Source organism: Scyliorhinus torazame, chromosome 6, assembly GCF_047496885.1.
Source record: "Scyliorhinus torazame isolate Kashiwa2021f chromosome 6, sScyTor2.1, whole genome shotgun sequence".
NCBI lineage: Eukaryota > Metazoa > Chordata > Chondrichthyes > Carcharhiniformes > Scyliorhinidae > Scyliorhinus > Scyliorhinus torazame.
This window is the reverse complement of record NC_092712.1, coordinates 99090504-100094552: the sequence shown is the minus strand read 5'-3', so window position 1 is coordinate 100094552 and position 1004049 is coordinate 99090504. Positions and strand designations below refer to the sequence as shown.

Here is a 1004049-nt window from a genome sequence, read left to right as displayed (position 1 = left end):
CAGCTGTCCAAGAAACAACAGCATTAAGATAGCCATGGAGTGGAAGACAAAAAACAAGCATGCCACTTACATTTTAACACCACTCAGGGCAACAGTTTAGAATCTAATTGCTGATTATGGATCTAATATCTCGGCTCTCTGGTTGAGGTTGCCTGTTTTCTCCGGCTGTTGTGTTTGTTTGCCTCCAACATGGCCATTCCCCTTGGGCAGCATAGAGCAGGCTAGATTCATCTTCGAAGCTTGACAGAATTTACTGTAGCACTTCCCCTGACTTGTCTGGATGACTGAATGCTAACCTATAGTGTGCTCAATGAAGATCTTGATGGAAGCATACTCTACAATGTAGGCTCCCTTGAGTCCCATTTTTAGTTTTCTAATGTTATATTAGAAAATCTTGATCCCCTGAGAAAACATCTCTGCAGTCTTGTAATAAACATCACAAAATGTATTGTAGTCGGTCAGATGAAACAATTTTCACAACTGCCAGCTAATGAGCGTTCATATGTAGAATTCGATTTCCAATTTTCACAAAGCACCGTGCTCCAGTGCAGTACTAAAAAGGGGTAGGGTTCAGATGAAGGGCAATTTAGAAATATAAAGATCAAAGCAGCGTAGTGATTTGGGTAAAGGCAAGCAAAACGGGACAGGAAGGGACAGAGAGTTTAATGGTAGTAGTGCATTAGTGAATAAGGTCCATGCAAATAATAGTAAAAATATAAAATGAAAGGCTCTTTATCTGAATGTGTGAAGAATTCCCAGTCTGATAGATGAACTAATGATGCAAATGGAGGTAGAAGGTTTAGAACTAATCACCATAAAGAGACAAGGTGACCAAGGTTGGAAAATAAATATTCGAAGGCTCCTCACATTTCAAAAAGTTAGACATTGTAGAAAAGGAGGTCTGATTTCGATAGTAAAGGATGACATAAGAACAGAAGTGAGAAAGGACTTTGGCTCAGGAGATTGGGAAGCAGGTCCCGGGTGGAAATTTGGAATAACAAAGATCAGAAACATTGGTGGAAGTAGTTTGTAGGCCATCTAACAGTAGTCATACTGTTGGACATGGCATAAAGCAAAGAAAAAAATGGAACTTGTAACAAAGGCAATGTAATAGTTATGAGGGGCTTTATCATTCATATAGATTGCCTCTGCACCACCTTCTCAAGGGAAATTAGCAATGGACAATTAATGCTGGCCTTAAATGAAATGAAAATCACTTATTGTCACAAGTCGGCTTCAATGAAGTTACTGTGAAAAGCCCCTAATCACCACATTCCAGCACCTGTTCGGGGAGGCTGGTACAGGAATTGAACCGTGCTGCTGGCCTGCCTTGGTCTGCTTTAAAAGCCAGCTATTTAGCCCTGTGCTAAACCAGCCTTAGCAGCAATGCTCATTAAAAAGAATCAAACGTGATCTGGAAGGTGAGTTTGTAGGATGCTTCTGTGATCCTTTCCTGCCTCAATATATTGTGGACCCAACTAGGGGAAAATTTATTTTAAATCTTGTATTGTGAAATGAGACAAGATTAACTAGCACTCATAATAAAAGTGAAAAGTGATTGTAATACAATTGAATTCCGTGTTAAATTTGCAAGTGACATATTTCAATCTTGCACTTAAACAAAGCCAATTCCATAGGTATGAGGTAAAAGCGCTTGGAGGGTAGATTGGTCAAATAAACTAAAAGTTAGACTGAAAAATAAACAGTGGGTAAAATTTAAATAGACAATTCAAAATGTTCAACCAAAATGCTTTCAATTAAAACTCAGTATGAAAGATCCATTCTTGGCTAACTGAGGAAGTTCAGAATAGTATTAGAACAAAAAAGACTCACAATGAGGCAAAGAATACTATCAAGCCTGAGGACTGGAATTATTTTAGAAGCCAGAAGAGATCCATAAAATGTTGATTAAAAAGGAAAAATAGACGAGAGTAATGTAGCCAGGAATTCCAAAACAGATTGTAAGAGCTTTTACAAATTTTTCAACAGAATAGCTAAATTAAACATTTGTGCCTTAGGGCAGAGACAAGAGAAATTATGATGGGGAACAAGGAAATGGCTGAAACATTGAACAATTTGGTGTCTATCTTTGCAGTAGAAGACCCAAGTTACATACCAGAAATAGAGAGTAACCAAGAGGATAAAGAGATGAGGAAATTAAGATAATTGATGATGCAGAAAAAAACATGTTGGTGAAACGTAAGGAACTAAGATGCAACTAACTTCCCAGGACCTGATGGCTTACAGCCTGGGGTTCTAAAAGAGGTATCTGCAGAGATAGTGGGTCTACTGGCTATGACGTTCCAAAGTTCTATAGAAAACTCCCAGTGTTTTGGAAGTGAGCAAAACTCCACTTGTCGAGAAAGCAGGGAGCGAGAAATAGGTAAGCACAGGCTAGTTAGCCTGACGTCAGTTGTCAGGAAAATGCTGGATTCACTTATTAACAAAGTTTTAACAATGCACTTAGGAAATCATCTGGGACTTTCCATGGTTTGAATGGTTACACACAGGGTGGGTCCTGCCTGGAGGCGTTGGTTTTGGAACTTTGTGCATATTTGGCATTGTTAGCCACATACGTGGTTCACAGTTGTGGGGGGGGTGTGGAGGGAGGTTTGGGGTGGAGGGAGGGTTGAAGGGGTGGGTGGAGGTAGAGCTGAAGGTAGAGGGGGATGGAGGGAGGGTTGAGAGTCACTGGAGGGATGCTCCCTTGGGGGTGGGGTGGGGTGGGGCGGGGGGGGGGGGGGGGGGTGCGATATGGGACATTGGTGTCTCCTCACCCGTGGTGCCCGGTGTAGGTTGTTGACCTTCTTCTGACACTGGACACCAGTCTTCCTGGTCACACTGCCCGAGCTGACTACTACCGCCACTTCATCCCAGGCAGCACTGACTGCCTTGTGGCTCACCCTCCTGAACCCCCCGGAGGAACAGGACATCCCTCCTGGCCTCCACCGCATCCAGGAACCTCCCCAGGTCAGCGTCCCCGAATCTTGGGGCTGGTCTCCTCGGCGCCATTATTGCGATTTGGCTGGGGTCGGCTGAGCAAGTCCAGCTTAAGTGCTGCTCGACATTATTACCGGGGGGGGGGGGGGGGGGGGGGGGGGGGGGGCTGGCGAGCATGGTCCTAACGAATCAGCTGGCGAGCCGCCATTTGGGACGAGAAGCCGGTGAGGCCTTGTTAAATGGACCAATTAATGTTGAATAGCGTTGCTGGCCTCGCCGGCAGAAAGTGCCAGAAAGCCTGCGGCATTTCCCGCTCGCTAGCACACTAAGAAAGTTTTCTGGAGAAATGTGCCCTCTAGTGTATCCTAGCAGAACAAATTTGAACCCTTTGCAACCAGTCTGGTTTAAAAGCCAGTATGCATTTTTAAACTAAGTGCGTGACAGGAAATTATCCAAACAAATCAATGTGTGTTTTTGTATTAATATTCAAAAATCAATTGGTAATTTACATGACCAAATCACATTTAACTAGATTTATATGAACATTGTGAGTATCTGAAAGACTTTGGGCCATCATCATTCATTTTAATTGTTTTTCTCCATTATTTCATGTTGAAGTGATTGGGGCTTTGTGTATCAAAATCCTGGAACCTCCTTTGTAATAGGACTGTAGGTGTAACTGCACCAGATGGACTGCAACAGTTCAAGGATGAGAAGAATTGTTTTGCAGTTAAATCAATAAAAGATACATTTACAATACAATCCTGGAGTGAAACTATTTTGTTTCGCAGCAGAACTTTTAAATTAGTGTAATTCAGAATAAATCCAGAATAACAGAAATGCACATTGGTGAGAGATTGAGAGGTGTTGGGCAGCACGGTAGTACAGTGGATAACACTGTTGCTTCACAGCGGCACTGACCTGGTTCGATTCCTGGCTTGTGTCACTGTCTGTGTGGAATCTGCATGTTCTCCCCGTGTGTGCGTGGGTTTCCTCCGGGTGCTCCGGTTTCCTCTCACAAGTCCCGAAAGACGTGCTTGTTAGGTGAATAGGACATTCTGAATTCTCCCTCAGTGTGCCTGAATAGGTGCCGGAGTGTAGCAACTAAGGGCTTTTCACAGTAACTTCATTGCAGTGTTAATATAAGCCTACTTAGGACACTAATAAAGATTATTATGTTCAAAGAGACCTAGTGTCCTTTTTCATAAATCAGTGTAAGCTAACATGCAAATTCAGCAAATAATTAGGAAAGAAAGTGGTATGTTGACCTTCATTGCAAGAGAATTTGAGTGCAGGAGTAAAGAGGTCTTGCTGCAATCACATAGTGCCTTGGTGAAACCACAGCTGGAGTATTGTGTACAGTTTTGGTCTCCTTTCTTAAGAAAAGATTTCCTGGCCATAGCGAGAGTGCAACAATGGTTCACCAGACCCATTACCGGGATGGTGGGGTTGTTATTATTGATTATTATTATTGATCTTATTGAAACCATATGAGAGCCTGAGGGGATTTGACATGGTAGATACCATGAGGATGTTTCCACTTGTAGCGGAGACCAGAACCAGGGGACACAATTTAAGCATTAGAGGGCTACCATTTAGGATGGAGATTAGGAGAATTTGTTTCTCTCAAAGGTCATAAGTATGCAGAATTCTCTTTCCAGAAAGCAGTGAACGCTGGGCCATTGAATTTATTCAAGGCAGGGATGGAGTTAGAAAGGTAGAGTAGCACTTTGAAAGGACATAGACAAGTTGATGGAATAGGCAGCGAGGTGGCAGATGAAGTTGAATGCAGAGAAATGTGAAGTGATTCATCTTGGTAGAAAGAACATGGAGAGACAGTATAAAATAAAGCATATAGCTCTAAATGGAATGAAGAAGCAGAGATATCTAGATGTGTATGTGCATAAGTCACAAAGGCAGCAGGACACAGCAGTTAATAAGCATACAGTATCCTGGGCTTTATTATTAGGTACATAGAATACAATTGATAGAAGGTCATGTTGAACTTGTATAAGTTACTAATTTGCCTTCAGCTGGAGTATTACATCCAGTTCTGGGAACCACACTTCAGGAAGGATGTAAAGGCACTGGAAAGAATTCAGAAAAGATTCACGAGAATGGTTCTTGGGATGAAGAACTTCAGTTGTGAAGATAGATTGGAGAAATTAGGATTGTTTTCCTCAAAAAAAAGAAAGCTGAGAGGAGATCTGATGGAGGTATTCAAAATCATGAGGTGTCTGGACAGAGTAGATGGGGAGGAACTGTTCACATTCCTGAAAGGATCGAGAATGAGAGAACACAGATTTAAAGTATTAGCAAAAGAAGAAATAGTGATATGAGGAAAATATTTTTCATGCAGCGAGTGGTTCGGGTCTGGAATGCACTGCCTGAGGATTTGGGGGTATTCTGGTTTGATTGAAGCACTCGAAAGAGGATTGGATTCTTATCTGAAAAAGAAGAATGTGCTGGGTTAAGGGGAGAAGGTTGGGGAATGGAGCTAGGTGAGAACACGGCAGGGTAGATGCAAGAAGAATGTTTCCCCTGAAATGAGGACGAATTTCTTCACTCAGAGGGTGGTGAATCTGGGGATATTTCTACCCCAGAGAGAGCCATAGATTTCTAGAATATTAAAGATATCAAGGGAAATGGGGATAGTGCAGGAAAATGACATTGAGATAGAAGATCAACCATATTGAATGGTGGAGCAGGTTTGAGGGACCAAAGGGCCTGCTCATGCTCCTATTTCATATGTTCCTATGTTCAATCTCAGTGTTTCTTTTTTTTTTTAAATATGTTTTATTGAAATTTTTTTCCCAAACAACAATTTTTCCCCTCTTACAAAGCAAACGCAACAATAACAATACAGAAATTTTTAACAATACACAAGTAACAAAACCCCTTTATCTTTGACCTAAACTAAACTAAACCCCCCCCCTCCCCCCTGGGTTGCTGCTGCTGGTCATCTGTCTTCCCTCTAATGTTCCCCTAGGTAGTCGAGAAATGGCTGCCACCGCCTGGTGAACCCTTGGGCCGATCCTCTCAGGGCAAACTTTATCTGCTCCAGTTTAATGAACCCCGCCATATCCTTTACCCAGGCCTCCAGTCCGGGGGGTTTCGCCTCCTTCCACATGAGTAGGATCCTGCGCCGGGCTACTAGGGACGCAAAGGCCACAACGTCGGCCTCTTTCGCCTCCTGCACTCCCGGCTCTTCCGCAACTCCAAGTAGAGCTAACCCCCAGCCTGGTTTGACCCGGGCCTTCACCACTTGCGAAATCACTCCCGTCACTCCCTTCCAATACCCTTCCAGTGCCGGGCACGCCCAAAACATATGTGCGTGGTTTGCCGGGCTCCCGCCACACCTCCCACATTTGTCCTCCACTCCAAAGAACCTGCTCAACCTTGCTCTCGTTATGTGTGCTCTATGTAGCACCTTAAATTGAATCAGGCTAAGCCTGGCGCATGAGGAAGAGGAATTTACCCTGCTTAGGGCATCAGCCCATATACCCTCCTCTATCTCCTCCCCTAGTTCTTCTTCCCACTTTCCTTTTAGTTCGCCCACCGACTCCTCCCCCTCTTCCCTCAGCTCTCGGTAAATCTCTGACACCTTGCCCTCTCCGACCCACACCCCTGAAAGCACCCTGTCCTGTATCCCCTGTGTCGGGAGCAACGGAAATTCCCTCACCTGTTGTCTAGTAAACGCCCTCACCTGCATATATCTCAAGAAATTTCCCCGGGGCAACTTATACTTTTCCTCCAATGCTCCCAAGCTCGCAAAAGTCCCATCTATAAATAAATCTCCCACCCTCCTAATTCCCAACTGGCACCAGCTCTGAAATCCTCCATCCATTCTTCCTGGGGCGAACCCATGGTTGTTCCTGATTGGGGACCCCACCAGGGCTCCCCGCACCCCTCTCTGTCGCCTCCACTGTCCCCAGATATTCAATCTCAGTGTTTCATGCAATGCCACTGAGAAATGTTTTTTCTCGATGGGAGAATCACATTCCAATTTGCTTCTTTTGCTTTCCTCATTCATGGCGTGTGGGAATCTCAGGTAAGGCCTGCATTAATTATCCATCCTTAACTGTCCTTGAGCAGCTGATGATGAGCCACCCTCTTGGACTTCTACAGCCCTAATGTGCAGGGAGGGAAGACCAGGATTTTGACCCAACCACAGTGAAGGAGCGTCAATAAATTTCCAAATTTGAATGATGTGTCAGTCCAGAAAATAACACATAATCCACACATCTTTGCGATAATTTTATCTCTGGCAATAATGTAAATCAGTGATAATCATATCGACCACCTCTTATACACCTTTCCTGATTCAACTGGAAATGAAGATCAGTCAGGGTGTCTAATGAATGGCTGAAGAGATGGCATCTATTTTTCACTCTGACCAAAGTCAAAATTGCTTCCCACAAGAAAGACACTGGTCGGAATTTTATGGCTGTTTGCTGGTGGCGGGATTCTCTGATCCCGCTGACAGCACACCCCGCCCACGGGTTTCTTGGCGCCGTGGGGTGGCTTTGATGGGAATTCCCATGGACAGCGGTGGGAGCAGAGAATCCCGCCGCCAGCGAACAGCACGCCGTCTCCCGCTGCCGAGAACCGCATGGCTGGGAGGCCAGAGAATCCCGCCCACCGTGAATCCAGAATCGATTTGCTCAGATATACGATATCTGTACTACCAGTGAATTACTAAAACGTCAAATTCAACTTCATAGTCTTCTTATGAATTTTAGATTGTGATTCGCGACTGTTGAATCACTCAAAGATTCCTAACTTACTGCTGATGCTTCCAGCAGAAGAAATAAAGTGGTGGCTGTGACTTTGAAATGATCAGTCTCCCAGTGAATGTATGTTTAAATATTGGACTCTTGTGTATGCTTGAGTCTTATCACTCCACCATTCATGCCATGCCAAGCCTTCGGCTGCCTCAGCCCAATGAATTCTGTCCTTCAAACTCTTGGCTTCACTTCCTTTCTCCACATTAAATTACCGCTTCAAATCCATCCCTTTTACCAACCTGTTGTAAATCTCCTTGTGTGCCCATGTGCCAAATTTTGTCTGATCATGCTCCTGTGAGGCACGTTGGAACGTTTTACACTGCTCATTTAGGTGCTGCAGAAATATAAATGGTTGTGTTTTTTTTAAAGGAAGATATTTTAAAGTAGTAAAGAACAAAAAACCATTTAATTCTGAGTTCTGATTTGGACTATTTAATCCAGTCATTGAAGGGTAGGGATCTTACTTTTTCATATTACATTGTTCTATTTTTGCATACTGTTAATTGTCCTGTTTTATCTTAGTCAATCACATCAAATATTAGTTCTTGAAATCTGTCAAGTCCTCTGTTTTATTTTGCAGGAGTGGCATATTTCGGGAAGAGATTAATCTGCTGTGACAAACCACACGATAGATGAATGGTACCAGGCACATGACTAGTTTGTTAAGATATTTTATACATAAATCATCATTGTGTTTGAACCTGGATCTGTGATTTCATAGAAAATTGTCAGTTTGAAAATCTTTTGTGTAACCGATGTTTAATCTTTTTGCTCAATAAACAATTTGATGAAAAACAGCAGGGAATACCTTTTTTTTGTTTATGAAATGTGGGCGTCGCTGGTTAGGCCAGCATTTATTACCCATCCTTAGTTGCCCTTCAGTAGGTGGTGGTGACCTGCCTTCTTGAACCGCTGCTGTCCTTAAATGGGAGCAATGTTGTGGAAGAAGCACTTTCAATGTAAACTTGAGTTTATTTTTTTAACATGGACCAAAACTTAACGTTGATTGGGCGGGCATGCGGCCGTCTCAGAAGTGCCTGAAATCACAGGTGAAGAAGCCAGCCGCCAGTCCTGACCTCCTCGTGCACTCATGCAATATTTCGGTTGGAGGGTACTCACGGAAATCAGAAGCGCACCTGCCAGAAATCAAGCAGGCAATTTAGCCCAAAGGAGCCAATTGAATGCAATTTTATGTGACCCGTCTGCTTTTACGGTTGGAGGGATGGCGGATTGGCCAGGCGGCCTTTACGTTTTAGCTACAACCTTGATCCAGGGCGGGATGAACTGTCAGGCCTGAAATAAAATTAACAAATGTGTCTGGAGACTGAGGCCTGTGCTTGAACGTGCTGCCTAGACCCTCGTGGTATAGTTTTGACATCAATAGTTATTTTTCATGGCTGAGCAGCTTCCTGACACAGCTCCAGCATTGGCTGTATCCCTGAGGATTAGAAATGCCAGCGTGCACACTCCCTTTTCTTGCCCCACCCCTCCACTTCCTGCCGTCACTGGCAGCATTCAGCCTTTCACAGAGCATATTTGACATTGGATGGGTGTTAATTGGCAAGCTAGTTTGAAATTACGATCCATCCTCGACCACGGCTGGGAATGTGCTTCATGTCTGCTTCCAGGTCCGCTGAGTGCGCGTGCCCGGGCAGAAGATTCAGGCCTATGAATCCATGGTGCAGTCCTGCCCTGGCAATTACACCCACATAAAGCCTGCTTGCAGTAAACAAATAAGGAACAAATTAAACAGTATCCAGCAATGATTCCACATCCCATCTGCAAGATAATTATGGATGACAGACGCCATCTAACCCAGCTCATCTCATCAATCCAGAATGACATACTAACATACATGTCAAGAGCAGGAGTAGGTCATTTGGCTTCTCGAGCGTGCTCCGCCATTTGATTATATTGCGCCAGTAACTACACAGTATTTAATTGGCTGTAAATCCATTTGGGACACCGTGAAAGATACTGTATAACTGTAGGTTTTATTTTTCTTTCATTACACTTGCATGCATTAGGCAGTATAGAAGGAAAATTAATTGAGGATACATTAATATTGGTTGCTAATATAGAAAAAGCACCTGCTAAAGCATGATGGGATTGCTTGACTATATTTTAACACTATTTTTAGCCATATCTTAGAATGCCGGGTAATGTAACCAAAATACTGCTCAGAAACAGTGTTTTAGATTTGGCCTTATTATGCTGACGAGACGCTTTTAGCCAAAGACGCGAACTATGTACTTTCTCAACGTTTGTTTAATATAAACATGGCCAGCCAGATGCTGTTTTCTTTCTAAAGCTGTTTATTTCAGACTATAAAGATATGCTTTTTTGTGTCTAATCTCAGAGTGCTTGGAATGGTCATTGATCATCGCAGCCTCTCCATGATATCATGTTAATAAAATTCCTGAAACGAAGCTCGAAGCCTCTGTCTAATATTATTTCCACGATAATTTGACGTAGTCTCGTCAGTATCCCTAATTTAATGGGATCCGAACTGACAGAAAAAGTAAGACTAGGCAGGACTCTCTCAGCTGAAAAGGAGAGAGCCACCGGCGCATCCCAGCTGTAAGGGGGACAGCGCCCGGCAGCCTTCATACCGGCTGTTGCCTAATGCTAGGACGAGTTATCTTAAGTAATAAATGAATAATAATAATCACTTATTGTCACAAGTAGGCGTCGATGAAGTTACTGTGAAAAGCCATTAGTCGCCATATTCCGGCGCCTGTTCGGGGAGGCCGGTAAGGGAATTGAACTCGCACTGCTGGCATTGTTCTGCATTACAAGCCAGCTGTTTAGTCCACTGTGCCACAATGACCAAATTATAGATAATTGCATGAGAAGAAAAAGGCGCCATAGAGAAAGCAGAGTGAAAGTGCTAAATTGAAAGATAGACTTCGAGGGTGAGCGTTCCTTGTAATATTGTGAATAATTTACGCGGTTGTTGTTGTTATATATATGTTCTCAAGTATCTTAGCAGGAAAAAAGAGCCATGGGCAGTAAACTCGGACGCCCCCTCACAGGTCGTCCCGAAGCCTTGGTTGAACCATCCGGAGTGAGAAAGAAGGCAAACTCTAGCAAGTAGACAGATGAGGGAGTCAAAATGAGAAAGAAAATGGACTAATCCGCCCACCCATCCACCCACTCATCCACCTATTCACCCACCCACGTACTCACTCACTTATTCCCTCACCCATTCACTCACCCTGCCCCCCCACCCCCCATTCACGCACTCGCTCGCCCACAAATTCACCCATCCAGCTACTCACCATCCACCATCCACCCACTCAGGTACTCACGGAGCCACTCACTCACCCATCTCACAGATCCATCAACTCACCCACCCACCTATTCACCCACCCGGTCAGCCATTCACCTATCCACCCATTCACTCGCCCATCCTCTCACCCACCAACTCACCCACCCATTCATGCACTTACCCACTCACTAACCAAATCATTCACTGAAAGACTTTAACCTTTTAAAACTAACCTGAATGTGGCAGCTAGTGTTGTAAAAAGGCAGAAAGCCACCCTGGCATTCTGTCTTCCATGTTTGTAGGACTTGCCATGGAAAGGCCGTATTGGTCTATTCCTACAGCAACTGGGTTCGGAACTATAGTCGGGTTGCAGTAAACTTTGCGGGTGCCAGTAATTGACCCAGCGCTGTCACTGACTAGATCTGTGCCAGAGCCAAAGCATAACTATCTTATAAACTTTATATTTGTGACACAAGAATGTGCTGAACACTGGTACAGACAGCCAGCTGGAATAGCAACAGCCAGAAAAAAAAATCAAATAGCAATGAAACAGAAAATTGTTGATCCACTTTGTACAGTACTGTAGTTTGGAAGGTGAAGGGTGTCATTCCTAATGCTGAACATGTATTCAGATGTCTAAAGTTAAGAAATGGCATTAGCTGAGGTGCTGAGCTCCAAAATGGCATTGCTCGAAACAAATTAGTGTCATACGATGATTGACATCATGATCTGCCTACTCTGGGTACTTCCAGTAGACATTTGCTCATACACACCACTGACCTCAGCAATCCAGAGTGGCTTATATAGCAAGTGTGTGCACATGGCTCAAACACCACTTTGGATCTCCGAGGCCACGTCGCTTTACAGCTGAATGTTGTGCCTTATTTCCTTTGGAACTAGCATGGAGTTTGGGTCATGATGTGAAATAGATATGGTCTATAGAAATGAGTTAGAAACAAATGATTTTCTCTGTGTTCTTGGTAGTTGCTGATTCTTCAAATGTGGTGATGTAGATGTGCTGAAAGCTGTTTAAATGAAAGCCAAATTCATTTCTCGGACCACTTTCCCCACTCTGCTTTACTAAATTAATGACCTTGGCCTACATTTGACAAATCACATACCTACTTAATCACTGAGAGGGCACTGGATTAACTTTGTTAGGTAAATAAAAGCAAAATAACATTGGATTCTGGAAATGTGAAATAAAAACAGCTGGAAAACACTCCACAGGTCAAGCAGCATCTGGGGAGAGAGGAACAGAGTTAACAAGCTGAATTTTACAGTGGGCATTGGGAAGAAACGGGAATCATGTGCCTTTGCATGAAGTCAGACACCAACTGACGCAATCTTCCAGGAGGCAGCATCCTACTGGCTACCTCTGCACTTTCCGCCCTATTAAGTGTGGAGGTTGTGTTCCTGAAGCTGGAGGTCCACTCGAAGGATGGCCAGCAGCCCCACAGGGAGAGGTGGGCATGACTGAGGCAGATTGAGAACGAAGAGTCCCACAGATGGTAGGAAGCCATTAATTTTCTTATTTCACAGGATGTGAGCATCACTGACTAGGCCAGCATTTGCTGCTCATCCCTAATTTCCCTTGAGAAGTTGGTGGTGAGCCACCTTCTTGAATTACTGCAGTCTTTAGTGCTGTTCAGAAGGGAGTTCCAGGATTTTGACCCAGCGACGGTGAAGGAACAGCAATATAGTTCCAATATAACAGGGTGGTGTAGAGTTTGGAGGGAAATGTGCAGGTGGTGGCATCTGTTGCCCTTGTCCTTCTCGGTGGTAGAAGTCAGTGTTTTGGAAGGTGTTATCTGAGGAGACTTGGAGGTGTGTCAGTGCATCTTGTAGATTGGACACATTGCTGCCACTGTGAGCCACTGTGGTGAAGGCAGTGAATGTTGAAGGTGGTGGATGGGGTGGCAATCACGTGGACTGCTTTGTCCTGGATGTGTCAAACCTCATCCAGGCAAGTGGCGGGTGTTCCATCACACTACTGACTTGTGTCTTATAGCTTGTGGACAGGCTTTGGGACGTAAGGATGTGAATTTCTCTGCATAGCATTCCCAACCTTAAACCCGCTCTTCTAGTCACAGTATTTATTTTGCTGATCCAACGGAAGTGGGCAGGATCTGCTCCCAAATGTTGCTTTGAGGTCATGAACAGGAAATGATGGGACCTTGGTTCAAATCCCACCATGGCAGCTGGTGGAATTTAAATTCCACGTTCATCTCAGTAATGGTACCAATGAAACTATCATTGCTTGTTGCAAAAGAGAACCTGGCTCAATAATGTGCGTCAGGGAAGGAAATCTGCCATTCTTACCCGATCTGGCCTACATGTGACTTCTGACACATGCAATGTGGGTAGCACGGTAGCATAGTGGTTAGCACTGTTGCTTCACAGCTCCAGGGTCCCAGGTTCAATTCCCGGCTTGGGTCACTGTCTGTGCGGAGTCTGCACGTTTCCCCACGTGTGCGTGGGTTTCCTCCGGGTGCTCCGGTTTCCTCGCACAGTCCAAAGATGTGCAGGTTAGGTGGATTGGCCATGCTAAATTGCCCTTGGTTTCCCCCCAAAAAGGTTAGGTGGGCTTCCTGAGTTACGGGGATAGAGTGGAGGCGTGGGCTTAAGTAGGGCCAAGGGCCGGTGCAGACTCGATGGGCCGAATGGCCTCCTTCTGCACTGTAAATTCCATGATTCTATGACTCTTAGCTGCCCTTTGAAATGACCTAACCAACTATCCAGCTCAAGGGCAACTAGGAATGGACAACAAAAGCCAGCCTCGCCAGTGACGCCCACATTCCATGAAACTAATAAAGAATAAACAAGTAATGTGCAAAGGAATCTGGGTGTCGTTTCCCACTGATTTTCCACCACCCTCTCTGTGGAGAAACACTTTATTATGCATGAGTACACAGAGTAACACTCAGCTCTTGAAACCTGAAATTCAGTGACATGTATGGCACAATGTATTTATGTCACTGTATTTAATCAGAATTCCAAATTGGCTGTTTTCCCATCATTAAGCATTTTTACATTAGGAAACAAACTACTTTAGTATCTCAATTGTTCATATTGATAGCATCTCTTTGCTGATGAAATGTACTAACATATAATTCAGTTTTTGGACCGTTGCACAGGGTCATGGCTTTTTAAGATCCCATTTTAAATGCCTCTCTTAATAATTCGGGAACATCAGATGGTACAGCAAATAGTCAGAAAAATGTCCAGTAACAGGTTAATATCCCCTCTGGTTTTTCATTGGAAATTATTGATTTTGTGCCACTAATATATCATTTTTACAAATGGCGTCATCCCAGCTATTAAGGATTTTGCTCACTGTATTTTTGACGTAGATACATGTGCCCAGCAAAAGCAATAGTAATGGTTAACTAACGGAAGAAGAGCGATAGTGCAACTTTCAGCTGCAACACCAATCTTCCATTGACTGTGACATGAATGGTAAAGGCTCTTTATAGGTCGATACTATATACGGCAATTTTTACACTTGTTAAAGTTGTTTGGTGCTCTACTGTTTTTTGTGAAGGATAAGTTCAATACCAAGAGAAGGCCTTTCATCAGGGGCCAGAAGGAGCCCTGGCACTGCCAAGGTGCCCAGATGGCACTGCCAAGCCAGCTGGAGCAATGCCTGGGTGCCAGGGTGGCAGTGCAAGGGTGCCTGAGTGCCAGGGTGGGACTGCCAAGAGTCAGGGGACAATGGGCCCATGAAATGAGGGTGGAGGGGGCAGTTGAAGGGTGGGGGAGTGCAGGGCAGGTAAATAGGGGCCTCTGCAGGGTTGGTTGGGTGATAGGTGGGGGTCCTAGAAGAAAGGGGGTATGGTATGGGGGCTTGGGGGGGGGGGCTGAAGAGGGGTGACCCCGAGGGACCCCTTAGCGGGGTGTCCTTACTTGGGCGGGTGGGGTAGTGTCCATGTGTGTTGCGGGTGACATTACCCATGGGTGGGGGGTGTGGGGGATGTGGTGATGTGCATCAATGTAAATGCATGTAGGCTAGCTAGACACTAGAGGGAGCACCAGTGACATCACACACACACACTCAACCAATAGATCAAGTAGATAGGAAATGACCAATAGACATTCACGATACACAAGGAGGTGATACGACCACAGGGGGGCATTACACCAACCCATATATAAAGGACACCACACATCTGGGGTGAAATTCTCCCCCAACGGCGCGATGTCCGCCGACTGGCGCCAAAAATGGCGCCAATCAGACGGGCATCGAGCCGGCCCAAAGGTGCGGAATGCTCCGCATCTTTGGGGGCCGAGCCCCAACATTGAGGGGCTAGGCTGACGCCGGAGGGATTTCCGCCCGCCAGCTGGCAGAAATGGCATTTGTTGCCCCGCCAGCTGGCGGAAATGGCGTTTGGTGCCCCGCCAGCTGGCACGGAAATGTGGCGCATGCGCGGGAGCGTCAGCGGCCGCCGACAGTTTCCCGCGCATGCGCAGTGGGGAGCGTCTCTTCCGCCTCCGCCATGGTGAAGGCCGTGGCGGAGGTGGAAGGGAAAGAGTGCCCCCACGGCACAGGCCCGCCCGCGGATCGGTGGGCCCCGATCGCGGGCCAGGCCACCGTGGGGGCACCCCCGGGGTCAGATCGCCCCGCGCCCCCCCCAGGACCCCGGAGCCCACCCGTGCCGCCTTGTCCCGCCGGTAAATACCAGCTTTGATTTACGCCGGCGGGACAGGCAATTTCTGGGCGGGACTTCGGCCCATCCAGGCCGGAGAATTGAGCAGGGGGTCCCGCCAACCGGCGCGGCCCGATTCCCGCCCCCGCCCAATCTTCGGTACCGGAGACTTCGGCGGGGGCGGGGGCGGGATTCACGGCGGCCAACGGCAATTCTCCGACCGGCGGGGGGTCGGAGAATGATGCCCCTGATCTGCCTCTTTCCAGTGGAGACAGTCAGTGAGAAGAGACACAGGGTTGATTCAATAGTAGACCCACCATGTGGATTGCAGCAGCTGTCTAGTCTGTCTGGGTAGCTATAGTAGGATTAGCAGTAGTGTCGAACCCGAGTAATAGAAATGTAAATATTTTAATAAACGTGTTGAAGTTATCGCCACGTCTGAACCTTCCTTTGTCAAGTGCACCACAAGAAAGCCGCTTATGTTGCACCTACATAACAAATCAGGGGATCACAAGTTCACTTAGAGATCAGGACACCCTTTCAAAATGGCGGCCTGATCTCTGAGTTCAGTTCCCCAGTGTTAAAAAAAAAATTCTTATTGTGGGCTAAACCGGTGAGAAACTCCCCAGAGCCCAAAAAGGTGCCGAAGTGTCATTGGTGGGGAACTCAACTCCTTGAAAAACCCGCCACAAATTAACTGAAATTTTGGGGGAGAATCGGGCCCAGAGTTAATGTTTCAGGTTGATGACCCTTCATCAGAACACAAAAGTATTTTAGCTGGCTTGTATTCCATTTCTGAACACTTCATTGCTGACATTGCCGCTGCTGCACGCCAAAGTGGTCCACCTTGACCTGGCACTAGATTAACCTAGCATTGGGAAAGGACTAAACCAGGCCGCAGAGATTGTTAGATTTTTGTCCGCATCTTTCTTTGAGATCTGCAGCAAGCATCCTTGCATCTCAGCCGAATGCAAAGTCATGGGCCATTAGTTGAATTGTATGAACTATGACTATGTTAATATAGTACGAAGTCTTACAACACCAGGTTAAAGTCCAACAGGTTTGTTTCGATGTCACTAGCTTTCGGAGCGCTGCTCCTTCCTCAGGTGAATGAAGAGGTCTGTTCCAGAAACACATATATAGACAAATTCAAAGATGCCAAACAATGCTTGGAATGCGAGCATTAGCAGGTGATTAAATCTTTACAGATCCAGAGATGGGGTAACCCCAGGTTAAAGAGGTGTGAATTGTATCAAGCCAGGACAGTTGGTAGGATTTCGCAGGCCAGATGGTGGGGGATGAATGTAATGCGACATGAATTCCAGGTCCCGGTTGAGGCCGCACTCATGTGTGCGGAACTTGGCTATAAGTTTCTGTCACAGAAACTTGGCTATAAGTCACAGAAACTTATAGCCAAGTTCCGCACACATGAGTGCGGCCTCAACCGGGACCTGGGATTCATGTCGCATTACATTCATCCCGCACCATCTGGCCTGTGAAATCCTACCAACTGTCCTGGCTTGATACAATTCACACCTCTTTAACCTGGGGTTACCCCATCTCTGGATCTGTAAGGATTTAATCACCTGCTAATGGTCGCATTCCTAGCATTGTTTGGCATCTTTGAATTTGTCTATATATGTGTTTCTGGAACAGACCTCTTCATTCACCTGAGGAAGGAGCAGCGCTCCGAAAGCTAGTGACATCGAAACAAACCTGTTGGACTTTAACCTGGTGTTGTAAGACTTCGTACTGTGCTCACCCCAGTCCAACGCCGGCATCTCCACATTATGTTAATATAAAACAATATTTCCTTTGTGAATTCTCTAATATTTCAAAAACACGTTAAAAATAAGATCCAACACTGCCTGCTGTCCTTAAAATGCATAGAAGGGTAGCTTTGCCTTTACGTGGTGTTATTAAATGTTCTGTGAAAGTGCCAAGTTTCAAAGCTTAAAGGTGCTTTGTACTCAGGAGAGTTAAAAGGACTGTATTTTTAAGATAATAAATCTTCCAAACAGCAATCCAGTTCAATAAGTATGTACTTTAGTAGTGAATTAAAGTTTAATAACACTTGGGTGGGATTGGTGTCCCACTTTTGCATTCATGTGTGGAAACTAGACTTCAGTCCCCGAGACTGATGAGATGAAACTATCTATTCTCTCCTGAGGGCCCCTGCACAAAGCAATTTACATTTCAAAGGAACTGGCAATATGCAAAAATTCCCCTGGGGGGGTTGGGGGGCGGGGAAACCTTGTGGATTGCTGGTGTGGGAATTGCAAATGTCATGATAGTGCAGTGATGATTGGGGGTAGGGGGCTAGGAATGGACGCAGGCTTTTGAGTTAAGTTGTGGCACCAGTGGTTAGTGCAGAGGGAGATTTAACCTGTGCCTAGTGCTGCTAAAGCTAACTCAAAAATGCTCGATGCAGTTACTGGGTGCTAAAGGTGGGTGAGCATGATGTTTCACCAGAATTTTCATAATGCGTTGAAGGTGCTAATATTCTGTCTTGCAGCTTCGATCTTTGCTTTTATGCAAAGTCCTGATAGGTTGCTAGATAGGTGGTGAAGCAGATAATGGGAACAAATACGCATAATAGCGTATTGGCATTATGTAAACAAGTAAAGACAGCCTGATGGCATTTTACTGTTAAAAGATGGACAAGGTGAGAATGGATTTATTTCTTAATTAGTTTATGGAATGTGAGCACTGTATGCAAGATTAACATCGGTTGTACATCCCTAATTGCCATTGGTGAGCCATTCAGAAGGAGGCCATTCAGCACATTGAGTCTGCACTGACCATCCGAAAGAACACTGAACCCAGGTCCACACCCCGCCCATCCCACCCCCTCCGAACGAAACAAAAACGTGCCCCTACCAACCGGAGCGGTAGTTCCCACAATCTCCTCTCCTGTCCCCAAGCATTAATTGAGAATATCTCACTTTTCCCCATGTTGAGCTTGTACCCCGAAAAGCTGCCAAACTCCCCTAAAACCCTCATGATCCTGTCAAGGCTTTCGGTTGGGTCCAAAATGTACAGCAGGAGATATCAAATGCATACAAAGAAATTCAGTGCTTGACCCCCCCTCAATCAATACTCTTTCAATCCCTCGAGCCTCTAAGCGCCATTGCCAATGGCTTAATAGCCAGAGCAAAAAGCAATGGGGAGAGCGGACACCCCTGCCTTGTCCCCCAGTGCAACGCAAAGTACTCTGAGCTGATCTTCTTAGTCCAAATACTCGCCTTAGGCGCCTTATACAGCAACTGAACCCAGTCCACAAATCCATGCCCAAACCTGAACAACCCCAGCACCTCAAACAAGTACACCCACTCTCCCCAATTAAAAGCTCTCTATGTGTCCATCGCCACAACCACTTCAACTTCCCAGCCCTCAGGGCATCATAATTTTGTTAAGTAACCGCCGTACTTTCCCCGCAACTGCCGCCCCTTTACAAACCCCGTCTGGTCCTCACCTATCACCCCAGTGGCACACAATCCTCTATCCGCGTCACCAGCATCTTTGTCAACAACTTTGCATCTATTTTCAACAGCGAGAGCGAGCGGTACAATCCACACTAATTCGGGTCCTTGTCTTCTTTAAAATAAGCGATGTCGAAGCCTGAGGCAGTGTGGAGGGAAGCTCTTAATCGACTCATTATACATCTCAACTAGCAGGGGCCCCAGCTCCGAGCCAAACTTCTTACAGAACTTGACTGGGAACCCATCCAGAACTGGGCCCTTCCCCGTCTGCATCGACCCCACACAGTCCATCACCTCCCTGAACCCGATCGGGGCCCCCAGTCCCTGCACCTTTGCCTCCACCACCCTCAGAAACTGCAGCCCATTCAAAAACCGCCTCATCCCTTCATTCCCCCACCCGAGGCTCCGACCTATACAATTTCCAGTAAAAAGCCTCAAAAATCTCACTCGCCCCCTCCGGCTCTGTCCACCCTATCATCTCTCAACCTCCCTCAGCGCCACCTTCCTCAGCTGTTGCGCAAGCATCTTGCTGGTTTTCTCCCTGTATTCATACACTACCCCTCTGACTCTGCTCAATTTCCCACCACCTTTCCCATGGACACCGTCTGAATCCCCTGCCTCTCCTTCAGTAGCACCTCCTCAAGTGCCACCAAGAACCTCAAGTCCACCCTCAGAATGGCCTCCATCAACATCAACCTCTCAGCTCACCCCACCCTCTCCCTATGATCTTGAACATACCTAATGACACAGCCTCTACATCCCTCTGTGGTAAAGAATTCCACAGATTCACTACCCTCTGAGGAGAAATTCCTCCTCATCTCTGTCTTACATTGGTGACCCCTTACTCTGAGATTATACCCTCTGGTCCTAGACTTTCCCACAGAGGATAATAATTAATCAGCATCTATCCTGTTAAGCTCCCTGGGAATCCTATATGTCTCAATAAAGTCACCTCTTATTCTTCTAAACCCAAATGAGTACAGAACCAACCTACTCAACCTCTCCTCATAAGAAAATCCCTCTATACCCGGGATCAACCTAATGAACCTTCTCTGGAATGCCTCCAATACCAGTATACCTATCCTTAGATAATGGGACCAAAACTGCTCACAGTATTCCAGGTGTGGTCTAACTAGTGCCTTGTATAGTTTTAGAAAGCCTTCCCTATTTTTATACTCTATTCCCTTTGAAATGAAGGCCAACATTCCGTTTGCTTTCCCTATTACCTGCTGAACGTGCATGCTAGCTTTTATGACTTAAGAATGAGGACCCCCAAATCCCTCTGAGCTGCAGATTTCTGCAGTCTTTCTCCATTTAAATAATATTCAGCTCCTTTATTCTTCCCACCAAAGTGCATAACTTCCCATTTTTCTACATTATATTGCATCTACCAAGTTTTTGCCCATTCACCTAACTTGTCTATATTCCTTTGTCGACTATTTGTGTCATCCTCACCACTTGCCTTCCCACCTATTTGTGTGTTATCCGCAAGCTAGTAGCATGGTAGCACAGTGGTTAGCACTGTTGCTTCACAGCACCAGGGACCTGGGTTCGATTCCCAGCTTGGGTCACTGTCTGTGCGGAGTCCACACGTTGTCTGCATGGGTTTCCTCCCACAAGTCCCGAAAGACGTGTTTGTAGGTGAATTGGACATTCTGAATTCTCCCTCAGTATACCTGAACAAGCGCCTTAATGAAGTGAAGGGAATTTTCACAGTAACTTCATTGCAGTGTTAATGTAAGCCTACTTGTGACACTAATAAAGATGACTATTATTATTAAACTTGGCAATAGTACATTCACTTCCTTTGTCCCAAGTCATTAATATATGTTACATAGAAACATAGAAAATAGAAGGAGGAGGTCATTCAGTCCTTCAAGTGTGCTCTGACATTCATTATCATCATAGCTGATCATCCAACTCAATAACCTAATCCCACCTTCCCCCCATATCCTTCGATCCTCTTCCCCCCAGGTGCTATATCTAACTGCTTCTTGAAAGCATACAATGTTTTGGCCTCAACTACTTCCTGTGGTAAGGAGATCCACAGGCCGATCTCTCTCTGGGTGAAGAAATTTCTCCTCATCTCTGTCCTAAATGGTCTACCCCTTTTATAAGGCCACGAAGGAATCCACACCGAGTAGTTCAAAGAAACTTAGTTTATTTACAATAACTCTTATATTACATCACATGGTAGATCCGAACTGTGTAATGATATGTAGAATATAATTTGTGTACATAACATAATAACTAAACTGTGTATAAACATTAGTGCCTTTTGTGAGGTACCTTGTCAGACATTTTACATTGGCTTTCAAAGGTATGGGGCAGTGGATTCAACATAGAACATACAGTGCAGAAGGAGGCCATTCGGCCCATCGAGTCTGCACCGACCCACTTAAACCCTCACTTTCACCCCATCCCCGTATCCAATAACCCTCCTAACCGTTTTGGTCACTGAGGGCAATTTATCATGGCCAATCCACCTAACCTGCATGTCTTTGGACTGTGGGAGAAAACCGGAGCACCCGGAGGAAACTCACCCAGATACGGGGAGAACGTGCAGACTCCACACAGACAGTGACCCAGCGCGGAATCGAACCTGGGACCCTGGCGCTGTGATGCCACAGTGCCATCAACTTGTGCTACCATGCTGCCCCAACCTTTCCTTGAGCTGCTGATCCCCCTTTGCCCACAAGGGAAGTATATGCATTTTTAAAAATTACTTGTTCGGACCACTTTTGGTCCTACCCCCTCTCCCTGCTGGGTTCACTGAGCGGTAATACCACACAACAGCTTTCCAGCGGGCTATTGGTTTCGGAAGCTGTTGGTTCTCTGAAGAACCTGATGTGCACATTGGATCCAGCCAGTTTCCAATAGAGGTCACTCTTGCCTGTTCAGAAACACAGATTGAAGTGGGAGACGGTGGGATGTCAAGCAGAGGAAGGAATTGTGAGACGAGAGCAGAGTTTGTCGCACATTGATAGACAGCAACATGAACTGCGTACCAGAGGGCTACGAGAGAATGTTGAACTGTCGCTGAAACTGATTTAATGACTTGAGTGGAAAAATAAATCTGCATTAAGAAATACAACTTTTACTTTCAACCTCTGAAAAGTCAAATATATAGATGAAGATGGTCCCTTACCATTTGTGCCCACATCCTGAAGTCCACAGACAAGATCATGAATTTTCCGTTTGAGAATAAGCACAGTTTTGAATGAAAGCCAAGGCAATTATAAATATTCTCTGAATATCTCGGGTAATATATTATGTGATTGATTTTAGCTTGCTGTTTGTTTGATGAAGGGGAGAGTGATTGTTGTTACATTTTCACAGATGTGTTTACATGGCAATGGTAACAATAATGTACCAACTGCCGCACCACCTACGCCACTCCCATCTGTTGCTCCAATCAGCTGCCAAGTTTTAAAAAAAACATCAAATAGGAAACTAGATGCATCGCGCACGCATTTACTGGAGCATTTTCAGAAGTACTTATCTGAGCTTTATTGAAGACTACAGAGGCAGCCAACCTTGTGAGGCCCCAACTCACTGTCCACAGTGGAGCAGGGTACAGCCCTTTCATGGCTGGTTAATTCTATGTGAAAAAGAGATAAGATGAGCAGAACCTTTGAACGATTCACTTGGTTCAGACGTTCAGTTTGTGAAATGTGGTTCATTCAACTTCTACTCAGAATCATTTTACGCTATTCAAAATGTGCAAAGCTCTGAGGAAATGTAATTTCAGACCTGATACACATATTCTTCACAGCCGAATGTTGTTTTGTCGAATGAACTGACACATAGCTTGGGGCATATGAGGGGTGGAGCATATGAGAGGTGTTACGGCTGTGCACATTGCAGATAAAATACTAACATCTGTTGATACTGGAAAGGCACTGATGGCATCTGCTATTCGAATTGCTATTAATTTACACAGCACATTTCACAACAGTTGAATGGAATTAGATACCTATTCTGGCTGGGATCTGCTCATTGATATACTGGGATATTTAATTGATTTGTACAGATGTGTTAACAGAGAGAAAGATTAGGAGTTCCAATGATGAGATTTCAAAGTTGTTACTATCTCTTGGTTTAAATATGGATTGCCTACACTGGCTGACTGCAAAACTAAATAGGAATTGTTAATATGTTTTAGCAGTGTTCAAAAGTAGTTCTTAATTACAGCTTTATTACTTTTAATTTACAGATTGAATGTTCCTTCTGAAAAGGTTACCAGTTCCTGTTGTAATTACCGTACTGAATGTCCCCTGGAAGATAAGGGAAAGGCTGTGAACTGCAGTGTAAAGAAGATCGAATATATATCCCACACAAAGATAGAAAATGCTGGAAAATCTCAGTGGGTCTAACAGCATCTGTGGAGGGAGAACAGAGTTAATGTTTTGAGTCTGGGTGAATCTTTGTTAAAGCTGGAGAGAACTGGAAATAGGATGAGATTTATACTGCAGTGGCGAGGTTGGGGGGGGGGGGGGCGTGCGCAATCGGGCTGGATATAGGACCAGTGACAGGTCGAGGCTCGTGCGAGATTAACAAAGGTGTCATGGACAAAAAGACAATGGGAGTGTAAATTGTGGTGATCAAGGCTAAGAAGGGTGCTGATAGTGGTACATTAAGAGATCAGAATGTGTTCATAGGAAAAAAAAAGGTAGGCACTGTGTCAAAGGATAACCTGGAACTGGAAACAGAAGGTCCTAGTGGGGTGGGGGAGGGGGATGGTGGTAAGGGAAAGATTGATGGAAGAAATAGATAGAAATAAAAAAGGGTGAATGTGGGGGAGAGAGTTAATAGTCTGAAGATCTTGAACTCAATGTTAATTCCGAAAGACTGTAACGTGCCTAATAAGAAGATGAGGTGCTGTTACTCCAGCTTGCGGTGGGCCTCACTGGAACATTGCAGCAGGCCAAGGACAGACATGCGGATGCAAGAGCAGAACGGTGAGTTGAAATGGCAAGTGACAGGAAAGACTGGGTCCTTCCTGCAGACGAACCAAAGGTGTTCTGCAAAGAGGTCACCCAGTCTGTGTTTAGTCTCTCCAATGTAGAGTAGACCTCACTGGGACCAGTGAATGCAATAGATCAGATTAAATGAGGTACACATGAATTACTGCTTCACCTGAAAAGAGTGTTTAGGCCCTTGGATGGTGAGCAGGTAGGAGGTAAAGGGGCAGGTGTTGCACCTTCTGCAATTGCATGGGAAGGTGCCATGGGAAGAGAATGAAGGGCTCAGGGCATTGGAAGAGTGGACCAAGGTGTCACGAAAGGAGTGGCCCCTGCGGAAATTGTGGAAGGGGAGAGAGAGGAAGATGGATTTAGTGGTGGCATCATGTTGGAGTTGGTGGAATTGCGGAGGATGATTATTTGAATGCAGAGGCTGGTGTGGAGTGCAAAGTGAGGACAAGTGGACCCTATCCTGGTTATGGGAGGCAGGGGAAGGGGTGAGAGCAGAGGTGCGGGAAATGGGTTGGACCCATTTGAGAGCCCTGACAACCACAGTGGGTGGGAAACCACGATTAAGGAAGAAGGAAGACATGTCAGCAGCACCGTTTTGTAAAGTGGCATCCTCAGAACAGATGTGACAGAGATGATGGAGCTGGGAGAGTGGGATGGAGTCTTTCCAGGATGTGGGGTGTGAATAGCTGTGTTCGAGGTAGCTGTGGTACACTGTGGGCTTGTAATGAATACAAATGGACAAATTATCCCCAGAAATGGAGATAGAGAGGTCAGAGAAGGGAAGTGTCTTAGATGGACCATGTGAAGGTGATAGAGGGGTGGAAATTCGAAGTTAAATGGATACATTTTTACAGGATGAGACAGGCAGATGAAGGGACACCGAAAAAGTTGTCGACGTACCAATAAAATAGTTGTGGGAGGGCCCGGAGTAAGTCTGGGACAAGGAATGTTCCACATATCCCATAAAGAGAGGCAAAAACTGGGATCCATGAGGGTACCCATAGACCACATGTTTGGTTTTGAGGAAGTGAGACAAATTAAAGGAGAAATTGTTAAGTGAGAGGACAAGTCTAGCTAGATTGAGGAGAGTGGTGGTGGATGGGGTTTGTTCAGACCTCTGTTTGAAGAAGAAGTGGAGAGCCCTCTGACGATTCTGATTGGGAAAAGGAGGTATAGAAGGATTGGGCATCCATGGTAAAGAGAGGAGGTTAGGGCCGGGGAACAGGAAGTTATTGAAATGACATAGGGCATCGCACGGTAGCACAGTAGTTAACATTGTTGCTTCACAGCGCGAGGGTCCCAGGTTACATAGATACATTGAAGATAGGAGCAGGAGAAGGCCTTTTGGCCCTTCGAGCCTGCTCCGCAATTTATCATGATCGCAGCTGATCATCCAACTCAATAGCCTAATCCTGCTTTCTCTCCGTAGCCTTTGATCCCATTCTCCCCAAGTGCTATATCCAGCTGCCTCTTGAATATATTCAATGTTTTAGCATCAACTACTTCCTGTGGGAATGAATTCCACAGGCTCACCACTCTTTGGGTGAAGAAATGTGTCCCCATCTCTGTCCGAAATGGTTTACCCTGAATCCTCAGACTATGACCCCTGGTTCTGGACACACCCATCATTGGTAACATCTTCCCTGCATCTACCCTGTCTAGTCCTGTTAGAATTTTATAAGTCTCTATGAGATCCCCCTCATTCTTCTGAACTCCAGCGAGAACAATCCCAACCTAGTCAATCTCTCCTCATATGACAGTCCCGCCATCCCTGGAATCAGTCTGGTAAACCTTCGCTGCACTCCCTCGAGAGCAAGAACATCCTTCCTCAGAGAAGGAGACCAAAACTGCACACAATACTCCAAGTGTGGCCTCACCAAGGCCCTGTATAACTGCAGCAACACATCCCTGCTTCTATACTCGAAACCTCTTGCAATGAAGGCCAACATACCATTAACCTTCTTTACCGCCTGCTGGACCTGCATGCTTACCTTCAGCAACTGGTGCACAAGGTTTAGCACAGGGCTAAATCGCTGGCTTTGTAAGCAGGCCAACGCAGGCCAGCAGCAGGGTTCAATTCCCGTACCAGCCTCCCTGAACAGGCACCGGAATGTGGCGACTAGAGGCTTTTCACAGTAACTTCATTTGAAGCCTACTTGTCACAATAAGCGATTTTCATTTCATTCAAGGACTCCTAGGTCCCACTGCACACTCCCCTCTCCCAATTTACAACCATTCAGGTAGTAATCTGCCTTCCTGTTTTTGCTTCCAAAGTGAATAACCCCACACTTATCCAAATTATACTGCATCTGCCATTGATTTGCCCACTCACCCAACCTGTCCAGATCTTGCTGTAGGATCCCTGCATCCTCGTCACAGTTCACCCTCCCACCCAACTTGGTATCATCTGCAAACTTTGAGATGTTACATTTTGTTCCCTCATCCAAATCATTAATATATATTGCGAGTAACTGGGGTCCCAACACCGATCCCTGTGGCACCCCACTAGTTACTGCCTGCCAATTTGAAAAGGACCCATTAATTCATACTCTTTGTTTCCTCTCTGCCAACCAGTTTTCTGTCCACCTCAATACACTTCCCCCAATCCCATGCACTTTAATTTTGCACATTTATCTTTTATGCGGGACTTTGTCAAACGCCTTCTGGAAGTCCAAATATACCACATCTAATTGGCTCCCTCTTTTCAACTGTACTGGTTACTTCTTCACAGAATTCCAACAGATTTGTCAAGCATGATTTCCCCTTCAGAAATCCATACTGATCCTGCCACTGCTTTCTAAAAGTTCTGCTAAAAAGTCCTTGATAATGGATTCAAGACTTTTCCCCACGACCGATGTTAGGCTTACTGGTCTATAATTCCCTGCATTCTCCTACCTCCCTTTTTGAATATTAGAGTGACGTGAGCTACCCTCCAATCTGCAGGGACTGTTCCAGAGTCTATAGAATCCCGGAAGATGACCACCAATGCATGCACTATTTCCAGAGCCACCTCCTTAAGCACTCTGGGATGCAGATTCTCAGGCCCTGGGGATTTATCCGCCTTCAATCCCATCAGTTTTCCCAGCACCATTTCTCTACTAATGTTGATCTCCCGCAGTTCTTCCCTCTCACTAAACCTTTCATTCTCCAGCATGTCTGGTATCAGGGGCGGGATTCTCTGACCCCCCGCCGGGTCGGAGAATCGCCGGGGGCTGGCGTGAATCTCGCCCCCGCCGTTTGCCAGATTCTCCGGCACCGGATATTCGGCGGGGGTGGGAATCGCGCTGCGCCGGTTGGCGGGCCCCCCCCTGGCGATTCTCCGGCCCATGATGGGCCGAAGTCCTGATGCTGGAATGCCTGTTCCGCCGGCGAGAATCAAACCACCTCTCTTACCGGCGGGACAAGGCGGCGCGGGCGGGCTCCGGGGCCCTGGGGGGGGCGCGGGGTGATCTGGCCCCGGGGGGGGGGGGGGGTGCCCCCACGGTGGCCTGGCCCGCAATCGGGGCCCACCAATCCACGGGCGGGCCTGTGCCGTGGGGGCACTCTTTTCCTTCCGCCTTCGCCATGGTCTCCACTATGGCGGAGGCGGAAGAGACCCCTTCCACTGTGCATGCGCGGGGATGCCGTGAGCGGCCGCTGACGCTCCCTCGGATGCGCCGCACGGCAATGTCATTTCCGCGCCAGCTGGCAGGGCACCAAAGGCCTTTCCTGCCAGCTGGCGGGGCGGAAATCGGTCCGGCGCGGGCCTAGCCCCTCAAGGTGAGGGCTCGGCCCCTCAAGATGCGGAGAATTCCGCACCTTTGGGGCGGCGCGATGCCGGACTGATTCGCGCCATTTTTGGCGCCGGTCGGCGGACATCGTGCCGATTGCGGAGAATCCCGCCCATGATTTGTGTCATTTTTTGTGAAGATAGAACCAAAGTATGTATTCAATTGCTCAACCATTTCTTTGTCGCTTATTATGCATTCCCCTGTTTCTGTCTGTAGGGGGCCTACATTTCTCTTTACCAATATCTTTCTCTTCACTTCTCTATAGAATCTCTCAGTGCCAGTCTTTATGTTCCCTGCAAGCTTACATTCATACTGTATTTTCCTCTTCTTAATCAGTCCCTTCGTCTGCTGAATTCTTAAGTGCTCCCAATACTCAGACCTATTAGGCTGGATTCTCCGGTCCCTGACTCCAAAATCGCGTTCGGCAACCAGCCAGAGATTCCAAGTTTGCGACAGAATTGGGGGCGGCGCTGCTTTTGTGATGCTCCGCCCCCTCCAAATCCGCATACTCTGCGAGTACACTGCGCCATGTATTGATGGCCTCAGGGCATTGCCTAAGGCCAGCCCCTGACCAGCCGAGTTCCCGACAGCGTGGATCTCTCATGGTGTCATCCGGTGTAGCTATTGAGTTGGATGATCAGCCATGATCGTGATAAATGGAGGGCCAAAGGCCTCCTCATGCTCCAATCTTCTATGTATCTATGTATATCACCCTGTGTTCATTTATCTACATTGGTTCCAAGCACCTTAAGTTTAAATTCTCTTCCTTGATTTCAAATCCCTCCATAGTCTCATACCTCGCTATCTCATATATCCTCAGGCACATGCAGCTGCCAAGGATACTTATGGGCCTAGGCACAGTGAATGGGTGGCTCCTTGGTGATACTGAAGAAGTGGCTGCTGACTCCATTTGACGAACTATGATGGTCATAATGAAAGCCACACGACTGTCAGGTCCTGCATTGAGCTGGGCAATCATAGAATCATAAAATTTACAGTGCAGAAGGAGGCCATTCGGCCCATTGAGACTGCACTGGCCCTTACTAAGATCACCCTACTCAAGCCCACGTATCTACCCTAACCCCATAACCCAGTAACCCCCACTTAACCTTTTTGGTCACTAAGGGCAATTTAGCATGGCTAATCCATCTAACCCGCACATCTTTGGACTATGAGAAGAAACCGGAGCACCCGGAGGAAACCCACACACACACAGGGAGAACGTGCAGATTCCGCACAGACAGTGACCCAAGCTGGGAATCGAAGACCCTGGAGCTGTGAAGCAACTGTGCTAACCACTATGCTGCCATGCTGCCCTTCAATGGCCTGCTCAAGATGAGGTTAAGATATCTCGACAGCTTAGATTGATCTCTCCAGTATACACCAGCCAGAGTATTCCTCATGGTCAGCATGGTTGCACAGGGTTAGCACTGCTGCCTCACAGAGTCAGGGACCCGAGTTTGATTCTGATCTTGAGTGACGTAGGAGGTTTTAGTTTAGACGTCAGCATGGTCGGCGCAGGCTTGGAGGGCCGAAGGACCTGTTCCTGTGCTGTACTTTTCTTTGTTTTTTCTTTGACTGTCTGTGGGAAACTGTGTAGGTTTCCTTTGGGTGCTCCAGTTTCCTCCCACAGTCCAAAGATGTGCAGGTTAGGTGATTGGCCATGCTAAATTGCCCCTTAGAGTCCAATTGTTAGGTGGGGTTACGGAGATCGACTCTCCTCCCTGCTTTCTTGAGACAGACCAGGAGATGGATGTGACTCCAAACTCATCATGCACCCTGGCTCTGGGCTGCCAAACACACAGATAAGGCGATGGAGTGTAAGTTAGATTGCACGCCTCTATTGTTTCAGAGATCTGCTAAGTTTGACACTCCATGAAAGTTCCTAAATGCAGGAAGCACATGTTATGTAGACTGTGTGATTGCAGTGCTGCCAGTGCACACAGCCCCTCTGTATCTCTGCCACATCTCCACAAACCTCTCGCTGGACATTCAGCATCTTCTGCCTAATGGATGACTCCAGAGGCTCATTATCTCAGACTGGGACTCAGCAGTTGGTTTGCCTCCTCTGACTGCCGGGGACCTGCTCCATCCCAGTTTCCAGTAGCTGCATGTGTGAGTGTGATGTGCACTTACCAGGTTCTGATTCCCTTACAGCCGAGGTGCTGGTACTAGATGCAACGCATGAACCTGATGGTGGCACCGTCTTCCTCAGAGCTCAATGTGTTACCCTGGGGGTTAGCAGCAGCAACTGTTGCTAATGTTGCACCTGTGAAGGAAACAAAAGTAAGGAGGGTTTGGAGCACCTTCAAACTTCGGGTTGTGTGCGCTGTGACAAACTTCCCCATTAAATGCACTGGAACCATTCTAAGTTGTGACTCAGTGTTTGAACCTTACACCATTCAACATAGATTCACACCTTCCTCCCTAATGCAAGAAAACCTTTAAAGTCACTAGTCATCAATGATTCATTCCTGACAGCTTGCCAAGCATCTTACACCATCACCTGCCCTCCCCGTCCGTCTTAACACATGTTTGTTGAGATTTTGAAAATGTTCACCTGCGATGTTACCGCCTCGGGCCTTCCTCCTATCTTGCCTGACTAATGGCCAGACTCCAGTCATTGGCAGCCAACTCAATGGGAGGCAATATGGCCAGGTTTGACACACTGGCTCGGGTTTTGTTTCTCTCTGTGGAATTCTGCAATCTGAGGGACATTGTAATGATGATGTTGCGATGCAATTATTCCATTGAGTGTATAGACAATATGAACTCTATCAGCAGCACAATTTTCACAAAGATTTTGGCCAACTAACTGGTGTGGCATTCCCTCACCCCCACTTCTCCCCCCTCCAACCCCCAATGCCGCCCAACTCCCCTTCATAACCTCCGCTGCCTTGTATAGTAGCATTGTGCATCATGCTGTCTTTTGCACTTGGGCAAAGCACAAGACAGTCCAACAATGGAACTAATCTTTTGTGTATGTCTATCAGTTCCATGACTTCTATAACTCAGAACGATGGCACATTCATCCTTGTAGATATCAAAAGATCTTTGAGGCGTTTGCAGCGCTGAATCCATGTTCGCTGGGCAACTCCCAAGGCTGCTCACCTCTGCTGCAATCTCTAGCCGGTCTACTAATGTCAGGCTGGGATGTTTCTTCTTCCCATCAGCAGACATGAGGATTATCACTCACAACCTGGAAGAGGGCTCGCAAGGAGTCATCGTCAAATCTTTCATTATACCTTCCTTATATCCTGGTTCCCTTCTCTTGGACACCTGTGGGGAGCCAGGGAGAGTTAACAACTTGATGTTCGATATGTCCCTAAACACCTGTTACTCCTCAGGGTTATGGGTCAGCTACATTCCAAGGCTATTTCTTCCCTGGCACAGGTCCTGATTGCTTCCCAGCTATGAAAACAGCCACACACATTAATAAATTAACACTACTCTTCTGAAATGATTTCAATAAATTCACATTCACCAAGACAACTTTCTGATTCGCAAAACCTATGTTGCTTGGTGCACCTGATACAGCCCTGTGCCAGGGCCACCTTTAAGTGAGTGGGAGTGACTCCTTCTGGGTTACGGTCTGCCTCCTGTGTGCCTGGATACTTCACCTTCATTTGTAGATTGAGCATTCAACCAACCATCTCCCAAGGCCATTGCTGTCTGTTAATTGGATGATTCCTGTATTATTCCTTATATTATGTGGGTGGGAGTCAGTGATCCACTGGTATCCAGAATGGACCTCTGGCCACCACTGGGACATGTAAAATTTAACCAAATATCCCTGTCAAATATCCTTCACAATTTTGAATGTTTTATTGAAATCACCTTTCCAAAGTCCAGAGGGTATGGGCCCAATTTACCCATGGTCCAATCTAATGATTTTTTTCTGTACTTTGTCCATTGCAAGTCTATCCTTCCTTAAATATTGAGGTCAAAATTGCAGACCAAGTGTGGTCTCACCACAATTTTAGCAAGCCTTCTTTATTCTAGTATTACAATCCCCATGCTATAAAGGCTGATGTGCCATTTCCTTTCCTGATTGCCTCCTGTACCTACATGCTAACTTTCTGTGTTACTTGTGCAAATACATCCAAGTCTCTCTCACCATCATTTACAAATTGCACACATTTAAAAAAATATTGAGCTGGATTCTCTGTTTTTGGGACTATTCCCCATGCCGCAGTGAAAACTGTGGGGTTGGATTCTCCAATAATGGGGTTATGTCCACGCCAGCGTACAAACGCTGGCATTTCACTCTGGACTTTCCTCAAGAAATTCCTGAGTGATTCTCCTACCTGCACGGGGCTGGCAGGACCCCGCAGTGGTTCTCGCAGCTCTGGCTGCGGATACGTGGCCCCGCACTTCCGGTCGGGAGTCAGTGCATGCCCATGGCAGCAGCCTGCGCCGACCGCCCCGTGCAACATGGCGGACTCGTACCGTGGACCGTGATGGAAGAAGTAGGTCCGCCCGATCGTTTGCCTGGCCGTCTATGAGATCTTCCCCGGCGAACGATACCACCCCCCCCCCCCCTCCCCCCCCCCCACCCCCACCAGGGCAGCCGTGGACTGAGTCTGCAGCCACCACCCGATGTTCCCGATGGCCGATAGGTGGTTAGAACTACGCCGTCGGGATCTCGGCCAGTTGCACGTGGAGAACCGGGGAGGGGGCCTCTGTCAATGGCCTCCGTACAGTTCGCCCGTGCGCAATTATCGAGGGAGTAGCGCGGGTTGACGACCATTCTCCGCCCCCCGCGCCGAACACGAATTTGGCGCAGAGGCTCGGAAAATCCAGCCCGTAGTCTTTTACGCCAGGAATACTGGCATCAAAAGGCCACAGATTCGCCATCTTGCAGGAGGCTAGCAGGCAGCTGTCGTGGAGCTCGCAGCTACAGCTGTCGAAATAGCCCCCCAACACCTCTGGGTCAGAGGCCGCGTATGTGGATAATTTTCAAAGTGAGATCTCCCAAGTCCTGCCAGTGTGTATTAGAAAAGCTTATGCTTTTGTACCTGATTTTCTGATTTGCACAGTAACTCATCATTGGGTCGGTAACTCAGAGTTGATCTCCTTTTGGAAAACATAGGCCAGTATTTTTCTGGCTCAGGGGAAGCAGGATGCAAGGTCAAATCATGGGGAGCTCACTGGTTCGTGTCGGCTTCTCTACATGGTTCTGCTCTCAGGAGATTTTACCGTCAGCATGACTGACTGCGGAGAGGCTGCCCAACCGAGGAGGCAGGCAGCTGATTTACATAAGGAAAGTACCTATTAAGGGCTATTCTACATTATAGTTGGCACTTTGCAGATGGCGGGGCCACACCCTCATGCCTCAAGGGGAGGCTGTCAGCTAAATGGAGACAGTCGTCCAGCAGCAATTGAGGGAAAAGATCTCATGGGCCAAAGAAGGGGTCGAGCTAGGGTAGGGAAGGCATCGCCCGTGAGCCCAATGACCTCCAGGGTGAGGTTTTGCTCTCTGAGGCACGCCCCTGGGATTGCTTCCGTTCCTCAGCAGTGCCCAGTTCCTGGGATTGCCTACATTCCTCAGCAGTGCCCAGTTCCTGGGATTGCCTACATTCCTCAGCAGTGCCCAGTTCCTGGAATTGCCTACATTCCTCAGAAGTGCCCAGTTCCTGGGATTGCCTACATTCCTCAGCAGTGCCCAGTTCGTGGGATTGCCTACATTCCTCAGCAGAGCCCAGTTCCTGGAATTGCCTACATTCCTCAGAAGTGCCCAGTTCCTGGGATTGCCTACATTCCTCAGCAGTGCCCAGTTCGTGGGATTGCCTACATTCCTCAGCAGTGCCCAGTTCCTGGGATTGCTTCCGTTCCTCAGCATTGCCCAGTTCCTGGGATTGCCTACATTCCTCAGCAGTGCCCAGTTCCTGGGATTGCTTCCGTTCCTCAGCAGAGCCCAGTTCCTGGGATTGCCTACGTTCCTCAGCAGTGCCCAGTTCCTGGGGTCGCCTACATTCCTCAGCAGTGCCCAGTTCCTGGGATTCTTTTGATCCTCAGCAGTGCCCAATTCCTGGAATTGCTTCCGTTCCTCAGCAGTGCCCAGTTCCTGGAATTGCTTCTGTTCCTCAGCAGTGCCCAATTCCTGGAATTGCTTCCGTTCCTCAGCAGTGCCCAGTTCCTGGGATTGCCGACATTCCTCAGCAGTGCCCAGTTCCTGGGATTGCTTCCGTTCCTCAGCAGAGCCCAGTTCCTGGGATTGCCTACATTCCTGAGCAGAGCCCAGTTCCTGGGATTGCTTACATTCCTCAGCAGTGCCCAGTTCCTGGGATTGCCGACATTCCTCAGCAGTGCCCAGTTCCTGGGATTGCTTCCGTTCCTCAGCAGAGCCCAGTTCCTGGGATTGCCTACATTCCTGAGCAGAGCCCAGTTCCTGGGATTGCTTCCATTCCTCAGCAGAGCCCAGTTCCTGGGATTGCTTCTGTTCCTCAGCAGTGCCCAGTTCCTGGGATTGCTTCTGTTCCTCAGCAGAGCCCAGTTCCTGGGATTGCTTCCGTTCCTCAGCAGTGTCCTGTTCCTGGGATTGCTTCCGTTCCTCAGCAGTGCCCAGTTCCTGGGATTGCTTCTGTTCCTCAGCAGTGTCCTGTTCCTGGGATTGCCTACATTCCTCAGCAGTGCCCAGTTCCTGGGATTGCTTCTGTTCCTCAGCAGTGCCCTGTTCCTGGGATTGCTTCTGTTCCTCAGCAGTGCCCAGTTCCTGGGATTGCCTACATTCCTCAGCAGTGCCCAGTTCCTGGGATTGCTTCCGTTCCTCAGCAGTGCCCAGTTCCTGGGATTGCCTACATTCCTCAGCAGTGCCCAGTTCCTGGGATTGCTTCCGTTCCTCAGCAGTGCCCAGTTCCTGGGATTGCCTACGTTCCTCAGCAGTGCCCAGTTCCTGGGATTGCTTCTGTTCCTCAGCAGTGCCCAGTTCCTGGGATTGCCTACGTTCATCAGCAGTGCCCAGTTCTTGGGATTGCTTCCGTTCCTCAGCAGTGCCCAGTTCCTGGGATTGCTTCTGTTCCTCAGCAGAGCCCAGTTCCTGGGATTGCTTCCGTTCCTCAGCAGTGCCCAGTTCCTGGGATTGCTTCCGTTCCTCAGCAGTGCCCAGTTCCTGGGATTGCTTCTGTTCCTCAGCAGTGCCCAGTTCCTGGAATTGCCTACATTCCTCAGCAGTGCCCAGTTCCTGGAATTGCTTCTGTTCCTCAGCAGTGCCCAGTTCCTGGGATTGCCTCCGTTCCTCAGCAGTGCCCAGTCCCTGGGATTGCTTCCGTTCCTCAGCAGTGCCCAGTTCCTGGGATTGCTTCCGTTCCTCAGCAGTGCCTAGTTCCTGGGATGCTTCTGTTCCTCAGCAGAGCCCAGTTCCTGGGATTGCTTCTGTTCCTCAGCAGTGCCCAGTTCCTGGGATTGCTTCTGTTCCTCAGCAGTGCCCAGTTCCTGGGATTGCCTACATTCCTCAGCAGTGCCCAGTTCCTGGAATTGCCTACATTCCTCAGCAGTGCCCAGTTCCTGGGATTGCCTACATTCCTCAGCAGTGCCCAGTTCCTGGGATTGCTTCCGTTCCTCAGCAGTGCCCAGTTCCTGGATTGCCTACGTTCCTCAGCAGTGCCCAGTTCCTGGGATTGCTTCTGTTCCTCAGCAGTGCCCAGTTCCTGGGATTGCCTACATTCCTAAGCAGTGCCCAGTTCCTGGGATTGCCTACGTTCCTCAGCAGTGCCCAGTTCCTGGGATTGCCTACATTCCTCAGCAGTGCCCAGTTCCTGGGATTGCTTCCGATCCTCAGCAGTGCCCAGTTCCTGGGATTGCCTACATTCCTCAGCAGATCCCAGTTCCTGGGATTGCCTACGTTACTCAGCAGAGCCCTGTTCCTGGGATTGCTTCTGTTCCTCAGCAGTGCCCAGTTCCTGGGATTGCTTCCGTTCCTCAGCAGAGCCCAGTTCCTGGGATTGCTTCCGTTCCTCAGCAGAGCCCAGTTCCTGGGATTGCTTTCGTTCCTCAGCAGTGCACAGTTCCTGGGATTGCTTCCGTTCCTCAGCAGTGCCCAGTTCCTGGGATTGCCTACATTCCTCAGCAGTGCCCAGTTCTTGGAATTGCCTACATTCCTCAGCAGAGCCCAGTTCCTGGGATTGCTTCTGTTCCTCAGCAGAGCCCAGTTCCTGGGATTGCCTACATTCCTCAGCAGAGCCCAGTTCCTGGGATTGCTTCCGTTCCTCAGCAGTGCACAGTTCCTGGGATTGCTTCTGTTCCTCAGCAGTGCCCAGTTCCTGGGATTGCCTACATTCCTCAGCAGTGCCCAGTTCCTGGGATTGCCTACATTCCTCAGCAGAGCCCAGTTCCTGGGATTGCCTACATTCCTCAGCAGTGCCCAGTTCCTGGGATTGCCTACATTCCTCAGCAGTGCCCAGTTCCTGGAATTGCTTCCGTTCCTCAGCAGTGCCCAGTTCCTGGGATTGCTTCCGTTCCTCAGCAGTGCCCAGTTTCTGGGATTGCTTCTGTTCCTCAGCAGTGCCCAGTTCCTGGGATTGCCTACATTCCTCAGCAGTGCACAGTTCCTGAGATTGCTTCTGTTCCTCAGCAGTGCCCAGTTCCTGGGATTGCCTACATTCCTCAGCAGTGCCCAGTTCCTGGGATTGCCCACATTCCTCAGCAGAGCCCAGTTCCTGGGATTGCCGATATTCCTCAGCAGTGCCCAGTTCTTGGAATTGCTTCTGTTCCTCAGCAGTGCCCAGTTCCTGGGATTGCTTCCGTTCCTCAGCAGTGCCCAGTTCCTGGGATTGCTTCCGTTCCTCAGCAGAGCCCAGTTCCTGGGATTGCCTACGTTCCTCAGCAGTGCCCCGTTCCTGGGATTGCCTACATTCCTCAGCAGAGCCCAGTTCCTGGGATTGCCTACGTTCCTCAGCAGTGCCCAGTTCCTGGGATTGCTTCCGTTCGTTAGCAGTGCCCAGTTCCTGGGATTGCTTCCGTTCCTCAGCAGAACCCAGTTCCTGGGATTGCCTACGTTCCTCAGCAGTGCCCAGTTCCTGGGATTGCTTCTGTTCCTCAGCAGTGCCCAGTTCCTGGGATTGCCTACGTTCATCAGCAGTGCCCAGTTCTTGGGATTGCTTCCGTTCCTCAGCAGTGCCCAGTTCCTGGGATTGCTTCTGTTCCTCAGCAGAGCCCAGTTCCTGGGATTGCTTCCGTTCCTCAGCAGTGCCCAGTTCCTGGGATTGCTTCCGTTCCTCAGCAGTGCCCAGTTCCTGGGATTGCTTCTGTTCCTCAGCAGTGCCCAGTTCATGGAATTGCCTACATTCCTCAGCAGTGCCCAGTTCCTGGAATTGCTTCTGTTCCTCAGCAGTGCCCAGTTCCTGGGATTGCCTCCGTTCCTCAGCAGTGCCAAGTCCCTGGGATTGCTTCCGTTCCTCAGCAGTGCCCAGTTCCTGGGATTGCTTCCGTTCCTCAGCAGTGCCTAGTTCCTGGGATGCTTCTGTTCCTCAGCAGAGCCCAGTTCCTGGGATTGCTTCTGTTCCTCAGCAGTGCCCAGTTCCTGGGATTGCTTCTGTTCCTCAGCAGTGCCCAGTTCCTGGGATTGCCGACATTCCTCAGCAGTGCCCAGTTCCTGGAATTGCCTACATTCCTCAGCAGTGCCCAGTTCCTGGGATTGCCTACATTCCTCAGCAGTGCCCAGTTCCTGGGATTGCTTCCGTTCCTCAGCAGTGTCCTGTTCCTGGGATTGCTTCCGTTCCTCAGCAGTGCCCAGTTCCTGGGATTGCTTCTGTTCCTCAGCAGTGTCCTGTTCCTGGGATTGCCTACATTCCTCAGCAGTGCCCAGTTCCTGGGATTGCTTCAGTTCCTCAGCAGTGCCCTGTTCCTGGGATTGCTTCTGTTCCTCAGCAGTGCCCAGTTCCTGGGATTGCCTACATTCCTCAGCAGTGCCCAGTTCCTGGGATTGCTTCTGTTCCTCAGCAGTGCCCAGTTCCTGGGATTGCTTCTGTTCCTCAGCAGTGTCCAGTTCCTGGGATTGCCTACATTCCTCAGCAGTGCCCAGTTCCTGGGATTGCTTCCGTTCCTCAGCAGTGCCCAGTTCCTGGGATTGCCTACGTTCCTCAGCAGTGCCCAGTTCCTGGGATTGCTTCTGTTCCTCAGCAGTGCCCAGTTCCTGGGATTGCCTACGTTCATCAGCAGTGCCCAGTTCCTGGGATTGCTTCCGTTCCTCAGCAGTGCCCAGTTCCTGGGATTGCTTCCGTTCCTCAGCAGTGCCCAGTTCCTGGGATTGCTTCTGTTCCTCAGCAGTGCCCAGTTCCTGGAATTGCCTACATTCCTCAGCAGTGCCCTGTTCCTGGAATTGCTTCTGTTCCTCAGCAGTGCCCAGTTCCTGGGATTGCTTCTGTTCCTCAGCAGTGCCCAGTTCCTGGGATTGCTTCTGTTCCTCAGCAGTGCCCAGTTCCTGGGATTGCTTCTGTTCCTCAGCAGTGCCCAGTTCCTGGGATTGCTTCTGTTCCTCAGCAGTGCCCAGTTCCTGGGATTGCCTACGTTCCTCAGCAGTGCCCAGTTCCTGGGATTGCTTCTGTTCCTCAGCAGTGCCCAGTTCCTGGGATTGCCTACATTCCTCAGCAGTGCCCAGTTCCTGGAATTGCCTACATTCCTCAGCAGTGCCCAGTTCCTGGGATTGCCTACATTCCTCAGCAGTGCCCAGTTCCTGGGATTGCTTCCATTCCTCAGCAGTGCCCAGTTCCTGGATTGCCTACGTTCCTCAGCAGTGCCCAGTTCCTGGGATTGCTTCTGTTCCTCAGCAGTGCCCAGTTCCTGGGATTGCCTACATTCCTAAGCAGTGCCCAGTTCCTGGGATTGCCTACGTTCCTCAGCAGTGCCCAGTTCCTGGGATTGCCCACATTCCTCAGCAGTGCCCAGTTCCTGGGATTGCTTCCGATCCTCAGCAGTGCCCAGTTCCTGGGATTGCCTACATTCCTCAGCAGATCCCAGTTCCTGGGATTGCCTACGTTACTCAGCAGAGCCCTGTTCCTGGGATTGCTTCTGTTCCTCAGCAGTGCCCAGTTCCTGGGATTGCTTCCGTTCCTCAGCAGAGCCCAGTTCCTGGGATTGCTTCCGTTCCTCAGCAGAGCCCAGTTCCTGGGATTGCTTTCGTTCCTCAGCAGTGCACAGTTCCTGGGATTGCTTCCGTTCCTCAGCAGTGCCCAGTTCCTGGGATTGCCTACATTCCTCAGCAGTGCCCAGTTCCTGGAATTGCCTACATTCCTCAGCAGAGCCCAGTTCCTGGGATTGCTTCTGTTCCTCAGCAGAGCCCAGTTCCTGGGATTGCCTACATTCCTCAGCAGAGCCCAGTTCCTGGGATTGCTTCCGTTCCTCAGCAGTGCACAGTTCCTGGGATTGCTTCAGTTCCTCAGCAGTGCCCAGTTCCTGGGATTGCCTACATTCCTCAGCAGTGCCCAGTTCCTGGGATTGCCTACATTCCTCAGCAGAGCCCAGTTCCTGGGATTGCCTACATTCCTCAGCAGTGCCCAGTTCCTGGGATTGCCTACATTCCTCAGCAGTGCCCAGTTCCTGGAATTGCTTCCGTTCCTCAGCAGTGCCCAGTTCCTGGGATTGCTTCCGTTCCTCAGCAGTGCCCAGTTCCTGGGATTGCTTCTGTTCCTCAGCAGTGCCCAGTTCCTGGGATTGCCTACATTCCTCAGCAGTGCCCAGTTCCTGGGATTGCCCACATTCCTCAGCAGAGCCCAGTTCCTGGGATTGCCGACATTCCTCAGCAGTGCCCAGTTCTTGGAATTGCTTCTGTTCCTCAGCAGTGCCCAGTTCCTGGGATTGCTTCCGTTCCTCAGCAGTGCCCAGTTCCTGGGATTGCTTCCGTTCCTCAGCAGAGCCCAGTTCCTGGGATTGCCTACGTTCCTCAGCAGTGCCCCGTTCCTGGGATTGCCTACATTCCTCAGCAGAGCCCAGTTCCTGGGATTGCCTACGTTCCTCAGCAGTGCCCAGTTCCTGGGATTGCTTCCGTTCCTCAGCAGAGCTCAGTTCCTGGGATTGCTTCTGTTCCTCAGCAGTGCCCAGTTCCTGGGATTGCTTCCGTTCCTCAGCAGTGCCCAGTTCCTGGATTGCCTACGTTCCTCAGCAGTGCCCAGTTCCTGGGATTGCTTCTGTTCCTCAGCAGTGCCCAGTTCCTGGGATTGCCTACATTCCTAAGCAGTTCCCAGTTCCTGGGATTGCCTACGTTCCTCAGCAGTGCCCAGTTCCTGGGATTGCCTACATTCCTCAGCAGTGCCCAGTTCCTGGGATTGCTTCCGATCCTCAGCAGTGCCCAGTTCCTGGGATTGCCTACATTCCTCAGCAGATCCCAGTTCCTGGGATTGCCTACGTTACTCAGCAGAGCCCTGTTCCTGGGATTGCTTCTGTTCCTCAGCAGTGCCCAGTTCCTGGGATTGCTTCCGTTCCTCAGCAGAGCCCAGTTCCTGGGATTGCTTCCGTTCCTTAGCAGAGCCCAGTTCCTGGGATTGCTTTCGTTCCTCAGCAGTGCACAGTTCCTGGGATTGCTTCCGATCCTCAGCAGTGCCCAGTTCCTGGGATTGCCTACATTCCTCAGCAGTGCCCAGTTCCTGGAATTGCCTACATTCCTCAGCAGAGCCCAGTTCCTGGGATTGCTTCTGTTCCTCAGCAGAGCCCAGTTCCTGGGATTGCCTACATTCCTCAGCAGAGCCCAGTTCCTGGGATTGCTTCCGTTCCTCAGCAGTGCACAGTTCCTGGGATTGCTTCTGTTCCTCAGCAGTGCCCAGTTCCTGGGATTGCCTACATTCCTCAGCAGTGCCCAGTTCCTGGGATTGCCTACATTCCTCAGCAGAGCCCAGTTCCTGGGATTGCCTACATTCCTCAGCAGTGCCCAGTTCCTGGGATTGCCTACATTCCTCAGCAGTGCCCAGTTCCTGGAATTGCTTCCGTTCCTCAGCAGTGCCCAGTTCCTGGGATTGCTTCCGTTCCTCAGCAGTGCCCAGTTCCTGGGATTGCTTCTGTTCCTCAGCAGTGCCCAGTTCCTGGGATTGCCTACATTCCTCAGCAGTGCCCAGTTCCTGGGATTGCCCACATTCCTCAGCAGAGCCCAGTTCCTGGGATTGCCGACATTCCTCAGCAGTGCCCAGTTCTTGGAATTGCTTCTGTTCCTCAGCAGTGCCCAGTTCCTGGGATTGCTTCCGTTCCTCAGCAGTGCCCAGTTCCTGGGATTGCTTCCGTTCCTCAGCAGAGCCCAGTTCCTGGGATTGCCTACGTTCCTCAGCAGTGCCCCGTTCCTGGGATTGCCTACATTCCTCAGCAGAGCCCAGTTCCTGGGATTGCCTACGTTCCTCAGCAGTGCCCAGTTCCTGGGATTGCTTCCGTTCCTCAGCAGAGCTCAGTTCCTGGGATTGCTTCTGTTCCTCAGCAGTGCCCAGTTCCTGGGATTGCTTCTGTTCCTCAGCAGTGCCCCGTTCCTGGGATTGCCTACATTCCTCAGCAGTGCCCAGTTCCTGGGATTGCCTACGTTCCTCAGCAGAGCTCAGTTCCTGGGATTGCTTCTGTTCCTCAGCAGTGCCCAGTTCCTGGGATTGCTTCCGTTCCTCAGCAGAGCCCAGTTCCTGGGATTGCCTACGTTCCTCAGCAGTGCCCAGTTCCTGGGATTGCTTCTGTTCCTCAGCAGTGCCCAGTTCCTGGGATTGCCTACGTTCATCAGCAGTGCCCAGTTCTTGGGATTGCTTCCGTTCCTCAGCAGTGCCCAGTTCCTGGGATTGCTTCTGTTCCTCAGCAGAGCCCAGTTCCTGGGATTGCTTCCGTTCCTCAGCAGTGCCCAGTTCCTGGGATTGCTTCCGTTCCTCAGCAGTGCCCAGTTCCTGGGACTGCTTCTGTTCCTCAGCAGTGCCCAGTTCCTGGAATTGCCTACATTCCTCAGCAGTGCCCAGTTCCTGGAATTGCTTCTGTTCCTCAGCAGTGCCCAGTTCCTGGGATTGCCTCCGTTCCTCAGCAGTGCCCAGTCCCTGGGATTGCTTCCGTTCCTCAGCAGTGCCCAGTTCCTGGGATTGCTTCCGTTCCTCAGCAGTGCCTAGTTCCTGGGATGCTTCTGATCCTCAGCAGTGCCCAGTTCCTGGGATTGCTTCCGTTCCTCAGCAGTGCCCAGTTCCTGGATTGCCTACGTTCCTCAGCAGTGCCCAGTTCCTGGGATTGCTTCTGTTCCTCAGCAGTGCCCAGTTCCTGGGATTGCCTACATTCCTAAGCAGTGCCCAGTTCCTGGGATTGCCTACGTTCCTCAGCAGTGCCCAGTTCCTGGGATTGCCTACATTCCTCAGCAGTGCCCAGTTCCTGGGATTGCTTCCGATCCTCAGCAGTGCCCAGTTCCTGGGATTGCCTACATTCCTCAGCAGATCCCAGTTCCTGGGATTGCCTACGTTACTCAGCAGAGCCCTGTTCCTGGGATTGCTTCTGTTCCTCAGCAGTGCCCAGTTCCTGGGATTGCTTCCGTTCCTCAGCAGAGCCCAGTTCCTGGGATTGCTTCCGTTCCTCAGCAGAGCCCAGTTCCTGGGATTGCTTTCGTTCCTCAGCAGTGCACAGTTCCTGGGATTGCTTCCGTTCCTCAGCAGTGCCCAGTTCCTGGGATTGCCTACATTCCTCAGCAGTGCCCAGTTCCTGGAATTGCCTACATTCCTCAGCAGAGCCCAGTTCCTGGGATTGCCTACATTCCTCAGCAGAGCCCAGTTCCTGGGATTGCTTCCGTTCCTCAGCATTGCACATTTCCTTGGATTGCTTCTGTTCCTCAGCAGTGCCCAGTTCCTGGGATTGCCTACATTCCTCAGCTGTGCCCAGTTCCTGGGATTGCCTACATTCCTCAGCAGAGCCCAGTTCCTGGGATTGCCTACATTCCTCAGCAGTGCCCAGTTCCTGGGATTGCCTACATTCCTCAGCAGTGCCCAGTTCCTGGAATTGCTTCCGTTCCTCAGCAGGGCCCATTTCCTGGGATTGCTTCCATTCCTCAGCAGTGCCCAGTTCCTGGGATTGCTTCTGTTCCTCAGCAGTGCCCAGTTCCTGGGATTGCCTACATTCCTCAGCAGTGCACAGTTCCTGAGATTGCTTCTGTTCCTCAGCAGTGCCCAGTTCCTGGGATTGCCTACATTCCTCAGCAGTGCCCAGTTCCTGGGATTGCCCACATTCCTCAGCAGAGCCCAGTTCCTGGGATTGCCGACATTCCTCAGCAGTGCCCAGTTCTTGGAATTGCTTCTGTTCCTCAGCAGTGCCCAGTTCCTGGGATTGCTTCCGTTCCTCAGCAGTGCCCAGTTCCTGGGATTGCTTCCGTTCCTCAGCAGAGCCCAGTTCCTGGGATTGCCTACGTTCCTCAGCAGTGCCCCGTTCCTGGGATTGCCTACATTCCTCAGCAGAGCCCAGTTCCTGGGATTGCCTACGTTCCTCAGCAGTGCCCAGTTCCTGGGATTGCTTCCGTTCGTTAGCAGTGCCCAGTTCCTGGGATTGCTTCCGTTCCTCAGCAGAGCCCAGTTCCTGGGATTGCCTACGTTCCTCAGCAGTGCCCAGTTCCTGGGATTGCTTCCGTTCCTCAGCAGTGCCCAGTTCCTGGAATTGCCTACATTCCTCAGCAGTGCCCAGTTCCTGGAATTGCTTACGTTCCTCAGCAGTGCCCAGATCCTGGGATTGCCTACGTTCCTCAACAGTGCCCAGTTCCTGGGATTGCTTCCGTTCCTCAGCAGTGCCTAGTTCCTGGGATTGTATCGTTCCTCAGCAGAGCCCAGTTCCTGGGATTGCTTCTGTTCCTCAGCAGTGCCCAGTTTCTGGGATTGCTTCCGTTCCTCAGCAGTGCCCAGTTCCTGGGATTGCTTCTGTTCCTCAGCAGTGCCCAGTTCCTGGGATTGCTTCTGTTCCTCAGCAGTGCCCAGTTCCTGGGATTGCTTCTGTTCCTCAGCAGTGCCCAGTTCCTGGGATTGCTTCTGTTCCTCAGCAGTGCCCAGTTCCTGGGATTGCCTACGTTCCTCAGCAGTGCCCAGTTCCTGGGATTGCTTCTGTTCCTCAGCAGTGCCCAGTTCCTGGGATTGCTTCTGTTCCTCAGCAGAGCCCAGTTCCTGGGATTGCTTCTGTTCCTCAGCAGTGCCCAGTTCCTGGGATTGCTTCTGTTCCTCAGCAGTGCCCAGTTCCTGGGATTGCCTACATTCCTCAGCAGTGCCCAGTTCCTGGGATTGCTTCTGTTCCTCAGCAGTGCCCAGTTCCTGGGATTGCTTCTGTTCCTCAGCAGTGCCCAGTTATGGGATTGCCTACGTTCCTCAGCAGTGCCCAGTTCCTGGGATTGCTTCTGTTCCTCAGCAGTGCCCAGTTCCTGGGATTGTCTACATTCCTCAGCAGTGCCCAGTTCCTGGGATTGCCTACGTTCCTCAGCAGTGCCCAGTTCCTGGAATTGCTTCTGTTCCTCAGCAGTGCCCAGTTCCTGGGATTGCTTCCGTTCCTCAGCAGTGCCCAGTTCCTGGGATTGCTTCTGTTCCTCAGCAGTGCCCAGTTCCTGGGATTGCTTCTGTTCCTCAGCAGTGCCCAGTTCCTGGGATTGCTTCTGTTCCTCAGCAGTGCCCAGTTCCTGGGATTGCTTCTGTTCCTCAGCAGTGCCCAGTTCCTGGGATTGTCTACATTCCTCAGCAGTGCCCAGTTCCTGGATTGCCTACATTCCTCAGCAGTGCCCAGTTCCTGGGATTGCCTACGTTCCTCAGCAGTGCCCAGTTCCTGGGATTGCTTCCGTTCCTTAGCAGTGCCCAGTTCCTGGGATTGCTTCCGTTCCTCAGCAGAGCCCAGTTCCTGGGATTGCTTCCGTTCCTCAGCAGAGCCCAGTTCCTGGGATTGCTTCCGTTCCTCAGCAGTGCCCAGTTCCTGGGATTGTCTACATTCCTCAGCAGTGCCCAGTTCCTGGGATTGCTTCCGTTCCTTAGCAGTGCCCAGTTCCTGGGATTGCTTTCGTTCCTCAGCAGAGCCCAGTTCCTGGGATTGCTTCCGTTCCTCAGCAGTGCCAAGTTCCTGGGATTGCCTACGTTCCTCAGCAGTGCCTAGTTCCTGGGATTGCTTCCGTTCCTTAGCAGTGCCCAATTCCAGGAATTGCCTACATTCCTCAGCAGTGCCCAATTCCTGGAATTGCTTACGTTCCTCAGCAGTGCCCAGTTCCTGGGATTGCTTCTGTTCCTCAGCAGTGCCCAGTTCCTGGGATTGCCTACATTCCTCAGCAGTGCCCAGTTCCTGGGATTGCTTCTGTTCCTCAGCAGTGCCCAGTTCCTGGGATTGCTTCTGTTCCTCAGCAGTGCCCAGTTATGGGATTGCCTACGTTCCTCAGCAGTGCCCAGTTCCTGGGATTGCTTCTGTTCCTCAGCAGTGCCCAGTTCCTGGGATTGTCTACATTCCTCAGCAGTGCCCAGTTCCTGGGATTGCCTACGTTCCTCAGCAGTGCCCAGTTCCTGGAATTGCTTCTGTTCCTCAGCAGTGCCCAGTTCCTGGGATTGCTTCCGTTCCTCAGCAGTGCCCAGTTCCTGGGATTGCTTCTGTTCCTCAGCAGTGCCCAGTTCCTGGGATTGCTTCTGTTCCTCAGCAGTGCCCAGTTTCTGGGATTGCTTCTGTTCCTCAGCAGTGCCCAGTTCCTGGGATTGCTTCTGTTCCTCAGCAGTGCCCAGTTCCTGGGATTGTCTACATTCCTCAGCAGTGCCCAGTTCCTGGATTGCCTACATTCCTCAGCAGTGCCCAGTTCCTGGGATTGCCTACGTTCCTCAGCAGTGCCCAGTTCCTGGGATTGCTTCCGTTCCTTAGCAGTGCCCAGTTCCTGGAATTGCTTCCGTTCCTCAGCAGAGCCCAGTTCCTGGGATTGCTTCCGTTCCTCAGCAGAGCCCAGTTCCTGGGATTGCTTCCGTTCCTCAGCAGTGCCCAGTTCCTGGGATTGTCTACATTCCTCAGCAGTGCCCAGTTCCTGGGATTGCTTCCGTTCCTTAGCAGTGCCCAGTTCCTGGAATTGCTTCCGTTCCTCAGCAGAGCCCAGTTCCTGGGATTGCTTCCGTTCCTCAGCAGTGCCAAGTTCCTGGGATTGCCTACGTTCCTCAGCAGTGCCTAGTTCCTGGGATTGCTTCCGTTCCTTAGCAGTGCCCAATTCCAGGAATTGCCTACATTCCTCAGCAGTGCCCAATTCCTGGAATTGCTTACGTTCCTCAGCAGTGCCCAGTTCCTGGAATTGCCTACGTTCCTCAGCAGTGCCCAGTTCCTGGGATTGCCTACATTCCTCAGCAGAGCCCAGTTCCTGGGATTGCTTCTGTTCCTCAGCAGAGCCCAGTTCCTGGGATTGCCTATATTCCTCAGCAGAGCCCAGTTCCTGGGATTGCTTCTGTTCCTCAGCAGAGCCCAGCTCCTGGGATTGTCTACATTCCTCAGCAGAGCCCAGTTCCTGGGATTGCTTCCGTTCCTCAGCAGTGCCCAGTTCCTGGAATTGCCTACATTCCTCAGCAGAGCCCTGTTCCTGGGATTGCCTACATTCCTCAGCAGTGCCCAATTCCAGGAATTGCCTACATTCCTCAGCAGTGCCCAATTCCTTGAATTGCCTACATTCCTCAGCAGTGCCCAGTTCCTGGGATTGCTTCTGTTCCTCAGCAGAGCCCAGTTCCTGGGATTGCCTACATTCCTCAGCAGTGCCCAGTTCCTGGGATTGCTTCCGTTCCTCAGCAGAGCCCAGTTCCTGGGATTGCTTCCGTTCCTCAGCAGAGCCCAGTTCCTGGGATTGCTTCTGTTCCTCAGCAGTGCCCAGTTCCTGGGATTGCTTCCGTTCCTCAGCAGAGCCCAGTTCCTGGGATTGCTTCCATTCCTCAGCAGAGCCCAGTTCCTGGGATTGCTTCTGTTCCTCAGCAGAGTCCAGTTCCTGGGATTGCTTCCATTCCTCAGCAGAGCCCAGTTCCTGGGATTGCGTCTGTTCCTCAGCAGTGCCCAGTTCCTGGGATTGCTTCTGTTCCTCAGCAGTGCCCAGTTCCTGGGATTGCCTACATTCCTCAGCAGTGCCCTGTTCCTGGGATTGCTTCTGTTCCTCAGCAGTGCACAGTTCCTGGGATTGCTTCTGTTCCTCAGCAGTGCCCAGTTCCTGGGATTGCTTCTGTTCCTCAGCAGAGCCCAGTTCCTGGGATTGCCTACATTCCTCAGCAGTGCCCAGTTCCTGGGATTGCCTACGTTCCTCAGCAGAGCCCACTTCCTGGGATTGCTTCCGTTCCTCAGCAGAGCCCAGTTCCTGGGATTGCTTCTGTTCCTCAGCAGTGCCCAGTTCCTGGGATTGCTTCTGTTCCTCAGCAGTGCCCAGTTCCTGGGATTGCTTCTGTTCCTCAGCAGTGCCCAGTTCCTGGGATTGCTTCTGTTCCTCAGCAGTGCCCAGTTCCTGGGATTGCTTCTGTTCCTCAGCAGTGCCCAGTTCCTGGGATTGTCTACATTCCTCAGCAGTGCCCAGTTCCTGGGATTGCTTCTGTTCCTCAGCAGTGCCCAGTTCCTGGGATTGCTTCTGTTCCTCAGCAGAGCCCAGTTCCTGGGATTGCTTCCGTTCCTCAGCAGAGCCCAGTTCCTGGGATTGCTTCCGTTCCTCAGCAGAGCCCAGTTCCTGGGATTGCCAACGTTCCTCAGCAGTGCCCAGTTCCTGGGATTGCTTCCGTTCCTCAGCAGAGCCCAGTTCCTGGGATTGCCTACGTTCCTCAGCAGTGCCCAGTTCCTGGGATTGCCTATATTCCTCAGCAGTGCCCAGTTCCTGGGATTGCCTACATTCCTCAGCAGTGCCCAGTTCCTGGGATTGCCTACGTTCCTCAGCAGTGCCCAGTTCCTGGGATTGCCTACATTCCTCGGCAGAGCCCAGTCCCTGGGATTGCTTCTGTTCCTCAGCAGTGCCCAGTTCCTGGGATTGCCTATATTCCTCAGCAGAGCCCAGTCCCTGGGATTGCTTCTGTTCCTCAGCAGAGCCCAGTTCCTGGGATTGCCTATATTCCTCAGCAGTGCCCAATTCCAGGAATTGCCTACATTCCTCAGCAGTGCCCAATTCCTGGAATTGCTTACGTTCCTCAGCAGTGCCCAGTTCCTGGAATTGCCTACATTCCTCAGCAGTGCCCAATTCCTGGAATTGCCTACATTCCTCAGCAGTGCCCAGTTCCTGGGATTGCTTCCGTTCCTCAGCAGTGCCCAGTTCCTGGGATTGCCTACATTCCTCAGCAGTGCCCAGTTTCTGGGATTGCTTCCGTTCCTCAGCAGTGCCCAGTTCCTGGGATTGCCTACGTTCCTCAGCAGTGCCCAGTTCCTGGGATTGCCTACATTCCTCAGCAGTGCCCAGTTCCTGGAATTGCCTACATTCCTCAGCAGTGCCCAGTTCCTGGGATTGCTTCCGTTCCTCTGCAGTGCCCAGTTCCTGGGTTGCCTACATTCCTCAGCAGTGCCCAGTTTCTGGGATTGCTTCCGTTCCTCAGCAGTGCCCAGTTCCTGGGATTGCCTACGTTCCTCAGCAGTGCCCAGTTCCTGGGATTGCCTACATTCCTCAGCAGTGCCCAGTTCCTGGGATTGCTTCCGTTCCTCAGCAGTGCCCAGTTCCTGGGATTGCCTACATTCCTCAGCAGTGCCCAGTTCCTGGGATTGCCTATATTCCTCAGCAGTGCCCAGTTCCTGGGATTGCCTACATTCCTCAGCAGTGCCCAGTTCCTGGGATTGCCTACATTCCTCAGCAGTGCCCAGTTCCTGGGATTGCTTCTGTTCCTCAGCAGAGCCCAGTTCCTGGGATTGCCAACGTTCCTCAGCAGTGCCCAGTTCCTGGGATTGCTTCCGTTCCTCAGCAGAGCCCAGTCCCTGGGATTGATTCTGTTCCTCAGCAGAGCCCAGTTCCTGGGATTGCCTATATTCCTCAGCAGTGCCCAATTCCAGGAATTGCCTACATTCCTCAGCAGTGCCCAATTCCTGGAATTGCTTACGTTCCTCAGCAGTGCCCAGTTCCTGGAATTGCCTACATTCCTCAGCAGTGCCCAATTCCTGGAATTGCCTACATTCCTCAGCAGTGCCCAGTTCCTGGGATTGCTTCCGTTCCTCAGCAGTGCCCAGTTCCTGGGATTGCTTCCGTTCCTCAGCAGAGCCCAGTTCCTGGGATTGCTTCCGTTCCTCAGCAGAGCCCAGTTCCTGGGATTGCTTCTGTTCCTCAGCAGTGCCCAGTTCCTGGGATTGCTTCCGTTCCTCAGCAGAGCCCAGTTCCTGGGATTGCTTCCATTCCTCAGCAGAGCCCAGTTCCTGGGATTGCTTCTGTTCCTCAGCAGTGCCCAGTTCCTGGGATTGCTTCTGTTCCTCAGCAGTGCCCAGTTTCTGGGATTGCTTCTGTTCCTCAGCAGTGCCCAGTTCCTGGGATTGCTTCTGTTCCTCAGCAGTGCCCAGTTCCTGGGATTGTCTACATTCCTCAGCAGTGCCCAGTTCCTGGATTGCCTACATTCCTCAGCAGTGCCCAGTTCCTGGGATTGCCTACGTTCCTCAGCAGTGCCCAGTTCCTGGGATTGCTTCCGTTCCTTAGCAGTGCCCAGTTCCTGGGATTGCTTCCGTTCCTCAGCAGAGCCCAGTTCCTGGGATTGCTTCCGTTCCTCAGCAGAGCCCAGTTCCTGGGATTGCTTCCGTTCCTCAGCAGTGCCCAGTTCCTGGGATTGTCTACATTCCTCAGCAGTGCCCAGTTCCTGGGATTGCTTCCGTTCCTTAGCAGTGCCCAGTTCCTGGGATTGCTTCCGTTCCTCAGCAGAGCCCAGTTCCTGGGATTGCTTCCGTTCCTCAGCAGTGCCAAGTTCCTGGGATTGCCTACGTTCCTCAGCAGTGCCTAGTTCCTGGGATTGCTTCCGTTCCTTAGCAGTGCCCAATTCCAGGAATTGCCTACATTCCTCAGCAGTGCCCAATTCCTGGAATTGCTTACGTTCCTCAGCAGTGCCCAGTTCCTGGAATTGCCTACGTTCCTCAGCAGTGCCCAGTTCCTGGGATTGCCTACATTCCTCAGCAGAGCCCAGTTCCTGGGATTGCTTCTGTTCCTCAGCAGAGCCCAGTTCCTGGGATTGCCTATATTCCTCAGCAGAGCCCAGTTCCTGGGATTGCTTCTGTTCCTCAGCAGAGCCCAGCTCCTGGGATTGTCTACATTCCTCAGCAGAGCCCAGTTCCTGGGATTGCTTCCGTTCCTCAGCAGTGCCCAGTTCCTGGAATTGCCTACATTCCTCAGCAGAGCCCAGTTCCTGGGATTGCCTACATTCCTCAGCAGTGCCCAATTCCAGGAATTGCCTACATTCCTCAGCAGTGCCCAATTCCTTGAATTGCCTACATTCCTCAGCAGTGCCCAGTTCCTGGGATTGCTTCTGTTCCTCAGCAGAGCCCAGTTCCTGGGATTGCCTACATTCCTCAGCAGTGCCCAGTTCCTGGGATTGCTTCCGTTCCTCAGCAGAGCCCAGTTCCTGGGATTGCTTCCGTTCCTCAGCAGAGCCCAGTTCCTGGGATTGCTTCTGTTCCTCAGCAGTGCCCAGTTCCTGGGATTGCTTCCGTTCCTCAGCAGAGCCCAGTTCCTGGGATTGCTTCCATTCCTCAGCAGAGCCCAGTTCCTGGGATTGCTTCTGTTCCTCAGCAGAGTCCAGTTCCTGGGATTGCTTCCATTCCTCAGCAGAGCCCAGTTCCTGGGATTGCGTCTGTTCCTCAGCAGTGCCCAGTTCCTGGGATTGCTTCTGTTCCTCAGCAGTGCCCAGTTCCTGGGATTGCCTACATTCCTCAGCAGTGCCCAGTTCCTGGGATTGCTTCTGTTCCTCAGCAGTGCACAGTTCCTGGGATTGCTTCTGTTCCTCAGCAGTGCCCAGTTCCTGGGATTGCTTCTGTTCCTCAGCAGAGCCCAGTTCCTGGGATTGCCTACATTCCTCAGCAGTGCCCAGTTCCTGGGATTGCCTACGTTCCTCAGCAGAGCCCACTTCCTGGGATTGCTTCCGTTCCTCAGCAGAGCCCAGTTCCTGGGATTGCTTCTGTTCCTCAGCAGTGCCCAGTTCCTGGGATTGCTTCTGTTCCTCAGCAGTGCCCAGTTCCTGGGATTGCTTCTGTTCCTCAGCAGTGCCCAGTTCCTGGGATTGCTTCTGTTCCTCAGCAGTGCCCAGTTCCTGGGATTGCTTCTGTTCCTCAGCAGTGCCCAGTTCCTGGGATTGCCTACATTCCTCAGCAGTGCCCAGTTCCTGGGATTGCTTCTGTTCCTCAGCAGTGCCCAGTTCCTGGGATTGCTTCTGTTCCTCAGCAGAGCCCAGTTCCTGGGATTGCTTCCGTTCCTCAGCAGAGCCCAGTTCCTGGGATTGCTTCCGTTCCTCAGCAGAGCCCAGTTCCTGGGATTGCCAACGTTCCTCAGCAGTGCCCAGTTCCTGGGATTGCTTCCGTTCCTCAGCAGAGCCCAGTTCCTGGGATTGCCTACGTTCCTCAGCAGTGCCCAGTTCCTGGGATTGCCTATATTCCTCAGCAGTGCCCAGTTCCTGGGATTGCCTACATTCCTCAGCAGTGCCCAGTTCCTGGGATTGCCTACGTTCCTCAGCAGTGCCCAGTTCCTGGGATTGCCTACATTCCTCGGCAGAGCCCAGTCCCTGGGATTGCTTCTGTTCCTCAGCAGTGCCCAGTTCCTGGGATTGCCTATATTCCTCAGCAGAGCCCAGTCCCTGGGATTGCTTCTGTTCCTCAGCAGAGCCCAGTTCCTGGGATTGCCTATATTCCTCAGCAGTGCCCAATTCCAGGAATTGCCTACATTCCTCAGCAGTGCCCAATTCCTGGAATTGCTTACGTTCCTCAGCAGTGCCCAGTTCCTGGAATTGCCTACATTCCTCAGCAGTGCCCAATTCCTGGAATTGCCTACATTCCTCAGCAGTGCCCAGTTCCTGGGATTGCTTCCGTTCCTCAGCAGTGCCCAGTTCCTGGGATTGCCTACATTCCTCAGCAGTGCCCAGTTTCTGGGATTGCTTCCGTTCCTCAGCAGTGCCCAGTTCCTGGGATTGCCTACGTTCCTCAGCAGTGCCCAGTTCCTGGGATTGCCTACATTCCTCAGCAGTGCCCAGTTCCTGGAATTGCCTACATTCCTCAGCAGTGCCCAGTTCCTGGGATTGCTTCCGTTCCTCTGCAGTGCCCAGTTCCTGGGATTGCCTACATTCCTCAGCAGTGCCCAGTTTCTGGGATTGCTTCCGTTCCTCAGCAGTGCCCAGTTCCTGGGATTGCCTACGTTCCTCAGCAGTGCCCAGTTCCTGGGATTGCCTACATTCCTCAGCAGTGCCCAGTTCCTGGGATTGCTTCCGTTCCTCAGCAGTGCCCAGTTCCTGGGATTGCCTACATTCCTCAGCAGTGCCCAGTTCCTGGGATTGCCTATATTCCTCAGCAGTGCCCAGTTCCTGGGATTGCCTACATTCCTCAGCAGTGCCCAGTTCCTGGGATTGCCTACATTCCTCAGCAGTGCCCAGTTCCTGGGATTGCTTCTGTTCCTCAGCAGAGCCCAGTTCCTGGGATTGCCAACGTTCCTCAGCAGTGCCCAGTTCCTGGGATTGCTTCCGTTCCTCAGCAGAGCCCAGTCCCTGGGATTGATTCTGTTCCTCAGCAGAGCCCAGTTCCTGGGATTGCCTATATTCCTCAGCAGTGCCCAATTCCAGGAATTGCCTACATTCCTCAGCAGTGCCCAATTCCTGGAATTGCTTACGTTCCTCAGCAGTGCCCAGTTCCTGGAATTGCCTACATTCCTCAGCAGTGCCCAATTCCTGGAATTGCCTACATTCCTCAGCAGTGCCCAGTTCCTGGGATTGCTTCCGTTCCTCAGCAGTGCCCAGTTCCTGGGATTGCCTACATTCCTCAGCAGTGCCCAGTTTCTGGGATTGCTTCCGTTCCTCAGCAGTGCCCAGTTCCTGGGATTGCCTACGTTCCTCAGCAGTGCCCAGTTCCTGGGATTGCCTACATTCCTCAGCAGTGCCCAGTTCCTGGAATTGCCTACATTCCTCAGCAGTGCCCAGTTCCTGGGATTGCTTCCGTTCCTCTGCAGTGCCCAGTTCCTGGGATTGCCTACATTCCTCAGCAGTGCCCAGTTTCTGGGATTGCTTCCGTTCCTCAGCAGTGCCCAGTTCCTGGGATTGCCTACGTTCCTCAGCAGTGCCCAGTTCCTGGGATTGCCTACATTCCTCAGCAGTGCCCAGTTCCTGGGATTGCTTCCGTTCCTCAGCAGTGCCCAGTTCCTGGGATTGCCTACATTCCTCTGCAGTGCCCAGTTCCTGGGATTGCCTATATTCCTCAGCAGTGCCCAGTTCCTGGGATTGCCTACATTCCTCAGCAGTGCCCAGTTCCTGGGATTGCCTACATTCCTCAGCAGTGCCCAGTTCCTGGGGTTGCTTCTGTTCCTCAGCAGAGCCCAGTTCCTGGGATTGCCAACGTTCCTCAGCAGTGCCCAGTTCCTGGGATTGCTTCCGTTCCTCAGCAGAGCCCAGTTCCTGGGATTGCCTACGTTCCTCAGCAGTGCCCAGTTCCTGGGATTGCCTACATTCCTCAGCAGTGCCCAGTTCCTGGGATTGCCTACATTCCTCAGCAGTGCCCAGTTCCTGGGATTGCCTACGTTCCTCAGCAGTGCCCAGTTCCTGGGATTGCCTACATTCCTCAGCAGAGCCCAGTCCCTGGGATTGCTTCTGTTCCTCAGCAGTGCCCAGTTCCTGGGATTGCCTATATTCCTCAGCAGAGCCCAGTCCCTGGGATTGCTTCTGTTCCTCAGCAGAGCCCAGTTCCTGGGATTGCCTATATTCCTCAGCAGTGCCCAATTCCAGGAATTGCCTACATTCCTCAGCAGTGCCCAATTCCTGGAATTGCTTACGTTCCTCAGCAGTGCCCAGTTCCTGGAATTGCCTACATTCCTCAGCAGTGCCCAATTCCTGGAATTGCCTACATTCCTCAGCAGTGCCCAGTTCCTGGGATTGCTTCCGTTCCTCAGCAGTGCCCAGTTCCTGGGATTGCCTACATTCCTCAGCAGTGCCCAGTTTCTGGGATTGCTTCCGTTCCTCAGCAGTGCCCAGTTCCTGGGATTGCCTACGTTCCTCAGCAGTGCCCAGTTCCTGGGATTGCCTACATTCCTCAGCAGTGCCCAGTTCCTGGAATTGCCTACATTCCTCAGCAGTGCCCTGTTCCTGGGATTGCTTCCGTCCCTCTGCAGTGCCCAGTTCCTGGGATTGCCTACATTCCTCAGCAGTGCCCAGTTTCTGGGATTGCTTCCGTTCCTCAGCAGTGCCCAGTTCCTGGGATTGCCTACGTTCCTCAGCAGTGCCCAGTTCCTGGGATTGCCTACATTCCTCAGCAGTGCCCAGTTCCTGGGATTGCTTCCGTTCCTCAGCAGTGCCCAGTTCCTGGGATTGCCTACATTCCTCAGCAGTGCCCAGTTCCTGGGATTGCCTATATTCCTCAGCAGTGCCCAGTTCCTGGGATTGCCTACATTCCTCAGCAGTGCCCAGTTCCTGGGATTGCCTACATTCCTCAGCAGTGCCCAGTTCCTGGGATTGCTTCTGTTCCTCAGCAGAGCCCAGTTCCTGGGATTGCTTCTGTTCCTCAGCAGTGCCCCGTTCCTGGGATTGCTTCCGTTCCTCAGCAGTGCCCAGTTCCTGGGATTGCCTACGTTCCTCAGCAGTGCCCAGTTCCTGGGATTGCCTACGTTCCTCAGCAGTGCCCAGTTCCTGGGATTGCCTACATTCCTGAGCAGTGCCCAGTTCCTTGGATTGCCTACGTTCCTCAGCAGTGCCCAGTTCCTGGGATTGCTTCTGTTCCTCAGCAGTGCCCAGTTCCTGGGATTGCCTACGTTCCTCAGCAGTGCCCAGTTCCTGGGATTGCCTATGTTCCTCAGCAGTGCCCAGTTCCTGGGATTGCTTCCATTCCTCAGCAGAGCCCAGTTCCTGGGATTGCTTCTGTTCCTCAGCAGAGCCCAGTTCCTAGGATTGCCTACGTTCCTCATCAGTGCCCAGTTCCTGGGATTGCTTCCGTTCCTCAGCAGAGCCCAGTTCCTGGGATTGCCTATATTCCTCAGCAGTGCCCAATTCCTGGAATTGCTTACGTTCCTCAGCAGTGCCCAATTCCTGGAATTGCCTACATTCCTCAGCAGTGCCCAATTTCTGGAATTGCTTACTTTCCTCAGCAGTGCCCATTTCCTGGGATTGCCTACATTCCTCAGCAGAGCCCAGTTCTTGGGATTGCCTACATTCCTCAGCAGTGCCCAGTTCCTGGAATTGCTTACGGCCCTCAGCCGCGCCCACCTTTTCCCGTGGCGTTGCAGAGACTTCAGAGTTGCCGGGCCTCTGACTGGCTAACATCATCAGGATCCCATCGGCCAATGAGGAGACTTCCTATTGTAGAATTACCTCAGTAAATGGAGGCTCTGATGCCATTTTTTATCCCAACGTCGGGGTTCTCATACCTCTCTTACAATTCAACCCTTAGACTGATGAGAGAATTTTCCAGAAGTTCATAATGATTCTGAATTGTGTGCTGCCTGACAGAAACAGATTGTGGTACTCAGAACAATAATGAGAACTCAATTGAAAAGATCACTTTGTGACATTTCATAATCCTGGAGGCTGTGGAAACAAAGTACTCAGTTAAATGGCAAGCATAAAATAAATCATTTGATAGTTTATGCCGAAGCTTCTAGAAATCTCAAAGAAAAGTACTGGATTACTGGATTAGGATCCATATATGCCCTCTCTGCACACCTTTGTAGGATTAATTTAAACTTGCCAAAACCACTGTGAACTAAATATCACTGGACTCATAATGTGGGGAAATGACTACTTTATTAATGTCAATGGTCGGACAGCTGCTGCTTTCACAAGGGCCCACAGTGGGTGGCCACAGTCTATCAGGGGAAAACAACAGCAGCCAGAACAGTGGCACCACAACTGACTCTGTTGGTCAGCAGGGGAGGGCAAAGTGCAGGAGAGCGACAGTTATAGGGGACTCTACAGTAAGGGGCACAAATATGCGCATCTGTGGATGTGAAAGAGACTCCAGAATGATATGTTTCCTCCCTGGTGCCAGGGTCAAGGATGTCTCTGAACGAACACAGGTCATCCTGAAGGGGGAGAATGAAAAGCTAGAGGTCGTAGTACACATTGGTACTAATGACAGAGGCAGGAAGAGTGATGAGGTCCTGCAGAAGGAGTTAAGGGATTTAGGCAGTAAGGTATAAAGCAGGACCTCTAGTGTTGTAATCTCAGGATTATTCCCTGTGCCATATGCCAGTGAGGCTAGAAGTAGGAGGATAGTGCAGCTAAATAAGTGGCTAAACTGGTGGTGTAGGAGGGAGGGTTTCAGATTTCTGGACCACTGATGCAATATGTAGATAGTCCAATAAGGGAAGGAGCAGTACTGGATCTGGTATTGGGGAATGAGCCTGGACAAGTGGTTGAGTTGTCAGTAGGAGAACATTTTCAAAGTAGTGACCACAATTCAAAATGTTTTGGGGTACTTTTGGATAGGGATGAGGGTAACCCTCGCGTTAAGGTGTTAAACTGGGGAAAGGCAAGTTCCGCTAACATTAGACAGGAATTGAAGAATTTGGATTGGGTGCGGCTTTTGGATGGTAAATCAGCATCCGTCATGTGGGAGTCTTTCCAGCAACATTTGATTAGGGTTCAGGAAAGTCAAGTTCCTGAGAGAATGAAGGATAAGTATTGGAAGTTTGGGGAGCCTTGGATAACGAGGGACATTGTGAACCTCATCAAAAAGAAAAAGGAGACTTTTGTACGGTCCAGAAGGGTGGGGATAGTCAAAACCTTTGAGGAGTATAAAGAAAGTAGGAAGGTACTTAAGTGGGAAATTAAGAGGGCTAGGAGGGGTCATGAAAAGTCCTCAGCAAGTAGATTAAGGTGAATCCCCAAAGCTTTTTATTCATATGTAAAAAGCAAGAGGGTGGCCGGGGAAAGAATTGGACCACTTAAGGACATTGGGGGGAATCTATGTGTTGAGCCAGAGGAAATGGGCGAAGTACTAAATGAATTCTTTGCATCAGTGTTCACCAAAGAAAGGGACTTTGTGGAAGATGATTCTTGGGTAGGATGTGTGGACAGTCTGGATCATGTTAACATTGAAAAGGAGGAGGTATTCGGTCGTTTAAAAGATATTAAGGTAGATAAATCTCCTGGGCCAGATGGGATTTACCCCCAGAATACTGAAGGAAGCAAGGGAGGAAATTGCTGGGGCCTTGACTGACATCTTTGTATCCTCATTGGCTACAGGTAGAGTGGATAGAGTCGATGGGCAGGCACTCTTCCCCAGGCTGGAGGGATCAGTCACCAGGGGCATAGGTTTAAGGTCCATGGGGCAAAGTTAGAGGAGATGTGCGAGGCTGTTTTTTTTACACAGAGGGTGGTGGGTGCCTGGAACGCGTTGCCAGGGGAGTTTGTGGAAGCAGGTGCATTAATGGCAAACAAAGGGCATCTTGACAAATACATGGATACAATGGGTATAGAGGGATATGGCACAAGGAAATGCTGAGGGTTTTGGCAAAGATTGGTATCATGACTGGTACAGGCTTGGAGGGCCGAAGGGCCCATTCCTGTGCTGTATTGTTCTTTGCTCTATTCTTTGCTCTATTACACTACATTTACCTCACTTTGATGTGGTCAATGCATGTAAACATTATGGTTTCACCACTTAGGCCACTGAACCATGAAGGAGAGGAAAGAATCAAAGCTGCAGATGGTTCGTAGAAGCTGTCAATCAAAAAACATTACTAGAAAGATTTTTAGCTAATGGATCTGTGGGAACCAGGTGCAGATCACAGCTGCTCTCCTTCCAGAAATGGATGTATGGACTTCAAGGTAAGCATTACAGCTGTAATTTTCCTCACTGCCTCTGTCTGAACTGCTCTTTAGCTTCCAGGCGGGGCCTCTTTTCTGCTATTGGGCTGCCATTTTCATCATTCAGTGCTGTCAATTTCCAGCAGACCACTTCAAAATCACTCAAGCGTGAAGGGGGGTGATTAGAGAGCACTTAACTCTCTTCAAAGTAAGTTTATAAACATTGTGGTTTGAGCACTTCAGAGTTACTCAACAATGAAGGAAGATGAATGAAGCAAGGTGTGTGTGGAAGCTGTTACTGTCAGTCTCGTAAGAAAAATGAATTAACGGCTTGCAGTTTAAGGATCTGAGGGGTTTAAACAGAGCTGACCGGTTTCTCTTCCCAGGAATTGACTTGTGCTGCTTCCTGTGTCTGAGCCAGCAGGTGTATTGCCCAGGTGAGTGTTACAATAGTATTTTTTTTCACTGCCTCTGTCTGGACTGCTGTCTAACTTCCATATAGGGGTCTCTTCTCTGTGAGGTGGGGGGAGGAGGGGTGGCTGCCTAACAGGGGTTTCTTTTCTGGGGGGTCTGTGGTGGGTCTGCTTACTTAGGGTGTTTTGGGTGTCTCTTTATTTATGGGGCCTCTTTATTTAGGTGGGTCTCGGGGAGGCTCTTTATTTATGGGTTCTGTGGGGGCCTCTTTATATTGGGGATCTCTGGTGGGTGGTGGGGGAGGGGTCTGGTGGGAGTGGGGGAGGAGTGGGCAGGTCTTGCATTGTGGGGGGAGGGTGGCTTTTGGATGGATTTTGGGGCAACCCCTTTGAGGAGTTACTGCTTTGGCCCACGGCGAGGCCCACCTCGCCAGGTTCACGCTTGTCCATATCTGTAGTAATCCTTGCCCACGTGATTCCCGGCCCAGAGGATTGGAGAATCATGCGAGCCTGGACAATATGGCGCCTGGTCCACCAAGTGACTGGTACGCGGTCGTGAACCTCGATCCGATACCAGCAGTGTGCCGGAGCATCGGAATCAGATCAATGCCTGCGATTTCTCCTCGCTGCTGGATTCCCTGCCGAGAATTCTCCGCGGAGAATTCCGACCAGATTGTCTGCCAGATGTTGAAGTGCAATTGCTGCTGGTGAAGCAGGAATAGCAAGGGATACCGTTATGGGCCAGGGTTCAGAGAACCCGAAAGTGTATCATGGAGTTCACCTGACCCACAACTTTAAATAATTTTGGTTATGGGAAACACACCGGCCAACTTTACAGGTGTGATGCAACAGAGAACTAAGAGTATTTTAAAATTAAAACAACGTTTATTTATGAAACCAGTTAACACTTTATAAACCCACAGTAAACATCTTAACAACTATCAGTACCAATCATCCCCACAAAGAATACAGTACTCTATAAGTAACTCTTAATCTTTCCTTACATCATCCACAAGACAAAATACCCCTTTTAATACAGTGATCAGGTTTAAATTCTCTACTGAGAGCAGTTACCACTGTTAAATAAGCAAGTAATCTGAAGACATTTCTTTCATACAGAAATAAATCAGAATCACACCTTGTCTTGCTGGATGCAGCTCCAAGTCTGCAAAACAAAACTAAAACACACCCTGTAGCAGACAACCCAAAGCGAACGTTAAGGTAGACAGCACAGTTCCATCCACTCTCTGACATCACCACAGCTATTTGATAAACAATTATTTCTAAAAGGCACATCCACTACAGCTATTTAATAAACACCCAGTTCTTAAAGGTTCTCTCACATGACACCTGCCCCCAAGAAAAAAAAATAAACCATCAAGTTCAAGATGGTTTCATTTTTCACCTTTTCACTTTCCTTTAAGAAATATTGACAGTGAATATATGTTTTTTTTTAACAAAACAAAACACGCAAACATTTACTAATAACATAGTCCATTTTAGTTCTTCTTCCTCCAACTGGAATCCTTCTTGATCGACAGACTCTTTGGACAAGAAGGTCTCTGCACGATTCAGCCATTTCTCTATGTCTTGGCATTTCTCTTTAAAGTTAGATACTTTAGTTGTATGGCCAAGGAAAGTGACTTGGCCTTTTCCAAATTCACTTTTGGCTCGGTTTACCACCAAACCCGCCTCCTGAAGTTGATCAAATAACTCCATCAGATGTTTTAAATGTTCTTTCCATGTCTGGCTGAAAATTACCAGATTGCCGATGTATACCGCACAATTGGGTAATCCTGAAACAACTTTGTTAGTTAACCATTGAAATGTGGCTGGGGCGTTTTACATGGCAAATGGTATAACTTTGAATTGGTATATACCATCTGGAGTCACAAAAGCTGAAACCTTCTTCACCCTTTCGGATAAAGGCACATGCCAGTAACCTTTAAGTAAATCCAGTTTGGAAATACAAGCTGATTGTTCCACCTTCTCAATGCAATCCTCCAAACATGGGATAGGAAAAGAGTCCATTATTGTAACTGCATTAACCTTTCTATAGTCCACACACAACCGTTGGGTACCGTATGGTTTCAGTACCATCACTATGGATGAGCACCATTGGCTGCAGCCCACTTCAATTATGCCATTTCTAAGCATACTTTCAATCTCTTTGTTAACCTGTGCCAATTTTAAAGAGTTAAGTCTATATGGATGTTGTTTAATTGGAACAGCATTTCCTACATCTATATCATGTATAGCCATTTTAGTACTTCCCACTTTATCTCCACAAACTTGCCCATGTGATATCAATAACTCTTTCAGGTCAGTCCGTTTTTCCTCTGGAAGGTAACTCAACAATTTATCCCTATTTTTAAGAATATCCTCATTTGCCAATTTAATTTGAGAGGTGTGTCAAATTCAAAGTCATCTGGATTTGGTTCGTCAATTTGTGTTTGGATCATTAAAACCTCCTCTTTTTGCTCTCCTTTCCTTTCAAAGTACCTTTTAAGAATATTCACATGACACACTCGGTGAGTTTTCCTTCTATCTGGCGTTTTACCACATAATTCAGCTCATTTAATTTCCTTTCAATCTGATAAGGTCCACAAAACCTTGCTTTTAAAGGTTCGCCTACCACTGGTAACAATACGAAAACTTTATCGCCACTGGCAAAACTACGAACTTTGGATTTCATGTCCGCTACCCGTTTCATCACATTCTGTGCAATTTTTAAATGCTGTCTAGCCAATTCACCTGCTCTATTTAATCGTTCCCTAAAATTTGATTTCTCACTCACCAATTTTTCCTAAATCAATTTAAGTGGTCCTCTTACCTCATGACCAAAAATTAGTTCCAAAGGACTGAATTTGGTTGACTCATTAGGTGTATCCCTAATTGCAAACAGTACGAATGGAATTCCTTTATCCCAATCCTCAGGATAATCTTGACAATAAGCCCTCAACATTGTCTTTAATGTCTGATGCCAACTTTCTAATGCTCCCTGCGATTCTGGATGGTATGCAGTTGATTTAAATTGTTTTATTCCTCAGCTATCCACGACATCTTTGAATAACCTTGATGTAAAATTTGATCCTTGATCCGATTGTATTTCTGTGAGTAGTCCATATCTAGTAAAGAATTTAAGTAACTCCTCCACAACCTTTTTAGTTGTAATATTACGTACTGGAATGGCCTCTGGAAACCTAGTAGACACATCCATTATAGTCAAAAGATATTGATTCCCACTTTTTGTTTTCGGAAGTGGTCCTACGCAATCAATTAAGACCCTTATGAAAGGTTCCTCAAATGCTGGAATGGGTATTAAGGGCACTGGTTTTATCACTGCTTGAGGTTTCCATTTCACTTGACATGTGTGACATGATCAACAAAATTTAACTACATCTTTATGTAGTCCAGGCCAATAAAAATGTTTTTGTATTTTAGCTTGAGTTTTCCTTACTCCCAAATGACCTCCCACTGGTACCTCATGTGCTACTGACAACACCTTCCTTCTATACCCTACCAGCAATACCACTTGATGAACTTCTACCCACTTTTCATCCGCCAGCATATGTAAAGGTCTCCATTTTCTCATCAAGGCATCACTTTTATGGCAAGAACACTCCATTATACACTCAGATTTGCTTCACTTGGGCTTTCCTTCACCACTTTAACAAACCCCACTGTCTTATCTTGTTTTACCACATCAGCCTTCCCAGTGCTTTTCTTCCACCACCAACACTGTGACTTTACATGGCCTAGTTTATTACAGTGAAAATATTTGAAACTTTTCATGTATTTTCCACTCTCCTGGATTTATTTTTTAATCTGACGAACACTCTCCTTATTATCTCCCATCAGATCTCCTTTACCTCTACCACTTGAGTATTTCTCTTTCCCCAGTTTCTATCCCTCACAGGTTGAAACTGATGTCGGAAACCAAGCTTTGATTTATGAACTAATTCATAATCATCTGCCATTTCTGCTGCTAACCTCTCAGTTTTAACCCTCTGCTCTTCCACATGAGTTCTCACTGCATCAGGAATTGAATTTTTAAACTCCTCCAAAAGTATAATTTCTCTGAGAGCTTCATACGTTTTGTCTATTTTCAAAGCCCTTATCCACCTATAAAAGTTACTCTGTTTGATCCTTTCAAACTCCATGTATGTTTGACCAGGTTCTTTCCTAAAATTTCTAAACCTTTGTCTGTAGTCTTCAGGCACGAGTTCATATGCACCTAAGATGGATTTTTTCACCTCCTCATACGTCCCAGATACCTCCTCTGATAGTGATGCAAACACTTCACTAGCCCTACCTACCAGCTTTGTTTGAATCAGTAATACCCACATGTTCCGTGGCCATTTCATTTGTTTGGCCACCTTCTCAAATGAAATGAAAATCCCCTTTGGATTTCGGCGGCAGCGGTGCGCAGGGGCCCTCTGGGAGGTGAGTAGTGAATTTAAAAACTCTTACCTTTACAGGAGCAGCCCTTTGGATTTCGGCGGCAGCGGTGCGCAGGGGCCCTCTGGGAGGTGAGTAGTGAATTAAAAAACTCTTACCTTTACAGGAGCAGCCCTTTGGATTTCGGCGGCAGCGGTGCGCAGGGGCCTTCTGGGAGGTGAGTAGTGAATTTAAAAACTCTTACCTTTACAGGAGCAGCCCTTTGGATTTCGGCGGCAGCGGTGCGCAGGGGCCTTCTGGGAGGTGAGTAGTGAATTTAAAAACTCTTACCTTTACAGGAGCAGCCCTTTGGATTTCGGCGGCAGCGGTGCGCAGGGGCCTTCTGGGAGGTGAGTAGTGAATTAAAAAACTCTTACCTTTACAGGAGCAGCCCTTTGGATTTTGGCGGCAGCGGTGCGCAGGGGCCTTCTGGGAGGTGAGTAGTGAATTAAAAAACTCTTACCTTTACAGGAGCAGCCCTTTGGATTTCGGCGGCAGCGGTGCGCAGGGGCCTTCTGGGAGGTGAGTAGTGAATTTAAAAACTCTTACCTTTACAGGAGCAGCCCTTTGGATTTCGGCGGCAGCGGTGCGCAGGGGCCTTCTGGGAGGTGAGTAGTGAATTTAAAAACTCTTACCTTTACAGGAGCAGCCCTTTGGATTTCGGCGGCAGCGGTGCGCAGGGGCCTTCTGGGAGGTGAGTAGTGAATTTAAAAACTCTTACCTTTACAGGAGCAGCCCTTTGGATTTCGGCGGCAGTGGTGCGCAGGGGCCTTCTGGGAGGTGAGTAGTGAATTTAAAAACCCTTACCTGGTCCCGTGTCTGTTTTTTTCTGTTTTATTTGTTTTTATATAAGGCGGGAACCGGAAGTTCGACCCGCGGACCTCTGGGAAGTCCCCCCCCCCCGACCAATAAATTCTGGTGGAAAGGAAACCCGAGGCACTACACGTGTAGTGTCTCCCACCCGCCCTCCTCCTCTAACCTAATAATAAGACCCATTGGTGTGAGGTAAGTGCCATATTACATTATTATATTATTAGCATTGTGCAGGTCAAGGTTCGGAGGTGGAGGAGCAGTCTCTGTCAGCGAGAGAACCTGAGAACATCTAAGACACTCAGAAGGTAAGAAGGTAAGTAAGTGATTTTTACTTATTTTTACTTTTATACCTTTTTTCAAATTGTGTGTGTCGGGGGGAAACTGAAGTGACATCACAGAAAAGCTGTGGTTAGTATTTGGTAACTAATTAAACATAATAACTTAATTATAATTTAGAGGGCTATCTAAGCCAGAGATCGGAGAGTACTATAGTTAGCTATCGCATTTCTATTAGAAATCTAGTGCTAGGAAACAGATAGTTGACAGTAACTTTGAAATTTAAAAAAAAATATTAAAAAAAAAAGACAAATTTTAATTTTAATTTTAATTAATTGACGCAATGTCAGTTAGAGGGGTGCTGTGATGTGACTGTGAGATGTGGCAGGTCCGGGAGGCTTCCAGCGTCCCGGATGGCTTCATCTGCAGAAAGTGCACCCAACTGGAGCTCCTCACAGACCGCATGGTTCGGTTGGAGCAGCAATTGGATGCACTTAGGAGCATGCAGGTGGCGGAAAGCGTCATAGATCGCAGTTATGTAAATGTGGTCACACCCAAGGTGCAGGCAGAGAAATGGGTGACCACCAGAAAGGGCAGGCAGTCAGTGCAGGAATCCCCTGTGGTTCTCCCCCTCTCGAACAGATATACCCCTTTGGATACTGTCGGGGGGGATAGCCTATCAGAGGAAAACAGCAGCAGCCAGAGCAGTGGCACCACGGCTGGCTCTGATGTTCAGAAGGGAGGGTCAAAGCGCAGAAGAGTAATAGTAATAGGGGACTCTATAGTCAGGGGCACAGATAGGCGCTTCTGTGGATGTGAAAGAGACTCCAGGATGGTATGTTGCCTCCCTGGTGCCAGGGTCCAGGATGTCTCCGAACGGGTAGAGGGCATCCTGAAGGGGGAGGGCAAACAGGCAGAGGTCGTTGTACATATTGGTACTAACGACATAGGCAGGAAGGGGCATGAGGTCCTGCAGCAGGAGTTCAGGGAGCTAGGCAGAAAGTTAAAAGACAGGACCTCGAGGGTTGTAATCTCGGGATTACTCCCTGTGCCACGTGCCAGTGAGGCTAGAAATAGGAAGATAGAGCAGCTAAACATGTGGCTAAACAGCTGGTGTAGGAGGGAGGGTTTCCATTATCTGGACCACTGGGAGCTCTTCCGGGGCAGGTGTGACCTGTATAAGAAGGACGGGTTGCATCTAAACCGGAGAGGCATAAATATCCTGGCCGCGAGGTTTGCTAGTGTCACACGGGAGGGTTTAAACTAGTATGGCAGGGGGGTGGGAACGGGAGCAATAGGTCAGAAAGTGAGAGCATTGAGGGAGAACTAGGGAATAGGGACAGTGTGGCTCTGAGGCAGAGCAGGCAGGGAGAAGTTGCTGAACACAGCGGGTCTGGTGGCCTGAAGTGCATATGTTTTAATGCAAGGAGCATTACGGGGAAGGCAGATGAACTTAGAGCTTGGATTAGTACTTGGAACTATGATGTTGTTGCCATTACAGAGACCTGGTTGAGGGAAGGGCAGGATTGGCAGCTAAACGTTCCAGGATTTAGATGTTTCAGGTGGGATAGAGGGGGATGTAAAAGGGGAGGTGGAGTTGCGCTACTTGTTCGGGAGAATATCACAGCTGTACTGCGAGAGGGCACCTCAGAGGGCAGTGAGGCTATATGGGTAGAGATCAGGAATAAGACGGGTGCAGTCACAATGTTGGGGGTATACTACAGGCCTCCCAACAGCCAGCGGGAGATAGAGGAGCAGATAGGTAGACAGATTTTGGAAAAGAGTAAAAACAACAGGGTTGTGGTGATGGGAGACTTCAACTTCCCCAATATTGACTGGGACTCACTTAGTGCCAGGGGCTTAGACGGGGCGGAGTTTGTAAGGAGCATCCAGGAGGGCTTCTTAAAACAATATGTAGACAGTCCAACTAGGGAAGGGGCGGTACTGGACCTGGTATTGGGGAATGAGCCCGGCCAGGTGGTAGATGTTTCAGTAGGGGAGCATTTCGGTAACAGTGACCACAATTCAGTAAGTTTTAAAGTACTGGTGGACAAGGATAAGAGTGGTCCGAGGATGAATGTGCTAAATTGGGGGAAGGCTAATTATAACAATATTAGGCGGGAACTGAAGAACATAGATTGGGGGCGGATGTTTGAGGGCAAATCAACATCTGACATGTGGGAGGCTTTCAAGTGGCAGTTGAAAGGAATACAGGACCGGCATGTTCCTGTGAGGAAGAAAGATAAATACGACAATTTTCGGGAACCTTGGATGACGAGTGATATTGTAGGCCTCGTCAAAAAGAAAAAGGAGGCATTTGTCAGGGCTAAAAGGCTGGGAACAGACGAAGCCTGCGTGGAATATAAGGAAAGTAGGAAGGAACTTAAGCAAGGAGTCAGGAGGGCTAGAAGGGGTCACGAAAAGTCATTGGCAAATAGGGTTAAGGAAAATCCCAAGACTTTTTACACGTACATAAAAAGCAAGATGGTAGCCAGGGAAAGGGTTGGCCCACTGAAGGATAGGCAAGGGAATCTATGTGTGGAGCCAGAGGAAATGGGCGAGGTACTAAATGAATACTTTGCCTCAGTATTCACCAAAGAGAAGGAATTGGTAGATGTTGAGTCTGGAGAAGGGGGTGTAGATAGCCTGGGTCACATTGTGATCCAAAAAGACAAGGTGTTGGGTGTCTTAAAAAATATTAAGGTAGATAAGTCCCCAGGGCCTGATGGGATCTACCCCAGAATACTGAAGGAGGCTGGAGAGGAAATTGCTGAGGCCTTGACAGAAATCTTTGGATCCTCGCTGTCTTCAGGGGATGTCCCGGAGGACTGGAGAATAGCCAATGTTGTTCCTCTGTTTAAGAAGGGTAGCAAGGATAATCCCGGGAACTACAGGCCGGTGAGCCTTACTTCAGTGGTAGGGAAATTACTGGAGAGAATTCTTCGAGACAGGATCTACTCCCATTTGGAAGCAAATGGACGTATTAGTGAGAGGCAGCACGGTTTTGTGAAGGGGAGGTCGTGTCTCACTAACTTGATAGAGTTTTTCGAGGAGGTCACTAAGATGATTGATGCAGGTAGGGCAGTAGATGTTGTCTATATGGACTTCAGTAAGGCCTTTGACAAGGTCCCTCATGGTAGACTAGTACAAAAGGTGAAGTCACACGGGATCAGGGGTGAGCTGGCAAGGTGGATACAGAACTGGCTAGGCCATAGAAGACAGAGAGTAGCAATGGAGGGATGCTTTTCTAATTGGAGGGCTGTGACCAGTGGTGTTCCACAGGGATCAGTGCTGGGACCTTTGCTCTTTGTAGTATATATAAATGATTTGGAGGAAAATGAAACTGGTCTGATTAGTAAGTTTGCAGACGACACAAAGGTTGGTGGAATTGCGGATAGCGATGAGGACTGTCGGAGGATACAGCTGGATTTAGATTGTCTGGAGACTTGGGCGGAGAGATGGCAGATGGAGTTTAATCCGGACAAATGTGAGGTCATGCATTTTGGAAGGTCTAATGCAGGTAGGGAATATACAGTGAATGGTAGAACCCTCAAGAGTATTGAAAGTCAAAGAGATCTAGGAGTACAGGTCCACAGGTCCTTGAAAGGGGCAACACAGGTGGAGAAGGTAGTCAAGAAGGCATACGGCATGCTTGCCTTCATTGGCCGGGGCATTGAGTATAAGAATTGGCAAGTCATGTTGCAGCTGTATAGAACCTTAGTTAGGCCACACTTGGCGTATAGTGTTCAATTCTGGTCGCCACACTACCAGAAGGATGTGGAGGCTTTAGAGAGGGTGCAGAAGAGATTTACCAGAATGTTGCCTGGTATGGAGGGCATTAGCTATGAGGAGCGGTTGAATAAACTCGGTTTGTTCTCACTGGAACGAAGGAGGTTGAGGGGAGACCTGATAGAGGTATACAAAATTATGAGGGGCATAGACAGAGTGGATAGTCAGAGGCTTTTCCCCAGGGTAGAGGGGTCAATTACTAGGGGGCATAGGTTTAAGGTGAGAGGGGCAAGGTTTAGAGTAGATGTACGAGGCAAGTTTTTTACGCAGAGGGTAGTGGGTGCCTGGAACTCGCTACCGGAGGAGGTAGTGGAAGCAGGGACGATAGGGACATTTAAGGGGCATCTTGACAAATATATGAATAGGATGGGAATAGAAGGATACGGACCCAGGAAGTGTAGAAGATTGTAGTTTAGTCGGGCAGCATGGTCGGCACGGGCTTGGAGGGCCGAAGGGCCTGTTCCTGTGCTGTACATTTCTTTGTTCTTTTTTATTCTTTGTTCTTTGAAAAAGGCTTCTACCTCCTTCTCATTAAATCTTGGCAATGCTTGGACATATTTAAATAGATCCCCACCAAGCTTTCGACTCTGATGTTCTTTCTCTTTATCCTCATCACTACCCTCAAACTGCACGTATCCATTTACATCCGCCAATTTTAACTGACTGTCATGTTTCATGGCCATTTTATGAAGTTCAAACTCTCTCTCTTTTTCCCTTTCCTCTCTCTCTTTTTCTTTTTCCATGATCTGTACCTCCCTTTATCTTTCTTTTTCTTTCTCTCATTTCGTATTCAAGCTGCTTTAATTCGTTCTCATGTTCCAGTTGTTTAATCTGTATTTTTGCCAGTTCTAATGAGTCAGACTGTATCTCAGGCAATTTTAAATACTCAACTAGCACCGTAAGTACCTCTTCTTTTCACATGCTGTCAGGTAACGGTAACTGCAATGTTTTTGCCAAATCTAAAAGCCTTTTCTTAGTCTCTATTCATAAAGTACTGTGTGAGACCTTATCCAACCCCAAAAACCTCCGAGCCTCTGAAAGAGCCATTGTCCACAACACACTCCCCACTTAAACTGAAATACCACACCTGCAAAGCAACCACAATATGCTCACCCCTCACTGTCTTTAAGTTCACAAAGCCAACCCAATAGATAGACTTTTATCCCCCTCGAGCCCCTAATTTGTTATGGGCCAGGGTTTAGAGAACCTCAAAGTGTATCATGGAGTTCACCTGACCCATAACTTTAAATAATTTTGGTTATGGGGAACACACGGGCCTACTTTACAAGTGTGATGCAACTGAGAACTTTTAAATTAAAGAGTATTTTTAAATTAAAACAATGTTTATTTATGAAACCAGTTAACACTTTATAAACCCACAGTAAACATCTTAACAACTATCAACACCAATCATCCCACACAGAATACAGTACTCTATAAGTAACTCTTAATCTTTCCTTACATCATCCATACGACAAAACACCCTTTTTAACACAGAGATCAGGTTTAAATTCTCTACTGAGAGCAGTTACCACTGTTAATTTAGCAAGTAATCTGAAGACATTTCTTTCTTACAGAAATAAATCAGAATCACACCTTGTCTTGCTGGATGCAGCTCCAAGTCTGCAAAACAAAACTAAAACACACCCTGTAGCAGACAGCCCAAAGCGAAAGTAAAAGCAGACAGACAGCCCAACTCCACTCACTCTCTAAAATCACCGCAGCTATTCGATAAATACCCATTTCTTAAAGGCACATCCACTACAGCTATTTAATAAACACCCAGTTCTTAAATGTCTCTTACATGACAATACCCTTTTTATCACCCGTGTCATCACACCCAGCCCAATATTGCAGTATGCCTACAAGGAGACACAGCCAAGTTATAGTTCACAGTTACTGTGTGGACCAGTTCTAATTAATATACATGAACGGGAAATTGAGCAGACCTCATTATAGGTGAATAACCATCTCCATCAGACTTATGTCTATTTGCTGAACTTAGGTGACATGATGGTTGGAAGTACGCCTGATTGACAACTTGGGTTTTCAGTTGAGCAGGAAGCACTCCAGGACATGTCACAGGCCCAGCCAGGTTTGATTCCCACACCGTAGCATCCTGGAGAAGGTCTAATCCCTGATCTGAGGAGAGTTTCCAATCTTGAGTGGGCAGGGGGAAATGGTGTGGGTTGGGGGATCTGATGGCCGGAGAACTTTGCTGTCTAGGAGAAAGCATTCCAACTCCATAAGGAGTGCAGTGGAGGTACCTGCCTTCCCTGAATCTGTCCTCATCTTGCAGTCACTGCGGGGCTTCTCCAAAGCCCAGGAAATGCGGCCGAGCACAATGACAAACTATGAACCCACGTGACAAGCTTAATAAGGTGCTCAGAGAAGCCAGTCAGGAGCAGAAGAGGTGGCAGCACAAGCATTGTCATTAGCTCCATGCGCATAAGACATAGGAGCAGAATTAGGCCACTCGTCCCAACTAGCCTCCTCCATCATTCAATCATGGCTGATATTTTTCTCATTCTCATCCCCATTCTCCTGCCTTCTCCCCATAACCCCTGGTCCCCTGATTGATCAAAAACCTCTGTCTTAAAGACACTCGGTGATTTGGCCTCCACAGCCTTCTGCAGCAAAGAGTTCCACAGATTCACCACCCTCTGGCTGAAGAAATTCCTCCTCATCTCTGTTTTAAAGGATTGTCTAAAAGGATTTAGTCTGAGATTGTGTCCTCTGCTTCTAGTTTATCCTACAAGTGGAAACATCCTCTCCACGTCCACTCTATCCAGGCCTGGCAGTATCCTGTAAGTTTCAATAAGATCCCCCCTCATCCTTCTAAACTCCAACGAGTACAGACCCAAAGTCCTCAACCGTTCCTCATACGACAAGCTTTTCATTCCAGGGATCATTCTTGTGAACCTCCTCTGTACCCTTTCCCGTAACAGCCTCCCCGAACAGGCGCAGGAACGTGGCGACTGGGGGCTTTTCACAGTAACTTCATTTGAAGCCTACTTGTGACAATAAGCGATTTTCATTTCATTTCCAAGGACAGCACATCCTTCCTTAGATACAGGGCCCGTTTGGGCTCAGAGAAGCTTGTGGGGAGCTGGGGCACAGAAACAGCCTGAGAGCCATTGATAGTTCAGTGCAGTTGAGAGCTGGAGCTCAGGAAGCCCAAGATCAGTAGTATTCTACTCAGAGCAGCGAGAGAGTTGGGATCATGCTGCTGATTAAATGCTGAGGTGCAGCCTTGTAAGTCCAGTGGCATGAAGTCTCGGCAAAAGAGATTGAGCAACTGAGAAATGAGCAGTTGTTGGAGCAGTCTGAGTTGGAGTGGCTGCTGAGGGAAATAAGAAGCTGTATCCTCAAAGGAGAGGAGCTGAAATACTTCATGAGGAAGACAGATTTTAAAAAAATATTGTGATTCACAGTGGTTACTGATGTCTGGGTGACTTGCCCTGAGAAATTCATGGAACCAGTCTTTGTCGCATCTGCAATTTTAATGTGCAGTATGTGGTGTGTTTGATCGCAATTTACTGATAATTTATGTTTACCTCAAATTAATTCTGTATTTTAGAGTATAAGATTGATAGTATTGAATGTGCTTTGTTGATTCTTCTATTAAAAAATCACTGTTTGTTTTAAAGTGTGGAATCTTGTGGCTTTATTCTCTTAGTAAGTACCTGAGATTTAAAATTTTGTCTACTTTAAACAAAAAGTTACTGGTCCCTAACCAGATCGTAAAAAAATTGTGGGTCTTGTGACGGATCATGGAATGACTCAAAAATGAATTATATATGTCCGTTTTCCTACATTACAGCAATGTAAACATTTGGGGAATACTTCATTGGCTGAAAAGTCCTTCAGGCTGTCAGGTAGATTTGAAAGGTGCCACATGAATACAAGTCATTCTTTTAATTAAACAGTGCACTACCAGATAAATTTAAACACCATGAAGTTTGAATTAATAATGCATCATTATAATTTCTCCATCATTCTCTCAATAGTCAATATTTGCTGTTAATAAATGACACAAATAAAACCTTATAACTGGAGTACACAATATTGCAGCAATCAAATGAAGATTCACGTCTGTAAATTTGGAGTAATATCAACACATTACTCCCATATGTGATTGCCATGCTGCACAACGAACAGTTTATTAAATCAACATACTGGAAGCTAAAGCAGTAGTACTTCAAAACAACAAGTATGCAAATGAATGCTGCTTCTGTGTATCACTGCTGCTAATAATGAGGGATTATTATCTGATACTTTGAATAGATTACAGCACATTTATAAAGCCCATCTTCAGACTTACAACCAAAGTTGAATGTGAAAAAACTGAAATATATAATAAAACAAAGGAAAATGTTAAGCAAGCATTCTGACTGCAGATAGGACGGTGTGATTTAGAAACTAATTTGCTCCTGGGGTTCAAATGACAAGTATAAATTCTATTTTTAGTTATATAGATTAAACTTTTGTATGAAATTCCCATTTCAATTACTTTACAACGATGGTACCTGGGCAGCATGCTGGTTCATTGGTTATCACTGCTGCCTCATGGTGCCAAAGTCCCAGGTTCGATCCCAGCTCTGGGTCACTGTCCATGTGGAGTTTGCACATTGTCCCTGCATTTGCATTTGTTTCGCCCCCACAACCTAAAGATGTGCATGGTAGGTGGATTGGTCATGTTGAACTTCCCCTTAATTGGAACAAATGAGTTGGATACTCTAAATTTAAAAAAGAATTCTGGTACCTCTCATTATTCTACATTTTTTATTATTATTATTTATACTCTTTGTTACAAAAAGATACAAAGCTGTATCTTTAAAAAAAAGGATGAAGACGGTGAGATATTCACCATTGTTTTTTCCAAAGGTTGTGGGCTGGAGATGCCCACGATGGGAAACCACGGGGGCGATTCTCCAAGCACCGTGCCGGGCCGGAGAATCGACGCAAACGCGCCATGACGCCCCGATGCCGGCGGGCGATTCTCCGAGGTGCAGAGAATCGGTGCCATTTGCGCCAGCGAGTTTGACACGGCGCCGGCCACGGGCCGCTGAAATCGGCGTAGCCGCCGATTCTTCGGCCCGGATGGGCCGAGCGACCGCGTGGATACGATAGAGTCCCGCCGGCACCGTTCACCCCTGGTCACTGCCGGCGGGAACTCTGCGCAAAGGGCCGGGAGGCAGCTTGTAGGGCGGCCTGTGGGACGGGAAAAAGTGATCCTTCACCAGGGGCGGGGGGGGGGGGGGGGCTCCGATGGGGTCTGGCCCACAATCGGGGCCCACTGATCGGCGGGCCGGCCTCTCCCGCCCCGGACCTACTTTCCTGTGCGGCCGGCCCCTGAACACCGATGCCATGTTGAGTCAGGGCCGACGCGCAGAAGTCCCCCGCGCATGTGCAGGTTGGCGTGGCCCAACTGGGCATGCGCGGGTTGGTGCGGCGCCCATTTGGTGCTGGGGAGGGAGGCTGGAGAGGTGTGAACCACTCCAGCGCCGTTCTGGCCCCCTGTGGGGGATAGAATCGGTCGTCCCCGTGCCCATTTCGCGCCGTCGTGAAACGCGACGGCGTTCACGATGGCGCGAACACTTGGGCTCCATTTTGGAGAATCCCCTCCCCCATTGGCCGGCTGCCGCGACAGAGAATCCTGCTGTCGGTGGGGCGCACTGCACCAGAAAACGGATCCGGCGGGACGGAGAATCCCGCCCACTATTTTGTGCTTTGTCAAGTTTGGAGACAGAAATCTTCGCTTCTCCAGCAGAGGAAAGAGCTGAGGATGACATTTTGTTTCGGAATTGAGGGCGCACATTTTAAAAATCATTTATTGGCATTAAACACAGACAAGTTTTGCTTGAATGTTGCATTTTTACAATTATTTTTATGCTTTCTTTCAGGCTTTTCATCATTTTCCCATTTTCCTTTATTAAAATAATTTATCATTTGTTGTGCATCATTTAGATTGTAGTGTGTTAGCATGCAGCTGTAAATTGCTGGTCTACAATCCCCACTGAAAAAAACTCTTAATCATGAGTGAACATCCCCCACCCCAACAAAATAAAAGGGAAAGGGTGGGGTGGGATCACACCTAGATTCCTCTGAGGCTGTCACTCACCTGCTGATGACGGATGACAGTACAGTATTAGCAATGAGCTGGGAGACACTTTTCCCTGCCGTGGTGAATCAGGGGTGGTAAATGGGACAGAAAAATATTTTTTATAGATGATTAAATAATAGTTTTAAAATATTTCAAAGAAACTGTATTCTTTGTTCTTTGAAGAAAGACAGGGCACCCAAAGCTAAGATTCCCCAGATGACCAAAGAAAATAAAAGTTAAAATATAACAGAAAAAAGTTTATGACAAATGGCAGGTACAGAATACAATAGAATTTCAGCAAAATATAAAGAGTGCAAGGGGAAATTGAATAAGAAGTGCAAAAAACCAATATGCCCATGTGTGAATCTTGAAGTTCTTGATGAATATCGACTACAATAAATCTGGTATGATGACATGCCTGCCTTTGAAACTGTCTCTGCAGGAGATGCCTAGCTCACCCCATAAATGGTCTCACATGTGCATGGGCACGCTGAATTGAATCAGGCCACCTATCGATGATGGTATTCCACAGTCTCTGTCGTGCGGAATCTTTCACTGTTTCCTCTTGTAGCTGCTGGCATTTGCATTGCACAAAATGTTAAGAAATCAATTGAGGTACTTGCATTCTCCTGCAAGCATAACATTGCAGCTCCCTTGAAACTGCCAATTGTTTTGAAACATGCTGGGTATTGTGATGTTACGTTGTGAACTCAGGTGATATGAGTCATTTCTGAGGTTGATCTGCCTTGTGATGTCTGACTAGTCCCATGGATTATTACTCGCATGTGCTCACAGCATGCTGGTAGATCTACAATGTCAGGCATCATGTCTCCAAAATGAAGAATATCTGTGACACCCAGGAGAATTGATTGTGCATGCACCCTGGGACTATGGATTGTGCACATGGAATAAGTGAACCTTTGTATGCCAAAAGTTTCACCATAGTCTGTTTTACCATGGCCTTCCATGTCTGTGGATATATGCCTTTTAAAATTCACTGGGTAGTGTGTGGGCACTTGCCCTGTGTCAATCTTGGCCAATAATCAAGAGTTACCAACTTTCTTAGGGCAGATAATTCAAATCTTGGCAAACCCTTCAGCTGGTGTGACGACATGCATGTTTTCCATGAGATTGATGGTGTGAAACATGTGTTCACCGCTCTTCATCTCATCATGCACATCGTTGTCATTTTCTGGTTTGTCAGTCACCTCATGTATATGTTTCTGATCGGATCACTCCATGCGTACATCCATCCTTCAGTAGCTCTTTGATCTATATCTCTTGGGCTTGTCTACCAGGTCTTTCAGGAATAGTTCCATGGGATTTCATACGATCACTAACTCAACATTTCTGCCTGATAGCTCTGCAGTTGAAAAATCAAAGCATTTATCCTTATCTCTGCATCTGCTGACAAAATGGTCTTTTGATTCTGTAGGCTGTTGTCAAAATGACGTGAACTTTGGTCGCTGAATATGGAAGCTTAACCTGATTCTGAAATGGTCTTCCAATGTAGCCCATATCCTTTAGCTCTTCTGCTGTTAATCCTGATTCATTCAGCCTTCATTCCCAATTGATTGACTAATTTTTATGACCTGCTTGCCCGGTTCAGACACAGCTGAATCAAAAAACCAACTCTGTACATTGTTTAAACATTTTTGGTTGGATTCTCCGATTTGAAGACTAAGTGCTGACGGCGGCGTGGGATCAGTGGCGTTTTACGCCCGAAAAAATGGCGCAAAAGCTGCATCAATCCTCCGACTGGTGGGGGGCTAGGAGGTACGCAACGTAAAGCCCCCGGCTTTACCTGCGGATGTGGCTGGAGAATTGCCGGGTCCTTGGCCATGCATGCACACGACAATGGCCTGCAGCAGCCACGCCGTGCAACATGGCGCCGGTCGTGCGTGGACCCGGCCTGCCAAAAACTGCCCCCCTTTTACCAGGCTCGCCACCCTCGGACCAGCCCCCACCAGTGTCCCCAGCCCCCGCCAAAGCCCCTCCTGCCCACGAAATGGCTCCGCCCAACTGTGGCAGTGCTGGACTCAGTCCGCAGCCGCCATGCTGGGTCGCAAAAATAAATAGCATGAGTGAGTCACGCAGTCGGGAACTCGGCCCATCGGGGGCAGAGCATCGGGGGAGGGCCTCAGGTGACGTCCTGAGGTTGTCCCGACAGTGTACGGCACACTCTGCAAGTATGCCTTTTGGAGCGGGCGGATCATCGCAAAAGCGGCGCCGTCCCCGATTTTGGCACAAACGGGGATTCTCCAGCCAATCGCCGAACGCGATTTTGGCGTCGGAGACCAGAGAATCCTGCCATTCGGATAGTAAGTCACCTGCATCCCAATTCAAACTGGGGGATTTTACGGACATTCTGACAATATTCCTTTGGCCTTCCTTCTTCTATAGTACCCGGAATGAGTGCCGCTATAGCTGTTTTTGCACGCTTTTCCAAAGCTCTGCCCATTATACTCACAACCTTCTCTGGCCCAATTTTTATGTCACTTTTGTTTGACCCTCTCTTGCCTGCTATTGATCTGGCACAGACCCATGTCATTTGCCTTTCTGACTGAGCTAACCCAGAGCTGGTCCTCTCAACACCCTGCCCTACTCACTGAACTGACAGGCTCTGTGCTGCAATTTCACCACAAGAGATACATCTGCTTACCAGCCCGTTACTTGAATGCTACCTTTGCACTGAGTATTCATAGCTTTTCTGTGCAGTTACCATACTGCAATTTCAACAATCTCCATCACTGCCATTCCGTTGTGGCCTGACCAAATGTTGAGGGTTGTCTCATGCCAAGCAGCACAAACTAAGGCTGTTCACCACGTCATATCTGTACTTAATTTTGCTGCCAGGCTGTTTGACCATCACTGAGCACTTTGCCATGTTGTTATAATGATATAAGCACCAATCACTTATAAGGGATTAAGCAAACAGTATGGGTTCATTTATTTAGGCTAGGCTCATGAGAACATTTATTCACAGGTAGAAAGCTTCAAGACAACAGTAGCCGAAGTGTGTATGCGTGCTCTGCTGAGAACTAAAAATGTAACTAAGACTGGATTGCATGATATACTTCCCTTCTAGTGATGTCATGCTGCTATCCCTTAAAGGCATATTAAAACAGAGATACTGGCATTATATTAGGAATGAGGGACGTCTGTTATATGGAAATACTGGAGAACCTGTGTTTCTTTTCCTTACAGTTGAAAAAAGGAGATTTGGTAGAGATATTTAAAGTTTTGAGGGTTTTATTGGCGGAAGTGGGGAAAAACATATTGCAAATAGAGTGGGCAGATGATGAGGAGTTTATATAGATTTAAAACATTTACAGAAGAATCAGAGGGGAAAATAGAGAAAAATATTTTACACAGAAGGCCATTATGCATTACTTGAAAGAGTGTTTCATTGGACCTGTCAAAAACATAATTGGACACGTACCTGAAGAGGAATAATTTGCAATGTTATGGGGAATATTTGGGTTGTGGAATTAAATTGGAGCAACAACTATGCTTTATCTGTACAGTGAAACCAGTAAATTGCAGACAGCTGAGGGAAGTGCTTCTCAAATGCTTTTCAATATGATCCAATTTTAACATTTGAAAATTAACGCATCCCCAGGCACCAATATAAACAACACACCAATAAAGCAGCATCATAGCATTCAGTATATAATTAATAATGTTCTTGTATTATACATTATTATATAATACCTGAAACGGATATGAAAATCTGTGTTTATAAAGTACTTTCCAGAAAATGTTATTATTTCACTATTCACCAGACCAATATTTCAGCTGATGCATTCCAGCACATGGCCAGGAAGCAGGTTGGCGTTTTGAGGTGGCTGACTTTGGAGTCCAGATCAGTCCACAGTGCCATTGGATTGGATTCTGATAAACTGCAGCTTACCGGCAGAGGCATCACTGCCAGGTTCATGGTGAAGGCTGTGATTTGAGACTCAGTGAAGCAGCCATGGGCAGGTGCTCATGGCCCAGGGAGAGCGAGACCAAGAGACGAACAGGGCAAGGGCAGGAGTGATCATGGGCTGGGCCTCAGTGCTGATGCAGGGTGCAATCTCGGAGAAGTGGGAGCTTGTGACCATATTTGGTGTTTGTGCAACTCCAACTGGAGTCATGAACCACAGTTTGAAATCGCTACCTTAAAGACTGACATCAGCTAAATCTTTTTTGGAGATGTCCTTATTTTCAAAATGTCATTTGGTCAAATGGTAATGGAAAAATGTTCCCAACAAGTTTTAAGAACTAGCTGACATTAATCAGTTGACAAATGCTATGAATCCCCGCTCCACATACTAGCGTTCATTTAAAGATTATATGGACATGTACGGGGGCGGAAAATCAGCATTTCCGTTTTTTAATTACAGATTTCTATGCTCCTCTTCCTCTGTACAATGTGTGTGAGTAAGAGGGGCAGCACGCTCAGCCTGTTACAGTTTAAGGTCGTTCACCGGGCTCACATGACAGTGGCCCGGATGAGCAGGTTCTTTGGGGTGAAAGACAGGTGCGCAAGGTATGCGGGAGGACCAGCGAACCATGTCCATATGTTCTGGGTATGCCCGAAGCTTAGGGGATTCCGGAGGGGGTTTGTGGACGTCATGTCCAAAGTATTAAAAATAAGGGGGGGCGCCGAGTACAGAGGTGGTGATTTTTGGAGTGTTGGAAGACCCGGGAATCCAGGTGGAGAAAGAGGTAGACATTCTGGCCTTTGCTTCCCTGGTAACCCGGAGACGGATATTATTAGCTTGAAGGGACTCAAAGCCCCTGAAGTCAGAGACGTGGCTATCTGACATGGCTAGCTTTCTCTGTCTAGAGAAAATCAAGTTCGCCCTGAGAGGGTATATGTCAGGGTTCGCCCGGAGGTGGCAGCCGCTCGTCGACTTCTTTAGGGAGAATTAACTGTCAGCAGATGGGGGGTGGGTGGGCGTGGGGGTGGTTTAGTGTAGAATTGGAGGCTGGAAAAGGTGGGACCTGTGAGGGAGGAAGACGGCTTTTGCACTATGTTTATATTTGTATGTACACTGTTTCTTCTGTTACTGTTATAAAACCATAAATACCTCAATAAAATGTTTATTAAAAAAAAAGAGGGGCAGCATGGTGGCACAATGGTTAGCACTGCTGCCTCACAGCACCAGGCACCCGGGTTCAATTTTGGCCTTGGGTGACTGTCTGTGTGGAGTTCATATGTTCTCCCCGTATCTGCGTGGGTTTCCTCCGGGTGCTAAAGTTTCCTCCCACAGTCCAAAAGATGTGCAGGTTAGGTGGATTGGAAATGCTAAAATTGCCCTTTGTATCCCAAAAGGCTAGGTGGGGTTACGGGTTAGGGTGGAGGCATGGGCTTAAGTACGATGCTCTTTCCAAGAGCTGGTACAGACTCAATAGGCCGAATGGCCTCCTGCACTGTAGCGATTCTATGGATTCCATGATACGAAGAAAAGAGAAATGAGGAAGATATTAAAGAGTGGTTGAACTATTTGTTATCCCTTTCAGGTTTACTGACAGACATACTGTTATTTGTTTGCAAGGTGTATCTGTTCCTTTTATGGGCAACAGGTGATTACATTGACTTGAAGCTTTGGTGCCCACTCACTGGATCCCAAGCAAACCTTTACCCACATTCTAATGGTGCTACAGGCTATTCCATAGATCCATAGAATCCCTACAGCAGACCATTTAGTCCATCGAGTCTGCACCGACCCTCCGAAAGAGCACATAGGCCCACACACCCACCTTATCCCCTTAACTTAGCGCATTGATCAAGGTTGGTACAGTAGCACAGTGGTTAGCCCTGTTGCTTCTCAGCTCCAGGGTCCCAGGTTCGATTCCTGGTTTGGGTCACTGTCTGCACATTCTCCCTGTGTCTGCGTGGGTTTCCTCCAGGTGCTCCAGTTTCATCCCACAAGTCCCGAAAGACGTGCTGTTAGGCGAATTGTATATTCAGATTTCTCCCTCTGTGTACCCGAACAGGCGCCGGAATGTGGCGACTAGGGGATTTTCACAGTAACGTCATTGCAGTGTTAATGTAAGCCTACTTGTGATAATAAAGATTTTTTTAAAAGAGGTCAATCCACCTAACCTGCACATTTTTGGATACTGGGTAATTTAACATGACTAATCCACATGACATGCACATTCTTTCTTTTCAGATATCAATCCAATTCCCCTTTGAATACCTGGATCGAACCTGCCTCCACTACCCGTCCAGCAAGTTTGTTCCAGACTCCAAACAGCCTTTGGGTAAAAAAGATCCTCACATCACTTTTGCTCCTTTTGCCAATTATTTTGAATTTGTGCCCTCTCGATCTTGATTCTCTCCTGAGTGGAAACAGTTTCTCTCTATTTACCCTGTTTATACCCCTCAGGATCTTGGATACCCTTGTCAAGTCCCGTCTCAGCCTGGTTTTAAACCTAACCTCTCAAATTTATCCTCATAGCTACCATTCTTTATCCCTCGAATTATTCTTCTGATTCAGATCCTGAATCATTCTTCAGATTCCTGAACCATTTGCTGTTTCTTAACTGTATCAAAAGTGTTTCCATTACCTGATAACCTTGATTAAAAACCTTGCTTTTTGCAGCTGTAATGATGGACACAATTTAATGCCATTTCCCAAGGGTCCACAATCCCGGAGAAGGCCCACTGGTGTCCAGTGAAGTGCCTGATTTCCATTTAATTTGGCTGGCCTTCCTGAAAAGAGGCAATGCTGGGTTGATGCCTCTTTAGCCAGTGAACGAGATCCATGTTGCCTACATTAAATTGCACCTGATGTCCTTCATCACTATTACTACTCATCCTGCATTCCCAATTTCCCTAACATTTCCCTAACCGGAAATATGTAATCCCATTCGTCAGAGTCTGAATTGTATCATCGGACACTGATTTATGTGCCGTTCCTGCCTGGAGTGAAAACGTTACTAAACTGGAGAGTTAATGTTAAGGAGGAAAGTGAGCAGCAACAGGAAGTGCCTCCAGTTAATATGTATTCTTCACAGGGTCTCTTTTCAACTCGCAGGGGTTAAATTCTCTCCGTTAAGTCTCTATCTTTCTCAAGCAATTTCAAAGCCATTCTCGAATCACAAGGTTAAGAAAATAATGGTAAGTTGCTCGGGCCAGCAGTCCTCTGCACACATTGATGCATTAGAGTCTTTTAGCTTACTCTGAATATCAATTATTTTCAATTTTTCCTATGAGTTATTAATATTTCCACAGACCAGCAGCATGACAATTAACTAGAGTAGAAATGTATGCAGTGTCGTCAACCATATCAAATTATAATTTAACTTCTCACACCGTGTAATAAGCTCCAGAGTACAAAATTGGATGAACCCTTTCAATAAATTGAGCATTATACCTTGATGGTGGATTAAAATACTTCTTCCAACCACAGTAGTACACCGATGTTTGTAACATTTACCATTTATGAATCTTTCTCATATTTCAATCTCCCACAACATACCTTTTGCTGCAGAGAAGGCCTAAATTAATTATTCAAAACCAGTTACAGAAAGCCATAGAATCATAGAATATACAGTGCAGAAGGAGGCCATTCGGCCCATCGAGTCTGCACCAGCCCTTGGAAAGAGCACCCTACCCAAGCCCACTCATCCACCGTATCCCTGTAACCCAGTAACCCCCAGTCCTTGCTTTAAGTCACCCTGTTTAACGTTGTTTGATTTTAAAGCTATTCATTCTTTGGCCTGTTTTTCCAATTTGCATTGCAAGTTTTGTCTTTATGTCATTTCGCGTGCGTCGTCGGAATCAGGGTGAGTGTCAGCATTGGCGTTGTGTGTCAGAGTGGCAGGCCAGCAAAGGAAGTGTATAGAAACCAAATTGAGGGAGACTTACAGTGATCTCATGTAAAAGCCAGACGCATGAAAGATGGTTCCTGGCAGGATCTTTATTTCTAATCCCTTTTACCAGTTTTTGCAGGGGCTTTTAGTGTCCAAACTCATTTAGTGGAGTTACTGATCTGTTTCCCGATGGAGACATGTCAAAAGCGTCGATGAAGAAGCCCACTGTAAAGAAGGCCCAGGAGGGTAGTCCGTCGAAAGAACTTGAAAGGGGGACGATGGCTGCTGCGCCCATTACATTGGACGTGCTGGCAGTAATGATGGCGTAGGCGCTGGAGAAATTCAGCAAGCTGATGGACAGGCAGTTTGCACAGCAGGGCAAGGAAATAAAGGAGCCATTTAAAGCACTGTCGAGGAGGCTCTGAGCCCGATTCATAATCAGTGAGAAAAGATCTTGAATGCAGTGAATGCACAAGGTGAGATGCTGAAGGGTGTGTAGGAGGCCTTGTCGCAGTGGGTGGTTCACCTCGTTGGAGGCTAAGTTACTGCTCATGGCAAACAGCAACTGAAGTTGAAGGTGGAAGGTCTTTAGAACAGATCGAGGTGATTGAACCTCAGGAAGGTGGGGCTGCCGGAGAGAGCGGAGGGCTTGAAGTTGACCGAGTATTTCTCAGAGATGTTTTCTCGGCTAGTGGGAGGGGATAGAACAAAGAACAAAGAACAAAGAAAAGTACAGCACAGGAACAGGCCCTTCAGCTCTCCAAGCCTGCGCCGACCATGCTGCCCGTCTAAACTAAAATCTTCTGCACTTCCGGGATCCGTATCCCTCTATTCCCATCCTATTCATGTATTTATGATGAAGTGCTTGCCCATCAGGAGTTGGATAGAGCTCATCGACAGAAGCCATGGCCGAACGAGCTACCGTAGCCGGTAATTATCCACTTTCACAATTATCAGATGAAGAGAGGGTCTTGGAATGGGTGAAAATTAGCCACAGCATTGACTGGGATGGACATAAGTGAATATACCAGGAATTAGGCCTGAGCTGATGAAGAGGCGTGCAGACGTCAACAAGCTGAAGGCGGTGTTCTATAGTAAAGGGGCCCATTTTGGGATGATATACCCGGCCCGTCAGCAGGTCACAATGGATTCGAAGGAGAATTTCTTTGACACGCTGGAGCTGGCGGAGGCCTTCATCAGGGAGACGAAGCTGGGACCGGTCTGCGGAGGACCAGTGGGCTCTCTATGGATTGTTTGTAAAATGTATTTATGCCTTTTTTGTTTTGTTGTGTTCTTGTGTTTTTTGAAGTTTGAGTCAGTTGGAAGAAGGAAACTGACATTTTGTTTTTGGAGCGAAGAGAAGCCAGTTAGGGATTCTATGATCCTACTCGCTGGTGGTGTTGGGGATTGGACATTTTAGTGGGGGAGTGGGATAGGAGGGATTAGATGGTTGTTGTTTTTCTTTTCGGGGAGAATTGGAGTGGGACCATTGGTGGGGGACACCTCACCAGTGGGAAGGAGAAGAGATGGCGAGTGAATGGGAATGGAGTGGGGGAGAACCTGCGACCCATTGGGCCAGGTTGGTGGGGCACAATGGGTCTAGTTGTTTGTTTGGTTACTGGAGGGATGGGATTGGGTGAGGCAGCAGGAAGGTGAGGGTGCTGGCTGTATTCATGGAAAAGACAGGGACGGGATTCCCCATCGGCTGACACTGAAATCGGGAAAGGCGATTGGACGGAGGATCGGTTTCGACGCCAAAATCGTGGCTGGTGCCGGGTTCACACATAATCACAATTATCCAGTGCCTCGGCAGCAGCATCAATGCATTCCACTCCGTATGTACAGTAAACACCGTTGGAATATCATTAGCAGGCCTGACCCAATAATCTCCGGGGCCTCCACGATGCTCCGCCTCCGCTGAGGGGAATTCCCGACGGTGATTTTCTTTTTCTTTTAAAAAAAAAATGTTTATTCAAATTTTCCAACAACATTTTTAGCTAACCCCCCCCCCCACAACAAAAAGAAAGAAACACAAACACAACAGTCAAAAATTATACAAAGCTTATACATTGGGTTTCCCCATATACAGTAACCCCCCCCCCATATGACATTCAAAGGTACCCATAGGGAAGCCCCCCCCCCACCCGAATTCCCCCCCTGAAAGAGACCCCCCTCCCCCCCCACCCTTGGGTTGCTGTTGCTGCTGACCTCCTCCTAACGCTCCGCGAGATAGTCTAGGAACGGTTGCCACCGCCTGAAGAACCCCTGCACAGACCCTCTCAAGGCAAACTTTACCCTCTCCAGCTTAATGAGCCCTGCCATGTCATTTATCCAAGCTTCCACACTGGGGGGCTTCGTGTCCTTCCATAATAGCAAGATCCTCCGCCGGGCTACCAGGGACGCAAAGGCCAGGATACCGGCCTCTTTCGCCTCCTGCACTCCCGGCTCGTCCGTTACCCCAAATAGTACCAACCCCCAACTCGGCTTGACCTGGACTTTCACCACCTTGGACATAGTCCTCGCGAAACCCCTCCAGAACCCATCCAGTGCCGGGCACGACCAGAACATGTGGATGTGATTCGCCGGGCTTCCCGAGCATCTCCCACATCTGTCCTCCCCAAAGAACCTACTCAACCGCGCCCCTGTCATGCGCTCTGTGAGCAACCTTGAATCGTATTAGGCTGAGCCTGGCGCAAGAGAAGGAAGAATTAACCCTCCTCCTCCCTCTTGCCCTTTAACTCCTCTACCGAGGCCTCCTCCTCTTCTTTCAGCTCCTGGTTGATCGCCGAGACCTTGCCTTCCCCAACCCATACACCCGAAATCACCCTGTCCTGAATCCCCTGTGCCGGGAGCAGCGGGAATTCCCTCACCTGCTGCCTCACAAACGCCCTCACTTGCATATACCTGAAACCATTTCCCGGGGTAACCCAAACTTCTCCTCCAGCGACCCTAGGCTCGCAAACGTCCCATCTATAAACAGGTCCCGCATTCTTCTAATTCCTGCCCGATGCCAGCTCCGAAACCCCCCATCCATCCTTCCCGGGACGAACCGATGGTTCTCCTGAATCGGGGACCAAACCGAGGCTCCCACCTCGCCCCTGTGTCATCTCCACTGCCCCCAGATCTTCAACGTCGCTGCCACCACCGGACCCATGGTGTACCTTGTCGGCGAGAACGGCAGCGGTGCCATCGCCAGCGCCCTCAGGCTCGTGCCCACAAGGACGCCATTTCTAACCTCTTCCACGCCGCCCCCTCTCCCTCCATTACCCATTTACGGATCATCGCCACGCTGGCAGCCCAATAATAGCCGCACAAATTCGGCAGCGCCAGCCCTCCCTGTCCCTGCTACGCTCCAGAAACACCCTCTTTACCCTCGAGGTCTTATTTGCCCACACGAAACCCATAATGCTCCTACCTACCCGTTTGAAAAAAGCCTTGGGAATCATAATGAGAAGGCACTGGAACACAAAGAGAAACCTCGGGTGGACCGTCATTTTAACCGACTGCACCCTGCCCGCTAGCGAGAGTGGCAGCACATCCCATCTTTTGAAATCCTCCTCCATCTGCTCCACCAACCGCGTCAAATTGTGCTTGTGCAGGGCCCCCCAAATCCCAGCCACTTGGATCCCTAAGTACCGAAAGCTCCTTTCCGCCGTCTTCAACGGTAGGTCGTCTATCCCCTTTCCCTGGTCCCCTGGATGCACCACAAAGAGCTCACTTTTCCCTACATTGAGCTTATACCCCGAGAAGTCCCCAAACTCCCTTAGGATCCGCATGACCTCCACCATCCCCTCCACTGGATCCGCCACATACAGCAACAGGTCGTCCGCATACAGCGACACCCGACGTTCCTCTCCCCCTCGGACCAGTCCCCTCCATTTCCTGGACTCCCTTAGTGCCATGGCCAGAGGCTCAATTGCCAATGCAAACAACAAGGGGGACAGGGGGCACCCCTGCCTCGTCCCTCGGTACAGCCGAAAGTACTCCGACCTCCGCCGATTCGTAGCCACACTCGCCACCAGGGCTCTATACAGCAACCTGACCCAGCTGATGAACCCATCTCCGAACCCAAACCTCCGCAGCACTTCCCAAAGATACTCCCACTCCACCCGGTCGAAGGCCTTCTCCGCGTCCATAGCTGCCACTACCTCCGCTTCTCCCTCCACCGAGGGCATCATATTCACATTGAGGAGCCTCCGCACATTAGTGTTTAGCTGCCTGCCCTTTACAAATCCCGTCTGGTCCTCATGTATCACCCCCGGGACACAGTCCTCAATTCTCGTAGCCAGCACTTTTGCCAGCAACTTGGCATCCACATTAAGGAGCGAGATCAGTCTATACGACCCACATTGCAGTGGGTCCTTGTCCCGCTTCAGGATCAGAGAGATCAGCGCTCCAGACATTGTCGGGGGCAAGGTCCCCCCCTCCCTCGCCTTATTGAAAGTCCTCACTAGCAACGGGCCCAGCAGGTCCAAGTATTTCCTGTAAAACTCGACCGGGAACCCGTCTGGCCCCGGGGCCTTTCCCGGCTGCCTGCTCCCCAATCCTTTAACCAGCTCCTCCAACCCAATTGGTGCCCCTAAACCAGCCACCTCCTGCTCCTCCACCCTCGGGAAGCGCAGCTGATCCAAAAATTGTCGCATCCCCTCTTCCCCCGCTGGGGACTCAGATCTGTACAGATCCCCATAGAAGTCCCTAAATATCTTGTTTATTTTCACCGCACTCCGCACCGTATTCCCCCCGCTGTCCTTAACTCCACCTATCTCCCTCGCTGCCTCCCTCTTACGAAGCTGGTGTGTCAGCATCCGACTCGCCTTCTCCCCATACTCATACGTCGCCCCCTGCGCTTTCCTCCACTGTGCCTCTGCTTTCCCTGTGGTCAACAGGTCAAACTCCGTCTGGAGGTTCCGCCGCTCCCTGAGAGGTCCCTCCTCGGGGGCCTCTGCATATCTCCTGTCCACCCTTAAGATCTCCCCCACCAACCTCTCCCTCTCGCTGCCCTCTCTCTTCTCCCTGTGGGCCCTGATGGAGATTAACTCTCCCCTGACCACCGCCTTCAGCGCCTCCCAGACTAGCCCCACCTACACCTCCCCATTGTCTTTGGCCTCCAAATATCTTTCAATGCACCCCCGCACCCGCCCGCACACCTCCTCATCCGCCAATAATCCCACATCAAGACGCCATAGCGGGCGCTGGTCCCTCTCCTCTCCTAACTCCAGCTGCACGCAGTGAGGGGCGTGGTCTGAGATGACTATGGCCGAACACTCCGTTCCCTGCACTTTCGGGGTTAGCGCCCTACTCAAAATAAAAAAATCTATCCGGGAGTAGGCTCTATGGACGTGGGAAAAGAATGAAAATTCCCTGGCCAAAGGCCTGACAAAGCTCCATGGATCCACTCCCCCCATCTGGTCCATAAACCCCTTAAGCACCTTGGCCGCAGCCGGCCTCTTACCCGTCTTGGACCTAGAGCGATCCAGTGCTGGGTCCAGCACCATGTTGAAATCCCCCCCCCATTATCAAGCTTCCTACCTCAAGGTCTGGAATCCGACCCAGCATGCGCTTCATAAATCCGGCATCATCCCAGTTCGGGGCATTTACGTTTACCAATACCACCCGCGCCCCCTGCAACCTACCGCTCACCATCACATATCGACCTCCATTATCCACTGCAATATTCATTGCCTCAAACGACACCCGCTTCCCCACCAGTATTGCAACCCCTCTGTTCTTCGCATCCAGCCCTGAATGAAATACCTGTCCTACCCATCCCTTTCTCAGCCTAACCTGATCTGCCACCTTCAAATGTGTCTCCTGGAGCATAACCATGTCAGGTGCGCGATCACCCGGGCCATCTTGACCGACCCGTTCAGGCCCCTCACATTCCAAGTTGTCAGCCGGGTTGGTGGGCTGCTGACCTCCAACCCCCCCCCCCCCCCCCCCCCCCCCCCCCGGCCTGCCGACTAGCCATCTCCTTTTCTCGGCCAGCCACGTGCCCGCGCCTCCCGCACCCTCCAGTCCCCCAGACGGTGGACCACCGCCCCGACCACATCTCCTACTTCCAGCTCCCCTTTGGCCAATGCAGCAGCAACCCTATACCCCCCTCTTCCCTCTCCCTCCCCCCCGCTAGATCCACGTCCAGCCCTTTTGCTCCCCCCATAACACTCCCGTAAGTCAGCTGACTCCTGCTGACCCCGGCCTCTCCCGCCATTCCATCGACCCCCCCCAGTGTGAGAATACCCCCCCCCCCCCCTGGCAGTCAGTGTGCGCTCCTCTCCAGCACCGCCCATCCCCCCCCAGCCCCCACCCCCATCCTTCCTGAGCCGGCCCCGCCCCCTCTGGTGCAGCTCCTTTTGCGGCCTTACTCCAATTCCCCATCCCCGGGCCTCCACTCCCCCTCTTCCTTCGTGGGGGTCTTCCCCTCCAACACCGACGGCCACACTCTACCACAGTCTCCCCATCAAATCCCTTCACCCATTCCCATCCAGCACCCAAACCAAAGGAACATTCCCTAAACGTAGTAAACACCATATACACAGTAAACATCTCCCCACAACAAATCCTCAATTTGAGTCCAACTTTTCAGTCCGTATAAAGCTCCATGCCTCATCAGGCATTTCAAAATAGTGGTGCCGATCCTGGAACGTGACCCACAATCGCGCTGGCTGCAGTATACCGAACTTCACCCCCTTCCGATGGAGCACCACCTTGGCCCGATTGAAACCAGCTCTCTTCTTAGCCACCTCTCCACTCCAATCCTGGTAGATTCAAATCTCCGTGTTCTCCCACCTGCTGCTCCGCTCTTTCTTGGCCCATCTCAGGACACACTCTCTGTCCATAAAGCGGTGAAACCTCACCACTACAGCCCTTGGAGGCTCATTGGCCTTGGGTCTCCTCGCTAGGACCTGGTGAGCCCCATCTAACTACAGGGGCCTCGGGAAGGCTCCCGCACCCATCATCAAATTGAGCATCGTGCTCACATATGCCCCAGCATCGGGCCCCTCCACTCCTTCAGGAAGACCCAGAATCCGAAGATTCTTCCTCCTCGACCTATTCTCCAGGTCCTCAAATCTTTCCGCCCACCTTTTGTGCAGCGCCTTGTGCGCCTCAACCTTCACCGCCAGGCCCAAGATCTCGTCCTCGTTCTCCAAGGCTTTTTGCCGCACCTCCCGGATCGCCGCCCCTTGGGCCTTCTGGGTCTCCACTAGCTTCTCAATCGCCGCCTTCATTGGCGCCAGCATTTCGGTTTTCAGCTCCTCAAAGCAGCGTCTAAGAAACCCCTGCTGCTCCTGCGACCACTGCGGCAATGCTACTTGGTCTCCACCCGCCGCCATCTTGTTTTTCCTCCCTCGTACTTTTCGCTGCTCCAAGATCACTTTTTTCACCGCTCCACTCCTGGTCCAATATAATGTCGGAGGGACCTTGCTGTCACCTTCCCACACTGGAAGCCGTCAAACAATTGCCGTTGGGGCCCCTCTAGAGAGCCCAAAAGTCCGTTCCCAGCGGGAGCTGCCGAACGTGCGACCTACCTAGGCATAGCCGCAACCGGAAGTCCGCGACGGTGATTTTTACTTGTTCAACAGGCGTCTTGGCTGATGAAAGCGAGAAAGGAGGTGGGACATGCAAATGTGTGACCGTGCGCCACCGGTCCTGACACTAGCCAAGGTGGCTGGGGAGTGGGGGGGTCCTGCCCAGGATAGGTGGCGGTGGTGACCAGGCGACGGGCCGTGGGGCCGGGGTGACATCCCACAGGACTGGAGTGTCCAGGCACAGACTGCCATTGCAGTGGACTGCAAGGCAGCCATCTTGCTGCGCACCCCACTGATCACCCACCCTGGCCCGTGGTTCTGCAGAGTGACACTCGCCGTATGGGTGCCCCCACCCCACCACACCCACACCCAACCCACCACACCCACACCCAACCCTGTGCCATATGCCACATCCGAACAGGCCGCCAGCCGCCACCTGCAGGCAGGGTATCACGCAGCCCACTGAAGGGAAATGGCCACAGTAGCCCCTACAGGGGGGCGCTGGAAGGGGGCAAGGGAGCATACCACTGGCAAGGGCAGTGTCAGTCAATGGTTCCCTGGGCAGCAGGGATTGGTGCCAGAAGCCCCCATGATGAGGGGCACTGACAGGGCACAGGGTGCGGAAATAGGGAAAGAGGGGGAGGGGAGGGGGAGTTTGACATGCGAGGGCAGGATCAGCCAACCAGGGCCACCATGTAGCCCGTTCGACCAAGTCAGGCACGGGAGTATGCACCATGCTAACATTTCGGCCTTTCACCCCCTGCAGTGAATGGATATTGGAATTCAACCAGCAATTCAACCAGCAATGTTGGCCTTCCTCCTAGTCGCCACAGCCCTGGGGTGTTGTGTTTGGTCCTTTATACTTCAAGATGAACTCACCAAACACTTTGATCTGTCCAAACCAAGATCCTTTTGTTGTGTCTCATGTGGTAGGATGGCAATCTGATACAAAGCACATTATCATGGCGTCTCGGTACTCAATTAGAACTTACACCTTCTGCTAACCTGTTACATGTACGTCTTATCACTTTGTGTTCTTCCGGAGATGGCCGGATGTGTCTCTCTTTGTATACAGGTCCCAGGTCACATGATCTTGGTCTTGAGAATGCATGGTATGTCTGCACTGCCACCTGTTGGCTGGAGGTCTCACACCACCCAATTATGATGTGGCCCATAGGCATATCACCACATGAGGAATCCCCTGAGGCTGCTGGAGCTGCTCAAGGAGGAGGATGCAGCGGAGCCTGCCCCAAAGGAACAGGAGGCAGCCAGTGAGGATGGAGAGCTGGCCGCCCAACAAGCAGTGGAGGAGGTGGGAAGGAGGCACTGCATGAACCCTCATGTGTACCGGCAGCGCCTGTCATTCAAGGACCTGCCGGACCGGGCATGCTGTTGAAGACTCCGGCTGAGCAGGTGCAACATATCTGCAAGATTATGGTGCACCTGGCCCCGTGGGGGAATGGGAAAGGACTTTAAATTTCTACAAAAAATCTTTTCTGGCATGACTTTCATATGAGATGACTGCGTGACTTCTGTCGTAAATCTTTCACACAGTTGTTGGTGACTTCACAGTCGGGTATTCCAGATCCGGAAAGCAGTAGTTCACCTGGGTCACCACGTCCGAGCCCCAGTAGGAGTTGATGAGGAGGCAAACCCCCCCACCCTTCGTTTGCCTGATGACGCCATGTGGTTCATCCGGTGAATTGAGAAGCCGTCAGGTTGTATGGCACAGTTTGATGAGGCAGGGGTGAGCCATTTCTCTGTGATACAGAGATCACAGAAGCGGGGATGCTGATATCGGGGGTGTGGGGGTGGTGGGGGGTATTGGAGGGTGGTGTGAGTGGGGAAGTGGGGGTGGGTGGAGGGGTGGTGGTGTTGGTGGTGGTGGGTTGACACATGTGCCATGGAGAACTGTAACTCGGTGGGGTCTCACTTCCTCCCCCAATACCACCATCCGCCCTGGCGATTGCCCTTTCTTAAAACCACCGACCATGTCCAGTGCCCTATGTTCTGCTGCGGTGAGGGGGGCGCAGGTCCGGGGGTCCCACTCCTGTATTCCCCCGCTCTTCGCGGTTGTAAGTGGCTTTCTCCTGGGTGGGGGGGGAGGGAAACAGAAAACGCACAGTGTTAGACAGTCCAACGCATGGAGACCAGGCGGTGGGTAGCTCATGGTTCCATTGGCCAGGACACTCGCGTATGGCAGCCGGTATAGGTGCTGGCAGGTGGTGCAGCGTGAGGGTTCGGCCACCCTCCTGGTGGGGTGGGGGGAGGGGTTACGGGTGTGTGGGACGGGGATTGATGCTAGGGGAACAATGCTGCCTACTCACCCTGGCCGCCCTGAGGAGGATGTGCAGTTTCTTTCGGCACTGCTGGCCAGTCCTTGTGGTGTTGCCCATGGTGCTGACGACCTCTGCCACCTGTGTCCAGGCCAAGCGAATGGCGGTGGCTGGCAGCCTCCTTCCACCCCGAGGTACAGGGTCGCCCGCCTCTCCTCCATGGTGTCCAGCAGTGTATCCAGTTCCGCGTCAATAAACCTTGGCGCCGCTCGTCTTGCAGTCATCTTGTTGGCTGGGATGATGTGTGTTGGGAGTGAAGTGTGTGTATACTGCTGAAGCTTGTCAGCCTCCTGACCCCAGCTGGAATCGGGCACCGTTTCTCATTGGAATCGACCGTGTTCCACGTGTTGCTAGTGCTAGCCCTTTAACGGTCGGTGAATTGGTCCTGTTGTGGCGCCAGTTTTGCTCTCATAGAAGTCCACCGATCCTGCCTGAGCATCAACATTAACATCCGGAATGGAGAATCCAGCCCAGAAGATGGCGACCAGGAGGAGGAGTTGGGTTGGGGGAGCTTCAGTTCCGTTTGGCCTGGAATAGTTTCTGGTATCTGGGTGTCCAGATGGCGCGGGATTGGCTGCAGCTTCATAAATTAAATTCCACCAACCTGGCGAGCAAGATGTACAGAGGTGGGACAGCCTTCTGTTCTCATTGGTGGGTCGAGTTCAATCCATTAAGATGAACATCTTGCCATGAATCTTGTTTTCAACTTCAATGCCTCCCAGTCTTTCTGCCAAAGTAATTTCTTCGGGGATTACAGCGACTCATAGCGAACTTTCTATGGGCAGGGAGGAGTCCTAGAATTCAGAGGGGGTTCTTACAGAAGGAATGGCAGGCGGCGGGGGAGGGTGTGTGTGTCTGTGCTGCTGTATTTGTTGTTTTTTATTGGATGGCCAGTGCGGAGAAGGTGATGGGGTGGTATGGCTAGCAGGAGGCTACCTGTCTGCGGATGGAGGTGGGGGTCTTACAGAGGGTCCTGCTTGGAGGCGCTGGCGTTGGGGTGTCTGCCGTTCACAGTGGCGAAATATTCTACGAAAAGCCAGTGGCTGTCTCCACTTTGAAGATATGGCAGCAACTCCATCAGCATTTTAAGCTGAGGGCAGTGTCAAGATGGGCCTCTATCTGCAGAAACTGTTTGTTTGAGCCGGTGAGATTAGATGCCACATTTGGAGTGTGGAAAGGGTAGGTGTTGGAGAGGGTAAGGGATTTGTTTCTAAAACAATAATAAGCAGAAGAATCTTTATTATTGTCAGAAGCATTTTGGACGCAATTCTCCCAGCCCGGCGTGCAGAGATTCGGCGCCATTTGCGCCGGCACGTTTGGCGGGACGCCGGTCGCAGGCCGCTGCACAAGGCCGGGCCGCCGATTCTCCGGCCCAAATTGGCTGCGCGGAGAAAACAGAGTCCCGCCGGCGCCATCCACACCTGGTCGCTGCCGACGGGAACTCTGCGCGAAGGGTCGGGGGCGGCCTGTGGGGGCGGGGGGGGGGGGCTCCGTCCCCGAGGTGGGGGCCTCCGATGGGATCTGGCCCGTGAGCGGGGCCCACCGATCGGCAGGCCGGCCTCTCCACCCCCCGGGCCTACTTTGTTGCGCGTCCGGCCCTAGAACCCCAGCGCCATTTTGTGTCGGGGCCAGCGCATTCCGTAAAGCTACCGCGCATGCGCTGGCTGGCATGTCGCCACTGCGCATGCGCCAGTTGGCGCCGTCCCAAGTGCGCACCAGGAAGTGAGGCTGGAGCGGCGTGAACCGCTCCACTGCCATGCAGGCCCCCTGTGGGGGACAGAATCGCTAGTGCCCACGCCCGTTTTGCGCCGTAGTTAAACGCGACGGCGTGGACACTCTGTGAAAATCGGATGGAGGATAGGGTTCGGGTCAGTCAACCCGGAAGATGGTTAGAGGCAGCCAGGTGAATATTTGTTTCTGTTAAAATAAAAACACAAATGTCCTCCAGTCCTTACTCCTCATGCCCTCACCCTCCAAACACTCCCCATGCTGCATCCATGCCAACCTGATCCACCACCCACCTCATGGCCCCTTCTGTCCCCCTACCCATTGACCTTCTAAACACTGGCTGGAACCAACGAACCCTATAGGATATATAGATCAGGCCATGCCTGGTAGATCTCACAGGGAGCCGTTTAGCACTGGTTTCCATTAACATGGACCAGTTGTAATGGCACCCGGGTGGTTTCCTGGGCCATTAAAGACCCCCGGGTGGTTGGGTACAGGACAGGGAGGCACCTTAGCACTCCCTCTGGCACACAGTCACCTTGGTATCACCAGCCTGGCACCCTGGCAATGCCCTCCGGCACCCTGACAATTCCCCCTGGACTCGGCTGCAGGAAATTGCTCGAGTGCGGCCTCGGCGAAGAGAAACTCCCCAAGGCCAAAAAACCGGCAAAGTGCCATTGAATAGCAGGGTGTTTCTCCGCACTGAAGGCACCGAGAAACACACCGCGAAACGCACCCAAAACCGGACATAGATTATTTTCAGTTGAGTCACACCCATAATATTCTAACATCTGTTTAAATGTCAAATTTCAGTATAGGGCTTGTGAATTCTACTAAAGGCTACTGAGTGAAGGTGTTTGGGTGTTTGAGGGGTTGGGGGTAAGGGACGATGAGAGGAGGTAAATGAACTATGGGGAATAAGGGGATGACGATGAAGATGTGAAGAACTGGGCTGATTTCTCTGGGACTGCAGGTGAGCCTTTCAACCTGCCTTCAGTTCACAGGTTCATAATATATAGGAGCAGAATTAGGCCATTTGGCCCATCAAGTCTGCTCCGCCATTCGATCATTGCTATCTTCATCCTGGCCTTAACTCCACCGTCCTGCCCGTTCTCATAATCTTTCAACCCATTACCAATTAAAAGTCTGTCTAACTCCACAACCCTTTGAGAGAAGTAGTTTGACCTCAACTCAATTTTAAATTTGCTACCTCTTATCCTTAGACTATGCCTGCCTCAACAATGGCTTGCTTCTGTATCCTGGTGGCAAAGTGGCAGCAGCTACCTGTCCATTAGCAGTGGGCAGCTAATTAGGAACAATTAAATGGTGACTCAACAGCAGATAGAGAGAACTATGGGATTTCATGAACATTCCATGGAGCTCACCCTATGTCACAACCTAGGAAGCTCAGCAGGGGTGGCCATTGTGCAATGGAGGTTAAGGAGTCAGTGGCATAGTGGTATTCGCACTGGACTAGTAATCCAGATACCCAGGGTAATGCTCTGGGGATCTGGGTTCAAATCCCGCAGGGGCAGTTGGTGGAATTTGAATCAATAAAAAGAATCTGGCATTAAAAGTCGAATGATGACCATGAAACCATTGTTGATTATCGTAAAAGCCAATCTGGTTCACTAATGTCCTTTAGGCAAGGAAAGCTGTCATTTTTTCCTTGCCTGGCCTATATGTGACTCCAGATCCACAGCAATGTGGTTGACTCTTAAATGGCCCCTCAAGGATGGGCAATAAATCTGGCCCAGCCTGCGATGCACAAATCCCATGAACAAATAAAAAAATGCAGTCATAACTATAAAGAAGGTAGCAATGTTGATCCCTTGCACTGACAGACACCTGCCATGGAGGAGCACTTGTTCTGGTGCTGCAGATATAAAAAGTGTGATGGAGGATAAAATAGGATGTATACCAACAGGCCACCAAAGCTGAGTACCCCACAGCAATGAAGTTCACAAGCAGTCAGGCGTTCTACCAATTCAGCAGTCTACTGGCCAATGGAAAGGAGCAGTAGGGGAGCAGGATAGGCAACCACAGGTTGCCGACTCCCTCTATGATGTAAAACCAGTCCTCCGTATTCCCACAAAACCAACAGGAGCTAGTAGAAAGTATTAAGAACATAACAATTAATGCGTTATAACCAATGAAGTATCTTTGAAGTGTTATATAGACAATGTAGCAGCTCAATTACAAAGTTGCATTCACTTTACTAAAATACCACGAATGCCGCTGAAACATCGTAATATTCATATGGGAAGTTAACCTTTCCAGATCTGTTCAGTCTGACCTGCATTGAATTCCAGCCCCATTCTAGATTTTATCTTGATAAACAACTAGGCCAGGAATTAATGCTAAAGTGTCGGTGTTCCTGACATCTAAGGAACAAATTTAAAAAATAAACTTCTATTCACTCTAATAAGTGTTGAAATATTAATTGATTTAATTTAATCTCTCCAATGATAATTAATTGGTAATATTGGCTCTGCTTTAATGACACACAATGCTTCAAGGATGTAGAAACTTTTGTAATATACATTTTGAAGTTTTTGTCAATACACTTGCTGTCACAACATATGCTGTAAAGAGCAAGTGTGATGTGAGGAAAACCTTTTGCACCCAGCGAGGTTTGGGTCTGGAATGCACGGCCTGGCAGTGTGGTGGGGGCAGGTTCAATTGAGACATTCAGGAGGGCATTCAATGCTAATTTGAATAGAAACAATGTGCAGGAGTACAGGGAAAAGGCAGGGTAATGGCACGAAGACACGATGACCGTTTGGAGAGCTGGTGCAGACACGATGGGCTGAATGGCCTCATTCTGCGGCGTAACATCTTTGTGATTCTCTGATTCAATGAAATGCTAAAACAGTGTTATTTGCTTTTCAATTTATCTAATAGTGCTATTTGAATCTGTTCCAAAATTACACGAACCATCACACGAACCTGCCTCCCATCCATTGACTCCATCTACACCTCCCGCTGCCTGGGGAAAGCGGGCAGTATAATCAAAGATCCCTCCCACCCGGCTTACTCACTCTTCCAACTTCTTCCATCGGGCAGGAGATACAAAAGTCTGAGATCACGCACGAACAGACTCAAAAACAGCTTCTTCCCCACTGTCACCAGACTCCTAAATGACCCTCTTATGGACTGACCTCATTAACATTACACCCTGTATGCTTCATCCGATGCCAGTGCTTATGTAGTTACATTGTATATGTTGTGTTGCCCTATTATGTATTTTCTTTTATTCCCTTTTCTTCTCATGTACTTAATGATCTGTTGAGCTGCTCGCAGAAAAATACTTTTCACTGTACTTCGGTACACGTGACAATAAACAAATCCAATCCAATCCAATCCAATCCAAAAATTACACTCTTACTCATTGCATTTCTGAGTGGAGGGTCACATAATAGGCACTGCCAGAGGTAATTTGAAATGCTCAGATATTCCTGTCAGAAAAGATCAAAACAAGTGTATGGGTCATAGTGTCATTAAGTGTGTAGAAGGTCTCTCAGTTGAATTTTCTTTGCTGACATCTGCTTCTGGTTCTTCGCCCTCCATCTCCTGTGCCAGACCAACATTTGATGACTGTGATATTGAAGCTGACTTGTCCAGCAGTCATCAGGGTCAAGAGGATTGTCAAAATATACACCAGTATGATTGGGAAATCTAATTCGGCTGGATTCTCCTGTCCCCCAGCTCCATACTTCTCAGCAGCACTCCATTCCCTGGCAGCAGGATTCAGTACTATCGCCACTTGTCAATGGGATTTCCCATTAAAGCCGCCGCAAACCTCCAGGAAACCCACAGGAGGGGGATGCGTTGCCAGTGGGAACAATGAAACGCAATGGCCAGAGAATTCAGGGCGTTATGGAGCGTCAGGGTCAGTTTCTGCAGGCTGATACCAGACCCTGCTACACGTAAGGGTATGTTATGGGTGGAGAGAGGTGCTGGGATAACTTCCCCATTTTCTGTCTCCTCCCTTGATTAACCACAACAAGATTTTAGTTTTAAGGAGTATTTCAATTCCTTTTCGTGCAATGAGGTTAAAGAACATACATGAACAGGCAATTTATAAGATTAAAAATCAAAAGAAAGGATAAACATTTATTGTCCCAACGCCTGAAATATACAAAACTAAACACCCATTTAGCAAAGATGCAGTCACATAAACACAGAAGAAAAATTAGTTCTAAACATCTAGCATGCACTTAGGTTACTAACACAGACAAATAACTCTGACACTTCCCTGCCTGTGAATGGTTTTGCCAGAAGCGGGTGCAAAGGGGCAGCAGCTACCTGCCCACCAGTTGTGAATAGCCAATTAGGAGCAATTGAATTGTACTTAAAAGCATACAGAGTGAGTCATGATATTTTGCAAACAATGCAGCAGGCCCACATTTTGTCAGCACTTCAGCATTTCACCAGAAGAGCTTTCACAGCAGCAAGCAATTGTTCAATAAGAGTTTAATACGGGCGTCACTATAAAGAGTGGAGGTGGCATGGATAATCCCTTGTATTGGCAGCCACCTGCTATGGAATGGTTGTTCTGGTGCTGCAGCCGTAAAATGTGTTCGGGAAAATAAAATAAGGGGCACGATTTAACAGCTTCGTCGCACCCGACTTGGTGTCGGGACAAGGCAGTTGAAACTCATGAGAGACCTCCCACCAGATTTGCAATGCTTGAAATGCCTCACAAGATTTATCTGAGTCACGCGGGACATTGCGATCTGGATCTCCAGATCAGCATATTTAAATGAGCCATTAGGCATTGTACAGCAGTCAAGACAAATAAGTCCTATCTGAGGTGATGTAAATCCTGGACTGGGCTCACTGTTAGAAGTGGAGCGGAAACTTTGTTTAAAATTGTCATTTTGTAAACATGGGCTGAATTTCAGAATGCACACCATTAAGGGAAAGCATCATTGTGAGAGAAGATTTATTATTATATTATTATATTATTTTGAAGCATGTTTTTGGAAGAGGAGTTTTGAAACACTCATGTGACAATCATCTGGGTGGATTGTGAAGAGAAATTAACAGGCATTATCTTGACAGAATAGAGTGCGTGCATTTTACCACAGTCATTCTGTGTGCTTAAAGGGGACTGTGTGTGTTAATGAGAACATTGTAGCTGAAGATGCACTTTATAATCCATGTTAATCTTAAAATCTGTGTATCGTTGTCAAACTAAGGGGGAGTAAAGGAGTATTGTATAATAATCCTATTTTTTCATGTTTAATAAATCATTTTGTTCTTGTTGTTACAACCAATTTGTAGTCCTGTGACTCTGTTCCTCCATGTTTTAAAAAAAGTACAAGTTACGGTCTTTTGTGCCAGGTTTCCATTCTTGAATCTTCCCGAATATACAATAACAATTAAATAGACATTACTCCTCGCGACTCAGTCTTCCCACACCACCACCCACCCCCCCCCCCACCCCCCCCGCCCCCTACGGATTGCAGCTGCTGACATTTTAATTTTCCCCGAGAAAGTCGACGAACGGCTGCCACCTCCGAGAGAACCCTACCGTAGACTATCTTAAGGCAAACTTTATTTTCTCGAGGCTGAGAAACCCAGCCATGTCGTTAACCCGAGTCTCTACACTCGGGGGCTTCGAGTCCCTCCACGTTAATAAAGTCCGTCTCCGGGCTACTAGGGAGACGTCGGCCTCTTTCGCCCCCTGAACTCCCGGGTCTCCTGACACTCCAAAGATCGCTATCTCTGGACTCGGCAACACCCGTGTGTTAAGCACCTTGGATATTGCCCTCGCAAACTCCTGACAGAACTCTAAGCTCCGGGCATGCCCAAAACATGTGGACATGGTTTGCTGGGCTGCCCTTTCACCTGGTACACCTGTCTTCTACCCCAGAAAACATGCTAATTCTCGCTGCCGTCATGTGTGCCCGGTGGGACCACCTTAAATTGAATTAGACTGAGCCTGGCACATGATGAGGAGGAATTAACCCTGCCCGGGACCTCTGCCCACAGACCCGCTTCCAACTCCTCACCTAGCTCCTCCTCCCACTTGCCCTTGAGCTCCTACACTGGGGTTTCCTCCGCCTCTCGTAGTTCTTGGTAGATATCCGACACCTTCCCCTCTCCCACCCAGGTGCCGGAGACCACCCTGTCCTGTATCCTCATTTCCTGGTGGCAGATTAAATTTGTCCTCTAACGTCTTCAAACTGGGAAAGCTTCCGTCTATGAACAGATCCCCATTCCTTCTGATGCCTGCCCTCTGCCAGCTCTGGAACCCACCATCCATCTTACCCGGGACAAACCTGTGGTTGTTACTGTGATAGTATGTATTAGGGGTCATGTGGGACTGGAAGCCCTAATGTCATTGGCTGACAGATCCCGGGTCCTGGTTGGCCGTTGACCTCTAGCTCCACCCTGAAGGCGGAGTATAAGAAGCCGGAGTCCTCCCCCGCAGGCCAGTCTACTACCGAGCTGCGGGGGAACAGACACGCTTAGTAAAGCCTCATCGACTTCACTCTATTCATCTCTCAGAGTCTTTGTGCGCTACAATTTATTAAGCGTGCCTAAAAAGGACTATGGAGCTCAGGATCATCCCGGAATGCCTGAGGATCAGCCCCCACGCAGTGAACGCGGCAGCAGCTTTCAAGCATTGGCAGACTTGTTTCGAGGCCTACCTCAGAACGGCCACCGGCCGGGTCACAGAAGACCAGAAACTACAGGTCCTGCACCAGAGTTTAAGCACGGAGATTTTCTCTTTCATCGAAGACGCAGAGGATTTCCAGACGGCGTTCGCAGCACTGAAAAGTCTCTATGTCCGCCCAGTAAACCAGATCTACGCTCGCTATCAACTCGCAACGAGACGGCAAAGTCCCGGAGAATCGATAGATGAATTCTACGCCGCGCTACTAATTTTGGGACGAGCCTGCAGCTGCCCTTCGGTGAACGCAAATGAACACACGGACATGTTAATGCGCGATGCTTTTGTGGCAGGTATGAACTCCTCCCAAATCCGCCAAAGAATTCTAGAAAAAGAGTCGCTAGGACTCTCAGAGGCACGGGCCCTAGCAGCCTCCCTAGACATGGCCGCGCGTAATACCCGCGCCTACGGCCCTGACCGCGCGGCAGCCCATTGGGCTCCGTACGTACCCGTCGCGACAAACCCACCCCCCCCGGACACCCCACAGGCTTGCGCGGTCCAAACGCCAAGGCGCACCGGGGGCGCCCGCTGGTATTTCTGCGGCCAGGCGAAACACCCCCGGCAGCGCTGCCCGGCCCGCGCAGCGATCTGCAAGAGCTGCGGGAAAAAGGGCCGTTTCGCGGTTGTGTGCCGGTCCCGTGAGGTCGCCGCTGTCCCGGGAGAACAGGGAGCCCTGCACGCTGCTTACGCTCCCCAACCCCCCCAGCGCCCCATGTACGACCCGCAGGCGCAGCCACTCTGGGTCCCGACCACCGCGGTCCCAGGAGAACAGGGAGCCCTGCACGCCGCTTACGCTCCCCAACCCCCCCCCGCGCCCCATGTATGACCCTGCCGGCGCTACCACTTTGGGTCCCGACCACCGCTCTCCCCGGAGAAGAGGGAGTTCTGCACGACTCTAACGCCCCCCAAACCGCACCCCCCCCGCGCCCCACGTATGACCCGCCGGCGCTACCAATTTGGGTCCCGACCACCGCTGTCCCCAGAGATAAGGGAGCCCCGCGCGTTCCTAACACTCCCCAACCCCCTCAGCGCCCCATGTGCGACCCGCAGACGCCGCCATTTTGGGTCCCAGCCACCACGAGGGGAGGAAGGGCGCTGCCATCTTGGACCACCCCAGACCTGTACGACGCATGGGGGCGGCCATTTTGTCCACCCCCGCCGCCATCTTGTGACCTCCCAGCCACGTGCGATGTATGGGGGCAGCCATTTTGTTCATCCCCGACGCCATCTTGGGCGGCAACAACGGACCCCAGTGTCGACGGCTCCACGGGGTTCGAGGAAGACGCTCCACTACTACAACCACGTCTCGCTTCAATAATGCTCGACCAAGCTCGGCCCCGGACACTCCAGACGACGACGACAACGGTGCTAATAAACGGGCACGAGACACCATGCCTAGTCGACTCCGGGAGCACGGAGAGCTTTATCCACCCCGACACGGTAAGACGCTGTTCCTTGCCCACCTATCCCAGCGCACAAAAGATTTCCCTAGCTGCAGGATCCCACTCCGTACAGATCAAAGGTTTCTGCATAGTTACCCTAACGGTGCAGGGGAGGGAGTTCAAAAACTACAAGCTACACGTCCTTCCCCAACTCTGCGCCCCCACATTACTGGGATTAGACTTCCAGTGCCATCTACAGAGCCTTACCTTCAAATTCGGCGGCCCAATACCCCCACTCACTATCTGCGGCCTCGCAACCCTCAAGGTGCAACCCCCGTCCTTGTTTGCGAACCTCACCCCGGATTGCAAACCCGTCGCCACTAGGAGCAGACGGTACAGCGCCCAGGACCGGACCTTCATTCGGTCCGAAGTCCAGCGGCTACTAAAGGAAGGCATAATCCAGGCCAGCAATAGTCCCTGGAGAGCACAGGTGGTAGTAGTGAAGACAGGGGAGAAGCAAAGGATGGTCATAGACTATAGCCAGACCATCAACAGGTACACACAACTAGACGCGTACCCTCTCCCCCGCATATCCGACATGGTCAATCGGATTGCCCAATATAAAGTCTTCTCCACCGTGGACCTCAAGTCCGCCTACCATCAGCCCCAAGTGACCGCAAGTACACAGCCTTCGAGGCAGACGGGCGATTATACCATTTCCTAAGGGTCCCATTTGGCGTCACAAACGGGGTCTCGGTCTTCCAACGAGAGATGGACCGAATGGTTGATCAACACGGGTTGCGGGCCACATTCCCATATCTCGACAATGTAACCATCTGCGGCCACGACCAGCAGGACCACGACGCCAACCTCCAAAAATTCCTCCAGACCGTTAAAGCCTTGAACCTCACGTACAACGAGGACAAGTGCGTTTTTAGCACCAACCGGCTAGCCATCCTGGGCTACGTAGTGCGCAATAGGATAATAGGCCCCGATCCCGAACGTATGCGCGCCCTCATGGAATTTCCCCTCCCGCACTGCTCAAAAGCACTGAAACGCTGCCTGGGGTTCTTTTCATACTACGCCCAGTGGGTCCCCCAGTACGCAGACAAGGCCCGCCCTCTAATACAGACCACGACCTTCCCCCTGTCGACAGAGGCTTGCCAGGCCTTCAGCCGCATCAAAGCGGATATCGCAAAGGCCACGATGCGCGCCATCGACGAGTCCCTCCCCTTCCAGGTCGAGAGCGACGCCTCCGACGTAGCTCTAGCGGCCACCCTTAACCAAGCGGGCAGACCCGTGGCCTTTTTCTCCCGAACCCGCCACACTTCAGAAATCCGCCACACCTCAGTGGAAAAGGAAGCCCAAGCCATAGTGGAAGCTGTGCGACATTGGAGGCATTACCTGGCTGGCAGGAGATTCACTCTCCTCACCGACCAACGGTCGGTAGCCTTCATGTTCGATAATGCACTGCGGGGCAAAATCAAAAACGACAAGATCTTAAGGTGGAGGATCGAGCTCTCCACCTTCAACTACGAGATCTTGTATCGTCCTGGAAAGCTGAACGAGCCGTCCGATGCCCTATCCCGCGGCACATGTGCCAACGCACAAATTAACCGCCTCCAAACCCTCCACGAGGACCTCTGCCACCCGGAGGTCACTCGGTTTTTCCACTTTATCAAGTCCTGCAACCTCCCATACTCTTTAGAGGAGGTCCGTACAGTCACAAGGAACTGCCACATCTGCGCAGAATGCAAACCGCATTTTTTCAGGCCGGATGGTGCGCACCTGATTAAGGCTTCCCGCCCCTTTGAACGCCTTAGTCTGGATTTCAAAGGGCCCCTCCCCTCCACCGACCGCAACACATACTTCCTTAATGTGGTGGACGAGTACTCTCGCTTCCCATTCGCCATCCCCTGCTCTGACATGACCGCGGCCACAGTCATTAAAGCCCTGAACACCATCTTCACACTGTTCGGTTGCCCCGCATACGTCCACAGCGACAGGGGGTCCTCTTTCATGAGTGACGAGCTGCGCCAGTTCCTGCTCAGCAAGGGCATAGCCTCAAGCAGGACGACCAGCTACAACCCCCGGGGGAACGGGCAAGTAGAGAGGGAGAACGGCACGGTCTGGAAGACCGTCCTACTGGCCCTACGGTCCAGGGACCTCCCAGTTTCACGGTGGCAGGAGGTCCTCCCGGACGCTCTCCACTCCATCCGGTCGCTATTGTGTACGAGCACTAATCAAACGCCTCATGAGCGTCTCCTTGTCTTCCCTAGGAAGTCCTCCTCTGGAACGTCGCTGCCGACCTGGCTGGCGGCCCCAGGACCCATCTTGCTCCGAAAGCATGTGCGGGCATACAAGGCGGACCTGTTGGTCGAAAGCGTTCACCTCCTCCACGCGAACCCGCAGTACGCTTACGTGGAGTACCCCGACGGCCGACAGGCCACGGTCTCCCTGCGAGATCTGGCGCCCGCCGGCAACACACACACCCCCCCGACACCATTCACCCAACCCCCCCCCTTCCTGCCACCGCCGCACCCCGCGACCGCCCCCTTCCCAGGAGGATCGGTCCCCCTCCCCCCAGGCCCGACCAAGAATAAAGCCCAAGCTGAAACCGTAAGGCTCCCGGAGACGACAACACCGGAACAAACACCACCACCACCACCGGGGCCGAGGCGATCGACACGGACAACCAGACCGCCCGACCGACTCGTGGCGTCGATCTAAATCAACATATGGACTTTTCACAAGAACATTTTGCTTTTTCTCCCGATATCTTCTGTAAATAGTTGAAACAGGACAAAATTGTACATACTGTATTGCCATATGAATGTTTTCCTCCCAGGACCAGCCCTGTAAACCCTTACCACCATGCGAAGCATCACCCCGCCGGGTTCATTTTTGACAAGGGGTGAATGTGGTAGTATGTATTAGGGGTCATGTGGGACTGGAAGCCCTAATGTCATTGGCTGACAGATCCCGGGTCCTGGTTGGCCGTTGACCTCTAGCCCCGCCCTGAAGGCGGAGTATAAGAAGCCGGAGTCCTCCCCCGCAGGCCAGTCTACTACCGAGCTGCGGGGGAACAGACACGCTTAATAAAGCCTCATCGACTTCACTCTATTCGTCTCTCGGAGTCTTTGTGCGCTACAGTTACATATCGGGGTGCAGACCGACGCTCCCTGCACCTTCTAGTACCTCCTCCACTGCTCCCAAATCCTCAGTGTCGCCACCACCACAGGACTTGTGGAGTAGCGGGTCGGCGGGAACGGCAAAGGAGCCGTTATCAAAACTCCCAGTCTAGTTCATTTGCATGACGCCGCCTCCAGCCGCTCCCACGCCAACGCCCCCCCCATCACCCAATTCCTAATCATGGCTACCTTGGCCGCCCAGAAGTAGTTGCGAAAGTTCGGCAGTGCCAGCCCCACCCTCCCCGACTGCGCTCCAACAGCAATCTCCTTACTTGCGGGGTCTTATTCGCGCAAAGCCCGCAATGATCCTCCTCACCCGCTTCAAAAAGGCCTTAGGGATGAAGATGGTTGAGGCACTGAAAGACAAACAAAAATCTGGGGAGGACCGTCATTTTCACGGGCTGTACCGTCCCTGCCAATGACAGCGGGAGCATGTCCCACCTTTTAAAGTCCCCTTCCATTTGCTCAACCAATCGAGTCAGATTGAGCCAGTGCAGGGCATCCCATTTCCTGGTCACCTGTATACCCAGGTAACAAAAACTTTTCTCTACCATCCTGAGCGGCAGCTCGTTCAGTCTCTCCTCCTACCCCTTGGCCTGGATCACGAACAACTTGCTCATTCCCAAGTTCAGTTTGTACCCTGAAAAACTACCAAAATCCCTCAGGATCCACAGAACCTCCCCCATCCCCTCCACAGGGTCCGAAATGTACAGGAGCAAATCATCCGCGTATAGAGAGACCCGATGTTCCACCACCCCCCTGAACCAGTCCCTGCAAGTTCCTCAAGGCTTTCAGTGCCATAGCTAATGGTTCTATAGCTAGGGCAAATAGTAACGGAGAGAGGGGACACCCCTGCCTCGTTCCCCGGTAAAGCTTGAAGAACCCCGACCTCAGCCGGTTTGTACATACACTTGCTACAGGTGCCTGGAACAGCAATTTTACCCAGCCAATAAAGCCCTCACCAAACCCGAACCTCCCCAGCGTTTCCCACAGGTACTCCCACTCCACCCGGTCAAAGGCTTTCTCTATGTCCATCGCTGCTACCACCTCCGCCTCCCCTCCTTCTGAGGGCATCATAATAATATTCAAAAGACTCCGAACATTGGTATTAAGTTGCCTGCCTTTAACAAACCCAGTCTGGTCTTCCTCTATCACCCCTGGGACGGAATCCTCAATTCTTGTAGCCAGAACCTTAGCTAGCAATTTGACATCCACGTTTAAGAGCGAAATCGGCCTGTATGACCCGCATTGTTCCGGGTCCTTCTCTCGTTTAAGAATGAGTGAGATCAAGGCCTGTGACATTGTTGGGGGGAGGGTTCCTTTCTCTCTAGCCTCATTGAAGGTCCTCATCAGGAGTGGGCTCAGTATTTCCGAAAATTCCTTATAAAATTCTACCTGGTAACCATCCGGCCCCGGGGCTTTACCCGATTGCATGCCCTCTATACCCTTGACAATCTTCTCCAATTCAATCGGGGCCCCCAGCCCCTCCACCAGGTCCTCTTCCACCTTTGGAAACCTCAACTGGTCCAAAAATTGCCTCATCCCATCGAGGGCTCCGACTCATATAATTTACTATAGAACTCCTTAAAGACTCCATTCACCCCCCCTGGATCCAAGACCATGTTACCCTCCTTATTCTTTACTCCCCCGATTTCCCTGGCCGCCTCCCTCTTTTGCAGTTGGTGTGCCAGCATTCAGCTTGCTTTCTCCCCGTACTCATAGACTACCCCCCTTGCCTTCCTCAGCTGTGCTACCGCTTTCCCTGTGGCCAGCAGTTCAAACTCCCCCTGCAGACTCCGGCGTTCCCTCAGCAGCCCCGCCTCGGGGGCCTCCGCGTATCTCCTGTCCACTCGGAGTATCTCCTCCACCAGTGTCTCCCTATCCGCTCTTCCTCTCTTTTCCCTATGGGATCGAATTGAGATGAGCTCCCCTCTGACAACTGCCTTCAGAGTCTCCCAGACCATTGCCGCTGCTACCTCACCCGTATCGTTTGTTTCCAGGTAATCCTGGATGTTCCTGCTAATCCGCCCGCAAACCTCTTAATCCACCAGCAGCCCCACATCCAGTCTCCAGAGCGGGCGCAGCCCTCTCTCCTCACTAAGCTGCAGGTCCACCCAGTACGGGGCGTGGTCCGAGACTGTGACTGCCGAGTATTCCGTCCCCGCCACCTTTGGGATTAACGCCCTGCTGATGGCAAAGAAATCTATGCGGGAATAAACCTTATGAACGTGGGAGAAAAAAGAGAACTCCTTCGCTCTCGGCCGCGCGAACCTCCAGGGATCAACCTCCCCCTCACCTGCTCCATAAAACTCTTCCGTTCCTTAGCCGCTGCCGGTCACTTACCTGTCCTGGACTTCGACCGGTCCAGTTCGGGGTCAATGACTGTGTTAAAGTCTCCCCCGATGATCAGATTGTGTGACTCCAAGTCCGGGATTTTGCCTAGCATGCGTCCCATAAATTCCACATCATCCCAATTCGGAGCGTAGACATTCACAAACACCACCCGGACCCCCTCCAGCTTTCCACTCACCATTATATACCTGCTTCGAATGCCACACCCTTACTGGTCAGAATTACTACCCCCCTGGTCTTCGAATCCAGCCCTGAATGGAACACCTGGCCTACCCATCCCTTTCTCAATCTTGTGTGATCTGCGAGCTTTAAATGTGTCTCCTGAAGCATTGCTACGTCTGCCTTTAACCCCTTTAAATGCGCTATTACGGTCTTTTGACCGGACTATTCAAACCCGTCACATTCCACGTTATCAGCCTGGATGGGGGGCTAACCAACCCCCCCCCCCCCCCCCCCCCCCCCCATGCCGACTACCCATCACCCTTTTTTGGCCAACCTCGAGACCGCACCCCTCGCATCATCGCGCGCCCCCACAGGGAGTCACTGCCCCGACCCTCAATTGGTTCCCCAAAATTGATACCTCCTCTGTCAGCAAAGCAGCATCCCCCCCTCCCCTCCCCCCCCCCCCCCAACAGCCCGACGACCCAAAACTCCCCAGTCAAGCACCAGCTAAGCACTTGCTCACCCCCCACTACGCTCCCGAGAGTCAGCTGACCCCTGCTGACCCCGGTAGCTCCCGCCCCAGGCGCCGATCAGACTGTCGCCTCATCGTCCGGACCCCTCTCCCCACATGAATAAACCAATTTAGCTACCTCTCCAGCCCCAGTGAGTAAATAGTAATACGAAAAGAAAAACAAACAAGACAGTAACATTGCCTCGTGAGGAGACACTTACTGAACCAAGGCTCCAACTTCCCGAAAAATCGCACTAAGTACAGGGCCCCCTCCCCCCCTCCGTATCTCAACTTTGCCGAAAACACTGCACCCTCCAGCCACCACCACAGCCCTTACACGCACCCAACATTGTATACAATCTTATATTAGAAACGGCACCGTGTTACCCAGCCCCACCACCGCCTTCCACCAAAGCTTAACTGTCCTTTAATTCAAGTCCAGCTTTTCTTGTTTGACAAATGTCCACGCCTTCGTCCGGCGTCTCAAAATAGTAATGCCGTTCCTGGTACATGACCCATAGCCTCGCTGGGTGTAGCATCCCAAATTTCACCCCCTTGCTGAAGAGGGTCGCCTTCACCCGGTTGAATCCAGCACGTCTCTTGGCCAGCTCCGCACCCAGGTCCTGGTAGATGCGTATCACGCTGACGACATGTCTTTTCTAGTCAAAAAGAAAAAGGATGCATACATGAGGTCTAGGCAACTAAAAACAGATGAAGCACTTGAAGAATACAGGGAAAGTAGAAAAGAATTCAAACAGGGAGTTAGGAGGGCAAAAAGGAGTCACGGAATGTCCTTGCTGGATTAAGGAGAATCCCAAGACATTTTGTACGTATATTAGGAACAAGAGGACAGCTAGAGAAAGAGTTGGTCCTCTCAATGACAAAGGATAGAAATAATGCATAGAACCAAAGGACGTTGTTGAGAGACTTAATGAGTCCTTTGCACCGGTATTCACAAAGGAGAGGGACACGTTGGTTGGTGGCGTCTCAGAGGGCTATGTAAACAAGTCATTATTGCGAGGACGGAAGTGTTAGGTGTGTTAAAAAGCATTAAGGTAGACAAATCCCCAGGGCCAATCGTCATCTATTCCAGATTACTGACGGAGACAAGAAATGAAATTGCTGGGCCTCTAACAGAATTCTTTGTTTCCTCGTTGTCCACAGGTGAGGTCCCAGAGGATTGGAGGGTAGCCAATGTTGTCCTGTTATTTAAGAAGGGTAGCAAGGATAATCCAGGTAAATATAGGCCAGTGATCTTGACTAAAGTGATAATGAAATTGTTGGAAAAGATTCTCAGAGATAGGGGCGGATTCTCCGGTCGCCGATGCCAAAATCGCGTTCGGCGATTGGCCAGGGAATCCCCGTTTGCGCCGAAATCGGAGGCGGCTCCGCTTTTGTAATGCTCCACCTCATTGTAAACGTACGTACGCCGTATGGACAGCCTCAGGACATCACCTGAGGTCCTCCCCGATGCTCCGCCCCCGATGGGCCTAGTTCGCGACGGCGTGGGTCATTCACGAACCCGGCATGGCGGCTGCGGACTGAGTACAGCGCCGCCACAGCGGGGGGAGCAGTTTCACAAGAAGGAGGGGCTTTGGCAGGGGCTGGGGGGATTGGTGGGGGCTGGTCCGAGGGTGGAGAGCCTTGCCAAAGGGGGGCAGATTTTGGCAGGCTGGGTCCGCATACGCCCGGCGCCATGTTGCACGGCACGGCCGCTGCAGGTCATCGCCGTGCACATGAGCGGCCACAGACCCAGCAATTCTCTGGCCATATCCGCAGGTAAAGCCGGGCGCTGCGTGCCTGCTAGCCCCCCACCAGACGGAGGATCGTGAAGCTTTTGTGCCATTTTCCCGGGCATAAATCGCCACTGTTCCCACGCCAGCGTCTGCACGTAGTCTTCAAATCGGAGAATCCAGCCCAGGATGGATCTATGCACATTTGGAAGTGAATGGTCTTATTAGAGACACACATCATGGTTTTGTACGAGGGAGGTCATGTCTCACTGATTTAATTCAGTTTATTGAGGAGGTGACAGAAATGATTGACGAGGGAAGGGCTGTGGATGTTATCTACATGGACTCTCGTAAAATATTTGACAAGGTACCTCATGGCAGCCAAGTGCAAAAGATTAAATCACACAGGGTCAGGGGTGAACTAGCTAGATGAATTCAGAACTGGCTTGGCCATAGAAGGTAGAGGGTGGCAGGGGAAGGGTGTTTTTCTGAATGGAGATCTGTAACTAGTGGTGTTCCGCAGGGATCAGTACTGGGCCCTCTGCTGTTTGTAATATATATAAATGACTTGCAAGAAAACATAGCTGGTCTGATTAGCAAGTTTGCGGATGATACTAAGATAGCAGGAGTTGCGGATAGTGATGAAGATTGTCAGAGAATACAGCAGGAGATAGATAGGCTGCAAAATTGGGCGGAGAAATGGCAGATGGAATTTAACCAGACAAATACGAGGTGAAGCATTTTGGTAGATCCAATTCAGGTACGAGCTGTAAAATAAATGGCTGAACCATCAGGAGTATAGACACACAGAGAGATCTGGGTGTGCAGGTCCATAGTTCCTTAAAAGTGGCAGCACAGGTGGAAATGGTGGTAAAGAAAGCATATGGCATGCTTGCCTTTATTGGACAGGGCATCGAGTACAAAAGCTCACAAATTATGTTATAGTTATATAGAACGTTGATTAGGCCACATTTGGAATACTGTGTCCAATCCTGGTCACCACACTACCAGAAGGACGTGGAGGCTTTGGGGAGAGTACAGAAAAGGTTTACCAGGATGTTGCCTGGTATGGAGGGCATTAGCTATGAGGAGGGATTGAATTAACTGGAATCGTTCTCCCTAGAAAGACGGAGGTTGAGGAGCGACCTGGTAGAAGTTTATAAAATTATGAGGGGTATAGATAGGGTGAACAGTTGGCGGCTTTTTTCCCAGGGCGGAAATGACAATTACAAGAGGGCACAAGTTCTAGTTGAGGGGGGATAGGTTCAATGGAGATGTGCGGGTGAAGTTTTTTACACAGAAGGTGGTGGTGGCCTGGAATGCACTGCCAAGTGAGGTGGTTGAGGCAGATACGTTAACGACCTTTAAGACTTACCTAGATAGATACATGAACTGACGGGGTATAGAAGAATACAGGCGATTGGTCTAGATAGGACATGTGATCGGCACAGGCTTGGAGGGCCGAAAGACCTGTTACTGTGCTGTACTGTTCTTTGTTTTTCTTTCAATTTGACACCAGCCTTAACTTCCTTAGTTAGTCACAGATTGTTCATCCTTCTTGTAAGAGTCTTTCTTTCTCAATTAAATATATCTTCACTAAGAGTTGAGAAATGTTTCCTCGAATGTCTGTCACTGCTTAGCGACAATCTTACCTTTGAATCTGTTTTGTTCATCCACCATAGCCTCTGCTTTCATATCTTTTTAATTGTCTTTATTTATCTTTCAGGCACTACTTTCAGACCCAGACCCAAGTTTCTTCCCCTCAAACTGAATGTGAAATTCTAACATTATTAAAACTTGTCCCTTGCGGATCTTTTACTATGAGATTATTAATTAGCCCATTCTCATTACACATTACCACGTCTAAAATAGTTTCTTTCCTGGTTAGTTGCACAATTATTATTTCAAGAAACTTTCCCAAATGCACTCTATGAACTCATCCTCAAGGCTATCTTTGCCAATTTGATTTGTCCAATGTATATGAATATTTCAAACAGCCACAATTATTTCATTAGTTTCCTTGCAAGCCCCGATTATTTCTTGATTCGAACTGTTAGACTGCCTGTAGACTCTTCCCACCAGTGACTTCTTTTTATTTCTTATCTACACCCAAATTGATTCTACATCTTAATTTCCTGAGCCAAGGCCATTTATCAATACTGTATTGATTTCATCTTTATTAACAGAGCTACCCCACCTCCTTTTCCTTTCTGATTATCTTTCCAAAATTTTGAATATCTTTGAATATACAATTCCCAGCCTTGGTCACCTTGCAGCTAATGCATCTATAATTGTTACAGTATCATACCCATTTCTTTCTATTTGTATTAGCTTCAAATATTGGACTATATTTTTGTCTTCACTGTTTCAATGATAATTTGACAGAGTATGTTGTCAGTCCTTTACAAATATGCCCTATCTACATTCCTTTGAAATTGCATTCTATAAAAGGGACTTCTCCCTTGGGGTGTAAAATTCTGATTTTAAAGGTCTAAATTTCCCTTGCTGCGAAATAAGTTCCAGGATTTTGATTAAGTGACCACCAAGGTATGGCAACATCAGGACAGTGTGTATATTGGAACTGAATGTATAAGGGCATTTTGGGAGAGACTCATCCTGCAACTAACCCTAAAAAACATTTTTTTTTCCATTACATAGAATCCCTACAGTGCAGAAGGAGTCTACTCGACCCATCGAGTTTGCACCGACCCTCCGAAAGAGCACTCCCTCATCCTAGCCCCATAACCCCACCTAACATGCACATCTTTGGATGCTAAGGGGCAATTTATCATGGGCATTTCATCTCTCCTGCATATCTTTGGACTGTGGAAGGAAACCGGAGCACCCGGAGGGTGTCAGAGCTGGTGTTTTTCACAGCTGCCTGTTCATCATAGTGTTATGGGCCAGGCTTTAGAGAACCCCAAAGTGTATCATGGAGTTCACCTGACCCACAACTTTTAATAGATTGTGGTATGGGGAGCACAGGGCTCACTCTACAAGTGTGGTACTTCAGAAATGGACAAGTACTTTTTAAAACAGTAAATGTTTATTCTATGAACTTAAGTTAACCTTTCTAAAACAAACAGTGAACATCTTAGCAACCAGTAAATCAAATACACCCCCCAAAGAATGCAACACTAAGTAATCTGTAAGCTGTTCTTTTAATACCCAGAAGACTTAACAAATATTTAAACAGAAGCACATCAGGAGGTCCCGTTTTCCAGCAGGCGCAGCCTGATATAGTTCAAGCGGACCCCCGCCACGTAGGTGTCCGGATCTGTGAGTTCATGTGTTCCTCCGGCGTCACATCTCGATAGCTGCAGTTCCTCACGAGTAGGTGTCCGGATCTGAGGTGTTACTACTGAGAACATTTATAATTCTGAATTCACCAAATGATCCAGAGATAGTCTTTCATGGCAGAGAGCACAACAGTACACCTGCTTTGGCTGACTTCAGCTGCAACACACTGAAAAACGAAACCAAAAAGACAGAGACACACCCAAGCTTTTGGTCAAAGTGAAACTAAAAAGCAGAACCAGAGCTCAGCTCCACCCACACTCTGACATCACTGCAGTAACATGAGCAGCCAAACATTTCTTAAAGCGACATTCTCATGACAATAATGATGGTGATATTACATTTGCTTTACATATTGCAGTTTAATAATACTTTATAAACACTACAAATCTGACAAAAACCTGCTTTGGCATTCCCTGCAACTTAGTGTGATGATTTGCCATTGTAATGATGCATATTGTATGTTAGAACAAAGAATAACATATATTCTACATTTTTTATTTTTAAAAAATAATTTCTTCAGATATATGAAGGTTTCAAACATGACAGTTGGGAAAAATGGGAATTTTGTTTAATGATAAGTAATGTTTTTGGGTGAGTGAATTTGAAAATAATTTGTCTTTCTACCTGTACCGTTTGTGTTTGAATATTGCCCAGATTGTTGAGATAAAAGCATGGATTTTTCAGTCAGTTTTAGTTAAGTCTTGGTCGCCATCTTCGCCCCAGCCCGACACGTGCGACTCATGGGGGCCACCATCTTGTGACTCCACCGACCACACAGACTACCCGCAGCTGGGCGCGTTCACCCTCGACCAGTCGCAGCCAAAACAGCTGAAGAACTCCTAATGGTCGTCCGGGTCAACGGGCACGAGACCTCCTGTCTTTTCGACTCCGAGAGCACGGAGAGCTTTGTCCACCCCGGCACGGTAAGGCGCTGCTCCCTCCACACCTACCCAGCCCCCCAAAAAATCTCCCTCGCCTCCTGGTCCCATTCAGTTCAGATCCGGGGGTACTGTATCGCCAATCTTGCGATGCAGAGCACAGAGTATGCTCATTTTAAACTCTACTTCCTCCCCCACCTCTGTGCCCTGTCGTGTTGGGTGTTCTGGTCTACAAACAGGTCAACACGGCTGGAGATGGTGTAACTCTATTTTATTAACAACTCAACTGTAATAACATACTGTAAGCTTGGGTACGTGCATTACCAGCTTATCTGTGGACCCTGTCCTATCACTATCTAGGTGAGGCACTCAGCACATGGTGAACGTCTGAGAGGCAGGCTGTGAGCTCTGTGCTCTGAGCTGGGGCTGCTGCTAGAATCCGCGGGAACTCTGGTGACCCCTGTCTTTATAGTGCATGTGCTCTCACTGGTGATTGGCTGCGATGTTGTGTATGCTGGTTGGTCCTACTGTATGTCCATCAGTGTGTCAGTGTGTGTGTGATTGCACCATGATATGCTGATGTATATCATGACATCCCCCCTTTTTGCAAAGAATATGTGCCTACATGAGAATAAATAAAGTGTAGTGAGTGTGTCTGATCATGTGTGTGCATTATTTACATCAATATGTACATGTGGCTATATTATATACACGGGAAGGTGCCAGGTGCAGAGGAAAACTATGTTACACCAAGAATGAAACAAATGCTATTACCAAGCAATGAAAAACTCTTAAACTGTACGACAGAACAAGTTAGTGAGTCCAATAGTGCAAGGTTTATAAATCAAGTCTTTGGGGTGGGCGACGAATTCGGGTTGACCGTCAGAGTGGCACACCGCTCGTCGTCCGGATCAATGCTGTGCACCGACAGCGGCTGGTGCATTCGACTCGGGGACTGCTTGTTCTTGTTGATGACAGCAATGCGGAAAGGCTCCCTGTCCTCAGTGTCACTGGTCTGTATGATGTCAGGATCGGACTCGGTGAACGTGGGTAGAATTGCCCGAACATTTCTGCGAGGCTGGTTAAACTGTTGCGAGTTGGCAGGCTGAGGTGCTCGACAGCAGGCAGCATAGTGGCCAAGGCTGCCACAGCGTAGGCATTGTTGCGCTTTGGCTGGACATTGCCGCTTTAAATGGGCAGAGCAACAGTTGCTGCATGTCATGATGTCAGTGTGTTCGTTGCGCCACCGCGCATGTGCGGTGCGGTCTTGCATAGTGCTCGCCTGCGCATCGCGTTCCTCCGCGTCAACGTCCCCTCTTTTGGCGCGTACAAGTGCGGGAGGCCTCGGAAAGCGGGCAAAATGGCCGCCCTCCTCCGGGCCGCGGTCCGGGAGGTACTCGATCGTCTGGACCCGCTACGCCTCGTGAGGCCCCTGCCGCGCCGTTTCAGCCGCCTGGATGCGTGAGTACCGGCTGGTGGCGTTCTCATGCAGGACGCAGGTCTCGATGGCCGTCGCTAGGGTGAGTTGCTTGATTTTAAGGACCTGCTGGCGCAGGGTATCCAACATGACCCCGAAAACAATCTGGTCGCGTATCTTGGAGTCAGAGGTGGGCCCATAGTCGCAGGACTGCGCGAGGATGCGGAGGTGCATTAAATAAGACTGCAAAGGCTCATCCTTACCCTGCAGGCACTGCTTGAACAGATACCTTTCGAAGCTTTCGTTAACTTCAACGCTGAAGTGTTCATCAAATTTTAGGAGCACCGTCTTGTATTTGGTTTTGTCCTCACCGTCCGCGAATGTAAGGGAGTTAAAGATGTGGATGGCGTGTTGCCCTGCCGTGGAGAGAAGAAGGGCAATCTTCCTGGTGTCCGATGCATTCTCCCTGTCTGGGGCCTCTCGGAAGAGCTGGAAGCGCTGTTTAAAAAGCTTCCAATTCACCCCGAGATTGCCAGCGGTGCGTTGCGGCGGCGGCGGGTTGATGTTCTCCATGCTGCAGGATGGCAGATTGTTGATAAGTTGCAGGTAGGTCTCACAGGGGCTAGTATGCATCCACTCCTGGAACTATGTCGTGTTGGGTGTTCTGGTCTACAAACAGGTCAACACGGCTGGAGATGGTGTATCTCTATTTTATTAACAACTCAACTGTAATAACATACTGTAAGCTTGGGTGCGTGCATTACCAGCTTATCTGTGGACCCTGTCCTATCACTATCTGGGTGAGGCACTCAGCACATGGTGAATGTCTGAGAGGCAGGCTGTGAGCTCTGTGCTCTGAGCTGGCTGCTGCTAGAATCCGCGGGAACTCTGGTGTCCCCTGTCTTTATAGTTTGTGTGCTCTCACTGGTGATTGGCTGCGATGTTGTGTATGCTGGTTGGTCCTACTGTATGTCCATCAGTGTGTCAGTGTGTGTGTGGTTGCACCATGATATTCTGATGTATATCATGACACGCCCCACTACTGCTTGGATTGGACTTTCAATGTAACCACCGAAGCCTGACCTTACAGTTCGGCAGACCCTTGCCCCCCTCACGGTGTGCAGCCTCGCGACCCTCAAGGTCTCCCCCCCTTCACTCTTTGCGAACCTTACTCCTGACTGTAAGCCCATCGCCACCAGGAGCAGGCGGTACAGTTCGCTAGACATGACGTTTATCAAGTCGGAGGTCCAGCGACTGTTGAGTGAAGGGATCATCGGGGCCAGTAACAGCCCCTGGAGAGTGCAAGTGGTGGTCGTCCGGACCGGGGGAAAGAATCGGATGGTTGTGGACAACAGCCAGACAATTAACCGGTTCACGCAACTGGATGCGTACCCTCTCTCCCCGCAGAGCGGAGATGGTCAACCAGATCGCGCAGTACCGTGTGTTCTCAACGGTCGATCTGAAGTCGGCCTACAACCAGCTCCCAATCCGCCCGGAAGAGAGCCATTACACTGCCTTTGAAGCACCTGGCCGACTCTGCCACTTCCTCAGAGTCCCCTTTGGTGTCACTAACGGGGCCTCGGTCTTTCAGAGAACGATGGACCGAATGGTGGACCAGTACGGTTTGCGGGCTACATACCCATACTTGGACAATGTGACCATCTGTGGCCATGACCAGCAGGACCATGATGCCAATCTCCAGAGGTTCCTCCAGGCCGCCCAATCCCTCAATCTCACATACAACAAAGAAAAGTGCATCTTCCGTACTACCCGACTCGCCATCCTTGTCTATGTTGTGGAGAACGGAGTCCTAGGGCTCGACCCTGACCGTAGGCGCCCCCTCACAGAACTCCCCCCTCCCCACGGCCTCAAGGCCCTAAAATGATGGCTGGGGCTGTTCTCCTACTATGCCCAGTGGGTCCCCAACTATGCGGACAAAGCCCGCCCACTGATTCAAACCACCAGTTTCCCCCTGACGGATGAGGCCCGCTCGGCCTTCAGCCGGATCAAGGCCGACATCACCAAGGCCGCAATGCACGCGGTGGATGAGGCCATCCCTTTTCAGGTAGAGAGCGATGTGTCAGATGTTGCACTGGCCGCAACACTCAACCAGGCAGGCAGGCCAGTAGCATTCTTCTCGAGGACCCTCCATGCTTCCAAAATTCGACACGCCTCGGTCGAGAAGGAAGCACAAGCCATAGTGGAAGCCGTGCGGCACTGGAGGCACTACCTAGCCGGTAAGAGGTTCACCCTCGTCACCGACCAGCGATCGGCCGCCTTCATGTTTGACAACGCACAACGGGGCAAAATAAAAAATGACAAAGTCTTAAGGTGGAGGATCGAACTCTCCACCTACAATTACGATATCAAGTATCGTCCTGGGACGCTCAATGAGCCCCCAGATGCCCTGTCCCGTGGCACATGCGTCAGCGCGCAGAATGACCGACTTCGGGCTATCTACAATGACATCTGCCACCCGGGGGTCACCCGACTTACCCACTTCATTTAGGCCCGCAATCTGCCCTTCTCCACCGAGGAGGTGAAGGCAATGACCAGGGACTGTCAGGTCTGCGCGGAGTGCAAACCGCACTTCTACCAGCCAGACAAGGCTCACTTGGTAAAGGCCTCCCGGCCCTTTGAGCGCCTAAGCATTGACTTCAAAGGGCCCCTACCCTCCACCAACCGTAATATATACTTCTTCACCATCATCGAAGAGTACTCCCGCTTCCCCTTTGCTGTCCCCTTCCCCGACATGACCTCGGCCACCGTAATAAAGGCACTGCACAGCATCTTCATACTGTTCGGTTTCCCTGCCTACGTCCACAGCGACCGGGGCACATCGTTCATGAGCGATGAGCTACGTCAGTACCTGCTCAACAAAGGCATTGCCTCGAGCAGGACTACGAGCTATAACCCGCAGCGAAATGGGCAGGAGGAGAGGGCGAACGCGACGGTATGGAAGGCCTTCCTTCTGGCCCTCAGGTCTAGAAGTGTTCCGATCCCCCGCTGGCAGGAGGTCCTTCCCGACGCCCTCCACTCCATCAGATCGCTCCTCTGCGCAGCCACAAACGAGACCCCTCTACAACCGTTTGTTTGCCTTCCCCAGGAAGTCCATCTCCGGGGTCTCGCTTCCATCTTGGCTGAAAACTCCGGGACCAGTCCTTCTCCGGAGGCACATGAGGAGCCATAAGACTGACCCCCTGGTCGGGAGGGTCCAGCTGCTCCACGCCAACCCCCAGTACGCCTATATTGCGCACCAGGACGGATGGTAAGATACGGTCTCCCTACGGGACCTGGCACCAGTTGGTTCCCCCTGCCAACTCGCCCCCCCTCCCCGTTGCCCACCGCCACCCCCAGCGCCCCATACGCTTCCCTGGGTCTCCTGTATTGTCCCAGGCCAACACTGCTGCCACCTATCACCCCCTGCCTACCCCCACACCCCAACCGTCTCCGACACACCGGACTGAGGCTCAAGCTCTGGACAGAACGCCCCTGGAGTCATCACCTGCGACAAGGGCAGCACGGTAGCACACGTGGCTAGGTCTCAAAAACAGCTTCTTCCCCACTGTCACCAGACTCCTAAATGACCCTCTTATGGACTGATTTCATTAACACTACACCCTGTATGCTTCATCCGATGCCAGTGCTTATGTAGTTACATTGTATATGTTGTGTTGCCCTATTATGTATTTTCTTTTATTCCCTTTTCTTCTCATGTACTTAATGATCTGTTGAGCTGCTCGCAGAAAAATACTTTTCACTGTACCTCGGTACACGTGACAATAAACAAATCCAATCCAATCCAATCCACTGTGGCTTCTCAGCGCCAGGGTCCCAGGTTCGATTCCATGCTGGGTCACTGTCTGTGTGGAGTCTGCACGTTCTCCCCGTGTTTGCGGGGGTTTCCTCCAGGTGCAATGGTTTCCTCCCACAGTCCAAAGACGTGCAGGTTAGGTGGATTGGCCATGCTAAATTGCCCTTAGTGTCCAAAAAAGTTAGGAGGGGTTATGGGGATAGGGTGGAAGTGAGGGTTTAAGTGGGTCGGTGCAGACTCGATGGGCCGAATGGCCTCCTTCTGCACTGTATGTTCTATGTAACTGTGCCCGCCGCACCGCCAGAGCTGAGGAGGTCGAAGAGAAAGATCCGGCCTCAAGATAGACTGAATATGTAATGACCCCACGTCACCCCCACTGGACTTGATTTTTTTAACAGGGGTGAATGTGGTGAATGTATTCACCTAATGCCTGTATGATACTGTAACCTATGACCTGTGACCTGGAAGTGGTGATACGAGCTGCTTCCAGGTACTGTACTGTAACCCCGGGAGGGCTCCGCCTCTGGTTCCGCCCTCACCGGGGCCATATATAAACCGGCCGCCTGTGGGCGGCATTCATCTGTACTACCGACTCTGGCTAGGCAAGTTCATGACTGATAAAGCCTAATGTTCACTCGCTCGCTCTGCCTCTCGATGAATTGAAGGTATATCACAGGCTTAAAGTAAGAATGATTGGAAAAACTAAAAACTAAGTCGGTTTCCAAGTGCAATGAGTGCTGTTAATTTACATTCAGTTATCTCAAGTCCCGGCAGGTAGGTGGAGGTAAATTCTCACACTTATTGCAATGAAAATCAGGTGGGTTCGAGAGAGGGGTTGTCGTCATAGAATTTACAGAGTGGAAGGAGGCCATTCGGCCCATCTAATCTGCACTAATTCTTGGAGAGAACATCCCACACCTCCACCCTATCCCCGTAACCCAGTAACTCCACTTAACCTTTTGGATACCAAGGGGCAATTTATCATGGCCAATCCATCTAACCTGCACATCTTTGGACTGTGCGAGGAAACCAGAGCACCTGGAGGAAACCCACGCAGACACAGGGAGAATGTACAAACTCCACACAGACAGTCACCAAGGTTTGTTTGCACTGAGTGCTGAATTTGAGTGCATTTGAGTGCTATAGTGAGAGTTTGGTGACTGAGGGATATTAAGGGTTCATTTTTTATCTAAACTCTAGTCTTTTTTTTATTTAGTCAATTAACTTCAAAGTTGCTGTTTGGGTTTAGAAGAAGGTAAGTTTTCAATCAGCTTTAAACAGAGGTTCTACTTGCAGCTACATTGTGTAAGGTAAGAGTTGTTTGTTTTTGGGGTTTTTAATTTTTAATTTCTTAAAATTTTATTTTTTGTGTTTCTTTTTGGGGGGGCAGCAAGCTATCATTGTATCATTTCGCAGAATCACCAATTTTAGAGGGTTCACTTGGAAGTGTAGTAGCACTATATTTTTATATATATACTTTAAAGGGCCTAACGGGTGTTTAATCTTTTCTTTTTTTTTCCCCTTTAAATCTCTTCGTGAATTCAGATCAGAGGGGATGGAGGCTAGGACAGTTTCATGCTCCTCCTGTAGGATGTGGGTTGTGAGGGATACCACTGGTGTCCCCGCTGACTACACCTACGGGAAGTGCACCCAGCTCCAGCTCCTCAGAGACCGTGTTAGGGAACTGGAGCTGGAGCTGGATGAACTTCGGATCATCCGGGAGGCAGAGGGGGTGATAGAGAAGAGTTACAGGGAGGTAGCCACACCCAAGGTACAGGACAAGAGTGGCTGGGTTACAGTCAGGGGAAGGAAAACCAACGGGCATACAGTGCAGGGATCCCTCGTGGCCATTCCCCTTCAAAGCAAGTATACCGTTTTGGATGCTGTTGGGGGGGGATGACCTACCGAGGGAAGGCCCTAGAGGCCAGGTCTCTGGCACTGAGTCTGGCTCTGTGGCTCAGAAAGGAAGGGGGAGAATAGAAAAGCAATAGTGATAGGCGACTCAATAGTTAGGGGAATAGATAGGAGATTCTGTGGTCGCGAACGAGACTCCTGGAAGGTATGTTGCCCCCCGGGTGCCAGGGCCATGGATGTCTCGGATCGGGTCTACAGGATTCCTAAGGGGGAGAGTGAGCAACGAGAAGTCGTGGTGCACATAGGCACCAATTACATAGCTAAGAAAAGGTATGAGGATCTAAAATGTGATTTTAGGGAGTCAGGTAGAAGATAAAGAGCAGGACAAGCAGAGTAGTTATCTCAGGATTTCTAGCGGTGGCACGTGCAAGTGAGGCAAGGAACAGAGAGCGAGTGCCGCTGAATACGTAGCTACAGGGCTGTTGCAGGAGGGAAGGCTTCAGATATGTGGATCATTGGGATATCTTCTGGGGAAGGTGGGACCTGTACATGAAGGACGGATTGCACCTAAACTGGAGGGGCATCAATATCCTGGGTAGTAGGTTTGCTAGAGCTCTTTGGGAGGGTTTAAACTAGTTTGGCAGGGAGATAGGAACCAGCGCTATGGCATACTATTTCTGCAGCTGTTGAACAGGCAGAAATAGTATGCAGCAAGCCTGTGAGGAAGTATAGACAGTTGATAGGGCAAAGTTGCACTCAGTGGAATGGGTTAAAGTGTGTAAGTTTCAATGCAAGGAGTGTCAGGAATGAGGGGGATGAACTTAGAGCATGGATCAGTACTTGGAACTATGATGTTGTGGCCATTACGGAGACATGGGTTTCACAGGGGCAGGAATGGTTGTTAGATGTTCCGGGGTTTAGTTTTCAGAAGAATAGGGAGGGAGGTAAAGAGGAGGGGGAGTGGCACTGTTAATTAGGGAGTGCATCACAGCTGCAGAAAAGGAGGTAGTTGAGGAGGGTTTGTCTACTGAGTCAGTATGGGTGGAAGTCAGAAACAAGAAAGGAGCAGTCACTTTATTGGGAGTTTTCTATAGACCCCTCAATAGCAGCAGAGAGATGGAGGAACAGATTGGGTGCAAATCTTGGAAAAGTGCAGAAGTAACAGAGTTGTTGTCATGGGTGACTTCAACTCCCGAATATTGACTGGAACCTCCTTAGTGCAAATGGTTTGGATGGAGCAGATTTTGTCAGGTGTGTACAGGAAGGATTCCTGACTCAATATGTAGATAGGCCGACTAGGGGGGAGGCCATATTGGACTTGGAGCTCGGCAACGAACCAGCCAGAGTATTTCGGTGACAGTGACCACAACTCCTTGACCTTTATCATAGTCATGGAGAGGGATAGGAACACACAGTATGGGAAGGTATTTAATTGGGGGAGGGGAAATTATACTGCTATTAGACAGGAGCTGAGGAGCATAAAGTGGGAACAATTGTTCTTGAGGAAATGCACAACAGTAATGTGGGGGTTGTTTAAGGAGCACTTGCTGCGAGTGCTGGATAGTTTTGTCCCACTGAGACAAGGAAGGAATGGTAAGGTGAAGGAGCCTTGGATGACAAGAGAAGTGGAGCTTCTAGTCAAGAGGAAGAAGGAAGCTTACGTAAGGTTGAGGAAGCAAGGATCTGACTCGGCTCTAGAGGGTTACAAGGTAGCTAGGAAGGAACTCAAAAATGGACTGAGGAGAGTTAGAAGAGGGCATGAAAAAGCCCTGGCGGGAAGGATTAGGGAAAGCCCCAAGGCGTTCTACACTTATGTGAGAAATAAGAGGATGATCAGAATGAGAGGAGGGCCGATCAGGGATAGTGGAGGGAACCTGTGCCTAGAGTCTGAGGAGATGGGTGAGGTCCTAAATGAATATTTTACTTCAGTATTCACTGGAGAGAGGAACCTTGTTGCCCATGAGAACAGTGTGAACCAGGTTAATAGACTCAAACAGGTTGATATTAAGAAGGAGGATGTGCTGGAAATTTTGAAAAGCATCAGGATAGATAAGTCCCCTGGGCCTGACGGGATATACCCAAGGTTACTACGGGAAGCGAGGGAGGAGATTGCTGCGCTGTTGGCGATGATCTTTGCATCCTCACTCTCCACTGAAGTAGTACCAGATGATTGGAGCGAGGCGAATGTTGTTCCCCTGTTCAAGAAAGGGAATAGGGAAATCCGTGGGAATTACAGACCCATCAGTCTTACGTCTGTGGTGAGCAAAATATTGGAAAGAATTCTGAGAGATAGGATTTATGATTATTTAGAAAAACATAGTTTGATTAAAGATAGTCAGCATGGCTTTGTGAGGGCTGGTCATGCCTCACAAGCCTCATTGAATTCTTTGAGGATGTGACGAGACACATGATGAAGGTTGGGCAGTGGATGTGGTGTATATGGATTTCAGTAAGGCATTTGATAAGGTTCCCCATGGTAGGCTCATTCAGAAAGTTAAGGGGCATGGGACACAGGGAAATTTGGCTGTCTGGATACAGAATTGGCTGGCTGAAAGAAGACAGTGAGTGGTAGTGGATGGAAAATATTCCGCATGGAGGTCAGTGACCAGTGGTGTCCCGCAAGGATCTGTTCTGGGACCTATGCTCTTTATGGTTTTTATAAATGACTTGGATGAGGAAGTGGAAGGGTGGGTTAGTAAGTTTGCCAATGACACGAAGGTAGGGGGAGTTGCAGATAGTGTTGAGGGTTGTTGCAGGTTATAACAGGACATTGACAGGATGCAGAGCTGGCTGAGAAGTGGCAGGTGGAGTTCAACCTTGATCAATGTGAAGTGATTCATTTTAGAAGGTCGAATTTGATTGCTGAATACAGGGTTAAAGGCAGGATTCTTGGAAGTGTGGAGGAACAGAGGGATCTTGGGGTCCATGTACATATATCCCTCAAAGTTGCCACCCAGGTTGATAGGGTTGTTAGAAGGCATATGGTGTGTTGGCTTTCATTAACAGGGGGATTGAGTTTAAGAGCTACAAGGTTTTGCTGCAGCTTTATAAAACCCTAGTTAGACCACACTTGGAATATTGTGTCCAGTTCTGGTTGCCTCATTATAGGAAGGATGTGGATGCTTTGGAGAGGGTACAGAGGAGATTTACCAGGATGCTGCCTGGACTGGAGGGAATGTCTTATGAAGAAAGGTTGAGGGAGCTAGGGCTTTTCTCACTGGAGCGAAGAAGGCAGAAAGGTGACTTGATAGAGGTGTACAAGGTGATGAGAGGCATGGATAGAGTGGATAGCAAGAGACTTTTCCCCAGGGTGGAAATGGCTGTCACGAGGGGACATAATTTTAAGGTGATTGGAGGAAGGTATAAGACCATAAGACCATAAGACATAGGAGTGGAAGTAAGGCCATTCGGCCCATCGAGTCCACTCCACCATTCAATCATGGCTGATTTCAACTCCATTTACCCGCTCTCTCTCCATAGCCCTTAATTCAGCGCGAGTGGTGAGTGAACCGGGACATTGAAAACAGCCCGGGAGGAGAGAGAGCTGGGAGATTTAAAAAGCGCGGGAGATTTAAAAAGCGCGGGAGCTACGAGTCAGAGCGGAGATTTTAAAAGATTGCGGCCAAGTTTCGGGAGCCGTTCGGAGGTGGAGGAGCAGTCTCTGTCAGGGAGAGAACCTGAGAACATCTAAGACACTCAGAAGGTAAGAAGGTAAGTAAGTGATTTTCACTCATTTTTACTTTTCTACCTTTTTCAAATTGTGTGTGTCGGGGGGAAACTGAAGTGACATCACAGAAGAGCTGTGGCCTGAGTGGCTGGTTGGGAATCTACACTAAATTAAAAAAATTAAGCGTTGGTAACTAATTAAACATAATTACTTAATTATAATTTAGAGGGGTATCTAAGCCAGAGATCGGAGAGTACTATATTTAGCTTTCGCATTTCTATTAGAAATCTAGTGCTAGGAAACAGATAGTTAACAGTAACTTTGAAAAATTTTAAAAAATATATTAAAACATTTTTTTTTTTAAATTTTAATTTTAATTAATTGACGCAATGTCAGTTAGAGGGGTGCAGTGCTCTGACTGTGCGGTGTGGCAGGTCCGGGAGGCTTCCAGCGTCCCGGATGGCTTCATCTGCAGAAAGTGCACCCAACTGGAGCTCCTCACAGACCGCATGGTTCGGTTGGAGCAGCAATTGGATGCACTTAGGAGCATGCAGGTGGCGGAAAGTGTCATAGATCGCAGTTATGTAAATGTGGTCACACCCAAGGTGCAGGCAGAGAAATGGGTGACCACCAGAAAGGGCAGGCAGTCAGTGCAGGAATCCCCTGTGGTTGTCCCCCTCTCGAACAGGTATACCCCTTTGGATACTGTCGGGGGGAGATAGCCTATCAGGGGAAAACAGCAGCAGCCAGAGCAGTGGCACCACGGCTGGCTCTGATGTTCAGAAGGGAGGGTCAAAGCGCAGAAGAGCAATAGTAATAGGGGACTCTATAGTCAGGGGCACAGATAGGCGCTTCTGTGGACGTGAAAGAGACTCCAGGATGGTATGTTGCCTCCCTGGTGCCAGGGTCCAGGATGTCTCCGAACGGGTAGAGGGCATCCTGAAGGGGGAGGGCAAACAGGCACAGGTCGTTGTACATATTGGTACTAACGACATAGGCAGGAAGGGGCATGAGGTCCTGCAGTAGGAGTTCAGGGAGCTAGGCAGAAAGTTAAAAGACAGGACCTCGAGGGTTGTAATCTCGGGATTGCTCCCTGTGCCACGTGTCAGTGAGGCTAGAAATAGGAAGATAGAGCAGCTAAACACGTGGCTAAACAGCTGGTGTAGGAGGGAGGGTTTCCGTTATCTGGACCACTGGGAGCTCTTCCGGGGCAGGTGTGACCTATATAAGAAGGACGGGTTGCATCTAAACCGGAGAGGCATAAATATCCTGGCCGCGAGGTTTGCTAGTGTCACACGGGAGGGTTTAAACTAGTATGGCAGGGGGGTGGGCACGGGAGCAATCGGTCAGAAGGTGAGAGCTTAAGTTCCTTCCTACTTTCCCAGGAAGAACTAGGGAATAGGGACAGTGGGGCTCTGAGGCAGAGCAGACAGGGAGAAGTTGCTGAACACAGCGGGTCTGGTGGCCTGAAGTGCATATGTTTTAATGCAAGAAGTATTACAGGTAAGGCAGATGAACTTAGAGCTTGGATTAGTACTTGGAACTATGATGTTGTTGCTATTACAGAGACCTGGTTGAGGGAAGGGCAGGATTGGCAGCTAAACGTTCCAGGATTTAGATGTTTCAGGCGGGATAGAGGGGGATGTAAAAGGGGAGGTGGAGTTGCGCTACTGAATGAATACTTTGCATCAGTATTCACCAAAGAGAAGAAATTGGTAGATGTTGAGTCTGGAGAAGGGTGTGTAGATAGCCTGGGTCACATTGAGATCCAAAAAGATGAGGTGTTGGGTGTCTTAAAAAATATTAAGGTAGATAAGTCCCCAGGGCCTGATGGGACCTACCCCAGAATACTGAAGGAGGCTGGAGAGGAAATTGCTGAGGCCTTGACAGAAATCTTTGGATCCTCACTGTCTTCAGGGGATGTCCCGGAGGACTGGAGAATAGCCAATGTTGTTCCTCTGTTTAAGAAGGGTAGCAAGGATAATCCAGGGAATTACAGGCCGGTGAGCCTTAATTCAGTGGTAGGGAAATTACTGGAGAGAATTATTTGAGACAGGATCTACTCCCATTTGGAAGCAAATGGACGTATTAGTGAGAGGCAGCATGGTTTTGTGAAGGGGATGTCGTGTTTCACTAACTTGATAGAGTTTTTCGAGGAGGTCACTAAGATGATTGATGCAGATAGGGCAGTGGATGTTGTCTATATGGACTTCAGTAAGGCCTTTGACAAGGTCCCTCATGGTAGACTAGTACAAAAGGTGAAGTCACACGGGATCAGGGGTGAGCTGGCAAGGTGGATACAGAACTGGCTAGGTCATAGAAGGCAGAGAGTAGCAATGGAAGGATGCTTTTCTAATTGGAGGGCTGTGACCAGTGGTGTTCCACAGGGATCAGTGCTGGGACCTTTGCTGTTTGTAGTATATATAAATGATTTGGAGGAAAATGTAACTGGTCTGATTAGTAAGTTTGCAGACGACACAAAGGTTGGTGGAATTGCGGATAGCGATGAGGACTGTCAGAGGATACAACAAGATTTAGATAGTTTGGAGACTTGGGCGGAGAGATGGCAGATGGAGTTGAATCCGGACAAATGTGAGGTAATGCATTTTGGAAGGTCTAATGCAGGTAGGGAATATACAATGAATGGTAGAACCCTCAAGAGTATTGAAAGTCAAAGAGATCTAGAAGTACAGGTCCACAGGTCATTGAAAGAGGCAACACAGGTGGAGAAGGTAGTCAAGAAGGCATACGGCATGCTTGCCTTCATTGGCCGGGGCATTGAGTATAAGAATTGGCAAGTCATGTTGCAGCTGTATAGAACCTTAGTTAAGCCACACTTGGAGTATAATGTTCAATTCTGGTCGCCACACTACCAGAAGGATGTGGAGGCTTTAGAGAGGGTGCAGAAGAGATTTACCAGAATGTTGCCTGGTATGGAGGGCATTAGCTATGAGGAGCGGTTGAATAAACTCGGTTTGTTCTCACTGGAACGCAGGAGGTTGAGGGGAGACCTGATAGAGGTCTACAAAATTATGAGGGGCATAGACAGAGTGGATAGTCAGAGGCTTTTCCCCAGGGTAGAGGGGTCAATTACTAGGGGGCATAGGTTTAAGGTGAGAGGGGCAAGGTTTAGAGTAGATGTACGAGGCAAGTTTTTTACGCAGAGGGTAGTCGGTGCCTGGAACTCGCTACCGGAGGAGGTGGTGGAAGCAGGGACGATAGTGACATTTAAGGGGCATCTTGACAAATACATGAATAGGATGGGAATAGAGGGATACGGACCCAGGAAGTGTCGAAGATTGTAGTTTAGTCGGGCAGCATGGTTGGCATGGGCTTGGAGGGCCGAAGGGCCTGTTCCTGTGCTGTACATTTCTTTGTTCTTTGTAATTCCTCGAGAAATCAAGAATTTATCAACTTCTGTCCTAAAGACACTCAACGTCCCGGCCTCCACCGCCCTCTGTGGCAATGAATTCCACAGACCCACCACTCTCTGGCTGAAGAAATGTCTCCTCATCTCTGTTCTAAAGTGACTCCCTTTTATTCTAAGGCTGTGCCCCCGGGTCCTAGTCTCCCCTGCTAATGGAAACAACTTCCCTACATCCACCCTATCTAAGCCATTCATTATCTTGTAAGTTTCTATTCGATCTCCCCTCAGCCTCCTAAACTCCAATGAATATAATCCCAGGATCCTCAGACGTTCATCGTATGTTAGGCCTACCATTCCTGGGATCATCCGTGTGAATCTCCGCTGGACCCGCTCCAGTGCCAGTATGTCCTTCCTGAGGTGTGGGGCCAAAAATTGCTCACAGTATTCTAAATGGGGCCTAACTAATGCTTTATAAAGCTTCAGAAGTACATCCCTGCTTTTATATTCCAAGTCTCTTGAGATGAATGACAACATTGCATTTGCTTTCTTAATTACGGACTCAACCTGCAAGATTACCTTTAGAGAATCCTAGACTAGGATTCCCAAGTCCCTTTGCACTTCAGCATTATGAATTTTGTCACGTTTAGAAAATAGTCAACGCCTCTATTCTTTTTTCCAAAGTGCAAGACCTCGCACTTGCCCACGTTGAATTTCATCAGCCATTTCTTGGACCACTCTCCTAAACTGTCTAAATCTTTCTGCAGCCTCCCCACCTCCTCCATACTACCTGCCCCTCCACCTATCTTTGTATCATCGGCAAACTTAGCCAGAATGCCCTCAGTCCCGTCATCTAGATCATTAATATATAAAGAGAACAGCTGTGGCCCCAACACTGAACCCTGCGGGACACCACTCGTCACCGGTTGCCATTCCGAAAAAGAACCTTTTATCCCAACTCTCTGCCTTCTGCCTGACAGCCAATCGTCAAGCCATGTTAGTACCTTGCCTCGAATACCATGGGCCCTTATTTTACTCAGCAGTCTCCCGTGAGGCACCTTATCAAAGGCCTTTTGGAAGTCAAGATAGATAACATCCATTGCCTCTCCTTGGTCTAACCTATTTGTTATCGCTTCAAAGAACTCTAACAGGTTTGTCAGGCACGACCTCCCCTTACTACATCCATGCTGACTTGTCCTAATCCGACCCTGCACTTCCAAGAATTTAGAAATCTCATCCTTAACAATGGATTCTAGAATCTTGCCAACAACCGAGGTTAGGCAAATTGGCCTATAATTTTCCATCTTTTTCCTTGTTCCCTTCTTGAACAGGGGGGTTACAACAGCGATTTTCCAATCCTCGGGGACTTTCCCTGACTCCAGTGACTTTTGAAAGATCATAACTAACGCCTCCACTATTTCTTCAGCTGTCTCCTTTAGAACTCTAGGATGCAGCCCATCTGGGCCCGGAGATTTATCAATTTTTAGACCTCTTAGTTTCTCTAGCACTCTCTCCTTTGTGATGGCTACCATATTCAACTCTGTCCCCTGACTCTCCGGAATTGTTGGGATATTACTCATGTCTTCTACTGTGAAGACTGACGCAAAGTACTTATTCAGTTCCTCAGCTATTTCCTTGTCTCCCATCACAAAATTAGCAGCGTCATTTTGGAGCGGCTCAATGTCAACTTTTGCCTCCCGTTTGTTTTTAATGTATTTAAAGAAACTTTTACTATCATTCCTAATGTTACTGGTTAGCCTACCTTCAAATTTGATCCTCTCTTTCCTTATCTCTCTCTTTGTTATCCTCTGTTTGTTTTTTTGCCTTCCCAATCTTCTGACTTCCCACTACTCTTTGCCACATTATAGGCTTTCTCTTTTGCTTTGATGCATTCCCTAACTTCCTTTGTCGGCCATGGCTGCCTAATCCCCCCTCTGATAACCTTTCTTTTTTTTGGGATGAACCTCTGTACTGTGTGCTCAATTACTCCCAGAAACTCCTGCCATTGCTGTTCTACTGTCTTTCCCACTAGGCTCTGCTCCCAGTCGATTTTCATCAGTTCCTCCCTCATGCCCCTGTAGTTACCTTTATTTAACTGTAACACCTTTACATCTGATTCTACCTTCTTTCTCTCAAATTGGAGATTGAATTCGACCATATTATGATCACTGCCTCCTAAGTGCTCCCTTACTTTAAGATCTTTAATGAAGTCTGGCTCATTACATAGGGGAGATGTCAGATGTAGGTTCTTTACACAGAGAGTGGTGGGTGTGTGGAATGCACTGCCAGCAGAGGTGGTGGAGTCAGAGTCATTAGGGACATTTAAGCGACTCTTAGACAGGCACATTTGTGGTGTTGGGTGCTCTGATGCACAGATGAACCAACACAGTTGTATTTGGTACAACTCTATTTTATTTTAACTTCTATATACAGTTCGTTCTGGATACTCTGCACATTGTGTCTCCCTGAGTGTGTAATGTAACAGGTCTGTCCTTGTCCTGGTCTCCAGCTAATACTGGCCACCATGTGTCGTGTTTGTCCTTTTATCCTGTCCCTGTCCTTGTCTGTGATTGGTTGTGGTGTTGTGTGTTCTGATTTGTCTGTTGGTGTGTCTATCATGATGTGTGTGTTTGAATATCATGACATCCCTCCTTTTTACAAAGATATGTGCCTACTTGGTTATAAATATAATCGTGTCGTGTGTGCATCTAAGAGTGTGTGTATGTGTTAGTTACAGCATGTGCGTACGACGTAACTATATACATGGGGCGATGTCGGGTGCGTCATGCTAAAGAGGTTGTACCGTAACGAAACATGAATGCAAAAAAACTTTGACTAGTGGTCCGGTCAAACGATATCTGGAACGATAAAACAACAACAGGTTATAATACAGCAGTGTTTAACGTTTAAACATATGAGCAATGTTATAAGTCCAGTCTAATAGATGTGCGACGAATTCGGGTTGGCCGCCTCAAAGGTGGGTCAAGAACCCCCGGCTGATGTGCAAGCCTGGTCAACTTCTGTTTGTTCATTTTCAGCATTACAAATATCCGTCCCATTTTCTGGTTCTGTATCCTCGCGAACATGTTTGTCGACTTCATTGAGGTGGCCTGATTCAGGCACCTGTGACACCTCAAGAATAGGCTGGTCCTCAAGTCGGTTCAGTTGTGGAGATTCGGGTTCACACTGGTTCACATTGGACTGTTGGAGGTGATGCTGAGATGTTACTGCAGTTAGTAAGGCCTTAATTATCTGCAACTGAACACCTTCGTCGGTTTGTGGTCCTTGAAAACAACCACATATTGTCTCTATGATTCTATCAATTAATTTCTTGCCAGGTATTGTAGTGTCTGGGGCATTACCAGTGAGATGCCCATAGGCAATTAATTTCTGTAAACAGTCAGGTGATGTGCTGACTATGCGGGGACATTTCGACTGGCATGCCAACTCAAAAGGGAGAAAATACTTGTCTGCTTCAATAAAGTTTGCCTTGGATTTGACAGGTGGCAAGGTCCCAGAAACAGCCTTAGCTTCTGCATGGGGAGGATTTTAGCTGCTGTGGCCTGGTCACGGGTGGCGATGGAAGGGGCATGATCCGTGGCAGCTCCACAAAGTCATCCTTGGGAACCAGTGGATGATCCGGCGTGTGTGCACGGTTCAGTTGCGAGCGTGGAAGGCGGCGCAAGGCTCGCCGATTGCGCCTACGCACCAATCCATCCGCCATGCATACCAGGAACGAGGTGGAGTCTTTTTTTTTTTACGTTTGTGGTGGTGCCGCTGGACAGCATCTTGTAACCGATGGGTCGTTGCCATTGAAGAGGCACCATCACTAATGTCATGCATGCGATGAATGTGCCAGATGTTGAAGTCAGCCGAGACCGTGCACGCTGGTTCCGGCCACATGCTGTGCTGGAAGGGCGACTCCGCAGAGGAACGTCGAAGCATGTCGCCTTGGAGAGAGAGTTGTTGCTCGCATCAACGTCTGCCGATGGCGCGAATTGGTGTATCCGTCTTGGACCGCCGGTGCTGGTCGCCACTGCCGACCCAGTTGACTGCCACGCGATCCATTCCCTGTCGCCGTGGCATCCGCCGTCACCCTGAGCGTGCCATCACCCAGGCCGCGACACTGCCCATCTGGAGCAGAGTCTGGCGTACGCGAATCAGAGTCGGCGCTTGGCTGCTCCCCATCTGGAGTCCAGTCTGCCTTCCGTCGATGCTCCCCATCCGGAGTCCCAACAGGTTCACTGGAGGGAGCCGAGATTCCCTGAAGCTGCACTTCTGGAGTCGGAACATGCAGGAATGCACCGACCAGTGGAGAGGCTCGAGTCATCAAGGGTGGAAGCGGTGCGGCGCCACCACAGTTGTCAGTGGTCCCACCATGATCGCCGAGTGCCTCTGTACGCACTAGGCGAGGTCTGTCACCTTGCACCTTTTGCATGGGAAGTGGGATGCTGTCGTCACTCGTCTCACATCCCGTGGATAGATCCTCATTAGCAGCTTGCTGTTCACTAGGGTTGGGTAAATTGTCAGAGTTTTCATCTGGTGGTGCAAACCATGTCGGTGGACTGTCATTGTCTTGTCGTTGTCCTTCATGTGGGCGTTTCTTCTTTGGAATTTTAAATCTTCCCCCAGACATTGCAGAACCTTGTTTATTACCCTCAAATTCTCCCATATGTATGGTCTCGAATGTAGGGTCCAATGTTTCTTTTGACATTGTACTATTTTCCAAAGAACATTCCGTTTCAATTTTCTTCTCAGTTACCTCATATGTATCTTTGTCTAATGTACATGCCTTCATAGTCTCTGGGTCTGATTTTGCTGGGACTGGCATAGTCACAGTCTCTCTTTTACTGTTCTCAATTGCCCACATTATACTCCCCAGACATAACTGCTTAATCTCTGGGTTAGTGTGGTACAATGGATAATCGGGTCGACCTTATCTGCATCTTCACCATTAGTGGAAAGCACACTTGGTTCACTTGAAACTGCTGTGGGTTTTAAATTCATTATCTGGCTACTCGATGTCGGTGTCCTCAGGATTCTTGCTCCAATGTTCTGCTCATTTATCAGTGGAGTGTGTATAGATTCAATGCAGTTAATGTTCCCCTCAAGGTTTGAAGAGTCATTACTGACTAACTGCTGGTCTCCGAAGTTGGGACTTTGCGGCGTTGTGTTGAAGGGAGACATTTGTCCCTGCTGTAGGTATGATTCAGGTTATGTTATTTCCATTAACTGAGGATCAATGTCTTGTCCATTTTTTTTATCCGTACTAAAACACTGGCAATTCTCAGTCTGCTCCTTGCAAGTTAAACATACAAGTAATTTCTTTAGCAAATCCTCAGCATCCTTCTGTGACCGTGCAGCATTATTAATCTCTGTTCGGCTATAATGATCCTGAAGGTCAGCGCATAAACCTTTTTCCTTCGGGCTTGGAGGAGGCGATTCCTTTGGCTTGTCTTCAGTTGGGCTTGAACAGTCATCAGCACTGTGCCCTTCATTGTCGCATGAGAGACCGTCATGGTCATGCTGCTGTGCAGTGGAGCATGGTAGGCTGTTATAGCCTTCTTGCTGTTCACGTGAGCATGGCAGACTTGCATCGTCTGCCGCTGGTTGGTCAGAGGAGGTTGCTAGACCCTCATGGTCTTGTTCCTGCAAGGACTGCACATCGGAGTCAAGCGTTTCTTCTATCGTGGAGGCTGTCCACGAGCCCTCTGTGGAGGCTTGTGACACTGGAGTCACTTCTTGTTTGCGCACGGACTGCACTCTGGAGTCTTGCGTTCCTTCTATCGTGGAGTCGGGAATGCTGAGCGGGACGTGGACCATGCTCTGTGTGGCAGCAGGCCGCTCTCTGAGGGCTTGCACCGCTCCCTGTCTGTTAATTTCAGGCTGCGGCATCATCCTGCACTGATGAGTTGGGACGTCATATCTGCTGGGTTGAAGATCCTCAAATCCGAAAAATGAATCCGCATCTGCGTCGGATTCAATGTGAGGGTCGCCAATGTGCAACACGAAAGGTTCGTCCGAGTCGTAGTTGTCTAGGACCATGGAGCTGTCATTGGGCTCGCGAGGTTCAGAAAAAATGTAAAGATCGGTCTCGAAGTATTCGAGGTCGGAATCATCGGCTTGTGCGTAGATAACTGCTTGTTGCAGGGTTCTTTGGAGGTCAAATTCTCCTGGGTCAATTTGCGGCAATGTGTTGTCATTCCAGGTGAGGGAAGGTTGGTTTACCGCTTTAACAGATTTTTGTTTTTTTGATTTGGGACGTTTCCCTTTTAAATTGGATTTGGGACGTTTCCCCTTTAAATTGGTGCGATCTGGGGCCTCTGACATCCTGACGCTCGGTATGTAGCACGTAGGAAGCGACTGCGCATGCTCAGATCGCTGTTCCTTTACCGATGGCCGTTTTCTTGACTGCGCATGCGCAGCGTCTCGAGCATGCGCAAACGAAACTTCCGGTTCTGCGCACTGCTCGTGCAACTGTGCTAGCGTGATACCTTTAGCAAGATGGCCGCCGACCTCGACCCAACTCTCTCTCAGGCCCGGGATTTCGGCCTCTGGGAATTCGGCCTCCGGGATCCCGGCCACGAGGTGAGTACTGCCGCTTTTCTTACCTTTACTTGCCGATTGGAGTGCGTTTTCCTCACAGTACTTGGTGAATTTGTCCAGGACTGCCTGGTAATCGTACCTTTGTTGCCTCCTGAAAAACCTGAACCTTGTGAAGATTTCTTTTGCTCTTGCACCGGCGATGGCGAGGAGAAATTCAATTTTTTCATTGTCATCCAGGTCTTTGAGTTCAGCTGCCACCAGGAACAATTCAAACGCTTGCCGGAATCGGCGCCAGTTTTTGCGAAGATCGCCGTGGCACTGGAACGGCTGTGGAACCGGGAGCCAATACATCTTGCCTGGGTACGGCTGGTTGTCTCTGTACACTGAGGTATGCCGGCAGGTATCGATCCACTCCTGTACCATGTGGTGTTGGGTGCTCTGATGCACAGATGAACCAACACAGTTGTATTTGGTACAGCTCTATTTTATTTTAACTTCTATATACAGTTCGTTCTGGATACTCTGCACGTTGTGTCTCCCAGAGTGTGTAATGTAACAGGTCTGTCCTTGTCCTGGTCTCCAGCTAATACTGGCCACCAGGTGTCGTGTTTGTCCTTTTAGCCTGTCCCTGTCCTTGTCTGTAATTGGTTGTGGTGTTGTGTGTTCTGATTTGTCTGTTGGTGTGTCTATCATGATGTGTGTGTTTGAATATCATGACAACATGGACAGCAGTAAATTGAAGGGGTGTAGGTTAGGTTGATCTTAGATTAGGATAAATGGTCAGCACACCATCGTGGGCTGAAGGGCCTGTACTGTGCTGTACTGTTCTATGTTCTATGTTCCAAGGTTACTCCCAGACTATGAAGATGAAATCCACTTGTTTATTTGTATCTTTTATGCCTAACGCATCCACAGTTCACCCAGTCGGAGAATGACATCTGTAACCTTCCTGTCTGGCTTACACTGTTGAAATTAGCTCTGTTATCCCATTGACAGAATCACAGGCTAGAAAGTGAGCTATTTAAAATTTAAGACCCCGTGGCTCTACTTGAACAAGTGCAAATTCTTAGTTCTTATTTTCTTATGTTCTAAAGGTTTTACTCTTTTTCCTCTCCAACATTCCCTCCTGCAACCAACATCATTGAAAATAAACCTCTTATTACAAGTTGGGAGATCTTGCAGTATGCAAAATAACTATGTAACAACAGTGTCTGTACTTCACAGTAATCAGTTATGTACTTTTGATTGTTTCTGAGGCACAGTATAAGGTGATGCATGAATCCAAACTCCTTCTTGCAGAACCAGAAAGCAAAGTGCCTCAAGGGAGGATCTTGTATTGCCTGTTGCCCTTGTATTGAAATTTCTACCAGAGGCACTGACATGGCCCCCATTTATATTATGTTGTTTCTCCCAGGACTGGGGCTGTCTCCATCAGTGTAATATAGATGCAACATACAACATCACTTTTGTTAAAAAATCAATTTCCAGTTTTCAATGACCCGTGATTGGTGTCATTTTTACTATTCAGATTCATAGCACAGTGTAATGAATCTCTCAGCAGATTCTCCAGCGAGGGCCCCTAATATTACAGTAAAATGGGATGACAGCTGTAATATTCCTTTTTCCAAATCTTACCTTCAGTTTTTATTGAAAGGTCCTTTGTGCGTATAATTCCAATTCTGGTATTTAGAACTGACATTGTCTCTCAACATTTACCTGATAAAATGTAACTCATTCGGAAAATCAATTTGGAACACAGCTGGAAACCAAGGCAATGAATGACATATGGCTCTTGTGAACATTAATAGCCCCAGGTAAAATAACCATGTGTACTCCAGGGAGACTATCGCAGCTATATAAAATTCACTTGTAACAAAGTGCTGTTATTTCTCACAGATAACATTTGAAGCAGTTGTTGGTTCTGATGTGATGGACTTTGTTGCTTTTAATGGCATCAACCTGCAACAAAACTGTTGTTTGCTAACTGGGTGTTGTGATTTTCAAGTTTAGAGAGCTTGGAGAACTTTGTCAGGCACCAGCACCCTCTGGAACTTGAGTAAATCGTAGCCGAGGAAAAATCTTTGGAAAGTTTTGTGTGAGCTTTTAACATATTGCTTAATTTCTGAAAGGCTACAGAATATTTTTCCTGGATGGCCATTTGTTTCATGAAGCAAAAATGCACTTTGTACCAGATTTACACTTGGAGAGATCATACAGCCTGATTCATGATTAAAGACTGCAGAGCTCCATCGGTGTCTTCTCAGTCTCATTCTCTGAATGCAGCCTACAGAGACTCCCTCATGGTTGAGTTTACTTGACTACAGAAAGTGAGATAGGATAGGTAGAAATGATTGCATTTCAAACCCAAACTTTACCCTTTTCACACCAAACAAAGATACAAACATCCGCCTTTTCCGAGCAAACAAAAGACAAATTTGCATGCACGATCACGTGTAACTGAGTTACCCAAGTTACCCACTGTTCTCCTGCATTAACAACTATTTCTTCTCCTCGTCAGTCTCTGCACCTGCATTGCATAGGGCTGCATTCTCCGCCCCGCCACATTTCTGTTTCACCCTGCTGGTGGGATGCTCTGTAACGCATGTCGTCAGGAAACCCCTGGGCTGCCGGCAAGATGGAGCATCCCACCGGTGGAGAATCCAGCCCATAGTCTTTAAATTGTGCAGGTCTCTTAATGGTACGTGTTCGCATTGACATTGGCTGTTCATCTGGGTGATGTTTCTTGTTCAGAGAGAGTTGTTCCCGTGACATGTGTTGCCGTGGTAACTGCTGTTGTTCAATTATGGTTGTTGGAGACAGGCAGATCTCTGGGATTGATGGCGGTTCTGTTCTCAGTACAGATGGTGATATCCTTTCTGCCTGAACAGCAAATTTCTGTGAAGGAACAGCTTTGCTCTGAGGAGGAGCAGCTTTGCTTGTTGTTTGTACATGCCTGCGGTTGCCCTGGCATATTTGGTCATTCACTTCCACCGAGTATGAACGGGGTGACAGTTCCTCTATGCATGTTCCAAGTTTCCTGTGGAATAATTCCTGTTGAGCGCATTGAAGGTTTTTACGCTCACCAGATCCCCAGTGCTCAGCTCTGGTAATTGTTTGGCAAACTTGTCAAACTAAAATTTGGCTTTCTGACATTTCATCTTGATCTTTTACTTACTACCTCTGGTTTCAGTAGTACTTTTGTTCTTGGAAAGGTATTTGCATGTGGCATAATGTTAGACTTTGGACATGACCACTTTCCATGCCTTCAGTCAGTGTGTTTCTCCATTTGAGGATTGCCTTTGAGGCTGTCTGTGCTAGATTTGCCTGATTTTGTTGACGACTCTTTTGGCAATTTTCACTGCTGCCTCAGCCTTTCTATTTTGATTGGGGATAGTGTAGAGATGATGTGTAGTATGGAGTTTCATAATCTTATGTGAATTGGCTGAATTCTTCACTCATGAACTGAGAGCCATTGTCACTTATCACCATGACTGGAATGCCGAACCGACTGAATTGTGCTTTCAGACATTCTTCTATTTCTCCTGTCATCATTGAAGGCAGCTGGTCTAATTCCAAGTAGTCAGAAATAATCAACAGTGACAAGATAATCAGTTTCTGCTACAGTGAAAAGGCTTACTCCCAGCTTCATCCATCTGGGACATCATGCATCATCAAGGGCTGTCTGTCCTGTTTTGCTTGGTATCAATTACAAGCACTGCACTGGCCTTTGCCGTCTTGAATTCCATTGTGCATATTCAACCAGTAAAGCATTTTTCTTGCCTGTCTCAGGGTTGATTCAAACCCTTGATGGCTTGCATGGACATACTTCCACATCTCTCCTTTCATCTCCTTAAGGACGATAACTCTATTTCCTTTGTACAAGATGCTATCTTGGGCTGTTAACTCACCTTGGTATGAATATCGTTCAATCTTACTTTTGCAGTCTTCATTTCTGGATCATAATGATAGACATTTTGCACAGGTCTGTGAAAGTATGATGTTGCAAGAGGCACCGGTGCCTACCTGACAATTTTTGTTCACTTGATAGCCTTCTTCTGTGGTCATCATTGTATCGTTCACAGACCATTAATTCCCTATTGATTTGACAGAACCAACCTTGTCGATTATGTATTTTCTTCATCAGACTCTTCTGCAGATATCTCACCAGTGGTCTTCTGTCTAAGCTTGTTTTGCTTTTTTCTTGTCATGTACTTGTGTGAAAAATAATTCAGCTTCTTGAAATTAAAACATTTGCTTTCCACATGCTAGACAATCTTTTGTTTGCCATCGTATGATGTCCCCTGCAGAATTTGCATCCCATCCTTTGTCTGCAATTTCTCTGCTCTAGTGGCTCTCAGCATAATGTATCTCCTGGTCTTCTCTATCATGCATGTGTTCTAACTGAAGTTTTAACAAGTGTTGCATTCCTACACATGTTTATCACTTTCCTGAGCATAGATTTCTCCTCTTACAGTAGACTTTCTCTTACTGTGGGGTATGCCTAAGGCTATTCGGTCCTAAATCAGATCGTATTTTAGCTGTCCAAATTCACATGATTCTGAAAGGTGTGTTGTAGCAGTCACATACTGTTCAAAGGTCTCGTTTTCACCTTGAGCATTCATAAGCAATGTACACTTGGGGCTCAAAGCATTCATTCAAGGCTTTCAAAATCTCTGCTGCCTTTTTGTTTGTTTGTTTGTCAATTAGATTTAGAGTGGTACACACTTTGTAGCAGTCCTCCCCAGCAGTGTTAGAAGTGTAGTTATTCTCATCGGCTTGTCACGGAACTCTATTGCTAGCTTGTAGTGGAAAAACTTGCCAATTCTGCCATATCTCCATTTCATTTCCACTGGAGCGAGGCTTGGAAAGTTCACATGTTTTTACTGGTTACTTTTGCTGGTACTTAACTTGTAGCTTTTGGTATGTGTTTGTTTTTCTTATTCTTTTTTCAGCAGCTTTTTGCAGATTGAAACATTTCTGTGTGCCTTTCTGAGCTGGGTCTTGTCTGCAACATTTTCAGGTTTCAAAAATCTGTTTTAATATCATTAATCTTTATTTGTATCACAAGCAGGCTTGCATTAACACTGCAATGAAATTACTTTGAAAGTCCCCTAATCGCCTGTTCAGGTAAACTGAGGGAGAATTCAGAATATCCAATTCACCTAACAAGCACGTCTTTCAGGACTTGTGGGAGGAAACCGGAGCACTCAGAGGAAACCCACGCAGACACGGGGAGAATGTGCAGACTCCGGACCGACAGTGACCCAAGCGGGAATCGAACCCGGATCCCTGGCACTGTGAAGCAATAGTGATAACCACTGTGCTCCCGTGTCCACCTTATGACACTATGGCTAGAATCCTTCACTTGGAAGACTGTGTTCACCCGCTGGAGATGAATCACCACTGATTTGAGCTTGCGGTGAGAGCGGAAATCCTGAGGTGATTCCCCATCCCTTGCCATGCAAATTTAAGCATGGCAGAGACTGCAAAAGATTCCCTCATAAATTCCACTCAGGCTACCATTGTGAGTGGTAGGCCCAACAGCTATGTCCCCTCCCCCCCCACCCCCCCGCAACGCAATTCTACCACCACCATGGGGTTATCTGGGTCCCCCTCCACAGTACAAGGGTGACTCAACCCCCCCCCCCCCCACTCACCCCCTATCAGAGACCCCCATCACAGAGATCCCCCCCAAAGACCCTTCATAAGAGAGATCCCCATCAGAGACCACTGACTGGACCCCCACCAAACCCCCCCCCCCCCCAATAAGAGAGAGCCCTGCCTTGAAGCCCTCAATTACAGAGACCCCTGCCTGGAAAACCCCCATGACAGACACCCCTGCCCGGAAACCCCCCATTACAGGTAACCCTGCCTGGAAATCCGGCATTACAGATATCCCTGCCTGGAAGTTAGAGAGCCGTCCAGACAGAGACAGTGAAAAAAAAATCACTACTTTAACACTCACCTGTGTAATACACTTCTTGGCTCAGGCAGAGGAAGCAGCACCTGCAAATTCCTGGAACGATCCAGTTAAGTACTTTCTGCAGCGAAAAAGAGGAAGTAAGAGCACTTAACTGTATTTGATATGGGACAAGAGCTGTCAATAATAGTCAGATGTTAATAAACATTATGGTTAGTTTCACAGTTTATTACTTGAAATTCACTCAAGCATGAAGAGCAATTAAGTTAAACAATTCAGACAGCTGGCTGTGTGTGGAAGCTGTCAATCAAAGCTTAGTAAAATCAATTTCACATTGATGTAAATTAAAGCGTGAAATCAAATATCTGAGGGGGTTTAAACCTAGCTGATGCGGTTCTCTCTTTATAGAAATTTACAGGTGCTGCTTCCTCTGCCTGGGCCAGCAAGTGTATTGCACAGTAGAGTTTTAAAGCAGTGATATTTTTTCACTGTCTCTGCCTGGACTGCTATTCAGCTTCCAGGCAGCGGTCTCTGTATGGGGAGCTTCCAGGCAGCGGTCTCTGGATGGGGGGCTTCCAGGCAGCGGTCTCTGTATGCGGGGCTTCCAGGCAGTGGTCTCTGTATGGGGGAGCTTCCAGGCAGCGGTCTCTGTATGGGGGGCTTCCAGGCAGTGGCCTCTGTATGGGGGCTTCCAGGCAGTGGTCTCTGTATGGGGAGCTTCCAGGCAGCGGTCTCTGTATGGGGGGCTTCCAGGCAGCGGTCTCTGTATGGGGGGGGCTTCCAGGCAGCGGTCTCTGTAGGGGGGGATTCCAGGCAGCGGTCTCTGTATGGGGGGCTTCCAGGCAGCGGTCTCTGTATGGGGGAGCTTCCAGGCAGCGGTCTCTGTATGGGGGGGGCTTCCAGGCAGCGGTCTCTGTAGGGGGGGATTCCAGGCAGCAGTCTCTGTATGGGGGGCTTCCAGGCAGTGGTCTCTGTATGGGGGCTTCCAGGCAGCGGTCTGTGTATGGGGGCTTCCAGGCAGCGGTCTCTGTATGGGGGGCTTCCAGGCAGCGGTCTCTGTAAGCGGGGCTTCCAGGCAGCGGTCTCTGTATGCGGGGCTTCCAGGCAGTGGTCTCTGTATGGGGGAGCTTCCAGGCATCGGTCTCTGTATGGGGGCTTCCACGCAGTGGTCTCTGTATGGGGAGCTTCCAGGCAGCGGTCTCTGTATGGGGGGCTTCCAGGCAGCGGTCTCTGTATGGGGGGCTTCCAGGCAGCGGTCTCTGTAAGCGGGGCTTCCAGGCAGCGGTCTCTGTATGGGGGGCTTCCAGGCAGCGGTCTCTGTATGGGGGGCTTCCAGGCAGCGGTCTCTGTATGGGGGAGCTTCCAGGCAGCGGTCTCTGTATGGGGGCTTCCAGGCAGTGGTCTCTGTATGGGGGGCTTCCAGGCAGCGGTCTCTGTATGGGGGCCTTCCAGGCAGAGGTCTCTGTATGGGGGGCTTCCAGGCAGCGGTCTCTGTATGGGGGCCTTCCAGGCAGAGGTCTCTGTATGGGGGGCTTCCAGGCTGCGATCTCTGTATGGGGGGCTTCCAGGCAGTGGTCTCTGTATGGGGGGTTTCCAGGCAACGATCTCTGTATGGGGGGCTTCCAGGCAGTGGTCTCAGTACGGGGAGCTTCCAGGCAGCGGTCTCTGTATGGGGGTCTTCCACGCAGTGGTCTCTGTATGGGGAGCTTCCAGGCAGCGGTCTCTGTATGGGGGGCTTCCAGGCAGCGGTCTCTGTATGGGGGGCTTCCAGGCAGCGGTCTCTGTATGGGGGTCTTCCACGCAGTGGTCTCTGTATGGGGAGCTTCCAGGCAGCGGTCTCTGTATGGGGAGCTTCCAGGCAGCGGTCTCTGTAAGCGGGGCTTCCAGGCAGCGGTCTCTGTATGCGGGGCTTCCAGGCAGAGGTCTCTGTATGGGGAGCTTCCAGGCAGCGGTCTCTGTAAGCGGGGCTTCCAGGCAGTGGTCTCTGTATGGGGGGCTTCCAGGCAGCGGTCTCTGTAAGCGGGGCTTCCAGGCAGCGGTCTCTGTAAGCGGGGCTTCCAGGCAGCGGTCTCTGTATGCGGGGCTTCCAGGCAGTGGTCTCTGTATGGGGGAGCTTCCAGGCAGCGGTCTCTGTATGGGGGGCTTCCAGGCAGTGGTCTCTGTATGGGGAGCTTCCAGGCAGTGGTCTCTGTATGGGGGGATTCCAGGCAGCGGTCTCTGTATGGGGGGCTTCCAGGCAGTGGTCTCTGTATGGGGGGTTTCCAGGCAGCGATCTCTGTATGGGGGGCTTCCAGGCAGTGGTCTCTGTATGGGGAGCTTCCAGGCAGCGGTCTCTGTATGCGGGGCTTCCAGGCAGTGGTCTCTGTATGGGGGCTTCCAGGTAGTGGTCTCTGTATGGGGAGCTTCCAGGCAGCGGTCTCTGTATGGGGGGCTTCCAGGCAGCGGTCTCTGTATGGGGGGCTTCCAGGCAGTGGTCTCTGTATGGGGGGCTTCCAGGCAGAGGTCTCTGTATGGGGGAGCTTCCAGGCAGTGGTCTCTGTATGTGGGGGTTCCAGGCAGCGGTCTCTGTATGGGGGTCTTCCAGGCAGCGGTCTCTGTATGGGGGGCTTCCAGGCAGCGGTCTCGGTATGGGGGTCTTCCAGGCAGCGGTCTCTGTATGGGGGTCTTCCAGGCAGCGGTCTCTGTATGGGGGGCTTCCAGGCAGTGGTCTCTTTATGGGGGCTTCCAGGCTGCGATCTCTGTATGGGGGCCTTCCAGGCAGAGGTCTCTTTATGGGGGGCTTCCAGGCAGTGGTCTCTGTATGGGGGGCTTCCAGGCAGCGGTCTCTGTAAGCGGGGCTTCCAGGCAGCGGTCTCTGTATGCGGGGCTTCCAGGCAGTGGTCTCTGTATGGGGAAGCTTCCAGGCATCAGTCTCTGTATGGGGGCTTCCAGGCAGTAGTCTCTGTATGGGGAGCTTCCAGGCAGTGGTCTCTGTATGGGGGTCTTCCAGGCAGCGGTCTCTGTATGGGAGTCTTCCAGGCTGCGATCTCTGTTTGGGGGACTTTTCTGTCAAGGCCTCAGCAATTTCCTCTCCAGCCTCCTTCAGTATTCTGGGGTAGATCCCATCCGGCCCTGGGGACTTATCTACCTTAATATTTTTTAAGACACCCAACACCTCGTCTTTTTGGATCACAATGTGACCCAGGCTATCTACACCCCCTTCTCCAGACTCAACATCTACCAATTCCTTCTCTTTGGTGAATACTGATGCAAAGTATTCATTTAGTACCTCGCCCATTTCCTCTGGCTCCACACATAGATTCCCTTGCCTATCCTTCAGTGGGCCAACCCTTTCCCTGGCTACCCTCTTACTTTTTATGTAAGTGTAAAAAGCCTTGGGATTTTCCTTAACCCTATTTGCCAATGCCTTTTCATGACCCCTTCTAGCCCTCCTGACTCCTTGCTTAAGTTCCTTCCTACTTTCCTTATATGCCACACAGGCTTCGTCTGTTCCCAGCCTTTTAGCCCTGACAAATGCCTCCTTTTTCTTTTTGACGAGGCCTACAATATCACTCGTCATCCAAGGTTCCCGAAAATTGCCGTATTTATCTTTCTTCCTCACAGGAACATGCCTGTCCTGTATTCCTTTCAACTGACACTTGAAAGCCTCCCACATGTCAGATGTTGATTTGCCCTCAAACATCCGCCCCCAATCTATGTTCTTCAGTTCCCGCCTAATATTGTTATAATTAGCCTTCCCCCAATTTAGCACATTCATCCTCGGACCACTCTTATCCTTGTCCACCAGTACTTTAAAACTTACTGAATTGTGGTCACTGTTACCGAAATGCTCCCCTACTGAAACATCTACCACCTGGCCGGGCTCATTCCCCAATACCAGGTCCAGTACCGCCCCTTCCCTAGTTGGACTGTTTACATATTGTTTTAAGAAGCCCTCCTGGATGCTCCTTACAAACTCTGCCCCGTCTAAGCCCCTGGCACTAAGTGAGTCCCAGTCAATATTGGGGAAGTTGAAGTCTCCCATCACCACAACCCTGTTGTTTTTACTCTTTTCCAAAATCTGTCTACCTATCTGCTCCTCTATCTCCCGCTGGCTGTTGGGAGGCCTGTAGTATACCCCCAACATTGTGACTGCACCCTTCTTATTCCTGATCTCTACCCATATAGCCTCACTGCCCTCTGAGGTGTCCTCTCGCTGTATAGCTGTGATACTCTCCTGAACAAGTAGCGCAACTCCGCCTCCCCTTTTACATCCCCCTCTATCCCGCCTGAAACATCTAAATCCTGGAACGTTTAGCTGCCAATCCTGCCCTTCCCTCAACCAGGTCTCTGTAATGGCAACAACATCATAGTTCCAAGTAGTAATCCAAGCTCTAAGTTCATCTGCCTTACCCGTAATGCTCCTTGCATTAAAACATATGCACTTCAGGCCACCAGACCCGCTGTGTTCAGCAACTTCTCCCCGTCTGCGCTGCCTCAGAGCCACACTGTCCCTATTCCCTAGTTCTCCCTCAATGCTCTCACCTTCTGACCTATTGCTCCCGTGCCCACCCCCCTGCCATACTAGTTTAAACCCTCCCGTGTGACACTAGCAAACCTCGCGGCCAGGATATTTATGCCTCTCCGGTTTAGATGCAACCCGTCCATCTTATACAGGTCACACCTGCCCCGGAAGAGCTCCCAGTGGTCCAGATAACAGAAACCCTCCCTCCTACACCAGCTGTTTAGCCACGTGTTTGTCTGCTCTATCTTCCTATTTCTAGCCTCACTGGCACGTGGCACAGGGAGTAATCCCGAGATTACAACCCTCGAGGTCCTGTCTTTTAACTTTCTGCCTAGCTCCCTGAACTCCTGCTGCAGGACCTCATGCCCCTTCCTGCCTATGTCGTTAGTACCAATATGTACAACGACCTCTGCCTGTTTGCCCTCCCCCTTCAGGATTCCCTCTACCCGTTCGGAGACATCCTGGACCCTGGCACCAGGGAGGCAACATACCATCCTGGAGTCTCTTTCACGTCCACAGAAGCGCCTATCTGTGCCCCTGACTATAGAGTCCCCTATAACTATTACTCTTCTGCGCTTTGACCCTCCCTTCTGAACATCAGAGCCAGCCGTGGTGCCACTGCTCTGGCTGCTGCTGTTTTCCCCTGATAGGCTATCCCCCCCGACAGTATCCAAAGGGGTATATCTGTTCGAGAGGGGGACAACCACAGGGGATTCCTGCACTGACTGCCTGCCCTTTCTGGTGGTCACCCATTTCTCTGCCTGCACCTTGGGTGTGACCACACTTACATAACTGCGATCTATGACGCTTTCCGCCACCTGCATGCTCCTAAGTGCATCCAATTGCTGCTCCAACCGAACCATGCGGTCTGTGAGGAGCTGCAGTTGGGTGCACTTTCTGCAGATGAAGCCATCCGGGACACTGGAAGCCTCCCGGACCTGCCACATCTCACAGTCAGAGCACAGCACCCCTCTAACTGACATTGCGTCAATTAATTAAAATTAAAATTTGTCTTTTTTTTTTTAATACTTTTTTTAAATTTCAAAGTTACTGTCAACTATCTGTTTCCTAGCACTAGATTTCTAATAGAAATGCGATAGCTAACTGTAATATTCTCCGATCTCTGGCTTAGATATCCTCTAAATTATAATTAAGTTATTATGTTTAATTAGATCCCAAATACTCAAAACAATTTAGGTTAGAATCCCAACCAGCCACTCAGGTCACAGCTTTTCTGTGATGTCACTTCAGTTTCCCCCCGACACACACAATTTGAAAAACAGGTATAAAAGTAAAAATCACTTGCTTACCTTCTGAGATGTTCTCAGGTTCCCTCGCTGACAGAGACTGCTCCTCCACCTCCAATCCTTGACCTGCACAATGCTAATAATATAATAATATAATATGGCACTTACCTTACACCAATGGGTCTCGGGTTTCCTCTCCACCAGAATTTATTGGGGGGGGGCACTTGCCAGAGGTCGAACTTCCGGTTCCCGCCGAAATCCAAAGGGCTGCTCCTGCAAAGGTAAGTGCTTTTAAACTAACTACTCACCTCCCAGAAGGCCCCTGCGCACCGCTGCCGCCGAAATCCAAAGGGCTGCTCCTGTAAAGGTAAGGTTTTTAAACTAACTACTCACCTCCAAGAAGGCCCCTGCGCACCGCTGCCGCCGAAATCCAAAGGGCTGCTCCTGCAAAGGTAAGTGCTTTTAAATTCACTACTCACCTCCCAGAAGGCCCCTGCGCACCGCTGCCGCCGAAATCCAAAGGGCTGCTCCTGTAAAGGTAAGGTTTTTAAACTAACTACTCACCTCCAAGAAGGCCCCTGCGCACCGCTGCCGCCGAAATCCAAAGGGCTGCTCCTGCAAAGGTAAGTGCTTTTAAACTAACTACTCACCTCCCAGAAGGCCCCTGCGCACCGCTGCCGCCGAAATCCAAAGGGCTGCTCCTGTAAAGGTAAGGTTTTTAAACTAACTACTCACCTCCAAGAAGGCCCCTGCGCACCGCTGCCGCCGAAATCCAAAGGGCTGCTCCTGCAAAGGTAAGTGCTTTTAAATTCACTACTCACCTCCCAGAAGGCCCCTGCGCACCGCTGCCGCCGAAATCCAAAGGGCTGCTCCTGTAAAGGTAAGGTTTTTAAACTAACTACTCACCTCCAAGAAGGCCCCTGCGCACTTCCAGGCAGTGGACTCTGTATGGGGGGCTTCCAGGCAGTGGTCTCTGTATGGGGGCCTTCCAGGCAGAGGTCTCTGTATGGGGGGCTTCCAGGCAGCGGTCTCTGTATGGGGGGCTTCCAGGCAGTGGTCTCTGTATGGGGAGCTTCCAGGCAGCGGTCTCCGTATGGGGGCTTCCAGGCAGTGGTCTCTGTACGGGGAGCTTCCAGGCAGTGGTCTCTGTATGGGGGAGCTTCCAGGCAGCGGTCTCTGTATGGGGGGCTTCCAGGCAGTGGTCTCTGTATGGGGAGCTTCCAGGCATCGGTCTCTGTATGGGGGCTTCCAGGCAGCGGTCTCTGTATGGGGGGCTTCCAGACAGTGGTCTCTGTATGGGGGGCTTCCGGGCAGTGGTCTCTGTATGGGGGCTTCCAGGCAGCGGTCTCTGTATGGGGGCTTCCAGGCAGTGGTCTCTGTATGGGGGGCTTCCAGGCAGAGGTCTCTGTATGGGGGAGCTTCCAGGCAGCGGTCTCTGTATGTGGGGGTTCCAGGCAGCGGTCTCTCTAAGGGGGTCTTCCAGGCAGCGGTCTCTGTATGGGGGGCTTCCAGGCAGCGGTCTCGGTATGTGGGTCTTCCAGGCAGCGGTCTCTGTATGGGGGTCTTCCAGGCAGCGGTCTCTGTATGGGGGGCTTCCAGGCAGTGGTCTCTTTATGGGGGCTTCCAGGCTGCGATCTCTGTATGGGGGGCTTCCAGGCAGCGGTCTCTGTATGGGGAACTTCCAGGCTGCGATCTCTGTATGGGGGTCTTCCAGACAGCGGTATCTGTATGGGGGGCTTCCAGGCAGTGGTCTCTTTATGGGGGCTTCCAGGCTGCGATCTCTGTATGGGGAGCTTCCAGGCTGCGATCTCTGTATGGGGAGCTTCCAGGCTGTGATCTCTGTATGCGGGGCTTCCAGGCAGTGGTCCCTGTATGGGGGTCTTCCAGGCAGTGGTCTCTGTATGGGGGGCTTCCAGGCTGCGATCTCTGTATGGGGAGCTTCCAGGCAGCGGTCTCTCTATGTGGGGCTTCCAGTCAGTGATCTCTCTATGGAGGACTTCCACTCAGCGGTCTCTGTATGGGGGGTATCCAGTCAGTGGTCTCTGTATGGGGGGCTTCCAGGCAGCGGTCTCTGTATGGGGGGCTTCAGGCAGTGGTCTCTATATGGGGGGCTTCCAGGCAGCGGTCTCTCTAAGGGGGGCTTCCAGTCAGCGGTCTCTGTATGGGGGGGTTCCAGGCAGTGGTCTCTGTGTGGGGGGGCTTCCAGGTTGCAGTCTCTGTATGGGGGGGCTTCTAGTCAGTGGTCTCTGCAAGCGGGGCTTCCAGGCTTCGATCTCTGTATGGGGAGCTTCCAGGTTGCAGTCTCTGTATGGGGGGGCTTCCAGGTTGCAGTCTCTGTATGGGGGGGCTTCCAGGCAGTGGTCTCTGTATGGGGGGCTTCCAGGCTGCGATCTCTGTATGGGGGGCTTCCAGGCAGTGGTCTCTGTACGGGGGGGTTCCAGGCAGTGGTCTCTGTGTGGGGGCCTTCCAGGCAGCGGTCTCTGTATGGGGGTCTTCCAGGCTGCGATCTCTGTTTGGGGGACTTTCAGGCAGTGGACTCTGTATGGGGGGCTTCCAGGCAGTGGTCTCTGTACGGGGGGGTTCCAGGCAGTGGTCTCTGTGTGGGGGGGCTTTCAGGCTGCGATCTCTGTATGGGGGGCTTCCAGGCAGTGGTCTCTGTATGGGGGCCTTCCAGGCAGCGGTCTCTGTATGGGGGTCTTCCAGGCTGCGATCTCTGTTTGGGGGACTTTCAGGCAGTGGACTCTGTATGGGGGGCTTCCAGGCAGTGGTCTCTTTATGGGGGCTTCCAGGCTGCGATCTCTGTATGGTAGGCTTCCAGGCAGCGGTCTCTCTATGGGGGGCTTCCAGTCAGTGATCTCTCTATGGAGGGCTTCCACTCAGTGGTCTCTGTATGGGGGGCATCCAGTCAGTGGTCTCTGTATGGGGGGCTTCCAGGCAGCGGTCTCTGTATGGGGGGCTTCAGGCAGTGGTCTCTATATGGGGGGCTTCCAGGCAGCGGTCTGTGTATGGGGGCTTCCAGGCAGCGGTCTCTGTATGGGGGAGCTTCCAGGCAGCGGTCTCTCTAAGGGGGCTTCCAGGCAGTGGTCTCTGTATGGGGGCTTCCAGTCAGCGGTCTCTGTATGGGGGCTTCCAGGCAGTGGTCTCTGTATGGGGGGCTTCCAGGTTGCAGTCTCTGTATGGGGGGGGCTTCCAGGCAGCGGTCTCTGTATGGGGGTCTTCCAGGCAGTGGTCTCTGTATGGGGAGCTTCCAGGCAGCGGTCTCTGTATACGGGGGCTTCCAGGCAGCGGTCTCTGTATGGGGGGCTTCCAGGCAGAGGTCTCTGTATGGGGGAGCTTCCAGGCAGTGGTCTCTGTATGTGGGGGTTCCAGGCAGCGGTCTCTGTATGGGGGTCTTCCAGGCAGCGGTCTCTGTATGGGGGGCTTCCAGGCAGCGGTCTCGGTATGTGGGTCTTCCAGGCAGCGGTCTCTGTATGGGGGTCTTCCAGGCAGCGGTCTCTGTATGGGGGGCTTCCAGGCAGTGGTCTCTTTATGGGGGCTTCCAGGCTGCGATCTCTGTATGGGGGGCTTCCAGGCAGCGGTCTCTGTTTGGGGAACTTCCAGGCTGCGATCTCTGTACGGGGGTCTTCCAGACAGCGGTCTCTGTATGGGGGTCTTCCAGGCAGCGGTCTCTGTATGGGGAGCTTCCAGGCAGTGGTCTCTTTATGGGGGCTTCCAGGCTGCGATCTCTGTATGGGGAGCTTCCAGGCTGCGATCTCTGTATGCGGGGCTTCCAGGCAGTGGTCCCTGTATGGGGGTCTTCCAGGCAGTGGTCTCTGTATGGGGGTCTTCCAGGCAGCGGTCTCTGTATGGGGGTCTTCCAGGCTGCGATCTCTGTTTGGGGGACTTCCAGGCAGTGGACTCTGTATGGGGGGCTTCCAGGCAGTGGTCTCTTTATGGGGGGCTTCCAGGCTGCGATCTCTGTATGGGGGGCTTCCAGTCTGTGATCTCTCTATGGAGGACTTCCACTCAGCGGTCTCTGTATGGGGGGTATCCAGTCAGTGGTCTCTGTATGGGGGGCTTCCAGGCAGCAGTCTCTGTATGGGGGGCTTCAGGCAGTGGTCTCTATATGGGGGGCTTCCAGGCAGCGGTCTCTCTAAGGGGGGCTTCCAGTCAGCGGTCTCTGTATGGGAGGCTTCCAGGTTGCAGTCTCTGTATGGTGGGCTTCCAGGCAGTGGTCTCTGTATGGGGAGCTTCCATGCAGTGGTCTCTGTATGGGGGGCTTCCAGGCTGCGATCTCTGTATGGGGGGCTTCCAGGCAGCGGTCTCTGTATGGGAGGCTTCCAGGCAGTGGTCTCTGTACGGGGGGGGTTCCAGGCAGTGGTCTCTGTGTGGGGGGGCTTTCAGGCTGCGATCTCTGTATGGGGGGGCTTCTAGTCAGTGGTCTCTGCAAGCGGGGCTTCCAGGCTTCGATCTCTGTATGGGGAGCTTCCAGGCAGTGGTCTCTGTATGGGGGGCTTCCAGGTTGCAGTCTCTGTCTGGGGGGCTTCCAGGCAGTGGTCTCTGTATGGGGAGCTTCCAGGCAGTGGTCTCTGTATGGGGGGCTTCCAGGCTGCGATCTCTGTATGGGGGGCTTCCAGGCAGCGGTCTCTGTATGGGAGGCTTCCAGGCAGTGGTCTCTGTACGGGGGGGTTCCAGGCAGTGGTCTCTGTGTGGGGGGGCTTTCAGGCTGCGATCTCTGTATGGGGGGCTTCCAGGCAGTGGTCTCTGTATGGGGGCCTTCCAGGCAGCGGTCTCTGTATGGGGGTCTTCCAGGCTGCGATCTCTGTTTGGGGGACTTTCAGGCAGTGGACTCTGTATGGGGGGCTTCCAGGCAGTGGTCTCTTTATGGGGGCATCCAGGCTGCGATCTCTGTATGGTAGGCTTCCAGGCAGCGGTCTCTCTATGGGGGGCTTCCAGTCAGTGATCTCTCTATGGAGGGCTTCCACTCAGCGGTCTCTGTATGGGGGGCATCCAGTCAGTGGTCTCTGTATGGGGGGCTTCCAGGCAGCGGTCTCTGTATGGGGGGCTTCAGGCAGTGGTCTCTATATGGGGGGCTTCCAGGCAGCGGTCTCTCTAAGGGGGGCTTCCAGTCAGCGGTCTCTGTATGGGAGGCTTCCAGGTTGCAGTCTCTGTATGGGGGGGCTTCTAGTCAGCGGCCTCTGCAAGCGGGGCGTCCAGGCTTCGATCTCTGTATGGGGAGCTTCCAGGCAGTGGTCTCTGTATGGGGAGCTTCCAGGCAGTGGTCTCTGTATGGGGGGCTTCCAGGTTGCAGTCTCTGTATGGGGGGGGCTTCCAGGCAGTGGTCTCTGTATGGGGGGCTTCCAGGCTGCGATCTCTGTATGGGGGTCTTCCAGGCAGTGGTCTCTGTATGGGAGGCTTCCAGGCAGTGGTCTCTGTACGGGGGGCTTCCAGGCAGTGGTCTCTGTATAGGAGGCTTCCAGGCAGTGGTCTCTGTATGGGGGGGCTTCCAGGCAGAGGTCTCTGTATGGGGAGCTTCCAGGCAGTGGTCTTTGCAATGGGGCCTTCCAGGCTGCGATCTCTGTTTGGGGGACTTCCAGGTAGTGGACTCTGTATGGGGGGCTACCAGGCAGTGGTCTCTTTATGGGGGCTTCCAGGCAGTGGTCTCTGTATGGGGGGCTTCCAGGCAGTGGTCTCTGCAATGGGGGCTTCCAGGCTGCGATCTCTGTTTGGGGGACTTCCAGGCAGTGGACTATGTAATGGGGGAAGTTTCTGGTGAGGGTCTCCCTGATGGATGGGGGGGTGTGTCTCTAGTGGGGGTATCTGTAATGGGGGACCTCTGGTGGGGGTTCTCTCTTATGGGGGTCTCTGGTGGATGGGTTTGGTGGGGGTTGGGTGGGCAGGATTTGCATTGTGGGGGGGTGGGTGGGTGCCCACCGATAGGCTTTGGCGGCAACATCCTTAAAGAGTTATCGGCTTGGCCCATGGCGAGGTCCACCGCATGAGGGTCATGCTGGGAAATACCTGCACCAAACCTCACCCATGTGAATCCTCGCCCAGAGGACCAGAGATTCGCACAGGCTCGGAGAATCTGGTGCCCAGCCCGTTAATAGGATGCAAATGGGCATCCTCCTACTGCTGCCAACGGAGAACCGGGGCATTGGAACGGGATCAGCTGATTCAGGATTCTCCGTCGCATCGGGAGCACCGTTACCAACAGCGGCAGAAAATCCAGCCCCATGTTTCCTGTATAAGACTGCAGAGCTTCATTGGTGTCTTCCCGATGAGAGGAATTTATTGAACTGACTCTGAGTTGGCAGCTTACAGAAGCTTACATGGCACAGGTCACCTGACAATGGAAAGTCAGACAGGGTATGTAGATCTGATTGCATTTCAAACCCAAACGCGGTCAAGCATTAATAATGAACAACAACAACTTATGGCTTTATGCTGCCCACTTAAACTTCATGTAGATGCACCCAATTTCTTCAGGGACTTTAGGAGACAGAGTTCATTTTACAGATCACAGGTTTTTATTGGCGCAAATCGCAGTGAATCTTAGGCTTAGCGATTGCATTCCCTTCTCTTGTTCAGAGACTGGACAAGGAAGAGGGTTGACATGGGGGGGTGGGGGGGTGGGGGGGTGAGGAAATCGTCAAGCCAAAAGGAAATTAGTTTAGTTGGAGAGCAGCAAACCAAAACAGTGGTCTACCAAGGTAGTCGTCGTTTTCAGCACTGGGTGGAAACATTCTGCAGATCAGGTTGGAAACAGGGGAGAGATGATCTTTGGAAGAGAAAGGATTGCCAAAATCTGGGAAATAATAGCATATCATTTGGTAATGGATTCATGGTCCAGATAGGGATAGGAGTCATCAGAGAATGAACTTATGGCTTCAGCAGATTCTGCCACTGTACAACAATGTCAAAACTTTGTCAGCAGTTTTGACATTGGGGTTAGAACTGAGGGATTGGAGTGCTACAAGTTCAGATGGAGACAGATTAGAGTGAGTAATCGGAGCAGAAAAGCCGAGGCAGCAATCACAGCAACCGTTTCCTTGAATGGTTGAGAGACAAGAGTTCAGAGGGAGGAATTCTGGGAAGTAACGATGGTTGGAGATAGAAGGCACCTAAGGATTCATGTGTAATGTTTAAGAATTTATGGCATCCAAGGGCACACAAATCATAAAAACATAGAGATACGCCAGAGAAAAAAAATTTCATGAGGTTTATCTTCTGTTATTTTACAATAAATATAATGTTTTTTTTAAAGTTAGGCCTGATCTACATTAGGACATAGAACATTACAGCGCAGTACAGCCCCTTCGGCCCTCAATGTTGCGCCAACCTTTGAAACCACTCTAAAGCCCATCTACACTATTCCCTTATCATCTATATGTTTATTCAATGACCATTTAAATGCCCTTAATGTTGGCGAGTCCACTACTGTGAAAGGCAGGACATTCCACGTCCTTACTACTCTCTGAGTAAAGAACCTATCTATCACCCCTCAATTTAAAGCTATGTCCCCTCGTGCTCAACATCACCATCCGAGGAAAAAGGCTCTCACTGTCCATAGAACATGGAACGATACAGCGCAGTACAGGCCCTTCGGCCCACGATGTTGCACCGACATGGGAAGTCAAAAAACAAAAGCCATCTAACCTACACTATGCCATTAGCATCCATATGCTTATCCAACTTTTAAATGCCCTCAATGTTGGCGAGTTCACTACTGTTGCAGGTAGGGCATTCCACGGCCTCACCACTCTTTGCGTAAAGAACCTACCTCTGACCTCTGTCCTATATCTATTACCCCTCAGTTTAAGGCTATGTCCCCTCGTGCTAACCATTTCCATCCACGGGAGAAGGCTCTCACTGTCCACCCTATCTAACCCCCGATCATTTTGTATGCCTCTATTAAGTCTCCTCTTAACCTTCTTCTCTCTAACGAAAACAACCTCAAGTCCATCAGCCTTTCCTCATAAGATTTTCCCTCCATACCAGGCAACATCCCGATAAATCTCCTCTGCACCCGCTCCAAAGCTTCCACGTCCTTCCTATAATGAGGTGACCAGAACTGTACGCAATACTCCAAATGCGGCCAGAGTTTTGTACAGCTGCAACATGACCTCATGACTCCGGAACTCAATCCCTCTACCAATAAAGGCCAACACTCCATAGGCCTTCTTCACAACCCTATCAACCTGGGTGGCAACTTTCAGGGATCTATGTACATGGACACCAAGATCACTCTGCTCATCCACACTTCCAAGAACTTTACCATTAGCCAAATATTCCGCATTCCTGTTATTCCTTCCAAAGTGAATCACCTCACACTTCTCTCCATTAAACTCAATTTGCCACCTCTCAGCCCAGCTCTGCAGCTTATCTATGTCCCTCTGTAACCTGCAACATCCTTCCGCACTGTCGACAACACCACCGACTTTAGTGTCGTCTGCAAATTTACTCACCCACCCTTCTGCGCCCTCCTCTAGGTCATTTATAAAAATGACAAACAGCAACGGCCCCAGAACAGATCCTTGTGGTAAGCCACTTGTAACTGAACTCCATTCTGAAAATTTCCCATCAACCAACACCCTCTGTCTTCTTTCAGCTAGCCAATTTCTGATCCACATCTCTAAATCACCCTCAATCCCCAGCCTCCGTATTTTCTGCAATAGCCTACCGTGGGGAACCTTATCAAACGCTTTACTGAAATCCATATACACCACATCAACTGCTCTACCCTCATCTACCTGTTCAGTCACCTTCTCAAAGAACTCGATAAGGTTTGTGAGGCATGACCTACCCTTCACAAAGCCATGCTGACTATCCCTAATCATATTATTCCTATCTAGATGATTATAAATCTTGTCTCTTATAATCCCCTCCAAGACTTTACCCACAACAGACGTGAGGCTCACCGGTCTATAGTTGCCGGGGTTGTCTCTACTCCCCTTCTTGAACAAAGGGACCACATTTGCTATCCTCCAGTCCTCTGGCACTATTCCTGTAGCCAATGATGACATAAAAATCAAGGCCAAAGGCTCAGCAATCTCTTCCCTGGCTTCCCAGAGAATCCTAGGATAAATCCCATCAGGCCCCTGGGACTTATCTATTTTCAGCCTGTCCAGAATTGCCAACACCTCTTCCCTACGTACCTCAATGCCATCTATTCTAATAGCCTGGGTCTCAGCATTCTCCTCCACAACATTCTCTTTTTCCAGAGTGAATACTGATGAAAAATATTCATTTAGTATCTCGCCTATCTCTTCAGACGCCACACACAACTTCCCATCCCTGTCCTTGACTGGCCCTACTCTTACCCTAGTCATTCTTTTATTCCTGACATACCTATAGAAAGCTTTTGGGTTTTCCTTGATCCTACCTGCCAAATACTTCTCATGTCCCCTCCTTGCTCGTCTTAGCTCTCTCTTTAGATCCTTCCTCGCTACCTTTTAACTATCAAGCGCCCCAACTGAAACTTCACACCTCATCTTCACATAGGCCTCCTTCTTCCTCTTAACAAGCGATTCCACTTCTTTGGTAAACCACGGTTCCCTCGCTCGACGCCTTCCTCCCTGCCTGACCAGTACATACTTATCAAGAACACGCAGTAGCTGTTCCTTGAACAAGCTCCACATATCCAGTGCCCAACACTTGCAGCCTACTTCTCCAACCTATCCCCCCCAAGTCATGTCTAATGGCATCATAATTGCCCTTCCCCCACCTATAACACTTGCCCTGCGGGGTATAATTATCCATTTCCATCACTAACGTAAACGTCACCGAATTGTGGTCACTGTCCCCAAAGTGCTCACCTACCTCCAAATCTAACACCTGGCCTGGTTCATTACCCAAAACCAAATCCAATGTGGCCTCTCCTCTTGTTGGCCTGTGAACATATTGTGTCAGGAAACCCTCCTGCACACATTGTACAAAAAACGACCCATCTAATGTACTCGAACTATATCTTTTCCAGTCAATATTTGGAAAGTTAAAGTCTCCCATAATAACTACCCTGTTACTTTCGCTCATATCCAGAATCATCTTCGCCATCCTTTCCTCTACATCCCTAGAACTATTTGGAGGCCTATAGAAAACTCCCAACAGGGTGACCTCTCCTTTCCTGTTTCTAACCTCAGCCCATACTACCTCTGAAGAAGTGTCCCCATCTAGCATCCTCTCCACCACCGTAATACTGTTTTTGACTAGCAGCGCCACACCTCCCCCTCTTTTGCCTCCTTCTCTGCGCTTACTAAAACTCGTAAACCCCGGAACCTGCAACAACCATTCCTGTCCCTGCTCTATCCATGTCACCGAAATGGCCACAACATCGAAGTCCCAGGTACCAACCCATGCTGCCGGTTCCCCTACCTTATTTCGTACACTCCTGGCATTGAAGTAGACACACTTCAATCCACCTACCTGAACACTGGCCCCCTCCTGCGAAGTCAAATCTGTGCTCCTGACCTCTATACTCTCAATCTCTTGTACCCTAAAACTACAATCCAGGTTCCCATGCCCCTGCTGCTTTAGTTTAAAGCCCCCCAAAAGAGCACTAACAAATCTCCCCCCCAGGATATTTGTGCCCCTCAGGTTCAGATGTAGACCATCCTGTCTGTAGAGGTCCCACCTTCCCCGGAAAGAGCCCCAGTTATCCAGAAATCTGAATCCCTCCCGCCTGCACCATCCCTGTAGCCACGTGTTTAATTGCTCTCTCTCCCTATTCCTCCTCTCATTATCACATGGCACATCCTGATAAATCTCCTCTGCACCCGCTCCAAAGCTTCCACGTCCTTCCTATAATGCGGCGACCAGAACTGCACGCAATACTCCAAATGTGGCCGCACCAGAGTTTTGTACAGCTTGTTATTGAAAATATGGAAAGATGTGTCATTTGAAACATGGAAGTCTGGCAATATCTGGTCTGAGAGAAACATGAAAGGATACAGGGAAAGATCCCACAAAGGGTTAACAGCAGCTGCAAAGAGCAGGATTGTAAAATGCAGATATCCTTGGTCAAGCAGGTTTAGCAAACAAGACAAACAGGATTTTGAATGAAGCCAAAAACAATGGCTCACACCTTCATTGAAAGTAACTATCTTAGTAAACATCGGGAAAAGGGAAGGATGAGATTCTAGGTGTGAAAATTTGCTAATACCAGGTAAATTAAAGAAAACTGGAGACTATCAGTCTATGAGAAACATAATTTAAAGCCAAACTCAAAGTCAAAATTATGAGCTGAGGACACAATTGGAAAATATAACTATAGAAATGACAGGAATTAAAATTCACACCTCTATTGAAACCAAAGCATTTTGAACATCACAAATGAAACAATGTAATCAGATCTATGAGATGAAGTCATGTCAAAATCAATACTTAGTTGGATTAGAAGGTTTAGATCAAAGATACTTTTTATAATCAAGGTGAAAAAAAGTTACTTTCAATAAAGTCATAAAAACTAGATAATTGTTAGAAAAATAAATAAACCTAGAGACCAGAGCAGGAACTACCAGAACCAGAACTCAGAGGAAGAGAGGGAGAAGCAGAGAAGGAACAAGCAGCTCAGAGTCAGATTACAGTCAGCTCGGCCATGGGAAAAAGACAGGGCAAAGCAGCCAAGCTAAAATAGCTAATACATCTAAGGAAGACTAGAATTTAAAGAGTAGGCAGAGTCAGCTCAGAGTCAGCTCAGAGATAGCCAGCAGAGTCAGCTCTCACAGCTCGGTACATGGGAAAGATAGGACACAGCAACCAAGCTCATCAGCGAATACATCTAAAGAAGACCAGATTTTAAAAAGAAGATTGATTGTCAAGTTGGTCCTGAAGGTGTCCCTTCAACCAACCAGAAGGACCCAGAAGCAAGATCTTTTTCCTTTCTGTAAAGAAAGTATTTGCAGCTTTTAAAAGAAAAATATAATAATAAAATAACTTAATTTAACCTGAAGTAGTGGTTATTCCAAAGTCTACTTTACTTACTTAGCAATGCGGGACCCAGGATCGATGCTACTAAGTGGTAAGTTGATGAAATCTTCGGTGAAGGTATGGGTTATACCGGGGGATAACTAGAAAACATAGTTTGACCTGAATAGCACCCACTGAAACCTGTATCAGAGTCGGGGAGTGAGAATCCCTGATCACCATTTAGAATGTCGGCCCTTTTTGGTATAGGGGGACTTCTAAGAATAGTGGTGAGTTTTCAAAAACATGGTGCCCAACATTTTAATTAAAACCCTGTTAATTATGCCTAGTGGGTTGCTTTATTTTCTACATGGCACCCGTTGTGTTAACACTGTGTTAATTACGCCCAGCCAGTTGTTTTGCTTTCTCCGTGGCATCCAGCATGGAGACCTGGAATATTAGAGGTTTCTAGGTAAAGCGAGGCTAGAATATTGGAAGTTTCTAGTTGAGCAGAATGGGGGCTAGAGTGGGGGCTAGAATATTAGAAGTTTCTAGTTCCCAAGAAACAGTTGGAATATTAGAAGTTTCTAACCGGCACAAAGGCTAGAATATTAGAAGTTTCTGGTCTATATGTGAGTTAGACTTTACCTGTCGAGTTTAGTCTGGAAAGTCATGTGTGATTGACTTTTGTAAGGATATTCTGTGGATCAAGGGTGACATAAAACTCAGGTTGGGTGTGAAATCAGCAGACTAGAAAATGCTGACCCTGAGAAAAAGTCTGCAAGACATCTTGGTGACAGCACTAAAAAATCTTGCATCCATTACTGGTAAAAGGAGGCCACAAAATAAATCATCCTTAGAGTAAGGCAGATTGTGAGGAGACAGCCTAGAGAAATAGGGGACGCCTAGAATCTTTAGAGACAATAACCAATCGACCCTTAACTAAAACAGGGAGATAGTGCCATAGTCAGCCTTGGATAGGGCCCAGAAAGGGTACTTATCCTTAATTTCAGATTGCAACTGAAAGGGACAACCAGGAACAGAACTTAGCATTCTGAAAAATGGCAATTAAAATAATCCTCTTGCTCTGAAACATGGTCAAGAGAGTTGAAGCAATGAAACAAGAGTGGAAGAAATTAACAGAGGCAAAAACCTCCTGCATAAGTGAAACTTTATCAGCATGGAGGGGGTCTCGATTTTTGTTAAGAGTAACTAAACGCTACAGAACAGACATCCAAGATCTCAGTGGATAAATGAGTGTGTGTTTAATAAGGATTTGTGAAATCCTACAAAGTAGAGATCCAAGATCTGAGTGGATGAATGAGTGTGTGTGTGTTTAAAAGGAATTGTGAATTTCCTTTGGTGTTTGTATTTTTTAAAAATGTTGTATTTTGCAAAACCGAGTTTCACATTAATTGGAAGTTATAAATGGCAGGTAGAAATGTGATCAGTATTATGAGGTGGTAAATCAGTATGTTCAGAGCTAAATTGGTCTCAGAATAAAAAGATAAAGAGTTTGTACTCGGCAGCAGTCAGCTGTTTGCAGGCTTTGAAACTGATGCATTGAAATTGACACTGCATAGGTCTGCGGGGTTCTAGTGCCGGACAATCACAAGAATGTCACTAGCTAAAAATAAAATGATGTTTAGAATGTTAAATACATTGAAGAAGGAGCTTTAGAGAATAAATATATTGGATCAAAAGTTAGATTAAAAGAATTGGAAGCAATATCAGGAATGTATCAGGGTAAGGTTTCGACCAGTTTGGATCACTGAGTGAGAAAAAGAGGAGGAGTTTGAGATTCTTCGAATCTCACTCAGGGGTGCAATGACAGAAGGAGGCTTAACAGACCTGAATTGTATGATGTATATCAATGATAAGGAAAATAAACCAATTCAAAAAGAAAAAGGAAAGAAATGGTGGCAAAAGAAATCCGGAAGTCCTGGAGAGGGCACTTCTGGGGTTTCCAAATGAAAATAGAAAGTACAAATTGAAGAATAGGGCCCTCTCCACCCTTGACCTGTTCATTTGATTTTTCAGATGGAAAAAATAAATAACAGACAAACCAGTTCACTCCAGAGAAGAATGTTTTAGACAGTATTGGGGGGAAACTAATGATACAATTGGCTACATATTTGAGGGAATTAAATGACAGAGCCCGGGGGAAAACTTTACGGGTTAGAAACAAATCAAAATTTCAAATTATTACTGAACAATCTCTAATTGGACATCAGCTGATGGATGATCTGCGGTCTCCACGGGGTATATACTATGTGGTGGAGTTATTAAGGGTCTCGGCAGACAGCAGTGACTGACGAGGAACCCCAACATGATAAATGACAAAAGTTTAAGAATTTTTGTAGCTTGATGCCATGGTGGGAAAATTATTACCAATGCAGCAAACAATATTGCATTGATGAGCTGTAAACATTATTAAAGAAGAAATGTCATGTAAATTGGTAGGAACTGTTATGTATGATAATGGGGGTCTGTGTGCTGTTCAAGAACTTGATCAGCATTTCTAAACTGTGTGAATGTTTTAATAGAGGGGGAATAGTGGGAGTTTAGTTTGTTTTCTTCATTTAACTACATAAAACATCACAAATAATATTGATGTGTACACACCATATTTAGTATGTAATGACTATTGGTTCCAAAGCCACGAAGGGATGTGTCGATATTGTACTTTATTTTTAGTGTTGAAATTGTGATAACAGTTGCAAATATGTAAAGTTGTAACATACAGTCTATTTGTGTGGTTAGGTGATGAGTAATGTATTAAGATAAGACTTAATTTTTTTTTACTGTGTATTTAACAATAGGGAGAATTTATTTGGAAAAAGTGATAGTTCGATGTGGTTTTGTGAATACTGTCGGCATATTGTATTGCAAATGTTGTAAGGGAAATGATAACAGACGAAAGAGATTTGAAGGAAATTTGTCAGAAAGATATTCTCTCATGTACACCAGGGGCTGGCAGACATACATGGTTCAGGACAATGTTAGACATTAATGTGGCGAAGTCAGGGATAGAAGCAGGATCAATTAAACCTTTCAAATTAATGAACCAAGGGAATCAGTGGGTGGTACATGATATCATAATTTACCATTCCAATGAGACATGGAAAGCAGTTTGGATGACAGAAAAATGGGACACTAGACAGCCAGTGATGAACAAAAGACATTTTGGTTACTGATGGACTGAGTTGTGTGCTGTTTCTAAGGGACATGAGGAAACTTCTACGGTGCTGCTACCCCAAGGAAGTAAAATGCTTTGGAGGTAGTGGAACACACGGATATAGCTATTGTGTTACCTTCCTGAGCGGCTGAGGCTATAGTTCACGGTAATTGGACTTGAGGAAAGAACAAAAAAAGACACTGGTCTGTGATATGGATACATTTACGAATTGATTCACCATCCCCCCACCCACAGGGCAACAAAACCCCTCCTGCACCACATGCCAACACCCATAACGGCCACCAGGGCCAAGTGCCCTGGCCACAAAGGCCACCAGCTACCCACCCCATGTGCTGCATGTGTCTGACTGTCTAATACTGAGCATTTTCTGTCTCCCCCCCACCAAGAGAAGGCGGCCCACAACTGCCAGGGAGGGAAAAGACTGGAGAGGGACTACCGCACCTTTGGGCCCTCACTGCAGTGGAGAAGTGGGCTCTGGACATGGTTGCTGAGCCCAGAGAGAGGGCAGTCACCAAGGCAGAGGTCGGCTTCAGGCGAGCAAGTGAGACCCCGCTGAATTGCAGTTCCCCATGGCACATGTGTCACTACTCCCACCACCACCCCCACCACCCACACACCCGCTCCCACATCCACACCAGCTCCACCCCCTCCACCCACACCCCACACCCAACCCACACTCCTCCTCCACCACCACCACCACCCCAACACCACCACGACCACCACATCCTTCCTCACCATCCCCACACCCCTCGCCCACACCCCACACCATCAACATCCACATACCACCCCCTCTCCAACACCACCTCAACCCGTGATCCAATCATGTGTCATGTCTTGTGTCTCGCAGGATCATCTGGCGATGAGGCGGGTCCGTCTGGTGTCTCCTGCCCCCAACCCCAGGTGAATAACAGTGAGGAAGAGCACACGGACAGTGATGGGAGCCCGACTAAGGTACTGTTATGCTCCAATTCCTTTGCTGTAGTTTGCTGCAGTAAATACACTTTTGTCTATTTTGAGCAAAGGTCATTGAATGGAAACATGAACCCTGTTTCTCTCTATACAGATGCTACCTGTCCTGCTAAGAATTTCCTGCGTTTTCAATTTTTGTCCCTTCACATTGTTGCCATGAGTCTTGAAGTAATGATCTAAGGAGTTGCATGAAAATCACATCTTTCTGGCAATTGCCCCAGCCTCATTGCCATATCGATGGTGAGCAGGTTCAACATCGTAGACAACTTTGTATTATGTCCTGTCAATTTCCACTTGCATTTCTTTTGCGTTCCTTGTCCACTGTTGATCACTGATCTCTTTCATTCTCTCTGTTATCTCTAAAATATATGACTGAAGCCTGTCCCCATTTGTTCTTACTCAACGCTTGTGAATTACACTTAGGATGGTATTTAATGGAGGTTAGCGCCTGCGGGAGTGCCAACGCGAGCCACATGCCACATCTTTTAGGAAAAACCCACCATATCAAGTATCGTTCAGGCATTTTTCAGGCCAGTGGTGGGCTTTACCCGGGAGGTGTCTGCTGCTGGTACAACACCCACCAAAGGCCTCGATAATCACTGGATGGAAGGAGTGCCACAGGTTGTGGGGAGGTCACAGGGGAGGGGTTCAACAGCCATGGCATGGGGATGGCTCTTAGTGGGCTCACCACCATTAGGAATATGCAAGCACCTCGCTCTGGTTTGCTTGTAGTCCTCCCCAGCAGTAGTAGTGGGATAATGGCCTTGAATGAGTATTGATTACCGCCCCATCATGGTCTTAATCAGGATGGAGGCAGGAAGGCAGCGAGTTCACACCCACCACCCTGCCGCCTGGTTAAATGTTCCTCCTCCACCAAACTCTCCACTGGGAGGCCATGACGTTCTGCCCTTAGGATCTACAACAACAATAACAACTTACATTTGTGCAGAGCTTTTAATTAAAACATCCCGAGGTGCTTCTCAAGAACATTACAAAGCAATATTTGTCACTAAACCATGTAGAGATATTAGGGCAAATGACCAAAAGCTTGGTCAAAGAGATAACTGAAGGAGAAAAGAGGGGAAGAAAAACAGAAAGAATTACAGAGAGAATTCCAGAGTTATGGCAGCTGAAGGTATGGCCTCCGATGATGGAGCAATTAAAATTGGGGATTCTCAAGAGGCCAGAATTAGAGGTAGACATATCTTGGAGGGTTATGGGGCTGGAGGGGATTACAGAGGGAGAGGGAGGGGAAAGAATATAAAGGGATCTGCAAACAAGGATAAGAATTTTAAAATCTAGAGCGATTAGTTTCTTATTCTTAAGTCCTTGCAATGTTTGGAATTTAGATTCAAAGAGGATGATTCTCCCCAGTTATGCTGAGACTAAGTGCTGATTGCACATTTTTCCATAGTTAAATAAATCATGAATTGAAGTCAAAGATTATTTATAAATCCAGAAATTCACTGCTTGGAAAGTTGCCTAGTTTTGTTTCTTTCTGAACCTAAACTCATTTTGGGTGAAGATCATTTGTTTTTTTAAATAACGACAAAGAAATACTGTACTCTAACAAGATTGAATAGTTCATATCTGCAATCATTTATAGACTATTTATAATTCAATCACATTTAGAAAAATGAAGTGTGGCAGCAATTAATATAAAAATGTTTGATTATAATATTGTAGAGTCGGTCAAAGCCCAGAGAGACAATGGTCATCTTAGATAATACTCTCCAGGCAATCAGAATGGTAATGATTAGAGTGATAAAAAAGAATAGCTGGCTCTCTGGCCGTCTGTTGTGGTAAAGATCAACTTGTAGCACACATCAGACTAAATGCCAAGTCCCTAAGGTTCTTAATAAAGGTGGCTGCGCAGATAGTGGATGTCTTAGATATGACCTTACAAAATTCCCTAGATTCTGAAAGAATCCCAGTGGATTAGAAAGTTGCAAATGTTACACCGCTTTCAAGAAAGAAGGGAACTACAGGTCAGCTAATCTGACATCTAGTTGGGATAATGTTGGGATCCATTAGTAAGTAAGGACATTAAAAAAAAATCAAAGGCAACAAAATTGAATTCCGTAGCACCTGTAATGTTGGCGCGATAGGTGGCATTTTATTATCAAGTTGGCATGGTCCACCTTGCATGGATACTTGCTGCATGCATGCACTGAAGCTATCTTGCTGAGGCAATTAGTATAGACAGATGGTGACAGGCGCTGTAGTGTGGCGACTAGGGGATTTTCACAGTAACTTCAGTGCAGTGTTAATGTAAGCCTACTGGTGACACTGATAAAGATTATTATTATTATATGGCAGTTTTCTTTCCCTGTAGGATAGGGGAAAAAGAATAATAATATTTTAAAGCAGAGCAGTCTAGTCTGAAGACAAGGAAGTGGCTGAATAACTCAGTTGAATCAGCCATTTGAAGATATTCAGCCACAGCCGGAAGGGATTGTAACAAGAGCCAGAATCTGTACTGTAATGCAAGTATTACTGCATGCTATGCTGGTTTAAGGTGGATTGAGAGCTGTATGTTTATTTTCTTGTTGTTTAATGGGAAATTGTATAGTTGTGTTAAGCTGTTCTTTTTCAAATGCAAAGTTAAGAAGTTCATCTCGTATTTCAGAGAAGCAGAGAATTTATAGTGCAGAAGGGGGCCATTCAGCCCATCGAGTCTGTACCGGCCCTTGGAAAGAGCACCCTACTTAAGCCCACACCTCCACTCTTTATTTGTTATAAAGTTTTGTTTTAGACATACCAAAGTCCTATTTCTTCATGCAATCACTCCTGGAAAGAATCATTCTTTCAGCACAGTCTTAAAATAAACTAAAATATTGGGGTTTTGTTCCAGTATCCTAGCCACTGTTGGAGTCTGGTCTAGAATCATAACAGTGGCTTCTACTTGTGGAATTTGAGACTTTTGCTGTTGGATGTTGCGTCATTGTTGAGTCCGTGGCTGTGGTTATGAAGATGGCCACACCTTAAATATTGGAAGGAATATTAAACTCCTCACAAAGCCATGTGCCATGTTGAAGGTAGACTCTTCCATGCAGTGACAATATGTTTTCTTTCAGGCATATTGATGCACCAAGCAATCTATTGCAGATGCAAACAATAGGGGTAAACTAGGCATTTTCACTATGGGATCTGCAACTAGTGAGTGCTGTAAGGATCAGTGCTGGGATCAATTTAATCAGTAATGGAATCAAGGCTTATGGGGATAAGGTGGGAAAGTGGAGTTGATTATAGCAGATCAGTCATAAACTCACTGAATGGCAGGGCAGGCTCGATGGACCAAGTGGCCTACTTCTACTCCTGTGACTAATAGCCTTATGGTCTCAGCTATTTGCAGATCTATATTAATAATTTAGAGAAAGAGATCTAGAGTAATATATCTAAGGTTGCTAATGATATAAAGCTAGGTGGGCTGCTAAGAGACATAGGTAAGTCCAGTGTACGGGCAACAAGGTGGTGGATTAAATATAATGAGCGGGATTCTCTGTTTCTAAGACTAAGTGTTAACACCAACGCAGAATCTGTGGACTTCTATGACAGAAAAACCGGCACCGCACCTGGACTGATTCCACTACGATTGAGGGGCTAGCACCAGTGGAACACAATCGCTTCCAATGAAAAACGATGCAGGTATCGCCCTCTGGCCAGCGGCACAGCTGTTAGCAAACTATGGCAATGTTGGCCACCTTCCATACCCCCCTCTCTCTCCCTCAGTAACCGCCACGCCGGTTTCATGATTTTTGGAAGCACAAGTGAACCTCGCCATCGGGAACTTGGCCCATCAGAGGCGGAGAATCGAGGTGGCCCCGGAGAATACTGGGTCGGGCCCCCTAATCCTATGCAAACATTGAGATGCAAAATCTCTTTACTAATCTACTGTACGTGCGTTCCTGAACACATTGACACCGCAGTCGCGGTGCTGGAATATTGCAATTTGGCGTCAAATCTGCTCTTGCCGCAATTTTGGTGTCGAAACCAATTCTCCGCCCAATCGTCTTTCCCGATTTTGGCGCCAGCTAAAGGAGAATCCCGCCCAATGTATGGAAGCACTTTGGTTTTAAGAATTGAAAAACAGATATTTTTAAAGCGCAAAACTTCAAAAGATTGATATTCAGGGAAAATTGGCTGAACACAGAAAGTTATCATGCAGGTACAGTAAGTAATTAGGAGGGCAAGTGGCATGTTGGCCTTCATTATATGGAACTAAAAGGACATTTTGATACAATTGTTTAGGGCTCTGGTGCGACCACACCTGGAGTATTGTACATAACTCTATTCACCATACTTAAGGAAGGATGAGCGGGACTCTCTGATCCTGAGGCTAAGTGTTGACGCCGTTGTAAACACCGTCGCGTTTCACGATGGTGTCCACATGCCCTCAGGAGAAGCTATTCCGAGCCCTACAGAGGGGGCAGCATGGCACAGGAGCGCTGCCAATGCTGGCGTCAAATGAGCACCGCAGGTCTGCGCATGCGCGCTGCAGCTGGCGCGGTTGCGTGCATGCGTGGTGGCTCCCTTCTCTGCGCCGGCCCCAACGCAACATGGCGTAGGGCGACAGAGACCGGCGCAGAGCAAAAGTGGCCTCCAACCCGAGAGGCCGGCCCACCGATCGGTAGGTCACGATCGCGGGCCAGCACTCAGCGGAGGCCCCACCCCTAGGGTCGGGCCCCGCCGCTCCTCCCCTATCGGGCCGCCCCCGGATGGATGCACGCCGAGGTCCCGCCAGGTAAGACCACACGTGGACGGCACTGGCGGGCCTCGGATTTGTTTTGCGGCTGCTCAGCCCTTCCCGGGCGGAGAATCACCGGGAGGGGCCGTGTAGAGCGGCTCCTGCCCGGCGCCGCGCCGGAGCCAATGGCGCCGATTCTCCGCTCTCCAGAGAATCGGCGGACCAGCGTCGGGGCGCCGTCGCGCGATTCACCCCCGGCCCAGCGATTCTCCGGCCCGGCCTGGGCTGAGAGAATCCCACCTGATATACTTGAATTGGAGACAATAAACAGAGGTTAACCAGATTCATTCCTGGGATAAGAGGGTTATCTCCTGAACAGAGGCTGAATACATTGGACCTGTACTCTGGGGTTTAAAAGAATGGGAGGTGATATAATTGAATCATGTCAGATTCTGAAGGGGCTTGAAGGGGTAAATAGACACAGAGAGGTTGTTTCCCCTGTTTGGGGAATCTAGAACATGGGGACGCAGTCCCAGGAGAAAGTATCAATCATTTAGGACTGAGGTGCAAAATCTTTTGACAAATATTAAGGTAGATAAGTCCCCAGGGCCTGATGGGATCTACCCCAGAATACTGAAGGAGGCTGGAGAGGAAATTGCTGAGGCCTTGACAGAAATCTTTGGATCCTCGCTGTTTTCAGGGGATGTCCCGGAGGACTGGAGAATAGCCAATGTTGTTCCTCTGTTTAAGAAGGGTAGCAAGGATAATCCCGGGAACTACAGGCCGGTGAGCCTTACTTCAGTGGTAGGGAAATTACTGGAGAGAATTCTTCGAGACAGGATCTACTCCCATTTGGAAGCCAATGGACGTATTAGTGAGAGGCAGCACGGTTTTGTGAAGGGGAGGTCATGTCTCACTAACTTGATAGAGTTTTTCGAGGAGGTCACTAAGGTGATTGATGCAGGTAGGGCAGTAGATGTTGTCTATATGGACTTCAGTAAGGCCTTTGACAAGGTCCCTCATGGTAGACTAGTACAAAAGGTGAAGTCACACGGGATCAGGGGTGAACTGGCAAGGTGGATACAGAACTGGCTAGGCCATAGAAGGCAGAGGGTAGCAATGGAGGGATGCTTTTCTAATTGGAGGGCTGTGACCAGTGGTGTTCCACAGGGATCAGTGCTGGGACCTTTGCTCTTTGTAGTATATATAAATGATTTGGAGGAAAATGTAACTGGTCTGATTAGTAAGTTTGCAGACGACACAAAGGTTGGTGGAATTGCGGATAGCGATGAGGACTGTCTGAGGATACAGCAGGATTTAGATTGTCTGGAGACTTGGGCGGAGAGATGGCAGATGGAGTTTAATCCGGACAAATGTGAGGTAATGCATTTTGGAAGGGCTAATGCAGGTAGGGAATATACAGTGAATGGTAGAACCCTCAAGAGTATTGAAAGTCAAAGAGATCTAGGAGTACAGGTCCACAGGTCATTGAAAGGGGCAACACAGGTGGAGAAGGTAGTCAAGAAGGCATACGGCATGCTTGCCTTCATTGGCCGGGGCATTGAGTATAAGAATTGGCAAGTCATGTTGCAGCTGTATAGAACCTTAGTTAGGCCACACTTGGAGTATAGTGTTCAATTCTGGTCGCCACACTACCAGAAGGATGTGGAGGCTTTAGAGAGGGTGCAGAAGAGATTTACCAGAATGTTGCCTGGTATGGAGGGCATAAGCTATGAGGAGCGATTGAATAAACTCGGTTTGTTCTCACTGGAACGAAGGAGGTTGAGGGGAGACCTGATAGAGGTATACAAAATTATGAGGGGCATAGACAGAGTGGATAGTCAGAGGCTTTTCCCCAGGGTAGAGGGGTCAATTACTAGGGGGCATAGGTTTAAGGTGAGAGGGGCAAGGTTTAGAGTAGATGTACGAGGCAAGTTTTTTACGCAGAGTGTAGTGGGTGCCTGGAACTCACTACCGGAGGAGGTAGTGGAAGCAGGGACGATAGGGACATTTAAGGGGCATCTTGACAAATATATGAATAGGATGGGAATAGAAGGATACGGACCCAGGAAGTGTAGAAGATTGTAGTTTAGTCGGGCAGTATGGTCGGCACGGGCTTGGAGGGCCGAAGGGCCTGTTCCTGTGCTGTACATTTCTTTGTTCTTTGTTCTTTGTAATCTTTGAAATTATATACCCCAGATGGATGCTCCATTGTTGAGTATAATTAAACTGGGATTGACTGATTTTTAGCCTCTTGGGGTATCAAAGGACATGGGGAATGGGCAGGAAAGTGGCGTTGAGGTCAACCATGATCGTATTGAATGGCAGAGCATGCCCGAGGGGCCTTATGGCTTACACCTTTCCTTGTTTCCTATGTTCTGATGTTAATAATAGAAAAAGCAATTCTAAAATGCTGGCAACATTTTGAAGTTGTTTTCCTGTTATCTGGGTGATTGAATTTGTGAAGTTTCCACCAATCGTTCGTGCAGTAATAAATTCAAGACAGCTGGATAGTTATCAGCAGATGTTATTGTTGCACACTTCACCTCCTTCAACAATGAGTTTGTTTCCTTCATTTTTCAGATCATGAATATGTGTTTCCCTACTGAGTAGACGAAACATGAGGTTAAAATTGCTGTTTATGATATGCTTAATGTTTCATATGATGTTCCTTTCTTCTCTATTTTAATCGAGGTATGGAACTGTTTCACATAAATAGGTTAATGCCTGTCCAAAAAAGCAGGTGCATAATGTTTTGTTACCTGTGTGGTAGGTAACATATGCCACTCAATCCTTGGTTAATGATGAGGTCTTCTGAATCTCGATGAAGAAGACTCGAACTCGTCCAGTCGTTACAAAAGGTTTATTGAGTAACTATAACAGTAATTGCATGACTTTAACTTTGATACTAGTGATAAGGTTAACAAGATCTAACTACAGTAACTATACGTAACTCCACTAGCCATTGGAACTAATCTGATACTGCCCTGGTCACAGTGCACCCAAGAGAGAGGGAGAGACACAATGTGGTTGCTTTTTATACCCATGTTGGTCCTGCCCTCTAGTGATCATGTGGTGCTACTGATTACACATTAACCCCTTATGTACATGCACATACAGAGATCACTACATCCCCCTTTTTTTCTTGTGTTACATATTTTCTGTATGTGGTAAAGAAAATTGAACAAACATAATGGATGCAGTTTGCAACTGCATTACTTAAAATCAATGAGTTAATCAGTCAAATGTTAATACATTTAGTCTCTTAGGATTTTGTTCTCGTTTACTTGAAACAGGTAGACAAATGATGATATGTACAAGTTGTGATGACATTGATGATTATACAAAGCCAATTAAGATTTATGAGTCCAATCTTAATGAGAAAATTTGTGAGTACAAACTTCATAAATTTGTTCCGTTGAGTTGCTTTCTTCTTCTGTTGTCGAAGTGGTGATGTTGATGTCGTCATTTCTTTGTGAGCGTCATCAGTGTTCTTGCGTTTGAGTGACCAACAAGTCATCATGAGGTGTTTGAATGGTCAAATCACTTTGTTGTCTGATTTAGACTTTCTTTTTTTTTCTCTATGCTTGTGGTAGCGATTCTGTGACCTGTTTCTGACCTGGATGTTTTCCTGTGCTCGCGGTATTGATTCTGTATGTCATCTTTGTTATCTGACCTGTACTTTTTCCTGTGCTTGCAGTATTGATCTAGTGTGTCATCTGCCTTGAAAGCTGGTGTGCTTGCTTGTTCTGGAGCAGATGTGAATTTGTGAGATTTTTTGTCATGCCATGGCATATTTGTAGTCTTGTCCATGTTTTGCAGTGTGCTGTGGCATTGTCCTTCATGTGCAGAGTTGTACCATGTAGTACAGGTCGTTGTTTCATTGTTGTTGTTTCTGTCATTTCTGAATTTGTTGTTTTCGTTGTCGTTCTTGTTGTTGTCGTTCTTATTGTTTTTGTCATGCTTGTTGCTTCTGTTTTTGTAATTTTCGCTGTTGTTCTTGTTGTTTTTCTTGTCGTGCGTGTTGTTGTTTTTTTGTATTCATTGCTGTTCTTGTCGTTCTTCTTGTCGTGCTTGTTGTTTCTGTTATGCTTCTTGTTGTCTGTTGTTCTTGTTGCGCTGCATGTTGTTTTTGTTGTTGCTGTTGTTGTTCTTGTTTCTGCTGTGCATCTTGTGGTGTTTGTTGTTCTTGTTGTGCTCAATGAGTGTTCCATGTGGATGATTTGAGTCATTGTCACAGTTATTGGTGTCAGTGTCCATTGTGGTATCTGTTACATTGAGCGTTTCTTCTTGAGAATTGTGGGAATGATCTGATGCTGCATTGATGTTAGTGACATCAGTCATTTGTGGTGGATTTGATTCCTCTTCTTTGCTTCCTTGATACTCCTCTTCTAGAGTCATTTCTGGTTCACTTGAATCATCATTGATTTTGTGGTGCTCCTTCTTTGGAGTCATTTCAGGTTCACTTGAATCATCAGTGATTTCTTTGTGCTCCTCTTCTGGAGTTATTTCTGTTTCATTTGAATCACCTTTTGTTTCTTGGTGCTCCTCTTCTTGACTCAAAATTTTCAAGATTTCAATCGGCGTGGTCTCTCTGGACTCATGAGTAGCCCTCCTCTGATTGTTGAGTGCTTCTGTACAGACGAGCTGAGATCCGTCAGTCTCGCTGTGATCCTGCACATCCTGTATGTCAATTGTGATCACATTGTCACTATTCTCACACACAGTGGGTAGACATTCAGTGTCTTCTTGTTGGTTAAATGAGCTGGGTAGACTTTCATAGTCTTTTTGTTGTTCTTATGAGCTTGGTAGACTTTCATAGTCTGCTGCTGGCTGCTCAGATGAGGTGGATAGACCTTCATAGTCGTGTTCATGCATGGCGTTCGCTATGGAGTGTTAGCTTGCTTCCATTTTGGAGTCTGTCAACGAGCTGTCTGTAGACGCTTGCATCGCTCTCTCTGTGGAGTCTTTCGTTGCTCTCTCTGTGGAGTTGTGCTGTGCTCTCTCTGGGGCGTCGTCTTCTTCTTGGGTATTTGATAGGTTGCTGTCATCCAATGTATCGACGATCTGCCATGACATCATGGTATTGGATTTATCTACCATGAGTAGAGTCGTGTTGAGCTGTGCAACCATGTTGCTGATGCTAGGATCAGCAGATCCGAATAACTCACCATGTCTGAGTAGTATTGTGTGTCTTGTTCAATAGACAAATCATCACTTTTTGTTTCGGAGTTGACATTGTGCTCTTCACTTTGGGTGGTGCAGACTGCTTGTGCCAGGGTGTTGTGAAAGTTATTTTCAGCTGCCGGTGTAAGTTCAGGCATTGTTCTGGCTTTTGAGGTAAGAAAATTGGGTTTTGTAGCTTTAAATTTCTTTTTTTCAATTTTTGTGCATTTCCTTTTTAAGTGGGCGTGGTCCAGGTCCTCTGACATCATGCCGCTCTTGACGTCATGCTCAGGGCTCGATTGCGCATGCGCAATCCGAGTTTCCTTTACTGTGCGCTCTTTTCGCAATTGCGCATGAGCGGCTTCTTGCGCAAGCGCAGAACACTGTTTCGCCGGTTTGCATCTTTTAGTGTAGTGCGCATGTGTGTACTGGCCGGAACGCTCTCGCTCAAGATGGCTGCCAATCAAAAAGTGCTGTTGCATCGAGTGAGATTCTGCCTCTGCCTCATGGTGAGTATTCGTGCCATTTTGACGGATTTTGTTTTCTAGATAATGATTCTGTCTTTGTAAAGACTCAAGTATTGATTTTGTTTTTGTTCATAAGCAAGGCATTTTTGTACAGCGATTTCTAATGTTATATATTTTTTTTTGTGAAAGTTCTTCCCTCAAATTCTTTTCAGGTAGTCCATAAATTGATTGATCCAATATCATAGCATCTCTGAAATCAGCATAATTACAGCCTTGTGCTAGTACCTGGAGGTCAGTAATAAAATCAGTGATGGGTTCACCGTTTCTCTGGCATCTATGCCAAAAGATAAATCTTTCCAGCATCTCACCAGACTGACTTTTACAGTGTTCTTCAAATTTTGCAATAATCACTTTAAATTTAGTTTTGTCTTCACCTTCCAAGAATTTAAAGGAGTTATAGATCTCCATAGCTTCATGTCCTGCTCTTCCAAGTAGTATTGCTATTTTCCTTTCTTCAGAGACCGTGTTTAAATTATTAGCTGCCATATATGCTTGGAACTTTTGTATAAACATTTTCCAGTTATTACTTAAGTTACCGTCAGTTTTCAGCTGCATTGAGACTTGAACGTGGTCCATCGAAACGTTTAGTTGTCGAGGATCCATCTGCTGCGAAGTCTTCCACAGTCGAATATCCGGTTTGAATTTTCTTCTCTTTTTTTGTCTAACCTAATCTAACTAGTTCTGTTAAGGCCAACACGCATGGTACCATGTTTTGTTATCTGTGTGGTAGGTAACATGTGCTACTCAATCCATGGTTAATGATGAGGTCTTCTGAATTTCGATGAAGAAGACTCAAACTCGTCCAGTAGTAACAAAAGGTTTATTGAGTAACTATAACAATAATTGCATGAGTTCTTTACTTTAACTTTGATACTAGTGATAAGGTTAACAAGATCTAACTGCAGTAACTATACGTAACTCCACTAGCGATCTGAACTAATCTGATACTGCCCTGGTCACAGTGCATCTAAGAGAGAGGGAGAGACACAATGTGGTTGCTTTTTATACCCCTGTTGGTCCGGCCCTCTAGTGATCATGTGGTACTACTGATTACACATTAACCCCTTATGTACATGCACGTACAGAGATCACTACACATATATTTCAAGTGAACAAGTTAAGTACTCACCCAACAGCGGTTGTGAGTCTCAGACCATTGTGGAAATAATTCCTGCTCCACATCTGAAGAAAAGATCTCTACTGACTCTCCCTACACTACTGAGAGAGCGCTGCATTGTCAGAGGTGCTGTGTCTTTGGCTGAATATCCTCTCAGGTGGCAGTGAGCTCTCCCAGTAAGCCACAGAAGGCAGAGCCAGGAGTGAGACACAGCTAAGAGTGAGTTTGGGAATTTGAATCTAGGTGGGAATTGAATTAAATCAGTAAGGCAGCTCCTTTTAAATTTCAGGAGTTTAAATTAATTTAAATTAAGCTAGTATTGTGCAGTGTGGGTTAACAAGGGCTGCCCCACACACTCATATAACTGGTTGGTAGGTAAGTGTCAGTCACTTAAATCTACCTTGATCTAAAAGCAGGGGAGTCAATTCAGGACAGTTTAAAAAGAGCAACTTGTAAACTCACTCCCAGTGAGTTCTCCCAGTGAGCCAGAGAAGACAGAGCCAGGAGTGAGACACAGCTAAGAGTGAGTTTGGGAATTTGAATCTAGGTGGGAATTCGAAGCTGGGTGGGGAGGAAGTGCTTTTTATCCCTGGTAAGTGACTGGTAAGTAGTGTTTCTGTTTCTTTTATTGGTATATTTATTTATTTTTTCTTTGGTTTTTTTTTTCTTGAAATTGTAGTTGTTGAAGTTAACCGAAGGTTTAAGGCATGGCAGGAGATCTCAGACCCATGTCATGCTCCTCGTGTGCGATGTGGGAGCTCAAGGACACGTCCACTGTCCCTGTCTCCTTCACGTGCAAGAAGTGTGTCCAGTTGCAGCTCCTGTTAGACCGCTTGACGGCTCTGAAGCTGCGGATGGACTCACTTTGGAGCATCCGCGATGCTGAGGACGTCGTGGATAGCACGTTTAGCGAGTTGGTCACACCGCAGGTGAAAGGTACTGAGGGAGATAGAAAATGGGTGACCAAAAGACAGAGCAAGAGTAGGAAGGCAGTGCAGGTGTCCTCTGCGGTCATCTCCCTGCAAAACAGATATACCGCTTTGGATACTGTTGAGGGAGATGGCTCACCAGGGGAACGCAGCAGCAGCCAGGTTCATGGCACCGTGGCTGGCTCTGCTGCACAGCTGGGCAGGAAGAAGAATGGCAGGGCTATAGTGATAGGGGACTCAATTGTAAGGGGAATAGACAGGCGGTTCTGCGGACGCAATCGAGACTCCAGGATGGTATGTTGCCTCCCTGGTGCAAGGGTCAAGGATGTCTCGGAGCGGCTGCAGGACATTCTGGGGGGGGGGGGGGGGGGGAGGGTGAACAGCCAGCTGTCGTGGTGCACATAGGCATCAACGATATAGGTAAAAAACGGGACGAGGTCCTACAAGCTGAATTTAGGGAGCTAGGAGTTAAACTAAAAAGCAGGACCTCAAAGGTAGTAATCTCAGGATTGCTACCAGTGCCACGAGCTAGTCAGAGTAGGAATGTCAGGATAGAGAGGATGAATGCGTGGCTCGAGAGATGGTGCAAGAGGGAGGATTCAAATTCCTGGGACATTGGAACCGGTTCTGGGGAGGTGGGACCAGTACAAACCGGACGGTCTGCACCTGGGCAGGACTGTAACCAATGTCCTGGGGGGGGGGGGTGTTTGCTAGAGCTGTTGGGGAGAGTTTAAACTAATGTGACAGGGGGATGGGAACCGATGCAGGAAGTTGGAAGGTAGTAAAACAGGGACAGAAATAAAAGGCAGTAAGGGGGAAAGTGTAAGGCAGAGAAGCCATAGTCAAAAATCAAAAAGGGTGACAGTACAAGGTACAGTGACTGAGGGGAGCTCAGTGAATAGGACCAGGAATACTAAAAGAAATAAAACGGGAAGTGAAAACATTAATGGTAAGCGACGCGGCAGGTTGTTACATGAAGATATGGGTTCAACGACAAGGAAAATTAGGAGAAAGGTTAAGAGGAAATATAACTTAGGAGAGGTTACTGATCGAGGTGTTAAGATTCAGAACAGAGGTAAAAAAGCCAACATAAGTGTACTTTACCTGAATGCTCGTAGTATTCGGAATAAGGTAAATGAGTTGATGGCGCAAATCATCGTGAATGACTATGATTTAGTGCCCATTACTGAAACATGGTTAAAGGATGGTCACGACTGGGAGTTAAATATCCGAGGGTATCAAACTTTTCAGAAGGACAGAGTGGATGGTAAGGGAGGTGGTGTAGCTCTGTTATTTAAGGATGACATCCGGGCAACAGTAAGGGATAACATCGGTGCTATGGAGGATAAGGTTGAATCTATTTGGGTGGAAATCAGGAATAGTAAGGTGAAAAAGTCACTGATAGGAGTAATCTATAGGCCACCAAATAGTAACATGGTGGGGCAGGCAATAAACAAAGAAATAACAGATGCATGTAGAAATGGTACAGCAGTTATCATGGGGGATTTTAATTTACATGTTGATTGGTTTAACCAGGTCGGTCAAGGCAGCCTTGAGGAGGAGTTTATAGAATGTATCCGCAATAGTTTCCTAGAACAGTATGTATTGGAACCTACGAGGGAACAAGCGGTCCTAGATCTGGTCCTGTGTAATGAGACAGGATTGATTCAGGATCTCATAGTTAGGGATCCTCTCGGAAGGAGCGATCACAATATGGTGGAATTTAAAAAACAGATGGATGGTCAGAAGGTAAAATCAAGCACTAGTGTTTTGTGCTTAAACAAAGGAGATTACAATGGGATGAGAGAAGAACTAGCTAAGGTAGACTGGGAGCAAACACTTCATAGTGAAACAGTTGAGGAACAGTGGAGAACCTTCCAAGTGATTTTTCACAGTGCTCAGCAAAGGTTTATACCAACAAAAAGGAAAGACGGTAAAAAGAGGGAAAATTGACTGTGGATATCTAAGGAAATAAGGGAGAGTATCAAATTGAAGGAAAAAACATACAAAGTAGCAAAGATCAGTGGGAGACTAGAGGACTGGGAAATCTTTAGGGGGCAACAGAAAACTACTAAAAAAGCTATAAAGAAGAGTAAGATAGATTATGAGAGTAAGCTTGCTCAGAATATAAAAAGAGATAGTAAAGGTTTCTACAAATACATAAAACAAAAAAGAGTGGCTAAGGTAAATATTGGTCCTTTAGAAGATGAGAAGGGAGATTTAATAATGGGAGATGAGGAAATGGCTGAGGAACTGAACAGGTTTTTTGGGTCGGTCTTCACAGTGGAAGACACAAATAACATGCCAGTGACTGATGGAAATGAGGCTATGACAGGTGAGGACCTTGAGAGGATTGTTATCACCAAGGAGGTAGTGATGGGCAAGCTAATGGGGCTAAAGGTAGGCAAGTCTCCTGGACCTGAATGCATCCCAGAGTGCTAAAAGAGATGGCTAGGGAAATTGCAAATGCACTAGTGATAATTTACCAAAATTCACTAGACTGGGGTGGTCCCGGCAGATTGGAAATTAGCAAATATGACACCACTGTTTAAAAAAGGAGGTAGGCAGAAAGCGGGTAATTATAGGCCAGTGAGCTTAACTTCGATAGTAGGGAAGATGCTGGAATCTATCATCAAGGAAGAAATAGCGAGGCATCTGGATGGAAATTGTCCCATTGGGCAGACGCAGCGTGGGTTCATAAAGGGCAGGTCATGCCTAACTAATTTAGTGGAATTTTTTGAGGGCATTAACAGTGCGTTAGATAATGGGGAACCAATGGATGTGGTATATCTGGATTTCCAGAAAGCCTTTGACAAGGTGCCACACAAAAGGTTGTTGCATAAGATAAAGATGCATGGCATTAAGGGGAAAGTAGTAGCATGGATAGAGGATTGGCTAATTAATAGAAAGCAAAGAGTGGGGATTAATGGGTGTTTCTCTGGTTGGCAATCAGTAGCTAGTGGTGTCCCTCAGGGATCAGTGTTGGGCCCACAACTGTTCACAATTTACATAGATGATTTGGAGTTGGGGACCAAGGGCAATGTGTCCAAGTTTGCAGACGACACTAAGATAAGTGGTAAAGCAAAAAGTGCAGAGGATACTGGAAGTCTGCAGAGGGATTTGGATAGGCTAAGTGAATGGACTAGGGTCTGGCAGATGGAATACAATGTTGACAAATGTGAGGTTATCCATTTTGGTAGGAATAACAGCAAAAGGGATTATTATTTAAATGATAAAATATTAAAACATGCTGCTGTGCAGAGAGGCCTGGGTGTGCTAGTGCATGAGTCGCAAAACGTTGGTTTACAGGTGCAACAGGTGATTAAGAAGGCAAATGGAATTTTGTCCTTCATTGCTAGAGGGATGGAGTTTAAGACTAGGGCGGTTCTGCTGCAATTGTATAAGGTGTTAGTGAGGCCACACCTGGAGTATTGTGTTCAGTTTTGGTCTCCTTACTTGAGAAAGGACGTACTGGCACTGGAGGGTGTGCAGAGGAGATTCACTAGGTTAATCCCAGAACTTAAGGGGTTGGATTATGAGGAGAGGTTGAGTAGACTGGGACTGTACTCGTTGGAATTTAGAAGGATGAGGGGGGATCTTATAGAAACATATAAGATTATGAAGGGAATAGATAGGATAGATGCGGACAGGTTGTTTCCACTGGCGGGTGAAAGCAGAACTAGGGGGCATAGCCTCAAAATAAGGGGAAGTAGATTTAGGACTGAGTTTAGGAGGAACTTGTTCACCCAAAGGGTTGTGAATCTATGGAATTCCTTGCCCAGTGAAGCAGTAGAGGCTCCTTCATTAAATGTTTTTAAGATAAAGATAGATAGTTTTTTGAAGAATAAAGGGATTAAGGGTTATGGTGTTCGGGCCGGAAAGTGGAGCTGAGTCCACAAAAGATCAGCCATGATCTCATTGAATGGCGGAGCAGGCTCGAGGGGCCAGATGGCCTACTCCTGCTCCCAGTTCTTATGTTCTTATGTATAAGATCCTATGGCAGAATTTGAAAAAGAGCAGGGAAATTAGTGGGCATTGATATCCTGGGCAAAATTTATCCCTTAACCATTTAAACCTAAATCAGTTTAATTGGACATTTATCTCATTGCCATTTGTAAAATGTTTCTTTATCTACATTTCCTTGCATCACTTCAAAATTACTTTCATGGATGTGAAACCATTTGGAACATCAGTAGGTTAAGAGAGGCAATTTAACAATTCCAACTCTCTCTTTCATTATTATCACCAACGGTAATTGATAGCTTAAGTTTTATTAAGATACAGCGGACTGTGATATGTTTAGAGCTTTGTTTAAGAAGTTAGAATATATTTTGATCACAGTTTTCATCTCTGGTGCTTTAGATTCAAAATCATCCCACTGAGATAAGCACAAAAACTGCTGAAGATGTTCCTTTTACTCTGATTGGAAATAAAACAATGCAAAGTCAGAAGATCCAAACTTGATGGCGTGAAGATGAGAGCAGGATCTTACCACTGCCACTGACCTATCTAAGAATGGATAGTATGCCACTTTACACAAAGTGAAGAAATGTGTTAATAATCAGAGATCAAGGACTTATTTTAAGGCACAAGTACCCATCGTTATTTAAGAATCATCTGTGTCTAGGTGTTTAGTTTTGGTGCAGTTCATAAGGCAGTGATGCAGGAAACCTGACAATCAAGATGCCCTGGAGATGTGGGATCGATCACATTTCTATCTGAGGTGGGCAGCACGGTAGCACAGTGGGGAGCACTGTTGCTTCACAGCTCCAGGGTCCCAGTTTCGATTCCCGGCTTGGGTCACTGTCTGTGCGGAGTCTGCATGTTCTCCCCTTGTCTGCGTGGGTTTCCTCCGGGAGCTCCGGTTTCCTCCCACAAGTCCCGAAAGACGTGCTGTTAGGTGAATTGGATATTCTGAATTCTCCCTCCGTATACCCGAACAGGCGCTGGAGTGTGGTGACTAGGGGCTTTTCACAGTAACTTCATTACAGTGTTAATGTAAGCCTACCTGTGACAATAAAATATTATGATTAATCAATTGTATAACGGTCCAACAGTCAATCTTTGGAGCAAGTCTCACAGTCAGAAAGATCAGTGGGGCATAATGGCAAATTATTCTTCAGATTAACAGAGTATATTGGCCAGGTTTTCAGTTCCTATTTATTTTGCGATATTCGTAGTTTTGTAGCACAGAGCCTTATGTTTGTTATGCTCACATAGCAATATTGACAGAGATGATGCATGTTAACAGGGATTTACCAGTCCTGATATTTACTGGGGCGAGATTTCCAAGAGGTGGGTCAGAAGTGGGTGGGGTGCAAGGATCACAAAATTCTGGTTTGCTTAATCCCCACAGAATTTTAATTTTCTGGTGGGTGAGGATCAGGAGGGAGGAGTGGCCATTCGAAATTTTAATTTTAAAATGGACTATGTACACACCCTTTGATGTTTCTTAAACGATGGGTTTTGTGTCACATAAGTGACCCACCCTTATGGGAGGCTTCATTGACATACTTCAGTTGAGGAACAGCAGTAAATGGGAGGATGGAGATGCTGGTTCTGGAAAGGAAGTGCTTTATTAAAGCATTACCAGTGAGTCAAGAGGAATTAGATTGCATTCTTGTTCCTTCAACAAAGCCTTCGACCCAGAGGCAGATCTTCAATGAAACACACAGCCCTGCAATGGGGCCCCAGCCTACGGGGGGAGGGGGGTCCATAGAGAGAGCTGACTGTTGTGATGGGAACACCACAGGAACACCAATCAGATCCTTGCCGGCTCTAAATTTGCTGATAGGCTCATTCAAATTTCTTGAGCCTGTCTGCAGGCAATACAGAGCAACATCGGTCTCTGATTGGTAGGAGCTGGTCAACAGTGTGCCAGATGTTGAGAGGTGGTGGAGACTTAGAGCAGTTCAGACACAGATCTCCTGAATTGGTGTGAAGTTTGCACTTTCATCGAGTAAAGGTGCAAAGCAACAGACAGTTTTCTGGCACTCGGTCCGGCCGGCAGCCTGAGGCTGACCTAACATCAGGGTGCAAGTCTATGAAGCTTTCAATGAGGTGAGATGGAGGTGCTGACCAAAGGCTGTTGAGGGGAGTAGTGGGTTGACTCTTGACCTCCAGGCCACAGCTGAGGAGGGAAGGTGGGCAACTAACTAAGTAGAACAGAGGCCACCAGGCCAGATAGCCAGCAATAGCAGCCAGGCAGCCAGCCAGGTGCACAAGCAGTCGTTGAGGCCTGGCCACCCGAGCGAGATATGAGAGGTGAGCAGAGATGTAATTGTGGGTGGGGCTCTACATCATTGGGGCGAGGTGCCACATCACCTGGAGGCAGGGCTTACATCAATGGGGGCAGGGCTTGATATCATTGGGGCAGGCAGCCAGGTCACCAGTGGTTTGCGGGACGTGGGATCCCCATAAAGGGAGAGCACAGGGCCCCCAAGAATGTAAAGCCACCTCTGCTTCGGCCTCTCCTCTGCCAATTGTAGCCTCACTCCCCACTGTGTTGTAATCGGCAATCTCCCATCAACAAACTTCATTCGCTAACTACTAATTGACAGGGGCTTCTCCCCAAGTCCCTGCCTGAGGTCCTCTGGCACTGGCTTTTCCATTCCATGAGGTCCTGTTTTTACCTTCAGCTACGTCTGCTCCCCTCACCATGCCATATTTTCAAATGGCAGTGCTCTGCCCTGCACCCTCCTCATCAAAAATGGGGCCCTTTATCAACCCCTTCACTCTAAATTGATGTTCTCTGTAGTTTTAATGTCAAGGAGCAAGTAGACAATAAGATATGAACTGGAGTAATCAGTTCGGACCCTCGTGCCTGCTCCACAATTCAATAGGATCATGGCTAATCCGACATTTCTCACGTCCACTTTTCTGCACTTTCCCTGTAACCTTGATTCCCTTACTGATCATCTATCTCCGCCTTAAGTATACACAAGGACTCGGCCCCCACAACTCTCTGTGGCCAAGAGTTCCAAAGACTCACAACCCTCTGAGAGAAGAAATTCCTCCTCATCTCAGTCTTAAACTGGCATCCCTTTATTCTGAGACTATGCCCTCTGGTCCGAGACTCTCCCATTAGGGGAAACATCCTCTCAGCATTTACCCTGTCAAAGCCCCTTAAGAATCATATAGTTTTAATGAGATCCTCTCGCATTCTTCAAAACTTCACTGAGTAGAGTACCAACATGTTTAACCTTTGCTCACAAGACAATCGCTCCATACCTGGATCACCCTAGTGAATCTTGACTGAGCCACCTCTAACGAAATAATGGGCTGGATTCTCCGATCCCCAAAATCGTGTTCGGCGACGGGGCGGAGAATCCCCGATGAAGCTGAAATCGGGGGCGGTGCCGCTTTCGTGAGGCTCCGCCCCCTGAAAAACATATTCACAGAATACACTGCACGCTGTATTCACGGCCTCAGGCCATTGCCTGAGGCCCGCCTAGCGATGCTCCGTCCCCGACCGGCCGAGTTCCCGGCGGCGTGGGACACGTGTGGTCTCACACGTCGGGAACTCAGCATGGCGGCTGCGGACTCAGTCCAGTGCCGCCACCGTCCGGGGCGGGCCGATCCGCAGGCAGGGTGGACATATTCGGGGCTGGGGGCACTGTGGTGGGACGGTCCGGGGCGCACGGGCCAGCCAAAGGGGGGGTCTATTTTTATGGGGCGGGCTTGCAAGCGGCATCCGCCATGAAGCACGGCACAGCTGCTACAGGCTGCCGGGCGGATGCGCTGCCACGGACCCGGCAACTCTCCAGGCCGTATCGGCAGCTAGAGCTGGGAGCTCCACGCTGCCTCCCTGCTAGACCCCCCGGAACAGGGAATCAGTGGCTGTTTTCCGCCAGTTTTCCCACTGTTTTCATGCTGGCGTGGGGACTTAGTCTCCCAAAAGGAGGATCCAGCCCAATATCTTTCTTTAAATAAGGGGACCAAAACTTCTCTCAGTACTCCAGATGTGGTCTCACCAGTACCTTGTACAACTTCAGCATGACTTTCTACTCTTATACACCAGTCCTCTTGAAATAATGGCCAACATTCCATTAGCCTTTCTTTCTGTGTGACGTGCACAAGAACCCCCAAGTCCCTTTGTGTTGCAGCTTTCTGCAGTTTTTCTCAATTTAAATAAAAGTTTGTTCTTTTGTTCTTCCTTCCAAAATGAAAAACGTCATATTTTCCTGCATTATACTCCATTTGCCAACTTTTTGCCCTCTTATTTAATCTATTATTATCTCTTTGCAAACTTTGTATCCGTCTCGTAACTTGTCTTTACGCTTATTTTTGTATCATCTGCAAGTTTGGCTACAAAACATTCACTTCCCTCCTCCAAGTCATTAATATAATGTAAACAGTTGTGGTACCAGCACTGATCCTTGTGGAATCCCAATAGTTACAGGTCGCTAACCAGAAAAAGAACCCTTTATCCCCACTCGTTGTTTTCTGCCCATTAGCAATTCTCTATCCATGCCAATATACTACCTCCAACACCATTGGCTCTAATCTTATGACTGAACCTTTTGTGAGGGTATTTGTCGAATGCCTTCTGGAAGTCCAAATACAACCAATCTACTCGTTCCCTGGGTTGATTTTCAGCAAAAAACTCTAATATATTAATTCGACACGATTCATTTTTATGAAGCCATGCTGACTCTACTTGATTGAATTATGATTTTCCAAATGTACTTAATAATGGGTTCCAACATTTTCCCAACAATGAATGTTAGGCTAATTGGCCTCTAGTTACCCGCTTTTTGAATACCTCCCTTTTTGAATAGGGGTGTCACATGGGCAATTTTCCAATCTTCTGGAACTTTTCCAGAATCAAAGGTTTTTTTTGAAAATTACAACCAAAATCAGTGCCAAACCCTCACCGATCCTGTGACTGGTGCCGTGCCCAGTAAAACTCCCGGTTCCCACAATATAAACAGCTGTAAAATGGTCGCATCTGTGGCCGTGCATGTGCACGGCGGTGACCTGCAGTGAACAAAGAACAAAGAACAAAGAAATGTACAGCACAGGAACAGGCCCTTTGGCCCTCCAAGCCCGTGCCGACCATGCTGCCCGACTAAACTACAATCTTCTACACTTCCTGGGTCCGTATCCCTCTATTCCCATCCTATTCATGTATTTGTCAAGATGCCCCTTAAATGTCACTATCGTCCCTGCTTCCACCACCTCCTCCGGTAGCGAGTTCCAGGCACCCACTACCCTCTGCGTAAAAAACTTGCCTCGTACATCTACTCTAAACCTTGCCCCTCTCACCTTAAACCTATGCCCCCTAGTAATTGACCCCTCTACCCTGGGGAAAAACCTCTGACTACGCACTCTGTCTATGCCCCTCATAATCTTGTAGACCTCTATCAGGTCTCCCCTCAACCTCCTTTGTTCCAGTGAGAACAAACCGAGTTTATTCAACCGCTCCTCATAGCTAATGCCCTCCATACCAGGCAACATTCTGGTAAATCTCTTCTGCACCCTCTCTAAAGCCTCCACATCCTTCTGGTAGTGTGGCGACCAGAATTGAACACTATACTCCAAGTGTGGCCTAACTAAGGTTCTATACAGCTGCAACATGACTTGCCAATTCTTATACTCAATGCCCCGGACAATGAAGGCAAGCATGCCGTATGCCTTCTTGACTACCTTCTCCACCTGTGTTGCCCCTCTCAATGACCTGTGGACCTGTACTCCTAGATCTCTTTGACTTTCAATACTCTTGAGGGTTCTACCATTCACTGTATATTCCCTACCTGCATTAGACCTTCCAAAATGCATACCTCACATTTGTCCGGATTAAACTCCATCTGCCATCTCTCCGCCCAAGTCTCCAAACAATCTAAATCCTGCTGTATCCTCTGACAGTCCTCATCGCTATCCGCAATTCCACCAACATTTGTGTCATCTGCAAACTTACTAATCAGACCAGTTACATTTTCCTCCAAATCATTTATGTATACTACAAACAGCAAAGGTCCCAGCACTGATCCCTGTGGAACACCACTGGTCACAGCCCTCCAATTAGAAAAGCATCCTTCCATTGCTACTCTCTGCCTTCTATGGCCTAGCCAGTTCTGTATCCACCTTGCCAGCTCACCCCTGATCCCGTGTGACTTCACCTTTTGTACTAGTCTACCATGAGGGACCTTGTCAAAGGCCTTACTGAAGTCCATATAGACAACATCCACTGCCCTACCTGCATCAATCATCTTAGTGATCTCCTCGAAAAACTCTATCAAGTTAGTGAGACACGACCTCCCCTTCACAAAACCATGCTGCCTCACACTAATACGTCCATTTGCTTCCAAATGGGAGTAGATCCTGTCTCGAAGAATTACGGTCACGCCTTAAAACATGGTGCCAGCCATGCGCAGACGCGACGTGCCAAATAGTGCTCCCCTGGCCAACAGCATGGTTCTCTGCCGACCATGACGGCGCTGGACACAGTCCGCAGCCACCATACCTAATTCCTGACTGCTGAGACCACACATCCCTGTGCGGTCGGGAACTCGGCCCATCGGGGGCGGAGCATCGGGGGATGTCCTTCAGGTGACGCGCCATGACTCCATTTCGGAGCGGGCAGAGGATAGAAAACCAGCGTTAAACCGGCACCGCCCCCGATTTGGGCGTCGGAAAGGATTCTCTGTCCGATTGGCGATTACGAATATCGGCATCGGGGAAAGGTGAATCCCGCCCATCGTTTCCCAAATGGAGAATTCTGCCCAATATTAAGTGACAATTTATTTTAAAAAATTTACCTTGTATGCAATTTTTCCTGAAGAATTTTAACGAACTGGATTGTTTACACAATAATCAACTTGTATTTTTTCTTTTTATGGCTGGTAAACATTTCCATTGCTCTCAATGCACTTAATATAAAAGACACTCAAGATTTCCAGAAAACTGGAATGAAAAACATATTAGAATTTGAAACTATAGTGTGTGAAAAGTCTTGTATCTAACACAGTGAGTCAAGTGTCAGAACCTCTATAACTTGGAGCCGACGCAAGTTAATGAGGTGCGATTCTCTTTCATCTCAAAGTTGTTAATATTAACAAATCAAGAGCAGTCATAATCTATTTCTCCAATGTGGCAGTGGATATGTGTGGCAAATACATCTTGAGCTAATAATATACTAACAGCAAAGCTGGTTTAAGTGTGCCCACCTAATTATATGTTAAACTCATTATAGGAGGGAATTAAAATTAGACCAATACATTATGTTTTGATTTAATTCTCCCATCTTTGAGTTTCGACAGATAGTGACGGATTTTTAATTGCTAGGTGAATCCTAATTTCATTAACATGACTGAAATGATTAAATGTTCTTTATGGATTGCAGTATTATAGGTAATAGTTTTTTTTAATTGACTGTACGACAGTAATTTCTAGAATATGGATTGAAGTTTTCTTAAACAATTTCTATGTTAGTGTGAGAAATTCAGGCAAATAAATGCAATTGTTTCACTTAAGGCCCCAAGGCTTAGAAGGAGGTGGATTTAGGTACTGTCTCAAAGGAATTGCTATGCTTTGCAGTGTTTTAACATAAGCTGTGTTTGACTATTTGGTGATTAATTGCCATTAAAGCAATTATTTTGTTGAGGCACTGGAGAAGAAAGTAAGTGCCTATCTCTAAATTGTAATAGATCAAGATAATTGTTCTGCAAACTGTTGAAAAAAATAACGACGAGCAGCTACAGATAGAACACTGGGCATGAAAATGGATGAGAACATTGTCCTTTCACCTCTGGGACTCGGGAGTCAGAATTCAGCAGCGCAGGTGAGATGAAAGTGTTCCTCTGTGATGGCTACTCATGTTCTTTATTACATAGCTGCATGATGGGCAGGCAGGGTTGATGCTTGCTTTGCCTAGCTGCAGCAGAATTAAATAACATGACTCAATGGGCCAGCTGGCCTTCTTCAGTGCATATTTTCATTTTTATTTGCATGTATATAAATGCGCTGCTCATCAGAACTGGGTAACTTGCTACTCTTGCAGTTTGGGGTGTTTTAACTGTAAAATTAACAGGTCAAAAGATTGGAATCCTGTACGGTTGGATCAGCCAGTTGGATTGCCAATTGTGACAGAGATAGATGGGAATGAAGCAGACACAGGCTGTATATTTTTATGGTTTGTGGAGATTTGCAAAACGCTGGCAGTCAAATTAGCATCTTTATTGCAACAGTATTTCTTTAAGCGTCCATCATCACGAGTGAGTCCATAGCACCTAAAGGACATATCTCCTAATCTGGGTCGACAGCAGGTGGCAACGGAACCAACAAGAGGGAAAAACCTAGTGGACCTTGTCCTCACTGATCTACATATCACAGATGCATCTGTCGATGACTGTACTGGGAGGAATGGCCACTGCATAGTCTTTTTGGAGACAAAGTTCTACCTTCATACTGCGGATACCCTGCACCTTGTCATGTAGCACTACCACTGTGTTAAATGGGATAGATCTCAAACAGTTCTAGCGACTCAAAACTGGGAATCCATGTGAGCCATTTACAGCAGCAGAATTGCATTTAATCACAATCGATAACCTCATGGCCTAGCATGTCCCTCACACTACTGTTACCATCGAGCTGGGCGATGAACCCTGGTTCAATGAAGAATGCAGGAAAGCATGCCAGCAGCAGCAACAAGCCTACCTATATATGAGGTGTCAAGTTGGTGAAGATATAACACAGGGCTACTTGCATGCCAAACAGCGGAAGTAGCATGTGATAGACGAGTGAAGCAATTCCACAACCAATGGATTAGACCTAAGCTCAGCAGTCCTGCCATATTCAGTTGTGACTGATGGTGGACAACGAAACAACTATTCAGAGATGGAGGCTCGAGAGATATTCCTTTCTCAATGGTGGGGGAATCCCAGTATATCAGTACAAAAGATTGCATTTGCAACAATCTTCAACCAGGAGTGCTGAGTAGATGATCTATCTCAGCCTTCTCTGGAGGTGCCCAGCATCACAGATATCAGTTTTCAGCCAATTCAATTCACTCCACGTGACATCAATAAAAAGCTGAAGGCACTGGATACTGCAAAAGCTATGGGCCTGACAATATTCCAGCAATAGTACTGAAGACTCCTGCTCCAGAACTTGCCGTGCTCCTAGCCATGCTGTTCTAGTACGACTACACTAGCATTTACCTGGGAAAGTTCCCAGGTGACTCCTCTACACAGAAAAGTAGGACAAATCCAACCCAGACAATTACCATCCCATCAGCGCACTCTCTATCGTCAGCAAAGTGTTGGAAAATATAGGGCTGGATTCTCCTTTTCAGGGATATGTTCCCACGCCGTTGTGAAAACTGTGATTTTTTACGCCAGAAAAACTGGCGTCAAAAGGCCACATATTCACAGCCCTGCAGAGGGCTAGCAGGGAGCCGTCATAAAGCTCGCAGCTCCAGCTGCAAATACCGCTCCCCGCACTTCTGGGTCAGAGGCCACGATGCACACGGCGGTGGCCTCCAGCGGTCGCGGCGTGCTCCATGGCGGACTCAGACCGTGGAGCTGGAATGTGGAAATAGTGCCCCCGATTAGATGCACGCCCAACCCGGAATGCCCGCTCAAAAATACCCCGGTCCCGTATGAGGCTCCCCCTGCCCTCCGATCGGCCCGCCCCCGACCATGGCGGCTGCAGACCCACGCGAGTATCCTGAACGGCAGAACCATGAGTGATTCACGCCGTCGGGACTTCGGCCAGTCGGGGGTGGAGGATAACGGGGCAGGCCTCTGGCAATGGTTGCTGGTGGGGGGTACACGGCATGGAGTGCTCCATGAGTACGCTGCATTTCGGGGGCCGGAGAATCGAGGAACCGGTGCCAGTCCCAATTCCATGCGTGGAACTGGATTCTCCGCCCTGGCGCCGGACACGATTTCGGCATTGGGTTGCGGAGAATCCAGCCCAATAATCTACAGTGCAGCATATTACTCACCTGCTCACAGACACTCAGTTTGGGTTCTGTCAGAGTCACCCAGTTCCTAACATCATCACAGTCTTGGGCCAAGCATGAATAAAAGAGCTTAACTCAAAATATGAGCTGTGAGTGACTGGCCTTGACATCAAAGCAGCATTTGACCAAGTGTGGGAATTGGAGCCCGAGCGAAACTGGAGTCAACCGGAGTCAGGGGCAAAATCCTCTGCTGGTTGGAGTCACACCTGGAACAAAGGAAAATGGTGGCAGTTTTTGGAGGTCAATCATCTCAGGCCTGCGAAATCACTGCAGGAGTTCCTCAAAGTAGTGTCATATGCTCTACCATCTTCAGCAGCTTTGTCAATGACCTTCCCTCCATCATAAGGTCAGAAGTCGGGATGTTTGTGAATGATTGCATAATGATAAATGCCATTCACAACTTCTCAGATCCTGGTCAGTCCATCTGCAAATGCAGCAAGACCTGGACAACAGTCAAGCTTAGGCTGGTAAGTGCTAAGTAATATCCACGCAACACAAGTGCCAGGTAATGATCATCTACAACAAGAGAGAATCAACCACTCCCGTTGACATTCAATGGCATTACCATTGCTGAATCCCCCACAGTCAACAGCCTGGCGGTGACTATTGACTAGAAACTGTATTGCACCAGCCATAAAATACTATTGGGCAGCACGGTAGCACACGTAGCTAGCACTGTGGCTTCACAGCGCCAGGATCCCAGGTTCGATTCCCTGCTGGGTCACTGTGCGGAGTCTGCACATTCTCCCCGTATCTGTGTGGGTTTCCTCCGGGTGCTCCGGTTTCCTCCCACAGTCCAAAGATGTGCAGGTTAGGTGGATTGGCCATGCTAAATTGCCCTTAGTGTCCAAAAAGGTTGGGAGGGGTTATTGGGTTATGGGTATAGGGTGGAAGTGAGGGCTTAAGTGGGTCGGTTCAAACTCGATGGGCCGAATGGCCTCCTTCTGCACTGTATATTTTATGTTCTATCACTACAAGAGCAGGTCAGAGGTTGGGAATTCTGTGATGACTAACTCATCTCCTGACTCGCTAAAGCCTGAACATCATCTACAAGACACAAGTCAGATATTCTCCACTTGCCTGGATGAGTGCAGCTCTAACAACACCCAACAAACTCAACAAAATCCGACATACAGCAGCCAGGTTGATTGACAACCCATCCATCACCTTAAACATTCACTCCCTCTGCCACTGACAAACAGTGGCAGCAGTGCGTTCCATCTACAAGGCACATTGCAGCAACTCACCAAGGCTCCTTCCAAATCATCAACCTCTGCCACTTAGAAGGACAACGGCAGCAGTTGCATGGGAACACCACTACCTGAAAGTTTCCTTCCAAGCCACACACCATTCTGACTGAGGACTGGGCCCTGGGACTCGCGGGGGTGGCCAAGGACAGGTTGGTCATTGACATCGAGATTGGCTTGTGCCGCAGAGGTGAGTATCCATCAGCTCCCACCCCGACGATACGTCACACGTGTGTTGTTCATGCCAGACATATTGATTCTTCCCTCCCACTGACCACATGTCCATTCTCCCATAGGATCTCCATCAGATGCAGACGGCCCATCCTGGGTGGCTTACCCGCTTCCCAAGAGAACATCTCAGCAGACAGCTCTGAAGATGCCATTGTCGAGGTGTCACAGCTATCACTCGCACCTTTCACCAACGTAGAGACACACACCTCGACGGGTGAAAGTAGTGGACAGGTTGCTGGACACAATCTGGTGATCACTACACAGTTGCTGATGCACTTCAGGTGGAGGCAGGAACATCCAATGAGGACAGCAGTCAGAGATCTGCTGGATCCCAGGACTCAGCTGAGCCCCAGTCAGATGCCAAGCCTCTGGACTAGGTTATCCAGGAGCTGATGCAGATGCTAGGGTGCGGCCGTGAGATTCAGAGGGAGATGTCAGAGACACTCCAGTGGGTCCATAGCCGATTGGAGGAGTCCCAAAGGAGATGGCGCCAGTGATGGCTGACACAGCTAGGATGGTGACCGCAGTAGAGAGCCTGGACCAGATGTCAGCAGCATGAGTGATTATGTCCACGATGTGGTGCAGTCAGCGACGATCATGGCTGAGGGCCTCGACAGCATGTCTCAGTCACTGGGGGACATGTCCCAGTCTCAGGTGGGCATTACCAAGGCATCCCAGAGCATGTCCTAGTCGCTGAGAATCGGTCCCAAATGCATTAGACATTGGCGAGACACTGCAGAGCGTGGCCCAGTCAGAGAGGGGCATCGCTGAGGGCATCGACACCATGGTGCAGAAAGGGGAGCCGCCAGCCTTGGCAGAGCCAGATGACCCATGGGCCTCTGGAGCTCAATCCAGCTGCCCGTCCATCCCAATATGCCCCACAGGGCCTTACAGGCACCGGCGGGAGGAGGGAGAGCTGGAGGCCAACCTGGAGCCTCCCTACAGGGAGACAAAGGTACAATGATATGCAAAAAGCAATTCTGTATATAATATTGTCCACGACCGCTGACCAGCAGGTGGCAGTGTGGCAGTGTAAGTCTACCATGCGGCTCTGTGCCTCGAGGCAGTTGGGAGTAAATTGTATTGGTGGACAGACGTATTTTGCAGTACTCTATAATAGTTAGTTAGTGTTAGTAGTTTGTTATATATTTATTCCAGTTATCTTTACCACGCAGTTGTTTCATAATAAATTATTTAAACCAGATGTTCTGTCGTGCATCATTCATATCGGCCAGTCTACAGAACCTGACAGACGGCGGTCTCAAGCTCTCCCGAGTACCCCCTCTTGGCAACGGCGTGTCTTGAGGTCAGCGGGCGCAACAGGCTAACACAATGAGTCATGTGCCACCGGCAGGTTGGCCAGGCCCTCTGGCCCCAGGACCCCCAAAGAACACCCAGCAGGGGTTTCAAAGGTCATAGGGCCTGGTAAGCAGCAGGCTGCCTCCACCTCTGATGTGCATCCTGGGGACACACCTAGACGTAGCGGCAGGGCACAGAGAGCTGAGAAGATTGAGAATCAGTGAGAGGGCACAAGGGTGAAGTGGGGGGGGGGGGGGGGGGGGCGGGGGGGGGGGGGGGGCGGCAACAATGGTAGCTAGGGACACGACTGTACACAATTAAAACATGTTACACCTGAGACATGTGAAGCCTCTGTCACGTTATTCCACACTGCGGGCTGGCCTGAACATCCCTCCCCGCTTGCCCTTCACACTCCTGCAGCCTCAGGCCACTGTGGTCCTTCATCTGCACCCGCCCTCCCCCCCACCCTAGGCATGCCATGTGCAGGTGATGGGTGTGAGCGCACTGTCAACAGACAAACAGGAGTCAGACTATGGCATAGATTGAGGAGCACCAGAGTTCAGTTCACAGCGGATTATCATCACCCTCCTGCCTTGTATATTGACCCACTGACAGAGCCAATACAGGCCCATCACTCTGCAGTGACGTAACACACACCCTGGAGAGTGGAACAGTGTGATTGGGGATAGGGGGGCGTGGCTGGGAGGGAGGGCGGAGGGAGAGGTGCATTGGGTCGGGGAGGGGGAACGTTGGGGTTAATGGTAGGTTGAATGGGGACAGGGGGTGAGGTGATGGAAGAAGCCACGTCCTATGAGAAACGGGCGAGGATGAGGGCCTCCCTAGTCCTCTGGGCATGCCAGTCCCTCGCTGCTGCTGCCTGTCCTCCATCCTCTGGCTGCTCCCACAGGTCCTCCTCAGACTCATCCTCCTAGTTTGGCTGCTCCTCATCCTCCTCCTCTGACGAGGCTGCATGTTCCTCCTCCTCCACCTCCAGCACATCACCCCATTGCTGTGCTAGGTTGTGTAGGGCACAGCAGACCACCACAAAGTGAGCGGCCCTCGGGGGGTGTACTGCAGTGCATCACCAGAATGGCTGAGGCATCGAAACCGCATTTTAAGCAGTCCACTGCACCACCCAATGACAGCCCCGGTTCTCAGCTCAGCCTCCTTATATCAGGTCTCCCCATCAGTCACTGGCCTCCACACTGGCGTCATTAGCCAGGACCTCAGCAGCAAGCCCTTATCTCCCAAGGGCTAGCCGGTCATCATGGTGTGTCCATTGAAGACACCGGGGATCTCCAACTACCTCAGGATGTAGCTGTCATGCACACTCCCTGTGAAGCGTACATGCACGTGCATGAGGTGGTGGTCGCAAACAAGCTGAATGTTAATGAAGGGCAACTTGCGTGCCATCTTTTTACCCTGGATCTAGGGCATCCCAGCGATGGCGGAACAACCTGCTGCCCCCGGGCATTTTGATGGGCTTGGTTCAGGTTAAAGTTCATATGGTCAGCTGTCGGGTAAACAGGGCAGCCGTGACTTCACGGATGCACTTGTGGGCTGTTGGTTGGGATATGTCCCCTTGTTGAGGCAGAGCCTCATGTGACACATGCTGTCTGACATCTCTTTAAACGACCAGCGACGACTGTACACCTGGGGCCATCGCCGGCCTCCTCCTCTGGACCCTCACTGGTCTGATGGGTGGCCGCGTCCTCAGGGTGTGGGGCAGGCCCTTGCACATGAGCTGCCGCTTTGAGCCGTTGTCGACGCTGCTGCCACTGCCTTCTCCGGCGTCTGGCCTCCTGCACTGCCAATGCCACCGTGAGGGCAGCAGCTGCAGGGTCTAAAATATCCCCCCCCCCCCCCCCCCCCCGCCACCCGCTCCGATCTACAAGCCCATCCTCTGGTCACGGGAATGTCTCCAGCATTGAAGCCCAGCTCTTGGGTGTTTGCTTGTTGGCTGCAGCCCCTGCGGTGTTGAAGCCTCCAATGTTCAGGCAAAGTGGCCAGGCCTCACAGTCTGATTGGGATGTTAGGCAGGAACATTTGCCTGCAGCACGGCATGCCTACCCACACAAATCCACTTGGGAGCTGAAGAGTGCTCACATAACTGTGGTAGTCACCACTAGTGACTTTTTTTTTTTTTTTTTTTTTTTTTTTTTTTTGTTTGCACTGAGTGCTGAATTTGATGCTTTTTGAGTGCGATAGTGAGAGTTTGGTGACCGAGGGAGTATAAGGCTTCATTTTTATCTAAAGTTTAGTCTTTCTTTTATTTAGTTAATTAACTTAAAAGTTGCTGTTTGGTTTAGAAGAAGGTGAATTTTCAATCAGCTTTAAACAGGCTTCTACTTCTGGGCACTTGCAGCTGGAGCTTGTTAATTAGTTAATTGGATTAGGCCAGTTTTTCAGAGGCTAGATTCACAGTATAAAAGTGATCCCCTACAGTGCAGACTTTGTTTGCACTGAGTGCTGAATTTGGTGCTTTTTGAGTGCGATAGTGAGAGTTTGGTGACCGAGGGAGTGCTGAATTTGGTGCTTTTTGAGTGCGATAGTGAGAGTTTGGTGACCGAGGGAGTGCTGAATTTGGTGCTTTTTGAGTGCGATAGTGAGAGTTTGGTGACCGAGGGAGTTAGGTGAGGAGGGAGTAAGGTGCTCCTTTCATTTTGTTTCCGACATTTCCGCAAAGGGTGCGAAGAGAGCCAGGAGTTTACAGGAAGTGTAGCTGACTGGGAGCAGAGTCGGAGGGCGGAGATCTAGTTAGTCCACACAGCAGCTATATTCTGTAAGGTAAGAGGGGATGGAGGCTAGGCCAGTTACATGCTCCTCCTGTAGGATGTGGGTGGTGAGGGATACCACCGGTGTCCCCACTGACTATACCTGCGGGAAGAGCACCCAACTTCAGCTCCTCAAAGACCGTGTTAGGGAACTGGAGCTGAAGCTGGATGAACTTCGGATCATCCGGGAGGCAGAGGGGGTGATTGAGAAGAGTTACAGGGAGGTAACCACACCCAAGGTACTGGACAAGAATAGCTGGGTTACAGTCAGGGGGAAAAAAACAAACAGGCAGACAGTGCAGGGATCCCTCGTGGCCGTTCCCCTTCAAAACAAGTATACCGTTTTGGATGCTGTTGGGGGGGATGACCTACCGGGGGAAGGCCCTAGCGGTCAGGTCTCTGGCACGGAGTCTGGCTCTGGGGCTCAGAAGGGAAGGGGGGAGAATAGAAAAGCAATAGTTGTAGGAGATTCAATGGTTAGGGGAATAGATAGGAGATTCTGTGGTCGCGAGCGAGACTCCCGGAAGGTATGTTGCCTCCCGGGTGCCAGGGCCAGGGATGTCTCGGATCGTGTCTTCAGGATCCTTAAGGGGGAGGGTGAGCAGCCAGAAGTCGTGGTGCACATTGGTACCAACGACATAGGTAGGAAAAGTGGTGTGGAGGTAATAAACAAGTTTAGGGAGTTAGGCTGGAAGTTGAAAGCCAGGACAGACAGAGTTGTCATCTCTGGTTTGTTGCCGGTGCCACGTGATAGCGAGGCTAGGAATAGGGAGAGAGTGCAGTTGAACACGTGGCTGCAGGAATGGTGTAGGAGGGAGGGCTTCAGGTATTTGGATAATTGGAGCGCATTCTGGGGAAGGTGGGACCTGTACAAGCAGGATGGGTTGCATCTGAACCAGAGGGGCACCAATATCCTGGGAGGGAGGTTTGCTAGTACTCTTCGGGAGGGTTTAAACTAATTTGGCAGGGGAATGGGAACCGGATTTGTAGTCCAGCAACTAAGGTAGCCGATATTCAGGACGCCAAAGCGTGTAATGAGGCAGTGGGGAAGGGAACACTGACAAAGGAGAGTATTTGCAGGCACGGAGATGGGTTGAAGTGTGTATACTTCAACGCAAGAAGCATCAGGAATAAGGTGGGTGAACTTAAGGCATGGATCGGTACTTGGGACTACGATGTGGTGGCCATCACGGAAACTTGGATAGAAGAGGGGCAGAAATGGTTGTTGGAGGTCCCTGGTTACAGATGTTTCAATAAGATTAGGGAGGGTGGTAAAAGAGGTGGGGGGGTGGCATTATTAATTAGAGATAGTATAACAGCTGCAGAAAGGAAGTTCGAGGAGTATCACCCTATTGAGGTAGTATGGGTTGAAGTCAGAAATAGAAAAGGCGCAGTCACCTTGTTAGGAGTTTTCTATAGGCCCCCCAATAGTAGCAGAGATGTGGAGGAACAGATTGGGAAACAGATTTTGGAAAGGTGCAGAAGTCACAGGGTAGTAGTCATGGGTGACTTTAACTTCCCAAATATTGAGTGGAAACTCTTTAGATCAAATAGTTTGGATGGGGTGGTGTTTGTGCAGTGTGTCCAGGAAGCTTTTCTAACACAGTATGTAGATTGTCCGACCAGAGGAGGGGCAATATTGGATTTAGTACTTGGTAATGAACCAGGGCAAGTGATAGATTTGTTAGTGGGGGAGCATTTTGGAGATAGTGACCACAATTCTGTGACTTTCACTTTAGTAATGGAGAGGGATAGGTACGTGCAACAGGGCAAGGTTTACAATTGGGGGAAGGGTAAATACGATGTTGTCAGACAAGAATTGAAGTGCATAAGTTGGGAACATAGGCTGGCAGGGAAGGACACAAGTGAAATGTGGAACTTGTTCAAGGAACAGGTGCTACGTGTCCTTGATATGTATGTCCCTGTCAGGCAGGGAAGAGATGGTCGAGTGAGGGAACCATGGTTGACAAGAGAGGTTGAATGTCTTGTTAAGAGGAAAAAGGTGACTTATGTAAGGCTGAGGAAACAAGGTTCAGACAGGGCATTGGAGGGATACAAGATAGCCAGGAGGGAACTGAAGAAAGGGATTAGGAGAGCTAAGAGAGGGCATGAACAATCTTTGGCGGGTAGGATCAAGGAAAACCCCAAGGCCTTTTACACATATGTGAGAAATATGAGAATGACTAGAGCGAGGGTAGGTCCAATCAAGGACAGTAGCGGGAGATTGTGTATTGAATCTGAAGAGATAGGAGAGGTCTTGAATGAGTACTTTTCTTCTGTATTTACAAATGAGAGGGGCGATATTGTTGGAGAGGACAGTGTGAAACAGATTGGTAAGCTCGAGGAAATACTTGTTAGGAAGGAAGATGTGTTGGGCATTTTGAAAAACTTGAGGATAGACAAGTCCCCCGGGCCTGACGGGATATATCCAAGGATTCTATGGGAAGCAAGAGATGAAATTGCAGAGCCGTTGACAATTATCTTTTCATCCTCACTGTCAACAGGGGTGGTACCAGGGGATTGGAGAGTGGCGAATGTCGTGCCCCTGTTCAAAAAAGGAACTAGGGATAACCCTGGGAATTACAGGCCAGTTAGTCTTACTTCGGTGGTAGGCAAAGTAATGGAAAGGGTACTGAAGGATAGGATTTCTGAGCATCTGGAAAGACACTGCTTGATTAGGGATAGTCAGCACGGATTTGTGAGGGGTAGGTCTTGCCTAACAAATCTTATTGAATTCTTTGAGGAGGTGACCAAGCATGTGGATGAAGGTAAAGCAGTGGATGTAGTGTACATGGATTTTAGTAAGGCATTTGATAAAGTTCCCCATGGTAGGCTTATGCAGAAAGTAAGGAGGCATGGGATAGTGGGAAATTTGGCCAGTTGGATAACAAACTGGCTAACCGATAGAAGTCAGAGAGTGGTGGTGGATGGCAAATATTCAGCCTGGATCCCAGTTACCAGTGGCGTACCGCAGGGATCAGTTCTGGGTCCTCTGCTGTTTGTGATTTTCATTAATGACTTGGATGAGGGAGTTGAAGGGTGGGTCAGTAAATTTGCAGACGATACAAAGATTGGTGGAGTTGTGGATAGTAAGGAGGGCTGTTGTCGGCTGCAAAGAGACATAGATAGGATGCAGAGCTGGGCTGAGAAGTGGCAGATGGAGTTTAACCCTGAAAAGTGTGAGGTTGTCCATTTTGGAAGGACAAATATGAATGCGGAATACAGGGTTAACGGTAGAGTTCTTGGCAATGTGGAGGAGCAGAGAGATCTTGGGGTCTGTGTTCATACATCTTTGAAAGTTGCCACTCAAGTGGATAGATCTATGAAGAAGGCCTATGGTGTGCTCGCGTTCATTAACAGAGGGATTGAATTTAAGAGCCGTGAGGTGATGATGCAGTTGTACAAAACTTTGGTAAGGCCACATTTGGAGTACTGTGTACAGTTCTGGTCGCCTCATTTTAGGAAGGATGTGGAAGCTCTGGAAAAGGTGCAAAGAAGATTTACCAGGATGTTGCCTGGAATGGAGAGTAGGTCTTACGAGGAAAGGTTGAGGGTGCTAGGCCTTTTCTCATTAGAGCGGCGAAGGATGAGGGGCGACTTGATAGAGGTTTATAAGATGATCAGGGGAATAGATAGAGTAGACAGTCAGAGACTTTTTCCCCGGGTGGAACACACCATTACAAGGGGACATAAATTTAAGGTGAAAGGTGGAAGATATAGGAGGGATATCAGAGGTAGGTTCTTTACCCAGAGAGTAGTGGGGGCATGGAATGCACTGCCTGTGGAAGTAGTTGAGTCGGAAACATTAGGGACCTTCAAGCAGCTATTGGATAGGTACATGGATTACGGTAAAATGATATAGTGTAGATTTATTTGTTCTTAAGGGCAGCACGGTAGCATTGTGCATAGCACAATTGCTTCACAGCTCCATGGTCCCAGGTTCGATTCCGGATTGGGTCATTGTCTGTGCGGAGTCTGCACGTCCTCCCCGTGTCTGCGTGGGTTTCCTCCGGGTGCTCCGGTTTCCTCCCACAGTCCAAAGATGTGCGGGTTAGGTGAATTGGCCAATGATAAATTGCCCTTAATGTCCAAATTGCCCTTGGTGTTGGGTGGAGGTGTTGAGTTTGGGGAGGGTGCTCTTTCCAAGAGCCGGTGCAGACTCAAAGGGCCGAATGGCCTCCTTCTGCACTGTAAATTCAATGATAATCTATGATTAATCTAGGACAAAGGTTCGGCACAACATCGTGGGCCGAAGGGCCTGTTCTGTGCTGTATTTTCTATGTTCTATGTTCTATGTTCTAGTGGTATATGTATTACGGCACTGCCCGTATATTAGAGGTACAATGGTACATCACGGCCTGCAGGCTCCGCCCAGCAGGCGGCATATAAAGTATATGCTCTCCAACGCTGCAGCCATTCTGGTTCCAGCTACTGGAGGCACAACATCTTGTTCAATAAAGATTGTTCCACCATTCTCGTCTTTGTGGTAATTGACGGTGCATCAATTTATTGAACAAGATTTTTTAAACGATGGATCTCCGCATCAAGCCTGATCGCCTGCAGCTGAGACCTCAAGCAGCCAATGCCACGTCCACCTTCGACCACTGGCTAGCCTGTTTCGAAGGCTACCTCGGAGCAGCCGCTGAAGAACCCTTGGACGCACAGAAGGTCCAAGTCCTCTATTCACGGGTGAGCCCTGATATTTTCCCCTCATCTGGGATACGCCCACCTACTCCGAAGCGATAGCGCTCCTGAAGGGACATTATGTTCGACCGGTGAACCAAGTGTACGCCAGGCACCTCCTGGCCACGAGACAGCAACACCCCGGGGAGACTCTGGACAATTTCTTGCGTGCCCTGCAGATCCTAGGTAGGAACTGTGACTGCCAGGCAGTCCAGCACACCAAACTTAATTAGAGACGCCTACGTCATGGGCGTGAAGTCTGCGTACGTCCGCCTGCGGCTACTGGAAGGGGGTACGCTCGATCTTGCGAGGACTAGGCAGCTCACTAATTTGTTAGAAGTGGCCTCCAGTAACATTCAGTCCTACGCCCCCGACCGCGCGGCACCCTCGTGGGCATTGTGGGCCCCACCAGCTGCCAACTCCAGCTCACCGCAAGCCTGCACCACGCGACAGCCAGCCAACTCTGGGGGGCCCAAGTGTTATTTTTGCGGACAAAACAAGCACCCCAGGCAGCGCTGCCCGGCGCGGAGCGCGACCTGCAATGGGTGTGGGAAGAAAGGACACTATGTTTCAGTTTGCCAGGCCCGGTCGGTCGCCGCTGTTTCCAGGCCCGGCGTTTCTACACCCCCCCACGTGCGACACAGGGGCGCTGCCATTTTCCCCTTTGCAAGCCATGTGCGGCCCGTGGGTGCCGCCATCTTCCTCACCGCCCGCCGTGTGCGCCCCATGGGCGCCGCCATCTTCGGCGCCATTTTGGACGGGGCCTCAGGACCCCTGCCCGTCTGGCCGATCATCGCCTACTGCTACTGGGACCTCCCAGCATCTTCCGCAGCTCGCCTCCATCATTCTGGACCAGTCCTGGCCCCGCAACCTCGCGACCGCGACGACGACGGTGAAGATCGATGGGCACGAGACGACCTGCCTCTTTGACTCAGGGAGCACAGAGAGTTTCATCCACCGCACTACGGTAAGGTGCTGTTCCCTCCCGGTACACCCCGTAACCCAGAAAGTCTCCCTGGCCTCCGGATCCCATTCTGGTGAAATCCGGGGGTACTGTGTCGCGTCCCTCACCATTCAAGGCGTAGAGTTGAGCAACTTCCGGCTCTATGTCCTCCCCCACCTCTGCGCTGCCCTGTTACTCGGCCTGGATTTTCAATGCCACCTCCAAAGCTTTACTTTAAAATTCAGCGGACCCCTGCCCCACCTCACCGTCTGCGGCCTCACGACCCTTAAGGTCGATCCGCCCTCCCTGTTTGCGAACCTCACCCTGGACTGCAAACCCATCGCCACTAGGAGCAGACGGTACAGTGCCCAGGACAGGACCTTCATCAGGTCGGAGGTCCAATGGCTTCTGCGGGAGGGGGTCATTGAGGCCAGCAACAGTCCCTGGAGAGCTCAAGTGGTGGTAGTGAAGACTGGGGAGAAGCACAGGATGGTCATTGACGATAGTCAGACCATCAATCGGTACACGCAGCTCGACGCGTACCCCCTCCCACGCATATCTGATATGGTCAATCAGATTGCGCAGCAGCGAGTCTTCTCTACAGTCGACTTGAAGTCCGCCTACCACCAGCTCCCCATCCGCCCGGAGGGCCACCAATACACTGTGTTCGAAGCAGATGGCCGCCTCTACCACTTCCTTTGAGTTCCTTTCGGCGTCACTAATGGGGGTCTCGGTCTTCCAGCGAGAGATGGGCCGAATGGTTGACCGGTACGGACTGCGGGCCACCTTCCCGTATCTAGATAACGTCACCATCTGCGGTCACGATCAGCAGGACCACAACGCAAGACTCCAAAAATTCCTCCATACCGCCAAACTCCTTAATCTCACATACAATAAGGAGAAATGCGTGTTCCGCACCAACCGTTTCGCCATCCTTGGCTATGGAGTGGAAAATGGAGTCCTAGGGCCCGACCCCGACCGAATGCGCCCCCTCCTGGAACTCCCTCTCCCCCACTGCCCCAAGGCCCTGAAACGTTGCCTGGGGTTTTTCTCCGATTACACCCAGTGGGTCCCTAATTATGCGGACAAGGCCCGCCCACTCATTCAGTCCACAGTTTTTCCCCTGACGGCTGAGGCCCGCCAGGCCTTCAACCTCATCCATGCGGACGTTGGCAAGGCCACGATGCACGCGGCCGACGTGTCCCTACCCTTTCAGGTGGAGAGCGATGCATCAGACATAGCTCTGGCCGCCACCCTCAGCCAGGCGGGCAGGCCCGTGGCTTTCTTTTCCCGCACCCTCCATGCAACCGAAATCCGGCACTCCTCTGTCGAGAAGGAGGCCCAAGCCATTGTGGAAGCTGTGTGACATTGGAGGCATTACCTGGCTGGCAGGAGATTCACTCTCCTCACTGACCATAAAGTCAGATGCCTTTATGTTTAATAATACACAGCGGGGCAAGGTCAAAAATGACAAGATCTTGAGGTGGAGGATCGAGCTCTCCACCTATAATTACCAGATCTTGTATCGCCCGGATAAGCTCAACAAGCTCCCTGATGCCCTTTCCCGCGGTACATGTGCCAGCGCACAAGTGGACCGACTCCGTGCTCTCCACTATGGCCTCTGCCACCCGGGGGTCACCCGGTTCTTCCATTATCAAGGCCCGCAACCTGCCCTACTCCATTGAGGAGGTCAGGACCATCACCAGAGACTGCCAAGCCTGCGCAGAGAGCAAGCCGCACTTCTACAGGCCAGATCGAGCGCACCTGGTGATGGCCTCCCGCCCCTTTGAACGCCTCAGCGTGGACTTCAAAGGACCCCTCCCCTCCACCGACCGCAACACGTATTTCCTGAACGTGATTGATGTGTACTCCCAGTTCCCTTTCGCCATCCCATGCCCCGATATGACTTCTGCCACGATAATCAAAGCCCTGCATAGCGTCTTCATTCTGTTCTGTTTCCCCGCCTATATCCACAGTGATCGGGGATCATCATTTATGAGCGATGAGCTGCGTCAGTTCCTGCTCAGCAAGGGCATCGGCTTGAGCAGGACGACCAGCTACAACCCCCGGGAAAAGGGCAGGTGGAGAGGGAGACCGTGACGGTCTGGAAGGCCGTCCTGCTGGCCCTTCGGTCTAAAAATCTCCTGGTCTCCCGCTGGCAGGTGGTCCTCCCCGACGGCTCCACCCTATCCGGTCGCTCCTCTGCATCGCGACTAACGAGACCCCCTCATGAACGTGTGTTTGCCTTCCCCAGGAAGTCCACCTCCGGGGTCTCACTCCCAACATGGCTGACAGTTCCTAGACCCGTCGTCCTTCGGAAGCATTTGCGGACCCATAAGTTGGACCCCTTGGTCGAAAAAGCCCACCTTTTACATGCAAACCCGCAGTACGCCTACATGGCACACCCCGACGGGCGCCAAGACACAGTCTCCCTCCGGGACCGGGCACCCGCTGGTGGATCCCCACCCATGACCCCCGACCTGACCGCCCCCCCCCCACCCCAGTTGCCTCATTCACCCCTGCGCCACCCACCCTCCCTCCAGCGAACCTCACCGCAGCCCCCACCGCAGAGCAGGATTTGTCCTCCCACTGGATCCACTCAGGGGTGACAAAGACAAGGACAACACGCTCCCGGAGTCACTGGTGACCCAGTCAGCGCCCACATCACCACCAGGACTAAGGCGATCGCAGAGGAGGGTTAAGGCCCCCGACAGACCTAACTTGTAATGTTTCCTTCACCCCCGCCGGACTCTTTTTTAATAGGGTGTGAATGTGGTAGTCACCACTTGTGGTATATTATATGTATTACGGCACTTATATTAGAGGTACAATGGTAAATCCCTGCCTGCTGGCTCCGCCCAGCAGGCGGCGTATAAAAGTGTGTGCTCTCCTGTGCTGCAGCCATTCTGGTTCCAGCTACAGGAGGCACAACATCTTGCTCAATAAAGCCTCGATTGTTCCACCATTCGCGTCTTTGTGGTAATTGACGGTGCATTAATAACTAACATTGCCAATTCCCTTCAGCTGTGCTGCCAAAGACCACCACGTTCAGTGCGTTTAAAGCAACCTTCACCATATTACCGCGGACAGGGCTCTGTTCTGGGGGTGCTCGAGGCGGCGGCCAGGCAGCAGTTGGAGTTTCCCCTGTTACAGATATACACGATCCTGGGCCCTCCCGTTCCTAGCACTGGGACAGCAGCCCCGGGGCCCCCAGTGCACCTGGGCTTATTGCCCGATTTCCAAGATGGCTACTCACCTTCTCCGAACCCCACAGCAACAATTTTGCTAGGTTCACATTTTTAAATAGGTGTGCTAAATGGTGCCCGCATATCTGTTCACTGGGAAGCTGGTTAGATCACGTGAGTCCGTTAGATAGAGGTCCTTCCCGATAATGGGATGGCGATTGGCCTTAATTAGTGATTATCGGTTTTTCATCACACGGATCCGGGATCCGGATCTCTACCAATGGGAGAGGGCCGATTGGATTGGAATCCGATCAGCGCCTGTCATGGGTCCTGATTTCAGACACTCTGCAATCTAACCGGCTGGCTCAGATTTGTACCCGGCGCGACGTAGCCTGTAGATTGCACCACTTATTACCAATCTTACTCCATAGTGAAATCCCTTGTTCAGGGTTCAAGGTTTATTTAAACCTGCTCCTTTCTTGAGCTTGAGTTTGTGGGCTGGCATACTCCATGGAGTTAGACTGTGTCAAAACTCTGGGGTGTAAAGACTGTTATCATCTTCTTCATCTCTAGATTTAACACTGGTGTATTCTTTTAACTCAACTCAGTACTTTACATTTCCAAAACCTTTTAATTCATATCGAGTGATCTTCCTTTGTAGCAAAATGTATAACTTTTGAATAATAAGTTGTCTCAAATAATTGTCCCTGCCATTTTGTCACAAATAGCCAATTCCACTGTTGGACTTGCCTTTGTCAAGGGATTAATGGAATAAAATATGCAAATGAGCGATGGAGACTATGATGTATTTGTCACATCAGCTGTCATGTGCTAAAGACTCTTACAGCAGACGGGCAGCACTCGAGGGAGATGTGCCAACTCATTAACCCACCTTGTATCAAACCAAGCTAGAGCCACAGACAGACTCTCGGCGGTTGTGGCAAGGACTAAACAACGTAACGGGCTACAAAGCGAAGCCGAACAGTATCTCTGGCAGCAGCGCACCCCTCCCCAATGAACTCAATGCATTCTATGCCCGGTTAAAGCAGGTAACCAACAATCCGCTGATGAGTGCCCCAGCAGCCCATAATTCACCTATACCCACCATCACAGCTTCCGAAGCCAGATTGGCCTTCCTGAAAGTGAGCCCTCGGAAGGCGACGGGCCCAGACGGGATCCCTGGTCGTGCACTCAGAGCCTGCGCGGACCAGCTGGCAGAGGTATTTACGGACATCTTTAACCTGCCCCTACTCCACTCCGAGCACATATTAGTTTTTCTGTCAGTCAAGACAGTTTTGATTGGTCAGTTTAAGGGGCACATCAGTTCCTGGTTCATTTGGTTGCACACATGCCGGCACATGAGGTGATCGGAAGACTGGAGCATGATAGCACCAAGAAGAACCAGGCAATTTGCCTCAATGACTACCGACCAGTGGCCCTGACTTCAGTCGTAATGAAGTGCTTTGAGAGGTTGATCATGAAGCGTATCACCTCCATACTCCCAGAACACCTTTGATCCACTGCAATTCGCATACCGCTGCAACCGGTCCACATCAGACATCATTTCCCTGGCCCAACGCTCATCCCTAGAGCATCTTGAAAACAAGGACTCCTACATTAGACTCCTATTTATTGACTACAGCTCTGCCTTCAACACCATAATCCCAGCCAAGCTCATATCAAAGCTCCAAAACCTAGGACTTGGCTCCCCAATCTACAACTGGATCCTCGATTTTCTGACCAACAGACCACAATCAGTATGAATGAACAACAACACCTCCTCCACAATAGTCCTCAACACCGGCGCCCCGCAAGGCTGCGTGCTTAGCCCCCTACTCTACTCCCTGTACACACACGACTGCGTGGCAAAACTTGGTTCCAACTCCATCTACAAGTTTGCTGACGATACGACCATAGTGGGCCAGATCTCGAATAACGATGAGTCCGAATACAGGAGGGAGATAGAGAACCTAGTGGAGTGGTGTAGCGACAACAATCTCTCCCTCAATGCCTGCAAAACTAAAGAGCTGGTAATTGACTTCAGGAAGCAAAGTACTGTACACACCCCTGTCAGCATCAACGGGGCCGAGGTGGAGATGGTTAGCAGTTTCAAATTCCTAGGGGTGCACATCTCCAAAAATCTGTCCTGGTCCACCCACGTCGACGCTACCACCAAGAAAGCACAACAGCGCCTATACTTCCTCAGGAAACTAAGGAAATTCGGCATGTCCACATTGACTCTTACCTACTTTTACAGATGCACCATAGAAAGCATCCTATCAGGCTGCATCACAGCCTGGTATGGCAACTGCTCGGCCCAGGACCGCAAGAAAGTTCAGAGAGTCGTGAACACCGCCCAGTCCATCACACAAACCTGCCTCCCATCCATTGACTCCATCTATACCTCCCGCTGCCTGGGGAAAGCGGGCAGTATAATCAAAGATCTCTCCCACCCGGCTTACTCACTCTTCCAACTTCTTCCATCGGGCAGGAGATACAGAAGTCTGAAAACACGCACGAACAGACTCAAAAACAGCTTCTTCCCCACTGTCACCAGACTCCTAAATTACCCTCTTATGGACTGATTTCAGTAACACTACACCCTGCATGCTTCATCCGATGCCAGTGCTTATGTAGTTACATTGTATATGTTGTGTTGCCCTATTATGTATTTTCTTTTATTCCCTTTTCTTCTCATGTACTTAATGATCTGTTGAGCTGCTCGCAGAAAAATACTTTTCACTGTACCTCGGTACACGTGACAATAAACAAATCCAATCCAATCCTATATTTGGTACATTTTGTAAAAAGACCAGTTTGGAGTAACTACCTGAGTCAGACTACAGTTGCTCTTTGTAAGATATGTGATCTAGCATGTTCATTAAACGCCTTTGTCTTCCGCTGTTTTTGTGATGCAACATTCCTGTAACAGCTGCCACCACCAACCGTTTGCAACCACACATCATGCTCCAGTCTTCCGATCACCTCATGCGCCGGCATGTGTGCAACCAAATGAACCAGGAACTGATGTGCCCCTTAAACTGACCAATCAAAACTGTCTTGACTGACAGAAAAACTAATATCATGACAATTTCGCCAAGATAAAGGAATCCTCATGCACGCAGCATCCCTTCACTGAGTTTCTTTCGGGAGCCCCATCTTCTGAAGAGTGGCGGGATTTTCCGATCCCCCACCGCGCGTTTCTCGCCGGAGCGCCATTTGCTGGTGAAGGGATTCACCTCTTCCCGCCACTTGTCAATGGGATTTCCCATTGAAGTCTCTCCACGCCACCAGGTAACCCGCTGGTGGGGGTAGTCTGCCAGTGGGAAAAGAGAATCCCAATGGCTAGAGAATTCCAGCTGATAGCTCCTCCTCCTCCTCCTTCATGGTGGAAGAGCAACCACTGTCAGGTCAAATGGTGTGACCCTCTTGGCTCTCATCAACAGAAACAGATTGTTCTACGCACTTCACTGTCACCTAAGTCTCTTTGCTGCAGTGTTAAATTTAAAAATGTTTGTGCTGTGAACTTACAGCCACCTGAAACCAACTTTAGTCCCCGGGTGTGAAAAGCAGAGGTTTGGTTTTGTCATCTGACATTGACATTCATCACTGGATGGACACAAGACTTACTCCTTCAAAAATATATTTGCGCTGACACCGAAGTTAATCTAGATAGTTCAGACAAGGCCATAAAAGCATAAAACTGCTTTTGATCTTTCGCTAAAGAGTCCAAAGTGTATTTCTGAATTTATATATTAGTTATTCAAGATCTAAAAGGGTATTACTTTTGATCTTTTTCTGAATGACATTTTGAATCATAGAATAATGTGACAGTATTTAAACCAGTTGGATCTGGCTTCTGGGCAAGCTGATAGTCCTATTTAATCTAATGTCCCTGGTGATATGTAAACCAATGGATACATAGATACAATTTACAGTGTAGAAGGAGGCCATTCAGCCCATCAAGTCTGCACCACGCCTCCACCCAATCCCCATAACCCAGTAACCCCACCTATCCTTTTGGACACTCAGGGGCAATTTAACATGACCGATCCACCTAACCTGCACATCTTTGGACTGTGGGAGGAAACCGGAACACCCGGAGGAAACCCACGCAGACACTGGGAGAAAGTGCAAACTCCACACAGACAGTCACCCGAGGCCGGATTTGAACCCGGTTCCCTGGAGCTGTGAGGCAGCAGTGCTAACCACTGTGCCACCGTCATCTCAATGTTAAAATTCCACTGAATGGTCAGCCTGATCTTCTTCCAGGCAATTGGTGAATTAAATAAAAGGACAACTTTTAAAATGAAGGTCATTCTCTACATATAGCCTTTTTACTCAATAGATGGTGGTCACTATTGGAGATAAAATATTCGTGGTGTTTCCCTTTTCATTGCCAATGGATATGTAAAAAAACAACCCAGGCTCACAATTAGAATATAACTGCGACGCTGATAAAATCTATTTGCCGTTTATTCAGCATTGCTTTGTAAATATTTATGTTGTGCAGGCAGATGTTTTGAGAGCATAAATATAAAGGAACTGCTTCAATAAAAATTGTAGGGTTGCAACTGTTCTGTGTCATATGAATAAAAGCTGCATTAGTAGTCCTGATATTTAGGAGGAGTTGGGGAAGGGAACAGATTCAGTCAGAACACCCTGGGAAACCTGGAAGTGCGGGTAATTCAGAAATCCTGCTGAATTTAATGAAAGGATGTCATTTGATTCTTTTTTTTCTCAGTCTCCATACTGAGAGATTGAACCAATGTCTGCAGAAAGCCCTCACTTACTGCCTGCACCCAGAGAACAAAGAGGTGGGAGTTTTGATGATGGTCATCAGATGGAAGAATTTCATATACGCAAAGGCATTCATGCTGTAGTATACCAGTTTTGAGCATTTGTTGCGTTAATGTAAAAATGGAAAACTCTATTAAAATATATATTAAAATATAGTTGAAAGATTGGGTCGGGGAGATCACGGTTGCATGCCAGATTTGTGGGCCCAACTATTTTCCATCCATGAGGCAAAGAGGGAAAGCTCGAATGTGATGCTAATTGATCAAATAACCTGATGACACTGTCTCCAGTTTCATGCCAGACGTATAATACTCTGAAATGGAGATGCCGGCATTGGACTGGGGTGGTACAGTAAGAAGTCTTACAACATCAGGTTAAAGTCCAACAGGTTTGTTTCGAATCACTAGCTTTCGGAGCCCAGCTCCTTCAAAAGTCTCACCATACTTCTTACGATAATAATCTGGAGCTAGGAATTGCTTGGCATCTGTCAAAAGAAACCGCAACATGATAGCACGTCGGAGAGAGGAAAGGCCATATTTTTTAAATGTTAAACTTTTTAATGATAACATTGATGTTTTTTGGATTGAGCACGTCCTGTGGTTATAAAAAGTGTACAAAAATTACTTTTTTTGCTTAAAAGGACATACTGGCTATTTGTATGGGGGAGATGTAATATGACATCCATTTTTATTTGTTGGAAACAATTTTATCATCTTAATTTTTCTTTCCGAATCGTCAATGGGCAAACTATTGCCTTGCACCCCACTGTTTACATAAATGTATGAGCATCTTTTCCACAGCATTTAAGAATCTCTAACTTCGGCAATTTTGAATATAGTGTTACGTATGTATGGCTGCATCTATCAAGGAAATCTGAGCACATACAGCTGGATGGATGTTATTTTTTTTGTATTCATTCATGGGACATCAGGAGCATTTCTGGCAAAGCCATCATTTATTATCTGTACCTAATTTTCCTTGAGAAACAGATGGGGTGTCACCTTCTTGAAGCACTGCAGATCTCATCACGTAGGCACACCCACAGTGCTCTTGCAGAGGGAGCTCCAGGGTTTTGATCCAATGACAGTGAAGGAATGGCAACATAGTTCCCAGTCAGGATTGTGAGTGACTTGGAGGGGAACGTGTAGATAGTGGTGTTCCCATGTGTCTGCAGTCTTGTTCTTTTAAATGTACTTCAGAATGTGAGGTTAAAGAAGCTTCAGCAAGTTGCTGCAGTATATCAGTAAGATAGTTCACAATGCTTTCTTTGTGGGTTGTTGTTGGGGTGATTGGATGTTTAGGTTAGCGCACGATGTGCCAAAAAGTGGGTGGCTTTATCTGGATAGTATTGCATTTCTTGAGTATTGTTGGAGCTGAATTAATACACGCACATGGAGAGTATTCCATCACACTCATGCCTTGCAGATGTTGGACAGGCCTTGGAGAGTCAGGAGGAGAGTTACTCGCCATAGACTCTCCAGCTTTGGTACCCACTATATTTATGTGGCTGTACCAGTTTGTTTTCCAATCAGTCGTAAACTTCAGGCTGTTGATGGTGTAGGATTCAGCAATGCTATTGAATGAAAAAGAGAAGTGGTTCTTGTTGGAGATATGAATGTTCCTTGCCACTTACCAGCCAAATCTAAATGTTGAGCAAATCTCACTGAGAAACCCCAGGAGGACAATGAAAGGCCCCAGAAGAAGGACAATGAAAGACCCCAGAAGGAATGGAATGAAATACCTCATAAGGAGGGCAATGAAAGATCCCAGAAGGAGGACAACAAAAGACCCTACAAGAAGGGCAATGAGAAAATTGCAGACTGGAAACATGTCAACACTTCATCGGGGACAGACCTGACCAAAAATGAAGCCATAGGGTTTAGCTGAAGTTATAAAGTAGAAATGAAGGTTCCATTTGTGGAATGTATATGCCCAGCAAGAACATGATGGATTCCCCTTGGAAAAAATACGGAAATAAAATACTTCAAAAGAAACTAGAAACTATTGAACATAAAGATGAATCAGCAAAAAGCATCAAAGCGCGAGAGAAGATGAAATGGCTGACAGAAAGTTTGGAGAACAAAGAAGTTGCAAAAATAAATTACAAAATGAAGTTAAGAAGAAGGAAACATGAATGAGACAATGTAGAATAATCTGAACTGCATGAAAAAACAAATAAAAAATAAGAACAATTCCAGTGAAGAATTGAATTGAATTGAGAATGAGAGCTTGAAGAAGGGAAGCTTGGCAATGAGAAATTAACTGAAGAAGCAAAAACATTGACACTGATAATAGAATCAGCAATTTAAAATCAGAAAGAGACTGAGGTTGCTGAAATGGTCACACTAATAGAAAAGCACAAGAACCAATATGATAAAACTGTTTATGAAAAAGATGCTGAATTGAAATGCTGGAAAGATAAGAAATGTTATCGCATGACCCAAGTACCAGAAACAGTACCATGACCATCCCTTCACACCTGATAGACCAGGATTGTGAAAGAACTGTCAAGACAGAAGACTTTGTTGTATTGTGATGATATGTGCCTGCATGCATTATAATGTAAGGTGCTCGGCAGAGAAAGAGTCAATGTGGGACTGGAGAGTGGCACCGTCCACAGTGTGATGTATGTACCCACATGATCAGAGAGCAGTCTAGGACAGAACTCGGTAACAGCAAGCCTGCACAGAAGAGTTCCATGCAACACCATATTTGGAAGTGTACATGTTGAAGTCTACTAGGTTGTTTAAACACACAAGCCTCAAGATCTTATCAATCAACCATCATCACTGCAACATAAAGAACCCATATTAAGTACGCATGACATGGTGTCATGATATGAAACTTTGGTTGTGAATCAAGTTAGATCCCCAGAATTGTTGACTCTAAGACCAGACCCCTGTGGATGTGGAGGGGTGGATCGTTCATAAACACATGAACTACTTGAGGAGTTGAGACACTCCATCTGTCAGTGTTGCCATCAAGAAATGTTTTTCAACCCGTAAGCACCAAGGTACCTAATCAACCTGTTATAGGCGTAACTGATCTCCGTGGAAGCAAATAGTAATGAACTGCCTGTGCCAGAAGATGTACCTGTTATTGCAGTTCTTGTTAATGTCAATCCTGTGGAAGCATCTCAGACAACAGAATTATGCCACTTTACAAGAAACTGAAACCCCCCGCAAAGACTCAAGAACAAAGAACAAAGGACAAAGAACAAAGAAAAGGAACAGGCCCTTCGGCCCTCCAAGCCTGCGCCGACCATGCTGCCTGTCTAAACTAAAATCTTCTACACTTCTGGGGTCCGTATCCCTCTATTCCCATCCTATTCATGTATTTGTCAAGGTGCCTCTTCAACTCGATTTATAATTGTCCAACTCATGTACATAATGTTTAGTTAGAACTTAGGACTCAGTGACTTACTTATTGAAGATTTTATAAAGGAGTTAAAGGAGGAGGAATTAAGTGATTTGTGGTGATTGTCCCTTTAAGGACAGCATAGCTGAGTAAGGGTCACCTGGCCTGGGGGACCAATAGGGACTCAGACTAGGTAATCACCCTAGGGGGTGGAGTTCTCTTGGGTAGGAGACATGTAGGGAGCTAGGTGCAGCAATGAGGCTGTTGTTTTCTTATTAATAAATCATTTTTATATTAAATGAAGTCTGTGTAAGTGTGTCATTACAGCACCATTCCACTTCAGCAAGTAAATGGCAGTTTTGTAGCAGTACAGGAACAGAGGTGCAGCTAGTTTGGACAATGAGGAAGTTGATGGCAGCCCTGGATGTTGGTGTATCCAATGCTGTCCAATGGTGTATCCTATTTCTCGATATTACGTGGAGTGAATCAATTTGGCTGAAGACTGGAATCTGTGATAGTGGATTAGTGGATAGAGGATGGACGATCCTAGGGGGGTGATGGGGGCGGCGGGGGAGGGGAGGGTGGTGCCGGGGGCGACGGGGATGGTGTGGGGGCGGAACCTGCTGGTGCCAGGTCTCTGAGTGAGACGGTATCCTGGCGGCCGTCGGGGAACGCCACGTAAGCGTACTGTGGGTTTGCGTGGAGCAGGTGCACCCTTTCCACCAACGGGACCGCCTTGTGGAGCCGCACATGTTTACGGAGACGCACGGTTCCTGGAGCTGTGAGCCAAGTTGGGAGTGATACCCCGGATGTGGACTACCTGGGGAAGGCAAAAAGGCATTCATGTGGAGTACTGTTAGTAACAGTGCAAAGTAATGAGCGAATGGAATGTAGTGCATCAGGGAGGACCTCTTGCCAGCGGGAGGCCAGGAGATTTCTGGACTGTAGAGCCAGCTGGACGGCCTTCCATACCGTCTCATTCTCCCTTTCTACCTGTCCGTTTCCCCGGGGGTTGTAGCTCGTCGTTCTGCTGGAGGCGATACCCCTGCTGAGCGTGAACTGGCGTAGCTCATCACTCATGAATGAGGATCCCCTGTCACTGTGGATGTAGGCGGGGAAGCTGAACAGAGTGAAGATAGAATTAAGGGCTTTAATGACGGTGGCAGACGTCATGTCGGGGCATGGGGTGGCGAAGGGAAAACGGGAGTATTCGTCGATCACACTGAGTAAATACGTGTTACGGTCGGTGGAGGGGAGGGGCCCTTTGAAATCCACGCTGAGGCGTTCAAAGGGGCGGGAGGCCTTCACCAGGTGCGCGCGGACCGGCTGGTAGAAGTGCGGTTTGCACTCTGCACAGACCTGGCAGTCCCTGGTGATCATCCTTACTTCCTCAACGGAGTAGGGCAAATTTTGTGCCTTAATGAAGTGGTCCAACCGAGTGACCCTTGGGTGACAAAGGCTGTCGTGCAGGGTCCGGAGTCGGTCTACCTGTGCGCTGGCACATGTACCTCGGGATAGGGCGTCTGGGGGCTCGTTGAGTTTGCCAGGGCAATACTTAATCTCGTAGTTATAGGTGGATAGCTCGATTCTCCACTGCAAAATTTTGTCATTTTTGATCTTGCCCTGCTGTGTGTTGTTGAACATGAAGGCTACCGACCATTGGTCAGTGAGGAGAGTGAATCTCCTGCCGGCCAGGTAATGCGTCCAATGTCGCACAGCCTCAACGATAGCCTGGGCCTCCTTTTCAACGGATGAGTGCCGAATTTCGGTGGCATGGAGGGTGCGGGAAAAGAATGCCACGGGCCTGCCTGCCTGGTTGAGGGTGGCAGCAAGGGCGATGTCCGATGCGTCGCTTTCTACTTGGAAAGGAAATGTTTTGTCTACAGCGTGCATTGTGGCCTTGGTAATATCAGCTCTGATCCAGGCGAAGGCCTGTTGGGCCTCTGCCGTCAGGGAGAAATGAGTGGACTGTATGAGTGGGCGGGCCTTGTCCGTATAGTTTGGGACCCACTGAGCGTAATACGAGAAGAACCTCAGGTAGCGTTTGAGGGCCTTGGGACAGTGGGGGAGGGGAAGCTCCATGAGTCGCATGCAGTCAGGATCGGGCCCCAGAACTCCGTTCTGGACCACATAGCCGAGGATGGCTAAGCGGTTTGTACAGAACACACACTTCTCCTTGTTGTACGTGAGGTTGAGGAGAGTAGCGGTGCGGAGAAATTTAGCGAGGTTGGCGTCGTGGTCCTGCTGATCATGGCCGCAGATGGTCACATTGTTTAGGTACGGAAACGTGGCCCGCAAGCCGTACCGGTCGACCATTCGGTCCATCTCCCTTTGGAAGACCGAAACCCCATTGGTGACACCGAAGGGGACCCTAAGGAAGTGATATAGCCGACCGTCTCGAAGGCGGTGTATGCCCGGTCCGATTTACGGATGGGGAGCTGGTGGTAAGCGGATTTCAGGTCCACCGTTGAGAAAACCCGGTGCTGTGCAATCTGGTTAACCATGTCAGATATGCATGGGAGGGGATACGCGTCGAGCTGTGTGTACCTGTTGATGGTCTGGCTGTAGTCCAGGACCATTCGATTTTTCTCCCCAGACTTAACCACTACCACTTGAGCTTTCCAGGGGCTGTTGCTGGCCTCGATGACTCCCTCCTGAAGCAACCGCTGGACCTCGGACCTGATGAAGGCATTATCCTGGGTGCTGGACCGTCTGCTCCTGGTGGCGACGGGTTTGCAATCTGGAGTTAGATTGGCAAAGAGGGAAGGAGGATCGACCTTTAGGGTCGCGAGGCCGCACACTGTGAGGGGTGGAAGGGTCCGCCGAATTTAACGGTCAGGCTCTGGAGGTTGCACTGAAAATCCAGGCCAAGGATAAGTGCAGCGCAGAGGTTAGGGAGGACATAGAGGCGAAAACAGTGGAACTCTACGCCTTGGACTGTGAGCGTGATTGTGCAGTACCCCCGGATCGCTACGCGATGGGATCCGGAGGCCAGGGAGATACTTTGATTGGTGTACCTTAAGGGAGCAGCGCCTTACCATATTTGGATGTACAAAGCTCTCGGTGCTCCCGGAGTCCAGTAGGCAGGAGGTCACGTGGCCGTTGACTTTCAAGCTGGTGGATGCGTTGGTCAGAGTGTGTGGTCTGGACTGGTCGATTACCATGGATGCGAGTCGTGGTTGATCGTCGGGTAGTGAGGCGGCCGCTGCGTCGGGGTCCTGAAATGCCGTTGGTCTCCGTGTGCTGCGGGGTGGACAAGATGGCGGCACCCGGAGGTCCTGAGAGCCACAAGATGGCGGTGCCCAGAGGTCCTGTGGGTCACAAAATGGCGGCGCCCATAGAACGCACATTGCGGGGGCGGAGCAAGATGGCGGTGCCCATGAAACGCACGTGTTCTGCGGGGGAGAAGATGGCGGCGCCCATTGCTCGCACATGGCCTGGAGAGGAGGGGCGGATAGCGGCATCCATTGTCCGTGACCCGGGGGGGGGGGGGGCGACTGCTGCCGCTGAGCGGGCCTGGAACACCGCTGCGTAGTGGCCCTTCTTCCCACAGATCTTGCAAAGGGCAGTGCGGGCCAGACAGCGTTGGCGGGGGTGTCTTTGTTGGCCGCAAAAATAGCATCGGGGCCCCCCGGGGATCACCGGCTGGCGCATAGCGCAGGCGTACTGGGTGGGTAGCGCCCCCGCTGGGGCGGCTGCCTGTGGGGCCTATGAAGTGTAGGAGGAGCGGGGGCATAGGACTGTACATTGCGCAGGGTGACTGTCATGGAAAACGCTCATGTTTTAGTCTCTGCTAGGTCGCTGCCTGATAACATCGGGCCCAATCCCAGTCACAAAAGCGTCCCTCATAAGGAGATCTGAGTGCTCCTTAGCTGTAACGTCCTGGCAGTCACAGTCCCGAACTAATGGGATCAGGGCCCTCCAGAAGTCCTCGATTAACTCACCAGGTAGTTGAGTACACATTGCGAGCGTGTGTCTGGCGAAGAGCGTGTTCGTCTTCTGCTCATAACTCTGTTTGAGTCGAGTCATAGCGTCAGCGTAATTGGGCGCATCCTGGATCAGCGGGAAGATTTTAGAGCTGAGTCTGGAGTATAAGATTTGAATCTTCTGAGCCTCTGGAACAGGGGTCGGCGCCGCGTTGATATACGCTTCAAAACAAGCTAGCCAGTGCTGAAAGTCCTTTCTGGCGTCGCTTGTGTGTGGATCCAGCTGCAGTCGATCTGGTTTAATCCGGAGGTCCATCTTCTGAATCAGATACTAATAAATTGAGGCACGATCAATTTGACTGGAGAGGAAGTTGAATTCAAACTGAGGCTTTATTAGTATCTGAAGTGTGGCCTCCTACAGCAGCTGACAAAATGGCTGCTAGCTGAAGGCCACGCATATTTATAACCCGGCTCCTGGGCGGAGCTAGCATGCAGCGGCCCAGGTGAACCTGTAGTGCAGGTTCTACCGTACAACCCTTAATATAGGAACACAGTGGTTTACCACACTACTAGAGTGTCAGGAGCACTGTCCTGGATGCCAGGCTGCCAGTGCCTATGGGCCAGGTTGGCACTGCCAGGGGTTGAGTCTGGGTGGGACCTTGCCCATTCGAGAGGGGGTGGCCAGGGGCCATGATAAGGTCTGGAGTGAAGGGGGGGGGGAAGATCCAGGCAGCGGTGTGGGTGGGGTCTGAAAGGAGGGAGGGTGTAGAGATCGAGGCACAAGTCAAATTGGCAACCCGATTTGCGAGGAGCCGGTCCTGCTGGAGAGTTCAGCTCACCAGTGCAGGAAATCCACTGAAGAGTGACCTCGGTGGGGAGCACCTCCCTGCGGCCCAAAAAGTGGGGTGAATGCCGGTGCTGCAGCTGTCTAGAATCACACCGCCATACCCGCCTGAATGTGGACTTTGTTTCATGTCCACTGAATTACGCCCCACCATCTCCGAGGGTCCAGAGATACGGGACTGGATTCTCTATTTCTGAGACTAAGGGCGGGATGCCCCCTCCCACCCCACCCATTTTCTGGTGTGGCCCGGCCCCGTCGCCAGCGGGATTCTCCATCCCTTCAGCCGGCAAATGGAATTTCCCATTATGGGCACCCGCACGCCATCGGGAATTCCACGGGCGTGAGTGCGCTGCTTGCGAAGCGGAGGATCCCGCCGACGGAGAATCCAGCCCTAAGGGTTGACGCCGGCGCAGATTTCATGGAATTCCACGACAGCAGATGGCGCCGGACCTGGCCCGATTCCGCTACTGTTGAGGGGCTAGTATTGCTGCCACGTGGAACACAATCAATTCCAGTGAGAAAAGGTGCGGGATTTGCCGGGTCCGAGAGTGACACTCGGGAGGCTGACAAACTGCAGCTGCAAATACACACTTCACTCCCCACACACACTCATCCCAGCCAATAAGATGGCAGCCAGGAGAGCAGCTCCACTCTTCACCAACGCTAAGTTGGAGACACTCCTGAACGCGGTGGAGGAGAGGCTGGCCCGCTACCTGGCCCGGGAAGGAGGCTGCTAGCCATTCCTTTTCATGCCTGGGCGCAGGTGGCAGCGGTGGTGAGCGCCGTGGGTAAGGCTGTCCGGACTGGCCAGCAGTGCCAGAAGGACCTACACAACCTGCTCAGGGTGGCCAGAGTGAGCAGGCAGCACTGTGCGCCTGGCACCAACCCCCGTCCCATACACCCGAAGACAGGAGGGGGAACCACCAGACCTGTGGTCCTCACCATGGCAGAGCAGAGGGCCTGGAAGGACCCCGTCACGTCGAGGTTCAGGGCGACCGTCACCTTGACGGCCACTGAAAGCAGGTACCCTCCCGCGTGTCAGATGTGGCATGAACTGGCAGATACGTCGCATTATCTCCCTGCTCAGCTGGAGTCTTCAGCGGTTTGCCTGGTCTGGCAGGTCCTCGAATGACAGGCGCTGCCGGTACACGTGAGGCCTCCTTGGCACTGCCTCCTCCTCGGCCTGTTGGGCGGCCTGCTCTCCATTCTTCGGCAGCTGCCTCCTGTTCCTCTGCGGCACGCTCTGCTGCTGCAGTTTCCTCCTCCTCGAGCAGCGCCAGCTTGTACAGCCGCAGGGCATCCCCAGGCCTGCGGTGACTAGCAGGAAGGCCACCATTGCTTGTTGAATTCCATATACATTCTCTGCAGGGGGTGAAAGGCCAACATGTTAGCACGGTGCTTACTCCTGTGCCCAACCAGGTCCACTGAGCTACATGGTGGTCCCAATTGGCACTGCGGGCTCCACCCCGGCATGTCCCCCCTCCAGCCCTGCACCCCTGGCCCCGTCAGTGGTTGGCACTATGTTGGCCTCTGGCCCTGGCGCCTGTTCTTGATGCCAGGGTTATCATCAGCTGGCACTGCCCTTGGCAACAGTATGCTCTGCCTCCCCTACCCGGCGCCCCCATAGTGGCTACAGTGGGCTTTGCCCTTGGATGGGTCGCGTGATACCCCACCCAGGGGTGGTAGCTGGTTGGGTGGTGGGGGTATGGCGGAGTTGCGTGGGTGGGGGGGGTCGGGGCACCCATACGGCCGGTGTCACTCTGCAGAACCAGGGGCCAAGGTGTGTGGTCAGTGGGATGGGCAACAAGATGGGTGCCTTGCAGTCTGCGGTAATAGCGATCTGTGCCTGGGAGCCGCTCCTGTCCCGTGGGGATTCACCCCGGTCACTCGGCTTGTTCCCCCGTCAGCCAGCTTTATGTGCACAAGTGAACTGCTCCGTCGGGAACCCATCTCATCGGAGGCAGAGAATCGCAGAGGCCCGGACAATACTGGGTTGAGCTCGCTAATGACATGCATTTACTGTACGTGCATTCCAGGCTGCATGGAAACCGCTGTCGAGGTGATGGAGAATTGCGATTAGGCGTCAAATCAGCACTCGCTGCAATTTTTCCGTTGGAGCCTATTCTCTGCCCAAACACATTTTGCGATTTCAGGGTCAGCCAATGAAGAAACCCGCCCATGAAGATTTTGCTTTTTAAAGTTGCACAAACCATTTGCCATTTTTGTGTTTTATGAACAATTGCTGTAGTAAAATGCATCTAAAAAACATAAATGATGTGAAACAATCCAAATTAAAACTGGAAACAATATTGATATCTTAATATGTCTCACAGGCACCAATTGCAATGCCTTTATTTATCACTGTAATTAAATGTATTCTAAAACGTTCTGATATAAAATCATGCTTCTTTCTTTCACACTGTGATGTCTTCCATCTGTATCGAACCTCTATCGCAAGGTCTTCAACATGAAACGTGAACTCGGTTTCTCTCTCCATGGTGCTGCCAGACCTGCTGAGTATTTTCGCTGAACTCCTCACTACGGTGGCATAGTGGCATTTCCGCTGGACCAGTAATCCAGAGATCCAGGAAAATTCCCCGGGACCCCGGGTTCAAATCCCACCAAAGCAGATAGTGAAATTTGAATTCAATAAAAATCTGGTATTAAAAGTCTCATTATGATAACCATGAAACCATTGTCGATTGTTGTTAAAAACCTATCTGGTTCACTAATGTCCTTCAGGGAAAGGAATCTGTCGTTCTTACCTAGTCTGGCCTACATGTGACTCTAGACCCACAGCAATGTGATTGACTCTTAAGTGCCCTCAGGAATGGATAATAAATACTGGCCCAGCCAGCGATGCCAACATCCCATGAACGAATAAAATAAATATTTTGCTTTGGTCTAAATTCTGCTAGTGTTTCAACTTTACTCAAATGTAGCCATATGACTGGTTCCAGTAATAAATCTGCTGCTGTGCTGGTGTGATGTTTCTGAGATGAATATTATGGTAACGTGAGGAAGGCTTGCTCGATTTGCAATTTTAAATAGCGTTGTTGTGCCACACTTTGTTTCACAGCAAAACAGAAGCATCCAACTCAAAATGCATTTGCCGTTGAAAATTCTGTCACTGAAATTGAGCTTTAACTGAACCAATGACAGTGCCCGACTTCTCGACATTCCGAATCTCAATGAGCGCAAAGCTCTCTTTAAGTGGCTTTGATTGTACGGTCTGTGGTGACGAGGCAGTGCCGCCATTTATCCCACTGAGAGCTGCTCATAGGCATTTCAGGCGCATTTGAGCAGCAACTTGCAGGGGGTAGAATTGGATTGTGGCAGCAGTGTGAAATGGGCCCATGTCAAATCAGCAGCCAATTATTCACTCTGCCTGTTTCTGGTTTCCAGTGACTTGGAAAATAATTCTGAGATTCAAACCAAGTAAAAGCAACTGTGAAAGCAGGAAGTAAGTCTTCAAAATACAGTTTGAACTCTCATCCTGTGAACTTGAGTACACAAAAGATGGGGCATGGTGGAAAATCAGTTGCTAATTTACCGTGGGTGGAATTTGGAGCCCGCATGAGCTGTCACCAGTGTGGACGGAGTCGCGAGACGAGATGTTTACTGGCGAGATCTTGTTTCCTGATTTCCCACGTCCCTTGCTGGTGACGGAATATAGTTCCTGCCCAGGAAAGTCGGGAACCTCAGTTTAATAAATTCTACATTGCGACCTCACCTCTGAAGGGGATATCGGAGGTGAACATGCAGGTTGTCACAATCCAACAGGGAGTCCATGGAGAAGGGGCACTGGAGAGGACATGGGGGAAACAACTAAGTCAGTCACGGGAAGGGGGGGGGGGGGGGTCGACTACCGGAGACAACCGCGTCTGTCCTGAGGAACAATGGACCGCCTGTGCCAGGTCATGCAGGGGTTACCGCCACATGGACGAGAAGGTCACCCATTGCCTGTGGCCCTGAAAGTTACAACCATGCTGAACCTTTATGCCAGTGTCTCATTTCAGGGCTGCACAGGTGACCTGTGTGTCATCTCCTAGTGTGCTGCATAGAAATGCAGAAGGGAAGTGACCAATGCGCTGTTTGCGAAGACTCACCAGTACATCAGCTTTAACCAGGACTAGGCGAGCCAGGAGGCCAGGACCAAGGGCTTCACCCACATGACTGGTCTGCCCCAAGTGCAGGGCCTCATAGACTGCAGGCATGTGGCTCTGCATTCCCCTTGGGGGGCATTGGGAGCCCTTTATGAACCGCAAGGGGATCCACTCCTTCAACATCCAGATCATGTGTGACCATGCCATGCACGTTATGCAGGTGTGTGCCCAATTCTAGGTCGCTTTCAGTTCCCGGCCATCTTTGACGGAGACCAACGGATGGCGAGATGGCTCTTTGGGGCAACGGATACCCCCTCAGGAGGTGGTTAAAGACGCCAGTACAGGGGCCACAAACACAGGCTGAGATGTATTGCAACATGGCTCATGCTGTAACCTAGCCTGGTCAGGCAGGCAATAGGCCTGCTGAAGATGCATTTCTGGAGTCTGAACCGGTTGCGTAGAGCCATCCAATACCAGCCCCAGAGGGTGTTGCACATCATTGTGGTTTGTTGCGCAGTACATAATCTATCACTACAACGGGACAAGGAACTGGATGAGGAGGAGATGGAGGACCATCACATCTCCTCAGGTGAGAAAGGAGTCGAGGAAGGCGGCAAGGGGCAACCCCTGGAAGAGGCAGAGAGGACGGATCTCGGGCAATGACTTGCTTGAATGGGCTTGAATGGGACGCATGGTTCTGGACACCCTGATAGCATCTTGCTTTGGGGAGGACCAGGTGGCCAATATATCTCCTCATGGGGTGTGCGACTTTCTCACTTGTGTGCTGTCGACGGGAGGAAATACTGGTGCTCGCCCCTTTCATGGGCAGGGCAGGAAAACCCAATAACAAGACGATATAGGAGAACGATGAAGGTTTGCAGTGAGGACAGAGCAATGCTCCTCATATCTCCTGTGAATGTCTGACTCCTGCCTGACAGAAACCTGAGTGCAATCTCCCAATGAACAGGGTGAGCATGGGGCAACTAGATGCTGAATTTCACATCTCAACTGCCCCTGCCTGCTCTGAGGTTAGGGTGCCGGTGTGGATCTGCATCTATTGTGCAGAGCAACAGACTCTCATAAGCTTTCAGTCGATGGCTTCCGCATGCTGAAATAATGCAGCAACAGGTGGAAGGCCTGTGTGTTGCCCTGGGGTTGGGGAGCTTTACATCAGCATGACTGCGTCACCACAGTGGGAGGGGAGAAGCCCCATTGAGCTGCTATCCTCTCAGAGCAGATGGGGGATGTGCCGGCGTTGCACGGAGGTTGGCGATACATGCTGTAATGTAATGAGAGTGGGGAGGCAGTTTAAGGGTGCACAACATGACTTTTAATACATTTAATGGTGCTAACGCTGGTGAATAATTTCTACCCGTGCCTTAATTCAAACTTTAAAAAAAAATTTAGAATACCCAATTATTTTTTTGTCCAATTAAGGGGCAATTTAGTGTGGCCAATCCACCTAACCTGACAACTTTGGCTTGTGGGGTTGGAACCCACACAGACATGGGGAGAATGTGCAAACTCCACATGGAGAGTGACCCAGGGCCGGGATTCGAAGCCTTAATTCACAATTAATTCACAATTCCCGTGCTGTAACTATCTTTTCTTAACATTCCTCACCTTATTGCCGCATCTCGTTGTTTCCCCAGGACCCACAGCTGAGGATAACTGCCAAGCCCTGTAGCCTCAGGCAACCTTGGCGGGTGTCCTCTGGTCAGCCAGGACCTTGAGGGTCCAGTCCTGCTTTCGAACAGCACAGGTGTTGTTGTGCTATCCTCCTCGGTTTGCAGGGCTGGAGGGGTGTTTGGACACCCCCTAGGTCTCCTGGTGGAAGGACCTGGGCTGTGCACCTGCCAATCCTCTTCCCTGTGGGTGCTTGAAGGCCCCTGCGCTCCTCCAGGGGATAGAGGGGCAGCTGGAGTGAGATATTTCGAAAAGAAATCAGAAAATTCCACACTATGAGTCCATTTTGTGCTGATGGTGTCGACTAATTTCACCTCCACGGTATTTATAGGTCACTACCATCTCTGTACTATAAATCGAAGCCTGGCAGGTATGAGGAGAGAAAAAAATAGTGTGGCTCTTCAATCGATCATATTGAAGAATCCTCACTGAGACACAGAAAGGATAACTTTAACCCCCAAAAGTGGATGAGCTTGGGTTACATCATGTCATTGTCTGCTGACGCTGCATCCTGAGTTGTTTTCTAGGCAGTTTGCCAATGTCTTCTACTTTCAGGGGCAGGCCAAGGAGGCAAGATGACCTCATCCCCTACTGAGATTGAACCCATAGTGTTAATGTTGTATTAAACCACGTGCTGGCCACCTCGCCGTCTGACCTAACAGATGGGATGTTAAAAGGTTAAAAATCTGAAAAAGAAACCCCACCCACCAGAACCCGCCCGGGTTCATTGTATTGAAGGTGGGCCGGGTGGTGTAATGTAAAGAGTTTGCTCTCAGGAGGCCGTATGGTTATTGAAACTTTTGAAGGAGGCTGCATGTCTTTTATTTCAGCAGAATTTTATTTTTAACCCATGTTGGGTGGGTTTTCCTGAACCCTGTCCAGCGTGGTTTCGATATCTCCCCTGACCAACACCTTACTCCGCGATTGAATCGGCAGGTAAAGCCGGGGGCTTTACGTGGCTGCTAGCCCCCCATTGGCGGAGCACCGGTGTGGGGCGCTGCCGACCTTTTGGTCGTTAGACCAGACAGATCCTACGGACATAGCAACAGAATCGGAGAATCCAGCCCACATTGTTTGTTCTTACTTTGACTAAGAACAAAGTTATCTAAACCTCGACCATTTCCGATGATGGACGATAGCATCCCATCATATACAGCTCATCTTTCTTCATGGTAATAAATCTTGTGTAAACCGAACATGCTCCTCCCTCTAATCACAAAGACTCAGATCAATCACTTTAGTCGGGCAGTATGGTCGGCACGGGCTTGGAGGGCCGAAGGGCCTGTTCCTGTGCTGTACATTTCTTTGTTCTTTGTTTGTTTAAAAGTTGTAGAAATGTTGGGCTGGATTTTCCATTTCAGCTGCTAAGTGCCGGCTCGAACGGAGAATTCGTGGGAGGTTTGCGATTGAAAAATTGGCGCCGACCCCTCACTGATCCCGGAATCGGTGAGAGGCTGGCAGCAGCGCTGGGTGAAACTCCCGGCTCCCTCACCAGATATGGCCAGAAAATGGCCGGGACCCGTGCAAGTGCACGGCTGACATTCTGCAGCGATTGCGCTGTACAACATAGAGCCGGCAGAGCGCGGACCCAAATTGCCATCCGTGACCCCACAGGCTCCCCCTGGCTACCCCCCACCAGTCCCCCCCCCAACCCATGCAGAAGCCCCCCCCCCCCGCCCCACCCCCCCCTCCCCCGGCGAGCGGCACGGATCCCGACCGAGTGTTTCGGCGCTGGGCACAGTCTACAGCCGTCACGCCGGGTTCCCGACCCCTGAGACCACACGTGTCCCACGCAGTTGGGAACTCGGTCCATCGGAGGCGGAGCATCGTGTGAGGGCCGGCCGATGTCACGCCAACAGAGTTGAAACGGCGCGCGGTATGCGATTATGCCATTTCCGAAGGGGTGGAGCATGGCTGACCGGCGTCAAACCTTCCCAACCCCGATTTGGGCTTCGGAGTCAATTCTCTGCCCGATCGCCGATTACGATATCGGTGCCAGGCAACGGAGACTCCATCCCGTTGTTTTTAATCCTATGAAATGCGGATTCAATATTCACCCTTATTCCCTTTAGGTTGTCCGATTGTATTTCTCTTTTCATTTCATGCTGTTCAAATTTCTCAGTTCTTTTCAAATCGGTAAATCAATATGAACCATAATATGAACTTTGTTCATCCTCTTGTGGCTAAGGCAAGAAGCAAACCGTTCAGGTTATGATTAATTACTGTTATCAAAGGAAGCTTGCACAATAAAAATCCAGATTTCAAAGTTGAGCTTTTAGTAAATTGTGCTGACTGAAGCCTGGGTGCATTTTCTGAAATATTGATGAAAAAAAGTATTGTCTTTCAGGACATTTTCTGTCTTTACTGAGGCCTATCATCATATTCTTCAAGAGGCAGGGAACCCAGTGAGGCAGATTTTTACTGAACCATACTCTGAATTGTCAGTAACATTTGGGCAGGATTCTCCGACCCCCGCTGGGCTGGAGAATCGCCGGGGGGCAGCGTGAATCCCGCCCCGCCGCCTGCTGCCGGATTCTCCGGCGCCGGTTTTTCGGCGGGGGCGGGAATCGCGCCGTGCCGTTCGGGGGCCGTTGGCAGCAGCCTCCCAGGTGATTCTCCGACCCGCGATGGGCTGAGTGGCTGCCAGTTTTTGGCGGATCCCGCCGGCGCATATTACACCAGATCCGTACCGGCAGGACCTGGCTCTGCGGGCGGCCTGTGGAGTCCTTGGCAGGGCACGGGGGGATCTGGCCCTGGGGGAAGCCCCACGGTGGACTGGCCCGTGATCGGGGCCCACCGATCCGCGGCCTGTGCCGTGGAGGCACTCTTTCCCTCCGTGCCGGCTGGTGTAACGGTCCTCCATGGCTTGCGGGAGAACTCCCCTGCACATGTGCTGGGATGACATCAGAACACGCTGGTACTCCCGCGCATGCGCCAACTCGCACCGGCTGGCGGAGGCCGCCAAGCCCTTCGGCGCCAACCCCGCTGCCACCGGCCTAGCTCTTGAAGGTGCGGAGGATTCTGCACCTTCCGGGCAGCCCGACGCCGGAGTGGTTCACGCCACTCCTCGGCGCTGGGACGGCCCGCCCCGCACGGTAAGGGAGAATCCTGCCCTTTGACTATTATTTGTCAGAGGTATTGGGAGTTTATACGACAGCTCCACAAGACATACCTCAGAAACTAAAATAAAGCAAAATACTGCAAATGCTGGAAATTGGAAATGAAATCAGACTGGGTTGGATCCTTCCACACCGCCCGCCGCAATATCACCACGGGCGGGATGCGGACCATGTACAGGTCCATTGACCTCGGGCGGCAACTTCCGGTCGCTGGGCCGGCACTGCCAGAGAATCCCGCCCACCGTGCTGGCAAATTTCAGCAGGTCTGGCAGCGTCTGTGGAGGGAGAAACGGAGTTAACGTCAATTTAAGAGTTCTGAAGATGTCATATTGGGCGCAAAACGTTAACTCCATTTCTCTCTTCTCAGATGCTGCCAGACCTGCTGAGTTTTTCAAGCACTTTCTGTTTATCAAACCTCTGAAAGTACACTGGAAGACAGTAAAAAAAATGTCTTTTTACTTTTACCAATTGCTTTCAACATTAGAAAATATGCAAATCCAACTATTTATTCAAAGTTTTGAAACTTTACATATGTGGAACATTTACTTCACAGTTTGTGTGCTGCATCTTTTCTACATGTCTGGCTCTTGTGCCTGAACGTCACAGGTCATGCTTAACTTTCAATCCTCCAGGGGTTAGATGGGTAATGGGACATAATGACACCAGTGCTACCTTCCTTACTTTCTCCATGATCTTAGTATCAGTCTGGCTATGCTTAGTTGGGAGCACTCTGGGTGTTAAATCAGAAGATTGTGGGTTCACGCCCCACTCCTGATGACAAAGTCAGGCGCTAACCTTCCAGGATACTGCCAGGAGAATAATGTGCTGTAGGAGGTACCATCTTTTGCTTGAATGGTTAAACTGAGGTGCTGTCTGCCCTCTCAGGTAGATGCACAAAATCCCATGGCACTGTTCCAAAGACGATCATATTCTCTGATTTTCTGAACATTTATCCCTCCATCAATACTCTGAAACAGATTATCTGGTTATTATCTATCACATTGCTGTTTGTGGGAGGTTCTTGATTTGAGAATGCTTTGGGACATCATGAGGTTGTCATACACTAAATAAATGCAAGCCTTTTTCTCCTTGCAGTTCAGATGATTGTGACAAAGTTAAAATGTCGGTGCTAGCATTTCAAAAGGAACCAATATAGATCATAAAACCATGGCCACTCATTTGTCAAAACAGAAGATTATGTTGAGCAACCACTTTATCCTCCTACAAAACATACATCATACTTTCATATGAAAAAATGAAATGAAAATCGCTTATTGTCACAAGTAGGCTTCAAATGAAGTTACTGTGAAAAGCCCCTAGTCGCCACATTCCGGCGCCGATTCGGGGAGGCTGTTACGGGAATATATAGACATCACGACACCACACAACCCTGCCATGGCAACCTCTGCAAGATGTGCCAGATCATCGACATGGGTACCACCATTGCACGTGAGAACACCACCCACCAGGTACGTGGTACATACTCGTGTGACTCGGCCAACATTGTCTACCTCATGCGCTGCAGGAAAGGATGTGCCAAAGCGTGGTACATTGGTGAGACCATGCAGACGCTGCGACAGCGGATAAACGGACATCGCGCAACAATCATCAGGCAGGAATGTTCCCTTCCAGTTGGGGAATATTTCAGCAGTCAAGGTCATTCAGCCTGTGATCTTCGGGTAAGCGTTCTCTAAGGCGGCCTTCAGGACGCGCGAGCAGAAACCTATAGCCAAGTTCTGCAAGCATTAGTATGGATTCATATCGCATTACATTCATCCCCCACCATCTGGGCTTGCGAAATCCTACCAACTGTCCTGGCTTCAGACAATTCACACCTCTTTAACTTGTGATTATCCCTCTCTCCAGTTACTCTGCCTGGACCTGTACAGGCGTAATTACCTGCACAGACTTGCATTCAAAGTATCGTCTTGTGTCATTGACTTTGTCTATATATGTGTTTCTGTAACCCACCTCTTCATTCACCTCAGGTAGGAGCTGTGCTCCGAAAGCTAGTGATTCGAAACAAACCTGTTGGACTTTAACCTGATGTTGTCAGACTTTTTACTGTTCTTATATGGTGGATTAGCATCTTTAGTTTTGCAATATACTGAGAATGGAGTATTATGAATTTTTCAAAATGCCAGCAAATGTAAATGCTCGGAATGAGACCAGAACCTTAGTGTACAACAAGCCCTGGTTTCGAATTTACTTTTTGAAAGAAAGTCCAGGTGACTCTGGGAATTATTTCTCAGCCTTCTTGGAATGAATCAAAATGAGCAACTTCAATGCTTCACTGACCAGAATGCATATTCATCAATAATTATAAGAGGTAAATAATGTTCCACTATTTTGCAGCAGAAACAGTTAAAACAGTTCCAAGCCCAGGAACAATATTAGGGGAGATGTTTTCTTCATTGTTAATGCAAACTGTAACTGCAAACATACATCATGCTCACAGAGATTAAGAGGAATATACAGGCCATAAAACCTCCTGTCTAGAATTTAGCCTTTTCACTTCATATTTATGTTATTGCTCTTGCTGCCACTGCCCTTGCACTGACTTGTAATGGTTTATAGATGTTTGCCTCTAGTGCAACATTTTTAGAAATAGAAAGCAGTATTTATTTAATTTTGCCAGGCTGCTTGTATGATTCCAGTGCTGGACGGACAGAAATGTTCTCAAGTTAAATACTGGGAAGACAAAAGCCACGTCTGGATCCCACTACAAACTCCAGTCTTTAGTCAATGACTCCATCCATCTGCCTGCAAATTGTCCTGACTGTTTACAAATTTGATGTTATATTTGATCCCAAGATGAACTTCCGACCATGTTTCTGCACCATCTCGAAGATGGTCGTGTTCTACCTTCATAACATTATCTCTCTTCACCCATCTCTCAGCTAGTCTGCTGCTGAAACTGTCAACATGTCTTTGTTAATTCCAGACTTGACTATTCCAATAAACTCCTGGTTGGTGCCCCACATTCACCTCTCCCTAAACCTGTGCCATCCAAAATTCTGCTGTCCAAACTTGCAGCAAGTCCGATTATGTACTGCCTTTAATACAGTCAAATATCCCAGAGTGCTCCATCGGAGTATCATCACACAAAGAGCAGTCACTGAAATGCACACTCTGTAATCAGGGGTGCTGTTGGAACCATTTAACTCATGAAATTCCATAGGATCCAGAGCCAGTCAGGGATTCTATTGGATACCACTGGATGTATTTTAGAAGCCACCAAGTGGGAATATTTGGAGGAACAAATTTGCAGAGAAATTACTGGGAGGTATAAAAACTTGACCAGTGATAATCCTGATATAATCTGGGATAGTAACAGTGTGAAGGGCAAAAAAAGCCACAATGCCCTGGATGATGAAAGTGTTAAAGAACTCAATGAATCAGAAAAGGCTGTGTATGTCAGGTACAAAAACAGAAAACACTGGACAATCTCAGCTGGTCAGACAGCATCTGTGGAGAGAAAGGGGAGCTAATGTTTCGAATCTGGATGACTCTTTGTCAATGCTGGAAAGAACTGAGACCTGCTGAGATTGTCCAGTATTTTCTGGGGGGTTTTCAGATCCCAGCATCCGTAGTAATTTGCTTTCACCTTTGTGTATGTCAGGTGTCAGATTGATAATACAAGTGAAAACCAGGTTGAAAGTAGGAAGTTCAGAGATGAAGTTGAAAGGGATGTAAGAGAGGCAAAGGGAGAGTATGAAAAGGGCAGCATGAAGGTGCAGCATCAGGGACACAGGTTCGATTCTGGACTTGGGTGACTGTCTGTGTGCAGTTTACACATTGTGTCTGCTGCGTGCGTTTCCTCCGGGTCCACCAGTTTCGTCCCAGAGAACAAAGATGTGCTGGTTAGGTGGACTGGCCATGCTAAATTGCCCCTTAGTGCCAAAGATGTGCAGATTAAGTGGATTAACCATGATCAATGCACACGGTTACAGGGATAGGGGGTGGGCCTGGGTAGGATGCTCTTTCGGAGGGTCAATGCAGACTCGATGGGCCAAATGGCCTCCTTCTGCACTGTAGGGATTCTACCCTGGCAGTGAAAATAAAAGGAAACCCAAAGGTCTTCCAAAGGAATATAAATATTAAAAGGATGGTAAAAGGGGTGGGCTGATTAGAGGTCAAAAAAAGTGTCCAAACATAGCGGCAAAGGGGTACAGAGGTACTGAATGAATATTTTGCATCTGTCTTTACCAAGAAAAAAAGATGCTGCCAAAGTCACAGTAAAATAGAGGTGGTTGAGATGCTGGAAGGGTTAAAAAATTGATCAAGAGGAGGTATTAGAAAGGCTGGCGCTACATAAAGTTGATAAGTCACTAGATCCAGATGAGGTGCTTCCCAGAATACTGAGGAAAGTAAAGGGAGCAACTATGTAGGCATTGAACATGATCTTCTGAACCTGTTTAGATACAAGAGTGGGGCTACAGGACTGGAGAATTGCAAATGGGGTAAATGTGAGAAAGTACTTCATTGGCGCTCAAATACTTTGGAAGATTCTGAGATTGTAAAGGACACTGTAGAAATAAAAGTTCTTTCCCTTCTGGATATCCTGGGGTAATATCAGTTTTATTTGAGGAAATTAAAGTGGTCAAGGGGAGCTACTAATGAATGACAAGAATTGGTTTTACGCCAGTCACCCTCAGATTTATAACTCTCTGACTGAAGGGAGCAAAGGTTAGGACTGTAGTAGAGGTAACAGCAGGGGTGGGAGATAGTGAGTTACTTTCAGTCCTGCTATAAATAAATTGCCGATTATTGTGTAATGGAAATCCGATCATTAATCATCCCTTTTGAGATTCATTGATTAAATCCAGCAGCTAAGGTAATAACGCATTTAATTCGGTCTAATTTTGAGTAAATTTCGGTAATACTTGTTAAAAGCACAGACTAAATCTGAATTATTCCTGTTAATTTCATCTGTTCAAATTCAGCTATGAGAAGCAGCTTTGGCCTTTCGCTCTATTGAAGACATATTATCAGCTTCATGACAGTGTTTTGTTCAACAAGAGGCTTTCAGTTAAACTTCAGTAATGGAAAAGCTGTCAGAGTGGATAATGCAGCACAAAATTAACAGTCACTTTGACAACTGTTGATTAATTGAGGGATGGCAGCACGGTTTTGTCAAGGGAAAATTGTGTTTAACTAATTTGCTTGAGTTTATTGATAATATAAAAGAAAGGGTTAATGAGGACAAAGCAATTGATGTTGTGTACATGAACCTCCAAAAGATATTGGGCGTAATTTAATCAGAAAGAATCTGTCCAGTTTTGGTTGTGTTTGGCGGGGTGTTACTTGGTGGCTGCAGTACTGGGAACCGACCCGCTATTCAATGGCATTTTACCATTGTTGTTTGCCTTGGGAAGCTTCTCTCTGCCGAAGCCGCACTTCGAGTCCTGCTGATGAGCTGAAGCTCGTCAGCAGGAAATGCTCCTTGCAGGTCAGGCTGCAATATTGGAAGGCTGCCCAGTTATTCAACCCCCTACTTTCAGCCACACACCCCCTGTTTTCGACCCCACCTCCTCCCCCCAACCTCAGCGATGCCCCTAGCATCACTCCCTCACCCCCCCTCCCTCCACCTGATAAGACCCCTCAGGCCCAATCCCTGCCAGTGCCAACTTGGCACTTGCGCACACTGGCAAAGACACCCTGGAACTCTGGCAGTGCCCCTGCAATGCCAAGGTAGCACTGGAAGTGTGCCCAGGTGGCACTGCAGTGTACCAGGCTGGCACTGCCAGGGTGCCCAGGTACCAAAGGAGTGCCAGGTTGCCACCCTGACCTGTCCCCAACCAACCGGGCATCTCTAATGGATTGAGAGAAGCCCCAGGTGCCATTACAACTGGCCCACGTTTGGGAAAGCTAGTACCTAACGGTGCCTGGCGAGCTCTCCCAGCCACAGCCGTTAGGACCCGGGTGTCGGGAGAATCCTGTCTAATGGCTCATTTAAATATGTCAATCTGTGTCACCACAGGTGAGGGCGAGATCCAGATCACGATGGCACGTGAGATTTTGTGAAATCCCACAAGGTGTTTCGAACATTGCTCATCTCAATGAGAGGCGTCTCGCAAGATCCAATGGCCTTGTCGCTACATGAAGATGGGAGCAATGAGGTTGTTAAATTGTGCCAATTAATGAAGAGTCACACAATAGCCATTGGTGTAAGAGTTGGGAACTTGAGAACATTGATTTAAAGGAACAGGGATATAACTTAGGATGACATGAGGAAAATACATTATTTGCAGTGACTGGCTAGTGTCTGGAAAGCACTGACTGAGATTATGGTGGAGGCAGATTCAACTATGGCTTTCAAAAGGGAATGTTGCAGGCCTACAGGGAAAGAGCAGCAGGGTAGGACTGGAGAGTTGCTCTTGTGAAAAGCAAGCATGGGCATAATGGGTTGAATAGTTCATTCTGTGCTGTAACCTGTACTGTAAAGGGCCCGTACTGCGCTGTATTGTTCTATGTTCTATGTAACCATTCTCTGACTCGATGGAGTATTTGAATAAAGTACATTCAGTCGTGGTGCCACTGCTGTGTATCTGTTACTGGCCGATTTCCGGTTTATAAAAACAATCAGCGAAATCCTCTGTCGTCTGGAGCCCCCAGTCAGTTGGCAGCGCACCCACACTCGCGGGTTTCCCGACAGCGTCGGGTGGCCACAATGGGAACCCCCATTTGCCGGAATCCCGCTGACGGCGGGCAGGGGGGGGGGGGGGGGGGGGGGCACCATGTCGGAAAAGAGGCTGGCGGACTGGAGAATCCCAGCCAATATATTTTAATCGTCTCTCAGTGATGGCAAATTTCATACAAAAAGATCTATCCATTCAAAAGGCCTCATTTGAGGGGAAGCTTTTGTTTTAAAAATAAAAGCATTGCGATGATAAGGTAATGCTTTATAACTCCTGGTTTGTCTGTCAGTGTTTGCAAACAGACTGCAACTACAGTGAGGTCTCAGGGAGAGAATGATTTGGAGTAACTCAACGCACTGATGGATTTGATGAATTTGCATCTGATAAGTACACATCGGTTGTGTCAATCTTTTGATTATCTAAAAGGCTCCACGAGTTAGAATTCTTTCACAAGGAAATCTTGTTCATGAAGGCAACAATTTGTTCCCATCAGGATCCAGCAGTATTGCTGTTGGTTTGATAAGAAACACCAAATTCAGTAACTCTGAGGATTACAAGCTTTTGATGGACAAAATGCTGTCATAATATTCTTTATCAAAAGAGTGGAATCCCAAAGCTGCTTATCATAGCTGAGTTTGATCGGATGCCAATTACAGGAATAATTCAGATTTAGACTGTGCTTTTGACACGTATTACTGAAATTTACTCAAATTTAGACTGAATTAAATACGTTATTACCTTAGCTGCTGGATTTAATCAATAATTCTCAAAAGGGAAAATCTATGGTCAGATTTCCATTACAAAATAATCAGCAATTTATTTATAGCAGGACTGAAAGTAATTCACTATCTCCCATCCCTGCTGTTATCTCTATTACAGTCCTAACCTTTGCTCCCTTCAGTCAGAGAGTTATAAACCTGAGTGTAACTGGTACAAAACCAATTCTTGCTATTTATTGGCAGATACAACTTGACCACTTCAAGCTTACCCTGCCTTGATGTCTTCCATAAATACTGTTTGTTATTCCAGGATGTCCAGAAGTGAAAGGACTTGCATTTCCATAGAGTGGAATTTTCTACTTTGGGGAATAAATGTCGTGACAGGCAAATTCCGTGGTGTGTCTTCAACTGGTCGGGTTGGTGGAAATTTTCACGATTTCATGCACGGAGACCAATGAATTATGCATAGGGAAGTACCTCTCTGAATCTCATGGTGGGTCAGGAACTGATTGGCCTGCCGTGCCATTATCTAGTGGGGTTTGAAGATCCAGGCGTCATATTTAAATGCCTCCTGAACACACACATTCACTCTCCAACCCAGCTGTCTTCAGGAGGCGTCTTGAGATGGCTTCATATAAGAAGAATTCTGGCCCGAGGTTTAGACATGGCACCAAACACTGGGATATCTTCTATCCCAGGGATAGCTCCAGGAAGCCCACTCACCTCACCTCGCCGGGCTGGGAGGCAGTTACAAGGGAGGGCCAGCTTATCGGCCACCCACCAAAGAACCCCATCCAGTGCAGGAAGATGATGAATGATCAGATCGGCTCCACCAGGGTAAGTAAACTTCCAGCTCATTCCAATCTCACTCTCGTCATGACATCATGTACTCAAAGCGTTACACTGCTGAGGAATGCATAGAACATATAACATACAGTGCAGAAGGAGGCCATTCGGCCCATTGAGTCTGCACCGACCCACTTAAGCCTTCACTTCCACCCTATCCCCGTAACCCAATAACCCATCCTGACCTTTTTTGGTCACTAAGGGCAATTTATCATGGCCAATCCACCTGACCTGCACGTCTTTGGACTGTGGGAGGGAACCGGAGCACCCAGAGGAAACCCACGCAGACACGGGGAGAACGTGCAGATGCCACACAGACAGTGACCCAGCAGGGAATCGAACCTGGGACCCTGGTGCTGTGAAGCCACAGTGTTAGCACTTGTGCTACCTTGCTGCCCATCTCACACTATATTAGTGTGAGATGGGCAGCACATTATATTAGTGGGCGAAACATCGGGAGTGATTCAGCGGACACAGGTTAAAGTCCGCTGAACAGCGCATTAGATCCCGCTTCTCATCAGCATTATGTCATGTTCTGTGGCCACGGTTAGGAACTCCCCATTGAGTCATACTTTAGCAATTTCCTGCACTTGCGAGCTATACAAACCAGATGTGGCGCACCCGGGCAGAGCTGAGGCCAATGTCCTTGTGGGGCTTTTGCTAGTGCTGTTGGGGAGTATTTAAACTAGTGTGGGATCCCAGGGACCCCAGGAGTAGGATCAGATAGGTCAGATTCAGATCAGGTAAACATTAGCTAGTGATATGGAAGATGTAGCAATAACCTGGAATTGCAGGAGAGGCAAAGTCTAAAAAGGGTCCAGCAAGGGAAATTGATGCAGTTCAACTATTTATACTTCAATGCAAGGAGTACTACAAACAAGGTAGATGAGTTAAGGGCATATGTCGATGCATAGCAGTAGGATGTCATTGCTATAACGGATACCTGGCTAAAGAAGGGGCAAAATTGGCAGCTCAATATCCCTAGTTATAGAGTCTTCTGACATGATAGAGTGGGATAAAAAAGGAGGGGGAGTAACACTAATGGTTAAGGAATCAATTCCAGTTGTGAGAAGGGATGGTATATTAAACGGGTCAACAAACAAGGTTTTCTGGATTGGGCTTAGAAATAAAAAATGGACAGTTTCACTACTGGGAGAATACTACAGAACCCCAAATAGAGAAAGGGAGATAGAAGAACAAATGTGTAGGCAAATTTATGCCTGTAAGAACAATAGGACAATAATAGAAAGATACTTTAATTATCCCAATATCAACTGGGATTCAAATAATGTAAGGGGCGCTGAGGGAGAGAAATTCATGCATTGTGTCCAGGAAATGTTTTCAACCAATTAGTGAAAAACCCAACAAGAGGAGATGCAATCCTAGACCTAGTCTTGGGGAACGAAGAAGGACAAGTGGGTGAAGTGACAGCTGGCGACCATATCGGGGATAGTGACCACAATTCAGTTAGATTCAGTATTACCATGGAAAAGGGCACAGATAAAGCAGGAGTAAAAGTTTTAAACTGGGGGAAAGCAATGTTTTCAGGAATGAGAAGGGACTTGGCTGAGGTGCACTGGACGGCACTGTTAGGGGATAAATCAGTGGGGTAGCACTAAAAAGCGAGATTCTAAATGTACAAAGTAGGCAGGCTCCCTCCAAAAATAAGAGTGGTCCTGCTTAATCTCGACCCCCCTGGTTGTCCAGAAGAATACAGGAGAGGATCAAACAGAAAAATAAAGTGTACAATAGGCACAAAGAGCTAAGCACTGCAGATAGTCTAGATGAGTATAGGAAGTGCAGCGATGAAGTATAAACAGGAATAAGGAAATCAAAGAGAAGGCATGAAAAAAGATTAGTAAGTAAAGTTAAAGAAAACCCAAAGATATTTTACCAATATATCAATCGTAAAAGTGGGACCTACTAGAGATGAAGAAGGGAAAAGTGTGAAGCAGGTCAGGATCACTGTGAAGCAGACCGGGAGGAGTGTGAAGCAGACCAGGATTGCTGAAGTGGTAGCAAAATAAAAATCATTTTGTGATATCACAGTAAAGCCAAGAGTTGATTGGCTGGTGAGTACTGGAGCTTTATTTCCCAATCTCCAAATGTATGCTTTTACTCCTAGCAGCTGGATCATTTTTTGGGGAAGATTTAGTAAAACATTTCAATGAAGCTCTGTATATTTAAATGACAACAGAAAAAGAGAAGTGAGGAGTTGATGATTCTTTATTTTTGTAGAGAGGACATTTTATTATCCAATAGATAGAGGGAAGGTGGAGGTGGGAGCTCCAACCAATGGAAGGCACATCCAGCTCCTGTTAAGTAATGAGTTAAGAGACGTTGCAATTAGTTGTCTCATTTATGTTAAGTATCCATTAATTGACACTGATATGTAAAGGGGCTTCAGGTGGCCTCTGTCAGGTGATGTATAGTGAGAGTTTTGTGCAAAGGCTGTTGGAAGGAAATAAATGTGTGTTTGTGAAAAAGGAACAGAACTTTAGATTCTTCATATCACAGCAACCAAAACGTCTAACAATTGGTAGCAGAGGATGGTTGCTGTGTAAATGTGAAGGGTTGAAAGATACCACTTTCCAGATCAAACCAAGGAGTGAGTGAGAAAAAAAAAAGGGATATATGGCTGAACCAAGGATAAAGATGGCTGGATATGACCATCCTCCCTTATTTTCTGAAAGGGAATCGTACGACCAATGGAGAAGTGCAGTAGTTATGTGGACTAAGGTAACTGCTTTGGGAAAGAGAAAACAAGGTTTGGCATTGGCTCTTTCTCTACCTTATGACAGTAAAATCCGAAACAAAGTGCTTTCTGAGCTGGAATTGGAAGAGTTCGACTCAGAAGAAGATCTGGAGACGTTATTACATTATATGGATAAGATTTATAAGAAAGATGACTTGTTAAATGCATATGAAGCATGGTCGGATTTTGATAAGTTCTGGAAAATGGAGGATATCTCCATGGAAGACTATATAATGGAATTTGGCAGACTATATAAAAGACTGCAGAAACACAACCTGGAATTTCCACAGTCTGTGTTGGCCTTTAAATTACTTGACTGTGCTAGAGTGAGCAACATGGATAGGCTCCTGGTTTTGACAGGAGTTCAGTTTACTGATAAGGATACCTTATTCGAACAGATGACAAAAGCTTTACAAAGGTTTCTGGGGAAAGATTCGATTCCGATGGCTCTGATGACCCAAATAGGTCAGCCTGCAATAAGGCAGAATATGGAAGACACACTAGTAACAGGATGGCGAAATCGTATGGCCACGAACAGGGCTCAAGACTATAGACGGAGACCGAGACAAGGAAATCATGAAGACAGAAACCCAATTAGAACCTACAATAGGAAGATGAACCCCAGAAATGCACGGGGCATGATAAATCAATGTTTTCGATGTGACTCTCAATACCATTATGCTTTCAACTGTCCAATTCGTTATGATAGAGTGTTTGAAGCGACACATGACACAGGAGAGTCAGGAGAGGAAAAAGATAGTGACCAGAAAGAAGGCATTGTCCTATTGACAAGCAGTTTTACGTCGGTAATGAGGGTGTTGGTTGCAGAATCCTTCAACTGTGCTTTATTGGACAGTGGCTGCCCATCTACTGTGTGTGGAATTGACTGGTTAAAATGTTACCTGGACTCTTTGAATGCTGAAAATCGTAACAAGGTTAAGGAATTTGAAAGTTCCACAAGTTACAGGATTGGGGATGATAATACTCTGAAGTCGCTGAAAAGAGTGGTGATCCCTTGCAATATTGCCGGAGTGAATCATTTCATTAGCACGGATGTTGTATCAAATGAGATACCTTTGCTTCTGAGCAGACCGTCGATGAAGAAAGCACACATGAAACTGGATATGGAACAGGATAAGGCAACAGTTTTTGGAAAGACGGTGGACTTACAATTTACACAGTCGGGACACTATTGTATTCCATTACTGACAAATAATATTTCAAGTAGAGTGGTTAAGGATGTGTTAATGGCAGTTGAAAATGGGACTTTAGCTGATAAAAAGCTTGTGGTATTAAAACTATATAGGCAATTTGCACATCCGTCTCCTTGGAGGCTGAAAAATTTATTAAAGGATGCAGGGGTAAGGGATGACGACTATACTAAACTGATAGAACAGGTTAGTGACCGCTGTGAAGTTTGTAGGACAGTACAAAGTCTTACAACACCAGGTTAAATTCCAACAGGTTTGTTTCGATGTCACTAGCTTTCGGAGCGCTGCTCCTTCCTCAGGTGAATGAAGAGGTATGTTCCAGAAACATATATATAGACAAATTCAAAGATGCCAAACAATGCTTGGAATGCGACCATTCGCAGGTGATTAAATCTTTACAGATCCAGAGATGGGGTAACCCCAGGGTGAAGAGGTGTGAATTGTGTCAAGCCAGGACAGTTGGTAGGATTCCGCAGGCCAGATGGTGGGGGATGAATGTAATGCGACATGAATCCCAGGTCCCGGTCTCTTTAACCTGGGGTTACCCCATCTCTGGATCTGTAAAAATTTAATCACCTGCTAATGGTCACATCCGAAAGCTAGTAACATCAAAACAAACCTGTTGGACTTTAACCTGGTGTTGTAAGACTTCGTACTGTGCTCACCCCAGTCAAACGCAGGCATCTCCACATCAAGTTTGTAGGAAGTACAGAAGGACACCAGCACGACCGATAGTAACCCTTTGGCCAGGGATTTTAACGACATTGTGGCCATGGACCTTGAGATCTGGGATATAGCAAATGATATATTTATTTTGCATTTTGTAGATTTAACAACCAGATTTAGTCAATCAACGATTGTACGAAGTAAAGAAAAGAGAATAATCCTGGATCAAATCGTGGAAAAATGGATAGGGACAGGAATGGGTCCACCGGCAAAATTCCTTACGGACCATGGGGGAGAATTTGCTAATGATGAGTTTAGGGATATGTGTGAAAACATCAGAGTTATGAATACGGCTGCAGAAAGCCCATTTAGTAATGGTGTCTGTGAAAGAAATCATGCTGTCATCGATGACATACTTCGGAAAATGTTGGCAGATCGACCAAATTGCAGGCTAAATTCAGCTTTAGCATGGGCAGTACATGCAAAGAATTCATTGCAGATGGTTGGGGGCTATAGTCCTTACCAATTAGAGTTTGGTAGAAATCCTAAAATTCCGTCCATTTTGGATGACCAGCCTCCAGCTTGGGAGGGGATTACAATTAGCTCTGGTTTTGCTGAACATTTAAATGCATTACATGGCAGTAAAATAGCTTTTTTGGAAGCAGAAGTCTCTGAAAGAATTCGCAGAGCTTTGAGACATAATGTACGGCCATCAAATACCTTTTTTCAGCAAGGAGACATAGTATACTATAAGAGACACAATTCTAATGAATGGAAAGGCCCAGGGAAGATCATAGGCATAGATGGCAAAACAATTATTTTGCAACATGATAATCAAACTGTTAGGGTCCATTCATCAAGGATAATGGGTACAGATTACAAATTTTCAAACTTAGACAGAGCAGCCAGACATGACGAGGAACCAGAGGCATCTGGTATGCATGTGTTACAGAACTATGAGGACCAATTAACTGATATAGGCAGGGTTTCTGTGGAGGAACACAACACTTCTGATGAATTAGAACAGGCCATTATTCCGAAAGGGCAACTGCCAAAAGTTGGTACAAAAGTGACATACTTGCCTGAAGGGTCTTGTCAATGGAAGGATGCAAATGTTATTAGTCGAGCAGGGAAGGCCACTGGAAAGTATAAACATTGGTTGGATGTACAGCATTCAGGGGAAGGAGTCAAGACAATGGATTGGGAGAACGAAGTTCAAAAATGGAGGGCACAGAAACGCAGTGCCAGTTCCGATAGTACATCGGATAGTGAACAGGTCCGCAGGAAAAGGTTGAGAACTATTGAAAAGACATCCCACAGCAGAAGGGAAAGATCAAGCAGTAGCAGTACAGAACGAGATACCAGGCGGGAGAGGGGAGGTAGTTTATCAAGATCTCGGAACATGAGTAAGACTACAAATATTAATAGGGGTGGAAGCCCACATGCACGTGAGATTTTGGTGGCTTCAAATAAATTAGATGAAAAGGTTATCAAAGAAGCTAAACAGCAAGAATTGCATAGTTGGGAGTGAATTTGGGGTATACACGGAAGTACTGGATAGGAGACAAAGAGCTCTATCCCACAGGTGGATTTACACGGAAAAGGTTCTTCCGGGTGGAACTTATAAGGCAAAGGCCAGGCTTGTGGCAAGGGGATTTGAAGAAAACTTAGACGATCAGGATTTAAGGGTAGATTCACCTACAGCAGGAAGGGTTATTTTAAAGATCTTCTTGGCTCTATTAGCCACAAAGGCATGGGAATGCAAATCTATAGATATAAAAGCTGCCTTTTTGCAGGGGCATCAGCTCCAGAGCAATATTTTTCTCCGCCCTCCTAAAGAAGTAGCTAACACAGAAGAGGTACTCTGGAAGTTGAACAAATGTGTATATGGATTAAATGGTGCATCTAGAGTCTGGCATTTTTTGGTAAGGCCAGTTTTGTTAAAGTTAGGCTGTTGCCAGTTGAAAGCAGATCCTGCAATATTTTACTGGCACTATAAAGGAAATCTTTCTGGCATTTTTATGATGCATGTCGATGATTTTTTTGTGGGGTGGGACTAGTGATTTTGAAGCTATTGTAATCGCTGGTTTGAGGAAAGAATTCAGGGTTGGAAGTCAGGCTTCCGGTGCATTTAAATATATTGGACTGGAAATTGGACAGACTAAGTTAGGGGCAACTTTACATCAGCAATCTTATTTGGAAAGCATCAGCCCAATAGCAATTAATCGTGGCCGAGTTTCACAAAAAGATGCAATGGTTTCAAAGATAGAAAAAGAGCAACTGCGAAGTTTAATTGGGCAACTGAACTGGTTAGGTAGACAGACTAGACCGGACGTGAGTTTTGATGTCTTAGAGTTGAGTACAAAAATGTATGATCCCAAAGTGGAAGACATAATAAAAGCAAATAAAGCGTTGGCCAAACTAAAAATGCAGGAGTGTGTTTTGAAGTTCCCGGTTTTAGGTGACCTTAGGCACTTCAAACTCATCGTTTATAGTGATGCGTCCTACACAAATTTATGTGATGGGGTTTCAAGCACAGGAGGTTTTATAATTTTCCTTTTGGGGAACAATGGTAAATGTTGCCCGCTTGCGTGGGAAACAAAGAAAATAAGGAGAGTGGTAAAAAGCACTTTAGCTGCTGAGACGTTAAGCCTTGTAGAGGCGGTGGATATGGCCTTTTATATAAGTATGACATTGACAGAAATTTTGGGATTAGAGGATTTGGGTAATATACCTATTGACTGTCACATTGACAATAAATCCCTGTGGGAAAATGTGCGCTCTACAAAAAGTGTCAATGAAAAGAGGTTACGGATAGACATCGCAAGTTTGAAGCAGATGTTGGACAGAGGGGAAATAACAAAAATTAAATGAGTCAACAGGAGCTATCAACTGTCAGACTGTTTTACGAAACGAGGGGCAAGGTCACAGAAACTTTTGGATATTGTTAATGAAGGGTGCTTGTTTCTGTGACTGTTTTTTTTCTTTCTCGTCCGAACAAAAAAAAGGGGGAAATCATGTGTGTGTTTTTGAGTTTCTTGAAGTTTTGTTTTCACCTAATTATTTTTTTTCTCCAAGGAAGGGGAGACTGTTAAGTAATGGGTTAAGAGACATTGCAATTAGTTGTCTCACTTATGTTAAGTATCCATTAATTGGCACTGATATGTAAAGGGGCTTCGGGTGATGTATCGTGAGAGTTTTGTGCAAAGGCTTTTGGACGGAAATAAATGTGTGTTTGTGAAAAATGAACAGAACTTTAGACTCTTCATATCACAGCAACTAAAACGTCTAACAGCTCCATGTGAGAACTCCTGGGTATTTCTTGATTCCTGGATAACCGTATTTACAAGAAGAGTTGTCAGTTGCAGCAACTTGAGTACCAGGCTTCAGAGCAGTAGTTGGCATCATTGCGACACATTCACGAGCTTTTGAGGGTAGCGCCTTTATAGATAGGCTCACTCTGCACCATGAGAGCATGAAGGGAAAGAGAATGGATGCCCATCAAGAAGAAATAGGCAGATAATGCAGGAGTCTTACTCTCATTCGAGCATTTAATTCTGAATCTTGACATGGTAGCACAGTGGTCATTGTGCAAATCCCCTAGTTGCCACATTCCAACGCCTGTTCGGGTTCACGGAGGGAGAATTCAGAATGTCCAAATTACCTAACAGCACATCTTTCGGGACTTGTGGGAGGAAACCGGAGCACCCGGAGGAAACCCACCCAGACACGGGAAGAATGTGCAGATTCCACACAGACATTGACCCAAGCCGGGAATCGAACCTGGGATCCTGGAGTTGTGAAGCAGCAGTGCTATCCACTGTTTAGGGAGGTAGATAAGGAATTAGCAAGCAGGAACCTCAAAAGCTGTGCAGCAAATCTCATCGTGAACACCACAGAGAATTTGAGCAGAAGTTATGCCCATTTTTCAGAACCTGCTTCTGTATTTGTAAGGAAAAAATCAAATGTGCCAGAGCTGCATGAAAACAGCTACAGAGGGAAGGTAAATAATTAAGCTAAGTGGGAAGGGTTGTCAGATGGGGCAGGTGGTTGGTGGGTGAGGTGGTTAGGATGGCAGGTGATTAGGTAGGTGAGGTGTGAAGGGTGGCAAGTGTGTTTGGCGGGTAGGTGGGTGGTGCGAAGTGGATAGGTGGGTGAGATGGGTGGGTTGGGTATGTAACGGGAGGTGAGATGAGTAGGTGCATGGGGTGTGTAGGGTGACAGGTGGGTTAAATGGGTAGGGTGGCATCTAAGTGAGCGGGTGGGTGGATTGGGGTAGTTGCAGAGTCAGGTGGTAGCAAGGGCGTGCCATAGTCAGGTGTGGGGGGATCAATGTGAATGATTGTGAGGTCAGTTTTATAAGTGAGCCTGGAGTTGGACTAGGACTTTTCTGTCTAACATTTCTAGGTAACTGTCCAGGTAAGTAAGTCAGAACCATCCAAAACCGCTGACTCTAATTCAGAGTAAGATACTTTTTGGAGGGTCCCAGGGAGCAGAGAAATTGCTCAGCCGAAGTTCAGACTTATTGGACAATTTCCACAGAGTCCTTGTGTTGGGACGTCCAAAGGCTTCCTGTCGTACATCTTCCAGGGTACATCCACTCTCCAACTATCCAGAGACAGGAAGATTTAGACCAGGATATGCCAGAGGGGCCAAGAAGCAGAGATTTTGACTAGAGCTAAGGAACAAAAAAGGAGCAATTATATTGCTCTCTGTAGATTTAGGCCACGAGTGGGACCTAATGGGGAACTGGAGGAACAAATTTGAAAGGAAATTATAGAGATGTGCAAGAATTATAGCTAAGCTATAATGGGGACTTTAGTTATTCAAATATGGTCTGGCATAATTATAGTGTAAAGAACAGCGAAGGGCAAGAGTTCCCAAAGTGTGTTTGGGAGAATTTTCCACAGCGGTCAAGCAAGTGAGTATTAATTGACCTGGTCCTGGGCGATGAGGTAGGCCAAGTGGATCAAATATCAGTAGGGAATTATTTAGGGAACAGTGATCATTGTATCATAAGGCTTAGGTTATTGAAAAGGGCAAGGAACACCACAAAATAAGAATAATTAACTGAGGGAAAGACAACTTCAATGTGGTAAGAATGAATATGGCCCAGAAAAATCGGAATCTAAGATTAGCAAGCAAAGCCGTAACTGCACAATGGTCTGCCTTGAAAGAAAAGATGCTGCGAGTACAGTCGAGGTATAGTCCCACACAGGAGAAGGGTAGGGTAAACAAATCCAGAGATACCTGGATAAAAATGGAGATACAGTTTAAAATGAAGTAGAACATGTGTGGTTATGACAGATGTCATGTGGATAAGACAGTTGGGAACATGGCCTAATGTAGAAGGTACAGAAGGGAATTGAAGAAGCAAATAAAAGTAACAAAGAGAATGTATAAGAAGAGACTGGCAGCTAACATAAAAGGGAATCTAGAAGGGAATCTATGTAATATAAATATTAAAAGGTGGTAAGAGGTGGAATGGGGATGATTAGAGACCAAAAGGGGATTTAGGCATGGAGGCAGAGGGAAGGAGGCATTGCCTGTCTGGCTCTTGGTAATGAGTTGGCATATTTAGATCAAGTCTCAGGGAGAAAACAGTGGTCATTGGATCATAATGTATAGGCTGACTATGGAAAAGGATGTACAACAATCCAGAGTGAGAAAACGCCAACGTCAATGGGATAAGAACCGATCTGGGCTGAAGAGTTGAAGGTTGGCAGGAAAAATGGTTGGGCTACCCTCAACGAAGAGATAGTTCAGGCAGAGTCAGAAGGGAAAGGTGGGGAAACAAATCCAGAGCTCTCTTGATGAGAAAGAGAAAGTTAAGATAAAGAAGAAAAAGTGTGTTCATGACAGGTGTCAGCGAGAAAAACGAAGTTGAATATATATGAGATTTAGAAGAGAGATGAAGAAGCAAATAAGAAAAGCAAAAGAGGGAGCATGACGAGAGAATAACATATAAATAGTGACAGGGCGGTAAAAGGAGTAGGGCTGTTTAGGGACCAGAAAAGGATTTCCACATGGAGGCAGAGGGCATAGCTGAGGTATTAAATTCATTCTGTGAATCTGTCTTTACCAAGGAAGAAGATGCTACCCAGGCCATGATAAAAGAGGTGGTAATTCAGATACTAGATGGATTTAAAATTGAAAAGGAGCAGATATTGAATAAGCTATCTGTACTTAAAGTTGATAAGGGGCCAGATGAGATGCACCCAAGGATACTGTGAGAAGTGAAAATGGAAATTGCAAAGGCACTGGCCATAATTTTTCAGTCTCCCTCAGAGTCAGGCGTAGTGCCAGAGCACTGGAAAATTGCAAAAGCTACACCCTTGTTCAAAAAAGGCTATAAAAGTAAGCCCAGCAAATACAGGCCAGTCAGTTTAAATTGGGTGGTGGGGAAACTTCTAGAAACAGTAATCCGGGACAAAGTTAATGGTTACGTGGACAAATGCAAGTTTTAAAAAAAAGTTAAAGTATGTAATTCATTTTTTTCCCCAAATTCAAGGGCAATTTAGTGTGGCCAATGCTGCATGTCCACTGTCCACATGGACAGTGACCCAGGGCCGGTATCGAACCAGGGTCCTCAGTGCCTTGAGTCAGCAGTGCTAACCACTGTGCCACCATGCTACCCTGGACAAATGCAAGTTAATTAAGAAAAGCCAGTATGGTTTCCTTAAGAAAAATTATGTTTAACTTGCTGGTTTTTTTTTGAAGAGATAACAGAGAGGGTTAGTGAGGTAAATACTGTTGATGTGGTGAACATGAGCTTCTAAAAACCTTTGATCCAGTGACGCACAACAGACTTGTGAGCAAAAGTATAGCTCATGGAATAAAAAGGACAGTAGAAACATAGACACAGAATTGGCTGAGTGACAGGAAACAGAGTAGTGGGAAATGAATTTTTGGGGGGTTGGAGGAAGGCTTGTAGTAGAGTTCCCCCGGGGTCTATGCTGGACCCTTGCTTTTTCAGATATACATTAATGATCTAGACCTTGGTGGACTAGGCACAATTTCAAAGTTTGTGGCTGATATAAAAGTTGGAAGCATTGTGAACTATGCGGAGGATAGTGTAGAACTTCAAAAGGACATGGACAAGTTGGTGGAATGGGCGAACAGGTGGCAGATCAAATTCAATACAGAGAAATGTGAGGTGATTCTTTTTGGTAGGAAGGACATGGAGAGCCAATATAAAACAAAGGGTTCAACTCTAAAGGAGGCGCAGGAGCAAAGGGACCTTTGTACATATGTATGTACATCATTGAAGGTGACAGGATAGATTGGGAGAGTGATTAATCAAGCATACAGTTTCCTGGGCTTTATTAATATGGGGCATAGAGTACAAGAGCAAGGAGGTTATGTTGAATAATAGCAAAATATTGCAGATGCTGGACATCTGAAATAAATATAGAAAATGCTGAAAACTCAGCAGGTCTGGTAGCATCCATGAAGAGAGAAACAAAGTTAACGTTTTGAGTCCACATGACTCTTCTTCAAGTTATGTTGAACTTGTACAGGTCAGTAACTTGGCCACAGCTGGAGTACTGCACCCAGTTCTGGACACAACACTTTTGGAAGGATGTGAATACATTACAGAGGGTGCAGAAAAGATTCAGAAGAATGGTTCCAGGGACGAAGAACTTCAGTTATGAAGATAGATTGGAGAAGACTGTTTTTCTTGGAGAAAAAGAAGTCTGAGAGGAAATTTGATAGAGGTATTCAAAATCATGAGGGATCTGGATAGAATAGATTGAGAAAACCTGCTCCCACTCATGAGATGGCACAGATTTAAGGTAAAATAAACAAAAGTGATATGAGGCAGTTTTGTCACACACTGAGTGGTTGTGGTTTGGGATGCACTGCCTGAGAGCCTGGTGGAGGCAGGTTCAACTGAAGCATTCTGTAATAAGTCCACGGAGGCAGAAGTCACTTCACCAGAATCCCTTTATTAACAAAACCAACAGCAGAACGACCATGTGCTTTCCGCTTGCTATCTACACTGGCAGTGTGAGGATCTGCCACTCCCTGTTAGATACAAAGAAGAGGTTCCCTGATTGGGCCACTAATCAGGGAACTCTTATTCCAATTGGCCAAACTCAAAGGCCTGGTCTAAGTCATTACACGTTCAAAAGAGAATTAAACTATTATCTGAAAAGGAAGAATGAGCAGGGTTACAGGGAGAAGGCAGGTGAATAACACTAGGTGAGTAGCTGGTGCAGACATAATGGGCCAAATTAACCAAATTATGTGGTTCTGTGATACAAAATTAATATTTTGCATCTGTCTTTACCAAGGAAGAAGATTCTGCCAGTGAAATGCTGGAAGTATTTCACACACCTAAAGGGTTTGAAAATTGGTAAAAAGGAAGTGTTCGATAGGCTGTCTGTACTTAAAGTTGATATGGACTGGAGGACTGGAGAACTTCAAATGTTATACTCCGATTGAAAAAAAGGTGTAAAGGTAAACTCTGCAGCTTTATGTCAGTCTGCTTAACTCCGGTAGTGGGGTAGCTTTTAGAAATCATAATTCAGGACAAATATAGATTAAGTAAGGAAAGCCAGTTTTGATTTGTTAAGGGCAGATTGTGTTGAGCTAAAATGCTGGCGTTGTTTGAACAGGGGTGATCAGGATAATGCTGTTGATGTGGTTCACCTGGACTTCCAGGAGATCCTTGATAATATGCCTCATGAATAAAGTTAGAGCTCATGAAATAAAAGGGAGCAACATGGGCAGGAAATCGGCTGAGTGACAGAAAACAAGTTGTGGTGAATGGTTGCTTTTCAGACTGGACAAAAGGTCTGTAGTGAAATTCCCCAAGGATTGGTATTTGGAACCATGGTCATTCTGGTGTATATTAAAGACCTTTGCCTTGGAATACAGGGCAAAGTTTCAAAATTTGCAGACGATAGCAAAACTGGAAAGTGTTGAGACATGAGTAGAGCATGGAGCTTCAAAAGGACATAGAATTTTCATAGAATTTACAGTGCAGAAGGAGGCCATTCGGCCCATCAAGTCTGCACCGGCTCTTTGAAAGAGCACCCTACCCAAGCCCACACATCCACCCATAACCCAGTAACCCCACCCAACACATAGACAGTTTGGTGTTATGGGTAGATAAGTGGAAGATGAATTTTAAGGCAAAGAAGTGCGAAGTGATTCATTTTGGTGGGAAGAACATAAAGAGGTGATAAGGTAATAATTCTGAAGGAGATGCAGGAACAAAGGGATCTGAGTGAATACATAGATAAATAAGTGAAGATGGCAGGACAGTTTGAGAGCATGGTTAATATAGCATATGACATTCTGACGTTGAGGTTAACATAAGATCAACCATGATATTATTGAATGGTTCGAAAGGCAGAGTGACCTACACTTACTCCTAATTCATATGTTTATAAAAATGGTGACTGTGTGTCAATTTTCTATTTATCTGCTCTCAGCATAAAGCTCCAACCTTGAAGAATGAATATCTGGAAATAATGTATTTTATGATATAACTTTGTGCTGGGAGAAACCCAAATATCCCAGCATCAGCAACTAAAATGCCCTGAAATCGGGTCCAAAAACACTTTCTGGTGATGTACTGAATCAATGAAAAAAGTACCAGATTGAATAACAATGAAGAATTAGCTGATTGCAGTGGAGGTGGCGGTGCGGCCACTGTATTTGACTTCAATGTCCATGAGTTGGGGATGAAGTTGTACTGAGGGAGGTTAATCAGCATTCTTTCTGCTTATCATTATACAATGCCTTTATACGAAGTCTTACAACACCAGGTTAAAGTCCAACAGGTTTGTTTCGATGTCACTAGCTTTCGGAGCGCTGCTCCTTCCTCACCTGAGGAAGGAGCAGCGCTCCGAAAGCTAGTGACATCGAAACAGACCTTTATAAAGAAGCAACTGTATAGGGTGCAGACATGGATATTGGAATAAACTGGGTTCAACGACGACACCCTTTGCAAATAACTTGCCAGCATTCACTGTGCAGATTCAGTCAGTGACAAATGATCACTTGTATGGGATATTTGGAGGCCTGTAACTAGCCTGAGTCAACACAAGAGATGTGAAGGAAATTGGTGAGTAAAATCTTCAATGATACTTGACAAATGTTGAAGAGTATTTGTACTACCTCATTCTATTCGTTATTTTAATTTCAAACTTCAAATGATCCCTTATGATTTGTTAAGTCAGTTGGGTGCTTTTTAACACTTCATTATGTATCTGCACCACCTGTCATTTGAGGACCTGCCGGACCGGGCATGGCGTTGGTAATTCAGGATGAGAAGAGAGACAGTGCGACATTTCTGCCAGATAATGGCACACCTGGCACCCCGGGGGTATGGGGAGGACACCCACTCTCGGTGACCGTCAAGGTGACGGTCGCCCTGAATGTCTACGCGACCGGGTCCTACCAGTCGTTGAGTGGGAACGTGTCCGGGATTTCACAAACCTTGGTGCACAGGTTCACCCGCGCCGTCACGGGGGCTCTATATGCCCAGGCGGAGCAGTACATCCATTTCCATTGGGACCGAGCCCACCAGGATGCCTGGGCTGGGGGGTCCGCCACCATCGCCGGGATGCCCCGGGTCGAGGGGCGACAGACGGGATGCGGGTAACGGGCCACTCTACACTAACTGAAAGGGTCCACCTGGTGGCTTTGGACCACATCGAAATGGATGTATTGAGCTGCCTGGGCATGTTAGGTCTCCATGATGGCATGGATGCACCTCTTCCACAGGTCCCTACTCCGGTGTTTGGAAGGACCCTATGGCGTAAACATTCAGGGCAACTATCACCTTGACGGCCACCGGGCGTGGGTGTCCACCCCATTCTCCCACCATGATCTGGCAGTTATGTCATACTATCCCCCTGCTCAGCCGGAGTCTTCGACAGTATGTCCAGTCCGGCAGGTCCTCAAATGACAGGCGCTGCCAGTGCACATGAGGCCTCATGCAGCACCTCCTTTGCATCCTTTCCTCCTCCATGGCCTGTTGGGCAGCCTGCACTCCATCCTCAGCATTTGCCTGCTGCACCGCTGCTGCAGCTTCTTCTCCTCCTCGTACAGCTCTAGCTCGTACAACCGCAGGGCATCCCCCAGCGTTGCGGCGACTAGGAGGAAGGCAACATTGTTGGTTGTATTCCAATATCCATTGTCTGCAGGAAGTAAAAGGCCGACATGAAAGCATTGTGCGTACCCCTGTGCCCAACCAGTTCCAACGAGTTACATGGTGCCACTGGTTAACACTGTGGACCCTGCTCCCAAATGTCCCCACCCCCGCACCCCAGGCCCTGTCGGTGGCTAGAACCATGGGGGCTTCTGGCCCTGGCGCCCATCCCTGCTGCCAGAGGTACCAATGGTAGGCATTGCCCTTTCCAGCGGTACATGCCACGGACCATGCCCGATGTGTTCCCCGTCCCCGTAGGGGCTACAGTGGCCGCTGCCCTGGGTGGGCTACCTGATGCCCTGCTGGAAAGTTTGAGGCCGTTTGGAGAGGATATAGCAGAGGGTGGGTTGCGGGGTGGTAGGGTGGGGGCTGTGGTGCGGGGGTGCAGGGGTGAGAGCACCCATACAGCCGGTGTCACTCTGGAACCAGGACCAAGGTGGGTGGTCAACGGGGTGTGCAGCAAGATGGCTGCCCATCTGATTTACTGATGTCTGATTACTAATTAACTGTATAAAACATTGGTTCATCACCAGCTGGAATCATGGGCGGGATTCTCCACTCCCGCGCCGAAGTGGCCGCGCCGTCGTGAATGCCGTCGAGGTTCACGACGGCGCGAAACGGCCCCGATCCCGACCGATTCAGGCCCTGACAATGGGCCAGGATCGGGGCCGCGTCATCTACATGCGCCAGGCCTTGTCGCCCGCGTAAAGGCGGCACTGCATAGATGACGCGGCCGGCGCCACATAACGGGCATCACCCGCGCATGCGTGGTTGCCGTCCTCTCTAAATCCGCCCCGCAAGAAGATGTCTGACGGATCTTGCGGGGCCGCGGAAGGAAGGAGGTCCTCCTTCAGAGAGGATGGCCCGACGAGCAGTGGGCACCGATCGCGGGCCACCCCACATTTGAGGTACCCCCCGGTGCAGGATCCCCCCTTGCCCCCCCGCAGGCTGCCCCCCCAGCGTTCACGCACCGTTCACGACGGCAGCGACCAGGTGTGGACGGCGGCGGGGGGAACCCGCCGTTTTGGCCTGGCCGCTCGGCCCATCCGGGCCTGACAATAGCGGGGGTGCCGGATTATTGCCATTTTGGGTGTCCCCGGCGATTCTCCGGCCTGCGGCCCGCGAAACTCGACCGGGCCATTCCCGCCGCTTGGGAGAATTGCAGGAGGGCGTCCCGGGAAATTGTGGCGGCCCAGGCGATTCTCCCAACCGGCGCGGGAATAGAGAATCGCGCCCATTGTGTGCAGTTCTGCAATCCACCTTATAGGAGGGATTTGATAGCACTGGAAAGGGTGCAGAGGAGATTTACCAGGATGTTGCCCGGGCTGGAGAGTTTTTGTTATGAAGGGATATTCGATAGACTGGGATTGTTTTCTCTGGAGCAGAGGAGGCTGAGGGAGGACTTAATTGAGATGTATAGAACCATGAGGGGCATAGATAGAATAAACAGGAAGAAACTTTTCCAGGGATCAATGTGCATGGGGCACAGATTTAAGGTAAGGGGCAGGAGGTGTATAGGGGATGTGAGGAACAACCTTTTCACCGAGAAGGTGGTGGGAGTCTGGAACTCGCTGTCTGAGTGGAGGCAGAGACCCTCATAACATTTAAGAAGTATTTAGATGTGCACCTGCGATGCCAAGGCATTCAAGGCTATGGACCAAGTGCTGGAAAATGGGATTAGAATAGTTAGGTGGTTGTTTTTGACCAGCACAGACAGGGCCTTTTCTGTGCTGAATGACTCTATAACTCTATAATGTCCTTTAGGGAAGGAAATCTGCCATCATTAAATGGTCTGGCCTACCTATCACTCCAGGTCCACAGAAATGGGATTGATTCTTAACTGTTCTCTGAATGGCTGAACAAGCCACTCATTTCAAGGGCAACAAATGTTGGCCTGGCCTGCACTGCCCAACTCCCATGAAAGAATAAATTGAGCTTCAGTTGCTGAGGAGGGGCTGTTCACCATTTTCTGAGGGGATTGAATCAATGGCATGTCCATATTATTACTTCAATAATCATACATGTCATTCATCCACTTTTTTCTGTATATATTTTCCAATGTTCACTGTGACTCTTATAAAACATTATGATAAATCAATAATAACCTGTGCTATGCTTCAGAAAAAATATCGCTCCTGCACGCTGATTGATCAGCTCAGTTAGGCGCTTTGGCATTTAATCAGCTCATGAATTTATTCCATCAAGAATGCTCAGAACCCATGTGGTTAATGCTTAATTAACACAGGACCAATCTTTGACAGGATCAACTTAAAACAGCAATGGGGTGGCCATGCTGGTGATGAACTGACAGAAAATTAGCGGCTGTATATCAGTAAGAATTGTGAGCTGTGTTTGGCCATAAACTGCACAAAGGAGAGTGGAGTAAGATGATTGATACATTTTTTACCTTTTGCTCTTATTATGGGCACAACTTAAATATGGTTATCGGGGGGGGGGGGGGGCGAACATTGATGGATCCCCTTTTAAATGCAACGGAAACAAATTAGTGCTAATGCCCATTAACCACAGACAACCAATATTACCAATTTCGACAAAGCCATCCCAACTTGAAACATTAGCTCTCTTCTCTCTCCACAGATGCTGTCAGACCTGCTGAGATTGTCCAGTATTTTCTGTTTTTGTAACCCAAATTACCAGATTTTGTGACTGCTGTACACAGTACAGAACTATGTAGCAGATAATTGTTAGGCTTACTGAAGTGGTGGTTTGTTCCTTGTCCCATCATGTGAATTCAAACTGAACTACATTGCAGAGTTCAGTATCTGTATAAAATGGGTGGTGGAAAGTGCTATAGGATGCCAGCTTGTAAAAAGTAGAAAATGCTGAAATAAAGAAACTGACAGCTCAACTACATCAGTGATTATATGCCCAGGCCAGAATAAGACATTCATGGGCAGCACAGTGGTTAGCACAGTTGCTTCACAGCTCCAGGGTCCCAGGTTCGATTCCCGGCTTGGTCACTGTCTGTGCGGAGTCTGCACTTTCTCCTGTGTCTGCGTGAGTTTCCTCTGGGTGCTCCTGTTTCCTCCCACAGTCCAAAGATGTGCGGGTTAGGTGGATTGGCCATGCAAAATTGCCCTTAGTGTCCCAAAAAAAAGGTTAAGTGGCGGTTACTGGGTTACGGGGATAGGGTAGATACATGGGCTTGAGTAGGGTGCTCTTTGTAAGGGCCGGTGCGGACTCGATGGGCCGAATGGCCTCCTTCTGCACTGTAAATTCTATGATACTTGAGCACTGCAACTTGCATTGGTAAGATGAGAGGCAGCTTGAGTGGAGTGTCTTATCCCTCAGCATCTATTACTGCCCTTCAGTAGCAATGCCAGATTCAATGTGACCAGTTGAACTACTGGTGGAATGCTGCCCTTACTTCATACTGTGAACACAGTATGCAGAAGAACTACTCTTGCATTAGAACATGAGGTTATTCCAGCACGAAAGGCATGCTTAGCATCAAAGATAATAGCACTTCATTGGCTGCATAGTGCTTTCTCATGTCCTGAGGTCATGAAAGGAGCCACATAAATACAAGTCTTTCTTCTTATGTTATTTATTTTCTAGTGAATAACAACAGCAATTTACATTTATATGGCATATTTAAGGCACTGGTAAGGTACCACCAGTGGTGCCTTCATAAGATCCGCTGGTGACAAGGAAGTCGGTCCAATAGCAACCTCTTCATCCAAGCAACTTGCCCAGCATTGAGACGGAAATCATTCAAAACCAGCTCCGCTGGCGGGAAGGTTATTCATATGCCTGACTCCCAAAGCAAGTGCTCAACTCAGAACACAGGCGTGACCAGAAATTTTCAGAAGACAGTAAAAATGTTTTAGGAATGTCCTTCGAGTATCCTGAAGGGGTCAAACATGGGAGACCTTGTCTTGTGACTCACTAAAATGGAAAAGACTCATTTAGAAAGACACCAAGCACATTGAGAAACACGCAGAGATGAAATCAACCCATAAAAGGAAGCGCAAAATCCTCAACAAATCCAAGCCTTCAAGCAGCACTTGCTTCGCATTTGGCAGAGTCTGCAGATTACGCATTGGATTTATCAACCATTTCAGATCAACCATTTCAAAACCAATCAAACTGACATGGAAGCAAATCATTCTTGATCCCGGGGGTCTGCCTGAAAGGAAGAAGAGGAAATCAGGTTATAAGTAATTATGTTTTAAACTGTCCAGTTTCTTCAAAGATAAATGAAAGTTTGGTCTCTACTATAGTTAATTAGCATCTCTACCTGGTACAAGGCCCATGCGATTCACATTGATGTTTTTTGAGATGGTAAGGGTACAGAGGAAGCTATTGGGCAGCACGGTAGCATAATGGTTAGCACGGTGGCATCACAGCACCAGGGTCCCAGGTTCGATTCCCCGCTGGGTCACTGTCTGTGCAGTGGATTGGACATGCTAAATTGCCCTTAGTGTCCAAAATGGTTAAGAGCAATTATTGGGTTACGGGGATAGGGTGGAAGTGAGGGCTTAAAGTGGGTCGGTGCAGACTCGATGGGCCGAATGGCCTCCTTCTGCACTGTGTGCGTAATTGGCGCGACGCCGCTCCTAGCCCCCCCCCCCCCCGGGGGCGGGAGAATAGGGGGCTGGGAGCGGCCTCCGACGCCGGACTGAAACACTCCCGTTTTCAATCCGGCGAGGGGACTTAGTCTCCCGATGGGAGAATTGTGTCCAGAATGCCAGTGCAAGGACCTGACCATGGGCGTCATTCTCCGACCCCCCAGAGGGTCGGAGAATGGCCGTTGGCCGCCGTGAATCCCGCCCCCGCCGGTTGCCGAAGTCTCCGAAGGGAGAAAAGTCGGCGGGGCGTTAATGGCGCCGCTGCCGCGGAAAATGTCACGGGTCTGCGCAAGGCAGCCGATTTTCGGCCTGCCGATATTCTCCCTTCCGGATGGGCCGAAGTCCCGTCGACGTGATGACCATTCACGTCGACGTGAATCGAAGCTCCTTTTCATCGGCGTGACCCGGTGCTCCAGGTTCACGCCGACCAGCGTGGAGGTGAGTGACGGCCTGGGGGGTTGGCTCTGGGCAGGCAATGGCGTGGCCGCAGTCTGATTGCGTGAGGAGAGGTGTGTCTCGGGTTGTGTGTGTGTGTGTGCGGCGGGGGGGGAGGGGGTGGTTAGAGTAGGCTCGGCTCCGGGGGAGTGCCGGGAGGGGGTCCGTGCCGGGGTGGAGGTTGGGGGGGGAGTCCGTGCCGGGGTGGAGGTTGGGGGGGGGGTCCGTGCTGGGGTGGAGGTTGGGGGGGTCCGTGCCGTGCCGGGGTGGAGGTTGGGGGTTGGGGGGGGGTCCGTGCCGGGATGGAGGTTGGGGGGGGGGTCCGTGCCGGGGTGGAGGTTGGGGGGGGGGTCCGTGCCAGGGTGGAGGTTGGGGGGGGGTCCGTGCTGGGGTGGAGGTTGGGGGGGGGGTCCGTGCTGGGGTGGAGGTTGGGGGTGGGGGGTCCGTGCTGGGGTGGAGGATGGGGGGTGTCCGTGCTGTGCCGGGGTGGAGGTTTGGGGTTGGGGGGGTCCGTGCTGGGGTGGAGGTTGGGGGTTGGGGGGGGGTCCGTGCCGGGGTGGAGGTTGGGGGGGGTCCGTGCCGGGGTGGAGGTTGGGGGGGTCCGTGCTGGGGTGGAGGTTGGGGGGGGGTCCGTGCCGTGCCGGGTGGAGGTTGGGGGTTGGGGGGGGGTCCGTGCCGGGGTGGAGGTTGGACCGGGCCAGCCAAGATGCCCGGGCCGTGGGCTTCTCTGCCGTGGCCGGGTTCCCCATGGTCCAGGGCGCGATCGATGGGATGCACGTCGCCGTGCGGCCACCTGCAGATAATAGGGCCGTGTTCACTAATAGGAAGGGGACCTATTCGATGAACGTACAGGTGGTCTGCGACCACCGCATGATGATCCTGCACGTCTGCGCCCGTCACCCAGGCAGTGTACACGACTCAGTCGTGTTGTCGCGGTCATCCATCCCCGGCATGTACGAGGGACGCCATCCCCGGCTGAGGGGCTCGTTGCTGGGCGACAGGGGCTACCCATTGCGATCGTGGCTGATGACGCCTATACGGAGGCCACGCACCCCCCACCCATCCACCCACCCAGCACCCTCACCCCCTCCTCAACCCCACCCGCATGCACACCACCCCCCCCCCCCCCCACATTGCCGATCCACCTGCGGCACAACGGGCCGGGCTCACACAGTTGCGGGTGGACGCATGTCTATCGCGGCCATGGAGGATGATGACAACCCGCCCTGCGATGAGCTCCTGGCTCTACATCGTTGGACTATGTCTGACCCATGGCCACAGTACCACCATCCACCCGGACCATCCCTGCATGCGGCTGTGACACTGCAGCGCACGGTCCCGTCCTCTGCCCGGGGGATGTTGATGGCGGCCCAGGGGGAAGGGGGCAGACTCACCTGGGGCTGAGCTAAGACCACCCCTCACACACACACTTGCGCTCAACGTACATGACACCCCCGCACACTTTGGACAGAGCACAAAGGCAGCTTCGGTAGGTGTAACATTGACTTTAATAACCAAAGGAGTTTATGCACGTGCCCTAGCCCCTAAAACTCATCTGTGCCCTGCACCCGTGCCAACTTACTCAGTGTCTAATTGTTTGGCCTTACGGGCCCTTTGACTACGTCTACGTGGTTCCCCAGACGGTACAGCAGAACTGGAGGTGGACTCCTGTGATTCCTGCCCACTGACACTGGATCCCTTTGGCGGCCGTTTCCTGGGGCGTCCTGGCCTAGATGGGCCAGGCTGCGGCCCGGGCGACTGGGATTGCGAGCTGCCAGCCTGTCCTGCCCGTTGCCCACCCGATGCACCTGGGACAGAAGTGGGGGAGTCCGAGGTGTCGCGGTGTACCGGGACCTCCCCTACAGAGGGAGCCGGGACGGACCACACCACCTCCTCCTCCCTCGGGGTGCCCGATGGCCCCCAGGCCTCTACATGGGTGGGGGATGCGAACGGACTGGCCATCCGACGCCCCCCCGACATCTGGCGCTGCCAGTCCTGGAGGCCCGTAATGGTATCGACAGGGGTCTGCAGGTTTGCAGCCATGGAGCCCAGGGGGTTGGCAAACCCTGTCTGTGACAGTGCGACGCCGGCTCGCACATGGCTACTGGCGCCGATGCCCTCAGCGATGGCCTGCAGAGACTGGGCCATGGCCTGCTGAGACTGGGCCATGGCCTGCAGAGACTGGGCCATGGCCTGCTGAGACTGGGCTATGGCGTTGAGCGCCTCTGCCATCTGGCACTGGCACTGGCTCATGGCCTCCTGTGAGAGGGCAGCCATTTCCTGGGCCACAGACGCCCCCTGCACGGAAGGCCCCAGGCCTCGCAAACCGTTCCCCATGTCTGACACCGTCGCACCCATTGCCTCCACCGCGGACGCCACCCGTGCGGTGTCGGCCTGGGTGGCACGCATGACCGGCACCACTCCCAGCTCCTGGATGCGGGTGGACTCCTCCACCTGCGACCGCAGCCGCCGCAAGCCGCCCGTCACCCTCTTCGCTCGTCTCCGGGTCGGTGGTTGCATCGGATCTATGTGTGGCTGTGGTAACTGCAGGAACCCGGGATCCATCTGGGCGGCAGATGTTCGCTTGGGCTTGGCTGCCCTCCGACCGCCCGGTCCCTCTGCTGCTCCTACCTCCACCTGCTGTACCGGGACGGCTGTATTGTGCGCACCAGTGAGTGTACCAGACGCCTCATCACTAAAGTGCCCAACCGTAGTGAGTGTTTCTGCGATGGTGGAGGGTGTTGGTGACAGCAGTGGCGTTGTGTCGTGCTCTTCGTCCCACTCTGAGTCCATGGCACTTTGGGATATGGGGGATATGGGGAGGGGGGATATGGGGGAGGGGGGATATGGGGGAGGGGGGATATGGGGAGGGGGGATATGGGGGAGGGGGGATATGAGGGATATGGGGGATATGGGGAGGGGGGATATGGGGGAGGGGGGATATGGGGGAGGGGGGATATGGGGGATATGGGGGAGGGGGGATATGGGGGTTATGGGGGAGGTGGGATATGGGGGAGGGGGGATATGGGGAGGGGGGATATGGGGGAGGGGGGATATGGGGGAGGGGGGATATGGGGAGGGGGGAATATGGGGGAGGCTCACCCTGCCTGCTCTGACGAGGTCGTTCACCTTCTTGTGGCACTGGGTGCCTGTCCGTGGTGTCAGGGCCGCAGCGGTGACGGCCTCTGCCACTTCCCTCCACAGACGCCGGCTGTGGCGTGGGGCAACTCTGCGGCCGTGCCCGGGATACAGGGCGTCCCTCCTCTGCTCCAGCGCGTCCAGGAGCGCCTCCACATCGCGTGACTCGAACCTCGGGGTTGAGCGATGGCCAGCCATCCAGTCAGGTGTTGCGGTCGGGTGTTCCGGTCGGGTGGGGGGGAGCAGCGCGGCCTTATGAGCCGTCTCGCCATGCAGCGCGTATGACGCTGCACGGCGTGAACCACTGCGCAAACGCGGATCCCGTTACGTCGCTGCCAGCCCATTTCAGGCCGGAGACTATCGACCCATTTTTCCGACGTGACGCAAGTCGGATTTGCGCCGTTTTTTGCGCCGATCGGCGGACTTTCCGCCGATAACGGAGAATTTCGCCCCATATTCCTTGGACTGGAAATGCCTGTGTTTTGTCCTGATTCAATGGCCTTGCCCTCCCTATCTCTGCCCTCCTCCAGCTTGTGCCGCTCCAATTCTTGCACAAGTCTCACTTTTTTCGATTTGCCATTCGTGACTGCGCGAAATGGGCGCGGACACTGGTGATTCTGTCCCCCACAGGAGGCCAGCACAGCTCTGGAGCGGTTCACGCCGCCCCTGGCGCGCACTAGGGGTGGCGCAAACCCACACATGCGCAGTGGCAACGCACCAACCCGCGCATGCGCAGTGGCTTTACGGAACGCGCCGGCCCCGACGCAACATGGTGCAGGTGTTCGGGGGCCGGACGCGCAACAAAGTAGGCCCGGGGGGCGGGGGGGGGGGGGCAGAGGCCGGCCCTCCGATCGGTGGGCCCCGATCGTGGGCCAGACCTCATCGGAGCCCCCCCCCGGAGATGGAGCCCAACCCCCTCCCCCCCACAGGCTGCACCGACCCTTCGCGCAGAGTTCCCACCGGCAGCGACCAGGTGTGGACGGCGCCGGCGGGACTCTGCTTTTTCACCGCGGCCGCTTAGCCCATCCGGGCTGGAGAATCGGCGGCCCGGCCTCGTACAGCGGCCCGTGACCGGCGCTCCGCCAAACGCGCCGGCGCAAATGGCGACGGGGCTGCGTGGCGCGGTTGCGGCGATTCTCCGGTGCGGGGCAGGGAGAACCGCGTCCTGTATCTTCAGCTCTTTGGGCCTTAAGCTCTGGAAATACCTCCCTAAATTCTTTGCCTCTCTATCTCTCCTCTTAAATGCTCCTTATAACCGACCCCTTTCATCAAACGTTTGGTCATCTGCTCTAATATCTCCCATTGTCCCTCACTGTCAATTACTTTTGAATATTGCTGCAGTGAAAAACCTTGGGATATTTTATTACATTAAAAGGTGCTATATAAATTCAAGTTATTGCAGTTGTCAAACCAGAGATGATTTGTTGTGGCATTCTGGTATACTCTTCTCTTTTCCCTTCCTCACTTTTCTAAACTAAAGTTTTAAAGTCAAGGATGTCCACCATATTTCAATTTAATTCAGTTCCTCAACAGCAATTGGTAATCTACTTTTCCTTGATATAGGCCTTGTGATAATATTCACTCAACATCTCAGGAAATCTAAAGTCCAATCAGCAACAAACGAGGCAGGTTTCTTTCTGCTGGACTCTAACCATTTGTCTAATCTAAACAAAAATCAGCACGGACATTTTTCTGATGGAACTACTCAATTGTCTGTGTTTATTTGTTTGCATGTTGCATCTTCAATTGAGCTTTTGGTCATGGTATCTGGAAAATTCATTATGTTAGATGTGGAATGTCAAGAAAAAGACATGCTGAAGGCAGTAATGGAGAAAACAAATAAGGTGATTTTCTAAATTTATAACAAGGGCTCATCGCCTTTAGACACAGCTGGACCCCTTTCTCATTTCCCAGTTCAGATACCACAGGACATTATTTTGGAAGATACAAGCAAGTTAAAGCACAGCAATAGTAGAAGAGGGATTCAATGAAATAAAGCAGTTGAAATCAAGACATTCTAAAATGTTACATACAGTAGGTTTTCCAGCTAATAGGATCAAATATACTCTTCTCAATCAGTTACTTCGCAAGGCCGGCCAATGTTAATAGCACTACCTGTACTGGCATGAGCCATTTTCTGCTGGGGATGGGAGCAGAGCAGAGTTGCTCAAAATAATAATAATAATAATCGCTCATTGTCACAAGTAGGCTTCAATGAATTTACTGTGAAACGCCCCTAGTCACCACATTCCGGCCCCTGTTCGGGGAGGCTGGTACGGGAATTGAACCCGCGCTGCTGGTCTTGTTCTACATTACAAACCAGCTGTTTAGTCCACTGTGCTACACCAGCCCCTAATCGGAGCACAGAAAGGAGAGAACACCCTAAATCTCCATTTATATCTTGGGCTGGAGCATAACTTGTTAATCAAGATTTACCGGGACATCTCATAAGATGTCCTCCCTCCCCAGCGTTCAGAAACTTACAGCAGAGCAGCAGCTTAGCAACCGTTCAATTGTATTACAGGTTTATCAACACATTTTGTTTAATGTAGAAGAACTCGGACATGAACTCTCCCTTTGTCATTATTTCAATGGGGCTGTTACCATCCATAATAAAATAGATGACAATGGAATTCCACGTGTTAAGTATTCCAACATCAATGTCAAGACATTTGTTTGTAACAAATTGAACTTCTGATGTGCATCTTAGGACTTTGAGGAAATGACAGTGGCTCCCACAACCTCACGAGCATCTTCAGTATGCTACAGTAGTGGGTAGTTGCCAATGTAGCCCCTCTGCTCAATAAGGGGAAAAGAGATAAACCAGTTTATATTTATTGCCTTTATTCTTTGGACACCCCAAAGCATTTCACAGCAAATAAATTCTCTGCAATAGTGTCTGACTCTGTTCTGGCCTCAGCTCATTTGCTGCTGAAACCTTCAACCATGCCTTTGTTAACTCTAGAGTTGCCGATTCCAGCACACTCCAGGCCAGCTTCTCACGTTCTCCTCTCATGTACCCTCACAATTGAGGTTTATAAGGCCATTCTAGCAATTCCTTGCACCACCATGTCACCAGTGATTGAGTTGGGTTCTTCCATCCTCTCTCGTATTGTGGCAAGTGCACATGTTGTGTCAATCGGTACCTAGCTAAGTTGCAGATGTACCTCTAGCATTCTCCTTCTCAAGAGTAGCCCTCAGGATTCCACATCTATGTTCAGCTGAATAGAGTTTGGAGAGGATTGTGACCCTTGACATGGATTCTCAACCACTGTCCCTGCCACCAATATCTTCTCATGCTCGCTTTGTGAATCACCAAGTGGTAGCACAAATAATATTGTAGTGGATTAATTGAAGGGTGGGTTGGTGCGTGGCTGTGTGTCCTGTGATAGTGCAGACTCAAAACAATAAGTTCCTCTACTGAACTGTCCTTAGTCAGGTCCACTGACGCTATATACATGAAGGCCCTGAAAGGCAGAAGAATGTGATAAGAATTAGTCATATATATGTAAGTGAGGGAGTGCTCCGTGGGTGCCTTCAGTGAGCTACTGGTGTCATTAGTGGAGTACTCTGAATCAAAATATTCCTTGCGGTTACGATTCTGTACAAGATGTGAATGACGGTGGTTTAGTTAATGGCAACAGTTGGTAATGGCCCAGATCTTCTGATCTTCGCATTATCAGAGGTGGAAGTATGATCCAAGATGTGCATAGGATGTGCCTACGTCCTGACATGCTAAAATCCGTGGAGATTGCCCAGGAAGTTTGAACTTCCGATGGGCAATGATCCTGTTCCTCGGGATCTTCTGAAAAAGTCTCCAAACTCTGAGAGCTAAAGATCAATTGTTGATTGCCAGTTTTGCGGAAGATTTGGGCCTATGTTTTACACCGCCTCCATTTTAGAAATGGGATGTTAATTGTTCAAAGAAAAAAGAACAATACAGCACAGGAACAGGCCCTTCGGCCCTCCAAGCCTGTACCGGTCATGATACCACCCTTGGCCAAAACCCTCAGCACTTCCTTGTGCCGTATCCCTCTGTACCCATCCTATCCATATGTTTGTCGAGATGCCCTTTGAACGGCGTTAATGCATCTGCTTCCACCACATTCCCTGGCAACGCGTTCCAGGCACTCACCACCCTCTGTGTAAAAAATCTGCCTCACACATCTCTTCTAAACTTTGCTCCACGGACCTTAAACCTAGGTCCCCTGGTGACTGACCCCTCCAGCCTGGGAAAGAGTGCCTGCCCATCCACTCTATCCATGCCCCTTATAATCTTAATTCAGTACTGGTCTAGTTACAAAGTTTGCCCAGTCATGAGTGTTTTTCTTTCTGTATCTATAAACTCCAGCTCACAAAGTGAGACAAAAGCAACATCATGGGGATGCTGGAAATCTGAAATAAAAACAAAAGAAAACGCTGGAATACTCAGCAGGGCAGGCAGCATCTGTGGAGAGAAATCAGAATAAATGGCCGAAATCTTCCATCCTCAATCACGGCTGGGATTTTCCAGTGCCACTGAGAGTAAAGGGAGGTTTGGCCGGATTGGCAAATTTCCATGCTCGCTTACAATGGGTCCTGCCACAGATGAGACATAAGAATCCCGGCCAATGTTTTAGATCAATAATCTCACAGAACTGAAAGAAAGATAGAAAATTTGTATGATGTAGAAGGCGAGCAATCAGCCCATTGTCTCTGCACTACCAAAATGTTTATACACCAGTGGCGGGGGATGGGGGACGGGGAGAACAAAAGGGAAGCTCTGTGATAGCATGGAGGGCAGTGGAGATTATCTCAAGCTTTCATGATGCGACAGCCAAAGAGAGTGGTAATTGTTCCAGTAAAGAAACAAAGGTTGTGTTGAGCTACGGAACAAATGGTGACATAACACTGAGGAGAAATAAAACACACGGACCAAAATGAAGGCAGAGGTTATGACCTAATGCAGTTGAACTCGAAGTTGAGTCCAGAAGGTTGTAGAGTGATGTGTTGAAAAATAAGGGCACGATTTCTCTGTCCTGGAAGAATCCAGCTCGCCCAGCGAGAGCGAGATCCAGACTGCGGCGTCTCGTGGAATTCCTTTGAATCTCAAGAGACATTTCGAGCATTGCAAATCTCGTGAGAAGCGTCTCGCAAGATTCAACTGCCTCGCGCTGCCACCAATAGACATTTCCTCCAAAACACAGATGGGCCACAACAATTTGGTTTTGAACAGTCGTGATTTTTCCTGAAACAATGGCCAGTTTATAGACAGGAAGAACACACACACACCAATGATACCAGATGAGCCGTTGTAATGGTGTTTTTTGTAGGATTAATGTTGACTGAAGCATTGAAGGAACTCTCCTATTGTACTTCAAGTGGTGTCAGGAAATGACACAAGTTCTAAGCATAAAACAGAACTATTAACTCCCATGAACAATTAGACAGATTAATGTTATCAATAAACCGGGGCTGCTATGAAAAACTTTATTGAAATGAAACTGCATTCCATTCTCATTAAAATGGATTTCATTTCTCTTGAAGCACGAGGATATGATGAAAATAATTTATTACTGTAAGGTAGCATACTCTGCATTAAGGTTCATGATGTAGGTTATAAAATATGTTGCTACGGATCATAAACATGTTGAACTAAAATACGTATAACTGGAACTCCCAATGAGGAAATAATTCTCACGTGTATTTAAAGTTTAGCTAAAACCAGAAAGTGCATGCTGGTGAGCATTTTCTGAGGATAATCAGACTGGGGACCTGTCCTGCCTGAATGCATCTGTCATTGTGTGGTACTGAGCTATAATGGAGCAGAAAATAATGCCTGCATCAAAGCAATAAAACAGCAGAATGTTCCTTCAGAAAGACTTTTTAAAATTGATTTTCACTTGATTCCATTGTAATTATTTTACAGGCAGACATTATTTTTAAGAATGAGTATTGAACACCCTAAAACTCGGTGTTGCTATTTGAATCATGGTTATTTCAATGTTGTAAAGCATTTTGAGAACCTCTTAAAGCATGCTAAGATGTTATTATAAATACAAGGGGTGGAATTCTCCGTGCCTGAGACTAAAGGCTGGATTCTCCGATTTTGAGACAGGGCTGGATTCTCTGCTCCCCGACTCCGAAATCGAGTGCGGCGACAGTGTGGAGAATCCTCTTTCGCGCATGAAATCGGGGGCGGCGCCAGTTCTTTGATTCTCCGCCCCCTGAAAATCGGCGTACTCGTGTTGTATGCCGCGCCGAGTATCCACCACCTCAGGCCATTGCCTGAGGCCCGCCCCGCGATGCTCCGTCCCCGACCGGCTGAATTCCTGACGGCGTGGACCTCTCATGGTCCCACCATCCGGGATCCTCGCGTGGCGGCTGCGGACTCAGTCGGGGCTGCCACAGTTGGGGGTGGGCCGATCGGCGGGCAGGGGGGGCTTCATTCGGGGCTGGGGACAATGTGTGCGGGCAGTCCGGGGCACGCGAGCAGCCGATGCGAGGCACTACTTTGCCGGTCCAGGTCCGCTGGTTGAGTCCGCCTTGGAGCACGGCGCGGCCGCTGGAGCCCACCACCGTGTGCATGCGCGGCCTCTGACCCGGAGGTTCGGGGGCCGTATTAGCAGCTAGAGCTGTGAGCACTACGACGGCTGCCTGCTAGCCCCCTGCAAGACGGTGAATATATGGCCTTATAACACCAGTTTTTCTGGAGTAAAAGACCACAGTTTTCCCGACGGATTGGGGACATAATTCCAAAAATGGTGGATCAAGCCCACTAAGTGCCGACAGCGGCATGGGAATTGTAGCATTTTACGACAGAAACAAAAGCGCAACAGCTGTACCCATTTAGCTAGGTTAAATGGGCTAGCACCGTTGCCACGTGGAATGCAATTAATTCCGTGGAAAACGGTGCCGGATTCGCTGGGTCCGTGATTGGCACACATGAGACTCGCACGCCGTAGCCACACTTAAACGATCCGTCCCCTCACACACACCATCTCAGTCAACAAGATGGCTGGAAGGGGAGCAGCGCCACGGTTCAGGGATGCTGAACTGGAAACTCTCATGGATCAGTGGAGGAGTGAAGGACGACCCTGTACCCTGGCCCAGGAGGTAGGTCGCCAGGTGCCACTGTTCGCCATGCGTGAGCACAGGTGGCAGAGGCAGTCAGCGCCATTGCCAATATCATCCGGACTGGCATGCAGTGCCGGAAGAAACTGCACAACCTCCTCAGGACGGCCAGGGTGAGTTGGCTGCTCCGTGCACTGATCCCGCACCCCCACACACCCGTAGCCTTGCCTCTGCCCCACAGGGGACGGCTGAACCCCTACCCTGCCCCACATGCCAGCACCCATGCCAGCCGGCATGGCTGGGTGCCCGATCACTGAGGCCACCAACTATCCAACCCCTTGTCTGCATGCGTCGGACCATCTGACGGTTTTGCTGTTGGTGTTTGCCCTCACCCCCCAGGAGAAGGCAGCGCACAACCGGCAGGAGAGGGAGAAGACCGGAGAGGGACCACCACAAGTGCATCCCCTCACCATGCCCGACCAGAGGGCACTGGACATGGTCGCTGACTGGAGGAAATGGAGGTCACCAGGGTGGCGTTCGACAGCGGGCGAGAAAGTGAAACCCTGCTTAGTTGCGAATCCCCATGACATATGTATGGACCCCCCCCACCCCCACCCACCCCTCTCATTCCCCTCAACCCACAACCCCCTCACCCCCCTGAACCCCGCTGCCTAATCATACATGTCGCCTTGTGTCTTACAGGACCTGCTGGAGATGGTGCCGGTCCATCCAGAGTCCCCCGCTACCAGCCAGTGCCAGAGCCGGTGCCCCCCAAACAGTCGAGCACTGACGGGGAGAGCAGCCCAAACGTCAGCCCTCCGCCCGAGACTCAGGACACCCCCGAGCGCGGGTCGGAGGATGACACTGACCTTCCATCACAGCTGTCTCTTACACCCTCCACCATCCCAGAGACTATCACCTCGGTTGGGCACATTAGTGAAGAGGCTCCTGGGATACTATCTGGTGCGCACCACACATCGCATCTGGTAGAGCAGGTGGAGGTAGGTGCAACCGAGGTGCCGGACAGTCGTTGGGCAGCTAGCCCCAGGAACCATCTGCCATCTAGATGGGTCCCTGGCTTCTGGAACACCCAGTCCCAGCCACAGTGCAGATGCAGTCAGAATACCCATGAACCACAAGAGGAGGTGACTGCTGGCAGCCTCCGCAGTCACTCTATGCCATTTCCTACCTCTCTCTCGCTCAGCAGCCATGATGCCAGGTTCACAACTTTTGAAACCACAAGTGAACCACGCCATCGGGAACACGGCCCATTGGAGGCGGTGAATCTCGGAGGCCCTGGAGAATAGGGTGTCAGGCTCACTAATGATATGCCTACTGCACTTTAACCCCGCGCGGCAAGTGATGCATTTATGCCGTTTTCGGGGTGCTGGAGCATCCTGATTTGGAGTCAAACCGGCACCTACCGCGATTGTGGCATCGGAAGCTATTCTCCGCCCAATAACGTTTCACGATTTTGCCAGGTATTGGCAGGTATTGTAGCCATCTGGGATGGCCATTTACAACCAGGAACAGGGAAGGTCGCAAAGCATAGCGGGGAAAATGGACAATGCGAGATTCAGGCAGGCTCATAGCTTGAAATGTATATTTGCGAGTGAGGAATCCAGACGGTATCGAAACCCCAACCGATTAGCATTTGATGGCCCATCTCCGCCAGACAAAGGACTGATACTTGAGCGACCGATACAATCCCAGACATTTCGGCTGCACTCCCTGTACTAGGGAACGTAAACAACAAGGTCAATGACCGCTTGCGACACGCCCAGCCATCAAGGCACCCGCCCATTTATTGGTTCAAATCGAACATAGTGATCAGGGATCACCCAATTAGTGGGGTCCAAACTGAAGGACCGCCCAAAGGAGCGCGAAAACCCCCATGTATGAGAAGAAAGTCCACCATGTGTTCGGCCTCTCTTGGACCTGGCGCCCCGGCAACGTCCGCTTCCAAGTGCAGCACCACCAGAAGCAAGTCCAAGTTCAGACGGATGAGCCTAGCTGAGCAGCAGTTACTTCTACAGACCCGATAGATCCAGAATCGAACAACGGCCACTGTTCCTCTGACCTAAGCCGGGTGCCTGAAGTTAAGTACAGGTTGTCATAGTCGATAGGTGCAGTTTAACTAGTAGTGTTTATGTTGCATGATTAATTGTGTGTGTAAATAAAGTACCCTTGACCTTGAACTAACAAACTGGTGTTTGGCTCTTTGATCGATAACCGGTTGAACCTTGTGGTGGTATCATTTGATACCTGACGACTCTGAGCAATATAGTATAGATATCCAAAGGAAGGAGGGCAATCTCACTGACTGCCATATTTACAGCAGATCCAAAAAGGCAACAGTTATTGGCGACTCTGGTGGGACACGGCCCAGAAATGACCGTGGCACTCCGAGAGAACCCACAAAACGTTTTAATTAGAAATCCAAATTGGCAAAGTAAAAGAACCCTCAAGCGAAACCAGTATCGATCAAACCTCCAAAATTCGGAAGTGTGTAATTTGCATGCGTACTAACAAAGGGATATGAGGTAACCTCGATAGATTTTGTTGCGTGAAACTTTCGGGAGTTGCGTAAACCGGAAAATAGCTTGAGCCGTATCCGTGTTTGCACCACCGCTTTATTCCCCCTTGTTCCAAATTCCCGGTAGAGACAGAAATAATTGTAGGGATGGCCATGAAGGCAATGGAACGCCTTATGCATCCACAAGAGCCCGAGGTCACAGCGACCAACAGATCAGAACAGTGTCCCGTATGGGAAGAAGAGATTAGGAAATACCTAAAGGGGAAAGGATGGTCCCTATGGTCGGAATTCTGTGCGAATGAGGAAACAGGTCCTGGCAGCATAGGACAAACTTGGTGGGACAGCCTGACCGAGATCCACAAAAAGAATTTGAGTAAGGTTCGTAAGCGATGGCAATTGTGTCCTGCTTGGCACAATTGCGAGGCACAGAGGAGGTTGTGAGGACGCTCTGTAGACAGCTTGAGGAGAAAGAGCGAAGTAGAGAGGAAAACATTAGTGAGTGTGAAAGATTAAATGAGCGGCGAAGGACAAGGTGGTGGATGATGTCAAGAGGGCACACCAATCTTGTCTTGCCCACCTCAGCAGCTTCCAGATGCAATACGATAAGGCCTACCAGGAGACGCAATGTGTGGTTGTGATAAGAGAAGAAGCCGAGAACCAGGTAGAACAGTTGAGGAAACAGTGTGAGGATTTGGAGGCAGCCCTCCGAGCACTCAACAGTTCCACCACGGAACAGAGGCAGAGTTTGGTGGATCATGCCAAGTGCAGGCAGCAAATTGCAAGATTGTAATCACTGCTATCCGTTCAGAATGGGTTCAGAGACACCTTTGGCCCACAGTTAGATCAGGAAGATGGCCCCGATTGGCAGGAACTTAGTGAAACGGCCCAACGGTACGTGACTGAGACAGAAAGTCAGAATAGAGCCCCCCCAGGTCCCGAAAAGAAAAGCACCCGCACCACCGACTGCACAGGCAGCACCCAACGCAATGAACCCCATCACCACGCAGCGCAGGGTCACCACGGAAGACCAACCCGATTTTGTGTACACCACCCCATTAACCATCACCCAGTTAAGAGATGCCCGTGATAACATTGAGACTTTCCACCCCACATCAGACCCACACCACTTTTTCGAACTAGTTAAGCAACAGACCCTCATGTACGGAATGGATGAGCAGGAAGAGGTAAAGCTCATAGTGATGTGTCTAGACGCGTCAGTTAGTTCAGCCCTTCCCTACCCACAAAACGTAGGAGTAGGCATGAAAACAGCCATTTTAGACGCCATTGGCTACAATAGAGGAGATCCGGTAGAAGGACTCAACCGGTGCAGACAGAAAAGGGGAGAGCATCCAACAGCATTTGCTGGACATCTCTGGATCCACTTTAACGCTGTATTCGGTGAGTTAGCCCACGCCCATTTATCAGCAGAAGATACGGCCAAATGGACCCGTACTCTAGTATCCCATGCCACAGAGGCAGGGCAGAAGGCATGTGCCAGTTACGACCCCTCAGACCCGGCACACAATGAAGTGTGGGTACTGAAGCGATTATCCAGAGCTTGGGAACAGTCCCTACAGAGAAAGACAGACCAAGAAAGAATAGACACCACAATGAATCCAGTCAGGACACACCAAGACCCCACATGGGTAAATGAAGGCAGAAGTAACATACAGCAGCCTAAAGCAAGTGATGCTACAATTGCGGACACGAGGGACATTATGCCCGAGAATGCAATGCCCCCCCGAACCAGCAATGACACCAACAGCGCAACTCCCCACCCAGGGAACTATACTCAAGGGAGCAATACACCAGAGAGCCTGCTCCACCTTACGTGCCCCGGGGGTCATGTTACAACTGTGGGCAGTCAGGACACTTCACCCGAGATTGCAGGAGACCCCCACCACCAACTAGACTAGCCCCCAGATATGAAAGAGAACACCACCTACAGCAGCTACAAGGTCTCAGCTGCCCCATGCAAACTGTGAGCGTTTACCCGCCACTTCTCATGGGAGGGACACCTCAGCAATGCCACTTCATTTTTGTTTCTCTCCTCCTCCCTCTCTTCTTCGGTCACGCTGCACTCCCTCCATATGCTAGTTACACCCCAGGCCAAATGTGATTTACGGTATCCTACTCTCTGATGGAACTGGCCCGCTTTCTTATTTAGTTAGTTTTTTAAAAGTTGTATGTTCTCTCTCTTGTACGATTTTGTGTGTCAGCCTCACGACAATTTATTGATACAGTATTGACTACACTTCTGACGCCACATGACAGTTAAAGAAACAAATTTGCTGAAGCCCATTTTTCCTCAAATTTTTACCGCTCTTGGAAGGTCACTCAGGCAGTGGTGTAATGGCACTTATCCCTGCCCTGCCTGAGGACCCCCTATACATGTGGTCAGCCAAGCTCGGGTAGTGGAGCAACGGCACTGATCACCGCCCTACCCGGGGATTCCACCCATTCTTGCCCTGCCGCGGATCATACGCACCCCATTCGGAGAATTATTTTCGAAACTCTTTTGCTGTTCTTTTTACACCTGTGGTTGAAAGAATGCACTTTTGCCACAACCTTTGTCCCCTTTCCGGTGACCCTTTGGTTGCTATCCCCCCACCTGCTATTCACATGTTCAAATCACTTGGTTGGAACGAGTTTGCAGAGGACGGAGACATTGTCCGCCCACTCAGCCCATCAAACACAGGCTGCGAGAGTTCTCGCACTGTGACAGAATTTCTTTTGGATGTCTTGTCTCCCAAATCGTTGTTTCAAAAAAAAATGAGGGAGTCACATATGGTGACGATTCTAAATGGGAAATTGATTAAGGAGAAACAGACAGACAAATGAGATATTAAGTAACAAGATAATAACAGATATTATGCTTGTACCTCCAGGAAGATACGGAGATCTCTGAAAATAGACAGACAAGATGAAGACGAACCTGATGATCTGCATCATGATCATTGTTGGATCAATACAGTTGCGCGCATTACCCACCCCTACATCCCTCACCACGCAGGCCTTAAACATTACTATCCAACACAACACCCCTAGCCCGGACACTACACCATATATAGACACAGCCACTGATACCCCCACATGGTGTGAGAATATCATAAAATGGTACTCCCTTTCGTACACAGTAGAAGCCCTACTGGTGATAGCTATACTTTGCAGTGTCATCCAAACAATCTGACTTTGGAAACGGAGAAGGAGAGCCTCCCGCCCCCCCAGTATACACACTTCGAGCCCCTTTCCTCGGACTCCAGCAAACCCCAGAGTCTTTCTGAACCTTCCTCCCGAATAAATTCCGCGGTTGTTTTTTTAATAAAGTTACTTTCTTTGTACATGGATATTAGAGATAAGTAGGAATGTGTTGCTGCTATTAGTTATTTTGTATTGTAAGATAACAGCATGAGTGTAGTCTAGTTAGAGACAGTTAGAGGTCCCCCTTTTTGTGTAAAGAGACTGACGTGTATGTTTGAATGTTAAATGCCCCCTTAGAATTTTTAGAGATATGTGTTGTATTAGGGAAACTTAGGTAAATATTTTGACCCATAGGACAGAATAGGATAGAACCTGTCCTTAATTGAGGGTACCCGGCATGTCAGAGAACAGGAGAAGATCCAGTAGTGTGATCCCTCACGCTTCGCGTTGAGGATCAAGAGGATGGAGTGTAGCCATCTGGGATGGCCACTTACAATAAGGAACAGGGAAGGTCACAAAGCATAGCGGGAAAAATGGACAATGTGAGATTCAGGCAGGCTCAGAGCCTGAAATGTATATTTGCAAGTGAGGAATCCAGACGGCATCGAAACCCCAACCGATTAGCATTTGATGGCCCATCTCCGCCAAAGGACTGATACTTGAGCGACCGGTACAGTCCCAGACTTTTCGGCGCCCCTCCCTGTACTAGGGAACGTAAACAACAGGGTCAATGACCGCTTGCGACACGCCCAGCCATCAAGGCACCGGCCCATTTATTGGTTTGAATCGAACATAGTGGGGTCCAAACTGAAGGGCCGCCCAAAAGAGCGCGAAAACCCCCAAGTATAAGAAGAGAGTCCACCATTTGGCCTCTCTTAGACCTGGCGCTCCGGCTACGTCTGCTTCCAAGTGCAGAACCGCCAGAAGCAAGCTGAAGTTCAACGCCCACTACCAGACGGATGAGCCCAGCTGAGCAGCAGTTACTTCTACAGACCCGATAGATCCAGAATCGAACAACGGCCATTGTTCCTCTGACCTAAGCCGGGTGCCTGAAGTTAAGTATAGGTTGTCATAGTCGATAGGTGCAGTTTAACTAGTAGTGTTTATGTTGCATGATTAATTGTGTGTGTAAATAAAGTACCCTTGATCTTGAACTAACTAACTGGTGTTTGGCTCTTTGATCGATAGCCGGTTGAAACTTGTGGTGGTATCATTTGATACCTGGCGACTTTGAGCAATATAATATTGATATCCAAAGGCAGGAGAGCAACCTCACTGACTGCCATATTTACAGTAGGTAAAAACGGCAACAGTATGTATCATGATGACGGTTGCAGGCTGGCAGGCGGGTGTGTGGCCAGGGGTGGGGGGAGAGATGAGGGGTTGGGGTGGTGTGGAGCGGTGTCCATGCTTCTGGCCAGTTTACCCCCTCCCCTGCCTAGTCAGTGAACCTGGAGGTGATCAGAACATCCTGTGTGCGTTGGCCCTGGAGCACTCACCGTGCGGCCTTCCGTGCCAACCTGGGCCCCATGTCCTGCCCATCCTCACCCTCCTCTGCATCCTACTCGTCGGACGAGGACTTGTGTTCATCCTACTCCTCAGGCATGTAGCCCCTCTGCGGCACAATGTTGTCAGTGGTGCAGCAGGCCGCCACGGTGCGGGTGACCCTTTTGAGCGTCACACTGGAGAGCCCCTCCAGAGTGGTCCAGGCACCTCAACTGCATCTTCAGGAGGCCGAAGCACTGCTCGATTACACACCTCGTCGCTGCATCGGTGTCATTGTAGCGGGTCCCCATGTCGATCTGCGGCCTCTGGATAGGCATCAACAGCCACAACCGTAGTGGATAACCCCTGTCACCCAGAAACTAACCTCCGAGCCGGTGGGGGGGGGGGGGCATCTCGAACATGTCAGGAATCGTCGAGTGTGCCAGGATGAAGGCGTCGTGTGCACTGCCCGGGTGCCTGGCTCAGTCATGCATGATGCACATCTGATGGTCACATATCAGCTGCACGTTCATCAAGTGGAACCCCTTTCAGTTTGTGTAGAGCAGCCTGACAGGCGCTGCTGTTACAGACGATGCTTCATGCGGCACCTTCTCCTCTCGGCCTGTTGGGCAAACGGCTCTCCATTCTGGGCGGTTGCCACCGGTTCCTCTGCAGCACGCTCTGCTGCTGCAGCTTCCTCCTCCTCGAGCAGCAACAGCTTGTAAAGCCAGAGGGTATCCCCCAGGGCTGCGGTGAACAGCAGGAAGGCCATCATTGCTGGTTGTATTCCAATATCCATTGTCTACAGAGGGTGAAAGGCCGACATGTTAGCATGGCGCATACCCCCGTGCCCAACAAGGTTCATTGGGCTACATGGTGGCCCCGGTTGGCACTGTGGACTCTGCCCCTGCATATTCCTCCTCCCATCCCCACACCTGTGGCTCTATGGGTGCCTGGCACTGTGGGGGCTCTGGCCCTGGTGCCCGTCCCTGCTATCAGGGCTGGCACTGCCCTTGTCAGCAGTAGGCTCCGCGGCCCCTGCACGGCGCGCCCTATAGGGGCTACAAAGGCCATTACGCTGGTGGAGGGTAGTATGGCGGAGGATGGGATGTGGGGTGAGGGGTGGGGCAGCCATGCGGCCGGTGTCACTCTGCCGATCCAGGGCCAATGTGGGTGGTTCGTGTGGTGCACAGCAAGGTGGTTGCCTTGTAGCCCACAGTAATGGCAGTCCGTGCCTGGACACCACCCCAGTCCTATGGGGGGTCGCCCCGGCCATATGGCTTGTTCCCCCGTCACCACCACGCCCCCCCCTCAGGCCCTGGCAGGGCACCCCCACCCAGCCAGCCCGACCAGTGTCTGCCCGCCAGACCATAGTCATGCCTCTCCCTGTCCTACCTCCTCTCTCTCGCCCTCATCAGCCATGATGCCAGTTTCACGATTTTTAAAAGTGAACCTCGCTGTCAGAAATTCGGCCAATTGGAGGTGGAGAATCATGGGTGCCGCAGAGAATACTGATCAGGCCCACTAACGATATGCAAATGGTGTTTACTGTACATGCGTTCTGGAATGCATTGACACCACTGTCGAGGCGAGGGAGAATTGCGATTTGGTGTCAAATTGGCACCGCCGCGATTTCCACGTCGGAACCGATTCTCCATCCAATCCCGTTCCGCGATTCCGGCGTCAATCAACAGAGAATCCCATGCAAGTTCTTTCTTTAAGAAGGCTGTTTGTTCTATTTTTTAAGACCTCAAAAAACAAGACACATGCTCCTAGAAAGAAGAAAGAATGAACCTACATTTATTTGGCCCTTCTCATGTCCTCAAGATGTCCCAAAATGTTCCAGTCAATGATGGACGTTTGAAGTGTTGGCATTGTCATAATGTTGGATTGGATTGGATTTGTTTTATTGTCACGTGGACCAAGGTACATTGGAAAGCATTGTTCTGCGTACAGTCCAGGCAGGTCATTCCATACCAGAAAAATAACATAGAACATGTCATGATATGAAAACATGCAACCAATGAACACTCAGAATAGGGCACAACCAATGGCCAGTCAGGACACTCAGAGGTGGCATCACCACAAGGGGGCATTACATAAACACTATAAAAGGGATGAGGCACTCACACCCTGCCTCGTTCCACAGACAGACATCTAGAGAGTTAGACAGGGTTGATCAGCAGCATCACACGCAGCACATGACTTCGAGCAAGCTGGTACAGTTAGACTGAGTTACTACAGTTAGATTAGCAGAGAGTCAAACTCATTTGAGAACTGTGTTAATAGTTCAATAAACACGTTGAACTCATTTCAGAGTCTGGAGCATCCTTTAGTTAAGACTGCATCAAGTAGCAGCCTGTGTTATCCGAAGCAGCATAACACAACATGATACTAGGAGTGACTGTTCGATCTATTTAGTTCAACTCAGCAAGATCCGTGACAACCTGCTACTGAATACAGGCACAATGGACAAGATTCAGGCTCCTCATCAGCTCAGGACCACTGGCAATCTTAGTGCCAACTGCTGATCATTCAAGCAGAAATTTCAACTATACGTGGAAGCATCCGACCTCAATGGCGCGACCGATGCTCGGAAGATAGCTCTTCTACTCACCACTGCGAGTGACCATGCGATAGAGATCTTCAACTCCTTTCACTGTTCCGAAGGGCAGGACAAAACGAATTACCAAACCATCCTGGACAAATTCGACAGCCACTGCGAGGTGGACACGAACAAAATCTTCGAGCGCTACATCTTCAAGCAGAGGATGCAAGGTAAAGATGAATCCTTCAACTCCTATCTAACTAACCTTAGACTGCTAGCGCAATCCTGCAACTTCGGTGATATCACTGACTCCATGATCAGAGACCAAATCGTTTTTGGAGTCCACTCTGATCCTCTGAGAGAGCAATTGTTGAAAATCAAGCACATGACCCTCCCAGTCGCGATTGAAACGTGTACTGTGCATGAGCACTCTAAAAATCGCTATTCACTGTACAAAACTGCAGAAAGTGAATAACAAGCCTTCCACGAGGTGGAGAGTGTTCAGGCCATCTCCCGGATGCAGCACCTCCACATTGACGAAAGCGGCCATTTTGTCCGCTCTTCCCGGGACTCGACGCATGCGCAATGCGATCGGGAACACGAAGCGGCCAAAAACCACACTACGCAGGTGCAGACGACCGAGAACGGCACCGTGCATGCACAACGACACACTGAGCCCGTGTGCGAACTGCGGTCCCGCCCACCTTTTTAAAAACTGCCCTGCAAGAGGCAAACGCTGTTTAAACTGTGGGAAACCAAACCACTATGCAGCCCTGTGCAGATCTGCACCACAAGTCAGGAGCCAGCACTCCCAATTCTGACAGTGACGCATCAGAAGTGTGCAACACCGAATACATGACTCTGATCCAGGCAGTGTGACGAATCCAGATGATGAATACCTGGACAACACTTACCGAGTGGGCATTATTACGAAGTGCTAATACGCCATACTGGACACATTGCGAGTCCCATCAATCCTGGCCATGGATTCCGAGGACGAATGGCATGCAGTGATGACTCTGGAGGCATACTCAACTGGGGCCCATGAGGAGGAGTCATCCCATTGGAGGAGCACTGCCCCAATACCATCCTGGCTCATGTCAGTGGATATTTTGGTCTCTTTGGTAGGGTCGAAGAACGCCAGAGCCGGGGCTGTGGTGAGTTTTGCCCTCAGCTCATGCCATTCGTTCTCCTGAGCGGGCAGCCACTGGAATTCCGTCGACTTTTTGATGAGATGGCGGAGGGCTGTGGTATGTGCCGCCATGTTGGGAATGAACTTCCCGAGGAAGTTGACCATCCCGAGAAAGCGGAGGACCGCCTTCTTGTCCTCTGGGGTCTTCATGGTGTTGATCACCGAGACCTTGTCAGCATCTGGCCGCACGCCTTGCTGCGCGATGTGGTCACCAAGGAATTTGATTTCTGATTGACCGAACGAGCACTTGGCTCTGTTGAGTCAGAGGCCATGCTCATGGATTCTGTGGAATACCTGCTTGAGGCGATCGATGTGTTCTTGAGGAGTTGTGGACCAGATTATGACATCATCAACATACACGCACACCCCCTCGATACCCTCCATCATCTGTTCCATGATGCGGTGAAATACCTCTGAGGCAGAGTTGATGCCAAAAGGCATCCGGTTGTAGCAGTAGCGACCGAATGGGGTATTGAATGTGCACAGCTTGTGACTGGATACATCCAGCTGTATTTGCCAGAACCCCTTGGAGGCGTCCAGCTTTGTAAACAGTTTGGCATGAGCCATGTCGCTGGTCAACTCCTCTCGTTTTGGTATCGGGTAATGTTCCCTCATGATGCTACGGTTTAAATCCTTGGGGTCGATGCAGATTCAAAGCTCCCCTGACGGCTTCTTGGCGCAGACCATGGAGCTGACCCAGTCCGTGGGTTCTGTGACCCTTGATATGATGCCCTGGTCCTGGAGGTCCTGTAACTGCTGCTTGAGGTGGAACTTGAGGGGTGTCGGCACCCGACGTGGTGCGTGGATCACGGGGTGGCGTTTGGTTGGAGCAGGATTTTGTATCGGTATGGGAGTGTGCCCATTCCGTCGAACACGCTGTGGTACTGCGTGAAGGTGTCATCAATTTCAGCCTGGAAGTTCTCATCAGGTGAGGCCGTCGCCTGTGAGGATGATATGGTGTGGACTCGCTGAACCAAGTTCAGGAGTTTGCAGGCCCGAGCACCGAGCAGGGATGCTCTGTCAGGACCAAGATCTCAAATCGCAGTGTCACTTTAAATGACTTATTGGAAACTCCGAGTTGGCATGAGCCGCTGGCAGCTATGGCATTGCCATTGTAGTCAAGTAGCTGGCAGGCCGGTGGAAGAATGCTTGGTCTGTCGCGGATTATGTCGAGATCGGATTTGGAGATGAGGTTTGCCAATGCGCCGGTGTCCAGTTTGAACCGGATGCGAGCCTTGTTGACTGTGAGAGCAGCACACCACTCATCGTCGGGATCCATGCTGAGAATTGGGAGGTGCTTCGCTGTCTTGGAGAAATTATGCCCACATAGTATGGAGATTTGAGGCATGCAGCATCAGGAACTGTTGGGCTGTCGGCGTCGGAATCTGGCATGGCCTGCTGTATTGAACGGATGCTTCTGCACTGCGGCTGGGATCGCTGGATGCTGGGCAGTGGAGCAGATCTGCAAACGGCTGCGTAGTGGCCAAGCTTGCCACACTGTAGATACCATCGTGATTTTGCCGGGCATTGGCGCTTTAAATGGGCGGAGCCACAATTTGGACACGTAATGACGCCAACGTCAGCGCGTTCCATGCGCCATCACGCATGCGCAGTGTGGTCGAACGACGTACGCACCTGTGCAGTCTGGTCGTCGGTCTCGCCGTCCCCTTGGTCGTGGCGCGCGTGCGCAGGGGCCCGGGAAAAGCGCGCGGAACGGCCACTCTCGTCGATACTTAGGCCCTGCATCTGTGCGATGGCCTGCACCCGTTCTGCCTCGTGGGAGGTTAGTTTTGCCGTTTCTGCCGCCCTGATGTGGGAGTACCAATTGTTAGCATGTTTGTGGAGAATGCACGTTTCGATGGCGATGGTGAGGGTGAGCTGCTTGACTTTCAGGAGCTGCTGGCGAAGGGAATCGAAATGGACCCCGAAAACTATCTGATCCCGGATCATGGAATCAGTGGTCGAGTCATAGTTACATGACTGCGCGTGGATGCGGAGATGGGTCAGAAAGGATTGAAAAGGTTCATCCTTACCCTGAAGCCTCTGCTGGAAAACGTACCGTTCAAAGCTCTCATTCACCTCAATGTCGCAGTATCTGTCGAACTTCAGTAGGACTGTTTTAAATTTCGTCTTGTCTTTGCTTTCAGCGAATGGAAGGGAGTTGTAGATGTGGATGGCGTGGTCCCTGGCTGTGGAGAGGAATAGTGCGATCTTCCTGGGTCCAATGCGGCCTCGAGGTCGGTGGCATCTAGATAGAGTTGGAACTTTTGTTTGAAGATCTTCCAAGTTGCACCGAGGTTGCCGGCGATGCGGAGCTGCGGAGGAGGGCGGACGTTTTCCATGTCACCGGATGGCTGTTTGTTGGTCAATGCTGATTCACTCAAGGTAGGTCCATCTGTTTGCTGGTCAACGCTGATTCACTCAAGGTAGGTCCGTCTGTTTGCTGGTCAACGCTGATTCACTCAAGGTAGGTCCATCAATTTTCAGCATCACTCACTGGTACCATGATGTGTTGGGTAGGCTGGGTCGATGTGGACTGCACTTGATGCAGTGTAGCTAGAGGCAGACCTCCAACACTTGATAAGATGCAACACGATTTTATTTAACATCTAAACTATTATACATGTTCAACTGTGGGTTGACACTATGCTGACTTGACTGGAGACCTGATACTAGCCTAACCAAACTTACTAGCTACCACATGGTGTTTGCACTGGCCAGCTCACTAACTCTGACTGTCCCAGAGGCTGGGTCCCGAGAGCGCGGGAAAACTGGTGTCATGTCTGGTGATTGGCTGCTCTGTTCTGTGTGCTTACTGGTCATCCTGTGTGTTAATCACTGCCTGTCTGCTCTCCATTATATACACAGATGTATATTATGACAACAGGTAATGCAGAGATATAGAAAGCGAGGAACTTTGAACAATCATCATCAATAGGGGAAAAGTATTCAACAAACTATTGGGAATGACAGCAGACATGTGCCCAGGGTCTGATGACCGACATCCTAGGGTCTTGAAGAAAGTGGCAGCGGAGATAGTGGATCCATTGGTTATAATATTCCAAAATTCCCTGGATGTGGGAAAGATTCCAGTGGATTGGAAACATGTTAATGTAATGCCCTCATTCAAAAAGGGAGCAAGGCAGAAGGTAGGAAACTACAGACCAGTTAATTTAACATCTGTCATTGGGAAATTGTTAGAATCCACTATTAAGGAAGTAATAACAGGACATTTAAAAAGGCAGAACACATCAGAGTCAGTCTGGTTTTATGAAGGCAAAATCATATTTACTAATTTGCTGGAGTTCTTCAAAGATGTAACAAGCCAAGTGGATAATGGGCATCCTGTAGATGTAATATATCTGGACTTCCAAATGACATTTGATAAGGTGCCACACAAAATGTTAATACACAAGGTAAGATCACATGGGAGCAGGGGTAATTTATTAGATGGAATAGAAGACTAGCTAAGTAATGGAAGGCAGAGTGTCAGGAAAAATGGGTAATTTTCTGGTTGGCAAGATGTAAATCGTGGGGTACCACAGGGTTTGGTTCTCGGGCCCCAACTATTTACAATATGTATTAATGGCTTGGATATAGAGATAGAATTTGCACTTGACACTAAAATAGGTGGTGTAAGGTTTTCGGGCAATTCGGCCCTTTTTGGACTGCCCAAGAATAAAACCCAGAGACTAAACTGGACACTTTTCAGCCAAAGGAACGTAACCAAATTTCCCAGCAGGCTTGGTCCGCTGAGCTGAGTAGGGGCATAGGTATTTACAACCCCCCCCCCCCCAGGAGCTACAAGGAAGAAGGAGCCAGACAACTAGATAAGATTAAACACAGAGACAAAGGGGCATGGTAATGCTGTAAGGGGCCTGCCTGCAAGCAGGACAATGGGATGGTCATAGCCCCATGCAGATGTAAATGACTTTGCCTCCACCAGAGCAGAATCCAATCAACACCCCATCAACATAGCAGCGATCTCCAGAGCAGATGGAAGACTTTGAAAATCTTCACAAGGGAGCTCAACCTCGTTATCTCAAAAAGCAGACTGGAGGCGGACCGAGGGGAGGTACTCCCATCTTGACAGGTCTGACCGGCTCAAAGGGGGCAGGACCAGCGGGAACTTTAAACCTTATGGATTCAATGCAAAAGGGGCTGGCCGAACACAGGAAAAAGCCAGGTAAAACGGATATAAAAGGGGCTGTGTTTCGATTGAGGGTCTCTTGGCTTGACCTCTCCACCTTTGACTTGACCTCCTGCAGCCTGTGACCGTAAGTACCCTGCAGCAGCTTGCGAAACTCCCTTGACCTTGATAGTGGTTGAGGCTTTGGGGAAGGGGGCTTGATTTGTGTTCTGTCTCATTGCTAAAACTGTGTAACAATAAGATTTTACGTTGTGTCCGTTATAGTACTTTCTGAATAGACTTAGTTTGTGTTAGAGTTTAAGATTTTATTATAATTTCTTCTGTTTGATGATTTTGACCTGGGTTTTGCAATAAACCTTGATTTGCTGATAATTGGAGTCGTTTAAATTCTTCAATCTCTCACCAGCGATCTCTGACCAAGTCATTGTTAAGATATTCCTCACCTTAATTCCGGGGTCGAGAATCTAGGGTCATCTTGAACGATTCACTCAGGACAGGCTGCTGGTTAGGTGATAAACAGCAGTGTCCTATTCTCTCTCTTGGGAAAGCTACTCCAGCGAAGTAGGAACCGGGTGGGTGTTGCACCACCGGCAAGAGAGAGAATCACCTGGGCATTGGTGGGGGTCTGGATATCTGTGTGATATAAGCCTCAGGCTTCCGGTTAGGGATAAACGGCAGGCTTGATTCAGTGCTCTCTTCCGTGGAGGTGTCCCAGTGCGGCATCCCCTGGCCTCTGAAGTTTCAGTGCCAGCTGGAGAGACACACACACAGATACTCAAACCCCAGATATCGGCCCAGTAGTGGAGTAGCAGAGATGGAACCCTCTACAGTGGGACAGTAAGTTGCAAAGAGTAAATAAGAAATTTACACATGGATATAATTAGGTTTGACGAGTAGACCAAAATGTGGCAGATGGACTTTAACGTGGATAAGTGTGAGGTTATCCATTTTGTTCAGAAAAATGGAAAGGGAACTTATTATCTGAATGGAGGGAAACATCAGTGTAGAAGGAACTGGGTATCCTCCTGCAAGGGTGTCCACATTCATTATGTATGTTCCAGGATGACGCTCAAATGTATATTTATTGACGGACAGAATTAAAGTTGCTTCAAATAAAGTTTGATTTACTATCGACTAGGAAAGCTGTACGCCAGTTAAGACAGGCTAGAGGGGTGGTGGATGAATATGGGGACAAGACTAGTCGGGTGTTGGCAGGCCAAGTTAGGCGTCAGATAGCCTCGAGGGAGATCATACAGATCCATGATGAAACGGGGAGGTTGGTATCAGCACCAGAAAAGGTGAATAAGGTGCTTGAGTAGTTTTATGGGAATTTGTATAGAATAGAACCCCCAGGGGATGAGTGGGACATGCAAACGTTCTTCAAGGAATTGAAATTTCCAATGCTAAATGAAGAAGTTAAGGCTGGACTGAAGGGGCGTTTAGGGGTGGAGGAGATACAGACATACAAACAAGGTATGCTTGCCCATCACAGTTGCTGACACCCCTGTATCCACTTCCATCTTAAGACGCTTCCCATTTCACCAGATAATTTCAATATTAGGATCTATCTTGACTGTTTTTAAATTAAACAGAGAGTGAAGACCAGAATCACTGGCGCCAGGCTCTTCCACATTGTATACTTGTAACAGTTTGTGTAAGGATCCTCTAGGGCTGCAATGTAGCATAGTGGCTAGCACCGTGGCTTCACAGCACCAGGGTTCGAGGTTCGATTCCCTGCTTAGGTCACTGTCTGTGCAGAGTTTGCATGTTCTCCCTGTGATGCCCTGGTTTCCCCTGGGTGCTCCAGTTTCCTCCCACTAGTCTCGAAAGACGTGCTGTTAGGTAATTTGGACATTCTGAATTCTCCCTCTGTGTACCCGAACAGGCGCCGGAATGTGGCGACTAGGGGCTTTTCACAGTAACTACATTGCAGTGTTAATGTAAGTCTACTTGTGACATTAAAGATTATTATTATTGTGACCCCTTGTCTAATACTTGCATTCTTTTAATGCCTGCCCTACTGGCTGGCTTTAAAATCCACCCCCCCCACCCCCACCCCACCCACCCCCACCCCCCGCTGCCCCCCCCTACCCCCACTTCAAGCTGCTATTTGGACTGATCTGGCAGAATTCTTTGATTCAGTATGCTCTGTGTCATAGCCCTTGATGCTACTTTGATGGACTCGACTACCACCCAATTACCTCTTCTTGAAGTCTGGACCTTTACATATTTTCATTGGTGATTGGTCAAGCACTTCAGAATGTTCTGGAGAACAGACAAGCTCCATTTTGTAAAGGAGTTTCACTTTTGGTGTTTAGACCTAGAAGGAAAGACAAAGCAGATCTCTCGCTCAGCTCTCTCTGCCTGGCATTTTAAGAGGCTTTCAGCCTGATCTGTGAAAAGAACTATTGGTTTAAAAGGCTGCATGCAGTTTCTTCACCACGTGTGTAACAGTTTAACCCTCTCTTTGACTGACTGTGAAAAGCCTTGTATGAGAACTCTTCACAATACTGAGACCAGAAAAGCAGTTGAAAGACAGAGTGGACGTAGTATCTGCTGTAAAGAGAGTATTCTACAGCCTGCATGTTCTGGTTGAAGATACCATTCGAAGATTGTTGGCTGCAAAGACCACCACCTCGGCAGCAAAAGACCATCCCATACCTCTTAACCCATATTATTGTTTGAAACTTCCCCCCCTCCCCCATCTCCTCCGTGTGTCTGTCCTGAGTGTGTCTGTGTGGAGGGTGGAACAGGGTTTTGGGAATAGGTCGACTAGCAGACCATTGTTCTATTCTTATCATTATATGTTCATCTTTTTCCTTGTTATAAATAAACAGTTTTATTAATGTTTTACTTGTACATTTTGTGCCTATAATTCATGAGAGCAGTCAAAGCCGTTTCCGGAGAATTTCGCCCCAGGAGTGTGGTTACCTCCACATCGATAAAATTCCATACTAGCATTACTAAATGATTACCTATTCTGTCTCATTTTGTTTTGTTGGTGGGTGAAATTGTTTCCCATTTGACGGCTGCTGCAACGGTTTTGATACAGGTTGTTATCCTAATTGATAAACACCACCAGTTTGAGCACCTTTCTGCAGCTCTTATGCACCTTTTTCAGCACTTTCCATGGCTAGTGCTATCTCAATTGCATGGTTAAAATTAATGTCTGCAATCTGTTGAATAGTACTGTTGAAGTCACCCCACAAACTAACCTTTCTTGTAACATGTCATTTAGGGTCGCTACAAATTCACAATCCCCTGATAATTGCTTCAATTTAGCGATGTAAGTCATGATCGATTTGCCTGGGGCTCTACCCTCGAATGAAGTTTGAATCTCTGGAGTATGACTGATGGTTGAGGTTGAAACTGAGGCTTCATTAAATCCATTATCCCACTAAATGATTTGGAGTCAAGCATGCCTGGGGCTGTAAGACTGCAGATAAGGTTATAGATTCTATAAACACTATTTTGTTTCATTGGAAATAATGCTTGAGGTGCTCTTAAAGGGACAATGACCATAGGCTTCCTTGAGCAGACACATTGGTAAATAGACTAGAACTGTCGATCAAGCACATGGACCCAGAATTGCTGCCGATATGTAAGTCCTTGCAAGTCCTTGCAAATATGAAGTAATCCTTCACCATGCTTGTGATAAACTTGCTCAGGACTGGTCATGACAATGCACTCAACCATGCGTAACATTCCCCATGACAACCTGAATCACGCCCTCCTCCCCCCACCTGAACCCCCCCCCCCCCCGCCCACATTCCTAACCCCTCACCCACTTAGCTTATACACTCATCTCCATTGTTTCTCAAAGAGTCTGGGACATTGAAACTAACACCCTTTATGGCCGGTAGTGGTGTAAAAAAAAGGGGCATGACTACACTTCTTCAGGCCCTACACTGGAAGGCGTTGGCATGATATTCAGGTAAACATCATGGTACAAACATACATACATACTGATTGGCAGATCAATGGACCAATCAACACACACACAACACCACAGCCAATCACAGGCAAGAGCATACACACTACAGAACAGGGAACACAACACTTCCCGGGCATTCCAGCAGGAGACAGCTCAGGGCACAGAGCTCACAGCAAGCCACTCAGACATCCACCATGTGCTGAGTGCCACTCCACTATAGTATTAGGAATAGGTCCACAGATTCTAGGGTTATGATCGAACCTCAGTAACCAGTTTACCACTGTAAATAAATGTTAGTAATAAAACTGAGTTGTACCATTCGCAACTGTGTTGGTTCGTCTGTGTAGCAGAGTACCCAACACATCAGGCGTTAGGAGCTGCAGTACTGCACATTTCTCATCAGGCCCGGGTAGGAAGATCGACCAAGAGATGTGCAACTCCTGACCTGGGTAAGTAAAAAGGAGTGGGGTGGCACTCCGACTGGGAGTACCACTCCATGGAAGTTTTGGACCACAAATCATGTAATGTGTCGATTCAAAATTCATGTCAGGTGTCATGAGGCAACAATGTTGTTTTCTTTGAATTATTACTAATATGAGGAGGTTATCAACTGCAATGTAAAACAAGTACAAAGAAACATCTTTGACATTTAAGTAATTCATGGATTCTTGGCAAAATGATCTGCTTTCAGCATTTCCATTTCAATTCTTGTACAGAGGCAAATTACCTTTGGTAAATAAGCAGACAGTTTATCAGGAGTGTATGAAACTCTGAAGAGATTTGTTCTCCAGTTTACATGCTGCACCCCTTTCATAATGGCTTACATGAGCTGGAAAATATAGGCTGAGAATTCAACCAACCGAATCAATCTAGTTTTATATCTCCATCAACAATTTGATTCTGGGGAATTTAATAGCTTGCCATTGCAGATTGAGCTTACTAGAAGTGGTTGCACTCAATCAAGCAACTTGCTAGCTTGTATTTAATTTACCTTCAGGGCAAACCTGTCATGCTCTTAATAACTTGGTGGATGTCATGAAAAGTAATGGAATTATTCTGTGCTGATGACACCACAATCTGTACCTGCTGAATACGCCATTGAATCAACAATTTGCACCAAATCACTGAAAACAAATATTGTTTGAATCAGAGAGTGGGCAGATAAATCTTCATTTGGACAATAGCTTTAATAAGGCAGTATGACTGAGATTGCCTGTTCTCACCTCTTTCATTAGAATTTCAAGGTCATTTCAATCACAGTCTGCCAAAGTCTTCCTTTATTCAAATTTTATGAGGCAAATCTGGCGATGAAAATGACTGGATAAGCCAATAAGAGAGTATGAATCCACGGGAATAGAAGTCCTGTTTTCTACTGGTAATATTACTACCCTTCTATAAGATCTTTATAATAGGCACAGCAGCTATTTAAGGTTGAATTAGGGAATTAGTGATGGAGAAGAGACTGCAGATCATTTTGTCCATTGCCTGGTTGCTTTTTAAAATCAGGTCCGATATTATCCCTCCTTTTGGATTTTCCTTATCCATTTGGGTCCTGCAACAGTGCTGTATTACTGCCACAAAAATGTTTTCTTTCTTAATACTACACATTTATCCATGATGTAAATTGAAAGCAGTACAGTAAGGAAAATATGTAATTTCTTTAAAAGGCCTGTGGAATTTGTAATTTTTCAAAGCTTGTTTCGAAAAGGAATTTCAAAAGTTTACCTCAATTCTAAGGAGATCATTTGTGACTTTCTTGGATAATAAAAAATACTGGGCTCTCTGACACAGTGACTCTTACCTTGGAAGCAATACCAACAAGGAGGAAGCTATGAATGAAGTCATGTGGCTGGTCGACACAAAGGAGACCCCAAATAATTGAACTTTGCAGACTGTTTGTGTGTCTGCTACTTATCTGTACGTGAAATTTAGGGCAGGGTTCTCTGGCCTCCAGTGTTTCTCAGCGTGGGAGGCAACGCAGCGTACACCGGGATCTTCTGGTGTCAATAGCATTTCCTACTAAATCCACTCCATGCCACTGGGAAACCCACAGCAGGGGTTCGCTGTCTGTGGGACCGGAGAATCTCCCTGGCTTGAACGGCCTGAGAATTCCAGCCCTAAATCTTAGATTGAGACTGAGCCAAAGTTGCATTTTGTATTTGAGGAAGGAACCAGGATGTCCACTTCGAACAGTGCATTATGTTGTAAACAACACATCAGTTCTTCAAGACGGGATTCACCACTGGATTATGTTGCTAACTTTTGGTTGGCTATTAATTTGGCTCTATTTAATCACGTTTGCTCAAGAGTCACCAGGTATCTTTCGACACCGCCACAAGGTTCAGAACCGAATACTGGTCAATGACTCGATACACCAGTTAGTAAGTTCAAAAGCAATGCTCATTTATTTACACACAGTCAAATCTACTCATGCATAAACTCTACAAACTAAACTACCACTATTACTAAGGCCTATACTTAGCTGTGGGCGCCCACTCAGTCAGAGGATGTTGGGTGTTCTGGTTTACAAACAAGCCAACAATGCTGGAAATGGTGTATTTTATTAATTGTTCAACTATGTTAACATACTGTAAACATGGGTATAAGCAATACCAGCTTAACTGTGGACCCTTTCCTATCACTAGCTATGGTGAGGCACTCAGCACACGGTGAATGTCTGTGATGCAGGCTGTGAGCTCTGTTCTCTGAGCTGGCTGCTGCTAGAATGAGCGGGGACTCTCCTGGCCCCTGTCTTTATAGTGCTTGTGCTCTCACTGGTGATTGGCTGCGGTGTTATGTATGCTGGTTGGTCCTACTGCATGTCCATCAATGTGTGTATGTGATTGCACCATAATGTACTGATGTATATTATGACAGGAACAATGGCCGTTGCTCAGTTCTGAGGCTGCTGGGTTGAGCTGTTTACAGGGTAGCAACTCGGAGCGTCTATCTCGTAGCATGTGTTGACTTGGAACGTACTTGGTCTGCTGTAGCTGCCAGGCTGGTCTCTCTCATCGCTGAGAGCCAAAGCCAAAGGAGGAAGATTCTCCCGTGGGTGATACCTCTTTTACTGCAAAGGGCTTCGCGCTCTTTTGGGCGGGCCTTGAACTTGGCCTCAACTAATTGGGTCTTTCCCAATCATCGGTATCGATTTTCCTCCAATAGAGGGGTGGTTCCCTGATCAACAAAGAACAAAGAACAAAGAAATATACAGCACAGGAACAGGCCCTTCAGCCCTCCAAGCCCGTGCCGCCCATGCTGCCCGACTAAACTACAATCTTCTACACTTCCTGGGTCCGTATCCCTCTATTCCCATCCTATTCATGTATTTGTCAAGATGCCCCTTAAATGTCACTATCGTCCCTGCTTCCACCACCTCCTCCGGTAGCGAGTTCCAGGCACCCACTACCCTCTGCGTAAAAAACTTGCCTCCTACATCTACTCTAAACCTTGCCCCTCTCACCTTAAACCTATGCCCCCTATTAATTGACCCCTCTACCCTGGGGAAAAGCCTCTGACTATCCACTCTGTCTATGCCCCTCATAATTTTGTATACCTCTATCAGGTCTCCCCTCAACCTCCTTCGTTCCAGTGAGAACAAACCGAGTTTATTCAACCGCTCCTCATAGCTAATGCCCTCCATACCAGGCAACATTCTGGTAAATCTCTTCTGCACCCTCTCTAAAGCCTCCACATCCTTCTGGTAGTGTGGCGACCAGAATTGAACACTATACTCCAAGTGTGGCCTAACTAAGGTTCTATACAGCTGCAACATGACTTGCCAATTCTTATACTCAATGCCCCGGACAATGAAGGCAAGCATGCCGTATGCCTTCTTGACTACCTTCTCCACCTGTGTTGCCCCTTTCAGTGACCTGTGGACCTGTACTCCTAGGTCTCTTTGACTTTCAATACTCTTGAGGGTTCTACCATTCACCGTATATTCCCTACCTGCATGAGACCTTCCAAAATGCATTACCTCACATTTGTCCGGATTAAACTCCATCTGCCATCTCTCCGCCCAAGTCTCCAAACAATCTAAATCCTGCTGTATCCTCCGACAGTCCTCATCGCTATCTGCAATTCCACCAACCTTTGTGTCGTCTGCAAACTTACTAATCAGACCAGTTACATTTTCCTCCAAATCATTTATATATACTACAAAGAGCAAAGGCCCCAGCACTGATCCCTGTGGAACACCACTGGTCACAGCCCTCCAATTAGAAAAGCATCCTTCCATTGCTACTCTCTGCCTTCTATGGCCTAGCCAGTTCTGTATCCACCTTGCCAGCTCACCCCTGATCCTGTGTGACTTCACCTTTTGTACTAGTCTACCATGAGGGACCTTGTCAAAGGCCTTACTGAAGTCCATATAGACAACATCCACTGCCCTACCTGCATCAATCATCTTAGTGACCGCTGGGCATGTTCTGGTGACTGTCAGTCAGCTTTGTCTTAGCTTCTTCTGGCGCTGGGGAGTCTGTCCTAACATTGTGTATCGAAATGTTTCCATTTGGTCCCCGGAGATGGCTCATTAGTATGTAAATCGTTTGGTAGTTTCTGTCCTGTCTGAGCGTTTAAGGTTCTAATAAACAGACAGAGCTTGCACCTGCTTGTTCCTTAGCATTGTCCAATTTTCCCTGCAGTCTTTGCAAGTGTCCATTTTGTAATCGGGACATGGCCATCTCAGATGGCAACAATTACATCAAATGGATTTCCAAACAGCACTATAAAATGTACTGACACTTCAGAAACTGCTGGATCAGACCAACATAAGAGGCTGCCACCAGAATGAAAGAGTTCCAGCTGTTCACCTGGTATGTTTGTCAAGATCTTTCACAGTTGTTGTGAACCAGATAATGATGTGCGAAGATAACTTTTTCCAGACCTGATCAGGTGTGATCAGATTTTCAAAGCTGATTGAATTCGATGATTGAAGTAAGATTTTTTTTTTAGGAATAATGAAAGGTCATTTAGCTCAAACAGGTTGTTAGAGAAGGTCATTTAGTTATGAAATCAAAACCTATGGGAACCAGGAGTCCTAACAAACCTTGGCATTCCCACGCATGTACAGATCGGGATATCTGCACATGTGTAATTTAGCAGATCCGCATCTTTAGGTTTTTAGGGTCCATGACAGGCCCAGCGTGCCTGCGCATGAAGAGAGGAAAAAAAGAAAAATGGCGCAAAAATACAGGTCTGATGACTGGAAGCAGAGTACCATGAAAGACCAATCTCTTAGGCAGGGACAGGGAGAGGTCCCTAAAAGAAGGTTCAGGTAGGGGATGGAGGAAAAGAAGCTTCAGGTAGTGGATAGAGACAGAGGGCAGAACACGTCACAATTAAGTTAAGGAAATTGAGGGGAGCAGAGAGATCAGCTCCAAACAGGAAAAGGGCGACTGTGAGCAGACACTAAATGAAGAAGGCAGCCAAAGGTTTGTGTCTCTGTGCTTTGGACTGCTAAAACAAAGATATCCCTTTGGAGCAGTAGCATTCTGCTCAGTATGACCAAAGATCTGACGCTATGCCTGTAGTTTGGTGGTTAGGGTGCACACCTGGGAATCCAGGGGAACAGAATCTTGGGATTCAAGATCAAAATTCTGTGAGATTGGCCATTGTCCAAGTTGGAGTAACATTTGGAGAGAATCCCAAGGTGAAATCTTTAAAGGTGATGATGGAATCCCTTGTGAGAGTGTCAGAGTTTCAGTGAGATTGGTTTATTACAGTGATAGTGACTTGTTGAGAAATCCAGGGAATCTGTTTTGGTCACATTTAATATTTTTTGCATGATGTGCCACGTTCGACTAAGTTCATCTGTTAAGTCATATGTACCAACTATTAACTCTGAATTCAGAGTAAAAGATAGATATTGTAAATTGCTTTATGTTTCTAATCTTGTATAACAGTGGTCTCCAATCATTTTAAGCACAGGACCACTTTTAGAATCTAAATGCAGCACAAGATCTACTCTTAAAAATCTGACTACAAAACCCCGAAAAATGTGTGCTATGCATAACACTCACCGATATTTAGTGTGTCTTTGGCCCTTGACTATGGCGATGATTTCCATATCAAGTCCACTGCTTTGTTTTTTTTAAAAAAAATTTTTTATTAAAAGTTTTCATAAAATATCAATAACAAAATGAGAAAGAAAAAAGATCCCAACAGGGTTAAGTACAAAACACAATCTAAAAAGCAACCCTCCAAACCCCTCCCCCCCTGTACATAAATAATAAATTAACATTAACACCCTGACTTAACACAACAGGTGTAAACACCCCCTCAGACCCTCCAGTGTAAATAACATAAACAAAAATAAAGTAAACCCGCAACCCCCCCCCGCCCCCACCCCGAGTTGCTGCTGCCATTGACCAATGTCTATCGTTCTGCCAGAAAGTCTAAGAGCGGTTGCCACCACCTAAAGAACCCTTGTACCGACCCTCTCAAGGCGAATTTCACCCTCTCCAATTTAATGAACCCTGCCATATCGCTGATCCAGGATTCTACGCTTGGGGGCCTCACATCTTTCCACTGAAGGAGAATCCTTCGCCGGGCTACCAGGGACGCAAAGGCCAGAATTCCGACCTCTTTCGCCTCCTGCACTCCCGACTCCTCTGCTACCCCAAATATTACGAGCCCCCATCCTGGTTTGACCCTGGATCCTACCACCCTCGACACCGTCCTCGCTACGCCCTTCCAAAATTCCTCCAGCGCTGGGCATGCCCAGAACATATGGGTGTGATTTGCTGGGCTCCCTGAGCACCTAACACACCTGTCCTCACCTCCAAAGAACCAGCTCATCCTTGTCCCGGTCATGTGTGCCCTGTGCAGCACCTGAAACTGTATGAGGCTGAGCCTCGCACACGAAGAGGAAGAGTTCACCCTCCCTAGGGCATCTGCCCACGTCCCCTGTTCGATCTCCTCTCCCAACTCCTCCTCCCACTTACCTTTCAACTCCACCACCGAGGCCTCCTCCTCCTCCTGCATCACCTGGTAAGTTTCCGTGATCTTCCCCACTCCCACCCACCCCCCCGAGAGCACCCTGTCCTGTACTGTGTGTGGCAGTAGCCATGGGAATTCCACCACCTGCTGTCTGTCAAATGCCCTTACCTGTAATTACCTGAAGATGTTCCCCGGGGGGGAGCCCGTACTTCTCCTCCAGCTCACCCAAGCTCGCGAACTTCCCGTCCACAAACAGGTCCCCCAACTTTCGTATCCCTGCCCTGTGCCACCCTGAAAACCCTCCACCTGTTCTTCCTGGGACGAACTGGTGGTTCCCCCATATGGGGTCCATGCCGAGGCCCCAACTTCTCCCCATGCCGCCTCCACTGCCCCCAGATTTTGAGGGCCGCCACCACCACCAGGTTCGTGGTATACCTCCTTGGAGGGAGTGGCAGTGGCGCCGTTGCCAGCGCCCTCAGACTCGTACCCACACAGGATGCCGTCTCCAGCCTCTTCCATGCAGCCCCCTCCCCCTCCATCACCCACTTGCGCACCATCGTCGCATTGGCGGCCCAGTAGTACCCACAGAGGTTGGGCAGCGCCAGCCCCTCCCTATCTCTACTCCACTCCAGGAACACCCTTCTCACCCTCGGAGTCCCTCGCGCCCACACAAACCCCATTATACTCCTGTTAACCCGTCTGAAAAAAGCCTTCGGAATAAACACGGGGAGGCACTGGAACAGGAACAAAAACCTTGGGAGCACCGTCATTTTGATTGACTGCACCCTACCCGCCAAGGACAGCGGCAACGCATCCCACCTCTTGAACTCCTCCTCCGTTTGCTCCACCAGCCTTGTAAAGTTAAGCCTATGCAGGGCCCCTGTAGAAGCCAGGTCCCCCCAGCTCCTGGCCACCTGGACCCCCAAATATCTGAAGCTCCTCTCTGCCCTTTTTAGTGGGAGCTCGCCAATCTCCCTCTCCTGTTCCCCTAGCTGAACTAGGACCAGCTCGTTGTTCCCCATATTGAGCTTGTACACTGAAAAGTCCCCGAAAAGTCCCCGAATTCCCTAAGGATCCTCATTACCTCTGGCATTCCTCCCACCGGGTCCGCCACAAACAGCAGCAGGTCGTCCGCATAAAGCGACACCCTATGCTCCTCCCCACCCCGCACCAACCCCCTCCAGTTCCTCGACTCTCTCAGTGCCATAGCCAGGGGTTCAATCGCCAGTGCGAAGAGCAGGGGGGACAGGGGACACCCCTGTCTCGTCCCTCGGTGCAACCGAAATTACTCGGACCTCCTCCTATTTGTGGTCACACTCGCCATCGGGACCTCATACAACAGCCTAACCCACCTGACAAACCCCTCCCCAAACCCGAACCTCTTCAGCACCTCCCACAGGTACCCCCACTCTACCCTATCGAAGGCTTTCTCAGCGTCCATCGCCACCACTATCTCCGCCTCCCCCTCCCTCACCGGCATCATGATAACGTTCAAAAGCCTCCGCACATTCGCGTTCAACTGTCTGCCCTTCACAAACCCCGTCTGGTCTTCATGGATGATCTGCAGCACACAATCCTCAATCCTCGTGGCTAAGACCTTCGCCAGCACCTTGGCATCTACATTTAGCAAGGAAATCGGTCTGTAAGACCCACATTGCAGGGGATCCTTGTCCCGCTTCAGGATCAAGGAGATCAGTGCCCGGGACATCGTCGGGGGGTAAAGCCCCCCCCTCCCTAGCCTCGTTAAAGGTCCTAACTAACAGCGGGCCCAACAGGTCCAGATATTTTTTGTAGAACTCGACCGGGAAACCGTCCGGCCCCAGTGCCTTCCCCGCCTGCATGCTTCCTATCCCTTTGATCAGCTCCTCCAGCCCAATCGTTGTCCCCAGTCCCGCCACCAATCCCTCTTCCACCTTTGGAAACCTCAATTGGTCCAGGAAAGGGCCCATCCCTCCCTCCTCCTTGGATCGGTACAATTCCTCGTAGAAGTCCCTGAGGACCCCATTGATGCCAACCCCACTCCGCACCACGCTCCCTCCCCTGTCCTTAACTCCCCCGATCTCCCTAGCTGAGTCCCGCTTCCGAAGCTGATGCGCCAGCATCCGGCTTGCCTTTTCCCCATACTTGTAGACCGCCCCCTGTGCCTTCCTCCACTGCACCTCCGCCTTCCTGGTGGTCACCAGGTCGAATTTGGCCTGGAGGCTGTGCCTCCTCCTCAACAGTCCTTCCTCAGGCTCTTCCGCATACCTCCTGGCTACCCTCACCATCTCCCCCACCAGCCTCTCCCTCTCCACCCCCTCCCTCCGCTCCTTGTGGGCCCTAATGGAGATCAGCTCTCCCCTCACCACCTCCTTCAGTGCCTCCCATACCATCCCCACTCGGACCTCCCCGCTGTCGTTGGTCTCCAAGTACCTCTCTATTCTTCCTCGCACCCGCTCGCTCACCTCCTCGTCCGCCAACAGCCCCACCTGGACGCTGGTCACTCTCCTCCCCCATCTCCAAGTCCACCCAATGCGGGCCGTGGTCCAAAATGGCTATTGCTGAATACTTGGTATCCTCTACTCTCGCTATCAGCGCCCTTCTCAAAATGAAAAAGTCGATTCGAGAATAAGCCTTATGGACATGTGAGAAGAATGAAAATTCCCTAGGCCCCGGCCTTGCAAATCTCCAAGGGTCCACCCCTCCCATTTGGTCCATAAATCCCCTCAACACTCTAGCCGCCGCCGGCTTCCTACCCGTCCTAGACCTAGAGCGATCCAGTGCAGGATCCAACACCGTGTTAAAGTCTCCCCCCATTATCAGGTCCCCCACTTCCAAGTCTGGGATCCGACCCAACATACGCCGCATAAAACCCGCATCGTCCCAGTTCGGAGCATACACATTGACCAGTACCACCCTCTCTCCCTGCAACTTACCACTTACCATTCTGTACCTACCGCCATTATCTGCCACAATGCTCAATGCCTCGAATGACACCTTTCCCACCAAGATTGCCACCCCTCGATTTTTGGCATCTAGCCCCGAGTGAAACACCTGACCTACTCATCCTTTCCTCAGTCTTACCTGGTCTGCCACCTTCAGGTATGTATCCTGGAGCATAACCACATCCGCCTTGACCCCCTTCAGGTGCGTGAACACGCGGGCCCGCTTAACCGGCCTATTCAGTCCCCTTACATTCCAGGTTATATCAGCCGGTTCAGGGGGCTACCCGCCCCCCTCCCCCGCCGACTAGCCATGACGCCTCCTCGGCCAGCCACGCGCCCGCACCCCACACCCGGCCCGTTCCCCACAGCGGCATACCCCCGTCTCGACCCCCCCACCCCCCACTCGCTCCAGCTCCTCCTTGACCATAGCAGCAGCAACTCGATTCCCCCCCATAACATATCCACCGCAGTCCCCAATCGCCCATCCCTACGCTCAGTCTGTGTCCAGCTTCTCGGCCTGAACAAAGGCCCACGCCTCCTCTGGAGACTCAAAATAATGGTGCCGGTCCTTGTAGGTAACCCACAGTCGCGCCAGCTGCAACATGCCAAACTTCACCCCCTTCCTGTGCAGCACCGCCTTCGCTCGATTGTACCCGGCCCTCCTCTTCGCCACCTCCGCACTCCAGTCCTGGTATATCCGAACCTCCACCTTCTCCCACCTGCTGCTCCTCTCCTTCTTGGCCCACCTGAGCACACACTCCCGATCGACGAACCGATGGAACCGCACCAGCACCCCCCGCGGAGGCTCGTTAGCCTTGGGCCTCCTTGCCAACACTCTATGGGCCCCTTTCAGCTCCTGGGACCCCTGGAAGGACCCCGCTCCCATCAGCGAGTTCAACATGGTGACCACATAGGCCCCCACGTCCGGCCCCTCCAGCCCCTCGCCGATGCCCAGAATCCGCAGATTCTTCCGTCTCGCCCGATTCTCCATCTCCTCGAACCGCTCCTGCCATTTCTTGTGGAGCGCCTCGTGCGCCTCCACCTTTACCGCCAGGCCTAAGATCTCGTCCTCATTGTCAGAGATCTTTTGTCGAGCCTCTCAGATCGCCACCCCCTGGGCCGTCTGTGTCTCCAGCAGCTTATCAATAGAAGCCTTCATCGGCTCTAGCCGGTCCGTTTTAATCTCTCTGAGGCAGCGCTGGATACCCTCCTGTTGCTCCTCCGCCCACTGTCCCCACACTGCCTGGCCTCCGCCCGCCGCCATTTTGTCCTTCTTCCCTCCCTTCTTCGGGTCCACCACCTTTTTTGTCGCCCCGCTCCTAGTTAAAGCCATATACTGACGGGGGGCTATTATTAACTCCTTCCCACGCCGACAAACGTCGAAAAAGTGCCGTTGAGGGCCCTGAAAAGAGCCCAAAAGTCAGTTTTTGCGGTAGCCGCCGAATGTGCGACTTAGCTCCGCATAGCCGCAACCGGAAGTCTCGAGAGGGAATCCTTTTGGCAGTGTTCGCTTCACCAATCTGCCCCAAAAAGTATGTGGAAACTCCTGAAAAAGGTCTGAGAGTCCGTTCCAGACGGGAGCTGCCGAATGCGCGACCTACTCCTCCATGGCTGCCACCGGAAGCCTTGTCCCCGCTTCTTCAATGGCCTTGGTAGATCTTTTCACAGTTGTTCCCTCTGCTGCTAGAATTCACCTTTAATAAAGGCCCTCAAGTCAGCTTGCAGCCTTTAAGCTTGCCCTTCCCCCACCTGCATGCTGGAAGAGGCTTTTTCTATCCTGCAGCTACAGCCAAATCTTTTACTGTTTCTGCCGGGTCTGGTAACCAAGAGACATACCATTCCTGGGGGACACTGTCGGGGGAATGTTGCAGTCTTCTTCCCACACTGGGAAATGTCGAAAAAATGCCATTGGGGGCCCTGAAAAGAGCCCAAAAGTCCGTTCCAAGCGGGATCTACCGAACATGCGACCTAGCTCTGCATAGCCGCACCCGGAAGTCAAGTCCACTGCTTTGTTGAAACACCTGCTGAAATTGTGCTGTCAATTCTCCAATGTCCACTTGAAGAAAAGGATTTGAGACAAACAGAGTGATCTTTTTCCATCTTGTCTAATTGCTGAAATCGCCTGTTGAATTCCTTTTCCAATTTGTTCCGGTGGCCACAGAATTTGTTTTTATGGAACCATTTCTGTTTGACCTGTTGTTGGATTTTCTCCAGATTTGGGAAGTGCTTTTTATCTTTAACTGAGGTGGTCACAGGCCCAGTTTCAACTTGAATGCATTCATTGCACTGATCATGTGTGACATGTCTCTGCCCCTCCCTTTCATTTCACGATTCAGCTCATTCAATTTTGCACTTATGTCTGTAAGAAAGGACAAGTTTAGCAACCACACATTATCTGACAGCTCGCTGTACACCTCATTTCTTGATGTAAGAAATGTGACAATTTCAGGGAGCAGATTTAAAAATCTCTGGAGGACTTTTCCTCAATTTAGCCATCTCCCATCTGCATGATGGATTAGCTAATTGTAGGCGGCATCAAGCTCATTGACTAATGATTTTAGCAAACAATGTTGGAGAAATCTGGCACAAATAAAGTTGACGATCTTGACAACAATTGTCATTACATAAGAAAAATCAATAATTTTGCTCGCTCGCACTTGTTGGTGGATAACACAGTGGTAATTGGCAAAGGAGGGGAATTCAGGATGAAGTGCATCAAAGCCTGGGTTGACACCCAGCATTGACAGAGCACCATCGGTTGTGATTGAAGCAGGTTCCTGATCTGAATATTTTTCTCAGTCACATACTTTTAGAATTTATTGTAGACATCCTCGTCTCTTGTCCTCTCTTTGAGTGGCAAATGAGTGAGAAAGTCTCCCTTTGTTATTGAGTCTTTGAATGCCATGTGAATGAAAACAATCACCTTGGCCATATCTGTTACGTCTACTGATTCATCAAACTGAATGGGAAACATTCACAGCCTGATAGGTTTTGGTGTATTTGCTGAGACATGTCTCCGCATAACAATTGCACCCTTCTGGCTACTATTAAAGCGGCAAGCTCTTGATGGCTGTCATAATTTCACCTAATTTGGTGCGGACAATTAGCTGATTTACTCGTCATTACAAAAATCCCGATTCTTGTGCAATTTGACACGGTTCAACAGGCAATAAGCTGATTCGCTCTTCATTACAAGAATTCCGAGTCTTGTACAATTTAGTGCAGTTATCATAGAATCTAAAGTGCAGAAGGAGGACATTCAGCACACTGAGGCTGCACCGGCTCTTGGAAAGAGCACCCATCCCAAGCCCATACCTCGACCCTATCCCGACACCTCCACCCTATCCCCGTAACCCCACTAACCTTTTCAAGGGCAATGTAGCACAGCCAAGCCACCTAACCTGCACATCTTTGGACTGTGGGAAGAAACCAGAGCTTCCGGAGGAAACCCACCCAGGCACGGCGAGAATGTGCAGACTCTGCACCTACAGTGACCCAAGCCGGGAATTGAACCTGGGACCCTGGAGCTGTGAAGCAACTGCGCTAAACCACTGTGCTACCGTGCTGCCCCTGTTAGTCTTGAATGCCCTTTCTGAAGGAAGACATCCTCCCACGTGGGGGCAGAAGCCACGGCCTCAGGCCTGACAACCATAAAATCTAACCATGTCTTCCAAGGCTGGTGGAGGTGGGGTCTCCAACATTTCAGCCATCCCAGGGCATAGAATCCAGCCCTCTATTTCTCTTTCTGTTCCTAATTTGACATTGAATTCACTCAATTTAATTCACCCTCCTTTTGCCTTTTCTGTTTACTTCCCAATCCTTAAACATTCAGGGTACAACTTTAACTAACAGAACATAATGTCAATTGACATTCTGGAGTAAAATCTGACCCATTATTTCTGCAGATTGGTTCTGAATTTATTCCTCTTTTTGTGAAAGGTGTACTCTCCTCTGGTTCTTACATTTTGGATAAGAGGAAGCAGTTTGGGATTGCCTACAGTGTCGCGTCCTTCTAGAATTCTTAGAACCCAATCATTTCACTGCTCCACCTTCTCTTTTCCAGTGCAAACATGCCCAATTTGCATAATCACTCATCATAATCCAATTCCCTCTACAATCATTCCGTTTGCTCTGTTCTGTAGCCGTTCAATAGCCGTAATATCCTATCTGTACTGTTCACAGCTAGAACTGTGCACAGTGTGGTCTGACTAATGATTTATAAAGTGTCAGGATTGTATCATAATTCAGCCCACAATATTGACCTTTTAATAATCTCACCATTGACATTTTTCTGGCAGCAAGGCAGACATTGATTCAAAGGATCGCAAGAGTATAAATCTGTTCTAATCATGGTAATGACATCAATTTACTGTGACACCAGGAGATTCAATGTTGGTCTGACTACCTTTAAAGTGCGAAAGGGGTGCCTAAGTTTCCAGTATGCTGGCAGGATGTACATACACATTATGAACCAAGATTATGATTCTTGGCAGAGGAATAGGCATCTAGGACATGTGCTTAAAAGACAGACTTGGACACTTTGATTATGCAATTAATGGACCTACCTCTAGAATGAGGACTGCTGTATAAAATAGGATCGACCTGAATGCAAATAGCGCTGTGCCACATTTCTACCCACTTCAAATGCATGCAGGATAAATTTGCACACAATGGAAGAGAGATCACCATATTAAAGAAGGTCTTATTACTCTATAAACATTACCCTGTGGAAGGCACAGCCATTGTCAAGATCGGCAAGAGGTACAGCAGCCAGCGTTCAAACTAGCAAAGGTGAAGGCCTGAGCTTAGTCATCCATTCCTGCCTTCAATCTGCACCTGGATGATCCATGGTGTGGGTGGTGATGGAAAAAAGCTGCAAGTGTGGAATAGTTGGAAAGACAGTGACAAAATGTTGAAGTTGTGAGTGAAAGCAGAAAGTAGATGCAGTACTGACTTATGGACAGTCATTGGGAGTGGAAAAGCTGAGGTTTAATTAAGATATAAAGATGCATCTTGTAGGACTGTGTCTTCCCTTTGTCGTGTTATGTATTTTGGGATAACAGAGGCTGCAACTGGACGCAGCTTTAACCAAAAGATACTCCAGACCTTGAAGCTAGTTCAATCTGATTTATTGAACCAGTAGCACAGTTCGGACAATTCTCTGTGAGTTTGACTCTCTGCTAACCGAAGTGTGGTTACTCTGTCTGACTGAACCAGACTAGCTCTTAGCCACGTGCTGGAGGTGTGATACTGTACATACACCCTGACTCACTCTGTAGATGTTCATCAGTGGAAAGAGGCGGAGTGTGAGTGCCTCATGCCTTTTATAGTGAGATACCACCCCTGAGTGTCCTGCCTGCTCATTGGTCATGTTCTGTTCTCTGTGTTCATTAGCTGCCTGTCTGTGCCTGTCTGTATATCATTATCTGCATGTCTGCATATTATGACATCTCCCCTTTTAAAAAAATGTTTCGTTGGCACATGGGAACATATTTACAAGCGGTGGCATATGTGAACATATTTACATGTGAAGACAGCTGTCTAATGTGAGAAAACAGAACATAGCAAACAAAACAAATGTTCATAAGTCCAGTCTCCGGGGCTTGCGTCTGATCCTTGTTGACCGCCGGAGAGGTGATGGTGGGGACGACGGCGCCTTGACAGGCCGGATGGAAGCCTGACTGGTGGCCTCGTAGTTCGAGGTATCAGGAGGTGACAAAACAACGGACAGAAACGGAGAAGAAAGCGGTTGCGAGCAGGCAACTTTGCGCTGTGCCCGTCTGTTTCGTCGCACAACAGAACCATCAGCCATACGGACAGCATACGAGCGGGGCGCAGCCTGTCAAACCACGACAGCTGGAGCAGACCAGCTACCATCCGGTATCTTGATCCTGACCGTGGCTGCCGGGGATAACACGGGCAAATTGGTGGCATAAACATCACAGCCATGCTTTTGCTGGTTTCGGAGCTGCTGCACCTTCTGCAGCACTGGGAGGTGATCCAGGTTGGGCAGGTGTATGGCTGGAAGTGTCGTCCATAAGTCCCTGTTCATCAGGAGTTGAGCCGGCGACATGCCAGTGGACAGTGGGGTCACCCTGTACGCAAGCAGCGTGAGGTAGATGTCAGAAGCAGAATCCACGGCCTTGCCGATGAGCTGTTTCACAACGTGCACCCCTTTTTCAACTTTCCCACTGGACTGTGGATAATGTGGGCTGGAAGTGACATGTTTGAAATGGAATGACTTGGCAAACATAGACCACTCGTGGCTGTTGAAGCACGGGCCATTGTCACTCATGACAGTGAGTGGGAAACCATGCCTGGAGAACGTCTCCTTACAGGCCTTGATGACGGTCCGAGATGTGAGGTCTGAGAGCTTCACGACTTCAGGGTAATTGGAGAAATAGTCAATAATCAACACATAGTCATGACCATTCACACGAAAGAGGTCGATGCCAACCTTGGACCACGGGGAGGTCTCGATTCCATGCTGCTGGAGCGTCTCCTTGCTCTGCGCTGGCTGGAAGCGTTGACAGTTTGCACAGTTGAGGACCATGTTCGAGGTGTCCTGGATAATACCGGGCCAGTAGACAGCCTGCCTGGCTGTGCGTCTGCACTTCTCGATGCCCAGGTGCCCCTCATGGATTTGGTGGAGCACCAATCTCTGGAGACTGAGAGGAATGACAATCCGGTCCAGCTTGGGGAGGACACCATCAATCACCGTCAGGTCGTCCTTTACATTGTAAAATTGAGGGCACTGCCCTTTCTGACAGCCATTGGCGAGGTGGTGCATGACACGCTGCAAGAGGGGTCTTTGGCTGTCTCCTTGCGATACGAACCACCTTCTCATCAGATGCCGGGAGGGTGCTCGCACACAGCTGCACCTGTGATTCAATCTGCCGGATGATTTCCAGCGGTTCACTAGGCAAGGTGATGCAGCAGGACAATGCATCAGCGATGATGAGCTCCTTGCCAGGCATGTACACAAGTCACAGTCGTACCTTCTGAAATTGAGGAGGATGCGCTGCAACCGAGGCGTCATGTCGGTCAGGTCCTTGTGGATAATGTGGATCAGAAGCCTATGAACCGTCTCAACAGTGAATGTCGGCAGGCCGTAGACATAGTCGTGAAACTTGAGAATGCCAGTAAGAAGCCCCAGGCATTCCTTCTCTATTTGTGCATACCTTGTTTCGGTGGGCGTCATGGCCCTCGATGCATAGGCTACCGGTGCCCAGGATGAAGTGTCATCGCGTTAAAGCAGCACCGCACCGATGCCATCCTGGCTCTCATCTGTCGAGATCTTCGTCTCCCTGTCTGGGTCGGAAAATGCCAAGATGGGTGCAGTGGTGAGCTTGGCTTTCAGCTCCAACCACTCTGCCTGATGTGCTGCCTTCCACTCAAAGGCAGTGGCCTTTTTTACCAGGTTTCGTAGGGCTGTGGTGTATGAGGCCAGGTTTGGGGTGAACTTGCTCAGAAAATTGACCATGCCAAGAAAGCGCAGGACTACCTTCTTGTCTTCAAGGACCTTCATGGCTTTGATGGCCTTGACCTTGGCTGTGTCCGGGCACATGCCCTGCTGAGAGATCTTGTCACCTAGTAACTTGTGTGTCGACATGCCAAAGCAACATTTGGACCTGTTCAGCTTCAGGCCATTGGCATGGACACGGCGGAATACCTGCTGGAGACGGGAAACATGCTCTTCAGGAGTCGTGGACCATATGATGATGTCGTCCATGTACACACGAACCCCTTCAATGCCCTCCATCATCTGCTCCATGATGCGATGGAAGATCTCCGATGCTGAGACTGTGCCAAACGGCATGCAAATATAGCAGTATCTGCCAAACGGTGTGTTGAAGGTGCAGAGCCTTCTGCTGGACTTATCCAGATGGATTTGCCAAAATCCATGTGACACACCTAACTTGGTGAAAAAACGTGGGTGTGCCATCTCACTGGTGAGTTCCTCCCGCTTCGGGATGGGGTAGTCTTCACACATTATATTCTTATTGAGATCTTGGGATCAATGCAGATGTGCAGGTCTCCCGAAGGCTTTCTAACACATACCATCGAGCTGACCCAGTCAGTCGGTTCGGTTACGTTGGAACTGATGCCCTGTTGCTGAAAATCCTTGAGCTGTACCTTCAGGCGCTCCCTCAGCAGAGCATATCTTGTATCGATATGGCAGCGTGCCCATCCCGTCGAACACATCCGGATACTGAGCAAGGATGTCGTCAATGCCGGCCTGAAGATCCACATTGGAGGATGTCGTTGTGTAAACCCGCTGCACAAGGTTCAGCTGCTTGCAGGCATGCGCGCCAAGTAGGGATGCCCTGTCTGGCTTGACAATTTCAAAATGTAACCGTGCGTGGGAGCTCTGGTTGGAGTAGATGGCAGGATCCCAGTGCCGTGATGGCATTTCTGTTGTAGTCCAGGAGCCTGCAGGCCGCTGGAAGGACCTTGGGGGGCTTCTTGATGCGTTTGAAATCTGCCTGTGGGAGGAGGTTGGCAGAAGCACCTGTGTCCAGCTTGAACTGGATGGAGCAGTGGTTGACCTACATCACCGCACACCATTCGGCTGCAGAATCCACAGCGAGGATGGGTTGAATTTGTGATGAGTTGGATGTGGCATATTCACATTTGGTAATGGTGCCCACACAGTAGGCGGAGTCCAGGCATTCTTCCTCTGGATCCATTGTGCTGCCAGGATCAGAATCCTGTGATCATTGTTGCACACTCTGAATGCGCCGTCGTCGGAATTGGGAGCGCTGGCCCCTGACTGGTGGTGCAGACCTGCACAAGGCTGCATAGTGTCCAGGCTTCCCGCAGTTTAAACATTGCCTGCCTTTTGCATAGCAGTGTTTCTTTAAGTGGGCGTTGCCGCAATTCGAGCGTCCTGACGCTCCGCGCTTCGTCGCACATGCGCAGTGCGGGTGTCGGCCGCTTTGTTATCCCGTTCGCATCGCGCATGCGTGGGGCCCCGGGAAAAGCATGCAAAATGGCCGCTTTCATCAATGCTGAGGCGCTGCATCCGGGAGATGGCCTGCACACTCTCTGCCTCGTGGGATGCAGGTTTCTCATTTTCAGCCAATTTGTACTGGGCATAGTGATTTTTGGTGTGCTCATGCACTGTGCATGTTTCAATCGCGACTGGCAGGGTCATACGCTTGATTTTCAGTAGCTACTCTCTCAGAGGATCAGAGTGAACTCCAAACACGATTTGGTCTCTGATCATGGAGTCAGCAATACCACCAATGTTGCAGGACAGCGCTAGCAGGCGGAGGTTAGTTAAGAAGGAGTTGAAAGATTCATCTTCAGTTCGTAGACGCTGTTTGAATATGTAGCGCTCAAAGATTTCATTGGTGTCCATTTCACAGTGACTGTCAAACTTGTCCAGGATGGTCTGAAACTTTGTCTTGTCCTAGCCTTCGGTGAAGTGAAAAGAGTTGAAGAGTTTGATGGCTTGATCACCTGCTCTTGAGAGGAGAAGCGCAATCTTCCTTGGATCAGATGCACCCACGAGGTCTGAAGCTTCGACGTACAGCAGAAATGTTTGCTTGAATGTCCGCCAATTGGCACTGAGATTGCCGGAGTTCCTGAGCTGGTGAGGAGCCTGAATCTTTAACATGGTGCCGGAATACATTCGCTGGTCGTCACGGAATGGACTGAGGTAAACCACCTAGATTAAGCAGTCACCTGGTAGCATGTCGTGTTATGTACTCTGGGATAACACAGGCTGCAACTGGATGCAGCTTTAACCAAAAGATACCCCAAACCTTGAAGTTAGTTCAATCTGATTTATTGAACCAGTAGCACAGTTCGCATAGTTCTCTATGAGTTCGACTCTCTGCTAACCTAAGTGTGGTTACTCTGTCTGACTGAACCAGACTGGCTCTCAGCCACGTGCTGGAGGGGTGATATTGTACAAACACCCTGACTCACTCTGTAGATGTTCATCAGTGGAAAGAGGCGGAGTGTGAGTGCCTCGTGCCTTTTAGAGTGATATACCACCCCTGAGTGTCCTGCCTGCTCATTGGTCATGTCCTGTTCTCTGTGTTCATTAGTTGCTTGGCTGTGCCTGTCTGTATATTATTATTTGCATGTCTGCATATCATGACACCCTTGAAGACAATTAAATTACTTATTGCAGCCAGCTCCTGCTCTTATTTCAAATGCTGTCAGCTACTGCCATGTCCATTCACCAACTAAGTGGAAGAGGCCTATCTTCCTGCCGCAAACATGTCTAGCAGCAGCTCCATGCTTGAATTTAACGCCCTCACTGACCCACTGCAACTTCTTTTGCCCACAGATTAACAACTGATCATTGTTTGGTTGCAATAAAAATATCAACACAAGAATCTCTTTATTTTGTATGTCTCATCTCCTAATTACCAACGTGTTCCCCATTCTAGGTGAAGTTCAAAAGCAGTTGCTTTGGACAAGAATAAATCATTGTTGACAGGGTTATCTGAATGTAGTTGTTGAGCAATTTATAGAACAACCTCTAATTAGAAGGAAACTTGTTTTTGTAATGGTTTTCAATCATTCATGATTGCTCACTGTTCCTCCCTCTCTTTCACTTTTTCTGTCTTGTCCACTCCATCTCTCCCTCTTCTCTACCCAAAGGCAATTCTCTAATATTGTTACATTATCCAAAATAGACTGGGATCAAGAATGCTCTGGAGAGATGGATTACAATCATTTTACTTTACGATATCACAACTTCTCCATTAATAGAATGGATCCTTCTGGATCCATCAGTGCATTGCGGTCACTGTATTCAGAAGGTGTACCTGAGCAAGACACCCTCCGTGTTCAAGTGAAGGCAAGCATCCAGCAGAGGGCAGCAGAGCGGTGCCGCTGATTGGCTGTTTCGGGGAAATTTTGCATCAGTGCATTGCGGTCACTGTGTCCAGAAGGTGTACCTGAGCAAGACACACTCCGTGTTCAAGTAAAGGCAAGCATCCAGCAGAGGACAGCAGAGGGGAGCCGCTGATTGGCTGTTGTGGGGAAATTTTGCATCAGTGCATTGCGGTCACTGTATCCAGAAGGTGGTTTGTAGAGGAGCTGTTGTCAAGTGACAGTTAAACCCCAAACACTTCTTCAGTGATTCCCTCCCTACCTCCTCCTCTAACCAAAAAATAATAATCACTGTAAGGAGCCCAGCCGAGTAAAGATCAAGAGGGAGACTCGAGGGCAGGTAGAAGTAGAAAGAAGTTGAACCATGACATCACAGCCAGCAGGTAAGTGATTGGCTGGTGACTTGTAAGTAGTTTTTCTTTTCCCTGAGGTGTGTTGATACGGTAGGGTTTTTCTATTCCTTTTTTTATCGTGTGATTGGTGACAATTTTTCTTTTTTTTTCCTTTTTCATTTATCTATTATTTGATATTATAGTTGGACTAAGTTAATCTTAAGATTAAAAATGGTAGGAGATCTCAGACCCGTGTTATGCTCCTCTTGCTCAATGTGGGAGCTCAGAGACGTGGCTGATGTCCCTGGCTCCTTCACGTGCGGGAAGTGTGTCCAGCTGCAGCTCTTGTTCGGCCGCATGACGGCTCTAGAGCTGCGGATGGACTCACTTTGGAGCATCCGCGACGCTGAGGAGGTCGTGGATAGCACGTTTAGCGAATTGGTCGCACCACAGATTAGGATTGCTGAGGGAGAAAAGGAATGGGTGACCAAAAGGCAGAGAAAAAGCAGGAAGGCAGTGCAGGTGTCTCCTGCGATCATCTCCCTACAAAACAGGTATACCATTTTGGATACTGTTGGGGGAGATGGCTCACCAGGGGAAGGCAGCAGTAGCCAGGTTCATTGCACCGTGGCTGGCTCTGCTGTACAGAAGGGCGGTAAAAAGAATGGAAGGGCTATAGTCATAGGGGATTCAGTTGTAAGGGGAATAGATAGGCGGAAACGAAAACGAGACTCCCGAATTGTATGTTGCCTCCCAGGTGCACGGGTCAGGGATGTCTCAGATCGGCTGCAGGACATACTGAAGGGGGAGGGTGAACAGCCAGTTGTCGTGGTGCATATAGGCACCAATGGTATAGGTAAAAACAGGATGAGGTCCTACAAGCAGAATTTAGGGAGTTAGGAGCCAAGTTAAATAGTCAGACCTCAGAGGTAGTAATCTCAGGATTGCTACCAGTGCCACCTGGTAGTCAGAGTAGACATGAAAGAATAGGCAGGATGAATGCGTGGCTTGAGAGATGGTGCAGGAGGGAGGGGGTTCAGATTTTTGGGACATTGGGACCCGTTCTGGGGGGAGGTGGGACTACTACAAATTGGATGGTCTACACCTGGGCCAGACTGGAACCAATGTCCTTGGGGGTGCTTTTGCTAACGCTGTTGGGGAGAGTTTAAACTAATGTGGCAGGGGGATGGGAACTAAATGAGGAAGTTAGTGGACAGTAAGGAGGTAGTAACTAAAACCTGTAAGGAACTAGATCATGAAGTCAGCGTGACTAAGGGGAAGAGTAGGCAGGGAGCAGATGATGAACGCAAAGGGACTGGTGGTCTGAGATGCATTTGTTTTAATGCAAGAAGTGTAGTAGGTAAGGCAGATGAACATAGGGCTTGGATTAGTACCTGGGAGTATGATGTTATTGCTATTACTGAGACTTGGTTGAGGGAAGGGCATGATTGGCAACTAAATATCCCAGGATATCGATGCTTCAGGCGGGATAGAGAGGGAGGTAAAAGGGGTGGAGGAGTTGCATTACTGGCCAGAGAGGATATCACAGCTGTGCTGAAGGAGTGCACTATGGAGGACTCGAGAAATTAGGTGATATGGGCAGAGCTCAGAAATAGGAAGGGTGCAGTAACAATGTTGGGGCTGTACTACAGACCTCCCAACAGTGAGCGTGAGATAGAGGTACAAATATGTAAACTGATTATGGAAAGATGTAGGAGCAACAGGGTGGTGGTAGGAGATTTTAATTTTCCCAACATTGACTGTGATACACTTAGTGTCAGAGGTCTAGATGGAGCAGAATTTGTAAGGAGCATCTAGGAGGGTTTTCTAGAGCAGTATGTAAACTCGGGAAGGGGTCATACTGGACCTGGTGTTGGGGAATGAACCCTGCCAGGTGGTTGAAGTTTCAGTCGGGGATTACTTTGGGAATAGTGATCACAGTTCCGTAAGTTTTAGAATACTCATGGACAAAGACGAGAGCGGTCCTAAAAGAAGAGTGCTAAATTGGGGGAAGGACAACTATACCAAAATTCGGCAGGAGCTGGGAAATGTGGATTGGGAGCAGCTGTTTGAAGGTAAATCCACATTTGATATGTGGGAGGCTTTTAAAGAGAGGTTGGTTAGAGTGCAGGACAGACATGTCCCTGTGAAAATGAGGGATAGAAATGGCAAGATTCGGGAACCATGGATGACAGGTGAAATTGTGAGATTAGCTCAGAGGAAAAAGGAAGCATACATAAGGTGTAGGCGACTGAAGACAGACGAAGCTTTGGAAGAATATCGGGAATGTAGGATCAATTTGAAACGAGGAATCAAGAGGGCTAAAAGGGGTCATGAAATATCTTTAGCAAACAGGGTTAAGGAAAATTCCAAAGCCTTTTATTCATATATAAGGAGCAAGAGGGTAACTAGAGAAAGGGTTGTCCCACTCAAGGACAAAGGAGGAAAGTTATGCGTGGAGTCAGAGAAAATGGGTGAGATTCTTAATGAGTACTTTGCATCGGCATTCACCGAGGAGAGGGACATGGCGGATGTTGAGGTTAGGGATAGATGTTTGATTACTCTAGGTCAAGCCCGCATAAGGAGGGAGGATGTGTTGGGTATTCTAAAAGGCATCAAGGTGGAAAAGTCCGCAGGTCCGGATGGGATCTATCCCAGGTTACTGAGGGAAGTGAGAGAGGAAATAGCTGGGGCCTTAACAGATATCTTTGCAGCATCCTTGAACACGGGTGAGGTACCGGAGGACTGGAGAACTGCTAATGTTGTCCCCTTGTTTAAGAAGGATAGCAGGGATATTCCAGGTAATTATAGACTAGTGAGCCTGACGTCAATGGTAGGGAAGCTGCTGAAGAAGATACTGAGGGATAGGATCTATTCCCATTTGGAAGAAAAGAGCTTATCAGTGATAGGCAACATGGTTTTGTGCAGGGAAGGTCATGTCTTACCAACTTAATAGAATTCTTTGAGGAAGTGACAAAGTTGAGTGATGAGGGAAGGGCTGTAGATGTCATATACATGGAATTCAGTAAGGCATTTAATAAGGTTCCCCATGGTAGGCTGATGGAGAAAGTGAAGTCTCATGGGGTCCAGGGTGTACTAGCTAGATGGATAAAGAACTGGCTGGGCAACAGGAGACAGAAAGTAGTAGTGGAAGGGAGTTTCTCAAAATGGAGAACTGTGACCAGTGGTGTTCCACAGGGATCCGTGCTGGGACCACTGTTGTTTGTGATATACATAAATGATCTGGAGGAAGGTATAGGTGGTCTGATTAGCAAGTTTGCAGATGACACTAAGATTGGTGGAGTAGCAGATAGTGAAGGGGACTGTCAGAGAATACAGCAGAATATAGATAGATTGGAGAGTTGGGCGGAAAAATGGCAGATGGAGTTCAATCCGGGCAAATGCAAGGTGATGCATGTTGGAAGATCCAATTCAAGAGCGAACTATACGGTAAATGAAAAAGCCCTGGGGAAAATTGATGTACAGAGAGATCTGGGTGTTCAGGTTCATTATACCCTGAAGGTGGCTGCGCAGGTCGATAGAGTGGTCAAGAAGGCATACGGCATGCTTTCCTTCATCGGAAGGCGTATTGAGTACAAGAGTTGGCAGTTCATGTTACAGTTGTACAAGACTTTGTTTCGGCCACATTTGGAATATTGCGTACATTTCTGGTCGCCACATTACCAAAAGGATGTGGATGCTTTGGAGAAGGTGCAGAGGAGGTTCATCAGAATGTTGCCTGGTATGGAGGGTGCTAGCTATGAAGAGAAGTTCAGTAGATTAGGATTATTTTCATTAGAAAGACGGAGGTTGAGGGGGGACCTCATTGAGGTCTACAAAATCATGAGAGGTATAGACAGGCTTTTTCCCAGAGCGGGGGACTCAATTGCTAGGGGTCACGAGTTCAAGGTGAGAGGAGAAAAGTTTAAGGGAGATATGCGTGGAAAGTTCTTTACGCAGAGGGTGGTGGGTGCCTGGAACGCATTGCCAGCGGAGGCGGGCACGATAGCGTAATTTAAGATGTATCTAGACAGATACATGAATGAGCAGGGAGCAGAGGGATACAGATCCTTAGAAAATAGGCGACAGTTTTAGATAGAGGATCTGGATCGGCGCAGGCTTGGAGGGTCGAAGGGCCTGTTCCTGTGCTGTAATTTTTCTTTGTTCTTTTCTTTGTTCTCTTAATATACTCACTTAATTATTGTTGACCTATGCTTGAGTGTTTTAACCTTTAAAACAAATATTGCACCACACATCTAACATCGAGCTCAATTGGCTAGACAGCTGGTTTCATGATGCAGAGTGATGCCAGCAGCACGGGTTCAATTCCTGTACCGGCTGAGGTTATTCATGAAGGCCCCACCTTCTAAACTTTGCCCCTCGACTGAGTTGTGGTGATTCTCAGGTTAAATCACCACCAGTCAGCTCTCCCCCTTAAATGGGAAAGCAGCCTACGGTCATCTGGGACTATGGCAATGTTACCTTTATGATTTAATCCTCTATTAGCATTTTCCTAATGATTTTATATTCACATCTTATTTGCTGTGGCTTGAGTTAGCCACTGAGGTAAGAAACAAAGAACTCGCTTTAAAAAAAACATTTTTCACAACCTTTGAATTCCCGAAGGACTGCACAACCAATGAATCATTTATGAAATGCAGACAATGTTCTAATGGAGCAGGCTGCAGCCAATTCCTGCACAGCAAGATTCCATTAATAGCAATGAGATAAATGACCAATTCAATGGAGTTTGTAATGTTGGTTGAGAGATAAATCTTGGCCTAGATGCTGGAAGAATTCCTAAGTAGCAAACAGGAGATGGTAAAGTGGCAGAAGTCATCTAATAGGAGGCATCATAGAACATAGAACAGTACAGCACAGAACAGGCCCTTCGGCCCTCGATGTTGTGCCGAGCATTGTCCGAAACCAAAATCAAGCTATCCCACTCCCTGTCATCCTGGTGTGCTCCATGCCTATCCAATAACCGCTTGAAAGTTCCTAACGTGTCTGACTCCACTATCACAGCAGGCATGCAGAAGACATATAAAGTGTGAAAATAATTTAAAAGATGGGAAGAGACAGATGTAAGGTACCACATGAAAAACATGCATAGCAGAGCAGTCTCCATTGGCCTAGAAGCCTTGTAGAAGAATGAAGCTGGCCAGCTGATATAGAAATACAATATTTATTTTAAAGATTGAATTACTCAAGTGTCGTTCAATAACAATAAATAATGGATTATGCACACAGTGTCACTAAATCGAGGGTAAACTAAATGATTAACAAACTTGACCTTTGATATTGCCTTTCCTGTTTGGCCTTGGCAAAGGGAAAAAAGAAAGGGTTGTATTGATTTAGCTGCTTTCATGTCTGAACTTTTCAGCCAATTAAGTACTTTACGTGCACTCAACTTTGTAATATGGGAAATATGGCAGCCAATTTACTCAAAACGACTTGCAAACAGCAGTGACATAAATGACCAATTACACTCTTCTGCTGTTCTTCACATATTTCGCAGGAGTTTTTTTCATGTCCAGGAGAACAAATATCTGTTTAAATTCTGATCCAAAAAATTGCATGGCATGAATTTTCAGGATGGTGAGCGCTTGATGCCCACCATACTGAGCACCGGCAGGGATTGGCCAACAGCTATCCAGCTCATCCACATACAGTGCTGCAGTGGCTGGAAGAAGTACTGCATTACCTTGACTGAGACTGAGTGCAAGAACCAGTGTCAAGATGAGTGGCAGGGCTCCAGGGGCGGAGAGGATAGGATATACCTTCCGGGGTTGCCAATGGGGATGATCTTGGTGTCGGGAGATAGGCCGGTGGGGATGTGGAGAGATCCAGATATCTTTGGTCTGTGAGTCAGAAGAAGGCTTCCAATGGAGGCTCCTCCTACCACAGGGCGGCATGGTGACACAGTGGTTACTGCTGCCTCATAGCGCCAGGGACATAGGTTTAATTCTGGTCTTGGTTGACTGTTTTGGTGGAGTTTGCATGTTCTCCTCATGTCAACATGGGTTTCCTCTGGATGCTCTCGTTTTCTCCCACAGTCCAAGGATGTGCAGGTTAGTTGGTTTGGCCATGTTAAAATAATAATAATCTTTATTAGAATCACAAGTGGGCTTACATTAATACTGCAATGAAGTTACTCCGAAATTCCACTTGTCGCCACATTCCGGTACCTGTTCAGGTACACTGAGGGAGAATTCAGAATATTCAATTCCCCTAACAAGCATGTCTTTTAGCCAGAGCACCCAGAGGAAATTCATGCAGACACAGGGAGAACGTGCAGACTCCGCACAGTGTCCCAAATTGGGAACCTGGGTCCTTGGCGGTGATAAGCAACAGTGCGAACCACTGTGCTACCCCTTTCCCGTGAAGGTTAGAAGGGGTTACGGGGTTAGGGCAAGGGAGTGGGCCTAGGTAGGTGCTCTTATGGTGGGCCGTTGCTAACTCAATGGGCTGAATGGCCTCCTTCTGTACCGTAGGGATTCGATGTAGAGAATCTATGGAATTCCCTCCAAGATAACGCCCACTATTTCCCATGCAGTCATCTCCCACTCCAGTTGAAAGTTTGTGAGGGGAAGCATAAAATTCAGGCCCGTGTCTGACAATGCAACACTCCCTCTGTACTGCATTTTCAACCTAGGTTATTTTCAGGTCATGACCCCGTGACCTCCTGAATTATAGCCGACACTGACTCAATGTTGACAACGAATCTAAAACAACCGATTCCCAAAGCAAATAATGGAAGTGGATGCAGATAATAAACACAAAGCTCCCTTTCCTTATCAAATACATTATTTTAAATTTTTTTTACAGGAAATAATAAAGAACACCCACAAAAAACTGAATTTCCAACTGCGAACTGGTAAATGTGGAATATATTTGTCTGATATGATAGGTCATTTATTATTTTTTTATTAAATATTCAAAGAATGAGAGCTAAACATTTTCTGTCAGTTCTCTGAATAGTTTCAGTATCAACAGCCTGGCACAGGGAAAAAGCCCTCATGAGGGACCTCTTCATTGACACCTGTGTCAATTTATTGGACATCAACATCTGTCATCTGGTGGTACAAAGCACAGCTTACTAAAATACTTTAATTAGAAGATAGCATTAGTACAAGGCAAGCTTTCAGAAAGTAAATTATATATTTGCTTGAATCTCCGAAGTATAAGTGATTAGACTAATTAAACACACCTGACCATGATTTACACAATGTTAAAAATTCTTCATTACTTTTTTCTTAATTATGGAGAATGGAATTTACAAGTAATTAAGGTGAAAGATGTAATTAATCACCTGATAATTGGAATTAACTCACAATTTAAATGCCCTTGATGCGCAGTGCAAGGACATTGTGGAATATTTATACTTGGCAAGAATCAATAAATTATAAACAAGGAACATATCAGTTACTTCAGTTGTAGAACTTTGCACACTCACCCAATGAATTCTAAGTTCAAACCAATCTTTTTCAATACGTGATAAAAGGGCGATTGTGTTGGTGAATTCCAGTATTAGATACAAAATAGTAGACTCTGTACTTCTTGGGGGTTACCTGCTCTGGGGTCAAAGGTCAGATGGCTCACTTAAGAGAGGATTGTAACAAGGCACCTTGTAGTTGTGTGTCCGTGCTCTGAAAATGTGTTAATTTCTGTAATTTCTTCAATCATTTTAGTTTCCTTCATTTAGTTTTGTTCTCCAACTGAATGTAACATTTATCCTATCCATCCCTCCGTACAGCTCCTGCAGTATGATCTATCTATTGAATATAGGGCAGCATCTTACTGAGGTTACTTCAACAGCACCTCTCAGCTCTGCCATCAAAATGGGACAATGTCGTTGGGAAATCATTAATTCTGGGTTCTCCTCCAAAGTTCACAGTATCCTGACTTTGACATGTGTTGCCATCTATTCACCATGAATGGATCAATATTCTGGGATTCTCTGTCTGCTCCTAGGTATGATATCATTGTATTCTTGAAATAGACTGTTCAATCCAAACGCGACCCAAAAAATTCCAGATCTGGATTGAAATACTATGCTCATACCTTGCCTTTGGGAAAGGCAGAGGCGTTCTAGTAAAACCTTCAATAAAGCATTAATAACCATTAATAAAAGGGCTGGTTTAGCACAGGGCTAAATCGCTGGCTTTGAAAGCAGATCAAGGCAGGCCAGCAGCACGGTTCAAAACAAATTGGGCAGAGAATAGCTTCCGACGTCAAAACCGAGGTAGGCATCGGGTTGACAGCAAATCGGGATGCGCCGGCACCCCTGAAATGGCGTAAATGCGTCGTTCGCCGCGCGGGGTTAAAATACAGTAGGCATATCATTTGCGGGCCTGACACCCTATTCTCTGGGGCCTCCGAGATTCACCGCTTCCGATGGGCCGCGTTCCCGGTGGCTTGGTTCACTTGTGCTCTCAAATATCGTGAACCTGGCGTCATGGCTGCTGAGCAAGAGAGAGGAGGTAGGAAATTGAATGGAGTGACTGCGGGCTGTCGGCCTGGACACAGGCCGCGCCTGCTGGGGTGGGGGGCCCCCGTGCCAGGGCCAGGGGAAGGGAGGGAACAGGCTGAGCAGCCAGGGTGCCCCCTCACAGGACTGGGGCAGTGCCCAGGCACCAGCTGCCCACCAGGTGGCCATCTTGCTACGAACCCACCTTGGCCCCTGGTTCTATACAGTGACATCGGCCGTATGAGAGTTCCCACCCCTGCACCCCACGCCACCCCGCCTCAGCGCATCTTCCCCAGGTCCAAACACCCTGCCCAACCGACCGCCACCCACCAGTGGACTGCCCAGGGCCACATCCAGTGAGGGCAGTGCCAGTCAATGGTACCCCTGGCAACAGAGACGGGTAGCAGGACTAGGGGCACCGACAGTGCTGGACACCAACAGGGATGGGATGCGGGGTGGGAGGGACATGCGTGGGCAGAGCCCACACTGCCAACTGGGGCCACCGTGTATACCATCGAACCCGGTTGGTCATGGGAGTATGCGCCATGCTAACGTGTCGGCCTTTTGCCCCCTGCAGACAATGGTGTTTGTCGTTCAACTAGCAATGGTGGCCGCCCTGGTGATGGTCGCAGCCCTGTGAGATGCCCTGTGCCGCGTAAACGGGAACCGCTCAAAGAGGAGGGGGATACTACAGAGGTGGAGCGGGCAGCAGCAGAGCAGTCAGCAGAGGACCGGGCTGCAGAGGACTGAACTGCAGAGGATTGGGCTGCAGAGGACCGGGCTGCAGAGGACTGAGCTGCAGAGGACTGGGCTGCCGAGGACAGGGCTGCAGAGGACTGGGCTGCAGAGGACCGGGCTGCAGAGGATTGGGCTGCAGAGGACTGGGCTGCAGAGGATTGGGCTGCAGAGGACTGGGCTGCAGAGGACCGGGCTGCAGAGGACTGAGCTGCAGAGGATTGGGCTGCAGAGGACCGGGGTGCAGAGGACTGGGCTGCAGAGGACTGGGCTGCAGAGGACCGGGGTGCAGAGGACTGAGCTGCAGAGGATTGGGCTGCAGAGGACCGGGCTGCAGAGGACTGGGCTGCAGAGGACCGGGGTGCAGAGGACTGAGCTGCAGAGGATTGGGCTGCAGAGGACACCGGGCTGCAGAGGACTGGGCTGCAGAGGACCGGGCTGCAGAGGACCGGGCTGCAGAGGACTGAGCTGCAGAGGATTGGGCTGCAGAGGCGGGCTGCAGAGGACTGGGCTGCAGAGGACTGAGCTGCAGAGAATTGGGCTGCAGAGGACACCGGGCTGCAGAGGACTGGGCTGCAGAGGACCGGGCTGCAGAGGACTGAGCTGCAGAGGATTGGGCTGCAGAGGACCGGGCTGCAGAGGACCGGGCTGCAGAGGGCCGGGCTGCAGAGGACTGGGCTGCAGAGGACTGAGCTGCAGAGGACCGGGCTGCAGAGGACCGGGATGCAGAGGACCGGACTGCAGAGGACTGGACTGCAGAGGACCGGGCTGCAAAGGACCGGGGTGCAGAGGACTGGGCTGCAGAGGACCGGGGTGCAGAGGACTGGGCTGTAGAGGACCGGGGTGCAGAGGACCGGGGTGCAGAGGACTGGGCTGCAGAGGACTGGGCTGCAGAGGACCGGGATGCAGAGGACTGGGCTGCAGAGGACTGGGCTGCAGAGGACCGGGGTGCAGACGACCGGGGTGCAGAGGACTGGGCTGCAGAGGATTGGGCTGCAGAGGATTGGGCTGCAGAGGATTGGGCTGCAGAGGATTGGGCTGCAGGGGACTGGGCTGCAGAGGATTGGGCTGCAGAGAACCGAGCTGCAGAGGACCGGGGTGCAGACGACCGGGGTGCAGAGGACTGGGCTGCAGAGGACCGGGCTGCAAAGGACCGGGGTGCAGAGGACTGGGCTGCAGAGGACTGGGCTGCAGAGGACCGGGCTGCAGAGGACCGGGCTGCAGAGGACTGGGCTGCAGAGGACCGGGCTGCAGAGGACCGGGCTGCAGAGGACCGGGGTGCAGAGGACAGGGCTGCAGAGGACCGGGGTGCAGAGGACAGGGCTGCAGAGGACTGGGCTGCAGAGGACTGGGCTGCAGAGGACCGGGCTGCAGAGGACCGGGCTGCAGAGGACCGGGCTGCAGAGGACCGGGCTGCAGAGGACCGGGCTGCAGAGGACCGGGCTGCAGAAGACCGGGCTGCAGAGGAGCAGATGGTGGCCAGACAGGCTAGAGAGCTGGCCGCCCAATAGGCCGAGTATGGGGAGGTGGCAAGGAGGCAACGTATGAGGCCCCGCATGTACCGGCGCCACCTGCCATTCGAGGACCTGCTGGACCGGGCATGCTGTCAGAGATATCGGATGAACAAAGAGACAATGCGACATATCTGCCAGATGATGGCACACGGCACCATGGGGGTATGGGGGAGGGCACCCGCTCCCAGTGACCGTCAAGGTGATGGCCGCCCTGAACTTCTACACAACGGGGTCCTTCCAGTCACCGAGTGGGAACCTGTCCGGATATCACAGACCTCGGGGCATAGGTGCATCCATGCCATCGCAGACGCCTTATATGCCTAGGCGGAGCAGTACATCCATTTCCATGGGGACCAAGCCCACCAGGATGCCCGGGCAGCGGGCTTTGCTGCCATCGCCGGGATGACCCGGTTGCAGGGGGCGATAGACGGGATGCATGTCGCCCTACGGGCACCTGCGGATAACAGACTGCTCTACACAAACCAAAAAGGGTACCACTCGATGAACATACAGCTGGTCTGTGAACATCAGCTGCGCATTGTGCATCACTGCGTCCGATACACAGGCGTTGTGCACGACTCCTTCATCCTGGCACACTCGGCGGTCCATGACATGTTCAAGGCTGAAGGGTTGGCTTCTGGGCAGCAGGGGTTACCCGCTGCGACTGTGGCTGATGATACCTATCCGGAGGCCACAGACCAATGCGGAGACGAGGGTGAGGAGGAAGGGCAGCCCTTGTCTGATGAGGAGGATATGGGGTAGAGGGATGATGAGCAGAACATGGGTCCTGGGCAGGCAGGGGAGGCCGCACGATGTGTGCCCCAGGGCCAGCGCGCACGTGATACTCTAATGGCCTCCAGGTTCACCGACTAGGAGGGGAGTAAGGGGGGGGCTGCTGACTGGGGCACGGACACCACATCCTGGACCCACATCCCCTCACTTCCCACACCGCCAGACCGCCCACTTGCACACCACTCCGTTAGTTATACCACTAGCGCTACGAGGTGGGGGCCCTGTGTTGGCAGAAACAGCGGGTCTGGTCCAAGTGGGTGAAGGATGATGAGAACCCACTCTGCAATGAGCACTGGGCTCTGCATCATATGACAATGTCTGACTCATGCCCACGGTAGCACCTTCCATCGGAGTGATTCCGGCATACGAGCTGGCCAGTCAAATACTGGGCAGCACGGTAGCACAGTGGTTAGCACAGTTGCTTCACAGCTCCAGTGTCCCAGGTTCGATTCTTGGCTTGGGTCACTGTCTGTGAGGAGTCTGCACCTTCTCCCTGTGTCTGCGTGGGTTTCCTCCGGGTGCTCCAGTTTCCTCCAAGTCTAAAGATGTGCAGGTTAGGTGGATTGGACATGCTAAATTGCCCTTAGTGTCCAAAAAAGGTTAGATGGGGTTACTGGGTTACGGGTGTGGGCTTAAGTGGAGTGCTATTTCCAAGGGCCGGTGCAGACCCGATGGGCCGAATGGCCTCCTTCTGCACTGTAAATTCTATGATACTATGAAATGCACAATTCTGTCGAATCCCAGGGGGTGGGGGTGCTGGGAATGGTCGAGGCGCAGGGAGGAGGGGACAGCATGGTCCTCCCACAGTGCGTGCACTGGTTCCCCACCCCCACTCCCCCTGGCCTATCAGAACCAGCATACCCCCACACATCAAGCAGGGCACCGAGGCAGGTTATAACGGTGTTAACAGGTGTTTAATGTGAAGAAATATATGTCCTAACCCCTATAACTGAACTGTGCCCACACACAAAATAAGCCTTAAGCTGGTTTATGTGAAACCACGCAGACTTGCCACTGGGATATGTGATCTTGTATACTGAGGGGCTGACTTTGTCCAAAATGGAGTATGGTCCGGAAAATTTGGGGGAAAGGAATGAACTGGGGTTGTATAGGGAAAGCATCACTTGCTGCCCTACTACAAACTCGGTGGCGTGTACCATTTTATCGAAACAAGCCTTACTTTGTTTCCTCCTGGTCCCAAGTCTCACAGCTGCTGTGAGCTGGGCTGATTTTATGTTCTCAATAAGCTGCTGTACAGCATTTTCATGCGTGAGGGCGGAGACTGCGGGGCTGGCTAAATCCAGTCCTAATAAAAACTCTGTCCCTTTCATGGGGCGTCCGGTCATGAGGGTGTGGGGGGTGTATCCTGTGGACGTGGATACCGTGTTTCTTCGGAACATTAAAGCAAATGGGAGAACTGAATCCCAGGTGCTGTTGGTCTGTTGTACCATTTTCCTGAGAGTGGCTTTTAAAGTCCTATTCATCCTCTCTACGATGCCGCTTGACTGGGGGTGGTAGGCTATGTGAAACTTCTGCCTAATTCCGAAAATTGTGAGAATGTTTTTCATTACTCGTCCTGTAAAATGGGAGCCTTGATCGGATTCTATACTGCGTGGGAGGCCCCATCTTGTAAAGATCTGCTGTGTTAGGATTTTAGCTGTTGTTTTGGCCGTATTCGTTCTGGATGGAAAAGCTTCCACCCATTTTGTGAAGGTGTCGATGACCACCAACACATATTTAAAACCATTTCCGCAGGGGGGTAGGGGTCCAATGTAATCTATCTGCAAATTCGTCCAGGGGCCATTAACGGGGTGGGTGTGACTAAGCTGAGCCTTTCTAGCATATCTGTGCAGATTGTTCTGGGCACAGATCAAGCAATTTTCAATGTAATGGGTTACATCGGTTTTTAAATCAGACCACCAACAGAGAGGTCTGAGGTAGGTTAGGGTGGGTTCAATGCCTTGGTGTCCATGATTGTCATGGAACTGACAAATAATCTGGTTCCTGTCCTGGCTGGGAAATACATAAATGCCGTCTTTAAAAATCTCACCGTCATGTGTGGTTATTGTGTTCTTAAACTTATCGTACGTGGTTGGGAAGGTTTCTTTTAAAACTTCCCTGAGCTTTACATCTTCCTTTTGGGCTTTTGCTAGATCCTGAAAGTTGGTCTGTGAGACCTGAACCGCGTGTACTGGGGCGCTTTCGGGGGTTGCCAAAAGTAACCATGTCTGGAACCTGCCTTCGCTAGGGCGTCTGCTTTAACGTTACCAGGCGGGGAAGAACGGTGATGACTGCGAACCTTAATGATACCATATTTCCTATCTTTAGCTGTCTCTAGGATATGCCGGAGTGATGGGGCTGAGGGTAAGGGCTTTCCATCTGCGGAAACAAATTCTCTAGTTTCCCACAGGGGTAGGAATTCTGTTAAACTATTGCAGACATATAAACTGTCCGAATATATGTCCGCTGGGGTCGGAAACGAGTCAGGGTGATCAACAATGTAAGCTACGGCTGCCAGTTCTGCTGCCTGCGAGCCTAGATGTCCTGGCAACTTTAATTAAATCTCTTCAAGGGCGCGTCCCTGCGCGTCCGCTACATAAATGCCGCAACCGGTGATTCTCTTTCCATTCAAAACTGTGGAGGAGCCATCCACATAAATTTTCAGGGGTGCGCACGTGTCTGTGGGCTGGGTCTCTGGGGTGTATTACCTGCTTTCCTGGGAGCTGAGCTAGGTATAAATGGGCCTGAATTATGTTTTGTGGTGATGATCTCACACTCATGTGGGGTACCTGCATATTGCAAATTGTCGGCTAGGAAAGTGTGGGTCTTGGTTCTTTTGACTGTAATGTCCCGTCCCTGTAAAGGAAGGGTCCAACAGGCTGCACGGATTTGGCTGACTGTGCCATCTTTAAGTCGACCGTGTAATAATAGCTGTGTTGGGGGTGTTCAGTGAGAATGGTGATGGGGTTGAGTCCTGTAATGTAGGCGAAGTACTGTACTGCCCAAAAAACTGCGAACAGGTGCCTTTCGCAGGCAGAAAAACCTTGCTCGACAGGATCTAACACGCGTGAGGCACATGCCATGGGGCCTAATCAGTCATGGCATTCCTGGAGGAGCACGGGCGAAAGGTTTCGGTTGGTGCTTGCTACTTCGATTGCGTACGGGGAAAGTGGATCTGGGACCTGTGCTGGGGGCTCTCTTGAAAAATGAAAAATGAAAATCGCTTATTGTCACGAGTAAGCTTCAATGAAGTTACTGTGAAAAGCCCCTAGTCGCCACATTCCGGCACCTGTTCGGGGAGGCTGGTACGGGAATCGAACAGTGCTGCTGGCCTGCCTGCGTCTGCTTTAAAAGCCAGCGATTTAGCCCAGTGAGCTAAATCTTTAAAGCATCCACGGCATCCGTGTGCTGTGGAAGCCATTCCCAATGTGCCTGTTTCTTGAGAAGTTCGGATAGGGGCGCTGCTTTTGCGGCAAAACCATCGATATGGTTTCTGCAGTAACCAACCAGTCCTAGAAATGACCGGAGAGCTGAGACATTATGGGGAAGGGGCAATTTGATGATCGAGTCAATTCTCTTTTGCTCAATCTCACGTTTACCATGAGTGATTACTGTACCCAAGTAAATTACTTTTTCCTGCAAAATCTGGGCCGTCTTGGGGTTGACTTTACATCCAATCTGTTTTAGGAGTCCTAGGAGTTCGGTGAGAAGCAAAATGTGCTCTCCCTTTGTGTCTGTCTGTGGTAGTAAGTCATCTACATACTGGACCAGAGAATCGGGTCGGGAAAATTTTGCGAGTCCATTTGCCAACTGTCTGTCGAAAATTGAGGGGGAGTTGTGGAAGCCTTGTGGAAGGCTTGTCCACGTGTATTGTTGTCCCTGGAATGTAAAGGCGAATTTATATTGGCACGCTTTATCCAATGGAATGGACCAAAAGCCGTTGCTAATGTCTAAAACCGAAAAACATTTTGACTGGAGTCCCTGATTGAGCATGGTCTTGGCACTCATGGCTACGGTGAGGGCTGCTACTGAGGTTACTTTGTTCAGTTCCTGGTAATCAATGGTCAGTCGCCATGATCCATCGGGTTTCCTGACGGGCCAAATTGGTGCATTATTTGTGGAGGCTACTGATTGGAGTACGCCTTGATCAAGCAGACTCTGTATTACTTTTGAGATTTCTCCCTCTGCTTCTTGGGGAAAACCGTACTGCTTTTGGGGTCTGGGGTCGGGACCTGTAATGTTCACTAAGCCAGCTATCTTGCCACAGTCATGCTTGTGCTATGCAAATGCTGCTTTGCGTTGCTGTAGGACTTCCCTAACCTGTTTGTCCTGACTAATGGCTCTGGGGTCGAACCAGAAGTCTCCTCCTGAGCTAATTCTGTTTGCATATTCTCCAACTGTGAGCATGGCGGGGGCTCGTGCTGCCTTTGCCATTCTCCATACACATTTGTTATCCGGATCAAATGAGAGGTTGTGGAAAGTTCATAAAGTCGATTCCTAGGATGTGTTCAGCTGTCTGGGGTAGATCGACCAAAACTACCGGGTGTTTAGTCGTAATGTTCCCTATTTATATCGCTACACGGGCTGTGATGTGTCCTTGTTGTAAATTACCTGTAAAGCCGCTGAATGTGATGGTGTCTGTTGTGGGCCACGTGTCTCGTTGAAACAGCGTGGAGGAATTGAGCGTGGTGCGGGACCCTCCTGTGTCCCAAAGAAATTCTACGGGGTGTCCCCGGACTTTGCCTGCTACTACCGGTCTACCGGACTTGTCCCAAAGGGTGTCGCAGACCCAACTTGGGGAGCCCGAACACCGTCAATCAGTGCCGTTCATGTCTGCGTTCTCTGAACAGGTGCTAATGCTATGGATTGGCTTTGCCCTATTCTTATTTAGGGTGCCTGTCTGTTGGTTTCTCTGCTGCTTTTGGGGCGTTGCACTCTCGTGCATAGTGTCTTTCATGTCCACAATTGTAGCATTCCTGGGATTTAGGCTGCGGTGGGCTGTTCCTGCCATCATTTACCCATGCGGGGTTCTGGTGCGTCCTAACTGGATGCATGTCTGCCTGCTCTTCCTCTGGTTTTGCAAATGCGGTTTTACCTTGGATGGATTGTTCCCAAGTGCGGGACAATCTTTTCAAAACCCATTTCTCATTGTGGGCCTCGTCTGAGGGGTTGTAATTTGGGCAAGCTCTCTGTCCTGCCTCTGTCGCATGAGAGACTAGGATTCAAATCCATTTGGCCATATTACCCGCGGACAAATGGGCGCGGGCTAATTCTCCAAATACTGCTGTGAAATGTATCCACAAGCGTCCAGCAAACGCTGTGGGCTGCTCTGTTGTCTTTTGCCTACGCTTGTTTAGGCCTTCTACGGGGTCTCCTTTGTTATAGCCGATCGCATCCAGGATCGCTGCGTGCATTTCTTGGAGTGTGCCTCCTCCTACATTCTGTGGGTCGGGAAGGGCTGCCACGACTGAAGGGTTGAGGCTAAAACTGTGAGCTTCACTTGCTCCTTTACGTCCAGGCCGTACATGGTAGCCTGCTGTTTAACTCTAGCAAAAAACTAGTGGGGGTCTGATGTGGGAAGGAACGGTGTAATTTTTCCACAGGCATCCTGTAATTGGGTCACAGTTAACGGGGTTGTATATAGGAAATCTGCGTTTCCTTCTGCTGCGGCCCTGCGGTGTCTGGTTACAGGGTTCATGGGGATGTGTTCTTCCTGTTCAGTCGGGGGTTGGGGTGCTTTCCTTTTTTGTGGTTTTCTTGCGTACATGTCCCATGCACATATCTATGGGCAGTTTCATTTAACTCCTGCCAATCGGGGCCGTTTTCCTGGTCTAACTGGCGTCCAAACGTACTTTGAAACCCATTCTGGACAGAAAGCAGAGATTGCAATTCTGCAATTTGCTTCCGGCACTTTGTGTGATCTACGGAGCTCTGCCTTTGTTCCGTCATGGAAGTGTGGAGCGCTCGTAGGGCTGCTTTTAAATCATTGCACTGTTTCTGCAATTGCTCTACCTGTTGTTCGGTTTCTTGTCTTACCAAGACCGCGCATTACGTGTCCTGGTAGGCCTTATCGTACTGGGTCTGAAAACCAATCAAATGGCCCTCTTGGCATCATCCACCTCTCTGTGCCTAACCGTTCTCTTAACTCCTTATTCTCCTTCTCAAATTTGCTCACATGTCCCTCACTATTTCTGTCTCTATCCTCAATTTCTCTACGGATCGTCCTAACGACCTCCTCTGTGCCTCGCAATTGTGTCAAGCAGGACACAATTGCCATCGGCTTGCGAGCTTTCCCCAATCTCTGACAGGTTCTCCCACCAAGTATGTCCTATACTCCCGGGACCTGTTTCGTCATTAGCGCACAATTCACTCTAAAAGGGCCATCCTTTCCCTTTGAGATATTTTCTGATCTCTTCTTACCATACGGGACACTGTTCTACTCTACTGGTCGCTGCGACCTCAAATTCTTGGGGGCTCATAAGGCGTTCCATTGCCTCCATTGCCATTTTCTTTCTATCTCTGTGTTCTCTACTGAATTTTTGAACAGGGGGTGATAAAATGGTGATGTAATCACGGGTACGGCTTACGCTATTTTCTGGCCTACAAAACTCCCAACAGTTTTACGCAACAAAATCTCTCAGGTTTACCTTATATCCCTGTTAGTACGCATGCATTAACACACTTCCAAATCTTGGAGGTTTGATCAGTATTGTTCTCACACTTGTGGTTTGTCTGTTTCCAATTTGTTCCCGGAGATGGGCCATTAGTATGCTAATGGGCCTACAGTTTTGGTCTTGTCTCGGAGCTGCGGCTCCAATATACAGACAATCTCTGAACCTGCTTGTTTACTCAGCATTGTCCATTTTCCCTGCATTCTTTGCAAAGTGTCCATTTTGTAATCGGGAAGTGGCCATCCCAGATCGCTACACCTATAACTCTCCATGCATTCTCTCCTCCCACATGCTCACCAAGATTTGGTGCTGTTCGGCCGACCACAGCTTCCCTCACTAACAACCATTTACCACATCCCCTTTTAATCAGTTCTTCTCACTGCTTCTGTTCACTTTCAAAATTCAACTCAAAACAAAAGTGGATTAGAATGAGAAAATAAACAATTTTATTGCCTATTTGTGTCTTTCCCTCTATCCCTCAGGTGCTAGAAACCAGAATCTCACTCTCATGTTACATAGCTATTGATCTTTTCTGTAAAGAAAACTGATTTAGAGATAATTAGTTGCCTTCAGGGTTCAATTTCTTTGGAACATTGAAGTAATATTGCAAGATTAACAACATCTTGTGTTTTTTCAAACCCCCATTATTGCAGCAAAACATCTCAAAACGCTTCCCAGAAGTGTAATGAGAAATAAGAACTGAGTTAGTGATGGAAATATTAGAAGGGGGACCAATAGTTTAATTCAGTTCGTGGATTTTAATGGAGTTAAGGTTGTGGTGAATCAAAGCAGTTTAGGAAGGGAATTATACAGTGCATTTGTAAGCAGGATTGCCAATCATTGGGAAAAAGGGGATTGAAAGAATCCAAAGTCAAATGAGCAGAAAGTTTGAGAAGCATTGGGAAGACCAAAGGAGATAACAAGAAAGAGATGAGGCCATGAAGTCACTTGTACATCAGGATGAAAATGTTAAGTTTGAGGTGTTTGGGGAACCGTGAACCCATGTTAAGCAGCAAGGGCAAGTATGATATGGACTGAGATTTGGTGCAACATAAAGTCTAGGCAACAATATTTAGGAAGAGCTGAAGTTAACAAAGTGTGGAGGGAGAGCTGGTAGGCTGAACAGCATTGAACAGAGAGTGAACATTAGAATAGTCGAACATGAGCTTACAAAAGTATGGAGGAGGCTTTACACAGCAAATTGGTGGATAGAGGTCAATGGGATGAGCAAATCAAGAAATAAAGCAATCTCTTGCAAGCTGTAACTCTAATCCGTTCGTTCTCTGTGCTGTTTTGGACTACAATATCTCTCTTCTCCTCATTCAGCTCAACACAACACAGGTTCATAGAATACAAAGAGAAACATGGGGCTGGATTCACGCGACGCCGGTCCGCCAATTTTCCGGTCACCGGAGAGTCGGTGCCATTGGCGCAGGCGTGGTCAGCGCGGCGTCGAGTGCGCCCCCCCCCCGGCGATTCACCATGCGGGATGGGCCGAGTGGCCGCCAAGGTAGGCTGAGTCCCACTGGCGCCGTTCACATGTGGTCCTACCCGGAGGGACCTTGGCGTCCATGCTGCGGGGGGCGGCCTGGTGGGGAGGACGGGGGGGTCCGACCCTGGGGGGGGGGGGGGGGCCTCCACCTTGGCCTCGCCCATGATCGGGGACTACCGAACGGCGGGCCGGCTTCTCCTTGTGGGGGCCTCTTTTACTCCGCACCGGGCCTCTGTAGCTCTACGCCATGTTGCGTCAGGGCTGGCGCGGAGAAGGAAACTAGCGCGCATGCGCGAGTTCACGCCGGTCGCAGCAAGCATGCATGAGTTCGCGCCAGCCGCAGCGTGCCTGCGGAGACCCGCGGCGCCTGTTTGAGGCCTGTATCGGCAGCTGGAGCTGCGTGAGTCACTCCAGTACCATGCTGACCCCCTGTGAGGCGCAGGATCGCTGACCCTGGGGGCCTGTTGACGCCGTCGTAAAACGCGACAGGATTTACGACGGCATCGACACTTAGCCTCAGGATCAGAGAATCCCGCCCATGTTATCAGAACACCTTCTCTTTCAAACACACACACATGTACAAGCCTCTTTACTTTTAACAGACTCTTTACAGAGTCTCTTTACTTAAAACAAAAACAAAATTCAAGTACTATCTTCAGAACAACAACTTGCATTTATAAAATGCCTTGAACAGAGCACAAACATCCAAAATGTTGGCAGTGAGCCACAGAAGGAGAAATCAGGGGCGAAATTCTCCGTTATCGGCGGAAAGTCCGCCGATCGGCGCAAAAAACGGCGCAAATCCCACTTGCGTCACGTCATAAAAATGGGCCGATAGTCTCCGGCCCGAAATGGGCTAGCAGCGACGTGACGGGATCCGCGCTTGCGCAATGGTTCACGCCGTGCAGCGTCATACGCGCTGCACGGCGTGACGGCTCATAAGGCCGCGCAGCTCCCCCCCACCCGACCGGAACACCCGACCGCAACACCCGACTGGATGGCTAGCCGTCGCTCAGCCCCGAGGTTCGAGTCACGCGATGTGGAGGCGCTCCTGGACGCGGTGGAGCAGAGGAGGGACGCCCTGTATCCCGGGCACGGCCGCAGAGTTGCCCCACGCCACAGCCAGCGTCTGCGGAGGGAAGTGGCAGAGGCCGTCACCGCTGTGGCCCTAACACCACGGACAGGCACCCAGTGCCACAAGAAGGTGAACGACCTCATCAGAGCAGGCAGGGTGAGCCTCCCCCATATCCCCCATATCTCCCCCTCCCCATATCCCCCCTCCCCCATATCCCCCATATCCCCCCTCCCCCATATCCCCCCTCCCCCATATCTCCCCCTCCCCCATATCCCCCTCCCCCTAATCACCCATATCCCCCCTCCCCCATATCCCCCATATCCCCCCTCCCCATATCCCCCCTCCCCTATATCCCCCATATCCCCCCTCCCCCATATCCCCCCTCCCCCATATCCCCCATATCCCCCCTCCCCCATATCCCCCCTCCCCCATATCCCCCCTCCCCCATATCCCCCCTCCCCCATATCCCCCCTCCCCCATATCCCCCCTCCCCCATATCCCCCCTCCCCCATATCCCCCTTCCCCCATATCCCTTCCTGCTGCTCCTCCACTCCGCCCTCCTCTGCCTGCGGCACATCGCCCCTCTGCTGGGCTATGTTGTGCAGGACGCAGCACACCACAATGATGCGGCCGACCCTATCTGACCGATACTGGAGGGCGCCCCCAGAGAGATCCAGGCACCTGAAACGCATCTTCAGCACTCCAAAGCACCTCTCGATCACTCCCCTTGTCGCTACATGGGCATCATTGTAGCGGTTCTCCACCTCATTGCGTGGCCTCCGTATAGGCGTCATCAGCCACGATCGCAATGGGTAGCCCCTGTCGCCCAGCAACCAGCCCCTCAGCCGGGGATGGCGTCCCTCGTACATGCCGGGGATGGATTACCGCGACAACACGAATGAGTCGTGTACACTGCCTGGGTGACGGGCGCAGACGTGCAGGATCATCATGCGGTGGTCGCAGACCACCTGTACGTTCATTGAATAGGTCCCCTTCCTATTAGTGAACACGGCCCTGTTCTCTGCAGGTGGCCGCACGGCGACGTGCATCCCATCGATCGCGCCCTGGACCATGGGGAACCCGGCAACGGCAGAGAAGCCCACGGCCCGGGCATCTTGGCTGGCCCGGTCCACGGGGAAGCGGATGTAGCGGTGCGCCATGGCATAAAGGGCATCTGTCACTGCCCGGATGCACCGATGCACCGATGTCTGCGATATGCCGGACAGGTCCCCACTCGGTGCCTGGAATGACCCCGTTGCATAAAAGTTCAGGGCCACCGTAACCTTGACGGACACGGGGAGAGGGTGTCCCCCGCCAGTGCCACGCGGTGACAGGTGTGCCAGCAGGTGGCAGATGTGTGCCACGGTTTCCCGGCTCATCCGGAGTCTCCTCCTGCATTCCCGGTCCGTGAGGTCCTGGTATGACTGCCGGGGCCGGTACACACGGGGCGCCCTCGGGTGCCTCCGTTGCCGTGGGGCCGCGACGTCCTCCTCCCCCTCCTCGTCCTGTCGGTCAGGTGTCCCTCCAGCCTGGGCGGCTACCGCCTGCCCCTCTGCGGCAGCCTGCGCCGCCTCTCTGGCACGCTCCTCCTCCTCCTCCTCCTCATCCAGGGCAACATAGACATGAGCGGCTGCCACCACGGCGGCCAACATCGCTGGATGGTCTGAAAACATGACGGCCTGGTGGGGGGGAGGGGAACGACGACATGTCATCATTGCCCATATCCCCTCCTCCCCCCAGCCAGGTGGCATGGACCGCATGGGTCCAACTGTTGGAGGCTGGCACCTGGCCAGGTGGACCAACTCATTTGCCTTCCCATCACCCACCCCGGCACGGACCCCCTCCCCAACCCCCAACCTCCACCCCGGCACGGACCCCCCCCCCCCCCAACCTCCCCCCCGGCACGGACCCCCTCCCCAACCCCCAACCTCCACCCCAGCACGGACCCCCCCCCAACCTTCACCCCAGCACGGACCCCCTCCCCAACCTCCACCCCAGCACAGACCCCCTCCCCAACCCCCAACCTCCACCCCAGCACGGACCCCCCCCCAACCTCCACCCCGGCACGGACCCCCTCCCCAACCCCCAACCTCCACCCCAGCACGGACCCCCCCCCCAACCTCCACCCCGGCACGGACCCCCTCCCCAACCTCCACCCCAGCACGGACCCCCCCCAACCCCCAACCTCCACCCCAGCACGGACCCCCCCCCCAACCTCCACCCCGGCACGGACCCCCTCCCCAACCCCCAACCTCCACCCCAGCACGGACCCCCTCCCCAAACTCCACCCCAGCGCGGACCCCCCCCAACCCCCAACCTCCACCCCAGCACGGACCCCCTCCCGGCACTCCCCCGGAGCCCAGCCTACTCTAACCACCCCCCACCCCCCCCGCCGCACACACACACACACAAGCCGAGACACACCTCTCCTCACGCAATCAGTCTGCGGCCACACCATTTCCTGCCCAGAGCCAACCCCCCAGGCCGTCACTCACCTCCTCGCTGGTCGGCGTGAGCCTGGAGCACCGGGTCACGCCGATGAAAAGGAGGTTTGATTCACGTCGACGTGAACGGTCATCACGTCGACGGGACTTCGGCCCATCCGGAAGGGAGAATATCGGCAGGCCGAAAATCGGCTGCCTTGCGCAGACCCGTGACATTTTTCGCGGCAGCGGCGCCATTAACGCCCCGCCGACTTTTCTCCCTTCGGAGACTTCGGCGGGGGCGGGATTCACGGCGGCCAACGGCCATTCTCCGACCCGGCGGGGGGTCGGAGAATGACGCCCCAGAAGAGATGAACAGAGCTTGATCAAAGAAGTGGGATTTAAATGAAAAAAGAAAGTTAGAGATGGAGAGGTTTAATTATGTTATTGCAGAGTTTAGGGTTTTGGTAGCTGACGACAGGGCTGCCAATGTTGGAACAGTAATATCCGGGAATGTGCGAGATGCCCGAATTGGAGGAGCGCAGTTATCTCAAAAGCTCTAGGGCTCCAGAAGGTGACTGAGATTGGGAGGGATGAGACAATGGAGGGATCTGTAAATGGGTGAGGATTTCAAAATTGAGTTATGTTGGACTGTGAGTCTTTTAGGTCACGGGGTGATGGGTGAAGAGGATTTGGCATGAGCTAGAGATTAAGATGATCACAAGCTAATGTAGGGTGGAAGATGGCAAGCCAGCCAAGAGAACATTGAAAACGTCACAGCAGATGGTGGAATTTGAATTCAATAAAAATATGGAATTAAAATTCTAATGATGATCATAAGACCATAAGACATAGGAGCAGAATTAGGCCACTCGGCCCATCGAGTCTGCTCCGCCATTCAATCATGGCTGATATTTTCTCATCCCCATTCTCCTGCCTTCTCCCCATAAACCCTGATCCCCTCATCAAACCGTTGCCGATGGTCGTTCAAAATCCATCTTGTTTAGGAATGCCCTTTCGGGAATGAAATTGCCTCCTTACTTGGTCTGGACTCAATGGGATTCCAGATCTTAAATGCCCTGTGAACTGGCCTAGCAAACCACTCAGTTGTATACATTGAGGATACCCTCCATCATGTTTTATGGCACTACCACCGAGCTAAATGGGATAAATTTTGAACAGATCTAGCAACTCAAGACTGGGTATCCATAAGGTATGATGGGCCATCAGCAGCAGCAGAAATGTACGTTAACACAATCTAAATCATCATGGTCCGGCGTACCCCCCACTCTACCATTACCACCAAGCCAAGGGATAAATCCTGGTTCAATTAAAAGTACAAGGAGAGCATGCTCGGAACAACAACAGGCATACCTAAAAATTAGGTGCCAACCTGGTGAAGTTACAACACAGCATTGCTTGTCTGCCAAACAACATAAGCAGCAAATGATAAACAGGGCTAACCAATTTCTTAATGGATAAGATCTAAGCTCTGCATGTCTTGCCACATTCAGTTGTGAATGCTTGTGGACAACTAAGCAATTCACGTGGGCAGCACGGTGACACAGTGGGTTAGCCTGCTGTCTCACAGTGCTGAGGTCCCAGGTTCGTTCCCGGCTCTGGGTCACTGTCCGTGTGGGGTTTGTACATTCTCCCTGTGTTTGCGTGGGTTTCGCCCCCACAACCCAAAGATGTGCAGGGTAGGTGGATTGGCCACGCTAAATTGCCAATTAATTGGAAAAAATTAATTGGGTACTCTAAATTTGTAAAAAAAAAACTAAGCAATTCATTGGAAGAGTAGTCTCCACAAATATCCTCATCCTCCATGATGGAGGAGCCCAGCACATCAGTGCAAAATACAAAGCTGAAGCATTTGCAAAGATCTTCAGCCAGAAGTGCCGAGTGGGTGATCAACCTCGGCCTCCTCCAGAAGTCCTCAACATCACAGATGTCAGTCTTCAGCCAGTTCGAGTCACTCCACACGATATCAAGAAATGGCGGAAGGCACTGGAAAGTACAAAGACTGGATCCTCACAATAATCTGACAATAGTACTGAACATCTGTGGTTCAAAATTGCTGCACCCCCAGTCAAGCTGTTCCAGTACAGCTACAATACTGGTATTTACTCAGAAACGTGGGAAATTGCTCAGGTATATCCTGTGTGCAAAAAGCAGAAGGACAAAGTCAACCCGCCACATCAGTCTACTCTGGATCATCAGTGAAGTGATAGAAGGGTTCATCAACAGTGCTATCAAGTGGCACTTCCTCAGCAATAACCTGCTGACTGACACTCAGTTTGGGTTCCGTCAGTGTCACTCAGCTCCTGACCTCATTACAGCCTTAGATCAAACAAGGACAAAAGAGCTGAATGCCAGAGGTGAGGTGAGAGTGACTGCCCTTGACATCAAGACAGCATTTGAACAAGTATGGCAGTAAGGAGCCCTAGCAAAACTGGAGCCAATCAGGGAGAACATTTTCTGCTGGTTGGAATCATACCTGGCACAAAGGAAGATGGTTGTGGTGGTTGAGCTTACAAAAGCATGCAAGAGGCTTTCAGCAACAGATTGGTAGATAAAGAAGGGCAGAGGAGGGTGAGCAAATCAATAAATAGTCATCTTAATTCCACAAGATCACTGTAGGAGTTCCCCAACCAACTTCAGCTGTTTTTCAATGAACTCCCTTGCACCATAAAGTCAGAAGTAGGGATGTTTGCAGATGACTGCACAATGTCCAGCATCATTCTTGACTCCTCAGATGCTGAAGCTCATGTCCAAATGCAGCAAGACCTGGCCAATATCCAGGTGGATATTGCTGACAAGTGGCAATCAACATTCACGTCATACAAGTTCCAGGCAATGACCATGTCCAGCAAGAGAGAATCAAACCATCTTCCCTTGACATTCAATTGCATTACCATCATTGAATCCCCCACTATCAACATCCTGGGGGTCACCATTGACCAGAAATTGAACTGAACTCACCATCTAAATACTGTGGCTACAAGAGCAGGTCAGAGGCTAGGAGTTGTGCAGTGAGTAACCCATCTCCTGATTCCCCAAATCCTGTCCCCCATCTAAAAGACACAAGTCAGGAGCATTATGGAATACTTTCCACTTGCCTGAATGAGTGCAGCTCCAACAACTCTCAGGAAGCTCGACATCATCCAGGACAAAGCAGCCTGCTTGATTGGGATTCCTTCCACAAGCATTATCTCCCTCCACCACTGATACACAGTAGCAGCAGTGTGTTTCCTCGACAAGATGCACTGTAGGAACTCACCAAAGTTCCTTCAGGCAGCACTTTCCAAACTCACGACTGCTGCCATCTAGAAGGACAAAGTCAACAAACACATGGGAACAGCACCACATGGAAGTCCTCCCCCCAAATCACTCACCATCCTGATTTAGAAATATATTCCTGTTCCTGCATCGTTGCTGCGTCAAAATCCTAGTACTCCCACCCTATCCCAATAAAGGGTGCACCTATACCATATGAACTGCAGCAGTTCATGTAGGCAGCTCATCGCCACCTTCTCAAGGGCAATTAGGGATGAGCAATAAATATCGATGCCCACATCCTGTAAAAAAATATATAGCTGAGGCCGGCGATGATACAGAGCTGTAAATAGGCAGTTAAGGTTCTGAGTCTGGATGACTCTTTGTCAAAGGCTGTCAGACCTGCTGATGTTGTCCAGTATTTTCTGTTTGTGTTTCAGATACAAGTATCTACAGTAATTTGCTTTTATGTAAATAGGCAGTATTAGTGGTGGCATGATGGGATGCTCTTCTTGGGGTCCAACCCAATACCACTGGTGGGAATTGTATGGCTCAGCTTCAGGTAGTTACCAGATAAAGGGGTAGAGATCGTGAGACCCAAAGACTGCCTTCGGTCTTCACACTATTTAGTTGGAAATTTGTGCCTCGACAATATTGGATATCAAACAAGCAGTTTGACATATCAGGCCCAATGGAAAAGTCAAAAGAGGCAGTGGTGAGTGGGCCTGGTTATTGTCAGTACATATGTAGCTCCAGACAACGTTTTGGATGATATCGCTGAGGGACAACATGTCGAAGATTAATAGGATAGGGCCAAGGAGCGATCCAGGGGGAACAGCGGAGATACTGATTCAGCAATGGGAAAAAAATCATTGCAGGTGATTCTTAACTACAAATCAATCATTTATTTTTAAAATTTCAAAATTCAAACATTTCAAGTTTGTCACCTTGCTTTTCCCCAATATTTGTACAAATGCTGGAAAGGAAAGGTAAGAAAAAAATCCAATCAGAACAGCAGAATGGAACAGTAATAATAATAATCTTTATTGTCACAAGTAGGCTTACATTAACACTGCAATGGAATTACTGTGAAAATCGCTTAGCCGCCACATTCCGGCGCCTGTTCGGATACACGGAGGGAGAATTCAGAATGTTCAATTCACCTAACAGCAAGTCTTTCAGGACTTGTGGGAGGAAACCGGAGCATCCAGAGGAAACCCACGCAGACTCGGGGAGAAGGTGCACATTCCGCTCAGACAGTGACCCAAGCTGGGAATCGAACCCGGGTCCCTGGTGCTGTAAAGCCACAGTGCTAACCCCTGTGCTACTGATCTCGCCTGGGTTTTTAGCTGCACTACAATGTAAATTAAAGTCACTGCCTCATCACCGGAGACAAAAATATTGGGCTGGATTCTCCGGTCGCCGACGGCGGAATCACGTTTGCCGACCAGCCGAGAATCCAAGTTTACGACAGAATCGGGCGCTGCGCCACTTTCGCGATGCTCCGGACCCTCCAAACCGGTGTACTCGTGCAGCACGTATCGACGGCCTCAGGACAGTGCCTGAGGCCCGCCCCCGATGCTCCGCCCCCCGACCGGCCGAGTTCCCGACGGTGTGGGTCTCTAATGGCCTCAACCGTTGGGAACTCGGCGTGTGTTGATTGGCTGTACTGGGTGTCGTCACTGCCTGTCTGTATATCATTTTGTGCATGAGTGCATATCATGACATCCCCCCCTTTTTAAAAGAAAAAATTATTTGGTTGCTTAGAGCATATGCAACTGTATGTACCCGTTTAACTATTTACATTAAATGGCGAGTGACTGAATATACACATGAAAGGTGTCTAGCGTGCAGATGCAGAACAATATTTACAAGATAAATGTCTATAAGTCCAATCTTTGGGGCTGCCGTCGGATCCTTGTCGACAGCCTGAGAGGTGGAGGTGGGGACGATAGCGCCTTAACAGGCGGGATTGTGCCAGATTGGTGGCCTCGTGGTGCCAGGTGTCTGGAGGAGGCAAAACAACATCTGGAAAGGTGAGATTTGGTGGTGGGCAGGCAAGTTTACGTAGTGCCCTTCTGTTGCGCCTGGCAATGGAGCCATCAGCCATACGAACCACAAACGATCTGGGAACAGCCTGTCGAACAACAACAGATGGGGCTGACCAGCCTCCATTAGGTAACTTGATGTGAACAGCATCTTAAAGAGATAGCACAGGCAAATCGATAGCATGAGCCTCGTACTCAGCTTTTGCCTGTTCCTGAGTTGCTGCACCTTTTGCAGCACTGGGAGGTGATCCAGGTCTGGTAAGTGTATGGCCGGAACAGTCATCCGCAGGTCTCTATGCATGAGGAGTTGTGCCAGAGACATACCAGTGGACAGAGGGGTTGCCCTGTATGCCAACAGCGCAAGGTTGAAGTCAGAAGCAGAGTCCGCAGCCTTGGGCTTGAGGTAATGTGTTTGAATTGGTACGACTTGGCGAAATTGGACCACTCTTGGCTGTGGAAGCAGGGACCATTATTACCCAGGACAGTGAGTGGAATACCGTGCCTGGCAAATGTCTCCTTGCAGGCCTTGATGACTGTCCTTGATGTGAGGCCTAACAGCTTCACAACTTCCGGGTAACTTGAGAAGTAATCTATGATGAGCACATAGTCACGCCCATTGGCGTGAAAAAGGTTGATTCCCACCTTGGATCACGGAGAGGTCACAATCTCGTGTTGCTGGAGTGTTTCTTTTGCCTGAGCAGGCTGGAAGCCCTGGCAGGTCGCACAATTAAGGATCATGTTGGATATGTCCTGGTTGATTCTAGGCCAATAGACAGCCTGCCGGGCCCTGCTCCTACACTTTTCGACACCGCGCTGTCCCTCGTGGATTTATTTGTGCACTAAGCTCTGCAGGCTGCGAGAAATAACGATATGATCTAGCTTGAGGAGGATCCCCTTGATGACTGTCAGGTCGTTCATCTGAGGCCGGGAGGTTGCTGGCACACAGTTGCACCTGCGCCTCAATTTAGCGGATGAAGTCAACCTGTTCACAGGGCGAGGTGATGGAGCGTGACAGGGCATCCACAAGTACTAGCTCCTTACCTGGTGTGTATACTAACTCAAAATCGTACCTGCAGAACCGAAGGAAAATGCTCTGAAGCCTGGGCATCATGTCATTCAAGTCCTTATGAATGACATGGACCAAGGGTCTGTGGTCAGTCTCCACTGTGAAGATTGGTAGACCGTAGACGTAGTAATGGAACTTTATAATGTCGGTTAGGAGGACAGGCACTCTTTTTCTATCTGGGCATACCTCTGTTCAGTAGGAGTCATGGCCTTTGACGCATAAGCCACTGGAGCCCAGGACGAGGAGTCATCCTTCTGGAGGAGCACCGCACCAATGCCGTCCTGGCTTGCGTCCGTGGAGATTTTTGTCTCCCTGTCCGGGTCAAAAAACGCTAGTTTCAGAGCAGTGGTGACCTTTGCCTTTAGCTCGAGCCACTCTGCTTGATGTGTGGGTAGCCACTGGAATGCAGTGGACTTCTTCACCAGATGCCTGAGAGCCGTGGTGTGTGAGGCCACGTTGGGAATGAACTTTCCCAAGAAGTTTACCATACCGAGTAAAGCGTAGTACCGCCTTTTTGTCTTCCGGGGTCTTCATGGCGTTAATGGCCTTGACTTTGTCCGAATCTGGTTGCACACCCTGCTGGGATATCTGGTCGCCAAGAACTTGATGGATGACATGCCAAAGGAGCACTTGGCCTTGGTCAACTTGAGGCCGTTTGCATGGACACATCAAAAGACTTATTTGAGACGGGATATGTGTTCCTCGGGGGTCGTGAACCATATGCTTACATCATCTACATAGACACGCACACTCTCAATGCCCTCCATCATCTGCTCCATGATCCTGTGGAAGATTTCAGAGGCTGAAACAATGCCGAACGGCATCCGGTTATAACAGTACCTTCCGAAAAGTGTAATGAACGTGCAGAGCTTCCTGCTGGACTCATCCAGTTGTATCTGCCAGAAACCACGCAATGCATCTAGCTTCGTGATGAATTTGGCATGTGCCATCTCACTGGTCAGTTCCTCCTGCTTCGGGATCGGGCAGTGTTCCCGCATTATGTTCCGGTTAAGACCTTTGGGATCTATGCAGATCCGCAACTCTCCTCAGGGCTTCTTCACACAGACCATCGAGCTGACCCAGTCAGTCGGTTCCGTCACTTTGGGCATGATGTCCTGGTCTTGGAGCTCCTGTAGCTGTGCCTTTAAACGTTCCTTCAGATGAGCCAGCACCCGGCATGGTGCATGGATTACAGGCGTGGCATCAGGACTGAGTAAGATCTTGTAGCAGTATGGCAGCGTACCCATTCCACTAAACACATCTGGGTATTGCGCCAGGATGTCATGAATGTCAGCCTGAAGATCCACATTGGAAGAAGACATGGCATGCACTCGCTGTACGAGGTTGAGTAGCTTGCATGCATGGGCACCAAGCAGGGATGCCTTGTCAGGCTTGACGATTTCGAATCGCAGTGTGGCATTGATGGTCTTGTTGGAGACAAACAGATGACAAGATCCTAATGCAGTTATGGCATTGCCATTATAATCGAGGAGCTGGCAGGCTGGCGGAAGTATTTTGGGTTGCTTTTTAATGCGGTCAAAATCAGCTTGAGAGATGAGATTGGCTGAAGCGCCAGTGTCCAGCTTGAACTGGATGCTGCATTGGTTAACGTGTATGACAGCACGCCATTCGTCCGCAGAATCCACATTGAGGATAGATAGGCATCTTGCTGAATTTGAGGAGGCATATTCACATGTAGTGATGATGCCCACGCGATATGGGGACTCCAGGCAGTTGTCCTCTGGATCCGTAGTGCTACCAGGATCAGAATCCAGTAGACCTTGCTGTACATATCGAACGCATTTGCATTGGAAACGGGATCGCTGGCCTTTGACCGGTGGTGCAGACCTGCACAAGGCTGCATAATGTCCAGGCTTCCCACAATTTAAGCATCGCCTGCCTTTTGCAGGGCATTGCTGCTTTAAGTGCGCGGTGCCACAGTTTGGGCACGTCATGACGTTGAAGTCGTTACGCTCCGTGCGTCGTCGCTCATGCGCAGTGCGGTCAGCCGACGTTCGCACTTGCGCAATTTGGGCTTCGGCCGCTTCGTTCTCCCATTCGTGGTGCGCATGCGTGGGACCCCGGGAAAACCGCGCAAAATGGCCGCCTTCATCGATACTGAGGCGCTGCATCCGGGCGATGGTCTGTACACTCCCTGCCTCATGGGAGGCAAGTTGTTCCTGTTCTGCCGATTTGAAACGGGAGTACTGATTTCTCGCCTGTTCATGCATTTTACACGTCTCGATTGCGGCCGGCAGGGTCATGTTTTTTATTTTGAGGAGCTGCTTCTGCAAAGAGTTGGAGTAGACCCCAAATACGATCTGATCCCTGATGATGGAATCAGCGGTGTCACCATAGTTGCAGGACTGCGCTAATATACGGAGATGAGTTATAAAGGATTGGAAAGGTTCATCCTTACCCTGAAGGCATTGCTGGAAGACATAGCGCTCAAAGCTCTCGTTCGTTTCGACTTCACAGCGACTGTCGAATTTAGCTAAAACGGTCTTGAATTTGGTCTTGTCCTCACCGTCGGCAAAAGTGAGCAAGTTGAAAATTTGGATGGCTTGGTCCCTATCAGTTGATAGGAGCAGCGCGATTTTTCTGGCATCGGACGCATCCTCGCGGCCTGAGGCCTCAATGTAGAGAAGGAACCTTTGCTTGAAGACCCGCCAGTTGGCGCCGAGATTGCCGGAGATCCGTAGCTGTGGAGGGGCCTGGATCTTCTCCAAGCCGCTGGAAGGCACTCGCTGGTCGTCACTGAATCACTCGAGGTAAACCATTTCGAGAAAGTAGATTACTGGTATCATGTCATGTTATTCACCCTGGGGTAACACGGACTGCAACTGGATGCAGTTGTACTGTAAAGTAGACACGTTGGTTCAAAACATTTTATTGAACTTCTGGAGCAGTGCACACAGCTTGCTGTGGGTTGACACTCTCCTAATCTAAGTGTGCTAACTATAACTAACTAGACCAGACTAGCTCTGAGCCACATGTAGAAGGTGCTAACTGATATATACACCCTGACTGTCACTACAGTTGTCACCAATAGAAAGAGGCAGAGTGCTGATGCCTCGTGTGTTTTATAGTGGGAAACCCCCCTCTAGTGTTCTGCCTGGTGATTGGTTGTGTTCTGTCCTGTGTGTTGATTGGCTGTACTGGGTGTCTATCACTGCCTGTCTGTATCTCATTATGTGCATGAGTGCATATCATGACACTCGCGGGTCACGTATCGACGGCCTCAGGACATTGCCTGAGGCCCGCCCCCGATGCTCCGCCCCCCGACCGGCCGAGTTACCAACGGTGTGGGTCTCTAATGGTCTCATCTGTCGGGAACTCGGCGTGGCAGCTGCGGACTCAGTCCAGTGCCGCCACAGTCGGGGCAGGGTCGATCCGTGGGCAGTGGGGGACATTATTCGGGCTGGGGGCACTGTGGTGGGTGGTCTTGGGTGTGTGAGCCGGCCGAAGGGGGGCTATTTCGCGGGCCGGCTTCGCGAGCGGCCTCCGCCATGAATCACGGCGCGGCCGCTGTAGGCAGCCGCCGTGCATATGTGCAACCACGGACCCGGCAATTCTCAGGGCGTATCGGCAGCTAGAGCGGGTGCTCTACACTGCCATCCTGCTAGCCCCCAGCAAAACGGGGAATCGGTGGCGTAAACCGTTCCCACGCGGGCGTGAGGACATAGCCCCAAAATCGGAGAATCCAGCCCATTGAATTCAAACCCAGGTTTTTAAAGGAGGCTGAGGCCTTCAAGTAAAGATTTTAACTCAGGCATTAAATGATAGTTAGGGCTGAACCTTATAGATCACCATAGTCCCCACCCACCCCACCCCGGTCTAAAAAATGGGTGTCGAGCCCACCCAAAGGAAGAACAGTTGCCACACTGTCACTTAGCAGTCAAGCGAATAGGCTGGAGATGGGACAGAGACATGAAGTCCCGCCACAGAGAGCAGCAACCAACAAATGGCCAGCAGCTCTGACTACAGGCAGCCCTCAATGGAGATTGTTGCTGGAGCTGGACACCAAGGTAAGTGGCGGGAAGCTGATTTCGTGGGTGCCAGGATGGCAGGACCCAGTGAAAGTGAGGAGGGTGGGGTACAGTGTTTGAGAGGCCAGGAAGTGAATAAGGGAGCCATGAGTGCTTGCTTTGCAGGTGATATCCCAAGCCTCAATTATGATTGTGTCAGCTGCTATTCCTTTGGATGATGCAGGATACCTATCTGACAAGTCATGCTTCTCCTTTCTATAACACAATATTTTCTTCTAATGTCCTTTCTTACTTCCTATACGGTGAGGGGGGGAGGGTACTTTCAATGGACACAGGGAAACAGTCCTGGCTCCTATTTCTGGGTGTCCCAATAGTGAAGATTCAGAGCCAGGTGTATATCATTTATTCATGTGTGCTCTACCCAAGGGCAGGACCTTCCCAGCGTCTGATGATGAAACTGAGCCATTTTTGTAGCAGTTTTTGTAAATAGTAGTCGGGTCAGGGAAAAGAAGCAGTTCATAAGATTATAAGGTAATGAGGGGGATAGATAGAGTGGGCATTCAGAGATTATTTCCTCGGGTGGATGTAGCTGTTACAAGGGGGTATAACTATAAGGTACAGGGTGGGAGATATCGGAGGGATGTCCGAGGTAGGTTCTTTACTCCGAGAGTGGTTAGAGTGTGGAATGGACTGCCTGCTGTGATAGTGGAGTCGGACACTTTAGGAACTTTCAAGCGGTTATTGGATAAGCACATGGAGCACACCAGAATGACAGGGAGTGGGATAGCTTGATCTTGGTTTCGGACAATGCTCGGCACAATATCGAGGGCTGAAGGGCCTGTTCTGTGCTGTACTGTTCTATGTTCTCTGTTCTATAAGCCTACCACAGTCGGAAAGGAAATCGAACCTGCACTGTTAGCATCATTCTGAACTGCACACTACCTATCTAAGCAAACTGACCCCTCAGGGAATACATACGTACAAAATATCAGGTGTCATACAATGTGGAGCTTTAACATTGAAAATGTCCATCACAGCATTGTTGCTAGTGCTTATAACTTTTCAAATAATCCATTCATCATTTTTGTGCACCTGTGTAAAGCTCATTTATACAGGGCTTTTAATGTAAAAGAAACCTGAGGCACTTGACACTTGGAAATAGGTAAAATGAAAGACATCCAGTTACAGAGATTGAGAGATTTGGAAGGGTGGGTGAGAGTCAATTTTTTTTAATTTAACTTGAATTCAAAGGTAGGAAGTGGAGAGTTGAACGGCTTCCGGGAAATTCCGAGAATGGGACCAAAGCTCAGTCACCAATGGTGAGTTAGCGGTATTGGGGTGGAGGGCGAATTTTATTCCCAAGTTTTGTCTTATTTCCTATTCTATGGGCTTTGGCACCTCATTTGCTTTCTTGGTGAAAAACAAAAGTCCATGCAGAGCTTTCTCATTTGCTATTATCCAGTTTCATTCTTCCTTCTCCAAACATGTAGATTAAGTCATCTCGCTGCCCTCATTGTTTCTTTTATCAAACTGGTTCTGCCAACATTCTTTCTTCCATTTTGAACAACACCAAAGTGTTTTTAACAATTACCCGATTGTAGCTCACTAAGTTCAACCACAGCTTAGATGAGGATTTAAATCCGTGTTTAAGCAGATTTGATTCTGGTGCTGTGTGGTGGAACTATCAGGACAGCTGACGTTTAAAACTGTGAAACCTGAATTGCCTTTTCCAGTAGGGCAGCTGGAGAAGTTATTTTACCGAATAAATAAAATACACAATGATGTGTTATATATGTTGGATTAACACGGACTGCAATTCGATGCAGTATCATTTGAAAACAGGCTTCCAACACTGTAGATGGTTCAACACTGCTTTATTGAACTTGCCGAAAATGTACACAGTTCGCTGTGGGTCGACACTCTATTAATCTAAGCTTGCTAACCTTGGTCTGGCTTGCCCAGACTTGCTCTATGCCATGTGTAGTAGGTGCTGACTGTACATTGCACCCTGACTGTTGCTACAGCTATCACCAGTACGAAAAGGCCGAGCCTTCCTGCCTCGTGTGTTTTATACTGGTAATGTACCCTGTAGTGTCCTGCCTGGTGATTCGTTGTTCAGTATTCTGTGTGGTGATTGGTTCCTGGGTGTGTCCATCGCTGCCTGTCTGTATCTCATTATGAACATGAGTGCATATTGAGACATCTCCCCTTTTTAAATAAAATTTGAATGCTTGTGGCTGTGTGCTTGTATTTACATGTGTGACTATGTGCAAAATGGTGAGTGAGTGAACATAAAGCCATGGGAAGGTGTCTATCGTGCATATACAGAACAAGGTGAACAGAATTTACACAGTTAAAGTCTATAAGTCCAGTCTTTCTGGTGGGTGTCGACTGCCTCAGAGGTGGCGGGGGGGGGACGCCAGCGTCTCGACAGGCAGGATTGCTGCCAGATTGGCGGGCTCGTGGTTTGAAATGACCGGAGGAGGCGTCTCGACATACGGAGGGGTGTGTCAGGTGGTGGTGGGAAGGCTTTGCGCAGTGCCCTTCTGTTGCGCCTGAGAATGGAGCCATCAGCCATGCGAACAACGAAAGACCTGGGGGCAGCCGGTCGTACAACAAAGCTGGGGCTGACCAACCTCCCTCAGGCAGCTTGATGCGAACATCTTCTGGAGCCAGCACAGGCAAATCAGTGGCATAAGCATCATACGTGATCTTCTGCTGGTCCCTGAGTCACTGCACTTTTCTTAGCACCGTGAGGTGATCAAGGTCTGGAACGTGGATGGCTGGAACAGTTGTCCGCAGGTTGCGATTCATGAGTAGTTGAGCCAGAGACAGACCAGTTGACAGAGGGGTCGCCCTGTATGCCAACAGTGCAATGTTAAAATCAGATGCAGAGTCTGCAGCCTTGCAGAGTAGCTGCTTGACAATGTGGACCCCTTTATCCACCTTCCCGTTTGACTGCGGGTAATGGGGACTGGATGTGACATGTTTGAAATGGTAGGATTGTGCAAAGTTGGACCACTCTTGGCCGTAGAAACATGGACCGTTGTCGCTCATCACTGTGAGTGGTATACCGTGCCTGGCAAACGTCTCCTTGCAGGCCTTGATGACTGATCTTGACATGAGGTCCGACAGCTTCACAACTTCTGGGTAGTTCGAAAGGTAATCGATCAGAAGTACATAGTCACGCCCATTTGCGTGAAAGAGGTCTATTCCCACCTTGGACCATGGAGAGATCACGAGCTCATGTTGTTGGAGCATCTCCTTGGGCTGAGATGGTCGGAATCTCTGACATGTGGTGCAATTGAGAACCATGTTGGAGATATCCTGGCTGATCCCAGGCCAGTAAACTGCCTGTTGAGCTCTGCGTCGGCATTTCTCGACTCCAAGGTGACCCTCATGGATCTGCTTGAGCACCATGGCCTGCATGCTGTGGGGGATAACAATTCGATCCAGTTTCAGAATAATCCCTTCAACAACCGTCAAATCATCCTTGACATTAAAAAACTGGGGGCATTGCCCCCTGCGCCACCCATTTGCGAGGTGGTGCATTACCCTTTGCAGCAGAGGGTCTTTGGCAGTTTCTGCTCGTATTTGGACGACACGTTCATCAGTGGCCGGGAGGTTGCTGGCGCACATCTGCACCTGCGCCACAATTTGGCGAATGAAGGCTACATGTTCGCAGGGCGTGGTGATGGATCTGGTTAGGGCATCCGCGATTATCAGCTCCTTGCCCAGTGTGTAGAGTAGGTCGAAATCATATCGGCGGAGTCGCAGAAGAATGTGCTGTAGCCGGGGCGTCATTTCATTTAAATCCTCCTGGATGATGTGGATGAAGCGTCTGTTTCCACTGTGAACTTTGGCAGACCGTATACATAATCGTGGAATTTAACGATTCCTGTTAGAAGTCCCAGGCACGCCTTTTCAATCTGTGCGTACCTTTGCTCAGTCGGAATCATGGCCCTGGATGCGTATGCCACTGGAGCCCAGGACGAGGAGTCATCTTTCTGCAGGAGCACCGCACCAATGCCGTCCTGGCTTGCGTCCGTGGATATTTTTGTTTCCTTGGTCAGGTCAAAGAACACCAGGACTGGGGCTGTGGTGAGTTTTGCCTTGAGCTCCATCCACTCCGCTTGATGTGCTGGTGTCCACTGGAATACTGTGGTCTTTTTTACTAGATGCCGGAGGGCTGTGGTGTGGGATGCCATGTTAGGAAAGAGTTTTTCCAGAAAATTCACCATCCCCAGGAAGCGTAGTACCGCCTTTTTGTCCTCTGGGGCCTTCATGGCATTGATTGCCATTACTTTGTTGGAATCAGGTTGCACACCCTGCTGGGATATTTGGTCACCCAGAAATTTGATTGATGGCAGACCTGATGAGCACTTGGTCCTGTTTAGCTTGAGGCCATTCTCGTGGACATTTTTAAAGACCTGTTTGAGCCGATCTCTGTGCTCCTTGGGGGTCGTGGACCAGATTATCACGTCATCCACATAGACTCGCACGCCCTCGATGCCCTCCATCATTTGCTCCATTATGCGGTGAAAGACTTCGGAGGCTGAAATGATATCAAAAGGCATGCGGTTGTAACAGTACCTGCCGAAAGGAGTGTTAAACGTGCAGAGCTTCCTGCTGGAGTCGTCCAGTTGTATTTGCCAGAAACCACATGAGACGTCCAGCTTGGTAAAGAAATTGGCATGTGCCATCTCAGAAGTTAATTCTTCCCGCTTCGGGATCGGGTAATGCTCCCTCATGATGTTGCGATTGTGGTCTTTGGGATCGATACAGATTCGTATTTCGGCTGAGGGCTTCTTCACGCCGACCATGGAGCTGACCGAGCCTGTTGGTTCCTTGACCCTTGAAATGATGCCCTGGCTTTTAAACGATCCTTTGGAGGAGCCGGCACCCGGCGTGATGCATGAATGACTGGGGTGGCATCCGGCTTGAGTAGTATTTTGTAGCGATACGGGAGCGTGCCCATCCCATCGAACACATCGGGATATTGCGTGAGGATGTCGTCTATGTCAGCCTGTAGATTCACATGAGATGAGGCAGTCGGAGGTGGAGAGGACATGGCATGGATTCGCTGCACCAGATTAAGGAATTTACATGCACGGGCACCGAGCAGGGATGCCTCGTCAGGCCTGACAATCTCGAATCTTAACGTCACTGTGATTGCCTTGTGGGATACAACCAGATGACACGATCCACTAGCAGCTATGGAATTGCCATTGTAATCAAGGAGCTGGCAGGCTGGCGGAAGAATTTTGGGTTGGTCTCGGATGCTGTTGAGGTCTGCCCGGGATATGAGGTTTGCAGACGCACCAGTGTCCAGTTTGAATTGGATTCTGCACTGATTCACTTTAACGACAGCGCGCCATTCGTCACCAGAATCCACACTTAGGATTGAGAGGTGCTTTGCATGAGTGAAGGAGACATTCTCACGTGTGGTGATAATACCCACCTGATATGGAGACTCGAGGCAGTCATCATTTGGGTCCGTTGGGCTTTCGGGATTGGAATCCTGCATGCCTTGCTGTATGCAGTGGACAGGTCTGCGTTGCAGCTGGGATCGCTGGCTTTTGACCGGTGGAGCGGACCTGCATAAGGCCGCATAATGCCCAGGCTTTCCACATTGTAGACATCGCCTTCCTTTGGCTGGGCATTGCCGCTTTAAATGGGCGGAGCCACAATTTTGGCACGTCATGACGCTGATGTCAGTGCGTTCCGTGCGCCTCCGCGCCTGCGCAGTGCGGTCGGCCGACATTTACACATGCGCAGTAGGGTTTTCGGCCACATTATCCTCCCAGTCGCGGTGCGCCTGCGCGGAGCCCCGTGGAAAGCCCGCAAAACGGCCACTGAAACCCACAAAATGGCCACTCTCCTTAATGCTCAGGCCCTGCAGCCTAGCAATGGCCTGTACATTTCTGCCTTGTGGGAGGCTAGTTTTGCCGTTTATGCTGCCTTGATGTGGGAGTAGCGATTTCTGGCATATTCATGGACAACGCACGATTCGATGGCGATCGGGAGGGTCATACGTTTGATTTTAAGGGCTGCTCCCGCAGGGAGTCGGAATGGACCCGAAAACGATCTGATCCCGGATCATGGAATCAACAGTCGAGTCATAGTTACATGACTGCGCTAAGATGCGGAGATGGGTCAAAAAGGAGTGAAAAGGTTCGTCCTTACCCTGAAGTCTCTGTTGGAAGATGTACTGTTCAAAGCTCTCATTTAGCTCGACTTCACAGTGGCTGTCGAATTTTTGCACAATGGTCTGGAACTTTGCTTTATCTTCTCCTTGGGCAAACGTGAGCGAGTCAAAAATGTGGATGGCGTGATCCCCCGCCATCGACAGGAGCAGCGTGATTTTCCTGGCATCTGATGCTTCCTCAAGGTCGGCTGCCGCGAGGAACTTCTGTCTGAAGACCCTCCAGTTGGCGCCGAGGTTGCCGGAGATCCGGAGCTGTGGAGGGGCCTGGATCTTTTCCATACCGCTGGCTGTTTGCTCCTTGCTTTCCGGTCGTTTCAGATTCACTTGAGGTAGGTCCGTTAGAGTTAATAGTTTCCTGGTACCATGATGTGTTATCTGTGTTGGATTAACACGGACTGCAACTTGATGCCGTATCACTTGAAAACAGGCTTCCAACGCTGTAGATGGTTCAACACTGTTTTATTGAACTTGTCGAGTAATGTACACAGTTCGCTGTGGGTTGACACTCTATTAATCTAAGCTTGCTAACCTTGGTCTGGCTTGCCCAGACTTGCTCTATGCCATGTGTAGTAGGTGCTGATTGTACATTGCACCCTGACTGCTGCTACAGCTGTCACCAGTATGAAGAGGCCGAGCCTTCCTGCCTCGTGTGTTTTATACTGGTAATGTACCCTGTAGTGTCCTGCCTGGTGATTGGTTGTTCTGTATTCTGTGTGGTGATTGGTTCCTGTGTGTGTCCATCACTGCCTGTCTGTATCTCATTATGAAAATGAGTGCATATTATGACACACAACTGACATTTTTATGGATGGCAACGACTTAAACAATTATGGTTGAAGATACGATGAGCTCCTGCAATTTCGATGATTTTGAAATCCAGTGCCATGGTAATGCTATAATTGGAGTGACTCATTTATGATAACTGAATAGATCAAGCTCCCTGGTTAAATATTTCTTGATTATTGTGAAGTCAGTTGAAGTTTACGATCCTTCCAGGAACAGTGGGATATTGTGCAGTGAGTGTTCTATGTGGTGCTCATATATCGTCTGGCTATTTGTTTTTATTCACAAAAGTAGTAGCTGTTTAATAGGAGAAGTATTCGTGGAAATACGCAATATTTAACCAGGGAGCTTCATTGAATGACCAATGAACAGATCCTGGAAAAGACTGTTCAGAAGATCTCCTGTGATATTCTTTGTGGTGGGAATATGTACTGGAGCTGAATTCCAATGGCCGACAGGATCGCATGTGCCTCCTGATATTTATAATTTTACAGATAAATACAGAGACAATAATGAAGAAGAATGTAAGTACAGGGTAGTGCATTTTCAGTTCGAAATATATGGGTTTAAATCTTTTACTTTCTCTTAAATTCTAATCTTGTAAGTATAACGAACATGGCGTCATATCTTTTCTGTTCTGTAAAGATATTTTAAAAAACAAACTCAGAAATTGTTTGTTTAAAAAGTTGATTTGATCACTCGGAGAATACATTTTCTTAACTGTTACATTTGTGCTAATGTGCCAGTTTGTTAGTAGGGTGTTTATAGAGTCCTGTAGGCTTCAAGATTTTTTTTTTGCATTTGTTTGTACAGTGGGTGTTGGTGGCAAGGCCAGCAATTTTACTGCCTGTTAATAATTGACAAAGTGTTGGTGAGCCTCCTTCTTAAACCACTGAAGTCCACATGGTGTAGGTACATTCGCAGTGTGGTGAGGGAGGATGTTCCAGGCTTTTGACCCAGCAACAGTGAAGGAAGGATGATATAGTCAGGATCATAAGATCATAAGACCATAAGACATAGGAGCGGAAGTAAGGCCATTCGGCCCATCGAGTCCACTCCACCATTCAATCATGGCTGATTTCAACTCCATTTACCCGCTCTCTCTCCATAGCCCTTAATTCCTCGAGAAATCAAGAATTTATCAACTTCTGTCTTAAAGACACTCAACGTCCCGACCTCCACCGCCCTCTGTGGCAATGAATTCCACAGACCCACCACTCTCTGGCTGAAGAAATTTCTCCTCATCTCTGTTCTGAAGTGACTCCCTTTTATTCTAAGGCTGTGCCCCCGGGTCCTAGTCTCCCCTGCTAATGGAAACAACTTCCCTACATCCACCCTATCTAAGCCATTCATTATCTTGTAAGTTTCTATTAGATCTCCCCTCAACCTCCAAAACTCCAATGAATATAATCCCAGGATCCTCAGACGTTCATCGTATGTTAGGCCTACCATTCCTGGGATCATCCGTGTGAATCTCCGCTGGACCCACTCCAGTGCCAGTATGTCCTTCCTGAGGTGTGGGGCCCAAAATTGTTCACAGTATTCTAAATGGGGCGTAACTAATGCTTTATTAAGCTTTAGAAGTACATCCCTGCTTTTATATTCCAAGCCTCTTGAGATGAATGACAACATTGCATTTGCTTTCTTAATTACGGACTCAACCTGCAAGTTTACCTTTAGAGAATCCTGGACTAGGACTCCCAAGTCCCTTTGCACTTCAGCATTATGAATTTTGTCACCGTTTAGAAAATAGTCCACGCCTCTATTCTTTTTTCCAAAGTGCAAGACCTCGCACTTGCCCACGTTGAATTTCATCAGCCATTTCTTGGACCACTCTCCTAAACTGTCTAAATCTTTCTGCAGCCTCCCCACCTCCTCCATACTACCTGCCCCTCCACCTATCTTTGTATCATCGGCAAACTTAGCCAGAATGCCCTCAGTCCCATCATCTAGATCGTTAATATATAAAGAGAACAGCTGTGGCCCCAACACTGAACCCTGCGGGACACCACTCGTCACCGGTTGCCATTCCGAAAAAGAACCTTTTATCCCAACTCTCTGCCTTCTGCCTGACAGCCAGTCGTCAATCCATGTTAGTACCTTGCCTCGAATACCATGGGCCCTTATTTTACTCAGCAGTCTCCCGTGAGGCACCTTATCAAAGGCCTTTTGGAAGTCAAGATAGGTAACATCCATTGGCTCTCCTTGGTCTAACCAATTTGTTATCTCTTCAAAGAACTCTAACAGGTTTGTCAGGCACGACCTCCCCTTACTAAATCCATGCTGACTTGTCCGAATCCGACCCTGCACTTCCAAGAATTTAGAAATCCCATCCTTAACAATGGATTCTAAAATCTTGCCAACAACCGAGGTTAGGCTAATTGGCCTATAATTTTCCATCTTTTTCCTTGTTCTCTTCTTGAACAGGGGGGTTACAACAGCAATTTTCCAATCCTCTGGGACTTTCCCTGAGTCCAGTGACTTTTGAAAGATCATAACTAACGCCTCCACTATTTCTTCAGCTATCTCCTTTAGAACTCTAGGATGTAGCCCATCTGGGCCCGGAGATTTATCAATTTTTAGACCTCTTAGTTTCTCTAGCACTTTCTCCTTTGTGATGGCTACCATATTCAACTCTGCCCCCTGACTCTCCGGAATTGTTGGGATATTACTCATGTCTTCTACTGTGAAGACTGACGCAAAGTACTTATTCAGTTCCTCAGCTATTTCCTTGTCTCCCATCACAAAATTACCAGCGTCATTTTGGAGCGGCCCAATGTCAACTTTTGCCTCTTGTTTGTTTTTAATGTATTTAAAGAAACTTTTACTATCATTCCTAATGTTACTGGCTAGCCTACCTTCAAATTTGATCCTCTCTTTCCTTATCTCTCTCTTTGTTATCCTCTGTTTGTTTTTGTAGCCTTCCCAATCTTCTGACTTCCCACTACTCTTTGCCACATTATAGGCTTTCTCTTTTGCTTTGATGCATCCCCTAACTTCCTTTGTCAGCCATGGCTGCCTAACCCCCCTCTGATAACCTTTCTTTTCTTTGGGATGAACCTCTGTACTGTGTCCTCAATTACTCCCAGAAACTCCTGCCATTGCTGTTCTACTGTCTTTCCCACTAGGCTCTGCTCCCAGTCGATTTTCGTCAGTTGGGTGGGGTTACTGGGTTATGGGGATAAGGTGGAGGTGTGGGCTTGGGTAGGGGGGTCTTTCAAAGAGCCGGTGCATACTCAATGGGCTGAATGGCCTCCTTCTGCACTGTAAATTCTATGAATTCTATGGTTCTCCTCTATTGTTCCCTGTCTCTTCCCTCTTCCCCCCCTCCCACCGCTTCTGCCCCCTCCCACCCTCCTGTGGTTCGCCTTTCTTTCTTCTTAGGTTTAGCTGTCCCCCGCCCCCCTCCCGGTCTACCTCTCCCTCTCATGATTTGGCTACTTTCCCCTGGTTCTTGGCTACCTGGCTATTCTTCTGCTTGTTTGTTGGCCACAAACAGGTCCCGGAACAATTGCGTGAATGACTCCCATGTTCTGTGGAAGCCGTTGTCTGACCCTCGGATGGCGAATTTGATTTTCTCCATTTGGAGAGATTCTGAGATGTCCGACAGCCAGTCTGCAGCTTTGGGTGGTGCTGCTGACCGCCAGCCAAACAGGATTCTACGGCGGGCGATCAGGGAGGCAAAGGCAAGGGCGTCCGCCCTCCTCCCCAGGAATAGATCTGGCTGGTCTGAAACCCCGAAGACCGCCACTTTCGGGCATCGCTCCACCGTCATCCCCACCACCTTGGACACTGCCTCGAAGAAGGCTGTCCAGTACCCTGCAAGTCTGGGGCAAGACCAGAACACGTGGGTGTGGTTGGCCGGGCCTCCTTGGCACCGTTCACATCTATCCTCCACCTCCGGGAAGAACCTACTCATACGGGTTCTTGTTAAGTGGGCTCTATGTACCACGTTTAGTTGCGTCAGGCTGAGCCTTGCGCACGTGGAGGCGAAGTTGACTCTATGCAGTGCTTTGCTCCAGAGTCTCCACCCTATTTCAATCCCCAGGTCCTCCCATTTCTTTCTTGTTGCGTCCAGTATGGTGTCGGCCCTTTCTACCAGTCGGTCATACATGTCGCTTCAGTTTCCTTTATTTAGGATGCTTGCATCCAGTAACTCTTCCAGTAATGTCTGTCGTGGCGGCTGTGGTTACGTCCTTGTCTCCTTCCATAGGAAGTTTTTGAGTTGCAGGTACCTTAGCTCGTTCATCCTGGCTAGCTGGAATTTCTCTGTCAGTTTGTCCAGTGTTATGACCCTGCCATCGGTGTATAGGTCTCTGACTGTCAGTGTAACTCCGTCCTGTCCCCACCTTTTGAAGGTGGTGTCAGTCAGCACTGGTGTGAACCTATGGTTGTTGCAGATGGGAGCTTTGTCCGACATTTTGGTCAGGCCAAATTGCTGCCGTAGTTGGTTCCAGGACTGGAGAGTGGCTATCACCACCTGGTTGCTGGAGTGTTTTTTGGGCGGGGATGGGAGTGCCGCCGTGGCAAGGGGCCCGGAGGGAAGTCCCCTTGCTGGAGGCCTCTTCCGCGCGCACCCACTCTGCTTCTGGCTCCTTGATCCATCCTCTTATTCGCTCGGCCGTCGCCGCCCAGTGGTGGAATTGTAGCCCATCGAGTATGCACCGGCTCTTTGAAAGACCCCCCTACCCAAGCCCACACCTCCACCTTATCCCCATAACCCAGTAACCCCACCCAACTGACGAAAATCGACTGGGAGCAGAGCCTAGGGCTAGCCCCCCCCCCCCCCCCCCCCGCCGGATTTTGTTTTTTGTAGGACCTTCTTTGGGATCCTAGTAGTCGTCTCCCCCCATACGAATGCCATGATTAGTTTGTCTCGTGCTTTGAAAAAGGCCTTGGGGATGTAGATCGAGATGGATCAAAGTCGGAAGAGGTACCTGGGCAGTATGTTCATTTTGATCGTCTGGACTCGCCCCACAAGGGAGCGTGGGAGTGTGTTCCATCTTTGCAGGTCCTTTTTTACTTCCTCCGTCAGACTGGTGAGGTTCCATTTGTGGATTCCTTTCCAGTCATGGGCTATTTGGATCCCCAGGTAGCGGAATTTGTGTCGGGCTTGTTTAAACAGCAGTCCCGTTCGTGCTGCCCCACCTACTTGTAGGTGTACTGGGAAGATCTCGCTTTTGCTCATGTTGAGTTTGTAGCCCGAGAAGGCGCCAAACTCTTTCAGGAGCTCGTTGATTCCGTCCATGCTGCTTTGTGGGTCCGAAATGTAGAGGAGCAGGTCATGTGTTTCGAGTGAGACTCTGTGCTCTCTGCCTCCCCTTCGGGTCCCCCTCCAGCTTTTTACTGCTCTGAGCGCAATTGCTAGGGGCTCGATCGCTAGAGCAAACAGCAGCGGGGACAGTGGGCATCCTTGACTGGTGCCCCTGTGCAGCTGGAAGTATCGGGAGTTGGTATTGTTAGTCCGTACGCTCGCCATGGGAGCGTTGTATAGGAGTTTTACCCAGGAGGTGAACACTGTTCCAAGCCCGAACCGCTCCAGTACCTCTATGAGGTATTTCCATTCGACTCTGTCGAAGGTCTTTTCTGAGTCTAGGAAGACAATCACCTATGGTACTCTCTCCCCGGAGGGGGTCATTATCACGTTCAGCAGGCGCCTGATGTTCGAGGTAAGCTGTCTACCTTTGACAAAGCCCGTCTGGTCCTCTGCGACCACCTCTGGCACGCAGTCTTCTAGCCTTTTGGCTAGGATTTTGGCCAGTATTTTGGCATCTGCATTCAGCAGTGAGATCGGTCTGTATGACCCACATTCCGTTGGGTCTTTATCTTTCTTAGGTATCAGCGAGATTGAGGCCTGTGCTAGCGTGCGTGGCAGTGTGCCCTTGGCCAGCGAGTCTGTGAACATCTCCCGCAGGTGCGGGGCCAGTGCTGTCGCAAATTTTTTGTAGAAGTCCGCTGGGATTCCGTCCAGTCCCAGTGCCTTCCCCGCCATGCTGTCCATGATCTCTTCCAGTGCTAGTGGTGCTTCCAGGCCCCGTTTTCTGCCCTCCACCATGACTGGTATGTCCAGCCCATCAAGGAACCGTTTCATCCCGGACTCCCCCATTGGGGGCTTTGAGGTGTACAGCCCTTGGTAAAAGGCCCTGAAGGCTTTGTTGATCTTTTCTGGTTCTGTTTCTAATGTGCCTCTAGTATCCCTGATTTGTGCAATTTCTCTGGTGGCTGCCTACGTTCTCAGTTGATGTGCCAACAGGCGGCTGGCTTTGTCTCCATATTCGTATAGGGTCTCACGTGCCTGGCGGAGTTGGTGCACTGCTTTCCTGGTGGAGATCAGATCAAAGTTCCTTTGTAACTCTTTCCTCTCCGCCAGGTGCTCTACAGTCGGGGCCTCAGAGTATTTACGGTCCACCTCCAGTATGGAGTTGACCAGCTGCTGCCTAGCCGCCCTTTCCTCCCTATCTCTTCGCGCTTTGAAAGTGATGATTTCCCCTCTTAGTACGGCCTTTAGCTCTTCCCAAAACGTTGAGGGTGAGACCTCCCCGTTCTGGTTGTTCTCCGTGTACTCTGCTGTGGCCCGCGATATCTTTTCGTTGAAGGCCTTGTCAGCTAGTAGGGCAATGTCCAACCTCCATGTGGGGCATTGGGCCCTGCCCTTCTCACGTCCATGTAGTGTGGAGCGTGGTCTGATATTTCAATTGCTGACATTGTCTCTATATATGTTTCTGGAACATACCTCTTCATTCACCTAAGGAAGGAGCAGTGCTCTGAAAGCTAGTGATTTTAAACAAACCTGTTGGACTTTAACTTGGTGTTTTAAGACTTCTTACTGTTCTCCTTCGGTGGGGAATGTCAAAGTGATACCAGACGAGGAATGTGTCAATTCAAGGGGCACTCTCCAGAACAGGATGATGCACGTGGCGCAGCAGGGAAAACAATGGCAGAGAGCCCTATGGTGGCATTACATGGTCAATGGAGTAGTTGGTCAAATTCCTTGCAGCTGAGTTTAAAAAACAGAGACAAGCAGCCTGAGATGACCTGCTGAAGGTGGCAGAGCTGATTTGAGCTGCCCTGGAGAGAGTGGAGCAGAGGTTGGAGACGCAGAGTGCGGCGATCCAAAAGGTAGAGGAGTCAGTAACCAATCATGAAGATCGGATTGTCTTATTGGGGGCAGAAATGATGATGATGGCAGACGGCCAGAAAAGTTGAGGGAGAAAGTTGATGACTCTGCCTCAAGGATGTGGAGATGCCAGCGTTTGACTGGGGTGAGCACAGTAAGAAGTCTTACAACACCAGGTTAAAGTCCAACAGGTTTGACTTTAACCTGGTGTTGTAAGACTTCTTACTGCCTCAAGGAGGCAGAACCTGAAGATCATGGGGCTGCCCGAAGGTATTGAGGGAATGAGGGCCATGGAATATGTAGCCAAGATGGTTGAAAAGTTGGTGGGGGAGTGGATCTTCGATTGCCCTCCTGAGGTGGATCTGGCACACCGGTCGTTGAGGAGGATACCGAGAGCGGGGGAGCTGCCGTGGGCAATTATTGTGAGGCTACACCTATACCTGGACAAGGAGAAGATTTCGAGGTCGTCGAAGGAGATGTGGGAATGCACCTGGGGAGGCCATTTGTATTTACCAGAACCTGGGAGCAGAGCTGGCTAAGCAAAGGGCCGGGATTAATAGGCCAAAGGCAGCCCTATTCAGGAACATGGTGCGGTTAGGGATGTTGTACCCTGCTCGGCTATGGGTCACGCATGGGGGAAAGGAACACTACTTTGATACGCCAAAGGAGGCAAGTAACATTTTAAGGGACCATGGACTGGGGGACGTTTGAAATTTGGATTTTGGTTGGGTTCGCCTGAGATCTGAACCGGGGAAATTTTATTCAGTGGCTGGGAGAAATGGTCTGTTTTCACACACGGTTGTTAAGTATGTTCTTGTTAGTATTACTCGCTCTGTATTGTTAATTGTGCTAAAGATGCAGGTTAAATGGAAGTGGGAGGAAGTGCTTGAGGAGCGTTTTTCAAGCAGGGCTATGGAACGAGACCCTGCGGAGGGTAAACCCAACCTCCCCTTGTGCAAGTTAGAGCCTAATTCAATTCAAAATGGTGCATAGAGCGCAAATGACAGTATCACGGATGACTCGGTTTATTCGGAGGGTGGTGGATAGATGTGGGGGTGTTCAGGGGGGGCCGGCAAACCACACTAATGTGGTTTGGTCTTGCCCGAAGTTGGTGAAGTGTTGGGAAGCCTTTTCGGAGCTTATGTTGGAGATTTAGGTAGTGGGGGTGGCCCCAAGCCTGTGGGTGGCGATAGTCGGGGTTTCGGAGGATCTGGGAGTGCAGGTGGGGAAAGTGACTGACGTGTTGGTCTTTACCTCCCTGATAGCCTGGAGGCGGATCTTGTTAGGGTGATGGGACCCGGAGCCCTCCAAAGCAGCTGGGTGGGTGAGTGATTTGGTAGAATTCTTACATTTGGAAAAAATAAAATTAGCCATCAGGGGTTTAGAGGAGGGGTTCTTCTCGAGGTGGAGGTTGTTCATCGCCTTCCTTAAGGAGCGGTAGAAGTTGGGGGGGTGGGTATGGGAGGGGGTTTGTTTGCGGATATTGTGGTTTTATATTATAAGTAAAAAGTGGGGCATGTGGGGTGTTGAGAGGGATGGAGAGGTTTGTGTATAAAGATAATAGTTTCCTGTGTTTCATATATAAATTGAAAATGCCTTGAATAAAAATATTTTTAAAAAAGGGGTCACCCATTTAAAATGGTGATTCAGTGAAATATTTCCTCTCAGAGAGTCCTGAGTCTCTGGGACTCTTCTTTCTGAAAAGGCAGTGGAAGCAGTGTCTTTGAATATTTTTAAGGCAGAGGTGGAGAGATTCTGAGTAAACATGGGGGTGATAGGTTATTGGTTGTAGATGGGATGCAGGTTTGACGTTATTATCAGATCAGCCATGTGGCAGAGCAGACTAAAGGGGCCTACTCTTGCTCATTGTTCGTATATTCTCTTCTTCAGGCAGGACAATCTCAGTTTTGGCTGTTGAACTCTTGTATAAGTCAACTTGTACAAAATTCCAAGTAGGATGAAGGAGATCAGCCTTGGGTCTAATGGTCCCGAACTAGAACCACATGTTCTAGTCCCACCATGACAGCTGGAATTATAAAGCTAGTATAAGTGACAGTAAGGAAATATGCAATGCTTACCCTGTGGTTGACTCTTAACTGCCCACTGAAATGCCAATCAGCTCAAGGGCAATTAGGGATGGGTGCATCCCATGAGAGAATAAAGGAAAACATGGTCCAAGCAGTAAATATACCACAAATAAGCAAGCTGTTTTATAGAATTCATAGAATCCCGAGAGTGCAAAAGGAGGCTATTTTGGCCCAACAGGTCTGCACCGATTCTCCGAAAGAGAACCCTACCAAGGCCCACTCCCCCGGCCTATCCTCTAACCCCACCTAACCTTTGGTCACTAAGGGCAATTTAGCATGCCCAATCCACCTAACCTGCACATCTTTGGACTGTGAGAGGAAACCGGAGCACACGGAGGAAACCCACCCAGACACGGTGAGAATGTGAAAACTCAACACAGTCACCCGAGGTTAGAAACCAACCCGTGGCCCTGGCATTGTGAGGCAGCAGTGCTAACCACTGTGCCACCGTGTCGCCCCAAATGATGCTAATGAAAATCTGAAAAGGTTTCTGCTCCGCAGGGAAGCTGTTGCTGATCACTTGGAGAGCTTTTGTTACATCAAAGGGTTATGCCATCATACAAATAAATGTGAGTAATGTGACTCAACACTCATAAAAATAAGGCACTCAGACCGATTAATTACCCAACTGGTGACACTGAACCCAAGAGTGTACGAATGAATCTTAAAAGTCATTCAGTTTGCTGTGCAACAAGCATTAAAGAGCTAACAGATGCTTTATTTTGCTGCACATGCAACTACACAGACTTCTTCACTCAACTTCGACAGAAGACACATAAGCTTCAGTTGCTTGATTGTTTTATACAGCTACATGAACAATGCTGTTGTGCTTTTTTTTAAGTGAGCCTTCACAGCCACACTGTTTTTTTGTCCTTTGGGGAATAATGGGAGGAAGTGGTGGAAGAATTCCTGGAACCGTGTTACGAACAAATCTTCCACGACCAACATGTCCTTGTGTTGCACTCAGACCCGGAGCTTCTGATCCAGAGGAAGGGGCACTACCATCGCACCACAAGGCCTCCGATAAGCCATTGGGTGACTCAGTGGGAAAGGATGTTTCTCTGTGAATCTGGAAATGGCGTTCAATGAAAAAGCTGTGCGTACTTGTGATGCCTTTATTCCCAGGTCTCACGCAAGCTGCAATTCCTGCAAGGGGAAAGAAGGTTAGAAGGTTCCAGTAAGACCTTGGTTACAGGATATTCATGGCTGATTATACTTCTATGTAATTCATATAGATCAGGAAAGCAAATCTGCAATGAAATGCTGAAGAAAGCCTTTTAGATAGCCAAGATTTGGACCGTTCAATCCAAAGTTAGCATATTCGGGGTGCCCAATTTAATTGTTTAACAAAGCCCAGAGAAGGTTTTTACTTGGAGTATACAATGCACCAAAAACAAAAATTATCCTGTAAAATACCACTGTGAATAAAGGCTTAATGACTTTGGGAAATTTGGTAGAGTTGTGGTATTATCACTGGATTAATAATCCAGAGACCCAGGATAACACTCTGGGAACATGGGTTCCAATCTCACTGTGGCAGGTGATGAAATTTGAATTCAATAAAAATCTGAAATTAAAAGCCAAAGGATAACTGCTGTTGTAAAGACCCATATGGTTCACTATTCCTGCGGCACAGTAGTACAGTGATTTGCACTGTTGCTACCCAGCACCAAGGACCTTGGTTCCATTCGCGGCTTGGGTCACTGTCTGTGCGGAGTCTGCACGTTCTCCCTGTGTCACCCGGGTGCTCCGGTTTCCTCCCACAAGTCCCGAAAGATGTGCTTGGTAGATGAATTAGACATTCTGAATTCTCCGTCTGTGTACCCGAAGAGGCACCAGAGTGTGGCGATTGGGGGATTTTCACTGTATTGCAGCGTTAATGTAAGCCTACTTGTGACACTAATAAAGATCATTGTTATGGGAAGGAGATTTGTCATGGTAACCTGGTCTGGCCTAGCAGCCGCATGAGGCTATGACCGGAGGAAGTGTCTAGTTCTACGATGGAAAGATCGGCGAGGCCCCAGCAGCGAACCTCCGACTGGTGAGGGGCTAGCAGCCGCGCCATGTAAAACACATGGCCCTTACAAAATAAACACCCAGAGAATGGCCGAGTCCATGGCCGCGCATGCGCACGGCGCCGATCTGCAGCGGTCACGACGTACAACATAGTGCAGGCATTGCGCGACCTGCCAGAGTGTCCCCCCCCCCCGGACACCCCCAAGCCACCCGCGGACCAGTCTCCCCTGCCCTCGCTGAAGCCCCCCCAGCCTGCAGCATAGCTCCCCCCCCCCCACCCCCCCTGACTGTGGCGGCGTTGGACAGTCTACAGCCGACATGCCAGGTTCACGAAAACTGAGAGCACAAGTGAACCGTGCCGTCGTGGACCCGACCTATTGGGGGTGGACCATCTGGGGAGGGCCTTCAGGTAACGTCCTGAGGCCGTCCCAACGGCATTAGCGTACTCCTTTTTGGAGGGGGCGGAGCATCTGAAAACAGGCGCCATCCCCAATTCAGTCGTAAAAAGGTATTCTCCGCACGATCGCCGATTACGGAATCAGCGTCGGCAAGCGGAGATTCCTGCTCATGACTGCAGACCCGCAACAATGTGGTTTACCCATAACCGGCCTCTGAAATGATCCGAACCACTCAGTTCAAGGGCAATTAGGAATTGGCAATAAATGCTAGTCCAGCTAGCAATCCCCTCACCCTGTGAACGTATCTAATAAATTGCGAAATTGGTTGAGAAAGCAACTTAGGAGGAGGAAGGAAAGAGTCATGAGTAACACAGCAGCCGGGATATGAAATATGATTTCAATTGAGCCATATATATTTATTTTGCTCTGCCAATTATGTTCGCTGTGTTGCCATTCCATATACTTTTCTAGTTGGGTGCCTTTCTGACAAATCCATTAAAAAGAACAGTTGAATCCAAAATTGGATATGCATTGTGAAATTTATGTAATAATGCATGCAGTGACTAATTTAGCAGCAGGGCAATCAGGGAGCAGGCAACCTGAGAGGAAAATAAATATCATTCTGTCAATGTTGCTGAGGGCCCAAAATAAATTGCATACTCCAAAGTGATTTTCTAAATTAGGTAGGGTGTAAAAACAGAAAATGTTGTCACTACTCAGTCGGTCTGGTAGCATCTGTGGAGAGAGAAACATAGGGGTCAATGACCTTTCATCAGAACTCTGTGGATTTAGGTCTATCTTCACCTTGATCAATATAGATTTTAAAACACATGGGATGAGATTCTCCGACCCCCCCGCCGGGTCGGAGAATCGCCGGGGGCTGGCGTGAATCCTGCCCCCGCCGGTTGCCGAATTCTCTGGCACCGGAGATTCGGCGGGGGCGGGAATCGCGCCGCGCCGGTTGGCCCCCCCCGGCAATTCTCCGGCCCGGATGGGCCGAAGTCCCGCTGCTAGAATGCCTGTCCCGCCGGCGTGGATTAAACCACCTCTCTTACCGGCGGGACAAGGCGGCGCAGGCGGGCTCCGGGGTCCTGGGGGGGGGGGGGCGCGGGGCGATCTGGCCCCGGGGGGTGCCCCCACGGTGGCCTAGCCCGCGATCGGGCCCACCGATCCGCGGGCGGGCCTGTGCCGTGGGGGCACTCTTTTCCTTCCGCCTTCGCCACGGTCTCCACCATGGCGGATGCGGAAGAGATTCCCTCCACTGCGCATGCGCGGGGATACCGTGAGCGGCCGCTGACGCTCCCGGCATGCGCCGCCCGGCAATGTCATATCCGCGCCAGCTGGCGGGGCACCAAAGACCTTTCCCACCAGCTGGCGGGGCAGAAATCAGTCGGGCGCGGGCCTAGCCCCTCAAGGTTAGGCTCTGCCGGTCAAGATGCGGAGGATTCCGCACCTTTGGGGCGGCGCGATGCCGGACTGATTTGCGCCGTTTTTGGCGCCGGTCGGCGGACATCGCGCCGATTACGGAGAATTTCGCCCCATCGTGTCTGACCCCCACAATACCCAGGGCACTTTCCAGCATGTAATTCATGAAAACATATTACTGTGTACATGGTTATGAAAATATTGTACGATTTAACAGAAACATTTCAAGGTGTCATTTTGGGCATTGTGGTAGTCTGTGTAGAGGTATTACGGTACCTAGTAATGCTGGAACACCATTGGTAGATATTGTATGTTTCCCATTGGTCAAGCTGTATGGTAGCTCCGCCCTGCAAGGCGGGGTATAAGAGCCCGTGCCGCCCCAACAGCCTTCTTTCTGTACCTGAGCTGCTGGGGGAAACACCTAGCTTATTAAAGCCTTCAGTTGGACTACAACCTCGCTTTAGTAGTCATTGATCATGCATCAGGCATGTTGAAGGGGCGTTTCTCGACAGTCGAATTGGCGAGATCGCAGTCTGTATTCAGCGGCACTTATTGTCAAAAATGAGCCCCCACGAGATTCTCAACATTACTGGCTCCCTCGCCATCTGATTCGTTGGACTCAAGCCTCAGCTTCTTGCCGCTAACAAGGGGGAACTGCTTTTAAATGCTCCCTCACCACTCACTCCCATTCAACACACAAGCATGGCAACGTGCAGACATGCTCCTTGCTTTGGCGATGGAGACCTGGCCAAATTTCTCAACGTCGTCGATGATAGACTGGCCACCCTGTTCCCCCAAGGGGGTCAGAGGACCAGCAGCAGGGTCAGCAATGGCATCTGAGAGACCATAGCAGCGGCTATTAGCCCGGGCAGCATGACAAGGAGGACTGGCTTCCAATGGCGGAAGAAGACCAACGACATCCATTGAGTTGCAGTTACCAACTAACTTACTACCTCATTCCCGGCATCAGTTCTGCCTGCCACCCTTCAAATTGCCAAACCTCCCCACCCCAAAAATCACTGGCTGCCACCTTACACCCTTCCCACATCCAATCTTCATGCTTGTTCCTCTACGCTCTGGAACACACCAGCACAACCCCTTCAGGTGTGGTGCCCATACATGCCACTTGCTATAGACCCCCCTGACCAATCAAGCCTGTGGCTCACAATGCCCTCTCCTTGTCCCCACAGGAAAAGGTAGCCCATAATATGCGGGAAAGGGCCAAGGCGGGGGTGGGATGTCAGAGATCTGAGTCCTCACCCCCTGTGAGAAACAGGCCCTGGAAATCGCATGTTGTCCAAGGAAGGAGCAGTCACCAGCAGTGAGGTTGGCCTGTGCCACCTGCACATTGAGTGGAGGCAGTGAGGATCCACTGCCCCATCACACCCAGATGATCTGTCTCAAGTGAATTGTTCATGTCAGACAAAATGATCCTTCCCTCTCATTGACCACATGTCCATTGTCCGCAGGATCTCCAAGTGATGAGGCAGGGTCATCCTGAGTTGGTCCCCCTATCCCGTCACCGAAGAGACCACCTGGAGGAGAGCTCCGAGGAGGCCACTATCACTGCGTCACAACTATCAGCCCCACCTTCCACCAGCGCAGAGAAACACACCTCGTGGGCAACATTAGTGAATTGGCTTCTGGGTCACAATCTGGTGAGCACCGCACATTTGCTGATGCACATCAGATGGAGGCAGGTGACAGCAGTCAGAGGTCTACTCGATGTCAGGATGTAGCTGGTTCCCAGTCAGATGCTGAGCCTCTGGACAAGGTCCTCCCAGAGCTGATATAGATGATACTAGCACATCTCAAAGGCATCAGGCAGAACAGTGTGGCACAATTACGCCTGTAACACTGGTAAGTCGGCCGCGGCACTCTGGCTCCAGGCCCTCCAGAAGATGTCCATCAAGGGCATCAAAGGCCACAGGGCATGGACAGCAGCACGCGTCTCCACCTCTGATGTGCATCCTGGGGACACACTTAGGTGTAGCACTAGACCACAAAAGATCAAGAGTGAGGCAAATTGAGTGGACACTGGGGGGGGTTCACTATCTGTAGCTAGGGGGATTTGAAAGGTAAAAATTTTAAATTCAGCAGACGAGGTCAAAGGGTGTAATTCGGAAGGGGAAAATAGAATACAAGGTTAAGCTTGCAGAAAACATAAAAACTGACTGCAAAAGCTTCGCTAGATATGTGAAGAGAAAAAGACTGGTAAAGGCAAATGTAAGTCCCTTACAGTAAGAATCAGGTGAATTCATAAGGAGTAACAAAAAGGTGGCAGACAAGTTGAACAAATACTTTGGATCTGTCTTCACTAAGGAGGACATAAATGACCTTCTGGAAATACTCGGAGACATAGGGTCTAGCACGAAGTGGGAAATGAAGAAAATCCTTATTAATCAGGAAATTGTATTGGGGAAATTAATGGGATTAAAATATGATAAGTCCCCAGGGCCTGATGCTCTGCATCCCAGGGTACTTAAAGAAGTGGCCCTAGAAATAGTGGATGCATTGGTGATCATTTTCTAGCATCCTATAGACTCAGGAAGAGTTCCAATGGATTGGGAGGTAGCTAATGTAACCCCACTTTTTAAAAAAAGGGGGAGTGAGAATATGGGGAATTATAGGCCGGTTAGCCTGACATTGATGGTGGGGAAAATGCTGGAGTCAATTATTAAAGGTGGAATAACTGACCATTTGGAAAGTGGGGACAGGATCGTTCCAAGTCAGCATGGATTCATTAAAGGGAAATCATGCTTGACAAATCTTCTGGAATTTTCTGAGGATGTGACCAGTAGAGTGGACAAGGGTGAACCAGAAGATGTGCATCTGGACTTTCAAAAGACTTTTGACAAGGTCCCACACAAGAGATTAGTGAGCAAAAGTAAAACTCATGGTATTGGGGGTAATGTATTGGACGTGGACAGTGAATTGGTTGGCAGACAGGAAGCAGAGAGTGGGAATTGACTCCAGCATTTTCCCCGCCATCAATGTCAGAACTAGGGGTCACAGTCTAAGAATAAGGGGTAAGCCATTCAGGACTGAGATGAGGAAGAACTTCTTCTCTCAGAGAGTTGTAAACTAGTGGAATTCTCTACTGCAGAAAGTTGTTGGGGCCAGTTCATGGGTATATTCAAGAGGGAGCAGGATGTGGCCCTTGTGGCTAAAGGGATCAAGGGGTATGGAGAGAAAGCGGGAGTGGGATACTGAATTTACGTGATCAGCCATGATCATATTAAATAGTGGTGCAAGCTCCAAGGGCCAAATGGCCTATTTCCTGTTTTTCTGTTTCTATCCTGGTTTAGCACAGTGAGCTAAACAGCTGGCTTGTAATGCAGAACAATGCCAGCAGCGCGGGTTCAATTCTCGTACCGGCCTCCCCGAACAGGTGCTGGAATGTGGCGACTAGGGGCTTTTCATACTAACTTCATTGAAGACTACTTGTGACAATAAGCTATTATAAAGGGTTGTAATGCAAAACAAGACCAGCAGCGCAGGTCCAATTCCCGTTCCAGCCTCCCTGAACAGGCGGCGGAATGTGGCGACTCAGGGCTTTTCACAGTAACTTCATTGAAGTCTACTTGTGACAATAAGCGATTTTTATTATTAAATCAGGAAGCACTTTTTAAATAAGGGTTAGTGGAAAGATGAAACTCTCTCCAAACGGCACTGACAGTTGGATGAAGACAATGAGTAATGCATTAATGTTCAGTAAAGTTAACATGGGATATGCAATGAAGGCAGGTAAATAGAGTTGAGATACAAATCAGCAGTGATATAATTGGATGGCAGAATAGGCGTGGATGGCTGAATTGCCCATTTCCATCCTTCGGTTCCTATGGTATATATGGGCATGATAGGAAGTTGCCATGAACAATGATATATGTCTAAATACCTGTGCATGTATCCAGAACTGGCAACACAAATGTAGGCAGTAAAATTAAATGAGTCGCTAGCAAGGCGTCCACAATGTCAGAGAAATTATTGCTGCAGGCTTACATTGCCAGTGAACATAGTTCTTGCAGGAGCAGATGGTTGTCTGACGATTCAAGCAGCTGTAGGCTGATGGTGGTGTCTCACAGGGCACAGCCATAACCCTATCAGCTGTCTGTAATGGGAGATTGTTAGCAGGGCGGTCTTGGAGGAGATGCAAGAAATTAAAGTTGGAGGATGTGGCCAAGGACCTGGGCCGGGATTCTCCTTTTCCCGACGACGATTTCATAATCGGCAATCGCGCGACGAATCCAGTTTTATAACCGAATCGGGAATGCCACCTGTTTTACGCAGGTTGCGCATGCTCTGCCCCCTCCAAAATGCCGTCATCGCGGCGCACGCTGTACGCCATTGGGACAGCCTCAGGATGTCACCTGAAGGCCCTCCCCCGAGGCTCCGCCCCCGATGGGCCGAGTTCCCGACCGCGCGGGTGACTTGTGGTCTCAGTGATTGGGAACCCGGCATGGCAGCTGCGGACTGTGACCAGCACCACCGTGCTGCTGGCTGGGGGGGGGGGGCTTCAGCGAGGGCTGGGGGAACTGATATGGGGATGGCTGAGGCATGGCGACGGTGTGTCCAGGGGAGCACTATCTGGCAGGTCGGGTCCGCACACGGCCGGCGCCATGTTGTATGGTCGGCACTGTGCGCATGCGCGGCCACGGATCTGGCAATTCTCCAGCCGTTTATTTTGTGGAGGTTGAGCATTCAAAATGGCACAGCTGCTAGCTCCTCACCGGTCGGAGGATCGGTGCTGCGACAGCGACGATGTTTCCTACGTAAAACACCATGGATCCTCCGGCCATAGCCTCAAAATCGGAGAATCCAGCCCTTAGTTTTTACTATTAACTACAGTTGTGCTTGTAGTTTTTGTTGTTGTTCTTGTTGTGCTTCTTGTTGTTTTTGTTGTTCTTCTTGTTTCTGTTGTGCCTATTGTCCTTTTTGTTGTTCTTGTTGCGCTCAATGATTGTTCCGTGTGGATAATTTGAGTCATTCTCAAAATTTCTTGGTGTCAGTGTCCTTTGTGGTAAGTGATGTTTCATTGAGCGTTTCTTCTTGAGGATTGTGAGAATGATCTGATGTTGCATTGATCTTGCTGACATCAGTGACATTTGTGGTGGATTTGATTCCTCTTCTTTGCTTCCTTGGTGGTCCTCTTCTGGAGTCATTCTGGAGTCATTTCTGGTTAATTTGAATCATCTTTGGTTTCTTGGTGCTCCTCTTCTGGAGTCAAAATCTTCAAGATTTCATTGTCTTGTGGGTAGTTTAGAGTAGATGAGGTTTCAATTGATGTGGTCTCACTCGACTCATGAGTGGTTGTGCTTTGATTGTCAAGTTCTTTTGTACAGACGAGCTCAGATCTGTCAGTCTTGCTGTGATCTTGCACATCTTGTATGGGAATTGTGATTTCTTCGTCACTTGTCTCACATACAGTGGGTAGATGTACATTGTCTTCTTGTTGATTATGTGAGCTTGGTAGACTTTCATTGTCTGTTTCTGGTTGCTCAGGTAAGGTTGCTCTCTGTGGAGGCTTGCATCGCTCTCTGTGTGGAGTCTTTCATCCCTCTCTGTGTGGAGTGGTGCAGTGTTCTCTCTGTGGAGTCGATTTGTGCTCTCTCAACGGAGTCGTTCAGTACTCGCTGTGTGGCATTGTTTTCTTCTTGGGTATTTGACAGGTTGTTATCATCCAATGTATTGACGATCTGCCATTGCATCATGGTATTGGATTCATCTACCATGAGTAGAGTCGTGTTGAGCTTTTCAACCTTCTCACTGATGATATGATTAGCATATCCGAATAACTCAGCCATGTCTGAGTAGAATTTTTCAATAAACAAACATCTTTTTTTGTTTCGGATTTGTTATTGTCCTCTTCATGTTCAGTGAACAAATCATCTTCTTTGGTTTAGGATTTGTCATTGTGCTCTTCACTTTGGGTGGTGCAAACTGCTTGTTCCAGGGTGCTGCAAAAGTCATGTTCAACTGCTGGTAGAGGCTCCGGCATTGTTGTGCCTTTTGAGGTTAAATTTGTTGGTTTTGCGCCTTTAACAGTCTTGTTTGTGATTTTCGGGCATTTCCCGTTTAAGTGGGCGTGGCCTGAGTCATCTGACGTCATGCTGCTCGTGACGTAAAACGTAGGAATCAATTGCACATGCGCAAATCCCTGTTTGAACTGTGCACTCTTTTTGTTTGCGCATGCGCAGATCCATCGGCGAACGGTGTTCGATCTTCTTTTGGCTGCGCATGTGTGGCTTGCGCATGCGCAGAATGACCTGCGTCCAAAACTTCTTTTTTCAATTGCGCATGCGCGGCTGCAGTTTCCGGTGCATGCGCACACCCAGATTTGTGTCCTTTGTTCGCCGGGCAGTTTAAAATGTGCTCAGATGCCATTTTAACTTCTTCAGACCCGTGGAAATCGTGATTTCAAGCGTTAAACCTTTCTGTTCTGATGATTGTTTGAGTTTCGCATCACTCATTCCCTGTGCGATTTGGTCTCCAAGCATTGAATGTCTTAAAGCAGCATTGTTACTGGTGTTACAGTAATCTTCAAATATTTTAAGTATTACTTCTAATTTGGTGATGTCTTCACCTTTCAAGTAATTAAAACAGTTCTAGATTTCTCTAGCTTCATGACCTGCTGGTAGAAGTGCTATTTTCATTTCTTCTGAGGCCGCGCTCAACTCATTAGCTACAATATATAGTTCGAACGTTTGTGTCAAAATTTTCCATCTATGACTTAAATTACCAGTTGGTTCCAGCTGCGGTGGAGTTCCAACGAGTTTCATCGACTCAGCGAAGTCTCCCCACAAACGAGTTTTCTTCTGTTTTCGATCTTGCTTTGTCTGCATCTTGTGTAACCTTTCTAGTAAGCGTTCTGAATCACCTGGTACCATGTATTATTCCTTGTGTCTGAAATTATTCCTTGTGTCTGAATAAAGCTTGTCGTCTTACAGTTGAAGTAGATGCTTTATTTCTATGAGTTTGTTCTCTCTCCAGCGCTTACACTATGTTACATCTGAGCTGCCTGTCTGTGTCCTGCTAACCAGTTGCCGTTCCTGTGAAGAGTCTGTTGACTTCCTGTTTGTCTATGTATACATACATCTCTGGTGCTCTCTCTAGTGGTTACTTAGTTGTAGTGTATTTACATTAACCCCTTGTGTATATACAGTGATGCATATCACTACACTCACCGCCGTGGTGCGGTGGACATTGGTCTTGGTAGGTGGGCCCGGAGAGCGGGCAGTCGCCAAGGCAGAGGTTGGCATGGGAGAACCAAATGAGTCCCCCCGGTGTTGCGGTGTCCTCATGGCATGCATGGCACCAACTACACACCATCTCTCCACCACCCCCACCCCAGTAACTCCCTACATCTACCCCACCCCTTCACTGTCCCCACCCCAGCAGCCCGCCAACTCCATGCCACCCCTCTGCCACCCCTACCCACGATCCAACCATGCGTCATCTCTTGTGTCTTGCAGGGTCACCTGGTAATGAGGCAGGCCCTTCTGGTGCCCTCACCCCTGGCCGAAACCCAGGACACGTTGAGCGATGAGGCGGGATCGGACGGCAACGTGAGCCCCAAAACGCCAGCCCGCAACACTCCGGAGCACAAGTCCACACACGACACTGACTTTCCGTCATAGCTGTCTCCAAAACCCACCACCACCTCAATTGGGCATTATAGCAAAGAGGCTCCTGGGACACTATCTGATGTGCATATCACACGTTAAGCAGTCCATCCGATGGAGGTAATGGATCGAGGGGATGGATGGTCGGAAAGCGGCCAGACCCCAGGGACTAGCTGCCATCCAGACGGGTCTCAGACTTCTGGAAACTGCTGTTCCAACAATTCTGGGGCAGGTGGCGGAGGTGCACCATGCGTGCTACCTCGGCCAACACTGAACGGGTGGTATCTGTGGCGGAGGCCTTGGGGAAGATGGGTCAAGATGTCCAAAGCCTGGGACACTTTATGCGGGCGGTGGCCCAGGCACATGACAGGGCAGCCCTGTCACAGGCAGTCTGTACCAGGGCCACCTGGACATTGCAGCGGCGCCCCAGAGCTTGGCCCAGTCATAAAGGGTCATGGCTGCGGGTGCCAACAACATAGTCCGTGCATTGGATAAGCTGAGCCAGTCACAGAGGTACAGAGGTCTCTGCACTCCATAGCGGTAGTCATTGAGGCCTTGATTGAGATGAGAGCGGGCATCCAGGACTGGCAGCATGGAGTAACCCAGGGGCCATCAGGCCACCCCGAGGGAGGAGGAAGTGGTGGGGCCCGTGCCGGTGACCCACGCAGGGAAGGTGCCAAAACACCACAGTGCCTCAGACACCACCCCCGCCTCCTGTCCCTGGCGCATCTGATGGACAGCAGGCAAAACAGGGTGGCACCACACAACCTGGGACACCTGAGAGACTATCGGGCCCGTTCAGGCAGCCAAAGGGGACCCAGGTCCGCTGGCATAAATCACAGCAGGTCACCTCCATCCCTGATGTACCACGTGGGGAATCGCCTAGACATAGCATTAGGGCCTCTAACACAAAAAACCTAGACCCCAGTTAAGTTGGCATGGGTGCAGCACACAGGATAGCTTTAGGGGCTAGGGCACATATCTGTAGAAACATGTTAACATGTTCACAATAACCAGCTGTTCACAAATGTTCCAACCTGCCTTGGTGGTCTCTCAGAAGAGAGTGAGGGGTGGGCTGGGTTAGGATGATTGCACAGGGGGTGCTTGGTGGGGGTGGGGGGCATTGGGGGTGAGCACGGGCCAGGGTCCCCAGGTCAGCCACCGCACATCGCCCCGGATCCTGATACAGGCCCTACTCTCCCTCTTCAACCATGCTCACCCCCCCCCCCCCCCCCCCACCCAAATGCCGCCCCACCTCCGCCGCCCCAAGGGTTCGGTGGGATAATGTGATGGAATGGCCGGCTCAAATGCAGGGATCATGCTGGCGGACGGTGGAAAGTGCTACCATGAGCAGGAGTCAGACGTTGTTGAACAATGCAAAGCATCAGAGTGTATCGCAGAGTGGGTCGTCATCTTCCTCCATCCGTGGACCACACCCGTTGATACTGCCATCCCAGGACCCACATCCCATAGTGAGGCAGGTAGGAAGTACAGAAGGGTAACAGGTGCTGTGGCGGCAGGGGGGTGGGGGTGGTGTAGTGGTGCGGGAGGGTGGACATGGGAAGGGGTCGTCAACCGGTTGGGGGCGGGAAGAGAGGTGGGAGGGATGTTCGTGTTGCCATTGGCCAGGCCCATTAGTTGGTGAACCTGGAGACGATAGAGCTACTCATGCATGGTGACCCTGGCGCACATATTGTCCAACCTCCTGTGGCTACCCAGGCCCCATGCCCTGCCCATCCTGGCTCTCCTCTGCATCCTCCTTGTCAGATGAGGCCTGGCATTCATCCCACTCCTCCAGCACATCGCCCCTCTGCTGCACAATGTTGTGGAGGATGCAGCAGGGCACCACGGTGTGGGAGACCCTCCAAGCGCTATACTGTAGGGCCCCTCGAGAGCGGTCAAGGCACATGTACTGCATCTTCAGGATGCTGATGCACCCCTCGAACATGGCCCTGGTCTGTGGCCTCTGGATAGGCATCATTAGCCATGACTGTAGCGGATAACCCCTGTTGCCCAGGGCCCAACCCCTCACCCGGGGTTGCACCTCAAAGGTGTCGGGAACGGTCGAGTGTGCCAAGATGAAGGCATCGTGCATGCTGCCAGGGTATCGGGCACAGATGTGCATGATGTGGATCTCGTGGCCACACACCAGCTGTACATTCATGCAGTGGAATCTCTATTGGTTTGTAAAGGCCATCCCCTTGTGCGCTGCTCCTCATAACGGGACATGCATCCCGTTGATCACCCCTTGGACCTGGGCATCAGCGAACTCCGCTGCCCAGGCAACCTGGTGGGCTCGGTCCACTTTGAAGTTGATATATTGTGCCGACCGGGCATATAGAGCTCCGTGATGGCACAGGTACACCTGTGCATCGAGGTCTGCAAGATCCCAGACAGGTCCACACTCGGCGCCTGGAAGGACCGCATGGCGAAAGAGTTCAGGGCGACTGTCACCTTGACGGCCATCAGTAATGTGTGCCCCCCACCCCTTCCCCCCCAGAGTGAGTGATGGAATATTCTCCATTTGCCTGGTTGAGTGCAGCTCCACTCGATTGGCACCAAGAAGCTCAAAACCTCCTGGACAAAGCAGCCCACTTGATTAGCACCCCATCCACCACCTTAAACATTCACTCCCTCCACCACTGGTGCTCAGTGGCAGCAGTGTGTACCAACTGCAAGATGCACTGGAGCAACTCACCAAAGCTCCTTCAACAGCACCTTCAAAACCTGCCACCTCTACCACCTTGAAGAGCAAAACAGGAGATGGTGGGAATACCAGCACCTGGAAGCCCCCTCGAAGCCACACACCATTGTGACCTGGAACTGTATCGTTGTTCCTTCACTGCTCCTGCGTCAACAATGTGGAAATACCTTCTGAACAGCACTGTGAGTTTACAGACACCACATGGACTGAAATGGTTCAAGAGGTGATGCCCACATCCTGTCAAAGAATATGTTAAAAAAGAGAGACCTGAGTTCAAAAAACTTTGAATGTACTAAGAACCACTCAAAGTAAACTCTAACAGACTGTCCAGACTGTGCGCCAGCGATTATTGGTTACCACATGTCAGAATATCCAGATGTTTTTCGACACGGGAAATAGTAGGCGCATATGTGAAGGAATTTTAAAAAAGTTTCATCAGGAAATGGCTCGGAGAAAAACAAAGGCAGGAGCAGCATCACCGACCACAATAAAACATTGTAGTGATCGGTGAAATACTACCTTAAGTTGTACTCAAGGGAGAACAGTGTCACCAAGGAAGCCCCAGACATCATAGAAAGCCTACCTGTCACAGAAGAGCTGCAGATCAAATCCACAGTGGAAGAACATAACAAAACTAGTGACACACTTGCCACTGGAAATCTCCAGGTACTGATGCTACACCAGCTGAACTCTTTAAACACTGGAAACCGACACTCCAGCATGAACTCCTCTGTCTGCTGGACGCAGGAAGCAATGCCCCAGGATATGGTCAATGTAATTATGAACTGTACAAGAACACGAACGTTCACGGCCATTATAACAACAATCCAGAAATCTCCCTGCAGAACATCACTGAAAAGGTATTTGCCCATGTTGCTCTCGTCACACTACAGATGTTGGCTGAGCAAATCTATCTCGAATCCCAATGGGGATAGGAGACTGCTGTATATTGCCTTCATCAATTTTCACCAAAACATTTGAACATATAAACAGTGGCAGTCTATTTAACCTGTGTGGTGGTATGTATTAGGGGTCATGTGGGACTGTGAAGCCGTGATGCTATTGGCTGACAGATCCCGGGTCCTGGTTGGCTGTTGACTCCTGGCTCCGCCCGGAAGGCGGAGTATAAGAACCCGAGCTTCTCCCCGCCGCTTCATTCTGTTGCTGAACTGCTGGGGACAAGTCTCGCTTAATAAAGCCTCATCGACTTCATCACTACTCGTCTCTCTCGTAAGTCATTGTGCGCTACAATTTATTAAGCGAGCTTAAAGGACTATGGAGCTCCGGATCGCCCCGGAATGCCTGCGGATCAGCCCCCACGCAGCGAACTCGGCAGCAGTTTTTAAACAATGGCAAGCTTGTTTTGAAGGCTACCTCCGAACGGCCCCCGGCCGGATCACAGAAGACCAGAAAATGCAGGTCCTGCATTCGAGGGTAAGCCCGGAAATTTACCCTCTCATAGAAGACGCAGAGGATTTCCCGACGGCGCTCGCAGCACTGAAGAGCATCTACGTTCGCCCTGTGAACCAGGTCTACGCACGCTACCAACTCGCAACAAGACGGCAAAGTCCCGGAGAATCGTTAGAAGAATTCTACGCCGCGCTGCTAATTTTGGGATGGGGCTGCAGCTGCCCGCCGGTGAACGCGATCGACATGCTAATTCGCGATGCGTTTGTGGCAGGGATGAACTCTCCCCAAATCCGCCAAAGACTTTTAGAAAGAGAGTCGCTAGGACTCTCAGAGGCACGGGCCATTGCAGCTTCCCTAGATGTGGCCTCGCAAAACGGCCGCGCCTACGGCCCCGACCGCGCGGCAGCCCCTCGGGCTCCGTGGACCCCCGTCGCGACAAACCCCGCCCCCCTCCCTCACAGGCTTGCGCGGTTAAAGCGCCAGACCATCCCGGGGGGGCCCGCTGCTATTTCTGCGGGCAAGCGAAACACCCCCGGCAGCGCTGCCCGGCCCGCGGAGCTATTTGCAAAAGCTGCGGCAAGAAGGGCCATTACGCGGCTGTGTGACGGTCCCGGGGGGTCGCCGCAATCCCCAGAGAAGAACGAGCCCAGCGCTTCCCAAACGCTCCCCAACCCCCCCCAGCGCCACATGTGCGACCCGCGGGTGCCGCCATTTTGGATCCCGGGCACCACGAGGGGAGGATGGGTGCCGCCATCTTGTAACCCCCGAGCCAAGTGCGATTCATGGGGGCGGCCATTTTGTCCACCCCCGACCACGTGCGATTCATGGGGGCGGCCATTTTGTCCACCCCCGACCACGTGCGATCCATTGGGGCGGCCATTTTGTCCACCCCCGGCCGCGTGCGATTCATGGACGCCGCCATCTTGGATGACAACAAAGGACCCCAGCATCGACGGCTCCACGGGGTCCGAAGAAGACGCCGAGACACTACGACCACGACTGGCTTCGGTGAAGCTGGATCAATCTCGGCCCCGGAAGCTCCAGACGACGACAACAACGGTGCTGATCAACGGACACGAGACATCATGCCTGATCGACTCCGGGAGCACCGAAAGTTTCATTCACCCAGACACGGTAAGTCGCTGTTTTCTGACCATCCAGCCAAGTACGCAAAAGATTTCCCTAGCTGCAGGATCCCACTCCGTAGAGATCAAAGGGTTCTGCATCGCGAACCTAACGGTGCAAGGGAGGGAGCTTAAAAACTACAGGCTCTACGTCCTTCCCCAACTCTGCGCGCCCACATTACTGGGATTAGATTTCCAGTGTAACCTGCAGAGCCTAACATTTCAATTCGGCGGCCCAATACCCCCACTCACTATCTGCGGCCTCGCAACTCTCAAGGTTGAACCGCCGTCCTTGTTTGCAAACCTCACCCCGGATTGCAAACCCGTCGCCACTAGGAGCAGACGGTACAGCGCCCAGGACCGGATATTTATTCGGTCTGAAGTCCAGCGGTTGCTGAAGGAAGGCATAATCCAGGCCAGCAATAGTCCCTGGAGAGCCCAGGTGGTAGTAGTAAAGACCGGGGAGAAGCAAAGGATGGTCATAGACTATAGCCAGACCATCAACAGGTACACACAGCTAGATGCGTACCCTCTCCCCCGCATATCCGACATGGTAAATCGGATTGCCCAGTATAAGGTTTTCTCCACCGTGGACCTCAAGTCCGCCTACCACCAGCTCCCCATCCGCCCAGGTGACCGCAAGTACACAGCCTTCGAGGCAGACGGGCGTCTATACCACTTCCTAAGGGTCCCATTTGGTGTCACGAATGGGGTCTCGGTCTTCCAACGGGAGATGGACCGAATGGTTGACCAGCACGGGTTGCAGGCCACGTTCCCGTATCTCGACAACGTAACCATCTGCGGCCACGATCAGCAGGACCACGACGCCAACCTCCAAAAATTCCTCCAGACCGCTAACGCCTTGAACCTCACATACAACGAGGAAAAGTGCGTTTTTAGCACAAACCGGTTGACCATCCTGGGATACGTAGTGCACAATGGGATAATAGGCCCCGACCCCGAACGCATGCGCCCCCTTATTGAATTTCCCCTCCCCCACTGCTCCAAAGCCCTGAAACGTTGCCGGGGGTTCTTTTCATATTACGCCCAATGGGTCCCCCAGTATGCAGACAAGGCCCACCCGCTAATACAGACCACTACCTTCCCCTTGTCGACAGAGGCTCGCCAGGCCTTCAGCCGCATCAAAGTGGATATCGCAAAGGCCACGATGCGCGCCATTGACGAGTCCCTCCCCTTCCAGGTCGAGAGCGACGCCTCCGACGTAGCTCTGGCGGCCACCCTTAACCAACGGGCAGACCCGTGGCCTTTTTCTCCCGAACCCTCCACGCCTCAGAAATCCGCCACTCCTCAGTGGAAAAGGAAGCCCAAGCCATAGTGGAAGCTGTGCGACATTGGAGGCATTACCTGGCCGGCAGGAGATTCACTCTCCTCACCGACCAACGGTCGGTAGCCTTCATGCTCGATAATGCACAGCGGGGCAAAATTAAAAATGACAAGATCTTAAGGTGGAGGATTGAGCTCTCCACCTTCAACTACGAGATCTTGTACCGTCCCGGAAAGCTGAACGAGCCGTCCGATGCCCTATCCCGCGGCACATGTGCCAACGCACAAATAGACCGTCTCCAAGCCCTCCACGAGGACCTCTGCCACCCGGGGGTCACTCGGTTCTACCATTTCATAAAGTCCCGCAACCTCCCCTACTCTGTGGAGGAGGTTCGTACAGTCACCAGGAACTGCCACATCTGCGCGGAGTGCAAACCGCACTTTTTCAGGCCGGATAGAGCGCACCTGATCAAGGCTTCCCGCCCCTTTGAACGCCTCAGTCTGGATTTCAAAGGGCCCCTCCCCTCCACCGACCGCAACACATACTTCCTGAACGTGGTGGACGAGTACTCCCGTTTCCCCTTCGCCATCCCCTGCCCCGACATGACAGCGGCCACAGTCATTAAAGCCCTTGGCACCATATTCACACTGTTCGGTTGCCCCGCATATATCCATAGCGACAGGGGGTCCTCCTTCATGAGTGACGAGCTGCGCCAGTTCCTGCTCAGCAAGGGCATAGCCTCGAGCAGGACGACCAGCTACAACCCCCGGGGGAACGGGCAAGTAGAGAGGGAGAACGGCACGGTCTGGAAGACCGTCCTACTGGCCCTACGGTCCAGGGATCTCCCAGTTTCCCGGTGGCAGGAGGTCCTCCCGGATGCTCTCCACTCCATCCGGTCGCTGCTGTGTACCACCACTAACCAAACGCCCCATGAGCGCCTCCTTGTCTTCCCCAGGAAGTCCTCCTCCGGAACGTGGCTGCCGACCTGGCTGGCGGCCCCAGGACCCATCTTGCTCCGGAAACATGTGCGGGCGCACAAGTCGGACCCGTTGGTCGAGAGGGTTCACCTCCTCCACGCGAACCCGCAGTACGCCTACGTGGCGTACCCCGACGGCCGACAGGACACGGTCTCCCTGCGAGACCTGGCGCCCGCCGGCAACACACACACCCCCCCCGACACCGATCATCCCCTCCCTGCCACCGGCGCACCCCGCGACCGCCCCTTTCCCGGGAGGATCGGTCCTCCTCCCGTGCCCGCCCAGGAGTAAAACAGGAACAAACACCGAAACGCTCCCGGAGACGACAACGCCGGAACAAGCACCTGCACCACCACCGGGGCTGAGGCGATCGACGAGGAAGACCAGACCGCCCGCTCGACTCGTGGCATTGGCGTGACACCAAGAATGTTGTTGGACTGTAACAAAAAAAATTTTCTCTTACTAATATTGTAAATAGTTCCACAAACCTTGTACATAGCCCAGTGTAGGGCTAAAACTGTAATAACATGCCTGAAAGTTTCCTCCCAGGACCAGCCTTGTAAACCCCTACCACCATGCGAACCACCACCCCGCCGGGTTCATTTTTAACAAGGGGTGAACGTGGTGGTATGTATTAGGGGTCATGTGGGACTGTGAAGCCATGATGCTATTGGCTGACAGATCCCGGGTCCTGGTTGGCTGTTGACTCCTGGCTCCACCCTGAAGGCGGAGTATAAGAACCCGAGCTTCTCCCCGCTGCTTCATTCTGTTGCTGAACGGCTGGGGCCAAGTCTCGCTTAATAAAGCCTCATCGACTTCATCACTACTCGTCTCTCTCGTAAGTCATTGTGCGCTACAACCTGCTGAATAAAATTGGCTGCCCACCCAAGATGCTCAATGTGATCTCCTCTTTACATGATAACATGATGATAAGGTCCGCTATGATATTTCTATGTTAAAACGCTTTGTGATCTGCATTGGGGTCAAACAGGGTTGTCTTCTGGCACCAACACATTATTGTGGTATGTTCCAATCTTTGCTGGTGTCATATGCCTTCAGATCAGTTACAGAGGGTGTCCACTTAACTGAATTGACAGAAATCTGTTCACCTTTGCTCGCAAGGGATCCAAAGCGAAGGTGTGCCAAGTCCTCATCAGAGAATTGATCTATGATGATGATGTCACGCCAACGTCACATTCTGAAGAATACCTGCAGCAGAAAATGGACAAACTCTCACATCTCTGAAGAGTTTGCTTTGACCATCAGCACCAGGGAGACAAATGTCATGGTCCAGGTTCTGCCAGCAGTGACCTTGTGAAGTTGGATGTTATGATAGTTTCACATATCTTGGCTCTACTATCACCAACAATCTGTCACTTGATGCTGATATCAAGACACACATTGTTGTGCCCAAGCTGAGTAAGAGAGTGTGCAGTGACACCAACCTGAGTGAGGACACCAAACTGCAAATCTACCCAACTTGTGCTGAGATTGAACAATATAAGTCAGCCAGGAGAAAAGGCTGAACAGTTTCCACCTTCACTGTCTCAGATGTATCCACAGCAGCCCTTGGCAGAACAAGGCCACCAACCCAGGGTTGTTGGAGTGTGAAAATTCCATCAGCATATGCTCACTGCTCAGCCAATGACATCTTTGCTGTCATCAAAGGGATGACAGTCATATCTCCAAAGATCTTCAGTATGGTGAATTGGCCATTGGGTCATAACCTCCTTGGCACCCACACCTCTGCAACAAGGACACCTGCCAGCAATGGTGGATATTGACATTGACAACTGGGAGTCGCTTCATGAGTCGCTGACAGTAGGAGGATGACTGTTTGGAACGGCATTGGAAGAAAGTAACAGACACAAACAGTTGACCCAAAAGCGGGCTCAGAAAACCAAGGCCAATGAATGTTGCACCTTCTCAGTCCACTGTCTTCCGCTACCATGCCGGAGTGGGCCTCCTGCACCCACCAGACGATACTGAACAAAGAGTTGGCCAGCAAGCGCAAACCATTGTGATGGAACGCTACCAGCAGTTTATTTCTGGGGCATTCTGAATTCAGAAACATCTTGTGGTGTATTTCTGTGCATCAATAAAAGACACTTTATACCTCCCAGTGAATGCTGGCACAGGAATTCAAGCAAAAGGTTTATGTGTCGTCAAAGCCAGCAACTGTAACACTCGGGAAAAAAGTATTGTGTGTATGCTGAAGCGTGAGATTAAATTACGTCTTAAATTCACTAAGGTGGATCTGGTATTATTTATAATCCACGTCTATTTTTCTTTTCTGAAAGCATTGTGTCAAATGATTAATACTGCAGTTTCTGTTCCAGTTTATTATTATAGGACATAGGACCTGAGGAAATAGAAGAATTTTGATGGAAAATATTGAAGCTACATTTTATGTTGGGTTTCACGCAGTAAGAATGCTGATACTGGCAGGTTATCTTCTGTGGTCAATTGTAGAAAAACTAACTGTGTAGTATAGGCTATGCATTGCCCAACATGTTACAAAGCAGTGCAGACCAAAGAGATGTCATAAAATGCAGCAACAAAACTCGAATGATTGGAGGTCTGAGATGTGTAACATGGGACGCTCTGGAATTCCCATTTTCCCAGTCTTTGTAGGAACCTGGTTGTCGGAACTTTGTCCGGACCCAGTGAACCTCAACAAGATCAGTGGCAGAAGACCTGGCCAGGCCCATGTCCACAAGCCAGTAATTGCACAAAATGACTTTTTAGGGTCAATGAGTGTAAAGTGTATGCAACATTGCAGGAGACTGCATTCATGTGAATGAGTCCTCTTAGCTTAATTGATCTTATCAAGTCATGAAATGTTTGTTGGATTTCTGCTGCCATCTGTGCAGATGGGAAAGGAGTTGATGTTGTCAACCACTGCCATTTCATATATCATTTGCACATTCACGTCCTGACAGTGAGAGGGCCCTTTAAGTAACTGCATGTTGTAAAGCCGAATAGCGTCTCTACTTCCTACAGAAGCTAAAACAATTCGGCATGTCTGCATCAACTCTCACAAACTTCTACAAATTTGCCATAGAGAGCATCCTATCTGGCTGCATCACAGCCTGGTATGGCAACTGCTCGGCCCAAGATCACAAGAAACTGTAGAGTGTGGTGAACTAAACCCAGCGCAAGCTTGTCACCCTCCCATTGATTCTGCCTACACCTCCTCCTGCCTCAGGAAGGCAGACAGCATTGTCAGAGACCCCACATACCCGGGCTTTGCCCTCTTCCAGACCCTTCCATCAGGCAGAAGGTACAGAAGTCTGAACTCCCACACATTCAGACATAGGAACAGCTTCTTCCCCACAGCTACACGACTCCTCAACGACTCCCCCTTGGACTGATCTGTTCCCTGGAAGAACACTGTTCACGATGCCCTATGCAGCTCTTGTTCATGTATTTGCTTTGTTTAGCCCCGTGTTTGGCACTGTAACCAATCACTATTTGTCGATGTGCTATTTGTCGATGTACTTTGTCGAGTGTTCTTTTTGTCTACTATGTACGTACTGTGTAAATTCCCTTGGCCGCAGAAAAATACTTTTTACTGTACTTCGGTACATGTAACAATAAAATCAATCAATCAATATTCAAATTCTTCCAGCATTATGGTTGTGCGGACCCCATATACAATAACCCCCCATATAACATTTAAGAACACAAATAGGGGAAAAAAAAAACACCTTCACCCAAACGCCACCCCAAACCACCCCCACCCTCCCTCCCCACTCCACCCCCCGCCCTTGGGCTGCTGCTGCTGCTGCTAACCTCTTCCTAACGCTCCGCGAGATAGTCTAGGAACGGTTGCCACCACCTGAGGAACCCTTGCACAGACCCTCGCAAGGCAAACTTTATCCTCTCCAGCTTGATGAACCCTGCCATGTCATTGATCCAAGCTTGCACACTAGGGGGCTTCGCATCTTTTAATAGTAGCAAAATCCTCCGCCGGGCTACCAGGGACGCAAAGGCCAGAATACCGGCCTCTTTCACCTCCTGCACTCCAGGCTCGTCTGATACCCCAAATAATGCCAATCCCCAGCTCGGCTTGACCCGGGCATCCACCACCTTGGACATAGTCCTCACAAAACCCCTCCAATACCAATCCAGTGCCGGGCACGACCAGCACATATGGACGTGATTTGCCGGGCTCCCCAAGCACCTCCCACATCTGTCCTCCACCCCAAAGAACCTACTCAACCTCGCCCCTGTCATATGCGCTCTGTGAGTAACTTTGAACTGTATTAGGCTGAGCCTGGCGCAAGAGGAGGACGAATTAACCCTACTCAGGGCATCAGCCCACAGACCCTCATCTATCTCCTCCCCAAGCTCCTCTTCCCACTTGCCCTTTAACTCCTCCACCGAGGCCTCCTCCTCTTCCTGCAGCTCCTGGTAAATCGCCGAAACCTTGCCTTCTCCAACCCATACACCCGAAATCGCCCTGTCCTGAATCCCACGTGTTGGAAGCAGCGGGAATTCCCTCACCTACCACCTCACAAACACCCTCACTTGCATGTACCTGAAAGTGTTTCCCAGAGGTAGCCCAAACTTCTCCTCCAGAACCCCTAGGCTTGCGAACGTCCCATCTATCAACAGGTCCCCCATTCTTCTAATCCTTGCCCGATGCCAGCTCCGAAACCCCCCATCCATCCTTCCCAGGGTGAACCGATGATTCTCCCAAATCGGAGACCAAACCGAGGCTCCCACCTCGCCCCTGTGTCGCCTCCACTGCCCCCAGATCTTCAGCATCGCCGCCACCACCGGACTCGTGGTGTACCTTGACAGCGAGAGCGGAAGTGGTGCCGTCACCAGCGCCCTCAGGCTCGTGCCCACACAGGACGCCATCTCTAGCCTCTTCCACGCCACCCCCTCTCCCTCCATTACCCACTTATGGATCATCACCACATTGGCTGCCCAATAATAGCCACATAGATTTGGCAGCGCCAGCCCCCCCTCCTGTCCCTGCTACGCTCCAGAAACACTCTCTTCACCCTAAGGGTCTTATTCGCCCACACAAATCCAATGATGCTCCTGCTTACTTGTTTGAAAAAGGCCTTGGGGATCATAATGGGAAGGCACTGGAACACAAAGGGAAACCTCGGGAGGACAGTCATTTTGACCAACTGCACCCTACCCGCTAGTGAGAGTGGCAGCATATCCCATCTTTTAAAATCCTCTTCCATCTGCTCCACCAACCGCGTCAAGTTGAGCTTGTGCAGGGCCCCCCAACGCCTAGCTACCTGGATCCCCAGGTACCGGAAGCTTCCCCCCCCCGCCCTCCTCAGCGGTAGCTCGTCTACTCCCTTCCCTGGTCCCCTGAATTCACCACAAAGAGCTCACTCTGCCCCACGTTGAGTTTATACCCCGAAAAGTCCCCAAACTCCCTTAGGATCCGCATGACCTCCACCATCCCCTCCACTGGATCCGCCACATACAACAACAGATCGTCAGCATACAACGACACCTGGTGTTCCTCTCCCCCCCGAACCAGTCCCCTCCATTTCCTGGACTCCCTCAGTGCCATGGCCAGTGGCTCAATTGCCAGTGCAAACAACAAGGGGGACACGGTCTCGTCCCTGTCTCGTCCCCCGGCACAGCCGAAAGTACTCCGACCTCCGCCGGTTTGTAGCCACACTCGCCATTGGGGCTCTATATAGCAGCCTGACCCAACTGATGAACTCCTCCCTGAACCCAAACCTCTGCAACACTTCCCAAAGATACTCCCACTCCACCCGATCAAAGGCTTTCTCCGCGTCCATAGCTGCCACTACCTCCGCTTCCCCCTCCACCGAGGGCATCATAATCACATTGAGGAGCCTCCGCACATTAGTGTTTAGCTGCCTGCCCTTTACAAATCCCGTCTGGTCCTCATGAATCACCCCCGGGACACAGTCCTCAATTCTCGTAGCCAGCACCTTCGCCAGCAACTTAGCGTCAACATTGAGGAGCGAGATCGGTCTATACCGTAACAGACTCACCGAACAGGCGCCGGAATGTGGCGACTAGGGGCTTTTCACAGTAATTTCATTTGAAGTTACTTGTGACAATAAGCGATTTTCATTTCATTTCATTTTCATTTCATTTCATTTTCATTTCATTTCTATACGACCCACATTGCAATGGATCCTTGTCCCGCTTCAAGATCAAAGAAATCAGCGCCCTGGACATTGTCGGGGGCAAGGTACCCCCCTCCCTCGCCTTATTAAAAGTCCTCACTAGCAACGGGCACAGTAGGTCCACGTATTTCCTGTAGAATTCAACCGGGAACCCATCCGGCCCCGTGGCCTTCCCGCCTGCATGCTCCCCAATCCTTTAACCAGCTCCTCCAGCCCAATCGACGCCCCCAAACTAGCCACCTCCTCCTCCTCCACCCTCGGGAACCTCAGCTGATCTAGGAATCGTCGCATCCCCTCCTCCCCCACTGGGGGCTCAGACCTGTACAGATCCCCATGGAAGTCCCTAAATACCTCGTTTATTCTCACCACACTCCGCACCGTATTCCCCCCATCTATCCTTAACTCCGCCAATCTCCCTCGCTGCCTCCCTCTTACGAAGCTGATGTGCCAGCATCCGACCCGCCTTCTCCCCGTACTCATACATCGCCCCCTGCACTTTCCTCCACTGTGCCTCTGCTTTCCCCGTGGTCAACAGGTCGAATTTCGTCGCTCCCAAAGTAGCCCCTCCTCGGGGGCCTCTGCATACCTCCTGTCCACCCTTAGAATCTCCCCCACCAACCTCTCCCTCCCCTCCCTCTTCTCCCTGTGGGCCCTAATGGAGATTAGCTTTCCCCTGACCACCGCCTTCAACACCTCCCAGACTACCCCCACCTGCACCTCCCCATTGTCGTTGTGCTCCAAATATCTTTCAATACACCCCCGCACCCGCCCGCACATCCCTTCATCCGCCAAAAGTCACACATCGAGGCGCCACAGCGGGCGCTGGTCCCTCTCCTCCCCCAACTCCAGCTCCACCCAATGCGGGGCGTGGTCCGAGATGGCTATGGCCGAATATTCCGTTCCCTCTACTTTCGGGATTAGCGCCCTACTCAAAATGAAAAGATCTATCCGGGAGTAGGCTCTATGGATGTGGGAAAAGAAGGAAAATTCCCTGACCAGCGGCCTATCAAACCTCCATGCATCCACTCCCTCCATCTGGTCCATAAAGCCCCTGAGCACCTTGGCTGCAGCCGGCCTCTTACCCATCCTGGACCTAGAACGGTCCAGTGCTGGGTCCAGCATTGTGTTGAAGTCCCCCCCCCCCCATTATCAAGCTTCGTAACTCCAGATCCGGAATCCAACCCAGCATGCATTTCATAAATCCGGCATCATCCCAATTCGGGGCATATACGTTCACCGGTACCACCCGCACCCCCTGCAACCTACCACTCACCATCACATATCGACCTCCATTATCCACTACAATATTCAGTGCCTCGAATGACACCCGCTTCCCCACCAGTATTGCAACCCCTCTGTTCTTCACATCCAGCCCTAAATGAAAGACCTGTCCTACCCATCCCTTTCTCAGCCTAACCTGATCTGCCACCTTCAGATGTGTCTCCTGGAGCATAACCACATCTGCCTTCAGTTCCTTTAAGTGCGCAAACACCCGGGCCCTCTTGACCGGCCCGTTCAGGCCCCTCACATTCCAAGTTATCAGCCGGATCGTGGGGCTGCTCGCCACCCCCCCCCCCCCTCCCTGCCGACTAGCCACCTCCTTTTCTAGGCCAGCCACGTGCCTGCGCCTCCCGCACCCTCCAGTCCCCCAGGCGGCGGTGCAAGCATCCTCTTAAAGTGCCCCTGTTCAGCTGCAAGGCTGCTACTAAGGAAGCACTAAAAATACTATAAATACACAACAGTAGCTTTGTGGAAGGTTGACAGAAAGGTCATCTACACTGTGGGGTTTACACCAATCTTTTACCAAAATTACAACTGCCAACAAGAGAAAAACTGAAGACATTACTGGATCCAGACACTGAAGGTATATGTCATCAGTGTCACTTAAACTGGCTGAAGTTATGTGTCATCAATATCAGGCATAATAACTATGTGTCACCAATGTCAATAATACACACTGAAGGTAGGTTATCAATATCAATTATCGATGCTGAAGGTAGATTAACAATGCCAGAGACATTACAGGTAGGTTATCAATTCTAGTTATATATGGTGCAAATGGGTTACCAAATTCAGTAATAGATACCAAAGGTAGCATGTCAATATCAGTTATAAACACTGCGGGCATTGTTTTGATCAATCCCAATTATAGTCACGGTGTCATCAGTATCAGTTATATTCACTGAAGGTGTGCATCAACAATATCACTTGTTAGCTTAATACAAGAAAATATATAATATGTTTTTTCATAACAGACATTACAGGAATATTAAATGATTGCAAATATGTTAATATAGAACCTTAGTTAGGCCACACTAGGAGTATAGTGTTCAATTCTGATCGCAATACTACCAGAAGGATGTGGAGGCTTTAGAGAGGGTGCAGAAGAGATTTACCAGGATGTTGCCTGGTATGGAGGGCATTAGCTAGAGGAGAGGTTAAATAAATTTGGTTCGTTCTCACTGGAACGACGGAGGTTGAGGGGTGACCTGATAGAGGTCTACAAAATTATGAGGGGCAGAGTGGATAGTGAGGGGTCAATCACTAGGGGGCACAAGTTTAAGTTGCGAGGGACAAGGTTTAGAGGAGATGTATGAGGTAAGTTTTTTACACAGAGAGTAATGGGTGCCTGGAACTCGCTGCCGGAGCAGGTGGTGGAAGCAGGGACGATAGTGATGTTTAAGGGGCATCTTGACAAACACATGAATAGGATGGGAATAGAGGGATACGGACCCAGGAAGTGTAGAAGATTGTAGTTTAGTCGGGCAGCATGGTCGGCACGGGCTTGGAGGGCCGAAGGGCCTGTTCCTGTGCTGTACTTTTCTTTTTTTCTTTGTTACTTTGTATAACTAAAACATATCATTTGTTAATTAAAATGAATGTGTTGTTGCATATAATTATTAACATTTTGCATTGTTTGCAAGGCTCTTCATGTGAAAGATGTGATTTTGAAGCTGGGTTCTGTAACTGGTCTAATGATCAGGAGTCACGGACGAGATGGACCAGGATAAGTAGTGCCAGTGGCATTGGGCCAACGGGTGACCACATGGGAAATCAGTCAGGTATGGAATTGTGAAAATTTACTGCTATCTTGATTTCAACTAGCGCCTAAAACTAGTTGAAGTAGAAAAACAAATTCCACGGATAGATTAACAAGGGCCAGGTGGTTGATAAGAATATGTCTTATTTGTGTCGAGTATCTGCAAGATCTCAGTAAAAATGGCTTGTATTGCTTTTTTAATCATCGTATATTTAAGTTCTGCTCCTGCCTCAAATTTATTCCTGTTTATTTGACGATTATCTCCATATGGTTTTGGCTGAAGTCTCTGTTGAATTGTTTGAGTTGTGGTTTATTTTAGAAATTGGATTGTAGGAACTGTGCCCTGTAAATCGCTGACGAATGCTTGAGCTTTGTGGGATATTTGCTTCAAAGGTAACAGAAAATAAAGTATATCTGTTGAACTGAATGCTGGGAAGGAAGGCAGCTTAAAAATTATCAAATAATTGAAGCTATCACCTAGGCTTTAGGCCATGGATTTCCCCGGCTAATTTAGCCATTACATTTCCTAAACTAAAGGATTTTGAAATAAGCGGAGTTAATTAATGTTTAGGTTAATTGAATTTGGAAGATCTGTGTTTATACTACAAGCATTTCTCCCGAGTAAGAGAAGCCATTATTTCAAATTCAAGCCTCGAAGGTAAAACCTGATGGAACACAGAGATGTTGGCCTAGAATTGTGATGGCACCACATCCATTTCTCAGGCATAGAATGGCAGTTAAGCATCAAATATGTGCACCTACATTTCCTGGTATACGCCCATCAACTGTTCTTTGGTAGCCAAAGCCCTTGATGCCAGAATTTGAACCCTCTAAAGCATAGCTCCCAGAAGGAAAAGCTGGGAAACACATAAATATTGGTCTGAATGGTTTGGGCTCTCCCATCCTCGTTCCTGAATAGTTGTTCTCCGTGATTCATAGCACGATGACCCTTCCTCTAGCCGAGCTTCTAAATTACACATGCTAGTTCTAAGCTGGTGCTTCTGGGGGCTGAGATCAAGTTGAGGTTTATCACCAGGAAGGCTGGTTTCTTCCTCCTGAGATGACAGAGGTATCTCACATCTTCAGTACGTGAAATAATAGAGAGGGACATGGTTAGCTTTTAGTGCATCGGGAGCAAAGACAAAGATGAATGACTGGTGAAAAAAATTGTCATCCAGTTTTGGGTGAGATAGAAGTAAGAAGGAGAAATCAGGACAAGGTGACATGTTATCAGCTGCCATGGCCATAATTCTCCTCCAGCCCTTGATGAGAAGCCACTTTCTTCCAGTGCGGTGAGTGTATGCAGGTCAGTTCAGCCTCTTCTGAAGGCAGCCTTCTTTCTGGAATTGTACGTGACCTTCTCCTGCAAAAAAAAATGGAGTGTACTCATAACATAATGGTGAGGCTTTTAGAGAGTGTACCTCTCATGGGGAAGTTGTGTGTAAGATGTGAAGTGTAGGGAAATGAGGGTTGCAGTTGGAGTGAATGTATGAGTCTGAGATGAAGGAGGAGTGAAGTACGGTGCAGTGATCCCAAAAAAGTAAAAGAACGCAGTTGAGGGGAGTATTGATTGGTGATACTGTAGGTGGTAGGGCTGTGAGAAGAAACAAAAGGAGTAGTATTCTTAACTTGACAAAAATAAATTGTGACCATGGATCTCACTTAGTGCATGACTTGTCATCTGGCTTCCTGCTTGGTAATTCGACTCAAAAAGAGTGAATTCATTCACTCAGCAAATTGAGGGCAACGTAACAGAAGGTGAGTGAATAAAATTCATTTTGATCCAAACTGAATTAAAGATATGACATTTTGGCAACCGAGTCGGGATCATTCATCCCCAGACCTACACTGGGAGTGAAGTCTCTGACAGATCTTTCATGCTGAGGTAAAAGGTGGAATTAGGAATTTATCTGCTCGCTCAGCTTGTATTTGTCAGAATACTGAAATCCAACTTCCTCACAACACCGAGATGTGAACTTTTATTTTGAAGAATTAAAATTGAAACTAAATTGAATACCGACAGGAATCTGGGCATACTTCACCCAGGAGGCATTTTGTTCGGAAAGCAGTGGCAAGTTATTATCAGTGAATGGGATAAAACAGCAGTTCATTCCTCACTCAAAATCAGATTTATAAGAATGATTGGACTGACTGATGTGGATATTACTGGGAAAAATGTATAACGCTGAGTACAAGGTAGTTGCGCACATACAACCAAGCAGCAAAGGAAAGATCAAAGTCTCTGCTTGTAATTGATGCCGCACTTTGTTCGCCGGCTTGTCGATAACAGGTTTCTTCATTCCTGATACTTTCATTCAAGGGACATTGCCCAACCACTGAACGTACCTCATTATGCAAATAAAGCACATGCATTATGCAAATTTCTTGGAAAGCTAAAGAGAACTTTGTGCAAAGTGGCCTGTACAACAGTTTCGCTTTAGTGCAGAACCTTGCAGTGTTTTCCTATGTTTAAAGATGATATGTAAATGCAGGTTTTCTGTTCAGTTGCAAATATTTAACAGTATTTCCAATGAAATGCCTCAAATTATTTACGCAGATTTACAAAAGGAAACATGGGCGGGATTCTCCGAGCCTCCGCGCCCCAATCGTGCTTGCCGCGGGGGCGGAGAATGGGCATCAGACCCGTGATCGGGTCCGGATAATCGGGGCATATTGCGTGCACGTGATCGACGCGGTGCCAATCGGGGGCCATTGAAAGAGGCCCCCGTGGCGATTCGCCACCGGCAACTGGCCAAGTTCCTGCCGGCGTGGTTCTCTCATGGTTCCACCCGGCGGGAGCTCGGAGTGCCGGCTGCGGACTCAGTCGGCCCTGGTGGGGGGGGCGGGGGAATCCGTCACCGCGGGGGGTCCTCCAGGACAGACAGGCTCACGATCGGGGGCCACCGATCGGTGGATGCGCGCGATCTCGGGGGGGGGGGGGGGGCTAGGGGAGGTGCCGGTCCACGGTATGGGTCGGCCATGTCACGCAGCGGCATCTGTGGACGCCCGGCCAGAAGTGCAGGGCCCAGTATCGGATGCCGGAGCTGCGAGGAACACTCCGGGGCCCTGCTAGCTCCCTGCAAAATGGAGAATCACTCTGGACTTTCTCCAGGAAAGTCCAGAGTGATTCACGCCCGTTTTCTCGCGGGCGTGGATCATAGCCCCATTATCAGAGAATTGTGCGCCATGTGTTTGAAGATATAGATCAACAGAGCAGCAAGTCATGTTGGGACAAAGATCCCACCAATTTTGAACCAAATTTACAGCATTTACCAGACAGTAAGACACAGAGACACAGGGGCTGGAAGTCTCCGGTCGCTCGCTGGGCGGTGGGAATCTCTCATCCCACCAGCAGCGCAACACCACCCGTGAGTTTGCTGGTGGAATGGGGCAGCTTCAATGGGAAATCCCATTGACAGGTGTGAGAGCAGCGAATGGCCCGCCACCTCCCACCATTGGCTGGGAGGCCAGAGAATCCCGCCTTCAAAGGTTCGTGATTATTGCAAGGAAAGGAGGGCGGAATTGTCTGTGTGTTTTCTGGTGGCAAATGTTGCTCGCCACTGGCTGCTGGCAGGAGCTTCTGATCTCTCCGATGTCTATGGTGTTTTGTGTGGCTCGCCCATCCTGTCTCCAGGCAACCCGCCGCGGGGGTGGGGGGGGGGTTGCCTTTAATGTACCAGATGTTCCCACCAGCGGGAAGGATGGGAAAATCCCACCTCATGTTTTCAACTTGGACAAGTAGACGATAGGGATATTGTTCCCCTAACCTTCGATGTTCCACTGACTAAGACTATGACTTTAAAGGTGCTAAAACAATACCAATAGAAAAACCTGCTCATAAAAAGACAAACTAAGTCATTTTGGCATGTTACTCTGATGGCAAAAAAATACCACAGGCTGATTGGGGAGAGAGAATTAGATGGATTTTTTTTGTTTTGAAGAGGCTTAGTGACAGTTTTCTGGAGAGGATTCCGCTGGATCTTTAACTTCCACTAACAGAATTCAAGTAAAACTAAAATGGAACCTCCTTGCTCTGAAAATCATTTCAATTGGATAATATCCAATCACCACCTGTTCCCGGGCAGAGCACAGCCTTTCGGGCCAATTCGTTGGCCAAATCTTCCTCAAGAAACTAAGGAAACTTAACATGTCCATATGACTCTTACCAACTTTTGCAGATGCACCATAGAAAGCATCCGGTCTGGCTGCATCACAGCCTGGTATGGCAACTGTTCAGCCCAAGACCACAAGAAACTTCAGAGAGTCATGAACACAGCCCAGTCCATCACATGAACTTGCCTCCCATCCATTGACTCCATCTACACCTCCTGCTGCCTGGGGAAAGCGGGCAGCATAATCAAAAACCCCTCCCACCCGGCTTATTCACTCTTCCAACTTCTTCCATTGGGCAGGAGATACAAAAGTCTGAGAACGCGCACAAACAGATTCAAAAACAGCTTCTCCCCCACTGTTACCAGACTCCTAAATGACCCTCTTATGGACTGACTTGATTAATACTACACTCCTGTATACTTCACCAGATGCCAGTGTCCATGTATTTACATTGTGTACCTTGTGTTGCCCTATTATGTATTTTCTTTTTCTTTTCTTTTTATGTACTTAATTATCTGTTTGAGCTGCTCACAGAAAATACATTTCACTGTACCTTGGTACACCTGACAATAAACATATCCAATCCAATCCAATCAAACCGAGCCCAGTCAATCTCTATCATTGGTATCGGTCCACAATTTAAATCAGCACAGCATTCTGGATCCTTCCATTTGAATTAAAGGCACAGGTCATAGCTTTCTACTGCTTGAATGAAAAGAGCAGGCTGCCTTAAAGTCACATGTCCATAAATCATCCATTAATCAAAAATGTAACGGCAAAAAATAAAAGAAAGTGAAAATAAGGGAATAAACAGGGACAAAGAGGAACAAACAGGAAAGACCCTTACTACATCGTGAGAGTGAACTACCCAAATCCCTGCTCCCTTCACATCTACCCATAAGTAGTAAGCTTTTGAAAGACAGATGTAAGTGTTTCTTAATTCCTGAGTGTGTGGACAATTTGAATAACCAGCAGCAAGCTTTTCATGGATTTAAATAAAGAGAATTGTTTATTCATGCGTTCACCCAGAAATCTAATGCTAGGGGACTCACTCACACAGTAACACAAACAAACACACTCAAGGGAAGCAAAGTTGAAAAGAATAGTGCTCGTTTACAAGCTTCAAGCAAAAGAATTGTTCATAATTCACGGACATGATTTAGCACGGATCTGAGCATAAATCATGCAAGGGCCCCAAACGAGGCTCCGTGCCGGGCTGATCACGAGATCCAGATCTGCATATTTAAATCAGCCGAGGGCTCATTTAAATACCCCAATGCCAGATTTACCTAGTGCCTGAGACTCAACAGCCGCGCCTATGAGACCTCTTCAGGGCACCGTTTAATACTGGTCCACACAGACATGGATCAGACAACAGTACCTTTGGGGGTCTTGCAGGGGAGACCTTGGGTGTTCGGGGACAAGGCCGGGTGCTGCCCTAGCACTCCGCCTGGCACCATGGCACTGCCAGCCTGGTACCCTGGCAGCACGACCCAGGTACCCTGGCAGTCCAGGCAGTAGGTTGAAAAATCATTGCAATGGGGAGGATTCTCCATTCCCGTGACTAAGTTCCCTTGCCAGTTTAGAATTGCTCTTAGTTGGCACTGGTATGAAGAATGGCGCCCAGGAGCAAGTCCCTCTCCCTTGCCATGTAAATTTATTTTAGCGGACTGCCCGATACCGAAGCCCGGTGGCTGGGCCCCCTTCACCTCGCAAAGCAAATCCTGCAGCCCCCTGCTGACAAGTAGGGGTATCCTGCCCCCCACCACCACAGGAATTATAGGTTTTGTTTCACCCCCCCCCCCCCCCCCCACACACACACAGCATAAGAATATAGGACATAGGAACATTCAACCCCTCGAGCCTGTCCCGCCATTTAATGAGATTATGGCCGACCTGTGACCCGACTCCATATACCAGCCTTTAGCCCATATCACTTAATATCTTTGCTTAACAGAAGTCTATCTATCTCAAATTTAAAATGAAGAACTGATCTAGCTTCAACTGCTATTTGTGGGTAGCACTGCTAGTGGCACTGCCAAGGTGCCAGGCTGGCAGTGCCAAGGTATATGGATGTCATCGAGAGTGCCAGTGTACCACACTGTCCGGAGCCCGGCCACCCAGGGGCATCTGATGGTCTGGGAGACCCACTCAGATCCCATTACACATGGTCCATCTTTGTGTGGACCAGTGCTAAACAGTGCCATGGCGAGGTCTCCCAGGCGAGGGTGTTTGTTTTCGGGCCTCTGGACCATTGGGCACGGACATATTGAAGTGAGCCTAACTGCTCACTTAGACCTGTAAATCTGGATCTCGAAGTATCACAAGATCTTGAGAGATCTTGCGAGGCGTTCCGAGTGTCTGAAATCTCACGAGAGGCCTCTCACAAGATTTAACAACTTTGTTGCCTCTCTGAGTCAGGTCCGACAAGGCTGTTCGATCGTGCCCACTGATTTTTCACTGTTTCTGCCCAGAATGCTCTTTACCTTCCAGGTATATATAAACATATATAAATATGGGGGGTCTTTGATATGGGGTCGCTGATGGGGGGATCGCTGATATGGGGTCGCTGATGGAGGGATCTGTGATATGGGGTCGCTGATGGGGGGGGGGGTCTCTGATATGGGGTCTCTGTTAGGGGTCTGATGGGGTCTCTGTTTGGGGTCTGATAGGGTCTCTGTTGGGAGTCTGATGGGGCTTCTCTGTTGGGGATATGAATGTGGGATCTCCGTGTGGGTTTGTTGGGGGCTCTGATCGGGGGTCTGATGGGGGATGCCTGATGGGGGTTGTGGGGTTGTTGGGTCACCCTCATGCATGCATGCTGTGGGGGGGGGGGGAGTGAGCCGTAATTCCTGTGGTGGTGGTGGTGGTGGGGTGGGGGGGTGGGGGGGGGGGGGCAGGATGCCCCTACTTGTCAACGGGGGGGGGGGAGGATTTGTGTTGTGACAGGAGGGGGGCCGGCTGCCAGACCTCGGTATCAGGCTCCCTGCTCAAAATGGTGGCCTGATAATGGGATTCCAACGGAATCCTGCAAGCTCCCCTCCAAGCATAAATTTGCATGGCAAGAGAGTGTGAATTGCTCCTGCGCAGACCAGGAGCGATCGTACTCGAGCAAGAGAACTAGTCTCCCGAGTGGAGAATCCTCCCCACAATGTCATTTTAGAAGTCTCAATTGATAGTTGTGCACTTGTCTGTTTCATGGGCTGATTTTGCAAATGAGAATACTTAGTTGTGAGCAGCTGACTGCTTTCAAAATAAAACTAGTGTGTGGTTTGTCTTAACGGGTTGTGCGAAACTGCAGCCCATTTCACATTCAGCACAATTTTTCCTTTCATTAAGGTAAGTAAAATATAAATTTGTGTGGAGATTAAGTCAGCTTGCTGATGCACTATTACCTATTCTGTGCTTCCATTGAAGAAGAATTTCACCCCAACCACTTTCACTGCTTATCTACTAATTGTGTCTGCTCTCCATCCATCAGAGGTTGGTCTAGTGAGAGGCATTGATCCATTACTTTCTATGGATTAGACAGGGTGTATCTCAGCTTTCTCGTACTTCAGTGTGGCAATGCATCTTTTCATTACTTTGTTTTTGTAAGCTGCTGGCGCAGATTGAAGATGGCTCTGTTGATGTGCCATTGGAGCCATATTTCTCTCTCAGGGCTATTTATTGCCTCTGGTTATACTGCTGAACAGGGTTGAAACAAGAACACAACTGGTTTGGCACCATTGGTGGTTACAACTCTTAATGACCCACGATCTTCGTCAAGTACTCGAGGTGAGTTGATAACTGATCAAGCAGAAATCTTGGAAGACTGAGCCAGTCATTTTAATCACATTTTCAGTTGCCTCTGAGCAGTGTCTAATGACATGTAAGAACATAAGTACAATTGACCTTTAGCCCCTGGAATCTGTTCCGCCATTCAACGAGATCGTAACTGATCCATGAACCTCCAATTCCATATAGCTTTGCCCAATAATCTTTAATACATAAAAATAACAGAGAAATAAACATCTATCAGCCTATTTTTTACAATAATGAAAAATGAAATGAAAATCACTTATTGTCACAAGTAGGCTTCAATGAAGTTACTGTGAAAAGCCCCTAGTCGCCACATTCCAGCGCCTATTCGGGGAGGCTGTTATGGGAATTGAACTGTGCTGCTGGCCTGCCTTGGTCTGCTTGCAAATCCAGCGATTTAGCCCTGTGCTAAACAGCCCCTGATGTTTGATAGACCACTGATCAAGCATCAATTGCAGTTTATGAGCAAGAGTTCGAGACTTCCATCACCTTTTACCTTTGGGAGTGTTTCTTACATTCCTTTCTGGAAGGCCTGGCTGTAGATTTGTGACTGTGCCCCCACATCCTAGATTGCCCCCCCCCCCCCCCCCACTCCCCTAATTGGCAGAAATGATTTCTCACTATCTGTCCTATCTATTGCTCTTAATACCTTGAAAAGTTCAATCAAATCACCACTGAACCTTCTAAATTCCTGGTTTAAATGACTCAACAAATTTGGGTGCCCAAGCTGATGTGTTACATGGTTCAACAATTATATGTTGATAAGATGGTCCAACTATTAACTGATGAATGCCTAAAATGTCAAGTCAATTTCCTGCATCCATTATGTTAACAATTTGGGGTAATAGTGCTTCTATGAAAATAACGTCAATAGGAGTTAATCACTTACACAATAACATTGTCTATTGTAATTTTCCATCTTTAGTCTTTATTTCCTCCTTATTAGCACACATTTCAGGCATTAATTATATATATATTACACATATTGATGATTTGTGCAGCCAATATATAATCTGCATGATGCTGCACACAACACATTGGATACACTTACTTTGATTTTGCTGAGTTGGCAGGCAGAAGTGCATATTTTCGGTTAAGACTATTTGTTTGATCGCAACTGTTCGCATTTAGTTATGTCAAAGGGCAAGAGACTATGGTGATTAGTCGTCAAAAGGAGAAAATGCTAGAAAACTGCACTTGTGGAGAGAGCAGGTTAATGATTTGAATGTGCAAGCTCTTCATCAACGTTGGAAAATGTCACAAGTAAACCAGCAATTAAAAGGGAACAGGACAAAAATGTAATCAAGAAGTTATGGGGGAAATGAATTAGAATGAACTCTGTAAAGTGTTTATGTAGAAACCAAGGCAAATGGCAAAAGTGATAAGTGTGAGAAAAAAAGAGGCATAATGAGAAAATATATACAAGATAAAGAGAGTGTGTGAATAACTAAAAGAATGGGAATAGACAGAGGTAAGGGCATTGGGGGGGAATTGATGTTGGATGTGTGGAATACAATACAATATTTATTTTAGAGTTTAAAACACTCAAATATTGTTCAGTAATAGTAAGTACTGGATTGCGCACACAGTGCCACCAAATAGAGAATAAACTAATTGATTAACAGAATCTAATAGTATAACGCTCCCTTAGTACTGCGCTGTCACCCGAGACTATTTGTTCAATGCCAATTGTTCTGAAAGAATAGGAATTCGATGTGTAGGAAAATAATGCAATATTTATTTTGAAGATTGATTAAAAGACTCTAGAACAATTGAATGACAATAAATAATGGTTTGGGCACACAGTGCTGCCAGATTGAGGATAAGAGAAGTAACTAATGGACTCGACCTTTGATTTTGCCCTTCCAGAATGGATTTAGTAAGAAAATATATTTAAGCGTTCTTTTGTTTTTGTCTCACCTGGCTATTTGCTCATTTACTATGGCAATTCCATAAATGCTGAAAGCAGAGAGAAAGGTGAATTATTTGCCTGAAACTGCTAGATTTTGACTAAGGAATGATTTGGGCCAGAAATGGTCTTCAGTAATGAGGTGTTCAAAAGCTAAATTACAGCTTAGGTGAAAATTTGACTACTAGCTGATTTCATGAATAAATTGTGACAAGAATAGCTATTATTTTATAACCCAGTTGTCACCATGGAGACACAGTGAAAAGTGATTAGAATATAATCCCTACAGTGCGGAAGGAGGCTATTCAGCCCATTGGGTCTGTACCGACCCTCCAAAAGAGCAGTCCACCGAAGCCCACACCCCTGCCCTATCCCCGTATACCTGCACATTGAACATGGCCAATCACCTGCACATCTTTGGACACCAAGGGGCAATTTATCATGGCCAATCAACGCAGCCTGCACATCTTTGGATTGTGGGAGGTAACCGGACCTGGAGGAAACCCATGCAGATATAGGGGAGAACGTGCAAACTCAACACAGAGAGTCATCCAAGGCCAGAATTGAACTTGGGTCCCTGGTGCTGTGAGGCAGCAGTGCTAAGCACTGCACCACCCGCAATAAAAAATAGAATCCAAATTTATCAACTGTTTGCATGCAGGAAATGGTGCACAGTTGTTAGTTTTGAAGGAATGCAAACAAGGAGAGACAAAAATGGCAATTAAATACAGCAAACAGGGTAATCCCTTAAGTGACTGTGTTATCCAAACTTCACAAATGTGAATTTTTCACTGAAAGTAGGACCCCCTCATAGAACATAGAAAAATACAGCACAGAACAGGCCCTTCGGCCCACAATGTTGTGCCGAACCTTTGTCCTAGATTAATCATAGATTATCATTGAATTTACAGTGCAGAAGGAGGCCATTCGGCCCATTGAGTCTGCACCGGCTCTTGGAAAGAGCACCCTACCCAAAGTCAACACCTCCACCCAACACTAAGGGCAATTTTGGACACTAAGGGCAATTTATCATGGCTACTCCACCTAACCTGCACATCTTTGGACTGTGGGAGGAAACCGGAGCACCCGAAGGAAACCCACGCACACACGGGGAGGATGTGCAGACTCCGCACAGACAGTGACCCAAGCCGGAATCGAACCTGGGACCCTGGAGCTGTGAAGCAATTGTGCTATCCACAATGATACCGTGCTGCCCTTAAGAACAAATAAATCTACACTATATCATTTTACCGTAATCCATGTACCTATCCAATAGCTGCTTGAAGGTCCCTAATGTTTCCGACTCAACTACTTCCACAGGCAGTGCATTCCATGCCCCCACTACTCTCTGGGTAAAGAACCTTCCTCTGACATCCCCCCTCTATCTTCCACCATTCACCTTAAATTTATGTCCCCTTGTAATGGTTTGTTCCACCCGGGGTAAAAGTCTCTGACAGTCTACTCTATCTATTCCCCTGATCATCTTATAAACCTCGATCAAGTCGCCCTCATCCTTCTCCGTTCTAATGAGAAAAGGCCTAGCACCCTCAACCTTTCGTTGTAAGACCTACTCTCCATTCCAGACAACATCCTGGTAAATCTCCTTTGCACCTTTTCCAAAGCTTCCACATCCTTCCTAAAATGAGGCGACCAGAACTGTACACAGTACTCCAAATGGGGCCTTGCCAAAGTTTTGTACAGCTGCATCATCACCTCACGGCTCTTAAATTCAATCCCTCTGTTAATGAACACTAGCACACCATAGGCCTTCTTCACAGCTCTATCCACTTGAGTGGCAACTTTCAAAGATGTATGAACATAGACCCCAAGATCTCTCTGCTCCTCCACATTGCCAAGAACTCTACCGTTAACCCTGTATTCCGCATTCATATTTGTCCTTCCAAAATGGACAACCTCACACTTTTCAGGGTTAAACTCCATATGCCACTTCTCAGCCCAGCTCTGCATCCTTCTGCATCCTATCTATGTCTCTTTGCAGCCGACAACAGCCCTCCTCACTATCCACAACTCCACCAATCTTCGTATCGTCTACAAATTTACTGACCCACCCTTCAACTCCCTCATCCAAGTCATGAATGAAAATCACAAACAGCAGAGGACAGAGAACTGATCCCTGTGGTACGCCACTGGTAACTGGGATCCAGGCTGAATATTTGCCATCCACCAACACTCTCTGACTTCCATCGGTTAGCCAGTTCGTTATCCAACTGGCCAAATTTCCCACTCTCCCATGCCTCCTTACTTTCTGCAGAAGCCTACCATGGGGAACCTTATCAAATGCCTTACTAAAATCCATGTACACTACATCCACTGCTTTACCTTCATCCACATGCTTGGTCACCTCCTCAAAGAATTCAATATGTCTTGTAAAGCAAGACCTACCCCTCACAAATCCGTGCTGACTATCTCTAATCAAGCAGTGTCTTTCCAGATGCTCAGAAATCCTATCCTTCAGTACCCTTTCCATGACTTTGCCTACCACCGAAGTAAGACTAACTGGCCTGTAATTCCCAGGGTTATTCCTAGTCCCTTTTTTGAACAGGGGCACGACATTTGCCACTCTCCAATCCCCTGGTACCACCCCTGTTGACAGTGAGGACGAAAAGATCATTGTCAACGGCTCTGCAATTTCATCTCTTGCTTCCCATAGAATCCTTGGATATATCCCGTCAGGCCCGGGGGACTTGTGTATCCTCAAGTTTTTCAAAATGCCGAACACATCTTCCTTCCTAACAAGTATTTCCTCGAGCTTACCAGTCTGTTTCACACTGTCCTCTCCAACAATATGGCCCCTCTCATTTGTAAATACAGAAGAAAAGTACTCGTTCAAGACCCTGAATTTTCTGAAGATTTTCATGGAGTGCAGATAGAAAGCCTCACGGGATAATGATGTTACCAAAGTTCTCTGCTTTTGCTGGAGGGAGTGGACAGTAATCCATGGGCGACTGCAGAGATTGAAACAATTACCGAGGCATCGCCCTGCTGAGCATTGCGGGCAAGGTATTTGCCCATATTGCCCTTGTCAGACTACAGATCCTGGCTGAATGCATCTAACCTAAATCCCAGTGTGGGATTACTGGTGGACATACAAATCAGTAGCAAGTGCAGGCCATTCGGTCCCTTAAGCTCGCTCCACCATTCACCAAGATCGTGGCTGATTTGATTTTGACCTCAACTCAACAATCCTGACATGCCTGATTATCTTTGACATACTTGTTAGTCAAGAATTTATCTATAAATGCCTTAAAAATATTCAATGACTCTGCCTCCACCAGTCTCTGGGGAGGAGACTTCCAAAGATTTGCACCCTCTTAGAGAAACAAATTCTCCTCATCTCCATCTTAAGTGTGAGACCCTTTGGGCTGGATTCTCCGATTCTGGGGCTATGTCCCCACGCCGGCGTGGGAACGGTGGCGCTTTATGCAAGAAGAAATGGCGCAAAACGGCCACGGATTCCCCATTTTGCTGGGGTCCAGTAGGACGGCAGTGTAGAGCACCCGGCTCTAGCTGCCGATATAGCCCAGAGAATTGTCGGGTCCGTGGCCACGCATGTGTATGGCGGCAGCCTACAGCGGACGCTCCATGCTACATGGCGCCGGCCGCTGGCAGACCCGGCCCACGAAATAGATCCCCCCTTCGGCCGGCTCGAGCGCCCCGGACCACTCCCCCCACAGAGCCCCCAGTCCCAAATAATGTCCTCCCATGCCCACGGATCGGCCTGCCCCCGACTGAGTCCGCAGCCGCCACGCTGAGTTCCCGACGGGTGGAACCACACGTGTCCCACGCCGTCGGGAACTCAGCTGGTCGGGGGCAGAGCATCGGAGCGCTGTCCTGAGACAACATCTCAATCGATACATGACGTGGCGTACTCTGACAGTACGCCGCTTTGTAGGGGGCGGAGCATCACAAAAGCGGCGCCGCACTGATTTGATCGGGAACTCGGATTCTCCAGCTGGTCGCCAACCGCAATTTCGTAGTCGGCGACCTGAGAATCCAGCCCCTTATTTTTATACTGTGTCCCCTAGTTCTAGTCTCTCCCACAAGGGGAAAATACCCTTTCAGCATCCACTCTGTCAAGTACCCTCAGGGTCATATGTGTTTCATAAAGATCACCGCTCAATATTCTGAACTGCAAATGAAAAAAGGGTGGCATGGTGGTACAGTGGTTAGCCCTGATGCCTCAGTGCCAGGGACCCAGGTTCAATTCCGACCTTGGGTCACTATCTGTGTGGAGTTTGCACTTTCTCCCCGTGTCTGAGTGATTTTCCTCTGGGTGCTCCAATTTCCTCCAACAGTCCAAGGATGTGCAGGTTAGGTGGGGTCATGGGTTTATGGGATAGAGCAGGGGAGTGGGCCTATGTAGTGTACTCTTTCAGAGGGTCAGTGCACAGTCAGTGGGCCAAATGGCTTCCCTCTGCACTGTAGGAATTCTATGGTTCTATGGAATGCAGGCCCATCCTTTCCTTGTAAAATAATTCCCTCATTCCATGTATCAGCCGAGTGACCTTCTCAGCAGGTCCACAGTTGACTTGACATGATCCACATGGTCTTCTCAGTTTAACAGCTGTAACAGATGTCATGAGCAAAGGCAACCATGATATGTATTACCTTCATTAATCTCACCAAGGCATTTGAATATGTAGCCATGATGTGGAGATGCCGGCGTTGGACTGGGGTGAGCACAGTACGAAGTCTTACAACACCAGGTTAAAGTCCAACAGGTTTGTTTCGATGTCACTAGCTTTCGGAGCGCTGCTCCTTCCTCAGGTGAATGAAGAGGTATGTTCCAGAAACATATATATAGACAAATTCAAAGATGCCAAACAATGCTAGGAATGCGACCATTAGCAGGTGATTAAATCTTTACAGATCTAGAGATGGGGGTAATCCCAGGTTAAAGAGGTGTGAATTGTATCAAGCCAGGACTGTTGGTAGGATTTCGCAGGCCAGATGGTGGGGGATGAATGTAATGCGACATGAATCCCAGGTCCCGGTTGAGGCCGCACTCATGTGTGCGGAACTTGGCTATAAGTTTCTGCTTGGCGATTCTGCGTTGTCGCGCGTCCTGAAGGCCGCCTTGGAGAACGCTTACCCGGAGATCAGAGGCTGAATGCCCTTGACTGCTGAAGTGTTCCCCGACTGGAAGGGAACATTCCTGCCTGGTGATTGTTGCGCGATGTCCGTTCATTCGTTGTCGCAGCGTCTGCATGGTCTCGCCAATGTACCACGCTTCGGGACATCCTTTCCTGCAGCGAATGAGGTAGACAACGTTGGCCGAGTCGCACGAGTATGTACCGCGTACCTGGTGGGTGGTGTTCTCACGTGTAATAGTGGTATTCATGTCGATGATCTGGCACGTCTTGCAGAGATTGCCATGGCAGGGTTGTGTGGTGTCGTGGTCACTGTTCTGAAGACTGGGTAGTTTGCTGCAAACAATGGTTCGTTTGAGGTTGTGCGGTTGTTTGAAGGCAAGTAGTGGGGGTGTGGGGATGACCTTGGCAAGATGTTCATCGTCATCAATGACGTGTTGAAGGCTGTGAAGAAGATGACGTAGTTTCTCCGCTCCGGGGAAGTACTGGACGACGAAGGGTATTCTGTCGGTTGTGTCCCATGTTTGTCTTCTGAGGAGGTCGGTGCGGTTTTTCGCTGTGGCGCGTTGGAACTGTCGCTCGATGAGTCGAGTGCCATATCCCGTTCGTACGAGGGCATCTTTCAACGTCTGTAGATGTCTGTTACGCTCCTCCTCATCTGAGCAGATCCTGTGTATACGGAGCGCTTGTCCATAGGGGATGGCTTCTTTAATGTGTTTAGGGTGGAAGCTGGAGAAGTGGAGCATCATGAGGTTATCCGTGGGTTTGCGGTAAAGCGAAGTGCTGAGGTGACCGTCCTTGATGGAGACGAGTGTGTCCAAGAATGCAACTGATTTTGGAGAGTAGTCCATGGTGAGTCTGGCCTGCGAAATCCTACCAACTGTCCTGGCTTGATACAATTCACACCTCTTTAACCTGGGGTTACCCCATCTCTGGATCTGTAAAGATTTAATCACCTGCTAATGGTCGCATTCCTAGCATTGTTTGGCATCTTTGAATTTGTCTATATATATGTTTCTGGAACATACCTCTTCATTCACCTGAGGAAGGAGCAGCGCTCCGTAAGCTAGAGACATCGAAACAAACCTGTTGGACTTTAACCTGGTGTTGTAAGACTTTGTACTTTGAATATGTAAGCAGAGGTGGTCTATTTAGCTGCTGGAGAAAACTGACTGCCCACCGAAGCTGGTCAATGTATTTTTAAAAATTTGTTTACGGTATGTGTGTGTCTCTGGTTAGGCCAGCATTTATTGCCCATCTCTAGTTGCCCTTCAGAAGTTGGTGGTGCGCTGCCTTCTTGAACCGCTGCAGTCCTTGAGGTGTAGATATACCCACTCTGCTGTTAGGAGGGAGTCGCAGGATTTTGCCCCAGTGACAGTGAAGGAACGGCAATATATTTCCAAGTCAGGGGGTGAGTGACTTGGAGGGGAACCTCCAGGTGGTGGGGTTCCCAGGTATCTGCTGCTCTTGTCCTTCTAGATGGTCGTGGTCATGGGTTTGGAAGGTGTTGTCTCAGGAACCTCGGTGAGTTACTGCAAGGCATCTTATAGATGGTACATACGGCTGCCAAGGTTCATCGGTGGTGGAGGGTTTGAATGTTTGTGGAAGGGGGAGCAATCAAGCTGCTTTGTCCTGGATGGTGTTGAGCTTCTTGAGTGTTGTTGGAGCTGAACTCATCCAGGCAACTGGAGAGCATTCTATTACACTCCTGACTTCTGCCTTGTAGATGGTGGACAGGATTTGGGTTGTGTTAGGAGGTGAGTTGCTCGCCATAGGATTCTTAGTCTTTGACCTGCCCTGGTAACCACAGTATTAATATGGCGAGTCCAGTTTAGTTTCTGATCAATGGTAACTCCCAGGATGTTGATTGTGGGGGATTCAGCAATGGTAATGCCATTGAATGTCAAGGGATAGGGCTTAGATCTTCTCTTGTAGGAGATAGTCATTGCCTGGCACTTGTGTGGCGCAAATGTAACTTGCCACTTGTCGGCCCAAACCTGGATATTGTCCAGGTTTTGCTGCATTTGGACATGGACTGCTTCATTATCTGTGGAGTCAAGGATGGCGCTGAACATTGTGCAGTCATCTGCGAACATCCCCACTTCTGAATTTATGATGGAAGGGAGGTCACCGATGAAGCAGTTGTAGATGGTTGGGTGTCGGACACTGTGGTAGTCACCACTAGTGGCATATTATATGTATTATGGCACTACCTGTATATTAAGAGTACAATGGTAACTCCCTGCCTGCTGGCTCCCCCCAGCAGGTGGCGTAAAAAAGTGTGTGCTCTCCGATGCTGCAGCCATTCTGGTTCCAGCTACAGGAGGCACAACATCTTGTTCAATAAAGCCTCGGTTGTTCCACTATTCACTTCTTTGTGGTAATTGATAGTGCATCAATTTATTGAGCAAGATTTTAAAAAATGATGGATCTCCGCATCAAGCCTGATCGTCTGCAGCTGAGCCCTCAAGCAGCCAACGCTATGTCCGCCTTTGACCACTGACTAGCCTGCTTCGAAAGCTACCTCAGAGCAGCCACTGAAGACCCCTCAGACTCGCAGAAGCTCCAAGTCCTCTCTCTATTCACGGGTGAGCCCGACATTTTTCCCCTCATCCGGGATGCGGCCACCTACTCTGAAGCGATGGAGCTCCTGAAGAGTCATTACATTCGACCAGTGAATCAAGTATACGCCACAGGTGGTGGTAGTGAAGACTGGGGAGAAGCACAGGATGGTCATTGACTACAGTCAGACCATCAATCGGTACACGCAGCTCGACGCGTACTCCCTCCCTCACATATCTGACATGGTCAATCAGATTGCGCAGTATCGAGTCTTTGCCACAGTAGACTTGAAGTCCGCCTACCACCAGCTCCCCATCCGCCCAGAGGATCGCCAATACACTGCGTTCGAAGCAGATGGCTGCCTCTATCACTTCCTTAGGGTTCCCTTCGGCGTCACTAATGGGGTCTCGGTTTTCCAGCGAGAGATGGACCAAATGGTTGACCGGTACGGACTGCGGGCTACATTCCCGTACCTAGATAATGCCACCAACTGCTGCCACGATCAGCAGGACTACGACGCAAACCTCCAAAAATTCCTCCAGACCGCCAAACTCCTTAATCTCACCCACAATAAGGAGAAATGCGTGTTCCGCACCAACCGCTTAGCCATCCTTGGCTATGTCATGGAAAATGGAGTCCAAGGGCCCGACCCCGACCACATGCGCCCCCTCCTGGAACTCTCCCCCCCTTCCCCCCCCCTCCCCCCCCCCCTCCCCCCCCCCCCCCCCCCACTGCCCCAAGGCCCTGAAACGATGCCTGGGGTTTTTCTCCTATTACGCCCAGTAGGTCCCTAATTATGCGGACAAGGCCCGCCCACTCATTCAGTCCACAGTTTTCCCCCTGGCGGCTGAGGCCCGCAAGGCCTTCAACCGCATCAAGGCAGACATCGCCAAGGCCATGATGCACGCGGTCGACGAATCCCTCCCCTTTCAGGTGGAGAGCGATGCATCGGACGTAGTTCTGGCCGCCACCCTCAACCAGGCGGTCAAGCCCGTGGCCTTCTTTTACCGCACCCTCCATGCCTCCAAAATTCGGCACTCCTCTGTCGAAAAGGAGGCCCAAGCCATCGTGGAAGCTGTGCGACATTGGAGGCATTACCTGGCCGGCAGGAGATTCACTTTTCTCACTGACCAACGGTCGGTTGCCTTCATGTTTAATAATACACAGCGGGTCAAGATCAAAAATGACAAGATCTTGAGGAGGAGGATTGAGCTCTCCACCTATAATTACCAGATCTTGTATCGCCCGGGTGAGCTCAACGAGCCCCCTGATGCCCTTTCCCGCAGTACAGGTGCCAGCGCACAAGTTGACCGACTCCGGGATCTCCACTATGACCTCTGCCACCCTGGGGTAACCCGGTTCTTCCATTTCATCAAGGCCCGCAACCTGCCCTACTCCATTGAGGACGTCAGGACCGTCACCAGAGACTGCCAAGTCTGCGCAGAGTACAAGCCGCACTAGTACCGGCCAGATAGAGCGCACCTGGTGATGGCCTCCCGCCCCTTTGAACGCCTCAGCATGGACTTCAAAGGGCCCCTCCACTCCACCGACCGCAACACGTATTTCCTGAACGTGATTGATGAGTGCTCCCGGTTCCCTTTCGCCATCCCTGCCCCGATATGACTTGTGCCACGATAATCAAAGCCCTGCACAGCATCTTCACTCTGTTCGGTTTCCCCACCGCCACCCACAGTGATCGGGGATCCTCCTTTATGAGTGATGAGCTGCATCAGTTCCTGCTCAGCAAGGGCATCGCCTCGAGAAGGACGACCAGCTACAACAACCGGGGAAACGGGCAGGTGGAGAGGGAGAACGGGACGGTCTGGAAGGCCGTCCTGCTGGCCCTGCGGTCTAAAAATCTCCTGGTCTCCCGCTGGCAGGAGCTCCACTCCACCCGGTCGCTCCTCTGCACCACGACTAACGAGACCCCTCACGGATGTGTGTTTGCCTTCCCCAGGAAGTCTACCTCTGGGGTCTCGCTGCCAACATGGCTGACAGTTCCTGGACCCGTCCTCCTCCGGAAGCATGTGCGGACCCGTAAGTCGGACCCCTTGGTCGAAAAAGTCCACCTCTTACACGCGAACCCGCAGTATGCCTACGTGGCACACCCCGACGGGCGCCAGGACACAGTCTCCCTCCGGGACCTGGCACCAACTGGATCCCCACCCACGACCCCCGACCTGACACCCGCCCCCCCCGGGTTGCCTCATTCACCCCTGCGCCACTCATCTTCTCTCCAGCTAACCTCACCACAGCCCCGACCCCAGCAGGGTCCGTCCTCCCACTGGATCCATTCAGGGGTGATGAAGACAAGGACAACATGCTCCCGGAGTCGCAGGTGACCAAGACGGCGCCACATCACCACCAGGACTGCAGGTGAAGGGTCAAGGCCCCCGACAGACTTAACTTGTAATGGTTTCCACCACCCCCGCCAAACTCATTTTTAACAGGGGGTGAATGTGGTAGTCACCACTAGTGGCATATTATATGTATTACAGCAGTGCCTGGATATTAAGGGTACAATGGTAAATTCCTGCCTGCTGGCTCCGCCCAGCAGGTGGCGTATAAAAGTGTGTCCTCTCCGATGCTGTAGCCACTCTGGTTCCAGCTACAGGAGGCACAACATCTTGCTCAATAAAGCCTCGATTGTTCCACTATTCTCGCCTTTGTGGTAATTGATAGTGCATCAGGCACAACCTGGGGAACTCCTGCCGCGATGTCCTGGAGATGAGATGATTGACCTCCAACCACCATAACCATCTTCTTTTGTGGCAGGTATGACTCCAACCAATGGAGAGTTTCCCTCCTGATTCCCATTGACTCCAGTTTATCTAGGGCTCCTTGATGCCATACACGATCAAATGCTGCCTCGACGTCAAAGGCATTCACTCTCATCTCACCCCTAACATTCAGCTCTTTTGTCCATGTTTGTACCAAGGCTGTAATGAGGTCAGGAGCTAAGTGATTCTGATGGAACCCAAACTGAGCATCCGTGAGCAGGTTATTGCTGAGTAAGTGCCGCTTGATAGCACTGTTGATGACTCCTTTCTTTGCTAATGGTGGAGAGTAGACTGATAGGGTGGTAATTGGATTTGTCCTGTTTCTTGTGTGCAGGACACACCTGGGCAATTTTCCACATTGGCGGGTAGATGCCTGTGTTGTAACTGTACTGGAACAGCTTGGCTAGGGGTGCAGAAAGTTCTGGAGCACAGGTTTTCAGTGCTATTACCGGAATATTATCAGGACCCTTAGCCTTTGCAGGTGCCTTCATATCACGTGGAGTGAATCGTATTGGCTGAATACTGACATCTGTGATGCTGGAGACCGTGATGGATCATCCGCGCGGCACATCTGACTGAAGATTGTTGTGAAAGCTTTAGCCTTGTCTTTTGCACGTATGTGCTGGGCTCCTCCATAATTGAGGATGGGGATATTTGTGGAGCCTCCTCCTCCAGTGAGTTGTTCAATTGTCCCCTACCATTCACAGCTAGATATGGCAGCACTGTAGATCTGATGTGTTTGTGTGGAATTGCTTAGCTCTGTCTATTACTTGCTGCTTATGTTGTTTGGCACACAAGTAGTCCTATGTTGCAGCTTCACCAGGTTGACACCTCATTTGCATTAAGCCTGATGTTGCTCCTGGTATGCCCTCCTGCACTCTTCATTGAACAAGGGCTGATCCCCTGACTTGGTGGTAATTTAGAGTGGGGGATATACTGGGCCATAGGTTGCAGATTGTGGTTGAATCTAATTCTGCTGCTAATGATGGACCGCAGTGCCTCATGGATGCCCCGTCTTGTGTTGCTAGATCTGTTTGAAGTCTGTGCCATTTCACACGGTGGTCGTGCCACACAACATGATGGAGGATATCCTCGATGTGAAGACAGGACTTTGTCTCCACAAAGACTGCGCGGTGGTCACTCCTGATATTATCATGGACAGATGCATTTGCAGCAGGCAGATTGGTGAGGATGAGGTCAAGTGTGTTTTTGTCTCTTCTCGTATCCCTCACCACCTGCTGCAGTCCCAGTCTAGCAGCTATGTCCTTTAGGAGCTGGCCAGCTCGGTCAGTGCTGGTACTACCGAGTCACGACTGATGATGGACATTGAAGTCCCTCACCCAGAGCATATTCTGCACCCTTGCCACCTTCGGTGCTTCTTCCAAGTGGTGTTCAACATAGAGGCGTACTGATTCATCAGCTGATGGTGGCCGGTACGTGGTAATCGGCAAGTTGTTCCCTTGTCCATGTTTAATCTGAAGCCATGAAGTCCAGAGTCAATGTTGAGGACTTCCAGGGCAACTCCCTCCTGACTGTATACAACTGTGTCGCTGCCTCTGCTGGGTCTGTCCTGCCGGTGAGACAGGACATACCCAGGAATGGTGATAGTGTCTGGGACATTGTCTGTAAGGTATCATTCTGTGAGTATGACTATGTCAGGCTGTTGCTCTCTTTTGTAAGGGCCACGAAGAATCCAGCATGAGTTTTAAGGATACAAAGTAATAACATTTATTTACTATAACATATATACATAACAGTAGCAGTAACTTCCCTTGCTACATATTTCTTCCTGCTGGTTCCTGAACTGGCCAGCTTATTTATACTAGGAGTTTACAAGTGGTTTCTCCGCCCCCCCTCACTGGGGAAGCTCATACTCCCACAGGATTGTGGGATAGTCATTAGTCCCCAGCCAATGGTAAGTAGGCAGGTTATAACATCCCTCCCCCCCAAAGTCCAAGGAATCCACCGAAGACCCTGGCGAAGGAGGGCGTCGGACACGTTTGGCCGCAGGCCGGACACCATTTGCACGCGGCGCTGGATCAGGCGGCGTGTAACGAGACGGAGACCGGCGCTTCCGTGATGAACGGCACAACGGTTGTACATCCACGGCCCGTGGACCCGAGGATTCCCCTTCTGATGCATCCTGTGTCTCCATCTCGGAGTCAGAGTCTGCTGCCTCCGTCATGTCAGCGTCTCTATCTCCATTTGGTCCCGTAACGACCTGCGCAGGCTTCGAGTGAGGCACCAGTGGAAGATTGTGAGGACTACCTTCCCTTGTCTCTGGTCTCTGCGGCTGTTGAAATGAGCTCCGGGGGCGTGGAATCTTTTGAGGGGATGGTCTTCTGGACTGAACGTGGTCTACATGTTTTCGCTGGAGACGACCCTGGGCTTGCACTTGGTAAGATATAGGGCCCGTTCGGCGAACGATTACACCAGGAACCCATTGGGCACCACCAGCAAAATTCCGAACGAACACTGGGTCACCGGGTGCAAACTGCCGAATCGGCCGATGCTGAGAAAATCCCTGTCCCTGCTGTTCTTGTGTGCGGCGTACTTTTGCGCCAATGTCCGGGAAAACCATACTAAGGCGGGTGCAAAGTCTCCGGCCCATGAGGAGTTCTGCGGGAGCTACCCCAGTCACTGCATGGGGGGTGGTCCTGTACGTAAACAAAATCGAGCCAGTCTCGTGTCCATTGATCCGGAAGACTGCTTCTTTAGGCCTCTTTTGAATGTCTGCACTGCGCGCTCTGCCAACCCATTTGAAGCCGGGTGGTAAGGGGCAGTGCGGATATGGCGGATGCCGTTCATCTTCGTGAACCTCGCAAACTCCTCACTCGTGAATGGAGTGCCGTTATCCGTGAGCAGCACCTCGGGGAGGCCATGCGTACTAAGCGACAAACGCATCTTTTCAATTGTTGCGCAGGACGTTGTCCCCTGCATCTTATGCACCTCTAGCCATTTGGACTGGGCGTCAATTAGTAGAAGGATCCTTGAAAAGGGCCTGCGAAATCTGCATGCAAGCGTGCCCAAGGCCGCCCTGGCCATTCCCAGTGATGTAGGGGAAACTTCTGATGCTCCTGGCAAATGGAGCAGTTTTGGGCCACCTTCTCAATGTCGGTGTCGAGGCCTGGCCACCAGACATAACTCCGGGCCAACATTTTCATTTTGGTCAGGCCTGGATGCCCATTGTGCAAGTCTGTTAGTATCAGCTCCTGGCCTTTTTCCGGGACAATCACACGCGTCCCCCACAAGAGGATGCCGTCTTCCACGCTGAATTCTGACAGCTTGGAGGAAAATGCCCGCAACTCGCCTGGGAGCTGTCTATGCTGCCCACCATACAGGACTATGTGCCGAACCTTTGACAGGACTGGCTCCGTCTGGGTCCACTCACGGATCTGTGATGCCGTGACAGGCAAGGTGTCCATAAAATTTAGGGTTGCAAACACCTCACTGGTCGTGGGGGTCGACATGGGTCTGGTCGATAAAGGCAATCGGCTCAGTGCGTCGGCATTTGCTATCTGCGTACCTGGTTTGTGCTCCAGAGAATACTCGTATGCAGCAAGCAACAAAACCCAGCGCTGGATCCGTGCAGAATCAATGGGAGGTATTGGCTTATCCTCTCTGAAAAGTCCCAGCAGGGGCTTATGATCAGTCACGATAGTGAAATGGCGGCCGTACATGTACTGGTGGAAGCGTTTCACCGCAAAAACCACTGCCAGGCCCTCCTTCTCGATCTGCACATACTTTTTCTCCGCTGCAGTCAATGTGCAGGAGGCGAAAGCTATCGGTCGTTCAGCCCCGTTCTCCATCTTGTGGGACAGGACGGCCCCAATACCATACGGGGATGCATCACATGTGACGAGCAAAGGCTTTCCAGGATCATAGTGGGTTAGGAACCCAGACGACGACAATTGTTGCTTTACCCGCCGGAAAGCGGTTTCTTGCGGCTGACCCCAAACCCAGGTGTGATTTTTCTTTAGCAGAAGGTGCAAAGGGGCCAGCGTAGTTGCCAGATTGGGGAGGAACTTCCCGTAATAGTTTACGAGACCGAGAAAAGAACGAAGATGCGAAGTGTCAGTCGGGGCGGGGGCATGTTGAATTGCACGCACCTTCTCTGCGACGGGGTGCAGACCTTCGCGGTCCACCCGATAACCTAGGTAGACTACTTCCTTTGCCTGAACTACGCACTTTGTGCGATGTAAACGGACTCCAGCCTCCGAAAGGCGTCTAAGGACAGCCTCCAGATTTTCCAAATGTTCCTGCTCCGACGTCCCTGTAATCAAAACGTCACCTAGGTAGACAGCCACATGTGGTAAACCTCTCAAAATGCCCTCCATAACACGTTGAAAAATTGCGCAGGCAGAGGATACTCCAAAGGGCAACCGTGTACATTCATACAGGCCCCGGTGTGTATTAATCGTTACATATGGTCGGGAGGCAGGGTCCAGCTCCAACTGCAGGTAGGCGTGACTCATATCTAATTTTGTGAATGAGAGTCCACCTGCACGTTTCGCGTAGAGATCCTCTATGCGAGGCATTGGATATTGGTCAAGTCGGGAAACCGTATTCACTGTAAGTTTATAGTCGCCGCACAAGCGAACTGTGGCATCTGGCTTCATTACAGGTACAATTGGTGCTGCCCAGTCAGCAAAACGGAGGGGCCTGATAATACCCAAACTCTCCAAACGAGTGAGCTCCCCTTCTACCTTCTCGAGCAAGGCGTAAGGCACTGGGCACGCCTGGAAATAGCGCGGCGTGGCTCCTGGTTCAACTTGGATATGGGCTACGGCCCCTTTTATTTTCCCCAAACCAGACTGGAATACATCTGGGTATCGTCCTAGCACCTCGGTCAACCCTTCAGAAACTGTTTGGAGGATGTGCTGCCATTGCAACCGCAAATGGCGCAACCAGTCCCGACCCAACAGGCTGGGCCCATGGCCGCGCACCACGATAAGTGGGAAACGCCCCTCCTCTCGTCCATAGACAACAGGGGTCATTGTAGTTCCTGCAATGTCCAGTGGTTCCCCCGTGTAGGTGGCCAACCTGGCCTGTGAGTCGGTTAATGTAAGGGTCTGTATACCCTGCTTGATGCGGTCGAATGCCCTCTGGGCGATCACGGAGACCGCTGCGCCAGTATCCAACTCCATCTCAAGTGGGTGGCCATTGACCCGTACTGTCACCTTAATGGGGGCCACACGGGGAGCTGCCACACAATGCAGCTGCAGGCAGTCGTCCTCCGTCTCCACGTCCTCAGGAGTAGTCGCCGCAGGTTCATCCACATGGAAGGTACGGCCTCTGGGCTGGTCCCAGTTTCAGTCGGAACGACGGTGCCTCTGGCGCCCCCAGGACCGCCATCCGCGACGGGGTCGGCGCCTACAAGTCTGACACGGACATGGCTCCTCATCCATTGGCTCTGGAGAAGGCTCCCTTCGGGGAGGAATGTCCGACGGCCACTGGTGTCGGTCCAGACGTTGCCTTGCCTAAGGTACCGCAGAAGTGCGGGGGGACGTTTTCGGACAGAAGGGGCTGCGCCCCAAGGCATGCACTTCCATTGCTCCTGTACTCCTCGCTCTGCGCTCTCTCGGGACAATACTATTTGAATGGCCTGTTGAAAAGTCAATGTTGGCTCCGCTAACAACTTTCTCTGGGTGGCCACATTGTTAATACCGCAAACCAAACGGTCGCGTAACATTTCTGACAAGGTCTCACCATAGTCACAGTACTCCGTAATCCTGCGTAGCCTGGATAGAAAATCGGCAAGGGATTCTCCAGGGGTCCTCTCAACGGTATTAAACCGGTAACGCTGGACTATCGTGGATGGGGTTGGCTTATAATGTTGCCCCACTATATTCACAAGTTCATCAAACGTTTTGGTGTCCGGCGCCGCTGGGTACGTAAGGCTCCTAATCACCCCAAACGTATGCGGGCCGCAGGCGGTGAGCAATATGACCACCTGGCGCTCGTTTTCGGTGATATTGTTTGCCCGGAAATAGTAACGCATCCGTTGTGTGTACTGGTTCCAGCTTTCCAGCGCAGCATCAAAAACATCCAAACGTCCGTACAGAGGCATGGTATAATAGAAAACAACTTCCAACCTGTACCCAACAAAAATCCAGGGAGGTGGCTTCAGCAGTGTAGACAGCTATTCACTTTAACCTTCGTCGCCAGTTTTGTAAGGGCCACGAAGAATCCAGCACGAGTTTTAAGGATACAAAGTAATAACATTTATTTACTATAACATATATACATAACAGTAGCAGTAACTTCCCTTGCTACATACTCCTTCCTGCTGGTTCCTGAACTGGCCAGCTTTATTTATACTAGGAGTTTACTAGTGGTTTCTCCGCCCCCCTCATTGGGGAAGCTCATACTCCCACAGGATTGTGGGATAGTCATTAGTCCCCAGCCAATGGTAAATAGGCAGGTTATAACACTCTCCCAACTTTGGTACAATCCCCCAGATGTTAGTAAGGAGTGCTTTGCAGGGTCGACAGGAGCTGGGTTTGCTGCTGTCCGGTTTCATTCCTTTTTTGTGTTTTCGTAGCGGTTGAATACAACTGAGTGGCTTGCTAGGCCATTTCAGAAGGCAATTAATAGTTAACCACATTGCTGTCAGTCTGGAGTCCCATGTAGGCCAGACCAGGTAAGGATGGCAGATTTTCTTCCCTAAAGGACATTAGTAAACCTTGTAATATCCTCTTTCTATGACAACATGACGAATAAAGTCAGCTATGACATGGCAATGTTACAATCCTTTAAGATCCACTCTGAGTGAAACGAGGTGGTGTTCTGGATCATACAGTCTTTGGCATATTCTTCTCTTTGCTCCTGCCATATGCCTTCAATCACCTACAGGGGGTGGCCACTTGCACAGCAGAACAAACTAAAATGTTTTTGCCAAGCTGAGCAAAAGTGTTTGGAACAACCACAACCTGAGCAACAATACTAAATTGTGAGTCCAGCCTGTGTCCTCAGGGCACTCGTCTCCAGTCGTAAGATTTGGACAATTTATGCTGTGCAGGAGAAAAGGCTAAATAGTTTCCATCTTTGTTGTCACAGATGTATCTTTGGCATTTCTTGACAGGACCAGCTCAGAGGCCCTTGAGTTTGCTAATTCCATCAACATAACTCATTACTGAAGTGTTGGGTCCTCTGCTATACAGACGAACCAACACGGTTGGGAATGGTACAACGCAGTTTTATTTCAAACATCTATTTACACTGTTTACTGAGGTTCGATCATAACCCTTGATTCTGTGGACCTATTCCTAATTCTATCTTGTAGTGGCACTCAGCACATGGTGGATGTCTGAGTGGCTTGTAATGAGCTCTGTGCCCTGAGCCGTCTCCTGCTCGAGTGCGCAGGAAGTGTTGTGTTCCCTGTTTTGTACTGTGTATGCGCTTGCCTGTGATTGGCTGTCATGTTGTGTATGTTGATTGGTCCGTTGATCTGTCCATCAGTATGTATGTATGTCTGTGCTATGATGTTTACCTGAATATCATGACATCCCCCCTTTTTTTCAAGAACATGTGCCTACGTGGTCATAAATAGAGATATGTACTGAGTGTAGCTAAATGTGTGTGTGTGCAATATTTACAGCATGTACATGGGGCTAAACTATATACAAGGGGCGATGTCGGGTGCGACATAACAACGAGGTTGTACCATAAACAAAGAACGGGGAAATGTTGAACGACAAAACGAATTCCTGTAACGATAAGAACGGAAACATAGTAACACAGTGGTAGTATGAGTTCAATGTACAAGCAGTCTCATAAGTCCAGTCTAGTAGGTGGGTGACGAATTTGGGTTGACCGCCTCAAGGGTAAGTCTGGATCCACCGGCTGAGGAATGGGCCTGGCCACGGGCGACGACGGAAGGGGCACGGTGGCAGGCAGCTCCACGAAGTCGATATCAGGAACAACAGGAGGGCGCGGTGTCATATGCCCTCTTTTGCCCGTGTGTCATATGCCCTCTTTTGGCGACCGCGCTGCTGTTGCATTCTGTGTAGTACTGGAGCATGGTTGGTTGTGGGTGCCAGAATGGAAGGCACAGTAGTCCTGCGGGTGCGACACATCAACAGCTGGGCTGGTGAGAGGCCAGTGGCTAGTGGGGCTGAGCGATAGGCCAGCAGGGCTAGGCAGAAATCCGATCCGGCAGCAGCAGCCTTGCAGAGGAGCCGCTTGACGATGTGAACGCCCTTCTCCGCCTTTCCATTGGACTGGGGATGCAGAGGGCTGGACGTCACGTGTGTGAAACCATACGAGGCAGCAAAAGATGACCATTCCTGGCTGGCAAAACAGGGCCCATTGTCCAACATGACAGTCATTGGAATGCCGTGGCGAGCGAAGGTGTCTTTGCAGGCCCTTATGACAGCGGTCGATGTCAAATCGTGCAGGCGTATGACCTCTGGATAGTTGGAAAAGTAGTCAATGACGATGACATAGTCCCTGCCGAGCGCGTGAAAGAGGTCCACACCCACCTTCGCCCAGGGGGACGTCACCAGCTCATGGGGCAGAAGCATCTCAGGAGGTTGCGCCGGTTGAAACCTTTGGCAGGTGGGGCAGTTGAGCACCATATTGGCAATGTCATCACTGATGCCCGGCCAGTATACCGCCTCTCGGGCCCTCCGTCTGCACTTCTCGACCCACAGGTGGCCTTTGTGTAGTTGGTCGAGGACCAGCTTGTGCATGCTGTGCGGAATCACAATCCGGTCCAGCTTTAGAAGGACACCATCAATGACGGCCAAGTCGTCTCGGACATTGTAGAACTGCGGGCACTGCCGTTTGAGCCACCCTCCCGTCATGTGGCGCATCACACGTTGTAGAAGGGAGTCAGCCGCAGTTTCCCGGCGAATACGGGCCAGACTGGAGTCGTCAGCTGGCAGATTTGCCGATGTGAAAGCCACCTGCGCCTCGACCTGACAGACGAACCCCTCCGAATCTGGCGGCGTGCTCACTGCTCTAGATAGGGCATCCGCAATGATAAGGTCCTTACCCGGGGTGTAGACCAGTTGGAAGTCATACCTCCGAAGTTTAAGTAGGATGCGCTGGAGGCGAGGGGTCATCTCGTTCAGGTCCTTATTTATGATGCTGACCAGGGGGCGGTGGTCAGTCACAACGGTAAACCGGGGGAGACCATACACATAGTCATGGAACTTGTCTAACCCGGTTAGCAAGCCCAGGCACTCCTTTTCGATCTGCGCGGTCATGGCCCGCGAGGCATATTCAACCGGGGCCCATGACACAGTGTCATCCCGCTGTAGGAGCACCGCCCCAATGCCGGACTGGCTGGCATCAGTCGAGATTTTAGTGGCACGAGAAGTGTCGAAAAACGCCAACACCGGTGCTGTGGTGAGCTTAAATTTGAGCTCCTCCCATTCCTGCTGGTGTGTGTGTAGCCACTGGAACTCCGTGGACTTCTTGACGAGGTGGCGCAGAGCTGTCGTGTGGGAGGCAAGGTTGGGAATGAACTTCCCCAGGAAGTTGACCATGCCTAGGGAGCGTAGCACTGCTTTCTTGTCTGCCGGCTGCGGCATGGCTGTAATGGCGCTCACCTTGTCTGCATCCGGACGGACCCCTGACCGGGAAATGTGGTCGCCCAGGAACTTCAGCTCGGTTTGGCCGAAAGAACACTTGGCTCGGTTGAGGCGCAGGCCGTTTTCGCATATGCGCGCAAAGACGCGCTGGAGACGATAGATGTGCTCCTGTGGTGTGGTGGACCAGATGATGACGTCGTCCACGTAGACGCGCACCCCTTCGATGCCTTCCATCATCTGCTCCATGATCCTATGAAAGACCTCGGATGCCGAGTTGATGCCAAATGGCATTCGGTAGTAGCGGAACCTGCCGAAAGGAGTGTTGAAGGTGCACAGCTTCCTGCTGGACTGATCCAGTTGGATCTGCCAAAAACCCTTTGAGGCATCCAGTTTTGTGAAGATTTTAGCCCGGGCTATTTCGCTCGTGATCTCTTCCCATTTGGGTATGGGGTAGTGTTCCCTCATTATGTTGTTGTTGAGGTCTTTTGGATCAATGCTGATCCGGAGCTCGCCGGAGGGCTTCTTAACACACACCATGGAACTGACCCATGGTGTGGGCTCCGTGACCCGGGATAGGACCCTTTTGTCCTGGAGATCCTGCAGTTGCTGCTTGAGGCGGTCTTTGAGTGGCGCTGGGACCCTGCGAGGTGCGTGAATGCCCGGGCATGCGTCCGGTTTGAGCCAAATTCTGCAGGTGTAGGCAGTGTTCCCATGCCCTCGAATGCCTCCTGGTTGTGGGCGAGGAGCGATTGGAGCTGTGCGCTGAACTCTGCATCCGGGAAGTCAGATGTGTCTGGAGAGAGAGAGTGGACTCGATGCACGAGGTGGAGAGCCTTGCATGCCTGTGCGCCTAGCAGGGAGTCCTTCGATGAGCCGACTATCTCGAATGAGAGTGTGTTGTGTGTCACCTGGAGCTGGCAGGATCCCATAGCCGGGATAACGTTCCCGTTGTAGTCGACCATCCTGCAACGGGACGGCCAAATTGGTGGTCTGACCTTCATGGCGTAGAAGGCTGACCATGCTATGATGTTGGCGGAGGCGCCAGTGTCCAGACGGAATGTTATCGGTGATCGGTTGACCGTTAGGGTGGCACGCCATTCATCACCCGGATTGACAGTGTTAACTTGCACCGGCTGGTGGGTCCTGGCTGGAGACATTCAGTTCCCCTCAATGACCGCAACACGGAAGGCGTCCCGGTCGTCTGTGTCACTGGTCTGGATATCGTCTGGTCACGACTCGTAATAAGGAGGCTGAGTGGTCCGCACGTCCCTGCGAGGTTGTCAGAGTTGGGGAACATTGACAGGTCGAGCTGCTCGACAGCAAGCAGCGTAGTGGCCCACCTTGCCACAGCGGAGGCATTGTCGGGTTCTTGCGGAACATTGCCGCTTTAAATGTGTGGCTCCACAGTTGCCGCACGTCGTGACGTCATGGCGTTCGTTGCGCCACTGCGCATGTGCAGTTCGGTCTTGCGTCGAACGCGCCTGCGCATCACGTCCCTCAGTGTTGCCGTAGTTTCTGGCGCGCACAAGCGCAGGAGGCCTCGAAAAGCGCGCAAAATAGCCGCCCTCGTGCGGGCCGCGGGCCGGGAGGAACTCGATCGCCTGGAGTTATAGATGGCCCCAATAATAAGAGGCACGGTTATAAAAAATAATTGTATGTATATTAGACAAAGACTGAAAACCAAATAAAAATACTTTTTGTGGCAATTGCACAAATGTTAAATTCTCACAAATCTATTGCTAAAATCACTTCAGGCAAAGCTTTTGCTCATTATTCTTATTATTTACTCCAAATTTAAGTCGGGACACGGATTTTTATACTTCCATCAATATAGGATGGGCTTTATGTGTTCTTGATACATGAAAAAGGATCTCACTATATCAATGTCAAGTGGAGATGAATTGGCTTTCTTTTGCTCGAGATGAAAATGAAATGAAAATCGCTTATTGTCACAAGGAGGCTTCAATGAATTTACTGTGAAAAGCCCCTAGTCGCCACATTCCGGTGCCTGTTCTGCTACGTCCTCTTTTGAACAACAAATCACATGGGCGGGATTCTCCGTCGGCCGACTCCGGAATCGGGAAACACAATTAGGCAGAGAATCGGTTCCGAGGCCGAAATCGCGACGGGCGCCGATTTCAAGCCAAATCTCAATTTTCCGTCACCTTAACAGCGGCGTCAATGGGTTCCAAAACAGTAAACGCCATTGGCATATCATTAGCTGGCCCGACCCGGTATTCCCCAGGGCCTCCACGATTCTCTACCTCGAATGTGCCGAATTCCCAACGGCGACGTTCACTTATGCTTTCAAAAACCGTGAAACAGGCGGTGTGGCTGTAGAGGGAGAGAGAAGGGGCACGGAAGGTGTCCATTATCAGCATAGTTTTTAAAAAATATATTTTTATTCGACAGATTTTCATCATTTAATAATAATAATCTTTATTGTTACAAGTAGGCTTACAATAACACTGCAATGAAGTTACTGTGAAAAGCCCCTAGTCGCCACACTCCGGCGCCTGTTCGGGTACATGGAGGGAGAATTCAGAATGTCCAATTCACTTAACAGCACGTCTTTCGTGACCCAAGCCGGGAATCGATCAGGGCCCCTGGAGCTGTGAAGCAACAGTGCTAACCACTGTGCTACCGTGCCGCCCACATTTTTGTCATACAAAAAAAAACAACCCCAGCAATACAAAAACAATCCCAACCAAACACAGACCCCCCCCCCCCCCCCCTCACCCCCCCCCCCCCCCCCCCCTCCAACTCCACCTCAACAATCAACGGGAACCAACTCCCGAAAGTGCAAGGTGAACAAACCCCCAAAATTGTCAAACCCCTTCTTTGCCCCCCTCAGCTCGAACCTAACCTTCTCCAGGGTCAAAAACTCCAGCGGGCTCCCCCTGCCATGCCAAGGCACAGGGTGGCGAGACTAACCTCCACCCAAATAAGACCCGCCTATGAGTGATCAGTGAGGCGAAGGCGAAGACATCTGCCCCTGCACCCGCCTGCAGCTCAGGACGGTTTGACACCCTGGATATGGCTTCTAGGGGACCGGGCTATGCATCCACATGCAAAAGCCCTGAGATTGTACCGAACACCGTCCTTCAAAGCCTTTCCAGCTTTGGGCAGGACCAAAACATGTGAACATGATTCGCAGGACATCCTCCAACCCCTCGAACAGCAGGCTCTGCCTTGATTTCGTGAGTTGCGCCCTGTACATTATCTTCAGTTGTAATCCCCTCCATGGACACCGTATCCTCCTCCATGATCCTCCCGTAGATCCCCCTTTCCAACCCGCCGCCCCACTGACAGCGCCGCCTCCAGCAATGAAGATGCCGGCACGATCGGGAAGGTGGGAAAAAACTTTCTTGCAAAGTCCTGAACCTGCATGGACCTAAACCCTTCCCCCTGCGGTAACCCATATTTCTCTCCCAGCTCCTCTAGGCGCATGAATCGCCCCTCCACAAGGAACAAATCCATAATTTCCTTAATCCCATCCCCAAAACCTCGCATCCATCCTCCCCGGCTCAAATGCCCGATCGGCATCCCCCCTGACCTGGCCTCCGGCTTAACATGTTGCCTCCAAATCTTCAATGTGGCCACCACCACCGAGTATTTTTCTGGGGCCATCAGGAGCAACCCCGGCCTCCTCCATGAACCCACCTTCATCTTTACCCACAGAGACCCCCCTCCTTCAGCTTCAGCCCCACACCTTCACCGCATTTAGCACCCAATAATAATACAGCAAGTTTGGGAGGCCTAACCCCACCACACCTGTCATCCCCTCTGCAAAACCACCCTCCTAATTCCGACTACCCACACCACGTCCCTGCCAAATGAACGAAGAGATCAATTTGTCCACCCCCTGAAGAAAGACTGAGATAGAAAGATCGTCAGACATTGTGATAAAAACAGAAACTGTGGCAAAACATTCATTTTCACTGCCTGCACCTGGCCTGCCAATGACAGAGGGAGATTGTCCCACCTCAGCAAATCAGCCTTCACCCTCCTCACCAAACTAGTGAAACGATACTTCTGGAGTTCTCCCCAATCTCGCATCCCCAAATACCTAAACTCCCCTCAGTCCAAGACCCAATCCCAGTCCCATCCCTCATTTCAGTCCCAATCTTTCGGCCTTCACAAATGCCTCCGCCGCCTCCACCATCTCGTACTAAATGTCCCTAGAGTTGTACGTCACCCTCAGCTTCGCCGGGTAGACCACGCCAAACCTCACATCATTCCCATACAGTGCCGCCTTCAATCGTCTGAAAGCCGCCCACCTTCTCGACAGATCCACAGTTAAATCTTGGCATATTCGAATACCAATGCCTTCCCACTTCACCTCTCACCTTTGCTTCGCCCAACTCAGGACCTTCTCCTTAACATGAAACTTATGGAAGCAAATTATAACTTCCCTTGGTGGCTCATTTGCTTTCGGGTTTGGCCTGAGCAATCGATGTGCCCTGTCCAGCTCATATCAGGAGGGTTCTTTCCCCCTCCCCCAACAGCTCTGCTAACATCTTCGCAAAGTCCTTGGTCGGCCTCGGACCATCCACCCCCTCAGGCAGGCGCACGATCCATAAGTTTTGTCACCTTGACCTGTTGACCCGGGTCCTCCACCTTGGCTCTGAGCCCTTTGTTAGCCTCCTCCACCATCCGCAGCTCCTCATCCATTGAGGTGAACTGGTCAGAGTTTTCACTGTGAGGCGAGAGGCTCCACCCAGCGATCCAGCTTCTGCCATCTTTCCTTCTGCTGGGCTGATGCGTTCACGTCGCAGCGAACTTTCACTCGCCCCCTTTTTACCAGTATCTTCTACATCTCCCACCTTCCTTAAACCTTCCTGCACCAGCTCATTCAAAAGCTTCCCCTAAAACCGAGCATCAAAGTCCAAAAACCAGAGTCTCGAGCAGGAGCTACCCAACATGCAACCTCCATCAACATGCCGTCGCCGTTGCCATAGTGTGCTGACAGTTGTGCCGCTGGCCGGTGGGAGTTCTACCAGGGCCTGGGGAAGTAGTTGGGGGTGGCCAGGGGGTAGGCTGTGGGGTCGAGATGGACGGGCACAGGTCCTCAGCCTGCAAGGCAGCCAATCAGCTGCACATGCCAACTGTGAACCTAGGGCCATGAATTATATGGGTGTCCCCCCAGGCCACCCCACTAGGTGCCCTCTGGCCCCAGTCGACCCATCAGTAGGATGGCTGCACTCGAGCGCAAACCGTGCCATCTTGTTGGCTGGGATGGGGGTGTGAAGGGAGTGAAGAGCGTATATGCGGCTGCAGCTTGTCGGCCTCTTGAGTGTCAATTGCAAATCCGGTGAATCTGGCACCGTTTCTCAATGAAGTCAATTGTGTTCCACCTGGCACCGGTGCCAACCCCTCAACAGTCGCAGAATTGAACCAGTTGGGGCGCCGTTTTTGCCATCGGGGAAGTCCATGAATACTGCCCCAGCATCAACACTTAGGGCTGGATTCGCTGATTGCCGTCGCCAAAATCGCATTCAGCGATTGGCCTGAGAATCCGTTTCGACGCTGAAATTGGGGACGGCGTTGTTTTTCGGATGCTCCGCCTCCACGAAAATGGCGTCATTGCTGAGTATGCCGCAAGCCATTGGGACCGTGCCCAACACTGCCACAGTCGGGAGGGGGGAGCCGTTCCACTGGCCTGGGGGGCTTTGGTGAATGGTGGGGGACTGGTGGGGGGTGGCCCGTGGGTGACAAGAGGGGTTACAGGGGGACACTATCTGGCAGGCAGGGTCCGCGCGCGGCCGGCACCATATTGTACGCTGCAGGTCGCTGCCATACCCATGCGCGGCCACGGACCCGGCAATTCTCCGTCCGTATCTGCAGGTAAAGTTGGGGGCTTTACGTGGTGCGGCTGTTAGCCCCCCCACCGAGCAGAGTGTCGGTGCGGGGCAGCGCTGACTTTTTGGTCGTAAGACTAGACACATGCTCCGGACATAGTCTCAAAATCGGAGAATCCAACCCTTAGTTTCAGGAACAGAGAAGACAAGCCATACATTTTTAGACCATAAGACCATAAGGACATGGAGAAGATGTTTCCACGAGTAGAAAAAACTAGAACCAGAGGGCACAATCTCAGACTAAAGGGACGATCCTTTATAACAGAGATGTGGAGGAATTTCTTCAGCCAGTGGGTGGTGAATCTGTGGAACTCTTTGCCGCAGAAGGCTGTGGAGGCCAAATCACTGAGTGTCTTTAAGACAGATATAGTTAGGTTCTTTATTAATAAGGGGCTCAAGGGTTACAGGATAAAGGCAGGAGAATGAGGATGAGAAAAATACCAGCCATGATTGAATGGCGGAGCAGACTCAATGGGCAGAGTGGCCTAATTCTGCTTCTATATCGTTAGGTCTTATGGCTGGATTCCCCAATTCTGGGGCAATGTCCCCACGCTGGTGTGGGAACGATGACGTTTTACGCCAGAAAAAAAGGCACTAAATGGGCACGGATTCCCCATTTTGCTGGGAGTAGCAGGACGGCAGTGTAGAGCACCCGGCTCTAGCTGACACTATGCCCCGGAGAATTACCAGGTCCGTGGCCGTGCATGTGCACGACGGCGGCCTGCAGCGGCTGCGCCATGCTACATGGCAGAGGCCACTCATGGATCCGGCCCGCGAAATAGTCCCGCCCATCGGCCGGCTCGCCGCCTCAGACCACCCCCCCCCCCCACAGTGTCCTCAGCCCCGAATAATGTGCCCCCCAGCTCGCGGATCGGCCCGCCTCCTACTGTGGCAGTGCTGGACTTACTCCACCACGCCGGGTTCCCGACGGGTGAGACCACATGCGACCCACGCCGTCGGGAACTCGGCCGGTCGAGGACGGTGTGGTGTTGGGTTCTCTGGTGCACAGATGAGCCAACACAGTTGTATGTGGTACAACTCTATTTTATTTTAACTCTTATCTACAGTTCGTTCTGGATACTCTGCACGTGCTGTCTCCCTGAGTATGTCGTGTAGCAGGTCTGTCCTGGTCCTCCTCTCCAGCTAATACTGACCACCAGGTGTCGTGTTTGTGCTTTTATATCTTTCTGTCATTGGTTGTGGTGTTGTGTGTTCTGATTTGTCTGTTGGTGTGTCTATCATGATGTGTGTGTTTGAATATCATGACAGACGGAGCATTGGGGGGGCCTCAGGCAATGTCCTGAGGCCGTCGATACGTGGCATGGCGTACTCTCCTAGTACGACGCTTTGGAGGGGGCGGAGCACCGCGAAAGCGGCGCCGCCCCCGATTTGTTCGGGAACTCAGATTCTCAACTGAGGGAAGACAGGGAAAGGTATCCTTTTGGGTGGGGTGGGGAGAAAAAGATAGAAACTGTTTTAGAGGAGGGTTTGAAAGAGGCATAGATCTATTATATTTGAAAAGAGACAGGGATAGAAAGAGAGACCCTCTGCGCAGCAAATCTGGAGAGGAAGAAGAGAGAGAGAGGCGCCATGTTATGGCGGGGGGGGGGGGGGGCGGGAGATGAATTGTTGAACAGAGAACGCACTGCAGGAGGAGAAGCAGAGGGACCCAACAGGAACACAAGAAGACAAAAAAATCAGAGTCGGAGTAGACTATATGGCCTGTCATAGAGACATAGAAAATAGGAGCAGGAGGAGGCCATTCATCCCCTTCGAGTTTGCTCTGCCATTCAATACTATCATGGCTGATCATAGACTTCAACTCTACTTTCCCGCCTACTCTCCTTATCCACTGATTCTCTGAGAGACTAAAAACCTGCCTATCTCAGCCTTAAATGTATTAAATGAAAGGGCAAAATGATAGAGAAAAATCTTGTTCTTGGCTAAGGTCAACTGTTGGCTCTTGTGGGAGTGAGTGGGATGGTCCCTGTGAGGACTTAGCTGTCCCAATTTGGAAAAAAGCGTATCCTCCAACTCACTGCAAGAAGTCGTTGGGAGAACTACAATATTATAATTTACTTATTGGGTACAGGAGCAATGAATAATCTCTTTTTGTTTTACAGCTTATTATTTAGTTGTCTTAACTGAAGGTGATCCAAAGCATTTCGCAACTCTACAAAGCGTTGTTTTCCTTCCACCAAAAGATAATTGCCAGGTAGGATTTATTTTGAAGAAATTTAGAGGGCAGCATGAAAAACATAAAATCAATTATTCAAATAATAATATGAGCTAGATTTAATTTTCTCTTCAAAATTCTTGGAAATTAAATGAATGTTGCATTTTTTATGATTGAACGTTGCCTTTTTCATGATAGATGAGGTTTTATTATCATTTTGGTCGAGTGAGTGGAACACTAAAAGTTGGCTTGTGCCAGCCACTTCATGGAACTTTCATTGAAATTTGGAAGCGGACGGTTAGACAGGAGGGCCAATGGACCAGAGAAGTAATCACAATAAACAGCAGAAGCAGATTTCAGGTCAGTGCCTCCACTCAAATTTTAAAAACTTTTCTGACAGGTCCACTTGTGGAGGAGGCTGAGGGGTTTGGGTGTGGGGACTTATGCCTTTCCCCCAACGCTGGATCTTTCTTCCGGATTCAGGTTCAAGGGATCCATCTGTTGTAGCACTTTTTTGTTTTCCACTTTTCAGCTGCCTGCCTGCCCGACTGACCTTGTATCCTCGATTCCTGAGGAAACCTAAAGCCAAGATGGGGCAGGCTTTGGAATTATTTATATACAATGTTAAGAATCAACTAATAATGCACTGTGGAGACTTCCGGTGGCGGCATGTAGGTGGAGGTCGCACGTTAGGTGGCTCCTGCTCAAGGCTCTGGTTTTTGGACTTTATGCCCGGTGCCAGGGGCAATCTTTGAAGGAGCTGGTGTGGGAAGGTATAAAGAAGGTGTGAGATGTCAAAGACCCATGAAAAGGGCACTGGGAAGAAGGGGACGAGTGAAAGTCCGCCATTGAAGAGTTGGTGAGGCCGTCAGGAAGAATGATGGCGGAGGTTGGGTCGCTGGGTGGGGCCGCTCCCCTCACAGTGGAAACTCTGATCGAGGTGATGGCAGGGGAATTTGAGAGGCAGTTCGCCAAGCATATAGAGGTGCTGCGGATGTAGATGATGGCCGCAATGAAAGAGTGGGTGGAGGAGGCGATTGCCCTGGGAAAGGCGTCAGTGTTGAAGTCGTCAGTCAAGGTGCGGGGGAGCAAAGAGAGAAGTTGAAGGGGGTGGAGTAGGCTCTGTCACAATACAGTGACCAGTTCACCTCAATGGGTGAGGAGCTGCTGAGGGTGGCGGAGGCCTAGAAAGAGCTCACAGCTAAGGTGGAGGACCTGGAAAACAGGTCGGGGCAGCAAAATATACAGATCGTGGGCCTGCCGGAGGGAGTGGAGGGTCCAAGGCCAACCGAGTACTTTGCAAAGCTGTTTCCAGGGCTGGTGGGGAGGAGGAAGAATTCTCCCGATACAATTTGGACAGGGCATATCGGTCGCTCAGGCCAAAGCCGAAAGCAAATGAGCCATTAAGGGTGGTCATAATCTGCTTCCATAGGCTTCATGTGAAGAAGGTCCTGAGTTGGACGAAGCAGTGGTGAGAGATGAGAGGGGAAGGTGTTGGTATACGAATATACCAGGGCTTGACGGCAGAGTTGGTGAGAGGCCTTCAGACGGGTGAAGGCAGCATTGTATGCAACGGCGTGAGGTTTGGAGTGGTCTACCCTGCGAAGTTGAGAGTGACGCACAACTCGAGGGATTTCTATTTCGAGGCGTGGATGTGGCGGAGCCGTTCGTGAAGGCCGAAGGACAGGGACTGAAATGAGAGATGGGACTGGGACTGCGACTTGAGTTGAGGGGATGAAAAAATCTGAACTAAATGTCTAATAATGATCATAAAACGATCGGCAATAGTCGTGAAAACACAACTGGTTCACTAATGTCCTTTAAAGAAGGAAATCTGCCACCCTTATCTGGTCTGGCCTACATATGACCTCTGGTCTACAGCAATGTGGTTCCCTCTTAGCACTCAGCTCAGGGGCAATTAGGGATGGGCAATAAACACCCACATTTCCTGAATTTAAAAAAATTAAACCTAAGTGTGCAATGTTAGGTCCAAGTTAATAAAATCTGGAATTTTATAGTAGATTCACAGCAATGTGGTTGACTCTTAATTGCCCTCCGCCCTCTGAAATGGCCTCGCAAGCCACTCAGTTCAAGGGCAATTAGGGATGGGCAACAAATACTTCTGGCCTTGCCAGAAATGCCCACATCATGTGAAAGAATTTTTAAAAACTTTTATTACTATTATTAAGTTTTATTAAAACTTTTATGACAAACTTTAAAAACATTTTTAAGTGAAGAAAATGTTAGCCAAAACCTGCGATTAATCTGCTGATTTATAATATATTCATAATCAGTTGCTTTAAGAACCATAATTCAATTTCAGCATCAGCAGTGTTTAGTTATTAAAATAAAGAAGATATGCACTCATTCAAAATTGACTTTGAGTATGTTGATGCACTTTTACAAAGCTTTTTTTATTGTGTACATATGTTTTGTATTTGCAGTGTCTTTGATTTTGCAGGATTATCTGTCTTAACTTTGTATTTACTGTATACATGTACAGGTTGTTCTTCAGGGCAGTATTTTTGCCAATAATCAACCCAGTGACGTGCTTGCCATTGACGATATTTCCTTCAGCAATGGATGTCTCGCAGCTCCAGGTAAATTCATCAACATATAAATGATTACTTAAATGGTTATTGAAGTTTAGAATCTAAAGATGTTGCTAGTTTCATTTCAATTCAAACATTTACACTGCAGTTATTATTTATGCAAAGGTCTTGTGGCGCAGTGTCCCTGCCTCTGAGTCAGAAGCTCCATGTGCAGGTCCCACCCCAGGACCTGATAGGCAAGGAAAGCATGTTCCAAATGGTCAAACAGGTTTGACTGTCAACCTGCAAATCCCGTCCAAACACGTCAATGGTTGGTGGTGTGGGAGACTCCTCATATAGTATCAATGGGTGCTTGTGTGAATGCGACAAACATTCTAATGATGAGAATGCAATTGGCACTCCATGCTTGATGTGGAGTGGTGCTCCTTTCAGTGCAGCCCATCTCTGATTTTCACTCACTGCAACTGTGGCCCCACTGTAGTGAAGAATTACTGATCAGCAGCAGCCTGAATGTTGGCTGCACCTCCATGCAAGCATGCTGCAATGCTGACTGAAAGGATCATGCAGCATCATCTCCTCTTCAGCGGCCTTCAAAAGGAGTTTGGTTTCTGGTCTCTGTTTCTTGCCCTTGGATGCATGGCTTAGGTATTCTTTTGCTTCAATGTTGCCTGTTCAGCCTTTTAAGGCCATTGGCTTTCAATTTTGGAAAAACTGATAATTGATTAAAGTGTCTTTTGGCCTTTCCAAAGGCTTTCACTGTTTTCCCCATTCCAGTATGATCCTTCCTGTTTATTTTCCTCAATCCTGCAATTTTCTCTCCGTTATTCCGTTATCACCATTAGAATATTTGTTGTATTCACACAAGCACCCACTGATATTTGCTAATAATGACATATTAAAAATATTTTCACAGAGTCTAGGCATCACCAGAAAGGCAAGAATTTATTGCCCATCGGAAATTAAGGATTTAATGTCCAGCGATATTTACCCGTGATAAGATGGCGGTGAACCACCTTCTTGAGCTGCTGTCATCTATTTGTTGTAGGTTGTTGCTAACTTGCTGTTGTCTCTTAATTTGGCTCTGTTTAATTACGTTTGCTCAAGAGTCGCCAGGTATCTTTCGACACCGCCACAAGGTTTAAAACCGAATATTGATCCAAGACTCGATACACCAGTTAGTAAGTTCAAAAGCAATGCTCATTTATTTACACACCGTCAAATCTACTCATGCATAAAACTCTATAACCTAAACTATCACGATTACTAAAGCCTATACTTAGCTTTGGGGGCCCACTCAGTCAGAGGAACAATGGCCGTTGCTCGGTTCTGAGGCTGCTGGGTTGAGCTGTTTACAGGATAGCAACTAGGAGCGTCTATCTCGTAGCGTGCGTTGACTTGGAACTTACTTGGTCTGGCGTAGCTGCTAGGCTGGTCTCTCTTCGCTGAGAGCCAAGGCCAAAGAAGAAAGATTCTCTCTTGGGGAATACTTTTTATACCCGAAAGGGTATACCCGAAAGGTCCCCGGAGATGGCTCATTAGTATGTAGATGGCTTAGCAATACCCGTCCTGTCTGAGAGCCACTGCTCTAATCAACAGACAGACCTTGCACCTGCTTGCTTTTCAGCATTGTCCAATATTCCCTGCATTCTTTGCAAGTCTCCATTTTGTAATCGGGACGTGACCCTCCTTGTGACCCTCAACGCGAAGCGTGAAGGATCACGTTACTACGTCATCTTCATCCTCTGACCAAACAGGGCACCCATACTTAGGCTCTACACTGTCCTATCCTATGCAACACAATTTTACCTAAACCATTTAAAATACATTCATTATCATAAAACTCTATTGGGCACTGTGACATTAACACATGCATTACAGAAAAGCAAAAAAACTGGAACCTCTAACTATTCTCAATAAACTATCCTTATTCAAACAATCCAAAATAATCTATACATCTTAACCTGTACAAAATAGCAGCACACAAATTTCTCTGGCCTGGCAGTCAGACACAGAGGTTTACATCTCTTTATTCCATAGAGTACATGAAGAAATGGATGCACTTTAATCCGTCCCAATGGGTTCGGGGGTCTGGTGGAATCCGAAAATGGGGGACCTAAACCTGTATACCGGGGTGCGAGAGCGATATGCTCTCCTTCGCTATTTCCTAACTCTAAATGTTTGCACGACACTGCAAAGTATCGCCAGCACTAAGAGTGCTTCGACTACATATGAGAGTGAGTACCAGGTGCTAAACGTATCACACCAGGTCGGGGTATTGCTAGCTGTCGCTGGGTTAGTTATCTCAGGGTTCCGTGTATTACAGGGGTGAGAGCCATTTACGGTTTGTGTGGTAGGGGTCAGGGGGGTAGCGTCCGCGTGCAACTGAAGGGATCCCGCTAAGATCCATGTGAACACGAAGGCTGTCTTCATCTTTGTCGGTCTTCTTCTTTGTCTTCCTCTGGGGTTCCTGCGTTTCTGGAGTTCTGTGAACACAAGCATAATATCTGTTATTATCTTGCTTAAGATCTCGTATGTCTGTCTGTCTGTCCTTTGTTGCCAATTTCCCTTTATAATTGGTCACCATCTGTGACTCCCTCATTTAAAACAAATAAAAATAAAAATTTGGGACAAGACATCCGAGAAAATGACTGACACCGTACGAGCCATCTCGCAGCCTGTGGGATCTACCATCCCAGTGTTTGAGGATGTAGATAGCATAGGGAAGCAACCTGAGGGTTGCCAAAACCAAACAAAAGAATTTTGAACGTAACAAGCCAAATGGGGTGCGTATGGGCTGCGGCGGGTAAGAAATGGGTGGAATCCCCGGGTAGGATGGTGATCAATGCCGTATGTGCTCTACCCGAGCGTAGAGGGGGGTCCTCAGGAAGGGCGGGGACCAATTCCGTTTCTCCACTGCCTGAGCAACCGGCAAGAACGGGTAAGAATGTGGTCGTCGTGGGGGACTGCCTCTCGAATTAGGAGAGTAGCTGTGAGTCGTGTTCTGTCGACAAACTAGTTCCCCTGAACGGTTGTCTGGCAACAAACTTGTACTTCTAAACTGGTTTCTGTTGACAAACTAGTTCCTCTGAACTGTTGTCTGGGGACAAACCTGTTCCATTAACAGGTATTGGGCGTCAAAGGAGTGGTGACGCGGGGCCGTGAAAACTTTCGAGTTTACAAACAACACTTAACGTTAACACTAACGAACAAACATACAACAAACATGGTGCAGGTTCCATCAGAAAGGACACCATATCTCTCCATCGGTTCCTTTTTTCTCCATCATCTGGACACCTCACTGCTCAATAGCGAACAGGGTCGCAAAGGGATTCATTTGGTGGGAGTCAGACTCTATGTCATCATCTTCTCCCGGCTGCCAAACTCTTGTCTGTAGTAACCGTGCCAAAGCTGCTTGGGGCGAATTGGGGTCCATCTCAGCATTCCAGATGAGCCTGAACGAATTGTCTTGGTGCGAGAATCGTGTGTCGAGGTTGGAGCTACTATGCTTCAATCCGTAATCGTCGGGCGGTGGGTCTGGGTCAGGGGCTTTGATATATGTAATCTCAAAGGGGTCAGTGGAATCATGCTCAGATTCGCTGGGAGTGGGGCCTGGTGCAGGGGTATAGTCATAACGTGGTGTGCTGTGGCTATCGTCATCGTGATCGATATCACTGTCGCTGTCACTGCTGGCTGAGGGAAGGGAGAGGCGAAGTCATGCCCCTGGGGGCGGAGTTGAAGTTGTGTCTGAGGGTGGGCTGGACTGGTTGGGGAGGGTAGGAAAACATCATCTGTGGGCGGGGCGTGATCGTCTGCTGCTGCGAGCAGGATGTGGTGTGTGTGGTTATTCTGCGAGCCATAAGCCTTGAGCTGGTTTATATGAAACCACGCAGATTTACCATTGGGATAGGTTATTTCGTATACCAAGGGGCTTACTTTGTCCGAAATGGAGTACGGTCTGGAAAATTTAGGGGAAAGGAATGAACTGGGGTTGTAAAGGGAAAGCATAACTTGTTGCCCTACTGTAAACTCAGTGGCGTGTACTGTTTTGTCAAAAGAAGCCTTGCTCTGTTTCTTCCTGGTTCCAAGTCTCACAGCTGCTGCGAGTTGGGCCGCCTTTATGTTCTGTATCAATTGTTGAACTGCATTTTCATGTGCGAGGGCTATAACTGCGGGGCTGGCCAAATCCAGTCCTAATAAATACTCTGTCCCTTTCATGAGGCGTCCGGTCATGAGAGTGTCGGGGGTGTATCCTGTGGATGTGGATACCGTGTTCCTTAAAAACATCAAAGCAAATGGGAGTACTGAATCCCAGGTGCTGTTATTCTGCTGAACCATTTTCCTGAGGGTGGCTTTCAATGTCCTATTCATCCTCTCTACAATACCACTTGACTGGGGGTGGTATGTGATATGAAACTTTTGTCGAATGCCGAAAATCGTGAGGACGTTTTTCATGACACGTCCTGTGAAATAGGAGCCTTGATCGGACTCTATACTGCATGGGGGACCCCATCTTGTAAAGATGTGATGTGTTAATATTTTAGCCGTTGTCTTGGCCGTATTAGTTCGCGATGGAAATGCTTCCACCCATTTTGTGAAGGTGTCTATGACCACCAACACATACTTAGAACCATTTCTGCAAGGGGGTAGGGGTCCTATATAGTCTATCTGGAGAATTGTCCAGGGTCCATTAACGGGGCGGGTATGACTAAGTTGAGCCTTTTTCGCATATCTGTCCGGATTGTTCTGGGCACAGATTAAGCAATTCTCTATGTAATGCGTTTCATCGGTTTTTAAATCAGGCCACCAGCAGAGCAGTCTGAAGTGGGCTAGGGTGGGTTCAATTCCTTGGTGTCCATGATTGTCATGGAACTGACAAATGATCTGGTTCCTGTCCTGGCTGGGAACTATATAAATGCCATCCTTTAAAATCACACCGTCGTGTGTGGTGATTGCGTTTTTGTATTTATCATATGGGGTTGGGAAGGTTCCCTTTAAAACTTCCCTGAGTTTCTCGTCCTCTTTCTGTGCCTTCGCTAAATCCTGAATATTGGTCTGTGAGACCTGAACTGCGTGTACTGGGGTGCTTTCGGCGGGGGGGTTCCAAAAATAACCATGCCTGGAGCCTGCCTTCGCTAGGGCGTCTGCTTTAACGTTACCAGGGGGGGGGGAAGAACAGTGATGACTGCGAACCTTAATTATTCCGTATTTTCTATCCTTCACTGTGTCTAAGATATGGTGGAGTAATGGGGCTGAGGGTAGGGGTTTACCGTCCGCAGAAGTAAATCCTCTAGTTTCCCACAGGGGTAGGAATTCCGTCAAACTATTGCAGACATACAGGCTGTCCGAATAGATGTCTGCTGGGGTAGGGAACGAGTCGGGGTGGTCTACAATATAAGCGATTGCTGCCAGCTCTGCTGCCTGCGAGTCTAAGTGTCCTGGCAACTCTAATGAAATCTCATCTAGGGCGCGTCCCTGAGCGTCCTCTATGTAAATACCGCAGCCGGTAATTCTCTTTCCATTTAACACTGTGGAGGAGCCATCCACATAAATCTTCAGGGGTGCGCACGCGTCTGTGGGCTGGGGTCACTGTGGTGTATTACCTGTTTTCCTGGGAGGTGTCTTGGGAATAAATGGGCCTGTGTTCTGTTTTGTGGTGATGATCTCACATTCATGAGAGGTGCCTGCAAACTGCAAATTATCGGCAAGGAAGGTGTGGGTCTTGGTTCTTTTTACCATGATGTCCCGTCCCTGCAAAAGAAGGGTCCAACGGGCTGCGCGGATTTGGCTGACTGTGCCATCTTTAAGTCGGCTGTCTAACAATAGCAGTGTCGGGGTGTGTTCTGTGAGGATGGTGATGGGGTTGAGTCCTGTAATGTAGGCGAAGTATTGTACTGCCCAAAAAACTGCGAGCAGGTGCCTTTCACAGGCACAAGATCCTTGCTCCACAGGGTCTAACACGCGTGGGGCGTAATTGATCATGGCGTTCCTGGTGGAGTACGGCCGAAATGGTTCGGTCAGTGCTTGCTACTTCGATAGCGTACGGGGAAAGTGGATCTGGGACCTGTAGTGCGGGGGCTGCGCTGAGTACTCTTTTTAAAGCATCCACGGCATCCGTGTGCTGTGGAAGCCATTCCCAAGGTGCCTGCTTCTTGAGAAGTTCGAAAAGGGGCGCTGCTTTAGTGGCAAAACCGTCAATATAGTTTCGGCAGTAGCCAACCAGTCCTAAAAATGACTGGAGGGCTGAGACATTGTGGGGAAGGGGTAATTTGACGATCGAGTCAATCCTCTTTTGCTCGATCTCGCGTTTACCATGTGTGATCACTGTTCCCAAGAAAATCACTTTCTCTTTCAAAATCTGGGCCTTCTGAAATGAAATGAAATTAAAATTGCTTATTGGCACAAGTTGGCTTCAAATGAAGTTACTGTGAAAAGCCCCTAGTCATCACATTCCGGCGCCTGTTCGGGGAGGCTGGTACAGAAATTGAACCCGCGCTGCTGGCCTTGGTCTGCTTTACAAGCCAGCTATTTAGCCCACTGTGTAAACTAGCCCCTGGGGTTCTTGGGGTTGACTTTACAACCAATTTCTTTCAGGAGTGCGAGGAGTTCGGCGAGAAGCGAAATGTGCTCTCCCTTTGTGTCTGTCTGTAGTAACAAGTCGTCTATGTACTGGACCAGACAATTGGGCGGGAAAACTTTGCTAATCCATTTGATAGCTGTCGGTGGAAAATGGAGGGGGAGTTGTGGAAACCTTGTGGAAGGCACGTCCACGTATATTGTTGCCCTTGGAATGTAAAGGCGAATTTGTACTGGCACGCTTTAGCCAATGGAATGGACCAAAAGCCGTTACTAATGTCCAAAACCGAAAACATTTTTGACTGCAATCCCTGTTTGAGCATGGTCTCGGGACTCGTGGCTACGGTGGGGCTGCTGCCGGAGTTACTTTGTTCAATTCCCGGTAATCAATGGTCAGTCGCCATAATCCATCCGGTTACCTGACGGGCCAAATCGGTGCTTGTCTGTGGACGCTACTGACCTGAGTACGCCTTGATCCAACAAACTCTCTATTACTTTGGAGATTTCTCCCTCTGCTTCCTGGGGAAATCCGTACTGCTTCTGGGGTTTAGGGTCGGGACCTGTAATTTTCACAAAGCCAGCCAATTTGCCACAGTCGTGCTGTGCTGTGCAAATGCCGCTTTATGTTCCTGCAGGACTACCCTAACCTGTTTGTCTGAACTAATGGTTCGAGGGTTGAACCAGAAGTCTCCTACTGAGCTAATCCTGTTTACGTATTCTCCTACTGTGAGCGTGGCGGGGGCTCGTGCTGCCTTTGCCATTTTCCAAACACACTTGTTAACTGGGTCAAAGAAAGGTTATGGGAGCTCGTGAAATCGATCCCAACGATATGTTCTGCTGTCTGGGGCAGATCAACCAAAACTACGGGGTGCTTAGTTGTGATGTTCCCTATTTGTATCGCTACAGGGGCTGTGATGTGTCCCTGTTGTAAATGACCTGTAAAGCCGCTGAGTGAGATGGCGTCTGATGTGGGCCACGTCTCTCGCTGAAACATCGTTGAGGAATTGAGTGTGGTGCGAGACCCCCCTGTGTCGCAAAGAAATTCTACGGGTTGTCCCCGAACTTTGCCTGCCACTACCGGTCTACTGGACTTGTCCCAAAGGGTGTCGCAGATGCAAGTTGGGGAGCGCGAACACCGTCAGTCGGTGCCGTTCATGTCTGCATTCTCTGAACGGGCGCTAACGCTATGGATCGGCTTTGCCCTATTCCTGTTTAGGGTGCCTGTCTGTTGGCTTCTCTACTGCTTTTGGGGCGCGTTGCACTCTCGTGCAAAATGTCCTAGCTGGCTACAGTTGTAACATTCCTGAGCTTTGGGCTGGGGTTGGCTGTTCCTGCCCTGATTTACCCATGAGTGTTTCTGGTGTGCTTTAACTGGGTTCATCTCTGCCTGCTCTTCATCGGGTGTTATAAATGCGGTTTTGCCTGCAATTGATTGCTCCAAAGCGCGGGACAATCTCTTCAAAACCCATTTTTCATTGTGGGCCTCATCTGAGGGGTCATAATTTGCGCAAGCTTTTCGTCCTGTGCCTGTGGCGTGGGAGTTTAGAATTCGGGTCCATTTGGCCATATTATCTGGGGACAAATGGGCGCGGGCTAACTCTCCAAAAACTGCGGTGAAGTTATCCACAAGCATCCAGCAATCGCAGTGGGGTGCTCTGTTTTCTTTTGCCTACACTTATTTAGGCCTTCTACGGGGTCTCCTCTGTTAAAGTCGATTGCATCAAGGATTGCTGTGTGCATCTCTTGGAGTGTGCCTCCTCCTACATTCTGTGGATTGGGAAGGGTTGCTACGACTGAAGGGTCGAGGCTTAAAACTGTGAGCTTCACTTGCTCCTTTTCGTCCAGGCCGTACGTGGTAGCCTGTTGTTTGACTTTCTCGAAGAATTGGTGGGGGTCTGATGTGGGAAAGAATGGTGTAATTTTTCCACACTCGTCCCGTAATTGGGTCACGGTTAACGGGGCTGTGTTAAGGAAATCTGCTTCCCCTTCTGCTGTGGCCCTGCGGTGTGTGGTTACAGGGTTAATGGGGGTGTCTTCTGCCTGTTCGGTTGGAGGCTGGGGCGCTCTCCTTTTCTGGGTGTTTTCCTGCGTACATGTCCCATGTACGTATCTATGGGCAGTCTCATTCAATTCCTGCCAGTCGGGGCCGTTTTGCTGATCTAATTGTGGTCCAAATGTGCTTTGAAACCCATTTTGAACGGAAAGCAGAGATTGCAATTCTGCAATTTGCTTCCGGCACTTTGCGTGGTCTACGGAGCTCTGCCTTTGTTCCATCGTGGAAGTATGGAGTGTTCGTAGGGCTGCTTTCAGATCATTGCACTGTTTCTGCAATTTCTCAACTTGTTCGTTCTCTTGTCTTACCAACACCGCACATTACGTGTCCTGGTAGGCCTTATCGTAAAACTGTTCAAATGCGCAAGACAAGACTGATGTGCCCTCTTGGCATCATCCACCTCTCTGTCCCTTGCTGCTAACTGCTCTCTCAAATCTCGATTCTCCTTCTCTACCTCACTCACGTCTACCTCACTGGTTCTATCTCTCTCCTCTATCTCTCTATGGAGCGTCCTAACGACCTCCTGCTGGGGCTGTTTAGCACAGGGCTAAATCACTGGCTTTGAAAGCAGACCAAGGCAGGCCAGCAGCACGGTTCAATTCCCGTAACAGCCTCCCCGAACAGGCGCCGGAATGTGGCGACTAGGGGCTTTTCACAGTAACTTCATTTGAAGCCTACTTGTGACAATAAGCGATTTTCATTTTCATTTCTATGCCTTGCAATTGTGCCAAGCAGGACACGATTGCCATCGGCTTGCGAGCTTTCCCTAAGCTCTTCTTGTGTATCTCTGACAGGTTCTCCCACCAAGTATGTCCTATTCTCCCAGGACCTGTTTCCTCATTAGCGCAGAATTCACTCCAAAGGGGCCATACTTTCCCTTTGAGATATTTCCTGATCTCAGCTTCCCAAACGGGGCACTGTCCTACTCTACTGGTCGCTACGACCTCAAATTCCTGGGGGTTCACAAGGCGTTCCATTGCCTTCATTGCCATTTTCTCTATCTAGGTTCTCTACTGAATTTGGAACAGGGGGTGATAAAGTGGTGATGTAAACACAGGTACGGCTTACGCTACTTTCCGGCCTACAAAACTCCCGACAGTTTTAACCAACAAAATCTCTCAGGTTTACCTTATATCCCTGTTAGTACGCATGCATTAACAGACTTCCGAATCTCGGAGGCTTGATCAGTATTGTTCTCACACTTGTGGTTTTTCGGTTTCCAATTGGACTCCAATTCAAATTTTGGGTTCTCTCGGAGAGGTTAAGCCACTTCTAAGTCGAGTCCTGGCGGAGAGTCGCCAGTAAATGTTGCTAACTTGCTGTTGTCTCTTAATTTGGCTCTGTTTAATTACGTTTGCTCAAGTGTCGCCAGGTATCTTTTGACACCGCCGCAAGGTTTAAAACCGAATATTGATCCAAGACTCGATACATCAGTTAGTAAGTTCAAAAGGAATGCTCATTTATTTATACACAGTCAAATCTACTCATGCATAAAACTCTACAACCTAATCTATCACTATTACTAAAGCCTATACTTAGCTTCGGGTGCCCACTCAGTCAGAGGAACAATGGCCGTTGCTCGGTTCTGAGGCTGCTGGGTTGAGCTGTTTACAGGATAGCAACTAGGAGCGTCTATCTTGTAGCGTGCGTTGACTTGGAACTTACTTGGTCTGGCGTAGCTGCTAGACTGGTCTCTCTTCGCTGAGAGCCAAGGCCAAAGAAGAAAGATTCTCTCTTCGGGAATACGTTTTATACCCGAAAGGGCTTTGCGCGCTTTTGGGCGGGCCTTGAACTTGGCCTCAATTAATTGGGCCTTTCCCAATCATTCTTATCGATTTCCTCCAATAGAGTGGTGGGTTCCCTGGTTGCTGGGCGTGTCCTAGGTGGCCTTTGGTTTGCTTTGTTTGAGTCTCCTCTGGCGCCGGGGTGTCTGCCTTAACATTGTTTCTCTAAATGTTTCCCTTTTGTCCCCGGAGATGGCTCATTAGTATGTGGATGGCTTAGCAATACCGGTCCTGTCTGAGAGCCACTGCTGTAATCAACAGACAGACCTTGCACCAGCTTGCTTTTCAGTATTGTCCAATTTTCCCTGCATTCTTTGCAAGTGTCCATTTTGTAATCGGGACGTGGCCATCCCAGATGGCTATAAGGTACATCCACAGTTAGTTAGAGAGACAGTTTCAGCAATGATTAAGGAATGCAATGTATTTCCAAGTCAGGGTGGTAGTATGACTTGGAAAGGAACCTGCAGGTGGTCATGTTCCCATGTACCTGCTGTACCTGTCCTTTCAGGTGATAAAGGTCATGTGTTGGGAATAATGACCTTGGACAATTTGCTCCCATGATTCACTTCCATTCCAGTTGATCCAAAACCGATTTCTACCATTCAGTTGTAACTTGTTTCAGAGAGTCTTGTCGAATGAGTACATCTTTGGATGGGGACAGAAGAGGTTTACCAGGATGTTGCCTGTTATGAAGGGCATTAGGTATGAGGAGACGTTAGATAATTCTGTTTGTTCTCACTGGAACAACAGAGTTTGAGGGGCAACGTGATAGAAGTCTACAAAGTTCTGAGGGGCATGAACAGTGTGGATAGTCAGAAGCTTTTCCCAGGGTGGAAGAGTCAATTCCTAGGGGACATAAGTTTAAGGTGCAAGGGGCAAAGTTTAGAGATGTGTGAGGGAGGCTTTTTTACACAGAGGGTAGTGGGTGCCTGGAGCTCACAGCTGGAGGAGGTGGTGGAAGGAGGTACGATAGTTATGTTTAAGGGGCATCTTGACAAATACATGAATAGTATGGGAATAGACGGATATAGGCCCCAGAAGTGTAAAAGGTTTTACATGGTCGGTGCAGGTTTGGAAGGCCGAAGGGCCTCTTCCTGTGATGTACTTTTCCTTGTTCTTTGCTCTTTGCATGGGAACACCACCCATACATGTTTTCCTCCAAACCATGGGTGTGATTCTCCGAACCTCCGCGCCAAAATCGTGCTCGGAGCGGGGGCGGAGAATGACCCAAAATAGGCCCCCCACGGCATTCGCTCGCGATCCACGTGGCGCCGATTGGGGCCGTTTGAAAAGGCCCCCTCCGGCGATTTTCCGTGCTCGACGGGCCGAGTGCCCGTCGAGTCCCGCCGGCGTGGCTCTAATGTGGTTCTACCCGGCGGGAACCCGGAGTCGTGGCTAATGTGGGCGTAATGGTGGAGGGGGCGTGGGGATCGGACACCAGGGGGGGGGGGGCCTCGACGACATGCAGGCCCGCGATTGGGGGCCACCGATCGGCGGGCCATCGCGATCCGGGAGCGACCTATCTTCCTCCGCGTGGGCCCGTGGCGGCGCCCGTGCTGAAGGACTCGCTTGCGGCCGCAGTGCGCATGCACGGCCGTGTGGTCTGTCCAGCAGGGCCCCGCCGGCAGCCAGAGCTGCGGGACATATGCCGGAGGCCTGTTAGCCCCCTGGAGAACGGGGAATCACCCCGGACCTTCGAGGAAAAAGTCCGGAGTGATTCTCGCCCATTTTCCAGCGGGCGTGGGGACTTTGTCCCCCAAAGGGAGAATCCCACCCCACCTACCATTCTTGCAGTTGCCCCTATGTCCCAGGAACGAATAACAAATGTCATTTTGTACATGGATAGCGGGTGTACTAGTGAACGTGTGTAAATAGCTCTCTTTCACTCTTGGACTGAAAGGAAGAGAACTTGAAATCCAAACTATGCACATGCAATATTTTAAGGGGAACTGCATTAATGATATAATTGTTATGGGAGGAAAAGGAAAGGAGAAACTAAACAAGTGAAGGGAATGAACAAAACTGAAAAAATGATTCAATTTTGCCATACCAAATGGATATGACTGAAGATAAACTCAAATGAATGCCATCTGGAAGTTTACGTCCGTGACCACAATCTATCTGACACCTCATCCAACCTCTCAATTCAGTTAGTATTCTTCCCTCTCTGTCCTGTCCTTGGAGATAAAAGGTGACAAATCTTTGGGAGCCAGGATTGTTTAGACTTGGGGATTGACTGCTTCTGTGGTGATATTTATTGCCACCTCACAGCTCCAGTAAAAAATGGAAGACTAATAAAAACCTTGAAAGATATTTTCAGATTAAATTCTGTTATAATTAATAATTTCACCATTCTTAAATCTAGTCTGGAAATGTTCAAATTCAAATAAGATCAGCTCCAATTTATAAACCTTTAGTTTTTTAAATGCTATGTATATACATATATATATAATTTTCCTTTTTTAAAATGTTAATTCCTTGATTTTGAAAGGTCCTGATGGCGATGTAAGAGCCTCTTATGCAATAGAAACAGGGTGGAAAGATGGCTGACTGACTTGTTGGGCATTCAAAATTCTTAAGGCTATGTGAGGAAATTTATAAGGCAAAGGTTTGAATGTGCGGTGCTTATTTTACTCACGTGAATGCCGTGGTAAAGCTACCACATCATATTTCACATTTTCAGGTAGAGAACCATGCTAGGTTTGGATCTTTTCTGTAGGAAGCGTAGTCCTGAGACATAGGAACATAAATAAGCCTCGCTCGTTACATTCAATTAGATCTGAAGAAGAGTCAGACAGGCTCAAAATGTTAACTCTTGTTTCTCTCTCCACACATGTTGCCAGATCACCTGAGTCTTTCCAGCATTTTCTGTTTTTGTTTTCAATCATGGCGAGTTTGTTCACCATTGTTACACATCCAATACTCTTGCCGAATAAAAATCTAACAACCACAGTTCTGAAATTTTCAAATGACCTCATCTCAACCAGCTTCTTGGAGAAGCAAGTTCCAGATTTTCACTATCCTATGTGTGAAGAAGTGATTGCAGGCATCACCTCTGAATGGCCTCGTTCTGATATTAAGGCTATACCACCTTACCCTGGACACTAACTTTATCAATTCCTGTAGTCATCTCAGTACCCTTCAATCTTCTATACTAAAGAGAATACCAGCCTACTTTGTGCAACAAAAGAAAGCACATGCCCTGTTGAAGCAAAGTGACATGAAATAGGTTTCACATGACATGGAATAAATATTTTTCTGCAGATTTTACTCCTTTGTTACTTTAGCATATCAGACTGCAATTATTACATTATCGCACTTTGTCTCCACAAAAACTGACTGGAAATTTGCAGTTGGAGCGCCACAACTAGAACTACAGATTTTTGATATTTATAAAACCCTCCACATGTTTTGGGTGTGATTGCTGGACGTCTGTTTAAAATCTGCCGGAAAAGGTGCTCACCAGATTTTCCTACACTCCCCTGTTCTTCAGCTGAGCTGTTACACACATTCACCACAGGGTTACTACCTCATAGCTGTTGATTTCCTGGGAAACCTGTTGTTGTTTGCTGTTCCTTGGCTCCCTCGTCAAGAAATATCTATCATGCACCCCGGACAGACTGGCTTGCGAGGTGGTGCATTGCTGTGCTTAGTAAACATAGAAACATAGAAAATAGAAGCAGGGGGAGGCCATTCGGCCCGTCGAGCCTGCTCCACCATTCATTATGATCATACCCTGATCCCACCTTCCCCCCATATCCCTTGATTCCTTTAGCCCCAAGAGCTATATCCAATTCCTTCTTGAAATTACACAAGATTTGGCCTCAACAACCTTTTGTGGTTGTGAATTCCACAGATTCACCAGTCACTGGGTGAAGAAAATTTTCCTCACCTCAGTCCTAAAAGGTTTACCCCTTTTCCACAAACTATAATCCCTAGTTCTGGACCACCCCGCCATCGGGAACATTCTTTCTGAATCTACCCTGTCTAATCCTGTCAGAAATTTGTAAGTTTCAATGAGATCCCCGCTCACTCATCTAAATTCCAGTGAATATAATCCGAACTGACATAGTCGCTTCTTGAATGATGGTCCAGCCATCCCAGGAATCAGACTGGGAAACATTTGTTGCACTCCCTCCATAGCTAGAACACCCTTCTTCAGATAAGAACACCAAAACTGCACGCAATACTCCAGTTGTGACCTCACCAATGCCCTACCATTGCAGTAAAACATCTCTCTTCCTGTATTCAAATCCTCTTGCAATGAAGGCCAACATACCATTTGCTTTCTTTACTGCCTGCTGCACCTGTATCCTGATGCGCGAGGATACCAACGTCTCGCCGATAATCCACCTCTCTCAATTATTTTAGGGGCAGCACGGTGGCACATTAGTTAGCACTGTTGCCTCACAGCACTAAAGATCAAGGTTTAATTCCGGCCTCGGGTGACTGTCTGTGCAGAGTTTGTACATTCTCCCTGTGTCTGCGAGGGTTTCCATGGAGTGCTCTGGTTTCCTCCCAGAGTTCAAAGATGTACAAGTTAGGTGGATTCGCAATGCTAAATTGCCCCTTAGTGTCCAATGGTTTGGTGGGGTTACAGGGATAGGCAGGGGAGTGGTATGTAGGGTGCTGCTTTTGAGAGTCAGTGCAGACTCGATGGACCGAAGTGCCTCCTTTTGCAGGGATTCCATGATTCTATTTCAAACGTTACCTGTGGGATATGAGCATTCCCAGTTTGGGTTTGATGTCACGATTGATTTTCTGCGTAAGAAATATAAAAACAAAGAGCACACTGCATGATTGGTGGTGGCAGCCGACCCTAGTCGAGGGTGATGTCTACTTAGAGTCGTAGGTTTCTGCCATGGGTGTGACTGAAAAGGTTGATTCTCAAACCATAGATCTTTGACAGAACCCTGGTAGACACCCGTGCATCACTTTGTTTAACATCGGGGTGCCAGCAGTTGATGCTCAGCCGGCTGAGAAGGCAGGTGAAAGATGCAATGGCAATGTGGACCCAGACACTGAGATCTGAGAATCAATGAACAATGCTGACACCCCTATGTTAAACAAAGTGATGCATGGTCTTCCTCTGCTTGTTCTACTATTGAATGTTATACATTTTAGTTGCTGTGATATGAAGAGTCTAAAGTTCTGTTCCTTTTTCACAAACACATTTATTTCATTCCAACAGCCTGAGCACAAAACTCTAACTATACATCACCTGACAGATGCCGCCTGAAGCCCCTTTACATATCAGTGTCAATTAATGGATACTTAACATAAATGAGACAACTAATTGCAATGTCTCTCAACCCATTACTTAACAGTCTCCCCTTCCTTGGAGAAAAAATAATAATTAGGTGAAAACAAAATTTCAAGAAACTCAAAAACACACACATGATACCCCCCTTTTTTTTGTCGACGAGAAAAAAAACCAGTCACAGAAACAAGCGCCCTTCATTAACAATATCCAAAAGTTTCTGTGAACTCGCCCCGCTTTTCGTAAAACAGTCTGACAGTTGATAGAACCTGTCGACCCATTTAATTTTTGTTATTTTCCCTCTGTCCAACATCTGCTTCAAACTTGCGATGTCTGTCCGTAACCTCTTTTCATTTTGTAGAGTGTACATTTTTCCCACAGGTATTTATTGTCAATGGGACAGTCAATAGGTATATTACCAAATCCCCTAATCCCAAAATTTTTGTCAATATCATACTTATATAAAAGGCCATATCCACCACCTCTACAAGGCTTAACGTCTCAGCGGCCAAAGTGCTTTTTACCACTCTCCTTATTTTATTTGTTTCCCACACAAGCGGGCAACATTTACCATTGTTCCCCAAAAGGAAAATTATAAAACCTCCTGCGCTTGAAACCCCATCACATAAATTTGTGTAGGACGCATCACTATAAACGATGAGTTTGAAGTGCCTAAGGTCACCTAAAACCGGGAACTTCAAAACACACTCCTGCATTTTTAGTTTGGCCAACGCTTTATTTGCTCTTATTACGTTTTCCACTTTGGGATCATTCATTTTTGTACTCAACTCTAAGACATCAAAACTCACGTCCGGTCTAGTCTGTCTACCTAACCAGTTCAGTTGCCCAATTAAACTTCGCAGTTGCTCTTTTTCTATCTTTGAAACCATTGCGTCTTTTTGTGAAAATCGGCCACGACTAATTGCTATTGGACTGATGCTTTCCAAATAGGATTGCTGATGTAAAGTTGCCCCTAATTTAGTCTGTCCAATTTCCAGTCCAATATATTTAAATGCACCAGAAGCCTGACTTCCAACCCTGAATTCTTTCCTCAAACCAGAGATTACAATAGCTTCAAAATCACTTGTCCCACCCCACAAAAAAATCATCGACATGCATCATAAAAATGCCAGAAAGATTTCCTTTATAGTGCCAGTAAAACATTGCAGGATCTGCTTTCAACTGGCAACAGCCTAACTTTAACAAAACTGACCTTACCGAAAAATACCAGACTCTAGATGCATCATTTAATCCATATACACATTTGTTCAACTTCCAGAGTACCCCTTCTGTGTTAGCTGCTTCTTTAGGAGGGTGGAGAAAAATGTCCCTCTGGAGCTGATGCCCCTGCAAAAAGGCAGCTTTTATATCTATAGATTTGCATTCCCATGCCTTTGTGGCTAATAGAACCAAGAAGATCTTTAAAATAACCTTTCCTGCTGTAGGTGAGTCTACCCTTAAATCCTGATCTTCTAAGTTTTCTTCAAATCCCCTTGCCACAAGCCTGGCCTTTGCCTTATAAGTTCCATCCTGAAGAACCTTTTCCGTGCAAATCCATCTGTGGGATAGAGCTCTTTGTCCCCTATCCGGTACTTCCGTGTATACCCCAAATTCACTCCAACTATGCAATTCTTGCTGTTTAGCTTCTTTGATAACTTTTTCATCTAATTTATTTGAAGCCACCAAAATCTCACGTGCATGTGGGCTTCTACTCCTATTAGTATTCGTAGTCTTACTCATGTTCCGAGATCTTGATAAACTACGTCCCCTCTCCCGCCTAGTATCTCGTTTTGTACTGCTACTGCTTGATCTTTCCCTTCTGCTGTGGGATGTCCTGTCAATAGTTCTCGACCTTTTCCTGCAGACCTGTTCACTATCCTATGTACTATCTGAACTGGCACTGCGTTTCTGTGCCCTCCATTTTTGAACTTTGTTTTCCCAATCCATTGTCTTGACTCCTTCCACTGAATGCTGTACATTCAACTAATGTTTATACTTTCCAGTGGCCTTCCCTGCTCTACTAATAACAGTTGCATCCTTCCATTGACTAGACCCTTCAGGCAAGTATGTCACTTTTGTACCAACCTTTGGCAGTTGCCCTTTCGGAAAAATGGCTTGTTCTAATTCATCAGAAGTGTTGTGTTCCTCAACAGAAACCCTGTCTATATCAGTTAATTGGTCTTCATAGTTCTGTAACACATGCGTACCAGATGACTCTGGTTCCTCGTCATGTCTGTCTGCTCTTTCTAAATTTGAAAATTTGTAATCTGTACCCATTATCCTTGATGAATGTACCCTAACAGTTTGATTACCATGTTGCAAAATAATTGTTTTGCCATCTATGCCTATGATCTTCCCTGGGCCTTTCCATTCATTAGAATTGTCTCTCTTATAGTATACCATGCCTCCTTGCTGAAAAACGGCATCTGATGGCCGTACGTTATGTCTTAAAGCTCTGCGAATTCTTTCAGAGACTTCTGCTTCCAAAAAGGTTTTTCTACTGCTATGTAATGCATTTAAATGTTCAGCAAAACCAGAGCTAATTGTAGTCCCCTCCCAAGCTGGAGGCTGGTCATCCAAAATGGACGGAATTTTAGGATTTCTACCAAACACTAATTGATCAGGACTATAGCCCCCAGCCATCTGCAATGAATTCTTTGCATGTACTGCCCATGCTAAAGCTGAATTTAGCCTGCAGTTTTGGCGATCTGCCAAAATTTTCCGAAGCATGTCATCGATGACAGCATGATTTCTTTCACAGACACCATTACTAAATGGGTTTTCTGCAGCCGTATTCATAACTCTGATATTCATGTTTTCACACATATCCCTAAACTCATCATTAGCAAATTCTCCCCCATTGTCCGTAAGGAATTTTGTCGGTGGACCCATTCCTGTCCCTATCCATTTTTCCACGATTTGATCCAGAATTACTCTCTTTTCTTTACTTCGTACAATCGTTGATTGACTAAATCTGGTTGCTAAATCTACAAAATGCAAAATAAATATATTATTTGCTTTATCCCAGATCTTAAGGTCCATGGCCACAATGTTGTTTAAATCCCTGGCCAAAGGTAGGGCTACTATCGGTCGTGCTGGTGTCCTTCTGTACTTCCTACAAATTTCACAGCGGTCACTAACCTGTTCTATCAGTTTAGTATAGTCGTCATCCCTTACCCCTGCATCCTTTAATAAATTTTTCAGCTTCCGAGGAGAAGGATGTGCAAATTGCCTATGCAGTTTTAATACCACAAAGCTTTTTATCAGCTAAAGTCCCATTTTCAACTGCCATTAACACATCCTTAACCACTCTACTTGAAAAATTATTTGTCAGTAATGGAATACAATAGTGTCCCAACTGTGTAAATTGTAAGCCCACCATCTTTCCAAAAACTGTTGCCTTATCCTGTTCCATATCCAGTTTCATGTGTGCTTTCTACATCGACGGTCTGCTCAGAAGCACTTGATACAACATCCGTGCTATTAAAATGATTCACCCCGGCAATATTGCAAGGGATCACCACTCTTTTCAGTGACTTCAGAGTATTATCATCCCCAAACATGAAACTTGTGGAACTTTCAAATTCTTTAACCTTGTTACGATTTTCAGCATTCAAAGAGTCCAGGTAACATTTTAACCAGTCAATTCCACACACAGTAGATGTGCAGCCACTGTCCAATACAGCACAGTTGAAGGATTCTGCAACCAACACCCTCATTACTGACGTAAAACTACTTGTCAATAGGACAATGCCTTCTTTCTGGTCACTATCTTTTTCCTCTTCTGACTTTTCAATGTCATGTGTCGCTTCAAACACTCTATCATAACGGGTTGGACAGTTGAAAGCATAATGGTATTGAGAGTCACATCGAAAACATCGATTTATCGTGCCCCGTGCATTTCTGGGGTTCATCTTCCTACTGTAGGTTCTAACTGGGTTTCTGTCTTCATAATTTCCTTGTCTTGGTCTCCTTCTATAATCTTGAGCCCTGTTCGTAGCCAAACGATTTCGCCATCCTGTTAGTCGTGTACCTTCCGTATTCTGCCTTATTGCAGGCTGACCTATTTGGGTCATCAGAGCCATCAGAATTGAATGTTTCCCCAGAAACTTTTGTAAAGCTTTTGTCATCTGTTCGAATAAGGTATCCTTATCAGTAAACTGAACTCCTGTCAAAACCAGGAGCCTATCCATGTTGCTCACTCTAGCACAGTCAAGTAATTTAAAGGCCAACGCAGACTGTGGAAATTCCAGGTTGTGTTTCTGCAGCCTTTTATATAGTCTGCCAAATTCCATTATATAGTCTTCCATGGAAATAACCTCCATTTTCCAGAACTTATCAAAATCCGATAATGCTTCATACGCACTTAACAAGTCACCTTTCTTATAAATCTTATCCGTATAATGTAATAAAGTCTCCAGACCGTCTTCTGAGTCTAACTCTTCCAATTCCAGCTCAGAAAGCACTTTGTTTCGGATTTTACTGCCATATGGCATAGAAAGAGCCAATACCAAACCTTGTTTTCTCTTTCCCAAAGCAGTTACCTTAGTCCACATAACTACTGCACTTCTCAATTGGTCGTACAATTCCCTTTCAAAAATAAGGGAGGATAGTCATATCCAGCCATCTTTATCCTCGGTTCAGCCATATATCTTTTTTTTTTCTTTTCTCATTCACTCCTTGGTTTGATCTGGAAAAGTTGTATCATTCAACCCTTTACATTTACACAGCAACCATCCTCTGCTACCAATTGTTAGGCATTTTAGTTGCTGTGATATGAAGAGTCTAAAGTTCTGTTCCATTTTCACAAACACACATTTATTTCATTCCAACAGCCTTAGCACAAAACTCTAATTATACATCACCTGACAGAGGCCACCTGAAGTCCCTTTACATATCAGTGTCAATTAATGGATACTGAACATAAATGAGACAACTAATTGCAATGTTTCTTAACCCATTACTTAACATTGAAGATATTTTGGACTGCATTTTTTCCAGCATATCTTCCTGCCATGGCTAGCCCGACTATGAGCAAGGAGCTCAGCTCCTGAAGGCATCACTCAAAGGAACATCAAAATACATTAACCCCTCCATCATGTCAAGGTGGCAATGCACAGGGAGAAGCCTTCTCCTTGATTGATATCAACAAACTGCATCTTCACTCTCAGCCAGATTTCAGAGAACAAGATGATTGAATTGACTCTATTGGTCCCTTCCCACCGTGAAACTTGCATAAGGGCTTTACTGGATGATGGTGATCAGTTTCCACCTTTAACATGCTTCCTGCAGCAACGCTGTTACAACATCCAACAGAATACTGTAGATCCTGGCCTGGAACTTAAAAATAATAATCTTTATGAGTGTCACAAGTAGGTTTACATTAACACTGCAATGAAGTTACTGTGAAAATTCCCTAGTCGCCACACTCCTGCGCCTGCTCAGGTACACTGAGGGAGAATTCAGAATGTCCAAATTACCTAACAAGCACATCTTTCGTGACTTGTGGGAGGAAACCGGAGCACCCGGAGGAAACCCATGCAGACACAGAAAGAACGTGCAGTCTCCGCACAGACAGTGACCTGAGCCGGCAATCAAACCCAAGCCCCTGGCGCTTTGAAGCAATAGTGCTAACCACTGTGCTACCTCGCCGCCCTTAAGCAATGTTATAAATTATTTTTATTCTTAAACCGATGCTGAAACTGGCCAGTTTGGAATCTACGGAGGAAGAGGGATGAATGAGGCAATCAGCATTATGAGATGACTGAGTGGGTGCCTTTTAGAGTTTGGAAAGAAGTGTGTATTTGTTTTGTCAATTTTGAAAAAGCATTCAATCAGGTTGTCTGGATGAAGCTCTTGACAGTGCTGAAAGACAATGGAATATACTGGAGAGGTAGACCAGTCATAATAAATCCGTAAATGGGACATATAGTAACAATGAGAGTAGCTAACGCCAAGTTGAAACCATTGGCAGAATCTTCTGATATTTTTTGAAGTGTCGATTTTGGTGAGGAAATCGCAGAGAATCCTGCCAGTGCCATTGGCGAGAACAATCGCCATATAATCAACCACTTTGTGAAAACAAAATTTCCACGAGATTCATGCTGCGCTCGTAGTGGCCAGCCCCTGATTCGCTCGCTCCTATTATTTGATCTCAGCAATTGGGGTTTGTGGTGCGCACCTTTTAAATGCCTCCCCAGCAGTTGTTCCAAATCCACTCAGGGGGATGGCAGCCAGGAAGATAGCCCCACAATTCTCAGAGGGAGCCCTGACCAAGATGCTGGATGAGGTGGAGCAGAGGCACAACAGCCTTTACCCTCCACAGGCAGGCGGCCAGTTAGCAAGGTGACCAACCCCACATGGAGGCGGTGACAGCGGTAGTGAGGACAGGGATCCAGTGCAGGAAGAAGATGAATGACCTTCTTCATGCAGCCAGGGTAAGATACGCTTCTCATGTGTACACCCGCACCCATTAACACACCTATCACACTTCCATGGTGATCCCATTCCCAGCCACCTCATGGGGTCCCAACACTTGTTTGCTGATCACCCCCCTCCCCATTATCCCACCAGTAGACAAGTGGCTCCTATCCTCCTCACATGCCTTCTTCCACTCAACTACAACACATGCCAGACTCGATTGCCATTTGACCTGGCATATGTCCTGCCTATATTCTCCCCACCTGTCTCATTGCAGGACAAACTCGAGCACAATCGCCATGAGTGGGCACAACCTGCCGGTGTGATGCTTGAGCTGAAGACCCTCACTCCTTTTAAGGAGCAAGCCCTGGAGCCTGCTGGAGAAGAGCAGGACTTCACCTGTACTGAGGGCAAAGTAGGGGCAAGAAACACAAGTGAGAACCTTCAACACACCCAGCCATGGTGCAAGCCTCACGTGAATTAACTTTCTTCTATAAGTATGCCCCTGTCCTGCACTAATACCATCTCACTTCCCTTGCAAGTCAATCAGTTGACTAGCCTGGACCATTCTCTCGCCCTCTCAAAGCCACGGACCCGAACAGCTCCACGTGAAACATCTCCAGAGACAGATATCGACAAGGCGTCACATCTTTCTCCTGCATCCTTCACCAGTGCAAATACTCACACCGGTGGGAATAACTGGTAGTCAGGTTTCTGGGTCACTAAGTGTTGAGCAACTCACAGTTGATGACCCACACCAGCTGGAGGCAGGGACGGATGTCTTTATGATCCCAAACTTGGAGAGATATCGGAGTCCAGGATTCTGCTGACCCCTGATCAGATGCCATGCCTCTGGCTTTGGTTGACCCATAGCTGCTGGCTCTGCAAAGGCAGAGTCACAAATTTCAAGAAAGGATGTTAGTGTCCGTTCTCAAACTGCAAGGCTGACTGGAGGAGTCCCATCGTCTTCTGTTTGAGGAGATGGTGCTGTCACTCCGAGGCAACCAGGCCAAAACTTTGAGGGTGGCATCCTCCGTGGAGACTGTATATGCGATGTATATGCCATGGTGCAGGTCATGACATTCGTTGCTGAGGGTGTGAGCTGCATGTTGCTAGGCATCAACAGCATGGTACAGGCACTTGTGGGAATCCACGAGTGTCAGGGCCAGAGGATGTGGGGCTCCTGGCTCGCACTCCAGCTGCCCCTCCATCATATGAAGGAGGCCAGAGGCCACCGTGCGCTCATGGGAAAAGGATTGTCAGGTGCCCGGCCAGGGGCCTTCCACCCAGGAGAACCTGAGGGTGTCCAGGCCATCTGACTGCCCCCTCTCTATGATCGGCACACTTCCAGTCCCACACACCGAGGAGGGTAGAACATCAATACCTGTACTGCCCGAAAGCAGGCCCGGACACTCAAGGTCCCGGCCTTCCAGGGGATGTCAACCACAGTCACCTCAGGCAACAGGACGTGGCAGTTAGCATGCTGCCTCATCCTCAGCTGTGGATCCTGTAGAGACACCTAGATGAAGGTAGTCATAGCATGGGCAGGGGTGAATTTAGGCACAAGTCAAAATATTAATCACCAGTGTTAGCACCATAAAATTCAATAGACTTCACACTGCTCACCCTTAATGTGCATCCTTGCTCTCATTACATTGCAGCATACACAGCCAACCCATGTGCAATGCTGGTGCACTCCCCACCTGCTCTGACAAGTTGGTAACTCTCTGGTCTTTTCCCTCCCAATGTGAAAAAGCTGATAGAATCTGCCCACCTGCACAATAGGTGCGAATGCACAATAGGACCCCAAACCTCGGAGGAGGCAGTATTAGCTGAGACATGTCATTCAGCATCTAATCACTCCCAGATCACCCTGTTCATTGTGAGGTTGCACTCAGGTTTCTGTCAGGCAGGAGTCAAACATTCACAGGAGGGGTGAGGAGCATTACTCTGTCCTCACTGCAAGTCATCATCATTCTCCTGCTTCATCTGGTCATATTGCTTTTGCGACCTGCCCATTAAAGGAGCGATCACCAACACGACCTTCTGCTGACAGGACACAAGTGAGATGGTCTCACACCCCATGGGGGGACATAGAACATAGAAAAATACAGCACAGAACAGGCCCTTCGGCCCACGATGTTGTGCTGAACCTTTGTCCTAGATTAATCATAGATTACCATAGAATTTACATTGCAGAAGGAACCATTCGGCCCATCTGCACCGGCTCTTGGAAAGAGCACCCTACCCAAGGGTGACACCTCCACCCTATCCCCATAACCCAGTAGCCCCACCCAACACTAAGGGCAATTTTGGACACTAAGGACAATTCATCATGGCCAATCCACCTAACCTGCACATCTTTGGACTGTGGGAGGAAACCGGAGCACCCGGAGGAAACCCAAGCACACACGGGGAGGACGTGCAGACTCCGCACAGACAGTGACCCAAGCCGGAATCGAACCTGGGACCCTGGAGCTGTGAAGTAATTGTGCTATCCACAATGCTACCGTGCTGCCCTTAAGAACAAATTAATCTACACTATATCATTCTACCATGATCCATGTACCTTTCCAATAGCTGCTTGAAGGTCCCTAATGTTTCCGACTCAACTACTTCCACAGGCAGTGCATTCCATGCCCCCACTACTCTCTGGGGAAAGAACCTACCTCTGACATCCCCCCTATATCTTCCACCATTCACCTTAAATTTATGTCCCTTTGTAATGGTTTGTTCCACCCGGGGAAAAAGTCTCTGACTGTCTACTCTATCTATTCCCCTGGTCAACTTATAAACCTCTATCAAGTTGCCCCTCGTCCTTCTCCATTCTAATGAGAAAAGGCCTATCACCCTCAACCTTTCCTCATAAGACCTACTCTCCATTCCAGGCAACATCCTGGTAAATCTCCTTTGCACCTTTTCCAAAGCTTCCACATCCTTCCAAAAATGAGGCGACCAGAACTGTACACAGTACTCCAAATGGGGCCTTACCAAAGTTTTGTACAGCTGCATCATCATCTCACGGCTCTTAAATTCAATCCCTCTGTTAATGAACGCTAGCACACCATAGGCCTTCTTCACAGCTCTATCCACTTGAGTGGCAACTTTCAAAGATGTATGAACATAGACCCCAAGATCTCTCTGCTCCTCCACATTGCCAAGAACTCTACCGTTAACCCTGTATTCCGCATTCATATTTGTCCTTCCAAAATGGACAACCTCACACTTTTCAGGGTTAAACTCCATCTGCCACTTCTCAGCCCAGCTCTGCATCCTTCTGAATCCTATCTATGTCTCTTTGCAGCCGACAACAGCCCTCCTCACTATCCACAACTCCACCAATCTTCGTATCGTCTACAAATTTACTGACCCACCCTTCAACTCCCTCATCCAAGTCATGAATGAAAATCACAAACAGCAGAGGACCCAGAACTGATCCCTGCGGTATGCCACTGGTAACTGGGCTCCAGGCTGAATATTTGCCATCCACCACCACTCTCTGACTTCTATCGGTTAGCCAGTTCGTTATCTAACTGGCCAAATTTCCCACTATCCCATGCCTCCTTACTTTCTGCATAAGCCTACCATGGGGAACCTTATCAAATGCCTTACTAAAATCCATGTACACTACATCCACTGCTTTACCTTCATCCACATGCCTAGACACCCTCCTGAAAACGAGATCAGGCCATCCCCAGCCCAGTGCCTCATTTGGGCCCTGGCTATTACCCGAGTTCCTTCCTCCGGCACCTCTGGAGCTTGCTCCCCACTGCCTTCCTCAACTTCCTCCTCATCTGAGGAGATGTGAAGGTCCTCCATCTCCGCCTCATCCAGCTCCTTGCCCCGATGTAGTGCCAGGATATGGAATGCGCAGCAAACCACGATGATGTGCCACACCCTCTGATGGCTGTACTGGAGGGCTCTCCATGACCTGTACCGGAACTGCATCTTTCGCAGGTCGATCACCAGCGCATGTGTAGCACCATGAGCCTCAATGTATCAGGTCTTAGCTTGCATAAGCGGCCTCCGCACGGGTGTCATCACCCACCTCCTTGGGGACTCTATTCCCCAAAGAGCCATTACTCCAGTTGCTGATCTCCCTCAAAGACGGCTGGCATCTGTGAGTATCCGAGAATGTAGATATCGTGGAGGCTACCTGGGAAACGGCACACAACTGCATTATGTGCCTCACATGGTCGCAGATGACCATGTAATCACGGTAGCATAGTGGTTGCACAATGGCTTCACAGCGCCAGGGTCCCAGGTTCGATTCCCGCTTGGTTCTCCTCGTGTCTGTGTGCGTTTCCTCCGGGTGCTCCGGTTTCCTCCCATAGTCCAAAGATGTGCAGGTTAGGTGGATTGGCCATGATAAATTGCCCTTAGGTTAGATGGGGTTGCTGGGTTACGGGGATAGGGTGGATAGGATTATGGGGATAGGGTGGAGGTGTGGGCTTAAGTAGGGTGCTCTTTCCAAGAGCCGGTGCAGGCTCGATGGGCCGAATGGCCTCCTTCTGTACTGTAAATTCTATGATCTGCACATTGACAAAGGGCGCCCCATGCCACCATGGAGAATGCAGAGCCACATGCGTGCAGTCAATCAGACTCTGCACTTGGGGCAAGCCCGCCAAGTGGGCGAAGCCTATGGCCCTGGCGTTCTGGCTCACTTGGTCCCAGTTAAAGTTGATGTACTGGTGAGCCCTCAAAAATAGCTCATCAGTCACCTCTCTTATGCACTTATGTGTGGTGGTCTGGGAGATGCCACAGAGGTCACTGTGCAGCCATGAAATGAGCTGCTGGCATCAAAGTTCAACAGAGCTGTTGCTTTCAGGTCCATAGGAAATGGGTGACCTCCTAGTCCATGAGGCGACAACTGCTGCATCACCTGACACAGGTGGTCTACTGTCGCTCAGGACAGGTGCAGTCTTCTCCGGCACTGGATTTCCAACATCTGGAGGTGTGATGCTCTCCTCCAGAGAGCATCTTGAGACACTACACACTTGGCTGGTAGTGTCTCCTCCGAGCCACCTCCAAGTGTGAGCTTGCCCCCGCTCACTCTGCAGGACCAGCCATCCTCTCCTCTGCAGTGCGCTGGTCCTGCCCATGTGCAACTGCACGTTGACATCATTGCTGTTGGTCCACTGCTGGCAGTAGCACTTACAGCTTGACTGGCTCCATGATCCTCTCTATCCAAAAACTGAAAAGAAAGAAACAGAAATGTGAGCTTTGATGAGTCCTGAAAATCCCCTGACCCAGAAGGCTCCCAACACAGGGGACATCCACCCGTGCACATCCCCTTACGTGAGTGCCTGTCCAATAAGCTTCACTCCCTTCTCTCACACACAATGGCCATAAACCCACAATGGCATCTCCCAACTCAAAGTGACAGATGGACATCTACTTCGGATAGCCTTAGTGGCCCGCAGAATCCCCCTAAGGTGAGGGTACATGAGTTCATTGACTTTACCTGAATGCTGACTTCCCAGGGATAAGAAACTCTGCCAACAAACTTATTGTGTCAGGGTTGACTGATGAGCTCTGTAGCCTTTGCTCCTTATATTGGGAGGGGGGGGGTTACATCAGTGTAATTTATCTATTATCGAGAGGTGAGAGAAATCTATGGCGCTCAATGTTTAGGGGGTCTCAGTTCCCAAAGGGTTAACTAGTAGACACCAATCAGTGGCAAAATCATGATTTAATGGGTATAATTGACTCATCAGGGATGTTATAAACGGAGTGGCTTCCTCCCGTGGCAGGCAAGGCCCACCTGTTTAATTTCAAGTTTCCAATTTGTATTAAGCCTCATCCTTAAATTTCACCCTCATTTTCCCAGCTCCCATGGGTTGCAGTTAAGGCTCCCATCTTGAACAGCCAGCCATCCTCAAGATTACATCCATGATAGCCTGGATTCCAGGACCATTGAGATTGCATTTCCATACAGCTCTTTCCCTAAAACATTATTTTGCAGCCTGAGGGTGGGGGGATAAATGTGACTGGTCACTTCATCCCCTCTGTGTCAGGGTCCTCTTGCCCTCACAAAGCTAATCACCACCCATGTCAGAGTCCCCCACACTGCCCAATCAATCTGGTGTTTCACTGGACCCGCACCCTGGGACCCTACAGTCATCCCCTGTGAATTGACCCGCTCCCACCCACTTCCAGCTGTCACTCCAGAAAGGCGAAACTCTCAGAGAAAAACATTGATTAGACATCAGCAAGGAGGATCTGAGAGGTGCAACATTCTCACCAAGTGCCAGACCCCTTCAAGCCCTAGAGGTCTGGAATAATGAAGGCCTGCAATGGCCTGCGGGCAGCTAACCAATGCCTCCCAGGCCTGAGAATGCCTTAGTTGGTTCCCCCACACCTTCTCGGTGGACCCTCTGCATTTGAATCGCTTGTGGGTAATGCTGACCTGTGCATTCACGTCTGATGTTCCCTTCGGAGGTGAGGTAGCCAGATTCATGTTTTTGTGGCGCTGTTGTAATCCTTGCCGGCGTGGTGTCACACCAGCGCCTAATGAATATTCAGAGGGGGTGGAGGTCCCGGCGGGGCACTTCACGAATTACATGCTAATGTATTTAAATGAGGTTCCCACTTAGCGAACCTCGCCTTGACACAGGCGAGGAGCGAGAAAATTCAGGAAACAAGATCTTGCCAGCGAGAATCTTGTTTCCCGACTCTCACCGAATTTTGCATCTGCATTGCCATTTACGCTGACGGCTAACGCGGGATCAGAATTCCGCCCCACCCCATGAGTAATTGGAAAGAAAATTCAACAAAGGTGCTGTTCATCACCAGTTTCCTTCAATGTCTACCCAGAAACAATGATCAAAACAGTATTTAAAGCACAGAACCTGGTATGAAGATTGGGGTTGGGGATGGTGGGCATGAGGGGGGCACAGGGGGCGGGGGGGGGTTGGTGCACAGGGGGCGTGGAATGATAGCATCACTTAGATTTGCAGATGACAAAGCACCTGTAGCAAGCACAGATGAAAGATTACAAGAACCAGTAGAATGACTAAGAATAGCAGGCATGAACATTGGAATGAAAGTGAACATCAGCATATCTCAAAATCTCCAAGAGATATTGATATACTCAGAGAAGAAGGAAAAGAACTGGAACAAGAATTCATGTATTTAGGAAGCATAACATCTGCAGTGTCGAGGAGCGGGAATCAACAAACACATTTGCTGAATGTAATCAGGAAAAGGTAGAGAGACTGGGTAGGGTGCATGTGAAGAATAAACTGATCTGTAAGAGAAGTTATGGAGGGAAGGTTTCAAAGCAAAGAGGAAGGAAGAGAGAACACCAATGCTAGACAGCTTGACGACTGAAGGAAGATATTGGGAAATGAAAAGACTGACATAGGACAGAGTGACATCAACTGAGCAGAAGGCACTCAAAGGCTCCCCCTCCCAGCACCCTGATGTACGGTATCTTTGTCAATTTCACCCCCTGGTCACATGGAGACAGGAAGGTCACAGTGAGGTAGGGGGAGTAGCAATGAGCGATCATGCTGTAGGACAATGAGATAGTCTTTCTCCATGATGTATGAGACAATGAGGACTCAGGACATTAAAGGACACAAGTGTTTTATGCTTCAGAGACAGTCAGAGCTAATAGGCGCCCTTCTTACTCAGGCTGCATCATTCAGAGATCTCATTGCTGTCATGCATCAACACTTAAACCTGCATGACTGCGACTCCAGAAGTTGAGAACCCACCCACCTCAGGGTAAGCACCATGTGGCCTTCTCTTTCATGGTCACATCTACCCAACCCATTAAACCTGACCTCTTGACTCTCATGACACCCCACTCATGTGCCCCAGTGATGTCCCCACCCCGTACTCCCATGTCACAGGCTGCAGACCTACACAACACTAAAAGCTCATTTAAACAACGCAGACTAGGACCACGCACACCAATCACGACCCCTTCCCTCACCCTTCTCTCATTCCCCTCCTCCGCCCCCCTTACCTCCCAATCCCCAGAACGGGCCAGCGAGCTTGTCCCTTTGGACTCCCTGGTGCTCAGTGGAGACAGTAGTTCTCACCTTCCTTCCTCTTGGAGGTCATGGCACCTGATTCCCATTTTTAAAAAGCAATAGTAATTCGCGCCAGCCTGACATCACATCTGGTGATGGGCGACACGGTGACACAGTGGTTAGCACTGCTACCTCACAGCGCCAGAGACCCAGATTCATTTCCAGCCTTTGGTGACTGTGTGGAGTTTTCACTTTCTCCCTGTGTCTGCGTGGGTTTCCTCCGGGTGCTCCGGATTCCTCCCACAGTCCAAAGAAGTACAGGAAAGGTGGATTGGCCATGCTAAATTACCTTTTAGAGCCCAAAGATATGCAGGTTAGGTGGGGTTAAGGGGTTACAGGGATAGGGAGGGGAGTGGGCCTATTCAGGGTGTCCTTTCAGAGGGTCTCTGCAGACTCAATGGGTCGGAGTGCCTCTTTCTGCACTGTAGAAAGTCTACAGTTCTGGTGGGTAGGAAGATTTGATGAGGGCTGAAGATGTGACGTTAGCCACGCTAGGTTCATGGCAATGATTCAAAATCATGCAAATCAGGTCCGTGCCCTTCTTGGGCGTGATCCTGACCGCGTCATCAGGGAGGGCCTGGGAAGATATCGATTGGAAATCTCACCAGCGCTAATCCTGTTTTTGGCCTTTTGCGAGATCTAGCTGCCATGACGGCATTGTGCCCACAGCTAATGCAGCCACTAATGCTGCCCAGTAGCTTCCAGTTGGCACACCTTCGATCTCCTCGGCTTCAGGCTTTCTGGCCCTCTGATAATCCTAACTTACCATGATGTGAACCATTTTCCTGGGTCCTTGGAAACTGTCCGACCTCTTGTACCCACCCAGGGTGGTGACATTATTCTTGCTGACCTCAGGAAGTGATCGGTGTCAGGCCTCTGTCTTACTGGTGGTGTGGGTTGCATGTCAAGTTGTGCAGACCTGCTGCTCTCTTGCATCTCTGATTCCAGTCAGGAGTTAAATAAATGGCTGCTTATATATCTACTAGTGTTAGTACAGTTTTCTCATACAGTTAGGCCTAAGTCCTTGGAGCAAGTTCTGATAATGTTGTCAGTGCTCACCAATTAATTAAAAATACTCAGGGCAGTAGACATGGGAAAATGTATTTCAGTTCATTATAATTCTTTGTAACTTCGATTTTATTTCTGAGGATGAGATTCTCCCGAAGGAGATTAATTATTTGAACATCACTCTACATCAAAAGTACTATGTAAAATTCTCCCTTCTCCTCATTATATTCCAAATCTTCACACATAGATTATGCATCCGTCAATGAAAATTTATAATTTTTTCCCTCTTCGGGTGCCCAGGGAACTGTGAGGTGGTTCAGAATCAGAAACAGCTTTTTAAAGTCGAACAACACTGAGGGTTAAGTTTAGCAGAGAAATTGCTTATCATTTATACTGGCATTACAATGTCACTGTGCACGACAAGAATGCGGTGCATGCGTATGTGAATCCCGCACATCACTTTCTGACAAATCTGTATTTTAGAGCGAGACAGCTAGTCTCACTCTAATATGCATTCCCGAAATCTACCCAAGGCGTGGGATCTAACCCCCTCGCCTTGGAGACCTTGAGCGGGCACCGTTCAGTACTGGTTTCCAAAAATGGAGACCCTATGGATTGGCACTCATGGGGGTCTCCCAGGAGTTTGGAGGCCCCCAGGTGCATGCATTCTGAGCAGGGTGGGACGCTGGCTCTGCTGGTGCCACCTGGACATCCTTGCACTGCCAGCCTGCAACCCTGACAGCGCTACCTGGGTGCCAGCCTGACACCACTGATGGAATTTCCAGCTTGCTGGGGCACTGCCAGTGTGCCAGGCTGGCACTGTCAAGGTGCCAAGCTGGCATTTTCTGTGTGATGGCGATCAGGCAGGTGCGTGTTCTGCACAGTGCTGGGGGACCCAAGGACCTCCTTATAGTGAGTTCGGACTTGGGGGCGGTTTAGGGGTTGCTTGGGGGCTCAAGAGATTGGGGTGCCATGGCGTCCTGATCTCTTGCTGCACTGAGGAATTCTGCCGAGCGGAGCTCCTCAGTGCAGAAAACGGAGCTAAGTGCGGCCTCAGCAGGGAGCTCCCCGTTGAAGCCCCCGATCTACCTGAATAGGCATTAATTAGACCCAGTGGAATTGTCTGCCTTCAATCCCAATAGTTTTCACAGTACCTTTTCCCTACTGATGATGATTGTTCAAAGTTCCTCCCTTTCCTTTACCTTTGCATTACGTATTACTATTGGGATGGTACTAGTGTCCTCCACCGTGAAAATTTAGGTGGACTGGCCGTGCTAAAATTTCCCCTTCGTATCCAAAAATATGCAGGTTAGGTGGGCTTACGGAGATATAGCTATGGAGTGGGCCTGGGTGGGCTGCTCTTTCGGAGAGTTGGTGCAGACTCGATGTGTTGAATGGCCTGCTTCTGAAAGGTAGGGATTCTATAGGTCTATGAATTCTATGGAACTGAGGCAAAATACTGATTTAACGTCTCCACCATTTCTGTGTTCCTCCCCTGTCTCATCTTCCAAGGGACCAACATTCACTTTAGCTACTCTCTTCCCTTTCATATACTTATGATAGAAGCTTTGGCTATCCTTTTTTATATTTTGCTCTACTTTTCTTTCATAATTTACCTCTGTTTTTTAAAATTACTTTCCAAGTAATTTTTTGTTGATCTTTAAAAGTTTCCCATCCTCCATCCTGTCACTGGCCTTGCCAATATAGTATGCCTTAGTTTTTGTCTTTCTGTTACCTTTAACCTCCTTGCTTAACCATAGATATTTCCCCCCTCTTACAATCTTACTTTCTGGAATAGATTTTAGTTGGGAGGAATTGAATATCTCTTTCAACAACTACCGCTGCCATGTCCAATTCACGCGGGCGGGACTGGCCAGAAACCGACGGCCGCTCGGCCCATCAGGGCTCGGAGAATTGCCACGGGGGTTCGCTGCCAACGGCCCCCGATCGGCGTGGCGTGATCCCCGCCCGAAAACCGGCGCCGGAGAATACGGCAGCCAGCGTCAGAGCGGTGGGGCGGGATTCACGCCCCCCCCCCCCCCAGGGATTCTCCGACCCGGCGGGAGGGGGGGGGTGGACAATCACGCCCCCTATTGCCACTCCCAAACTGAAATTGAAATTCTATCATGCTATGATCACTCCTCCTGAGAAGATCCTTAGCTATGAGGTCATGAATTAAGCCCTCCTCATTATAGCACTTTAGCAAATATAGAATAGCCTGCTCCCTGGTTGGTTCCACAACATATTGTTCCAAGAAACAATCGCTAATACATTCAATTAACTCTCCCCTAAGGGTATCCTTGCCAATTTGATTAATCCAGTTCATATGCATATTAAAATCACCCATAATTGTTGCCATTCCTTTCTTACAAGGCCCCAATATTTTAGGTTTATACTGTGCCCCACTGTGCAATTACAGTTTGGGGATCTATAGATTACTCCCACCAGGGAATTCTTTCCTTTACTATTTCTTATTTCTACCCAGACTGATTCTACATCTTGATCGCCAGTGCTTATATAATTTCCCACTACAGCAATAACTTCATCCTTTACTAACAGATCTACAGCACTTCCTTTTCCTTCCAGCTTATCCTTCTGAAATACTGAGTACCCTTGGATATTAAACTCCCAGACTTGGTCTCCTTGCAATTATGTCACAGTAATCGCCACCACATCATGCCCTTTTAACTCTATTTGAATGGATAACTCAGTAATTTTATTCCGAATGCTTTATACATTCAGATACAAAGCCTTCCTCCGGGTGCTCCAGTTTCCTCCCACAAGTCCCAAAAGATGTGCTGTTAGGTAATTTGGACATTCTGAATTCTCCCTCTGTGTACCCAAACAGGAGCCGGAATGTGGCACCTAGGGGCTTTTCACAGTAACTTCATTGCAATGTAAGCCTACTTGTGACAATAAAGATTATTATTATCAAGTTTGTTCTATTATCAAATTTCCCTACTCTTGTATGATTCCTTGGTGCAGTATCATATTCACTCATTCTGCCCCTTCCTTTATTTTCTGGTAGTAATCAGTCTCATCACTAATCTGCACTCTTTAACTTTAACCTTGATTTTCTAATTTTCCATGCAACTAACCCCCCTCATCTCCATTTTAAAATTTGCAACTTTAACTTTTAATCTGTAAAAGTGTTTCTCCTATTTACCTTTAAGCTGAAAGCAATTTAGAATAGGTCAATCGAATTATTTACCAACCAATAAGAGTCATGTCACTCTATTTTTCCACTCTGTTTATTGTGAGCTCCTCCTCCACAGCTCTCTCTCCCCCCCCCCCCCCCCCACTGCTGTGTTAATTCACACTGTCCACCTCCGCACAGTTTCTCACTGTGAACTGCTTCCCCTTCCCTACATGTCTTAACTTGCCGGGTCCACCTCTCTCCACGCTGTTTCTCACTCTGAAGTTGCTCTCCCTTCCTCCACTGTTTTAACTCACTGGATTTGCCTCTCTCCGCACTGCTCTGCGTTCTGAAGTTGCTCTCCCTTCCCCCACTGTTTCAACTCACTGGATTTGCCTCTCGCCGCACTGCTCCGCGTTCTGAAGTTGCTCTCCTTTCCACCACTGTTTGAACTCACTGGATTTGCCTCTCTCCACACTGCTCCGCATTCTGAAGCTGCTCTCCTTTCCCCCGTTGTTTTAATCTGTTGCGTCAACCTCTCTCCACGCTGTTCAGTTGAGAGAGTAGAGAAAACCATAACCTCTTTTGTTTGACTACACCAATGACTAATTTAAGATAACCAGTCGAGCTCGTAAACTGTGGTTCATTCACACTGGCTGCAGGTGAAATATATTTATACACAAAGATCTGTCCTGTGCAAACAAAAGGGATATGTTCAAGCATTGTGTCTTTTTAAAATTAGTTGGGAGCTTAGTGAACCCATAGTTCCCCTTTGCTTTCTTAATGGCAATCAAATCGACATCCGACCAATCAGCACCATTGTCTTCAGCAGTATTTGTTAGGAAAATAAAGGTAGTTTTAAGGGATTTATCTGTGTATTGGTAAACATTAGAAATACGGTATAGTTTTAACTGGGTTGAACTTAATGTTTCTGTGCCTCAAAGCGTAAAAACTATCATTAGATTCATGATGGACAAAGGTAACTGTAGGCATTGGTTTTGATTCCAATTGTGATTCAAATGTGCTTAGCGAGGGTTACAGTGTGAAGAATAAATAAGCCAGCAGTAGTTGTTTAGCCTCTGGAGCCTTGTAAGATAGAGAAGCTTTTAGGTTTTAGTTTAGCTAATTTGATTGCAGATGGAGATAGGTACTGAGAGAGAAGGCAGCTCTGCTGGAAGCAGTTGGTTTTGAAAGCTAGAGAGGGAACAACTCTCTTAGCTTTGTAAGAAGAAAAGCCATACCATTGAGTAATGGTTAAGAAAGCAAGCACAGTGATCTGAAGAGCAGCTAGTTAAGGATCTAGAGAAATGAAGAGAAGTTTCCAAGAAGTCTGAGGCTAAAGGTGCTAGTCATGATGTGGAGATGCCGGCGTTGGACTGGGATGAGCACAGTAAGAAGTCTTACAACACCAGGTTGTCTTATAACACCTGAGGAAGGAGCAGTGCTCCAAAAGCTAGTGATTTGAAACAAACCTGTTGGACTTTAACCTGGTGTTGTAAGACTTCTTACTGTAAAGGTACTAGAACAGAGAACTGTTCAGTAAAAAGACAGACTGAGCTGAAACGAGGTTTCAGATGCCAGAAAGATATCTAAAGTGATTTTCAGGTTTGTGGAATGTGAGTTGAAATAACTATGGAAATCAGTAGCTGGATCTCAGAGTTTGTGTAAAAGCAGTTAAACCGAAAGGGGTTGTTGTCAAATCCTGGATTGGATTCGCTGTTAAAAGTGGAGTGGAAGCTTTGTTCGAAGTGTCATTTGGAAAACTGCTCTGGAATTTGGAAGGAAATCTGCTAAGGGAAAGCATAATTATGAGAGAAAAGTTTAAAGCATGTTTTGTGAGTGGAGTTTGGAGACTCTGATGTAATCGTGATCTGGGGGGGATTTTGAGGAGAAATCCACAGACACTCACTTTGCTTAAAAGTGGAGTGCGTGTATTTGACCACAGTCATCTTGTGTGCTTAAAAGGAACTTTTTGTGTTCATGGGACAATTGTAGGTTGAGAAGTACTTTGTAATCTATGTTAATTTCTAAATATGTCGTATTTATCAAGATAAGGGGGGAGTAAAGGACTATTGTATAATAATTCAACTCTTCCAGTTTATTTGTTTTCTTGTTATAATAATTGGTGTTCCTCTGATTCTGTTCCTCCACGTTTCATAAAGAAAAAGCTAAAGTTACGGTCCTTTAAGTCAGGATTACATTCTGGGATCTTCACATCCAGTTATACCACCAATTGGGATGGTAACATATGAATGTTTATGATTGTTTGAACTTTGACATTCGTGTATTTGTCCTGATGAGTGCAAGTTGTAAAGCTTCAGCAATGGGTCCCTCCTTTCAGCAATATTCTATTTTTTTGTTCCTTAGCATGGTCAGAAGAAGTCTCAATAAAGAACAGAATCTACTCCAGTCTTTGACAATCAGGATCCAGTTTACTGACACGTATTGACCATTACTTGCAGTCAGAGAGGCCAGCTTAGTTACGGTTAACCTGCTGGTCCCTGATAGTCATCCTGTTTGAGCAGAAATAAATAACAAAGTGCAGTGAGGCAAAAACACCTTTTTTTTTATTACCCTGTCGCCATGACGGGATTGTCACAATCCTATTATTGCACAAATATATACTTTTCTTAAAATCAGAGCAAATACAGATACTGGAGAACCCATGCAGTTAACAAAATAGTTTGTCAATGTATCTTAATAATTGTGGGCTGTCAAGTATTTTTCTGAGGCATGGATCGCGAAACATAACATGAACAATAAAGTGATCCACGCTTCAGCACACAAATGTAATTGTTTTTATTTTTTTATTTTAAAAAATATTTTATTAAAAATTTTTGGTCAACCAACACAGTACATTGTGCATCCTTTACACAATATTATAACAACACAAATAACAATGACCTATTTTATAAACAGAAAATGAATAAATAATAATTAACAAAAATGAAAACTAACCCTAATTGGCAACTGCCTTATCACAAGTAACACTCTCCAAAAATATAATTTAACAGTCCAATATATAATTATCTGTAGCAACGACCTATACATATTATACAGTATATATTAACAACCCTGAGAGTCCTTCTGGTTCCTCCTCCCCCCCCCACTTCCCCCCCCCCACCCCCCCCCCTCCCCCCACCCACACCCCCCCCCCCCCACCCCGATCCTGGGCTGCTGCTGCTGCCTTCTTTTTTCCCATTCCATCTATCTTTCTGTGAGGTATTCGACGAACGGTTGCCACCGCCTGGTGAACCCTTGAGCCGACCCCCTTAGGACGAACTTAATCCGCTCTAACTTTATAAACCCTGCCATGTCATTTATCCAGGTCTCCACCCTCGGGGGCTTGGCTTCTTTCCACATTAGCAATATCCTACGCCGGGCTACGAGGGACGCAAAGGCCAAAACATCGGCCTCTCTCGCCTCCTGCACACCCGGCTCTTGTGCAACCCCAAATATAGCCAACCCCCAGCTTGGTTCGACCCGGACTCCTACTACTTTTGAAAGCACCTTTGTCACCCCCATCCAAAACCCCTGTAGTGCCGGGCATGACCAAAACATATGGGTATGATTTGCTGGGCTTCTCGAGCACCTCGCACACCTATCCTCCACCCCAAAAAATTTACTGAGCCGTGCTCCAGTCATATGCGCCCTGTGTAATACCTTAAACTGAATCAGGCTTAGCCTGGCACACGAGGACGACGAGTTTACCCTGCTTAGGGCATCTGCCCACAGCCCCTCCTCGATCTTCGCCCCCAGCTCTTCTTCCCATTTCCCTTTTAGTTCATCTACCATAGTCTCCCCTTCGTCCCTCATTTCCCTATATATATCTGACACCTTACCATCCCCCACCCATGTCTTTGAGATCACTCTGTCCTGCACCTCTTGTGTCGGGAGCTGCGGGAATTCCCTCACCTGTTGCCTCGCAAAGGCCCTCAGTTGCATATACCTGAATGCATTCCCTTGGGGCAACCCATATTTCTCGGTCAGCGCTCCCAGACTCGCGAACTTCCCATCCACAAACAGATCTTTCAGTTGCGTTATTCCTGCTCTTTGCCACATTCCATATCCCCCATCCATTCCCCCGGGGCAAACCTATGGTTGTTTCTTATCGGGGACCCCCCCAAGGCTCCAGTCTTTCCCCTATGCCGTCTCCACTGTCCCCAAATCTTCAGTGTAGCCACCACCACCGGGCTTGTGGTGTAGTTCCTCGGTGAGAACGGCAATGGGGCTGTCACCATAGCCTGTAGGCTAGTCCCCCTACAGGACGCCCTCTCTAATCTCTTCCACGCCGCTCCCTCCTCCTCTCCCATCCACTTACTCACCATTGAAATATTAGCGGCCCAATAATACTCACTTAGGCTCGGTAGTGCCAGCCCCCCCCCTATCCCTGCTACGCTGTAAGAATCCCTTTCTCACTCTCGGGGTCTTCCCGGCCCACACAAAACCCATGATGCTCTTTTCGATCCTTTTAAAAAAAGCCTTCGTGATCACCACCGGGAGGCACTGAAACACAAAGAGGAATCTCGGGAGGACCACCATCTTAACCGCCTGCACCCTCCATGCCAGTGACAGGGATATCATATCCCATCTCTTGAAATCCTCCTCCATTTGTTCCACCAACCGCGTTAAATTTAACCTATGCAATGTGCCCCAATTCTTGGCTATCTGGATCCCCAGGTAACGAAAGTCCCTTGTTACCTTCCTCAACGGTAGGTCCTCTATTTCTCTACTCTGCTCCCCTGGATGCACCACAAACAACTCACTTTTCCCCATGTTCAATTTATACCCTGAAAAATCCCCAAACTCCCCAAGTATCCGCATTATTTCTGGCATCCCCTCCGCCGGGTCTGCCACATATAGTAACAAATCGTCCGCATACAAAGATACCCAGTGTTCTTCTCCTCCTCTAAGTACTCCCCTCCACTTCTTGGAACCCCTCAACGCTATCGCCAGGGGCTCAATCGCCAGTGCAAACAATAATGGGGACAGAGGGCATCCCTGCCTTGTCCCTCTATGGAGCCGGAAATATGCAGATCCCCGTCCATTCGTGACCACGCTCGCCATCGGGGCCCTATACAACAGCTGCACCCATCTAACATACCCCTCTCCAAAACCAAATCTCCTCAACACCTCCCACAAATAATCCCACTCCACTCTATCAAATGCTTTCTCGGCATCCATCGCCACTACTATCTCCGTTTCCCCCTCTGGTGGGGGCATCATCATTACCCCTAACAGCCTCCGTATATTCGTGTTCAGCTGTCTCCCCTTCACAAACCCAGTTTGGTCCTCGTGGACCACCCCCGGGACACATTCCTCTATTCTCATTGCCATTACCTTGGCCAGGATCTTGGCATCTACATTTAGGAGGGAAATAGGTCTATAGGACCCGCATTGTAGCGGGTCCTTTTCCTTCTTTAAGAGAAGCGATATCGTTGCTTCAGACATAGTTGGGGGCAGTTGTCCCCTTTCCTTTGCCTCATTAAAGGTCCTCGTCAATACCGGGGCGAGCAAGTCCACATATTTTCTATAGAATTCGACTGGGAATCCATCCGGTCCCGGGGCCGTTCCTGCCTGCATGCTCCTAATTCCTTTCACCACTTCTTCTACCTCGATCTGTGCTCCCAGTCCCACCCTTTCCTGCTCTTCCACCTTGGGAAATTCCAGCCGATCCAAAATTCCAGCCGATCCATCATTCTCTCCCTCCCATCCGGGGGTTGAGCTTCATATAATTTTTTATAAAATGTCTTGAATACTCCATTCACTCTCTCCGCTCCCCGCTCCATCTCTCCTTCCTCATCCCTCACTCCCCCTATTTCCCTCGCTGCTCCCCTTTTCCTCAATTGGTGTGCCAGCAACCTGCTCGCCTTCTCCCCATATTCGTACTGTACACCCTGCGCCTTCCTCCATTGTGCCTCTGCAGTGCCCGTAGTCAGCAAGTCAAATTCTACATGTAGCCTTTGCCTTTCCCTGTACAGTCCCTCCTCCGGTGCTTCCGCATATTGTCTGTCCACCCTCAAAAGTTCTTGCAGCAACCGCTCCCGTTCCTTACTCTCCTGCTTCCCTTTATGTACCCTTATTGATATCAGCTCCCCTCTAACCACCGCCTTCAGCACCTCCCAGACCACTCCCACCTGGACCTCCCCATTATCATTGAGTTCCAAGTACTTTTCAATGCACCCTCACCCTTAGACACACCCCCTCATCTGCCATTAGTCCCATGTCCATTCTCCAGGGTGGGCGCCCTCCTGTTTGCTCCCCTATCTCCAAGTCTACCCAGTGTGGAGCGTGATCCGAAATGGCTATAGCCGTATACTCCGTTCCCCTCACCTTCGGGATCAACGCCCTTCCCAGCACAAAAAAGTCTATTCGCGAGTAGACTTTATGGACATAGGAGAAAAACGAAAACTCCTTCCTCCTAGGTCTGCTAAATCTCCACGGGTCTACACCTCCCATCTGCTCCATAAAATCTTTAAGTACCTTGGCTGCTGCCGGCCTCCTTCCAGTCCTGGACTTCGACCTATCCAGCCCTGGTTCCAACACCGTATTAAAATCTCCCCCCATTATCAGCTTTCCCATCTCTAGGTCCGGAATGCGTCCTAGCATCCGCCTCATAAAATTGGCATCATCCCAGTTCGGGGCATATACGTTTACCAAAACCACCGTCTCCCCCTGTAGTTTGCCACTCACCATCACGTATCTGCCCCCGTTATCCGCCACTATAGTCTTTGCCTCGAACATTACCCGCTTCCCCACTAATATAGCCACCCCCCTGTTTTTCGCATCTAGCCCCGAATGGAACACCTGCCCCACCCATCCTTTGCGTAGCCTAACCTGGTCTATCAGTTTCAGGTGCGTTTCCTGTAACATAACCACATCTGCCTTAAGTTTCTTAAGGTGTGCGAGTACCCGTGCCCTCTTTATGTAATTGTTTTTAAACTGTTGGAGGGTAAAATCCTAATCTGAGGCCAGGGCTGAGAGATATGGAACTAAGCTATTTCAAAGACTGTGTCGTGACGAAAACCTCCGACTGTTGAAACTGTTACTTTGGAACCACAATAAAGATCAGCTGATCCTGCTCACATCAGATGATAATTCTTCTTCTTTGAACAGTCTAGCAGTGAAGGATAGAAATGGTTCCTGAACTTTACACTTTCTAAGTTTTTACAGACATGGACATTACACACCTGTACTTCCAGACCCAACAACAATGAGTCACAGTTAATGCCCACCACCTGAATAATATTAGTTATTCAATTACTACAAGATCAACTATGGTCCCTTCTTGTAACTCCACACTGTGGTGGAGGAAGGGCTTAAAAATGCAGCAATTGTCCTCTGACTTTGATGGGGCTGTAAAATTCTGCAAATGTAAAGTTCTGCTCGCTATCCCACTAAGATTTCATTAAAAGCATTCCTGCATTTTCTCTGTTCTCCATGTGACTGCGTATACTTCGGGTAGCATTTAAAGCATTGCGAGTGACCTGTGCTACCCATCCCGACAGTCGGTACCTAATACGAAGCCGCCAACTCTCGAACTCCCACTGCCATTTACACTCACTTGAGCATTAATTGACCGTGGGTGGGACTTCCATCTCGCCTTGGAAGGAAAATTGACTTGGCCAACTGTTCAAACCGGTCAGATGCAGTACTGCAGCGCTCTGCCTAGGACTTTGTCCTGGGACCTTTAAAAAAGTAGGTTCTGGGGGAGCAGAAAGATACGGGACATCTTGAGGAGGTCGGGGGGGGGGGGGAGACATCGTGGTATCGAGGGTTGGGCCAATGGGGAGGGGGTCCCGGAATTCCAAAGGTCCCAGGTGGAACAAAATCCCAACACTGAGGGGCATTCAGATTGCGACGTCCCCCTTCTCGCCCGAGGTGGAGAAAAGTTTAAATGTCTGTCTCCCACCTACCCACTCCTGTCAACCTAAAAATTGAGGCTGGGTGGGAAAAGGCCACTAAGTCGCCACTTAAGGGCCTTAAGAGGTGAATGGACAAATTTCCCACCCAAGGACCTGCTCATCTGAGCATGAAATTGCGACTGGGTGTGGGTGGGCGGGCTCTGGAGGGAAGACCTCTCCATTCAATTTTACACTTCCTCACCGCCCCCCCCCCCCCCCCCCCCCCCCCCCCACACACACACACGCATGCACCACACACACACACCTCAGAACCAACATTGGAGGGATGTAAAATGCTGCACCCAATGAAGTTGTTTTTCAAAGTCCGTGATGGGTTGGAGCGCCGGAGAGTTTAAATTACAAAGGTGTCATGGAATGTAAGACAAAGAGAATGGTAATGATAGTTTTGAAGATTGAAGTTTTGCTCCGGAGTAGGTGTTAATCAGAGAATAATGGTCAGCACTGTCTGAAAGCAAAATGTTTCATATTTATTTATTCTTCCATGCAAGGCCTGCGTTAATTCCCCATCTTTAATTTCTCTTGAACTGAGTGACCTGCCAGGCCATAAGACCATAAGACATGGCAGCAGAATTGGGCCATTTGGCCCATCGCGTCTGCTCCGGCATTCAATCATGGCTGATATTTTCTCATCCTGTTATGGGCCAGGGTTTAGAAAACTTCAAAGTATATCATGGAGTTCACATGACCTACAACTGTTTATTGATTTTGGTTTGCTTTTCAGGTGTTATTCAGCTAAGGCCTTATGCACTTTTAATCAAAAACAAGCTTTATTCTACGAATTTAGTTAACATTTTTAAAAACCCACACAGTGAGCATTTTTATCAACTACCAACATAAATACCCCACACAGCTACAGTACTCAATGTATTACCCTTAATAACTTTCCCCATTCACTGTTCCAATTTAATAACAAGATCCCATAAACCAGAAACTCCTTTTCAAAGGTGTCGCCCAACACATGGCACTCTTACTATCTTTACGACTTGGTATGGATACTGCTGTTCCATTCCAAAACAGCAGGTTTGAATTCCTTCCAGTAAACAGTTATCACTTTTAAGTTATCAAGTAATCTGGAAACAGCTTTTAAGCTGAAGATAGAGGTACACCTCTTTCCAACCTGTGCAATACAAAACCAGGTCAAACTCAAAACAAAAGAAAAACCAACTCCCAGCTCCACCCACACATTGACATCACTGAAGCCATGTGATCAGACAGAAACATTTCTTAAAGGGGCACTCCCATGACAATCCCCATTCTTCTGCCTTCTCCCCATAACCCCTGGTCCCCTTTTTAATCAAGAACCTAGCTACCTTTGTCTTAAACACACTCAGTGATTTGGCCTCCACAGCCTTCTGCAGCAAAGAGTTCCACAGACTCGCCAGTCTCTGGCTGAAGAAATTCCTCTTCATCTCTGTTTTGAAGGATCACCCCTTTTGTCTGAGGTTGTGATCTAGTTTTTCATACAAGTGGAAACATTCACTCCATCCAGGCCTTGCAGTATCCTGTAAGTTTCAATAAGATCCCCCTCAACCTCGTCATCCTTCTGAACTCCAGCGAGTACAGACTCAGAGTCCTCAACCGTTCTTCTCTGAATCCTTTCCAAGGCCAGCACATCCTTGCTTAGATATGGGGCCAAAGCTGCTCACAATACTTCAAATGGCGTCTGATCAGAGCCTGATGTAGCCTCAGAAGTACATCCCTTGTTTTGTATTCTAGCCCTCTCAACATGAATGCTAACATTGCATTTGCCTTCCTAGCTGCCGACTGACCTATAAGTAAACCTTAAGAGAATCGTGAACAAGGACCCTTTGTGCTTCTGATTTTCTAAGCATTTCTCTATTTAGAAAATAGGCTATGCCTCCATCTCTCCTTCCAAAGTAGATAACCTCACTCTTTTCCACATTGTATTCCATCTGCCACTACATTGTCCACACTCCTACCCTGTCCAACTCCTACTGCTGCCCCCCTGCTTCCTCAATACTACCTGTCCGCCTACAGATCTTTGTATCATTTGCAAACTTAGCAACAGTGCCTTTAGTTCCTTCTTCCAGATCATTAGTGTATATTGTGAAAAGTTGTGGTCCCAGCACAGACCCCTGAGGCACACAACTAGTCACTGGCTGGCATCCTGAAAAAGACCCTGTTATTCCCACTCTCTTACTTCTGCCAATCAGCCAATCCTCTATCCATGCCAGGATCTTACCATTAACACCATCGGCTCTTAACTTATTTAACAGTCTCCTATGCGGCACCTTGTCAAAGGCTTTCTGGAAATCTAAATAAATCACTTCCACTGGTTCTCCTTTGTCTAAATTCCTTGTTACCTCCTCAAAGAACTCTAACAGATTTGTCAGACATGATCTCTCTTTGATGAAGCGTGCTGACTCAGTCCTATTTTATCATCCACTTCCAAGTACTCCGCGATCTCATCTTTAATAACGGACTCTAAAATCTTTCCAGCGACCGAAGTCAGGCTAACCGGCCTATAATTTACCGTCTTCTGCCCCCTCCCTTCTTAAACAGTGGCGTTACATTAGCCACTTTCCAGTCCTCTGGGACCCTTCCTGTCTCCAGTGATTCTTGAAAGACCACCACCCCTCAGCTATCTCTTTTGGAACCCTGGGGTATAGTCCATCTGGTCCAGGTGATTTATCCACCTTCAGACCTTTCAGTTTCCCCAGAATCTTCTTATTGATGGCCACTGCACTCATCTCTACCCCGTGGTTCTCCTGGGGCTCTGGCTTCCATCAGATGCAAAGTAACTATTCAGTTCCTCTGCCAGTTCTTTGTTTCCTATTATTACTTCTCCAGGCACATTTTCCAGTGGTCCAATGTCTATTTTGCCTTATCTTTAATAGGCCATTTTAGAAGAGAGTTAAGAGTCAAACCCAATGGTCACGCTGCGCCTGAAAAGCAGCTTGCTGCAGCGCAGCATGGCCGAGGAAAGCTGGGAGACCCCATTCCCGGAATCTACCCGGCTCGCAACGCCTTGCGAGATTTAATGCGATCTAGCGAGACGTTGCGATGTGATTGCCGCCCACAATCGATGGATACATTTTTTGGCAAATCTGCACATTACAGCAAGACAGCGGGCCTCACTCTAATGTATAGATTCCTAAGGTACCTGATGCTTTGGGATTCAACCCCTTCGCTTATGAGATCTCGGGCTAGCGCCGTTCAGCACTGGTCTCCACAAAAGGGACCAGAGTAGACTCAGGTTTCTCTTCAGATCGTATAACTCTTTCGCCTTTTACAAAAGGGACTGATGTGTTATCTGAGTTGGTTTAACATTGACTGCAACTGGATGCAGTGAGACTAAAAACAGGCTTCCGACACAGGAGATGGTCCAACACTGTTTTATTGAACCTGCTGGTTGCTGTACATAATCTGCTGTGGGTTGACACTCTACTAATCTAAACTGATAACCTCTGACTGGCTTGACCAGACTAGCTCTCTGTCACATGGAGACGGTGCTCACGGCCTTGTGCACTCTAACTATCTCTGTAGCTGTATCCTGTGAGAAGAGGGAGAGTCTTAATGCCTTGTGTGTTTTATAGTGGTAGTGTCCTGTCTGGTGATTGGTTGTTCTGTGTTGTGTGTATTCATTGGTTATCCTGTGTGTCAATCACTGCCTGTCTGCATCTCATTATATACATGAGTAGACATTATGACAGGGACCAGACCTAACAGCAGCCGTGGGAGACTCCCAGGGGATCGGAGGTCCCCAGCTGCATGCTCTTTGGGCATGGTGGTGCCCTGGCGCTGCTGGTGCCAGCTTGGTCTCCTTGCAGAGCCACCTGGCACCATGGTTGTGCCAGCCTGGCACCTTGGCAGTGCCACCTGGGTGCCAGCCTGGCACTCTCAAGGTGCCCAGGTGGTACTTCCAGCTGTTATGGCACTGGCAAAGTGCAAAGTTGACATTTTGTGTACCCGCGTGCTTGGGACAGGGTTGCCTGATTTGGGTGTTGGGGAGGTGCGGAGGGGGGGCCGGGGACTCTTCCATAGTGCGATCGAGAAAGGGGGAAGGTTGAGGATCATTTAGAGGGCCTCAGAGATCTGGACGCCCTAAATGGCGTCCCAATCTCGCGCTACCCTGGGGCGTTCAAGAGAGCAGAGCTCCCCACTGTAAAAAAACGGGACTATGTGTGCCATCAGCCATGTGTTCCCCATTCAGGCCCCTTATTCAACACGAGTTGTATGTTTCTCGGCACTGAGAGAGCTGGGAAACCTGCGGCTAAACGCGCTCACTAGGAAACTTTGTTCCCTTTTGGGAGAATCGCACCCAACAGTTCTGTGGGTCTGGAGTCACGGGCGAAATTCTCCCACAACGGCGTGATGTCCGCCGACTGGCGCCAAAAACGGCGCCAATCAGACGGGCATCGTGCCGGCCCAAAGGTGTGGAATGCTCCACATCTTTGGGGGCCGAGTCCCAACATTGAGGGGCTAGGCCGACGCCGGAGGGATTTCCGCCCCGCCAGCTGGCAGAAATGGCGTTTATTGCCCCGCCAGCTGGCACGGAAATGCGGCGCATGCGCGGGAGCGTCAGCGGCCGCTGACAGTTTTCCCGCACATGTGCAGTGGGGAGAGTCTCTTCCGCCTCCGCCATGGTGGAGGCCGTGGCGGAGGCGGAAGGGAAAGAGTGCCCCCACGCACAGGCCCGCCCACGGATCGGTGGGCCCCGATCGCGGGCCAGGCCACCGTGGGGGCATCCCCCGGGGTCAGATCGCCCCGCGCCCCCCCCAGGACCCCGGAGCCCGCCCACGCCGCCTGGTCCCGCCGGTAAATACCAGGTTTAATTTACGCCGGCGGGACAGGCAATTTCTGGGCGGGACTTTGGCCCATCCGGGCCGGAGAATTGAGCGGGGGGTCCCGGCAACCGGCGCGGCCCGATTCCCGCCCCCGCCCAATCTCCGGTACCAGAGACTTCGGCGGGGGCGGGATTCACGGCGGCCAACGGCCATTCTCCGACCCGGAGGGGGGTCGGAGAATGACGCCCCACATGTCAGCCAGACCAACTTTCCTTCCCTAAAGGACATTAGTAATCTGGTGGGGGGTTTTGATGACCAACAATGGTGTCATGGTCACCATTACTAAGACTATTATTACATTCCAGACTTTATTAATGGGGAGGTGGTGGCATAGTGATATTGCCACTGGACTGGTGATCCAGAGCTGCAGGGGACTTGGGTTCAAATCCCACCATGGCAGATGGTGGAAATTGATTCCAATAAATATCTGGAATTAAAAGTCCAAAGATGACCATGAAACCATTGTTTATTATTGTAAACAAAATCCAGCTGGTTCGCCATGGGAGGAAATCTACAGTCCTTACCTGGTTTGGCAACATGTGACTCCAGATCCACAGCAAAGTGGATGACTCATAAATGCCTCTGAAGTGGATGAGCAAGCCACAAAAAGGAACAAAACTGGCACATGGCATCGGCCTGGGGCATCGGAAACATCACCTGCAAAGTCCTCCTTACTAACATCTGGCGGCTTGTCCAGGAATTGGGAGAGCTGTCTTACAGACTAGTCAAGCAAGACATAGACATACATCACAGAATCATACCCTGTGGATAATGTCCCAGACGCCACTTTCACTATCCCTGGGTATGGCCTGTCCCACCAGCAGAGGTGCGGTACAGTTGTCTATAAGCAGGAGGGAGTTACCCTGGGAGTCCTCAACATTCACTCTGGACCCCATGAAGTCTCAAGGTTGCAGGCCAAATACCACGTAGAATCAGCACTTAGAATCATAGAATTCCTACACAGCGGAAAGAGATAATTTGGTTCATCAAGTCTGTACCGCCTGTCCAAAAGAGTATTCTATCTGTGCGCAATCCTTCGTCCTATCCCCGTAACCCCATAACCCCACCTAATCTTTGGACAAGCAACAGGAAGTCTGGGGTCATGCTTGCAGACTGAGCGAAGGTCTTCCGCAAAGCAGTCCCCAATTCTGTGTTTGGTCTCCCCAATGTACAGGAGTCTGCATTGTGGGCAGCGAATAGTGGACTCAATTGGAAGGAGTGCAAGTAATCGCTCCTGAATGGAGTATCTGGTGCCTTGGGCGGTGAGGAGGGTGTAGGTAAAAGGACAGGTATTACATTTTTTATATGTTCATGGGACTTGCGCGTCGCAGGCTGTGCCAGCATTTATTGCCCATCTTAATTACCCTTGAGGGGCCAGTTAAGTGTCAACCACATTGCTGTGGGTTTGGAGTCACATGTAGGCCAGATCAGGTAAGAACAACAGATTTCCTTCCCTAAAGGACATCAGTGAACCAGATGGGTTTTACGACAATCAACAATGGTTTCATGGTCGTCATTAGACTTTTAATGCCAGATTTTTATTGAATTCAAATTTCACCATCTGCAGTGGTGAGATTTGAACCTGGGTCCACAGAGAATTACTCTGGGTCTCTGGTTTACTAGTCCAGTGACAATTGCATGGGTAGGTGCCGTGGGAAGGAGATGAAATAGTGGGAGTGATAGAGGAGTAAACCAGAGGGTCACAGAAAGAACGGTCTCTTCAGAATGCTGCCGGGGGTTGAGTTTTTTTTTAGCTGTGGCATCATGCTGGAGTTGGTGGAAATGGTGGAGGGTGATTCTTTGAATACAGAAGCTGGTGAGGTGAAAAGTAAGGGGAGAAGGGGTGAGGGCAGAAGTGTGGGAAATGAGACAGACATGGTTGAGGGCGCTGTCGGCCAAACCTTGGCTCAGGAAAAACTAAGACAGGTCAGAAGCGACGTTTTGAAAGGTAGCACCTTCAGAACTGATGTGAGCCAGATGGAGAAATTGGGAAAATGTAATGCAGTCCCTACAGGAAGCGGGGTGTGAGGCGGTGTAGTAGAGGGAGCTGTGGGAGCACGTGGGCTTGTAATGAATGTTGGTAGATAGCCTATCACCAGAAATGGAGAGAGAGAAGTCAGGGATGAGAAGGGTATTGGCGGAGGTGGACCATGTGAAGGTGAAGCAGGTGTGGAAATTGAAAACAAAATTGATGGATTTTTCCAGGTCCAGACAAGAGCATGAAGCAGAACCGATATAGTCATCAATATATCGGAAAAAGAATTGTGGCAAAGAGTCTGGGAAAAATTGGCAGATGGAGTATGAAGTGGGCAAATGTGAACTTGTTCACTTCGGAAAGAAGAACAAAAAAAGCAGTATTCCATTTTAATGGAGAAAGATTGAAGAGCTTGGTGGTACAGAGGGATTTAGTATGCTGGTAACATGATTGGGAAGGCAAATGGAAGCTTTATCACACTTGTACAGGGCCTTGGTGAGTACACACCTGGCCTATTGTGTGCAGTTTTGATCTCTGTAGTAATCCAGGAGACACAATGATAAAGGTTAAAACAAATTTATTTTAACTCAGAAGTAAAGCTGCACCCACGGCACACAACACAGGAACTTCTAATTGGGTCTGGGACATAACATAAGAACATAACAACATAAGAACATAAGAACTAGGAGCAGGAGTAGGCCATCTGGCCCCTCGAGCCTGCTTCACCATTCAATGAGATCATGGCTGATCTTTGTGGACTCAGCTCCACTTTCCGGCCTGAACACCATAACCCTTAATCCCTTTATTCTTCAAAAAACTATCTATCTTTATCTTAAAAACATTTAATGAAGGAGCCTCTACTGCTTCACTGGGCAAGGAATTCCATAGATTCACAACCCTTTGGGTGAAGAAGTTCCTCCTAAACTCAGTCCAAAATCTACTTCCCCTTATTTTGAGGCTATGCCCCCTAGTTCTGCTTTCATCCGCCAGTGGAAACAACCTGCCCGCATCTATCCTATCTATTCCCTTCATAATCTCATATGTTTCTATAAGATCCCCCCTTATCCTTCTAAATTCCAACGAGTACAGTCCCAGTCTACTCAACCTCTCCTCATAATCCAACCCCTTCAGCTCTGGGATTAACCTAGTGAATCTCCTCTGCACACCCTCCAGTGCCAGTACGTCCTTTCTCAAGTAAGGAGACCAAAACTGAACACAATACTCCAGGTGTGGCCTCACTAACACCTTGTACAATTGCAGCAGAACCTCCCTAGTCTCAAACTCCATCCCTCTAGCAATGAAGGACAAAATTCCATTTGCCTTCTTAATCACCTGTTGCACCTGTGAACCAACTTTTTGCGACTCATGCACTAGCACACCCAGGTCTCTCTGCACAGCAGCATGTTTTAATATTTTATCATTTAAATAATAATCCCTTTTGCTGTTATTCCTACCAAAATGTATAATCTCACATTTGTCAACATTGTATTCCATCTGCCAGACCCTAGCCCATTCACTTAGCCTATCCAAATCCCTCTGCAGACTTCCAGTATCCTCTGCACTTTTTGCTTTACCACTTATCTTAGTGCCGTCTGCAAACTTGGACACATTGCCCTTGGTCCCCAACTCCAAATCATCTATGTAAATTGTGAACAGTTGTGAGCCCAACACTGATCCCTGAGGGATACCACTAGCTACTGATTGCCAACCAGAGAAACACCCATTAATCCCCACTCTTTGCTTTCTATTAATTAACCAATCCTCTATCCATGCTACTACTTTCCCCTTAATGCCATGCATCTTTATCTTATGCAACAACCTTTTGTGTGGCACCTTGTCAAAGGCTTTCTGGAAATCCAGATATACCACATCCATTGGCTCCCGTTATCTACCGCACTGTTAATGTCCTCAAAAAATTCTACCAAATTAGTTAGGCACGACCTGCCCTTTATGAACCCATGCTGCGTCTGCCCAATGGGACAATTTCCATCCAGATGTCTCGCTATTTCTTCCTTAATGATAGATTCCTGCATTCTCGCTACTACCGAAGTTAAGCTCACTGGCCTATAATTACCCGCTTTCTGCTTACCTCCTTTTTTAAACAGTGGTGTCACGTTTGCTAATTTCCAATCCGCCGGGACCACCCCAGAGTCTAGTGAATTTTGGTAAATTATCACAAGTGCATTTGCAATTTCCCTAGCCATCTCTTTTAGCACTCTGGGATGCATTCCATCAGGTCCAGGAGACTTGTCTACCTTTAGCCCCATTAGCATGCCCATCACTACCTCCTTGGTGATAACAATCCTCTCAAAGTCCTCACCTGTCATAGCCTCATTTCCATCAGTCACTGGCATGTTATTTGTGTCTTCCACTGTGAAGACCGACCCAAAAAACCTGTTCAGTTCCTCAGCCATTTCCTCATCTCCCATTATTCAATCTCCCTTCTCATCCTCTAAATGACCAATATTTGCCTCAGCCACTCTTTTTTGTTTTATGTATTTGTAGAAACTTTTACTATCTGTTTTTATATTCTGAGCAAGTTTACTCTCATAATCTATCTTACTCTTCTTTATAGCTTTTTTAGTAGCTTTCTGTTGCCCCCTAAAGATTTCCCAGTCCTCTAGTCTCCCACTGATCTTTGCTACTTTGTATGTTTTTTCCTTCAATTTGATACTCTGCCTTATTTCCTTAGATATCCACGGTTGATTTTCCCTCTTTTTACTGTCCTTCCTTTTTGTTGGTATGAACCTTTGCTGAGCACTGTGAAAAATCACTTGGAAGGTTCTCCACTGTTCCTCAACTGTTTCACTATAAAGTCTTTGCTCCCAGTCTACCTTAGCTCGTTCTTTTCTCATCCCATTGTAATCTCCTTTGTTTCAGCACAAAACACTAGTGTTTGATTTTACCTTCTCACCCTCCATCTGTATTTTAAATGCCACCACATTGTGATCGCTCCTTCCGAGAGGATCCCTAACTATGAGATCCTGAATAAATCCTGTCTCATTACACAGGACCAGATCTAGGACCGCTTGTTCCCTCGTAGGTTCCATTACATACTGTTCTAGGAAACTATCGCGGATCATTCTATAAACTCCTCCTCAAGGCTGCCTTGACCGACCTGGTTAAACTGATCAACATGTAGATTAAAATCCCCCATGATAACTGCTGTACCATTTCTACATGCATCTGTTATTTCTTTGTTTATTGCCTGCCCCACCATAATGTTACTATTTGGTGGCCTATAGATTGCTCCTATCAGTGACTTTTTCGCCTTACTATTCCTGATTTCCACCCAAATGGATTCAACCTTATCCTCCATAGCACCGATGTCATCCCTTACTGTTGCCCGGATGTCATCCTTAAATAACAGAGCTACACCACCTCCCTTACCATCCACTCTGTCCTTCCGAAAAGTTTGATACCCTCGGATATTTAACTCCCAGTCGTGACCATCCTTTAACCATGTTTCAGTAATGGCCACTAAATCATAGTCATTCACGATGATTTGCGCCATCAACTCATTTACCTTATTCCAAATACTACGGGCATTCAGGTAAAGTACACTTATGTTGGCTTTTTTACCTCTGTTCTGAACCTTAACACCTCGATCAGTAACCTCTCCTAAGTTATATTTCCTCTTAACCTTTCTCCTAATTTTCCTTGTCGTTGAACCCATATCTTCATGTAACAACCTGCCGCGTCGCTTACCATTAATGTTTTCACTTCCCGTTTTATTTCTTTTAGTATTCCTGGTCCTATTCACTGAGCTCCCCTCAGTCACTGTACCTTGTACTGTCGCCCGTTTTGATTTTTGCCTATGGCTTCTCTGCCTTTTATTTCTGTCCCTGTTTTACTACCTTCCAACTTCCTGCATCGGTTCCCATCACCCTGCCACATTAGTTTAAACTCTCCCCAACAGCTCTAGCAAACACCCCCCCCCCCCTAGGACATCGGTTCCAGTCCTGCCCAGGTGCAGACCGTCCGGTTTGTACTGGTCCCACCTCTCCCAGAACCGGTTCCAATGTCCCAGGAATTTGAATCCCTCCCTCTTGCACCATCTCTCGAGCCACGCATTCATCCTCTCTATCCTGACATTCCTACTCTGACTAGCTCGTGGCACTGGTAGCAATCCTGAGATTACTACCTTTGAGGTCCTACTTTTTAGTTTAACTCCTAGCTCCCTAAATTCAGCTTGTAGGACCTCGTCCCATTTTGTACCTATATCGTTGGTGTCTATGTGCACCACGACAGCTGGCTGTTCACCCCCCCCCCCCCCCAGAATGTCCTGCAGCCGCTCCGAGACATCCTTGACCCTTGCACCAGGGAGGCAACATACCATCCTGGAGTCTCGATTATGTCCGCAGAACCGCCTGTCTATTCCCCTTACAATTGAGTCCCCTATCACTTCTTCTTCCTGCCCAGCTGCGCAGCAGAGCCAGACACGGTGCCATGAACCTGGCTACTGCTGCCTTCCCCTGGTGAGCCATCTCCCTCAACAGTATCCAAAGCGGTATATCTGTTTTGCAGGGAGATGGCTGCAGAGGACACCTGCACTGCCTTCCTACTCTTGCTCTGTCTTTTGGTCACCCATTTTCTATCTCCCTCAGTACCTTTCACCTGCGGTGTGACCAACTCGCTAAACGTGCTATCCACGACATCCTCAGCATCGCGGATGCTCCAAAGTGAGTCCATCCGCAGCTCCAGAGCCGTCAAGTGGTCTAACAGGAGCTGCAACAGGACACACTTCTTGCACGTGAAGGAGCCAGGGACAGTGGACGTGTCCCTGAGCTCCCACTTCGCACACGAGGAGCATGACACTGAACAGTATTTAAAAGTTGGATAAGGAGTCCCACCTGGATGGGCCTCAGCCCGTTACCATGGGAACCATGGGAAATGTAATCACTTAAGAAGCAGTTCAGAGAATGTTCACTGGATACATTTCCGGGATGAAAGGGTTGTTTCATGAAGAAGTGTTGACTTATATCCATTGGTGTGGAGATGCCAGCGTTGGACTGAGTTGAGCACAGTAAGAAGCCTTACAGCACCAGGTTAAAGTCCAACAGGATTCACCTGAGGAAGGAGCTGTGCTCCGAAAGCGAGTGATTCAAAACAAACCTGTTGGACTTTAACCTGGTGTTGTAAGACTTCTTACTATAGCCATTGGAGTTTGGAAGAATAAGAGGTGATCATATTTAAATTTAATAGGTCCTAAAGGGACTTGAAAGAGTGGCTAATCAGATGATGTTTCCTTATGTGGAGGAGACTACATCAGGGTGAAATAGTTTCAAAATAAAAGGTCTCCTTTTTAAGAGAGATCAGAAACCTTGGGCTGGATTCTCCGTCAGCGGGATCCTCCTTTTCACCGGCTCATGCCCATGGATTTCCTGACGTCGTGAGGGTGCCCACAATAGGAAACCACATTTGCCGGCTGCCAGGATGGAATCCTGCTACCGGGACGGAATCCCACTGCCAGCAGGGGTGTGCCACACCAGAAAACGGGTGCAGCAGGACAGAGCATCCATCTCCTTTTGTCCCAAAGGGTCGGTGGTGTGAGGAACTTTCTTTCCCAGGAAGTAGTGGAAGATTAATTGATTTAGACAGAGGTAGACAAATTTTTATTCAGCAAGGGAATCAAGTGATACGGGGGACAAACAGGAAAGTGGAACTGAGATCACAATCAAATCAGCCATGATCTTACTGAATGGAGGAGAAGGTTCATAGAATCCCAACAGTGCAGAAGCAGGCCATTCAGCACATCGAGTTTGCACCGACCCTCCAAAAGATCACTCTATCTAGGTCCACTCTCCCTTAACCTTGTAACCCCACCTAACCTTTGGACACTTAGGGGGCAATTTATCATGGCCAATCCACCTAATCTGCACATCCTTGGACTGTGGGAAGAAACCAGAGCACCCGGAGGAAACCCACGCAGACACAGGGAGAAAGCGAAAACTCCACACAGACAGTGACCCAAGGATGGAATCGAACCTGGGTCCCTGCTGCTGAGAGACAGCAGTGCTAACCACTGTGCCACCATGCCGCCCCACTCAAACGGCCAAATGGCCTACTCCTGCTCTTATGTTCCTAAGTAGATACTAAGTGATCAGTGTTAATTACTGCCAGTCAACCTCCAAGGCAATTAACTAATACAATTGCCAATTGCAGAGTATTATTCCCCATTTGCTTGCTCTGTTCAACCAGGTCCCCGATGCAACATAGAGGGACCCACACAATTTCCATCTCACACTTAACTTGCAACACAATACTGTGGACACTATATTAAGGACAAGTCTGGCTAATGCCGGATACCACTTGTTGCACTGTCACAGGAAATGTTTGGGCCATTGTATTTACAGATATTACTCTTAAAAAAGAGCCAGCACAGACACAATGGACGCGATTCTCCACTCGTACGCCGGTTGGGAGAATCACCTGGGCCACCAAAATTTCCGGGGACGCTGGTCCGACGCCCTCCCGCGATTCTCCCAAGCGGCGGGAACGGCCCGGTCGGGTTTTGCGGGCCGCAGAATCGGCGGAGACACCGAAAATGGCGATTCTCCGGCACCCCCGCTATTCTGAGGCCCGGATGGGCCGAGCGGCCAGGCCAAAATGGCGGGTTCCCCCCGGCGTCGTCCACACCTAGTCGCTGCAGTCGTGGGCGGCGCGTGAACGCTGGGGGGGGCGGCCTGTGGGGGGGCGAGGGGGGATCCTGCACTGGGCTTCACCTGGAATGTGGGGTGGCCCGCGATCGGTGCCCACCGATTGTCGGGCCGTCCTCTCTGAAGGAGGACCTCCTTCCTTCCGCGGCCCCGCAAGATCCGTCCCCCATCTTCTTGCGGGGCGGACTTAGAGAGAACGGCAACCACGCATGCGCGGATGACGCCCGTTATACGGCGCCGGCCGCGTCATTTATGCGGCGCAGCCTTTACGCGGCGACAAGGCCTGGCGCGGGTAGATGACGCGGCCCCGATCCTGGCCCATTGTCAGGGCCTGAATCGATCAGGTCCGGGGCCGTTCCGCGCTGTCGTGAACCTCGATGGCGTTCACGACGGCGCGGCCACTTCAGCGTGGGAGTGGAGAATCCCGCCCCTTGGATGGTATCTTCCACATAGGCCACTAGCCATTGGCCAGTGGTGGGATCTTCTGGTCCCGCCATTGTCAATGGGGTTTGTATGCGCCCCTCACTGCCGGGAAACCCGCATGGGAGGCTCGTCATCGGCTAGATCAGAAGGTACCGCCTGCGTGAACAGCAGGAAAATTGCGGCAAATGGGTCAAATGGCCTCCTTCTGTGATGTGTTTGTCTCTGATTCAAAGAAATTAAAGTCACAGATTTGGAGAGGTGCATAAGCCTATCTATGATTTTGCTTGTTGCAAGTATAAAAATTAAACAAAAATTTGAAAGCTAGTTAACAAGTAAGGTAATATAATCAGTTCAAGACTCCAACTGTTAGCAAAATGGCTATGCTCTTAACTAGAGCTTCTTGCAATGACTTGTCGAATTTTAATGGATTCCTCCATTTTTGTTCCTACTTTAGCTCCAACTTGTGATTTTGAATCTGACCTATGTGGATGGAACTCTGAAGAGGCTCAAAATGTTGTTTCATGGCTGCACGTACAAGCTAACAGTATTTCTTCAAGCGGCACTGCTCCGCTGAAAGATCACAGCACGGACTCTTCATTGGGTAACTGCAGAAATTTTAATAAACTGTAATTTATATATAAAATTTTAAAAAGGACTGCAGATATATAACTAATACAAACTTAGATATTGAGATCCCCTGACAAATCAGTGAGTACAGTCATAAAACAAGGTGGAGGTGGAAGGACTAGGGAAATAAAGCCGGAGGATTACAGTCAGAGCTTTCAATAGTGGATAACATTAAGTCAATTGTTAATTTTAAGTCTGTGATTGATGACTTTTTGTTAAACAGAGGTGCTAAGGGATATGAAACAAAGGCAGGTATATGTAATTAAGCCACAGATCAGCCATGACCTTATTTAATGGAGGAACAGGCTTGAGATACTAAATGGCCCACTGCTGTTTCTTTGTTACAGTGCCTCAATAAAACATTCCAGAAAGACTCAGACTTCAGTATGTCAGGAAAAGATGAGGAGCAGGCATCGGCGCTCGATTCCCGGCCTTGGTAGCATCGGGCAGCAACATATTTAAGTGAGCCGAACCACTCACTTAAAACAAAGAACATTACAGCACAGGAACAGGCCCTTCGGCCCACCAAGCCTGCGCCGATCCAGATTCCTTATTTAGGCCTTCTACTTATTGGCCAAACGATCTGTATCCCTCCATTCCCCGCCCATTCATGCATCTATCAAGATACAAATTAAATATGTAAATCTGGATCATGATGAGTGAGGGTTTGCGAAACAAATACAAAACAACATTGTAAATTGGAATGTATCATTAGACAGTGTTATAAAGCTCTGTAGTATGTTTACAGTAATTATAGACTTTTAGTGATCTCCTTAAAATGTTAAGAACTTAAAAAAAGAAAGATAAATTAAAGACAAATTAGCCTATAGTCTGAAAGAAAACTCTAAGGGTGAGATTTTCCTGACTCACCCTTTGCTGGGAACATCGAATCTCGCCAAAAGTCAATGGATCTTTAGCTGGGCCGTCACATCCACTGCAGTGGATCCCACCACGACAGAATGGGGAAATTCCTGCTGAAGAATTTGTGATTTAAGTTTAGAGCATTTATAAATGTATGGATTAATCAAGGGCAACATGTTGTTGTTAAAGGTAAATTGTATTTGAAAAATCTAACATGCATATATTGTATAGTTTTAAAAACTGACAATTTGGAGAGATAATAGAATTCAATAGATATTCCAAAGATATTTGATGGATGTTTCCTGGAAGGCAAGCTTTTAACCCTTCATGTCTATAACCAAGAGAACAGAATCCAACAAATAAAACAATTACAGACAAAAATGCTATCAATATCCTTGCTTGCTTTTTCACGAGCATTATGCACTTAAGAGAATCATTCCCCCATTTCCAGCAGTCAGCGGCTAGGAATAGTGCACTAACTTGAGTCCTGATTTTACTGACTTCTGAATGCCATTAATTAGTAATTCGCAGGTCATTATTGCTGAATTAATGTATTTTTGATTAACAGAGGCATAGATGCTGAGAGTGATTTCTCCTGATCGAAGATCTAGAACGAGCAGACCATAAATCCAGGATATGAGATCGGCCATTTTGGATTGAGTAAAAGAGAAATGTCTTAACTCCGAGGATTTGGAATCTTTGGAATTATTTACCAAGAGAGTTATAGGGTGCTCAAACATTGTGAATATTCAATTGAGACATCAACAGATTTTTGGGCAAGAAGGGATTTGAGGGACATGAGGAGAGGACAGGAGAGTGGAATTGTTATGAAAGTTTAGCCATGGTCTTATTGGATGGCAGAGGGAGGTTGAGTAGCTGTGCGGCCTACTCCATCCTCTTAGATGTTCTTATGTAAAAATCTGCTTCATTTTCATTCACAGGCCATTTTATTTGGATAGAAGCCAATAATATCACATTCTCCCGGACAGCTCTCTTTAATAGTTCTGTGCTCCACAACTCTGGGCAAAGTTGCCATTTTGAATTCTTCTACCAAATCAGTGGCAAAAATGTGCTTACAGTATTTTTACAAACCCAGGAGGTGAGTCAAAACAATGCTTATTTTAGCAAGCGGATAAAAATGAATTTTTGGGAACTTGAGGAATAGGAAGCTCAAGTACAAACAATTCTGATTGATATTAATTCACCTCCTTTTCACCTTCTCTTGGTGTCCCGTTGTTGCATCTATTTCTGGAAACGCCTATCGGGCTGTATTTACCATTTATTTCAAAAAGGCGATTAAATTCCCTTTCTTTCTTTGACTTTAAAGACACACTATTAAAACGACAATGGACATGATTTCACCTTAGAAATTTCACACAACTCTATATTGATAGAAGAGCAGTAGAATACTGACCAATCATATGTCTGTCAATGCCTCTGATGTATGAATCAGTTATCAGTAAAACACAACCGCATAGTTATGTTAAAATGGGAGAAATAAAATTTTGTACAAAGGTACTAACCAGTACATTGACTAATTCCAATAACATATCCACAAAGCAACTGCGTCAAATGGAATTGTCTTTTTCCACAGCACTGCTGAATTACTGTTAATCCTGATGTTTAATCGTTTTGTTTAATCTTAAAACTAGTTAGCAAGCAACCAGAGCAAAGAAAACAGAGATTATCAGCATGTTTAATAATATACCACTACCTCAATGTCATTTTCAAGTATTATCATGCTGTAACCTTTAGGGAGAAACAATACTGTGGGAAGAACACACACCAACTGAAAATCAATGGATCAAAGGAGAAGTAGGACTGCCTACTTCCTTGAGTCAATTTCAGGTAAAATTGGTCTAATTTATTCACAGGAATAGAAATGTACACAGAAACATACATAGAAAATAGAAGCAGAAGGAGGCCATTTGGCCCTTCGAGACTGCTCCGCATGTCATGGCTGATCATCAAGTTCAGTACCCTGATCCTGCCTTTCCCCCATATCCCTTGATCCCTTTAAACCCAAGAGCTATATCCAATTCCTTCTTGAAATTGCACAACATTTTGGCCTCAACTACTTTCTATGGTCGGAATTCCATGGATTCACCACTCTCTGGGTGAAAAACTTTCTCCTCACCTCAGACTATGACCCCTGTTTCTTGGCTCCCCCAGAATCGGGAACATTCTTTCTGAATCTACCCTGTCCAATCCTGTTAGAATTTTGTAATTTTCTATGCGATCCCCTCTCACTCTTCTAAACTCCAATGAATATAATCCTAACTGATTTAGTCTCTCCTCATGTGACAGTCCAGCTATCAATGTTTTCAGAGTGCTAAGAGTTTGCTGTTTCTGCTTAATAATAGGTATTTACTGCATTCTGCTGTGTACCTCTAACAGATGCTCATCCATTTCTCATTGTAACTCATATCTGTTGCATTGACATGAAACTTAAACCAACTAAAAACCCAATGGTCTGAAGTTTACTGAAGTTTTATTGCTTAACTCTACCCAGAGGAAATGCTGGTCGCGAGTTTGGAATAAAAGGGACAGTAGCAATGCAAATACAAATTTGGCTTAATAATAGGAAGCAAAGAGGTCAATGGATATTTTTCAGACTGGACGGTTTATAGTGGCGTTGCCCAGGGGTCCATATCGGGACCCTTGCTTTTCCTGATATATATTACTGAACTGGATCTTGGTGTACAGGTGACAATTTCAAAGTTTGCAGATGACACAAAACTTGGCAGAATTGTAAATTGTGAAGGGGACAGTATAGAGCTTCAAAATGACATGGACAAGATGGTGGAGTGGGCAGATAGGTAGCAGATGTAGTTCAATGCAAAGAAGCGTGAGTTGATCCATTTTGGTAGGAAGAACATGGACAAACAATATAAAATAAGGGGTTAAATTCTTAAGGGGGTGCAGGAGCTGAGGGACCTGGGTGTATATGTACACAGATCATGGAAGCTGACAGGACAGGTGGAGAGAGCAGTTAATATTCTGGGCTTTATTAATAGGGGCATAGAGTACAATAACAAGGAGGCTATGCTGAACTTATACAAGACACTAATTAGACCTCAGCTGGAATATTGTGTGCCATTCTAGGTGCCACACTAGAGGAAGGATGGGAGTGCAATAGAAAGGGTGTAGAAGAGTTTTACAAGAATTTGTCGAGAGATGAGAGACTTCATTTATAAGGACGGATTGGAGAGGTTGGGACTGTTCTCCTTGGAGAAAAGAAGGCTAAGAATGATTTGATAGAGATGTTCAAAATCATGAGTGGGCTGGGCAGAGGAGGTAGGGAGACCATCTTGTCTATGTCCTTTTGAAGCTCTACACTGTCCTCTTCACAGTTTAGGGAGAAACTATTCCTGCTCGTAAAAGGTTCACGAACAAAAGGATACAGATTTAAAGTGATTTGCAAAAGAAGCAAATGTGATGTCAGAAAAATATTTTTCACACAGCAAGCGGTTTGTGTCTCGAATACTCCGCCTGGAAGTGTGGTGGAGGCAGGTTCAATCGAGACATTCAGGAGGGCGTTAGGTGATTGCTTGAATAGAAAAAATGTGTAGGGATACGGGGAAAAGGCAGGGGAATGGCACTAAGTTACATTACCATGAAAGGGAAAAATCAGGCAAACAAATCCAGAGCTCCATGAAGACGAAAGAGATAAAGATTAAGATAAAGAAGAAAAAGTGTGCATATGACAGATGTCAGGTGGATGTCAACTTCAAACTTCTGTTCCCTCATAAACTCTAACTAAGATTAAGCTCCATCTGAATTCCATGCAGTGAATGACGACATTAGGTTTTTACTCTGCTTATTGTGCAGGTCTAACTAATTGTCATTTACTTTGACTATCTTCCCTCAGTGTGCTGCAAACGATTCAAAGTCCAAACTGCAACTCATGCTCCCAGCAAACACCCAGGTGAATTAACCAGAGGACCTCCCTCTGTTCCAATCATCTCCATTATGGCATATCCTGCTGGAATGTCCTGAAACTGAACTTTAGGCTAATTATCTCACGTTATCCCTATTTGATCTGATGAAATAAATGGGTTTTACAACCTTTCAGGGTTCACAAAATGCTTTTAGAGTTATTTAGCTCTAACTTCAAAAGCAAAAGCTGTTCTCCTGAATACCCTTGTTTTTGCATGCATTGCAGGCATCACGGCTGGGATTTTCCTTTCCTCGCCGCTAAGATCGGGAACACTTTGGCTCTGACTTTATTATAAAAACATGGGGCAACTTTGAGCTGCCACCTCTTTTTTGCAGCAATGTCTAAAGCTCAGCATTTAAGTTATGTTGTCTTTACAACTATAATCTTCCAAGAACTAAAAATTATCTTTAAAATACTAACATGAAATGTGAACCAAGGGCAAAATTCTCCGTTATCGGCGGAAAGTCCGCCGATCGGCGCAAAATCGGCGCAAATCCGACTTGCGTCACGTCGGAAAAATGGGTCGATAGTCTCCGGCCCGAAATGGGCTAGCAGCGACGTAACGGGATCCGTGCTTGCGCAGTGGTTCACGCCGTGCAGCGTCATACGCGCTGCACGGCGTGACGGCTCATAAGGCCGCGCTGCTCCCCCCCACCCGACCGCAACACCCGACTGGATGGCTGGCCGTCGCTCAGCCCCGAGGTTCGAGTCACGCGATGTGGAGGCGCTCCTGGACGCGGTGGAGCAGAGGAGGGACGTCCTGTATCCTGGGCACGGCCGCAGAGTTGCCCCACGCCACAGCCGGCGTCTGTGGAGGGAAGTGGCAGAGGCCGTCACCGATGTGGCCCTGACACCACGGACAGGCACCCAGTGCCACAAGAAGGTGAACGACTTCGTCAGAGCAGGCAGGGTGAGCCTCCCCATATCCCCCCTCCCCATATCCCTCCTCCCCCATATCCCCCCTCCCCCATATCCCCCCTCCCCCATATCCCCCCCTCCCCCATATCCCCCCTCCCTCATATCCCCCATATACCCCCTCCCCCATATCCCCCCTCCCCCATATCCCCCTCCCCATATCCCCCCTCCCCCATATCCCCCCTCCCCCATATCCCCCATATCCCCCCTCCCCCATATCCCCCATATTCCCCCTCCCCATATCCCCCCTCCCCCATATCCCCCATATCCCCCTCCCCCATATCCCCCCTCCCCCATATCCCCCCTCCCCCATATCCCCCATATCCTCCATATCCCCCCTCCCCCATATCCCCCATATCCCCCCTCCCCCATATCCCCCTCCCCCATATCCCCCCTCCCCCATATCCCCCCTTCCCCCATATCCCCCCTCCCCCATATCCCCCATATCCCCCCTCCCCCATATCCCCCATATCCCCCCTCCCCCATATCCCCCCTCCCCCATATCCCCCATATCCCCAAGTGAATCCAGCCCTAACCTTAACCTCTGCAATGCACGCGCAACCGATGGCGTGCATTCATATACCTGCCTAATACTGTTGCCTTTTACCCCTGCCCCCCCCCCCCCCCCCCACAGGAGAAGAGCGCACACAACAATAGGGAGCATGTGAGGACTGGAGGAGGGCCCGCTGATGAGAGGCCACTGACCGTACACGAGGAAAGGGCCCTGGAACTGGCTGGCGGACCTGAGGACCGGGAGGTTGCTGATGCAGAGGTCGGGGGCGTACTAGCGAGTGAGCCACCGACAGCCCGTCCCCATATCCCCCCTCCCCTATATCCCCCTCCCCGTATCACCTGACCACTGCCTGATGTCTAACCATGCATGCTTCATTGTGTATCGCAGGACCAAACGTCCAGGCACCCATCCCCGCAGATGCAGACCGCCCGCAGGATGCCCCTCGGAGGCCACGGGAGACGGAGAGACCCGGACCCTCCAGCATGCGACGCCCGCAGGATGCCCCTCGGAGACCACGGGAGACGGAGAGACCCGCACCCTCCAGCATGCGACGCCCACAGGATGCCCCTCGGAGACCACGGGAGACGGAGAGACCCGGACCCTCCAGCATGCGACGCCCGCAGGATGCCCCTCGCACACCACGGGAGACGGAGAGACCTGGAGCAACAGGGAGACGACACCCCCGTCACGTGCGGGAGCGACCACCCAGCGACGAGGGGGGCAGCCACAGGCCCCCGTCACATCCGAGCCAGGACACCACTACCCAGGACACCACTACCCAGGACACCACTACCCAGGACACCACTACCCAGGACACCCCTACCCGGGACAGCACTACCCAGGAAGACGAAATACCGGACAGTGACTCAGAGTGGATGGGTGGAGACGAACCCCCACCCCAAAGTGCCATGGACTCAGAGTGGGACGAAGAGCACGACACAACGCCACTGCTGTCACCAACACCCTCCACCATCGCAGAAACACTCACCACGGTTGGGCACTTTAGTGATGTGGCGTCTGGTACACTCACTGGTGCGCACAACACAGCCGTCCCGGTACAACAGGTGAAGGTAGGAGCAGCAGAGGGACCGGGCGGTCGGAGGGCAGCCCAGCCCAAGCGAACATCTGCCGCCCAGATGGATCCCGGGTTCCTGCAGTTACCACACCCACACATAGATCCGATGCAACCACCGACCCGGAGACGAGCGAAGAGGGTGACGGGCGGCTTGCGGCGGCTGCGGTCGCAGGTAGAGGAGTCCACCCGCGTCCAGGAGCTGGGAGTGGTGCCGGTCATGCGTGCCACCCAGGCCGACACCGCACGGGTGGCGTCCGTGGTGGAGGCAATGGGTGCGACGGTGTCATACAAGGTGGAACGGTTTGCTAGGCCTGGGGCCTTCCGTGCAGGCGGCGTCTGTGGCCCAGGAAATGGCTGCCCTCTCACAGGAGGCCATGAGCCAGTGCCAGCGCCAGATGGCAGAGGCGCTCAACGCCATAGCCCAGTCTCAGCAGGCCATGGCCCAGTCTCTGCAGGCCATGGCCCAGTCTCAGCAGGCCATGGCCCAGTCTCTGCAGGCCATCGCTGAGGGCATCGGCGCCAGTGGCCATGTGCGAGCCGGCGTCGCACTGTCACAGACAGGGTTTGCCAACCCCCTGGGCTCCATGGCTGCAAACCTGCCGATACCAGCACGGGTCTCCAGGACTGGCAGCGCCAGATGTCGGGGGGGCGTCGGATGGCCAGTCCGTTCGCATCCCCCACCCATGTAGAGGCCTGGGGGCCATCGGGCACCCCGAGGGAGGAGGAGGTGGTGTGGTCCGTCCCGGCTCCCTCTGCAGGGGAGGTCCCGGTACACCGCGACACCTCGGACTCCCCCCCTTCCGTCCTAGGTGCATCGGATGGGCAACGGGCAGGACAGGCTGGCAGCTCGCCATCCCAGTCGCCCGGGCCGCAGACTGGCCCATCTAGGCCAGGACGCCCCAGGAAACGGCCGCCAAAGGGATCCAGTGTCAGAGGGCAGGAATCACAGGAGTCCACCTCCAGTTCTGCTGTACCGTCTGGGGAACCACGTAGACGTAGTCAAAGGGCCCGTAAGGCCAAACAATTAGACACTGAGTAAGTTGGCACGGGTGCAGGGCACAGATGAGTTTTAGGGGCTAGGGCACGTGCATGAACTCCTTTGGTTATTAAAGTCAATGTTACACCTACCGAAGCTGCCTTTGTGCTCTGTCCAAAGTGTGCGGGCGTGTCATGTACGTTGAGCGCAAGTGTGTGTGTGACGGGCGGTCTTACCTCAGCCCCAGGTGAGTCTGCCCCCTTTCCCTGGGCCGCCATCAACATCCCCCGGGCAGAGGACGGGACCGTGCGCTGCAGTGTCACAGCCGCATGCAGGGATGGTCCGGGTGGATGGTGGTACTGTGGCCATGGGTCAGACATAGTCCAACGATGTAGAGCCAGGAGCTCATCGCAGGGCGGGTTGTCATCATCCTCCATGGCCTGCGATAGACACGTGTCCACCCGCAACTGTGTGAGCCCGGCCCGTTGTGCCGCAGGTGGATCGGCAATGGGGGGGGGGGGTGGTGTGCATGCGGGTGGGGTGTGTGGGGTTGGGGAGGGGGGTGAGGGTGCTGGGTGGGTGGATGGGTGGGGGGTGTGGGTGGTCGGCTGTTGCCATGGTGTGCGGTCTGTGGCCATACTACCCGATTCCCACGCCCATCTAGTCAGTGAAGCGGGCGTCTATCAGTCTGTCCCGTGCCCGCTGGGCCAGCCGGTAACGGTGGACAGCCACCCGCCTGTGTCTACCCCGTCTGCCCTGACCATTGCCCCCATCCCCCTCATCTGGGGAGGACTGGGCCTCTTCCTGCTGCTCCTCCACTCCGCCCTCCTCTGCCTGCGGCACATCGCCCCTCTGCTGGGCTATGTTGTGCAGGACGCAGCACACCACAATGATGCGGCCGACCCTATCTGACCGATACTGGAGGGCGCCCCCAGAGAGGTCCAGGCACCTGAAACGCATTTTCAGCACGCCAAAGCACCTCTCGATCACTCCCCTTGTCGCTACATGGGCATCATTGTAGCGGTTCTCCGCCTCATTGCGTGGCCTCCGTATAGGCGTCATCAGCCACGATCGCAATGGGTAGCCCCTGTCGCCCAGCAACCAGCCCCTCAGCCGGGGATGGCGTCCCTCGTACATGCCGGGGATGGATGACCGCGACAACACGAATGAGTCGTGTACACTGCCTGGGTGACGGGCGCAGACGTGCAGGATCATCATGCAGTGGTCGCAGACCACCTGTACGTTCATCGAATAGGTCCCCTTCCTATTAGTGAACACGGCCCTGTTCTCTGCAGGTGGCCGCACGGCGACGTGCATCCCATCGATCGCGCCCTGGACCATGGGGAACCCGGCCACGGCAGAGAAGCCCACGGCCCGGGCATCTTGGCTGGCCCGGTCCACGGGGAAGCGGATGTAGCGGTGCGCCATGGCATATAGGGCATCTGTCACTGCCCGGATGCACCGGTGCACCGATGTCTGCGATATGCCGGACAGGTCCCCACTCAGTGCCTGGAATGACCCCGTTGCATAAAAGTTCAGGGCCACCGTAACCTTGACGGACACGGGGAGAGGGTGTCCCCCGCCAGTGCCACGCGGTGACAGGTGTGCCAGCAGGTGGCAGATGTGTGCCACGGTTTCCCGGCTCATCCGGAGTCTCCTCCTGCATTCCCGGTCCGTGAGGTCCTGGTATGACTGCCGGGGCCGGTACACACGGGGCGCCCTCGGGTGCCTCCGTTGCCGTGGGGCCGCGACGTCCTCCTCCCCCTCCTCCACCCCGGCATGGACCCCTCCCCCCAACCTCCACCCCAGCACGGACCCCCCCCCCAACCTCCACCCCAGCACGGACCCCCCCCAACCCCCAACCTCCACTCCGGCACGGCACGGACCCCCCCCCCAACCTCCACCCCAGCACAGACCCCCCCCAACCTCCACCCCGGCACGGACCCCCCCCATCCTCCACCCCAGCACGGACCCCCCCCCAACCTCCACCCCGGCACGGACCCCCCCTCCCAACCTCTCCCCCAGCACGGACCCCCCCCCCAACCTCCACCCCAGCACGGACCCCCCCCAACCCCCAACCTCCACCCCGGCACGGACCCCCCCCCCAACCTCCACCCCGGCACGGACCCCCCCCCCCAATCCCCAACCTCCACCCCGGCACGGACCCCCCCCCCAATCTCCACCCCGGCACGGACCCCCTCCCCCCCAACCTCCACCCCAGCACGGACCCCCCCCCAACCTCCACCCCGGCACGGACCCCCCCCCAACCTCCACCCCGGCATGGACCCCCTCCCGGCACTCCCCCGGAGCCCAGCCTACTCTAACCTCCCCCCACCCCGCCGCACACACACACACACAATCCGAGACACACCTCTCCTCACGCATTCAGACTGCGGCCACGCCATTGCCTGCCCAGAGCCAACCCCCCAGGCCGTCACTCACCTCCACGCTGGTCGGCGTGAGCCTGGAGCACCGGGTCATGCCGATGAAAAGGAGGTTTAATTTACGTCGACGGGACTTCGGCCCATCCGGAAGGGAGAATATCGGCAGGCCGAAAATCGGCTGCCTTGCGCAGACCCGTGACATTCTCCGTGGCAGCGGCGACCTTAACGCCCCGCCGACTTTTCTCCCTTCGGAGACTTCGGCAACCGGCGGGGGCGGGATTCACGCCGGCCAACGGCCATTCTCCGACCCTCTGGGGGGTCGGAGAATGACGCCCCTGATGTCCACAACATAAGTCCAAATTTATTTGCCATTGATTTCAAGCACAATAGGGACACTGCGAACAATTCTGACAGCTTTCATAACAGCTCACACTGCTGTCATGAAAACGCAATTGACGGCCACTGGGGTAGGGTGCAATCCCAGGGAAGTGATCTTGGCTCCAAGGGTGAGACACCCTGTGTTCTCTTTAAGGATGAAATGGGTTCACTGCTACCCATTTCGCCAGTGCCCTTGTTTGTGTGACATAGCTAACTGAGCAGACTCCTGTGGCCCAAGCTGAGATGCTGCAATCTGCAGCAGGCTCGCAACACCAGAGCTGCTTGAGGTCATCTACTATGGCGATCTGAAGTATACTCAATGGATGTTCAGCATCCTTCAACTATCCAAGTTACAGCCATTGGGAAACACTTTGTAGGAGCACTGGAATAGGCGAACAAGCACACAAGACAGGCACCAAGGGAGATTCATAACTATTTATTTTAATTATAATAGGTAACAAATAACACAGAGTTGTTGGATGAATATACATTTTCTGAATCTGGTGTTGTTAACATTTGTTGTGAAGTGAGGGTAAGGTTCATGAGGCTGGACTTAAGGAAACTAACTGGATGGTGACTGTAAGGATAGTGAAAATAAGGATTGCAGGATTGTTGGTGTATTAGACCATAAGACCAAAGGACATAGGAGCAGACTTAGGCTACTCAGCCCATCAAGCCTGCTTCGCCATTCAATCATGGCTGATATTTTTCTCATCCCCATTCTCCTGCCTTCTCCCCATAACCCCTGATCCCCTTATTACCTATCTATCTCTGTCTTAAACACACTCAGTGATTTGGCCTCCACAGCTTTCTGCGGCAAAGAGTTCCATAGATTCACCACCGTCTGGCTGAAGAAATTCCTTCTCATCGCTGTTTTAAAGGATTATCCCTTTAGTCTGAGATTGTGTCCTCTGGTTCTAGTTTTTCCTGCTAGTGGAAACTTCCTCTCCACATCCATTCTATCTAGGCCCCGCAGTATCCTGTAGGTTTCAATAAGATCCCCCCTATCCTTCTAAACTCCAACGAGTACAGACCCAGAGTCCTCAAACGTTCCTCATACGACAAGCTCTTCATTCCAGGGATCATTCTTCTGGACCTCCTCTGGACCCTTTTCAAGGCCAGCACATCCTTCCTTCGATACGGGGCCCAAAACTGCTCACAACACTGCAAATGGCGTCTGATCAGATCCAAATCCAGCATCACCAGAGGAGGTTCACAAGAATGATCCCGGGAATGGAGAGCTTGTCTTATGAGAAGCGGTTGAGGATTCTGGGTCTGTATCCAATGGAATTTAGAAAGGTGGGATGGGGATGTCATTGACAGTTACAGAATACTGAAAGGCCTATAGATAGAGTGGACATGGAGAAGATGTTTCTACTAGGAGGAGAGACTAGAACCTAAGTGCAAAGCCTCAGATTGAAGAGACGATCCTTTAAAACTGAGATGAGGTTCATTTCTTCAGCCAGAGGGTGGTGAATCTGTGGAATTCATTGACGTAGAAGGCTGTGAAGGCTAAGTCACTGAGTTACTTTAAGACAGAGATAGATAGGTTCTTGATTGCTAAGGGGATTGGGATTACAGGGTAAAGATAGGAGAATGGGGATAAGAAACATATCAGCCATGACCGAATGTCAAAGCAGACTCAATGAGCCAAATGGCCTAATTATGCTCCAATATCTTATGGTCTTATGGTTCCATTTGCACTAGATGATATAGTTTAGTGGCAGTCTCCTTAATGAAGCCACGATGTCTGACATGTTGGGCGCAATTCTCCCATCGGGAGATTAAGTCCTGACGCTGGAGTGAAAACCAGAGTGTTTCACTCTGGCGTTGGAGCCCGCTCCCAGCCCCCTATTCTCCCTCCCCCGGGGGGCTAGGAACGGTGTCGTGTCATTTACGTGCGCCGGGCCTTGGCACCGCGTCAAAGCGGCGCCGCGTAAATGACGCGGCCGGCGCCACATAAATGACGTCACCCGCACATGCACGGGGTGGCTGGTGCCAACCCGCGCATGCGCGGTTGCCATCCTCCCCACAAGAAGATGTCGGATGGATCTTGCGGGGCGGCGGAAGAAAGGAGGTCCTCCTTCAGAGAGGCCGGCCCGCCGATCGGTGGGCACCGATCCCGGGCGAGACCCATTTTGAGGCTCCCCCGGTGCAGGAACCCCCTCCCCCCCCCCCCCCCCCCACAGGTCACCCCCCCCCCCAGCATTCCCACGCTGTTCCCGCTGGCAGCGACCAGGTGTGGACAGCGCCGGCGGGAAGCCGTCGTGTTGGGCAGGCCGCTCGGCCCATCCAGACCGGATAATCTCTGCTCGCCCGTTGCAAACGGCGAGTGACGATTCTCCCAGCGGCCAGCCGTGATTCTCGCCGCGTCGGTTTGGGGGAGTGGGAGAATCATGTGCGGGCGTCGGGGCGGTGTGGCGGGACATGCGCGGCACCCCGGCGATTCTCCCACCCGATGTGGGGGGGGGAGAATCCCGCCCGTTGTTCCTGAATGAAATTGAGGTGCATTTAGAATTGTTTGAAGAGCCATTTCAGATATTGGGCAGCATGGTGGCACAGTGGTTAGTGTTGCAGCCTCAGAGTGCCAGGGACCCATGTGCGATTCCGACCTTGGGTGACTATGTCTCATTTACACGTACAACAATAATCGCTTATTGTCACAAATAGGCTTCAATGAAGTTACTGTGAAAAGCCCCTAGTCGCCACATTCCGGCACCTGTTCGGGAGGCCAGTACGGAAATTGAACCCGCGCTGCTGGCCTTGGTCTGCATTACAAGCCAGCGGCTTAGCCCACTGTGCTAAACCAGCCCCCGTGTCTGCATGGGTTTCCTCCGGGTGCTCCGGTTTCCTTCCACAGTCTAAGATTGTGCAGGTTAGGTGGATTGGCCATTCTAAGTTATCCCTTAATGCCCAAAGGTTAAGTGGGATTACGAGGGTAGGGAGGGTGCTCTTTCGGGGGGGCTGGTGCAGACCTGATGGGTCGAATGGTCTCTTTCTGCACTGTAGGGGTTCTATGATTCTGTGATATAGATTCTTGCACTTTTCCCTCTTCTCTCAATTAATCCTCCTCTATCTTGTCTTCTTCACTACTCTCCCTTTGTCTTCAGCCCCAAAGGTCGGCTTGCCAAACCACTTATGATTGCAATAAGTCTGTTCTGAAGACAGACAGAATCAGTCCAGCCCCAATAAAAACTTGGTAATATAAGTCAGAATTCTCTTGCAAGAGGCAAAAACAAGTTAAGTTAACCAGCAACCTAAAAGGCAAAAATAGCATCCAACTGAATGGAGGTGATGAACCTTTCAAAAAACACTGCTGCAGAATTGTTGCTGCCTGTGTTGCTTTCTGTTCATGACATAGCTGATTTATCAAGTACAGAGGAATAATTACAACAAATATTCCACGCTGGGGAATGAGTGTGGTCTCTTGGAAATCTTGAGATTTGAAAGCAGATGGAGATGAATTTGTCTGTTATTTTACAGAAACATTGGGAAAAGTTCTGCAAAGCAGGGCTGCTGGAAAGCATATTCGAGCATCTGTGTATTCCGGCATTCATCCAACTTGTTAAATGTATGTGGAGTAGCTATTGCAATATTAATCAAAAGGATTACCATAATGTGATTCAGCAGTATTAACTCTTGGAGGAGTTGATTAAATCTGTCGAAGAGGTAAAACCGCCGCAAAGTAATTAGAGGGGAAAATATATTCTTTTTTTTCAAATTTAGAGCACCCAATTATTTTTTCCAATTAAGGGGCAATTTATTGTGGTCAATCTACCTACCCTGCACATCTTTGGGTTGTGGGGGTGAAACCCACGCAGACACGGGGAGAATGTGGAAACTCCAGACGGACAGTAACCCAGGGCCAGGATTCGAACCCAGGTCCTCAGCACCGTAGGCAGCAATGCTAACCACTGTGCCACCGTGCTGCCCTCGGGGCAAATATATTCTTGAGTGTGGACTGAAATACTTTGTGAGCAAAATTTGGAGTTGAGGTGTCAAATTAATGGTATTGTCACTGGAATCCAGTGCTAATGCTCTGGGGAACTGGATTCAAATCCCACCATGGCAGATGGTGAAATTTAACCCAATATGATCTGAAATTTAAATTCAAATGATGACCATGAAACCAATGATGATTGTTGTAAAAACCCCATCTAGTTCGCTAATAATGTCCTTTACGGAAGGAAATCTGCCATCCTTACCTGGACTGGCCTACACGTGACACCAAATCCACAGCAATGTGGTTGACTTTTCAATGCCCTTAAAAGCCATTCAGTTCAAGGCAGTTAGGGATGGGCAATAAATGCTGGCTCAGCCAGTGATGTGCACATCCCATGAATGAATTTTTAAAAATATATATTTGAAGGGATGGCTGGAAAGCAAACTCAGGCTGCTTCTTCGTCAGCACGATATCACAGGGCTTGTTTAGCACAGTGGGATAAACAGCTGGCTTTTAATGCAGAACAAGGCAGCAATGCAGGTTCAATTCCCGTACCGGTCTCCCCGAACAGACACCGGAATGTGGCAACTAGGGGCTTTTCACAGTAACTTCATTGAAGCCAACTTGTGACAATAAGCGATTATATTATTATGTCACCACCATGGTACCTCATCCAAATTTGCATTCTGATCTCACCAGAGACAAAACAGAATCACATTTATATTTTAAGACCTGTTATTGGGATATGGGTGATGCTACTCATAAAGACCTTGTGATCTCTGTGGTTTGGACCTCCCTCCGCTCCTGATACCACTTTTATTTCTGGTGCCAAGTTTAGGGGATCACCCAGGTGTCCACAGCGCTGATGTCAGCAAGCTGTGTAAACAACCAATTTACACTGAACTATTCTTAATGCCAGTAAACCACGAAATAAAAACAACCGAATCCCTTCACTTTTCATTTTAATTTTTTAGAGATGCCAAAATGCACATTAGATTAAGTTGAAAGATAACATATCATAAACAAACATTTAAAACAGTAAAATGTCTTACAACACCAGGTTCCTCAGTTGAAGGAGGAGTGCTCCGAAAGCTAGTGATTTGAAACAAACCTATTGGACTTTAACCTGGTGTTGTAAGACTTCTTACTGTGCTCACCCCAGTCCAACGCCGGCATCTCCACATCATGGCAAACATTTAAAATATTCATATTTTGAAAATATGAAAAATTTATTGTAATTGAGAAATTTGACATTCAGTAAATATAATGAGGGTATTTAAATGTATTTATGAAGTTAGTGTGCTGTTAAAATTGCAGTTGCACCTCATTCAACAAGATACAACTGTTTGAAAGACTTTTACGAGTCTAAGGGCATATCTTGGGTTTCAGTTCAAAGCCATCATTACACTTTACTCGGTTTCTCATTGCTATCCCTATATTTCTGCAGGTTACATTTGTAGGATCTGTGCACAGCAAAGCAGGATTCTTAGCCCTGGATAGTTTGCAATTCAATGACTGTGAAGTGACACCTTCACCGGACTCCTGCTCGCCTTCAACATTCACTTGGGGAGCAGGCCACTGCAATCCAATGAGTTCAGTTTGCAACTTCCAGACTGACTGCTGTGATGGAGCAGATGAAGACAACGCAGTCTGTTGTAGGTCACTCCTCTTTTTTGGTTAGAAATTATATTTTTACTTTTTACTGGTTTTTGCACCAAATATGTTTGAATGCCTGCCTTATCAGGATTCTTAGTATTAATATAGGGCAATCTTAAAATCTTAATATAGGAGAATCAATCTTAAAATATGCTGATTACATCTCAAGTATTGAATTATGCGGATCTCTAGCCATTGAAGCATCAGGAGACAAATATTCTCCACAAGTGCACAAGTAGTGAAAATTATATGCAACCACGAATGATTTTTCTTCTGTTCATTCATCCATCCATATATATATTTTATGTATTTGTCCAAAATAATGTAGAGAGAAAAGAAAAAAGACTCTTTGACAATGAGGCACCCGGACTCAAAACGTTAGCTTCCTTTCTCTCCACAGTTGCTGTCAGACCTGCTGAGATTGTCCAGTATTTTCTGTGTTATAGAGAAGAGTATTAGAGATTTAATTAATTCATGAAAATGTGTTGCAAATTCATTAATGTTGGGTTGGGTTGATACAATAGGCATCTTTTTATGAGATCCATGCATGTTCAAATTTAATTAGATTGCTGGTCAGCCTACAGGGGAGATCTTGTAGCACAGTGGAAGCCTTCCTACCTCTGGGCCAGTAGCTCTAGGTTCAAGCCCCATTTCAGAACTTGAAGGTCACAGAAGATGCATTCAACTCATGGCTATGCAAGTTTCTTTTTATCAGTCTGTATGACCTTCCTATATGCCTGATGATAGGTGGTAAGAATGGGAGAGTTTCCTGGTCAGTCATAGTTTGTATCATTTCATTATCTTCAGAGTTACAAATTCAATGCACAAAGTGGGCAGGGCAAGCCTCTAATCCATCACCTTGCTTGCTCCAGAAACCAATTCAAATTCAATCCAATTCATGGTCCCCACAAGAGAGACATACAAGATAAAAGCAAATTACAGTGGATGCTGGAATCTGAAACAAAAACAGAAAATACTGGACAATCTCAGCAGACCTGACAGCATCTGTGGAGCGAGAAGGGAACTAATATTTCAAGTCTGGATGACTCTTTGGCAAAACAGGACATAGGGTCTGATTTATACTCTTGTGAGGGGGTGGGGGGGGTGGGGGTGGGGGCATGGAACAGTGGGGTTGGATAGGGGGCCAGTGATATGTGGCGGTTGACAAAGATGTTGTTGACAGAAAGACAAAGGGAATGTAAATAGGGTGATTAAGGCTAAGAAGGGTGCTGGTAGTGGCATATAAACAGATTAGAATGTGTGAATGGCAAACAAGATCCAAGTTGACAAGAGCAGGCTTTAAGCCTGACTTCACGCTTGATCTTAGCTAAAAGGCCGAGTCAATCAAACTGCAGAAGGCAACAACAAATCACTGCAATGCTTTACCAAGACTGCACCAATCCAATGGAAGTCCATGGTCACCCACACCTCTTAGGGTATGGTACATGAAGGAGGAGGAGGTCAGCCTACTTCTATGAGAGCTGTAGGGTCTGAAGCAAGTAGGTTTGGTCCACTGGGCTTCATTGTACTTTTGTTATGGTATGGTTTTGATTGCTGTTGTAAATGAACTGTATATATTCAAATATAAAACAGCCTAGCTGCAGCTCAAACCATTACTTCACCAGCAGAACTGGGCAAGTATTCTATTGATCCCTGTGTAGCTAGTGGAGACAATGTTTGACAGAATGCTATCAATTGCACTAAAACTGCACACATTGAAGTAGGTATAGACTAATATCTGCCTATGAATATATGGAAATCAATATAGGAAAATAACATTTAGTGGGAAAGACTCCCCAGTCCATCTGACGAGCCCCCAAATTATTATTCACCCCATCAAATATCTACCTAACTTCCCTTAGATTTTTCACCCCAACCTCCCTCGGCATTCCATCTCACCATGTTCATAACTCCCTGCAATAAAGTAGCTGAATTGAATGTATATGCACTATCCTCGCTTCAAATTTTGAGCCTGTGTAACCTGATTCGGAAAGTTATGGTGACCTAAAATACATACATTTTCCATGAAGCTTCTGTCCAGCGTAAACACTCAATGCTTTTGGCATGGAAAAATGTGGTTGTTTCCTTTTACACTGCATCCAAATCTGGATAGCCTTGCTGCCGATTATTTTAGCCATGGTTGGACCAGTGACTTTTTCAGGTTCTTTTGCCCTAGTGGAAATTTGTTGGGTGCAGACCAAAGCAGCTGGTAAACCATCTTGAGTTTGACAGTGTGTGTCCGAAGAAATTTTAACTACTGGGTAATTTTTGTTTTATTCAAAGTCCACATGACTTTGCTGACAAGGCCACATTTATTGCCTGTTCCTATCTGCCCTTGATGAGGTGGTGGTAAGCCGCCTTCTTAAACTGCTGCAGTGCATCTGGTGTAAGTACACCCAAAGTGCTATTAGAGAATGAAAGTGACCATGAAGGAACTGTGTTAAAATAGTTCTAAATCAGGATGGTATGTGGCTTGGAGAAAAACTTTGAGGTGGTGGTGTTCCCATGCATCTGCTGCCCTTATCCTTCTAGATGATAGAGGTCGTGGGTTTGGAAGTTGCTGTAGACAGAAGCTTGGTGAGTTGCAACAGTGCATCCTCTGTACAGTACACACTGCTAACATTGTGTGCTGGTGGTGGAAGGAGTGAATGTTTAAGGTGGTGAAAGGGTTGTTGGTCAATTGGGCTGCCTTGTCCTGGGTATTGTTGAGCTTCTTGACTGTTGTTGGAGCTGCGCTCATCCAAACAAGTGAAGAGCATTCCATCACATGGGCAGCACAGTGGTTAGCACTATTGCTTCACAGCTCCAGGGTCCCAGGTTCGATTCCCGTCTTGGGTCACTGTCTGTGCGGAGTCTGCATGTTCTCCCCGTGTCTGCGTGGGTTTCCTCCGGGTGCTCCGGTTTCCTCCCACAGACCAAAGATGTGCGAGTTAGGTGGATTAGTCATGATAAATTGTCCTTAGTGTAAAAATAAAAAGGTTAAGTGGGGTTACTGCATTACGGGGATAGGGTGGAGGTGTGGGCTTGAGTAGGGTGCTCTTTCCAAGGGCCGGTGCAGACTCGATGGGCCGAATGGCCTCCTTCTGCACTGTAAATTCTATGATTCTATGATCACATTCCTGACTTGAGCCTGAGATGATGAACAAGCCCATGGGAGGCAGAAGTTGAGTCACTCATCACACATTTTCCGGCCTCTGACCCACTCTTGTTGCCACAGTATGCAGATAGCTGGTCCAGTTAAGCCTCGCGTCAATGGTAAATGTCAGTATGTCGATATGGGTGATTTAGCAATGGTAATGTTCATAAACATCATGGGAAGATGGTTAGATTCTATCTTGCTGGAGATGGTAATTTCCTTGCATTTGTGTAGCGCAAATATTACTTGCCACTTTTCAACTTAAGCACTAGCGACTGTGCAATCATCAGAGAACATCCCTACTTCTGATATTATGATAGAAGGAAGGTCATTAATGAAACAGTTGAAAATGATTGGGCCCAGGAGGCTACCCTAGAGACTACCCTGCAATACTGTCCTGCGGCTGAGATTGTTGGTCTCCAAGAATCAAAACCACCTTCAACCCTCCAACAGTTGAGGATTACATTTCCCCAATTACCTATTGACTTCAGTTTTGCTTCTTGAAGCCATGCTTGGTCCAATGCTGCCTTGTTGTCAACTTGTTGCTTTCCTTTTTCCCTTTAACTGTCAATTCCAGTCTGCCTGTCTGGCTTTATTAATCACTTTCTCATTTCAACAGTGACCCCTTCTTAAAATTGTGTGTTTCTGTTTTACTCCCCTTACCCCGTTAACGTTGGCACAAAACCCTATTACGAACAGAATTTTACACCTCACCCTCCATAGAATCATGATAATTTACAGTGCAGAAGGAGGCCATTTCGCCCATCGAGTCTGCACCGGCCCGTGGAAATAACACCCCACATAAGCCCACACCCATAACCCAGTAACCCCGCCTAATCCTTTTCGACATTAAGGGCAATTTAGCATGGCCAGTCCACCTAACCTGCACATCTTTGGACTATGGGAGGAAACCAGAGCACCCAGAGGACACCCACGCAGACACGGGGAGAACGTTCAGACTCCGCACAGTGACCCAAGCCGGAATCGAACCTGGGACCCTGGAGCTGCGAAGCAACTGTGCTAACCACTGTGCTACCGTGTTGCCCCGACATGTTTTCAGTGGGATGTGGCACATAAAAAGTGATGGATGGCTTACCCAATGCCTTTCTGACTCCCGTGACACTGTCCCCATAGAACAGTAGATGGGTGGGTGCCAATATTGGCAGCCCATCCGCCATCCTGAAATAAAGCTTGTTCCCAAGCCAACTGACCGGAATATTATACCGCCCAAGTCATATTATGGTTGGTGTGGTCAGGTACGGGGAGACTGAGTAGGCAATTTTCTTTTAACTTTGTGGAAAAGGCAGGACTGAAGGGGGCATATTATTTGCAGGGTCCCCTGCGCTAACCACCTCTTTGTTTCTCCATGCATGGCTTTGAAGACCCACGTCCCTGGCCCCCACCCTCCTCATCAGCTTCTATTGGCCAAGCCTCCCTGAACTCTCACTGGATAAGTGGGGCTTGTTCAAGGATCAGCTACTGCGTGTTCTTGATAAGTATGTACCGGTCAGGCAGGGAGGAAGGCGTCGAGCGAGGGAACCGTGGTTTACCAAGGAAGTGGAATCTCTTGTTAAGAGGAAGAAGGAGGCCTATGTGAAGATGAGGTGTGAAGTTTCAGTTGGGGCGATGGATAGTTACAAGGTAGCGAGGAAAGATCTAAAGAGAGAGCTAAGACGAGCAAGGAGGGGACATGAGAAGTATTTGGCAGGAAGGATCAAGGAAAACCCAAAAGCTTTCTATAGGTATGTCAGGAATAAGCGAATGACTAGGGAAAGAGTAGGACCAGTCAAGGACAGGGATGGGAAATTGTGTGTGGAGTCTGAAGAGATAGGCGAGATACTAAATGAATATTTTTCGTCAGTATTCACTCAGGAAAAAGATAATGTTGTGGAGGAGAATGCTGAGCCCCAGGCTAATAGAATAGATGGCATTGAGGTACATAGGGAAGAGGTGTTGGCAATTCTGGACAGGCTGAAAATAGATACGTCCCCGGGACCTGATGGGATTTATCCTAGGATTCTCTGGGAGGCCAGGGAAGAGATTGCTGGACCTTTGGCTTTGATTTTTATGTCATCATTGGCTACAGGAATAGTGCCAGAGGACTGGAGGACAGCAAATGTGGTCCCTTTGTTCAAAAAGGGGAGCAGAGACAACCCCGGCAACTATAGACCGGTGAGCCTCACGTCTGTAGTGGGTAAAGTCTTGGAGGGGATTATAAGAGACAAGATTTATAATCATCTAGATAGGAATAATATGATCAGGGATAGTCAGCATGGCTTTGTGAAGGGTAGGTCATGCCTCACAAACCTTATTGAGTTATTTGAGAAGGTGACTGAACAGGTAGATGAGGGTAGAGCAGTTGATGTGGTGTATATGGATTTCAGCAAAGCGTTTGATAAGGTTCCCCACGGTAGGCTATTGCAGAAAATACGGAGGCTGGGGATTGAGGGTGATTTAGAGATGTGGATCAGAAATTGGCTAGCTGAAAGAAGACAGAGGGTGGTGGTTGATGGGAAATGTTCAGAATGGAGTACAGTCACAAGTGGAGTACCACAAGGATCTGTTCTGGGGCCGTTGCTGTTTGTCATTTTTATCAATGACCTAGAGGAAGGCGCAGAAGGGTGGGTGAGTAAATTTGCAGACGATACTAAAGTCGGTGGTGTTGTCGATAGTGTGGAAGGATGTAGCAGGTTACAGAGGGATATAGATAAGCTGCAGAGCTGGGCTGAGAGGTGGCAAATGGAGTTTAATGTAGAGAAGTGTGAGGTGATTCACTTTGGAAGGAATAACAGGAATGCGGAATATTTGGCTAATGGTAAAGCTCTTGAAAGTGTGGATGAGCAGAGGGATCTAGGTGTCCATGTACATAGATCCCTGAAAGTTGCCACCCAGGTTGATAGGGTTGTGAAGAAGGCCTATGGAGTGTTGGCCTTTATTGGTAGAGGGATTGAGTTCCGGAGTCGGGAGGTCATGTTACAGCTGTACAGAACTCTGGTACGGCCGCATTTGGAGTATTGCATACAGTTCTGGTCACCGCATTATAGGAAGGACGTGGAGGCTTTGGAGCGGGTGCAGAGGAGATTTACCAGGATGTTGCCTGGTATGGAGGGAAAATCTTATGAGGAAAGGCTGATGGACTTGAGGTTGTTTTCGTTGGAGAGAAGAAGGTTAAGAGAAGACTTAATAGAGGCATACAAAATGATCAGGGGGTTGGATAGGGTGGACAGTGAGTGCCTTCTCCCGCGGATGGAAATGGCTGGCACGAGGGGACATAACTTTAAACTGAGGGGTAATAGATATAGGACAGAGGTCAGAGGTAGGTTCTTTACGCAAAGAGTAGTGAGGCCGTGGAATGCCCTACCTGCTACAGTAGTGAACTCGCCAACATTGAGGGCATTTAAAAGTTTATTGGATAAACATATGGATGATAATGGCATAGTGTAGGTTAGATAGCTTTTGTTTCGATGCAACATCGTGGGCCGAAGGGCCTGTACTGCGCTCTATTGTTCTATGTTCTATATGTTCTATGTTAAATACCCCATGCTTGCATGAGTCTGGATGCCACGACAGTTTTCAACATGTGCCTGCTAGCAGTTCCAGCAGCAGCCACTAATTACTTTTTGCCCTGCTTAGACTGCTGGAGCTGTCAGCCAAGCAGGAAGCTCTTGAGGGCAGGATATCCATCCACTAAGGGGCAGAAGTCCCACCCTCTGCTTATTTAGCCCATGGGGCAGCTCTATCACAATTCGAGCAATATGCTTGCTATGAAATTCATCCCTCTGTTTCCATCTCCCTTTCCAAAATGCTCCCTAACTTTAACTTGTTCAATAATTTCTGATTGAATCCGTAAAATCTGATGCAAAATTCCTTCTCCCTCCTATTAGGTTCTTTAGCCATCTGGAAAAGCAATGCATGGCCTGAAAGCGAATCACTGTTTGGGCTCCCACTACAACTGGAAAAACAACAAACATTTGGATATCACAAAAATGTCAAGGATTACTAATGTGCCCATCTGCATAAAGATGCATGCACAGCTAGATTTACTAACAATAGTACACCTCATTAATTCCAGTGTTCAGTAATTGCTGCTGTTATCCGAATAAATCCATATCCCAGTTAACGCAATAGAGACATTTCACTGTACTTCTGCCAAAGTTGACTACTTTTTTTCATTGTTTTTAGCATTTCATGGATTGAGACTAATTTTTCTGTTGGTCCTACTTTTCATTGTTTTGTTTTTTGCTTGTTACCTAAAATTATTTTTGGTGCCGTTTAAAGCCAAATTTCGACTTGTCACAACTCAGCCTTGTCCAAAAAGCTTGGGCTTGGCCTTTACATTTCTGCACAGAATGATGACCCCTGAGGTGAATATAGCTCCTGCAGTCTGCGCGTGTGTCGTGTGAACAACTTCCCAGAACATATCAACAGCATTTAAGTAAGCCAAATGATAAATGCCATCATTGAACGGTTTTCAAAATTATTTGAAGAAAAGGACGACACGGCAGCACAGTGGTTAGCACTGTGGCCTCACAGTACCAGGGACCTGGGTTCAATTCCAGCTCTGGGGGACTGTGTGGAGACTACATGGTCTCCCCATGTCTGTGTGGGCTTCCTCCAGCTGCTCTGGTTTCCTCCCACAGTCCAAAGATGTGCAGGTTAGGTGGATTGACCATGCTAAATTGCCCCTTAGTGTCCAAAGATGTGCAGGTTAGGTGGATTGACCATGCTAAATTGCCCCTTAGTGTCCAAAGATGTACAGGTTAGGTGGATTGACCATGCTAAATTGCCCCTTTGTGTCCAAAGATATGCAGGTTAGGTGGATTGACCATGCTAAATTGCCCCTTAGTGTCCAAAGATATGCAGGTTAGGTGGATTGACCATGCTAAATTGCCCCTTTGTGTCCAAAGATATGCAGGTTAGGTGGATTGACCATGCTAAATTGCCCCTTTGTGTCCAAAAATGTGCAGGTTAGGTGGATTGACCATGCTAAATTGCCCCTTTGTGTCCAAAGATATGCAGGTTAGGTGGATTGACCATGCTAAATTGCCCCTTAGTGTCCAAAGATGTGCAGGTTAGGTGGATTGACCATGCTAAATTGCCCCTTTGTGTCCAAAGATATGCAGGTTAGGTGGATTGACCATGCTAAATTGCCCCTTTGTGTCCAAAGATGTGCAGGTTAGGTGGGGTTACGGGGAGGGGGGGGCTAGGTAGGGTGCTCTTTCGGAGGACTGGTTCAGACCCGATGGGCTGAATGGCTTTGTTCTGCACTGTAGGAATTCTATGGAAAAGTCAGGGGAAATATTTCAAAAGCTTTTTCCAATTGAAATGTTATTCCTTTTTTTAAAATGCAGAAGCATGCTGTGCGTAAACGAAAGAAAATAAACCCACAACGTGCTATTCCGATTACTTCCCTGTTGTACCTTTGGTTGATGCTTAAAACATTTACATTTCTATATTATATATGGCACCTTAATTTGCACACATTGCCATATTTTCTGCAATACACACTTAACTTATTCATAATGGAATAAGCCCATTTTAAATTATCCCACTGTAATTACACTCTCCTATCAATGGAGTTGCATCTCCCAACTCTTCTGCCTTTACTTTGGAGAAACTTATATGCCCTGAGCAATTTATTTCTTTGCCTCCAAAGTTCCTGTAAATATTGCTATTTATACAGAATCAGGGATGTGTTGCTGCAATTATACAGGGCCTTGGTGAGGCCACACCTTGAATATTGTGTGCAGTTCTGGTCTCCTTTTCTGAGGAAGGATGTTCTTGCTCTCGAGGGAGTGCAGCGAAGGTTTACCAGACTGAGTCCAGGGATGGCAGGACTGTCGTATGAGGAGAAATTGACTAGGTTAGGAATGTTCCCGCTGGAGTTCAAAAGAATGATGGGGGACAGGATAGGTATTGATGTTGCGATCCCTGCACTAGACAAATCAAATTCCAGAGTGAAACCTGACTTGATAGATCCTAATTTTCTTTAGCAACTGTGGAGGTCAGTTACTGAACATATTTACAAGAGTCTGCCAGTGTCATGAGCACAAAAGACAAGTGTGCGCAAAATATGGCGCGAGTCAGAAATCAACAATCTCGCCGGCAAGATCTCATTTTCCGATTCTCCCCTCCACCAGTGATGTAATGAGGTTTCGTACAGAAAGGTTAACAACCTCATTGAAATAAATCGTAATCAAATGAATGGGCTTCCCCGCCGTATGTTCCCCCATATTGGGATCTCCCCCCTCGCCGATGTGTCATGGTTTAAAACAAGTTTTTAAAAATGGGAACCCAGATGGAAGGAAGCCGCCAGGGGTGTACATGTGGGTGTAGTCCACGGGAGGGACAGGCATGCCTGGGAAGTACCCTGACACTGCCTCCTGATACCCTGACAGTGCTGTGGCAGTTCTGAGGCAACTGCCAAGGGGGACCCATCTAAGCACCTCAACTGCAAGGGTTACTCTTATTGGTGGCGGAGCGGGGGTGAGGGGTGCAAATGACATTTCTTCTGGTGGATTTCTCAGCATTGGCTGGATATTTTTGTCCCTCTTGGTATCTCTTCTTGAGACACCCAAAAATCACAATCTAAACTCACTATTAATTCAAGTTCAGAGCACACAGAGTTCCCGAAACCCAGTTCCCCAGCAGTCTTACAGTATTTCTTACTAGAGAGTTTAGAATTCTTGCCTACATTCTCACTTGCTTACTAAGACTGATCGCCCTGCCCTCTTGTCTTCCCCTGTGTACCTGGATACCTATGTGATCCAAAAAGTTTTCTACTTTCTGGGTTTTTTTTTTTACTAAACTGCTAACCCCTTTGCACCCCATCTTTTCACTTTAAAAGTTGTAAAACCTCATAAAAATTTCTTGAGTACAAACAGGGCCCCCAGACATCCTGGCACCAAGCTCACAAAAAAAACCTCTAAATAAAATTAGAACCATGTGGCACCATTATTAACACACAAATACAAATATGAATTAAATTTAAAGTTATACATTGTTCCTAACATTGGCGAGAGTACAGAAAAGATTCATGAGAATGGTTCCAGGGATGAAGAATGAGGAACTTCAGTTATGCAGATAGACTGGAGAAGTTGGGACTGTTTACCTTGGAGAAGAGGTGGCTGAGAGGAGATTTGAGGGAGCAGTTCAAAATGATGAGAGGTTTGGGCTGAGCAGATAGGAAGAAACTGATTTAAAGTACTTAGTAAACAAAGCAAAAGTGACACTGGGGGAAATATTGTTCACACTGCCCGGTGTTTAAAGTCTGACATGCAGTGCCTAAGAGTGCAGAGGAGGCAGCTTCAATCAATGCATTCAAAAGAGACTGTTACCTGAAAAAGAAGAATGTGCAGGGTTACGGAAGAAGGCAGGGGAATGGAACGAGACAGATTTCTCATTCAGAGCTGAATGGCCTCCTTTGCACTGGAACAATTCTGCGATACAGCCTGCCATACTGGCATAAACAGTAATTCAAGTTTAAAAATCCAGCCTACAAATTACGGATGGACAATAAATTCTGGCCTAGCTAGCAATGCCCATATCCTGTAAAAGAATAATTAAAAAAATGCAAAGCCAGATATGATTTTAACTGCTCTTCATTTTTATTTTCCAAGGGAAAACAGTGCAGCATAAAAGTGGAGACTGTGACCTCCTCAGTGAAATGTCTTAACGGCGGTCTATTCCCTTGCTTTTTGTTTTTCAGTAAATTATACTTTGTGTAGCTTCGAATCTGGTTTCTGTGAGTGGAAGCAGCTGACCTCAGATGGTTCTGTGTGGGCGAGAGGACAAGGACAAACATCCTCAGGATTAGGATTGCCTATTACTGACCACACGACTAATAGTAGCCAAGGTCAGTACTCACTGCTGTAACGTCCTTACTCATATGTAATGGAAAACCGTGCAGCCCAGATGCTTGATGGTCAAACCAAGGGGGTTTGATTCCGATGATGAAAACGGCCAGAAAACCTTGGCTAAGGTGAGTATAGGTAGATGTCTGATCTGCCAGTCAACAACAGTTTTCTAGGTCACATGACTGGTCTATTATGGAACACTGTAGAGTGTTTTAAAACACATAGTGAGCAATTTTTCAGAACAAAGGTGTGGTATTTGCCAGAAGACTGGTGGATAGCTTATCTAATTCCTATATTGAAGAAGTAGGATAGAACACATCCACAAAAATATAGACCAGCCAGCTTACCACCCGTGGTAGGAACACTAAAGGAGAGAATAGAAGAACATCTAGAAACAAGAATTATAATAATGAACAGTCAACATCAATTTCAAAAGGGAAAATCTTGCTGAACCAAATCTATTGCTTTTTTTTGAAGAAGTGAATGGAGGGAGTAGACAATTCAGTGGATGTATTTTATCTGGACTTTCAAAAAGCCTTCAATAAGGTGCCCCATGATTCATTCATGATAAGGTCAGGGAATGTGGAGTTAGGGGAGACGTGGCAGAATAGACCACGAGCGGGCTTTAAGACAGAAAGCAGAGCTTGGGAGTAAAGGACGGTTATTCAGAGTGACAGAAGGTGGTAAGTGGTTTCCACAAGGATCAGTGTTGGGACCATTGCTGGTCACAATTTATATTAACTATTTGGACTTTGGAATGAAAATCATAATTTCTAGATTTGCAGACGACAACAAATTACAGATGGACACTAATAACTTGCAGAATGGTCAGTAATTGGCAAATTAGGTTCAAGAGATAAATGTGAGGTAGAATTCCTTGTTCGGAAAAATAGGGAAGTCACTCATTACTTGGAAGGTGAAATTCTAGGTGAGCTGTAGGACAAAGTGGTGGGTGTTGTTGGTGAGGGTGGGGCTGGTTTTAATGAGCAGCCCTTGCTGCTGGGCAGGGCCCTTCACTTAAGACTACATAAGGGCTTCAATTGGCTTCTGGGTGGGAAGGCCATCGTCGACATTCCCCGGCATTGAGATAGTTGCAAGTGATGAGCACTCCACGTTCCATCCCATTCCACAGTCCCCAACCCATAATTCCCAGATCACAATCACTCCTGCAGGCCAGATTGAATCCTACCCAATGTGTGCTTTTGTCTAAATTATGCATTGTGTCAGTATGCAAATGCGAGAGCATGTAATGGTATCTTTTCTTCATTATGGTCACCCTGCTCTTCCATCACTGCGTGGCCTATGGCAGTTCTTGGGTATCTGAAAGTAGAAAGTCACAGGGGTAGAGTGATGGTGAGGGGAACAGAGTGCAGCCTGAGGAAGCAAGAGGTGCATTCTTACACCATCTTGCTAGCAGAAGAAATTGTGATTTATGTCACAGAATTGATATAAGTAACAATAAAGATGTCGCGAGTATTATAGCAGCACAGGTTAAGGGAAAAGCCAGTAGGCAAGGGGTTAAATGTTGAACCTTAAAGAAAAGTCACCTGCACTCGAGATAATTGAATCATCCTACAGAATCATCCACGTCACAGAAACCATGGCTCCAGCCGGTCTGTAAGAGATTCATTGTCCAGCCCAGATCAGGGAATAAAAACATATTAACACCCCATCAAGGAGTTCAGGTTAAGGGAAATATATTGAACAGAATCCAGGAGATTGTAAAGAAGCATTGTATTAGTTCACCGTTACCCATGAAAGGGCCCAGAAAATATGCATACTGATCACCTTGTATTGTTCCGAATGAATCAATGATGTCAATGCCTACTTGGAACTCTGAAAGAACTTTAAATATATATGCATGTAACTCTGAATATGATCAGAACTGACTTTTGCGAGCTAAAGGTAGCAGCAGAATTTGTTTTGAATAAACGCAACTTTTTACAACTCCACGTGGTCGAGAAAAGACTCTGAGTATTTCTTCCCTCCAACAATCTGCAGGTTGGTGAATAAGAAATTGGTGGGGTGTGAGTTAGAGGATTAGGTTTTAGGATACTGTCATCTTCAATGGTTACAGACCCACTGCTGACCATGGCCTCTCCAATGGCTGTTGACCACCACCTTCTTCAGCAGGGTCAGGAAATGTAGCCATGCATGACCCCATCGATTAGCTCCTGCTGCCTACAGTTGTACAACAATTTTTCCTACAGAAGAGAGTTATGTGCCTTGGTGAGGGTGATGTTTGGTTGATGTGCCTGCCATGGAAAATATAGCTGGCAATATGTGTAAGCTGAGAGATGTTGGTGTGAAGCTTGCAGCAGAGGTATGTGTGAATGTGAAGTGAAGCAGTAATTGTGAGCTATGAATGGTGATTAATGGAGAGTGTTGATAGGTGAGTGATAGAGATTGAGCAGTGCCTAAGATGACAGGTACAGATGGTAGAACATAGCATTTAAACATACATATAACTTTTCCTCATCAGGCATGGGAATATTGTGACGATGCATCCAAATTCTCATGGCTTAACTCTTGGTATTAACTGCCAGAGCTATCTGGTTTCACTGCTGTCACAAAGTTTTTCTGTAGGGGCTCATGAGTATGTGTGGATAGATTATATCTCTCCTGCTTTCCATCTCCTACAACAAGGCATCCAGTGCTGCATCCAAGAATCTTGGAGCTTGCTTTCTGCCTATTTGAGCTATTGAGGGTTCCTCATATCAAAATTAATTTTACACGACTTCCAGCACCTGCCCTAGCCACCTTTGAGAGGTGCAGGCTGGATTTAAGTAAAAACAGCTCATTTTAAGTCATGATGCTAGTTTGGAAAGCCAGTGTCGACACAATAGACCAAGTGGCCTCTTCTGCGTCGTAACAATTCTGTGATTCTAATTCATGCTAACGTCTCACAATTTTGTATCTCCCAATCAGGTTTGCAGCCACTTAACAGCATTCATCTCATAAGTTACTTAAATTAACAGGAGATACAAACAATGGGAATGAGGAATTCCCATCAGCATCCCCATGCTTGTTTTCAGGCCCTGTTCAATTTTCTCCTCATCGTGTTGCAGGGGGTTAGGGCAGAAGGGGGGGGGGGGGCACCTGATGCGATCCTTAGAGTAGAGGATCTGAGGGTAGGTTTTCTTTCCAGAAGGACGTGATTATAGAAGGTAGTGGAAGTAGTTCCAGAGGTTCAAAATCAATGAGCACAGACCAAGGACAGATAGCTTGAGAAAAACAACTGAGTAATGAATGTAATGGAGGGAATTACTTTGATGTTGGATCACAGGTTAAAGTCATATTTAAAGTAACATTATCATCATCAAACTGTAAGCACACAAGTACACAACATTTCACCCAATATTTAAAATTTGATCAATTAAAATTGATTAATGTAACTGTAGAAACAATTATGTGCACCTTAGATATTACCATGCATGCAAAGCTAAATACATTTCTATGAACATGCTCTGATTATTATTTTAATGGAGATGTTAATCCACTTCTTTAAGTGCCCTATCAAATTACAATGAAAGAGGTTTGATAAAGTATTACACAAAAATGTGACTTCAAAGTCATAAGGAATAGGAATAAGAGGTACCTGCGACTATGTTTATGCTTTCAGACAGAGCTGACATTTATTCTGCTCTTAACACCTACTCTGAACCAATGCTTTGTTTCTTTGCTGTTATCATTATTCTCCCTCTGCATCTTCTGTCATTTAAACTTCCCATCTTCTAATCTAGCCCTGCTCTGCACCTGACAACCACCCCCCTCCCCGCTTTCCACTGCAAAACCCATCACAGTTCAGTTGCAGAGAAGTGTCATATTGGATACAAAATGTTAACTCTGTTACTCTGTCCAAGATGATGCCAGAACTTCCGAGTTTTCCCAGAATTCTCCGTTTTTATTTCAGATCTCAAGCATCTGCAATATTTTTCATTTATTTCCAATATGTGTTCTCAATAGTAAGGGGGTGTTTTATAGTCCACCCAGTGGGTGGGGGTGGGGGCAGGATGTTTTCAGAGGCATGTGAAATAGGCTGAGTGGGTAACCCTTCGCTTTTCCACTCACTCCTGACCAGGTTTCCATAATATGGGGAGGTGGTATGGCCCACTAGGTTTCGCACCCTTAGGCCTATTGAGGCCCCTGTCTGCCCAATTACATGACAATTAAAGGCCTCAATCCACCGCCACTGCCATAATATGCTAGACAGTAGAAGGCGGGCTCGAGTGGAAAGGCTGTATTTTTCACCAAAGTTGGTGAATGAATGGGAAGGAATACCTCCTTTGGGGGCTGGGACGTGGGGCCCTTTTTGCCTCTCCACCTGGCTTCAAAGACCCACCACCTCATCCTGCTTGCTAGAGTGCCTGATCTCTCCCGTCTCAAGAAACCCTGGACTCACTGTGTGCAGTGCCTGATTTGTTATGCTCTAGGTGTAGCATAAGCAGCTTCCTTGTGGTGCACTTGAGAAAGGAAGGTTCAGACATGGAGATATGTTTATTAACATATTAACATAATATTAACATATTAACATCAACATGTTTATTAAACTATTTACACTTCTATTACTCGGGTTCAACACTACTGCTAATCCTACTATAGCTACCCAGACTGACTAACCAGTTGCTGCAATCCACGTGAGGTGAGTGATACTGAATCAACCCAGGGCGAAGTTCTCCGGTATCGGCGCGATGTCCGCCGACTGGCGCCCAAAACGGCGCAAATCAGTCGGGCATCGCGCCGCCCCAAAGGTGCGGAATGCTCCGCATCTTTGGGGGCCGAGCCCCAACCTTAAGGGGCTAGGCCCGCGCCGGACGAAATTCCGCCCCGCCAGCTGGCGGAAAAGGCCTTTGGTGCCCTGCCAGTTGGCGCGGAAATTACATCTCCGGGCGGCGCATGCGTGGGAGCGTTAGCGGCCGCTGACGGCATTCCCGCACATGCGCAGTGGAGGGAGTCTCTTCCGCCTCCGCCATGGTGGAGACCATGGCGAAGGCGGAAGGAAAAGAGTGCCCCCACGGCACAGGCCTGCCCACGGATTGGTGGGCCCCGATCGCAGGCCAGGCCACTGTGGGGGCACCCCCCGGGGCCAGATCACCCCGCGCCCCCCCCCCCAGGACCCCGGAGCCTGCCCGCGCCGACTTGTCCCACCGGTAAGGTAGGTGGTTTAATCTACGCCGGCGGGGCAGGCATTTTAGCTGCGGGACTTCGGCCCATCCGGGCTGGAGAATCGCAGGGGGGGGGGCCCGCCAACCGGCGCAATTCCCGTCCCCGCCGAATCTCCGGTGCCGGAGAATTCGGCAACCGGCTGGAGCAGGATTCACGCCAGCCCCCGGCGATTCTCCGACCCGGCGGGGGGGTCGGACAATCTCGCCCCCTGTGTCTGTACTCACTGACTGTCTCCACTGGAAAGAGGCAGATCATGTGTGTGGTGTCCTTTATATATGGGTTGGTGTAATGCCCTCCTGTGGTCGTGTCACCTCCTTGTGTATCGTGAATGTCCATTGGTTGTGTCTTATCTAACTGATCTATTGGTTGAGTGTGTGTGTGATGTTTCTGGTGCTCCCTCTAGTGTCTAGCTAGCCTACATGTATTTACATTAACCCCTTGTGTATTTACAGTAATGCACATCACCACATCAACCCTTTTGTATATGTTACATATTTTCTGTACACTTTAAGAAAATTGAACAAAAAACAGGTAGGTAAGTTAAGGTATATACAAGTCATGGGAACAGTGATTAAACAATAAGTCCAAATCATTCGTGTGAGTCCAAAAACCATCAATCATCATGGTCAAATGTCTCTCTTGGTTATGAACGCCATCAACGTCCCTGTGCCACAGGAAGCAAGAAGTGGTCAAATCACTTCGCTGACTGATTTGGAGTCCCTTTTCTTTTTCGATGTTTGTGATGGTAGCTGATAAGGTGTTGACATTGAAGAGGTTCCATCAACAGTATCATTCGAGGTCATGGATGTGCCAGATGTTGAAGTTGGATAAGACTGTACATACTGGTTCTGGCCACATGCTGTGCTGGAAGGGTGATCCTGCTGAGAACCGTTGAAGTTTGTCAAATTGGAAACAGAATTGCTGCTGGCATAAATACCTGGTGATGGTGTGAAACTAGAACCTGGCATCTGATAGGAATATGCCGTCTGGCCAGGCTGGGGTGCAGCAAATCCTGGGCTGTAACTAAGGCATCCAGTCTGCAGTGCAGATTGCGCTTGCGGTAGTCCTCCTTCGGTCTTGATTCCATTAGTGGGCAATCCGTAGTGCTGGCCTGTTTGAGAATATGCTGCATAAACTGCTGGCTGCTGCATGCCTGAATACTGGGTTTGTCCAGCATGTGCTGTCATTGGCTGCACTGCTGGTGTGGAAAAAAATGTGTGGATATAGCTGTGGTGAAAATTGGTGTATTCCTCTTGGACTGTAGCCGCTGCTTGTTATTACTGACCCAGTGTAATTGTTACGTGATCCATCTCCTGTCGTTGTGGCATCTGCTGTCACCCTGAATGTGCCATCACTGAGGTTGTGGCAGTCCCTGTCTGGAGTAAAGTCCGGCTTACATGAATCAGAGTCGGCGTTTGGTTGCTCCCCATCTGGAGTCTGGTCTGTTTTAACTGAGTCAGTGTTGGTTTGTTGATGCTCCCCATCCAGAGTCTTAGCAGGTTCACTGGAGTCAGCTGAGATTTCTTGAAGCTGCACGTCTGGAGTCGGAACATGCAGGAATGCATTGACTAGTGGAGAGGTTCGAGCGAATGAGGGTGGAAGTATCATGGAGTCACCGGAGTCACCAGTTGTCTCACAGTGATCGCCGAGTGCCTCTGTACACACTAGCTGAGGTCTGTCACTTTGCACATCTTGCATGGGAAGTGGGATGCTGTCGTCACTCGTCTCATATACCATGGGTAAAGCTTCAGTAGCTGCTTGTTGTTCACTTGGGTTGGGTAAATTGTCAGAGTATTCATGTGGTGGCGCAAACAATGTGGGTGGACTGTCATTGTCTTGCTGTTGTCCTTCATTTGGGCTTGGACTGTCATCGTCGCTTTGTTCTTCACTGTAGCATGATAGACCGTCATGGTCGTCCTGCTGTGCACTGGAGCGTGATAGACTGTCATAGTCTTCTTGCTGTTTACTTGAGCATGGCAGAATTGCATCGTCTGCTGGTAGTTGGTCAGAGGAGGTTGCTAGACCCTCTTGGTCTTGTTCCTGCAAGGACTGCGCGTCGGAGTCTTGCGTTGCTTCTATCGTGGAGGCTGTCCATGAGCTCACTGCGGAGGCTTGTGACACTGGAGTCACTTCTTGTTCATGCAAGGACTGCGCTCTGGAGTCTTGTGTTTCTGAAATTGTGGAGTCTGTCTACGAGCTCGCTGTGGAGGCCTGTGACACTGGAGTCACTTCTTGTTCATGCAACGACTGCGGTGTGGAATCTTGTGTTTCTTCTTTCATAGAGTCGGGAACCCTGAGCGGTGCGTGGACCACGCTTTGTGTGGCAGCAGGCCACTCTCTTTGGGCTTGTACCGCTCTCTGTCTCTTGGTTTCAGGCCGCAGCATAATCCTGCACTCACGAGTCGGGATGTCGTATCTGCTGGGCTGAAGATCCTCAAATCCAAAGAACTCATCGTCGGGGTGCAACACGTCTAGTTGCGGTTCAGATTTGGTACTGTGGTAGCCTCCCAAGGTGAAAGCTTCACCTGAGTCGTTGTCTTCCAAGATCATATCATCACCGTTTGCGTCGGAGCTGGCATTGGGCTCGCGAGGTCTAGAGAAAATGTAAAGGTCGGTTTTAAAGTATTCAAGGTCGGAATCATCGGTTTGGGTGTAGGTAACTGCTTGTTGCAGGGTTCTTCGGAGGTTAATTTAATTTCCGGGCTCAAATTGAGGCATTGTGCTGTCATTCCAGGTGAAAGAAGGTTGTATTACGACTTTAGGTTTTTTCTTTGATTTGGGATGTTTCCCCTTTAAATGGGCGTGGTCCGGGGCCTCTGACGCCATGACGCACGTGTCATCATACGTAGGAAGCGTTTGCCCATCAAATCGCTTTTCCTGTACCGGGGACGGTTTTCGTGTTTGCGCATGCGCGGCGTCTCGTGCATGCGCAAATGGACCTTCCCGTTCTGTGCGCTTCTTGCGCAAGTGCAGTCCCTTTAGAAAGATGGCCGCCGATCAAAATTGTTCTCTGCTCCGGGATCTCAGCCTCGTGGTGAGTACTGGCACTTTTCTTGCCTTTTCTTTCTGGTTGGAGTGTGTTTTCCTCACAGTATTTTCCAAATTTGTCCAAGACTGCCTGGAAGTCGCTCCTGTTTTGCCCTTTGGAGAACTTGAATTTTTAAAAGATTTCTTCTGCTCTGGCACCGGCGATGGTGAGGAGAAGCTCTGTCTTTTCAGCATCGGCCACATCTTGTCGGTCGGCTGCTACCAGGAAGATTTCAAACTTTTGCCGGAATGCCCACCAGTTTTCGCGGAGATCGCCGTGGCGCTGGAGCTGCTGCGGAACCCGGATCTCGAACATCTTGCCTGGGTATTGTTGCTGGTTGTCACTGTACGCTGAGGTATGGCTCTATGGATTGAAACAGTTCACTGCTGGTACCATGATTTGTTATGTTGTAGGTGTAACATAAGCGGCTTCCTTGTGGTGCACTTGACAAAGGAATGCTCAGACGTCGAGATAACTTCAACACGTTTATTAAACTATTTACACTTCTATTACTCGGGTTCGACACTACTGCTAATCCTACTATAGCTACCCAGACTGACTAACCATTTGCTGCAATCCACGTGGTGGGAGTGATATTGAATCAATCCTGGGGCAGCACGGTAGAATTGTGGATAGCACAAATGCTTCACAGCTCCAGGGTCCCAGGTTCGATTCTGGCTTGGGTCACTGTCTGTGCGGAGTCTGCACATCCTCCCCGTGTGTGCGTGGGTTTCCTCCGGGTGCTCCGGTTTCCTCCCACAGTCCAAAGATGTGCGGGTTTGGTGGATTGGCCATGCTAAATTGCCCATAGTGTCCAAAATTGCCCTTAGTGTTGGGTGGGGTTACTGGGTTATGGGGATAGGGTGGAGGTGTGGACCTTGGGTAGGGTGCTCTTTCCAAGAGCCGGTGCAGACTCGATGGGCCGAATGGCCTCCTTCTGCACTGTAAATTCTATGATTCCGTGTCTGTACTCACTAACTGTCTCCACTGGAAAGAGGCAGATCATGTGTGTGGTGTCCTTTATATATGGGTTGGTGTAATGCTCTCCTGTGGTCGTGTCACCTCTGTGTGTATCGTGAATGTCCATTGGTCGTGTCTTATCTAACTGATCTATTGGTTGAGTGTGTGTGTGTGTGATGTCTCTGGTGCTCCCTCTAGTGTCTAGCTAACCTACATGTATTTACATTAACCCCTTCTGTATTTACAGTGATGCACATCACCACAGTGCCCATGGCACTTTCTCATGGGACTCATTGCAGTCCAAGAAGTGTCACTACGTCCTTCTGGTGCTGCTAATTGGCGCAATCAGTTTGTCTGGTAGATCCTGAGGGTGGGATTGCCTTCCACTCCGATTTGTAATCGGCATTTCTTTTGCGAGAGGTGGTGGTGAGCACTATGCCCCCAACCCTGAAAAATTCATTCCGTAAATTCTGCCCCTAGTTTACACTGAAAATCTGGTTACCTTTAACTTTCTAATCTAAATTAAATATTGCTAAGATTGAAGCCATTGATTTTGATCCCTTCTTCAAACTCTCTTCTCTAGTTACTGACTCCATCCCTCGTCCCGACAACAGTCTGAGAATAAACTAGCCTGTTGTAACCTTAGTGCCACATTTGACCCCAAGTTGACTTTGTGTTTGCACTATCCCTAAGACCGCCTGTTTCCACCTCCGTAACATTGCTCGACTTTGCCCTGTCTCAGCTTATCCGCTACTGAAACCCTCATTTATGCCTTTGCCACCTCTAGACTTGACTATTCAATCACATCCCTGGCTGGTCTCCTCTATTCTACCCTCTGGAAACTTTGACGTCACCCAAAATTATGCTGCCTGTTTCTCATCTCACAGCGAGTCCAGTTCCCCCAGCACACCCGTGCTCGCTGATCTGCACAGGCTTCTGATCAAATGGCATCTTGATTTTAAAATTCTCCTTCTTGTTTTCAAATACCTCTGTGGCCTCGCGTGTCTCTATCTTTATAATTGCTGCTCCATTGGTGGCTGTGTCTTCAGCTGCCTAGATCCAAGACCTATGAATACCTCTCCACACCTCTTGTCTTCTCTTCCTCGCTTTCCTCCTTTGAGATCTTCCTTTGAACTATGTCCATGACCAAATGTTTGGCCATCTGACCTAATATTTTCTCACGTAGCTCAGTGTCATACTTTATTTTTTAATGTTCCTGAAAAGTTCCTTGGGCATTTAGTTATCTTCGAGGAGCTATTTAAATACAAGTTGTTATGATTCCAACATTAGGCCACAGGGCAAGTGTGACTATACTAAAGTCTATGCAACTGTGCTGACCCTTGGAAATACACCTGACTAGACACTGTATAATCCTAATGGATGTTCTGTTTATTTTATCTGCTGTGGAAGCCAGTTAAGGGTAAGCTGTTGAAACACTGACTCTCTTTCTTGGTTTCGACAGCTTAAAACAAAATATTCAGCTTAGAATACTAAAAAGCTGAATAGGAGCACTGCTTGGAAAAGGGTATTTGTCGATCGGAAAAACATCTTCATAGCTATATTTTACAGTGACTGAATAAGTCAAGGTCCAACTTTATTGCACAGGATTCTGAGATTTTTATCCATAATTCCATTGATTTATAATTATCGCCAAAAGTTGTGGTGACTGGATAAATTTTGTTCTTTCATAATTATGTGGCAGGTTCAAGATTTCTGCCAATGTTTTGGGAATTATATGCTGCAATTCTATTGAATTTTGTATTAAAACTGGCCGTGGATATCTTCAGTGCTTCTGGCTGATTTAATGGCTGACTTTTACCTGATTCCTGAATCTGTCGTTGGAAGGAAATGTCGGCTGGGAACACACATACGCTGACTCTGGAACCCAGAGCATGATTTTTGAAGGGGCTGCTGTCTATTCAATTGGCCATATTGACTACGCACCACAGGCAGGGATTGGGGTGGATGGGGGAATGGGGTGTGACGGGGCATCGGTAGCTTGCAATCCAGCTTCATTGAATGTTGCTCAAGATGGGATCATGGCAGCAGACTGGTACCTTGGCCAGTTGTGGGAGAAAGCAGACTCACCCTCTGGTCCCTCTTCCGTGCCCCATCAAACCCTTAGCTGAAGGTGTAAGTTGATGGAAGTGCTAGGTACTTTTAGGGGTAAGTAAAAAAAAAGTAAAGTCACCATAGTTCCAGATGACCATAGACTGCTTTCCCCTTTGAGGGGGAGAGCTGACTGGTGGTGATTTATCCTGAGGATCATCACACCTCAGGCAAGGGGCAAGGTTGAGAAGGCAGGGCCTTCATGATTAACCTCAGCTGGTGCAGGAATTGAACCCACATTGTTGGTCTCATTCTGCATTACAAACTGTCTGTTCAGCCGACTGAGCTAAACCAACTGAGCTAAACATTGCAGCAGCAGCCGATTCATTTGGCATTGCGGTGTCAGGTTCCCACTCGTTGATGGGAATTTCACTGGAGGTCCACCCTGCATAGCTGATAACCCTTGACCCAAGAAGATGTGATCGATTCCTGATGGGGCCTGTCTGGAAGGTGAAAATAACTCACCCCACCACCCTAATCCTGTCCCAACCTCCCTCCTGGAAGTAAGGTGAGAATCTAATCCCTCATGCTAAGTATAGGATAAGTTACCAATGATAGTGTGTATAAATCAGAGAAAATTTGCATGTGAGTGTATTAGTAGAACAAATGGTACAGCATTTGGAAATCCATAAATATTAATATCAGAAGCTACAGTTGGCATTTACTCTGATATTATCTTTTGGAATTCTAGGAACATTAGACCAGGAGGAGGCTACTTGGATCCTTAAGTCTGCTCCACCATTTAACTAGATCATGGCTGATCTTGTACCTGAACACCAATTTAATGCGTTATTTGGGCAGCACAGTGGTTAGCACTGCTGCCTCATAGCGCCAGGGACCCGGGTTCGATTCTGACCTCGGGTAACTGTCTGTGTGGAGTTTGCACATTCTCCCCGTTTCTGCAAGTGGTTTCCTCCCACAGTCCAAACATAAGAACATAAGAACTAGGAGCAGGAGTAGGCCATCTGGCCCCTCGAGCCTGCTCCACCATTCAATGAGATCATGGCTGATCTTTTGTGGACTCAGCTCCACTTTCCGGCCCGAACACCATAACCCTTAATCCCTTTATTCTTCAAAAAACTATCTATCTTTATCTTAAAAACATTTAATGAAGGAGCCTCAACTGCTTCACTTCACATGTGCAAGTTGTATATTGTATTACATTGTATATGTTGTGTTTACATTGTATATGTTGTGTTTACATTGTATATGTTGTGTTGCCCTATTATGTATTTTTTTAAATTCCCTTTTCTTCTCATGTACTTAATGATCTGTTGAGCTGCTCGCAGAAAAATACTTTTCACTGTACCTCGGTACACGTGACAATAAACAAATCCAATCCAATCCAATCCAAGTTAGGTGGATTGACCATGCTGAAATGCCTCTTAGGATGGAGTTGCAGAAATAAGATGGTGGATTGGGCTGAGGTATTGTGGTTGTTCAAAGGATTGGTGCAGACTCAATGGGCTGAATGGCCTCCTTCTGCACAGTAGGCATTCTATGATCCCCGTAACCCTTGATGTCGAGGAATCTATCAATCTCTGTCTTCAACATGCTCAATGTCTGAGCTTCCACAGCCCTCTGGGGTAGGGAATTCCAAAGATTAACAACCCTCTGAGTGAATAAATTCCTTCTCATCTCAGTCCTTAAATTGCTCCCCCATATTCTGATACTGTGTCCCCTGGTTCTAGACCACCCAGCCAAGAGGAATATCCTTTCTGCATCTACCCTGTCAAACCCAGTAGATGTTTTGTATACCTCCATGAGATCACGTCTCATTCTTTTAAACTCTAGGGAATACAGGCCCAGTCTTCACAATCGTTCCTTATAGGAAAATCCCACCATCTCTGAGATTATTCTGGTGAACCTTCACTGCACTATCTCTCTAACAAGACTATCTTGGTAAAGAGACCTAAACTGTACACGATACACCGGGTGCAGAGGGTAGCACTGTTGCCTCACAGTTCCAGGGTCCCAGGTTTAACTTGCGGCTCGGGTCACTGTCTGTGCAGAGTCTGCACGTTCTCCCCGTGGGTTTCCTCTGGGTGCTCTGGTTTCCTCCCACAAGTCCGAAAGATGTGCTAATTGGTAATTTGGACAGGCACCGGATTGTGGCGACTAGGGGCTTTTCAGAGTAACTTCATTGCAATGTTAATGTAAGCTTACTTGTGACACTAGTAAAGATTATTATTATTATTACTCCTGTAGTCAAATTCTCTTTGAAAGAAAGGCTAACATGCTATTTGCCTTTCTAAATGCTTGTTGCACCTGCATGTTAGCTATCAGTGACTTGTAAATAAGGATACCCAGGTTCCTTTAGACATCAGGGCCGTGATTCTCCCCTACCCGGTGGGGCGGGGGGGGGAGGTCCCAGCGGGATGGAGTGGCGGGAACCACTCCGGCGTCGGGCCGCCCCAAAGGTGCGTATTTCTCCGCATCTTTAGGGGCCAAGCCCTCACCGTGAGCGGCAAGCCCGCGCCGGAGTGGTTTCCGCTCCACTGGCTGGCGTGGAAGGGCTTTGGTGCCACGCCAGCCGGGGCCGAAAGGACTTCGCCGGCCGGCGGAAGTCCGCACATGCGCGGGGGCATCAGCGGCTGCTGACGTCATCCCCGCGCATGAGCAGGGGGGTTCTCTTCCGCGGCGGCCATGGTGAAGACTGTGGCCGAGTCGGAGGGAAAAGAGTGCCCCCACGGCACAGGCCCGCCCGCGGATTGATGGACCCCGATCGCAGGCCAGGCCACCGTGGGGCACCCCACGGGGCAAGATCGCCCCGCGCGACCCCAGAACCCCGCCCGCACCGCCAGTCCCGCCGGTAAGGTAGGTGGTTTGATTCACACCGGCGGGACTGGCATGACAGCAGCGGGACTTCGGCCCGGTGCCAGACAAGTCGGCGGCCGGCGGGGGCGGGATTCACGCCAGCCCCCGGCGATTCTCTGACCCGGCGGGGGGTCAGATAATCCCGCCCCAGCATTGCCCAATCTCTCTCCATTTTACATATATTTTATTGACATTTTTTTCCCTGAACAACATTTTTCCCGCTTACAAAACTAACGAAATGATAACAATAACAAAACAGAAATTTTTTACTTTTTAACAATAATAATAATAATACACAAGTAACAAAACCTCATTCTCTATTGACCTATATTCAACTAAACCTCCTCTCCCCCTCCCCCCTCCCCCCTGGGTTGCTGCTGCTGGTCATCTGTCTTCACTCTAACGTTCCCCTAGGTAGTCGAGAAATGGCTGCCACCGCCTGGTGAACCCTTGAGCCGATCCTCTCAGGGCAAACTTTATCTGCTCCAGTTTAATAAACCCCGCCATATCGTTTACCCAGGCCTCCAGTCCGGGGGATTTCGCCTCCTTCCACATGAGTAGGATCCTGCGCCGGGCTACGAGGGACGCAAAGGCCACGACATCGGCCTCTTTCGCCTCCTGCACTCCCGGCTCTTCCGCAACTCCATATATAGCTAACCCCCAGCTAGGTTTGACCTGGGCATTCACCACCTGCGAGATCACTCCTGTCAATCCCTTCCAATATCCTTCCAGTGCCGGGCACGCCCAAAACATATGTGCGTGGTTTTCCGGGCTTCCGCCACACCTCCCACATCTGTTCTCCACTCCAAAAAACCTGCTCAATCTTGCCCCCGTTATGTGTGCTCTATGTAGCACCTTAAATTGAATCAGGCTGAGCCTGGCGCATGAGGAAGAGGAGTTTACCCTGCTTAGGGCATCAGCCCACATACCCTCCTCTATCTCCTCCCCTAATTCTTCTTCCCACTTTCCTTTTAGTTCGCCCACCGACTCCTCCCCCTCTTCCCTCATCTCTCTGTAAATCTCTGACACCTTGCCCTCTCCGACCCACACCCCTGAAAGCACCCTGTCCTGTATCCCCTGTGTCGGGAGCCGCGGAAATTCCCTCACCTGTTGTCTAGTAAATGCCCTCACCTGCATATATCTCAAGAAATTTCACGTTCGCACTCCGCTTATACTTTTCCTCCAATGCTCCCAAACTCGCAAAAGTCCCATCTATGAATAAATCTCCCACCTTCCTAATTCGCAACTGGTACCAGCTCTGAAATCCTCCATCCATTCTTCATGGGGCGAACCTATGGTTGTTCCTGATAGGGGATCCCACCAAGGCTCCCCGCACCCCTCTCTGTCGCCTCCACTGTCCCCATATGTTCAGTGTTGCCGCCACCACCGGGTTCGTGATGTACCTTTTAGGTGAGAGCGGTAGCGGTGCCGTCACCAGCGCCTCTAGACTCGTCCCTTTACAGGACCTTCTCTCCAGCCTTTTCCACGCCGCTTCCTCACCCTCCATCATCCATCTATGTATCATTGCCACATTGGCGGCCCAATAATAATCTCCCAAGTTCGGTAGTGCCAGTCCTCCTCTGTCCCTACTGCGCTGAAGGAACCCTCTCCTTACTCTCGGAACTTTCCCTGCCCACACAAAGCTCGTAATGCTCCTGTCTATTTTATTAAAAAAGGTCCTGGTGATTAAAATAGGGAGACATTGGAATACAAATAAGAACCTCAGGAGGACCATCATCTTAATTGCTTGCACCCTGCCCGCCAGCGATAAAGGCTGCATGTCCCACCTCTTAAAGTCCTCCTCCATTTGTTCTACCAGCCGTGTCAGATTAAGTCTGTGCAAGGTTCCCCAGCTCCTAGCAATCTGAATCCCCAGGTATCGGAAGTTTCTTTCCACTTTCCTTAGCGGTAAGCCTTCTATCTCTCTACTCTGGTCCCCTGGATGTATCACAAATAATTCACTCTTCCCCATGTTTAACCTATACCCCGAAAATTCCCCGAACCTCCTCAGAATTCGCATAACCTCTATCATCCCTCCCGCTGGGTCCGACACGTATAACAATAGGTCATCCGCGTATAACGAGACTCGGTGTTCTTCTCCCCCTCTAGTCACCCCTCTCCATTTCCTGGAGTCTCTCAACGCCATGGCCAGAGGTTCAATTGCCAATGAAACAACAATGGAGACAGCGGGCATCCCTGTCTTGTTCCCCTATATAATCGGAAATACTCCGATCTATGTCGACCTGTAACTACGCTTGCCATTGGTGCCCCATAAAGTAGCCTAACCCAGCGAATAAACCCGTTCCCAAACCCAAACCTCCTTAACACTTCCCATAAATACTCCCACTCCACCCTATCAAATGCCTTCTCTGCGTCCATTGCCGCCACTATCTCTGCCTCCCCCTCCACTGGGGGCATCATCATCACCCCAATAGTCGTTGCACGTTAACATTCAGTTGTCTCCCTTTTACGAACCCAGTCTGGTCTTCGTGCACCACCCCCGGGACACAGTCCTCTATCCTCGATGCCAGTACCTTTGCCAGCAATTTGGCGTCCACGTTCAATAGTGAAATAGGTCTATAGGACCCGCACTGCAACGGATCTTTGTCCCTTTCAAAATTAGCGATATCGTCGCCTCCGACATCGTCGGGGGTAGAGTCCCCCCTTCCCTGGCCTCATTGAACGTCCTCGCCAACAACGGGGCCAACAAGTCCACATATTTTCTGTAGAATTCCACCGGGAACCCGTCCAGCCCCGGGGCCTTCCCTGCTTGCATGCTTCCCAGTCCATTAATAACCTCATCCACCTCAATCGGTGCCCCCAGGCCTTCCACCTCCTGCTCCTCCACTTTCGGGAACCTCAATTGGTCCAGGAACTGCCGCATCCCCTCCTCTCCCTCTGGGGGCTGAGACCTATACAGTTCCTCATAAAAGGTCTTAAACACCTCGTTTATCTTTCCTGCCCTTCGCTCAGTGTCTCCCCTTTCATCCCTAATTCCTCCTATCTCCCTCGCTGCTGCCCTCTTTCGCAGTTGGTGCGCCAACAGGCGACTAGCCTTTTCCCCATATTCATACCTCCTCCCCTGTGCCTTCCTCCACAGTACCTCCGCCTTTCTGGTGGTTAGAAGGTCAAACTCGGTCTGGAGTCGTCTCCTCTCCCTGTACAGCTCCTCCTCCGGGGTCTCTGCAAATTCCCTGTCCACCCTTAAAATCTCCCCCAGTAGTCTATCCCTTTCCTTGGCCTCTGTTTTCCTTTTGTAGGCCCCAATAAAAATCAGCTCTCCTCTGACCACCGCTTTTAGTGCTTCCCAGACCACTCCCACAGGGACCTCGCCGTCGTCATTGACCTCCAGGTATCTCTCAATACACCCCCTCACTCTTGCACACACACCCTCATCCGCCATCAGTCCCACATCTAATCGCCAGAGTGTTCTCTGCTCCCTGTCCTCTCCTACTTCCAGGTCCACCCAATGTGGGGTATGGTCCGAAACCGCTATGGCTGAGTATTCAGCTTCTTCCACCCTAGAGATCAACGACCTTCTTAAAACAAAAAAATCTATCCGGGAGTACACTTTATGGACATGGGAGAAGAAGGAATACTCCCTAGCCCTGGGTCTAAGAAATCGCCATGGATCCACTCCCCCCATTTGGTCCATAAACCCCTTAAGTACCTTGGCTGCTGCCGGCCTTCTTCCGGTCCTTGAGCTGGATCTATTTAGCCCCGGGTCCAGCACCGTGTTGAAGTCCCCTCCTAAAATCAAATTTCCTGCCTCCAGGTCCGGAATACGCCCCAGCATCCATCTCATGAACCCCGCATCGTCCCAATTTGGGGCATACACATTAACCAACACGACCTCCATTCCCTCCAGCCTACCACTCACCATTACATATCTACCTCCACTGTCTGCTACGATGTTCTTTGCTTCAAATGCTACCCGTTTCCCCACCAAAATGGCCACCCCTCTGTTCTTTGCGTCCAGTCCTGAGTGGAACACCTGTCCCACCCATCCTTTCCTTAGCATAACTTGGTCCGCCACCTTTAGGTGCGTCTCTTGGAGCATAGCCACGTCTGCCCTTAGTCCTTTCAAATGCGCGAGCGCTCGGGCCCTTTTTATCGGTCCATTCAGGCCTCTCACGTTCCACGTGATCAGCCTCACTGGGGGGCTACCTGCCCCCCTCCCGTGTCGACTAGCCATTACCTTCTCTAGGCCAGTCCCATATCCCGCCTCCGCGTTCCCGCTCGCTCCCCCAGCGTCGCATTCCGCCCCCAACCACCCACTCTTTCGCCATTTCCTTTTGGATTTCCGCAGCAGCAACCCAGTTGTCCCCTCCCCCCCCCCGCTAGATCCCTATCTAGCTTGATTGCTCCCCCCATATCACTTCCGTAAGTCAGTTGACTTCAACTGACCCCGGCTACTCCTGCTCACTCCTCGCCCCCCCCCCCCCCCGGTGTGAGGGAACTCCCATCCGCCTTGCGCCTGTTTTCCCGCCTTATTCTTTCTGGCGCGGGAACATCCCTTTACCTAACCCGCCTCTTACGGTGCAGCTCCCTTTCCCCTCCCCCTCCCCTTCCCCATTCTTCGACTACGTCCCGCCTTTCCCCCCTCACCAGCACCCACATTTCCCCAGTGTCCCCCCCCTTCCCTGTTTACTTCTCGATTCACTTTCACCATAACATTAACAAAAACAATAACAATAACGATTCCCTGCAGCATCAGTCCCTCAGTTCCGGTCCAGTTTCTCTTCATTGATGAAGGACCATGCTTCCTCCGCCGTCTCAAAATAATAGTGTCTCTCCTGATACGTGACCCATAGTCTTGCCGGCTGCAGCATCCCAAACTTCACCTTCCTTTTGTGCAAAACCTCTTTGGCTCGGTTAAAGCTCGCCCTCCTTCTCGCCACCTCCGCACTCCAGTCCTGGTATATCCTTACCACAGCATTCTCCCATCTGCTACTCCGCACCTTTTTAGCCCATCTCAGGACCTCTTCTCTGTCCTTAAGGCGGTAGAATCGCACGATTATCGCCCTCGGTGGTTCTCCCGCTTTTGGTCTTCTCGCCGGGATCCGATTTGCCCATTCCACCTCCATGGGGCCCGCAGGGGCCTCAGCACCCATCAGTGAGCTCAGCATCTTACTTGCGTACGCTCCACAGTCCACTCCTTCCACGCCCTCAGGGAGACCTAGTATCCTAAGGTTCTTCCTTCACGCTCCATTTTCAAGGGCCTCAATCCTGTCAGCGCACTTTTTATGAAGTGCCTCGTGCGTCTGAGTCTTAACCGCCAGGCCCAGGACCTCATCCTCAATACCTGATACCTTCTGCTCCATCATGCGAAGCTCAGTCTCCTGGGTCTTTAAAGTCTCTTTAAGCCCCTCAATTGCCTGTCACATCGGGGTCGGTACCTCCTTCTTCAGCAGATCCACGCACCGTCTCACAACCTCGTCCTGCTCAGGCCCCCATGTCACCTGCGATCCATCCGCCTCCATTTTGTTCCACTCCCTCTGACCTTCTGGTTGCAGATTCTTCGGGCTGCAGCCGCCGCCGCCGCTTTTTCCTCCGTCGTTCGGGGGGGGACTCCCTTCCCACGCACCTCCCACCGGGTTTTTCGGCCGGCAAAGTCCCCGTTGGGGCTCTTAAAAGAGACCGAAGGTCCGTCGGAGCTAGAGCCGCCGAAACGTGCGGCTAGCTCATCCTTGCCGCAACCGGAAACCTCTCTCCCCATTTTAAACATACTGTGCATTTCTGTTTTTCCTACCAATGTGGATAACTTCACATTTTTCCATTTTATATTCCATGTTCCATGTTTTTGCCCATTCGCTTAGTCTGTCTAAATTCTCTTGAAGCCTCCTGTCACCCTCCTCACAACTCATATTCCCATCTGGTTTTGAGTCACCAGCAAACTTTAAATATTGGCCAGGATTCTCCGAAATTCCGGCCAAGTGTTGAATCCGGCGTAAACACCAGAGTGCGAGGGGCAAGGTTTAGAGTAGATGTACGAGGCAAGTTTTTTACGCAGAGGGTAGTGGGTGCCTGGAACTCGCTGCCGGAGGAGGTGGTGGAAGCAGGGACGATAGTGACATTTAAGGGGCATCTTGACAAATACATGAATAGGATGGGAATAGACGGATATGGACCCAGGAAGTGTAGAAGATTGTAGTTTAGTCGGGCAGCATGTTCGGCACGGGCTTGGAGGGCCGAAGGGCCTGTTCCTGTGCTGTACATTTCTTTGTTCTTTGTTTGTTCTTGGTGTATGCCGGCGTCAGGGGCCACCTGGCCCAGTTATTCTCCGGAATTTAGGGGCCTAGAACGACGCTGGAGTACTGTGCGTTGCTCCGGCGCGCGACCGACAGCGCAGGTCTGCGCATGCGGGCGACGGCCGTCTCCGCGCCGGCGCATGCGCGTGGTTGCCGTCTCTGCGCCGGCCCCTGAGCAACGTGGAGGAGCCTTACAGGGGCCCGGCGCGGAGGAACATAGCCCCCCCCCCAGATTGAGCGTGCCCGCCGATTGGTAGCCCCCGATCGCGGGCCTGGCCACCGCCGAGGCTCCCCCCCCCCCCCCCCCCGGAGTTGAATCTTCGCCCCTCCACCAAGACGGCCCCCGCAGCCAGAATGCCGAGGTCCCATCGGGTGGGACCACATGTGAATCATGCCGGCGGGACTCGGCCCGTCGAGCGCGGAGAATCGCCGCGGGGGCCGCTTTGAATGGCCCCCGACCGGCACCGCGGTGACCGAGCAGGCGAGATTGGCGGGATTATCACGCTTCCCCCCACCCCGGCGAGCCTCCGACCCGGCGAGTCCCGGCCATGATATTTGCTCCCCACATCCAAGTCATTGATATAGATTGTGAAGTGCTGGGGCTCAGCACTGATCTTTGTGGCACCCACGTAGTCATAGTCTGCCAACCTGAGAATGATTCATTTATTCCTACTCTTGGTTTTCTGTTTGTTAACTAATTCTCAACCCATGCCAATTTCTTATCCCAAATCCCATGTGCTCTAGTTTTGTTTCCTAACCTCTTGTGAGGGATCTTTTTTAAAGCCTTCTGAAAATCCAAATACACCACATCCACTGGTACTCCCTTGTCTATTCCGCCCATTACATCCTCAAAAAACTCAGCAGGTTTGACAAACATGAATTATTTTCCTTAAGTCCATGTTGACTCCTGAAAGGGAAGCAATTTTGTCCTTGATAGGGGATACTGGGTGGCACAGTGGTTAGCACTGCTGTCTTACAGCTCCAGGGACACGGGCTCAATTATGGCCTTGGGTGACTGTCTGTGTGGAGTTTGCACTTCTTCCCTGTGTTTGCGTGGGTTTCCTACGGGTGCTCCGGTTTCCTCCCACAGTCCAAAGATGTGCAGGTTAGATGGATTGGCCATGCTAAATTGCCCCTTAGGGTCCAAAAGGTTAGATGGGGTTACTGGGTTACGGGGATAGGGTGGAGACGTGGGCCGCTCTTTCCAAGAGCTGGTGCAGACCCGATGGGCTGAATGGCCTCCTTCTGCACTGTAAATTCTATGGTTCTATGGATGATCAATATTAAGTAATCAGAATTCATCCGGTGTTATTTCAAATTGAGGATGAGCAAACATGTGTTTTTTTTAATTTATGCTCTATGAATTGGGTGACTTGAAAATAAAGCATATGAATAATTATGTTTGTGTTCTCTTACATGGTAGGAATGTTCATCTATGTCAAAGCAACCTCAGAACATAAAGCAATGAATACAATTCAACTTGGAAGTCCTGTTTTAAAGAACAAATTAACCAAGGGTCTTACATGTCAGGTAATTATGGATCAGTCATTTCCAGAATGCAATTTGTTTAAATATGAAGCCTGACGAGAAGAAAATAAGACAAATTACAGAAGCAATTAAGGTGCGACCAAGCCATTCAAATGGAATATTTAACAAGCCAGCAACAAGTAAAATTTTGAAGAGTGTGTTGGCTTGAACTGGCCCTCACAGATTTTACAGCAGATGGTAGTGGGGATCTATCTCTCATATCTCTTGCCATCTAACTGTTTCTGGTGCCATGGGTCTTGTTCCCAGTTCCTATTTATATGGATATGGGTGTGAATTCTCAAGGGACTTCTCCTGTGCAGCTGCCATAACAATGGCAGAAGTTTATCCACCAGCTTATTGTATGTCAAGTTATCAGCAGAGTTGGAGGATTCCCTTATGAACTTTGTCATCTATTTTTCTCAGGGAGATAAATGTGTTTTGTGGAATGAAGATGTGTCTACCATGGTCCATCATGAAACAAAGTTAGTCATACCAACAAACCTGTATCAAAGATTCAGTATGTTTCGAGTACACTGTGGTTAATTTAAATTTAAAGTGGCCATATGTATTACGGCAATAATCTTCAGCTGGAGCTACACCAAATAATTTCCAATTCCCTCTAGTTATCAGTCAGTCTGCAAACAAATATGCTTGCAATGTTCACATTGCCACTATTCTTACTTATATCTCCTTCATTTCCTTTCCCACTGTACTCATTAAATTCTATTTTAATTTTAATTTTTCTTATCGCTCTGCTGTTCTTATCTCTTACTCTTGTCGTCAGGGGCTGGGTTAGAACACTGGGCTAAATCGCTGGCGTTTAAAGCAGACCAAGGCAGGCCAGCAGCACGGTTCGATTCCCGTACCAGCCTCCCCAAACAGGTGCCGGAATGTGGCGACTAGGGGCTTTTCACAGTAGCTTCATTGAAGCCTACTTGTGACAATAAGTGATTTTCATTTCATTGTTTATCAAAAAAAATCTCTCTATTTCTTTTAATATTCATGTTACAGAACCATGGGTAAGAATACACAGTTGGGAAAAGGTAGGATGTTGAAGTTTGTCAGAGATCCAGATGTTGCAGAGGCCAAAATCACGATTGCCATTCTGATTACTAAGCCACAAAGGTCTCTCTCAATTTCATCCATAGCTATTTCAATAACATTCATAAAGTGTGCATGTTGCCTAATTTCCTTCCTCTATGCAATATCTTTACACATGGGAGCTTATGCATGGGATTATGACCTTAAAATGTATTATTAAACTACACTTTACATTATTATGCTACAGTGACCACCTGAAAGAAAAAACAATGGCCTTGAAATTATAAAGTTCCTCTTCTGTTATTTTAACAGAAGGGCCAACCCTCTGAGAGGACTTTGTGACAGAATTTTTAAGTGCCTGTGCACCATTCTCCACAACAGAATTTAAAAACATAAGAAATAAGAGGAGGAATCGGCAATATGGCCACTAGAGTCTACTCCACCATTTAATAAGATCATGGCTGCTTTTCTCAACCTCACTGCCTCGTTCTCTCCCTGAACACAAAGACATTAAATAAATAATTAAGGACTTTGCGATGAAATGCTTGTTAAAACTTTAGCCGCTCTATAATAAAGAAGCAGGTAGTGTGGGTGAGTATATGCTGGTCAAAAGGATTGTTGAACATGTGCAAAGAGAATGGCTGTCCGCATTACATTACCGACATCCTTCAAAACACTTGTTACCACTATTTCCAAGATGAAGGATATTTGACTGCACATGTAACATAACCTCAAGTGTTCGCATTTAAGGGCGCAATCTAACGGGCGCACTGCGCCCGACTCAGGACGCGACATGACCGGTAAACTTGTCACGCCTTGCGAGATCTAATGGTTTCTGGCGAGATGTCACAATATGGATCCCGCAACAATTGGATGGCAGGACCCAGAGTTGCATTTTCAAGTGTGCAGTCAGGAGTTACCCAAGATGTGGGATCTAACACCTGCGTCTTGGAAACCCCGACTGAGCGCCGTTTAGCACTGGTCTCTACCAACACGGACCAGGCGATCGGAAGCCCCTGGGTGGTCGGCATCTGAGCAGGGTGGTGCCCTGGCAGTGTTGATGCCACCTGGCACCTTGACACTGCCAGCCTGGTACCCTGACAGTGCTAACTAGTGGCACCCTTGCACAGCCAGGTTGGCAGCACCAAGGTGTCCAGATATCATTATGCCCATGCTGGGATCAGGTCTGGGCGTACTCTGCCCTTATGTGGTTGGGTGCGAGGGGCTCAAGGTGCCCCCTCATAGATGAGTTGGGCGGGTTTGCAGGCCATGATGGGGAGATCTAAATGGCACCCGATCTCTTCCTATATTGGCGACCAGAACACAACAGTGCAGCGAATGGAACTAAGTGCGGCCTCGGTGGGGCGTTTCTCGCTGAGGCCCCGAAATTAAGCAGAGTCCCGTTTGCAACAATTTGACAAGGAAAAATTAAATCCATGGCACCACACTGGGAAGTGCTGAGGAACAAAGAGACCTTGGCGTGTTTGCAAATAGATCTCTGAAGGCAGAAGGGCAGGTTAATAGACTGGTGAAAAAGGCATATGGTACACTTGGCTTCATCAATCGAGGAATAGATTACAAAATCAAGGAAGTCATGTTGGAGTTATATCGAAAATTGCTGAGGCCACAACTGGAGTTCTGTGCGCAGTTCTAGTCGCCACATTATAGGAAGGATGTGATTGCACTGGAGGGGGTGCAGAGGCGATTCACCAGGATGTTGCCTGGGATGGAACATTTAAGTTATGAAGAGAGGTTGGATAGGATTGGGTTGTTTTCGCTGGAGCAGAGAAGACTGAGGGGTGACCTGATCGAGGCGTAAAAGATTATGAGGGGCATGGACAGGGTGGTTAGGGAACAGCTGTTCTCCTTAGTTGAAGGGATGGTTACGAGGGGACACAAGTTCAAGGTGAGGAGCGGGAGGTTCAGGGAGAATTTAAGGAAAAATGTTTTTAACCAGAGGGTGGTGATGGTCTGGAATACACTGCCTAGGAGGGTGGTAGAGGGGGGTTGCCTCACATCCTTTAAAAAGTACCTGGATGAGCACTTGTGACGTCAGAACATTCAAGGCTATGGACCAAGTGCTGGCAAATTGGATTAGGAATGGCAGATCCAGATGCCTTTCATGTGACGGCATAGACTCGATGGGCCGAACAGGCTTTTCTGCACTCTATTTTTCTGTGATAGCAGGGTCGTTCTCGACTTTATTTTTTTTTACATGTCTAGCACAGGGTACCTGGGCAGCCAGGGATTGATACGTCCTAAATCAGGGTTTATTTGACCTGACCCATAATGTTTCTTCAAGCATTTGACTGGCATGTGGGTGTCCTCTATGATCAAGGGAAGCATGTTTTATTCCTGGTAAATAATGTCTCGGGAGCACAGTAAGTTTATTAGGAATGAAAAATGAAATTGCGCAGGACATGAAATGCTTCCTTTCTTAAATTCCACCTTAGTAACAAGGCAATTTCATATAATATTGACTAAGAATTCTAGAATGTTTCACTACTGAAGTTTTTAAGTATTCTCAAACATTAAAACCTTCCTGTTAAATAATGTGGTGTGCTGCATCTGAACAACAAAGAACAAAGAACAAAGAAATGTACAGCACAGGAACAGGCCCTTCGGCCCTCCAAGCCCGTGCCGACCATGCTGCCCGACTAAACTACAATCTTCTACACTTCCTGGGTCCGTATCCCTCTATTCCCATCCTATTCATGTATTTGTCAAGATGCCCCTTAAATGTCACTATCGTCCCTGCTTCCACCACCTCCTCCGGTAGCGAGTTCCAGGCACCCACTACCCTCTGCGTAAAAAACTTGCCTCATACATCTACTCTAAACCTTGCCCCTCTCACCTTAAACCTATGCCCCCAAGTAATTGACCCCTCTACCCTGTGGAAAAGTTGATGAAACATAAAATTGTCAAAAAGTAAGAACATTTCATGGCATTCTCTAAATAATATTTTTGTAGCCAGTTTCTTTTTTTAAAAATATATTTTATTGAAATATTTTTTCCCTGAGCAACATTTTTCCCGCTTACAAAACAAGCGAAACGATAACAATAACAAAACAGAAATGTTTTAACTTTTTAACAATAATAATAATAATATACAAGTAACAAAACCTCGTACTCTATTGACCTATACTCAACTAAGCCTCCTCCCCCCCTCCCCCCACTCCCCCCTGGGTTGCTGCTGCTGGTCATCTGTCTTCCCTCTGACGTTCCCCTAGGTAATCGAGAAATGGCTGCCACCGCCTGGTGAACCCTTGAGCCGATCCTCTCAGGGCAAACTTTATCTGCTCCAGTTTAATAAACCCCGCCATATCGTTTACCCAGGCCTCCAGTCCGGGGGGTTTCGCCTCCTTCCACATGAGTAGGATCCTGCGCCGGGCTACGAGGGACGCAAAGGCCACGACATCGGCCTCTTTCGCCTCCTGCACTCCCGGCTCTTCCGCAACTCCAAATAGAGCTAACCCCCAGCCTGGTTTGACCCGGGCCTTCACCACCTGCGAAATCACTCCCGTCACTCCCTTCCAATACCCTTCCAGTGCCGGGCACGCCCAAAACATATGTGCGTGGTTTGCCGGGCTCCCGCCACACCTCCCACATTTGTCCTCCACTCCAAAGAACCTGCTCAATCTTGCCCCCGTTATGTGTGCTCTATGTAGCACCTTAAATTGAATCAGGCTAAGCCTGGCGCATGAGGAAGAGGAGTTTACCCTGCTTAGGGCATCAGCCCACATACCCTCCTCTATCTCCTCCCCTAATTCTTCTTCCCACTTTCTTTTTAGTTCGCCCACCGACTCCTCCCCCTCTTCCCTCATCTCTCTATAAATCTCTGACACCTTGCCCTCTCCGACCCACACCCCTGAAAGCACCCTGTCCTGTATCCCCTGTGTCGGGAGCCGCGGAAATTCCCTCACCTGTTGTCTAGTAAACGCCCTCACCTGCATATATCTCAAGAAATTTCCCCGGGGTAACTTATACTTTTCCTCCAATGCTCCCAAACTCGCAAAAGTCCCATCTATGAATAAATCTCCCACCTTCCTAATTCCCAACTGGTACCAGCTCTGAAATCCTCCATCCATTCTTCATGGGGCGAACCTATGGTTGTTCCTGATAGGGGACCCCACCAGGGCTCCCCGCACCCCTCTCTGTCGCCTCCACTGTCCCCATATGTTCAGTGTTGCCGCCACCACCGGGTTCGTGGTGTACTTTTTCGGTGAGAACGGTAGCGGCGCCGTCACCAGCGCCTCTAGACTCGTCCCTTTACAGGACCTTCTCTCCAGCCTTTTCCACGCCGCTCCCTCACCCTCCATCATCCATCTACGTATCATTGCCACATTGGCGGCCCAATAATAATCTCCCAAGTTCGGTAGTGCCAGTCCTCCTCTGTCCCTACTGCGCTGAAGGAACCCCCTCCTTACTCTCGGAACTTTCCCTGCCCACACAAAGCTCGTAATGCTCCTATCTATTTTATTAAAAAAGGTCCTGGTGATTAAAATAGGGAGACATTGAAATACAAATAAGAACCTCGGGAGGACCATCATCTTAATTGCTTGCACCCTGCCCGCCAGCGATAAAGGTTGCATGTCCCACCTCTTAAAGTCCTCCTCCGTTTGTTCTACCAGCCGTGTCAGATTAAGTCTGTGCAAGGTTCCCCAGCTCCTAGCGATCTGAATCCCCAAGTATCGGAAGTTTCTTTCCACTTTCCTTAGCGGTAAGCCTTCTATCTCTCTACTCTGGTCCCCTGGATGTATCACATATAATTCACTCTTCCCCATGTTTAGCCTATACCCCGAGAATTCCCCGAACCCCCTCAAAATTTGCATAACCTCTATCATCCCCCCCGCTGGGTCCGACACGTATAACAATAGGTCATCCGCGTATAACGAGACTCGGTGTTCTTCTCCCCCTCTAGTCACCCCTCTCCATTTCCTGGAGTCTCTCAGCGCCATGGCCAGAGGTTCAATTGCCAGCGCAAACAACAATGGAGACAGCGGGCATCCCTGTCTTGTTCCCCTATATAATCGGAAATACTCCGATCTATGTCGACCTGTAACTACGCTTGCCGTTGGTGCCCCATAAAGTAGTCTAACCCAGCGAATAAATCCGTTCCCAAACCCAAACCTCCTTAACACTTCCCATAAATACTCCCACTCCACCCTATCAAATGTCTTCTTTGCGTCCATTGCCGCCACTATCTCTGCCTCCCCCTCCACTGAGGGCATCATTATCACCCCTAATAGCCGTCGCACGTTAACATTCAATTGTCTCCCTTTTACGAACCCTGTCTGGTCTTCGTGCACCACCCCTGGGACACAGTCCTCTATCCTCAATGCCAGCACCTTTGCTAGCAGTTTGGCGTCCACGTTCAATAGTGAAATAGGTCTATAGGACCCACACTGCATCGAATCTTTGTCCCTCTTCAAAATTGGCGATATCGTCGCCACCGACATTGTCGGGGGTAGTGTCCCCCCTTCCCTGGCCTCATTGAACGTCCTCGCCAACAACGGGGCCAATAAGTCCACATATTTTCTGTAGAATTCCACCGGGAACCCGTCCGGCTCCGGGGCCTTCCCTGCTTGCATGCTTCCCAGTCCCTTAATAACCTCGTCCACCTCAATCGGCGCCCCCAGGCCTGCCACCGCCTGCTCCTCCACTTTCGGGAACCTCAACTGGTCCAGGAACTGCCGCATCCCCTCCTCTCCCTCTAGGGGCTGAGACCTATATAGTTCTTCATAAAAGGTTTTTGTAGCCAGTTTCAAACTATATCTTATGATATGAGAAATAATTTCCAATCAAAGCTTGCAATTGTTTTTTCTTCATTTTGCTGTTGTCTAAGTCCAATTTCACAGTGAGTTGTGCATGTTCAGTGATCTATATTATTTTTCTCCAGCTCAATCTCATACTGCAGTAACAGTGTAACATGGACTTACATTATGTCCACAAAAATGACTTTTATACAAAAGAAAATCCAAATGAAATGTTTTTGTATGCTGCACATGTACAATTGTATGACAGATTGTGGAGACTTCTTTAGAGTTTTACATAATAAAATTAGGTTTAGCAAGTGTAGGTTGACAAGGTATACCAAATGCTCATTGTAATGATATCAAATTAAAATTACCATATTGTCACATACCTGCTGAAATATATTGTTTGGCTCTCATTCTCAGCATCTAATATTTGACACATAAACCGATTAAGATGACAAAACTGATTATCTGAAATCAGTCGGGAGAAGCAAATTTAGATCTCAAATTCTTGCCAGTGAGCGCATAGGTAATGGGAAGAGTGGTCAGGGGCGGGATTCGCCGGGTTTCCGGCACGGCCGTCCCCGCCAGCAGCAGGATTCTCTGTTCTGCAGCCGGCCAATGGGGTTCCCAATTGTGGCCACCGCACGCATTCGGGAAATCTGTGGGCGGTGGTGCGCTGCCGGAGACCGGAGGATCCTGCTGACAGAGAGTTCCACTGCAGGTCTTTGAGGGAACACTATTCAGAGATCTGGTGTAATAGAAGCAGAAAATACTGGAAACACTCAGCATGTCAGGCAGCATCTGTGGCGAGAGAAGCAGATATAAAGGGTGGAACCTTACCATATTCGTTCAAGGTTCACTCCAGATCTTGAGCCTCTCTGCGAAAAAAAACACATGGGTACGGTTCTCGCCGTCTGCCTGGCGTGACAGGGCATGATAGAGCCAGCAAAGCCAGCTCCATATAGGCCCACCGCTGGCACTACTCCCTGGCACAAGTTGGCACTCCCAGGTTGGCACTGTGCTGACCTGGCAGTGCCTACATGTGCCAGGGGAGTGCCAGGGGTCTCTGGGTGGGATCCTCTTGATCAAATCTCATTTTTTAAAACGTGTTGTAAACCTCCCCGATGTGAGGTGTGAATATTCAGTGAGGGGGAATCATGTGATACAGGGGCTCGCTAATTATATTAAAATGCATGCATAGCCATTAAAATTAGTTTCTCGCCTTTTGTGGGCATGAACCTCATGACATCACTCACGAGGGGAGTGGAAAACCGGGAAACGCAATCTCTCCAGATCCCACCCGCATCAGCAATCCCACAGACTGCTAACTTAGCCTCAAAATGACCCCCAGTATTTCAAGTCAATATAGGAAAAGTTACAAATGTAATAGGACGTAAGGTGGTGAAATGTGGGAGGGTATACAAAGATCAAAAGGAACGATCTGTCGTAGGGAGCAAAACAGGAGTCATTAAATGACAAAAGAAAGAAAGGCTGAGATTTTCAGTCCCACTTGGGTTTGCAGAAACTGGAGAATTCCTGGCTCTGCAAAGCTGATCCTTCAAAATGGCTGCCTGCAGTTGGGATTTCCTTTACGGGAAACAGCTGAATTACAAGTCCGGCATGCTGTCTCCGGAACGAGTGCAGAGGCTGCCCGGTGCAGAGGAGGGCTGGGTGGGTGGCCTGCCGCTGTGTTTCTGCATTGTGTTTAAGTTATTTTTTTAAAGATTTCAACAAAAAACAACTCTCCATCCCTAAGCACTCAACCCTCGCACCATTCCCATGTCCCATCCTTGCCAACCTATGCCACCACATAAGTCCACCCAACTCTCCTGGCCCCTCATACATGTATCTCAACCCATGACCCCTCTATCAATGCCCATGGACCCTCATACCCTTTATGTGAACCTGGTCCCTCTACTCACTCCCATGGATGCTGAGAATCTTTTCCCCCCACATTCCTATGGCCTTTATAGCCCCTATGCCAACATTGTGCCAACTCATACCAACCCATGCCCTCTAATCACCACTTTTTGTCCTTTAACCTCCTCCATGCCAACTCACCTAGCTTCCTTTGACAGTTTTGTGACAGCTTGACAGATCTTTGACATTTCATTCACAGCTTTGGTAGTTCCAATGAGTTTATACACTTTTTACACATAATTATGCTTACTTTTAATAAACCAAAGAGTTCTTTACCTCTCCCAAAGGATGCTTTACCTCTCCCAAAGGTGCCACAGCACATCTACAGATGGGTACTTTACTCTCCAAAGGGGTACTGAGGCTATCAAATGAATCCACTAAGTACAGACCTCTTACCTGGTCTAATCTGCTCATAGAACCATAGAACTGTAAAAATGATACAACACAAAAGGGGTTTAGCACACTGGGCTAAATCGCTGGCTTTTAAAGCAGACCAAGGTAGGCCAGCAGCACGGTTCGATTCCCGTACCAGCCTCCTCGAACAGGCGCCGGAATGTGGCGACTAGGGGCTTTTCACAGTAACTTCATTTGAAGCCTACTTGTGACAATAAGCGATTTTCATTTCATTTCATGCATTCGGTCCATCTTGTCCATGCCGAACCAAAGACACTCTTTCTAATCCCATCTGCCTGCACGTGGCCCATGGCACTGCAACTTACAGCACCTGAAGTGTAGACCCAGGTATTTTTAAAAGAGTTTAGTGTCGCTGTCTACACCACAAACTCAGGCAGCGAGTTTGAAACACCCACCAAACACCCTCTGCAAAAAAAGCTTTTCCTCATGTCCTCTCTAATCTTTCTGCCACTGAGCTTGAATCTATGACACGTGGGGCGTGATTCTCCGAACCACCACCGGGTCGTAGAATCGCCAGGGGCCGGAGTGAATCCCGCCCCCACCGTGTCGCGAATTCTCCACCACCGGAGATTCGGCGGGGGCGGGAATCGCGGCGCGCCGGTCGGCGGGGATCCCCGGCGATTCTCCGGTCCGCGATGGGCCGAGGTCCCGCCGCTGTCAACCCACGCCAGCCGGCGTGGATTGAACCACCTTTGGGACGGCGGGACACGGCGGCGCAGGTGGGCTCCGGGGTCCTGGGGGGGGGGGGGGCGCGGGGCGATCTGGCCCCGGGGGGTGCCCCCACATTTGCCTGGAATGCGATCGGGGCCCACCGATCCACGGGCGGGCCTGTGCCGTGGGGACACTCTTTTCCTTCCGCCTTCGCCATGGTCTCCACCATGGCGGAGGCGGAAGAGACCCCTTCCACTGTGCATGCGCGGGGATGCCGTGAGCGGCCGCTGACGCTCCCGCGCATGCGCCGCCCGGCAAAGTCAGTTTCGCGCCAGCTGGTGGGGCACCAAAGGCCTTTCCCGCCAGCTGGCGGGGCGGAAATCAGTCCGGCTCGGGCCTAGCCCCTCAAGGTGAGGGCTCGGCCGCTCAAGATGCGGAGACATCCGCACCTTTGGGGCGGCGCGATGCCGGACTGATTCGTGCCGTTTTTGGCGCCGGTCGGCAGACATCGCGCCGATTGCGGAGAATCCCGCCCCTGGTTTTTGAACTCTCTGCCAAGGGAAACAGTTCCTCCTGTCTACTCTATCTCTACTCATCACAATTTTGTATACCTCAATCATGTCACCCCTCAGCCTTCTCTGACCCAATGAAAACAACCCTAACCTGTCCAATCACTCTTTGTAGCTATAATTCTCCAGCCCTGGCAACATTCTCGTGAATCTTCTCTGCACTCTCTCCAGAGCAATTACATTCTTCCTGTAATGTGGTGACCAGAACTGCACACAACATTCCAGTTGTGGCTTTAACAGTGTCATATATAGTTCCATCATTATATCCCTACTTCAGTATTCTATACCTCTGCCGATGAAGGATAACATTCCAATTGCCATCTTTACAACCTTATCAATCTGTGCTTCTTTAGGGACCTGTGCACTTGCATGCCAAGATCTCTCATTCATCTACCTCTTTCAGTATATTCCCATTTATTTTGTATTCCCTTTTACTGTTTGACATCCCTAAATGCATTGCCTCATACTTATCAGACTTGAACTCCATCTGCCACTTCCCTTCCCACTCCACAACCCACCTATACCATTTTGGAGCTTACAGCTTCCTCTACACTAATAATAATAATAATCACTTATTGTCACAAGTAGGCTTCAATTAAGTTACTGTGAAAAGCCCCTAGTCACCATATTCCGGTTCCTATTTGGGAAGGCTGGTATGGGAATTGAACCCGCGCTGCTCCCATTGTTCTGCATTACAAGCCAGCTATTTAGCCCACTGTGCTAAACCAGCCCCTATCCACTCACAGCCATTTTTTGTGTGGACTGTAAATTTCCCAATCGTGCCTCCCACATTCAAGTCCAAATGATTAATATATTAAAAAAAACAGCAGTAATACCAACACTGAGCCCTGCGGAATACCACTTGAAACAGCTTTCCATTTGCAAGGGCAGCCATCGACCTTTACCCTTTGCTTCCTGTTACTAAGCCAACCTTGGAACCAATTCATCACATTCCCTATATCCAATGGGCTTTAACTTTTTGATAAATTTGCCATATGGGACTTTGTCAAATGCCTTACTAAAATCCATGTAGACGACATCAACTGCATCGATCCTCCTTATCACTTCCTCAAAAAATTCAGTCAAATTTGTAAGGTATGACCTTCTAAGGCCAAGATGACTATCCCTGACTAGTCCATGCCTTTCTAAGTGATAGTTTATCTGCTCTCTCAGGATTGATTTTAACAATTTGCCCACCACCAAAGTAAGACTAACCAGCCTATAATTGTTTGGCATTTACTTTATACCATTTTTAAACAATGGAACCACATTTGTATTCCTCTAGTCTTCCGGCACCTCCCATGTGTCTGGTGAAGATTGGAAAATAATTCCCAGAGCATCTACAATTATCTCCCTGACCTCCTTCAACATCCTAGGAAACAATCTATCCAGCCCTGGCGACTTATCCATTTTCAAGAATGCCAACACCTTTAACATTTCCTCTCCCACTCTGATTATTTTATCCAATATGTCACCCTGCTCCTCTTGGATTACTATATCTGCATCATCTCTGTCCTTTTTGAATAGGGAGACAAAAATAATGTTTAAAACTTTTCCCATATCCTCTGCTTCTTCACACAAGTTCCCTTATTCATCTCTGACAGCCCCCACTTTCGGCTAACTATCCTTTTTATCATAGATTATCATAGGATTTACAGTGCAGAAGGAGGCCATTCGGCCCATCGATTCTGCACCGGCCCTTGGAAAGAGCTCCCTATTTAAGCCCACACCTTCATCCCATTCCCGTAACCCCACCTAACCTTTTTTTGGACACTAAGGACAATTTAGCATGGCCAATCCACCTAACCTGCACATCTTTGGATTATGGGAGGAAACTGGAGCACCCGGAGGAAACCCACACAGACACAGGGAGAACGTGCAGACTCCTCACAGACAGTGACCCAAGCCGGGAATCGAACCTGGGACCATGGAGCTGTGAAGCAACAGTGCTACCCACTGTGCTACCGTGATGCCCAACTTTTGCTCTATATATACTGATAAAACATCTTTGGGTTTTCCTTAATCTTGCTTGCTGACATGTTTTTATGCCCCCTCTTTGATTTCCTGATTTTTTTTTACTTGATCCCTGTACTTTCTAAACTCCTCAAGGCTATCTTCAATGTTGAGTTTTTGGGACTTTCATAAGTTTGTGTAGTTTCACAGAGGGCATATGAAAATCCCACCTCCGTGGAAGCAGTTGGTGATTTAAATGGCCAGCTGCCTCCGTAAATAGTGCATCCGCAAACCCCGGCCCACCCCCGCCCCCACGAAAATGGGAAATGCTGTGTTCGGGACGGGCCATACAATTTCCAGCCATTTTTGGGATTTCTGCTATGCTGGAGAGGTGTAAAACGAAGCGTCGTTTGAGATGTGAATGATGGCCTGCCATCTAAATGGAAAAACAAGTGAAATACTTAAATAAAAGATAACAAAATGGGTGCAGAGATTATGGACCAACATTTTTGAAATCAATGACTGGAATTTTATGGCGGATGCGGCAAACGTCCATTGACTTCGACGGGACTGGAAAGTTTGACCAGTGGGAGGGGCCAGAAAACTCCAGCCAATGTTGGTTCTGGAGGCATGTAAAGTGCCTTACTGAACATCTCAAACTTGGGTGAGCTTCGTTACAGCAGTGCAATTGGTCAAGAACAAAAAGGTCGAAGTGAGAGCGAGGCGGGTGGAAGAATTAAAATGGCAGGCCAACGGAGGCTTCCATGATGCTTGTGGACTGAACAGAACACCTCTGATCAATGATTCATTAATAATCCCGTGTAGTTTGCTCGGGTTCACAAGTAAAGTCAATCCTTTGTAACAGGTGTTCCCAATGTATTGTTAATTGTGGAACAAATTGCTCCAGGAATTTAGAATAACATGTGTTACATGGATTTTTTTAATGCTCCAATACATAGTGGATTTAACTTATGTTTCAATTTAGTTATTCATTCTAAGCATTCTCTTTAATTTTGAAGCAGATAAGGTTCTGGTACCAAATGACAGAAGGAGCTAACATGTCAGTATATATAAGAACTGGAGGGCATATGAAAAGAGCTGCCGACCTCACTAAACCAACCAGCCAAAGTTGGACAAAGTTCGAGATTCCCATGATACCCAGCGGAACAGAGACCGTGACAACTTTCCAGGTGAGGAGACCAAAGTGGTGAAAATGAACATGAGAACTGCTGGAATGTACCGTTATCTATAACCGTTACTGTTCTGGGGAATCTGAACTTTGTTTTATTTATACAAGTCTAAAGTGGAGGAATTTAGGGTAAGGAAGGAGATCAGGGGTAATTCAACCAAGCAAAATATAACAGAGCTGTGGAATAATTAATCTATCAGGCAAGGCCATTGAAGCAGAAAGTGAAATGTGTAACAGACAACTGTATACGTGTTCCTGAAGAGAGGAAAGGCTGAGGGATATGGTGAAAGAGACTCCTGGAAGCAAATTGTTTTTCCTGTTTGTCTATATCTATCTACTTCTAATTTCTAATTGTAGCAACATGCTACAGCTAGCATGTTTCTTATGTTCATACTGAGCTTAATGCATTTGTCTCCATGTTTTTCAGTGTTTGCATTGTTTTCAGCTTGGCTCAGTTGGTAGTATTCTTCTATGTTCCAGCCTGTATCAGCGTTTAAGCTCATAATCAAAGAGGACAGTCCAGTGTAGTAGTGAGAAAGTGCGGAATTCTAGGAGAAATACTCCCTGTACTAATAGGAACTCCAGGAAATCATCAGCGGATAACAGCAACAGACCGTTTATTTAGAGGCAAAACATGTTTATAGAAAGTATCAAGGAACATTACAGTACCAGCCTGTGACTCTAACTCTTCTCCCAGACTGGATATGTTCTGTAGGTTTTAACCACTCCAGCTTGCTGGAATTGCATGCGCTTTGCCCTGACAGGCTGGGCGTCACGTGGCCTCTGAGGTTTGCCGAGGCCTCGGTCGGGGAGGTCACATGACCCCCAGTGTTCACCGCAACACTCCTTTAGACATCAAATACATTCCAGGACAGGTCCCATATGGCACAATTATCCACTAGTCATCCACCTCGTATCTGCTGTGTAATGAATGAATGTTAGCACAGATTGGCTGCTGCATTCAGCTGCAGCAGTACTTTCTAAATGGTGAAAAGCTCAGAAGTCCAAAGAGACTTGAAGTTCAACGACATAGAATTCTTAATAAATTGAATGTGTTCCTGAAACCAATAAAAAGCTAACGGATTGGTGATCCTTTGCAAATTGTGATGTGGGAGAATATAAGAAGGAATGGAGGGAATGTGCTGAAACAAAGGGGATTACAATGGGATGAGAGAAGAGCTAGCTAAGGTAGACTGGGAGCAAAGATGTTATGGTGAAACAGTTGAGAAACAGTGGAGAACCTTCCAAGCGATTTTTCACAGTGCTCAGCAAAGGTTTATACCAACAAAAAGGAAGGACGGTAGAAAGAGGGAAGATCGACCGTGGATATCAAAGGAAATAAGGGAGAGTATCAAATTGAAGGAAAAAGCATAAAAAGTGGCAAAGATTAGTGGGAGACTAGAGGACTGGGAAATCTTTAGGGGGTAACAGAAAGCTACTAAAAAAGCCATAAAGAAGACTAAGATAAATTATGAGACTAAACTTGCTCAGAATATAAAAACAGATTGTAAAAGCTTCTACAATTATATAAAACAAGAAAGAGTGGCTAAGGTAAATATTGGTCCTTTCAAGGATGAGAAGGGAGATTTAATAATGGGAGATGAGGAAATGGCTGAGGAATTGAACAGGTTTTTTGGGTCGGTCTGCACAGTGGAAGACACAAATAACATGCCAGTGACTGATGGAAATGAAGCAATGACAGGTGAGGACCTTGAGATGATTGTTATCACTAAGGAGGCAGTGATGGGCAAACTAATGGGGCTAAAGGTAGACAAGTCTCCTGGTCCTGATAGAATGCATCCCAGAGTGCTAAAAGAGATGGCTAGGGAAATTGCAAATGCACTAGTGATAATTTACCAAAATTCACTGGACTCTGGGGTGGTCCCGGCGGATTGGAAATTAGCAAATGTGACACCATTGTTTCAAAAAGGAGGTAGGCAGAAACCGGGTAATTATAGGCCAGTGAGCTTAACTTCGGTAGTAGGGAAGATGCTGGAATCTATCATCAAGGAAGAAATAGCAAGGATCTGGATGGAAATTGTCCCATTGGGCAGACACAGCATGGGTTCATAAAGGGCAGGTCGTGCCTAACTAATTTAGTGGAATTTTTTGAGGACATTACCAGTGCGGTAGATAATGGGGAGCCAATGGATGTGGTATATCTGGATTTCCAGAAAGCCTTTGACAAGGTGCCACACAAAAGGTTGCTGCATAAGATAAAGATGCATGGCATTAAGGGGAAAGTAGTAGCATGGATAGAGGATTGGTTAATTAATAGAAAGCAAGGAGTGGGGGTTAATGGGTGTTTCTCTGGTTGGCAATCAGTAGCTAGTGGTGTCCCTCAGGGATCAGTGTTGGGCCCACAATTGTTCACAATTTGCATAGATGATTTGGAGTTGGGGGCAAGTGCAATGTGTCCAAGTTTGTAGACGACACTAAGATGAGTGGTAAAGTAAAAAGTGCAGAGGATACCGGAAGTCTGCAGAGCGATTTGCATAGGTTAAATGAATGGGCTAGGGTCTGGCAGATGGAATACAATGTTGACAAATGTGAGGTTATCCATTTTGGTAGGAATAACAGCAAAAGGTATTATTATTTAAATGATAAAATATTAAAATATGCTGCTGTGCAGAGAGACCTGGGTGTGCTAGTGCATGAGTCGCAAAAAGTTGGTTTACAGGTGCAACAGGTGATTAAGAAGGCAAATGGAATTTTGTCCTTCATTGCTAGAGGGTTGGAGTTGAAGACTAGGGATGTTATGCTGCAATTGTATAAGGTGTTAGTGAGGCCACACCTGGAGTATTGTGTTCAGTTTTGTTCTCCTTACCTGAGAAAGGACGTACTGGCACTGGAGGGTGTGCAGAGGAGATTCACTAGGTTAATCCCAGAGCTGAAGGGGTTGGATTATGAGGAGAGGTTGAGTAGACTGGGACTGTACTCATTGGAATTTAGAAGGATGAGGGGGGATCTTATAGAAACATGTAAAATTATGAAGGGATTAGATAGGATAGATGCGGGGAGGTTGTTTCCACTGGTGGGTGAAAGCAGAACTAGGGGGCATAGCTTCAAAATAAAGGGAAGTAGATTTAGGACTGAGTTTAGGAGGAACGTCTTCACCCAAAGTGTTGTGAATTTATGGAATTCCTTGCCCAGTGCAGCAGTTGAGGCTCCTTCATTAAATGTTTTTAAGATAAAGATAGATAGTTTTTTGAAGAATAAAGGGTATAAGGGTTAAGGTATTTGGGCCGGAAAGTGGAGCTGAGTCCACAAAAGATCAGCCATGATCTCATTGAATGGCGGAGCAGGCTCGAGGGGCCAGATGGCCTACTCCTGCTCCTAGTTCTTATGTTCTTATGTTCAAGAAATCATCTTTATACTGCTTTGTTCCTGATTTCTGGGGTGGGATTCTGCGGGAATCGGCACGGCGGGCAACTCCGGCGCCGAGGAGTGGCATGAACCATTCCGATGTCAGGCTGCACCAAAAGTGTGGAATCCTATGCACCTTCAGGGTCTAGGCCGGCGCCGGAGTGGCTTGCGCCAGGCCGGCCGGCGGGAAGGGGCTTGGCGCCATGCCAACTGGCGCTGAAGGTCCTCTGCCGGCTGGCGCGAGTTGGTGCATGCGCGGAAGCGCCAGTGTGTGCTGGTGTCATCCCAGTGCATGCGCAGGGGGGGTTCATCTCCGTGTCGGCCATTTTGGAAGAATCGAGTGCCCCCATGCCACAGGCCCGCCCGAGGATCCTGGAGACCGCCCGTGCAGCCAGGTCCCACCGGCAAATACCAAAACGGGCGGCCACTCGGCCCATCGCGATACGGAGAATCGCTGGGGGGGGGGGGGGTGCATTGCCAGCGGCCGCCAACCGGCATGGTGTGATTCCCGCCCCCGCCAAATCCCCGGCGCCGGAGCATTCGGCAGCCGGTGGGGGCGGGATTCATGCCGCACCCCGGCGATTCTCCGACCCGGCGAGGTGGTCGGAGAATCCCGCCTCTGTTTCTTTTTAATAAGTTGTTCACCAGAGCTCTGGATACAGCTTACACCAGCACAGCTTTGTCCTGCTGTGGACTCCCCTGAGAATTTCTTTCCAACAGAATCAACTGTGAGATCCAGGTCTATCTGTATCTTTGGCCCTCATTTCCTTATTACAAAATGATCCTTCTTTGGTGCTTCACAGTCCTTTTGCTTGCTTGCTACAAAATGGAAGAATCCCTCTTCCGTGATTTTGTGCCCAAATCACAGGTCTGCGCTCGTGACGTCAGTGGATGTGCTGACATGTGACCTGATCTCTGCTATCGCTTCTGGCGGGAAATCTCCATCACTTGCATTTAAAGACCGGTCGCGGCCAGCATTCTCAACTTAAAAGCCTGTCGCGGATGACATTCTGAAAAGCTGATCACTCCATTGGCCACTTTACTCACGAACATGAACACCATGACCAAGCGTTCAGTGACCCTCCTGACCCCCACCCGCCACCCACCCATGGGTTGTGACTCTGAGTTTTTAAATGCTGCTCCGCACTGTAATGGACATATGGGGCTGGATCTCCGTTTTTCGGACTATGTCCCCACGCCGTTGAAAACTGTGATCTTTTATGCCAAGAAAACTGGTGGGAAAAGGCCGCAGATTCATCGTCTTGCAGGGGGCTAGCAGGCAGCTCTTGTACAGCTCGCAGCTCTAGCTGCCTGTACGGTCCCCCGCAGTTCCTGGTCAGAGGGCGCGCATGTGCACAGCGTTGGCTTCCAGTGGTTGCGCCATGGCGGACCCAGCCAGCGGACCTGGACCGCCGAAATAGTGCCCCGCATCGGCTGCTCATCCGCCCCGGACCTGCCCACGCACATCGCCCCCCGCCCTGAACGAAGCCCTCCCCTGCCCTCCGATTAACCCTCCCCCGACTGTGGCGGCCCCGGACTGAGTCCGCAGCCGGCATGCGAGTGTCACGGATGGTGGGAGCACGTTAGAACCACACCGTCGGGAATTTGGCCCGTCAGGGACAGAGAATGGCAGGGCGGAGCTCAAGCAACGGCCTGAGGTGGTAAATACTCGGTAAATACGTGTGGAGTACACCGATTTTGGGGGGGGGCGGAGAATTGCAAAACCGGCGCCGGTACCAATTTCGTGCGCGAAGACAGATTCTCCTCCCCATCGTCGAACGAGATTTCGGTGTCGGGGTGTGGAGAATCCAGCCCATGATTCTAAAGGTTGGGGAATTGGAAGAAAAGTAAAAGCAATCCTCAGAGCAAACTAATGAGAAGGATAATATTGAAGAACTAAAAACATAATAACTAAGAAAGCCGGGAGTAGGGACGGCATGGTGACATAGTGGTTAGCACTACTGCCTCACAGCGCCAGGGACCTGGGTTCAATTCCAGCCTTGGTTGACTGTGTGGAGTTTGCATGGTTTTCCTAGGGCTGTTACGGTTTCCTTCCACAGTCCAACAATGTGCTGGTTAGGTGGATTGGCCATGCTAAATTGCTCCTTGGTGTCCAGTTAATGTAATGGGGTTATGGGGATAGGGCAGGGGAGTGGGCTGGGGAGGATGCTCTTTCAGAGGGTTGGTGCAGACTCAATGTGCCGAATAGCCTCCTTCTGCACTGTAGGAATTCTATAAGGTGACCACAGGATTTCTCATACAGGCAAAGGATTTGGTTTAAGTCATTGTTTTACGCCTTTTTCCCTGGGATCCATTTTCACCAACCGGCCATCCTTCGGGACCCATGCTGACTGACCTTCGCGACCCATGTCAGCCGACCTTCATGACCTATGCCGCACGAACTTTGCGGCCTGCCATTTTCACTTACCTTTAATGTGACAGGTGAGCCTGCTTGGTCCTCACAGCCTCACTTGCTTTGTCATTCAATGTTACATTTCTGCTGAGGACTTTAGTTGATGATTTATGTTCTCGCTGCATCCTTTGAAAAAAATCATTAAATTTCCATTTGTCAGTACTTCCCTGCATATAACACACATGGGCTTCATATCCTGATTTGCATTGGAACAAGTAATAAAGCCACCCCTTAAAAAATCATCTTTATACTGCTTTGTTCCTGATTTCAGCTTCTTCTTAATGGGCTGTTCACAAGAGGCCCTGGAGCTCACACCTGCGCTGCTTTGTCCTGCTGTGGATTCTCCTGTGCAGCTCACCACCACTACTTTGTCCTGCTGTGGATTCTCCTGCGTAGCTCTCTCCAGCAGATTTAATCGTGAGATGCTGGCCTGTTTGTATCTCTGGCCCTCTCTTCCTTATTACAAAAGGATCCGTTTTAAAATCTTCAGTCCTGTTTCTTGCTTGCTGCTAACAAAATGGAGGAATCAGGCCACATGCTGTCAGTGTACCTGGTCTCTGCTGCCGCTACAGGCAGGAAGACTCAGTTAAACAAAAAATCTGCTCCTGGGCCAGTGTGCTGACATCAGGAGGAGGCAGTCTGCCCCACTGGGCTCTGGGCCTGTACACTGCTGAGGGGGCATGCACGTGCGGGATGCCGGCATTCTGAAAGCCGGTCGCAGTCAACATTTTCAAAAGCCAGTCGCGACTGTTGGGCACTTCTTCCCAGGATTAGGAACGTCACAAATTATTGCCCAGCAACCCTCCCGACACCCGCATGCAACCCACCCATGGGTTGTGACCCTGGGATTGAAAATGACTAGGGTAAATGGTGGTCCTGGTAAACACCTTGAAGCATACTGCCAGCTGATCTTCAGAACATAATAATATAAGGAGCAGGAGTAGGCAGAGAATACAAGAATAAAAGGGAAATATAAAGAATGGAATGACTGCCACCTTACTGAGAAGTGTCTTGGCATGTTTATAAACTCCTGTATTAATGCAAGTCTTTGTACACAAAGTAGTACTGTGCTCAGTTGACTAACAGCTGGTTTGTGATGCCAGCAGCACAGGTTCAATTCCTGTACTGGCTGAGGTTATTCATGAAGGCCCCGCCTTCTCAACCTTGCCCCTTGTCTGAGGTATTGTGAGCCTCAGGTTAAATCACCACCTGTCAGCTCTCCCTGTCAAAGGGGAAAACAGCCTCTTGTCATCTGGGACTACGGCGACTTTACATACTTACATATTTACAGCACTGTGAAATAGCAACTTTGCAATTTATAATACCTGATTGTTAGAAATATATAATTGATCAATTTTTCTCATATACTTTTGTGACAGGTTATTCTACAAGGCAGTGTCTCGGAAGCACCAAATGCATTTTTTGCCCTTGATGATATTAGTTTAAATCCAGGATGTGTTGTATCTAACACAATGAGTCCTAATTCCATCATGGAACACAAAGGCAAGTATTTAAAGATAATTTGTTTCATGTATTTAATTATCAAGGGGCTGGTTTAGCACACTCGGCTAAATTGCTGGCTTTTAAAGCAGACCCAGGCCAGCAGCGCGGGTTCAATTCCCGTACCAGCCTCCCCGAACAGGTGCCAGAATGTGGCGACTAGGGGCTTTTCTCAGTAACTTCATTGAAGCCTACTTGTGACAATAAGTGATTTTCATTTCATTTCATCAAGTGACAAAAACACTGAAAGTTGTTTAGCAGGTTTGCAAGTGTTATGTTGTTATACAATTCCTACATAGCCAGGAACTAATTATTATGTAAACGTATCCTGGGGTGCCAGATTTTACTGCTGTACTGCCTCACGTGCTGATTACCCATCTATCCACCAGCCAAATGGAGAGGTGCAAGGAATACTAGAATTTTGGCCTGGATTTTAATCACCGAGGTTAGGTGGATTGGCCATGATAAACAGCCCTTAGTGACCAAAAAGGTTTACATAGATATAGAATTTACAGTGCAGAAGGAGGCCATTCGGCCCATCGAGTCGGCACCGGCTCTTGGAAAGAGCACCCTACCCAAGGTCAACACCTCCACCCTATCCCCATTGGGGCAGCACGGTAGCATTGTGGATAGCACAATTGCTTCACAGCTCCAGGGTCCCAGGTTCGATTCTCGGCTTGGAGTCTGCACGTCCTCCCCGTGTGTGCGTGGGTTTCCTCCGGGTGCTCCGGTTTCCTCCCACAGCCCAAAGATGTGCAGATTAGGTGGATTGGCCATGTTAAATTGCCCTTAATGTCCAAAATTGCCCTTAGTGTTGGGTGGGGTTACTGGGTTATGGGATAGGGTGGAGGTGTGGGCTTCGGTAGGGTGCACTTTCCGAGAGCCGGTGCAGACTCGATGGGCTGAATGGCCTCCTTCTGCACTGTAAATTCTATGAAATCTATAGCCCAGTAACCCCACCTAACACTAAGGGCAATTTTGGACACTGAGGGCAATTTATCATGGCCAATCCACCTAACATGCACATCTTTGGACTGTGGGAGGAAACTGGAGCTGTGAAGCAATTGTGCTATCCACAATGCTACCTTGCTGCCCAGTAGGTTGGCTATGGTTAGGAGGGGTTATTGGGTTACGGGGTTAGGGTGGAAGTGGGGGCTTAAGTGGGTCGGTGCAGACTTGATGGCCCGAATGGCCTCCTTCTGCACTGTATGTCCTATGTTCTATGAGGTAGATAGCAAGAACAAGAACAAAGAACAAAGAAATGTACAGCACAGGAACAGGCCCTTCGGCCCTCCAAGCCCTTGCCGACCATGCTGCCCGACTAAACTACAATCTTCTACACTTCCTGGGTCCGTATCCCTCTATTCCCATCCTATTCATGTATTTGTCAAGATGCCCCTTAAATGTCACTATCGTCCCTGCTTCCACCACCTCCTCCGGTAGTGAGTTCCAGGCACCCACTACCCTCTGTGTAAAAAACTTGCCTCGTACATCTACTCTAAACCTTGCCCCTCTCACCTTAAACCTATGCCCCCTAGTAATTGACCCCTCTACCCTGGGGAAAAGCCTCTGACTATCCACTCTGTCTATGCCCCTCATAATTTTGTAGACCTCTATCAGGTCGCCCCTCAACCTCCGTCGTTCCAGTGAGAACAAACCAAACTTATTCAACCGCTCCTCATAGCTAATGCCCTCCACACCAGGCAACATTCTGGTAAATCTCTTCTGCACCTTCTCTAAAGCCTCCACATCCTTCTGGTAGTGGGGCGACCAGAATTGAACACTGTACACCAAGTGTGGCCTAACTAAGGTTCTATACAGCTGCAACATGACTTGCCAATTCTTATACTCAATGCCCCGGCCAATGAAGGCAAGCATGCCGTATGCCCTCTTGACTACCTTCTCCACCTGTGTGGCCCCTTTCAGTGACCTGTGGACCTGTACTCCTAGATCTCTCTGACTTTCAATACTCTTGAGGGTTCAAGAGTTGGAAAAATTCCCAGCTTCATGCACCTAACTCGGGCGAAAGTGCTTCCAAAGCTGTGATCTTCATTGCCCGGGACGAGTTCACACTGCTGATCCAGGAAAGAGGTGAGAGACAGCCCCAAGAACAGCTGGGTGCTGAGGCAGAGTGTTTAGAAAGCCCTCCTCGGTGTTGGAAATTTGTCCCCGTTATAATGAGCAAGAAAAGCTTTCGAGCCTCACCCCCTCAATTTCCATGTCCCATCCATGTCACCTTATGTCCCATGCCAGGATATGCACCACTCAATCCATGCCCCATCCATGCCACCTTATGCCCCATGCCAAGCTATGCACCACTCAACCCCCATGGCCCCTCATGAATCTCATGCCAAGCTATATCCTCAAACTGCACCCTTGGCCCCCCCATGCCATCCATGCCAGGCCACATTCCCCCATCCACCGATCATGAGCCCTTATGGCCCCATGCCAAGCTGTGGTAATTCCTTGTCCATTCACCCACGATACACTATATACAAACAATGAACCCTACAGTGACAATAGGATGTTAAAAAAACTTTTAAAAAGTAATTAATTCATTACTTTCCTCTATGTTAAGAAAATACCTTTTATTACTGGGCATTAAAAGTGTCAATCATCCAGGGCCTTTAAAGTATCAATGTCAGAAACTGAAAGCACTTGAAACCTCTTACCCTTGTGAAAATAAACACCGACAGCAGGGATCAGAGTCAGATATGTCAATCAAGCAATATTTTCTTTGGGGCTCAGGTGGTTCAAAGAGTAATAGATTGCTGGACTCTCAGTCAATCCTCACAATGGGCCTTATAAATAGAGTATAAAAGCAAGTAATTTATGGTGGACCTTCATAAAACACTTGTTCTGCCTCAGTTGAAGTATTGTGTCCAATTCTGGGGACCATAATTTAGTAAGGATGTAAAGGCAATGTGGAGAGTACAGAAAAAGTTTACAAGAATAGTTTCAAGAATGAGGGGCTTGTAGGAATTTGGACACTATAGTAAACTTCAGAGTGAATAAATTCTTGTTGAAGAATAATCATTGTCAAAAAATGATAATCAGTAATCTAGAATGCAAACTAACCAGATTTATTGGACAACAAAGACATTCTATGGATCCTGGGGCTGCTTGGGATTTCTCTTCTTGGTTCCTTGAACCAGATCCCTTGCCTCATGACGTCATTTCATATTTGAACTTAGCCAGCCTGTCTCTAACATACATACAAGCCCTTCCAACTTTAAGACTTCAACTCTAGTGGATCTTCTTTCTCTCTCTCTCTCATTGGTGGAAACAGTTGACTATCAAAGGCATTCTCTTCAGGCAATTACCATTAACCCAAATACTAGATTCTAACATTGATCTGGATTCTTACGGCAATCCTCAACCTGTGACAAATATTTTAGATACTTCTGGCAGATACTTTTATGGCAGCCCCTACCTATTACCCATTGACTGCAATGGACCATACACATGCTAAATTGCAAGCGCAAAAACCTCAGTGATGCTTCCCTATCTTTATAAGACCATAAGACATAGCAGAATTAGGCCCCTCGGCCCATCGAGTCTGCTCCACCATTCAATCATGGCTGATATTTTTCTCATCCCCATTCTTCTGTCTTCTCCCCATACCCCTGATCCCCTTATTGATCCCCTTATATGCCTCCATTCCTCCTTCCAAAGTGCATAGCCTCATATTTTTCCACTTCATACCTTCCTTGCAGGCAGCTTTTGCAACATCCAACTCATGTTTATGCATCTGTGTCAATACAACTAACAATGACTCATCAAATATTTATAATTCTTGATTGATCCATCATTCAGACCATTCTTCTAACCAATTAGTATTGCTGTCATGATTTCTGTTTACTGCATTTGCTAGATTCACTGGAGCCCAAATATGTAAAACATGTCCAACTACAACATCAGTTCACTCCCGTGTATTATCTCAAAGCCATGTAACTGTATTTTGGCACCTTGAGAGAGGCACTTTCTTAACAACATTCCGGTAATGCATACAAATCAAGACTTTACATCACTAAGCATATGTACAATACAATTTGATAACTTAAGCCTTATTTATTACACAAATATGTGAACAAGGTGAATTCAAACAGGCTTCACACCTTGAGGCTGAGATAATCAATCCCCTCCCTCTGCAAACATGCATTACAAGTATGCATCTCTAAGTTTAATTTTGTTTCTTCAAAGCCTCAGATGTTGAAGATTTCACATCATTTGAAAAAGACCAAAGTGCACGACTTGCTCATTTGAAGTTTTAATATGATTTATATCAGACCGTATTGTCACTTTCCTATATCCTGAGAAACCTTATACGATAAACTGCTGGATTAAATTAATCCACGATTGGAATTTGACCCTCATATTTTCCTTCTTACTATAATTCATGACCATCACTGCCTAAGGTAGTCAGGATGTGGGGCAGAAAATAAATCAGGAGATAGGGAACAGGCAATTCTGGATTTGGTGATGTGTAATGAGGCAGACCTGATTAGGGAACTTAAGGTGAAGGAACCCTTAGGGAGCAGTGACCACAATATCATAGAATTTAACCTGCAATTTGAGAGGGAGAAGCTGCAATCAGATTTAATGATATTACAATTAAATAAGGGTAACTACAAAGACATGAGGGAGGAATTGGCCAGAGTTGATTGGAAAAGAAGCCTAGCAGGGAAGACAGTGAAACACCAATGGCAGGAGTTTTGGGAGTTATTTGTGAGGCACAACAGAAATTCATCCCAAGGAGGAGGAAACATGCTAAGGGGAGGATGAGGCATCCATGGATGACGAGGATAGGATAAAAAGACCGGATAAAAGCAAAAGAAAAAGCATACAAAGTGGCGAGCATTAGTGGGAAGCCAGAGGATTGGGAAACCTTTAAAAGCGAGCAGAGGACAACTAAAAAATCAATAAGGGGGGAGATGATGAAATATGATTTGGTTTGATAAGGTTCCCAAGCGTTTGATAAGGTTCCCCACGGTAGGCTATTGCAGAAAATACGGAGGCTGGGGATTGAGGGTGATTTAGAGATGTGAATCAGAAATTGGCTAGCTGAAAGAAGACAGAGGGTGGTGGTTGATGGGAAATGTTCAGAATGGAGTTCAGTTACAAGTGGCGTACCACAAGGATCTGTTCTGGGGTCGTTGCTGTTTGTCATTTTTATAAATGACCTAGAGGAGGGCGCAGAAGGGTGGGTGAGTAAATTTGCAGACGACACTAAAGTCGGTGGTGTTGTCGACAGTGCGGAAGGATGTTGCAGGTTACAGAGGGACATAGGTAAGCTGCAGAGCTGGGCTGAGAGGTGGCAAATGGAGTTTAATGTAGAGAAGTGTGAGGTGATTTATTTTGGAAGGAATAACAGGAATGCTGAATATTTGGCTAATGGTAAAGTTCTTGGAAGTGTGGATGAGCAGAGGGATCTCAGTGTCCATGTACATAGATCCCTGAAAGTTGCCACCCAGGTTGATAGGGATGTGAAGACGGCCGATGGAGCGTTGGCCTTTATTGGTAGAGGGATTGAGTTCCGGAGTCATGAGGTCATGTTGCAGCTGTACAAAACTCTGGTACGGCCGCATTTGGAGTATTGCGTACAGTTCTGGTCACCTCATGGGAAAATCTTATGAGGAAAGGCTGATGGACTTGAGGTTTTTTTTCGTTAGAGAGAAGAATGTTAAGAGGAGACTTAATAGAGGCATACAAAATGATCAGGGGGTTAGATAGGGTGGACAGTGAGAGCCTTCTCCCGCGGATGGAAATGGCTAGCACGAGGGGACATAACTTTAAACTGAGGGGTAATAGATATAGGACAGAGGTCAGAGGTAGGTCTGTACTGCGCTGTATCGTTCTATGTTCTATGTTCTATGAGTGCAAGCTCGCTAGTAATATAAAGGAAGATAGGAAGAGTTTTTTTCAATATATAAAAGGTAAGAGAGAGGCAAAACTAGACATTGGACCACTGGAAAATGTGGCTGGAAAAGTAACAATAGGAAACAAAGAAATGCAGAGGAACTGAATAGTTACTTTACATCAGTCTTCCTGGTGGAAGACACCAGTGGGATGCCAGAGCTCCAGGAGAATCATGGGGCAGAGGTGAGTGCAGTGACCATCACTAAGGGGAAGGTTCTGGGGAAACTGAAAGATCTGAAGGTGGATAAATCAGCGGGACCGGATGGACTACACCTCAGGGTTCCAAAAGAGATAGCTGAGGAGATTGTTGAGGCATTGGTGATGATCTTTCAGGAATCACTGGATGCAGGAAGGGTCCCAGAGGACAGGAAAGTGGCTAATGTAACACCGCTGTTTAAGAAGGGAGGGAGGCAGGAGACGGGAAATTATAGGCCGGTTAGCCTGACTTCAGTCATTGGTAAGATTTTAGAGTCTATTATTAAAGATGAGATCGCGGAGTAATTGGATGTGCATGAAAAAATAGGACTGAGTCAGCACGGTTTTGTCAAAGGGAGGTCACGTCTGACAAATCTGTTAGAGTTCTTTGAGGAAGTAACAAGGAATTTAGACAAAGGAGAACTAGTGAACGTGATTTATTTAGATTTCCAGAAGGCCTTTGACAAGGTGCCACTTAGGAGACTGTTAAATAAGTTAAGAGCCCATGGTGTTAAGGGTAAGATCCTGACATGGATAGAGGATTGGCTGACTGGCAGAAGGGAGAGAGTGGGGATAAAGGGGTCTTTTTCAGAATGGCAACTGATGACCAGTGGTGTGCCTCAGGGGTTGGTGCTGGAACCACAACTTTTCAGAATATAAATTAATGATGTGGAAGAAGACACTGAAGGCACTGTTGCTAAGTTTGCAGATGATACAAAGATCTGTAGAGGGGCAGGTATTGAGGAAGCAGGGTGGCTGCAGAAGGACTTGGACAGGCTAGGAGAGTGGGCAAAGAAGTGGCAGCTGGAATACAATGTGAAAAAGTGTGAGGTCATGCACTTTGGAAGGTGAAATGGAGGCATAGACTATTTTCTAAATGGGGGGATGCTTAGGAAATCAGAAGCACAAAGGGACTTGGGAGTCCTTGTCCATGATTATCTTAAGGTTAACGTGCAGGTTCAGTTGGCAGTTAGGAAGGCAATGTTAGAATTCATGTCGAGAGGGTAGAATACAAGACCAGGGAAGTATTTCTGAGGCTATATAAGGCTCTGGTCAGACCCCATTTGGAGTATTGTGAGCAGTTTTGGGCCCCGTATCCAAGGAAGGATGTGCTGGCCTTGCAAAGGGTCCAGCGGAGGTTCACAAGAATGACCCCTGGAATGAAGAGCTTATCGTATGAGGAATGGTTAAGGACTCTGGGTCAGTACTCCTTGGAATTTAGAAGGATGAGGGGGAAATTTATTGAAACTTACAGGATACTGCAAGGCCCGGATAGAGTGGATGTGGAGAGGATGTTTCCACTTGTAGGAAAAACTAGAACCAGAGGACACAATCTCAAACTAAAGGCTCGATCCTTTGGAACAGAAATGAGGAGGAATTTCTTCAGCCAGTGGGTGCGATGTTCCCGACAGGCAAAACGTGGTTAGAACCACGGCACCGGGAACTCCGCCAGTTTGCCCGGAGAATCACTGGGCCCCCCCCCCCCAGCCGCGCCACGTAATCCGCGCACGAGTGATTCTCCAGGACCGGAGAATCGCGGGAGCGGCTCCGGCCACGTTCCCCACGTAAAAATGGATTCTCCGCCCCCGTGCCAAACGTGATTTTGGCGCGGGGCTGCGGAGAATCCAGCCCCTGGCGTCTGTGCTGTGCTGTGACTTTACTGAGGTATCACGCCAACTTCCTCTTTCAAAACCTGCCAAAGAAAATGAAAACATAGTCCATGGACCAAAAATCTACTGTCTGAGGAGTAATTAGAAATGTTGTTATCAAGAGCAAGAGTCATCATGATATTAGTCACATCAGCACTCTCAGACCAGACATTCACAGGATAGCAAGCTGTTTCTTTAACTGAGATGAATAAAGCTATCAATTCTGTAAACTGAGAATGCAAAGACACTTGAACTTGAAGGAATGTTCAGGCAATGCCACTGCAAATCCTGCATGAGGAACTCTTTGACAAGAGTATGACAAACCATCAATATAAACATGAAGAGCTTCTTCAATAGGAACTTGAAGAATTGGATGTTGTTCAAAATCCATCAATGGTAAAGGATACTTGTGAGGATGAGCTTTACACATTTTCATTGAAAGAAGGGTAATACCGTATGGGCTCATGTCTAAACCTCTGTGAAGTAATTCCAGGATTAATTTGCTCTTTCTCTTTGATGATACTAAAGTGTCTCCCGGTTTTATCAATTTAATTTAACGGAGCATGCTTTGAATGGAAGTTGACTCTTTATAGGCGTGTAAAGTAAATTAAATAACCTACTGCCCAAAACATAGCTAACAAATGCCATTCACAAATTGAATAAATCTCATCTTCCCCCTGCAGAATGCGAGAGGCAGAAGCTACTGGATGCCTTTTTTAAATTACTTTATGGTTGTGAGCATCACAGGCTAGGCCAGCAGTTATTGCCCATCTCTCAGTGCTGTTGAGAAGGTGGTGGTAAGCTGCCCTCTTGAACTGCTAGAGTTCCACAGTAGGTACAAAAACAGTGTTGCTATGAAGGGAATTCCAGGATTTTGACCCAGCGACAGTGAAGGAACGGTGATACATTTCCAAGTCAGGATGATGAGTGACTTGATGGGAAACCTCCAAATGGTGGTGTTCGCCAGGTATCTGCTGCTCTTGTCCTTCTAGATGGCCGTGGGTTTGGAAAGTGCTGTCTAAAGAACCTTGGTAAGTTCCTGCAGTGCACCTTGGAGATGGTACACATGGCCGCCATGGTTCATCAGTGCAGGAGGGATTGAATGTTTGTAGAAGAGGTAGTAATCAAGTGGGCTGTGTGGTAAACTACATTATTGTATTATATTCACTGTGCTGTATTGTATGTGCCTGGGCCTGTCCAGGCTGGCTCCGCCAAGAATTGTCTGGCTTTCTCACTGGCCGTGCCTTCGCTTTCCCTGCTTCAAGAGTGACTCTATCATCTCTTGCAATAAAGGAATGCTTTCCCTGGGAATTAGGTAGAGTTTGAGAAAAGAATGATAAAGTCCATAAATTATTTCTTCACCTTTCAATTTCTCACACTTGTGCTTACTCCTAGCAAAAACTAATAAATGCTCCCGAATTATCTCTTGGGCTCAGTTATCCAAATGGCAAAGAACTTCATATGTTGAAGCCTCTTTGATTGCAAAGTCTGAAAGAACATCAGAAATTTCAACTAGTTCACTTGTTCTTGTACCTATCCAAATGCTGCCTCGGTTATTATCAATAGCCTGATATTGCTTTAACACATCACTTCCCAGTTTCCCTTTTTCCATTAACGTGTACACAAATTTAATGAGATCCTTTTACTTTAAGGATCAAGGGCTTTATATGCATTGCTTCTTTAATTATAACCCACAGAATTGCACGATTAATGATGTAACCTAATGCTGCTCATACTCTGACCACATCTGCAAAAGAAAAATGCACTTAAAAGGGCATTGGTCAAATCCTGTTGTTGTTGCGGGAGGAGGATGGCTCTGCGATAAGATGTAGAGCCCATATAACTTTCAGGCAAATTCTTCTAGTCACTCCTCTGGCCCCTAATTACAAAACTTAATCTTTTCATTAGTATCCATTTTCACGACACTTAATCCTCTAAGAACTGCATCTACTACTTTATTTGCTGTTCTTTCATTTATATCAGGATGAAGGCCCATCTTAAATAATGAATTGCAAGCTGCAAGGATGAAGTTTCTTACAATCGTCTTCCTCTAACTCTGTGTGTCCCAGCCTGAAATACTGAAGCGGAGTATATAATGCCATTAGACAACAAGTCCCTGACCTAATAGTCCCGAGCTCCTGAACATAAGCCTGAAAGGCAATAGGTGTCAAATTGTTTGAAATCATCCTGTACTCCACTATTCAACTATGAGGATTCATCTCATGCTGCATCTGTACTACGCCTAAGGAACAGAACTGTCTCGATACTATCCTCACCCTCTTTCTTGTCTTCCAAATTGCTTGTCTTACCATCTGAACCCTGGGACCAGGTAGTCACAGCTGAAAATATTTCAGCTTTTCACTCTGTTATAACCCGACTGGAGATCGCGGGGTCTGTAACCTCAGAGTCCCTGCGGCCTCACCCGAGTACGATCTCCCTAGACAAGGGGGCGGAGACAACTCCTTTAGTCAGGGGCCTCTGGGATATAAATACTCCGGCCCAAGTGTGGCTGGGCGCGGGAGGCCCTTTGGGAGTAGGAGGTGTAACATGATAGATTAAATAAATTTGAAATTCTCTTAGTCATCGCTCCCGTGTGGTCGCTCGCCTGTAACTTTACACTGGCGATGAGGATGGGATAGCCAGGTTGACCATGGTCCCGCCTCCACATGGATTTCACGGAACCCTTTCAAGGAGCCATGTATCTAATTATTATGAATGCCCATTCGAAGTGCATGGATGTCCACCGAATGACCACGAAGACATCATGGGCCACTACTGAACGGCTCAGACAAAGCGTTAGTGTTCACGGGATTCCCTAAGTATTGGTATTGGACAACGGCACCGCTTTCATGAGTGGACTGCACCTTACCACCCGTCATCCAACAGTTTGGCCGAACGGGCAGGAGGGACATTTAAGCTCGGCATGCAAAAACAGACGTCCGGTTCCCCGCAGACCCACTTCGCCCGTTTCCTTTTCTACTACAGGACCACACCACAGCCACCATCAGAATGGCACTCTCGGAATTGTTAATGGGCCATCGGCTGCGCACGAGGTTGAGCGTCGTCCTACCAGACATCGGGCAAAGGTCCACGACCTGCAGGAACACACTGAAACACGCTGATCTGGACCCATCAGGGTATTTATGGGGGGTGATGCATTCTACATCTGAAATTTCATCAACAGGGTGCCGTGAATCCCAGGGACATTGGTAAAGTGATCAGGACTGGTCTCATACTCCATATGAGTGCAAGGTAAAGTATCGAACAGGCTCATTGATCACCTCTGCAGCCAAGCCTTACAGGTCCAAAGCCCACACGACCAGTGGTGCCTCTTCCTCCGGAGCAGCCACCTGTGATACCCAGTGAGGCGGATGAGCTCCTCGATTCGGAGATGCTGGAGGTCGACTCATCAGTCCCGGAATCAGACATGGAGACTTTGCCAACAGTAGTTGAAATGGATTCAGTATGACCGGCAGGCTAAACGCAATGGAACCACCCAGACGTTCAGTCTGCAAACGTTACTCTCCGGTTCATTACAGCCCTCCGGTCCCAGAACAGTGGGCATTCGAGAGACAGCCCTGAGCAAAGTGGGCGAAGGATCTCCACTTCCCCCTCTTGCCGTCGAGATGGAAGACGTATCAGACTTGGTGGGGAGGAGTGTTAGAACCCTTCATGAGGCCATGGATCTGTAACCTCAGAGTCTCTGTGGCCTCACCTGAATATGACCACCCTAGATAAGGGGGCGGAGCCACCTCATTAAGCCAGGGCCTTTGGGACATAAATACCCCAACCCAAGTCATGGGCCGGGTGCGGGAAATCCTTGAGGTAAAATGAATTTGAGTTTTTCTTACAGTCATTACTCCCGTGTGCTTGCTCATCTGGAATTTTTCACGGTCTCTACTTTACATGGGCTATGATCTGTCTCCCTGTGAGACCACTTAATCGACTCCCGGAGTTCCCTCTGTGCATCATCTAATGCCTGTCTGAGATCCGTGATTTCCTTATAACACTGTTTAAATAATTGCTTTACATCCTGCAACTCATTCAGGACTATTCCTCCTGCAAATCATTCCTTAACATATCTTCTATCACTCTTCCTATTTCAACCACTATAGTTCCTGTTATCCATGCAGACTTAGACATCTTAGAGAAGTCTACCTCTATGAAAGACTCATATGTCGAAGTAAAATTGTTTAAGATCCAGGAAGCTGAACAGTATGGTAAATGCTGGTTAAATCACAAAAGATCTTCCTATGGCAACAAACTATTTACACAGTACAGTCCCATTGGACAACCAACATGCGGTCCCTGTCCAGGCCAGTCTTTGTACTGGGTTCTTATGAGCTCCAGGGTATCTCCATGGGCCCTGTGGGGTTATTACACTCCTGAAGGTCCCGCTTTCTCACCCTTGTCCCTTGCCTGAAGTGTGGTGAACCTCAGGTTAAAATCACTGCCAGTCAGCTCCCCCATCAAAGGGGAAAACAGCCAATGGTCATCCAGGACTATGGTGACTTTACCTTTACCTACCTGCTTTGCTTGTCTGGGCCCTTAGAGAAGGCTGGTGATCAGGTACCCAACTCAAGTTCGAAACACTCAAAAAACTGTCCTTTTTATCCCTTGACTTGCCCTTGGAGAATGATCATCCCTTTTCCCCCTACCATGCAGTGGTCTCCACAAACCGTATGGATTTGGACTCTATACTAAATCCCAGAGTAAGAAAATTCTTCTTGAGGAATTACCTTATTGAAAAAAGAACAACAACTAATTTAGAGTGCAAACTAGCATGGTATATTGAACAACAAAGAGTAATAATTAGTATTCCACAAGTTGAAGGCATAATACACAAGTTCAGAGCATGTGTGTCTGTCTTTCTATGGATCCTGGGCTTTTGGGGTCTTCTCATCCTGGTTTCTTAAACTTGGCCTCTTGACTTACAATGTTCGCAATTTTATCTTAGTCAACTTAATTCTAACATAAATACAAATCCCTTACAGCTTCAAGACTTCAACTCTCATGGCTCCTTTTCTCTCTCTATGTCTCTCTTTTGCTCTGATGGAGTCAGTTTTTTCTAAGATCCAGTGTATTACAATTTGATAATTTAAGCTTTATTAATTACCAATGAGGTGAAATCTAGCAGCCTTTAGGTATTTAAATCATTCCACGTGATATCAAGAATTGGCTGAAGATTCTGGATTCTGCAAAGGATATGGGCCTTGGCAACATCCTGGCAATAATGCTTGTGCTCCAGAAATAACCACAGCCCTAGCCAAACAGTTACAGTACAGCTACAACACTGACATCGACCAGTGATATAAAGTGATGGAATGGATCATCAATAGTGCTACCAAGTGGCACTTCAACAATAATAATCTGCTCACTGACGCTCAGTTTGTGTTCCGCAAGGGTCACTCAGCTCAGGACCTCAGTACAGTCTGGGTCCAAACATGGACAAAAGAGCTGAATTCCAGATGTGAGGTGAGAGTGACTGCCTTTGACATCAAGGCAGCATTTAATCAAGTATGGCATCAAGGAGCTCTAGCAAACAGACATCAATAGGGATCAAAGAGAAAATGTTCCATCCATTGGTTGGAGGCATACCTGGCACAAAGGAAGATGGTTATGGTTGTTGAAGGCCAGTTATTTTAGACCCAGAACTTATTTGCAGGAGTACCTCAGGGTAGTGTCCTAAGGCCAACCATCTTCAGCTGACCTTCCTCCCATCATAAGGTCAGAAAAGGGGATTTTAGGTGACAATTGCACAATGTTCAGCATTATTCATGATTCCTCAAGTACTGAACCAGCATGTGTCTATATGCAGTAGGATCTGAACAACATTCAGACTAGGGCTGTGAAGTGGCAAGTGAAATTTGTGTCACACAAGTTCTAGGCAATGACCATCTCCAACAAGAGCAAATCTAATGATCATTGGCATTCCAAGGTCTTAGCATCAGTGAATCCCACACTACCAACATCCTGGGGGGGGGGGGCATTGCGGAGGTTACCATTGCATTGGATCAACCATTTGAATACGGTGGTTATAAGAACACGTAAGAGGATGAGAATTCTGTAGAACTAATTCACCTTCTAACTCCCCAAATCCTGTGCACAATCTACAAGGCATGACTCAGGAGTGTGATGGAACACTCTACAATTGCTTGGATCAATGCAGCTCCAACATCACTCAAAAAGATCAACACCATCCTGGATAAAACAACTTCCTTTACTGAGACTCCGTCCATCCCGTTATACATTCACTCGTTCCATTATTGACGTTCAGTGGCAACAGTGTATCGTCTACAAGATGCACTTCAGAAACTCAGCGAGGCTCCTTCAACAGAAATTTACAAACCTGTGGCCTCTATGAGCGAGAAGGACAAGGGTGGTAGACTCATAGAAACACCACCACCTGCAAGTTGCCTCAAAGCCACTCACCATCTTGAATTTGAACTAAATCGCCGTTCCTTCATTGCTACTGGATAAAAGTCCTGAAACACACCTTCTAACTGCACTGTGGGTGTACCTACACTTCATGGACTGCAATGGTTCAAGAAAGCAGCTCACCACCTCCTTCTGATGCGTAATTAGATCTGGGTAACAAATGCCTTTGAAGTCCAAATTCCTTGAAATATATATTTTTTAAATTGATTGAATAGGGATGGGGGAATTGTTCTCCTTAAAGAAGAGAAGGCTGATAGTTAAAGGGCGGCACGTGGCACAGTGGTTAGCACTGCTTCCTCACAGCGCCAGGGACCCGGGTTCAATTCTGGCCTTGGGTGATTGTCTGTGTGGAGTTTGCACATTCTCCCTGTGTCTGCATGAGTTTCATCCGGGTGCTCCGGTTTCCTCCCCCAGTCAAAAGATGCGCAGGTTAGGTGGATTGGCTACGCTAAATTGCCCCTTAGTGTCCAAAGAGTTTTAGGTAGCGTTACTGGGTTACGGGGATAGAGTGGAGATGTTGGCTTAAGTCGGGTGCTCTTTCCAAGGGCCGGTGCAGACTCGATGGGCTGCTTGGCCTCCTTCTGCACTGTTGGCATTCTATGATTCTGTAATTCTATGATAACGGTGTTCAAAATCATGAATGTTCTGGACAGAGTAGATAGGGACAATCTTTCCCCATTAGTGGAATGATCGAGAACCAGAAGACACTGATTTAAGGCAAAAGACAAAAGAATCAAAGGTGGCTTGAGGAAAACATTTTTAACCACAAGCAGCAAGTGGTTATGATCCGGAGTGCACTGCCTGAGAGTGTTGTGCGTGTCAAGTCAATGATGGCATTCAAAAGGGAATTGAATGATCTAAACAAAAAAAAGGGCAGGACAATGGTGGGAAAAGTGGGGCTAACTGAGTTACTCTTGCAGAGCCCTGGCTAAGTAGTTTTTGGCAGTGACAATGCACCTCACCATTAAGAGCTGCTTTTAAGTGATATCAGAGAAGCCCAATTGCATGGCCTTGTGAACAGGCTTGCAGCCCATGAAGCAGCTCAGTAAAGTGGCTGCACAACGAGCTACATGACAATGAGCTGCCAGACCCCAGCTATACCTGCTGCACTAATTTCATGTGGATTATGTGCCACATGGACAGGCATATGCAATGTTCACTCCAATACCTGCACACTTGATGGTTTTAGGTGCAATCAATGTTCTAACCAAAACGTAGTGATAGATCACACGTATAGAAATAAAATCCCCGCTTGATATATATACAAAGATAAATTATATTGAAAAGTTGTAAAATGTGTTAACTGGTATGTTAATCACAAAAAACTTGATTAATTAACATATTTCTCCTTTTATGACTCCTAACAAAGAAATGGCTAAGGAACTAAATTCATACTTTGCTTCTGTCTTCACAAAAAAATATGTGAATAATGTATCGGAAGTTCTGAGAAGCTTAAGTTTTAGTGAGGAGCTGAAGGAAATTAGTATTAGTGAAGAAATGGTTTTGTGGAAATTAATGGGATTGAAGGCTGTTACCTTTTCTTACCCTTTATGTGAACCACAAGCTGTTTCTTATATTGACCAAATAGTCACACAACCAGTAAGTTAGCTCAAAAACACAGTTTATTAATAACACAAGACTTGTATCTCCATGCAATAATACACGCGGCTCTGTACTAAGCTACACCTAACGACTAAGATGACCTTTGCTTAACTTCGAGTGACCGGCACTGTGCGAGATAAGGCCTTTATCCGGGTCCATGTGGTCAGTTGGAAGTTGTTGGGTTCGTCTCAGCTGGGCTCGTCCTTCAGGAATGATCACGGGTCCTTGAACTTGGTTGTTCTGCTGCAGTTGGTCACACACAGGCCGGTCCCAAAAGAGATTGATCTCTAGTGCGCAAGACTTTTTATCCTTCGTCTCTTTTGCACCCTTTTGGACGGTCCTTACTCCAGGTCCATTGGATAGATAGGGTTTTCAATTAACCTCATCGATCTCAGCCAATCAGGGGGCGGATACCTCGATAGCTGCACAGGTCCCAGCTATCATTGTCCCAGACACGTAGGCCTTTCCAAATAAGGGGGGTGGCGTTGGTTAGTCTGCTACTGTTGTAACTCCTTGATTCAAACTCTGTCGGCCTGGGGGAAATGGTGATCGACTCTTAATGGATACAAGTTTCAGTCAAGTCTGGTTTCTTTGCACAATACACAGAGGCTGTGTACCTGTCTTTGCCCCAAATTGACCACAATTCCCATGGTCCTTTGCAGGTGGCTATTTTACATGGCTGCAAAGCGGACAAATCTCCGGGGCTGATAATCTTTATCCCAGAGTACTGAAGGAAGTGGCCCTAGAAATAGTAGATTTACTAGTGGTCATTTTCCAAAATTCTTTGGACTCTGGAATGGTTCCAGATTGGAAGGTGGTGAATGTAACCCTGCTATTCAAAAAGAGAGGTAGAGAGAAAACAGGGAACTATAGACCAGTGAGCCTAATGTCGGTAGTGGGGAAGTTGCTGGAGTCCATTGTCAAGTATTTCAGAGCACAGCATTTGGGAAACAGTGGTGTAATCAGACAAAGTTAGCATGGATTTACGAAAGGAAAATCAATCATGACAAATCTACTAGAATTCTTTGAAGATGTAACCAGCAGAGTTCACCAGGGGGACACGGTTGATGTGGTTTATTTAGACTTTCAGAAGGTTTTCGACAAGGTCGCACAGATTAATGTGTAAAGTTAAAGCGCTTGAGATTATACGTAGTGTCTTCAGATGGATAGAAAGCTAGTTAGCAGACAGGAAGCAAAAAATTGGAATAAATAAGTCTTTTTTTGATTGGCAGGCAGTGACTAGTGGGGTACCGTAAGGATCTGTGCTCGAACCCTAACTGTTCACATTATATTAATGACTTGGACAAGGGAACTAACTGTATTATCTCCAGATCTGTAGATGATACAAAGTTGGGTGGGAGGATGAGCTGTGAGGAGGGTGCAGAGATGCTTTAGTGTTAAGGAATGGGTTAAGAAACATTCCAATATACGTAATCTGATGTGTAAAGAGGCTGCAGGTGACCTTGGAGGCATGTGATGTGATGATAGAATTTGGTGCTGAGTGTGTTCAAAGAAAAATAAAGGTGATTGGGAAAAGAACAAAGAACAAAGAAAAGTACAGCACAGGAACAGGCCCTTCGGCCCTCCAAGCCCGTGCCGACCATGCTGCCCGACTAAACTACAATCTTCTACACTTCCTGAGACCGTATCCCTCTGTTCCCATCCTATTCATGTATTTGTCAAGATGCCCCTTAAATGTCACTATCATCCCTGCTTCCACCACTCCCTCCGGTAGTGAGTTCGAGGCCCACTACTCTCTGTGTAAAAATCTTGCCTCGTACATCTCCACTAAACCTTGCCCCTCGCACCTTAAACCTATGCCCCCTAGTAATTGACCACTCTACCCTGGGGAAAAGCCTGTGACTATCCACTCTGTCTATGCCCCTCATAATTTTGTAGACCTCTATCAGGTCGACCCTCAACCTCCGTCGTTCCAGTGAGAACAAACAGGGTTTATTCAACCGCTCCTCGCAGCTAATGTCCTCCATACCAGGCAACATCCTGGTAAATCTCTTCTGCACCCTCTCTAAAGCCTCCACATCCTTCTGGTAGTGTGGCGACCAGAATTGAACACTATACTCCAAGTGTTGCCTAACTAAGGTTCTACACAGCTGCAACATGACTTGCCAATTCTTATACTCAATGCCCCGGCCAATGAAGGCAAGCATGCCATATGCCTTCTTGACTACCTTCTCCACCTGTGTTGCCCCTTTCAATGACCTGTGGACCTGTACACCTAGATCTCTCTGACTTTCAATACTCTTGAGGGTTCTACCATTCACTGTATATTCCCTACCTGCATTAGACCTTCCAAAATGCATTACCTCACATTTGTCCGGATTAAACTCCATCTGCCATCTCTCCGCCCAAGTCTCCAAACAATCTAAATCCTGCTGTGTCCTCTGACAGTCCTCATCGCTATCTGCAATTCCACCACCAACCTTTGTGTCGTCTGCAAACTTACTAATCAGACCAGTTACATTTTCCTCCAAATCATTTATATATACCACAAACAGCAAAGGTCCCAGCACTGATCCCTGCGGAACACCACTAGTCACAGCCCTCCAATTAGAAAAGCATCCTTCCATTGCTACTCTCTGCCTTCTATGACCTAGCCAGTTCTGTATCCACCTTGCCAGCTCACCCCTGATCCAGTGTGACTTCACCTTTTGTACTAGTCTACCATGAGGGACCTTGTCAAAGACCTTACTGAAGTCCATATAGACAACATCCACTGCCCTACCTGCATCAATCATCTTTGTGACCTCTTCGAAAAACTCTATCAATTTAGTGAGACACAACCTCCCCTTCACAAAACCATGCTGCCTCTCACTAATACGTCCATTTGCTTCCAAATGATCCTGTCTTGAAGAATTCTCTCCAGTAATTTCCCTACCACTGACGTAAGGCTCACCAGCCTGTAGTTCCCTGGGTTACCTTGGTACCCTTCTTAAACAGAGGAACAACATTGGCTATTCTCCAGTCCTCCGGGACATCACCTGAAGACAGTGAGGATCCAAAGATTTCTGTAATGGCCTCAGCAATTTCCTCTCTAGCCTCCTTCACTATTCTGGGGTAGATCCCATCAGGCCCTGAGGACTTATCTACCTTAATATTTTTCAAGACGCCCAACACCGCGTCTTTTTGGATCTCAATGTGACCCAGGCTATCTACACACCCTTCTCCAGACTCAACATCTACCAATTCCTTCTCTTTGGTGAATACTGATGCAAAGTATTCATTTAGTACCTCGCCCATTTCCTCTGGCTCCACACATAGATTCCCGTGCCTATCCTTCAGTGGGCCAACCCTTTCCCTGGCTACCCTCTTGCTTTTTATGTACGTGTAAAAAGCCTTGGGATTTTCCTTAACCCTATTTGCCAATGACTTTTCGTGACCCCTTCTAGCCTTCCTGACACCTTGCTTAAGTTCCTTCCTACTTTCCTTATATTCCACACAGGCTTTGTCTGTTCCCAGCCTTTTAGCCCTGACAAATGCCTCCTTTTTCTTTTTGACGAGGCCTACAATATCTCCCGTTATCCAAGGTTCCCGAAAATTGCCGTATTTATCCTTCTTCCTCACAGGAACATGCAGTTCATGTTGCAGCTGTATAGAACCTTAGTTAGGCCACACTTGGAGTATAGTGTTCAATTCTGGTCGCCACACTACCAGAAGGATGTGGAGGCTTTAGAGAGGGTGCAGAAGAGATTTACCAGAATATTGCCTGGTATGGAGGGCATTAGCTATGAGGAGCTGTTGAATAAACTCGATTTGTTCTCACTGGAACGACGGAGGTTGAGGGGCGACCTGTTAAGGTGAGAGGGGCAAGGTTTAGAGTAGATGTACGAGGCAAGTTTTTTACACAGAGGGTAGTGGGTGCCTGGAACTTGCTATCGGAGGAGGTGGTGGAAGCAGGGACGATAGTGACATTGAAGGGGCATCTTGACAAATACATGAATAGGATGGGAATAGAGGGATACGGACCCAGGAAGTGTAGAAGATTGTAGTTTAGTCGGGCAGCATGGTCGGCACGGGCTTGGAGGGCCGAAGGGCCTGTTCCTGTGCTGTACATTTCTTTGTTCTTTGTTCTTTGTATGCTGGTCCTGAATTCCTTTCAACTGACACTTGAAAGCCTCCCACATGTCAGATGTTGATTTACCCTCAAACATCCGCCCCCAATCTAGGTTCTTCAGTTCCCGCCTAATATTGTTATTATTAGCCTTCCCCCAATTTAGCACATTTACCCTAGGACCACTCTTATTCTTGTCCACCAGCACTTTAAACTTACTGAATTGTGGTCACTGTTCCTGAAATGCTCCCCTACTGAAACTTCTACCACCTGGCCGGGCTCATTCCCCAATACCAGGTCCAGTACAGCCCCTTCCCCAGTTGGACTGTCTACATATTGTTTTAAGAAGCCCTCCTGGATGCTCCTTACAAACTCTGCCCTGTCTAAGCCCCTGGCACTAAGTGAGTCCCAGTCAATATTGGGGAAGTTAAAGTCTCCCATCACAACAACCCTGTTGTTTTTACTCTTTTCCAAAATCTGTCTACCTATCTGCTCCTCTATCTCCCGCTGGCTGTTGGGAGGCCTGTAGTAAACCCCCAACATTATGACTGCACCCTTCTTATTCCTGATCTCTACCCGTATAGCCTCACTGCCCTCTGAGGTGTCCTCCCGCAGTACAGCTGTGATATTCTCCCGAACCAGTAGTGCAACTCCTCCACCCCTTTTGCATCCCCCTCTATTCCGCCTGAAACATCTAAATCCTGGAACGTTTAGCTGCCAATCCTGCCCTTCCCTCAACCAGGCCTCTGTAATGCCAACAACATCATAGTTCCAAGTATTACTCAAAGCTTAAAGTTCATCTGCCTTACCCGTAATACTTCTTGCATTAAAACATATGCACTTCAGGCCACCAGGTCCGCTGTGTTCAGCAACTTCATCCTGTCTGCTCTGCCTCAGAACCATACTGGCCCTATTCCCTAGTTCTCCCTCCATGCTCTCACCTTCTACCTCCCCCTGCCATACTAGTTTAAACCCTCCCGTGTGACACTAGCAAACCTCGCGGCCAGGGTATTTATGGCTCTCCAGTTTAGATGCAACCCGTCCTTCTTATATAGGTTACACCTGCCCCCGAAGAGCTCCCAGTGGTCCAGATAACGGAAACCCGACGTCCTACACGAGCTGTTTAGCCAAGTGTTTAGCTGCTCTATTCCTATTTCTATCCTCACTGGCACGTGGCACAGGGAGTAATCCCGAGATTACAACCCTAGAGGTTGTGTCTTTTAACTTTCTGCCTAGCTCCCTGAACTCCTGCTGCAGGTTCTCACGCCCCTTCCTGCCTATGTCGTTAGTACCAATATGTACAACGACCTCTGCCTGTTTGCCCTCCCACTTCAGGATGCCCTCTACCCGTTCGGAGACATCCTGGACCCTGGCACCAGGGAGGCAACATACCATCCTGGAGTCTCTTTCACATCCACAGAAGCGCCTATATGTGCCCCTGACTATTGCTCTTCCACTATTACTATTGCTCTTCTGCGCTTTGCCCCTCCCAGTGGTGCCACTGCTCTGACTGCTGCTGTTTTCCCCTGATAGGCTATCCCCCCCGACAGTATTCCAAGGGGTACACCTGTTCGAGAGGGGGTCAACCACAGGGGATTCCTGCACTGACTGCCTGCCCTTTCTGGTGGTCACCCATTTCTCTGCCTGCACCTTGGGTGTGACCACATTTATATAACTGCTATCTATGACGCTTTCCGCCACCAGCATGCTCCTAAGTGCATCCAGCTGCCGCTCCAACCGAACCATGCGGTCTCACTGGAGCAGAAGGAGCAGAACTCTTGACTCTACTCAACAGCAGCCAAAGGCTAACATTCAGTGGGATTTTGACAGGCTGAGTGAGTAGTCACATGCATGGCAGATGCAGTATAATGTGAATAAATGTGAGGTTATCCACTTTGGTGGCAAAAATAGGAAGACAGATTATTATTTGAATGGGTTTAAACTGAGAGAGTGGATACTCAGCGAAACCTTGGTGTCCTTGTGCATCAGTCGCTGAAAGTAAGCATACAGGAACAGCAGGCAGTAAAGAAGACAAATGGTATGTTGGCCTTCACAGCAAGAGGATTTCAGTATTGGAATAGAGGTGTTCTACTGCAATTGTATAGGGCATTGGTGAGGCCACACCTGGAGTATTGATGTCCTCATCTGAGGAAGGATGTTCTTGCTGTGGAGGGAGTGCAGCGAAGGTTTACCAGGCTGATTCCTGGGATGGCGGGGCTGTCGTATGAGGAGAGACTAAATCGGTTGGGATTATATTCATTGGAGTTGAGTGAAAGGGGATCTCATAGAAACGTACAGAATTTCAACAGGGTTAGACAGGGTAGATTCAGAAAGAATGTTCCCGATGGTGGGTAAATCCAGAACTAGGGTTCATAGTTTGTGGATTAGGACAGAAGTGAGGAGAAATTTCTTCACTCAGATAGTGGTGAATCTGTGGAATTCACAACCACAGGAAGGAGTTGAGGCCAAAATGTTGTGTAATTTCAAGAAGGAATTAGATATAGCCTTGGGGCTAAAGGGATCAGGGATATGGGGGGAAGGTGGGTTCAGGGTATTGAACTTGATGGTCAGCCATGATCAAATAATGAATGGGGGAGCAGTCTCGAAGGGCCAAATGGCCTCCTCCTGCTTCTATTTGCTATCTTTCTAACGTAATCATTCCTGAATTTTGGAACCAAGTGATCATTTCCTGCTCCAGTGGAGCAGGCTGTTAGCTTCACAGCAGCATACTTGAGATGTATTCAAGCATGAAGGGAGATGAAAATAAACATTGTAGATACCTGGCTGTCTGGCAGCTATTAACTTGTCAATTACAGCCTACTAAAAGCTTTTTTCCCTTTGAAAGCCTCTCAGTTCAAAGGATCTGAGGGTGTTTAAGGGATCTGAGGGTGTCTCCTAGTGGCAGGGCAGACAAGGAGTCATTCCACTTTGGCGGGAGAACTTAGGGCTGGATTCTCCAATTGCCAACACCGAAATCGAAATCGCATTGGAGAAAAGATGGTGAAAGATGAGACTTGATGGAGGTCTTCAAATCCTAAGGGGTATTGTAGCCATCTCAGATGTCCACCTGCAAAGGACCATGGGAATTATGGCCAACCCAGGACTCAGACACACTCAGAGCTTGTGTGTGTATTTGCAACCCAGATAGCTAGACGCAATTGAAACCCCCGCTCGTTTGCATTCTAATGGCCCATTTCCCCAGAACAAAAGGACTGGACTCAGGTAACCGATACAGATGCAGACTAACTAGCGCCACTCCCTTTGCGAAGAAAGCCCAAACAGCCAAGGTCAATGACCACTCAGGACACACCCAGCCATCAAGGCACCCGCCCCTTTATTGGCCAAAATCGAAGGCAGTGATCGAAGCCTGTCGAATTATTGGGTCCAAAGCTAAGGACCGCCCCAAAGAGCGCGAAATCCCAGAGGGATAAAAAGAGACACAGCCATGTGTTCGGCCTCTCTTGGCCCCGGCCTACGCCTAAAACCAAGTGTCGCATTACGACCAGACAGACAAGTTCAAGACAAACGATCGCTACCAGACAGATGAGCCCAGCAGAAACAAAGCCACTTCTTCTCCCCAGCCACGCAAGATCCGAACAAAGGCCTTGTTCATCTGCAAAGAGCCGGTTGCCCTGAAGTTAAGTATAGGTTATTGTATTTGTTAGGTGTAGTTTAACTTGTAGTGTTTTATGTTGCATGTCGAAGTAATCCTTGTGTGTAAATAAACTATCTTTGAACTTGAACTGACTAACTGGTTGCTTGGTCTTTGGTCGATATCTGGTAAAGCCTTGTGGTGGTATCATTTGATACCTGGTGACTCTGAAAAGCAATATTATCATTAATAACTGCCATATCTAGTTAATTTGGCAACAGTATAGACAGGGTAGATAGTGAGAAACTGTTCGCACTCAAGAGAGCATCAAGAATTAAAAGGTGGAGATTCAAAATGATTGACAATCGGAGTAGAAGTGATGTGAGGAAAGATTATTTTCACCCAGAATGTGGTTGGTGCCTGGAACATACTTCCTGAGAGGGTGGTGGAGGCAGATTCAAACAAGGTATTCAAAAGGGAATTGGATTGATATCTGAAAAGAAAGAATGTGCATGGTTACTGGGTAAGGCAGGGGAGTGGGACTAGGTTGACTGCTCTTCAGGACTAGGTAGACTGCCAATGCAGACTTGATGGACCGAATGGCCTCCTTCTGCACTGTACAAATTCTATAATGCTAAATAGGGACAAAGTCCAAAGATGTGCAGGTTAGGTGGATTGGCCATGCTAAATTACCCCTTAGTGTCCAGGGATGTGTAGGTTAGGTTATGGGGTCATGGGGATAGGGCAGGTGGATGTGGGAGCAGACCTGGGTAGAGTGTCCTTTTGGAGGGTCGGTACAGATTTGATGGGCCAAATGGCCTCCTTCTGCACTGTAGGAATTCTATGATTCTATGACTGTGAACCATAATAACTCTCTTCCTTGTATGTGAGAGGAAGCAAACATGACCATGGTTCGGAAAGGAAAAACGATGAATTAAAAGAGCCGCTGCTATTTCAACCCAAAGCAATTTAGGTCTGGAAGAATGTGTTGAACACATCTGTTGCAGTTTTTCTTTTTAATTTAACAATTCAAATGGTGCGTTGTTGATGAAGACCTCATAGGAATGAGAAACATTACATAAATTGCACAACAATGAAACATTCCGGAACTGTTTGTGTGTTGCAGATTCTACATGTACCTTTGAAGAGAATAGTTGCGATTGGTTTGAGAAGGCATCTAATGACAACTTTGATTGGATCAGGAGCTCAAGCAGTGCTTTACCTTCAAATATCAGGAATCAGGCCCCTGCTCAAGATCACACAACCAATTCAGCTGATGGTAAGAATTCATTGTGCAAGACCTTTACACTTTAGAGCTTTTTTGCTTTGCATCATATCGGCTCTCAGATTACTCACTGGACAATATTTGGTAATTTCTCAACAACCTTCCTCATTATTTTTACTTTATTTCCTTTCAATTGCACCTGGTCTATAGTAAATCAGATATATATGTAAATCAGTTAAGAGTCAACCACATTGCTGTGGGTCTGGAGTCATATATACACCAGACGAGGTAAGGATGACAGATTTCCTTCACTAAAGGGTTTTTACAACATGATAGTTGTCATTGTCACCATTATTGAGACTAGTTTTCAATTAATCAAGCTGATTGAATTCAAATTCCACAAGCTGCCATGGATCCTCAATCTCAAAATATAGACAGAGAACAAAAGCAAGGAAGTTATGTTGAATCTGTGTAAAACACGGGGGTAGATGTTCCCATTTTCAGCAGATAAGAATGGCGGAGGGGGAGTACCAATGTGGCTTTTACGTCAGTGGGATTTCCCCACTTGACTGTCCCAGTCATTTGTCAGTGATGTAACAGGATTCCCACCATGCAATCATGGGAATGACTTTTTTATACATGTAAATATCATCAGCGGACTTCCCTGCTGTAACCTCCGCCCATGTAGGAAAGGCCCTCCATGGCGGTGTGACGTCACACCGGTAGGGTTTACAACGCGTTTTTTAAAATGGGGAGCTGGCAAACAGAACATTCCGGGGTTGGGCACAGGTAAGTACAGCCACCATGAGTGAGAGGGTCATGTCCGGGTAGTATCCTGGCACTGCTGCCGATAATGCTCCTCGTAATGCCCCCAGCATGATGTTATAGGACCCACCTCCTGGAATTTATTTTTCAAAGTGTTCAAACATTTGGCGACAAAGCTGGCACTGCTGCTGACGGGCCACGCACAGCTTTCACCACCTGAGCAGACACTTCAGTTTAAAATTTGGAAAATTTCACCTACTATTATAGCCTCAACCGTTCACGCCAACGGGATCCTATGGCCCCGCTGATAGGCCCACTCCCTGTCGTGGGTTTCCTGGAAGCGAGGGGCGCAGTCAACGGGAACCCAGTTGACAATGGCAGGACCAGAAGATCCCGCCGCCAGTCATTGGTGGGCCACCTGGCGGTGGGTCGCACGGAAAACCCCGCCCATCATGTCCAGTTCTGAGCATTGCCCTTCAGGAAGGATGTGAAGGCTTTGAGCGGATGCAGAAGAGATTATTAGAATTGTTTCAAGTGCCATGGACTTCAGTTAAATGGATAGATTTGAGAAGCTGTGGTTGTTCCCCTTAGAGAAGAAAGGATTGAGTGGAGATTTGATCAAGGTGCTCAAAATCATGAGTGGTTGAGACAGGACAGATAGAAAAAAAACAGTTTCCCTTCAGGCGCTTTGGTCAAGCATCAAAGGACACTGATTTAAAGCAGTTGACATGAGGAAAATCTTCTATTACACAGCGAGTAATTAAAAATGTACAGAGAGCAAAATAGATGAGTGTGACATACATATGGGAATGCAGTATAAGTTGAAATTTCATAAACTTAAAAAAAATTAATTGTGATTTTTTTTATCATAATGGAAAGTTTTGACATCCCACAATTGGAAAATTAGCTTTGCAGAACAGTGAAGCTGTTCAGAAGTAATTCTGAACTTAATCTTTAAAAACCTCATTCCATAGAATCCCTACAATGCAGAAGGTCGTCTTTCTGCCCATCGACTCTGCACTGACCCTCTGAAAGAGCACCCTACCTAGGCCCACTCCTCCGCAATCCCACCTAAACTGCACATCCCTGGATACTAAGTGGCAATTTTAGCATGGCAAATCTGCCTAACCTGCACATCTTTGAACTGTGGAAGGAAACCGGAGCACCCGAAGGAAAGCCACGCAACCATGGGGAGAATGTGCAAACTCCGCAGTGGCACAAGGCTGGATGTGAACCCGGGGCCGTGGCATTGAAGCCACCGTTCCGCCCTTAACATTCAATAAGGCTTTTCTTGATGGCTTTTTCAGAAAGATGAAGGGCAGAATTTAACGCTGTCAGAAATTTACAGTCCCGCCAAAGTCAATCAACCTTTGAATGGCTTGCCACATTTTACAGCCCTGCCAACATCGACACTCCCCTCCCCTCCCCCTGCACCCTGGAACTGTAAGATTCCACCCAAATATTGTAAAAGGGAAAGTTTTCATCAGTTCAACGTTTTTTACTTAATTGCAGTCTGGGGATACTTCAACAGCATTCTATCTACATGCCTGTCACATTGCCTGTCTCCAAGCTCATCTGCTGCTGAAACAATCATCCATACCTTTTACCTCCAACTCAACTATTTCATTGCTATCCTTTCAGACTTGAATTTTTCATCCTCTCTGAACTTGAACTCATTAAAAACTCTGCTCATGTATCCTAATCCGCACAAAGCCCCTGCACTTATTGACTACATTGGTTAAAGTCCACCATCAACTTTAACATTCCCTCTATGGTTTCACCCTCCCCATCTCTTAAACCTCAGACTATCTTCTGAGAGCTCTATGTTCCTCTAACTCTAGCCTCTTGCGATTCCCCCATTTCCTTCATCCTGCTATTTAGTGGTCCTGTCTTCAACTATAAAAGTCCTAAGCTTCCAGCCATAAACTTATCTGCCTCTTGGACATGCATATGAATTAGAATCATGGTTGATCTACTTGTAACTTCAACCCCCATAATCCTGCTGACTGATAACCTTTCATCCTTTTGTTAATCAAGAATCTACCTAGCTCTTTCTTAAAAATATTCAAAGACTCTTCTTCCACTGCCTTTTGATGTGGAGATGCCAGCATTGGACTGGGGTGAGCACAGTAAGAAGTCTTACAACACCAGGTTAAAGTCCAACAGGTTTGTTTCGATATCACTACCTTTCGGAGCGCTGCTCCTTCCTCAGGTGAATGAAGAGGTATGTTCCAGAAACATATATATAGACAGATTCCCAGAATTGCCTTTTGAGGAAGAGAGTTCCAGAGACTTGTGACCCTCGAAGACAATTTTTAAAAAATCTCCGTCTTGGGCGAAATTCTCCGTAATCGGCGTGATGTCCGCCGGCCGGCGCCAAAACCGGCGCAAATCAATCCGGCATTGCGCCGCCCCAAAGGTGCAGAATCCTCCGCATCTTGAGCAGCCGAGCCCTAACCTTGAGGGCTAGGACCGCACCGGACTGATTTCCGCCCCGCCAGCTGGCGGGAAAGGCCTTTGGTGCCCCGCCAGCTGGCGTGGAAATTACATTGCCGGGCGGCGCATGCGCGGGAGTGTCAGCGGGCGCTCACGGCATCCCCGCGCATGCGCAGTGGAGGGAGTCTCTTCCGCCTCCGCCATGGTGGAGACCGTGGCGAAGGCGGAAGGAAAAGAGTGCCTCCACGGCACAGGCCCGCCCGCGGATCGGTGGGCCCCAATCGCGGGCCAGGCCAGATCGCCCCGCGCCCCCCCCCCAGGACCCCAAAACCCGCCCGCGCCGCCTTGTCCCGCTGGTAAGAGAGGTGGTTTAGTCCACGCCGGCGGGACAGGCATTCCAGCAGCGGGACTTCGGCCCATTCGGGCCGGAGAATCGCCGGGGGGGGCCGCCAACCGGCGCGGCGCGATTCCCGCCCCGCCGAATCTCCGGTGCCAGACAATTCGGCAACTGGCGGGATTCACACCAGCCTCCAGCGATTCTCCGACCCGGCGGGGGGGTCAGAGAATCCCGCCCCTTGTTTCAAACAGTGACCTCTGGTTCTAGATTCTCTGACAAGAGGAAACATCCTACCACATCCACCCTGTCAAAATCCCTCAGGATCTTAAAGGTTTTGATCAAATGGTCTCTTATTCTTCTAAATTCTAGTGGAAAGAAACCTAATTCTCCAACCTTTCCTCTGAAGACAACCAGTCCATTCCTGGAACTAGTCTGGTAAACCTTCTCTGAACTGCTCCTAATGCATTTACATATTTCCTTAGAGAAGGAGATCAATGCTGCACACAGTATTCCAGATATGGTCTCACCAATGCCCTGTACAACTGAGGCATCACCTCCCTACCTTTGTAATCAATTCCCCTCACAATAATTGATAACATTCTACTATCCTTCCTAATTATTTGCTGTACCTGTATACTAGCCTTCTGTGATCCATGCATTGGAACACCCAGATCCCTCTGCATCAGAGCTCTGCAATCTCTAACCATTTATAAAATAAGCTTCTTTAAAAATTCTTCCTGCCAAAATGGGCAATTTCACATTTGTCCACATTATGCTCCATTTGCCAGATTTTTCCCACTCACCTAATCTATCTATGTCCCTTTGTAGCCTCATTACGTCCTCTTCACGGTTTATTTTCCTACCTAGCTTTGCATCATCAGCAAATTTAGCAACCATTTCGCCAGTCTCTTGATCAAAGTCATTCTTATAAATTGTACAAAGTTGAGGCCCCAGCAGTGATCCCTGTAGCACACCATTAGTCACATCCTGCCAACCAGAAAATGTCCCATTTATGCCAACTTTCTGTTTTCTGTTAGCCAGCCAATCTTCCATCCATGCCAATATGGTACCCCTACACCATGAGCTTTTATTTCCTGCAATAACTTTTTATATGACATCTTTTGAAATGCCTTCTGGAAATCTAAGTACAGTACATCCACCAGATCCCCTTTATCCACAACAAATGTGACTCCTTCAAAGAACTCAAATAAATTGGGTAAACATGATTTCCTTTTCACAAAACCATGTTGACTTTGCCTGATTTCCTTGAATTTTTGCGATTGCCCTGCCATAATATCTCTAATAATGGTTTCTAACATTTCCCCTATTCCAGGCGTTAGAATAACTAGTCCATAGTTTCCTACTTTCTATCTCTTTCCCTTTTTGAATAAATGGATTACATTTGTTATCTTCCAATCTAATGGAACCTTACTGATCCAGGAATTTTGGAAAATTAAAATGAATACATCGTGCGGGATTCTTCAGCCGTGGCCAGTGGTCCAGCGACCGGAAATTCCCGCCCAAGGTCAATGGACCATTTGATCCGCGTTGCGTCCGTGGTGGTCTTGTAGCGGGCGTGGCCAAAGAATCCAGCCCATCAACTATCGCATGAGCCACTTCTTTCGAGACCTTAAGGTCAACCTCTGACTCCTCCTTTCGGACTCTTCTTCAAACCTACCCCTTTGTGCAAGCTTTTAGTCATCTATAGAATCATAAAATGATATGCCACAGGTACCGGGTACCCATCGCACCTCTGCCAGCTCTTTGAAAGTCCTATCCAATTATTCCCACCACTCCTTCCCTTTACCCATAGTCTTACAATTTTTTCCCTTCAGATGTTTGTGCAATTTCCTTTTGTAAGTTACCACTGAATTTAGTTCCACCATCCTTTCAGGCAGTGAAATCTGGATCATAATGATTTGCTTTGGAAAAAGTTTATTTCTTGTCACATCTGGTTCTGATGCCAATTACTTTATGTGTGGGTCCCCTGGTTATAAACCCTTCCACCATTGGAAACAGTTTTGCTTTATTTGCTTTATCCAAACATTTATTGATTTTGAATACTACTATTAAATTTTCCTTGCACCTCTTTTGATCTGAGGTGAACAATTACCTTATGTCTCCGTGTAACTGAAATCCTACATTTCTGGTACCATTTTAGTACATTTTCTCTGCGCCCATTTTACAGCCGTAACATTCTCCCTAATGTGTACAACTTTGAATTGGACATTGGGGTGTGACCTAGTTTTAGCATAACCTATTTGCTTATAAAGACAAAAATCTTGTTATGGACGCTTGTTAAAATAGCTTTCTCAACTTGTTCTGCCACCTTCAAAGATCTATGTAGGTACGCCAACATGTCTCTCTCTTTCACTTCCTGCACTCCCTTTAAATATATCCAAATATCTCATTCATTGGCTCATTTTTAAAAAAAAATTGATTATGCTCCAGTGGAGTGTCTTAGGATGCTTTACTATGTTTAAGGCATTATATAAATGCAAGTTGTTGTGGTATTGCATAGTGATTTCAATTATTTTTTTCACGTGTATTTTTGGAATTATCTGCCTTTTATTTCAGGACACTTCATGTTTATTCTGAACAACAAGAACAACTTTTTTCAGACTGCAGAACTGACCAGTCCCCGGTTCGGTCAGTCAGGAACAGGATGCACCATGTCCTTTTGGTAGGAAATAATTTCAAATTCATGAAGATTTTTCAGAATGTGGAGATGATTCTTTTGAAGTATCGGAACTCTTCTCCAGCCCTGTTTGAAAATAGTCACTCGTGCTAAATCGCTTCACATTTCAAGCTTATTTTATATATATCATCAACAGATTTTAGGAATGAAAACTTTTTAAGGTGAAATGTTTCCCTTACGCGTGATTACAGCTTCACTTGGGAAATGTTTCCTTTTCGTTCCTGAAACAAAATTTAAGTTCAAATTGCATGATAATTAATATAATTTTAAAAACTATTTCCACCAAAGCAGCTTTTTACTGGCTTGAATCATAATGGGTGGGATTCTACGGTCTGCCAGCTGCGTGTTTCTTGGCTGCGTGCCAATCACTGGTGGCATGAGTCTATCTTTCCACTGCTCGTCAAAGGGATTTCCCATTGAAACCACCCCACGGCGCCACTAAACCCGCTGGCTGGGACGCACTGCCAGCAGGAAAATTGAATCCCGACAACTGGAGAGTTCCAGCCAATTAGTTTTTGACCATTTTTGATGTCTGAACAAATTACCTGCCATTTTCTATCTGCAATAGGTATTATAATTATGGGCAGGCTGTAGGGGCTGCGAAAATGTACCTGGAAGTTGATGGTGTGCAGAATCGTACTGTGGTGTGGTGGACTTACAATACTCAATACAATCAGTGGATGCATGGCTCTGTTCAGCTTGGGCGTCTAACACGACCCTTCCGTCTTACATTGGTGAAAGTCAGCCTGAGCATTTATTATGGTGTGGCAGCAATGGATGACATCATGTTTGCCAACTGCTCCCTTCCACCAGCTGCAGACAACTGCGAAGGCACAAATTGGTTTTGGTGTGGAGAAACCAGAGCTTGTATCAACCGGTTACGAGTATGTGACCTTGTAGATGACTGTGGTGATGATTCTGATGAAAGCAACTGTGGTAAGTGGAACTTGAGGATTCTGCAAAACGCTAATGTTGCCCATCCAAGAAGTATGTGTTTAACTTGTAAAGAATATTTGTGCAAATTATTTTACACGTGCGTCAATGTCCACATTTATTGTTCTTTAGCCAAATTGCTAATTGTCTATCATTATAATTAACATTGGCTAAAGTGCGACTGGTCCAAAGTTCTGTACATCAGGCAACAATATGGATAATGGCTTGAGGATTAATTCAGCACTCAGATATGATTTGGTGGGTGCTGGACTCTCTCACCAATTTTTGCAGGGTCTCATTTAGGTAAAGCCTTAAACCTTTATCCAGTAAAACCCTCCACCTTCATCACCAACACCTCCCCCCCCCTCAAAAAACCCCATAAAATCACCCATGTTAGAGTGAGAAAAGAGGGCTGCCAGACTACAGTTTTCTTCGCCCAGCCTTGTGGCTGTGTGTATGCACCGCCAACCCTCCCACTCTGCCTCCCCCACTGACCCCCCCCCCCCACCCCCCAGCCTGCCCCTGTCCCAATCACCACTCCCCGCAAAGGGGCTAATTGGCCCCAACCACAACCTTTTGACGTTGGAGCTGCTGGGGCCATCTGAAGCATTGAGGATCTGCCTCAAAGTCTTTCCCAACGCTACAGCATTTAAGCTGCACCCTTAGTAGCCTGGGAGCCCAATAGATATTTTTAGATTGGGGAACCTCCGTTTACCCACACGTACTCTAATGGGGGCAAAGGAAATGAAAATCCAGAGAGATATATAATGGCTGACTGAACCACCATCATGTTTTCCACCATCACCTCTAATCAAATTACCCATTTACATAAAGAAGGACAGGAAAACATTTGTTATTTGACATTTTCTCAGTAAATTGAAGAAGTTGAGTGAAGTTCAAGATAGGGTGTATGACATATAATTTGTTGCAGATGATTCTAGCCACAACCTCTTATCCTGGTTGATATTAGTAACCTCTATGATATAAATGTCTGTGGACGATTACCCATTTAAGTAATTAATCCATTTTCCCCATGCCTTTGACAGCTCAGGATCTGCTCTGTAATTTTGAAAATGGGCCATGTAACTGGCAGCAAGCTGAAGGTGATGATTTTGACTGGACAAGACATAAGGGACAAACTTCAACGGTGAACACAGGGCCATCCAAAGACCACACGGTGGGGACAGCAGACGGCTACTACCTTTACATCGAAGCATCTGCCCAACAATTTGGAAGTACAGCTGTTCTCCTCAGCCCAATTTTGGACGCCACAGTCACTCACACCAACAAGACCTGTATCTTCCGTTTCCATTATCACATGTTTGGAAAACAGATTTTTAGGCTGGCAGTTCACAAAAGGACATTCCGCAATCTGAAGGGGGAGCAACTTTGGGTGAAATACGGTGACCATGGCGACGTGTGGATTAGAGAGACTCTATTTATCAACAGTTCTCAGCCATTCCAGGTAAACATAGTTAAATAACACAAAATTCTCTGGAATTCTTTCCCTAAGCTTCTCTGCCTCGCTACCTCTTTTTCTTCCTTTCGCATGCTCCTTAAACTGTACCTGTACAACCAAATGTTGAGCCACCTGCTCAGAAATCTTATGTAGGTTGCCGTCAATTTTTATTTTAGAATGCAGCTGTGAAGTGCCATTGGGCATTTTGCTACAGTCAAGGTGCTATGTAAATATGCTCAAGAACAAGAGCAATGGATCACTTATAATCAGGTTTTGGTTTGTAGATCGTTAGATAGATGACGATAATTGGTTTATTGAAAGATTATCATGGCGGCAGGTACCAAATTGTGTTGATAGTACAAGGCAAGTAATCATCATTCATAACATGGCCATAGACAATCATTAAAGCAAAAAACAAGTATAAATTAAAGGAGTGTCCAATTATGAATGTTTAGAACAGGTTTAAAAATGCAGGTCTCCTAAATTTACAGAATAAAAGTGAATGGACTACTGCACTTAGCATTTTGTACCAAAGTCCATCAACAATCTGCTGTCAGGTTTAGTTCCTTCAATTCTCAATCATTTACATATTATTTGTGAGTTTGATAAAGCAGAGGAGGGTGGGCTGCCTCATGGTCTATTTGTTTGAAGCTGCAACATATTTATTTCATTGCTTCAGTAGAAACATTTACATCAAATATTATCATTATAATTAAAATTCTTAATAATGATAATCACTCATTGTCACAAGTAGGCTTCAATGAAGTTGCTGTGAAAAGCCCCTAGTCGCCACATTCCGGCGCCTGTTTGGGGAGGCTGGAACGGTGATGAGATCTACCATGCGGAATTAGTGAAGTCTTGTAACACTAAAACTCAGTAGAAATTTGAGCTCAACTTCTCGGATGCAAACAAGAATCTTTATTGCCTCTATTTGATTGCCTCTATCTCTATTAGGAGAAACTTAAATCTATTCTCAATAAAGTCCGGCTAGCAAAGGACTTAAAGAGAAGTAACTTATAAACAATTTAACTTTCAAAATAATACAGAAATGGTTTCTTGCTTATGGCAAAACAGCTTGCATTTACTTCAGTATTTAGATTGGAAAAGTGAAAATATGAAAAATAGAGATAGCGAATAGTTAGATCAAAGTATAGGATGATCCTGGAATAAAGATGGCCGTACGGACCATCATGTTTAAAGGAAATCTTATCAGTCTTGAGCCATCTTTTTACACCTCAATGTCGTTCTAATTGGTTTGGGTTAGAATCAAGTACATTTGATTTGATGGTTAGCTGTTAGTCCTTAATGTGCAACATAAGTTCTGAATGTTTCATGTTTGAATATTTGTGTATGTTATGGAATGCGATTCTGTGCTATTATTAAGACTGGTTTATACTGATTTTCTGCTGACTTCGCTTTATCACATTATGAACAATGGTGCCTTCATGTTGCTATGGTGCCTGCTTCGTCCTTGATCAGATTACTGGTACAGCTCATTTCCTAATGTCAAACTGTCTTTGAAAATATGTTGATTAGAACCAGGGCGGGACTCTCTGACCCCACGCCGGGTTGGAGAATCGCCGGGGGGGGGCGGCGTGAATCCTGCCCCCGCCGGCTGCTGAATTCTCCGGCGCCGGGGATTTGGCGGGGGCGGGAATCGTGGCGCGCCGGTCGGGGGCCGTTGGCAGTGGCCCTCTCAGCGATTCTCCGGTACGCGATGGGCCGAGTGGCCGCCCATTTTCGGCGGGTCCCGCCAGCGTATGTTATGACAGGCACTTACCGGCGGGACCTGGCTGCGTGGGCGGCCTCCGGGGTCCTCGGGGGGGCGCGGGGGGATCTGGCCCCGGGGGGTGCGTGGCCTGGCCCGTGATCAGGGCCCACCGCTCTGCGGGCGGGCCTGTGCCATGGGGGCGCTTCTTCCTTCCATGCTGGCCCCTGTAGGGCTCCGCCAAGGCCGGCGCAGAGAAGTCAACCCCCTGTGCATGCGGCAGAATACGACAGACCGACCGGCGGTTCTGTGCATGCGCTAACTCGCACAGTCCCTTCAGCGCCGGCTGGCGCGGCACCAACCCCTCCGGCGCCGGCATAGCCCCCGGAAGTGCGGAGAATTCCGCTACATCCAGTCGGCCCGACGCCGGAGTGGTTCACGCCTTTTTTGCTGCTGGCAACGGGCCACCGTGCCGATCGCGGAGAATCCCGTCCCTGATCTCAATAATGGTAACCAAGAAACTTCAATTGTCAGAAAAACCCATCTGGCTCACTAATATCCTTTGGGAAGGAAATCTGCTGTCCTTACCTGGTCTGGCCGACATGTGATCCATAGCTATGTGGTTAACTCCTAAATGCCCTCTGAAATGACCTATCAAACCATTCAGTTCAAGGGCAATTCGGGATGGGCAACAAATGCTGGCCCAGCCAGTGACGCGACAACTCATGAAAGAGTTAATTTTCAGAAGTGCAGTATCATCAAAATCACAATTACAAATTCAAGGCATCTTGTGATAGATTTAAGTTGTTTATGTGCAGATATTTGAAGTGTCCAATGCATGTTTTGAACATATTACAAAGGCACATTCAAATATTTTATTGCATTGAGATTATAGCATGAGACTTCTCAAATTTGACATTAATAATGGGAATGTGTCCTACAATTAATAACATTCAATCATAGGGCTGGTTTAGTTCAGCTGGCTAGACAGCTGGTTTGTGATGCAGAACAAGGCCAGGAGCACGCGTTCAATTCCCGTACCAGCTTATCCAAACAGGCGCTGGAATGTGGCGACTAGGGGCTTTTCACAGTAACTTCATACTTGTGACAATAAAAGGTTATTATTATATCACCATGGCACGGTGGCACGGTGGTTAGCACTGCTGCCTCGGTGTGCCAGGGACCTGGGTTCAATTTCAGCCACAGGTGACTGTGTGGGTTTCCTCCGGGTGCTCCGCTTTCCTCCCACAATCCAAAGATGTGCAGGCTTAGGTGTTTTAGCCGTGTAAATTGCCCTTTAGTGTCCAGGGATGTGCAAGTTAAGTTACGGGGATATGGTGGGGGAGTGATCCTGGGTACCGTGCTCTTTCGAAGGATCGGTGCACTCTCGATGGGCCAAATGGCCTCCTTCTGCACTGTAGGGATTCTATAATTCTATCTATGCTTTTATCTTTCTTTCATCTATGATTCTATATTCTTGGTAATGCCTCAATATCACTTTGTTTTGCATTACAATTGTTTCTGAGTAGGTACAGGGAAAATAGGTGCGACCAGACAGATATATGAACGGTTGGGGAACAGAGGGAAGTAGATCCTTGGAAAATAGGTGACAGGTCTGGATAAAGGATCTGGATCGGTGCAGGCTGGGAGGGCCGAAGGGCCTGTTCCTGTGCTGTAATTTTCTTTGTTCTTTGTTGTTGTTTTGACCATGAGTTTGGATTAGGAGAACATATAAAGGCTGAGACTCGGAAGCTCACCCATTTGCAGTTTCACACTGTTTGAAGTTGAAAGCAGTGATGGTATTGGACTTGCTGTATATGTTTGTCATTTACAAATAGCTCAAGAATAGTTCAAAAACGTATCTCACATTGCAATAACAGCACAAATTGCTACTTTTACAGTGAGCGACCCTACCTCATTTTGACAGCAGTAGAAAATCAATTGCAAAGCAGTTTCTGCTCACCGGGAGAAACAAACTGGGCTTTAATGTTTCTGTGAAATGAGTCATGCTGCTCCCGGTGAGATTTATTTGAAATTGCCTTTGTCCCAGTCATAGCAAATTGTAGTTCAATGTCTCATTATTTCAGTGTGATCCATGAATAGCTTTATGGTTACTCCGACTTTAGGCTCGAGAAAAAAATACATCAACGATGAAAAGCACCAAAAGAAACAAGCTAAAAAAGTATAACGTACATTCTGGTTAATCTATTCAGAGATAAATAAATCTTTAATATTCAAACCTGTCCATGTTAGGAATATGACATTAAAACATATCTTACGCTGGAAATATCACCACACTTCAGTTTACTCGTAATTTGTTGTATTGTGCATTTGTCAGGCAATTGCTTCAGTTAGCTCTTTTCCCCCTGTGGAGATTGTTGTGTGCTAATTTACCTGCATTGCTTACCCTTGGAACAACAATAACGGAAGCAGTTCATTGATTCTGAAACATTTTGGACTTCCTGATGGTAAAAGTGATACATAAATGTAAATCTTTCTTATCGAAGCACCGTCAAAATTCCCTGAGCACATGCATTTTCAGATCAATTGTATTATATGTTTCCTCCTTAATCTATCCCCAAGTAAACAAAATTGGGTTCTGTGTTCTCATTTGTTATCTTAAACAAGACAAAAGAAAATCGCTTCATTCATTAGTAGTTTTGAGAATGCAACACTTTCTGTAATTAATTTCTCAAACGCAACCTGCTTTATATCTATCATCATTGATCACTTTCTAACTAGTTCTCACACTGTATTTAAATGTGTACCACATACAGGATTATCTGTCTAGATCTGGTTTAACCGCAATGTTGCGCCCGGCATGGATTTGGGCGCGCCGGTTAAATCGAGATTCGCGCCGGGCACTATTCCGTTTGCCACCTAACCCGCCCATTCCCAATGGGTGAGTTCATCTCACCCAAATATGGCCTCAGGGATGTCGGGCTTGGCTGGGTGCTGAAGCCTTCCAGGTCAAGTAACGCCCCTGGACCAGCGGAGGGGGGTTGTGGAATTAGGTATTTTTCATCTGTGAGGCTATCAAGTCATTTGGAGAACCATAACAGGGGTAACTACAGCTGCTGCCTGTCTGTCTATCCTACCAAAAGCTTCCAGGAAGCTTCCTGGAAGGTCTAATGCAGGTCGGGAATATACAGTGAATGGTAGAACCCTCAAGAGTATTGAAAGTCAGATAGATCTAGGTGTACAGGTCCACAGGTCACTGAAAGGGGCAACTCAGGTGGAGATGGTAGTCAAGAAGGCATACGGCATGCTTGCCTTCATTGGCCGGGGCATTGTGTATAAGAATTGGCAAGTCATGTTGCAGCTGTATAGAACCTTAGTTCGGCCACACTTGGAGTATAGTGTTCAATTCTGGTCGCCACACTACCAGAAGGATGTGGAGGCATAGAGAGGGTGCAGAAGAGATTTACCAGGATGTTGCCTGGTATGGAGGGCATTAGCTATGAGGAGCGGTTGAATAAACTCGGTTTGTTCTCCCTGGAACGACGGAGGTTGAGGGGCGACCTGATAGAGGTCTACAAAATTATGAGGGACATAGACAGAGTGGATAGTCAGAGGATTTTCCCCAGGGTAGAGGGGTCAATTACTAGGGGGCATAGGTTTAAGGTACGAGGGGCAAGGTTTAGAGTAGATGTACGAGGCAAATTTTTTATACAGAGGGTAGTGGGTGCCTGGAACTCGCTGCCGGAGGAGGTGGTGGAAGCAGGGACGATAGTGACATTTAAGGGGCATCTTGACAAATACATGAATAGGATGGGAATAGAGGGATACGGACCCAGGTAGTTTAGTCAGCCAGCATGGTTGGTGTGGGCTTGGAGGGCCGAAGGGCCTGTTCCTGTGCTGTACTTTTCTTTGTTCTTTGTTCTTTTGACAGAGCCCTGTTCTTGGTTATATGCTGAAGGTCACTTTAACTCCCTTTGACTGTGAGCAGCCTCTAGCTTCACAGTTGAAGGCTATTGCAAATAAGGAATTGGCTTTGTTAGTTGAGAGCGCACTTCACAACTGCAGGTTGTTTTTGCTCCTGCTGGTGGCTGCAAATGCCTGGAGGCTGCTGTTGCTGCTTCCTTCCTTTTCTGTAGCTGGAAAGAAAGACACTATTTTCTAAGATACCTTGGTCCTAGAACATTAGGCCCAGGGTTACGTATGAGTCCAGAAGGTAATCGGTTTGAAGTAAGAAGACGCGGAGTGACCTGGTGTGCAACATTGATCCAAATGGGTCACTTGATGACTCTGTTGAAGAAATGCTTTTGCGGATTGCTGATGCTTTTGTTGCTGGTGTGGTGAGTGCTGCATGTAACTGGCACGTCACTGTGGGTTAAACACTTCGGAAGTCAAGGATGTTCAACTGTACCTTGAGCGCCAGTGGAATATGTGGATGTCAGGATTTGGTTGCAATGAGATTGGGCTGTGTGGGACGACCTGCACAGCTGAGGCTCCTGGATGGAGAATGGCCCGGTACATGGAACAAGTCACACATTGATGGACAGATAATTTCTATGACAAAGGTCAGGACATGATAACACATTCTCAGGCTTATATTCCATTTCTGTTGAGGAACCTGTGTGGGGTGATACCTTGGGCTGGATTCTCCGAACCTCCACACCAAAATCGTGTTCAGTGCAGGGGCGGAGAATGGGCATTCGCGCAGGAATCGTGACTGGCGCCGCTGAAACTATTCCCGTAGAATCACTCGCAAATCGCGCTTGCACGGTCTACTCAGCGCGGGTAGGGGGTCATTGACAGAGGCTCCCCCCACCCCCCCGCAATTCTCCAAGTGTAACTGGCTGAGTTCCTGACGGCGTGGTTCTAACCACGTATCGGCCGTCGCGAACCTAGGGTGGCATCTGCGGACCCAGTCCGCGGCCGCCCTGGTGGGGGGATTCTTCACCGGGGGAGGACCTCATGGACGGCCAGGCAAGCACCGATCCTGGGGCGAGCGCGATCTCAGGGGACCTACTTCTTCCATCACGGTCCACGGTGCGAGTCTGCCATGTCGCATGGGGCGGCCGCCACAGGCAGCCACCGTGTGCATGCGCGGACTCCTGGCTGGAAGTGTCGGGCCCCGAATCCGCGAGAAGCACCATGCAGGTAGGGGAAACACTCTGGACTTTCTTCAGCGTTTTGACGCTGGGGTGGGGACATAGCCCCACATTTGGAGAATCCAGCCCTATTGGGGGCACGGTATCACAGTGGTTAGCACAGTTGCTTCACAGCTCCAGGGTCCCAGGTTCGATTCCCGGCTTGGGTCATTGTCTGTGCGGAGACAGCACGTCCTACCCGTGTCTGTTTGGGTTTCCTTCGGGTGCTCCGGTTTTCTCCCACAGTCCAAAGATGTGCAGGTTCGGTGGATTGGCCATGATAAATTGCCCTCAGTGTCCTAAAAGGTTTGTTGCTAATGTTTGGTTGGCTCTTAATTTGGCTCTGTTTAATCACGTTTGCTCAAGAGTCGCCAGGTATCTTTCGACACCGCCACAAGGTTCAGAACCGAATACTGATCAATGACTCGATACACAAGTTAGTAAGTTCAAAAGCAATGCTCATTTATTTACACACAGTCAAATCTATTCATGCATAAACTCTGCAAACTAAACAACCACTATTACTAAAGCCTATACTTAGCTTCAGGTGCCCACTCAGTCAGAGGAACAATGGCCGTTGCTCGGTTCTGAGGCTGCTGGGTTGAGCTGTTTACAGGGCAGCAACTAGGAGCGTCTACCTCGTAGTGTGCGTTGACTTGGAACTTACTTGGTCTGATGCAGCTGCTAGGCAGGTCTCTCTCTTCACTGAGAGCCAAAGCCAAAGAAGTAAGATTCTCCCTTGGGGAATATCTTTTATACTGAAAAGGACTTTGCGCGTTTTTGGGCGGGCCTTGAACTTGGCCTCAACTAATTGGGTCTTTCTCAATCAGTCGTATTTTCCTCCAATAGAGAGGTGGTTCCCTGATCGCTGGGCGTATCCTGGTGACTGTTAGTCTGCTTTGTCTTAGCCTCTTCTGGCGCAGGGGAGTCTGCCTTAACATTGTGTATCTAAATGTTTCCCTTTTGTCCCCGGAGATGGCTCATTAGTATGTAGATTGCTTGGTAGTTTCTGTCCTGTCTGAGAGTTTAAGGTTCTAATCAACAGACAGACCTTGCACCTGCTTGTTTCTTAGCATTGTCCAATTTTCCCTGCATTCTTTGCAAGTGTCCATTTTGTAATCGGAATGTGGCCATCCCAGATGGCGACACCAACCCTCCTTGTGATCCTCAACGCGAAGCGTGAAGGATCACACTACTATGTCGTCTTCATCTTCTGACCACCGGGCACCCATACTTTGGCTCTACACTGTCCTATCCGATGCAACACAACTTTACCTAAACCATTTTACATACATTCATTATCATAAAACTCTACGGGGCGCTATGACATTAATACATGCATTACAGAAAAATAAAAAAACTGGGACCTCTAACTATTGTCAATAAACTATCCTCATTCAAACAATCCAAAAATACAAACAATCCAAAACTAATTTATACATCTTAAACTGTACAAAATAGCAGCACACTAATTTATCTGGCCTGGCAGTCAGACACAGAGGTTTCCATCTCTTTATTGCACAGAGTACATGAAGAAATGGATGCACTTTAATCCGTCCCAATGGGTTCGGGGGTCTGGTGAAATCCGAAAATGGGGGACCTAAACCTGTATACCGGGGTACGAGAGTGATATGCTCTCTTTCGCCATTTCCTAACTCTAAACGTTTTCACGACACTGCAAAGTATCGCCAGCACTAAGGGTGCTTCGACTACATATGAGAGTGAGTACCAGGTGATAAACGTATCACACCAGGTTGGGGTATTGCTAGCTGTCGCTTGTCTAGTTATCTCGGGGTTCCATGTATTGCAGAGAGTCATTTACAGTTTGTGTGGTAGGGGTCAGGGGGGTAGCTTCCGCACGCAACTAAAGGGATCTCGCTATGATCCATGTGAACACGAAGGCTGTCTTCATCTTTGTCGGTCTTCTTCTTTGTCTTCCTCTGGGGTTCCTGGGTTTCTGGAGTTCTGTGAACACAAGCATAATATCTGTTATTATCTTGCTTAAGGTCTCGTATGTCTGTCTGTCTGTCCTTTATTGCCAATTTCCCTTTATAATTGGTCACCATCTATGACCCCCTCATTTTTTTAAAAACCGAATATTTAGACAAGACATCTAAGAAAAATACTGCCGTACTGCGAGCCATCTCGCAGCCTGTGTGATTTACCATCCCAGTGTTTGAGGATGTAAATTGCATACGGAAGCAAGCTAAAGGTTGCCAAAACCAAACAAAAGAATTTCGAACGTAATGAGCCAAAATGGGGTGCGTATGGGCCGCGACGGGTAAGAAATGGGTGGAATCCCCAGGTAGGACGGTGATCAATGCCGTATGTGCTCTACCCGAGCGTAGCTTACCAGAGGGGGGTCCTCAGGAAGGGCGGGGACCAATGCCGTTTCTCCACTGCCTGAGCAACCGGTAAGAACGGGTAAGAATGTGGTCTTCGTGGGGGGCTGCCTCTCGAATTAGGAGAGCAACTATGAGTTGTGGTCTGTCAACAAACTAGTTTCTCTGAACAATTGTCTGGGGACAAACTTGTTCTATTAACAGCCGGGGGGCGTTAAAGGAGTGGTGACGTGGGGCCGTGAAAAACTATCGAGTTTGCAAACAATACTTAACGATAACACTAACGAACAAATATTCAACAAATATGGTGCAGGTTCCATCAGAAAGGACACTGTATCTCTCCAACGGTTCCTTTTTTTCCCATCATCTGGACACCTCACTGCTCAATAGCGAACAGGGTCGCAAAGGGATTTGTTTGGTGGGAGTCAGACTCTAAGTCATCATTTTCTCCCAGCTGCCAAACTGCTGGCTGTAGTAACCGTGCTAAAGCTGTTTGGGGCGAATTGGGGTCCATCTCATCATTCCGGATGAGCCTGAACGAATTGTCTCAGTGCCAGAATCGATTGTCGAGGTTGGAGCTACTATGCTTCAATCCGTAATCGACGGGCGGTGGGTCTGGGTCAGGGGTTCTGATATAAGTGATCTCAAATGGGTCAGTAGAATCATGCTCGGATTCGCTGGGAGTGGGGCCTGTTACAGGGGTATAGTCGTAATGTGGTGTGCTGTGGTTGTCGTCATTGTGATCGCTCTCACTGTCGCTGTCGCTGCTGGTTGGGAGAAGCGGAGTCATGCCTCTGGGGGCGGAGTTGAAGTCACGTCTGAGGGCGGGCTGGAGTGGTTGGGGGAGGGTAGGAATACGTCATCTGTGGGAAGGGCGTGATCGTCTGCTGCTGCGAGCAGGATGTGGTGTGCGTGGTTATTCTGTGAGCCGTAAGCCTTGAGCTAGTTTATATGAAGCCACGCAGACTTACCATTGGGATAGGTTATTTTGTATACTGAAGGCTGACTTTGTCCGAAATGGAGTACGGTCCGGAAAATTTGGGGGCGAGGAATGAACTGGGGTTGTAAAGGGAAAGCATAACTTGTTGCCCTACTGTAAACTCAGTGGCGTGTACTGTTTTGTCGAAACAAGCCTTGCTCTGTTTCTTCCTGGTTCCAAGTCTCACTGCTGCTGCGAGTTGGGCTACCTTTATGTTCTGTACCAGTTGTGTAACCGCATTTTCATGCGTGAGGGCTGTAACTGCGTGGCTGGCCAAATCCAGTCCTAATAAATACTCAGTGCCTTTCATGGGGCGTCCGGTCATGAGGGTGTGGGTGGTGTACCCTGTGGACGTGGATGCCGTGTTTCTTAAAAACATCAAAGCAAATGGGAGTACTGAATCCCAGGTGCTGTTATTCTGCTGTACCATTTTCCTGAGGGTGGCTTTCAATGTCCTATTCATTCATTCTACAATATCACTTGACTGGGGGTGGTATGCGATGTGGAACTTTTATCTAATGCCGAAGATCGTGAGGACGTTTTTCATTACACGTCCGGTGAAATGGGAGCCTTGATCAGACTCTATACTGCGTGGGAGGCCCGATCTTGTAAAGATGTGGTGTGTTAATATTTTAGCCGTTGTCTTGGCTGTATTAGTTCGTAATGGAAATGCTTCCATCCATTTGGTGAACGTGTCTATGACCACCAACACATACTTGTAACCATTTCTGCACGGGGGTAGGGGTCCTATATAATCTATCTGGAGATTTGTCCAGGGTCCATTAACGGGACGGGTATGACTAAGTTGAGCCTTTTTTGCATGTCTGTCCAGATTGTTCTGGGCACAGATTAAGCAATTCTCTCCTACTTTGAGTGTGGCCGGGGCTCATGTTGCCTTTGCCATTTTCCAAACACACTTGTTATCTGGATCAAAAGAAAGGTTATGGGAGCTCATGAAATCGATCCCAAGGATATGTTCTGCTGTCTGGGGCATATCAACTAAAACTACGGGGTGTGTAGTCATGATGTTACCTATCTGTATTGCTACAGGGGCTGTGATGTGTCCCTGTTGTAAATGGCCTGTAAAACCGCTGAGTGTGATGGTGTCTGTTATGGGCCACATGTCTCGCTGGAACATCGTGGAGGAATTAAGTGTGGTGCGGGACCCTCATGTGTCCCAAATAAATTCTACGGGTTGTCCCAGGACTTTGCCTGCTACTACCGGTCTACCGGACTTGTCCCAAAGGGTGTCGCAGACCCAAGTTGGGGAGCCCGAACACCGTCAGTCGGTGCCATTCATGTCTGCATTCTCTGAACGGGCACTAACGCTATGGATCGGCTTTGCCCTATTCCTGTTTAGGGTGCCTGTCTGTTGGCTTCTCTGCTGCTTCGGGGCACGTTGCACTCTCGTGCAAAGTGTCCTAGCTGTCCACAGTTGTAACATTCCTGAGTTTTGGGCTGGGATTGGCTGTTCCTGTCCTCATTTACCCATGTGGGGTTCTGGTGTGCTTTAACTGGGTTCATTTCTGCTTGCTCTTCATCGGGTGTTATAAATGCGGTTTTGCCTGCAATTGATTGCTCCCAAGCGCGGGACAATCTCTTCAAAACCAATTTTTCATTTTGGGCCTCATCTGAGGGGTCATAATTTGCGCAAGCTTTTCGTCCTGCCTCTGTGGCGTGGGAGACTAGAATTCGGATCCATTTGGCCATATTATCTGGGGACAAATGGGCGCGGGCCAACTCTCCAAAAACTGCGGTGAAGTGAATCCACAAACGTCCAGCAAACGCTGTGGGGTGCTCTGTCTTCTTTTGCCTACACTTATTTAGGCCTTCGACGGGGTCTCCTCTGTTAAAGCCGATCGCATCAAGGATCGCTGTGTGCATTTCTTGGAGTGTGCCTCCTCCTACATTCTGTGGGTCGGGAAGGGCTGCTACGACTGAAGGGTCGAGGCTCAAAACTGTGAGCTTCACTTGCTCCTTCTCGTCCAGGCCGTACATGGTAGCCTGTTGTTTGACTTTCACGAAGAATTGGTGGGGGTCTGAAGTGGGAAGGAACGGTGTAATTTTTCCACACGCGTCCCGTAATTGGGTCACGGTTAACGGGGTTGTGTAAAGGAAGTCTGCTTCTCTTTCTCCTGCGGCCCTGCGGTGTGTGGTTACAGGGTTCATGGGGGGGTGTTCTGCCTGTTCTGTTAAGGTTGGGGCGCTTTCCTTTTCTGGGGGTTTCCTGCGTACATGTCCCATGTATGTTTCGATGGGCAGTCTCGTTCAATTCCTGCAGTCGGGGCCATTTTCCTGATCTAATTGGGGTCCGAATGTACTTTGAAATCCATTTTGAACGGAAAGCAGAGATTGCAATTCTGCAATTTGCTTCCGGCACTTTGCGTGGTCTACGGAGCTCTGCCTTTGTTCCGTTGTGGAAGTATGGAGTGCTCGTAGGGCTGCTTTTAAATTATTGCACTGTTTCTGCAATTTCTCAACTTGCTGTTCTGTCTCTTGTCTTACAAAGACCGCACGTTGCGTGTCCTGGTAGGCATTATCGTATTGCGTCTGAAAACTGTTCAAATGCGGGAGACAAGACTGATGTGTGCTCTTGGCATCATCCACCTCTCTGTCCCTTGCTGCCAACTGCTCTTTTAAATCTTGATTGTCCTTCTCTACCTCACTCACGTCTACCTCACTGGTTCTGTCTCTCTCCTCTATCTCTCTACGGAGCGTCCCAACGACCTCCTCTGTGCCTCGCAATTGTGCCAAACAGTACACAATTGCCATCGGCTTGCGAGTTTTTCCCAAGCTCTTCTTGTGGATCTCTGACAGGTTCTCCCACCAAATATGTCCTATACTCCCGGGTCCTGTTTCCTCATTATTGCAGAATTCACTCCAAAGGGGCCATCCTTTCCCTTTGAGATATTTCCTGATCTCATCTTCCCAAACGGGACACTGTCCTACTCTACTGGTCGCTGCGACCTCGAATTCCTGGGTGTTCATAAGGTGTTCCATTGCCTTCATTGCCATTTTCTCTATCTCGGTTCTCTACTGAATTTGGAACAGGGAGTGATAAAGTTGTGATGTAAACACGCGTACGGCTTACGCTAATTTCCGGCCTACAAAACGCCCGAGTTTTTTGCAACAAAATCTCTCGGGTTTACCTTATATCCCTGTTAGTACGCATGCATTAACACACTTCCGAATCTCAGAGGCTTGATCAGTACTGTTTTGACGCTTGTGGTTTTTCTTTCTGTTCCCAATTGGGTTCTCAATTCAAATTTTGGGTTCTCTCGGAGTGGTTAGGCCACTTCTAAGTTGAGTCCCACCAGATGTCGCCAGTAAATATTGCTAATGTTTGGTTAGCTCTTAATTTGGCTCTGTTTAATCATGTTTGCTCAAGAGTCGCCAGGTATCTTTCGACACCGCCACAAGGTTCAGAACCGAATACTGATCAGTGACTTGATACACCAGTTATTAAGTTCAAAAACAATGCTCATTTATTTACACACAGTCAAATCTATTCATGCATAAACTCTACAAACTAAACAACCACTATTACTAAAGCCTATACTTAGCTTCGGGTGCCCACTCAGTCAGAGGAACAATGGCCGTTGCTCGGTTCTGAGGCTGCTGGGTTGAGCTGTTTACGGGGCAACAACTAGGAGCGTCTATCTCGTAGCGTGCGTTGACTTGGAACTTACTTGGTCTGATGCAGCTGCTAGGCAGGTCTCTCTCTTCACTGAGAGCCAAAACCAAAGAAGTAAGATTCTCCCTTGGGAAATATCTTTTATACTGAAAAGGACTTTGCGCGCTTTTGGGCAGGCCTTGAACTTGGCCTCAACTAATTGGGCCTCAACTAATTGGGTGTTTCTCAATCAGTCGTATCGATTTTCCTCCAATAGAGGGGTGGTTCCCTGATCGCTGGGTGTGTCCTGGTGACTGTCAGTCTGCTTTGTCTTAGCCTCTTCTGGCGCCGGGGAGTCTGCCTTAACATTGTGTATCTAAATGTTTCCCTTTTGTCCCCGAAGATGGCTCATTAATATGTAGATTGCTTGGCAGTTTCTGTCCTGTCTGAGAGCTTAAGGTTCTAATCAACAGACAGAGCTTGCACCTGCTTGTTTCTTAGCATTGTCCAATTTTCCCTGCATTCTTTGCAAGTGTCAATTTTGTAATCGGGACATGGCCATCCCAGATGGCTACATGTTGGGTGGGGTTACTGGGTTATGGGGATAGGGTGGAGAGTTGGGCTTTGGTAGGGTGCTCTTTCCAAGTGTCGGTGCAGACTCGATGGGCCGAATGGCCTCCTTCTGCACTGTCAATTCTATGATTCTATGTGTTTGTTTTTAATGTGAAAATAAGCTGATACAGTTTTGTATTGGTACAAATCTGGAACGGTGACATTTCCTTGTTTAATGGTTAGTGTGATATCTGGAACGTTATGTGGTTGCTTTTCAAATATTTGTTACTGTCGACCGTTTAATAAACATAATATTCTCGAGTGGCTTCTCGTGGGTACACATGCAATGCCTCAGACGGTGACTATTGCATCGTATTGACTCAAACTCTGAAGCCTGGACAGTGTGCCTGAACCCGAGAAGCATCAGCACCATAGAGGCAGCAGCCAACAATCAAACACTCAGGGCTGGGCTTCAGCACTGTGGATGTCATCATGACCAAAGGCTGAGTGTGTGGATCAGGGGAGGGAACCTGAGCACGGTCTCCCAAATGTTCCCGGAAGGGGTCTGGCATCAAGGAGCTCCTGCTGTGGCTCGGGTTGAGTGTGCAGAGCAAGGTTTTCCAGCACAACTGGCTTGGTGGATGACACTCTGAGAGAAGGCAGAATATAAAGGGTGGGAGAGTCTTGGGGAATTTGAGGGTTTTGGGGTGGAAGTCCTAACTGATTATCGGTCTATCTCCTTCTCCAATTCCTCACTGAGACCAAAATGGATGGTCATGTCGGTCCTGCAGAGGCTGCTCTCACGGTGCTGGTGGCAGCACAGGTAGCTGGATGCCGTAGAAGGCAGCAGTATTGAAACTAGCTGGAGGCGGCAGCCCATGTGCAGGGGGGTGCTGCAGGAGGGTACTGAACACCCTTAAGACCCGGCCACCCATCAAGCCGAGGAGGAACCCAAAGGGGAATGCCAGCAATGGCCCAAGGTGTACAGGCATCTTTGGTCTTTCGAGGTGATGATGGACAGCATGTGCCGCAGGAGACTCCGACTTAACAAGGAGACGGTGCGACACATGTGCCACATCCTCGAGGACTTGGCCCCCTGTGAAGGAAGAGGACGCTCGCTTCCGGTGGCCGTGAAAATCACCGGAGCCCTGAAATTCCAAGCCACTGGTTCATTCCAGGGCCTGAATGGGGGCTTGTGCGGCATATCACAAGCTGAAGCCCACAAGGGCATTGGTAAGTCACGGATGCCCTGTATTTTCAGGCAGCCGACTATATCAAATTTGAGCTAGACCAAGCCCACCAAGATACCCGGGCTGCAAGATCTCTGCGATCGCCGGGCTGCCCCAGGTCCAGGTGTAATTTATGGCACGCATGTTGCTTTGCATCACTGGGGCATCAGGGAGTGTCCTTCATTAACAGGAAGGGGTTCCACTCCCTGAATGTTCAACACGTGTCCCATCCACTACCTCCCCACCCCCCAGCCCAACTACCCTGTTTCGCCCTGCCAGAGTCTGTGTAACATCACACAAAGGTGTTGGGTCTGTGTGAGCACTGTCAGCGGGTCAGTATGCAAGGTAAGAGGGTAATCACTCACTGTGAGGTTAACTCTGGTGCTCCTCAGTTTATGCCAAAGTCTGACTCCTGTCTTACTGCTGACAACACGCTCACACCCATCCTCTGAACAGGGTCTGCATTGGGGACATGTGATCTTGGACCACTGTGCCCGAGGTGGGGGGTAGGGTGGGGTGTGCAGGCAGGCCCGCTCTGAAGATTAACTTCACATGTGTCAGGTGGGACATGTTTTAATTGTGAGCATTTGACTTTTCCATTCCCCCCCAGCTACAAATAATGCCCCCTCAACTCCCATTGCGCAACCAATGATACTCTCTCTTCTTGATCTTTCGTGGTCTACTGCACCGATGAGGTGAGTCCCCAGGAGGAACATCAGAGGTGGAGGTAACCTGCTGCTTTTCCAGTTCCTGTGGCCTTTGATGCCACAGGAACTGGAGGCGGGGGATTTGGAAGAAATGGAGACGAATGTCGTCTCCTTGGTAACAAGCCTCCAGCGCTTCTTCCTCCCTTACGATGCCCCTTGGGCCATGGGGATCTCTGAAGGATGGAGGGGCAGCTGGAGCAAGCTCCATAGGCCTCTGCATCATCTGGCTCTGCCAGTCCTGGCAGCTCCCGATTGTCTACACATTCAATGATGTTGCTCAGAGACTGGGCAATGTTCTGGAGTGCCCCAGCAATGTCGACCTGCACCTGGGACACATTCCTCAGTGACTGGGACATGCTCTGCAGTGCCTCGGCAATGCCCACTTGCGTCTGGGACATATCCTTCATTGCCTGGGCATGATCTCAACACCCTCAACCATGGTCATCACAGACTGAGCCATGCCTTGGACACAACCACTCAAGACGCTAACCTTGTGCTCCTGGCTGTCGACTGAGGTTGCCACCCTAGCAGTGTTGACCTCGATGCCACGCATTGTTGGCATCATCTCTTGCGCATATAGCCTTTGGGACTCCTCCAATCCGCTATGTACTCACCGGAATGTCACTGACATCCCCTCCTGAATCTCACAGCCGTGTCCTAACTGTGGTGATGTGCATCACTGTAAATACATGTAAGCTAGTCAGACACTAGAGGGAGCACCAGAAACATCACACACACACACTCAACCAATAGATAAGTTAGATGGGAGGCGACCAATGGACATTCACAATACACAAGGAGGTGACACGACCACAGGGGGGCATTACACCAACCCATACATAAAGGACACCACACACATAATCAGCCCCCTTTTGGCCAGTGGAGACAGTCAGTGAGGAGAGGCACAGGGTTGATTCATTATCACACCCACCACGTGGAAGACAGCAGCTGGTTAGTCAGTTTAGGTAGCTACAATAGGATTAGCAGTAGTGTCGAACTCAAGTTATAAAAGTGTACATAGTGTAAATAAATGAGTTGAAGTTATTTACACGTCTCGACCTTCCTTGACAAATGCAACACAAGGAAGCCGCTTATGTTACAAAGGAAACATAACAAAACATGGTACCATGAGTGAACTGCTTAAAATCCAGATAGCCATACCTCAGCATACAGTGACAACCAGTAATACCCACACAAGATGTACGGGCTCCCGATTCCGCAGCCGCTCCGGTGCCACGGCGATCTCCGTGAAAACTGGCAGCGATTCTGGCAAACGTTTGAATTCTACCTGGTGGCAGCTGAACTTAAAGACCTGGCCGATAATGAAAAAATAGAGTTTCTCCTCCCCATCGCCGGTGCAAGAGCAGAAGAAATCTTTTAAAAATTCAAGTTCTCCAAGGGGCAAAACAGGTACGACTTCCAGGCAGTCCTGGACAAATTCGGCAAACACTGTGAGGAAAACACACTCCAATCGGCAAGGAAAGGTAAGAGAAGCACCAGTACTCACATCGAGGCCAAAATCCCGGACCAGAGAGCGATTTGGGTCGAGGTCGGCGGCCATCTTGCTAAAGGGACTACACTAGCACAGTTGCGCGAGAAGTGCGCAGAACCGGAAGATTCGTTTGCGCATGCACGAGACGCCATGCATGCGCAATCAAGAAAACGGCCATCGGTAAAGGAACATCGATCTGCGCATGCAAAATCCCTTCCTACGCGTGACGCGCGTCATGACGTCAGAGGCCCCAGACCGCACCAATTTAAAGGGGACACGTCCCAAATCCAATTTAAAGGAGAAACGTCCCAAATCAAAGAAAACATATTTTAAAGCTGTAAAACAACCTTCCTTCACCTGGAATGACAGCACAATGCCTCAAATTGAACCAGGAAATGAATTTGACCTCCGAAGAACCCTGCAACAAGCAGTTACGTACGCACAAACCGATGATTCCGACCTCGAATACTTCGATACCGACCTTTACATTTTTTCTGGACCTCGCGAGCCCAATGACAGCTCCATGGTCCTAGACGACTACGACTCGGACGAATCTTTGTTGTTGCAAATTGGCAGATGCGGATTCATTTTTCGGATTTGAGGATCTTCAACCCAGCAGATATGACGTCCCAACTCATCAGTGCAGGATGATGCTGCAGCCTGAAATTAAGAGACAGAAAGCGGTACAAGCCCACAGAGAGCCGCCTGCTGCCACACAGAGCGTGGTCCATGCCCCACTCAGGGTTCCCGACTCTACGAAAGAAGACATGCAAGACTCCACACCGCAGTCCTTGCAGGACCAAGACGTGACTCCAGTGTCACAAGACTCCACAGCAAGCTCGTGGACAGACTCCACAATTGCATAAACGCATGACTCCGATGCGCAGTCCTTGCAGGAACAAGACCATGAGGGTCTAGCAACCTCCCCTGACCAAGTCGCGGCAGACGATGCAAGTCTGCCATGCTCACGTAAACAGCAAGAAGGCTATAACAGTCTACCATGCTCCACTACACAGCAGGACGACCATGACGGTCTATCATGCTACAATGAAGGGCACAGCACTGATGAATGTTCAAGCCCAAATGAAGACAAGCCAAAGGAATCGCCTCTTCCAAGCCCGAAGAAAAAAGGATTATGCGCTGACCTTCTGGATCATTCCAGCCGAAGAGATAGTAATAATGCTGCACAGTCACAGAAGGATGCTGAGGATTTGCTAAAAAAATTGCTTGTATGTCTAACTTGCAAGGAGCAGACTGAAAATTGCCATTGCTTTAGTACGGATCAAAATAATGGACAAGACATTGATCCTCATTCAATGGAAATAACACAACCTGAATCATATCTACAGCAGGGACAGCTGTCTCCCTTCAACACAAAACCGCAAAGTCCCAACTACAGAAACCACCAGTTAGTCAGTAATGACTCTTCAACCCCTGATGGGAATATGAATCGCATTGAACCTCTGCACACTCCACTGATAAATGAGCAGAACATTGGAGCAAGAATCCTGAGGACACCGACATCGAGTAGCCAGATAAAGCACTTAAAACCCGCAGCAGTTTCAAGTGAACCAATTGCGCTTTCCAGTGATGGTGAAGATGCAGATAAGGTCGACCCGATTATCCATTGTACCACATTAACTCCAGAGATTAAGCATTTATGTCCGGGGAGTAGAATGTGGGCAATTGAGAACAATAAAAGAGAGACTGTGACTGTGCCAGTCCCAGCAAAATCAGAGCCAGAGACTATGAAGGCATGTACATTAGAAAAGGATGCATATGAAGTAACTGAGAAGAAAATTGAAACGGACTGTTCTTTGGAAACTAGTACAATGACGAAAGAAACATTGGATCTAACATTTGATGCCCTACATATGGGAGAAATTGAGGGAAATGAACAAGGTTCTGTAATGTCTGGGGGAAGATTTAAAACTCCAAAGAATAAAGCCCAAATGAACGACAACGCCAAGACAATGACAGTCCACCCACATTGTTTGCACCACTAGATGAAAACTCTGACAATTTACCCAACCCTAGTGAACAGCAAGCAGCTACTGAGGATCTACCCACGGTATGTGAAACGAGTGACGACAGCATCCCACTTCCCATGCAAAAGGTGCAAAGTGACAGACCTCAGCTAGTGCATACAGAGGCACTCGACGATCACGGTGAGACCACTGGTGACTCCGGTGACACCACACTACTTCCACCCTCAATTGCTCGAACCTCTCCACTAGTCAATGCATTCCTGCAGGTTCCGACTCCAGACGTGCAGCTTCAAGAAAACTCAGCTGACCCCAGTGAACCGGCTAAGACTCCGGACGGGGAGCATCAACAAAAAACAGACCAGACTCCAGATGGGGAGCAAACGGCGACTCTGATTCACGTAAGCCAGACTTTACTCCAGACAGGCAGTGTCGCAATCTCAGTGATGGCACGCTCAGGGTGACAGCAGATGCCACAACGACAGGAGATGGATCACGTGACAATCACACTGGGTCAGCAATAACAAGCAGCAGCTACAGTCCAAGAGGAATACACCAATTTTCACCACAGCTATGTCCACACATTTGTTCCACACCGACAGTGCGGCCAATGACAGCTCATGCTGGACAAACCCAGTATTCAGGCCTGCAGCAGCCAGCAGTCTATGCAGCATATTCTCAAACAGGCCAGCACTACGGATTGCCCACTAATGGAATCAAGACCGAAGGAGGACTACCGCCAGCGCAATTTGCACTACAGACTGGATGCCTTAGTTACTGCCCAGGATTTGCTGCACCACAGCCTGGCCAGACAGCATATTCCCATCAGATGCAAGGTTCTAGTTTCACACCATCACCAGACATTCTGTCTCCAAATCGACATGCTTCAACGCTTCTCAGCAGAATCACCCTTCCAGCACAGCATGCGGTCAGAACCAGTATGCACAGTCTCATCCGACTTCAACATCTGGCACATCCATGACCTCGAACGATACTGTTGATGGTACCTCTTCAATGTCAACGACCTATCAGCTACAAGATGCCATCCGACAGCACCACCACAAACATAAAAAGAAAAAAAGAAAAAGACTCCAAATCGGACAGCGCAGTGATTCAACCACTTCTTGGTTCCTGTTGATGGTGTTCATAACCAAGAGAGACATTTGACCATGATGTTTGATGGTTTATGGACTCACATGAATGATTTGGACTTATTGTTTCATCACCATTCCCATGACTTGTATATACCTTACCTTCTCTACCTGTTCTTTGTTCAGTTTTTCTTAAAGCGTACAGAAAATATGAACATATAAAAAGGGGAGGATGTGGTGATGTGCATCACTGTAAATACATGTAAGCTAGACAGACACTAGAGGGAGCACCAGAAACATCACACACACACACTCAACCAATAGATAAGTTAGATGGGAGGCGACCAATGGACATTCACGATACACAAGGAGGTGACACGACCACAGGGGGGCATTACACCAACCCATACATAAAGGATCATGATCAGCCCCTTCGGCCAGTGGAGACAGTCAGTGAGGAGAGGCACAGGGTTGATTCATTATCACACCCACCACATGGAAGACAGCAGCTGGTTAGTCAGTTTAGGTAGCTACAATAGGATTAGCAGTCGTGTCGAACTCAAGTTATAAAAGTGTACATAGTGTAAATAAATGAGTTGAAGTTATTTACACGTCTCAACCTTCCTTGACAAATGCAACACAAGGAAGCCGCTTATGTTACAAAGGAAACATAACAAAACACTAACATCTGCATCAACTCTGAGATAACCTCGTCCAGAGGCTCGACATCTGACTGGTACCCAGCCAAGTCCTGGAATCCAGCAACCTCCGACTGCTGACTCCCGTGGATGTTCCTGCTCGACCTGATGTGTATCAGCAACTGTTTGGTTGTTCACCAGATTGTGCCCCAGAAGCCTGTCCATCAATGTCGCCTACCGTGTCTCTGTGCTGAAGGAAGGTGGGGGTGATAGCTGTGACACCTCGATGGTGGTCTCCTCGGAGCTCTCCTCTAAGGTGGTCTCTTGGGTGGCAGAGTGGGGGGGGACAACTCCGAATGGCCCAGCCCCATCAGGTGGAAATTCTGCGAACCATTGGGGGGGGGGGGGGGGGGGGGGGGGGGGTGGTGAGTGGGAGATGCTGAGGAACAAGCACGAAGACCAGATGTGGAAAGGGTGTGAGGTACAAGCCACTGATTTGTGGGCGGGGTGCGAATTTGAGGGGTGGCAGGTTGAACTGATGCCAGTAGAGAGGCGATAACTTACTCTTGCAGCGCATTGGAGGTCGTTGGTCTTCTTCCGACATTGGACGTTGGTCCTCATTGTCATGCAGCTGACACTGAGAGCTGCTGCCACTGTCTCCCAGGCAGTATTGGTGGCCCTGCTGCTGGCCCTCCAACCCCCTCGGGGGAACAGGGTGCCCTGTTTACATCAACGACATCGCGAAGTCTGGCCAGGTCGGCATCCCCAAATCAAGGAGCAGGTCTTCGCGCTGCCATGCTTGTGTGTTGACTGGGAGTGAGTGGTGAGGGAGCGTTTAAAAGCAGCTCCCACATGTTCGCGTAGAGACACTGAGGTACGAGTCTGGCAAATTCCACGGGAAACCAGCCAGTATTGACAAGAAACTCATGGGGCTCATTTTCCGACACTAAGTGCCTTTAAATATGGGCTGTGATCTTGCCAATGCGGCTGTCGAGAAACACCCTGCCAATCGCACCCAAAATGACACTTAGAAATATTTCCGTTAAAACGCGCCCAGCAAGTATCTAGCATTAATCTACCACATTCAAATGAAATCATGGTCTGTATATAGCTCTAGTGATTCAGTGGGTAGCTCTCCTTCCTCTGAGCTGGAGGACGCTGGGTTCATGTCCCACCCCATGACTTCTTGTCTCTGGTGTGGGTATACCATTGTGTACTGGTGTCAGTGTCCAGCCCAGATAAATGTGGAGGATTAGTGGCAGATACAACATCTGACACAATCTCAGACTAAAGGAACGATCCTTTAAAACAGAGATGAGGAGGAATTTCTTCAGCCAGAGGGTGGTGAATCGGTGGAACTCTTTGCTGCAGAAGGCTGTGGAGGCCAAATCACTTTAAGACAGAGACAGATAGGTTTTTGATCAATAAGGGGATTAGGGGTTATGGGGAGAAAACAGGAGAATGGGGATGAGAAAAATATCAGCCATGATTGAATGGCGGAGCAGACTCGATGGGCCGAATGGCCTAATTCTGCTTCTATACCTTATGGTCTTATCTGGCTCTAAAACCACCTGCCAAAATCAAAATAAATTCTGGTTGAAATGAATATGATCAACCAGCATTGTGGTTTAACCTTGTAACATAGGAAAAAGCTTAAAGAAGAGCCAACTAATGAAACTAGCTAAATTCTAACGTGAAATCATAAACATTTACTGTTCTAATTAAATGTTTTTATAGTTTCTCATCCTCATTTGCCTTGAATTTAAAGCGGATAATCATTTAAGAACAATGAATGCTCACAGTCTCACTGAAGTATTGATGAAACAACGGGTTACGCTATTACACCATAAGATGTAGCAGCAGAAGGAGGACATTTGGCCCATCGAGCCTGCTCTGCAACTCAATGAGATTATGACTGATATGAAATAATAATCCTCAACTCCACTCTTCTGCCTTATCCTGATAACCCTTGATTCCCTTACTGATTAAAACTCTGTCTATCTCGGCCTTGAACATACTTAACGACCCAGCCTCCAGAGCCCTCTGCAGTAAAATATTCCACAGATTCACTACACTCTGAGAGAAGAAATCCCTCCTCAGTCCTGTCTTAAATGGGCAACCCCTTATTCTCAAGTGATGCCCCAGACTCTCCCACAAGGAGAATCAACCTCTCAACATCAACCCTGTCAAGCTCCCTGAGAATCCTGTAAATCTCAATAAGGTCACCTCTCATTCTCTAAACTTCAATGAGTACAGACCCAACATACTTTATTTGGGAGTGTAAGGTTTTTCAGTAGGTCAAGTGATGTGGGATTCTTCAAGTTTTACCCTGGCACTTTGTAATAATATTTTCTGCCTATGCCATAGTTTGATAAAAGATAGTTGCAAGAATAACTTCTGAATAACAGACATAATTGGGCAGCACGGTAGTACAGTTGCTTCACAGCTCCAAGGTCCCAGGTTCGATTCCCGGTTTGGGTCACTGTCTGTGCGGAGTCTGCACGTTCTCCCCGTGCCTGCGTGGGTTTCCTCCGGGTGCTCCGGTTTCCTCCCACAGTCCAAAGATGTGCAGGTTAGGTGGATTGGCCATGCTAAATTGCCCTTAGTGTCCAAAAGGTTTGGGTGGGGTTACTGGGTTACGGGGATGGGGTGGGGGGGGGTCCTCTTTCTGGGGCTGGTGCAGACTCGATGGGCTGAATGGCCTCCTGCTGCACTGTAAATTGTATGATTCTATGATAATGATTCATGAGGTCCGTGGTAGATTTATTGGGCACAGGAAAGATTGCAATGTGGACTGTGTTATAGACAGCAACCTATACAATTCTTCAAAAATATGTTAAAGGAGGTAAATAGAAGAGAACCAAATGGAAGCCTTTTCCTGATTAAACTGTTTAAATGCAGGTACATCAGTAGTGACACCTCTGTAAGACGGGTGATGGCCTCCAACCATTACCTGGCTAAACAGTGAATTCTCTCATATTGTGATTTAGTGGACAAGCTACCCAATATATCCAGCCCACAATTATAATTGCTCGTCTGCTTAAGTTAGCCATTTTGCAGCTTCAATACATTTTGATGTGAACAACCCCACAGTGGTTCTTCTCATCTACCCTGACACGGTTTGCAGTCAATTTACAGCTCCTCTATGATGCGTATGAAAGAATGAGGGGACGTGTGAAACAAAAATCAGTGAAATGTTTGTCCATTAATAAACGGTTCACTGCTCTATGTGTGTGAAAGAATATACAACTGCCTCTCAATTGAGTTTCAGTAACTCAAACGAAATAATGCTACATAAGAACATAAGAACTAGGAACAGGAGTAGGCCATCAGGCCCCTCGAGCCTGCTCCGCCATTTAATGAGATCATGGCTGATCTTTGTGAACTCAGCTCCACTCTCCGGCCCGTACACCATATCCCCAAATCCCTTTATTCTTTAGAAAGGTATCTATCTTTTTCTTAAAAACGTTTAAAGAAGGAGCCTCAACTGCTTCACTGGGCAAGGAATTCCAGAGTTTCACAACCCTTTGGGTGAAGAAGTTCCACCTAAACTAGGTCTTAAATCTACTTCCCCTTATTTTGAGGCTATGCCCCCTAGTTCTGCTTTCCCCGACCAGTGGAAACAACCTGCCCGCATCTATCCTATCTATTCCCTTCATAATTTTATATGTTTCAATAAGATCCCCCCGCATCCTTCTAAACTCCAATGAGCACAGTCCCAGCCTACTCAACCTCTCGTCATAATCTAATCCCCTCAACTCTGGGATCAACCTAGTGAATCTCCTCTGCACTCCCTCCAGTGCCAATATGTCCTTTCTCAGGTAAGGAGACCAAAACTGAACACAATACTCCAGATGTGGACTCACCAACACCCTATACAATTGCAGCATAACCTCCCTAGTCTTGAACTCCATCCCTCTAGCAATGAAAGAAAACTCGATTAGCCTTCTTAATCACCTGTTGCACCTGCACACCAACTTTTTGCGACTCGTGCACCAGCTCACCCAGGTCCCTCTGCACAGCAGCATGTTTTAACATCTTACCGTTTAAATAATAATCCATTCTGCTGTTATTCCTCCCAAAATGGATAGCCTCACACTTGGCAACATTGAATTCCATCTGCCAGACCCTAGCCCATTCACCTAACCTATCCAAATCCTTCTGCAGACATCCGGTATCCTCTGCACTTTTTGCTTTACCACTCATCTTAGTGTCGTCTGCAAACTTTGACACATTGCACTTGGTCCCCAACTCCAAATCATCTATGTAAATTGTGAACAACTGCGGGCCCAACACTGATCCTTGAGGGACCCCACTAGTTACAGGTTGCCAACCAGAGAAACACCCATTTATCCCCACTCTCTGCTTTCTGTTAGTTAACCAATCCTCTACCCTTGCTACCACTTTACCCTCAATGCCAAGCATCTTTAGTTCATGCAGCAACCTTTTGTGTGGCACCTTGTCAAAAGCTTTCTGGAAATCCAGATATACCACATCCATTGGCTCCCCGTTATCTACTGCCCTGGTAACGTCCTCAAAAAATTCTACCAAATTAGTCAGACACGACCTACCCTTTGTGAACCCATGCTGCGTCTGCCCAATGGGACAATTTCCCTCCAGGTGCCCCGATATTTCCTCCTTAATGATAGATTCCAGCATTTTCCCTACAACCGAAGTTAAGCTTACCGGCCTATAATTACCCGCTTTCTGCCAACCTCCTTTTTTAAAAAGTGGTGTCACGTTTGCTACTTTCTAATCCTCTGGGACCGCCCCAGAGTCTAGTGAATTTTGATAAATTATCACTAGAGCGTTTACAATTTCCCTAGCCATCTCTTTTAACACTCTGGGATGCATCCCATCAGGGCCAGGAGACTTGTCTACCTTTAGCCCCATTAGCTTGCCCAATACTGCCTTCTTAGTGATTACAATCATCTCAAGGTCCTCACCTATCATATCTTTATTTCCATCAGTCACTGGCATGTTATTTGTGTCTTCCACTGTGAAGACTGACCCAAAAAACCTGTTCAGCTCCTCAGCCATTTCCCCGTCTCCTATTATTAAATCTCCCTTCTCATCTTCCAAAGGACCAATATTTACCTTAGCCACTCTTTTTTGTCTTATATATTTGTAGAAGCTTTTACTATCTGCTTTTATGTTCTGAGCCAGTTTACTTTCATAGTCTACCTTACTCTTCTTTATAGCTTTTTTAGTAGCTTTCTGTTGTCCCCTAAAGACTTCCCAGTCCTCTAGTCTCCCAATAATTTTTGCCACTTTGTATGTTTTTTGCTTCAATTTGATACTCTCCCTCACCTCTTTAGATATCCACGGTCGATTTTTCCCCTTTCTACCGTCTTTCTTTTTTGTCGGTATGAACCTTTTCTGAAAACTGTGAAAGATCGCTCGGAAGGTTCTCCACTGTTCCTCAACTGCTTCACCATGAAGTCTTTGCTCCCAATCTACCTTAGCTAGTTCTTCTCTCATCCCATTGTAATCGCCTTTGTTTAAGCACAAAACACTAGTGTTTGATTTTACCTTGTCATCCTCCAACTGTATTTTAAATTCCACCATATTGTGGTCGCTCCTTCCAAGAGGATCCCGGACTATGAGATCATTAATCAATCCTGCCTCATTACACAGGACCAGATCTAGGACAGCTTGTTCCCTTCTAGGTTCCATTACATACTGTCCCAGGAAATTATCCCGGACACATTCTATAAACTCCTCCTTAAGGCTGCCTTTACCAATCTGGTTAAACCAATTGACATGTAGATTAAAATCCCCCATGATAACTGCTGTACCATTTCTACATGCATCCGTTATTTCTTTGCTTATTGCCTGCCCTACCATCCTGTTACTATTTGGTGGCCTATAGACTACTCCTATCGGTGACCTTTTTGCCTTACTATTCCTGATTTCCACCCAAATTGATTCAACCTTGTCCTCCATAGCACCAATATCATCCCTTACTATTGCCCGGATGCCATCCTTAAACAACAAAGCTACACCACCGCCCTTACCGTCCATTCTATCCTTTCATATAGTTTGATACCCTTGGATATTTAACTCCCAGTCGTGACCATCTTTTAACCATGTTCAGTAATGGCCACTAAATCATAGTCATTCACGATGATTTGTCTTTGTTATGAATCCTACAATCTTGATCAGTAACTTTTCGCAAATTATTTTTCCTCTTACCCTTTCTCCTAATTTTCCTTGTCTTTGAACCCATATCTCTACATAATAACCTGTCACGTAACCTGCTGCCTTGCTCTCAATTAACTATTATACTGTCCATAGCTTTACCCTTCCCTTCCCCCCAACTTGCTAGTTTAAAGTCCTTGTGACCAACCTATTTATCCTATTCACTTGAACACTGGTCCCAGAATGGTTCAGGTGAAGACCGTCCCAATGGTACAGGTCCCTCCTGCCCCAGTACTGATGCCAATGCCCCATGAAATGGAATCCCTCTTTCCCGCACCACTCCTTTAGCCACGTGTTAACTTCCCTAATTTTCTCAACCCTATGCCAATTGGCACGTGGCTCGGGTAGTAATCCAGAGATTATAACCCTGGAGGACCTGTTCTTTAATTTAGTCCCTAGTGTTTGATAATCCCCAAACAGGTCCTCTTTCCTAGTCTTACCTATGTTGTTAGTCCCAACGTGGACTAATCTTAAATTTTATTTCTTTGAGGAAGTGACAATGTTAATTGATGAGGGAAGGGGCAGCACGGTAGCATTGTGGATAGCACAATTGCTTCACAGCTCCAGGGTCCCAGGTTCGATTCCGGCTTGGGTCACTGTCTGGGCGGAGTCTGCACATCCTCCCCGTGTGTGCGTGGGTTTCCTCCGGGTGCTCCGATTTCCTCCCACAGTCCAAAGATGTGCAGGTTAGGTGGATTGGCCATGATAAATTGCCCTTAGTGTCCAAATTGCCCTTAGTGTTGGGTGGGGTTACTGGGTTATGGGGATAGGGTGGAGGTGTTGACCTTGGGTAGGGTGCTCTTTCCAAGAGTCGGTGCAGACTCGATGGGCTGATTGGGCTCCTTCGGCACTGTAAATTCTATGAAATTCTATGAAGGGCTGTAGCTGTCATATACATGGACTTCAGTGAGGCGTTTGATAAAGTTTCCCATTGCAGGTTGATGGAAAAAGTGAAGTCGTATGGGGTTCAGGGTGTACTAGCTAGATGGATAAAGAACTGGCTGGGCAACAGGAGACGGAGAGTAGTGGTGGAAGGGAGTGTCTCAAAATGGAGAAAGGTGACTAGTGGTGTTCCACAGGGATCCGTGCTCGGACCACTGTTGTTTCTGATATACATAAATGATCTGGACAAAGGTATAGGTGGTCTGATTAGCAAGTTTGCAGATGATACCAAGATTGGTGGAGTTGCAGATAGCGAGGAGGACTGTCAGAGAATACAGCAAAATATAAATAGATTGGAGAGTTGGGCAGAGAAATGGCAGATGGAGTTCAATCCAGGCAAATGCAAGGTGATGTATTCTGGAAGATCAAATTCAAGAGCGGACCATGTGGTCAATGGAAGAGTCCTGGGGAAAATTGATGTACAGAGAGATCTGGGAGTTCAGGTCCATTGTACCCTGAAGGTGGCAACACAGGTCGATAGAGTGGTCAAGAAGGCATACAGCATGATTGCCTTCATCGGGCGGGGTATTGAGTACAAGAATCGGCAGGTCATGTTACAGTTGTATAGGACTTTGGTGAGGCCACATTTGGAATACTGCGTGCACTTCTGGTCGCCACATTACCAGAAGGATGTGGATGCTTTAGAGAGGGTGCAGAGGAGGTTCACCAGGATGTTGCCTGGTATGGAGGATGCTAGCTATGAAGAAAGGTTGAGTAGATTAGGATTGTTTTCATTGGAAAGACGGAAGTTGAGGGGGGATCTGATTGAGGTCTACAAAATTATGAGAGGTATGGACAGGGTGGATAGCAACAAGCTTTTTCCAAGAGTGGGGGTGTCAATTACAAGGGGTCACGATTTCAAGGTGAGAGGGGGAAAGTTTAAGGGAGATGCGCGTGGAAAGTTTTTTACGCAGAGGGTGGTGGGTGCCTGGAATGCTTTGCCAGCGGAGGTGGTAGAGGCGGGCACAATAGCATCATTTAAGATGCATCTAGACAGATATATGAACGGGCGGGGAACAGAGGGAAGTAGATCCTTGGAAAATAGGTGACAGGTTTAGATAAAGGATCTGGATCGGCGCAGGCTGGGAGGGCCGAAGGGCCTGTTCCTGTGCTGTAGTTTTCTTTGTTCTTTGTTTATAATTGGGTCCATCCAACAAATTTTTTCAGGTAAGTTATTTTCTATGTGAAAAACTAATTGGTTATATTAAATTAGCATCCATTAATGTAAAAGCAAGCATGAGATGTGCTGAGTGCATCAAGCAGCCACTCCATGTGTGAAACTCTGAAACTCTCAGAACGTCATGTTAAACATCAATTGGAAGAAGGCCTGAGGGTGGCAAGGCACAGACTGTATCCTGGGTGGGGGACTTCAATTGCCCATCACCAAGAATGGCTCGGGAGCATCACTACTGACCTAGCTGGTTGAGTCCTGAAGGATGGTGAAGTATGCAGGGGAAAATCTGCTTTACCTCATTCTCACCATCTACTTCTCACAGATGAATCTGTCCATGGCACTATTGGTAGCACGGCAGCATGGTAGCACAGTGGTTAGCTCTGTTGCTTCACAACGCCAGGGTCCCGGGTTCGATTCCTGCTTCGGTCACCATCTGTGCGGAGTCTGCATGTTCTCCCCGTGTCAGCGTGGGTTTCCACCGGGTGCTCCAGTTTCCTGCCACAAGTCCTGAAAGACGTGCATGTTAGGTGAATCGGACATTCTGAATTCTCCCTCTGTGTACCCGTGTGGGCGCCGGAGCGTGGCGCCGAGGGGATTTTCACAGTAACTTCATAGATTTCAAACAAATAGAGCAACCCTGGCCATCCATGAGGTGCTGTGGGCGATCAGTAGCAGCAGAATTGTATTCAATTACTATTTGTAAACTCATGGGCTGGCATAACTGCCATTGCCAGCAAGACGGGAAATCAACCCTGGTTCAATGAAGTATACAGGAGGCATGCCAGGAGCAATACCAGGCATACTGAAAAATGAGATGAAGCTAAAACACAGGACTATTTGCATGCCGAACAGTTAAAACAGCATGCGATAGACAGAGCCTAGATAAGTGGATCAGATAGGAGCGCTGCAGTTCTGCCACATCCAGTTGTGAATGCTGATGGACAAGTAAACAACTCAGTGGAGACAGCTCCTCAAATATCCCCACCTCAACTATGGTCGAACCCAGAAGATCAGTGCAAAAGGCAAGGCTGAAGCATTTGCTACCATCTTCTGCTGGAAGTGCCAAGTAGATGATCCATCTCAGCCTCCTTCTGATGTCCCCAGCATCACAGATGCCAGTCTTCAGCCAATTCGATTTACTCCACATGTTATCAATAAACGGCAGAAGAAATAAATACAGCAAAGGCTATGGACCCTGTCTGAAAATATTCCAGCAATAGTAATGAAGACTTGTGCTCTGGAACTAACCACTCCCCCAGCCAATCTGTTCCAGTACAGCTACAACACTGGCAATGTGGAAAATTGCCCAGATATGTCCTGTACAGGACAGAAACAGGACAAATCCAATCTAGACAATTACTGCCCTATCAATCTCCACTTGATCATCTGCAAAAAGATAGACAATGTAATCAACAGTGCTATCAAGTGACATTTACTCAGCAATAATCTGCTCATTGATGCTCAGTTTGGTTTCTGCCAGGCTCACTCAGATCCTGACCTCATTACAGCCTTAGTTCAAACTGTTGCTAACTTTTGGTTGGTTCAATTGGCTGTTTTATAACCTTTGCTCTCGAGTCGCCACGAGGTTCAAGTTCAAGTAATGACCAATAACTCAATACACCAATTAGTAAGATTCAAATCAAAGCACATTTATTATACACAGTAATCGCTACTCATGCATAAATTCTACTTCTAAGCTACTTCTACAACTAACAGGTCGATACTTAGCTTCGGACTGGCCCACCAGGTCAGGGGAACAAATGGCCTTTCGTTCGGGTTCTGAATCTGCGGGATTCAAAGTTGGTACGGACCGGTAGCTAGGAGCGCCTATCTCGTAGCGATGTTGACTTAAGACTTACTGGGTCTTGGCGGCAGCTGAACCGGTCACTGTCACGGGTTGGTTCGCGTTGCTGAGTGACCTGGTCAAGAAGGACAATTTGAACTTGGGAGCTTAACTATAAAGTCCCCAGGGGCTCCCCGCCTTTTGGGGCGGACCCTGTACCTGGTTCGATTTCTCCAATACTGGAGCGGTTCCCTGATCGATGGGCGGTCTTGAGGTGTCCGTTAACCTCTTTTGTGTTGGCTCCTGCTGGCGCCGAGGAGTCTGGCTTGGCTTTGTTTATCCCAAATGTTTCAATTGTTCCCAGGGATCGCTCATTAGTATGTAGATGGCTGCTACATTATTATGCAGATGGCTGCTTGTATCGATGCTGTCTGGGCTTTTGCAGAGTTTAATACACAGCAAACTTGCACCTGCTGGTTTCTGCCTGTGTTGGCTGAATTTCCCTGCAGCCTTTGCTGTTCTCCATTTTACGTCGGGAGTTGGCCAACCCAGGTGGCTACAAAACATGAAAAAAAGAGCTGAATGCCAGAGGTGAGAGTGACTACCCTTGACATCAAGCAGCATTTGACCGAGTATGGCATGGAGCCCTAGCTAAACTGAAATCAATGGGAATCGGGGGAAAATGCCCCACTGTTTGGAGTCAAACTTAACACAAAGGAAAATGGTTGTTGTTGTTGCAGATCAATCACTTCAGCCCTTGGACATTGCTGCAGGAGTTGCTGAGGGCAGTATCCTAGACCCAAACATCTTCAGCTGCTTCTTCTATGCACTTGTCATAAGGTCAGAAGTGGGATAGTTGTGGATGATTGCGCAATGTTCAGCACTATGTAACTCCTCAGATACTGAAGCAGTGCCTATCCATATGCAATAAAATCTAGAAAACATTCAGGCATGGACTCATAAGTGGCAAGAAACATTGCGTCGCACAAGGACCAGGCATTAAACATCTCCATCAAGAGATGTTCTAACCATCACCCATTGACATTCAATGGCATTATCATTGTTGAATGTCCCACAATCAACATCCTGGATTTACCATTGACCAGAAATTCAACAAGACGAGCCATATAAATAATATGGCTAACAGAGCAGGTCAACGGCTGGGAATTCCGCAATGAATAACTCCCCTCCCGATCCTCCAAAGCCTGTCCACCATCTACAAGGCTGGAGTGTGAAATAATACTATCCGCTTCTCTGGATAAGTGCAGTTACAAAAACACTCAAGAAGCTTGACACAATCCAAGACAAAGCAGTTGGCTTGATTAGCACTCCCTCCACCACCAATGCATAGCAGCAGCAGTGTCTGCCACATGCGCTGAAACAACTCACTGGGGCTCCTTCACCAGTGCTTCCCAAACCCATAACCTCTACCAGCTAGAAGGACAGGGCAGCAAGTGCATGGGAAGACCACTTCAAGCTACACACCATCCTAACTTGGGACCATATCGCCTTTCTTTCACTGCCATGTGGGTACAAATCTTGGAAATCCCTTCCTACAATAATAATTGCTTATTGTCACCAAGTAGGCTTCAATGAAGTTACTGTGAAAAACAGTAAAACAGAAAAACAAAATTACTAGTTACCACATTCCAGCGTCTGTTCAGGGAGGCTGGTACAGGAACTGCACCCACGCTGCTGGCCTTGTTCTGCATTGCAAGCCAGCTGTTTAGCCCAGTGTGCTAAATCAGCCTACCTGCAATGTGGATGTGGCTGCACCATATGGACTGCAGTGGTTCAGGAAGGCAAGGACAATTAGGGATGGGCTATAAATGGTGACCTGGCCAGCAATGTCCACATCCTGTGAAGCAATATTAAAAAACCTTCACTGCCCTTTGGGCTCAGTGCAGTTGAATATAGCTACTTAGATCAAAGGGTGTTGGGAGCCAGCACAAAAACCATATTCCCAGCTCGTTCAGGCTGTAAAGAATAGGAAAAGGATCATGCATTTCCTTTGTGCGAATAGAGCATCATAACAGTACTCAGGTGGATTATGGGACTGCCACCCTCTCTTCACTCCCAGTTCTCTATAGGCAGCCAGCAGTCCTTCAGCACTGTTTCCACAACAGACTGCCACAATTCTGCATTATCTATTGTACTATTGTCTGCATAGTTCTCTCATTGAACTGAAGGTTAATACAGTGTGAAGTTTTCATGTTGCTGTATCCTTCGAAGGCACACCATTGAGCCTGATGCTTCCTGTATCTTAATGCTTCCAACCCGTCATGAACATTTCCAATAGGTCTCCACTTTTTCCATCAAACACAACTTAAAAGCAAAATGCTGCAGGTATTGAAAATTCAAAATAAAAACAGAAAGTGCTGGAAATACTCAACAGGTCAGGCATCATTTGTGGAAGGAGAAACAGAGTTAACGTTTCAGGTTGATCACCCTGGAAGGATGGAAGTACCCGAGGAGTAATGATTTGCAGGGCTATGGGGAAGGACAAGGGAGTGGGACTAGCTGAGTTGCTCTTGGAATGAGCTGGTATGAACACAATGTGCTGAATTACCTCCTTCTGTGCTGTAACCATTCTATGATTTGATGATTCTATGGAAATGATTAACTTTGTAAAATGGACTCATGAATTCTTAAAACTTTGATGTGGAGATGCCGGAGTTGGACTGGGGTGAGCACAGTAAGAAGTCTTACAACACCAGGTTAAAGTTCAACAGGTTTGTTTCAAACACTAGCTTTCGGAGCACTGCTCCTTCCTCAGGTGAATGAAGAGGTATGTTCCAGAAACATATATACAGACAAAGTCAAAGATGCAAGACAATGCTTAGAATGCAATCATTTGCAGTTAATTAAGTGTTTACAGATCCAGAGAGAGGGGTAACCCCAGGTTAAAGAGGTGTGAATTGCCTCAAGCCAGGACAGTTGGTAGGATTTTGCAAGCCCAGGCCAGGTGGTGGGGGGTGAATGTAATGCGACATGAATCCCAGGTCCCAGTTGGGGCCGCACTCATGTGTACAGAACTTGGCTGTAGGTTTCTGCTTGGCGATTCTGCGTTGTCGTGCGACCTGAAGGCCACCTTGGAGAATGCTTACCCGGAGGATCAGAGGCTGACTGTCCTGCTCACATTCTAAGCATTGTCTTGCATCTTTGAATTTGTCTATTTGTATGTTTCTGGAATATACCTCTTCATTCACCTGAGGAAGGAGCAGTGCTCCGAAAGCTAGTGTCTGAAACAAACCTGTTGGACTTTAACCTGGTGTTGTAAGACTTCTTACTGTCTTAAAACTTTGTCCTTGGTCAAGCAATTTATTGTCCAAACCCCTAACTTTCATAATCTATAATATAAAAATAAGCATCCATCATGCATTCAATATCAAAGTTCGTGTTCAAAATTAACATTTTCAATTCTATGCTATATTAAACTTCTTTTGAACTTTAGGCATTGCAGTCCTCTTCTGAGGTTAATGAGAAAAACATAGAACATACAGTGCAGAAGGAGGCCATTCGATCCATCCAGTCTGCAACGACCCACTTAAGCCCTCACTATCCCTGTAACCCAATAACCCCTCCTAACCTTTTTGGTCACTAAGGGCAATTTATCATGGCCAATCCACCTAACCTGCATATCTTTGGACTGTGGGAGGAAACCGGAGCACCCAGAGGAAACCCACGCAGACACGGGGGGAACGTGCAGACTTCGCACCGACAGTGACCCAGCGGGGAATCGACCCTGGGATCCTGGCGCTGTGAAGCCACAGTGCTATCCACTTGTGCTACCGTGCTGCCCCTCAGATACAGTTTTAGGACTAGAAATTCTAACTACATAATTGAAAAGACAACATTAGAATCAAGTCAATAGTAGCACGCTAGCACAGTGGTTACCACTGTTGCTTCACAGCACCAGTCTCCCAGGCTCGATTCACGGTTTTGGGCACTGTATGTGCGGAGTCTGCACATTCTCCCTGTGTCTGTGTGGGTTTCCTCCGGGTGCTTCGTTGCTTGTTAGGTAAATTGGACATTCTGAATTTTCCCTCAGTGTACCCAAACAGGCGCCGGAGTGTGGCTCCTCGTGGATTTTCACAGTAACTTCATTGCAGTGTGAATGTAAGCCTGCTTGTGACAATAATACAGATTATTATTCTTAGGTGTAGAGAACAATAAATCACTTGTATTAAGAGCAGCAAAAGGTTATCGCCTATTTCCATTGAGATTACATTTTGTAAACGTTTTTCTTCCTTCTACTCACGTCTGCTAATTGCAGTAATTAAAATGTGTGGCACCAGTTAACATGACCTTGAGAAGGAATGCTTCAAATTGCATCATCATGTAACAGTGAGAAGATTAATTGAATTTCAGAGAAGTTGGGGTTATTATATTTGTATATTTATGTAGAATTTTACATGGAATCATGATCCAAGTTTCCTCAGAGCACTTCCCCTCTGCTGCCGTGCCTTCACTGAATTGTGTTGGAAACCTTATTTACAGACGTCAGTGGTGTTTCTGCCCCACTGGGGCTGGCTGGGAGGCAGGGAGACCTGCAAAATAATGAAGGAAGGTGAAGGAAAGGATTTCAACAATGAAAAAAAAAATTGAAGCTTACATTTAAAAGCTTGTGGATGGAGGAGGAATTGAAGATTGAGGAAAGTGAAGACTGATGGAAGTGAGGATTTACATATTTCAAGGTTTATGATGATGCTACAGCTGTAGCAGAGAAACCTAACTGCCCTTGTGAAGGTTTTCAAATTTGACAAGTTGAATTAATGTGGGTCATCGTCAGTGAGAAAAGCAAAAATTGTTGAGATCTGTTTTTAAGTATAATGAAGTCTCTTTTTGTGGTAGCAGTTGAAAGTTGTAATTGAACAATGAATTCTTATATCGATATAACATGGATAAACTGGTACCTGGATTAGTATGAGGTTGATTTTCTGTTTGTGTGCTTTGTTACAGATATTAATGGAAGGTACTGTGGGAGATAACTTAGGTGGAGATATTGGAATTGACGACCTATCCTTCATGGATTGTACTCTCTATAATGGTGAGTACATTATTTATTGTTCAATTATAGAAGTAGTTTCTTCGGCATTTACTGACATTGTGGATTTGACCTCTTTTTAGTGCCCTTTATACTGTTACTCTTATGACTGAAAGATGATGTTAGAAAAAATATAACTACAGTGTGGCTAAAGGGAGCAGGCAATATGCCATCGCTCACTGTATAGCTAATGATCAAGGAATTTATAACCCCAGTAGAGACAGTTGGTAAAAAGATTGTATTGAATGCCTCATAAACCTGCAGCTGGAGTTAAGTATGGACCTTGCACAATATTTGAAAAAAGGAGAATAGTTTGAAAGTAATGTGTGTGATTTTGCAGGTCCATTAGCCACGGGGGCAAATCCCATAATGGCTGCTAAATATCGCAAGAGGTCAAAAATGGCATATGCGTCAGCGAGATTTCCAATTGCGATGTTCCTGGGCCCTTCCTGAGGATGCAATCAGGTTCATGCCCAGGAACGGCAAGAACCTGATTTGAATTCATTTTAATGAATTTTAATCTAATTCGCAAGTTTAAAGTCGCATCTTCAGACCTCATTGAATCTTCCCACCCACCAGCGTGGTGTCACGTGGGCGCAAATTACTACTGCTTTCTAAAAACAGGAACCAGATGCCATGATCTCCAAGAGGGAGGAAGGAGGTGAGCTTCCCTGTCCACCTTGTCCCACTAACCAACTTCAGAGTGTTTGGGGTGGGGGGGCTTATTACTTGTCAGTCTGCAGGCAATCATTTAGAATTCATGGAGTGGCTGTCCAGGAGTCTTACGTGTAAAGACCTGACAGCAATGAGATCTTCGGATAATGCAGCCTGAGTAAGAAAGGTGCCTCTTAGTCTTACAGATCCCTGATTTGGGGAATAATTGTGCCCTCTAACACTCCTGAGACTCATGCTCATCACGCTAACGGCCATCATGAGGTAACTCCCAACAATATCAGCTTTCTACATTCTCAAAACTCAAGGATATGGGTGAAAACCCATATTTCAAGGATAAAAGGTTGGGTGAGGGGATCGAGAGTGAATGTGTAAGCATAATTGCCGGACTCCAGCACTTGACATGGAGGACCCATTAGCCCTCAAGGTATAAAGAAGTGTCCAGTTGACCCTGCCTATGAAAGGTGGTGAAAAAGCCTGTCAGAACCCCAGTGATTTATATATTAAGGAAGGGGACAACAAGATGGGAAGCCACAGACGACTCTCAAGGGGCAAGGGCATTGACTGGAGCTGGTCAAGCGATGAAGTTGGAAGGGCACCAGGCATGTGAAGGAGCGCTCGCTGCCAGATAAGGTGCAGGAATGGCTGCTTCCAGGACCAGGAGGACAAAAGCTGAGGGGAGGGTCTGAAGATAACCGCTTGGGACACCAACCTTTCTATCTGTCTCTCAACCCTCGCAGTATTCTGAGGGATCTCATGATAGAGCCAGTGAAGCTGGGGATTCTGCTTCCAACAGTGTTAAAGGAGCACAGACATCAGCAGCAATGAGCTGCTGCACCCGAGGAGAACCTAGCGCCAGGGGCCAAAGGGCAGGGGTCAAGGGCCGGATGCAGGATAAGCTGAACACAAAGCTCAAAGACGAAAAAGGAGACTGAAGGTTTACAGTACTGGAGTGAACATCATGGAGCTGTCGGATAACATATGCTGCAGGAGACTCCGCCTCAACAGGGAGACAATGAGGCACCTGTGTGACACTTTTGCCAACTTGACACCATGTGGAGGAAGAGGGCACCCACTCCTTGTGGCCGTGAATGTTACAGCAGCTCTCAACCTTTACGCTATGGGATCGTTCCCGAGCTCAACAGGTAAGTTTTGTGGCATCTCGTCATCATCTACCCCTGATGTCACAAATGCACTTTATGCCAGAGCATCTGTCTACATAGATTTCAACCTGGACCAGACCCATCAGGACGAGAGGGCTGTGGGATTACATTCCATTGCTGGTCTGCAACATGTGCAGGGGGTCATTGATGGCACTTATGTGGCTCTCTGTAGCCGGTGGTATTAAGCAGTTCCATATATTAACAGAAAGGGGTTCCACTCCCTTCATATGCAGCTGGTGTGTGACCACCAGCTGAGGTTCATGCACGTGTGTGCATATTTTCCAGGATGCATGCATGATAGCTTCATGCTTGTGCAATTTCAAATCCCTGGGATATTTGCGGGTCACCCCAGGCTGCATGGATGGTTCATTGGGGACATGGGATACCCACTGAGGTCTTGGCTGATGATGCCTGTGTAGAGGCCTGAGACCGAGACAAAGTCCCGTTATAATGAGACTCACAGTGCCACTCGGTTTCTGACAGAGTGGTGCATCGGGCTGCTGAAAATGCATTTCCGCTGCCTCAACAAGTCTGGTGGGGCCCTGCAATAAAGTCCACAGGGGGGTCTTCTTCACTATCGTTGTCTGCTGTGCCTTCCATAACTTTGCATAGCAGCGGGGTGGTGTCCTTGATGAAGAAGACCAGGAGGAGTGGAATGTCTCCTCTGATGAGGAAGAAGTCCAGGAGTGAGTGGAGGGAGAGTCAAAGCGGAGCTGGAGGATGGAGGCCAGGTGGGGGCAAGGGTCTGCAAGGGCAGGAGGGCCTGGAATGCCCTTATCAATTCCCAGGTCGCACACTAGGACCATCATGTTGTCCAGCAGCTCTACAACCCCACTTCCTCCGTGACCCGCTCCATGACCAAGGGTGGAGGGCCGCCATGTAAACCTCTCATCAGGGTGCTGGGCCTGGAGGGGGGGGGGGGGGAGGGGGGGGGGGGTATTTTGCATGTTTAGCATCTCAGTGTAGGATGGTGATGACGACTTGCGGTCGGGAAAGTTCTGATGCTCCTCAGCTTTTGCATATGTCTTGTCCGATCTGCCTGCTACAGCATGCTGACTCCCCAGCTCATGTGAAAGTATGGGTCGGGGCCACATTTCTTCGTTCCATTGCTCTAGCGGGGGAAATAAGGGGCTAGGGTCAAGGGTTCACTGAATAATAATAGAGTCTCTCCAGGATGTATATAACTCTCCGTGCGTGTGGGTCTTACCGTGTGCCCCACATTGAGGGACTGTGGGAAAAGCTGTCTCCAGATGGGGCGAGGACCCACTCCAGTGGAAGGAGGGTCAAAGAAAGTGAGGACTTCATGTTGTGAACTACAAGAGGTTTTCATAAGGTGACTTCTGCTTTTGTGACAAATGATTTAGACCCACAACTATCAGTGCCTACCTTCACCCATGCCCCTTCACCCTTAAAGCTCCTTCATCCCGTGAGCCCTCCCACTACGTTTAGGTGTATTCCCAGGATGCACATCAGAAGTGGAGGCATCCTGCTGCCTTCCACACCCTGTTGCCTGAGATGCTCTGGCGGGTTCCTCTGGCCGGGTTTCGGGTGGCACTGATGTTGTCACATCACCCTGTTCTGCCCACTGTCCCTGAAAAGTGGCGGTATCAGGAAGAGGGAATTCAGAAAGCCTAGTCACTCCCCAGGTCCCCTGAGTGAAAGGTCCCAATGCTTCCTCCTTCTTCTGGGTGCTCGTGGGCCCCTGAGTTACTCCATGGGATGGAGGGGCAGCTGAGTGAGCTCCAGAGCCTCAACTTCATTTGGCGCTGCCAGTACTGGAGACCAGCCAGTGTCGTACCCAATCACAGCTTGTAAATTGCACTTCGTTGAAAGCAGAAAAATCCCGGACAAAGTCAGTTGTCAGTCAGGTGTGGGTTTTGGAAGCCACAAAAAAGTTGGACCTGCATTTTGCGAGCTGAAGAGAAAAATCCAGCCCACGGTGTTCGATTGTTACTTGAGTGTCACAGAATAAAAAAGTAAAGATTAACAAAACCCAATTAACCAATTAGTGTCCAAAGAAATGCAAGTTTGGTGGATTGGCCACACTAAATTGCCCCTTAGTGTCTAAAGATGTGTAGGTTAGGTTCAGGGATTATTGGGATAGGGCTTGGAGGGTGTGCTCTTTTCCAGGGTAAGCGCAGACTCGATGGGCCGAATGACTTCCTTCTGCACTGTAGGGATTCTATGAATTTACTTCTTAATTGATGACGAATGAAGTCATCATCATTCAGTGTCCCATCTTTAAGCCTCTTTTAAACTATTTTGATCTTCCATAGCTTTTTGCAACACATAAATTTAAATCTATTTACTGATCTTTGATTTGTACAAATTTCTCCAAAGGAAATTTTTATCAGTTCTACAATATTTGCAAATGACTTTTCAATACAGATTTTGCTCATGCTTTTGTACCACTTCTTTCATTTACTGGGACAGAAGGACTGGCGCTTCCACGGTAACAGTGAATGGCGGAATGAAAATCAAGATTTTAGTGTTTAGTGTGGAATTAATAAGATGAGTATGATATTAACTGTAAAGAACTGGGACAGCAGCAAAGAGAGAGAAGATAATTAAATCTAACACTATTCAGAGAGCGCTGAAGAGTCTGTATTATTCTGTCAGCTAGTTTGAGCTATTGGGTACTGGCTTGAACAGGCTGGAACAAGAAGGAGAAAAACAACTTGCAATTATATTGAGGCGGCAAGGTGGTACAGTGATTAGCACTGCTGCCTCACAGCGCCAGGGACCTGTGTCCAATTCTGACCTTGGGTGACTGTTTGGAGTTTGCACTTTCTCCCATGTCTGCGTGGGTTTCCTCCTACAGTACAAAGATGGACAGGTTAGGTGGATTAGCTATGTTAAATTGCCCCTAGGTGGGGTTACAGGGATAGGATGAGGGATTGGGTCTGAGTGAGGGTGGTCTTTCAGAGGGTTGGTGCAGACTCAATGGGCCAAATGGCCTTCTTCTACATTGTAGGGATTTTCTATGATTCCATTCCACATGGTCTCTTTACTTTAGACAAAAGAATCCCCCCAAAAATGTGCATTAAGCCAAAAAGAGTAGCTTTAGGAAAGTGACCAAGATTCTTGGGTTGTTTTATCAGAATAAGCTCAGCAATGCCTGGAGCGAAGAAGGTATGCAACCCCATATTAACCAACATGGAAAGAAACAATCCAATACCATGATAAATTATAGGAAAAAATGCTTCATTTTTCCTACAAGCAGTCGTTGTTACACCTGTCAGTTTTCGTACAGCTGTCATCTTCTGACATCAATAGAGCATCCTTGCATTGAACGTAAATCATGCGTTCTCAATAAAGATATATCAACAGTTTGTTAAAGAAGAACTTTAAGTTCATCAGCTTTTTGGCTTTTTGCATACAACACCATGATTCTCTTTTCATCTGAAATTACTCAATGACAGATCAAAATTGGTGACCGCCAGGAAGTTTAAAAGCATCACTTATTCTCGAGCTAGAGTTCTGAGATGTGGAAATTAGATGTTAGGAACAGAGAGTGGTTAACAGGTATCCAGTGTACATCCAGCAGAGGAATGGGATTGAGAGGGGATTGCCTACAGATCCTTTTCAGAACCAGAATAACTCAAAACTATTGGATTTTCTTCAGGTGACTTACCAGCAGCAGTTCTAACAACACCATCAGGACCATCAAGACCTTCAACACTCCCACCCAATAACTGCACGGCCAATGAATTTATTTGCAAAACAAACGGGCAATGTGTTGACATCATCAAGAAGTGTGATTTTAGAGATGATTGCTCAGATAAGACAGATGAATTGTTCTGTGGTAAGGATCCTGGTTTCTTTTATCCATTCAATGGTAATTTGGGAGATTCAACAATAAAATGTAATCTTCAGAAAACACATTTAAAATGGAAAGTTGGAAAATTACAGATAGCAATAAATATTTTGAGAATCAGATGATGTACATTTTATTTTTATTTTCGTTCATGGGATATGGGCATTACTGGCTAGGCCAGCACTTATTGCCCACCCATAGAGAAAATGGTGATGAGCTGCCGTCTTGAATCACTGCAGTCCATGTGGCGTAGGTACACCCAAATGCTGTGAGGGAGGGAGTTCCACCATTTTGAGCCAACAACAGTGAAGGAACGGTAATGTAGGTTAGCATGTCGCTTGGAAGGGAACATCCAGTGGTGTCTACTGTCCATGTTCTTCTGGGTGTTAGAGGTTGAGTGTTTTGAAACTGCTGTGAATGGAGCCTTGGCAAGTCAGTAAAGTGCATCTTGTAGATGGTACACACTGTTGCCACTGGGTGCCGATGATGGAAGGAGTAAATGTTTTAAGGTGGTGGTGGATGGGATGCCAATCAAGTGGGCTGCTTTGTTCTGGACACTGCCGAGCTTATTGTGTGGTGCTGTGCTGCATTCCTCCAGGCACCAGACCTGCTCCTTGTCGATGGCAGAAATGCTTTGGGGAGTCAGGAGGTAAGTTATTCTCCACGGAATGCCCACATCTGACCAGTTCTTTTAGCCACAGTATTTATGTAGCTAATCCCATTCAGTTTTGATTAATGGTATCCCCCAGGATGTTGATGGTGGGGATTCAGAGATGGCAATAGAGCAAGCTATAACTAATGGAGTGCCACAAGGGTCAGTTCTTGGGCCTCAGCTATTGATAAACTATATCAATGACCTGAATGAAGGAACTTATGTATGGTTTCTAGATTTGCTGATGACAAAATCTAGGTAGGAAAGTAAGTTGTCAAGAGAACAAATTGGTTTAGATAGGTTAAATAAGTGGGCAGAAATTTGGCAGATGGAGTACAATGTGGGGAAATGTGTACTCGTCCACTTTGGCAGGAAGAATAAAAAGCAGTATTATATTTAAACGGAGAGAAACTGCAGAACTCTATGTTACAGAGTGATCTAGGTTGGTACATGAACATCAAAAAGTTAGTAAACAGATGCAGCAAGTGATCAAGAATGCAAATCGGATGTTGCCATTTATTGCAAGGGGAATCAAGTATAAAACTAGGGCAGTGTTGCCACAGTGGCACAGGGCCTTAGTGAGACTGCAACTAGAGTGTTATGAACAGTTTTAATCTCCTCACTTAAGAAATTATATAATTACACTAGAAGCACGGTGGGGCAGCACGGTAGCATTGTGGATAGCACAATTGCTTCACAGCTCCAGGGTCCCAGGTTCGATTCCGGCTTGGGTCACTGTCTGTGCGGAGTCTGCACATCCTCCCCGTGTGTGCGTGGGTTTCCTCCGGGTGCTCCGGTTTCCTCCCACAGTCCAAAGATGTGCAGGTTAGGTGGATTGGCCATGATAAATTGCCCTTAGTGTCCAAAATTGACCTTAGTGTTGGGTGGGGTTATGGGGATAGGGTGGAGGTGTTGACCTTGGGTAGGGTGCTCTTTCCAAGAGCCGGTGCAGACTCGATGGGCCGAATGGCCTCCTTCTGCACTGTAAATTCTATGATAAGCAGTTCAGTAAAGGTTCACTCAATTTATTCCTGGATGAAGGGGTTATTTTATGAAGACACTTTTTCACACAGCGAGCAGTTCGGGTCTTGAATGCGTGCCTGAAAGTGCGGTGGAGGCAGGTTCAATCGAGGCAATCAAGAGGACATTAGATGATTATTTGAATAATGTGCATGGATACGGAAAAAAGGCAGGAGTATGGCACTAAGCCATGATGCTCATTTGGAGAACTGGCACAGACCTGATAGCTTCCTTTTGAGATGTAACAATTCTGTGAGGTTGGGCTTTTAGCCATTAAAATTTCGAAGAATGAGAAGTGATATTATTGAAACATATAACATCCTGAGGAGAATTGACAGGGTGGATGATAAGCAAATATTTCCTCTTGTAGGGAAATCTAGAACTAGGGGACACTGCTTAAAAATTTGAGATCTCCCATTGAAGACAGAGATGAGGAAATTTTTTTCTCTCAGAGGGTCATTAGCCTATGGCATTCTCTTCCACAAAGAGCAGTGGAGATTGGATCATTGAATTGATTCAAGACTGGGTTAGATAGATTTCTGATCGACAAGGGAGTCAAGGGCTGTCGGAGACAGGCAGGAAGGTGAAGTTGAGGCCACAATCAGAAAACATGGACGTCATTCTCCGCCCCCACCGGTTGCCGAAGTCTCCGATACCGGATATTCGGCGGGGGTGGGAATCGGGCCACGCCGGTTGGAGGGCCCCCCCCCCTCTCGATTCTCCGGCCCGGATGGGCCAAAGTCCCGCCGATAAATTGCCTGTCCTGCCGGCGTAAATTAAAGTACCTATTTACCGGCAAGACAAGACGGCGTGGGCGGGCTCCGGGGTCCTGGGGGGGCACGGGGCGATCTGACCCCGGGGGGTGCCCCCACGGTGGCCTGGCCCGCGATCGGGGCCCACCGATCCGCGGGCGGGCCTGTGCCGTGGGGGCACTCTTTCCCTTCTGCCTCCGCCACGGTCTCCACCATGGCGGAGGCGGAAGAGACTCTCTCCACTGCGCATGCGCGGGAAACTGTCAGCACCCGCTGACGCTCCCGCGCATGCGCCGCCCCGACATGTCATTTCCGCGCCAGCTGGCGGGGCAACAAAGGCCGTTTCCGCCAGCTGGCGGGGCAGAAATCCCTCCGGTGCCGGCCTAGCCCCTCAATGTTGGGGCTCGGCCCCCAAAGATGCGGAGCATTCCGCAACTTTGGGGCGGCGCGATGCCCGTCTGATTGGCGCCGTTTTGGGCGCCAGTCGGCGGACATCGCGCCGTTTGGGGAGAATTTCGCCCCATATTTCTGTCCCATTTTTAAATTTTCTCTTGCTTTCCTTTAGTCTCTGATTTTTTTCAGATCTTTTTCTCATTTGTTAATTTTACTCTATTTTTCTTTATATTCCTAAATTAACTTTTATTTCCCCACCATTGTTTAAACGTATTTTACATTTTTCTTCTTTTTTTTCTCCATTTATCATTTTGTCCCACTAAACCCTGAGGGCAGGATTTGGAATTTGGGTCTGAACTCTGACATCAGGGCCAAATGGGATACCTGACCCAAAACTGACAGGAGCAGTCATCTGGTGGTGATTTTCCCTGAATTTGTTGAATAGTTGTCAGAGGACATGCTCATCATCCAATTAAGGATGGTGGGTCAGCTCTTTAAGTTGGAGCCAATAGGATGTCCTTCTGTATGAAAGGAGATAAAGCCTGCAGTTGTAGTTAACAGATAGAGAGAGGAAGCGTCCACCTTGACCCTTTCAGCATTTTTAAAGCATTTGAAATACAAATGGTCAACACTGCTAGGCCAGCATTATGGGGAGCAACCCCACCAGAGAGTTGCTTGTGGTGACAGCTATGTGGTGGTCAGGTAGGCAGGGAAGGCTGGAATGACATCCTGGAGTCTTGATGCTGGGGGGCCCACAGACCAATTGAAAAATTCCAGTCGCCCTCTAATAATTGATCTTAATTGGCCTGAAGCTTGCCTTAATTGGCTACCCACTCCTGTGGTGGATAGCCCTTCCAATGCCAATCTTACCTCTAGAATAATGATGGGGCTGACAAACTGGCACGCCAACCAATGGCACAACTTACACATCCAACTAATTTACATCAAAAGGAGAAATCGCCTGACTTTGATGTGGGTCATGATGTTATCAGAAGATTTAAGGTTCGAGTTCTGCTGTTATCACTTTCAAAAGTTCTCAGGAGTAATATGGAGTTGGGGGCCATGATTTGATCAGCTGTGATCTTATTGAATGACAAAGCAGGCTTAAGGGGCCGAATGGCCTACTCCTGCTCCTAATTTGTACGTTCATGTGACTAACTCCATTCTCGGCCCATATCAAGGTGAAAACTCTGCCCCACGGGACCAATTTTTTAGGCACCCCGGGAAAATACATATCGAAGCACATCCAATGTCTAAAGCTCGCACCCTGTATGTTGACCAGGCTCAATGACCAATCTGGTAAGAGTAAAACTGGTCATACTGCACTTCTGGGTCCATAAATCTAACCCTGTATGTCAGTACTGTCCCTGACTTCTGCTTGACATAGGTACAGACTTTTAAAATGTTGCAAGTGTTATGGGCCAGGATTTAGAGAACCCCAAAGTGTATCATGGAGTTCACCTGACCACAACTTTTAATAGATTGTGGTAGGGGGAGCACACGGCCCACTCTACAGGTGTGGTACAGCAGAAATGGAAACATATTTTTTTAAAGCAAAACAATGTTTATTCTATGAACACAAGTTAACCTTTTTAAAACATACAGTGAACATCTTAGCAACCATTAATTCAAGTATAACCTCCAAAGACTACAACACTAAGTAAACCTTTAAGCTTTCTTTTTTAACATCCATAAGACTTAAAAACAAAACCTTTATCAGAAGCACATCAGGTTAAAGTCACTACTGAAAACATTTATAATTCTGAATTCACCAAATGATCAAGAGATAGTCTTTTGATGGCAGAGAGAACAGCAGTACACCTGCTTGGTCTGGCTTCAGCTCCAACACTGAAAACAAAACTAAAACACACCCTGCAGCCTGCTCAAAAACTAAGTAAAAAGCTGACAGACAGCCCAGCTCCACCCACTCTCTGACATCACTGCAGTAGTAAACACCCATTTCTTAAAGGTACTCGCACTACAGATATTAATATACACACCCATTTATAAACACCCATTTCTTATAGGTACTCTCACATGACACAAGCCACAAACATTGAATTGCTCTGATCGTTTTGCACTGCTGTGGTGAGCGAAATTGAAACACTGGGCATATATACATATGCAGAACTCCACTTAGCATCCAAATGATGTGAAATTTTCACTGCAGAGAAGTCAATCTTTTGCTCAAGGGACATAGTGGCATAGTGTTAATGTCCTTGGTCTAGTAATCCAGAGGCCCCAGGTTAATGCCCAAGGGGATCTGTGTTCAAATCCCACCACGGCAGCTGGTGGAATTTGCTTTCAATTAATAAAGTCTGACCGTTCGGGAAGGAACTCTGCTTCTGGCCGACATGTCACTCCAGACCCATTTGACTTTTAACTGCCCTCTGAAATGACCGAGCAAGCCACTCTACTCAAGAACAATTGGGGATGGGCAATAAGTGCTGGCCTTGACAGATATGCCCACACCACATGAACGAATAAAGAAAGAAAGCCTTACCGAGTTTGAAAATTTCACAGATGGTTGTCAATATACAATCTGCAGTAAAGTGAAGCCAAAGCAATGGAAGACTGTTTCCTCGAGGTGGTTTCACACTGCTTGTGCTGAAGTGAATCATGCTGAGATTGTTCAACAATTCCAGTGGTAACTAGATTTATTCCAAACTCTACATAGAATGCTGCAGGAACATTTTTGTATGTGACAATAGTAATGAGCCACAGGCTACAATGGTAAAATTCTAATGTTTTTCTCTCCACAGTTGGTAAGACCTGTGATTTCGATAATGGGACCACATGTGGTTGGAAACAGCAAATAGATTCATCAGCAGCTGAAAATATCTTTCAGTGGTTCAACGGACAAGGGTCTGGTATACATCCAGGAGAAGTGGGTAACAGACCAACCACTGATCACACAACGTATGGATTATATTATGTTTTGGCGTAAAATTGATATGAATCCTATCCTTGAGTTTATATTTTTATTTTAATCCGAATCCTAAGTAAATGTCACCACAGTCCCAGAGGATCTATAGGCTGTCCTCTGCTTTGAGAGCTGACTGGTGGTGATTTAACCTGAGGGTCACCACACCTCAGGCGAGGAGCAAGGTTGAGGAGGTGGGGCCTTCGTGACTAACCTGAGCCAGTACAGGATTTGAACCCGCGTTGTTAGTATTGCTCTGCATCATGAACCAGCTGTCCAGCCACCTAAGCTAACCAACCCAAACTCTAGGTAAAGATCAAAGTCAGCAGTATTGTGTGCAGTATTGGTCTCCTAATTTAAGGAAATATGCAAATACGTTTGAAGCAGTTAGAATCATATAATCACGACAATGCAGAAGGAGGCCTTTCGGCCCATTGAGTCTGCAACGGCCCTCTGAAAGGGTACCCTATCCCCTTAACCCAGTAACCCCATCTCACCTAACATTTTGGACACTAAGGGGCAATTGATCATGGCCAATTCACCTAACCTGCACATCTTTGGACTACGGGAGGAAACCGGAGCATCCAGAGGAAACCCACGCAGACACTGGGAGAAAGTGCAAACTCACACAGACAGTTACCAAAGGCCAGAATTGAACCCGGGTCCCTGGAGCTCTGAGGCAGCAATGCTAATCACTGTGCCACCGTGCCGTACACAAGGGTTATAAAGAATCGGAGAGAACACAGCATTAAGTTGCAACGTATACAGTGTATAGAAGACTGCCTCAGCCTGCTTTACAGAGAAACTGAAGGATGGCTCAGATAGGAGCTGGAAAATATTAGGCGTGATAGATTTCTGTGGCTCAGATGAACTGAAATTTGTGAATCAAAATGGAGACAGTTCGCCCGAGAAAAAACATCCCCTGAAATCAATGTAGGGTCAGGACCCTGACATCACCATGCCCTCTTCCGTGTTTCTGCATATTGAATGTAAGCAGAGAACCCCTGTTGGGTAAGTTATTCAGGTAATTAAAAACCAATTATGAACTCTTAAACCTTCCTTTCTGGATTTCCCAGGAATGAAACCTGTATCCGACCTGACAGTAACTCACCAGGGTCAACAAGGCAAAATAACAGGAGGAAGAACTCCGTCAGTGAAACTAACATGCTGCAAATGTTTTGACCAATTACATTGAAGTTCCAGGCGTGGCCATTGAGAAACTGATGTTTATGTCTCAGAATGTGCCATCAATACTTGACAGGTGATTGTCAACTTGTTGGCAGTCACTTCACCTGGTTAGGACTTTATTCACCTTCAGCAGCACTTGTATGCTGCCAAACCTCACCATGACATGGAAGCAGCTTATGCAACTCCATCTTGCACTTGTGCTGAAGAGCAAGGATAGAAGCCACACCATCACCAATGGCAACAAGAGCCACACCAGTGACAAAACAAGCTGCCTTCTGCTCAGCCACACGCCCAAACACAGGGCAGAAAGGGTGAATGCTGAGATCCAACTTGAGAGCGGCGTGACCGCGAACACAGAGTCTACAAGCAGAGCATCATTGATCCTGACATATTTGAACACGAATGCCATGGCTAAGCACCCCCATTAGTCAATCAGTTTGCAGACCTGGAAATGATCCCGCCTTTTTGGCTGTGCCTAAGTCCAAAAGATGCTGATTGTTGCATAAGCAGTGATGGTGTTGAGATGTAAACCTGGACCAGGATTCTCCATTTAGGAATCTATGTGCTCCCCCTATTGGAGAATCATGGCAAATTTGCGCTGACGTTGGGAGCAGCGCCCAAGTGCGAGTCTCATACCATAACTATGCAAATGTATGCATGGTGGAACACTCGCCGAATTCCATAGGAAGTTTGATATCAGGCCACCATTTTGAGCGGGCCTATCACAACGTTTTCCAGCAGCCACCCCACCCCCGCCCACCCTCCACAACAGAAGTCCAGACAGTCCAATGAAAAATCAACACAGAAACACTTTCACTTTCCTAATGTCTTCTCCCTCAGACAAAGCATTCAAAACAGCAGCTGTTACAACTGGCAGAGGCTTCCTGGAAAGCCCACAACACTTGAAAAGGCTTAAAATCCCCGGACAATCTTTGAAATGCAAAACTTATTTTCAATTCACCTTTCACTAGCCTGTGATTGACAGTTTAATGGTTCAGACACGGTTTGGTGGATTGTTTATTTATCTTTCCCTTCATGCTTGAATGCATCTTGAGTTAACCACTGCTTTGATGCTAACCACAATGTCGATAAACAGTTTATGATTGACAGTGCCTGAGTATATCAAAGGAGCTAAATGATTTCACTTCCTCTTTTCTCACAGCAGAAAGCACTTAGTTCCTTTGATGTGGTGAGGTGTTGTTCCGCATAGCAAGAGCGTTTCTAAAATTGAATGAAAGAATCAGGCTTCCACACCATTAATTGCATGCTTGTGCATGCTTATCATGAATTTATATATTCCCACCGGCGCAGGATGGGCAGCGTGCTATGTCTGGCGGTAGGGTGTGAAGAATGGCAGTGGGTCTGGCGCTTGGCACTAAACTCATTTTTCAGGGGACACTCCATTCTCCACCCATTCAGGATCCCCAATCGCAGTGACGGCGAATGGAGAATCCCGGCCCTGGAGTCCATGTTGGCAAGCCAACCTCAATGCCAAGTGACATTAAACTAAACAAAGGAGATTTCTAGAACTGGAGTTATCTGTATTGTTTGGAATGAAAGAAGATGATATCAGTTTTGTTGTAATTGAACAAAAGCAACATTTATTCTCTTGCAAGCCTTGATAGGGGCAAATTTGACTTGCTCACCACCCGTTTCTCATCTATAAAATGGAGGACCAGCAATTGAAAAAAAGTAATAATTGTTATTAGCGTCACAAGTAGGCTTACATTAATACTGCAATGAAGTTAATCAGAAATGTGGACAGCTTGGCCACCCTATGACCCTGATGTAACTATACAAAGATCTTGCCTTCCCATCTGAAACTAATGGAAAGCTGCTTAAATTTGAACCTTGGTGGTTGACTCTCACCTGCACGTTTCGATCAGCACATTTTCCCCATTTATACCAGATGGAGAGCAGTCTCACTAACAATCTGTCAAAAGGCCCACCAAGAACACAGTCCAGCAAATCTGTTTTTTATTTGTTCTTCGAAGGACCAGGAAAGCAAGAGTGCTCTTCTTGAACCTCCAAAATTAATCCAACCACTGTCAGTTCATTCAAAGCACACTAAATGATTAACTCTCCCTGCCCTGGTACATTATCCCTTTCAAGATTGATGCAAACAAAGCCAGGCAGAGTGGTTGCACACAGGGAGCGTTAATGGACACCTGTTGTTGCTTCGGCTTACACGTCGCAAGTAACGTGATATTGCATAATTTCCTGTGATGACAGGTTTTGTGAGGGCCACGAAGAATCCAGCACGAGTTGAAGGTTAGAAAGAAATAACATTTATTTACACTAACATATATATACAGCAGCAGCTCCCTTGCTGCTCACTCCTCTCTAGCTGGTTCCAAACTGGCCAGCTTTATTTATGCAGGGAATATACTAACGATTTCTCCACCCCCCTCATTGGGGAAGCTCATACTCACAAAGGATTGTGGGATTGCCATTAGTCCCCAGCCAGTGGTAAGCAGGCAGGTTATAAATTCCCTCCCCCGCAAAGTCCAAGGAATCCACCAAAGACCTTGGTGAAGGAGGGTGTCGGACTCGTTTTGCCGCAGGCCAGGCACGAGGCGCTGCATCGGGCGGCGAGTAACGAGACGGAGAACGGCGCTTCCGTGATAAACGGAGTAACGGTTGTACATCCATGGCCCGTGGGCCTGAGGACTCCCTCTCTGAGGCGTCCTGTGTCTCCATCTCGGAGTCGGAGTCCGCTGCCTCCGTCACCTCGGCGTCTCTATCTCCACGCGGTTCTGCAACGACCTGCGTAGGCTTCGAGTGCGGCACCAGAGGAAGATTGTGCGGAATACTCTCCACTGTGGTGGTCTCTGTGGCTGGAGAAATGAGCTCCGGGAGCGGGGAATCTTTGGAAGAGTTGGTCTTCTGGCCTGAACGTGGTCTACATGCTTGCGCTGGAGACGACCCTGGGCTTGCACCTGGTAAGAGATAAGGCCTGTTCGGTGAAAGATAACGCCAGGGACCCACAAGGCACCACCAGCAAAATTTCAAACGAACACTCGGTCACCGGGCGCAAACTGCCGAATCGGCCGATGCCGAGGAAAACCATGTCCCTGCCGTTCTTGAGTGCGGCGTACTTTTGGGCCAATATCCGGGAAAACCATGCTAAGGCGGGTGCGAAGTCTCCGGCCCATTAGGAGTTCTGCGGGAGCTAATGTTCCTTAATAGAAGGAACATGGATCCTTGAAAAGAGCCGGCGAAATCCGCATGCAAGCGGAAGCTTCTGATGTTCCTGGCAAATGGAGCAGTTTTGGGCCACCTTCTCAATGTCGGTGTCGAGGCCTGGCCACCAGACATGACTCCGGGCCAGCATTTTCATTTTGGTCACACCTGGATGACCATTGTGCAAAATCCTTAGTATCAGCTCCTGTCCTTTTTCCGGACAATCTCACGCGTCCCCTGCTAAATTCTGAGAGCTTGGAGGAAAATGCCCGCAACTCGCCTGGGAGCTGTCTATGCTGTCCACCATACAGGACTATGTGCCGAACCTTTGACAGGACTGGCTCCGTCTGGGTCCACTCACGGATCTGTGATGCCGTGACAGGCAAGGAGTCCATAAAATTTAGGGTTGCAACCACCTCACCGGTCGTGGGGGTCGACATTGGGCCGGTCGATAAAGGCAATCGGCTCAGTGCGTCGGCATTTGCTATTTGCGTTCCTGGTTTGTGCTCCAGAGAATACTCGTAGGCAGCGAGCAACAAAGCCCAGCACTGGATCCGTGCAGAAGCAATGGGCGGTATTGGCTTATCCTCTCGAAAAAGTCCCAGCAGAGGCTAATGATCAGTCACGATAGGTAAGTGGCAGCCATCCACATACTGGTGGAAGTGTTTCACCACAAAGACCACTGCCAGGCCCTCCTTCTCGACCTGCGCGTACTTCTTTCCCGCTGCAGTCAATGTGCGGGAGGCGAAAGCTATCAGCCGCTCGGCCCCGTTCTCCATCTTGTGGGACAGGACGGCCCCAATACCATACGGGGATGCATCACACATGATGCGCAAAGGCTTACCTGGATCATAGTGGGTTAGTAACCCAGACAACGACAATTGTTGTTTTACCCGCCGGAAATCGGTTTCTTGCGTCTGACCCCAAACCCAGGTGTGATTCTTCTTTAGCAGAAGGTGCAACGGGGCCAGCATAGTTGCCAGATTGGTGAGGAACTTCCCATAATATTTTACGAGGCCGAGAAAAGAACGAAGATGCGAGGTGTCAGTCGGGGTGGGGGCCTGTTGAATTGCGCGCACCTTCTCTGTGACGGGGTGCAAACCTTTGCGGTCCACCGATAACCCAGGTAGACTACTTACTTTGCTTGAAAGACGCATTTTGTGCGATGTAAACGGACTCCAGCCTCTGAAAAGCGCCTAAGGACAGCCTCCAAATGTTCCTGTTCCGATGTCCCTGTAATCAAAACGTCGTCTAAGTAGACAGCGACACGCGGTAAACCTCTCAAGATGCCCTCCATGAAGCATTGAAAAATAGCGCAGGCTGTGGATAGCCCCAAAGGGCAACCATGTATATTCATACAGGCCCTGGTGTGTATTAATAGTTACATATGGCCGGGAGGCAGGGTCCAGCTCCAACTGTAGGTAGGCATGACTTATATCTAATTTCGTGAACGAGAGTCATAGAACATAGAACATTATAGCGCAGTACAGGCCCTTCGGCCCTCGGCGCCGACCTGTGAAACCACTCTAAAGCCCATCTACACTATTCCCTTATCGTCCATATGTCTATCCAATGACCATTTGAATGCCCTTAGTGTTGGCGAGTCTACTACTGTTGCAGGCAGGGCATTCCACGCCCTTACTACTCTCTGAGTAAAGAACCTACCTCTGACATCTGTCCTATATCTATCTCCCCTCAATTTAAAGCTATATCCCCTCATGCTAGACAGCATCATCCGAGGAAAAAGGCTCTCACTGTCCACCCTATCCAATCCTCTGATCATCTTGTATGCCTCAATTAAGTCACCTCTTAACCTTCTTCTCTCTAATGAAAACAGCCTCAGGACCCTCAGCCTTTCCTCATAAGATCTTCCCTCCATACCAGGCAACATTCTGGTAAATCTCCTCTGCACCCTTTCCAATGCTTCCAGATCCTTCCTTTAATGCGGCGACCAGAATTGCACGCAATACTTCAAATGCGGCCGCACCAGAGTTTTGTACAGCTGCAACATGACCTCATGGCTCCAAAACTCAATCCCTCTACCAATAAAAGCTAACACACCGTACGCCTTCTTAACAACCCTCTCAATTTGGGTGGCAACTTTCAGAGATCTATGTACATGGACACCGAGATCTCTCTGCTCAGCCACACTGCCAAGAATCTTACCATTAGCCCAGGACTCTGTCTTCCTGTTGTTCCTTCCAAAATGAATCACCTCACATGTTTCTGCATTAAACTCCATTTGCCACCTCTCAGCCCAGCGTTGCAGCTTATCTGTGTCCCTCTGTAACTTGGAACATCCTTCCACACTGTCCACAACTCCACCGACTTTAGTGTCATCTGCAAATTTACTCACCCATCCTTCTACGTCCTCCTCCAGGTCATTTATAAAAATGACAAACAGCAGTGGCCCCAAAACAGATCCTTGTGGTACACCACTAGTAACTGGACTCCAGTCTGAACATTTCCCATCAACCACCACCCTTTGTCTTCTTCCAGCTAGCCAATTTCTGATCCAAACTGTTAAATCACCCTGAATCCCATGCCTCCCTATTTTCTGCAGTAGCCTACCATGGGGAACCTTATCAAACACTTTACTGAAATCCATATACACCACATCAACTGCTTTACCCCCATCCACTTTCTCAAAGAACTCAATAAGGTTTGTGAGGCATGATCTACCCTTCACAAAACCGTGTTGACGATCTCTAATCAAATTATTCCTTTCCAGATGATTATACATCCTATCTCTTATAAACCTTTCCAAGACTTTGCCCACAACAGAAGTAAGGCTCATTGGTCTATAGTTACTGGGGTTGTCTCTACTCCCCTTCTTGAACAAGGGGACAACATTTGTTATCCTCCAGTCTTCTGGCATTATTCCCGTAGACAAAGATGACTTAAAGATCAAAGCGAAAGGCTCAGCAATCTCCTCCCTAGCTTCCCAGAGAATCCTCGGATAAATCCTATCCGGCCCAGGGGACTTATCTATTTTCACACTTTCCAGAATTGCTAACACCTCCTCCTTATGAACCTCAAGCCCTTCTAGTCTAGTAGCCTGAATCTCAGTATTCTCCTCGACAATATTGTCTTTTTCCTGTGCGAATACTGACGAAAAATATTCATTTTGCACCTCTCCTATCTCCTCGGACTCCACGCACAATTTCCCACTACTGTCCTTGACTGGCCCTACTATTACCCTTGTCATTCTTTTATTCCTGACATATCTATAGAAAGCTTTAGGGTTATCCTTGATCCTGCCTGCCAAAGACTTCTCATGTCCCCTCCTGGCTCTTCTTAGCTCTCTCTTTAAGTCCTTCCTAGCTAACTTGTAACTCTCGAGCGCCCTAACTGAACCTTCATGTCTCATCTTTACATAAGCTTCCTTCTTCCTCTTGACAAGTGTTTCGACTGCTTTAGTAAACCACAGTTCCCTTGCTCGACCACTTCCTCCCTGCCTGACAGGTACATACTTATCAAGGACACGCAGTAGCTGTTCCTTGAACACGCTCCATATTTCCATTGTCCCCTGCAGTTTTCCTCTCTACCGATGCATCCTAAGTCTTGCCTCATCGCATCATAATTGCCTTTCCCCCAGATATAACTCTTGCCCTGCAGTATACACCTATCCCTTTCCATCGCTAAAGTAAACATAATCGAATTGTGGTCACTATCACCAAAGTGCTCACCTACCTCCAAATCGAACACCTGTCCTGGTCCATTACCCAGTACCAAATCCAATATGGCCTCGCCTCTCGTTGGCCTATCTACATACTGTGTCAGGAAACCTTCCTGCACACAATGTACAAAAATGGACCCATTTAAAGTACTCGAACGATGGCATTTCCAGTCAATATTTGGAAAGTTAAAGTCCCCCATAACAACTACCCTGTTGCTTTCGCTTTTATCCAGAATCATCTTTGCAATCCTTTCCTCTACATCTCTGGAACTTTTCGGAGGCCTGTAGAAAACCCCTAACAGGGTGACCTCTCCTTTCCTGTTTCTAACCTCAGCCCATACTACCTCAGTAGATGAGTCCTCATCAAATGTCCTTTCTGCCACCGTAATACTGTCCTTGACTATCAATGCCACCCCTCCCCCTCTTTTACCACCTTCCCTGAGCTTACTGAAATATCTAAACCCCGGCACCTGCAACAACCATTCCTGTCCCTGCTCTATCCATGTCTCCGAAATGGCCACAACATTGAATTCCCAGGTACCAACCCATGCCGCAGGTTCACCCACCTTATTCCGGATGCTCCTAACATTGAAGAAGACACACTTTAAACCACCTTCCTGCCTGCCGGTACACTCCTGCAACTTTGAAACCTTACTCATGACCTCACTACTCTCAAACTCCTGTCTACTGGAGCTACAATTCAGGTTCCCAATCCGCTGCTGAACTAGTTTAAACCCTTCCGAAGAGCATTAGCAAATTTCCCCCCCAGGATATTGGTACCCCTCTGGTCCAGGTGTAGACCATCCCGTTTGTAGAGGTCCCACCGACCCCAGAATGAGCCCCAATTATCCAGAAATCTGAAACCCTCCCTCCTGCACCACCCCGTAGCCACGTTTTCAACTCCTCTCTCTCCCTATTCCTCGTCTCACTAGCACGTGGCACGGGTTACAACCCAGAGATAATAACTCTGTTTGTCCTAGATCTAAGTTTCCACCCTAGCTCCCTGAATTCCTGCCTTACATCCCTATCCCTTTTGCTACCTATGTCGTTGGTACCTATGTGGACCACGACTTGGGGCTGCTCCCCCTCCCCCTTAAGGATCCCGAAAACACAATCCGAGACATCACGGACCCTGGCACCTGGGAGGCAACACATCAAGCGCGTGTCTCTCTCGTACCCACAGAATCTCCTATCTATCGGCGTAACTAGTCATCTCCAATGACTAATGCTCTACTCCTCTCCCCCTTCCCTTCTGAGCAACAGGGACAGACTCTGTGCTAGAGACCTGTACCCCATGGCTTACCCCTGGTAAGTCTCGTCCCCCCCCACCCAACAGTATCCAAAGCAGTATTCAATTCAAGCACGGTTCAATTCCCCAACCAGCCTCCCCGAACAGGCGCCGGAATGTGGTGACTAGGGACTTTTCACAGTAACTTCATTGAAGCCTACTTGTGACAGTAAGTGATTTTAGGGCAGCACGGTGGCACAGTGGTTAGCATTGTTGCCTACGGCGCTGAGGACCCGGGTTCGAATCCCGGCACTGAGTCACTGTCCATGTGGAGTTTGCACATTCTCCCCGTGTCTGCATGGATCGCCCCCACAACCCAAAAAAGATGTGCAGGATAGGTGGATTGGCCACGCTAAATTGCCCCTTAATTGGAAAAAAATAATTGGGTACTCTAAATTTTAGGGCAGCACGGTGGCGCAGTGGGTTAGCCCTGCAGACTCACGGCGCCGAGGTCCCAGGTTCGATCCCGGCTCTGGGTCACTGTCCCTGTGGAGTTTGCACATTCTCCCTGTGTTTGCGTGGGTTTCGTCTCCACAGCCCAAAAGATGTGCAGGATAGGTGGATTGGCCACACTAAAATTGCCCCTTAATTGGAAAAAATGAATTGGGTACTGTAAATTTATGATAGTCAGAGGCTTTTCCCCAGGGTAGAGGGGTCAATTACTAGGGGGGCATAGGTTTAAGGTGAGAGGGGCAAGGTTTAGAGTAGATGTACGAGGCAAGTTTTTTACGCAGAGGGTAGTGGGTGCCTGGAACTCGCTACCGGAGGAGGTGGTGGAAGCAGGGACGATAGTGACATTTAAGGGGCATCTTGACAAATACATGAATAGGATGGGAATAGAAGGATACGGACCCAGGAAGTGTAGAAGATTGTAGTTTAGTCGGGCAGCATGGTCGGCACTGGCTTGGAGGGCCGAAGGGCCTGTTCCTGTGCTGTACATTTCTTTGTTCTTTGTTGTTCTATACTTGTTACTAAGGGGAACGACCACAGGGGATCCCTGTACTGGCTGCTTCCTCCCAGCCCCTCTCACCGTCACCCATCTATCTTTATTCTTTGGAGTAACTACATCCTTGAAGCTTCTATTATAACCACCTCTGCCTCCCGAATGATCCGAAGTTCATCCAGCTCCAGCTCCCGTTCCCTAACGTGGTTTCTGAGGAGCTGGAGATGGGTGCCCTTCCCAAATCAGCAGGGACACTGACGGCGTCCCTCACCTCAAACATTCCACCTGCAAGCTTCGTGTAGAGATCCTCTATGCGAGGCATTGGATATCGATCGAGCCGGGAAGCCGTATTCACTGTAAGTTTATAGCCACCGCACAAGCGAACTGTGGCATCTGGCTTCATTACAGGTACAATTGGTGCTGCACAGTCAGCGAAACGGACGGGCCTGATAATACCCAAGGTCTCCAAACGAGTGAGCTCCCCTTCTACCTTCTCGAGCAAGGCGTAAGGCACAGGGCACACCCAGAAATAGCGTGGCGTGGCTCGTGTTTGGACTTGGATACGGGCTACGGCCCCTTTTAATTTCCCCAAACCGGGCTGGAATACATCTGGGTATCAACCTAGCACCTCAGTCAACCCTCCAGAACCTGTTTGGAGGATGTGCTGCCACTGCAGCCGCAAATGGCGCAACCAGTCCAGACCCAACAGGCTGGGCCCGTGGCCGCGCACCACGATAAGTGGGAAACGCCCCTCCTGGCATCCATAAACAACAGGAGTCATCGTAGTTCCTGCAATGCCCAATGGGTCCCCCGTGTTGATGGCCAACCTGGCCTATGTGTCAGTTAATGTAAGCGTCTGTGTACCCTGCTTGATGTGGTCGAATGTCCTCTGAGCGATCACGGAGACCACTGCGCCAGTGTCCAACTCCATCTCAAGCGGGTGACCATTGACCCATACTGTCACCTTAATGGGGGCCACACGGGGAGCTGCCACACATTGCAGCTGCAGGCAATCGTCCTCCGTCTCCACGTCCTTGGGAATAGTCGCCGCAGGTTCATCCAAATGAAAAGTACGGCCCCTGGGCTGGCCCCAGTTTCTGTCGGAACGACGGCGCCTCTGGTGCCCCCAGGTCCGGTGTCCGCGACGGGGTCGGCGCCCACAAGTCCGACACAGACATGGCTCTTCATCCATTCGTTCTGGAGAATGCTCCCTTCGGGGAGGAACATCCGACGGCCACTGGCGTTGATCCGGACGTCGCCTCGCCCAAGGTACTGCAGGGGTGCGGGGAGACGCTTTTGGACAGAAGGGGTTGCGCCCCAAGGCGTGCACCTCCATTCCCTATAGCTCCTGCACTCCCTGTTCTGCACTCTCTTGGGACAATACTATTTCACTGGCCTGTTGAAAAGTCAATGTTGGCTCAACTTTCTCTGGCTGGCCGCAGTGTTAATACTGCAAACCAAATGGCCGCGTAACATTTCTGACAAGGTCTCACCACAGTTACAGTACTCCTCAAACCTGCGTAGCCTGGATAGAAGGTCTACAAGGGATTCTCCTGAGGTCCTCTCAGCGGTATTAAACCGGTAATGCTGGACTATCGTGGACGGGGTTGGGTTAAAATGTTGCCCCATTAACTTCACAAGTTCATCAAATGCCTTGGTGTCCGGCGCAGCTGGGTACGTAAAGCTCCTAATCACCCCAAACGTATGCGGGCCGCAGGCGGTGAGCAAAATGACCACCTGACGCTCGTTTTCAGTTATGTTGTTTGCCCGGAAATAGTAACGCATCCGTTGTGGTAGCCAACTTTCCAGGGGCAGCATCAAAAACATCCAAACGTCCGTACAGAGGCATGGTGAAACAGAAAAACAACTTCCAACCTGTATCCAACAAAAATCCAGGAAGGTGGCTTCAGCAGCGTAGGCAGCTATCCACTTTAACCCTCATCGCCAGTTTTGTGAGGGCCACGAAGAATCCAGCACGAGTTTGAAGGATAGAAAGAAATAACATTTATTTACAATAACATCTATATACAACAGCAGCAGCAACTCCCTTGCTGCTCACTCCTCTCTAGCTGGTTCCAAACTGGCCAGCTTTATTTATGCAGGGAATCTGCTAATGATTTCTCCGCTCCCTTCATTGGGGAAGCTCATACTCCCAAAGGATTGTGGGATTGCCATTAGTCCTCAGCCAGTGGTAAGCAGGCAGGTTATAACAACAGGCATATTAGCATAAGCGTGTTTTTTAATGATTATATTTAACATTCTAACACATGCACAATTACGACATGCCCTTCCCCAGGCTGACGACTTCCGTGCACGAACAGTTTTTCGTGCCCCCAGAACAAATGTGCTGCTGTGGGACAGCTGTTTGGCATTCATAGCTTCCCAGTGGCATATAACCCAGGCCCAGAATGACATTTTGTCTCACAGGACTGTGAGGGGCGGAGCAGATGCTTCACTGACGTTGAGCCATTTCGGAGGCTATTTTCAATTCATCTTGCTATCTGACTGACAGCTAGATTATATGACAGCAAAGTTCAAATTAATGGAGGTGGCAGAAAGGAATAGTTGGGTGTGGCCTGAGAATGCTTTTGGATAATGCCGCTGAGGGGTAGCATGCAGGACTGATATAAAAGGGAGGGGAAAGGAGTGAACCCAAGGAATGGTGCAGCTGATTGCATGAGGTTAGCAGGAGAAACCATTCAGAGGAATATTGGGACAGATATAAAGATAAAAAGTACTGATTGTGAGATGAAGGAAGGACTCAAGAGAGGTAAAGAGGCCAATTTTGAGGTTCTGAGAAATAATGGGTTGGAGTGGAGATGCATAATAACCGTGGGCTTAAAATACCAAACACCACGACCCTGACTCTTTGCCATCAACAGAAATCTGATAAGTTAAAGATGGCTTGGTGTAAGAAGAAAGAGCCATTTTCTAAATCATCTAATGGTCTGTTCCAATAAGATAGGAGTGGGTTTACTGTCGAGGCATACTCGGCAAAGGCCCAGATGCTATCATGATACCGGAAAATTTACAAAAATCCATTTCCCAATTATTTGACTTGAGTCTCGAGCTCCTCAGTTTGAAATGATTTTTTTTCAGTCAGTAATTGCTTCATAGCTTCTTTTTGTCTGCTGGAGCTATTCCAGTAGCTAGAAATCCTTCATGAATGTAAATGTGAATGAGCTTATCGTGATCAGCACATTGAAGAGTCATTTCAGGTTGTGTGCTTCCTGCGCTTCTCTAATTGAAGAAATCTGTTGTTGTTTTCTGAGTCTCTGGATGATGAGATGAACTGACTTGCCAGTCTGCAAGTAGCATTTAAAAGGGCTATACCGAGAGATCGCAAGGTGGGCCCTCCATAATAATTACTTTGAGAGAATATCACGATATGTTTTATTCCAATTTTTACTTATGGCAAAATAAATTCCATAATTTATCACTAAAGTGGTGTGCTGAAATGTTGAAGCTCGTTAACCTTCACACATATGAAAAGAAAATGCAGTTGATGAATTCTGCTCCTGGTTGATCGGGGTGTTCAATTTGCAAAGAGTGCACAGTCTGCACCTGTGGGAAGCCAAGCAGAGTCAGGAATCTGAGTGACCGCTCATTCAGGCTGTTGTCATCACATGAGAAGTTTATACATCTCCCAGCTCCCGGCAAACAATCTATCGGGCACCTGCCTAATGCATTTATGTGTCAATGATTACAAATCCTTTGTTAAGTCTGAGGTAACAATTATGAAGGAACAGGAGCAAAAGATATTGAGGGTGATGGTGACTTTCACAGCCGCTAGTAATGCATAGTGGTCAGGTCCAGTAGTGCTTCTACAAGTAGGAAACATCTTCTTCCCGGAGGCTGAGGGTGCCTGTGGCCACCTGATGTGGCCACCTCAATTTTCGAAAGATTCAGTGCTCACTGCCACTTTCTTGGTTCCCCTACCACACATTTTTGTGATGATGTAGAGATGCCGGCATTGGACTGGGGTGGGCACAGTAAGAAGTCTTGCAACACCAGGTTAAATTCCAACGTTTGTTTCGAATCACTAGCTTTTGGAGTGGACAGAGCTGCGCTCCGAAAGCTAGTGATTCGAAACAAACCTGTTGTACTTTAACCTGGTGTTGTAAGACTTCTTACTGTGCACACATTTTTGTGTGAGAGGGTTATTTGGAGAGGTTTGAGTTGTCTGGTCAGGAGAAGCTTATGGTGTTGTGGTGCCATGGTTGCTTTGATTGGACAGCTGAAGAGAAGGGGGATAAGGAGCAACAGCAGCAAGGGAGTGATGTGGAGGGAACTGCAAGTGGCCAGCAGAGAAAGGAAGCAACAGAAAGGTTGTTTCGGCAGGGGCCTTGATGGATCTCTCTGTCTATTCGGAACCCTGGATATCCGTTATCCCTTCTCAGTTCCCAAACAACAAAGGTCAAGTCTGTGCTTTTTGGCAGTCTACTTGAACTTTATTGTCAGCTTTATTGTATTTCCAATATAACATTTAGAGAATTCCAGCTAGCACTTTAGCAAGCTAGTCAGATTGATTGTCTTTAGCAAACACAGTAGTTGAGTTTCAAAATACAGGTTGTGGAAATTCTTCAAATCACAATACACAGAATAACATAACTAAATTCATTAAACAAAAGAAAGATGGCGATTAGCAGAAGCAAGCAGCAAAGACATAGGTTTCAGAAAAATAGAGTGATGCTGAAATGAGTTTTTCCATTCCGGTAAGTGATTCTTAAGATTATTATCTTAAGGTCTGGGCTTCTTTTTACTTCTGATTGGCTTTAACTAATTTATAAATCATTCAATTCAGCCAAACTGTCTGTCTATCAATTTTAAGAGGTATATGTATTTAAATATCTTGGTGCGACTTTCCCATACACCTGCATCTATCATAAATTAGAAAAACACAGTTTCTGCTGAGAAATCATACCTCTAAACTGGCTGTTTCCATAGAAACGGAACTGCTTGTACTGGACAGCCGCCCAGTTTCTTTTTTTTAAATAATTTTTATTAAGGTTTTCACAGAATATCAATAACAAAATGAAAAAGGAACCCAACAGGGTTAAATACAAAACAGAGTCAAAAAACAACCCTCCATACCCCCCTCCCCCCTGTACATAAATAATAAATTAACACCCCAACTTATCGCAAAGCCAACATAGCAAATATATACATACCCTCAGATCCCCCAGTTAAATAAACATAAATAAAGTAACCCCCCCCCCCCACCCCCACCGAGTTGCTGCTGCCATTGACCAATATCTACCATTCTGCCAGGAAGTCTAAGAATGGTTGCCACCGCCTGAAGAACCCTTGTACTGACCCTCTCAAGGCGAATTTCACCCTCTCCAACTTAATAAACCCCGACAGATCCAGGATTCCACGCTTGGGTGCCTTGTGTCCTTCCACTGAAGAAGAATCCTCCGCCGAGCCACCAGGGACGCAAAGGCCAGAATACCGGCCTCTTTCGCCTCCTGCACTCCCGGCTCCTCTGCCACCCCAAATATTGCGAGCCCCAGCCCGGTTTGGCCCTGGATCCTACCACCCTCGACACCGTCCTCGCTACGCCCTTCCAAAATTCCTCCAGCGATGGGCATGCCCAGAACATATGGGTGTGGTTTGCTGGGCTCCCTGAGCACCTAACACACCTGTCCTCACCCCCAAAAAACCGGCTCATCCTTGTCCCGGTCATGTGTGCCCTGTGCAGCACCTTAAACTGTATGAGGCTGAGCCTCGCGCACGAAGATGAAGAGTTCACCCTCCCTAGGGCATCTGCCCACGTCCCTTCCTCGATCTCCCCTCCCAACTCCTCCTCCCACTTACCCTTCACCTCCACCACCGAGGCCTCCTCCTCCTCCTGCATCATCTGGTAAGTTTCTGAGATCTTCCCCACTCCCGCCCCCCCCCCCCCCCCGAGAGCACCCTGTCCTGTACTGTGCGTGGCAGCAGCCGTGGGAATTCCACCACCTGCCGCCTGGCAAACGCCCTTACCTGTAAGTACCTGAAGGTGTTCCCCGGGGGGGAGCCCATACTTCTCCTCCAACTCACCCAGGCTCGCGAACTTCCCATCCACAAACAGGTCTCCCAATCTTCGTATCCCTGCCCTAGGGGCTGTTTAGCACAGGGCTAAATCACTGGCTTTGAAAGCAGACCAAGGCAGGCCAGCAGCACGGTTTGATTCCCGTAACAGCCTCCCCGAACAGGCGCCGGAATGTAGTGACTAGGAGCTTTTCTAGTCACTAACTTCATTTGAAGCCTACTTGTGACAATAAGCAATTTTCATTTCATTCCTGTGTCACCCCGAAAACCCTCCAGCTGTCCTCCCTGGGACGAACCGGTGGTTCCCCCGTATTGGGGTCCACACCAAGGCCCCAACTGCCCCCCTGTGCCGCCTCCCACGTTAGCATGGATAGAGAACAGGCAAACTAACATTTCTCATGCACAGCAAAATCCAAATACGGGCGGGGAAATCTGCACTAAACCCACTAACAGCAGTGGTGCCTTTTTCCATTGTATCGTGCACCATTTTGTTGAAAAAATTGAGAGGCATGGGTTTTGCATCAAGTCACTGGTGGGGCTGCCTCTGATTTGCCCGTCCCACCACAGTGTCAAGTCCCTGCACAAAGCTAGCATTCTCTAAGGGATTGGAGAAAAGGGAAATATGCTGCTCTCAAATTCAGTGACGCCTTCTCTCGAACATGTGCTGCATGCAGTGGAGACCCGCCGCAAAGTCCTCTACCCCCCGTCCTGGACAAAGAAGCTCATCCATCCAAGGTGACCAATGCAGCATGGGAGGCAGAGTCAACATTGGTGAGCGCCAATGCCCTATAAAATATGACAATCACCCAGTGCAGGAAGAAGATGTACCCACCAGGATAAGCCACCTTTCTCATCACTCTCAACTCACACACTTACAAACCCATCACACATCCATAGGAATCTCACTCACTGCCAGCTCAAGGAAAATCGCCAGTTACTCTCTCACACTCACCTCCATATCTTCTGAGGATCGTGTCCTCATCCCGCCCACAGCACCACTCACCACCCATGCATGCCAGGCATCTTTCTCATCTGGCATGGCAGGAGTCCTGCTTACATTTGCTCCATCTGTCATCATGCAGGACAAGCTGTCTCACTCCCAAGGCTGTGCAATTAGCTTGGACCATGAGGGTTACTGCTCAAAACTTGAATAACTGCAATGCAAGGGTTTCTGAGGACTTCCCTCAGTGACTGTTTCATGCCCAAGGGGATCATCTAACTTGCCCAGTCAAAAATTGTTCTGCAGCCCCATAAGACTCAGATTAGTTTGCAGTTTGTGCCTGATTAAATGTTTAGGAGCAATCAGTGACACTGTCAGGAATTTGTGTTGGTTGAGTGGACGTAATTGGTCTAGACGCCAGACTCCAAGCATGTCAATGAAGCTGATGCTGAACAGTTTCATCTGCGAAAAAATGTGCACTCTTGCAATGCTTTTCCAAAAAGTGACCAATTTCTTCACCATCCCCCGTCATGTGCTTGTGTACTTCCTTCAATCTGTGCTGCCTTACTCCCCCCCCCTAACCCCACCAACCTCCCTACACTATGAGTCCTTATCCTGAGGCTCCCCTTAGTGTTGCCTTGCCGTTCCCTGACCCACCCTGAACTGCAGCCACTGCCCCAACACCATAATAAATGCAAACTGGGAAGACACTTGGTCCCCCTCACACTTGGTGCTAAGTTGTGAGCACTAACCTCAAGTTCCTCTTGATGTTCAGCTCACAAGATGCATGCATTTTGAAGGCAATTGTAAATCACATTGTTCTGAATTCACGCGAAAGTGGGATTTAAATTGGAGGTGGGGGAAATCTGGCATGCGGGCACAATAATGAGGTGCAAATTTATAAAATTAAGTTTCCAACATTTGATGGCAGGAAATGCGGTCTACCATTGACTGGGTAGGGGGCACAGTTTTCCTTGATTTATGTTGCTGGGATTTTCCAATCGCGCCGCAGATCGTGCCTGCCCTAATCGGGTGTGGAAATCCCAGCCGCAGAGTCCGGATCATTCACAAGGATGGCAAACTGTAACTAGTGGAGTGCCACAGAAATCAGTGCTGGGGCCTCAACTATTTACAATATATGGTCCCGACCTACCCAGATGGGAACAGAATCCCGTAGCAAGCGTTTCTTGGCGCTTGGAGTGCCGAGAAACATAATGCTATTGAATGCCCATTTGGGTAGATATGGGGCCTCAGTGGGGAACCCCCCCCCCCCCCCCCCCCGATGAGGCCACACTTAGTCTTGTTTTCAGCACTGAGGAGCTCCGCTCGCCGGAACTCCTCAGTGCAAAAGGAGATTGGGGCGCCATAGATCGGGACGCCGTGTTAGAATCATAGAACCAATACAGTGCAGAAGGACCGCCATTTGACCCATCGGGTCTGCACCCTACTTAGGCCCACCCCTCTACCCTTTCCCCATAACCCCACGTAACCTTTTTTTGGGGACAGTAAGGGGCAATTTAGCATGGCCAGTCCAACTATATCTGCACGTCTTTGGGCTGTGCGAGGAACCCGGAGCACCCAGAGGAAACCCACGCAGATGTGGGGAGAAAGTGTAAACTCCACACAGACAGTGACCCAAGGCCGGAATTGAACCCAAATCCCTGGAGCTGTGAGGCAGCAGTCCTAACCACTGTGCCGTCGTGCCACTCACAGGTAAATGGTGTCCCGATCTCCCCACCCCGATGCGTCCCCCAAAGCCCCAACTCATCTTTAAAGGGATCCATAGGCCCTCCCCCCACCAACCTGTGTAGGACACCCCCAGGTCAGATCCGCAGCATGGGGAAAATGCCAGCCTGGCACCCTGGCAAGTGTCACGTGGACACCATATCTGTGCCAAGCTGGCATCCAGATGGCACTGCCAGGCTGGCACCTGGGTGGCACTGCAAGGGTGCCAGGCTGACACTGCCATGGTGCTAGGCTGGCACTGCCAGGGTTCCACCCTGCCCATAGGACAAGCAGCTGGGGGCCTTTGATCCCCTGGGAGACCCCCACATGTGCCTTTCCATCTGGTCCCCATTTGTGGAGACCTGCAGTGAGTTTCATTCGCCCAAGATCTCCAAGGCAAGGGGGTTAGATCCCACGCCTTGGGTAGCTCATGGGAGTACATCCTAGAGTGAGACTCGCTGTCTAGATTTGCAAAAAATTGATCTTGCCCACAATGCGCGTGATTCACGTCTCGATGTCTCGCGAGATTGCGGCCGGTCGATCGTGCCCTATATCACTGACTTGAGGAAGGGACTAATTAGACTGTAGCCAGAATTGTTGATGATAAAATGATAGATAGGAAAGCAAGTTGTGAGGGGGCTACAAGGGCGGGAATCTCTGACCCTCCGCCGGGTCAGAGAACCCCGGGGGGCGGCGTGAATCCTGCCCGCTGCCGGCTGCCATATTCTCTGGTGCCGTTTTCTGGGCGGGGGCAGGATTCACACCACGCTGGTTGGGGGCCATTGGCAGCGGCCCTCCCTCCGGCAATACTCTGGGCCTCGATGGGCCGAGCGGCCGTCCGTTTTTGGCCAGTCACGCCGGCGTGCGTTACGTAAGGTCCCACACGGCAGGACCTGCCAGGTAAGTTGGTGGGGGCGGTCCTCGGGTGGGCACGGGAGTATCCGACTCTGGGGGGGGCCCCCACAGTAGACTGGCCCACGATTGGGGCCCACTGATATGCGGGCGGGCCTGTTCTGTGGGGGCACTTCTCCCTTCTGCACCGGCCCCTGTAGGGCTCCGCCATGGCTGGCACGGAGAAGAGAACCCCCTGCACATGTGCCAAAATATGCCGGCCGGTCTGCGCAGAACCACGCAGGCGGTTCTGTGCATGTGTGACATCACGCCGGCCCTTCGGCGCATGCGCGAACTCACGCCGTCCCTTCGCCACCTGCTGGAGCGGCACCAACCCCCCCAGGGTCCACCTAGCCCCCGAGACAGGTGAGAATTTCTCACCTTGGGGGCCCGTTGACGCCGGAGCCGTTGGCGCCGGTTTTCCCGCCGGCGTGGGGACTTAGTCCCCGGAAAGGAGAATCCCGGCCAAGATGTCTGCAAAGGAACATAAGAAGGTTAAGTGCATGGGCACAAATTTGGCAGATGGAGTATGATGTGGGAAAATGTGAGATTGCCCATTTTGGCAGAAAGACTGGAGAAGCCAAATATTATTTAAATGAGGAAACTACGGAATCTGGATGTCCTTGTATGTTAATCACAAAAAGTCAGCATGCTGAAGGTAAACGGAATGTTTTTGGTCACCTTAATTAAGGAAGGACGTACTTGCAATGGAACCAGCTCAGTGAATGTTCGCTGGACTGATTCCTGCAATTAAGCCATTGTCTTATGAAGAAACATTGAGCAGATTGGTCCAAGCGGAGTTTAGAAGAATGTGAACTAGTCTTATTTAAACATAAAAGATACTGAGGGGGCTTGACAGGGTAGATGCTGTGAGGATGTTTCCTCTGGTCGGGTTAATCAAGAACTAATGTAAAAATAAGGGGTTTCCCGTTTACGATGGAGGAAAGAAGGAATTTATTCTCTGAGTGTTGTTAGTGTTGCGATGTTCGACCACAGCAAGCAATGGAGGCTGGGTCAGTAGAAAAGGCTGAATTAGATAGTTTTGATTCACAAGGGAGGTAAGGATCATGGGGGACAGGCAGGAATGTGGAGTTAAAGCCATAATCAGGTCAGCCATGATGGAGAAAGCTCAAGCAGCCACAAGGCCTACTCCTGCTCTTACTTATTATGTTCAAAAGATATAGGGCAACTCTTTGTGCATGACTAGAAATTTGATAAAATGTAAATGTGATGTATTCAGGCGAGATTAACTAATATGAACTGCATTATATCTTAACTTACAGGTGCAATCACTTCTTCTGTTGATGACACCAGGGCAGGTAGATGTATGAGAGGCAATATGTCATACTCTTGATCTTGATAACTTCCATCTCAGTCCCACCTATACTGGTACTACGGGCAGTTAGGGCAAGTGACCATGAACAGCATATGCCCAGACACACAAGGATTGCACACCGGAGCATAATGTGTGATGCAATGTTCATACACTAGCCGTAAAAATCAATGACTTCTAACATCCTACCTACTCTCTTTTACGAAAAAAAACAATGTTGCCGTCTATTAGCTTCCGAAGTGTGAACCTTACCAGAGCACAAACTGTCACAAAGCTCCAGCATAGATCCTGACCCTTGCTGTGATTCTGATAGGAGCAGTTGGTGAAAATGCTGATGACTTTGTGATAGCCACAACGAGGGTGGGGCACAAGAAGGAGGCCATTCAGCCTGTTGTATCCATGCTGGCTGTCTGCAAGCACTCTCAATGATAAACATCAATCCTCATTGTCTGCTGTTCCTCAATTCGAGGATGATATCTGCTGATGGTCATGAAGTGCTGTTAAGGGTTTTTTCAGGACTGAACAGGCCAATTTTTGACTGGCAGATCTTTGGGCACATGAGGCAGGATGCCTCATAAAGCAGTGGGATCGGTCATGAAGAATTTTCTTCCTTTTCTTATCCTCTTTGTAGCTACTCTGCCTCGTCCTTAAGACATGGTGCAGCTCGATGAAGAGGTTGTCACAATTCTAAATGATTGGTAGCAAGCTCCTCACAGTCTTTACCATCAATATTGCTTCACTTCATGGAGAGCTTCAGAGTGTCTTTGAAGCATTTTCATTTCCTCTCCTGGAATGTTGGCCATTTGAGAGTTGAGAAAGCGAGAGCTGGTGGGGGAGACCATTTTCCTGACATCCAGATACAGCATCTAGACCATTAAAGATGATTTTGCAAGAGTTTTGTCTGAAGGTTGTGGAGTTGGCTTTAAAAAGCACATAAGCATTTGTTTGATGGTCCTCCCATTGAACCTAGATGATACATTAGAGGTATTGCTAATGGAATTTCCCTCGCGCTCTTATGTGTCACTAATACACTGTCCAGCTCTAACTGCAGTCCAGGAGTGTGGTGACAATTACTGCTCTGTACACTAGGCCTCTTGTTAACCTGTGAAGGTCTTTGTTGTCAGACACTCACTTCCGTAGTTTGTAGAAGGTTGTGATGGTGTGATGCACGATCAATCACTACTGAAGCGAGATTGTAGTCCAATTGAAGGCTTTAATGAACAAATAGTTACCCCAGCAGCTCCGGTACAGAATGACTGCTGTGGGAGAAACACAGACTCTTATGCTCCGCCTGCTGGGCGGAACCAGCAGGCAGGTTCCACCACTCATACTACAGTATAAGGTACATCCCACCTAGGTACCGCGATACCCCTAATATAGCCTACCACATGGTGCAACTGATCCTTTTTTAAAATTCACTTTATGGGACATGGACGTCGGTGGTTAGACCAGCATTTATTGTCCATCCCGAGTTGCCCTTCAGAAGGTGGTGGTGAACCACCTTCTTGAACCGCGGTATATGGTGATATAGTTCTAAGTCAGGGTGGTGAGAGACTTGGAGGGAACCTCCAGGTGATGTGTTCCCAGGTATTTGTTGCCCTTGTCCTTCTAGATGGTAGCGGTCGTGGGTTTGAAAGGTGCTTTCTGAGGAACTTTGGCGAGTTCCTGTAGTGCAACTTGTAGTTGGTACACGTGGCTGCTACTGTCCTTCGGTGGTGGAGAGTTTGAATGTTTGTGGAAAGGGGAGCAATCATGCGGGCTGCTTTGTCTTAGATGGTGTTGAGCGTTGTTGGAGCTGCACTCATCCAGGCAAGTGGAGAGTATTACATTACACCTCTGACTTGTGCCTTCAAGATGGTGGACAAGCTTTGGGGGGGGGGGGGGGTGTCAGGAGGTAAGTTACTTGCCACAGGATTCCTAGCCTTTGATCTGCTCTGGTAGCCAACTTATTAATAATTCTAGTCCAGTTCAGTTTCTGATCAATGATAACCCCCAGAACGTTGAACGTGGGGGTTTCAGCAATGTTAATGCATGTCAAAGGGCAATGGTTAGATCCTCTCTTGGCACCTGTATGCACCTGTATGGCACGGGTGTAACTTGCCACTTGTTGGCCAAGTCTGGATATTGTCCAGGTCTTGGTGCTTTTGGACATGGACTGCTTCATCATCTGAGGAGTCACGAATAGTGGTGAACATTATGCAGTCATCTGTGAACGTTCCCATTTCTAACCTTAGGTTGGAAGAGAGGTTATTGATGAAGCAGCTGAAGATGGCTGGGCCTAGGACACTACCCTGAGGAACTCCTGCAGTGATGTTTTGGAGCTGAGATGATTGACCTTCAACCACCACAACCATCTTCCTTTGTGTCAAGTACGACTCCAACCAGCGGAGAGTTTTCTTCCTGATTCCTATTGAGTTCAGTTTTGCTAGGGCTCCTTGATGCCATACTCGGTCAAATGCTGTCTTGATCTCAAGGGCAGTCACCCTCACCTCACCTCTAGCATTTAGCTCTTTTGTCCATGTTTGTACCAAGTCTGTAATGAGGTCAGGAGCTGAGTGACACTGGCACAACCCAAACTGAGTGTCCATGAACAGGTTATTGCTGAGTAAGTGTCACTTGATAGCACTGTTGATGACTCTTTCCATCACTTTGCTGACGATTGAGAGTAGACTGATGGAGTGGTAAGTGGCTGAGTTGGATTTGTCCTATTTTTTGTGTGCAGGACACACCTGGGCAATTTTCCACATTGCCGGGCAGATGCCAGTGTTGTAGTTGAACTGGAACAGCTTGGCCAGGGGTCTGGCAAGTTATGGAGCACAGGTCTTTGGTACTATTGTGGAATATTGTCAGAACTCAAAGCCTTTGCAGTATCTAATGCCTTCAGCCATTCCTTGATATCACGTGGAGTAAATTGCATTGGCTGAAAACTGACATCTGTGATGCTGGGGACCTCTGGAGGAGATCGAGATGGATCATCCACTTGACACTTCTAGCAGAAAATTATTGTGAATACTTCAACCTTGTCTTTTGCACAGATGTGCATTGAGGATGGGGATATTTGTGGAACCCCGTCCTCCAGTGAGGTGTTTCATTGTCCAGCACCATTCACAGTTGGATGTGACAGGATGGCAGAGATAGATTCTGATGCACTTGTTGTGGAATTGCTTAGCTCTGTCTATTACTTGCTGCCTATGCTGTTTGGCACACAAATAGTCCTGCATTGTAGCTTCACCAGGTTGACATCTCATTTTAAGTATGCCTGGTGTTGCTCCTGACATGCTCTCCTACACTATTGAAACAGGGATGATCCCCTGGCTTGTTGGGAATGGTTTTGGATCACCTTGTCAATGGTGGTCTTTTGAGAGAGGTAGCTGCCAAGTTGGATTGTAAATCATCATGGAGGTTATCACATAGCCCCATTTGACTCCTGTCCACCTTTTGAAGGTGTCTGTTGAATGGTTGATTCATTTCTCAGGGCAATCAATACCTTGACCAACAGGGTCAAACAATGGTTGGCCATTATCTGTTAGTCAACAACAACTGATGAATTCTCCATGGCAATGCCTCTACCAATCAGAGTCCACTTGCCAACCAATCATCATTCTCTTCTCATACAGCATAAATTGTTGTTTTCCCCTTATACTGATATTTCTGGAAAGTGACCTGATGAGTGCAAGACAAAAAGCTTCAACTGGTCTCTTTTTCTTATACGACTATCTTCCACTTTAGTTAGTTGCAGTCATGTCATCATGAAGCAATTGCAGGGTTGTGATTAAGTTCCTTGGACATCCAAATCTTTGGAGGACAATTCACATAGCTTTGTGATTTAATAAGTCAAATGGTTTCATCAGGCCAATGAATTCAATAAAGGGTTCCGAGTCATGTTCTTGCCGTCTTTCTTGGATTTGTCTGGCAACAAAGACCAGGGAAGAAGTTCCTCTGGAAGGTGTAAATTTTCGACTGGTCGAAAAAAAATTTGGCTGGTCCGTCAACCTTCCTCTCCTGCCCGCAATGATTCCCATTGCATAAAATCCCAGCTTATCTCACTGGGAGGATTTCTTCAGCTAGAGAAAGTGGGCAGTGGGCAATTCAGTATGTATGGCAGGACTTTCCCTGCTGTGGTTAGGAGGAAAATACCTGGATGCTTTCCACAACACGATTTATCTCCATTCTGGAAGGTAATTACAATTGTAGAAAAAAACTCAATTTTGTCTAAGCTTTTCATCCCGTACACATCAGGGAAATCAGAAGAATATCAATATTGGGGGAAAATACAACTTAATACTCTATGAAAAGAGAGTGCTGATTGGTTGGCAAGCATTTCATTGGCAATACCTTGAACAATCATAGGCAAGCTGTCTGGTTTAAATTATGAGGGAGTAGATAGGGGGAAACTGTTCCATTGATGGAAGGATCCAGAGGTAAGGGCACAGATTTAAGGTACTTGTTAAAAGAAGGAAAAACAATATGAGAAAAATCTTTTTCACACTGCAAGTGATTAGGGTCTGGAATACGCTACCTGAAAGGATGGTGAAGGCACATTCAATTGAAGCATTTGACAGGAAATTAGATGATTATTTGAAAATAAATAATGTGTAGGGTTAAGGGGAGAAGGCAGGAGAATGTCACGAGATGAAATGCTCAATCGTAAAACTGGTGCAAACATGATGAACCAAATGGCCCCCATCTGCATGGTAACAATTCTGTGATTCTGAAGGATACACACATTACTTAGATCTTTGACCCAAACAATAACATAACCCAGGAGCCTGTATTGCTTTGATTTAGAATGCCATCATGTGGCATTAGGGCGGCATGGTAGCACAATGGTTAGCACTGTTGCTTCACAGTGCCAGGGACCCAGATTTGATTCCCGGACTGGGCCAATGTCTGGGCGGAGTCTGCACGTTCTTCCCGTGTCTGCGTGTGTTTCTTCCGGGAGCTCTGGTTTCCTCCCACAAGTCCCGAAAGACATGCTTGTTAGGTGAATTGGACATTCTGAATTCTCCCTCAGTGTATCCGAACAGACGTTGGAATGTGGCGACTAGGGGATTTTCATTGTAACCTCATTGCAGGCCTACTTGTGGCAATAATAAAAGATTGTTAACATTATTATTGAGTTTGTCCGACAGGCAGAAGAGGATGCTCATTCTAATGGGACCATGCTGAGCACACTTTGTCAGCACCAGGATGCAATTTGCATTGACTTTTCCAACCCTGCTTTTCCCATTTGGTTCCTCTCCAGACATCAGAGTCATGGCCAAATTTGGCACTAAAGAGCCCAGGGGAAGTACTGGACGATGAAGGGTACTTTGTCGGTCGTGTCCCGTGTTCGTCTTCTGAGGAGGTCAGCGCAGTTTTTCGCTGTGGCACATTGGAATTGTTGATCGATGAGTCGAGCACCGTATCCCATTCGGATATGGCACTCGACTCATCGATCGACAATTCCGACGTGCTTCAGCGAAAAACCACACCGTCCTCCTCAGAAGATGAACCCTTGTCCAGTACTTCCCTAGAGCGGCGAAACAATAATCTCTTCTTCGGAGCCTTCAACATGTCATCAATGAATATCTCGTCAAGGCCATTCCCAAATCAATGCTACTTGCCTTCAAACAACCGCCTCACCTCAAATAGATCATTGATCGCAGCAAACTACTGAGCTTTTAGAACAGTGACCATGACACCACACAACCCTGCCACAGCAACCTCTACAAGACATGCTGGATCATCAACATGGATACTACCATCACACGTGAGAACACCACCCATCAGGTACACGGTACATACTCATGCGACTTGGCCAACGTTCTCTACCTCATACGCTGCACAAAAGGATGTCCCAAGGCATGGTACATCGGCGAGACCATGCAGACACTATGACAATGGATGAACAGACACTGTTCAACAATCGCCAGGCAGGAGTGTTCCCTTCCAATCGGAACACTTCAGCAGTCGAGGACATTCAGCCTCCAATCATCGGATAAACATTCTCCAAGGCGGCGTTCAAGACACACAATGCAGAATTGCCGAGCATAAACTTGTAGCCAAGTTCCGCATGCATGAGGACGGCCTTAACTGGGATCTCGGGTTCATGTCACATTACATGTAACCCCCACCATATTGTCTGGGTTTGCAGAATGCTGCTAACTGTCCTGGCTTGAGACAGTTCACACCTCGATTACCTGCGATTATCACTGACTCCACTCACACCGTCTGTACCTTTAAAGACTTGTTTACCTGTAAAGACTTGCATTCCAACCATTCTTCACATTCCAATCTGTAATTATCTTGCAATTGTGTCTTTGCCTATATGTGCTGTGTTTGTGAACCTGCCTCCACTTCAGCTGATGAAGGTACCACGCTCCGAAAGCTTGTGATTTCAAATAAACCAGTTGGACTTTAACCTGATGTTGGGAGACTTCTTACCATGGACAGGAGGATCACTGCCAGCCTTGCCTTTCCAATAGAAGGTGTCTCCCCTTGCTTGTTGCTTCAGCTGCCCCTTGCCATGAAGGCAGTGATGTCAAATTGGATTCTCGATAGCTCATGTGATACAACTGCAGTTCTCCTTTCTGGGCATAATCTCTTGAGATTATCCAAGAGTGTTCCAACATTCCCAAGTTGCAAAATTGAAAATTTTCTTTCTTAGACCAGAAAGGTGGTGACCCCACAGGGTGTGGTTCCCCAGCCAGCTGAAGGTCTGACTGCCTATCTTCAGGGCACCTTTTCTAGCTCCCTCTGCATGTAGATAGAAGAGAGGTGAAGAGAAAGATATCTCTGTCCCAACACATGCACCCATCAACATTCATGCCTCTTTCAACTGTGTGCAGATTCTTGACATCAATGCAACAATTCCTTCCTAGTATCATGCGGGAGATGGATCTGTGTTTTGGAATTCATTTTCACAATACATAGATCATAGGCTGGATTCTCCGTTTGGGAGACCATGTCCCCACGCCGGTGTGAAAACGGTGGTGTTTTCCGCCAGGAAAACTGGCGCAAAACGGCTACCGATTCCCTGCTCTAGGGGGGTGCTAGCAGCCATGCAGCATAGAGCTCCCAGCTCTAGCTGCCGATAGGGCCCGGAGCATTGCCGGGTCCTTGGCCACGCATGCACGTGGCTTCATGGCGGATACAAAATTAGTACCCTCCTTCGGCCGCTTGTGCGCCCGGACTGCTCCTCCACAGTTCCTCCAGCCCCGAAGAAAGGCCCCCCCCCTGCCCGCGGATGGGCCCTTCCCCGACTGTGGCGGCGCTGGACTGAGTCCGCAGCCACCATGCTGAGTTGACGATGGATGAGACCACACGTGTCCCACGCCGTCGGGAACTCGGCCAGTCAGGGACGGAGCATCGTGGGGCAGGCCTCAGGCAATGGCCTGAGGCCGTGAATATGGCGTGGGCCATACTCCTCGAATATGCCGCTTTTCGGGGGCGGAACATCGGAAAGCGGCGCCACCCCCAATTCTGTCATCATCAGGGATTCCCCACCCCGTCGCCAAATGCGTTTTTGGCGTTGTGGATCAGAGTATCCAGCCCCATATTCCACAGTTGTGTGCAAAAGCCAATGGCTCCTCAATATGGGTCAATTTTTGTACCGCCCTCATTTAAAAACAAAGTTCTACTAAGGTCTGTAATCCATGCTGGCCCAACAGCAATCAGCTCTGTACCTGTCTATAGGTCTGATGTGGAGATGCCGGCGTTGGACTGGGGTGAGCACAGTAAGAAGTCTTACAACACCAGGTTAAAGTCCAACAGGTTTGTTTCGATGTCACTAGCTTTCGGAGCGCTGCTCCTTCCTCAGGTGAAGGTCTATAGGTCAGTAGCATTTGCAGATACTTGAGTCATGGACGCCTTTCATGCATTCTATTTGACTTTTGCTGTGTCGGGGTCATCAGGAATTTACAGAAGGCTTTCACAATCAAGTGGACAAATGCATTTGAGCAGAAGTAAAATAGTGATAGTACCCAATAGCTGACTGCGATAACCAGACAATGAAGCTGTCTTCAGTCTATTTGTCTGGCAGCATTGCTGGTTGCTTGTCCTCGAGGTCTGCTGTATCCTGACTGTTCTTTATTCAGTTTCCTGGAGATACTTGTGATTCCAGTCTGATTTATATACTGTCAAGTATATACATTTTGCTAACTTCCTCTGCCATTGCTAACTATGACCTTTGCAAACATGTTTGCTGAATAAGAGCACTGCTTCACACGGTATCTGTTCTTCACTGAGGTAGGGAAGGATGCGCAGAGATGTTGTTAGCTTTTGTTGTACGATATCTTCTCCTCAGGCAGTCCCCGTGATCGAGGATGTTTTGCTTCCACTCCGGTCCGATTGGTTCTGAAAGGGTGAAGTCCGATGAGTGATCTGCAGTCTCAGCCATATGCAAAACAGGTGGTGCTTGAAGGATTGGATAGATGTAAATTACAAAGCACGTATTGCCACATAGATGGGTATTCATTCTTACTTCTGCTTTGTAAAGCTCTGTTACATCTGATTGCCTCAGAATGAAAACATGATGAGCACCCCTGGGAAGCACTGCGTTGAAATGCATTATTTTCTGACAAGAAAAGCACTGCGTTCACATTGATGGATTCTGGTATGCCATGGGGATTAATGATAGGCAGTGAATAGTTACATTGATATAGACAATGTGCTCTGGAACTTGGTCAAGTCAATCATTTAGCGCAACAGTTGCTGTGTGTACTATAATACTGATCATTGCTAAAATGTACGGAGGTGTAACATGTAACAAAACGGGTAGAAGCAAACATAGAAAAGTCCTTCTAACTGTACCATTCCTTGACATCTATAATGACACTTTTATTTAGTTCCCCGCTAGCTAGTATCATAGAATCTATAATGCTCTGTAATAAGCTTTTAGTATTAGCCTTCAGGATGACTTTAACAAAACAAAGTCATTTTTCTCAAAACCTCTCATTAACATTTGATAAGCCATCTTTGAAAGGGATCATAGCCTAACAAATGCATTAAAGCAATGTCCATGTAGTCTTTAATCATTGAGCAGATTTCACCTCGTCCCACTGGTGCCTACATTTTTATTAACTCAATCAAGTCCCTGGTGACACCGTGGCGCAGAGGTTAGCACTACTGTCTCACGGCACTGAGGACCCAGGTTCGATCCCGGCCCTGGGTCACTGTACATGTGGACTTTGCCCATTCTCCCTCTGTCTGTGTGGGTCTTACCCCCACAACCAAAGATGTGCAGGGTAGGTGGATTGGCCATGCTAAATTGCTCCTTAATAGGAAAAAAATGAATTGGGTACTTTAAATCTGCTTTAAAAACTCAACCAAGTCCCAAACTATTGAAGAGTGGTGTAATGTTGTCTGTAATGTTATGATCCACTTTTCAGTTTATCCGAATCCTAGTTTATATTTTAAATATAACGTAACCATATTGTTTTTCAGTTAAAGGTCAGAAGTTATTAATTGAACTGTCTGTAATAAAACAAAGCCGCTTCTGTATTTTATGCCAGAAACATTGATTAATTTATATGCTACATGAAAATGTATTTACAGCATAGAATAAGCACTGTAAAAATGTGTGGCAGTGGACTGCAAACTTTGAGCACACCAGCTTTAAACTTTTAATTTACACTTGCAGGGGCACAAGACAAGGTTGGTACCTTTATGCTGATAGTTCAAACGGAGAATTTGGTCAGTCAGCTGACATCATCACTCCAGCAATATCCCTTTCCGGTCCAAAGTGTAAACTGGGTTTTTGGTATCACATGAGCGGAATTACCATTGGTTCATTGCAGGTATTCCTTTACTGACTGCAGTAAATCATTCTTTTTCTTCATCATTATGTCCACGCGTTGAATTGTTGTTCTCATGTTGAATTCCTCAAGTGTAGAACCAAAATTAGATTTGCACCTCACTTTTTTCTAGCGTTTATTTATACATAAGGGCCAAAAGGCTGGGATTTATTTCATGCATATTATGGATCCATGTTCAGTTCTGGAAGAATTGTCTATCTTCAAGTTCTTGGTGCACAAGAAATTTAAATGGCTGGATAAAAAAAAGAGTTGCTGATTTCTGTTGCAGAGAAATCTTCCAAATCGGACCATATTACCAATGGTTGCAATTTTGTTTTCCTGAAGGTCTTCAGTAAATTCGGTAATTCGACACAGTTGCTCTGGTCGCAAAGTGGTAACCAAGGTAACCATTGGAGGCGGGGAGAAGTATTTATCGGAGTTCACTCTCAATTTCAGGTTTGCTGTGATGGTTTTCCTTCCATTGACAATGTAAGCTACAATAAAAGATTAATGCCATTCTTCAAAGATGTGTTTGTTGGGCTGCTTTGCTGGACAGCTGTGGGCAGTGGGGTGGTTCAGATGTTTCCCAGGGGAGGTTCAGAGAATGTTGCAGGGCTTTACTCCACAGGAAATAGTGTAGACTGTGATTTCAAATTGTGAGGCTACGTCACACCTTCTGTAAGACTCACGGCTGACAGGTAGGAAGAGGGCGTAACACCAAGAAAGTGAAAATTGCAAATGTCACACCCATGTTCAAAAAAGGGTGTGAGATCAGTCAGTTTACCTTCGGCAGGGGAAAAGCTTTAGAAACCTTAATCTGAGGCAACATGAACTGTTGTTTAACCATATGTGGATTGAGGGAAGGCCAGCATAGGTTCAGGGCAAATTGTGTTCAACAAATTTGACTGAGGTTTTTGATAAGGTAACAGAACTCATGGATTAGGTGGGTTGGGCATGCTAAATTGCCCCCTAAGTGTCCAAAGGTTAGGTAGGGTTACGAGAATAGGGCGGAGGATTGGGCCGAAATGGGGTGCTCTTTCGGAGGGTTGGTGCAAACCTGATGGGCCGAATGGCCTCCTTCTGCACTGTAGGGATTCTATGATTCTATGATTGAGGTAATGCTGTTAATACGGTATACATGGATATTGCCTGATGAAATGCCACAAAACAGGTTTGTCTGCAAAGTTAACGTCCATGGAATAAAAGGGACAGTGATAGCATAGATACAAAGTTGGCTGACTGGCAAGAAACAGAGGGTAGTGGTGAACTTTTGTTTTTTGGCCTGGAGGACGGTATATATTGGAGTCCCTCAGTCACGGGTATTAAGGTCAGTGATTTTCTTGATCTATATTAATGACCTAGACTTAGAGGCGCAGGGCACAAGTACAAAATTTGTTGATGACACAAAACCTGAAAATATTGTGAACTGTGAGGAGGATTGTGATAGACTTCAAGAGAATAGAGGTCGCTGGTGGAATGGGCACACATGTAGCATATTAAATTTAATGCAGAGAAGTGTGAAGTGATAGATTTAGGTAGGAAGAATGAGGGAAGTATAAAATAAAGGATACAATGTCAAAAGAGTACAGGAGCAGATGGAACTGGAAGAATATGTGCTCAAATCATTAAAGGTGGCAGGTCAGGTCGAGAAAATGGTTGAACATGCCTACAGGATTCTGGACTTTATAAATAGAGGCATCGAGTACAAAAGCAAGGTGAATCTTTATAAAACACTGGTTCAGCTTAAATTGGAGTAGTGAATACAATCCTGGGCAACAGGCTTTAGGAAGGTTGTGAAGGCATTGTTCAGAAAAGATTTGTACAAAATAGTTATGGGATAATGGACTTTAGTTATGTGGATAGATTGGAGAAGCTGTCATTATGCTCCTTGGAAAGGAGATTTGATAGAGGTGTTCAAAATCATAAAGGGTCTAGACAGAGGACCAGGAGAAACTGTTCCTGTGGGCAAAAGGGTCAAGAACCAGTGGACACCAATTTAAGTTGATTGGAAAAAAACATAGAGGTGACATGAGGATTGTCTTTTTGATGCAGCAAGTGGTTAGTATCTGGAGTTCATTATCTGGAGGCAGGTTCAATGATGGCTTTCAAAAAGGAATTGGATAATTCTAGGAAGAGAAAAAATTGGCAGGGCTACGGGAAAGAGGCAGTAGAGTGAGTTGGTGAGTTCCTCTTACATAGTGCCAGCACGGACAAGATGGACTGAATGGCCTTCAATGCTTTTATGATTGTGCATCATCTTGTTTTATTTTGGGAAATCCCACCAGTATCCACATGAGGCATATTTGTTTATCTACAATATTGTTCTACTTAACTACCAAAGACCAAAGCTCCAGTAAAGCATGAAGTATTTATTTAGTTTTCACTTTGTTTGCCAAATTAGAAACACAGATGTCTTTTGCAGGACATAATGAAGTGACTGACTCTGATTAAAACTACGGTTGTTAAATATTCAAGAGTGCAATCTGTTCAAAAAGAGCATGTTAACCAGATGCATGAAGTTGAAACTAAATAATACAATTAGGAAATGCAAACAGAAAATGCTAGAACCACTGAGCAGGTCTAGCAGCCTCTGTGGACAGAAAAAATGAGTTAATGTTTCAGATCAATGACCTTTCATCAAAACTCAGTAAAATTAAAAAGTCTTGATGAAAGTGGGCAGTTAATGTTATGAGATATCTTAAATTGTACTTGGAATAAAATTATAAATTTTTGGTTAGAACTAGAGAACAGCACAGCACAGGTGACAGTTCAACCCATTAAATCCATTCAAAGTTTCACTTCCTGGCTTTTTCCCCACATCCCTGCAATCTTTTCTCCTCCAAGTGTTTATCTAATTCCCTTTTGAAGGTGACTATTAAATCTTTATCTAGCACCTTATCAGGCAGTGCATTCCAAATCCTAAACACTTATTTGATGAATGCATTTTTCCTTATGTTGCCTCTGGTTTCTTGACCAATCACCTTAGTTCTGTACCAGGTAGTGCCAGAGAGCAGAGGCTGGGATGGAGGGTTCTTCTGTTGGGCAGGTCTGTGAATGGGTGAGACTCCCGTGTCAGTGGGTGGGTGGGGTGGGGGTGAGGGGTTCCTGGGAGGGAATCTCCATGTCCGTGGTCGGGATCCTATGTTTTACATCGGGGTGCCCTGACGTCCCAATCTCCTAAAAGCCGAGGTTGTATAATGGAAGCTCCTCCTGGATTTGTTTTGAACAATATGGCAGGAAAGCCGGCAGGGGTGCTGGCTGGCTTTGCACCACTTATCCCGACTGAGTTGACACTGAGTGACAAAATGATTAAATTCCACCCGCAGTGTCTAGTTTATCCATGTACCTGTGATTTGCGATCATTTTATTAAAGATCTCCTGAACCCTCCCAAAATACTTTATGCACTTCCCAAAGCTTGGTGTCCAAAATTGGGCACAATACACCATATGGGGATGAACTAATTTCTACATAGCTTTGGCATAGCTCCTTGGCATTTGTATTTTCCAGCAATGAAGGCAGATCATTCCCCAGTGGCACAGCTGGCAAGCAACGCAAAACACCATTGTTAACAGCAGGATCAAAAGATCCCACCTTCAGCCAATGACGAGTCATCTCTGCCAATTGAAAACCTGCTGTGGTGTGGGGGGAGGGTGGAATCCAGGCCTAGAACTCGGATTTTAATACGAAGTTGAATATTGTGAGGGGGCGGGGCTCAGTTGCCGTGATGTGAGAAAAAACGAAAGAATGGGACATCGGTTTTGCTGTGTCCTGTAGAATTTCACTGCAGAAATCAGGTAACCTGATTGGCAAACTTTGAGGATTTTCAAGGGGAAATCCTGATTCACAGGGATGAAGCCAGCAGGGGTAGGGTGGCATGGGGGAATAGGAGAAATTTCAGGAGCATTTTCCAATCGCGGGGGTCTGGAGAGAGGTTGAGGGGAGGAGATTGGGTCAGGTGTTGTTCTGAGAGTTCCCAATTGGGGTGTTCTGTGGCAAGGGTTCTGATGGTGTACAAGAAGTGGTTGATGGTGAATGGTGTAATGTCTCATGGGTGGTTGGGGGAGCAGTTGGTTGTCAGAGGTAAACTGGAATGTCCTATGGTGGTCAACGTAAGCAGTTGGCATTTGGAAAGATGTAGTTGGTCGGGGAAGGACCTGATTGTAGTTGAAGAGGTTCAGATGGTAGTTGCAGGGAGTGGAGCAGACAGATCATGGTTGTGGAGAGAGAGCTTAACTGGTCTGATTTGATGGCCTGGAGAAAACACTCACTGCTGGCCCACAAGCCATACTATAAAGGCACTTACTTCATGGATACAGCTGCATTTCTTCCTTTAGGCTGCATTATTTGTTGGGGTCTGCAAAAATGCAGCTGTGGTTAAAAAGAGAATGAAGGCATGTAGCGTTGTTATAATATTTAAATGATAAAACTTAGATTGGTCACATCCCTCAATCTGTCATGTTAAAGCTATAAGTTTGCGGATTCAAGATAGGTTGTGTACCTATTTCAGATGTTTTTGCACTTTAATTGAGCAAATAAGAGTCCTGACATCCGATAGTATGTTGAAATAGGTGCACACAAGGGAAAATATTGCTTTATTGACAGCTATTTTCCTGGATCTATTTTGTCAATGGCTCAAAGTTTATTTACACAAGATAACAGGGTGTCAGTACTTGTAGTTTCTGCTATTGACACTTTAAAGGTCTGATTGATTGACACTTTTATAGGGTTATAATAACAGCGGAATGTTTAAGGAAGTTATGAGTGACTGTTTTTTAAGTTTTTCCACACATGCCGTGGGACCATTGGTTCTATACAGAGTGTATATCAGGTGAATTGGCATAGAAGTACTACGAGTTGGCATGAAGTTGGCATGAAGGTAATGAAAAGCCACAGGGCATGTGTGAAGGGACATAGTTGGCACGGAGTGCATGAGGAGCCATATAGAACTGGATGGGAGGCATGGGCAAAATCTTTTGATGTTATATTTCAAAAGATTCCATTATCCAGTTTGTGGTGCACAACTCCTCTGAGAGGCAATGAACCACATGTCCTTGAGAAATGGGCTGACCTGGGAGATGCTGACCCTACCCCCACAATGGAGCTGGCCAAGTCAGGAATGCAGGGAGTAGGATTACTGCCCTCAGGCTTCTGTTGCAATTTTGAAATTAGATGCTTTGGGAATGGGGGCTGGCACCCTAGAATTGGATCCCATCTGCCATTTTTAAGGGTCCATAGATTCTCACCGATTCCCTGAAAATCCAACCCACCATCCAGTCAACACATTTCATTAAGTCTAAATGTATATGGTGCAGCGGAGCTCCATCATCTTTGCTCACTTCCCAATTTCTCATGTTTTCTTTTATTCATGGGATGTGGGCCAACATTTATTGCCCATCCCCGAGGGAATTTATAAGTGTTCAAATTGCTGTGGATCTGGACTGGAGTCACATATAGGCCCCTAGGCCAGGTAAGAACAACAGATTTAATTCCCTAAAGGACATCAACAAACCAGATGGGCTTTTACGACAATGGCTTCGTGGTCATCATTAGACTTTTAATTCCAGAATTATTTTATTGAATTCAAATTTCACCATAATCCGTGGTGGGATTTGAACACAGATCACTGAAGCATTACCTTGGGTCTCTGAATTATTAGTCCAACGACAATACCACTACTCCACTGCCTCCTGACCACATTACAGTCTTAGTCCAAGCATGGACAAACCCAAAACGTGAGGCGAGAGGGACTGTCCTTGAATTTAAGGCAGCTTTTACTGAATGTGACATCAAGGAGATGAAGTTCAATGCAGAGAAATTTGAGGTGATTAACTTTGGCAGGAAGAATATGGAGAGACAATACAAAATAACTAAAGAAACTCTAAAAGAAGTGCAGAACTGAGGGACCTCACTGTATATGAACATATGTCATTGAAGATGGCAGGGCTTGTAGAGAGAGTGGTTAATAAAGCACTTGGTAGCTTAGGCTTTATTAATTGGGCATTGAGTACAAGAGTAAGGAGATCTTGTTGAACTTGAACAAGACACTAGTCAGGCCTCATCTGGATTACTACGTCCAGTTCTGGGAGCCATATTTGATGTTGGCTGTGAAGGTGAGAGGACAGAGGATTCCAAGAAGAAAGAACTGTAGCAATGAGGATAGATTGGAGAGGTTGGGACTGCTTCCTTCAAGAAAAGAAGGCTGAGAGAAGACTTGATAGAGGTATTCAAGACCCTGAGAGGTACGGACAGGTTAGATAGTGAGAAACTGTTCCAACTGAAGAGGTCATCAAGAACCAGAGGACACAGATTTGAACAAATTAATGAAAGGAGTAAAAGTGTTATGAGGGAAAACAATCATCCAGAGAGTGATTGGAGTCGGGAACAAATTTCCTGAGAGGCTGGCAGAGTTGGGTTTGATCATGGTTTTCAAAAGAAAATTGGATTACGATCTGAAAAGAACGAATGTGCAAGGTTACGGGGATAAGGTAGGGAAGTGGGACTAAATAGAATGGTTTTTCAGAGAGCCAGAACAGACTCGATGGACCTAATGGCCTCCTTCTGCACTGTAAAGATTATGTAGTTCTGTTATTTAGGCATCTTAAATGTCATCATGAATAAGCAGTAGATAATAATAACTGTCTGCTTGTCAAATCTTTACAGATTGTCTTAAGAGCCAAGCGAGGTGTGAGTTACATGGGCGATATTACAGTGGATGACATTTCCTTTGAAAATTGTGCTTCCCTTCTGATCCCAGACAGACAGTGCAACTCTGAAGAGTATTCATGTGCTAACAAGTATTGTATCCCGAAAGACCAGCTCTGTGACTTCAACAATGACTGTGCTGATCATTCTGATGAGCATCCAGTCATCTGCAGTAAGTAATTAACAAGCTTGGATAAACCATGCAGATTTAATCTTCAATCAGCTGTTAAAAGATAAATCCATCGGATTTCCAGATGCTATTCTTTTGATAACTATGTTACACAGTGGATTTATTGTTTTGTTTTATGTCTTATGCATAGAAAGAAAATACACTCTGCCAAAATTACATAGCTCTGTTCTTAATGCCTATTGGCCTGACGACAAGACCAAGTGATCACTGCACATGTGTTTACCTGGCCTTACACCTTCAGCCATAGTTACGATGATTTTGATCGCTATTCAGCTTCTGTGTGAATAAATAAGCAAATCTTGATTTATATTCAGATCCCTTCAGTTCAATCCATCTAATCCAAGTCTATTGTATCCAGAGCCCAACAGAAACAAATGCTAACTTAGCTGTTTATATCAATCGCATAAGCAAACATCTGATACAAGTCCAAGTTCTCTAGCTAACTTGGATCTTCCATTTCTTGTACTTTTGGGTAATTCTATTGTTCCAGACATAGCTGAGGCTGATCGAAGCAAGTAAACCAGCGATCTGAGATGGTAAAATGAAATCAAATGTACTGGGATAGTTTTGTTGAGAATTACATTTGAGTTCATCATGACTGAACTGCTTGATGGCATAGGATATTTTGGATGGAGACATGGAAGATGTGGCTCATAGTAAGAATACCTGCCTTTGTTTGAGCACCACCCAAGCAGATGGAGCCTCAATTTAACATCTTATTGGAATTCTGAATTAACACATGGGGCGAGATTCTCCGAACCCCCGCCGGGTCGGAGAATCGCCGGGGGTTGGTGTGAATCCCGCCCTGCCGGTTGCCGAATTCTCTGGCACCGGAGATTGAGGAATGTGCTCTATTGAGTACCCTCTTCATGGACAAAATTTTCCGGTATCGGCGCGATGTCCGCCAACTGGCACCAAACGGAAGTCCCGCTGCTAGAATGCCTGTCCCGCCGGCGTGGATTAAACCACCTCTCTTACTGGCGGGACAAGGCGGCGCAGGCGGGCTCCGGGGTCGTGGGGGGGGCGCGGGCCGATCTGGCCCTGAGGGGTGCCCCCACGGTGGCCTGGCCCGCGATCGGGGCCCACCGATCCGCGGGCGGGCCTGTGCCGTGGGGGCACTCTTTTCCTTCCACCTTCACCACGGTCTCCACTATGGCGGAGGCGGAAGAGACTCCCTCCACAGCGCATGTGCGGGGATGCCATGAGCGGCCGCTAACGCTCCCGCGCATGCGCCGCCCGGCAATGTCATTTCCGCGCCAGCTGGCGGGGCACCAAAGGCCTTTTCCACCAGCTGGCGGGGCGTAAATCAGTCCGGCGCGGGCCTAGCCCCTCAAGGTTAGGGCTCGGCCCCCCAAGATGCGGAGGATTCCACACCTTTGGGGCGGCGTGATGCCGGACTGATTTGCGCCGTTTTTGGTGCCAGTTGGCGGACATCGCGCCGATACCGGAAAATTTTGTCCATGAAGAGGGTACTCAATAGAGCACATTCCTCAACTTCACTTTGTTGGTTAAATATTATTAAAATTACATGGTTCTTCCTTGAGGATTTCCCCTGCCCAGTTTATGTTCTGTAACTACAAATATGAAAAAAATATATATTTTTATTAATAGCTTCCATCAAACTGAGAAGAATTCAGGCGAATCCACCTCCGCGAATCCACCTCCAACTACCTGTTCTGAAAACTCTGTTCACGTTTTGACAGCTGTGACAAATTCCACCATAGCAACTGAGGCAATCCACAACATTCTGGGACAAACAACATTCTAAATAAACCACCCCATAACACTATTTAAAAAGTCAATTTGCCCATTCTTCCAGTGTTAATGGATCCTATAAAGAATTCCATGATCTGGATCTTTGCCAAACATTAAACATTTCTTCAATAGGCCATACCATATCCTTGTACCATGTTTCATTGAAATCCATCCATTAATTTTTAGGTATGTTGTTACAGGCAAACAGACTAATAAAAAGCGGCAAAAAACATTGGGCTGGAGTTCACGCACCCCACATATATTTTACATGCTTTCATCAGAGGGGCGTGTATAATATATCAGGTGTGTAGCCCACTGTCTACCCATGCACCCCAGTCCCTATGATATATTCATTTTTATTCATTTATGAGGTGTGGGCATTGCTGACTGGGACACATTTATTGCCCATCCCTAATTGCCCTTGAACTGAGGGCATTTAAGAGAGAACCACATTGCTGTGTATCTGGAGTCACATGTAGATAAGGATGGCAGATTTCCTTCCCTATAGGATACTAGTGAACAAGATGGACTTTTATGCCAATTGTTTCATAGTCTTCATCAGACATTTGATTCAAGATTTTTATTGGATTCAAATTTCACCAACTGCTATAATGAGATTTGAACCCAGGGCCCCCAGAGCATTACCCAGGATCATTGCCTCTGGATTACTAGTCCAGCGACAATACCACTATGCCACCACCTCCCGATAAGGTTCGGGTTAGTGGTGGGTAAGTATTCCAAGTAGGTAAGTAACAAGTCCTTCGACTTATTGAGGCCCTTAAGTGGCCAATTAATAGCTACTTAAAGCCCATAATCTTCCTCCACTCCCATAATCTGCTGGGCAGTGGAAGGCAGGCAAGAGTGGGAAGGACATTTTTTTCCAAAGTTGGTGAAGTGTGGGAAGGGGAGGTGAGGGGGCTACAATCTTTGGGGTGAGGATGAAGGATGCCCTGTGTGCATCGGAGGACACCCCTCCAAGATCGTACACTTGTTTTGTGCCTCCCCACCTGGCCTCCAAAACCCACCCCATGCCTCTCTCACCCCGTCCAAAGGTGGGACTTCCTCCTACTGAGGGCAAAAGTCCATCCCTCAGCTTGTTACGGCCAACTGCAGTGTATTATTGCTGTAGGTTTGTAACTGACTTTTCTTCCTGAGGGTCGGAAACAGGCAGTACATCCCCACCGCCCCCTCAAAATGTATCCCTTTACCTCTTCCCAACCTCAGTGGTGGAGGTACTTGTCTGATATTTGGAACAAACAAGTCATGATTGCTGCAATTAGCTCATGTTTTGGATGATGTCTAAATGTGGTTCAGTTTGTTTCGAATAATTTTTTTTTCCTCCATCACTCTGACTCGATCAATGCATCTAACAACTTGCTTTGGAGAGATCTCAGAAGATCCTATCAAAGCGACAATAAACTGGGTGGGCAGCGCGCCAAAACAGTTCATTGGCAGGAATACCTCTAATTTCATTGATCCCGAAATCAGTGAATGATCTGCTTATAGATTAAAAAGAAAGGAAGACCTTCATTTATATACTGTCTCTCATGACCTCAGCATGTCCCAAAGTACTTCGTGTCAAATGAACTGAAAATCCATAGGCTCAAAATCCTAAAGTAGATGGCAGGATTTGTCTACTGGGATTGTCTGCCATTGGCGTTGATTGGATTTAACGGACAAGACTTTAACTGTGGAAGTGAGCTTGAATGAAACTTTCACCCACTGTGATCAAGCCTGGGTCCCTCATTAGTATTTTCAATGGTGGGCACTTGCAACCATTTAAAAAGAAAGCAGGGAGGAGATGCAGCAGTAGCAACTGCCCTTCATCCAGCCAGCATCAATGGCACAAAAGATGGAAACAATTAGCCTCATAAAACCATGGGTATGGCAACATGCCCTGAGAATAAGCCAGGATCCAAATGCCACAAGCTGTCAAGAGAGTGGATAGCCTCCCCATTTCTAGTGGATGCCCGAATAGTGTGGCCAGATGTTAAAATGCTAATGAGGAAACCTTCCATGCCCGGGACATCTGGAGAAGTTACTGGTGGATGTCCATGGTCGACAAATCCTGACATTAATGCCAGAATGTTGACGTACGAATTCTTTGCCTCCCAAGAGATTATTTCTGATCTGTGTTACTATAACACAATATTAAAATGGTGTGGTACTAACACCTCTGTATAAATTAAAACAGCAAAACTATTAGAAAAATGTAATGAGACTCATTTCATTTACAGGTACAAGTTTGGGGCACTGTGATTTTGAATTTGATCTGTGCTCTTGGAGACAATGGAGAAATGGTAACTTTGACTGGACCCTAAAACTGGGCAGTACACCGACATGGAGTACCAGTCCAGCGACTGACCACACCCTAAGAAATCCAGCTGGTCATTACATTTATATTGAAAGCCGATTCTCACTGCTACCTGGACATAAGGCGAAGATTTCTGGTCCATCCATTAGTAAGAGGAGCAAAGACTGTAAGGTACTAAAGACTTTATCGGCTGAACTTCTTCAGAATCACTCATATAAAGGAGATAAATTCTTGAGCCATTTTGTAACATAAGGAAATGCACATTTAGAACGGTTACTTTTGTTCTCATTCTGATATTTGAGCAAAATATTTGTGAAATATATTCATAATAATAATAATCGTTATTGTCAGAAGTAGGCTTACATTGCAATGAAGTTACTGTGAAAAGCCCCAAGTCGCCACATTCCGACGCCTGTTCGGTTACACAGAGGGAGAACTCAGAATGTCCAAATTACCTAACATCGGGGGCGTCATTCTCCGACCCCCCAGCGGGTCGGAGAATGGCCGTTGGCCGCCGTGAATACCGCCCCCGCCGGTTGCCGAAGTCTCCGAAGGGAGAAAAGTCGGCGGGGCGTTAATGGCGCTGCTGACGTCGGAGAATGGCACGGGTCTGCGCAAGGCAGCCGATTTTCGGCCTGCCGATATTCTCCCTTCCGGATGGGCCGAAGTCCCGTCGACGTGATGACCGTTCACGTCGACGTAAATTAAACCTCCTTTTCATCGGCGTGAACCTGTGCTCCAGGTTCACGCCGACCAGCGTGGAGGTGAGTGACGGCCTGGGGGGTTGGCCGCTGGGCAGGCGATGGCGTGGCCGCAGTCTGAATGTGTGGGGAGAGGTGTGTCTCGGGTTGTGTGTGTGTGTGTGTGTGCGGCGGGGGGGGCGGGGGGGGGTGGTTAGAGTGGGCTGGGCTCCGTGGGAGTGCCGGGAGGGGGGTCCGTGCCGGGGAGGAGGATGGGGGGTCGGTGCCGGGGAGGAGGATGGGGGGGGTCCGTGCCGGGGAGGAGGATGGGGGGTCCGTGCTGGGGAGGGGGATGCGGGGTCCATGCCGTGGAGGAGGATGGGGGGGGGGGGCCCGTGCCGGGGAGGAGGATGGGGGGGTCCGTGCCGGGGAGGGGGATGGGGGGTCCGTGCCGGGGAGGAGGTTGGGGGGTCCGTGCCGGGGAGGAGGATGGGGGGGTCCGTGCCGGGGAGGGGTATGGGGGGGCAAGTGAGTTGGTCCACCTGGCCAGGTGCCAGCCTCCAACAGTTGGACCCATGCGGTCCATGCCACCTGGCTGAGGGGAAGGAGGGGATATGGGCAATGATGACATGTCGTCGTTCACCCCCCCCCCCCCCCCCCCCCCCCAAAACCAGGCCGTCATGTTTCCCGATCATCCAGCGATGTTGGCCGCCGTTGCGGCAGCCGCGAATGTCCATGTTGCCCTGGATGAGGAGGAGGAGGAGGAGCGTGCCAGAGAGGCGGCGCAGGCTGCCGCAGAGGGGCAGGCGGCAGCCGCACAGGCTGGAGGGACACCTGACCGACAGGACGAGGAGGGGGAGGAGGACGTCGCGGCCCCACGGCAACGGAGGCACCCGAGGGCGCCCCGTGTGTACCGGCCCCGGCAGTCATACCAGGACCTCACGGACCGGGAATGCAGGAGGAGACGCCGGATGAGGCGGGAAACCGTGGCACACATCTGCCACCTGCTGGCACACCTGTCACCGCGTGGCACTGGCGGGGGACACCCTCTCCCCGTGTCCGTCAAGGTTACGGTTGCCCTGAACTTTTATGCAACGGGGTCATTCCACGCACCGAGTGGGGACCTGTCCGGCATATCGCAGATATCGGTGCATCCGGGCAGTGACAGATGCCCTATATGCCATGGCGCACCGCTACATCCGCTTCCCTGTGGACCGGGCCAGCCAAGATGCCCGGGCCGTGGGCTTCTCTGCCGTGGCATGGTTCCCCATGGTCCAGGGCGCGATCGATGGGATGCACGTCGCCGTGCGGCCACCTGCAGATAACAGGGCCGTGTTCACCAATAGGAAGGGGACGTATTCGATGAACGTACAGGTGGTCTGCGACCACCGTATGATGATCCTGCAAGTCTGCGCCCGTTACCCAGGCAGTGTACACGACTCATACGTGTTGTCGCGGTCATCCATCCCGGCATGTACGAGGGACACCATCCCCGGCTGAGGGGCTGGTTGCTGGGCGACAGGGACTACCCATTGCGATCATGGCTGATGACGCCTGTACGGAGGCCACGCAATGAGGCGGAGAACCGCTACAATGATGCCCATGTAACGACAATGGGAGTGATAGAGAGGTGCTTTGGCGTGCTGAAGATGCGTTTCAGGTGCCTGGACCTCTCTGGGGGCGCCCTCCAGTATCGGTCAGATAGGGTCGGCCGCATCATTGTGGTGTGCTGCATCCTACACAACATAGCCCAACAGAGGGGCGATGTGCCGCAGGCAGAGGAGGGCGGAGTGGAGGAGCAGCAGGAAGAGGCGCAGTCCTCCCCAGATGAGGGGGATGGGGGCAATGGTCAGGGCAGACGGGCTAGACACAGGCGGGTGGCTGTCCACCATTACCGGCTGGCCCAGCGGGCACGGGACAGACTTATAGCAGCCCGCTTCACTGACTAGATGGGCGTGGGAATCGGGTAGTATGGCCACAGACCGCACACCATGGCAACAGCTGACCACCCACACCCCCCACCCATCCACCCACCCAGCACCCTCACCCCCCTCCTCAACCCCACCCACCCCACCCGCATGCACACCACCCCCCCATTGCCGATCCACCTGCGGCACAACGGCCGGGCTCTCACAGTTGCGGGTGGACGCGTGTCTATTGCAGGCCATGGAGGATGATGACAACCCGCCCTGCGGTGAGCTCCTGGCTCCACATCGTTGGACTATGTCTGAACCATGGCCACAGTACCACCATCCACCCGGACCATTCCTGCATGCGGCTGTGACACTGCAGCGCACGGTCCCGTCCTCTGCCCGGGGGATGTTGATGGCGGCCCAGGGGGAAGGGGGCAGACTCACCTGGGGCTGAGGTAAGACCACCCCTCACACACACACTTGCGCTCAACATACATGACACCCCCACACGCTTTGGACAGAGCACAAAGGCAGCTTCTGTAGGTGTAACATTGACTTTAATAACCAAACGAGTTCATGCACGTGCCCTAGCCCCTAAAACTCATCTGTGCCCTGCACCCATGCCAACTTACTCAGTGTCTAATTGTTTGGCCTTACGGGCGCTTTGTCTACGTCCACGTGGTTCCCCAGACGGTACAGCAGAACTGGAGGTGGACTCCTGTGATTCCTGCCCTCTGACACTGGATCCCTTTGGCGGCCGTTTCCTGGGGTGTCCTGGCCTAGATGGGCCAGTCTGCGGCCCGGGCGACTGGGATGGCGAGCTGCCAGCCTGTCCTGCCCGTTGCCCTCCCGATGCACCTGGGATGGAAGGGGGGGAGTCCGAGGTGTCGCGGTGTTCCGGGACCTCCCCTACAGGGGGAGCCGGGACGGACCACACCACCTCCTCCTCCCTCGGGGTGCCCGATGGCCCCCAGGCCTCTACATGGCTGGGGGATGCGAACGGACTGGCCATCCGACGCCCCCCCGACATCTGGCGCTGCCAGTCCTGGAGGCCCGTGCTGGGATCGACAGGGGTCTGCAGGTTTGCAGCCATGGAGCCCAGGGGGTTGGCAAACCCTGTCTGTGACAGTGCGACGCCGGCTCGCACATGGCCACTGGCGCCGATGCCCTCAGCGATGGCCTGCTGAGACTGGGCTATGGTGTTGAGCGCCTCTGCCATCTGGCGCTAGCACTGGCTCATGGCCTCCTGTGAGAAGGCAGCCATGTCCTGGGCCACAGACGCCGCCTGCACGGAAAGCCCCAGGCCTCGCAAACCGTTCCCCATGTCTGACACCGTCGCACCCATTGCCTCCACCGCGGACGCCACCCGTGCGGTGTCGGCCTGGGTGGCACGCATGACCGGCACCACTTCCAGCTCCTAGACGCAGGTGGACTCCTCCACCTGCGACTGCAGCTGCCGCAAGCCGGCCGTCACCCTCTTCGCTCGTCTCTGGGTCGGTGGTTGCATCGGAGCTATGTGTGGGTGTGGAAACTCCAGGAATCCGGGATCCATCTGGGCGGCAGATGTTCGCTTGGGCTGGGCTGCCCTCCGACCGCCCGGCCCCTCTGCTGCTCCTACCTGCACCTGCTGTACCGGGACGGCTGTGTTGTGCGCACCAGTGAGTGTACCAGACGCCTCATCACTAAAGTGCCCAACCGAGGTGAGTGTTTCTGCGATGGTGGAGGGTGTTGGTGACAGCAGTGGCGTTGTGTCGTGCTCTTCGTCCCACTCTGAGTCCATGGCACTTTGGGGTGGGGGTTCGCCTCCACCCATCCACTCGGAGTCACTGTCCGGTATTTCGTCTTCCTGGGTAGTGCTGTCCCGGGTAGGGGTGTCCTGGGCAGTGCTGTCCCGGGTAGTGCTGTCCCGGGTAGTGCTGTCCCGGGTAGTGCTGTCCCGGGTAGTGGTGTCCCGGGTAGTGGTGTCCCGGGTAGTGGTGTCCCGGGTAGTGGTGTCCCGGGTAGTGGTGTCCCGGGTAGTGGTGTCCCGGGTAGTGGTGTCCCGGGTAGTGGTGTCCTGGGTAGTGGTGTCCTGGCTTGGATGTGACGGGCGCCTGTGGCTGCCCCCCTCGTCGCTGGGTGGCACACGCTGGCTGTGGCGTGGGGCAACTCTGCGGCCGTGCCCGGGATACAGGGCATCCCTCCTCTGCTCCACTGCGTCCAGGAGCGCCTCCACACCCCGTGACTGGAACCTAGGGGCTGAGCGGCGGCTAGCCATCCAGTCGGGTGTTCCGGTCGGGTGGGGGGAGCAGCGTGGCCTTATGAGCCGTCACGCCGTGCGGCGTGTATGACGCTGCACGGCGTGAACCACGTGCGCAAGCGCGGATCCCGTCACGTCGCTGCTAGCCCATTTCGGGCCGGAGACTTTTGACCCATTTTTCCGACGTGACGCAAGTCGGATTTGCGCCGTTTTTTGCGCCGATCGGCGGATTTTGCGCCGATAACGGAGAATTTCGCCCCACGTCTTTCAGGACTTGCGTGAGGAAACCGCAGCACCCGGAGGAAATCCACGCAGACACGGGGAGAACGTGCAGACTCCACACAGATAGTGGCCCATCTGGAAATCGAACCTGGGACCCTGGAATTGTGAAGCTGCAGTGCTAACCACTGTGCTACCGTGCTGCCCTGGTGTTAACATAAAACAGTTTGTAGAAATACAGGATGTTATAACATTTATTTTATTTAATGATCTTCCTCCCAAGACCGCCTCACCCCTCACCCATAGAAACCTATGAATTCCTACAGAAGGAGGACAGTAAGTCCATCGCGTCTGCACCAAACCTCTGGAGGAACATCCTTCCAAGGCTCACTCCTCCCACCCTATAACCGTAACCCTGCCCTATCCCTGCAACTAAAGGGCAATTTTGCATCGCCAAACCACCTAATGTGCACATCTTTGGACTGTGGGAGGAAACTGGAGATCCCAGAAGGAACCCGCACAGACATGAGTAGACTGTGCAAGCTCCACACAGTCACCCTACGCTGGAATTGAATCCGGATCCCTGGTGCTGTGAGGCAGCCATGCTAACCACTGTGCCAAATTCCCTGAGACTAATAGCAGTTAAGGCTGGGAGTCATACTCAAGCCTTTTAGTTGTGAGACATGTACTAGTTTTGTGCCTACTGGGTTGCCTCTAAAAACAAATACTGAGGTGTAGACAGCAATGAAGACATCAGCCCAAAGACTGCCACAAATATCGAGGCTTAGGAGCTCACACAGAGCTATTAGACATCAATCAAATGCGTGCTTCTAAATGGTCCTGCATGTTGAGCATGAAAACCACATTATACTAAGAATCAAGCTGTGCCATTGTAAAATGAAACTCCAGAAGTCTGTTAATAGATACAGTCTGTGGTCTGGACATTGTAAACGGTTTGATGTTCATGTAGGTTTAAAAATAGTTTTATTTTGATAAGCTGTAAATTTATTTTGACTTATTAAAAAGAGGAACAAAGTAAGATTACTACATCTAGAGATGAATAGGTGATACAAAATAAATGGAGGAACAGATACTATTGCAGCTACTCACATGTATATAGTGGGCGGGATCCTCCATTTGTCGACACCGACATCGTAATTGGCGATCGGACGGAGAATCCCCGTTTACGACCGAATCGGGGACGGCGCCTGTCTTTGGATGCTCCGCCCCCTCCAAAGTGGTGTCATCGAGGAGTACATTGCACGCCATTGGGACGGCCTCATGACGTTACCTGAAGGCCCTCCCCCGATGGGCCGCCCTGGTGGCGGTGATTAAAGGCTGGGCCAAATAATGTCTGGTAGGCAGGTGCTTGGCATAGCAAGAGTTAATGTGGGACTGGAGAACAGTGACACCTAAAGTGTTATGTAAAAAGGTCATATGACAAAGGACCTGAGAGAGTACGCAGAGACCTGTATCAAAGTAAGCTTGGAGTTAAATCATAGGGGGTGATTCTCCAGCCATACTGTGCTCAGCGGAAATCCTGGTATGTTGGGAGAATTGCGGGATAGCCTGGAGACTTGTTCAGGCACAAAACAGTTTCTGAGTCTCGCGGGCCGCTCCAGTGGCTGTGGTCAGGATCTCGCCCAGAGAGGGCGAGAAACGGAACACAGCTAATTTGCATTCATTTTAGTCTCATTAGTGATGTTAAAGTTCAATGCAGAGGCCTCCCGGTATTCTCCTCCCCCCCCTCTGTTATATTACATGGGTGTAATATATATGTTACTCGTTTGGCTTGCCAAGTTATACTTAACTTGATGATCAACAGTCAAAGTCTTCCAGTTGATGACAAATTATTTATTGAGTAACAAAATAATATACTTGTGAGTTCTTTACTTTAATACTTTGACTAGCAGTAGAATTAACTAGATTAGATAAAATTAACAACAAATATAATACACTACACTCTGAGCTGGTCACTTCTATCCTCTAGCTGCAGTATACACGAAGAAGAGAGGGAGAGAGAGCGGGAAACTGCTTATACAGTCCCTGTTAGTGTTGCCACCTAGTAATCATCTGACTGTACTGACTGCACATTAACTAATCATGTATTTACATATACAGAGAACACTACACCCTCCACCCCCGCCAAATGGAAGGCACCCGGGCCAAACTACTACTGGTCTTTAAAAGCGGGGACCAGGTACTATGGACTCCGAGAGGGAGGAAGGAGGTGAATACCCCTCTCTACTTACTTCCAGGGAGTACAAGGGCACAGCAGTACTGGCCAGATGTCGTGGCAGTGTCCTATAAGGCAGTTGGGGTTTGAGGGGCTCGGGCTGAGATGGAGGGAACTGGGTTGGGAGCCTCCCCTGGCGTGGGGTCACTTTGGGTCTGTGAAGCGTTGAAGCCTGCTTTCTTTCATGTTTAACACCCCAGAACAAGGCAAAGCACAGCTTTTAGGATCTTTCTGTCCTAAAATCCTCTCACAGGTCAGAGCCATTCTGCAGCTTGTTTCTTGGAGAAGCATTTCACTCCCCTTGAAGTTTCAATAGGCTCTGTGGTTTCAATGATTTTTAAAATTCATTTTTACGGGATATAGGCTTCACTGGTTAGTATTTATTGCCCATTCAGAAGGTGGTGGTGAGCTGCATTCTTGAACCGCTGCAGTCCCTGAGGTGTAGGTACACCCACAGTGCTATTAGGGAGAGAGTTGCAGGATTTTGACCCAGTGACAGTGAAGGAACGATGATATATTTCCAAGCCAGAGTGGTGAGTTACTTGGAGGGAAACCTCCAGCTGGTGCGGTTCCCAGGTATCTGTTGCTATCTGTTGCTCCTGTCCTTCTAGTTGGTAGCGGTTATGGGTTTGGGAGGTGCTGTCTAAGGAATCTTGGTGAGACACTGCAGTACATCTTGTAGATGGTACACACGGCTGCCACTGTTCATCGGTGGTGGAGGGTTTGAATGTTTGTGGAAGGGGGATCAAACAAGCGGGCTGCTTTGTCCTGGATGTTGTCAAGCTTCTTGAATGTTATTGGAGTTGCACTCAACCAAGCAAGTGGTGAGTATTCCATTACACTCCTGAATTATGCCTTGTAGATGTTGACCAGGCTTTTGGGAGTCATTGGAGTCCTAGCCTTTGACCTGCTCTGAGTAGCCACAGTATTGATATGGCTACTTCAGTTCAGTTACTGATCAACTGTCACCCCCTGATTGTTAATTCTGGGGGGTTCAGCAATGGCCATTGAGTGTCAAGGAGCGATGGTTAGATCCTCATAGGATTCCCACAGTGCAGAAGGAGGCCATTCGGCCCAACAAGTCTGCACCTATCTACTTGCCCTATACCCGTAACCCTGTAACCTAACCTGCACATCCCTGGACAAATAGAACATAGAACATAGAAAATACAGCACAGGTCAGGCCCTTCAGCCCACGATGTTGTGCCGAACCGTTGTCCTAGATTAATCATAGATTATCATTGAATTTACAGTGCAGAAGGAGGCCATTCGGCCCTTTGAGTCTGCACCGGCTCTTGGAAAGAGCACCCTACCCAAACTCAACACCTCCACCCAACACCAAGGGCAATTTTGGACACTAAGGGCAATTTATCATGGCCAATCCGCCTAACCTGCACATCTTTGGACTGTGGGAAGAAACCGGAGCACCCGGAATGGGGCAATTTATCATGGCCAATCCATCTAACCTGCACATCTCTCTTGTAGGAGATGTCATTGCCAGTGTGGCGTGCATGTTACTTGCCACTTGCGAGCCCAAGCCTGGATTTATCTAGGTGTTGCTGTATTTGGTCATGAACTGCTTCAGTATCTGAGGAGTCGCAAGTGGTGTTCAACATTGTGCAGTTATCTGCGAACATCCCCACTGGACGGGTTGGAAGGGAGGTCACTGAAAAAGGAACTGATGATGGTTGGGCCTAGGACACTACCCTGTCCTAGTTCCTCACTACCCTGAGGAACTCCTGCAGCGATGTCCTGGAGCTGAGGTGATTGACATTCAACCACCACAACCACCTTCCATCTTCCTTTGTGCCAGGTATGACTCCAACCGGGTGGAGAGTTTACCCCTGATTCCCATTCACTCCAGTTTTGCTCAGGCTCCTTGATACCATACTCAGTCAAATGCTGCCTTAATGTCAAAGTCAGTCATTCTCACCTCACCTCTGGCATTCAGCTCTTTTCTTCATGTTTGAATCAATGCTGTAATGATGTCAGGAGCTGAGTGACCCTGGCAGAACCCAAACTGAGCGTCTGTGAGCAGGTTATTGCTGAGTAAGTGCCTCTTTAATAGCACTGTTGATGACCCCTTCAATCACTTTGCTGATGATAGAGTGACTGATAGGGCAGTAAGTGGCTGGCTTGGATTTTTCCTGTTTTTTGTGTATAGGGCACATCTGGGCAATTTTACATATTGCCGGGTAGATGCAAGTGATGTAGTTGTCCTGGAACATCTTGGTTTGGGGTGCAGCAAGTTCTGGAGCACAAACCTTCAGGACTATTGCCGAATATTGTCAGGACTCATAGCCTTAGCAGTATCTGTGCCTTCAACTGTTTCTTGATAGCATGTAGAGTGAATTCTAATGGCTGAAGACTGTTGCAGTATGCCTTCTTTTATCCATTTGTACTTGACTATTTATATACCATCTCACTCCCCTTGAAGTTTCAATAGGCTCTGTGGTTTCAATGGTGCGGTATGCCTTCTTTTATCCCTTTGTACTTGGTTATTTACATTGAAGCACGGTAGCATTGTGGATAACACAATTGCTTCACAGCGCCAGGGTCCCAGGTTCGATTCCGGCTTGGGTCACTGTCTGTGCGGAGTCTGCACATCCTCCCCGTGTGTGCGTGTGTTTCCTCCGGGTGCTCCAGTTTCTTCCCACAGTCCAAAGATGTGCAGGTTCGGTGGATTGGCCATGATAAATTGCCCTTAGTGTTCAAAATTGCCCTTAGTGTTGGGTGGGGTTACTGGGTATGGGGATAGGGTGGTGGTGTTGACCTTGGGTAGGGTGCTCTTTCCAAGAGCCAGTGCAGACTCGATGGGCCGAATGGCCTCCTTCTGCACTGTAAATTCTATGAAACTCTATGAATTTCACACCCCATTGACTTTTAAAAGCTGCTTGGTTGACAGCTGAAGGCTATCTCAAAGGAGGGTTAGCTTTGTTTGTTTTTAACAATTCACAGTCCATTAACACTGAATTGCTGCCTCTTTTGAGCAAGTGTCCTGTCTGACTCTATTTTTTCCACAGTGTATTTTTTTCTGCTCTGAAGTGCTTCCTGGGAAGACCAGGTGCTCTGCCTGAGTGATTATTTTTTTAGACTGGATCTTTTTCAATCTCTGGTGCTTGAACAGAATACCTGCACTGGAGGAACTTTTCTACCATAGAAGCAGCTGGCACCACTCGGACATTAAAGAGCAAGGGTTCCTCAATGAGGACCTTCTTGAGCCACTGTTGCATTCGCTGAATAGACATGATGACCACACCAGGGGGCTGGACAGTGTCCTGGCAGTACCCCATCATGGAACCTCATAGCGGGATGTCGCTCACTTGGGGGAGGGAGGAACTTTTAAAATGGCACCCTGGCAGCATGGTGGCACAGTGGTTAGCACAGCTGAACCACAGCACCAATGTCCCAGGTTCGATCCTGACCCTGGGTCACTGACCGTGTGGAGTTTTCACATTCTCCCCGTGTTTGCATGGGTTTCACCTCCACAACCCAAAGATGTGCAGCGTAGGTGGATTGGCCACGCTAAATTGCCGCTTAATTGGCAAAATGAATTGGGTACTCTAAATTTTTTTTTAACTGGTACCCAGATCTCAGTGGATCAGGCCTTTCCGATGTCTTCAGGTCCCACACCATCCCATTTTCAGCGCAAATTATCCCGGCTGTTAAAAAAATTACTAAGTGTGGGAGAATTGTGATGGAAATAACACTTCGTCATTTTTTGAGGGAGTTCCATCCATTGTCTGGGGGCAGCACAGTGGATGGTGGTTAGCGCTGCTGCCTCACAGTGCCAGAGGCCCAGGTTTAATTCAGACCTTGGGTGACTGTCTGTGTGGAGGTTGCACTTTCTCTCCATCTCAGCGTGGGTTTCCTCCAGGTGCTCTGGTTTCTTCCCACGGCCCAAAGATGTGCAGGTTAGCAGGATTGGCCATGGTAAAATTGCCCATATGTGGGGTTACAGGGAATAGGGTCGGGGGTGGGCCCAGGTAGGGTGTTCTTTCAGAAGGTTGATGCAGACTCGATGGGCCAAATGGCCGCCGTCTGCACTGTAGTGCAATAAAGATGGCTAAAAGGGGTCATAGAATATCTTTGGCTAACAGGGTGAAGGAAAATCCCAAGCCTTTTATTCGTATATAAGGAGCAAGAGGGTAACTAGAGAAAAGATTGGCCCACTCAAAGACAAAAGAGGGAATTTATGCGTGGAGTCAGAGGAAATGGGTGTGATTCTTAATGAGTACTTTGCATCGGTATTCACCAACGAGAGGGACCTGGCGGATGTTGAGGCTAGGGATGGATGTTTAAATACTCTAGGTCAAGTCGGCATAAGGAAGAGGGAAGTTTTGGGTATTCTAAAAGGCATTAAGGTGGACAACTCCCCAGGTCCGGATGGGATCGATCCCAGGTTACTGAGGGAAGCGAGGGACGAAATAGCTGGGGCCTTAACAGATATCTTTGCAGCATCCTTGAGCACGGGTGAGGTCCCGGAGGACTGGAGAATTGCTAATGTTGTCCCTTTGTTTAAGAAGGGTAGCAGGGATAATCCAGGGAATTATAGACCTGTGAGCTTGACGTCAGTGGTAGGCAAACTGTTGGAGAAGATACCGAGAGATAGGATCTATTCACATTTGGAAGAAAATAGACTTATCAGTGATAGGCAGCATGGTTTTGTGCAGGGAAGGCCAGGGGCGACATTCTCCGACCCCCCCCCCCCCCGGAGAATCGCCGGGGGCTGGCGTGAATCCCGCCCCCGCCGATTGCCGAAGTCTCCGGCACTGGAGATTCGGCAGGGGCGGGAATCGCGCCGCTCCGGTTGGCGGGCCCCCCCGCTCGATTCTCCGGCCCGGATGGGCCGAAGTCCCGCCGCTAAATTGCCTGTCCCACCGGCGTAAATTAAATCACCTACCTTACCGGCGGGACAAGGTGGCGTGGGCGGGCTCTGGGGTCCTGGGGGGCGTGGGGCGATCTGACCCCGGGGGGGTGCCCCCACGGTGGCCTGGCCCGCGATCGGGGCCCATCGATCCGCAAGCGGGCCTGTGCCGTGGGGGCACTCTTTCCCTTCCGCCTCCGCCACGGTCTCCACCATGGCGGAGGTGGAAGAGACTCCTTCCACTGCGCATGCGTGGGAAACTGTCAGCGGCCGCTGACGCACCCGCGCATGCGCCGCCCGGAGATGTCATTTCCGCGCCAGCTGGCGGGGCAACAAAGGCCGTTTCCGCCAACTGGCGGGGCGGAAATTCCTCCGGCGTCGGCCTAGCCCCTCAATGTTGGGGCTCGGCCCCCAAAGATGTGGAGCATTACGCACCTTCGGGGCGGCGCGATGCCCGTCTGATTGGCGCCGTTTTGGGCTCCAGTCGGCGGACATCGCGCCGTTTCCGGAGAATTTCGCCCCATGTCTTACAAACCTAATAGAATTCTTTGAGGACGTGACAAAGTTAATTGATGAGGGAAGGGCTGTAGATGTCATATACATGGACTTCAATAAGGCGTTTGATAAAGTTTCCCATGGCAGGTTGATGGAAAAAGTGAAATTGTATGGGGTTCAGGGTGTACTAGCTAGATGCTTAAAGAACTGGCTGGGCAACAAGAGACAGAGACTAGTGGCGTTCCACAGGGATCCATGCTCGGACCACTGTTGTTTGTGATATACATAAATGAACTGGATGAAGGTACAGGTGGTCTGATTAGCAAGTTTGTAGATGATACTAAGATTGGTGGAGTTGCAGATAGCGAGGAGGATTGTCGGAGAATATAGCAAAAAATGGATAGATTGGAGAGTTGGACAGAGAAATGGCAAATGGAGTTCAATCCAGGCAAATGCAAGGTGATGCATTTTGGAAGATCTAATTCAAGAGCAGACTATGCGGTCAATGGAAGAGTCCTGGGGAAAATTGATGTACAGCGAGATCTGGGAGTTCAGGTCCATTGTACCCTGAAGGTGGCAACACAGGTCGATAGAGTGGTCAAGAAGGCATACAGCATGCTTGCCTTCATCGGACGGGGTATTGAGTACAAGAGTCGGCAGGTCATGTTACAGTTGTATAGGACGTTGGTTAGGCCACATTTAGAATACTGTGTGCAGTTCTGGTCGCCACATTACCAGAAGGATGTGGATGCTTTAGAGAGGGTGCAGAGGAGGTTCACCAGGATGTCGCCTGGTATGGAGGGTGCTAGCTATGAAGAAAGGTTGAGTAGATTAGGATTGTTTTCGTTGGAAAGACGGAGGTTGAGGGGGGACCTGATTGAGGTCTACAAAATTATGAGAGGTATGGACAGGGTGGATAGCAACAAGCTTTTTCCAAGAGTGGGGGTGTCAATTACAAGGGGTCATGATTTCAAGGTGAGAGGGGGAAAGTTTAAGGGAGATGTGCGTGGAAAGTTTTTTACGCAGAGGGTGGTGGGTGCCTGGAATGCTTTGCCAGCGGAGGTGGTAGAGGCGGGCACAATAGCATCATTTAAGATGCATCTAGACAGATATATGAACGGGCGGGGAACAGAGGGAAGTAGATCCTTGGAAAATAGAGGACAGGTTTAGATAAAGGATCTGGATCGGCGCAGGCTGGGAGGGCCGAAGGGCCTGTTCCTGTGCTGTAATTTTGTTTGTTCTTTGTAGTGATGCTATGATATGTACATAGTTATGTGTTACCAATAAATAGTATTTACAAGCCTCCAAACCTCTGCATGAGTGTGGTGAAATACTGTAATAGGAGATGTAAGGTAGGACATGCACTACAGGTTCGCCGGTAGCTCCTGCTGGCTGGCTCCGCCCACGGAGAACTGTATAAATATGCATGACCTCCAGTGCCCTGCCATTTCGCCAGCTGCAGCAGGAGGCCACGCATCTGACTGTAATAAAGCCACAGTTGTACCCAACTTTAGTCTTTGTGCAATTGATCGTGCATCAATTTATTACAGTCAGATTTTCCACAGAATGGATATCCGAATTAAGCCCGATCGCCTGCAGCTGGATCCGCACTCGCCCGATGCCAGGAAAGACTTTACTCACTGGCTAGCATGTTTCGAGGCTTACATCAACGCGGCGTACCCCGCGCCAACGGAGGCTCAGAAGATGAATGTCCTGTACTCCAGACTGAGCTCCAGCGTGTTCCCGTTGATCCAAGATGCCACGACTTACACAAAAGCAATGGAACTCCTCAAGGAACACTACGCGCAGAAGGCGAACACGCTCTTCGCCAGGCATGTACTTGCCTCCCGCTCGCAACTACCTGGTGAGTCCATCGAAGACTTCTGGCGGGCCCTAATCCCACTCGTCCTGGACTGTGACTGTCAGGCCGTCACGGCCGCCGAACACGCGAATCTCCTCATGCGCGATGCCTGCGTGACAGGGATTGCATCGGACCACATCTGAGAACGATTGCTGGAAGGGGCCACGCTTGAACTGCAGAGACGAATACCTTGGCGCTCTCCATGACGGTCGCATCCCGCAACGTACAATCGTACCTCTCCCGTCGCGCTGCCCACCCTTCTACCCCTTCCTACCCCTCCTGGACCCCGCCGACGACCTCCTCAGCCGGGGCCCTGCCTTCGCAATACGCCTGCGCCATACACCGATCCGCGCACCCCGGGGGTCCCCGCTGCTACTTCTGCGGTCAGTAGAAGCATCCCCCCCAACACTGCCCGGCCTGCACTGCAGTTTGTAAAGCCTGCAGTAAAAAGGGCCACTTCACGGCTGGGTGCCAGGCCCACTGAGTCACTGCGATCGCGCCCGCTATCGCCCCCTCCCCCACGCAAGACGCACAATGGGAGCTGCCATTTTCTCCTCCCCGGTCCATGTGCGACCATAGGGCGCTGCCATCTTGTCCCCCTTCGGCCACATGCGCCCATGGGCGCCACCATCTTGTCCCGACCCCGCAATATGCTCACCATGGGTGCCGCCATCTTGTCCCGACCCCGCAATGTGCACACCATGGACGCCACCATCTTGTTCCCCACAGGGTCCCCGTACATCCCAACATCGGAACCGCACATGCTGGCCACCCGAAGCACCCGATGGCCACCCGCAGCTCGCTTCGATGACGCTGGACCAATCTCGCCCGCAGAACCTGGCCCCCGCGTAGACAACGGTTAAAATCAACGGCCACGCGACCTGCTGGCCTCCGGGAGCACTGAAAGCTTCGTTCACCCAGATACGGTAAGACGCTGCTCCCTCGCGGTCCACCCTGCCAATCAAAGGATCACCCTAGCCTCCGGATCCCACTTCGTCCCGATCCGAGGCTTTTGTACAGTCACCGTCACGGTGCAGGGCGTAGAATTTGGTAACTTCCGCCTCTATGTCCTTCCTAATCTCTGTGCTGCACTCCTGTTGGGCCTGGACTTCCAGTGCAACCTCCAGAGCCTCACCCTCAAATTCGGTGGCCCTTACGTCCCTTACCGTTTGCGGCCTCGCGACCCTCAAGGTCGATCCCCTGTCCCTTTTTGCCAATCTAACTGCGGATTGCAAGCCTGTTGCCAGTAGGAGCAGACGGTACAGCACCCAGGACAAGACCTTCATCAGGTCCGAAGTCCAACGGCTGCTTAAAGAGGGTATTATCAAGACCAGCAACAGCCCCTGGAGAGCCCAAGTGGTAGTGGTTAAAACTGGGGAGAAATACAGGATGGTTATGGACTACAGCCAGACCATCAATCGGTACACGCAGCTCGACGTGTACCCCCTCCCACGCATATCTGATCTGGTCAATCAGATTACGCAGTACCAGGTCTTCTCAACAATTGACCTGAAATCCACCTACCACCAGCTCCCCATCCGGAAGTCGGACCGGCCACACACTGCCTTCGAGGTGACGGTCACCTCTACCACTTCCTTAGGATCCCTTTCGGTGTCACAAATGGGGTCTTCCAAAGAGAGATGGACCGAATGGTCGACCAGTATGGTTTGCGGGCCACTTTTCCATACTGAGATAATGTCACCATCTGCGGCCATGACCACGATGCCAACCTCGATAAATTTCTCCGCACTGCCACTCTTCTCAACCTGACCTACAACAAAGAGAAGTGTGTGTTCAGCACGACCCGGTTAGCCATTCTCGGCTATATAGTCCAAAACGGACTTCTCGGGCCCGACCCCGACCGCATGCCACATGACCCCCTCCCCCACTGCCCTCAGGCCCTCAAACGCTGCCTGGGGTTCTTTTCCTACTACACTCAGTGGGTCCCAAACTATGCGGGCAAGGCCCGCCCACTCATCCAGTCCACCCAAATCCCCCTCGCGGCCGAGGCACAACATGCTTTCGCCCGCATCAGAGCAGACATCGCCAAGGCCGGGATGCGCGCAGTGCACGAGTCACTGCCTTTCCAAGTAGAAAGCGACGCTTCAGACGTCGCTCTTGCCGCCACTCTAAACCAGGCAGGCAGACCCGTGGCATTCTTTTCCCGCACCCTTCATGCCTCTGAAATTTGATACTCATCCGTCGAAAAGGAGGCCCAAGCTATTGTTGAGGTTCTGTGGTATTGGAGGCATTACCTGGCCGGTAAGAGATTCACTCTCCTTACGGACCAACGGTCAGTAGCCTTCATGTTCAATAACCCACAGCGGGGCAAGATCAAAAATGATAAAATCTTGCGGTGGAGAATCGAGCTCTCCACCTATAATTACGAGATCTTGTATCGCCCCGGTAAACTCAATGAGCCCCCAGATGCCCTCTCCTGAGGTACATGTGCCAGCGCACAAGTGGACCAACTCCGGGCCCTACACGACAGCCTTTGTCACCCAGGGGTCACTCGATTGTACCATCTGCTCAAAGCTCGCAATCTGTCCTACTCCATCGAGGAAGTAAGGACCGTCACCAGAGACTGCCAGGTCTGTGCGGACTCCACAAGGAGGACCCCTTGGTGGACAGGGTTCACCTGCTCCACGCCAACCCTCAATATGTCTACGTTGAGTTCCCTGACGGCCGCCAAGATACTGTCTCACTCACGGACCTGGCACCGTCAGGTTCCACCCCAACACACACCCCCCACCAATGCGCCCCACCCCCACCTCCCACCGCGCCGCCAATATTGACCCCACCAGACCACCCCCCCCTCCCCTTTTTCGCATAAGAGGACGAAGAGGACTTCTGCACGCTCCCGGAGTTCGCCGATGACTGGCCAACATCAGCACCGCCATCGCTGCCACCTCCACCACCACCAGCACCGACTTTGCCGCCACCGTTAAGCCGCTCCCAACGAAGCACCAAAGCACCTGGCTGAACCTTTGACGGACTCCGGACCGTCAACATGGACTTTTCTTTCCCTATCACTGTATATTATTGCACTAAATGTGTATAGTTTCACGTCACCCCCGCCGGACTCATTTTTAACAGGAGGTGAATGTGGTGATCCACTGTCATAGGAGATGCAAGGTAGGACCTGCACTACAGGTTCACCGGTAGCTCCTGCCGGCTGGCTCCGCCAAGGGAGAACTCTATAAATATGCATGACCTCCAGTGCCCTGCCATTTCGCCAGCTGCAGCAGGAGGCCACTCATCTGACTGTAATAAAGCCGCAGTTGTACCCAATTTAGTATTTGTGCAATTGATCGTGCATCAATGAGACAAACTCTTATAACATGGTGGAACTCATGGATAAAGACAGAAGTGAAGAAGCTGGTGACGGACCCGGAATATGAAACAACAATGGAAAAGCTGTAAATATATTTGGTAAAGAGGGAGGTGTAGTATAAGAGCTTTTGGCATGGCAAGGATGAGTAAAAATTTCAGTTCTCAGGCTGAACCAATCTTTAAATGTCTCATGGTATTAATTAGTCAGAGTAGTCCATTTTGTTTATCACTGTGGCCAGCTCGGGTTCAGAGACAGCATCATTCCTTGTAATGGCCAAGCTCTTTTGGAAAAATCAAAGGGAGGGTATTTTCTGCTCCTGTTTTCGGGGGGGTGGATATGGCGGTGGGGGCTGGAAATTCATTGGGAGACCCAAAATGGCATTTACGCTGGTGGAATTTTCCCGATCAACAGTCCTTACCCCCCTCCTACCAATGACTTAACTGGAATGTCAACTTTGCAAGCCAGGGTTCTCCTCTGCATAGGTTTAAATATAATTATCAGGCCTTTACACCTGATAGTCAACCCACATGTTGGAGTGTCCATTCACACTGATGTGGATCACAATAGGGCCCTCTCGACATGCACCTGGTTGCCGGAACCCACTGGAGACACACAGGTGACTACAGGCCCAAGGGGGTGGGGGAAAGAGGGTCATGGCTCTGACCGTACCCTGGCACTGTCCCTGTCATTGCTCCAGGCACTGGTCTCAATCAGAGCATGCCTTGCCAGCATTACATGGTGGCACTCACTTCTTAACATTTCTTTGCACTGAGTGGCTAATGCTGCTGTGCAGGAAGCTGTCTTTGGGGCCAATGGCTCCTCCTAGCCCCACCTCACCCCCCAACCCCATTTTTTTCCCATCCCATCTGCAAAAAAATTTTGCCCAAATTTCGAAAGACTCAGCCAAAGCTGGGAGTCATTTTACAACTACCTGAACATGCACTGACAACACTCTTAAGTGTCCACATCTTTGATTATAAAATTCACTGCAAGGAATCAATCCTCTTGAGGTGAGGCCTACAATTGCCCTGAGAGGCCACCAACACCCAACAACAAACATGAGAAGATATACTGGGAAAATGCTTACTGCAGCACCATCTTAAGCAACAATGGGATAATAAATGAACCTTACGAGATCAATTTGGGCTGATACAAAGGCCAAACCAAGTGCAGAATGAGGGGTTTTGAGAAAAAGGATTGTCAAGAGACATGGTAGCTTCAGGATTAGATGAGAAAGCAGAGGCTGAACATGCAAAAGCACGAGTGTACTCTGTCAGTCCGCTCGGCAGTGACATCAGTGGCATCTGAAATCCTTTGATGCCTGTCCTGTTGGGTGTTCTGGTTTACAAACAAGCCAACAATGCTGGAAGTGGTGCAACGCTATTTTATTAACTGTTCAACTATGCTAACATACTGTAAACGTGGGTATAAGCAATACCAGCTTAACTGTGGACCCTTTCCTATCACTAGCTATGGTGAGGCACTCAGCACATGGTGAATGTCTGTGATGCAGGCTGTGAGCTCTGTGCTCTGAGCTGGCTGCTGCTGGAATGAGCGGGAACTCTCCTGTCCCCTGTCTTTATAGTGCTTGTGCTCTCACTGGTGATTGGCTGCGGTGTTATGTATGCTGGTTGGTCCTACAGTCCATCAGTGTGTGTATGTGATTGCACCATAATGTACTGATGTGTATTATGACAATGCGTACTTTAATTAAAAAATTAATCAAATGTTTGAGCAAGCAAAGTTCAACGAGCGAGTCCATCAGCACAGAGAATCTATTGACCCTTTCATAAATTAATTATACAAATTGGAAAAGGGCTGTAACTGCAGCAATTTTAAGTCAGAATTCATATGAGACTGAATAGTAGTCAGAGTGGCTGATGATGCCGTTCCGGACATACTACAAGCAAAAAATATCTGACTCAAGAAAAGGCCAACGAAAATAATCAGGCAGTCTGAAATTTGCCAATAATTAGTGGAACAAAGGAAGTAAGAGGTGCACAAATAGTCAGCAAAACTCTGTGGTATTGTCCACTTATAGCCTATCGTGTTAGCATGTAAACGGAGATGGTTAGGTGTGACCCAAGTCCTCCATGCAATTTCTCCTGATTGTTTTTTTTATAATCTTCATTGTCACAAGTAGGCTTACATTAACACTGCAATGAAGTTACTGTGAAAAGCCCCTAGTCGCCACATTCCAGCACCTGTTCAGATATACTGAGGGAGAATTCAGAATGTCCAAATTACCTAATAACACGCCTTTCGGGACTTGTGGTGCTACCGTACTACCCCATTTGATCTACATTTGACCTCATTATATCCTGAGGAGAATGTTCTCAGTATTTGTGAAACTTTTTCTGAACATCAAATTCTGCTGTTTATTTCTCTGAAGACTGTACTGGCCGTTTATTATAAATACTGGTGGAAGTTATTTTGGGGCCTGAAGAAATAGATTTCTTGATGTAAACTGTTACCAGACTCCTGAATCACCCTCTTTGGACTGAACTGATTTCTCCACGCATTTTCTCTACTGTGTAGCACTTCACTCTGTATGCTTCACCCGATGTCTATGTATTTACATTGTGTCTCTGTCGTATGTCATATGTTTTTCATGTATGGAATGATCTGTCTGGACTGTACGCAGAACAATACTTTTCATTGTTCCTTGGTACACGTGACAATAAATCCAAATCCAAATGCTCTCATCCTGTTTTACGAACAGAAGGGCCGGTTTAGCACAGTGGGCTAAACAGCTGGCTTGTAATGCAGAACAATGCCAACAGCGCGGGTTCAATTCCCGTACCGGCATCCCTGAACAGGCACTGGAATGTGGCGACTAGGGGCTTTTCACAGTAACTTCATTGACGCCTACTTGTGACAATAAGCGATTATTATTATTATAAAAGGAAGAAATAGAAGAGGAACTTTAAAGTGAAGCATCACAAAAGATGTTTGCTTCCAACATGTTGAGTTTGTGGAACCAGTTTGTCTGCCAGTAAGTGTTTCAGAAATCTGTACTTGGTCTGTGGAGGTTGTTAGGAAGTTACATCAAATACTGACTAAAGGCCATCAGCTGCTTCAGACAGAAGACCAGTCTCAATCAATTAAAGATACCGTTTCCTTGAATATTTTTGCCACTATGGTATTCGAGGCAGCTTACTATTTTATAAAGAAATCCCACTTCACGAAATATCTGAGGGTCTGTGAATATCAGTGTACAGTGATGAGAAAACAAGTAGTGATCCCAGGGCAGAACAGCAACTCTGAATATTTTGATCCATTATTAAACCTGTTTATCGCCTTTATTTACTCTATTAGTTGCAGGCTGTGGGCCTTTAAGTGGTGCTGGATTTTCCACTCTCTAATCAAGGCCTAACTCCCTAATTTGAAGCTCTCGATGTGTCAACAGCCTATTCAAATTAAGGGGAAACTCCCAACAGGATCTTCAGCGCAGGCCATGATGAACCAGCTCTAACCCATTTTGCTGGAATACAAAATTTGGGTTGATGGAATTTCCCCCAAGGTGCTCCCAAGTGGGCAAAGAGGCGTCATTATGAATATGAATGGTAAACTACACTTATACATCCTTTAAATATATTCTAACAATCATTTAGCTCCCAATGGGTGAGTTGTTGAAAGAAGACTGGAAAAACACGAGTTCCACTTAATTGTTCTCACTAAAAAGCAAGGACTTTGCTCCCCGGCTCCGACGCAACCAGCGAGGGGGGTGGTGGGGGTGGGCCGGGCTTGCCTGCCATTGGCCAATGGTCTTTTCCTCACATCCCACAAGAGTCAATGGCCATATGCGTTGTTCGCCGGCCGAGAACCGACGGCGGGTGTTTGCCTTCGGTGGGACCGGAAGATTCCACCAGCGGGATAGGCCAGAAAATCCTGGCCTGTGTGTTCTCTCCAGGTGACCATTTCCAGCCTGTGGAATCCACTCTTATATTTAAATGAATATTTAATGCCATTTCTCATGTGAACAGGCAACACTTGAAAAATAATCAAATTATGTATTTAAAAAGTGGTGTTTAGTGTTTCTGAACCGATTACTGTACAGAGGACAGTTGATTGATTATATCCCTCAGTGATCGAGTACAACTGACAAATGTACCAGCGTGACAGAACCAGACATTTGTTAATGCATCAAATGAACAAAATGTGTTGTATCTCTTGTTCAACCGATGCAGCAATCTTTTCCTGAAATTCTATATATGTTCATGTTTGCAATCAAACAGTTTTCACCCCTTTCCAACAGACTGCAGAAAGAGTGCACAAGGTCTTCAAATACATATTCAATATGAGACTTACATTTGTTCTGGATCATGCGCCTGTTTATAGCATTGTCAACTTGCCGTTAAAGGTGCGTTGTGAACGTGTTGTCAACAGTGCATGGCAGAGATAACAAATGGCAGCATTAGCAGCATTTAATGTGCTGCTCTGAAAATATTGCGGCTTTTGACCTTGATATTTAATGGTTTTCTTAGCAGTGAGCAGGAAACACTTCTGGCATCTTTGAGTTTGTGGTGTAGAGAAGCTGGAGAACCGGGCGACCAGGGACTAGTAGCAATGGAGGTGTATTAATAACTGAGCAGCCCTTTCATGCTGTGTGCTCCGCCCACACTCCGGAGAAACACCCGCACCCCCGACACGTGGGGCGGGATTCTCCCATTCGGCTGCAGAATGTCCACGCTGCCGGAAACGCCGTTGCGTTTCATGACGGCGTGAAAGGGCCGCTGGGGGTACTGATTCTGGACCCTACAGGGGGCCAGCACGGCGCTGGAGCAGTTCATGCCACTCCAGCCTCCCATCCCAGCGCGAACTGTGCGCCGCGGGATCCGCGCATGTGCAGTGGCGCCAACCCGTGCATGCGCGGTGGCCTCCCTCAACGTGCTGGCCCCGATGCAACATGGCGCGGGAGTTCAGGGGCCAGCGCAGAAGAAAATATACCCGGGGAGCAAGCGGCCGGGCCCCGATTATGGGCCAGGTCCCATATGAGCCCCCCCCCCGGGGTCAGAGCCTCTCTGCCCCCCCCACACCCCTCCCCCACCTCAGGCCGCCCCCGACCCTGCGCGCAGAGTTCCCGCTGGCTGCGACCAGGTGTGGACGGCGCCGGTGGGACTCTGCCTTTTTAGAGCGGCCATCCCGGGCCGCGAATCGGTGGCCCAGCCGCATACATCCCAATGTCACAAGGGCAGAGTGTGTTAGCATTTCAATTGTAACCTCTTTCCCCTTCGTCACCACTTCATAAGGATGCCACTCGCGTCGATTTTGAACTGCGGTTGCAGAAGATACTGTGAGTATCGTGATCCTGGTGCATGTGGAGAACATTCTCTGTGTTGATGAGGGCAGACTCTGTCTCGGCACATTTTGCAGGCTGAGAATGCAGAATAGGAATCTGTGTGGTCTCAGGCACATTTCTCAGTAGGTGCCTGGCTGAACAGACAATTCATTCTGCAAGCTGTTAGACTGTATGTACAGGGGATTGCTTGTAACGCGCTCAAAGTAGCACATGTGTGCAAATTCCCTGAACTCTCTAGTAATGAACTGGAGAACATTGTCTGTCACTATCTGAGGGATGCCACAAGCTCTCTTGAGCTTGCCTATCACTGTGCTGCTCTTTATGTCTGGCAGGTGGTCAATCTCAAACCAACCTGAGTATGAGTCGACTAGGCCAGAGTGCTGTTTACCATTCCATTAGATGATATCAGCCACTGTGCGTGACCATGGGAGATCCAGGAACGTATGTAGGTGCAATGGTTCCTTGCTTTGATGATGTGTGAGTGCATTGCATGGAGTGCACCTGGATACTTCCCTCTCTGTGTCCACATACATCGAGGACCGGCCTTGGGACTCATTCATCCTATATCTGGTTGCTTCCAACCCTGGGTATCCTTGGTGGAGTTGCTTGGTATAGTAACTCTGCAGAGAGGTGCGGATGACTAATTGCTAGCCATACCGTTTCCGTCCATCTTGTATGGTTAGCTCCTCTCTTATAGAGGAGGGAAGCACCTTTGCAGACTGGGGCCAGCCTTTCATAATGATACCATGAAGCTGCCTGAAGGGCATCCTTCAGTTCTTCAATTCAACTAGGTGGAAGTACCTGTTTGATCATGATGTCAATGTCCTCTTCACAATTTGCCTGCTCAGTAGTGGAAAGAGCATCAGCAAGGTCCACCTCCTTACCATGTTTGTAGACCACACCTAGCCTGTAGTGCTACAGCTGGAGCATCATGTGCTGCAGACGTGCAGATATAGAGTGAAGAGGCTTTTTAAGAACAGTGATGAGTGGCTGATGATTAGCTTTGACACTGACGGGAGAACCCTATACGAAGTCATGACATTTCTGACAAGTGAAGACTAGGGCAAAGAGTTTCTTCTCGATTTGGACATAACGAGTTTCAGTGTCAGTGAAGGTTCGAAGGCTACTGATGTGCCATTCTGGATGCAGACTGCTCCAAGTCCATGCTGGGAGACATCTACTGATAGGAGTACAGGCGCTCAAACATCAAAGTATTGTAGCACCGGAGGGACTGAGAGGCCTGCTTGAGCTTGTTAAACATAACAGTCTGTTACTCCTGCCAAAACCATTTGACATCTTGGTGGAGGAGCTGACGAAGGGTTCCGGTGACCTTACTGCAACAAGGAATGAACTTGGAAAAATGATTTGTCATACTAAGGAAGCACTGCAAAGGATGATTGTGGACAGGAAAGGAAACCTGTTCTATAGACTTTGTCTTGTCTGGATCTGCCTTCACACCATCATCTGTGAGTAAGTGACCCAGGTAAGGAATTTGGTTGAACTGGAATCTGCAATTAGCAGGGTTAAGCTTGAACTGTATGATCCTGGTTCAGTCAAGGACTCGACAAAGATGTGCATCAGTTCTTGCATAGTACGACCTCAGACTAGGATGTCATCGATGATGTCATCGATTTGCAAGGTTATCCTGTGAAGAGTTGTTCCATGCACCGTTGGAAGATGGCGCCAGTGGGGATCCCTTTGGGCATGCAAAGAAAACAATATCTGCTTTCTAGAGACATGAATGTGATCAGTTTTGAGGATTCTTCACCTAGCAGTATCTGCCAGAACCCACATTTCGCATCCAGAATGCTGAAACCTGAGCATTGGGCATATCTGCTATCATAAGTTAATGAAGTCTGAGCAACGCCTTGTTTAAGTGAAATGGGTATAACGATCCCAGACCAGACCCCACCTCTGGTTAGGCTACTGGACAGTTCTAACCACAGTTCAACTCCAGGAGCGAAGGCACAAAGAGATAGGGATTATGGTATTTTAAAACAAACTTTATTACTAACGCAGTATTAATATTACTCAATGCAGTGAATACAATACCCTTAATTGCTATCTTTATTCCCACTTAAACAACAAGAAAAATAACATCTCCGCTCTCAATCCACTTTCCAACTACCAATGGCACAGAGGATTACTTGCTTTACAGAGATGTTCTTTGAGAAAACGGGAGTCTTGCCACTGCTTTAAAGAAAAGATCTGACTCCTGTCAGACCCATAGGACATAGAACATAGAACAATACAGCGCAGTACAGGCCCTTCGGCCCACGATGTTGCACCGAAACAAAAGCCATCGAACCTACACTATGCCATTATCATCCATATGTTTATCCAATAAACTTTTAAATGCCCTCAATGTTGGCGAGTTCACTACTGTAGCAGGTAGGGCATTCCACGGCCTCACTACTCTTTGCGTAAAGAACCTACCTCTGACCTCTGTCCTATATCTATTACCCCTCAGTTTAAAGTTATGTCCCCTCGTGCCAGCCATATCCATCCGCGGGAGAAGGCTCTCACTGTCCACCCTATCCAACCCCCTGATCATTTTGTATGCCTCTATTAAGTCTCCTCTTAACCTTCTTCTCTCCAACGAAAACAACCTCAAGTCCATCAGCCTTTCCTCATAAGATTTTCCCTCCATACCAGGCAACATCCTGGTAAATCTCCTCTGCACCCGCTCCAAAGCCTCCACGTCCTTCCTATAATGCGGTGACCAGAACTGTACGCAATACTCCAAATGCGGCCGTACCAGAGTTCTGTACAGCTGCAACATGACCTCCTGACTCCGGAACTCAATCCCTCTACCAATAAAGGCCAACACTCCATAGGCCTTCTTCACAACCCTATCAACCTGGGTGGCAACTTTCAGGGATCTATGTACATGGACACCTAGATCCCTCTGCTCATCCACACTTTCAAGAACTTTACCATTAGCCAAATATTCCGCATTCCTGTTATTCCTTCCAAAGTGAATCACCTCACACTTCTCTACATTAAACTCCATTTGCCACCTCTCAGCCCAGCTCTGCAGCTTATCTATATCCCTCTGTAACCTGCTACATCCTTCCACACTATCGACAACACCACCGACTTTAGTATCGTCTGCAAATTTACTCACCCACCCTTCTGCGCCTTCCTCTAGGTCATTGATAAAAATGACAAACAGCAACGGCCCCAGAACAGATCCTTGTGGTACTCCACTTGTGACTGTACTCCATTCTGAACATTTCCCATCAACCACCACCCTCTGTCTTCTTTCAGCTAGCCAATTTCTGATCCACATCTCTAAATCACCCTCAATCCCCAGCCTCCGTATTTTTTGCAATAGCCTACCGTGGGGAACCTTATCAAACGCTTTGCTGAAATCCATCTCCACCACATCAACTGCTCTACCCTCATCTACCTGTTCAGTCACCTTCTCAAAGAACTCGATAAGGCTTGTGAGGCATGACCTACCCTTCACAAAGCCATGCTGACTATCCCTGATCATATTATTCCTATCTAGATGATTATAAATCTTGTCTCTTATAATCCCCTCCAAGACTTTACCCACTACAGACGTGAGGCTCACCGGTCTATAGTTGCCGGGGTTGTCTCTGCTCCCCTTTTTGAACAAAGGGACCACATTTGCTGTACTCCAGTCCTCTGGCACTATTCCTGTAGCCAATGATGACATAAAAATCAAAGCCAAAGGTCCAGCAATCTCTTCCCTGGCCTCCCAGAGAATCCTAGGATAAATCCCATCAGGTCCCGGGGACTTATCTATTTTCAGCCTGTCCAGAATTGCCAACACCTCTTCCCTACGTACCTCAATGCCATCTATTCTATTAGCCTGGGGCTCAGCATTCTCCTCCACAACATTATCTTTTTCCTGAGTGAATACTGACGAAAAATATTCATTTAGTATCTCGCCTATCTCTTCAGACTCCACACACAATTTCCCATCCCTGTCCTTGACTGGTCCTACTCTTTCCCTAGTCATTCGCTTATTCCTGACATACCTATAGAAAGCTTTTGGGTTTTCCTTGATCCTTCCTGCCAAATACTTCTCATGTCCCCTCCTTGTTCGTCTTAGCTCTCTCTTTAGATCCTTCCTCGCTACCTTGTAACTATCCATCGCCCCAACCGAAACTTCACACCTCATCTTCACATAGGCCTCCTTCTTCCTCTTAACAAGAGATTCCACTTCCTTGGTAAACCACGGTTCCCTCGCTCGACGCCTTCCTCCCTGTCTGACCGGTACATACTTATCAAGAACACGCAGTAGCTGATCCTTGAACAAGCCCCACTTATCCAGTGTGCCCAACACTTGCAGCCTACTTCTCCACCTTATCCCCCCCAAGTCACGTCTAATGGCATCATAATTGCCCTTCCCCCAGCTATAACTCTTGCCCTGCGGTGTATACTTATCCCTTTCCATCATTAACGTAAACTAACGTAAACCCATGCAAACACTCTGGCTGTATTTCTTCAGAAGATGTTTCTCAGCGTGTTTCAGCTCCCCCTTGTCCTCAGTCGAGTCTGCCCTACTTTAAAGACGACTGCAGTGAAAGCAAAATGGCTTCACTTGTGCAGACAGCTTCATTCAGCTCCGAGCTGCACTGCTTTCTCAAAATACCTTGGCTCCGCCGAGCAACGACATCATCTCACCAAGCTGAAATCTAATTAACTTCACAGAGAATCCCCTTACTCAAAACAACAGTCTATTAGTCCAAACCTTTGACAATGCTTGAATTGCACCCCTGGCTCCTAAATCCTTAGCTGTCTTTCAAACTAGGATTCATTTGAAACATGACTGCAGCAGTGAAACCCCTTTTGTACCTGCAACATCCCAGTGTCCACATGACCACCTGGTCTATATGTGGAGCCCCAACAGAACTGAAAATGCAGAGGGTCTAATACCTGCCTAACCTTTAGTGGGGAATGGATGCAAGTTGAAGGAAGGCACATCAGGGGTGTGATTTCCCGCCCCCCCCCCCCCCCCACCCCCAACTGAGTGTTTCATGGTGGCGGAGGTGGCCGTCATTGGCTGACAGCAGAATCTTCTGGTCCCATCATTGTCAATGCAATTTGCCATTGAATGAACCCCCTCGCCTGCCGATGGAAAACCCGCAGCAGGGGTGCGCCATCGGTGAAACCAGAAGATCCAGCCAGCGCGAACAGCTGGAAAGTTCCAGCCCGTAAGGGTAAACACTAGGGTGGGGATTTAGTAAGACATTGCCCCTTGTTCTCAATCGATTATCCCTGCAATCAATGATAATCGCAAAGATAATTGTAGATGAGTGATGTAATTATCCCCCAAGGATTAAATGCAAGAAATCTAGAACGGAGGGCAGGGGATATCAATATTCTTTACAGTGCAAATGCATTACCAGAGTTCATGATTGAAGCAGAGATGATGTCCACATTTCAGATAGGTGGTGGAAGGAAAGGGGAATAACAAAAATTGGAAAAGGATCTGTACAAGCATCAATATTAACATGGACTGGTTGGACTGAACAACCTGTTTCTGCAGTAATTTCTAATATTATCTCACCAAACATGCAGAACAGTTATAGAACATAGAACATAGAACAATACAGCGCAGTACAGGCCCTTCGGCCCACGATGTTGCACCGAAACAAAAGCCATCTAACCTACACTATGCCATTATCATCCATATGTTTATCCAATAAACTTTTAAATGCCCTCAATGTTGGCGAGTTCATTGTTCAGTTGGCATAACTTGGGTCTGCATAATGTAACAATTCTAAGATTTGTAATATTATGATAGGTGGAACTATATCTTTAAATCTAGGATAAACGAAGGGCATCATGTGACCCCTTCTGAAGTCTACTTGGGTCATTTAATTGTCCTTTAATTGTTAGAGATCAAAGCAAGGCTTAGATTGTTTTAGTGGAAACAAGGCGTAAGGTATTTCTGCTGAGACAGTGGCGACTTGCGGTGGTGGCGATGTGCTGAACATCTCGAAACCTTAACAGGTCCTTAACCTGGAAATCAACCAACAGGCTGACAAACCCCACCCCTCCCTACCCTCACCCAAAACAAACAACCACCGGAGGAAATGCCCTCAAATCCACCAAGAAGTAGAAAAGACAGCAACAGCGTCAGGAGAGAAGAACCCAGACTGCTGACATGAGGGGCGAAGCATAGCAGGACATGGCGGACCGGGAGGGACCGCCAACACAAACGCCGGCCCATCTACTGACAAGGCAGTGGATGGAGCTCCTAGCACAACTTAGGGACCCCATTAAGGAGGAACTGATGGTGACTGTGAAGGCGGCCACAGTAATCGCTGTGGCCCCCTTCAGAGGACGGAATGGCAGTTGGAGACCCAGGAGGCGACGGTGAGGAAATTAGAAAGGGTGGACACCAACCCGAGTGATACGGTTACCTCGCTCGAAAGAGAAGTAGCAAGGTTGGTGGTGGCCCAGGAGGCACTCAAGGGATAGTGGGAGACCAGGAAAATAGATCCCACCGCCAGAACCTCAGGATTGGTGGGCTACTGAAGGACATGGAAGGCAGAAGCCCAACAGACTACGTAAGGCGGATGCTAGGTAAGCTGGTTGGGGGAGAAAACATCCACAAGCCCCCAGAGGTGGACAAAGCCCACAGGTCGCTCCAACAAAGGTCCAAAACAAGGGAACCAGCAAGAGCGATCAGTGCAAAGCTCCACAGGTTCCAGGGCAATGGACATATTCTAAACTGGGTGAGGAGCACACGGTCCTGCAAATGGGAAGGCATACAATCCACATATATCAGGACATTAGGGCTGATCTGGCCAAGCGCCGGACCAAGTTCAATGGAGCCAAGGTGGCCCTATTTAAAAATAAAGTGCGATTTGGGACGCTGTACCGGCAAGACTCTGGGTGACGTATGACAACAAGGAGTACTACTTCAACACACCAGGAGAAGCAGATGAATTTGTTAAGGATATGGGCTGGGAAAATAGCAGTATAGCAGTAATGGACACACATGGACCACTAATGATGTACTTTCTCATTTATTTTTTATTATTATCTGGTTTGTCTTTGGCACTCTCTGGAATGATGACCTGCATATCGGGGGTGGGGGGGGGGGGGGGCGGGTGGGGGGGGGGGGGGGGGGCAGAGGGACACCGAGACAGGAAGGAGAGGGGTGGGGGAGGAAAAAAACAGGTGAAGGTTAGGAGGAAATGCTTCTGGGGGAGCCACCGGACTGGCGAGCATGCGAGCACATGGAAGTAGGAAGAGAGGGGGTTCTGCGGTACAGCTCTCGCGGGGGAAGGAGCGCCTGGCATGAGAGTGGGGGTAGAACTACAGGTCAGGGAAAAGGGAAAGGGAGGAGAGCCCACAGGGGCATGGGGGGGGGGAGGTCAGGGAACAGGTTGGGGGGGGGAAGGGGAAGGGTAGAACAGGTTGCGCGTCAAGGCAGGCAGAACAAAGAAGACAACAACAGCTATCTTAGATGGCCCCAGGCAAAGGAAAACTCCTGAGTGCAGGAGCATATCCACATGGTGAGTATGGCTGACCCCGTAGGAGGGGGGAGATAGAAATCTCTCATCAGGATAGTCACTTGGAAATGGCAGGAGACTTAGCGACTCAGTGAAAAGATCCAGAGTCTTCACCCACCTGAAAAACCTGAGCGCCGACGTAGTCTTCCTCCAAGAGGCACACCTGAGGAAGAATGACCAACTGAGGGTATGAAACAGTTCAATAGGACAGACCTGCCAAGCGTGGTACGGGACAAAGGCGAGGGGAGTAGCCATACTGTTCAGTAAGAGGATGACCTTTGCAACGGCAAATACGGTGATGGACCTGGGGCGGGGGGGGGGGGGGGGGGGGGGGGGGCATGTAACGGTCAGTGTTGTCCTGGAAGGGGCAGCAGTAGTGCTCGTGAATATACACACCACTAATTGGGATGACACAGACGTTATGAAAAACACCATGGCCGAAATCCCCAACCTAGACTCCCACCGACTCACCACGGGGAGGAGGGAGGGATAGGGGCGACTTCAACTGTATACAGGAGTCACGGGACGGACAAATACAGCCTCAAATCGATGGAGCTATCAGCCATGGCAAGGGAACTGAACGCCTTCATGGAGCTGGGGGGTGGGGTTGGGGGGGGGGGGGGGGGGAGGGGTTGGACACATGAAGGTTCACATACCCGAGGGAGAAGCGGTTCTCCTTCTCCCCCCAAATCCACAAAGTATATTTCCACATTGACTTCTTCATAGTCATAGAATTTACAGTGCAGAAGGAGGCCAGTTGGCCCGTCGAGTCCGCACTGGCCCTGGGAAAGAGCACCTTACCTAAGCCAAAACCTCCCCCCCCCATCCCCGGAACCCAGTAACCCCACCTCACCATTTTGGACACTGAGGGCAATTTAGCATGGTCAATCCACCTAACCTGCACATCTTTGGACAGTGGGAGGAAACCAGAGCACCCGGAGGAAACCCACGCAGACACAGGGAGAACATGGACAGTGACCCAAGCTGGAAATTGAACCTGGGACCCTGGAGCTGTGAAGCAATAGTGCTGACCACTGTGCTAGGGAAATCAATGCTTCCAGGGGTGGTGGAAACGGAATACTCCGCAATTGTAACCTCCGACGACGCTCCACGCTATGTGGATGTGAGGTTAGAGAGGGGCCAGGCCCAGCACCCCACATGGAGGCTGGATACTGCCCTCCTCATTGGTAAGACTTTCTGCGTGAAAATTTCACAGGCCATAGATGGATATGTATCCCGAATCCAGAATGTGGAGGCCTCACCCTCCACATTCTGGGAGGCATTGAAGGCAGCGATAAAGGGGGAGGTAATACCATACAGGGCACTTAGGGACAGGAAGGAGAGGGAGGCTAGGCAACAGCTGGTCGACTCCATACTGGAGGTGGATCACCAAAACTCCATGGCCCCGAACGCGGACCTACTGGCGGAGAGGAAAAAACTACAAATGGAATTTGATCTGGGCTCCACTGGGAAAGCTGTGCACCAACTCTGCCCACCAGCTGAAAAAGCAGGCAGCCATGAGGGATATGGTACAAGTGAAAGACAGGAACGGCAAACCAGTCGCAGTGTCAGAACAGATCAATGCGGCCTTCATGAGTTTCTACCGAGAGCTGTACACCTCCAAGCCCCCGGAGGGGCACTCGGAGGTGAAACAACTCCTCGATGGGCTGGACAACCCATCTGTGGGAGAGGAAAAGAAACAGGGTCTGGAAGCACCAATAGGCTGCGGGAATTCATGGGGAGTATAGACTCCATGCAGTCAGTGAAGACACCAGGTCCAAATGGGAAACATTTGCGACAGCTCTGGCCCTGTACCTGCGGGAGATGTTCAACGACTTACAATCGAAAGAGATCCTGCCACCCACGCTGGCACAGGCCTCAATATCACTGATCCCTAAAAAACAAAGGTACGATGGAGTCCAGGTCATACAGACCCATCTCACTGCGAAACACTGAAACTAAAGTGGGGGAGGGGCAGACACTTTAGACTTTGCCTCCCTGATCGTCCGCTGGAGACTTCTGCTTGGAATGAGATCTGCAGCGCCTCCCAAGGCCTCAGACTGGCTGTCTGACTTGGCAGAATTCCTGAAATTGGAAAAAATATTTGTCAGTCGGAGATCAGAGGAAGTCTTCCACAACACGTGGAGGCTATTCACCAGCCTGTTCCAAGACCTGTTTGTGACCAGCAACAAGTAGGGGAGCGGGTGGGAGGGAGGACAGAAACGGACAATGGAAGGAGAAACAAAAGTGGGGGGGAAGGGGGGCTGTAATGAGGAGAATGGAGGGGGAGAGGGGGGATGGACATCAAGTAAAACACAGGCAAGCAGGAAGCCTGAAGGGACAAGTAGTGGGGATGCACATGGACGTGACCGCAAAAGCAATGCCGAGGCACGCCAGATTGACGCCAAACATTCTAATACCAGGAGACAGCATGTACATAACTAAAACAGGCGGCACGGTAGCACAGTGGTTAGCACTGTTGCTTCACAGCTCCAGGTCCCAGGTTCGATTCCTGGCTTGGGTCAATTGTTTAAGTGCTTTTCTGAATGAATTATTTTCATCCATTATTTTGGCAAAGGTGTTAACATGTGCAAAACGTGGGCAGCACAGTGGTTAGCACAGTTGGTTCGCAGCTCCAGGGTCCCAGGTTCGATTCCTGGCTTGGGTCAATGTCTGTGAGGAGTCTGCAAGTTCTCCCTGTGTCTGCGTGGGTTTCCTCCGGGTGCTCCGGTTTCCGTCCACAGTCCAAAGATATGCAGGTTAGGTACATTGGCCATGATAAATTGCCTTTGGTGTCCAAAAAAAGGGTGAGGTTGGGTTACTGGGTTACGGGATAGAGTGGAGGTGTGGGCTTAAGTAGGGTGCTCTTTCCAAGGGCCGGTGCAGATTCAATTGGCCGAATGGCCTCCTTCTGCACTGTAAATGCTATGGTTGTAAATGCCAACGGGGGCCCAAAAATTGGGGCCCCACACCTGTACATATGGATGTATACTTGTTGGTTTGTCGTGTATATTTTCCTTTTTGTACCCATTTTTTGTAGATTCCATTTTATTGTTGTGTTATAGCCCTGGCGAATGTTATTATAAATAAATGTAAAACCAATAAAAATATATTTTTTAAAAGAGACAATGGCAACAGCCTCTGAGTTTACAATGAGTAGACACTGAGACCCTAAAGTCCCAGATAGGTGCGGAAAGTACTGGATTGCTAACAGTTGTTTTGCAAACTTCCGAGATGAGAGATTTGGTCTTTCAAGGATAGGTAATTTTATCTAGATACAAGGCTAATTAATGTGTTTCATGTTGCCATGGGGAAGAGAGCAGAGGAAGCCCTTTTTTGAGGTCAGAGTGCAGGCTTCCCTACACATCAATGAATCTCAGATAGACATGTATGGTGAGCAGAGATGAAGACTGCTTGGCTTGGCAAACTACCACAGCCCAGATGCAGATGGAGACGCTCTCTGGTCAAAGAGAAGCATCCTGCAGTCTCCTCAGGATTCTGGAAGATTTGCCTTGGTATGCCTGGGAAAGAAGAATCATCACAAGTCTTCCGTGCTGGTTGCGGATATCAGAAACTGAGGAAAGTGACTGGAGATGGTCACTTGGAGTTACTACTTGGAAAAATGGGGGTATGGCAACCCATTGTAAGTTGGGAGCACTTGTGAACTGTTTGCAATAACAGACTGTAATTCCATGGAGAGTACGACGTGTGATAAGTATAAAAGGGGAACATACCCTTCGGTCATTAAAGTATAAGTTGCCGACAAATATGAAAATGGTGTTTCGACAACAGTGGTTGGGTTTTCTGGTCCCTTCCACTGCAGGACTGGAAAATCCCAGCCGAAGTCAACGGATCCCTGGATGGAACATCAAATTTTCCGTCCTGCCCACTTTCCACCATGAGTTGGACCAGAAATTCCAGGTCGGTGTCTTTTTTTAGCTATTGGTTACAGCAGAGATTTTATAACTTACAAATCCTGCTGTGGCATTCTTTCAGCTCATAACAGGAAGTTCAATCTCTTTTTAAAGTTATTCGTCTCCGGGGAGAATGTGTCAAACTTGCAGGCTCTCAGCAGCATTTTGTATCCACAGGTTGAGATGGGGAAACTGGGATTTGCAAAAGTCTAAACAAACGCAGTTGAGAAAGCTGTTTAAAAAAAAAAGCGTATGGCTTTGTTAATCGAGGTATTAGCATGCAAAAGGAAGAAAGTAATGATATAACATATAGAGTGTTCCATTCAATTCTGGTCTTAAAAAAGAGGTGCAGAAGAGATTTGCAAGAATTGTGCCAAATATAAAGGACTTGCAATGTGACAAGTCTGCTGAAGGTAAGATTATCCTCCTCAGAATGAAAGAATCTAAGGGGAGAGTTGATAGAAATGTAAAAAATTAACAGTTTTATCGAGTAAATGAGAAGAAACTGTTCCAGTGGCATAGGAGTTGGTAACCAGAGGACATGGGTTATGATGACTTTCAAAAGACCAGAGATGACATGAGGAAAAATTTATTGAAGAAGTGAGGTGCTGTGATCTGAATCATATCGCTCATAGGGGGGAAACTTTCAAAAAGGAATTCGATGAAAACTTGAAAGAAAAAAATTACAGGGCTACAGGCAAAAAGCAGGAGGGGAGCTAATTGGATAGCTGATTCAAAGAGGAACAAATAACTGGTGAGAGACCACACTCCCCTTCTCATTTCAGGCCAGTCCCTGAAACATGCCATTTAGGCAGTGGTGAAGTGAGTGGTAGACCTCCCCTGGATTTAAGAATTCAGGGTGGAATTCCGGCCTGCTGGACAACCTGGGGCTGGCAGCTCTTGTGCTCAGCAGTGTCACAAGGGAGCTGGTGGCTGCTGTTGCTGGAAGGACAGGTACCAGAATCCTAGACCCATCCACAGGTAAGTAATATTGAGCAGAGGGAGGGGTGGAGATTAGCAGGTTGGCACTGCCAAGGTGCCAAGTTGGCAGTTTTTGTATGGCGGTGATTGGCACGGAGGTGCCTGTGCACATGTGGTGGGGTGCAACAGGGCGGGGGGGGGGAGGGTAGAACGAGGACCCCCTTGTAGGTGGGTTGGGGTTTTGGGGGGTCACGTCCGGGATTCAAAAGATTGTGACGTAATTTTTAAATGGCCCTTTAAATGTTTCGGCAAGCGAGTCTCCTCAGAGCCTCAGAATATGCCTGAGCCGCATATTCCCCGCTGAGGCCCTATATCTAACTGCAAGCACTGGGAAACATGCGGCTAAATGCGTCGCTATGGGACGTAGTATCCATTTGGTTTGATCATACCCTTAATCTATTCTGCATTTGAAAAAATTAATACTAACTGATGTGTTGGGTGTTCTGGATCACATACAGGTCACCAACACTTGAAATAGTGCAACACTATTTTATTGAATCATTAACTGTTTAAACGTACTTAGACTGTGGGTTTATACGATACTAGCTTTAACTAAAGACCTCTGCCTTGTCCTAACCAGTCGATGCACTCAGCACATGGTGAATGTCTGTGTTTCAGGCTGTGAGCTCTGTCCTCCTAGCTAGCTCCAACTAGAATGAGCGGGAACTCTGATGCTCCCTGTCTTTATAGTGCGTGTGCTCTCACTGGTGATTGGCTGCGGTGTTGTGTATGTTGATTGGTCCCACTGTGTGTCCATCAGTGTGTGTCTGCACCATGATATACTGGTGTATATTATGACATCCACCATTTTATTAAAAATGTACCTGCGTGGCAATAAATAGTGTATAGTGAATGTTCCTGACTACGTGTGTGTGAAATATTTACAGGACTATGCACATAAAAACTAAGCTATTTACATGGGAAGGTGCCTGGTGCAGAAAAACAGTGTGTCACAAGAATAACGAGATGAACATTATATACAAACCACCTGAACGATTAAACGGAAGAACAGAACAAATCAGAAAGTCCATGAGTCCACAAAGTTCACAAATTAAGTCCCTGAGATGGGCGACGAATTCTGGTTGACCACCTCAAGGGTGGGTCGGGAGCCGCCGGCTGAGGAGCGGGCTGGACTGCGTCAGAGTGAGGAGGATGCAGAGTGACCGGAGTCTCTGCATAGTCCAGGTCAGGGTCAACAGGAGGGCGTGGCAATGGTGGAGGATCACGTAGCGAGCGCGGAACGAGATGAAGGGCACGTCGATTGCGGCGCAGAATGGAGCCATCCGGTGGACGAACCACGAACGAGCGGGGTGCCACCTGCCGAAGAACCACAGCGGTTGCAGACCAGCCACCATCCGGAAGATGGATGCGGACGTTGTCATCTGGAGCCAGAGCAGGGAGATCAGCTGCACGGGAGTCATGAGCTGCCTTGTGCTGTGCACGAGACAGTTGCATTCGTTGAAGGACCGGAACGTGGTCGAGATCTGGGACATGAATGGACGGCACCGTCATCCTCAGGGTGCGACCCATGAGCAATTGGGCTGGCGACAGGCCAGTGGACAGTGGGGCGAGGTAGAAATCGGACCCAGCATCGGCAGCCTTGCAGAGGAGCCGTTTGACTATGTGGACGCCCTTCTCCGCTTTGTCGTTGGATTGGGGGTATAGGGGACTGGATGTCACACGCACAAAGTTGTACCTCCTGGCAAAGTTGGACCATTCCTCGCTTGCGAAGCAGGGGCCATTGTCCGACATCACAGTGAGTGGGATGCCGTGTCGAGCAAAGCTGTCCTTACAGGCACGGGTGACTGCAGACGATGTGATGTCGTGTAAATGTACCACCTCCGGGTAGTTTGTAAAGTAGTCTACAATCAGGACATAGTCCCTGCCCAGCGCGTGGAACAGGTCAATGCTGACCTTGGACCAAGGGGACGTGACCAACTCATGGGACTGTAGGGTCTCACGTGGTTGGGCCGGCTGGAAGCGCTGACAAGTGGGGCAGTTGAGCACTGTGTTGGCGATGTGGTCATTGCTGCCGGGCCAGTACACTGCATCTCGGGCCCGTCGGCGGCACTTCTCCACGCCAAGATGGCCCTCGTGTAGCTGTTCCAAGACAAGCTGGCACATGCTGTGCGGGATGACAATGGGGTCCAGTTTCAGGAGAACACCATCGACTACCGCCAGATCATCACTGATTTGTAGAACTGCGGGCATTGGCCCTTGGGCCACCCATCTGTTAGGTGGCGCATGACACACTGTAGCAAAAGGTCAGCCGCTGTCTCACGGCGAATTTGGACGAGGTATTCATCCGTGGCAGGTAGATTGGAGGCCACGAAGGCCACATGGGTGTCGACCTGGCAGACGAATCCCGCTGGGTCACATGGAGTGTTGACTGCCCTGGAGCGAGCGTTGGCAATGATGAGGTCTTTGCCCGTGAGTGAATACCAGCTGGAAGTCGTATCGCCGGAGCTTGAGCAGAATACGCTGGGGGTGAGGCGTCATGTCGTTCAAGTCTTTCTGGATTATATTGACCAGCGGGCGATGGTCGGTCTCGACGGTGAATTGGGGGAGGCCGTACACATAATCATGAAACTTGACGACACCAGTCAACAGGCCCAGGCACTCCTTTTCTATCTGCACGTAGCGCTGTTCCGTGGGGGGTCATGGCGCATGACGCATATGCAACAGGGGCCCATGATGAGGCCTCATCGCGTTGCAGGAGCACTGCCCCAATGCCAGATTGGCTGGCATCGGTCGAAATTTTTGTCTCTTTCGCTGGATCAAAAAAGGCTAAGACCGGTACCGTGGTGAGTTTGGTTTTGAGTTCTCTCCATTCGCGCTCGTGGGCAGGAAGCCACTGGAAGTCTGTCGTCTTCCTGACCAGGTTCCTGAGAGCCGTGGTATGAGAGGCGAGGTTAGGGATGAACTTACCTAGGAAGTTGACAATGCCCAGAAATCGGAGGACCGCCTTCTTGTCCTCTGGCGTTTTCATGGCTGTGATAGCAGCCACCTTGTCCGCATCCGGCCGCACACCCAACTGGGAGATGTGGTCCCCTAGGAACCGTCTGACCAAAGGAGCATTTGGCTCTGTTGAGGCGTAGGCCCTGCTCCCGTATGTGTTTGAACACACGCTGGAGGCGACTGACATGCTCCTGCGGGGTGGTGGACCAAATGATTATGTCGTTGACATAGATGTGAACACCTTTAATGCCTTCCATCATTTGTTCCATGATCCTGTGGAACACTTCTGAAGCCGATATGATCCCAAACGGCATCCTGTTGTAACAATATCTGCCAAAGGGGGTGTTAAAGGTACACAGTTTCCTGCTGGATTTGTTGAGCTGGATTTTCCAGAATCCTTTCGAGGTGTCAAGTTTGGTGAAGAGCTTAGCGCGAGCCATCTCGCATGTGATCTCTTCGCGCTTGGGAATTGGATAATGCTCCCTCATGATATTGCGATTCAGATCCTTGGGATCAATGCAAATTCTCAGCTCGGCGGAAGGCTTTTTTACACACACCATGGAACTGACCCAGTTGGTTGGTTCCGTAACTCTTGAGATCACTCCTTGGTCTTGGAGGTCCTGCAGCTGCTGCTTGAGGCGGTCCTTGAGGGGTGCTGGGACTCTGCGAGGTGCATGCACCATAGGCGTGGCGTTCTGTTTGAATACGATCTTGTACGTATATGGGAGCGTGCCCATGTCTTCGAAGACGTTGCGGTGCTGGTTGATGATGGCGTCGTGTTGCGCCCTGAAGTCAGCGTCCTGGAAGGCAGGCGTGTCATCAGGAGGGAGAGAGTGAACTCTTTGAATCAGGTTCAACAGCTTGCACGCCTGTGCGCCAAGCAGGGAGTCCTTCGAGGAGCCCACGATCTCGAAAGGAAGGATGGCTTTCCGTGACTTGTGCGTCACTTCAAGTTGGCACGAGCCGGTAGCAGGAATGATGTTGCCATTGTAGTCCAATAGCTGGCAGATGGAAGGATGGCTGGTTTGACACAAAGGCTTTGGAAAGCAGACCACGCCATGAGATTGGCGGAGGCACCAATGTCCAGGCGGAATCGTATTTGGGACTGGTTGACCGTCAGGGTGGCACACCACTCATCGTCTGGATCGATGCTGTATACCGACAGCGGCTGGTGTCTTTGCTTCGGGGACAACCTGTTTTTCGTTACGACACCGACTCGAAAAGGCGCCTTCGGGTCCTCGGTGTCACTGCTGTGTGGGAGGTCCGCATCGGACTCGGTGACCGTGGGTTGAATTGCCCGAACATTCCTGCGAGGCTGGCTGAAGCGATGGGAGTTGGCAGGCTGAGCTGCTCGACAGAAGGCAGCATAGTGGCCATGTCTTCCACATCGTAGACATTGTCGAGATTTTGCGGGGCATTGCCGCTTTAAATGGGCGGAGCCACAATTGACGCACATCGTGACGTCAGCACGTTCGCTGCGCCACCTCGCATGCGCGGTGTGGTCGTGCGTGGTGCGCGCCTGCGCATTACATTCCTCGACGTCGCCATCCCCTCGTTTGGTGCGTACAAGCGCGGGAGTCCGCGAAAAGCGCACAAAATGGCCACCCCTCATCCAGGCTGAGGTCCTGGAGGTGCTCAATCACTTGGACCCATTCCGCCTCGTGGGGACTTTGCCGCGCCATTTCAGCCGCTTGTATATGGGAATATCATGTAAGACACAGGTCTCAATGGCGGTCGCTACGGTGAGTTGCTTTACTTTGAGGAACTGCTGATGTAGGGGGTCCGACTGAACGCTGAAAACGATCTGGTCGCGTATCATGGAGTTGGAGGTGGGCCCGTAGCTGCAAGATTGCGCAAGGATGCGGTGGTGCGTGAGAAAGGATTGGAAAGGTTCATCCTTACCCTGCAAACGCTGCTGAAACACATGGCGTTCAAAACTTTCATTCACCTCCACGCTGCAGTGAGTGTCAAATTTGAGGAGGACCGTCTTGAACTTCGTCTTATCTTTATCATCTGCGAAGATGAGAGAGTTGAAAATGTGGATGGCATGGTCCCCGGCCGTGGAGAGGAGAAGAGCAATCTTTCTGGTGTCCGAGGCGCCCTCCCTGTCCGTGGCTTCGAGGTAGAGCTGGAAGCGCTGTTTGAAAATCTTCCAGTTGGCCCCGAGGTTGCTGGCGATGCGGAGCGGCGGCGGCGGGCTGATGTTGTCCATGTTGCAGGATGACTGAATGCTGGCGGAAGGCAGATCACTTGCAGGTAGGTCTAAGAAGTGCTAGTATCCCACCACCCCTGGTATCATGATGTGTTGGGTGTTCTGGATCACATACAGGTCACCAACACTTGAAATAGTGCAACACTATTTTCTTGAATCATTAACTGTTTAAACATACTTAGATTGTGGGTTTATACAATACTAGCTTTAGCTAAAGACCTCTGCCTTGTCCTAACCAGTCGATGCACTCAGCACATGGTGAATGTCTGTGTTGCAGGCTGTGAGCTCTGTCCTCCTAGCTAGCTCCAACTAGAATGAGCGGGAACTCTGATGCTCCCTGTCTTTATAGTGCATGTGCTCTCACTGGTGATTGGCTGTGGTGTTGTGTATGTTGATTGGTCCCACTGTGTGTCCATCAGTGTGTGTCTGCACCATGATATACTGGTGTATATTATGACACTAACTGCGTCTACTTTCTACCAAGGGAGCCTGTTCTATAGACAGACCACGCTCACTGAAATATTGAACATAAATTCCAAGCCTTGCTCGGGCCAGAGTCAGGGTTTTCAGCCAGTCTCCAAGTTTCTAGGTAATAGGGGCCTGTTTGAGAAGCCTGGACATGGCCTCCCCACTGCAGACTGGCCTTGCTTTCTACCTGGTTGCTGCAGCAGCCACAGGCCACTCTGTAGAATGACTCCTGCTGCCACCCACCCACTCCCACAGTGATGATCTGACTGCAAAAGCCACTTTTACATTTATATTTTAAAGAAGTTGGGGTGAGATCGCCTCCATTTTGAAGCGCCGCCTCCCTTACTTTCTATTGCAACCTACTCATCCTCTCTAGTTGGAAGGCCTCAAGTTGGATCTCCAGTTTAAAGGGCCCAGCTTGAACCATGCAACCTCTCAGGGGAAAAATCACAAAGAGTGGCTGGTTCCTCACAAAGTGCTGGGGTTTCACCCCATTTCAGCCTGACGGGGCTGGTTCAGAAGCCCGCAGGGAAAATGCTGCACAGGTTTCTGCAAATTAATTTTGAACTTAAATTCCACGCACAGGCTATGACAGGTGGTTTTACATTGCTTGGCAAAGATTGCGATGTGTAACATGTGTTGCTGTTATTTTTTGGAGATGTGGACAAATAATTAAATATTTACTGTCTTTTCCTGCTGAAATGTTCCGTATACTATGAACCATTATTCAAATTCTGAAATATATTGCTCACAAAATCTCTCCAGTTGACAATGCCATTGCTTTCTCTTGCAGATTATTTTCTATTACCATATGGCTGGAGATATTATTGGATCATTAACAGTGTACCAAGTGACCTTATCAGGTTATCGCACATTGCTTTTCAACTTAACTGGAGACCAAGGCCATTACTGGCAGAGAGCTGATATCGCCTTCAGTGCTGGTGAAGACTTTGAAATAATGTTGGAAGGATGGGTCGCAAAGGGGTCAAGAGGAGTCATAGCACTTGATGACATCACCTTCACAAAAGAATGCATCCATTCTTCCTCTGCATTTCATACAGAATCGACTCCACTTCCTCCAACAAGTATGTGATAGCCACTTAAACCATGTAGCCGCATTTCCATGTTAATTAGAACAAGTCACCTAGATCACTTCAGAATATTTGGCTCTTATTAAAATTGGACTGTACGGTGCTTTCAACGCGACAAATTAGATTTTGATAGGGGCCATGTTTTCGCTACTGAAGTGGCGAGCTTGAGTCAGGAAAGCAACTCACCTTTTAAAGGTCACTGTTAGACCCAGTTTTCCCTTCAGTGAGGTGTGGGTGAGATAGACACATGTCTGCTGACCCGCGCAGATTGCAGACAGCCACAACAAGAGATTACACATTTTTTCCTCTGAGATATGCCCAGAAAATTGGCATTTTGGGGGATGCAGAGCAGAAAAATAAATGGCAATAACTTGAATATGAAGTCTACTCAGAGTTGCCATTCAGTTTGTATTCAAATTATTTTCAAAAGCAGACAAACTTACATATTTCATCTGTTGTTTGCCTTATATGACCATTCTTTGTGCAAGCCAGTCACTGTCTCCCACCTTTGTCATTTTCCAGCACAGTCCAATCTCCTTTCCTCAGTAAGAAGACTTACAACACCAGGTTAAAGTCCAACAGGTTTGTTTCAAATCACTAGCTTTCGGAGCACTGCTCCTTCCTCAGGTGAATGAAGAGGTATGTTCCAGAAACATATATACAGACAAAGTCAAAGATGCAAGACAATGCTTTGAATGCGAGCATTTGCAGTTAATTAAGTGTTTACAGATCCAGAGATAGGGGTAATCCCAGGTTAAAGAGATGTGAATTGTCTCAAACCAGGACAGTTGGTAGGATTTTGCAAGCCCAGGCCAGATGGTGGGGGGTGAATGTAATGCAACATGAATCCAAGGTCCCAGTTTAGGCCGTATTCATGTGTGCGGAACTTGGCTTTAAGTTTTTGCTTGGCGATTCTGCGTTGTCACGTGTCCTGAAGGCCACCTTGGAGAATGCTTACCCGAAGATCAGGGGCTGAATGCCCTTGACTGCTGAAGTGTTCCCCGACTGAAAGGGAACATTCCTGCCTGCCATTCGCGCAATGTCCGTTCATCCATTGTCGCAGCATCTGCATGGTCTCGCCAATGTGCCATGCTTCGGGACATTCTTTCTGCAGCGTATGGGGTAGACAACGTTGGCCGAGTCGCACTAGTATGTACCGCGTACATGGTGGGTGGTGTTCTCACGTGTAATGGTGGTATCCATGTCGATGATCTGGCACGTCTTGCAGAGATTGCTATGGCAGGGTTGTGTGGTGTCGTGGTCGCTGTTCTGAAGGCTGGGTAGTTTGCTGCAAACAATGGTTTGTTTGAGGTTGCGCGGTTGTTTGAAGGCAAGTAGCGGGGGTGTGGGGATGACCTTGTCAAGATGATCGTCTTCATTGAAGACTCGTTGAAGGCTGCGTAGAAAATATCGTAGTTTCTCCGCTCTGGGGAAGTACTCTGTCGGTTGTGTCCTGTGTTTGCCTTCTGAGGAGGTCGGTGCGGTTTTATGCAGTGGCGCGTTGGAACCGTCGATCGATGAGTCGAGCGCCATATCCCGTTCTTAAGGGGCATCTTTCAGCGTCTGTAGATGTCTGTTACGCTCCTCCTCGTCTGAGCAGATCCTGTGTATATAGAGGGCTTGTCCATAGGGGTTGGCTTCTTTAATGTGTTTAAGGTGGAAGCTGGAGAAGTGGATATTGTGAGTTTGTCCGTGGGCTTGCGGTAAAGCGAAGTGCTGAGGTGACCGTCCTTGATGGAGATGAGTGTGTCCAAGAATGCAACCGATTTTGGAGAGTAGTCCATGGTGAATCTGATGGTGGGATGAAACTTATTGATGCCATCGCGTAATCGTTTCAGCGATTCTTCGCTGTGGGTCCAAAGGAAAAAAATGTCATCGATGTATCTGGTGTGTAACGTCGGTTGAAGGTCCTGTGCGGTGAGGAGGTCTTGTTCAAACTTGTGCATGAAGATGTTGCGATGTTTGCGAAATCCTACCAACTGTCCTGGCTTGAGACAATTCATACCTCTTTAACCTGGGATTGTCCCTCTCTCTGGATCTGGAAAGACTTAATTACCTGCAAATGCTCGCATTCAGAGTATCGTCTTGCATCTTTGACTTTGTCTCTATATATGTCTCTGGAACCTACCTCTTCATTCACCTGAGGAAGGAGCAGTGCTCCGAAAGCTAGTGATTTGAAACAAACCTGTTGGACTTTTACCTGGTGTTGTAAGACGTCTTACTGTGCTCACCCCAGTCCAACACCAACATCTCCACATCATCCTTTCCTCAGGGCAGGGAGCCATAACTTTGAGCATTTCTGACACAACTAGTCTGGCCACCCATCCAAACATTTGGCTGAACCATGTTATTTTGTTTTTGTGCCTTGCTCTCTTTATCCAAAATGTTTAATTCTTCAAGCTAAATCGCTGGCTTTGAAAGCAGACCAAGGCAGGCCAGCAGCACGGTTCAATTCCCGTACCAGCCACCCCGAACAGGCACCGGAATGTGGCGACTAGGGGCTTTTCACAGTAACTTCATTTGAAGCCTACTTGTGACAATAAGCGATTTTCATTTCATTTTCATTTTCATTTCATTTCTTGTCTATGACTCATCTGTTGGGATCATGGTGGATCAACAGGAAGACCCTCACAGAAATTCATCCCCCAGTATAACTAACTTAAAAATAATTTAGTTATGGATTAATTTAAGCATATTCACCTCAACAAATCTCAAAATTAATAAGAAATATTGAAGTTTAACATCAGTTGTTATATGGCAGTTAACCATGCAGCTGTGTGTTGCAATGCATGCTAAGGTTTTTTGACATTTTACTTTATATGCTGTATACAAATGTAATATTTTTCTACCATACTCCAGTGAATCCAGTGCACAAAAACAAAATGGATTCGACTCACATCTGTAACAGTTCCATTTACACTTTTTTCCCCATCATATTATGGAGGTAAACTGTTTTATTTAGGATACTGATAAAATGTTGTGCTTTGGGAAGTTGGTGCTCCTTTCAGTCTCCACCTGGGGCACTCCAACACATTGAGAACTGTAATAAACTAAATATTAATATTCAAAATGAATGAAAATCAGCCACAGACTGAGAGGAGTTGGCTTCTCAGAAAATCTTTGCGGTTTTCATCCAATTTATTTATTGTTCAAAGAATTTAATTCTGTTGAAATAGAGGCAATAGTTTTACTGTTGTTTATGCTCAGCTGAAAAGAACAAATTTCATAGTGCTTTTATCCTGATGTTAGTTAACCGTGTCTCATTCATTGTAAAACATTGTAAGCTAAAGAAAAGGTTGGGGAGGGGGAATTTTGAAGGAGACATTTTTCATGTTCTAGAGAAATTGTAAACCCAAAATAGAGTGAAGTAAAGCAACAACACTAAAAGCCCCTGGTGAATCATAGCGTTGTATCATAAAATGATCACCGCACAGCAGGCCTTTAGTCCTTTGTGTCCACAAGCGGCCTATTTAAGTTTGGCATTGACCGTGTACAGTCATGGTCAGATGCTTTCATGAATGCACTATTAGAAGTCTGTTTCTGCCAACAATAGTCAATCCAAATAGTGAAGCATGTTGAGGGTCACAAAATTTTAACTTACTAAAGGCAGGTGATAATTTTAGTACATAGCAAGAAGCTGTCTCTGGTTAGATGTATCTTTTGTTTAGTTATAGTATCAACTTAGAAAAAAGCACTTTAAAACAACAAAAAGTTTGGAAATATATTAAAGGCTAACCTATTACATTGTAGAACTAACATGGCAACAATATCAAATTGAAAGTGGAAAGAATCATCCACCACCCTTTTACAAATCCTGTCTTTAAAGATTAGAAACAGTTGGTCATTTATAGAAAAGCTTCTGGATCATGCTAAGGCTCAAGTATTGGAGCTTGGACTATTCCTCAAAATCATATTCAGAGGCAATTTTGATTGATATTCACATGGTCAATGGAGGATGAACAAAGCTGATGGTGTCCAATTATGTAAATTTGACTGCTAGTATCAAGGAGTAGAATTCTCAATTGCAGCTAAAATTTCTAAACCTAATTTTAAAAGAAATATAAACTAGTTTTGGATTATTGTTTTCAGCATAATCACCTTAATGGATGGAAATACAGTATTGGCAAAATTGATATCAAACAAATGTATTTAAACTTGTGCATGATAACTGAAGAGGCATTTGTGAAAATGGGAATAGCAAATGGCACATTATACTTGATGGGTTATTGGGTGTCAAAAACGCAATTAAAAAGCTGAATATGGAAATGTTCAAGAATATTAAATGAACCATAATTTATAATTGAAAAGTATTCACTTTGTTATGGCTTGGTTAAGAGGACTGTTGTCAGGGAAACTAGCACGGGGTCCAGTACTGGGACTTTTCATGAACCAGAGGGTTTGAATGGACCCCTGGAGCAACAGGAATATACCTGGAGGCAAAACGCAATTGCAAAATTTCCCTCGCCCAGGATAAGCATCTCAGAGCCTCAAAAAAATACATGAATCTTTTAGATTTTTCTCCAGAGGTCCCTCTATTAGAGAAATTCAAGTGTATATAGAGCGTGAGGGTGCACCACTCCAAGAGGCAAGGCAGGGAGGGAGGTCTCCATGAATTACCACAGCCTGTACAGGAATCAAACCTGAGCTCTTGGCATCATTCTGCATCACGCTCTCGCCATCTAGCCGACTGAGCTCCCCTGTTTAATAAAAGCATTTAAATATAAAGTAACATGTGAATGAGTGCACAACATGGTGTTGCTTCATCTTTGGAGATGTGGGATGTCCCTGGTGTGATCTGTGTAGTTGATTTCAGTTAGGGTGCTGGTAGAGAAATTTGCCTCTGTGTCCCAAGGCTGGAAACTATTAAAATTAATTAAGGGCCCCATACAATGTTGTTGTCAGCTAGAATGTGTTGGCAATAGCAGAGAACTGGATCAGGCACAGCTGGTTTTATTCCACAGTGAAATAGCTTGACAATGCCTACCGCAGAGAAAAATCACTGATGTTGGTGAGGTACCAGAAACTTGATTTAAAACTTTCAACTAATGCAGCACACTGCTGTGGTAAAATGGGAGAGGATCGTGACATTTTTTGGTGTTGCTTAGGAGGGCAGTTTGGTTATGTTGCAAATTTGTGGGTGGCAAGCAGAATTTCTTGTACTTACTGTCCCATTAATTTCTTTGAAATTAAAACTTCTGAGTGCAGATTGTTTAATATAAATGGGTTATTCTAGCATTTCAGAATAATCAAATGATTGAGCCAGCAGTTTGGAAATTTACATTTTATAGGTCATAGTAAGTTGTCACTTAGTTAAGTCGTTACTGGGGTAAGAAGTCTTCACGGCATCACTACAAACAAGAATTTTCCTTTCGAGATTCCCTTCTGTTGGTAGCATTCAATGGCATAAAGAGCCCTGAGGCAATAATAAATGTATTAATGGAAGCAGGTACCACTGAAAGCTACACAGCCCAACATCCATTAACTGCAAGTGACACTTCAGTGATCCCTTCATAACCTGCTTCAACTTATCCACGGGAATTCCTTGTTTTTTTCAGGATCCTGCCCAGAAGGTTATTTGGAGTGCCTGAATGGAAACTGTTACCACCCAGAACAGAGGTGTGATTTTGTAAATGACTGCAGTGATAACACAGATGAGAAAGAATGTGGAACATCTTGCACCTTTGAAAGTGGGCAATGCGGTTGGAAAAATTCCCCTGCGGATAACTTTGATTGGATCTTGGGGCAGGGTTCCTTTCAGAGTCTGCGGCCGACAAGCGATCAGAGCCTTGGAAATGAGAATGGTAATTAAGGAATTTGTGTCGCATTTTAATATACTATAAAGGAAGATGATAACTGTTTGAAAGTGTGATTACTGAATATGTTTGGCAAATCTTTTGCAATTATTTGCCAGGATCTTGATGTGATGACACATTTAATGCTCAAATGCCTGCCACAGTAATATTTGTGTGAAATATTAATTCAAAAAAAGGGTGACGTCTCACTGTTCTTCCTCAAAATAATGACAATTCCCCTTTTATTATTCACCTGTGTGCTTTCTGTCTTATTAGATCCCGTTAAACAATGAAACCAAACTATTTAAATGCAGCAATGAAAGTTGGGTTCAATATGACAACTAGCGATGGGAATGACAAATTGACAGCCAAGCTGAAGGATATTTTTTGATAAACAAGACTATACATGATCTCCTTATCATTGCTATTGCCTTTATGATTAAACAAAAAAAATTTGTCCCATGTTTATAGTAAATTGCTACTTATAAAACCAAAATGGCAATTATTTCAATTTATATGAGACCAAATTAATTCTCAACTGACAATATTTTCATAGAAGTCGCTAAAGCCATAATCATGGCCTATCAATTTGAGGTGGGCACGCATGTTGTACTGGTATTAAACAAGTCCCTAACCCTCCAAATGTTGGGCAGGAAGACTTTGTTTCATACCTTCTGGGAATGTAGCATCTGCCTTGTTGGTGTAGGCAAAAGGATGGGTGTTTAGGATCCACATCTGAAACAGGCATTCGGTTCTTATAAAAATGAGGGACCTAACATTTGTTTCAGATCCCCTTTTCCATATTCGTTTCCTCTGAACTAGCTGCATTCAGAAATAACTAGAGGCGAAATGTTCCTTCACATAGTGTCGCTGCTAGTGGCACATTGCATCTAGAGGATAGACAGCGCTGCCGGATGCTTCCTTCATGGCTCAAACAGAATTCTTCAATGATCTCAATGAGAAAATCCATGCAGTTGCTACCGATGTGGTCTGTGGTACTGACGGCCATCCCTCCACTAGGATACTGATGCGAGTTTTCATAGTGGCACTGAAAGTGATGCTGCGCAAGCAATTTTCTTCTCGCAGATCTATCTGTAGTCGAACATGCCATCGTCAAAGGGACTATCCCAGACCAACACCAAATAACAAGTTTATTAAAAATGTGGAGCTGGCAGTTGCAGCAGTGCTCCTCGTGGCTCCACAATCAAATCATGTTTTACAGTTGTTCATTGTTAGATGCTACAACCCCCTTTCCCAATTGCTACCATCGCTCTTCTGATCCCAGCCACTTCTAACTTCCCGTGCAGCTCTGGCCAATGCTCCACTTGGGACACTAATAGAGATTATTATGCACCTCTCTCCTAGACCCCTTTAAGGGTTTCTCATCAGTGATAAAGAGGCCCAATATGCGTATCTTGGTTCAATCCATTCAGGTCACACGTTAAATAGATAAGGAGAAAACACCTTTCACGACCATAGGACATTCTAAAGCGTTTTGCTGCCAATGAAGTACTTTTGTAGTGTAGTCACTGTAATAATGTCGGAAATACAGCAGCCAATTTATGCGCAGCAAACTTCCAGAAAAGTATTATGATAATTACCAGTACATCTGTCTCTGTGATGTTGTTTGAGGGATAAATATTGGTCAGGACACAGGGGAAATCTCTTCTGCTTTTTTCCGGCTGGTGCCAAGGGATTTTTTTACATCTACTGAAGGGGCAGTCAGGGTCTTGATTTAACATTTCATTTGACCTCCAACAGTACCATACTCAGATGTCTGCTTTGATGTTTCTGCACATAAGACCATAAGACCATAAGACATAGGAGCGGAAGTAAGGCCATTCGGCCCATCGAGTCCACTCCACCATTCAATCATGGCTGATTTCAACTCCATTTACCCGCTCTCTCTCCATAGCCCTTAATTCCTCGAGAAATCAAGAATTTATCAACTTCTGTCTTAAAGACACTCAACGTCCCGGCCTCCACCGCCCTCTGTGGCAATGAATTCCACTGACCCACCACTCTTTGGCTGAAGAAATTTCTCCTCATCTCTGTTCTAAAGTGACTCCCTTTTATTCTAAGGCTGTGCCCCCGGGTCCTAGTCTCCCCTGCTAATGGAAACAACTTCCTTACGTCCACCCTATCTAAGCCATTCATTATCTTGTAAGTTTCTATTAGATCTCCCCTCAACCTCCTAAACTCCAATGAATATAATCCCAGGATCCTCAGACGTTCATCGTATGTTAGGCCTACCATTCCTGGGATCATCCGTGTGAATCTCTGCTGGACCCGCTCCAGTGCCAGTATGTCCTTCCTGAGGTGTGGGGCCCAAAATTGCTCACAGTATTCTAAATGGGGCCTAAACTAATGCTTTATAAAGCTTCAGAAGTACATCCCTGCTTTTATATTCCAAGCCTCTTGAGATAAATGACAACATTGCATTTGCTTTCTTAATTACGGACTCAACCTGCAAGTTTACCTTTAGAGAATCATGGACTAGGACTCCCAAGTCCCTTTGCACTTCAGCATTATGAATTTTGTCACCGTTTAGAAAATAGTCCACGTCTGTATTCATTTTTCCAAAGTGCAAGACCTCGCACTTGCCCACGTTGAATTTCATCAGCCATTTCTTGGACCACTCTCCTAAACTGTCTAAATCTTTCTGCAGCCTCCCCACCTCCTCCATACTACCTGCCCCTCCACCTATCTTTGTATCATCGGCAAACTTAGCCAGAATGCCCTCAGTCCCGTCATCTAGATCGTTAATATATAAAGAGAACAGCTGTGGCCCCAACACTGAACCCTGCGGGACACCACTCGTCACCGATTGCCATTCCGAAAAAGAACCTTTTATCCCAACTCTCTGCCTTCTGCCTGACAGCCAATTGTCAATCCATGTTAGTACCTTGCCTCAAATACCATGGGCCCTTATTTTACTCAGCAGTCTCCCGTGAGGCACCTTATCAAAGGCCTTTTGGAAGTCAAGATAGATAACATCCATTGGCTCTCCTTGGTTTAACCTATTTGTTATCTCTTCAAAGAACTCTAACAGGTTTGTCAGGCACGACCTCCCCTTACTAAATCCATGCTGACTTGTCCTAATCCGACCCTGCACTTCCAAGAATTTAGAAATCTCATCCTTAACAATGGATTCTAGAATCTTGCCAACAACCGAGGTTAGGCTAATTGGCCTATAATTTTCCATCTTTTTCCTTGTTCCCTTCTTGAACAGGGGGGTTACAACAGCGATTTTCCAATCCTCTGGGACTTTCCCTGACTCCAGTGACTTTTGAAAGATCATAACTAACGCCTCCACTATTTCTTCAGCTATCTCCTTTAGAACTCTAGGATGTAGCCCATCTGGGCCCGGAGATTTATCAATTTTAGACCTCTTAGTTTCCCTAGCACTTTCTCCTTTGTGATGGCTACCATATTCAACTCTGCCCCCTCAGTCTCCGGAATTGTTGGGATATTACTCATGTCTTCTACTGTGAAGACTGATGCAAAGTACTTATTCAGTTCCTCAGCTATTTCCTTGTCTCCCATCACAAAATTACCAGCGTCATTTTGGAGCGGCCCAATGTCAACTTTTGCCTCCCGTTTGTTTTTAATGTATTTAAAGAAACTTTTACTATCATTCCTAATGTTACTGGCTAGCCTACCTTCAAATTTGATCCTCTCTTTCCTTATCTCTCTCTTTGTTATCCTCTGTTTGTTTTTGTAGCCTTTGTGCGCTTGAACCCACAACATTTTGGCTCACAGGCAAGATTGCTGCCAACCGAGCCTCCTGCATGCCCATTTTGGGTGTGTACAGATTTTTCCCTCTATGCACCAAACCAAAGGGAAATATTCATATTTATTTTTACTACTGCAACAAACCTGAGCATTCTTCTGTGCTTGTCACAAATTGTGTCAGATGAGCCACTGTCAACTGAACAATATGCTGAATTCTAGACCTGCTCTTGAAGATGCGATATGTGCCACTTATAGCAAAGTGAGTTTCCATAGGAGCGACATACCATATGGTTGTGATAATTATGTTAAGGATTTTAATTAAAAATTGGGCGCAATTTAATGGGAAAAAACCAGAGTCCTGATTTGGGCGCATTTAGCGGCGTAAGTTGGCGGTTCCGGCAGCGCCGACACCGACTCTGCTATTAAACAGGACCTTGGGATTTTGGGGGGCTCGTCGAGGAAATCCCCACCGAGCCGCACTTACATTAATTTCCTGCACTGACAAACTTTTTTAAAGGCACTGCTGGGGTGCTTGAGGGGCACTGCCATGCTGGTAGGGGCACTGCTAGGCTGCCAGGCTGGCAGTGCCAAGGTGCCCGAGTGGCATCTGGAGTGCCGGTGTACTACCCTGCCCAGAGCCCAATGACCCAGGGGCCTCCAATATCCTGGAAACCCCCCCAGATGTTGTTACGTTTATTCACGTTTGGTGGACCAGCGCTAAATGATGTCACGGCGAGGTCTCTGAGGCACGGACGTTCAATGACATGCATTGGGAGACTCCGACCCGATTATTTTTAAGTGAGTTTAACTGCACACTTAAATATGCAAATCGCGTTAGATCTCACAAGGCGTCGTAAATCCCGTGTGAGGCATCTTGCGAGATTTACTGGCCTCGTCACATCACCGAGTCGGGCGCGACAAGGCCGTATGATGGCTGCCAATTGTTTATCTAATGCGAAGGCAGAGGCTTCTGATACAGTCACAAGCCGCCCCTTGATATCTGCTTAGGTGTTGCTTAAGCGTTGCTCAGGTTGGTGTTGCTTAGGTCAGTGTTTTTCAAATTATTTTCCACAGGATCCACTTTTGCCAACCGGCTGAATTCCGCGACCCACGCCAGCCGACCTTCATGACCCACGCCACATTTGTTTACCTTTAATGTGAAAGAGGAGCCTGCTTGGTTCTCACAATCTCACTCTAATCAGTTTCACAGGGGAAGAGGGCAATGCATATATGAGGTGTAGACTTCAGCCAGTTCCTTTGAGCCGTCTTCATCTTTGTGGGAATGAAAAGTCCAACCTCGAACATGTAGATCATCGTGAAGGGCAGTAGCAACAAAATACTTGTTTTACTCAGCACTGGATTATCCTGGGAGATGTTACTCCAGAATTCTGACAGCCTCCATGGCTTTTGGCATGTTTTCAATTTGGTATCACAATTCAGGAAGAGCAACTTTGGGTGAGGTGATCCGTCCCGCCATGCCACATTTCTGCCTCACCCCGCTGGTGGGATACTCCGTTACGCCGGCCGGTCAATGGGGTTTCCCATTGTGGGGCAGCCCCACGCTGTCAGGAAATCACCGGGGCTGCTGGCAAAACGGAGCATCCCGCCCGTTGTCTTTTCACTTAGAGTCAGCTGTAATAAATAACTGACTCTGGGATCTCAACCGCCAAAGACATTTTTCACCCACTACTTCTCTTTTAAAATCTGAAACATCTCCTCTCATTTGCAGTACTTCCCTGCATATAACACACATGGGCTTTGCATCCTTATTTGGATTGGCACAATTGACAAAACCATAAATCAAGAAATCATCTTGATACTCCTTTGTTCCCTGGTTAAGTTTCTTCTTTGTAGGCTGTTCCCCAGAGGCCCTGAAGCTTAGTATAGACCTAACACGAGCACTACTCTGAACTCCTCTGGACTCTATTGAGCAGCTCACTCCAGCAGATTCTGTTGTGAGATCCTGTCCAGTAAACTGTCTATTTTTGTCTCTGCCCATACATTACTTGTAAGAAAATGATTCATCTTCACTGCCCCCTTGCCTGGCTTGCCAGCAGCTAGAAAATGGAATAAGCTCTCCTCCATGATTTGGTGGCAAAAGCACGTACACAGAGGGTGTTTGACGTCAAGTGTACGGGCAGGGCACATGACCTGCTCACTGCTGCCACTTCCTGCAGGAGACTGCACACAGTCTAATTTCTTCTCATTTAAAAGGCGGCACCAGTCGTCATTCTCAATTAAAATGCCGGTAGAGACCGTTGGGCACTTCTCTCGCGATCGGGACCACCCAGAAACATGGTGACCGATTGCTGCGTGACCCTCCTGACACCCACCCCTGATCCACCTTCAGGTCATGACCCACACCTTGAAAATATCACATTCAAGCAGCTGTTGCAGAAACTCTACCCCACCAACTGTTAGAGTTATCTATCATTGGGGTATGCTGTGTGTTCACGATCTGGTGAACGTATGGTCACGGTTAGTTGAACAGCTCTTGGATGATTCCTTATCCTGGATTGTGCCAACTAATCTATGCATAAACTCTTAATATTTAGGGAAACGGTGTTTTCTGTGCAAAACAACGGCACAGAGGAGTTGTTTTGAAGATTCTTAAACATGTGAATATTTTCTGCACATATCAGACATGCTCCAAAGCAAAAAAAATCAAATCATGCAGATTAAAGGTTTCCTTACCAACTACATGATTTTTAAAGCATTAAATACTTTCCCATTACAGCCATCATCCACCTGCTTTGAGTCCTGAGGCAAGAATAGATGGTGTGCTGAATGTAGAGATAACTGATTAGTGTGCTAGCTGTTTAGCAAACACTGCACTCACCAGCACAGAACAGGAGCAGACTTTAACAGGCAGCTAGTGAATGTATTGAGATGGTCAACAGTAGGTTTCAAATCGTGAGCTGGGTACAATAATCTACTGCATTTTTCTCAATTAAAATTTATTAACATCTGGTTAGAAGCAGCATGACAGCAAAAAGCTTCATTTAAGATTTTGACAACTTGGCAGAATAATTGATCATTCAGCATTAGTGCAGCTAGCCATGGTTATGCTTTCCGTGTTTCCATTATTTCATAGCCCTTGTGCCCGGTGATCAATGGGACTGGTGCAGAGCTGGCTGCCAAGCCTCCACTAGTCCCACAGCGTATCTGTGTGTGTATATATTTATGTCACTTTCTTTATGGAAGTACCTGCTTTACTGGTTGATTTTAACAATTTCCAGGTCAAAGATACTGCATTGCCTGTTTGTCCATGCTCTGAGGAAGGCCTTTGCAAGATTCTCCATCCATTTTGTAAAATGTGTGATTGACAGCTGTGGCTGTAAAGGACTGTATTTAAAATTTAATTGAAAAAAAATGTTTTGATGAGGTTAAAAACCTCCTGGGTTATTGCCAAAACCAGGTGAAAAGTGTATAAAGACCAACAGATCGAGTGTTAAGAGGCCGCTCAAAACATAGTGAGGGAACAAGCAATTGCTTTTCATGGGACTTTGGCACCAGTTCTGGACATTTTAAGAGTCAACCATATTGCTGTGGATCTGGAGACACATGCAATGAAAATGAAAAATGAAATGGAATGAAAATTGCTCATTCTCACAAGTAAGCTTCAAATAAAGTTACTGTGAAAAGCCCCGAGTCGCCACATTTCGGCGCCTGTTCAGGGAGGCTGGGACGGGAATTGAACCGTGCTGCTGGCCTGCCTTAAAAGCCAGCTATTTAGCCCTGTGCTAAACCAGCCCCCCATGTAGGTAGGCATGATGGGTTTTTACCACAATTGACAATGGTTTCATGGTCATCATTAAGCTCTTAACTCCAGATTTTTATTGGATTCAAATTTCACCATCTGTCCTGGTGGGATTCGAAACCGGTCCCCAGAGCATTAACCTGGATCTCTCGATTGCTAGACAATGCCATTATGCTGCCTCCTCACTGGCTGCATCTGAACTGGAATGGGGCCAGTTTTCTAGCCAAAGCGGTAAATAGGGAGATAGGAACAGCTTAAATTGCCCCTTAGTGTCCAAAGGTTAGATGGGGTTACAGGGTTATGGGGATAGGGCGGGGCAATGGATCTAGGTAGGGTGCTCTTTCAGAGGGTCAGTGTAGACTCGAAGGGCCAAATGGCTTCTTTTTCCACTGTAGGGTTTCTATGATTCTATGATTGACAGCTGATGGCTACTGAAACAATGCTAAATGCTTTCTGTGATTGGAAAAAAGGGAGTTTAGAGTAAGAAGGTCACTTCAAGGTTCAAACAGGTCAGACAAGAATGAAGGACTGGATTCTCCATCAGCGGGATCCTCCATTCCGCCGGCAGCGCACTCATTCCCACGGATTTCCCGACGGCGTGAGGGTGCCCACAATGGGAAAACCCATTGGGCGACTGCCGGGACAGAGAATTCCGCTGCCGGCGGGGGCGGGTCACACCAGAAAACGATGCAACGGGATGGAGAATCCAGCCCGAAGACAGAGGTTGCCTGAGATCACCATGCTAAGAAGGATGTTCAGGACGGCCAGAGCTGGAAGAGGCAGTTCAGACATGGGACTCCCATCCCGAGGGATCAAACCCTTGCCCACCCAGCAGCCAGGACCCTTTGGGATCCTTCCTCTGCAGCCGAGCAGCGGCAGAGATGCACATGTGCAATAGGCTGAACTCCTTGACCCCCCCCCCCCCCCCCCCACCCCCCACCCACCCCTCCCCGAGGGTTCCAGCGTGCCAGGACAGGACTGCGTTTATTCACATTTAAACATACATTTAAGCCATAAGACAAGATTTCTGAGTTCTTCCTTTCTCAGTTGATTTTTTAAATACAAAATGAATAGCTTCCCTACCTCCAATAGCCGTACATTTAAGTCATAAACAACAAGACTTCTGAGTTCCTCCTTTCTCATTTAATTTTTATACAAAATGAATAGCTGCGATTTGGCCAAGATACAGAATGGTCTATTTAGGGGAATGCAAATGTATTGAAGGCCATTTGAAAAGCATGTGGTAGTTCCTTCTTAATAACCAAGTAAATTAACAACCCGGAACAATTTTTATTGTGATTGTAACAGTATAAAGCAATTACATCTCTTTCATTAATGAAGGAGTAGAACTACAAACAATTGCAGCCATGCGCCGCAGTCGCACTGATATTAAAGGCAAGAATGCATCCCATAAAATCATATCACAATCAATGTGATGAAATATTGAAGACGACCTCAGACAAAATTCTGCACAAAGTGGGCTGCAAGGTGCCAACACAGGACCGATGTAAACTATTATTATGTAATAATTATTTTTGAAATAACTCTTTTTCAAAAAGCACAAAATCCACGTTTTATGTTAAACCACTTCATAGAATTAAATCATAGAATTTACAGTGCAGAAGGAGGCCATTCAGCCCATCGAGTCTGCACCGGTTCCTGGAAAGAGCACACTACCAAAGCCCACACCTCCACCCTATTCACATAACTCAGTACCAAGCCCACACCTCTACCCTATTCCCATAACCCAGTAACCCCACCCGACATAAAGGGCAATTTTGGACACGAAGGGCAATTTAGCATGGCCAATCCACTTAACTTGCACATCTTTGGACTGAATGACCTTCAATTCACTAATTTAACTGATTGTGTATCAGAATTCCCAATGTATGATTGCGATGGGGCAACATTCCCTGCCAAGATATGCTTTTGTAAAGTTTATCAAAATGGGCAGAATGTGTGGCTGTTGGTAGGCTGCTTCCCTGGCATCATTTCAGTCGAACATGCCAGAAAATGTTTTGTCAGTCTTTCTGTCAGCTTCCCATTATCCAATGTAACTGAGGGGTTTCCCTCCAGGCATGACAGGAAATGGACAAGGACTCCATTCAAATATGCGTGGTCATTTTATGATGATATGCAAATGATGAGAATGTATTTGCCAATATATTTCCTGTTATTTAAACCATAGCGATGCTGGTTGCTATGAAAAGCTGTGTGCTCCAAGTTTGCTACAGTGATTAAAAGCATTTTTAAATGACCAGATTACATGGTCCCACAGACTAAGCAGAGGTCTGGATTTTCACCTCGGGTTCAGGAAACGGGCGGGATTCTCTCAGCCTGGGGCCAGGCCAGAAAATCCCTGCGACCGGCGCGAATCGTGCCACGCCGGGACGCGATTCTCCGCAGAGCGGAGAATCGGCGGCATTAGTGCCGGCGTGGTTGACGCGGCGCAGGTCAGGGGCCGCTCTACATGGCCCACCTGCCGATTCTCGGTCCGGGATGGGCCGAGCGGCCATCGTAAAAAAACAGAGTCCCGCTGGCGCCGTTCACACCTGCTCTCAGCTGGAGGCACCTCGGCGTGGAAGGGTCTGTGGGGGGGGAGTGGGGGTCCAACCCCGGGGGGAGCCTCCGATGTGGCCTAGCCCGCGATCGGGGCCCACCAATCGGCGGGCCGGCCTCTCTGGCTGGGAGCCTCCTTTCTTCCGCGCCGGCCCCTTAGCCCTGCGCCATGTAACTGTCCAAAGATGTCCCACAGTCCAAAGATGTGCAGGTTAGGTGGATTGGCCATGATAAATTCCCCTTAGTGTACAAAATTGCCCTTAGTGTTGGGTGGGGTTACTGGGTTATGGGGATCGGGTGGAGGTGTTGACCTTGGGTAGGGTGTTCTTTCCAAGAGCCGGTGCAGACTCGATGGGCCGAATGTCCTCCTTCTTCACTGTAAATTCTATGATAATCTATGTTGCGTCGGGGCCGGTGCGGAGATGGTAGCCACTGCGCATGCGCGCGTTGGCGCTTGTGCCCTGCGCATGCGCGGACCCCACAGCACCCAGTTCACGCCAGGATCAGCAGCTGGAGCGGCGTGGATCGCTCCAGTGCCGTGCTGGCCACCTGTAGGGGCCAGACTGCTGATCCTGAGGCTGTGTTGACGCCGTCGAGAAATGCGATGATGTTTCTGACGGCATCAACACTTAGCCTCAGGATCACAGAATCCCGCCCATTGTTCGGGGCAGTTTCAACTCAACCCAGAGCTGTCACTTCCTCCCGTGCCAGCCATATTTGTGACTCCCAGAGCTGCGTGTGGGCAGGATTTGGTTTTGCCATCTCCCTCATGCAGTCCCGAGGCAACATCGGAGGAGAGGGGGTGCCGAAGTGCGCTGGTTAGAAAGACCACGGGCGAAATTCTCCCGAAAAGGAGTGATGTCCGCCGACTGGCGCCCAAAACGGCGCCAATCAGACGGGCATCGCGCCGGCCCAAAGGTGCGGAATGCTCCGCATCTTTGGGGGCCGAGCCCCAACATTGAGGGGCTAGGCCGGCGGCGGACAAATTTCCGCCCCGCCAGCTGGCGGAAACGGCCTTTGTTGCCCCGCCAGCTGGCGCGGAAATGACATCCCCGGGCGGCGCATGTGCGGGAGCGTCAGCAGCCGCTGACAGTTTCCCACGCATGCGCAGTGGATGGAGTCTCTTCCGCCTCCGCCATGGTGGAGACCGTGGCGGAGGCGGAAGGGAAAGAGTGCCCCCACGGCACAGGCCCGCCCACGGATCGGTGGGCCCCGATCGCGGGCCAGGCCACCGTGGGGGCACCCCCCAGGACCCCGGAGCCTGCCCACGCCGCCATGTCCCGCCGTTCAAAAGGTGGTTTAATCCACGCCGGCGGGACAGGCAATTTATCGGCGGGACTTCGGCCCATCCGGGCCAGAGAATCGAGCGGGGGGGCCCGCCAACCGGCGCGGCGCGATTCCCGCCCCCGCCGAATATCCGGTGCCAGAGACTTTGGGATTCACGCCAGCCCCCGGCGATTCTCCGACCCAGCGGGGGGTCGGAGAATGACGCCCCACAAATTATTAAGTGTTCTGAGCTTATAATTAATGTTGATTTTCATTTACTTTTCACAATTAAAAGTTCATTTTACATTTTGTCCGAACTAAAATCAACTAACCTCTGCTAAATGATTCCTGTTTCATATATCAATCATCTGTATGATGGACATGAAAATATGACCAAAAAAAATCAATCATTTCAAAAGCCAACTCCAAGAGATTTATGAAGCAGGTTTATTGACACTGTTGCTCAACGTACTCTAACAGTGCAGGGCACTGATGTGCACTGACATCTTGCTTATTGCACAAAGCTAGGCTGGATCAGTTAAACAGTCAAATTTTCTTTTTCTTCCTTCCATGATACCCTTTTTTGTTTTTTATGGACGATACAGACTCTCAGATATGGTAAATTAATTTTGCATTCCCGACAACTTACTGCTACACCAATGCAGTGCCACCATTGTGGGCAGTTGCGAGCTTTGGTTTTCACTTGACAGTTCCCTAATCTTGGTCAAGTTATAAGAAGAGGTGCAGAATGGGAAGCTGGACGCTTCCTTACTGTGGAGAGATTTTGAAAAAGGTTTGTCTCTTTGCTCGGCATTCTCACTAACCAGGGGCGGGATTCTCCAACCCCCCGCCGGCACCGGAGATTCGGCGGGAGCATGAATCGCGCCGGTCGGCGGGCCCCCCCCGGCGATTTTCCGGCCCGCGATGGGCCAAAGTCCCGCTGCTGTAATGCCGGTCCCATTGGCGTGAATTAAACCACCTCCCTTACCGGCGGGACCAGGCGGCACGAGCGGGCTCCGGGATCTTTGGGGTGGGCGCGGGGTGATCTGGCTCCGGGGGGTGCCCCCACGGTGGCCTGGCCCACGATTGGGGCCCACCAATCCACGGGTGGGCCTGTGAAGTGGGGGCACTCTTTTATTACCCGTTGGCCAAGTAGGTCTCCGTGATGACCGCGTAGGGGTGACCTCCCCTGCGCCTGCACGGGGATGACGTCAGCAGCCGCTGACGCTATCGCGCATGCGCGGACTTCCGCCGGCCGGCGGAGTCCGTTCGGCCCCGGCTGGCATGGCGCCAAATGTCTTCCATGCCAGCCGGCGGGACGGCAACCACTCCAGCGCGGGCCTAGCCCCTAAAGGTGAGGGCTTGGCCCCTAAATGTGCAGAGAAATCCGCACTTTCTGGGCGGCCCGACACCGGAGTGGTTCACGCCACTCCATCCCGGCGGGGCGGGGGGTCCCGGCGGGATGGAGTGGTGTGAACCACTCCGGCATCGGGCCGCCCCAACGGTGCGGATTTCTCTGCACATTTAGGGGCCAAGCCCTCACCTTTAGGGGCTAGGCCTGCCCCGGAGTGGTTAGTGCCCTGCCGGCTGGCGTGGAAGGCCTTTGGCGCCACGCCAGCCGGGGCCGAAGGGACTCCGCCGGCCGGCGGAAGTCCGTGCATGCGCGGGAGCGTCAGCAACTGCTGACGTCATCCCCGTGCATGCGCGGGGGGGGGGGGGGGTCATCTACGCGTCGGCCATCGCTGAGACCTACACTGCCGACGCATAGTAAAAGAGTGCCCCCACGGCACAGGCCCACCCACGGATCGGTGGGCCCCGATCACGGGCCAGGCCACCGTGGGGGCACCCCCCGGGGCCAGATCGCCCCGCGCCCCCCCCCAGGACCCCAGAGCCCACTCGCGCCGCCTGGTCCCGCCGGTAAGGGAGGTGGTTTAATTCACGCCGGCGGGACCGGCATTACAGCAGCGGGACTTCGGGCCATTGCGGGCCGGAAAATCGGCGGGGGTGCCCGCCGACTGGCACGGCGCGATTCCCGCCCCTGCCGAATCTCCTGTGCTGGAGAATTCGGCGGCCGGCGGGGGCGGGCTTCATGCCGTCCCCCGGCGATTCTCCGAGCCGGCGGGGGGTCGGAGAATCCCGCCCCAGGTATCTAAAGAGTAACCTTTGTGGAAGTCTGAGATCAAGTTTCTTGATTGCCTTTTGAGCCCAGGAATTATAAGGTGAAAGGTGAGAGGAATAAATGAGGAAGGGGTGGAAAAAGTGAATTGGAAAACCTAATTGCTGTTTGTCATCACAACAATGTTACTGGAAGACAATGGAGTTGCAATCTTTTAACTTTCACTGACCAGAATATCTTGTCATTCTCATAAAAATATATCCTTTGCAGGTCATTTTATGTACCTTGAAGCTAATCCTGGAAGTTTGAAAGGTGACAAAGCACATTTGGGGAGTTCAATATGGAAGGAATCCAGTGCTAAATGCACTCTGTCATTCTGGTATTATATGTCGCAAAAAGCTACAGGACTTATAATAGTTCTTATTAAGGTACGTGCATGGCCATAGCAACATACTGTGAATGTAGACATAAGGATTTAACAAAAAGTCTTTAAATTGCAATATCTCATGAAGTCATTTAATCCAACATTGCAATTCCAGTAGTGCGATTGTAAAGGTATTTCAATTCCACAGTCCACTTGTGGTTCACTGCCATGTCATTGTTTAGAAATTCAATGGAGGAGCCGCCTCTATTTTCAGATATAAAACAGAGGCTCTGAACATCCATTATGGAGAGCAGAGCACCAGAGTTGCACTGCCCTCCATACTAATAAAGTCAGAAAAAGAGGCATCCAGGTTTCACACATGAAACAGGTGTTAGACCCTTTGTCTCTGCATATAGACACCGTACGCAAGTTTAAGGTCCTTTGTGAGACTGACCATCATAAACATCACCAACTCCAGAGCTCAAAGCGTCCACTCCAGGTCACCACAAGGAATTTTAAAATATTTATCCTGAGTATACAGCAGTACACATCCCAGTTCCGCATCAAAACTGATGATTGCTGACAGCCACCAATAATCATTCCCCACCTCCCGCATACCCCACCACCCCCACAGCATGATCTTTCCGTCCTAAATGTTTCTCTCCTGCTCCCCACCACCAGCTCACTCCCTCTCCCGATCGTTGCCACATACACTTTCCGTATCACTGCCACACTGCTTCTCAGTCACCGCCTCACTCATTCTCAGCCTGTACCTCACTCCCTCACTCCTTCTCAGTCACTGCCTAATTCCCGCTGAATGACCACCTTCCTCTTTCTCAGTCACCGCTTCACACCGTCTGTCGCTACCTCACTCTCTCACTGTCACTGCCTCACTCCCTCTCATTCTCTAGCTTACTCCCCATCAGTCACTCCTTCTCAGTCACCACCTCACTCCCTCACAGTCTCTACCTCACTCTATCTTGTTCACCACCTCACACCCTCTCAGTCACTCCCTTGTAGTGACTCCCTCAGTCACCCTCTCAATAACCACTTTCCTTCCTTTCAGTCACCGCCTCACTCCCTTTCATTTTCTGCGTCACGCCCTCTCAATCACCACCTCACTCCCTCTCAATCACTACCTCACTCCCTCTCAATCACCACCTCACTCCCTCTCAATCACCACCTCACTCCCTCTCAATCACTACCTCACTCCCTCTCAATCACTACCTCACTCCCTCTCAGTCACTACCTCACTCCCTCTCATTCTGTACCTCACTCCCTCTCAATCTCTACCTCACTCCCTCTCATTCTCTACCTCACTCCCTCTCAATCTCTACCTCACTCCCTCTCATTCTCTACCTCGCTCCCTCTCATTCTGTACCTCACTACCTCACTCCCTCTCAGTCCCTACCTCACTCCCTCTCAGTCGCCGCCTCACTCCCTCATTCTGTACCTCACTCCCTCTCATTCTGTACCTCACTACCTCACTCCCTCTCAGTCACTACCTTACTCCCTCTCAGTCACTACCTCACTCCCTCTCACTCCCTACCTCACTCCCTCTCATTCTGTACCTCACTCCCTCTCATTCTGTACCTCACTACCTCACTCCCTCTCAGTCACTACCTTACTCCCTCTCAGTCACTACCTCACTCCCTCTCACTCCCTACCTCACTCCCTCTCATTCTGTACCTCACTCCCTCTCATTCTGTACCTCACTACCTCACTCCCTCTCAGTCGCCGCCTCACTCCCTCATTCTGTACCTCACTCCCTCTCATTCACTACCTCACTCCCTCTCAATCACCACCTCACTCCCTCTCAATCACCACCTCACTCCCTCTCAGTCGCCACCTCACTCCCTCTCATTCTGTACCTCACTCCCTCTCAGTCGCCACCTCACTCCCTCTCAGTCACTACCTCACTCCCTCTCAGTCACTACCTCACTCCCTCTCAATCACTACCTCACTCCCTCTCATTCTCTACCTCACTCCCTCTCAATCTCTACCTCACTCCCTCTCAATCTCTACCTCACTCCCTCTCAATCACCACCTCACTCCCTCTCAGTCACTACCTCACACCCTCTCATTCTGTACCTCGCTCCCTCTCATTCTGTACCTCACTCCTTCTCAGTCTCTACCTCACTCCCTCTCATTCTGCACCTCACTACCTCACTCCCTCTCAGTCCCTACCTCACTCCCTCTCAGTCGCCGCCTCACTCCCTCTCATTCTGTACCTCACTCCCTCTCATTCTGTACCTCACTACCTCACTCCCTCTCAGTCACTACCTTACTCCCTCTCAGTCACTACCTCACTCCCTCTCACTCCCTACCTCACTCCCTCTCAGTCGCCGCCTCACTCCCTCATTCTGTACCTCACTCCCTCTCATTCACTACCTCACTCCCTCTCAATCACCACCTCACTCCCTTTCAGTCGCCACCTCACTCCCTCTCAGTCACTACCTCACTCCCTCTCATTCACTACCTCACTCCCTCTCAATCACCACCTCACTCCCTTTCAGTCGCCACCTCACTCCCTCTCAGTCACTACCTCACTCCCTCTCAGTCACTACCTCACTCCCTCTCAATCACCACCTCACTCCTTCTCATTCTGTACCTCACTCCCTCTCAGTTTCTACCTCACTCCCTCTCATTCTGTACCTCACTACCTCACTCCCTCTCAGTCACTACCTCACTCCCTCTCAGTCACTACCTCACTCCCTCTCAATCACTACCTCACTCCCTCTCAGTCCCTACCTCACTCCCTCTCAATCACCACCTCACTCCCTCTCAATCTCTACCTCACTCCCTCTCAATCACTACCTCACTCCCTCTCAATCCCTACCTCACTCCCTCTCAATCACCACCTCACTCCCTCTCAATCACCACCTCACTCCCTCTCAATCTCTACCTCACTCCCTCTCAATCACCACCTCACTCCCTCTCATTCTCTGCCTCACTCCCTCTTAGTCACTACCTCACTCCCTCTCAATCACCACCTCACTCCCTCTCATTCTCTGCCTCACTCCCTCTTAGTCACTACCTCACTCCCTCTCAATCACTACCTCACTCCCTCTCATTCTGTACCTCACTCCCTCTCAGTTTCTACCTCACTCCCTCTCATTCTGTACCTCACTCCCTCTCAGTCACTATCTCACTCCCTCTCAGTCACTACCTCGCTCCCTCTCAATCACTACCTCACTCCCTCTCAATCACTACCTCACTCCCTCTCATTCTGTACCTCACTCCCTTTCAGTCTCTACCTCACTCCCTCTCATTCTGTACCTCACTTCCTCTCAATCACTACCTCACTCCCTCTCAGTCACTACCTCACTCCCTCTCAGTCACTACCTCACTCCCTCTCAATCACTACCTCACTCCCTTTCAGTCTCTACCTCACTCCCTCTCATTCTGTACCTCACTCCCTCTCAATCACCACCTCACTCCCTTTCAGTCGCCACCTCACTCCCTCTCAGTCACTACCTCACTCCCTTTCAGTCACTACCTCACTCCCTCTCATTCTGTACCTCACCCCCTCTCATTCTGTACCTCGCTCCCTCTCATTCTGTACCTCACTACCTCACTCCCTACCTCACTCGCTCTCAGTCACCACCTCACTCCCTCTCATTCTGTACCTCACTCGCTCTCAGTCACCACCTCACTCCCTCTCATTCTCTACCTCACTCCCTCTCATTCTCTACCTCACTCCCTCTCATTCTCCACCTCACTCCCTCTCAATCTCTACCTCACTCCCTCTCAATCACTACCTCACTCCCTTTCAGTCTCTACCTCACTCCCTCTCATTCTGTACCTCACTCCCTCTCATTCTCTACCTCACTCCCTCTTAGTCACTACCTCACTCCCTCTCAATCCCTACCTCACTCCCTCTCATTCTGTACCTCACTCCCTCTCAATCACTACCTCACTCCCTCTCAATCACCACCTCACTCCCTCTCAATCTCTACCTCACTCCCTCTCAATCACCACCTCACTCCCTCTCATTCTCTGCCTCACTCCCTCTTAGTCACTACCTCACTCCCTCTCAATCCCTACCTCACTCCCTCTCATTCTGTACCTCACTCCCTCTCAATCACTACCTCACTCCCTCTCAATCACCACCTCGCTCCCTCTCAGTCTCTACCTCACTCCCTCTCATTCTGTATCTCACTACTTCTCAATCATTACCTCACTCCCTCTCAATCACCACCTCACTCCCTCTCAGTTGCCGCCTCACTCCCTCTCAGTCTCTACCTCACTCCCTCTCAATTACTATCTCACTCCCTCTCAGTCTCTACCTCACTTCCTCTCATTCTCTACCTCACTCCCTCTCAGTCGTCATCTCACTCCCTTTCAGTCATGGAATGTTCATGGAAAGTTTATGGGATTGTTCAAACAATTTCCCCTCTAAAATAGTAGCTCTCAAACTGTCGTTGACCACCCTGTTGAACCATTGATGTCACCATTCAATTGTGAGTGGTATTGCAATATCTGATGGTGGTGGATTCCTAGCTATAGGAACACTGTGCACTGACTGCAAACAACCCATCGTCCATTGTTTGTAGTGATAGTTTCCAAAAAGCCCCATTTTGTAAACAACTTGTCTAAAATATCAGTAAATAAAGTGGTGGTTATAGAATTTGTTGCAGCGATTTTCAACCATTTACTATGTAGATCATGAACAAGAAACAAAAAACATTGCTTTCTTCTCCTCATCGAAAAATATCTACTTGGAGTTGTTGCCATGGTTTGTTGACCATGGGCCTCTTTTGTAGAGGTGCAGGGCATGGTTTAATCGATGCTTCACTGAGTGTACAAACTATGCAGTTTTTAATTAACTTTAGTCTCCAGCTGTCTCTTGCTGGCCGCCAGACTGATTCACACGATTGTTGGTTCATCTTCGCAACACCTGAATGTCCTTATTTAGGTCAGATGCAATACATATTGTTGTAGCCCTTTCCAGGATAACTGCTCAAGTTCTGCATGCGGTACAGTTGCCATCAAATAATGTGAGTTTGTTGTGGACTATGTGGAATGGGATCAGTTCTTGCCGTATTTCATGAGGCCACTTAATTTTCTAGCACTGATTTATTTTCTGTGGTACTCTGTTACAGATTCTGCCTTCAGCTCATCTTGTGTAACAATATTTTGCAGTCATGTGTGAGATCAACGAGATCACGTAGCCATCAATGTTACTAATACTGTCTGCGATAGTGTTGAGGTTAAGAATGCCAGCTACTCAGTTGTCTGAATATGTGAGAACTCAACCTTGAAGTTGTACCAATGAAGACAATCTGGCCATGTGTAGATACATAGAGGGGCTGGTTTAGCACAGTGGGCTAAACAGCTGGCTTGTAATGCAGAACAAGGCCAGCAGCACGGGTTCAATTCCCATACCGGCCTTCCTGAGCAGGCGCCGGAATGTGGCCACGAGGGGCTTTTCACAGTAACTTCATTGAAGCCTACTTGTGACAATAAGCGATTATTATTATGACCAGATCCTGATGTAGTTAACAATGTAGTCAAGCTTAGTGATCATTGTGAGCAGTGGACTTGCTATCACAGAGATACATGTGCTAAAGTTCATAAGTGTAGATGCAAGCTAATGCTTCTCATTCTCCAGGAGAGTATTTGCGTTCAGTTTTCGACAATGGGTATGACGCGTAAGCAGTTCATCATCCACTTCCTACTGGGGGAGTACTGCTCCTATTGTTTTTCCTGACCTGTCTGTTGTGGCACATGGTTTTGCATGTGAGTTGAAATGCACAATTATTGATGGAGATGCCATCTTCACCTTTAATGTGACAAAGGCTGTTTGCTGTGCGATTGTCCATTCCTATTGAGCATCTTTGCGCAGATGCTTTTGAAAAGACTGCAATTTCTGTTTACTTAGAAATAAATTTGTGATAATACTTGGCAGCACCAAGGAACGACCAACTCTTTCAGTGATTTTCTGGAATGCACGAGGTGCTCTACTTATCCAATGGTCATTCCGCTGTCCTGAAACTCACCTTCATAAGTAACAAAAGCTGTACGATATTAGCTTTGCTCCATTAGTTTTATCTGAAGCTGGTTCTGTCACATGTCAAGCTTTGTGAAGTCCAAGGAGTCATCAGATGATGCTGATAGATCTTGGATCGTAGAAAATGGATACTTGTCTGGAATGATTCCATTGTTGACCGCCTCAGATTGTAATTTAAGGGCCGTATTTTCCACTGGAGGTGATCCCTCATGGGGCGTTCCCTGGTGGTGGCACAGGTGAGCCATGCAAAATGGCGGGACCAGAAAATCTGGCTGCTGGCCAATGGCAGGCCACCTCTGCTGCCGGAAAACACGCCGCGGGGGATGGGATGGGCATGGGCGGAAAATCCCACTCTAGGTTTGCCACTTTTGCATTATGCAATAAATGTGTTTGGTATCTATGGCGATGAGTCAAATCACTCAATGATACCGCCTACTTCAACTCTTGCGACATTTCGGCACAAACAGCAACCAGCGCAAATTTTGTAAAACATGTTGATGTGAGGAACAAGACAGTATCCATTAATTTGCTCAATTCTGGCAAATATAGAAGGGTACCATTGTACAGTCTGTGTTACTGTGTGCTCTGGTTGGGCCTTCAAGTAAGAAGCCAAGCTTATTGAAAATGTTGGCCCCCAGAAGGCTTCTGCCTCTCGAGGGTTACGTTTTTGTAACGCACAGGATCTGATCTAATTTCCAAAACTGGAATATTTGAGTCATCATAAACTTATTGAGTATTTGTCACAGGAGTGAAAGTTGTGAAAAATGCCAATGGTAGAGTTACTTTAAATCAACCTTGATGAGGCGTGACCCAAAGACGGGCACAATCTCGACTCAACATTCTTTAAATGGTGGTGCTTTATGGTCCATAATAACATACACATGCTCGCTTCAGGTATTGACTCCCTCAAGAGTTGAGCCTCTTCTTCAATGACCCAACACCGTTACGAAAGACTCCACCTGAAGCATGAATTAGACTTTTCTCTTTGAACTGGACATTGAGTTGTGAAGCAATGGGTGTACAACAACAAAGAACAGTACAGCACAAGAGTAGGCCCTTTGGCCCACCAAATCTGTGCCGATCATGATGGTTGCCCAAACTAAAAGCTTCTGCACTTCGGGGGTCTGTATTCCTCTATTCCCACCCTATTCATGTATTTGTCAAGATGCCTCTTAAACAGGGCAGCACGGTGGCACAGTGGTTAGCAAAGGGACTACGGCTCTGAGGACCCGGGTACGAATCCCGGCCCTGGGTCACTGTCTGTGTGGAGTTTGCACATTCTCCCCGTGTCTGCGTGGGTTTCACTCCCACAACCCAAAGATGTGCTGGTTACGTGGATTGGCCTCACTAAATTGCCCCTTAATTGGAAAAATAAATAAATAATAGGGTACTCTAAATTTGAAAAAAAAAGATGCCTCTTCAAAATCGCTATCATACCTGTTTCCACCACCTCCTCCGGCAGCGAATTCTAGGCGCTCACCATCCTCTGTGTGAAAAAACATGCCGCGCACATCTCTAAAAGTTGCCCCTCGCACCTTAAACCTATGCCCTCTAGTAATTAGCTTTTCCACGCTGGGAAAAAGCTTCTGACTATCCACTCGGTCCATGCCACTTATAATTTTGTAAACTTCTATCAGGTCGTCCCTCAACCTCCGTTGTTCCATTGAAAACAATCTGAGTTCATCCAACCTCTCCTCATAGCTAATACCCTCTAGACCAGGCAGCATCCTGGTAAACCTCTTTTGTACTCTCTCCAAAGCCTCACATCCTTCTGGTAGTGTGGCAACAAGAATTGTACACAATATTCCAAATGAGGCCTAACTAAAGTTCGGTACAGCTGACTTGCCGATTTTTATACTCGATGCCCTGACCAATGAAGGCAAGCACGCCACATACCTTCTTGACTACCAATTTGACTACCAGTGATCTGTGGACCTTTATGCCCAAATCTAGCTACCTATCAATGCTCCTAAGTGTTCTGCCATTTACTGTAAACTTCCCACCTGTATTAGAGATGCATTATCTCACATTTGTCCGGATTAAACTCCATCTGCATTTCTCTGCCCAAGTCTCCAAGCACATTTTCAAAGATAACTGAATGTGATGGCCAAGTTTGATGAGACTGAGGTGGTCTCTTTGCCCATAACTCTTGCATGTCAGCTGGCTGCAGAAGAGTATTTCTACACTGCTGAGTCTGAGGATGTATTTCTGTGTAACCTCTTCAGGTCTAACAATGCAGGTTCAATTTGGACTGCCAAGATTATTTTCCAAGGTTAGAACATCATTTGCCATGAGGAGTCATTCCCTAATTCATGAAATTAAAGTTTTTTCAATTAGCTGGTCAAAACTAAATTCATTAGTTAATGCAAAATTTAGGTATAGAAGCTAACCTCTGTAACGCTGACAAATATTGTTCTGTGGACTTAGCATTTCCCTGACATCACTGGTGAAAAATATATTGTTCAATCAGAAGATCTTTCTTTGACCCAGAATGTTTTTTACGAGCTCCTAGCACCACATCAAATTTAGACATTTCTTCTGTGAACTGTGCCATAAGATACACCAGTATATTATGGTGCAGACACACACACACACACTGATGGACATGCAGTGGGACCAATCAGCATACACAACACCGCAGCCAATCACCAGTGAGAGCACACGCACTATAAAGACAGGGGACAAGAGAGTTCCCGCTCATTCTAGTAGCAGCCAGCTCGGAGCACAGAGCTCACAGCCTGCAACACAGACATTCACCATGCGCTGAGTGCATCACCTGGTTAGGACTAGGCAAGAGTCAACAGTTAAAGCTGGTATTGCATTTACCCACAGTCCAAGTATGTTTAAATAGTTAACCTTGTAATAATATAGAGTTACACCACTTCAAGTGTTGGTGACCTGTTTGTGATCCAGAACACCCAACACATCATGATACCAGGAGTGAACTGGTTCAATCCAGATAGCCATACCTCAGTGTACAGTGACAACCAGCAACGATACCCAGGCAAGATGTTTGAGATCCGGGTTCCACGGCAGCTCCAGTGCCACGGCGATCTCCGCGGAAACTGGCGGGCATTCCGGCAAAAGTTTGAAATCTTCCTATTGGCAGCCGTACTAGAAGACCTGGCCGATGCAGAAAAAACAGAGCTTCTCCTCACCATCGCCGGTGCCAGAGCAGAAGAAATCTGAAAAGAAATTCAAGTTCTCCAAGGGGCAAAGCAGGACCGAATTCCAGGCAGTCCTGGACAAATTTGGCAAATACTGTGAGGAAAACACACTCCAACCAGCAAGGAAAGGTAAGAGAAGCACCAGTACTCACCTCGAGGCTGAAGTCCCGGCGCAGAGAATGATTTTGGTCGGCGGCCATCTTTCTAAACGGACTGCACTTGCGCAGTTGCGCAACGCCGCGCATGCGCAATCACGAAAATGGCCATCAGTAAAGGAACCGCGATCTGCGCATGTGCAAACACCTTCCTACGTGCTACGTCACGTGCGTCATGACATCAGAGGCCCCGGACCACGCCCATTTAAAGGGGAAATGTCCCAAATCAAAGAAAAAATCTTTTAAAGCTGTAAAATAACCTTCCTTCACCTGGAATGACAGCACACTGCCTCAAATAGAACCAGGAAATGAAATAAACCTCCGAAGAACCCTGCAACAAGCAGTTACCTACCCCCAAACCGAGTCCGATTCCGACTTCCCGCAGACCAGTGACACCGAGGACCCGAGGGAGCCTTTTCGAGTCGCTGTTATAACAAAGAACAGGCTGTCCCCGAATCAAAACCACCAGCCGCTGTCGGTGCACAGCATTGATCCAGACGATGAGTGGTGTGCCATCCTGATGGTCAACCAATCCCAGATACGATTCCGCCTGGACACTGGTGCTTCCACTAATCTCCTAGCGTGGTCAGCCTTTCAGATCCTTGGGGTTAAACCAACCATTCTTCCGTCAACCTGCCAACTAGTGGACTACAATGGCAATGTCATTCCTGCTACCGGTTCATGCCAACTCGAAGTGACGCACAACTCGCAAAAAGCCATCCTTCCCTTCGAGATCATGGGCTCCTCGAAGGACTCTCTGCTAGGCGCACAGGCGTGCAAACACCTAAACCTCGTTCAACGAGTACACTCTCTCTCTCCAGAGGACACGTCTGCCTTCCAGGATGCGGACCTCAGGGCGCAACTCAATGCCATCATCGACCAGCACCGCGATGTTTTCGAAGACATGGGCACGCTTCCATACACTTACAAAATCCTGCTCAAACAAGACGCCATGCCTGTGGTTCATGCACCTCGCAAAGTCCCAGCACCCCCCAAGGACCGCCTCAAGCAGCAGCTGCAGGACCTCCAGGACCAAGGAGTGCTCTCCAGAGTGACGGAACCAACCGACGGGGTCAGTTCCATGGTGTGCGTAAAGAAGCCTTCCGGCGAGCTCCGGGTCTGCATTGACCCAAAGGATCTGAATCGCAACATAATGAGGGAGCATCCCTACCCCCAAGCACGAGGAGATCACGTGCGAGATGGCTCGGGCCAACATCTTCACCAAACTTGACGCCTCGAAAGGATTCTGGCAAATTCAACTAGACAGGTCCAGCAGAAAGCTGTGTATCTTTAATACCCCGTTTGGCAGATACTGCTGCAACAGGATGCCGTTTGGGATTATATCGGCATCAGAAGTATTCCACCGGATCATGGAGCAAATGATGGAGGACATTGAGGGTGTGCGCGTCTATGTTGACGACATCATCATTTGGTCCACCACCCCGCAGGAGCATATCAGTCACCTCCAGCGCGTTTTCAAACGAATACGGGACCAAGGCCTTCATCTCAACAGAGCCAAATGTTCCTTCGGCCAGACGGATCTCATGTTCCTAGGGGACCACATCTCCAGTTCCTAGGGGACTACATCTCCCGGTTGGGTGTGCGGCCGGATGCGGACAAGGTGGCAGCCATCACGGCCATGCAGAAGCCAGCGGATAAGAAGGCGGTCCTCCGATTTCTGGGCATGGTCAACTTCCTGGGGAAGTTCATCCCCAACCTCGCCTCCCATACCACAGCTCTCCGGAACCTGGTCAGGAAGACAACAGACTTCCAATGGCTTCCCACCCACGAGCGCGAATGGGAGGAGCTGAAGACCAGGCTTACCACGGCCCCGGTATTGGCATTTTTTGATCCCACGAAGGAAACAAAAATTTCAACAGATGCCAGCCAATCCGGCATTGGGGCGGTGCTCCTGCAATGCGATGAGGCCTCATCATGGGCCCCCGTTGCATATGCGTCACGCGCCATGACCCCCACGGAACAGCGCTACGCGCAGATCGAAAAGGAGTGCCTGGGCCTGTTGAATGGGGTCGACAAATTTCAAGATTACGTGTACGGCCTCCCCCAATTCACTGTCGAGACCGACCATCGCCCGCTGGTCAACATTATACAAAAAGACCTGAATGATATGACCTCTCGCCTCCAGCGCATTCTGCTTAAACTCCGGCGGTATGATTTCCAGCTCCTATACACCCCGGGCAAGGACCTGATCTTAGCCGACGCTCTGTCCAGGGCAGTCAACACCCCATGTGACCCAGAGGGGTTCGTTTGCCAGGTTGACGCCCATGTGGCCTCCAATCTGCCGGCCACGGATGAACACCTTATCCACATTCGTCGCGAGACTGCGGCTGACCCCCTACTACAGCGTGTCATGCGCCACATGACGGATGGGTGGCTCAAGGGCCAATGCCCACAGTTCTACAATATCAGAGACGATCTGGCAGTAGTCGATGGTGTCCTCCTGAAGCTGGACCGCATCGTGATCCCGCACAGCATGCGCCAGCTCGTTTTGGAACAGTCACACAACGGCCATCTTGGCGTGGAGAAGCGCCGACGGAGGGCCCGAGAGGCTGTGTACTGGCCCGGCATCAATGAAGACATCGCCAACACAGTGCTCAACTGCCCCACCTGTCAGCGGTTCCAGCCAGCCCAACCATGTGAGACCCAACAGCCCCATGAGTTGGTCACGTCCCCTTGGTCTAAGGTAGGCGTTGACCTGTTTCATGCGCTCGGCAGGGACTATGTTCTGATTGTAGACTATTTTTCGAACTACCCGGAGGTCGTACGCCTGCACAACATCACATCATCGGCGGTCATACATGCCTGCAAGGAGACCTTTGCTCGTCACGGCATCCCACTCACTGTGATGTCGGACAGTGGCCCCTGCTTCACGAGCCAGGAATGGTCCAACTTTGCCAGCAGGTACAACTTTGTGCATGTGACATCCAGTCCCCTGCACCCCCAATCCAATGGCAAAGCAGAAAAGGGCGTCCACATCGTCAAACGGCTCCTCTGCAAGGCTGCCGATGCAGGATCCGACTTCTACCTCGTCTTGCTGGCCTATCGTTCGGCCTCACTATCCACGGGCCTGTCGCCAGCCCAGCTGCTCATGGGTCACACCCTCAGGACCACGATGCCGTCCATTCATGTCCCAGAACTTGACTACGTTCCGGTCCTTCAGCGGATGCAACAGTCTCGTGCACAACTCAAGGCAACGCATGACGCTCGGGCGACTGATCTCCCTGCTCTGGCGCCGGATGACAACGTCCGCATCCATCTTCCGGAGGGTGGCTGGTCTGCAACTGCTGTGGTTCTTCGCCAGGTGGCTCCCCGCTTGTTCCTGGTTTGTCTGCCAGATGGTTCCATTTGCCGCCGCAATCGGCGTGCCCTTCGTCTCGTTCCACGCTCGCTACGTGATCCTCCATCGGTGCCACGCCCTCCTGTTGTTCCCAACCTGGACTGTGTGGAGATTCCGAACACTCTGCATCCTCCTCACTCTGCCGTGGCCCAGCCCGTTCCTCAGCCGGTGGCTCCTGACCCACCCTTGAGGCGGTCAACCAGAATTCATCGCCCAACTCAGAGACTTGACTTATGAGTTTTACAATGTTGGACTCTTTGATCTGTTCTGTTATCCTGTTTCAGCGTTCCAGTAGTTTGTATATAATGTTCATTTCGTTGGTGTGACACCCTGTTTCTCTGCACCAGGCACCTTCCCGTGTAAATAGATTAGCCTCATGTACATAGTCATGTAAATAACACGCACACACATAGTCAGGTACATTCACTACACGATATTTATTGTCACGCAGACACATGTTCTTTATATAAAAGGGGAGATGTCATAATATACACCAATATATTATGGTGCAGATACACACACACACACTGATGGACATGCAGTGGGACCAATCAGCATACACAACACCGCAGCCAATCACCAGTGAGAGAACACGCACTATAAAGACAGGGGACAGGCGTGTTCCCGCTAATTCTAGTTGCAGCCAGCTTGGAACACAGAGCTCAACGCCTGCAACACAGACATTCACCATGTGCTGAGTGCATCACCTGGTTAGGACTAGGCAAGGGTCAACAGTTAAAGCTGGTATTGCATTTACCCACAGTTCATGTATGTTAATATAGTTAACCTTGTAATAAAATAGAGTTGCACCACTTCAAGTGTTGGTGACCTGTTTGTGATCCAGAACACCCAACACATCAAACTGCTCAATTATTCACTGGCCTTCTGGAGGTCTCTGTGACAGCCAGGATGTATGTCCTCATCGTGAGCAAGTAAGTCTTGTACCTTGGAATCCATCGATCCCATGGCATGGGTGGATCTCCTGGTGATGAAATGACAGGTGCGGGAGCAGGTAAATTTAAATGTTCTCTTCATCACCCAGTAGTTGTGTTTAATGCCTCTACGTTATGCAAAGATGACACACCAACTTCTACATCCAAACAGGAGTTCTATTCAACGCTTTCAAACATCTGCTCTCATGCATACTGCTTCTTGCTTCAGTTTAGTTTCTCTTACTCTCTATAAGCACACCAGGTTTGACTATCAGCACACAGAACAGAGAAGAGTCACCAGACACACATAATCAAACTTTGAATAATTGAAGAATTGGACATCACAATATCCACGTCATCTGAAAAACTGTAAAAATGACAATCAGCAAAATTATAACTTTTTTAAATATATTTAAGTGTGCAGAATTGTCAACTTCCCAAACCCTCCAAGCACACTTGTGGCTTCTTGTGAAACTGGTTAAAGAATTAAAAATATATATATGTGTTTACTTCAGTTAATTTGGTTTGTTGACAATGAGCCAGTAATAAACTGATGTAATTATCCTCCCAATCTTGCTTTCATTCTAGTCTTTACACAAAATCAATACTTGTTTTTAAAAATTAAAACATAGTCCTTTTTATTTCCTAACAAAGGATAGCCACTGCATCTTCTTTCATCGATAATTGTTAATTATTGTTGTGAAGTACTGTTTACTCTGACCACTAAATGTTGCTTTAATGGCAAAATGTAATAAAAGTGGAGATGAAGAGCACAGTTCTTCCGTACATACTGTGCAATGTCAGCTAGAAAGCTCAAACATCACAATACTATTATAGTACACTGAGTCAAGTTATTGGCTGAGAAATGTGGGCGGGATCGTCCGTTCCATCAGCTGTGTGTTTCTCGGTGGCATGCCATTTACTGGTGGCATGGTTCTCTACACCCGCAACCATTCAATGGGATTTCCTGTTGAAACCACCCCACGCCGCCAGCAGATCCGCAGATGGGGGTGCGCTGCCATTGGAAACAGATAATCCCAACTACCAGGGAATTCCGGAATTGTGTTTTAATTAATTCTTGGAATGTGGGCATCAGTGGAAAAGTTGACATAAAAAGGTGGTTTGGGCCCCTGCAATCCATGTTTACTGCAGATTGATACAAACGAGATACATCATTTTACAAGACAGTTAAGCATTAACTGTGTTGGCTTTGGTCTGGAGACCATAACAGACCAGGCAAAGAATGGATAATAGGCTTTCTTCTCTTACGGATAGTGGGGAACCGGTTAGATATTTTTCCTGAAATCCATCTTGTCTCATGGTGAGAATACAAGTGCAAAGAAGGTGGAACAGTGACTCTATCAACATCCAGCTCAATTTAAATGGCATCAATGAGCTGCAGGAAACAAACAGGTGTACCCTGGAACTTCTGTTAAGAACCCCATGTGAGGGTATACCAAAACCCAGAAGGGAACCTGATTCTTAGTGGCGTATACTTTTAATTTGGTATTCTGTGAGAAAAGATGCGAACCAGGGAGGAATAGTCCAGTCATTGTGTGATCAGTCAATAAAGAATATTTATTAACTTAATGACAAGAAGGATTATAATACACTTAATTATACTGATGGCTGTACACACACAGTTTTGCATGAAGTTACCACTTGATTCCCAACTACCTACATTTCCTGAACTCTGAGACACCCTTTTGTTCCCAAACAACACCCAACATTATCTAACTCCATGAGTTAAATCCAGCAGATAATTACAATGCACAGGTTATTTAGTCATGTTTGGAAAAACTGTCTTCACTTTCAGCAAAAGCTAATTCTTGTTTTGAGTTTTGGATCTTAACTGACTGTCCATTTACCAATAAATTGAGTTCAGAAGACTGTTTCTGCAGCTGAATTATGGCTGTCATGGTAACTGCTATTGTGCCTCATTCTTCAGTTTTTGTGCTGTGGAGATATCATTATTTCCCTTTGATGTTGCCCATCTTGTGGGTCTGGCTTTTAGCATATACATATCAATTTCCTTATCTCTCCACTTTGAAGTTACCTCTTCTATATCCCACTCTTTCCCCAGTCAAGTAGGTAAACACAGGCTTTTCTCATTGGTATGCTAATTCATATATCAAACTCTCTTATGCTCTTATCAGTTACATGTTTTATTTTATTTTATCCCAGTTTCATTTTTTAATCCTGAATTTCCCCAATTCTTGAATCTCTGACCTGTACAATTGGGAAGGGCGGGATCTGGTTCTCATGCAGTGTTGGCCCTGATAGGTTTGGTCAGGAGGTAGGGACACCAACCCTGGGGAAAGCCTTGACTGTGCTGGCAGTGGACTGGGGTTTTCAGATTGCCCCAGGAAGAATAATCCTGCATCTTCTATGCCAAGGAAAATATAAACTGAACATTTCCTGGGTCCATCTTTTTGAGCAAGGGCAAGCAGTTCCCTTTAAATGTTCCTGATTCGGCCACCGAACACATTGGCAGAGTATGTGGAAAGAACTCTTCATATTTGTACCTTTATCACTGAAAGGGGCTACACAGGTGGAGAAGGTAGTCAAGAAGGCATACGGCATGCTTGCCTTCATTGGCCGGGGCATTGAGTATAAGAATTGGCAAGTCATGTTGCAGCTGTATAGAACCTTAGTTAGGCCACACTTGGAGTATAGTGTTCAATTCTGGTCGCCACACTACCAGAAGGATGTGGAGGCTTTAGAGAGGGTGCAGAAGAGATTTACCAGAATGTTGCCTGGTATGGAGGGCATAAGCTATGAGGAGCGATTGAATAAACTCGGTTTGTTCTCACTGGAACGAAGGAGGTTGAGGGGCGACCTGATAGAGGTATACAAAATTATGAGGGGCATAGACAGAGTGGATAGTCAGAGGCTTTTCCCCAGGGTAGAGGGGTCAATTACTAGGGGGCATAGGTTTAAGGTGAGAGGGGCAAAGTTTAGAGTAGATGTACGAGGCAAGTTTTTTACGCAGAGGGTAGTGGGTGCCTGGAACTCACTACCGGAGGAGGTAGTGGAGGCAGGGACGATAGGGACATTTAAGGGGCATCTTGACAAATATATGAATAGGATGGGAATAGAAGGATACGGACCCAGGAAGTGTAGAAGATTGTAGTTTAGTCGGGCAGTATGGTCGGCACGGGCTTGGAGGGCCGAAGGGCCTGTTCCTGTGCTGTACATTTCTTTGTTCTTTGTTGTTCTTTGTTTATTTCATATTCAGTGTCCTACAACCAGTGTAGGAACTCTAATCTTAAATATTTGCATATTCATGAGGCCAATGTCTGTTAGGTAGCCGGCCTGGAATAAACTTGAATATGGCAGGCACTGACATGAAATTAAGTGTCCCAATGATAAAAATATGCTCGCTGTGAGATGGATTTCTCTCTCAGTTCTGACTGTTCTTAATTTAGATTTGAAAATCTAAAAGTTATTTTGATTTGACGGATGCACAGGATTACATTATACCAGATGATCTTTTTATAAAGCTGTTTTGATACCACTGACATTAAAACTATTGTGCTGTTGTCTTATTTAAAGAAGGCGATAGTGGCATAGTGGTTAGCGCTGCTGCCTCACAGTGCCATGGACCTGGGTTCAATTCCGGCCTTTGGTCACTGTCTGTATGGAGTTTGTACATTCTCCCAATGTCTGTGCGGGTTTCCTCCTGATACTTCGGTTTCCTCCCACAGTCCAAAGATGTGCAGGTTAGGTGGATTGGTCCTGCTAAATTGCCCCTTAGTGTCCAAAGATGTGTAGGTTAGGTGGGATTATGGGGTTACTGGGATAGGGTGGAGGAGTGAGCCTCAATAAGGTGCTCTTTCAGAGGGTCGGTGCAGACCCGATGGGCTGAATGGTCTCCTTCTGCACTGTAGAAATTCCATGATTCTAAAATGCAATGTTTAATTTTGGCCTAACTCTGATAAGGAGCCATTTACACATTTCCACTAAGGTGCCTGTGGTGGAGGAAGTGAACCCAACTGGTGCCAAGTAAGGTTCCTTCCTTGGTGTCCTCTCTTGGTGCAGTCTGAATTATTTCACCCATTTTGGGAACATTTATATTACTTTGAGTTTCTACTGCAGCAGATCCAAACTAGAATCTGATAGATGTATTGGGTTTTGTTTAATCGCATCATGAATAACACTCTGTTCACAGCTTTCTTGACCTGAAAAGAAGAAACTATATCCAAAAATCAGTATGAGGTTACTGAAACAATGGCATAGAATTAAAGAATTCTATCGTTTCAATTGTCATATTTCTTGATGTTAAACCAGAAATACATCTTGGGCGGGATTCTCTGTCAGCTGACGCCGGAATTGGGAAACGCGATTGGGCGGAGAATTGGTTTTGACACTGAAATCGTGGCCGACACCGGTTTCACGCTAAATCGCAATTCTCCGGTGCCTCGACAGCAGCATCAATACCTTCCACTCCGCACATACAGTGAATGCCATTGGCATTTCACTAGCGGGCCCGACCCGGTATTCTCCGGGGCCTCCACGATTCTCCGCCTCCACCGGGGCAAATTTCCGACAGCAAGGTTCACTTGTGCCTTTATAAATCGTGAAACAGGCACCGTGGCTGCTGAGCAAGAGAGGGGGTACAGAATGTGTCCAACATCGTACAAGGTTTCAGAGGGACCTTTTTAACACTGTATCCAGGATCATGGCACCATCCTCCTCTGCTCACTTCCTCAAAACCTCCAAGCCTTCTTCTCTGAGGCTGCTTCTTCCTTCTGTCAGCAGGAGAGATAATCTCCCTCTGGAACCTTACAACCCAAAGCATCATCTCTAGAACAAATCATCTTGAGGGAGCCTCGGTAAGTCCTTTGCTGCAGTTCCTTCCTCTGTTGAAGGTCTAGGACAATCTTTCCACTTTCATTCCAGCAGGGTCCCTTTAAAAAGGCTCAAGTGGGCGACACCAATTTGCACTCAATGTTCAGGGAATCTCTGACCCTCTGCCGGGTCGGAAAATCGCCGGGGGTGCACGAATCACATGATGCCGCTCCGGCGATTCTACGGCGAACGTAGGATCGGCGCCAAAGGCGCCAGCATGGTCGGCGCGGCCCCGGTCGGGGGCCGCTCAATGGCATCCCCCTCCCCCCCCCCCCCCCGGCGATTCTCCGCGCACGATGGGCCGAATGCCCGGCAAGTTCAGCCGAGTCCCGCCGGCACCGTTCGCGTGTGGTCCTACCCGGCGGGACCTTGCCGTTCATGCTGCAGGGGCTGTCCTGGTGTGAGGGAGGGGAGATCCGACTCTGGGGGGGGGGCTCCACGGTGGCCTGGCCCGTGATCGGGGCCTATCGATCGGCGGGGGGGCTTATCCCGGGGGGGAGGCGATGTTCCTCCGCGCCGGGCCTCTGTAGGGCTCCGCCATGTTTTTCTTTTCTTTTTTTTTAAATTTAGAGGACCCGATTCATTTTTTCCAATTAAGGGGCAATTTAGTGGGCCAATCCACCTAGCCTGCGCATCTTTGGATTGTGGGGGTGAAACCCACGCAAACACAGGGAGAATGTGCAAACTCCACACGGACAGTGACCGAGAATCGAAACTGGGACCTCGGCGCCGTGAGGCAGCAGTGCTATCCACTGCACCACCGTGCTGCCCAGGGCTCCGCCATGTTGCTCGGGGGCCGGCGCGGAGAAGGCAACCCATGCACATGTGCGACCTCGTGCCATGCTGGCCTCCTGTGCGCCGCAGGATTGCTGATCCTAGGGGCCAGATGATGCCGTCGTAAAACGCTCCGACGTTTGGCATCAACACTTAGCCCCAGGATCGGAGAATCCCGCTCCATGAGTCAGATATTATCGCAGCAACTGGCACTGACAAACATAGAGCTGAAACTTCCAATCTCATCTTCTGGCAATGATTCAAAGTTAAAATCAAGCTTTATATGTTTCCAGAGCAATATTTTAAGACTCTTAAAAGAGGGGGTCTCACATTCCTCAAGGTCCAGATCCCATGCTAAATCAATGACACGAACCAAACCTTGATACAATATCCACTTTATGTGAAAGCCTCTATTGACCCACTAAATAATAGTACAAAATTACAACACCAGTTGCTTAGTACGACCCACGAATAGGAGCTCATTCCTGAGTGGTCAATCCGCTGAACAAATTCATTCGCACGACTTCCTTTTGTTTTGCAAAGAATACTTTATTTGTTAAAATTTCTGAGAGATATGAGGTTTTCTACACACATCATATTGCACACTGTGGTGCTTCAACACAGTCAAAGAAACATTACGGCGTTTCAAAATGGTCATTACAGATGGTGTAATGATATTTCAGTTGTCAACATAGATCAAGTTTCATTCAGAGGTTCTTCAATACAATTGTGATACATGTTAGATTCACCGCATACATTCAATATGAGTCATACAGTCCCCGGGGCTCCATTCTTTCCCACTCTCCTCGATTCATTATGGCTGAAAGATATCAACCTTCCCCCATTGCACTTCTGCTGTGGCTGTCCCAAGATTTAGTACGTCGCTCAGCATGTAGTCCTGGGATTTGGAATGTGCCAGACTGCAACACTGTCGGGGACAGCTTTTTGTTCTGGAAGACCAACATGTTTCAGACCAAGAATTCTCTCACCAAGTTGACGATCCTCCAGCAACAGCTGACGTTTGTCTCGGTGTGCATCCCTGGGAACAGCCTGTAGAGTCCTGTGTCACGGAGCTGCTTGGGATGAACCTCAACAAAAAAATTTCTCCCAGGCATTCTTTGCAAAGGTGCATTCCACAAAGTGGTGGACAACGGTTTCTTCCTCACCTCGAGGGCAATATGCAGATGGTATGAGATTCCGAGCATGTAGGAAGGATCTGACGAGGAGGGCCTTTCTCACCATCAGCCAGGTTAGATCTTGGCAGTTTCATAGAATTTACAGTGCAGAAGGAGGCCATTCGGCCCATCGAGGCTGCACCGGCTCTTGGAAAGAGCAACCCACCCAAGGTCCACACCTCCACTCTATCCCCATAACCCAGCAACCCCACCCAACACTAAGGGCAATTTTGGACACTAAGGGCAATTTAGCATGGCCAATCCACCTAACCTGCACATCTTTGGACTGTGGGAGGAAACCGGAGCACCCGGAGGAAATCCACGCACACACGGGGAGGATGTGCAGACTCCGCACAGACAGTGACCCAAGCCGGAATCGAACCTGGGACCCTGGAGCTGTGAAGCAATTGTGCTATCCACAATGCTACCGTGCTGCCCCGACAGTTGTTTGAAACTTCTGATGAGGCATTCTACAAATGACATTGACAGTCTGTTCAGGGAATCATCCGACAGGATCCGTCGTCTCCTTTTCCCGCAGTCTTGAATAATGTCTTGAACATTATGTGCACACCACTGCAAAGGTTTTTACATATTTCCTTGTGTAAATTTTTCCACGAGGGACAGGTGCACAGTCTAACTACTTGGAGCGTTCCACAGCAGTATGGCCAGACCTATCCTTCACAACACTGGGCACAGGTAGAACCTCAGGACAACTTCCCGTGACTTACTAAGTCACACTTACTTGGTTGCAGTAACAATGGGCTTGTGGGCTGTGCTTTTCTAACTGCAGTCCCTTGACACAAAAGGTAATAAATACCTCAAATCATGTCATCAGATTGGGTTTCAGTGCTTTATCCATCCCACCATAGCTATTCAAGATCACCTGCATGGGCCTGTGTTTATTTTCTGCTCACAGCTGGAGGTTTCTCCAGGTGCGTACCAGCAGTGGATGTAATATTTGCATCTTCATAAGGCAGGATAAAAGCTATTTACACATATCCCGAAAGGCCATTGTCGACAAACATTACTGTACACAGAGTATCTGGCTGCATTTAGTCTGGGTCACCACCCTGTGGACATAGATGAACGTTTCTGTATGTGTATGTCATTGTTCAGTTGACCAATAAATGGCAGAACTCTTGTGAGTACTGACAGGCAGAGAGATCTGGACGTGCATGTCCACCGATCACTGAAAGTGGCAATGCATGTGGATAAGGTGGTCAAGAAGACAGACGGCATGCTGGCCTTCATCGATCGGGCCATTGAATATAAAAATTGGCAAGTCATGTTGCAGCTGTACAGGACCTTAGTTAGGCCTTATTTGGAATATTGTGTACAATTCTGGTCGCCACACTACCAGAAGGATGTGGATTCTTTGGAGAGGGTACAGAAGCGGTTTACTAGGATGTTGCCTGTTATGGAGGGCATTAGCTGTGAGGAGAGGTTAGATAAACTTGGTCTGTTCTCACTGTAACGACGGAGGTTGAGAGGCAACCTGATAGTGGTCTACAAGATTATGAATGGCATGGACAGAGTGGATAATCAGATGCTCTTTCTGAGGGGAGGAGCGTCAAGTACTAGGGGACATAGGTTTAAAGTGCGTGGGGAAAAGTTTAGAACTGATGTGCGAGACAAATGTTTTACACAGAGGGTGGGAAATATATGGAATGCACTGCCTGGGGAGGTGGTGGGAGCAGGTACGATAGTGGCATTTAAGGGACATCTAGACAAATATAGGAATAGGGTGGGAATGGAAGGATACGGACTCTGTAAGTGCAGACGGTTTTAGTTTAGGCAGATACCATGGTCGGCGCAGGCTTGGAGGGCCGAAGGAGCTGTTCCTGTGCTGTATTGTTCTTTATTCTTTGTTCTAAATTGAACTTTATTTTTGAAATAGTCTAACATGAGCCCCAGTGATGATGCCTTCAGTCAGAATTCTTTTCCCTTCATCCCGACGTCCTCTGCACATCATGTGCCAAAATTCCAGTGAGCTCCACACCCTGGCCAACACCACAACTAGTTACATTTTACTTCTGTCATATGAGAAAAGACATGAAAAGTTTCAAATGTTTTCACTGTAATAAACTAGGCCATGTAAAGTCACAGTGTTGGTGGTTGAAGAAAAGCACTGGGAAGGCTGATATGGTAAAACAGGATAAGACAGTAGGGTTTGTTAAAGTGGTAAAGGAAAGCCCAAGTGAAGCGAAGGAGGTGCAAAAGATTGTACAGCCTGATCAAGAGGTGATTGATAAGAAAGTGCCAGATTTCTTTAAAGGATTTACGGTTACTCATGTGTATCAGGAGAGCAGGTAAAGAAGTCACAATTTTAAGAGATACGGGAGCTAGTCAATCTTTAATGGTAAGAGATGAGGAGTTATGTAGTTTGGGAAGAATATTGCCAGAAAAGGTGGTAATATGTGGATTTCAGGGTGAGAAGAGTCGTGTTCCATTATCTAAGGTAAGGTTGGAAAGTCCAGTGAAGAGTGGTGAAGTGGTGGTAGGAGTAATAGAGAAACTATCTTGTTCAGCAATACGGTTTATCTTGGGTAATGATATAGCTGGATCGCAGGTGGGAGTGATGCCTACTGTGATTGATAAGCCAGTGGAAAATCAGATAACTGAAATGTTGAAGGACAAATATCCTGGGATTTTTCCGGATTGTGTAGTAACAAGGTCGCAAAGTCATAGGTTAAGACAAGAGGAGAAATCAAAGAGTGGCGATAAAGTTGAACTGCAATTATCTGAAACAATTTGTGGTAGACTGTGTAGAGGTATTACGGTACCTGGTAATGCTGGAACACCATTGGTAGATATTGTATGTTTCCTATTGGTCAAGCTGTATGGTAGCTCCGCCCTGCAAGGCGGGATATAGGAGCCCGTGCCGCCCCAGCAACCTTCATTCTGTACCTGAGCTGCTGGAGGAAACATCTAGCTCATTAAAGTCTTCAGTTTGACTACAACCTCGCTTTAGTGATCATTGATCGTGCATCAATTTAATAAGCTAGATTTAAAAGGATGGAGCTCCGAATCAAGCCGGAGTGTCTGCAACTCAGCCGCCACGCAGCGAACTCAGCGGCAACATTCAAGCACTGGCTGGCGGTGTTTTAAAGGATATCTCGGAACGGCCGAAAACACACCCACGGGAGAACAGAAAATGCAAGTCCTGCACTCGAGGGTGAGACCGGAAATTTACACCCTCATCGAGGACGCGGAAGACTTCGATGCAGCAAAAGAGCTGCTAAAAGGACATTATATTCACCCGGTAAACCAGGTCTATGCCCGACATCTGCTAGCAACGAGGCGACAAATCCCTGGGGAATCGCTGGAAGAATTCTACCGTGCGCTCCTGGTGTTGGGGAGAAACTGCAGCTGCCCACAAGTTTCGGCGAGCGACCACACAGAACTCTTGATCCGGGACGCTTTCATGGCAGGTATGCTGTCCTCCCAAATCCGCCAGCGATTGCTGGAAAAAGACACCCTAGACCTCAAGGAGGCACGGGCCCTTGCAGGTTCCCTGGATGTGGTCTCCAGAAACACCCGCGCTTACATTCCCGACCGCGCGGCAGCCCCCTGGGCAATGTGGAACCCCTCCGCAGCTGACCCCGAGACAAGCTTGTGCTGCAAAGCGGCCTGGCAACCCCGGGGGGCCCCGCTGCTACTTTTGCGGGCAGGCCGAGCACCCCCGGCAGCGCTGGCCGGCCCGCGCATCCACCTGCAAGGGATGCGGTAAAAAGGGCCACTTCGTGGTGGTATGCCATGCCCGTGCGGTCGCTGCGGTTTTCGGCGGCGAATGAGGACCACCACCACAAACCTCTCCACGGTCCTTGTGCGGCCAGCGGGCGCCGCCATCTTCCTACATCAGGGCCACGTGCGGCCCCCGGGCGCCGCCATCTTGTCCCACGGACGCCACGTTCGATGGGCGGGCGCCGCCATTTTGTGAACCCCCAGCCATGTGCGACCAATGGGAGCCGCCATCATGGATGGACTCCCAGGGCCCCAGCTCGGCTGACCGCACACCGCCCGAAGAGAACACTCAACTGCTGAGATTAGCCTCGGTGATCCTGGATCAGTCCCGGCCTCGAACACTTTCAACTGCTACAACAACCGTACTAATCAACGGGCACGAGACGTCCTGCTTAATCGACTCTGGGAGCACGGAGAGCTTCATACACCCCGACACGGTAAGGCGCTGTTCTTTCCCCGTCCACCCCATTAATCAAAATATCTCCCTGGTCTCCGGTTCCCATTCAGTAGAGATAAAGGGCTTTTGCATAGCAAACCTCACAGTCCAGGGAAGGGATTTTAAAAATTACCGGCTCTACGTCCTTCCCCACCTCTGTGCGGCCACACTCCTAGGTTTAGACTTCCAGTGTAATCTACAAAGCCTAACTTTCAAATTCGGCGGCCCCATAGCCCCCTCACTGTCTGCGGCCTCGCGACCCTCAAGGTCGATCCGCCTTCCCTGTTTGCGAACCTCACCCCGGATTGCAAACCCGATGCCACCAGGAGCAGACGGTACAGTGCCCAGGATCGGATCTTTATTAGGTCAGAGGTCCAAAGGCTACTGAGGGAAGGAGTCATTGAAGCTAGCAACAGTCCCTGGAGAGCTCAAGTAGTGGTGGTAAAGACCGGGGAGAAGCATAGGATGGTCATCGACTACAGTCAGACCATCAACAGGTTTATGCAGCTGGACGCATACCCTCTCCCCCGCATATCCGACCTGGTAAACAGGATCGCGCATTACAAGGTCTTCTCCACGGTGGATCTTAAGTCCGCCTACCACCAGCTCCCCATCCGCACCAGAGACCACAAATACACTGCCTTCGAGGCAGACGGGCGGCTCTATCACTTCTTAAGGGTTCCCTTCGGTGTCACCAATGTGGTCTCGGTCTTCCAGCGCGAGATGGACCGAATGGTTGACCGGTATGGTTTACAGGCAACATTCCCGTATCTTGATAATGTCACCATCTGCGGCCACGACCAGCAGGACCACGACACCAACCTCCAAAAATTCCTCCAGACCGCAAAGATCCTTAACCTTACATACAACAAGGATAAATGCGTGTTTAGCACCGACCGCCTAGCCATCCTCGGCTACGTAGTGCGAAATGGAGTTATAGGCCCCGACCCTGAATGCATGCTCCCCCTTATGGAGTTCCCCCTCCCTCACTGCTCCAAGGCCCTGAAGTGCTGCCTAGGGCTTTTCTCTTACTATGCCCAGTGGGTCCCCAACTATGCGGACAAAGCCCGTTCCCTGATCCGATCCACAGCTTTTCCCCTGTCGATTGAGGCCCGCCAGGCCTTCAGCCGCATCAAAGCAGACGTTACAAATTTTTGTAGCGTGGTTGCCCACTGATGGACTTGCTGAAGAAACATCGAAAATTTCAGTGGACAGCGGAGTTTCAACAGGCATTTGACTGCCTGAAGGCTGTGTTAACCAATGCTTCTGTGTCGGAGGATTACAAGGGACTCTGTGATCAGATTGAACTAAAGTATCTGACTTACAAGAGAAATGCCGAGGCATAGAGAAATGGATGGATTGTATAGAGACTTTCTTTTCCAAAGAGACTGTCAATCAAGAATGGTTCCAGGTGGAGGAAGAAGAACTAAAATGGACTATGTTATTATAAATGTTTGCGTGTTTTGTTTTGTTAAATAAAACATATATTCACTGTCAATATTGCTTAAAGGAAAGTGAAAAGGTGAAAAATTAAACCATCTTGAAGTTGATGGTTTATTTTTTTTTCGTGAGGGGAGGTGTCGTGTGAGAGTATATTTAAGAAATGGATGTTTATAAAATAGCTCTAGTTGGTGTACCTTTAAGAAATGGGTGTTTGTCAAATGGCTGCAGTGATGCCAGAGAGTGGGTGGTGCTGGGCTGTCTGTCTGCTTTTACTTTTACTTTGGGCTGTCTGCTACAGGGTGTGTTTTACTTTCATTTTGAGAGCTGGATAGCTTCAGGAAAAGCAAGCAGCTCTATAAGTATCTCTCTGCAATCTAAAGACTGTCTCCAGATCATTTGGGTGATTTCAAATTGATAACGGCTCTCAGTAGAGAATTTAAACCTGGAGGGGGATTCTCCGACTCCCTGCCGGGCCGGAGAATCGGCGGGGGGTGGCGTGAACCACGCCCCGCCGCTCCGATGCCAGCTGCTGAATTCTCCGGCGATGGATTTTAGGCAGGGACGGGGATCGCGCCACGCCGGTCAGGGGCCGTTGGCAGCGCCCACCCGGCAATTCACCGGGCCCCGGTGGGCCGAGCTGCCACCCGTTCCTGGCCAGTCCCACCGGCGTGAAATGGACATGGTCCATACTGGCGGGACCTAGCTTGGAGTGTGGTTAGCGGGGTCCTCGGGGGGAGGGGGGTGTGTACAGGGGAATCCGGCCGGGGGGGCCCCACAGTGGCCTGGCCTGCGATCGGGGCCCACCGATCTGTGGGTGGGCCTGAGCCGTGGGGGCACTCTTTCCCTCCACATCGGCCTGTGTAAGGCTCCGCCATGGCCGACGCGGAGAAGAAACCGCCTGCGCATGCGGAGGAAACACGCCAGCGGTTCTGCGCATGCGCCAGAACATGCTGGCGGTCCTGCGCATGCGCCTACTCACGCCGGCTGGTGGAGGCCCTTCAGCACCGGTTGGCGCGGTGCCAACCCCTCCAGCGTCGGCCTAGCCCCCGGAAGTGCGGAGGATTCCGCAACTTCCAGGCGGCCCGACATTGGAGTGGTTCACGCCGCTCTTTGGCGCCGGTGGGGGCTGCCCCGCCGATTCCGGGAGAATCCCGGCCCTGATGTCTGTGTTAAAGAGGGTCTTTTCTCTTATGGATGTTGCAAGGAAAGATTACATGTTAATTATAGAATATTGTATCCGTGGGGATGATTGGTGTTGATAGTTGTTAAGGTGTTTACTGTGGGTTTATAAAGTGTGAACTGAATTTCATAAAATAAACATTGTTTTTGTTTAAACATACTTTAAGCTCTCTGTTGCACCACACCTGTAACGTGGACCCTTGTTCTCCCCATAATCATAATCTATTCAAAGTTATGGATCAGGTGAACTCCATGATACACTTTGGGGTTCTCTAAACCCTGGCCTATAATACTTCCAAACAGAAATGCAAGGGACATCAAAAATTCCTTACAGCATGGCAGGGATCCAAGGGATGTCAAAATGCCTTTACAAAGCTTGTCATACTCCGATGGAAAGTCACCAGAAAAAACTTCAAGGATATTAGACCAGTTTTTTTTTTTGTTTTAAAGCCAAGGGCAGTCAAGAGGGGGAAGTTTTCATCTTCACACCCACGTCCCTGGGCAGCATGCTGGCGATGCAGAATACCTGCATGTGGTCGAAACTGCCAGATTTTCATTCTATTGATTTTCCTTCCCGTTTCCGAGAGAGAAAAAAAACAATTTTTGCACGAAATACAATGCAGTGAATATTAATCCTGCTCACAATTTTTTGAAAGAGTAAAGAAGTCTTGAATCAATCTGGTGGATGGAAACAGAAGTTGATGTCAAAACAGGAGAGTGAGGTTGAGGCAGGCCCTGATCGTGGGCCTTAGCAACAGACATGTTAAATGACGTGTGCATTATTTTCTCATTTCTGCATTCCTCTGTTTATCTTTGAATTTTTGCGAACAAAATGAGACTGGTCAGAGCATATAGAAAGCTAAATATAATGTAACACCGCTGTCTGCATCAAATGTGAGACTGTTGTGCAGGTTGTGACCTTTGCAAAGCACTTAGCATGGGTATCTCGCCTTAGTATAAAATGTGAACATAATAAATTCAGACCATGTCCTTATACTTATAATAAAAGAACATGATTGGCTGCACGAGTGAGTGTGTAATTTAGGACTCTTTGTAATTCCTATTAATGGCGTGCACTCATGCGGAAAGGATTGTAGTACGGATGCATCATGCAGTGAATAACAAAAAAATAAGCACATTTTTATTCCCCACAATGATGTTGAACCAAATCCCAAGTATTGAGACACTAAAAACCCATTTTGCTCAGTGGTGGAGGTCAGCAAAGTGGCCAGCTCACACAGCACAATGAATTTATAGAGCTACCTCTTCCTTCTGCAATGTAGCCTTGAAAGAAATTGTAAAACATTATACCAGTGACGCTTAGCAACAGGAGGTAACATTGTCAGGCATGTGATACAGAATTCACTTAGAATCATAGAATGGTTACAGAAGGAGGTCATTTGGTCCATTGTGTGTGTTAGCCCTCTGAAGGATCAATTCACCAAGAATGCTACTCCCTATAGCTCTGCATCTTTTCTTGTAATTGACCCTGACTTCACCACACTCTTAGGCCGTGCATTCCAGATCCTAACCACTCGCTGTGTGGAAAGTATTTTCCAATGTCACCATTGCTTCTTTTGTCAATTACCTTAAATCTGTGCCCTCTGTTTCTTGATCCTTCCATCAATGTGAATTGTTTCTCTCTATCTACTCTGTCCAGCTCTCTCATATTTTGCGTACCTCTGTCAATATTCCTCCCACCTTCTACAATCTTTCTCTGTAACTGAATTGCTTCAACCCTCAAACCATTTTCATGTATCTTTTCTGCTCACTCTCTCCACATCTGCCTTCACACCCTTCCTAAAGTTAGGGCTGCCCAGCAGTGAACGCAGCTCTCCAGTTGAGCCCAGTGTTTTATACAGTCTAAACATAACTTCCTTGTTTGTTCAACCATGATCTCATTGAATGGCGGCTCGAAGGGCCAGATGGCCTACTCCTGCTCCGAGTTCTTATGTTCTTATGTTTACCCTATGGCTCTACTATATACTTTATAATCATTCTCTCAACTTGTCGTGTCATTAAATTTTCTGTGCATGTACACCCAGGACCCTCTGCTCCTGAATGCCCTTCAGAATTCCACCCTTTATTTTATATTATCTATCCTACCAAAAATGAATCATTTCACACTTCTCTGCATTAAATTTCATTGACCACTTATCCACCAATTCCACCAACTTGTCTATGTCCTTTTGAAGTTCTACACTATCCTCCTCACGGTTCACAGTGCATCCTAATTTTGTATCATCCACAAATTTTGAAATTGTGTACTTTACATCAAGATCTAGGTTATTAAAATGTGCCAGGAAGAGCAATGGTCCTATTGCTAATCACTGTGGAACTCCACAATAAACCTTCCTCCAGTCTGAAAAACAACCATTTAGCACTACTTTTTGTTTCCTGTCATTCAACTATTTTCGATATCCCTTTTGTTACTGTCCCCTTTATTCCAAGAGCTCTAACTTTGTTCGCAGCTCTATTGCATGGCACCTTATTAAATGTCTTTTGGGAGTCCATTTACACCACATCAACAACATTACCCTCTCTGTCATGACATAAAAAAACTCAAGCAAGTTCGTAAGACAAAATGTAGCAAAACATAGGTGAAGTGAGAGTGCCTGTCCTTGACATCAAAGAGCCCGAGTAAAACTGGAGTCAGTGCAAATGAAGGGGGAAACTTTCCGCTGGTTGGAATCATACCTGGTACAAAGGAAGATGATTGAGGTTGTTGGAAGTCAACCTCTTCAGATCACTGTGGGAGTTCCTCAGGATAGTGCTTTAGGCCCAGCTAACTTTAACTCCTTCATCAATTATCTACCTTCCCTCACAAGGACAGAAGTGGGGACATTCACTGATGACTGACTGAATGTTCAACACCGTTCATGGTTCCTCAGATAGTGAAGCAGTCCGTGTCCAAATGCAGCAAGACCTCGACAATATCAGGCTTGGGTTGACAATTGGCAAATAACATTCACGCCACATAAGTGCCAGGCAATGATTATTTCCAATAAGAGAGAACCTAATCATTACGCCATGACATTCAATGGCATTACCATCACTTAATCGGCAGGGTCCCAGGTTTGATTCCCGGCTTGGGTCACTGTCTGTGCGGAGTCTGCACGTTCACCCTGTGTCTGCGTGGATTTCCTCTGGGTGCTCCGGTTTCCTCCCTCAAGTCTCGAAAGACATGCTGTTAGGTAATTTGGACATTCTGAATTCTCCCTCTGTGTACCCGAACAGGCGCCGGAATGTGGCAACGAGGAGCTTTCACAGTAACTTCAATGTGGTGTTAATGTACTTGTGACAATAAAGATTATTATTATTATAATCACCCACTATAAACATCTTCTTTTCCAATACTGCCACCCCTCCTCCTTTCCTCCCTTTCCTATCTTTTCTGAACATTTTGTATTCAGAAATATTTAATACCTGCCCTTTTTGGAACCAGGTCTCTGTTTTTGGCACAACATTATATTTCCATGTCGCTTTCTACCTCTGCTACCCACTAATCCTATTTACCACACTCTGCACATTCAATTTTCACATTCCTGCACATGCAGGAATTTGCCAAGGTTCCTTAGGCAGCACCTTCCAAACCCACAACCACTATCATCTAGAAGGACAAGAGAGGCAGATACCAACCACCTGGAAGGTTCCCCTCCAAGTCACTCACTACCCCAACTTGGAAATATATTGCCATTCTTTCATGGTCGCTGGGGCAACATCCAGGAACTCCCTCCCTTACAGCACAGTGATGTACCTACACCTCAGAGACTGCAGCGGTTCAAGAAGGAAACTCACCACCACCTTCTGAAGGGCAACTAGGGATGGGCAATAAATGCTGGCCTAACCAGCAACGCCAACATCCCGTAAATAAATAAACATAAATATGCACTGCAATCTATTTTCCCTTTTATGTTGAACCTACCTGATGGCTTTTACTACTCTGATACTATCTGTCTATCCCAATAATCTTTGCACTTTGTATTCCTCTATAGTATTGTCCCTTTGTTCCCACACCCATGCCAAGTTAGTTTAAACCTTGCCCAATAACACTAGCACCACAAGGAAATTCTTGTGGCCATGTTTAGGTGCAACCAGTCTGACCTGAATAGATCCCATTTCTTCCAGAATTGATCCTAATTTCCTCAGAATCTAAAGCCCTCCATTCTGCACCATCTCCCCAGCTGCAGCTGGGGCGGCACGGTGCCACTGTGGTTAGCACTGCTGCCTCACAGCGCCAAGGACCCAGGTTCAATTGCGGCCTTGGATCATTATCAGTTTGTACATTCTCCCCCTGTTGGCATCGGTTTCCTCTGGGTGCTCCGGTGGGTTGGCCATGCTAAATTGTTCCTTAGTTTCCAGGGATGTGCAGCTTAGGTTACGGGGTATGGGGATAGAGTGGGGTGGACATGGGTAGAGTATTAATTCGAAGGGTAGGCGTAGACTCGATGGGTTGAATGGCCTCCTTCTGCACTGTAGGGATTCTATGATTCTATACATATTCAGCCTCTCTATCTCCTGTTTCTATAATTACTGGTTGTGGTGCCAGGGGTAATCCAGAGATCGTTACTTTTGAGGAACTTTTTGTTAATTTCCAAGCTAGCTCCCTAAATTCTGATGGCAGGAAAACATCACCTCCTCCTACCTATGCCATTGGTACTGATTTGGGCTATGCTGACTGTTCACCCCCCCCCCCCCCCCCCCCACACACACCTCCCCCCACCTCAGGGCACTCTGCAGCTGCTCAGTCACACATCTGACCCTAACACAATGCAGAATTCCCTGTCTCTTCCTCTTACTATCTAATTTCCCGACTTCTCCATGCCCCACTATATAGCTGAGTGACCCATGGTGCCATGGACTTGGCCCTGACTGCACTTCCCAGATGAACTATCATTTCCACCGGTATTCAGAGCTGAATACTTGTTCAAGAGTCAGATGCACGACCTGCCCATTTCTTCTTGACTGCCTGCTGGTCACCCCATCCCTCTCTCTCTGCATATGCTTAAGGGGCGACCACATCCGTAAATACGCTACCTGCAAAGCTCTCAACCTAGGAGGTATGCCACACTGATTCCAGCTTCCGATTGCTTCACACTCCTCCTGAATTGTATTGGAGTGATCCTGACCTGCTGCGCACCTCCCATGCCCCCCCACCCCATTCCCAAAACAAAAGCACAAAACACAAACCGTGAGCAGCGTTGGACCCAAATAATGGAAACATCGATGACAAGGCCAGAATCAATATTGATGGGAGCTTCCCACATTTTGCAGTAACACATTTCTGGCGTAATGTGTGAATCTTGCCTGGACAAGCCATTAAAAAGGGACCAACAAAATAGGAGCCTTCATTCAAAGCTAAATATTTTGTGTCATTTTCTAGGTTTTCTGATCACCACACAAATTATACTTGTTGCTCTATGACTTGGCAGAAAGGAACCAGGAAATGTCTGGTCCTGATGCCAGGTGCCACATGTTGCATAGTGCCATGGAGTACCACAACATTAGCCACCAATACCAGACATAATCATTTGGTGATATCAGTAGTGATGTGCCTAAGGAAGCGGAAGTATTGAATGGGACAACAACAGACAATGGCAGTCCACACAGCATGTAAAATTGACAGGTCCTGACTTTTCACGTCAGGCATGGCAATCAGTTTATCTGCCTCAGTCCTCTTCCAGCCTCGAACATGCTGGAATTTAATGTCTAAGCTAATTTTCCTCCTGAAGATGACAACATCGTTGTGGATGAGGAAAACCATTTGGCCATGCATGGAAGTCCCCCAAAGCTGCATCAAGTTTTTTCTTGAGTTCATGCAGAATTTTGGGGAATCATAAAACATGTACAGTGCAAAAAGAGGCCACTTGGGCCATTGTGTCCATGTCTGTTCTTTGCAAGGGCAAATCAACTTGTCCCCCTTCCTTAATCCTTCCCCATAGCTTTGCATATTTATTCTCTTCAGGTGCTTATTCAATTCCTTTGTTGAAACCACAATTGTATCTGTCACACTCAGGCTCAAGAATAGCATCATTACATCTGAATTCGACAGTAGCTGATTCAAGCCTGCAGCATCAGGCAGGTACCATATGCAATGGACCAGCTGGACACGCACAACTAACATTCACTTCTCTGATGTCTGTGTGTGTAGCCTTGTGGCTGTCTTAAAGGGACTGCACAGTGCTTTCATTAAAATGCATCCTTTTTTGTCAATGTCCTTAGGATCACATTTGATGGTTTTAAAGGCAGATGCTTCAACTTTTAATGATAAATTGTGTCAAGTATCAGCAATTATGCAGCACCTGTTTTCACTCCCATTTTAATTTCATGACCTTCAGGTTTTGGATGTGCCTAAAAATGTTGTTGATCGCCCTACATTGACAAAACACCTAGATTTAGCTCTTGATGTTGCTCAGTTTTGCTGTCTTTTGGGTGATCTTGATCTTCATCCACTAATTTGTAGATACAACTAGATTGTTTGACTTTGTTGTTCCTCTTGTGCCGCCTTGGTGTAGGAAAAGTTTTCTGAGCCCAACATGCCTTGGCAATGTTGCACTTCTTGTCACAGTTCTTGCATATTGTTAGCGGAGTTAAATGAGTCGAGTTCTTCACACCGTATGAAACTTTAATGCCACATGCACGTGGGAGAGCTAAACTCGGCTGCTGTAACCGCAGCTTGGTCCAAGTCACTCTGCTTGAACAAAGCCCCCACGCAATTCTTTACACTGTTTCGGCTCGTTATAGAGTAATACAAAATGATTCAACGTGAAACGAGTGATTCAAATAGTACAATGAAACCGATTATCAGTATCGGCAGTGTGATGGGATTACAATCATTCTCGATTAGGTGACGCGGATACACTGTTTTACATACATTGTCCCTAATCGTTTCGGAGATCCATCTTGTCCACCTGCTTTATAATACAAATGACCGTGTCTAAACAATCGGTCCTTAATGGGGTGTTAACTACTTGTGGTGATCCACTGTAATAGGAGATGTAAGGTAGGACCTGCACTACAGGTTCGCCGGTAGCCCCGGCCGGCTGGCTCCGCACACGGAGAACTGTATAAATATGCATGACCTCCAGTGCCCTGACATTTCGCCAGCTGCAGCAGGAGGTCACACACCTGACTGTAATAAAGCCACAGTTGTACCCAACTTTAGTCTTTGTGCAATTGATCGTGCATCAATTTATTACAGTCAGATTTTCCACAGAATGGATATCCGAATTAAGCCCGATCGCCTGCAGCTGGATCCGCACTCGCCCGACGCCAGGAAAGACTTTACTTACTGGCTAGCATGTTTCGAGGCCTACATCAACGCGGCGGACCCCACACCAACGGAGGCTCAGAAGATAAATGTCCTGTACTCCAGACTGAGCTCCAGCGTGTTCCCGTTGATCCAAGACGCCACGAATTACACAAAAGCAATGGAACTCCTCAAAGAACACTACACACAGAAGGCGAACACGCTCTTCGCCAGGCATGTACTTGCCTCCCGCTCGCAACTACCTGGTGAGTCCATCGAAGACTTCTGGCGGGCCCTAATTCCACTTGTCCGGGACTGTGACTGTCAGGCCGTCATGGCCGCCGAACACGCAAATCTCCTTATGCGCGATGCCTTCGTGACGGGGATTGCGACGGACCACATCCGAGAACGATTGCTGGAAGGGGCCACGCTTGAACTGGCGGAGACAAAAACCTTGGCGCTCTCCATGACGGTCGCATCCCGTAACATACACTCGTACCTCTCCCGCCACGCTACCCACCCTTCTACTCGTTCCTACCCCTCCTGGACCTCGCCGACAACCTCCTCAGCCAGGGCCCTGACTTCGCAATGCACCTGCGCCGCATGCCGATCCGCTCATCCCGGGGGGTCCCCGCTGCTACTTCTGCGGTCAGCAGAAGCACCCCCTCCAACACTGTCCGGCCCACACTGCCGTTTGTAAAGCCTGCAGTAAAAAGGGCCACTTCGCGGCTGTGTGCCAGGCCCGCGCAGTCGCTGTGATCGCGCCCGCTATCGCCCCCTCCCCCACGCCAGCCGCGCAATGGGAGCCGCCACCTTCTCCTCTCGGGTCCATGTGCGACCAATGGGCGCCGCTATCTTGTTCCACTTCGGCCACGTGCGCCCCATGGGCGATGCCATCTTGTCCCGACCCCGCAATGGGCGCACCATGGGCGCCGCCATCTTGTCCCGACCCCGCAATGTGCACACCATGGGCGCCGCCATCTTGTCCGCCACCGGGTCTCTGGACATCCCGACATCGGAACCGCACACACTCGCCACCCGAAGCATCCGATGGCTACCCGCAGCTTGCTTCGATGACGCTGGACCAATCTCGCCCGCACAACCTGGCCACCGCGTCGACGACGGTTAAAATCAACGGCCACAAGACCTCGTGCCTGCTGGACTCCGGGAGCACCGAAAGCTTCGTTCACCCAGATACGGTCAGGCGCTGCTCCCTCGCGGTCCACCCTGCCAATCAAAGGATCTCCCTCGCCTCCGGATCCCACTCCGTCCCGATCCGAGGCTTTTGTACAGTCACCCTCACGGTCCAGGGCGTAGAATTTAATAACTTCCGCCTCTATGTCCTTCCTCATCTCTGTGCTGCACTCCTGTTGGGCCTGGACTTCCAGTGCAACCTCCAGAGCCTCACCCTCAAATTCGGCGGGCCCTTACACCCCCTTACCGTTTGCCGCCTCGTGACCCTCCAGGTCGATCCCCCCTCCCTTTTTGCCAATCTAACTGCGGATTGCAAGCCCGCTGCCCTTGGAGCAGACGGTACAGCACCCAGGACAAGACCTTCATCAGGTCCGAAGTCCCAACGGCTGCTTAAGGAGGGTATTATTGAGGCCAGCAACAGCCCCTGGAGAGCCCAAGTGGTAGTGGTTAAAACTGGGGAGAACCACAGGATGGTCATGGACTACAGCCAGACTATCAATCGGTACACGCAGCTCGACGCGTACCCCCTCCCATGCATATCTGATTTGGTCAATGAGATTACGCAATGCCAGGTCTTCTCAACAATTGACCTGAAATCCGCCTACCACCAGCTCCCCATCCGGAAGTCAGACCAGCCATACACTGCCTTCGAGGCATACGGTCGCCTCTACCACTTCCTTAGGGTCCCTTTCGGTGTCACAAATGGGGTCTCGGTCTTCCAAAGAGGGATGGACCGAATGGTCGACCAGTACGGTTTGCGGGCCACCTTTCCGTAATTAGATAATGTCACCATCTGCGGCCATGACCAGCAGGACCACGATGCCAACCTCGATAAATTCCTCTGCACTGCCACTCTTCTCAACCTGACCTACAACAAAGAGAAGTGTGTGTTCAGCACGACCCGATTAGCCATTCTCGGCAATGTAGTCCAAAACGGACTTCTCGGGCCCGACCCAGAGTGCATGCGCCCCCTCATGGAACTTCCCCTCCCCACCGCCCCAAGGCCCTCAAACGCTGCCTGGGGTTCTTTTCCTACTACGCTCAGTGGGTCCCAAACTATGCGGACAAGGCCCGCCCACTCATTCAGTCCACCCAATTCCCCCTTGCGGCCGAGGCACAACATGCTTTCACCCGCATCAGAACAGACATCGCCAAGGCCGGGATGCGTGCAGTGGACGAGTCACTGCCTTTCCAAGTAGAAAGCGACGCTTCAGACATCGCCCTTGCCGCCACCCTAAACCAGGCAGGCAGACCCGTGGCATTCTTTTCCCGCACCCTTCATGCCTCTGAAATTCGACACTCATCCGTCGAAAAGGAGGCCCAAGCTATCGTTGAAGCTGTGCAGCATTAGAGGCATTACCTGGCCGGTAAGAGATGCACTCTCTTTACGGACCAACGGTCGGTAGCCTTTCATGTTCAAGAACACACAGCGGGGCAAGATCAAAAATTATAAAATCTTGCGATGGGGATTCGAGCTATCCACCTATAATTACGAGATCTTGTATCGCCCCGAAAAACTCAACGAGCCCCCAGACGCCCTCTCCCGAGGTACATGTGTCAGCGCACTAGTGGACCAACTCTGGGCCCTACACGACAGCCTTTGTCACCCGGGGGTCACTCGATTGTACCATCTGGTCAAAGCTCGCAATCTGCCCTACTCCGTCGAGGAAGTAAGGACAGTCGCCAGGGACTGCCAGGTCTGTGCGGAGTGCAATGTGCCGCACTCCTACTGGCCAGACCGTGCGCGCCTGATAAAGGCTTCCCGCCCCTTTAAACGCCTCAGCATGGATTTCAAAGGGCCCCTCCCCTCCACCGACCGTAACACGTACATTCTCAGTGTGGTCGACGAGTACTCCAGTTTCCCCTTCGCCATCCCATGCCCCGATATGACGTCTGCCACCGTCATCAAGGCCCTCAGCAGCATCTTCGCTCTGTTCGGTTTCCCCGCCTACATCCACAGTGACAGGGGACCCTCATTCATGAGCGATGAGCTGCGTCAGTTCCTGCTCAGCAGGGGTATAACCTCCAGCAGGACGACCAGCTACAACCCCCGGGGAAACGGGCAAGTAGAATGGGAGAATGGGACAGTTTGGAGGGCCGTCCAGCTGGCCCTATGGTCCAGGAACCTCCCAGCCTCTCGCTGGCAGGAGGTCCTCCCTGACGCGCTGCACTCCATCCGGCCACTATTGTGCATCGCCACTAATAACACACCCCATGAACATGTCTTTACCTTCCCCAGGAAGTCCGCTGCTCCAGGACTGGTCCTTCTCCTGAGGCACATCCGACTCCAAAAGGCGGACCCCTTGGTGGACAGGGTTCACCTGCTCCATGCCAACCCTAATTGCGCTAATTGTATATAGTTACACGTCACCCCCGCCGGACTCATTTTTAACAGGGGGCGAATGTGGTGAACCACTGTAATAGGAGATGTAAGGTAGGACCTGCACTACAGGTTCGCCGGTAGCTCCTGCCTGCTGGCTCCGCCCACGGAGAACTGTATAAATATGCATGACCTCCAGTGCCCTGCCATTTCGCCAGCTGCAGCAGGAGGCCACGCATCTGACTGTAATAAAGCCACAGTTGTACCCAACTTTAGTCTTTGTGCAATTGATCGTGCATCACTACTCTATGTCCTTGATATTTGCATATAGCCAGCTCTACAATGTCTCTCCGTGACAGGCCGGAGTCAGGCTGATCGCTGTCCTCTTAGTTCCTGTTGCTGAAGTGGAAGATTTGTTACCTGTGGCCTGCTGGCTTGTACTATGCTAATTTGATTAGGTTCTTGGAGAATGTCAGTTTAATCCTTTCCAGGCAGGTTTTTCCCTGCTGCCCCTAGTGTACCTCTGAGGCTCCATTTTACCTACTACACATATGTTGGATTTGCTTCAGTGTTCACCTGCTGAGTGTCCAACCTGTGTACAACGATGACATGTCTGAGCTGGTGACTGGGAGTGTCAGGTCAAGTGACAATGCCTCTTATAGGTGGAGAGTTCGATTATCCACTTCAAGATCTTATCATTCTTGAACTTGCCCCGCTGCGTATTGTCAAACATGAAGGCAACCGATCGTTGGTCGGTGACGAGGGTAAACCTCCTACCAGCGAGGTAGTACCTCCAGTGCCGCACGGCTTCCACGATGGCTTGGGCTTCTTTTTCGACCGAGGAGTAGCGAATTTCGGAGGTGGTGAGGGTGCGTGAAAACATGTCGCACGTATACCTCGTTCACAGGCCGCACATAGAGGCGTTCGAGTAGTGCGAGGGCCTCTGTATAGGAAGCGGCTTTGTTGAGCTGGACAGAAATGCGATGGCTCACCCATGCATGGAGGAGGCTCAGCTTCTGATCGTCAGTGACGGATGGCGTAGACAACGCGGCGAGATAGGCCTTGAAGCATCGAAGCCGATGTGAAAAAATTTATTTTGCCTCCTCAGCCTGTGGATCGAGTTCCAGTCTGTCAGGTTTGAGGGCTGATTCCATAGTAGTATTTTAAGCTGATTAAATTGATGCGACCATTAATTCACTCGAAAACACGTGGAGAAGTAAACCGTGGTTTTAATCAGCTTAGAACTGAGCCTGCCTGTGACCGGTACAACACTGAAGGCGGCCCTGCAGATCAGCAGCTCTTATACTTCCTGGAGAGGGGGTGGAGCCATGGGCGGAGCCCGTACATGCCCCAACATATTCCCTGTGGGTGAAGCCACACATGGCCCATAGGTAGAGCCCACAGGGTTAAACACATAACATAACATAATACAGTGCACTGGTGAATTATCAGTAATTATACATTCACCTAACAGCATGTTTTTCAGGACTTGTGAGAGGAAACCGGAGCACCCAGAGGAAACCCACGCAGACACAGGGAGAACGTGCAGACTCCACACTGTGACCCAAGCTGGGAATCAAACCTGGAACCCTGGAGCTATGAAGCAACAGTGCTACGCACTGTGCTACCATGCCACCCTTTATCGGTCTTTAGCGGTCTTCTTACTCACTGTTGCTGTTGAAAATGTTGTTTAAACGTTCAGCAGCGGTGGCAATGCTTTGCTCAACACCTATACGCGCATGCTTCCAGTCCCAAAAATCTTACATTGCACCAAATGCCATCCCGTAGTTAGTCAACGGAAATCTTTGTACCAGCGATTTTTCTGCCTCAAACATCATTGCCAGTTTTTTATCCTGTTATATTTCTTTGATGCCGCGAAGAAAAAAGGTATGGGGTGCCCATAGTCTGGATTCTTGTTAAACACGATGAGAGGTTTATTAAGGCTATTGTTCATGCAATCAAGATGGTGATCTGCTCAAAGCCCGTGCAAATACTCTGCTGATGTCACTACACACCACGTGATGCATAACCAGCAGGAATATATTCCCTGATACATAACAGTTAGCAAAGGAGCACTAGTAAGTGACCTTCCTCACAAAAGCTGCAAAAGGTATGGGGTACAGTGGCAGTGCTTTTGGGTCTGGAGATGGAGTGGAGACTGCAGAGAGAGTAAGCTCTATACTACCCCCCTGCCAATTTGCAGCAGGATTCCTCCATGATCCTTTGCAATAGCAGGCCGCTGTCTGATAGAGCAGCTAACTCACCTAGGTGCTCATGTTCATTTAATGCTCGGTCCTGCCATATCAAGGTCCTCACCTGAGTCCTCTGCAGCAGTACTTGTCTTGCACCTCACGTTCTGATGAGTTGGCAAGCAAAACTTTCTTTGCTACTGACATAGCTGCAGCCTACTCGTGCCCAGGGTCTGACCATGTGCTGATCACTGTGGAAGGTTAGTGCAGTGTCGGTGTCTGAGCTGGTGACTGGCAGTGTCAGGTCAAGTGACAATGTCTCTTCATTCGTGCAGTGCTGTTCACCCTCTTTCCTCCTCCTGGGCTCGTGTAGCTGGGCAAGTAAAATGTCTTCAGCGTCTGAAAGAAAAAATTAAAAGAGAAAGGTTGGTGCAAGGGAGTGGTTTGTGGGAGTAGGAGGAATCAAGAGGTCCAAGATCATACCATCAGCAGCTTTGACAAAGAGCCATCGGACTCGAAACGTTAGCTCTTTTCTCTCCCAACAGATGCTGCCAGACTTGCTGAGATTTTCCAGCATTTTCTCTTTCATCAGCAGCTTGTTTGGCGTGCCTGATAGCAGGATGATTATATGCTGGGAGTTGGGAAGGGGCACAGGGATATGTCACTATTCTCAATAATGTTCTCAGCAACACTGGATGGCAGGGGCCCCGTTGCATGGAACCATGATGAAGTGAAGCATCTCCTCTGCAGGACTCAGGAGAGGCAGAGGCTTTTGGCGCCATTGGATCTGCAATTGTGTGTCGGCTTCTGCTGCAAGGGTGAGGGAGCAGAATGTCGTTGATTATGTAGCAATTTTTTTGAGTGATGGTGAGCGATTGGGAAGTGTTGATCTCCAAACGGACCTAGATGTCCTTGTCAGTAAGTCACTGAAAGCTAACATGCTGGTGCCATATGCAACTAGCAAGGTGAATGGCATTTATCGTTGACTTTTGTGCAAGACAGCTTGAGTACAAGAGTAAAGAAGTCATTCTGCCATTGTATAGATCCTTGGTGAGAGCACACCTGGAGGTTTGTGCACAGTTTTGGTCTCCTTGTCTAACGGAAGGATATACTGGCCACAGAGGGATTGTAACAGAGTTTCATCAGACCCATTCCTGGGATGTTGTGATAGTCCTATGAGGAGATATTGAGGAGAATGGGCCTGTATTCTCTCGAGTTTAGAAGAATGAGAGGTGATCTCATTGAAGAGATGGTATGTTGGCCTTCATTGCGAGAGGTTTCGAGTATAGAAGCAGGGATGTGTTGCTGCAGTTATACAAGGCCTTGGTGAGGCCACACTTGGAGTATTGTGTGCAGTTTTGATCTCCTTTTCTGAGGAAGGATGTTCTTGTTCTCGAGGGAGTGCAGCGAAGGTTTACCAGACTGATTCTAGGGAAGGCAGGACTGTCATATGAGGAGAGATTGACTAGGTTGGGATTGTTCTCGCTGGAGTTCAGAAGAATGAGGGGGGATCTCATTGAGACTTATAAAATTCTAACAGGACTAGACAGGGTAGATGCAGGAAAGATGTTACCAATGATGGGTGTGTCCAGAACCAGGGGTCACAGTCTGAGGATTCAGGGTAAACCATTTCAGACAGAAATAAGGAGACATTTCTTCACCCAAAGAGTGGTGAGCCTGTGGAATTCATTACCACAGGAAGTAGTTGATGCTAAAACTTTAAATATATTCAAGAGGCGGCCTGATATAGCACTTGGGGAGAATGGGATCAAAGGCTATGGAGAGAAAGCAGGATTAGGCTATTGAGTTGGATGATCAGCCATGATCGTGATGAATGGCGGAGCAGGCTCGAAGGGCCAAAAGGCCTCCTTCTGCTCCTATCTTCTATCTATGAAGTATAAAATATTCTTGCAGGACTCGACAGGGTAGATGCAGGAAGGATGTTCCCAGCTGGGAGTTTCAAGAACCAGGGGACACAGTTTCGGAATAAGGGGTCAGCCATTTAAGACCGAAATGAGAGGTATTTATTACTCGGAGGATGGTAAATCTTTAGAATCCTTTATCGCAGGGGGTAATTGAGTATGCCCAAGACAGATACCGATAGATTTCTACATGTTAACAACATACGAATGGGGCGGCACGGTGGCGCAGTGGTTAGCACTGTTATCTTGAGGCGCTGAGGACCCAAGTTCGCTCCCGGCCCCGGGTCACTGGTCCGTGTGGAATTTGCACATTCTCCCCGTATCTGCTGGGTCTCACCCCCACAACCCAAAAGATGTGCAAGGTTGATGGATTGGCCACAATAAATTGACCCTTAATTAGAATTTTTAAAAAAAATATATAAATATAAAAAAAACAATATACGAATACATTCGGCACCTCGAGTCTGCTCTGCCATCAACTTCACATTTCTGCCTGCCCCTTTTAACCTTTCACCCCTTGCTTTTCAATAATCGATCTACTTCTACCTTAAAGATATTCAAAGACTCTAACTCAACCACCTTTTGGTGAAAAGAATTCAAAAGTTCACAACCCACTGAGAGAGAAAAAATCCTGGGGCGGAATTCTCCCCGCCCACGCCGGGTTGGAGAATCGCCGGGGCGCCGAGCGTGTCCCGCCACGCCACCCCGACGCCCACACGCGATTCTCCCACCCCCCTCAAACCGGCGCGGCGAGAATCACAGCTGGCCACTGGGAGAACAGCCGCTCGCCCGTTTGCAAAGGGCGAGCGGCGATTCTCCGGTCCGCGATGGGCCAAGCAGCCTGCCCAATACGATGGGTTCCCGCCGGCGCCGTCCACACCTGGTCGCTGCCGGCGGGAACAGCGCCGGATCGCTGAGGGGGGGGGGGGCGGTCTGTGGGGGTGGGGAGGGGGGTTCCTGCACCAGGGGGGGCCTCAAATGGGGTCTGGCCCGCGATCGGTGCCCACCGATCGGCGGGCCGGCCTCTCTGAAGGAGGACCACCTTTCCTCCGCCGCCCCGCAAGATCCATCCGACATCTTCTTGCGGGGCGGCCTCGGGGAGGACGGCAACCATGCATGCAGGGCTTGGCGGCGGCCAACCTGCGCATGCGTGGGTGGCGTCATATACTCGGCGCCGCTTTTACATGATGCCAAGGCCCGGCGCGCGTAAATGACGCAACTCCGCTCCTAGCCCCCCGGGGGCGGGAGAATAGGGGGCAGCGAGCGGGCTCCGACGCCGCAGTGAAACACTCTGGTTTTCACTCCGGCGTCGGCACTTAGACTCCCGATGGGAGATTTGCACCCCTCATCTCTGTCTTCAGTGAGTGACCTCTTGGGCGCGATTTTCCGACCCCCCACCGGGTCGGAGAATCGCTGGGGGCCGGCGTGAATCCCGCCCCTGCCATGTTCTGTATTCTCCGCCACCGGAGATTCGGCGGGGGTGGGAATCACGGCGGTCGGTGGAAATCGCGCCGGTCGGCGGGCCCACCCCCGGCGATTCTCCGGTCCGCGATGGGCCGAAGTCCCGCCGCTGTCAACCCATGCCAGCCGGCGTGGATTGAACCACCTTTCGAACGGCGGGACAAGGTGGCGTGGGCGGGCTCCAGGATCCTGGGGGGTGGCGCGGGGCGATCTGGCCCTGGGGGGGCCCCCACGGTGGCCTGGCCCGCGATCGGGGCCCACCAATCCGCAGGTGGGCCTGTGCCGTGGGGGCACTCTTTTCCTTCCGCCTTCGCCATGGTCTTCACTATGGCGGAGGCGGAAGAGACCCCCTCCACTGCGCATGCCCGGGGATGCCGTGAGCGGCCGCTGACGCTCCCGCGCATGCATCGCACGGCAAAGTCATTTCCGCGCCAAAGGCCTTTCCAGCCGGCGGGTCGGAAATCAGTCCGGCGCAGGCCTAGCCCCTCAAGATGAGGGCTCGGCCCCTCAAGATGCGGAGAATTCCGCACCTTTGGGGCGGTGCGATGCCGGACTGATTCGCGCCGTTTTTGGCGCCGGTCGGCGGACATCGCGCCGATTGCGGAGAATCCCGCCCCTTATTTTAAAACAGTGACTCCTAAGTCTAGATTCTCCCACAAGAGGAAACATCCTCTCCACATTCACCCTCTCAAGATCCTTCAGGATCTTGCATGTTTCAGTCAAGTCGCCTCTTTTCTAGATTCCAGCGGATACAAGCCTTTCCCAATGAGGCCATTCCAGTATTATTCTAGTAAACCTTCTCTGAACTGCTTTCAATGAATTTACATCTTTCTTTAAATGAGGAGGCCGGTACTGTACATAGTATGCCAAATGTGGTCTCACCAAAGCCCGTGAGCAGAATCTCTCTATTTTGTATTCATTCTCCTCGTCATAATAATAACATTTTATTAGCACGGTGGGCAGCACGGTAGCATAGTCATTAGCACTACGGCTTCACAGCACCAGGGTCCCAGGTTCGATTCCAGTCTTGGGTCACCGTCCGTGCAGAGTCTGCACGTTCTCCACGTGTCTGCGTGGGATTCCTCCGGGTGCTCCGGTTTCCTCCCGCAAGTCCCGAAAGACGTACTATTATGTAATTTGGACATTTGAATTGTCCCTCTGTGTACCTGAACAGGTGCCGAAATGTGGCGACTAGAGGCTTTTCGCAGTAACTTCATTGCAGTGTTAATGTATGCCTACTTGTGACAATAAATATTTTTATTATAGCTTTATTATAGCTGTGTACTAACCTTGTGATTTATACACTAGGACACCCAGATCCCTCTGCATCTCTGTAACCTCTCACCACTTGCCTTTGTTAACCGAGGCATAGAATATATGAGGAGGGAGGTTATGAAGGAGCTGTATAAAACACTGGTTATGTCACAGCTAGAGTACAGTGTGCAGTTGTGGTTGCCGTACTGTAGGAAGTAAGTGATTGCACTAGAGAAGGTGTAGAGGAGATTCACCCGGACGTTGCCTGGCCTGGAGCATTGCAGCTATCAAGAGCAACTGGATAGGCTGGGGCTGTATTCCTTGGAGCAGTGAAGGCTGAGGGGGGACTTGATTGAGGTGTATAAAATTATGAGGGGCATAGTAATGGTGGAGAGGAAGAAATATTTCTGCTTTTTGGAGGGGTTAATAACCAGGGGCATAAATTTAAGGTAAGAGGCAGGAGGTTTATAGGAGATGTGAGGAAAATATTTTTCAACCAGAGGGTGATGGGAATCTGGAACCCACTGCCTGAAAGGGTGGTAGAGGCGGGAACCCTCACAACATTTAAGAAGCATTTAGATGAGCATTTGAAATGCCATAGCATACAAGGCCAAGTGTTGGAAAAAAGGATTAGAGTAAAAGGTGCTTGATGGCTAGTGTGGAAACGATGGGCTGAAGGGCCTCTTTCCATGCTGTAAAACTCTATGACCCTACGACCATTTAGATAAAATGCTTCTTTTTTGTTCGTCCTGCCAAAGTGGACAATCTCATATTTCCCCACAGTATACTCCATTTGCCTGATATATCATAGGGATAGTGCGGGAAAATGACACTGAAGTAGAAGATCAACCATGCTGAAGTTGAATGGTGGAGCAGGCTTGAGGGGCCAAATGGCCTACTTCTGTTCCTATGTTCCTGAATAACTGAAGTTAAGTGGAGTTGAGATGGGCAGATGTGAGGTTGGCAGCATCAATAGGCGTTTAAGGGTGAGGAGGGGTTTCTGCATGTTCGGCGTATGTGAGTCCTGACTGTTAGGGATGTTGATGGGGTGTGGTACATTGAGCAGCAGGAGAAGCTGGGGCTGTGGTAGTGGTCAGTAATTGTCATGTGAAGGTGCAATCGCTGATGCTGACCACCCGAACACCATCTTTAGACTTCTTGTAGTACAGCTGCCAGGTCTTCAGTTACAGACTTGGGGAGTTGACCTTTGTGGCCACCTGCCTGCAATTTTTTTGGAGGGTAGTCCTTGAGGATTCCTGGGCTCCCCAATCTCCTTGTAACATAGTATATCTCTCCTCATGCCAATCTGAATCACTAATGCCCTGTAGTGCCATATCTATTAATCTGGATCACTTTGTCTGCTCTGGTGTCACCTTCCAAAAGATTTGCATTGCAGGGATCTTATGTGAAGATATCCTTTAAAAGACCACTCTGTTTCAGAAAGAACAGTACAGACTGCACCATGTGAATGGAAAACAAGTTTCAAGTGTCTCCTGCTATGTGCAGAGCTTGCTGGCAGTGTTACGAGAAGAGATCAGCTTCAGAGGTGCATCAGCAAATGCCTCAATCACTCAAATACATTGGTGACATGAATCTTGTGTGTTTCCCACCTCAATCTGAAAAGGCACATGCCAAAAATTAGGGCAGAGGAATTTCTAGCCCAATCCTGTTTGTTGTGAACAGGACATAACTGGGCAACCTTCCACATTGTTGATAGAGCTGTTGATAGTTGAAGTGGTACTGAATAGCTTTGTGTGCCAGGCTTTCAGTCTCACAGCCAGCCTCTTGTCAGGGCCCTAGCCTTTCCTGTGTTCAGTGCTTCTTAATGTCATGTGGAATGAACTAAGTTGATAGGACTCTGGTATCTATGATGTTACCTTGGGATAAAGCTGAATATGATCATCCACTTGCCGCTTTGGCTGACGGCACCTGCAACAACTTCATTTGCTGAACTTGACCATGGTTGAAGATGGGATTGTTGGTAGTAATTCATACAATTAGTTGCCACGTTTATCTACCACCAGTCTTAGCTGGATGTGGCAGGAGTTTGATTGTTTGTTTTGGGATCACTCTCTACAGCATGCTGCTTTTGTTTTCAGCCAATAGGCGGCCCCATGCAATAGTTTTGCAAGGCCTATCCCCCATTCTAAGCCAATGTTGTCCAGTATATTAACCACTAGTCATATGTAGCTAATCAGTAGGAGTTCTATGCAGCAAAACTGGCGTGCACCGGGACCAATTGAAGAACCGTTGAAGAACTAGCCCGGCGCCACGATCGGTTCCAATGGAAAACAGTATCGTATTCGCCAGGGTTGGAATTGGCACTCGAGAGGCTGACAAGCTGCAGCCACATATTAGCACGCCACTCCCGACACACACTCCTCTGGTTGCGCTGGAGTGCGCCCATCCATTGATGGGTCGGCTGGGGTCAGAGGGTACCTAGGGGAGTGGCCTGGGGGGGGGGTACCCATAGACCCCTGGGTAACAGTGGGCAGTCAGTGGCATGCGCAGCCACATGGCTGCGTGGCAGGCTGCGGCAATGGTGTTCCGTGCCCATCCATCCCGACCTCAGATCCCATCCCCTGTCCACTCCCCACTACTTCCCCGGGCTCTGGCAGTAGCCATCTGGCCAGCTGCACAACTGTCATCACACGATGACGATGCTGGACACTTTCCATACCCCCTCATTAGCCACAACGCCTGTTTCATGATTTTTGAAAGCACACGTGAACCTCGCCATCGGGAATTCCCCCCGGTGGAGGATCGCAAGGCCCCGGAGAATACCGGGTCAGGCCTGCTAATATGTCAATGGCTTTTACTGTACGTGCGGAGTGAAATGCACTTACATCGCTGTCGAGGCACAGGACAATTGCAATTGGCGTAAACCCGGCGCCCACCATGATTTCAGCATCAAAACCGATTCCCTGCCCAATCGCGTTTCGCGATTCCAGCATCGGCCGAGGGAGAATCCTGCCCGTGATTGAGTGAGAAGCAGTTCTGAGACGGTGTACTAGACTACTCTGGAAGGAATGGGTTGTCCGAAGAGGAAAGATTGGAAAGGTTGGGGTAACATTTCCAGTCCTGCCCGCCACAGGAATTGTCACGGGTGGGCAGAGAATTTGATGGACCATTTTTTAAGGTCCATTGACCTCGAGTGGGATTTGCGGTCTGGGCAGAAGTGGCTGGAAAATCCCACCAGTTAGGCTCGCATCCACCAGAGTTTAGTAGAGCAAAATGTCATAATATCCACTCATGTAGATAATGAGGTGCAGACAGGCAGTGATTGACACACAGGATGACCAGTAAGCACACAACACAGTGCAGCCAATCACCAGACAGGACACTACCACTATAAAGTCAGAGGGCACTAGGTTTCCCGGGCTCTCTGGACCCAGCCACTGAGACAGTCAGAGTCTATGAGCTAGTCAGTGCAAACATCATGCGGTAGCTAGTAAGTCTGGTCAGGCTAGTACAAGGTCTCCAGTCAGTTCAGTATAGTGTCGACCCACAGCTGAATATGTTCAATAAAACCGTGTTGGATCTTCTCCAGTGTTAGACGTCTGTTTCTAGCTTCCCTGCATCGAGTGCAGTCCACACTGAACCAACCTGCCTAACACATGATGGTACTACGGAGTGCGACTGAAAATTGACGGACCTACCTCGAGTGAATCAGCATTGACCAGCAAGCAGCCATCCGGTGAAATGGAAAACCTCCAGCCTCCTCCGCAATTCCGCATCTCCGCATCTCCGGCAACCTCGGCGCCAATTGGAAAATCTACAAGCAAAAGTTCCTCTTGTACATCGAGGCCTCCGACCTCGAAGCAGCATCGGATGCCAGGAAGATCGCGCTATTTCTCTCCGCCGCGGGGCACCACGCCATCCACATCTACAACTCCCTCACGTTCGCTGAAGGCGAAGTCAAAACAAAATTCAAAACAGTCCTGCTGAATTTTGACAGCCACTGTGACATTGAGGTGAATGAGAGCTTTGAACGGTACGTTTTCCAGGAGAGGCGTCAGGGTAAGGATGAACCTTTTTCAGTCCTTCGTGACCCATCTCCGCATCCTAGCGCAGTCATGTAACTATGACTCGACGGCTGATTCCATGATCCGGGATCAGATCATTTTCGGGGTCCACTCCGACTCCCTTCGGCAGCAGCTCCTGAAAGTCAAACAGTTGACCCTCTCTGTCGCTATCGAGACGTGCGTTGTCCATGAGCATGCTAAGAATCGTTACTCCCACATCAGGGCGGCAGAAACTGCAAAACTGGCCTCCCATGAGGCGGAACGGGTGTAGACCATTGCACAAATGCAGGGCCTGAGCATCGAGGAGAGTGGCCGTTTTGCGCGCTTTTCCCGGGCCCCTGAGCATGCGCGCCACGACCGAGTGAACGACAAGCCCAACAACCCGACTGCGCAGGTGCGTATATTGACCGACTGCACTGCGCATGCGCGATGGCGCACGGAACGTGCTGACGGCGGCGCCATGACGATTCCGAATTGTGGCTCTGCCCGTTTAAAGCAGCAATGTCCGGCAAAAGGACACTGGTGTCTACAGTGTGGCAAGCTTGGCCACTACGAAACCCTTTGCAGATCTGCTTCACCGCTCAGCAGCCAGCAATCCCAGCTGCAGCGCAGAAGTGTCCGCTCAATACAACAAGGCATGCCAGATTCCGATCCCGACAGCCCAACAGACCCTGATGCTGAGTGCCTCAAGTCCCCATACCGGGTGGGCATCATAACTACACATGCGCTGCCTTCCACCACACCTGCGCAACACCTCTCGATCCTCAGTGTGGATCCCGACGATGAGTGGTGTGCTGCCCTCACAGTCAACAAGGCCCGCATCCGATTTAAACTGGACACGCCCGCGCATCAGCGAACCTCATCTCAAAATCTGACCTCAACACCATCCGCGCCAGACCAAGCATTCTACCACCGGCCTGCCAGCTCCTTCACTACAATGGCAACGCCATAGCTGCCAGTGGCTCCTGTCAACTAGGGGTATCCAACAAGGCGATCAAGGCAACAATGCGGTTTGAAATCGTCGGGCCTGACAGAGCGTCCCTGCTCGGTGCTCGAGCCTGCAAGCTCCTGAACCTGGTTCAGCGAGTCCACACCATGTCATCATCACTGTCAACGGCCTCGCCTGATGGAAACTTGCAAGCCGACATAGATGACATTATCACGCTGTACCCCAGCATCTTCGATGGAATGGGCACGCTCCCATACCGATATAAAATCCTGCTCAAGACGAACGCCACCCCTGTAATTCATACACCACGCCAGGTGCCGGCACCCCTCAAGGATCGTCTGAAGAAGCAATTACAAGACCTCCAAGACCAGGGCATCATATCGAAGGTCACAGAGCCAACAGACTGGGTCAGCTCCATGGTCTGCGTAAAGAAGCCGTCAGGGGAGCTTCGCATTTGCATTGACCCTAAGGATCTAAACCGCAACATCATGCGGGAGCATTATCCGATACCAAAACGTGAAGAGTTGACCAGTGAGATGGCTCATGCCAAATTCTTTACCAAGCTGGACGCATCCAAGGGTTTTTGGCAAATACAGCTGGACACGTCCAGTCATAAGCTGTGCACGTTCAACACCCCATTCGGTCGCTACTGCTACAACCGGATGCCCTTTGGTATCATATCTGCCTCCGAAGTATTTCATCACATCATGGAGCAGATGATGGAGGGCTTCGAGGGGGTGCGAGTATATGTTGACAACGTAATTATCTGGTCCACAATGCCCCAGGAACACATTGCTCACCTCAAGAAGGTATTCCAGAGAATTCATGAACATGGTCTCCAGCTCAACAGGGCCAAGAACTCATTTGGTCACTTGGATATTAAGTTTCTATGTGACCACATCTCGCAGCAGGGCGTGCGGCCAGATGCCGACAAGGTCTTGGCGATCAATGCCATGAAGACCCCGGAGGACAAGTAGGCCGTCCTCCGCTTCCTCGGAATGGTCAACATCCTCGGGAAATTCATTCCCAATATGGCATCCCACACCACGGCCCTCTCGGCAACTAGTCAAGAAGTCAACAGAATTCCAGTGGCTGCCCACGCATGAAGAGGAATGGCGTGAGCTGAAAGCAAAGCTCACCACAGCCCAGGTTCTAGCGTTCTTCGACCCAACCAAGGAAACCAATTGTTATGGGCGAGGCATTTTCTGAACCCCAAAATGTATCATGGAGTTCAACCAACCTCACACTTTAATGGATTTGTTGCTTTTCCGAGCACACGGCTTTTTCCCTAGGTGTGGGATTACAATTATGGACACGAGGGTTTTTAAACACAAAACACTGTTTATTCCATGAACTCAACTTAACATCTGAAATAAACATTGGATCTCTTAACATCCCTTACTTCAAAGATAACTCAGAAAATATTGCAACAGTAAATAATTCCTTAAAATGTTCTGTCAAACTTCCAAAAGACTTAACACCTTTAAACAAAATCACATCAGGTTGAAGGCTTTACTCTAAATCACCCAAAAGATCCAGAGATAGTCTTTCATGGTAGAGATCCAGCTCACTGCAAAAACACAGACACACACACTGCTCTTTCCCTCCAAACTGCCAAACTAAACTGCAAAACTAAACTGCAAAATGGCTGACCTGACCTCAGCTCCACCCACTCTCTGACATCACTGTTTTCTTAAAGGTACATTGCTTAAACATCCATGTCTTAAAGGTACTCTCAGATGACACCTCCCCCCAAGAAACAAAAATAAACCATCAACTTCAAGATGGTTTCATTTTTCACTTTTGCACCATGCACTAAGAAATGTACACAGTAAATATACCTTTTTGTTTTAAAAAAAGCAACACATGCAAACAGGTATAATAATATAGTCCATTTTTCTTTGTTCTTCCTCCAACCGAAATACTTCTCGATTGACAGTCTCTTTGAACAAAGTCTCTGCACGATCCATCCATTCCTCTATCCTTGGCATTTCTCTTCAGAATCAAATAATTTAGTTAAATCTGACCACAGAGCCCCTTGCAATTCTCCAATACAGGAACATGGGTGATCACAGCTTTCAGGCAGTCGAATGCCTGTTGAAAGTCTGCTGTCCATTGAAATATTTTAGGTTTCTTTAGCAAGTACATCCGTGGAGTAATCACGCCACAAAACATTTGCAGAACTGTTCGATCAAAGCCATTCATGCTAAGAAATCGCATTATTTCCCTTTGTGTTGAGGATAACGGAAACTCCTCAAGGAAAGTGATTCGGGCGTCTCCAAATTCACTTTTGGCTAGGTTCATCACCAAACCCACCTCCTGAAGTCGATCGAAGATCGCCATACAATTTTTTTAATGCTCTTTCCATGTCTGGAAGTTGGAAATAAAAGCAGATTGTCCCACTTTCTCAATGCAATCCTTCAAACGTGGGATAGGATAAGAGTCCGTTCTTGTAACTGCATTCACCATTCTGTAGTCCACACACAACCGTTGGGTACCGTGTGATTTAGGTACCATCACTGTGGGTGAGCTCCATTGGCTGCAACCCACTTCAATTATGCCATTCTTCAGCATACTCTCAATCTCTCTGTTAATCTGTGCCAATTTTAAAGGATTAAGTCTATATGGATGTTGTTTGATAGGAACAGCATTTCCCACATCTACATCATGTATAGCCATTTTAGTACTTCCCAATTTATCTCTACAAACTTGCCCATGTGATATCAATAACTCTTTCAGGTCAGTTTGTTTTTCCTCTGGGAGGGAAGTTAACAATTCATCCCAATTTTTAAGAACATCCTCATTTTCCAATTTAATTTGAGGTATGTCAAATTCACAGTCATCTGGATTTGGTTCATCACTTTGAGTTAGAATCATTTAAACCTCATTTTTCTCTCCTTCCCTTTCAATGTACCTTTTAAGCATATTCATATGACACACTCGGTGAGTCTTCCCTCTATCTGGTGTTTTTACCACATAATTCTCCTCACTTAATTTCCTTTCAATCTGATAAGGTCCACAAAACCTAGCTTTTAAAGGCTCCCCTACCACTGGTAACAATACTAAAACTTTATCCACACTGGCAAAACAACGAAATTTGGATTTCTTGTCCTCTACCCATTTCATCACATTTTGTGCAACTTCCAAATGTTGTCTTGCCAATTCACCTGCTCTATTTAATCGTTCCCTAAAATTTGACACGTAATCCAATAATGTAATTTCCGATTTCTCACCCACCAATTTTTCCTTAATCAATTTAAGTGGTCCTCTTACCTCATGACCAAAAATTAGTTCAAAAGGACTAAATTTGGTAGACTCATTAGGTGCATCCCTAATTGCAAACAATACGAATGGGATTCCTTTATCCCAATCCTCTGGATAATCTTGACAATACGCCCTCAACATTGTCTTTGATGTCTGATGCCACCTTTCTAATGCTCCCTGCGATTCTGGATGGTATGCAGTTGATTTAAATTGTTTTATTCCTAAACTATCCATAACTTCTTTAAAAGACAATGTTGTCGAGGAGGATACTGAGATTCAGGCTACTAGACTAGAAGGGCTTGAGGTTCATAAGGAGGAGGTGTTAGCAATTCTGGAAAGTGTGAAAATAGATAAGTCCCCTGGGCCGGATGGGATTTATCCTAGGATTCTCTGGGAAGCTAGGGAGGAGATTGCTGAGCCTTTGGCTTTGATCTTTAAGTCATCTTTGTCAACAGGAATAGTGCCAGAAGACTGGAAGATAGCAAATGTTGTCCCCTTGTTCAAGAAGGGGAGTAGAGACAACCCCGGTAACTATAGAGCCTTACTTCTGTTGTGGGCAAAAATCTTGGAAAGGATTATAAGAGATAGGGTGTATAATCATCTGGAAAGGAATAATTTGATTAGACATAGTCAACACGGTTTCATGAAGGGTAGGTCGTGCCTCACAAACCTTATTGAGTTCTTTGAGAAGGTGACCAAACAGGTGGATGAGGGTAAAGCAGTTGATGTGGTGTATATGGATTTCAGTAAAGCGTTTGATAAGGTTCCCCACGGTAGGCTACTGCAGAAAATACAGAAGCATGTGATTCAGGGAGATTTAGCAGTTTGGATCAGAAATTGGCTAGCTCGAAGAAGACAAAGGGTGGTGGTTGATGGGAAGTGTTCAGTCTGGAGTCCATTTACTAGTGGTGTACCACAAGGATCAGTTTTGGGGCTACTGCTGTTTGTCATTTTTATAAATGACCTGGAGGAGGGCGTAGAAGGATGGGTGAGTAAATTTGCAGATTACACTAAAGTCGGTGGAGTTGTGGACAGTGCGGAAGGATGTTACAAGTTACAGAGGGACATAGATAAGCTGCAGCACTGAGCTGAGAGGTGGCAAATGGAGTTTAATGCAGAAAAGTGTGAGGTGATTCATTTTGGAAGGAATAACAGGAAGACAGAGTACTGGGCTAATGGTAAGATTCTTGGCAGTGTGGCTGAGCAGAGCGATCTCGGTGTCCATGTACATAAATCCCTGAAAGTTGCCACTCAGGTTGAGAGGGTTGTTAAGAAGGCGTACGGTCTGTTTGCTTTTATTGGTAGAGGGATTGAGTTTCGGAGCCATGAGGTCATGTTGCAGCTGTACAAAACTCTGGTGCGGCCGCATTTGGAGTATTGCGTGCAATTCTCGTCGCCGCATTATAGGAAGGATGTGGAAGCATTGGAAAGGGTGCAGAGGAGATTTACCAGAATGTTGCCTAGTTTGGAGGGAAGATCTAATGAGGAAAGGCTGAGGGACATGTGGCTGTTTTCGTTAGAGAGAAGAAGGTTAAGAGATGACTTAATTGAGGCATACAAGATGATCAGAGGATTGGATAGGGTGGACAGTGAGAGCCTTTTTCCTCGGATGGTGATGTCTAGCATGAGGGGACATAGCTTTAAATTGAGGGGAGATAGATATAAGACAGATGTCAGAGGTAGGTTACTCAGAGTGTAGTAAGGGTGTGGAATGCCCTGCCTGCAACTGTAGTGGACTCGCCAACACTAAGGGTATTCAAATTGTCATTGGATAGACATATGGACGATAAGGGAATAGTTAGATGGGCTTTAGAGTGGTTTCACAGGTCAGCGCAACATCGAGGGCCGAAGGGCCTGTACTGCGCTGTAATGTTCTATGTTCTATAACTTTGAAGTAAAATTTGTGCCTTGATCCGATTGAATTCCTGTGGTTAGTCCGTATCTAGTAAAGAATTTAAGTAACTCCTCCACAATCCTTTTAGCTGTAATATTACGGACTGGAATGGCCTCTGGAAAGCTAGTAGACACATCCATTATAGTCAAAAGATATTGATTCCCACTTTTTGTTTTGGGAAGCGGTCCTACACAATCAAGTAGGACTCTTGTAAAAGGATCCTCAAATACTGCAATGGGTATTAAGGGTGCTGGTTTTATCACTGCTTGAGGTTTCCCTATCACTTGACATGTGTGACATGATTGACAAAATTTAACTACATCTTTATGTAGTCCAGGCCAATAAAAATGTTTCTGGATTTTAGCTTGAGTTTTCCTTATTCCCAAATGACCTCCCCCTGGTACCTCATGTGCAACTCGCAACACCTCCTTTCTATACCCTACCGGCAATGCTACTTGATGAACTTCTGCCCACTTTTCATCCGCCTGCATATGTACAGGTCTCCATTTTCCCATCAAGACATCATTTTTACGGTAATAACACTCTGGTATACTCTCAGATTCCTCTTCCGTATATGCTTTCTGATATATCCGTTTTATTTCTATATCTTTCTGTTGTAACTCCGCCAATTTTCCTGAACTAAAAATATCCGACTCATCCTCCACCTGTTCTTGTTCTTTTTCAACCACCTGATCAAAAATCGTTTCTGATAATTGCACTTCAACTTCATCTTCACTCTTTGATTTCTCCTTTTGTCTTAACCTGTGACTTTGCGACCTTGTTACTACACAATCTGGAAAAATCCCAGGATGTTCGTCCTTCAACACTTCAGTTGACTGATTTTCCACTGGCTTATCAACCACAGTAGGCATCACTCCCACCTTCGATCCAGCTATATCATTACCCAAGATAAACTGTATTCCTGGACAAGATAGTTTATCTATTACTCCTACTACCACTTCACCACTCTTCACTGGACTTTCCAACCTTACCTTATATAAGACAATAAGACCATAAGACATAGGAGCGGAAGTAAGGCCATTCGGCCCAACGAGTCCACTCCACCATTCAATCATGGCTGATTTCAACTCCATTTACCCAATCTCTCTCCATAGCCCTTAATTCCTCGAGAAATCAAGAATTTATCAACTTCTGTCTTAAAGACACTCAATGTCCCAGCCTCCACCGCCCTCTGTGGCAATGAATTCCACAGACCCACCACTCTCTGGCTGAAGAAATGTCTCCTCATCTCTGTTCTAAAGTGACTCCCTTTTATTTTAAGGCTGTGCCCCCGGGTCCTAGTCTCCCCGCTAATGGAAACAACTTCCCTACGTCCACCCTATCTAAGCCATTCATTATCTTGTAAGTTTCTATTAGATCTCGCCTCAACCTCCTAAACTCCAATGAATATAATCCCAGGATCCTCAGACGTTCATCGTATGTTAGGCCTACCATTCCTGGGATCATCCGTGTGAATCTCCCCTGGACCCGCTCCAGTGCCAGTATGTCCTTCCTGAGGTGTGGGGCCCAAAATTGCTTCCAGTATTCTAAATGGGGCCTAAACTAATGCTTTGTAAAGCTTCAGAAGTACATCCCTGCTTTTATATTCCAAGCCTCTTGAGATAAATGACAACATTGCATTTGCTTTCTTAATTACGGACTCAACCTGCAAGTTTACCTTTAGAGAATCCTGGACGAGGACTCCCAAGTCCCTTTGCACTTCAGCATTTTATGAATTTTGTCACCGTTTAGAAAATAGTCCATGCCTCTATTCTTTTTTCCGAAGTGCAAGACCTCGCACTTGCCCACGTTGAATTTCATCAGCCATTTCTTGGACCACTCTCCTAAACTATCTAAATCTTTCTGCAGCCTCCCCACCTCCTCCATACTACCTGCCCCTCCACATATCTTTGTATCATCGGCACACTTAGCCAGAATGACCCCAGTCCCGTCATCTAGATCATTAATATATAAAGAGAACAGCTGTGGCCCCAACACTGAACTCTGCAGGACACCACTCGTCACCGGTTGCCATTCCGAAAAAGAACCTTTTATCCCAACTCTCTGCCTTCTGCCTGACAGCCAATCGTCAATCCATGTTAGTACCTTGCCTCGAATACCATGGGCCCTTATTTTACTTAGCAGTCTCCCGTGAGGCACCTTATCAAAGACCTTTTGGAAGTCAAGATAGATAACATCCATTGGCTCTCCTTGGTCTAACCTATTTGTTATCTCTTCAAAGAATCCTAACAGGTTTGTCAGGCATGACCTCCCCTTATTAAATCCATGCTGACTTGTCCTAATCCGACCCTGCACTTCCAAGAATTTAGAAATCTCATCCTTAACAATGGATTCTAGAATCTTGCCAACAACCAAGGTTAGGCTAATTGGCCTATAATTTCCTGCCACTCCATTACGCCGGAACCCCCCGTCCCGCTGGGTAGGGGAGAATCCCGCCCAAGGGATCACTGTTTAAAAATAAAGGGTCACTCATTTCAGATGAAGATGGGGAGACTTTTTTCTCTGAAAAGATCATGAGTCTCTGGAACTATCTTCCTCGAAAGGCAGTGGAAGCAGAGTCTTTGAATATTTTTAAGGCAGAACTTTGTTTTTTATTTGTTCATGTTGACATGGGTTTCAGGGCCGGTGTTTATTGCCCATCCCTAATTGTCCTTGAGAAGGTGGTGTTGAGCCCCGCCTTGCATTCATGCAGTTGATGTGGTGCAAGGACAGCCACAGTGTTGTTAGGAACTAATTGGTAACTAATTAGATTCTTGATTAACAAAGGTGTGAAAGGTTATTGGAGGTAGGCAGGAATGTGGGGTTGACGTTACTATTGGATCAGCCATGATTTTATTGAATTGCGGAGCAGGCCGGAGAGGCCAAGTGGCCTACTCCTGCACCTAATTCGTATGTTTATATGGCCACTTGTACTTTCTATTGAATATTTCCTCATCGTCTTCATTTTTGATGTTTTTGAATGAGCTGGGAAAACATAGATGTTTCCACGATGTTGTGCCGAACCTTTGTCCTAGATTAATCATAGATTATCATTGAATTTACAGTGCAGAAGGAGGCCATTCGGCCCATCGAGTCTGCACCGGCTCTTGGAAAGAGCACCCTACCCAAACTCAACACCTCCACCCAACACCAAGGGCAATTTGGACATTAAGGGCAATTTATCATTGGCCAATTCACCTAACCCGCACATCTTTGGACTGTGGGAGGAAACCGGAGCACCCGGAGGAAACCCACGCTGACATGGGAGGACGTGCAGACTCCGCACAGACAGTGACCCAAGCCGGAATCGAACCTGGGACTCTGGAGCTGTGAAGCAATTGTGCTATCCACAATGCTACTGTGCTGCCCTTAAGAACAAATAAATCTACACTATATCATTTTACCGTAATCCATGTACCTATCCAATAGCTGCTTGAAGGTCCCTAATGTTTCTGACTCAACTACTTCCACAGGCAGTGCATTCCATGCCCCCACTACTCTCTGGGTAAAGAACCTACCTCTGATATCCCTCCTATATCTTGCACCTTTCACCTTAAATTTATGTCCCCTTGTAATGGTTTGTTCCACCCGGGGAAAAAGTCTCTGACTGTCTACTCTATCTATTCCCCTGATCATCTTATAAACCTCTATCAAGTCGCCCCTCATCCTTCTCCGTTCTAATGAGAAAAGGCCTAGCACCCTCAACCCTCAAAAGGAATCTCAATTCGGGACTGGGGGTATTTTAAGCTCTCAAAAAGGAAGTTGCTCTATTTTTAATTTAATTAATCCTCTTTCTGAATACTGCATGTAACTTTGTTTTTTATTCGTTCATGTTGACATGGGTTTCAGGGCCGGTGTTTATTGCCCATCCCTAATTGTCCTTGAGAAGGTGGTGTTGAGCCCCGCCTTGCATTCATGCAGTTGATGTGGTGCAAGGACAGCCACAGTGTTGTTAGGAACTAATTGGTGACTAATTATCTGGGCCATACAATGAGGAGCATTAAAAGAGCTGTTCGATGCTGTATGAAAGAGCTTCGTGTTGTAACTCGGAATGAAGAAGTGAACATTGTGGATAGCTTCGGAGAAGCCTCGGAGGACAAATAATTCACCAGGAGGCATTCGCGATTATTTTCGGCGCTCCGATGGACTGAGATAATTTAATATTCTGAAGGCATTTCAAATAAGGAGCAGCAGGGCAGTATTTTCCCAACGGCCCATAAAAAGAAGCTTTTTTTCAAAATATTCAGATTAAGCCATTTGAAAATTGCCTGCAGTATTTAATCACTTCACAGCTCATCAATTATGGGTTAAAGATCTTACTCAGGTCGTCACACATCTCAGGTCACATGTTAAATTGCAACAGTGACAAATCATGTGCAGAAGCTAAGGTGTAGACTAGGATCCAATCACTCAATTACAATTTATATTTTGTAACATTTCCTTCTCTTCCTTTCGTTGCTGAATTTCAGAGGCGGTCTTTGAAAAGCTGTCATTCAGAAACCACAGTGATGCTATAAATTGACATTCCACTGTTGTAAATTTACTGTGTAGATTTACTAAGGGGATTTCACAAAGGTTTCAAGACTGACCTTTTCTTCCCCCCTTCGCAGTCAAATATAGAGTTAAAGGTGTAGCACCGTCAATATGACGCGAGGCAGGTTGAGGTAATGTCAATTGAAGGCTTTATTAAGCAGAACTTTATCCCCAGCAGCATGGTTACAGAATGCAGCTGCTGAGGGAAATGGAGGGAAAAGCTGGGTTCTTATACCGGTATTTCTGGGTGGAGTCCAGTAGGTGGCAGATCCTATCAGGACCTGGCATCCCTCCACCAATAGCCTGTCGACACGTGGTGTACTGTATTACCCCTAATACATACCACCACATTCACCCCTTGTTGAAAAAGAACCCGACGGGATGGTGGTTCGCATGGTGGTAGGGGTTTACAGAGTCGGTACTGTGCCGTAACTTTGAACAAAACACAAAATTATCGCTTCAACTGGGCCAACGGGCCAAACAGGGTCGGCATGATGCCATAACTATAACAAGACATAATGACTGAAAACCGGCCAACGGGCCAAACAGGGTCGGCATGATGCCATAACTATAACAAGACACAATAACTGAAAACGTTGAGAGTTAAAGTGATTCGATGAGCCGGATGGGCACCCTGGTCGTCCTTTCCGATCGTCTCGGGCGTGGTGGTGATGGCGCTGGCTCGAGTCCCGTCGACTCTGGGAGCGTAGCGCTGTCCCTGTGTCCTTACTCCTGGGCGGGTCTGGGAGGAGAACCGAACCCCCCGGGAAGGGGGTGGCTGCGGAATGAACCGGCAGGAGTGAGGAGGTGGTGATTGGCGTTGGGGGGGGGTGTGGGTAGCTCCGGCGGGCGCCAGATCTCGCAGGGAGACCGTGTCCTGTCGGCCATCGGGGTACTCCACATAGGCGTATTGCGGGTTGGCGTGAAGGAGATGCACCCGTTCCACCAGCGGATCTGACTTGTGCGCCCGCACATGTTTCCGGAGCAGAATGGGTCCTGGAGCTGCTAGCCAGGTCGGAAGTGGCGTTCCAGAGGAGGATTTCCTAGGAAAGAGGAGGAGGCGCTCGTGAGGCGTTTGATTCGTGGTGGTGCACAGCAGGGACCGGATAGAGTGAAGGGCATCCGGGAGGACTTCCTGCCAGCGGGAAATTGGGAGACTCCTAGGCCGGAGGGCCAGCAGGATGGCCTTCCAGACTGTTCCATTCTCCCTTTCTACCTGCCCGTTCCCCCGGGGGTTGTAACTGGTCGTCCTGCTCGAGGCTATGCCCCTGCTGAGCAGGAATTGATGCAGTTCATCACTCATAAAGGAGGACCCCCCTGTCGCTATGGATATAGTCGGGGAAACCAAACAGTGTAAAAATGGTACCGAGGGCTTTAATGACCGTGGACGCTGTCATGTCGGGGCAGGGGATGGCGAAAGGGAAACGGGAGTATTCGTCAATGGCGTTCAGGAAGTACGCGTTGCGATCGGTGGAGGGGAGGGGGCCTTTGAAATCCAAACTGAGGCGTTCAAAGGGTCGAGAGGCCTTAACCAGGTGCGCTCTATCTGGCCTGAAAAAGTGCGGTTTGCACTCAGCGCAGATCTGGCAGTTTCTGGTGACTGTTCGGACGTCCTCGATGGATTAAGGGAGGTTGCGGGCCTTAAGGAAGTGGTAGAAACGAGTGACCCCCGGGTGGCAGAGGTCCTCGTGGAGGGCTTGTAGACGGTCCACTTGTACATTGGCACATGTGCCGCGGGATAGGGCATCGGATGGCTCGTTCAGCTTTCCGGGATGGTACAAGATCTCATAATTGAAGGTGGAGAGTTTGATCCTCCACCACAAGATCTTGTCGTTCTTGATCTTGCCCCGCTGTGCATTATCGAACATGAAGGCAACCGACCGTTGGTCAGTGAGGAGAGTGAATCTCCTACCGGCCAGGTAATGCCTCCAGTGTCGCACAGCGTCCACTATTGCTTGTGTCTCTTTTTCCACTGAGGAGTGGCGGATTTCTGAAGCGTGGAGGGTTCGGGAGAAGAAGGCCACGGGTCTGCCTGCTTGGTTGAGGGTGGCCGCCAGAGCTACATCCGATGCGTCGCTTTCGACCTGGAAGGGGAGGCACTCGTCGATGGCGCACATCGTGGCCTTTGCGATATCCGCTTTGATGCGGCTAAAGGCCTGGCATGCCTCTGTCAACAGGGGCAAAGTAGTGGACTGGATTAGTGCACGGGCCTTTTCGGCGTACTGTGGAACCCACTGGGCGTAATAAGAAAAGAAGCCCAGGCAACGTTTCAGGGCTTTGGCACAGTGGGGGAGAGGGAACTGCATGAGGGGGCGCATGCGTTCAGGGTCGGGGCCTATCACTCCATTACGCACTACGTAGCTCAGGATGGCTAGACGATCGGTGTGGAACACGCATTTTTCTTTGTTGTAAGTGAGGTTCAGGGCGTGAGCGGTCTGGAGGAATTTTTGGAGATTGGCGTTGTGGTCCTGCTGGTCGTGGCCGCAGATGGTGACGTTGTCGAGACACGGGAACATGGCCCGTAAACCGTGCTGGTCAACCATTCGGTCCATCTCTCGTTGGAAGACCGAGACTCCGTTCGTGACGCAGAATGGAACCCTTAAAAAGTGGTATAACCGCCCATCTGCTTCGAAAGCAGTATAGTTGCGGTCACTGGGACGGATGGGGAGCTGGTGGTAGGCGGACTTGAGGTCCACGGTGGAAAAGACCTTGTACTGTGCAATCCGATTGACCATGTCGGATATGCGGGGGAGAGGGTGCGCATCTAGCTGAGTGTGCCTGTTGGTGGTCTGACTATAGTCGATGACCATCCTCTGTTTCTCCCCGGTCTTAACGACTACCACCTGGGCTCTCCAGGGTCTGTTGCTAGCCTGGATGAGGCCTTCCCTCAGCAGCCTCTGGACTTCGGACCGGATAAATGCTCGGTCCTGGGCGCTGTACCGTCTGCTCCTTGTGGCGACGGGTTTGCAATCCGGGGTGACGTTCGCAAACAAGGAAGGCGGTTCAACCTTGAGGGTCACGAGGCTGCAGACAGTCAGTGGGGGCATAGGGACGCCAAATTTAAATGTTAAACTCTGGAGGTTGTATTGGAAGTCCAACCCTAGGAGTTTGGGCGCACAGAGATGGGGGAGGACATACAGCCGATAATTTCGGAACTCCCTCCCCTGCACCGTCAGGTTAGCGATGCAGAACCCCGTGATTTGAACGGAGTGGGATCCCGCCGCCAGGAAAATTTTCTGGGTGCTTGGCCGAATTACGAGGGAACAGCGCCTGTACCGTGTCCGGGTGAATGAAGCTCTCCGAGTCGATAAGACACGGCGTCTCGTAGCCATTCACTAGGACTGTAGTGGTTGCAGTCTGGAGCGTCCGGGGTCGCGACTGGTCGAGGGTCGTCGAAGCCAGACGTGGTTGTTGAAGTTGAGCATCGTAATCAGGCAGTATGTGGCTGTCTGTGTCGGGGTCCTTCAGCCAAGATGGCGGCGTCCACGGATCGAGCGCGGTCGGGGGTGGACAAAATGGCGGCGCCCATCTCTCCCTCGTGGCGTCCGGGGTCCAAAATGGCAGCGTCCGTTGGTCGCACGTGGATCGCTGGGGGGGCTGGGTCTGTGGTCCCGTTTCTTCCCCGGAGATAGCGGCGACCCCGCAGGACTTGCGCACCGTCGCGTAGTGGCCCTTCTTCCCGCAGCTTTTGCAGGTAGCCGTGCGGGCCGGGCAGCGCTGCCGAGGGTGTTTCGGCTGGCCGCAAAAATAGCAGCAGGGGCCCCCCCGGTTGGTCTGGTGTTTTGGCTGCGCAGGTTTGTAGGGATGGGAGTGTGTCGGAGAGTCGACCGCAGCGGGGGTCCACGGAGCCCAAGGGGCTGTAGTGCGGTCGGGGGCGTAGGCGCGGACGTTACGCGAGGCCACATCGAGGGATGCCGCCAGGGCCCGAGCTTCTGTAAGTCCCAGAGATTCTTTCTCCAGAAACTTCTGGCGGATCTGGGAAGAGGCCAAACCTGGCACATACGCATCGCGGACCAGGTGCTATGTGTGTTCACTCGCTGTTACCGCCGGGCAGTTGCAGTTTCGACCCAGGATCTGCAGGGCGTTATAAAACTCGTCCAGCGATTCCCCCGGAAATTGCCGTCATGTGGCGAGCTGGTGGTGAGCAAAAACCTGGTTGGCGGGCTGGATGTAGATATCCTTCTGCGCGGCGATGGCACCGGTGAAACCGTCCTCATCCTCAATCAGGGAGTAGACGTCAGGACTCACCCTGGAATAGAGGACCTGCATCTTTTGTTCGTCTGTCGGTGTGCCGGGGGCCGTTCGGAGGTAGCCCTCAAAACATGCCAGCCAGTGTTTGAAAATAGATGTCGAGTTAGCTGCTTGGGGTGCGATGCGCAGGCACTCCGGGGTGATTCGGAGCTCCATGTTCCCACGTCCTTTTCTTCAATTTAAATTCTGCTTAATAAATTGTAGCACCGTCAATATGACGCAAGGCATGTTGCGGTAATGTCAATTGAAGGCTTTATTAAGCAGAACTTTATCCCCAGCAGCGTGGTTACAGAATGCAGCTGCTGAGGGAAATGGAGGGAAAAGCTGGGTTCTTATACCGGCATTTCTGGGTGGAGTCCAGTAGGTGGCAGATCCTATCAGTCCGGGCATCCCTCCACCAATAGCCTGTCGACACGTAGTGTACCGTATTACCCTTAATCCATACCACCACAAAAGGGAGCCTAGGTAACTGGGCCAGCCTCTGCTTTGCCTTTCGCATCAGTCATTATTTTGGAGAGCTGCTTGAATTAAATACAAAATCCACCGAGAAATTAGAAAAGTTGAACTGCAATTTCAAATATCTATTCACTTAACTTAATCCCATAAAAGAATTGACTATCCCTGATTTACTGGAATGAATGAATATGCTTAACAAAAGCATGAAATCTGAAATACCAGAGCACGATTTCTTCTGAGGTTAGAGCTACATTGTCAAGTCATTCCTTTGTACTATAAATAGTCCTCCAGAGCTCATGTGAGAACCTCTCTGCAATTCATATTTATTGTTGCAGGTGTGAATATAAATTGGACAATTAAAGTGGATATCCATTTGTAACAGTGGCCCACAGTGCTCTATAAATCTATAGATTGAAACATTTCCCTTTGAGTCTGTATTTCAGCTGTTTTCACAAATTTGATCAGCCAACAAGCAAATATCTCCTGTCGATAACTGCAGATCCTGACTTTGCCTCCAGTAAACTGATGAAAACATGCAGCTTTGATTTGCTTTCACCAACATAACAGAAACTAAGGTTGTTTTCCTCCACTCTACTTTCTAGACCATCTCTCGTCTTGTTTCTCTCAGTTCCAGCTCTCCCACCGGCTGCAAAATTGGGTTTGTAAACCTTGCGCTGCTGTGCTTTGTAAATGTAATTCATAGAATTCACGACGGCACAATCAGAGATGGAGCGCCTTGGTACTCAAGGATTCAGCAATTTGCTTGCAATGTTATAAAAAGTATATTAGAATGCTTGTGCACATCATTAACTTCACAACTAACATTACTCCTTAGATCATCTCTCCTAGTTCATTTCGGCACCAGCTATTCATCCTGTTGAGGATTAATACATCTCTGCTTTGCATACTTGACTTGTGTATTCAGTAAGATTTTTGTGGTTCCAATGTTGTGCATCCTTTGTGTTATTTCTACTAAATACCATTGTTGGTGCTGGACATTTCTTCTTCTGGTGTGGTCCTGATATCATTCGGGAATAGCAGGAGCCAACCTGGTCTGTCAGGGAATTGTTCTTTTCTATGGGCAGCACTGCTGCACACATGTAGTAAAACATCACTTATCATGCAGGGCATCACATGAAACACAGAGATTTGAAGCCTTGCTGCTCAAGGTTACAGAGGTTTAGCCAGAATGTTATGGAAATTATGGTGGATGCTGAGGCAAATTACTAAAGTATAGTGAAAATATGGAATAAATAATGCCAATACTTTTAAAAATAGCAAGAATAAAGCAAACCAGAAGAGTTTCTACTTTGAGTGCAATCTGTGATCCAGGCACAAATTGCACCCCTTTTTTTACCCATTTTAAGAAGTTTCTTTTTGTCTCGTAGTTTAGCACAAATAAATTGCATTGAAATAACCGCAACACCTGTGAGGCGGGATTCTCTCAGCCCGGGGCCGGGTCGGAGAATCCCCATGACTGCCGCGAATCGCGCCACGCCGCCCCGACGATGGCATGCGATTCTCCGCAGAGCGTAAAATCGGTGCCATTAGCGCTGGCGTGGTTGGCGCGGCGCCGGTTGGGGGCCGATCTACATGGCCGGCCCACCGATTCTCGGCCCGGGATGGGCCGAGGGATGGTCGTAAAAATGCCGAGTCCCGCCGGCGCCGTCCACACCTGCTCTCAGCCGGCGGGACCTTGGCGTTGAAGGGTCCAGGGGTGGCCTGTGGTGGGGGCGGGGGGGTCCGACCCGGGAGGGGGCCTCCGATGTGGCCTGGCCCGCGATTGGGGCCCACCGATCGGCGGGCCGGCCTCTCTGGCTGGGGGCCTCCTTTCGTCTGCGCGTTGAAGGAAGGAGGAGGTATACTGGGCGGGATTCTCTCACCCCGGGGCCGGGCCGGAGAATCGCAGCAACCGGCGCGAATTGCACCATGCTGCTCCGATGCCGGGACACGATTCTCCAGAGCGGAGAATTGGCGCAATTGGCGCCGGTCGTGTTGCACGGCGCATGTGTGCATTGGCGACGGTGTCACTGCACCCAGTTCACGCCAGGATCAGCAGTTGGAGCGGCCAGAATTGCTGATCCTGAGGCCGTGTTGACACCGTCGAGAAACGCGACGGCGTTTCCGACGACGTCAACACTTAGCGTCAGGATCAGAGAATCCCGCCCCTGATGTGAACCAAGCAACGGATGAAACTGTCATTTCCAAATGTAAACTTTGTTTTAAAAAATAATCCCTGATAATTTTACGATGGGCGTGCCTGCAATTTGATTAACACAGCTGAGATATATCCGGTCATAGATCTTAATTGTTTTTAATCGCAGGGTCAATCCATTCAACTGTGAGTGATATTAGATTATTCAAAATAACTTTGAACAAATATACAGAACTATTTTCTGGTTACATTGGGATGGAGTGGTCAGTAAACTAAATTTTTAAAAATTCTAAACATTTTAAAATGTGCCTGTTTGTGTACTTGCACCAAAAGAACCAACTTCATGTCTAGAGCCTCCTCGAAAGCTCATCAATGAGAAAAATTGATAGAAACTCCTCGTGGTGATTAATTCACCCTGGAGGTGTAACCGCTTTTATAGACAAAGCCGGCTTCCAGCACAATGTTTAATAAACTAAAAGAAAAATAATCACAGAAAGTTGTATTGCATTGAATATAATGGGTGGACAAAATTTCAATTATCTTATACCAAATTGGTTTATATCAATTTTGTGTGAATGATGCCAAGAAAGTCAATGCAACTGAATAGAAACTCTGGGCAGGATTCTCTGACCCTGAGGCTAAGTGTTGAAGCCGTCATAAACGCCGTCAACATGCCCTCAGGAGCAATTGTGACCCTGACAGCATGGCACTGGAGCGACTCACGCCGCTCCAGTTGCCGATCCCAACGTCAGATGGGCATCGCGGTTCTGCACATGTGCAGTGGGACCAGCGTGATTTCCACGCATGCGCGGTGTCTCCCTTCTCTGCGCCGGCCCCGACGCAACATGGCGTAGGGCTACAGGGGCCGGCGCGGAACAAAGGAGACCCCGGCCCATGAGGCCGGCCCGCCGATTGGTGGGCCCTGATCGCGGGCCAGGCCACATCGGAAGCCCCCCCCCGGATCCTTTCACGCCGAGGTCCCGCCGGGTAAGACCAGGTTAGAACGGCGCCAGCGGGACTCGGGTTTTTTTGTACGACCACTCGGCCCATCCCGGGCAGAGAATCGGCAGGGGTGGCCCCATAGAGTGGCCCCCGACCGGCGCTGCGCCGGTGCCAATTGCGCCAATTCTCCGTCCTCTAGAGAATCGTGTCCCGGCGTTGGGGCAGCTTGGTGCAATTCGTGCCGGTTGCTGCGATTCTCCGGCCCGGCCCCGGGGTGAGAGAATCCCGCCCAATATACCTCCTCATTCTTAATCAACATTTCAAATTACAAAGGTAAGACCTACAAATGTAAGTCCCTCACAGTCAGAACAGGGGAATCTATAATGAGAAACAAAGAAATGGCTGAACAACTAAATACATCCTTTGGTTCTGTCTTCACAAATAATGTACGAGAAATGTTGGGCAACATGAGGTTTAGTGAGAGGGAGAAACTGAAGAGAATTTATACTAATAGGGAAATGATGCTGGGGAATTTGATGGGTTTGAAGGCCAATAAATTCCCAGGGCCTGATAATCTACATACCACATAGCTTAAGAGTGATCCGCAGAAATACTGGATGCATTGGTGGTCATCTTCTAAGACTCTGGAACAGTTCCTACAGATTGGAGGGTAGCTAATGTAACCCTACTATTAAAAAGGGAGATAGAGAGAAAACAGGGAATTAATACAATCATAGAATTTACAGGGCAGAAGGAAGCCATTCGGCCCATCGAGCCAGCACCGGCCCTTGGAAAGAGCACCCCACTTAAGCCCACACCTCCAACCTATCTCCGTAACCCAGTAACCCCACCTAAACTCTTTGGACACTAAGGGCAATTTAGCATGGCCAATCCACCAAACCTGCACATCTTTGGACTGTGGGAGGAAACCGGAGCGCCCCCGGAGGAAACCCACGCAGACACAGGGAGAACATGCAGACTCCGCACAGACAGTGACTCAAGCCAGGAATCGAACCTGGGACCTTGAGCTGTGAAGGAACTGTGCTAACCACTGTGCTACCATGCTGCCCTTCCACTGTGCTACCGTGCTGCCATTATAGACATTGGTAGTGGGGAAAATGCTGGAGTCCATTACAAAAGAAAACAATGGCAGGATCGGATAAAGTCAGCATGAATTATTGAAAGGGAAATCATACTTGTCAAATCTAATGGAATTCTTTGAGGATGCAACTAAGTTGATGAGGGGGAGCAGTGGATGTGGTGTATTTAGACTTTCGGAAAGCTTTTGACAAAGTCTGACATAAGGTATTAGTGTGTAAAATTAAAGAGCATGGGATTGGGTGTAGTGTATTGAAATGGATGAAAAACTGGTTGGCAAACAGGAAACGAAGAGGAGGGATAAACGGGTCTTTTTCCAAATGACAGCTCATGACTAGTGGGAGTATTTGGAGTATTGTGAGCAGTTTTGGGCCCCGTATCAAAGGGAAGATGTGCTGGCCTTGGAAAGGTCCAGAGGAGGTTCACAAGAATGATACCTGGAATGAACAGCTTGTCGTAAGAGGAACGGTTGAGGACACTGGGTCTGTACTTATTGGAGTTTAGAAGGATTAGGGGGGATCTTATTGAAACATACAGGACACTGCGAGGCCTGGATAGAGTGGACATGGAGAGGACATGGAGAGGATGTTTCCACTTGTAGGAAAACTAGAACCAGAGGACACCACCTCAGACTAAAGGGTCGATCCTTTAAAACAGAGATGAGGAGGAATTTCTTCAGCCAGAGGGTTGTGAATCTGTGGAACTCTTTGCCGCAGAAGGCTGTGGAGGCCAAATCACTGGGAGGCTTTAAGACAGAGATAGATAGGTTCTTGATTAATAAAGAGATCAGGGGTTATGCGGAGTAGGTAGGAGAATGGGGATGAGAAAAGTATCAGCGATGATTGAATGGCGGAGGAGACTCGATGGGCCGAGTGGCATAATTCTGCTTCTATGTCTTATGGTTTTATGGGGTGCCACCTGGCTCAGTGCTCGGACCCCAATTATTCACAATATATATCAATGATTTAATGTAATATATCCAAATTTACAGATGATACAAACTGGGTGGGAGGATGAGCTGTGAGAAGGATGTAGAGATACTTCACTAAGATTGGACATGTTGAGCGAGTGGACAAATGCATAGTAGATGCCGTGCAATGTGAATAAATGTGACGCTATCCATTCTGGTAGTAAAAATAGGAAGACAGATAATGATCTGAATAGCTATAGAATGAGAGAGGGGAATGTGCAACAGTTTTCCAAGCAGTTTTGTGAGGTCTTTTTCCATAAATTCCACTCCAAAATGCTGGAAAAATGCAATAAATAAGGGGCGGGATTCTCCCCTACCCGGCGTGAACCACTCCGCACCTTCAAGGGCTAGGCTGGCACCGGCGGGGTTGGCGTCGTGCCAATCGGCGCGGAAGGGGCTTTGCGCTGCTCCAACCGGCGCTGAAGGGCCTCTGCCGGCCGGCGCAAGTTGGCACATGCACGGGAGCACCATCATGTGCTGGCGTCATCCCAGTGCATGCACAGGGGGATTCGTCTCCGCACCGGCCGTAGCGGAGGTTGACAGCAGCCGGCGTGGAGGGAAAGAGTGCCCCCACGGCACAGGCCCGCCTGCGGATTGGTGGGACCTGATCACGGGCCAGGCAACCGTGGGGCCAAACCCCGGGGACAGATCCCCCCGCGCCCCCTCCGAGGATCCCAGAGGCTGCCCACAGAGCCAGGTCCCACTGGTAAATACCAGGTCTAATTTACGGCGGCGGAACCGGCCTAGGATGGGCAGCCGCTCGTCGCATCGCGAGCCGGAGAATCGCTGGGGTGGCCGCCGACCGGCGTGGCGCCATTCCCACCCCACCAAAACCCCGGCACTGGCGAATTCAGCAGCCGGCGGGGGCAGTATTTACACCGCCCCCCGGCGATTCTCCGGCCCGGCGGGGGGTCGGAGAATCCCGCCCCGTTTAAACTCACCATTTTCTAGGATTGTGGTGTACCCCAACCCATGCCTGAAAGAAAACATGCACCTTCGTACCAACCCCTCTGGGGAATTTCTTTATCTGAGTTGGGCGGGATTCTCCACCATGGCGGAGGCGGAAGAGACCCCCTCCACTGCGCACGCGCGGGGATGACGTGAGCGGCCGCTGGCGCTCCCGCGCATGCGCCGCCCGGCAATGTCATTTCCGCGCCAGCTGGCGGGGCACCAAAGGCCTTTCCCACCAGCTGGCGGGGCGGAAATCAGTCCGCCGCGGGCCTAGCCCCTCCAGGTTAGGGCTCGGCCCCTCAAGATGCGGAAGATTCCGCACCTTTGGGGCGGCGCGAAGCCGGACTGATTTGCGCCGTTTTTGCCGCCGGTCGGCGGACATCGCGCCGATTACGCAGAATTTCACAAATTACTTCTTGTGCTTATTCACCTGATCAATATGCTCCAATTATGAACCAGTTCAAACAAGCATTTACATTTCCTTGGACAATGCAGTGCCGTTTGTTCTCAGAATATTCAGCAATGGCCACTGTCTACCAAAATACTATATCCATAAACCTCACTTCGATATCAAGTGAAGTAATGTTTTATTATATTTTGGAAAATACGTTAGCTCATTAATGTTTTATTCAACTGGGGCTATATGTTCTTTCTTGATGAACTAGAATAGATACAATTCTTAATTATTCCTCTCTGTTTTGTGATGTGGTCATGCCAGTATGAAAATGTTTGTTGAATGCGCAGCATAAGTATAGATATTGCGGCCAAACTTTCCCGGCCATTCCTGCTGGCGGGATCTTTCGGTTCCCCCAGTAGCGGCCTCCTGCCATGGATTCGCCAGTAGAGGAGAGTGCAAACAATGGGGAAACCCATCGACAGAGGTGGGACCAGAACATCCCGCCAGCTGGCCAATGGCGGCCGTTTCCACCACTGCAATACATGCTGCGGAGGAAGCAGACAATCCAACCCACAGAATGTATTCAAGCAATCAACTATATTATTTGTACATGTAATAAACAATTATTGAAAGCATATTCTGCATGTTCAGTTCATGTCTTAGATTGGAGACAAAGCGATGATTTCGAAGCTATAGAAGCGGGTCTGCCAATATGCTGCTGGTTACAAGGGCTAAAATTGATGGAGTGTCAGGAAACAATGGGAAGCCTCAGTGGGAGAGGCGCATTGCCAACTATAATGAGCAAAGACACTGTTATCAACTGTTTTGACTGGAATTTATGAGTTGAACTATATGTGCACAGGTTTGCCAGGCCTCTTGGTACTTGCCAGGGAAATGAAAGCGAGAAGACAGCAGAAAAAAGAAAGTGCTGTAAAAGCTCAGAAGGCCTGGCAGCCTCTGTGGAGAGAGAAACAGGGCTTCGGTTTAAAGTCCAATATGATTCTTCTTCGAAACCTGAGGTTCAAATTGGAAACTGTTTGTCCAGTGTACTTTTGGTCCTCAGATGAGGAAGGTGGAGAGAGGTGGGGCTGGTGAGGACGAGGGATCTATGCCTGGAGGAGAGGTGTGTAAGTCTAGAAGAGTTGACATGATGTGGAGATGCCGGTGTTGGACTGGGGTGGGCACAGTAAGAAGTCTTACAACACCAGGTTAAAGTCCAACAGGTTTATTTGGAATCGCGAGCTTTGGGAGCGTAGTTCCTTCATCAGGCGAGTGAAGTCCCGCAAACAGGACAACAGGTGGAATGGTACCTGGGCGAGGAGGTCTCCCAGGCAATCGGAGGCCCCAGTGTGGTCGACCTCTGGGCAAGGTGGCAGCCTGGAACTCCGTGCAGGAAATGACACTGAGTGCATTCCCTGCCGGGGCACTAAAAATAACAGAGTGCCCTTAGATAGTGGGGTTTTACTAAGGGCCAAGAACGACCCTGCTATCCCGCCCAGAATGGACTCTATTTTTTTAGACCGCGTCCTAGAAGTGATTGTTAATGTTCCCTGTGGAAACTGTGCCTGGGGAAATCATTGGGCTGTTATCATCTTTCAGTGTTGCTTCATCAGAAGTAGCGCATTTACTCTATGTTTAAAATGGATATCTACTGCACTGAAAGGAATATCAAGCCATATAACTTGGGCAGCTTCTCTTAAAGTTAGAGCTTAAGTGACACCAATTTCTGACCCGACAAACTTGAAGCATTGGGCACTATGCCTGTTTTGTGTCCCTGTATTGCTGCTTAAAGCAAAAAGTTAAGGCCTTGGTATCGTTAGCTTAGTTACTGCTGCTATTACTGTTTAAATCTGCTGATGTACATAGATACAAAAATTCATAGAAGATAGGAGCAGGAGGAGGCCTTTTGGCCCTTCGAGCCTGCTCCGCCATTCATCACGATCATGGCTGATCATCCAACTCAATAGCCTAATCCTGCTTTTTCCCCCTAGCCTTTGATCCCATTCTCCCCAAGTGCTATATCCAGTCACCTCTTGAATATATTCAAAGTTTTAGCATAAACTATTTCCTGCGGTAATGAATTCTACAGGCTCACCACTCTTTGGGTGAAGAAATGTCTCCTTATCTCTGACCGAAATGGTTTACCCTGAATCCTCAGGCTGTGACCCCTGGTTCTGGACACACCCATCATTGGTAACATCTTCCCTGCATCTACCCTGTCTAGTCCTGTTAGAATTTTATAAGTCTCTATGAGATCCCCCCTCATTCTTCTGAACTCCAGCAAGAACAATCCAATCTAGTCAATCTCTCCTCATATGACAGTCCCGCCATCCCTGGAATCAGTCTGGTAAGCCTTCGCTGCACTCCCTCAAGAGCAAGAACATCCTTCCTCAGAGAAGGAGACCAAAACTGCACACAATACTCCAAGTGTGGCCTCACCAAGGCACTGTACAATTGCAGCAACACATCCCTGCTTCTATACTCGAAACCTCTCGCAATGAAGGCCAACATACCATTAGCCTTCTTTACCGCCTGCTGCACCTGCATGCTTACCTTCAGCGAATGGTGCAGGAGGACACCCAGGACCCGCTGCACACTCCCCTCTCCCAATTTACAACCATTCAGCTAGTAATCTGCCTTCCTGTTTTTGCTTCCAAAATGAATAACCTCACACTTATCCAAATTATACTGCATCAGCCATTGGTTTGCCCATTCGCCCAGCCTGTCCGGATCTTGTTGTAGGATCCCTGCATCCTTGTCACAATTCACCCTCCCACCTAATTTGGTATCATCTGCAAACTTTGAGATGTTCCATTTTGTTCCCTCATCCAAATCATTAATATATATTGTGAATAGCTGGGGTTCCAGCACCGATCCCTGTGGTACCCCACTGGATACTACCTGCCAATTTGAAAAGGACCCATTAATCCCTACTCTTTGTTTCCTCTCTGCCAACCAGTTTTCTATCCACCTCAATATATTTCCCCCAATCCCATGCGCTTTAATTTTGCACAATAATCTCTTCTGCGGGACTTTGTCAAACGCCTTCTGAAAGTCCAAATATACCACATCGACTGGCTCCCCCTTGTCGACTGTACTGGTTACCTCTTCAAAGAATTCCAACAGATTTGTCAAGCATGATTTTCCCTTCATAAATCCATGCTGACTCTGACTAATCCTACCACTGCTTTCTAAATGTTCCGCTATAAAGTCCTTGATAATGGGTTCAAGCATCTTCCCCACTACCGATGTTAGTCTTACTCGTCTATAATGCCCTGCTTTCTCTCTACCTCCCTTTTTGAATATCGGAGTGACGTGAGCTACCCTCCAATCTGTAGGGACTGTTCCAGAGTCTATAGAATCCCAGAAGATGACCACCAATGCATCCACTATTTCCAGAGCCACCTCCTTAAGCACTCTGGGATGCAGATTCTCAGGCCCTGGGGATTTATCCGCCTTCAATCCCATCAGTTTTCCCAGCACCATTTCTCTACTAATGTTGATTTCCCTCAGTTCTTCCCTCTCACTAAACCTTTCATTCTCCAACATTTCTGGTTTGTGTCCTCATTTATGAAGACAGAACCAAAGTATGTATTTAATTGCTGAGCTATTTCTTTGTCCCTTATTATGCGTTCCCCTGTTTCTGTCTGCAGTGGGCCTAAATTTCTCTTTAACAATCTCTTTCTCTTCACATATCTGTAGAAACTCTTAGTGTCAGTCTTTATGTTCCCTGCAAGCTTCCTTTCGTACTGTACTTTCCCCTTCTTAATCAATCCCTTTGTCCTTTGCTGAATTCTAAACTTCTCCCAATCCTCAGAACTATTATTCTTCTTGGCCAATCTGTATGCTTCTTCCTTGGATCGGATACTATTTCTAATTTCCTATGTAAGCCATGGATTGGCCCACTTACCTCCTTTGCTTTTGTGCCAGACAGGAATGAACAGTTGCTGTAGTTCCTCCAAGCGTTCCTTGAATGTTTGCCATTGTCTAGCCACTGTCATCCCTTTAAGTAACTCTCCCCAATCTATCAAGGCCAACTCAAGCCTCATATCCTCATAGTTCCCTTTATTAAGATTCAGCACCCTGGTCTCCGAATCAACTACTTCACTCTCCATCTTGATAAAAAAATTCTATCATGTTATGGTTGCTCATCCCCAAGGGGTCTCGTACAGCCAGATTGGCAATGATTCCCTTCTCATTACACAGTACCCAGTCTAAGATGGCCTGCTCTCTAGTTGGTTACTCCACATATTGGTCAAGAAAACCATCCTGGCTACACTCCAGGAATTCCTCCTCTTCGGCATTGTGGCTAATTTGATTTGCCCAATCTATGTGAAGATTAAAATCACCCATGATCACTGATATTTCCTTATTACATGCATCACTAATTTCTTTTTTAAGGCCATTCCCAACCACACCAGTGCAGTTTGGGGGTCTATATATGACACCCACTAATGTTTTTTGTCCCTTGGTATTTCTCAACTCTACCCATACAGATTCCACATTGTCAGAGCTAATATCCTTTCTCACTCTTGTGTTAATTTCCTCTTTAACTAGCAGTGCCACGCCATCACCTTGTCTTTTATGCCTGTCCTTCCTAAATACTGAGAATCCTGGGACATTCAGTTCCCATCCCTGTTCACCCTGCAGCCATGTCTCAGTAATCCCAATTATATCATACCCATTTATATCTATCTGCGCGGTTAGTTCATCCGCTTTGTCATATTGATCGGCTATCTTTTTTTGTACTTCCATGATCCACAGGTCAGGGTCAGCCCACCCCCCAGATAAATTGAATGCTGAGACCAGAACATTAATCCTTTAGCCACAAGCAATCAAAAAGACGCTGGGCGGGATTCTCCGTTGGCTGACACCAAAATCGGGAAATGCAATTGGTGAAGAATAAGTTCCAGCGGCAAAATCGCAGGGGTGCCGATTTGATGACAAATCGCAATTCTCCGTCACCTCAACAGCGGCGTCAATGCGGTCTGGATCGCACAACAGTAAACACCGTTTGTATACCATTAGCGGGCCAGACCCAGTATTCTCTGGCACCTACACAATTCTCCTCCTCCGATGGGCCGAGTTCCCGACGGCGCAGTTCACTTGTGCTTTTAAAAATCATGAAACCGGCATCGTGGCTGCTGAGGGAGAGAGAGAGTCATAGCGTCATAGATGTTTACAGCATGGAAACAGGCCCTTTGGCCCAGCTTGTCCATGCCGCCAAGTTTCTATCACAAAGCTGTCGCTGCTTTGACAAAGGGTCACCTGGACTCGAAACGTGAGCTCTTTTCCCTCCCTACAGATGCAGTCAGATTCCAGCATCCGTAGTAATTTGCTTTTATCCAGGTGCCAAGGAGGTTCCGCATGAGGCCTCGGGTGTACCAGAATGGTGTACAAATGGGTGTACCATTTGAGGACCTGCCAGACAAGGCATGCCATCGAAGACTCTGGCTGAGCAGGGAGACATTGCGACATATTGCCAGAACACCTGGCACCGCGTGGTTATGGGGGAGGATACCCGCTCCCACTGGCCGTCAAGCTAACGGTCACCCTGAACCTTTACGCGACGGGGTCCTTCCAGGTGTTCAGTGGGTCCTGCCCAGGATCTCACAGATCTCAGTTCTCAGGTGTGTACGCGCCATCACAGAGGCATGCCCAGCTGGTACAATCCATCCATTTCAATGTGGACCGAGCCCACCAGGATGCCCGGGCAGCGGGGTTTGCCACCATCACCGACATGCCCCGGGTCCAGGGCATGATCGACAGAATGCATGTCGCCTTACAAGCACCTGCAGATGACAGGCCGCTCTACACCAACCAAAAGGGGTTCCACTCGATTAAGGTGCAGCTGATATGTGACTATCAGATGCGCATCATACACGTCTGTACCCGATACCCGCGCAGTGTGCATGTCGCCTTCATCCTGGCACACTCCACTATTCCTGACAAGTGCGAGACCCCCACCTCCCTCCATCTAACCCCCCAGCTGGGGAGTTGGCTCCTGGGTGACAGAGGTTATCCACTTCAGTCGTGGCTGATGACACCTATCCGGAGGCCACAGACCGACATGGAAATCCGCTAAACGACGCCCACGCAGCGACCAAGGGTGTGATCGAGCGGTGCTTCGGCCGCCTGAAGATGGCCTTCTGCATCCACCGCAACATCGCGCAGCATAGAGGTGACGTGCTGGAGGAGGAGGATGAAGCCCAGGGCTTCTCCGATGAGGAGGATGTGGGGGATGGCGGGGATGGACAGGACATGGGGCATGGGAAGCCGCACCATGTGTGCACGGGATGCTCTGATCGCCTCCAGGTTCACCAACTTATGGGAGGGAGGACTGCTGAGGGGCACGGATACCGCGTCCCACCACCACCCATGGGTGGCCTCCTCCTGGAGGTGGGGGGAAGGTTTGAGAACAGCAAACAACAGCGTTAGACAGTCCGACGCATGTAGCCCAGGGGGTGGGCAGCTGGTGGCCTCAGTGGCCAGGGCACGGGCCATGGCTGCCAGTATGGGTGCTGGCGTGTTGTGCAGGGTGGGAGCTTGGCCGCCCTCCGAGTGCAGGAGGCCGGGTTCAGGTTACGGGTGTGTGGGACATGGGTTAGGACCAGGCGCGCAGTGTTGCCGACTCACCCTGGCTGCCCTGAGGAGGCTGTGCAGTTTTTTCTTGCACTGTTGGCCGGTCCAGATGGTGTTGCTCATGGTGCTGACCGCCTCTGCCACCTGCGCCCAGGCACGGCGAATGGTGGCGGCTGCCGGCCTCTTTCTCAGGCCATGGTACAGGGTCAACTGCCTCTCCTCCACCACGCCCAGGAGTGTCTCCAGCTCGCCGTTGGTGAAAGTTGGGGCCGCCCTCTTGCTGCCATCTTGTTGGCTGGGATGGTGTGTGTGTGGGAAGTGCAGTGTGTATGTGCAGTGCAGCTTGTCTGCCTCCTGAGTGTCAATCCCGGACCTGGCGAATCCAGCACCGTTTCCATTGGAATTGATTGTGCTCCACGTGGTGCTGATGCTAGTCCCTTAACAGTCGCTGAATTGGTCCAGGCGCGGTGCCAGTTTTGCTGTCATGGAACGCCACTAATCCTGCGCCTGCATCAACACTTAGTCTCAGGAACGGAGAATTCCGCTACATATGTTTTATGGGAATTAGTAACCTTTAGAAATAAAAGGTGCCTGATATCGATTTGCAACATGACTAATTAACTGAGCAGTCATTTGTCCAAGATTTAATTATTTTCTTCAACCTAAAGAGTAGATCAACTTTAAATAAACTCTTCATTGTTTAGAAATATGCTAATTACTGTCTGTCAGTCTTACTAATTGTCTGTTCGTCCATCTGATAATCGTTGTCTCACTGATCATCAGCCTACCTATCGACCTATTCTATCATCCTGCCATCAGCACATTATAATTTGCATATATTTTATGTAAAATAAAACCATTTTGTAAGTCTGCTCCTTTCCTCAGCTGCCCTGCGGCTGTTTTGAAGATTCAGGTTGCTTTCCTGATCGTCTCTGTCAGCAGCTTCTTGCTTCTACACCCATGGGTCAATATCAGGCAGAGAGAGCTGTCTTTCCAGCTGGTCTTTGAAGCGTTTGGGAGGAGCACCTCAGTCTCGCTTACTGGAGCATCGTTCATGATAAAGAGCGGCTTTTGGCACTCTGGAATCCTCCATGTGTGAACCTCACTGAGTGCTGCAATGTCAATGGCCAGAAACTCTCTGGGTTTCTTTAGAACATAGAACATTACAGCGCAGTACAGGCCCTTCGGCCCTCGATGTTGCGCCGACCTGTGAAACCACTCTAAAGCCCATCTACACTATTCCCTTATTGTCCATATGTCCATCCAATGACCATTTGAATGCCCTTAGTGTTGGCGAGTCCATTACTGTTGCAGGCAGGGCATTCCACGCCCTTACTGCTCTCTGAGTAAAGAACCTACCTCTGACATCTGTCCTATATCTATCTCCCCTCAATTTAAAGCTATGTCCCCTCGTGCTAGACATCACCATCCGAGGAAAAAGGCTCTCACTGTCCACCCTATCCAATCCTCTGATCATCTTGTATGCCTCAATTAAGTCACCTCTTAACCTTCTCTCTAATGAAAACAGCCTCAATTCCCTCAGCCTTTCCTCATAAGATCTTCCCTCCATACCAGGCAACATTCTGGTAAATCTCCTCTGCACCCTTTCCAATGCTTCCACATCCTTCCTATAATGCGGCAACCAGAATTGCACGCAATACTCCAAATGCGGCCGCATCAGAGTTTTGTACAGCTGCAACATGCCCTCATGGCTCCGAAACTCAATCCCTCTACCAATAAAAGCTAACACACCGTATGCCTTCTTAACAACCCTCTCAACCTGGGTGGCAACTTTCAGGGATCTATGTACATGGACACCGAGATCTCTCTGCTCATCCACACTGCCAAGAATCTTACCATTAGCCCAGTACTCTGTTTTCCTGTTATTCCTTCCAAAATGAATTACCTCACACTTTTCTGCATTAAACTCCATTTGCCACCTCTCAGCCCAGCGCTGCAGCTTATCTATGTCCCTCTGTAACTTGTAACATCCTTCCGCACTGTCCACAACTCCACCAACTTTAGTGTCATCTGAAAATTTACTCACCCATCCTTCTCTTATAAACCTTTCCAAGATTTTGCCCACAACAGAAGTAAGGCTCACTGGTCTATAGTTACCGGGGTTGTCTCTACTCCCTTTCTTGAACAAGGGGACAACATTTGCTATCCTCCAGTCTTCTGGCACTATTCCTGTAGACAAAGATGACTTAAAGATCAAAGCCAAAGGCTCAGCAATCTCCTCCCTCGCTCCCCAGAGAATCCTAGGATAAATCCCATCCGGCCCAGGGGACTTATCTATTTTCAGACTTTCCAGAATTGCTAACACCTCCTCCTTATGAACCTCAAGCCCTTCTAGTCTAGTAGCCTGAATCTCAGTATTCTTCTCGACAACGTTGTCTTTTTCCTGTGTGAATACTGACGAAAGATATTAATTGAGCACCTCTCCTATCTCCTCGGACTCCACGCACAACTTCCCACTACTGTCCTTGACTGGCCCTACTCTTACCCTAGTCATTAGTTTATTTCTGAAATATCTACAGAAAGCTTTAGGGTTATCCTTGATCATAGCTGTCAAAGACTTCTCATGTCCCCTCCTGGCTCTTCTTAGCTCTCTCTTTAGGTCCTTCCTAGCTAACTTGTAACTCTCGAACGCCCTAACTGAACCTTCATGTCTTATCTTTACATAAGCCTCCTTCTTCCTCTTGACAAGTGTTTTGATTGCTTTAGTAAGCCACGTTTCCCTTGCTCGACCACTTCCTCCCTGCCTGACAGGTACATACTTATTAAGGACACGCAGTAGCTGTTCCTTGAAGTTCATGTTTTTGTTACTTCTTTCTTTGCCTTGCTGTAGGAAGGAGATGCACATTGGCTGTGACAAGGCAGCCATCCGAGTTGAAACAAACAATGTTTGGCCACGTTTTCGAGGCTGCCTCCATTGAGAGCAAGCAATGTAATTGCTATAGAAAGTTTCCTCGGTTACTCACTGTGCTGCTGAATGATGTTGCTGTCTCAAGTTAACAGTCAAGCAACATATTCTATGGAGCTACCTGGATGCAGGATCCAGGCTGCCAGTGTTATCCTTTACCTACTGTTTTCACCTCCCCATGTCACTGTCGGACTTTTCTTTCTGCCTACACTAAATCTGTTTGAAGCGAAACTCAGTTCTCATGGACTAATTCCACTCTTCGGATTAAGTGTTTCTCTACAGTGACTCAGCAAGCTGAGGTGACTGCAGCAACCAACAGGTTATGTCTGTCAAAGTGTCCTTCTTATAGCCTTTGGTTCGGAAGCCAAGGTACAGGTTTTTAAAAAATTCATTTCCACAGATTGGATTCTGGCCATCAGTTCCTTTGTGTTAAAGAGGATACCCTTGGAGGGTGGCACAGTAGTTAGCACTTCTGCCTCATGGCGCTGAGGACCCGGGTTCGATCCCGGCTCCGGGTTACTGTCCGTGTAGAGTTTGCACATTCTCCCTGTGTCTGCCTCAGCCTCACCCCCACAACCAAAAGATATGCAGGGTAGGTCGATTGGCCACACTAATTTGCCCCTTAATTGGACTTTTAAAAAAAATAGATGACACCCTTGAGACATGGGAGGGTGAATTCTACGTCACCTTCCTAGTTATCTCACACATCGGCCTTCTCCACCTGCTCTGCCGAAACAGCTGTCTTTTGTGAAGACAGGAAAATGGACATAGTGGCTTGTCCATCATTACAGCAACTACTACACACAACACACAACGGGTCTACATTGTGAATCCTGGGTTGCAATGTTGTTTAACAAAGTATGGAATTATGAATGTTCAATAGGGATCATATGTTAAAATATCCCAGGGCTCATTTCAGTCGCAGCATGTGTGTTTATAACTCATATCCACTCTTCACCCACTGAAAACAGACCTGAGGCTAAAATCAAAGACAGGGGAATTTTTGAATCCCCCCTTTGTGGTGATATGCATCACTGTAAATACACAAATGGTTAATGTGAACACACTACACCTAGATAGACACTAGAGGAAGCACCAGAGACATGACACACAGACATTCAACCAATAGGTCAGTAAGATAGGACACGACCAATGGACATTCAAGATACACACAGAGGTGACACTACCACAGGAGGGCATTACACCAACACATATATAAGGATACAGCACACATGATCTTCCTCTTTCTAGTGGAGACACTCAGTGCGTACAGACACAGGGTTGATTGAACATCACACCCACCACATGGATTGTAGCAGACTGGTTAGTCAGTCTGAGTAGCTATAGAAGGATTAACAGTAGCATTGAATCCAAGTAGGAGAATTGTGAATAGCTTAATAAACGTGTTAAAGCTATCTCCAAGTCTGAACCTTCCTTTGTCAGAGTGCACATCAAAGAAACAGCTTATGCGATGTCAATAGCATAACAAAACACCCTTGGGGAGGGTCTCCTGTAACAGGGGTCCCTGTGGTAGACCCCCCATTACAGGAGTTCTCCACTAAAAGGGTCCTGGGGGGGTCCCCCTTTAATAGTGGTTCCTGCGGAGTTCCCCTATTACAGGGTTCTTGTGGGAGATTCCCCTATTACAGAGGTCCTGGGGGGATGTTCCCCTATTACAGGGGTTTTGATGTATGGTGCGCAGGGGGTGGGTGGGCCTCGGATGGGAACTGATGGTCTCTATCATTGTGGCCCTGGCATGGCGGACATCGTAGTGGGCCAAAGGGGCAACGGTTGCTCTTTGGCCACCGCAAGGTCTACCACACCAGGGCCATGATTGTAGAGACCACAAATGGATCGCAGCCACTTGATTCCCGGCCACGGGAACTGGAGAATCAAGGGTGGGCAGAGCATACGGTGCCAGGCTTGCTAAATAGATGCAAATGGATCATTACACAGTGGTGTGCAGCATGTAATCATTCACACCGCCAGCGGTGGGTCATAGCATCCAGCCCTAAGTGTTGACAGTGGACATTGCTGCGATTTGCTGCCACCAAGATGATTCAGAGATAACCTGCGGGGGTCCGAGGTGGACACACAGCTCCATGCCAATAAGGAGCAGAGAGACACCCTCTTCCCAGGTTGGGTCACAGACTCAAGCTTGCCCTCCTGAACACCGCTGATGACAGATCCTGAGGGTTGGGGATCACTGGTGAGTCCTCTACCCTGAGAGGGGCAGAGAACCAGGGAGGGTTCCAAAGGCTGCGGTGCAGGTGTCCTCTGGTTGGGGTGAGCTCTGCTGATCCCTTGATTCCTCTGCAATGGGGCAGCGCTTCTCAGGAGTGTCAACACCTGGAGGGCTCCTGATTGAGCTTGATCCTTGATGATAAAGTTGGATTATGAGAGTGCCCAGTGGGGCAGCCAGGGTAGGTTCCCAGATGACCAGAGGCTTTCTGAGCACTTAAAGGACACAGGCAGCACTCAGCAGTGTGAGCAGCCAGGAGCCTGTAAGTAGCACCAAAGGGGTGCGTTTAAAGGGCAGACTGCAGCAATGGCGGTCTGAGCCAGGCCACCCCAATCCCGAGGGGGACACGCCAAGTCCACGGACTTTGCACCAAGACACTGCGCGCTATGACCCCCGGGCTGGGGCAGCCATTCTCCAACAAGCTCAACGGTTTTCAATGGTTTTCAGTGTTTTTTAGCCTGCCATTCCTCCTCGCAGCCATTGCACCAAGTCCACATTTGTAAATGCTTGTAGTAATTCACACCCGTGAGACTCCCGCCTGAGAGGAGCGGAGCATCGCGGAAGGGCGGAGCATACTGTGTCCAACATGCTAATCATATATAAATGCATGCAAATGCTGCCACCAACTAGCAGAGCAAACCTCATTCTCACCGCCAGCGAGGGACCGGAGCATGGCGCCTGAATCGTGTAGCCATGTAAAATGACCACCTGCAAAGGACCATGGGAATTGTGGTCAATTTGGGACACAGACAGGTACACAGCCTCCGTGTATTGTGCAAAGAAACCAGACTTGGCTGAAACCTGCATCCATTGAGAATCAATTACCATTTCCCCCAAAACAATAGCATTCGCATTGAGGACCATCAACGATAGCAGACTAACCGGCGCCACCCCCCCTTATTTGGAAAGGCCTGGGACAATGATAGCTAGGACCCGCCCAGCCATCGAGGTATCCGCCCCCTCATTGGCTAAGATTGATGAGGGTGATCAAAAACCCTATTGATCCATTGAACCTGGAGTAAGGACCGCCCAAAAGGGCACGAAAGAGACAAAGGATAAAAAGCCCTGCACACTAGAGATCGGTCTCTTTTGGGACAAGCCTGTGCGCGATCAACTGTAGCAGAACAACCAAGTTCAAGGACCCACGACCATTCCTGAAGGATGAGCCCAGCTGAGACGAACCCAACAACTTCCAACCGACCACGTGGACCCGGATAAAGGCCATACCTCGCACAGTGCCGGTCACTCGAAGTTAAGTAAAGGTCATCTGAGATGTTAGGTGCGGTTTAGTACAGAGCCGCGTGTATTATTGCATAGGGAAACAAGTCTTGTGTTATTAATAAACTGTGTTTTGAGCTAACGTATTGGTTGTGTGGTCATTTGGTCAATATAAGAAACAGCTTGTGGTTCACATAAAGGATAAAAAGGCAACAATCGGAATTGGGATCGGACGTGGTCCTCGATTTTGGCTAACGCCTGATTCTCCGCCCGATCGTGGTTCGCCTTTACGGCGTGGCGAGGCAGAGAGTTTTGCCCACTGTTTTCATACTGGCTATCCTTTCAATAGTATGAAATGTACTCTACCTTTTTATCCATTCGATCAACATTTTGGCTAATCAGAAGACTTTTGCCCATTTGCAGTGTTGATCTTTATCTCAACAGTTTGCCAGTGGAGGCAGTAACACCTAGTACACACACTGTTTCACGGTTTGTTACATCTTCCATTCACAGCACTGCCATGAATCATCTTAATGAACACAGATACAACTCACGCTACAGTATTTCACGATGCACTGTACCTAACTTACCTTTTAAACACTTGCCGTCTCCAATCCAGGGATCACGCTGCCATACGATTGGAGCAAAACAGGACAGCTGCTAATGTCCGGCTGCCGCCCTGAAAATTAGAAAACTTACTGGGCCCTCAATGTGGAGCAGGTGGATTCTGGGATCTGCTCCCTCTCCTAACCTATTGAAAATGGCCAAGGGTAGGAACAGAAACAGGATTAATGATCACCCCGTTTGGCTGCCAGTTTCTTTTTACAGTCTAACCTCTGTGTGCTCCCGATCAAGGACATGAAAACTCGGCCTCTAGTATTAATTACAAGGCGCTATTAAAAAAAACCACAGGTAACGGATTTCTTTCATATTGTCAGTTTGTATTGAGTTGGATGTCTATCAGTTTGACTTGGTGTGACATTTTGTATGTTACCAAGGCTTTGGAAATTGTTTATTGCATTATTGATAAGATGTTTTTTAATTGCTTTTATTGCAGACAGATAAAGATCTCTCTGAAGTATGGAACAAAACTGGGAACCAGGGTGATAGATGGAACAAGGGAGTGATCCAATTGAGAAGGATGCGTAACTTCAAAGTAATTTTTGAAGGAATCCGGACGAAGAATTTTGGAGGTGGAGCAGCTATTGATGACATTCAGTTCAAAAACTGTGCTCCAGGTCTGTAGCACAGCTTTCTACAAAATATAACATTTTTACCCCAATTATAAGCGAGACTAAGAACCATCTTTGAGCAGTCCATGATGTTATCACACTAAAAAACATTGCTTTAAGCAGAACATCCTGCAATCTCTCAAATAGTACTTCAAGATTGCATTTTGTGAATTGTATCTGAAAAGTACAACGTGAATGTGAAGTTTTGTGTACATATACATACATATCCAACCATGCAGGTCCTTTGATATAATTCCGGCTTACTACACTGGAATTTGGGGCATGCATCAGTGTGGTAGTCACCACTAGTTGCATATTATATGTATTACCCACTGCCGGTATATTAAGGGTACAATGGTAAATCCCTGCCTGCTGGCTCCGCCCAACAGGCGGTGTATAAATGTGTGTGCTCTTCTGTGCTGCAGCCACTCTGGTTCCAGCTACAGGAGGCACAACATCTTGCTCAATAAAGCCTCGATTGTTCCACCATTCTCGTCTTGTGGTAATTGATGGCCCGTGGGCGCCACCATCTTCCTCACCGCAAGCCACGTGCGGCCCGTGGGTGCCATCTTTGATGCTGCACACCATGTGCGCCCTGTGGGCGCCGCCATCTTCAGTGCCATTTTAGACAGCGTCTCAGGACCCCTGCCCGTCTGGTCGTTCATCACCTGCCACTACCTCTGCCACTGCGCGGCACCCTCGTGGGCATCGTGGGCCCCACCAGCTGCCGACTCCAGCTCACCACAAGTCTGCACCGCACAGCAGCCAGCCAACTCTGGGGGGCCCAAGTGTTATTTTTCCGGGCAAAACAAACACCCACCCCAGGCAGCGCTGCCCGGCACGTAGCGCGACCTGCAACGGGTGTGGGAAGGAAGGACACTTCGCTGCTGTATGCCAGGCCCGGTCGGTCGCCACTGTTTCCAGGCCCGCCACATGCCATTTTACCCTACGCAAGCCAAGTGCGGCCCGTGGGCGCCACCATCTTCCTCACCGCAAGCCACGTGCGGCCCGTGGGTGCTGCCATCTTTGATGCTGCATGCCATGTGCGCCCCGTGGGCGCCACCATCTTCAGTGCCAGTTTGGACGACGTCTCAGGACCCCTGCTCGCCTGCCACTACCTCTGCCACCGCTGAGCTGCCTGGGACCTCCCAGCATCTGCCGCAGCTCGCCTCTATCACCCTGGATCAGTCCCGGCCCCGCAACCTCGCGACCGCGACGACAACGGTGAAGATCGATGGTCACGAGACGACCTGCCTCTTTGACTCCGGGAGCACTGAGAGCTTCATCCACCCCACTACAGTAAGGTGCTGCTCCCTCCCGGTACACCCTGTCACCCAGAAAATCTCCTTGGCCTCCAGATCCCATTCCGTGGAAATCCGGGGGTGCTTCATGGCGACCCTCACCGTCCAAGGCGTAGAGTTCAGCAACTTCCGGCTCTCCGTCCTCCCCCACCTCTGCGCTGCCCTGTTACTCGGCCTGGATTTTCAATGCCATCTCCAAAGCCTAACTTTAAAATTCGGCGGACCCCTACCCCCCCTCACCGTCTGCGGCCTCACGACCCTTAAGGTCGATCCACCTTCCCTGTTTGCGAACCTCACCCCAGATTGCAAACCCGTCGCCACTAAGAGCAGACGGTACTGTGCCCAGGACAGGACCTTCATCAGGTCGCAGGTCCAACAGCTTCAGCAGGAAGGGGTCATTGAGGCCAGCAACAGCTCTTGGCGAGCTCAAATGGTGGTAGTGAAGACTGGGGAGATGCACAGGATGGTCATTGACCAAAGTCAGACCATCAATCGGTACACGCAGCTCGACGCGTACCCCCTCCCATGCATATCTGACATGGTCAATCAGATTGCGCAGTATCGAGTCTTTTCCAGAGTGGACTTGAAGTCCGCCTACCACCAGCTCCCCATCCGCCCGGAGGGCCGCCAATACACTGCCTTCGAAGCAGATGGTCACTTCCTTCGGGTTCCCATCAGCATCACTGATGGGGTCTCGGTCTTCCAGTGAGAGATGGACCGAATGGTTGACCGGTACGGACTGCGGGCCACCTTCCTGTACCTAGATAACGTCACCATCTGCGGCCACGGTCAGCAGGACCACGACGCAAACCTCCAAAAAATTCCTCCATACCGCCAAACTCCTTAATCTCACATACAATAAGGCGAAATGCGTGTTCGGCACCAACCGCTTAGTCATCCTTGGCTATGTCGTGGAAAATGGAGTCCTAGGGCCCGACCCCGACCGGAGGCGCCCCCTCCTGGAACTCCCTCTCCCCCCACTGCCCCAAGGCCCTGAAACGATGCCTGGGGTTTTTCTCCTATTACGCCCAGTGGGTCCCTAATTATGCGGACAAGGCCCGCCCACTCATCACGTCCACAGTTTTCCCCCTGGAGGTTGAGGCCCGCCAGGCCTTCAACTGCATCAAGGTGGACATCGCCAAGGCCACGATGCATGCGGTTGACGAGTCCCTCCCCTTTCAGGTAGAGAGCGATGCATCGGACGTAGACCTGGCCGCCACCCTCAACCAGGCGGGCAGGCCTGTGGCCTTCTTTTCCCGCACCCTCCATGCCTCCGAAATTCGGCACTCCTCTGTCGAAAAGGAGGCCCAAGCCATTACCTGGCCGGCAGGAGATTCACCCTCCTCACTGACCAATGGTTGGTTGCCTTTATGTTTAATAATACACAGCGGGGCAAGATCAAAAATGACAAGATCTTGAGGTGGAGGATCGAGCTCTCCCCCTATAATTATGAGATCTTGTATCGCCCGGGTAAGCTCAACAAGCCCCCTGACGCCCTATCCCGCGGTACATGTGACAGCGCACAAGTGGACCGACTCCGGGCTCTCCACTATGACAGCGCACAAGTGGACTGACTCCGGGCTCTCCACTATGTCCTCTGCCACCCGGGGGTCACCCGGTTCTTCCATTTTATCAAGGCCCGCAACCTGCCCTACTCCATTGAGGAGGTCAGGACCGTCACCAGAGACTGCCAAGTCTGCGCAAAGCGCAAGCCGCACTCTACCGGCCAGATCGAGCGCACCTGGTGAAGGCCTCCCGCCCCTTTGAACGCCTCAGCATGGACTTCAAAGGGCCCCTCCCCTCCACCGACCGCAACACGTACTTCCTGAACGTGATTGACGAGCACTCCCGGTTCCCTTTCGCCATCCCATGCCCCGATATGACTTCTGCCATGGTAATCAAAGCCCTGCACAGCATCTTCACTCTGTTCGGTTTCCCCACCTATATCCACAGCGATCGGGGATCCTCTTTCATGAGCGATGAGCTGCGTCAGTTCCTGCTCAGCAAGGGCATCGCCTCGAGAAGGACGACCAGCTACAACCCCCGGGGAAACGGACAGGTGGAGAGGGAGAACGGGATAGTCTGGAAGGCCGTCCTGCTGGCCCTGCGGTCTAAAAATCTCCTGGTTTCCCGCTGGCAGGAGGTCCTCCCCGACACGCTCCACTCCATCCGATCGCTCCTCTGCACCGCGACTAACGAGACCCCTCACGAATGTGTGCTTGCCTTCCCCAGGAAGTCCACCTCCGGGTTCTCGCTCCCAACATGGCTGACAGTTCCTGGACCCGTCCTCCTCCGGAAGCATGTGCGGACCCATAAGTTGGACCCCTTGGTCGAAAAGGTCCACCTCTTACATGCAAACCCGCAGTACGCCTACGTGGCACACCCCGACGGGCGCCAGGACACAGTCTCACTCTGGGATCTGGCACCCGCTGAATCCCCACCCACGACCCACGACCTGACACCGCCCCCCCCCCCCCCCCCCCACCCCGGTTGCCTCATTCACCCCTGCGCCACTCATCCTCCCTCCAGCGAACCTCACCGCAGCCCCCGCCCCAGTAGGATCCATCCTCCCACTGGTTGCACTCAGGGGTGACGAAGACGAGGACAACACGCTCCCGGAGTCACAGGTGACCAAGTCGGTGCCCACATCACCACCAGGACTGAGGCGATCGCAGAGGAGGGTCAAGGCCCCCGACAGACTTAACTTGTAATGATTTCCACCACCCCCGTCGGACTCCTTTTTTAACAGGGGGTGAATGTGGTAGTCACCACTCATGACATATTATATGTATTATGGCTCTGCCCATATATTAAGGGTACAATGGTAAATCCCTGCCTGCTGGCTCCGCCCAGCAGGTGGCGTATAAAAGTGTGTCCTCTCCGATGCTGCAGCCATTCTGGTTCCAGCTACAGGAGGCACGACATCTTGCTCAATAAAGCCTCGATTGTTCCACCATTCTTGTCTTGTGGTAATTGACGGTGCATCAATCAGCTGCACCAGACCTATTTCATTTCTGAATCACCAGAATAATTCAAGTGTTTAAAAGGTTCAATTGTGAGAACAGGTTGCATAAACTTGACTTGAAGAGTGGTGATTTAATAGAAGTTTAGACAATAATAAATGGATTCCAAAGCTAGCAACAGAGAAGCTGCCTGCTGTAATTGAGAAGATATAACAAGGGGACATGATCTTAAATGTAAAAGCTTGGTCATTTAAGAACAAAGAAAATGTTAGCACAGGAATAGGCCCTTCGGCCCTCCAAGCCTGCACCGACCATGCTGACAGTCTGAACTAAAAAACCCTACCCTTCTGGGGGCCATATCCCTCTATTCATGTATTTGTCAAGATGCCCCTTAAAAGTCACGATCGTAACTACCTCCTCCGGCAGCGAGTTCCAGGCTCCCACCACACCCCTGCCTCATACATCTCCTTTAAATCTTGCCCCTCGCACCTTAAACCTATGCCTCATAGTAATTGACTCTTCCACCCTGCTAAAAAGCTTCTGACTATCCACTCTGTCCATGCCCCTCATAATATTGCACACTTCTATCAGGTCGCTCAAGTCACCCTTCAACCTTTTGTTCCAGTAAGAACCAACCAAGTTTCTCCAACCTCTCCTCATAGCTAATGCCCTCCACACCAGGCAACATCCTGGTAAATCTTTTCTGTACCCTCTCCAAAGCCTCCACATCCTTCTGGTAATGTGGTGACCAGAATTGAACACTATATTCCAAGTGCGGCCGAACTAAGTTTCTATAAAGCTGCCACATGACTTGCCAATTTTTAAATTCAATTCTTTAGCCAATGAAGGCAAGCATGCTGTATGCCTTCTTCACTACCTTCTCCATCTGCATTGCCACTTTCAGTATGCTGTGGACCTGTACACCCAGATCCCTCTGCCTATCACTACTCTTAAGGGTTCTGCCATTCACCGTATATTTCCCATCTGTATTAGACCTTCCAAAATGCATTACCTCATATTTGTCCGGATTAAACTCCATCTGCCATCTCTCCGCCCAAGTCTCTAACCGATCTATATCCTGCTGTATCCTCTGACGGTCCGCATTGCTAACCGCAATTTCACCAACCTTTGTGTCATCCACAAACTTACTAATCAAACCAGTTACATTTTCCTCCAAATCATTTATATATATTACAAACAATTAGGAAGGAGTAATAGAAACTGAGAACTCGCTCCCCCAAAAGGCTGTGGATGCGGGATCAATTAAAAACTTGACGACTGACTATAATAACTCCTCAGGAAACTATCATAAACATAGGTGGATTTATTTACATATATACAAGTTAGATTTTATATAGCATCTTACTCCCTGTGTAGATCCTACTGGGTGGATAGTTTTGGCGATTGTCGATTGAGGCAGGAATGTTCCCTTCCAGTCGGGGAACACTTCAGCAGCCAAGGGCATTCAGCCTCTGATCTTCGGGTAAGCATTCTCCAAGGCGGCCTTCAGGACACGCGAGAACACAGAATCGCCGAGCAAAAACGTATAGCCAAGTTCCGCACACATGAGTACAGCCTCAACCGAGACCTTGAATTCATGTTGCATTACATTCACCCCCCACCATCTGGCCTGGGCTTGCAAAATCCTACCAACTGTCCTCGCTTGAGACAATTCACACCTCTTTAACCTGTGATTATCCCTCTCTCCAGTTGCTCCGCCTGGACCTGTAAAGACTTAATTACCTGCAAAGACTTGCATTCAAGGTATCGTCTTGCATCTTTGACTTTGTCTCCATATATGTATCTGGAACCCACCTCTTCATTCACCTGAGGAAGGAACAGTGCCCCGAAAGCTAGTGATTTGGAACAAACCTGTTGGACTTTAACCTAGTGTTGTAAGACTTCTTACTGTGCTCACCCCAGTCCAACGGCAGCATCTCCACATCATAATTTAACTTAAGAAGTTTAAGTTAAACTTATAGAACATTCTTAACAGGGCTAAGGGGATATAGTGGGGATTGCTTTACAGAGGGCCAGCATGGACTCGAGCAATGGCATATCCTCCTTCTGTGCCATAATAATACAATGGGCTGGACTTTAAAGACAGCTTTGGGCCTTTAATTGGCTTTCATAGATTCATAGAATTTACAGTGCAGAAGGAGGCCATTCGGCCCATCAGGTCTGCACTGGCCCTTACAAAGAGAACCCTACTGAAGCCCACGTATCTACCCTATCCCTGCAACCCAGTAACCTCCACTTAACAGTTTTTGCACACTAAGGGCAATTTAGCATGGCCAATCCACCTAACCTGCACATCTTTGGACTGTGGGAGGAAACAGGAGCACCCGGAGGAAACCCACGCAGACACGGGAAGAACGTGCAGACTCTGCACGGACAGTGACCCAGCCGGGAATCGAACCTGGGATCCTGGAGCTGCGAAGCAACTGTACTAACCAATATGCTGCTGTGCTGCCTGCTCTTCTTTTGGCCAGATCCTCACCCAGGTCCTGGTAGATGCGCAGCATGCTGTTCTCCCACTTGCAGCTCCGTGTCTGCTTGGCCCACCGCAAAATCTGTTCCTTATCCAGGAACCGGTGCATTCGCAACACAATCACCCTCGGCGGCTCGTTCACACGCGGTCTCCTCGCAAGCGTTCAGTGCGCTCTATCCACTTCCAAGGGTTGAGTAAACGCCCCATCACCCATTAACCTCTCAAGCATATTCGCCACATAGGCCGTTGCGTCTGTTCCCTCGCAGCCCTCAGGGAGGCCGACGATCCTCAAGTTCTGTCGACGGGACCTGTTCTCCAAGTCCTCCACCTTCTCCTGCAGCCTTTCCTACTGATCCTCATCAGACCCACCTGTAACTCCAGATCTGTTAGGTGTTCCTCATGCTCGACCACCTTCTCCTGAACCTTCTGCATCGCCCGACCTTGGGCTTCCAGCCCCTGCTCCACCCGGTCGATCGATGCCTTGATCGGGTTTAGACCTTTCTCCTTTTGTTTGGTGAAACCCTCCTGGATAAATTTCACCCGCTGTTCCGTTGACCACTGGGCCGCTGAGCCAGTACCCTGCAGCTCCGCCATGTTTTTCTGTGCTGTGGGTTTTACACGTGCCTTCTCTGCTCGATTTTTCCTTCTTATATGACCACTTCTGGTCCACGACTCCATACACTGTTGTGGGATTCCTCCCCACTGTTCCATCCACTACCGATTTTTCAAATAAAATTCGAAGAAAATCGGGGGAAAAGGTCCAGAAGATCCGTTACGAGCGGGAGCCACCAAATGTGCGACCTCCTCCTCCATGGCCACCACCGGAAGTGCCTTTAATTGGCTTAAGGGGAGACTTCTGCCCCCTTATGATGAGAGATCCTGCCTTGGAGAGCAGCCAGCTAATCAAATGGCCATCAGTTCTCTTGTCCCTGCAGCACCATGGGGAGCAGTGCCCATTGTTGGGAATGCAACCAGTTCTCAACAGCAATCAATGATGGAGCTAGATGCCAAGCTAATCTGGGAAGTGAAGGCTGGGAGGGAGGGCAGACATTGCCAGAACCAGAGTGGTGAACCCTGTTGAGGGGATGAGGGAGTGGCGTGGAGGCCAGGGTGGATAGGACAGAGGGTAGGGAGGGATGAAGCAGGAGTTAGAACACACGGGGTGTGTGCTCCAATGGGCACGGTGTGCATGTAAAGGAGATACTCCCCCCAGCCACCAATGCAAGCAATGAAAGCTGCCGGCTGCACACTCAACATAGGCCTCTCCCACTGTGGGTTAAATCTCAGTGCCAGAAGGAGGGTGGGCTTTACATGGCCATTTATTGGACACACACGTGCCTCAATTGGTCCACAGCCTCCTAATGTCTCCCCCTGCTACTGGTAAAATTGCAATGGGATGGGTAAGTAGTCAACAGGAATGGCACCCATGGCAATTGTACACACCATTACCTGTCACTCCACCCCTCAGCAGTCCATTAAATCCAGTCTCATGCTACTATGATTTGAAATCACAGGTTTTGAATGTCTCCAAATTTTGAAACATCAGCTAAAACTGAAGCAATTGGCAAAACCTTAGAAATGAAATTGTTCTTTGGATCCTGTGCAAAGGAGGAGTTAACAAATCAGCAGACCTTCGACACTTTGATTCACTGTTCCATTGAAATCTGGCATTGGACTTTGGAATAATTCCTGCTATTTGTTCCTGCTACTCCAGGGTTGTCTTCAGTATTTCCATATGAGTGTAATACTCAATCTTTTTAGTGTTAGGGTCCAGAGGTCTGAGTCCACAAGCTTTGAGCCATAAGTTGACTTCTACAGGATGCCCACCCCACCCCTGTATCAGATCCACTATTCCTTTTTACTTTCCTGGCTCGATGAATGTAATGAATAATAGAGTTCAACACACATACGGAGACACAAGTAAGGACGATAGGGGGCATGTAGCTTTGCTTGACTACACTGGCAAGGTTGCTAACCTTCTTCCTGCATTCCAAAGGATCTTCAGGGTTAGGGAATCGTGACTCACTGCCGCAGCCACTTCTCGCCACAAATTTTACTTCACATTCTTGATCTGTTTCTAGCTCACAAGTCCAAATGTCTCTCCTGCTCTAAACCTTCATTAGGAGGACACGCAGATCTGGTTCCTTCAGTCCGCAGATTGTTTCATGAAGTGGTTGCCGTTCTTGTCTATCTTGCAGTCCTGTCATTGTCTATTTAAGCAGCAGTAGGTTTTATGTTCTAGTGTTGCACAAGATCTCTGCCTGTCCTTCAGGTATTTAAGCTGCCTGCATACCTCCGGCTATCTAAATTGCCTGACTTTGCAACTTATGGTGTGATCAGTGCCACAAGTCCCACTTCACCTCAGCAATAAGCGGTCTTCAGAATTGCAGCACAACAAATTGCTTTAATATAATGTTACTATATTAAAAAGTCCCAATGTGCCTCACCGGGAGACATCCAGAAGATAAATGGATACAGAAGTAAGAAAAATATATATTAGGAGGGATGAACAAAGGCTTGAGCAATGGGATAGGTCTTACAATGGTAGAAAGAGGTGAAAAAGTGATAATGTTTTGGCAGCAAAATTGCAAAGTGTAAGGCCGAGGTGGCTCAAAATCAATAACAAGGAAAAGGAAGGAGACATGCACAAAAAGCATCAGTGATTTTCTGTCAGTTAATTTTGTATTCATGGCTTTAGTTTTTCACTTACAGTCCATGCAAAATACCAGGGTACTTCATCGCTATAATTGGCAGAGTTGATTGCACATCGTTTATGGATCTGAACTCATTTTCATGCCATTATACACAGTTAGAGGCTTTTACACTGACATATTTATTAAAGAAATCAATAGAAATGGGCAGACGATCAGGAGAGATTTAGCGAGGGATTCCCAGAGTTTAGGACCTAGACAGCTGAAGACAGCGGACACTATGGAGTGATTAACGTAGGCAATGCTGAATAAGGTGGAATTGGAGGAGCACAGATATTTCAGAGGATTGTGGGCTGGAGGAGATTACAGAAATGAGGTGGGACCGGGCCTTGCAGAAATTTGAAAACAAGGCGAGAATTTTCATATTGAGGTGTTGCTTAACCCGGAGCCAACGCAGGCCAACAACTGTAAGGGTGAGGGATGAACTGGTCTATGCAGGTTAGGACATAAGCAGCAGGCTTCTGAATGAGCTCAAGTTGATGAAAGGTAGAAAATGGGAGGCTGACCTGGAATGTGTCGAAATACTCATGTCTAAAGTTAACACAGGCACAGATGTGAGTTTTAGCAGAAGCTAAACTGAGACAGGGCTGGAATAAGTGATATAATGGAAATGGTTATGCACTAATCTCGCAGTCCCATTTTCCTCGATGCCCGCAGAATAATTTAAAAACAAATGCAAGAAGAGGAAAATCTGTCCCAATATGTGAGAAATCTGGATTAACTTCTGTCAAGCTCTGAGGAGAAGTTAAAAAGAAAATAAAAGAGGCAAAGTGAGAGTATGAGAAGAGACTGCCAGCTAACAGAAAAGGAAATTTATTCTGCAGGCATATAAGTAGTAAAAGAGCAATAAGAGGGATGGTATGGCCAGTTAGCTCAGATGACTGAGTGTAGTACTTAGTAACAGTGATGGCCTAGGTTCAATTTCATAGCGGTTCTGATAATTCTTCGGGCCTGTCTCTTTTGATGTCCCATTGTGATATCAGTGCATCATGGGAAGACTGATTGAGATAGAGATGTGTGGAGTGCTATATCAACAACCTGTTAATGTAGCTACATGTACCAAGGACGCTACATGAAAACAGGGAGAAGAGGAGAGATGAGTTAGATGAGGGAGCAATTAGGGATCTTGAGAAAGAGGGCATAACTGAGGTATTCTATGAATACTTCAAATCTCTCTTTATCAAATAAGAAAATGGTGCCAAGGTCATAGTGAAAGGGAAGGTGGTTGTGATATTAGGTTGGACTAACGTTGATAAAGAGGAGGCATCATAAAAGCTGTTTATGCTTAAATTTGGTAAATTACCAGGATCAGGTGGGATACACTTGGGAATACTGAGAGAAGTAAGGGTGGAAAGTATGGAGGCGCTCATCAAAATTTTCTAATCATCCTTTGAAATAGGGGTAGTGCCTGAGGATTAGAAAATTGCAAATGTTACAACCTTGTTCGCAGGATAAACCCAGCAATGACAGGCCAGTTAGTTTAACGTCTGTGTTGTAAAAGTTTTTAGAAATGATTATCCGGGACAAAATTAACACCTCTATGAGAGGTTTGAACTTCAGAGACTTAGACAAGTGTGAATTAATTAAAGAAAGCCAGGGGCAGGCACGGTGGTGCAGTTGTTAGCGCTGCTGCCTCACGGCGCTGAGGACCTGGGTTTGATCCCGGCCCGGGTCACTGTCTATGTGGAGTCTGCGTGGATCTCATCCCTACAACCCAAAGATGTGCGGGGTAGGTGGATTGGCCACACTAAATTGCCACTTAAAAGAAAATTAAAGAAAGCCAGCACTGGATTTGTAAAAGGTAAGTCATCTGTAACTAACTTAAACAAGGTTTTTGAAAAGGTAAAAGAGGGTGTTGATGAGTCAATTAATGCAGTTGATTGACTTCCAAAAGGCATTTAATAAAGTGCCACGTAATAGACTTGCCAGCAGAGTTGAAGCCTATGGAATAAAAGGGAAAATGGCAGCATGGATACAAAGTTGGCTGAGTCACAGAAAAGTAGTCGTATTAAATGATGGTGGGGACCCCATGGGGATGAGGGCCACTGCTTTACTTGATATATATTAATAGTTGTTTGGTAGTACACAACTTGAGCATTACTAAAAAAGAGACAAGCTATTTAAGCTTTTTGTGTTGTATTCATATGATGACATTAGAGGTGTCATGTGAGAGTACCTTTAAGAAATGGATGTTTAAGCAATGTACCTTTAAGAAATAAGAAATGGAGCTAATCATATTACTGAAGTGATGTCAGAGGGTGGGGGCAGCTGAGCTCACTTCTGCTTTTTGAGTTTGAGTTTGAGAACGCAGCTTGGGAGTGTCTGTGTGTTTTGCTGTGAGCTGCATGAAGAAACACAGAGCTGGTCTGTTGATTTCTGCAATCCAAAGACTATAAATATATTGAATGTAACCTAATGTCTGTTTTTGAAGATTTGAAGTCTTTTGGATGTTTAAAGGAACAGTTTGAAGGATTATTTAGTGTTGTAGTCTTTTGGGTAAATTCTGCAGATGTATGCCATTTGAAGTAATGGGTGTTAAGATATTTAATGTTTGTTTTTAAAAGGTTAACTTGAGTTCATAGAATAAACATTGTTTTGTTTTAAAAACCATTTGTCCATTTCTGCTGTATCACACCTGGAGAGTACGCCGTGTGCTTCCCACACCACAATCTATTACATGTTGTGTGTCGGTTGAACTCCATGAAACACTTTGGGGTTCTGTAAACCCGGACCCATAACAAAGGTCACATGAATTTGGCAACTCGCCGTATATGGGGAAGCAATGGCATGGTGGGGGAGGCAGTGGCGTAGTGGGGGAGGCAATGGCGTAGTGGTATTTTCACTGGAGTAGTAATCCAGAGACCCAGGGTAATGCTTTGGGGATCAGAGTTCAAATCCCGTCAGGGCAGATGGTGGAATTTGAATTTAATTAAAATCTGGCATTAAAAGTCTAATGATGACCATGAAACCATTGTTGATTGTCATAAAAGCCTTTCTGGTTCACGAATGTCCTTTAGGAAAGGAAATATGCCATTCCTACCTGGTCTGGCCCACATGTGACTCCAGATCCACAGCAATGCGGTTGACTCGTAAATGCTCTCGAACTGGTACCAAATGTGGGCAATAAATGATAGCGACATCCACGTCCCAAGAACAAAAAAAATTAAAAATCAGCCATTCCAGAACCCAACGAACTAGAGTGGAAGCAAATAATCCCAAACAGTCCCAAAGGAAACTGCCTATGGAAAATAAATTATGTACTGGAGTAGGAAGGGGGCTTGAACCATTGACCATGGCCTAAAAGCAAGAGTGCTACCATTGAGCCAAGGCTGACACTGTTGCCACCCTCTACATATTCGCAAGGCAGTAAGCATTGAAGAATAAATTGATTGATCCCATTACCCGCAGTAGAGTATGTTGCTCAAAGAATCAGCAAGAGGTCAGTAATGAGATGGGCCTCCTGACCTTCAAACCAATTCATTGATCTGTATTTTGAGCGTTTTCCAGTGTGAGAGAAACTGTGCTTTTAAAGTTTGTATGTTTTGAGGCATACCCTACTTGAAAACAGAAATAGAAAAGGAAACAGAAAAGTACCTAAGCTACCCAATTCTACGGAAACAAAAATGAACAATTCGGAAACCAAAACTCCAGGGGCGTCATTCTCCGACCCCCCAGCGTGTCGGAGAATGGCCGTTGGCCGCAGTGAATCCCGCCCCCGACGGTTGCCAAAGTCTCCGGTACCGGATATTCGGCGGGAGCGGGAATTGGGCCGCGCCGGTTGGCGGGCCCCCCGCTCAATTCTCCGGCCCGAATGGGCCGAAGTCCCGCCGAGAAATTGCCTGTCCCGCCGGCGTAAATTAATGTAGGTATTTACCGGCGGGACAAGGCGGCGTGGGCGGGCTCCGGGGTCCTGGGGGGGGCGCGGGGCGATCTGACCCGGGGGGTGCCCCCACGGTGGCCTGGCCCGCGATCGGGGCCCATCGATCCGCAGGCGGGCCTGTGCCGTGGGGGCACTCTTTCCCTTCCGCCTCCGCAACGGCCTCCACCATGGCGGAGGCGGCAGAGACTCTCCCCACTGCGCATGCGCGGGAAACTGTCAGCGGCCGCTGACACTCCCGCGCATGCGCCGCCCGGGGATGTCATTTCTGCGCCAGCTGGCGGGGCAACAAAGGCCGTTTCCGCCAGCTGGCGGGGCAGAAATCCCTCCGGCGCCGGCCTAGCCCCTCAATGTCGGGGCCCGGCCCCCAAAGATGTGGAGCATTCCGCACCTTTGGGGCGGCGCGATGCCCGTCTGATTGGCGCCGTTTTGGGCGCCAGTCGGCAGACATCACGCCGTCGGGGGAGAATTTCGCCCCAGACATCTGAATGGTGTTGAAAGATATAAAAGGATACAGATCAATGCAAGCTGTCAATAACAGCTGATGATGATTCCAGGGTTGCAGAACCGGCAGGCTGAAGAAGTCAGAGTCCAGATATAGTTGCTGCAGCTGTTTTATTACTTGAAGATATCATTGGAGGATCTATACCATCAAGATTGAGTTGAGCAAATTCTGCAGATGTATGCCATTTGTGGTGAAGAGCTGAAATCCATTGTGAGGAAGGTAGAGTTTTGAAAGACTTGTAACTGAGTGTGATCACCAAAATATGAATGAACTGCTGGGCCAATTTGTAAAATCGCCCTTAGTTGTATCAACCATTTTATGTGTAATTTATAGTTTATGATCAACCACAATTTTTATATCAGTTAATGTTTGACTTATACTGATTCTGGGTGTTAGAAAATAGGAGAAAATCTAAAATAGTATTTACTGTTTGCTTTGCTTGACTCTTATATGGCAAACATTCTTCTGTTTTAAACTGGAATCTTATGACTTCATTCTTTTAGTGACTAACTGGGATTTTGGATTACTTCTATTTTTATAAAAGGTTAATGGTCTCTAATAACTCTCTCTCTCAATTCTCTTCCCACACCTCGGGCAGATAAACCTGATAGTTATGTCTTTTACTGTAGCCTTTTTATTCATGGAACAGATAGCTAGCTGGAAGCTGTAGTTTGAGGAGAGCCACCCCACATCAAGCATAGCTGGCCAGGAGTCTATCCCACTCACATTGGGTGTATTGGAAGGATTTTCAGATTGATAATCAATCGGTTCAGCCATACTATGAACACACCTTCCTTGGCCATCAGAGACCGTAACACCAGGGACTGAATCCACATTTCATGGCTACAGCAGCACAAATATTTAATAAATTGTTTATTTTGTCTTTTGTTAAAAGTAAAAAGAAACAGTAATTTGCAGTAGCAGGCCTGACTGAAGATACAGTAGAGTTAATGTACAGCCAATCATTGTATCTCATCTGACTGTTTACATACAAGCTGAAAGGTGTGATTTTCTCCTCAGTCTCTATGAAGGCATAATTTTGATAGGGTGGGATTTTGAAAGGCCGTGGCAGTGATTTTCAGGGTCAGTTTTATTTGGTTATTTTCATTGGGATTCCACATGGCAGTCGGGGAGGGGGGGGCGGGGGAGAATAGCTGCAGTGCTTGGAGGACTGCAGCTGTGTAACTTAGACACGAGGGACTGTGTTGTCTGTTCTGCTGGTAACTGCACAACGTGGGGCCTTAGAATTTAAATCACCATTCCACCTGTGTAAAGGAACATGCAACGTTTCATGCTTGCAACCTTGCTGTAATGCAAATAATAGGAAATACATCATGTGACATATGCTAATCATTTGCACCTTGCAACAATACATCCTCGCATGCTTGGGTCGATAAATTGGATATTTTCCATGACCTTCCAATGGGAATCCCAAAATGGGACCAATCCTCAGCCTCCATCCACATAAATCGGAAGGAAATTCAGTCCCCTTCTGTCTTTCCAGAAGCATTATCCCTAAGATGAACCACCTTTAAAATAGGGTGGTTAGGACTTGGTAACAAATTTGGTGAATGTTGATTTGATTGTGCTTACTTGCAATGTTTCAGATGTGAGTGTATCGGGCTCTTGCCCAGCTGCCACGGATTATGTCTGTCAAAATGCCAAATGTGTTGAGTCCGATCTAGTCTGTGACTACAAATCAGACTGTGCAGATGGATCAGATGAATTTGACTGCTGTAAGTAGACTTACTATTCAAACCATTAATTTTATCCCCAGTTTATTTTCAATATAACCTAATAGTTGGTCAAGCGAACAAACATGATGCATTGATATAAATTATTTTTAGACACAGATGACTGATATCCTCCCCAGTTTGCTCTTTAGTAAGTCTTCCTGTTGTTCTGTAATGTGAATACACATAGATATGTAATGTGAACCATAACACCAGAACTCTCCTAAATAATCCAGCCACACTTTGAAGAAAAGCCATCAATGCAATAGTTTGTGACTACTGTCTTACATGTCAAGTTTGCATTTGAGGCTATAAATTTTCAATTTTGATTTTCAGACTATCTTTAAACCTCATATGCTCCATTGACTCAACATCTGAATATGTGCTTATGACATTGATGTGAAAAATATATAAAGACAGTTTCAATTTCCGTGCACGAGGATCAATTACATATTCAGATATTATTGATGGCAGTTTCTAACTTTGATGAAGCCACCTCTCATGTACTTAAGTCATTACAATTGGAAAATATTGACTGTTTCTATTATAAAAAGATTTCTTCTTTGACTTTATAAGTCTACATTATATAATTCAATATATTCCTCTGCCAGGTTATAGACTTAAAGGATGTAATATTTCACCACACCTCAGGCGAGAGGCAAGGTTGAGAAGGCGCGACCTTCATGGATAACCTCAGCTGGCATGAGAATTGAACCTGCGCTGTTGGCATCGCTCCACATCAGGAACCAGCCGTCCATTTAACTGAGCTAGCCAACCCCCAATTATCTCAGTGATGCTCAGTCAGATTTATGCGAACGTACATTTACTAGGAGTGATTCATTGAAATCACTATCACATCAAGAAGAGGAGAAGTCCAAATAGTTAATTATCGAGATTTTCCCTTGCTGTTTTCCTGTCCTTGTTTATAACTTAGTGCCAAGAATAATTGACACATTGGAATGGCCTTTGCCTTTTGGTTTTGATTTTGTTTTCTCTTAAATCATTGACGCAGCTTCCCCCTCCCTGAACCCACCAGCCCTGGACCAGGAAAATTCTTCCCCGCATGTGAAGATTTCTGTCCTGGCTCACCTGATCCAGCAAATATTGAAATATTGGATGGATGGTAGCATACATATGAAGGACCATTAGTTTGCAACCAGAGTCTGTAGATTTATTTTGCCTCCAACTCTTAAGTGGTGTCAACAAGCTGTCATGGACCAATGTAATTGTATATTTATGGGCAGCACAGTAGCACAAGTAGATAGCACTGTGGCTTCACAGCGCCAGAGTCCCAGGTTCGATTCCCCACTGGGTCACTGTCTGTGCAGAGTCTGCACGTTCTCCCCATGTCTGCGTGGGTTTCCTCCAGGTGCTCCATTTCCTCCCACAGTCAAAGACGTGCAGGTTAGGTGGATTGGCCATGCTAAATTGCCCTTAATGTCCAAAAAGGTTGGGAGGGGTTATTGGGTTGCGGGGCTGGGGTTGAAGTGAGGGCTTAATGTGGGTCAGTGCAGACTCGATGGGCCGAGTGGCCTCCTTCTGCACTGTATGCTCTATGTTCTATTGTAGTTTATATTGTAGCAAACTAGATATTAGGAAAACCAGGTTACACTGATGCATTTGGTGAAATATTTTCATAAGATATTGCGAAGGGAACTGGAGTTAACAAATTAAAGTTTATCTTTGACCTCTATCCAAGATTCTTAATAAAAAGTAAATAATACCCAATTGCTTTTTCTTATCTATGCTTGCTAATTAACATGCCCTTATTATAACCATGTTCCATATTTTCTACCCCAGAGTAGAGTTGTTTATGATTTTCATTTCAAAATCCATCTTTATTCATTTCTCATTCATAGGACGTGACCATAATTGGCAAGGCCAGTGTTTATTTTTCTTATGCCAGCTGCTTAATTGAATGTTGTCAATCTCCCTGATACTCTATCAGCTGGTAAAATGGTTTGATATTGTTTGGAGATTTTGTAAAATTACTAGATGTGACTTGTTCCATATTAATGAGTGGTGTGGACAAGTGGGGGTCTGGTGGAATCTTGGTTTATTTTTCTTTGCCTTGGTAATGCCTGTCCAAAGAGATTTGCTTGATTTGGCTCCCTTCAACTCTGCATTTGATGTGAGGTGATTATCAGCTGTATGACTTCAATACATACAACAAGAATCTGTTTGGGAAATCACCTGTGACAGCTGTAAATTGGTGGAAGCCGATTTGTTAAAGGAATATGGGGAACTGGCAGGGAGGTGAATTTGAGACCAGGAAGAGATCAGCCATGATCTGATTGAATGGTGGAGCAGACTCGGAAGGCTAAATTGCCTACTTCTTTTCCTAATTCCTGTGTACCTATGCATGTACCTGGGCTTTCTGCCAATCTTCCACCAAGATTATCGGAAGAATCCCTCACAATGATGCATTACACTGAAAGCTGGCAGCTCGAGTTTTGTGGTCATGCGTACTTCTTGCACATAAATAAATGGTGTGATGTCAATTCCTCAATATAATTTACTATAATGAGTTTTTGTTTTTGTTTTTTCAGCACAGTTTGTTAATATTCCAGGAAGTTGCACCTTTGATGGGCCAATTGGAAGTTCTTGGTTCACTAACTGTAGCCTAATGCAAAAGAATGATGATGATTTTGACTGGACTATAGGAAGCAAAAGCATCACTGCAGGAACTGGTCCAGTAACTGATCACACCCCCGGTAAGTACATCTGTTTTATCGATCACACAGCAGCAGCGCAGGGTAAACTGTACTTGGTAATCTGCATTATTACAAGGACCACTTATTTCCAAGCCCCTGACCCCAGCTCTTTACTACTGAAACCCTCATCATGTTATCTCTAGACTGGACTTTTCTATTACATTCTTGGACAGTCTCTCACATTCTACCTTCTGTAAGCTTGAGGTCATCCAAAAGTCTACTGCCATGTCTTAATTCATAGTCAATCCCCTTCACTCCTCACGACTGCTTCGCAAAATTTGGTTCCAACTCCATCTACAAGTTTGCTGACGACACGACCATAGTGGGTCAGATCTCGAACAATGACGAGCCTTAATACAGGTGGGAGGTAGAGAACCTAGTGGAGTGGTGCAACGACAACAATCTATCTCTCAATGTCAGCAAAACCAAAGAGCTGGTCATTGACTTCAGGAAGCAAATTACTGTACACACCCGTGTCTGCATCAACGGGGCCGAGGTGGAGATGGTTGACAGCTTAAAATTTCTAGGGGTGCGCATCACCAAAAATCTGTCCTGTCCACCTACGTTGACGCTACGACCAAGAAAACATAATAGCACCTATACTTCCTCAGGAAACTAAGGAAATTTGGCATGTACACACTGACTCTTACCAATGTTTACAGATGTACCATAGAAAACATCCTATCACAGCCTGGTATGGCAATTGCTCGGCCCAAGACCGCAAGAAACTTCAGAGAGTCGTGAACACAGCCCAGTCCATCACACGAACCTGCCTCCCACTCATTGACTCTATCTACACCTCCCACTGCCTGGGGAAAGCGGGCAGCATAATCAAAGACTCCTCCCACCTGGCTTACTCACTAAGAACAAAGAACAAAGAAAGGTACAGCACAGGAACAGGCCCTTCGGCACTCCAAGCCTGTGAGACCATGCTAAACTAAAATCTTCTCCACTTCCTGGGTCCGTATCCCTCTATTCCCATCCTATTCATGTATTTGTCAAGATGCCCCTTAAATGTCACTACTGTCCCTGTTTCCACCACCTCCTCCGGCAGCGAGTTCCAGGCACCCACTACACTCTGTGTAAAAATCTTGCCTCGTACATCCACTCTAAACCTTGCCCCTCGCACCTTAAACCTATGCCCCCTAGTAATTGACCCCTCTACCCTGGGAAAAAGCCTCTGACTATCCACTCTGTCTATGCCCCTCTTCCAACTTCTTCCATCAGACAGGAGGTACAAAAGTCTGAAAACACACACAATCAGATTCAAAAACAGATTTTTCCCCACTGTTACCAGACTCTGAAACGACCCTCTTGTGGACTGACCTGATTAATACTACACTCCTGTATGCTTCACCCGATGTCGGTGTCTATGTATTTACATTGTGTACCTTGTGTTGCCCTGTTATGTTTTTTCATTTTCTTTTCTTTTCTTTTCATGTACTAAATGATCTGTTTGAGCTTCTCACAGAAAAATACTTTTCACTGTACCTCGGTACACGTGACAATAAACACATCCAATCCCTGTTCTCGCTAACCTACCATCGTTCCCAACAATGCCTCAATTTTAACATTTTCATTCTTGTTTTTAAATCCCTCCAGCGCCTCAGCCCTCTCCATCTCTGTAATCTCCCACAATCCTACATCCTCTGCGGTATCTGTGTTCCCCTAATTCCAATACCTTCAGCATCCCCGATTTTAGTTGTCCTATCATTGGTGACCTATCTAGGCCCAAGTTCTGGAATGCCTGCCGTTAACAATTCCATCTCTCTACCTCATTTCCTCCATGAAAACACTCCTTAGAACCTACTTCTACAACCAAACTTTGATCACCTGTCCTAACATCTCCTTATGTGCTTCTGTGTCATATTTCATTTTGTGGGGCGGCATGTGGCGCTAGGACTGCATCGCTGAGGACCCGGGTTCGAATCCCGGCCCTGGGTCACTGTCCGTTTGGAGTTTGCACATTCTCCCCATGTCCACGTGGGTTTCACCCCCACAACCGAAGAGTTGTGGGTTAGGTGGATTGGCCACACTTGCCCCTTAATTGGAAAAAAAATAATTGGGTACTCTAAATTTAGTGAAAAAGGAAAATATTTCATTTCATGATCTCTGAAAGACCTTGGGACATTTTATCACATTAAATGTGTTATATAAATACTAATTGTTATTGTCATTTGGCGGGAATTATGTATTTGTAAAATATTATTCATTAGAAAGTGAAGAGAAATCCATTTTAACACATCATTTTCTGCAATTAACTTTTGTTTAAAATAAAAGCAAATCAATGTCCAAGCATTTTATGTTTACTTTTCATACCCAATATAATTACGAATGACTATTCAACCATTGTTGAATGCAAAGTGGCTTTTCCTTATTTCACGGTTGAGGTTTGGTTTTCTTCTTATGATAAGTGCATTGACCAACATTTTAAAGAATCAATTCCATCATTTTGCGATGCTGGCTGGACAAATGGCAAGCAGGCCTTTGGCTATTGTTTTTCATTTCATATGAAGAGTCATAGAGACAAGGGGTTGGATTTCCCCCTTGGAGACAGGATACAGGAGTAGTGTCATTGTGTCATTTCTGGGTCAGAAACCACTTCTGGGGGACCTGAGTTTCGGTTTTCCTGCCCTCATTTGGGGTGGAGGTGGATTTCCTGCCCAATTACAGCTAGTGGGGGCAGGAATTGGGACAGGCTTCTGACACCCACCGCAACTATTAAAGGTAGAAGGAGGAGAACACCTTGTGACGTAGCAAGGCGTTTAGCAAATGGGAGCCAGTGGAGTAATGGTATTGTCCCTGGACTAGTAATCCAGGGACACAGGGTAATGCTCTGGGGACCTGGGTTCAAATCCCACCATGGGAATGCCACCATGGACGATGGTGAAATTTGAATTCAATAAAAATCTGGAGTTAAATGATGACCATGGAACAATTGTTAATTGTCTTAAAAACCCATCTGGTTCACCAACTCCAACACCCATTAGGACATTAAGTGACCCCAGATCCACAAAAGTGTGGTTGACTCATAAATGCCCAGCCAGCGATTCCCACTAACCATGAACAAATATTTTAAAACTCACTCGACCTGCGGCACCATCTGACCGCTCCAGGTGCTGGAGTGCCAGTGCCCTTCGAACACACAATGCCCCACCAGCTGTGATCCTGATATGTTGTGCAATAGCAGTAAGCAGGGTATCTGCCATCTGAGTTATCCACCAGTAAGCAGCCATCGGTAAGATGCCGCAGAGATTCCCAGCTGTGACCATCCGTCTCGAGACTCACAGTCTCCTTTGGCACAGGTCCACAGTCCTGTAGGTGTCTTTGCCTCTCCCCATATAGGTCCTGTGCTCAGGGCAGTGTCTCCTCCAGCATCAGATGCCCAATGCTCAGCCCTTCCTGTGCAGGCTGCTGGGTCTCATCTCCATTGGCCTCAATTTCTAAGGATGAAGGACCAATTTTCACCTGCACTCTTCCTGAAATGGAACTTTGTACATCCTTTAAATTTGAAATACCATTTTTACTTCCCTTTTGAAACCCTTCTCACCGCCATAACACATCGCTGCCTCCATGTCTATGGTCTTGCCATCTCGCGGAAAAACTGCCTGGAGATGGGCTCATAATCAGCCCAACTTGATGTATATTAGTTCCTTACTAGGAACAAGCCTGTACTAAGGCCGAATCCCTCATCTTGGTTTGGGAAAATTAGTGAGGGCAGAAATAGAGACTTGGGAACATTTTATTTTCAGTTCCCCCCTCCATTTCCAACCTATCGGGATCCAGAAAATCTGTCCGATGGCGTCATTTATTGCATAAAAGGGGGCCATATAGCCCATCGAGGCAATGCTAATTCTCTGCAGGGAAAACCAATTAGTTACATTATTCACTGTATCCCCATGGCCTCCACCATCCTTGTGAGCAATGAATGGCAGGTCCATACCACTCGCTGCGTGAGAAAGCTCTGTCTCATAAATCCCCTGCATCTAACACAGACATAGACATGGAACATGGAATCCCTACAGTGCAGAAGGAGGCCATTCGGCCCATCCAGTCTGCATCAACCCTCTGAAAGAGCACCTTATCTAGACCCCCCCCCCGGAACACTAAAATCCCACCTAACGTTTGGACACTAAGAGCAATTTAGCATGGCCAATCCACCTAACCTGCACATCTTTGGACTGTGGGAGGAAACCGGAGCACCTGGAGGAAACCCATGTTGACACAGGGGAAATGTGCAGGCTCCACATCGACAGTCATCCGAGGTTGGGATTGAAACCGGGTTCCTGGTGCTGTGAGGCAGCAACCACTGTGCCACCGTGCTGCTCCAAGTCTCTTACTCAAAAGCTTAAATCTGTGTTTTTTTACCATCAGCTAATGGGAACAATATTTTCTTGTCCACCTTATTCCAAATCTATCTTCATCTCTGTCAAATATCTCCTCAATCTCCTTTGCTCCAAAGAGAACTACAGACCCTGAAACCTCAACTTGCATCTGAAATCCCTCAACGCTGGAACCATTCTGGCAAATCTCCTCTGCATCCTTTCTAGGGTCCCACATTTTTCTTAAGGTCTGGTAATCAAAACTGGTTGCAGCACACTAATTGTGGCCTAACCAGAGCTTTATAAAGGTTCAGCATGAATTCCCTGTTTGTACTCAATACCTCCCAAGAAGCCAAGATCTCACATGCTTTGCTGACCACTCTCCAATTATGTCATGAACCTCCAGGTCCCTCTGCCCTGCACATTCTTTAGACCTGTGTCATTAGGACGGCACGTGGCTCAGCGGTTAGCACTACGACTGCGGCGCTGAGGACCCAAGTTTGAATCACGGCCCTGGGCCACTGTCCATGTGGATCTTGCACATTCTCCCTGAGTCTGCTTGGGTTTCACCCCCATAACCCAAAGATGTGCAGGTTAGGTAGATTAGCCACGCTAAATTGCCCCTTAATTGTAAAAACAAATAATTGGGTCCTCTAAATTTATTTTTTTTAAATAAAAAAGATCTGTGTCATTAAGTAAAATGTACCTCTTCCTTACTACTTCTGCTAAAATGCATCACCTCACACTTCTCTGAACTAAATTCCATCTACCACTGGCCTGCCCATTCTACTAGGCTACCCGTGTCCCATTGCAGTCAATTTGTACCATCCCCACTGTTTGCAGTTCTTCCAAGTTTTGTAACATTGGCAAATTTTTAAATTTTGCTCAGCATTCCAATATCCAAGTCATTTATATATATCAAAAAAGAGCAGTGGGCCCAGCACTGAATCTTGGGGAACACCACTGTCCACCATCTTCGACTTTGAAAGAATTAAACTTTGCCATTATGTCCTTTTTTATCTGTACTTACCCTCACCCTCCTACTTCATGAGTATCAATTTTGTTAACCAGCCTTTTATGTGATACTTTGTCAAATGTTTACTTATACTCCGTACAAACAGCATTCATTCAACTTTATCTGTCACTTCTTCAAAAACTTCAGCTAACTTAGTTAAGCACCTTCCAAACCCACAACCACTGCCATCTAGAAGGACAAGGGCGGCATATATATATGGAACCACCACCTGGAAGTTCCCCTCCAAGCCACTCACCATCCTGACTTGGAAATGTGTCACCGTTCCTTCACTGTTACTGGATCAAAATCCTGACTCTCCTTCCCTAACAGCACTGTGGGTGTGCCTGCACCTCCTGGAATGCAGCGGTTCAAGAAGGCAGCTCACTACCCCCTTCTCAAGTGCAATTATAAATGAGCAGAGGATACTAGCCTAGCCAGTGATGCCCACCTCCTTTGTTTGGTCATTCTCTTCATCATTTGGTACCTTTTCTGTGCAGCAGATCCTTTCTATTCTCCTCCAAGCCCACATTTCAAAGCTATTTAGCAAGTTGGTCTCCGTTAAATCTAAGTCTCACATCCATAAAGAATGGCACTCCAAATCAAACTCTTTACGAGTTCCTTCTTGAGTTGTTTATTGAGCTTTCCAGTTACAAACTGTCTATTCTTACTCAATACAGTCTTTCCCATCACTAATCTTGTTATTTCTGTGATGCGTCTTCCAGCTGCAGAATGCTTCCTAAGTACTTGAGTTCTTGCACTTCTTATGGTTCTTTTCCTTCTATTATTTTTAGAAGGGAGGAGGTGTAGCAGTCTTGGTCAAAAATAGTATTAAAGCTCTTGAATGAGATGCAGTTCCTGAATTAGAATCTATATGGTTGGAGGTGAGAAACAGGAAGGGAGCGGTGAACGTTTTTGATATTTACTATAGACCTTCAAATAATGGGGAGGAAGTGGAAGAGAGAATTTGTAGGCAGATTATGGAACCTTCAGGGCAAATAGGGTTGTGATAGTTGGGAATTTGAGTTACCCTAAGGTGGACTGGGAAACGGGTAGAATATGAGGCATGGAAGGGGAGAGATTCCTGCAGGAGAACTTTCTGGATCAGTATATTTCCAGTCCTACCAGAGAGCAAGCTGAACTGGATCTGGTGGTAGGAAATAAGGCAAGGCAGGTGGAGAATGCCAGACTGGGGAAGCCGTTAGGAAGTAGCAATCATAATATAATACGATTAGGGCAGCACGGTGGCGCAGTGGGTTAGCCCTGCAGCCTCATGGCGCCAAGGTCCCAGGTTTGATCCCGGCTCTGGGTCACTGTCCGTGTGGAGTTTGCACATTCTCCCCGTGTTTGCATGGGTTTCGCCCCCACAACCCAAAGATGTGCAGGGTAGGTGGATTGGCCACGCTAAATTGCCCCTTAATTGGAAACAATTAATTGGGTACACTAAATTTATTTTTAAAAAATAAAATAAATAAAAAATAAAAAAATAAAATAATATAATACGATTGAATATTAAGTTGGAAAATGATACAATCGATCATGGGTTAAGATCCCAGAATAGAAAAGGGCAACTTTTAGAGTTTTTTAAATTGAACTGGAGCAGGTTGATTGGAAATGCATTTTGATGGGAAAAGTGGATGAAAAATGGGCGACATTCAAAGGAGAGATTAATAGGGTGCAAGTTAGATATTTACCTATGAGGAATAAATATGCGGTATCGAAAACCAAAGTACCTGGAAGACTATGGATATTGATGATAAAATAAGGAAGAAAAAGAGTCATATGATGCATGTCAGAATAATATTAGCAATAGAAATCAGGAAGAGTATCTCAAATGCAGGAGAGAAGTTAAGACTGGACCAAGGAAGGTAAAGAGAAAGCATGAGGAAAGGATTGCAGGCTGTACTAAAACAACATGGCTTTGTCAAAAGCAGGCCATATGTGACAAATTTAATTGAGTTCTTTGACGATGTGACACAACCAGTGGATAAAAATAGTGCCGTGGGTGTTGTATATTTGGACTTTCAGAAAACATTTGATACAGTGCCAAATGGCAGGCTGATTAACAAATTAAAAATCATTGGGACTGATGGGTCCTTGGCGGCATAATTAGAAGTTGGCTAAGTGATAGGAAACAGAGGGTAGGTATAGATGGGCATTTCCCAGACTGGAGATGAGTTGAAAGTAGTGTACCCCAGGGCTCAGTGTTGGGAGCCTTGGTTTTTCTGATTTATATAAATGGTTTAGCAGTGGGTGTTGAGGGCAAAATCTCTAAATTTTCAGATGATACAAAGCTCGGGAGAATAGCGAATTGGGAGGATGACACTGAACGACTTCAGAGGGACATTGACAAGTTGGCTAAATGGGAAGACACCTAGCAGATGAATTTTAATGCAGCAAAATGTGAGGTAATGCATTTTGGTAGGAGAAACATGGGGAGACAATATAGGCTCAACGGTGCAACTTTGAGGGGAGTACAGGAGCAGAGGGTTCGCGGGGTTCAAATACATAATTCTCTGAAGGTGGCCAGGCAAGTTGAAACAGTTGATAAGAAGGCTTGAGAGCGTCCTTGGTTTATAAATTGAGGCATACGCCGCGATCTTCCAGCCACGCTGCACTGGAAAAGCAGCTTTGATGAAAGCCGGGATACTCCACTCCCGGGATCTACCCGGTCCGCAGCGCCTTGCGAGATTCAATGCAATCTCGCGAGGCGTTGTAAGGAGAATTCAGCCCACAATGGTTTTTTGCAAATCTGCATATTAGAGTGAGGCAGTAAGCCTTACTCTAATGTGGAGATTCCCAAGGTACTTGTGGCTTTGGGATTAAATCCCTTCGCCTTGGTGACCTCCGGCGAGCGCCGTTTGGTACTGGTCCCCAGACGAAACAGCACTTGTGGAGGTCTCCAAGGGCATCGTGGGCTACAGTTGCCTCCCATTTGGGCAGAGTGGTGCCATGGCACTTCTTGTGCCACCTGGGTACCCTGACAGTGCCAATTGGGTGCCAGCCTTGCACTGCCAAGGTGCCCAGGTGGCACTGCCAACTGGCAGGGGCATTGCCAGGTTTACATTGCCAAGATGCCAAGCTGGCATTTTTTGCACATGCGCGACTGGGCCGGGGTTGCCCGCCATGGGTGTTTGGGGGGGGGGGTGACACTCCTATGTTGCATTCAGGCTGGTGGGGGGAGATAAAGGATTTTTTGGTGGGCCTCGGGTGTTGCAGCGAGCGAGCTATCCATTGTCAAAATTGGCGCTATGGGTGGCCTTGGCCACGCGTTCCCTCTTTAGGCCCCTTATTCAAAGCAAGTTGCATTGAGTGGCCATGTGTTTCTCAGCACTGCGAGTGTTGGGAAACACGCGGCTAAACACGCTAGCTCGGGAACTTTATTCCCTTTTGGGAATATTGCGCCCATAGAGTATAAAAGCAAGGAAGTGAGCTACACCTCAACAAATCATTGGTCAGACCACATTTGGAGTACTGTGTTCAGTTCTGGGCACGATATTTAAGGAAGGATGTTAAAGCCCTGGAGAGTACATGGGAGATTTACTAGAATAATACCAGGAATGAGGAATTTTGGCTACAAAAAAGATTGGAGAAATTAATCTTCTTCTCCTTGGAGCAGAGAAGATTAAGAGGCGATCTTATTGAGGTATTCAAAATTATGAACAATTCTGACAGGGTAAAGAAGGATATTCTGTTTCCACGACTTGGTATGTCAGCGACTAGGAGCACAATTTCAAGATGGTCAGCAAGAGGGCTCGGAGTGAGATGAGGAGAAACTTCAGGGAGAAGGGGAGGTCGTGTCTCACTAACTTGATCGAGTTTTTCGCAGAGGTCACAACGATAATTGATGCAGGTAGGGCAGTGGATGTTGTCTATATGGACTTCAGTAAGGCCTTTGACAAGGTTCTTCATGGTAGACTGGTACAAAAGATGAAGTCACATGGGATCAGTGGTGAGCTGGCAAGGTGGATATAGAACTGGCTAGGTCATAGAAGGCAGAGAGTAGCAATGGAAGGATGCTTTTCTAATTGGAGGGCTGTGACTAGTGGTGTTCTGCAGCGATCAGTGCTGGGACCTTTGCTGTTCGTAGTATATATAAATGATTTGGAGGAAAATGTAACTGGTCTGATTAGTACGTTTGCAGACGACACAAAGGTTGGTGGAATTGCGGATAGCGATGAGGACTGTCAGAGGATACAGCAAGAATTAGATTGTTTGGAGACTTGGGCGGAGAGATGGCAGATGGAGTTTAATCTGGACAAATGTGAGGTAATGCATTTTGGAAGGTCTAATGCAGGTAAGGGGATATACAGTGAATGGTAGAACCCTCAAGAGTACTGAAAGTCAGAGAGATCTAGGTGTACAGGTCTACAGGTCACTGAAAGGGGCAACACAGGTGGAGAAGGTAATCAAGAAGGCATATGGCATGCTTGCCTTCATTGGCCGGGGCATTGAGTATAAGAATTGGCAAGTCATGTTGCCGCTGTATAGAACCTTAGTTAGGCCACACTTGGAGTATAGTGTTCAATTCTGGTCACCACACTACCAGAAGGATGTGGAGGCTTTAGAGAGGGTGCAGAAGAGATTTACCAGGATGTTGCCTGGTATGGAGGGCATTAGCTTCGAGGAGCGGTTGAATAAACTCGGTTTGTTCTCACTGGAACGACGGAGGTTGAGGGGCGACCTGATAGAGGTCTACAATATTATGAGGGGCATAGACAGAGTGGATAGTCAGAGGCTTTTCCCCAGGGTAGAGGTGTCAATTACTAGGGGGCATAGGTTTGAGGTGCGAGGGGCAAGGTTTAGAGGAGATGTACGAGGCAAGTTTTTTGCACAGCAGGTAGTGGGTGCCTGGAACTCGCTGTCGGAGGAGGTGGTGGAAGCAGGGACGATAGTGACATTTAAGGGGCATCTTGCCAAATACATGAATAGGATGGGAATAGAGGGATACGGACCCAGGAAGTGTAGAAGATTGTAGTTTAGTCGGGCAGCATGGTCGGCACAGGCTTGGAGGGCCGAAGGGCCTGTTCGTGTGCTGTACTTTTCTTTGTTCTTTGTTCATTAGTCAGAGAGTTGTTGGGGTTTTGGAATGTGCTGCCTGGGAGAGTGGTAGAGGTGGATTCCATTGGGAGATTCAAAAGAGAGCTGATATTTATTTGAAAGTGATGTAATTAAAGAGCTACGGAGATAGGGCTGGGAAATGGGGCTAATTACGTTGCTCTTTTGGGAGCCGGTGCAGACACGATGGACCGTATGGCTTCCTTCTGTGCTGTAAATAACTTACAAACAAACAGATTATTATTTGGTAATTTTGAGATTTGCATTGCTTTGCTTTTGTCAATGTTCACTTTCATTCTGAGATCATGCATGCTGTTATATGTCTATCCATTAGTTCTGTAATCCATTTTCTGTGCTTGTGACAAGAGCTTACACATCTGCAAATCTAAATGATGTCGTCATTTGTTCCCCAATCTTAATGCTGGATGCTATGTCTTCAAAGGTTTTAATCACTGCTTCTGCATAGGCATTGAAATGGACAGATTAGAATAGTTGGTATTAGTTAGCAGAGGAAGAGTTGGGAATAGTCTGGGATGAGAATAGTTAGGTATTTGTTTTGACCGGTGCAGACGTTATGGGCCAATGGGCCTTTTCTGTGCTGTGGACCTCTACGACTCTATGACAGGTGACAAACAAAACCACAGGACCATAAAATATTTTGGGCGAGATTGTCCTGCTGTTCACGCTGGTGGGATCTTCCAGTCCCGCTGATGGTGCACCCCCGCCGAGGGTTTCCTAGCAGCAAAGGGTTGATTCAATGGGAAATCCCATTGACAGTGGTGGAACCAGAAGATCCCACTGCCGACCAATGATGGGCTGCCTCCCACCACAGAGAAACATGCCACAGGGAGACCAGAGAATCTTGCCCTTTATTTTTATCTGCACAGGCAGACAGGGTCTTAGTTTGAAAAATAATACCTTCACAACCTTTTCTCAGTACTACACTGGCATCTCAGTCTAGAAATTTGCTCCGGGATTTGGCATAAGTGAAAGAGGAGAATAGCATTCCCAAGCTCTAATTGGTATAATGTAAGATGCCTGCAATGTAAACTCTTTCCTTACTTAGAACAATATAGCACTGCACCTTTTCCCGACACGGCAAGTTTCCCCAAGGTGCAAACGTTATTGAACTCATATATTCAGTCAAATAGACCCCTGTCTCTCCAATAACCTTCATGAATAGAAAGGCGTTCTATTTTACAGTGTTATATTTATTATGAGAGATTTATTAAGGGTGTTGCTCATACAATCAAGATGATAATCTGCTCAAAGGTCACGCAAATACTCTGCTCACGTCACTACACATCACGTGATGCAGTACCAACAAGAATGTATTCCCAGATACAGAACAGACAGGTACAACTTTCTACACAAAAATGACCATTACCCAGAAAGCAGTCATGATGCTTCCATTTCTGTCACAATTGTTTGAAGTTGCAAGAAGGCTAAGCAGTGAGTCACAGCGTCACATGAGCAAGAATATCCCCTTTTTCCTTTGCTCAATAACCCATTTGATGAACTCTCAATTGTTTCACTCACAAGACAAAAACAAAGTAAAGTGTATATTCATGAAGCAAAAATGTAAACAGAGCAGACCTTTTGCCAACTTTAAAGACATTTTCTAGTACTTGGAGTGCTTTGCTGTTGCTATGCAATAGCCTGGAGCACATTGACAAAATAATTATTGATTGTTGCATGCTGCACAATATTACTATTGAAAGGCAAGGCTTTACTTGGTGAAGAACAGGCAGACCCTAGCAAGACAATAATAAATAACATGAACCCCTGTAACTTGGGGCCACTGGAGCTAAAGGCCAGAAGAGTACAAAGGTTACGCTTAGTAGCAGAGTGATTGAGGCTCAAGCACCAAAATTTTCATATTCATTATTTATTGTAATTTAACTTCAATTTACATCATTTTGACAGTGCATAACGCTTTGCAGTGGAATGGGGACTGTCAGAGGTCATGGTTTGCATTGTCCAATTGGAAGAAATAAAATTCAGGTTCTGCAAAGGAATTTTCAGCAATTAGGTTTATGATTTTGAAGTAGGACTGTGAGGGTAGCAATCCCTGGATAACACAAAGAACAATGAACTGCCTAAAATAAACAAAGACATTCACAATTGTTTGTGCTGAAGTTTAGAGCACTTCTGTGTTATTTACAACTGTCTGTAGTACACAATTTGTGGATGATTGTCGACAGTCTTTGTTTTATTGAAATTTCCAGGAAGAAATCCGATTTTCTTTCTTAAAACCGATGTACTAGATCACACTGTTTGCACCTTACAACATGGTGTGCATGGCTAATATCCTCCCGAGCAACAACAGACACACAGACATCAGGATCTCTTTGGGGATCCTGTTGAAGTACTTGATGTAGTAGGACAGGTGGGATGCCTCAGAGGTGATGCTAGTTACTGCGAAGGTGCTAATACGTTAACGAGAAACTGGAGCAGCATTACTAACCTGTTGTCAAGGGAACCTAATCTCAAAGAGGAGATTGAGGTGGAACGTCTTTACTCAGAGCGTGGTTAGACTGTGGACCTTGGCACCACATTGAGTAGTTGAGGCAAATAACACCAATGTATTTAAGGAGAAGCTAGATAACCACATGAGGGAGAAATATATGCGGATAGAACTGGATGAATTAGGGTGAAAGGAGTCTTGTGTGGGACATAAACATCTGTATAGACTGGATGGCCTGCTTCTGTGCTGTATAGACAAAATACCACAGTCATAAAGTTTCAAATGTTACTCCAGAGACAGAGAAAGTAATAAATCTGCTGTGGGACCCAGGTTAATTGGAATGCAATTGCTAACCAATGGCCATTGAAGACATTGAAGTCTCCGATCAGGCATGATCGAATGATCGTATTGAATGGCAGAGCAGGCTCGGCAGGCTCGATGGCCTACTGCTGTACCTATGTTCCAATATTATGAATAAAACACAAACCAGGGCAACTGGGAAGAAGGAAAAAACATTCAGACAAAAATATTTAGGTACAAAAATTAGTTTGTTTCACATTGTGCAAATGAAATTCCTCCAACATGTTACAAAGACATCATAGTGGTTTACTTTCCTTCAACATTCCAAACACGCCTGCTCTGTGTTCCGCAAGACAGGGAAAACTCATTAATCTGTGCAATTTTCATTAATGTGGGAATTCATATGTCAAATCCTGCCTTTCCTGCTGAAGTGGATAATTATTCTTTTCAGTGAGTTCCCGAGCTCACAATGGTTTGCATAGATTAATGTTTTTATGAGGGTGATGTGAGTGATGTCTTTTTACTGTTGATATGAACATGAAGGAGACTTATTCTGTAATATTTGCATGCAAGTAAACAGAACAACATAAATTTGTGCTGCTCATGACGTGCCAATTGTTACTTGCCAGCTCTACTGATGCTGAGGAATTCAATAAGTACATAATGCTATTTGTTTCTTTTGAAGGGGTTGGAGGAATGTTTCTGTACATTAATTCCGCAGCTCAGTGTGAAGGTGACATTGCAAGAATATCCACCACCCATCCATTTCCAGCAAGTGTTGGAGTCTGTCGCCTGCGATTCTGGTACTATATTCATGGTTCAAAAGAAATGGGAATTCTAAAAGTAAGGAAAACATTTGAAGAAGTATGGTTGTCCATTCATTATTTTTAATATCCTGACAATCTAGTATGGCGCAGTGAATTAGTACATTGTTCATAGAATCATAACATTTTACAGTGCAGAAGGAGGCCATTCGGCCCATTGAGTCTGCACCGGCAGCTAGAAAGAGCACCGTCCTTAACCCACGCCTCCAGCCCCATCCCCATAACCCAGTAACCCCACCTGACCTTTTGGATACTAAGGGGCAATTTATCGCGGCCACTCCACCTAACCTGCACATCTTTGGACTGTGGGAGGAAACCGGAGCACCCGGAGGAAACCCACGCAGTCAAGGGGAGAAAGTGCAAACTCCACACATACAGTCACTCAAGGCTGGAATTGAACCCGGGTCCTTGAAGCTGTGAGGCAGCAGTGTTAACTACTGTGCCACCGTGCGTTGGTCTTTCAACATGGTGACCCTATTACCAGGTATCCTAGATGAGCAAACAGGTTTTCACTCTCTGTTAATTCTCGCCCTCCTGCCTCTGTTATTTATAGCCACCTTTAGCTGGGACAGTGCCAACCACTCTCAATGTCTGGGAATGTGCAGAACAAAGCTCCCACTATTTTGACACCATTTGGTTTTCCAGAGACAGGTTCTGATGAAAGATCACAACCTGAAACATTAACTCTGTCTCTCTCTCTCCCCGGATGCTGTCCCAACAGCTGAGCATTTCCAGAACTTTCTGCTTTTATTTCAGATTTTCAGCATCTTTGAAACAGTTTTGCCTTCTTTGTCTTATTTGAATGTGGTCGCCAGGCAACTGGAGAATCCCGCCCGAGGTCAATGGATTTTTCCATTGTCGGTGTCTTACCACAGCGTTCTTGTGGTGGGCGGGGAGTGAGAATCCAGCCCACAGTTTCATGATAATTACCTGTGATTGTTTGCTTTTGGGAAATACTGTTCCAGGGAATCGAATTTGGCAAGTAAAATGATTTACAAATGTTGGAGACAATTTTGAGCCAGCACTCTCCCTCCGTGAGAAAATAGCAGGCCCAAAATCTCAGTTCAATTGTGTTTCCCCCGAGTGAGAGGATCTTCATTCAGACTCAGGCAATACTCTGAGGGCAAAGGGGTTAAGTTCTATTGAATTTATATTTGACTTTTCATGGGATGTTTGTCTGTCAGGAATTAGTATGTAAGGCTGTGAAGAGGGAGCATGAGGGTGCTCTTGAGGTTTGTACTTGTCATGCTAATTGCAGGCTTCACTCTAGTCAGCTATGCCTCATCTGCCAAAAGAGGCAGTAATCTGCCTGATATGCTAGGTCACCCTTCAGTGATCAGTTAATTGTGCCAATGAAATCTGCTGAGCTCAAGTTGAATGACACTGATTGGAGTCCCAAGCAAGGGGGCGACTGAGGGTGTCATCCAACCTGCCTGTCTGCCTGATGCACTATCAATTACGACGAAACGAGAGTAGAGAGTAATCGAGGCTTTATTACACAGAGATATGTGGCCTCCTACAGCTGCTGCCAAAATGGCTGCAGTTCGGAGAGCACACACATTTATACTCCGCCTACTGGGCGGAGCCAGCAGGCAGGGATCTTACCGTAATACCCTCGTATGCAGTGCAGTATATACAATATAATACAACAGTGGTGACTACCACACTGCCCCTCTTCCCCGGCTATATCTGTGGCCAGGTGTCCCTGGAGAGAGAGCATGAGGTGTCCACAGGCACCATCGAGGCCTTCCGTGCCCGGTGGGCACCGTGGGATCTGGGGTTCTTTATTGGCCCTTGTAATCACATTTCAGTTTGATGTTTTAGGTTTCATTTGCTCTTTGTTTTTGTTTAGGGCAGTATACCTTTATGGGGCTGCCATTTTACTTTGTCTAAATTAAATGTTTAATTTAATTGGTTCAGTCAAAATAGATGGAGTCCCAAGCATTGAACACCAGTGCTCACACATGAGTTTACATCACACAGGATACACTGATGTGAACCCCAGTGCAAAGCTTCGTGATGAGGTCTATCATCAGTCACCTGGTTGTAGGTTATGAGTGGAGCCATCATTGAGGTGCTCTGTGAGGATGCAAACATGGGTCCCATGCATCCCCTCAACTGCCCTGTCACCTAATGCAAGGTTTGGGGGTGTGGAGGGGACATTGGGAAATTCGGGGATATGTGCCAGTGAGACTCTCAATGGTCCTGGTGCGTAGTGTTGGTGGACTTGAGAGGGAAAACTGTGGGGATTTGCCAGTGTGAGAGGGGTGAGTGTGAGGCTCAGTGGAGGGAACGAAGCAGATGGGTGGAGGTCCCAGAGAAGTGGAGGGTCAGGGCTTTTCCAGAAAGCTTCAGCACTCACTTTGCAGTTCTTCTCTTTTCAGCGCATGATTCTGGAGAATCATGGAGCCTGTCGAGGTGGTGTTTCTAATATTTGCGACAGAGCAGCAGCAGAGACAGAGACATGCCACTGTATGCGGTCAGGACCAGTGCCTTTCTGAGGTGGGGGAGGCTTAGCTGTACTGGTAGCAGCACAACAGAGGGTGGATTCCCTCTGAAGACAGGATTAGGCAAAGCTATTCCGAAGCCGGACATCCTGCCGACAGATGATGGCGGATCACTTTTCAATATCCCGCAACAGCTGGCACTACATGGAATGGGAGGACACCACTGCCTGTAGCCCTTAAATGACAGCTGCTCTGAACCCCGGTGCAAGTGACTCATTTCAGGGCAGCACCAGTGATCTGAGTGGCATCTCCCAGTCAACTGCACACAACTGCATCAGGGAGGTACTGGTGCCCTTTATGCGAGAGCTCACATGTACATCAACTTGGATTGGGACCAGGAGAGCCAGAATGCCAGGGCCATGGGCTTCACCCATTTAGCAGGCATGTCCCAGGTGTAATAGACTACACCCATGTGGCTCTGCTGTTTCCATGGCATCATGTGGCACCAGTTAGAAACAATAAGGGATTCCACTCCCTCAACATCCAGATCGTCTGCGGCCACACAATGTGAATCATGCAGGTGTGTATTTGTTCCCTGGTGAGCATCCATGATAGTTACATCTTGCGGCGCTTGAAGATCCCAGATGTTTTTGAAGGTGGGCAGCCTCTGGAGGGATTGATCCTCAGGGACAAGGGGTACCCAAAACAAAATGGCTGATGACGCCAGTTCGGAGGTCACAAGCAGAAATGTCAACACACGACAATGAGGCTCATGCTTCAATGAGTGTGCTGGTCGAGCAGGTGATTGCATTGTTGAAGATGTGGTTCCGATGTCTGGACTGGTTGGGGGTGCTTTCCAGTACAGCCCCAGAGGCTGTCCCACATAATAGTTGTCTGCTGAGCTCTGCAGAGGGGAGATCACCTGGACCAGGAGGAGATGGAGGAGGGCTACATCTCCTCAGATGATGAGGATGTTAAGGAGGACAGTGAGAGGTAACCTGCAGAGGAGGAGGAGGAAGGATCTCAATGCCCTTATTGCCTCTCAGTTTGGGGAAGATCAGGACAATGGTTGAGGAGATCTCCTACTAAGGGGACTGTTATCTCATCGTTAGTGCGATGCCAGTGGTATGTTTCTGAGATGGTGCCTGATTCCGTGAACAGGGCGCTAAAGCCATTGGCTGGAATCTACAAGAGAATGCCTGATGATGAACGGGCTGATCATGGAGTTTAGAGAAGTGGGATGAGCTCTCATCCACCACAGTCCCTTTCGAGGTCAGGGATTCTATTGTGTTCTCCAACTAACCTCCAGGATGGGTCAGCATCTCGACACTTTATCAGCCCATGGCATCCTCTTCGTTGGGGAAGAACATAAGAACTAGGAGCAGGAGTAAGCCATTTGGCCCCTCGAGCCTGCTCCACCATTCAATGAGATCATGGCTGATCTTTTGTGGACTCAGCTCCACTTTCCGGCCCGAACACCACAACCCTTAATACCTTTATTCTTCAAAAAACTATCTATCTTTATCTTAAAAACATTTAATGAAGGAGCCTCTACTGCTTCACTGGGCAAGGAATTCCATAGATTCACAACCCTTTGGGTCAAGAAGTTCCTCCTAAACTCAGTCCTAAATCTACTTCCCCTTATTTTGAGGCTATGCCCCCTAGTTCTGCTTTCACCCGCCAGTGGAAACAACCTGCCCGCATCTATCCTATCTATTCCCTTCATAATTTTATACGTTTCTATAAGATCCCCCCTCATCCTTCTAGATTCCAACGAGTACAGTCCCAGTCTGCTCAACCTCTCCTCGTAATCCAACCCCTTCAGCTCTGGGATTAACCTAGTGAATCTCCTCTGCACACCCTCCAGTGCCAGTACGTCCTTTCTCAAGTAAGGAGACCAAAACTGAACACAATACTCCAGGTGTGGCCTCACTAACATCTTATACAATTGCAGCATAACTTCCCTAGTCTTAAATTCCATCCCTCTAGCAATGAAGGACAAAATTCCATTTGCCTTCTTAATCACCTGTTGCACCTGTAAACCAACGTTTTGCGACTCATGCACTAGCACACCCAGGTCTTTCTGCACAGCAGCATGTTTTAATATTTTATCATTTAAATAATAATCCCTTTTGCTGTTATTCCTACCAAAATGGATAACATCACATTTGTCAACATTGTATTCCATCTGCCAGACCCTAGCCCATTCATTTAGCCTATCCAAATCCCTCTGCAGACTTTCAGTATCCTCTCCACTTTTTGCTTTACCACTCATCTTAGTGTTGTCTGCGAACTTGGACACATTGCACTTGGTCCCCAACTCCAAATCATCTATGTAAATTGTGAACAATTGTGGGCCCAACACTGATCCCTGAGGGACACCACTAGCTACTGATTGCCAACCAGAGAAACACCCATTAATCCCCACTCTTTGCTTTCTATTAATTAACCAATCCTCTATCCATGCTACTACTTTCCCCTTAATGCCATGCATCTTTATCTTATGCAGCAACCTTTTGTGTGGCACCTTGTCAAAGGCTTCCTGGAAATCCAGATATACCACATCCATTGGCTCCCCATGTCCTCAAATAATTCCACGAAATTAGTTAGGCACGACCTGCCCTTTATGAACCCATGCTGCGTCTGCCCAATGGGACAATTTCCATCCAGATGCCTCGCTATTTCTTCCTTGACGATAGATTCCAGCATCTTCCCTACTACCAAAGTTAAGCTCACTGGCCTATAATTACCCGCTTTCTGCCTACCTCCTTTTTTAAACAGTGGTGTCACGTTTGCTAATTTCCAATCCGTAGGGACCACCCCAGAGTCTAGTGAATTTTACTGAATTATCACTAGTGCATTTGCAATTTCCCTAGCCATCTCATTTAGGACTCTGGGATGCATTCCATCAGGGCCAGGAGACTTGTTTACCTTTAGCCCCATTAACTTGCCCATCACTACCTCCTTAGTGATAACAATCCTCTCAAGGTCCTCACCTGTCATAGCCTCATTTCCATCAGTCACTGGCATGCTATTTGTGTCTTCCACTGTGAAGACCGACCCAAAAAACCTGTTCAGTTCCTCAGCCATTTCGTCATCCCCCATTATTAAATCTCCCTTCTCATCCTCGAAAGGACCAATATTTACGTTAGCCACTCTTTTTTGTTTCATACATTTGTAGAAACTTTTACTATCTGTTTTTATATTCTGGGCAGGTTTACTCTCATAATCTATCTTACTCTTCTTTATAGCTTTTTTAGTAGCTTTCTGTTGCCCCCTAAAGATTTCCCAGTCCTCTAGTCTCCCACTAATCTTTGCTACTTTGTATGCTTTTTCCTTCAATTTGATACTCTCCCTTATTTCCTTAGATATCCATGGTAGATTTTCCCTCTTTCTACCGTCCTTCCTTGTTGTTGGTCTAAACCTTTGCTGAGCACTGTGAAAAATCGCTTGGAAGTTTCTCCACTGTTCCTCAACTGTTTCACCATAAGGTCTTTGCTCCCAGTCTACCTTAGCGAGTTCTTCTCTCCCATTGTAATCTCCTTTGTTTAAGCACAAAACACTAGTGTTTGATTTTACCTTCTCACCCTCCATCTGAAGAGTGGCTGGAATGAGAGGCCTGGGGAGGGGGGGGGGGTGGTTGGCGGGTGGCGCACCCAGTGTGCGAGGGGCTTCCGGACCCATGAAATGAGAGGTTGGAGGTGAACACAGCGATGTTCATGTACATGTGTTCATTCGGTGCCTATAGTTTCTTACTCTTCTTCACTCTCGCACTACATCTAGGTATCTGCCCAGGATGCACAGCTGAGGTTGAGGGGTTCTTCTGTCTTTCATGCCCTGTTGCCTGAGATGACTTTGTTAGGTATCCTCTGGGGGCCCTGCAACTTGATGGTCCGGGTGTACTTTTGGGCAGCATGGGTGTCGCAGTGCTAACCTTCTCTATGTTTGGAGGTGGGTCGCTTACAGGGAGGGGCGGGCATCAGGTGGGCTGTACACCTCCCCTGGGTCCCCTGGGCTGAGGACCTTGGGCTCTGCTCTTGCTGATTATCTTCCCTTCTCCATGGGATAGAGGGGCAGCTGAAGGGAATCCACAAAATCCGTAGATGAGGTCCAGAAACCTCACTGTGCTCTGGCGCAGACATTCGTGGATTCCCACAAATGAACTCATGACTTCAGCTATGGAACTCATGTCCTCACCATGGAGGTCATGAGCTGAGTCATGGAGTGGACATCACCCTGCCATGGAGTCCATGTCCTTCACCAACGTCTCCTCTACAGCTGCCACCCTCGTAGTGTTGGCTTCGTTTTGTTGCATTGACGGCACCATCTACTCCAGCTGGCTTTGCCATCTGAGAATGGATGCTGTCAACCCTCCTGGTTCTCGCAACTCTGCCTTTGTAGTTCCCTCAATCCTGGAATGATTGGACCCAGGGACTTGTGATCAGCCAGGGGTTCAGCAGAGTCCTGGGCTCCGGCATCCTCTTAATGCCAGATCCCTGGGACGTCCCTGCTTCCACCTGCTGTGGATCGTCAGCTTTGAGGTGCTCACCAGTGAATGACCCAGAAGCCTTAATCCCACCAAGGTGTGAGTATCTGCGCTGGCGGAGCACCCGGAGGAAACCCATGCAGGCACGGGGAGAACGTGCAGACTCCACACAGACAGTGACCCAGCAGGGAATCGAACCTGGGACCCTGGCGGGGGAAGCCACAGTGCTACCGTGCTGCCACTGATCGCCAACCTGTTAGTTAACCAATCCTCTATCCATTACCCATAATGCCATGCACCTTTATCTAATGCAGCATCTTTTGATCGGCACCTTGTCGGATACCTTCTGGAAAACCAGATACACCACATCCACCGGTTCCCCGTTGTCCACTGCGCTCATTATGTCCTCAAAGACTCCAGAAATTAGTTAAACATGACCTCCCTTTCATGAACCCATGCAACGTCTGCATCACCTATCATTCTACTAAACTCCAATGGGTACAGGCCCTACCTGCTCAATGATTCCCCACAAGATAACCCTTCATTCTAGAATTCAGTCACGTGAACCTTCACTGAGCTGCTTCTAATGCAGTTGTATCCTTTCTTGAATAAGAAGACTAAAACTGAATGGAATACTCCAGTTGTGGTCCCACTATGACCCTGTACAGCTGTAGCTTTTACTGCAAGTCATTATGAGTCTTGTACTTAACACATACACACTCAACAACCATCACCAAGGAATACTTATTGGTGAATGGTTCCACTGATGTAGCTCGCAGTGCCACAATAATAAAAAAAAGGTTAATGCTGGTAATTAAGCATTCATTATTCCAAAGGAACTCTGATCAAGATCTTTGAAAGCAGCACATGAATTGTGAATCAGAGGCAGTTGAAATAAGCATAACGGATGCAAAACATTGATAGAATGTCGTCCTCAGGAAATGGATTCTTTGAGCTCTTTTGTCAAACTAGACAAAGCAGATAAAACACTATAGGCAAAAAATGAACACATGGGACCCAAACACTGGAAGTACACAGTTGCAACGTATGTTCTGGAATGCATCTGCTAGGAATTGTCCTCCTGGTAGGTAAGGTGGTGCTCTAGTTTTATCTCAGATGACTGCTCTAGTGGAAAGGATATAAACCTGGCAGCAGAGAGCGGGTCCGGGGGTTATCATTACCACCATCACAGAACATTAAAATTTGTGAACGATCAGCCTCCCTCCAAAATTAGACAATAAATTAAAATGTTTGAGAGACCCAAGATGGACACCACTCTGCCTCAATGTGGGCCCCAAATTCTCTCATCCAGGAGGACTTTGTTTGTCGTTTCCCCCAGCTTGAGGACCAGGGAAAAAGCAAAGCCAAAACAAGGAATGCCATTATACTTGCTAAATTACCATCTGATTTGATGTTTCAACCAGATGGAGGTTTTGCGGCTAAAAATGCACAACAACCAAACAGTTTACTTCAAGAAGTCACTTCAGATTTTCAGAACAATTAACTGCAATAGTTAAGAAAGCCTCTTTGTGATATTCTCATGCTTATGGGGTTGTAACTCCAGTAGTTACAGCTTAAGAGGTTCAAAGCTGTTGAGCAGGTTCTGTCCTGCTCTTCACCGACAAACTCAAGGGCTCTTAGGTAGGTTGTGCCTCACAAACCTTATTGAGTTCTTTGAGAAGGTGACCAAACAGGTGGATGAGGGTAAAGCAGTTGATGTGGTGTATATGGATTTCAGTAAACCATTTGATAAGGTTCCCCACGGTAGGCTACTGCAGAAAATACGGAGGCAAGGGATTCAGGGTGATTTAGCAGTTTGGATCAGAAATTGGCTAGCTGGAAGAAGACAAAGGGTGGTGGTTGATGGGAAATGTTCAGCCTGGAGTTCAGTTACTAGTGGTGTACCACAAGGATCTGTTTTGGGGCCACTGCTGTTTGTCATTTTTATAAATGACCTGGAGGAGGGCGTAGAAGGATGGGTGAGTAAATTTTCAGATGACACTAAAGTCGGTGGAGTTGTGGACAGTGCGGACGGATGTTACAAGTTACAGAGGGACATAGATAAGCTGCAGCGCTGGGCTGAGAGGTGGCAAATGGAGTTTAATGCAGAAAAGTGGGAGGTGATTCATTTTGGAAGGAATAACAGGAAAACAGAGTATTGGGCTAATGGTAAGATTCTTGGCAGTGTGGATGAGCAGAGAGATCTCGGTGTCCATGTACATAGATCCCTGAAAGTTGCCACCCAGGTTGAGAGGGTTGTTAAGAAGGTGTACGGTGTGTTAGCTTTTATTGGTAGAGGGATCGAGTTTCGGAGCCATGAGGTCATGTTGCAGCTGTACAAAACTCTGGTGCGGCCGCATTTGGAGTATTGCATGCAATTCTGGTCGCCGTATTATAGGAAGGATGTGGAAGCATTGGAAAGGGTGCAGAGGAGATTTACCAGAATGTTGCCTAGTTTGGAGGGAAGATCTAATGAGGAAAGGCTGAGGGACTTGAGGCTGTTTTCATTAGAGAGAAGAAGGTTAAGAGGTGACTTAATTGAGGCATACAAGATGATCAGAGGATTGGATAGGGTGGACAGTGAGAGCCTTCTTCCTCAGATGGTGATGTCTAGCACGAGGGGACATAGCTTTAAATTGAGGGGAGATAGATATAAGGCAGATGTCAGAGGTAGGTTCTTTACTCAGAGGGCAGTAAGGGCGTGGAATGCCCTGCCTGCAACAGCAGTGGACTCGCCAACACTGAGGGCATTCAAATGGTCATTGGACAGACATATGGACGAGAAGGGAATAGTGTAGATGGGCTTTAGAGTGGTTTCACAGGTCGGCGCAACATTGAGGGACGAAGGGCCTGTACTGCGCTGTAATGTTCTATGTTCTATGTTCAAGCATCACTCCAGCTGGCTGTGCCCACTCATGCCAGTTGTGCTGAAGTTTGTCCTGCAGTGAGACAAATGGGGAGAGTCTCGGCAGTAGTCATGCCTGGCCAGATGGTAATGAAGTCTGCATGAGTGGGAAGTCAGTGGGAGTGGGGATGTTAAGAGCTGAGGCGATACAGGATGGGTTCATGGGGAGTTTGGGGTGGGTGGCATGTGAGGGTGGCATGTCAAGTGCTGGGACGCCATAAGGAGAGATCCCCATGGAGGTGTGAAAGGTGTGTTAAGGAGTGCTGAGGGAGATGTGAGGAGATAGTTTTACCCTGCTTGCATGAAGAAAGTCATTCAATTACTTCCAGCACTGCAGCCGTGTCCTCTTATGGAGTGAGCTGGCGGTCTCCACACAGGGGGGGGGTGGTGGCGGTTAGTCAACTTGCTGGCAGGAAGTCTGCCTGATTGAGGGCAGAGGGTCTCCCACCTCTGCTGGACCCCATCCAGAAGCTTGATGAGTGCTCCCTCGATGAAGCGTGGTGCAGTCTTTCTGGCAGCCTTCTCCCCTCGATTGGACTTGGAACAAGTGCTGGGGTGGCATTTAAATGATGAGATCCACATATTGCAGCGATTAAGTTGCGTCAGGGCGAGCGAATCAGAGGCAGGCCACCACGGATGTGGCATGAAACCTTGGGAAATAAATTGGTTGTCAAGGGGCTGAATATACGGCGACTTTTTTGTTGACGGCGCCGGCGGATTCTCTCCAGTGTTCTCGCTGAGACAAGGGCGGGATTCTGCTTTCGCGGGACTAAATCCCCATGGCAGCGGGAAAACCGGCGCGAACCACTCCGGCATCAACAGCCCCCAAAAGTGCGGAATTCTCCCCCACTTTCGAGAGCTAGGTAGACGCCAGACGGGTTGGCGCCACGCCAGCCAGCACCAAAGGGAATGCACGAGTCCGCGAATGCGCCAAAGGGCCGGCGTGATCCCGCACATGCGCATATTCTGGCATATCCGCAGGGGTTTGTCTTCACCGCGCCGGCCATGGCGGAGCCCTACAGGGGCCGGCGCAAAAGGAAGGAGTGCCCCCCCGGCACAGGCTCGCCCGCAGATCGGTGGGCCCCGATCGCGAGCCTGGCCACCGTGGGGGCCCCCCCCGGGGTCGGATACCCCCGTGCCCCCCCGAGGACTGCCCCCGCCGACTTACCTGCCAGGTCCCGCCGTGTGGGACCATGTCTAACCCACAGCAGTGGGACTGGCCAAAAACAGACGGCCACTCGGCCCATCGGGGCCCGGAGAATTGCCGGGGCGGGCCGCTGCATCGGCCCCCTACTGGTGTGGCGTGAACCACGCCCCTGCCCGAAAACCAGCACTGGAGAATACGGCAGCCGGCGTCGGGGTGGCGGAGCGGGATTCGAGCCGCCCGCTGAGTCGGAGAATCCCGCTGTAAATTCCGGAAAATTCCACCCAATAATTGTCCCTTTGGTGACTTTGCACTAATGGTGCCCTAGTACCAGCCATAACTCTTTCACCAATTATGCAGTGCATGTAGACCTCACCTCTAACCTCTAAGGTGCACATTGTGCCAGTCCCCACGTTAGATTGAATGATAGTCCCCCTTCAGGAAGGCTAACCTACTCCTCCTGAATTATCACATGTGCATCAACATTTTCAGCACTTGAAAGGAATTAGAGGGTGAGCTTTTAATCAGGAGAGAGAGAGATAAATGGCTGCTTTTAGAGTTTGTAGAGTGAGTTAGAGGTGAGGAATCTTGCACATTGTCTCCTCCAGCCACTCATCACGGCCATGACAACCCCCCTGACTGTTAATCAGCACACCCTCCTCGAGTGAGGAGAAGTTGAGCAGGTAGCCCCTGACTTCTGCCACATGTGTGTGACCTTTTAGAAGAAAGATGGGGATGTCTAAGTGGGAGCTGTTTTAACAATGTGCCTGTCAATATGCAGATACTGTGGAAAAGGGATGTGGGGAAGTGAGAGCGGCAATCGTGGTTGGAGTAAGAACAAAGAACAAAGAAAGAAAATTACAGCACAGGAACAGGCCCTCCGGCCCTCCCAGCCTGCGCCGATCCAGATCCTTTATCTAAACCTGTCACCTATTTTCCAAGGATCTACTTCCCTCTGTTCCCCGCCCGTTCATATATCTGTCTAGATGCATCTTAAATGATGCTATTGTGCCCGCCTCTACCACCTCTGCTGGCAAAGCGTTCCAGGCACCCACCACCCTCTGCGTAAAAAGCTTTCCACGCACATCTCCCTTAAACTTTCCCCCTCTCACATTGAAATTGAGACCCCTTGTAATTGACACCCCCACTCTTGGAAAAAGCTTGTTGCTATCCACCCTGTCCATACCTCTCATAATTTTGTAGACCTCAATCAGGTCCCGCCTCAACCTCCGTCTTTCCAACGAAAACAATCCTAATCTACTCAACCTTTCTTCATAGCTAGCACCCTCCATACCAGGCAACATCCTGGTGAACCTCCTCTGCACCCTCTCTAAAGCATCCACATCCTTCTGGTAATGTGGCGACCAGAACTGACAAATGTGGCCTAACCAAGTCCTATACAACTGTAACATGACCTGCCGACTCTTGTACTCAATATCCCGTCCGATGAAGGCAAGCATGCTGTATGCCTTCTTGACCACTCTATCGACCTGTGTTGCCACCTTCAGGGTACAATGGACCTGAACTCCCAGATCTCTCTGTACATCAATTTTCCCCAGGACTCTTCCATTGACTGCATAGTCCGCTCTTGAATTAGATCTTCCAAAATGCATCACCTCGCATTTGCCTGGATTGAACTCCATCTGCCATTTCTCTGCCCAACTCTCCAATCTATTTATACTTTGCTGTATTCTCTGACAGTCCTCCTCGCTATCTGCAACTCCACCAATCTTAGTATCATCTGCAAACTTGCTAATCAGACCACCTATACCTTCATCCAGATCATTTATCACAAACAACAGTGGACTGAACACGGATCCCTGTGGAACACCACTAGTCACCTTTCTCCATTTTGAGACACTTCCTTCCACCACTACTCTCTGTCTCCTGTTGCCCATCCAGTTCTTTATCTATCTAGCTAGTACACCCTGAACCCCATACGACTTCACTTTTTCCATCAACCTGCCATGGGAAACTTTATCAAACACCTTACTGAAGTCCATGTATATGACATCTACAGCCCTTCCATCATCAATTAACATTGTCACTTCCTCAAAGAATTCTATTAGGTTTGTAAGACATGACCTTCCCTGCACAAAACCATGCTGCCTATCACTGATAAGTCTATTTTCTTCCAAATGTGAATAGATCCTCTCCCTCAGTATCTTCTCCAGCAGTTTGCCTACCACTGACGTCAAGCTCACAGGTCTATAATTCCCTGGATTATCCCTGCTACCCTTCTTAAACAAAGGGACAACATTAGCATTTCTCCAGTCCTCCGGGACCTCACCCGTGCTCAAGGACGCTGCAAAGGTATCTGTTAAGGCCCCAGCTATTTGTTCCCTCGCTTCCCTCAGTAACCTGGGATAGGTCCCATCCGGACCTGGGCACTTGTCCACCTTAATGCCTTTTAGAACACCCAAAACTTCCTCCTTCCTTATGCTGACTTGACCTAGAGTATTTAAACATCCATCCGTAGCCTCAACATCCGTCATGTCCCTCTCCATGGTGAATACCGATGTAAAGTACTCATTAAGAATCTCACCCATTTCCTCTGACTCCACGCATAAATTCCCTCTTTTGTTTTTGAGTGGGCCAATCATTTCTCTAGTTACCCTCTTGCTCCTTATATGCGAATAAAAGGCTTTGGGATTTTCCTTAACCCTGTTATCCAAAGATATTTCATGACCCCTTTTAGCCCTCTTTATTGCGCGTTTGAGATTTGTCCTACTTTCCCGATATTCCTCCAAAGCTTCATCAGATTTAAGTCGCCGAGATCTTATGTATGCTTCCTTTTTCATCTTAGCTAGTCTCACAATTCCACCCGTCATCCATGGTTCCCTAATCTTGCCATTTCTATCCCTCATTTTCACAGGGACATGTCTGTCCTGCACTCTAAACAACCTTTCCTTAAAAGACTCCCACATTTCAAATGTGGATTTACCCTTAAAGAGTTTCTCCCAATCCACATTCCCTAGCTCCTGACGAATTTTGTTATACTTGGCCTTTCCCCAATTTAGCACTCTTTCTTTAGGACAACTCTCGTCTTTGTCCATGAGTATTCTAAAACTTACGGAATTGTGATCGCTATTCCCAAAGTAATCACCGACTGAAACTTTAACCACCTGGCCGGGATCATTCCCCAATACCAGGTCTAGTATGGACCCTTCCCGAGTTGGACTATTTACATACTGCTCTAAAAAACTCTCCTGGATGCTCCTTACAAATTCTGCTCCATCTACGCCTCCAACACTACATGAGTCCCATTCAATGTTGGGGAAGTTAAAATCTCCCATCACTACCACCTATTGCTCCTACATTTTTCTATAATCTGTCTACATATTTGTACCTCTACTTCACACTCGCTTTTGGGAGGCCTGTAGTAAAGTCCCAACAATGTTACTGCACCCTTCCTATTTCTTAGCTCTACCCATATTGCCTCAGTGCTCGAATCCTCCATCGTGCCCTCCTTAATCATAGCTGTGATATCATCTCTGACCAGTAATGCAACTCCTCCATCCCTTTTACCTCCCTCTCTATCCCTCCTGAAGCATCTATACCCTGGGATATTTAGTTGCCAGTCTTGCCCTTCCCTCAACCAAGTCTCCGTAATACCAATAGCATCATATTCCCAGGTACTAATCCAAGCCCTAAATTCATCTGCCTTACCTGCTACACTTCTCGTATTGAAACATATGCACCTCAGACCACCTGTCCCTTTGCGTTCTTCATCTCTTCCCTGTCTACTCTTCCCCTTAGTCACATTGAGTTTATTATCTAGTACCTTACTGGCTTTAGTTGCTGCCTCTTTACTGACCTCTAACTTCCTAATCTGGTTCCCATTCCCCTGCCACATTAGTTTAAAACCTCCCCAACAATGTTAGCAAAAGCACCCCCTAGGACATTGGTTCCAGTCCTGCCCAGGTGTGGACCATCCAATTTGTAATGGTCCCACCGCCCCCAGAACCGGTTCCAATGTCCCAAAAATCTGAACCCCTCCTGCACCATCTCTCAAGCCACGTATTCATTCTGACTATTCTTGAATTTCTACTCTGACTGTCTCGTCCTACTTTTTAACTTATCTCCTAACTCCCTAAATTCTGATTGTAGGACCTCATCCCGTTTTTTTACCTATATCGTTGGTGCCTATATGCACCACGACAACTGGCTGTTCACCCTCCCCCTTCAGTATGTCCTGCAGCCGATCTGAGACATCCCTGACCCGTGCACCCGGGAGGCAACATACCATTCGGGAGTCTCGTTTTCGACCACAGAAACGCCTGTCTACTCCCCATACAATTGAATCCCCTATGATTATAGCCCTGCCAGTCTTTTTCCCGCCCTTCTGTACAGCAGAGCCAGCCACAGTGCCATGAACCTGGCTACTACTGCCTTCCCTGGTGCGTCATCTTCCCCAACAGTATCCAAAACGGTATACCTGTTTTGGAGGGAGATGACCGCAGGGGACACCTGCACTGCCTTCCTGCTCTTTCTCTGCTTTTTGGTCACCCATTCCCTGTCTCCCTCACCAATCCTAATCTGCGGTGTGTCTAACTCACTGAACATGCTATCCACGACCTCCTCAGCATCGCGGATGCTCCAAAGTGAGTCCATCCGCAGCTCCAGAGCCGTCATGCGGTCTAACAGGTGCTGCGGCTGTACACACTTCCCGCACATGAAGGAGTCAGGGGCATCGGCCACGTCCCTGAACTCCCACATTGAGCACGAGGAGCATAACACGGGGATGGGATCTCCTGCCATTTTTACACTTTACCTTAACTGATTACAAATATAATATCAAATAATGAATAAGTGAAAGGAATAAGGATTTTACTTACCAATCACAATACTTACCAACCCACGAAGAGTGAAATTTCTCCCAGCTACTTACCTTCCCGACAGACCCCTGGCCACTGCACCTGCGAAAATCTGAAGCTATAACTTGTGGATAAAAGAAAAAGAAAAGAGAGAGCTTACCTGATATTCACTCACCCCCTTAGGTTAGAGGAGGTGGAAGGGTGGGAGACACTACAAGTGTAGTGTCTCGGGTTTAGCAACCGCCCAACTTAAATAGAGGTAAAAATCAAACACTTAAGCACCTACCTGATTCCCAAGCTGCACTCCGGCTCCCTCTCTCTCTCCCGCTCCCGGAAATGAAGGCCGCTGGAACCTGGGGGCAAGTTTAAACACCTACCTGAATCACAAGCTGCACTCGCTGCGCTCCGGCTCTCTCTCCCGCTCCCGAAAATGAAGGCCGCTGGAACCTGGGGACAGGTTTAAACACCTACCTGAATCCCAAGCTGCACTCGCTGCGCTCCGGCTCTCTCTCTCTCTCCCGCTCCCGGAAATGAAGGCCGTTGAAACCTGGGGACAGTGTAGTGGGGGAGAAGGCTGTGGAATGAATGCAGCACAGTCATTGCAATTGAATGAGGACAATTGGAGAGGGGAGTGTTGTAAGTAATGAGTCTAGAGATGCTGTGGATGTGAGGTGGGAGTAACTCAGCTGAGAGGTGGGATTTTTAGTTTGATTATTCTGATGAGGTTATTGAACTTCTTTCCACACTGCAGCCTAGTCCTTCATTTGGCCTAAAACAGAAAAAGCTGGAAATCCTCAGCAATCAGGCAACACATTGAACAGAGTTAACATTTCAGCTCAATTCCCTTTCATCAGAACAAGTCAAAAGGAGGAAAGTCAAAGGGTATTATGAATACATGGCAAGGGTAAGATTTTAAAAAGGTGTTGTAAGATGTTGGGCATAGTTTGGTAGGTCACATTAAGGTATCCATAGTCTTAGGTAGTTCAACAGTAAGTATTTATTAACCATTAGAAACTATATACATAGGTACAGTAAAGGTCTGAGCTAGGAACTGTCTCCATGCTTACTTCTATACCGAGTGGCACACTAGCACAGTGGTTAGCACAATTGCTTCACAGCTCCAGGGTCCCAGGTTCAGTTCCCGGCTTGGGTCACTGTCTGTGCAGAATCTGCACATTCTCCCCGTGTCTGTGTGGATTTCCTCCCACAATCCAAAGATGTGCAGGTTAGGTGGATTGGCCATGCTAAATTGCCCTTAGTGTCCAAAATGGTTGGGTGGGGTTACGGGGATAGGGTGGAGGTGTGGGCTTGGGTGGGGTGTTCTTTCCAAGGGCCGGTGCAGACTCGATGGGCCGAATGGCCTCCTTCTGCACTGTAAATTCTAAGATTCTATGATATACACAATTCTGCCCAACACCACACTGATGCCAAAGTGTGGATCATGCCTTTTGTTACATCACCGTTTGGGCTGTGCTGTACTCAGTATTATGCTAACCCTTTATTTGCCAGACTGTTGTACTACACCTCCTCCAAATCATTATCCAACATATTTACAAGTTATTCCCAGTTACCCCATGTATGATATTAGTACTGTACCATCTCCCCCCCCCCCCCCTCTCAAGTCTCTTGAGTTCATAGGTTCAGGTGGTCTGGAGGCCTGATAATCCTTCAATGTCTTGTCTCCATGTGGTGAATGTAAATTACTGATAATTCACCAGTGCACTGTGTTATGTTATTAACCCTGTGGGCTCTACGTATGGGCCATTGTGTGGCTTCACCCACAGGGAATATGTTGGGGCATGTACGGGCTCCGCCCATGGCTCCACCCCCTTTACAGGAAGTATAAGAGCAGCTGACCTGCGGGGCCGCCTTCAGTGTTGTACCGGTCACAGGCAGGCTCAGTTCTAAGCTGATTAAAACCACGGTTTACTTCTCCACGTGTCTTCGAGTGAATTGATGGTCGCATCACTTCACAACTAGAAGTGGAGTTGTAGGCTCTGTCTCAGAGTTACATTTTATTCAATCAGGAGTTGCCCTGGCACCTGGGTATCTTTTCATCCTCTTTTGTTGGTCTTTAGCATTGAATCGCTCTTGGTGCATTCCCCAGTGCTGAATGGTGGATGGTTTATCCCACTCTTTATAGAGCAGATGGACACTGGGCTCATCTCTAGAGTGTTTTTCTCTCCTTCCTTTGTGTGGATCACTGTGAGGCACGCAGGGATGGAATATGGCTCTTCCTGTTGTGACGGTGTGACCTAGCAGCAAGTTCACCTTTGTATTTGTCTGTGTCGTGTGCTGTGTCAATAGATGGCTGCTGCCCAGTTCCAACATCGCTCAGAGCACTGTCATGCTGGTTGTGGGTTGCAGTGTCTGCTGTGTGATCTCGGGGATTACTCTCCAACTTGCATTGGAGCCAGAGGCTGAGGCTTTTCTCATTGCTGGTTCCTCTCCATCTTAGAGTATTGCTTCCCATGACCTGAGATGTCCCTGCTTCTGTGCTGTTTCACAAGCTGGACAATAGGATTTACTTTGTCCCACATTTTGCTTTCTCTCCCTAATATGGATACGTGTGAAAACGGATTTCAGATTGTCTGACAATCTGGATGCCCTTCCCAAGGGTTAGATCTCCCTTCACTTGAAGTATGTCTGAGAATGCATCATCTGCCAATTGTACAACCATTCTATCACTGATTAGCTCAGATTGCAAATCACCATATCCACAGCCTTCAGCCATTCTCTACAGTGGATGATCTCTGTTTTAAATTGACTTCCTGACTTTAGTACAATCTTCACGGGTCTTGGTCATTGCTGGGTTTTTTAAGCTGCCTACACAGTCATAATTCCTGTTCAATTAATTATTTTTTTCTTTGTTTGGTGCAAGCTCGGCCCCCATAAGTTCAGGTGACCATTCAGGAATCAGATTTCTTGGACCGCAATTTAAATGGCAATTTCTGAGCACGGCAGTACTTAAACTTATGTTGCCCAGGAATTTAAAATGTTTAGCTCACCCCTGCTTGGCCTGCTGGGTCTGCACACTCTGGGTATTGAATCTGGAGTCACAGCATTCAGTGGAGTTCTTCCGCTGCAGTGAGAAATTTAATTTATGCCTTCAGCTTCCAAACCTGTCTTTGGAGCTTTTTTCTGGTGACTTTCTTCTGCGCCTTCAATTCTTGAGGTCAGAATACCTCTTTGAATTGTCCTTCAGTTTTCCAGGATTTTAATTTTCTTCTGAAGCCTCTATTCGCTGCCAGCGTGTTGTAAAGTGTTGGGCATAATTCGGTAGGCCTTCATAAGATATTCATAGCCTTAGGTAATTCAACAGTAAGTATTTATTAAATATGAAATGATATACATAAGTACAGTAATGCTCCAAGTTAGGGGTTGTCTCCGTGCTTGCACCTATACATGGCTCTGTCCAACACTACAATAAACCCTAGTTGTGGGTGATGTGTTCTCGTACATCACTGTGTTGACAACACTGTTCTTCGTCCCACCGTAATCCTTTTTGTGTTAGAGCATTATACTACAGAAGGAATATGGCCAGAGGGAAGTGAAGGGGAAGAAAGATCTGGAAGGGTGTTGCTACCCAAGAGTTGTTGAAGCTTGCAATCCTTCATATCTAAAAGGAAGAAAATAAGTTTTCTGTTAAAAAGTCATATGAGACAAAGGATATGATAAAACTGCACCATGGCAGCCTTGAGGAAGTGTAAGTCAGCACTGCTGAAGAAAGAGGTCGAAAGTGTATACGTGGCGGTGAATTGAGTTGAGTATGGATCACAGGATGCAGGAAGAACAGCAGTTTGAAAAATTCTAAATGTTGAGGAGATATCTGTAATTGTGAGTGAATCCGAAACATGATTGGTGGTATTTAATGGAGGCAATGGTGAGGGGTGAAGGCCAAATGAGAGCCACCACGATGCCTCTTTTTGGGAAGACGCACCAAAATAAATGCCAATCAGGCACAACTGTCCAGGAGGGGCAGCACGGTGGCGCAGTGGGTTAGCCCTGCAGCCTCAGGGCGCCGAGGTCCCACGTTCGATCCCGGCTCTGGGTCACTGTCCGTGTGGAGTTTGCACATTCTTCCCGTGTTTGCGTGGGTTTCGTCCCCACAACCCAAAGATGTGCAGGGTAGGTGGATTGGCCACACTAAATTGCCCCTTAATTGGAAAAAATGAATTGGGTATACAACTGTCCAGCAGCGGGATCAAGGACCCGAGGGGTAGAAGACCCACCCCCTGAGAGCTGCCAGCCAATCAGCTTATGAATGCCACTACTGGTATTACACTCACCTGAGGCCCAGGGTCACTGAAGGATCCAGGAACAGGTGAGCGATGTGCGAGCAGGTTAACAGGATGATTGATGTCATGACAAGTGTAGGGGAGAAATCATGGACCCTGATGTTTCTCCTGTTTCCAGGCCCGCAGATCACAATATGTAACAATTTTAAATTGTTAAATTTAAATATGTTTGACAATTCTGTTTTTTTCTGGGATTTCAATTTCTTTGCACACAATGTCAGTTTTATTACAATAAAATATTCTATGTTCACCATAGATTAGGCAGATTATTATTTGAATGGGTGTAAATTTAGAGAGGTGGATACTCAGCAAAACCTTGGTGTCCTCGTGCATCAGTCACTGAAAGTAAACGCGCAGGTACAGCAGGCAGTAAAGAAGGCAAATGATACGTTAGTCTCCATAGCAAGAGGATTTGAGTATAGGAATAGAGATGTTTTACTGAAATTACTGACATTGGTGAAGCCATGCCTGGAGTATTGGGTGTCTTGTCTGAGGAAGGATGCTCTTGCTATGGAAGCAGTGCAGCGAAGGTTTATCAGGCAGATCACTGGGATGGCAGGACTGTCATATGAGGAAAGACTAAGTCGGTTCGGATTATATTCATTGGAGTTTAGAAGAGTGAGAGGGGATCTCATAGAAACTTATAAAATTATAACAGGATTAGACAGGGTAGATTCAGAAAGAATGTTCCCGATGGTGGGGGAGTCCAGAACTAGGGGTTATAGTTTGAGGATAAGGGGTAAACCTTTTAGGACAGAGTTGAGGAGAAATTTCTTCACCCAGAGAGTGGTAAATCTGTGGAATTCGCGGCCACGGACAGTAGTTGAGGCCAAAACATTGTGTCATTTCAAGAAGGAAATTTCTTGGGGCTAAGGTGATTAAGGGATATGGGGGGAAGACGGGATCAGTGTGTTGAACTTGATGATCAGCCACGATCGTAATGAATGGCAAAGCAGGCTCGAAGGGCCAAATGGCCTCCACCTGCTTCCCGTTTCTATGTTTCTAAATTTCTATGATTCAACAATCAGCTCAGCAAAGCACTCTGCACTCTATTCATTTTCATGTTCTGTCAAAAAGTCTTTCTAGAAATCATTTGAACAGCAAAATCTTTCACTTTGTATCCTCGGACTCGAAGTAAGGTGAATGGCAGTCCATCTGTCATTTGTAAAATGTAACCTTTGTAATTTAGAGTCAAGAACTGTCCTTCCAGATGAAGAGCCACACACAGTGGTATCCAAAACGTGGATAACTAGTTCAGGTAAATTATACTTGTTATGAATTTTCTCAGTGCCGAGGACCTGGGTTCGATCCCGACCCCGGGTCACTGTCCATGTGGAGTTTGCACATTCTATCCGTGTCTGGGTGGTCTCACCCCTGCAACCCAAATCTGTGCAGGGTAGGTGAATTGGGCCATGCTGAATTGTCCCTTAATTGGAAAAAAAAAGAATTGGGCACTTTAAATTTAAAAAAGGGAATTTTCTGACTAACTGTACCACAACTTCAAAGTGAAATGCAGTGCATTTTATTCTTTAAACAATAGCCTGGGGTCTGCTGCTTGGATTCTATAACATGCCCCCATAGCACAAACCACCCACAAATACAGCGTGACTGCAGCAAGCATCGAGGATAAGTAATTTGCTGCCTTTAAAAAATTGAGCTGTTTTAATTTAGTTTTGAGAGACATTCCAGTGATTGTTTTCAGGGTTGCAGGTTTTGAATTAAAGTCCATACGATCACAATCAATAGTTACCAACCAGGAGACGGGAATTCAGGTTAACTTAAAATGCACTGTACAGTATATTCCAATTGATATTTTAAAACACACAGAGAATCATATTTAACTTTTCAGGTTGATGACCTTTCATTCGAAACTTCAGTTGACCTTCTTAGCTCTCCCTTAGCACTGGCAACAGAGGATCTGCCCAGAGAGCCCTCTGACCCCAAGGGTAACAAGATCTTTCTCATTCTATACACCACCTAAGCTTGCACTTTGAAAGTTGCAGCAGAGAACCTGCGGCGGGATTCTCCGCAAACGGCGCAATGTCCGCTACCCGGCGCCAAAAACGGCGCGGATCAGTCCAGCGTCGGGCCGCCCCAAAGTTTGCGCAATTCTCCGCACCTTTAGGGGCCAAGCCCTAACCTTGGGGGCTAGGCCTGCGCCGGAGCGGTTTCCGCTCCGCCAGCTGGCGGGAAAGGCCTTTGGCATCACGCCAGCCAGCGCCGAAAGGACTTCGCCGGGCGATGCATGCGCGGGATCGTCAGCGGCCGCTCACGGCATCCCCGCGCATGTGCAGGGGAGGGGGTATCTTCCGCCTCCACCATAGTGAAGACCATGGCGATGGCGGAAGAAAAAGAGTGCCCCCACGGCACAGGCCCGCCCGCGGATCAGTGTACCCCGATCGCAGGCCACCCCCCAGGGCCAGATCGCCCCGCGCCCCCCCCAGGACCCCGGAGCCTGCCCGTGCCGCCTTGTCCCGCCGTTCAAAAGGAGGTCTAATCCACGCCGACTGGCGAGGGTTGACAGCGGCGGGACTTCGGCCCATTGCGGACCGGAGAATCGCCGGGCTGGGCCCGCCGACCGGCGCGATTCCCGCCGACCGACGCGGCGCGATTCCGGCCCCTGCCGAATCTCTGGTGGCGGAGAATTCGGGACACAGCGGGGGCGGGATTCACACCAGCCTCCGGCGATTCTCCGACATGGTGGGGGGTCGGAGAATCGCGCCCCTGATGTTTGACCTATTGGGCTTCATGCCATTTTCTTTGTTACAAATGTTGCCACCTGTGGGAGATGGCCCCTTTAAGGGGCAAATATTGGGAATGTCATGTGACCCCATCACCCAATGGGAATTGAGCACGGGGATCTTGATGCAGAGCGAGGGCTTTTACAGCCAGAGTAGTTCATGGATTTAGTCGCAATAACATCGTGAAATACCCTGTGTAAATGACTTTGGTAAATAAACCGTCATAATTCGTAATGCATACTGACTGCTGGTTGCCAATTCTTCCTTTACCCCACCTCCTGCCGGCGGTCACAGTACGTTTCCCTTTCAGAGGTGCTGGCTGTCTTTAAGTCATGTCATAAATGTGCTATTTCCTACCTCCTCCACCATAACAGGCACGTCGTCATTAAGCAGTGTGAGTAATGTTGGCCGCATGCCTGACCAGTTATAATGGATTCCAGGGACAATTTCACAATGGTCTCTGCACCCATGTGGGCAGGCCCATGAACAGTAAGCCTGCTCACTTACCCATCCATGTACAAGCACAATCCAATTTCTGAGCTGCCCCGTCTAAACTGAATTGTCAACACGAGGAAAACATCATGGGCTGGAGTCTCCGCAGCCCCATGCCGAAATCACAGCGCGGGTGCGGAGAATCCATTTTCACGCCGAAACCGGGCCCGGCGCCAGTCCGGCAATTTTCCGGGACCCAAGAATCGGCGTGTTCATGGAGTACCCCACGCGACTGGTGGCCATTGCCAGAGGCCCGCCCAGTGATCCTCCGCTCCCAACCGGCCAAGTTCCTAACTCGTGGTTCAAACCACCTATCTCCGTTCAGGAAGACTCAGTCCGCAGCCGCTCTGGTGGGGGGGGGGGGGGGGGGCCTTGGGTGGGACCTTATGGGCGGCCGGAGGACAGATCGGGCCGGTCAGATCTTTGGGCGCGCGGCCACATTCTGCAGGTGCCCTCGCAGTCCGAGTACGCCATGGCGCTCGGCCGCTGGAGGCTGCCACCACGCGCATGCGGGGACTCAAATCCTAAACTGCGGGGGGTCGTAACCACAGCTAAAGCTGCGTGAACTACTCTGGGTCACTGCTAGCCCTCTGCAGGTAAGTGAATTATCGGAAACTCGGGAGTGAAACGCCAGCGTTTTTACACCGGCATGGGGACATGGTCCCATTTTGGGAGAATCCAGTCCCATTACCCTCATTTGCTGTGCTGCCTTTGGTTATAAACAATGACAAATTATGTCCCAAAGCTTTTAAAATGTGTCAGAGCAAGAACTCTGGATTCATTTCTACATCCGTGCCTGCTACCGATGTGCAGCATAATGATCCAAGCATCAGCTTTGATTTTCCGATCTGTGCTGGGTGCAAGGGAGGGCTCTGAGAAAGCTTATCCTCTGTCTCAGCTTCATATCAATACATTTTATTTCCAAACTTCATAAATTTAGAAGTTGTACTGCTGCATGTTAGAATCCATTTGTTATAACTCACAAACTAGCTTTTCTTTTGCGACCAATAATTTCCATTTTCATATTGATTTTAAAGGCTGACCTATTGGGGAGCCACCAATTGGATGCACTGACTCCATGCCCAATTCTCTAATCTGTGCTTCTGTCAAATTTAATTCTACCAGGAGCGGGTGCTTACAAGGTGGGAGCCCATTTGAAATGCTGGCTTCCCCTAAAATAAGGAAAGAAACAATGCAACAATGCGTAGCAATTCTAATATATTTTCTTGGAGACTGCCCATTCAGCCTAACGCAGGAAGAAAATGAGTAAGTGTTCAGATTCTCAACTTCCAAGTTCCCATAAAATGTGACTGGCATCCGGAGTGAAGTTTCAGAAGGGCTTATTTGTACAGTAAGCAGTACAGAAGTGAGATAAACTGTGCTTGAAGCAATGACCCATGCATGAAAAATGTGAAGATCCATTCTCTCTCTGTCAACACAGTAATGTTTCAGAAATATTTCTCTCTTCCAGGTATACAGTGTCGGTGAGCATGGAATGCCCCTAATGATGTGGTCAGTGACTGGGAGCAAGGCGGATAACTGGATTTATGCCAATGTGATTGTTTCCAACAACTATCCATTTAAAGTTGTATTTGTAGCTGAAGTGGGTGGCGATGACCTCACAGATATTGCAATTGATGACATCTCTTTTAGCCTGGAATGTGTTACTGGAGGTACTGTATCATGAAACCCACTCTTCAGAGTACATTAATGGCTGTCAGCAGTACGACAAGGAGTTTGCTGTCATGAGGCACTCACCCTTTTATCATCTATTAACCTTTTTTCATAAGCAGCCAAAGGCTCTTTCTTCATTCTAACCTTCAATTAGACTCTACTCATGTGGATGAATTTTCAAATTAACCTTTAGGCTGCCAGCAGATCCAAGGATTCGTATCTCCCTGCACTGACAAATTTAGGACAATTCATCTCCAGCTAACAATCGATCATTGAAAGGAAAGCACTTGAAATATTTTAATATTAACATTTCCAGTTTGCAACAGTAATGTAAGAGTGTAAACAAAACATTTTAAACATTTTTTGTCCTGTGCTTTTTCTCTCATAATTCTCTCAAGGATCCAGCGACACTTGTCCAGATCTGTTTCCACAGCCACTACATACTCTTTCAAGCTTGTCAAATGGCCTGTTCTATGAATGTAGGTTGCATGTCCAATTTGTGAAATCGTCAGCTACTGTGACAGCTTGTCGGTCCATAAGATTATATGCAGGCAGGTTTTGCATCAATCCTGTTTTTTTTTTAAAAAAGGCTTATTTATTATTTTCAGGCTTGCAAAAGTTGCTGAATGTGCTGTTGGCAATAAGTCTGGCTCGAGCACAAGCAGGCATTGTTGAGATTCAGGTTCTGTTGTGGTCACTGTGATAAGCAGCTTTAGACATTATTTACGCAAGATACCGATTGCTTACGAATACTTGCTGCATTTTCCCCTCCACAAAAAATTAACTCCTTTCCTCCCAGTGTCCTCTAAAGATCCCTGGCTTGGCTCACCCCACTTCTTCCTTGGTTCTTAGTGTGAAAGAGCATAGGAGGATCCAATTGGCACTGTACCAGTAGTCTTTTCTGTGATCATTTTGGCCTGCATAAGTAACATTTCTGAAAGCCGAGGGCAGCAAGTGTAACAAAGGGGAGAGCTGGTACTGTTGATGGTCTGTGACAGTTAGTCACAGATTCAGGTTGGGTCCTTATCTTCCACACTAATGAACTGTCCCACCAGTGCTAACTCTCAGTAAGGGAGCGCTTAACAGAGCATATTCACAACTCAGACAGGGAAGTTCATAACCCTTGGAGCAAACAGATTAAGCATGTACACAACTAGTACGTGAAATTAAATCAAATCAATTACTGCACTGTGAATTGAGCCTTGTGGCCGTTGGATGGACAACTGAAAAGTAATACACTCTGAATCATGTAGGCATTAGCGGCATGGCGATAAAGTGGCTGAGAGGGGTACAGCCTAGGCACCCTGAGGTGGCAAGGTCCTAACAATTAGTGGTCAGCCTGCCACGTTTTGTGAACTCAGAAACGCGGTTGGCACACAGGAGCGCACATGAGCTCCGAGGAGGGCGTCATGGCTTGGAATCCCTGCCACAGTACAGAGATTACATAGAGTATGCATCACTGTCAACATCTCTCATTCTAAACTAGACCTTCACCTTTCCTGAAAGCAGCTGCTAGTCCACATCAGCCTCAATCTTACACAGGCAGGAATTAGCAATGCAGGACCCTGTGAAGCATGTGAATCATCACTGATGTTGAGAATGATTTGTGAAAGGGCACACATTGTTGTGTGATGGAAGAAGAGCACATAAGTGAGAGGTGCTAGATAGCAACATCTGTGATAAGTGGAGGGAGATGCCACGGTGGCAAACCTGCTTGATAACAACACAGCTCATCGTTAAGATGAGGCATGCACAAAAATAGCTGAGAAATCTGCACATCCCTGGACTCTAAGGGGCAATTTAGCATGGCCAATCTATCGAACCTGCACATCTTTGGACTGCGGGAGGAAACCGGAGCACCCGGAGGAAACCCATGTAGACATGGGGAGAATGTGCAAATTCCACACAGTCACCAATGGTCGGAATCGAACCCAGGTCCCTGGTACAGTGAGGCAGCAGTGCTGACTACTGTACCACCATCTTGGTGCTTCCATAACACCACAGTAGAGGTGGACGAAGCCTGCTGACTGCTACACCCGGTTGTCTGTGATGACTTTGAAGGCATCTTCTGGAGGACCAAAAACAGGAGGCCCCGGGCCTGCTTTGGGTGGCCTGCCATGGGTTAAGTGTATTCTCATCGGCCTGTGGAACTGGAACTGAAGAGGGGATTGGGATCGGATGGACACTGCTGGGGTCACCTGGGTTGATAGCCCCGTGGCATGTACCTGCTGATCCTCCTCCCTATGGGTGCCTGAGAGCCTTTGGCTGATTCCCTGAGGAAAACGGGAAGCTTGAGTGAGATGGAGGTGGCCCGTCCCCCTCTTGTGCAGCTACTGATGAAATGAAATGAAAGTGAAATGAAAATCGCTTATTGTCACAAGTAGGCTTCAAATGAAGTTACTGTGAAAAGCCCCTAGTCGCCATATTCCGGCGCCTGTTCGGGGAGGCTGGTACGGGAATTGAACCATGCTGCTGGCCTGCCTCAGTCTGCTTTAAAAGCCAGCGATTTAGCCCTGTGCTAAACCAGCCCCTTGTTGGATGCCACTGTGGGCTACAGTGAGGCTGCTCCTGCAGCAATGCAGAACTGACCTCCGGTGGCGGCTATGGGGTGAGCAGTCGCACATGTGGTGGCTCCTGCCAGGGCACTCTGTTTTTGGCCATTTTGCCCGGAGTATGGACGATGTTTTGAAGGAAATTGGTGTAGTTTGATGGAAAAAGATCCCCTTGTACGAGCAATGTCCGGCAAATGTAACACACAGCAGAAGTACAGCAAGGGACCATCGGCAGACTCACGACTTCCTTGAACCTCAGCAGGGAGTACATGGCGGAGTCTTTTCCGGTGTCGTTGGCCCCTCAGCGGGCGACTGAGATGTTGGTTAGTTTCTTGACCGACGAATTTATGAAGCAGTGACAGGCGGTCGCTGAGGACCTGGAGAAGACAATGACCCCATGGGCGGCCATAGACAAGAGGGACCGGCAAGTAGAGGTACAAGGGATGAGGACACAAAAGGTGGAGGTGGCGCTCTCTGACCATAGTGATCGGATTATCTCCCTGGAGGCAGAGAGGCATTGCTGGCAGAGGGCCAGAGAGTGCTAAAGACCAAGGCTGCCGATCTGGAGAATCGTTCCAGGCAGCAAAGCTTAAGAATTGTTGGGTTGCCGGAGAGCCTGGAGATCCCAAACTCCATGGACTATATGTTCAGGATTTTCGCAAAGTTAATGGGGGAGGGGGTCTTACCGACCACTCCTGAGTTGGACCAGGCCCATCAGTCCTGAGGCAGAAGCCCACATCTGGGGAGCCACCATGGGTGATCATACTCAGGTTTCATTGGTACCTGGATAAGGAGTGAGTCTTGACGTGGGCCAAAGACCATTGAGACTGTAGATGGGAGGGCCATGCCATCAGATATACCAAAGTGTTGGGGCAGAACTGACAAGAATGCGTGCAGCGTTAAAGAAGGCTACGGCAGCTGTACAAGAGCAATATGAGGTGTGGAGTGGTGTACCCTTTTCGTTTTCAGGTGACTTTCAATAACAGAGACAAGCGGGGGGGGATTTTCCATTCCTGAGACTAAGGACGGGATTTTCCGCTTGCTGATACCGAAATCACATTCGGGCAGAGAATCCCTTTTAAGGCCGAAATCGGGGGCGCCGCCTGTTTTCGGATGCTCCACCCCCTCCAAAATGGCATCATTGGTGAGCATGCCGTTGGGACGTCCTCAGCACATTACCTGAAGGCCCTCCCCAGATGATTCCCCCCACTGATGGGCCAACTTCCCAACGGCGTGGATCACTTGTGGTCTGAGATTTTGACAACCATCGATTGTGCTCCCATCTGGGGGTATTGCTCACGGCACTGACCACCTCTGCTGCCTATGTCCTGACACTGCGAACGACGATAGCTGGCAGCCTCCTTCCTGGGCCAGAGTACAGGGTCAACGGCCTCTCTTCCACCGTGTCCCGGAGTGTCTCCAGCTCGGTGTCTATGAAATAGGTGTCGCTCTCCTCGCTGCCATCTTGTTGACTGGGATGGTGTGTGTGGGGAGTGCAGTGTGTTCATGCAACTGCAGCTTGTCAGTCTCCTGAGTTCACTCTTGGACCTGGCGAGTTCGGCACCATTTCTCATTCAAATCGATTGTGTTCCGCATGCAGTGCCCATGCCCCTGGACAGTTCCCCCGCCCTAGTCGGTGATCCTGTAGGTGATCAGAGTGGCCCATGCGCATTGTCCCTGGTGCACAAGTCATGCGGCCTCCTGTGCCTACCTGGGCCCCTGTGCCTGCCTGGGCCCCATGTCCTGGCCACCCTCCCCGCATCCTCCTCGTCAGATAAGGCACAACGCCCCTCTGCTGCGCGATTTTGTGGAACAGTTCAGGAATTGTCGAGTGTGCCAGGATGAAGGCATCGTGCACGTTGTCCGGGTATCTGGCGCAGACGTGCATGATGCGCAGCTGATGGTCACATATCAGCTGCATGTTCATCGAGTGGAATTCATTTCACTTTGTGGAGACCAGTCTGTCATCTGCAGGTTTTTCGTAGGGGGACATGCATCCTGTCGCTCACCACTTGGACCAGGGGAATCCCGTCGATGGTGGCGAACCCCGCTGCCCCGGTATCCGAGCGGGCCTGGTCCACATTGAAATGGATGTATTGCGGCGACTGGGTATATAGGGCCACCATGATGGATGCGCCTGGGCACCGAGGTCTGTGAGATCCCGGACAGGTCCCCACTCGACGCCTGGAAGGACCCCGTCATGTAAAGGTTCAGGGCGACCGTCACCTTGATGGTCACCGGGAGCGGTTGTCCTCCCCCATACCCCCATGGTGCCAGGTGTGTCATCAACTGTCAGATATTTCACTATGTCTCCATGTTCAGCCGAAGCCTTCGACGGCATGCCCAGTCCTGCAGGTCCTCAAATGCCAGTACACACAAGGCCTCATTCTGCACCTCCTTGGCACCTCCTTCTCTTCGGCCTGTTGGGCGGCCGGCTCTCCATCCTGGGTGGCTGCATTTTATTCCTCTAGAGCAGGCTCCGCTGCTGCGGCTTCATCCTCCTCGAGCAGCTCCAGCTCGTACAGCTGGAGGGCTGCGGCGACTAGCAGGAAGGCCACCATTGCTGGTTGACTTCCAATATCAATTGTCTGCAGGCGGTGAAAAGCCGACATGTTAGCATGGTGCGCACCCCGTGCCCAACCAGGGCACTGCATGTCTACCCCCATCTCCGCACCCCTGGCCCCATCATTGGCCCTGGTACCCGTCCCTGCTGCAAGGGGTACCATCAGCTGGCACTGCTCTCGCCAGTTGGATGCTCTGCGGCCCCCAACCTGGCACATCCATCGATGCTGCAGTGGTCGTTGCCCTTGAGTGGCCGCCTGATGCCCCGCCGGTGGGTGGCGGCCGGGCTGGTGGGGTGAGAGTACCCATACGGTCGGTGTCACTCTGCAGAACCAGGGGCCAAGGTGGGTGGTCAGTGGGGTGCGCAGCAAGATAGCTGCTTTGCAGGCTGCGGCTATGGCGATCCATCATTGGACACTGCCTCAGTCTCGCGGAGGTCACCCAGCCACACGGCCCATTCCCTGATCATTCCCCCCCTCCCCGACCTTGGCAGGGCCCCCTCGATCACCCCACCCCAGCCAGCCCGGCCAGTGTCCGACCTGGCAGCCCGCACTCACGCCTCTCTGTCTTCTACTTCCTCGCTCTCCCCCATCAGCCATAACACCAGTTTCACGATTATTAAAAGTATAAGTGAACCATGCCGTCGGAACTCGGACCATCGGAGGCATAAAATCAGGCTGGTTAATGACATGAAAACAGTATTTACTATACGTGCATTCTGGACCGCATTGACGCTGCTGCCAAGGTGACGGAGAATTGCAATTTGGCGTCAAATGGCCGCTCGCCGCTATTTCGGTGTTGGAACCTATTCTCCGCCAAATCGCGTTTCACAATTTCAGCATCAGCCAACGGAGAAACCTGCCCTATTACTTTGATGCGCCGGAGGATGCGAATGAGTTTGTCAAGAAACACGGACTGGGGGAGGATGAAAGTGCTGAAGGAATATGGAGTTTGTTGTTTGGTCACTGTTAGGTTCTTCTGTACTTTTATTTTTTGTGGTATTTTTGTAATATGGGGAAGGGCTTGGGGGTGTGTCTGGGCAGTTTGGTGCATGTTTTTCCGGGCAGGTTGGTGCGTGTTTTTCCTGGGCAAAGTTGGGGTTTGTATATTACACTATTGGGAGTTTGTTTCGATGGGGGTGTTGGTTTTCCCATATGGTTCTGTATTAAAGTTTGGTTTGGGTGGCGGGGGGGGCGGGGGAGGAGGAGGCTGCTGATCATCGATGTACTGTTTAGTTGACATTGATTTACTGATTTCCTGTGCAGGGGTCACTCTGTTAGCAATATGGCTAATTAAGGAGAGATGTCTGCAGCTTGTTACCATGGAGGTGGGATTAATGTAATGAGCTTTTTTTTATTCGTTCATGGGAGAGCATTTATTGCCCATCTCTAATTGCCCTTGAGGATGGCAGATTTCCTTCCCGGAAGGCCATCTTGGGTTGGCTCAGAGCTGCCACAGATTGGGGCACTGCTGGATTGCCTCACAGCCAATGGTTGATCCTGGGTTCAGTGGGCGTGGGAGGGGGGGTGGGGGAGGGGGGGGTGCGGTGAGAGTGTGGTCAGAGGCCCTGGACCAGTTGATAACTTGGAATGTGAGTGGGGTAAATGGCCCAGTAAAAGGTCCCAGGTGTTTGCATACCTGAGAAGTTTGAAAGCTGGTGTGGTTTGGGAAGCAAGGATTATACAAGGTTGTGGAGGGGAAGGGTGGGGCAGGTATATCACTCGGGTTTTGATTGTAGGCCGCAAGAGGCTGCTGAGGTGTTTGAGGCCTTCAAACGTGGGTTGTATGAGTCAAAGGCCCCAGAGAAGAGTTCATCAACGAGGCAATTTTGGATGGGTTGTCCTTGCCAGACGTGGAGCAGGAGGGAAGGCAAGAGTTGGAACGCCACTCAAGAGGTCTCCCACTCAAACCCACCCTGTCCGAATGGGTTCCCCATTGAATTTTACAAACCGTTTACTGATCAGTTGGTCCCACTTCTGCTGGATGTATTTAATAATTTCGTGTCCCGGGGGGGGGGTGTTGCAAGTCACACTGACGCAGGCATCAACTTTTTTGATCCTGAACAATCCCATGGAATGTGGATCGTATCGGCCTATTTCATTATTAAGCACTGAAGCTAAGTTGTTTGCTAAGATGTTGGCAATGCGCTGGAGCCCTGCCTAGTTGGGGTGATTTCAGGTGTGCGATTTTTTTTTTATACCAGGAGCTTCCTTCTTTTCCCCTGGTACCATCGTCTTTACTTATGGGCAAGGCCCTGTCCTTGACCGAGATAGGGGAGGCTAAGATATTGGACGTCTATGGGCAGATGTTGCCGATGGAACAGGCATCATTTTACGATGTAAAGAGGAGGTGGGAGGGTGAGCTGGGCTTGGTCTTTGAGAGGGGTGTGTGGAGTGAGGCTCTTCACAGGGTCAACTTCACCTCCTCATGTGTGAGGCTAAGCCTGATCCAGTTCAAGGTGGTGCACAGGGCATACCTGACAAGGACATGTGTGAGTGGGTTCTTCTCAGCGGGGAGTGAAGAGGTGTGAGTGGTGCTTTCGGGGGTCGGTGAATCACACGTACATGTTTTGGTCTTGCTCTAAGCTTGTTAGTTTCTGGGTCTCCTTTTTTGACACAATGTCAGGGATTTTGAACGTTCAGCTGGAGCCGTGCCCGTTGGTGGCCATTTTTGACGTATTGGAATCCTTCACCTCGCTAATAGCCCAGAGGTGAGTTCTGCTTGGGTGGAGATCCCCAGTGTCGCCTAACACCTCAGCTTGTTTGGGAGACCTGATGGAATTTTCGCACCTTGAGAAGAACCAGTATACCATGAGGGGGTCAGAGGATGTGTTCTACTTGAGGTGGCAGCCCTTCATCTCCTTCTTCAAGGAACTGATTACTGTAAGCTGTTAGTGGGGTGGACGTTGTCTTTTTATTTTGGTTAAGGTTTTGTTTTCTTTATGGGGGGTGGTGAGAGGAGAGGTGGATTGGGGAGATGGGGTGGTTGCATTTCTGGTATAATACAGGTTTGGGATTTTCTGTTTTGCTGCTGTTTTCATTATCATGTAAATCTTGTTTGAATAAAAATATTTTTTTAAAAAGCAACACAGAACTGAAGTCCTGGACTAAGGTCTCCACGGCAGCCACCAACCTGCCAGTGTAAACTCCATGCATTGGCAAACAGGCGCCATCACCTTGGACTTGTTACAATCTGAGGAATGCTATTGGCATCCCTTCCTGATATTCACTTGACTGTTGCTGCAGCTCCAGCAACTACTTTTTGAGTCCTCGGGCTCATCAACTGACTTGGACTCAGCAGAGCTCCTGAGGTCGTCCGAGTACCAGTGATATCTGATGACCCTGCCTCTGCCTGCTTTGGATCAGATTATGTGCTGTGCTCACCAGATTGCGACCCCAAACGTGCTCTAGATCTAGGTCCCAGCACTGGTGAAGGGTGTGGGTGAGTGCTGTCATTGGATGTGTTCTCAGACTTGGAGCTAAGGGGCAGGCTTGTGGGTCTCCTAGTGCACTTTCCAGATGTGCCTGTGAGTGAGAGTAGAGAAAATTAGTGCATGGCAGAGGACTTGAAAAGAGGTCAAAGCACTCAGTATCTTTGTCTGCGGGACAAGCTGGTGCTGGATCCTCATTTGGGTGTGCATCATCCACTCCCTGTCATCACAGGCACAGTCAGCGCAATGGGACGTCCTCAAAGAAGTGAAGATCTTGATGTTGGGCATTCCTCTCCTGGTCTAGGACCTCTCCCTGCTGTTGTGTGCAAGCTTGTCCGGCATAAAGACAGATAATGAGAATGTGAGCAGGACGCATGCCAAGGTAGATGATACAGATGTTTGGCATGCATTGTGTTGTGAGTGGAGCCATGGACAAGATGAGGACATGAAATAGAGAGGATATGAGGCTAATGGAGATGTGAAGATCTGTGTGAGAGTGAGCGGTGATGCCCCTCCAGGTGACAGTGTGTGAGATCAATATGAATGTGTGTTGGGCTTGCGAGTGTGTCAGGTAAGATTAATTACATGATGGACTTACCTTGGTGGCACAGATGATATAATTCATCCTCTGTCTGCACTGGACGGTGGACCTCTTATGTGATGAGTTGTCACTCACCGCCGCTGCCACCACCTCCCAAGCTGTAGTGGTGACGTTGATAGACCTGCAGCCAGAGCTGAGGTACAGGATATTGTGGTGGACCTTAACCACATCCAATAGGCGGTCCTGGGAGTCCTTGCAGAACTTGGGGGCAGCAGTCTTCTTTGGTTTAGAAGCCCACCTGTTTGCTGTATATCAGTTCTGGGGTGCACTCGGGATGAGGCAGCGGTGAGTTCATGGCATAGCGGATGAATCAGGCTGCCCGCCAGCATTCTGGCGTCTCTCCCTTGGATGAATATTTACTGAGCTCTGCAACGGATAGTATGGTGTGAAAACCCACCATTTTATCAAGCCCACCACAGCACCCCAGGTGGAAAGTTCTACCCCTCCCCTTCACAGCATGTTTAGCCATGGCGGAAATGGCCTGCCATTGGCTAATGGCGGGATCTTCCAGTCTCGCCACTATCAATGGTCTTTCCTGTTGTTCACACTCTCCGCTGACTGGGAACCAACAACGGAGGAGTCACCATCGGCGGGACTGGAAGATCCCGCTGATGGGAGCAGTTGTAAAATTTTGACCTCAGTGTACAAATTGTAACATTCTGCCTAATGTATAAATCTCTCTTGAAGATTCCTTATAGCAGCATTTAAATTATTCAAATACACAGATTATTTTACTGCTTATTTAAATCATTTCTGCAGGGTCTAAGAGTATATGAATGTGTTCCTGTTTCAGCAAATATTAAAATTCCCAAATTAACTTTTATCCAGGCTCTATCTACTCTCTTTTCCAACCAAAATGTATAGGTATTCAGATTTGGTCTATGGTTAGGCCGTTCATATATGTTATTGGAAAACTAGATTCGCACAAGGAGAATGGATAGTAGAGTCATAGAATGATCACATTTTACATTACAGAAGAAGGGCATTCAATCCACCATTTCCGTGTAAAGGAACATAGGTCAGGGATAAGGTAGAATTGATTGATTGACCCACATTCCTTTCAATCACATCTTCTAACTGAGAACACGGGAGCAGTGAATTAACGTTTAAAGATTTTCCATGGACCAGTAAACAGTTGGAAAATTTTACGGTAGGATCCCGAACGAGAACCAATTTGTAAAATCGTGAGGAAATATAACTGCACCATAGGAATGATAACACTGACCAATAGGTATCTTTTATGTTAAAACAAACTTTAATTTAAGTACAGAATTAACCACATTAATAACAGAGAAATAGCTTTACAATTAATAGTGTTATGGGCCAGGGTTTATAGAACGCCAAAGTGTATCATGGAGTTCACCTGACCCACAACTTTTAATAGATTTGGGTATGGGGAGTAATGGCCCACTCTACAGTTGTGGTACAGCAGAAAAGTATTTTTTAAAGCAAAACGATGTTTATTCTATGAAATCAAGTTAATCTTTTTAAAACATACCGTGAACATCTCAGCAACCATCAATTCAAATATAACTCCCAAAGAATACAACACTAAGTAATTCTTACTTTCCTTTTAACACCCATAAGACTCAAAACACATTTTAACAGAAGCACATCAGGTTAAAGTCACTACTGAGAGCAGTTATTAGTTTTAAATCATCAAAGGATCGATTTACATTCTTTAGATTACAGAGAGAGACTCTAATACACCTTCTGGCTGTGACTGCAGCTATCCAGCTCTTAAAACGAAACTAAAACACACCTGCAGCAAACAGCCTAAAACGAAAGTAAAAAGCTGTCAGACAGCCCAGCTCCACCCACTCTCTGTCATCACTGCAGTAATTAAAGGTACATTTCTTAAAGGTACTCTCACTACAGATACTTACATACACACCCATTTATAAACACCCATTTCTTAAAGGTACTCTCACATGACAATAGTTACAACTGTTCTTAAGTAAAAGGAAAAACTTCAACTTACTTCCTAAACCTGCCTCCGTATTCCAATTAAGCAAACCAATATAGTCCAAATACCACTCATGAATAAAGTTAACAAACAGGTTTCTACTTGCTTTTCTCTGTGCAGAATCATTGGAGATAGACTCTTTCAGGTCCAAAGCTGAAACACCTCTGTTCAGATTAAAATCCTAGGAAGGACTAACTTTACTGACATACCTGGCTCCTCCCTTTAATTACATAAAAAGCCTCCCAAAGCATAAGGTATTCTTCTGACTCCTACCACATAATGTCCCATGAGTTGTTTAGCCAGGATGAAACACAAGGTCCCTTATAAACTATCTATGCCCCGTTTCCTTTAAAAATAAACATAAACAACATTCCATTGGCTGAAAACTTCACCTGTAAAATCAATAACCTTACTTTTATGACCCCTTAATCACAACTTTAGCAGGCATACTCTGTCTGGATGCATCTTAGTCCAGGTTTTAATAAAATTACTGCAAAAAAGTAGAAATATCACAACGTCTTACATTCATCACACTTAAAACCAGTTTTCGGTAAATAGTAACCTAATTGTTTTTTAAAGTTGCCTCTTCCTCCAAAAAAAACAGCGGGCTTTGTAATTAAAAATAAATATATAGGGAGAAAAATGAATTTGATCACCTGATTTTAGGGTGTAGGAAGAAAACTAGCAAGCAGTACTGCAAATATATTGGGCTGGATTCTCCGATTTTGGGGCTATGTCTAGAGGATCCGTGGCGTTTTACGTGGAAAAATCGGCGAGGCCCCGGCACCAATTCTCCAACCGGTGAGGGGCTAGCAGCTGCGTTACGTGAAAAGCACGGCCTTCCCGATGTACACGCCTGGAGAATTGTCGGATCCGTGGTCGCGCATGTGCACCGCGACAACCTGCAGCGGTCGCGCCGTACAACATGGCGTCGGCCATGCGCGGACCTGACCTGCCAGATATTGCCCCCGAGACAACCCCTCGCCACCCCCGGGCTACCCCCCACCAGTCTCCCCAGCCCTCGCCGAAGCCCCGCCGACCAGCAGAATGGCTCCCGCCCGTCTGTTGGTGGCACTGGACACAGTCCGCAGCTGCCACGCCGGGTTCCCGCCCGCTAAGACCAAACATCAACCGCATGGTCGGGAACTCGGCCCATGGGAGGCAGAGCATCAGGGAGGGCCTTCAGGTAATGTCATGATGCCGTCCCAATGGCGTACGGCGTCCTCCTCGATGATGCCATTTTTGAGGGGGCGGGGCATCTAAAAACAGGCACCGCCCCAGATACCAAGGCAAAAAGCGATTCTCCGCCCGATCGGCGATTGCAAAATCGGCGTCGAGGAAAGGAGAATTGTTGCTCTGTTTCTCTGGTTATGAATATGGCGGTCAATATGGTCGCCTTCCTTAATCCTAATTCCGTTTGCTTTACAGTCGCCAGGTATCTCTCGATACCGCCACAAAGTTCAAACCCGAATACTGATCAAAGAGCCAATACACCAGGTAGTTAGTTCAAAGTCAATACTATTTATTTACATACACAGTAATATCTACTCAGGCACAAAGTACTACAAACTATCTCTAATGCTACCGCCTATACTTAGCTTCAGGTGCCCACTCAGTCAGAGGAACAATGGCCGTTGTTCAGATCTGAGGTTGTTGGGTTCGAAGTGGTAAAGGAGAACAGCTAAGGTCGTCCGTCTGGCAGCGAGCGTTGACCTTCGACTTACTTGCTTCTGGTGCAGCTGGTGGATGGGTCCCTCTGCTTTGAGAGCCAAATCCAAGAGAGTGATTCTCTCGTGGGGGTTCCTTCTTATACCCGGAGGGGCTTCACGCGCTTTAGGCGGGCCTTAAACTTGGCCCCAATTAATTGGGCCGCTTCTCGATCACTGGTATTGATCTTGACCAATAAAGGGGTGGGTGCCCTGATGGCTGGGCGTGTCTTTGGTGGCCGTTGGCCTTGCTTTGTTTGTGCTTTAGGTTGGGGAACTGACGCCGGGATGTCTGAAACAGTATTGGTTGCTTGAGTGTCTTTCCTTTGTTCCCGGAGATGGGCCATCAATATGCTAATTGACCTATAGTTTCAATTCCGTCTGGGAGCTGTTCCTCCAATATGCATACAATATGCATACAGGCTCTGTGCCTGCTAAATTTCCTAACATTGTCTACATTCTTTGCGAGCGTCCATTTTGAATTCTGGAAGTGGCCATCCCAGATGGCTACATTCCTCCTTGTGATCCTCAACGCGAAGCGTAAAGGATCATATTACTGCATCTTCTTTGTTCTCCTCCCATGTCAGGCACCCATAAGCAAGGACAGGCTCTACACTACTCTGTCCTATGAATTGGAACTTTTATCTAAATTGCTTTATGTACACACATCATTATAAAATTATATAGGGCGCTATGACATTCAGGCACGCATTGCAAAATAAAAACACGGGAACCTCTAACTATTCTTATTTAAGCTATCCTTAATAAATGAAAAGCATGTGCAACATTTTAAACTGTACAGTAGCAGCAACACATGTTTCTGTGGCTTGGCAGTCAAGGACAGAGTTTTACATTTTTATTAGAACAAGTAAACAAACAAAAGAAAACAGTCGATGCACTTTGAAACACCGAAAATAGGGGATCTGAATGTGTTCCAGAGTGCGGGAGGCTTTCCTCCGCCATTTCCTAAGTCTTAGTGTCTGAACGACACTGCAGAGTATTGCAATTACTAATCGTGCTTCTACAACGTAGGACAGGGAATACCAAGTAATGAACTTGTCACACCAGGTTGGTGTATCGGTTGCTATCTCTGGGTACAGTGTATGTGTGGTAGGGGTCAGGGGGGTCGCGTCCGCGCGTAACTGTAGGGATCATGTGAAGATCCAAATGTAGACCATGCTGTTTGCCTTCATGTTCTTTTCTTTCTTCCATAGTCTTCCTGAGGCTTCTGTGGTTCCGGAGTTCTGTGGACACAAGCATAATACCTGTTATTATCTTGTTTAAGATCCCGTATGTCTGTCTGTCTGTCCTTTTATTGCCAATTACCCATTATAATTGGTCACCATCTGTGACTCCCTCATTTAAAAAAAAAAACCAAATATTTGGGACAAGACATCCGAGAAGAAAATACTGACACAGCGCGAGCAGTCTTGCAGCCTGTGTGGGCGATGCGGTGAATGTACCATCCCAGTGTTTGAGGATGTAAATAGCATATGGAAGGCAACCTAAGGGTCGCCGTAAAACAAAAGAGTTTTGAACTAAAAGTTCCAAATGGGGTGCGTATGGGCCGCGGCGGGGCAAGAATGGGTGGAATCCCTGGGTAGGATGGTGACCAGTGCCGTATGTGCTCTAGCCGAGCGTAGCTGACCAGATGGGGGTTCTCAGGCAGGGTGGGAACCAGTGCCGTTACTGCACTGCCTGAGTGACCGGGCAAGACGGTAAGAATTTGTGATCGTCGTGAGGGTTGCCTTTTGTGGCTACCTTCAAAACAGAAGAGTAGCTATGATCGGTTGTCTGCGGACAAACTAGTTCCTTTAACTGCCAGTGGGCGTTAAAAGAGTGGTGGCGTGGGGCCATGAAAACTTTAAGTGGACCAACAACATTCAACATTTACAGTAACAAACATTTAACGTAACCCACAAACATTACAAAAATCCATCAGAAGTTCCATCAGAAAGGACACCGTAAATCTCCATCCATTCCTTTTTACCATCATCTGGACACCTCATTACTCTATAGCGAACAGAGTCGCAAAGGGGTTCGTTTGGTGGGAGTCAGACTCTAAGTCATCATCTTCTCCCGGTTGCCATACTCGTGACTGGAGTAGTTGTGCCAAAGCTGCTTGGGGCGAATTGGGGTCCATCTCATCATTCTGGATGAGTCTGAACAAATTATCTCGGTGCCAGTGTTTCGTGTAGAGGTTGGAGCTGCTAGGGGGCAATCCATAATCGTCGGGCGGTGGGTCTGGGTCAGGGCTTTAATGTACGAGATCTCAAAGTGGCCGCTGGAATCGTGATCGGAGTCGCTGGGAGTGGGGCCTGGTGCAGGGGTGTAATCGTGGCGTGGTGTGCAGGGGCTGTCGCTATCGCTATCGCTGTCGCTGGCACTGCTGGTTGGAGGAAGAGAGAGGCGGAGTCGTGCCTCTGGGTGTAGAATCGAAGTAGTGGTTGAGGATGGGCTGGACTGGTTGGGGGAGTGGAGGTGTAGGTCGTTCGTGGGCATGGCGTGTTCATCTGCTGCTGCAAGCGAGATGTGGTGTGAATGGTTGTTCTGCGAGCCATAAAGCTGGTTTATGTGGAACCACGCAGACTTGCCATTAGGATAGGTGATTTTGTATACAGAGGGGCTGACTTTATCCAAGATGGAGTACGGTCCTGCAAATTTGGGGGAAAGGAATGAACTGGGGTTGTACAGGGTTAGCATGACTTGCTGCCCTTCTACAAATTCTGTGGCATGTACTGTCTTATCAAAGCAAACTTTGCTTTGCTTCTTGCGTGTCCCAAGTCTAACAGCTGCTGCAAGTTGGGCTGCTTTTACATTCTCTAAAATCTGCTGAACTGCTTTCTCATGGGTGAGGGCGGTGACTGTGGGGCTGGTCAAATCGAGTCCTAACAAATATTCTGTCCCTTTCATGGGTCGTCATGAGGGTGTGGGGGGTGTATCCTGTTGACGTGGATACCGTGTTTCTTATGAACATCAGTGCAAAGGGGAGAACTGTGTCCCAGGTGCTATTGTGTTGTTGCACCATTTATCTGAGGGTTGCTTTTAAAGTCCTATTCATTCTTTTCACTATGCCGCTTGACTGGGGGTGGTATTCAATGTGGAATTTTTGTTTGATTTTTCATCACTCGTCCTGTAAAATGGAAGCCTTGGTTGGGCTCTATGCTGCGTGGAAGTCGCCACCTTGTAAAGATGTGCTGAGGGGGATCTTGGCTGTCGCTTTAGCCGTGTTCGTTCTGGATGGAAAGGCTTCCACCCATTTTGTGAAGGTGTCGATGACCACCAACACATACTGAAACCATTCCTACAGGGGGGTAGGGGTCCTATGTAATCAATTTGCAAGTTTGTCCAGGGGCCATTAACAGGGCGGGTGTGACTAAGCTGACCTTTCCTTGCGTATCTGTCCGGATTGTTCTGGGCACAGATTAAACAGTTCTCAATGTAGTGCGTTACATTAGCTTTTGAATTGGGCCACCAGCAGAGAGGTCTGAGGTGGGCTACGGTAGCTTCTATGCCTTGATGTCCATGGTTGTCATGGAATTGGCAGATAATCTGATTCCTGTCCTGGCTGGGGACTACATAAATTCCTTCTTTTTAAATCACACCGTCATGTGTTGTTAACGCGTTCTTGTATTTATCATAGGGGGCTGGGAAGTTGCCTTTTAAAACTTCCCTGAGCTGTGCGTCTTCTTTTTGGGCCTTTGCTGAATCCTGAATGTTGGTCTGTGAGACCTGAACCGCGTGTACTGGGGCGCTCTCGGGGGGGGGGGGTTCCAAAAGTGACAGTGTCTGGAACCTGCCTTTGCTCGAGCGTCTGCCTTAACATTACCGGGGGGGGGGGGGGGGGGGGGGGAAGAACGATGATGGCTGCGAATATTAATAATATCATATTTCCGATCTCTTGCTGTCTTTAGGATATGCTGGAGTAATGGGGCTGAGGGTAGGGGTTTTCTGTCTGCGGAAACAAATCCTCTAGATTCCCACAGGGTTAGGAATTCGGTCAAACTGTTACAGACATATAAACTGTCGGAAATTATGTCGGCTGGGGTCGAGAACGAGTCGAGGTGCTGTACAATATACGCTACGGCTGCCAGTTCTGCTGCCTGTGAGCCTAAATGTCCTGGCAATTTTAACAATATTTCTTCTCGCGCGCGTCCCTGCACGTACTCTACATAAATACCGCAACCGGTAATCCTTTTTCCGTTTAAAACTGTGGAGGAGCCATCCACATAAATCCTAAGGGGTGTGCCTATGTCAGTGGGCTGGGGTCTCTGGGGTGTCATTCCTGGTTTCGGGGGAGCTGCCTTTGGAACAAAGGGGCCTGTATTGTGTTTTGTTGTTATTATTTCACACTCATGTGGGGTGCCTGCATAGTGTAAATTATCAGCGAGGAAAGTGTGGGTTTTTGTCCTCTTCACCGTAATGTCCCGTCCCTGTAAGAGGAGGGTCCATCGGGCTCTACGAATTTGGCTGACTGTGCCGTCCTTAAGTCTACCATCAAGTAGGAGTTGTATTGGGGTGTGCTCAGTTAAAATGGTGATGGGGTTGAGTCCTGTAATGTAGGCGAAGTATTGTACTGCCCAAAAAACTGCGAGCAGGTGCCTTTCGCAGGCAGAAAATCCTTGCTCGACTGGATCAAGTACTCGTGAGGCATATGCCACGGGGCCTAATCGATCATGTCTTTCTTGGAGGAGCACGGCCGAAAGGGTTCGGTTGGTGGTTGCAACTTCAATTGCGTACGGGGTGAATGGATCTTGAACATGTAACGCGGGGGCTGTGCTGAGGGCTCATTTTAATGCATCCATGGCATCCATGTGCTGTGGAAGCCATTCCCAAGGTGCTTGCTTCTTGTGAAGGTTGAACAGGGGGGCTGCCTTTGTGGCAAAACCGTCGATGTGATTCCTACAGTAGCCAACCAGTCCTAGAAATGACTGGAGGGCTGTGACATTATGAGGCAGGGATAATTTGATGATCGAGTCGATTTGTTTCTGCTCGATCTCGCGTTTGCCGTGTGTGATCACTGTTCCTCAGTAAATCACTTTTTCCTGTAAAATCTGGGCCTTTTTGGGGTTCACTTTACAGCCAATTTGTTGAAGGAGTCCTAATAGTTCGGCGAGAACCGAAATGTGCTCTCCCTTTGTGTCTGTCTGTGAAAGCAAATCATCTACATACTGGACCAGACAAACGGGTCGGGAAAATTTGGCTAATCCATTTGTTAGCTGTCGGTGGAAAATGGAGGGGGAGTTGTGGCAGCCTTGTGGAAGGCACGTCCACGTATATTGCTGTCCCTGGAAGGTGAAAGCAAATTTATATTGGCACGTTTTATCCAATGGAATGGACCAAAAGCCATTGCTAATGTCCAAAACCGAAATAAATTTTGACTGGAGTCCCTGTTTGAGCATTGTCTCGGGACTCGTGGCAATGGTGGGGGCTGCTACTGGGGTTACTTTGTTTAGTTCCCGATAATCGATGGTCAGTCGCCATGATCCATCGGGTTTCCTGACGGGCCAAATTGGGGCATTGTTCGTGGAGGCTACTGATCGAAGTACGCCTTGGTCAAGCAAACGCTCAATAACTTTTGAGATTTCTCCCTCTGCTTCTTAGGGAAAACCGTACTGCTTTTGGGGTTTGGGGTTGGGACCTGTAATGTTCACCAAGCCAGCGATCTTGCCACAGTCATGTTTGTGCTGTGCAAATGCTGCTTTGTGTCGCTGCAGGACTTCCCTAACTTCTTTATTCTGACTAATGGCTCGGGGGTCGAACCAGAAGTCTCCTACTGTGCTAATTCTATTTTGGATAGTCTCCAACTGTGAGTGTGGCGGGGGCTCGTGCTGCCTTTGCCATTCTCCACACACTTTTGTTTACTGGGTCGAATGATAGATTGTGGGAGCTCATAAAGTCAATACCTAAAATGTGTTCGGCTGTCTGGGGTAGGTCGACTAGAACTATGGGGTGTTTAGTCTTAATGTTCCCTATCTGAATCGCTACAGGGGCTGTGATGTGTCCCTGCTGTAAGTGCCCTGTAAAACCGCTGAGAGTAATGGTGTCTGTGGTGGGCCATGTGTCTCGCTGAAATATTGTGGAGGAGTTTAGCATGGTGCGGGGCCCTCCTGTGTCCCAGAGAAATTCTACGGGGTGTCCCCGGACTGTGCCTGCAACTACCGGTCTTCCGGAATTGTCCCAAATGGTGTCGCAGACCCAAGTTGGGGAGTCCGAATACCATCAGTCGGTGCCGTTCAAATCTGTGTTATTGGAACGGGCACTAACGCTGTGAATTGGCTTGGCCCTATTCTTATTCAGGATGCCTGTCTGCTGGTTTTGCTGCTGCTTCTGGGGCGCCTTGCACTCTCGTGTGTAGTGTCCTAATTGGCCGCAATTATAATACTCCTGGGATTTAGTTTCTGTGGGCTGTTTCTTCCCTCGTTTACCCATGCGGGGTTCTGGTGCATCCTAACTGGATGCATGTTCGCATCTGCCTGCTCTTCCTCTGCTCTACCATAAGCTGATTTACTTTGAACAGACTGCTCCCAAGTACAGGACAATCTCTTTAAAACCCATTTCTCGTTGTGGGCCTCATCTGAGGGGTCGTAATTTGCGCAAGCTCTCTGTCCTGCTTCTGTTGCATGAGCGACTAGGATGCGGGTCCATTGGGCCATATTGTCTGGGGTCAAATGCGCGCGGGCTAACTCTGCAAACATCGCTGTAAAATGAATCCACAAGCGTCCAGCAAACGCTGGGGGTGCTCTGTCTTTTTCTGCCTACATTTGTTTAGGCCTTCTACGGGGTCTCCTTTGATGTAGCCTATCGCATCTAGGATCGTTGTATGTATTTCTTGGAGGGTGCCTCCTCCTACATTTTGTGGGTCGGGAAGGGCTGTCACGACTGAGGGGTCGAGGCTCAGAACTGTGAGCTTCACTTGCTCCTTTTCATCCAGGCCGTACATGGTCGCTTGTTGTTTTACTCTTGCAAAGTAATGGTGGGGGTCCGATGTGGGTAGGAACGGTGTAATCTTGTCGTACATGTTCCTTAATTGAGTGACTGTTAATGGGGTGGTGTATAAATGTGGTAATCACCACTATTGTATATATTAGGAGATGTGTGGTAAGGCTCCTGTACTACAGGTACGGGGGTAGATCCCTGCCTGCTGGCTCCATCCAGTAGGCAGAGTATAAATATGTGTGCTCCCCATACAACAGCCATTTCACCAGCTGCTGTAGGAGGCCACACATCTCAGTGTAATAAAGCCTCAGTTGTATTCAGCTCTCGTCTTTGTGCAATTGATCGTGCATCAATAGAAAATCTGGGTCTCCTTCCGCTGTGGCCCTGCGCTCTGTGGTGACAGGGTTCATAGGATTGTGTACTGCCTGTGCAGTCGGGGGATGGGGTGCTTTTCTCTTGTGGTTTGTCCTGTGTACATGTGTCATGTACATATCTATGGGCAGTCTCATTTAACTCCTGCCAATCGGGGCCATTTTCTTGGTCTAATTGGGATCCAAACGTGTCCTGGAACCCACTTTGGACAGAAAGCAGAGATTACAGTTCTTCAATTTGCTTCCGGTATTTTGCATGATCTATCGAGCTCTGCCTTTGTTCTGTCGTGGAAGTGTGGAGTGCTCGTAGGGCTGCTTTTAAATCATTACATTGTTTCTGTAACTGCTCAACTTGGTGTTCTGTTTCCTCTCTTACCAACACCGCGTGTTGCGTGTCTTGGTAGGTCTTGTCATATTGCGACTGAAAGCTGCTTAAATGGGCGAGACATGATTGGTGTGCCTGTTTGACATCAGCCATCTCCTTGTCCTTCGCAGCTATCTGCTCTCTCAGTTCCCGATATTCTTTCTCATATTCACATCTCCTTCACTATTCTTGTCTCTCTCTTCAACCTCTCTGCGGAGCGTCCTCATGACCTCCTCTGTGCCTCACAATTGTGCCAAGCAGGACACGATTGCCATCGGCTTGCGAGCTTTCCCTAAGTTCTTCTTATGGATCTCTGTCAGGTTCTCCCACCAAGTATGCTCTATACTTCCGGGACCTGTTCTTCATTTGCACATAGTTCACTCCTTTCCCTTTGAGATATTTTCTGATATCCTCTGGTCGCTGCAACCTCGAATTCTTGGGGGTTCATTAGGCGTTCCATTGCCTTCATTGCCATTTCTATCGCTATCTCTGGGGTCTCTACCGAATTTGGAACAGGGGGGAATAAAGTGGTGATGTAAACACGGGTACGGCTTACGCTATTTTCCGTTCTACAAAACTCCCGACAGTTTTACGCAACAAAATCTCTCAGGTTTACCTTATATCCCTGTTCGTACGCATGCAAATAACACACTTCCGAATCTTGGTGGTTTAATCAGTATTGGTCTTATGCTTGTGGTTTTTCTTTTTCCAATTGGATTCTAATTCAAATTTTGGTTCTCTCGGAGTGACTAGGCCACTTCTAGGTTGAGTCCCGTCAGATGTCGCCAGTAATGTTGCTCTGTTGCTCTGGTTATGAATATAGCAGTCAATATGGTTGCCTTCCTTAATTCTAATTATATTAGCTTTCGAGTCACCAGGTATCTCTCGATACCGCCACAAGGTTCAAACCCGAATACTGATCAAAGAGCCAATACACCAGTTAGTTAGTTCAAAGTCAATACTATTTATTTACATACACAATATCTATTCATGCACAAAGTACTACAAACTAAACTATCTCTAATGCTAATGCCTATACTTAGCTTCACGTGCCCACTCAATCAGAGGAACAATGGTCGTTATTCAGATCTGAGGTTGCTGGGTTCGAAGTGGTACAGGAGAACAGCGATGGTCGTCCGTTTGGTAGCGAGCGTTGACCTTGGACTTACTTGCTTCTGGTGCAGCTGGTGGATGGGTCTCTCCGCTTTGAGAGCCAAATCCAAGAGAGCGATTTTCCAAAGCTCCGTTGGCCTTGTTTTGTTTGTGCTTTAGGTTGGGGAATTGGCGCCGGGATGTCTGAACCAGTATCGGTTGCTTGAGTGCCTTTCCTTTGTTCCCGGAGATGGGCCATCAATATGCTAATTGACCTATAGTTTCAATTCCGTCTGGGAGCTGTTCCTCCAATATGCATACAGGCTCTATGCCTGCTACTTTTCCTAACATTGTCCACAGTTCCCTACATTCTTTGCGAGCGTCCATTTTGTATTCTGGAAGTGGCCATCCCAGATGGCTTCAGAATCCCACCCATTATCTCCAGATTACTCTGGTACCACCTGTTGCTGAGCATACAAATTGGAGGATACAATAGATGAATGGATGAGGCTTGGGAGATGATGCAGGTGGGAGAGCTTCATGTTCATGGGACATTTGTACCAGTTCTGGAGGAAGAGGTACCTACATAAGCGGTCAGGTTGCACCTCAACAGGGCAATATCCTTTCAGGGCAGTTTTCCGATGATTTTGGGAGGGTTTTAACTAGCTTGGCAGGGGGATAGAAAGTTTTAGGATGGTTACAGCAAAGGTCAAAGTTCAATCTAGATAAAAATATGCATTTGGAACAGAACCAGTTCGGTGGTTGAGTAAAGAGCTGTCTCAGTTAAATCGGAATCAAAGAACAGTTCCAAAGTCCATTTTGTTAATTCTGTTTTTCTCTCCACAGTCACTGCCAGGCTGGCTGAGTAGTTCCAGCATTCTTGTCTTTATTTCAGATTTTCGATATCTGCAGTATTTTGCTTTTATTTAATTGGAATTCGAACGGATTAGCGTTTAAAGAGGTGATGGCTCAGGTACAGTCAAGGTATATTCCCATGAGGGGACAAGATAGGACAACCCAAAGCCAGAGTTCTCTCGATGACAAAAGAGTTAGTGCATGAAACGAAGCAGAAAAGGGGTACGTAAGACCCTTCCGAATACAATGTACGCACCAGACTAAATCTAGGGAGTTCAGAGGGGAAATGTTAAAGGAAGTCAAAGAAAAAAAGAGAGAGAGATTGTGTTTCTCCTGGTCATGGGGATCAGCCTCAATACCGGTTGCACAGTGGTTAGCACCGTTGCTTCACAGCGCCAGGGTCTCAGGTTCGATTTCTGGCTTGGGTCACTGCCTGTGCAGAGTCTGCACATTCCCCCTGTGTCTGCGTGTGTTTCCTCCGGGTGCTCCACTTTCCCCCCACAAGTCCCGAAAGACGTGCTGTTAGGTAATTTGGACATTCTGAATTCTCCCTCCGTGTACCCGAATAGGCGTCGGAATGTGGCGACTAGGGGCTTTTCACAGTAACTTCATTGCAGTGTTAATGCAAGCCTACTTGTGACAATAAATATTATTATATTATGGTATGCTATGGTTCTAATGGCTCCACTGGCATCAAAGCATTCATCTCAAGGACTTGATTTTGTGCAAGTATTGGGATAGGATTATTTGCCCCAACAAAGAAATCGTTTGAATTTCCTCATGGAACGAGGGCTTTTCTGAAGAGGGGTTGTCATGTTCTCAGGATCTAACCTTGGTTAAAATTTAATATGAACTTTATAAGAAGGGCGGGGTTCTCCGGCCATGCCCGCCTGCCGACCGGAAATTCCCACCCGAGGTCAATGGACCTGAACATGGTCCGCGTCCCGCCTGTTGCGATCTTGCGGCGGGCAGGGCGGAAGAATCCAGCCCCAAATTTCTAAACATTAATGTTATTTTGAGGGAGATATGATTTTTTTTTTTATTCGTTCATGGGATGTGGGCATCGCTGGTTGGGCAGCATGTATTGCCCATCCCTGAGCGCATTTAAGAGACAACCACATTGCTACTGGGCCTGATCAGGGACTTGTTGCCTCGAGAAACTTAAATCTGGGTTTTACAGCACGAGCTGTGAAAAAAGCTCCTTCTATAGTTAATAATCTAAGATATATATTTAACATAAATGTAAATGTAAAATTATTTTTCAAATCAGAAACACGTTAGGTGACAACTGTAGTGGATTGAAATCCTAACCATCGTTATTTTAACATATTTTTATTAACCTTTTTCAATTCATAAAGTACAAAAATAGAAACAACAATAAAACAGTAAAAGGAAACAACAAGCTAAATTACATGATTCCCCCCCCCCCCCACAAAAAAGAAAGAAGGACCCCTCCAACAATTAGCATAGCTCCTCCCCCCCCACATGGTAAGAACAAGCTGGGCCTCCACCTCCCTGAAGCTAAAACTCACAGCCCCTCTCCCCCTCCCCCCTGCCCTCAGTAGCTAACAGTGACCCACACTTTGAAATAGACGATAAACGGTTGCCACCCCTGGTAGAAATCTTCAATTGACCCCCGCACGGTGTATTTGACCTTCTCTAGGTGCAGAAACACCATTGAGTCACCTAGCCAAGCCGAGGCACTGGGTGAACTTGCTGACCTCTATCCCAGCAGAACTCACCTCCGATCAATCAGCGAGGTGGAGGCAAGAACATCTGCCCCCGCTCCCATCTGCAGCCCTGGCAAGTCCGATAGCCTGAATAAGACAGGATTTCCTAAGGGACAGGGTTCCAACTCGATGTTCAGAATCACCAACATGGTGTTGAAAAGGGAGACTAATTTGGGGCAGGACTAAAACATGTGCGTGTGGTTAGCTGGCCCCCTAAAACAACGCTCACACCTCTCCTCAACACCCGCAAAGAAGCGACTCATTCTACCTCTGGTCAGGTGGGTCCTGAACACTACCTTAAGCTGGATCAAACTCAGCCTCGCATTCACCCTGCAAAGGGCCTCACTCCGCACCTCATCCTCAAATATGGGCCCTAGCTCCTCCTCCACCACAATCTGTATATGTTAGACGTTTTAGTTGCTGTGAAATGAATAGTCTAAAGTTCTTGTTCCTTTACACCAAACACCATTTATTTCACTTCCACAGCCTCTGCACAAAAACTCTTAACAACCCACCACCTGCCAGAGGCCACCTGAAGCCCCTTTACATATCAGTGTCAATTAATGGATACTTAACATAAATGAGACAACTAATTGCAATGTCTCTTAACCCACTACTTAACAGTCTCCCCTTCCTTGGAGAAAAAGAAATAATTAGGTGAAAACAAAATTTCAAGAAACTCAAAAACACACACATGATGTCCCCCCCTTTTCTTTTTTTTTTGTTTGGACGAGAAAGAAAAAAAAAACAGTCACAGAAACAAGCGCCCTTCATTAACAATATCCAAAAGTTTCTGTGAACTCGCCCCTCTTTTCGTAAAACAGTCTGACAGTTGATAGCTCCTGTTGACCCATTTAATTTTTGTTATTTCCCCTCTGTCCAACATCTGCTTCAAACTTGCGATGCCTATCCGTAACCTCTTTTCATTGACACTTTTTGTAGAGTGCACATTTTCCCACAGGGATTTATTGTCAATGTGACAGTCAATAGGTATATTACCCAAATCCCCAAATTTCTGTCAATATCATACTTATATAAAAAGCCATATCCACCGCCTCAACAAGGCTTAACGTCTCAGCAGCCAAAGTGCTTTTTACCAGTCTCCTTATTTTCTTTGTTTCCCACACAAGTGGGCAACATTTACCATTGTTCCCCAAAAGGAAAATTATAAAACCTCCTGCGCTTGAAACCCCATCACATAGATTTGCGTAGGACACATCACTATAAACTATGAGTTTCAAGTGCTTAAAGTCACCTAAAACCAGGAACTTCAAAACACACTGCTGCATTTTTAGTTAGGCCAACGCTTTATTTGCTCTTATTATGTCTTCCACTTTGGGATCATTCATTTTTGTACTCAACTCTAAGACATCAAAACTCACGTCCGGTCTAGTCTGTCTACCTAACCAGTTCAGTTGCCTAATTAAACTTCGCAGTTGCTCTTTTTCTATCTTTGAAACCATTGCGTCTTTTTGTGAAACTCAGCCGCGACTAATTGCTATTGGGGTGATGCTTTCCAAATAAGATTGCTGACGTAAAGTTGTCCCTAATTTAGTCTGTCCAATTTCCAGTCCAATATATTTAAATGCAGCAGAAGCCTGACTTCCAACCCTGAATTATTTCCTCAAACCAGAGATTACAATAGCTTCAAAATCACTTGTCCCACCCCACAAAAAATCATCGACATGCATCAAAAAAATGCCAGAAAGATTTCCTTTATAGTGCCAGTAAAACATTGCTGGGCTTGCTTTCAACTGGCAACAGCCTAACTTTAACAAAACTGACCTTACCAAAAAATACCAGACTCTAGATGCATCATTTAATCCATATACACATTTGTTCAACTTTCAGAGTACCCCTTCTGTGTTAGCTGCTTCTTTAGGAGGACGGAGAAAAATGTCTCTCTGGAGCTGATGCCCCTGCAAAAAGGCAGCTTTTATATCTATAGATTTGCATTCCCATGCCTTTGTGGCTAATAGAGCCAAGAAGATCTTTAAAATAACCTTTCCTGCTGCAGGTGAATCTACCCTTAAATCCTGATCTTCTAAGTTTTCTTCAAATCCCCTTGCCACAAGCCTGGCCTTTGCCTTATAAGTTCCATCCGGAAGTACCTTTTCCGTGCAAATCCATCTGTGGGATAGAGCTCTTTGTCCCCTATCCGGTACTTCCGTGTATACCCCAAATTTACTCCAACTATGCAATTCTTGCTGTTTAGCTTCTTTGATAACTTTTTTATCTAATTTATTTGAAGCCACCAAAATCTCACATGCATGTGGGCTTCTACTCCTATTAGTATTCGTAGTCTTACTCATGTTCCGAGATCTTGACAAACTATGTCCCCTCTCCTGCCTGGTATCTCGTTCTGTACTACTACTGCTTGATCTTTCCGTTCTGCTGTGGGATGTCCTTTCAATAGTTCTCGACCTTTTCCTGCAGACCTGTTCACTATCCGATGTACTATCTGAACTGGCACTGCGTTTCTGTGCCCTCCATTTTTGAACTTCGTTTTCCCAATCCATTGTCTTGACTCCTTCCCCTGAATGCTGTACATTCAACCAATGTTTATACTTTCCAGTGGCCTTCCCTGCTCTACTAATAACAGTTGCATCCTTCCTTGACTAGACCCTTCAGGCAAGTATGTCACTTTTGTACCAACTTTTGGCAGTTGCCCTTTCGGAAAAATGGCCTGTTTTAATTCACCAGAAGTGTTGTGTTCCTCCACAGAAACCCTGGGCGTCATTCTCCGACCCCCCCGCCGGGTCGGAGAATGGCCGTTGGCCGCCGTGAATCCCGCCCCTGCCCCCGCCGAAGTCTCGGGTACCGGAGATTGGGCGAGGGCGGGAATCGGGCCGCGCCGGTTGGCGGGACCCCCGCTCAATTCTCCGGCCCATATGGGCCGAAGTCCCACCCAGAAATTAACTGTCCCGCCGGCGTAAATCAAAGCTGGTATTTACCGGCGGGACCAGGCGGCATGGGCGGGCTCCGGGGTCCTGGGGGGGGGGGCGTGGGGCGATCTGACCCCGGGGGGTACCCCCACGGTGGCCTGGCCCGCGATCGGGGCCCACCGATCCGCGGGCGGGCCTGTGCCGTGGGGGCACTCTTTCCCTTCCGCCTCCGCCACGGCCTCCACCATGGCGGAGGCGGAAGAGACTCTCCCCACTGCGCATGCGCGGGAAACTGTCGGCGGCCGCTGACGCTCCCGCGCATGCGCCGCATTTCCACGCCAGCTGGCGGGGCACCAAACGCCATTTCCGCCAGCTGGCGAGGCGGAATTCCCTCCGGCGCCGGCCTAGCCCCTCAATGTTGGGGCTCGGCCCCCAAAGATGCGGAGCATTCCGCACCTTTGGGCCGGCACGATGCCCGTCTGATTGGCGCCGTTTTTGGCGCCAGTCGGCAGACATCGCGCCGTTGGGGGAGAATTTCGCCCAAAGTCTATATCAGTTAATTGGTCCTCATCGTTCTGTAACACATGCGTACCAGATTACTCTGGTTCCTCATCATGTCTGTCTGCTCTGTCTAAATTTGAAAATTTGTAATCTGTACCCATTATCCTTGATGAATGGACCCTAACAGTTTGATTGCCATGGTGCAAAATAATTGTTTTGCCATCTATGCCTATGATCTTCCCTGGGCCTTTCCATTCATTAGAATTGTCTCTCTTATTGTATACCATGCCTCCTTGCTGAAAAATGGCATCTGATGGCCGTACGTTATGTCTTAAAGCTCTGCGAATTCTTTCAGAGACTTCTGCTTCCAAAAAGGTTTTTCTACTGCTATGTAAAGCATTTAAATGTTCAGCAAAGCCAGAGCTAATTGTAGTCCCCTCCCAAGCTGGAGGCTGGTCATCCAAAATGGATGGAATTTTAGGATTTCTACCAAACACTAATTGATAAGGACTATTGCCCCCCCAACCATCTGCAATTAATTATTTGCATGTCCTGCTCATGCTAAAGCTGAATTTAGCCTGCAATTTGGTCGATCTGCCAAAATTTTCCAAAGCATGTCATCGATGACAGCATATTTCTTTCACAGACACCATTACTAAATGGGCTTTCTGCAGCCGTATTCATAACTCTGATATTCATGTTTTCACACATATCCCTAAACTCATCATTAGCAAATTCGCCCCCATTGTCCGTAAGGAATTTTGCCGGTGGACCCATTCCTGTCCCTATCCATTTTTCCACGATTTGATCCAGAATTACTCTCTTTTCTTTACTTCGTACAATCGTTGATTGACTAAATCTGGTTGCTAAATCTACAAAATGCAAAATAAATATATTATTTGCTTTATCCCAGATCTTAAGGTTCATGGCCACAATGTCATTAAAATCCCTGGCCAAAGATAGGGTTACTATCGGTCGTGCTGGTGTCCTTCTGTACTTCCTACAAACTTCACAGCAGTCACTAACCTGTTCTATCAATTTAGTATAGTCGTCATCCCTTACCCCTGCATCCTTTAATAAATTTTTCAGCCTCCGAGGAGACGGATGAGCAAATTGCCTATGCAGTTTTAATACTTTTTATTTAGCTTTTTATCAGCTAAAGTCCCATTTTCAACTGTACTTAACACATCCTTAACCACTCTACTTGAAAAATTATTTGTCAGTAATGGCATACAATAGTGTCCTGACTGTGTAAATTGTAAGTCCACCGTCTTTCCAAAAACTGTTGCCTTATCCTTTTCCATATCCAGTTTCATGTGTGCTTTCTTCATTCATGGTCTGCTCAGAAGCAAAGGTATCTCACTTGATACAACATCCGTGCTAATGAAATTATTCATTCCGGCAATATTGCAAGGGATCACCACTCTTTTCAGCGACTTCAGAGTATTATCATCCCCAAACCTGTAACTTGTGGAACTTTCAAATTCCTTAACCTTGTTACGATTTTCAGCATTCAAAGAGTCCAGGTAACATTTTAACCAGTCAATTCCACACACAGTAGATGTGCAGCCACTGTCCAATACAGCACAGTTGAAGGATTCTGCAACCAACACCCTCATTACCGGCGTAAAACTGCTTGTCAATAGGACAATGCCTTCTTTCTGGTCACTATCTTTTTCCTCTTCTGACTCTTTCGTGTCATGTGTCGCTTCAAACACTCTATCATAACGAGTTGGACAGTTGAAAGCATAATGGTATTGGGAGTCACATCGAAAACATCGATTTATCATGCCACGTGCATTTCTGGGGTTCATCCTCCTATTGTATGTTCTAACTGGGTTTCTTTCTTCATAATTTCCTTTTCTTGGTCTCCGTCTATAGTCTTGAGCCCTGTTCGTAGCCATACGATTTTGCCATCCTGTTACTAGTGTATCTTCCATATTCTGCCTTATTGCAGGCTGACCTATTTGTGTCATCAGAGCCATCGGAATCGAATGTTTCCCCAGAAACATTTGTAAAGCTTTTGTCATCTGTTCGAGTAAGGTATCCTTATCAGTAAACTGAACTCCTGTCAAAACCAGGAGCCTATCCATGTTGCTCACTCTAGCACAGTCAAGTAATTTAAAGGCCAGCACAGACTGTGGAAATTCCAGATTGTGTTTCTGCAGCCTCTTATATAGTCTGTCAAATTCCATTATATAGTCTTCCATGGAGATATCCTCCATTTTCCAGTACTTATCAAAATCCAACCATGCTTCATACGCACTTAGTCCACATAACTACTGCACTTCTCCATTGGTCATACGATTCCCTTTCAGAAAATAAGGGAGGATAGTCATATCCAGCCATTTTTATCCTGGGTTCAGCCATGTATCTTTTTTTTTTCTTCTCACTCACTCCTTGATTTGATCAGGAAAATTTGTATCTTTCAAACCTTCACATTTGCACAGCAACCATCTTCTGCTACCATTGTTAGACATTTTAGTTGCTGTGAAATGAAGAGTCTAAAGTTCTTGTTCCTTTTCACCAAACACCATTAATTTCACTTCCACAGCCTCTGCACAAAAACTCTTAACAACACACCACCTGCCAGAGGCCACCTGAAGCCCCTTTACATATCAGTGTCAATTAATGGATACTTAACATAAATGAGACAACTAATTGCAATGTCTATTAACCCATTACTTAACAGTATACAGGCACACCCTGGGCCTGGATTCTCCGAGCCTCTGCGATGAAATCGTGTTCGGCGCGGGGGCGGAGAATGCTTCGTCAAACCGAAAATTCGGACTGGCACCGCTCCCGCGATTCCCTGGTCCACGGAGAATCGCTCGAGAATCGTGTCCGTGCGAAGTACGCGGCGCGGGTACGGGGCCATTGATAAAGGCCTCTCCCCCCGCGATTCTCCGCGCGCAACTGGCCGAGTTCTCGACGATATTGGTTCTAACCACCTATTGGCCGTTGGGAATGTCTGCCAGTTGCGCGTGGAGAATCACGGGGGTGAGGCCTCTGTCAATGGCCCCTACCCTCGCGCGTAGTTCGCGCATGCACGATTCTCGAGTGAATCTCTGGGAATCGCGGGAGCGGTGCCGGTCCAAATTTCCGGTTTGACGACCATTCTCTGCCCCCCGCACCGGACCCAATTTCGGCACGGAGCCTCGTAGATTCCAGCCCTGGAAGTGCGGGACCCCGTGTCCGCAGCCAGAGCTGCGAGAACCACTCCGGAGCCCTGCCAGCCCCCTGCAGATGGCTTGGGGAGATAGCCCCATTATTGGAGAAACCAGCCCCCTATGTTCCACTCCATCCCAAACTATCCCTCTCGACTTGTCCAAAGTCCTCTGGGCAATGGCCAATGGCTCAATCGCTACTGTATACAGGAGGGGAGGCAAAGGATGCCAACTGGCAACAACTGGAAACCCCCAAACTCATGGTATTTGTCCGAACGCTGGCCAAAGCAGCCTTGTAGACATACTTACGACTTAAACCTGGGGCCAAACCCAAACTTCTCCAAAGTAGTCTTCATGTCATGGCATTAGGTCAAACAAGGGCATGGAAATCTCCTACTGATTACCACCTAACACATTCCATTCGTTGATAAATCAGTACTCCTCCATCTTAAACACCAATTGGAAGAAGCCCTGAGGGTGGCAAAGCCATAGAATGTACTCTGGGTGGGGGCTTTAATCCCCATCATCAAGAGTCGCTCGAGAGCATCACAGCCGATGGAGCAGCTGCGAGACTGGGCCTGCAGCTTGTGGTAAGGGAACCAATGAGAGGGACAAACCTGGTTCAACCCGTCCTAACTGTCGCAGATGACAATATTGGTAGGAGTGACCACCACACAGTCCTTGTGGAGACAAAGCCCAGCATTCACATTGGGGATACTCCCATGGGACTTTGTAAAACTATTACCATGCTAAATGGGATAGATTTTGAAGAGATCCCGCAACTCAAAACTGGCTATACATTAAGTGCTGTGGACAAAGGGGATGTTCACTGATGACTACATACTATTCAGTGCTACTTGTAACTCCTCAGACATTAAAGTAGGGGTGGGGAGGATAGTGGCGTAGTGGTATTGTCACTGGATTAGTATTCCAGAGAGTCAGGCTCTGGGGACATGGGTTCAAATCCCAACACTGGTGGAATTTAAATTTAATTCTCGACGGCGTCAACATGGCCTCAGAAGCAGTGATTCTGACCCCTACAGGGGGCCAGAATAGCACTTGAGCGACCCACGCCCTCCAGCTGCCGATCCCCAGTGTCAGATGGGCGCTGCGGGTCTGCGCACGTGCAGTGGGAGCGGCGCCTATGCGCGCATGCGCAGTGGGACCGGCGCCAATGCGGCGCCGGCGGGACTCGGGTTTATTTGCATGGCCGCTCGGCCCAACCATGTTGTGGTTGCTATCACTAAAATGCTCCCCCACCACCTCAAACACTTGTTCGGCATCATTCCCCAGAATTAGTGCAGTGCTGTGATGTCCCTTGTTGGACCCTCTACATAATGAGCTAAAATGCCTTCCTGTATATATTTAAACAAATTTGCACCATCTAAGTCTTGAACAATATGACTACCCCAATTAATGTTGGGAAAGTTGAAATATATAATATAATTACCCTGTTGTTACTATTTTTAACCTCCGCAAATTGTGCACATATTTGCTCCTCAATTTCCCACTGACTATCTGGGGATTTATAATAAACACTCAGCAATGTGGCTGTCACGTTTTTATTCCTGAGTCCTACCCACAAAAATTCATTTCATGCCCCTTCCAACATTTCTCCTTACTGCAATAATTGACTCCCTAACTAATAATGCAATGTCTCCTCCATTTTTTAACCCCTCCCCTGTCTCGTCTCAAGATTCTATATCACAGAATGTTGAGCTGCCACTCCTGCCCCTCAACCATGTCTCTGTGATGGCTACTATATCACAATTCCAGGTGTCAACCCTTACCTTTAACCCATCCGTTTTACCTGGAAAAGTCCTTCTTTTATTACATTCCTGTAGCATCTTTTATTACACCTCTTTGTCTGTTTTGATATACTACGGAGTGTAATATGCGTTACTCAAACCTTGGTTACTGATGAGGTCTTCTGAATCTCGATGAATAAAGAACAAAAGAACAAAGAAAAGTACAGCACAGGAACAGGCCCTCCAAGCCTGTGCCGACCATGCTGCCCTTCTAAACTAAAATCTTTTGCACTTCCGGGATCCGTATCCCTCTATTCCCATCCTATTCATATATTTGTCAAGATGCCCCTTAAACGTCACTATCGTCCCTGTTTCCACCACCTCCTCCGGCAGCGAGTTCCAGGCACCCACTACCCTCTGTATAAAAAAACTTGCCTCGTACATCTCCTCTAAACCTTGCGCCTTGCACCTTAAACCTATGCCCCCTAGTAATTGACCCTTCTACCCTGGGAAAAAGCCTCTGACTATCCACTCTGTCTATGCCCATCATAATTTTGTAGACCTCTATCGGGTCGCCCCTCAACCTCCGTCGTTCCAGTGAGAACAAACCGAGTTTATTCAACCTCTCCTCATAGCTAATGCCCTCCATACCAGGAAACATCCTGGTAAATCTCTTCTGCACCCTCTCTAAAGCCTCCACATCCTTCTGGTAGTGTGGCGACCAGAATTGAACACTATACTCCAAGTGTGGCCTAACTAAGGTTATGTACAGCTGCAACATGACTTGCCAATTTTTATACATTAACCTCTTATGTACATGCACATACAGAGATCACTACACGCCTGGTATTAAAGTAGAGGTCATCCAGCCTTGCCTTACTCCCTTGAAACTTAATACAGCTGTCCTCCCTCTGACTTGAGTGTTTTACTGGATTATCTTGTTTTACCTTGTCACTTATCTTGGTAAGGGACAGTTTCCCAGTTACTCTGCTAGCGTTCCTTATGATTTCTGACCCCTGCCCACCAATCGTAATGATATTTCCATTGGCTTCAGGAGGGAGTCTGATTTGAAATGGAATCAGGGGGTGTTAAAACGGTTCAAATCTCTTATCAATGTTTATCTGCGAACATGTTGCCCATCCTACCCATGCCGCACTCGTAAGCTGAGCTAAAATTAGGGATATATGTTTTAACAGAACAGCACTGAGCAGAAAATTTAACAGCACAATCCTTAAACAAGGAAACACTTTGAAAATGCAATTCTTAGGGTGCAAAACTTCTGTTAGTATGTTGAAATAACTTAGAGCTCAGATGAATGTGTACCAATAGACTATGTGAAATAATGCACAATTGGTTAATGCGTGCATGAACTTTGTGAGCTGTTGCTATTAATTAGTAACAGGAATGCTGTGAGCACATAAGGGTCTGCATGGATTAGCTAAAAGCAGCTTTTGTGTCTTAGATGGCTATAGTTCCAATCAATTTTTCTTGACTCTTTGCCATTTTATTTCCTGCTGTTCAGCGTTGTCTTGGCTGATCCCAGAACAATCTCTAATGTAAACAGCAGGGCACTAAAAAGGCACTGCAAACTTTGCAACCAAAGAAAATACAAAGTCAGTCCCTCTGTAAGAATTTGATCAGACATGGGACCCTTGTGCCCATTTTGAAGGCAAATAGCTCAATGTTAACATAAACATTAGGATATTGCATTAACTATTCAGTTTCATATGTTTTGCATGCGTTCTGCAGTTTTAATAAAGCCATGGCATACAATATAATTCAATACTCCAACATCTAAAATGTATCTGGTCAGAAGTTGCAGGTAGAATGAATGGGCAAACATTTGTCAAAGACCCTTTTCTGTCAATTTTGCAGTTTTGACTACGTGAATTCTGTGTCAACACAGTTGATTGGAAAATCTTTCCTCAGACTTTGCAAGGTACTATCGTCCTTATAAGGAATAAATACTAGTTACAACATGTAGCTTAGACATAGTGCGTGCTATAAGCATTTCTCACCTCAAATGGCAATTGGAATCTTAAAGCCTGAATTTGCATTTTAAAAAGGACTTGCATCCTAAAACACCCAGGCACTTCAGACACTTTCAAAATAGAATCATAGAATTTTACAGCACAGAGAAGGCCATTCCGTCCATTGTGTCTGCACAGGCTCCTGAAAGAGCTACCTAACTAGTCCCATACCCAAGCCCTATCTCCATAACCCTCTAAATTCATCACTTCCAAATATACATTCAGCTCTTTTGAAGCCTCGTATAGAATCTGCCTCCACTACTCTCCCAGGCAGCGCATTCCAAACCCCAACTGTCTGAGTGAAGAAGTTTCTCCTCATCTCACTCCCAGCTTACTTGCTGACCATCTTGAAATTGTGGCTCCTAGGCACTGACTTACCAACTGGAGGAAACAGAATATCCTTCTTTACCCGGTCAAAATTGTTCAGAATTTTGAACATTGTTTTCGTGCAGCCTGCCATTCTTTTAGTGTAGTCTGCCATCCTTTCCTCATGCTTCCTCTTAGCCTTCCTTATTTCAGCCTTAGCCTCTCTCCTACATTTGAGATATTGCTCCTGATTTATGTTGCTATTATTATGCTGGTATGTATCTTTTCTCTTCCTTATTTTCTCCTCAATAACCTTAGTCACTCATGGTACTCTAACTTTGGATACCCTGGGCGGAATTCTCCGACCCCCCGCCGGGTCGGAGAATTGCCGGGGGGCGGCGTGAATCCCGCCCCCGCCGGCCGCCGAATTCTCCAGCACCGGAGATTCGGCGGGGCGGGAATCGCGCCGCGCCAGTCGGAGGGCACCCCCTGGTGATTCTCCGGCCCACAATGGGCCGAAGTCACGCTGGTTCTATGCCGGCCCCACCGGCATAAATTGGACTAGGTCCGTTACCGGCGGGAACTGGCGGCGCGGGCGGGCTCCGGGGTCGTGGGGGGGGGGGGGCGAGGGGCGAGGGCCGATCTGGGTCCACCGATCCACAGGCGGTCCTGTGCCTTGGGGGCACTCTTTTCCTATGCGCCAGCCGTCTGCCTCTTCCATGGCCAACGCATAGGTGACCCCACCCCCCCGCTCGCATGCGCGGGGATAACGTCAGCAGGCGCTGACGCTCCCGTGCATGTGCGGACCTGCGCCTGCCGGCGGAGTCCCTTTGGGCCCATCTGGCATGGCGCCAAAGGCTTTCCACGCCAGCCGGCAGGGCGCCAACCACTCCGGGGCGGGCCTAGCCCCTAAAGGTGGGGGCCTAGCCCCTCAAGGTGCGGAGATTCCGCACCTTTGGGGCGGCCCGACGCCAGAGTGGCTCACGCCACTCCGTCCCGCCGGGACCTACCGCCCTGCAGGGTACGGGAGAATCCCGCCCCCTGGCTTTATTTCTCATGGGTATGTATCTAACTTGCACTCTATTCATCTCTCCTTTGAAAGTCTCCCATTTTTCATCAACTGTTTTATCCACCAAAATGTTTTTCCAATCAACCTGCTCAAGTTCAGCTTTTAGACTCTTAAAATGTGCATGTTCACAGTCTGAGATCTCTGTCTGTGGCTGTTTTCTCTCCTGTTCCAACTTAATATTGAACTTCATTATATTATGATCGCTATTACCCAACTGCTTCCCTACTCTGACATTCTCCACTTGGCCTGCCTCATTTCCTAAGATCAGATCCAGCACAGCTTCCTCTATGGTAGGACTGGAAACGTAATGCTCTGGAAAGCTCTCCTGCACACACTGCAGGAATTTCACCCTTGCATGCCCCACTCTCTACCCTTCTCCCAGACTAACTTAGGGTAATTGAAATTCTCAACTATCATAACTCTACTTGCCCTGCAGATTTCCATAATCTGCCTACAAATGCACTCTTCTACTTCCTCCCCACTATTTGGAGGTCTGTAATAAATACCAAACAAGGTAACCACACCCTTCCTGTTTCTCACCTCCAACCATATAAATTCTAATTCAGGAACTGCAAAATGGTGGGCATCCTGTTGGGGTAAAGGAGTGATAGGCTACCAGCCCTAATTTGCCACTACAATAATGCCAAGGAGAAGGAGTGGCGTAGTGTGATTGTTACTGGACTAGTAATCCAGAGACCCAGGGTAACGCTATGGGGACCTGGGGCGGGATTCTCCGTAATCGATGTCCGCCGACCGGCGCCAAAAATGGCGCGAATCAGTCCGGCATCACGCCGCCCCAAAGGTGCGGAAGTCTCCGCATCTTGAGGGGCCGAGCCCTCACCTTGAGGGGCTAGGCCCGCGCCTGACTGATTTCCGCCACGCCAGCTGGCAGGAAAGGCCTTTTGTGCCCTGCCAGCTGGCGCGGAAATTACTTTGCCAGGTGGCGCAGCGCGGGAGCGTCAGCGGCTGCTCACGGCATCCCCGCGCATGCGCAGTGGAAGGGGTCTCTTCCGCCTCCGCCGTAGTGGAGACCATGGCGAAGGTGGAAGGAAAAGAATGCCCCCACGGCACAGGCCCGCCCGTGGATCAGTGGGCCCCGATCGCGGGCAAGGCCACCGTGGGGGCGCCCCCCAGGGCCAGATCGCCCCGCGCCCCCCCCAGGACCCCGGAGCGCGCCCGCGCCGCCTGCTCCCGCTGGTAAGATAGATGGTTTAAACCACGCCGGCGGGAGAGGGTTGGCAGCGGCGGGACTTCGGCCCATAGCGGGCCGGAGAATCGCCGGGGGATTCCCGCCGACCGGCGCGGCGCGATTCCCGCCCCCGTCGAATCTCCGGTGGCAGAGAATTTGCGGCACGGCGGGGGCAGGATTCACGCCAGCCCCCGGCCATTCTCCAACCCGGTGCGGGGGCGGAGAATCGCGCCCCTGAATTTGACTCCCATCACAGAGGATGGTGAAATTTGAATTCATTGAAATTATGGAATTATAAGTTTATTGATGAAACAATTGTTGTAAAAAGGCAGCTGGTTAACTAATGTACTTTAGGTAAGGAAATCTGTCATCCTTACCTGGTCTGGTTTCAGATGCACAGCAATGTGGTTGATTCTTAAATGTCGTCACTTCATTCAGTTCAAAAGGTCTTCTTCATGACCTCCAAGGCAAATTATGGCCCCCACCCATCCCCAATGCCCTAATTTCCCCCGATGCCAGGGTATACCCCCCAAAAAATCCCTGTGGCCCCTTATACCCCCATGCCAAGGTAATCCAGAATGCTGCATCCCCAGGGTCTGGTGCATTTGATCTGAGCTGGAGAAGAATTTGCTTTTGGAGGAGGAGGATCCAGTTGTCATGGTCCACATATCAATGGACGTGGTACCAATGACATAAGTAGGAATAGGCAAGAGGTTCTGCTTAAAGAGTATGAGCATCTCGGGGCTAAATAATTTCTAGATTATCACCTGAACCATGAGCAAATTTCAGTAGGGTAATAGGATCAGCGAGTTAAATGCGTGGTTCAAAGATTGGTATGGGAGAGATGGGCTTTGATTCATGGAGCACTGGAACCAGTAATGGGGAAGGTGGGATATGTTTCAAAGATTAATTGATTTCTGAGGTCTTAGCCAAATATCATTATGCATTATGCATAGGGCAGCACGGTAGCATTGTGGATAGCACAATTGCTTCACAGCTCCAGAGTCCCAGGTTCGATTCTGGCTTGGGTCACTGTCTGTGCGGAGTCTGCACATCCTCCCCGTGTGTGCATGGGTTTCCTCCGGGTGCTCTGGTTTCCTCCCACAGTCCAAAGATGTGCAGGTTAAGTGGATTGGCCATGATAAATTGCCCTTAGTGTCCAAAATTGCCCTTAGTGTTGGGTGGGGTTACTGGGTTATGGGGATAAGGTGGAGATGTGGGCTTGGGTAGGGTGCTCTTTCCAAGAGCCGGTGTAGACTCGATGGGCCGAATGGCCTCCTTCTGCACTGTAAATTCTACGATTCCTGACTGAAAACCCAGACGTCCATTAGAGTACGGAAACAGCTGTGCCCCAGGGAAAACATTGCATGCTTGACAGCTCTGGCTCTCTGATCTATGCTGTCAAATTTCACAATGCGAAATCACACAAGATTTCATAGAATTTACAGTGCAGAAGGAGGCCATTCGGCCCATTGAGTCTGCACCAGCTCTTGGAAAGAGCACCCTACCCAAGCCCACATCTCCATCATAACCCAGTAACCCCACCCAACACTAAGGGCAATTTAGCATGGCCAATCCACCTAACCTGCACATCTTTGGACTGTGGGAGGAAACCGGAGCACCCGGAGGAAACCCACGCAGACACAGGGGGAACGTGCAGACTCCACACAGACAGTGACCCAGCTGGGAATCGAACGTGGGACCCTGGAGCTGTAAAGCAATTGTGCTACCATGCTGCCCTAAGATAAAGAGCTTCAAGTGCTGGTAGTTTCTGTTTATAATGTAAAGCACCTGAATGATTTACGATTTTATTCCGCTGTATTAAAAATGAGTTTATTTTCAGCAAGTGGAAAGTTGTCATTAAATGACTGTCCTTAAAGCTTTTTTTATACATCCTACTGTCACGAGAGGGTTTGTTGTTGCTATAAAGTTTATAGTGGGTAAATGAACATGGATGTGTCATAGCTTAACACCAGGGGCATGAGGGGCCTGGGGATTGTTTGGGGGCATGGCATGGGGACATGAGAGCCTAAAGGGGATGGGTGGATGGCATTGAGTTGGCATGGATGGGCATGAGGATCTCGTGGCGTTGAGTGGATGTGAGGGGTAAGGACTGGAGGGCCTTTCTGTGTTATTACAACTGGGACAATGTCCCACAGCACCCAGGTGGGCCTTTTAAACATCCACCGTCACACTGGGTAGGGCCTGTGGATGTCTCTGTACTTTTTTCCATGTTGTTTCACCAGACTGCAGCCCAAAACATCGGCCCACAAAGAAAATCCTGTTCTTGCGGGCACTTCTTTGTGAGGTGGGCTGTCGTGTTCTGTCGTCTGGCCAAAGTGAATGATAAACTGCAGAACATGTCGTTTGAAATAATTTATTACAGAACAAACTGCGTGGTAAGATAATTAGTATAAATTAACTAACAAACAACTATTTTTTAAAATAATCTTTATTGTCACAAGTAAGCTTACTTTAATACTACAATGACGTTACTGTGAAAAGCCCCTAGTCGACACATTCCAGCGCCTGTTCGGGGACACAGAGGGAGAATTCAGAATGTCCAATTCACCTAACAGCACATCTTTCAAGTCTTGTGGGAGGAAACTGGAGCACCCGGAGGAAACCCACGCAGACAAAGGGAGAATGCGCAGAATCCGCACATACAGAGACCCAAGCCGGGAATGGAACCTGGGACCCTGGAGCTGTGAAGCAACAGTACTAACCACTGTGCTACTGTGCCGCTCGTGGGACTACTGCAAACACGTCTACCTCCCAGCACAACCAGCGCCCAACAAGCAGATCACATGGTGACGTGATGGATTTGCAATGCCATCTAGTGGTCGGAGATCACTAGATGGCATTGGGGCTGCTTTAGCTTCCTGGGCTGAATCGCTGGCTTTTAAAGCAGACCAAGGCAGGCCAGCAGCACAGTTCAATTCCTGTACCAGCCTCCCCGAACAGGAGCCGGAATGTGGCGACTAGGGGCTTTTCACAGTAACTTCATTGAAGCCTACTCGTGACAATAAGCCATTTTCATTTCATAACTTACATTATGCATATCATCACAGGCTTGAGCTGGGAATTCTCCTAACACCCACTACCTGCCTTGAGAGTGAAAAACCATTGTTTCAGCTTGATGACCTTTTTATCAGAACAATTTCTCTCTCCTCTCACAGGCCGGCTTCAACCTCCACCACTGACCTGTTCCCCAGGTGCATTTTAGTGCCTGGATGGGCAGGAATGCATTCACCAATCATGGAAATGTGATGGCGAAGAATACTGTATGGATGGAAAACTAATTAAACTGCCCGACTCTGATTCCAGGCACCCTACCTCCTCAAGATCAATGTGAAGATAAAGAATTCCGATGCGCTAATGAAAAATGTATTCCATCATTGCTCCGATGTGATGGCGTTCCAGACTGTTCTTCCAAAGAAGATGAATTTGGCTGCTGTAAGTTCCAATTCTTAAAGTCACCGTTGCAGATGTTCTGCCAAATTTCAGGTTTCTTTTACTTATGTTAAGAACAACCCGGCACTGTAAACCTTGTGTCCTAGAAATTTACTGGGTGCAAGGAATGACCCTGTGCTTGAATAGATAGGCTTGACGTGCACCCGGAACAGGGCCTCACTTAAATGAGATGGACAAGTTGTGGATGGCCTCCGCAGGAAGTCAGCTACAGTCTGAATTTAATGCACTGTGGTTCTCAGGCCATTAAAGGGAAATGGGATGTGGTCAGGAGTGGGAAAGGACAGCCAGCAAAGAAGGTAAAGTTTGTTCTTAGATTGTATGGCACAGAGATCTCTTTCCTTTTTGTCTAAAAAATGTTTATTCTCCAAGGGCACAGGACTAGAAAATGGGATCAAATCCATGATGCTCAGTCTCTGTCCCTTCACATTTCCCTGGGATTTCTCTCAGGGGTGAGGGTGGAGTGCAGTGATGGATTGCCTGCATCTACAACAGGCAAAAGCATATAAATTTATTGGAAATGAGAGGGAGGGCCTAACTGCACGTGGGAAGGCAAATTGGACAAGCATTTGGAAAGGACCATTGAGGCTGAGGGCCGTCTGATGTTGCTTTGTGCAGCAGATTAAGAGCATTAACAGCAGCAGTCAATCCACTACTGTAGGCCTGTCAGACATGGGTCATCAGCAGTATTTCCAGCACAATTTCTAGGCCTGGGGAGGTGGTTGACTTGGGGTGCTGGACTTGTGACACACCAGGGAGATGAAAATGAGTGAATTCTGAAATGCAGATGTGTTATGATATTTGAAATAGACCAGTGATTATGTGCCTGCTTGTCTATGGGTGCACAGGGGAGTGGCAAAATGAAGCTTCTATAACATCCTTGTATGGCAGAATGCCTCATCAGCTGCTACGGAAATAGTTTTTGTCATGCAAAGGTATCTTATAGCTACACTGAGATTATGAATTTGAGGTTGCAGTTCTGTGTGATCAACTTAAGGAGGCAGATGATCAATATTCATTCATAGAATTTACAATGCAGAAGGAGGCCATTCGGCCCATCGAGTCTGCACCGGCTCTTGGAAAGAGCATCCGACCCAAGGTCAACACCTCCACCCTATCCCCATAACCCAGTAACCCCACCCAACACTAAGGGCAATTTTGGACACTAAGGGCAATTTAGAATGGCCAATCCACCTAGAATGGCCAATATCACAGTTGCTCTTTGGAAAAGGAAATTAATTCTCACGATCACTATCCTCAAAGTATCCTGGCCTACTCACTATCAAGTGCTGTCATCCAACAGTTGAGTGTTGTTACCAAGAAACCGCTTGATCGGCTTTGGTCCAGACAGAGATGATGCAAGTTTACAGTCGCAATTTGGCCGTTTGATGTGAACCCAATCACCAATTTCAAATCGTGGCTCTCTTGCACCTGTTAAATTGTCAAAGTAAACTTTTACTTTACTTTGTCACTTTGCGATATTTTTTCTGCTTTTGCTCTGATATTCTCATTGAATTGTGGCAACGGCTTAAGAACGGTCCGTGACATGTCAAAGACACAGCCTATCATATGTTCCACTGGTGTCTTACCTGTCAGAGAGTGCAGGGTGGATCGATATGTGCAAAAGAGGATATGAATGGACCGTTCAAATGTTTTCCTCTCAGACTTAGACTGTCCTTGATCACCCTATTGAATCATTCATTCAATGGCACCATTTGATTGTTGGTTGTATTGTAATGTTAGATGGTGATGAGTGCTGTAGCTTGCTAGGAACTCCGTGGCCTAATTGGAAACAAACCACTGTCCAGCCCTTTGCAATGTAGATCACGAAAACCAAGTAAAAACTTTGATTTTTAGGGGCTGCTTGTACTTCTCCAAAAATATCAACTTTGATGCTGTTTTCCATGGGGTTGGTTATTGAGGCATGGGAAATGGTTGAAAAGGTTTTCATTGCATGTTCAAACTACACAGTTTCTGATGAACTCGTCTATACAGATCTGTTGCTGGCCATCAGACTGCTTTGCAGGATCGTTGTTTCATCTAAACAACACCGGGACATCCTTCATGGGCAAGATGCAATACACTTTGCTGTACCATATTTGGGAGATCTGTTTAAGTTGTGCAGGCAATACCTGTGTCATGAAACAATGCAAGTTAGGGCAGTACGGTTGTGCAATGGTTAGCACTGCTGCCTCCGGCGCCGAGGTCCCAGGTTCCAGCTCTGGGTCATTGTCCGTGTGGAGTTAGCACATTCTCCCCACGTTTGCGTGTGTTTCGCCCCCACACCCAAAAGATGTGCAGGTGAGGTGGATTGGCCGTGCTAAAATGCCCCTTAATTGGAAAAAAAAAATTGGGTATTCTAAATTTTAAAAAAATGAAACAATGCAAGTTCATTACATACTCTGTAGTGCAGGACTAATTCTTCCTCTATTTTGCAAGATCACTCAGTTTTAGGGATTGACTTAAATTACACCGTCCAATTACAGATGCAATACGTGTCATGATATTCATATAAACATATCATGGTGCAATCACACACACACACTGATGGACAGATCAACGGACCAATCAACACACACGCAACATCACAGCCAACCACCAGTGAGAGCACACGCACTATAAAACAGGGAACACCACAGTTCCCGCGGATTCCAGCAGGAGATAGCTCAGAGCACAGAGCTCACAGCGTGCCACTCAGACATCCACCATGTGCTGAGTGCCTCTCTAAGATAGTGTTAGGGTTGGGTCCACAGGTTAACGGGTAAAGTACGAACCACAGCCATGAGTTAACAGATGTTGTTATCAAGAGTAATAAAACAGAGTTGTACCATCTACAACCGTGTTGGTTCGTTTGTATAGCGGAACACTCAACACGACATTACGCTCTGCTGTTTCCAGATGGCAGCATTCATCTCTTTTTTTCTAGATAAGCAGACTGTAACGCTCTTAATATAAGGACACAAAATTACATTTTATGAAGAAAATGAAAGGCATCATCAAAACACAGATAAACTCTGAAATATTAGCTCATTATGACACATCTGCAGATAATGAGTCAAATTACTTAACAACATTTGATGTCAAAAGAATGACAGCAAATATCACGGTTCTTCAGAAAACTGAAACAGAAACATTTCAAAGAAACAGTCTGATGAGCCTGCTTGTTCCTGCTGTTCCATATAACAAAAAACTAATAACATCCGATAGTTTCAAGTGAATTTTCCTCCTCCCTTCCTGCCTTCTTGTCCAGCTCCGGGTAAACATTTTGGGATGATCTCATTCAAGGAGTTGGTTGGCTGACAAACTATGGAGCGATTTGAGGGGGAATGGTATAATTGAAGCCAGTAAAACCTATCAAGGACGAAGGTGACAACATTGCGGCTGAGAACTGAAGCTGCAGCATTTGGGGTGAAATATGTTTCATTGGGAGTAGAAGTGGGGAGGCTGGCAGAGAGCTTTCCTGAAATGAATCCCTGAATAATGGAATGGGTTAGTATCTCAATAGACATGGGGGAGAAAGAGAAGCAGAGGCGAGCAATCTTTCAGAAGAGAAAAAAAACAAGTATCATAGAATCTACAGTGCAGAAGGAGGCCATTCAGCCCATCATGTCTGCACCAGCCCTTGGAAATAGTACCCTACTTAAACCCATACCGCCACTCTACCCGCGTAACCCAATAACCCCACCTAAACCTTTTGGACACTTAAGCGCACTTTAGCATGGCCAATCCACCTAACCTGGACTGTGGGAGGAAACCGGGGCACCCAGAGGAAACCCACACAGACACGGGGAGGACGTGCAGATTCCGCACAGACAGTGACCCAAACCAGGAATCGAACCTGGGACCCTGGAACTGTGAAGCAACAGTACTAACCACTGTGCTACCGTGCCGCCCTTGATAATGGTGGTGGATAAAGATCTGAAGGACAAATTGGGTTTGTGGTGGAGTCGTACCGTCAGTTTAGTTTACGGTGGCAGTTCAGCAGGTTGACGGAGTAGAGATCAAAACACGTAGTTTTGCCAATGTTTAGCTGAAGCATGTTTTGAGCTTAGCTCAGACTTAACGTCAAATACACTGCAGGAATTGCCCTGAATCAATGGACGTAATGTCATCACTGAACATGCATCAACTGATGTCACCAAAATTTGGAACGTAAATAGCCTATTTAAAATAGGTGAATAAGCTGTGAGCTATTAAATCTTGGGCAGGATAGTTAAAAAAAGCATCAAGTGGCACACAGAGGGTTAAGCGATTTGAGAAAATTGGAGGAAACAAGGTTCTAAAAGTGAAGTTAAAGGACCCTGAACAGATACTCAGAAACAAAATAATAAAATTGAACAGTAAATTATTGTGACTCTTAGAGAAAATGAATTTCGGGGATGTTTATCAAAGTAAGAGTACGGTGGATGAGGTGACTGTGGACAAGGGAAACCTATTAAGGATCTTGAGGATGTCAACAATAACCACAAGGACGACAATAAATTGAATAAGAAGGCATCTAAATTTATAGCGGAATGAGTACTCCGCTAGTTAAAGCTCTTTCAGAAATTAAAGCGTTTTGGGATTTTACGATGGAGAGCTAAAAAAATAAAACAAAGCACAAGATACAGCAGCAGCATTATTGATAGGTTCAAAGAATTTTGGGAGCATACTGGAGGCCTGAGATATTACTAACACAGGTCACGGGTGTGCCAAATATGTGATCACGGGTGTGCCAAATATATGAAATCTAGAATAGAGCAACATTCTAAAAGCCATTATAAGCAGTAACTGAAGGGCACCCAGTAAGAGCTAACACACTCAGTGAAACCCAATACAGGAACATGGACCTGCTGCCAAGGTAGCATGAAAATGAATGTGGTCTGGAATGAGACCTGGACATTACTTGGGGGTCAGTTGGATCAGTAGAATAAGGCAGCATAAATGGAAAGAAACAAATGGTACATTTCAAAGAGATTTTCAATGGAAGTTCTTTATTCAAAGAGTACTAAATATGTGGAACAATCTACCAATTAACATAGAAACAAACGTTTAAGGCATTCACGGTACAGATTAATTTTGGACTGGAGGAATTGAAATCATCTTATCCAATCTTCTTCACCTACAGCTAACTACTGAGGGAGGAATAAAGAAATTATCCAATATCATTTTAAGAACAATCTGATCAGACAAGGGCCAATCAACAGTGGCTATTTGCTTCAAAAAAGGACAAAGTTTAAAAGGACTGCTTCTAAAAGTGTAACAGATAATATATTTTCATTTAATTTTTATGCTGTTTATGACATACCAAACACCAACATTATTTTGTGTATTTTCACACCTACACTGCTTTTTTACCTTTGGGGAAGGGGTGGCAGGTTTTCTGAGCTGATTATCAGCTTGTTGAACCACGTTGATTAGTTCTTCTGTGGCCGACAAATCCTGGTATTAGATTCAAACACAGAGCTTCTGGCTTGACAGTAGAGATGCTCCCAGTACACCAAGGCCTCCTATCTAGCATCAATATTAAGATGCAGTTATGCATCAGTGTGTAGTAAAACTAGTGCTGATAGTCAGCCAGCTGCATTTTAATGCAAGTTTCCAACCATCTGTTTTAACTCTGAAGGCTACAATAGCAATTCTGCATGGAAAATATGCAAATAAAACAAAATATAATAAAAATGTACGATGTTTTTTCAGTTTGCTGCGAGCAACATGGGCATGAACAGATTTACAGTTTTGAGGAGCACTCCAAAATACACCCTGGTATCTACAGCGGGAGAGATTTCCCAACTCATTTCAGCTGCCTAGGCACATTTTTGCAGCTACCAACAAGATCCATTATTGGAAGGTTATGGCTACAGGAGCCATAAAATGAACGTGATATGTGAAACTCAGACTGGCAGACAATACAACTTTGCATGTGTTTGTACCAATGAAATAGGATTAGATAGAGGTTAGTAAGAAGATTAACCTCGCCTTCAATTCCAAGTCTGCACATTTTCATGTACAAATAAAACTGTTACATTGAAATCTCAATGCAGCAACAATGCCCATTTGCATGATTGAATTATAAAAGAAGGCCACAATTTTTATTTCAATTAGCAACTTTATTATGCTCAACATTATTGAAATGAATGGCGTGACCCGTTCGGTGGAGAAGCACTTCCAGTGACATATTTTTGTGCTTTACATCTAGCCTTGTTGCTGTAGGATGGTGCGTGTAGATAGCATGTTATCACGCTGACCTCTTCCATAAAGGACATCACAACCTGTCTCATTATTGTACAGCACTTTGCTTTTTGTTGCAGGATTGGTGTCAGAAATCACAGTCTCATGGGATTTTAAGTACAATGGTAACATCCCTCCTCTTACATGTAGCAGACAGGCAACTACCTCAGTTAGTTTTTAATGCTGCAAATGTCTCTGAATTTTAAAATTAGTCGCTGCATATTTAGAGTGCATGTTTATTATTCAAAACTCCCCTTTGTTCAAATTTATTTTCAGAATTTGCAATCTTTGGAGTAATCTATATTTTGTATCACAATGTTTGAGCATCAGGGAGTATTTATGGTGGATGGTACTTTATGACATTGGGTGAAAAGAATCTTCTATGGAAATTGTGTATGCTCTGGTGCAGAGCACCTCCATATACGCGTGTGAATCAAAAACAGGGCTAGAACACCGCTGCTCAAATTTGGGCCTTACATCTAATGAGGCTCAATATCCACAGCAGAACTTCTCAATCTCTATCCAAATACATTGAAAGAATGGGCTTGAAAGACCAAATTGAATTTTTATGTTATCAATAGAAAATATTGTCCTACTTGTCCTAATGTCCTAAAATGATGAATAATTATCTTCCTCAGCTACAATACGTTGCTTCAATGGTTCTTTGCTCTGTGGATCCAGTAGACAGTGTATTCCACTAACACAGCGATGTGACGGTGTCATTGACTGTGGAGATTTTAAATCTGATGAATCTAGCTGCTCGGGTAGGAAAACAAATCGGAAACAATTTAATTACAAAGTTGTTTCATCTGTTCTTCCTGTCTAATCTAATATTGTCTCAGTCCCTTAATGACATTGATAATTTTACTCTCTTGTAGAATGTCCGAATGCCTATTGTAAAAATGGAGGAACATGCTTCATTGATAACAGAATAGCATTGTGCAAGTAAGTGTTTGGATACTTGTTACAGGACACTTTGTAAATGTCTAATAAGAAATTAAAACAATTATGCTTCTCCTCCTTCTGTCATTTATGCAGATTGTCAAAATAGAGCAAATTGTGGAACGTTGTGAAGTCATCTGTTCTTCTCATTACAAATCCAAATGTTTGTGCTTTGCATTCTTATGCTGCTATATTGTTGCAGATGCCATTTGAGAGAGGAGCATCATTCTGACTAGTATGCAAGCAGGCTGCACTGAGTTATACTGACAATTCTGTACCATTGTCAGATCAGGAGAGGGGAAGCTTGGGGACTGTATACTTTCAGATCAGCTAATATCTGAATTCTGTTGTGTTGGGTGCTCTGGATCTGTGGAACACATACAGGTCACCAACACTTGAAATAGTGCAACACTATTTTATTGAATCATTAACTGTTGTAATATACTCTGACTGTGGGTTAACACGATACTAGCTTTAACTAAAGACCTTTGCCTTGTCCTAACCAGTCGATGCACTCAGCATATGGTGAATGTCTGTGCTGCAGGCTGTGAGCTCTGTCCTCCTAGCTAGCTGCAGCTCGAATGAGCGGGAACTCTGATGCCCCCTGTCTTTATAGTGCGTGTGCTCTAACTGGTGATTGGCTGCGGTGTTGTGTGTGTTGATCGGTCCCACTGTGTGTCCATCAGTGTGCGTCTGCACCATGATATACTGGTGTATATTATGACAAATGCTGGTGACATTTTTAATGTCAGCAAGGACACCAGATATCGTGGGCTGAATTCTCTGTTCCTGAGGCTAAGTGCTGGCACCAACGGAGAATCCTCGGGGTGATTCACAACGAGAAAATCGGTACCGGTGAGGGGCTAGCACCGGCACCACGTGGAACACTCACGGATCATGTGGAAAACGGCTGGAGAATCGCCAGGCCCGGGACAGCATGTGCAGGGCTAACGAGCTGCACCGCTCATGCTGGAAAACATTGCACTGACCATGCTGGAACCCTCACCCACCCACCCCGACCTAACAGCCCACCTCGGACCACTCCCCACCACTATCCCCAGCCCTAGCAGTAGCCCTCTGGCCAGTGGCGTGTATCCTGGCCGAGTGTGGTGGCACTGGACACTGTCCGCAGTCGGCATGCCAGCTTTCCAACCACTGAGACCACATGTGGCCCGCGCCGTCGGGAATTCGGCCCATCGGGGGTGGAGCATCACAGGTGGGCTGGCTGAGGCAGCATAGTTTTGTGAAGGGGAGATCGTGTCTCACTAACTTGATAGAGTTTTTCGAAGAGGTCACAAAGATGATTGATGCAGGTAGGGCAGTGGATGTTGTCTATATGGACTTCAGTAAGGCCTTTGACAAGGTCCCTCATGGCAGACTGGTACAAAAGGTGAAGTCACACGGGATAAGGGGTAAGCTGGCAAGGTGGATACAGAACTGGCTAGGTCATAGAAGGCAGAGAGTAGCAATGGAAGGATGCTTTTCTAATTGGAGGGCTGTGACTAATGGTGTTCCAAAGGGATCAGTGCTGGGACCTTTGCTGTTCATAGTATATATAAATGATTTGGAGGAAAATGTAACTGGTTTAATTAGTACGTTTGCAGACGACACAAAGGTTGGTGGAATTGCGGATAGCGATGAGGACTGTTAGAGGATACAGCAGGATTTAGATTGTTTGGAGACTTGGGCGGAGAGATGGCAGATGGAGTTTAATCTGGACAAATGTGAGGTAATGCATTTTGGAAAGTCTAATACAGGTAGGGAATATACAGTGAATGGTAGAACCCTCAAGAGCATTGACAGTCAGAGAGATCTAGGTGTACAGGTCCACAGGTCACTGAAAGGGACAACACAGGCGGAGAAGGTAGTCAAGAAGGCATACGGCATGTTTGCCTTCATTGGCCGGGGCATTGAGTATAAGAATTGGCAAGTCATGTTGCAGCTGTGTAGAATCTTAGTTAGGCCACACTTGGAGTATAGTGTTCAATTCTGGTCGCCACACTACCAGAAGGATGTGGAGACTTTAGAGAGGGTGCAGGAGAGATTTACCAGGATGTTGCCTGGTATGGATGGCATTAGCTATGAGGAGCGGTTGAATAAACTCGGTTTGTTCTCACTGGAACAATGGAGGTTGAGGGGCGACCTTATAGAGGTCTACAGAATTATGACGGGCATAGACAGAGTGGATAGTCAGAGGCTTTTTCCCAGGGTAGAGGGGTCAATTACTAGGGGGCATAAGTTTAAGATGCGAGGGGCAAGGTTTAGAGGAGATGTACGAGGCAAGTTTTTTACACAGAGGGTAGTGGGTGCCTGGAACTCGCTGCTGGAGGAGGTGGTAGAAGCAGGGACAATAGTGACATTTAAGGGGCATCTTGACAAATACATGAATAGGATGGGAATAGAGGGATACAGACCCAGGAAGTGTAGAAGAGTTTAGTTTAAACGGGCAGCATGGTCGGCACAGGCCTGGAGGGCCGATGGGCCTGTTCCTGCACTGTACATTTCTTTGTTCTTTGTTCTTTGATGATATGCCAACTGCCTTGCGGCTGCACATGGCGTGCATCCCGATGACGCAGATTTGGAGGGGGCGGAGCATCGAATCCAGCGTCAGAAGCCATTCTCCGCCCAATCGCCGATCCCGATTTCGGCGTCGGGCTGTGGAGAATCTCACTCCCTGACTTTATTAATGTTAGGAGCTTCCCGGCCCTGGGTCACTGTACGTTTGGAGTTTGCACATTCTCCCCGTATCTGCGTGGGTTTCACCCCCACAACCCAAAGATGTGCTGGTTAGGTGTATTGGCCACGCTAAATTGCCCCTTAATTAGAAAAAAAAATAATTGGGTACTCTAAATTTATTTTTAAAAACAGAAAAGATTTAATGTTGGAAGCTTTAAAGGTGTTCCTCACATAGACCAGATCACCTATCTTGAATATTCTATCAGATCTCATAGAATCATAATTTCTTCTCTGATTCTCTTGTTGGGACCCCACCCTCACAGTCAGGTTTGGGAAAAGTAGGCTTAGTCTCGTACAAAGCTGCCTCATTAACACCGGGGCGATTCCTGTCATCGAATAATTGAGTAAAAACCCTGCCAATTTGGTCTTTATGAATGCTGCCGGTTTTTTCATGCAGATTTTAAAGTTTCTGCCAGCCCATTTGGCAATGGCTGATAAGGCACTGTCCTGATTTGTCTGATGCTGGTCGATTGCATGAAGCTTTGGAACTCCCCACTGGTAAAGGCACTGCCGTTGTCAGAAACCAGGACTTCTGGTATTCCATGTATACAAAAACACTGTTGTATTTTTTCAATCATGGCAGTGGAGATCATGGAGCCATGCAGTGTATCTCCCACCATTTGGAGTGTACATCTACCAGGATCAAAAACATGCAACCCATTAAAGTATGGGCAAGGTACACATGCACTCGCACCCATGGCCTGCCTGGCCACTCCCAGGGATGTAGGGAGGCTGAAGGAAGGAGTTGTTGATTGACCTGGCATGACTAACACTGCTTTACCAAGTCTGAGATGTCTGAGCCGAGACCAGGCCACCAGGCATAGTTCCTGGCAAACATTTTCATTTTGTATAGCCCAAGGCGCCCATTATGTAGCTCCACTAGAATTGGGTACCGCCCTAGGCGATGGACAATCCGGGAGCTCCAGAGAATGACCAAGTTCTCAAATGAGTTCATCTTTCTTGGTCAGGTAGTTGTCCTCGGACTCTGACATTCAAGATCATATGCTTCCATTTTGACAGTGTTGGATTCTTTTATGTCCAGGTCTTACTTTGCCTTGCAGCTACTGGTAAAAGCCCAAAATTTTTTTGGGTCATTGTAATTTTTTTAATGCTGGCAAAGAAGCCTGGTTCGTGGGCAGTGGGATGCGACTCAAGGCATCAGCATTACCTATTTACATTCCTGGGCAGTGCTCTAAGAGATATTCACAACCTGCAAGTAACAGAACTGTATCTGGGTGAAGGTGATGGGGAAAATTACCTTATCCACTTCAAAAAGCCCCAATAAAGTCTTGTGGTCAGTCACTATTATGAAACGGGTACCATTGATGTAGCGGGAATTCCCCTACCTGCTTTCTCACGAACGCCCGACCCTGCATATACCTAAAGGCATTTCCCGGAGGTAACCCAAATTTCTCCTCCAGCGCCCTCAGACTGGCAAAAGTCCCATCGATGAATAAATCCCCCATCCTTTTAATTCCCGCCCGGTGCCAGCTTAGGAACCCACCATCTATCCTACCTGGAACGAACCTATGGTTGTCCCATATTGGAGCCCAGACTGAGGCCTCTACCTCCCCCCTATGCCATCTCCACTGCCCCCAAATCCTCAATGTCACCGCCACCACCGGACTCGTGGTATTCCGCGTTGGCAGAAGCAGCAACGGTGCCGTCACCAGTGCCCCCAGGCTAGTACCTATACAGGACGCCGCCTCTAACATTTACCACGCCGCCCCCTCTCCCTCCATTACCCACTTCCAAATCATAGATACATTCGCTGCCCAGTAATAGCTGCGCAGGTTCGGCAGCACCAGCACCCCCCCCCCACACCCCCCCCCCCCCCCCCCCCACCCCCCGACTGCGGTCCAAGAACACCCTCTTAACCCTCGGGGTCTTATTTGCCCACAAAAATACCATTATTCTCCTGTTTACCCGCTTACAGAAGGCCTCAGGGATGAGAATGGGCAGGCACTGAAAGACGAACAGAAACCTAGGGAGGACCGTCATCTTAACGGACTGCACCCTACCCGCCAGGGAGAGTGGCAAACATGTCCCACCTCCTGAAGTCCTCCTCCATCTGGTCCACCAGCCGTGCCAGATTTAGCTTATGCAAGACCCCCCAACTCTTGGCAACCTGGATACCCAAATACCGAAAACTCCTCTCCACCATCTTGAGCACCTCTATTTTCAATGGATGAACATTTACCAGCTGTTCCACCATTATTGGGGCAACCTTGATCATGATGATGCAGTTTATTTGCATTGTTTCTGCTTCTGGAAGTGGGTATACCTGCATGCTATGGGCCGATGCTGGCCTTGGCTTCTTCCCTGAGTAACACACGTATTGCTGATTCCTATAGCTTTGCCTTGGCTGTACCCTGTTACGGTGCTTACAGTAGTTCATTGTCTGGAATCTGCAGCCTTCTGGAGCTGGCTCCCGTGCATCCTTAGGACTGTCATAATATCTCCAAAACTGCAGGGGTACATGAGCTGAGCTCCGATTTGGTGATGGACGATTTACCCAGGCGATATCAGTTGAGGAATGGTCACTTTTACATGAGGCCCCTCCCCCTAACTGGAGGCCCCTAACCAGAGGACATTGGTGTTTGATGCCCCTTGTAGCTGCTGAACCCCTTTTTCTGCATTTTCTATGATAGAGCCAGAGCCATTTCAATTACTTTTCAAAAGTCCAGCTTGGGTTCTGCTGGTTACCTTTTTTGAGCTGTCAAATTGTTTATTCCGCAAATTAATCTGCTCGCAGCATCTCAGTCAGGGATGGGCCAAATTCACAATTTTCTGCCAGTTTCTGAAATCCGGTCAAAGATTCAGTGATAACCTCCCCTGGGGTTCTCCCGGTATCTCTCGAAGATGAAAGAAGACTTTGGGTCATAATGATTTTGCACCAGGTCAACCAGCTTGTCAAAAGATTTTGAGGCAGGAGAATCCGGAGAGTTCCAGCTTTTTATCACACTGAGATTCACCCCCCCCATATGACGTCAGCAGGATAATATGCTTCTGATATCCCACAAGGTTATTCGCCCAAAAGAAGTAACGCATGTGCTCTGTGTATTAGGCCCAATCTTCTCCGCTAACATCATAGGATTCGAGTTCACTGAAGAGAGGCATTTTTCATTCTTATCGGTTCTCTTCACAATCATGCTGTTCATTGGCTGCCACTCTATTTGGTGAAAAGGGTTGGCAGGGCAAGGCTGCAGAAACTACCACCTCAGGCTGGGTTTAATCCAGTTGTTGCAGTGGGAATCATGGCTGGGTCCACTTAATCGCAAGAGAGGTCTTGCATCAGCCTCCCAGTGATGGGAAAACTGCTCCCAATTGCTGACAGTGGTGGGATGATAAGCCAATTGACACCCATTGATCCCTGATCCCACTGCAATTCAGTGGTTGCTCGGGGATTAGACAGGAGCTGCATAGCTCTTCCGTGCCTCCCAAAGACTGCTTCGCGATTCCAGTCTATCCTTGCACACCAATCGTCTGGGGTCCCTCAGCAATCCTGGGTCCCTGGCTGTTCCATCATTGGTAGATTCCAGCATGTAGCCATCTGGGATGGCCACGTCCCGATTACAAAATGGACACTTGCAAAGAATGCAGGGAAAATTGGACAATACCAAAAAAGCAAGCAGGTCCAAGGTCTGTCTGTTGATTAGAGCTGTAGCTCTCAGACAGGACCGGTACTGCAGAACCATCTACATACTAATGAGCCATCCCCAGGAACAAAAGGCAACATTTAGGTAAACAATGCTAAGATAGACACCCACCAGAGAAGACTAAAACAAAGCAAACCAACGGCCACCTAGGACATACCCAGCAATCAGGGAACCCTCCCCTCTATCGAAGGAAAATCGATAGAAATGATTGGGGAAACGGCCCAAATAATTGGGGCCAAGTTCAAGGCCCACCCAAAGCGCATGAAGCCCTTTTGGGGTATAAAAAGGATTCCCCAAGAGAGAATCTCTCTCTTGGCCTTGGCTCTCAGCGAGGAGAGACCTGCCAAAGCTGCTCCAGACCAAGTAAGTTCCAAGTCAACGCATGCGACGAGATAGACGCTCCTAGTTGCTACCCTGTAAACAGCTCAACCCAGCAGCCTCAGAACCGAGCAACGGCCATTGTTCCTCTGACTGAGTTGGCACCCGAAGCTAAGTATAGGCTTTTAGTAATAGTGATAGTTTAGGTTGCAGAGTTTTATGCATGAGTAGATTTTACTGTGTGTAAATAAATGAGCATTGCTTTTGAACTTACTAACAGGTGTATCGAGTCTTTGGTCAGTATTCGGTTTTGAACCTTGTGGTGGTATCGAAAGATACCTGGCGACTCTTGAGCAAACACAATTAAACAGAGCCAAATTAAGAGACAACAGCAAGTTAGCAACAAGCACTCCTGATATATTTTCTTTCATGGGATGCAGACATCACTGGCTGGGCCAGTATTTGTTGCCTATGACTAGTTGCCTTTGAACTGAGTGGCTTGCCACACCATTTCAGAGAGCAGTTAAGAGTCAATCACATTATTGTGGGTCCAACTAGGTAAGAATGGCAGATTTCCATCCCTAAAAGGACATGAGTGAACCAGATGGATTTTTCAACAATCATTTCATGGTCACCGTTACTAAGACTAACTTTATATTCCAGATTATTAATTCAATTCAAATTCAAATTCAACCAGCTGAAGTGGTGGGAATGGAACCTGTGTCCCCAGAATATTAGCCTGTGCCTCTGGATAGGAATTCCAGTAACATTACCACTATACCATCATCTCCCCCAGCAATAGATTGGACCTCCACCGCTGAGGTGCTAAATCCTGGGGCGGCCCAACGGTGGCCACTTTAAGTGCCTTGAACACTATTGGGATTCCACCATGGAATTGATTGAGGTTCCTCGTCACTTCTCTGATCAGTGGGCGAGACCCTTGTTCGGTTGACTAAATCCAGCCCTCTTAAAGGTGTGATGCAGTCTCGGATCCCGAGAGCAAGAACATTTCCCAGAATTAGGAAGTGGTTCAGACAGGACATGCCATGTTGAAGACTCTGATCCTGGTGTTGGATAGGAGGTGAATGCTCCCAACTAATAAGAGGAAACGGTCACAGAGTTGCGCAATGCCAAGAGCTTAGCTGCCAGGGCATGGCTACAATGCAGTAAAAGGTTCCATGACCTCACTAGAGGTACAGGATAAAAATACTTCCCTTTACTCTCTACTCACACCTCCACCACTTCCAGTCTCACTGTTCACAATATTCTCCTGTTCCAATTTCTTTAGCTCTGCGTCACACTACATTCCACTGCCTCTCATTTACAAACATTCAATGCTACTAGAACCTTCACTTTCCCACAACTTACATCCTGCATGCTGCAAGGCAACTATTCCAGAATCTCAATTCTTACTAGACTATCATTCACACACACTTCATTCTTGAGGAAGAAAGTGTGCACAAGCTGCACCAAGAGGCTTTCACCAGAGAAGATCAAGCCCACCTGCACACCCTCTCCTCCATGGAAAGAAGCATACTTGACATCATGGCAGGGCCCGAGTAATGACCATGGCCATTGGCAGAGCTGGAAGCGATGTCAAGCAGTGTTTCACAGTAACTTCATTGCAGTGTTAATGTAAGCCTACTTGTGGCAATAAAAAGATTATTATTATATTATCTTTTCCCCCTTCTTCCTTCAGTCTCATCCTCTCCACTCTGAATCACAAACTACAAATGCTTTCACGGGGCAATCATCTCTCCTTGCTTTTCCTTTACATGAAAAGCTAACCCTTGCGTTGCTTTTTTGTGCTGGGCTTGGGAAGTGTGACTTGGGCTTTTCAAACTTTGGAAAGATGAGCATATCATTTCTTCCATGCCCATCATATTTTCATCCCCTAGAGACATGGGCGAGCAGGATTCGGATTATCCGACTCCCGGTGTAGCATCGGAGGAAACTGGGTGACAAGGTGAACTAGTTAAAACCCAGTTTTGGTTCTCTGGGACATCAGCCCAGATCTCTGTATTGTTCTTTTGGCCCCTAACCCTCACTCCCGCATCCCATGAACCCTCCATGCCCCCTCATATTCCCCATGCACTCTTCATGATGCCCCATATCCCTTACGTCCTCTCCATCCCCCATCATATTCCCCATGCTCCTTCATTTATCCTTCATAGCCACTCACCCAGTGTCCACTATGAGTTTCCAAACACTTTTTCTTTAGTTTTGAATGCATAATAACATTTTCCCACTGGATCCCAACATTTTCACTTAATGGAGAATACCATTCGTGTTTCTACTGTATAATAACAGCATGCAATGGCTAGCTTCACCTATTGCTCAAGTTATTGAGACACCTTACATTAAACAATCCTGATTGTGCTAAGAATTACACTGAAAACCAAGTTCAGTTTATCAGTTAGGCCTGCCGTGTGGCTCCCTTATGCATGCTAGAAGCCACATATATTCACACACAGAGCCCTGTCCTATGCAGAAAGAGGGAAAATGTCTACAGTTTGTGCCTTTCCCAACTAAACAAAAGCTTAGAGAGCAGTCATTCCGCGATTCAATGTCTTGATCAACAGATGATGTGATTCCAGCAGATTTCTTACTGTTGATCAACAGAGTCAACCTGCCTAGTGTGAATTCGGACAAAGCTGAGCAGTGAAATATTCCCTGATAAATTCTCCATGGCAACCCTCTACCCATCAGAGTCAACTTGCCAACCAATCTGCATGCTCTTCTCATATTGTGTAAATTATTGTTCCCCCGTTACTGTTGCTAATTTCTCGTGAGGTATCCTGATAAGTGCAAGATGAAAATCTTTGATAGCATGTCTCTTTTTTCAGAAAGAATGAAAGTGAAAGAAGACTGAGAGAGAAAGCAAAGAAGAATTTGCAGCTGTTAGATGAAAATAAACACCGCTAGAAGAAAATTAATGAGCAATTTATTTTATCTGTGAGCAATAACACTGGAGAGCTACTTGTAGCTATATTATATATTATATTTTTTATAGAAGGTAGAAACCATTTATCTTGTGACACATTGAGTTATTGGTGTAAGATTTATATTTGATGCTGTCGCCAAGGATTTGTGAAAAAATAGTCCCTTACAGTTTTTGCAATTTAGCAGACAAGATTCCCCTGCAGTCTGCTGTAATATCAATGGCACTTTTACAAAAGCGCACCTGGAGAGCTTAAAAATGAGACATTAATATTCATCCAGTAATGCTGATCTTTCCTTTCCAATGTCAAACAAATTGATTTTTAGCATGGGGTACTTTGAATTTCAGTTACAGCACATTTCGCCTTTTTCTCACTACATTCCAGATGGGCAATTTGTCATTTATGCCAGATTTGTTCTTTGCTGGACCTCCAGCACTGCAAGTAAGCTAGTCACGCCAGTTGAAGTGGGTTCCCTTCAGGTTTTCACTGATGTTGCAGAAGCATATTTGGTTTCTAACATAATTAGCAAGACCACAGAGCAAAGTTCAGATACAAATCCGTGCAAGCTCCATCTAGTCTTGTGTGCCTTTTCTATTGAACCTTAAAGGGACCACTGGACTAGGAGTCAAGAAATTACCACAAAACTGTAACTTTAAACAAAAAAACAATGGCGTAGTGTAAAGTCGCTGGATTAGTTAATGCTCTGGGCCCATGGGTTCAAATCCCTCCGTAGAATTTAATTTTAATTAATAAATCTGAAATTATTATTGATTGTTGTAAAAACCCATCCAGTTCACAAATGTCCTTTGGGAAGAAAATCTGCCACCCTTACCTGATCAGACTGACATGTGACTCCAGAACCACAGAAATGTGACTCATAACTGCCCTCTGAAATGACCTAGCAAGACAGTCAGCATGGTTTTATCAAAGGCAGGTCACGTCTGACAAATTTAATTGAGTTCTTTGATGAAATGACACAGGCAGTGGAAGAAGGTAGTGCCGTGGATGTTGTATATTTGGACTTTCAGAAAGCATTTGATACAGTGCCACATGGCAGGTTGGTTAGCAAATTTAAAAGGTTTGTGATTGATGGCAGCATGGATTAGAAGTTGGCTAAGTGATAGGAAACAGGGGGTAGGTATTGATGGGCATTTCTCAGACTGGAAATGAGTTGAATGTGGTGTACCCCAGGGCTCAGTTTTGCGACCCTTGCTTTTTCTGATTTCATAAACGATTTAGAAGTGGGTGTTGAGGGCAAAATCTCTAAATTTGCCGATGATAGTAAGCTTGGGAGAATAGTGAATTGTGAGGGTGATGCTGAGAAACTTCAGAGGGACATTGACAAGTTGGCCAAATGGGCAGACACCTGGCAGATTAATTTCAATGCAGCGAAATGTGAGGTCATGCGTTTTGGCAGAAGAAACATGGGGAGACAATATAGGCTCAATGATACAACTTTGAGGGGAGTACGGGAGCATAGGGATCTCAGCGTTCAAATGCATAATTCTCTGAAGATGGCCAGGGAGCTAAAACATTTGTTAAGAAGGCACATAGCGTCCTTGGGTTTATAAATAGAGGCATAGGGTATAAAAGTAAGGAAGTGATGCTACACCTCTACAAATCATTGGTCAAACCACATTTGGAGTATTGTGTTCAGTTCTGGGCACTTTATTTAAGGAAGAATGTTAAAGCCCTGGAGAGAGTACAGGGAGATTTACTAGAATGATACCAAGGATGAAGAATTTTAGATACAAGGAAAGATTGGAGATATTGGGCTTGTTGTTCTTGGAGCAGAGAAGATTAAGAGGTGACCTTATTGAGATGTACAAAATTATGAACAATTTTGACAGGGTAAAGGAGGATATTCTGTTTCCACTAGTTGGTATGTCAGTGACTAGGAGTCATAATTTCAAGATGGTCAGCAAGAGGGCTCGGAGTGAGATGAGGAGAAACTTCTTTACTCAGAGTTGTTGGGGTTTGGAACGTGCTGCCTGGGAGAGTGGTGGAGGTGGATTCCATAGGAGATTTCAAAAGAGAGCAGATATTTATTTGAAAGTGATGAATTTAGAGGGTTACGGAGGGCTGGGGAATGGAACTAGCTGGGTGGGAACCGGTGCAGACATGATGGGCCAAATGGCCTCCTTCTGTGCTATAAATACAAACAAATAACAAACAATTAGCGATGGGCAACAAATGCTGACATTGCCAGCAACACCCACAACCCAAAAAAGAATAAATAATGTTACAGTACTCTTTCCCTCTCAGGATCTACTTTTGGGCTGCACCAAAGTTGTCTTTCACAGGCCAAGTATTCAAATATTTATTAAAATTACTAGTCTAACCATGTATTAAAATAACAAATCATAATATATTGTGAAAATTGAGGTGTGAGTCCCACATTCGTACAGATTTTGGTAAAACATAACCCAAGATTATGCACAATTGGGTTGAAGCAAGGAAGCAGTGTCATGAAGATGGTGTGGAACCCACAGAACAGAACAGTCTACCCAGAGGCAGACTTACACTTTTGGGGACCCTGTGCTCTCCCTCATTGCAGGGTCCCTGCCTGTTATCTAGCCTTGCTTCTGTTCTCACCCCCGCTGAACTGGTAGCTGCCTTGCACTGGACTCTGGTTGAGCTACTGCGCTGCTCCCCGAAAACCACAACGCTGGTGCCTGCCTACCTCATATCTCCTGACTTCTCACACCCTTAGCGTGAATTGCTGAGCCCCGAGGGACGTATGTGCGTCGGGCTGGCTGCCTGAATGCTGATGGTTATTAGACCTGGCATTTGTTCTTTCGCCCTCGCCAATCCAGTTGCAGCCCAGCTCTCTCACAGTCAACCCTGATGTCTGGCTTTGTTCGAGTCACCCCGCCACTCCCCGAAAACCCCAATGCCGGTGATTGCCTGGACTTCGCACCTCACAACTGCTCATCTTTCGGCTCTCACTCAGGTAGCCAGGCCTCAACAACCACGGGCACTGCTGGCTGCCTGCTGGTTATCTAACTATCTGGCCTGGCCTCTACTCTCTCGCCCAGCCCGCCGTCTCAGCCCTGGCCTCTGGTGGAGTTGCCCTGATGGCCGCTGCTTCCCAAGATGCCGGCGGTTGCCTGACCTTCCCATCTCCTGACTGCCCACCGCTGGCTTTATCTGGCCTGGCATCTGTTCTTTGAATGGTTGGTTGCCCACCCTCCTCAGCCCTGACCTGGAGGTCAAGGGTTGTCCTGTTGCTCCCCTCAACATCTGTTGGCCAGAGCCTCTTAACCTCGCTGCAAGTTTTGCAGGCTCGCCCCCCAATTTTAGGTCGGTGACCTCACTTTTGTTTCAGCCTGTCCACCTGGCCAAATGTCAGAAACCTAGCTTCTGCTTCACTCAATGAAAGTTCAGAAACTTCACCCCAATTTAAGAGATCCGTCTGCTCTAAGTTTCCACCACCTCTCAAAGTTTGGAAAACCATTTTCCCGCTCCAAAGGAGAGTCTACCAATCAAAGCCTGATGTTGTTCTGTATTGCCTGCTGATAGGCTCATTGAGCCTATCAGCAAATACGTGCTGCCAGGCTCTGATTGGTGCTGGCACACCACAGTCACCTCTCAGTATGGGGCCACCCCATTGGCTGAGGCCCCACACCGCAGCACTGTGTGTTTCATTGTCTGCCTCTGGGTCTACCACTAACAGGCCAGACAGTCAGCCACATCTTATTCCACCCAGACACTTGGTAGGTCGATGGTCAGACTTTCCCCAGCATCAAGGATCCTGAGGGTGGAAGTCCCACCCACCGGGACTGCCAGTCAACCAGAAGCCGGCAGCTCTATTGAATGGCAGTGTTGGAGCAGTGGTTGCTGCTGGTCTGACAACTGCACAAGACCTCAGATCATCGTTAGATGCCAGCGTTGTCTGGTAGTTGGAAGGACGTTGCAGGGATAGGGGCTTAGCAGTCAGGGCAGTGGATGACGCTTGATACTGGGTCCCACTGAGTGCCTTTTGAGTAGGAATACCACTCCCGTCCCCAGGAGCCTTTAAGCAAACTTGCACAGATTTGATCATTGCGCTCCCCAGTTGGCAAGTCTCCGCCTACGTCTGGGTTAATACCAGAGGCAACGGGATAAGGCCCTTAAGTAGCCATTAATTGCCCACCTAAGGGCCTCGGTTGGTGGCTGGGTGGAAAGGTCGTCCACAGTCCTTCCTGCCAGTAACTTAATCAGAGCAGTTGGGAAGGTGGCGAGGTTCTTACCCTTGTGTTTGATTAACTGCCACCAAATCCCACCAGAGAGATCCCACTGCACCTGGCACTTCCCCAGGCATGGCCCCTGAGCATGTCTTGGTACTGCCCAGGCATGATCCTATCTCCTGCCCCCAGGGGTTGTACTTAATCTGTGCGCCCCCAGCAGGTTCTGCTCACCAGTTCCTCATATTTAAAAACCCGCTCTAAACTCTGCCAATGTGATATCACACTGCGGGGGGCGGTATTTTCCAACTTGGGGGGATGTTACAGCAAAGGGGCCTGTTAATCATATGTAAATGTATTATGATGGGGTTCCTGTCGTTGCATGGTGGCAACCCTGTTACGTCACTGGCACGGTCGGGGACAATCGAGTGAGGAAATCCGACCAACCTAAATGCCATTTTGGAATTTCCCCTCGATTCTCTGCCCCCTGCCATTCTCGCCCACCTGAAATGAGGGTGGAAACCCCACTCGAGTTACCGTTTAAAGTCCGACATGACTCCTCTTTGGAATTCATCAGAACTTCAGAAGCTCATCTTTAACTCTTGCCTCAACATTCTACAAAGCAGAAGATGACTTTGGCCTGCTAAAATGAGTGAAATTGGAAATTGGAGCAAACAAATAAATGTTAAGGTGCAGAAAGATTATACAGAAATGTCATGATTTAATGTTGTATTAAATACTGTTGAATACCGCAGCCCGGTAGCACAAGTGGATAGCACTGTGGCTTCACAGTGCCAGGGTCCCAGGTTCGATTTCCTGCTGGGTCACTGTCTGTGCGGAGTCTGCACATTCTCCCCGTGTCTGCGTGTGTTTCCTCCAGGTGCTCCGGTTTCCTCCCACAGTCCAAAGACGTGCAGGTTAGGTGGATTGGCCATGATAAATTGCCCTTAGTGACCAAAACAAAAAAAGGTGAGGAGGGGTTATTGGGTTACGGGGATAGGGTGGAAGTGGGGGCTTAAGTGGGTCGGTGCAGACTCGATGGGCCGAATTGCCTCCTTCTGCACTGTATGTTCTATGTTCTATGTTTTCCCATCCTTCTTTGGCTCCTGCTATATGGTGCTCCCAGGTGACACCAGTAGAATTAGGGTCAGGCTGCTCATTTCCTACTCTGGCTGCTCAAATGCTGTTGCCCAGTCCTGTGGTAGTGATCCCTCAAAGTCTGAGGACTCGTCATTGAATTCATTTGCGACACCTGGACAGGGATGAAAGATGTGACTTAGAACTGACATGATAAGGTGCAATGACACTATTGTGCACAGATCATCTTTCAGTGACAGCTGACATCAAGTCAACAGGAGTGAGTGCAGTATGCCATATGGCTCTATGATATTTAATCCTATCACCAGAAAACTGGGAGAACCTCATCTCCCTGCCTCCGATAGTCAAGCACGCTGAGATTTTCCTTATGTCCAGCCCCTCCTCCTTGACAGCTGTCAGTTTGCAAATGACTGGAGAGCTACCCCTCGCTCGCTGCCTCTCCCTGGTGCTCTTCTCCTGCAAGTGTGAGAAATGGAATGTGTTCAAGTGATGGATGGACACCATTTGTGGAGGATTACTGAAGCATTGCGTTTAAATGAGGGAGAGTGTCGGTGATGGATGGGCAGATGGGGATATGAAAGGTGTCTATGCAGAGAGGGATAGCTGTATCAGAAAGGTAAACCAGTATGATAAGTGTTGTGCAGGACAAGGCAGAATAAGTAGATTTGAGCTAAGACACACATTAGAATAAACTTGAATGTACGATTCCACTCATTTTTCCTGACATGGCTAAAACATTAAACTCCACCCGACATTGTATCCGGACGCATGGCACCATGCTCCTGCCATCAATCTCCTCAGTGACTGCTTCGCTGAGGCAGGCATTGTCCTCCCTCAATAAAGGCATAAAATCTCCCCGTGGACCCTCTTAGCCCACAGAGTTACCTCTAGGTAGGCATCATTGGAGCGTGGTGTTGCTTCGTCACATTGTGTTTCCATTGCTCCACGTCAACATCTGGAACTTGCGGGTTCTCTATGCATTGTAAGTGGGCAGAAAGTTCAAATCCATGTTGGGAGATAAAATAGCAAAGGCATTGCTCTAAGACAGTTAGAAAATACTTTTTTTTAAACAAGCAATTTATAAATGAAGATTGTGTCTTTGAATATTGTATTTTGAGTTTCCTGTTAATTCCTAGGATTACTTTTCCTCTGCCTGTTTTCCAGATGCACGAGCCAATGGAGAGGAAATCGATGCCACATTCAGGTCAAACCAACAGGACCTCTCAGCCCTGCTCCAGCATCAAAGGAAGATGGAAATGGTAAAGAAAATGTCCCACTATTTAAGTACTTGCTTTCTGTTGTGTTATGTAATTTGGAATGACACGAGCTGCCACTTGATGCAGTTTTGAGTAAAAGATGCTCCAGACTTTGAAGTGAGTTCAATCTGTTTTATTGAACTCTCTGCTAATCTAAATGTAGTACTCAGTCTAACTGAACCAGCCTTGCACTAAGCCACGTGCTGGGATGTGATGCTGAGGATACACCCTGTCTCACTCTGTAGATGTTGGTCTGTGGAAAGAGGCGGGGTGTGAGTGCCTCATCTCTTTTATAGTGAGATACCATCCCTGAGTGTCCTGACTGCTCATTGGTCATGTCCTATTCTATGTGTTCATTAGCTGCATGTTTGCATATTATGACACTTTCTTTAGCCTCCCGACATTGCTAATTATTTTATTCCTTTTTGTATCTAGTGTCCATGTGGGCAGGACTGGGCACTGGCTTGTGTTTAGTTGTGCTCAGCTTCATCACCATTTTGGTCATACTCTCGAAAAAGAAAACAAGCATGTATGTAATATATATATTTTTTATTGTTTTACATTGATGTCGGACTTCTGCACATAAACCTGAGGAAATGTGTAAGCTTAAAAAAGTAGGAAGAGGTGTGCAGACAGCTGAACTCTTTCACTTTAACACACCAGATGAGGTATATTCCACCTCCACGAGTTAATTCTGTAAGAAATGTAAAAGGAAAACAGAGTTAAAACATCCAAGAAGATAAACTTAAATGTATCTCTCACTAACATAATTGAAACTTAAATTTCAGGGTATCAATATTACATTAAAGAAAAGCTTGAGTCTATGTATTTCAGTATTTTTCGCAAAATGTTTTTCCACATACTATTAATTAGTTTTAAATGCCATGTCTGCAGGCAAACATAACCGCCCTATTGGACACAGCAAGATCCCATGCACGAGGCAGCACGGTGGCGTAGTGGTTAGCATTGCTGCCTCACGGCGCCAAGGTCCCAGGCTCGATCCCGGCTCTGGGTCACTGTCCGTGTGGAGTTTTCACATTCTCCCCGTGTTTGCGTGGGTTTCGCCCCCACAACCCAAAGATATGCAGGGTGGGTGGATTGGCCACGCTAAATTGCCCTTAATTGGAAAAAATTAATTGGGTACTCTAAATTGATTTTACAAAAGATGTTGGGAGATGGCAATGAGATGAATTGCCAGCTAATTTGTTTTTGCCTTGTACAATGGGTCCAGAAACCAAAATTTAGCAAAAGGTCCTTTCTCAGCATTAGGAAAGCTCCATGAAGCATGCACTCAAATTCCAATTGGCACTCCTAATCAATATTCAGTCTGAGAAAGAATCAAACATGGAACTATGCCCGTGAGAATGCTGTGGGATATAATCTCCAGCCACAGCTCCAGATCCTCGATCAGCTGCTGGGCTGACATTTTTTGTTCTTATTGCCATTAATTAATATGCTGATGGTGGATCCCACTTCTGAACTTTTGACCTAGAATTGAATCTATACTTGCTTTCGGATTAGGGTGCTCAATGTTGGTTGAGGGTTGTTGTCAGGAAGAACATTTCTGTTTTGTCAGGTATTGACACAGCTTCCAGCAAAGATGGAAGCTGTGTTGGGTTACATCGAAACCAGAAGGGAGTACTGTCAAAGTGATTAACTAGGGAATTAAATATGTATTTACATAAGGAAGAAAGAGGATGGGGATTTTCACAGCAATAAAAAGATTAAATGAAGATGGTAATAACAGAAGACCCAAATTAAGAAATAAAGGGTATTTCAGCAAAAAGGGCAGGATGAAGAAGGAATAAAGGGAGTAAAGGAGGAATAACAAAATGCAGAGAAAAGTCAGAGATAAAGGAACAAGGCACTAGCTTGAACAAATAAGTGTAAAGGAGTAGATTTAAATATCAACAAATAAAGATAAAATACCTGTGCTACATTGCTCAGTGTGGAAAATAAACCAAGAGAATTGGAAGTAGTTTTGTCAAGAAGTTGCAGGTATCAATAACACCTACAGAAACCAGACGGCAAACCTGACAGAAATGGAAAATAAATATATCAGATACAATAGTTTAGGAAGGCAGAGCAGTTAATAATGGAGGAGGATTAGCAATATGCTAAAGGGGGGGAATATATTTTATAGGAAGGACTGATATGCACATGAGTCAGTTTGATTAAGGAACAAATATAAAACAAAGATTGTTACATAAGTGGGATTGTACTATTAACTGCAGCAGAGAAATCAAAGATTAAGGGCGGTATTCTCCATTGGCCGACACCGAAATCGGGAAAAGCGATTGGGTGGAGAGTAGGACACAGAGAGGAGCGACAGTGGGCTGCCGGGTCGGACACTGGCTGGGTTGGCTGGGGTGGTGGGGCCCTGCCAAGGTCAGGGAAGGGGGGGAGCAGTGGTAACCCCCCACAGGACTGGGGCAGTGCCCAGGCACAGACTGCCATTATCACGGCCTGCAAGACAGCCATCATGCTAGGCACCCACCTCTCCCCCTGGTTCTTCATAGTGACACCAGCCTTATGGGCGTCCTCACCCCCCACCCCACTCTCTGAAACACCCACCCCACACCAGGCCGCAACCCGCCGGTGGCCCACCCAGGGCAACGTCCACAGTAGTCCCTACGGGGGCGAGGGCCATGGAGCATACCCCTGGTAAGGGCAGCCGACAGTACCCCTGGCATCAGGGACAGATGCCATGGCCCACAGTGCCATCCACCGACATGGCCCAGGGGTACAGGGATGAGGGGGGGACATGCGGGAGCAGAGCCGGCAGTGCCACCTGAGGCCACCACGTAGTCCATTGGACCTGGTTGGGCACACGTATACACACTGTGGTGTTCTTTGTTTGCTTATTTCAGGATAATTGGAATAGTTTACATAAAGAACACAAAATAGCTTGAACTTAAACAAAGCTATAAATTTATTAACACTACTAATTTGGATTCACATGTACTCCTAAAGAATACACAGTTGATTAATAACGTTTAGCTATACTCAACTACAGCTAATCTTATCACTGATATGAACTATGATGTGCTCTCACTTACACTACTTGTACATATGACTCTCCCTAGCTAACTCATGCACACTCTCCCCACAAGGCTTAGCAACACTGAAACCAGCGGATCCCGCACCTTTTCTCATTAGCCCCTTAACAGTAGCGGAATCGGTCCAGGTGTGGCACCAGCTTTGCTGCCGTGAAAGTCGACGAATTCTGCGTCGGCGTCAACACTTAGTCAGAGAAACGGAGAATCCCGCCCTAAATCTATTGACAGATCAATGAGACAAATTCCTGTTCAAGGGAATTTTAATTACCCACATATTGATTGAGACAAATAGAAAGGGGAATGAAATTTCCGCCATGTGTAGGATTCCTTCTTTATGTCCCTCTGCAGTATCTGCAAGGGAAGGGGCATTGGAACATGTAATTAAAGTAATTCAATTGATCAAATACAATAGATAAAGTAAATGTTGATGAGCGCTTTGAGTGCAGTGGCCATAACATGATAAGGGTTAAGATTCAAAAAGAAAGGAAAAAGGTTGGTTCAAAAGCATATTTCAGAAAGATGAGAAGTGAACCAGTTGTGGAGAAAGAGAAATTGTTACACAGGATTTAGACGAACAAAGGGATAATTTTTTGAATGGGGATTACAACGTGCATTAAAAAATAGACGAAGAAGTTTCAAAATGTTATGAATGGATAAAGGGAAGAGTTCAAATGGTACTTAAAATGATTTTTTAATTAAAGAGATACAAGAAAGTAAGGAGAAATTGAAGGTGGGAATGAGAAATCATGGAGACAGTGTGAAGGGAGAATCGCAAAAATATTTTTAAAACCTATAAATGGTTCTTCAAATATATCATTAAAAAGGGAATTATCAAAAGGGATCGCAGTGAGGAACAGTGGAGTCGGGGCTTTTCACAGTAACTTCATTGCAGTGTAAGCCTACTTGTGACAATTAAAGAATATAAAAGATGGGAAATTGGTCAGCATTATTAACTACTACTTTGCTTCAGTGTTTACAAAAAGAATAATAAGGACAAGGTAAATTGTCGATTGGGTGACAGTGAGATCTGCAAAATTATACTAAATAAAATGGAACCAAAGAATTTAAACTCATGATCATAACTCCAAAACCTGATAACATACATCCGAAGATCCTGAGGGAAATGGGAGAAACAAATTATAAGGGCCTCAGAAGTTATATTTCAGGGCTTCATTGAATGTTGGTGTGTCCTGGAGGTCTGGAGGATGAACGATACAACTTTCAAAAAGTGAGCACAGCTGAGCGGAACCCACTCCCGAAATGTTTCCAGGTGCCAACCCTGCACTATGTCAGTGAGAGTAACACAACACCATTTTCAAAGTGGCAGCTACTAATTGATGCAAGGGAAGGTTCGACACCAAATTCAGGGTCCAAGGGCATGGACAGGCGGTGGAGGTTGGCACAGAAGGATCATTTAAAAAGCAAATGGCAGATTAGCAAGGGAGAGCAGAGGGCCAACAGTGGTATTAGCACTTCCCCTTTTTTCTGATGTGGTCCTTGTGGTCCTGCTCATGGCTGTGGCAGCCTGGAGAACTGGAAGAAAAGCTGCAGCTAGCCAAACCAAACAGGCACGGCGAGAGGAGGCCACACATTCCAGCAGCTTCACATCCCTCTCGAGAGTTCAAATACTCCTCACAAAATCAAGCCTCTCAGCTCTAGATATAACAAGTCTGTGCCACTGTGTGAAAAACTAAGTTTCACTCTCAACCTATATACAACTTTTCCACACATGAGCATTAATGACTCCCCTTGGTGTGTTCCTGACAGCTAAGCTCAAACATGTCCTAGACCCTCCATGTTGTCTGTGTTGGCCATTAGAAAATTGCTGCCTGTTACTCCCCATACTCCTCGCCAGCTCGACAACTAGTTCAACATGGAGGCAGCACCCCATCTCTTTTGAAAATTCTAAATGTGTCACTGAGGATTTCGGAGTGTATAATTTTCCAGACCCGACCCAACCAAACTCACCCCCACGAGTGATTGAAAATCTCGCCCGTCTAATTATGGGTTGGCTAGTTTAGCATCTTCGCTCAGGAAAATATTGGACTATTTAATTAAAGAAGAAGCTACTAAATATCTAGATTTGGGGAAAATGATTAGAAGCAATCAACGTTGATTTTAGAAAGGAAGATTGTGCTTCAAAACTTGAATGAGAAGGACGATGTAATGGATGTGATATATGGGGTTGGATTCTCCGTCGGCGGGATCCTCTGTTTCGCCGGCAGCACATTCGCACCCGCGGATTTCCAGAAGGCGTGGGGATGCCCACAGCGGGAAACTCCATTGGCCGACTACCGGGACGGAGAATCCCACTGCCAGTGGCAGCGTGCTGCACCAGAAAACGGGTGAGGTGGAATGGAGAATCCCGCCCAATTGTTCTTAAGAATGCCTTTGACAAGGTATCAGGTGGAGAATATGGAGGAGATTAAAGCAATGAGGGAAACTTTGGCAAATTACATGAAAAATTGAGGTGAGAAACAATGGAGAAAAAGTTCATTTGTGTAATGTGAGTCCAAAGCAGGCCTACACAGGTTTTGTAGATTCCCTGGGGGCAGACAGTGCCGCAGGCTACTACTGTGCAGCTTGTGTGGATTTCCTCAATGATATCAATGAAGATAACCACGAAGGCCAGACAGGTAGTGGCCCAGGGAATCTACATTGTATGCTGTAGCACTTCTTTAAAACTAGGAAGTGGGAATTGAGAGCAGTTTTACTTAGTGGTTGGAAATTGTTCATAATATCCCACAGGATTCTGTTCTGAGATCGGTTCTGTTCACTGAGCGCAATGATTTTAATATAGGTCTCAAGGGAGCTGTATCCAAATTACCAAAGTAGCAAGAACAATAATTCTACGAACCAAAGGAAGCTGTAAGGGGATTATTGGTGAGATGATAATATGGGCAAAATAGTGGCAGATGGAATTCAATGTTGGTAAATGTGAGGTGATACATGATGGTGCAACAGTAATAATTATACTCAGAGGAAAGTAAGGTTATATGGAAGAGCAAGGCAGTTTGGAATTTCAGAACTTCAAAAGACCTTAAGAGTAAGTACCTCAAGCAGGTAATGTCATAACAAATATTGGCATTCATTGTAAGATGAAGTGAGTATGGTTCAAGTTTGCTTCTTTAGGTTAGTAATGATTGACTTTTTTAAATCAAATTTTTATCATTATTAAAAATTGAGGGAAAGGACCCAAAAGTGAAATACAAAAATGATTGATTGGTTAGTAGGTGTTTGCAGCTCTTGCTTCACATTACCAACACCAGCAGGGTTCAAAAGAGCAGGGAGTAGTTTCACCTAACTACCGGTGCTTGATTTATTACTTTGCATTCCAGCACACATGCTCAACATCTACTTGGCCGCTAAAAGCAGCCTGAATATTACCTTTGGTTTCAACGGTTTTCTGTTTCTTTCTGAAGTTAGTCAGGCAATAATGAACAATGTGTGCTTTAGGTCAGAGCTTTGAGGATATGCCAGACAGTCGGAAAGAAGATTACTCATGAAACCTTTTGTTTGATCAATTTCCCCTGAATTCCATATTCTTTCATTGTTACTCAGTATAACATCAATGTATTGAAAGCGATAACTACTAACCCTTGTCTTTATTATCAATATTTGATTCACATAGATCAAAAGGTTCACGGGTTTTGATTTGTGACTCGTGCTGTGTCCGCTGATTTCGACTAGGCAGTGTTGGAATGACCGGCTGAAATCATCGGGCTGGGGAGAGGAAAATTGGTCAGCAGTCCCACTCATTGGTAGAATTTTCCAGCCTTTCCCTCTGGCAGGATCTAATGCCGAAGGTGACTCCCCATGGCGGGGTCCCAGCAGCAGGGAAGGTGGGGGTGTGCCATACATAACACCGTAGGCCTCGGGGGGATTGGAAGGTCCTACCGGTGGCCAATGCTGAACCACCTCCACCGCCAGAAAGCACGCCGGGGGGGCGGGGGGGGGGGGGGGGGGGATCACAGTCATAATCGGCATGCAGGTACAGTCCTTTTGTGTTTTAAACAGGAAATACCTTCTTCACTGGAGAAACCGAAACGCAGTCTAACTGTCATTTTATCAGGATGATGTCACAACTGCCTGATAGGATAATGTCGCAATTTAACAGGAAACGTTCTAAGTGCCCTATTGGGCATGACTTCCCGTGTAGTTCCTGACCGCCAACATGGCGAGACCATGGCCCATATCTAACGGCACTTAGGGCTGGAAATTATGCCCCACCAGCTTCCCGGTGGAATAGCTGTCCCGCCAGCTGATTCAACTGGACCGCGCTCAGCTGCTCCCCGCTAATAAGCTCCCCGCTGCTCATAAATTGCTCCCTCCAGGGCAGCACGGTGGTGCAGTGGTTAACACAGCTGCCTCACGCCGCTGAGGTCCCAGGTTCGAACCCGGCTCTGGGTCACTGTCCGTGTGGAGTTTGCACATTCTCCCCGTATTTGCGTGGGTTTCGCCCCCACAACATAAAGATGTGCAGGGTAGGTGGATTGGGCACGCTAAATTGCCCCTTAATTGGAAAAAGAATGAATTGGGTACTCTCAATTTATTTTTAAAATATATAAATAAATAGCTCCCTCCAAACAAATCCCAGTTAGCACACAGCCATGCCACCAGGTAGACCTGTTCCAGACTTTGCGGATGCCAACCTGGCCAGGTGGCTGAACGCCGTGGAGCTAAGACGGGACACTCTGTTTCCCTGAGGGGCTCGGAGGACCAGCCACAGAACCGCCAATGCAGCCTGGAAGGCAATGGCAACAGCCATCAGTTCAGGCAGCAGGACCAGGAGGATATCCGACCAGTGCAGGAAGAAGACCAATGACCTCCACCAGGCCACATGGATAAGGTGTATTATACTTTAATCGTGAACATTCAAAACACTCCTTGCCCCAAGCTACTGTCATGTGAGTGTCCCTTTAAGAAAGGTTTTTTCTCTTATCATGTGACTTGTAGCACATTGGGCTGTGGCTATGAGGTGAGAGGGGGTTTCAGTTTGACTGCTGTGGACTACAGAACGAGAAAAGAAGTGTTTTCCCTGTCTTTCTATGTTTTAATTTTAAAGAGCTGTTCCAGTAAAAAGCACATTGGCTGTGGCCATCTTTAAAGATATAGTTGTTTTCCGGAAGCAGCTTGAATCTGCTGTTTGAGACTGGACCAGAAGTTCAGGAAAAGGACCAGTCCCATTCAAGTGAGAATACAGTGTGCTGGGCCACATCCTTAAAAAGGGGGTTTTGGTTTATGGGATTTTGTTATTGAACTGGAACAGTTAAGGGGGAATTCATTAAATGTTATGCATAGATTACTGTAGCTGTGTGGGTGTCTTTATGTTTATAATTGTTAAAAATTATTGCTGTGTTTATATATATATATATGGATATATGTTAACAATATTCTTAGAATAAACCTTATTTGGATTAAAGTGTCAAGGAAGTCTGATGAATCACACCTGAAGAGAAGGCTTTTGGGCTCATCCTAGCTAAATTCAACATAAAGGTTGTAGGTCAAGCGAACTTCATAATACACTTTGCAGTTTCTAAATCCTGGCCCATAACACTCCCTCCCCATCCCCTGTGCCCACTCAGTTATCCTCAATCTTCTTAAGCTTCCGTGCTCTACCACTATGTCTACATGCGTCCCCAGGATGCACATCGGAGGTCTGCTACTTCTCATGCCCTGTGGCCTCTGATACCTCTGGTGGGCTCCCTCAAGAGGAGCTGGAGCCAGAGCGCCTCGGCCAACTTAGCAGTGTGATTGCCATCCCCGTGGCATCCTGTTCTGCCCACTGACCTTGACACACACCGGTGTCAGGAGAGGGGGATTCGGGTGAGGTGGAAGGCAAGGGGACGGCATCCGGCGGTCCCTTTTCCCTGACGGTGCCCATGGTGTCCTGGGGCGCAACATGAGGTGGAATGACAGCTGGAGTGAGCTCTAGAGACCTCTGCGTAATCCGGCCCTGCCTCGCTGGCGCCTCCCCGTTGTCTACACCATGGTGCTGACGCCCTCAGTGATGCTACTCGGTGACTGGGACATGCTCTGCAATGCCTCGGCGATGCCCACCTGCACCTGGGACATGCTCTGCAGTGCCTCGGCGATGCCCACCTGCACCTGGGACATGCTCCGCAGTGCCTCGGCAACATCCATATGCAGCAGGGATACGTCCCCCAGTGATTGGCACATGCTAGTGAGGCCCTCAACAATGGTCGCCACTGACTGAACCATGTCTTGGACACAATCACTCATGACGCTAGGGCAGCACGGTGGCGCAGTGGTTAGCATTGCTGCCTCAGGGCACCAAGGTCCCAGGTTCGATCCCGGCTCTGGGGCACTGTCCGTGTGGAGTTTGCACATTCTCCCTGTGTGTGCGTGGGTTTTGCCCCCACAACCCAAAGATGTGCAGAGTAGGTGAATTGGCCATGCTAAATTGCCCCTTAATTGGAAAAAATGAATTGGGTACTCTAAATTTATTTTTAAAAACTCATGATGCTGACCTCGTAGTGCAGGGTGTCCACTGCGGTCGCCACCCTAGCATTATTGGACTTGGTGCCATGCACTGCCAGCGCCATCTCCTGCGCCCATGGCCTTTAGGACTCCTCCAATTGGTTATGTGCTCACCGGAGTGTTGCCTACATTCCTTCCTCAATCTTATGGTCGTGTCCTATCATCCGTATCAGCTCTGAGATAACCTTGTCCAGAGGCTCGTCACCTGACTGGGACTCACCTATGTCCTGGGATCCAGCAGACCTCTGACTGCTGAGTCCCTTAGATGTTCCTGGCTCCACCTGATGTGCATCAGCATCACTGTGATGTTCACCAGATTGTGCCCCAGAAGCCTGTCCATTAGTGTCACCCACCGAAATGTGTGTCTCTGAACTGGTGGTCAATGAGGATGATAGTTGTGATGCATCGATGGTGACATCCTTTGAGCTATCCTTCAAGATGTTTTCTTGGCTGGCGGTGGGGGGGGGGGGGGGGTGGGGGCGACCCCAGATGGTAGTGAATACTCTGATGCCCAGCACCCTGCAGCCCAACTGGCCCCTTTCCCCCCTATTATGTGCTAACTTCTCCTGCGGGAACAAAGGGAGGGTATTATTAGCCGCATGCTTGATTCATCGCGGGGCGGGGGGTTCTATGACAGGTGACATTTGTGGGCACTGCTCCTGGGCATGGGTGGTTTGTGTAGGTGGGTGCCAGGGTGTGCTGGGGCACAGGCATGGTAATTTGATGGTCGGGGGGGGTGGTGCACGGTGCCAGCCACCAACACTTGTGGGGTGGGGAGAGGCCAGGGTGGTGACAGATGGGACTGGTGCGTGATGTGTTGGGTGCTCTGGATCCGTGGAACACATACAGGCCGCCAACACTTAAAATAGTGCAACACTATTTTATTAAGTTAGAAACTGTTGAACATACTTTCACTGTGGGTTAACACAATGTTAGATTAAACTAAAGACCTATGCCTGTCCTAACCAGTAATGCACTCAGCACATGGTGAAGATCTGTGCTGTAAGCTGTAAGCTCCGTCCTTCTGAGAGGCTGCATCCCGAATGAGCGGGAACTCTGATGCCCCCTGTCTTTATAGTGAGTGTGCTCCAACTGGTGATTGGCTGCGGTGTGTGTGTGTTGATTGGTCCCGCTGTGTGTCCATCAGTACCATGATATACTGGTGTATATTATGACAGTGCGGAAGAAGGTGGGGGTTGCGAGGAAGATTCAGAGAATGGGGGTGGTGGCAAGGTGGGGGATGGGTTGGTGTGGTCAATGGGGGGAGGGGGTTATCGGAGATGTTGGGGGTGGGGAAGGAGTGATTGGGGTGCCAGGTTGTGGAGGGCACAGCAAACTACCACAAAGCGGGAGGCCCTCGGAGAGGTGCACTGCAGTGCACCAGCAGAATGGTCCAGACATCAGGATCACATTTTGGGCAGTCTGATGCACTGCAAAATTACAGCACGGCTGGCAACATGGGCCTCATACTGGATCTTTGCCTCGGTGTCCAGCCTCCATACTGGAGGCATCAGCCAGGACCTCAGCGGTTACCCCTTATCCCCCAAAAATAACCCGTCATCCTGCAGTGGTCCTCGAAGATGCTGCGATCACCTTGTGTCCCAGGATGTAGATGTCGTGCACGCTCCCGAGGAAGTGGGCACACACATACATGCTCCATTCAGGGAGTTGAACCCCTTCCTGTTAATGAAGAGTGTTCCCTGACACCCTGGTGCGCACAAGGCGACATGCATGCCATTAATTGTCCCCTGGACCTAGTGCATCCGAGTGATGGCAGAGAATTCTGCTGCCCGGGCATCTTGACGGGCATGGTCCAACTCAAAGTTTATATAGTCAGCTGCACTGGCATACAGGGCATCCGTGACTTCATGGGTGCACTTGTAGGCTGTAGCGTGTATTATGCCACACAAGTCCCCGCTCGAGCCCTGGAATGAACTGATGGCATAAAGGTTCAGGGCTGCGGTTTCCTTCATGGTCACCAGGAGTGGTATTCTCCTCTTTCACGAGGTGCCAAGTCTGCAAGGACATGGCACAAGTATCTTTGTTGAGACGGAGTCTACTGCAGCACATACTGTATATCATCTCCTTGAACGACCAACGACGCCGGTGCACCTTGGGCCACCGCTAACCTCCCCCTCTCGGTCTCTCCTCGGCCCGATGGGCGGCTGGGTCTTCAGGGTGTGTGACGGCCCACTACATCTGCGGTGCTGCCTCGAGCATGTGCGATGTTGCTGCCGCCTCTCCGGTGTCTGGCTGCCTGGGCTGCCACAAGCACCGCGAGGGCTGCCGCTGCAAGGTCAACAACACCATCCATCTTGTTACATCTACAAGGAATTAGAGAAGGAGAGAGGCCAATAATCAATTATGGCTTCCACCCGGGATCCTCACAACCCCCAAGTCTTCCCATGCCTTCTCTCAGTGTGCCGTCCACCGAGCTATTTGTGCTGGGGGACCCCACCCTCCCACCCTGCACACTCACCCCCCAGCCACATCAGGAGCGCCTAGACCCCAAACCCTTGCTGAGAACATGAGAGGGACCAAGCTCAGATATCCTCCCCTGATCCACACCCTCAGACTCTGGTTGCGATGATAATCCAGTGTTGAAGCCCAGCTCCTGGATATTTATTGTTGGCTGTTGCCTCTATGATGTTGATGCCTCCATGGTTCAGGCAAGGTGTCCAGACCTCGCAGTTTGATTGGAATGACAGACAAAACTCGTTTACCCACAACACTTGAGAGCTGTGAAGTGCTCCATAACTAACAGTGTCAATTCTTTATTAGCAATAGCCTTCAGATAAGCGGCAAAGGCTGCTCACAGTCAAAGGGAGTTAAAATGATCTTCACCATATAACCATGAGCAGGGCTCTCATGGAAGTGTTTGGTGGGGCAGACAGGCAGCAGTTGTAGTTGCCCCTGTTATGAGTATACACAATTTGAAGGATGGCCAGTTGGGCCCGGAGGCACTGAGTCCCTCCCCCACCCCCCCCCCCCACCCCCCCCCACCCCCACCCCCAGTCCAGACCCCTGACCGATAGCGCCATGACCCCGAAACAGGCCTGCCCCTTCCAGTTGCTCCCCCATATCTCCGTGCCCCCCCCCCCGAACACTGGGGCAGCAGTGCCAGTGCCTCTGGGCTTTATGCCCAAACATGGAAATGGCTACTCACCTCCTCCAATCCCCTCAGCAGCTATTCCGCTCATTTCCTGTGTTTAAAAAGGAGCACTAAACAATGCCCATGTGACCTCTTGCTGGGGAGCGGGTTAGTTCCCAGTAAGCCGTTAGATAGGGCTTCTATCTTCATAATAATAATCGCTTATTGTCACGGGTAGGCTTCAATGAAGTTATTGTGAAAAGCCTCTAGTCGCCACATTCCTGCCCCATGATCGGGGAGGCTAGTACGGAGATTTCCCTTAATTGGTGAAAATTGGTGTCTTGCCAGTCTAGGCGGGATTCGGAATCCGCCAACGGGAGAAGGCCGGTTCGTTCGCGAACCGTATGGCACCCGCGTGGTTGCTGATTTCTGCCTCTCCCGCAATTTAACCGTCACGCATGGATCCGTGCCAGGCGTAATGCAGCCGTTAAATCGTGCCTAATGCCTTGCCAGAAAAGATTACTTATTTATTCGTTTGACAAAGAGAGAGGAAAAATTTGTCTTGCTGAACAATTTTCGACCAAAACCTCCATAAACCAGTTCAAGAGCTGAGACTGCTAAGAGTGCAGGTTGATAAAGACAGAGTGAATCAATACAGAGAAAAATCCATTAAGCTCAATAAGCATAGAATATACAGAATAGAAACAGATTATTTGGCCCAATAGTCTTTACTGCTGTTTATACTTCACAGGTGTCTCTTCCCATTCCATTTCCCTCACTTCAGCCTTTCAACATATCTTTTCATTCCCTATGCTCTCACATACTCATTCAGTGTTCTATGAAAAGCATCCATGATACCAACCTCATTCAGTTCCTCTTGTATTGATGTTCATATTCCCTAAGTAAAGAAATTTCACCTTACTTCCCGATTGGATTTATTAGGAGTTATCGGGTGCAATTTTCCCACCGCATTGCGCACAAAACCGATCTCGTTGCGTCGGGAGCATCTCAGTAGAGACCCAAACAGGGCTTCATGCCAGGAACAAAACAGTGAGCGAGTCACCTGGTTGCGGTGTCGAGTGCGAACTGGGTCTTGCCCTCTCTGGGCATGATCCAAATAATCAGATTTAAATGAGCCATTACGCTCATTTAAATATGCACAGCCTATTTGAGACTGCATTCACCTGGCTCCCAGGAGTCACCAGCACACCTGCTAGGCCTCATCCAGGGGCCGATTAGAACTGGTCTCCACAAGCAGAGACCAGGCATGATGGCCACTCCGGGGGGCGGGGGGGGGGGGGGGGGGGGGGGGGGGGGGGGTCTTGGAGACCATTGGAACACCCCAGGTGGTCGGGGCAGGTCAATACCCTAGCACTCCCCTGGCAACTGGGCACCCTGGCAGTGCCAACCTTTCACTTTTGCATTGCCAACCCGCCATGCTGGCAAGGGTCAAGGCCTGAGGGGGAGTGAAATGGAGTTTATTGGGGGGGGGTGAAAGGGTGTATGAAAGGGCTTCATAAAGGTTGGTGGGGTGAAGAGGGGGTCTTGAAAGGGGGGGACTGAAAGGGCAGGGCCCCCAGCGACCCCATAGCAGGTGTGCTCAGTTGGGAGGGGAGGGTGGTAATGCCCATCTCTGCAAGGGGTTGTGGGGAACTCTCCAATTCACTGAGAGATAGAGCACCATTCAAAATTGCATCCCGATCTCTGACGAGTCGGTCTCATCGGCGAATTCCGTTCCCCCTGCTAAAAAAAGTTGTAAAGGCGCAATTCATCCAGGAGAAAACAGAGTCAGGTTTGCGGGGTGTTCCTCGGCACCTGCAGCACTGAGAAAGACCGCGCTATTCAACGGGACTTTATCGTTCTTTAGGCCTCTACCAGGTATGCTCCGTCGAGGATGCACTTACGTCATTTTCTGCACTGGCTGGGTCTGGGCAGGGCAGTACCCTGGCACTACCTGCCTGGCACCCTGTCAGTGCCACCTAGGATCCACTCTCCAAGGTTTCCAGGTAGCATTGTCAGCTGGCCGGGGCACTACCAGGATGCCAGGCTGGCACCATCAAGGTGCCTGGGGGCGGTTTGCCCATACCAGAGATCAGGCCCGGGGGTGCCCTGTCCTTATTAGGTAGTGTGTGATGGGGCTCAATGACCCCCTTAAGGTACATTGGGGCATTGGGTGGCTCCGGGGGTCAAGTTAGGGGGTCTCGAGATCGGAGCCCCATTTATAATTGCCGCACAGATCTCTTCCTGCACTAGCAAGCAGAGCTCCTCAGTGTAGGAAATGAGACTAAGTGAACTGAGGCTCCGAAATAAACCAGAGTCCTGTTAAATAGCAGGGCCTTTCTTGGTGCTCAAGCACTGGGAAAAACCCGGCTGACCGCGCTCAACACCGGACTCTGTTTCATTTCCATTAGATCGCGCCCAGAGTGTGAGTGAATCTAGGTCTGGACCTCACCTAAAAAGCGTACACAAAAGGGGAGGCACGATCGGGGAGCTGGTGGCATAGTGGTATTGTCACTAGACTGGTAACCCAGGGTAATGATCTGGGGACCCGGTTCGAATCTGGCCACAGCAGGTGGTGGAATTTAAACTCAATAAAAGTATCTGGAATAAAAGTCTAATGATGACCATGAAACCATTGTCGATTGTCGTAAAAACCCATCTGATTCACTATCGTCATTTAGGGAAGGAAATCTGCCATCCTTGCCTGGTCTGGCCCACATGTGACTCCAGACCCACAGTAATGTGGTTGACTCTTAAATCTCCTCTGAAATGGCCTGGCAAGCCACTCAGTTGTATTCAACCACAACAAAACACAAAAAAAGAATGAAACCGGGCGGACCATCCAGCATTGAATCAGGCACCAGAAACGACAATGGCAAACCCTGCCCTGCCGACTTTGCAAAGTTCTCCTTACTAACATCTGGGGGATTGTACCAAAGTTGGGAGAGCTGTCTCACCGACTATTTTTTTTTTTATTAAATATTTTATTGAAAATTTTTGGTCAACCAACACAGTACATTGTGCATCCTTTACACAATATTATAACAACACAAATAACAATGACCTATTTTATAAACAAAAAATGAATAAATAATAAATAACAAAAATGAAAACTAGCCCTAATTGGCAACTGCCTTGTCACAAGTAACACTCTCCAAAAATATAATTTAACAGTCCAATATATAATTATCTGTAGCAACGACCTATACATACTATACAGTATATATTAACAACTCTGAGAGTCCTTCTGGTTCCTCCTCCTCCACCCCCCCCCCTCCCCCCCCCCCCCCCCCCCCCCCCCCCCCCCCCCCCCCGATCCTGGGCTGCTGCTGCTGCCTTCTTTTTCCCATTCTGTCTATCTTTCTGCGAGGTATTCGACGAACGGTTGCCACCGCCTGGTGAACCCTTGAGCCGACCCCCTTAGGACGAACTTAATCCGCTCTAGCTTTATAAACCCCGCCATGTCATTTATCCAGGTCTCCACCCCCGGGGGCTTGGCTTCTTTCCACATTAGCAATATCCTGCGCCGGGCTACTAGGGACGCAAAGGCCAAAACATCGGCCTCTCTTGCCTCCTGCACTCCCGGCTCTTGTGCAACCCCAAATATAGCCAACCCCCAGCTTGGTTCGACCCGGACTCCTACTACTTTTGAAAGCACCTTTGTCACCCCCATCCAAAACCCCTGTAGTGCCGGGCATGACCAAAACATATGGGTATGATTCGCTGGGCTTCTCGAGCACCTCGCACACCTATCCTCCACCCCAAAAAATTTACTGAGCCGTGCTCCAGTCATATGTGCCCTGTGTAATACCTTAAACTGAATCAGGCTTAGCCTGGCACACGAGGACGACGAGTTTACCCTGCTTAGGGCATCTGCCCACAGCCCCTCCTCGATCTCCTCCCCCAGCTCTTCTTCCCATTTCCCTTTTAGTTCATCTACCATAGTCTCCCCTTCGTCCCTCATTTCCCTATATATATCTGACACCTTACCATCCCCCACCCATGTCTTGAGATCACTCTGTCCTGCACCTCTTGTGTCGGGAGCTGCGGGAATTCCCTCACCTGTTGCCTCGCAAAAGCCCTCAGTTGCATATACCTGAATGCATTCCCTTGGGGCAACCCATATTTCTCGGTCAGCGCTCCCAGACTCGCGAACTTCCCATCCACAAACAGATCTTTCAGTTGCGTTATTCCTGCTCTTTGCCACATTCCATATCCCCCATCCATTCCCCCCGGGGCAAACCTATGGTTGTTTCTTATCGGGGACCCCCCCAAGGCTCCAGTCTTTCCCCTATGCCGTCTCCACTGTCCCCAAATCTTCAGTGTAGCCACCACCACCGGGCTTGTGGTGTAGTTCCTCGGTGAGAACGGCAATGGGGCTGTCACCATAGCCTGTAGGCTAGTCCCCCTACAGGACGCCCTCTCTAATCTCTTCCACGCCGCTCCCTCCTCCTCTCCCATCCACTTACTCACCATTGAAATATTAGCGGCCCAATAATACTCACTTAGGCTCGGTAGTGCCAGCCCCCCCCTATCCCTGCTACGCTGTAAGAATCCCTTCCTCACTCTCGGGGTCTTCCCGGCCCACACAAAACCCATGATGCTCTTTTCAATCCTTTTAAAAAAAGCCTTCGTAATCACCACCGGGAGGCACTGAAACACAAAGAGGAATCTCGGGAGGACCACCATCTTAACCGCCTGCACCCTCCCTGCCATTGACAGGGATACCATATCCCATCTCTTGAAATCCTCCTCCATCTGTTCCACCAACCGCGTTAAATTTAACCTGTGCAATGTGCCCCAATTCTTAGCTATCTGGATCCCCAGGTAACGAAAGTCCCTTGTTACCTTCCTCAACGGTAGGTCCTCTATTTCTCTACTCTGCTCCCCTGGATGCATCACAAACAACTCACTTTTCCCCATGTTCCATTTATACCCTGAAAAATCCCCAAACCTCCCCAAGTATCCGCATTATTTCTGGCATCCCCTCCGCCGGGTCCGCCACGTATAGTAGCAAATCGTCCGCATACAGAGATACCCGGTGCTCTTCTCCTCCCCTAAGTACTCCCCTCCACTTCTTGGAACCCCTCAACGCTATCGCCAGGGGCTCAATCGCCAGTGCAAACAATAATGGGGACAGAGGGCATCCCTGCCTTGTCCCTCTATGGAGCCGAAAATATGCAGATCCCCGTCCATTCGTGACCACGCTCGCCACTGGGGCCCTATACAACAGCTGCACCCATCTAACATACCCCTCTCCAAAACCAAATCTCCTCAACACCTCCCACAAATAATCCCACTCCACTCTATCAAATGCTTTCTCGGCATCCATCGCCACTACTATCTCCGTTTCTCCCTCTGGTGGGGCCATCATCATTACCCCTAACAACCTCCGTATATTCGCGTTCAGCTGTCTCCCCTTCACAAACCCAGTTTGGTCCTCGTGGACCACCCCCGGGACACATTGCTCTATTCTCATTGCCATTACCTTGGCCAGGACCTTGGCATCTACATTTAGGAGGGAAATAGGTCTATAGGACCCGCATTGTAGCGGGTCCTTTTCCTTCTTTAAGAGAAGCGATATCGTTGCTTCAGACATAGTCGGGGGCAGTTGTCCCCTTTCCTTTGCCTCATTAAAGGTCCTCGTCAGTACCGGGGCGAGCAAGTCCACATATTTTCTATAGAATTCGACTGGGAATCCATCCGGTCCCGGGGCCTTTCCCGCCTGCATGCTCCTAATTCCTTTCACCACTTCTTCTACCTCGATCTGTGCTCCCAGTCCCACCCTTTCCTGCTCTTCCACCTTGGGAAATTCCAGCCGATCCAAGAAGCCCATCATTCTCTCCCTCCCATCCGGGGGTTGAGCTTCATATAATTTTTTATAAAATGTCTTGAACACTCCATTCACTCTCTCCGCTCCCCGCTCCATCTCTCCTTCCTCATCCCTCACTCCCCCTATTTCCCTCGCTGCTCCCCTTTTCCTCAATTGGTGTGCCAGCAACCTGCTCGCCTTCTCCCCATATTCGTACTGTACACCCTGTGCCATCCTCCATTGTGCCTCTGCAGTGCCTGTAGTCAGCAAGTCAAATTCTACATGTAGCCTTTGCCTTTCCCTGTCCAGTCCCTCCTCCGGTGCTTCCGCATATTGTCTGTCCACCCTCAAAAGTTCTTGCAGCAACCGCTCCCGTTCCTTACTCTCCTGCTTCCCTTTATGTGCCCTTATTGATATCAGCTCCCCTCTAACCACCGCCTTCAACGCCTCCCAGACCACTCCCCACCTGGACCTCCCCATTAATATTGAGTTCCAAGTACTTTTCAATGCACCCCCTCACCCTTAGACACACCCCTCATCTGCCATTAGTCCCATGTCATTCTCCAGGGTGGGCGCCCTCCTGTTTCCTCCCCTATCTCCAAGTCCACCCAGTGTGGAGCGTGATCCGAAATGGCTATAGCCGTATACTCCGTTCCCCTCACCTTCGGGATCAATGCCCTACCCAGCACAAAAAAGTCTATTCGCGAGTAGACTTTATGGACATAGGAGAAAAACGAGAACTCCTTACTCCTAGGTCTGCTAAATCTCCACGGGTCTACACCTCCCATCTGCTCCATAAAATCTTTAAGTACCTTGGCTGCTGCCGGCCTCCTTCCAGTCCTGGACTTCGACCTATCCAGCCCTGGTTCCAACACCGTATTAAAATCTCCCCCCATTATCAGCTTTCCCATCTCTAGGTCCGGAATGCGTCCTAGCATCCGCCTCATAAAATTGGCATCATCCCAGTTCGGGGCATATACGTTTACCAAAACCACCGTCTCCCCCTGTAGTTTGCCACTCACCATCACGTATCTGCCCCCGTTATCCGCCACTATAGTCTTTGCCTCGAACATTACCCGCTTGCCCACTAATATAGCCACCCCCCTGTTTTTCGCATCTAGCCCCGAATGGAACACCTGCCCCACCCATCCTTTGCGTAGCCTAACCTGGTCTATCAGTTTCAGGTGCGTTTCCTGTAACATAACCACATCTGCCTTAAGTTTCTTAAGGTGTGCGAGTACCCGTGCCCTCTTTATCGGCCCGTTCAGCCCTCTCACGTTCCACGTGATCAGCCGAGTTGGGGGGCTTCCTACCCCCCCCCCCCCTTGTCGATTAGCCATCACCTTTTTCCAGCTCCTCACCCGGTTCCCACGCAGCTGTATCTCCCCCAGGCGGTGCCCCCCCGCCCATCCTCTCCCATACCAGCTCCCCCTCTCCCCAGCAGCAGCAACCCAGTAATTCCCCCCTCCCACCCCCCCCCCGCTAGATCCCCCGCTAGCGTAATTACTCCCCCCATGTTGCTCCCAGAAGTCAGCAAACTCTGGCTGACCTCGGCTTCCCCCCGTGACCTCGGCTCGCACCGTGCGACGCCCCCTCCTTCCTGCTTCTCTATTCCCGCCATGATTATCATAGCGCGGGAACCAAGCCCGCGCTTCTCCCTTGGCCCCGCCCCCAATGGCCAACGCCCCATCTCCTCCACCTCCCCTCCTCCCCCCATCACCACCTGTGGGAGAGAGAAAAGTTACCACATCGCAGGATTAGTACATAAAACCCCTCTTTGCCCCCCACATTCGCCCCACCACTTTGTTCGAACGTTCTTTTTAATAACCCGCTCATTCCAGTTTTTCTTCCACAATAAAAGTCCACGCTTCATCCGCCGTCTCAAAGTAGTGGTGCCTCTCTCGATATGTGACCCACAGTCTTGCTGGTTGCAGCATTCCAAATTTTATCTTCTTTTTATGAAGCACCGCCTTGGCCCGATTAAAGCTCGCCCTCCTTCTCGCCACCTCCGCACTCCAGTCTTGATAAACGCGGATCACCGCGTTCTCTCATTTACTACTCCGAGTTTTCTTCGCCCATCTAAGGACCATTTCTCTATCCTTAAAACGGAGGAATCTCACCACTATGGCTCTGGAATTTCTCCTGCTCTCGGTCCTCGCGCCATCACTCGGTATGCTCCCTCCACCTCCAACGGACCTGCCGGGGCCTCCGCTCCCATTAATGAGTGCAGCATCGTGCTCACATATGCCCCGACGTCCGCATCCCTCCACACCTTCAGGAAGACCAAGAATCCTCAGGTTGTTCCTCCTTGCGTTGTTTTCCAGTGCCTCCAACCTTTCCACACATCGTTTCTGATGTGCCTCCTGCGTCTCCGTCTTCACCACCAGGCCCTGTATATCGTCCTCATTCTCGCTGCCTTTGCCTTCATGACCCGAAGCTCCCGCTCCTGGGTCTTTTGTTCCTCCTTTAGCCCTTCGATCGCCTGTAGTATCGGGGCCAACAGCTCTTTCTTCATTTCCTTTTTGATCTCTTCCACACAGCATTTCAAGAACTCTTGTTGTTCAGGGCCCCATGTCAAACTGCCACCTTCCGACGCCATCTTGGTTTTTGCTTGCCTTCCTTGCCGCTGTTCTAAAGGATCCACTGCAATCTGGCCACTTTCCTCTCCTTTTTCCATCCGTATCCAGGGGGGATTCCCTTCTGGTTTACCGCACAGTGTTTTTAGCCGTCAAAATTGCCGTTGGGGCTCCTATCAAGAGCCCAAAAGTCCGTTTCACAGGGAGCTGCCGAAACGTGCGACTCAGCTGGTCATCGCCGCACCCGGAAGTCGTCTCACCGACTAGTTAAGCAACAGCCTGACATAGTCATACTCACAAAATCATACCTTACAGACAATGTTCCAGACACCACTAACTATCACCATTCCTGGGTATGTCCTGTCTCACCGGCAGACCCAGCAGAGGTAGCGACATAATGGTATACAGTTGGGAGGGAGTTTCCCTGAGAGTCATCAACATCAATGCTGGACCCCATGAGGTCTCCTAGCTTCAGGTTAAACATGGGCAAGGAAACCTCCTGTTGATTACCACGTACCGGCCACCATCAACTGATGAATCAGTATTCCTCCATGTTGAACACCACTTGGAGAAAGCGCTGAGAGAGGGTGGCAAGGGCTTAGAATATACTTTGGGTGGGGTCTTCAATGTCCATCACCAGAAGTGGCTCGGTAGTACCACCACAGACTGAGCTGGCTGGATCCTAAAGGGCATAGCTTCTGGTCTGGGACTGCAACAGGTGGTGAGAGGACCAACAAGAAAAATATCTTGACATCATCCTGACCAACCTGCCTGCTGCAGATGCATCTGTCCATGACAGTATCAGTAGAAGTGACCACCGCACAGGCCTTGTGGAGACAAAGTCCCGTCTTCACTTTGAGAATGCTTTCATCGTGTTGTGTGGCATTACTACCATGCTAAATGAGATAGACTTGAAACAGATCTAGCAACTCTCGACTGGGCTTCCATGTGGCGCTGTGGGCCATCAAAAACAGCAGAATTGTACTCAACCACTTGGGCAGCACGGTGGCACAGTGGTAGCACTGCTGCCTCACGGCGGTGAGGACCCGGGTTCGATCCCGGCCCCAGGTCACTGTCCGTGTGGAGTTGCACATTCTGCCCATGTCTGCATGGGTCTCCAAAACTCATAAAGATGTGCAGGATAGGATGATTGGCCATGCTTAAATTGCCCCTTAATTGGAAAATAAAAGAATTGGGCACTTTAAATTACAAAAAAGAATTGTACTCAAGCATAATCTGCAACTTCACGGCCCGGCATATCCTCCACTCTACCATTACGACCAAGCCAGAGGATCAACCCTGGTTCAATATAGAGTGCAGGAGAGCATGCCAGGAGCAACACCAAGCATGGGAATAGAGGGATATGGACCCAGGAAGTGTAGAAGATTGTAGTTTAGTCGGGCAGCATGATCGGCACGGGCTTGGAGGGCTGAAGGGCCTGTTCCTGTGCTGTACATTTCTTTGTTCTTTGCTGTTCTTTGTTCATACCAACAAATGAGGTGTCAACCTTGCGAAGTTACAACACAGGACTACTTGTGTGCCAAACAGCTAAGCAGCAAGTAATAGACAAAGCTAAGCGAATCCACAACTATCGCATCAGATCTAAGCTCTGTAGTCCTGCCACATCCAGCTGTGAATGGTGTTGGACAATCAATCAACTCACCGGAGGAGGAGGCTCCACAAATATCCCCATCTTCAATGATGAAGGAGCTCAGCACATATGTGTAAAAAACAAGGCTGAAGCATTCACAACAACCTTCAACCAGAAGTGCCGAGTGGATGATCCATCTCGATCTCCTCCGGGGTCCTCAGCATCATAGATTTCAGTCTTCAGCCAATATGATTCACTCCATGTGATATCAAGAAACGACTGAAGGCACTGGATACTGCAAAACCTGTAGTCCCTGATAATATTCTGGCAATAGTACTGAAGACTTGTGCTCCAGAACTTGTTGCACCCTTAGCTATGCTGTTCCTACAACTACAACACTAGCATCTACCCGGCAATGTGGAAACTTGCCCAGGTGTGTCCTGTATGCAAGAAACAGGAAAAATCCAACCCAATCAATTATCGCCCTATCAGTCTACTCTCCATCATCAGCAAAGTGATGGAAGGCGTCATCAACAGTGCTATCAACTGGCACTTACTCACGGATTTTCACAGTAACTTCATTGCAGTGTTAATGTATGCCTACTTGTGACACTAATAAAGATTATTATTATTATAACCTGCTCCTGATGCTCAGTTTGGGTCCCACCAGGGTCACTCAGCTCCTGACATCATTAGAGCCTTGGTTCAAACATGGACAAAAGAACAGAACTCCAGAAGTGAGGTGAGAGTGACTGCCCTTGACATCAAGGCAGCATTTGACCGAGTGTGACATCAAGGAGCCCCAGCAAAACAGGAGTCAATGGGAATCAGGGGAAAAACTCTCCGCTGGTTGGAGTCATACCTGGCACAAAGGAAGATGGTTGTGGTGGTTGAAAGTCAATCATCTCATCTCCAGGACATCACTGCAGGAGTTCTTCAAGGTAGTGTCCTCGGCCCAACCATCTTCAGCTGCGTCATCAATGATCTGCCTTCTATCATAAGGTCAGAAGTGGGGATGTTCGCAGATGACTGCACAATGTTCAGCACCATTCGCAACTCCTCAGATAAGGAAGCAGTCCATGTCCAAATGCAGCAAGACCTGGACAATGTACAGGCTTGGGCTGACAAGTGGCAAGTTACATTTGCGCCACACAAGTACCAGGTAATGACCATCTACTACAAGAGAGGATCTAAGCATCACCCCATGACATTCAATGACATTGCCATCGCTGAATTGCCCTGCAATCAACATCTTGAGGGTTACCATTGATCAGAAACTGAACTGGACTAGCCATGTTAATACTGTGGCTACCAGAACAAGTCAGTGGCTAAGCACCCAAGGCAAGTAACTCACCTCCTGACCCCACAAAGCTTGCCCACCACCTACAAGACACAAGTCAGGAGTGTAATGGAATACTCTCCTCTTTCCTGGGTGAGTGCAGCTGCAAAAACACACAAGAAGCTCAACACCATCCAAGACAAAGCAGGCCACTTGATTTCTACCCCTTCCACAAACATTTAATCCGTCCACCTCCGACCAACAGTGGCAGCTGCGTGTACCATCTACAAGATGCACTGCAATAACTCACCACGGATCCTTAGGCAGAACCTTTCAAACGCATGACCACCACCACATAGAAGAACAAGAGCAGCAGATATCTGGGAAGCCCACCAGCTGGAGGTTCCCCTCCAAGTCACTCACTACCCTGACTTGGAAATATATCGCCGTTCCTTCACTGTCACTGGGTCAAAATCCTGGAACTCCCTTCCTTAACAGCACAGTGGATGTACCTACACCTCGGGGACTGCAGCGGTTCAAGAAGGCAACTCACCATCTTCTTCTGAATGGCAACTAGGGATGGGCAATAAATTCTAGCCTAACAAGCAACGCCCACCTCCCGTAAATGAATTTTAAAAACAGCCCGCCAAACTCGCCCAAAATGATACTTAGTAATTTTTTGGGTGAATCGGGCCGATCGTGTAGTTATAGCTGCTGGTTTTGGATTCTCCCACACATGGAAACATTGGGCAAGATTGTCCACACTTCTCCCTCAATGAAATGTATTGCAACGGTGGAGATGGCCTGTCATTGGCCAGCGGTAGGATCTTCCAGTCCCGCACTGTCAACGGGTTTTCCCGTTGTTCATACCCTCTGCCATTGGGGAGCCTGCAGTTGGGGGGGGGGGGGGGGGGGGGGGGGGGGGGGGGGGGGGGGGGTCGCCGTCAGCAGGACCAGAAGATCATGCCAGCGGGTCTGGACAGAACATCCCATCCATTCTGTCCACATCTATTTTGTCCGACCAATTCACAAATTTAAAGACTTTTATCTGTCTCCTCTAAGTTCTCTCTTTTCTAAAGAAAAAGCCCCAATCTGTTCAATCTTTATGACATAATCTCTCATTCATGGTACCATCTTTGTAAATGCTTTGCATCTAGTGTCTCTGTGTCCTTTGTCTGGTATGGAGACCTCGGCTGGATTCTCCCAAAATGGGACTATGTTCCCACGCCGGCGTAAAAATGCTGGAGTTTTACTCCAGAGATTCTTGTAAAAAAAGATGAACTAATTCAGTGCCCTGCAATGCCATGCCCGGAGTAAATCTCACAGCTTTAGCTGCGGATATGGGCCCCCGCACTTCCGGTTTTGGAGTCCATTCATGCGCACAGCGGCGGCCTCCAGCAGCCGCACTGAGATCCATGGCGGACTCGGACTGTGGAGCCAGACGCAAAAAGGAGACTCCCCCGATCGGCCGCGCACTCGAGCATTTAACCGCGCGGATCTAACCCTCGGCCGTCGATAAGGCCCCCCCACCGTGGTCCGATCTCCCAGCCCCCCACAGGGTGGCCGCGGACTGAGTCTGCAGCTGCCACACCAGCATCCTGACGGGCAATAAGTGGTTAGTTCCACGCCGTCGGGAACTCGGCCAGTTGGGAGCGGAGGATTGCTGGGTGGGCCTCTGTCAATGGCCCCCAGCCGCACACCGTACTCCCCGATCACGCCGATTTTTGGATCCCGGAGAATTGCCGGACAGGCGTCGAGCCAATTTCAGCATGAAAGTGGATTCTCCGCCCCTGTGCCGGCCGCGATTTTGGCGCGGGGCTGTGGAGAATCCAGCCCCAGATCTGTGCACGGTACTCTTGGCCTTGGCTTGGCCTGTGTTATACATAAATTTAACTAAATTTCACTACTTTTTCTCCTTTACCCCAATCAATTTTCTATTTTCAGTGTTGCCAATATTTCTCTTTTTCCTCCTCAAGTGCACCATTTATTGATAATAAAGTTCATTCTCGCTTAACTGTCCAGTCTTCAGGTTTTGTAATGTCTTCCTGTATTATGTTGCAGTCTTTCTCACGGTGTCAGCTATACCCCTCACTTTGGTATGATCTGCTAATTTTGATATTGAGTTATTTCAAATCATTATTGTGAATTATCAATATGAGTGGTTCCTGCACTAATCCTTGTGGAACAGTATTTTCCAACTTCCTCCAATCTGAAAAACTGCCTTTTACTCCTATTCTCTACCTTCTTTATTTCTAAGCCAATTTGCTATTCATTTAGCAATTTGTCCACTGACTCGACATGTGAGTTCTAAGCCTTGTACAATATACCCTATCATTGACCTATCTAATCTTCTCATCATTAGATTCTCCAAAGGTAATCAAACAGATCTCAGGACACCATTTTTCAACCCTGGCCCACTGTCCTTCGAACCACATCAGTGCAGGGACTGCTCACGGTTAGTGATAGAGCATTTGACCATCTCATTCTATAATGTCCCTTTAATCACTGATTGCATTTCCAATCTGATATTTTCTGATATCTACCTAACTGCTTATAAAAATAATTAATCTCTGAACCTGTTAGAAATCTGCACTACATATCCACCACTTTGTACGGTGAGGTCCTGTCTCAGAGCCATAAGATAGTATGATGAACTCCATGTGGATAAAAGCTGGTTGCTGAAATCATGAACAGCAGGATCTGGGGGATAATAAATGGTGCTCATTGTATAGAGCGTCTGGATCTTGGCACTCACACCTGAGTCAAAAGGTTCAATTCCCACTCCAGAGCACAAAAATCAAAGCTGACACTCTAGTACAGTACTGAAGGAATACTGTACTGCCTGAGGTTGCTGTCTTTCAAGTGAGCTGTTAAACGCAGCCCTACCTGCCTGCTTTGGTGAACGTAAAAGATCACGTAGTACCACCTTGAAGAAGAGTTGGGGAGTTATCTCTGGTGTATTTGATATCAGTAAATATCAGAAAAAACAGATTATCGACTGTTCTGGGAGTTTGCTATGTGCAAATTGGCTGCAATGTTTTCTACATCACAACAGTGACAGCACCTCAAACTTTGTTGGTTGCAAAGTGCTTTGATACATCCAATGGTTGTGAAAGGGGAAATATAAATGTACTTTTTTTTCAGTGACAAAGCATGTATGGCTGAATCATAGGTATCGGCGGACGTTGAATATCTTACTGTCATTAATTTTCATGGCAAAACAACCAAATTTAAATATATGTTACACAAGCAGAATACCAATATGGTCTCCCATTTTATGCAAGGTGCATTCAGCTCATGGTCTAATCCATTATAACGCATCATAACTTTGGTTTTATGAGTTTTGTGACATGCACTCAGGGAATAAAAGGGGACAGCTCATTAATAATGAAAATAAAGTTGCTGAATTCAAAATCCAGCCAAAGCCACTGTAGCTATCATTACGCCTGTGACTGAGCATCACCGTTAGTTTAGTATTTTATCAAATAAAGCCGTGCCTTATATTAAAAATGTAAGTATTGCGCTACTTCTCATTAACTGCTCTGCTTCCTAACAAGGATCCTCAAGGTTTATCGATTCTCCTGGGAGTATTTCAGCTGCAGAAATTGCGAACTGTTTTTGTTGCTGAGGATAGCAACATGATTTTGACTTGTTTTTTTTTTAAATATTTTTTATTCTCCTCCTTTTTCACATTTTCTCCCCAATTTACACCCACCAACAATAAACAGTAACAAACATGTCAATCCCTATATCAATAACAATAATCCCATCCTCCCAGCAAACCCCAAACATTAGCACGCATGTTCACATTAGTAAGTTTGCAGACGACACAAAGATTGGTGGAATTGCGGATAGCGATGAGGACTGTCAGAGGATACAGCAGGAATTAGATCGTTTGGAGACTTGGGCGGAGAGATGGCAGATGGAGTTTAATCCGGACAAATGTGAGGTCATGCATTTTGGAAGGCCTAATGCAGGTAGGGAATATGCACTGAATGGTAGAACCCTCAAGAGTATTGACAGTCAGAGAGATCTCGGTTTACAGGTCCACAGGTCACTGAAAGGGGCAACACAGGTGGAGAAGGGAGTCAAGAAGGCATACGGCATGCTTGCCTTCATTGGCCTGGGCATTGAGTATAAGAATTGACAAGTCATGTTGCAGCTGTATAGAACCTTAGATAGGCCACACTTGGAGTATAGTGTTCAATTCTGGTCGCCACACTACCAGATAGTGACATTTTAGGGGCATCTTGACAAATACATGAATCGGATGGGAATGGGGGATACAAACCCAGGAATTGTAGAAGATTTTAGTTTAGATGGGCAGCATGGTCGGCACAGGTTTGGAGGGCCAAAGGGCCTGTTCCTGCACTGTACATTTCTTTGTTCTTTGAATCACCCATAGTCACCATTAACACACACCGCCTCCCTCCTCCCAACCCTCCCACCCACCCACCCTCAACTAATGTTCGATGTTATCCAGTTCTTGAAAGTGCATAATGAATAATGCCCATGAATTGTAGAACCCGCGCCATCCTTCCCCTCAGTTCAAACTTAACCTTCTCACGAGTCAAGAATTCCAACAGGTCCCCCTGCCACGCCAGGTCCAATCTTGGTCCAATCCCAAACCGCTCCAGAACTGCCATCAAGTACCCCCATTCTACCCGGTCGAACGCCTTCTCAGCGTCCAATGCCACAAACACCTGTTTCCTTCCCCCCCTGCCGGTGCCATAACAACGTTCAATACCCTTCTAATGTTTGAAAAAAGCTGCCTCCCTCTCACGAACCCCGTCTGATCTTCACCCATCACCTTCGGGTGGCACTCATCCAGCCTACCCGCCAGTACCTTCGCCAATACTTTTGCGTCCACATTCAGAAACGATATGGGCCTATACGACCCACACTCCGTCGGATCCCTATCTTTTTTTCGTCATGTTTGTGGCAACACCCCCTTCCCTATCGCCTCTTCAAACATCCCCACCATCAGGGGTGCCAGCTTATCCTTGAATTTTTAATAATATTCAACCGGAAACCCATCCGGCCCTGCCACCTTCATAGATTTCATAGAATTTAAAGTGCAGAAGGAGGCCATTCGGCCCATCGAGTCTGCACTGGCTCTTTGAAAGAGCACCCTACCCAAGCCCACATCTCCACCCTATCCCCATAACCCAGTAACCCCACCCATCACTGAGGGCAATTTTGAACACTAAGGGCAATTTAGCATGGCCAATCTACCTAACCTGCACATCTTTGGACTGTGGGAGGAAACCGGAGCAACCGGAGGAAACCCACGCACACACGGAGAGAACATGCAGACTCCGCACAGACAGTGAACCAAGCCGGGAATCGAACCTGGGACCCTGGGGCTGTGAAGCAATTGTGCTAACCACCATGCTACCATGCTGCCCTACTGCATCCTCCCAACCTTCCACGACTGCATCCTCCCAATTGCATCCTTTATCTGCTGCTCCACTATCGCTCCTTCTAATGTAGCCCTGTCCCCCTCCCCTAACCAGTCCAACCCATCTAGAAATCCTTGCATCTCACGGTCTCCCCCAGGTGGCTCTGACCTGTACAACCACTCCTAAAATTCCTCAAAAACCTTGTTAATCAGATCCGGAGCCTCCACCAACTTCCCTGCCCTATCCTTCACCTGCACAATTTCCCTTGCTGCTACTTCCCTCCAGAGCTGACCTGCTAACATAGGTGTCTCCATGCCTTATCCCCATGTTCGTAAACTACACCCCTTGCTCGTCTCAGTTGTTGGCGCACGGCCTTCCTGGTAGATAGTCGGTCAAAGCTCGCCTGTAGTTCCTTCCCCTTTTCCAGCTTTGCTGGGTCCCCATCTTCTGCATAACTCCTATCTACCTCCAACATCTCATCTATTACCCTCTACCGCTCCAACCTCTCCTCTTTGTCCACACTGGCCTTAAACAAAATCACCTCCCCCCTCACCACCGCCTTTAGAGCCTCCCAGATAACTGCCTTCGACACCTCACCCGTACAGTTGAAACCTACATATTCCTTAATTACCTTTTCAATTTTGTCACAGAACCCTTGGTCCCCCAAAAAGTCCCACATCTCATTTCCACCCCGGCCTCTCTGCTACCCCCTTCTCCAGAACCATATCCACCCAATGCGGAGCATGATCTGACACTGAAATGCCGAGTATTCCGATCCCTTAACCCCAGCCAGCAAAGCCTTCACCACCACGAAAAAGTTGATCCGTGAGTATACCTTACGGATTGCTGAGAAAAATGAGTACTCCTGTTCCCTCGGGTACAGAAACCTCCAAGGGTCCACCCCTCCCATTTCCACCATTAGCCCAGCCAATGCCTTCACGCCTCCCCCCCTGATGGGACCAGTGAGCGTGCCTGTCCAACCTTGGCTCCTGCACCAAGTTCCAATCCCCCCTACTATCAGTTTGTGTGTGTCCAAGTCAGGGATGGCCCCAAACACCTTCTTTGCGAATCCCACATCATCCCAATTGGGGCCGTATACACTTAACAGCGCCACTAACCTCCCCTCAAGCGCCCCTGTCACAATCACATATCTACCCCCCTGATCTGCCACCACCTTCTCCATCTGGAAGAGTACTCTCTTGCTGACCATTACCACTACCCCTCGAGACCTTCCATCAAATCCGGAGTGAAACACCTGACTAACCCAGCCCTTTATAAGTCTCACCTGTCCCTCACCCTCAAGTGAGTGTCCTGCAGCATTGCTCCATCGGCTTTCAAACTTTTAAGATGCGCAAGCATCCTTGACCTCTTGACCAGACCTCCAAACCCCCTCATGTTCCACATGACTATCCTAACTGGGGTCTCTCACCCCCCCCCCACCCTTCTTATCCACCATCATCATACCACTGGGCCCTGCCCCTATCCATTGTTAACATCGAACCCCTTCCCCCTCCCCAAAACCCCGCTTACATCTCCTCTTGAAAAAACATCTCCCAGCATCAATCCCTTCTCCCCGCCCCCCCTCGCTCCCTTCGTAGGCCCATCAAAACCTGTTAACCAGGCTCCAATGTCCATAGCCCTCCTCTCGCCTCACCTCCATTCACTAGCCGACTTTAGTTAGCTAGCGTGGGTGGCTCCCCCCGCCAAGATATACCATCCCCTCCCACCCAGTCCCAGAGAAAGAAAAAACAAAAACAACAATCCAACCCATACAATTCACTAAACTAAGAAAGAACCGTCGCAACACAGAATGCCAATTGCTTTTGACTTGTTAATGATTCATAACAATCGAAGAACACTTTGTCTGCATTTTTCCAATACTTCCCAGAAATACAACAAATTACCACCATGATAAGTGTGCACAAACTGCAAAATGTATTTTTGGGACGATTTTATGAGTCTGTGCTGCTGGGTGATATGGGGCGGGATTCTCTGGAAATGGGGTTATGTCCCCACGCCGGCGGGAAAACCAGCGCCAACCACTCCGGCGTCGACAGCCCCGAAAGTGAGGAATTCTCCAATTTCGCGGTGGCTAGTTTGGGCGCCGGAGTGGTTGGCGGCGCTCCAGCTGGCGCCGAAGGGCCGGCGCAAGTTTGCGCATGCACGGAACGGCCGGCGGGGTCTCGCGTATGCGCGGACCAGCCGGCATATTTCAACACATGCGCAGACCGGCTGGCATATTTCTGCGCATGCGCGGGGATTCTCTTCTCCGTGCTGGCCCCGGGAAATATGGCGGAGCCCGATTGGTGCCCAACGCGGAAGAAAGAAGGGCCCATGGAACCAGCCCGCCCGCAGGATTGGTAGGACCCGATCGCGGGACAGCCCCCCCCCCCCCAGGACCGCCCTCGCACAATTACCTGCCAGGACCCGCCGTGCGTGAGGTGAGTAATTCACGCCGGCGGGACTGGGCAGAACTGGACGGCCACTCGGACCATCAGGGCCCGGAGAATCGCTGGGGGGCTGCTGCCAACGGCCCCCGACCGGCGTGGCGGGATTCCCGCCGGGCCCCGAAAAACGGCACCAAAGAATAGGGCAGCCGGACTCGGGGCGGGATTCGCACCTCCCCCTGGGGATTCTCTGATCCGGCGCAGGGTCGGAGAATCCTGGCCATGATCTTGGAAAGCAAGCACCCACATTTCCAAGCATATATTGCCAGCAACACCAGCAAACATACCTGCCTGTCTCTATTTTGTGTATGCTGTGATCTCCAAATATTTTCAAATTTCATCATTTGAAAATATGAGAGGCATATTTTGAAAATATTTCTCATAGGGAATAACATTTCAACATTCATTATTAAATTATTGTTCTCCTCAAGGTGAACAATATTATTCCCCAAACTGGAACATTTCTGTCCCTTCTTGATACCCAGAATCCTTATCAAACTGATCAATCAACGAGGGAAAAAACATGTTTGCTTACCGCCACTTAAATGTCACTACGCAGACATATGTGGATTCCCCAGCAGCAGGCAGCACCACAGGCTGCTAAATTTTTGGCCCAAGTTCGTCATTGATATCATTGAAGAAATTGCACACAGTCTGTGCAACTCACAGCACTGTTTAGTAATGGAGAATCAACATAGTGGAGCACGGTGGCACAGTGGTTAGCACTGCTGACTCACGGCGCCGAGGTCGTAGATTCAATCCCGGCTCTGGGTCACTGTCCGTGTGGAGTTTGCACATTCTCCCAGTGTTTGTGTGTGTTTCGCCCCACAACCCAAAGATGTGCAGGGTAGGTGGATTGGCCGTGCAAAATTGCCCCTTAATTGGAAAAATGAATTGGGTACTCTAAATTTATTAAAAGAAAAAAAAAACATAGTGTGCGTCCTGCCACTTTAAGTGGGGCTATAGGAGCAAATTGTTCTCCCAGTGCTCCTTCTACACTCTTAATCGTATACCTCTTTTGCACTGATAATGAATTTATCCATTTTCCACACCAGCCACCTTATGGCTGATTGCCAATTTTATGCTAATATTGCAATAAATTGTGACCACTAGCAAATGTGTCAGGTGGCCAAAGAAACCCTTAGACAAGTAGAGTGGGAAGTCTTTACCCTATCAACCTGGGTTGAATTAAAACCCCGATGACAGAAGTGAAATATTAGTGTATTATGTTATTTCACCACTCACTCCCATTATCATCTTACAGTGTTGCCCCAGAGACATGAAATCTGATAAAACACACAAAAACACTGATTATTTTAGATGCTGAAATAAAACTGCCCTTTCAGAAGTCATGATTAATAAGTTTTTTTTAATTTGTGGAATGAAGGATTTACAAAATGTTGTTGCAGTGAAATTTTTCCACAGTGGTATATAATGTGACATGATTTAACTTGTCACATATTCTTTTTACAAGCAAACAGAATAAAGTTTGACAGACATTCTTGATTCTGAATATAACTTGTGTAGCTACTAAATAAAGGGTGCTCTGCTTGCTTTGAGACGCATTTGTCCAAGAGCTAGTCTGACCTTTGTTGCCCAGTTGTGACAATTTCATGCTGCAGGCAATAATAGTACATAATGCATAACTGAAAACGTAGATCCCTGCTGCAATACAAAGTGAGACATTGCCATGAGAGCCCAGTGGTTTTTAACTAAATGAATATTTTTAACTACAAACAAATAGAAGATAGTTGTGGAAAGCTGCCCTGTAGTTAGAAAGTACCAATATTTGGGATGTAACTTAATATTAAAGAGTGTTATTTGTAACTGTTTGGATCAAAATTTCATTATAGGAGACCTTCGTCGAGAACCAAATGTGATTCAATATCCAATATTATCTATGGCGATCAAAGGGAAAGTTTGAATGCAGAGGTAGGTATCATTTTACCAGAGCTTTTGCATTTATTTGACACAGCTAATTAAAGCAGCAGGAAAATACAGCTAGAAAAAACAATTGTGCACTTTTTCAACTAGAACAGTGATTCTCAAACTATTTTCCAGTGTGACTTCATTTTAAAATTTGAAAATTAATGTGAGCCCAGACACCAACAAAAACAAAGCAGAAATAAAGCACCATTGTAACATTCAGTATAGAATTATTAAACTTTATGTAATATAGATCAACATATAAATATGGAAATCTGGGTTTTTAAAGTAGTTTGTAATAATGTCATTTTACGTACTCATGGATTTCAGCCAAGCTCTTCATGATCCCTGTGGAGAGAAAAGGGAGGTAATGTTTCGTGTCTGGATGACTCTGTCAAAGCTGTCATCTGGACTCAAAACGCTAGCTCCCTTTTCTCTCCACAGATGTTGTCAGAACCGCTGAGATTGTCCAGTGTTTTCTGTTTTTGTTTCAGATTCCAGCATCCGCAGTAATTTGCTTTTATCTTCATATTCCCTAGTTGCAGAAAACTGAGTGAAGCCCATCATCCCCCCCCCCCCCCCCCCCAACCACACACACACACACGCCACACTCTCCAATCAGTCCCTCTCCCCTTCTACACATGCATACACTCTAATCACCTCTCTCTCTCTCACACACCCACAGGGCAAAACTTTCCATTCTCTGCACAGAGTGCTGGCTGAGGTGAGAAAACCGATGTGCAACCGGCATGCACCTGCGTAATGGGAACCTCCTTCCCCCAGAGGGCCTCCCCCCCCACTACCGGCACTGCCCCTGAGGGATTGTGCCAGGGTGTCAGGGGGCAGTGCTAGGGAGCAATTCCAGAGTGCAATGCCAGGGTAATGCCCGGACATGTTCTCTGCCCCTCCCCTCCTGCCTCCCCCCCCCCCCCCCCCCCCCCACAGAGATTATTTTTTAAATTTTATGTATTTTATGGGATGTGGGTGTCTTTGTTGCCCATCCCTAATTGCCCTTGAGAAGGTTAGTCTAGTGGAGAGTTTCCTCTTGAATCTCATTGACTCCAGTTTTCCTCGAGTTACTTGATGCCACACAGTCAAAAGCTGCCTTGATATCATGGATAGTCAGCCTCACCTCACGTGTGGATTTCAGCTCTTTTTCCCATGCTTGAACTAAGGCTGAAATGAGGTCAGGAGCTGAGTGACCCTGGCGGAACCCATACTGAGCGTCAGTGAGCAGGTTATTGCTAGATAAGTGCTGCTTGATAGACTGTTGATAACACCTTCCATCACTTTACTGATGATTCAGAGTAGACGGGTGGTAATTGGTCGGATTGGATTTGTCCTGCTTTTTGTGGACAGATATACCTGAGCAATTTTGCACATTGCCAGGGAGATGCCAGTGGTGTAGCTGTACCGGAACAGCTTGGCTAGGGGTGCGGCAAGTTCTGGAGAGCAGGTCTTCAGTACTAATGCCGGAATATTGTCAGGGCCCACAGCCTTTGCAGTATCCAGTTCCTTCAGCCATTTCTTGATATCACGTGGGGTGAATCGAATTGGCTGATGATCAGCATCAAAGAACAAAGAACAAAGGAAAGTACAGCACAGGAACAGGCCCTTTGGCCCTCCAAGCCTGCGCCGACCATGCTGCCCGTCTAAACTAAAATCTTCTACACTTCCGGGGTCCGTATCCCTCCATTCCCATCCTATTTATGTATTTGTCAAGATGCCCCTTAAACACCACTATCGTCCCTGCTTCCACCACCTCCTCCGGCAGCGAGTTCCAGGCACCCACTACCCTCTGCGTAAAAAATTACCTCGTACATCTCCTCTAAACCTTGCCCCTCGCACCTTAAACCTCTGCCCCCTATTAATTGACCCCTCTACCTGGGAAAAAGTCTCTGACTATCCACTCTGTCTATGTCCCTCATAATTCGGTAGACCTCTATCAGGTTGCCCCTCAACCTCCTTCATTCCAGTGAGAACAAACCAAGTTTATTCAACCTCTCCTCATAGCTAATGCCCTCCATACCAGGCAACAGCCTGGTAAATCTCTTCTGCACCCTCTCTAAAGCCTCCACATCCTTCTGGTAGTGTGTCGGCCAGAATTGAACACTATACTCCAAGTGTGGTCTAACTAAGGTTCTGTGATGCTGGGAATCTCTGGAGGAGACCGAGAAGAATCATCCACTCAGCATTTCTGGCTGAAGGTTGTTGAAAATGCCTTTTCTTTTGCACTGATGTGCTGGTCTCCTCCATCATTGAGAATGGGGATACTTGAGGAGCCTCCTCGTCCAGTGAGTTGTTTAATTGTCCACTACCACTCATGACTGGATTTGGCAGGACTGCAGACCTTAGATCTGATCCGTTGGTTGTGGGATCGCTCTGTCTATTACAATTATAGAATCAGAGAATTTAAAGTGCAGAAGAAGGCCATTCAGCCCATCGAGTCTGCATTGGCCCTTGGAAAGAGCACCCTAATTAAACCCATGCCTCCATCCTATCTCTGTAACCCACCTTACCTTTTGGACACTAAGGGGTCATTTATCATGGCCAATCCACCTAACCTGCAGATTATTCTTATTATTTGGATTGTTAGAGGAAACTGGAGCACCCGGAGGAAAACCACGCAGACACGGGGAGAAAGTGGGAACTCCAAACTGACAGTCACCCGAGGCTGGAATTGACCCTGGGACCCTGGAGCTGTGAGGCAGCAGTGTTAACCACAGTGCCACCGTGTCACTGCTTATGTTGTTTGACACACAAGTAGTCCTGTGTTGTAGCTTCACCAGGTTGACACTTCATTCTTCCGCATGCCTGGTACTTTTCCCAGCATTCCTTCCTGCACTCTTCATTGTACCTGTTGTACTTACTTGTGTGCCTCTCAGCGAGTTCCCTTCATCTTTCCCGATTTTGAACGGCAGATGTAAACCTCGCCAACATGACGTCTAGGGTGGCACGGTAGCATGGTGGTTAGCACTGTTGCTTCACAGCGTCAGGGTCCCAGGTTCGATTCCCGGCTTGGGTCACTGTCTGTGCGGATTCTGCACGTTCTCACCCTGTCTGGGTGAGTTTCCTCCGGGTGTCCCGCTTTCCTCCCGCAAGTCCCGAACCTGAACAGGTGCCGGAATGTGGCGACTAGGGGATTTTTACAGTAACATCATTGCAGTGTTAATGTAAGCCTACTTGTGACAATAAAGATTATTATCATGTCAGCGAAGGGGGAATTCCAAATGAGAGGGAAAGATATGGCAGAGAAGCCCACTAATTATATTAAAATGTATTGAAATTTGGATCCTGATCGTCCTGGGTGGGAAGCTCGTTACGTACCAGTGGGGTGCAGGGAAAATCAGAAAATGAGATCTCACGGGCAAGATTCTCAAGTTTTCCAAGTCTAGCAAGATTTTGCCCAAAACGCCATTTGCGCTCGCAACATATGTGGAGGCAAAATTCCAGCAACACACTTGAACCATTCCCCCTCCCTTTTCCAACACATACATTGTAATCAACCTCTCTTCCTCCTGCTCTCTCTCCACACAAACACACAGACACCCCAGGTACACACTCTAAACAGTTCCTCTCCCCCCTCTCCCCACACATACACTGCGATCAACCCCTCTTCCTCCCTTTCCCTCTCTCCACACACATACACTGTTATCAGCCTCTCTTCTTCCCGCTCTCTCTACACACACACACACATACACACACACTGTAATCAGCTTCGCTCTCCCCACCCCCTCACACAAACTGTAATCTGCAACACCCTCTACCTCCCCCCACCCCATCCATATATCCAAGTCAGTCACAGGTGACCAACAATTGCAATTAACAATTGGATTTTTTCATAACATATTTTTAATTAAAAATGTTTAATTAGAAAATACTATTCTTGAAAACTGTGTAAATAATGCTGTCCTCTTTCAAACTGGATCACCGATTAATTAGGAAGGTTACTCCCCCACTGCCCCCCTACAACCCTTGCATCCTCTCATACCACCCATATGTGTACCAATCTAATATTTAAATCAATTGCTTTGGGGGGGGGGGGGGGGGGGGAAGGGTTTAATTTAAATTTAGAGTACCCAATTAATTTTTTTCCAATTAAAGGACAATTTAGTGTGGCCAATCCACCTAACCTGCACTTTGTGTTGTGGGGGCGAAACCCACGCAAACACAGGGAGAATGTGCAAACTCCACATGGACAGTGACCCAGAGCCAGGATCGAACCTGGGACCTCGTCGCGTGAGGCAGCAGTGCTAACCACTGCACCACCATGCTGCCCTGAATCAATTGTTTGTTAATGCACCTTCATGTCTCTTAGTGCACACCAGGGGCGGGATTCACCGCAATCGGCGCGATGTCCGCCTACCGGCGCCAAAAACGGCGCAAATCAGTCCGGCATCGTGCCGCCACAAAGGTGCGGAATCCTCTGCATCTTGAGGGGCCAAGCCCTCACCTTGAGGGGCTAGGCCCGCGCCGGACAGATTTCCGCCCCGCCAGCTGGCGGGAAAGGCCTTTGGTGCCCCGCCAGCTGGCGCGGAAATGACTTTGCCATGCGGCGCATGCGCGGGAGCGTCAGCGGCCGCTCACGGCATCCCCACGCATGTGCAGTGGAGGGGGTCTCTTCCACCTCCGCCATAGTGGAGACCATGGCGAAGGCCGAAGGAAAAGAGTGCCTCCACGGCACAGGCCCGCCCGTGGATCGGTGAGCCCCGATCGCGGGCCAGGCCACCGTGGGGGCACCCCCCGGGACCAGATCGCCCCGCGCACCCCCAGGATCCCGGAGCACGCCCGCGCCGCCTTGTGAAATGAAATGAAATGAAAATCGCTTATTGTCGCGAGAAGGCTTCAATTAAGTTACTGTGAAAAGCCCCTAGTCGCCACATTCCGGCGCCTGTTCGAGGAGGCTGGTACGGGAATTGAACCGTGCTGCTGGCCTGCCTTGGTCTGCTTTAAAAGCCAGCGATTTAGCCCATTGAGCTAAACCAGCCCCTGTCCCGCCGGTAAGAGAGGTGGTTTGATTCTCGCCGGTGGGACAGGCATTCCAGCAGCGGGACTTCGGCCCATCACGGGCCGGAGAATCGCCAGGGGGGGCCCGCCAACCGGCGCGATTCCCATCCCCGCCAAATATCCGGTGCCGGAGAATTCGGCAACCGGCGGGGGCGGGATTCACGCCAGCCCCCGCCGATTCTCCGACCCGGCCGGGGCGGGGGGGGTTCGGAGAATCCCGCCCCTGGTTCCGAAATGGGCCAAGGAGCTGGAACTACTGAGTCCAATGCGGAGATAGAAAAACTCAATAGAAGAAGGAGGAAGTGGGGCAGGATAAAATCAATTACTCATTCATTGAATTTGCAGTTTATAGTTTTGGCATCAGGATCTACTCATCGGCCTCTGAGAGAGAGAATAAGAAATGAGGCAAGACAAGGGCAAAGGCACCGTCTTTGCCTTAATGCAGGGTGCAGACTCAGAGGAGGTGGAGTATGAACCCATCTGCTGTCTCTGTGATGCACTAAGCGTCAAGGACCACAAAGACATGTGAGACGTTAACTAAGGCTTTAATACACTACATAGGAAGCTTACCCGACACAGACGATCCCAGACAAAATGGGTCCGGTCTCAGAAGTTGGGTCTTATACTTAACTCCCGGGGGAGTGGCTAAGGCAGAGCTCTCCGTGGCCAGGTCAGGTTACATACAGGTGACCGAACCTCTACAGAGCTACAGTACAATACACAGTACCATGCACAGGATTACAGGGCCACGTAACACACAACTATTATATAACTATGTACATTGCTAGGGAAGTACAGTGGTGTATCACCACATTCACCCCTTGTTTAGAAGGAGGTCCGGGGTGAAAATATGGAGTAGCAAACACAGTGAACAAACAGGGAGTAACGAACAGAGTCCATCAGGAGGTTCCGTGTCGTCAGAGGCCGAGACGAACAATGGGTTTGGTCGATCTCTTTGAACGTCTGAGCTGCGGCGCTGAGGTAGTGTCCGGCGGTATCCGTGCGGTCGGTGGTGCTGGGTCGCGAGGCAGCATGACGTCCCCCACCGCTTCGGCTGGCTCGAGGCGGAACTGCGGGATGACAGCGGCTGGCACGGAGTAGTAACAGGCCGAGGGATCGACGGGAGCAGCGAGGGAGCGGGGTGGGGGTTGCGGGGCGGGGGCGGCAGGGGCCCCAGAGGGGGCCAGGTCCTTGATGGAGACAGTCTCCTCACGCCCGTCGGGGTACGCTATGTACGCGTACTGTGGGTTGGCGTGGAGGAGACGGACTCTCTCCACCAGGGGCTCCGCCTTAGAGGTCCGCACGTGCTTGCGGAGCAGGACGTCTCCCATTTGGAAGCAAATGGACGTATTAGTGAGAGGCAGCATCGTTTTGTGAAGGGGAGGTCGTGTCTCACTAACTTGATAGAGTTTTTCGAGGAGGTCACTAAGATGATTGATGCAGGTAGGGCAGTGGATGTTGTCTATATGGACTTCAGTAAGGCCTTTGACAAGGTCCCTCATGGTAGACTAGTACAAAAGGTGAAGTCACACGGGATCAGGGGGGAGCTGGCAAGGTGGATACAGAACTGGCTAGGTCATAGAAGGCAGAGAGTAGCAATGGCAGGATGCTTTTCTAATTGGAGGGCTGTGACCAGTGGTGTTCCACAGGGATCAGTGCTGGGACCTTTGCTGTTTGTAGTATATATAAATGATTTGGAGGAAAATGTAACTGGTCTGATTAGTAAGTTTGCAGACGACACAAAGGTTGGTGGAATTGCGGATAGCGATGAGGACTGTCAGAGGATACAGCAGGATTTAGATTGTTTGGAGACTTGGGCGGAGAGATGGCAGATGGAGTTTAATCCGGACAGATGTGAGGTAATGCATTTTGGAAGGTCTAATGCAGGTAGGGAATATACAGTGAATGGTAGAACCCTCAAGAGTATTGAAAGTCAAAGAGATCTAGGAGTACAGGTCCACAGGTCATTGAAAGGGGCAACACAGGTGGAGAAGGTAGTCAAGAAGGCATACGGTATGCTTGCCTTCATTGGCCGGGGCATTGAGTATAAGAATTGGCAAGTCATGTTGCAGCTGTATAGAACCTTAGTTAGGCCACACTTGGAGTATAGTGTTCAATTCTGGTCACCACACTACCAGAAGGATGTGGAGGCTTTAGAGAGGGTGCAGAAGAGATTTACCAGAATGTTGCCTGGTATGGAGGGCATTAGCTATGAGGAGCGGTTGAATAAACTCGGTTTGTTCTCACTGGAACGAAGGAGGTTGAGGGGAGACCTGATAGAGGTCTACAAAATTATGAGGGGCATAGACAGAGTGGACAGTCAGAGGCTTTTCCCCAGGGTAGAGGGGTCAATTACTAGGGGGCATAGGTTTAAGGTGAGAGGGGCAAGGTTTAGAGTAGATGTACGAGGCAAGTTTTTTACGCAGAGGGTAGTGGGTGCCTGGAATTCGCTACCGGAGGAGGTGGTGGAATCAGGGACGATAGTGACATTTAAGGGGCATCTTGACAAATACATGAATAGGATGGGAATAGAGGGATATGGACCCAGGAAGTGTAGCAGATTGTAGTTTAGTCGGGCAGCATGGTCGGCACGGACGTGGAGGGCCGAAGGGCCTGTTCCTGTGCTGTACATTTCTTTGTTCTTTGTTTTGTTGTTGTCTCCCGGAGACGGGAGCCAGGACGGAAGCGATGTCACGGATGCCGATCTCCTGGAGAAGAGAAACATCCGCTCATGAGGGGTAGCATTCGTTGCAGTACACAAAAGGGACCGGATGGAGTGGAGTGCGGCAGGGAGGGCCTCCTGCCAACGGGAGACTGGTAGGCCTTTGGACTTGAGGGCTAGCAGCACGGCCTTCCAAACCGTCGCGTTCTCCCTCTCCACCTGTCCGTTCCCCCGGGGGTTGTAACTGGTCGTCCTGCTCGAGGCAACGCCCGTGGCGCGCAGGTACCGACGCAGCTCCTCACTCATGAAGGGGGAGCCCCAGTCACTGTGAATGTAATTGGGATAACCGAACAGCATGAAGAGGTCGTGCAACGCTTTGATGACGGTGGCGGAGGTCGTGTCGGTGCAGGGAATGGCGAAGGGGAACCGCGAGTACTCGTCGATGACGTTGAGGAAGTACGTGTTGCGGTTGTGGTTGGGGAGGGGCCCTTTGAAGTCAATGCTGAGACGTTCAAAAGGGCGGGTAGCCTTGATTAGGTGCACCTTGTCTGGCTTGTAGAATTGCGGCTTGCACTCCGCACAGACTTGGCAGTCCCTAGTCATGGCCTTGACCTCCTCGACTGAGAAGGGCAGGTTGTGGCCCTTGGTGTAGTGGTAGAGCCGCCTGACGCCCGGGTGACAGACGTCATTATGTAGTGCCCGCAGTCGGTCATCCTGTGCGTTGGCACAAGTACTATGGGACAGGGCATCAGGAGGATCATTGAGCTTACCTGGCCGGTATAAGATCGTATAATTGTAGGTGGAAAGTTCGATCCTCCATCGTAATATCTTATCATCTTTGATTTTACCACGTTGTTTGTTGTCGAACATGAACGCAACTGATCGTTGGTCAGTAACGAGGGTAAATGGTTTTCCGGCCAGGTAGTGCCCCCAGTGCCGGACGGCTTCCACTATGGCTTGTGCCTCCTTCTCAACAGAGGAGTGGCGGATCTCGGGGCCTTGGAGTGTGCGGGAAAAGAAGGCGATGGGCCTGCCCGCCTGGTTGAGGGTGGCACCCAGGGCAAAGTCAGAGGCATCGCTCTCGACTTGGAATGGTGCAGACTCGTCTACCGTATGCATGGCGGCTTTGGCGATAGCGGTTTTTAGGAGGTGGAAGGCCTGGCAGGCCTCGGGCGGGAGGGGGAATGAGGGGGAACGGAGGAGGGGTCGGGCCTTGTCAGCGTACTCGGGCACCCACTGGGCATAGTAGGCAAAGAACCCGAGGCATCGCCTCAGTTCTTTGGGGCAGGTGGGAATGGGGAGTTCGAGAAGGGGCGCAGACGGTCGGGATCGGGGCCGAGGACACCGTTCTCCACCACGTAGCCGAGTATGGCGAGGCGGGTGGTGCCGAAAACACATTTTGCCTCGTTGTACGTGAGATTGAGGCGTTTGGCAGTTTGGAGGAATTTAGTGAGGTTGATGTCATGGTCCTGCTGGTTGTGGCCGCAGATGGTGACCTTGTCCAGATACGGGAAGGTAGCCCGCAGTCTGTTCTGGTCCACCATTTGGTCCATCTCCTGTTGGAAGACCGAGACTCCATTGGTGATGCCAAAGGGTACCCTAAGAAAGTGGTAGAGGCGGCCGTCCACCTTGAAGGCCGTGAAGTTACGGTTCTCCGGGCGGATAGGGATCTGGTGGTAGGCAGATTTCAGGTCTATGGTGGAGAACACCCGGTACTGTGCAATCCTGTTGACCATGTCAGATATGCGGGGGAGGGGATACGCATCAAGCAGCGTGTACCGGTTGATGGTCTGACTGTAGTCAATGACCATGCGGTGTTTCTCGCTAGACTTGACTACCACCACATGGGCTCGCCAGGGGCTGGTGCTGTGAGCAATGATCTTTTCCGAGAGAAGGCGCTTAATCTCCGCTCAAATGAATTGGCGGTCCCCGAAACTGTAACGCCGACTTTTAGTAGCCACGGGCTTGCAGTTGGGGGTGAGATTAGCAAACAGTGAAGGGGGGGGGATCCTGAGCGTGGAGAGACTACAGGTGGGACCTGGGGGGGGGACCAGGGAAGAACTGGGGGTTGGAGACCGTGAGGGGGGGAGGGGGCCGTTAAAATGCAAGGTGAGGCTGCGCAGGTGGCATTGGAAGTCCAGGCCGAGGATCGCGGCGGCGCAGAGGTGAGGGAGGACCATGAATTTGAAATCCTGGAACACCACCGTTCACTGAGAGGGTGACGACGCAGTAGCCCGAAACCTCGGCCGACTGGGAGTTGGAGGCCATGGAAATATGCCTGCGCGTGGGTAGTACCTTGAGGGAGCAGCGGCGCACGGTGTCCGGGTGGAGGAAGCTCTCCGTGCTGCCGCTGTCGAAGAGGCAGGTAACGGTGAAACAATTTACCTGAACCTCCATGGTGGATCTGGCGAGCTGATGCGGTCGGTCCTGGTCGAGGACGATGGATGCGATGGTGGAGCTGTTGGAGAAGGGTGCCGGATCCGGGGAGCGGCCTGCGGAAGAAGGTGGCGGCGCCCAGGCGTCGTAGGCTGCTGTTCGCGGGCAGGTTGCTGTCGCTGGCTGCATCTCAGTTGTTTGCAGCATTTCAGTCAAGTGCGCAGGACCGGAAGTGACGATCGGCGGTGGACCGGAAGTGACGTAAGTCGGGGTTCCAGGCGGCGCCCATGCAGACCACGTGGAGGGGGGGCCAGAGGTCGAGTGCGCAGGACCGGAAGTGACGATCGGTGGCGGGGCGGACCCGGAAGCGACAATCGGCGGCAGACCGGAAGTGACGTGCGGCGGACCGGAAGTGAAGGGAGCCGGGCCGGGGATAATCAAAGATGGCGGCGCCCCTGCGTCGCACATGTCGAATAGCGAGCCGGGAACGGAGGATGGCGGCACCCAGGAGTAGCAGGCCGCGGTGTTGGACCCCGAGGCAGCAGTGGAGCGGCAGACGTTTGCAAAATGGCCTTTCTTGCCACAGGCTGAACAGGTAGCATCTCTAGCAGGGCAGCGTTTCCTGGGGTGTTTTGCCTGGCCACAAAAGTAACACTGGGGCCCAGGCATTATTTTTACTGCTGGTGTGGCTGGGTGGGCCGTGACTTGCAGGGGTTGTTGCTGGGAGGTAGCGGCCACGTGGGGAACGTGGGCAGGCGTATAGGAAGTTTGTGCAGGCGTGTAGGACGCATTATTGTCATAGGCTGCCTGTTGGGCCTCTGCCATAGTGACTGCCGTGTCCAGAGTCAGGGTAGTTTGTGCCAGTAGGAGTTGGCGAATTGGGACGGAAGCGATGCCGGCTACAAAGGCATCGAGCTCCAGGGCCTCAGTGTTCTGCTCAGCGGAGACTGCTGGCGCGTGAGCGCGAGGGCACAGAGGTCCTGAACGAACACGGATAGGGGTTCACCCGGCTGCTGGTGCCGGGAGGCGAGGCGGTGGTGGGCGTAAATAGAATTAACAGTTCGTGCATACCGGCTTTTGAGCTTCACGATGGCATCGGTGTAGGTCGTAGTTCCTGTGATGAGGTCGAAAAGGCCGTAGTCGAGCCGTGAGCACAGGAGGTTGAGTCGGTCAGCGTCCGTTTTGGCGAAGGCGGAGGATGCTTCCAGGTAGGCCTCGAAACACCGGAGCCAGCAGGTGAAAAGGAGATCTGCGCGTGGAGCGTGGGGGTCGAGCGAGAGCTTGTCGGGTTTCAGAACAGCCTCCATTATAACCGTAGTGTATTAAATTGATGCACTAAGCGTCAAAAACCACAAAGACATGTGAGACTTTAACTAAGGCTTTAATACACTACATAGGAAGCTTACCCGACACAGACGACCCCAGACAAAATGGGTCCGGTCTCAGAAGTTGGGTCTTATACTTAACTCCCGGGGGAGTGGCTAAGGCGGAGCTCTCCGTGGCCAGGTCAGGTTACATACAGGTGACCGAACCTCTACAGAGCTACAATACAATACACAGTACCATACACAGGATTACGGGGCCACATTACACACAACTATTATATAACTATGTACAATGCTAGGGAAGTACAGTGGTGTATCACCACACTCTGTGACCCCACTAGGGCAACCATTGCATTAGAATAAACAATCCATTTGACAATTCTCCAGCATGACACATTCTTGGTGGTTCAGTGGAACAGGAATGCCACGCCATTCCTGATCACCAGTCCTAACTCTGGTGGATGCTGCAGGTCTGGGTAAGCTGGTCTGTTCAGCATATTTTGGGGAGGCAATCAGGCCATGCTAGTGGAGGGAGCTACTTTTTAGTGCAGCTTCTTGTGGTGATGTACATCACTGTAAGTACACAAAGGGTTAATGTACATATACTACAGCTAGCTAGACACTAGAGGGAGCACCAGAGACATGACACACAGACAGTCAACCAATAGGTCAGTAAGATAGGACACGAGCAATGGGCAGTCACGATACACACAGAGGTGACACTACCACAGGAGGGCATTACACCAACCCATATAAAAGGACACGTCACACATGCTCAGTCTCTTTCCAGTGGAGACACTCAGTGAGTACAGACACAGGGTTAATTGAACATCACAGCCACCATGTGGATTGTAGCAGACTGGTTCGTCAGCCTGAGCAGCTATAGCAGGATTAACAGTAGAGTCGAATCCAAATAGGAGAATTGTTAATAGTTTAATAAATGTGTTAAAGCTATCTCCAACCTTCCTTTGTCAGAGTGCACATCAAGGAAGCAGCTTATGCTATGTCAAGAGCATAACAAAACATGGTACTCAGGCGTGACTGTTAAATCCATATAGCTCAACTCAACAAAACAGTGACAACCAGCAACAGCAGCCAGGCAAGATGATGTTCGGGATTCCGGTTCCAGAGCAGCTCAGTACCAAGGCAATCTCAGTGAAAACTGGCGTTGATTCAGGCAGAGATTCGAGATCTACCTGGTAGCGTCCGACTTAGATGGCGTGGCGAATGTAGAGAAAATAAAGCTTCTACTTTCCATCGCAGGTCCAGAAACAGCTGAAATCTTCCAGACCTTCAAATACTCAAAGGGGCAAAACAAGAGCGACTTCCAGGCAGTCCTGGACAAATTCCAAGAATTCTGCGAGGAGCATACAAGAAGAAAAGGTAAAAGAGGCGCCAAAACTCACCACGAGGTAGGCTTGCAGCAACGAACGGCAGTTTTGAATTGCAGCCATCTTGGAAAAGGTGCTGTACGTGCGCAATTGCGCGAAGAGCGCACAGAACGGGAAGGTCCATTTGCGCATACGCGAGAAGCCGCGCATGCTCAATTGCAAAAAAGGTCACAAGTAATGGAACAGCGATATGCGCAATCGCTTCCTACCCACTACGTCATATGCTTCGTGATGTCAGAGGCCCCGGACCACGCCCACTTAATGGGGAAATGTCCCAAAACACAGGGAAACAAATTTAAAGCCGTAAAATCCGATTCTTTCACCTGGAACGACAGCACAATGCCTGAAATTCGACCATTGGCTGAAGGTAACCTCTGCAGAACCCTGCAACAAGCAGTTAGCACCACCCAAAGAGATGATACAGTCCTTGAAGACTATGACTCAAACCTTGAATTCTTTTTTGGACATCGCGAGCCCAATGCCAGCTCCAACACAAAACGTGATGACATGGTCCTAGAAGACTACGACTCAGATGATGATTTCATCATTGGAGATGGCGACCCCAGTACCAAATCCGATCCGTTATGAGATGTGTTCTACAGTGAAGAATCTGACACAGACGCAGAGTGTTCTTCGGATTTGAGGATCTTTAGACCAGCATATACGACATCCCGACTCGTGAGTGCAGGATTATGCTGCGGCCTGACGCCAAGAGACAGAGAGCAGTACAAGCCCACATAGAGCGGCCTGCTGTCACACAGAGAGTGGTCCACGCACCGCGAAGGGTCCAAGTCTCCACACAGAAAGCGACGAAAGACTCCACAGCGAGTTCGTGGACAGACTCCACAATAGAAGCAACGCAAGACTCCAGAGCGCAGTCCTTGCATGAACAAGAAGTGATGACAGTTTCCACAGAGAGACCAATGCACGATTCCACACAGGGAATGCTGCAAGTGACGAATGTGATATAAAATAGTTACTTTAGAGATATTAGTTACTGTAATGTAGAGATAGGCCAGTCTCATTCTGGTGAGTTCACAGACAAAGGATTTCAGACCGCATGGCAAAGCAAGGAAGAGGTGTGTCCACCAAAGGAGGAGAAAAGGATGCTGGGTAATAGGGGCCAGAGGAAGGGATTGGAAGTGAGCCAATCAGAATGTCTGACTAGGTTAGGAGGGGTATAGGATGACCTATGGGAATCGTGTATGTGAAACTTGATACCATTTGAATTGATTTGCAGAGATCCCTTTGTCTCTTTGTTCATTCGCTTTCTGGGGTGTAGGAGACTGGATGTGTCTTATGCCTCTGTGAAATGAATCAAGCTTGCAAGCTAAATAAAATAACTAATGCTGTACCTGCAAATCCATCTCGACTTTTATTGAGGCCAGACTGACGGGTAAAGAAATTTGGGATTTGACAATTGGTGCCGAAAACCCGGGATTTCTCAAGACTGTTCTGACCAACTGCGAAATCAGAATTAGACTGATTATGAACAGGAGGATGGGGAAAAAGGGCCCACAATGTACAGCTGGAAAATGACCGCGCATTGATTTTTCCCCTCTTCTTATCGTCTGATTAGTCTGGTCACTCGTGGTTGGTACGGAAAGATCATCTCGACGAAATCAAAGGTCAGTCTGGAGATTAGAAATTTAATTGATGGGATTTCATATTATTCATTCGGCTTGGGTTAGGTTTTGGGTTGATGGGACATCTAAAATGATGATTCAATTCCAAGTATAAGTCTTTTTAGGGCTGATGGGACTTCAGTAGTGAAGGTTCAGTCCAGTCTAAGTGTTTTTAGGGCTTCAGTAGTGAAGGTTCAGTCCAGTATAAGTGTTTTTATGGCTGATGGGACTTCAGTAGTGAAGGTTCAGTCCAGTATAAGTGTTTTTAAATCTGAAGATGATTCAATTCCATGTGTGAGTGTTTTAAATCTATAGTTGATTAAGCTAAAAAAAAAATTGTACCCTTGGACTGTAGTGGCGAAAAATGCAGTTCTGAGGACTAGTTGAGATTGTGGGGAATTGCTTGGATAAATTTCAAGACAAGAACATCCTGTCTTGAAAGCTGGATGCTGCATATTGGTTGAAGCAGAAGTCTCTCAAAGAGTTAACAGCAGCAGCCAAAGTTAAAGACGACAGACATTGCTTCTCACTCAGGCCTTGAGATAACAGCAGCAGCCTGTAGTGTAATCGGATACCTTTCCTTTGAGTCAGTGAACTCCAGCAAAGTTACGTTTTGAATTAATTAAAGGAAACCAGTGGGTTTCTCCACCTCTTTGATAAAAGTTATTATTTTCGAAAGCAATTGATTGAAATTGCCAGAATCTTAAGTTTTACTTACTTGAAATAATGTTTATCTCATTTTATTTGTGAATTAATAGAAACTTAAAGAAGATCACTGACATCATTTTAAAAAGTGTAAATCTGGAGATGATAGTTGACTTTGCCAACATTTTTGTGAATGTAAGAAAAACTTGCTAAAAGAAAGATTGTTAAGATAAAGAATTAATTAAGTTGTAAATGTTATACAAGTTGTGTTAAGCAAATCGTAAATTTAGTTCTGAGTTGAGATCAGATCTAAGCTTGCAAGTTGCAGTAATTCAATTTGAATTTTCAAACATTTTTAAGTTTTAAAAGAACACTGTTAGAACCTTTTCAATCGTTTTACCAAAAAAAAACGCGCAAGTAGAGACAGGAAAGTCTCGGGTCAAACAAAAGATGAGCTACGTAGTTCAATGGCTGGCCTTGAATTGACAGGAAATGATTAATTCAATAATTTAAAAATGTCAGTAAAAGTTTTGACTGCACCTGTAGCATTGTCTGCACTAATTCCAGAACCACCAGAGTATAATAATTTATATCCAGTCACTGCTCCCCAGATTCCAATCATGCCAGTAACTCCAGCCCTTTTGGATGATAGTGCGGGTTCCGATTTACCATCTTCACGATCAGTAGAGTAAGAGGAGCTCTGTTCCGCAAGCCCAGTTAGCTCTAGGACCAGATCTCGGACAGCAAGAGAAGGGCTTGATCCTAACCAGAAACAATTAAGCATACCACATAAATCCCTCCAAACCAAGGGGAAACCGCAAATTTCAGAACAAAGGGAGCTGCAACAGATGATTTTGAAGAGAAAGAACTCCCTCTAGTGACAGGGAGGGACGTCGAAGTCTTGGAAGAACCAGAGGAAATAGCTAGAGTGCCCCCTGGTGAGACTCGGAGACAGTTGCCGATTAGGAAGATACCAATCACCTGAATTATGCTAGCCACGCCGCACTTCAGCAAGCCCATGCGTTAGACGACGATAGACAGACACAGATCCTGAATGCGTTGAATAGCACATTTCAAAAGCCCATAAATATTTCTGCTATCTTAGACCTAAAACCTAAGAAGACTGAAGAGCCAGAGGAATTTCTGGAGCGTTTTAATGAAATCTACCGTGGGCAGTCAGGCGACTTGCCAGATCAAAATGGTCAGAATTCCCCTCAATATTGTGCTATGTTAATGCATTGCCTACCACCTTCTGTGGCTACTGCTGTGAAATGTAATAACATGAATTGGACAGAGAGCGACCCTTCCCAGATGGCAAGGGCAGTCAGATTTTATTGGAAGGAGGGTATAGGCCAGGAAGGAGGCTCAGTTACAAAGGTTAAGACTGAGTAAGTAATGAAAAAGGATGATCTGCGACCCCAACAAGCGGCAGAAATGGTAGTTTACCAGCAGAAGCCCCAATATTGTGACTTTGGGTGGGTGGATCAGCGAGGGGGAGGATATCAAACCCACCCAAAGGGACCCTCAGCTCCTTTTTATGGCCCACCGTATGCACCAACAGCTTTACAACTGCCGCCCCCTCTGAGGGGCCATTTGTCTAATGGGAGAAGAGGACGGGGCAGATATAGAGGGAACAATGCATGTTTTAATTGCGGCCGTGCAGATCACTGGCAACAGGAATGCCCCTTTAAAAGACAGGCAGCAGAAGGAGACTACCAGACCCAAAGGAGGGGGTACCCACCAAGGGGAGGACAGACAAGATACACTGACTTCTCCCAGGCAAACCCTTTCCCAACACAGGATTGATTGCTAATTTAGTCATAAGGACTCTCCAATCGGACAGGGAACCTATTATCGCTCTGCAGATAGGAGATTAACATCACTCATTTGTAAACGACACTGGAGCTGCCATGTCTTCTGTGCAATCAGAACTTCGACTACCATTATCCGACCACACGCAGCAATTGTCGGGGTTCTAAGGACAGGTGTGTGAGTATCCTATTTCTGAACCTGTGACAGTCACTTACGAGAATAAGTCTGCAGATCATCAGTTTGTAGTGACTACTGGATTGGACTGTAATTTGTTGGCCCGAGATTTACTGTGTATCTTCCAGCTACAGCTAGAGTACGGAGACGAAGGGGTAACGGTCCAATCATGGAGGATGAGACAACAGTGCTATATTTCTATCACCCCCAGTGGTGGACGTTAGACATTGAATATTCACTGCATCACGTTACCCTGGCCTATGGCAGAACCGGACAAAACAGGGAGTTGGAGGACAAATACCGGCCATTAATTGGGACCGAATGGCCAGTCAAGGTTACAGCCACAGTCACGGGAAAAGAAGGTACAGCCGATTTTGTTACAATATCACCACATTTATGGCCACAGTCAGCTTCGGTAAGCCCTCATATTACACGTCAGGTCCACGACCAGTACCATGCCAGGGATCTGGGGCAAATGGTAAGGAGGGCAGTGGATCATTCGGATCCAACAGAGTACACACTTCAAGTCATGCCGGACGGCACTGCCATAAAATATTTTGAGGTCCCTGAAACAATTAACACTCGACTGCAGCATCACTGGGGACATGATGTTTTGGAATATGTCAATCCACAAGTCTGGGCGAAATACCCATCACAAGTGGGAAAGACAAATGTTACACCTATAAAGGTAACGATTAAGGATCATGTAAAGCTACCTTCCATTCGGCAATACCCCCTGAAATCCCAAGCTGCTCCGTCCATAGACAAATTAATTCAAGAGCTGTTGCAACAGGGTATTTTGGTCCCTTGCCAATCAGAATGTAACACCCCCATACTTGCTGTGCCTAAACCAGGCAAACCAGACCAGTACCGATTAGTACAGGATTTACGTTCAATCAATGCCATCGCATAGCCGTTACATGCTCTCACCCTCCAACAGGATATTACGGTGTATAGCTCCCACTCGGTCATCGCACTACTGAGGCAACTGCAGACTCAGCATCTTACCGCAGCTCGTCAGAATAGGTATGAGATATACCTTTTGAACAATCCACGTCTGACATTTAAACACTGTACCACTATCAATCCAGCCTATTTACTTAGTGGTCCCCCTGTCCATGAAGACGCACCTGGCCACGACTGTTTAGCCTTGATTCAGGAAACTACCACAATAAGGGACGATTTGAGTGACATTTCGTCAGAACAACCTGACATGATTATGTGTGGTCAAATATCCCACCGGGGTTTAGTTAATGACCTACTGCAGGCCCTTCTTATGCCCGCGCAGATTTCCATTATTAAATGCGCTGCCCACACAAATGGTAAGACCCCAGTTGACGTTGGTAATGAACAAGCAGATTGTGCAGCGCGGACAGCCGCGCAAATTCAGCAAGTGATGGTGCCTAAAATGTTAAGTCAGACTAAACAATCTACTATAAATATGTCTGCTTCTGACAAGTCAATGCCAACCATCCAAGACGTCATAAGGTTACAGGAGGCTGCTCCTGAGAGTGATAAACAAATGTGGAAACGGTTAGGTTGTACATATGATTCTGTTTCCTCTTTATGGACCACGCCAGCACATCAGACTTGTATGTCTGATGTACTGGCTTTATGGGTCACTGAATGTGTACACTTTGCAACTCATTGTGGGGCTCGGGGGACTAGTGATTTGTTGCTGGACACTTGGTGGCACCCTAAAATGCAGGGGTTGGCCCAGAGTATCAGTAATCGGTGTTTGATTTGTCAGCAATATAACACCGAAAAAGGTATCCCTTGTGGGATGGGGCAAACCCCGTTGCCCAGTGGTCCCTTTGAGACGCTCCAAATGGATTACATTGAATTGGAAAGGTGTCAATATTATAAATATGCTTTGGTTATTGTGGATGTGTTCAGTAGATGGGTTGAGGCGTATCCGACTACCGATAATAAAGCTCCTACTGTGGTTAAAGTTCTGATGCGGGAAATCATTCCCCGGTACAGTAGACCAGCTCAGTTGAGTTCTGATAACGGGCCTCATTTTCTTGGACAGATTAACCTGCCTCCCTTCCCCAGTACTATTTTACAGGTGTGGAGCATGATGGGGTGGCTACGCACCGTCTGTGTGATATTTGGCCTCACCTCGCTTGGAGTGTTATTGGCGACGGACATAGAAAAGGGAAATATTATCTACATTTGTAACCCCAACCAAGCTACAAGGACAGTTCAGTTATGCAAAGGTGATGTTCTTCGCTGCCCCCATATACGAAGACATGGTATCGACTCATGGAAGGTCGTCAAAGTTAAGGAGAAATCAGGAGTCATGAAGCAATTGCACCGGTCCCAGCGATGGGAAGGGAACATTATATGGACATTGCCTTGTTTTTGGAGTACATGTAAATTTGATTTTGGATGTGTTAAGATTGGTGCGATTAAAGGTAACATCAGACCGTCAGGAGAGCGTAGGAAGAGATTGTGAGAGAGAGAGAGAGGGACGAGAGACAGGACGGGGCGTGTGAGAAGGGAAGTACAGCTAGAACGTAGGTTACCGGGAGATACACTTAATTTAGTTAAAGGCCAAACTGAGGAAAATCTGGGTAGTATGAATCACTTCTACCAGATTTACCACCGCTTGTATGGCCACGGACGGGTTGTCTGCTACCCGAACCCCGCAGCGATGTCTAGGTTATTTTCTGTTTCACCGCTTTGGGGCACTCCCCAAACGGTGGTTCATTGTCAGCGTTCCGAGCCACCGCCCGAGCAAGTCACTCTTCTTTACGATCCGGGTTCAGCACCACCGGCTATTTGCCTTCCCCTTCCTCGGGATAATTCCCATTCACAGTATGATAGGCTGCAACGGTGGAGGGCATATATACCTAGCCACTTCACTCCCAATAGGGATTCCTGGTCGTACGAGAATTGTTCCAGCAGTGAAGGATACGGCTGTTTGCTGGTAGAGGTGGAAACGAATATAACATGTCTGTTCCCCACCTGTACGGACAGGAGGTGCCATATCACCCAGGCGTCTGGCCAATGCGTTTGTTAGAACACCACTTGCGTTCCATTGAACGCCGGCCTCCAGCTCCTTTGTGGCTGGGGGAATGTCTCTCATATCACTGTTGGGACGAGGGCTTTCCGCATTGCTAGGCGGCCCGAATGGGCGTTTCGAAGCTAGATAAACTGGGAGGTGTGGGGGGTTCCTTGGCTGTCAGCAATAGGAATTATTTTATTTGTGGCCTTACCATCTTGGGAAATGAAACCTTGGGAGCCCTCGGGGCAATAACCAAGGAATTGTCTCAGCTACGGTTGTTTGCAATGCAGAACCGGTATACTCTTGACTATCTTCTGGCCCGTGAGGGTGGGGTATGCGCCATAGTGCAGGGCAAGTATATCATGGGAGTTCAGGACTTGACCGCTAACATCACTAAATTTATGGATCACATACGGGATCACCTGGACGGAATGCAGGATCCTGGCGCTTGGGGTAACTGGGGATTTGGAGGTTGGAAGGACTGGTTGATAAATATGGTCATGTATTTAATGGTGGCTATCGGCTGCATCTTTGTGGGCCCAGCCATCCTTAAATGTGTGATGGGTAGAATGCGGGTTACACTGGAACAGATCAACGTCCCTAAAATCTTAGCTGTCAAAATCCATGAGGGTGCAGCAGATGAAGGGGGGCTACGCCAGGAATTGGAAATGCAGTGACAGATCTTTTTAGATGAGGAACCGTAGCTATGGATTGGATAGTTCGGTTATCATGAAATGATAAAAGGAGGGAATGACGAATGTGATATAAAATAGTTACTTTAGAGATATTAGTTACTGTAATATAGAGATAGGCCAGTCTCATTCTGATGAGTTCACAGACAAAGGATTTCAGACCGCATGGCAAAGCAAGGAAGAGATGTGCCCACCAAAGGAGGAGAAAAGGATGCTGGGTAATAGGGGCCAGAGGAAGGGATTGGAAGTGAGCCAATCAGAATGTCTGACTAGGTCAGGAGGGGTATAGGATGACCTATGGGAATCGTGTATGTGAAACTTGATACCATTTGAATTGATTTGCAGAGATCCCTTTGTCTCTTTGTTCATTCGCTTTCCGGGGTGTAGGAGACTGGATGTGTCTTATGCCTCTGTGAAATGAATCAAGCTTGCAAGCTAAATAAAATAACTAATGCTGTACCTGCAAATCCATCTCGACTTTTATTGAGGCCAGACTGACGGGTAAAGAAATTTGGGATTTGACACAAGACTCCACAGAGGGAGTGACACAAGCCTCCACAGCGAGCTCGTGGACAGACTCCACGATGGAAGGAACGCATACTCCAGAGCGCAGTCCTTGCATGAACAAGACCATGAGGGTCTAGCAACCTCCTCTGAGCAACAAGCAGCAGACAATGCAAGTCTGCCACACTCAAGTGAACAACAGAAAGACTATGACAGTCTGCCACGGTCAACTGCACAGCAAGAAGACTATGGCAGTCTACCACGCTCTAGTGAACAGCAAGAAGACTATGACAGTCTACCACGCTCAAGTGTACACCAAAGCGACTCTGGCAGTCCACCCAGATTGTTTGAGCCACCAGAAGAAGATTCTGACAGTCTACCCAGCTCAAGTGAACGATAAGAAGACACTGAGGCTCTACCCACTGTATGTGCGACAAGTGACGATGGCATCCCACTTGCCATACCAGATGTGCACCGTGACAGACCTCAGCTAGAATGTACAGAGGCACTCGACAATCACAGTGAGACTACTGGTGACTCCGGTGACACCACGTTACTTCAAACCTCATTCGCTCGAGCCTCTCCACAAGCAAATGCATTCCTGACTGTTTTGACTCCAGACGAGGAGCATCACGAAACTTCAGAAGATTCAAGTGAACCTGAAATGACTCCGGACGTGGAGGATCAAGAGACCTCAGAAGATGCAAGTGAACCTGAAATGACTCCGGACGGGGAGCATCAAGAAGCCAAAGCTGATTCACGTAAGCCGGACATGACTCCAGACGGGGAGCGCCACAAACTCAGTGACGGCACGCTCAAGGAAACAGCAGATGCCACACAGGACGCTGACACGAGTAACTGTGTGAAGGACTCGTATTATACACAGAGTGTGGTCCTTTGCGCAGCAAACACGACAACAAAACCAACCAACAAAACAACAACATCAAAGACAATAGCAAGAAGCGTACCAAAGGCAACAGCGTCGACAACAAGCATGACAAACAGAACGCCACTGGAACAACGACTGGTATGACATGATACAACTCTGCAAATGAGGGACACTGTTCCTGCTCAGCTCAGTACAATGACATACCATGGCAGGTCGATGCATCTTACCAATTCACGTTTGCTACACTACCAACAGGCAACATGGTTTTCAGGACAGATGCCATCAAGAATTGCTCCCATAAGCATCGGGGAAAAAAAAGCAACAGACTCCAAATCAGTCACTGAAGTGATTTGAACACTTGAACACCTCCTGATGACCAAACACTAGGACACTAACGGCGTTCACAAGGGAATGACAACGTCACCATTGACACTTCTATACCAGACCATATACATTCATGCACTTTGGACTCATAACATTTATTTTGTATTGTCTTATCCTCAAAGTCATCGCAACTGTCATTTGGTCTTGTGTTCTATTGTGCAGTCATGATAACTTGTTCATAGCATCACTCATCTACCTAGTTTGTTCAATTTTCTTTAACACTGTACAGAAAATATGTAACATGAAAAAAGAGGGGATGTGGTGATATACATCACTGTAAGTACACAAAGGGTTAATGTACATACACTACACCTAGTTAGACACTAGAGGAAGCACCAGAGACATGACACACAGTCAACCAATAGGTCAGTAAGATAGGACACGAGCAATGGGCAGTCACGATACACACAGAGGTGACACTACCACAGGAGGGCATTACACCAACCCATATAAAAGGACACATCACACATGCTCAGTCTCTTTCCAGTGGAGACACTCAATGAGTACAGACACAGGGTTGATTAAACATCACATCCACCACGTGGATTATAGCAGACTGGTTCGTCAGTCTGAGTAGCTATAGCAGGATTAACAGTAGAGTCGAATCCAAGTAGGAGAATTGTTAATAATTTAACAAACGTGTTAAAGCTATCTCCAAGTCTGAACCTTCCTTTGTCAGAGTGCACATCAAGGAAGCAGCTTATGCTACGTCAAGAGCATAACAAAACATCACTTTTGTTTTTACTTTTGAGAATTAGTGGGGAGGTGGTGGAATGATTCCCGAGCTGATTATCAGCTTCATGATAGATTCTTCTGTGGCCAACAAGTCCAGACATGGGATATGAACCTTGAGCTTCTGACCCAGAGGGAAGAACACGGCGCCACAAGACCAGTGGAGGGAGAAGGGGGAGGGGACGTATATGGGGTGGCCGATTGGGGAAGAGGATGCCGGACCTCCTCCAATAGGGAGAGCTCGAACTCTTGGCTCGCTTTTATAAGAAGGGCAATCAGAAAAAAAACCAGCAGGTATCAGTTCCAAGGTCTTCTACTCTCGAACTTCAGCATCTCCTCATTCTGTCACAGCAATGATATCATCATCGTTGTCACCTTCTTCATCAACAACAACATAAATTTATACACCACATTTAACATAATAAATGCCCCGAGGTACGTCACAGGAACCTTATAAAGTAAAATATAACACCAAGCCACGAAAGGAGATGGATGGTTGGATTTAATGGAACCCATTGAAGTGGGCAAAGTTGCGGGAGGGCCACATTATCATGGGAGAGGCCGTAAATCCCATTCCCACCAGTGAGGAAACTGAATCCCATTAGGTCAGCGGTGGGAATGTGCTAACAATCCCACCCTCTGGCTCATTAGGCTAACTAATGAGCCACTTAAAGGTAATTATTTCTGAGTGCAGGGTGATTCAGTGGTGGCTCAAGGAATCTCTCTCTCTGGCATGGATTTCCCATGCCTCTTAAAGGACACCCAGAAAAGCCTGTCAGGATTGCCAGAGGCTTCCCCCAGAGCCCTTCCTTCAGAGGAAATGAGTGCCCAATCGAGGGACCCAGCATTGGGATAGACAGGACCCCACAGCCACCAGATCAAATCAAAGCTCGCTGACCTGCCATATCCAGTCATGAATGGTGGACATTTAAACAAATTAACTGGAGGAGGAGGCTCCCCAAATATCTTCTTCCTCATGGATTAGGGAGTGCAGCACATCAGTGCAAAAGACAAGGCCGAAGCATTTGGAACTATCTTCAGCCAGGGCGGCTGGGTGGATGATCCATCACAGCATCACAGATCCCAGTCTTTAGCCAATTCAATTCACTCCACATGATAGCAACAACGGCTGAAGACATTGGATAATGCAAAGGCAACTGACAATAGTATTGAAAACCTGTGCTCCAGAACTTTCTATGCTCCTAGCCAAACTTCCAGTACCAATACAACACTGGCATCCAGGACACCCAGCAATTTGAAAAATTGTCAAGGCATATCCTGTTTGCAAAAAGGAGGATAAATCCATTCAGCTTCATCAGTCTCTGATGTGTTGGGTGCTCTGGATCCATGGAACACATACAGGCCACCAACACTTAAAATAGTGCAACACAATTTTATTCAGTTAAAAACTGTTGAACATACTTTCACTGTGGGTTAACACGATGTTGGATTAAACTAAAGACCTATGCCTGTCCGAACCAGTCTATGCACTCAGCACATGGTGAGGACCTGTGCTGTAAGCTGTAAGCTCTGTCCTTGTACGAGGCTGCATTCCGAATGAGCGGGAACTCTGATGCCCCCTGTCTTTATAGTGAGTGTGCTCCAACTGGTGATTGGCTGCGGTGTTGTGTGTGTTGATTGGTCTTGCTGTGTGTCCATCAGTGTGTGTGTACCTGCACCATATGCTGGTGTATATTATGACAGTCTCCTCTTGATCATTTGCAAGTGACAGAAAGTGTCATCAATGATGCTATTAAGTGGCACTTACTCAGCAGTAACCTGCTTATTAATGCTCAGTTTGGGGTCTGCTAGGGCCATTCAGCTCCTGACTTCATTGCAGCTTTAGTCTAAACGGGAACAAGAGAGCTGAATACCAGAGCTGAGGTGAGAGTGCCTAACCTTAACATCAAGGCAGCATTTGGCATCAAGGAACTCTAGCAAAACTGAAGTCAAAGGGAATCGGGGGGTAATTTCTACACTGGTTGGATCCACACTTAGCAGAAAGCAATGCTTTGTGGTGGTTGGAGGTCAATCATCTCAGCTCCAGGTCATCAGTGCAGGAATTCCGCAGGGGAGTGTCCAAGGCCCAACCACCTTCAATTCTTCATCAATGACCTTCCCTCCATCAGAAGGTCAGAATGGGGATGTTTGCTGATGGTACTGCAAGATGCTCAGTGCCATTTGCAACTCTTAGGTCACTGAAGCAGTCCCTGTCCCTATGCAGCAAGACCTGGGCTGGTACAAAGATCCTCTGTGTGCTATTTTAAAGTAATTAGTGTTTACAGGTGAAATTCCTCTTCATTAAAATTGATAGCCATTCTATTTTAAATGGGCTGTCGGCTTTGTTAAAATGTCAAATGTTGGTATGTCTGCCCTCAGTGCGATGTTATCATTGACTATGTAAGGAAGTTAAATGAGTGTCAGCAGATAGATTATTAATCCAGTGACTATCATTTCAGCTGTTTATATTGATTCCGCTTCACAGTGTTGGCTTCATTCCTCATCAAGGCAATTCTCCTGCTCATTATGCCAACTAAATTCAATATTTATAATATGTAATGTTTCCAACCACGGTTTTTGTTTAAATCAATAGTGGTTCTTTGCAAAGGCTTGAATTAAAATGAAAGACGCTCATAGTGAGTATAGGCTGCCTGTATGGGGTTTAATATTTGCTTTGGCTGCATATGTGCATTTGAGGTTCCACAATGGGTCCTTACTGTGACTCTTGACTCCAGTTTCTGATCACTATTCAGTAAACCCCTGCTCGAATGTAAGGAGGTACCGATGTTTTGGGAGGACAGGGTGAAAATTTGCATTGGTGCCATCTGTGCTCAATAAGTAGCTAGCAATCACTATCTAGGCTTTTATGTAAAAAGTATTCACAGAGGGCCATAGCTGCCCGTGGAAGCACAGCTGAACAAGTACCTGCGCTTTCAGGAGAAGAAAGGAGAAAATTGAAAGGAAAAGCAGGGTCCCTGAAGATAAAACATGCTCTTTAAATGCCACTGGCTTGTATGAGGCTAACAAAATAAAATCTATTCATCATTACATTTAATCAAAATCTTCAGGATACAAATAACCCTAATTATAACTGGCAGGGTCCATGGAAAAAAAAAAGTCTTAGTTGAGACTTGTTAAGTTCACAAGACAAATGTTTCTTTCTGCATGAATGGTATCCCGGGATTGGTCCAGTTATATTCAATAAACTTGTGATTAGTCGTGTTGTTCTGTGGTGTTTGTTTTCCTGACAGTGCTCAGTGTGAAACCATGTAATGGAACTGACTGTTTGCCAAAGCTGTACCATTCTGCTGTGTTTTCTATTTCAGTTTGCAGTGGAGGACCTTTTGACTAGTCCGGCTATCAGTGTTTACCCCTGGCACACTTCGTATAAGGTAAGGTCAGATTCAGCTATTGATAAAAATGGTCTTGCTCAGTTAGGGTAAATAAACCATTTCATCATTTTCCTCATTACTAGACTGTGGAACAATTATAAAGATAAATAATTGTGTTGAATAAGCTGTTATGAAAGAAATATAAATATATATATATATGAGACTGCCTGGGAAATGGCAGTTTTATGGCCATTTTCCCGGCCTATCCATCCTCCCACCTCCAAACCCATCTCCATGACGCTGGGAAGATTCGCGCATATGTATGCAAAGGTTGATGATACTGATTCCTTCAGTAATAAATGAGTTATGACAAAGTGAACGCATTAGAAAATGCAAAATCTGAAAACACCACTTTTTCTGCTTCTGTCTGGAAGCCAGCCAGCAACCCATTCTGCCACTTGTCCTCGAACTCCACATTCTCTGACCTTATTCATGATAAATGGACCCTACATTGAAAGTCTTTTGAAAATCCAGATAAACCACATCCATTGCATTATCATTGAAGTCTCTCTATTGCCCCTTCAAAAAAATTCAAAAAGGCTTGGTCAGGAACCCATACTGACCATTCATTATTATATTTTTCATTTCTAGATATTCTTTTATTCTCTCCTTTAGTAAGGATCACATTATTTTTCTTCCTCTGACATTAAGCTGCCTGGTCTAGAATTCCCTGGATATGTTTTGTTCCTCTCCTTAAATATAGGAATTATGTTAGCTATGTGTCAGCCCTCAGGCACTATACTTTCATAATGAAATATCAAATATTTGTAGAAATGGCTCTGCTATCTCTTTCTTAGATACATTTAAAATACGGATGAAATCCACCTGGGCCAGGTGTGTTATCCTCTTTGAGTTTGTTTAGTTTATTCAGTACATCCTTCTATATTATTTTTAATACACTTATTTAATTACTCTCCTCATCACGTGTCATGTCTAACTGTTCTATCTTCCTGGAAATACCAAAACAAAATACTTAATATTTCTGTTATCTCGCTATCTTTATGGGGAGGTGGCGGAGTAGTGGTATTGTTAATGGACTAGTAATCCAGAGATTCAGAGTAATGCACCAGGGACCTGGGTCAAAATCCCACCATGGCAGATGGTGAAATTTGAATTCTGGAATAAAAAAGTCGAATGATGGCTCCAAAGCCATTAAAACCCATCTGGGTCATGAAGGTGTAGAGGGGACATGAGGAAGAACTTTTTTACCCAGAGCGTAGTGGGAGTCTGGAATTCGCTGCCCAGGTTGGTGGTGGAGGCAGAAACCCTAAACACTTTTTTAAAAGTACCTGGATCTGCACCTTAAGTGTTCTAAGCTACAGGGCTATGTACTGGGTGCAGGAAGGTGGGATTAGAAAGAGCATCTGGGTGTCCTCAGGCTGACATGGACAAGATGGGCCAAATGCTTTCCTTCTGTGCCATAACCTTGCTATGATTCTATCTTCTACCCCCTCTTTCTGACTCATCCTTGCCCTCCTTAAGTGCGCCCAATACGCCACATTCAGTTGTATGAGCCCGAGCCTCGCACACGACGATGTGGCATTCACCCTCTGTAAGGCCTCACACCACACCCCCTCCTCCATTTCACCCCCTAGCTCCTCCTCCCATTCCCCCTTAATCCCCTCTAGCGAGGCCCCATCCTCCACCAGCTGCTTTTGTGTTCTTAATATGTGCCTCAGCTGTTCCCTACGTCTTTATTCAACCCTGGATTCCCACTGCTGTTTAGTTTGTTCTTTTCTTCTGAAAGAATATTATATTTTCCCGGCAGACAGCTGAACATCATTCCCACTGTTGTTCTACATCATTGTTCGCCCAGTATTGTTACCCATTTTATATTCTCAGTCCCTCCAAATCAGCTTCTCACTCATCTAGTAAGCTAGTTTTCACCATACTTAGGTCATTCTCCACCATTGTGATTAAAGCATATTATATTATAGTCACTATTGTCGATATGTTTCTCCCTTGGTTCATTTGCTGTCATTAACTCCATTAACAAATCTTCCCATGTGTGGAGTGGTTAAAGTCAGGGTGCTGAAAAGTCCAGAATGAGATGAGTTTATATACCTCAGAGAGATTTGGGGCTGGAGAGGATTACGGAGGTGGACAAGATGATGCCATGGAGAGATTTGAAAACAAGGATGAGAACTTTAAAGTCTAGACGTTGCTTGACAAAGAGCCAGTCACAGTCAGTAAGGTCATGGGTAGTGGTTAAATGTGTGCAAGTTGGATCACGCCCAGCAAAATTTTAAATGAATGTCAATTTACAGAAGGTAAAATGGAGGAGAATAATTAAGTGTAGAGAAAATGAGTTATGACATGGGTAAAATCAGGTGGCGTTACGGATGTGAAAATAGGCAGTCTTTTTTTTAAAATTTAGAGTACCCAATTCATTTATTTCCAATTAAGGAGAATTTAGCCAATCCACCTAGTTGCACATCTTCTGGGTTGTGGGGGCGAAACCCACGCAAACACGGGGAGAATGTGCAAACTGCACATGACAGTGACCCAGAGCCAGGATCGAACCTGGGACCTCGGCGCCATGAGGCCGCAGTGCTAACCCATTGTGCCACCGTGCTGCTCTGAAATAGGTAGTCTTAATGATAGCATGACTATGTGGTTAGTAGACCACCTCAGGGTCAAAAACAATACCAAGGTTGCAACAAATGATGGGAAGATCATGAAAGAAAAGCATGGCAGCACATTAGCATAGTGGTTAGCACAGTTGCTTCACAGCCCCAGAGTCCCAGGTTCGATTCCCTGCTGGGTGACTGTCAGTGCAGAGTTTGCACTTTCTCCCTGTGCCTGTGGTGTTTCCTTCGGGTGCTCCGGTTTCCTCCCACAATCCAAAGATGTGCAGGTTAGGTGGATTGGCCATGCTAAATTGCCCTTCGTGTCCAAAAAGGTTAGGTGGGGTTACTGGGTGATGGGAATAGGGTGGAGATGTGGGGCTTAAGTGGGGTGCTCTTTCCAAGGGTGGGTGCAAACTCGATGGGCCGAATGGCCTCCTTCTGCACTGTAAATTCTATGTTCTATGTAATACAGATTTTGGGTATAACATATTGTACGTGTCCCTACATTCGTTCAGGCTGGAAGATAATGCAAGAAAATTGTTTCTAGGTAGTAAGTTTGACATTTCTTGTTAATTTTTACAGGCATTTTCCAATGTATCAAATGTACCCACTTCCTTTTCCAACCCCCTGTATGAAGATAAATGAGGGAACAGGGAGGCATCAACAGAAGGAATTTTGCAAATGTAATCAAAAGAATTCTGGAAACATAATACTTGCCTATTAAATTGTGAATCTCCGAGTTAAATCAACTCAGTGATTCTGATGTTCAAAACTGTTTATATGATTCATACTGCAAATAAAAAAACCTTTGTGACAACAACCATATGAATGCTTATTCTGAATAAATAAGTGAAAGTTTTTGTAAACTTTTCTACGTTGTGCAAAATTTTGGCAAACTTCTCTATTTGAAATCATTAAGTAAGGACATTGTGTTTGTGCACATCTATGCAGTTGAAATTATAACTATTTAATTATCTTGAATTTAAAGGTTTCCCTTGCTGATCATAAATTGAATTGATGTCACGTTTAATGTGAGCAAAGAGTTCCATGTGCTGTAGTACATATGGAAGACATCATTAAGATAGAGACTAGAGTAATATAAATCTGTCAAATGACACTGTTCTGAAAAAATATATAGTTAAATGTATTCAAGGTGAAGCCGATTGGATAGCAATTTTGCCAAACCAGCATATTTCTCTGTTTACTGCAATGTGTCAGATCACATTGTTGCTTAATGTGCCCCATTGGGCTGTCAACATCTCCTTGGCACCAACCTCACGTGTATCTGGTCTTTTTCGAAACTGATAGTCAATTCACAGACTCACAATTCACCTATTTTACATTGTCTTTTAAATCCTTCTGCCCATTTTATGATCTACTCGGACAA

At 48.2% G+C, this 1004049-nt stretch overlaps 1 protein-coding gene across 1 annotated transcript; it reads left to right on the top strand.

The window, feature by feature from the left end:
* Positions 1 to 344179: 344179 nt before the first annotated feature.
* LOC140425847 (MAM and LDL-receptor class A domain-containing protein 1-like) lies at positions 344180 to 1003487 on the top strand. Its single transcript, XM_072510232.1, has 42 exons — positions 344180 to 344466; positions 381172 to 381309; positions 419087 to 419178; positions 419338 to 419499; positions 421643 to 421739; positions 478212 to 478358; positions 480187 to 480344; positions 481001 to 481093; positions 494818 to 495025; positions 505871 to 506017; positions 527773 to 527879; positions 541203 to 541373; positions 548531 to 548654; positions 550629 to 550742; positions 560530 to 560634; positions 573242 to 573394; positions 579456 to 579561; positions 580145 to 580512; positions 581556 to 581974; positions 618463 to 618550; positions 624008 to 624187; positions 629779 to 629935; positions 660765 to 660921; positions 661264 to 661374; positions 667580 to 667793; positions 671804 to 672051; positions 713855 to 714146; positions 719708 to 719953; positions 733651 to 733808; positions 818471 to 818651; positions 834101 to 834229; positions 836776 to 836940; positions 850785 to 850942; positions 875725 to 875926; positions 916318 to 916446; positions 923310 to 923435; positions 923550 to 923616; positions 939697 to 939791; positions 940224 to 940317; positions 973400 to 973478; positions 1000027 to 1000092; positions 1003245 to 1003487. The coding sequence occupies exons 1-42, from the start codon at positions 344307 to 344309 to the stop codon at positions 1003305 to 1003307; spliced, it is 6474 nt and encodes a 2157-aa protein (XP_072366333.1). The 5' UTR covers positions 344180 to 344306; the 3' UTR covers positions 1003308 to 1003487.
* The last annotated feature ends 562 nt before the right edge of the window (positions 1003488 to 1004049 follow it).

Excerpts from the sequence above, each read along its gene's own strand:
- LOC140425847 (XM_072510232.1), top strand. The coding sequence starts at position 344,307 with ATGAACAGATCCTGGAAAAGACTGTTCAGAAGATCTCCTGTGATATTC. Across the intron at positions 495,026-505,870 it reads TGAAGACAACGCAGTCTGTT|TAAATTATACTTTGTGTAGC; the intron begins GTAGGTCACTCC and ends TTTGTTTTTCAG. Across the intron at positions 834,230-836,775 it reads ATCAGATGAATTTGACTGCT|CACAGTTTGTTAATATTCCA; the intron begins GTAAGTAGACTT and ends TTGTTTTTTCAG.